At 42.3% G+C, this 1153433-nt stretch overlaps 4 protein-coding genes, 1 non-coding gene and 1 pseudogene across 12 annotated transcripts; 3 read left to right on the top strand and 3 right to left on the bottom strand.

Annotated features, from left to right (window-relative positions):
- Positions 1-3201: 3201 nt before the first annotated feature.
- Positions 3202-543048, top strand: LOC124619462 (tRNA-dihydrouridine(16/17) synthase [NAD(P)(+)]-like). Of its 2 annotated transcripts, none has more exons than XM_047145875.1 (8): positions 3202-3378; positions 485789-486082; positions 501881-502040; positions 504360-504804; positions 515067-515221; positions 531103-531257; positions 531406-531579; positions 542734-543048. In XM_047145875.1, the coding sequence occupies exons 1-8, from the start codon at positions 3352-3354 to the stop codon at positions 542986-542988; spliced, it is 1665 nt and encodes a 554-aa protein (XP_047001831.1). In that variant the 5' UTR covers positions 3202-3351; the 3' UTR covers positions 542989-543048. The 2 variants fall into 2 exon arrangements, with proteins under 2 accessions (XP_047001831.1, XP_047001821.1); XM_047145865.1 differs by lacking the exon at positions 3202-3378 and adding an exon at positions 300357-300464.
- Positions 351802-351919, bottom strand: LOC124559698 (annotated as a pseudogene).
- Positions 543049-564118: 21070 nt separating the features above from the next.
- LOC124619476 (protein transport protein Sec24C) lies at positions 564119-683615 on the bottom strand. 2 transcript variants are annotated; one of them, XM_047145895.1, is made up of 18 exons: positions 683496-683615; positions 675571-675794; positions 655799-655917; positions 630429-631436; positions 626635-626802; positions 626175-626354; positions 619861-620056; positions 607898-608013; positions 605659-605862; positions 600368-600574; positions 590659-590785; positions 584821-584981; positions 582560-582739; positions 580863-581064; positions 575531-575725; positions 574839-575030; positions 572763-572956; positions 564119-565807 (listed from the first exon to the last, which is right to left on the bottom strand). In XM_047145895.1, the coding sequence occupies exons 2-18, from the start codon at positions 675776-675778 to the stop codon at positions 565667-565669; spliced, it is 3798 nt and encodes a 1265-aa protein (XP_047001851.1). In that variant the 5' UTR covers positions 675779-675794; positions 683496-683615; the 3' UTR covers positions 564119-565666. The 2 variants fall into 2 exon arrangements, with proteins under 2 accessions (XP_047001851.1, XP_047001844.1); XM_047145888.1 differs by having other exon boundaries at positions 683091-683527.
- Positions 683616-748144: 64529 nt separating this feature from the next.
- LOC124551463 (kinetochore protein NUF2 homolog) lies at positions 748145-849534 on the top strand. 3 transcript variants are annotated; one of them, XM_047126443.1, is made up of 9 exons: positions 748461-748539; positions 749581-749849; positions 777523-777829; positions 802879-803087; positions 806230-806376; positions 819494-819729; positions 833634-833825; positions 841143-841305; positions 849168-849534. In XM_047126443.1, exons 3-9 carry the CDS (start codon positions 777523-777525, stop codon positions 849237-849239), a joined length of 1326 nt encoding a protein of 441 aa, XP_046982399.1. In that variant the 5' UTR covers positions 748461-748539; positions 749581-749849; the 3' UTR covers positions 849240-849534. The 3 variants fall into 3 exon arrangements, with proteins under 3 accessions (XP_046982400.1, XP_046982398.1, XP_046982399.1); XM_047126444.1 differs by lacking the exons at positions 748461-748539; positions 749581-749849 and adding an exon at positions 748145-748376; XM_047126442.1 differs by lacking the exon at positions 749581-749849 and having other exon boundaries at positions 748442-748539.
- Positions 849535-862728: 13194 nt separating this feature from the next.
- LOC124551499 (crossover junction endonuclease EME1) lies at positions 862729-1070869 on the bottom strand. Of its 4 annotated transcripts, none has more exons than XM_047126448.1 (11): positions 1070850-1070869; positions 926228-926388; positions 922564-922868; positions 917625-917823; positions 917205-917372; positions 903246-903419; positions 895830-896005; positions 884487-884672; positions 875071-875269; positions 865425-865481; positions 862729-862861 (listed from the first exon to the last, which is right to left on the bottom strand). In XM_047126448.1, exons 3-11 carry the CDS (start codon positions 922842-922844, stop codon positions 862754-862756), a joined length of 1548 nt encoding a protein of 515 aa, XP_046982404.1. In that variant the 5' UTR covers positions 922845-922868; positions 926228-926388; positions 1070850-1070869; the 3' UTR covers positions 862729-862753. The 4 variants fall into 4 exon arrangements, with proteins under 4 accessions (XP_046982404.1, XP_046982405.1, XP_046982401.1 ...); XM_047126449.1 differs by lacking the exon at positions 1070850-1070869 and adding an exon at positions 927383-927588 and having other exon boundaries at positions 926233-926388; XM_047126445.1 differs by lacking the exon at positions 1070850-1070869 and adding an exon at positions 927383-927588.
- On the top strand, positions 885702-885776 carry Trnal-caa. The gene has a single exon. It is a non-coding gene; the product is annotated as a tRNA-Leu (tRNA).
- Positions 1070870-1153433: the final 82564 nt, after the last annotated feature.

The raw sequence follows: 1153433 nt of genomic DNA on the forward strand, positions 1-1153433 counted from the left end.
TCTCGCGGCGCATGTGATTTAGGCGGGCTTTGGTGCGAGGCTGTCGTGTTAGTTGCCATTCTGTAAAGAGTCGGTTTTTCTCTCTGATCGTCTCCCTGATTTCTGGTGGGAGGCGATGTGAGTGTACCGGTGGATGCCGTGGGGGCGGCGGAGCAGCTGCCTCCGCGGCCATGAGGATTTCTTGGGTGAGGTGCTGCAGCGCAGCGTCTGTGCCGACTGCAGCAGGATCTGGTGCACCATCCAAGAGAGAGAGGACCTCCTCTTGGTAGCGCTGTGTGTTCGTGCACCTAAAGTTGGGGCGGCGCGGTGGAAGGGCAGCACCGACGATGTCCACGTCGTATGTCACTGGCACGTGGTCCGAAGACAGTGCGCAGCGTGTCGAGGCAAAGATGTGATGCCCAATGCCCTTGATCAGGGCAATGTCCAGTACATCTGACATCAGACCTTGACGAGCGGGGATTATCGTATGCTCGTATGGCCCCAGCGCTATGGCGTCGTTTCTCTGGGCAGCCCGGAGAAGGCGACGGCCAATGGCATTCGTCAGGCGGGAGTTCCATTCCGAGTGCTTCGCATTGAAGTCACCCGCAATGTAAACCCGCCCACCGACCGCCAGTAGTGCGTCGACATCCTGATCGGAGATAATCGCCCGTGGGGGCTTGTAGGCCGCTATGAAGGTGATATGACCTATGGTTGTGGATACACTGAACGCCGTAGCTTCCATGGATACGAGGTCAGGGAGGTGGATGGAGTGGTGCTTGAGAGTGCGCCGTACGTAGACTGCCGTCCCGCCTCCGGCGGTCGGCCTGTCAAACCCGTAGCAGGCGTAGTTTGCTGCCCGGACTTCGACGCCGGGCTTAAGGTGAGTTTCGCAGACGAGACAGATGTCAATTGCCTCTTCCTGTAGGAAGTCAGGAAACTCACCTTGCTGCCTCACCAGGCCATTTGCATTGAATCCGCATACTGAAAGACCACGAATGTGTGGATTATCATCCATGGTGGTTTGGTGTTGGGACGGTACTGGCCTGAAGGGCCGCCGTGACTGCCTGGACAAGTATGGGCAGTTGATGTAGCATAGAGTTTAAAGAATGCAGAAGTGTATTCAGTTGGGTCTTGTCCACTCCGGTGTTGCTGGGGTGTTCTGGGGCAGCCCTCGTGGTAGATGCAGCCGCCGGTGTAGGTGTGGCAGTTGCCACAGGTTTGTCCACCTGCGCGGCTACTTGCCTGGCTTGGGGGGAAGGGAGGGGGCGTTCTGGGCCGCTTCTGCTGCCTTGGGTGTCCGCTGGGGACGGTTGGGGGCCAGCTGTGGCAGCTGGCAGCTTTCGTGGGGTTGGGGGTGGTTGCTGCTGCCGCTGGTGGGCTGAATCTGAGCCCTTTGCAGCTGCAGCGTAACTTGTCCCCTGTTGAAGCGGCCGTGACGCGGGTCTCCGGCCGCGACCTCTACGGTTTGTCCTCCTGAATAGGTTGCAGCCCCTGTAGCTCGCTGCATGGGGTTCGCTGCAATTACAGCACTTTGGTGGCTCTTCTTTAGGTTTCTTACATTCTCTACTTTGATGCGATCCCGCGCATTTCACGCAGCGGGCCGGCATCGTGCAAAAGTTAGCCACGTGGTCAAGGCCCTGACATGAAAAGCACTGGGCCCTCCTTCCTTTTGCTCTGAGCGGCTCTACCTCGACGTTTACCGTCGCTACCGTCTTCAGTTGAAAGATTTTGCGTGCCTCAACGCTATCGACCAGCACGACCAGGAACAGAGGCATGTCCCTCCGCGTCCTGGGCGATTTCATGAGACCCTCAGAGCGTACCCCATATCCCAAGGAGGTAAGTTCCTCCGTGAGGTGCGATGGTTCCATACTCATGGGGAGGTGTTTGAAGACTACCTTTAGGAGGGGAAGTCGTTCTGCGCCGTGTGTGTAACAGAACAGCCCCTCGTCCTTGATCTTTTTCATGGTAGCTCGGTAGTCTTCCATGTTGGCGAGCGTGATTCACAATAGCTCACGCCCGGCTGTCTTAACTTTGGGAGGCGCGGACACACCATCATTGAATTTAGCTAGGAAGGCGTGAAAGGTGCCCTTCCATAGAATATTAATTGGAGGAGGTGCCGCCCTTTTTGGCGGAACGGTTGTTGCCTCCATGGCATCGTTCTCTGCCTCTGCCGGCTCGCACTCGAACGAGTTTGCCGTCGGAAGCGGCTGCACCTGCTCGAGCTTCCTTGCTCGGGCCGTGTGCCTCCGCTTCAGGACGACAAACCCCTCTTCATCTTCTTGGGCGGCGTCGTCGTCCGCTGTGGCGCCCTCAGGCGCGATTGGCTTCTTCTTCTGCTGGGACCTGTGGGCAGAAGAAGTGTCTGCGGACGTTTCATCATCATCCGCTGGTCTCTTTCTGGATGGTACCGCTACTTCCATGGCCTCCTCTTCTAGAATGAGTTGCTCTAGATTTGCCTCTGGAATGTTCGCATCCTCTCAGGATTCTGCTGGCAGGTCAGCAGCCTCTTGATTGGCCTGTAGCGGTGGGGAGTCCAGCGAGACAGTGGCTACTTGTGAAGCCACGCCTGGTGGCGCTACACCCTTCGGGGCCGCCTCCGGCAGGGCAGTGTCCTCTTGGTTGGACACGCCTGGCGGGGCTCCCGGCGGTACTGTGGCCTCTTCCCTGGCTGTGCCTGGCAGTGTGGCTGCTAGTTCTTAGCGCAAAAACCTCTGGTAGGCTTTTTCCGCTGCCTCGCGTTCGGAGGCTGATGCGGCTTTGGCCATGCGGTTCATAATTGCGAATAACTCGACTCCTGTGAGAGGGCGATAACCTGGGGGGCGGCTGAGGCGTCGACCGTGTTCGTGGCCTGCGTTGCCGCCGGTTGTGGGTCGGACGTTGCCGCCGTCAGAGCGGGCTCGGGCGGGGGCGCAGTCCTCCGTGGCCATCTGTTCGCCGTTTTTCGGGTCCATTTAGCGGGAGTCAGAGAGAGAGAGAAAAGATGGAAATATCTACTCTAGTGACCGCGGACTGGTCCCACGTGAAGGGGGTCCTGGGTCACGGCTTTCCCTATCGGTCCATAGGCGCGACGCAAATCGATTCCTGAATCGATTTGTGTCGCAGCCAACGACGAGGTGAGCACGACTATTTCGCCGCTAACGTACTCGCATGCAAGTCGTCAGCAGTGGAGAGTCCGCTGCAGCTTCAGCCACGCGGTCGCCGTTGAGCAGCGTGCCTTAACAAAGGCGCGCGGACAAAGGCGTGCGAGACACAAAGGCGCGAGCGGGACAAAGCGCAGCGCGGAGCATAAGCAACCGGTCGCTGCGGCGGCTCAGCGCAGAGTGCGTGCGTGCAGAGAGCTGGCAGTTTTTTTGTGATGCAGGCCCGGCGCTGATGCGTCTCGCCGTGTACAGGGTACAGGTTGGTTTTTTACATTCTTTATTTACAAACAATTAATTTACTTTTGAAGGGACAGGCTTCCCTGGGCTTCAGGAGCCCTTAGCCGACCTTATATGATGTCTACTTTGCTAGGTAAGTGGGGGTTAGAACAACTCGATGTTTTGGCAGGGTTTATATCTAAGCTGTCTACTCTATTATGCTCGTTGGTATCTTGTAGCGTTGGCCTGGTCTGGGTCTGGTTGTTCCTAGTTCTCCTATTTGGGGGAGGGTGTCTCTGTGTAGGTATATTTTTCTGTGGAGTTTCCTGGCCTTTTCTTTGATTGTGATTGCGATTGTGTCCATTCCTGTTTCGTCGTGAAGTTCTCTAATGCTAGTCCACGGGGGGGGGGGGGGGGGGGGGGGCTCGAAGGATCCACCTGAGAAAATTTTGTTTTGAACGACTTGTAGGAAGTTCAGTTGCGTTTTTTAGGCGATACCCCATGCAGAGCTCCTGTATAGGAGGGCAGGTAGCACTGTTGCCTTGTAGAGGCGAATTTTTGTGTTCTGATTGAGCATTCTGCTGAGGAAGAATGGGGCGAGGGCTTTGGCCATTTGAATGCATTTCTGCCTTTTTCCTTGTATGTGCTTGTGGAAGAAGAGGCCGTGTCTAATTCAACGCCTAGATATTTGACTGAGGGCGACCACGGAATCCTATGGTTCAGCACCTGGATGGTGTCAACCCTTGGCCTTTTCTTAGAGAAGTAGACCATTGTTGTCTTCTCTGCGTTCAGTGCTACCTTGTTGTCCTGGCACCATGCTATCACTGTGTCCATTTGCCGTTGTAGACGGTTGACGTTGGCGAAGTGCTGCCTTCCGCTTATGAACAGCGCCGTATCATCCGCAAATTGGACGAGCTGGATGTTATTTGTTCTTGACAGGTCGTTTATGAAGATGTTGAATAATATTGGTGATAGCACGGTCCCTTGTGGAATTCCTGCTGCCAGTGTTTTGGTGCTAGATGTTTTCTTTTCGATTGAGACAGCTATCTGGCGGTTCAATAGGTATTCTCCTATGAGGTGTACGTTGCAGTCTGGTATCGTTGTCTGCATTGCCAGCTTTTTGATTAGTTTGGCATGCCACACCCGGTCGTAGGCTTTGTCCCAATCTAGGAATGCGGCGGCGGTGGAGGCTGAGATGTTGTAGTTCTTGGAGATGTGCTCCACTACCCGCATGACCTGCATTTCTGCCGAGAGTTTGCGCTGGAATCCGAACTGTTCCACCCTGATTGTGCCGTCTTCTGTCAGCGGTGGTTCCAGGCGTTTGAGTACCACTCTCTCTAGCACTTTGCTGGTGGTGCTCAGTAAGCTTATTGGGCGGTAGCTGGTAGCCCGTTGGAGGTCCTTCCCAGGTTTGGGGAGTGGTATGATCTTCGCTGTCTTCCATCTTCGTGGAAAGTAGTTGTGGATCAGACAGCTGTTGAAGATTCTTGTCATTAGTACCAGCGGTTTTCGGGAGATTTCTTTGAGGTGGGCGTTCGATATGCCATCTGTGCCAGGCGCGGATTTTCCTTTTCGGTTCTTGATGATGTTTTTGACCTCCGTCGGGGTGGTGAGGAGTGGTTGGTCGGTGGCTGGTCAGCTGGTGTATTCTTCCATGAATTGTGCCGTGCTTCGCTCTTCTTGAGATTCTTCTTCTGTGAGGTCGAGGTTCGGTAGCGTGTTTTGTTGTTCGTATGCTTCTGCAAAAGACTCTGCGATCTCCAGTGGGTCGAATGTTAGCCCTTGGTTAGTGCGCAGTGCGCGCTTCGGTTCCCTGGGGCATCAGATTGCTTTAACTAGGTCCCATTCTTGCTTTTGCTGGAGACGGAACTGTTCCATCCTATTTTCCCATTTTTCTGTTCTCCATTCTTGCAGTCGGTTTCGGAGCTCTCGTTGTAGTCTGTTCATTGTTTGTTTGTCTCGTGGGTTCCGGTACTGCTGCCATCTTCTGCGGAACCTGTTTTTCTGTTGTTTAAGTTCCTCGAGCAAGGGGGGAAGTTCCGATGTGTGAGGATGTTGCCTTACTGTCGTCGTGGAGGCCTTTCGGGTTGCTGTCTGAATCTTGTGTTCCAGGTATTCCACCGCCGACTCTATCTCTTCTTTTGTTCGGAGTTTTAATGTTGGCCTCACGGTATTAGTGAGGATTCTTCGAAAGGAGCACCAGTCTGTTGTTCTGGTGGTCCATTGTTGGTCTGACAGTTGGATTTGTTGTAGTTTGATCAGTACAGGTAGATGGTCCGACGAGAGATCTTGTATTGCTGTCAGATCGATGTGTGTTGGGACGTTTTTTGATATTACAATGTCCAGCACGTCTGGGGTGCATCTTCTGAACACTGGAATGTACGTTGGGTCATCTGGTCCGTGTATGTTTAGAGCTGGCTTACCCACTCACTATTACTTGCGAGCAGTCCTTTGCTCGTGAAGGGGCAGGGTGAGCATCGGGTGCTATTCCTGCTAATATTGACTTACATGATGTGGGAGGGAACTGGCTTACTTCGGGCTGGCCTATCGGATACGTTGCATCCATTGGTTGTTGCAAGATTTTTATGCTCGCAACAGGTCGGGCCAATGTGTGGTCGGCCTGTGGTGTGTTTGGTGGCCCAGTGCCTGAATGAGCCTATTGTGAGACCTGTGGGCCTCTTGATAGAACTGTCGCGCTGATTGTCGGAAGCGATCTCTCAGCAGAGGTATACCAGTTTGTTGGTGTAGCTGGGCAGTTGGGTAACGCCAGGGTAGATGGACGGCGAGCCGAAGTGCTCGGTTCTGCACCCTCTGGAGCTCGACAATGTGGGTTTCGGCCGCATTTCCCCACACCACGGCAGCGTACTCCAGCACTGGGCGAACCAGTGCCAGGTATAGGGTGATGCCGTGGCGAGGGGGAAGCGTCGAAGTAGGGTTGAGTAGAGGGTACAGGACACGAAGACGCCCTGCAGCCCTACCCTTTACCTCCTCTATGTTGGGGCGCCATGTTAACCGCTGGTCTAGGGTTACACCACGGGATGGGGCCTCCCGTGATCGTCATCGGCTCTAAGTCAGGAGGCAGCATTCTCTTAGTGAATATTACTGCCTGACTTTTGGCAGCATTAAATTTCAGCCGCCATTTCGTCGACCAGCTTCCTAAAGCCTCACACCCTAGCTGGAGACGCCGTCTCATTTCTTGCAGGTTCATGCTCCGGACGAGCAGCGCAGTGTCGTCGGCATATAATGCGAGCGACACCCGCGCCACTCGTGGAGCATCTGCGGTGTAGAGGGAGTACAGAAGGGGGTCGAGTACGGACCCCTGCGGCACTCCAGCCTGGATCGGTCGTTGAGTAGACACACCCTCCTCAAGGCGCACATGAAAGGTTCGGTTTTCGAGGTAGGACTTCAGTAGCACCCTGTGCGACGTCGGGGCCCCATGCACGAATAGTTTGTACACGAGCCCGTCGTGCCACACGGAGTCAAATGCCCTAGAGACGTCCAGGAACACCGCCCCAAGGTATTCCCGGGTCTCCAGGGCTCTCATGGCTTCCTCCACGACATGCATGAGTTGGTGTACTGTGGAGTGGCCCCTGCGAAAACCGAACTGTTCATCGGGAAGCAGATGTTCGGCCTCCACGTGTCTGAGGAGGCGTTTGGCGTAGAGGCGCTCGAATACTTTCGAGAGTGTGGGCAGGAGGCTGATCGGGTGGTAGGAGGCCGCCAGACGGGGGTCCTTGTCTGTCTTAGGGATTGCTACCACTTCCGCGTGTTTCCACTCGGAAGGGTAGATTCCCGTGCGCAGGATGGTGTTGAAAATGTCTGCGAGCGTCTGGTATGCCTCTGCTGGGAGTTCGCGCAGGAGGATGCCGACAATGCCATCATCCCCTCCCGCCTTTTTCGCGCTGATTGTCCGTAGCTGCAAGGCCACTTCTTCCACTGTTATCTGTTCAATGTCGTCTCCGTCTTCTCTGGCCGCCAGGAAGGTGGGGAGCTGTGTTTCTACCAGGCGAACGTGATCGGCGTCCACGACGTCCTCCATGGGCGTGAAAGACGCCGCGAAGTGGTCGGCCAACACGTTCGCCTTTTCATCGGGGTGGCTGAAGACCTCCTGGCCTACCTGAATTGGTGGGACGTGCCTACGGCGTCTCAAAAATGATTTTGCGACGCGCCAGGCGTTGCCGTCAGCAGGGTCAAGAGTTTCCACTAGGGCCGCCCATTCCCTGTTTCGGTGGGCCTCGACTGCAGCCTTGATCTCCTGGCGCATGTGGTTCAGCCAGGCCTTCGTGTGATGTTGGCGTGTAATTTGCCACTCTCGGAAGAGCCAGTTTTTCTTCCGGATCGTCTCCCTGATTTCGGGCGGGAGGCGGTGGGAGTTTACCGGTGGATATTGTGGGGGAGGCGGTGAAGCTGCCTCGGCGGCCTGGAGTAGTTTTTCGGTCAGATACTGCAGGGCAGTGTCCGTGCCAACCTCAGAAGGGTCTGGGGCGTCTGTCAGGAGAGGGAGGACCTCCTCCTGATAGCGCTCTCGATTTAGGTGCCTGAAGTTCGGGCGACGTGGCGGAAGGGCCGCACCGACGATGTCCACGTCATAGATCACTGGGACGTGATCTGATGACAATGCACAGTGCGTCGATGCAGAGATGTGGTGCCCTATACCTTTGAGAAGTGCTATGTCCAGCACATCGGACAACAGACCCTGGCGAGCTGGGAAGATAGTATGTTCGAATGGCCCCAGCGCTATGGCACCATTTCTCTGAGCAGCTCTGAGGAGACGGCGGCCACTGGCATTTGTGAGGCAGGAGTTCCACTCCGCGTGCTTCGAGTTGAAGTCACCTGCAATGAAAACCCGCCCCCCAGCTGCCAGTAGCGCGTCGATATCCTGGTCGGCAAGAATAGCGTGTGGGGGCTTATAGGCAGCAACAAAGGTTATCTGTCCTATTGCGGTGGACACGCTGACTGCTGTGGCTTCCACCGATACTAGATCAGGGAGGTGGGTGGGATGGTGCATCAGTGCACGTCGAACGTACACGGCCGTCCCGCCACCGGCAGTCAGCCTATCATAGCGGTAGCAGGCATAATTGGCTGCCCTGACTTGGACTCCAGGCTTAAGGTGGGTTTCGCAAACGAGACATATATCAACTGCTTCGTCCTGCAGAAAGTTGCGAAACTCACCTTGTTGCCTTACCAGGCCGTTTGCGTTGAATCCGCAGACGGTTAGCCCATGTATGTGTGGGTTATCCATGGTGTGGGGCTGGGACGGTGCTGGCCTGGAGGGCCGCCGTGACTGCCTGCACTAGTACCGGGAGTTGCTGGAGCATTGAGGTCAGCGAGTGCAGGAGGGCATTTAGCTGTGGTGTCTCCAAACAGGGTTTATTGTGGGGCTCAGGAATGGCTGTTGCAGTATTCCGAACCGGTGGGATGTGTGCAGCAGGTGCCGTGCGACTGGCCATCTGAGCGTTTGCCTGCAATGTTTGGGGTGGGGAGCTGGGGGTGGGACGCAGTGGGCCCTGACTGCAGTCTTCGGTGCTTGTTGCGGGTGGTGTGGGGCCTGGCTGGGCTGCTGGTGACTGATTTGTGGCAGCCGGCTTGCTCGTGGCGTCTGGGGGTGCTTGCTGTCGCCCCTAGTGGGCTGGGGCCGCGCCTTTTGTGGCTGTGGCATAGCTGGTGCCTTGCTGGACTGGGCGTGACGTTCCGCGTCCGCGGCGCCTAGTCTTTTTAAACAGGTTGCAGCCCCTGTAGCTGGCCACGTGTTGTTCACTGCAGTTGCAGCATTTCGGCGGTTCATATTTGGTCTTTTTGCAATCTCTGCTTTGATGGGAGCCCGCGCATTTGACGCAATGGGCTGGCATTGTGCAGAAGTGGGCCACATGATCCAGGCCTTGGCACGAGAAGCACTGTGCTCTTCGCCCCTTGGCCCGGAGTGGCTCAACTTCTACGTCAACTGTGGCTACTGTTTTAAGCTGAAAAATCTTTCTTGCCTCGATACTGTCCACCAGGACAACGAGGAACAGCGGCATGTCCCTCCGTGTCCTGTGTGACTTCATGAGGCCTGCGGATCTAACGCTGTACCCCAGGGCGAGGAGTTCCTCCTTGAGGTGGTCAGGTTCCATGCTCATGGGCAAACGGCGGAAGACTACCTTCAGGAGAGGGAGCCGCTCTGCATCATGAGTGTAGCAGAACAGCCCCTCCTCCCGAATCTTTCTCATGGTTGCGCGGTAGTCGTCCATGTTTGCGGGTGTGATGCGCAGCAACTCACGCCCGAGGGACTTTATTTTGGGTGGTGCGGACACACCATCTGAGAATTTTTCGAGGAAGGCTCGAAAGGTGTCCTTCCATAGGACATTGATTGGTGGTGGGGGTCACCCTTTTGGGCGGCATTGGCGCTTCCTCCATAGCCTCGGTGTCGATTGGGGCGGCCTCGAACGAGTTTGCCGTCGGGAGCGGCTGCAACTGCTCGAGCTTCCTTGCCCGAGCCGTGTGCCTCCGCTTGGGGACGACAAATTCATATTCTTCCTCCTCTGCAGCTTAATTGCCTACTGTGGCGCCTTCAGACGCACTTTGCTTCTTCTTCTGCTGCGGCATTCTGTGGGCAGAAGAAGAGGTGTTTTTGGACGACTCATCGTCGTCCGCTGGCCTTTTTCGCGATGGGAGTGAGACTTCCATAGCCTCGCTATCGCGGATTAATTTTTCCAGGTTTGCTTCTGGAATATCGTCCTGGTGAGATGCTGCTGGCAGGTCAGCAGCCTCTTGACTGGCCTGTACCGTAGGGGGGGGGGGGGGGGCAGCAGGGCAGTGGGTGCTTGTGACGCCACGCCTGGTGGCTCTGCTCCCTTCGGGGCCGCCTCCGGTAGTGCAGTGTCCTCTTGCGTGGACACGCCTGGCGGGGCTCCCGGCGGTACCTTGGCCTCTTCATTGGCTGCGCCTGGCAGTGCGGCGGCGAGTTCATATTGCATGAACCTTGCGTAGGCCTTTTCCGCGGCCTCGCGTTCTGAGGCGGTGGCGGCTTTGGTCATGCGGTTTAGTACCGCGAAAAGCTCGTCTCCTGTGAGTGGGCGATACCCTGGAGGAGCGGCCGCGGGGGTCGGGGCATTGGAGGCCGCCGCCAGAGCGTGCTCTGACGCGGCGACCACCGCCGCGACGTTCGCAGCGATGTTATTGGCTTCCACGAGGAAGACAGGAACTTTTATGGGTAGGTACTAAACGAGTGAGCGCGGACTGGTCCCACGCGAAGGGGGTCCTGACTCACGGCGTGCCCTAACAGTCCCTAGGCGCAATACAAATTGATACTGATCAATTTGTATTGCTGTGAGTTGTATCCACCTCTCTTTTATTGGGGAGACCTTTGTGCTTCGGTAGACTGTGTTATTGTCAGTTCTCCTGTCGAGTCGTCCTGCAATGCGAAGAATTTTTCTTTCTAGAGCTTGTAGTTTTTGGGTGTTGTTCTTGTTCGTTATCCACACTGCGGCGGCATATTCGAGGACCTGTCTTATAAACGTCTTGTATGTGTGAATTAGTGTCTCGTTATTTGCACCATTTGCTCTGCCTCTTATAAGTTTGATGAGATTGCATCTATTGTTTGCTTTTTGTGTCATTTTTTGGGTATGTGGGATCCAGGACATTGTGTGATCTAAGGTAGTTCCTAAGTATATAGCTGTGTCTTGCGGTTGGATGGGCTCTCCCCACAAACTTATTCTGAGTTTTCCTAACTGTTGTTTTCTCTGTTGCGAGAAGTGCTTGTGGTTGAATAGTACCAGTTGTGTTTTTTGTGCGTTTGGTTTTATTCGCCACGTTTTTAGCCATGTTTCCAGTTGTTTGATATAGTTATTGTTTTTCTTGTTGATTTCAGCTATAGAATTTGCTTGGCACCAGTAGGCTGTGTCATCAGCATAGAGGGCCAGCCCTTCATTCCAGCTCCTGGGTGTGGTATATCTGATGTGAACAGGTTGTATAATAGAGGTGATAGGATTGCTCCTTGCGGCACACCCGCTTCTGGGAAAAATGCCTCTGACTGGGTTTCGTCGACATGTACTCTCGATGGCCTGTTGTCTAGGATGTTCGTCAGTAGTGTGGTTAGTTGTGTTGGCACACCCATCTGGCCCCCCCTGCGGGTTCGGGGGTAAGAATAGGCCCGCGGTATTCCTGCCTGTCGTAAGAGGCGACTAAAAGGAGTCTCAAATGTTTTGGCCTTAATGTGATGGTCCCCCTTGGGGTTTGACCTCCATTTTTCAAAATTCTACAGAAGTACGAGCCTTTTGGGGAAGGACACCTTACATGGTGTACCACTGGTCCTAAGTGCACTAAGACCTTGGCACTCAGCATTGCACCGGCGTTGTCACCATACCCATTATTCCTCAAATTGGGCCTAAACGCCTGATGGGTTGTCCAAGTTACGCCCATAGTGCATCTCCATCTGCACCAGCGATCATGATGGACTTTCCATGGCACCAGAAATCCAGCACGGTAGCCAGCCCGTTGTGGTGGGGTCGTCATGTACCCTCTAGGTTGTAGCCCCCTGACAACACAGGGATCGTACTGCCGATACCTGAGCTGCACCCTCCCCACGTTGGCCAAGGAGTAGATGCCCGTCTCCTTGGGGCATCAGGACTCCCGGCAATGGTCATCCTGCCAGGTGGCCCTTGCTGCGGCTGGGTGGCGCCCGTGGGGAGAGCCCCTGGTCGGAGTGGGTGGTATCGGGGCGGACGTTTCGCACATGAAACGTCAACACGTATCAGGTCGCTCTGCGGCCGAGTCTTCCAAAAGAAAAGGTACCGTTTCTAGTTCTGGTTCTCCTGCCCGTTCCCCCTTGGCCACTCCATGGGAGGAGGGACAGGCCCGCCGGCTTGGGGCGAAGTACTTCCCCCGCTATTTGGTCTGTTCTCGAACAGATGGGGGGACGTTCGCCACCTCCAAGCCCATGTTCTTTGTTCAGCACATTGAGGATGTCTTCGGGGAAATCGAGGCTCTCAGCAAGATGCCATCAGGGTCCGTTCTTATCAAGACCACCTCTGCCACACAATCGGCGGCACTCCAGGCGTGCGACCGCCTAGGGGACATCCCAGTCTCCATTGTCCCACATCTGGCACTAAATAGGACGCAGGGGGTTATTTTTCATCGTGACCTCCTGCTACAATCTGATGAGGAGCTCAGGGCCAACCTGGAGCGCCGCGGCGTGCATTTCGTCCGGCGAGTCCAGCGCGGCCCCAAAGACCGTCGCATCGACACCGGGGCCTTTATCCTCGCCTTCGAGGGGGACGTTCTCCCGGAGAAGGTAAAGGTGATGTGCTACCGGTGCGACGTGCGACCTTACGTCCCGCCTCCTATGCGCTGTTTTAGGTGTTTGCGCTTTGGGCACATGTCGTCCCGGTGTGAGGCTGAGCCCCTTTGTGGCGACTGTGGACGTCCTCTTCGTGAGGAACATACTTGCACCCCACCACCTCGGTGCCCTAATTGTCCTGGCGTCCACTCGCCTAGGTCCCCAGACTGCCCCGCCTATCAGAAGGAGAAAAAGATACAAGAAATCAAAACTTTGGATCGGCTCTCTTATTCTGAGGACAGGAAGAAGTATGACCGCCTTCATCCCATGTCACTGGCCACTTCGTTTGCCTCAGTTGTCTCCACTCCTTCCGCTGTATCCTCACCTCTATCCTGTCCCCCCTCCGCCTCCTCTGCCCATCAGGGGCCTCTGCCTCCGCCTCCCAAATCCCTCCCTTCCAACTCCTCCTCCCCCGCGGCCCCCACCCCCCCTGCCCCAGGGGCCACCCTTCCTCCTCCTCCTCCCCCCACGCCACCTGAGAAGCGATCCTCTTCTCAGGCGTCCATCGGGGAAACGTTCCGGACCCCAGCTTCCGAGGTCCGGCATTCCAAAACGGACCCCGCGCGTGAGGACCTTCTTCGGGTCCAGCCCACCATCCCTGTGCCTCCTCGGCCTTCCAAGAAGGCCTCCAAGAAGAAGTCTCTATCCCCCTCCCAACCCTGGCGCGTTTCATCTGACGCTTCATCCGTGAGTCGCTGCTCCCGGCCGTCCTCAGTTTCGCCGGGACGCTCTGCTGCCAGGCGTTCCGCCGGCCTTTTGTCGGCAATTGATGCGGCCCCTCCTACACAATCAGGGACAGCGGCCGCAGCTGGCGACGAGTCGATGGAACCGGATCCGCCTGCCGTCAGTTGTAGCGTTGTTGCCTCGCAACCTGGCCCTCCGCGGCCATCGAGGTGACCAGCTCTTCCCCGTCTCGTTCCCCCAACTTTTTGACTAGCAATGGCGTTGTTTCATTGGTATATAAGAGGTATTCGATCTAATCGGGAGGAATTACAACTGCTCCTCCGCCTGCACTGTCCGCTCGTCCTTGGTCTCCAGGAAACCAAGTTGCGCCCGACTGACCGTATTGCCTTTTCCCACTATACCTCGGAGCGGTATGACCTCGCCCCTGTGGACGGTATCCCAGCTCATGGTGGGGTCATGTTGCTCGTTCGGGACGATGTCTATTACCATCCCATCCCATTGACCACCCCACTCCAAGCAATAGCTATCCGCATTACTCTTTCTGCTTTTACTTTTTCAGTTTGTACCGTCTACACTCCACCGTCATCTGCTGTTAGTCGGGCTGACATGATGCACCTGATCGATCAGCTTCCCCCGCCGTTCTTATTGTTTGGCGACTTCAATGCCCATCATCCCCTTTGGGGCTCTCCTGCATCCTGTCAAAGAGGCTCACTCTTGGCGGATGTCTTCAACCATCTCAATCTTGTCTGCCTCAATACCGGCGCCCCGACTTTCCTCTCGGACTCTACTCATACCTACTCCCACTTGGACCTCTCGATCTGTTCTACCACTCTTGCCCGTCGGTTCGAGTGGTATGTCCTTTCTGACACCTATTCGAGCGACCACTTCCCCTGTGTCGTTCGTCTCCTGCACCACACCCCATCCCCACGTCCTTCGCGCTGGAACATACTGAAAGCTGACTGGGGACTTTACTCCTCCCTGGCGACCTTTCCGGACCACGATTTTTCCAGTTGTGACAGTCAGGTCGAATACCTCACGGCTGTTTTTATCCATGCTGCCGAACGTTCCATACCTCGTACTACTACTTCTTCACGTCGCGTTTCCGTCCCCTGGTGGAACGAGGCTTGTAGGGACGCTATCCGTGCTCGACGACGTGCTTTACGCACCTTTCGCCGCCATCCTACGTTGGCGAATTGTATTGAATACAAACGACTCCGAGCGCAATGCCGTAGAGTCATCAATGCCGTAGAGACAGCAAAAAAGCTTGCTGGGCCTCTTTCACGAGCTCCTTTACCAGTTTTACTCCCTCTTCCGTTGTTTGGGGTAGCCTGCGCCGGCTGTCGGGCATTAAGGCCCACTCCTCAGTACCTGGCCTGACCTCAGGTAATGAGGTCTTTGTTGATCCTGTGGCTGTCTCCAACGCCTTTGGCCGCTTTTTCGCGGAGGTTTCAAGCTCCGCCCATTACCATCCTGCCTTCCTTCCCAGGAAAGAGGCAGACGAGGCTCGGCGACCTTCCTTCCACTCGCTGAATCTGGAAACTTATAATGCCCCCTTTACTATGCGGGAACTCGAACGTGCGCTTGCACTGTCCCGGTCCTCTGCTCCGGGGCCAGATGCCATTCACGTTCAGATGCTGGCACGCCTTTCTCCGGCGGGCAAAAGCTTCCTTCTTCGTACCTACAATCGCGTCTGGACCGAAGGTCAGGTCCCCATGCGTTGGCGTGACGCCGTTGTTGTTCCTATACCCAAACCCGGGAAGGATAGACACCTTCCTTTTAGTTACCGCCCCATTTCTGTTACAAGCTGTGTCTGTAAGGTGATGGAGCGCATGGTTAATGCTCGGTTAGTTTGGATTCTTGAATCTCGACGACTACTTACTAATGTCCAATGCGGCTTTCGTCACCGCCGCTCCGCTGTTGACCACCTTGTGACCTTGTCGACATTCATCATGAACAACTTTTTGCGAAGGCGCCAAACGGTAGCCGTGTTCTTCGACTTGGAGAAGGCTTATGATACCTGTTGGAGAGGAGGTATCCTCCGCACTATGCACAAGTGGGGCCTACGCGGTCGTCTGCCCCTTTTTATTGATTCCTTTTTAACGGATCGAAAGTTTAGGGTACGTGTGGGTTCCGTATTGTCCGACGTCTTCCTCCAGGAGAACGGAGTGCCTCAGGGCTCCGTCTTGAGCGTAGCCCTTTTTGCCATCGCGATCAATCCAATTATGGATTGCATTCCACCTAATGTCTCAGGCTCTCTCTTTGTCGATGACTTCGCGATCTACTGCAGTGCCCAGAGAACATGCCTCCTGGAGCGCTGCCTCCAGCGTTGTCTAGACAGCCTCTACTCATGGAGCGTGGCAAATGGCTTCCGGTTCTCTGAAGAGAAGACGGTTTGTATCAACTTTTGGCGATATAAAGCGTTCCTTCCGCCATCCTTACATCTCGGTCCCGTTGTTCTCCCATTCGTGGACACAACTAAGTTTCTAGGGCTCACTTTGGACCGGAAACTGTGTTGGTCTCCACATGTCTCTTATTTGGCGGCCCGTTGTACACGTTCCCTTAATGTCCTCAGAGTTCTTAGCGGTTCATCTTGGGGAGCGGATCGCACTGTCCTGCTTCGCTTGTATCGGTCCATAGTCCGATCGAAGCTGGATTATGGGAGCTTCGTCTACTCGTCCGCTCGGCCATCCCTCTTACGCCGGCTCAACTCCATCCACCATCGGGGGATACGTCTTGCGACCGGAGCCTTCTACACTAGTCCTGTCGAGAGTCTTTACGCTGAAGCTGCCGAGTTACCATTGACCTACCGGCGCGACATACTGCTGGGTCGGTATGCCTGCCGGCTGTTGTCTATGCCCGAACACCCCTCTTACAAGTCCTTCTTCGCCGATTCTCTCGACCGTCAGTACGGGTTGTATGTGTCTGCCCTGCTGCCCCCCGGAGTCCGCTTCCGTCGCCTGCTTCGACAATTGGTTTGCCCTCCCTACCACCTTCAGAGAGGGTGAGAGCCCGACACCACCTTGGCTCCAGGCTCCGGTTCGTATTTATCTCGACCTCAGCTCACTCCCGAAGGAGGGTACTCCGGCTGCAGTGTATTGCTCACGGTTTGTCGAACTTCGTGCTCGACTTGCTGGTCACACCTTTATTTACACCGATGGCTCCAAAACTGACGATGGTGTCGGCTGTGCCTTTGTCGTCGGGACCGCCACCTTTAAATACCGGCTCCTTGACCAATGTTCCAGCTTTACGGCCGAGCTTTTTGCTCTCCATCAGGCCATTCAGTATGCCTGCCGCCACCGCCATTCATCGTATGTACTCTGCACTGACTCACTCAGTGCTCTTCAGAGCCTTGGGGCTCCCTATCCGGTCCATCCCTTGATTCAACGAATACAGCAGTCCCTCCATTCTTTCACTGATAATGGCGGTTCTGTCAGCTTTCTGTGGGTCCCCGGACATGTAGGAGTGCCTGGGAATGAGGCTGCGGATGCTGCAGCCAAGGCTGCAGTCCTCCAGCCTCGGCCAGCCTCCCATTGTGTCCCGTCATCTGACGTTTGTGGGGATGTATGTAAGAGGCTTGTGTCCTTGTGGTGGGATGCTTGGTCATCCCTCCAAGGAAACAAGCTCCAGGCAGTAAAACCGCTCCCAACTGCTTGGACAACTTCCTCCCGACCATCTCGGCGCGAGGAGGTCCTTCTGACCAGGTTGCGGATTGGGCATTGCCGGTTTAGCCACCGCTACCTGCTCTCTGGTGACCCAGCCCCGCAGTGCCCTTGTGGTCAGGCATTAACGGTGCGCCATGTTTTATTGTCGTGTCCCCGTTTTAGTCAATTTCGTGTTGTCCTGTCCCTGCCATCTACCTTACCGGATGTTTTAGCTGATGACGCTCGAGCAGCTGCTCGTCTTCTGCGTTTTATAACTTTAACTGGCTTGACCAAAGACATTTAACCTTTTTACTTATTTCATCTGCATCTTTGTCAGGTCCTTTTGATGTCCCCCCATCCCCTTGAGTTTTAGCAGGTTCCTTGTGCTCTAACACCAGTGACTGGGCGCTAATGACCTCAGCAGTTGAGCGCCCTTAAACCCTACCAAAAAAAAAAAAAAAAAAAAAAAAAAACACCCATCTGGTGGAGTTTATAGTTTAGCCCCTTGTGCCATACTTTGTCAAAGGCTCTTTCTATGTCAAGAAAGAGAGCCGAGGCATGGTTCGACAGATTCAGTCCTTCAGTAATACCGCTGCAGATCCGTAATATGGGGTCTATGGTTGTGTGGTGCTTCCTGAAACCTGCCTGTGTTTTTGGAATGATATTGTTTTTCTTAGCAAATTTGGAGAGCCTGTTGCTGATGATTTTTTTTCAAAGCCTTTGCCTATTACAGATAATAGCGTTATGGGCCTGTAGGATTTGGGGTTGTTTGGCGGCTTCCCTGGTTTTGGAATCATTATTATTTTGGCTTCCTTCCATTGTGTTGGTATGGTTTGTAGTTGCAGGGCGGCATTGTAGATTGTGTTGAGACAGTCTAGCATTTGTTTACGTGGCGCTAACCGAAGTTGTTGTAGTGTTATTTTGTCAAGTCCTGGTGCGCTGTTCTTCCCTCTTAGCAGGGACTCTTAGATTTCTATTTCTGTGATTGCTGCTACTAGTTTAGTTTCTTCTTCGTTGGGGACGTTTTGTGTGTGAAGTAGGGATTCAAGGATTTTGTTTATGCGTTCTTCGTGCTCATTGTCGAAGTTCGTGTCGGTGGGGTGTTGGTGAGTCTCAGCCAGCACTGTTTTAAAGATCTCTGCCTTATCGCTATTATTAGCGGTTATGCTACCTTCGTAGAGGAGTGGTGGTTCAGTTATGTGGGTTAGGCCGCCGATCTTTTTGAAGGTGCTCCAGAATTTAGTGCCTTGTCTATGGTCTAGGTGTTGGCATGCACTGGCCCATCTTTCCGATCTGAATTCTTTAAGCTGTTGTTTCACTAGTGAGTTTAGCTGATTCCATTCTTGCTTGTAGTGTTCGCAGCCTGTTGTTTTGAAAAGTCTGTATAGTCTCCTTTTGTCTTTAATTGTGTTGAGGATTCTTTGAGGAATTCTTTCGGTATGGGGTTTAATAATCTTTGTTGGTGCGTTATCTTGTGTTGCGGCGTGGATGGCGTCTGTTATGGATTTATTGTATGAGTTTAGTTCGTCTATATTTGCTATGTTTTGCGGTTGTGGTAGAGCTTCTTCCAGTTGCTTCTCATAGTTCTTGATGTTTAGTTTGCTGAAGTCTAATATTGTTTTATGTTGGCTATTTGTATTTGGTGGCGTGAGGATCGTGGTCTGGAAAATTAGTGGAAGGTGGTCGCTGCCTACACTATCTCCAACCCATGGTGGGTTGATGTCTCTGAGAATTGCACAGCTGCATAATATGTGGTGAGGTGTTGAGGATCCGGTGTGACTAATGAAGGTTGGGGCACTATTCGGGAGCCTTACTATTTTTGTTTCCTCATCTACAAGGAGTTGCAGGAGGTCGTGTCCATTTCGGTTGGTGTGGGAGTCGCCAAACGATTCCGCCCTAGCATTGATATCGCCCATGATGATGCAGTGGCCCAGGCTACTTAGGTATTGAAAAAAGTCAGTCGGTAATGGTTCGCGTGGGGGAGTGTAAATTGTAGCTATATAGAGTGGAGCTTTTGGGGTTTTGATTTTCAGAATTATGGTTTGGAGGTCCTCATAGTTTCTGGGCAGGTCTATTCTGATGGCAGGAATGTTTTTGTTGTGGAAGACCGCTACTCCTCCATGTGGTCTAGTCAAATTTGGCACATCTTTCAAGTGGCATATGTAGTCTTTAATTATTAGTGGTAATTTACTGGCCTTGGTTTCCGCTACTCCAAGTATGGCGATTTGGTCTTTTTGTACTAGTAGTTCTAGTAATGGTTGCTTAGGGCGGAAACTGTTCGCGTTTACGAAGCCAATTGTGGTAGCATTATCCAATTTGAGTGATGTACCCGCCATTTTGTGGACTGAGGTTGTGGCTGCTTGGTTTTTGTTGTCCTTCTGCTTTAGGAGTCAGGTGTTTTTGGTTGGTTGTTGGATCTTTTTTCCTTCCTGGTGGTTACTGTACGAGATGGGGCTTGTGTTTCCTGATATACAGGAGATAGTGCTGGGGGCTTAGGGGAGAGCAACGGTGGCTCGGCCTGCAGTGTGGATCGTGCTGTCTTGTTGAGATTTTGGAGATGGTAGAGACTTCTTTGATGGTCTCCGTGATTTTCACTTTCCGTTCCGGCAGGACGTTGATGAGGGTTGTTGTAATTGCTCGTAGGAAATCGTCTATCTTGACGTACTTTTCGTCTGCCGTTTGGTCGGGGTTGTTTTCCTTAGGTGGATCAATGCATTTGATAGGTGCTGTTTCCTCCAGGGACTTTGGTTCCATGGGCCTTTTTGGGCATCTGGCATCCATCGCGTGGTGGTCACCTTCGCAGTTGGCGCATTTGCGCGTGGTGCTGTCTGTGGTGCATGCATAGGTAGCATGATCGCCCGCACATCTGCCGCATTTGGGGCTTTGTGTGCAGTTTTCCCTGGTGTGTCCAAAGTTGTGGCATTTGGAGCATTTTATTGGTTGTGATGGCGGCATATGTATCGGTTCCACTTCGTAGGTGCGGAGGTAGAGTTTGAAGTGTTCGCTTAGTAATCGATCTACTGTTAGTTGATCTCTCGTGATGACTCTTATCATAGGTGCTTCACGTTGGGTTTTCCTTGAGCGTACTCTTACCGCCCTTAGAAACGTGTATTTTTGGTTGTTGAGCTCTTCTTCGACCTCTTGTGGTGAAATATCGAAGTCGATATTTTTTATGACCACGCACATTGTTGGACCTTGCCGGCTGGTATTCGCATTTGTATTTACCCGTATGTTTTTATCATCTATGCGTCCTTCTGGCCTGTGCTGGGTGAGGAACTTTTTAACCCTTTCCCTAATGTCTGCATGATTGCTTTTCAGTACAGCAGAGCCGTCCCTTCGCATTATTGCGTCTGTGAGGCATGGCTCTACATTTAGGATTTTTAGTGCAGAGTGGAGAGATTTTTGCGTCTCTTTGGGGTCCAGGTTGCGGATAACTACGGTGTATGTTGTTCTGCAGTCGTTTTTGCCGCTTGCTGTGGGGCTGTCTGTGGTCTTGTTGGTGGTCAAGATGTTTGCGCTGCTGTTTGTGGTGGTTGTTGAGCTGGTAGTAGCCATGGGTGTGCTAGTTGGTGCGCTCGCTTTATTGTTAGTCTCCACGACGTAATTGCGTCCATTTGGAGTTTTGGTTATGACAACATTTGTAACAGGTGTGTCATTTGATAATTCGCTTCTGTCTGTTTTGGTAGGCTCGGGTTTAGCCCCGGTTCTCGCTTTGCGTGTTCCTGATGTGGAGCTCATGGTGCTACGCGTGTTTCGCGTCAGGTCTTTGTGGCGGTCCGCGTGACGTCACTAGTCGGACAAAGGTGCGTGAGAACAAAGCCAGCGGCAGCGGCCGCGTGGTTTTGCCACGTGCGGCTGCTAATGTGTTGCTGGAGTGCTTCCTGGCCGCGGATGATCTATTCTTGCCCTGCTATGCTACCTTAGCCTCTGTGAGCGCGGGTTTGCCCGACGTGAACGGGGCCCTGGTTCACAAAATCCCTATCTATCAGCCCTAAATTCCAGCTGCCTGGAATATCTCACCTAATAGAATCTATGCGTCGTACGTGGACATGACAATTTGCTTTTTTGGAATGGCAAGCCGAGCTTGTCCTTCGTAGATTTAGCAACAAGTTGCTAGTTGTAGAAGCGTAACATACAGTGGCGGTCAAAATAATAGAGCCACCTGGCAAAGGTTTGGAATAAAGTGCACATTTATTACTTGACATGTTTGAACTATGATGGAAACCATTACAACCGAGTCACATTGTACTATAGTCAGTTATATCGATAACACAACACAAAATAATCAGTAATAATCGATAATATTCAAAAGAATACCAGACCACAGGGTCAAAAAAATAGAGCCAATTGAAACAAATATATTGTACTTGATCTCAGTCTTATGAAACGTACAGGAACAGTCTTTTTTGCATAGGACTGCATTAGTACTTCGTGGGGTAACCCTTATTTTTGAGGATTGCCCTGCACCTCTTACCCATAGAGTCTACTAAACGCCTGCATTCGTCACTACTGATCGCATACCAGGCTCTCTGGATTTCTTCCCACAGTTTTTCTGACGATGTAGCTTTTGAGCGGTCAATTCTCTTGTCTAAGATCTCCCATAAGTTCTCAATGGGTGATGCGTCAGGGGACTGAGGTGGCCACTCTAATACTTCGATATTGTGCTCTTGAACAAACTGCCTTATGATCCTTGCAGTATGCTTTGGATCGTTATCGTGCTGAAATTTCCATTTCAGCGGCATTTCCTCTTCAGCATAAGGCAGCATCACATTTGCCAAGATGTCTTTGTACATTTCTGCGTTCATTATGCCGTTGATACGGTGTATTGGACCAATGCCGTACCACGAAAAACATCCCCATACCATAACACTTCCGCCACCGTATTTCACAGTTTTTAAAGTGTACTTGGGATTAAATTCCTAGTTTGGTGGGCGGCGCACATAGACTTTTCCGTCTGAGGCAAACCTATTAAACTTGGATTCATCGGACCAAAGGATGTTCCTCCACCAAGTATTAGGTTTTTGTTCATTTCTCCGGGCAAAGGCTAACCTTTTCCGAACATTAGCTTGTGAAACATGTGGCTTCTTTCTTGCAATGCGCCCATTCAATTTTGCAGATCTCAGTCGTCTTTGAATCGTTGAGGTTGATGGTTGAACATCATGTTCGTCGCTAAACAAAATGGCTTTCAGTCGTGGTGTTGACAAAAATGGGTCTTTCTTCACTTCCCTAGTGATGAGTCTGTCTACGCGAGGAGTAGTTACACGAGGTCGCCCCCTGTTCTCCACCTGCGGCTTTGTTTGTTTTGACCGTCTCATGGCGTTCTGGACTCGTTTTCGCGAAACGTGCAAGACATTGGCTATTTTATTCATGGACATCCCACTTTTGAACATCCGGAACATTACTATACGCTCATCTTCACTGGTATGCTTTGCTCTGCCCATCTAGACGAATGTAAACAAAACCACACGTCAATTTACATACAAAACAACTGCATAAAAGTCAATTTAAAGGCACATGTGTAAAGCGGCTCTATTATTTTGACCCATAAGATTCTTACCTTTATGCCTCTTTTCACACGTCTAGCTCAAACGCTTCCTTTCGGACGACTAAAGATAGCAGCAACGTCTTCCCTGATGTTGTCTACAAGGGACTGACAACACGGCACTCGTGGCGATTTCGCGAACTAATAGATATCCTAGTTCTTAATCTCGTCAATAGAGGTGGCTCTATTATTTCGACCGCCACTGTACGTGCGTCTCGCTCGTCTGCCTCGCTTTTTTTTTTTCCACGTCTCTGGGATGGAGAACGTGTGGCTGTTGTTGCGCGATATAATCCGCTTTTCAGCCATGGAGGTTGGAATGTAATGCTGTTTTGTCACAGTTTATTTCATTAAATGGGGATTGTTTTTCCTTTTGTTTGGATTCACTCCATTTCATCTTGGGTGTATTCTTTCTTTTCTGAATATTCAATACAATATTATATTTTCTTTTTTGGTGGGAATACTCGCCCTGGCATTCGCCTTACAGCTTGAGGAAAACCACCAAAACCTCAGCTAGGGCGGAACGAATATTCAGCTATGTGATAAATTCTATTCTATTCTTCAAAGTTATGTTCTTAGCCTGATTTACTAGCCTAGTTTACTATCGCAATTCTAGCTATTTTGAATTTTTTTCTATAGCTTACGGACCAAGTCTCTTATCCTATCCTAGTTTACTTGACTTGTTCTACGTAATTTTGTCTATAATCTGATTTTGTCTATAATCTGATTTACTAGCCTAGTTTACTATCACAGTTCTAACTATTTTGAGTTCTCTCTTTAGCTTACGGTCCAGAGTCTCTTATCCTATCCTAGTTTGCTTGCCTTATTCTACGAAATTTTGTCTATTTGGTGCTCCTTAGGAGTAGTTTTGTCCTTTTCTTTTTCGTGTCTCTGATGTCTTAGTCTTCTATGTCTTGTATGAGGTGTAGGACAGGTGTGATGTGCTCTGGTATGTTTTCTTGTATGCATTTGGCTATTGTGTAAGCTGGGAGTGGGTATTGGAAGTGGGGGAACCTAAATTTCCAGGGTTTGCTTGTTAGTATGTCCTTTATAGGTCCATCTGTTATAAGTCTTTGCGATCCATAATTTGCTGTTTGGAAGCGGCATCTTTCTGGTATTGGGATGGTGTTTGTTATGGTGTGAATGTCTGTGGAGGCGGTGTTTGGATTTAAACGCCCGGTGATGCGGAGATTGTGTCTGTCATGTGCCTGTATCCTGTTGGTTTGCGCTGTTGAGTTCAGCCAAGTAATTGCCGCGTATTCGAGTACGGGCCTGACGAAGCAGCTATATGTATGGACTAAGACCCAGGAGGGGGCGCCGTAGAATTTTCCTTTTATAAGTTTTATTAAATTCATACGGGCGCGCGCTTTGTCAATGATGAGGGAGGTGTGCTGTTGCCAGCTTAGGGTGTAGTCCAGTGTGACATCCAGATATTGGGCTGTGTTTTTCGGGTAAATTTCTTTGTGCCACAGGGTTACCTTTAGGGAGTCTGGGGTCTGGTTACGTTTTTGGCAGAGATGCCTATGACGGAAGAGGATTAGTTGGCTTTTGACGGGGTTCGGTTTTATTCGCCACTTGCACATCCAACTTTCAAGTTTGTTGATGTAGTCTTTAGCGAGGGTTTGTACGTCGGCAGTTGAGGTACCGGAGCACCAGTAGGCGGTATCGTCTGCGTAGAGGGCGAGGCTTTCGCACCAGGTTTCGGGTTTCGGAATATCGGCGGTGTATAGTTTGTATAGGGTAGGGGATAGTACTGCTCCTTGTGCCACTCCAGCTTCGGGGGTGAAGGGGTCAGATAGAGTTCCTCCTACTATTACCTGCCCCTTCCGGTTGGAGAGGATATTGCGGATTAATTTGCAGATCATGGGTGGGAATCCCTGAGACCAGAGTTTGTATATGAGCCCTCTGTGCCACACCTTGTCAAATGCCCTCTCAATGTCTAGGAACAGTGCCAGTGTGCACTCGCTTCTATTTAAGGCTTCGGTTATGTGGTCAGTTATTCTGACTATACAGTCGGTTGTAGAATGATTCCGACGGAAGCCTGCCTGTTCCTTGGGAATTACGTTATGGCTGTCTGCGAATTTTGTTATTCTTGAGTTGATGATGTGTTCAAAGAGCTTGCCTAGAACAGGGAGAACTGATATTGGTCGGTATGAGTCCGCTCGGTTGAGGGGCTTGCCCGATTTGTGGATCATTGTAATTTTTGCGTGTTTCCACTGCTGTGGCACTGTTCCTAGGTATAGGGCAGCGTTGAAAAGTATAGACAGAGAGGAGAGGAGAGGAGAGGAAGCACAGGTGCGTTTTTGACTTGCCTCAGCGTGATGCCGTCTATTCCTGGTGCTCCGTTTTTTCCTATTTTGATGGCTGCCGTTATCTCTGTGTCGCTGATCGGCTGGGTAAGATCGGCCTGGTCTTTGGTGGGTGCAATTGGGGATAGGGATAGGTTATCTGTGCGGTTGTTTATGTTTACAGCGTGGTGGTGGTCGAATAGAGGATCTTCGGGGTATGCGTGGACTAGCGCCAGGGAGTCGCGGAATACTTGCGCTTTCCCTGGATTGTCAGCTATAATATTGTCTTCTACCACCAGTGCAGGGCTTGAGGGAGCGTGACTTATACCTGTTATGTCCCTGAAGGATCGCCAGAATTTTCGAGGTTCTTTTGGGTTCAGAGAGCTGCACTTTTCTGCCCATATCTCAGCTCGCCAGCGCTGAAGAGCGGATCTGGCTTGCCTACTTAGACGGTTCCATTCCCGTTTGAGGGCGGGGTCGAGAGTCTGCTTGAATTGTCTGTAGGTGCGCCTCTTTTCCCTGATGATGCTGAGGATATGGGGGGGGGGGATTTTAATGGATCCTTCTCTGATGTTAATGAGAGGGACGCTGTCGCAGTAAGCTTTGTTGAATGCCTCTATAATTTTAGTGTTGTGGGCGTTCAGTTCTGGTTCGTCCGAAATCGGTGATTGAGGGAGTTCGTGTTTAAGGATTTCTGCAAATTTAGTCCAGTTCCCCTTGTTTTCAGCTCTAATAGTTTTTGTCACTGTGGGAGGTTTGGAGGTGCTGAAGGCGGTTGTGTTAAATAATAACGGGAGGTGGTCGCTGCCCACACTGTCGCCTATGGTGCAGTCAGAGCAGCAGTTGGCTATTTTTTCGGAGCAGAGGATGTGGTCGGGGATTGAGTATCCGTGGGAGTTTATGAAGGTTGGGGCTGAATTGTTGAGGCGGATGATAGGGAGGCTATCCAAAAGGTTAGGAGTGAGACGCCCCTGGTGTTGGTGGCTGAGTCCCCAAAGGCTGTGTGGCGCGCATTGAAGTCCCCCATTAAAATGAATTCACCTTTGGACGTCAGGTAGGTAATCAGTTCTGTAGGGAAGGGGTCTTGGGGGGAGATGTACACGGTCGCGATTTGCAGGCGACCCAAGTAGAGGCTGTTTGCCTTCAGTATTATCAGCTCGAGGTTGGCTAAGTGGGGCGGAGGGTCGACTCTGACAGCGGGGAAGTCGGTGCTGTGAAAGACCGCCACTCCTCCTCTGCTTGCTCGCGTTTGTAGTGTTCTATGTTGAGTCATTCTGGCGAGTTGGAGGGGTTTGGGGCCGGCACGAACCTCGGCGAGGCCTATGAGGCATATGCCGTTTGTGCTAACCAGTCGCTCCACTAGTGGCTGTTTTCTGTTGAAGCCATTCACATTAAGGAAAGCGATGGTAGTTTTAATTTCATTTGGTCGCACTTCCATCTTGCGGGTGTTGTGTGGTCGGTTGGAGGGAGACTTGGGGGGTTAGGGATGGGGGATCATTGTCAGGATTGATGGTCGGTAAAAGGATTGTTGGCTGGATCGGGGGAGGGCTAGACTCTGCTTCAATTGCAAACCGCCTGTGTGGGCCGTGAGCGAGGATTGTTAGTTTGCGGTTAAAAAAGGATTTAGCTACCTCCGCCATAGCTTTTCCTATTTGGTCGCGTCTGTCGGGAATTACATTCATCAAAACCATTGCGGTTGCCCTGATGTAGTCCTCAACGAGCACGAATTGTTGAGTGGGGGCAACAGTGTCGTAGAGCTGGGCTGGGGGGTCTGTGCAGCGTACCTCTTGAATTTTTTCAGGTGCAAGAGGGGCTTTGGGGAAATGGGGGCATATTTTGGCCAGAGAAGGGTGGTCCCCTCCGCAGTTCGCGCACCTAGGTTCTTTGTTTGGACAGTCTTTTATTGGGTGGTGGCCAGCGCACTTCGAGCACTTCAGCACGTCTTTACAGTCTTCGACCGTGTGCTCGTAGCTGAAGCACTTGAGACAGGTTTTTGGGAGCGCGGTTAGGGTGCGGGAGGGTTCGACTCAGTGAAACTTGCTGAACAGGCGGAAGCTGTTTTTCAGGAGCTTGTCTTGCGAGTCCTTGTCGGTGGAGAATACCTTGACCAGGTCGGTTAGCTTGCCTGTTTTTTGTGACCTCACTCTGATCACGTTGTGGAACAAGTGGTTTTGTTCGGACAGGCCTTCTTTCACGTCCTCAATTGTGGTATCCATCTCTACTTTGGTGATTACCACCGAGTAGGATGGGAGGCGTGGGGGACGAGATGGGATCGGGTCTCTTTTGCTCAGTATGAGCTTGCAGGAGGCCCTGGGGTGGCAGTTGGGGAACAATTTGGTCTCTATGAGACGCTTCAACTCTGGCTCGCGAGATTCAATCACGGCGATTCCGTCCCGCCTGATGTACAGGTTAGAAATCGCCGTGTACGTGAACTGCTTGAGTTCAGTGTGAAGCGATTTCTGCGTGACTCCTGGAGATAGGTTGTGTAATTCTAATTTGTATGGGGCGTCATTGGGAGGTAGGTTGTGGCTGAAGGCCGTGGTCGGGGAGGTGGTAGGGCTTGCCCTGTGGGGGGAGGAAGGAGGTGTGGTTGAGGGGCAAGTTGGGGAGGATACAATTTGCGAGTAGGATGGAGTTTGCAGGGGAGGGTTGACAGAGATCTCAAGTAGGGGGCGGGGCTGGCAACTGCTAGGGCCGTTGCTTGGAGGAGGGGCGGGATGCAGTTCGTTGCTGCTGGTTGGAGGGCTTTCCTGTGTCGGGTTACTTGCAGGTGGTTGGGGGGTAGGGTTTGGGACAGGTGCCTCTGGGGGCGGCTTGGAGGTTTTACGGGGTTTCCTTTGCATGTCAATTGATTTGTCCTACACGCGGAGATTGTTCTAGCCTGTTCTGTTCCTTGGCCTCAGCAAACGCGGGCTGGTCTCTCCGCAGAGAGGGCCCTGGCTTGCAGAATCCCTAACTAACAGGCCCTAGATCCGGCTTTCCGGGATCGCTATCACCTCACTTCTATGACCGGACCTAAGTGTCACTGGGAGCGTAACACGCAGCACACGACAATAGAGCACTCGACACTTTGCTTTTTACTGCGTCAGTAGACTGACGCAGTGTGCAGTTGACAACTGCGGTGACAATGGCGAGGTCATGCTCAAGCTGTGGCGGTGGCAGGCGATCTCTGGAGGTGGCCTCGGACGTACCGCAGCGGCCGTGGCGCGGAGGTGCGTAACCTCCCGCAGACGCGCGGCGACTGGCAGCCGAGTGTAGCCGGCAGCAGTAGTGGCGCGCATTTTTTTTTTGTTTTTTTAAAAACAAAAAAAAATGCGCGCCACTACTGCTGCCGGCTACACTGCAGTAGTGGCGCGCATTTTTTTTTTTAATTTTTTTTTTATACTTTTCATTCCTACTCCTGAGGGGTAATGGGCGGGCCATTGGAGAGCTTCTCGCTCTATTTGGCCTTAGTTTAACAATTTTTCTTGATATTTCCTCTTTATTGACACTGTCCTTATAACTATTACTTACATCTACTTATGTCTATTATACATTTGAGTAATTATGATACCAGGTGTCCTCAGTCGGACTTAAATAGGTCTATTATACATTTGAGTGATTATGATTCTTGGTGTCCTCAGTCGGACTTAATTAGGCGTACAACAATAAAGTGTGGTGGTTGACTTGGTGTTTTAAGAGATAGACTTAAGTTAACAGAGAAGTTTTAATAGAACTGAATTTTGATATATTTGGGAAGATCATGATATATATGGTACACTATTGCTATGGCGATCTGTACTTCGATGGTTGACATTGTGAAGCGGAGATGTTTTAGTTATTATCATTTTGGCTAAGTGGGTGACCTGTTTCCTCTGCTACCTGGCTTGAGGCGGTGCAATGTTTGGGTTGTTCCGGTGTTTGGGAGGTTATATTGGATCGGGATCTGGGTCTAGTGCCAGTAGGTGTGGAGGTGTTGGTGGTTCGTTTGCTATTAGTGTTAATTGTGCAGAGTGTTCATGGTCGTGTATGGTGTCTGGGTGTGTTGCTAGTATGTTGTGTATAATTGTTCGTGGTGGAAATGTTCGTGGTGGAAATGTGTATTTGAATTTCGGTTTGTTTTTGTGTCTAGGTATGTTTGTGAACAGCTGTGTGAGGTCGGGGCGAGTTGTGAGTATGCGTCGGCCGTACCGTGCGCGTAGGACCGCTAGTCTCGTCTGAAGGGGGGTGACCTTCGCTTCTTCGTATGCTTCTTGTCTGGGGGTCGTGGGTGGCAGTCTCAGAATACTGCGTAGAATGCGTCTTTCGGTCTGATGTAGTCTTTCTGTTTTGGTTCGCGTCATGCAGGCTAGGGGGGCAGCAGCATACTCGAGGAGGGGCCGGACGAATGTTTGTATGTGTTGATTGCTGTTTTATCATTGCAGCCATGGAATTTTCCCTGGACTCGTCTAATTAAGGACTGGCGTTTTCTTGCTTTGTTGAGTCTCTCTTTGACATGGTGGTCCAGGTTTAGGTACTTGTCTAGACTCACTCCCAGGTACTTGGCTTTGTCGGTCATATTCAGTCTGGTTCCCACAGCGTTAGCGTGATGTTGTCAGGGTTTTGTTTCGTCTTTTTGGGAATGTCGCGGTGTCTGAACAGGATTAAGTGGGTTTTGTTAGGGTTAGGCTTTATGCGCCATTTCTGCATCCACTGTTGTAGTTTCGTCTGGAAGGTCGTCGTTTCACGGTTGATTGTGCTTGTAGATGGTCCTGAATTCCAATACGCCGTGTCATCTGCATAAAGTTGGACTTGTTCATTTGGTCTGGTCGTATTGGGTACGTCGGTGGTGTATAGTGAGTATAGCAGGGGGGAGATTATTCCTCCCTGCGCTACTCCTGCTTGTGGCGAGAAGGGTGATGAAGTTTCGTCGTTTACATGTACTTGGGATTGTCTGTCTAGTAGGAGCGATTGGATGAGTCTTACTGTCTTGGGGGGGCAGTCCTAGTTTCAGTAATTTATAGAGTAGGCCGTCGTGCCAGATCTTGTCAAATGCGCGCTCGATGTCTAGGAAGACTGCGAGCGTGCATTGTCCCAGATTCTGGTGTCTTGTTATGTCTGTGGTAAGTCTTAGTAGAGGGTCGTTGGTCGAGTGTCTTTTTCTGAAACCTGATTGGAGGTGGGGGATTATTTGCAGTTTTTCTGTGTATTTGGTCAGTCTGTCAGTTATTATTCTTTCAAATGTTTTCCTAAGCACGTCTATTAGGGATATGGGTCGATAAGATTTCGGGTCTGTTTTTGATTTGCCTTGCTTGTGAATCATTATGGTTTTAGTCTTTTTCCACGCTGTGGGGGTAGTTTCGTGCGTCATGCAGTAGTTAAACAGTAAGGTCAGTAGGGGGGTTAGCGTCGCGAGGGGGCATTTCCTGAGGTGAGTTCTTTGGATGCCATTTTCGCCTGGGGCGGAGTTTTTACCCGACATGATGGCCTCTGCTACTTCGCAGTCAGTTATTTCTTTAAGTAAGTCGTGGTCGTTTTCGGAGGGCACGGTGGGCATGTGAAGGAGGAGGGGAAGTTCGTCCGTGACTGTCTGTCTGAATTGCTCGTCGAATAGGTTGTCTTGAGGGAAACTGTGGGCATTGACCAGTACTTCCTTGAATGCCTCCGCAATTTCTTTGTCGTTTGTGGTAGGAGTGTTGTCGATTGTCAGTTTGTATTTCCTGTCCGTGTTTTGTCCTGTGAGTGTTTTAAATTTCGTCCAGAACTTGCTTCCTTGTCTGTGATCAAGTTGTTTGCATGTGTTGTCCCACTGGCTTTGTCGATGTTCCGAGACGAGTCGCTTTATTTTCGCGTTAAGTCTGTTCCATTGTTGTTTGAGCTCTGGATTGTTTGTCCTTACTATTTCAGTGTGTAATTGTCTTTTGCGTCTGATGAGAAGTAGCACGTCAGGGGGGAGATGAGGTTTCCAGCGCTCAATTGTCTTGGTGGGGATGGCTGTCTCGATGGCTGTTTTTATTGAGTCCACGATTCTGTCATTAATGAGGTCTAACTCGGTGTCGTTAGTAATTGTCAGTGGTGCCTGAAGGTCGTTATTTATCGTCTCTTGGTATTTCTTCCAGTCCGCTTTCGAGTATAGTCGTATGGTCCTGGAGGTTTGTGGCGGTGGAGGAGGATTGATTGCAGTTGTGCTAAAGAGAATGGGGAGGTGGTCGCTCGTAATGCTGTCTCCTATTGTTGCTGAGGTCATGCTGTCTGTCAAACTAGGACTGTGTAGGATGTGGTCGGGAAGGGAGTTGCCACCGTGTCCTACGAAGGTGTATGTCGTCATCGGGATTCTAGTTGCGTTTTCTGTAGTTAGGAAGTCCAGGAGCGCTTCGCCGTTTCTGTTGTTGCCTGTGTCGCCAAGGAGTTCGTGTCTGGCGTTAAGGTCGCCCATTAAGATGTATTCTCGGAAGGTGGCCACGTATCGTATTCTCGGAAGGTGGCCACGTATCTAAGGAAGGCCCTCGGAATTTCAGTGTCTGGGGTGACGTATAGACAGACTATCAGCAATCGGCGTCGTCTTGGTCGAGGAATGGTGACCATAACTGCTTCCAGGTGATCGAATTGGATAGGGAGCGGGGTTTCCAGGGCTGCGAGGGATTTTTTTGTGAGTATTGCAACTCCACCCCTGCCGTCTGGTCGATGTTTGAAGTAGTTGTCATAGTCACTGTTAACGTTGATGTTGTGTGTTTCTTTAGTCCATGTCTCGGCAATGCCCGCGATGTCGATGTCCTGTCTTGTCAGAATGTCATTTAGCAGTGGTTTCTTGTTCCTGATGCCGCTTGCATTAACGAACATCAGGTTGGCGGAGTGTCTGTTGGGGCTGTAGTCCATAGTGAGTCTGGGGGAGGGGGGGTGTGAAGTTTTTAAGTCCTGAAGGTCTGCGCGTAAGAGCGGCGGGTAATGGTGGTTGTCACTTGTTGTCCTGTTTGGTTGTAGATGACGTCCCTATCGAAGAAGCGCTGGGCCACTTGTCGAATAGTGTGTATTACTTCCTCCTTGCGGCCTTGGAAGAGGTTGGTTAAAGAGAAAGTAACGACTTTCAGGAAGTCCTCGATATTTAGAACTTCTCCCTGTGAGGAGGAGGTGTCGGCCAGCTGAAGAGGGGCTTGAAGTCTTTCATTAATGGCTGCTGGGGGCCTTTCCTTGCACTTGAAAGACCTTGCGGAGTGTGGTCCTCCGCAGTTTGCGCAGGAAGGGGTGGAGCGGTCGTCGCTGGCGCATTCTGAGAGATGGTGGTTGCCGCCGCAGCGACTGCATTTTGGGGTGGCTGAGCAGTCTTTTGTGTGGTGGTTAAATTGCTGGCACCTCTGGCACTGTATGGGCTGGGGTTTAGGGGGATTAGAGCGTTCGACCTTGTGGTGCGAGAGGAAAATGTGCACGCCATTTTCGAGCATATAGTCAATATGCTTCTGGTTGGGGGAGATGACCCTGAACATCGGGCCAAATCTTCCTGTTTTGCGCGACTGGATGCGCCAAGCTGCACTGATTTCTAGACCCTGAAGTTTCAGCTCAGAGATCACGTCATCCTTGTCAACATCGAAGTACACATCCTTTACTACTGCACTAAACGATGGGGGTCTGGGCTTCGGCAGGGGGCCTGCGATCGGCCTGCTTACTTTTTTCTCCACGATGACATTGGTTGGGAGAAACTGCCGAAGGGTTCTCTGCAAGTAGTTCACGTCATACTGTATGTCTGCCGTGAGTTTAGCGGTCCTTCCGTCCCTGAAGACGTTGAGGGTGCCGCTATAGTCCCTGATGTGTTCCCTGATTTGTAGCGACAGAGTCTTGTTTGTCGTTTTTTCCGGCAGGTTTTTGAGAAAGTAGGTGGTGGGGCTGGGAGATTTTGTTCCAGCGGGCCTTTTCTGCTCGATGCCCTCCCTGGGACTCCTTTCCGGTGTAATCCTCCCCGGATCTCTGCGATGGTGAGTGGGGAGGGAGTCGCTGTCCGATTTGCGTCGTCTTCTGGAGCGCTGCACCGTCCAGCCCTCGTTGTCCTCGCCTGCTGCTACCTCGTCGTGCGAATGATGGTCGACCACGACGAGGGGGTGATGGTTGATGGCGGGGGTGTCTGGGGCAGAGTCAGGAGAGTCGGGCGACTCTTGGGTGGCAGGGTCGAGTCTCCCAAACTTCGCCATGTTCGTCAGATGCAGTATAGTGTGCGGGCGGGTTTGCTGCCTGGTGAGGGTAGATTACACCTCTCCTCGCGGGTATCCAGCCAGTGACTGGGCCCTGAAGGAGTACTTGCCCTAACAGACTAGGGGGGGGGGGGCAGAGGGAGGCTCTGCGGCAGCGTGAGGGGTGAATGTTACCAACTGCGCCCTGTCGGTGGTCCTCTTGTACGATGATCTCTAGCTGTCAACGTGGTTTGATGATGCGGTGTGTTGTAGGATGGTGCCACCAGATCACAGCGCAGGGACTCATGCGACAGTTTTGCTTTTTAAGATTAACGACAATTTGCCATTCCCTGCGCTTTGCAATCAACAGTGGGGCACCCTTCAGCTTTTTTCTTGGTGTGCGAGACTCCGCAGTGGTCGCTGCTTAGCGACTGCCGATGTCGGGCCGCTCCGTTGTTGGTGATGGGGAGGGGGGCGCCTGCCTGCTCTTCCCCGCTGCTGCGCTGCTACACGACCCTCCGCGACGGCGTCCCAGTCTCGTCTGCGTGGCGCGCATTTTTTTTTTTTTTATTACTTTTCATTCCATTCTCAGATGGAGAAGGGCGGGCTGTTATAGAGCGTGCAGGGCTCTTTTCAGCCATGGGGTTAATGTTATGCTGGTTTGGCTCTGTTTATTTTGTTTTGTGCAATGGTGCAAGGAAGGGGGGGGGGATTTCTCCCAATTGGGAATTTATTTGCAGGAGTTTATAGGGGACAGTTCCGGTATTTACCTTAGCGGCCAAGGAAAACCTGCAAAACCCGGCCAGAACTGCTTGTGTCTTGCCTTCTCTTTATTTTCCGTGTTGCCAGCGTTGACGCTGGCGTTCACGGCGGGCAAGGGCGGCTTCGCGTCTTCTGTCACGCTCCGCCTCTTGCTCCTCTCTCTGTCTTCTGAACTGCTCGTTCAGGGCTTCCTCCTTTCTTCTTATGAGCTCCCTGCTTTGCAGGAAGCTCATCTGGTACTCGTCTCGGCCGGCCAGGTCTGGGTTGGCGTCGTCCAGGATTTCGCTGTCCACAAGTTCCGCCCGGTGGTTGACGAACTCCTTGGTTTGGACGCTTGAGTCCTGACGCGCAACCGCTTCTCCCTTGCCTTCTAACGAGGCCTGTGCGGCTCGACTAATTGTCATCTTCTTAGGCCAGGCCGTTTGTGTGGCCTGGTCGCGACTGGGCTGTGCTGCTGCTGTTGTTGCCAGCCTGTCGTCTTGGTGCTGCGCCTCCTTGTTGTTGGTGTTGCGTCTAAGGGATTCACGTAGAGTGAGGCAGGCGGCCTCCATCTCCGCATGGAGAACCATGCGGAATCGTGTTTCCGCCTCCTGGAGGGCCGACTCGATGTCGGGACCAGCTGTCGTCGCCGTCGTCCCACTCGCTGCGTCGTGCCGCCGCCTCCCTCCTCCGCCCTTGCCACAGGCGGCGGGGGAAGGCGGCCGCACGTGAGCGGTGGCCGCCGTCGAATCACCTCCGGGCGCCGCCGTTGTTCCCGCGGCGTTGCCACCTCCTCTCGCTGATTCCACTGTCCCTCCGCGGCTCGCCGCGGCTGCAGGACGTTGTCGTCGCCTTCTCCTGCGGCGCCGCTTCTTTGCCTGGGGCGCCGTCTCCTTTGTAGTGGCGGGATTTCGGCCGTTGAAGGCCTGACATCCGCGCCAGTTGGCGACGTGCTCACCGCCGCAGCGGGCGCACGTCGGTTTGACATCTTTGGTGCTGGTACAAGTGCGGGTATCATGGTGACGTCCGCACTTGACGCACCTGGCGGCGTTGCGGCAGTGCTTTGCCACATGCCCTTCCTCCTGGCACTTGAAGCACTGTGGCTTCATGTCCAGGTGGGGGGGGAGAGTCTCCGGCTGCACGTGGAAGCCAAAGAGCTTCCGGATGTCAAGAATGCCCCCGCCATTGTCCGCCGCTGTTGTGGCGACGATAAACAGAGGCGGTTTCTTCCTATTGGTTTTGTTGTGCAACCTGACGGTTGCCTCAACAAAACCTTGGCGGCGCAGTCCTCCTTTCACCGCCCGCTCCGAGAGGATCCAAGGCAGTCCCCTCAGGAGCGCCTTGGTGACGTCTTTGCGACGAGTCTTTGGACCCATCGCACCTCTTCCCGGGGCGTCCACCGTGTGAGCGGCCACAAGGGCCTTCAGGGCCCGGCAGTCGTTCCAGTTAGCGGCCTGGAGCTTGATGGTGGCGTCGGAGTCGACGGACTCAACGACGACCTCCTCCTCGCAGCTCTGCCCCATCTCATCGAAGAGTTCCACCCACTCGACCTCCCTGCACTTGATGTACAGGGCGGGAGCGGGGGAGCATGCTTCTTCTGTCGCCGAGTTGCCGCCTCTCGCGACATCACGTCCCACGCTGCTCATCTTAACCATACTGCGCGCTAGGGTTATGACAATTTGCGTTTTGCCATTAAAACAGCAACACAATTTGCCACCCGCGCGCAGTACGATCTCCTCTCTTGCTCTCCCGCAGTAGTAGAGTGCCGCGTGCTGCAGTGACCTGCGCGCTACGACTGCTACAACTCGGCTCGCATATTTTTTTTTGTTGTTTTTTTTTTTTTTTGCACTTTTCATTCCCTTCTCGGATGGAGAAGGGCGGGCTGTTATAGAGCATGCGTTGGGCTCTTTTCAGCCATGGGTTTTAGTTATTCTGTTTTGTCACCGTTTATTATTTTTGTTGCTGGGGTGCGGGGAAAGGGGTGGATATCTCCCAATTGGGAATTTATTTGCAGGAGTTTGTAGGGGACAGTTCAGGTATTTACCTTAGCGGCCAAGGAAAACCTGCAAAACCCGGCCAGAACTGCTTGTGTCTTGCCTTCTCTTTATTTTCCGTGTTGCCAGCGTTGACGCTGGCGTTCACGGCGGGCAAGGGCGGCTTCGCGTCTTCTGTCACGCTCCGCCTCTTGCTCCTCTCTCTGTCTTCTGAACTGCTCGTTCAGTGCTTCCTCCTTTCTTCTTCTGAGCTCCCTGCTCATCTGGTACTCGTCTCGTGGGCTGTCATCGTCCAGGCGTTCACTGTCCACAAGTTCCGCCCGGTGGTTGACGAACTCCTTGGTTTGGACGCTTGAGTCCTGACGTGCAACCGCTTCTCCCTTGCCTTCTAATGAGGCCTGTGCGGCTCGACTAATTGTCATCTTCTTAGGCCAGGCCGTTTGTGTGGCCTGGTCGCGACTGGGCTGTGCTGCTGTTGTTGCCATCCTGTCGTCTTGGTGCTGCGCCTCCTTCTTGTTGGTGTTGCGTCTAAGGGATTCACGTAGAGTGAGGCAGGCGGCCTCCATCTCCGCATGGAGAACCATGCGGAATCGTGTTTCCGCCTCCTGGAGGGCCGACTCGATGTCGGGACCAGCTGTCGTCGCCGTCTTCCCACTCGCTGTGTCGCGCCACCGTCTCCCCCCTCCGCCCCTGCCACAGGCGGAGGGGGAAGGCGGCCGCACGTGAGCGGTGGCCGCCGTCGAATCACCTCAGGGCGCCGCCGTTGTTCCCGCGGCGTTGCCACCTCCTCTCGCTGATTCCACTGTCCCTCCGCGGCTCGACTCGCGTATTTTTTTTTTTATTTTTTTTAGCACATTTCATTCCCTTCCCTTAGGGGGGAGGGCGGGCTATTCTAGTGCTTGCATTGCACTTTTTAGCCTTAGGCGAGGTTTACAATTTTATTTTCTTTTTTATACAATTTGAAGTGCTTGCAGAAAGGTGCTTTACAATTTTTTTTTGCACTTTGATGAGTTCATTGACAGTTGACATTTGGTATTACATAATTAACAAGTTTATATAATTAACAAGGTTATAATAAAATTAACAAGGTTATATTTTGGTTTAACAAAGAGTATAGTAGGAGAAATTAACAACGAGATATGGTTTGCAAGGTTATGTTTTAGTTCTTAGTGTATATAGTACTAGAATTAACATGCTTATAAGAATAGAATATGGAAGGGGGAAGGTTAAGAGAGAGATTTGGGGGTGTGACAGTAAGAGATAGAGATTTAAGTATTGGCATTTGTTGAGGTTTGAGGAATAAACATTGACATATGGTGATATATAATTGTGGTTGTTTACGTTGGAGTGTGTAGTGTTTCTGTGTGTAATATTTCCGAAATAACGTCTGTGTTCGGTTGTGGAGCAGAGGTGAAGAGAGCATATGATAAGAGGTTTTGGATGTTAGTCTGTGAGTAGTGTATAATGATGTTACTATTGTTACTTGCATTGTACAATTATTGCTATTTTCTATTTACATAATTTTTCTTTTCATTTTCGGTGGCAGAACAGGATTGAGTAGTTGGAGAGTGTGCCGGCTTGCTTAATTGTGCGAGTGTTGTCGTTTTGTTGCTTGTGTGTGTGTGTGTTTGTGTGTGCGTGTATGTGTGTGTGTGTGTGTGTGAGAGAGAGAGAGGGGGGGTGAGGGAGAGAGAGAGAGAGAGAGAGAGAGAGAGAGAGAGAGAGAGAGGGTGTATGTCTGTCTGTGTTTTATTGTCTGACGTGTAGGTGGGGAGGGGTAGTGGTATGGGTTGTCAGCGGTTCCATAGTTGGGGCTAGGTCTGGGAAGTGGTGTGATGTGTTTTGTGCTACTGTACGCGCTGGGCAGATATACTTGTGTTTGGGGAGTCGTTGAGTACGAGGTCTTGTTGTAATTAGGTGTTCCATGTCAGGTCTTTGCGTTAGTATTCGTTGTCCGTAGTTCGCGCGCAGTTTTGTCAGTCGTGTCTGGAGTGGTTCCACGTTGACTATTTCGTATACGTCGTTGCTGGGCGTCCTTGCCGGGAGTCTCGCAAGGTTGCGGAGCAGTCGTCGTTCTGTACTGTAAAGTCTGTCTGCTACCGTGTGCGGAATTCCTCCCAGCGGGGTGCTGGCGTATTCTAGGACAGGTCTGATAAAAGTTCTATAAGTGTGTATGGCTGTTTCCATGCTGCAGCCACGGAGGCGTCCTTGTACTTGTCGTATCAGTCTTTGGCGTTTTCTAGTCTTGTCGAGAAGGTAGCTCAGGTGAGTCATCCAGTTCATGTGTTTGTCTAGGAATACGCCAAGGTACCTGGCCGTGTTGACAAGTCTGAGTGGCGTGTTCCAGAGTGTTAATTGTATGTCGTTGTCATTTTGCTGTCTCTTTTTGGTCAGGTTTCTGTGTCGAAAGAGTACTGTTTGTGTCTTTGCAGGGTTTGATCTTATTCTCCACTTTTCCATCCAGTCTTCGAGTCGTTTTAGGTATGCGTCCGTCTTCCTCTGTATAGTTGTTGTCCTGAGTGATGTACACCAGTAAGCTGTGTCGTCTGTGTATAGGGCTATTGTTTCGTCTGGGGATTGGGTGGTCGGTATATCTGCTGTGTACAGCGCGTACAGCAGCGGAGACAGGATGCCGCCCTGCGGCACTCCTGCTTGTGGGGTGAACGGTTGGGAAGAGGTGTTGTGTACGTGTATCCTGCATACTCGGTCGGTGAGGTATGCCTTTATGAGCCGGACCATTTTGACAGGGATCCCTATCTCGCACAGCTTGTAGAGGAGTCCGTCATGCCATAGCTTGTCGAACGCCCTTTCAATATCTAGGAATACTGCGAGGGTGCAGTGTCCATTGTTGAAGCCCTGCGTGACTCCGTTCACGAGTTTGAACAGTGGATCATTCGTTGAGTGCTTACTGCGGAAGCCAGCTTGGATCAGGGGGAGGAGTTCTTTCTGTTCTACGTATGTCTTGAGTCTGTCTGTGATGATTCTTTCATAGGTTTTTCCCAGTACGTCTAAAAGAGAGATGGGTCTGTAGGATCGTGGGTCTGTTCTTAGTTTGTCTGGTTTAGGGATCATGATCGTCTTGCTAGTTTTCCAGGCAGTTGGGATGGTCTCTGTACTGATGCAATAATTGAATATGAGGGATAGGATAGGGATGAGTGTAAGGAGAGGGGCCTTTTGTAGGTGAATTCGTCGTGTGTCGTTTAGGCCTGGCGCTGAGTTCCGTCCCGTTAGTATCGCGTCCATTATTTCTTTGTCAGTTATCGGTTTAGTTAGGGAGTTTTCGTTTTCTGTCTCTACTGTGTGTGTGTTAAGTAGTCGTGGGAGTCGGAGTTCTACCGTTCGTCTGAAAACCTCGTCGAAGTTGTTGTCATGTGGGAAGGAGTATACGTCTTCTAACACGTCTTTGTAGATGTCGGCTTGTTGTTGTGGGTCTGTCGTTGGCTCGTTGTTTGTAATTAGTGTGGTGGTAGTTGTCGCTCTTTGTCCCGTCAGTGTTTTAAATCGTTTCCAAAATTGTCCTCCGTTTCTGTAGTTTAGTCTCTCGCATGTTTCTTCCCACTGTCTTTGTCGATGTGTCGAGATTATTTGTTTGACGCGATTGTTCAGTCGGTTCCAGGTTTGTCGTAAGTTCGGGTTGTTGGTTCGTCTCATCTCTCTTTGTAGTCGTCTTTTCCGTTGTATTAGGTCGAGAGCTTCTCGGGGGATAGTAGGTTTCCAGTTGTCTATGGTAATTTGCGGTATGGCTTCCTCTATTGCGTGTTTAAAAGCTGATTCTATTTTAGTCGTGGCAAGTTCGAGGTCGTGGGGGTCTGTCACGGTCATGGGGATAGATAATTCTTGTTCGAGTACGTCTTTGTATTTATTCCAGTCGGCGTTTGAGTACTGTCGTATAGTTCGTCTGATTGGTGGAGGATTCGGTGGGGCTATTGCATTTGTGGAAAAGAGGATTGGGAGGTGGTCACTTGTTATTGAGTTGCCGACTTCCGCATTGGCTATTGAGTCACTGATGGTAGGGCTGTATAGGACATGATCGGGCGCTGACGTTCCTTGGTGGCCTATAAAAGTGGGTTGGTAGATGGGGAGGCGGTCTATAGGTTCGGTCGTCAGAAGGTCAAAGAGGATTTGTCCGTTGTGGTTTGTGCTGTGGTCACCAAGTCTCTCGTGTCGCGCATTCAGGTCAGCTAGTAAGATGAATCTGTCTTTCGTCATAAGGTGTCGTATCGCGTGGATCGGGAGAGGGTTATTAGGAGGGTTATACAAACATGCTATTGTTACGGTCCTTGCGTTGTGGCCCTTTAGTTTGACCATGACGATCTCTGTGTCTCCAAGCTGTGCGGGGGGAGGGACTTCCGTAGCCGCTATCGTATTGCGCACGTATAGCGCGACGCCGCCTCTACCGTCTCTGTCCTTGCGGAAACAGTTAAACTTCGGTATATTGCACTGCTTCCCATCAGACAGCCACGTTTCGGCGATGCCGGCCACGTGTATGTTGTTGCGCAATAGTGTGTGCGTGAGTAATGTTCTCCTGTCTTTGACTCCTCTCGCGTTGGCGAAGAGGAGATTTAACTGCTGTTGGTGGTCGGCCATGTTCGTACCGCGACTAGGGTTTTAGTAGGTTTTGTTTCTGGAAGTGTGTGGGTGTGGTGTGTTTTGTGTACGTGCGGGTGCGTGTTGCGGTTGGGGCGTTTGTGTGGTGGGTGTCTGGTGATGTGTGGGTGTTTGTGGGGGTTGGGATGTTTGTGTGGTAGGTGTTTGTGATTGTGTAGGCGATTGTGGGTTGTGTGTTATGTCCAGTTGTGTTGCCGGACTGACCCTGTCTGCCACCGTTGCATGGAGGCAGACTCCTGACTGGGTCGCCTTTATGCTCTTATGTAAGATTTGCTGCGACACCTGGTTCACTGTTTTTACAATTTCTTCTCGTCGGTCCTGGAACAGACTGACGAGTGCTCCAGTGAGGGTTCGGAGGAAGTCATTCTTCAGGACCATTTCCTGCTGGAGTTCTTCTGTAGGTGGGACGGGTGTGGGTTCGTCCATGATTTTTATCGGTGCACGTAGCTCTTCTTTTTCGGCGATTTTAGGACGCTTGGGGCACTTATAAGATAAGGCCGAGTGGTCGCCTTCACAGTTTGCACACTTCTCCGGGTTTTTAGCGTCACACCGGGTAAGTTTGTGGCTGCCTCCGCACTGCGGACACTTTGCCTGGGCCTTGAAGTTCACTGTGGAGTGATCAAAGCCCAGGCACTGCCCGCACTGCGCTGGCTGCGGTGGAGGGAGTTTGGAGGGTTCCGCCTCTTTTTTTGCGTAATCAATGATAACGCCATTTGTGAGTATGGCATCAATCGTTTCTTGATTACGTGATATTATTCGAAAATTTCTGGTGGGAGCTTGCCTCTCTCTTGAGGTAATACGCCAAGCCCTCTCTACATCAAGGCCCTGTTCGCGCAGCTGTTGGATTACATCACTAGCCTCTACATCTAGTGGCACTTTTTTGATGACCGCGCTGAGGGGTGGCTTTCGAGACCTTTCCATGGGCTGTCTCGGTTCGCGTACTTTGTCTGGGCGCACTGTTACTGAGGACACTATGTGGTGTCTGAAGATCCTTTGGAGGTAGTCCTCCCGCCCTCTAGTTGTGGAGTTGATGAAGGCCCTCCCATTTCTTATAACATTCAGAGACCTGATCTCTGACCTGACCGCGTATTCTACGAATGAGTTTATCTTTGCTGCCATTGATTTCTGTGTGATATCGTGGGGAAGATTCTCCACGATGTAAGTCACCGTGCGGGAGTCGGTCATTGGTGTAGCTGCTTCTGCTCTGGCGTCAGTGTTGCGGGGGGGCGATCGGGAGTGGGTGGTCCCACCTCGATCTTCCGTGTCCATGATGTGGTCGTGTGTGGTGTGTGTGGCCGCACCAGTGATTGTCCCAGCTCAGTCCCACTTGTTGACACCGTAGGGTAGCTGTGGGCTGATTTGGCCTGATCTACACGTACGCGGGTATCGGGGCTGCGCCACCGGCCCTGGTACGGAGATTACCCTACTCTGGTGGGAGGAGGCAGCAAGAGCTACCGTGCGACGCTGGTGTGTCGACAATTTTGCTTCTCTACCCGCTTGCGCTAGGTAGATGAACACGACAGTTTTGCTTGTCTGCCTGATTGCTCAGACAGACAGACACGACAAAATTGCGGGAAACACGACAAAATTGCTCTTTTCGAAGCACCTCGGTGTAGGAGGTGTGATGGCGCTGTTCTGCCTTCTCGTTGTTGAGGAAGAAGACGGCTGGTCACCGCTTGCGCTGGCGCTTTGTTCAGCGGCGGCTGCGGTGTCCCCCTCGGTGCAGACTCGCGTATTTTGCACTTTTCATTCCCTTCTCGGATGGAGAAGGGCGGGCTGTTATAGAGCATGCTTGTTGGGCTCTTTTCAGCCATGGGATTTAGTTATGCTGTTTTGACACTGTTTATTATTTTTGTTGCTGGGGTGCGGGGAAAGGGGTGGATATCTCCCAATTGGGAATTTATTTGCAGGAGTTTGTAGGGGACAGTTCCGGTATTTACCTTAGCGGCCAAGGAAAACCTGCAAAACCCGGCCAGAACTGCTTGTCATGGTTCTTCACTTTATTTACCGAGACGGAGTCGCCATTGTAGTTGGCGCTGTCGTTCTCGGTGGGCAAGGGCGGCTTCGTGTTCCGCCTCTCGCTCTCTTCTTTTCCTTTCTTCTCTCACTCTGAGGTCCTCTACCTCTGGGGAGGGAGAACTCGGAGTGAGAGGTTTGCTGCTCGTTGTCTCGATTTTGTGCAGCTTCCATGGAGACCTGGTGGGCTCCATGGCTGCCACTTCGGTTTGCGTGCCGATGGACTCCGCATCCGTCGTCTCGGTTTGGGCGCCTCGATGGCGCTTGTTCCGTTTGGACGACGTCTGGGTGCCCTCATCGACACGCACGCTGGCTTCTGTGGGGATGGTTGAGGCGCCGTCGGTGGTCTGGCTGGCGCGATTGATTACCATCCTCTTCTTCTTTGTGGTGGTGTCTTCAGTCTGCGTGGCCGCGGACGCGCTGGTGTGTGCCGTCGGCCCATCACATTGAAGGCGGAGAGCCAATGCTTCCCTCAGCAGGTGGCAGGCAGCCTCCATCTCCGCGTGGAGGGCCATCCGGAAGCGTGACTCCGCTTCCTCCATCAGCGCGTCGATGTTGCCCACACCGCTGCTGCTTGGCGTCCCTCCTGCTCGCGCGAGGGCCCCCCCCCCCCCCCCCCCCACCACCTCTGCCACTGGCGGGTGGAGGGGCCGGCCGCGCGTTGTGGCGAGGCGCTGCTGCTTTGTTCGACGTCTCGGGGGTTTCAGCGCTGGCGCGCTTCCGCCTCCTCCTCCTTCTCCTCTTCTTCGTAGTCGTCGGCTTCTCGCGGTGGCCGTCTTCAGTGTGGGCAGAAAATGCCCGGCAGCCTCGCCAGCTGGCAACATGGTCGCCACCACAGCGAACACATGTTGGCTTGTCTTCTCGAAGCAAAGTGCACTCGCGGGTGTCGTGTCCAACACCGCATTTGGCGCACTTCGCTTCGAAACGGCAGTGCTTCGCCACGTGGCCCTCCCTCTGACACTTAAAACACTGAGGTTTCGTGTCGAGGTCAGGCGGAAGTGGCTCGATCGTCACGTCGAAACCTGCTAGGGTGGTTAACCCGCAGATTCCAACGTCTTTGCTTCCTTCCTGGCTGGAGTCTACTTGGGGCGACTCGACAGCCAGGATGAACAGTGGCGGCCTTTTCTTGTTCGTCCTGTTGTGCAGCTTAACTATGGCATCATAGTTGTGCTGCAACAGGACTTTGCGCACCGCGTCCGTCGTCATGACCCACGGTAGCCCCCTTAATAGGACCTTAAGAAGCGGCTTCCTCTTCTTTGGTCCACTGTAGGTGGTCGGTGGGTCCATGAGGTACGCTTTCAGACGGTCGCAGAGGATCTTCCGATCCTCCTGTGAACGTGGCTGGATGGACAGCGCGGCTTTGTTGTCCAGCATCTGCACTTGTGGATGGTAGCGCAGGTCCATTGCCACCTCGTCGTATGTCTCCACCCAGTCTCGACCCGTGTAGCGTATGCACACAGGGAGAACTTGGGCGGAGGGCCGACAAGGTGTTGGCGCTACCATCTCTTCTTCTGTAGGGGTAGACGGTGCGACTGAGCCGCTGCGTCGATCTGACGAGACGCTGCGCTCGTTGCCGTCCGCCCGGAGAAAGTCTTCTCGAGTTAGCCTCTTTGCGGGTGAGTTGCACTTCCCGCGTTTCCCTTTACCCATGGCGAGTGCGGCGTCTCTTCACGACAATTTGCTTTCGGAAAACACGACAATCTTGCCGAGACGCGCGCACTCACCACGAAACCGACCTCTCTTATTCTTCACGCGGCAGTTGCGGAGCGCCCGACTAAGCACACCCGCTCGCCACCGCTGCCTAACTCGGAATGCGCTCCTAGCGGTGGGTGGCGGAACTGCAGCGTCTTCTTCGGTGCGCGGGCGCGGACCTCCTGGGGAGCGTCCTGTCGCCTGATGAGTTGGAGAAGTCGGCCAATCCTAAGACTGGTCGACGTGCACGTCTTCACTGTGCCGGCTCTCAGCTCCGACTGAACTTGACTACTGACTGACCCAACCACCGGACGCTACTGTGTCACTTTGTTAAAGAAAGGCCCATCGGCTTTGCCGATTCGCCGTGTATTTTTGTGTGTGTTTGCATGGTTGTGCTGTGGTGGCACTACTTATTTGACTTTGGGGGACAGGAATGTTATTGTTTACGGACTTCGTCCGCCAATCCGCCTCCTTGGATGGTGGTCTGCTCTTCCTCTTCAGGAGTTGTGTGGTTGGACGTTCTCGTTGTCTTCTTGTTTCTTCTGAGGCGTTTGCCGATGGGTTGTCGTACTTTGCTTGGTTTTGGGTGCGAGTACTAGTTTATTAGTCCTTGATGATTCTAATACTACCTAAGACTTTTAACCATTGTGGATGTGGAACACTGCGACTGTGGTGTGAAAAGGTTTTCAGAAATTACTGCAACCAGTCGCCTTTTATGTAGATGTATTTTATTTAACCATGACCGGTTTCGAGCTGCCTAGCAACTCATCATCAGATGGTATATACATTTAGTGCTTTTTTGTACCCATTGTGTGGGTGGTTGAGTATCTGTGGCTAGACAGAAACGAGAACAAATAATCGCTACATGTGGTACAGTAACACGAAATATTTACAGCATAATTTATGTTTAACGTATAAGAACAAATAATCACTACATGTGGTACAGTTACACGAAATATTTACAGTTTAATTTACGTTTTGAGGTGTTACTTACAGATAAATCTTTCTGCAGGTATATATATATCTCTTTTAGGACGTATTTTTGAAACCATTGTGTCTTGTTTTTCACAATTTCACAAGTTAAAACTTTCACTAGATGTATATTACTTTTATGAGGCACTGTTGGAAACATATATCTTGTTTTTCGTAAACATCGCTGAACACACTTAGCCACAGATACGAATACAGGATTTACACATTATAAACAAGCCAAAGATTGCAATATAACTACAGTATCAAAGATTTCAAGTTGACCAGAGGCATTATTAGTCATCACACACACTGACAAGAGATTTGTCTTTATTACATAGAAAATAAATGTAAATTAGCTTAAACTAGTAAAATGTTTATTTATAAATTAACTGTGCAATTTTAACAGGTATATAAAAAACTAGATTTTTTACATTATATTTCAGTTACATTTAAGATAATTGGTATTGAGAGTATTATGACAGCTAATTTCTTGCTCCTTCCATTGGCTGATCTTGGCATATGATGTCTGGGATGAGAGGTTGATGGTTAACTTGAAATAATAAGTGATGCTGATACTTGAAAGGGTGTGGAAAAGGAGTTGGCGGTGGGGGGGGGGGGGGGGTTGGGGGGGGGTGTATAGGAAAAAGGAGAGGGGGGGAGTACTTGGTGTTCAACGGAAACTTTCCTTTGGAAGCCAAACTGTTCTGCCCGGATGATGTTATCTTCAGTGAAGGCTTTTTGTTTTCGATTTAGGATTAACCTTTCTAGAATTTTCCCCATGGTTTGAAGGAGACTTATGGATCTGTTGTTGGCTGGTAGGTTGCGGTTTTTGCCTGCTTTCGGGATTGTTATAAGTTTTGATTTCTTCCATGTTGTAGGGAAGTAATTTTGCTGTAGACATCGGTTTATTATTCTGGTCAGGACGACAAGGGGTTTTCTAGGGAGGTTTTTGAGATGCATGTGGCCCCGATTAGTATCGCCCCATCGTTGGTGTTTATTTTGGCGAGTGTGACTTCCATCTGCTGTAGTTCTGGGCTGCTCACTGGGTCGTGGGTTATTGTGTTTTTGATTAATTTTGCTGTGCTTCCACCTCGTTGGTTTCGTCGCTCGGATCTGTAACAGGTCATGTTGCGGAGTCGGAAGTTGACTGATGGCTGCAGGTGGGTTTCCGTTACTAGCATAATGTCAATGTCTTTTTCAATTATGAACGCTGGGGTTTCGATCTTTTTGTGTTTGATGCCATTTGCGTTCCAGACGCAAATGGTTATGTCACATTTTTGCCTTCTGTGTCCCGCCGTTTTTACTCCATGAGCATTATGGCTGCTTCCAGGAGGATTACTGCTTTTGCCGTTTTGTCTTTTGCCGTGCGGAGTTTGTTGGCTGTAGTTATGATGGTTGTCACGAGGTTTTGTTTGTTGAAGAGTTGTAATGTGGATAGTATTTCAGCCAGTGCTGATCCCAGTTCAGTGGGCCTGTGATCTGCTGGTAGTTGATGTTGTGGGGGAGCGCCCAGTTGTTGGGTTGGGGTGCCTGGGGCCACGGTTCTGTCGTGTTCTGGGTGTTGCTGTGGGGGTGACGTTACAGTTGCGTACGTGCGGTCGGTTGACCGCATGTCTCTTGTGATGGTGGCATTTGCCGTTGTCGGTCTTCTTTCGGTGTGTCTTGTTGTGTCCGTCTGTAGTTCCGTTCTTGTGTGTTCTTGTCAGGTTGCATTTTGGTTTTGAGCTGGTCTGAATGTGTGTTTTTGCATTCTCTACCCTGAGGGGACAGAGTGGGCTGTTTTAGGGCTTGCTATTTGCCCTTTTCAGCCATGGGTTTATACATTTTATTTTAAAACAATTTTTACATTTCTCTCGCTACATTCTTTGTGTCATTAACAATTACAAAGATCTTTAGATATTTTAACATTTACAATGATATTTTAACAATTACAATGATATTTTAACAATTAGAATGAAATTTTAGCAATTTCAGTGATATTTTAACGATTTTTTTTGTTAATATTACATTACAGTTTCGTTTTCCTTCAATTAATTTTACAATGCAATTTGTTCTTTGCCGTTAATAGTTTAGAATTACAGATACCTTATAATAGTGGTAACTACTTGTGCTCCTATTATTGTTATCGTTAATTCCCCATTAAGGAGAGTGTTCAAACACAATCAATATTCACAATGACAATATGGTGCATAAATTGGTACATTTTAAATTCATGGCACTTTTTTCTGTCTCTTTCTTTTCTCTTCCCAAAAACCTCTCATAAATTCACTGTGTTTCTTCTTCCTCTCTTCTGTCCACTTCTTTCTTGATTTCTTCTCTTTTGGTGTTTCTTCGAATTTCTGTTTGTTGATTTTTTTCTCTGTATTTTCCTGTTTGATATTTCTTCTGTGGAGATGTTTAGATTTTTGAGGTCTTCCATGGTTTCCTTTACCCAGTTAGTTTTCACCTTATTCGTCACCACTATGTTGAAAATCTTTTTGGTCAGCCTATTTTCATTCATCCTATGAATGTGCCCATAGAATTTTGCCCTTCTTTTTCTGATATTGTCTGTAATTGTCTCTGCCTTTTTGTACAATTCCCTTGTTGGTCTCTTTATCCAGATCCTCTTTCTCTGAACTGGCCCACAGATCTTTCTCAGAAATTTCCTCTCTTGCTTTTCCATTTCCTTGATTTTAGTTCTTCCTCTGATTACTGTTGTTTCTGAGGCATACAAGGCCTCAGGTAAGACTACTGTTTTGTAATGTCTTAATTTGGCATTGACGGAAATATTTCTTTTATTGTAATGGTTCCATGTAAGTGTGTATGCTTTTTGTAGTTTTGTAACTTTCTTCATTGGCTGCTGAATTCAGTCCTGTTTTCTGCATAATCTCTCCCAGGTATTTGAAACTTTCTTCTTGTGTTACCTGTCCGTACTTTATCAGTGGACTTCTGTCTGTAGATTTTGTGTCCACGTACTGGGTTTTTTCATATGATATTTGTAGTCCTGTTCTGGCTGCGATTTCATGCAATATCTGTAGGGCTTCTCTGGCTTCTTTTCTGTCATTTATAATGATGGCTATCTCTTCTTCTTCGGTTATCAACCCACAGGTTGGTTGGCAGCAGCACGCCATTCCGCTCTTTTGTCAACTTTCTTCTTCATATCTGCGTAGGTCTGGCACCCGATGTCATTTATTACTTGTTGAATGTAGCTTAATCTAGGTCGTCCTCGGCGAGTTCTTCCTTCAATGATTCCTTCTAATATTCTCTTAATGAAATTGTTATGCCGTAAAATGTGACCTATGAAGGTTATTCTTCTTTTCTGTATATTTCGCCAAAGAGATCTGTTTTCTTTCACTCTTCTGAGGACATCTTCGTTTGTAGCCTTGTCTCGCCAGCTGATTTTTTCCATTCTCCGGTAGCACCACATTTCGAATGCCTCTAATCTTCTCTTTTCTTCTTTTCCACTAGTCCAAGTTTCACATCCGTAAAGGGCTGTACTCCACACATAGGTTTTCATGACTCTCTTTCTTACGTCTAAACTAACATTTCTACTCGTCAGTAAGTTTCTTTTTCCATTGAATGCTATTTTGGCAAGTTGTATTCTGTTTTTAATGTCACTTTTGCTCCTTCCATCTGCTGTTATTTTGCTACCTAAGTAGTTAAATTCTGTAACCTGCCCTAGTTTCTCTCCCTTTATTGTTATTCGTATGGGTTCATTGTAGTTCAGGGCGCCACTCACCATCACTTTAGTCTTTTTCTTATTTATTTTCATTCCATACTGTTCTTTTAAGGTGTTTTCCATTTCATTGAGTGCGGCTTCTAAATCTTCTTTCCTTTCTGTAATTATGGCGATATCATCTGCATATCGCAACATATCTATTTTCATTCCGTTAAGTTTTATTCCTACTTCAATATTCTCTCTTATTTTGTCTATTGCTTCTTGGATATATGCGTTGAAAATTACTGGAGATAGTGGGCATCCCTGTCTCACTCCTTTCCTTATTCTTGCTGTTTCTTCTTTGTTTTCCTTCTTAACTAAGGCTGTTTCATTTTGGTATATTTTAAAGATTATCCTTCTATCATTATATTTCAGACCAGCCTTCTTCAGAATTCTAAACATTTCTGGCCATACAACATTGTCAAATGCCTTTTCGAGGTCTACGAAGGCTATAAATACTTGTTTGTTTTTGGAAATTTGTTTCTCAATTATTAGTCTTAAAGATAAGATTGCTTCCCTCGTCCCTACACCGCTTCTAAAACCGAATTGGTCTTCACTTAGAGTGCTATTCAATTGGTTTTCAACTCTTTTCAAAATTATTCTTATTAGAATTTTTGATGCGTGTGAAAGAAGACTGAGTGTTCGATGGTTTTCACAGTCCATAGTAGATGCTTTCTTAGGTATGGGGAATATGATGCATTTCTGATAGTCTTCAGGAACTTCACCTGTTTTGTATATTTTCTGTATGAGTTGCAGTAATGTAGCTTTCATTTTGTCTCCTGATTTCTTAATTAGTTCAGAAGGTATATCATCAACACCTGCCGCTTTCTTATCTGGTAGTTCTTTTAGTGCTTTTTCAAATTCATCTTTCAGAATTGTGTCCCCTAGTTCTTCTTTCTCTACTTCTTCGCTTAATTCTATCATATTATCTGTTAGAGGGTCTCCTTGATATAGCTCTTCAATGTATTCTTGCCATCTCTTCAGCGTGTCATATCCAAATAGTACCTTGCCCTCTTTGTTCTTTATAGTTCCTGAAGATTTTACTTTCCGTTTAGCAAAGTTTTGTTTTATTGTTCTGTAGGCCAAGTCAGTTTTTCCTTTAACCATGTTTTCCTCCACCTCTTTACAAATGCTGTTGAGGTAATGATGGCTATATCGTTGGCAAAGGCCAGACATTTTATGTTGACGGTTCTATTTTTCTCTCTCCCCATCTTTACCCCATTGACTCCTTTGTCCCACGTCCTGATTATTTTCTCTAAAACAGCGTTAAATAAAATGGGTGACAGGCCATCTCCCTGTCTCACTCCTGTCTTGATTTCGAAAGATTCTGAGATCTCGCCCATGAACTTCACTTTTGACTTTGTATTTGTTAATGTTTCCTGAATTAGTTTTCTGGTCTTATTGTCTACCTTCATTTCTTCTAGTGTATTAAAAAGTGTTTCTCTGTCTATGGAATCGTAAGCCTTCTTGAAATCAACAAATGTTACTGTGGTGTTTCTGGACTTTCTCGTTGTTAATAATGTTCTCAGACACCCGATCTGCTCACTGCATGATCTTCCCTTCCTGAACCCTCGTTGGTATTCTCCGATCTGTGGATATATCTGAGGTTCTAGGCGATTTAACAGAGCTTTTGATAGAATTTTGTATGCCACCGGCAGTAACGAAATTCCTCTATAGTTATTAGGGTCTGTTTTGTCTTCTTTCTTGTGGAGGGGGTGTATTAGGGCTGACTTCCATTCTTCTGGTATCTTTTCTTTTTCGCAGATGTTTTTGATTATACTATGAATTTTGGGTGTAATGTTTTCATGGTCTAATTTCCTGATTTCTGCAATCAGTCCATCTTCACCTGGTGCTCTGTTATTTTTCAATGTTTTTTTTTTATTTTCACGATTTCTTCATATGTTGGGGGTTCGGAGTCCCGGTTGGGTTCTGGTTTTGTAAACTGTAATCTCTTTTTTGGTTTGTCACAGTTAAGTAACGTGTCAAAATATCTGGCTAATATTTCACAGTTTTTCTTCGGATTTGTCTCCAGTGTTCCATCCTGTCTTTTGAAGCATAAGCTTGGTGTCTGATATCCTGTCATATTTTCTCGGAATACTCTGTAAAAATTTCGTGTGTTGTTTCTGGTGAAGTCTTCTTCTATCTCCTTCAACCTGCTGTTTTCGTAACCTCTTGTTTTCTCTTCGGATTATTTTTGAAGTGTTTATCTGTATCCTGTTGAAATCCTCCCATTTTTCTTGTGTTTTATGGATGTTAAATTTTTTCCGGGCTTGTATTCTGTCTTCTATGGCCCTGTCGCATGTCATGTTCCACCATCGGTGTTTTCTTTTTCTCGGTGGCTGCCCCAATTTTATCAGTTCTTTTATTTTTTCTGACAGTTCTGTCCAGTTGTTGCTATTGATTTTCGTAATTTCTTCTATTATTTCTTTCTTGTTTATTTGTAGGTACTCTGGATCTGTTCTGAAAGGTCTGTTGGTTCTCTTGATTTGTCTATTGGGTATAAATTTTAATTTAATTTCGAGAAGGTGATCATCAGATTCGAAAACTCCTTTCCTTTTTCTTACGTTCATTATTTCTCTGGTGTTTTTTGTGGATATTGCTTCGTGGTCTATCTGAAATTCTCCTAGAGCATGGTTGGGGATTTCCAAGTTACAAGTTTTCTGTGTGGTTTCTGGAATTGCGTTGACATGATTTTCAGATCAAAATTTCTGCAGAAGTTTATCAAGTTCTGTCCATTTTTGTTTGTTCTCATGTGGGCCGTGTGTTTCCCTGTCGTGTCTCGGAATTTTCATTCCTTTCCTAACTGGGCATTGAAGCCTCCTAGTAACACTTTTATGTGATTCTTGGGGATTTTGCTGGTAGTTTCTTCCAGATCTTCCCAGAATTCCTCTATCATCTCTGGGTTCTTCTTGTTATAATTGTTTGTGGGGGCATGTCCATTGATTAATGTATAGGCTTTGTTTCCAGATCTTATCGTGAGTGTCGACATTTTTTCTGATTTTGAGGTAAATCTATTACGGAGTCCAGTATCGATTTATGTACTACAAAACCAGTTCTGAAGAGTTTGAGAGTTCTTCCTGGGATGGTTATGGCTGGTTTCCTCATATATATTCTGTAATTTTCAGAATCAAAGTGGTTCTCATCTGCAAATCGTGTTTCCACTATTGCCATAACTTTTATGTTGTATTTATCCATGGCATTTGTTAATTGTTTCAGTTTACCTGGCCTCAGTAGTGTGTTGGTGTTGAGTGTTCCCATGTAAAATACTTTCTTCATCTTGAGGGTTTTTGAGAGGCTCCGATTCTTCTCTTCATGACATGCCTGATACCCTGGAATCCGATGATCAGGTCTATTACCCAGTCTTACTGACTGGGGCCCTGGGTAGTGGATTCTTTCCCGTTGTTCTGTCATGATTATTGGTTTGTGTTGAGGTATTGGTGGTGTAATCACGAAGGATCTCACATAATTTCGACTGGAGTTTTGAGTTCCAGAAGATTAACTTACAGCCGAGCTCACAGAGCCAACAGACGCTGACAAGAGTACCGGTGGCTGCCACGCAGACGTGTCTTATGCTACTATACATATGCATTTGTTTTACATTTGTTATTTAATGTACAGAGCGAGGGAGGGGGAGTAGAGGGAGTTGGGTTAGGTATATTTTGGTGGTTCTTTTGTGGGCCATGTTCTTGTGTGCTTGGTGGTGTTTGTGTTTTATTCTTGAGTCCTTTCGTCTAGGTGTGGGAGGATGGTGGTGTTTGTTGTTAGTGGTACGTCTTTGCTGTGTTGTGAGCGATTGTGTGGGAGGGTGTTGTGTATTTGAATTTAGGTTTCCATTTTGTTCTGTGGTTGACTGTGATGATGTCCTCCATGTCCGGTCTTTTGTTTAAGATGTGATTTCCGTATCTGGCTAACCTGGTTTGTAGTGGCTCCATTCTGGTTGCCTCATACACTTCATTGCTTGGTGTTATATATGGTAGCCTTGTGATACAAAGTATTAGTCTGCGTTCTGTGCTGAACAGTCTTTTTGCGATCGGTGCATGTATGCCTCCCAGGGGGGCTGCTGCATACTCTAAAACTGGTTTTGTACGTATGTATTGCGGTTTGAGTGTTGCAGCCATGGAAGCGTCCTTGCACTTGTCGTATTAGGTTTTGTCTGAGTCGGGTTTTGTTAAGGAGGTACGTCGGGTGGGTTTTCCAGTTGAGATGTTTGTCTATGTATACTCTGAGGTATCTAGCTGTGTCGTTTAGTTGTAGAGGGCTATTCCAGAGGATTAGTCGGATGTCATGTTCGTTCTGTTTCTTTTTTGTTAAGTGTCTGTGTCTGAAGAGGACTGTCTGTGTCTTGGTTGGGTTAGGTCGTATCCTCCATTTTGCCATCCAGGTTTCTAGACGGTGGAGGTATGTGGACGTTTTCCGTTGCAGTGTCGTTGTGCGTAGTTCCGTACACCAGTAAGCTGTGTCGTCTGCATATAGTCAGATTTCTTCGTGGGGAGTCGTTACGATAGGTATGTCAGCAGTGTAAAGTGTGTACAGTAGTGAGGACAAGATGCCACCTTGGGGGACGCCAGCTAGTGGGGTAAAGGCTTCTGACACCTGATTGGCGACATGCACCCTGCAGGTCCGGTTGGTGATATATGTTTGGATTAGCCTGACTACTTTGGATGGGATGCCAATACTGATTAGTTTGAACAGCAGGCCCTGGTGCCATAGTTTGTCAAAGGCCCGTTCTATGTCCAGGAACACTGCGAATGTGCAGTGTCCCTGGTTGAACCCTTTGGTGATGCTGTCTTTCAGTTTAAGGAGGGGGTCATTAGTTGGTCGGTTGTGTCTGAATCGTGCTTGTGTGAGGGGAAGTAGGTTTTTCGTCTCGACGTAAGTCCTTATGCGGTCCGTTATTATTCGTTCGTATGTTTTTCCTATCGCGTCCAGTAGGGACATGGGTCTGTCCTAGGTTTGTCGGGTTTTTTTATTTTATTTATCGTGTGAGAAGCAAACTAAAAAAAAAAAAAAAATATTAGATACATTACTACATACATACATACATACATACATTATGGTTTATAAATTAAACTAGTCAAGAATGAAATAAATGATTAGACACAGATTGTGTTGTGTAACATAAGGTAATTTTAATCTATACAGTGGATGCCCAAAAATTTGCAACGTACAGTGCACTTTGTGTAGCGTTTACGAGGTCCTCTATGGTGCACACAGTTGGAGGTAATGTGCATTGTAGTAGATGTGTTGATGTCTGCACGGCAGCTCCGCAGTCACACTGGAGAGAGTCCACCTGGAAGCCCCACCTCTCCAGATTACTCTTGGATCTTGTGACAGAAGAACGCGGGCGGTTGAGTGATTTCCATGTGGACCATTTGTGTGTGTGGCCTGGGGGAAGAACTTCTTGCGGGATCAGCCACTCCTCCAGATGCTGGCATCTGACGTGCCATCTCTTCTCCCGGTGTTGATGTGGAGTGTCAGCGAGTGGTTCTGTACTGTGAAGGAAGCTCTTTCTAGACACAAGTCTTTGCTGTGCCGGTCGGTGGCCATGTAGTGGGTGGGCTTCGGATGTTAATGCCTTCTTCATTTCACTCCGCGCTGCTGTATCTCTTCGGATGTCCGGGGGGGGGGGGGGGGGGCTATGCCGGATAAGCAGAGTACAGTTTTTCCACAGGTGTGGCTCTTAGACAACCCGTAGCGATACGACATGTCTCATTCAGAGCAACATCAACTTTCTTTGTATGTGTAGATCTGCACCATATTGGGCAAGCGTACTCAGCTGCAGAGTAGCAGAGGGCTAATGCGGATGTGCGCACTGTGTCTGGCTGTGCTCCCCATGTTGTTCCAGTCAGCTTCCTAACCACATTGTTCCTGGCAGCCACTTTTTGCTTTGTTTTTAAGCAGTGTTCCTTATATGTAAGAGCACGGTCCAGAGCGACTCCGAGGTATTTTGGAGTCTTGCAGTGTTCTAAAGAGGTTCCTTCCCAATCTATCTGCAAGGTTCTACTAGCCTGTCTGTTTCGGAGGTGGAAAGCACAGGTCTGGGTCTTAGAAGGATTTGGTTTCAATTGATTGTCCCTGTAATAGGCAGTTAATTCTTTCAGAGCATCAGTTAGCTTCCGCTCCACCCTCTCAAAGCTGTGATCTTGTGCTGTGATTGCTCGGTCATCTGCATATATGAAGCTTTGTGTTCCTTCTGGTAACGGCTGGTCATTAGTGTGTGTTGAAGAGGGTGGGTGCCAGTACAAAATATCTTCGGTTCTGCAGAAGATTTCTAATTAGACGCGTTAGTTTGTAGTCCTCGGTGAGGTTGTATAGCTTCAGCAACAAGAGTCTGTGGTTGACAGTGTGGTAGGCGGCTGAAAGATCTATAAACACCGCTCCTGTTATCTGCCGCCTTTGGAAGCCGTCCTCTATATGCTGTGTCAAATTCAACACCTGTTCTGTGCAGCTGTTCCCTTGTCTGAATCCTGCCTGTTGAGGGATCAGTAATGGTTCTATCATATCTGTAATTCTTTGGAGGATCAACCTTTCCAATACCTTATACAGGTGGCATAGGAGGAAGATTGGCCTATAGCTTTTGGGGTCATCCCGATCTTTCCCTGGTTTATGTATAGCTATGTATTGTCCGCTTCCGTTTGGCCCGCAACGTTCGCGGAAATCAGTTTCCCGCGTCGTTATTATTTTGCGCGGTATACCCTCTACCGCGACCTGGATTATTTCCTCTGCCTCTTCCTCTCTGTATTATATTGACGCGAAATCCATCGCCGTCATTTCGTTCGTCATTGTGTCGGTTATTATGGTTACCAAAGTTTTGATAATTGGCACGACTTGCGCGCCAATGGTCTTCGTCTTCGACCCTTTCTAGAAATGCTTGGAAGCTACGATGATTGCTTCCTACATACATCTTTGAATCCTCCGAAAGGTTTTTATATAGCTCCCAGATAATTTCCGAATCTGATCTTCTACCTCTTAAGTGTGTCAATTTTCGGTACCAATACTCTCAGAAATCTTTCAAAGAATTTCTGCCCCGGTTATCATGCTGTTTGGCCATGATAAACTCGCGCCATAAATGGTCTTGCTTTTGTTCAGACCAATATTCTTCCGTAAATCTCTGCCTAAATTCTTCGAACGTCATTCGTTCGGTATTTAAATTTATCCCCCAGCGCTTAGCGTCACCTGCTAAGGCGCTAATTACTACATTTATCTTTTCCTGATCAGACAAGTGCTCAGGAAATACTCTATCGCAATTTTTGATAAAATCTAACGGATGCCACCCGTTATGTTTCTTGGCTGGATCGAAGCGTTCCTCGCCTTCTAACAGCTTCGTAATTGGTGTGCCATTACAGACAACACCAGGCCTATCTTTAATTTTGCTCTCCAGATCGAAAATTCTGCCTTGAATTTTCGTAGTACTTTGTTCACAATTTTGAACACATCCGGATACTTTTTTACTTAAATCCCTTTCAGTGTCTAAAACTACCTTTTTCAATTGCGATATCCCGTGTTGACATTCGTTTACGATCTCACTTTTTCGTCTACCTTAGTTTCAACCAGAGGTTCTACTTTCTCTTGGATGTTGAGAATTTCAACATCGAATCTACTATTAATGTTTCCAATTTCCTCCTGCATAGTATCCATATTTTTGTTAATGGTATCAGTTTCAAATTTCAGAGTATTTACCACAGAACTTAAATTACCCACTTTTTGTTCTACTTGTTCTATTTGTTTACTAATTTTAATTCCCTGTCCTTCGACCTGTGCTTTAATTTGATCCACGTGTGTTTTGAGCTGACGTCCCTGTGTTTTGAGTTGCTCGTCAACGTGTGTTTTGAGCTGATTAACCTGATTGCCGACTTGTTTTTGAAGTTGCTCATTCTGTGTTTTGAGCTGCTCGTCAACGTGCGTTTTAAGCTGCTCGTTCTGTATTTTGAGCTGCTCACTCTGTCCTGCAATTTGTTTGGTTAATTGTTCAAATAAATCGTTCATGTTTAAAATTTTCACACTGTTTTGTTCTACGGAATCGGTGTGTTCCGATCCTACTTCAAAAGTTTCTTTCGGTTCTTTCTTTATCTGTGGTGAATCAAATATGTCAGTGGATTCGTTCACGTACCCACTATCATCTACAAAGTCACCTTCTTCTTTCTGTTTTGTCCCTTGCTGTGTTCGAGAGGATCTCGACATTTCAATCTGTTCGTTGACGTGTTCATGGTATTGTATGTACGCCAATTGTCTTCCGCTAACGCCATCTGTTATCTGGCCGCGTAAACTCCGGCTACTGCCAGCCGCATTCTCCATTTCGCTCGGCACATCTACCCCGTCTACTTTCCCGTCCATACTGAATGTACGCTACACCACACTACCGTACTTGACTCACACTGTAATTTATTTTACTGACTTTTATTGCTATTCGTGTCACTGAACATCCACTGTTCGATCTTTACATTAATTTGTAACTGACAACAACTGGATGTCCTGTCACCGGGAAGCCACTTGTAACGCTACCGCCCTGCTCGGACGTACGTTAGCTCTATAAAGCCTGTACTGCAATAAGTTCACGGGCTTCACCTTATAAACAAGGATTTTAATACATTAGTTGACCGCGTGTACCTAATAGAAGCAAGATCGGACTTATACTCAGTCAATAACTACAGTGATGCATCAAGCAAATGTAAAGTATATTTACTCTTTCGCATGGACAAGAAGTACACACAGTAGATGCTACCTATAATTAATAATTCGGTCGCCAGCCTATTTAGGCAATGAGTGAGTTTTTCCTTGTACAAGTGGGTGCATGTACAAGCATAACTACACGTAGTAACGTTGCGTTATATGGCAAAGTTTGGAACCAGAAAAATCCACTGAACTAAAGTTTTCTCTTTTTGTACTAATTTGGATGAGCTAAATTTACACAACACCACATAGCAATAATTACTACGAACTGCATTTTGTATATTGATCAGACTGAAATCAGGCGTGGATTACCCTAGAATTAGCAATCTTGAAAGTACACACACAATGTCACTATTAAAGATGGAAAAACATTAATTCACTTAGGATTAATATAGAATTTAGCTTTACTGGTCAAATCTGATCAACACATTTCAAGGTTTGAAAGAATGGACAAGAGAAGGGGGGGGGGGGGCCCTGAAACTGTTATGGTCGTTAAACTGAAACTATTAAGTACTGAAGGCAAATTTACACTCAAATTTAACAATCTATGGATAACTACTCTTTTGTCTTACTTCTGAATAATTTAACTGTCATTATTTCTGTCTCAAATTAATTAAATAACATCGCTAACTCAATTAAAAAAAAAAACTCTCTTCCAATTTAGTCATACTTTTGTTCTTTCTCAACATTTGCAATAACACACAGGACTTTAAACTACTTTATAGCATAGATTAATCTGCCGATAATTTTCATTAACACTAACATTAAACTTTCAGTTCAGGATACTCGGGTTGCACAATACGAGGTAAGGATCCTGTCTAGGTCAGTGATCAGGATAAGTCATGGCTGAAGCAATTCTGATAAAAGTCACGTTATTATTGAACAGTCAGAAACATTTTCGACACTGGTCCACACAGATACACTTCTAAAGATGAAATAAATGTTTGACCTGTGCAAGTCGGTGCGGCGGATGGCGGGCAGCGAGATAGCGAGAAGCACGGCACACATGCAAACACGGCTAAGGCTCTCACTGCTGCGGCACTTTACTTCTTCTTAGCGTCGTTATCTTTCCAACTTTGTGCCTCAGAATATAGCCATGCCAAGTAGTCGTCAGAATCGGTTCATCCGAGGCTCAATGGAATCCACTTTTCCTGGGTAGCCTCCTCGGTACAGTACGTGTACTTCCGAACGATGCCCAACTCCGACTGTTGCTCGCCTCCGACTGTAATACTGTGTCCGTTGTGCCGAACCGCGCCAGTGTGCGTTTTCCCGCCTCGCCTGCCTCCACCTTTTCCCGCTCCCCTACAGGTAGGGTATTCACCACAGGTTTTCTACTTCACATATCTTAATACCTTTCCTACGTATGGACCAAGTGTATAAATTGCAATTTTCACATCTTACAATAGTTTTAACATTAAATACACTTCCCTTTGATTACCACATTATTTGAAATGTAATATAAATAATAATATTCATTTCAAAAGTTACTCACAGTTTCTTTAACATCACGATACGAACCGAAAAAGAAGTTCAAAACATTGCTTACATTAATTTATCTAAATTCATAAAGAAAAAAATTATTATATCTACATTTGTCGTTACAGGGTTTCCAGTTTTCCACTACTTTATTGGGGACTGCTTCCTGTACCGCTTTGGTGATAGCTGTTTCGAGTTTGTTGGTGACCAGATGTAGGTCGTCTTCGTCAGTGATTGTTATAGGAATGGATAGCTCGTGGTTGAGAGTGTCCTGATACTTTTCCCAGTCTGCTCTGTTGTATTGGCTTATTATTCTTCTGTGGGGATGGGGTGGAGGGGGGAGGTTGGCGGATGTGTAAAAGAGGATGGGTAGGTGGTCGCTGGTAATGGAGTCTCCGATTCGGGGTAGGTGGAGTGAATTGTATAGGTCGGGGCTGTGTAGGATGTGGTCTGGGGCTGAGATACCTTGGTGTCCTATGAAAGTAGGTTCATTTAGTGGGAGTTGGAGGATCGGGTCTGTGGTCAGAAGGTCAAATAGTCTGCGTCCGTTTCCGTTGTCTACTCTGTCGCCAAGTCTATGGTGTCTGGCATTAAAGTCTCCTACTAGGATAGATCGGGGAAGTGAAGTAAAGTACTGAATGAACTGGACCTGCAGTGCAGTCCCTGGGCGTTTATACATGCACGCTAATTTGAGTGTTCGCCTGTTGTTGTCTTTTATTTCGACCGCGATGGCTTCTGTGTTGTCAAAGGCAGCGGAGAGGGTGACCTCTTTCGCCGCAATTGTGTTGCTGACGTAGATAGCCACCCCTCCTCTGCCGTCCTGCCTGTCTTTCCTGTACGTATTGTATTTTGGGAGGTCGCATTTGGCTCCGTCTTTGAGCCATGTTTCGGCGAAAGCAGCGACGTGTATGTTTTCTTGGTGGAGCATGTGCATTAGTATGGGGCGTTTGGTTTTTATTCCTTTCGTCTTTGCGAAAAGGAGGTTCAGGTGATTTACTTCTCTGGCTTCGTCCATGTTAAGGGGGAGGTGAGGTGGTTGGGTGAGTGGGGTGTACTTTCCTACTTTCGTGCGCGCGCGCGCGCGCGCGCGCGCGCGCGCGTGTGTGTGTGTGTGTGTGTGTGTGTGTGTGTGTGTGTGTGTGTGTGTGTGTGTGTGTTTCGCGCTGGTTGTGGTGTCGTGGGTCTTGCGGTGGGGTGGGAGAGGGGGAGCGGGGCCGTGGTGTGTGGTCGTGTTGTGGGTGCCACTGTGTTTGTAATTCTGGGTCCCAGCAGTCTGTTATTGTTACGTGGAGTGAGTTTCTCGCTTGTGTAGCGAACATGCCCTTTTGGAGAAGTTGTCTGGATGCTCTGTCTATGGATTTTTATACTTCTTCACGGCGGTCTTGAAATAAATCCAACAAGACCGTTGTGAGGAGTCTGATGAGGTCGTCCTTAAGTACTACCTCTTCTGGAAAGATTTCTTCTGCTGGGAGGGGCTCTGGGCCATCAATTGTTTTGATGTGGGCCGTGGTTTCACTGCTGGTGGCTTTTTTTGGGCGCTGGGGGCACTTGTAGGACAGTGCCGAGTGTTCACCGTTGCTTCTCCATTTGTTTGCACCGGGAGAACTCTGTGGGCGCCTGCACATCGCGCACATTTCACCTGTTCAGTGCATTTGGCCGTTGTGTGACTGAATGCGAGGCACTTCCCGCACTGTGACGGTTGTGGTGGGGGGTCATGAGGGGGTTCTGCGGCTCTTCTTTTGTAATCTATCACCACGCCTTCCGCCAGCATTCTGTACACTGTTTGCGGGTCATGCGTAATGACCCTGTATTTTTCTGTTGGGGCGTTATTTGCCTTCGAGGTGATTCTCCATGCAGTCTTTACTTTCATACCCTGGTCGCGGAGTTGTTGGATGACTGAGCCATCTTTGGTGTTTACCGGGATTTTTTTGATGACGACACTTAGGGATGGCTCTGGTTTGCGTCTGACTGTACCCCTTCCGTCGCGGGGTTTTTGTGGTCGCGCGTCTGCCTCTGGGTAACCTGACTCTCGTATCTTTCGGCGTATTTCAACCTCTATATTCTTCATTTTAATGTCTAGGAAGGCATTGTTGCCCTTGGTTCTGTGGTCCCTGGTTACAGTAAGGTGTTTAATATTGTCTATGATCTCCTGTCTGAAAAACCTGCGTATGAGGGAAGCTAGATCCGGTTGAGTACATTCCGCTGGAAGCCGCGTAATGACATACGTGGTGACATGGGAGTTGCTGAGGGGTTCAGAGTGATTGTTGGGGCTGCTTCGTCCCGACGAGTACGCACTGGAAGAGGAGTGTGGTCTGTAACCTCCGTCCGGCGATTCTGGTGAGTCGCCGCTGTCACGGGGCGGTGGTGGTGTGGTGTGTGTGTGTGTGTGTGTGTGTGTGTGTGGGGGGGGGGGGGGTTGGCGATGGTTCTGCCGGTTGCCATTGTTGGTTTGTCAGTAGTGTGGTCGTACAGAGGAGTGCTGTTTTCGCGCTTGGTTGGCACCTTGCTTGTTTCCGTCGTATTGGCTTCCACTTCGCCTGAAGGTATCCGCGGGCCCTGGCACGGATAAGTCCCTATTTAAGGGGGGGGGGGGGGGACAGATCTGACCTGTCGTACGACACTGGGTGTGTAAGGGCACGACACTTTGCTGACTACCAGTTGTGGTAGCTGACGACAATTTTGCTTCTTTTGAGCAGTGCCGTAGGCGACACTGTCACGACAATACTTCTGCTTTTTTCCCAGCACCGCAAGCGGTAATGCTGGTGGTGAGACTCGGCAGGCTATGATCTCGGAGCCGTGAGGTCTTCATTCACCGCTGGCTGGCCTGCGCGGCTGCCTTGGCGCGGTCTGAAGATCTCGATGGCTGCCGCTGACGCTGCTGCAGACTACCGCTCTGCTCGGCTGCTCCGCTCGTCTGAATGTGTTAGGCGGTCCAGTATTTATGTCTGTGGCCTTCCTCCCTCCATTGGCTGTTGCAGGCGTTCCCTCTGCGGTTCGCGCCCACCAGACCCGCTCTTGGGTGTTCCATCTTCGGGCTAGAGCGTTTGGAGTTCTCTCTGGGGTGCAAGGCGTTGCGTTCTCCCTGCGGTCCTCTCCCGCTCAATGCGATCTTTTCTTTATGTTGTCACTTTGTTGATGAAAGGCCCGTCGGCTTTGCCGATTCGCCGTGTATTTTTGTGTGTGTTTGCATGGTTGTGCTGTGGTGGCACTCTTTATTTAACTTCGGGGGACAGCAATGTTATTGTTTACGGACTTCGTCCGTCAGTCCGCCTCCTTGGATGGTGGTCTGCCCTTCCTCTTCAGGAGCTGTGTGGTTGGACGTTCTCGTTGTCGTCTTGGTTCTTCCGAGGCGATTCGCCATTGGGCTGTCGTACTTTGTTTTGGTTTCGGGTGCGAGTACTAGTTTATTTTAGTGAGTAGTGTTTGAGTCGTGCCTGCCTATCCTTATGAGCTATGAACTTTCTACACACTTATTTGGAGAGGTGGCTAATGATTCTAATCTATCTACAGCGTTATGTGTTTATTCTAATCTACTAGAAGTGGCTAATGATTTTAATCTATCTACAGTGTTCGTGTTTACTCTAATCTACTAGGTGTCAGTTTAGTCTGCTGGCTCTTCAATTATGCTACGTAGCACGTGTTGCTTGTGCCATTGCGTAGGTTTGCTGGTGCCTACGTTAGTCAAATGTCTGCAGTTGTCTCTTATAATATCTAGCTTGTTATGGACCCGTGTTGCTAATTTCCTGACTGTTTCGTCTAACATGTCCATCTCCATGATCTCGTGGAGGTCTCTGGTGCGTGCCGATGATGGGGCGCCTAGGATCCAGCGCAACACTTTAATTTGGACGATTTGTAGTTGGTGTCTGGTGGTTCTGCTTGCAGTGCCCCACGAGGTGCAGCCATACGTCATCGTCGGCTGGATTGTGGTTATGTACAATGTTCGTTTTGTTTCTTGTTTTAGGTATTTACTTTTGAAAATGGGGAAGAGGGCCTTTTCTAGGTTTTGGGCTTTTTGTTTCTTTTCCTTGATTTGCCGGTGGTAGAGCAGCTTCCTGTCCAATGTGACGCCTAAATACTTTACTTCATCCCTCCACGGTAGTTCCTGCGCATTTAGTCTCAGGTTTTCTTCAACGATTGGTCTTTTTCTCGTAAAGTAGACTGCGGCTGATTTCCCTGCGTTCAGTTGCAGTTTATTTTGGCGACACCATACTTCCACTAGGGACACTTGCCGCTGCAGCCTTTTGATGTTGGTGAGGTGTGGTTTACCGGTTGTGAAAAATGCCGTGTCGCCAGCGAACTGGGCAATGTTTACGCCTGTCTCCAGTGGGATATCGTTTGCGTAGATGTTAAACAGGGTTGGCGAAAGAACTGATCCTTGGGAATTCGTGCATTCAGCGGTAGTATGGATGAGTGTTTCCCGTCAATTTCGACCACGAAGTGTTTGTTGGAAATGAAGCTGTCTATAATTTTGACGTAGGTGGTCGGGATGGTTTTCTGTCTTAAGAGATTCCATATTAGGTTCTGATGTCACACTTTGTCAACCGCTTTTTCCCAGCCAAGGAAGATGGCGGCTGTTGAATTTTCGTAGTTCAAATTTTGGGAGATGTGTTCTGTTAACCGAAGTACTTCGAGCTCGGCGGAAACTTTCCTTTGGAAGCCAAACTGATCTGCCCGGATGGTGTTATCTTCAGTGAGGGCTTTTTGTATGCGCTTTAGTATTACCCTCTTTAGGATTTTCCCCATGGTCTGTAGGAGGCTTATTGATCTGTTGCTGGCTGGTAGGCTAGGGTTTTTGCCTGCTTTCGCAATTGTTAAGAGTTTCGCTTTGTTCAATGTTGTTGGAAAGTAATTTATTTGTAGACATAGGTTTATTATTCTGGTCAGGAGCACAAGGGGTTTTCTTGGGAGGTTTTTGAGATGAATATGCTTGATTCTGTCAAGGTCTGGTGCTGTTTTTCCGCTTCTTTTCCATATTTATTTTCTTATTTCACTGGGTTTGGCTAGTTCTGGTTGTATGGCTGGTACTGTATTTCTGAGTGCTTCGGTTTCACGTCTCATTATGTTGTCTTTTTCGTGGTCTTCCCGTGTGCGAACGTACTAGGGTAAGGAGTTTTGATCTTCAAAAGTGTCCGCCAGTGGTTCGGCTCTTGCCAGGGCATCAAACACGGCGCCTTGTTTGCCCACTAGGACCCTCTTCCCTGCCGGCTTTTTAAGTTTTTGACTAACTTCCATTCATCCTGTGACTGGAACCTGATTGTTTCCATCAGGTCGTCCCATGTTTCGGCGCTCCATTCTGTGAGACGTTTTTGCAGTTCTCTTGTTAGCTTGTTCATTTCTGTCCGGTCCCTAGGGTCGCGCGTTCGTTGCCATCGTTTTCGCGCCTTGTTTTTCAGGTGCTGGAGATCTTGCAGTAGTGGGGGAAGATTGTCTTGCTGTTTTTCGATAGTTGTTGTTATGGTGGCGGTTTTGGATACCTTTGGTTAGCTTCTGTATTTCTTCATCTACTTTGTTGACGGTGGTGAGGTCGGTGGTTGGTCGGGTGGTGGCTGTTAATGTTGTTCTATATTGGTCCCAGTTTATGTCAGTGGATTTGTTTGGGGGTTGAGATGGTGGTCTGCTCTTACGGATATTGACGAGTACTGGGTGATGGTCGGATGACAGGTTGTTGCAGACTGTCATTGTCACATTGGCTATTGGGCCCTTGGTTACTATAATGTCAAGGACATCTGGTCTCTGTTGGGGTAGGAGTGGTATCCGTGTGGGGTCGTCTGGCCCTTGGACGATAAACTGTAGCGTTTCTTCTAATGATTGCAGCTTATTTCCCTTCGGGTTCACTATCCGCGAGTTCCAAAAGGGATGTTTTGCGTTTAGGTCTCCCCCCCCCCCCCCCAAGAGAATTCTGGGGTGGAGATCTAGCACTGTTCGTAAGTCTTCTTCTAGAAGCTGGCGGTTGGGGGCGAAGTATGTGGCTCCGATTAGCATCGCCCCGTCATCGGTGTTTATTTTGGCGAGTGTGACTTCCATCTGCTGTAGTTCTGGGCAGCTCACTGGGTCGTGGGTTATTGTGTTTTTGATGAATTTTGCTGTGCCTCCACCTCGTTGGTTTCGTCGCTCAGATCTGTAACAGGTCGTGTTTCGGAGTTAGAAGTTGTCTGATGGCTGCAGGTGGGTTTCTGTAACCAGCATGATATCAATGTCCGTTTCAGTAATGAACGCTTGGGTTTCGGTATTTTTGCGATTGATGCCATTTGCGTTCCAGACGCAAATGGTTATGTCTCGTTTTTTGCCTTCTGTGGCCCGCCATTTTTACTCCGTGAGCATTATGGCTGCTTCCAGGAGGATTACTGCCTTTGCCGTTTTGTCTTGTGCTGCGCGTATTTTGTTGGCCGTTGTTATGATCGTTGTCGTAAGGTTTTGTTTGTTAAATTGTTGTAGTGTGGACAGTATTTCAGCCAGTGCTGTTCCCAGTTCAGTGGGCATGTGGTCTGCTGGTGGTGGTTGTTGCGGTGGAGTGTCCAGTTGTTGTTGTGTTGGGGTGCCTGGGGCCATGGTTCTGTCGTGTTCTGGGTGTCGCTGTGGGGTGACGTTACATTTGAACACGTGTGGTCGGTTGACCGCATGCCTCTTGTGATGGTGGCATTTGCCAATGTCTGTCTTCTGTCAGCGGGTCTTGTTGAGTCCGTCTGTAGTTCCGTTCTTGTGTGTTTTTGTCGGGTTATGTTTTGGTCTTGGGCTGGTCTGAATGGTTTTAGTCTCTTTAGGTAATGTTCGCACCCTTTGAAGTTTGCTGGGTGGCTCCCTTTGCAGTTTGCGCAGGTGGGTGGCTCTGTTCGTGGTTTCTGGCAGTCTTTGGAGTGGTACAGTCCAGCGCATCGTACACATCGTGCTGGCAACTGACAATAGTTTGCGGTGTGGTCTAGCCTTTGGCATCGATGGCACTGCGCAAGACCGTTTTTTGGCCTGTATGCCTCCACGCGTACCACCATCCTCAACAAGCCACATATGTCGTACAGTTTGTCGGCCTCTTTGATTTGTGGCGTTGCAACTTGGTAAGTTCCCTGGGGGATGAGTTGATGGGTCTCTCTGTCTGTCTTTTTGTGTTCGAAAACGGACACGGTTTGGTGGCCTTTTTGTTTTAGCGCTGTTTTTACTTCGTCTACCGGCGTGTTGGGTAGTAACCCTTTCATAACAAATCGCCTACAGCGTTGATCGGCAAGTTGGTGGCCATCGTAGGGTAGCTTTTCCTCTCTCAGGTATTTTTCTGCCTCCCTGTAGTCTTCCGCTGTGTCGAAATGGTATTTCACGCTGTCTCCGCGGAAGATGGCTTTTAGTGGCCCCTTGATCTTTTCCTTTAGGGACTTGTTTAGTTTTTGTAAATCGCATGGTTGATTAACCACGATTGGTGGTACTTTGTTAGTGGCCATGATGCGCGCCGCTTGGGGTTTTATTGTGTGTTGCGGTGCCTGTTGCCGTTGTTCGGCGTTCTGGATTTCGGTTGTGGATGGTTCGCCCGAAGTGTCATTTTTCTCTGGCTCTTTCGGCTCGTTTTGCATCAGCAGCGCCGTTTATAGCTCATCGATGAGGTCGAGGACTTGGTAGATATTTTCGCTCTCGAAAGAGAGCCCTGTTGGAGTGGTCTGGTTTATGTGTTGCCGACGTTTTGGAGAACGTCTGCCCCTTGGCAGTCTGAGTTCGAAGTTGGAGTCGGAGTCTGTGGGTGGGGAGGCCCGTTGTGGGTGTTCATTTTCTTGATTTGGCTCCTGGCTTGAGTCGGGCTGTGGAGTGTGTTGTGGAGTTTGATCGTTGTCATTTTTCCGGTGGACATCTATGTTGTGTGGACATGATGGTGATCTTTGTTTTGCTTCTTTCGGAGTGTGGCTTGTCCTACTCATCTTGGGATTGGGCTCGAGCTTCATTCAGCCCTTTCCGATGTCGTTTGGGTGGACAGGGAGGGATCATGGAGATGGACCCTACACGCGAGTGTCTATTTAGGCCCTAGCTTTTGATCTGGCCAGGCAGAACGCGGGCTGGTCCCGCCGCAGCAGGGGCCCTGGCTCTGCACCGTTCCCTAGCACTAACAGACCCTAAATTCCGGCTCTCCGGAATTATTCTAACCTATTCCCTGTCTCGGTACGACAACCCAACGACAATTGTGTTTTTTTTGAGTTGCCGGGTGTACGACAGTACCGGCAAAGACGACGGTAGCGGCGGCGGCAGTTTCAGAGGCTGCGGCGGCGTAAGCGGCAGCGGCCAACTCCGCGAAGGCGGTCGCACGTCGCCTCAACTCGACAATTCTGCTCGCGTCTTAAGAAAGACGGAGACTCAGGCGTCTACAGCGCTGGCGAGCGAAGCGAGCGCTACGACTGCCAGCGCGAGACTGAATGCGGATCTTCTGGAGCGTCACTCTCTCTCTCTGCTTCCGGGTCTGCCCTGACCCGTGAAGGAGCAGGCTAAGCAGTTTACTACTATTCCTGCCTAAACCATTCGTTGCGGAAGGACTTCCTCTCTTCTCGAATTGGCCTCTAGGTGTTTCTGGCTGGGGATGTCCTGGCTCTTTTGCGGAAGTTTCACTCCCGCAACAGGTCAGGCCAACGAGTAGTTGGCCTGTGGTGTGCAGGGTGTCCCAAACCCCTGATAAGCCGGTTTTCGGACCGTTCGGCCCGCTCGTAGAAGTCTCGCGCCGACTGCTTGAAGCGGTCGCGGAGGAGGGGGATTCTTGTCTGTTCGTGCAGCCGAGCGGTCGAGTATAACCTCGGCAGGCGCAGAGCGACCTTGAGCATCCTGTTCTGCACCCTCTGCAGCCTGCTGATGTGTGTTTCGGCTGTGTTGCCCCACACCACGGCCGCGTATTCCAGCACTGGACGTACCAGCGCCGGGTACAGCGTGATGCCGTGGTGAGGAGGCAGCGTAAACGAAGGTTTGAGCAGAGGGTACAGAATGCGTAGGCGCCCTATTGCTCTGGCTCTGACGTCCTCAATGTGCGGCTTCCATGTCAGTATGTGGTCCAACGTGACACTCAGGTAGCGGCCAGTCTTGCTCCATGGGACGGGGCTGTCCATGATGGTGACTGGCGGACGATCGGAAGGCAGTGGTCGTCTCGTGAACACCACTGCCTGGCTCTTCGCCGCGTTCTGTTTGAGGCGCCACTTTGTCGACCAGGCGCCAAGGGCATCGCAACCTCGTTGGAGAATACGGCGCATCTCGACCGCCTTCATGCTCCGCACGAACAGCGCATATAGCGCCAACTTCTGGCGCCACGCGCGGGGCGTCGGCGGTGTATATGGAGTACAGCAGAAGCCCAAGGACGGACCCCTGCGGCGCCCTAGCACGGATGGGTCTATGGGTGGATGTCCCATCATCCAGCCTGACATGGAAGGACCGCTCGGCTAGGTACGAACGAAGGACGACTCCATGCGACGTCGTTACCCCGTGCACAAAAAGTTTGTACACGAGGCCGTCGTGCCACACGGAGTCGAATGCCCTGGAGACGTCAAGGAACACCGCGCCAAGGTGTTCCCGAGTCTCCAGGGCGCGCATGTCCTCTTCTACCAGCCGCATCAACTGGTGGACGGTGGAATGGCCCTTCCTGAAGCCAAACTGCTCGTCAGGTATGATGCCCTCCGCTGTCACGTGGCGGAGCAGGCGTCTGGCATACAGGCGCTCAAACACCTTGGAGAGTGCCGGCAGCAAGCTGATGGGTCTGTAGTTGGCGGCATCTCGTGGGTCCTTGTTCGCCTTGGGAATTGCCACCACCTCTGCGTGTTTCCATTCAGAGGGGTAGACCCCAGAGCGAAGGACCTGATTGAAGATGCCCGCCAGGAACGGGTGAGCTCCCGCTGGCAGGTTCTTCAGGAGATGGTTGGTGACCCCGTCAGCACCGCCAGCCTTCTTGGTGTTGAGCGCCATTATCTGCGCGGCCACCTCCTCATCGGAGATGGGGTCGATCTCATCCCCGTCGTCCCTGGCTTCCAGGAACACAGGGAGCTGCTCTTCAACCCGGTGGAGGTGTTCTTCGTCTATGTTGTCATCAACCGGGGTAAATGACAGCTCGAAGTGGTGCGCCAGGGCGCCCGCCTTGCCGTCAGGGCTGCAGACGACGTCTTGTCCGATGAGCAGAGGCGGAATGCGCTACCTTCTGCGCAGAAAGGACTTCACTGTCCGCCATGTGCTGCCGTCCTCGGGGTTGAGGGAGGCGACGAAGTACGACCAGACGCTGTTCCTGTGCGCCTCAGCCGCCGCTTTGATGTCTCTCCGCATGCGGTTGAGGCGCCGTTTCGTCGCGGGTTGGCGGGTGAGCTGCCACTCCCGGAATAGGCGGTTCTTCTCCCATATTGCGTCCCGGATGGGAAGCGGCAGATTCTGGGAGAAGTCCCTGGTACCCTGTGGAGGGGGAGGAGAACTGAAGGGCGCATCCGCCCCCACTGCAGCGGGGTCGGGGGACTCCGTCACTGATTCCAGGACATTGTCCTGAAATTGTCACGTTCCAGGCGCCGATATGTCTGCCGACGTGGCGGGAGCGTGGCTCCAGCGATGTCAATTTCGAAGACCACCGGCAGGTGGTCCGACGACATCGCACACCGCGTGGCGGTGGTCGTGTGGTGCCCGATGCCTTTGATGACGGCGACGTCGAGCACGTCCGACCGTCCCCTGGCCGGAAAGATGGTGTGTTCCTGCGGGCCCTGGACCAGGGCGCCGTTCCTCCGGGCAACGCGAAGAAGTTGGCGGCCACTGACATTCGTGAGGCGGGAGTTCCATTCCGGGTGCTTCGCATTGAAGTCACCCGCAATGAAGATCCCCCCCCCCCCCCCCCCAAACGTCAGCAGCACGTAGACATCCGCCTCCTGGAGGTGCCCACGGGGCGGCCTGTATGCGGCTACGAAAAAAAATTCTTTATTATTAAACCATTATAATTATACAAATTAACCCACTTCCTTAATTCATTAGTGGGTCCTAACAGTTATACATTTATATAAATTTTGCAGCTAGTTTAGTTTTAGTAAATGAGCTACAGTTATTAGTAAACAATGGGCATCTATTATCTACATATACTGTTTATACCTAATTCCTATAACTAATTTAATTTGTGTATGTATTCTGCAGCGTCACATGTGTGCCAGTGAAGATATAAACCTACTTTCATATGCCTTGCTCTTCGAGCTAATCCCGAAGAGCATGCCCCTGGCACTGGGCAGGCCTCGATGTTAAATTCGCTGCAGTCCCTATCTTAATTTCCTATAACTAAGTCCTACAAACTAACTTATCCTACGTCATATCTGGTGTGTGTCACAATCGGTGGTTGTTCCCTACTCCCCCTAGTCCTGCACGTGGCGGATTCCAACTTAGATGTAGTCGGCCAGTCCACGCACAGGCGGCATGGGAATAGGGCTCTTGGACGCAATCGGTGGTTATTTTCCCCGCAGCCGTGGTGACATTCCAGGGTGGCCATGTCCAGGAGCAGCACCTGGTGGTGCCGGAGTGAGGCGCGGACGTAGATGGCGGTACCCCCGACTGCCGTCGGCCTGTCGTTCCGGTAGCAAACATAGTTTGCTACCTTCACGTGAACTCCTGGCTTAAGATGAGTTTCGCAGATCAAACACAGGTCGATGGCCTCGTCCTGCATGAACTGACGAAACTCACCTTGTTGCGGAAACAAGCTGTTGGCGTTGAAGCCACAGATGGTCAGGCCATGGATAAGGGCGTTATCCATGGTGCGGCTTCGTGGCGACGGTAGCGGCCTGGAGGGCCCCCGTTACGGCGGTGACGAGCACCGGCAGTTGCTGGAGCAGGACAGAGAGGGAGCTCAGCAGTGCTCCCAGGTCTGCTGCTTCCGGTCCTGGTGTTGGCGCGGGTGGCGCCACAGTTGCGGGTGCGGGGGCGGCGGGGCGCGGAGTAGCAGCCGCGTGCGTTCGCGGAGCCGCACGCCTGGCAGCCTGAGGCGTGGCTGTGGTGGGGGGACGGGTTTGCCTTCCTCCCTGGCGGTGGTCGTCCTTGGTGGCAGCTGCCTGACTGGGAGCCGCGATGGCTGGCGAGGACTCGGCCGCGTCCTCACGTCGTATCGCCGGGAAAGCCATCTGCCGCCCCCTGGGCAGAGGCGAAACTGGTGCCCGGTTGCACCTTTCGTGCAGTTGCTGCACGTCCTTGTTGTCGTGGGCGGCGTCTGAAGTCAGCGCAGCCTCTGTAGCTCGCCACATGTGGCTCGCTATAGTTGCAGCACTTTGGCACCTCCTCCCTCTTCTTGGTGCAGTCCTGAATCTGGTGGGGGTCGGCGCACTTGACGCAGCGGGCCGGCATCGGGCAGTAGCGCGCCACGTGGTTAAGGTCTTGGCAGGACAAGCACGGGGCGCGCCTCCCCTTGGCCTTGGGTGGCTCCACCTTCAATCCGATCCGGGCCACAATATGCACTTGGAAAATCTTCCTGTTCTCGAAATTGTCCGGTAGGACAACCAAGAACAGCGGCACGTCCTGCCTCGTCCTGGGGGACTTCATGATTGTGACTGAGCTAGCCATGTAGTCCAGTACTGCTAGTTCTTCCTTCAGGTCCGCGGTCTCCATCCGCAGCGGGAGGTGGCGAAAGACCACCTTCAGCTGCTTCACCGGCTCCGCTTTGTGAGTGAAGCAGTGCAGCTTCTCCTCCTCTATGAGCAGCATGGCAGCTCGATACTCGTCCATTATGCCGATCGAGACTCTGTACAAGTCCCGACGGACACACTTGACCTTGGCAGAGGTCGTCACCGCCTGGAACTTGTCGAGGAAGGTTTTGTATGTGTCCTTCCATGACAGTGATTGGTGGCGGGGCGGGTGCGCGCCTCTTGGGTGCCTCAGCAGCATCCATGACCTCTGGTTCGTCTGGAACATCGACGAACGAGTTCGTTGTCGGTAGCGGCTGCACTGTCTCAAGCCGCTTGCCGCCGCTTCGGGACAAGGAAGCCGTCGTCTGTCCCCTGGTCTGCCTCGGAGGGGGCAGGAACATCCGGCATCTTCTTCCTCTGACTCCGCCTGCAATTAGAATCAGAGATTTGGGAGGAGTCGTTGCTGCAGGCCTCTTTCTAGAGGGCTGCGATGTTTCCATGGCTTCTGCCTCGAGCAGGTCGCCAAGGTTGGCCTCTGTGATCGTACTGTCAAGTGGCAGGACTGTGACGTCTTCTTTCGTCACGCCTGGCGGTACAGTGACCGGTATATCTGTGGCCTCTTCACTGGAAGAGACCGGAGCAGCAGCCAGCAGTGCACCAGTTTCTTCTGCAACTGGGACTGGTGGCGCAACACTCATCGGGGCCGCCGCTGGCAGTCAGTGTCGTTTTCATTCGACACACTTGGCAGGGCTCCCGACGGTACTCTCTCCTCTTCATAGACCACGCGACCGAGTGACCTTAAGTGCTGCTGGAACAAGCGGAAACCCTGTTCGTCGGCAGCACGTTCCGGGTAATTGGTGTCCCGTGCCAATCGGTGCATGATGAGGTACACCTGCTCCCCCGTAAGGGGGCAGGCATCCCTTGAATATGCCGTGGCGTAGTCCGTCGTCATTTGCTGCGTCGTCGTACGTGGGGGGCTGGATGGGGCCGCCGACGGGGCTGGCTCGGTCGCCCGGGCCAGTCCCGCCGGGCGGCGATCCGCCGCACCCTGCGCCTGAGTAGCGTGGTCCTCCTCGCACGGCGTGCTAACTCGGAATCAGTTTTTTTTTTATTTGGCCTTTGAGTGTGTACTCAATTTGGCCATCGGCAACACATAGTGACAATGTACACATAATTGAATAAACAAATACAGAAATGCATATTTACAATAATAAAAAGCTTAACTGTTACAGTTTTGTACATAATGTTTTAAAAACTGAATTGAATTGGAAAATAATTAAGTGTCTTGGCTTACAATTCACACCAATTCTGAAATATCTTCATCAGCAAGACATATTTATAATTTACGTACACCATTAAAACCTACAGATTGTGACCAGTACTCTTGATGAAGTTAACTATCACTTTATATAGACGAACGTCTGTAGTACACAAAAGAGAAGAAGCTGATTGAGGGAGATGGTAGCCTATACTCAGCAATGTCTTCAGAAAGACCAACCGTTCATGGTCAAATTTGGGGCACATAAATAAGATGTGGTTGACATCAGCTTCCGACTCAGGATCATACTCACATGCTGGTGAACTGTAAACGTTGATCCGATGTAGATGTTGTGGGAAAGAGGCATGATTGAAGCGGAGTATTATGATGGTAGAAATCGTGGAACGGTCCAGATGTGTCCTCATGAACCATGGCTGTGAAGGAATCCGAGGTTGTAGCACTGCGTAATAACCACCTTTTGTCTGTTGAGAAACGTTCCACATTTCCTGCCATTGTTGTCTTGCGTGATCCTTGACTTCACGTAAATAGTCTGTACAAGGAAGGTGCAGATCCAGGACGGTGCCTAAGGTTGCCGCTTGTTTGGCTAATGCATCAACTTCATCATTATAGAGGATACCAGAGTGGGAAGGTACCCACAACAAATGGATTGTCCGGCCCGTGCGTTCTTCTATTCATGGAGTGCTGCAGCTGTCCCCATTGCTCCTTTAACAATTCCAGAGCAGGATCCCAGGCTCTGCTTAGCTGCCACCTCATGTCGCAGTTCATGAGATTGTCCGTTACTTTTATCTCTATCAATTCCCTTGTAACACTGTCCCAAAATCTGGGTGTCTGTGCAAAAATCTTGGTTTCGTCATAACTCAAGGCATGAACTAGTTCTAGACAGTGTTCAGCAATGGCTGATGTCGTCACCTGTCTTAATCGGGTGTGCCTTTGATATTCCTTGCACCTGATATCCACTGTTCTTGTCGTCTAGCAAATGTAGGACATGCCACATTGACAAGGTACGGTACGAGGCGTGTTTCTTAAGTAAGTACCGTTCTGAAATTAAAAGAAGACGTGCTAAGATATCTCAATAATTTTATTTTTTTTAATTAAAAGAAGACGTGCTGAGATATCTCACTAATTTTATTTTTACATGAAAGCATGTACCTTAATCTACTTTTCTTCATAATTTCCGTCAATATTGAGGCACTTCTCATAACGTTGTACCAGTTTTTGAATACCCTCGTCATAGAAGTCTGCCGCCTGACTTGTTAACCACTGCATCACCACTGTTTTGACTTCGTCATGAAGACGCTGACCGCCCATGTGTTTCATCAAGATGAAAGATGGGTGGCCTGCGTCACACCAGAATCAAAGCAACAGTCCATGGAATGGCGGCATTCAGATTCACCCAGAAAAGTGAAGGTTAAGCAAACAATTTCTGCCCGGAAAATCATGTGCACAGTTTTTTGGGACAGAAAAGGAGTATTGCTTGTGGAATTTCTGACTCGTAATGAGACAATCAATGCAGCAGCTTACTGTAAAACATTGCAGAATCTGCGCCATTCAACTCAGAACAAAAGACATGGCAAGTTGAGCAAGGGCATCGTTTTGCTGCAAGACAATGCCCGTCCGCATGTGGCGAATCAGACCAAAAATCTCATCACATCTTTTCGATGGGAAACTCTAGATCATCCTCCGTACAGCTCCGATCTTGTGCCCAGTGACTACCATCTGTTCCTGCACTTGAAGAAACACCTGGGTGGTCAGCATCTTCATGACGAAGTCAAGACAGTGGTGATGCAGTGGTTAACAAGTCAGGCGGCAGACTTCTATGAGGAGGGTATTCAAAAACTGGTACAACGTTATGACAAGTGCCTCAATATTGACGGAAATTATGTAGAAAAGCAGATCAATGTACAGGCTTTCATATAAAAATAAAATTGAGATATCTTAGCACGTCTTTTTTTTTAAATTCCAAAACGCTACTTACATCAAAAATACGCCTCGTATATAGTAAATGCATGGTTTCCGTAACCCGAGGCCGTCTTTAACATTTCCCACCAGTCCCCTGATCTTGCTGGATGGACAGAAAACACACTTGGTGTTGTGTTTACGGAGGGTCCTACTGATTCTGGCAAAAAATAGAACCAGCATAGGGCAGGTACGCGACCGTCTTTGCTTCATCTTGCTCTGCTTCTGGAACCTGTGTTGTAGTGACTGGTTGGCGTGCCATCTCAATTTGTTTGGTAGTATATCCATTTTTGAAGAACACTGTTCTAAGATACTTTATTTCTGTTGGTAGACACTCTTGGTCTGACTGGACATGTGCTCTATGGACCAATGTCTTAAGAACTCCATTCTTCTGTGCAGAGTGGTGACAGCTGCTGGCATGCAGATATAAATCAGTGTGTGTGGGTTTTCGATACACACCTAACTAGTAAATCCAGGAACGGCAGCTGTGTTGGCAACCAGAGGATACTGTGGAGCCCTTAGCTACATCTTCAGTTTGCTCATAATATTGGTTCCCATACAGGAAACACGTGAATATTAGTGTATGCCTGCACAGATCCAACAGAGCTTCATCAAATTTTTCCGCAATAAATTCTAGTGGGTCTTTCAGTGGGACCCTAGTGAGGAGTGATACCACATCAAAACTAACCATGATTTCGGAATCTCATGCATAGTTACTTGAGGAATTGCAGGAAGTCTTCCGAGTTTCAGATGTGGTGAACACATTTTCCCACATATGGAGACAGCAGATCTTTCAAGTACTTGGCTGTTGCAAACGTAGGTGCCCCAGTATTACTGACAATTGGGCGTAGGGGCACGCCCTCCTTGTGTATTTTAGGTAAACCACATAGTCTAGGTGGTACTGGTGCTTTTACCTGTAGTTGTCTGATCTTATCTGGCATCCCTGTCTCCTTTATAACAGCCCTGGTCGTCTTGTCCACCTTGTCAGTGGGGTCACACTGCAAGGGTCTAGATGCAGGGTCCCTCAGAAGCCAGCGTATTTTCTCATCCTAATCCACCCACTGCAGAATGACTGCAGTATTCCCTACAACCCAGTTCTAGTCTTCCTCTGTTAAGGAAGCTGTCAAGAAAGGTAAGGTAAAGGTGTAATAGCTCTCTTGTTACAAAATCTAGTCTGTGGTTCATATCTCAGATCATCTCTCTCACCAGTGCCACGCTGACTCTGTTTTTTATCTTGTTCGCCGCTCTGGAGTGGATGTGATGTTTAATTCTGGCAAATACTGGAACCACTTCTCAATCTCGACATCTCGGCAAAAAACTGAGAGAACACGGCATCCTCCCTTTCCTCTGTCGAAGCTTGCCCAGATTCTTGATAGGCTGGTACATCTCCACCCCGTAGAGTCTTCTGATGTAACTCTTCAGGCTTTCCCAGTAATCTAATGACGTCTTGGGCTCCTCAAGATTTTTAGCACATTTCATTCTCTCCCCTTAGAGGGGGAGGGATTTTAGTTGCGGCTATCTTGTTACGCACATACAGCGCGACTCCACCTCTACCATCTGTCTTTTTGAAAACAATTATATTTTGATGTGACTTCTGAAATTTTCCCGGCGTATTTCTTCTTCTAATGATTTCCGGGTATTCAGCCGGATCCCGTCGACATTCTGCCACGATATTTCGGCCCAGAGACGTCCGGCCATCATCAGGTGAGTACACAACTACTGAAGAGCCCAGGTGCAGTCGCGGTATTTATGCCGAATCTCGCGCATGTGAAATGTACTGGCATCCTACAGCGCATGCGTCAGGTGTTGACATGCGCAGCATAGCCGAGTTGTACGTGCTGCCCTCGGTGGTGGAAATAAAGGTTCATCTAGTCATTGAGTATCGAATGACACTGTCGATTCCGCTGTGATTGTATAATTTTAATAACAGGATTCCAATTTTTATCCAGCTGAAAGCCGTTGTCACGATTTATAAGATTATTGGCAAGACGTATTTCCACTGATTCCTTGATTACGGAATCCCAAAAACCGGACACCGGGGATAAAATTTTTGTTACATTGTATTCCACTGAATGTCCCAAAGAAATACAGTGCTCTGCTACTGCCGATTTTGACGGTTGCCGCAGGCGGGTGTATCTTTCATGTTCTATACATCGTTCATGGACAGTTCTTGTCGTCTGGCCAATATATGCAGCGCCACATTCACAGGGAATTTTGTAGACGCCTGCCTTCTTCAGTTGTAAATCGTCTTTAACGGATCCAACCAGGGCCCGGTTCTTTGCTGGTGGACGGAAGATAACCTTGATTTTATTTTTCTTCAGTAATCGGCCTATTTTCGACGACACATTCCCGGCGTATATTTTGGTTTATAATTTATATAAAAAACAGCTACCAGCCACATGTATGGTTTAAAAAAGATTTATCATCTTCAGACCATGACCGGTTTCGGATTTTTCTTTACAAATCCATCTTCAGATGGCAGATTACAAGCATTCTTAGTTGGACCTTGTTTTGTTTGTGTTATTCGTTTGCTGCACTGGGAAAGAAAAGAAATATTTTTGTTGTCATATCGGTAATGGTATTTTTACGAAATATTTACTTCTTTTACAAAATCTAATTGCTCATGAGATGGTTTTTATAAACATTAGTAAACTTGCAGGTTAGTGTACTTAACGAGCTGTGTAGTTCTGCCTGATGAAATATTCGTGCGTTTGTTTTCGAACGCAAGCTTAATACACTTTTCAATATGCACTATGTGAGTGCTATTCCAGTCAATGAACGTCACTTCCAACCTATCATCTTAATTACACACGCAGCACACACGAATAACGTTTACAAAACGTGGCCCAGCTTCACATTACAAACGAGAACAATATTTGCAAAGAGGTTACAGTCATAACGAAGTTAACTTACAGATGCTGTATTGTCGATATGGGTACAGTAAAATATCTCTTTGCTGTTGTATGAAATTAATCTAAAACGGAATAAATAAAATTACATACAAATAAGATTACAAACATTATATGTAGTACAGAATTACTGTGTGTTACTAATTAGTTGTTACAATAGTAGGAGATAAATTCTAATATATGACATAATATGCAATGCACATGTTTTCATTATGCTATTTTTCAATGACATATACGCAGTTTTTGGGGCCTGTATACTGAATGTTTTTGATGGAATATTAGGCTTAAGTTATTTTAAAAAAGTGAAAGCTTCTTCAAAGTTATTTAGGAAGGGGGTGTTAACTGACTCTGTCTGTTCATTCAAAATGAGATCAGGGAACCTGTTTTTATGTGTATGAATCTCAATCTCCTCGAGGAGATTCAATGTGAAACCTTTGTCTTTGAGGTGTAATATCTGCAGGTTGTTTTCTATATTCTCAACTGTATGATTGTTTTCTGCAAGATGGGTGGCAAAAGCAGATTTGCTTAGGTTTTGCAGACGTAGGGCATCAAGGTGTTCCTTGAATCTTGTTTCAAAAGCTCTACCTGTTTGGCCAATGTAGAATTTAGGACAGTTGTTACACTTGAGTTTATATATTCCAGATCTTTTATCGGGTATGCTATTGTGTGGGAGTGAGTGTATGACTCTTTGTTGGAGTTTGTTATTGGTAGAGAAACTGATTTTGACATTCTTCTTCTTGAATAAGTTGGAAATTTTATATGAAAGTGGGCCTATATATGGTAGGGCTACATATTTTACTGATCTTTTTTGTCTTTCATAGTTATTGTGGCTGTCGCTTGTTGCAAAGACTTATTGTTAGCAATTTTTACTTATGTTTTTTGAGAGAGTGTGTCTATGATTGAGGCATCATAGCCATCTGAAGATGGATTTGTAAAGAAAAATCCGAAACCGGTCATGGTCTGAAGATAATAAACCTTTTTTAAACCATACATGTGGCTGGTACCTGTTTTTTATATAAATTATAAACCTTAAGTACAACAGCCACGTTTCTCAACATGTCGACTTTCGTCAAAATAGAATTATATTTTGGTATATTGCATTGTTGTCTGTCCGTCAGCCAGGTTTCGGCGATGCTGGCTATGTGTATGTTGTAACGTAACATCATGTGTGTGAGGAGTGTGCGCCTATCTTTAACTCTTCGTGCATTGGCGAAGAGGAGGTTCAGCTGTTGGTGCTGTGTGGGGTCGGCCATGCTGGTTTCGTGGGTTTTGTGTGGGGAGAGTTCTAGTGTGTCTTGATTTTGGTTGTGTGTGAGTATGGCATGTTATGAGTGGCATTTGGTGCTTGTGTGCGCGCGAATTGCGCTTGGGGTGTTGTGTAGGTGTTTGCACTGTATATGTAATGTCTAATTGTGTTGCCGAGCTGACTCTGTCTGCCACTGTTACATGCAGGCAGAGGCCCGACTGGGTTGCCTTTACGCTTTTATTAAGTAGCTGCTGCAACACCTCGTTGACCATTTTGATAATTTCCTCTCGCCTGTCTTGGAACAGGCTGACGAGTGCACCGGTAAGTGTTCGTAAGAAGTCATTTTTTTAGGACTATCTCCTGTTCGTCCATGATCTTGATGGGTGCGTGGAGCTCCTTTTTTTCTTCTGCCTTGGGTCGTTTAGGGCATTTATATGACAGGGCCGAGTAGTCGCCGCCACAGTTGGAGTACTTCTCCGCGTTCTTTGTGTCACACCTGTTCAGTTTGTGGTTTCCACCACACTGCAAACACTTTGATTGGGCCTTGCAGCTCGCTGCGGCGTGGTCAAAGCCCAGGCAGTGCCTGCATTGCGCCGGCTGCGGCGGGGGAAGTTTGGATGGCTCCGCTTCTTTCTTTGTCAGGATGTGGTCAGTGGTGTCTTGGTCTCGTGAAATTACTCGAATGTTTCTTTTGGGAGCCTGTCTTTATCGGGAGGTGATTCGCCATGCCCTTCAACTTTCAGGCCCTGATTGCGCAGTTGGTCGATTATGTCATTTTCTTCGACATCGAGTGGAACTCTTTTCATAACTGCGCTAAGAGGTGGTTTGCGAGACCTTAGCATGGGCTGCCTTGGCTCGCGGATTTTCTGTTACTGTGGAGGTGATATGGTTTCTGAAGACTTTTTGAAAATAGTCTTCCTGTCCTCTTTTGGTGGTGTTGAGATACGCCCTCCCATTTCGGACTACGTTCAGGGATTTGATTTACGCCCTCACTGCATATTCGACGAAAGAGTTAATTTTCGCGGCCATTGTCTTTTGAGTGAAGTCGTGTGGAAGATTGTCCAAAACATACATCACGGTCCGGTTGTCATTAATTGGCGTTGCTGTTCCTGTTCTGGTATTGGTGTTGTGAGGGGGTCCCTGGTTGGGTGTGGGGTGTCCCTCCTCGATCGTCTACATCTATCTTCAATGAAAGGTCCCAACATATCAAGAAACTTCTTAATGAAAGTAGGATACATCATGACAGTACGTGCCAGATCATGCAATTATAAATTCTGTGGAATTGATAAATTTCATCATTGTATTCAGAGACTGCACCTTGAGTTTTCTTAATCTCATACGTCTTTGTTTCAAACACTGCAAGGTACACACGATATGCTTGATGGATACTCACATATTGTGGTCGTTCTGTACCACTGTAATACATATATGTCATTGACAAGGAAAAGCCAATAGATCGTGTTATAATCATTAATTGTATGGTGTTCAAAGTATCATTGGCTTCCATCTCGTCAAGCTTCTTCTGAGAAGCATCATCTATTAAATAGTAGAGAATCATCAATACTCTTAGATAGTAATTTTCCTCTCAATTCTTTATTTTCAATAGCACGTCGATGTGATTGTGCACGTTGTTGTGGTCCTCTAGACTTTGCTGTACCTCTTCTTGGACCATTAAAAGATTCTTTCTCTTGAACGTATCGCCTCTGTTCTTCGTAATCAAAAGACACCTCACGCTGGTGCGCTCGGCCTCGACCAGGGTGAATAGGTCCCCTACCACGACCTTTAGAGTACATGCTCATTTTAAGTGCTATCGGTCACTTTGTGTCTCTGGCATCCAGTAGACTAAAATTCGTCGGTGTCCATGTTGGAGTTGTGTGATGTATTTGTGTGGTCGCACCAATGGTTTGTCTCTATTCAGTCCCACTTGGTTGTCACCGTAGGGTAGCCATGGGCTGACTTGGCCTACTCTGCACGCACACGGGTATCGGGGCAGTGCCACCGGCCCTGGTATGGAAATTAGCCTACTCTGATGGCTCCTCGAGTGTTTTTTATATATTTTTTAAATCGTTTCACTCCCTTCCCTGATGGGGATGTGGATGGGGATAGGGCAGGCCGTTAGAGTGCGTCTTATTTGCTCTATTCGGCCGTAGGGGTACATATATTAATTTCATTACCTTTATTTTATTACAGTTTAAAAGGGTATGTTATTTTGTTACAGTTGTTGGGTTATGTTAATGGGGTGAATTTTTTTTGTCGTATTTAGTGGCGTCTCCTCGTTTGTTGGTTTATCTACCATTTGTGGTGGTACGGTTGTCGCTGGCGACTTTGTCTTCTCTTTTCCTCTTCTTTTTCTTCCGCCTCGAACTTCCTACTCACTTCTAGCCAATTCCTTGCGTTTCTGTCTGCACTTCTTTGCTGAGTACACGTAATCCGGCAACGTGGTAGCATCGACGCCAGAACCGGCTTTTGTTTGGCGCCCATATTGGTTCAGAAGGCGCGGCGCTTTCCTTTCCTCACTTATTTGTTAGTTACACTACCAACTCTACGCCGCTTGGAGAGTGACCTTGAAGTGACACGCTTCAGCACAGGCTTTCAGGTTGACCTAGGCTACCGAAGTGCTACTGGGCTGTGCCATCTGACTTCAAATAATCCGCTTGGGGTTCATGAAAATGAGATTTTGGGTTGTGTGTGTGTTTTTGTGTAAATGTTTGTTCAGTGTGTGTGTTTGTGTTTTCTAAAAGTCCCTAAAGTGGTGCGTAAGTGTTTATTTTGTGCGTTTATGATGGAAATTAGGGTGTTCGCGGCCTAAATTTTGAATGAGGTGGTGGGGCGATGTTTGTGTCTTCTCATAAAGTTTGATAGACTTTTCCTTTTTGAGGGAGTAGATGGTTGGTTGTCCTAAAAATTCTCTTATTTGTGTTTTTCTGGACGTATCTGCCAGCACCTGTGATGACCCGGAAAGTTTTGTTTTGGAGTCGCTGTAGCCTTGTGAGAGTGGTGTCTTGACGCCATCGACTATACTTCCGAGCCATACAAGATGGCTGGTAGCATGATTTGGCGCTAGAGAAGCATTTTACAAGTTAATGTGAGGCCTTCACCCTTCAGAAGGCGGTACAACTGTGACTGGAGTGCGCAGCCTTCATTCGCGGCTTTGTTAATGTGTTATTGCCACGTGAGGTGCCTGTCTATTTCTAGTCCAAGATATGTGATAGTTACGCAATACTAGGTTCCGACCACCAATGGTGAGTTGTTGGTCTGGGAGTTGTAGCCTGGTTGTAAAGTATATTGCTTGGCACTTTGTTGGGTTAATTTTGATCTTCCACACGTTACACCACTGGGTGATGACATCTAGGTGTTCTTGCAGTTTTCGCTGTAGATCGCCGTATCGTCAGCGTAGAGAGTGATATCTCTGCCGACCTCCTTGGGTATGTCGTTCGTGTAGATTGAGTATAGAACGGGACCCAAGACTGAACCTTGCCGAACTCCGACCGCAATCGGTCGTGTCTGGCTCGATCTTGATCCACTTCTTACGAACAATTGACACTTCGCAAGAAATGAATCAATGATCTTTATGAGATGTCCTGGGCACCCTATTTGATCTAATTTATATGTTAGGCCATCGTGCCAGACGGGGTCAAATGCCTTCTCTATATCCAGGAACACTGCTCCTGTAGATTCTCTCTTTGCCCTGGACAGACAAATGTGCTCTACCAAGCGCAGGCATTGTTGGGTTGTGGAGTGCTCAGAGCGGAATCCAAACTGCTCGGGCATCAGGATGTTGTGTGCAGTAAGGAAGTGTTGAAGGAGTGAGAGGATGAGCAGCTCGAGTATTTTACTCACACCGGTGAGTAGGGAGACGAGTCTATAACTTTGTGGAAGGAGCAGGTTTTTCTTAGGTTTGGGGAGGGTGATTACCTAAGCAGTTTTCCATGCTGAGGGAAAGTAGGTGAGTTTTAGGTAAGCGTTGAAGTTGCTTGCCAGAAATCTTACGGCGGGAGGCAGAAGGTGCTTTAGAGTGGGGTGTGGATGCGGTCACGGCCAGGAGCTTTGTGGTTTCCCTGTCGCTTGATAAGTGCACTTGAGGGGGTTAAAGCCAAAGTGGTGTAAGGTAAGTCATGTTTCATGCATTTTGAGAAACAGCAGGTTCTGTGAGAAGCATTATAATAAATTCCACAAGAAATCAATGCCACTTTTTGGTGTTTTACATCACAGGAAGGTGTCATTGTTTCAATGTGTTCATAATTGAAAATGGTTTAATGCAAAATTATATGTCTTTTGAAGGGCCCAAATGTCTTACACCATTTTGCCTTTAACCAATCATGTATTTGCTGTAAATTTAAATAAAACCAAAAGGTATTTTTAGAGACAAATGATATATTTCAGAAATAACTAAGAGCAGTACAACGATTTTATTTAGCGTATGGCAAGTACAAATCACGTTTATAGAGAAATAAGCTGCTACAATAACTTTATAACTTTGGCACTAAAAACAAGACATAAAGAATTAAATACAGGTACGTCATGAACAAGATATATATAATTACAAATTAACATTTAGGTTTTTAATATATTCAACTGCACTTCGAGTCGCATCCAGTTTGACCTGAGTAGGCTCTCAGAGGGCACTCTGCAATGAACTACCGGATCGTCTGCTTCTCAGCGCCGCAGTCGCACTTTGGGGTTGGTGCTTTTCCCCATTTGTGTAGAGTGTCCGCACATCGACCGTGGCTCGTCCTGATCCTGTTGAGGATGGTCCAGGTTTTACGTGGTAAGCCAAAGCCTGGAGGTCTGTTCGACGGTTTCAGTAAGGTGTTTACCTGTGGTGGTGCTGATTCTTCCCATTCCACTTTCCAGCATTCACCAAGACAGAAACCATTTTCCTCCAGATCTTTGGCCCTTATAAGAGGTGGATGTTTAGAGCGCAATCTATCTCTGTCAATGCCATTGCTCAAAGCGTGAATCGGAAGTTGCGGGTTGTCTTGTATTTTTTTAAATTCTCTGAAAAGCGCATGTTCTCTTCGTAAGTGAGGTGGCGGTATGTGGCTCAGTACAGGTAGCCAGTGAATGGGGGTTGATTTTATTGTACCTGAAATAATCCTCATAGTTTGGTTCAGTACTGTGTCCACCATCTTGGTGTGAGCGCTCTTTAGCCAAACAGGGGAACAGTACTCTGCCGCAGAGTAGACAAGTCCCAAAGCAGAGCATCGCAAGGTAGAGGCGGAGGAGCCCCAGCAGATGCTCTCAGGTTGTAATAGGGTACCGAAGTGCCACTGGACTGTGCCCGTCTGACTTCAAGTAATGCGCTTGGGGATTTATGAAAATGAGATATTGTGTTGTGTGCGTGTTTTTATGTAAATGTTTGTTCTGTCTGTGTGTGTGTGTGTGTGTGTGTGTGTGTGTGTGTGTGTGTGTGTGTGTGTGTGTGTGTATGTATTCTCTCAATGTCTCTAAATTGACGGGTGAGTGTTAATTTTGGGCGCTTATGTTGAAAATCGGGGTGTTCGTGACCTAAATTTTGTATGAGGTGGTGGGGCGATGCTTGTGTTTTCTCATAAAGCTTGGTGGACTTCTCTTTTATAAGGGAGTAGATGGTTGGCTGGCCTAAAAATTCTCTTAATTGTGTGTTTCGGACGTATGTCAGCGCCTGTGATCACTCGGAAGGTTTTGTTCTGCAGTCGCTGCAATCTTGCTAGCGTGGTGTCTGACGCCATCGACCATACTTCCGATCCATACAAGATGGCCGGTAGTATGAGCTGGCGCCAGAGAAGCATTTTACAGTTTAGGGTGAGGCCGTCGCCCTTTAAGAGGGGGTATAGCTGCGACAGGAGGGCGCAGCCTTTGTTCGCAGTTTTGTGAATGTGTTGTTGCCACGTGAGACGTCTGTCTATTTAGAGACCTAAGTATGTGATACGGTTACGCCAGACTAGGTCCCGACCACCAATGGTGAGTTGTTGGTCTGGGAGTTTTAGCCTGGGCCGGCCGAAGTGGCCGTGCGGTTAAAGGCGCTGCAGTCTGGAACCGCAAGACCGCTACGGTCGCAGGTTCGAATCCTGCCTCGGGCATGGATGTTTGTGATGTCCTTAGGTTAGTTAGGTTTAACTAGTTCTAAGTTCTAGGGGACTGATGACCTCAGCAGTTGAGTCCCATAGTGCTCAGAGCCATTTGAACCATTTTAGCCTGGTCGTAAAGTATATGGCTTGGGATTTTTCAGGCTTAACTTTGATCTTCCAGATGTTGCACCGCTGTGTGATGGTATCGAGGTGTTCTTGTAGCTTGCGTCGTATGAATGCAAGGTTACGACAGCTCCTGAAGATTGCTGTATCGTCGGCGTAGAGAGCAATCCCTACGCCGACCTGCTTGGGTATGTCGTTAGTGTAGACTGAGTAGAGAACGGGACCCAAGACCGAACCTTGCGGTACTCCGGCCGCAATCGGTCGTGTCTGGCTCGATCTCGATCCACTTCTTACGAAGAATTGACGCTCCGCAAGAAATGAATCAATGATCTGTATTAGATGTCCTGGGCACCCTATTTAGTCTAGTTTATATATTAGACCATCGTGCCAGACGCGGTCAAATGCCTTCTCTATATACAGGAACACTGCTCCTGTAGATTCTCTCTTTGCCCTGGCCAGACAAATGTGCTCTACCAAGCGCAGGCACTGTTGGGTTGTGGAGTGTTCAGAGCGGAATCCAAACTGCTCGGGCATCAGGATGTTGTGTGCAGTAAGGAAGTGTTGAAGGGGTGAGAGGATGAGCAGCTCGAGTATTTTACTCATGCCGTTTAGTAGGGAGATAGGTCTATAGCTTTCTGGAAGGAGCAGGTTTTTATTAGGTTTGGGGAGGGTGATTACTTTTGCAGTTTTCCACACTGAGGGGAAGTAGGTGAGTTTTAGGCAAGCGTTGAAGACGCTTGCCAGAAATGTTATGGCAGGAGGTGGAAGGTGTTTTAGGAGTGGGGTGCGGATGCGTTCAGGGCCAGGAGCTTTGTGGTTTCCCTGACGCTTGATAAGTGCGCTTATTGTCGGCTCGTTTACGGGCACGAATTCTGTATTTGGGCGCGTATTTCTGATCCGAGTCACTCGTCCGACGACTAATCTTTCCTGCCTGTCACTCTCGTCATCGTCGATGACGTGAGTTCGGAATTGTGACTCTAGTGATTGTGCCATTATTTCCGCCTTTCGTGATCTTCGTACACTAGACCGTTCTCGCCGTGGAGTGACCTGTTTTCTCTTGTGGGGGTTTTCCGCTGCCGGGCTATTTGCCAGATCTTGCGTTTGCTGCTCTCTGTTTCGGCGGTTTGTAACATCTCCTCCCAGCAGCGGCTCCTGTGCTCACTCGCTCGCCCTTTACCTAACGAACCTGCCCTGGTTCGTTGTGGATGCAGGCTAAGCACTTGGTGCTACTCCTGCTAGTACTTTGGGTTGGAGATTTTTTATTTGCCTGTCTTTATGGTCTGTCCATGCTGGACGCTCTTGGCGTCCTGAGTGTGTTTCTATGTGTTACTCCCGTAACAGATCAGGCCAACGTGTAGTTGGCCTGTGGTGTATTTGTTGGCCCAGGTCCTCTACGAGCCGGTTATGCGAGGTTTCGGCCTCCGCATAGAACAGCCTGGCTGACTGTTCGAACCTATTTTTGAGGAGCGGAATGCCTGTTTGCTCGTGTAATTGAGCTGTGGAGTACCGCCTAGGGAGGCGCAGAGCAGCGAGCTTCAGCGCTCGATTCTGCACCCTCTGTAGTGCACCGAGGTGTACATCTGCCGCATTTACCCACACCATTGCCGCGTACTCCAGCACTGGTCGTATAAGTACCAGGTAGAGTGTGATGCCATGGTGTGGGGGAAGGATTGATGTGGGGTTTAACAGAGGGTACAGGTCTCGTAGTCGTCCTATAGCTCTGTCCCGGACTTCCTGGACGTGTGGTCGCCATGTGAGCCTTTGGTCAAGAGTGACCCCGAGGTATTTTCCGGTCTTGCTCCATGGGATGGGGCCTCCGATGATGCTGACCGGTTGGAGATCGGGTGGCAGTGCTCTTCTCGTGAAGATAACTGCCTGGCTCTTTGCGGCATTGTACTTCAGCCGCCACTTTGTCGACCATGCGCCCAGGACGTCACAGCCTAGCTGAAGTTGTCTCCTGGTCTCCGCTGCATTCATGCTCCGCACGAACAGCGCGGTATCGTCGGCATATAGTGCCATCTTTACTCGCGCTGTCTGCGGGGCGTCTGCAGTGTAGGCTGTGTACAGTAGGGGGCCTAAAACAGATCCCTGCGGTACTCCTGCTCGGATTTGCCGTCGTGTTGGTTTTCCGTCGTCTAACCTGACGTGGAAGGTCCTTGCGTCCAGATATGATTTGATCAGCACTCCGTGTGACGTCGGTACCCCGTGTACAAAGAGCTTGTACACGAGGCCGTCGTGCCACACGGAGTCGAAAGCTCTGGTGACGTCTAGGAATACCGCCCCTAGGTATTCCCTCGTCTCCAGAGCCCGCATGGCTTCCTCGACCAGTTTCAGGAGCTGGTGTGTTGTGGAGTGGCCGCTGCGGAAACCAAATTGTTCATCTGGGATGACACCTTCCTCCGTGAGGTGTTGGAGGAGCCGTTTGGCGTACAGACGCTCGAACACCTTCGAAAGTGAAGGGAGTAGACTGATCGGTCTGTAGTTGGAGGCATGTCGTGGGTCCTTGTTTGCTTTGGGGAAGGCTACCACTTCTGCGTGTTTCCACTCAGAAGGGTAGTTCCCTGTACGAAGGACCCAGTTGAATAACGCTGCTAGTGGCTGGTGAGCCCCTGCAGGTAGGTTCTTAAGTAGCAGGTTGTCTACTCCGTCGCTGCCTCCTGCTTTCCTGGTGTTGAGCGTCTGTAGTTCCGCCGCGACTTCCTCTTCCGTGATTGGCTCTATTTCATCACCCTCCTCTCGCGATGTCAGGAAGATAGGCAGTTGCTCCTCTACTCTACGGATGTGTTCCAAATCGAGGTGGTCTCCGACAGGCGTGAAAGACGCCTCGAAGTGGTCAGCCAGGCTGCTTGCTTTTGCGTCGGGGCTACAGATGATGTCCTGTCCGACATGTAGTGGGCGGACCCGTTGTCGTCGGCACAGGAAGGACTTGACCGTGCGCCAGGCGCTGCCGTCCTCTAGGTTTAGTGTTTCCACTAGGTCGGCCCAGTTTTGGTTTCTGTATGCCACAACTGCAGCCTTGATCTCTCGCTGCATGCGATTGAGGCGATTTTTGGTGGCTGGTTGACGAGTGAGTTGCCATTCCCTGAACACTCGGTTTTTCTCCCTGATCGCTTCACGTATTTGAGGTGGGAGGCGGCGGGAGTGATCTGGCTGTTGTGGTGGTGGAGGTGGGGTAGCTGCTTCGGCTGCTTGTAGTAGCTGGCGGTTTAGTAACCGCAGGGCAGCTTCGGCGCCCACTTCGTCCACGTTTGGTGCGTCTACTAGAAGGTTGGTAACGCCCTCTTGGTACCTGTCTAGGTCCATGTGCCTGTAGTTTCGGCGACGCGGTGGTACTGCTGTGCCTACTATGTCTATGTCGTAGACTACAGGCACATGGTCTGACGACAGGGCACATCGAGTGCTAGCTGTTACGTGTTGCTCTATTCCCTTGATGAGGGCGATATCGAGCACGTCTGACTGTCTACGGCCCGGGAAGATGGTGTGCTCGTATGGCCCTAGGATGTAGGCGCCATTCCTAAGTGTGGCTCGGAGGAGTCGGCGGCCGCTGATGTTTGTGAGGCGCGAGTTCCATTGCGTGTGTTTCGCGTTGAGGTCACCCGCAATGAACACTCGCCTCCCCACGGTCAGCAGCTCGTCGAAGTCGGTCGGCTCCAGGTTGCCCCTGGGTGGTCTATAGACCGATACGAACGTGATCTGCCCGATGGCAGTGTTCACGTTCACCCCAGTGGCCTCTAGGGTGTTGAGGTCTGGTAGGTGCGTCTGGTGGTGTTTGATTGTCCTTTTGACGTAAACAGCCGTGCCTCCTCCGGCCGTTGGCCTGTTGTAGCGGTAGCAGGAATAATTTGCTACTCTGACGTTTACGCCTGGCTTCAGATGAGTTTCGCAGACGAGGCAGATGTCGATTGCCTCGTCTTGCAGAAACTGTCTAAACTCGCCTTGCTGGCGGTACAGTCCGCTTGCATTAAAGCCACAAACGGTGAGTCCATGTATGAGGCCATTATCCATGGCAAGGCGTGGGGGGGACGGTACCGGCCTGGAGGGCCGCCGTAACTGCCGTGACCAATACTGGCAGTTGTTGTAGCAGAGTGCTGAGTGAGTGCAGGAGTGCACTTAGCTCGTTCGGCTCTGCTGGGATAGTATGGGTGGCCGCAGTTGCGGTCGGGGGTGCCTGTGTGGCAGAGTTTGGCTCTGCAGGCGTTTCTGGTGGTGGGTTGGCGCGGAATGGGCGCTCTGTGCGCTGTTCACGCCTTCCTGTCTCCGCCTGAGTGGTGGCTCGCTGGGCTGCGGGCGGGGGTGGGGGGGTGGGGGGGGGGGGGGTGGCCTCGGCTGCTTCAGGTGTTGTGGTCGCGTTTGCTACCTGGCGGGTTTGTTGGTTTGCCTTGGTTCCCGTGGTGGCCGAGGCGAAGCTGATACCTTGCTGTACCTTACGCGATGTCACAGCTTTCCCTCCTTTCCCTGTGTTCCGTCTGAAAGCAGGACAGCCCCTGTAGCTAGCCACGTGGGGCTCGCTGCAGTTACAGCACTGCGGTTTCTCCTCCAGTGGTTTTTTGCATTCTCTGCTCTGATGTGCTCCCGCGCATTTTACGCAGCGGGGCGGCATGGAGCAGAAACGGGACACATGGTCCATGCCCTGGCATGAAAAGCATTGCGCTCTTCTGCCTTTTGCTCTGAGTGGTTCCACCTCTGCCCCCCCCCCCCCCCCCCTCGAGCAACCTCCTTAAGTTGGAAGATTTTTCTTGCTTCTATGTTGTCTGGCAATACAACCAGGAACAGGGGCATGTCTCTCCTGGTCCTGGGTGATTTCATGAGGGTGACTGACTGGGCACTGTAACCCAGCGTGTGCAGCTCCTCTTTGAGATGGTCTGGCTCCATCCTAATAGGAAGGCGCCGGAAAACCACCTTTAGGAGTTTAATGGGTTCTGCGTTATGCGTGTAACAGCATAACCCGTCTTCCTGGATTATAAGCATGGCCTTCCTGTATTCAGCCATGTTTGAGAGCGAGATCCTGTATAGATCGTTCCCTTGCCATCTCATTTTTGAAGAGGATGTCACCTCTTTGAACTTCTCTAGCAAGGACCTGAAGGTGTCCTTCCAGAGTAGGACGATTGGCGGGGGGCAGGTAACTTTTTGGCTTGTGGTGCCTGCTGCTCCGCTTCCATGGTCTCTTCTTCAGGTGGCTCTGAAAAAGAGTTGTGCGTCCCTATTGGCTGCACCGGTTCGAGCTTTTTTGCCCGCGCCGTGTGGCGCCGTTTTGGGACGACAAATCCCTCTGCGTCTTCGTGGACGGCCTCGTTGTCGTCAGTGGCGCCCTCTGGCGCGTGCGGCTTCTTCTTCTGTTGTAGCCTGTTAACAGAAGATGCGCATGCGGACGACTCATCGTCGTCAATCGCGTCTGCAGGTCTCTTTCGAGGCGGTAGCGAGTGTTCCATGGCCTCTCCCTCCCGGATCAATTGTTCCAGGTTGGCCTCTTGAATGACCTCACTCGGTTGAGGTGCAGCCGGCAGAACAGCAGCCTCTTGATTGGCCTTTACCGTTGGGGGGGCCAGCAGGACATTAGCTGTTTGAGAAGCCAAGCCTGGTGCTGCTGCTCCCTTCGGGGCCGCCTCTGGCAGTGCAGTGTCCTCTTGCGTGGACACGCCTGGCGGGGCTCCCGGCGGTACCTTGGCCTCATCATTGGCTGCGCCTGGCAGTGCGGCGGCGAGATCATACTGCATGAACCTTATGTAGGCCTTTTCCGCGGCCTCGCGTTCTGAGGCGGTGGCGGCTTTGGCCATGCGGTTCATTACCACGAAAAGCTCGACTGCTGTGAGTGGGCGATACCCTGGAGGAGCGGCCGCTGGGGTCGGGGCATTGGAGGCCGCCGCCAGAGCGTGCTCTGACGCGGCGACCACCGCCGCGACGTTCGCAGCGATGTTATTGGCTTCCATGAGGAAGACAGGAACTCTTATGGGTAGGTACTAAACGAGTGAGCGCGGACTGGTCCCACGCGAAGGGGGTCCTGACTCACGGCGTGCCCTAACAGTCCCTAGGCGCAATACAAATTGATACTGATCAATTTGTATTGCAGCCACGATAACGGTGACACACAATTTTGCCGCTAAACGTACTCGCGAGCGAGTTGTTAGCTGGAGAAGTCCGCTACCGCTTCTGCCACGTGGCCACCTTCGACCCGCGTGCCTTGACCTGTGCTCCTGCAGTCGGAGTTTCACCTGGTCCTCCAGCCGCCGCAGCCGGCGGCGGTCAGCTGGGTCGCGGTGACGCTGCCACAGCTTACGCAACCTGTGTTTGGCGACTATGAGGTCCCAGATGTCAGGGGGCAGGTCCCTGGCGCCTGGCTCTGTGGTGAGCCTGACGCTTGTAGCGCGAGCACAGGCGTGGAGGACGTCTGTAAAGTTGGTGATTGCTTCGTCTATCTCTTCTTTTGTTTCCATCTGTGGGATTTCCTCCACGTGCTCACCCACCAGGTATTTGTATCGGCCCCAGTTTGTAATTACTTCTGTTTTTGCCATCCTCCCGGCTTCGTCTTCGACACTGGCTATGTCCAGAACGACCGGGTTGTGGTCAGAGTTCAGCTCGTAGTTCACAGTGACTGTCGCGTCGAGTGCAAAGTTTTTTACGACAAAAATATCCAGGATATCCGGGTTTTTTGTCAGGTCCACAGGGATATGCGTAGGCTCGTCGGGTGCGATGACGCTGAGGGCGGCACGCCTCTCGACGAGTCTATGCAATCTCTCACCACTTCTGTTCTCGGCGCGGCAGCCAAAGGCCGTATGTTTCGAGTTTAGGTCCCCTCCCATAATCACACGAGCGCCAGTACCCAGCAGAGCCTGAAGGTCCTGTGTCAGTATGGTGGTGCTCGGGGGGTGATAGGCGGAGATGATGGTGTATGGTGTGTTTTGAATTTTGATTTCTATACCGGCTGCCTCGATGCTGGGTGTCTGCGGTAGGTCCACTGTGCGGTAACACCTTCTGCCTTTTACAAGGACCGCTACTCCGCCGCGCTCGCGGCCTACGCGGTCTACTCTATGGATGGAGTAATTTCTCACGGAAAAGCGGTCCTTGGGCTTAAGGTGGGTTTCCGTCAGGCACACAACGTCGATCGGATGCCGGTCTAGAAACTCCTCTAGGATATGTTTCTGTGTTTTTACGCCATTGGCGTTAAAAGTTAAAATGGTGAACTTTCTGGATCTAGGGGGATCCATTAAAAGCGTCGAATAATGAAATTGCTCCCTCTGCGAGGGCCATGAATTTACTGAGGCCATCAGGCGCCGCACGCACGCGCGCCATGGTGTCCCTAATTGTGAACATGATGTTTGTTAGGCTGAAGCCCGCAAACAGTTGACGCAGCTCGTCAAAGACGCCGAGCGGCGTCCCTGGCTGCTGGCCAGCAGCCGACTGAGGCGGCGCGGCAGCTGCGGCGCCCCAGTGCGCTGGTGGCGTGGAGGGGGAGGCCAGGCGGCAGCAGCCGTCGGCGCGCGTGGTGGGGGAAGCGAGGGAAAGGCTTCTCGCCCCGGTGCAGTCGCTCTGCGGCTGCTGAGCTAGCTGCCTGCGCGTTGGCTGCAGATGTGGGCTGCGGCGCCGTAGAGGCGGAAGCGCCTCGTGACAGGGCAGCACCGTCTACCGACCGAGGGGGGCGGGTGGACATCAATTGTATTCGTGTGGGGCATCGCCTGTAGTTCGCCGGGTGAACGCCCCCACATAGGGCGCATTTTGCCGGGGTTGCACGGCTCTTCTTGCATGTGTTTGTCAAGTGTGGGCCGGCACACTTGACGCACTTTGGAGGATGGTGACACTGCTCTGCAGAGTGAAACAGTTGCTGGCACTGGTGACATTGGACAGGGCCTTCAGGTTGGCGATACCTCTCTACCGTAACCTTGCAGTTCATGAACAGTTCGATTTTTAAGAGCTCTCTATTTCTTTCGTCGGGGTGTAGTATTACTTTGAATGAAGCTCTCTTCCTGCGCCCCTCTCCCGGGTTGCTCGGCTCGGATGCCTTGGTCTCCTGTTTGACCTCGATAACCCTGAAGTGACGCGCAAGGAGAAGCTCCTTTATCTCCGCGGGATCGGTGTCTCTGGGGAGACCTTTGATCACCGCCTTGTACGAGTTTTTCTCAATGACCGGGTATGTATGATACGCAATCTTCTTCTGGGTGAAGTAGTCTGTTAGAAATCTATAATCGGGCAGGGTTGATGGTTGAAATTTTACCGAGGACCCCCTGCATGAGGTATTTAGTCCTCCTTTTAGTTTTGGGGCGACCTCTTTTATGATTTTCATTGTACCATTCAAGATTGTAGCAAGGATTGGGGGCACCTTTTCCCGTTTCGGCCTCGCCCGAGGTCGAGGGACGGGTAGGCGTTGCTTCGGCCGTTTCCGTTCCGTCGGTGTCAATCGGAGCGAAGCTGTTTGATGTCGGTATGTTTGCGACAACAGTTTCCCCCCCTACTTCCATGTCATCACTGGAAGGTTGTTCTGTTTCCTGAGCGAGCCGGCTTGGGGCCGGACGCTTAGGCGCTGGCATTACGTCCGAGTCTTGTACACGTGTTTTTGCTTTGGTTATAGCTGAAGTTGGTTGGCCGCGGGTACCCAGTGACTGGGTGCCGCAGCGGACTGGGGCTTTGGGCTTACCCAAGATGACTGTGTCAGCGGAACTTGAAGTCTGACATTTACTGCCTAGGGGCACTGGTTGTTCGTTCGTTGGCATCGTTAGGTATCCCCGAACAGCGCCAGCCCTACCATTGACTGCACGCGGGTTACCGGGTAGTACCACGGACCCTGGCGCAGGAATTTCCCTACTCTTGGAGGAGCAGGGAGGATGCCCTGCGGCGGTATCTGAATGATTCACGTCTGAGGCAGATCAGACGACCGGTGAACTAGAAAGCCACGGCCCTCGCCGCCACCGCGCTGCCAGTAGACCGGCAGCCGCTGCACGACAAAGGGACCACTTAAGCGTCCTACCACGACAAATTTGCGGCGCAATCGCAAAGCGTGCGCACTCACACACGACAATTTTGCTTGCGTTGTGCACGACAAATTCTGCTACGCTACGGCTAGCGTAGCGCTCCCAAGGGATCTCCCAGCAGCGCGCGGGAGTATAGCGTCCGCTCACGGCCGATCCACCCCCTCGAATGTTCCTAGTACGGATTTTTGCAGCAGTGTTGATGAGGTGTTGTTTGTAGCTCAAGCTTCTATGTAATGTCACTCCCAGGCATTTTGGATTTTTATTATAAGGCAGAATATTGTTATGAAAACATATCTTAAGGCGTCTGTTAGCCAAATTATTATTCAGGTGGAAACACATAGCCTCAGTTTTAGTTGGACTAGGTTGTAGTCTCCATTCACGAAAGTACGTTCCCAGCAAGGACAATTCGCTTGTCAGGACAGTCTCAGTATGCTCCATATCTCGATGTTGTGTAGCTATGGCCCAGTCATCTGCATACCCCAACACTTCAGATTTAGTATTAGGCATATCGGCCATATACATGCTGAAAAGTAGTGGTGCCAGGACTGATCCTTGGGGCAAGCCATTATTGAGCTTCATTGTTTTGCCCCTATAATTTCCAAGTATCACTCGTAATGGTCTGTTGCAGAGCATCTCTTTGGTAAGGTTAGCCATTTTCAAACATGGCACGATGCGGAGTAGTTTGTAAATCAGGCCTTGCCTCCATACAGTATCATAAGCTGCTGTCAGGTCTATAAATACCACGGATGTTTTTTTTCTTGTCTTTGGAAGCCTGCCTCGATGTAGGAAGTTAGTGAGAGGACTTGATCTGTGCAGCTCCTGTTTGGCCGGAAGCCTGCTTGTTCCACAGGGATACACTTTAGGATATCTGGACTTATTCTGTTACGTATAAGTCTCTCCAGTAGTTTGTAGATCATGCTAAGAAGGGCAATTGGGCGGTAGCTGTTTGGTTGGTCATTTGGTTTACCTGGTTTCAGTATCGCTATGATTTTTGTTTTCTTAAGGGTATTTGGTATTCTTCCAGTTTCCATCATGCTGGAGAAGAACTGTGCAAGCCATAATTTTGCAAATTTCTATGAGCACCGGAACAGCGAAATATCCTTTCTTAGCTATGACAACGTTCAGTCACGTTCAGTATCAACAACATCCAGCGGGCCTGCATCATCTACTGTTGCTTCAGCTGTTGTAAGTCCCTGGAAGTAAGCATGGTTGATGGGTGGAATGTATGGTAGAAAATATAGCATGCCCCTTTCCTTTTCCTTGGTTACAGGTCTTGGTCCATGGTATAGGTTTTCCATAGCAATACGTCCAAGTGAAAATGGCCTTCCTGGTTTGGCTGTCTTTAGACATAGAGCGGAGAATGGAAAATCCTCATTAAGAGTCTCCTTGTAATAGAGCATAAAAGGTACGTTCTTCAGTAAACGAATCCACTGCATATTAAGCCACGACACTGGTTTTTTAGCGTCATTTCGTTTTATCCTTGTATTAGCTTGTTAAAGATTCTTCGTAGACTTGAAGTCTTCACGTGACATTAGCGTAACAATACAAGCTTTCTTTCTTCTTGATTTTGCGATTATGGAGCACCAATCAGCAGGAACATAAACTGTTTTATCGCTTGCATAGGATTCTATAGATCCAAAATCTGAATCATTAGGGAGATAGGAGTGGTCACTAACCATAAATTTATGGTCCATAATGTCGATGTTAACACTGGTGTGAAGCAATTTCATGAGACTCAATGCAAATTTCAAATTCCTATTTTGCCCTGTACAAGTGTCACTATACATGACAACATGTTTTGAAGCTGAAGCTCTTGTAGTAATATGTTTTGTAACACAAGAACCTATTTCTTGTGATCCACGTGAGGCCATTGTCTCATCCCATGTGTACATAAAGCCAATATCAGTTGACACATCAAGTAGAGAAAAGTAGGAATTAAGAGAGAATGACAAATGTAAATGTTTGTTAACCTGTCACAAAATTTATTCTAAACTACTTTACAGTTGACAGTTTTCCCTTTTTCATTTTGCTGCCAATATGGCTGTCATTAATTTTTTTAACATAATTATTGAGAAATATATTACATGCTACTTTTACTACAGACTGGAAGAATTTTGTCAACAGTGTGATCTACCTGACTACAACAAAACTCCCTTAGCAAAAATCTTCCCTTTTAATTACATCAACACCTAATCTTATAACTAGATTTCTCTGGGATGTACATCTCATGAAGGAGAGCTCGTGTTCTCCAGACACCAAGTTTTTAACAATCAAATAAGTGAAAATAACAGCATTAATGACCTCATTATTAGGGCAATACAATCCACCTCTATCTACCTTTCTTATAAGTTCATAGCTTTCATCACTTCCTATTTCTGATAATGTTTTATCAAGCACTAAGTATGTTTACATGTTTCACACCTCAGCTTCTTAAGAACAGCTCTGGCACAGTACCCTGACTAGTATGTGAAAACAGGCAAGTATTCCTGAACAGACTGAACTTGTTCTTCACTGAAATTCATTATGCTCTCAAAGTTCGATGGTGGTGGTAAGGTGATATCATCTACACAATCACTTTCAAAAGAATCTAAATCTATGCCAACTTCACCAAGAGCAGAGGATGAAATTTTCAAGGAAAGCAGAGTCTGAATTCTTAGCTTGAATTCAATTTCAAATACCTGTCTCACAGATACCAAATACTAAGATCCTGCCGTTGTTCGATATTTTCCAAATCTTGCTTCTAGAGCATCTGCCTGAATCTTACCTGGAAAAAGATATTTAAAATTCAGCTCCTCAGTGCAATACTTGATCAGTTCTAGAAGGGCATGAGTGGTATGTGATATGGCCAAATGTGTATCACTGGATAATGCAAATGTACTACCAGAAATATGTTTCCATTTATCCAGCCATGAATCTTTCTAAATATCTGGTATTTTCATTACTTGTGCTTGAGAGTGGTTTCAGCATTTCATCCTTGAAACGGATATCTTTACCAGGTGAGCTAACATTAACAATGTTCCACCATGTACAAATTAATTTAATGAATTTAGCAGTGCTCTCAAAACTTTCAATATGATGATGTTCCCCCAAGGCTAGCTAACCTTGAACAGTCATCTCATTGAAAACATTAAGTACAAGTTTGACATTTTATCGCTCCAGGTTACTTGGAAAAAGAGACTTTAAATTAAGCTTATTGGCAAATTTTACTATCTGTGTACACTCTGTCGTGAAGTTGTTTAACTGAAGAGGATCTGGCCATACACAGCTGTGTATTTTCTGAATATGTTTCAAACTGGGGGTACATAATTGTCTGATCAGGATCTTTTTTATTAATCCAGTTGTTTCTGACACATTTTAAAATGTGAACAGAATCTAAAACATAAAGAGGATCAGTGTCATCACAGGGGTGTTTGTACACAATTGACAGTTGAGGAGGGGAAGCAAAGAATGACATTGCCCTTCTGTTAACTGAATTGTTGTCACTAACAACACAGACTACCTTAAAACCTATTGCATGCAGTCCGGAAATTGTTTTCTTTATTACAGTGAAAAGTCCTTCATCATTTATATTTTTTACTGGAAGAATGTGGACTACATCTTTATATGAAGACAACAAACTCTGTATCATAAAAACCTGAGCACTAGTTGCCACAATTTTAGAATTGAATGCAGCACCCAAAATGTTACCACCTGTGAAGTCTAAATAAGGTTTCAAGTGTATTTCATCTAACATTAGTGAAACAACATGATCTGATTCACAAAGAAACTGGAATTTCTGTTTTATATACATCAGAAAATTGCCACCTAGCTGCTCAGCTGCTGGGTTTGTTTGAAAATGTGAACAGATTTTATGCAGGGTATTAGGATGAGGTAGCACAAGATACTGTGTACTTCTTATAAACTTATAAGCATGTGGCGATATTGAAAATAGAATACTACAAAATATAATACGGTCTGTTGAGTATCTTTAATGGCTCTTGTGGACTCCCATTAGATTCAATTGCTCACATAAAAAATTTATTTTGTTACTTTCACTCTCATCAAAATGTTTTGCCATATCTTTCAAATAATCAGTAATGAATAGCAAGTGGTCTTTTCCAGTGCTATCATTGTTTTTCCTAGTAAAGTTCTCCAAGTTATCAATAGTGTTAATTAAGTCATTTAAATGGTTTATAGTTAAAGGGAACTTTCTTGTACCAAGTTTTGAGATTACACTTTTACCCTCATATAAATACATGCTCAGGTCAGTAGTCACCACAACAGAACACAAAAGTGTGGGAATACCTTTGACGTCTATTAGAACAAAAGTTATGGAACTTTCTGACTTTATCAGATGCCAGTCATTAGGCAGCTTGATACCCTCTAAACACTTAACAAAACCATTAAAGTCCACAAAATGTCTTTCCTGTTCATACTGAGCATGAGTTGCTACACTCGCTGCAATAGCTATTTCTAAGTCTCTATTTTCTAGACGCTTTCGTCTCTCATTTCCACTTTCCCTCGAACAAGAAGCTGACGAAAGATACTTCGGACAGTTTGGCGGAATGGATAGTATGGCTCCTGTTTTAAGGTGAGGTTTTTGGAAGTGGCACAGAATATTTATTCCCTGTGGAACTGGGAAGTGCTTTTAGGAAAAGAAAACACATCTACTCGTGGCCCATTTTCGTAATTTCCTCTGCAGCGTGGAACACAACTCTTATACACCATTTCGAACGATTAAATCAAATCTCAGAGTTAAACGGAGATGTAATTTCGACGAATCAACCACTATACTTTGAAGGTAAACAGAACACAAGTTTTGTTTCCCGGGTAGGTTAGCCAACATAAACACAGAATTTCGAATTGCTTATAAAGGTAAATCCATACAAATTAAGCACAGCATCTCACGGTGCAGATTTCTTATCGCATATTGCTTTGTAAACGGCGCTACTTTTTCTTGCAGTGCTTCATATACTCATTTTCAAGTAAACGAACAATGTATTCTACCGGTGCCTTTCGTTGCATGGTTGGTATGGCTATTAAATCCAGTTTTGGCCAGCAGCAGCGCTAGTTGTAGCAAAATCTGTCTTTCCACCACTGGCCTAGTGGAAGTGACGTCACATGGTGTACTCGTCTTGGCTGGGAGGCCTGTATGTTAGAAGGTGTTGCCTCAGCGTGCTGGGGACGTAGAGGGGTGGCCCAGACGGCAGCCGTCGGGGCGCGTAGTGGGGGAATCCAAGGGAAGGCTTCTCGCCCCGGCGTAGTCGCTCTGCAGCTGTTGGCGGTGACAGAGCTAGCTGCCTGCGCGTTGGCCGTAGATGTGGACTGCGACATCGCAGAGGCGGCAGCGCCTCGCGACAGAGTAGCACCGTTTGTGGACCGGGGAGGGGGGGGGAGTAGATATCAGTTGTATGCATGTGGGGGAGTGGCTGTAGTTGGCCTGGTGATGGCCCCCACATAAGGCGCACTTTGCCGGGGTTGCACGGCTCTTTTTGTAAGTATTTGTTAAGTGTGGGCCGGCACACTTAAGGCACTTTGGGGGATGGTGGCACTGTTCCGCGGAGTGGAACAGCTGATGGCACTGCACAGGGCCTTTAGGCTGTCTGTATTTTTATATTGTAACCTTGCAATTCATGAAGAGTTCTGTTTTTAAGAGCTCCCTATTTTTCTCATCTGGGTGGAGTATGACTATGAAAGATGCTCTTTTCTTACGTCCCTCCCCTGGGTTGTATGGGTCTGATGCCTTTGTCTCCTGCTTGACCTCAATAACCCGAAAGTGACGCTCGATGAGCAGCTCCTTTATTTGTGCGGCATCTATGTCTCTGGGGAGACCTTTGATCACCGCTTTGTACATGTTTTTTCTCAGTTGCTGGGTACATGTGGAATGGTATCTTTTTCTGTGTGAAATAATCCACGAGAAATCTATAATCTGGTGGAATGGAGGGTTGAAATTTGACGGAGGACCCCCTGCATGAAGTGTTCAGTCCACCTCTTAGATGTGGGGCAACCTCCTTTATAATAACCATTGTGTTGTTGACAATTGTTGCTATGATTGGAGGCACCTTTTCCCGTTTCTGCCTCGGTTGCGCTTGCGCGCCCGAGGTCGAGGGACGGGTGGGCTTTGTTTCGACTGTTTCCTCACCGTCGGTAGCGATCGGTGCGAAGCTGTTTGACGTCGGGATATTAGCGACAACAGTTTCCCCCTCATGTCATCACTAGCTGTATGTTCTGATTCCTCAGCGAGCCGGCTTGGGGCCGGACGCTAAGGCGCTGGCATCACGTCTGCTTCCTGTACTCATGTTTTTGCTTTTGTTATGGCTGAGTTGGGTTGGCCGCGGGTGCCCAGTGACTTGGGGCTTTGGGCTTACCCAAGATGTCTGTGTTAGCGGTACTTGAAGCCTGACATGCACTGACCAGAGGCACTACTTGTTTGTTCGTTGGCACGGTTATGTCTCCCCGAACAGCGCCAGCTCTACCATTGACTACGCGCAGGTAACCGGTTAGCACCACGGGCCCTGGTGTAGGAATTTCTCTACCATCAGAGGAGCTGGGAGGATGCCCTGCGGCAGTGACAGAACGGTTCACGGCGTAGGCAGATCAGACGACTGGTGAACTAAAAAACCACGGCCATCGCTGTAACCGCGCTGCCAGTAGACCGGCAGCAGCTGCAGGACAAAGGGAGCATGACCGAGTCCTCCCACGACAAATTTGCTCACCAATCGCGAAGCATGCTCACCCACACATGACAATTTTGCCTCTGTTGTGCACGCACAACGCACACGACGAATTTTGCTATGCTACGGCTAGCGTAGCGCTCCCAAAGTATCTCCCAGCAGCGCGCGGCAATATAGGGTCCGCTCACTACCGGTCCACCCCCTCGAAATGCTTCAGCGGCCCGGGTATGGGTCTTATATACATCTATGGTTACGAAAAAGTGAACGCCTCCCCCAGTGTGCGGTAAATCTGATCCAACACAGCCAAGATGCCGGAACCGGCTTTTGTTCGGTGCTCTTATTGGTTCAGAAGACGCGGGGCCTCCCGTTCCTCACTTATTTGTTAGTTATACTAACAACTCTACCGAGCTTCGGGAGTGATCTAGAAGTGACATGTTTCAGCGGCCCGAGTATAGGTCGTATATACATCTATGGTTACGAAAAAGTGAATGACCAGCTAGGTGGCAGTCATGGCCTGTGGGTGTTCAGTATTTAGATTGTACCGGTTGTAATCCCTGACACAGTACTTGTTAAAGCCTGTGCTATGGTAAGTGAGCGGGATTCACCTTATGAGAAAGGATTTTCGCATAGATATCGACCGTGTGTACCTGAATGGTGGCAAATCAGACTTACATCCACTCTGTAATAACAATGATCCGTCAAGTAAGTTCGAAATGCAATCATACGTCAGGATGGAACAAAAACAAACCAGAAGATGCTACCAACGTCACAATAATACGGTCGCCAGCCTAATTAGGCATTAACTGAGTTTCTTCCCTGTACAAGTTGGTATATATTCATGTAAAACAAGTTGTAATACTGCATGATATAGTAGAATTTTAGAACCAGAAAATCTGTTGAACTGATAGTTTCACGTTCTGTACTGATACGGAAAATCATGAATACATTACACTACACTATAATGTTTACTACCAAACTTTATACTGTCTACTAATTTGATTAAAATCGGGCATAGGTTCCCCTAGAAATTGTACATTCATGCCACGCACAAAATGCCAGTTTTGATAAAGATAAAACACTGATAAAGTTTGACTTTTATATTAACCTTAACTTTTGCTGGTCAAACCAATTTAGCACACTTCAGAATTCATATGAATGAAGGGGCGACCCTGATACTGTAATGATCGCTGTCTTTTTTTTTTAAAAAAAAAGATTACTAAATTTATTATTCATTCAAGATTTCCAGTACATAAGTTACTACTCATTTCATCTTATTTACTGCTCATTTAAGTGCCTTTAAATCTGTCTCGAAATAGTAAACTTCATTACTATATCAATGCTAAAGTTATCTTTCGACTTCGTTAGACCTTCGCTATTCATTTACTGGTTCATTAACAAAACATTTCTTTAAACACCATTCTAATATAGCTCGTTCTGCAAATAATTATTATTAACACAATTTTTAATTTTCATTTCGGGACACTCGGATTGCACAACGTGTGGAAAGGACCCTGTCTAGGTTAGTTGTGAGGATAATTGAATGATGGAAAAGTTCTGGTAAAATTTAGGTTATTATTGCACCAAACAAACACAGTTCACTCTCTGATCCACACGAATACAGTACTAAAAGTTTCAACCTGCTAGTATCGTTGCGGTGGTTGGCGGGAGGCAAGATGGCGAGGCACAGAGCACACATACAATCGCAGCTATGACTCTTGACGTATCGGCACTTAAATTCTTCTTAGCGTCGCAATACTTTTCCATTTAGTGCCTAGGAATTTTGCCATGCTGTGTGGGCGTTGGAACGGCATACCCGAGGCTCAGTGAAGCTATGTCTTCCAGGAGAGCCCCCCTCGCTCCAGAACGAGTTGCTCAAGCCAGTGCCAAACTCCAACTACTACTGTGCCCGTTGTGCCGTGCAGTGCCCGCGCGCATTTTCCCGCGCTCGCCTGCCATCCGCCTTTTACCGCTCCCTGACAGACCGGGTATTCACCCGAGGTTTTGCATTCTACATATCCTAACTTATTGCGTATGTATGGACCAGACGCACAGTTACAATTTTAAACATCTTACAACAGTTTCAACATTTGTTACATTTCAGTTCTATTACAATATTACATGACCTTTAACATAAACATTAATATTCACATTGAAACTTATTTACAGTTTTCTTAACATAATGGCATGAAACAAAAGGAAATGAAATCAGAACATCAATTACACAAGGTTATCGTAAAATCAGATGAAAACGATTACTTATATGCACAACAGTACAGAGTCGTTGTTGTTACAAGTTGTGTGGGAGTTCACATTGGGTCGGAATCTGGATCCAGTGCCAGAAGGTGCGGTGGAGTTGCTGTTTCCTGTGCTATTAGTATCATCTGTGCCGAGTGTTCATGGCTGTGGATTGTGTCTGGGTGTGTTGTTAGTATGTTGTGTATAATTGTTCGGGGCGGAAATGTTTACTTGAACTTCGGTTTGTTTTTATGTCTAGGTCTGTTTGTGAAGAGCTGTGTGAAGTCAGGGCGCCTTGTTAGTACGCATCGGCCATGACGTGCGCGGAGAACGGCGAATCCCGTCTGCTGTGGTGTGACTTTTGCTTCGTCGTGTGCTTCTTGTCCGGGTGTGGTGGGTGGGAGTCTCAGTATGCTACGTAGTATGCGTCTTTCAGTTTTTGTTTGAGACATGTAGGCTAGGGGACCGCCGCATGCTCGAAGAGGGGACGTTCAAATGTTTTGTAGGTGTTAATAGCTGTTTTGTCGTTGCAGCCATGGTATTTTCCCCGGACTCGTCTTACTAGGGACTGACGTTGTCTTGCTTTGTTCAGTGTTTCTTTGACGTGGTCATCCAGGTTTAGATACTTGTCTAGAGTCACTCCTATGTACTTTGCTTTGTCGGTCATGTTCAGTCTGGTTCCCCACAGCGTTAGAGTGATGTTTTCTGGGTGTTGTCTCGTCTTTTTGGGTATGTCGCGGTATCTGAACAGGATTAGCTGAGTTTTATGTGGATTTGGTTTTATGCGCCGTTTCTGCATTCACTGTTGTAGTTTCGTCATGTATGTTGCCGTTTCTCGGTTGATTATGATTGTTGATGGTCCTGAGTTCCAATAAGCAGTATCGTCTGCGTTGAGTTGGACTTGTTCGTTAGGTCTACTGGTGGTTGGTACGTCTGTAGTGTATAGTGAGTATAGCAGGGGGGAGGTTATTCCAACCTGCGCTACTCCTGCTAGTGGGGAAGAGGAGGCGGATGATTGGTCATTTACGTGTACCTGGGATTGTCTGTCTTGTGGTAGTGATTGTATGAGTCTCACGATCTTAGGTGGAAGTCCTAGTTTTAGTAGTTCTTTCAGTAGTCCGTCGTGCCAGATCTTGTCGAATGCGCGCTCGATATCTAGGAAGACCGCGAGTGTGCATTGTCCCAGGTTCTGGTGTCTTGTCATGTCTGTGGTAAGTCTTAGTAGGGGGTTGTTTGTTGAGTGTCTTTTTCTGAAACCTAACTGGAGAAGGGGGGATTATTTGTAGTTTGTCTGTAAAGTTGGTCAGTCTGTCGGTGATTATCCTTTCTAAGGTTTCTCTGAGGACGTCTATTAGGGATATGGGGCGGTAGGATTTCGGGTCTGTTTTTGGTTTTCCCAGTTTATTTATCATTATAGTTTTTTATTTTTCCACGCTGTGGGGGTGGTTTCATGCATCATACAGTAGTTAAACAGTAGTGTCAGCAGCGGGGGCTTTAGTCATGATGGGGCATTTAGTGAGACGAATTCTTTGAATGCCGCTTTCGCCTGGGGCTGAGTTCTTGCCGGACATGATGGCGTCTGCTACTTCGTTTTCCGTCATGCCCTAGAGTAAGTCGTGATCGTTTTCGGAGGGCACAGTGGCCATATGGAGGAGGAGTGGGAGGAGGGGGGGGGGGGGGAGTTCGTCCGTGACTGTCTGTCTGAATTGTTCGTCGAAGAGGTTGTCTTGGGGGGGAAACTGTGGGCATTGACCAAAACTTCTTTGAATGCCTCTGCAATTTCTTTGTCGTTGGTTGTGAGTGTATTGTCGATTGTCAGTTTGTATTTCCTGTCAGTGTTCTGTCCTATGAATGTTTTGAATTTCGTCCAGAACTTGCGTCCTTGTCTTCTTAAGTTGTTTGCATGAATTGTCCCACTGGTTTTGTCGATGTTCCGGGACAAGTCGTTTTATTTTCGCGATTAGCCTGTTCCATAGTGTTTTGATTTCTGGGTTGTTTTACCTTACTATTTCTGTGTGTAGTTGTCTATTGCGTCTGATGAGTAGTAGTACGTCAGGGGGTAGAAGAGGTTTCCAGCGTTCAGTGGTCTTGGTGGGGATGGCTGTCTCCATGGCTGTTTTTATTGTGTCCACGATTGTGCCGTTAATTAAGTCTAACTCGAAGTCGTTATTAATAGTCAGTGGTGCCAGTAGATGGTTGTTTATCGTCTCTTGGTATTTTTTCGAGTCTGCTTTTGTTTATAGTCGTATAGTTCTGGAGGTTTGTTGGGGAGGGTTAACTGCAGTTGTGCTGAAGAGAATGGGGAGGTGGTCGCTCGTTATGCTGTCTCCTACTGTCGCTGTGGTAATGGTGTCTAGCTGCGACTGTGGAGGATGTGATCGGGAAGGGAGTTGCCACCGTGTCCTACGAAGGTGTATTCTCGTTATGTTTTCTTGGAAAGTGGCCACGTGTCTGAGGAAGGCCCTCGGAATTTCTCTGCCTGGGGTGACATAGGGAATGTCGGCGACGTCTGTGTCGTGGGACGGTGATCATTACCGCTTCAAGGTATTGCAACTCTGCCCCTGCCGTCTGTTCGATGTTTCATGTAGCTATCGTAGTCCCTGTTAATGTTGACGTTGTGTGACTGTTTAGTCCATGTCTCGGCTATGCCAGCGATGTCTATGTCCTGTCTAGCAAGGATATCATTTAACAGTTTTTTTTTTTTAAATTCCTGATGCCTCCTGCATTTAAGAACATCAGGTTAGTGGTGTGCCTGTTAGAGCAGGTATGCTTGGCGAGTCTTGGGGGGGGGGGGGGGGGGGGGGCGCGAGTCGGCGAGGTCTTTTAAGTCATGAGTGTGTGTGCGTAGGAGCGACGTGTTATGGTGGTCGTGACTTGTTGGCCGGTCTGGTTATAAATTAGGTCTTTGTCAATGAAGCGTTGGGCCACTTGTCTGACTGCGTATATCGCTTCATCTTTGCGCCCTTGGAAAAGGTTGGTCAAACTGAAGGTCGTGGCTTTGAGGAAGTCATCGATGTTCAGGACTTTCCCTTGTGGGGAGGTGGTATCGTCAGCCAGTTGAAGAGGGGCCTAGAGGTTTTTTTTTTTTTTTACATTAGTGGGTCTTGAGACCTACAATAGATTCAATTTGATCTAGTTTATATATTAGGCCATCGTGCGAAACGCGATCAAATGCCTTCTGTATATACAGGAACACTGCTCCTGTAGATTCTCTCTTTGACCTCGCCAGACAAATGTGCTCTACCAAGCGCATGCATTGTTGGGTTGTGGAGTACTCAGCGCGGAATCCAAACTGTTCAGGCATCAGGATGTTGTGTTCAGTAAGGAAGTGTTGAAGGAGTGAGAGGAAGAGCAGCTCAAGTATTTTACTCATGCCGTTGAGTAGGGAGATGGTCTATAACTTTCTGGAAGGAGCATGTCTTTATTAGGTTTGGGGAGGGCGATTACCTTAGCAGTTTTCCACGCTGAGGGGAAGTAGGTAGTTTAAGGCAAGCGTTGAAGACGCTTGCCAGACATGTTATGGCGGGAGGCGGAAGGTGCTTTAGAGTGGGGTGCGGATGCGGTCAGGGCCGGAGCCTTGTGGTTTCCCTGTCGCTTGATAAGTGCACTTATTGTCGGCTCGTTTACGGGCACGAATTCTGTGTTTGGGCGCGTATTTCTTATCTGAGTCACTCGTCCGATGACTATTCTTTCCTGCCTCTCACTCTCGTAATTGTCGATGACGTGAGTTCGGAATTGTGACTCTAATAATTACTACAGCCTTTTCTTGGTCTTCGTACACTAGACCGTTCTCGCCGTGGAGTGGCCTGTTCTCTCTGGTGGGGGCTTTCCGCAGCCGGGCTATTTGCCAGATCTTGCGTCTACTATTCTCTGTTTCGGCGGTTCGTAACATCTCCTCCCAGCAGCGGCTCCTGTAGTCGGAGTTTCACCTGGTTCTCCAGCCGCCGCACCAGGCGGCGGTCAGCTGGGTCGCGATGACGCTGCCACAGCTTACGCAACCTATGAGGTGCCAGATGTCAGGGGGCAGTTACCTGGCGCCAGGCTCTGTGGTGAGCCTGACGCTTGTAGCGCGAGCACAGGCGTGGAGGACGTCTGTAAAGTTCGTAATTGCTTCATCTATCTCTTCTAACTGGAGAAGGGGGGGGATTATTTGCAGTTTGTCTGTAAAGTTGGTCAGTCTGTCGGTGATTATCCTTTCTAAGGTTTCTCTGAGGACGTCTATTAGGGGTATGGGGCGGTAGGATTTCGGATCTGTTTTTGGTTTTCCCAGTTTATGTATCATTATAGTTTTTCTTTCCACGCTGTGGGGGTGGTTTCATGCATCATACAGTAGTTAAACAGTAGTGTCAGCAGGGGGGGGGGGGGGCTTTAGTCATGATGGGGAATTTAGCGAGACGAATTCTGTGAATGCCGTTTTCGCCTGGGGCTGAGTTCTTGCCGGACATGATGGCGTCTGCTACTTCGTTTTCCGTTGTGCCCTGGAGTAAGTCGTGATCGTTTTCGGAGGGCACAGTGGCCATATGGAGGAGGAGGAAGAGTAGGGGGGGGGGGGAGTTGGTCCGTGACTGTCTGTCTGAACTGTTCGTCGAAGAGGTTGTCTTGACGGGAAACTGTGGGCATTGACCAAAACTTCTTTGAATGCCTCTGCAATTTCTTTGTCGTTGATTGTGGGTGTGTTGTCGGTTGTCAGTTTGCATTTCCTGTCAGTGTTCTGTCCTGTGAGAGTTTCGAATTTCGTCCAGAACTTGCGTCTTTGTCTTGTCAAGTTGTTTGCATGTGTTGTCCCACTGGTTTTGTCGATGTTCCGGGACGAGTCGTTTTATTTTCGCGTTCAGCCTGTTCCATAGTGTTTTGATTTCTGGGTTGTTTGTCCTTACTATTTTTGTGTGTAGTTGTCTTTTGTTTCCGATGAGTTTTAGTCCGTCAGGGGGTAGAAGAGGTTTTCAGCGTTCAATGGTCTTGGTGGAGATGGCTGTTTTTATTGTGTCCACGATTGTGTCGTTAATTAAGTCTAACTCGAAGTCGTTAGTAATAGTCAGTGGTGCCAGTAGATTGTTGTTTATCGTCTCTTGGTATTTTTTCCAGTCTGCTTTTGAGTATAGTCGTGTAGTTTTGGAGGTTTGTTGGGGAGGGGGAGGGTTAATTGCAGTTGTGCTGAAGAGAATGGGGCGGTGGTCGCTCGTTATGCTGTCTCCTACTGTCGCTGTGGTAATGGTGTCTGTCAAGCTGGGACTGTGGAGGATGTGTTCGGGAAGGGAGTTGCCACCGTGTCCTACGAAGTAGAGATGGGCAAACTCGTTCATCCTTGGGAACTAGTTCACTGCTGATCGTTCTTTTTTGGGAACCGTTCATTTTTACTCGTTCACTGTTCATTTGTGCTTGGTATATGATTCGTATGAAAAACTGGAAACTAGTGGTGTAGGTGACGAAAGGAAGGAGGGCACCAAGAGGGGGCACTTGCCTCCCCCCTGGAGTATAGAGTTTTTATTCATTACAGAATTCTTACAAATTGTTAGAAGTAATTTCTGTGATTCTGCAGAACCTGTCGTTTAGCCAACTGTAGCGCTGTGTGGCTGATCGCAGGGAAATAATATATGGTGGCGCACGGAAAACCGGCCCCGAGTACAGACTGCTCGCCAATTACGGACGCTGTGTTGCCCGTTACGAGCAGATACAACAAACAGACAAACATGTAATAATTAGGCAGTGAAGAAATAACAAGCTAATGCAAGCAACAATGGCGAAACAATCGATGACGATGTGTAGAGAGCTGGAGAAGAGAACATGAAAATCTCACGCGACGCGCATGGGCTATAGCACATGTACTCTTGTAAACCTGTTGGTGGCTGTTTCCCAACTTAATAGACCACAAGTGTCTTGTATAAAATTCTTCGTTTCGACTTCCACTACATAGCTATGCTACGTTTTAAATAATAATCGTTTACACCCTATATATACTTCAGGTTGTCTCTTGAGTTCGTAGGCGAAGTAGACTTTATGGAGGCATAAAATAAAATGTGGTTTTCTCATCATACTTGCGTCACACGCTTAGTAAAAATTACCTTTTTATGTTGCATTATTGAACTTAATGCAGCAATAATAATAATAATAATACAGTTCGCAGTAATAAAGATTTTGGTTTGAAAACTCCGTTTGAAAAAATGTTTTTGAGATAATAAGTAAAAACGTTTTTATGGCAATCTATCTCTTTTCAAATGGAGAGGCACCGCTTTTCCTGCTGAGCCAAGATGACCCACAACCCACTTTTTTTCTTTTTCAAAGAAATCAAACTAGCAGGTAATGCAAATTGGAAGCTACCAAACTTAAAAATAATTAGAGCCTTGCTAAATGTAATGTTTTTATATGAAAGATACACGAAAATCGTTTTATATGAATTTTCTTACACTAAAAATAAGCAAATTATTGTAAGGTAGTTGCTAAATCAAGTCAATGAAACCAAAAAATATATGAATAACAAAAAAAACTTGCCTTGGTATAAGTATGTCTTCTGCTGTTCATCGATATAATGAAGTGAGCTGATATGCCCTTTTGTTACCTGAAAAGACGTACCTACACTCCTGGAAATTGAAATAAGAACACCGTGAATTCATTGTCCCAGGAAGGGGAAACTTTATTGACACATTCCTGGGGTCAGATACATCACATGATCACACTGACAGAACCACAGGCACATAGACACAGGCAACAGAGCATGCACAATGTCGGCACTAGTACAGTGTATATCCACCTTTCGCAGCAATGCAGGCTGCTATTCTCCCATGGAGACGATCGTAGAGATGCTGGATGTAGTCCTGTGGAACGGCTTGCCATGCCATTTCCACCTGGCGCCTCAGTTGGACCAGCGTTCGTGCTGGACGTGCAGACCGCGTGAGACGACGCTTCATCCAGTCCCAAACATGCTCAATGGGGGACGCATCCGGAGATCTTGCTGGCCAGGGTAGTTGACTTACACCTTCTAGAGCACGTTGGGTGGCACGGGATACATGCGGACGTGCATTGTCCTGTTGGAACAGCAAGTTCCCTTGCCGGTCTAGGAATGGTAGAACGATGGGTTCGATGACGGTTTGGATGTACCGTGCACTATTCAGTGTCCCCTTGACGATCACCAGTGGTGTACGGCCAGTGTAGGAGATCGCTCCCCACACCATAATGTCTGGTGTTGGCCCTGTGTGCCTCGGTCGTATTCAGTCCTGATTGTGGCGCTCACCTGCACGGCGCCAAACACGCATACGACCATCATTGGCACCAAGGCAGAAGCGACTCTCATCGCTGAAGACGACACGTCTCCATTCGTCCCTCCATTCACGCCTGTCGCGACACCACTGGAGGCGGGCTGCACGATGTTGGGGCGTGAGCGGAAGACGGCCTAACGGTGTGCGGGACCGTAGCCCAACTTCATGGAGACGGTTGCGAATGGTCCTCGCCGATACCCCAGGAGCAACAGTGTCCCTAATTTGCTGGGAAGTGGCGGTGCGGTCCCCTACGGCACTGCGTAGGATCCTACGGTCTTGGCGTGCATCCGTGCGTCGCTGCGGTCCGGTCCCAGGTCGACGGGCACGTGCACCTTCCGCCGACCACTGGCGACAACATCGATGTACTGTGGAGACCTCACGCCCCACGTGTTGAGCAATTCGGCGGTACGTCCACCCGGCCTCCCGCATGCCCACTATACGCCCTCGCTCAAAGTCCGTCAACTGCACATACGGTTCACGTCCATGCTGTCGCGGCATGCTACCAGTGTTAAAGACTGCGATGGAGCCCCGTATGTCACGGCAAACTGGCTGACACTGACGGCGGCGGTGCACAAATGCTGCGCAGCTAGCGCCATTCGACGGCCAACACCGCGGTTCCTGGTGTGTCCGCAGTGCCGTGCGTGTGATCATTGCTTGTACAGCCCTCTCGCAGTGTCCGGAGCAAGTATGGTGGGTCTGACACACCGGTGTCAATGTGTTCTTTTTTCCATTTCCAGGAGTGTATTACATACAACGTATTTTTTATGTAATTTACGTAACTATAAAATACTTTCTTTTTACCGGTCTTGGACGCTGAATAGCCAGACCTCAGTGCAAGAACAGTTTGGAACGCATGTAAAATGGGCGACTGCAGTGAACGAAACGAACAACTGGATACTGAACTATCTAGGAGCAGCCGGCAGTGGAACTGAGATAGGTGGTCATGCGAAGAACGACGAGTGCGGCCGATTGAGACCGAGACTGAGACGAGCACGCGACCGAGGCTGGAACGGGAACTGCCGAAGTGGCCGCCGCGACCGAATTGAACTAGTGAACTATGAACCGATAGTTCCTCGTTCCCAGGAACTGTAAGTAGACCGCCGCGACCGAAGTGAACTATGAACCGATCGTTCCTTGGAATTCGTTCCTCGGTCCGTTCGTTCATCTTGGTGACCGTTCCTTTGCACCCGTTCATTCGCGAACTACCCATCTCTACTACGAAGGTGTATGTCGTCATCGGTATTCTCGTCATGTTTTCTATGGTCAGGAAGTCAAGGAGTGCTTCGCCATTTCTGTTGATGCCTGTGTCCCCGAGGAGTTCGTGTCTAGCGTTAAGGGCGGCCATTAGGATATATTCTTGGAAAGTGGCCACGTATCTGAGGAAGGCCCTCGGAATTTCTGTGCCTGGGGTGACAGAGAGACTGACTATAAGCAGTCGGCGAGGTCTGGGTCGTGGGACGGTGATCATTACCGCTTCAAGGTTATTGAATTGGATAGGTTTCTTGTGACACTAGTGAGACACTAAAGTTTCAGTAGTTGACAGGAAAAATATTCAGTAGTTGACGCTAAATAAATAACTTTAGTCTGCACATCACTGTCAATACTGTTTTGGAATTCATATTTCAAATGTTCATTAGTGATATTTGAGAGTGGTAAGGAAGCTTGTCAATAACCTGTGATGGACTAATAACACTAACATCATTTTCATCAACATAAACTTTTTTCTGACAGTTGCAAGATTTTAGAGCCATTACTTCTATTTCACCATCCTCAAACACACGCTGAACAATAAAAACATATTTGAAATATCTCTTCTTTCCAGAAAAAGAAACAAGAAGAAATTCGCCATTTTTTTAAAATGTATTCGTATTTTCTTCTGTGTTTGCTGTATCATTTTATGTTATAATTGTTTGATCAGAATTGTCGTCTTCCTTGCCATCAGATGTCACTATCAGGGAGCATACTAATGTCATCCATACTGTTACCTGACTCACTCCATTCTTCAGCTTCAGAATCTGAGGACACTGAAATTGTTCTTTCCTTCTGCACATTTGGCTTTCTACAATTCTCTGCTTTAGTTTGCTTCTTGAGTTTCTTAGCAATCTCAGACTGTTCTTTCTTCAGTTTTCGTGCTTCTGCTCTCTCAGCTTTTCGTCTTTCTCTTGTAGCTTCAGTTGTTCCTTCCTATGATGATATTCCTGCCACTGGGTGGATGTCACAACACTTGGCAGTTTTTCTCTTAATATTCTTTTCCCTTGTTTTCCTGTATTCTGTGGCCAAAATAATGCACGTTTGAATGGGGAGGGGATTAGTTGGTCCCCTGATTTCCTATTAATATTTCTACTAGAAGGACGCTGAGGAAAATCAGAATTTTTCATTGAATTCATGGGTGTCACGCACACTGGACTGTTACGTAAGTCTCCTATCTTTCTTTATTTTGGTTGTTGCCTGCCATGCTTTTCATGTCTTCCTGGTTTTTTTTCAGTTACTTCATTATTTTGTTTTTCTTCTGGATGGACATTTCCTTCCTCCACTTTTTCATTTTGATTTGCCACACAGTTGTTTGTGTCATCAACAGACTGGGAAAGGATAGAATTATGACAATCATTTTTAATTTCCTTCCAAAGCAGAAACAAAGACTGCTCAGTTACATTTCCTTCCCACACATCACTTGAAGACTCAAAACATCAAAGTTTATATTTTCCAATCTATGTTTCTAGGACCTGTAATCCAAATCTTAAGTTTAATTTTTCAGAAGTGGCAGTTCTGTGAGTAGTAAGTATAACATCATCACTCACTGATGGAATTTTTGAGTAGTCTACAGCCTCTGGATTCCATTTCTCCTGAATCCATTCCGCAGGACAGACAGTTTAATGAACTCATCCAAAGTTTGTTCCAGTAAGGGTGCAAAATAAATCATCTCAAGCACTGGTTGATCCAAATGTTCCAATCTCCACTGATGTACCTTATTTTTCCAACTTTCCTTTAACAAATGAAAGACAGCAACATCTATAGGTTGAAGATGATGTGTAGAATTTGGAAGCAAAGCTACGAGTATTATCCCATGCTCATTACAAAACTTACTAGTGTGTAAGGTGAGATGTGACACATGGCCATCAATAAACACAGTGACTGGCAGTGGTATTTTCCTTTCTAGAAGGTAAGGATGGAAAACATTCGTTATAAATTCAAAGAATAATGGACCTGTCATCAAACCTGGTTCAGATTTACCTATTCCCCACTGTTTTGGTCCTCTCTGCTAGTTCCTGTGGTAGTCTAATGTATTTAAACACTGTCAATGGAGGTGCTAAATCACCATTTGAATTTCCAGTCAACAAAACCGTTAGACATTCTTTCTCGTCACTATTCACTTGCTGGCACAAATTTTTTTCTCCTTTCAGGGCCAACACTTTGTTTCCTTTGGGGTTCAGAAAGAAAGCAGTTTCATCTAAATTAAAAAAAATCTTTCGGGACTTTGAAGAATTGACTTAAAATTGTTCTCCGTTAAATATTTATCTATCTCATCAAACCAGTTTCTTATAGCTTCCAACTTTACTCCTGCCCTGCTTGATGTCAGATTTTGTGACATTCTAATGCCAATATTGGCTTCAGTAAAGCATTGTACCAAGTTTTCCCTGGGCGGTTACAAACAAAGGGATTTTTACGTTTCGGTTGTTCAATCAGGTACTGCGCACTGTCCAGAAGTTAAGAGTTTTGTTATGAGGAATCCGGCCTTAGCCATAGTAAAATCCAGTGTACTAATAAATCCTCCTCTTCTTTGGTAAGAACTGTATCAGGACCAATGCGATGAATTCTAGGCGTCTTCCCTCTGGCTTTGTACATTAAAGTAATTCGAGGAACCGAGAAGCTTTTTGCTACTGTAGAGCTACTGTAGAAACAGGCATTCCATTAAGTACTGCATCGGTGGCAAGGTGCATTTATTCCTCTGGATAACTGAGCATCTTCCCTGTTACTGGTGGCATTATAATGACCTAAATATTATAAAACATGTCAGAAATTCACATTACTTGAATGCCAGTAGTTGGCTTGGTATGAGCTACTGGTTCACATAGGGTGTCTATACATGCAACGATAAATTTAACACAAACTCCACAGAGCTAAGATTATGAGGATACAGGGAGTAAAAAAGGTATTAAAAAAGTTGCTGGACTCAGTAGCTGACAGATGTGTCAACTACTAAAAATAAGGAGCCTATTAGCACCAGTACTTACACCTGATCCCTGACCATACCTTAACCTAAATTCACAAATTTGCTTACTTTGTTTAATACTGGAACCATCTAAAAAACTATACACAAAAATAATAATATCTTATGTTTGCTTTGCCACATCCAAAAACTTACCTCCTTATCGATTTCGTGAAGAAAATCAACGAAAGCAGAGAAACGCAGTTACAAACAGAAGCATGCACTTCAAGATGGCTGCTATAAAAATGATAGTTATTACACTGGTGATGGCAGCACAACCGTTAAAACTCTATCTCTCAATAAAGCGATTTTCTCATTTTAAGAACTTTTATTTGAAAGTATCAGCAACTGGTGTTCTGTCAACTACCGGTGCCTTTACCTTACAGTTCGTTTTGATGATTTGCTGAAAAACGAATGGAATGCAGTAAGATCACTTACACACCTTCGTACTTGTCGTATGATTTTGGAGGCATGTAACAGTACCAAATTCAGTTGCGTAACAATGAATAAACAGCGCATAGGGATAGAACTGCTTCACCAATTGTTGTATTCCTCTTTCTCTGCCCGCCATTACTTAAGCGCCATCATATGTTTGACTAACCACTTTTCCTTCCACATTTCATTCTTTCAATGCTGCATGAATAATGTTTGACAAACCTTCATTACTAGACACCCTACAACAAAGTGAAGAAGTGCTAAAGGTGATAGCCTATGCAGATGACCTCCTCCTGTTGGTCGGTGGCCGTAGCCGCGAAGACATAAACCCAAAATAGAAAGTGCCCTAAACAAACTACAGGTATGGTGCAAAAACACTAAAATGACGATATCACCAAGCAAGTCTACCCACTTGCTATTAAAGGGACAATTAATCTGAAACCCGACTGTATGAATCGAGCGCTCGCCGGTTCTTCGGCAACGTGACACACGATACCTGGGAATCATCATTGATGAGAAGTGGAACTTAGGGAAACACATTGAAACGGTAACTCAGAAAGCCCTTCAAACATTGAACAATCTTATATCCATCGGACATAAAAGATTTCATTTCCCCCCTCATCTCATAAAACTATACCATAATAGCATATGAACATCAATAGTGGATTACGGCTCGGGAGTCTGGACACACAGGCTCACGAGGGTTGTGCCCGCCATGACAGTGAGACGGGTTCAAAGGAACATGATACTCATCCGTTGGGGCTTATAGAACATCACCAGGGGGAGCACTATTTGTCATAATGGGGCTCTGCTCCTTGGACATCAAAATTAGGGAGCAGGCCGCGTGGTTTTGGGCTAAGAAAGGAAATGTAACGAAGATAGAAGAGATTTTAGGCACTGGGGCTAGGAACAAGGGTGAGACGGATGAAACAGGGCGTAGGACATATGAACTTATTCCAAACATTAGGGAACGATTAAAAATGAAATACTTTGAACCCACCAGAGGACTAACCCATTTTCTCACTGGACATGGGCCTTACCAGACATATTTATGTCGGTTCGGGAAAAGGGCCACACCCGCGTGTGAATGTGGTGAACCGGAGGGCACTCCCGATCATGTGATTTACGAGTGCCTCCTCTTCAATGATGTTGCTTCCACACCACGTGACCAACTACCTGACCATGACACATACCACCTCATAAGACAACAAGACACTTTTCAAACTCTAAATAAATTAGCAGACGAGGTATCACGAAAAGTGCTAAAGGAATACCTGAGGGAAATAAATTAACATAAATTAAAATAAAACTAGAGAAATTCTTAATACCAAACACACGCCCTACTCCTATACCGCCTGCGCGTGGATAGGCCGACCTTAATAGTCTGGAATCCGCCACGTGCGGGACTAGGAGAAGTGGGGAGTAACATCACGGACTAGACGATGCACCGGAAATGACTTAGGTTAGATTTAGTTAGTAGAAATTAGATTAGGAAATTAGTCTTAGGAACCTGCAGCGAATAACATCCTGGCCTGCCCAGTGTCAGGGGCACGTCCATCGGGATTAGCTCGACGGGCAAGGCAATAAAATAGGTTTATATATACATCTATATCTGACACATTTGTGACGCTGCAGGCAGTAGAGTTAGTTAAGATCTTAAGAATTAAATACTAATACTTGTAAGAATCGCTGCCCATTGTCATTAGAGTATAGCTGTAGCTCACAATACACTACATTGTAATTAGCTGCAAATTGTATCTAACAAACTTACAAATTAAGACTCACTAATCATATAAGGAAGTGGGTTATATTGTATAATTATTATTATTATTGATGGTTAATAAAGAATTTAAAAAAAAAGCCTTTAGCAGTTTTATCTCCAGAAACATCGTAAATTCCAACGAATCTTTCCTCAATTTTGTCTGCGATACAGTACCTGAATATTATACTCATTTGACACTTGCATGACACGTCTAATGTTTCATCAGCCTGAATTGAAATGAAATTGCAGTTCTGAATTTCAGCTTTTATTTTCTCATTAACTGCCAGGGTTTTAAATACTCTTAAATCATTCTGTATATCTTTAGAAGCTCCTTAAATGTTGAAGATGACAGGTGGTCTGGGATTAACTGCTCTCCTTGAGCTAGTAAATCCAACAATTGCAGATAGTTACCTTTATTGCTGGAGGATTCGTCTTCTCGATGGCCGCGAAAGGCTAGTTCTTGTTTACAAAGAAATATAATTGCCCGAATAAGACGAGCCAATACTCTCACGTTGGATGCAGCTTGTTCGTTGTATTTTATTGCTGTCAGGCGAGCGGCTTCAGAAAGGGCGTGCTCAATTCTACTTTTGCCCAATAACTGAAATTATTCTTTGTTCTGCAGGTGACGTTTTGATATCTGATGCTTTTGTGCTTTCCTGTCAAAGTTCTTTATTATATGAATGCCCTAACTGCACCATTCCTTTTCACAACCAAACAGAAGACATGTATAACAATATAATCTGTTATTAAGTGCATTCGCAGGCAGCCAAGTAAACTTTTCGTACCAGTCAGTCTGAAAAGTGCGTTTTTGTTTGGCTTCACTTAAAACTACACTGAGTATAGGAGTAGGTAGTTTGTCCTTCAGTTCACACTTTTTTCGTATGTTAATGTAGAAAAATGCGTTTTAATAAAAATTCTATAAGGTGCTCAGTTGCAAGCTCACTCACGTTCGCGAAACAACGAAAATGTGCACTAAAATCACACACAGAATGACTATGAACACAAACCGTGCGACTGTTCACTTCCCTGTTAAAAGCCAGCATGGACGCGGCAGAGACTATGGTGTGTTTAAAATTAGTTGCAACTTTTGACAGTTCAGGGCTGAACGGGTGGAGGGAAGCGGAGTGGGCAGCATGTGCTGAACGCGTTAGTTTCTGCGCGAACAGCAAGCAGCATCGGTAATCTTTCTCAAACGATTTTGGAGGAACCGTCAGCTAAAAACATCTGATTCTCGCACGTTTTATAGGTTAATTCGTCAGCTTCATGATGAACTGCGCAGAATTTCGTTAGTGCTCGTAGTTATTGTGATATTAGGTAAACTACTGCAATAAATTCTTCAAGTTTGCAGTGAAAAATAAGGGCCGCAATGAATTTGCGTTTCGTGCATCTTACTTCATGTGTCGCTTCGTATGAAATGTAGAAAACATACTGAAATTTTCTTTAAACTTAAAGGGATCTGTCCGCAGTCTCGAGAAAATGGAATGCCTATAAACCACTCTTGTCACGAAAGCACGAGCCAGCGAAAAAGCCAGAAAGAAATAGTCATAAATCCCACGTACCTCATAAACCATTCGAGAAATCGAAACAAGATTTTGGCAAATGATAGCACACAAAGAGCAGAGTAGTTTGCCATATGATTAATATGCGAAACTCTCATATCCGCCGTGATAATCGAGCAACTACAGATTTCTTTCAATGCAATAATGTAATTATTTTAAGGACCATCGATAGCTGGTGAAACGAGAATTGCTGTGGGATTTGTGACAATATAAATGAAGAAGTTACGTGTTTTGTTTTATTCTGAGAATGGGCTGTTTCATAAACTGTTGACCTGATTTGCCCTCAGTTACTGGTTTAATAACACACTATTTCCTGATTCTGTCGCAATTTCAACTGCATTAGAATGTTAGTGGGATGGATATTTGCAAACTGAGCTGCGTTTTGACTAAAGAAACAGATTTCAATATGTCAGCAAGAGAAGTTACGTATTACTCAAAACTTGTCATAGTCCTTTGTTAATCCAGCTCTCCCGGCTGCCTTCTTGGTATGGCTGACAACTCGAGATTTGCCCTCTAGTGTAACATTTCCAGTGGCTTTTTCCAGAATTGTAGCTTCACTGAGCGTATACTTAGTCGGATTTAAATTAGCTTGATACGGACGAAGGCTGATTAAACTATGTCCTTTAGCGTCAGCTAGTTTTTCGACCTGGCACCGTGAGGGTTTTGGCTTGTACAGCATTACAAGTACCATTAACTTTGCCTTATACGTGCTACGTTCAACTTTATCCAGTGAAACATTTCTATGAACCTAGGACCAAATATCTGCTTTCATTCACTTCATCGTTGTAGCTTTATTCATCACAGCAAAGTGGTATGGCGCGATGTCCAGTATTGTCGAATTCGGAGTAATGTTTTGCAGCAGAACATTATTTTCACAACCAGTGCATGTATTCCAGAACGTCCACTTGTATTGTGGATCTTGTGTTTTCAGACGTACTGCACTGTTACTATAAATGCAGCGCCAGCATGAAATACACGTTCACAATACGTGACGACTTAGAACACTTCTCCGCCAGAAACTATCACTTTACAACGAGAGCTAATGAACATAGGTACCTCTGATGGGCGATACCACGTCGTACTGTTTACGCACGACGTGGCAACAGGGGAGCTTTACCAACCAAACTGTTGGCGGCATGGTAGGGAAAGCCGGCTCGCCATTGGTGTTACCTGGGCAACGGCGTCACGTCCCCGCCACTGAGCCAAACGTCAGAAGTCGCAACTAATTTTAAATGCACTGTGGTCTTGATACCTGCTAGCAAATGCAGCGCACCAGCCTTCGTTGAAGAGGGGAGCCAAGAATGCCACTAAAGCGCAGGCGCATACAGCCAGCTAAGGGAAGGGAGGCAGAGACAGAGCAGTCGAGTCTCAAGCAGAAATTCTTTCCTTTTTCTTTTTTTTTAATTTGTAGTAAGGTCTTATGGGACCAAACTGCTGAGGTCATGGGTCCCCAAGCCTACATACTACTTAAACTAGCTTCCGCTATGGACACACACACACTCACTCATGCCCGAGGGAGGACTCGTACATCTGACGGGGGGAACCGCACTGACCGTGCCAAGGCACCTGAGACCGCGCGGCAACCTCAAGCAGGCAAATACACCAATACTCAGGGTGCGGCGCGAGCTACAGAACTGATGTCTTATTAGGAAGTTATTCATATTTTGGTTATGAATTAATATTGCATATTTTTTAAGCACGAATACAGGGGAGACGAAGTCTCGAAGTCTCCCCTCACGCTACGCCACTGACACCTTCACACCGCGGCTGTCTTTCCTAATGCTAGATTTAGACGACAGTTCACCATTCTATCGACTCGGTGGTTCTGAATGTTCATTTCCACTTACCAGTATTTGTTCAGTCTCTTCTCTCACGGAAATAGCCCGTAATTTGTTTTTAAGCGCCAGTTGTTCGATGTTTTCACTTCGTTTATATGGTATGTTTGTCTACTCTGAATTTTTAAGCGGAGAAGAAAGGGACCTTTGTTTGTCCAACGGCTGACTCATTTCTTTTCGAAGTTCAGACATATCACTAGTGAGTAAACTAATGATTAACTGAAGGCTAGAAATACACTCATTTAACTTCACGTTTTCGGTCCTACAGGTCACACACACTTTATTTTATCGTCATTTTTTTTTCGTTTTTCGCAGGAACACTATTCATTTGCACACACAGCTTCCACATCTTGACATCTGTCAACTGCTTGCACCACTGCCCGCGTTTTGTGCTTGACACGAAATCGAAGAGGCACTCGCGGAAATATTGCCTGCTTAACCTTCTGGTGGGCGCGTCTGTGAATCTCGCACGAGCGGGCGTGTGCTGCACTGACAGCTTCTTGACTTACTTCCTGTTGGATCATAAGGCAGCACCAAGGACCTTCCATCAGGTCTATTGGCAACCAGACATTTCACTTCACTCCATGTTTTACCGGCTTTGAGAGCTGCTTCTTCCACCGTTCTTTTCCATGTCTTTTTCGGGCGGCCACGTCTTCGTGTTCCTTGTGGGTTCCAATCCAGTGCTGCCTTTTCAACAGCTCCTTGTTGTTTGCGTATTGTGTGACCAATCCACCTCCATTTTCTTTATTTGTTCATGGATTGGTCTCTGGTTTGTCATTTCCCACAATTTGTCATTTGATATAACATCTGACCACCTCACATATATAATTTTCGAAGACAGCGGTTTATGAGGACTTGCAGCTGGTTTACAGTCATGTTAGTTACCTTCCATGTTTCGCAACTGTACAGTACTGACTGACTTTAGATTCCTATTGAACAAGCGCAGCTTTGTTCGTCTCGAGATGTTCTTATTACGCCACACAGGGTACAGTTGTACAAAGGTTCCATTTGCCTTCCGTATCCGACTCTTTACATTCTGTTCGGCCCCTCCATCTGTACAGACGGTACTTCCTGGATATACAAAGTAGTCTACTTGTTCCAATTCCTTTCCATACACTGTTAACTTAGCTTGTTTCTCAGATCGCATTCTAATTTCCTTAGTTTTCCGAACATGTATTTTAAGTCCGGCAATTTCTGCTTCCTCTTTCAGTCTTTCCAGCTTTTCATCCATGTCACGCAATCTTTGCGAGAGCAGACAGATACCGTCAGCAAAGTCAAGGTCTTCAAGCCTGTCTGGCATTCCCCACTGAATACCTCTTCTCCTGCCATCAACAACTCTTTTCATTACGCAGTCCAGTACCAACAAGAACAAGGTAGGTGACACAATACATCCCTGCCTCACCCCAGCATTTGTTTGGGTAGAGTCAGTAAGTTTCCCATTGTGTAGCACCCTACATTCATATCCATCATACATGGATTTAATAATATTTATTATCTTTGATGGTATTCCATATTTTTCCAAGATATGCCACATAACTCTCCTATTAACAGAGTCAAATGCCTTTTCAAAATCAATTAATGTAAGGTCGAATTTGTTCTGCCATTTTGCACTCTGCTCAAGTGTTATACGCATCGTGTTGATGAGATTGACACAACTTCTTTGCTCTCTAAACCCAGCTTGCCCTTTTCTCAGTCGTGCCTCGACTGAGTCCTTGATACGATGTAACATCGATCCACAGAGTACTTCACTTGGTACAGATAGGAGGGTGATGCCTCGCAGTTATTACAGTTGGCAGTGTCCCCTTTCTTTGGCAACTTAATATTCAGCCCTTCTTTCCAATCCTTTGGTATTTTCTCTTCTGACGACATCTTCTCAAACAATAGATGCAGTAGATTTATAGTGGTATCAATGTCTGCTTTTTGCACCTCAGGCACAATATTATCCATTCCTGGAGCCTTCCCGTTCTTTATCTGTTTAAGAGCTATTTTAATTTCGGTCTTAGTTGATGTGTTTACATTAGTTCTCTCACTGGCATCTGGAAAATTCCTTTGCCTCTCCCTCTTTTCGGGTTGCTCTCCGTTTAAGACTTCAGAAAAATGTTCTCTCCATCTTCTAAGTTGGCCTTCTTCTGTCGTCAACACTCGACACTCATTGCTTTTCACAGGTGTGTTGTTGTTGAAACCTTTTTTGGACAACCTTCTAGTGCTGCGGTATAGTTCTTTGCATCACCCCTTGCTGCGGCTGTCTCTGCTCTCAGAGCTTGCTCATCCATCCACTTTCTCTTATTGTTCCTCACACTCCTCTTTATTTGAGCGTTAGTAGCTGCATACTCAGCTTGCATTCGAGTTTTCTGCTGTCTTGTTTTACTCATATTTAATTTTGCTTTTAATCTCCTTCCTACAGCTGATCAAATTCCATGTACGCTGACACCCAATCTTTCTTCAAGTGGTTTTTAAAGCCAAGGACCTGTTTGCCACATGGCAAGAGACGTCCTTAATCTGAGTCCATGTATCATCAACAACACTATTTTCATCATTTTCCTGTGCTTCTTGGAGTGCCGCTTAGCGGTTCCTTAGCTCAATATAGAGAGCTTCTTGTTTTGCTGTTATTCTAAGTTTTCCCACACAATATTTTTTATTCCATTGTTCGAACTTTCTATTTGTAACCATGATTTTTAGCCTAAAATTTGCAACAATAAAATGGTTGATCACTGAAAACATCAGCCCCACGTTTATTTCTCACGTTCATCAGCGACCTTCTAAATTTTTTGCTTAGCCCTATATGATAAATTTGATTTTCCATTTTGTGATGAGGGGATCCCCATGTAACCTTATGGCAAGTCTTGTGTGGGAATAATGTACTTCCAATCACCAAATCGTGAGTGGTACAGAAATTTGAAAACATGTTCCCATTTTCATTCATTTTTCTCTGATTCTGTGGATTCCCTTTACATGCTCTGGGCCTATATTCTTCTTTCCGACTTTTGCATTTAGGTCTCCCATAATAATCAAGTTGTCTGTCTTACTGGTACATTTATTACAGAGAGATAAAACTCTTTTTTTCTGTTCAGTATCTGAGATTTATGTAGGAGCATAGCATTGGATGACTGTGAAATTTCGAATGATTGTCTTAAAACGTGCTGTCAGTAGTCTTTCTGAAACCGGTTTCTATTCCATAAAGCTATTTTTTGCTCCTTTGTTTAACAAAAGTCAAACTCCATTTCTGTGCTCTGCATCCTCTCGAGCAGGTCCAGAGTATAAAAAGGTGTATCCATCTTGTTTGGATTTCTCCAAAATCTAGCCATCTTCCCTCACTAAGTCCGAGAATGTCCAACCTGTAACTTGTCATCTCCTTTGTAACGTGTTTGTCTGCTGACTTCTCTCAATGTTCTAATATTCTAGAAACCTGTTTGACTTTCAATCACAGTGTCATGATGCATACTAGATAAGAGGATAACTTTTTTTTGGCCTGATATGCACTAAGAGTTTTTGTGACATCCAACAAGAACTGGGTACAATACAAATTTTGTTTATTTGCAATTACAGGTGGTAATTCTTTTTTATTTTTGCTTACCATTCCAACTGTTGTCAACCTTTTATTCAACAATTCTTCGGCCAGTGAAAAGCTACTGAACCAACTGTCCATAGTAATACTTCCGACGGTATTGTGTATAGGCTTTGTGAGACACATCACCACTTCGTATGGAGACAAGCCAGTCGAGAAGGGTCCAGGCAGCTGTTTTCCAGGATAAATTTCCAAATTGAGGGTATAAAAGGTCCGTGCATCGGTAAGAGCAAACATCTTTACACTGTACCTGGCGGGTTTTGAAGATATATATTCCTTGAAAGGGCAGCTTCCTCTGAAAGCCTCAAGCTTTTCGTCAATTGTAGCAAATTCCCCAATAGTATAACCAGCTATTTGTTCAAAAAGTTCTCTAATTGGAGCTAGTTTATCACCTATTTATCTCTCTTTACGAGTTTATTTATCGTGGAATCGTAAATTTTGTAATAAAAATCTAAACCTCTGCATGCTCATCACTGCTCTGGCAAATTCCTCACCGGTTGTATTGTTAGTCCATATTTCCTCGAGGTTTGTACGATTCAGTTTTTTCAAACCAAGCATATGTATTACACCCACAAATGCCCTCAGTTCTACAGCTTCTGTACCCTTCACATCCCTTTCGTGAGAAAAATTATCCTTTTTTGTGCTAATTTGGAAGTTTGTGCACTTAACTGTAGTACTTATTATGTCAGCCTCAAAGAAAAGTTCGCAACAGGCTAAAGGATCGTAGCATGTTGTGCTTGTCTTTTCACACCAGGTAAATGTGTAATAATGTTCCTTTCCAGGATTCTTCTATTTCCAGGCGGAATTTTCTTGGTCCATATACTTTCACCATCACGACCAAGAAGAATGTCGCCAATGTCATCCTCGTCCGAGGAATTATCGTGTTCCGTGTCAGATGTTTCCTCCCTCGATTCTAAATAGTCGTCGCTCGCCGTACCTTCTAATCCTCATCTTCAAATTCATTCTCACCCTCGATGTTAGGGGTGTTACGTAAGCCCAGCTCAGGAAGATCACCGAGGAGCATCGCGTGAATTCGTCGTACACTATCGTTGTCCTCAGGCGGTAATATAAATCGTTCTCCCTCCATACCTAAAAAGGCAATAGAAAAATATATTGATGCCTCCATGCACAAACAAAAGTGTTGTGAGAAAAGTAACGTGACTAGTTGCGTGGGTCTGACAGTCCCCTGAGCCTCAAGGGCCTATTTAGGAATCATACAATGCAATAAATACATTACATAATGTCAATGGTCAAATGGCTCTGAGCACTATGGGACTTAACTTCTGAGGTCATCAGTCCCCTAGAACTTAGAACTACTTAAACCTAACTAACCTAAGGACATCACACACATCCATGCCCGAGGCAGGATTCGAACCTGCGACCGTTGCGGTCGCGCGGTTCCAGACTGTACCGCTCGGCCACCCCGGTAGGTATATAATGTCAATAATCGGTATGATAAAAATATTATACTCAAAAGGAAAAAAAAAAATCTTCCTGTGACACGGAAGGTCAGGGGGACCCGCAGATGAAAACTTAACAAAGTTAAGTACACTTAGACAGCACGGTGAGAACTGCAGTCGTGCAAAGGTTTTCTGTTTGCACAGGACGAGTGGAGGGAGAGGCCCACCGGACATCAGGTCACTCACTACCTTCACGCCGGCTATTTCCTGTAGATTATGTCTGGAATTGTCGGGTCTGAGAGACCCATGCGACCGCCGCGGGGTTAAACTGAGAATAGCGTTCACCAGCTCGTTACGGTACTCGTCATGTGCTCCTGCAATTCATGTAACGTGATAGTTTTTGTTTGTTCATTAAAACATCCTTGACAGTTTCTTGCATTGGTGCTCCTGATTTCACATGACTGTATGCTTTCAGATCGTAATGATTACGAAATATCCCCAAAGTCCGCGACCGTGACTGCCTGAGTAAATGCTAAGTTCAGCCAACTTTATTAAAGATTTCTTACTTTTCTTTGCAGAGATTTACTTAAAATGAGCACAGGTTTTCGCTTCGTTGGATTCACTAACACATCGGTCATTTTTTGAGATTCGGTTGAGTCACAGTTCTCTTTGTGAATATGTTCCACATGTTAATTTCTAGGTGGCAATACCTCTGATTGTCATTGTATTGCTTCACAGGAGGCGTCATTACCGTTTTTTGGAACACAACTTGTATCACTCCGCATCTGCAGATTTTCATCGTTTCTGGCGATGTAGCCCCATAGTCACAGTCTCTTTGGCGCATAAGTTCGCTGTATTCATTTTGTAACGCTTCTTTGACGGATTCCATTTTTTTTTCAGCGTTTCAGGAACACTTTCTTTTGCATTCACTTCACTTTGGAGATCCACCTTTTCGTCACATTAACAGGTACGTAAACAATACTGGCAGCACCACAAAATATCATCATTTATGAGTTTTAGGTTCACTTTTCACTTAGCCAGAAGCGACACTTTACTCACAGAATTCTTTTAATAACACCTTTTTTTACATTCCTTGGGCATTGCACTGCTAAACATTTGCTTTTTTGAGAGAGATGCGCTAATTCACTGAACTATCGGCGCCATCTTTCTCTACCTCCTACATTATTCCCTCTCGTGCAAGTCCTGTGCAGTAAGTGAATGGAAAGCAGCGTTAGCAATATTCTCCAATCTTTCCTTCGGCATGTCACCACTCACATTGTCCTTTGATTTTGATTTGATTTCGATTTGTTGATCCTGAAGCGGAGACGTATGGTATCACCGCTTACAGTCATTAACGTGCAGCGAACCGGCTTTATTGCCTTGCTCACGCACTATGTTCAAGGGGGAGGCTCGGTGACGGAAACAACTAGAGCAGTTTTGGTCGTGACACAAGTCTTACACTAAGTTACAAATACAATTCATCACTAATGCCCGTCCGTACAGGTGCGTTGCACTAGCGGTACGGTTCGATCACCGATCCAGGAGGGTAAACACTCCAGTGATAAGCCGTAGCGCGACCGCGTGAACCGAATGAGACAAAAGCCGCGTCGCCGAATGTTCAGCTCCTGGCGCGACCGGAGGCGCCGTGATGTCCGCGAAAGAGAGAAAGGCACTGCCAAACAGAAGGGTGCGCACTGCGAAACTGTGCGTGTGCGTTTAAGACTGCGCGTGTGCGTTTGCGGGGGAGTCGCGTTGACTCGACGCACGTGGTCAGCGCCGGGAAGTCGGAGACATGTGTCGTGCCGCGTTGACCAGCTCGCACTGTCTGCCTGATTTCCCGTGCGGTCCGGTGCGAGACGCACCGTTGCCAAAATTCGGCTTAAACAGTATAGCTGCACTGGTGACTACCGGTCGTCGCTTGTGTCGGCTGTACCGCAGTTCTGCCCTTCGCGCGTTTGAACGGTGCGGCCGCCACAATCCATTTTATCTACAGCTGCACAACGTCCAAAAGATACTTGGTTTTTATGTTAATATTAAAAGTTTTATATATCCGCTATATAGTGAGTAGCAACTTTCCTTCTCTCGTATTGTTTTATATATAATTATACCTTTGTACATAAAATAACACACATTAATATATCAATTAATGAAGAACACTTAAATAAGTTTTGTTATGCTTAAATGATGTGGCCTCTTCGAGTCGTGGATTCAGGTAGGCTTTCAGCAGTCTTCACCAAGTGGGACGATCTTGGGCAGTTCTCTGCCAGGTGTTACCAGCGATCTTCTTGATGTCTTTGTCCCATCTGTCTGGTGGTCTTCCTCTAGGCCTCCGGTGCTCTCTCGGACTCCACTCCAGTACTAGCTTCGTCCATCTGTTGTCTTTTCTTCTTGCGACGTGGCCAGCCCACTGCCATTTCGAGGAACCTACTGTCTCTAAGATGTCGTTACCCTTCGTCACAGACCGGATGTCATCTGCCCTTTTCCTATCCTTTCTTGTATAGCCCAGCATTGATCTTTCCATGGCTCTCTGCGCTGTCCTAAGTTTCCCTTTTTGTAAATGAGTTCAGTGTCCATATCTCGCAGCCATACGTCATCACAGGAAGAATGCATTGATCAAATACTGCTTTCTTCATATTTACTGGCATTTTTTATCTGAATACTGTTGAATTCTTCCCAGATGCGTCGATAGATTTCTGGCCTTCGTATTTATAATCTGGCCAAGGTAGACATATTCACTGACCTCTTCCAATAGACTGTCCTTGACTTTCACATCTCCAGCTGGGACCCATTTGTTGGACATTACTTTTGTTTTGGAAAGGTTCATGTTCAAGCCAACCAGCTGACATTCCGATGCAAGATCTGTAACTAAGTTTTGAAGCTGTGCGAAGTCTTTGGCCAGTAAGGCAATATCATCAGCAAATCTCAAGTTGGTAAGACTTCTTCCATTAATTCTAATTCCCTTACCTTCCCAGCTCAGCTTTGACATAGCCATTTCCAATACAGCAGAGAACAGTTTTGGGGAGATGGGATCCTCTTTCTTGACACCCCTCATGATGCGGAATTCTTGAGTTGATTCGCCGATGTTAACATAAGCTGAAGAATTCTCGTAGATTTTCCCGAGCACTTCAATGTATGCTGCTCCCACTCCTTGCTCACTGAAAGCTTGAACGACAGCTACATGGCTAACGGAGTCAAATGCCTTTTCAAAGTCAACAAAGGCAATGCAGAGAGGCAGTTGGTATTCATTCGCTCTGCTCATCACTAACGGTCAGAATGTGGCCAATAGTGCTAAAATTGCTTCGGAATCCTGCTTGTTCTATAGGTTGGGCTGAGTCTAGGGTGGAACTAATTCGGTTTAACAAGATCTTTGTGAAAATGTTGTACAAAATTGAGAGCAAGCTCATAGGACGGCAGTTTTTAATATTGTGAATACTTCCTTTCTTGTGTATCAAAATAATCTTAGCCTTGTTCCACGATAGTGGGATTGAAGCATAGTGCAGGTAGGAAGTAAATACTTTTGCCAAGTGATTTATTGTTACCTCTCCTGCCAGTTTGAGGATGTCAACACTGAGCTCATCATCACTCGGCACTGTTCCCTTCTGCATGCTATCTAGAACACACTTGACTTCCGATGGGAGTATATCTGGAACACTAGGTACATCATTTAATTCAGATACACTCAAATTTTCCCTTGGATTGCTATACAGGTTGCAGTAAAAGTCTCTGATGAACTTCAAAACCTCCTCCTTTTCAGTGACTCGACTGTCATTTCCGTCGAGTGCGATAATCTGCTTTTTACCGATTGTGAGTTTGCGTTTGGCTGACTTTAAACTTGTCTTCTTCTCCAAGCTTGCTCGTAACGTTTCTTCAGTGAATTTCTGAATGTCAGTTTTCAAATGTTCTTGCAGGTTTTTGAGGTTGATTACCCTTCTCTTCCCTTTCATAAGTTTATTCCTTTCATTTCTTACATTGAGTTCGACCCTTGCTCTCACAAGACGGTGATCACTGCCAGTATCGAACTGATTTAGCACTGATAAGTCTTTTACAATCTGCGCAATGTTTGACAGAATAAAGTCTATCTCATTATTGACACTGAAATTTCGGCTCCTCCAAGTCCATTTTCGGCCAGGATGCTTCTTAAAGAACGTATTCATGATGGACATATTAGTGTACTCAGCGAACTGGACTAATCTCTCACCTCTATCGTTTCGGTCGTCAATAACATAGTTGCCCACCACTGTGTCGCCTCGTTTCTTGGTGCCAAATCGCCAATGACCATCTGGAAGTGACAATCGCTACCTTTTTTACAGGTGCTGTCCAGACTTTCATAAAAGGATTCAATTTCTTCGTCAGGGTGTCTTGATGTGGGAGCGTACACCTAAACAATCTGTATTTTATACCTATTCGACACCTTCAGGACCATTCGAGCTGTCCTGCTGGAAGAGCCTTCTAAGACAGATACTCTATCAGCAATATTCTTGTTGATTAAGAACCCAACTCCATTGAGTTTTCCTTCTGGGTCGCCACAAAAGTAAAAGAAGTTGCCAGAGTGCAAACGGAGACAGTCTTCCCCTTTTCGGCATACTTCGCTCAGACCAACAATACTCCAGTTGATTTTTGTAAGCTCTTGCTCGATCTCTTCTAGTCTTTTGTTGCCTATTAGAGAGCGATAGTTATAAGTACAGACTTGAAGAGTCTGTATCTTCTCCTCAGCACCTCTTGGTGTTTGGGACATCAAAGTTGCTCCTACCCAGAGATCCGACTGGGGGGCTATTACTCCCGAAAATTTAACAATAATGTCACACAACATAACTCGAAGGTGAGAAACATAATCGCCACGCTTGCTTCAGAACGGATTGGCGATATAATTTCCAGGCTGCACCTGACACGGGGTACAGACGCCTTTGGTAGGCTGCTCCACTAGAGTACAGACACCACCACGTAGCTAGTTTTGGTCTGCCCCGGGTATTTCATTTCCCCGGTGCCACCCATATCTGAGAGGCTTTCCCCTACCCGCCACCTGGCGAGGCGCCCAATGGGGGACTAGCAACCGCACACGGGAGATTATATATATATAGATGGAGATGGAGATAATATACAAATGATGTTCTGTATGAGACTACATTGTGTTAACATAGGAAAATTTATTTTTGTAGATATTCATTTACTGTGTTAAAGCAATGATCAACCAAGTGTGACTTCAATTTGGATTTGAAGTGACCATTGTCCATTACTGTAGAATGGGGTGAATAGCGACACTTTTTGTGGTCTTTAAATAGTAATCACATATTTTGAATAAAATTTGAGTTAATGTTCCATCCATGTGATGTCCATCAGTATAAGGTATGTAGTTGTAAAATTTTGAATTCAAAGAACACCACATAAATGTTAAAAAATAATGGCTGTCCCTTTTCACCCCACAGACGGGGTGAGCAGGGACAGGATATATCTGTGTTATTTTATTCGCTGTCCCAATACATCACTCAGGAATGTGAATAGGGACACCAGAGAATGTTTTAAAATAAGTTGTAAATATATCAAATTGAATAAAGTTTATTTTTAAGCTTACAGTACCTTATGACGTGGCATTAAACTGCAGTTTACAATAATAACATAAAACTGAAAGAAAGCAAATGTCTCTAAAGTCCAGGAAGGATGAAATAAGTACTGCCATTCGTGGAAATTAACACTGAACATCGTTAGCCCTCTTTGAGGGAGTTGTAGGTGAAGTAGACCTCCTGCAACCCAGTGTCGCTTGATTAGGCTGTGGTCTTCTTTCTCCGACCACTTAAAAATTTATCCTGATTAGATTGTGGCTTCAGTGAATTTAACAAATGATGCTTCAATGTCTTTCATATTTTTTACATCTGTCACCACACCTATGAACCAGGGGTAAGAGACCTTTTTAGATGAAGTAGCATGGCATTCACTGAAGTTCACCACACTCCAGTAATTTTCTTTTAAGATTTTCTCTTGTGACAGCTGATATACTCCTGTAACTGGCAGGCCATTCCTCTTTACATAATTGCTTTCCTCAACAATTTCTTGCTCGGGTAGAATCTGAATCTGAAGAACTGCTCATTTCGTTTCCTGATGCCTGGCATTCATCTTCTGATTCTTCACTACTGACATTTGGACACAGATAAACACCAGAAACAGTCTTACAGGTTCCATATTTATTCTCTTCTTGGGCACTCTGGCCTTGGGGCCATCATATCTCATCTCTTTCAATAGTGAAACAATATAATCATTTACTAAATTCTTATCTGTATCATCTGCATCAGGAAGCCTCTCTAGTACAATCTGAGGATTTAATGGAATAATGCCAGACTTTCTAAATCCAGCCACAATATTTTCCCCTGTGTTTGTCATAATGTGCTGTCTTAACTCCCTAAGAAGTTGGGGGAAATGCCTCTTTTGAAAGAGAGGACAGCTTTCTTCCAGGACCTCTTTTCCATTTCTCCAAAATTTGACGCCATGTTGACTTTAGAGGAGCAAAAAAGGCCACATCAAGAGGCTGACTAAGATGTGTAGAATTGCTGGGTAAGAAGACAAACCGAATGTTATTCTGCTCACATAACTCTATGGCATCTATGAACAAATGAGATGACAAATTATCACCAAGAAGAATTTTCCGGCCCGGTAATTTTGAAGCATTGTAAAAACAACATTAGTCCAAAAAAGTAAATTTTTCAGGAGAAGCAAAAAACTGTATACAGGCTAAATAATGGACAGTAGGATAAATCCATTAATTTTAATATTGGCTGTGTATGTTAGGTAAGCTTTACAATAAAAGAAAGTACTTTAAATATAATAACTTTGCATGAACAATTTTTTTTTATTGTACGGACTTACGTTGTTATTGCAGGATGAACATTCTGGACTGACATTTTAACATCAACATTTGTTTATGTTATCAGAAATTACTTTATTGTATTCTACACCAAAAATTTATTATGAATCATCTTCAGGAGTGTCCACAGAAGGCCGCTCAGTCAATTCCAGATAAAAGGCTTTGTACTCATCAGGAATATATTGCATTAATTGTCCCACATCTTTCAATTTTTTGACATTGATTGCAACTTTGTTATTATATACAATTTCTGCAGGCAACTTTGGTTCTGTCTGTAATGAATGTCGCAATGAAAAGCGGTGTTTTACGAGACCATCAATATGACAGTAACAGTCAACTTTACGTGGAAACATTTCTCTGTGATGGAAGCTCATAAATGAGGACACTGTAAATTTCACTTTACTACTTTTGTCCACATTCGTCCCATAACTGTCGTCAGACAAACAGGATCGCTTATAAAATTGGGGCACCATTTTTTGTAACCCAAAATCTCTTCCGTGGTAACAAGCTTTACATTAATATTTTGTTTTTTGGATGATGTCACCATACATTGAACATACTCATACAAAGAATATATTCTGTCTTTTCTTCTTATCACCCGCTTTATGGAAGCAAATGTACGATCACATGGTAAAAATGAATGCCCACGCACAGGAAAATGCTGGAATACATCTTTGAATCTGCCAGAACTTACAAGGCAGTTCATTACCCTAACCACTGTGTTGTTCTTATTTTGCGCAGGGCACCCATCCGAGAACAGGTGTAATTCAGTAACACTATCAGGTATCTCTGTGTTGATGTAATCAACCAAAAACTAGCATACTTCGTTAGGTCCTTTGTGGGCAGTACCTTCGTGGTACAAATATACCGTGGAGTTGTTGCTCTTTAGGTCTGTAATACAGAATGCATTAACGATAATTTGCCGTAAATAAAAAGCTTCCTGTTCTGGGAGCTTAGGCAACTGCAGATTTTGCATATAATCGAAACACAATGCTACCACATGCTCATTTTCTGCACACATCTCCTTAACAGCATCCATCTTTAAATAGGATTTTTTGCTTCTTCTTTTATGTACCATGAGTTCCGCTACAGCCACACGCTTTGCAGTATCTTTCAATGATGGATTTTTTTTTATTTGTTTTTTTTGACGGCTCCCAAACCCAAGGTCCTCGGCGGTGGGGCAGCCACCACAAATTGTATAAAGCGTGGGTATTGACCAGGATGTAGCTATGTCTGTCGGCCGAAAAATAATTGACAAGAATTGTGCCAGCTAGAATGAAGAGATAACTTATCTTTATTTCTGACGAAACGTGCACCAGCAATACAAGTCCAACTAATATCCAAGAGTAATCCGTGTACTGGGCCTAGTCGAATACGATAGCAAATATCACACTGCAATGGCTCCGCTATAAACTCCACGAAAGGCAAGCAATAGACAATCGACACAGACTGTCCGTCTCGACAGGCTCTCAGGTTGTTCTAGGGTACCGAAGTGCCACTGGGCTGTGCCCGTCTGACTTCAAGTAATGCGCTTGGGGATTTATGAAAATGAGATATTGTGTTGTGTGCGTGTTTTTATGTAAATGTTTGTTCTCTGTGTGTGTGTGTGTGTGTGTGTGTGTGTGTGTGTGTGTGTGTGTGTGTATGTATTCTCTAAATGTCTCTAAATTGACGGGTGAGTGTTAATTTTGGGCGCTTATGTTGAAAATCGGGGTGTTCGTGACCTAAATTTTGTATGAGGTGGTGGGGCGATGCTTGTGTTTTCTCATAAAGCTTGGTGGACTTCTCTTTTATAAGGGAGTAGATGGTTGGCTGGCCTAAAAATTCTCTTATTTGTGTGTTTCGGACGTATCTGTCAGCGCCTGTGATGACTCGGAAGGTTTTGTTCTGCAGTCGCTGCAATCTTGCTAGCGTGGTGTCTGACGCCATCGACCATACTTCCGATCCATACAAGATGGCCGGTAGTATGAGCTGGCGCCAGAGAAGCATTTTACAGTTTAGGGTGAGGCCGTCGCCCTTTAGGAGGGGGTATAGCTGCGACAGGAGGGCGCAGCCTTTGTTCGCAGTTTTGTGAATGTGTTGTTGCCACGTGAGACGTCTGTCTATTTCGAGACCTAAGGCTAGGTCCCGACCACCAATGGTGAATTGTTGGTCTGGGAGTTTCAGCCTGGTCGTAAAGTATATGGCTTGGGATTTTTCAGGGTTGACTTTGATCTTCCAGATTTTGCACCACTGTGTGATGGTATCGAGGTGCTCTTGTAGCTTGCGTCGTATGAATGCAAGGTTACGACAGCTCCTGAAGATTGCTGTATCGTCGGCGTAGAGAGCAATCCCTCCGCCGACCTGCTTGGGTATGTCGTTAGTGTAGACTGAGTAGAGAACGGGACCCAAGACCGAACCTTGCGGTACTCCGGCCGCAATCGGTCGTGTCTGGCTCGATCTCGATCCACTTCTTACGAAGAATTGACGCTCCGCAAGAAATGAATCAATGATCGGTATTAGATGTCCTGGGCACCCTATTTGGTCTAGTTTATATATTAGGCCATCGTGCCAGACGCGGTCAAATGCCTTCTCTATATCCAGGAACACTGCTCCTGTAGATTCTCTCTTTGCCCTGGCCAGACAAATGTGCTCTACCAAGCGCAGGCATTGTTGGGTTGTGGAGTGTTCAGAGCGGAATCCAAACTGCTCGGGCATCAGGATGTTGTGTGCAGTAAGGAAGTGTTGAAGGGGTAAGAGGATGAGCAGCTCGAGTATTTTACTCATGCCGTTTAGTAGGGAGATGGGTCTATAGCTTTCTGGAAGGAGCAGGTTTTTATTAGGTTTGGGGAGGGTGATTACTTTTGCAGTTTTCCACACTGAGGGGAAGTAGGTGAGTTTTAGGCAAGCGTTGAAGACGCTTGCCAGAAATGTTATGGCGAGAGGCGGAAGGTGCTTTAGGAGTGGGGTGCGGATGCGGTCAGGGCCAGGAGCCTTGTGGTTTCCCTGACGCTTGATAAGTGCGCTTATTGTCGGCTCGTTTACGGGCACGAATTCTGTATTTGGGCGCGTATTCCTAATATGAGTCACTCGTCCGACGACTAATCTTTCCTGCCTGTCACTCTCGTCATCGTCGATGACGTGAGTTCGGAATTGTGACTCTAGTGATTGTGCCATTATTTCCGCCTTGTCGTGATCTTCGTACACTAGACCGTTCACGCCGTGGAGTGGCCTGTTCTCTCTGGTGTGGGCTTTCCGCTGCCGGGCTGTTTGCCAGATCTTGCGTTTGCTGCTCTCTGTTTCGGCGGTTTGTAACATCTCCTCCCAGCAGCGGCTCCTGTGCTCCTGCAGTCGGAGTTTCACCTGGTCCTCCAGCCGCCGCAGCAGGCGGCGGTCAGCTGGGTCGCGGTGACGCTGCCACAGCTTACGCAGCCTGCGTTTGGCGACTATGAGGTCCCAGATGTCAGGGGGCAGGTCCCTGGCGCCAGGCTCTGTGGTGAGTCTGACGCTCGTAGCGCGAGCACAGGCGTGGAGGACGTCTGTAAAGTTGGTGATTGCTTCGTCTATCTCTTCTTTTGTTTCCATCTGTGGGATTTCCTCCACGTGCTCACCCACCAGGTATTTGTATCGGTCCCAGTTTGTTATTACTTCTGTTTTTGCCATCCTCCCGGCTTCGTCTTCGACACTGGCTATGTCCAGAACGACCAGGTTGTGGTCAGAGTTCAGCTCGTAGTTCACAGTGACTGTCGCGTCGAGTGCAAAGTTTTTTACGACAAAAATATCCAGGATATCCGGATTTTTTGTCGGGTCCACAGGGATATGCGTAGGGTCGTCGGGTGCGATGACGCTGAGGGCGGCACGCCTATCGACGAGTCTATGCTGCTGCTTTCACTAATATTTGGCCTCATGTTTGAGAGCCGGTTTTTGTGGAGGGTATTGTCTGTGGACATTTCCTCCTGCCTTGGGTGGAATTTGTATTACTAATGTTGGCCAATTTAGGTATGTCCTGTGTGTGCAGTGAACACGATTTTTTTATATGACCTGTGGGGCAGATTGCCGGTTTTCTTGTATTTTTTGTTTTTTTAAATATATTTTTTAGATATTTTTTGTATTTTAGGGTGTTTTGTGTGTTTTTTTAACATTTATTTTTATGTGAAATTTTTTTGTGTATTTGCGTGTATATATATGTTTTTTTAAAATGGGGTTTTCGTGTTTTTAATTGTCGTTTAGTGTAAGTATTTTTGGTCTCTTACACCTAAACTGTTGTGGGTCGTATTGCCCTAGGCCGCTGATGAGCTCATTTTGTGAGCGGTGGGCCTGCCTGTAGAATGCTATGGAGAGATCTTTGAAGCGCTCTCTTAGTGGTTTTAGACCGGTTATGTCATGGAGGTCGTTTGTAGGAAACCGATTGTCCACGTGTATGGCTCTTTTAAGTGCCCTATTTTGTATGGTTTGGAGCTTCTGTAGGTGGTGTTTTGCTGCGTAGCCCCACACTGGGCACGCATATTCTAGTATGGGCCTGACCAGGCTGCAGTAGACCCTGATTCCTAGGTCGCCGGAGAGGCTGCTACTGGCGTTTAGGATTGGGTATAGGACATGTAGCCTGGTGCTTGCTTTTTTCCTCAGGTTAGCTATGTGTGTTTGCCAGGTGAGCCGTTTATCTAGCGTGACCCCGAGGTATTGCGCAGAGTTCCTCCATGGTAGATTCCTGCCTTGGAATGTCAGCACAGGGGGAGGTCTGTATCTGGGAGGTCTTTTCCCTAGCTTTTTCGTGAACATTATCGCTTGGGTCTTATCGGCATTGAGCGTGATCCGCCACTTTTTGGCCCACGCTTCCGTCTTGTTTAAGATGCACTGGATGCGCGCGGTTGCGACATTGCGATTCCCACTGAGAGAGAGAGGAAGGCGGTGTCGTCCGCGAACTGTGCATTTTTAACATGTTGGGTTGTGGGGGTGTCTGCTGTGTAGCAGTTGTACAGGGTGGGCCCAAATACCGATCCCTGGGGTACTCCCGCTCGTATGTCCCTTTTGGAGGAACATTTGTTGTCGATTTTGACAACAAAAGTTCGTCCTGTGAGGTAGCTTCTTATTAGTTTGACTAATGTCCCGGGGAAACCTTGGGTATATAGCTTATACAGTATACCTATGTGCCAGACCGTATCGAAGGCTTTTGCTACATCTGGCATAACCATTCCACAATAGCCTTTGTAGCTGTGTGCTAGGGTAGCGGCCTCTACTACCCTCATCAGTTGTTGTGTTGCAGAGTGGTTTCTTTGGAAGCCAAACTGCTCTTTCGGTATTATCTGTTCCCTAGTGAGGTGCTGCTGAATAGGGAACAACAGAAGGCGTCCATATAGCTTGCTCAGGGTAGGGAGAAGACTAATTGGCCTATAGTTTTGCGGGAAAAGGGGGTCCTTACCAGGTTTCGCGATCGCGATTACTTCCGCGTGTTTCCACGCTTTTGAAAATCTGCGCGATCGCGTGATCTCGTTAAAGATGTCCGTTAGGAGCTCGATTGCAACGGGCGGTAGGTTCTTTAATACTTCATTTGTGAGCACGTCGTGGCCAGGCGCTTTTTTTGTGAGTAGTGCTTTTATTGCGCCTACTACGTCTTCTACTGAGACGGGTGGCAGTGCGTCATCTTCATCGTCTTCTGCTGCGAGGAAGACCCCGAGTTGTCTTCTGACGACGGCTTCGTGGGCCCTATCCTGTGCCTCTGCCGGTTGGAATTGTCTTTCAAAGACGTCTGCGAGTGCGTTTGCCTTGTCAGCAGCGATAAACGCGAGGCCGCGCTCGCCGTGCAGAGGCGGCATTTTTGTGCGTCTTTTAGTAAATTGTTTAGTTGCCTGCCACAAGCTGTTGTCCTTCACCTTGAGGGCGGACAGACGAGCAGACCATTCGTTATTTCTGTGCTCATCGAGCGCTGCTCTCAGCTCTCGTTGCAATCTATTTAGTAGTCTCCTAGTACCTGGATTTCGGGTCATTTTCCATTCTCTCGCGATCCTATTTTTGTGTCGTATTTGCGCAAGCAGGTGCGGGGGGAGTTGCCTACTTTTGGGTGCACTTTCGGGAGGCCTCGGGGTGGCCGCTTCCGCTGCTTGCAGGATCGTTCGAGTCAGGTGTTTGAGGGCCTGTTCTGTGTTGTCCCTGTTCGGAGGCGGGGTGTGGGCGATGTCTTCCGTTAGTCCGTCTCGGAACTGTTCCCAGTTCGTTCGTTTGAACGATGGGTGTCCGTTCTGGATCGGAAGCCATTCGCCCACGTCTATTTCAAAGAGTACGGGATTGTGGTCGGATGACATTTTGTTCAGCGAACTCGCGGCCACAAAGCCCGTAATCCTTTTCGTTATAGCTATGTCTATAACGTCTGGGCGTGCTCCGTTTCGAGGGAAGTGTGTGGGTTCTTCGGGAGCCCACACATTGAGTTGGTGGGTGCGCGCGAGTCTCTGTAACTGGCGGCCAGCTCTGTTGGTTCGCCTGGAGTTCCAGTCAGAGTGTTTTGCGTCGAGGTCTCCCCCAATTAGGAGCTTGCCTCGTAGCTGGGTTAGTGCCGCTATGTCGGGTTCGTGGAGGATGACACTTGGTTGCTTATAGACTGCCATTAGCGTGAGGGGGCCGGTGGCAGTTTGGATTTCTATGGCTACCGCCTCTATTGACTGTGTGTCAGGGGGAATTAACTGATGGTGGGGGATGCCTCGTTTTACGTAGATTGCAACCCCGCCTCCGTGTGTTTGCCTATCCTTGCGGTAGATAGCGTAGTTTGGTGCCGAAGCTTTCACCACCGGTTTGAGGTGGGTCTCCGACATCAAACACACGTCTATGTCCTCGTCTTTCAGGAATTGCTTAAATTCCTGTACCTGTTTGTGAATACCTTCAGCGTTGAAGACGCAGATGGTTAGCCCTTGGATATGTAGGTGCCTATCCATGATGGGGGGTGTTAGGGGTTTCGGTAATTTTCGCAGCTAATTGCGAGGACATTTTTGCCATTGTGGCTGATATTTCGGCGAATTGCGCTGTTAGCTGCTGCATCATGGAGAGTGTCGTCGTGACTGCCCCCATGAGCTGGTTCATAGAACTGGCTAGCAGCGCAATGTCGCCTTCGTTTGCGGGAGTTTGGCTACTGCACGTTTGCTGGCCACTGGCGGCGGTGTAGCAAGATTGCCCTTTGTTCAGTGGTCCGCTTTTCATGCCTTCTGCAACCCGTGGCTGGCTGGCGGGCGCAGGTCCTTCCGGGTTTGTGGTTTGGTGCCTGTCGACGGTGAGAGGGCCAGTCGGATCGGTACTGGCTTGTTCTGGACTGTAGTTGGTTGGGCTCAATACGCGAGAATATTGGCGCCCGTCAACTACACTTGTGTGGCGGTGGGTTGGAGCAACAGTCTCGCGCAACTTCCGCTCTTTCCTGTTCTGTTCGGTTGGCTGGGGTTGGCCCCTCCAACCGTTTCTCCTGCCCTTCCTACCTTTCTGTGGCTGTTGCTGCGCTGTGTGAGCCTGCTGCTTTTCTATTGCTCTTAGAATGGTGGGGCAGCCGCCATAGCTGGCTGGGTGTGGGCCCTTACAGTTATAGCAGACTGGTTCTCCTCCATTCTCTTTTTTGGGGTAATCCCTGAATTGGTGGTTTCCTGCACAGCGCACGCAATGTGGGGGCATTGTACAGTCCCTAGCTACGTGATTCACTCCCTGGCAGTTGTAGCATTGCCTATACTTGTTTTTCTGTCGTAACTTCTCGACAGTTACGTCAAGTGACATGATTTTTGTTACCTGGAATACCTTCCTGTTCTGTGGAGTGTCTCTTAGTATCACTAGTTTAAGGGGCCAGTTTTTCCTAACGTGTGTGACCGTTGTCACGTCAAAACCCTGTCCTACAAGCTCTTCCTTGACCTCCTCATGGGACATCTTTTTCAGGGTACCTCTGATTACTGCCTTAATAGGCTTTTCATCCACTAACCTAAAGGTGTAGTAAGGGATGTTTTGTTCTTGCAAGACATCCCTTACCTTCCTGTAGTCCTCAGACGTTTTGACAAAAATTTTTACTTTGTCGCCGCCTCCCGATTTTGTGCTAAATTCTCCGTTTCCGAGAGAGTTCTTTGGCAAATCTTCGAGGGCCTTATAGGACTCTGGGCATTCCGCTATTATCGGCGGTATTTTGAGTTTTTTTGCTCCCGCTTTGACCGGTGGTCGTACTGGGGGGGCTGCCTGTGGGTCAATCGGTTCGAACGATTTCTGCTCTCTATCGGGGGGGGGGGGGGGGGGGGGGGGGCAGGTGCTCCTGGAGTGAGGAGCGGCGAACCGTCCTTCTGGCTTGTTCGAAGGGCGGTTCGTCGCTCGCTCGGGATGTCACCTGGAAGGACTATGTCGTTCTCTCTGACTGTTTCTTCCACCATCGGCATGTCTAAGGGGGCAGTTTCCTGCGCCCCTCTTTTTGCCGATGGGGAGACCGCCAATGAGTCTTCCGATTTGCTCTTGCGCAAATCTTTCGGACTGTCGGCGTCCCTAACGCTACGATTTCTCTTCAGGGAGGTCCTTTCCCTATCCAGGGACTGGGTGTGGGGGTCTCTTTAGGGAGGATGTTCCTCTCTCTGCGTTGTGGACGATTATTCCTGGGTTTTCTCTCAGGTGGGAGTTGAGCAGGGGGGGCAAGGCTTTGGTGGGGAGGGAAAGTCCTTGGGTTGACGTTGGTGAGATCACTAAGCGTGTGGGTGTATGTGGTGGTGGTGGTGGTGGTGGTGGTGAGGGTGGAGCAGAGTTCTGCTTGGTGTCACCGTCTACAGTATGAATAATTGTTATTAGCGAGCCTCCCGCTTGGGGAACGACTCTCGCTCCTACTATCTTGGAGGGATCCATGTCTGGACGCCGAATGGGAGACAAGCCGCCTAGAGGGTGTCGGGTGTTGCCTTTGTTGTCACCGTTATACGTATCCAGCAACAACACCGACCCTATCAGCCTACCAAGCGCGGGTGACTGGCCAGTGACCAGGCCCTGACTTGGGAAATGCCCTACGCCTCGGAGGAGCAGGAGGAGTACCTGCGGCGGCAGCAACAGACGCTCGAAATAGCCAGAAAACCGGCCCACGACAACAAGAAGGCACGCACAAGGCCGCGCCAACCAACAGCAAGCAAAACACAACGACAATTTGCCAACAAGCTGCTGCCCCGGCCGCTGGTGCCAAAGCAATTCGACGTGAGTGATCGTCTGGGCTTTAATAAAAGCGCAGCCGAATACACTCCTGTTTTGTCTCCCGTGCAAGCGGGGGCCTATGGCTGACAGTGCGCGAGTAAGAGGAGCAAGCTCAACCCTTGACTGCCACTAGACGAGTCTATGCAATCTCTCACCACTTCTGTTCTCGGCGCGGCAGCCAAAGGCCGTGTGTTTCGAGTTTAGGTCCCCTCCCACAATCACACGAGCGCCAGTACCCAGCAGAGCCTGAAGGTCCTGTGTCAGTATGGTGGTGCACGGGGGGTGATAGGCGGAGATGATGGTGTATAGTGTGTTTTGAATTTTGATTTCTATACCGGCTGCCTCGATGCTGGGTGTCTGCGGTAGGTCCACTGTGCGGAAACACCTTCTGCCTTTTACGAGGACCGCTACTCCGCCACGCTCGCGGCCTACGTGGTCAACTCTATGAATGGAGTAATTTCTCACAGAAAAGCGGTCCTCGGGCTTAAGGTGGGTTTCCGTCAGGCACACAACGTCGATCGCATACCGGTCTAGAAACTCCTCTAGGATGTTTTTCTGTGTTTTTACGCCATTGGCGTTAAAAGTTAAAATGCTGTACTTTTTGGATCTAGGGGGATCTATTAAATACATCGAATAATGAGATTGCTCCCTCTGCGAGGGCCATGAATTTACTGAGGCCATCAGGCGCCGCACGCACGCGCGCCATGGTGTGCCTAACTGTGTACATGACATTTGTCAGGCTGAAGCCCGCAAACAGTTGGCGCAGCTTGTCAAAGACGCCGAGCGGCGTCGCTGGCTGCTGGCCAGCAGCCGACTGTGGCGGCGAGGCAGCTGCGGGCGCCTCAGTGCGCTGGTGGCGTGGAGGGGGAGGCCAGGCGGCAGCAGCGGGGTGGGGGAAGCGAGGGAAAGGCTTCTCGCCCCGGTGCAGTCGCTCTGCGGCTGCTGGCGGAGGCAGAGGTAGCTGCCTGCGCGTTGGCCGCAGATGTGGGCTGCGGCGCCGTAGAGGCGGAAGCGCCTCGTGACAGGGCAGCACCGTCTACCGACCGAGGGGGGCGGGTGGACATCAGTTGTATTCGTGTGGGGCATCGGCTGTAGTTCGCCGGGTGATCTCCCCCACATAGGGCGCATTTTGCCGGGGTTGCACGGCTCTTCTTGCATGTGTTTGTCAAGTGTGGGTCGGCACACTTGACGCACTTTGGAGGATGGTGGCACTGCTCTGCAGAGTGAAACAGCTGCTGGCACTGGTGACACTGGACAGGGCCTTCAGGTTGGCGATACCTCTCTACCGTAACCTTGCAGTTCATGAACAGTTCGATTTCTAAGAGCTCTCTATTTCTTTCGTCGGGGTGTAGTATAACTTTGAATGAAGCTCTCTTCCTGCGCCCCTCTGTTTGACCTCGATAATCCTGAAGTGACGCGCAAGGAGAAGCTCCTTTATCTCCGCGGGATCGGTGTCTCTGGGGAGACCTTTGATCACCGCCTTGTACGCGTTTTTCTCAGTGACCGGGTAAGTGTGATAGGGTATCTTCTTCTGTGTGAAATAGGCTGTGAGAAATCTGTAGTCGGGCAGGGTTGACGGTTGAAATTTTACCGAGGACCCCCTGCATGAGGTATTTAGTCCTCCTTTTAGTTGAGGGGCGACCTCCTTTATGATTTTCATCGTACCATTTAAGATTGTGGCAAGAATTGGGGGCACCTTTTCCCGTTTCGGCCTCGATTGCGCTTGCGCGCCTGAGGTCGAGGGACGGGTAGGCGTTGCTTGGGCCGTTTCCGTTCCGTCGGTGTCAATCGGAGCGAAGCTGTTTGATGTCGGGATGTTTGCGACAACAGTTTCCCCTCTTACTTCCATGTCATCACTCACAGGTTGTTCTGTTTCCTGAGCGAGCCGGCTTGGGGCCGGACGCTTAGGCGCTGGCATTACGTCCGAGTCTTGTACTCGTGTTTTGGCTTTGGTAATGGCTGAAGTTGGTTGGCCGCGGGTACCCAGTGACTGGGTGCCGCAGCAGACTGGGGCTTTGGGCTTACCCAAGATGACTGTGTCAGCGGAACTTGAAGTCTGACATTTACTGCCTAGGGGCACTGGTTGTTCGTTCGTTGGCACCGTTAGGTATTCCCGAACAGCGCCAGCCCTACCATTGACTGCACGCGGGTTACCGGGTAGTACCACGGACCCTGGCGCAGGAATTTCCCTACTCTTGGAGGAGCAGGGAGGATGCCCTGCGGCAGTATCTGGATGATTCACGTCTGAGGCAGATCAGACGACCGGTGAACTAGAAAGCCACGGCCCTCGCCGCCACCGCGCTGCCAGTAGACCGGCAGCCGCTGCACGACAAAAAGCGTCCTACCACGACAAATTTGCGGCGCAATCGCAAAGCGTGCGCACCCACACACGACAATTTTGCTTGCGTTGTGCACGCACAACGCACACGACAAATTGTCGGTCAAAACGCCCGTGCGCGAGTTGGTTGGTTGGTTGGGTGGGTCCGTGGATACATTCATTTATTTATTTTATTTGTCCATCCGTTGACAATAAATATTGTATGGATGTTGTCAAGGGTACATGTAAGCCATTTCAAAGAAATGGGACACAAACAATATATACGTAAAAAAAAGTACAAAATAAAATAATACAATGAAGTTAATAATAATACAATGAAATTAATATAGCCTATATACATCCCTGCTTGTTATTTTAAATGCATAGTCTGTTTTTCATAAGGCTTTAGTTTTGTCCTCCCTAAACGGCAAGGCCTTATATACACAACAATGCTTAAATATATATTTTCATCACACAACAGCTGTCCTTTAAGTATGTAAATGTAATGAATGGTTGGGTACGTATAGAGTATTTTCCATTTTGCCTTTATAAATATCATCAGAAAAAATTTATTGACCTACATAGTCATTTACAGAATAAAAACATTGTTCTACTAGAAATTTTTTAAATTCTATTTTAAATTTATCATCTTCTAACTGCCTGATGTTGACTGGCAGGGCCTTGTTACAGTTTTGCACCGATATGGCTCACATGCCTTTGTGTATTCGTTCTTTTTGTTCGCTGAGTATGGAATGCTGCGCTATTACGGGTATTGTAGTTATGAAAGTCGGCGTTTGTCTGAAAATCTGCAATGTGGGTCCTGACATACAATACACATTTGTATATGTATAATGATGGTATAGTAAGTATTCTAAGCTTTTTGAATATGGGTTTGCAGTGTGGCTGTGGATGACTGTGATTTGTTATTCGGATGGCCCTCTTCTGCAACAAAAAAAATTGTTTTAGGCGCCCTTTTGTGGAACCCGAAAATATTATTCCGTATGTGGCAAGAGATTGAAAATAGCCGAAATATGCCATTCTGGCACCCTCTGAGGTACAAACATTTGCAGGAATTCTGAGGGCAAAACATGCTGAATTAAGTTTCTGTGCAAGTTTTATTACGTGGTCATTCAAATTTACGTTTTCATCCACATGAATCCCCAGCAATTTTGTGGATGTCACTCTGTCTAAGGCTTTGTCACCCCACACCAGATCGAAATTTACATTTTGACATCTTTTCCCAAACTGCATATAATTTGTTTTATTTACATTCAATGTCATCCTGTTTGCATTGAACCAAGAGTGGATGTAATTTAGTACTTTAATCTTCACTGAAAGTGACTCACAAGAGCAGCAAGTATCGATTTGCGGCCGCCCAAAGAGTAAGTTAAAACGCTCATTGAAAACACTTAAATAAATTCCACATGACACTCTGGTATGATGATATAACTTCATGAACAGTTCGTACATACATTTTACAAATAATTCAGGATTTAAGTAATACATGTCTTTGCTTGAATAATGTGAGGTTTTCGTAGGGAATGTTTTAATATGCTCCTCAATTATCGATAGGGCTTCCTGTGGTGTTGCAGTGTTGAAGCAGTACATCCTCTACTGTCACATGGGCGAACATTATTTTTCACACAGTTACAAATTCGTCGCACACGTTCATTTGTAATGCCAAAAAGGCTACAAAATGCCTTTTTGCACATTTCGACCCGCCCAGCATTTCCAGTTACCACGTAATATCGATAATTTAGTGCTCTTGGCTTATGCTGGCCATCACTTTTCCGGGGTCTTCTGCGTACCACGTCTTCTTTTTCGATCAGCCCTGCAGGGTAACATCTTGTGTGTTCTTACTCTCAAAATCGTGAAATTTAGTGAATATATCTATCTGTTCATGTTCAGAGATCCTCTTGAACCACAGTTTCTTACATCTGAAACATATTAATACACGAATACCAATGTCAGGAAATGTAAAAGAGTTGAAAAAAAAAAAAATACGTAAAATCAATTATTTTTTATTGATAGAGTAAATTATCCATATGATATGTACGCACCATAAAACTTAGAACAAATGGGAACCTCTAAGAAGTAAAAAATACACAGACAAGAGATTAATTCACATAGCCTTTGAACTTACCCACAGTCAGCATTAATTTCTCTTCCACTGTGATTCACGTAACCAATTCCCTTCGTTCTGGCAGCTTTTATGACATTTCTTTTATATAGTTCTGGTTGCGCACCTCTCTTCTTCGACATTGTGCATAGATAATCCAAAGAAACGTGTTCTATAAACGAAACTAAACGGCAATGTATACGCAGCTGCTACAACAATGTACACAAGTAACACGATGACAGGCGTCTGATGTGCTGCCATCTGGCATGCATTCTATTCACTACATGAAACAAGATCCGATTGTGTTCGTTTGGTGCTGCCATCTGCCACTTCTTGCAATAATAACATAAGTCCTGGACTCATGTTGTTACTGCAAAGAACACGAAAAACTGTATGCCCGTAAAAGCATTAATATTTGTAAGACAAGTGTGATTTTTTGCATCGATGCTACATCTAAGTATCCTGAAGGCTTCTCTGCATTTATCTAATTTTTGCCAAAAAGTGGACATGTGCTATTTTTACAATTACGGATTCAACTGTTTTTACCAGTCTTGAAAACAGTAGTGGTCAAACCAACCAGATGAGCTTCAGTTATATCTGGTCCTCCAATTGTCCAACTATCATAAACATGTGAAGCCTTGTATACAATGTATTCTGGTAAAAGCTCACCATCACCTGAAGCAGCATATACTATTGGTGTCAATCCTTCAGTATGGTTCATTACACATTCACCATATTTTGCCCCACGTTTCATAAGGATCTTTTGCCCACGATCATCAGATAAATTGGTTTCATCATAATGTATAATATTTGATGATGGCACATCTTTTAGAGTGTCTTAAAGCCTGGTGCAATAAGCTTTTGGTGTTTCAGGAGTAACTGGAGCTCTGGATCTCTTAATGTTTTCGCACGTTCTATCTGACAACTTCGCTTTGTAGCGTTCCAGGAAACTACATGCAAAATGTTTTCCTGGAAAATTGTTCTTAAATTTAGAAACATTTTGTTCCTTGGACTCCAAATATGCCTTCACTACACACCTTAAATCATAGGCATCTGGAGAGTAACTCCATTCAGCACGCGTCATTAAGCATTCCACGAAGTGATGCTCCACAGCTTCGGGCAGTACAGGCTGGCTACAAATTTTTAGAGGTGGTGTGTTTGATTCAGTGCCTTTCTTATGTCTATGCAGCACTGACTTGTGAATTTTATATTTCTCAGGTGCTTTCCTTAAAGACAAACCTCTTGAAACAGCTTTTAAGGCCTGCTGAATTTTCTCTGTTGACTGTAAAACATACTGATTACCTCTTAGGTAAGTTTTGTAGGTTCTAGGCATTTTGTCCTATATGGAGTCCAGATAACCTATAAATGATATATGAAATTAGATTTGGTTTTATTATAACAAAACCAAGTTTAATAATAAATCAGTGCAGACCTTTACCTTCTATCCCTCCTAACAACAACAGTTAACCTCAGATTCGATTTTTGCTGTATTAAAATAAACCACAATGATTTAATGAGTGAAACATCACAGGAATTGAGTACTCTATCATACTTTTAAAAAAAGATAACAATAATTTACCCAGTGTTACAACAGAAGTTTCTTGCTTCACAAAGAATTTAGACTACAGGTTGTATGTAAAGTCTGGGAACACTTCCAGTTATTTATTGCCAAGAACCAAACATTGTACAGATATCATATATATGTCATTTTGAAGAGAAACCCTGAAAGTTTTTTCCTCCCATCATCTATACCGCCACAGTGTAGTTTGATAATTTGCCGATAGTCAGTGCTAGTCGCAAACATGGTGAGTTCAGGTGCGGAGCGAGCTGTTTCATGAACTAGTCTGCCTCATCACCAGATCTCACTCGTGTGACTTTTTTCTGTGGGGCACATTAAAGATCTGGTGTATGTACTGCCTCTGCCATGTGATGTAGCAGAGCTCTGGGAGAGAATATGGGAAGCGAATGCCACAGTCGATGATGCCATGACAGGACGGGTGTGGCAAGAATTCGATTAGCATATTGACGTCAGCCGGGTCACTCACGGTTTACATATCGAATGTTTGTAAAAAAAAACTTCCATAGTTTCTCTTCAAAGTGCAATATGTATGATATCTGTACAATGTTTAGTTCTTGTGCAATAAATAATTGAAAGTGTTCCCGGACTTTATGTACAGCCTGCATTAGGTGGCTAACAGAATATCAAAATGGCAGAAATAACAGATACAGCATGACCACCTACTGAGTCAAAGCCACAAACTAAATCTGTCACTGTTGGAAAAAATAGTGGGTAATCTTAAACATATTAGAATCACACCCTTTACAGTTAAAAGTAAGTTTACTGAATTGTATCCCTATTCATCCCAGTGTCCCTTTTCACCCCATTCTACGGTATGTGTTTCACGGTATCTGGTAATACATTGTATAGTTCGATACTAGGATGGATAAGACTGTTTTGAAATAACTTTGTGTTGGCACTTTTAACATATACATCCAATTTTTGTCATGTATTGTAGCTGCGTATTGTGTGATTTGAGTTGTGAGTGATCTTTTTGTGTTTAAGCTTTGATTTAGAGACATTGTATTTTCAAGTATATAAAGACAAGGAAGAGGCAGGATTATCCTTATTTGAAGCAATTGTCTACATGATTTGAGATTATCTACCCCCTCCATTATTCTTATAATTTTTTTAAAATTTTTGATGTTTTGATGGCATCTCCAGAATTTCCCCAGAATATAATCCCATATTGGAAGTGAGTGTGTACAACTGCTTAATATACAAACTGAAGAGTGTTGTAGCTGGACAATTTTTAATATCCACAACACAAAACCAGAAATATTTAATTTTTTTGTTCATTTGCTCAATATGTACTTTCTGTTTCAAATTGTCTTGTAGATAAGACCTTAAAATTTGGCACAGACTGTTTTGGGAATTGTCCGTCCATAGAGCTCTAGATTGGGTGATACCGGATGTTTTGTTTGTGCTGTGTGTGTATATCCATAGCTACAGTGAGATTTTGACAGAATGCCATTATCCTCTAAGAACTCTGTTAGTCTCTTATTGAAAAGACTTTCTAATATTTTTGAGAAAACAGACAAAACTGCCAATGGTCTGTAATTGGAAATATCATCATTGTTTCCTTTCTTGAACAATCGCTTTACTTTTGCTGAAGGAAAAGTTCCCGTAGCGAAGAATAAGTTACATAGGTGAGTTAAGGGCTCAGTAAACAGGCCCCCATATTTCTTTATAATAAAATCAGGTATATCATCTACTACTGCAGATGTTTCATTTTGAAACTTTTTTTTTGTAAGCTGTACTTCTACTTTTGTTCGATATGGGAACATTGCTTTTCTTGTGACTTTTTGTCCTTGTTTCTGTATGCTGTTTTCTATTGGAGGTCTGTTGTGGTAGTTTCTCTGTTACATTTACAAAATAGTTATTAAACATGTAAGCTACTTTATCTGGGTTATTAATGTTTACCAATCTAGCTCTTATTACAATATTATTAACTCCATTTTTATTTATTTATTTATTTATTTTATTTTTTTGCATGGAGACACCAACTGGTGTCTTTTGCAAACGTCATAGCATTTTTTTACAAGTTTAGTACAGTCATATATACATATGTGATTACTTATACATGATACAAATGTACCATTGTACCTAATAAGGCACAATAGTGGGTGTTACATCATACTTATTACAAATATTCCTGTTGTACCATATTTGACCACTAATGCATGGACTATGGTCTGTTGTTTTTAATTCGCCGTGTTAACCTCCCCTAGTTCATTCTGAAGATGTGTCAGAAGAACATGCCCCTTCTTTTCCTGTGATGTCAGAAATTTTTTCTGTCTTGGTATACAGTTCCTGGTTGGCTCAGTTTCTAAATTGATCGTGTTCTGTTCGTCGAGGTGCTAATATTTTCCTGAGAATCTTTCGTTCTATCAGTTCCAGCCCCTTGATCACTCTGGTTCTTGCTAAGTTGAGAATTTCTACTGCATATAGAGCTTCAGGGCGGACCACTGTTTGGTAATGTTTCAATTTTGCACTTATCGAAATATTCTTCTTATTGTAGGTGTTGATAGGTGGTTTATTTGCTAAGTTCATTTTGTTTATTCATGCTCCCATTGCTTCTTTTTTGGTCAGTCCAATGTCTATCCATTCTCCAAGGTATTTGAATCTTCTGAATTTTCCCTCCTCCTATTGTCATCCATCTAGGAGCTGTTGTGACGTTTGTCATATATTGTATCTTCTTGATAGCGATCTGTAGGTCTGCTTTAGCTGCCTGTCTCTGTAGTTCTGTGGTTTGCTTAAGTCGCTCTTCTAGTGATTCTGACAAGATTGCAATGTCATATGTGAATGCTAGACAATCTACTTGTACTCCTTTATTCTTACACCCCAGTCGTATAACACCTAGTCCTTTCATTCCTTATAGCCATTCTCTGATCACCTTATGAAGGACACAATTAAAGAACAAACTGTAGAGTCGGTCTCTGTGCCTCACCCTGTTTTTGATCTTAAAGGCCTCCTACAGCTTTCCTCTGAATTTGACCTTGGATGTTGTGTTGCTTAGTGTCTGCTTAACCAGTTTTCTGGATTTTCTTTCCAAATTCATCTCTCCTAAAATTTGGAATTGTGTGTGTGTGTGTGTGTGTGTCTACAGAATCATAGGCTTCCTTGAAGTCTATGAATGTAAACATGAACTTTTTGCTCCTCTGTTTTTGATAAGCAATTATCAGTTTTAGATTCAGGATTTGTTCTGCACATGATCTCCCCTTCCTGAAGCCTCCTTGGTGCATTATTATTTTATTTAAGAAAGATTTATATTTTTTGAAGTATCTATCAAACTCCGGAATTGTGTTGCAACTTTTTGCAATATTATGTAAGTACTGTTTTCTAGCATAAGATTTCCTTACACCATTAGTAATCCACTTGTTGAATTTAGTAATTTGGGTTGTTTTGGCTTTCAGTGGATAAGCAAGATCAAAATGATATTTAAATATATTCAGGAATGTCTAGAATTTATGTGTGTAGTCTTCCTCATAGAATTATAAGATTAATTATTGTTTAAACAAAAGCTTATAACCTATGTGTGTTGGTTTGCCAGTCTAGCTTTAATTTCTTGTTCTTGTTCTTGTTCTTCTTCTTGTTCTTCTTCTTCTTCTTCTTAACTGTTGCTTGTGCCTTGGAGACCATACGTATTCTTTACATTTCTCTTCCAGTGCTCTCCGTTCCAGGCTTTTGTATTCTACTTTTGTATTCTACTTTACTCAGGCCCATTGCCTCCGCGTCCTCTTCAGTGTCATCCTTCTATCTGGTTCATGGCCTTCCTTGCTTCCTTCTGCCCCCTAAGGATCCAGAGAATGCTACTTTAGGTAGTCGTTCCTCCACCATCCTAACTAGATGTCCAGCCCACATCATTCTCCTCCTCTTCATCCTTTGACTAATATCAGCTTTGACTAATAATGCTTTTCTAAATGTGAAGCTTTCTGACCGATGTAGAGCTACTGGCATAACAACACTCTGATATAGCCTAAGTTTTAAGCTTCCGGAAACAGCTCTACTGGGTAATACATCTTGTAGACCAAAATAAGCTTTTTTTGCTGATGCTATCCTTGCTTTAATTTCAATTTCCATTTTATTCTCCTCATTGATGATGCGTCCCAAATATTTGAAAGTGTCTACTCTTTTAAAAGTGAAATCATCAACTGTTAGTGGACTAACATCATTGGGTGCCTTGCTCACTACCATGTACTCAGTTTTCTTCTCGTTAATTTCTAATCCTGATTTCCTTGCAAAGTTTCAGTAGGAACTTGTCATGAGTTTTAGTTCTTCTTTGTTTCCACTTACAAGGACAATATCATCCGCATAAGCAAGGTGATGTATTGTATTCCTACCCATCTTTACTCCAACTGGGTTTACTTTTTAGTGTGCTCTATCTATCTTTTCTAAAACCAGATTGAAAAGTATTGGAGGTAAAATGTTTCTTTCTCTAAGGCCTGTCCTGACATCAAACTCCTTTGGTACTCCTGTGTTGGTCTGTACTTTGCAATAGGTTTCCTCCAAGCGCATCTATGCTAGGCATATTAACTTTCCAGGAAATTGAAACTGTTTGAGAAACCTGGTTAATTGTGCTCCTGTGTATGCTGTCGTAAGCTTTTATTGAAGACGACAAATACCATGTGGATGTCAACTTTATGTTCCCATGCTTTCTCAGTTATCTGTTGGAGTGTGAAGAGGTGGTCACTAGTTGACCCGTCTCTCCTAAAACAACACTAATAGTCACCTATAATTTCTTTAGCTAGTGATATCACTCTCTTGAGTAGACATTGTGGTAGGATTTTGTAGGTTACATGAACTCCTCTATAATTAGCACAATCCAGAGGGTCACTCTTTCCTTAATATGGGGCAGATTATGGCCATTTTCCAGTCGTCATGCATTTTCTTGTATTCCCACACTTTCCTTATCAATTTCGCAATTCTTTTTACCAATTCTGGGCCTCCATTCTTTATTAGTTCACCCACATTTTTATCGTCACCTGAAGCTTCATTATTTTTTAAATTTTTAATTATTTTCTGTATTTCTTCTTCACTCAGTGGCTCTACTTTGATTTCTACTGCGTTTGGCACATCACATAAAAGAGGTTCAGTGGGGTCTTAGAAGTTTAGTAAATTAGCAAAGTAGTCTGCCCAATGCTGTTCTACTTCAGAATCACTTATGAGGATTTTTCCTTGTGTGTCTTTAATAAATGTTGCTCTCTTTGTATATTATTATTTACTTCTGATTCGTATTTTGTTTTGGATCTAATTATTATTTGGTTTATAGTACTGCTAGAATGATCCATTTCACATGTAGGGGAGTGGATTGTAATCTCTAAATTATTGCCTGTTAATATGTTCATAAACTCAGATTCTTGTCTGAGTAGGTCTCCTCATATAAGAAGTGCTTTTCGGTTTGTTGAGACTTCTTCATTTAGCAAAGTATCAAGATGAGCTGAATTTTTTAAAAGTGGTTATCTGGAGATCGATATCTATTACAATTAACTAGAATACTGGAATTTCTATGCCTTATATTTCAAAATCTTTCTCAGTATTTAAGGATTCAACATTGTCTAAGATACTGAATTAGATATCATTCTTTATGTATATGCAGTGCCCTTTGAGTGTAAACTGATTTCTACATGTTTGTGCTGCTAATACATAATCCATAGTTTTCACTGTCTTTAACTCTTTTTTTTTTTTTTTTTTTTTGAACCAGTGTTCAGTTGAGCGAAGTGTATTAACATATCTGAGTTCACTTGATTGCAAGATTTCCAGCTCTCTTACTTTTTTCATAAGTGACAGTACATTCTGATCAAGAAGTGTGACCTAGTGAGATTCTAGGTTTGTTCTGCTTGTATTTGGTTGACTACTTACCTGTATTCCTACATTTAAATTATGTGGGAAATCTTCCTTCTCATCTTGAAACATGAGTTGCTTTGCGGGTCATAAGAAAACATCCTGATAATGAAAAGAGGCAGTTCTCTGTCTCTTTGGTCATTCTTCTTGTGTGGTTGATACTGATGGGGTTTCTGTTTTTGCTGCAAGGACTGCTCTTGGAGTTAGTGTTTATAAGTGCACTATTTATCCTAATTTGGTCTTTGAGGCCTTTTGAGAATAAAAAATTTGCAGATGACATGATCGCCTCACATTTCTTCTCATTGCAATTGCTGAACTTCCTCCTGTTGCCAGATGATTGTAATTGATATTGGTTGTGGAACTGCTGTTGCAGGTGTGTAATTGATGTTGATGTGGGAGTCCTTGTTGCTAATAAACTTTCAGCTAGTGGTGAATTTTCAATTGCTACTGCTGTTGATGTTGTTGAGGTTTGATTTGACACAGGAGTTGGAGTGGTCAGTGCCATGTCTGCAACTTCCTCTTCACGTTCTGATGCTGGTATTATTTCAGAAATCTATTGGGAGATAATTCTCCTAGCAATGATTCTAGGCTATGTGTTGCTCAACTCAGGTGATTTTTGTGGACATCGTTCCCTCCTGCTATGATAATATTCTCTTCTCATGTGTTTGTTTGTTGCTATTTCCCACATTGTTGCTTTGGATTTGAAGTATCCACAGGTTTGCATTTCATGTTCATTACGTAAAATTTTTGCCATGCCTTGACCATGCTCATCAGAATGAATGAATATTTCGTTTTTATCAGTATTTGTAGTCAAGTTTTTAGCCTCTAGCATAGTCTTGTTAAATGTATATTGATTTTCACTCAAAGATGAACTTGATTTAGTCTGTATGTTGTTTTTCACGGAACTTTGATTGCTATCTCTCTTGTTTACAGTTAAGTTGCACAAATACAATTCAATTCAATTTATCATCATCCATTTTATCATATACATGATACAGGTATGGGTGTAGCGTTGTAGGGTTGCCGAATCCAATGATGCACGCTACACCACATGTAATAAACACTGTTTTTATTTCTCGTAAGCACACATATAGAGTTGTTTACATTCTGAATTCTCGGTACACGTCCGTACACTTTCACGCGCGACTACAGACTCGGGCAAAGAGCTTGCCAAAAAACAAAGATATTACACGCGACTTGGTCGATAGTCGCCACATTAGCCCCCCCCCCCCCCCCCTAGAGTGTGGAGCACAAACATAAATATTGGGGCATACATGTAAAGGGAACACCCAGGGGGGAGGGAGAGGGTGTTTAATCAGAAACCATACCTTACATTACATTACATTAGTAATTGAAGTCTTCGAGCCAGCGAGGGGGGCGGATGGTCCTGCCTGACCGGGTGAATCCTCGTACAGCAGTTGAGGGATCTGGGGAGGGGATGGTGGGTTGTGAGGGGCCAGGATAGCGGATCTGAATGCCTGTGGCGGTATGTAGGACTTTGACCGTTGATGGGTCAGTACCAACAGGCAAGGGGACAGACTGGAGGAGATGAATGTGAGTTAAGTTGTCACTGGGGAAGCTGGCTTGTTCGTAGAAGATGTACACATTACCCGGCTGCATAACAAAAATCACATTAGAGCTGCAAATAAGATCTGTGTTGACATTCACTACCACTTCCTTATACGGGTTGACAGAATCTCCACACGAGTCGTCATCGGTGACATCACACGCTCTGAGGCTGGTCCCTGATACATCACTGAATCCTAACAGGGGAGAGGCGAGGGGCTGCCTGTAGGAGGGTAAGTCATCACACGCATCACTCTGCATAGGAATGTCACACGCACCTGTAGCACTGTCACACGACTGGGAGTGGGGAACGTCACACGTGTGGGAATGGGCGTCGCTCATCCATGGACTGTAGGTAGATGCCTCATGCGAGGTGGGTGCAGCAGGGGATGGGGTCTGACTGGGTGGGGTATCGGGCAGTTCTCCCAGAGTCCATGCAGGTTTGAGGCGGCAGACGGATACCGTTTGAGGCGTGCTGTTAATGAGCACTTCGAACGTGTTGGTACGCCGTGATATGACTCTGTGCGGGCCCGTATATGGAGGTCTGAGTGCCGGTCGGATGGTGTCATCACGTACCATGACATGAGTGCACGACGCCAAGTCCTTATGCAGAAATACGGGAGGGGGCGTGTGTGGTCGAGGAGGCGGCACGCGGATGTTAGCAATTAGCTCCTTGACCTGCCCGACGAATGTCGAGTCGCAGATTTGATCTGGAGGAAGTGAAGGCTCGACTAACTCTGCTGGGAGTGTGAGGGGTTCTCCATACAGTACCTCTGCCAGGGATGCGCCAAGGTCCTCTTTGTACGCGGCCCAAACGCCTAACATTACCCATGGTAAGACATCGGCCCACTCACCTCCGTGGCACATCAGGGAAGCTTTAAGCGTTCGGTGCGAGCGTTCCACAAGCCCATTGCTCTGGGGGTGGTATGCTGTAGTCCTAAATCGTTTCACCCCACACAGTTCACAAAGCTGTCGGAAGAGGGCAGACTCGAACTGGCGGCCCTGGTCGGTGGTGACAGAGACTGGGCAGCCGAAGCGCGAGATCCACATTAACAGCAGGGCTCGGGCCACTGCATCGGCTGTGATAGTAGTGAGAGGAATTACCTCTACCCAGCGGGTAAACCTGCCAATTGCGGACAGTATGTAACGGAAGGGGCCTGAGGGGGGTAAGGGCCCGACGATATCGATGTGTATGTGCTGGAATCTTCTTTTTGCCACATCGAACGTACCCATGGGGGGCTGTGCATGACGTCCTACTTTTGCGCGCTGACAAGCCACACATGCTCGTGCCCAACTGCGACACTGTTTTATCACCCCGGGCCAAACAAAACGTTCAGATACCAGACGTGCGGAGGCGCGAATGCCAGGGTGTGCCAAGTCGTGGATACTATTAAATATGTCCCGGCGGAGAGGTGCAGGAATCACCGGGCGTATGCGTCCTTTTGAAATGTCGCACCAGATGGGTGATGAAAACCCAGGAAGTGTCCGTAACTCTAGTTTGAGTCCTGTTTTGATATCGGAACGCAATGCTGCGAGTTCAGTATCCTCTGTCTGCAATTTAGGGAGCTCACTGAGGTCCAGTTGTGAAGATAAAACCGACACCCGAGACAGAAAATCAGCGACGACATTGTCTGCGCCTCTGACGTAACGTATGTCATTCATAAACTGACATATAAGGTCCATATGCCTAAAACGTCTCGGGGGTGAGTCCTTACCTGGGTTACGGAAAGCGTAAACCAATGGCTCGTGGTCGGTAAATACCACGAGATGGCGACCTTCGATATCGTCTTGGAAATATTTGATAGCAGCGTAAATAGCAAACAGTTCCCGGTCGAAGGTCGACCATTTATGTTGGGAAGCGGTCAGTTTGTGGGAGAAAAATCTGAGTGGCTGTACAACAGAACCCACGGATTGCTGAAGTACTGCCCCCACTGCTGTATCACTTGCGTCTGTAGTAAGCGAGATGGGAGCATCAGGAATGGGGTGAGCAAGCGTAACAGCTGTCTGTAAGGCTGACTTTAGATTATCAAATGCGCGACGCATATCTGGAGTCCACGTGACTGCCCGAGACCCTGATGTGTTTTTTCCTGCGAGGGCATCCGTCAGTGGGGCTTGTATGTCGGCGGCGCGGGGAATATGTTTACGGTAGTAATTTACCGTTCCAAGGAAGCGGCGGAGGCCCTGAAAATCTTTGGGCAAAGGCACCGTACTAATGGCCTCCACCCGTTCAGTTAGGGGGCGGATGCCGTCGCCAGAAACTCTGTGGCCCAGAAAAGTGACACTGGTGCGGCGGAGTTGTGACTTAGTATTGTTCACTGCGATACCGTTTGCTTTTAATAGTTGGAACACTGTATTTAAATGTTGTTCATGTTCCTCGAGGGAGGAAGAAAAAATTAACAAGTCGTCCAGGTACGCATATGCAAAGTCCAGTTTTCCAACCAGCGAGTCGATGAACCGTTGCCACGTCTGTGCAGCATTTTTAAGGCCGAATGACATAAACAAATACTCGAACAACCCGAACGGGGTGATGATAGCGGTCTTTTCAACGTCCTCAGGTGCCATTGGCAGTTGGTGGTACGCCTTATGACAATCGACTACACTGAAAATTTGTGCCCCATGCAGCTGGGAAGCAAAGTCTTGAATATTTGGGACGGGATAATTATCTAAAATTGTTCTGGCGTTAAGCGCCCGATAGTCACCGCAGAGGCGGAAAGTGTCATCTTTCTTGGGCACCAAATGAATGGGTGACAACCAACAACTAGAAGAAGGGCGGATAGTCTTATTATCTAAAAGTTCCTGAACAATAGCTTTAGCGTGTTTAAGTTTTTCCGGATTTAAACGCCTAGCCTTTGCACGTACCGGTGGGCCTTCTGTGGTATTTATTCTGTGGACAGTACCGTTATTGATCGCGAACACCGATGGGGATGCTGGACCAGCACCCGTTGCACTGTGACTAACCTGTAATGCACACGAGTGTGTGTGTCCAAGGCCGGCAGATCAGCAGCAGTGGCGGTGATCCACTGGTAGTCCTTGTCGAAGAGCTCGGTGGGGTACCTGGTAGCGTCGCGGGTACAGCTTCCGTCCGGCAGTAGAAATGTCACGCGGCGTCGGCTGCAGGTGCGAGGAAGTGGTGCGGGGGTTGGGGGCGTGGCCGTGTGCGACAGCTGGGCGGTCTGCTTACGCGCGTCCGTGAGCTTGGCTTGCACAGTGGCGATGCGTAAGCGGAGGGCCCCATTGCTGTCCCGAAGTTCGTCGTTGTGTGATCTAAGAGAAAGCACTGCAACAGCAGTTTCCGCTAGCTCACACAGCAGAATGGCGCTTTCGGATGAGAGGGGTAAGATATCTGAACCGGTGGTACGGTCTCCCGAGTTAAAGGTTAGTGTACCTCGTTGTAGGTTGGGTGACAGTGCGTGGGCTAAGAGAAAATCTACCCCAAGCACGGGTTCATCCACATCCGCGATAACGAAAGTCCACTGTAAGGGCGTATTAATGTCCTGCAGTTTAAGGCTTAAATTCGTTATTCCATGAGAGCGGATCAGGGAATTACTGGCGGTTCGAAGCGGGGGGCAAGGCTGAAGCTCGAATTTAATACCTGCGGACAAAGGTATCACAATAACCTCGGCCCCCGTGTCGACTAGAAATGAAAGGCAAGACACTGCATCTTTCACGTACAAGCGTCCTGGCGCGTGAGGAGAAGAAGTATTTAGTGATAGGCGTCTGTGCGGTGCAACGCGGCCCGTAGCGCCTGAATTGGGTCGCGTTATTAGTTTGGGAACGCGCATGGAGAACGACATTTCTTAGCCGCGTCGCCAAAGCGGGAGTGGAAATAACACCAAGCGGGGCGGCGCGTGGCGTCGCCCGTCGCGCTGGTTGAGGTCGAAGTGGCAGTGGAGGGGGACTTGTTTGTAGTTCCCTCCGATGGTGACGCTGCAGTAGTGCTGGTAGGAGAGGAGTTATTGCGGCGGTTGCCAGGCGGCGTTGGCTCCACGTGCATGCGTGGAGCGAGTCGTGCGCACTCTGTACTGCAGGATGGGAACTGTCGCGCAGGTGTGCCAACCCCTGAGGCCTGAGGGCACCCTGGGGGGGTATGCGGGGGGGGGGGGGGGGGGGCAGAATGTTGTAAACCTGGTCTGCGATCTTCAGTTTGGCATCTAGTGGGGCCGAAGTTACATGTAGAAGGTGAAGTTGAACTTGCGGGGGAAGTTTCAGCAACCAGATGGTCCAAAGTGTAATGTCCGGCATGTGATGCGTGTCAATCATAGCGCGGAGATGACGCCAGAGTTGCGACGGGGACCTGGATCCCAGCGATTCCTGACTGATGAGGCGGATAGCTTCCTCTGTCGATGTGGATAGTCGCTCGAGGATGGTGCGTCGGGCGAACGCATATTTGTCCGTAGCGGGGGGCGAAGCCACAATGTCGCAGATCAGATCCAGTTCGTCATGGAGGTGACACAGTAAGCATAGGAACTTCGAATTGTTGTCGGCGACGCCGTGTAGCTGCAGGACGTGGTCGACCAAGGCAAACCATGTGCGTGGGTGATCCTTGCGAAGGGGTGGTAGCTTCGGCCAACGGGTGGGAAAGTCTTGACATAAATGTTTATCAGAAACTGTCTCTCCCTGTCCATAGTTCTGCAACGTAATTGTCTCGGGTGCAGTAGCGGTGCACCAGCTTCCGCCACTGTCAGTGGCACGCGGCACGGTAGGCGCGGCTGGCTCGACCTTGGTCGAGAAATCAACGAATCGAGCGGTCGACGGAGTAACGCCGACGGGCGTAGAATGGACCGGCGCGGTAGAATCGACCGTAGTCGACCGATGTGCGGCGAACGACGGAATACAGTTTCCGGGCCCCTCCCCTACAGGTGCATTAAAATAGTTAAAATCACCTAATGTTTGTGGAACACACGCGGCAGGAACGGCGTGTGCCGTCGGAAACACTCGTAAAGCGGACGCTGGTGGTGTAGGGGGGGTTGGTGCAAAATCCGGAGTTCCGGCAGAAATATGAACTCTCCTGTCTTGAGCGTCCGGCTCGATTTGTACAGTCACTGATTCGGGTGGAAAATTCACACTTGCACTTGGGAAACCTGTAAACATAGTCACTGGGGTTTGAGCACATTGTGTCGGCTGTTGAGCACTCGGAACACGTGGAAAGTTCGTATTGGACGTAATACGTTCATATTCAAAGTTTTGTGCGCGGAAAACGTTCTGATGGTACGGAACACTGTCACACGACGGCTGACTCATGTACGGTAATGGAAAGTTATTGTTCGTACCTGATGCCGGCACACGTGGCTGTGGAATTGTATAAACACTGTCCTGTTGAGTACAGCTAGTCGATGTGTTCGGAAACTGCGTAGAACTATTGCGGACGCCCGGTGGATAATTGTAAAACCATGCCGAAGCGTCCGTTGGAACACTTAGTTGGCACGTGTTCGGTGTAGCAGGCGGCAAGCGTTCCATTGTGTACTGCTCGACGGTATAAGATTTCGTTGTAGCACTCGCGAACAAAATTCGGGGTCACCAGTATGGGTGTAGCGTTGTCGAATCCAATGATGCACGCTACACCACATGTAATAAACACTATTTTTATTTCTCGTAAGCACACATATACAGTTGTTTACATTCTGAATTCTCGGTACACGTCTGTACACTTTCACGCGCGACCACAGACACGGGCAAAGAGCTTGCCAAAAAACAAAGATATTACACGCGACTTGGTCGATAGTCGCCACACAGGAATTGTCATATAGGATGAAAGAAAGAAAGAGAGAGAGAGAGAGAGAGAGAGAGAGAGAGAGAGAGAGAGAGAGAGATTTATATTTTTAACAATTAAGGGAAATAACATTTTGTTAGTTACACTTTACATATTTTGTCTTCTTTTTACATGAAAGATGAGAAAAAAATTTACAAGGTTTATACAAAGAAAAATCCATTAAGGGGAATAACATTTTCTTAATTACACTTCAAATTTTTCTTACTTAAACTTCACATATTTTGTCTTCTATTTACATGCAAGTTGGAAAAAAAACGAAGGATTATGCAGAAAAAACAAAAGATGAACACTATCTGTGTAGATAGCAAAGAAATTCATCAACTTTATAGAAACTCTGACCTAATAATAGCCTCTTTAATTCTTTTTTAAATATATGTAAGTTTAGTATGCTTTTTATTTCTTTTGGTAAGGCATTGAACTTTATTTTGGGTAGATACATCACACTATTTTGGTATAGGGATTTTGAATGTATGTTTCTATGGAAATCGTGCCTGATTCTGGTCTGATAGTTGTGTACCTCACTGTTTAGAGAAGATAATTCTTCACTTGACTTTAGGAAACATACTGATTCATAAATGACTAAACCAGGGAGGGTCAAAATTTTCAACTTCTTAAAGAGTCCTCTACAGAGAGTACGAATAGCTCTCTTTTGGAGCTTAAAACAACTTTTTGCAAAATCTGTATTCCCCCAAAATGTAATACCATATCTTAGATTACTATGAATGTAATAGTAGTAGGCACATAGCACTGTTTCAAAATTGCAGTTTTCTTTTAGTTTTCTAATATATAACAGTATTTACTAAGTTTTTTATTCAATAGTTCAACATTTTTTTCCCATCTCAAGTTGTTGTCCAGCCATACACCTAAAAATTTTGTAAAAGAAGTTTGTTCTATCAGACATTTCCCAATCCCTACTCTTATTTTATTTTTTACTTAGTCCTTATGTGCCTAGAGTTCATCCAAGTGGTTTTCTTGTCATTTATAATTAAGTAATTGTCTTTGAACCATTCAGCTGCGTCATTAATTGTTGAAGCTATTTTTTCTTGTAGGTCAGCTTCACTAACTCCCTTAATAAAAAGGCTCATATCATCTGCGAAAGTACTGATTCTGCTTTTGTTGGATGGTTAGGAAAATCATTAATAAAAACTAAGAAGAGCAGAGGGCCTAGAACAGAACCCTGGGGTTCACCACAGTTGACTTTCAGATATGTTGACTAATATTTGGTGCCATTATGTATTATTACAACACTTTGATATCTGTTGCACAGATACGATTGAAACCAGCTGTATGTTTTTCCGCGTACTCCATAGCAATGCAGTTTCTCTAGCAAAATATCGTGGCTGATGAGGTCAGATGCCTTGGATGGATCTAAAAATATTCCACAGTTTAAGTCCTCATTATCCATTGCAGTTAAAACCTGTTCCAAGAAGTGATATAGGGGAGAGTTAGATTAACAGGGCCACATTTTTTAAAATTGGTCTGAATCATTTTCTGTACAACTTACCAGTGTTTAATTGTATGGGAAGCCTAGGACACATGTTTTCTTTGCAATGTAGTGTTCAAGGACACTGTATTACTTCCAGTTTGTGTGAAATCTGAGGTAATAAACTTCTTCACAAAATGACCGCTTAACCTAACCGGTAATAGATATACAGTAAATACATTTAGTTTTTATTACATTACATGTCAAATGTACTGATTGAAATTTTAAATAAAAGCAGTCTTAGCGAAGGCTGTATTCATATAAATTGACATTGAAATAAATCATGTCTTTAAATCTTTGACGGAAGTCTCTAAGGGGCTGGGGTAGTTTCATAATAATGTCTGCAGTGGCAACAAATGCATTTTCATCTGTTATGGAAAATCTGTTAAGACGGTTTGTGCTGCTTATAGAAAATCACTTCAGCCCCAGAACTAAGAGATTTTTTCACAACAGCTACGTAATTGCTACCGGAGTCTTTTTTAATTCCAAGGACTTTAACAATTAAGAAGTCACCAGCTTTAATTTCTGAAATATCCTCATCTGCTTCAATGTCTTCTTCCTATGAACAATCAGATTCTTCTAAAACCAAGTGAGTGCTGTCTTCTGATGATGAATCTGGTTCTTGTGGAGTAGGTTTCTTTTTTTTATTCTTTTTATTCTTCTTTTTATTCTTCTTTTCATCTCTGGCTGAGGCTTCTTCTTCCAGGCGAGCCTTTACTGGTGAACTTGTAAGAATAAGAGATTCTCCTTTCTTTCAGCCACGATTTTTTGGGGACCACACTTTGGAAATGGAAGCAAGGCTTCTGGAGCCATAAACAGTTCTGCTTTGAATTTTTGTTTATTAGGACAATGAGGAATGAGATTATCAGCAGAAGTTGAAGGAACTGGATGAGAAGCAGATGCAGGAGGGGGTGGAGGAACTGAACCTGGAACTGTATTAGGAACATTACTTTCTGAAATAACTTTATTCTCAATTGGCTCAAATGGTCTGTCTGTCACAGATGAACACAAAAAATCTGTGTCACTAAATGTTTCATCATTGAAAGGCATTATTTCTGTAGATTTGAAACCTTTGCTGATATTAGACGGAGTGAAAGCAGATGGAAATGCTTCACCTACTAGTCCTGCTACATCATAGATACGCAGTGTCTGACCAGGATGATTTGGTAGCCATCTGTCACAAGCTTTGTTGTAAAAGGACTTGAAAGGTCCAAAAACGGCAACATCCAGAGGCTGCAGCTTATGGCTGCATTGTGGTGGTATTGTTAACAAAACTATGCCATTTTCTTTGGCAAATGTTATTGTCCTTATGGCCATGTGGCTTTCATGATTGTCAATGATAAGAAGTTTTGGATTTTCTTTGCTTGATCGTTCATGTTTGAAAAATATGCCAATACGTCCATAAATGTGTCCCTGATCATCCATCCTGAGGTGTGCCCCTGCACTTCCAGGTGGTGCATAATGCAGCATGTGATCATGAAAATGGACTCATGGGAACATAAAAAATGGAGGAACAGCTTTTCCAGTGCTCACAATTATGCCACACATGGTTACAAGCATGCCAATCTCTGCAGAAGTTATCTTCCCCACTTGCTTCTGGCCACATGGAGACACTACCTTTCCAGGCTTCTGTACTGTTGTGAGGCCAGTCTCATCAAGGTTGTAGACGTCCTCTCGACTAAATTTGAAGTTTCTATAAGCTTCCTTCAAATTGGTATAGAATTTACCAACATTTGACTTATTGAAACTAGTAGCTTCAGGTTGTCTAAGAGAGAGCTGATGCCTCTTCATAAAAGAAGGAAGCCATCCTTCACAGCCACATTTTGTTGTTGCCAGTTTGCCAGAAGTTCCTTCTTGTTAGCTGCAGCAAATTCATATGCTAACTTCCTCGTATCTGCGAGTGATAAACTGTAATGCATGCCAGAAATTTCTTTCGAGTAGAAACACAAAGAAAGCTCCTCTGCTGGTGTAAACACCCTTTTGTGCTCATTTGATGGCCTGAAGTTTACTTCGCGGTCATCAGCAGATTTGCAGACATAACGTTTTAGCATTGTTCGAGGAATCTGAAACTGATTAGTTGCTGCACAATACTAGTTCCTTCTTTGATAGCTGTCACTGCTAGTTTAAGATCTTCAGCTGAATATGACCAGTGGTTAGTTGTACGAGTATGAACTCGTGGCATCTGAAAGAAAAACTCTCAGCTAAAACAGGCCTTAAGTACAGCTCATCACTATTCTAATTAAATATTACGTGAAATATTTTGAAATTAAAAGTTGTGTAAGTTACAAAAGTAAATAATTATGTTGGGGTTAACTGGATCGGTCCACATAACCTAACTGCCTTGATGTCCAGATAACCTAACCACATATTTTTCTTTTAATGTCGCTAAAACAACTGCTAAACTAATGTTAGTCAAAAACAGAATCATCTGCTGTAAAGGGTAAACACTTACAATTGCTATGGTGTATTTGACTTCTCCAAAACTCTTCCTGAAGTCACAAATAAACAACAAACAATATGAGCGGGGGGGAAATGTGGGACCTCCGAAACAAAGAAAGCCACACAAAACAGTAGTTTATTGCTTTTCAACTGTTACTGGTAGCTGAAGATCTTTGACCTGAGTAGTTACTTGAGCCATCTGCTGGAAGACACAGAAAACAGATTCTGATACAAATTAAAAGCAAGGACCAGTTGACCTGACCTGTCCAGTTAAGCTAACTCTCCCCTGCAGCTGTTTCTGTAGACCTGTTTTTCCTGAATCCATTCTGTGCATTGGTTAGAATTTTGCATTTGTTTAGGAAACTCAACAGTCTCTCATGCATAATCCTCTCAATTACTTTAGCAAAACCTGAAAGCTATTTATTTATTTGCCTGTAGACAACTGTTGTGTTGTATAGGCATCGTCAGATGGTTATACAAATGATTATACATAAAGTTAGTAGTTACATAGTTATACAGATTGTGGTACAAATGATTACACAAAAGTTAACATATGGTATATGATTATACAAAAGGTCAGTATGGTTGTATGACATAAATTATGGTCTCTTTGATCACAATCACCATTTTAAATCTATTCTCATGCAATTCCCTTGTTCCATGTGATGTATAGTTGTAAAATGTTTTGCCAACATGTAAAAAATTATTTTGGATTTTACTCAAACATGTCCAAGGAATGTCTAATAAGTTCCTATTTCTGGTTTCATATGAGTGCACATCTGACCTGCTTTCACACATGTGGGCATTCTCTTTGGCATGTATAAGTGCTTTAAGTATGTATGGACTGGGAACTGTAAGAAGTTTGTGTTCAATGAAGTACTGTCTGCAAGAAGTTAAATTGCTCACACCAAAAGTACATCTAATGGCTTTCTTCTGCCAGATGAAAAGATCTTTTGCCCCAGCAGAGTTTCCCCAAAGAAGTATTCCATAATGCAGATGAGTATGAAAATAGGCATGGTATGCCATAAGTATGCACTCCTTACTGACACAATCCTTCAGTTTCCTAAGGAGATATAGAATTTTGCCAACTTACTGCACAGCTTTTCTGTGTGGGTATTCCAGCACAATTTGGTATCAAGATAAATGCCTAGCAATTTTACTTAATGTCTGAGTTCATTAGGTCCATCATTAATATCTCTAAGGGAAAAGAGGATGTGTTCAGTTTTATTTTTATTTAATGACAGCCTATTTTCATGGAACCGGTGAGCTGCCATTTCCATCATGGATCTGTTCATTTGTTGGACAACATTCACATCATTTTGTGACGTGATAAAAGTTGTGTCATCAACATACATTACAGATTTATATGGTAATGTGTTGGGCAGGTCATTCACATTCACATACACAATGAATAAGAAAGGTCCCAGTACAGATCCTTGTGGGACTCCATATTTTATCATGAGAACGTCAGATTTGTTGTTTGAATTTATATAGACCATTTGGTTTCTGTTTGTCAAATATGATTTCAGCAGTAATAGTTCTGTTTCAGTGACAATGGTCTATAATGTTGTATGGTATATGGACAGTCTTGTCTATAAAGTGGCTTTACTATTGATTTTTTAAGTGCAGAAGGGAATTCACCAGTTTTAAATGATGTATTAATAATAACAATTAGTTCAATTATGATTTTGTTTGCACTATATTTTATGACCTTAACAGGAATACCATCACATCCATAGGACATTTTATTTTTCAGCTTATTAATTGCATTTCTTACTTCTGAATGGGTAACTGGGTACAGAAACATTGTCTTTTCATGTGCAGGAAGTTTTGACTTACTACCTTTTGAGTTCACCAGGTTCTTGATAAGATTTTCAGCACTGTTAATGTAGTAGTCATTGAACATATTGGCAACACATCGATGGTCTTCAACAACTTTTCCTGCCTTTTTTATGATAAGATTATCATTTTTCACTTTCGATTTACCAATGTTATGGTTTTATGACCTTCCAAACTGATTTGGTTTTATTGCTGCCTTTTCTGATAATCAAATCAATGTTCAGTTTTTTAGCTGCATGAGTAACTTTTCTGTAGACTTTTTTGTAGCATCAAAGATATGGTTTTAATGCTGCATTAAGCTTCAAATGCCAACCCTGATTTCTAAGAGTACCTGCAGATTTCTTAACTCCTGGAGTTAACTGTGAATTAGATTTGAGAGAGATTTTTGCTTTTTTGAGGGGCAAAGCGACATCAAAACAGTATTTATAATCAGAGAAAAATGACTCATATTTAGAGTCTACAGTTTTGTTTGGGTCTCTGTCCCATTCAGCTCTATGCAACATTCTATGAAAATTCCAAAGGCTACTTTCATTAATATATCTTGTTTCTATATAGTTTACACTGCCATGTTTTTTCCTAACCATATTTTTTAATAAGAGCTTGATTGCCATGTGGTCAGAGAACCAGTATCTGTTACTTCAACCACATAACTACAGGTCTCTTTGTTAATAAACACCTGATGAATTGTTGTCTCTCACCCATCTCCATACCTGGTGATATCAGTTACTGTAGCTTCTTAAATTATAAGAGGTGAAGAGATTTAACAATTGATCCTTGGGTGCATTACTATTACTTCTAAAATTGACATTGAAATCACCCAGTACAACTGCTGATTTTTACCTAAGTCTCAATTCATTCATTAGATCCTCAAGATTTTTTTTTTTTTAAATAAAGAAATATTCCCAGAAGGTGACCTATATATACAGACAGTTACCAAACCACAGTCAGTCAGTTCACACACACAGTATTCAAATTATTTTTCTATACACTTTACTTTGTTTAACTTTACTTCTTTAGAATTAGAATTGTCTCTAACATAAATACAAACACCTCCACATCTGTACTTTTTTCTGCAAAAACTGGGAAGGGCTGCTGTACATATTTGAGAGTTGAGTAACCAGTGTTCACGGACACATACAACAGATACTTGGTTAAAACTGTCATTTAACAAAACTTCAAGTTCACCCAATTTATCACATAAACCTTGTACATTCTGATATAGGACTGAAAACTGATTATTAGACACAAAGTTAAATAAATTATTACTTATCTTAAAACTGCTTTCTTGTGGCTCTTTGACACTAAAAAATCCTTGAGGTGATTTGGCTGCCTCACACTTCTTCTAATTGGTAGCCCAGAAATTATTACTGCTGTTGGATCTGATGAAGTTATGGCGAGTGTTATACTTATAACACAGAAAACACCATTTACTTTCACTATGTAATATTTTTATTAGCACAAGATAAATCAAAACACAAACAAATAGTTTTCGACAATCACGGTAACAGTCATGACGAATCTCTCACACCAACTAGTCAACAACCAAAGTAAGTAAAACGAAGTACAAAAAAGGAAAGATATTAATATTTTCTGGCAGTTCTGCCACACTCCGTATATGTAGTTCATTGCAATCAGATTTTCTTCTTCCCAAATATCCGCCTTGTCCGCGCTTGTTTTCGCTCTTGAAGCCGCTGTGTAGCATTTCTTCATTTTCAGGTACATTTCCATTCTTCTTTTCCAGTTCCCGTAGTCTTCTCCATCAAATACCAGTATCTTAATATCAGCCATGTTCAGTTTCACAAATCACACTTTTTCGAATACCAGTCTTCCATTTAATGTACAACCGATCACTATTATTTTGAGGGACACACTTCGTTTGTGGTTTACAACCGCGAACTGCTACCATGTTGATAATATTTATTCAGAACAAAGGTTAAGTACAAATCATGGTACAACTACACACAGCCATCTTTTTACAGTGAGAGAGAAAACGCGCAAAGAACAAAAAGGTTGTGCTATAAAGATATATCACTATTCATTGGATTCCATATATCGATATAAATGTACGAACATTCCAACAGAGTGGATCCACACATGAGTTATCGAGCATAGACTGACACCTTTATGTACATTTTTCTGGTTTTTATTGATTTTAGTTAAAATAAATTGCCGTTTTTCGTGAAACGATTTACTACTGGTGTATACGTGACGCCATCTTAACTCTTGGGTCTTCGTGAAAATCAAGACTATGTACACAGTTTCTATTTATATTGTTTTGGATTAGTATAGCATTACCCCCTCCTTTACTATTTCTTCTGTATGAACTAGCTTTTATACTGTAATTTGCTGTGGTAGGATTTACAATTTCATGCTCATTTAGTCCATGTGCTAGAACGTCAGGAATTTCTTCATTTAGTTTTATTTATAATTCGCTTGCCTTATTTTTGATGTATTGTATTTTCTGGTGGATTATCGCTTTAAATCGCAATTGTAGGGTGATAAACGGACTATTTTATGGCATCTGCTCACACTTTCATGGCTGGTTTATTTTCCTTTTTAGACAACTGTCCAGACTGCTTCGTTGAGTCGTTGCAGTTCACTTGCCAGTCTCGCAACCACTCTAACATCGTAATCCTGATCTCATATTTATTAAGCATTCTTCTGAACTTCTCAGCTGTGCTATGGCGCATTATCCATACAATGACAGAAGTGGGTGGAATATTACAAACGACCATATCTGCAACCCATTCCTCCTATCTACGTCCGTTAATCCAGTCAAATTCAAGAACTTTGCAAATTAGTGAAAACAGTTCCTTGCATGAAACTTCCTTCAAAAGTAAAACTGTGGGACAGACCAGGTTCCCAGCTTTGAGTCCTGGTCTGGCACACACTTTTAATTTCTCAGGAAGTTTCAAGTCAGCACCCACTCTGCTGCAATGTGAAAATTCGTTCTAGTTTCTTGCATCTTGTTGCAAGTACTTACCCGTAAACCGGTTATTGGTATACTTTGATCGATTTTCAGATTCAATTGTGATATCATGACAATTTTTTAACTGATGTGATGTTTACGTTTCTCAATTTGGGGGCTTGTATGAAAGGATAACACAGTAATCAGTAAAACACATTTTATAAAATACAGAAGTAGTTATGGGGAAAATTGTTGGTGGTCAACGTTACCATGGCTTTGGGGTTACATTGACTGGCCTCTATCTCCGCCACAACTGTCAACTACAATTCCATCTGTGGTCAATATTTCAACAGCACAGTGAAACTTTGACCACCCAGAAATAAATACATTGGTCTAAATTTATCTTAAGGGCTTTATTAAACATTATAAAAGAGAAAACATAGTGAGGTACATGAATGAAACAAAGTGATCTATCATCAAAATTATAAAAATAATGAAAGTTACCAGGATGGAGTACTACACATATAGCCCCAAAAATAAGTTCAGCATAATACTCTCAAGTTCATCCAAATTAAACCTAAATCCCCATTTTAGAACATATGGTGCAGTGAGAATTAGGGCTACCTGTTCTTCGCGTATCAAGTATGTGTTTGGCATTTCTGGCCAAACAAACTTCTTCCCTTGCTTTCTGAGATATTTAACGTTATACATCACACTTGAACCACTGCTTAAACTACACACACTTATAATTTGAGCTATGTATGGCCGACATTTGTTTTTATTTGTTGTAGGTACATTAACAATCACAAAGGAACCTTTATCTATATACTGACAGTTAATGTTTGTGAGTTCTACACTGTCACTGTCATCAACACTGTTTAATAAATTATGTTCAGAAGGATGCTGATCTTTTGGATCATTGGTGTCCAGTGCTTGCTCATCTATGCTGAGTTCCTTTGCATAGTCACAATCTGAGTTATCCATATATGAAATATCGGAGCTGTTCACAGATTCAGCATGTGATGACATGCTGCGTTCTCGTGCGCATCTCCTTTTCTGTCCTTCGTTTATTTTCTTCTCAGTCGTTTTGGCATTAGAGCTTGAGGAAGTGTCAGTATTCTGTGGTGTTATTCCCTGTCCTGGGGGTACATTTATTTTTCTCCGCCTGTTTACCTCAGAATTACCCTCAGCTCCATGTCTCATGTTTTGCAAGATTTTCACAACACAATTTGAAACAATAGAAGAAATAGTATCCAAACACTTAGAGGGATTATCAGGCAAGCATTCATTCACTTTATCCTGGTTAAAGGGCACAGTCCCACATTTCTTGAAGCCCGCAATCAAATTTTGATACTGATTCATTGTCTCCTTGCTTCATGTCACATACTCTCTCACAAAGACTTTTCAAAAGCTTGGGAAAGCTCTCCTTAGGGATTGCTTGTGACTTCCTCCTTTGCCTTTGTTTCCATGTGTCAAGGATTTGCCTCCAATACTTCTCCATAGGACCATAAAATGCTACATCTAGTGGTTGACACACATGTCGCATTCTCAGGAAGGCATATGAAAACAATGTTGTGATCCTTTGCTAATTGTAACACCAGTGGTGAGAAATGACTGGAAAGATTTTCACCTATGAGAGCAACTTGACTGCCAAACTTTCTTACATGTTGGATAAATAAATTTTGAAATCAGTCACAAAATATGTTAGCATCAAACCAGCCGGATTGGCTTCTGTTGTACCAAGCAAATTTTGGTCCACCTTCTGTCAAAGAGTCCCACATGTGTTCAGCTTTGTACACCATGTAAGGTGGAAGAATGTACCCTGATGCTGATCCACAAAACATAACTGACACACTTGATTACTTATAGACCTTCACACGTTCCGCATACTTAAAAAGACATTTCTTCTCTCCTGGATTGTCACATAAGTTTGTCTCATCATAACTGAGGATTCTACAAGGGTGTAACATATCAGTGGAATTTGTTACTGTTAATGAGGCTTTCAGATGATCAAAATACTTTTGAAGTGAACCTACAGTAATTTCTGCCTTTGAGGTCTTCAGGTTTTGGCATTTCCGGTGGGATAAGAGATCCTTATGATGCTTCATAAAACTGCAGGCCCACCAGGTGTATTGGTTGTACCAAATTTAGATACTTTTTTCCCTCTTGTATCTAAATATAGCTTTCTCAAATATCGCAAGTCTTGCACATCAAATGGAAAACCCCATCCAGTAATCGTCAAAGCACAATGAACAAATGTTTTTTCTTCTTCATTTATAAATACACTTGGTCTTCCACATTTAGGTTCATGTTTTGAATGCACCTTACAATACTGTATTTCTTTGATGCTGCATCCATTGAAATTGTTCCACTTTTAATTTCATCTAATGCAATCTGTATGTCTTCTTCACTGTAAGTGTTATACTGTCTTGCACCAGTCACCTTTCTATGACTTCTCAGCATATTGTATCTGTGTATAGGAGAACATTAGAAGCATAAGAACACAATTACAAGAGTGTATCTGTAAGCCTGGGGTAACACTGACCGGTGGTCAGAGTAGCCCCGAAACAGAGACGTCATGCACATGACCTCAGAAAAAGTATTTATTTATTTTATTATCCATCTTTAGGCATTAAAAATGCAATTGATGTCGTCATTTGTGTACATATTCAGTTTACATAACTAACAGAAATGGTGTAATATACTGTAGATCATTATTGTTTAATAAGATACAAACATTTGTCCTTGATGCTGCACAAGGTATTTGCATTATATTTACATCTATAAGTTTAATCTAAGTGAAACTATATTAGTAACGGTACTTAAGATCATCTTTAGTGCACACTATAAACTCTTCTATTGTATAAAAAGCTTTTTCTCTAAGCCATTTCTTTGTGACACTTTTAAACTCATTCAGTGACACATGATGTGCCTCTATTGGCAACATGTTAAATAGTTTTACTCCCATGTACCTGTAACTATCTTGAGTTTTCTTTAGTCTAGCAACTGGGATGTCAGTTTGCTATTTTATACCTGTGTCATGGTGATGGATAGATTGTCATAGTTTGTGACTGTGTTGTTTTCTTTTGTGTGTATCAGACAACTTAGTATAAAGAGGGCTGCAGCTGTTAGTATTTTTAGATTTTTGAAATATGGTCTACAAGACTCATTATTTCTGACTCCATGGATGCATCTGACTGCCTTCTTTTGCCAAATGAAAACTTGTTTTGCTCCGGGTGAGTTTCCCCACAACAAAGTGACATATGTTAAATGGGTGTGGAAAAAGACATAGTATGCATTGAGTAATAACTTACCACTAACACATGACCTTAGTTTACCTAACAAATATGTCACACTTGCTAACTCAGTACAAATATAATTTGTATGACTCTTCCACGTTAATTTTGAGTCAAGGTGGATCCCAAGTAGTTAAGCTGAGACACAATCCATCTTATCACTCTTAACACACAAGCTAAAGAGAATATTTACAGTTTTATCATGATTTATATGCAAGTCATTGAGTTGGAACCACTTGATGGCTGCTCTGAGATGAGCCTCACTTTCCTCGTTTAATTTTCCTGAATCTTTCCCTGCTGTAACAAAAGTTGTATCATCTGCATAGAGTGTGGATTTACATAACATGGTGCTGGGCAAGTCATTTAGATATATTATAAAAAGTAAAGGTCCAAACACAGAGCCTTGTGGTACACCCTACATCATATCCAAGACATTTGACCTCATTGTTAAAATGCACAATTTGTTTTCTGTTACTCAGATATGATCTGATCAGAGATAGTTTTGAGCCTCTAATACCATAGCAGATGTTGACAAATTTGGAGCTGTATGCAATATTCCACTACTTTTGATATGATGGGTACAAGGGAGATTGGATGGTAATTATTAGGACAAGACTCGTCACCTTTCTTGTGCAGTGGAGTAACGACTACCATTTTTAAGGATGAAGGGAAACAGCCACTGACAAACATCCGGTTCATAAGAGAACAGGGTGCATGTGCTATTACATGTGTTATCTTTTTATTGCCAAATTGGAGAGACCATCAATGTCTTCTGATTTTGAGTAACTTAATTTTGCTCGTACAGTTTTAATATCTGTTACTTTTACTTCATTCCATTTAAACACAGGAACCATATCCTCAAAATTTTGTAGAAATGAATTTCTATTATTTGAGATATGGTTGTTGTCACATTTATGGATATGTTCATTTGCAACACTGTTATTCATACTGGCAGCATTAATGAAGAAGGTGTTGAAATCATCCAGTGTGATACAAGCATCACATGAATTATTTTTGTTAACATCTTTATTTCTACCCAGATGAGTCTTGATAACAGTCCAGGCTGCTTTGCATTTATTTTGGGACTTGTTAATATAATCATCATTTGCCTTGCACGTGCTTAACCTAATTTATGTCTTGTATTTGTTTCTCAAACTTATGTAGTTTGAGATTTTAAACATGGCTGACACAGCAACTGTTGAAATTCTTCACGATAAAGGATGAGTGCCAAAACAGTTGCAGGATAAAAATGTTTATTAAAATTCTTGACCAAGGTTTCGGTATATATAAATATACCTTCATCAGAAGTAAAAAATCCTGAACAGGAAGACACTTTCATTAACAAAACCTTAGCATCGGAAATGTGTTTCTCATTTCCGATGCTAAGGTTTTGCTAATGAAAGTGTCTTCCTGTTTAGGATTTTTTTACTTCTGATGAAGGTATATTTATATATGCCGAAACCTTGGTCAAGAATTTCAATAAAAATTTTTATCCTGCAACTGTTTTGGCTGTCATCCTTTATCGTTATGTAGTTTGCTTTTTCGGCTTCACTATTTTTTGATTTGTCATAGGAAATCATTAACAGAGTTCTGAGCATTTGTAGGTCAGGTGTGAACCAGTTATGCACTGATGTGAGACCATGTTTCCTCATAGTCCCCTTATTTTTTTTCTCATTACTTTAGGGCAGCAACTTTTAAATGTATCTGACAATGCACTAATGAATAATGTAAACGGTTTTTCAATATGATTACTTTCCAGCAGAATTTAATTTCAATTTGCATCTTTATTTGTGTTCTGTAGTTATCAATGTTCTCTTCATTCAAAAGCCTAATGTACTTAATTTTATTGGAGACAGATGCTGGCTCTTTTGTTATCAATTTTAACCAAATACCTTTATGGTCTGATAAAAAATGAGTATTGAATATACCGATTTGTCTCAACATTTGTGATTACATTATCAAGGCAGGCAGACTGCCTTGTTGGGTTTTCATTAATGCAGTGCAGGTCATGTGATCTTAACATATTCAGAAAATTAAGTTGTTTAGGTGTGTTCTGCCTTATATCAATATTTATGTCACCAAAAATTAAAATCCTATATTTAGGGCACTTATCGAGGTGTAGTATCAGTTTCTGTAAGGCCTGTGCAAATACTTCAACATCATTATCGGGTGTACAGTATACACTTTGCACTTTCAAATAGGAAACTACATGGAAGGGGAAATAATGGTCTACATGGTTTGTTCCTTTTTATTCCAGCCATGATTCTCACTATTCTTTTTTGCATCCTGAAGAGTTTTAGGCAGAATGGCGAGTTACCCCAGAAAGTGATCCCATATTTTAGGACAGAATGTATATTAGAATAGTAAACTGTCATTAGACAGTCCTTATGACAGCAGTTTTCTAGCACTCTCATTAAATAACACATGATACATAGCTTCTTTAATATCTTGTCAATGTGAGTTTCCCATCTAAGATTATCCTCTAGCCAGACCCCCAGAAATTTTGTATTAGGCTCACTTGCAATATCTGTGAATTCTTATATCCTCTTCAGTGTTTCTCTTGACATTATGAAAATTTAATGCTACTGTTTTACTTTTATTTATTATTAGTTTGTTTTGGTTGAACCGTTTACAACATTTGTTAATGCCTCAGACAGTCTTGTCTGTAGTATCTCTGCAGTCTTCCCACTGACTAATATGCTTGTGTCATCTGCAAACTGGATAGTGTTATGGTACTGGTTGTTTGATGTTAGGTCATTTATATATATCAAAAATAGGATGGGGCCCAGTACCGAGCCCTGCGGTATTCCATATTTTACTGCTTTATAATCAGAATAGTGTCTTGTTGATTTATTTTTTTTGTGAAAATGTATTTCTACTACTTGCTTGTGGTCAGTAAGATATGATCTAAGCCAGTTGTTAGGCATACATCTGATACCGATTCTTTCAAGCTTCTGCAGCAATAGGGTGTGGTCTATGATGTCGAAAGCCTTAGACATATCAAGGCGTATGCCAGTTACTTTTTGTCCACTATCAATTTTTTCGAGTACTTCACCCAGAAATTCATATATTGCTGTTTCTGTTGATCGGCCTTTCCGGAAGCCATGTTGGGTTGTGGATAATATTGTGCACTTTTCTAGAAAATCTAGCAACCTCTTATGACAAATTTTTCTAGTATTTTCTAAAATGTAGATAGCAAGGCAATAGGTCTATAATTGGCTATGTCTTCTTTCTTACCCTTTTTGAACAGTGGTTTCAGTTTCACTGTCTTTAAGCAGGAAGGAAAGACTCCATTTGTTAATGAACTGTTGAAAATATGGGCTAATGGTATTGCAATGAGGTCACCCACATTTTTAATGACATAATCTGGAATCTCATCCATACCTGTTGAAAATTTTGCTTTTAACTCTCTAATTGATACTATAATTTCCTTAGGGTTGTTTGGAGTAATAAATAGGGAGTTGCTGTTTCTATTTTGATTTGATGGTGTTGTAGCAGGATTTTTATTTGAAGATTTTATGTCAGAGAGTAATTTTTCACTAATATTTGCAAAGTATGTATTAAAAGCATTGGCTACTTCTTCTGGATTTGTAATTTTTTTGCCATCTTGGATTACCTGGAGATTTACATTTTGGGAGGTCTCATTTCCTACTTGTTCTCTGACTATCTTCCACATGGCTTTCATTTTGTTCCTGGCCATTTTTATATGGTGATCATTTGTTGTTTTTTTTAGCTTCTTTTATGACTTTGTGAAGCACTCTCTTATAATTCTTGAAATACACCAGAAATTCTTCTGTAACATTTTGTGTTTTTGAGATTTCATAAAGCCTCCTCTTTTCAGCACATTATATTTTAATGCTTTTCGTCAGCCATGAAACATTTCTTTTTCTGGTTTTTAATGTTTGGTTTTTAACTGGAAAAGAAATATTGAAATAATGGGAGAATATTTCCATGAACATGTCAAACTTTTTACATGTGTCCTCATAGTTGTCCATATCATTCCATGTTTCTTTTTTTAGTAAGTGCCTGAAGTGTTCTAGGTTGTGCTTGCTAAAATTTCTACCTTTACTTGTCATTTGTTGTTCAGTATTTCCTGCAGTCTCTACTGGGAACTCAATCAACTGTGCATAATGATCACTGAAACCTGTATCCATATTTCCAGATTTGTATAAATATCATCTTTACTTCCTTTTTTTATGAATGGGTATGATTTTTGCAGTCTTGGGTTTATTAGGAAATATGCTGTTGAGGAATGAAGAGTTTATTATGTGGGATAGTGGTTTACTTATGAGGTTTCTGCAGTTATGGAGAAGAAAGCAGGGGATCTGATCGTGTTCATTATTTCTGTCGGTGCACGCGATATTTGTTTTATATAGTAAATGTTTCACTGTTTTAGTGAACAACACAGCATAAGGAAGGCAACTTCAAACGTTTTTCTGGTCTTAAATGCGTATTCGATACAGTAATAAGACACGAAAATATGACGCTTCTGGCCTCAGTGCTGTAATTCCTTTTTGTTTATACACTTCGTTGCATTTTCAAGTCAAATGCCAATTTTAAATATTCAAGTTTGCAAGAAACTTACCGCATTTCCTTTGGTGTCCCATAGATGTATGGAGCGATGATATAAACAAGCTGTCATGTCAACAAAGAGAAAGATTCGTTAAATTACGAAGGAAAAGAGCTGAATTTAAGATTGTCAGGCCCATTGTAGTTTACACATCTGCTTTGTTTTTAAATTGTACCTACCAAGTGACATTCAGTGTGGCAAATAACAGCAATTTACTGGGTAACACGACAGCGCAGCAATTGATGTAATGATCTAAATAGCCTCAACTTAGATAGGGAACTTTGCTTTAACAAATATGTAACCCTTTCAGTACTTATAATTTAACCACTGTAACATGTGTTCCACACATTTTACTGAAGATTTAATTAACTACATGTAGTTACATTACTTTTATATTAAATTATTTCATTTTAAAATGTTAGTCCTAATTTCCAGGATATTTCTTGCCAGGACTTTTCAGTTACTTGGGAATAACCAAACAATGAAAACCAAGTGTATTGCTCACCTCCTTCCAATTAATTTTAAATTCCATTTTGAGGGTTTTAGAGTATACTGAGTTACAGCAAATAAGTCAGTAACAATACTAATATCCCATGCGACTACTTTTATTTATTCATTCTTTATCCATCCATCATCCAGATAATGTTTAGTACATTGGACATTTTCAGTACAGTATGTTAGTGAACACAAGTATGAAAAATAATTTATTTTTTCTCTATATTGAGTGGACAAATGCTGACATGGCAAAACGTACATAAGCAGTTAAGAATTTACTTTTTGCGGTCTAAACTAAAATGAGACAAATGAATGTAATATAATCTGAAGAAGAAAAGCAATTTTGTGCACAATAATATTGCTCTAAGAGAGAATTCTCCAGTTTTAAATTAACCTTTCCATTGCATGATTACACAGTTATTTGATTAACATTTTAAATTTTAAGTATAAAAAGTGTTTTGGTTAATTATATGTCTTATAAGGGCCATTCTTTTATATACATGGATTTGGTTTCTTTCAAAAATGCAACTGGTAGTCTACAAGATGTGACCCACTAACAAGTTTTGAAAGAGCTTTCCAAAAATATTAATCAAAGTCAACTCATCTGGGTGTAGACACACAAATCTTGGATAACACACAGTATTAAAAAACTCAAAACATATGTGGGAAATTGTTTAAATAGAAACGGATGAAATATTTAAGAAGCAGGGTATTGTACTTCATGAAGAACAGTATTTTACCATTATTTATGGTGTATTAACAACAAGCAGAAAAAAATGCTCCACTGAGAGCTAACTTTCAAATTCATTGGCCCTTAAAAAGTAAAAGTTTTGTGTATGCTGATCTCAACTTTTTGCATCTGTTGCAAATTTTGCAATGTGTTTTTGCCGTGTCAGCAGCTTTCTTTTGGCAATCGCCTTGATCAGCAGCAGTAAATGATTGTCTAATGGGTGCTGATCCTTCATGTGTTCTGCCAAATCAGTGAATATTGGTTTGTGCAGAAATGTTGTGAGTATTTCTGACACACACTTAGAAGATAGGTGTTTCTTTGGGACTTACGTCAACATCATCTTTTGATGGTGAAATTAAACCACCTCGGCTCTTCATATGTATAAGGGCATATAAAGTATGACTGCCAACACCTCACAACACAGATAAGCATTTTTCACACTGAAGTGTACTTTCTAAGTGGCGAATGACAAATCCTGCAATGTAAACTACAATATGAGCGGCTACTTCAGAGAGAAACACACCAGCTTCAACATAGTCATGGTCACGAGTTACTAAATAGCTGTCCATGTCTACTAGCTGTGAGCGAGTTGTGGTGAGATTTATGTGTTCTTCAATATTCTGGCCACAGTAAGTCAGAATAGAGATATATCTTAAAGTGCTACACAATTGCCTTTCTCAGACTCGCGAACCTTATTGTGCACTAATAGCCTTTTGTAGGCAGACATGAACTGACGTGCAGTTGGGTTATTGTTCCACCCACCACGAATAAGAATGGCACTGAAAAACATTTCTAAGTGGTCATGAGAGCACTTGTAAATTGGTAGGAATTTCAGCAAAGTCGCAGAAGATTGAGGATCAACTAACTTTGCATACAAGTGTAAAACGCGGTGTGTACAAATAATAAAGCCAACAAATTATTTGTGTTACAATGCACTGGAGGCACTGAAAAGTATTTTGATGTACTTCTCTGCATCCAACAAAAATCCTTCCACAACTCAAAAGTTACGAACTGTCAGAGGCTTCTTCCACTGATTCTGGATGAGGCTCCTCAGATTCAGCACATCGAAAAGGTTATTGAATGTGCAGATAAATTTTATAGTTGCAGATGCATCGTCAAAGCTGGGGATCTTCATATCACAACAATGCTGCATTGCATCTGCCACAGTTGCTGAGCAGTTGGGCTGCTAATCTAACTTTCATTTTGTTGCGTAAAAAATTTATGTGGTAGCCTGTAATGCTGTTGCCTAAATGAAGTCCTCCTTTTACCTGTATCTTATGAAGCAGTTCAGAAAGGTACCAAGAAATTACACCACCTTTCTCATCCCAGAAACATTTCTTCTCTCCTAAGGAATTTCTCACTTGTTTCAGCATATATAGAGGATCTATCATAGATGCTATTTCACAAGTGGTACCTAAAACGATATATTTTGTCTTTAAATTATCAAGGATAAGACTGCATACTAAGTATTTGGCCATAGATAACTTTGTGTCACAACCATCACAAGACAGAGAGACCATCTGAACACCACTGACAAGGCTAATGGATTGTTGAACCATCTGAGCTTTCTGCTCCCCCATTATCCCACAAGTCAAAAAGCACCCTACTTGTAGCTTCCAAGAGGCATTAAAAGCGCACAACAGCAGCACAAATGCCTCTTTAGCTACAGGTAAGCTATCCATGGCTATAGAGGACCCCATATCAACATACCCATAGTACTGACTACCATCGAACTCAATGTGTTACCTGATTGCAATCTCATCAACCAATAGGTTGCAGAGAATACTCTTACCTGATCGTATATGAAATGCTTTAGATCTAATTATGGCAAAAGCTTTGGAAGTAAATCCAGGTGCCCCACCCACACACTGGTACCTCCTAGATAATGTTCTAGGATGTGGCAGACATGTATTAAAAGTATTTCTTACATACTTATATTTTCTTGAAGAGTAAAAATGTAAGATTAACGCAAATGATCGTACTCTGGGTCTATATGTTCTAGGCCCACTCTGACAGTTAGCTTTTGAAGTTTGCTGCTGCGACAACTCCTTCTGCATTCCAGGAATACTTTCCAGGACAGTAAGGTCACTTTCACCAATAAGATTATTTTTCTTAAGTTCATTAATGACACTGTTCATGGTGTTTCTTTTTTTAGATGTTGTTTTGACTGCTGAAGAACTTTTATTTTTTTGTGTTCTTCATTTTTTGATGACAAAAAGCTCACATCCCTCTTGAGTTTTTTTACTGCAACTGAAGCTTCATCATGTCTACCACTCGAACACTGTGTGGTCTCAGCAGCAAGTAAAGACACTTCAGATTCAGTTGCTGTCTTTGTGGCTAGATCTGCAGTACTTTTTGTAGCCATCTGCCTTTCTGCTGGTTCTGGTCCCTTCCTCTATTTCTAAAAAAAATTTAAAGCAAAAAACAGCTAAAACATTTGCAACTGAAATGTGTTGCATGTAAATAAACCAAACTTGCCTCACAGCAATCTAGAAACTCCAAAGTTAAATGCAAAATGTCACATTCTCATAGGAACTTATTAAATTAACATAATTATTATCTTGTGCACAAACAGATTTGGTGCACTATCAGGAATAATAAAGGGACATGCATATATGGCAGAGAAGACACTGACGACCGATGCTTAAAGTTCATTAATCAGGTAGGGACAGAGCATGTTTTTGAAATTTCTGCTACAGAACAAAGTTAAATATAATTGCAAAAATGGAAATGGTTGTGCAGTAAGAAGTCAAGGAAGTGATTGCATTGTCAAAGTGCTAAGCTGACACAATTTGAAGTTATTTGGCAATCTTGATTTTTTTTGCTAGGAATGGCCTGCCAGTTTAAAAGCAATTACATATAAATTCTTGTTTAACATCTACAGCAGCAGAAATAAGATCTGTAATCTTGCCAGAAAACAGTCAAACAACAAAATAGTACAATAAAGGACAGTAAATGGTGATTTAATTTGCTTGAAAACTTCTAATTAAAACAAACAACTGCCATACAGTGCAGAAATAATGACACACACACACACACACACACACACACACACACACACACACACACACACACACACACTCACTGCACATGTAATTAGAGAAAATATGGAGAAAGGAGGAGTTGCCATATATGTCAAAAGTTATCATTGTGCAAAAAGTATAGAAACAAAAAAGTTTTGTGTAGAGAAATATATAGAAGCATGTGCCTGTGAGCTTAAATTAAATAAAGGCACATATATAATTGTAACTGTATATAGGTCCCCATCGGGAAATTTTCATCTATTTCTGAAAAATTTGGACTCCTTGTTGTGCTATCTGTCAGACAGGGGAAAGCAAATTATTATTTGTGGGGACTTCAATGTAGATTCTCTGAAAGAGGGTAATAGGTAAAATGACCTTGAAGTATTACTCGGTTCTTTCAATTTGACACCCGTTATTGATTTTACTACTCTGGTGGTAAAGGATAGCAGCTCACTGATAGATAACTTCTTTATAGACCAGATAAATGCTCAGCCTGTTGAGAATTGTCTTTCTGATCATGGTGCACAGCTAGTTACAATATATGACATAGCTCCATTCAGCAGTACTAAACAGTCCTCCAAAGTAGTGCGTTCAGTCAACGATTTAACAATTGCAAATTTCAGGGAAAGCCTACAGCAGTTAGACTGGGATGAGGTGTACCGTGAACCTGATGCCAATTTAAAATATAATTTATTCATGACACTTTTGTAAATGCATTTGAAAACTGCTTCCCCAAGAAAATAGTTAAATATACTCGTAAGAAACCATGTAACAAACCATGGCTTACTAAGGTTATAAAAATATCTTGTAACCGGAAAAGGGAAATGTATCTGACAGCAAGAAAGAGTAGTGACCCAGAAACTATCAAACATTATAAAAACTACTGTGCTATATTAAGAAAAGTTATTAAAAAATCCAGAAGTTTGTTTATCATGTCTCTGATAATAAAATTAAAACAATTTGGAATATTATTAAAAGAGAAACAGGTCAACCAAGGAAGACAGTATTACCACCAAATTGAATGAAAACTTTACGAACAAAAAGTCAGAAGTTGAAAATATTTTTAATAATCATTTTCTAAATGTTGTGGATATAGTAGGATCCAGGTGTTCATTAGAAGATGCTAGGCTGTTAATGGAAGAGGCCATACCTATGCAATTTGATACAATTGAAATCTCACCCACTTCTCCCTCTGAAATTAGGAAAATAATAAACTTGCTTAAAAGCAAAAACTCACATGGAATTGATGGCATTTCCAGCAAAATACTAAAAGCTTGTTCTCAACAGATAACTAAGATTCTCAGCCACCTGTGTAATAGCTCTCTGGAACAGGGCATTTTCCCTGATAGACTGAAATATGCTATTGTTATACCTTTGCATAAAAAAGGGGATAGATCTGATGTCAATAATTACCATCCAATCTCCCTTCTAACGGCTTTATCCAAAAATTTTGAGAAAGTAATGTATTCAAGAGTAGCTTCACAAAAATGAAGTACTAACAAAATGTCAGTTTGGTTTCCAGAAAGGTTTTTCAACAGAAAATGCCATATATGCTTTCACCAATCAAATTTTGAATGATCTGAATAACCAAACACCACCCATTGGGATTTTTTGTGATCTCTCAAAGGTTTTTGATTGTGTAAATCATGAATTTCTGCTAGACAAGCTCAAGTATTGTGGCATGAGTGGGACATTGCACAAATGGTTTAATTCGTACTAACTGGAAGAGTGCAGAAAGTTGAAATAAGCAATTCTCATAATATGCAAAGATCAGCAAATTCCTCAAACTGGGGAACTATCAAGAATGGGTTCCACAAGGGTCAGTCTTGGGTCCTTTGTTGTTCTTAATATATATTAATGACTTGCCATTCTATATTCATGAAGAGGCAAAGTTAGTTCTCCTTGCTGATGATACAAGTATAGTAATCACACCTGACAAACAAGAATTAACTGATGAAATTGTCAATAATGTCTTTCAGAAAATTACTAAGTGGTTCCTTGTAAACGGACTCTCACTGAATTTTGATAAGAAACAGTACATACAGTTCCACACAGCAAATGGTATGATGCCATTAATAAATATAGACCTTAATCAGAAGCAGATAGCTAAGGTAGAATATTCAAAATTTTTAGGTGTGTGTCCATTGATGAGAGATTAAATTGGAAGAAACACATTGATGATCTGCTGAAACGTTTGAGTTCAGCTACTTATGCAATAAGGATCATTGCAAATTTTGGTGATAAACATCTTAGTAAATTAGCTTACTATGCCTATTTTCACTCATTGCTTGTATATGGCATCATATTTTGGGGTAATTCATCACTAAGGAATAAAGTATTTATTGCACAAAAGTGTGTAATCAGAATAATAGCTGGAGCCCACCCAAGATCATCTTGCAGACATTTATTTAAGGATCTAGGGATATTCACTGTAGGTTCTGAGTATATATACTCTCTTATGAAATTTGTTATTAACAACCAAACCCAATTCAAAAGTAATAGCAGTGTGCATAACTACAATACTAGGAGAAATGATGATCTTCACTATTCAAGATTAAATCTAACTTTGGCACAGAAAGGGGTGAATTATACTGCCACTAAAGTCTTTGGTCACTTACCAAGTAGTATCAAAAGTCTGACAGATAACCAACAAGTATTTAAGAGGAAATTAAAATAATTTTTGAATGACAACTCCTTCTACTCCATAGAGGAATTTTTAGATATAAATTAAGAAAAAAAGAAAAAAAAACCAAACAAAAAAATTATTAAAAAAATTAAAAAAGAAACAAAAAATAAAAAAGTTGTTATATTAACTTAATTATGTTGTTAAATTAACTTAATTATGTCATGTATTGGAAAATTTGACTCGTTCCACATCATTACGAAACATTGTATTCATGATCCATGGAACTAGCATTAATCTAATCTAAACACACACACACACACACACACACACACACACACACACACACACACACAGAGAGAGAGAGAGAGAGAGAGAGAGAGAGAGAGAGAGAGAGAGAGAGAGAGAGAAAGTTTAAGGATATTAGGAAATAAAGTGGCATTAATGTAAATGAACTTCCCTTTCAAATATCTGTAATGTTTAATACAATAACAAAGTGAAAATAACATATCTATGAACAAATACGGAATTATTATTACATGCAGTCAATTCTGTTGCAATCTCCACGTTTCAGTTACTACACGTGCGTAATTATTGCAATTGAAATCTCCAGACAAGTAGTTCCGGATATTGAGGTTCGGTACTGTAATTTTATGGCAGCTGAATTCCATATTAATATCCTATATTCCACGAACCTTTTGCAAGTGAGCAGGATAAGCGGGAAAGGTTGATGGCACAGCATCTTCCCTAATGTGGACTGACGAAACTGATGTTCGATCAATATCTTCCTCCCGGAAATGCTGCGAACATATTTTACTGCACTCAGTTGGTTTCCAGTCTTTCCTTCTTAAAGTGTTCACCCAGAGAGGTCTTCCTGTTGAATTGATAGGAAATCTAAAGTCAAATCACAGAAATAAAACCATATGTAAAACTTTACAGTGCATCAGATTTTCAAGTATACCGTAAAATGGGGTTACTTTGGGACAGGTTTAGTGGTTTTTCACATGCCCTTTCAAAGTGAGCAAAGATATTGATGTCTTCCCAGTCTCAAATGATTCCTTTAACCTTCCTCTATCCAAAAAGGACTATAAGATATCTGAAAAATGACTAGATATTTTAAGAAAAACATCTAAAGTTGTCCTAATTTTACCCCGTCAAGGTATGTAACTTTGGCATGGCTACGTTTTTGCTATATTTCAAACAGGAAAGTAGGGTTTATTCTAATGTTACCCAAATAGATGTTGTTTCATAGCTTTTATTGTTCGATAAAACTAGAAATACAGGTATAAAAAAATTGCTGATACAATTAAAGATGAAAAATACAGATACAATGACACATTTGTGAAAACACATGCAAAACTTAATGAATCACTGGATAGTCTTCAACCTAAAACATTTAAAGGATCTAAACATCGCCTGAATAAATTGCTAGCTCAGGAATGGTAAAAATCTCTCGACGGCTTAACTGTTGAGGAGTATTAATGGTTTGAAGAACCTCATGTATGTTGTAGATGATATCATCAGGCTTTTTAGACTACTTCCAATGAGCACCAGATTTCATCATTCACTGACACGAATTTCACAGTCGCTTACAATTTCAGTTATTTTTCCTGGATAGAGCCCCCCCCCCCCCCTCAAAATTCACAATTACAAACTGTCCTTCATTTAAATCTTCGATTTCTAGGTGAGACACCTCAGGTACTGGTATTCTGCTTCCTTTGTGGATAGCGATGGTACCGGTGAATACACCACTGAAATCTTCTGATCGTAGGCTGTCATCTGTATCTTGGAGGGACACCACATCTTCTCCATCAGAGTCGGAGTTGTCACTTCTTCTTGCCTACCTCATCCTCTCAGTTTGGGCTGGTTTGCCTTCGATGTAGATGGTACAGATTCTTCTGCCTTTTTTGCAGAGATACTTTTGCCTGGTGGAATGGTCAGTTTCTTTCGCCCTTTTGTCTGAAGGGGTTTGGTAAGCTCTTCTCTGCATTTCTCAATTTTCTCCAAGAAAGTGTCTCCTAGAGCTGCAGTTTCTTCAACTGACATCCCTTGTGATGGCAGTCTCTTGAGGACTTGTTCCCTGTTGGCAGGATACAATCCAGACTTACGAAAACCACTCTGCAAGTTGATGTGAGAGCCAGAGCTAAGAAAGTCGTTCCATAAATTTTTTAGAAGGCGAGGAAACTGATCCTTTGGCACCGATGTGCAGCGACTTCCAGCAGAGGATGCTTTCCAGTTGGAAAGAATTTTCCTCCAGCGGACCTTCATTGGCCAAAAATAGGCCACATCGAGAGGCTGCAGGAGATGAGTTGCATTTGGGGGCAAAGCAATGAACTTTATATTATGTTGTTCACAAAGATGCAGCACTTGTATATTGATATGGGAGCTTAAGTTGTCTCCAATTAGCACCTTCACGCCATCTTGGCGCCGCAAAATGGGCTACATGAGGTACATAAACCAACCTTCAAAAGTATGGCCGTCGAACCATCCAGATTTGGACCTATTGTAACGAGCTTCTGGCGGTCCATTCTCGGTCCATGTCGTCCATAATTTTTCTTCCTTATAATTGACGTACAGGGGCGCCAAGTTTCCGGCAGCATTCCCGCAAACCATAATTAAGTTTCAAACTCTTTCAGGACACTATGTCCCCCTTTTTGTATTGATCTTGTCCTTGCCTGGGTCGTCTAACAAATTTGTTATGTCATAGTTCCAAATCCTGGCGAGCGAAACACCAGAAAGTTCTTCTTCTAAGTGATCAAAACAACTGGTTAATGATGTCTTCATCAATGGCAGCGCGAGCATAGGAGATGTTCTTTGCAGTTCTTTGAGATAATACCTGCTTGTTTCTGATTAGGAAGCCCTGTGCCCATTCTTTTCCTGGAAAATTGTCTTTGAATCTCGGTTCTTGTCTTCCGATCCGGTCAAGATATGACTTTACGATGCATCTCAAGTCGAATACACCGACTGGAAAGCCGAAATTTGACATCGTCACGATATGATGGATGAAACTTTCTTCCTCCTCTTTTGAGAAAACAGTCCTATGACCAACAAATCCTTTGTGCTTATGCTGACTTTTTTGGTTGTGGGAATTTGGGTCCTTATCGTTATAAATAACAATCCATGGATCCACTTGTTAAAACAATGAGCACATTTATTGTCACATTTCAGATATACATCATTACACATTGAAAGTATGACATAGACAGAACATAATGGCCGCCTTGGCCCAAAGAGTTTTTGCACGCCTGAGACGTTATGGTACGTCAGTGTTGCCACAGAGCGCCCCCCCCCCTCCCCCCCCCACTGCAGTGCGGAACACGAGGCTCTGGGTGTTGTGGGGGGAGGGTGCAGTTGTCGCACTGTCTTCGTCCGGAGGGGGAACTGGGAAGGGCAGGGCCGGGGTTCGAGCTCTTTTGGATTGAAAAATGTAATCACTGTGCTACACTGGTGGGAGTATGCGGCGACCGGTTCGTGAGGTGACAGAGGGGGTTGGGGGAATAGATGAAGACACGGGGTACAACAAGTACAGTGTCCCCGTGGTGTCAATGAAAGATTGAATGAGGGAAGGATCTAAGGAATCAGGGATCGGTGAGGAATGGAGAATGGAAAGTTGGAAGATGTCATCTTCGGCGGTGCGGGGGGAGCGTGGATGACTAAGAGAGAATCATTTGTGGTAGTTACACAGATGTCAGGCGGTAAAAAGTGTGAGACGTCGATGGAGACGGTAGAGGGTTGTTGAATGTTGGGTGAGAAGTGTGTGACGGGCGTAGCAGGAGAGGGTGGGGTGAAGGGCGTGGACCCCGGAGTCTGCCCAGTGAGGGTTCCCAGCATTGAGGAAGGGGGCGTGGCCGGCGTGTCGCCCCTTGAGGAGGCGGCGGTGTGGAGGTCGTCGTCCGTCGAGGTCAGTGGCGTCGGGTCACTGGAGGTGTTGTCGTCTGCAGTGACGCATGCCGGCTTGAGTCGAGACACTGACACTGTCCAGGGTTTGCCTTTGATACAATGTCGAATGTATTCGACGAGCACCTAAATACCCTGTAAGGGCCTGTGTATGGGGGTTGCAGGGTGGCGCACACTGTATCGTCCCTAAGCATCACAGCTTCACACGTGGCTAACCGCTGACGCACGAATGTTTTAGGCAGTGTGTGTGCTTTCGGAGCGGGTGCTCTGTCACGAACCGGCTCTACTGTGCAGGAAAAGTTAACTCCATAAGGACACCGTTACGGTGTGGCTAATGGCTGTAAAGTAATTTAGTAGAGCTGGCCATGATGTCTCCTTTGTTGATGCTGCTGTGTCTGCGTTGTCATTGTGGCTTCTTGTTGTCTAGGCGATGATTCCTTGGCTGCTTTGGGTCCAAGAAAAAGGTGCGGGTTTTTTAATTATTACTGGACTATCGAAAAATGACGCAGTATTCCACGGTTTCTTTGTATCAAACACATTTATTGCAAGACCTATATGCACAACTACACTCAACCGCGGCCAACACACAAGTGGCCGAAAGCCCGTAGTAGACCAAAGATCACGGTCATAAGCTACAAAGAACATACAATTCCAATATCGATTATTGATCGCAACACCTAACTTAGTATTATCTTAAGCAAAAGCTTTTATAACACGACTTTAGTGAATAATAAAATAAAGTGACGTCTATTAGTGTATCATAAAATAAAATGATGTCTATTCGTCAGTTCCATTACAATAGCCCCCCAAGAATTTTGTACGTATGAACATGCGAACAAAATTCTGACAACAGAATAATGGAACTGCCAAGAATATGTTTTTAAATAAATTAAAATTTTTAATAGGACTGTTTCCTTTGAGTTATGCTAACACTGAAATTGTTATACTTAGTAAAGGAAAACATACAATTTTTTAACCTTAGGGTAAATGAAATACGAAAGAAGATTCACAATTTTCACTTAGAAGAGTCCATAATGTTTTAGCACTTCACATGAGACCATTGAAGAACTGTAACTTTTAACTGCAGGCTTGTTTTATTTTCTTTAAGTGTCCACTTTTCACACTACTCACAGTCTGTCCCACATTGACCATCTGCACATAGGTGACGTCCGTTAAAAGGTCTGATTCTTGCTTGTCCTGCAGTGCGTCTGTTTTCAAAGCTTAGCTGTTTGTATTGCTTTGTTGTCTATAATGCCATGTTATCTAAAAATCACATATAGAGATTACCTTTTGGTTACATAATGTTTATATGTAAGTATATGGTTAGGATACATAGTTAACCTTCTGCTAATGTTTATCTAGTGGGAGAAGTTTACAGTATCTGTCTGAGTAATACTACACAGATATGAACTGGTCAAAAAAGATTCTTTAAATACTAATAAATTCTATAAACATGTAATACAAATGCATTAACATATTGGGTGTAAAATATCTAATCACAGAGACATTACTCCAAGGATAAAAAGGTTCAATTGTTTGTTCCGAGGGTTCATATTCACAATAAAAGTGCAAAGGTAGAATCATGGATGAAAGTTTTGGAATGGTATGTATATATCAAAATTAAAAAAATATTACTGCCTTTGCATTTGTAGTGGTTGAGAGAGAAATATACAGTAATTCATGTGGTTTACTGAAAATTATTATCTCCTTGTAGAGTTGGACATTTCAAGCACTTAAGTGTGTAGTAATTAGGACTCTGCCTTTAAGAGTAACAAATTTAAAAAACTTAATTGTTGCAAGACAGATTTAGTGCAGATTAGTGGCTTGCATTTTAAATGACAGCTCAACAAGTGTGGTGTGAGAATTACACAAATTAAAAGTACACAAATTATTAAACTTCAATCAAATTGCATAAACATACAGAAATATCAAAAACTAACATGGCTAGCATATTACACAGAAAATTCATTGCAAACACTTCATACAGTGAATACATATTAGACAAATAATAAACATTTTCAAGGGCACAAAACTGTGTCAAACTCAGACAATTTTTTTTTATATACAAAATTTCTAGTGAAAAACTTTTGTTTGCGGCACCTTTTAACTTTCTCAGACTAGTCTTATCCCTTCTTGACACAACTACCAGTGGGTTATTATAAGCACTGATACTCCTTTCAATAATGCCACACACTTCCATCTTATGTAATTCTTTCTCAACTGCTGTACATTTTGCTATGGGCACACCATATGATTTTATGAAAAATGGGTCATGTGGTCTTACTAGCAAAGTACATTCGTAACCCCTAACTTTCCCTGGAATATTGCTAAAGACATCACTGTATTCCCATAACAAAGACTCTAGTTCCTGTTTTTGCTCCTCATTTAGACTGCTAGCTTCTGAAATCTTAGTGTTTACCAGAGTGTTGAAATCTACTTCACTTAAATCTAGCTCCGTTATGGGTTTGTCAACATATCTTTTCTCCTTTACAAGATTTATAGTGTTAAATTTATCATTACACAAAACTGTATTTGATCTGACAAATTTGGTGGAGATACACCCCCCATTTGGTGTTGTTATGATAAGTTTTTGTCCTCCCCAGTCAAATCTTGCATCTACACTCCGAATCCATGACATCCCGAGAATACAGTCCTCACCGAGGCCTGGTATAATTAGGCATCCATGTGTAAATGTGACTCCCTCAATTGTAAAAGATAACAAAGTTTGTCTTTTCACAGTTTTACTATGTTTTCCTGTAGCCCCTCTTATTTTCACCCCAATGACTGGTATTTCAATGTAATCTTTTTCGCACTTCAGCTTTTCGCTTAGAATTTCAGATATTCCTGACACCTGAATCCCTGTGTCTATAAGGCACTTGCCTTCCCAGGTACCAACTTTTGCTCTAATGAACGGACTACCTATGTCACCACCTTTTTCAGGCTGAACTTATTCATACAATAAATCATTTTGAATTTCACTGAAACAATGACTTTCTGACTTACAAGTACCTATATTACTGTCACCTTTATTATCTACGGTCATTACATTAACACACACATCATTAGCACTGTCACTTGCATTTATAATTTCCTCAATCCAAATATTTTCACCCATATAACATTGTTCACCACTAAGGTATTTATCCTTCAGTTGCTCAACAATAATATGTTTAGTGTTTTTCCACCAATCAGGATATAAAATTTGAGACATATTAAGAATCATTTTTCTAAAATTGCTATCATTTTTAATTGCGTCACTATTTAGCCACATATTATAAAGAAATAATTCACCTTTGTTCATTGTACATGGTAGCCTACTTGCACAGTCAGTTTCACCGTTCAGGGAACCTTTATCAACTGCCCAGGTTCCTTCATAAGATGTTGGATTACTGAGCCTATTGGTTGTGACACTGGCATTAACACCACTTAAACTGTTAATAACACTTTTAGGTACGTCTAAAACATGCATATCAGTATCTCCCACAACACCTAATGCCTCCATTTCCTCTTTCAAGCAAACAAAATATTTTTCACCATCATCATGAATCATTAAATCTTCATTTCCCCACATTATTGTAGAATAATGGAACATGTTTTGTGTTCTTGTATTATGACGTTCTTAGATAATACAAATCTCCTTCATCATAACCAACATGGATTCCGCAAACAGGGATCATGTGAAACTCAGCTCGCCCTATTTGCCCAAGAAATTCACAGTGCCGTAGACACTGGCGAGCAGATTGATGCCGTATTCCTGGACTTCAGGAAGGCATTTGATACGGTTCCGCACTTACGTTTAGTGAAAAAAATACGAGCTTACGGAATATCGGACCAGGTTTGTGATTGGATTCAGGATTTCCTAGAAGAAAGAACACAACATGTCATTCTTAACGGTTCAAAATCTGCAGATGTAGAGGTAATTTCGGGAGTACCGCAGGGAAGCGTGATAGGACCTTTATTGTTTACAATATACATAAATGACTTAGTTGACAACATCGGTAGCTCCGTGAGGCTATTTGCAGATGACACGGTTGTCTACAAGAAAGTAGCAACATCAGAAGACTCGTACGTACTCCAGGAGGACCTGCAGAGGATTAATGCATGGTGCGACAGCTGGCAGCTTTCCCTAAACGTAGATAAATGTAATATAATGCGCATACATAGGGGCAGAAATCCATTCCAGTACGATTATGCCATAGGTGGTAAATCATTGGAAGCGGTAACGACCGTAAAATACTTAGGAGTTACTATCCGGAGCGATCTGAAGTGGAATGATCACATAAAACAAATAGTGGGAAAAGCAGGCGCCAGGTTGAGATTCATAGGAAGAATTCTAAGAAAATGTGACTCATCGACGAAAGAAGTAGCTTACAAAACGCTTGTTCGTCCGATTCTTGAGTATTGCTCATCAGTATGGGACCGTTACCAGGTTGGATTGATAGAGGAGATAGACATGATCCAGCAAAAAGCAGCGCGATTCGTCATGGGGACATTTAGTCAGCGCGAGAGCGTTACGGAGATGCTGAACAAGCTCCAGTGGCGGACACTTCAAGAAAGGCTTTACGCAATACGGAGAGGTTTATTGTCGAAATTACGAGAGAGCACATTCCGGGAAGAGATGGGCAACATATTACTACCGCCCACATATATCTCGCGTAATGATCACAACGAAAAGATCCGAGAAATTAGAGCAAATACGGAGACTTACAAGCAGTCGTTCTTCCCACGCACAATTCGTGAATGGAACAGGGAAGGGGGGATCAGATAGTGGTACAATAAGTACCCTCCGCCACACACCGTAAGGTGGCTCGCGGAGTATAGATGTAGATGTAGATACTACAATCATCAACCTCTCTCTCCCGAAAACTTGAAACATTGCTTTCACATCCAGGTGTTTTTAATTCTTTGCCCGTTAAATCAGTGTCGACAATTTGCTCACGTGGTTCCCTCATCAGTGCATCAATTCCTAGGTTATTTAAATCGTTAATCTGCAGGTCCTCTGACAAACTACAAGCTTCTGCCCTTTCATAAAATTCAACTAAGTTAAATATCTTCTCTGGCTCTTTATTACAATCAATGTGTTCATTCTTAACAGGTACTGTGTTTAGAGGGTAGTACACATTCATAAGATAACTACTCATTACTTGAGACGTATCTCTTGGTGCAATGTAGTCACTGTTATTGGTCCTTCTATTACCTATGCTTTTCGCCCCTACCTTGTGGACCGACAATGGAGCGTACACTAGTTTTTTGCTTCAGGACTTCCCATAGCATTTTGACCCCTGGTGTCACTATGTTCACGCCAATTCCTGTTTTCAGAATCCCTGTAATTACTTCTGTTCCAATTGTTCCCAGATTGTCCTCTCGAATGGAAATTGTAGTTTTCCCTTGCATGGAAGTTGTTATTAATATTGTGACTATTTTGTTCCCTATGATGAAAACTATGGTTGTTGGGCCTACTGTTTTCCCTCCTGTTAAAATTAGTGTTTCCCCAACTATGATCCCCACCTCTTTGTGCGTGATTGAAATAGTTTTTTGGTTTCCCCACTTTGTCTATAATCCTGTCAAGCTTGTCCACATAGTTAAGAAATTGTTCAATGTTGTCATCTGGTCCATACACTAGGTCCCATTGCACATCTGTTGGCAACCTTCTCTTCAAAGCATCTATCTGTGTGAGCTCATTGAAGGGTTTACTCAAATGTACAAGTTTCTTCAGTTGATTCTTACAAAACTGTTTCATAGTCCCCTGTGTTTCTCTATAATTTGGCCCATTTAGGAACTCGCTCTTTATCCTGGCTTGTTCAGTTTCAGACCAGAACCGTTTTAAGAACTCAATTTCAAATTCTGCATAAGACATGTCCATAGAAAAATTTTGATTGGCCCATGACAAAGATTCTCCCTCCAAAAATTTTTTAACAAACTTAATTTTGAAACTTTCACTCATATTGGGCAAAAAGTTGTCTCTACAACTCTGCAGAAAGTCAACAGGATGCAAACTACACTCATTAGAAAAGTTTTTAACTGGAATATTGGATAATAAGGTACATGTGTTCATAGAAAAATTTTTGTTAGCTACCTCATTGCTAAATATTTCAAACTTTTGGTTCAACTCTGATACTGTACTTTTTAATTCACTAACATCTGTCTTAGTTTCAATCTCGTGTAGTTTTACCGTGTTACTGACTGTTTCCACTTTATCATTCACAACATTTAGTTTAGAGTCTACTCTGCTTTCAAGATCTACTGCCATAGCTTTTACATTTACACAAACTGTATCTATTTGATTATTAACATTAACAAAACATTTTGCATTTTCCTCTCTGTCTGTGACCAGTTCATTTTTTACAGACTGAATTTTGTTACTCAGACTAGAATTTACTTCTCCCACTTTAGATTCTACCACTAAAATCTTTGTTTCTGCCTTGCTAAGTTTCTTGTCTATCTTTAAAATATCGTTGCGAAGTTTATTACCCCAAACTAAGACATTATCAAATTTTTTGTTCATAGTTCCCTCTAGACGCGACACTTTCTGATTTATAACCCGAAAATTGTCCGCGACCGACTGATTCATGCTTTGCAATTGTTCTTCATTAGCTTGTAAGCGGGCTGCAACAGTCTGATTAAAAACTAACGATTGATTCATCATTTGTAACAGTAATTTAATGTCCGATGTCTCACGTTCTGAGGGATTAAGGCTCTGATCCGTTTCATTGACTGACTCGTCTTCCGTTTTTATCGGTATGTCTACGTCCCCAAAGACTAACAAATTTTCACGCTCCTGTTCAGATTCCGCACCACTTTTCTCTTTCACAATGGTCATCTTCGTGAAATTTCACACACACAAAATAATAAATGGAAAAAGAAAAACAGCACTAAACAAATGTACTTATCTTTTCAGTCTTGGTCCTCACGCGTGTGGTCAGTCCACTTTATTGCTTCGTACCACGTGGTCATTAGACTTCTGCACGACAGATTTCGTCAGTCCAGTACATATAAATGTCTAGATCCCGGACGAGCCCCCAGTTGTCACGAACCGGCTCTACTGTGCAGTAAAAGTTAACTCCATAAGGACACCGTTACGGTGTGGCTAATGGCTGTTAAGTAATTTAGTAGAGCTGGCCATGATGTCTCCTTTGTTGATGCTGCTGTGTCTGCGTTGTCCTTGTGGCTTCTTGTTGTCTAGGCGATGATTCCTTGGCTGCTTTGGGTCCAAGAAAAAGGTGCGGGTTTTTTAATTATTACTGGACTATCGAAAAATGACGCAGTATTCCACGGTTTCTTTGTATCAAACACATTTATTGCAAGACCTATATGCACAACTACACTCAACCGCGGCCAACACACAAGTGGCCGAAAGCCCGTAGTAGACCAAAGATCACGGTCATAAGCTACAAAGAACATACAATTCCAATATTGATTATTGATCGCAACACCTAACTTAGTATTATCTTAAGCAAAAGCTTTTATAACACGACTTTAGTGAATAATAAAATGAAGTGACGTCTATTAGTGTATCATAAAATAAAATGACGTCTATTCGTCAGTTCCATTACAGCTCTCTGCACTTGTATCGTCTGTCGTATGTTCTCGATTAGCACGCGGTATTCAATGGTATCTTGGAGCGGTGAAGGCTCGACAAACTCGGCTGGTAGGGTCAACGGCTCGCGATAGAGCAGTTCGGCCACCGAGCACAGCATGTCATCTATATATACAGAACGGAGGCCTAGCAGTACCCACGGGAGGGCGTGTAACCACTGTTCCTCGTGGCACATTAGCGCTGTCTTTAATGTGCGGTGCCATTGTTGCACTAAGCCATTTGATTGGGGGTGGTAGGCTGTCGTGTGAATGTGGCCGACGCCGAAGATCTCGCACATTTATGTGAAGAGGACAGCCTCTAATTGACGGCCTTGGTCTGTAGTAATGGTTTTGGGGCAGCCGAAACGTGCGACCCATGTGGGGAGGACAGCGTTGGCGACTGTTTCGGCCGAAATATCAGCTAGAGGGGTTGCCTCGACCCATCTAGTTGTTCTGTCGATAAAAATAAGCAAGTATCGGTAACCATCCACCTGGGGAAGGGGGCTGACAATGTATATCTCGATGTGGCGGAGTCTGCCAGAAGGAGAGCGGAAGACGCCTGAGGGGGGCATTTTGTTTTAGACTGATTCCTAAACAGGTTGTTTTGTGTTAAATAGTTATTTGCATTTTCTATAGTCAGGAGCGCTTCCTTCTCAAGCTCCTCCTTTATGTCAGCTGTGCAAATGATTTTTGTGTCATCAGCATACATTATAAGTTTCTGATTTATATAGCTAGGGAAGTCATTTACGTAGAGTATAAATAGTATTGTCCCAAGCACCGACCCTTGCAGCACACCGTGTTTAACTGTTTGCAATTCTGATCTGTAGTTTGTTATATATTCCCCCACTAGTATGTCTGATTTCCGTGCATTGTTTCTGATTTGTAATGTATGATTTAAGTATGTCATAGCATTTTCCTCTAATTCCATACTGATATAATTTCATCATTAATTTTGAGTGGTTCACACAATCAAATGCCTTAGAGAGTTCCATAAAAATCCCACAAGTGTTTTGTTGCCTGTCAAGTAAATTTAGAATGTGCTCAGTTATATCTGTTGATGCTGTTTTTGTTGACTTCCCTTCTCTGAAACCCTGTTGTGATGAATGCAGTATACTGTACTTTGTTATAAAACTTACAATTCTATTCTTTATTATCATTTCATAGATTTTAGCAAATGTTGAGATCAATGATATTGGCATGTAATTTCCTAATTGATCTCTGTTCCCTTTCTTAAATATTGGCTTCACTTTACTTATTTTCAGTGAATCTGGTAATATACCTTCTTCTATCACAGCATTCAGCATGTGTGTCAATGGTATTAATATACATTCTCTGCATTCCTTTATGAGATGTGATGTGACACCATCCAAGCCAGATGAATGTTTAAGTTGTTTTATTAGGTTTGACACTAATGTATCTGTTGTAGGTATGAAAACCATAGTATGATTTGTATGTGGGGGTTTAACAATTTACTTACTGCATTTGTTTTATTTTGTCTTATTAATTCATCTGCTACAGTTATTATTATTATTATTCGTTACAGTCAACTTTGGACTACGCTAAGCATCAGTCATTTCTTGTGCTTTTTCTTGCGTTCTTCCCAGTACTTCTTCATTTTTTCTGAGTGGGCTTCTTTACGTTCTTGCGACCAGGTTGTTCCCGTCTTCTTTGATTGCGTTCGGTCTTTGAATCCCTGTATTTTGTTGATGGCATTCCTATATTCCATTCTGTTGTAAACTGTCTCTGGTATAATGTTCATTTCTGCAATGTCTTCTTTTACTTCTTTCAGCCAGTTAATTTGTGTCTTTCTGCTTTCCATGTATTCCAGGATTTTCTTTGCCGTTCTTTCTGGTGCCATTCTTTTGACATGCCCATAGAAACTCAGTCTTCTCTTTTTAAAGGATGTTGTCAGTTTTTCAATTTTCTCGTATAACTCTTTATTGGATCGCAATTTATAATCTTGTCCATCCTTTTTAGGTCCTAAGATCTTTCTCAGTATTTTCCTCTCTTTTATTTCCAATTTCTCCAACAGACGTTTTCTGTTCAGTGGGATGCATTCAATCGCATACAAACTTTCTGGTTTTATTACCGCATTGTAGTGCCTGAGCTTGGCATTGATGGAGATCGACTTTTTATTGTATACATTTCGGCATAGCTGGTATGCCGTTTCCATCTTTATTGCTCTTTCCTGTAGTGAAACATTTGGTAACCCTGTCGGTGTAATCCATTCCCCTAGATACTTAAATTTATGAACTCTCTTAATTATTCCATATTTAGTTTGCAATGTCTGTGTTGGGTCTGTTTTGTCCTGTATCATCAGTTCTGTCTTTTCATACGATATTTGTAGACCTGTCTTCTCAGCGATCTCATGCAGCATTTCTATCTGAATCTTTGCTGTTTCGATGTCATCTGCCAATATTGCCATGTCATCAGCAAATGCCAGACATTCAATTTTTGTTTTATTTCTTCCTAACGTTATCCCATTTTTCACTCCAGCTTCTGCCATCTTCTTTCTCCATTCCCTGACCACTTTTTCAAGGACAATGTTAAACAACAATGGGGAGAGCCCATCCCCTTGTCTAACACCTGTTCCAATTACAAACGGTTGTGACAATCTACCCAAAAACTTCACTTGCGATTTTGTTCCCGTAAGGGTTTCCTGGATTAGACTTCTGCTTTTATCATCAATCCCAAATTCTTCTAATGTGTTAATCAGGGTTGGTCTATCAATAGAATCATATGCTTTTTTGAAGTCTATGATTGTAATTACTAGATTTTTCGATGTGCGTGCGTGAAGTTGTATTATGGAGAGTAGACTGAATATCTGTTCACTGCATGATCTTCCTTTTCTAAACCCAGCCTGATATTCACCCAGTTCTTTCTCTACCTGATTTTCAATCCTGTTTTGTAGTGCCTTGGATAGGATCTTATAGGCCACTGATAACAATGAGATACCTCTGTAGTTATTTGCATTTGTCTTGGCACCCTTCTTATGTAACGGATGAATCAATGCTGTCTTCCATTCCTCCGGAATCTTCTCTGTATTCCAAAACTCTTCAAACAGCGCCTCGAAATTATTTATTAAGTTTTCTCCTGCGTATTTCAGTAGTTCCGCGACTAACGAATCTTTACCAGATGCTTTATTGTTTTTCAATCCTTTCAAGATCTCTTTAATTTCTTCTTTATTAGGTGGTTCAGAGTCTGGTAGCTTATTCTTAGGCTTCTCAAATGTCAAGGTTTCATCAGGTCTTTTGCAGCTTAGCAGCGTTTCAAAGTGGTTCGCTAGGTGTTGGCAATTTTGTTCCACGCTGGTGATCAGATTTCCTTTTTCATCTTTGAAGCAGAGTGTCGGTGGTTTATATCTTGTTATTGTAGTTCTGAATGTTTGAAAGAAATTGCGTGTATTGTTCTTAGAAAATTCATCTTGTATTTTCTGTATTTGTTGTGTGTCATATTTCCTTCGTTCACTTTTAATGATTTTCGTCGTTTCACGTCTTTGCGTTTTGAACTGCTCCCAGTCAGTTGGCCTTTTGGTTGAGTTGTATTTCTCCCAAGTTCTGGCTCTTTTCTGTAGTGCTTTCTCACAGACCTCATTCCACCAGGGATGCTTTTTCTTTTTGGTTAGTAAAATTGTTTGTTCTGCTGCGTCTCGTATTGAGGTTGCAATTTCTTCCCATTTGTGACTTTTGATTTTATCTGTCTTTTCCTTGTAGTCGTCTAAGACTTGCTGATTGAGCATTAAGTCCTGTACTCTATATTTGGCTATTTTTGTTTCGTCACTCTTGTGACTTCTTTCTGGTGTTAATTTCATCTTAATTTTGGTCAGATAATGGTCAGAATCAAAGTTGGCCCCTTTCACCACCTGTACATCTTGAATGTCCCTTGAATTATCATAACTTATTGTCACGTGATCAATCTGGAACTCGCCAAGTAATTTGTTCGGTGATTTCCATGTTGTTTGTTTTTTGGGATTCTTCTGGAATTTAGTTGTCATAATGTTCAATTTGAATTTCTCACAAAACTCTACTAATCTCTGGCCATTCATGTTAGTTTTAGTGTGTGCTGTAAACCTCCCTGTGCTTTTTGATAATTCGTTTCTTCCAATTTGTGCATTAAAGTCTCCTAACAGAATTGTAGTGTGTTGCTCAGGGATCTTCCCTATTGTTTCTTCCAGTTCCTCCCAAAATGTCTGCACTTTCTCTGGATTTTGTTGGTTGTCTTTATTTATTGGTGCATGGGCATTTATAAGTGTGTACTTTTTATTTTTATTTCTGAATGTTATCAATGATATTCTTGGTGATTTAGATTTAAATTCTAGTACCTTAGTAGAGAATGAGTTATGTATCACAAATGCTGTGCCGTATACCCGAAGACCTTTTGTATTCTTTACTATCTGTGCTGGTTTCCCTTTATAAATCCTGTACTGGTCTGCCTGTACTGTATCCTCATCTGGGTATCTTGTTTCTTGTATAGCCAGAACTTTTAGTTTGTGTTCATCCATTAGTTTTGTCAGTTCTTTTTGTTTACCTGTTCTCAGCATTGAGTTCACGTTCAGTGTTCCTATGAACGTTTGATGTCTGTTCCTGTGTTTAGCGTTAGGGATCCTAGGACCCTCCGACTGGTCTGTTGCGCAATGATGCTGGGCCCCCGGATCCGAATGCCCAGCTTCGGTGGTATTACCACCACGGGGAGGAAACTTTCTCATTGCACCTTCCATTTCTGATACTTGGTTAAAGCTGTTGTTTCCAGAGGTATACACCTCCTTCCACTAAGACTTAGTTCGCTACACTAAGAAGTTAATTCAGGCCGCTCCTCTGGAGTACAGACGCCTTTCGCAGCCGCTTCTCTGAAGTACAGACGCTGCTGATTGAAGATAACTCTTCCGCTCCAAAAGCCGTTGGGACATATAGTGTCTTCTTCCGCCTTCTGGACCGTTGGTTAATCTTCACCTTTTCCGCCAGTTCCGCCGTTCCGATGATCTTCATCTCCGCCTTCACTGCCGTTGAGGTCTTCACCGTTACCCTGGCAAGGGACCCTTACGAGGTACTATCACCCGGGCCAGGTGAACCAAGGTTTTTTAACGAGGTTGTTACTCCTCCCCCTCCTCCTTTTTCAACCGGGCTTGGGACCGGCTTTGGCGGAGTTCATCTGCTACAGTAATATAATATCTGTTAAAAGTGTTGGCTATTTCTAGAGGGTTTGCATTGCTTTGCCCACTCATCAGTGGGCAGATGTCCTCTGCCCGATTTGTTACTTTTCCTCTCTCTTCATTAATGAAAGACCATAAACCTTTTGAGTAGTTCTTTCCTTTGTCTATAGACATCCTGATGAATGATGCTTTAGTTTCTCTGATAAAACGACAGTACTTTCTTTTTTATTTTATACAGTGTGTTGTAGGCCACAGAATTTTTGTTTGGAGAGGTCATAATACACTCTCAGATTATTTCTGGCATGGATTACTTCTCCAGTCACCCAGCTTTTCCTTTTTTGTTGTTTTTTGACAAGCCTTTTACTAACAGGACATGTAATATCAAATAATAATTGAATAAAGAAAAAAACTGGTTCCATTTGGTGTTTGTGTCTTTAGCTGCATATGTTGTTTCCCAGTTTTCTGCCTCTAACATCTTTTTTAGCAGATTTATGTTATGTGGGTAGTTCTGTCTTCTCATTTCCCATATCTTCTGCACCAAATCGCTAGTCTTTATATTTATGTCTATCATGATTGCAAAATGGTCTGTTAATGTGGAGTTCATTACCTGTGTGTCACAATAGGATGTAGGAATATTTGTTATTACATGATCAATTATAGTTTCACTATGCTTTGTTACTCTGTTTGGTTTATCTATTTTTATTTTTAGATTGTATATGCACAATAAGTCCAGTAGGGACTTAGTAGTGTCTGCATTTTTACTTGTGTCTATGTTCAGATTGCCTATAGTGATCAAATAAGCATATGTTTTTGAGAGATGTTGGATTATATCTTCCAGCTGTTCAAAGAAGGTTTTAATTACACCATTTGGTGATCGATACAAATTTAACACACAACATAAATTCCCAGCAATTTTAGTTTCCAGTGCTGTAGCTTCAAACCACAATTCTATAGTATATTTTGTTATATTTATGGCTTTCGAAATGTGGTGCGACAGAAAAATGCTGAAGATTAGATGGGTAGATCACATAACTAATGAGGAGGTATTGAATAGAATTGGGGAGAAGAGGAGTTTGTGGCACAACTTGACAAGAAGAAGGGACCGGTTGGTAGGACATGTTCAGGCATCAGGAGATCGCAAATTTAGCATTGGAGGGCAGCGTGGATGGTAAAATTCGTAGAGGGGGACCAAGAGATGAATACACTAAGCAGATTCAGAAGGATGTACTGGGAGATGAAGAAGCTTGCACAGGACAGAGTAGCATGGAGAGCTGCATCAAACCAGTCTCAGGACTGAAGACCACAACAAACATGGATTTAGTTGTTTTGTAGTTAGAAAAAATGGCAACCCCACCACCTTTATAGGAAGTTCTGCAAAAACTGGGTACTTTCACATAATTCTTCAAGTAGTACATTCCTATGTGATTTTCTTTTAGCCCATGTTCTGTAACTACTAGAATGTTTGGCCTATATTCCTGTAATATTACCTCTAGTTCCTCTGTTTTATTGTTTATCTTTTGAACATTTTGGTGAAGTATTCTAACAGTTGGCTTTAAATTTAATAATTCCCCTTCCTGTAATACATAAGCACATCACTTACTTCCTTTGCTTCTGGTACTGTGCAGTGATTCTTTTCAGTTTATGTCATTAAACCTGGGTGATATCTTTGTCCTATGTTTATATTCCTCTCACTATTGTCACACTGGTATTTAAGATAGACAGTTTTACTTACATCTTTTTCCATGTTCTATTTCTGCTTACTCGATACCATAAAAAATCTTCCCTTAGCGTCTCCTGGGAATACTAAAAGTGCAGAAATGCACTCGAGGCATCCTTTTGATTGTTTCCTTTAGGATTCTCATTGCATGCCAAGTTTCATTACAGTAAACGTCATTTGTGCCTCCTATTATGCTGCAGCTGTTACCGGTCATCAATATGTTGTCACTGTTTTTACAAAATTTCGCGTAGTGGCGCGCCTGGTTTGATGATGATGCCTGTTACATTCAGGTCTGGCTGATTTCTTCTCATAATTTCTGTAACTCCTCTCCCATGACTATCTGCAAAAATATATGTCTGTTTCTTGTGTCCTTGCTTATGCATAACATGGTTGTCTACTTTTCTTTCTTTATGAATATTTACCTTGTGTTTTTCACCGTTTAATCCACTTGCAACTTTTTGTGTGGATAGTTTGTTCATATTTTTATCCATAGACACACTATTAACACTTTCTTTTCTTGCGTTTAATTCACTTGTGTCTTTTTGAGTGATCACTTCATTCATATTTGTAGTAACAGTCGTACTGTTTACACTTTGTATATTTGGTTGTGCAGACCTATGAATTTTATGGCTAGCATTAATGTGATCTTGTTGCCTTGACGATTCAGACAGTTCCTGTATGGTTAGTGCCACATTTTCCATTGTTTTTATATATATTTTTTATAATGTCAAGATCTTTTTGAAGCTAGTCATGCACATTGTCTTCTAAACCCGCGTAGCACTTTTCACTACGCAAATAAAAGAAAAGCTTTTAATGGTGAGCTTCAAGAGTATACTATAGAATGTATTTAATTAGTTAAAAATGTTCACCTACAATTAATTACAACCTAAATTCACGAGAGCTCTGTCTCCATACGTGCGGCCTTGTGCAGGGCTACCAACACGGAGCTAGTTTCGTATTCTGATGACTTTTTCAACACCTGCAGAAGATTATGCCATAGGAGAGAACAGAATGGAAATATGCAAAATATGACAACAACATTATTTCTCTGTCCACTAACTGATGGAGAGCTCTTAGTGTAAAGCACAGTGAGCTAAGTTTCTTGACCAGCGATCAATTTGTTCTTTCTATCTTAGGTGACTGTCTATCTGGATACCTAGAAATTTTGTATGTGTGGTTTCATTAATTTTGTGATTGTGAACATGTATTTCAGGAACTTTATTTCTTTATTTTTTGTCAGAAACTGTATCATATTGGTTTTTGAAAGATTTAAGGTTAGGCTATTCACATTGAACCATTTGTGTACATGAGTAGAGACTGTTATGGCTGTTTCCTGCATTGTGGAGTTGGGTACAAGGATACTTATATCGTTGGCAAACATTACTATTTTTACTGTGTTATTAATTGTGATTGGTAGATCATTAATGCAGATCAGGAAAATTAGTGGCCCAAGAATTGAGCCTTGCAGGACTCCATACTTTATATTTCCCCAGTCTGATTTTAATGGTGTACCTGTCCCCCTTAAGACTGCTGAGATTTTGTTAGAAAAAGGATATTTGCATACTTGGAAAAAACATGGTTTATTAGATACCGGTTCAACACAAAGCATGCACAACTACAACAACAACAACATACAGACAAACCACACACTGGTTCGTATTACCAACCACTTAACATACAGAGAAACCACACACAGGTGTGTATTACCAACCACTGAACATAAAATACTGACTTTAGTTATTAAAGAACACCAAAGATGTAAAATACATTAACAAAGACAACCCTTTACTTCCTTTTCTGTAAGTGTGATTCTATCCAAGTCAAAGATTTTTCTTTAATTCCATAATGTGGAACCTTTTTTAGGAGTGTGTTGTGATCTACACAATCAAATGCCTTGGCAAGGTCACAAAATATCTCCATTGGATACCTTTTGTAATTTAGTTCACCTAAAATTTCATCTGTTAGGTTAAATATAGCTGTCTGTGGAGGAGCCCTTACTTACAAAAGCCGAACAGTGTAGGAGCCAGTAAGCCATTTTGTGTAGTGTGACTATAAATCCTATCATACACTATTCTCCCAAATACCTTTGAGAACACGGGCAGCAGAGAAATGGGCCGATAGTTGGATATTTCATCCTTTGTTCCACTTTTGTGGATTGGCATCACTACTGTGTGTTTTAATCTATCTGGGAACAGGTCATGAAAACAACTTTGCACCATCTAATGGCATAACCTCCTCTGGTCCACACAGGTCTGCATGTACTACTCAAAAGTGGTTTAGAGGCTCTAGTGCCTCCAAGTGGAAAAGGCTGTCTTGTTTGTATGGCTTGATTGCATACTACACAATTTTGCTTGCTAATGTTGATGTCTTCATGTTCCATTCCTTCTTCAACAGCATTTTTTGTTTTAATAAATTCCTTTGCATTTAGGTGACCTAATCTTCTATGCCAATCAGACACTGTGATTATTCCTAAAAAATCACTTCTTAAGGTACGTTTACACTGGGATACATGTATCGCGACATGTATGAGCGACATGTCAATTTGACATGTCGCGATACATCACCTCATACAAAAATTCACGGAACTTGTATGCGGACCCTCGAGCTCATACATGTCGCGTATACATTTTGTATATCGCTTTTTGGCCATATACGCGACATGTATGAGCAACATTTGAAGAACTCGCGCATGCGCAGTACTATCATTTCCTGTCGCCTTGTCGACTGCCGCTTATTTCGACGATTAGCGTATGCGTAGTACCAGGCTCTTTGGCGGCTGTTTGAGTTTTGAAGGTGCCGACTGTCGTTTCGACGTTAATGTATCTGCATAGAATATCAAAAAGTGCCATATGCAATATTATTCTTCGTGTTTCCGAGGCCATTGTGCAAGTTTTATCCCAAGAAGTGAAGGTAAAAGTTTTATATATATCAGAGTATGTAATACATTATATAATTTTTTTCATGCATCTGGCAGGTATATCAATGTTTTGCTGTTATTCCGGCGGCCTCGCGTGATAATGTTGACAACGGATGCCGACAATCGTGTGTGAGACGTTGGCATTAGCTATCGCGCGACAATGCAAATGTTTTGTCATGAAATCTTCGTTTTACGAGGAATCCCCAGTGGCTAAAAAACAGATTGTTACTGCCAACTGATTCTCTGGTGGAATCGCTTCCCGAAAGTTTGTGTTGGTTTTGGACACAAGAGGAGCCAAAAGTGATAACAAACCGCGGAAATCCTCCATACTCATCCTAACATAATTTCTAAAATATGCGCCATCCTCTAGCGTTAATTCGCGAGAAACTCTCTGTGCCACCATCTACGCTTCCTCCGCCTTTTCCTCTTATCATCTTCCAAAAGAGCAAGTGTATCAGCACATAAAAATGTGAAAACTTCCAAATCGTCGCCGGAAGCTATCGCACAGTGATACGTACCAACCAGTGTAAACGCACGCTCATACATGTATGAGGTTGATACTTGTCGATACTTTGCGATACATGTCGCAAAGTCGCATATACATGTGTCTCATACATGTGCCGATACAAATCGCAGTGTAAACGCACCTTTATGTCAACATTTAGCTTGTACACACCATTAATCAGATGTGCAGTTGCAACTGGTTCCTTATGTTTGTTATAAATATTGCTCTGGTCACTATTAAATCCAACAAAATTTCCTTGTTCAATCAACCTGCTCAGAGAGTCAAATTTGTAGTTGGTTCTGGAGCACACACAATATTTCTTACAGTAATATCAAAAAAGTTCTTCCAGACCACTGTTGTTAAATCAACTTCTCTAGAGCATAACACGGGGATTTCTGTCTGATTTGCAGCTATCATCTTTTGAATGTTAACTTCATTCACTTTGTTATTTTATCCATTCTTAATTTGTGAGATGCACTCTAACACCTGAATCAACGTACCAGTTACTTCTCTCAAGAGAGCCACTTATAAATACTGCAGTGAAAATATTTGAAGTTTTGTTTTGTCATGTATCATTTTCACTGTTAGGGCACTTACTTTTAAAATGTCCTGGTTTCCTGCTTTTACAGCAAACAACGTCCTTCCTGTTTTGGTTTCCATCTGTATTTCCATTTCGGTGAGAAAACTTTGGTTTACTTTGCCGACCTTTGGCCCTAAAAGCACTACCAGTCGTGGTGACCTCTTCTTCCATGTCAAGAAGCTTACTTTTGATTGTGTCCATTGTGACTGGAATTCCTGAGTGCTCAATTGCCAATATCATGGGAGAATATTTTTCTGGCAATTCTGCTAGCAATAACAAACCAAATCCATTCATCATTAACAGCAAAACCTGTTCCACGTAATTCATAACCATTATCTACTATCTGGTTCACATAGCTCATCACAGAATCACATTTTTCATGACATGTTGGTATCAGTGCTTTCAATAAATTTATTCTTCTCGCAAAACCAGAGTAATCAAACATTTATTTCAGTTTCTTCCACAAGTCCACTGTCGTTTTTGCTTGTCTTATGTGCGCATATAAAGATGGATCAATAGTAAGAATTATCTTGGCTTTGGCCTTCGAATCTTCTGATGAAACTACAACTGAGACACGCTTCGCTGAGCCTTCGAGAATAAGCACATTTTCGATATCGAATGACCAATCTCCTTAGTTATCACAACCTCTTAGCTTCAGCACATTAATTAGATAATTCGTCGCCATATTTGTCAACTCGAACGATTCTTCTTTGTGAACAACAGCACACTGGACTTTGAATCACGACACCTGCGTTTTAAACAGCGATCCCTGATACTTTTAACGATCGGTTATCTGTGTATCAGGGCCAATAACATGTTGAAGTTCCGTGGATATTGAGAACACAATAAACTTGTGCACATTATATAATTTATTGTACTACCTTTTATTTTGAAAATTTTTTTAAATTTTTCTTTGAAGGAGAAGATTGTCTGTATGTCTTTTATGATTTGTGGTAATTTATTATATAATTTGATGGCCTTGTACAGTAGACTATGTAGCGTCTTAACTATATTTTTTTCTATCCAGATGCAAATTATTGCAGTTCGTAGTTTCGTAACTATATACAGAACCATTGTTAAAATAGTGTCCAATATTTTTTTAAATGTACATAACATTCTGAAAAATATATTCACATGGGACGGTTAAGATTTCCAGGATTTTAAAAAGTTCAAGGCCAGTGCACCATGCTGCCACTCTTGGTCATTATACGTATTGCTCTTTTCTGCAATTTGAATATAGCTTCGATATTTTTCCTGTTCACTCCCCAGAATATTATCACATAACTAATAACAGAATGGATATATGCAAAGTATACTGATCTAATACATGAAATATCGCATGCTGAAATAAGAACTCTGAGGGCATAGCATGCTGTAGAGATTCTGTTACGAAGTATTTTTACATGGTCTTCCCACTTCAACTGAATATTAACTTGCATGCCAAGAAATTTTGTGCCTTCCATCCATAGTATGGTTTCATACCTAACTTCAGGTTATTATAATATGGTTTTTTGTTTATGTAAAAGTTCATAGCACTTATATTCTTAATATTAAGCATGATTTTGTTGTTAGCTGCCCACTCATTTACACTTTTTAGTGTTTCTTCAGCATTCTCTCTTAGATCTACAAGTGACGTGTCACTGATTAGCACACTAGAGTCATCTGCAAACAATATTGTATGCCCATGCTTTATACTTTGTGGGAAATCATTAATATAAATTAGAAATAGTACTGGTCCTAGGACACTACCCTGTGGTACACCTATATTTATATCTTTGGGGTCAGAAATATGTTTTTCAATACAGTTGGAGTTACATGATAAATGTGTTATTTCAGTCATCTGTATTCTATTTTCTAGATATGACTGGGACCATTTTTTTTACAATCCCTCTTATTCCCAGTTCATCTAGCTTAACCAACAGTGTTTTGTGATCCACTGTGTCAGAAACTTTGGTTAGATCGAGAAATATACCTGTTGTATAGTTTCCTTTATCAAGTGCATCTATGATATATTTAGTGAGATATGCTGTTGCTACTTCTGTGCCTTTCCCTGTTCGGAATCACATCTGGTCCTTGGCTAGGAGGTTGTGCTTATTTAAGTACTCATAAGTCTATCTTGCTCAATAGTTTCTATTATTTTTGCAAATCACGAGAGCAGTGAGAGTGGCCTATAATTTTCTGTATTTCCTGTGTCTCCTTTTTTGAAGAGAGGCAGTACTTTAGCATATTTTAAGTAGTCAGGAAAGTAACTCTGCTTGAATGATTGGTTTATAATATTAACTAATGGTCATAACAGGCTCTCTGTACAGTCTTTAATTAGAAAAATTGGAACTTCATCTAAACCAGCTGAATTTTTATTTTTCAGTTTGCAAACTACTTTGTAGACTTCTTCCTTTGTTGTGGGCAGTATTACCATTGAATGTGGTACACTTTTGTTTAGCTTTGTGATCTGAGGGACTTTTTGCAATTTTTGCTGTAATTTTGTTCCTACACTGCTGAAATAATTATTTATATAGTTTGCTAAATGTTTTGGATCTTTTATTAGAATCCCTTCTTTTTTTTATTTTTATGTTTCACACATTCATTTTTCTGTTGCCAGTTTCCTGTTTTACAATCTTCTAGACTGGTTTGTTTTTGTTTTCAGCACTCAGCATCGATTGGGAGTTGTGAGCCCTCTTAGCAGCACTCAACACTTTCCTGTATGTTTTCCTATACTTTTTATAAAAGAGTGTGAAAGATGGATTTGTTTGACTGTGTTTGATAGAGCTGAGGTACTTCAGTGTTTGAGATGATTTTTTGATACCTTTTGTCACCCATTTGTTTTGTTCAGCTGTTGAGAATGGATGTAGCACTTTAAGAAAGATCTCTTCAAATTTTAGTTTGAATAGTGTCATGAAGTTCTTGAATTTATCATTTGCATCTACCTCTGAGTATACTGTTTCCCATGTCTCATCTGCTATTTGTTTAGCAAACAAACTCTTGCCATTTTGGTTTGGAAAAATTTCTCTAAATCTATTAAAACCTGATCAATAGCTTTCTTTGAATGGTTTGTTATTCTTGTTGCACTGTTAACCCTTGGGACTAAATTGAAACTTTGAGTGATACTTATTAATGATTCCCAGGTATTTATTTTTTATTTATTTAGTTATTTATTGAGTCCTTTGATCATATGTAGTACAGTGTACAGGATGATATTGGACTTATTACTAAGTTCAAAATGATACATATTTAAATAATCATTTTTCAACATGCTACCAATTCCAATAGTTGTAGTTCTTACAATGATACAATGTTACAAAATACAGTAGCTTTAGTTCTTAACAGTTATTCTGGTCCATGTATTCCTTTACTGAGTAGAAACAGTGGTACTGTAGATATTCTCTGACAGATCTTTCAAAAGCACTAATATTTTGTAAGCATTTTATACTATTTGATAGTCTATTATAGAGTTTAATACCCAGATAGCATGTACCTTTCTGATACAAACTGGTACTGGCTGGGGATACATGCAAGTTGTATTTTATTTGAGTATTATAATCATGTATATCTTTGTTTTTTAAAAGTATTATAATCATTTCCAATCATATACTTTTTTATGTACATTAGTGTGTCAACAATAAACATACATGGTGGAGGTAGTATATTCAGTGCTTTAAATATTGGTTTGCAGGACTGTCGAGCACCACTCCCTGTCATAATCCTAATGGCTCTTTTTGTATCCTAAAAGTCCCTTGAGCTGCTGGGGAATTTTCCCAGAATATGAGTCCGTACTTGAGATGGGCATTGAAGTATGCATAATAGGCACAAAATAGTGCCTGTTCATTTATGCATAATTTGAGAACCCTAAGAAGATAACAGCCCGTGCTCAGCTTGGCATTAATTTGTTCTATGTGTTTGTCCCATTTTGAGTCTCTTTGTATCCAGATGCCGAGAAATTTTGTAGCCTCATCATTTGCAATAGGGTGTTGATTGATTTTTATTTTTGGATATATCAATGTTGTGTTTTGGTGGTTATGGAAATTTAAGGCTACTGTTTTGTTGTAGTTTATTATCAACTGAATTTCTGCTGTCCAATTACTTAGATGTTTTGTAACTGTGTTTACTTCTTCTTGTATATCTTCATTTTTTGCTGCTTTTACCAGCATTGTTGTGTCGTCAGCAAACAGTATTACTTTGTGGGAATCAATATGTATATCCAAATCATTGATATATAACAAGAAAAGTAGGGGTTCCATTACTGACCTTTGCGGTACCCCGTAAGTGATTGGGCTTTCTGATGATACATATTCTGTGATTATTCGTGGTTTATCATCTATATGTCTGATGGATACTTTTTGTTTACGGTCGCTGAGAAATGAATGAATCCAATCATTTGCCAACCCCCTAATTCCATAGTGCTCTAGCTTCTTCAATAGGTTTTTGTGGTTTACCATATCAAAGGCTTTGGTTAGGTCCAAAAATATACCTGTTGTTTGTTGTTTTTCATCTGTTGTTTTTAATACAGTAGATATGCATTCATAGATTGCTATTTCCGTTGATTTCTTGCTTCTAAAGCCATGTTGAGTATTAGATAGCACACAATTTTTGTTTATTTATTTATTTATTCATTCATCCGTAGACAACTAGTGTTGTATGGATGTCGTCAACTGTATACATGGAATGAGTATATACATAATAGTACTTCTGGTAGTACATATTTCTATGGTGCAACTTAATCGTTTGTACACAAAACAAATGCACACCAATCTTAGTTACAAATAAATATAAATTTTCAAATGTATTCTTGCATGGATTATACAAAACAAATACACACCAATCTTAATTACATATAAATATAAATTTACAAAGGTACTCTTGCATGAATTGAGGTGAACACATGTCATTTACAGTATTCTTTGACAGTATAGTAACATTTATCTGCTAAATAACTTTTTGCAGCTTTCCTAAAGGCACGTATTCCAGTTTCAGCTTTGATCTCCTCTGGAAGTCTATTATACATTTTTATTCCATTAAATAATAAACTATTTTTGGTTTTTGTTTTGTTTTTTCGTATGAGATGCAAATGGTGGCAGGATCTTGTCAAGTGTTGGTGTATAGATCTGTTTTGTGTGTACTGGTCAATGTGTTTCTTTATATATATCGCAGTCTGAAAGATGTATTCACATGGTACTGTCAAGATTCCCATGGTTTTGAATAAATCAGTACAGTGAGCTCTCTTGCTGCTTTTTGTTATTATTCATACAGCCCTCTTTTGGAGCTTGAAAATTGTTCTGCACATTTGTGCCCCAGAAGGTTATGCCATAACTAATTATTGAATGCACATATACAAAGTATGTAGTCTTAGCACACGAACTATTACATACTGACATAATTATCCGGAGTGCATAGCAAGCAGTAGCAATTTTCTTTTCTAGTGCTGCAATATGGTCAGTCCAGTTAAGCTGTGAGTCAACATGCATTCCTAGGAATTTAGTGTTTGTGACACAATCTACAAGTTCATCTTTAACTTTTAGGCCTATGCTATTATGTTTTTTATTTAGGTGGAAATTAATACTGTTTGTTTTTTTAATATTGAGGGTTAATTTGTTGCTTACTACCCACTTGCATACATGATCGAGAGTTTCTTCAGCTTTGTCTCTCAATTTGTCTGGTGACTCATCACTGATAAGGATGCTGCTATCATCTGCAAATAGTATTGCTTCCCCGTATTTGACACTCTGGGGAAAATCATTGATATATATTAGGAAGAGTATTGGCCCTAACACACCTCCCTGAGGGACTCCTATGTTAATATTTTCTGGTTTGGAAATGGGTTTTGTCAATCTGCTGAACTTCATTTGTGAGATCTCTACACACTGTACCCTATTTTCCAAGTACGATTGAAACCAATTATTTACTGTTCCCCTTATTCCTAGTGCCTCCATTTTGTTTAGTAGTATTTTGTGGTCTACCGTGTCAAATGCTTTGCTAAGGTCAAGGAATATGCCTGTTACATGTTCACCTTCGTCAAGTGCTTCTAAGACAAAATTTGTGAAGTGGGCTACTGCTGAACCTGTGCATCTTCCTGGCCTGAAACCAAACTGTTCTTTACACAGTAGGTTGTACTTGTTTAGGAAATCCATTAGTCTCTTTTTCATTATATTTTCTATTACCTTGGAAAAGGATGAGAGTAATGAGATGGGCCTATAGTTTTGTATATTTTCTGGATCGTCTTTCTTAAATAGAGGCAGGACTTTTGCACATTTTAAGTATTCTGGGAAGCAGCCTGCAGTGAAAGATTCATTTATGATGAGTGCCAAAGGATGTTGTATGCTGTCAATGCAGTCCTTCGGTAAGCACACTGGCACTTCATCTAAACCTGCTGATGTTTTATTCTTTAGATTCTTCACAACCATCCTTACTTCTTCTGTAGAAGTCGGTAACAGTAACATTGAGTTATCCATATAGTTCAATTTTTGTTCAGGCTGTTTTTTGCCAAACTTTTGCTGTAGCTTGGTAGCAACACTGCTGAAGTACTCATTTACAGTATTTACTAGTGTATTTGGGTTATGTATAATAGCACCATTATGTTTAATTTGAATGTTTACTGTTTTTAATTTATTACTGTTTGTTTCCTGTTTGGTAACAGTCCAGGCTGCTTTAATTTTATTTTTTGCCTTTTCTATAATACTGTCATTGTGGGCTTTTTTTACATCTCGTAATACTCTTCTGTATATTATTTTGTATGTGTGGTAGTAGTTTAGGAAACCAGGATCACTATGGTAGTTTTTTAACCTGTTCAGTTGTTTGAGTGTTGCAGAGGATTTCCTTATTCCTTTGGTCACCCAGGTATTTCTTTTGTGTGAGTGTACTGCAGTTTGCACTGTTGGGAATGCTTCATCAAATCTGAGTTTAAATAGTGACATGAATTTAGAAAATTTCTTATTTACACTAGTTTCAGCATACACTTCTTCCCAAGCTATACTGTTTATTTGCTTGCCAAATTCTGATCTGTTTGGTTTGGAGAAAACCCTTCTGTATGTGTATGTTTTAGTTGTATTGTCTATATTTATGTTTAATTTTAGGATTTGACAGGAGTGATCAGGAAGGCCAAGGTTATCTACAATAATTTCACAACTTTCTTTATCTATGTCTGTGATGATGTGATCAATTGTTGATGATGAGTTTTTGGCTATCCTCGTGGCTCTGTTAACTAATGGTGATAACTTATAACAGCACAGTATATTCAAGAATGAGTTACAGAATCTCTCTGGGTTTTGTGTGTTTATATTTAAGTCTCCACAAATGAGAACCTTCCCTTTAGGATTCGAAGCCATGTCTAGAATCTGGATTAGTTTTGCAGTGAAAGTATCTATATCACCGCTGGGTGAACGGTAAATACATATTATAGTTAACCTTTGTGCCTCATCTGTCTTGCTTATCTCTATGGCTGATATTTCTATGTGTTTTTCCTCACTTACAGAATTAATATCATTTCTAATTTTATAGGCAATTCCTTGCTTAACATATATACATGATCCACCACCTCTAATGGTGGTTCTACTATAATGACATGCTAGTGTATATGAGTTTAAATTTATTAATGTTATTTCAGTTCCTCTACACCAATGTTCAGTAATGCATGTGCCTGAGCTGTTTAAAGTTTGTAGTTCCACTTCTAATTGTTGCACTTTGTTTCTGACAGATTGTATATTTTGATGAAAGACTGAGAAACGAGCACAGCTTACCTTGCCTGTATCTTTTGTTTGCATTTTGTTGACAGTGACTGATGCTTTGTGCCGGTTTGTCCCAGTTTTTTTCTCCTCTTGGTGCTGAACCATAAAAAATCCTCCTTTGGAGTGATGTACCTTCTTGTCCTCTGGCTCCTTCTGATGGGGTGTGGTTTAGCTGGTGGCTTCTCCATTGGTACTGTCGTTTCTGGTGCTACTGCTGTTGTTGGCTTTGCTGTTGTCTGTCCCACTGTTGCTGTGTCTCCTGTTCTTATTGTTGTTGGTGGTGGTGAAGGTTCTGCTGATGTCAGTTCTGCTGCTGACGAGATGACTGCCTTTGTTGATTTTTCTTGTACTGTGGAATGTTCTATTACTGATAGTGGTATAACAGTTGTTTTTGTGTTGAAGGTGTTTTGAAGTAGTTTTAATTCCTTCATTATCATGTTCGCCAGATATTCTGTCCCAATACTGTTTAAGTGTAGTCCATGTTGTGTATGGAATCTACGACCTATATTATTTACATTAACACATTTAACATTTTTAAAACGTCTACATATTTTGACAAACTGATAGTTGGCTTTTTGTATTTCTGTATTTACACATGATTGGTTATCCAGATCGTGCCGATGTTGTCTATTCAAGATTATCTTGTTTGTATGCGTGAGGTTCTTCAGACACTGTTTAAGATAACGTGTAGCATTTGCAGTTTCATTTTTATATACATCGTTTGAACCTCCGATGAGTATTACACAGTCTTTATCGTGTAGATTTTTAACCTCTCTAGATTCAGTCGTTTTTATTATTTCCGCTAGTGGGGCTCCCGGTTTTACTATGCTACACAAACTTCTATTAGTTTTCTCTTTAATTTTCTTTGCGAGTCCACGGCCATGACTATCTGAAAGCATGATTATTTTATTATGCGAGTTATCTGTTACAATGTTTTTAGTCTGAGTGTCTGTCTGTATCGGTATTTTGTGACGTACTTCAAGGCCATTTTGTACCAGCATTGTCTCATTTATTTTATTTTGATCCAACATCAACTGATTACAAAAAAAGGTTTTTTTGTTCCAGTCTTCTGGATAAGTCAGAGCCTTACTTACTAGGGTTACATATTATTGGCTGGCACTTTTATCTACACAGCTTTTTCTAAATTTAGTTGAGAGAACAGAGTTACATATATGGACTATGTAAAAAAAAAAGTTGTTATTGCCATACTTAGATTAAGGAGTCTACAGTTTGTAACAGTATTCATATCTGACATTCAAATATTTACAGTTTGTGACACAGTCTAAGACCTGAGATTACATATACACTCCTGGAAATTGAAATAAGAACACCGTGAATTCATTGTCCCAGGAAGGGGAAACTTTATTGACACATTCCTGGGGTCAGATACATCACATGATCACACTGACAGAACCACAGGCACATAGACACAGGCAACAGAGCATGCACAATGTCGGCACTAGTACAGTGTATATCCACCTTTCGCAGCAATGCAGGCTGCTATTCTCCCATGGAGACGATCGTAGAGATGCTGGATGTAGTCCTGTGGAACGGCTTGCCATGCCATTTCCACCCGGCGCCTCAGTTGGACCAGCGTTCGTGCTGGACGTGCAGACCGCGTGCGACGATGCTTCATCCAGTCCCAAACATGCTCAATGGGGGACAGACCCGGAGATCTTGCTGGCCAGGGTGGTTGACTTACACCTTCTAGAGCACGTTGCGTGGCACGGGATACATGCGGACGTGCATTGTCCTGTTGGAACAGCAAGTTCCCTTGCCGGTCTAGGAATGATAGAACGATGGGTTCGATGACGGTTTGGATGTACCGTGCACTATTCAGTGTCCCCTCGACGATCAGCAGTGGTGTACGGCCAGTGTAGGAGATCGCTCCCCACACCATGATGCCGGGTGTTGGCCCTGTGTGCCTCGGTCGTATGTAGTCCTGATTGTGGCGCTCACCTGCAAGGCGCCAAAAACGCATACGACCATCATTGGCACCAAGGCAGAAGCGACTCTCATCGCTGAAGACGACACGTCTCCATTTGTCCCTCCATTCACGCCTGTCGCGACACCACTGGAGGCGGGCTGCACGATGTTGGGGCGTGAGCGGAAGACGGCCTAACGGTGTGCGGGACCGTAGCCCATCTTCATGGAGACGGTTGCGAATGGTCCTCGCCGATACCCCAGGAGCAACAGTGTCCCTAATTTGCTGGGAAGTGGCGGTGCGGTCCCTTACGGCACTGCGTAGGATCCTACGGTCTTGGCGTGCATCCGTGCGTCGCTGCGGTCCGGTCCCAGGTCGACGGGCACGTGCACCTTCCGCCGACCACTGGCGACAACATCGATGTACTGTAGAGACCTCACGTCCCACGTGTTGAGCAATTCGGCGGTAGGTCCACCCGGCCTTCCGCATGCCCACTATACGCCCTCGCTCAAAGTCCGTCAACTGCACATACGGTTCACGTCCACGCTGTCGCGGCATGCTACTAGTGTTAAAGACTGCGATGGAGCTCCGTATGCCACGGCAAACTGGCTGACACTGACGGCGGCGGTGCACAAATGCTGCGCAGCTAGCGCCATTCGACAGCCAACACCGCGGTTCCTGGTGTGTCCGCTGTGCCGTGCGTGTGGTCATTGCTTGTACAGCCCTCTCGCAGTGTCCGGAGCAATTATGGTGGGTCTGACACACCGGTGTCAATGTGTTCTTTTTTCCATTTCCAGGAGTGTATTTTTAGATAGATGGTCTTCCATCATACGAGTGTACTAAATCTAGAAACTCATCTATTGACTATACAGGATTGTTTAGGAGCCATAATTTTAATTTCATTTTTAGTTTTGTAATGGGCAGTTTGGAGATATTAGGATGGAAGCAATTCAGTAGTTTTACGCCTGCATATTGAGGGCTTTTCTCATAAAGTGTTGTTCTATGAGAGATGATGTGGGGTCTCTCTCTACCTCTAGTGTTGTGATCGTGTATTTCTTTATTAAGTGTTTTGTTACTGTTTACTGCCATAATGATTATCTTCAGCACATACAGGTTATGAACAGTTAGTATTTTAAATTCTTTAAACAAATTTCTGCAGGACTCCCTGGCACATTTCTTTCCCATAATTCTAAGTGCCTTCTTTTGTAAGGTAAGTACACTTTTCATATTACCTTTACTGCTGGATCCCCATACTCTATCCCATAACTTAGATGGGATTCAAATAGTGCAAAATACATTTGCCTCAGAGTGGTGATGTTGCAAAAAGGTGTGTTTTCTTAGGACATACATGGTAGTACATAGCTTTTTGCAAATATCATTCACATGATCAGACCAGTTTAACTCTGCATCTAGTATCAGGCCAAGAAATTTGGTCGGGTATTGTTTTTTAATGTATTTGTCACCCATTAAGATTTGGTTTTCATGAGTTTTTTGCCTCCGAAGATCAAATTCAATATGTTGTTGTTGTAGTCTTCAGTCCTGAGACTGGTTTGATGCAGCTCTCCATGCTACTCTATCCTGTGCAAGCTTCTTCATCTCCCAGTACCTACTGCAACCTACATCCTTCTGAATCTGCTTAGTGTATACATCTCTTGGTCTCCCCCGACGATTTTTACCCTCCACGCTGCCCTCCAATACTAAATTGGTGATCCCTTGATGTCTCAGAACATGTCCTACCAACCGATCCCTTCTTCTGGTCAAGTTGTGCCACAAACTTCTCTTCTCCCCAATCCTATTCAATACTTCCTCATTAGTTATGTGATCTACCCATCTAATCTTCAGCATTCTTCTGTAGCACCACATTTCGAAAGCTTCTATTCTCTTCTTGTCCAGACTATTTACCGTCCATGTTTCACTTCCATACATGGCTACACTCCATACAAATACTTTCAGAAATGACTTCCTGACACTTAAATCTATACTCGATGTTAACAAATTTCTCTTCTTCAGAAACGCTTTCCTTGCCATTGCCAGTCTACATTTTATATCTTCTCTACTTCGACCATCATCAGTTATTTTGCTCCCCAAATAGCAAAACTCCTTTACTACTTTAAGTGTCTCATTTCCTAATCTAATACCCTCAACATCACCCGACTTAATTCGACTACATTCCATTATCCTCGTTTTGCTTTTGTTGATGTTCATCTTATATCCTCCCTTCAAGACACCATCCATTCCGTTCAACTGGTCTTCCAAGTCCTTTGCTGTCTCTGACAGAATTACAATGTCATCGGCGAACCTCAACATTTTTATTTCTTCTCCATGGATTTTAATACCTACTCCGAATTTTTCTTTTGTTTCCTTTACTGCTTGCTCAATATACAGATTGAATAACATTGGGGAGAGGCTACAACCCTGTCTTACTCCCTTCCCAACCACTGCTTCCCTTTCTTGTCCCTCGACTCTTATAACTGCCATCTGGTTTCTGTACAAATTGTAAATAGCCTTTCGCTCCCTGTATTTTACCCCTGCCACCTTTAGAATTTGAAAGAGAGTATTCCAGTCAACATTGTCAAAACCTTTCTCCAAGTCTAAAAATGCTAGAAACGTAGGTTTGCCTTTCCTTAATCTTTCTTCTAAGATAAGTCGTAAGGTCAGTATTGCCTCACGTGTTCCAGTATTTCTACGGAATCCAAACTGATCTTCCCCGAGGTCGGCTTCTACTAGTCAATATAGACAGATTTATTTGTGTTTAATTTTAGTTTGTTTTCATTAAAATACTGCAGAATTAAGCCTGCTGCAGTATTGGAGTCCACTTTGAGCTGTGAATAGCTTGGATTGCTGCATATTAACGTGGTATCATCTGCATATAAGATAGCTGTTGCATGGTTTGTTATGGACTGAATATCATTTACATAGATAATAAAAAGAAGTGGTCCTAATATTGACCCCTGTGGGATACCAAAATTTATGTCAGTGGTGTTTGATTTGTATGTTCCCTATGTAGTGCTAATAGACACAAAGTGCTTCCTATTTGTCAAGTAGGACCTCATCAGATTATGGGCTGTGCCTCGAATGCCATAGTTCCACAGTTTGTCCAGCAATATGGTCGTATCAACACAGTCAAATGCTTTTTGTAAGTCTAGAAAGATGCCACATACATGTTCTTTATTATCTATTACTTGAGTTACACTTTCGATTAAGTTTGATGCTGCTGTAATGGTGGATGACCCCTTGACAAACCCATACTGCCCCGTAGAAATCACTTTTTTCCATACCAGGAAGTTCCAGATTCTTATGTATATTACCTTCTCAAAGATTTTGGATATTATTGGAAGAACAGAAATGGGTCGAAAGTTTTCTACTAAATTCCTGTTTCCTTTTTTGAAAATAGGCACAACTTGGGCAATTTTCAACTCATCTGGAAATAGACCATCTTCCATATGAGAATTGATAACTGTTGATAAAGGTGATGCAATTTTATGTATACATTTCTTAAGAGTGTCCAGACTAAGACCATCATATCCTTCTGCATGGGAATTCTTTAAGCTACTCACTATTTTAATTATTTTTTCTTTACTTGTTGGCATCAAAAATATACTTCCTGACACTGGTGTTCCTCTGAATTTGTATTTATGATTTTTAAGCTGATTGTTTATGCTGGAGCCAACAGAAGCAAAGTAATTGTTAAATAGATCTGCTATCTTATTCTGATCAGTTTCTATTGCGCCGTTTATCAGCAAGTGATTTTCGGTTGTATGGTTCCCAGATTTACCTATTTCTCTATTTACTAGTGACCATGATGTTTTGGAGATATTATTTGAGTTCTGAATGACACTTTCAAAATGTTTCTGTTTTTCTGAAATTAGGAGGTCTACATAGTATTTCTGATACTTTTTGAATTATTCTTTTAATTTTTTATTGCTCAAGTCATTTAACATAGCATACTCATACCATCTTAGTTTTTCTCTAGCCTCAGTGACTGAACTTGATATCCAGTTTCGGGTTACAGCATGTGACTGAATTCTCTTTTTTATTAACGGGCAGGCTTGATTAAGAATGTAGAATAGTTCACTTGAGAATTTGCCATAACTATGAAGTGTCGTTAGAACACTGTTCCAATCCACATTCCTTAGCATATTATTCAGCTGAGTTATATTTTGGTCTGTATTAACCCTAATATATCTATAGCAACTGTGTGTGGGAACCTTTTTTATGTGCACACTTAGTTCTACTGCATGGTGGTCTGACAAAGATGTAAGATCGTAAAGATGAATACCAGTGATTATGTTATTTATTGCAGACTGGCATGTCTCAATCTCCCTGGTTGCAGTGTTTATCAGGTATCTTACATTATATTCAAGCAGAATATTCTTGAATAGTCTAGTGTGTAACTTATCTGCTAATACATTTATGTTGAAATCTCCTATAATTACTAACTTGTTCAGGTGTGATATAAAAACATTCTCTATCATGTCACAAAACATTGTTAAGAAAATTTCGAAGTTTCCACCTGGTGGTCTATATAAACATATAACACAAATTTCATCATTTGGTATCTTTATACATGCTGCACATAATTCAATTGTCCCTTCTAATGAATATTTACTTACATTTACAGAATTAAAATCAAATGTGCTCTTAACATACATTGATACACCCCCACCTCTGATAGTAGATCTGCAAAACTTATTAGCTAGTACCATGTTTAGAGGTTTAAGAAGTTCTAATTTGGCATCAGATAGCCAGTGTTCACTAATACCAAGCACATCAGGCATAGTTTCATTTACAAACACGTCTAATTGTTCATATTTCTTGTTCAAGCCCTGTACATTCTGGTGGATTATTTTAAAGTTGTAAATACCTTGTTGTAGATTTCTCTACTTTACTGACTTAAATAAGGTATTTTGTGGTGTCATACTCCGTTCCTTGCCCTGGCGAGGTACCAAAAGTCCTCCAGAAGGACAGGTTTTCTGCACCGTGTAGGTCGTTCACTGGGATATGGTGAGTTGCTTGCTGCTGCTGCTGCTGGTGTAGCTCCCGGTGTCATTGATGCTGTCATTTCTGTTGTTGTTGTTGTTGGTGATGATGATGGTGTATCTGTTTTTGATACTTCAGGTGTTGGTTCTGTTGTTTTTGATATGCTTCCTTATGAACTACTAGCACTTGGTGTGTTTTCTTGCAATGCCACAACATCACACTTGTCTTGTAGTGGTGATGCTTCATTTTCAGATTCACCAAGTAGTTTGTAGGTCTTGTCCTTGAGGGGAATTACGTTTGAAGTGTCACAACTTAGTTTCGTGTTGGCATTTACTATTTCTATTATTTTTGCAATTACGAAATTTTTTCCTAATCTATTTAAGTGGAAACCATGTCTAGTATGGAATCTCCTTCCTAGTTTGCTTATATCAATGAAAGTCACATTTTCGAATCGTTTGCATATCTGTTTCATCTCACTATTTGCACTTTCCACTTCTTTGTTAACGCAGGACCATTCTGCTAGGTCATGACGATGTGGTACTGAAAATCGTTTGCAGATCTGTTTATTTATTTATTTATTATCATCCCAATGATCACATTTGTGATATAGGATTTGTCAGGGTACATTTTAACAACTATCTAATATCTTTACAAAATTTGTATCTGTGCTGAAATCATATTAATTTATCTTATGTTTAATACAATATACAACTAATAAGTGTTTTTATAACATAATTTATTATGCGCTGATTTTATTTCATTTGTCACATTAACGTAAACATATATTTTATACAGTTGTGCAGAGATATTCGCTTATGCTGTAATAGCATTTGTCAAGCATGTGATTCTATAGAACAGTTTTAAATTTATCCTCATTTTACAGCTCTTTAATATGTTTTGGTAGTGCATTAAAAAGTTCGATGCCTTGATTACATACATGTTTCTGGCTTCGGGTCCTTGTTACAGCTTGTATGTGGAGATCTTTACATTGCCGTGTATCGTAATTATTGAAGTATGTATTGGCTTTCATTTTGTCCTGATTTCTTTTGATCACCAACAGACATTTCAGAATGTATAATGATGGAATTGTTAAAATTTTCAATGCTTTAAAAAGGGGCCTACAATGTGTTTGAGGTGGGCTGTGGGTCATTATCCGAACAGCACGTTTTTGTAATTTGAAAATCTCATTTAGACGACAATTTGTTTTTCCCCAGAATACTATCCCATAGGCTGCAATGGACTGAAGATAGCCAAAATATACTAACCTGTACAGTCACTACTACAAACTCTTGAAATTATTCTAAGCACAAAACATGCTGAATTTAGTTTTAGTGCTAAGTTCACCACATGGTCCTTCCAATTAATCTTCTCATCAATGTGCATACCCAGGAATTTTGCACACTGTACTCTTTCAAGTTGTTTGCCCTCCATGGTGGGATTCAGGTCATCCTGTTCACTTATTTTTCCATATTGCACATAATTAGTTTTTTTGCATTCAGTGTTAGCTTGTTAGCACTAAACCATTTTTGTATATCTTGTAGGATATGGTTCACAGTACTGTGCAATGACTGCTTCGTATCACTAACTATTAAAACTAGTATCATCAGCAAATAACATGATTCTAGCTTTTCTCTCTGACACCTGAATATCATTAATGTAAATGAGGAACAGCAAGGGGCCTAATACACTTCCTTGGGGTACTCCTACTGTGACCTCCCTTGGATCTGATCTCACTATTTGCACTTTCCACTTCTTTGTTAACGCAGGACCATTCCGCTAGGTCATTACGATGTGGTACTGAAAATACAATGACGTTAGTACATCTTAGTTCATACAGTCGCCTTTTTAGTGAAAGCAACAGATCTTGTTTTTCGTTTCTTGCGACGTCGTTTGTTCCCGCCAGGAAAACGGCAAAGTCTTTGTTGCTTAATGTGGGAATTTTTTCGTGGCTTATTGCAGTTGCTGTGCAGAATTTCGCACCTGGTTTCACCATGGAAGTTAAGTTCACATTGCTTTTATTACGAAAGTCAGTAGCTTGGCTGTCTGAATATATTTCGATTTTTGTAATTGTTTTGGAGCTACAAAATGTAGGCCTAACTGAGTTGTTTATTTCCTCTTTCTTTTTCACACAAGCCGATAATCCATCGGAACTACATAAGGTCGGCAGATGTTTGTTTACTAAATTTACGTCGGATTTCTTATTTTTCTGCGTCAACGAATTCTTTTGTTCTGGCTTATTTACAAGATCCTTTTGCTTTTCACATGGTTCATGAGCACTATCACTAAACACTGCACTTCCACAATCTGTTGTGGAAAGTACTTGAAATAAGTTGTCGTGCACGAAGCTTACATTTATTTCACAATTCTCTTGATCTTGTACTTTTTGTTTGCGGCCGCTGCACTTCACCTTTGTCCACTTTTCGGAAACTGTCGAACTATCTTTCAGAAAACGTGGCGTGTTCACTTCGGTTTTTCTTTCTTGAATTTTAGTAATATTCATTTTCAGGGCATTGATTACGAACTGTAGGCTACTAATTCGTTCATTTAGCTTCTTAATTTCGCCCTTGCAGTTTTCACACGATTTCTTTTTTGTCGCAAAATTTATGTTTTTGTGGAGAGACACATTTCGAACTTTTACCTTCGACGCCATCTTGAAGTTCATGCGACACTTAACGCTGTTTCGAGATTTTTTGATGTGCTTAGACTGTTCACTGGTGGTTTTAGGCCTACTATCTTGAATGTTTTTCTTCCCAAGCGACTCGTAACGGCTCGTTTTACCCTCGCTGTCTACAATTGCGAGTACTTCAAGCGAGTTTTCATGCACGAAATTAACGTTGCGGTCATTGTTCACACGATTTAACACTTCTTGTTTGTTGTTTTTAAACGTAGCTTGGCTGTTTTTAAACGTAGCTTTGTTCCAGTTTTTGGAAGCAGGCGAAATGTTTTGCACCGAGTCCCGCGTGTAGCACGTACCTTGTTTTGATCGGAGATCATAATTTTCTTTCTTGAGCCTTGAAATTTCTTTACGAAGCACTTCGACAATTTTCTGTAGGCTGATAATACGTTCATTTAATTTTGTTGTGACACCATTATCATCCACATAATGACTGTTTTTCACTACGGAGCTGTAATTTTCGCGCACAGGAATATTACGAACACTTGAATCTGACGCCATGTTGTCGCCAGTTTATAAAATTTACCAACTTACTACACATAATTTTTTCTATTACTTTTGAGAAACAGGATGTTAATGTAATGGGACGATAGTTTATTACTTCATCTTTGTCACCAGCTTTGAAAATAGGGATGACTTTTGATGTTTTTAGTTGATCTGGAAAGATGCCTGACTCTAGGGAACAGTTGCATAATTGAGTAACGGGGTCAGTTATATTTTGGATACAGAGTTTTAGGATTATGTTCAGTATACCATCAATTCCTGCTGAGTATGTTGTCTTTAGTTCTCTGACAGCCTTCAATGTCTCCTCGCTGCTTACTTGGCCCACAAACATTGAAAATTTATTACTGTTGCACTTGTTTACCACTTGATGCTGAGTTGAACTAAAATTAGTTTTTATTAAATTTTAAGCTATCCCAGTGAAGTATTTGTGAATATGTTTGCTGTTTCTCTACGCTGTAAAATCTTTTTATTGTTGTGTAGCAAGACAATGTTCTCCTTAGTTCTTTTATTTTTGCCAGTTTCTTTTTTAATGATGCCCCACATAGCTTTCACTTTATTTGTAGAATGATTTATGTAGTAATCATTGTACATTCTTTTCGTCTGTTTAATGACCTTTCGTAAGATTTTAGTGTATGTTTTGTAGTGAGTATGCATTTCGTCAGTGGCATTATTTTCTTTGCAGATTCTGTGGCGCTCCCTTTTTTTCTGGCAAGGAGTTCTGATTCCCTTAGTAATCCAACCCTTTCCTCTTGTCTTCTCTCTTATATTTACCATTTTTTGAGGGAAGGCTGTATCAAAATGCTTTACCATTTTTTCTAGAAAAATATTGAATTTCGAATTCAGATTTTGCTTTTCATAGACATCAGACCAGTCTTCAGTATGCAATAGTGAGTTACAGTGGTCAATGCTTTTATGCCTGTAGATCCTTCTCTTGACCTTTAGTAAGTTATTCTTAACCGGTCTTCCTTCCTTTGTGGTGGTAAGTATTTGAGCTTTGTGGTCACTGTATCCTGTGTTAAACACTTTTACTGACCACTCCGATTTCTCTTTATCTAAACCTGTCTGACTGGTTGGTGGTGTTCTCATTACAACTTTAACTGTGGCTGTAAGGTTGTGTGTTTTAATGAGATTGCCAAGGACGGTTTTCTGTTTACATTTACTAAGAAAATCTATGTTAAAGTCACCATATACAACAACATCACACCTTGTTTTATGCAGCTTATTTAAGAAAATTTCCATTTTTTCTGAAAATACCTCAAACTTTCCCATTGGAGAGCGGTACACTGTAGCCATTATCAAACCTAATTTTGGAATTTTTATCACTGTCATCTCAAAGTCTTTTTCACAACTTAGGGAGGTGACATTATCTATTTTAGTAACCTCTATATTATCTTTTACATATATGGCTACACCTCCATAATGACCACTAGGTCTCCAATAGTACTCAGCCAGAGTGAAATTGTGTAGGCAGACAGATTTAATTAAGTTCTCGTCAAGCCAGTGTTCTGAAAGACACATTACGGAAATATCCTCTAGTTCATGCATTAATAAAATATTTAGTTCTTCTACTTTATTGCTTAGGGTCTGAACATTTTGGTGAAAGATCTTTATTACAGAATTTGTGGGAAAATCTACAGTACCACCTACCTTCAGTTTAAATGTTTCTTGTTTGTGCAATTTGTAGTTACTGCTTTTGGCAGTAAAAAATCATTCAGATGAGGAGGCTGCCTGATGTTTCTTCTAGTTGGGCGAGATGAGTCTTCCCTAGTGATCCATTTATCCAAGGTACTCTGATCTGTAATCTTTTTGTGCTTCTTGTCACTCTTGTTTACAAGACGGCAGATTTCTTCAGCCAAGAACTGTTTACCATAGTAATTCAAATGTAGGCCGTGACTGGTACGCATGTCTCTGTTTAATGTACTGACATCTATTAGATTCACATAAGGATATTTTTTACACAGTTCATTTATCTCAATGTTCACTCTTTCTATCAGTTTGTTTACACATGACCAGAGCGGTAAGTCGTACCTATGGGGTTGATTTACCACAGTTACGTTTGTTTTGTTTAATTTGGGCAGCACACTGTCGAGAATTGTGATGAGTATTACCTTTATCTCTGCCAACGTCGTTTGGGTCTGCACAAATTACGACACAGTCATTAAAGTCAAGGTTTTCACATGATTTTGCAAGAGACTTCATAACTTCTTCCATTCCTGCCCCTGGCCTTATAAAGACTTGTACACTTAGGTTTGACTGTGTGTCTGTCACTTTTTCCGCCAGTTGACGACCGTGACTATTGGCAAAAATTAGTACTTTTTTGCGTTGGGTTTTTTTTTTTTTTTTTTTTAACCACTAGTAGATTTCACGGAACGTGACTCCTGCTGTTTTTTAATAGTTTCTGCACTCACTTGTTTTTCAGCTACACTGTTTCCAGACTCGTTTGGAGTTTTGTTTGAAGCAGTTACTTTGATATGTCCAAGTTTTGTGCTGATGGCTGCTGTACTTTTTCGTTTACTTCACTGGTGTCCGATATTGTTTGGAGCTTGTGTTGATAATGTTTTTCTTGATTATTACAGTCCCGATTTTCCAACTGTTTCTCTAGTTGGATTACAGTCCTTTTTAGTTCTTCTATTTCACTATTTCTTGCGGATGTCACAATACGAATGTCGTCACAATGTTTACATCTGGATTCAGTTTCTCTCTCTTTGGAGTGGATATCATATCAAGTACTTGATTTAGTTTAGACAAAAATTTACTTACGTCTCCACTAGGAGACCTGCATAAACACAAAATAGTATGTCTGTACTAGTCTCCAAATGTTATTGCTGCCAACTCAAAATGTTTGTCTTCACTGGTTGCACATAAATCACTTCTGACATTATATGGATAATTTTGTTTAACATAAATACAACAACCTCCACACTTCATAGAACTTCTACTGCATGTACATGCTAAATTGTAAGATTTAAGAGTACTTGATTGATTTCCACTTCATTGCACCAATGCTCTGTGACACAAACAACTGAGCTGTTTATAGTCTCTAGCTCGACTTCTAGCTGTTAGACTTTATTTATTAAACTTTCTATATTTTGGTGAACAGTTGTGAAATTATTATTGCTGTGTTTAGCATTGTCACTTCTCACTGTCTTTTTGTCCTTGTGAATTACTTAAAGTACCTCACTATTTCATTTACATTCACGTTATTTATTTTCAAACGGTATTCTTGGAACATCACCCTTTTCAGAACATATCAGTTTCCCTTATTTTTAATTATTTTAAGGGGACCCGGAATGTCCTATACCTCCAATGTTAAATGTAAGGAACATTTCCTTTTGAACTATTAACACCAGAATGGTGAAACTTTTACAGTATAATATTACATATATTTAATACCATGTACCATATGGATTTTAATTTATTGGTGTTTTTTGGGAAGAAATTATTTGGCATAGTATCTTTGAAATAAAATCTGTTATCAATTATGTATCACAAAAAGGCTAGGATACAAGGTGTATATTGGCACTGTTTACATTCCTTGAAAATTTTAAGTCTTTATCTCTAATAGTTTAGCAGAAAATATTCCTTATATGGCAAAAAAGTGAACTTGTGGAAAACGAGTTTCAAAGTTTCAATAACATTTTAGTGGAGTCCAACACCATAAGAGGGGTTTTCACTGTCACTAGACATCTCCCCATCTAGCCTTCTTTTCACACCTTTCATTCTTTGTCTGGCTTGCCTCTCACACTCCTTTTCTTTCCTTTCAGCATCCCGTTTCCTCTCATTGTCTATCAACATCATTGCACTCACCATGTACTTTCCAGGCATCACATCCAACTTCTGCAGCACATTGCACTTTATAATGTTACCTTTGTTGTACGTAGCAAACACATGTTTTTGGGATTCTGGTCCAAATTACATTATTCACACTCTCATTTTGATTTTGTGTACGTCCATGGAGACATTTCTTCAAAAGTTCTGTTGCAGAAAGATCTCTAAAAATTGGTTTTATAGCCTTTTGACAGTTTCTGGTATACTCTGATGATGCTTGTATACACGTTCAGATCCCTGATATTTGTTGTACTTGCACCAGGAACTGGGTCCCAGTGGGCATAGTCCATGTAGTGGTTCCTCGTTAGTCGATAAGATGTGGTAGTAAAGTACCATTACAGCCTTTTCCATTGCATCAACACTGTGAGTATTTTGTCTTATTGCCAGTCCATAGTCTCTCTGCAATCTGTTGATTACCTCATCTGTCAATCTTTTAGCTCCACCCAAAGGTTTTCCATCACTGTGTACTTGGCCTTCCATTGTGGTCTTCAGTCGACGCAGCCTTGTTCCCACATGTTTCTGAATGTGACCTATGCACTCCTGTTTGGTAATGATAACATCATTTCCATAAGGTTTCAGCTCAGATACAGCAGCAAAAGACTTCGAATCACCATCACCCAGGAACTGTAGGAATCTGACCTTGTACCACAGAAGAGAGCGACTGAAAATGTCTTTCACACTGGAAACTTCCATGGCCCCACTAGACCCACTGTAATTCCTTCAATAGTTTCCTGCATGCTCATCCTTCAATCTTTTAGGACACCTACAGTGCTTGGATTTAATTACAACATCTATAACTTTCGTAGTATCAGCACTTGCCGTTATTACCCCATTATGTGAAGTGTGCCCACACTTCTGCCACGTACCATCTAGTGTGACAGTCAGGTCCCGAGGATTCTAACATCTGGAATTTCTCCATTCACCGCCACAGCCTCCTCCACTGCTTCTTTCATGGATTTTTGGGCAATATCTTCAACACAGGATCCAACAACCGAGTTATATTTTGAGAATTTCGTTGGTGGTGGTGGTGGTGGTGGTAGATTCATTACACCACAAAACATTTGACCAGCAGAGTATCCCTTACCGATTGACCTACACATCTAATATTTACACCATAGTACTTGCTTTTCTCACAATCAGTTTCACCTTGGCCTATTCTGAGTTCCAAAATGAAACACTGGTACAATGGAGACAGATTCCTGCTGCAAGTCCTATGTGTCGCTTGACATTTACTGACATACTCAATTTGCAACATTCCTTACACCGTACGGAACTCTCAATCAGCTTTGAGAGCAATGAAATGTGAATTATTTCGTTCACATTATCCTCACTACACTTCTCCAATAAACTGCAGTATTTTTCAGTTGATCCATGCAACTTCTTGCTTGTGGTAGAGACAGGAGTAGATTTCACTTCATGAATAACCTCACTATTTTCAGAATCATTTCCCAAGGTCGGAGAAATTGTCACAGTTCCACTAGTGTACCTCGGAGGCGGCTTCTTCCTCTTGTAAACTCTGTCACTAAATCAAGGCATATTTGATAAGTTCCAGTTACGCAATAGAAATGCAACACAAATTGTGCAATAACCACCAAATGCTCAATGTAAACAATAGTATCCAAAGACTAAAATACACAGACAAAACAATTGCCTATCAAATCGTGTTGCCAACATAATATAAAGTATTTGGAAAGACCGGAAGTTTTGAAAAACGATGTCTTCAATGAACATGTATCCATGGAAATTCAGTGTCGCGACATGCCGTCTATAGCACATTAGTGAAAATAATATTTTCAATACTTGGAGTTGAGCTACAGGTAATAATAATATGTCATTTTAAAGGGGAAGATATGTAGTATTTTCTTTCACAAGAAACTGAAAACCCAAAATTTCATCATTTTTAGGTTCCGGGTTCCCTTAAATATGCCCACGAGCATTTTACTAAAGGTCACTGTGCCTAGTCCATTCAAATGCAAGCCATCCCTGCCCAGACATTTGTCACTCAGAAATTTGTTAGGGTCGGCGAAAATCGCACCAAGTTCATCGCACTTTTCAATGACGGCGCAGTATATATAAGTGTTACTCACCTACCTTCTATGTAAGATTCCACTGATTACGATTTTAGAGCTTGTAAATAATATTTTCGCCGAATGAATTACATTTCTTGTATCGTTTATGATTTCTTCTTCGCTGCTACTTCAAATAGAGTTCGTCCCGATATGGATTATCACAAGTCTGAAGTTTGTCGTCGTATCGCTGCTACTCCTAAAGTTAGTCTGTTTCGTGTACATAATATTTTTAAAATGCTTATTAATTTGTTGTGGTCGAATTCCAGGGTGTACATCGACGTCACAGTTCGGAACTACTGCATTTTTCAATATGGAGTCGCCAACTGCGAGAAATTCATTTTTGTCTTCCTGTTTAGACAAATCACTTTCACGCTTCTTGTTCTTCTTGCATGTCACCGTTTTCAGCTATATTTGTTTACAGCTTCACCACACAATTCGTTTTCTGCGTCCTTTTTTTCCCGAAGTTTACACACAAGAATCGTCACAGTTTTTACTTATGTTTGATAAAGGATTTCCACATAAACTGTATGGTGATTCACTTACTAGTTTAGCGTTTGCATCTTTTAGCGATTTAATTTCTTTTTTGAGCGCACCAATATCACTTTGTAACAATTTTATTATTTCGTCTTTTGACTTTATTGAACTTACAAGATTTGTTGTTTCACACTTAAGGCAGTCAAACCAAGTCCAGGGAGAGTCCTCACTTACGTATTTTAGATTCACTTTTGCGCTCTTTTCATGTAGCCAATATTTCCACTTAGCACATAATATGCCTTTTGTAACACGTTTTTTGCACTGCTTGCACGATAAACTGATTTTTTTTTTCCTTTTTGTAAGAGAACGATGCGTCACTGCACTGTTCCTTCAGCGCCATCTTGAGATGGGGATGTTAACCGCACATCGATATCATTTAAATAGGTTTGATCAGCTTAACAATTTCACCCAGTATCAAATATTTGCATAATTTTCTAACAATCTATCAGTGAACAAGGTGCAAACAAAATAATGTCATCACATGAAGGAAGCAAGGAAAATTAAGTGACCAACAACAGAAGTGAACGAAATACATACCAAAGAAATTAGCAGCCCAAGTGGGCCAACTTCTTGAGTTTCTTCTTTGCTTTCTTGTTGTTAGAAACTAAGTCTTGAGTCCAATATTTGAGCCGGTAAACGAGTCTCACTTTAACAAATATCTTGATCAACAGCAGCTTAGTTTCCTCACAACGTCCAGGAGTAATACTTGGGATAGCCATCAACAAGTCCACATATAATGCACCACAGTTTTTCTCGTGAGAATGTTCATCAAAAACTGAAGCCATCTGATCTTCCCAACCTCTCAAAAATAAGCTAGCATTTTTATTGCAAATAACCAAGCTTCCAAAATTGTCTTCATAACTTTTGAAATGGCAATCAAATTTGTCATTTTCATCTAAGTCCTGGCTGTTGTCTACAAGTAGAGACCTGCACTTCACACAATTATGTAAAAAAAAAAAAAATCTTAAAGATGTAGCCAAACACATATCTCATACTGTTTTGTTCTCCGAGATCTGCTGGAATTTCAACATTTGGTAGCTTTGTTGTAGAACTTGTATCACTACTGCATAACAACAGCGAGACCTTTAATGTTTGACCAGATTTCATGTGCCAGTATTACCTGACCCCAGTCCATTCCTTCACAATTACTGTTTGCCACATTAGAAGAGTTTATCAAATTACTTAGTGTGCAGTTGTTTTTCTAACGTGTCTTGGTTAATTTTACGTGAGAATAAGCACAATTTTGTTCCAATCAGTACCACAGCAGGAAGCATTTCCAAAGCACATATATTGCTTAGAAGCCCCTTTACACATTTTATCCTCAGGGAATAATTTTTCCCACCACAGTCTACAAATTTCCAAGAGTGAATCCGTGGCTACATCACATGTAGAACATCCAGTGGCTCTGAATCACTCCTAATACAGTTCTTTAGATGCACAGGCCCTTTCACACTGTGTGTATTAAAAATGTCAGTAGCTTTCTGACAATAGTCTGAAGTGCCAATTGCAGATAATGGCATACTACCACAGAATAAAAGTGTGTCAACACCAGCTGCCACTGTGTGGCTTAAGACACGAACTGTAGTATCCACTTTCGTTTTTGAAAAAGTTGGCAGTTCGACAGGTTCTTTAGTAAGCTTGGGAGATAACTTGTATTTTCGGTGCAAGTCATTTGAATTGAGCTGAGAAATGTCCTTCCAAGAAGCAGTACCAACCAAACATCATTTGATGTATGAATAATGTAATAACTAAACAGGTTCTTTCTGATACTCTTAAACAAATGTGGGGTGTCATAGAAGAAGTAGGTCTTCTGCTCCTCATATACCAAACATGGATTGTCTTGTGTAATTCCCAGTCTTTCTCCAGTCCACAAAATTTGAAGCCTGGTCGGTCACACAAGTCTTCACAACCAAGCCAATTTCCTTAAGTCTTTTGCTACTTCATAAAATATAGCAGTCAAATGCATAGCTCCCACTATTCCTTTACAAAAACAGTACAGCAATGGTTGTTTGAAACATAAAAATATGCCATTAATCATTATCACCAACCCACTTTTGGCAATTTTAGCTGTGCGTGTAAACCCCAACTCCTCAAAACCAATAACACTGTCAGAAGTGCTGCCATATGTTAAATTTGGCATTAGAGACATTTCATCCAATGACGCATTCACTAGTTTATCATTATCAGAGAAATGCTACACCGTTTGCTTTAAAATGTGGAATATATTGTGACTTATCCCACATTTTATTTGTATGCCTTCCACGTACCTTTGCAAAGTACACACTAATGACAGCATAAAACATTCTGACAAAAACCTATATGCCTGAGTGCTGTAATATAATAAATTTAGAGCAAACAGCTATTTTCGTCTTTCCATCTTGCAGCACGTTTCTCTTTCAATGGCATGCTACTCTGGCTTAATAACAAGCGAAGGGCATCTTTTTTACAAATACCGGGATCCTACAGTCTTCAACATATGTTTGTCCTTGTTTAATTGATCCTTCTGATACAGTTTCTGTTGCTGTCTGTACTTAAAATGATAGGCACTTTCCTCATCCCGTAATAATTTTGTTCGAAGTCTAGCGATCTGCACATTCTGACACTTCACACGCTTTTGTAAGACACGAATAACTGCACTTAGTCTAACCACTTCATCGTCAAAGCAGGTCTGTGTTCACAATTCACATGAATTTGGTACTGACACATTGAGAGTTGAACTGGCTGCTTCTGTGTCATTGGACTGTTTTACAGCTTTAGATGGATTGCCGATTCTTTGTGACAGTTTCCTCTTCATCGTCAGTTCATGTGGCTTATTTGGGATGTCAAACAGTGTTTGTACTGCATTCCACACGAGTTTATTATTGTCTGCGTTCATGAATTGGTTTAGTTCGAAATGTAGTGTACAAAACTTAATATTGTTATACAGGTAAAATGGGTCTTTTTTTCCTAAGATCTTCTCGTCTGCTGCTAACTAGCTATATTCTGCTCCTAAAACGAAATATTAATTATTAATATACATGTGGTTTGCAAGCGAATCGTGACGATACAGTTTAGTTTTTTTTTTTTTTTAAATTCGTGTCAGGAGCACCATGGATACAGGAATATATATAAAAAAAATAGCATACAGAAAGAAATTAATTACAGGCATATGAAAATATATATAAATATATGTACAAATATGTGTGCACAGAAACAAAATGTTATAGGCATTTGGCCCATAAGCGGGCTACGTCGACAGCATTTGGGGTTGCCAACATCAGATCCTCTAAACTGCAGTGTGAAGGACATTCAGGGCAGTTATACATGTGCTGGGTCGTCTGCACCTCTCCACAGAGATTAGATGTAGTAGAATATCCCCACTTCAGAAGGTTATCTCTTGACTGTGCAGTGTTGGTGCGTAGCCTGGTTAGTGATCTCCAGACCACCCAGTCCTCATCGTAACCTGGTACCAATTCTTCCTTTGGTTCTATCCAGTGCCCTTCTCCCGATCGCTTCCATCTCTCCACCCTAGATCCAGGTTGGTCGCTAAAATCTTCGGTTGCTCTGAGAAAACTGCGTCTAGATTTCAAGCGTTTGGTGGCTGGCTGAGTTTTATGGAGGGGGTGGCGCTCTGCCATCTCAGCCCTTGCTCTTTCACCATAGGCTGCCGCTTCTCTTCGCACTGCAGGAGGTGCAATCCCAGCAAGATGGTAGAGCTTGTCTGTTGGCGTCGGTTTCAGACATCCAGTGACAAGCCTGCAGGTCTCGTTCAGAGCAATGTCGACCTGTTTAGTGTGGGTAGAGTTGTACCAGACACTGCTTGCATATTCGCCTGCTGGGAAGCAAGCTGCTAGTGCTGTGGTCCTCACTACCTCTGGCTTTGCGCCCCAGGAGGAGTTAGTTATTTTCCGAAGAATATTATTTCTGCCGCTCACCTTCATTTTGGTGTTAATACAGTGCTGTTTATACGTCAGAGCCCTGTCTAGGGTTACTCCTATGTATTTGGGGTTAACGCAGTTTAGTAACATGACGGTATATTCCTCTCAGGATCCTTAGGAAACCTAAAAATACAGTTGTGGTGTCTTCTTCCTGTTGTTTCTTCAATTTATTGTGCTAAAAACGCTCCCGCTTGTAAAAACCATTGTAGAAATCAAAATAAACGACTACTACGGCTTTCACGATAGCGCCGAAATCAACATTTTAACTTACTGGCCGCTTGGGGCACTGCAGGTGCGGCGGACAACAAAATCGAAGCGAAATGTCACGACTGTTATGTTAAGTCTGTACCTGAAAGTAACAAAGGCGATAAATGCATCTGATGCAGTCGTTAACATTCTGTGGTCGATTTTTCAGCCACAATCAATCAAATTTTATTGTCATTCAGCTCATAAAGCAATAGACAACTTCAAGAAAACATACATTTTTAACATTAATTACTAAATACAATTTAGTTTGGATTAATAAGGCCAGCCGCTAGATACAGTGTTGAAAGACAGTATTTTCAGTTTCAAAAAATTTGTCTACTGTGTAGAAAGGATTATTTACTATTATTCTGTACAACTTAGCTTTGGAGATATTGACAGGTAACTCTTTTAAATCTACACTTAACTTATTGTACAACTTAAGTCCTAGAACTAAATATGAATTCTGTGACTTGTATAGTCTTTGATATGGTACATCTAAACATGATTTGTTCCTGGTGTTATGGCTATGTACATCCCTTCTTAATGATATATTTGAAATATTGTTCCTAACATACAATAGAACATTACAGATGTACAAGTTTATTACCGTCAGGCATTGCAATTTAACAAACAAGTGTTTACAGTGTTCTAACTTATCTGAATCTACATCTACATTTATCCTCCGCAAGCCACCCAACGGTGTGTGGCGGAGGGCACTTTACGTGCCACTGTCATTACCTTCCTTTCCTGTTCCAGTCGCGTATGGTTCACGGGAAGAACGACTGTCTGAAAGCCTCCGTGTGCGCTCTAATCTCTCTAATTTTACATTCGTGATCTCCTCGGGAGATCGGTTATTATTCTTACTAATTTTTTTTGTAAAAGTAGAATGCCCTTTACGTGACTGCTATTGGCCCACAATAAGATTCCATATGATATGATACTTTGAAAGAAAGCAAAATATGCAGATCTTATATAACTATTAGGGACATGTCTTTTTAATTTTCTAATTAAATAGATAACTCTTGAGAGTCTGGCAGATAAATGTTTGATGTGTGGTTCCCATGTCAACTTGTTGTCTACTATAACACCTAAAAATTTTATACTTTCTAAGTCATGATTCCTCTCTTAAGCTAAAGGAAAGTGCCTGGGTCTTACTTTCATTTAGTAGGAAACCGTTTGCTCTAAATCATAATGAACTCTCAGAAAGGGTATCTTTAACTATATTTTTAGTGTGTTTAAATCTGAGCTTTTATTTAAAAAAGTTGTGTCATCGGCATACATTATTGTTTGAGAGTTTACAAAAGACGGCAGGTAATTAATCATAAGTAAAAACAGTAGAGGTCCAAGTACTGAGCCCTGTGGCATGCCAGACCTAACATTAATCAGATCTGACTTCTCCCTGATAATGCATACAACTTGTTGGCGGTTTAATCATATTTATGCTGTTATTAGCAAAACTAAAATAGGATAGCTTATTCAGCAAAGTATCATGGTCCACACAGTCAAACGCTCTGCTCAGATCACAAAATGTAGCCTAAGCAAATCCCTTAGCCTCAAACACATCCAGAACAAATTTTACAAGAGAATCCATAGCATCTGTTGTGGATTTACCTTTCATGAATCCATATTGTTTGTCACTTATTAAGTTTAACGTATCTAAATACATGCTAACTTGATTATACATAATTGTTTCAAGAATTTTTGAGAAAACAGGAGTTAACGATATTGGTCTGTAACTATCAGGACAGTTCTTATCACCTTTCTTATATACTGGGACCACTCTAGATACTTTTAGTACATCAGGAAACTTGTTTTCAGCTAGACATTTATTTACACAGTAGGTTAAGGGATCAATTATGCAGTCAATAATATCTTTGAATAAGTTACATGATAAATCATAGTAATCAATGGTATCTGAGGATTTGATATTTTTAACTATTTTCGGAATTGTATTGGTACACACCTCTGTGAAGTTGAAAATGCTCTGGTGGGGCCTTTCAAAATAGTTATCAATGAAGTTAAGGGCATTTTCTGGAGGTTTGTCTATTGAGCTGCATATTTCTTCAATAGATTGGACGCAGAATTTATTGAATTCATCTGGGGATATGGCAGTAACGTCTTTTCCTTTAGTGTGTGCCACAGAGTTAATTATACTCCAGGCTTATTTCTAGACTTTTCAATGAGGGCTGTATGATATAGCTTCTTAACATCATTAATAGCCTGTCTATAATTACACTTAGCTCTGGAATATAATTCTTTATGTAGTTCAGATTTGCTGTTCTGTATACCATTCCCTGTTTTTCCTTCTCTTATAACAACTACTATCCTTAATATTTAGAGTACATTTTCTCAAAGGTATATTATTTTCAAATGTATTTCAGCTTTTGGGCTGGAACAGTCTGGAGTTACATTGCTAAGACTAATATATACTGCATTATGGTCTGAGAAATGAAAACTAACTACATCTGAAGACTTATGAGTTCTATTAATATTTGTAAATATATTATCAAGACAAGCAGGGCCCCTGGTAGGTTTGGAGTTAGTATAGTACAGGTTATATTGCCTAAGTACATTCTTGAAATCTGCCACAGTTTTTTTTCTCAACAGTAGCAGGAGGCATGCTAATCTGGGGTGTTGCACTAAGTCAACTTCTTTGTAAAAGATTCAGAGCCTCATTTGTAGAACCATTACACCCTATTTTATCCACTGCAGTCAAAAAATGCTTGTTGAACATTTTTGCAACATTTTCACCTTTATCAATGATATTCCCATTATGTCTAACTTCAATATTTTCTGCATCATTTGAGTAACTACCAGTTTCTCTTTTAATAATACCCCAGATGGTTCCCCGACATTGGGGAAGATCAGTTTGGATTCCGTAGAAATATTGGAACACTTGAGGCAATACTGACCTTACGACTTATCTTAGAAGAAAGATTAAGGAAAGGCAAACCTACGTTTCTAACATTTGTAGACTTAGAGAAAGCTTTTGACAATGTTGACTGGAATAATGTCTTCCAAATTCTAAAGGTGGCAGGGGTAAAATACAGGGAGCGAAAGGCTATTTACAATTTGTACAGAAACCAGATGGCAGTTATAAGAGTCGAGGGACATGAAAGGGAAGCAGCGGTTGGAAAGGGAGTTAGACAGGGTTGTAGCCTCTCCCCGATGTTGTTCAATCTGTATATTGAGCAAGCAGTAAAAGAAGCAAAAGAAAAATTCGGAGTAGGTATTAAAATCCATGGAGAAGAAATAAAAACTTTGAGGTTCGCCGATGACATTATAATTCTGTCAGAGGCAGCAAAGGACTTGGAAGAGCAGTTGAACGGAATGGACATTGTCTTGAAAGGAGGATATAAGATGAACATCAACAAAAGAAAAACGAGGATAATAGAATGTAGTCGAATTAAGTCGGGTGATGCTGAGGGAATTAGATTAGGAAATGACACACTTAAAGAAGTAAAGGAGTTTTGCTATTGGGGGAGCAAAATAACTGATGATGGTCGGAGTAGGTATAAAATGTAGACTGGCAATGGCAAGGAAAGCGTTTCTGAAGAAGAGAAATTTGTTACCATTGAGTATAGATTTAAGTGTCAGGAAGTCGTTTCTGAAAGTATTCGTATGGAGTGTAGCCATGTATGGAAGTGAAACATGGACGATAAATAGTTTGGACAAGAAGAGAATAGAAGCTTTTGAAATGTGGTGCTACAGGAGGATGCTGAAGATTAGATGGGTAGATCGCATAACTAATGAGGAAGTGTTGAATAGGATTGGGGAGAAGAGGAGTTTGTGGCACAACTTGACGAGAAGAAGGGACTGGTTAGTAGGTTAAATTTATCTGAGGCATCAAGGGATCACAAATTTAGCATTGGAGGGCAGTGTGGAGGGTAAAAATCGTAGACGGAGACCAAGAGATGAACACACTAAGCAGATTCAGAAGGATGTAGGTTGCAGTAGGTACTAGGAGATGAAGAAACTTGCACAGGTAGGGTAGTATGGAGAGCTGCATCAATCCAGTCTCAGAACTGAAGACCACAACAAACATGGTTTTTACTTTGTTGCCAGAATTATCTATTTCTGATTTGATGAACATACTGTTTGCCTTTATCAGAACTTCATTTAAGATCTTGCAGTACCTTTTTATAATGAGCTCTTATTTCAGGATCATTTGTATTTCTGAGAGAAACATAAAGCAGTCTTTTAGTCCTACATGATGTTTTTATTTCTTCTGTGAGCCACTGTTTGCTGGTATGGCTCTGGTACTTGTTCTTTGCTGTTCTCAGGTGGAAGACAGCTTCAAAGAGGCACATAAATTCATTTATAAATAGGTTAAATTTATCATTGAGTTTCAGTGCTCTATAAATTGGACTCCAGTGAATGAGTTGAAGATAACTGTTGAAGATCATGAGATTTTCATTATTAATTACCCTAAATGACATTTTACAGACTTTGTCCTTGTGTGGGCATATATCATTGATAGTTAGCAATTGGGCGTCATGGTCTGAAAGACCATTTAGGACTTGTTTTACTGTTGCATTGGTGTTTCTATTGTCATCAATGAAAATATTATCTATAATACTTGAGCAGTAGTTCGTAACCCTTGTGGGGAAGTCTACCATGGGTGTGAGGTTGTATGTGTTCATTATACATAGCAGGGCAGCTGTACTATCATAATCTAGAAAGTTAATGTTAAAGTCTCCTAAGACTACAGTATTATTATTTTTTGAATATATATGGGATAGAAGAGATTCGAGTTGCTTAAAGAACATACATTGCTTCCCTGATGGGGCCCTATACACTGTTACTACAAGGAGTAACAGGGTCTTGGTACTAATTTGTATACCACAAGCTTCAAAATGCTGATCAAAACGGTATTTTTTGAGCTCTAGAGATCTATACGTTATATTCTTTTTTTATCAAAAAACAAAGATGATGTGACTTACCAAACGAAAGCGTTGGCAGGTCGAAAGACACACAAACAAACACAAATATACACACAAAATTCAAGCTTTCGCAACAAACTGTTGCCTCATCAGGAAAGAGGGAAGGAGAGGGAAAGACGAAAGGATGTGTGTTTTAAGGGAGAGGGTAAGGAGTCATTCCAATCCCGGGAGCGGAAAGACTTACCTTGGGGGAAAAAAGGACGGGTATACACTCGCACACACACACACATACACAGACACCATATGTGGAGATCTGGTGTGAAAAAGGCGAAAAGGTGTTGGTTACAACTGGGCTATGTTGGACTTGGGTTGGTAGACAACGATGTGCACAAAGGTTAGGTGGTTGTGTTGCCGCCAAAACACGTTAAAGGACGGAGAAATTCGGGAAAATTACGAAAAAACTGCGTGTAATGTATTAAAAGGAGTGGTTTTGTGGTGGTAGATTATGAAAATGAGGCTAACAATTGTCTGACGAAGAAATAATGACGTTAAAACCTGTGGGAAGCGGCTAAAAATTATCAGTGATGTGGGAAAAACGGAAATGGAAATAAAGCGAAAGTTATTAGAAATAGCCGAAATGGTTGTTTAAAAGGTGAAAGGAACTGTTTATGAACTAGAAACGGTGGATTTTATAGCAACGGTAGTGTTGAAAGCGGCAAAAAAATTTTTTTGGTTATGGTTTGGAAGTGGGTTACGTATTATTGAGTATATATAGGCGGGATAAAATTGTATAGCAGATTACGGTAAAAAGGAGAAGGTGAATACAAAGTGAAACTACTGGCAAAAACACAAAGAGAAAATAAGACGACAGGAAAGATTTCGAAATGCAACAGTGACAATAACAAACGTAATTGTTGGGTTCATGTTTTGAATCACGTTCACACTTTTACTTATAAAATACTTTATTAAAATATACATATGTTCACTTTACAAAAGACACACGAAGACTATCTATTGCGTCTCATCACTCACGCATATATACACAAACATAGCTGTCACCACAATCGATACTTCTCGAACATACTCGATATAACTTATTCTAGAACGATGTTCTGGAACTTTCTCATATCAGATATAAATGTATTACATAATTCCAACACACCTCCTTACATTTATATCGCGATGTTTAACATATTCCTAATTTTAATGCATTTTTCTTTACATAACGACTTTGTGAATATATCTGCAACATTTTCATTTTAATCTACTTTAACAATATCAATGAGTCCCTGTAAATAATACTCATTCACAAAATGGTAATGCACTTCTATGTATTTTGAATTCTTTGTAAAATTACCAAACTTCGCTATATTTAACGCTCCTGAATTATCTTCATATATGACAATAGGTTTTTCAAATTTAACTTTAAAAATGTCTAAAATATCATGTACAAGTTTCACCTCGCTTACAGCTTCAGACAATGCTACATATTCTGCGAAAGTTGAAGCCTTTGTAACACTCGCTTGTTTTCTTGACTTCCAAAATACAACATTACCAAATAATCTAATTACATAACCAGAAGTTGACTTTCTATCCACACTATCACCTGCCCAATCTGAATCCACAAAACAATTTAATATCTCAGCACTTTCATTCCTACAATAGTTTAATTTCAAATCTTTAGTTAAATATAAATATTTCAAAATTCTCAAAGCATATTTAAAATGAGTACTACTGTAACAACTTTGGAATCTGCTCAAGTAATTCACACTATAGCTAATATCTGGTCTAGTACCCGAACTTACGTACAAGAGTGCACCTATCAAGTTTCTATATCTAACGTCATTACAATCTTCATACGCTGGTTCTAACTTTAAATTTACTTCCATTGGAGTTTTGTACAAGATCGAATCTTCAATTTTATATTTCGCAGCTAACGAATCAATATATTTTTCTTGACTCAAACTCATAACTCTTGTTTCACAATCATAATTAATATCGATGCCAAGATATCTTTTTACCTCACCTAAATCTTTCATATTAAATCGTTTTGACAATAAGTTCTTAATCTTAACAATTTTTTCTTTTCTCACACAGCAGATGAGCAAATCGTCGACAAAAATAATCAAATAAATCAAGACATCTCCATCTCGCAATACATAAAGACAATAATCATATTTACTCCTTTTAAAACCTAAACTTCTTAAAAACTCGTCAAGACAATTGTACCAAGCTCGTGAGCTTTCTCGCAAACCGTACAATGCTTTATACAGTTTACAGACTCTATCCGTATCATCATCATATCCTCTTGGCTGCTTTACATAAACTTCAGATAAAACTTTACAATTTAGAAACGCAGTCTCTACGTCCATTTGTTCTATAACCAAACCTTCTTGACAACAGTATGACAACAAAATCTTTAATGTTTGCATATTGGTTACTGGAGACTAAATATCCTCAACGACTTCTTTTTGTTGAAACCCCCTGACAACTAATCTTGCTTTGTAAACACTTTCTGATTTCTTTGTGAAAACCCACTTTACATCAATGGCTTCTTTATCAACTGGTTTATCTACTAATTCCCATGTTTTGTTTTTGTTCAAACAATCAATTTCCTTATTCATCGCTTTTTCCCAATAATTTGATTCGGCGCTGTTAATCGCCTCCTCAAAGGTTTCCGGACTATTTGCACTGCAAAAGTTTACATAAATAAAATTGCTGTAAACGTAATCATTTAATATTTTTGGTTTTCTTTCTCTAGATGATCTCCTCAACTCAAGTACTTTCTCTGGTTCATTATTATCAGAAAGCTTTTCATTTATCTCAATTTCCTTCTGTTTTTCTATTAGTTCAGTTTCATTTTCTATACTTTCGTGTTCAGAATCACTAGAATATTCACTTACTGAATCATAATCTTTAAACCCAATACATTTAACACCACTTTCAACAATGTTCACATGTCGAGCAACAACTATCTTATTATTTATTAGCACTCTGTAGCCTACTTCACAATAACCCATTAAAACCCCCAGATCGGCTTTCCTATCCCATTTCGACTTCCTCAGTTGCTCAGGTACTCTTACAAAAACTCTACTCCCATACAACTTCAAATGATTAACATTAGGTCTTTTCCCCAGTAATATCTCATAAGGAGTTTTCTTTTCAATGGTGTTAGCTAAAGTTCTGTTTTTGAGGTACGCTGCTGCACAAACCACTTCGGGCCAAAATCTCATGTCTACTTGCGCTTCGGCTAGCAGACACCGAGACATGTCCATGATGGATCTGTTATACCTTTCAGCAGTACCATTAAGCTCATGCACATAAGGTGGACAAGCATTCAATACAATTCCTTTTTGTCTCACAAATTCATAGACATTTTCATTTAAATATTCCTTCCCATTGTCACATCTTATCTTTTTAACAGTTTTCCCAGTGAGATTCTCAACTTCATTAATATACTCTACAAAACAATTGTATACTTGATCTTTAGATTTTATGGTGTAAACACGAGCTGCCTTACTATAATCATCAATGAAAAAAAAAAAAAAAATTCTTTCCCCATGCATTCCAGTAGTTGAATGAGGCCCATTTAGATCTGTGTGAACAATTTCTAAGATTTCTTTTGCTTTGGTTCTATTATTTTTAAAAGGAACATTATGCATTTTGTTTTCGATACAAATTTTACATTTCATAAATTCTGATTCTAGTTTTGAAGGAACCCCATCTAACAATTGATGTTTACATAAAGTATTTAGATAATTGAAATTAACATGTCCCAAAATGCGGTGCCATTTTTCCTTTGTTGTCATATTATTGTCTTTACTCATAACAAACATTAACATTAACTTCTCCTTTATTAATAGTACTACTCATTTTATACAACCGACTCTCTTTCCATGCAATCGCAATCAATCCATTAGCTTTATCAAAAATTTTAGCATTATTCCCTACCGATACAATTTTGTGATTATCTGTAATTTTGGCATACCTGTTCAAGTTTTTGTCTATGTCTTTTACAAAGAAAACATCTCGCATATTAATTGGAACCATTCGATCATAGACAGGAAAATTACTAATCACATTACCAACTTTAGTAGCTTGCAAAATTTTTCCATCAGCAATTTTTACATTTATAGGTTGTTTTAAAGTTATACTCTTAGAAAAATATTCCTCATTATTAATAACATGATCAGTACAGCCACTGTCTAATAACCAATTGATTTGAATTTGATTGTTGTTACTTGACTCTACTGTTCTATTTTGACCTATCATAGAATTAACCTCTGTTATAAAACTACTCATACCATGATCACTCTGATAGTAACCTTGCTTGCTGTGATGCCGACCGCTGCTAAAACCATGCTGCTCTCCTCAACCACGTTGCCTGCTGCCATAACCTCCACGCTGCATGTTGCCGTAATTTCCACGCTGTACATTGCTATAGCCTCCACGTTGCATATTTCCATTACCTCTGTCGCTACTTTGAAAATGTACTCCACGATGCCATGTGCCTCTGTTACTTGTTCTTCCCTGGTTACAATCACGTTTGAAGTGACCTGCTTTGCCGCATCGATAACATACTTGCTCCTGATTTCTTGAATTCAATTTTCTTTCTGTGTGAAATGCATTTGATTTTACCTCTTCATTTCCAGTTTTTGCATTCAATAATTGAATCTTACTTTTAACGTATTCAACTGTCTGGTCCTCTTCCTTCAAGACGTCCACTAAGTCCCCAATATAGCTCATTGACTCTGGTAACGTTCGCAGCATATAATTTAACTTCTCCTTTTCCGTTACTTTAGCGCCTGCAGATTTCAGCTCATTTACAGTTTTTTCAAATGCACTGAAAAATGTCCCCGTATCACTGTAATCACTTAACCTCAATTTGTCCAACTTGTTTCTGCATAATATTTGAAGGGCTGTAGACTCTTTCGAATATAATTCATCAAATTTCTTCATGATCTCGAAAGCACTTTATCTGTCACTCACGAATTCTAGTTGCTTATTTGTGATTGCACCATAAATATAGTTGATAGCCTTCAAGTCCTCTTCATCCCACGTTTCGTTGTCTGAGCTCACTTTTGCCCTCGTAGTCACTGTATGACATTTCTTCATTTTTAGGTACATGATTATCCGCTGCTTCCAGTTCCCATAGTCCTCGCCATCAAATACAGGAATAGTTATATCAGCCATGTCGAACTTTCTGAATAACACGCGACGGCCACAATATAATATTTAACTTCTACTTTTCTTTTCAATAACCACGCTCTGCTACCATGTTTTGAATCACGTTCACACTTTTACTTATAAAATACTTTATTAAAATAACATATGTTCACTTTACAAAAGACACACGAAGACTATCTATTGCGCCTCATCAATCACGCATATATACACAAACATAGCTGTCACCACAATCGATACTTCTCGAACATACTCGATATAACTTATTTTAGAATGATGTTCTGGAACTTTCTCATATCCGATATAAATGTATTACATAATTCCAACAGTTCAAATTAATGATATTAATATAATAGAGGGAAACATTCCACGTGGGAAAAATTTATCAAAAAACAAAGATGATGTGACTTACCAAACGAAAGCGCTGGCAGGTCGAAAGACACACAAACAAACACAAACATACACACAAAATTCAAGCTTTCGCAACAAACTGTTGCCTCATCAGGAAAGAGGGAAAGACGAAAGGGTGTGTGTTTTAAGGGAGAGGGTAAGGAGTCATTCCAATCCCGGGAGCAGAAAGACTTACCTTAGGGGGGAAAAAAGGACGGGTATACACTCGCGCGCACACACACACACACACATATCCATCCACACATATATGTGTCTGTATATGTGTGGATGGATATGTGTGTGTGTGCGCGAGTGTATACCCGTCCTTTTTTTCCCCAATGTAAGTCTTTCCGCTCCCGGGATTGGAATGACTCCTTGCCCTCTCCCTTAAAACACACATCCTTTCGTCTTTCCCTCTCCTTCCCTCTTTCCTGATGAGGCAGCAGTTTGTTGCGAAAGCTTGAATTTTGTGTGTATGTTTGTGTTTGTTTGTGTGTCTTTCGACCTGCCAGCACTTTCGTTTGGTAAGTCACATTTCTTCTTGCATTTTAGCAATGAAATCTGTTCTTTCATAAAGTTTATAATTTCATATTTATGTGGCAACTTTTCAGATACATTATTCAAAATTTTTTTCTTTTTTTTTTTTTTTTTTTTTTCTTTCGAATAACCAATTTGGAGGGTACGATGAATCAACTTTGGCTACTCATCGTTGTATTAGATTTCTTCAGTTTCCAAATTTCCTTCATCCTTTTAGAGTGTTGTTCCCTTTCTTCTTGAGTCCACTTTCGTCTAATTATTTTCTTTCTCTCCTGAAATTCTGCCTTTTGAACTGCCTTTCTGAAATGTGTTCTGTTTTCTATTGTGTCTATTGTAACTCCAGCATTTTCAATGTCCTTTTCAGTCTCTATGAACCATGCTGGCTTGGATTTGTAGCTATTGAGTAATGTGAATATCCGCTTGGTTAGTCTGTTGTTATCCATTCTGAATATATGTCCAAAAAACTGTAGTCTCCTCTTCCTCATTACATCAGTTAGTTTCTCCGTTTTCAGATATAGCTCTCTGTTTGGTCTTAACCTGTATTCAGCATTATCGTTTCTTTTAGCTCCCAATATTTTCCTTAAAATTCTTCTTTCGACCTTCTCTAGTTTCTCAAGATCTCCATTTCTTGTTAGTTTAAGTGTTTTTGCCGCATAGAGAGCTTCAGGTCTGGCCACTGTTTGGTAGTGTCTTAATTTCGTGTTCCAGGACAAGGGTTTTTTATTATAAACGTTTTTGGTCATATGAAACACTCTTTCCACTTTGTGCACTCTAGTTTCTATAGCTATCTTTTCTTTGGCATTGTATGTAATCCACTCTCCTAGGTATTTAAAGGAATTTGTTTTGTGTATTGTGTTGTTGTCAACTGCAATGATTTGAGGAGCATCACAGATGTTTGTCATAAACTTTGTTTTTTCATAGGATATTTGTAATCCTACTTTGGCTGCTTGTTTTTGTAGTTCTCTTATTTGTTCTTGAGCATTGTCTAGTGAATCTGTAATCAATGCCATGTCATCTGCGAAGACTAAACAGTCGACAGTTATCTTGTTTGGATTTCTCCCTAGTTGAATCCCTTTAGTATTGATGGCCTTCCTCCATTCTCGAACTACCTTCTCCAAGACACAATTGAAAAGCAGAGGTGACAGACCATCTCCCTGTCGAACACCTGACTTTATTTCAAACGATTTTGAGAGCTCTCCCCTGAATTTTACTTTCGATTTTGTATTTGTCAAAGTACCTTTAATTATTGCAGTTGTTTTAGCATCGAGTCCCAATTCTTTTAAGATATCAAGCAGTGTATTTCTGTCAATTGAATCATAGGCTTTTTTAAAATCCACAAAAGTAATTACATATTTTAAGTTCCTGATTTTCCTCATTTCTGTTATGTTCTTTTAAATTTAGTATTTGTTCTGCACATGACCTTCCCTTCCTAAATCCAGCCTGATACTCTCCTAGCTGTTTGTCAAGTATCTCTTCTGCTCTTTTTAAAAGTGCCTTAGACAAGATCTTATAGGTCACTGGTAAGAGGGAGATTCCCCTATAATTGCTAGGATCTGTTTTCTTCCCTTTTTTATGTAGTGGATGTATTAATGCAGATGTCCAGTCTGGTGGTAATCTGTGTGTTGTCCAGATTTCTTTTAGTATTTCTGATAGACACTGTATCATGTTGTCACTAGAGTACTTCCATAGTTCAGCAACTATATTATCCTCTCCAGGGGCGTTATTATTTTTAAGCTCTTTTATGATTTCTTTTATTTCTTCTGTGGTTGGCGGCTTGGAGTCTGGTGGTGTGGGGTTTACAATATTCAAATTAAATTTTTCTTTCAGTGGATAACAGTTATGTAGTTCTTCAAAATAATCAGCAAGTATTCTACAGTTCTCTATGCTATTGTATGCAGTTTTCTGCGTTTTTGGGTCCGTGAAAAATAGACTAGGAGGAGAGTATTTCTTTAAGTTACTTTTGAAGGTTTTGTAAAAGTCCCTAGCATTGTTCTGTTTGAAGTTGGAGTCTATTGATGCTAGTTGGTCTTTTATGTATTGAACTTGTATCTTTTTAAGGCCTTTTGAAGTTTGCTTCCGGGCTTCTTTTAGGGAGTTCCTATTTTTATCATTTTTGTTGGCATTCCAAATGTTCCAAGCTCGTTGTCTTGTTAGGATTAGTTTGTCACACTGATCATTCCACCAGGCATGTTTCCATTTTTTGGTAAGGAGAATGGTTTCTTCTGCTGTCTGTACTATATCTTTTTGAAGTTGTTCCCATGTTTTAGGTGTTTTCTTTTCCAAAAGTGTCCTGAAATTGTGTTCCTTGGTTAATTTCTGAGTGTCAAACTTTTTAGGTTGATATTTGCTCTTTCTTTTATATATTGGTCTACTTTTGAATTTAACGACAGATAGATAGTGATCTGAATCTAAACTTGCACTCTTAGCAACTTTTACATTGAGTATCTCTGATGCAGACAGTCTGCTTATAGCAACATGGTCAAGTTGTTTCTCCCCACAGACTGGATTTGGGGATACCCATGTAGTTTGTTTTCTAGGGAGTTTTTTGAAATATGTAGACTTTAGAACTATGTCATGTTCTCTGCATAAACTAATAAGTCTTTCTCCATTTGCATTGGTTCTTTTATGTGCAGGGAATTTGCCTACTATGGATTGGTGATGACGTTCTTTGCCGATTTGAGCATTAAAGTCTCCCAACAATATTATTGTGTTTTTGGATGAAATCTGGTCTAAGGTGTTTGACAGTTCCTGCCAAAAAATTTCTGTTTTTCTCATTTGTTGGTGCATGTGAGTTTACAATGGTATACAGTTTGTTTACTGATTTGAAGGTTAATGTTGAAAGCCTTTCATTGACAGATTTAAATTCTACTATCGAGTTTAATATATTTTGGTTTACAATGAATCCTGTTCCAAATTGGGGTACATTCTTCATAACTCTTTTTCCTGGCTTCCCTTTGAAGATTCTGAATCCCTCTGAATCAAATGAATGTTCATCAGTATACCTTGTTTCTTGGAGTGCAGTTATCATTATATTTTTCTGTTTTATAAAATTTATTAACGTGTTAAGTTTTCCTGTTTTTAGAAGTGAGTTTACGTTGAACGTTGCCAAGTAGTTTATATTTTTGTGTTTAATTTTATTTGTTGCTTGCTTAAGGCAGGTTTCAGGATGCTCAGACTCATCCTTCGCACATTGCTGAAGGCCCCCAGAATCCGAATGCCTACTTTTAATTTCCTTAGAAATTGGAGATTGGTTACTCCCTGGGGTAAAATCTCTTACAAGGTGCGTATCCATTGTTGATTGTTTCTTGGGTTAGGGGAACAAGTCCCCTAAGGATTCTACTCGAGGTTATTAGCTCCGAGGAATGGTTTCCAGCCGCACCACTGGTGGACAGATGCTGACCACTCAGCCGCTTGTTTCAAGACAGACGCCAAGTGGATTTTTTTCTTTGGTTGCCTCTTCCACTAGTTCCGCCGTACCGAGAACTATTCCCTCCGCCTTCACTACCGTTGAGGTCTTCACTGTAGTCCTAGCAAGGAGCCCTTACAAGGTGCTATCACCCGGGCCAGGTGAACCTTGGTTTTTTAACAAGGTTGTTACTCCTCCCCCTCCTCCTTCCTCACCTCTTGTATGGTGAGGCCCCAGGCTTGTGACCGGCGTAGCGGAGTTATTATTCAAAATAGTGGTTATGAAATCAATACTCTCATTAGTTCCCTGATCTCTGTTGCTAAATTTTAATTTGACAATATTAAGAATATTAGTTAACTGTGTTGTTGTACTTACAGTTACTGGAAACTTTATGTTCCCTATTTGACCAAGCTGTAAATCATTGACATGGACAGTGAGAGTGAGATTTGCATTAATTGTAACATCACACAGAACTTTCAAAATTGGCACTTCACTAATTAAAAGAAAGTACACACTAGTCAACTTTTTGACACAGGTCCACTCATTCAAATCACTACTATTAATTTTATCACTCCTTCAATGAAGAGAATGGTATTGCCTTCTTATGGTCTTCGTGAGTAATCAAACTTCCTTTCAGCGCAGAGCTAACGAAAGCATTTTCCAAACGCTGTCTTTGATCTTCAGGATGTTCTCTTGATGCTGACGGTGTAGATAAATATTCAGGACATCCTGGCAATAGTGCTGGTATTGCACCTATAACAAAATATTAATTCTCAGCACCTTACCATATAAACCAAAAGCGTAAGAGATTCATCCAATAATTATATAACCTAACCCGAAGTCCGTAAACAACCAACTTACCTTTCCTTAGACGTGGACAGTCAAGAGGTGCTGTAATTAATCTTCCAGTCTTAGCATCATATGCTGATGTAGTTCTTTTTATATCGTGTGAATGGAAATGCATGTCACAAACCTATTAAAAATAATGGATTACATTACGTTAGTATGAGAAAAGTTTGGCCTATGTATACAGGTTATGTTTATAAATTACAATTAACACTCAGACTAAACAGAACCATTTCATAGGTTTATTTACTAAAGCTGCTACTTACCACAGAGTGATCTGAAGGGGTAAAATTATCATGGTGAACTGCTCTTATCCATTCTCTCCTTGCATCTTCATCATGAGGGAATTGGAATGTACTGACTCTTTCCTGAGCAGTATAATTGCCTCTACAAGCACGCATACAGCATCTACGTGGCATATTTATATGTTGAAGTAGTATGAACACTATTACACTAACATTTCAATTCACAATCATATAACAGCCACACAGGCAAAACAACCAAGACAGCAAGTGTAGCTTTGTGTTTGTTATGACCCGTAGTGCTTACGTCACGAGCAACTCCAAAGACAGTGTAGCGGCCTTGTTCCTAGGTGGCACTGCTTCAGCTCCGTATTTTCGGACTTCAGGCTGTCGATTTCTACTCTTAGACTGCTGATTACACATTGTAAACTAGCAATACGTTCAGTATACTTTAAGAATTCACTTTTGCACTTTACACACGACTTTTTAATGGATTCGCTAAAACTTATTTTTGGAGTAAAATCGCGGATATCTACACACGCCACCAACTTTGTGGCTGTTTTGATAAGTAGTCACATTTACATCAGATTTTGTTACATTTATTAGAAACTTATTAAAATATAATAGTATTCTTGTTTTGTTTGATTTTTGAAATTTCCTGGTGGTTAACTGTTGTACCTAATTGTTGTTTAATAATAGAACATACTGCTTTAGACTTATTCTTATGTCCTAAAATTAACTTATCATTTGAAATTCTTTAAAACCACTTTTAAGTACAACTTTATAACTTCTCACATAGTTAACAAATTCAGGATTTTATTGTGTTTCATTTCTGTATGTAGCTCTCATTTTCAAGCACTAGATACTTTTAAGCCTGGAATAATCCAATTTAGTTTACTTTTAACTTTTTTGTGCCAGATCCTAGGTGGGAATGATTCATTGAACACCTCTAGAAAACTTCTTCCAAATTATCAAAGTTCTCAGTACCTGACACACTATGATTTACAGGCCATTTCACTGCATCTATCTTGTCACGGAAAAGGTTAGTTATTTTTACTAAAGTCTCTTTTTATAAAACCTTTCTTAACATTTCGTGTATTTTTTTCTGGCAGCTGAATAAATAATGGTCTTAAATTCCTAAGTCTAAACAGGACTTGTTTCCACTGTCGAACACACAATTTGTTAAGATGTTGTCTACACAAGTAGCAGAATTGGCATTTTTTTTCTACTAATACCGTCTAGATTGCTGCAAAGGCTTTGCATCAATTTTTTAAGCATTTTAGAATATTGTAACACATTTGCACATCAGACTGTAGAGAAGTCAATACACTTTCCATTTGTCCACTTTGTACTGAGATAGGTGTGTGTGATTGATCTAACATGACTCTGTTCAAGCAGTGCTCAGTGAAACATAAAACAGAAATATCACTCAGATTGTTTAACAAGATATCTATTTCATAAACACGCCACACTCACAATAGAAGTAAATTAAGTTAATATCACCACAATACACTGTATGGTACCATTTTTTTTAAAATGTGGAACAAATTTGGATTCCTTTATAAACAATTTTATGGCATAATATACACTTTACCGACACCAAGAAATTTGTTTTCACTGAATGATTTACACACACTTTAATAGTGGACACCATTTTAAACAAAACATCTTATCACATGTTCATATTATTTCCTTTTATTCTGGCACGATATTTTTATTCCTGCTGTGATCAGTTTATTTGGATTGTGCAGAAAATTTATTACTGATGTTTGTTTATGAAAAGCTGTTTCAAAACAGTGTTGGTATTTGCATATGTGTTGTTTGAGCTCTAAACATCATTCCAGTTTGCTCTTATCAAGAGAGACATCAAAAGTAATCTGCATTTTCATCATTGAACTTCCTGATATTTACTCTATTTTCTTGGAGTTTTATGTCTTCTGCAATAGCTATTGTTAGTATTTGGGCACAGTGATCACTAATACCAGTGTTTACAATTGGTGTGTTGCAGGTATATTTATCCGTATTTACAAAAACTGGTTCAATGGTTGTTGCAGAAGTTTTCATTATACAAGTTGGGTTAGTTACAATTGGTTTTAAGGTAAAGGTCTTCAGTAGATCTTTAATTTCATCTTTAAATTTATTGGGTTTGGATAAATCAACATTGAAGCCTCCACATATGAAAATATTTTTTTTGAGAGTGTTGAAAGTCTCTAACAGCTCTTCCATATTATTATAAAAAAAACTTTTTTATCACCATCATATAACCTATATACACACATGATGATAACTGAATTTGGATTTGTCAGTTTTACATCTCTTTCTATTGATAAGCTATCAAATTTGGCTATATTAGTGAACCATATATTTTCTCAGACATATATGCAGCCACCACCATGCCTGAGTATTTTTCTACAAAATGTGCCTGCTAATTTGTACTGAGATAGGTGTGTGTGGTTGATCTAACATGACTCTGTTCAAGCAGTGCTCAGTGAAACATAAAACAGAAATATCACTCAGATTGTTTAACAAGATATCTATTTCATTCACCTTGCTGGAAAGAGACTGAACATTCTGGTGGAACATTTAAAGTTTGAACTAGGGATTTTTTTGTGTCTTGTCTGGCCACTTACCTCTTTGTTTTGATCTAGTGTCATTAACTGTAATAAATCGTCCTCTTTTTGAGAGGTAGGTGATGTCTTGGTTCCCTGGTATCTAGGTCTTGCTTGTCTTGTGTTTTTGTGCTTCTAATTATAATCCACGTGTCGAGAAGCATTTTTTTCATTTTTGGCACTTGTATCTCACTGGCTTCTAAACTGTACTTATTTTATTGAAACACTGAAGTCTTCACACAGACTTGTCGCTTCAAAGATGAATGCACCTGTTTTACACAACTGATAATTTTAATTAATGAAGAAAGCCCATTGCGTACTTCCCCCTTCCCCTGTCTGTCCAAGTGAAAACTGTGACGTGGTTTTATCACATAACATTACGATTTATTACCATGTCTTCATCGTTCACCAGCCATGGCTGGACAGACTGCGTCAAAGTTACAATCAAGTGATTTACAATATAATGAATTACAGAATAACATCCAAACTTTATACAGGTAATGTATATAGACTATGTCATGTTCACTGTGTCCATTCGCTTTCTTCACAGTCAAAGAATTCTTGGACCGAGTATAGTGGGCATTGTTTCAGGCCTTCAGCAATTTGTTTCTTGAAGTTGTCCAGCGGCAGTGTCTGCAATTCAACAGGTAGTTTGTTGAACATCCTCACAGCGATCTCTTGTTTTGGACAGTTGGCAGGTGGGTAGATTTATGTCTTCTTTGCTGTGGGTATTATGTTTATGGATGTTCACAATATCCACAGATGTACTGCCGGTCTACAGTGTCCAATGGGCACAATATTTTGGGGATCATACATGTCGCCATCATCAGGTGAACTGACGGACTGAGCTCCTGTGAACGTGCCGGCACGGAGATCCGTACGCTATGGCTGCTCAGGGGGAACTGGGTTCCGTCATGGCGGTGACCGATTTAAATACCCTCCACGCGCGGCGCGCTCCCTCCGCCGTCCGCGTCCCGTGCCACGGTCGCACAGTGGAACAGATTGCGATGGTGTGTGAGATGGCATCGGTGTCATGGCTCTGTCCGCCGTGGTCATCACAACTATAAGTTTGCTCGATTTACTCTTGATTAACCCAATCGCTGGTTCCCAAGCCTCGCTAAGATTATAGCCACAGTCACGGTTTATGAGGTCGTCATTGGTGCGAATTTCAATGACCTCTCTAGCAACGCTCTCCGAGTATCTCGACGTCTGTACCAGAATCCTTGTGCGTTCGTACTCCATAGCGTGATTTTCCGACAAACAATGTTCAGCGACCGCTGACTTGCTCGGATACATCAGTCGAGTGTGCCTCTGGTGTTCAAGGCATCGATCCTCGACGGTACGCATTGTCTGACCAATATACGACTTGCCACATTGACACGGAATCTGGTACACGCTGGCCTTCCTCAAACCGAGGTCATCTTTGGCGCTCCCCACCAGTGCACGAGTATTATTCGGAGGACAAAACACAGTTCCGACCTGGTGTTTCTTCAAAATGCGGGCGATTCTCCCCCGAGAGTGCGCCTGTATATGGAATAAACGCAGTGCCAACTTCCTCCCTCGTGATTTCATCCATCTCCACAGGTTGTGCTGTAGTGGTTGGGTGGAGAGCACGTTGAATCTGCCACTCTGAGTACCCATTTTTTCGAAATACAGTTCTCAGATGTTCCAATTCCTGGGGTAGGCACTCTGCGTCAGAGATAGTGCATGCCCTATATACTAGAGTTTTAAGCCTAGGGTGCCGTCAGCCCTTCTCTTCACCAAGACGTCAAGGAAAGGTAATTTACCCTCCGTTTCAGTATCCATAGTGAGTTTGATGTTGGGGTGTATGGAGTTTAGATGTGTAAGGAAGTCAAGGAGTTTATCCATACCATGTGGCCAGATGACGAACGTGTCGTCCACGTAACAGAAAAAGCAAGTAGGTTTCCATTTGGATGACGACAGGGCTTCCCCCTCGGAAGTTCTCCATGTACAGATTCGCTACCACCGGTGAGAGTGGGCTACCCATGGCGACTCCCTCCGTTTGTTTGTAGTATTCTCCATTAAAAAGAAAATACGTGGAAGTCAAGACATGCCTAAAAAGTTCAGTGGTCTTCTCGTCAAACTTTCGACTAATTAATTCTAGTGACTCTCGCAGGGGTACCGTCGTAAACAAGGAAACGACGTCAAAACTCACCATGATATCTGCCTCATCCAACCTGAAGCTATCAAGGCGTTTAACAAAATCCACGGAATTACGGATCTGATGAGGGCATTTACCCACATAAGAACTTAATATTCCCATCAGGTATTTGGCCAACAAATATGTAGGTGCCCTGATGTTGCTGACGATGGGGTGTAATGGTACCCCCTCTTCGTGAACCTTCGGGAGTCCATATAGCCTAGGCGGTACCGGACCTTGGGGTAACAATTTCTTAGCGGCAGCCTCCGGTAAAACTGCGTCCTTGAGAAGCAACCTCGTCTTGTTCTCCACCTTCTTTGTAGGGTAAATGCTGATCTTCCGGTAGGAATCGTCATTTAGCAGGCTCTGCATCTTATCAGTGTAGTCCTTGTGGAAGACAACAACTGTAGCATTGCCTTTGTCAGCCGGTAAGACAACAATTTCAGAGCGCTCCCTCAGATCATGTATGGCCGCCCTCTCGTTACTGGTGATATTTGACTTCATCGGCTTGGATTTCATCAACGCACGACAAGTTTCACGACATATTTCCTCAGCTGATTCAGGCGGAAGTCGAGCTGCAACCTGTTCAACAGGACTAACAATTTCTGCGACCGGAGTGAACTTGGGGGTGGGAGCAAAGTTGAGACCTTTCTGCAAAACCGAGACCGCATCATCACTCAACACCATGCCACTCAGATTGATGACAGTCTTGCACGGAACCTGAAGAGAGGGTTTGTATTTGTATTTATTTATTTATCCTGTGGATCACATATTGTACAAAGTACACTTGATATAGGACAAGTCATTTTTCTTAACAAATATGTAGTTTAGAGAAAAAAAATAGGCAATGGACTGCCATTTAAAAAAATATACACGAAATTGTTCATTGATGAATGTAGTAACTTCACATACAGAGAATACAAACAATTTACATGGGGAACTAAGAAACATGTAGGCAATGTAGTGCTATTTTAAATTTACACAAATAATCACTGAGATTACAGAATAGTGAAAATGTCAACTGGAAACACAACAGAAGGACAATGTCATTTAAAAACTACATTAAACATGAAATTAACATTGAGATTTCACAGACAATTAAGTTTTAATACTAATAGAATGTGTACTTGTACATTCAAAAGGCGAGGTAAAAAATTTTGGGAAGTGAAACTGAAACATAGTTGTGTATAGTAGAAATTAGGTTATTATTTTGCCTACAGAATGTTTTACTCTAATCACAGTATTTTACAAAGGAACTTTATAATTTTTCATTTCCAGGAATTCTTGTACTGAATAGAAACAGTGCTGTGTCAGAAATGCCTTTAGTTTATTTTTAAATATTGGATCTGGAGCAGTTTTTATTTGTTCTGGAATTTTATTGTGTAATACGACACCCAGATGAGTTACATATTTTTGGTATGATGATGGCCTTGAAAAAATTTGATGCATATTAGATTGCCCTCTGGTATAATGAGCGTGTATATCATTGTTTTGGATTAATTTGCCTGTTCTTGAGAGGTATTCCCTGGTGAATAGGATTGTTTCTTGAATGAATAGGGATGGGATGCTTAGAACATTAAGTTTTATAAATTGACATTTACAGGATTCCAGCTTCTTGAGGCCACAGATTATTCTCAGTGCTCTTTTTTGTAGTTTAAATATATTTGTACTGTGAGTTGAATTTCCCCAAAAGATGATTCCATAGCAGAGCAATGATTGGAACTGCGCATGGTATGCTTGCATTAGTTTGGATTTACTTGTAGCAGATTTTAGTATTCTTAGTCCATAGCACAATGATGAGAGTTTCTTTGATAAGTTGTTTATATATGTGTCCCATTTTAAATTTTGATGGACCCATAGACCCAAAAATTTTGTTGCATTTACATTTTCAATTTTATCATTATTTAACTTTACTTGGATAGTTTTTTGATTGGATGTGGGAATTGGATGGAAGTTGATACATACAGTTTTCCCACTATTAACAATTAGGCCATTTTTGTTAAACCACTCAGAAAGTTTTTTCATAGAGTTATCAGATATTGTCTGAAGGGATTCAGGGCTAGATCCAGTCAACACTATGCTTGTATCTTCAGCAAACATGATAGTTTTTTGTGGGCTCATACATTCAACAAGATCTATGTAAATGAGGAAAAGTAATGGCCCTAGAACAGAACCCTGGGGAACACCGTATCTTATTGTTCTTTCCTCCGAGAGGAAAATTGTGTTATTTATTTTATTCTGTACATTAATATCGTATTGAAGTGATACCTTCTGTCTGCGGTTTTGTAGGTAAGAACATAGCCAGTTGTGAGCCACACCTCTTATTCCTCTTCTTTCCAATTTACCAAGCAGTATTTTATGATCTAGTACGTCAAAGGCTTTAGAGAGATCTAAGAAGATACCTGCAGCTATATTATGTTGGTCAATTGATTTCAGTATGTGGTCCAACAGTTCAAAAATTGCTGTCTGGTTGGATAAAGATTTACTAAAACCATGTTGTTGAATGCTGATTGGTGCGTGGTTTTTTATGAAATTAATAAGCCTGTCATAAAAAAGTTTTTCCAGGATTTTTGAAAAGATGCTTAATATGGATAATGGTCTATAATTGGATACTAAATCAGGGGAACCTTTCTTTAGTAATGGTGAGACTTTAGCTATTTTGAGAGCATCTGGAAAAATGCCAGTTTTTAATGATTGGTTGTAGATGGTTGATAATGGCTTTACTATATGGGGAGCACACACCTTTAATATGAGGTCAGGTACTTCATCATAGCCACTAGAGTTTTATTGGGTAACAATTTTATTATGTTCCTAATTTCATCAGTGTTTGTTTCATAAACAAACATTGTAGCATTAGTGCTGTTTGACGTATTGGTGGAATTGAAGAACGATACCTTGCAGTTTGCCTGAATGAAATCTTCTGCTAGTGAGGTGAAATATTCATTGAACTTGTTTACAACTGTGTATGGATCTGTGACCTTAGAGTCATTAAGTGTTAGAGAAATGTTTTCCTTTTTTAATAACTTTCCACATAGCTTTCATTTTGTTTGAAGAGTTTCTTACGAAATTGTCATTCCATAAAAGTTTTGCCTGTCTAATCACTCTAAGATAAGTTTTTTTGTAGGCTTTACAATAGTCAGAAAATTCTTCAGTGACTATGTATTTTTTGGAGCAATATTGGAGAAATCTGTTTCTCTCACTAGAAATTTTGATTCCTTTTGTTACCCACGACTTTCTATTTTGATAGCTTGAAGTTTTTGTTTCAAAAGGAAATGCTGTATTAAAGTAATAAAGGAAGGTGTTATGGAAGCTTAAGAACATATTATCAACAGTTGTTTGCATGTAAACACTGTCCCAATTTTCCTTAGCTAATAGGAAGTTAAAAATCCTGATATTGCCATCTGAAAAGTTTCTTCTTTGAAATACTTTTTTGGGGCTGATTTTACTATTTTCCATGTCAATGCTCAGTAGCTGAGCATCATGGTCATTGTATCCCATGCTCAGTACTTCGCCAGTGAATTTGTAACCAGTATCAGTTATGAAGATTTGATCAATTATTGAATCAGTATGCTCTGTTGATCTTGTTGGAGAGTGTATTGTGGGGATCATATTAAAGGAATTGGTCATGTTTAACAAATCAAGTTTAGCATTACTGTTTTTTGATAAATCAATGTTAAAATCGCCACAAAGTATTATTCTCATATTTAATGAGCTGACACTATTCAGCAGAACTAATTTGGTCATAAAATTTGGAATATTACTACTTGGTGCTCTGTATACATTTATAATTATATAGTTTAGTTCAGGCAGCTTAACCATAGAAAGCTCAAATTCCTTATCTTCAGATAATGCAATCTGTTCATTTAGGCCTACCTCACTGAATTTTATCTGGTCCTTTACAAATATAGCAGTACTGCCATGTGTGGAGAAATTCCTATCATAAAAGCTTGTTAATGAGTACCTTGGAATAGAGGTTGACTGAATTTCTTCTTTAGACAGCCAGTGTTCGGTAATACGTATTACATCCGGATTTATTTGAGACAGAAGTAACACTTCCAGCATTTGAATCTTATTTCTGAATGACTGGACATTATGGTGTAATACAAGAAATGATGGACTTGTGACTTTTCAGTTAAGGGTTTAATTAATTTCTTTTCTAAAGGTATTTCTGACACAGCACTTACCCTAAAAAATTGGCCGAGATTTTATTTTTGTGTGTGGCTTCTTGCACGCAATTTTCAGTAGCAGAGATGGTTTTGAGCGGTTGACACAGTTCTGCTTCCATCAAAGCTTCTGTTTTTGGCCTAAACCATTTTGTAATTTGTGGTTGTTTGGTGATCTTGATACTTGGGGCTGATTTCTTCAGGATATGATTTCGGAGTTTTTCTACTATTTGGTCTTTTCCTAACATATTTAAATGCAGTCCATGAGCTGTATGAAATCTTCTTCCTAAATTGTATGTATCAATTATCTCTACGTTATGAAATGTAGAACATATTTCTGATATCAGTTTGTTTGCAATGTAAATTTCTTGGTTGACACAGGACCAGGAAGGCAAATCATAACGATGAGGAATGTTAACAACGAGTACATTTGTATGTAATAGGTTGTTTAAGCATTCCTTCATTTCTTTTGAAAACCCTTTTGTTTCATTCGTATATATATCGTTTGAACCACCTAGAAGCACGACAAAATCACAATTACTTAAGTGAGATACATCAGTAGAGTCTGTTAGTTTATTTACCTCACAAAACTGCGCTCCTGGCTTCACAAAACCTGTTACCATTAAATTACATTTATCTTTCAATAGTGCTGAAATTCCACGTCCATGACTGTCACCAAGCACACAAATTTTTTTGTTTATCACAGTTTTGGGGCTAGAAGGTTTTGGAACGTGTTTTTGCTGTGTAGATATATTCTGTTTTTGCACATTCGGTAACCTTTTTTGATAACTATGAACCTGTGTTAACTTTGCGGTCTTGGGAGCAAATTTATTTTATGCAGCAGAAGTTTGTTTTTCACAATGACCATCGTTTTGTAGTAGGATATCGAATTTGTTTTTTTGAGCTATTACTGAAGAAGAAACACTATTTACGATATCTGCACACTTTATTTTACACGGACTCTGTTGTGTAGGTTCCACATTTTGCTTAATAACAGGCTTTTCTTTCAGATGGTGCACGATTTGATCTTTTGTAGATAGGCCTACCGTTTTTTGGAGCACGGCAGGAGAATTTATTACTAAAGATGATGAAATGATTGCGCTATGGTTTGCGTTACCGGTACACCCAGAATGTGTTGGAAAACTTGAAATGGCGACGGAATCATCGGTTACTGTGTACACTTTATTTCTGTCGAATTCACTTACGCCCTGCTCGGCAGTTTTTAGTTTTCCATGATCATTTTCAAGACATTTGAGTCTATCAGCTAACACTCTGTTTTCTGCCAAGGATCTGCGCACAATTTCTTGCAACGAATTAATAGTTTCAACTAGTTTTGCTTTGTCAGGATGGACTTCACATGTTACACACTTACATTTTGATTTGGATGATTTTTCACTGCAGGTTTTTTGCGTGGCACTAGACTTGAAACTTTGCGAAGCACTTTTGTTGATCATCATCTTGTTATTGATGCCGGATAACATTTGAAAATTCGAAATAACTGTAGGCACAAATTCACTAAACTTCTCAATCGCCGCCATCTTGCTTATTTTGTCGAGGAGACTTGAGAACTTATGGATGTTGCTATGCCTCTTGCTGTATGTGTCTATGTTTTCCCTTATGTGGATGAGGCAAAGCAATAGTGGCTATAAACAGTCGTTATTCCCAATGTTCTGAATAATGGTCTGCCATGTTCCTGGCTGCTGCTCGATGTAATAATTCTTATTGTGTCCCCCCCGCCTTTTTTTTTCTTGCAGTAGCAGCACATCCTTGCAGCCTGTAGAAAGACCCTATAGCTGTAATCCATACAAAATGTGGCTATGGAACAAAGCATAGTGGACAGTTTTCAGAAACTGGTCTGTAATCACTTTTTTAAATCTTCTTAGGAGGTATATTACGCACGAGTGTTCCTTGCATACATGCACAGTGTGTCCATTCCATCAGAGTTTGTGGTCTATTGTGAAGCCTAACAGTTTCACAGATTCTAGATGCTCAGAGTATGCGTTTTTTTTTCTAGGGCTGCATACCATAATCTGGATTTTTTCCTTCGTTTGCTTTAATCTTGTTGGCGATGAACCATTTTTAGCATTTTTGAACTGTACATCAGACTTCATGACTGCTTGGGCATAATTTTCCCCTTTGGCAATAAGAGTGGTGCCGCCGCAAATTGTAGTGTCTCACCAAATTCACTTCTTCATTTACAAAAATGAGGAAGAGGTGTGGGGCTATGACCAAACCTTGTGGCACGCTGTGTTCTACCTTCTGTTCCTGGGATGTTGCTCCTTGGATTGAAACAATTTGCCTTCTGTTTTCCAAGTGAGACTGAAGTGTAGCTAGGGCTGTACCTCCCACACCATAGCATTTTAGTTTTTTGAGCTAGATCTTGTGGGGGATGCAGTCGAAAGCTTTGCTCAGATCGCAGAGTGTGAGTGCCACAAACTCTCTCTCCTCGAATGCCTGCATTACTTTTCTTAATAAGTCTAATGCTGCAGTGGTATAGCACTTTCCCTTCTGAAACCCGTGTTGTGCATCTTTGAAGAGATTGTTTTCTTCAAAATGAGTTACAATCTGATCTTTCATGATGGATTCAATCACTTTTGCTAGTATAGGAGTGATTGATATTGGCCTAAAACTTGACACATTATCTGGGTTTCCTTTTTTGTAAACTGGTACTGTTCTTGCATGTTTAAAGAAATCTGGGAAAACTCCTGTAGATAGGCAGTTGTTTATAGCTGTTGCTAATGGTTGTGCTATTTCTCCAATAATTTTCTTTAGGACACTACAGGACATCCCGTAGATATCTTGACTCACTGAAGGTTTGTAAGGTTTTACTATTTTCACTATGTCATTTGCATGTACTTTTTTCCATGTTTCAAGTTTACTGTGAGTTTTATTTGGTAAGTAAACAGCAGTATCTATAACAGTCTCGGATTTCAGCAACGGTGTTTTCTATAACCTTGATAAAGTAGTCAGTGAAGTCGTCAGGACAGCAGGCATTAGAAGAGGAAGTAAGCTTCTTTCTATGTTCATTTATTACAGTCCAGGCTGCGTTGCACAGATTATAGGCTTCTCTTGTGAATCTATCATCCCCCCCCCCCTTTAGCTTCTTCTACTTTTTTTCTGTAAAATCTTTTGGCCTGTAAGCAATTGCTGTGTAAGAATTGTTTACTATTTGAATCTGTGGCTGCTTTGGCACAGTCATTCCACATTAGGACAATTTTTTCAGATTGGCTAGCTCAGGTGTGTACCATGTTTTTGCATTTACTATTTTCTGTTTTCCTTATGCTTTACCTGTGTGGCTTTTCTTTAGTATCAGTGGGAACATCTCATCAAATTTGGTTTTTGGTGTCTGGAAAAGAACATTTAAGGCATCATTGGATTTTGCTTCTGTAATTAATTGGTGCCAGTGTGTACTGGACAGTGAGGCATTGAAAGTGTCTTAGTTTTTCTTTTGGCACTTCTCTTCTGTGAAACACATAATTTGATTGCCATGTATTTGTCTGTTGGTTACCCAGAGTCTTCGTTTGTAGTTTCATGACTAATGCATTGTGGTCTGTTATCATAGCATCAACTACATTTATTTTGTAACTCAAGGTGTCTAAATTTGTAATAATGGTGTCTAGGCAGGCCTCACCTCTAGTTGAAAGTCTGTTTGCTCTAAAGAGACCACAACTATTTACTAAATTCAAGAATGCTCTCTCTTTTGTACTATTTTCACCTATGTGTACATTAAGATTGCCACACAGTCTTTCCATCTCAGTGTTTATGGATATTCTGCTTTTGTTGCACGGTTTTGAAAAGTTCACTGTTTGCACTAACTAATGATTAACCATACTGATTTTCTTGTTTATATATTTTTTGTTGAATTTTTTGGGAATTGGCTGTAAAATAACATTGGCCTTATTACTGATTTGGAGAACATTTGGTAAGAGGTTACCAGTGTTTTCAAGAATGTTATCATATGAGTCTTCAGTCTCGTTTGACCCTGCCATTAATACAACAGTATCACTCGCAGTGGAGTCTTCTGCTGATGTATCAGTTTGACTAAAAAGCTCACAGAGTGTGGCATTTGGCTTAAGAAAGCTTTGAATGTCATACTTTGATTAGAGTTTTCTTTTTTTTTCCCCCAGAACGTTTCTACAGTACCTGCCTTGCCTGTCACTCACTATTAAAACTTTCGGGTTCTGCACTGTACTCCTCGACACACATTTTAGTTTTGTATGTCTTAGTGCTCTATCTACCAAAATACTACTGGTGTTGTCAACCAAAGTTTCATGGTTACTGATTGGCATGTAAACGCTGTCTTTAGTTACACTTGCATGTAGCATTTGTGATTTTAAATTACCTGTGTTCAGTGCACTTTTTACTGAACAGCACATCCCTAGGGGTCTTGCCACTCTATTCTTTTTCGCCTCCCTTGGGGCACATGTCTGGGATGTTTTTGGGAACGTTTTGCATTCTGTCGCTAATGTCAAAACAGTCTTACCTTTGTTTTTCACTCCCTTTTCCTTTCTTTGATTCCCTTCTCCTCTCATTCCTCCGCTTCGGCGTTTGCGGTTCCTCTTTTCCTTCATCCTCCCTATGTGCCCCTGAAGGCTGGCCTGTGCACCTGACATCTAGCAGGTGACTGGGTAACATGTAATTCCCAGCTCTGGGTTGACAGGTAGGGCTCGCATGTACCCTGAGGTACAGGCCAGGCCCAGCAGGGAGGGGTGATTGCCTGAGCTGCAACATTCCCAAATTGCCGATTGGTCCCTCTGTCAGGTATTCAGGAGGTGTGAACAATCACCTAAAGTGGGTGCCCCGCTGAACAATCACCTAAAGTGGGTGCGCCCCCCTTGTGAAAGGAGCCCCCAGTTGGAAGGAGCATGCCATTGGAGACACTGGCAATCATGGGAGATTTTCTTGCAATGAGTCAACCATCTTCCCTATCAACGTCTATGCAACATTAATGTAATGAGGCTAATGACTGAAAGACCCTTCCCGCTGCACCATGGTTCGTCATGGTCTCATGTACTGAAGATGTTAGTCCTTCGCCACAGTAAATCAGTTTATTATTCAGAAAGGAGTTGAAGCAATTGCTCTCAATTACTGAAGAATAATTGCCAGGAATAATTTGAGTTTCATTTTAAAGATATTTACATCATAGCACATAAGTCTTTTGGCATTTTGCTAAACCAAATTTAACCACTTATGTACGGGCTGTGATCTGTTATTTTTAACTTTGTTCTTTGCCTAAAGTAACTATTTTTATTTCTAGTGTTGTGGTCATGTATGTCATTGCATCTTCTCGAATTGTTTTCATGATTTACAAAAAATAAAATTACCTTATATAAATACAGGGAATACACTGTAAGGTACTTACGTTGCACAAAAATCTCTCTAACAGAATGATTGTGACCCAGATCATGCATTATTCTAATTGCCTTCTTCAGCAATGACATTAATCTATTGAAGTGTGTATCAGCAGCACAGCCCCAAAGTTCAACACCATAATTTAGTAAAGGATATATTGTTCCATAGTAAACAGTTTGAATAGGAGGGTTTGTAACTATTTTTGCAAGATGACTGAGTAGATGTATTCCACTACTAATCTTTCCGCACACAAAGTTAATATGCTTTGACCACCACAAGTTTTTGCCTAAGTATAGGCCCAAGAATTTGCAGCTATTAGTGTCTGCTGCCTCAATTTCATATATATTATTTGTAGAGTTATGATGAGATTTAATAGCCTTCAATGATAATAATTGTGATTTATTAACATTGACCTTTAGCTCTTGTTCTTGAAAATACTTAAATATAGTTATTACTCCATCTGTTGCAGAAGATATAAGTTCACAGGTATTTTTGCCTAAAAACAACAGATGTGTCATCTGTGTAGCTCACTGTTATGAAGTTTCGTGGCTGGGTGACATCATTCATGTAGACTAAAAAGAGAAAGGCACCAAGAATAGATCCCTAGGAGACTCCTTGTTTGACAATTTCATTAGAAGAGATGGCGATTGCAACTCAGTCATTAATTTGGTATGTTAGCTTTGTGCACTGCTTCCAGTTTGTCAAGTAGTTGGTTAGCAGTAGTATTGCTGAATCTTTTAAGCCATATGCCTGAAATTTCTTTATTAATAGGTCATATTTAACTAAATCAAATCAAGAATCAAGAATTTTATTCACCGTAGATCATTTTACAATTACATTGGCTTCGTCATACAAGATGTACTAGTACATACAGAATAATAAAATAAACTTCTGTCAATACATTTGAAGCATGGCAGTGTACCAAATTACAAAGGATAGCTTTTAAAAGTTAACGCAACAAGCTATCTTATAATCTACTTTAATATGGTATTTTATTGTTTATAGTATAAACTTTGTAATTACACACGATTAACCACAGCACAAAATAATTGTTTAACTACAGACAACTTTTAAACGCTTATATTCTCCTCAGGCATCTCAAATAATTCTTTAATGTCATAGAATGGATGATCTGACAGCCAGCTGTACCACTTAATTTTAAAAGCATTTGTATCCAGAGACTGAACATGAACTGGCAGTTTATTGAACGTTTTGAGAGGGTTAACTTTGTGGGAATTTCCTGTTCTCGCTAATCTGTGGCCCGGTATGTCTAAATTACCGTTAGCCCTGGTGTTGTGTTCGTGTATTTCCCTTCTGGCAATAAATTCTGAAATATTATTTTTAATATAGCGTACAGACACATAGATGTATAAATTTATAATTGTAAGTATTCTGAGTCTGGAAAAAAGAGGACGACAGTGCTCCCTATGACCTCTTTTACATATTATACGTATGACTTTTTTTTGTAATTTCAATACGTTTTTATGTGAGGGGAGTGCCACCATATGAAATATGTGACTGGAATAGCCCAAAGTATGCCACCCTGAGGTACTCCAAGCTCACTACCTCCCTTAGTTTCAAGAGAAGGTATGCCACCCGAGATATTTTTTCACATACATGATTGACGTGTTCCTCCCAATATAGTTTTGAGTCAATGTGAATACCTAAGAGTTTTACCGACTTATTGCCTGCTTAATTTGATGTTCCCATTAAAAGTTGTTGTGTTTTGTCAGGGTTGCATAGGAGCTTATTGGCTGCAAACCAGTCCAGGGCCTTATCTAGTGTTTCTTTTCTTAGGTTATTCAGATCTGAAATGTTCTGATGTGTGGTAAGAAGTGTTGTATCGTCAGCATAACACACAACAGGGTGAGCTATATTTCTAGGTAAATCATTAATAGCGACAATGAAGAAGAAGGGTCCAAGGATAGACCCTTGTGGTACACCTGTGCTGATTTCCATGATGGAAGAATTTAAATTTCTGACTCAGAGAATTGTTTTCGGTTACTTAAATAATAATTTATCACAGATAAATTGCTCCCTCTCACCCCATAAAACTCTAGTTTCCCCAGTAGTATGTCAACAGGAATGCAATCTAAAGTTTTGCTTAGGTCACATAATACCAGTGATACCATGTTGTTATTTTCAAAAGCTGTTAAGGGTTGGTCAAAGATTTCTGAGATGGCCCCTGTTGTGTTCTTCCCCTTTCGAAAGCCAAACTGATTGTTACATAGGATATTGTGTTTTTCAAAGAAGTTGCTTATTTGTGTGTGTATCAGCGCCTCAAATGCCTTTGAGAATATTGGAACAATGGAGACTGGTCTGTAGCTTTGGGGGAGATGTTTGTCTCCTTTTTTAAAAACTGGGACAACTTTTGATACCTTGAGTGCATCCGGAAAAACTCCAAATTCTACACATTTATTAAAAATATAAGCTAATGGTTTGGCAACTGAGTGTATTGTCTTTTTAATTATGTTATTTGATAACCGATAACAGTCCATACTTTTAGAACCTGAAAATTTGGATACAGCTTTCATAACATCAGCAGGTGTGACAGCCCTCCGTTGAAATGCCAGGTACAGGCAGTTCCAACAAGGTTCATTGCAGATGAATTTGTTGCTTTGATACTATTACTTATTTCTTTAACTGAGTTTAAAAAGTACTCATTTAATTCTTCAGGATCAAGCAGAGCTGTTTCTGTGCGTTTCGGTGTATTCTCTTGTTTTATTATTTGCCAGGCTGCCTTGCATTTATTGGGAGCTCTTTCTATATAGTTCTCCACTGCTTGCTTTTTTTCCAGAAGAAGTTTAGCTTTATAGTATTTTTTGCATTTCAGATATGACCTATGAATGTTCACACTCTGTTCTGCCCCTTGGTCAGAGGCTTGTTTATGCATCTGGTACAGCATATGCAAGTTTCCTCTAATTTCTACTAGCTCTTGTGTGAACCAGTTCAGACTTTTCTTTTTAATTTCATTTGGATATCTATTTTTTTTACTGGTGAGCAAGAATACCATAAATCTGTGTACTTTTTAAAGAAGTTACCAAAGCTAATTTCAGCTTCCCTTTTTCCAGATTGACAATTTTATATAAAGTCCCAATCTGCACTTCCTAATCTATCAACAAACATATTTATGTTCTCTTCCTTCTGTCTTCGTACCACTACTACTTTAGATTCTTCAATTTTAACTGGCTGCCTCTTACAGAGTGTAAGGAGTAGTGGCTCATGATCTGCAAGTCCATTTCCTGCAAGTCTAACTGTAAAATCCTCCCTATGGAAATTCACAATAATATTGTCTATACAGGCATTCTTACGTGTGGCACAATTATTTGTACAATAGAGGTCTAATGATCTTAGCATATTCAAAAATGTCCCAGTAACTGGTCTCTGTGTGTTTACCATTTCTATGTTGAAATCACCACATATAGCAATTCTCGTTTTACTCTTCAATATTTTTTTAATTATTAATTCACATTTTTCAATAAACAAATTTACATCACCATCTGGCGACCTACATAGACTAACTACCACTATATTTTCATTCATTAGTTTTACACAACTAAACTCCCCATCTAGTTCTGAGGAGTATGTAGATACATCAATTCTGGAAAACATTATTCCCTCTTTGACAAAAATTCCCGCCCCACCATTCTTTCTCTGTTTTCTACATGTCATGTTTTCCACAACATACCCTTGGGGAATGAACATGTTTACTTGTTCTTGTGTTAACCAGTGCTCAGATACACATATAACATCTACATGCTCAGTGTTACATAAATGTTCTAATTCTAAAATTTTATTTCTAATACAACGTATGTTAACTTGTAGAAAAGTAAGTAGTTTGTCTCTGTCTGTATTCCTCTTAGAGCAATTTGACTTTATATTTGAAGTTGTAGGTTCCGTTAATGTCTTTAATCTTGATGCACTGTGATCATATGTGTTATGATAGTCACATACCTGTTCATCCACTTGATGACTCACTTTGTTAACTGCTTTCGTCTGTGAAACCACTGCTGATCCCACCAAAAAAATCCTGGTCCCTCGGTTGTGGTTTTGTTTTTTCGGGTTGACTGCTGTACTCCACGTGTTGGTATTCTCATCCCTTGAGCTTGATTTGCTGTTCTTCTTTTTGCAAGTAGGTCTCTCTTCTTATATGGTGCCTTCTTTCCTGCCACCTCATTTGCTGCTTCTTCAAACTTTTGCACTGTCCTCTTGGGTAAGTTTGTGGGTTTTTATGGCTATAGTGACGGTCCATGCACCAAAAATTCCAACTTATTACAATAAGGCACTTTTATTACGGTTCGTATATTTACAGAAACACAAGAAAAACAATGCACAATTTCACGACATGTGTATCACTAGTCAAGTCGCAGACGGGACTGCCAAAGAAGCTCCAGTCTCCAAAGACCTTTTACTCTGTTCTTTGCCGGTGAAGTTACTGGAGTCGACTGTCGCCACAGAGCCCCCCCCCCCCCCCCCCCCCCCCCCCAGGAGTGCGGAGCACTGGGGGAAGGACGTGGGTGTCTTCCTGTGTAGTGGCGTTGTGCGATGCTTGCTGGTTGATAGCAGCGTGTGCTAAGTGTCCATACTGTATGTGCAGGGTGGACTAGCGCTCGTATAGTCCGCCATCCAGTGGGGGGGGGGGGGGGGGGGGGGGGCGGACTGGTCGACCTGCGCGCGTGAACTGGACGGGCACAGGAGATGTTGTTGCAGTACCGGCGGAGAGGGGGATGCGAATCTTGAGCATCCCGTCGGTGCTGAATGTTGCGGTTATGGCAGCCAATCCACCCATTTGGGATAGGGACTGTGCGCAGGATGGTGATGTGTGACGTGGGTGTGGACCCACTTGAAGTGTACCCTATGTGGAAGACGAAGATGGATCCCTTATGGAGCTGCAAGGAAAGCTCGTCGCGTTGGCACTCCGAGGCATTGATTGTGATGCAAATTTCGTCGACAGTGGATGTAGGGTGCACTAGGGGGGGTGGGGGCGAACAGTAACGTAGTTCAGGAGAAACATTGTAACACTCTGTGGAGGTATTGGGTACCAACACTTGGGATGGTGTAATGTCACATGCAACATGAGGTTGAGCCTGAGGTTGTGGATTGTCACACGCAGTGCCTGTTTGGAACGAGGATAGAATATCATCGTACACAACCGCTGAGTTGCCCACGGGTGTAGGCTCGGTGCACATACGATCATGGTGGGACGCAGGAGGGTGGGTGGTCTGTGTGGGATCGGGGTCGTCACCATCCGATGGAAGAACACTCGACTTGGGGGGGGGTGTGTTACAGATTCTTCGATCGTCCAGGCTGGTTTCACGCATTGGAGGGAAACTATCTGCCGGCGACCACTGACGAGAATGTCCATAGTATTGTCCCTGCGAGCCACTACTCAATGTGGGCCAGAGTAGGGTGGTTGTAATGCCGGTTCGACTGTGTCATCCCGTAACATAATGAACTCACAAGAGTCCAGTGCCGCATGCCTGAACACGCGAGGGCGGGTATGTGGCCATGGAGGAGGCGTGCGGATCGCGGCTATGTGTGTCCGGACCCCTTCAACTATTCCCCTGCGGGTCCGGGGATTAGAATAGGCCCGCGGTATTCCTGCCTGTCGTAAGAGGCGACTAAAAGGAGTCCATCCCCCTCACGGGGGTAGTTAGCGCCTGCGTCCGGAGACGGACGGTTCCACGACCTATAATCGTGGTCTCTTTGGTTTTTCACTTCTCGTTTCTTCCTTCCTTTTGTTGGTTCCTTTCCTTGCTCTTCTCGACCTCACTGTCTTCCTTACTCTTTCCCTTGACTTCTCCTTGCCTTCTCATTGCCTTTTTCTCCTTGCCTTCTCATTGCCTTTTTCTCCTTGCCTTCTCATTGCCTTTTTCTCCTTGCCTTCTCATTGCCTTTTTCTCCTTGCCTTCTCATTACCTCCTTCTCCTTGCCTTCTCTGGTCTCCGCCTCGGCGTTTGAGACAGTCTGTCCTCTTTCTCCCTCTCTCTCTTCTTTTTCCTCTTCTTCCTTCCTCCCTGTGCGTGCCTGAAGGCCGATCCACGCGTTCGCACGCGTAGCCGGTGACGGGGTAACGCGTAATTCCCCGCCCTGGGTAGACATGTAAGGCACGCGCGTACCCCCTGGTAAAGGCCAGGCCCGGGGAGGGGTGATTGCCTGAGCTGATACCTTCTGACCATGCCGATTGGGCCCTCCGTCTGTTTCTCGGGAGGTGTGACCTGAGGTGTAAACATTCACCTAAGGCGGGAGTGCCCTCTGAGAGGGTCCCCACAAGGAAGGAGCGCGCCATCGGAGATGCTGGCAATCATGGGGGATTCCTCCGCAATGGATTTCACTCCATCTCTCTCGACTTCTGCCCAAAAACGGAAACATGACCAGCCACCAGTGACAAAAGTACTACCGCCTGCCCCACAGTTCCTTGTCGTATTTCGATCTGAGGACGGAAAGGATTTTTCCTCTGTCAACCCTTTCGTTATCCAGAAGGGCGTAGATGCCATAGCCGGATCTGTCAAATCTTGTACCAGGTTGCGAAACGGCACCTTATTACTAGAAACTGAGAGTGCCTTTCAGGCACAAAAACTGCTTCGGACCACCCTCCTGTACACGTTCCCTGTCCGGGTGGAGGCCCACCGAACTTTGAACTCGTCTCGTGGTGTAGTCTATACTAGCTCCCTCGACGGATTGACTGATGAGGAGCTTCAATTATTCCTCGCTGAGCAGGGCGTGACGGCTGTCCATAGGGTCATGAAAAAGGTCAACAATGACCTTGTACCGACCCGGACAATTTTCTTGACCTTCGATAGTGTTAAGCTGCCATCGCGCATCAAGGCGGGCTACGAGGTTATTTCTGTTCGCCCCTATGTCCCGACACCTACGCGCTGCTACCAGTGTCAGCGTTTCAATCACACTAGACAGTCTTGTTCCAATGCGGCTAAATGTGTCACTTGTGGCAGGGATGCCCATGAGGGTGACTGTCCACCTCCGTCTCCTCGTTGTGTGAACTGTCAGGGTGACCATGCCGCATCCTCCCGCGACTGTCCTGTCTATAAGGAAGAACGCTGTATCCAAGAAATTCGGGTCAAAGAGAAAGTGTCCACCTCGGCTGCTCGCAAGCTATTGGCTAGTAGGAAGCCCACGCTGCTCCCAGCGGGGAAATACAGTACTGTCCTCGCCTCTCCTCGGACTACCCGGGAGGTAGCAACCCAGACATGCGATCTGACCTTCAGCACCACGGTCGTCTGTTCGGCCAGTGCTAAGATCGCGCGGTCGACGTCTCCTCTTCCTCCCATCACCCCACAGACACGAGCACCTTCCTCAGCTTCTGCTAAGACGAAGACATCGAAGTCAGATGCACGGGCCTTCAAGAAGGAACCATCCCGTGCAGACTTCCTCCGTACCTCGACCTCCCAGCCTTCGACCGGTACTTCCACTACACGTCCTTCCAAAAAGGCGCATAGGAAGCACAGTTCTCCTTCTCCGCCACGGCGCATTCCTTCTCCTGCGCCACCCAGCGGTTGCCGCCCCAGGCCGTCATCTGTTTCGCCTGGCCGCACCGCTGGTAGCCGTACATCTGGCCGTTCACTGGCGGAGGAAGCTCCCCCTCCCGGCCATCCTCCCGAGATGGCCGATGACCCTATAGACCACATGGACGATGACTGTCCGCCTACTGATAGCGGCGGCAGTGCTCGCTCGAAGCCAGGCCCTAAGCGGCCTTCGAGGTGACCACTTCTCTCATCTTCCTTTTCTTACGATGGCACTTATTCACTGGAATATTCGCAGCATTCGCTCCAACCGAGAGGACTTGAAGTTGCTGCTCCGCTTGCACCGTCCGCTCGTCGTAGCCCTCCAGGAAACGAAGCTACGCCCATGCGATCAAATTGCCTTGGCACACTACACCTCTGTGCGTTTTCACCTACCCCCTGTGGTAGGTATCCCAGCTCATGGAGGGGTTATGTTGCTGGTCCGGGATGATATTTACTACGATCCCATCACGTTGCACACCGGCCTGCAGGCAGTTGCCATCCGCATTACTCTCCCCACATTTACGTTTTCCTTTTGTACCGTTTACACTCCATCGTCATCTGCCGTTACCAGGGCAGACGTGATGCAACTTATTGCTCAGCTACCTGCACCATTTTTGTTAACTGGAGACTTCAATGCCCACCATCCCCTTTGGGGCTCTCCAGCATCCTGCCCGAGGGGCTCCTTGTTAGCAGACCTTTTCAACCAGCTCGATCTTGTCTGCCTCAATACTGGCGCCCCTACTTTTCTTTCGGACACATCTCACACCTATTCCCATTTAGACCTCTCTATATGTACTCCCCAACTTGCACGCCGGTTTCAGTGGTATGCACTTTCTGATACATATTCGAGCGACCACTTCCCGTGTGTTATCCATCTCCTGCAGCATACCCCCTCTCCGTGCTTCTCTAATTGGACCATCTCCAAGGCAGACTGGGGGCTCTTCTCTTCCAGGGCGACCTTTCAGGATCAAACCTTTACAAGCTGCGATCGTCAGGTCGCACACCTCACGGAAGTCATTCTCGCTGCTGCTGAATATTCCATCCCTCACCCTCCTTCTTCTCCACGTCGCGTACCGGTCCCCTGGTGGACCGCGGCATGTAGAGACGCTTTACGTGCTCGTCGACGTGCTTTACGCACATTTAAACGCCACCCTACAGTGGCGAATTGTATCAATTATAAACGATTACGTGCTCAGTGTCGTCGTATTATCAAAGAAAGCAAGAAAGCCAGCTGGGATGCTTTCACAAGCACCTTCAACAGTTTTACTCCTTCTTCTGTTGTCTGAGGTAGCCTGCGCCGGCTATCTGGCACTAAGGTCCACTCACCAGTTTCTGGCTTGAAGGTCGCGAATGACGTCCTTGTAGCCCCTGAGGCTGTCTCCAATGCCTTCGGCCGCTTTTTCGCAGAGGTTTCGAGCTCCGCTCATTACCACCCTGCCTTCCTCCCCCGCAAACAGGCAGAGGAGGCTAGGCCACCTAACTTCCGCTCCTCGAATTGTGAAAGTTATAATGCCCCATTCACCATGCGGGAACTCGAAAACGCACTTGGCCGATCACGGTCCTCTGCTCCAGGGCCAGATTCTATTCATATTCAGATGCTGAAGAACCTTTCTCCTGCGGGTAAAGGTTTTCTTCTTCGTACATACAATCGCATCTGGATTGAGGGACATGTTCCCGCATGCTGGCGCGAGTCTATTGTTGTCCCGATTCCTAAGCCGGGGAAGGACAAGCACTTTCCTTCCAGTTATCGACCTATCTCGCTTACCAGCTGTGTCTGTAAAGTGATGGAGCGAATGGTTAACTCTCGATTGGTTTGGCTGCTCGAGTCTCGACACCTACTTACCAATGTACAATGTGGATTTCGTAGGCGCCGCTCTGCTGTTGACCATCTGGTTACCTTGTCGACCTTCATTATGAATAACTTCTTGCGGAAGCACCCGACCGCGGCTGTGTTCTTTGATTTGGAGAAGGCTTACGACACCTGTTGGAAGGCGGGCATTCTCCGCACCATGCATACATGGGGCCTTCGCGGTCGCCTCCCTCTTTTTATTCGTTCCTTTTTAATGGATCGACAGTTCAGGGTACGTGCGGGTTCTGTCCTGTCCGACACCTTTCGCCAGGAGAATGGGGTGCCACAGGGCTCAGTCTTGAGCGTCGCTCTCTTCGCCATCGCGATCAATCCAATAATGGATTGCCTCCCAGCTGATGTATCAGGCTCCCTTTTCGTGGACGATTTTACCATCTATTGCAGCGCGCAGTGTACACGTGTCCTGGAGCGCTGTCTTCAGCGTTCTCTTGACCGTCTTTACTCCTGGAGTGTCGCCAATGGCTTCCGTTTTTCTGCCGAGAAGACGGTCTGTATTAACTTCTGGCGCTACAAAGAGTTTCTCCCACCGTCCTTACGACTCGGTCCCGTTGCTCTCCCAATCGTGGCGACAACCAAATTTTTAGGCCTTACATTTGACAGGAAACTTAGCTGGTCTCCACATGTGTCATATTTGGCCGCCCGTTGTACCCGTTCTTTAAATGTCCTCCGTGTTCTCAGTGGTCTGTCATGGGGAGCGGATTGAACCGTCCTACTTCGTCTATATCGGTCGATCGTCCGCTCCAAGCTGGATTATGGGAGCTTCGTATACTCCTCTGCACGGCCATCCATCTTACGCCGCCTCAACTCCATACAACATCGGGCTGTACGACTTGCGATCGGAGCATTTTATACCAGTCCCGTAGAGAGTCTTCATGCTGACGCTGGCGAATTGCCACTCACCTACCGGCGCGATATACTGCTTTGTCGGTATGCCTGTCGGCTACTGTCAATGCCCGACTATCCGTCTTATCGTTTCTTTTTTGACGACTCTCTTGACCGTCAATACGGGTTGTATGTCTCTGCCCTGCTACCCCCTGGAGTTTGCTTTCGTCGCCTCCTTCAACACCTTAATTTTTCACTCCCTGCAACCTTTCGAGTGGGCGAGAGCCACACGCCACCTTGGCTCCAGGCTCAGGTCCGCGTTCACCTTGACCTCAGCTCGCTCCCAAAAGAGGTCACCCCCGGTTCGGTCTACCACTCCCGTTTTTTGGAACTTCGTTCGAAGTTCATCGACATGACTTTCATTTATACAGATGGCTCTAAGACCAATGACGGGGTCGGGTGTTCCTTTATTGTCGAGGCACAAAGTTTCAAATACCGGCTCCATGGCCATTGTTCTGTCTTCACAGCTGAGCTCTTTGCCCTCTACCAGGCTGTTCTTTACATCTGCCGCCACCGACATTCTGCTTATGTCATCTGCTCAGATTCCCTGAGCGCCATCCAGAGCCTCAGTGATCCGTACCCGGTTCACCCTTTCGTACACCGGATCCAACGCTCTCTTCAGCAGCTGGTGGACGTCGGTTCTCCAGTTAGCTTTATGTGGGTTCCTGGCCATGTCGGTATCCCTGGGAACGAAGCTGCAGATGCCGCGGCCAAGGCTGCGGTCCTCCAGCCTCGGACAGCTTTTTGTTGCGTCCCTTCGTCCGATTTTAGCAGGGTGATTTGTCGGCGCATCTTATCTCTGTGGCATGCCGATTGGGCTGCACTTACTGGCAACAAGCTTCGGGCCTTAAAACCTCTTCCCGTGGCTTGGACGTCCTCCTCACGCCCTTCTCGGCGGGAGGAGGTCGTTTTAGCCCGGTTAAGAATTGGACACTGCCGGTTCAGCCATCGCCATCTGCTGACGGCTGCGCCGGCGCCGTTCTGCCCATGTGGGCACTTGCTGACGGTTAGACACATTTTAATGTCCTGTCCAGATCTTAACACAATGCGCCTCGATCTTAACCTGCCAAATACTTTCGATGCCATTTTAGCAGATGACCCACGAGCAGCTGCTTGTGTTCTTCGTTTTATCAATTTGACAAACCTCGCTAAGGACATTTGATGATGCTGTTTTTTAATCCTATGCCTGTCAGTCTGTCTTTTATCGTGTTTTCCCTTTTAGTTGTTGTGGTCAACTTGTGCCTCGCGGTGTATTCTTAGAGTAGTCAGGGCGCTAATGACCATTGAAGTTGTGCGCCCTAAAACCACAAAAAAAAAAAAAAAAAAAAAAAAAAACCGTTCAACTAGCATGGGGAGGTCGGACAAGTCGGCGATTGCTTCATTATTGACGAACTCTGCGGGGAGGACTAGGGTCTCGCCATACAGGAGCTCTGCGAGTGAAGCCTGGAGGTCTGTCTTGTAAGCCGTGCGTATTCCTAGCATAACCCACGGAAGGGCATTGCACCACTCACCACCGTGGCACATGAGTGCCGCTTTCAGTGTTCCGTGCCACCGCTCGACCAGTCCATTGCTGTGGGGGTGGTAAGCCGTAGTGCGGAATCCACCCACCCCACAGAGGGCGCAGAGTTTGTTAAACAGCAGGGATTCAAACTGTCTTCCCTGGTCAGTGGTGATGGATGTAGGACAGCCAAATCGAGCTATCCAGGAGGATACAAATGCACGTGCTACGGAATCTGCTGTGATGTCCTGCAGGGGGATTGCCTCCACCCAACGTGTAACGCGATCACTGCCGGACAGGATATACCTGAAACCACCCGACACGGGTAATGGTCCTACAAGATGCACTTGTACATGACGGAAGCGGCCTTTCGGGATGTCGAATTTACCTAGACTGGGTTGTGTGTGCCTGCTGACTTTGCTGCGCTGGCACTGTAAACAAGCACGAGCCCAAGTACGACAATCCCTCTTCACACCTGGCCACCCCCCCTGCGGGTCCGGGGATTAGAATAGGCCCGCGGTATTCCTGCCTGTCGTAAGAGGCGACTAAAAGGAGTCTCTCCCCCACACGGGGGTAGTTAGCACCTGCATCCGGAGACGGACGGTTCCACGACCTCTATTTGCGGTCATTTTGCTTTTTCACTTCTCGTTTCTTCCTACCTTTGGTTGGTTCCTTTCTTTGCTCTTCTCCACCTCACTGTCTTCCTTACTCTTTCCCCTGCAAAATCTCCTTGCCTTCTTATTGCCTTCTTCTCCTTGCCTTCTCATTGCCTTCTTCTCCTTGCCTTCTCATTGCCTTCTTCTCCTTGCCTTCTCATTGCCTTCTTCTCCTTGCCTTCTCATTGCCTTCTTCTCCTTGCCTTCTCTGGTCTCCGCCTCGGCGTTTGAGACAGTCTGTCCTCTCTCTCTCTCTCTCTCTCTCTCTCTCTCTCTCTCTCTCTCTCTCTCTCTCTCTCTCTCTCTCTCTCTCCCCCTTTTCCTCTTCTTCCTTCCTCCCTGTGCGTGCCTGAAGGCCGACCCACGCGTTCGCACGCGTAGCCGGTGACGGGGTAACGCGTAATTCCCCGCCCTGGGTAGACATGTAAGGCACGCGCATACCCCCTGGTAAAGGCCAGGCCCGGGGAGCTGATACCTTCTGACCATGCCGATTGGTCCCTCCGTCTGTTTCTCAGGAGGTGTGACCTGAGGTGTAAACATTCACCTAAGGCGGGAGTGCCCTCTGAGAGGGTCCCCACAAGGAAGGAGCGCGCCATCGGAGATGCTGGCAATCATGGGGGATTCCTCCGCAATGGATTTCACTCCATCTCTCTCGACTTCTGCCCAAAAACGGAAACATGACCAGCCACCAGTGACAAAAGTACTACCGCCTGCCCCACAGTTCCTTGTCGTATTTCGATCTGAGGACGGAAAGGATTTTTCCTCTGTCAACCCTTTCGTTATCCAGAAGGGCGTAGATGCCATAGCCGGATCTGTCAAATCTTGTACCAGGTTGCGTAGCGGTACCTTATTACTAGAAACTGAGAGCGCCTTTCAGGCACAAAACCTGCTTCGGGCCACACTCCTGTACACGTTCCCTGTCCGGGTGGAGGCTCACCGAACTTTGAATTCGTCTTGTGGTGTAGTCTATACTAGCTCCCTTGACGGATTGACTGACGAGGAGATTCAATCTTTCCTCGCTGAGCAGGGCGTGACGGCTGTCCATAGGGTCATGAAAAAGGTCAACAACGACCTTGTACCGACCCGGACACTTTTCTTGACATTCGATAGTGTTAAGCTATCATCGCGCATCAAGGCGGGCTACGAGGTTATTTCTGTTCACCCCTATGTCCCGACACCTACGCGCTGCTACCAGTGTCAGCGTTTCAATCACACTCGACAGTCTTGTTCCAATGCGGCTAAATGTGTCACTTGTGGCAGGGATGCCCATGAGGGTGACTGTCCACCTCCGTCTCCTCCTTGTGTGAACTGTCAGGGTGACCATGCTGCATCCTCCATCGACTGTCCTGTCTATAAGGAAGAACGCTGTATCCAAGAAATTCGGGTCAAAGAGAAAGTGTCCACCTCGGCTGCTCGCAAGCTATTGGCTAGTAGGAAGCCCACGCTGCTCCCAGCGGGGAAATACAGTACTGTCCTCACCTCTCCTCGGACTACCAGGGAGGTGGCAACCCAGACATGCGATCTGACCTTCAGCACCACGGTCATCCGTTCGGCCAGTGCTAAGATCGCGCGGTCAACGTCTCCTCTTCCTCCCATCACCCCACAGACACCAGCCCCTTCATCAGCTTCTGCTAAGACGAAGACCCAGAAGTCAGATGCACGGGCCTTCAAGAAGGAACCGTCCCGTGCATACTTCCTACGTACCTCGACCTCCCAGCCTTCGACCGGTACTTCCACCAAACGTCCTTCCAAGAAGGCTCATAGGAAGCACAGTTCTCCTTCTCCGCCATGGCGCACTTCTTCTCCTGCGCCACCCAGCGGTTGCCGCCCCAGGCCGTCATCCGTTTCGCCTGGCCGCACCGCTGGTAGCCGAAGATCTGGCCGTTCACCGGCGGAGGAAGCTCCCCCTCCTGGCCATCCTCCCAACATGGCCGATGAACCTATAGACCCAATGGACGATGACTGTCCGCCTACTGATAGCGGCGGCAGTGCTCGCTCGAAGCCAGGCCCTCAGCGGCCTTCGAGGTGACCCCTTCTTTCATCTTCCTTTTCTTCTTACAATGGCACTGGAATATTCGCAGCATTCGCTCCAACCGAGAGGACTTGAAGTTGCTGCTCCGCTTGCACCGTCCGCTCGTCGTAGCCCTCCAGGAAACGAAGCTACGCCCATGCGATCAAATTGCCTTGGCACACTACACCTCTGTGCGTTTTGACCTACCCCCTGTGGTAGGTATCCCAGCTCATGGAGGGCACGCCGGTTTGAGTGGTATGCACTTTCTGATACATATTCGAGCGACCACTTCCCGTGTGTTATCCATCTCCTGCAGCGTACCCCCTCTCCGTGCTCCTCTAGTTGGACCGTCTCCAAGGCAGACTGGGGGCTCTTCTCTTCCAGGGCGACCTTTCTGGATCAAACCTTCACAAGCTGCGATCGTCAGGTCGCACATCTCATGGAAGTCATTCTCGCTGCTGCTGAATATTCCATCCCTCACCCTACTTCTTCTCCACGTCGTGTACCGGTCCCCTGGTGGACAGCAGCATGTAGAGACACTTTACGTGCTCGTCGACGTGCTTTACGCACCTTTAAACGCCACCCTATAGTGGCGAATTGTATCAATTATAAACGATTACGTGCTCAGTGTCGTCGTATTATTAAAGAAAGCAAGAAAGCCAGCTGGGCTGCTTTCACAAGCACCTTCAACAGTTTTACTCCTTCTTCTGTTGTCTGGGGTAGCCTGCGCCGGCTATCTGGCACTAAGGTCCACTTACCAGTTTCTGGCTTGACGGTCGCGAATGACGTCCTTGTGGCCCCTGAAGATGTCTGCAATGCCTTCGGCCGCTTTTTCGCAGAGGTTTCGAGCTCCGCTCATTACCACCCTGCCTTCCTCCCCCGCAAACAGGCAGAGGAGGCTAGGCCACCTAACTTCCGCTCCTCGAATCGTGAAAGTTATAATGCCCCATTCACCATGCGGGAACTCGAAAACGCACTTGGCCGATCACGGTCCTCCGCTCCAGGGCCTGATTCTATTCATATTCAGATGCTGAAGAACCTTTCTCCTGCGGGTAAAGGTTTTCTTCTTCATACTTACAATCGCATCTGGATTGAGGGACATGTTCCCGCATGCTGGCGCGAGTCTATTGTTGTCCCGATTCCTAAGCCGGGGAAGGACAAGCAATTGCCTTCCAGTTATCGACCTATCTCGCTTACCAGCTGTGTCTGTAAAGTGATGGAGCGAATGGTTAACTCTCGATTGGTTTGGCTGCTTGAGTCTCGACGCCTACTTACCAATGTACAATGTGGATTTCGTAGGCGCCGCTCTGCTGTTGACCATCTGGTTACCTTGTCGACCTTCATTATGAATAACTTCTTGCGGAAGCGCCCGACCGCGGCTGTGTTCTTTGATTTGGAGAAGGCTTACGACACCTGTTGGAGGGCGGGCATTCTCCGCACCATGCATACATGGGGCCTTCGCGGTCGCCTCCCTCTTTTTATTCGTTCCTTTTTAATGGATCGACAGTTCAGGGTACATGTGGGTTCTGTCCTGTCAGACACCTTTCGCCAGGAGAATGGGGTGCCACAGGGCTCAGTTTTGAGCGTCGCTCTCTTCGCCATCGCGATCAATCCAATAATGGATTGCCTCCCAGCTGATGTATCAGGCTCCCTTTTCGTGGACGATTTTACCATCTATTGCAGCGCGCATTGTACACGTGTCCTGGAGCGCTGTCTTCAGCGTTCTCTTGACCGTCTTTACTCCTGGAGTGTCACCAATGGCTTCCGTTTTTCTGCCGAGAAGACGGTCTGTATTAACTTCTGCCGCTACAAAGAGTTTCTCCCACCGTCCTTACGACTCGGTCCCGTTGCTCTCCCAATCGTGGAGACAACCAAATTTTTAGGTCTTACATTTGACAGGAAACTTAGCTGGTCTCCACATGTGTCATATTTGGCTGCCCGTTGTACCCGTTCTTTAAATGTCCTCCGTGTTCTCAGTGGTATGTCGTGGGGAGCGGATCGAACCGTCCTGCTCCGTCTATATCGGTCGATCGTCCGCTCCAAGCTGGATTATGGGAGCTTCGTATACTCCTCTGCACGGCCATCCATCTTACGCTGCCTCAATTCCATACAACATCGGGGTTTACGACTTGCGATCGGAGCGTTTTATACTAGTCCCGTAGAGAGTCTTCATGCTGACGCTGGCGAATTGCCACTCACCTACCGGCGCGATATACTGCTTTGTCGGTATGCCTGTCGGCTACTGTCAATGCCCGACTACACGTCTTATCGTTCCTTTTTTGACGACTCTCTTGACCGTCAATACGGGTTGTATGTCTCTGCCCTGCTACCCCCTGGAGTTCACTTTCGTCGCCTCCTTCAGCACCTTAATTTTTCACTCCCTGCAACCTTTCGAGTGGGCGAGAGCCACACGCCACCTTGGCTTCAGGCTCAGGTCCGCGTTCACCTTGACCTCAGCTCGCTCCCAAAAGAGGTTACCCCCGGTTCGGTCTACCACTCCCGTTTTGTGGAACTTCGTTCGAAGTTCATCAATATGACCTTCATTTATACCGATGGCTCTAAGACCAATGACGGGGTCGGGTGTTCTTTTATTGTCGGGACACAAAGTTTCAAATACCGGCTCCATGGCCATTGTTCGGTCTTCACAGCTGAGCTCTTTGCTCTCTACCAGGCTGTTCTTTACATCTGCCGCCACCGACATTCTGCTTATGTCATCTGCTCCGATTCCCTGAGCGCCATCCAGAGCCTCAGTGATCCGTATCCGGTTCACCCTTTCGTGCACCGGATCCAACGCTCTCTTCGGCAGCTGGTGGACGTCGGTTCTCCGGTTAGCTTTATGTGGGTCCCTGGCCATGTCGGTATCCCTGGGAACGAAGCTGCAGATGCCGCGGCCAAGGCTGCGGTCCTCCAGCCTCGGACAGCTTCTTGTTGTGTCCCTTCATCAGATTGTAGCAGGGTTATTTGTCGGCGCATTTTCTCGCTGTGGCATGCCGATTGGGCTGCACTTACAGACAACAAGCTTCGGGCCTTGAAACCTCTTCCCGCGGCTTGGACGTCCTCCTCCCGCCCTTCTCGGCGGGAGGAGGTCGTTTTGGCCCGGTTACGCATTGGGCACTGCCGGTTCAGCCATCGCCATCTGCTGACGGCTGCGCCGGCGCCGTTCTGCCCATGTGGGCAATTGCTGACGGTCCGCCACATTTTAATGTCCTGTCCGGCTTTTAACACACTGCGTCTAGATCTTAACCTGCCATGTACTTTAGATGCCATTTTAGCGGATGACCCACGAGCAGCTGCTCGTGTTCTTCGTTTTATCAATTTGACAAACCTCTCTAAGGACATTTGATGATGCTGTTTTTTAATCCTATGCCTGTCAGTCTGTCTTTTATCGTGTTTTCCCTTTTAGTTGTTGTGGTCAATTTGTGCCTCGCGGTGTATTCTTAGAGTAGTCAGGGCGCTAATGACCATTGAAGTTGTGCGCCCTAAAACCACAGAAGAAAAAAAAAAAAAAAAAAAACAACACCTGGCCACACAAAGCGTTCTGTAACCAGGCGCGTAGTAGCCTTAGCACCAGGATGTGCCAGGTTATGTAAAGTAGTGAACACTTGGCGACGCAGCGCAGGAGGAACAATAGGCCGAGCGGTGCCTGTGGATGTATCATACCACAGTGGCTTTGCCGAGCCTGGTAGGTTGCATGAAACGATCTGAAGGGAAGTATCTGGGTCCTGTCGGAGGTTGTGCAATTCGGTGTCACTGTCCTGTAAGCGGGCCAATTTATCGAAATTAATGGGGGATGAAATTGCAGTGATACGTGATAGGTAGTCAGCCACCACATTTTCTGACCCTCGAATGTAACGGATGTCTGTTGTGTATTGGCAAATTAAGTCCATTTGCCGGAACCTTCGTGGGGGAAGGTCAGTAGCGGGGTTACGGATAGCCTCCGCGAGGGGGCGGTGGTGCGTGAAGATTGTTATATTCCTTCCTTCAATGTCTGTGCAGAAATATTTTACAGCTTCATAAACTGCAAGCAATTCTCTGTCGAATGCTGACCATTTACGTTGAGCTGTAGATAATTTTGTGGAAAAAAACTGGAGTGGTTGAGTCGTGTCATTGACATGCTGTTGTAGGAATGCACCGATTGCGAAATCACTTGCATCCGCTGTAATCGAGATGCAGGCATCTGGCAAAGGATGGGCGAGAGTGACACCACGTGCTAACGCTGATTTAAGGTCTTTGAAAGCTCTCACCATGTTGTCAGACCACGGTACTCGGCGACTGCCTGAAGTTTGTTTACCGGCCAATGCATCAGTCAAAGGGGCTTGAATTGCTGCCGCCATCGGCAGGGTACAATGATAGAAATTGACAGTTCCTAAAAACCGGCATAATTCGCGAAACGACTCTGGGAGGGGTAGCTCACGAATGCAGTCAACCCGTTCCTGCGGGGGGCATATACCATCCGAGGAGACTGTGTACCCCAGAAAAGTGACAGCGGTGCAGTGGAGTTGTGACTTGTCATTATTGATCTCGACTCCATTACGTGTCAATAAGTCCTGTATCGTGGCCACGTGGAGTTCATGTTCTCTGTCAGAGAGGGAGAAAATTAGTATGTCATTGAGGTATGCGTAGTAATATGTGCAGTGAAAAAGAAGTGAGTCTATAAAACGCTGCCAAGTTTGGGCCGCGTTTTTGAGACCATAAGGCATGTAACAAAATTCGTACAGGCCAAAAGGTGTGATTACTGCTGTCTTTGGGATGTCACTCTGTTCCATAGGTATCTGTAAATATGCCTTGCCGCAGTCCAAGACACTGAAGATGCGTGCTCCGCTAAGTACTTGCGCAAAGTCTTGTATGTGAGGTATCAGGTAATTGTCTAATACCGTCTGCGCGTTGTGGCGACGATAGTCGCCGCACAGGCGCACAGTGCCGTCCTTTTTGGGAACTAAATGTATGGGGGAGGACCAGTTACTGTCCGATGGGCGAACAATGCCTGTCCTTATAAGTTCCTCCACTGCGGCTTTAGCAAGGCGTAGTTTATGTGGTGGCAGTCGACGCGCTTTATGGCCCACTGGAGGCCCATCTGTCGTGACAATTTTGTGTGTCGTGCCATTTGTAATAGCGTTCAGCTTGGCTGGCGAACTCATTTGGGGGCCGTTGTGAACGGGGATCGGTAGCACACAAGAGTCACTAACCTGATGTGCCAGGGAAGCGGTCTGCTTCGGTGTCGACAAAGTTCCACGAGGTGCATCTCCGGTGTCAGGTGGTAGTGACGTTGGCAGGCGTTGTACGAGGCGTCGTGCCTCGGTGAGGGCTTGCGTAGCCGATGATCTGGCACGGTTCCGTTCGACGTTGTGAGGACGGAGATCGTCGACTGCAGGGCGTTCAGGCTGGAGATGGGCGGTGGAAATTGTGAGGCTGTCTGCCGATGAAGAGCACTTGATGGGAGCTGTGTCCAGGTCGTCGGGCAGCCGAGGGGGAGGGGGGGCTGAAGAGGCGACTGAACATCCAATATGCGTGGATGAGGTGTGGTGCAATAATGTGGCTGACTGAAGATCTGGAGACAGTCCGAAGTGGAAAAGGAAGTCGATGCCTAATACTGGATCTTCGACATCAGCCACGTAGAAGGACCAAGTGAACTGTTTACCAGGTATGAGTTCAATAGGTAACTTGGCCAAACCTCGACACGAAGTGTCGACTTATTTGCTGCTCGAAGGGACAGTTTGGTTGGTGTCGTGTCCTTTACAGAAAATGTGGGAGGTATGACACTGACGTCTGCTCCGGTATCGACTAGAAAATACCGGCGCGAACCAACATCCAAGGCGTACAGACATCCTCGTGGGGTGGGGGATCTGACAGAATGCAATGTCTGTGGGCGCCCCTGCCTGTATCCGCGGGCCGCAGTAGGCGGACGGCAGTTGCGAGCGGCGTCCCTGAAAGTGGTGTGAAACCAGCATATGCGTGAGTTGGCTATACTCGTCCCGCCAGCCGAAGCGTCACGTGGGGGGAAGGCGGGGCGGGCAGGTGCTAGCCCGGTTAGGGTGGGGAGCGGCTGTTGCCGACCCGCTGGCAGTTCCCGGTCTTGGCCGCTAGGTGGCTGCTGTTCCGTGTGCTGTCCGCAATACGCACGCGCCCAGCCTCTACCGCCCGACGGTGGAAGTATACACACAGGGTTACCAACCTCAGCGGTGTTAGACACTGTGCTGTGTCGAATAATGGTGTATGCCTGATCCGCCAGCCGTAGTTTATCCTCGAGTGACGCTGCGGTATGTGGAAGCAAATGTAACTGTAGTTCTTGCGGCCGCTTCACCAACCACAATGCCCAGAGTGCTAAGTTTGGCAGGATCTCGGTACCGACCTGTGCATGCAAGCATCGCCACAGCTGTGAGGGTGTTCTGTCGCCTAAAGTCTTGTCGTAAATAGTATCGGCCCCCGGATGAGAGAGGAGTTTGATAAGTAATGCGCGAGCAGAGGCATATTTGTTGCTCTTAGGTGGGTTCAGCAATAAGTCACTGAAGAGATCAGGGTGGTCGTGCAGGTGGTTCACTAAACACACGAAACGGGTGCTGTCGTCTGCAATACCGTGTATGTCCAACATGTTGTCCACCAAGGTAAACCACATCACTGGGTTGTCCAGTTGTAACGGCGGCAGCTTCGGAACACGGCCGGGGGCCAGTGTTTGCGGGGCTGTAGGAGAGGCACGAAACGCATGGGGATTCTGCACGGTGTTCACTGGTGCGAAATGTGCCTCAGTGGCAGGCGATGTGTTGCGTTGAACGTCCGTTAGCTGTGTAGACGAGACGTGGTATCCAGTCCATGTAGGCACGGAATCTGTGCAGCCACACGACAAGCACGGTGCGGCAGGCGCGGGCGGGTCAACTGCCGGTGCAGCCGGAATCTCGAGCGGAGGCGCGAGATTGCGATCGAGTGCCGAGTGACGGGGCGGAACCATGGCAGGTGCGTCGCCCGAGGTGTGCGTGGGGCGGCAGGACAGGTAGGCGTATAAATGGTCCGGCGCCATTGGCACGAGTGTCCCTTCGACCGGCGCGAAGGGGGGCACGTTAAACGGCGGCCGTGCATGTGGACCCAGAAACTGGCCAGCCGCGTGGTCCATGCTGTGAGGTATAAACTCGGGGTTTCCGGGATCCTGTGCTGAAGGGGCATTCTGTTGAGCGTAGAATGCTGTAGAAGGTGTCCGTGACGATGTGTACAGCGCCCGGTGTGGTATGCCGGCAGAGGTTAGAGTCGTCCGGCCAGGCGAGGCAAACACGGGAGATACGAACATTCCCGGTGTATTAGTGGCACACGGGGTGAAGCATTGCGCTTCACAGTCGAATGTCCATTCTGCGGTCACGGCGTCGTGCACTGCTGTAAAAACTGGAGGCTGCGACATTGTCTATTGGTGCGAAACCGGTGATACACAGCGAGCGACTGCAACGTATTTTCGCGACTCGGGGTCACCAATGTGGGTTTTTATGGCTATAGTGACGGTCCTCGCACCAAAAATTCCAACTTATTATGATAACGCACTTTTATCATGGTTCGTATATTTACAGAAACACAAGAAAAACAATGCACAATTTCACGACACGTGTATCACTAGTCAAGTCGCAGACGGGACTGCCAAAGAAGCTCCAGTCTCCAAAGACCTTTTACTCTGCGCTTTGCCGGTGAAGTTACTGGCAGTCGACTGTCGCCACAAGTTTATTGCTTGAGTAATTGTCCTCTCCACACAAACAGAGTTCACTTTTAAGGATTCTGTTGTTATTTGTGCTGGAGTTGTGTCAGTAACAATTCTCACTGATTCTTTATCTGAGACTTCAGTATCCTTCCATTTAAGTTCTATTGCTGTTTTGTACACTTTCCTGTTTGTTTCCACTGATTCATAAATTCTTGTGGCAATTAGTTCTTTACCAGTTGCATTAAGGTGTTGTCCATGTGCTGTATAAAGCTCCTTGTTACTAGGAGTATCAATAAAACAAGTGTTATGGAAGCCTTTCACTATTTTTTTTAGTTTTCTGTTTGCAGATTGAATTTCTTGGTTTACACAAGACCATTCAGGCAGGTCATATCTATGTGGTACACCAACTACAATCACCTTTGTATTTATATTTTGTAATGTTGACAAGGCTTTATGTAGTGAACGAATTGCCAACTTGGTTTCATTCTTTGCTACATCATTAGCCCCTTGGTAAGATCAAGGAATATGGCTGTTGCCAAATTTCCTTCGTCTAGTGCACTATGTACATTATGTAAGAATTCAGAGATTACTGTGATGGTGCTGTGGCTTTTCCTGAAACCATGTTGTGTTTCAGTGAGTAGGTTATTTGTTGTGAAGTGGTCACCGAGTTGTGAAAGCAAAACATATTCAAAGATTTTGCTAAATATGGGGATTAATGATATTGTCCTAAAGTTTTCAACCTGTTTTTTAATCCTTTCTCATATACTCGTTTTACAACACTCATTTTTAAAGAGTCTGATTAGGTGTTTTCCCTAATACAGCAGTTAATGAGATGGGTAATAGTGGGAAATAGGTTTAACTAATTCTTTGTGACATTTTTTAACTTGGGCACTAGATATCTCATCCCATCCAGCTGACTGTGTGGTCTTTAATGTGCAGATTATTCGACTCATTTCATGTTCACTTACAGTTCCAAATTCAAAGTTGTACATTGGGGTGAGCAATGTTTATCTTGCTGTTTTGGTCAACAGGTTGAGTTGGAATGCTACATGGAGTGATGAAATATTTATTAAAAATGTCACAGATCTTCTATTAATTTTCCCTCAAGCAACATGCTTATTTCTTTTGTATTCACATTTGATGGTGCTTTCCAGTATTGATTGATGAGCTTCCAAGATGCTTTACTCACATTGTCAGATTTAATGACTGTATCACTGTGTACCTTTTTCCTGAAATTCAAAAGCTCTGCCTTAAACATTTTCTTGACTTTACAATACTTTTCTGTAAGGATGATATCCTCTTTTGGTTTATAAAGAAAGAAGAGGTCATGAACATTCTGCTTGAGTTTAATCAAACTACTTGGTAGTTTCAGCTTTGGTTTCTTTCTGTGTATTAGAGTCCTTTTTACATCTGTAACTGGGCAACAATGATTAAAATGTCTCAAAATTGTTTCATAGAATTTTTCCCATTTCTGGTTTGAGCCTTTTACCTTATAAACACAGTTACATTCCTCCTGGGCTAGTTTATGTTTAAGGCGATTTGTATTGTGATTGTTCAAGATTTGTTTCTGTTCAGTGACATTCGTTACTTCTGCTGTGTTTACACCAATGTTGATTTGTATTGTGATTGTTCAAGATTTGTTTCTGTTCAGTGACATTCGTTACTTCTGCTGTGTTTACACCAATGTTCTCAATGGACTGAAAATAGTGGTCAGAGTAGTGAAATTCTATATTTCTGTGACTAACCCTGTTAGTAGCAAGTTTACTGACTATCGCATAATCTGTCCTGCTGGAAGTGTAGTTTGTCACTCTTGTTATCAGTGTCTATTGTGTTTACAAGGTTATATGAATTCAGTATATCTGTCAGCCTCAAGCTAGGCATATCATTACAGTTTGCATTAACATTCAAATCCCCAAGTATAGTAAGATTACTAGGGCTGCTTAAACTAATTACTGATCTGAAACTACTAAAAAGAGTGAGACAAATCTGCATTTGGTGGGCAATAAATTCCTATTACTTTGTGATTTGTATAATTACTACGCTCTCCCTTCAATTTAAGAGTAATTCCAGTAATTTCTAGATTTCTTTCACTACTGTGTTTATACAGGAATGTCGTTTTAGTAGTAGTGTTTCTCGGACAAAAATAGCCACCCCACCACCTTTATGTAGCTGTCTACAGTAGCTGTTAGCAAGAATATAACCCCCAATTTACAAAATTTTAATTCCTCTGCTTTATGACGATGTTCAGTAATGACAACGACATGGGGGCATGTTTTGTCACAAAAACTTGTAAAACATCTAGTTTATTTCTGAGGCACTGAATATTTATGTGCATTAGTTTCAGGGCTTGTTTCCTATCTGCTAAACTACTATATTGTTCTGACCAGCTTGGCTCTCACGAAAAACCTTGTCTTCAGTAACAAGCACATTATTCCTTTCGTTCCAACTTAAATTAGTGTGTAATATTGCATAACAAAATGGGCTCTATTGGTCAGTTCCATTACAATCTGCGAACAACATAATTGTGGTAGCGATACTTGCATTCTTTATTTCATTTATACAAAGCAAGAGTAATAAAGGACCAAGAACACTGCCCTGTGAGAAACTATTTCCACTTTTCTTCTTCTTCATCTGAAACCCACTTGATTTTGTAGTTACTATGATCTGAGATGATATCTGCAACCTGAGTTCTCTCCTGAAGGTAAGATTCAAACCATTTCCACACAACTCCTCTTACCCCTACTGCCTCCATTTTGTTTAACAAAAACTTTGGTGATTTACTGTATCAAAGGCTTTCATTAGGTCTATGTTTATTCCCACTACACATTTTTTATTGTCAAGATACCTGACAATCTCTTCAGTATAAGCACAGATGACTGATTCTGTGCTGTGACCTGAATGGAAGCCATGTTGATTTCAGTTCAGAAGTTTGAATGCATCTAAGTAATTTGTGTGTCTTGTTTTGATTAATATGTTGCAAAAGTGTGCTATATTGCCATCACTGAAATCCCTGCACTAAGTTATGTTCTGAGAAAATATCTAATATTAAAATAATTCCAGTGATAGCAACACAGCCTCATGATCACTGTATCCCATATTAACTGCTTCACTGCTGTACGGAGAAAAGGTTTCTTGAATAAAAATTTGGTCTGGTGCAATTTTACTATGCCCAGTGATTCTTGTTGGTGTATTTACTGTGGGGATTAAGTTGAAACTCTTTGTCGTATATAGTAATTCATATTTGTAGTTTGAGGGTTTCAAAAAATCTATATTGAAGTCTGCACAAATTATTTCTTTTTCTTCGGTTCTGCAATATTTAACATCATTTCAAATTTATACAGGAATTCTTCTATGTCAGCATCAGGGGATCTTTATATAGTTATAATAACTAGTTGAATGTCAGTAAGTTCAATAGCTGACATTTCAAAGACTTTTTCTTTATTCCATTCAGGGTATGTTTGGATTGCTTTATACCTTAAATTCTGCTTTGCAAAGATAGCTGTCAATGTGAGTATGCCAGGTAAGCTTAGGTTGGAGCCACATACCTAAAAATATGTGTGTCTGATATATGCATTTTTAAATCCTCTTCACTATTTCTCTTGACATTATGAAAATTTAACACTAGTTTTAATTTTATTTATTACTAGTTTGTTTTGGCTGAACCAGTTCTCAACACTAGTTAAGGTCTCAGATAGTATGGTCTATAACATTCCTGCTGTCTTCCCACTGACTAAAATGCTTATCACCTGCAGACTGGATAGCACTGTGACACTGTTTGGTTAATTTTTACAAAATGGGGCCCAGTGCGGAGCCCTGTGGTATGCCATACTTCACTTCTTTGTAATCAGAATAGTGTCTGGTTGGTTTATTATCTTCCTGAAATTGTACTTCTTCTGCTTGCAAACAGCCAATAAGATGTAATCTAAGCCAGTTGTTAAGTGTACCTCTGATATCAGTACTATCAAGTTTCTGCATCAGTAGGATATGGTCTATGTTGATGATGATAAGGGCTTAGTGAAATGAAGGCATATACCAGTTACTTTTTCTGTATGTTCAAGTTTTTGTACCACTTCACTCAGAAATTCAGTATTGCTGTTTCTGTTGATTGGCCTTTCTGGAAACCATGTTAGGCTGTGGATAATATGTTACACTTTCCTAGAAAATCTAATAATGCTTATACATGATAGTTGGTAACTTTGTGTTGTTATTATTTATTAGATTGACAGAGATTAATGTGATGTTTTTAAGCACGAGTAGCAGGATAACTCTAGAATTGTACAACATTGTTTTCTAATGACTGCTGACTCATGTCGCTGTGGAAACCTTAAAACATTTGCAGTGGATGTACATCACAAATCTGACTGCAAATATAGATGTAGAACTGTTTTGGTAAGAAGTTGGACATTAAGAGGACAATTCATGCCCATAACACAAGAAGTGGACATGCAATTTATATGCATATGCTAGGCTGGCAAAGACCCATAACAACTACAAACATCTTAGTCTTGTCTGATCCAAAAAATTACCTGAATATCTTCACAGTGCCCATAGATATTTAAAACTAGTCTTGTGAAATGGGTGAGAAGCAGTGCTTGTAAAAAAAGAGCTTCCAGCACAGTGACCTTCCAGGGGTGTTTTTTTTTTTTTTTTTTTAATTTAGATGTCTTAAAACGTTATTTTAATGCTGCTTTCTCATCAGAGATACCAGTATAATGTACTGGCACATACTATCACAAATCAAGTACTGGTGGGAGGCAAATAATTTTGCTATGCTCAAGAATTTCTTGAGTATGTGTCGAAAGAGCCTCATTTCATAAGGAAATAAACAATGAATAAACAACAGACTTTGTTTTGTAACCATCAGGCTGTGTAACTATTTTACTACCATACTGTCTCATGTGCATACTTGAATTAATCTCTTTAATGATTTTTTGTCTTTTTCATTAACTATGTACTGCATTTATCTTGTAATTGCTTTATTTTGTAATTATTCATTGTTTATGTCATTTACCTAATTATATATTTATCTATTTTGTATTTCTTGTGCTTAGTGACGGGTGCCCGAGGTTTTTTTAATTATATTATTATTTATATAACTTCGATGGCACCATTTTGCATGTAAATATGCCCCAATGTGAATAAAGCATTTGTATTTAAATTTTATGTTACTTCTAAAACTGTCATCTAAAATACCACAGAATTTCAAAGTTTCACGAAACGAAGTTCTAGTAACAGTTATGTAGCCTACATACTTCCTAAGCAGCGCACCCTAAAATAATTGTGAAATGCTGAATTAAAAATGTAAAAATAAAACATTTCTAGGGTATTATATGCTGGAAAAACTCAAGTTATATAATAAAATATATTCATCTGTGAAAACTTTAACAAATCATTGTATAGTAATACATATCAAACCTAATGTAAGTGACATGGTTCACTTAAAAATATAAGTTGTTATGAAAGAATGAACTCTGATGTAGTTTGCCACAAAATTATATAAAGGACGGAATATAAATTTCTGTACTAAACTGTAATTCTGTAATAGGGACATAATTTACAGCTATCTCTGAAGATATTGTATTTGTATGACTGATGCATGATATGGTACCTCAAAGTCCCACAGAATTTGAATTATAAATAAAATTATCTATAATAGTTGTCTGTATTGTTGGAAGTTCTGTTTATGTTTATTCCCCTCCATCAAACATTTGTTTTTATTAAAACTACAAAACAAATTTTACAAAAAATGTTTTACAATCCATACCTCCCCAACCTTATCCTCAAAATTGGCAGGTTGTTAAACTCTAACCTGCATTCTTTTGTTTGCATCTTTAAATAATTCCCAGAATTAAGAACAAAGTTGAGTCCACATGAGAATGTTAGGGGAAAAAAGCAAGAAACATTAAATTTTGATTGCTTATTGTGAAGATAAGTAGTATACAGCTACTTGTCACCCTTTGTAATGTAGCTTTATGGAGATCTCCAGAGGCTTATTTTCTTCCCTGTATAAATATGTGGACTACAGAAAGTTTAAACAGGTAAGAAAGCCTGAAATTAAAGCAAATGCAGTGGGTTATTTATCACCCCACTCCAAAAAGTCCACAAAATATTATGAGAAACGTGCAGAATATCTGCCAGCCTATTTATTCATGATGGCAGTTTGGAAAAGTGATTTAATATATTCTTTGGATCAACTGGAATGCTATGATGCACAGAGAGGAGAGCAAGGCCACTCAGCCTGATTTATATTATTCCTTAGGTTTTTAAACTTTTTAATGACATAAATGATGTTTCTGGCATTACTGTTGCAACTGGGAGGATGACTAGAATTTGGAGGAGAGCTCTAATATTCCGGGAAAATTGGATTGTAGGTCTATAATACTGCCAATGCATTCTCTGATGTTTTACTGCACTAATCATTCACCTATTTTTGTTTCAAAGCAGACAAGAGTTCTGACGACATCAGTTGATAAAATTTGAAGGACTCCAGATTAGCTTTGGTACTGCAGTCTAAGTACTTTCTCAGAATTATGCTCAAAGAAATTTAATTAAATTTTGATTGCTCTGAAACATGTCATGGAATGGGTTTCTTCTGTGCTCCGAGAAAAGGAAGGCTGTTTTACATAAGAAACATTCCTTTGGGATCAGGTCTGTTATCTCGATATTTCGTTGTGGACACAAACATCATACTGTGATTATTACTTCAGCTTCCTCTGCAAGTTTTGAGGTCACACTAAACAGATTTTATATCACTATCCTGTACTATTTGTTCTAAGATATTGGGCACATTGCTAATATGTTGTAATGCTGCAACAAGGTTACAGTTAACACTTTGAAGAATTGCAAGGAGAAAGCATTAAGGAGATGATTTTATCCAGTAGTACAAGACAAACAATGAAATGACCATGAGTGATCACACACAATTTGTGTGCTGCTTCAGCAATTTCTTTGTTAACCCATGATTCCAACTGTTGCAGAAAATGCACTATGACAAAGCATTTCCTTAAACCACACAACTGTCTCATGTTTGTAAATCCACAGTGTTTCACACATTATGAAAAGTGCTGAGGGAACTCCTAAAGAAGTTTCCAGTGGATTGTAATGTCTGTAGCCTGCAGACAGCACAAATCACCTAAGGTTTAAGAGTAGCCACAGCAATGTATATAGCCATTGGATAAGAATTGTTATGAAAGCCTGTGCATTGTGTAAATGACTGCTTGTTGCTGCTGCTCTGTCTGCCCCTGAGCAACCAAAAATCCATAATTACCACCCAATAGTTTCAAATTGAGTAACATTATGTTTGCTAGACCATGCCTGTTAAGTCTGTATAGAGCACAAAAATCAGGAAGGTTTCATGAATAAATTTAATTCTAAATCTCCATAGCAAGCACACAAAGATAGTTGCTAAGTTCCTGCAGTGGCTAATTGTTTCGTCAAGGAGAGTGGTGAAACACTTAGAGCTCTGCGGATGCTTTGCTCTCTTATAATATTGCCATGTTCCCGTTACCTTGATTTGATTACTAGTGCTGATGAACTGTGCATTCTTAGGACCATTTTTAAGGTGTCTTGGCAAAACTAAACTCCCAGATTTAGTTAAAACCAGAGGAGAGAATGAAAATTCCCATCATTTAATTAGCTGTCATGACACTCCACTCACTGTTACCACAATGAACTGAAAACAAGTGTAACTTTGGCAATACTTTGTACCCAAGAACATGGGATGCTAGAAATGTAGGCCCTTAGGTAGCATTTATTGTCATCTATCAGCTAACTGGGAATGCATTAGGAGCTGTGTCAAATATGAAGGGCCTGGTAAGCGTTACAACACAAAGAACCCTGTAATTCAACTGTCAATCCTGCTTGCAGGGTGGTGGGTTCCTGATGTTATTTAAATCATTGATAAATGAACAATTTGTACAATTAATTAAAATGTAACTGGACATTAAGATTCCTTGTAACACATGAAATTTCATTTGCCTAATCTGATGTGTTGGACACACACACACTGAAAAGAAGAAGATTGTTTTGTAAATTGTGGCTAGATGACATAAGAAAATGAGTAGGAGCAATATGGATCCCAATGACTGAAGACAGCAATCCAAAGAGGTCTGGATGATAATTTCAAATAGCTGATGATAGTGAAATGCATCCTCTGTGACTATCATTCCTTATAGTCTGAGAATAGCAGGAAATTTGGCACAAATGAAAATTGTCTGCCGCAGCAAGTAATTGCAAAAATTTTCCATGACAGAGGCTATCTAAATAGTCTCATAAGAAGAATGTTAATCTTGTATATGAAGTTAGTATGTACACACACACACACACACACACACACACACACACACACACACACACACACACACACACCTAGGTTTTAGGGAAATGGTATGTTCTGAGACAGCAGGCTGAAGGTTTCACATTAGTTGTGAAATTCAGTCTTGTGGTATTAACAATGGCTTTAACAGGGCAGGTGTGGCTGAAGCAGTGAGGGGGCAAAAAATGTATCACTCATTCCTGAAGGCTGGCCACCACCAGCAGTTGTAGCTGCAGTGCCTCTTCATGTCTATTTGTACTGTGTCCTGACCTTTATGACAGCAAAGCCTCACTTATAATACTGATCTAAGACAGTGGCCACCTACTGCTAGTATGCAGGTAGTTTTTGTCTGTTGGTGCCACTGTCTAGCCACACTTTAGTTACCTACACTAATGAGGAATCCCGTAGAGCCCCCCCCCCCCCCCCCTCTTGGATGCCCAAGGGCCCCAGGAATATTAATTAATATGTCTGTAAGTAGTATACATTCAGATACCCTTCCTGATATTCACATTTGTAGGATAAATTTCATGCTGTATTGGAGGCTTAAAACAAATTTTCCATATATCCTAACAAAGAGAGAGCAGCACACATCTCTTAATAAATCTCTAATGAATTTGTATTTCATTATATGTCTCTTGGATGTGCAGTCTTCAACAAAACACGTAGTTGTCTTCTGGTTGGCTTATTGACCATGTCCAAGCCACTCGTTTAACAGGAGAATAAACATGGAAGTCAAGTCTGGCACAAGCTGTCCACATTGAAGGCTGTAGCAGTTTGTAGAGGAAGCATTGTCTTCTGCTCTAGTTGGTGTTTGCAAAATGTGGTCTAATGGTAAGTGCACTACAGTGTAAGTGCATAGTCAATTGTTTGAAACTACTTTTTGTGTAACTTGTTTACACTACAGTTTATCCACTACCTAACACACATTATAGATCCATCCACCTATTTTTTTCTGGCGGAGCTCTTGACTGTCTTTCAAGCCTGGAATACTTCATACTCAAGCCTTTGCCCTTGACAGCATTAACTGACAGCAACTTGCTGACATCCAGGTGTTTTCTTGGCACTGCAGTGAACACCTACGATCAACAGTGCCTGTTATTGCTTTCACTTTGGCAAGTGTAAAGGTGTTTATTGTTGTTATTACGAGTTTCTGTGATAAAAGACTACAATAAACCTATTGCACATTCAGTGCAACTGCAAAAAGGCCATCCGATCATTTACTTCCAGGAATGGTGTTATGAAGACCGTAAGTTGATCAAAAGTGATGCAATAGGTACTCACCAACATTTTATCCCCCCCCCCCCCCCCCCTCCATTTTATGCTTAAATAATTATAGACTGAGTTAAGTGTACTGATTTTCCAAAAGATACTTTTTATGTACACTTTGTTTTTGAGTTTCTTATTTGTATGTTAAAACTCTTAGCATCTCAACTTAAAAAAAAAAATTTAAGCATATAAACCATTTTTACTTGAGAATGGAAAGTCCAGGGTGACTAAATAACACGAGGAGTATAGGTAACAAGTAACTAAATGTACAGTTGAGGTGTGTGTGTTAAGGGCTAGCAACATTTTTAGTCTTGCTTATGTGCATACTAACCACTCCACACCTTTACTGGTGTAGAGGTTGCACTATGCAACCTTCGTGCTGATAGGGCGTGCAAATCAAGGCACCTAAACCCACCTTTTTGCTGGTGCCCAAGTAGTGTGCTAATGGACCCTCTCTTAAACACACTTGCATATCACCTTGCTGACTTCAGGACTCGAATCCTGCAACACCTACCTTATTTCTGAATGGAATTTTTACTCTGCAGCAGTGTGTGCACTGATATGAAACCTCCAGAAGGATTAAAACTGTGTGCCAGACCGAGACTCAAACTCGGGGCGTTTGCCTTTCATGGGTGAGTGCTCTGCCGACTGAGCTGCATGAGCATGACTCACGACCCATCCTCACAGTTTCAATTCTGCGAATATCTCGTCTCCTACCTTTCAAACTTCACAGAAGTTCTTCAGCAAACCTTGCAAGACTAGCAATCCTGGAAGAAAGGATATTGCAGAGACATGACTTAGCCACAGCCTGAGGGATGTTTCCAGAATGAAATTTTCACTCTGGAGTGGAGTGGAGCGGATCGTGCACCAATATGAAACTTCCTGCCCAGTTGCTGCTTACTGAGAGAGGTCTCACCATGAACCTCTTTCCATGTTGGCTCTCATTGCTTTTGCATGTACACTCTCCTCTGGTGCGTAATTCAAGCTCACATTGCCTCTTTAGATCAATTACACTTGAAATATTCAATAAAGGCTTCCTCCCACTTAAGTCTTTTAAATTAACTACTCAGTAATGGTTACAGGATGGAATGAGGCAGATTGTTCATATTTCTCTGAAAGACTCAAAAAGCAGCCACAGTGCCTCTTATAACTTAAGTGTCAGCCAGTTTACAAAATACCTTTCGAAACAAGTTTACAGAATTTCACTGTGATAGACTGTTGGGTAAGGAAAATGCTACTTTATTATGTCACTAAACATATAGATGTCTATGTTTGGTGTAATTATCTGAAAACAGCTAGCATGAAGTTTATATAAATCTCAGTCTCACAAGTAACCGCTCAGAATCTGATGTATTCTACATCATTTGAACCTGCTGTGTATATTTTGCATAGAACAGGAACTGGCAGATTTATTTTGAACCATAAAAAAAAAAAAAAACCACCACACACACTGTTTTAGCTATTACAACATTGTTAACAAAAGCAAATTATACTTTTTTTTTTTTTTTTTTGTAAGAAAAGCATTACAATAAATGCAACAAAAATCAAAATAAATATATTGTAAGACATATAACTTTGTGATTTTTACCACTGCTTACTGAGTAACAGAGGCTCTATACAAGGGCGATGTACTTAAGGGCAATATTATGGAAATGGAAGAGGACATAGGTGAAGATGAAATGGGAGATGTGATACTGCGTGAAGAGTTTGACAGAGCACTGAAAGTCTTAAGTCAAAACAAGTCCCCGGGAATAGACAACATTCCATTAGAACTACTGATGGCCTTCGGAGAGCCAGGCCTGACAAAACTCTACCATCTGGGAGTAAGATGTTCGAGACAGGCAAAATACTCTGACTTCAAGAAGAATATAATAATTCCAATCCCAAAGAAAGCAAGTGTTAACAGATGAGAAAATCACTGAACTATCAGTTTAATAAGTCACAGCTGCAAAAAACTAACGCAAATTCTTTACAGACAAATGGAAAAACTGGTAGAAGCCGACCTCGGAGATCAGTTTGGATTCCGTAGAAATGCTGGAACATGTGAGGCAATACTGACCCTATGACTTATCTTAGAAGTTAGATTAAGGAAAGGCAAACATACATTTCTAGCTTTTGTAGACTTAGAGAAAGCTTTTGACAATGTTGACTGGAATACTCTTTTTCTAATTCTGAAGGTGGCAGGTGTCAAATACAGGGAGCGAAAGGCTATCTACAATTTATACAGAAACAGGGAGTGAGACAGGGTTGTAGCCTATCCCCGATGTTATTCAATCTGTCTACTGAGCAAGCAGTAAAGAAAACAAAAGAAAAATTTGGAGTAGGAATTTCAATCTATGGAGAAGAAATAAAAATTTTGAGGTTTGCCGATGACATTGTAATTCTGTCAGAGACAGCAAAGGACCTGGAAGAGCAATTGAACTGAATGGGCATTGTCTTGAAAGGAGGATATAACATGAACATCAACAAAAGCAAAACGAGGATAATGGAATGTAGTCAAATTAAATCAAGTGAAGCTGAGGGAATTAGATTGGGAAATGATTAGTATATGAATTTTGCTATTTGGGGAACATAATAACTGATGTTGGTCGAAGTAGAGAGGATGTAAAATGTAAACTGGCAATGGCAAGGAAAGTGTTTCTGAAGAAGAGAAATTTGTTGGGTAGATCACATAACTAATAAGGAGACACTGAATAGAATTGGTGAGAAGAGAAACTTGTGGCACAACTTGACTAGAAGAAGGGATCGGTTGGTAGGACATGTTCTGAGGCACTGAGGGACCACCAATTTAGCATTGGAGGCAGTGTGGAGGATAAAAATCGTAGAGGGAGACCAAGAGATGAATAGGCCTATACTAAACAGATTCAGAAGGATGTAGGTTGCAGTAGGTACTGGGAGCCGAAGAATCTCGCACAGGATAGAGTAGCATGGAGAGCTGCATCAAACCAGTCTGTACTGAAGACCACAACTAGTACAACAACACTGAATAACACCACACAACAATTGTATGTATATCAGCAACATTTAATTGCCAAGAAATACCTTATAAGGGAGCAATACGTCACTCAGAACCCAGGATGAGAGGTACATCTGTTGTGAAGATGTGAAAAGACAAGCGGGTTAAATGCTTGTGCCCAGTCACTCACTGACCAATCTGGTGAGATAGCAGAATGAAAGCGGAAGTTTTTAATTTGAAAATCATTCATGTGGGAGAAATCACACAGACATGCATTCATTTGACAAGGATGACATACAGAAACAGGCATCTCTGGCACTGAGAAAGAACTGAAACAGTGGAAAACAAGTAAGTTGTCATATATGGATGGAATACCCTTTCAGTTTTACAGAGAATACTCTACAGCATTGGCCACTTACTAAGCTTGTGTTTATCATGAATTTCTCACCCAGCACAAAGTTCCATATGAGTGGAAAAAAGTGCAGGTGACTCCTCCTCTATATAAGAAGAGAAAAAGAACAGACTTGCAAAATTACACACCCGTATCCTCAATATTAGTCAGCTGCAGAATCCTTGACTGTATTCTAAGTTCAAACATAAAAAGTTTCTTTGAGGTAGAAAAGCTGCTGTCCATAAATCAGCATGGATTTAGAAAGCATCACTCAGGCAAAACTCAGCTTCCCCTTTTCTAGCACTATATCCTGCAAACAATGGATGTAGGACAACAGGTAGAGTCCATATTCCTAGATAGCATTTAACATGGTAACCCCACTGCACACTGTAAAAGAAAATCCAAGTGTACAGAATAGGTTCCCTGATATGTGAATGGTTTGAATACTTCTTAAGTAATAGAAACCAGTACGTTGGCATCAATCACAAATATAATAGCATTATCAGGACTACCGGTACTCCAGGAAGTGTGATAGGGCTGGTCTCGTGTTCTATCCATATAAATGATATGATGGACAGAGTCCTTAATTGTAGTTGAATGACTTCCAAGTTGTATTAGTCATCTGTAGGTTGCTGTGATGCTACAATTTATTTACAAGTTGCCTGTTGGCTTCTGCCTCTGGTTCTTCAACCGATTTTTATTTGATGATTTTTCCGACTTTAGTGGCTGGCAAAACTTCAGAAAAATCATCAAATGTTGGCCAAAGAACAGGGACAGAATCCAACAGCCAACCTGTCAATAAATGGCTACGAAAGCCTTCACTGTCGTTTGTATGTCATATTGTATTCCACTGGGCAGTCATTAACTACGTTGATATGTATTATGTACGCCAGTTACTGACAATGGTTCAGATGATCACCTAAAGGGGGTTGAGCAGACTACTTGCAACTGTGTTACACTTTGGAGTCTTCTTTTGTTAATATGTGGATTAGGCCCTTAATATTTTTTCCAAGCATTGATTACACAACATTGATGTGCTCCGCAGTTACTTATTATGAAAACTATAAGAACAAAAAAAAAAAAATTAAAACTGGTCTAATGTACCCAACTTTACCATCCAGAATTACCATACATTTGTCAAAAATTCGTTTTAAGACGATTAAAAATTTTGAGACATTATATGAAAACCTGCAGCTCCATATTACAAGTAAACACTACGTACATAACATTAAATGGGACCATATAAAAACCAAAACCAATCAGATAGATTATCAACAACTATGTCAACAACAACTACTTGAAGTGGCGGCATACATCGGCGAAACAACAATGATGCAATGCGCAGACTCATTAACAGACTGCCATCAGTGCTGCTTACATGACTATTCAGAACTCATGGCGCATGTGCTTTGACGGCTCTATTAATCTAAAATTCCAAAGTATCGCTTGCACGTGTTGGTCGCTGTAGCATCAGTTTAGAATATCTCTGACGTTGATGTGCGTGGATGGATCAGCTGTGGTGAAAAACACTGTGCCAACAACACGACTTCAGTGAGAAAATGGTAAGCGTCGATGCAATTCCTATTCCTAAGATTACGAATTTTGGGGCATTCCACTTGCTGTCATTATTTCTTCCTTGTAGACAACAAATAAGAGTAATTTCCTTACGCGAAAGTGAAACCATGCTGACGAGTTGCCAACATATGTAATGGAAATCAAAGAATTGTTTGGTACGTGGGTACCAACGTAACGTCGTTGCAGTGATTGTATTGTAGTGCCAATAATTCATATTGTGCATTATAACGTAGTAAAAAATATAAGCATTCGTGCTGTACACGCTCTTTTGCTTCCGTGAATTGTCATTGTAGCATCATCCTACTGTGCGCGCGTGTTGATTAAAAAGAAAGTGCGAATCAGTCGTAATGATTGTTCTCAATGACTCTTCGTTTTGTAACCACTTGCTCTCAGGAAGTTTGTGTACGTAGATTGTGTGATGAATGTCTAAACGAAAGCACGACATATGTTGTAAATCATGAACAGTAATAGGTAGAACTTTGCAACAGTTTGCATTGCGTAGACGACTGACACAAGCCGACTAGCAGTATATCACTCTCATATGACTGATTTTTAACGTCGAATATTAGTTAAGCGATCAGGCATGCGAGAATCACTCCTTGCGCCTACACATCAAATTCCACCATTGAGCCCTCGATTAATTGTGTTTTGACAGTCTGTTCATGTAATCAGGGTTCTAAGTGTTTCTGCTCTGTAAGCTGTAACATATTCTATACCGTCATTCTGATGGTCTTGGAAGCAGTATTATGAGCCTTTTAAGAATGGTAATTGCTTTATAAGCTGCTCTATCATATGTTAGTTTCATGTTCCCTGGATTGTTTGTGCTATAAATCTTAATGATGTGGAACGAGTCATTTTACATTCACATCAAAAATCAGTTTGTAAATGTAGCTAAAGCAAAACATTTTTAAGTTTGTTTGCTTGTTTTAAAAACGTACAGATGTGAGTGAGTAACTTTATCCACCATCTTTTACACATTGCAATAATAGACATTCTTCTGCAGAATAGGAGTAGTTTTCAAGAAAAACTAGTTCAGTTTGTTTTCAAGTTCTACTTGGCCGTACGTCAGACATGTTATTCACTGCAAATGATCAAAAATTTTAGTTACAGCAATGTGCACCCAATGTTATGCTGAAGACAGCATTAATGTGGAGTAATGATCGCCTTTTTTTCTTCTTCTGGTATTGTAATTATGTTCCTTTTGAAATGCAGTGGATTATTTACAACAGTGTTCATGAGGAAATAACTGTGAAGCAGTACTGTTAGTCAAAATGCCCAATCATATTCTTTATCAAAAATCATCTGAATTTGATGGTGTTTGCAACAGAGTATGACATTTTTGTTCCCATATAGTAAGTTCTGCCTTATCTGGAACATTTAATGCACCACTGAGTCAAGGCATTTTTCCTGAGAGATTGAAATATTCCATTGTTAAACTCCTGTATTAGAAAGGTGATGGAAGAGGTGTCAGTAACTACTGACCTCTTTCATATTAGGATGTCAATAACTGTTGACCTGTTTCACAGAAGAGGCTACCATCCTGTTTCCCTACCGACATTTTCCAAAATTTTTGAGAGGATGATGTATTCTAGAATAGTGTCTCATCTGAGCAACAGTATTTAGAAGAGTCATATGTGACTTATTGTGTAGTAAAGAAACATAGTATCAACTGCACAATAAAGCACACTATTTTGCCAGTGTTTCACAACTTCTTAATTTAAACAAGATATCCAGTTTTTAATGTTCTGATCAGAAACATAATAGAACACAGCCCAACAGAAATAAAACTTGAAAGTGTTTTCGTTCTTGAGTAATTAGTATGTCATCTGCCACTACCATAGTTAAGATAGATAAAATTAATGCTAATTGTAGGGCTGCTGTTCTGGGCTGCAGGATGGTAGGCTTATAGCCATCTTACATCCTGCAGGAAGAGTGTGATGTTGCCTCTGCCTCTCCCCACCCCTCCCCTCATACCCCCTGAAGTCGTGCGTGTGGTGGCAAACAGATATCGTGTTGTGCTACATATCAAGGCTAGCTTGCAAGGTTATAATTTGTTTGTGGTTTAAATTAATGTTAAAACAGTAATGATAATGATCGTAACAGGAACAACACTCAGTTGCTTGTTTCCCTGGGGTGCGAGCTGCAATACCTATTTTGTTGATATGTACACATATATGTACAAATATTTGTACAAATACTTGAGTGCAACAATTTGTGAGGTTATGCTGAGGAATGCTCTTACAGACTTAGTTATATGTAAAGAAGGTGGTAGGCTACATAAATTACTCCTCCTTTGAGCCATTATTATTACATTCCATTTTTGTCGTGTTGTATCTCAAAATTCAGATTTTCGCAATCATTGTACAAGACAGCCAGATAATATTCATTTTACAATTAACAAATGGATATAAAAAGGAGCCTAACATATGGATATAAAACTATACAAGCAGCTTCCCAACACCATAAAATGTATATCACAGATTGAAAAAGTGAGATACAACTAAGGACATGTCTACAGTACCACTCTTTCTTATTTCAGTAAGAGAATATTCTGATTACATGTAATAGTACAATAAGTTTCATTTTTCACTATTTGTAAATCAAATACAAAACTCAATCGTGCTACAAAATTGTTTGCATGGTCATGAAACAGAATGGGCAAATGTAAGTAAATATTGTATACTCTTAGGTTTAAGACGTCTCGTACCGTAAAATAAGCAACACAGTACTTGATCAGGATAACCAAAGATAGCGGTGCCACCTGTCAACTTTGACCCAGTACTCCATCAAGATGGGGGTGGGGCGGGGGGGACACTCCACACTCCTATTTCGAAAGTATACAATATGATGACTGTGGTGTCACTCATTACAAATGCAGACAGACACAAATAAAGCAATAATATTTAATTGCAGAAATAACTTGAAATTCCTGGGACGGTTATGATAATTATGGGGTTTTGTACAGGGACAAACTAAATACATGGCAATGCTAATAATGAAGATGTACCAAAACAAATACTAATGCAAAAATCAAACAATCAAAATCCTCAAGAAAAATTTAAAAAAAAATTCCAGAAATTTCACTTGACCCATATAGCTCAAACGATTTCACGATACCACAAACCCATACATAATCTAGAAACTGGTACCAGAAATTTCACTTGACCCATACAACTCAAATGAAGTCCACGATATCAACAAACAACAACTCACAGATGTAACTATTATCAAAAGTTTGACTTAACCAAAATAACAACACACTCCACGACACCCACCAGTAACAAGTAGTAATTTTGAACTTCAACTAACAACCCAATCCACATTCTCATAAGAAACTACTTCAACATCATTTCTGATCTCCACATCTTTAAAGAAAATTACACATAAACACACATCACACATCTAACAGTAAAACAACAGAAAACTATAGAGCTAATATGTCGACAAAAATAATAAATTTTTGAGAATATAATAAATTGGATAGATAAAAAAAATCTACTCACCAAGTGGTGGCAGGAGCAATCACATACAAAAGTTAATGAAATATGCAAGCTTTTGGAGCCAGTGGCTCCTTCTTGTGGCAGATTTGTGTAAGGTTAAGGAAGAGGGATGAAGAAAAAGGACTGGTGAGGTTTAGGAGATGTTGAGAAGCATGGAAAAGTCACCCAGAACCCCGGTCAGGGGAGACTCCCCGGGAAGGGATGACAGGGAAATACTGATTGTCAGGGACTGCACTGGATGAGATTTCAAGAAGCTGAGAGCTTAACCCCTGATCTGGGGTTTTGGTTGACTTTTCTGTAACCCTCCCCGTTTCCTAAAACTAACCAATCTTTTTTCTTCATCCCTCTTTCTTCCCGTTCAGCATTTCTGCCAGAAGCTCCGAACACTTGCACATTCCCTTAACTTTTGTTTGTGTTTGGTCATGCCACCACTTGGTTGAGTAGATTTTAATCTCTAGAATAAATTTCTTTTATTTTATGTATATCGTCACAAACTTGTAGATCCTCAGATTATTGGTTTCAGTCAGCAATGAACAACTTCAGAACTGCAGCAAAACATGCAAATAAGATAAATGTTGCCTGCAGAAATTGTATCACGGACACACTCCCTTTGACTGTTAAATCTGCCCAAAGATGTAAACAACCATGCATGAGCAGCACCTATTAGACGGATGGGGGTCTGACAGCCAATCAATTTGTCATTCCACCAGGAAGGAGGTACACAGCTTGTGTTGTCTATAGTTCAACTGCCTAGATGTTCAATACTGCGTTTTGATTGCGTCCGCATTGTTACTTTGTGCCAGGAAGGTCTCTCAACAAGGAAAGTGTCCAGTCGTCTCAGAGTGAACGAAAGCGATGTTGTTTGGACATGGAGGGGAGACAGAAACTGTCGATGACACACCTCGCTCAGACCGCCCACGGGCTACTACTGCAGTGGATGACCACTACCTATAGATTATGGCTCAAGGAACCCGGACAGCAACGCCGTCATGTTGAATAACGCTTTTTGTGCAGCCACAGGACATTGTGTTACAACTCAGCTTGTGCGCAACAGGCTGCACGATGTGCAACTTCACTCCCAATGTCCATGGCGTGGTCCATCTTAGCAACAATGACACCATGCAGTGCAGTACAGATGGGCCCAACAACATGCCGAATGGACCGCTCAGAATTGGCATCACGTTCTCTTCACCGATGAGTGTCGCATATGCCTTCAGCTAGACAATCGTCAGAGACATGTTTGGAGGCAACCCAGTCAGGCTGAACGCCTTAGGCACACTGTCCAGCGAGTGCAGCAAGGTGCAGGTTCCTTGCTGTTTTGGGGTGGCATTATGTGGGGCTGACATTTACCACTGGTGGTCATGGAAGGCGCTGTAATGGCAGTACAATACATGAATGCCATCGTCTGACTTTGATAGGGCAACTATATCAGCAGCATATTGGTGAGGCATTCTTCTTCATGGACAACAATTCACATCTCCATCATCCACATCTTGTGAATGACTTCCTTCAGCATTACGAAATTGCTTGACTAGAGTGGCCAGCATGTTCTCCAGATATTAACCCTATTGAACATACCTGGGATAGATTGAAAAGGGCTGTTTATGGACGATGTGACCCACCAACCACTCTGAGGGATCTTTGCCGAATTGCCGTTGAGGAGTGGGACAATGTGGACCAACATTGCCTTGATGAACTTATGGATAGTATGCCACAACAAATTCAGTCGTGCATCAATGAAAGAGAATGTGCTACTGGGTATTAGAGGTACTAGAGTGTACAGCAATCTGGACCACCACCTCTGAAGGTCACGCTGCAATGTGTGGTTTTCATGAGCAATAAAAAGGACGGAAATGATGTTTATGTTGATTTCTCTTCCAATTTTCTGTGCAGGTTCTGGAACTCTCAGAACCTAGGTGATGCAAAACTTCTTTTTATATGTGTACAATTAGCAAATTGTCTACAGCTCAAAACAATAAACTAGACCATGATGAATAGTATTACTGCCATACATATGAAAATTTAAATATGATGAGGCATACCTGTTTTATAAAAACGTGTCTTGGTATACTGGAACCTTAGTTCAAATGGCTCTGAGCACTATGGGACTTAACATCTATGGTCATCAGTCCCCTAGAACTGAGAACTACTTAAACCTAACTAACCTAAGGACAGCACACAACACCCAGCCATCACGAGGCAGAGAAAATCCCTGACCCCGCCGGGAATCGAACCCGGGCGTGGGAAGCGAGAACGCTACCGCACGACCACGAGATGCGGGCTGGAACCTTGGTGGCATTGTCAAAAGCTAAACACAGAATCACCGCCAGCATCATCACACATATATAAGTAGTAGTATACACAAGAGATCTTGTCAGCAGCACTACTGTTCAAAGCAATCTCTCTCTGTATCAATGACATGCATGTGTATTATAAAGTGTTTGCGTTGTTCTAATTGATCATCCCACAGTGCTCAGGTTGTTGTGTGTATTGCTGCGTCAAATCTTAAGAGGTGACTTCTTGATCACATTGCCTCCAATTTCCACTCATTGCTTACATTGCTGTTTTGTGTCTGGCATGAGGTGGTGTAACAAAAACAAATAGGTGCACAAGATCAGTTTTCGTTAATTTTAAGAGAGTCTGAACATTGCCGAGAAATTTGTACTCTTACTCCCTTTTGATTTTCAAAAAATATTATATCTATCCTGCCCGTAGCTTTTATGTAGTTAATTGCTAATTTGAGGTGTACCATTATCTTTCTTCTGAAATGCCTGTGGCTTCATTTAGGCACGTCTTTTGCGTAGATTCTCATTGAGTAAAATGTAGCCAGTTTTAACTCGGCTGAATAATTTTTAGCTTTTGAGATGGAACAGACATTGTGAAAAAACTGAAGCAACTTGCTAGTAAGTTTGTTTGATGGATAAAAACTTGCCTCTCAAATAATAGAGCACAGCAGCAATCATCTTTTTCTTTCAGATTTTATTAGACAAGTCTAGATTTCATTTAGTACGTAGCCATTATCAATGCACTATTTCGTGGTATCAATGCGAATCTTAGTACGTTAGTCACTTGTTGTTTGGGTAGTCTTGAACAAACTGTGACAGAAGCCGGAACAACAGGGGACTGACCTACTAGGACAAGAGTTGATGCCATGAAATAGTGCATTGATAATGGCTAGGCACTAGCTGAAATCCAGATTTGCTAATAAAACTTGAAAGAAAAGTATGACTGATTGCTGTGCTCTGTCATTTGAAAGTCATATCACAGTCGCTGAGTGCACTCACGTACATGATGGAAGGTAACTTGATAAACTTGCCTCATTATAGAATTTTATGATGGCAGTTTATTTCCATTTGAAAGAAACATACATATCATAACCATTTTCACATGTTGACTGTCACGAGGGGAAAGCCGGCCACAGCAGAGGCTTATGCCTGACGCCATGTATCCGCCAGTGGCTACAGCAGAGCCTCATGTCTGAGGCTGTATCCCAGCCTGACCTGGTGGTGAAACATCCATCACTATGCATGTGGCAGTCAACATGTGAAAGGTGGCACGAACAAAGGTTTTCTGCAAAGAGAGTTAACTTTTGTCTTATGGAATTGTATAGAATGTACCTACAAAAATTAGAAGACATCACTGCCATCTCTGTGTCAAACCAATTCTCAGTGCTCTACTATTAATCATCATTAGCAATTAGACTGACTCAGCTGGGTTATGGCCTCTTCCACACCCCCTCCCACTTTTTTTTATTGTATTCTCGGCGTGTCTTGTCTCATTAAATCCAACAAAGTATTTTTTTTTTTTTTATTTTTTTTTTTTTATGTTGACCATCTTTTCACCTAGGTATTTTTCCTGCCTACCTCCATTTCATTTTCAATACAGTTTTAATTGTAGCATCTATTCCCATCTGTTCTCTAACCCTTTTATTTGTGTTTCCTAGTAATTTCCAACATTTATGTGTCCTTAGCTTGCAGAGGAACCCCTCAATTTTTGATTATTTTCTTATTGAAAGTCCATATCTCACTCTTGTAAGTCAGAACTAGTGGCCCTCACTTTTCAGACACATTGCAGGCCTAGTTTTGAAAACTGTTTAATTTAGGATTACACTTCATACTAATTATATTCCTCCTCCTCCTCCTCCTCCTCCTCCTTCTTCTTTTTCCTCCTCCTCTTCTTTGTTATTGTTAGATTTGTGGATTGTATTGTTAATCAAGGACTCCCATCATTGCCTGTCTCTACACCATCTCACTTCTGCTTTAATAACATCTCCTGGTATTCTTGCCTTCTCTATGGGTACTCTTGCAATATCTGGCCATCTCCTTCTACATCTTCCTCATGGTCTCTTACTAGTTAAGCTTCTGTCACTATCTCCTCTTCCATTCTCATAATATATGCATATCATTTCAGCTTTGTTGTTTCTGTCTTGTCCTTTAGTCTTGACCTGTCTGTCCTTTTTCTGGTGTCCTCATTTCTGATTTTATCCTTTCTTGTCTTGCCTTCCATACCTCTTAAAAATCTGCTGGATTCATTCATTCTTCCCTTTTTATTGTAGCCCGTGTTGGCGTACTAGTAGTGCATGCTATAATGGGTTCATAGTAAGTTGAATATATTTTCACTCCTATGTTTGATTAACTTCTCTCATTAGTAGTTGATGTATCTGCACTAAGATGAGCAAAACAATGTCATCAGCACATGTGATTCAGATATATTCCATTGACCTATACGCCTTCTTTCTTTCTTTCTTATCTAGGTATGTGATAATTTCCGTCTAGAGCTGCAGAGAATACTGCCTCTTTTTCTTTTACTGCATTGTGTGAAATATATATGTAGTAAATGAGACTTCTTGGCAGATTAAAACTGTGTGCTGGGCCAAGATTCGAACTTGGGGCTTTTGCCTTGCGCAGGCAAGTGCTCTACCATCGGAGCTACCCAAGCATGACTCATGAACCATGACCCATCCTCATGGCCATATTTCCACCAGTACCTCGTCTCCTACATTCCAGACTTCACAGAAGCTCTCTTGCAAGACTAGCTCCCCTGGGAGAAAGAATATTGCAGAGAAATGGCTCAGCCACAGGCTGGGGGATGTTTCCAGAATGAAATTTTTCACTCCGCAGCGGAGTGAAAATTTCATTCTGGGTATATGTAGCAACTTGTACCCTGCCGCAACAGGACTTCAGGAAATGAATAAATTCTGAATAAGGAAATATGACTGGAGAGATGGGCTAACTGTTATACTGTGTACTGTTAAAATAATAAGTCTTCCCCTTTTGCTGGGGGGGGGGGGAACTGAAACCAACTTGTCACCAGAAATTCCTGTGAGTTTTGAATTCAAATTCAAACTGTTTTCAGTTAATGTTGTTCGTTGTTCTTCTTCACTGAAGCCATTCTCAGTCTTCCTGCATCACTCTTTCCTTTTGGTTTATAACTGAAATGAAATGATTGTATGGTATAGATGGCTGGGAGTGCCCCCAACCCCCTTCCGGGGAAGTTCGGCTGCCAACTTGCAAGTGTTTTAAGCTGATGCCACATTGGGTGTTTTGCATGTCAATTATGATGATGACAACACAATGCGTAGTCCTCGAGTGGAGAAAATCTCTGACCTGGCCAGGAATTGAATCGGAGCCTGCTGCATGGCAGTCAGATGCGTTGACCACTCAGCCAACTGGTGGACAGTTTATAATTTATTACTTGTTTACTAATTTCTTCCCCCCATTCTACTGATATGTTGGTTCCATTTTATCCATCCTTGATCTGTTTCCTCATTTACAGAACATGTGTTAAGTTCTTCTCTTTTAATCTTGTTTTATATTTGATCACTGAGGATACATCTTTTAACATTCCTTAAAAATTTCATTTCAGCCGACTTTATTTCCTTTTGTCTTTCTTAGTTAGAGACTAAGACTCACTTCGATGTATTGGTAAAGGGATAGCCATCACTTTGTAAAATTTTGGCTTTGTGTCCTTCCCTGTATTGCCACACGGCGTTCCGTGTAGTGCGCCACGTATCGTTTGATACGTATTTAATTTATTACTGTAGTTACATCACTTTTTGTGGAGTTGTTAAATTTTGCACCGGTCTTCTGAGATACATTTCACCATGTGAGGTAGCTTATAGGATACTGGATTCGTATTAAACATGGACTCTAATCCCTATTTAGTCATACTGATTTAGTTTCTTCTAAGTTACTACATCTGAATTCCACTGAGCAGGATGACACATTGATTAAGACAACAGACTTGTATTTGGTTTCCAAACCGTGTACACCAAACTGATAAAAGTAAATGTTGAGACAGTTCCTATGAAAATGGTACCAGAAAATTCCCTCAAGTCCTAGTAACTGTCCCTTCCTTTTTATCTGATTTTTCAGGACTGAAAAAGGCCAGCACTGATTTCCACTCGTATTCTCCAACTGACTCAGTGCTCCATCTCTAAATGTTGTTAATGTCAATGTGTTAATCTGATTTTCAGTCCATGCTACGACTCATATTACAACTTTATATATCTTCAGAGAAAGATTCATATTTCATTTTAGTATCTTTGCTACTTTTGTCATTTAGTCACCTACTTTGAGGTATTTATTTGTCTCAGATTATGCTCAAAGAACATTATTGGCATCATGACAAGTTTTTGTGCTGCAGCATAGTGATGTACTGGCACTAGCTCTAGCACAGGTTGTGATTACATCATTCTCCACGTATTTATTTGGGAGCGTTATTTATGCAGCATTTATGTGTAAGACCTCAAGAAATGAATGCGGGTATGCAAAGATTAAATAATTTTTACTTTTGTGAACCAGTAGATTCTGCCATTTTTTATATTTACTGACAGCAACTATATTGAACAGAACACCATAAAAAACAGAGTATAAAAAGGAACAACTTTTTATTGGCTCAAGGGTCACTTAGTAAAGAAAAACTAAGGCCTGTGAAAATGGCTTTGCTCTTCAAATCAACTGCACAGAGGGATGTTGTATGACCACGAAAGAGGTGGAAGGATTATCAAGGAATTCCTAATTGAATGAAACAGACTGTGTGGTCGACCATGAAGATGATCTTATATTGTTTGCTTAATATTTACTTGATTGTAATGGTATTTTTCAAAGAAAATTGTTTCCATCATCTGTAGTAACAGTGGCTTGTTTACAGTATACTACCACTTGCAGATTTATAATGAACACTGCTAGTCCACATGTTGCACAGTTGTCAGAAACAATACTCTGCAATTACAATACACTTTGTCATCAAATAGTAAATCATAGCCATGCATCTTGTTTTGTAACTACTTGGTTTATATAGTTGTGTATTGTCATAGCTACAATAGGGCCACTATGACAAGATTGCTCAGATGGGATGAAGTGACCCTCACACGTCTTAGAACTGGACACTGCCCTTTCACTCATAGCTGTTTTACTATGACAAGAGGATCCCCCATTTTGTGATGCTTTCTATCCGCCATATTTTAACAGAGTGTATTTTATGCTGTGATCCAAGGGCAGAAGCAAATATTGGCGGGAATCTGCCCCCTATTTTAGCTGATGATGAGATGGGTGTGACTAAGGTTTTAAAGCTTTTTGATGTGTCTGGACTCTGACCTAAACTTTTAGGGTGGAGGTTGTAGTGTTTTGCAGTGTGGCTGGCTTCCCCTTTTTTTTATTCTTGCGGTCAGTGAGCCACACCCATCTGCTTTATTGTTTCAGCTCCTTATACCACTTTCTTCCTGTGTCATTAAGGTTTTACTACTTATGCAATACTTTGCCGTGGTTCTGAGAGGGTACGCAAGTTTTCCAGCAGCACAATGTTTTACTTGCTGTTTTATCTTCCTGTTTTGTGTATTTTACTGACAATCGTCTCAATCTCTTTTCACTCGAGCACTAAAGACATTGTTCTCCACATTCAACAACAAGATTAATTACAACCTTAACCGAGGCATTTAAAATTTGCCAGCTCTTTGAAAAGGCATGGTCGACATCCTTCCCTAATCTGATGGGACTGATGACTTTGCTGATTGGTGTCCCCTCCCCCCCCCCCCCCCCCCTCAATAAACCAACCAACTAACTTCACCAGCTCTCAACCAAATTTTCAACTTTCAATCTAACCAAACTTCGGGCTATGCTACAGACCAGCCTATCGCCACAACCAAGTTGCGTTTTTTTTTTTTTTTTTTTCCTCCCCCTGTGCATTGATTCATCATGTTCCACAGATCCCGTCAAGAATGAGAGCCTTCTGGGATACCATATGAAACAGGCCAGGGTACACATTGAGTATGTATACACACTGAAAATAAAATATCACTGTGCTGCTTACTGCAGGGAAGAGGGTCAGAAAAGTGGAGATATAGAGAAGAGGAAAAGCTACTTTGGGTACATTGCTGGAATAGAAGGCGGTGTAGTGCTGGATTGGAGGAAGGAAGGTGATAGCTGGGTAAAGGACAGGGACTAACAAAGGTTGAGGCCATGTGAGTTTTTTCCCTGTGTTGTGGTTGCATGTAGGTGTTTAGTGTTCCTTTTTACATTCATTCCTGTAGAAGTTATCAGTAATGTGTAACAATCGAAATTGTCAAAGATAACCCTAAACACATGAACACAATTGAAGTATGATGTAGCCAGTTATGTGCACACTGACTAAGAGGTGAAATGTGGAGAAAAGTCCTACTTGAATTTCACATTACGACTGCTATGATTCCCTAGCCATCTTGGAACACTGCCCTGGATGAAAGGTAGGTGGAATGTCTCTTAGTCCTTCAGGTACTGTCATCAATGAGGCTATTTGAAATGCAGCACCCTTACTGTTTTGGAACAAGGTCATGAATCACTGGGGATAAGAGTGGTGGAAAACTAATGACAAGCTGTGCTTGACAAAGTCAGCTACACCACTTTTCGTGAAAATTGCAATAGCAAGGAGAAGACGTGATCATATTGAAATTTACTTCACAGACTAGGGTCATGGTAATACACAAATGACCAGAATTACAGAACTACACTTGCACTCTGAACACAAGAATTCAGCACAGTTTGAAGTCGTCATGTGTTGGAATCACAGAATCTAGATGTTGTGGTATGCAGTCAAAAATGGCGTGGGTATGCTGCTGGAGAAGGCAGGGCCATGTAGTTTGTAGGGATGATCACAAAGCTTCAACAGTGGTTGCTGAAGTAATGGAGTGAATAAGTTGTCGACATACCCTATCCCAGACATGTTGAGTGAGTCACACTTTAAGCAAATGTGCAAGCCAGGAAGTGGTGGCACCTGTTTTTCTTTGAAGGCAGCTTGCACATTCCTCGTCACATGTGTCCAGGTGTTGTCGTCCTGAAATGAGACATGCGGAGCAGCCTATAGAAGAAACAGTGCCAGGAGATGAGCTATCTTTGCAGTACCCCCTATTTTGGAGTTGCAGCAACTCAGAACAGGAATTAAACTGTTTTTGATTATGGATATGAAAATAGTGTCTACCAAAAAAAAGAAAAATTGACGAAGTTAATTATGAAAGAAACTCTAATTGTTGAGCAACCCTTAAAATGGAAAGATTGTAACAGGAAGGTTTCCGCCCCTCGAGTGAAGGTATGTTTTTAAAATGAGAAGCACCTGTACTCGCCAAAAGTTGTAAACGACACACATTTTGGAAGCAGTATAGCGTTAAGGTCGAGTAATAGTGTCAGGTGCATAGAGGTTGTGCACTGTATGTGAACGTTGTAGGGCACGGACCAGAGATCAGTGTTTCGGGGTGCCATACGCTACATTCCGCACGTTGGTTTTAAGAACATATAACTAGAGTTGAATAAATACTAATTTTCCGAAACTTTGCTCATCAGCAAAGTATGAAGCACATGTTAGAATACCAGAGTACGACAACAGCTTGTGGAACTTGGAAGAGTAAATGTAAACGAAGTAACCAAGAAACCCACACTGTAAAATTTATACAGCTAGATGCATCTGGCTGTTAACTGTTGACGGTCACTCGATTTGATCATTCTACCAGTGCAAAAAATGGGGGGAGAAATATGGTTTCATGTTCTTGTTAAATATTTTTACTTGGGGGGGGGGGGGGGGGGGGGGGGCGGCGGCGGATAGCTGAGGTCACGTCGAGGAGAGCATTGTAAAATTCCATAATATCATACTGCTGTACAGAGAAGTGTAAGTGCCCTACATAACTGAAGCTGTAGATGTTTCAACTGAACCGAGTGCAAAACACCCATCGAGGTAATTACAAGTGAAGAAAAGAAAAATGCGCTGTTGATGGCAGGATGGCTGACTGTCGGGAAAGAGCCGCACCCACAATAATATTGCAAAGCAGCGTTTGTGGATTGAATCTGGATCCATCACTGAAACAGCAAAACAATGCTCTGTTATGGACGGACTGAGAACGGCAAAATTCCCGATTCCAACGAGCTCTCGGTGTTCTAGAGAATAGACCTTAGTTCTCTGTTTCTCGTTCGCGCTTCATGGAAGAAAAGACCAATAAATAAATGGGATCAGCTACAAATGACAGATGAATTGCAGTACTACGGCTGTGGTTTGAGTTTCACATTACACCATCTGAACATGTACATGACTGCGTAAGTTCGCTCTTAGGTAAGGCTATCAATCACATCAGATGGGAAAAATCGGTTTTTAACTGTTCTGAGGCCAAAACGATATAAATAGCAAAATGACATCGGTTATTGTCATGAGAGTGGCGCTAGACATATTCAGTATTCTGTCCACCGGTTTCTGCCACAAGTTGAAATCGAGAAACAGTATGTTCCATAAAAATCGGAGTCTATCGGGGGGTCACGTTGAAATTGCGTCGCGCAATGCTTGCCTTCAGTTCAGCTATATTCGTAATTAGATAGCCTCACATCCAGAAGTCCCACGAATTAATATCAGGTGATCTGGACTGCCAGTCTGTCGTGCAATGACGACTGATAATCCTAGCACTGCCGAAATGCCTCTGCAGCAGAAGCTTCACTGGCTGTGCAATATGCAGAGGAGCGCCATCTTGCATGAAAATGATCCTACCCACATATCCACGCTCTTGAAGGGTCGAAATGACGTTGGTGCGCAAAAGACCCTCGTAGCGTTTACCAGTGACGGTACAGGTAACAGGACCTGCGCAGGACCCATCTCCTCGAAAAAAATATGGTCCTACGATAAACGATGCCGTCAACCTGCATCAGGCAGTCACCTTTGCAGAATGAAGTGGTACCGGTTGGTGTGCGTGCGGATTTTTCCATTGCTCATATTTTGCACCTGTGCGTTTTGGAGAAGGAGATGGGCTTCGTCTGTCCATAGAATGTTCCATGGTCATTCATTCTCCACTTCCAAGCGAGCGAGAAATTTGCCTTGCTGGCAGGTTAGCAGGAAGCATCTCATGAAAATAGCTGATTTTGTATGAATAACATTGCAGGATGTTTCGTAGGGTTTTATGCACCGTGATCGCTGGCATTTCCAACGTTCGTTCATTTCCCGTGCACTGCATGTTTGCACACTACCGCTCGACCCCCCCCCCCCCCCCCCCCCTCCTGCAATACTGTGGCCACATCTACGACAGAACGTCGGATCAGCTGCTTTTCTCCCTCTGCCTTATTGCACTTCCAAAGAACCTGTCTTTCCGAATTTCGTAATCACTCTTTTTCCAGGCCCATTGCGGACATCGGACCAATGCCTCTTTTCATACCCATGAATGTCCAGAACATCATCAGAGCTACTGAGATACAGTCGCTGTTCATGTAAAAGAGCTCTACCAGCAGCGCGCGGTCCTTCTTGTTGGGCGCCTCGGAGGCAAACTGAGGAACAGCCGTGTGCTGCGCGTCTGTTGGTGTGCATGTTCAGACGCTTCAGCACCATCTAGTGGTAAAATATTAATAATTTTTTTCTCATGATGTTCCTCCTTGCATCAATAATACGCTGTTCAAATTCGACGTCATTCTGAGCAATGGTTCTCTTCCTATAGCGTTTTGAAACTGGAACTTTAATTTTAATTATAGACATCCATCTACAGCCACGTAGGATTTTTGAAGCGAACAGAACTCTTAAGAATCTTCTATAAGGAACTGAACTGCAAGTCATCATTCTCCATCCTGTTATGTTCTGAGAAGTCATTCACATTCTCGTACACATACATAATCATCATTTACATATGGCTGTAGGGTCCACAGACTAAAAGAACCGAAGTGTAGAATAGTAACTAGTAACGTTCCAGCAGAGAGAGGTAAATCGCGAACGCCTGATAATCGGGCGTTAAATCCTTTTTTTCTTCCAGAACGAAAAGCGACAACGTTGGCAGACGAAACTGTGCTCTTTCACCAGAATAAAGCATCGTTCTACTGCACCAGCCACAACAGCAAAAGCGTGTGAATTTAACTTCGAATAGGTTCCACATTCACTCGTATCATCCAAGCGACTTCTTGGTGTTCCAAATTCGAAAATTTCTTTTGGCGCCAAGCATTGCTGTCAGTCAGTGAGTGCTTTGAATAGTTTAACGAATTTTTCCGACAGAATTAAAAAAGTGGACATTCAATCAAATAAAATGCTTTTCGTTTTAAAACTGTTTACTTTATTCCTCACCACACACATGACACAGCCCCTGTATTTCTATTTTTGATATTGTTTACGTGCGAAGGAAACTTAGTATTTGTTTCAAATGCCGGAAATAGCTCTTCTGCTGAACAGTTGACTCACATTGCCAGTTCTCCGATTGCATGCAACTGCTCTTTCCTCATTTAAATTTCCGATTTCACGTTTTGTTAAATACTGACCCTACGTAAAACAAATCGTTTAAAGCTACATCAGCAACGAGGAGACCATTATGAACGAGTAGACTGTGTTTGGTATGTAGTCGATAGGGAAATCTGTCGAGGGAGTAAAAAAAAATGGAACATGCGCATGTAGCGGAGTAGTGAAATTGTTGTTTCTCTGTATGATTACGTACATATATTAATCCTTATTCCATAGGTCATGAATACGACATTTCGTAATGATGTGGAACGTGTCACTTTAACGTAAGTTTTCGTTACACAAAATAATTAATTTTTTTAATTTTTATTTTTTTATAATTACTATCTAAGAATTCATGTATTGAGTAGAAGGGGTTGTCATTCAGAAATTCGTTTAATTACCCTTTAAATTTTGCTTAGCTGTTTGTCAGACTTTTAACACTATTTGGCAAATGTCCAAAGTTTTTGTGGCAGCATAATTCACCCCTTTCTGTGCCAAAGTGAGATTTAATCCAGAATAGTGAAGATCATCCTTTCTTCTAGTGTTGTAGGTATGCACTTCGCTGTTATTTTTGAATTGCGATGGGCTATTTAATGACAAATTTTGTAAGTGAATCAATGTATTGCGTAGTTACTGTGAATAATCCCGAGTTCCTTAAATAAATGTCTGCAAGTTCCTTTCATTCATAGACCTGTGTTTCAACCTGCTGCTGTTTCACCATATTTGCAGTGGGAATCGGAATCGTGAGATGCTCGCCAAAAATTACGAAAGATCATTATGTTGATTTTGTTTGATCATGTAGATAATTTTTTTCAGGTAAACAACTCGCGTCTTTTACATCGTATCAGGTCATCGATACGGCGAGAGTTCAAATTAGTGTATGGGGGGAGAAACTATTTCGAAATTCTGAATGTTCTTTCTCAATACATTTATCATAATAAATATGCTGAACTGACATTCTATTTCTAACGTGTCAGGTCAAGTCCTCTGTGGACTTGTACACTAAGGGAGAGGCATATGAACAAGAATCTTTTTTTGACACAAGGATTGTAATTTACGAAACAAATAAAGAATTCATGTAGAAAGTTTACTCGTCAGATTTGCGCCATGTATATGTATGTAGCGAGTTTTACATTTTAGATTTGATACCTGGTAGCGGGAAGTGGTAATAGCTATATGATAGCGGGAAGTGGTAATAGCTATATCAAGACATTCGGAAAATCACACAGTACTGATTATTCGTTATGGTACTGTACATTAAAAACAGTTACTTGATACATAAGATGCCCTTCTTTTGCCCTGTACGATTGTTGGGTGATGACAGATTCTTCTTCGTTGAAGTAACTTGCTATCGTCTAAGTTTTCCTGTACTATCGTTTTTCTTATTTATAATTCTTATTTCTCACGAAGTATGAAGATTACAGTATTGACATTAACACAATATCGTCTGCCCTTTAAGTGTGTGAATTTGCCTTAAAATAATAAAAATAACAACAGATCGACACTAGCTTCATGAGAAAGTGGTATAAAACTACGTACAGTTTATACTCCCTAACAGAAATTAGCATTGAGGCTGTGATAAATTCGTGACAAAAAATCTTGACTAGGTTTTCCCAAGCTGTCGCATGTCCTGTTGCTGCGTGTCCACGCTTGCATCGGTCGTTCCCCAAGGTTACTGCTTCCTATTTGATCGATGAAACAAATTAAAATGGCTTGTCATTAGTCCTCAGAAAGCGCTGCTGTATGTTTGCTCGTATCGTCAACATAGAGGTCAATATTTCTACTGGATACAGTTTTTCACGTTGTCGTGTCGTCTTAGACATATTTACCTAATACAGCCCGTTTTGAAAATCGTTTTATGAACAGACTTTTACGCGTAGTTGAATCCAAATCATAATTAACCAAAGATTTCGAGTAGGCTTATCTGTTTCTTCATATTTTCACATAGAGGCGTAACTAATACAGGGAACATTTTAGGCTAACAAGAGGCATACAGTCAGTCATCTTGCCCTTGCCCAATATTGAATGGAATAGGACAGAAACTTGTCAATTCGCCATGTACTGTAGATACGCTTTTTGAGGTACACATATAGATGTGGATTGTGATTCTGACGTGGGCGGAAATTGGTGTTTTCAGACTCCGAACTTCATCATCCGAAACTGCAGGGTGTACATGAAATCCGGGAACACTTTCAATTATTTATTGTACAAGAACTAAACGTTGTACAGATGTCATACATATTGCATTTTGAAGAGAAACTCTGAAAGCTTTTTTTTTTTTTTTTTTTTTTTTTTTTTTTTTTTTTTTTTTTTTTTTTCAAACATTCTATATGCGAACCATGAGTGACACGGCAGACATCAATAGGGCGATCGAATTCTTGCCATACCCGTCCCAGCATGGCATCGTCGACTGTGGCAGTCGCTTCCCGTATTCTCCCCCGGAGCTCTGCTACATCACGTGGTAGAGGCGGTACATACACCAGATCTTTGAAGTGTCCCCACAGAGAAAAGTCACACGGAATGAGATCTGGTGATCGGGCAGGCAATTTCATGAAACGGCTGTCCCCTTCTGTAGCACGGCCGATTCATCAATGCGGCAGCTCCGTGTTTATTGAGCTTCTGCACTAGGTCCATTTTGAATGGATTCATAGACAGCTTCTGTCGCAGGACTTTCCACATTGACACTGGAGCCATTTCGAGTTCACGGGATGCACGACGCACCGATTTCTTTGGACTCCTTATGAAATTCTCTCGCACGCGTTCCATATTCACTTCACTCACACTGGGACGGCCGCTTCTCTTTGTCGGGCACAAGTATTACGTCGTAACGAAATTTTCGTGCTAGTGGTAAATGGCCTTCCTTTTTGGTGGCTTCTTACCGTACTTGGCTCTAAACATACGTTGAACAGCTGTAGCTCACTTGTTTTTGTCGAACTCCAACGCACAGAAAGCTCGCTCCACACCTGAACTCGCCATGTTTGCGACTAACGCTGACTATCGGCAAATTACCAAACTACGCTGTGGCGGTGTACATGAAAAAAAAAAACTTTCAGGGTTTCCCTTGAAAATGACATATGTATGATATCTGTTCAGTGTTTGGTTCTTGTGCAATAAATAATTGAAAGTGTTCCCGAACTTTGTGTACACCCTGTATTGTTCGGTCACTGGGTGGTATGACGAGAGATTGCTGTTATTTTACTGTGTCTCGCTGTCAGCGGCAGTTGTACCCTTTTCACCTACAATTCTGCTCGTTCCCATGAACCTTAGCTGGTAGACGCCCGAATATTGCGACAAACGTAGTCACTAAACTTGTATCCTGCTGGACATATTTCTTTCACCTTTTTTCCACTTGCTGCTTGGTAGAAGGCCCGAAGCGTAATTTCGCATGCTGGGTCGTTTTTGGCCTATTAGCAGCTGCGTCTGCCGATTGTGTGTTAGTGGAAAGACAATTTGATAAAGCTAGATATAACAGTCGAGTGTAATATACTTTGAACTAAACTTTCATACTGGTTTATAGTGACTTGGGCAACAATACACTGTCAGTGTTAAAGATGGTACGTTATATACATTGTCAAAGTGACCTTTCCATAACAGTGACTGATGTGTTTTTAGCCTAAAGTATCTATATGCAATATGTCTGTTGTGAAACTGTATGGAGTTCACAGTGAATTAATGTTTAAGTGTCTTCTTCTTCTTCGTCTTCTTCCACCTACGGATTCTCTGGTTTTGCTGGATATTGACTGGCCCTCTGTATGGCCTAGACCATAGACATTCTTTATAAGTTGTTTTAGAAAATTCCATCTGCTAATTTGTTTAGATGCTTCCATTGATAAACTTTTCTAATGGCTTCGTATATTGATTATATTGTTTATCTGTGATATGTCTCTGATATTTCTGTAATTCCTGCAGAATAGGACTGTGTGTTCTGGTGTTTCTAATTCCCCCACATCCCCCTAAATTGGTGTCTGACTTTGACTCACGCGGTTTAAGTGCGTGTGATAACCTGACCAGAGTTTATGTTGGTGCTTATATTCATAGGTACACCGGTTATTAATCTAACCATTACGTTGCGGCCCGATATCTGACAGTGTATCTCCAAGCACCACGCACAGGGCTATCACTGACGCGGAGTCGACACTTTAAGCAGAACACTCCTTTGCCCTCGTCTAGCAGCTGTTCTGTTTGTGACGAGAGTTACTCTGTATGCCCATGCACTGACTCGAAGAGTGCACAGTGGTATGTTCGTGTAATTGGTAAAGGTAGTACATATTCCGCTGAGTTAAACCTTGCCAGTTTGTGTAGAATTTTTTTCTGCTTTGGATGTAGTTCTTTTGATGTTTTCATCAAATTTTGATCTTTTATCCATGTATATTGCCAGATAGCGTGTAACGATTGCTCTTTTCATGTTTGTGTCCCCAGTTTTTAACGAAGGATTCTTTTTCAGTCGACCCGTCAGTAATTATACGGGGTGGTCGGAAATTCCCGTTACAGACTTCTAGGGCTTGTAAAGGGGAGTGAGTGCATCGTATTTTGAACAGGAACCCATGTCCGGAAACGTCATCCAACGAGACTACAGAGCGTCAAAGTTATAGGCGCGGGCGTATCTAAATGTAGGTATACACGGCGAGATTCCGTGATGATGTTACAGACATTCTAAGATGATGGAGAACGATAAATGTATTAATTTGAAGTAAGGATTCCTGTACCGGAAACGAACTAGTCGAAAGTTATAAACTAAAACCGTTCTGATACCTCTGACAGTTGAATACATGTACCGGTTCTTGTGTTGCGAAGAGTGTAGGGTTGGCAACTTTCAGTGGTGGTAGTGTGGACAAAAACGAGAAAAAATGTCCAATGAACGTGGGCTCTAAAGTGCGTACCTTAACAGCTATGAACACTTGCTCAATAGAGGAGATGTGTTTCACGTTAGTCAAGATGAACGAATGGTCATGGTATGCATTTTAGAGCCCACGTTTATTGGACATTTTTTCTTGTTTTTGTCCATACTACCACCTCTGAAGGTTACTAACCGTACACTCTTCGCAGCACAAGAACCGGTACATGTATTCAACTGTCAGAGGTATCAGAACGGTTTTCGTTTATAGCTTTCGACTCGTTCGTTTCCGGTACAGGGATCCTTACTTCAAATTAATACATTTATCGTTCTCCATCACCCTAGAAAGTCTGTAACATCATCACGGAATCTTCCCGTGTATACGTACATTTACAGACTCCCGCCCCTATAACTTTGACGCTCTGTGGTCTCGTTGGGTGACGTTTCCGGACATGGGTTCCTGTTCAAAATACGATGTACTCACTCCCCTCTACGAGTCCTAGAAGTCTGTAACGGGAATTTCCGACCACCCTTTATGTTGTTTTGGTCTCTGTAGTCTTGAGTTTGTTTGCGGTGCACGTTTGTGTGACTGCGTTATGTATGCCACAGGCTTTTCCTTCTACTAGGGCACTGTTGTTTGTAGAGACCACTACTAGTAGATCATCATCATATGCGACAACTCCATCTGTCCTCTTATCCCCATCACCTGAGGGCTGGTAATTCTTTTGAGTACTTTCCGATTGCCCACCCGCCATTCTACTACTCTGTCCCTGCAATAATTTAATAGACTATTATTGACTATTGAGCCTATCTTGACTCTCTCGAAATACTCATTACAGCTAGGCCAGCACCTACCAAGACTTTTCCAGAACTGGAGGTTGTTGTTATTGGTGAACTGCTGACGTCCTGAGGATTCATCAATAATCTCAGTGGGGCAAAGTAAAGTTGGCTGTATGGTCCGTTGACCATACAGTATATCAGTGAACAGGAGTAAGAAATATTTCCACCTGTTGTGCCATTTACAGGTGAAACAACCAAGAAAGGCCAACCCAAATATATCCAGAATAATAAATTTGTCGCTGTGCGGCTGTAGATAAGTTACAACGGACCCTGTGGCGAATTTCCAGAGTTTACAGCTGCCGATTCACACATCGACATTTTTTTCCTTTTTAAATGAAACTTACAATTTTTGTGTGACATTGTAAGGGCGTTCGAAGAGGACTTCAGCGACATAACATGTATGGAACTTATCATATACGAGTAGTAGTAACAGCATAACAGCGCTGTGAACCATTGTACCGCCGTGAGCCAACACAGTGAATCGAGCAGCTAATTGCTAAACTTTATATTACCGGCGGAACAGTTAAGTGCGCTGAATACTCTGGCTTTTAGGGGTATTTCCACACTGCCGTAATCACCTGTTTCCTTGTGTTGGTCTGCAGCGGCTTGCTCTACATCTCTTAATTTATATTTGAAGTGGACCCGTTTATTGAATGATGTAGGCGATACAAGTGATTATTTATATTTCCTGTAAAAGTTTTACGTCGTAGTTGACGCTACGTCGTAGAAACTGTGATCTGGCCTGTTATAATGAATCACGTCTATTATTACCGACTGCAGATCATCTACAGCTATAGTTGGAATAGGAAAAAGAGGGAGCTACGATAAAAATTACAAAACTATGACATTATAAACACTACCAACCATTAACAACAAAATAGTGAGAGACGCACACATACCTGGCGCCGCAAAGTGTAGTTTGTCAGCTAACGTAAAATACAAAGGTTGTAGGAAGGTTAAAATATTTTGTATAGTCACATGACGTGAGCATGTTATAGGGTAGTACATTAAAATAGCTTCGGAGAGATTCCTCCATCATAAAATAAAATAAATAATGAAATCAGGAATTAAAAAACATGTTAATGTGATACATTTCAGTATGTATAATGCGTTGTACAATAAAAGGTAAAATACAAGTGCAACAAACAACATCGCAGCATATACAACGTATATTTTCGTTCTTGCTTGTATACTTAGAAGACAGTGCAAAATTAACAAACATATCTAATCTGGATAGTTTGAGTCTTCCATCTGTTAAAATACAGTTTTATAACTTTTACTGAATAACAATAATATATTGAGGGCCCTTCCCGTAATTTAAAAAACGGGGAGGTAAAAGATAGAATATAATTACAAAAATGACTATAACTTTTGGAAAACACTAAAAATTACAAAGGCGGTTAATGACAAAAGTGTGGGGAAAAATAAGAGTGGTCGCTAGAGTGCACCGCCTACGATAGCATGTTGAGTGTCTGCAGGTCAATTTGAAGTACCATATGGTCTGTCTGTAGGTCAATCGTAGCTGTACCATTTCCAGTATGTTTCTTCATAGTGTCAGTATACATTTTACAACTGTGCATGTGGTATTTACAATTTTATATGTATACGTTGAAGCTTATTTAGCTCATTATTATGACTGTACCTTCTTTACAAATGCTGACTTGATATTATTAACAATAGTGTACTCAGGTTTGTGACTGTTTCGTTTACATTTAAATTGATTTTTCATGCCTTCAGTTAGTAATTTTTATGTATTTTACGACGTATTGCCTCTGTATTTTATAGATTTGAACATTGTTATTAGGAACCGAAATTAATTACCTGATGAATATTTTTTTTGTGATGCCATCATACGCGTTTGATTTTATTGGCATAAAACAACCAGTGGTGGCATCTTACGTTCGACATTCCATTACAACAGAAAGCTGTCACAAGTAAGCGAACATCGGACACGACACTGAATTCGAAAAAATAAGGAACGGTCGGTCGCGAAATGGAAACCACAGTGAAAATCCGATGAAGCTTTGTAGAGATGTGTTGGGCAGTGTCTCTAGTATGCACGTTGATAACGTCGCGTCGTTCTTCTCAGTTCTGAGTGCACAGTGAGAGTGTAAAGATGCCTACAAAATAGTGTCTCCCGCCAAGTAAGAGTGCCTGCCGAGAGATTTCGCCTGATTTATTGCAGCCCCAACGAAACGTAACTGTCATACAGTTCCGTCTTCATGGCAGTTATTGTCCGCACGCTGCAGGCGTAATGAGGACATTCCTGCAGCTATGCCGATGGGAAGTGTTAGGTAACTCACAACAGATTTTTACTGTGGCTTCCACTTCGCGACCGTTCTTTGCCTACTTTTCGAATAGCTCTCGTACTTCTACATCTACACTCCGCAAGCCACCGTATTGTGGGTAGCGGAGGGTACTTTGTGTACCACTACCATTGCTATCCTTTCCTCTTCCAATCGCCAATTGGTGCCCGGGAAGAACGACTGCCGATAAGCCTCCTTGGGCGCGAAGCACTCTTATTTTACCTTCATGGTCTTTCAGCGAGAGAGACGTAGGAGGAAGCAATATATTTGTTGACTCCTGTAGAAACGCACGCTCTCGAAACTTTAACAAGTAGGCCACACCATAATGCAGAACGCCTCTCTTGCAGCGTGTACCGCTGGTGTGGGCTTAGCATCTCCGTAACACTTTGGCGCCTATTAAATGAACATATAGCAAAACATGCAGCTCTTAGTAGGATCTTCTCTATTTCCTCTATCAGTCATATTTGGTACATATCCCAGGCTGACGAGCCGTATTCAAGTGGAACGAGTGTTTTGTAAGCTACTGTACTTCGTTTGTGGGTGGACTACATCTCCAGAAGATACTTCCAGTGAATCTCGGTCTGGCTTCTACCTGATCTGCCGGTAGTTCTACGTGGTCGTTCCAGTTTAAATTGAGCCGTACACATACTCGCAGATATTTTATGGAAGTAACTACTTCCAATGTTTGCCCTCCAGGTGTGTAATCACACAGTAATGAGTCTTTTTGCTTTATCCGCGTTACGCTACATTTTTTTATGTTGAGGCTCACGTGGTGATCCCTGCACCAAGTATCGATCCTCTGCATGTGTTTTGGACTTCTCTGTTTACAACAGCATCATGGAACTTCCGGCGTTATCTACAAGGTCATTTATTTACATTGTGTAAAGTATGAGTCCTATGATACTCCCTCAGGATACGCCCAATGCTACTTTTGCATCTGAGACTTCTGTTCCTTAAGTAAGACATGTTTCTGTTTGCTAGATACTCCTTAGTCCAATCACACAGTTGGTCTGATATTCCGTACGCTCGTAATTTGCGGCAGGGTGGAACTGTATCGAATTATTTCCGGAAGTCGAGGAACACGTCATCTTAACTCGGCGCCGGTATCCACTGTCTTCTAGCTCTCGTGAACGAACAGAGGGAGCTAGGTTTCAAACGATCGTGTTTTTCGAAACCCATGTTGATTCCCACAGAGGGAATTTTCCGTCCCCAGAAACGTCACACAAGCGAGCATAAAACATGTTTCAAAATCCCACAACAGATCGACGTCAGCGATATAGGGGTCCACATGACATCAGAATTGGTACAGCTGTGCTGAGACAGTAATGTCTATGCTGCCGTGTGTCGTGGTTTACGCGTCTCGCTCCTACCTGATCTATACGGTAGTTTCTCGCTGTTGTCCTCGGACGTCTTTTGTATTGCCAGCCTGGATAATATTTTACGAAGTGACGAAACAATGAATTACGATGCTTCATTTACTCTGAGAGGTTAAAGACATGGTCTGCCATTTCTGTGAAATAAGTCGAAATAAGTTACGGTAACGTAATATATTAAAAACTTAACAACAATTCATTCACAGTATAATTAAAAATAGAAAGAAGCTGACCTAACGCATTGTGTCTACATATATTCCTTTATCTGCTTGTAACTCTGAAAACGGACAAATTCACACGAAAAAAAAGAGTTCTTCAACCTCTATTTCCAGTCTTTAACACCAGCTATTCATAATGTCCAAATAGTTGTATGATCCCCACTTTATTTGCCGCTTAATTTAATATTAACTGAAAGAATAAAAATTTTTCAATCTTTGTTCGAGTTCTACGTTTATTATAGCAAATAATAGAAATAAAAAACCGGAAAACGGTTAGTTCAGAAACGGGTTATTTTAGAAACCGGTTATTTTGAGCAGTTTTAACAGTCGGGTTAAAGTGACGTGGCCATTATAACTGAAAATCGGTTGCTACAGCGATAACCACCGTCCCTAATGGCCACACAAGAGAAGAACAAATTACGGTGCAGAGGTATTGGTATATTCCTCCTGTACACGATGTAGGAATGAATAACTTGCCTGTACGTAATGAGCGATGTCTTGAGGTATTCGGTAATTGATTTTTCAGACACCACATATGTGCCTGTATTTTCCGCAGTAAGTGCCCCTGAGGTCGCATGTCAGTGTGGATTCCGCGTCGATGCACTCAACTTCGCGAAGGGCCCCAGCCGCGACTGGTGTTCGCGTCGGCCCCCGCGGCAGGACCTTAGCGTAGCTGATGCCCTATGCATGAGCGCCGCTGACCCAGATAGCGTGCCCTTCCCGTCCCTCCTCTCGCTGACATTTGCAAGGCAGATGCGCCAGCGCGAGGCAGCACCCGTCCACCGATCCGTCCTCCCCCTCTTCCTCCTCTCTCTTTGTTGGCTCGCTCTGCTGGAGCCTGCCTCCCTTTTGTTCTTTTTGGTACGTTTTCTCCTACGAGATCCACCATCATGCGAGTTTACAACCCAGTTTGGTCGTGCGGCTCTACCCATGATGCAGGCTGTCACGCGCATAAATTGTTATGGTTTTTTTTTCTTTTTAATCACAGTCGGACTTACTCTTGCAGTATTTTAATTAGCGAAACGTATATTTCGACGTCAAACGAATGACTTGTAAATAGAGAAGGCACCAGCAATGCGCCGAAAACGTCTACTAATTTTCAAGCAGGATGAGAGCGGAAGGGGGGGGGGGGGGGGCATGGTAGGGGATGGTGTTAAAACTAATTTCTCCGTCCACAGGTCACAATGTCTCAGACAACTACACAAAATAACAGAACACAGGCACGTGCACCGGAATGTTTGATGACCATGTGCCTAGATCGCAGGTACCTCTTTCTCATCAGCGCCCGTGTTCTCTTTGCTACTGCCACCAGCTGCAATCCTGTCCTATAATTACAGTATTTAATTAGCTTCGGGTTGGGGGTGCATGTGTACAGGGTGTTACAAAAAGGTACGGCCAAACTTTCAGGAAACATTCCTCACACACAAATAAAGAAAAGATGTTATGTGGACATGTGTCCGGAAACGCTTAATTTCCATGTTAGAGCTCATTTTAGTTTCTTCCACCTACGCTCAATGGAGCACGTTATCATGATTTCATACGGGATACTCTACCTGTGCTGCTAGAACATGCGCCTTTACGAGTACGACACAACATGTGCTTCATGCACGATGGAGCTCCTGCACATTTCAGTCGAAGTGTTCGTACGCTTCTCAACAACAGATACGGTGACCGATGGACTGGTAGAGGCGGACCAATTCCATGGCCTCCACGCTCTCCTGACCTCAACCCTCTTGACTTTCATTTATGGGAGCGTTTGAAAGCTCTTGTCTACGCAACCCCGGTACCAAATGTAGAGACTCTTCGTGCTCGTATTGTGGACGGCTGTGATACAATACGCCATTCTCCAGGGTTGCATCAGCGCATCAGGGATTCCATGCGACGGAGGGTGGATGCATGTATCCTCGCTAACGGAGGACATTTTGAACATTTCCTGTAACAAAGTGTTTGAAGTCGCGCCGGTACGTTCTGTTGCTGTGTGTTTCCATTCCATGATTAATGTGATTTGGAGAGAAGTAATAAAATGAGCTCTAACATGGAAAGTAAGCGTTTCCGGCCACATGTCCACATAACATAGTTTCTTTCTTTGTGTGTGAGGAATGTTTCCTGAAAGCTTGGCCGTACCTTTTTGTAACACTCTGTATAATGATGACCACAAATATCTGCTAAACATCCACGTATATTCTATTAGCAAAATACATCATTGTGGGCTGCACTGTTCACAGACCGCTTTGGTCACACAACAGATTTAAGTTCCAATTAGTACTTCAGCCACGGTGAACTATTTGCGGTACATTGAAACCTATTGTTGTTTTGTTCACTCACACAATTTGTTTGCTAGAACCTCGGTCACTTAAAAACTCACTCTTCAGATACCACTAACCACCAAACTTTTACTTTTTTCCTAACTGGCGTGAAAACAGTATGCTGATAACGAAAATATTAGTGAAAATGCAAAAGTAGCTCTCGTTCTGAAGTTATAACTTTACGTTTTGCCTATGTAATAAGCTTATACCCTGTATTTACCTTGGTGTTATCCCTCGGAGGAAGGCCACAGAACGCACAACCGGTTGTAGTTTTCTGGTGGTGATTCCTTGATTAATGGCCAGCAGTAATCGGTTAACGTTGATGTACTCCTCTTTCCATCGTATCTCATTTCCATGTCCGAAATTTGCTGGTGCTCGTCGGTTACAGTGCCGCAGTTGTCGGGAAAGAAGTCCAAATGTGACTTTAAGCACATGTTGCACCCCAATCAATTATAGCAGTGCAGAAGATTTGCCGCAAGATCCTTGAAAGTTTTCTGCCCTTAAGTTTTTCGACACTTGAACAAAGATATCCCAAGCAAACTTGTCATCAGCTGTCAGGATGGTGTTGAAATGGTCGTCTCTGCCGGCCGAAGTGGCCGTGCGGTTAAAGGCGTTGCAGTCTGGAACCGCGAGACCGCTACGGTCGCAGGTTCGAATCCTGCCTCGGGCATGGATGTTTGTGATGTCCTTAGGTTAGTTAGGTTTAACTAGTTCTAAGTTCTAGGGGACTAATGACCTCAGCAGTTGAGTCCCATAGTGCTCAGAACCATTTGAAATAGTCGTCTCTGTACAGTTTGCGTATCTGTGGACCCACGAAAATCCCCTCTTTTATCTTCGCTTCACTGAGACTCAGAAATTTCTCGCGCAAATAGAGAAATCCTTCCCCAGTTTTGCCCATGGCCTTAACGAAGTTTTTCATTAGGCCCAAGTTTATATGAAGAGCAGGGAGGATGATGATGTTGGTTTCGACAAGTCGTCGTGCATAATATTGTGAGAGCCCGGTTCAAGTGAACGCAGCAACCGCGATGGCCATCTTATTTGCCTTGATCAGGTCCTGTGATGTGCAATGCAGTTCCAGTAGAGGGCATATGAGCAAGTGGCCCGAATCTTGTGTTGTTCCGTACTCGGACTACGCGTCTCCATCAGCTGGAAGGATGCCCCATTTTTGAATGTTGGTCTTGCAACTGGAGACGCCCACCTTAAAACGGGTGAGCGATCTCAAAACAGGGTAGATTGTTTATCCTGGGGCTAGCTTTTCCTTTCCAGGGATATCCGGCGACAGCTTACCCTTCCATTCCGTGACGTGGTTAGACTCGGTGCTCCCTCCAGTGTTTTTGAGTCCTAGCGATGAAGTTCTTTGTAGATTTCAAACGGTATGCTTCAGCCTGATGATCGTTCTGTGGATGGCGGGGCTCATTGATCTACTTCGTCCTCTTCGCACCGGCAGCAGTGATCCTTCTGGCAACGAGGAGAGGAGAGGGTGGGGGGGGGGGGGGCGATCTGTTCCAACAATCGGGTAGAGTTTGTCGACTGGGGTTTAAACATCGCGAGAGAGTTCAGAAAGTCTTGTTCACTGCAATGTCAACCAGCTTGGTGTGAGAAGATGCACTCCACACAGGAGAGATGTACTTTCATTCTACACACACAAAGCGAGAGCTGAATTTCTCACGACGTGAGGACCAGCTCTCCAGATGGTGGCTGTGAGCTTCCCCAAAATATTATTCCTTGCACTGACCTTCAGCCCGGTATCACGGTAATGTTTCTTGATGACTAGTGCACGATCGAGAGTAACACCCAAAAATACAGATGTTGGACAATGTTGAAGTAGTTTGCCTTGTTATGTGACATGCAGTTCTCGCGAGTTTCTTTACAGCGTCAGTGAAATACGCACACACAGGAAAGTCCACTGGACCTGACGGGATACCAATTCGATTCTACACAGAGTACGCGAAAACACTTGCCCTCCCCCCCCCCCCCCCCCTTTCTAACAGCCGTGTACCGTAAGTCTCTAGAGGAACAGAAGGTTGCAAATGATTGGAAAAGAGCACAGGTAGTCCCCGTCTTCAAGAAGGGTCGTCGAGCAGATGCGCAAAACTATAGGCCTATTTCTCTGACATAGATCTGTTGTAGAATTTTAGAACATGTTTTTTGCTCGCGTATCATGTCATTTCTGGAAACCCAGAATCTACTCTGTAGGAATCAACATGGATTCCGGAAACAGCGATTGTGTGAGACCCAACTCGCTTTATTTGCTCATGTGACCCAGAAAATATTAGATACAGGCTCCCAGGTAGATGCCATTTTCCTTAACTTCCGGAAGGCGTTCGATACAGTTCCGCACTGTCGCTTGACAAACAAAGTAAGAGCCTACGGAATATCAGACCAGCTGTGTGGCTGGATTGAAGAGTTTTTAGCAAACAGAACACAGCATGTTGTTCCCAATGGAGAGACGTCTACAGACGTTAAAGTAATCTCTGGCGTGCCACAGGGGAGTGTTATGGAGACCATTGCTTTTCACAATACAGGGTGTTACAAAAAGGTACGGCCAAACTTTCAGGAAACATTCCTCACACACAAAGAAAGAAAATATGTTATGTGGACATGTGGCCGGAAACGCTTACTTTCCATGTTAGAGCTCATTTTATTACTTCTCTCCAAATCACATTAATCATGGAATGGAAACACACAGCAACAGAACGTACCGGCGCGACTTCAAACACTTTTGTTACAGGAAATGTTCAAAATGTCCTCCGTTAGCGAGGATGCATGCATCCACCCTCCGTCGCATGGAATCCCTGATGCGCTGATGCAGCCCTGGAGAATGGCGTATTGTATCACAGCCGTCCACAATACGAGCACGAAGAGTCTCTACATTTGGTACCGGGATTGCGTAGACAAGAGCTTTCAAACGCTCCCATAAATGAAAGTAAAGAGGGTTGAGGTCAGGAGAGCGTGGAGGCCATGGAATTGGTCCGGCTTTACCAATCCATCGGTCACCGAATCTGTTGTTGAGAAGCGTACGAACACTTCGACTGAAATGTGCAGGAGCTCTATCGTGCATGAACCACATGTTGTGTCGTACTTGTAAAGGCACATGTTCTAGCAGCACAGGTAGAGTATCCCGTATGAAATCATGATAACGTGCTCCATTGAGCGTAGTTGGACGAAACTAAAATGAGCTCTAACATTGAAATTAAGCGTTTCCGGACACATGTCCACATAACATCTTTTCTTTATTTGTGTGTGAGGAATGTTTCCTGAAAGTTTGGCCGTACATTTGTGTCACACCCTGTATATATAAATGACCTAATAGATAGTGTCGGAATTTCCATGCGGCTTTTCGCGTATGATGCTGTAGTATACAGAGAAATTGCAGCATTAGAAAATTGCAGCGAAATGCAGAAGATCTGCAGCGCATAGGCACTTGGTGCAGGGAGTGGCAACTGACCCTTAAAATAGACAAATGTAATGTATTTGAATACATAGAAAGAAGGATCCTTTATTGTATGATTATATGATAGCGGAACAAACACTGGTTGCAGTTACTTCTGTAAAATATCTGTGAGTATGTGTGCGGAACGATTTGAAGTGGAATGATCATATAAAATTAATTGTTGGTAAGGCGAGTGCCAGGTTGAGATTCATTGGGGGAGTCCTTAGAAAATGTAGTCCATCAACAAAGGAGGTGGCTTACAAAACACTCGTTCGACATATACTTGAGTATTGCTTATCAGTGTGGGATCCGTACCAGGTCGGGTTGACAGAGGAGATAGAGAGGATTCAAAGAAGAGCGGCGCGTTTCGTCACGGGGTTATTTGGTAAGCGTGATAGCGTTACGGAGATGTTTGGCAAACTCAACTGGCAGACTCTGCAAGAGAGGCGCTCTGCATCGCGGTGTAGCTTGCTGTCCAGGTTTCGAGAGGGTGCGTTTCTGGATGAGGTATCGAATATATTGCTTCCCCCTACTTATACGTCCCGAGGAATTCACGAACGTAAAATTAGAGAGATTCGAGCGCGCACGGAGGCTTTCCGGCAGTCGTTCTTCCCGCGAACCATACGCGACTGGAACAGGAAAGGGAGGAAATGTCAGTGGTACGTAAAGTGCCCTCCGCCACACACCGTTGGGTGGCTTGCGGAGTATAAATGTGGATGTAGATGTAGACACCAGAGCCTTGTTGGGATCTGGCCTTAGATGGTCGACCACATAATAAAGGCTAAGTGTATTCAGTGATACAGTCACCGTTTCGTCCATGTCTTCAAACGTCTTGCCTAAGGGAGCCACTGCCGTATCATCAGCATAGATGAAATACAGCAGGTGGACGAAGATATGGAAACACCAAAAACATAACACATTATTACGCCTAATGCGAAGAAGAAAAACCGCTGACATTCATAACAGCTTCAAGTCGTCTCGGGAGGAATAAATACAGGTTCTCCATGATTTTCAAGGGAATCTTATACCTTCCTTCCTGCGAAATATTGGCAAGCTTACGTAACGATGTTGGAGGTGGATAGCCATCACGCACCCTTCTCTCCAAGGAGACCATAAAGGCTCAGAATGTTAAGACCTGGTGACTGTGGCGACCAGGGGAGATGCGATAATTCATGCTCGTGCTCACAAAACCAGTCTTGGACGATGCGAGCTGTGGGAACGGGGGCTTTGTCGTCTTGGAAAACAGCATCACGTTTCGGTAACAAACATTGTCCCATGCAATAGATCTGATCAGCCACAATGAGACTTAACCCTTTGCAGTAAAAGGACCTTACAGAGTAATCATGGGGCGCATTGAGAAACCACGATATGGTTGCCAAATCATCACCGAACCCCCGCCACGTTTTGAACTCTTGGGACGTGAACTCGTCCAGAAGTTGGAAATAGCTTGCAACAAGACTCTATGTTATGTTACGTTAACCAGGGACCTAGAAACGATGCAGAGGCTCCGTCCCCGCCGCAGCTGCAGTGGTCCACAACCTCACGACGACTACTGCAGTCCACTTCACCCCTCCGCCGCCCCACACCGAACCCAGGGTTATTGTGCGGTTCGGCCCCCGGTGGACCCACAAGGGAACGTCTCACAACAGACGAGTGTAACCCCTATGTTTGCGTGGTAGAGTAATGGTGGTGTACGCGTACGTGGAGAACTTGTTTGCGCAGCAATCGCCGACAAAGTGTAGCTGAGGCGGGGCAAGGGGAACCAGCCCGCATTCGCGGAGGCAGATGGAAAACCGCCTAAAAACCATCCATAGACTGGCCGGCTCACCGGAGCTCGGCACGAATCCGCCGGGCGGATTCGTGCCGGGGACCGGCGCTCCTTCCCGCCCGTAAAGTCATGTGTTAGACCGCACGGCCAACCGGGCGGGCAACAAGACTCATACTTTCTTCCATTGCTTCGTAGTTCAGGTTTTATGGCTAAAGCACCACGTTTCCCTGTTACGGACATTTACATCACTGATGAGAGGTTTCGGAAATGCAGCTCGCGCTGCACTTCCCTGCTTCTGGATCGCCCTTCGTGTAGCTTTGGTGCTGACAGGTTCGCGAGTGTGACAGTCATTCCTGCAACGAGTTTTGAAGCTTTTATTTTTTGTCACAATCCTCTGCAACGATCATCTGTCACAATCACTCAAGAGCCACTTCCTCCCGTGATGTGGATTAGCGGAAGATGCTTTTCCGCTTTCCCTGTATGTGATGTAAATCTGCGACACGATGTGTCTTGAAAAAGTGAACACTTTACCGGACTTGGTTGCAGAAGCACCCGCCATACGAGAATCAACGATATGTGCACGTTCGAGTTTACTTAACTCCGGCATAGGCACTCACAGTTACGCAGAGCACCGTTTCGACCACGACGGGCACTTGCAACATATTGAGGACATTTTTTTTAAAAAAAATCTTTATTACAAACCATAATAATTATACAATATTAACCCACTTCCTTATCTGATTAATGGGTCATAATAATTATACAACTGGAACTTATATTGCAGCTAGTTACAGTTTTCAGGTGAGCTACATTTAGTATCACATACAATGGGCATTTAATGTCTAGTACCTAGGGCTTATATCTATTTCTTATAACTAATTCCTATCGCCTGCAGCATCACATGTGTGCCAGTAAGAGAAATAAACCTACTTTGATAGCCTTGCTCATCGAGTTAATCCCGAAGAGCGTGCCCCTGGCACTGGGCAGGCCACGATGCTGATTCGTTGCAGTTCCCTAGAATAATTTTCCTAAACTAAGTCCTACAAACTAACTTATCCTACGTCATTTCCGGTGCATGTCCTTATCGGTAGCATTGACCCCCACTCCCCCTAATCCTGCACATGGCGGATTCCAACTATGATGGAAAGTCGGCCAGTCCACGCATAGGCGGTATGGGAATAGGGCTCTGGACGCAATCAGTGTTGGTTGTCTCAGTTATTCAGTTCATGTCCATCAAGTATTCTGTTCAAACTTGAGGACATTGCACAGGTACCTTTCTTGGTCAAATACGGCAGCGCCACCTGCAGGCTGGCTAACATCTGCATTTATGTTCAAGAATGTATGTCTCGCGGTGTTTCCATATTTGTGTCCAACCGCCGTACCTGGAGTGTTCTGCAGTGGGCTGGTCATTAGTGTGAATACTAAAGAGAGCAGGAGCGAGCGCTTTTTAGGCTATTCTTTTGTGCGCGCCATATGCTATTACCCTAGAAAAATGGATAATTAAATAAAATGCTTAGTGTCGTTCGTTAATGAGCAAGTGTAGAGTTACAGATTCTACATCCTGAATGTGCACTATGCCTCCGGCGTCTTCAGTAATCGCAGCAGTTGTCCTGGCACTTTCTAAGGCTCTGTTTTCGGGAGGAGTGAAACAAAAAAGGCGGATCAGCGATCTTTGTGTTGAAAAGGGCCTCGAGCGAGCGGGGAGATTGGGAGCAACGCTGAAGATAGTCCCGCTGCAGCTGAATGGGGAAATTGTGCAGAGAAGAAGAAAGGAAGAATAGAAAAATAAGACAAAAGATCTGTGTTTCTCATTCATCTGCAGAAGTCGGCGGCGAAAGGAGGTCGCGTCGAGGCTGATTGCAGCGCGAGCAGTATTCCGGGAATAGCAGCGGGCAGCGCAAAGTGAGCAGGGCGTGGCATTTTTAAAGGGCACCTCCCTGCCGCCGCCCTCTGGGTGCGATGACGAACGGCGCCGCGGGAGCCTTTTGTACGCGCCAACTGTGCCGTGAATGTTGCCGTTGCGGTATGGCGTTCCGTAGTACGGGACGACGGCTTGGTTTAATTGGGTCTCCCTCGTAACCGAGTAGCTTTCGAATCAAAAAGAGTCTTGTTTGACGGCACTTCATTTTCGTCGTTCGTTGTCAAGTAGTTTTGAAGGGCTGTTCCATTTCCGACTAACTTTTCTCTTATTGTGAAACATTATTTAATCCAGCTCCGCGAATAAGGCTGTTACACCGAGGTAACGCTATGGGCTCGACACACACAAAGGAAAATCCCTCGCAGCCCCCCCCCCCCCCCCCCCACCTCCTCCCCCCGCCAGATTTAGTGGTAAGAGGGCCCAGTAGACAGCCCGATAAGCCTGAAAACAGGAAGAAGGTAAGCTGAATTGTGGGGAAAAAAAAAAACAGTGAACGGTCCAAGAATAAGAAGTACAATATAGAGCACGCGGGAAGAGTAATGGTGTCGTGGTTAAGTGAACCGGCACGGTAACTCAGCGTGTTCGGTCAGAGGGTTAGCTGCCCTCTGTAATAAAAAAAAACTGAGTTAATGGATCAACGATGAACTGAAACGGGTGTCTTGCGACGTCCGCACCGAGCAAATGAAACGAACTAAAAGAAAAACGAACAAAATGAGATTACAAAAAAAAGCGGCTATAAAAAAAAGTGGTGATGGTAATGCACTCCCAAGCGGGCGAGCCGTGTTCCTAGCTCCCTTGTGCCAATTTTTTTTTCGATGTTCGCTGTATTCAAATCTGTGTACGTGTCGTTGTGTAACGTGCGTTTGCAACAGCGAGGTGTAAATTAGGGACCTATAATGACAGTTGATTCCGCACAACTACTCTGTTAGCAGCCGAAAGGAAGTGGCTTTCGAACGGCAACTGAAAACGCTTGATGACAAGGCGACAAGTCAACCGAATCCTGCACAGGGAAACATGTCTGGTGTGTCACACACGGCATCAGTGACAGTACGTGTGTCATGTGACAGGGATCTCTTATCAAAAATGGCTCTGAGCACTATGCGACTTAACTTCTGAGGTCATCAGTCGCCTAGAACTTAGAACTAATTAAACCTAACTAACCTAAGGACATCACACACATCCATGCCCGAGGCAGGATTCGAACCTGCGACCGTAGCGGTCACGCGGTTCCAGACTGAAGCGCCTTTAATCGCACGGCCACACCGGCCGGCGATCTCTTATCGACGCACCTAATTTGTACATCTAGTAAGTGAGTGAGATATGCGATTTGCCCGATATAGGTGTTCCTATGAATGTGAATGTGATCACTCCCAAAGAAATGCTGAGAACGTAATAGTTTGTCACAGAAACTGCAACAAATGAACGCAACACTTTCACAATCTCAACGTTTCTCTGTGCTCTGTCAAAACATGTTTTTAACGTTGCTTTCCGTTTTGGAAGTCTTGGCTCTTGAATTACTTCGTTGTAACATGGTTACACGCGTGTATTTGTTGTTTTCGTTTCTGTTCAAAAATGGTTCAGATGGCTCTGAGCACTATGGGACTTAACATCTGAGGTCATCAGTCCCCTAGAACTTAGAACTACCTAAACCTAACTAACCTAAGGATATCACACACATCCACGCCCGGGGCAGGATTCGAACCTGCGACCGTAGCGGTCGCGCGGTTCCAGACTGAAGCGCCTAGAACCGCTCGGCCACACCGGCCGGCTTCGTTTCTGTGAGACGTCTATGTGGTATCTCGCCTGCTCTCACATTTACCTGCGACGGTAACGTATTTGTACCACGTGACTCATACTCTACAACCAGTTTATAGTATGACAACAGCCAAAACAACAGAAATGATTGGACTGACAGTTCATAATGTTGTGGAAGTAAATAAATAAATGTCTCAAGGGAGTTTCGGACGCAGCTCGCCCGCTTGGCAGTCCAACACCACGACGACTCACCCAGGACGCCTTTGCTGTTTCAGGATGCTCTTTATGGCACTTTTTGTTCTTGGACCATTCACAGTTTCTAATTTGCTTTTTTCCGCAGTTCATTACATCTTCTTTCTGTTTTCATGCTTGATCTGTGTTCAGATTTTGACGGTCTATCTCCTGGGCCATCTTACCACCAAATCTGAGGGGGGTGCGATGGGGAGTTCCCCTTGCGAGGGCCGGCCGAAGTGGCCGTGCGGTTCTAGGCGCTGCAGTCTGGAACCGCGAGACCGCTACGGTCGCAGGTTCGAATCCTGCCTTGGGCATGGATGTGTGTGATGTCTTTAGGTTAGTTAGGTTTAACTAGTTCTAAGTTCTAGGGGACTAATGACCTCAGAAGTTGAGTCCCATAGTGCTCAGAGCCATTTGAACCATCCCCTTGCGAGGTAGCCCGTTCAAGTCTTGGCGGTGAGAATATTCCATCACCAGAGTCTGATCAGTGGCAACGGCAGCTGGAGTAATGGCAAACATCGTATGGTGATTAGATTAAGTGTACTAACAGAAAAAAATATCAGACGAATGCCACAAAGAATACAGGCGCGAGAGGCCGTACAGACGACAAAGCTATGCGCAGCACCCAGACGGACACCATAGTGTGGAGGATGAAAACTAAGTCAAAACAAAATACCAGACAGAAATATCTTGAACCTAGAAGTAGCATCCTAAATCTAACATAGTTATAGCCATAATAATAGATAACACTAGACTAGATCCAAACTTAAACCTAGATGTAAACAGTGTCGGCGCACCGTCGCAGTTACCATAGGCAAAAAAAGCCACTTTCAACCTGTAAATAGTTTAATTAGTTTAGTAATAGCTCTGGTAACTAGTTTAGTAGTAGCTCTAGTATAGCATAGATCTTCTTGGTTTAAGAGTTAAAACCAAAGATTTTGGAGCCTGAGGATCAACGGCTTGATGATCAATTCCAGGGCGTTCATCCTCGGGTCCCTGGGTGGCGGGACTACAATTTACTTCCTTTCCTATCTTGTTTCCTCTTCTTCATTCTCGCCTATTTATTTGTATTTCATTTTCAAAATTTCGAACACATGTTAATATTTTTTGTTAAATGGTTTTTGGGAAAGCTACCGAAAAGAAAACAGAAAAGAAAAAGCAAACAAAATGAAACAAAAGAAAACGAAATGAAAATAAATTAAAACGACAAGAGAAAAAACAAAATAAGAACAACTAAGATCCGCCTCCACGCGGCGGCACGCGGACACCGGTGCGGCCGGATGCGGGAGCTGCTGTCGTGGAGGTTGAGGCTACATCAGGGCCCGTACACCGGCCGCAGCGGCCAGGCGGTCAGTACAGACCCACCGTATGAAATCAGGTGGTGGGTCGTATAGTAAGGGTAGCAAGTGAAAAATAATGAGGAGATCCTCAATAGTCTATAGCAGGTTAGAATACAAGTATATACAATGAAGATCTACAAAGAAAAAGATATATGCTAATGTGCCTTCTACAGATCCCAAGTGAAATGGTCCTCATGTAGGCAGCCTAAGTCAAAAAATCTTAAACATATCGCCCCCCAGCAAGAACAGTGACACAGCTCAAAAATATAATACGTCAGAAAACCCGACATCTATACATCTTATATTGAACTAGTACAAGCTTCCTTTAAATTTAAAGTAAGTATTGCTGACAGTAAACTTCATTATAGTTTTCGTGTACGATGGGGCACTTGACATGTATTTTTTAGTGACGTAAACTAAAAATTGTTGTTTTTTGTCGCTTTTCTTGCCAGGGTTCGGTATTTTGGTTTGAAAGGTAATAACAAAATTGACGTGAAACATGTAAATGAAATGACCATAAGGCACCGATCGCCGAAAATTCCCATCTGGTGAAGTTCGGTCAGCGAGTTGCCTTTTCAGTTGACATCACATTGGGCGACCTGCGTCGATGGTGGGGAAATGGTGATGAGGACAGTACAACACCCAGTCCCCAAGCGGAGGAAATCTCCGACCCGGCCGGGAATCGAACTAGTACTCACGCTGACCATCCAGTTAAGGGGGGCGGACTATAAAACATGTAAATGTGTACTTCCCTGAAGGCGAATATATTTCTTACGATGTTGTAGCCAGACGCCGCCAAAGAGAAAAATCAATTTCATTTATTTACATTCACCGTAACACTGCAATGAAGATGTACAGAAGTCAAATTTTACGTAGTATTTACATTATTGGATATTATTAACGATACATACAAATCAGTCGCTTCTACGTCAGCTGTGTAGAATTATTTTGCTCCCAATAAATCCATTAGACTCTTCTTAAACTGAACTTTATTGGTAGTAAAACTTTTATGGCTGCTGGTAAGTTATTGAAAATGCGAGTTCTTGAATAATGGGCACCTTTTCGCACGAAGGTGACTTTAAATCTTTGTGAAGATTATTCTTATTTCTGCTATTTGTTATATGAGCTGAGGTTGTTTTAAAAAGCGATACATTATTTTGACAAATTTCTTTAAGTGATTAATATATTGAGAAGCAGTATTTAGTATCCACGTTCCTTGTGGAGGCATCTCCTGGACGTTTTTGAGTTCGCACTACAAATAATTCGCATTAGTCGTTTTTGACCTCGGAAAACTTTAAATTGGCTTTATGAGTCACCCCAAAAAATGATACAGTATGATATGGAATCAAAGTAAACGTGCTAATTTTTTTACTGGAAAACTAATGTTTCTGAATTTTTTATGTGAAGCCTCTTCAAGATTTTTTTTTTTAAACAAACGTTATTAACATTCTACGTCTTTAATCTTCCTGTCTACTTATTTATTTCTCAACACAGTGACCCAGGCGACGAGCACATTTCTCCCAACGAGAGACCAGTTTGTTAATACCGTTACTGTAGAATGTTTGACTTTGCTGACGGAGCCGCAACCTCACCTCTGCTTGCACCGTTTCATCACTATCGAAGTGAAGTCCTCGAAGGTGCTCTTAAGTTTTGGAAACAGATTAAAATCAGATGGAGTCAAGCGGGGACATTACGGAGCATGATCGATGACAGTGAACCCAAGACATCGGATTGTTGCAGATGTCGCAGCGTTGATGTGTGTGGTCGGGCATTGTCGTGCTGGACGAGAGGGTGCTCTATGTGTGGACGAACTCTCCGAATTCGAAACTCGATTACAGCACTCTGTTCCTCTCGCACCGACACAGTTACGCTACACTCCGCCATGTTATACGCTACAGTTCGGAGCCCCTCTAGCGGTAGAGGGCTGCAAATTCGTAGACATGAAGAAAAAAGATGTAGAATGTTCCACCCAGTTAATTAATTGTTGGGCAAGGTAAGCAAGAGATCGGGACTGGTAAGGTCTGGTAGCATAGAAAACAAATTTAAAATTATCATAAGATATTTATTTTAATCCATAGACGTGGTACAAGGAAATTTCACATCTTACAACTATTACATAATGCAACAGATAAATTATTTGTCTTTTTCAAAATTAAAAAAAAAGGATAATAGTAGCCGGCCGGGGTGGCCGAGCGGTTCTAGGCGCTACAGTGTGGAACCGCCCTATCGCTACGGTCGCAGGTTCGAATCCTGCCTCGGGCATGGATGTGTGTGATGTCCTTAGGTTGGTTAGGTTTAAGTAGTTCTAAGTTCTAGGAGACTGATGACCTCAGAAGTTAAGTCCCATAGTGCTCAGAGCCCCTTGAACCATTTTGAAAATAATAAGTTTACTTTTATTTACACAAAAACTGATCTGATAGCACAATAAACGTTGAAGGAAAAATGCCCATACTTCTTGTAACTTAACTTGAATCGTCATTGAATCAAAATTCATACTGAGTGAATTGAAATGCAAAAAATAATTTCACTGAATCGAAAGGATCACGTAACGTGAGATGATAAATTGTTTCCATCCTTTTTTTGACAAGAATTACAGCTAATAAGCTATACATCTGTCAAATGCAAGATACATATTTTACAACATGGACATTCTGCGAGTGATACACCTTTTGAAGTGAAAATAATTGTCGGCAAATCACTCTCGGCAGAATGGAAACAAATAGAATAACTTACGCTGCCCTGACAGGGTTAGAGTGACTTTCGGTCACCATGTCGCCTCCGCTTGGGTTCAAATGGTTAAAATGGCTCTAAGCACTATGGGATTTAACATCTGAGGTCACCAGTCCCCTAGACTTAGAACTACTTAAACCTAACTAACCTAAGGACATCACACACATCTATGCCCGAGGCAGGATTCGAACCTGCCACCGCAGCAGCCGCGTGGTTCCGGACTGAAGCGCCTAGAACCGCTCGACCACAGCAGCCGGCTCTCCGCTTGGGGGTTTCAACTATTGCACGAATGGTAGAACACTGGAATTGCATTCCGGAGGACGACGGTTCAAATCCCCGTCCGAATATGCAGATTTAGGTTTTCCATGATCCCGTAAATCGCTTTAAGCAAAAGCCACGATGGTTCCTCTGAAAAGGTGCAGCAGTTTCCTTCCTCAATCCTAGCTTGTGGACCGTCTCCAACGCTGTTCGTCGTCTACGAGATGTTAGATATTCAAAATGTTCAAATGTGTGTGAAATCTTATGGGACTTAACTGCTAAGGTCATCAGTCCCTAAGCTTACACACTACTTAACCTAAATTATACTAAGGACAAACACACACACCCATGCCCGAGGGAGGACTCGAACCTCCGCCGGGACCAGCTGCACAGTCCGTGACTGCAGCGCCTGAGACCGCTCGGCTAATCCCGGACGGCGAGACGTTAGATCCTCATCTCCATACTTACTGCGCTGTTCCGAGAGAACGTCGTAATACTTGGAAGAAAAATCTATCCATGAATTTATCCATCATTGTATGTGAGGTCGTGGCTGTATTCAAATATGAAAACTAAAATGTAGCCTCAGCAACACACAATGCAAAAGCGCAAATTTGCTTACGTGTCTGATGTACATGCCTTCGTAATCAAAAATCTATATACATAATAATCATCACTACATGAAATAGAAGGATGTAGATTGCAGTAGATGCTGGGAGATGAAAAAGCTTGCACAGGATAGAGTAGCATGGAGAGCTGCATCAAACCAGTCTCTGGACTGAAGACCACAACAACAACAACAACATGAAATACGTTGCACTGAAGAGTCATTAATGTATGAAAAGTAAAATAAAAATGCAAATAACTTAAATGACAAAATGTCGTCGTCACTTCCTTGGTGACCATTTCTTCACCTTAAAATTTGTCCCATCAACATCAATGCTTCAGCAGAAGTAAATCAGTGTATCCTGAGCGTGAACGTTTGTAGCCACACAGTGCCAGAAATTCGTTTGCACGTCCTCTCCTCCGCGCGGACGGGAACCCACATGCACATACAGGCAGTCAGGTCCAAATGTTCAGCTTATAATTATCTATTTGATGCTGGTAAAATTAGCTTCCGACAAAGCTGGCATCCCTGTATTGCAAGACCGATTAGAGGTTGACAGTAAAATAATCAAAAGACTGTCCGCCTCTGCTTGCACACTGTAGCAGGTTAACAGCACAACTCAGACTGGGCTCTTAATCTGTTATTGTACACTGAAGCGCCAAAGAAACTGGTATAGGATACGTATTCAAATACAGAGATATGTAAACAGGCAGAAGACGGCACAGCAGTCGGCAACGCCTATATAAGACAACAAGTGTATGGCGCAGTTGTTACATCGGCTACTGCTGCTGCAATGGCAGGTTATCAAGATGTGAGTGAGTTTGAACGTGGTGTTTTAATCGGTGCACGAGCGATGGAACACAGCATCTCCGAGGTAGCGATGAAATGGGGATTTTCCCGTACGGCCATTTTACGAGTGTACCGTGAATATCAGGAATCCGGTAGAACGTCAAATCTCCGACATCGCTGCGGCCGGGAAAAGATCCTGCGCGAACTGGACCAACGACGACTGAAGAGAATCGTACAACATGACCGAAAGGCAACACTTCCGCAAACTGCTGCAGCTTTCAGTGCTGGGCCATCAACAAGCGTCAGCGTGCGAACCATTCAACGAAACATCATCGATATGGGCTGTCGAAGCCGAAGGCCCACTCGTGTACCCTTGATAACTGCACGACACAAAGGTTTACGTCTCTCCTGGGCCCATCAGCACCGACATTGGACTGTTGATGACTGGAAACGTGTTGCCTGGTCGAAAGATTCTCGTTTCAAATTGTATTGAGCGAACGGACGTGTAAGTGTATGGGGACAACCTCTTGACTCCATGGACGCTGCATGTCGGCAGGGGACTGTTCAAGCTGGTGGAGGCTCTGTAATGGTGTGGGGCGTGTGAAGTTTGAGTGATAAGGGCCGTTATACGTCTAAGTGTGAACTCTGATAGGTGACACGTACGTAAGCATCGTGTCTGATCACCTGCACCCATTTATGTCCATTGTGCATTCCGACGGACTTTGATAATTCCAGCAGGACAGCGCGATATCCCATACGTCCAAAATTGCTACAAAGTGGCTCCAGGAACACTCTTCTAAGTTTAAACACTTCTGATGGCCGCCAAACTCCCCAGACATGAACATTATTGAGCATATCTGGAATGCCTTGCAACGTGCTGTTCAGAAGAGATCTCCACCCCGTCGTACTCTTACAGATTTAAGGACAGCCCTACAGGATTCATGGTGCCAACTCGCTCCAGCACTACCTCAGACATTAGTCGAATCCATGATCGTGTTGCGTCACTTCTGCGTGCTCGCAGGGGCCCCACACGATATTAGGCAGGTGTACCAGTTTCTTTGGCTTTTTACTGTAAATAGGCGTTACTAAACAGTTAGAACACTGATTCACGAATACAGACTCTGTAAAGAGTAATAGATACTAAATTGTAAAATAGTCTCAAATGTTTTGCAGTTCTGTCCAGAGAAGGATCTTTTATGGTGTAATACAACATTATCGTTGTTGCCCGCACCCTAACTTCGAAAGTCTCCTACCTCTGACATAGCTCTTCCGACTTCCTCTTCCCATTTTGTTTCTTGGCTTTCCCTTTTTCTTCTGTTAGCTGGAATTCATTCCATCATCATTTTAGGCCAGCTGTCCTCATTCAAACGGCTTACATGCCCATACAGTGTCATTCCTTTTGACTCTACTGCACCCACTACAGTTCGTTCTCTCGCATATATCTTCATTTTTAATTTTATCCCGGATTGTCGACCTAAAACAGAATCCAAAGTCGCATCTTTGTTGACAATTAGTATCATTTATTATTATCATTTATTTCCCATGTTCCTGCTCCATACGTCGCTATACTTTCTACTGTTGTTTTAAATATTCTGATCTTTTTTGTTAATCATATATATTTGCTCCATAGAATTCTGTTTAATTGATTGGTTGCTTGTTTACCATGGCGAAAGTGGTTCTTAATTTCGCCTTTAATGGATCCAGCTTTGTTAATAATTATTCTAAAATATTTAAAAGAGTGCACAGACCTTACTATTCCAGAATCTAAGGTCAGGACTTGATCCTCTCCTCCAGTAGTCATATATTCCATTTTGTGGAAAGTAATGGTTAAAACCCTTTTCTGATGTTCTAACCCTGTAGTTCGTTCATCGTCGTCCTCTTCGAAAATGATTTGGTCATCAGCAAAATGCAAAGAGAGAAGCATATGAGCTATAGAGACACACATACTACGACAGGAACATTTCCATAACCTCTAAGTAGATCTCAGGTACGTTTTACATAATGAAGGTGACATCACGCATTCCTGTCGTAACCTTTGGTCAGGACTTTTTGATGTAATACAGAAATGTAAAAATAAATCCATGCGTTGTCATGTGTACAACGAGTCTTCGCTGGAAGGCAAAAGGGTACGAAAGTGCGACGAACAGCACGTTGAAGCTGCGTCTTGAGAGTAAAAGGGACCTCGTTTGTGAGTGGACTACGCTTCTTGGGGATTCTCCCAATGAATCTGTCTATAATATGCGTTTTGTGCGATTAGTTTTATATGGTCCTTGCGCTGAAAATCGCTCCGTGCGCATACTCCCACATATTTAATGGACGCGCACGTATCCAGTGATGGTTCTGGAATCATGTAACCGTACAATAATAATGGGTCCTTCCGCATATCTGTGCGCAATACGCTACGTTTGTTTATGCAGAGGGTCAAGCGTCGAACCTCTATAGATGCCCCTGCATTTCGTTACAATTTTCTGGTTTCTGCACGTTGAGCCTGGCGATCGATGGTCCTCGCGATTTCGGCTGTTCACTTCTTTAATGAAATGAAACGCCTATAGCCGTCGTTTTGATGTTATTTTATTATACGACAACCATTAACAGCGATGTGTGGAGGTTGACGGTTCCAGGCATAACATCGCTGTTACTTAATTCTACGCAAGCCAGTTCGTATACGTCGGACGCAGATGGAATCGTGTATACGGTCGGAGTTCACAGTCTCAGCATCAACTAAGGCCTGAAGATAGTGTACTGAGTCACCGAAACTGTTTGCCATATAATAAAATAAAATCTAAACGACGGCTGCAGGTGTCTCATTTTATTACGTACAATTTTGTAGCAATTCAACTTCTCCGTACACAACAGCATCGTCTGCGGAAGTTTAATAATTATACTCGGTCTGATATTTGGTACGGTCGTTTGTTCATCAGACGGTAACTCGTGACTTTATGGGACGTGTTCTGGAAATCAAGTAACACAGCGGCGACCACGGGCCGGTATCTACTGGTTTCTGGGTATCTCGGACGAAGAAAGATGGCTGGGTTTCACACGACCGTCTTGTCGACTTCTGCAGAGGACTTTGTCGGTCTCCAGGATTCGATACCGGTACCGATTGATCAGTCACGTCGAGGACAGCTGACGGATCGCTTTGGGAGGTTTGATCCCCGGACGGCGGCTCAGTGACACGGACAGCGCAAGGAGGGGCCGTCTGGCTACGCCTCGCACGTAGACTCGGCGCGCGGCACGTGCGGAGCGGGGCAGGTGTGCGGGCGGCGTGCGCCGGCGCCGGCATCGATCGGGCGGCGGCGCGGGGGCGGCAGCGGCGGCAGTCGGCGGCCGCCCTCCGCCGCGCGCGCACGCCAGCTGACGTCACGGGCGGGCCGCCGCCGCCCACGCGCTGTGCGCCCGAGTCGGCGCCGCCCGCAACACGGTTCGCTCCTGCCCGCCGGCGCCGCGCGCCAAGCCCGGCGGAGGCGGCGGCGGCGACGACAGCGGCAGCGGCGGCAGCAACGGTGGCGGCGGCGGCGGGCGCGAGGAGCGGCCGCGGGCGGCGCGCCGGCACGGCCTGCAGGCGCCGCTGCACCCGCTGCAGCTGCTGGGCTGGCTGTGCCTGGCGCTGCTGCCCGCCGCCTTCTTCTGCGCGCTGCGGCCGCGCCCGCCGCCCGCACTCGCCGCGCCGCTGGCCGCGCTGCTCGCCGCCCACGTGGCCGCCCACCTGGCCGCCTGCCTCACGGACCCCGCGGAGCCCAGCCTCCGCCGCCCCGACACCGCCGCCTCTGCCGCCGCCGGCGCGGCGGACTCGGCGGCGGGGCGGCGCTGCCGGCTGTGCGGAGCACTGCCCTCGGGCCCGCGCACCAAGCACTGCTCCGCGTGCCGCAAGTGTGTCGCCGGCTTCGACCACCACTGCAAGTGGCTCAACCAGTGCGTGGGCCGGCGCAACTACCCGGCGTTCGTAGCGAGCGTGGCGACGGCGGCAGCGGGCGCGCTGCTGGTGGCGGCGACGGCGGCGGACCGCGCGCTGCGCTCGCCCGATCCCGCCGGCGAGGCGTCCGCGGCCCTGGCGCGCGCCGCCGCCGCCGCCGTCGCGCTGGTGGCCGGCGTGGCGGCCGCGCTGCTGCTGCACCTGGCCGCCTTCCACGCCTACATCGCGGCGCGCGGCATTACCACCTACGAGTACATCCGCCGCCAGCGCGAGCGCGGCGGCCTCGGCCGCAACTCGGTGGCGCCCGTCTCGCTGCCGGCGCCGCCCCCGCCGCCACCGGAGCCCCGCGGACGCTCCGCGGCCGCCGCCGCCTTCTGCTGCCTGTGCCGGCGCTCCGGCCGCGAACCGTCTCCGCGGCCGGCACCGGCGCCGGGTTCGCCAGTCCGCCGCCCGCCTTCCTCCGCCGCCACTCCTCCACCCCCGCCGCCCCCTGCGCCGGAGATTCCCGCCAAGTGGTATCCGCCGCCGCCGTACCTGCTGCTGCCGCCCCTGGCGCGCCGAGACAGCTCTCCCGCCGGCAGTGACGGTAGCGCCGGAGGCGGTTGCTGCTGCTGCTGTTGTTGCTGTCTGCGCCGACCGCGCCGCAGTCGCTCCGCGCCCGCCACCGCCGGCCGCGACCGGCAGCCGACAGTCGCCGTCATCGGCGGCCCGCCGCTGCCGCCTCCACCGCCCGTGGTCGCCGACCTGCTGAAGGCGCCGAGGCCGCGACGCCGCTGGCCGCCCTCGGTTTGCTCCGGCGGCTCCGAGCCGCCGCCCCCGGTGGCGCCCGACCTTCCGCGGAAGATCGCGGCGCCACCCTCCGCCCCCGCTCCTGCGCCGCCGCCGCCGACCGCTCCCGCGCCACCGCCGCCCTCGCACGCGGCGCCCGCGCTGCCTCCACCCGCCCGCCGCCTGCTGCGTCTGCGCGCCCAGCAGCAGGAGCAGCAGCGGCAACTGCACGAGCTGGGGGCGGCGCTCGCCTTCCTGCGCGACGACCACCGGCCCCCGGCGCTGCCGCCGCCCGCGCTTCCGCCCCCAGCGCTGCCGCCGCTGCAGACCCGTCACCGGCGCGCGTCCCCGCGGCTGTCCCCCATACGCGAGTCGGGCCTGTCCAACCCCGGGTCCCCCCGCGCGCCGCACGCGTCCTGAAGCCCCACGCCGCCCCCACAACAGGTGGAGCGGCAGCTGCCGCCGCCTCCGACGCTTCCTCGCCACGTCCAGTCAGCACTCATTTCCGTCTGCACAGCACGTCCACCGTTCGCTGCGTCCGAAGTTCCGTCCCGCACGCGCCAGCAACGCCGCACCACGAAATCGTCCACTCGCATCACTCCGAGTGATCCGCCGCATCAGCATACAGTGGGGACTGCGTGTGCCATTGTTGCCGTTTGTTCGTTACAACGACTCCTCCGCACTCCTGCACCCCGTCCGCCCCCGCGTGCCTTCCAGCGGCGTCCTCGGGGCGCCACCCGTATCCAGTCTTCCCTCGAGCGGCCGTCTTCCTCCCTGTCCCCCGTCTCCGGGTACCTTCCGGTTAGGAGGGCCCGTCGCGCACGTTAGACTGTACGCAGTTCGGCGCCGAAGAGGAAAGACCACCGCCGGGAACAGTGTTCCCAGTTGTTCGTTCTTGTGTGTCTGCGTGTGCTTCTCAGTGTGTCAGACAGGAATAGTGTGTCTCGTTTCGCATTGTTAACTCTGTACATCGCTAATGTCTCGCAATAAAGAGCTACCAGTCTGTGTACAGATCGTGTCTTCTACTTGACAGTGTCCTACTTTCCCGTCCTCATCTTACGCATTATAATCCGCAATACTTAGAAGTTTGACCGCTATTTCTAATGTACCAAAATTATTCGGTGTGGAAGTCGCTTCCTCCCATATATCCACTCTACGTTTATCCATCTGGAGGAGTAGCTATAACGTAATAACTATCACCATGAAAAAATAAAATTACGCGAACAATTTTTGTGTATTTACAGGCACTTATTGTAAAGTATTCGTGAGGGTACTTCAAGTGTAATTCCCAAAAGTTGCAAATTGTTACCCTCAAATACATCACAGTGGGTCCCTGTATATAACACTTCCCCCGAAAAAGGTGTGCCAGGATTAACAAACAAGGCGCATTTCGCTAAATAATGTCCGCACTCACCATCCCTACCACAACTGGAGGAAACTTGCTTACCTTTCGTCTTGTGAACAAGTAGCTGCCGTCCCAGTCGGCTTCTTGCCCACTGGCCGCAGGCCCTGACGTGCATACAGTAAACACTGCATAACGGAGTGGCAAATAGGAAAGAATTCAGTGCTAGTAAGACTGAGCATTGGAATGGCACCGCATTTTATTTGTACTTATAGGTTCAAAAAATTCAAGAAAAGGATTCTGAGAGCCAGTCTATCGTCAATATTCATAACATGCCTCCCGCTCATTAATCATTAGTTTCCGAACACCGCAAAAGTATCACAACAATACTTCAAACGATCTTAGAATCAGCATTTTACAATTAATTCCGTCTTTACGCGGAGTTGCACTTCACGCAGTAGTTCGTGTGTTGCCACCCCGAAAACTGTCTAGTGGGTTACCTTAAAGAGTTTGGCGCCTACCCTTTCAGGGCGTGTTTGTGATTTGTCCATCCTTTCCATCAATAAGCACTGATAGTCGTCTCACTAAAATTTGTAATTATTAGTTTCGTGTCAGGGACAGTGCTGTACATTTATTTACAAACTCAGAATAATGCAATACAATATACACATTAGACTTCGTGCATGTCAAATTAAGTTTGTGTCCCAAAATTCAGGAGTGTTGATTGCTGGGACATTTGCTGAAACAAGCTCCTCCAGAGTGCAGGCTTCAGGCAATTTCGGGCAAAGCAAGAGGTGTTCACTGTCTTCAAGTTCTCCACATTCGCATGTTGCCTCTCCATTAATGTAGCCCCACCGCTTCAAGTTTTGTTTGCACCGCTTTTCTCCAGTTAGCAGTATGTTCAAAGTTTTCCACATCTGGTGGGGTAGTTGGAAACCAACAGCGGGTTCTTCAAATAGTTCAAATGGCTCTGAGCACTATGGGACTTAACTTCTGAGGTCATCAGTCCCCTAGACCTTAGAACTACTTAAACCCAACTAACCTAAGGACATCACACACACCCATGCCCGAGGCTGGATTCGAACCTGCGACCGTAGCGGTCGCGCGGTTCCAGACTGTAGCGCCTAGAACCGCTCGGACACCCCGGCCGGCGCGGGTTCTTCGTTTAGGTTTTGTTTGTTACTACCAGTGCCTTGACTCGCCACAGCACTATTCGGCGAGCGGAAGGTGATGATGTAATGGCTTTAGTTGTTTGGAGAAAGCGCTTTCTCGACTTCAGCTTAGGACATGATGCTTCGCTTCCAGATATGGGATGCCTGTGATCGTTTACCTCTGTCGCTCTTCTTCATGTGATATCCAGGAGTGTTATGTCTGTAAGAGGGTAGATTTTTGCCATCTGGAGTTCCTCGTAGGCAAGCAGTTATAATGCGGCCTGTCAACGTGCCTGCTGCATGCGGAGTTCTGCCAGACTGGTGCAACGTATTCTGCCGCAGAGAAACATAGAGACAGAGCAGACGTACGTAGAGCATTTGGTTGAGCCCCCTATGTGCTGCTAGTGGGCTTCCGTATAATATTATTTCTGCTGCAAACTTTGAGCTTCGTGTTTTCGCAATGGTCTGTGAAAGTAAAGTGTGCGGTCGGCTTTACTCCGAGGTATGTAGGGGTGTCAGAGTGTTGTTGCTTTCCTCTCAAAGTTACTTCCAGTTTTCTGCTAGTTTGTCTACTTCATAAGTGAAACGCACAGACCTGTGCTTAGGACGAATTAGGCTTTAGGTTGTTATGCTCATAGTATCTACATCTACTACCTACATGGTTACTCTGCAATTCACACTTAAGTGCCTGGCAGAGGGTTCATCGAACCATTTTCATACTACTTCTCTACCATTCCACTCTCGAATGGCGCATGGTAAAAAGGAACACCTAAATCTTTCCGTTCGAGCTCTGATTTCTCTTATTTCTGCTGGAGATTTTTGCCAGATCTTCGAGGGCTGCTGTCAGTTTCATTTCCACCTCCTCGATAGATCTTCTGCAACTGCTCTGTCGTCGGCATGTATGAAAGATCTTGTGTCTGTTCCGACAGGTTGGTCATTGGTGTAGATAATGTACAGCAGTGGTACCAACACACTGCCTTGAGAAAGACCGTTCTTCTGGATTCTCCATCGGCTTTTCTTGATGAATTGGATAAAATAAAAAATAAAAGCTCTCCGTCTTCAAGCCACGAGTGGCCTACCGGGACCATCCGATCGCCGTGTCATCCTCAGGGAGGATGCGGATAGGAGGGGCGTGGGGTCAGCACACCGCTCTCCCGGTCGTTATGATGGTATTCTTGACCGAAGCCGCTACCATTCGGTCGAGTAGCTCCTCAATTGGCATCACGAGGCTGAGTGCACCCCGAAAAATGGCAACAGCGCATGGCGGCCTGGATGGTCACCCATCTAAGTGCCGACCACGCCCGACAGCGCTTAACTTCGGTGGTCTCACGGGAACCGGTGTATCCACTGCGGCAAGGCCGTTGCCCCTGATGAATTGAATGCTATTGAAATTAATAAGTTCTCAGTGCAAGTAATGTCATCAGCACGGCTGGAGCTGTATATTAATATCCAAGCAGTAAATATAAATAATAAAAGATTCACTTGTTGGCGTCCGTCGTTGTAGATGAATCCGCACTGTCTCTGGTCCAGTACGATACGGATCTTGCTCGCGCGGCCGATCTCACGCTATGTGACCATTTGGTGCATAGTTGGACGAGTGTGCCTTGTGATCCTACCTGCTCGCCAGCCTCCCATAACGAAATCTTCCTGCGCTGTGCATTGAAACATATTTATTTATATGTCTCATTAACAGTTCAGAGTAACCCACCGCCTTGAAATGTAAGGTGGGTCGGATGCTTCTGAATCTAACAGCAGAGGCTTCTCATTGTTACAATCTTATTGGTATACAGTTGTTGATGTTTTTTTAAATAATATAAAGAACATAATATGTAAAGATTTCGCTGAGGTTACAGCGAATTGAATGCTTAACAATTGTTAAAATGGTTCCATATAATTTGTTATCACCTAGTTGATGAGAATATAATTTATATAATGCAAATGTCAAAGAAAAAACAACTACCGGGCAGTACTCACACTTTGTTTAGCCTCGTCAAAGCGATGTGTTACGGTATTGTACCTCGGGAATTTCAGAGTGATCCATGTCTGCAGATATGTGCCTGCAAAAAAACAAAGTGTTAATTAACTAACTTTAGTTTTTCCGGGTGATAAAGTATGACTAGACCCTCGTATTCCGCATGCACTACAATGAAAGTCGCCCGAGAAAATCTTTGTGCTGGGCATCTAATCCAGTCACCTCCTTGGTCTTCTTCGTCATACTGCGGTACCTACTGATTAACTCGCTCATACCAAATACCTTTTGGCACATAAAAACATTTGCGGTCTATTTTCACCTTGACGAATAATCACTAGGAACTTATAAAATAGTAAATACGGACCAGCGTGTTATCGTAGCTTGACTAACCATAACTAAATATAGATCTTTTTTTGAATAGGATTTTTGCTTCAGCTCCCTGTAAAAAAAAATACATCGTTTGTGAATAGATCATGCGAAGTGGATATGCGGTCAAGACTTAAACTTTTCTCTGGTTCTCGCAGCAAGTTGTAGTACTCCCTACTCGGAAGTTATTCCAGTTTTACAAGCTGATTTCGTGTGAAATTAAAAACGTGGTGTACACATTTCGTTTGGCGATTACTTAAGTAATGAAAAGAAAAAAACGATCCCAGTAAGCGGATCAGATGTTCTCGTCTAGACAGTTCAACTTGTGCCTGTAGTACTCTGCATAAAAGTAGCTTAGAAACTGTTTGAGATTGAAACTGAAGTTAGACAGTATCACTCTTTGAAGTCTAAGGATTTCGGAATGCGTGTATTTCGTTCTGTACCGCAGTGTGCGCAGTTATGAAACTACTTGGCAGAATGAAACTATGTGGCGGACCGGTACTCGAACCGGGAACCTTGTGTTTCAAGGCCTATAAAGGAGGACCGCGAGTCGCGCATGGGTATTTCAGTCGGTAACAGCATCGCCCACGAAAAGTAAGATTTAGTGGCCTGTAGCCAGTCAGGCACAATGTTAAATTTTATAGAACTGTTCTAACGATTTGATTTGCGCTGACAGTCTGACACTCAGATATGACTTCGCAGCTTAATCACAGTTAATTTTCGGTCACTAGACGACTAATTTCAGTCCGTACGATCACAGTAAGTAGACTGAAACCGAATGGCTTCTATGTGACTTGTGCAACAGCTACTGCGAATAAGATGTGATTAGTACGCCAAAGATTGTTGAATCTCGCCGTACAATACTCGATCTCTAACCAAACTTTGTATCTTTCCTAGACCACGCTTGTGCGGAAGGATAGAAGAAATTTTTGACTAAAAATAAGTCACTGGCCGCTTCTGACTGTAAAAGCTTTGTTGTAATATGTTCTCGGCCGATTTCGACTAGCACGTGATTTCCAAGCAGGCGTCGTGTAATGCGTTAATGAACTGTGTGTGGCTCCCTCGTGGGAAGACAGGATAAGATACAATTATTTATTTACTAATGGTAGTAAGTAATACAGTGTCAACTGCAGCAGTCCATTGCTTATAACCAACAGTCTACTAATTATCACACGCAGCATAACCCAGTCCCACGATGTTGTGGTTATTGCAGTTACTGTGTTCTCCAGTCCGAAGACTCGTTTGATGCAGTTCTCCACACACTCCTGCGCGATGAACTTTATTTCCAGATAACTACTGCAACCGACATCCATTTCAACCTGCTTACTGTATTCATTTCTTTGTCTCCCTCTACAACTTTTATCCTGTAACTTCCCTACATTACCAGATTGACGATTCGTTCATGTCTCAGGATATGCCCTATCAACCGATCCCTTCTTGTTAACAAGTTATGCTATAAATTTCATTTTTTCCCGTAGTCGATTCAGTGTCTCTTCATTAGGTACTCAATCTACCCATCTAATTTTCAGCATTTCAAAAGCTTCTGTTCTTTTTTTATCTGAATTGCGTATCGTCCATATTTCACTTCTGTGCAAGGTTACACTTCAAATACCTACAGAAAAGACTTCCTAATACTTAAGTTCATAATTTTTCAGGAATGTTTTTGTTATTACAGTCAGTCTCTATTTCACATCCTTTGTACTTCGGCCGTCATCAGTTATTTTAATGCCGAAATATTTAAACTCACCTACTACTTTTAGTGTCTCATGTCCTAATCTAATTCTCTTAGCATTACCTGATTTAATTCAACTACATTCCATTACCCTTGTTTTGCTCTGTTGATGTTCATAGCCTCATTTCAAGACACTACCCATTCCGTTTAACTGCCCTTCCAAGTCCTTTACTGTCTCTGACAGAATTACAAATACAAACATATAAATATCCACGTTCAGTCTCATGTGGACTGCAGATAGACATTTTCAAATATACAGTTTTCGTTATTGTGTCGTTTGAGATATTGGATTGATACCCCTCATGCTATAGTGTGACCAAACTAAAACTACCCAGACAAGATGTGTTTGGAATTTCGTGACAGTTTAATATAAACAACAGAGAGATCATTAGAATTCGGGACAGAAGCGACTTAGTGTGATTGTTCTGTGGCTGACTGCTATCCTGCGAGGATAAGTTATTTCGTCTCACACCCACAACAATTTTCCAGGCGAGTTTCATTTTGGCCGCCCTGAGTATCCTGTCATATATCACCATCACCATAATAATCATTTATTGCGTTAACGGGCCTTTAAGACCTACAGTAGAAAAAAAACTCTAAAAATAATAAAAGAACATAGTAAAAAAAGCACATTAAACATCGCGGTCGGTCAGTCACATCTACTGCAAATGGTAGTCTGTTCTCTAGCTTCATCGCCCACCGCTGTTGGTTTCACTTGTTTAAGGATTGACAACACTCGATCCTTCCAGCGCCTCCTTGGACGTCCCGTTGGGCATTTTCCAGGAGGTTGAGAATAGAGAACCTGGCATGGGAGGCATCTGCCTGCTCGAAGGATGTGCCCAAACCAATGTAGCCTCTTGTGTTCTAACATTCGGCCAATGTGTGGCTTTCCAAATCGCTGGTACATGTCTTCTTTCGTTCTTCGTTCCCATTTACCTTCCACGGTATTGTAGACGGATCCATAGATCTTTCGCAGTACCTTCCTGTAGAAGTCACAGATTTCTTCTTCAGTTGTTTCTGACGTCGCCCAGGTTTCAGAACCTAATAAAAGTACCGGCCGTACTAGTGTCATGTATAGCTGTATCTTATTCTTCTGTGGTATCAGTTGTGATTTGAATATATTGTTCAAAATAAACAGCGTTTATTGTTTTTTGGTGCACTTCTCTCGTCACTTCACTTTCATTTGTCAGTATGGAACCCCAGGTGCTTGAATTCTTGAACTGCCATAGATAACAGATTAGTCTAAAAAGATATTAGCTTCAAAATGGCACATTAGTCGAAATCAGACAATCTCTTAAGTTAATGACGAGTGCGGATGGGAGTGTGATTTAACTCGTTTCAGGAAGTACAGAAAAATCACAGTTTTAAATAAATTTGACTCTTCACGTCAGGATTATTAAATAGTTGTATAACTGTATTTGTCTCGTTGGAGACTGCTGTTGGAACCAAGAAACAGTTTAGTTCTACAGTGGTCAAAATAAATGTTTCATAATGCTTTTTTTGTGAATACTGGACATAATGGGAAACAAAACTGGTTTTGTTCTTAAGCAAGTCATAAGAAAACAAAAATAATGTAAACTCATTTCCATTTCATAAACACAAAAAAACCTTACAATAGATTCCACTGCAAACACAACAGTTTCTTCGCACTGTGATCTTGCACATCACATTGTTTGTGAACCAGATCACATTGTTTATGAACCAGATCACATTGTTTATGAACCAATTGGGCCTCCTCGTAATTTGAGACACTTCTATGTGTGGTTAGGCATACTCCTCAGTAAATTCTCCAGATAAGACTGTGGGATACTGTCCCATACGTCCACCGTGGCCTCTGTGATGCCCTGTAAGGATTCTGTTGGGACAGGAAGATTGCAAACCGCTCGTCTTAGCATGGCCCACGCAGTCTCAATGCAGTCGAGATCGGGAGAAAATGGAGGCCATACCATCGGACTGATTCTGTGCTCCACTTAGAAGGTATTCACAAGAATGAGATGGAGGGAGTGTCCATTGTCGTCCGTCAGTTATGTACCAAATGGAGCCACATTGCGTGCAAGGATGTCATGTGTTGCCATAAGGGGTTCCTGCGGCCACATATCACTCCGAAACATGACTGAACCACCTTGAGAAGGGTGGCGGTCTACAGTACAGTTAGGGTGTAAACGTTGTCCTGGTTGCTTCCACACACTTATATCAGTAGTGTCAGGGTGCAGACTGATAAGGGGCTCATCAGAAAAGAGCGTTGTGTCCCACTGCTGCCTAATCCACAAAGAGTGGTTTCGTGCCGATGCGACACGAGCATCTCTCTGAACCAGATCTAGAGGAGGAGCCTTGAGCGGTCTTCCGGCACGTGATCCCTGCTCAGGGAGCATATTTCGTATCGTTTTTGTTGAGACCTGAACTGTAGCTGTTTGGAACTGCCGCCGTAGACGTGTAGCATTGTGTTACGGGTTTGTGATTGATGTTATGTACAAGTATCGCTCGTGCATACTTGTTGTTTTTGTTCCGTGGCCACTGCTGTGACAATCTTAAACTGATCCTGTCGCTAGAAATTTGTTTCATATTCTAGAGACATCACTTCGACTCACAGCGACATTTGCTGCAACATCCATCTATCTCATTCCCTGCTCCTTAAATGTAACAATACTGAGCGTCTGATTGTACTTAATTGTTGTTGGAACCATGATGAACCAACACAGCTGTCGTAATGACACATAGCACTAGTACTGCAATGTTTCTAGGTGACAAGATTCCTGAAGACTGTTCCATACTGCCCCCTCACGGTAGATACATGGACTGTTTCAGCTAAAATTCCACTACAAACAAACCATTGTATTGATATCATAACTTATTTCTGGATTATAACGTTCAATATTAAAGTTTCGGTCATATGCAACATTTATTTTGACAATTGCGTTTAGTGACAAAATTTATGTGATCAAAAATATCCCGACATCCCCCAAAAACATACGTTTTTCATATCAAGTGCATTGTGCTGCCACCTACTGACAGGTACTCCATATCAGCGACCTCAGTAGTCAATAGATATCGTGAGAGAGCAGAATGGGGCGCTCCGCGGAACTCACAGACTTCGATCGTGGTCATGTGATTTGGTGTCACTTGTATAATACGTCTGTACGTGAGATTTACACACTCCTAAACATCCCTAGGCCCACTGTTTCGCCGGCCGGTGTGACCAAGCGGTTCTAGGCGCTTCAGTTTGGAACCGCGCGACCGCTACGGTCGCAGGTTCGAATCCTGCCTCGGGCGTGGATGTGTGTGTTGTCCTTAGATTAGTTAGGTTTAAGTAGTTCTAAGTTCTTGGGGACTGATGACCTCAGATGTTAAGTCCCATAGTGCTCAGAGCCATTTGAACCATTTTGAACCCACTGTTTCCCGTGTGGTAGTAAAGTGGAAACGTGAAGGGAAACCTACAGCACAAAAGCGTACAGGCTGACCTCGTCTGTTGACTGACAGACCGCTGACAGTTGAAGAGGGTCGTAATGTGTAATTGGCAGTCATCTATCCAGACAATCGCACAGGAATTCCAAACTGCATCAGGATCCACTGCAAATACTATGACATTTAGGCAGGAGGTGAGAAAACTTGGATTTCATGATCGAGTGGCTGCTCATAAGCCACGTATGACGCCAGTAAATGCGAAACGACTCCTCGCTTGGTGTAAGATGCGTAAACATTGGACCATTGAACAGTGGAAAAACATTGTGTGGAGTGACGAATCACGGTACAGAATGTGGAGATCCAATGGCAGGTTGTGGGTATGGCGAATGCTCGGTGAACATCATCTGCCAGCGTGTGTAGTGCCAACAGTTAAATTCGGAGGCGGTGGTGTTATGGTGTGGTCGTGTTTTTCATGGAGGGGGCTTGTACCCCTTGTTTTGCTTGGCACTATCGCAGCACAGGTCTACACTGATGTTTTAAGCGCCTTCTTGCTTCCCACTGTTGAAAAGCAGTTGGGGGATGGCGGTTCATCTTTCAACACGATCGAACACCTGTTCATAATGCACGGCCTGTGGCGGAGTTGTTACATGACAATAACATCCCTTTAATGGACTGGTCTGCATAGAGTCCAGACCTGAATCCCATAGGACACCTTTGGGATGTTTTGGAACGCCGACTTTGTGCTAGGCCTCACTGACGGACATCGACACCTCTCCTCAGTGCAGCACCCCGAAAGAATGGGCTGCCATTCCCGTGGCACTTGATTAAACGTATGTTAGCTTCAAAATGACACATTAGTCGAAATCAGAGAATCTCTTAAGTTTATTACGAGTGCGGGTGAGAATGTGATGTAACTCGTTACAGGAAGTACAGAAAAATCACACTGTTAAATAAATGTTACTCTTCACGTCAGATTTATTAAATAGTTGTATAACTGTACTTGACTCGTTGGAGCTGTTATCAAGGCTAAGGGTGAGCCAACATCATATTGAATTCCAGTATTACCGATGGAGGGTGCCACGAACTTGTAAGTCATTTTCAGCCAGGTGTCCGGATACTTTTGATCACGTATTTTATTTCGGTGGTCACTAAGGTATGGCTGATCAGCCCGCGAGCGACGCTATCCCGACACTTCGCCTGAAGATGATGGAGACGTATTCCATCGAAACGTTGCTACGAGACGACGACGCTACTCGGCTGACAACCCGTGAAGACTTATATATGAAATTCGCCGTGAAAGCTTGCACTCACATTTCGTGTTTTGTTTCCCCACCTGACGAAAGTTCCATGGTGTGGTGATGGCAATGAAGAATCCGCGCCATTACGTTCCAGTGCAGGTTGCTTATCATCTTGCAGCATCGAAAACTGTATAGTGCAAATTATATATATATATATATATATATATACACTCCTGGAAATTGAAATAAGAACACCGTGAATTCATTGTCCCAGGAAGGGGAAACTTTATTGACACATTCCTGGGGTCAGATACATCACATGATCACACTGACAGAACCACAGGCACATAGACACAGGCAACAGAGCATGCACAATGTCGGCACTAGTACAGTGTATATCCACCTTTCGCAGTAATGCAGGCTGCTATTCTCCCATGGAGACGATCGTAGAGATGCTGGATGTAGTCCTGTGGAACGGCTTGCCATTCCATTTCCACCTGGTGCCTCAGTTGGACCAGCGTTCGTGCTGGACGTGCAGACCGCGTGAGACGACGCTTCATCCAGTCCCAAACATGCTCAATGGGGGACAGATCCGGAGATCTTGCTGGCCAGGGTAGTTGACTTACACCTTCTAGAGCACGTTGGGTGGCACGGGATACATGTGGACGTGCATTGTCCTGTTGGAACAGCAAGTTCCCTTGCCGGTCTAGGAATGGTAGAACGATGGGTTCGATGACGGTTTGGATGTACCGTGCACTATTCAGTGTCCCCTCGACGATCACCAGTGGTGTACGGCCAGTGTAGGAGATCGCTCCCCACACCATGATGCCGGGTGTTGGCCCTGTGTGCCTCGGTCGTATGCAGTCCTGATTGTGGCGCTCACCTGCACGGCGCCAAACACGCATACGACCATCATTGGCACCAAGGCAGAAGCGACTCTCATCGCTGAAGACGACACGTCTCCATTCGTCCCTCCATTCACGCCTGTCGCGACACCACTGGAGGCGGGCTGCACGATGTTGGGGCGTGAGCGGAAGACGGCCTAACGGTGTGCGGGACCGTAGCCCAGCTTCACGGAGACGGTTGCGAATGGTCCTCGCCGATACCCCAGGAGCAAAAGTGTCCCTAATTTGCTGGGAAGTGGCGGTGCGGTCCCCTACGGCACTGCATAGGATCCTACGGTCTTGGCGTGCATCCGTGCGTCTCTGCGGTCCGGTCCCAGGTCGACGGGCACGCGCACCTTCCGCCGACCACTGGCGACAACATCGATGTACTGTGGAGACCTCACGCCCCACGTGTTGAGCAATTCGGCGGTACGTCCACCCGGCCTCTCGCATGCCCACTATACGCCCTCGCTCAAAGTCCGTCAACTGCACATACGGTTCACGTCCACGCTGTCGCGGCATGCTACCAGTGTTAAAGACTGCGATGGAGCTCCGTATGCCACGGCAAACTGGCTGACACTGACGGCGGCGGTGCACAAATGCTGCGCAGCTAGCGCCATTCGACGGCCAACACCGCGGTTCCTGGTGTGTCCGCTGTGCCGTGCGTGTGATCATTGCTTGTACAGCCCTCTCGCAGTGTCCGGAGCAAGTATGGTGGGTCTGACACACCGGTGTCAATGTGTTCTTTTTTCCATTTCCAGGAGTGTATATATATATATAGCACCATTCACACACTTATAAGTTTCGTCACATGTGACTGCGTGTACATTATTGCGGATCACATGCATCCCTTCATGCTAGATGTCTTCCCCGACGGCGTTGGCATGTTCCAGAGGATAATTGCCCGCGACACAATACCAGAATTGGCTTCAGCTGTTGACGTCTTAACCACCAAAGTCACCTGATGGACCGCATCTGGGACGCTATAGCGCGCCAGCTCCGCGTCCACAAACCACCGGAATAACTTTCGGAAACTGCGTAACCTGTGCGTAGGCTTCTGATGGCACATTCTTCTGGAAACCTAACAGGGACCCGCGCCACACAGAATCTCTGCTGTCTGAGTAACAAAGTCATTATTTCCTGAAATGTTATACGTATGGATATCACTGTTTTTCTCAAATTGTGATGGGTTATTTAAGACAAATTTCATTATCTCATATATGTATTGTGATGGTGCAGTTAAAATGCCCAACTCCTTGAACAGATACCCACGTGACAATCGTGGGTGAACACCGCGTATACTTCTACTTTAAGTGATGAATTACCCCATTTATACGAAATCTAAATTGTCTGAGAAACTTAGTAATATGCTTCTTCTAGTTATTTTTCATCAATATGTACACTGTAAATTTGTAGCATTAGTCTGTACTTACTTGTATGACTCCATTTGTTGTACAGAGTCGAATACGTTGGGTTCTTTTTTTTTTTTTCAAAATTTAGGGCTAGTCCATTTTCAGAGAAACACTTAATAATTCGTTGTTAAACATCATTCACAGTCTCTCATGTTTCGTATTCGCTGGTGGCATTTATTGTAACACTGCAAAAAACCAATTCTTCTTGTTGAATGTTAGTGGAAAGTCATTCATGTATATAAAGAACAGAAGTGAACCCAAAATTGAACCCTGTGGAATTCTCTTCGTGATATCTCCACAGCCACTAAAATTTTCTACGGCTCCAAGACTTTTTAAATTATTCAGCACAACACTTTGCATTCTGTTAAGTATGATTCATACCAGTTGTGTGTAAAGCCATCAGTTCTATGAAAATGAAGTTTTGCTAAGAGTAACAAGATCTACGCCGACGAATGTCTTGGTAAGATAACAGAAAATATCAAATAGTTATATTTTATTATTTAAGGCTTTCAGTTTTTGGTGGATGAATGAATAAATAACAATGCCAGTCCAGTAACCATTCTGAAATTCAAACCGTAGTATGCCAAGTAAATTACTTAAGTGTCAGACTACTACTGATTCCGTTACTTTCTCGAATATTCTGATGTCAGTAAGGAAACGGAATGGTGATTATTTTTATTTTAGTTTTTATTGTCACCTTTCTTATGAAGAGGTGTAACAATTGCATATTTTAATCTTTCTGGAAAAATTGTCTTTGCCAGTGTTGCACTACGTATGTCAGTAAGGACATTATTAAGTAGAGCAACTTTTCAGTTTTCTATTCGAAATTCCATAAACACAACATGAGCCCTTTTTTTTTTAGAATTTTTATAATTCCATTACTTTCAGTGAAGGATGTTGGTCTTCTTCTAGGTGCTTAAAAGGGTCATAATGCTTTGGGTCATTAGCGTATTTCATTGAAAACCTAACTATGCATTTCCTGTCCTTATTTGCTCATCTGAAAGTTCTCAATTTGGAATCAACTACCATCTTTATTAATTTGACGCTAACGGTTAGAGTTACCCTAAATCCAGGCGACAGTTCTGATTGTAATACCACGTTCTGCAATGCAACCGTGCATCACTCTTCTCTCCCGATTTTTTGAAAACTTCGTGACATTTATGTCTTAAGATACATTACGCATTTGTTAAATCTGCAGGGTACCACTAAGTGATGGGACTAAACGCTATTTAAATGAAAATGGTTTAATTCTGTAGGACGTCCTTAACAATATTGTATACTTGAGATATTTGTCTCTTAAAATAATGGGATTCGTGTGGAGATACTTGAACGCTGGCAGCAAGCTCCTTGGTGCGTGTTGGACAGTCTACACTGAAGGCTTGCGTGTGTGACCTGATCATTGAGAGCAAACGTCGCGAGGGTCATTGACCGAAGTCTCTGCGGTGGGGTGGCTGCCGGACACGCGATGTGTGGCTACCCCCGAGTAAAAGACACATTTGGCGCACACTCACGGTGTAACAGTACACGTGTCTGCTACCATAGGCCTAAAGTGAAGCAGTAGAACCTTCAGCGAGTGGAACTACGAATAGTCAGTAATGTTTTCAAAAGACATCATCGTCGCCTTCGACATTTCCGCTGCTTGCCTCATTTATCGTGGTCATTCCAAATTACTGTTTGTCCAGAAGCAAAATAACAAATGTATCAAATGGTTCAAATGGCTCTGAGCACTATGGGACTTAACTGCTGTGGTAATCAGTCCCCTAGAACTTAGAACTACTTAAACCTAACTAACCTAAGGACATCACACACATCCATACCCAACAAATGTATCAAGCAAGTTGTTGTTTAGCTATTAGGAAGACATTACCCAGTATGATTACCTTTCTAGTAACTTCGTTCTTAACGAAGATATGTACAACAGTGAGTCTTTTTTTTTAAATAGCACCCTATATTTTTTTTATTTGGTAACCCACTTCTTCTGCTTAAGACCTGCTCAAAACCGATTATACTTTACCATTCATGTAACATGACTTTGTTTAAAACTAAAACCTGGGACAAGGTAACTCGTACTGTACACTTGCTGGTGTTGGCAGTAAGCAATTGGAGACACAGTGGAACTGCAAGCCGGTCGTTCGACCAACCGTCTTCAGTTGAGGGTTTGTGTGAGCACAGCGTATTACATCAACGAAAGGCGGAAGTGCTACTCATTTGTCGTGGTCAAGATAAATGGAACTGCATTACCTTTGTCTTTGAAGGTTTATTCCTAAAATAGTGGACGCATGGTGAATATTGCAGCAGACGGTACTTTTGTTGTTTCGGTTGTCAGCATCACAATTAATTTGATGCTATTCTCCAAACCTTTCGCTTTCCAGATAACCTTGTCACTTCAGCGTAACTGTTGTATGCTACATCATTAACAGTATGGCTTCTATACTCATATCTAGGCGTGCATTCGAGTCTTTCTTTTTATGATCGCTTCAAATGCAGTTTTCATCGGCGACTCTTGTAGTATGTGCTCACCTGTTGTGTCTAGTCGATTCATTATCTTCTTTATTAGCGGTTTTTTGTCGTTGACTCATTATGGGATGCCTTCATTCTTGACACTGTCAATCCTCCTGCTCTTCAACAGTTTCCTGTAACACCAAATTCCAAAAGCATCAAGTCCTTCGCTCTTTCTTCCCCATTGTTAATGTTGCGCACCATACCGAGCTGTGCAGCAAAGGAGCTTTACATCTATTTTTTCTGGTCTCAGGATTTACGGTTCATGCATGTTATTAGCTGGTTTCTTTTTTTATTATCATAGAAAGGTGTTTTGCCTTGCGCAGTTCTTGGTGCTATATCTGTCTCGCGTTTACCTGTTCTACTAAAGATTTACCAAAATTTATCCACATGCTGCGAACGCTGTTATTACTGTTGAAGTGCGTATTTTAGCCACAAGCTAGTACACGTTGCGTTCCATTACACAATTGATTTAATCATTGTTCCATGTTTTAGCGAGCGCTGCTATGTTGTCAGGAAACTATATCGTACCGATTTTCTGTCTGTGACAAACAAGCTCGCCAGATACATGCAGACAACATATAAAATGAATAGCAACCAAGGAGGCTTTTAATACAATATTTAGAAACGGATGTCTGTTCTCAGATACCATAGTATCTGATGGAAAACATTTAATTGTGATGCTCTTGAGATACTGGAATTATTATTTTCTTTTACTTGACCGGCAACTACTGTTGCCCTGCTAACTATTCGAAAACCATACATTGCTGTTTGCAAGTAATACTAGGTGCTATGCGCTGGTTGTATCGTACTTAGTAGTGAAAACTGGAACAGGTGAACATAAACGATAATGGAAGCTAAAACGTTACAGTAAATATGGTTCATTAACCAGCCATTGATGACATAGTTGGAAAGGTGTGGTTAGGAGCCGTCTCTCGCTTCATCAGAAAATTATTCTTGGTTAGTAGAAATGCATTGGCGAATCGTTGTCGCTTTTGGATGTAATAATGGACTTGTGACTGCAGTGAGCTCCGAATTCATAGAAACACTTCCGGATCTCTCGTAAATCTTGACAAGACTGTATAATTCCCTTCTCCAGTTGTTGAACCGTATCAATGGGAGCGATGTTGCCTTCACTTACGAGATGACCCCAGACAGAAAAATCCAGAGCATTGAAGTCAGGTGATCTTGGAGGCCGAGGTACATTTATTACTCTGACAGCGATTATTTCCAGATAGTAGGTACTAAGAGTGTACCTAGTTTGGCTGATATCGATCCAGTACTTTAGGAAACATGCAGTATACATACATACATACGATGATTTTTATAAATATACAGATAGATTTGCTCTTAATCGGTTCGTCATGTGTTAGCCACCTAACTCGTAGTGAAGGCACTCATTTAGCTCGCAAGTGCCGGCGAATTGTGGACTAATTAGCTAGCTCATGTCTGACAGTCTGCTAACGGTTGCAGTTCGTCGGTTTTACGCTTCCGAGACAGGAACCAGTCGCCGTGGTTGGAGCAGCCGGAGCGCTGCTTTTCATACGTTTTCCGACTGTCATTGAATAGTAACTATAAATGCAATAAATTCAGTGATGTGTCATAGAAATGAAGAAACCTGCATTAAGTATTCGTAAAGGGTGGACTATGCGATTGTAAAATTAATAGATATAGAAGCAGTATTGCTGAACCTTGTTTTTATTCCGAAAAAAAGCTTGTACACGCAGTTGTACACATAATTTGCTGAGAGTGATACGAGCGGTATTCGGAAAGTAAGGTCCGATTTCGCGCGAAATGCAACCCACAGTGAAAATACGATTGAACTTTGCGCAGATGTGTTGGACGGTGTCTTAAGTGTGCCTGTCGATCGCTTCACGTCGCTCTTTGCAGTTCGGAGCGCAAAGTGATTACGTAGAAGTGCCTAAAACAACAGTCGAGGCGATGTTAGGTTACGAATTTCGTAAGTCAGACGTGGAAATTCGTAACCTAACATCAAACCTTTTCGTGACAGGAATATACATTTCATCTCATTCAAGAGAACAAATAAAGCATGTATTAAGACGAATTACACCTGAAGGTGGAACCACAGGGTCCGAAATGCATCGTGTACTGAATAAAAGACGAAAAATTGTGACTGAAGGCGTTTTTTAATTCATACCTCTAGTGTATTGAGCACAGTCACGTTTGAAGCTGCAAAATACGGATAAAATTAAAATAAAACAACAGTGTCTCCCACTAAGTATGTGGATCTGGTGAGACATTTGGCATGAAGCTATGCAGCCCACCTAACATAAATGGCATGCATTTCCTTCTTCAAGACAATTCTCAGCCCTATTCAGCAGGTGCAATGAAGACGCTCCTACAGCATTTTCGATGGGATGTGTTGGATTACCGACAACACAGCCCTTAATTGGCTCCCTTGACTGGGATTGGCACCCCTAATTTAGTTCACGTCTACTCACATGAACCGCTGGCTACGAAAACAACATTTTGGCACAAACAACGAAAGGGAGACCAGCGTAGAGAACTGGTGGAAAGCACAGGCGGCTGTTCTCTGTGACGAGGATACTGGAAAGTTTGTACAACGCCACGACAAATGTCATAAGTCGGAGCGACGACTACTTAGAGATGTAGCTGGAAGGTGTGACTAACTGTTGCGAATGAAAAATTTTTTATTTTCACTGTGGTTTCCTTTTCGCGACCGATCGGACCTCACTTTCCGAACAGCCCTCGTATGTTTTGAAGACGCTCAGACGTACAAAGAGCTACACTGAAATCGGGACACCACCGGAACATTTCTCGTTGGCACGGTATTTCCTTTCGGTTCTTGCAGACAACAGAGCAAGCTGTGTAGACACTTGTTGGGTGAGATTTTTTCTGAGTAGGTGGTATTTTTTCGGCAAGACGTCGCCCATTAAGTCAGTTCGGTCCAGGAACTAGAGAAGCAAAAGGCGAGACGCTATTTTCGAGTACAGATAGGTCAGAATCCGAACACTACGTGGTAGTATAATTCAGAGACCCTTCCTTGTGCGGTCTACATGATTACCAATAGAGGGAAGGCAGCGTAATGGCAACGACAAATTTCTACACACTGCACGAGCAAGACCGTCCGCCTGACTTAATTGCCGTTGCCCGAGTCTTACTCGGGTTCTGTCGCGAAAGTGTTAGCTGGCTGCGAACGCATTTTCACGCCATCCACTTCCGATGTTTCCTTCTCCCTTGGGTGTCGTCGCTGCAGCGGGAGCAATTTGGCCGCCACCCTCTTAGATGCTAAAGGAAGAACAGCTAAACACCCTAAGTTGGTCTCCACTCCGCCATCACCGTCAATAATTGAACAGGGCCGCCCACTAGACGGAAATAACAGTTTGGCACCACTGTTCCCCACACCCACTTCATAGCCTGACTCAGAAAATTACCGAATCACACACTGGACTGAATTTTTTACCCTCACATAGATGTAATTTACCGCCACTGGTAACGCAGAAGTTGCACAACTTTTAGCATAAACAGAAAAATATTAAAATTTGAAGACTCTCAGTTCTTGCACTTTAATCTTGTTCTGTGCTGTATTTTCTGTTATCGGTAGCAGAATGTATGAAGATCCATATGAAACGGTTTACAAGTGATCATAACAAAGGGATGCCGGCCGCTGTCGCCGAGCGGTTCTAGGCGCTTCAGTCCGGAACCGCGCTGCTGCTATTGTCGCAGGTTCGAATCCTGCCTCATCCCACACCATTTGGCCGGAGAGTAGCACCACTCAGACTAAGAAACTACTGTCCCATTCGTAGGGTGTCATTAACACCACAACACAATTGACTGTGTTTGGAACTGTTCCGTGACTGGTAAACATGGGGTGCTCATGAATAGCGTTGTATTACTATTTAACAATGACCGTCTTGGAATGCTGTATTTGTCCTTCGTAAGTAACAAGTTTACAACTACGTGGTACAGTGTGGCGCACGAAATGTGTCACCAATTGTTTCTTTCACAATTTATGACGCACATTAGATATCGCGCTGGGATCTCTACAGCAGTACCAGCAGAACTTGGAAAAACAAATGAGTTACGAAATGACGTGTAATTCACGATACTTCCGCTAGGAGACTAGTAAGCAGCAATGGCTGGCAATGGAAGACTGACGACACAGCAACGATCGGCAGCTGTGTTACTTTTTCATGAAACTAAAAGCCTTGTTGTGACTCAGAGGCGTTTTCGACAACAGTTTAACACACGATGGGTCCTTTGCAAGAAGACCATCCACAGGTTGTACGATAAATTTGTACAGGAAGGAACAGTATTGGAAGCGAAGCGACCTCGGCCTAAGCCTGTTTGTTCGCCGGAGAATATTGAAGCGGTACGAGTTGCTGTACAGAGAAGTCCCGGTAAATCGTGTAGAAAGGCAGCAGTGCAACTGGGAATATCCAGACGCTCCGTTCAACGAATTCTTAAAAGTGACCTCCATACGTACCCATACAAGATGACCTGTGCACAGAAGCTCACTGAAGAACACAAGCAGCCGAGACTACTGTTTGCTCAGTGGGCGGAGGATAGGGAAGAAACTCTCAACAACGTTTGGTTTTCAGACGAGGTGCATTTTCATTTAGACGGTGTGATTAACAAACAAAATTTACGCTTTTGGGTCACTGAAAACCCACAAGTGCTTCATGAACGACAACACTATGCTCCGAGGATTACAGCGTGGGCAGCAATTTCCAGTCACGGACTTATTGGACCCTTTTTCTTTGTAGAAACTGTGAACAGCGAGCGTTATTTGAGCATGCTTCGCAATAGCTTCGTTCCATAGCTTCTTGCTACTGCCTTGCCCTTCAACACGCAGTGGTTCATGCAAGATGGGGCAAGGCCACATACTGCAAACACTGTGTTGGAGTTTTTACACGAGCATTTAGATATGCGGATCATTTCACTCAGGTTTCCAGGTCTCTTCAATGACGGACAAAATTGGCCCCCCAATAGTCCAATGTGAGTTTTTTCTTTGGGGTACCTAAAGGAAAAAAATCTTCCCGAAACGTCACGTGATTTAATGGAGCTCAGAAGACTTATTCTTCAAGCTTGCAGTGAAATTACGGAAGACATGTGCCGTAGAGTAATCACTAACTTCAGTATTCGTTTGAAGGAAGTTAGGAAACGAAATGGTGGACATATTGAGCATGTGCTGAGTTAGAACAAATCTCCATGGACGACTCTTCATTGTAGTATATGTTTCTTTCAGATTGTATTGACAATAAACAAAATGGTAACACATTTCGTGGCCCACCATGTATTTGCGTTTCACGCGCAGAGTTACGTTCGCGAAAGTTTAGTGGCCGCATTGAAATCCTGTTGCGTGACGCGAACATCGAAATTTCGTCTGTACTGCGGCAACAAACTGATTGGACAAATAGCTTTGATGCAGGAGTGCTGTTCGGCACACTCATTCTCTCCGTGACAAACTGAATTCCAACCGTGCAACTATAAAGTGTTAATTTTCAAGTGTGTCTACCCAGCTCCCTGTAGTACTGCGACAATATAAAGCGGCTGATGTCAGCCTCCACAACACTGTTTTGGCCTTGTACCTCTCCAGTTTATCGAACATTGCATGTCGCACGGCAGTACTGTTCCATAACCCCTTCTTTTTGATTCATAGGCGATAAGAGATGTAATCGCTACTCGGAAACTGCCAGAGATTCTACTACAGCTTCTATAGTCTTTGGATACCTGAAAATGTTCACGTACACATTTCGAAAAGACCAAACCAATTTGCTTTATTGCTTTTAAGTATTTATTTCAAGTTTTAATTTAGATAACTGACTGATGAATCGAGCTTCTAACATCGCCATTAACAACAGAAAAAGAAATTAATCTTTTGCGTGCGAAACTCTTGTAGGACGAAATGATAAGCTGAGAGCAGTAAATATCTTCCATGGTTTAACGAAAAGCATTTGAATGTGCGGATCATGTTACACTTCCGCATAAGTCGGAGCATTAAGGAAATGGAAAAAATGCTCACCAATGGTTCATTTCATATCAAGAAAATTGGCGGAAGATTGCCATAATTCGTCAAGCAACAATACATGATAAGAGCCGAAGCTGAGTAAATACTATTAAGGTCTTGTGTTAGAGTACCTTAGACACCGCAAATGGAAATTCTTGGCCTACCATTCATAATCAAATGAAGACAAAAGATAGTAAATATTAGTGTCCCACAATCCAAATTTTGTTTCAGAACGAGACGATTTCTTTTCTGTGTCGGTTAATAGAAGAATAATCTTGCGCTAAATTTAACACAAACTGAAACACGACCTGTAATTCTGAATGTAAAAAGTAAGGAAAAAAGGAACCAGGGGCGTAGCTTATTTAGTAGTAAGAAAAATAGGTTAGATTTAACGTCCCGTCGACAAAAAAACTCTTTAGAGGCGATTTAATAGGGAAAAAAGTTACACAAGAACCAGATGAAGGTGTAAGCCTGCCGCATATTTCTAATTTGTCTGTAACCATGAGAGCTGCACTAATTTGCAATTAGTGGTGGTTGGTCGGTAGGTAGAGTGGTTGGTAGGGTCATTCAGCATGATTTCTTTCTTTGTTATTAAAAATTATCGTACACTAAGGTCAAATGTACTAGAGACGGAAGAAATAGTCAACGTAGTTGTCGTCAATTTTCACACAAGACGCGATTCAGGGTCGCAAATACGTTATCATAATCACAGGGATCGGCATACATTAGGTAAACTTCGCATGACATTGCATGGAACAGAATTTTTGAGGGCTGCAATCCATCATTGCGACTGGGTCATTACAGTCAAAGATTACAACTTCGTACGGTGTTGTCGCGTAGCCAATAATGGCTAGCGTATAACTCTGACCTGAGGATGGTCATAGGTTCGAATCTCGTCAAAAGTAATGGAATTTTTATTATATATAGATCTAATCAAAAGAGTTTGATTAGTTAACCAATGATAGAGAGAAATTACAGTTTGCTTTTAGCGCTGCAACTAAGTTTTTTTTGTCTTGAGTTTGCTCGAAGAGGTTAGCATTAATCCTCATGAACAAAGTAATCGTGATTTTAGTTCTGCCACAGATTGTTGACCGCCGTTTGCTCCTTAACTTAGGACATGAGCTTAAATTCTGTGCTACAGTACCCGTTGTCTGCCTCAGTTTATTCATTGATCACTTAAAATTAGCTGTCATCAGAGCATCCCGCATTTCCGACCTACCTCGCGGTGGCCTCTTCCAACTTTGCGCCCCGTTACTCATTATCAGCAATTGTGAAGTGACCCGGCTTGTTTGTGTATATGTGACAACACTAGCGGCAAGTAACGGACGTCAGCTATCAAGTTATATTAATCGGAGTATACACTTAGTTTTCCTTATCTGCTTACTCAACAAACTCAGCTGCCGGTGAATAAACCAAAAGTAAGCAACACTTAAAAGATCAGAGAAAAATTCTACCAAGATCTTTGGCGACGATTGCAGGCGTTAAAATTTCTCTATAGCAGGTATCCAAAGTACTCTATAGCAGGTATCCATAAATTCACAAAAGTCAACAAGTTTTATGTTCTGATTGTTTAGACAGAAAATTAGTTAAAAAGTTCCACAATTAACTCGATATCATCAGATAAAATGCCTGCAGCAGTTGAAACAGTGTCACGTAAAATGTGTGCTGAACATCCCACTGCTTCCAAGTTCTTCCCCAGTTTCGTTTGTAAGCTATTGAATATATGTTGTTTTCACTTCTACGGTTCAACCCTTTGAAACTGGTATGCAGTGACAGTCCCAATGCTACACAGTTTTTAAATTGATCTTAAGATCGCTGAAATACGTAAGTTGGATATAGCCCTCGATGTTTCATTTCATCCAGCTTAATTATTTTAGTTTTTATGCCTTCATCTGCATCAAAATACTTGACCAACTATAGAAAATAATGTTAGTGGTTTGCGATTCCTTGCCATCAGTTGTCATACCGTAAAACGGAGTTTTTTCCAAATCAAAAGTTCGTATGGCTACAGAATGAGGAGCAAGCATATGTCTGATTATTCCTGTGACTTTTGTTCTTGCCACACTTTGCTGTTTAGCAATCGCAGAATCGAGATACACAAATGAACACAGTTTCGTCGTGAAATCAGGTGACTCAAATGAATGGTGGTGTTTTGTAGTTTTGTATGCTGTTGTCAATTCAGCGGTAGCAATGAGCATATTATTTCTTGTATCCGGTTTTACAAAAAAGGTGTGAATTTTTATCTGGATGCCTCTCCTTGAGCACTTCTTTTACGCTTTTGGGTCTCAATATGCTAACTTACGTCAGATTTCCCAACATGCTCTATTGCAAAATAACAGGAACAATATTTGCGGAAAGCTTCTCCGTCTATGTTGCTTTTTTTAATGAAAAGCTCTTTTTCTGTGTATCCGTCATTGAAAGTGCGCTCTTAGCATCACGAAACGGGAACTCACAAACTATAATAACACACACAGGCACTTTAATAGCAAACGAATTTATGGAGCTCTTAGTTACTAAACAATATGAAGAAGTGAGTATTGATTGTTATACAGCGGAATCAAAGAAACTCGACATAGTATGAAAGTAAGCCGCTGGCGGTTGCTTGTGTTTTATACATTAATACATATTAATATATTGTATCAGTAGAAGATAAATCTTCGATTCTTTTACTTGAAAATCAGGACATTTAGCATCCCGATTGAGCCTTTTTGGGACACTAGGACGAAGAGTGAAAAACCGAGATATTCGTGATTAATCAGGACTTCAAGCATATAAACTGAAACTCCAGTGTGATATAATTTTAAAAAATGGGAAAGTAGTTTGCTATTTTCCATAAAATAAAACAAGAAAACGCCCTTAAAACAGGACGTGTAATGAGGATGTTATCAAGTACTGTACTCGTAGTAATGTTGAAGCGTGCGATGGATGAGGGAAGACGAGAGACGCTGGTGGTAAGATGGGACTACAGCGTCGACAAAGTCGCTTAAAAGCGGGTGTGGCTGATGAAGAAGAATGATAATAACGGTAGGCATTTGTCAGAAAGAGTGGAGGAGAATTCTAGACCAGGCATATGGTCAGCCACGGAGAAACGACGAATGAAAAAGCACCCTATTAACAATGAGAAGAACGGAACGCACTAAGTGTAACGAAAGTAGCCTTTTGCGATACGCACATTAGTTCGCTAACATAGCTATGTGATGCTTTAAAGCTCATCCGAAGCTAATGTACATTCCAGCAACACAATAGTAACAACAAAAACAATATCAAGAGAAGTAACTCGAACGGCTTGTCACAGATAAAAGTACACATTCGTTTTCAAGTGTCCCGTTACGATGGAAAATTCAGTAGTATTGTCCAGTTTAATCCTCGCACTCCTGCAAAGATGACTGGTATAGTCACGAGTGTCAGTGGCGTTGAGAAACAGCTGAAAGCCTCAGCGCACGATTGTATTGCTGTCAGATTTTGCATTGGATTTGCATGCGAGTTAGCCCCACTTTTAACCATAACTTACCGTGTATTCGTAGAACAAAAAACTTTTTCCCAGTGGAAGAAAGCACATGTCACACCTGGTTATAAGAAGGATACCAGAAGTGAGCCACAGAACTACCATCCACCAAACATCGGTCATGCGAAACCAATGTCGAGCTTATCTCATGACGGCATCCCGAAAGCCGTGATAAAGGCAGCGAGGCTGGTGTAGTATTTCTTTAGTTCAAAAAATGTTTAAATGTGTGTGAATTCCTAACAGACCCAACTGCTGAGGCCATCTGTCCCTAGACTTACACACTACTTAAACTAACTTATGCTAAGAACAACACACACACACCAAGGCGCGAGGGTGGGCTCGACCCCCGGCGGGAGGGGCCGCGCAATCCGTGACATGGCGCCTCAAACCACGCGGTTTTTTTAGTTCGAAAAGCCTTTCACTCAGTGCTACACAAATTCTTATTTACGAAATTACGATCGTATGGAATAACAAACGAAATTTTTGACTTGTTAAGAATTTCTCGTTAGGGCGCACACAGCAAGTTACCTTGGACAGAGAGTCATCAACAGAAGTAGAAGGAACTTCGGTCGTGCCCCAGAGAAGTGTTTTGAGGCAGTTGTTGTCCATGTTATATACAAATGACCTGACGGACAATATCAACCGTAATCTCAGACTTTTTAGCAGTTTATGCTGTTACGTGAAGTTGCTGGCTGAAAAAAGCTGTGCAAACATTGTCAGAGTTTGATAGAATTTCAGAGTGATGCAAAAATGGCAACTTGCTTAAAATATTCAGAACTGAGGTACCGTATACTTCATAAAACGCGAAAACGTAGTATACTACGACTCCCGTATTCATAACTAGAGTGGGCCAGTTAATACAGTACCTATGTGTATGGAATTACATGGCCACATAGGCTAAGTTGTAGGTAATGCAAGCCGTAGGTTTCGGTCCAGTGATACAATACTGCGAAAGTGAAATGAATCTGCAAAGGAGATTGCTTACAAAACTATCGTGTGACCCACCCAACAACTTTGCTCAAGTTTGTGGGACCCGCACCAAACAGAACTAACGGGGGCATTGAAAGCTTACAAATTTGACCAGCGTAGGTGGTCAGAGGTATATTTGAGCCACAGGGGAACGTGATGGAGGCTCTGAAAAAACCAAACTGGCAAACGTTTGACTATAGACGCCTACTATCACTCAAAGGCCTGGTTTAAAAAGTGTCAAGAAACGGTGCTGAGGGACGTACGAATGTATTCCAAGCCCCCCTATTATATTGCTCCCACAGGGAGTGCGAGCAACACGTTGTCATACCACTTCCAACAGGACCACACCTAGTAAAGCACTGTTACAAACAACCATATTTAGGGGCCACGAAAACAACATTAAACTAATCACAGCGCGCACAGTGGCAAGATGTGAAGCAGACCATGAGGCGTGTTTAAATATCTCAGTTCGTGATACACTGCAAGAGAAGGGCAACTAGCGGTGTTCACTTCCCAATCCATCACGTTTTTATGATTGAATACGGCGATATGTTACAGGTAGACACATACCATTTGGTACAGCGGTACTTAAAATCTGTGGCTTCATTATTTTAACGGCTACACGCCAGAAATAAGTGTGCAAAGTGGTGACACACGAGTCACGTTAGAACTTAGCCACGAAGCGGGCACGGAACCGGAAGCACGTAAATTGCACAGGGGCGGTTCGCTTACGCCCCCGCTCACGGAAGTTCGTTAACATTTAACGCAGGAGGCGACGACCGCGCCAACTGTGGGGTCAGGCGTCGTGCGACGCATGCCTACACGTGCATGCCTACGACACGTGTCACTACCCTCTAGTTCGCTGTGCGCCAAGCGAATGACTCTAGTCATCACAGTCAGTTACAAAATCTGCTAATACGTTTCTCTTGACAGAAAGGATAGTTTCAACCTTTAATAGGTAATTGGTCAATATCCGAATTCCAAAGGACGAATTCACTTATAAATCGAAATCCGTTACTATAAGCGTTTGGTTCAAATGGCTCTGAGCAGTATGGGACTTAACATCTATGGTCATCAGTCGCCTAGAACTTAGAACTACTTAAATCTAACTGACATAAGGACATCACACAACACCCAGTCATTACGAGGCAGAGAAAATCTCTGACCCCGCCGGGAATCGAACCCGGGAATCCGGGCGCGGGAAGCGAAAACGCTACCGCACGACCACGAGCTGCGGACAAGCGTTTGGTGTAGCTGAATTATTTGTCGAGGCACAATGATACTGTAAAAGCAGTGCTTGAATTTTGCTGTTATATGATAAACGTCAAATGATAACACGTATTCTCACCTTTTTCAGATGGTATACGGCTCGTCAGTTAGGATTAATACTTTTTCTTAGAATAAAAATATTGAATTTCACGTACGAAATCTTTTGAAATTCAGGTAAAGCTTCTTCTTTCGTTCCTACACACACAACAATAGGACAAAGATCTAACAGCGCTTCAGTTAGAGATGTTGCAATTTAACACACAGTCAGTTTCAACATACGTAATCATTTCTTTCCCTTTTCTCTGCGCACACAACAATAGGCTAAAGATCTAATAGCGCTTCAGTCATAGATGCTACAATTTAACACACGGTTAGTTTCAACATACGTTATCATTTCTCTTCTTTTTCTCAAGGTTTCTTTTCTGTTTTTCCTTTAAGAAAGAATTCCTGTTAGTTATTAATTATCTGACTACAGTCCCTCATTTTATATTTTTCTTTTATATTAACTCGTCTTTACTTTTAAGGTTAAGGCTAAACTGTTGTCAAATAGAAGTGGATTGTATTTAAAACTTTATTTTGCTTTTCATAGCAATGAACTTAACGAAAAATTAGCCATTCAGTCATTACATTTGCTGAAATCGAGTTCCACTGCGCAACCTATCATACTATAATTTGGACTGTCCTAAAAAAAATAGCAATTTACCATCGACACTTTAACCCTATCCGTTATTAAAATTTTAGCGGCTCCCAATTTCTTCAGGTTTTTAGCTCCTTTCTGCACTACGGTCCCCAATGATTTAATACAGCAGATTGTACTAACTCGATTCAGTTTCCTCATCAAGCGACTATAAGCGCTGTTCTCCGATAGTAGACGATGCATTAAATCCTTAGATAGAATCACAAATTCCCATGTTCGATCTAGATAATAGAATCCACAGAATTTGACTCACCCCATACCTGTTGGTAGCTTCCATAATTTGTGGCGCAATATCTCCGTTCAGTTATGTACGCTTTAGGACCAGATGATCAACTTCACTGCTGACAGTCTCATACTATATCGCTAAGGAACTAATTACTATCGACAAAGGAATGTCGTTTTCAGTACTCGTAACAATAGTTAGTATGTAGCTGTCGCTGCAATTCCTAGCGGCCAACTCTGCCACTTCAGTTGATGATTTTCCGCCAGGCTGTTGCTTTTCGGTTTCTGCCTTCGAGTCCCTTTCATTGTATTAACGCACCTATGACTTTTTTTTACAAGGTTTACAAATGAAACATAGAAAATACATAAACACATAATCATATTTTTAAACAAGATTTATCGTTTCCTGTGGATCTTGTAACTGACGACGTCTGTCTCTTTCGTGACAACGCTTACGCTACTTGGCCCGTCACGAACGTGAGGTACTTCAAAATGAAAGAGCAGAAAAGTAAACACAAAACAGACTTACTTTGCGCCATCTATGAGAGGAAAAACGGAAAAAAAGGAAAAAGGACGATTCAGGTTTCAGGTCTCGCGAACTAAAAGGTCACGGGAGACGGAGGAGAAGCTAGGATTGGAGAAGGAAATTTGTCGTGGCCTTTCAAAGGAACTACCACAGCACTCACCTCATACGAGTTAGGGAAATCATGGTAAACATAAACTGCTGACGAGCCGCGTACTCCCGAATTGGATCCAGTGTCTAGCCACAGCAGAAATTAGAGGAACGAAACTGAAGCTTTGATCCTAGTCAGGATTTATGGGTTTCCCTTTAGCGTCCTGTGCAGCACTACACACTTTAATAATAGGAGGCGTGTTTTTTAAGTAAGTACCGTTTTGAAATTTAAAAAAAAGACGTGCTAAGATATCTCAATAATTTTATTTTTACATGAAAGCCTGTACCTTAATCTACGCGCTAACGCCATTACAGTCTGATTCTTCCTTGTTTACGTTGTGTACTGAGTGTTTAAGATGCCTCCGATAATCGTGAGTCCCGCCGACTGTGTAGTACGGGCTGTCGGGTGAGAGCATTTAAAGAGCCGCACAAATGTGCATGATGAACAACGGAGTGGGCGTCCTTCGGTCCATAATGAAAGTTTGGTGCCGGAAGTGGACAATGAGGTGAGAGAAAACAGACGCTTTACGATTTCCTCCTTGCGTGATGACTTTCCTAATGTTTCTCGTTGTGTTTTGTATGGCATTGTGACCGAGCACTTGAATTACCGAAAATTGTGCGCATGTTGGGTACCGAGAATGTTGACGGATGTGCACAAAACCAAACGTTTAGGCAGTACATTGACTTTCCTTGAGCAGTACCACGACGACGGTGATGATTTCTTAAGCCAAATTGTTACGGGCGATGAAACATGGGTGGCCTACGTCACACCAGAACCAAAGCAGCATGTGGCGAATCAGACCAAAGATCTCATCACATCTTTTCGATGGGAAACTCTAGATCATCCTCCGTACAGCCTCGATCTTGTGCCCAGTGAGTACCATCTGTTCCTGCACTTGAAGAAACACCTGGGCGGTCAGCGTCTTTAAGACGATGACGAAGTCAAAACAGTGGTGATGCAGTGGTTAACAAGTCAGGCGGCAGACTTCTATGACGTGGGTATTCAAAAACTGGTACAACTTTATGACAAGTGCCTCAATATTGACGGAAGTTATGTAGAAAAGTAGATTAAGGTACGGGCTTCCATGTAAAAATAAAATTATTGAGATATCTTAGCAAGTCTTTTTTTAATTTCAAAACGGTACTTACTTAAAAAACACGCCTCGTACATTCAGTTTAGTATCTATGTACATGTCACAATAAGCTCACCAGACAAAATTTTCGACTATGCAGTGCCTGTGTTATTCTGAATTACGACGCAGTGTTCCTCGGACATGAATTGTGAGTCTGGCCGTGAGTCGTGCTCAGATAGCGTAATGGCAAGGCGTTCGCCCGCGATAAGCGGAAAATCCGGGTTCGAGGCCCGGTCCGGCACAAATTTTCAATTTTAGCATTCCATTACACAGCTGATGATTGTCCATATTCGCAACTGGGTATACATTTCATGCATGGACAAAATATTAGTCAGTCCTTGAAAGCGGGCCGTTGTGGCCGAGCGGTTCTAGGCGCTTCAGTGCGGAACCGCGCGACTGCTACGGTCGCAGTTTCGAATCCTGCCTCGGACATGGATGAGTGTGATGTCCTTAGGTTAGTTAGGTTTAAGTAGTTGTAAGCTCTAGGGGACTGATGACCTCCGATATTAAGTCCCATAGTGCTCAGAGCCATTTTTGAACATTTGTGTTTATTGTTTAATATATACAAAAATTAATTGACTTTCTGCCTGTCTCCTACTTCTGTGTGGTCTTTCTCCCGTCCCTAATTCTGCAACACTTTTCGACTGAAACATCTACTGTGAGTTCCTATTCTGCCACGGCGAAGGACACAAGATCTTTCAGTTAAGCCATTGGAGATAGAGGCAGGAAGTTAAATTAAGGCAGCAGTTCCGATAATCAGCATCAATAGTGCTCCATCATTTGATTTTTCTATGTCTTTGACATGATTCTATTCAGACTAAAGTACGTACTGTTCATTTAGTACACGCCTCCTGTGCTGCCGAGTCAGTGGCGGACCACTTATAAATGGCCTGTAACGTAGCAAATTATTACGAGTTTTCTTCTTCCATTCAAGGCGTAGCTTGCCGTGGAGCAGGGAGGAGAGCAGATTTTTGGTTTTCACGCTGTCACAGCTGACACTATGTACTGCGTCTAGCGAACCGTGTACTTGATCAACACTGCGTGCAATAAGTTACACATACGCTCTACGAATCTGAAGAAATACAGTTAAATATTAATCGATATTTTTCATACTTAGTTTACCAAATTCTATGGATAACAGAAACATACTGTTAAAATTTCAAATCAAGAACTTCAATACTTTTGGAGATATAGCTCCATAAAATACATAATAACCGTGTTGGCATTGTGAACCGAGTTAAGAACTGGAATGTATTTATCTATAGTTTCAACTGAAACTAGAACCAAGAGGATAGGTTCACGTAACCTTATTTTCTGGAATTTTCGTCAGCTCCATTACCACAGATTTCTGACGTAATTAATAATACTTTGAAAAATTATTATTTCATGGTGTTTTGTTTTGGTTGTATGAATGGTTTGGAGAGACAGAGAGTGAACGGATGACATACGTAACGTGAGAATGTGATATTTTATTGCCGACTGTTGTGGCCGAGCGGTTCTAGGCGCTTCAGTTCGGAATTGCGCTGCTGCTACAGTCGCAGGTTCGAATCCTGCCTCGGGCATGGATGTGTGTGGTGTTGTGGTGTCCTTAGGTTAGTTAGGTTTAAGTAGTTATAAGTCTATGGGACTGATGACCTCATATGTTAAGTCCCATAATGCTTAGAGCCATTTGAACCATTTTTGATATTGTATTAAAACTATGTAAATGAGTGCGTGAGAAAGTTGTGTGATGTGGGAATCTGTGACGTATATCCGAGTGAGCTTGATTTTGTAAGGCGTAACCAGAAGGGGCGTGGAGTATTAAATTTATTAGTAATTAAAGGAATCGTATTTTGTTTTCATTAATTTTTATTTAGTTTAGGAATTACGAGATTTCTCATGTAAATTACTTGTGGTAATCTGATTGGCTGACATTAGAAATACCGCGACTGTAGAAGTGCTCGAGATGATCTGATTTGCTGCTTAATATACTAGCCAATAGGAATTCAGCATTTTCCCGTGCGTTTGAGGAGGGGTTTGTGCCTCAGGTCTGTGAGTAGATAGAGTCGCTTGGGAGCTGTCTTCTGGTAAACGTCTATGTTAAACCGCGCTGATCAAATTTATACCAAAATGAAGAAATTCGTGTGTTTGATGGGTTCTCGTGTCGTTGACAGAAAAGCGACTAGAGTGTTGAATATTTCGCGGAAGTTTGAGCATAGTGGGTGGTCTACTTTATGAGACATTCGCGTGTGAACCTTTCATGTCGTATATGAACTCTGCGTGGCGTGCTTCATACAGATTACGAGACATTATGGCGAGCACTTCTTTATAGGAAGGGTACTGAACGACTGAATATATTATCTCTCAGGTAGCTGTGGGTCAGTGACTGTTCAAAATATCAGGTCGGACTAAATACCTTCTTGCTGCTTTCGGGTGTGAACTTGTTACAGAGATAATTAGTAACTTTGTATAACTGGTGTCTTTAAAATGACTTTTATCTTAATAATATGAATATTTATATATGTGTTTGGAAGAGAGAGAGAGAGAGAGATTGATTTTTGATTGAGATTTTTACTTTAAATCGTAACCGGTGCACCAGTTGGTGACGTGTTACAATTTGAAGGTAGTTATTGTTCTTTAAGGTTTAAAATACGACTCTGTTAGTTACTTGGCCGTATTGCGGATAGCTTTGAGCCCAAGTTTTCGTAGCTTTTCACATATAAGGGACCACTGTTGTAAGTAAATAAGATCAAACAGCAGTCTGCTTTTCGTGAGAAAAGGAAATTGCTTGGCACACAAACTTCCTTCAAACTACACGTCCTGCTACATCAACACTGGTCAGTGGAGTTCAGCACCATACTATTGTACAAGAGCATAATCCAATTACTAGCACCATACTATTGTACAAGAACATAATCCAATTACTGTAATTAATAAATTATGAGAGGTTGTTACGTATTGAATGAAAACATAGAGAATGCATTTCTTTTCCTGTATTTTAGTGAACTTTGTACACTTCGAATTCTGTCGATTGATAGACGGCGACGACAGTGAAGTTCACCTCCTTTTCCAAAAACTATATATTTCTATTCTTCACTTCCAGAAAATTTGTATACATAAATGTTTGGCAACTCTTGCACATACTTTACTCGGTTTTATCACTAAAATATCAATTTTCATTAAATGTAACAATACGTTCTGAGCGACGGCCTAGCAACACGTCCTCTTTCCGCAAGATACAGATTAACCGTCCTCTTTTTTTTTAACAATAAATAAATTGTATTTTTAAGAGTCCATACTAAAAGACTCACATCTACTATCGTTGCGGGGATGGCGCGCTAAAGAGTTTCCTGCTGTCCAGATGCACTTCACTTCACTTCTAGTACTTTTTGAATCACATTTACATTTACGGTATTTACATACATTACTGAGCTTCTCAGAATGAAATCAGGCACAAATTAGTTAAAGAAAAGCAGTGAGGCACACATAACATTACATGTCGGGATGTTAAATATGCACGTGATAGTCATTTTCCTTGTTTAAAAGACAATAAACCAACTAAAAGGAAATATGTTGACATTTTTTGAAACGATTCATGCAAGAATCCCGAACGCGCTGTAGTTTAATTTCAGCTCCTACCCATGGACTGGAGTTACGTGGCCTTTGCGTGGCAGGTATTAAGTAGAATTCTCGTCAACGCTGCTTTTGTGGGCTAAACCAGTATCTACCATCGCAGAGTGAAAGGGCAGACAACCTGAAACCTATCCAGGTAGGTGGACACTGTGAGCCCAAACCGCCCCGTCGCAAGCCAAATGTCATATAGAAAGGCTGATAAAAGAGAGTGAAACACCCAGAAAGGGAGGAGGAAACGAAATGAAACTTCATTGGTTGAGAGGCTATGTGATGTTATTTTAGTGATTACAAAATCTAGTTAAATTTATACAAAAAATGCAATAATAGCGTGCTTATCGTTATGAAGTTGCGCTTCCTCTGATCTTGATGCATCTGGTGATTCGGTTGGGGAACTGACGACAGAGCTTGATCCTGTACATCTTCCAACGGGGACATATCCGTGGATCTTGCTGGCCACGGCAGTACCTTAATATCACGCGGACAGTTGGTATAGACACGTGCCTTGTCCGGACGGGCACCGTCTTGTCGAAAAATGTAACCACGATACTGTCGCATGAGAGGTAATACACGAGGACGGAGGATGTCGACGGCGCACGGTTGCGCCGTCACAGTTTCTTCAGTCACTACCACTAGTGACCTGGAAGTCATACCCGATAGCTGTCCACACACCATGACATCGGGAGTAACACCGCTTTGCCCCTCCAAAACATTAGAAGAATCTCCTTAGGCGGCGCCAAACCCGCCAGCGACGGTCATCCTGGATGCGACGCCATTCATCAACTGTGCATGCTTCCCGATCAGGGAAATACTCCAAACGCAGCCTTTTATGTTCTGATGTTAACGACCATCTTTGCATGGGACGGTAATTCCCTTGTGTGGCTGGTGCCAGTCTCCGACCAATGGTGCGGGGTGACACAAAATACCGCAGGTAGTCCATTTCTTTGAAAGGCAGAGACACGGATTTAGTGGGGAAATCGAGCGGACTGGTTGAACACTTGCAGTCGAACACTCGTTATTACAAAAGTTTATTAGTTTTCAGTAGTCCAACAACCTGTTTTATACATTGGCTGAACAGTCAAAACCGAGTCCTTGACACGTTTCCTAGCCTTAAAGGGGAATCAAAAATGTAAATTACCATTCCAGATTAATAAAGGAGGAGGAAAGTGCCATTAGATGGCAATCGCGCGCGTATCGTCGCCCGCAATACGGGCGGCGCAGCGCGATGAAACTGCAACGCTCCGTCCCGAGTTCGGCGTGAAGCGGCTAGTATAAATTAAAAAATAAAACATGGACCACCATCAGTAATTTGAACAAAGCGGGGCCTGTGTCAGACTGGTGTACGTCGCAAGACGACGTCACTGTTAGTGGACGGCGGGCCGAATCATTCTTTGCGTCACTCGCGTGAAAACTGCGGCAGGATGCAAATGAAATGAGCGGCGCACCGACCTCAGGAACGTGGAGCGATGTACGCGGCTTGACATTAATGACCGAACACGAGAAGTGTTCGGTCATATACGTCCACTGGGTCGAAACAAGGCCCTAGGAGTAGACAACATTCCATTACAACTACTGACGGCCTTGGGAGAGCCAGTCCTGACAAAACTCTACCATCTGGTGAGCAAGATGTATGAGACAGGCGAAATGCCCTCAGACTTCAAGAATAATATTATAATTCCAATCCCAAAGAAAGCAGGTGCTGACAGATGTGAAAATTACCGAACTATCAGTTTAATAAGTCACGGATGCAAAATACTAACGCGAATTCTTTACAGACGAATCGAAAAACTGGTAGAAGCAGACCTCGGGGAGGATCAGTTTGGATTCCGTAGAAATATGGGAACACGTGAGGCAATACTGATCCTACGACTTATCTTAGAAGCTAGATTAAAGAAAGGCAAACCTACGTTTCTAGCATTTGTAGACTTTTAGAGAAAGCTTTTGACAATGTTGCCTGGAATACTCTCTTTCAAATTCTGAAGGTGGCAGGGGTAAAATACAGGGAGCGAAGGGCTATTTACAACTTGAACAGAAACCAGATGGCACTTATAAGACTCGAGGGACATGAAAGGGAAGCAGTGGTTGGGAAGGGAGTGAGGCGGGGTTGTAGCCTCTCCACAATGTTATTCAATCTGTATATTGAGCAAGCAGTGAAGGAAACAAAAGAAAAATTCGGAGTAGGTATTAAAATCCATGGGGAAGAAATAAAAACTTTGAGGTTCGCCGATGACATTGTAATTCTGTCAGAGACAGCAAAGGACTTGGAAGAGCAGTTGAACGGAATGAATACTGTCATGAAAGGAGGATATAAGATGAACATCAACAAAAGCAAAACGAGGATAATGGAATGTAGTCGAATTAAGTCGGGTGACGCTGAGGAAATTAGATTAGGAAATGAGACACTTAAAGTAGTAAAGGAGTTTTGCTATTTGGGGAGCAAAATAACTGATGACGGTCGAAGTAGAGAGGATATAAAATGTAGACTGGCAATGGCAAGGAAAGCATTTCTGAAGAAGAGAAATTTGTTAACATCGAATATAGATTTAATTGTCCGGAAGTCATTTCTGAAAGTATTTGTATGGAATGTAGCCGTGTATGGAAGTGAAACATGGACGATAACTAGTGTGGACAAGAGGAGAATAGAAGCTTTCGAAATGTGGTGCTACAGAAGAATGCTGAAGATTAGATGGGTAGATCATATAACTAATGAGGAGGTATTGGATAGGATTGGGGAGAAGAGGAATTTGTGGCACAACTTGACTAGAAGAAGGGATCGGTTGGTAGGACATGTTCTGAAGCATCAAGGGATCACCAATTTAGTATTGGAGGGCAGCGTGGAGGGTAAAAATCGTAGAGGGAGACCAAGAGATGAATACGCTAAACAGATACAAAAGGATGTAGGTTGCAGTAGGTACTGGGAGATGACGAAGCTTGCACAGGATAGAGTAGCATGGAGAGCTGCATCAAACCAGTCTCAGGACTGAAGACCACAACAACAACAAGAACAACAATGGGTCGTCGGCGCCTCTTTTCCAACTGTGATCGTCCAAAAAACATAAATCATAAAATATTAATAACAAAGTGACATGGAGGGTTGAAATTTAGAAATGAAAAATTCCAGTGTACTATAGAACCATAGACAGTGAGATGTTATAATAACGGAAAAGGCAGCCTTTTGTCAAAGTCCCATGTACAGAATAAGCGTACACCTACCCACCCCCGGACCTGCTGCGCCTTTGTACTACTCGTACCACACTTCTCAGGCCTGTCTGCCACAACAACAGGTCCTTCTCGACCAATACAGCAGGTTGCAGTTCGTGCCTTATTTCCACCAAACCAAATCAGCTTATTCCTTACCGGCGCTGTCGATATTTCTCTCCCTCGTAGGAGAACAGTTTCACAACGCGTTCCTACGAGGTTCTAGAAGAAGATCACTTCATCCGGTGAAACTTTCAAAAGGTCCAAAAGCGACATGCTGTGGCGGTTTTTGTGTATTATCAACATCGACAAGTGCAATGAATATGGATGGTACAATATTCTATGGTATTCTGTGGTTTGAATTCACTGTTTTTTTAGCAGTTGCATTGATTTGATTTTGTAAATGACACTGACAATATTATACACATGTATAATGCATTATTCATATTACAACTTCTCCCAGATAATTATTTTGTTCAAATTGCACAAGAATTCCACCTAACGTAGTGTAATAATGTTGACTGTAAGCTGTGTTCATATCACTAAAATTGCAGATCGTACATCAGAGCTTTTATAATTTTTGTCTTCGATGGATTTAATTATTCTTAGCAAATTGATCATGAAAGGGAACCACAGAATACCACCCGCACACAACACTGACGTATGCTACCAGAAATATTTTTCTCCGTGATTCGTGCGTAGTTTAATTTTGGCCACACACATCAGCAATGAAATCTTCTTCAACAATAAATGCCATCAGCACTGTTCTTAGAAAATGCAGTCTAATTCGATTAATTATTTCTTTAATAAATAGAGTTCAGTACCACCGGTGCACATTTATTTCTTACACATCGGAATATTGAAAGTTTGCAGTTTCAAGTAATTTAAATTTGCCGCTGTGATAAAAGTTAAGATGGCGGGCAACAAAAGATAGAGGATTTCTTTTTTAATTAGGATTTTCCTTTTCCCAATAAATCATTTAAATTGATGCCACCAATAAAAAATTATTAAATTGTTTTGAAAATTAGTTTAACACAAACCCATGCTATTTTCAACTAGAAGTACAGACGAAGTTGCTATATGATCGCAACTAACAATGGCTGCGCTTCTTGCAGCTATGATAAAACAATTAATACAAAATTATAATTAAAAGAGGAAGTGATTTTTCAATAAGTAATCATAAATAGTTTTAACGCATTTGACTCTGTTTTTACCAGCAAATGAACATAAAAGTACAATAATTTTACATTAAATGTTTTTCATTTAACAGACCTCAAATCGATTCGCGTCTTGCGTCGGCGATGTACATCAGAAGATGACGACAAAAGGGTACAAAACAAAAGAAAAGAATGACATAGATTAACAAAGAATGTGAGACAAATATTGTCTCTGTTTTATAAAATTATCATCTCTTTAAGAAATAATTACATAATTGAATGAATATTATCCACACGTTCATATTCCACTCGTAATAAAAAAATATAGATATCGTGGATGTTATAATGCCATCAGTCTACCCAAGAAGACTAATGTGGCGTGCCGCCTTCTTCCTCCGAACTAGCGAAAGTCTGAGCATGTGCTTCCTTCACACTCCTCTGCTCTCAGCAGCCTTACCATAGCTGTCCACTCGCTAGCCGTAACGCTCGCAGCGCATGCAGAGCCAGTTCCACACCTTGCTCAACCGCTCACACTCTCTCACGATGGCCTCGCACTCCTCATCGCCTCATGCATATAACCAAAGACATTCTATGAAGACAAACCAGTCAAACGATCCCAGCGGTAATCTCCAGCCACATAACACGGTTCACTTGTTCTCGGATTGCAGGCTCAGATGTGAAGCGGCTACGGTGTGCTTGGTGTGTTTCTCCCCAGCGGTGGTCAGACGTGGTCGACCGGAAGCGTGACGGTGTGTACGCCTGGCCTCAGGTTCCCGTGCTGTCCAACATCGGACCACTGCCACATCCGAATTTCCCACAAATGTGGGTACTGCACGATTCGACCAGCCGTCGAAATGGAGACCAATAGTGAGACCGCTTTCAGTCTCTCTGAGGTGGTGACAACGACGTTTCACTCGACTACGTGGCATCTCCGTGTTCTCTACCGTGATGACTCAACATCTAACTCTGTTTACGGCCCTTGTACGCCTTACCAGTCCTGGTAGCAGCACTATAACACCAACACCACAATGCACCCCGGTGATAGTTCTAGCTCTCACAGAGAATTGCAGCTGTCATCGTTTACATACCGACGGATGGTGTGACCGTATATCAAGTTACATTGACGCCCGACGGTGTCTTCTGGGTGTTTACTATTTTTGTCAGGTAGTGTATGTAGATAGGAACTTAAGTTTCCCGGTCGTAACTTGATTTTTGCGAGGTGACAATTAAAACTCTGTGACTGTTCATCGTAGTTGTAGTTGAGACTCGTTTAGGACGGGAGAAGAGTGGCTGGGAGCGACAGACAATAAACTGCGCCTGGTAGAGTACACAGGGATGCCGCGGCGTGCCTCCTTTCAGCCTCACAGGTGGAATGAGATTCTTCTCGCTCGTCTTCGTGTAGGGCACAGCCCTTTGGCGCATTGGTTGTTGCTGTGGGGAGAGGACCCTTCAAAGTGTGGTGGCCGCGTTTTACTAGACTGTGTTTTTTTTTCAGACGAGAGAGTAGCGGAAGATTAACCTCTGTTTTAACTGACATTCAAACGAATGTGGTTAGAATTTTAAAGTTTTGTGATATGACGAACTTGTTTGTAAAATTACGGTATATTGATAATTTTTATTTTTGTACCGTCTAACTACAACTGAGTGAAACACAATTTTCGTGCCATACACGTTTCGCCCTTATTCTGTGTAAGACATCTTCAGTGGCCTGGAATATGTACATATTTTTACTATTTAGTTTACAGACTGACGCAATGTAGTTGTAGGTTTAAACAGTTCTGGTGGTTGATTTTTGCTATGAGATACTAACATTTTAAATAAAAATATAAATTTAAAATATTACTACATCATAGCAAAAATCAACCACCAGAAATACTAATAACCTATATGTATAGTGCCTCAAACTGTAAACTAAATATAGCCCGCATCTCGTGGTCGTGCGGTAGCGTTCTCGCTTCCCACGCACGGGTTCCCGGGTTCGATTCCCGGCGGGGTCAGGGATTTTCTCTGCCTCGTGATGGCTGGGTGTTGTGTGCTGTCCTTAGGTTAGTTAGGTTTAAGTAGTTCTAAGTTCTAGGGGACTTATGACCACAGCAGTTGAGTCCCATAGTGCTCAGAGCCATTTGAACCATTTTGTAAACTAAATAGTAAAAATATGTACATTTTCCAGGCCATTGAAGATGTCTTGCAGAGAAGAAGGGCGAAACGCGTATTGCACGAAAATTGAGCTTCATTCAGTTGTAGTTAGACGGTCCAAAATTTTAAAAATTATCGAAACACCATAATATTACACGCAACTGAGGAAGACAAGACTACAAAAACTGAAGATGTTTATAAAATTGGTGGGGAGTTGTTCTTAATGTGTGAACGGGGTGAGTGGCTCATATATGTTTTTTGTAAGTGGTCAGCTACTCAAATTTCTCTCTGCTGTTATCTTAGCTCATCTGTCGTTTTACTTATGTTTTACTCCCAGGTGTAGCATATTTCAATCTTTCTCCGTTGTCTTAAGGCATGTGACATCGTGTTATTGTGTGGGTGGGAGTGAGTGTGTCATTTTCTAGGTTAACGCCTCAGTATGTGACAACTTTTTAGCCATTCTGTCTACTTTCGTTTGTTTTAATCTAACGGCAGTGATAAGCTCAGCGTTGAGCGCCCTTAAAACTCCCCCCGCACACACACACACACACACACACACACACACACACACACACACACACACGTGCGCGTAGTTGTAGTAATGTGACACGCTGACCTCTCAACATCGGGGTCCGTAAGTAAGGTCGAAAGTAACTGTGTCAAGAGCGGAAAATAGCGGGGCGCTGCGAAAGCACCGTTGGAATAGCACAGCGTAACAAAACGTCGTTGCTTCACGGAAAGAGGAACTGGCTGGCCGGCCAGTCCTCGAATGCAGATCGGGATCGAGACGCGCTCGTAGCGGAAGATACGGCACGGTTTGTCGGCGCGCGCCGCCGCCTGCGCGTTGACTTGGCTTGTCAGATGGAGGAGCGCGTGGCTGTGCTGTGCCAGGCACCGCTCGCTGACTGCGTGCGCCACGCCCAAGCTGGCGCGGGGCGAGCCGAGACCGCTGTGTCTGTAAACCACTAACAGCCAGAGTATTTCTCCATCATTTATTTTGTAAATAAAACCGCCTTCTCATGCTGCACTGTAATTTATTTTTCGCAGATGTATTTCGTTTCATTTTCCTTTTTCTTTTTTTTTTAGATTATCAAACAGTTCACGTAGCGTCTTTTATGTAAACAAGTAATTAATTACAGTTTATTGGCGTCTTTATAACTAGTGACGAAAGAGTAATAGTACACCACAAAAATAAAGGTAAACATGGTGTGAATAAAAAGTTCGGAACATAGAAATATGCTTATGTTTAGGAAATAAAGTGGTAGTGCGACCTCCAGACCAAATGAGAGGAAACGCAGATGTCAACAAAGTGTAAGTAATTACTTAGTTACATTAAAAAAACGCGACGTGAGCTGTTTGATAACCTGAAAATAACACATATCGAAACAAAACTGTATCGTTCTAGTATCCACTGAAGATGCTTTAGACAAAAAAAAAAAAAAAAAAAAAAAAAAAAAAAAAGCCGACCGTTCTGGCCGAGCAGTTCTAGGATCTACAGTCTGGAACCGCGCTACCGCTACGGTCGCAGGTTCGAATCCTGCCTCGGGCATGGATATGAGTGATGTCCTTGGGTTAGTTAGGTTTAAGTAGTTCTAAGTTCTAGGGGACTGATGACCTCAGAAGTTAAGTCCTATAGTGCTCAGAGCCATTTGAACCATTTTTTGAACCAAAAAAAGAAGAAGGAGGAGTGACAGAGGGGGGGGGGAGAAAGGGGGGGGGGCGAAACGCATCTGGAAAAAGTAAAAATAAATTACAGAGCAGCAAGGAAATGCGATATTATTCACAAAACAAATATTTCCTTCTTTGCTACGGAGGATGGCTTCGCTAACAAACTTGTTATTTCTCGGTTGTTCCACTCTCGCATAGCACATGGAAAAAACGAACACCTAAAGCCTAAAGCTTTCCTTACCATCTCTGCTTTCTCATATTTTACTAGCTGGTCGTTTCTCACTATGTAACTGGGCGTCAATGAAAAATTTTCGCATTCGGGGGAGAAAATTGGCGATTGAAGTTTCGTGACAAGATCTCGCCGCAACGAGAAACGCCTTTGTTTTACTCATTTCCACTCCAACTAGGTATCATATCCTTGTCTCTCTTTCTGATATTTCACGCGTATTATATCCGTGTCACTCTTCCTCCTGTTTCCCGACATTACAAAACGAGCTGCCCTTATTTGAACATTTCGATGTCTTCCGTCAAACCTACGTCGTGAGGGTCCCATAAGGCGCAGCAATACTCCAGAATAGGACGGAAAAGCCTAGTATCCACAGCATTTTCTTTGTAATTGCTCCAGTTTAAATTATTCGTAATTGTAATCCATAGGTATTTAGTTGAATATACACACATTAGATCTGTGTCATTTATCGTGTAACCCAAAATTTAACTGATTCTTTTTAGTACTCTTGTGGATAACCTAACATACTTTTCATTATTTAGTGTCGATTCCCAGTTTTGGCACCGTACGGATATCTTATATAAACCATTTTCCAAATGCTTTTGATAATCTGATGGCTACTAGACGGCAAGCGACAGCGTAATCTACAGTCTGAGGGCCGCTCAGACTGTCCTCAGCATCGCCTATGTAGAGCAGAGACAGCAGAGGGCCTATAAGACTTCCTTGGAGAACCGCAGACATCCGTTCTTTTCTGACTTTATGACTTCCCGTCAGTTATCCCATAAGGACGCAATTTGATTACAATATGGTTCTGGGGAATGGTGTCAGAAGCCTTCTGTACATGTAATAATGTGGAATAAACTTAAAATCCCTAATCATCTTGAGGCTGAAGCTCTTTTGTCTGTGTTTGCTCTCTCTCTCTCTCTCTCTCTCTCTCTCTCTCTCTCTCTCTCTACCTCTCTTTTCTCTCTCTCTCTCTCTCTCTCTCTCTCTCTCTCTCTCTCTCACACACACACACACACACACACACACACACAACCTCTACCTCTGACAGATTCAAAACAACCGCCAATGACATCTTCAACTGTTCCACCGTCCGCCATATTGGTTTCACACCGCCAACTGTTCCACTGTCCGCCATCTTGTTATTACAGCTGGAAGACAGTGACCGTGACAACTCAATATACAGGACTTGACAATGAAGAAGATGACGAAAAAAGAAAACGTAAATGAAACATAATGTAAATAGATACACACACACACACACAAACAAACAAACAAAACCTTTCACATACACAATTAATCTCAGGCATAGCCATAACAGTTTATAAATCGTAATTTTAGTGTAAATATTTTGCGTACATTAAGTTGTATATAGTTGCAGGTGACAAACTGTAAATAAAAACAGACACTGAAAAAATGTAATATTGCAGAAAAACCACATTATGTGGTAAGAAGGTATGAATACACAATTTTATGCGCCCTTGAAAAATCTGTAATTACGGTTTAGAAACTAATATTTACATGTATTTAAACAGTAAAGAACATTCCTTATGTTGAACAGCCATAATAATAAAAAACCCACAGATGATGCTGCAACTGCAGTGAAACATTTCCGGGACTAAAGCAAAATTGTGTTTTGCTAAAGACGGACCCCACCCAAAAAATATGTTATTGAAGTCCCTAGTCTCTGCATTCATTACATTATGTAAAGAATGAGTCAGATGTGTATCACAAGAACAATGTGTTTTGAATCCACGATGGTTTTGCGTCAGTAGGTCGTTTTCTTATAGGTATTTCATGACATTCGAAGACAGCATTTGTTCCAGAATTCTACTGCAAATCGATATCAGTGATATTGGTGTGGAACTGATGGTATTACTCTTATTTCCTTTCTTGAGTCCTGGTGTGACCTGTGCAACATTCCAGTCTTTAGAGTATGGATCTTTGATCTAGCGAACGGTTGCATATGATTACTAAAAATAGAGCTATTTCATCTGCGTATTCCGAAAGCAACCTATGATGTACAATCTGGATCAGAACACTTGCCCTTATTGTGTAATTTAAGTTGCTTCGCTACACAAAAGGTATCTACTTCTTACTCATGTTGGCAGCTCTTCTTGATCGAATTGTGGAATATTTAATTCGTCGTTCTTTCGTGAAGGAATTTCGGAAGGCTATGTTTAGTAACTCTGTTTTGGCAGCGCTGTCTTCGGTATCCATTGTTATCGCGCAAAGAAGGCATTAATTGTGTCTTGCCGCTACCATACTTCACATACGACCAGAACCTCTTTGAATTTTCTGTCACGTTTCGAGACAAAGTTTCGTTGTGGAAACTAATGTAAGCACTCGCATTGAAGTGACTGCTAAGTTTCGAGTTTCTGTAAAACGTCGCCAGTATGGGGGGTTTTGCGTTCCTTTAAATTTGGCATCGGAATCCAGTTACCACTTTTCAGTTCTGCATCACCCACTGTACTCTCTACCACTGTTCAGATCAATCACTTCTTTTGCTGTTCTTCCTTAGTCTATTCTCTGTAACACTTCGTGCCGCACTCTACCTGTGCCGAGCGAGGTGGCGCAGTGGTTAGCACACTGGACCCGCATTCGGAACCACGACGAATCAAACCTTCAAAACCGCGTCCGGCCATCCTGATTTAGGTTTTCCGTGATTTCCCTAAATCGCTTCAGGCAGATTCCGGGATTGTTCCTTTGAAAAGGGCACGGCCGACTTCCTTTCCCATCCTTCCATAATCCGATGGGACCGATAACCTCGCTGTTTGATCCCCTCCCCCCGAATCAACCAACTAACTAGCTCTAACTGTTCCCTTAACTTTTAGCATATGTTTACAGGATGTTTCCATGATTATGTTACAAGCACTCACCAGCGATGGAGACGGGCAGATGTGTCTGTAGTAATATATTTTTTCTAGCCGCGTCCTTGGCCTTATCACTTGACTATTGTCGGCGCCAGGGCCAGTTCGCGGTAGCAGAGAAAAGCGGCCTTAATATCAACCTAGAGATGATAGGGCCAGTCTTACTGCGATCATCCTAAATGGGTTATGGTCGGGGCAGAGTGTGTCGTTCAGTGCACGTAAGGCAAGAACGTGGCACGTGGTGACTATCGGTGACCTCGAAAAACAAGATTACAAACTCTCTGTGTTGCTTTATTTATTTGAAGTTGTGCAGATTGTTATTCAGAATACGTGTGGAAGACAAGCGTAAATTTTGGAATACGATATTCTGAACACCTAAATGACTGAAAAATGGAAACACGTACTGGTGCACTACACTTGCAAACCACTTCATACTGGCACAAAAACGCCAGTAAACAGTAATGATAATTTGTAGAGAACTAATATCCACCTACTACAACTCAGAAAAGATCCTCTACAGTAACTGAAGAGTTTATTTCAATAGTGGTACAAGTCCATTACCTCCACTTTTCTGTCTGTAATGCTTCTAACATTAATGGTCCAAACAAACAAAGAGAAAGGTTCATCTCTTGCAAGAAGCCATATGCTTGAATATTTCTGGTATCTCATCTGCAGATTTTTCAGTATTCATTTAACTTTAGGACTCTGTATCTCAGAATTAACAATAGTGGACTTGTACCACTATTGAAATAAGCCCTTCAACTATAAGCTGCCCTTCTCACTCGAACAAACTATTTTTTAAGGTTATAATTTACGCCTAAAATTTCCGATAAAGATTTTGCCTACTTGTAGTTTCCAATAAACCGAGTTCAGATACATTTGGAACCATATCCCGATTATGATATTTTTTATCCTCAGGATGCCACATACTCACTCTTTCTTGGACTAAACATATCAGTTACTCACGGTCCTTATTTCGTGTGTGAGAACGTCTGTCGATTTGTACGTTCGGACGATGAGATTGGCTACATGCAGTAGCGTAGGCCCTACTGATTTGGAAACATAGGCCGTCTTCCGCTGATGTCGGTCGTCAGCGGAATCCACCAATACCGGTACCACTGTGACCACAGACTTAAGGGCTTGAGGCAGTCCCATGACGGGATGTGTTTTGCAGCAATCACTGGAAAGTCTTCCAAAAGCTTCAGTAGACATTCAGTTTTGTGAAAGGCGAAGGAAAAAACGTGAGGAAAAAAAAGAAGAGGAGAGGGAGGAGGAAGGAGAAGAACAAGAAGGGAAAATGAATGAAGGGCATGTAAGAGCACAATTTTCGGTGCCTTATTAAATTATTTATTTGAATACAGTTGGTGTTCTAGAATGTCGATCAGTTACAGATACGCGCCAAGGGAGACTGCGCAAGTTTTTACGTCGCGGGATGAATCGATCGGTGGCGAGTGGCCCTGGTAGAACCGTTGCCCCAGGGCCCAGAGACGCTAATAAGAGAATGATCCTGAAGTATGTCGAGAATAAAAGTGAAAGATGAACTATAATAACTGTGTTCGCGGTTCAGTATTTCAGTAATTGATTTGTGAAGTAAAAGTGCTACAGTGAAAGGTAAACAACATCTATGGCTAAGCGAGCTGTGTGGTTCGATGCGGAGTATCTAATGAGCTGCTACAAATCGTTTGCAAAACAATTAATAAACTGTTATAATTGCGTAGGCTTTCGCGGCCAGCGTGTGTTATAATTGCGTAGGCTTCTGTGGCCAGAATCAGTCGACATGAAGGTTTTCAGGGTATGGTACCGCGTCATGTTGTCTAAAACTACTGCTGGAGAAAACTAACGTTTCGGCCACGGTTGCAGCGGCCTTCTTCTGGGTGTACTGTAGACCCAGAAGAAAGAGCCACTGCAACAGTGGCCGAAACGTAGTTTTATACAATATGACGCGGTACCACACCCAGAAAACTGTCATATCGTCTGTCAGTTAATAAACTGTGTTTCATTGAGAAACTGTTATCGTTTCACGAAATCATTAAATATGAATCGCAGTGTGTGGTGGAAGCAATGCACATGTTGGTCTAGGCACGCGGCTCATACAATAAATAACCGCCTGCGTAACTACTGACACGAACCCCCTTCACTCTCGTCCGATAGCCAAAAATCTAGTCGTATATACAGCGTGACAATTATCGAACTATACGAAGGAAAAACGTAAATTAGTTACAAACTACGGCGTACACACACGTTATTCAACGTGGTAAACTTCACTACAGATATTCGGATTTAGGTTATGACATGTTCGATATGCCTGCCATCATTGGCTGGCACAGATGAATAGCGAAATTGTGCATGACCCGCTGAAGTGTCGTAACATAGGTGGTGTCGAGGACCTCCTGAATGGCTGTTTTAAGCTCAGCAATGGTTTTGGACTTATTGCTGCACATCTTATCTTCAACATAGCTCTACAAAAAGGAGTCCCATGTGTTCAGATCCGAAGAATATGGCAACCAATCGAGGCCCATGCCAGCTGCCTGTGGGTACCCCAGAGCGGTCCCCAAAATGCTCCTCCAGGACATCAAAGACTCTCCTGATCCGAGGGAGTCGAGCACCGTCTTGCACGAACCCCATCTTGTCTAAATGAGGATCACTTTGGATAATGGGGATGAAATCATCTTCCAAAACCTTCACGTGCCGTTCGGCAGTCACCGTGCCATCAAGGAATATCGCACCGATTATTCCGTGACTGGATATTGCACACCACAGAGTCGCCCGTTTCGGCTGAAGAGACTTCTCGATCGCGAAATGTGGATTCCCAGTCCCCCAAATACCGCAATTTTGCTTATTGACGAATGTGGGCTTCCTCCCTAAACCAAACCATGCATGCGCATACTAATTCCCATCATGCCCCTCGGCAAACCGTGCAGTTTAATCGTCCTAACGCAAACCGCTCGGAAATTGTGACGATTTTATTTGATATAGTTCAATAATTGTCGCCCTGCAGAAAGACAAAGAAGAGGGGCGGATATGTGTGAAACATAATTTTGAGTAGATTCGGACTGGCCTGTGCTGAGCAAAAGTTCCGTAAGACATGCCCTTAACGGGTATGAAGACGATCGTTTTTTCTTCTTATCTACTTGTTGTTGGTGTGGTCTTCAGTCCAGAGACTGGTTTGATGCAGCTCTCCATCCTACTCTATTCTGTGCAAGCTTCTTCGTCTCCAAGTAACTACTGCAACCTACACCATTCTGAATCTGCTTAGTGTATTCATCTCTTGGTCTCCCTTTACGGGGCTGCCCTCCAATACTAAATTGGTGATCCCTCGATGCCTCAGAGCATGTCGTATCTACCTACCATCTAGTAGATAGGGCCAATATCGTTGTCAGGTGAATCAACGCAACGAGAGTATAACGAGCATGTTATGCGTTTGATACCTTGTTTGTGTTGGCTTTGCAGCGATTAGCAATCAAACAATGAAAAAAGAATCGCATTTATGCTGTAAGTAGTTGCGACCTTGGACTGTGTCGGGCTTCGTGGTCTAGTGCTAGAAAAGAGCGAGCCTGGAGGCCGTAACGTTGCGAGGTCGAATCCTGGTCGGACCTCTCAGTGATGTGAAGATGTCCCAAGACTACACGTGGATTGGATTCCGCATCAAAGTGTAGATGCCCTTTCCCCGGCAATATTACCGGTGTAGGTTAAGGATACACAAGTCGCCGAAGTAGCATCGAATTGAAAGAGCGGCACACAGGCGATTAAGATCCCTATCTAGTGACTCCCAGCCAATCGTGCGATACGAACTTACTTCTGCTTTGGACTTTTTTACAATTAACTGTACATTACTGGTATATTACCTAGAAGCAAAAAGAAACCCTATGCTGTATCGCACAATTGTACTTCAATCGACAATTTTGTTTATTGTTTGTTACAGTAGTTTTGCTTTACGAAGGGGTATTCAGAAAGTAGGGTCCGGTCGGTGGGAATTGGAAACCACAGTGAAATCTGATGAAGCTTTGCACAGATGTGTTGGGGAGTGTTTCTAGTAGGCCTGTCGATCGCGGCACGTCGCTCTTTTCAGCCCTTAGCTCACAGTGAGAACGTAAAGATGGCTAGAACGTAGGGTCTCCCACCAAGTATGAGGCCCTGGTGAATGATTTCGCCTGAGGCTATGAAATAAAATACCTGTCATGCGTTTCGTTCTACACGACAATTCTCGGCCGCACCCTGCAGGGGCAATGAAGATGCACCTGCAGCGTTTAAGTGTTCGATCACCCACAATACAGCACTTAATTGCTCCTCCTGAGTTCATCGCTGCTCACATGAACCGCTGGCTATGAAGACAACATTTTGGCACAGACAACGAGTTGTAGACCAGCGTAGAGAATTGGCGGAAAGCACAGGTGGCTGCCTTCTATGATGAGGGTATTGGAAAGTTGGTACAACGCTACGGCAGATATCTAAGTCGGAACGACTACTATGTAGCTAAGTAGCTGGAAGTTGTAGCAAACTGTTGCAAATGAAACAGTTTTAATTTTTACAGTGGTTTCCATTTCGCGACTGATTGGCCCTTACTTTCTGAATAGCGCTCGTACATTTCAGGAAAGTCCCTTGAGGGGCCAGTGTTCACTTACCCTTCCCTAACTAGATAGAAGTAGGCGGGGTTCTACCACCTAGCAACAACGACAGCTTTCTCTTCATTAATTACAAAAATATAAACTCAATTTAACAACCTAAAACTTCAAACCTACAGGTGCTCATAATCTATGATTCCGACCACTAAGAGCACTATTAAAAATTAAGTACTACTGTTTGGCGGACGGTTAGAAAGAGGCGAATTATTTGTTAAATCACTTGCCGCTGTCCCTAATCAGCACAAGAAAGGGAAGTCAACTCCAACACTCCTTACCTGTATACCCTTGCTTCCGGTTTGGACTGCGTGTCTTCCTGTGTTTTGGATGACAACACTTGTTCGGAGAGACGTTTCTGCGGCTCGTGGATATCTTGACGGGATAGGCTGCTTTTTGCAGGTATTATGTTTGAGAGATGACGAAGCCAACGAATGTGAAAGCAGAAAACCTGGGTGTGTCGCGGACTGATCTGTAACTTACAAGGAGACGGCGCCACTTCCTCCAAATTTATGCACGGTTTGGCCGGAAATGAAAAGTGACAAAAGTGTGAGCAAAATATGACTAAGCGTTTAGAAAAGAAAAGTATCTCTTGGTGCGCGTTGCACGCAACATGAGCGATGTATGTTACGGTAGCTTCCTAGCAGCAGTTAGCACAATGAAAAGAGTAAAGAACGATAAGCTGAAGGTACTGCAGTCTACTCCATATGTGGTATGTGGATATTTTTTTTATTTTCTATTTTTACGGTGTTTGTAATGCAAACAAACCGATGTAATGCTCTGTGTATTGTATTTATTAATATTTTCGTAAAATGAAAAGGAAAACTTTGGGTGAAGGATTCAAAAACGGACACTCAGTACGCAGCAAAATACAGAATGTCGTCATTATTTCATCAGACTCTCGGAAACTTAACAGCCTCACTCAAAAACTTTTTAACTGATGTGATGAAGTCCTAAGAGCGGGATAAGAAAATTATTCTATTAACTGACTCGTGGCGAGGGCAGATAAATGCTTCGTATAGACGAGATTTTTTCAAGACGAAGAACGATTGCTTTCATACAGAATTAAAGTGATTCTCTCCCCCCCCCCCCCCACCTCTCCCCCACCACCAAAATGCACTCCACTAGTACAACTGCCGGCCTGTGTGGCCGAGCGGTTCTTGGCGCCTCAGTCTGGAACCGTGCGACCGCTACGGTCGCAGGTTCGAATCCTGCCCCGGGCATGGATGTGCGTGATGTCCTTAGGTTAGTTAGGTTTAAGTAGTTCTAAGTTCTAGGGGACTGATGACCTCAGATGGTAAGTCCCATAGTGCTCAGAGCCATTTGAACTAATACAACTCTGCGATGAATATTTTTATTGCCAGGTAAAGAATTTGATCAAAAAGCTTCCGAACTGCTCTTAAGAGTCACAGAGAGAGAGAGAAAAAAAACACCTCCCGAGAACACTGCATGAAAATAAATTCCATTGTAGATGGCCAGTTATCCTAGCCAATTTTTGGCCAAATGTTGCAGTGCGCGTGGTTTGCTGCCAAACTGTACGATGGTAAAGAACCTTTTACGAATGTTAAAACGATTTTGTTTTTCTGTAGAAACTTAAAAACAACCATGTAATTATAAAAATGTGGCGTTTATAATGTGTGGAAGATGACGAGGAAATTACTGCTTCCCCTGTTTATACAACGAATATAAACGCAGCACATGTAAGCAATGAACTGTAATGTAATACAAGTATGTAATTTTACATACGAAATTCTCGTGTGCACGTTGCAGTCTCTTTCTTAGAAATTTCTTTACAATCCCAAATTTTCCTTTGCCGGCCGCTGGTGGCCGAGCGGTTCTAGGCGCTTCAGTCTGGAACCGCGCGACCGCTACGGTCGCAGGTTCTAGTCCTGCCTCGGGCATGGATGTGTGTGATGTCCTTAGGTTAGTTAGGTTTAAGTAGTTCTAAGTTCTAGGGGACTGATGACCTGAGATGTTAAGTCCCATAGTGCTCAGAGCCATTTGAACCATTTTTGAACCAAATTTTCCTTTGTCTTTCCTTGTCTTGCATTTTATAAAAATGCTGATAAATACAATATATTGAGCATTTTTCGTGTTTATTTGCAATGTAACGTAATAACTGAAAATAAAACAAAAAGTTCCGCTTACGGACTCGACCCGACGAACCACTGATCACCGACCTGTACTCTTCCCGCTGCACCAGCCGCTGCCTGGAAACTACTCAAATGTAAATGGCTCATACGCCGACCGACGCGCGCCGAAAATACTGTTTTTTCTAAACGTTTCGCCATCTGGAGCGCTCACTTCCGTCTCTTTCATTTCTGGCCAAGCCCTGCAGGCGCCATAAATTTGGACGAAATCGGTGAAGACGAGTAGTCGCAGCCCCCAGGTTAGCCCGAGATTTAGGTTAGATTGCAATGCGACAGTTTAATTGTGTGTTGGCGAACCCAACCAAAGCGAAAGCGAAAAACTTCCTGAAGTGCCTTGAGCTCCGCAGAAATGTCAACACATTCCATCACTGCACAAGTGTTACGAACTCGAATTTTACCGTGCAAAAAGATTACTGAAATGTGTACCTATTACTTCATTGTAATGTTGATCTCGATGAACGAACAGCCTAAGCACTGATGAAGATAACAAAAAAATAGAGAGACGTCGGTACGGGATGGAAAGGGGAGGGTCGCCTAGTCGACGTTACCCTAGTTTCACCACAGTGACGAGGGAAACGATAGTCTCTTTTTCAGAGGAACTATCCCGGCACGCGCCTTTATCGATTTAGGAAAACAGCAGGAACACAATTCTGGATGGTTCGAAAGGATATGAACCGTGGTCCTGACGAGTGTCTGTCCCTTGCCGTATCCGCCAGCCGGCCAGAGTGGCCGAGCGGTTCTAGGCGCTACAGTCCCATAGTGCTCAGAGCCATTTGAACCATTTTGAACCTATACGCCACCTCGCACTGTCGTATATGCAAAGCGACGTACCAGACGGTCAAATGGCGTCACACGTGCCGACTTTAAGACTCCGTCTTAGCTGGTGAGCTCCCAGAGTGGGATGCAGCGACTTATAACTGGCCGCTCATCTTCGGGACGGGCACCCCTCGCCCCACTTCATCCACTGCAGCCTGTTGCTCCCGGCATGATGTACAGTGGCTCTGGCAACTAGCGCCTTTTGTGCTTCGCGTTGGAGCGACGCCAGTGCGTGTCACGCCTCTGACCATTCGCATTTCGCATTAGCATAATAACCTGCCTTTGTAGCCAAGGTCGCTAGCACACGCTACGGCGACCTGGTTCGCACTCACCCCACAGACCACCAAAGTAACAGACGTGCAAGGCCCATGTTATGATACGGAAACGGAGACCGACTGTAGCGCTCCGAGTGGCGAGGCAGTGAACTTCGAATTCGGGTAAATCGGGGACGATAACATGTATTCTTGCTTTGCGAAATACGGGATTCATGTATACTTAATAGGGGGATTTCGTAGTCTGGTGTTAAAGTGTATTGATTTGTAAAACCAAATATTGCAATTTCGACCGTGTGACCGTTACTATGTGGAAATTATTTTCCTGGTGACTACCTTCCTGTGTGTATTGCAATCTTTGAATTGAAATATAAATATGTCGCACGTATTCTGCTTAATTTTTTCTGTCCTCCCTGATATTGGGTGGCGTAAATGATTCCATATTTGTTTTTGTTTCATGTGGAACAGAAGTTGGTTTCGTCGCATAGTGTTCTGTGGACTAGTGTGTATTCTTTACTGTTTATGAATCTGTCTGTGAACTGTCCCAATTAAATGCGCTGTAAGTAGAATGCTAGTATTGTACGTTATTGGTGTTCCCATCCGTTTGTCGTACTCTCGCGTTTAATGGAGGTCACCGAAATTTTCATACGCTTCTGCTAAAATTTTCTGTTTGTAATACCTATTAATATCGTGTGAAAATATTTGCCAAACTACTGTCGCATTTTTAGCATTGGCAAAAAAGAATGCTCTGGTCACCAACATTGGAAAGCATACTCGTCTACATCTACAACCATTCTATTGTATTTTATGGAACTGGGGACCTAGAAACGATGGAGAGGCTTCGTCCCCGCTGTAGCCCTCAGTGGTCCACAACCCCACAACAGGCTACAGCAGTCCACCCACCCCACCGCCGCCCCGCACCGAACCCACGGCTATTGTGCGGTTCGGACCCAGTGGACCCCCCTCCGGGAACGTCTCACACCAGAAGAGTGTATCCCCAATGTTCGCGTGGTGGAGAATTATGATGTAGCGTACGTGGAGATAGTGTAACTGAGGCGGAATAAGGGGAACCAGCCCGCATTCGCCGAGGCAGATGGAAAACAGCTGGGCGGATTCGTGCCGGGGACCGGCACGCTTTTCCGCCCGGAAACCAGTGCGTTAGACCACCCGGCTAACCGGGCGGGCTTCTACATCCATACTTTGCAAGCCACTGTGAAATGCGTGGCACTCAGTAGCAAGAAGCAAAGCCTTTCAAAGCAGAATTACATACTCATTCCGTTACAAGCTGTAATGAAATTGAATACCAATACTGTCAAAACCTGCTAACATGGAGTTCTCCATTAAATGCGGGAAAGTGTGGAAAACTGAAGCAAACAAAAATAATGTAGAATACTAGCAATATACTTACAGTGCAGTTAAATCGAGTAGTTTACACACACGGAGATTCGTAAGGAATAACGGACACACGTAAATCCACAGAACACCATGCAACGAAAGCAGCTTCTGTTTTACATGCAACAAAAATAAATATGGAATTATTTACTACACGCAGTATTACGGATGCAAGAAGGATGGATTCAGAATACGAGCAACATATTTGTACTGAAGAGCCAAAGAAACTGGTACACCTGCCTAATTTCGTTTATGGCCCCCGCGAGCACGCAGGAGTGCAACAACATGACGTGGAATGGACTCTACTAATATGTAAAGTAGTGCCGGAGGGTATTGACACCATGAATTCTGCTGGGCTGTCCATAAATCCACAAGAGTACGAGGGGGTGGAGATCTCTTCTGAAAAGCACGTTGCAAGGCATCACAGATATGCTCAATAATGTTCGTGTCTGGCAAGTTTGGTGGCCAGTGGAAGTATTTATACTCGGGAGAGTGTTCCTGGGGTAATTCTGGACAAGCGGGGTGTCGCACTGTCCTGCTCGAATTACCAAAATCCGTCGGAATACACAATGGACACGAGTGGATGCAGGTGACCAGACAGGATGCGTACGTACGTACTACTTCATACCTAAGAATTCATCTATTGAGTAGAAGGAGTTGTCATTCAAAAATTCTTTTAATTTGCTTTTAAATGTTGTTTGGCTATGTGTCAGACTTTTAATACTATTTGGCAAATGGCCAAAGATTTTTGTGGCAGCATAATTCACCCTTTTCTGTGCCAAAATGAGATTTAATCCAGAATAGTGAAGATCGTCCTTTTTTCTAGTGGTGTAGCTATGCACTTCGCTGTTGTTATTTTTGAATTGGGTTGGGTTATTAATGACAAATTTCGTAAGTGAATAAATGTATTGCGAAGGTACTGTGAATATCCCGAGTTCCTTAAATAAATATCTGCAAGGTGATGTTGGATGGGCTCCAGCTGTTATTCTGATTACACGCTTTTGTGCAACGGATACTTTCCCTCTTAGTGACGAATTGCCCCAAAATATGAGGCCATATGAAAGCAGTGAATGAAAATAGGTATAGTAGGCTAATTTACTGATATGTTTATCACCAAAATTTTGTAATAACCCTAATAGCATAAGTAGCTGCAGAGTTCAGCAGGACGTTGAACGATTCACTTTAGTCGTCGTTGGTCCCGTTCTTACAGGATCTTTTTTCGATCGATGTCTGCGATTTGATGTTTTACCGGATGCCTGATATCCACAGTACACTCGTTAAGTGGTCGTACGGGAAAATCCCCACTTTATCACTACCTCGGAGATGCTGTGCCCCATCGCTCACTTAAATCTTGATAACGTGCCATTGTAGCAGCAATAACCTATAACAACTACACGAGGCATATGTTGTCTTATAAAGACGTTGCCGATCATCGCGCGGTATTCTGTCTGTTTACATATATCTGTACTTGAATACGCATGCCTATACGTTTCTTTGGCGCTCCAATGTACAATGCAATTCAAAAAGTGCAATATGCACGAGAATATCAAAAGCACATTGTTATGAAACAAACTTCTGTTAACTATGAAACGAAAACAGACATGGAAGACTATAAATCAGCCAGTAAGAAAGCTAGAGGATGGATTTATAAACTTGCAGCACTCCAAGTGGCCTGGCAGAGAACCACGTTCGCGTTACCGGAAGTCCTTATATGAGTATTACTCCCGTGACTCACCCTCTCCCTAAAGCTCCAAGCTCATTCAAACTAGGGAGCGCTGATTGGTTTCAATTAATCAATTAATCTTAACTCTACTGGCAATCGATTATGGATATATCAATATTTTTTTCGCGTCATTTACAGGAAGCTAAGTAACAATTTGTTTATTTTGTGTTCAATGAAATTTCGGGCGAATTGTTGCATCTCAGTAACTTGCTGTCACGATGTTTCGCAGCAAAGGCCTGTAGTAATTTTCAGGTATATACTGGCGAAAGTACACTGAGCTTCCCTGTTTAAAACGGCGTCGGCGCATTTGTGGTGTACCCGGGTGTCATTGCACATGCGCTGCTAGATAGCATGCGCGCTGCTGCAAGTTCGCGCTTGGCTGTGAGCGCCCTCCGAGGTGAAAGCTCGCCCCATCGATATCTGGTCGATCGTCGTCACACGGTAAAGTCGCAGAACTACGCCGGCTATGCAGAGCACGGAATATTTTCTGTAACAGGATTCCACTGATCATCTAACTGGAAACCACATTCCCGATTTCACATTTCAACTGATTCATTGATAACAGAGTTCAAAAATTTTGTAGCACGGGCCACAGTTTTTGTTTTATTGTATTTTATCGAATGCTCAGTATCCATATAGTGTTTTGTGATAGCGTATTTGGTGCCTTAACGCCAGGAATGCTTATTGGCTGTCAGGAAAATTAATGGAGATAATGACGAGGTGTAACTGTTGGAAGTTTCATTATTGCATGTCTGTTAGTCATTGTTCAGTGGTGTATTGTGTAGAACGTTGTGTTGCACAGTTTGCGAATTTCGTGATGGCAGAGGTAGAGGAGCAACGGGTCTCCATTAAACTTTGCGTGAAACTCAAGAAAAACTTTACAGAGACTCAACGAAATGATGCAGGAAGCCTACGGTTATGAGTGCTTAAGCCGCACTGAGTGCTACGAATGGTTCACACAGTTTAAAAATGGCCGAACGGAAGTTAAAGATGACCCTCGTCCCGAACGCACTTCGACGTCTACCGACGACGCTCATTTCAGGAACGTCAACGAAATTGTGCGTCCCAATCGAAGACTGACTGTTCGAGAAGTTGCAGAAGAATATAACATTTCAGTTGGATCGTGTCATGAAATGTGAGAAGAAAACGGCCTGTTATGTGAAGAGACAATTCATGGCTTATGGATCACGATAACGCGCTCGCACATTCATCCCTGTTGGTGCGTGACTGTCGCACAAACAACCAAATCAGTGTGCTGCCTCATCTTCTGTGCTCAGCAGAAATGGCCCCTGCGGACCTTTTTTTATTACCAAAGTTGAAAACCGCATTGAAAGAACGAAAATTTGAAATGATAGACGAGCTAAAAGAAAATTCATTGACGGCGCTTCGTGCAATCCAGCAAGAAGCGTACTAAGACTGCTTCCGGCAGTGGAAACGGCGTTGAGAGCGGTGTATCAATTGTGAAGTAGAATATTTTGGAGGAGACCATCCACAGGTAAGGGTAGAAAAATTTTGTGGACAAAGTTCGGGGATTTTTTGAACAGACCTCGTATTTTGACACCAGAATGTAAATGTCCGAAAGAGAATCTGCAAGAACAATACCAAAGACGCTCTCAGAACGTTGCGAAGACAAAACTTTTGGCATTGTACAGGATTTTAGATTCTGACTTAAAGCGCCTCCATTTGCCAAACCTGGGAATAGTGGCTTCCTCTGTTCCTTCTGAAAGACTGTTTCCGAAGGCAGGGGAAGAAGGTTACGTGAATTATTGTTCCAGAGTTCACTGCCTGGACAATTTTGTTGCTTGTAATCATATTCACTGCAGTATCTCTGTTAAAAAACAACGATACTAATCAGTTTTACTGATATATGTTAAATAGATGATGCTTCTGCTAGAAATAAGAAGTGTTATGATGACGACGGACGAATCGTCGCCAATGTGAATGACTGGTGGCCAATGCTAAATAGAAAGATACAAATCTCTTCCTTGCATATACAGCAGGTTTGTCAGTGAAGTCGATAAGGGGCTGGCTACATGGTCTGGGTCTGCAACGACTAAAATAATTAGAAGTCGTTGGTAGAAAATAATATATTGTACTTAACTGGTGATACAGGAGTCTTCATAGTCAGGATTAATATAATTACAAACAGAGAGCTATAGAGGCATCATATAGGCCATACTTTAACTAAGCGCCTTGTTAGAGGTTGCTTCCTATCAGCTGAAGGCTATGCTACTTTCCTACTTGACGTCCCGAGCAAGAGTGGACGAGGGCACGCTGAAGACTTGTTGCCAGCCGCGGAGCGGCGCTAGCGGCGCGTGTGTGGACTCGCGGGTCCAGCGATATTAGTATAGACCGCGGTCGATAACTGCAATCCCGTAACAAGTGTGGTATCGAACGTTGATACCACAAGACCAGAGATATATGTGTAACAGTAGCACTTTATTATTTTGTAGAAGAAACTTTTTTATCATTAAAATATAATTTTGGGAGATTGCTTAATAAACGTAAAAATAAAAATATAACAACTAATCGAATAATCTGTTATTAGAATAGAATTAATCGACATGATTAAGCGATTGAATTACATAATCGAAAAGGCCAATTAATCGGCTCTTACTCGGAATCGCTGATTTCCAATTCAAAACAATATTGAGGCGTGTAAGTGCGTAGGGTTCCAAGGACAGAGTGTCAGTTAACACGAAAGGTTTCTGGGTATAGTAGCGCGACATATTGTGAAACAGCTGTCATTGAATAACACCAACGTTTCGGCCTCAGTTGTTGTGCCTTTCTTCTTGGTTGATTAGTGTGCTTTGTGTTCAGTATCCATTATATTTCGTCACTCCCCTCGACTGCGTCTGACATTACGTCACATGTCAAGGGAGATCCTCTCACCTCAGTAACAGCTCCGTGGAACCTCCAGATGCTTTCCTCGCTCGCATGCCTACATCCAAGAAATTCTTCAGCCTTTTAAAGCATCTAATTCTTTAACCCCAACAAACATTGTCTCTATTTTCTCCCATTGTCCGACGTAAGTAACGGTAGTGCTTTCCTTGATGACTTTTCTCAGGTTTAAGATGGTGCAGAGCCGTACCGAGACGATTCTGCGTTCCCTGCAGTACTGTCAAAGCTGCAATCTCTCCCCCCCCCCTCCCCCACCAACAGAATTAGTATCGTTCTGTCATTTCTTCTGCGCTCGGGTGCGCGCTCACGAACGATACGCCCATGTGGGCACGACTAGCAGGCACAGCGAAACGACTGACCTGTGACATTTGGTAGAAGGACTACGTGGGTTAAACGAGCACAGTCATTAGCAAATAAACTTAAGACTTCCGATGGTTTAGCGTACGCCAGAGTTCAATTCGCTCTAGGAAAAAAAACCTTATCTATTTATAAGGGGCCGTCAAACGAAATCGAGGCAGGTGGAAAAAAGCAAGTGAACTGTTTATTATTTCAAAATTAATCGTCGTAATTCTGGATCATTTATTCCACTGTGAGACAAGACGATCAAAACTTTCATGGAAAAATGTTTGCTGTTGCCTACAGAGCCATGATGCGTCTGAGTAAATCAGTGACCACGATGTTGTTTCTTCATAGCTCCAAAAATATGGAAATCGCATGTAGAGAGATAGGGAGGGGGGAGGGTATGTAAAGGCTTGCCAGCGAAACATCTTCAGCCTAGTCGAGACAGCTTTGGCAACACTTGGCAGGGCATTATATTGGTACGAAATGTTGCCAATGTCGTTTCGACTAGACTGCAGAAATTTCGTTGGGAAGTCCGCAATACAGTCCCGAGTTCTCCCCATGCGATTTCCATATTTTTGGAGCCCTGAAGAACGACTTTAGTGGCCATCGACTTGCTTCGGGTGAGGAGGTGCACGTCTGGGCACGTTCATTGTTCCGTAGGCAACCGCAAGCGTTTTTCCGTGAAGGCATTGAACGTCTTGTCCGAATGCGTGTGCAAATCCGTTAAGTTGAAAAAAAAAACCAAGAACGTTTTTATCTATTGTTATGTATAATGCAGTTGTTTACTTTCTGTAGTCTTCACATTCTTTCTACTTTACTATCACCTGTTTATACTGTTTTGTGGCAAAATAAAAGCAACCCTCCAAAATTTCCATTTGTTGCTTTAGTTTTTGGACACCAGTGTATATCACTTTACCAGATACAACGCGTTAATGCTCTAAGAACTTTTAGCATAGTACTCGGTAATGGCGTAAAATCTACACTACTGGCCATTAAAATTGCTACACCACGAAGATGACGTGCTACAGACGCGAAATTTAACCGACAGGAAGAAGATGCCGTGATATGCAAATGATTAGCTTTTCAGACCATTCACACAAGGTTGGCGCCGGTGGCGACATCTACAACGTGCTGACATGAGGAAAGTTTCCAGCCGATTTCTCATACACAAACAGCAGTTGACCGGCGTTGCTTGGTGAAACGTTGTTGTGATGCCTCGTGTAAGGAGGAGAAATGCGTACCATCACGTTTCCGACTTTGATCAAAGTCGGATTGTAGCCTAACGCGATTGCGGTTTATCGTATCGCGACATTGCTGCTCGCGTTGGTCGAGATCCAATGACTGTTAGCAAAACACGGAATCGTTGGGTTCAGAAGGGTAATACGGAACGCAGTGCTGGATCCCAACGGCCTCGTATCACTAGCAGTCGAGATGACAGGCATCTTATCCGCACGGCTGTAACGGATCGTGCAGCCACGTCTCGATCCCTACGTCAACAGATGGGGACGTTTGCGAGACAACAACCATCTGCACAAACAGTTCGACGACGTTTGCAGCAGCATGGACTATCAGCTCGGAGACCATGGCTGCGGTTACACTTGACGCTGCATCACAGACAGGAGCGCCTGCGATGTTGTACTCAACGACGAACCTGGGTGTACGAATGGCAAAACATCATTTTTTCGGATGAATCCAGGTTCTATTTACAGCATCGTGATGGTCACATCCGTGTTTGGCGACATCGTGGTGAACGCACATTGGAAACGTATATTCGTCATCGCCGTACTGGCGTATCTCCCGGCGTGATGGTGTGGGGTGCCATTGGTTACACGTCTCGGTCACCTCTTGTTCGCACTGACGGCACTTTGAACAGTAGACGTTACATTTCAGATGTGTTACGACCCGTGGCTCTACCCTTCATTCGATCAGGATAATGCACGACCGCATGTTGCAGGTCCTGTACGGGCCTTTCTGGATACAGAAAATGTTCGACTGCTGCCCTGGCCGGCACATTCTCCAGATCTGTCACCAATTGAAAACGTCTGGTCAATGGTGGCCGAGCAACTGGCTCGTCACAATACGCCGGTCACCACTCTTGATGAACTGTGGTGTCGTGTTGAAGCTACATGGGCAGCTGTAGCTGTACACGTCTTCCAAGCTTTGACTCAATGCCCAGGCGTATCGAGGCCGTTATTACGGCCAGAGGTGGTTGTTCTGGGTACTGATTTCTCAGGGTCTATGCACCCAAATTGCGTGAAAATGTAATACATGTCAGTTGTAGCGTAATATATTTGTCCACCCGTTTATCATCTGCATTTCTTCTTGGTGTAGCAATTTTAATGGCCAGTTGTGTAGATTGTATAGAAGGAAAATATGATAGAAGCAGTCAAATGGCGGTGTATTCTTTCAAAAACTACTGATGACCTTAGCTGTGCGTCATCGAAAACTTCTTACGAAGCTGTTAACGTTAGTTCACGTTTTCGGATTCGGCTGTTATGGCGGTAGATGCTTATTATTATAGAATACGGGTGAGAAACGCGGGCCGGACGAATACTTGTTTCGGGGCGCATCTGGATGTCTCCCGGGCGACCCCCGCAGCCGCCAGAGGCGCTTCCGGTGCGACTTGGTCGACCAAGGCCGGCCGCCGCCGGCGCGCCGTTACACCGGCTCGGTCCTCTGGAGGCGGCGAGCTGCGCGCGGCTGCGGCTGTAGCTGCAGCTGCAGCTGCGGAGGCGGCGCCGCGGCGGGCGGGCGTGGCCCCGAGCCGCCAGCTGCCGGGCGTCGGCCCGGCTATCGACGCCGCACTCGCCGATGACGTCACCCGCGAATCCATACCCGCCGCGTCCGGGCTGCGGGCGCTCCGGCCTTTGTGTCGCCCCGAACAAGTGGCAGGTAGCAGGTAGCGCGGCGTTCCCGGCTCTGCCGCCGCCGCCCGGCCCCCACCCCTAACACGACCTGTCAGCACTCGCATCGTCAGGCACTCTCGCCGACCGGGACTAAAGAGGACCGCTGCAAATCTAATTCGAAATACCGCTGCACTAAAGGTACAATGTAACAAATCAAAATACCGAATAAGGCAGGAGCCGACACGTATCACTACAGTAATGCAAATCAGTTTAAAGGCGGGCTTCCACGGAAGTAATGTCTGAAGCATACATGCATCGAATATACACTACTGGCCATTAAAATTGCTACACCAAGGAGAAATGCAGATGATAAACGGGTATTCATTGGACAACTATGTTATAGTACAACTGACATGTGATTACATTTTCACGCAATTTGGGTGCATAGATCTTGAGAAATCAGTACCCAGAACAACCACCTCGCCAGCCGTAGTGGACGAGCGGTTCCAGGCGCTACAGTTTGGAACCGCGCGACCGCTACGGTCGCAGGTTCGAATCCTGCCTAGGGCATGGATATGTGTGATGTCCTTAGGTTAGTTACGTTTAAGTAGTTCTAAGTTCTAGGGGACTGATGACCTAAGAAGTTAAGTTCCATAGTGCCCAGAGCCATTTCAACCATTTTGAATAACCACCTCTGGCCGTAATAACGGCCTTGATACGCCTGGGCATTGAGTCAAACAGAGCTTGGATGGCGTGTACAGGTACAGCGGCCCATGCAGCTTCAACACGATACCACAGTTCATCAAGAGTAGTGACCGGCGTATTGTGACGAGCCAGTTGCTCGGCCACTACTGACCAGACGTTTTCAATTGCTGAGAGATCTGGAGAATGTGCTGGCCAGGGCAGCAGTCGAACATTTTCTGTATCCAGAAAGGCCCGTACAGGACAGGGTTTCGCACGGATCGATTCAAGGGTAGAGCCACGGGTCGCAACACATCTGAAATGTATCGTCCACTGTTCAAAGTGCCGTCAATCCGAACAAGAAGTGACCTAGATGTGTAACCAATGGTACCCCATACCATCACGCCGGGTGATACGCTAGTATGGCGATGACGAATACACGCTTCCAATGTGCGTTCACCGCGATGTCACCAAACAGGGATGCGACCATCATGATATTGTAAACAGAACCTGGATTCATCCGAAAAAGTGACGTTTTTCCATTCGTGCACCCTGGTTCTTCGTTGAGTACACCATCGCAGGCGCTCCTGTCTGTGATGTAGCGTCAAGGGTAACCGCAGCCGTGGTCTCCGAGCTGATACTCCATGCTGCTGCAAACGTCGTCGAACTGTTCGTGCAGACGGTTGTTGTCTTGCAAACGTCCCCATCTGTTGACTCAGGGATCCAGACTTGGCTGCACGATCCGTTACAGCCATGCTGATAAGATGCCTGTCATCTTGACTGGTAGTGATACGAGGCCGTTGGGATCCGGCACGGCGGTCCGTATTACCTTCCTGAACCCACCGATTCCATATTCTGCTAACAGTCATTGGATCTCGACCAACGCGAGCAGCAATTTCGCGATACTATAAACCGCAATCGCGATAGGCTACAATCCGACCTTTATCAAAGTCGGAAACGTGATGGTACGCATTTCTCCTCCTTACACGAGGCATCACAACAACATTTCACCAGGCAACGTCGGTCAACTGCTTTTTGTGTATGAAAAATCGATTGGAAACTTTCCTCATGTCAGCAGGTTGTAGGTGTCGCCACCGGCGCCAACCTTGTGTGACTGCTCCGAAAAGCTAATCATTTGCATATCACAGCATCGTCTTCCTGTGGGTTGAATTTCGCGTCTGTAGTACGTCATCTTCGTGGTGTAGCAATTTTAAAGGCCAGTGGTGTACTGTGAAAGAAGCAGATACGTATAAGACATAAACAATCATGACGGAATTACGTAGGTTCGCGGAATTACATAGTTTCTTTCACAACACAAGTAACAAAATAAGGCGTTTGTATTTCCTGGATGGAAAATGGTATAAAGGCACTCACTGTCCCGTTGAGTTATTGCATTGTTCGTACTTTCTCCAAACATCGTTCTTCCTAATTGATGACGTTGATTATTTTGTTGTGGGGCGCTCAACTGTGCGGTCCTCATCGCCCGTACAAAGTCCCAATTTTTACTCAGTCCAGTTTATTACATATTCCAATCTAGCCGCTGTCACGAATGCTGATTATGGTGAAATGATGAGGACAACACAGACACCCAGTCCCCGGGCAGAGAAAATTACCAACCCGGCCGGGAATCCAACCCGGGACCCCGTGATCCAGAAGTAGCGACGCTAGCTACTAGACCACGAACTGCGGACGTTCTTCCTAATTACCTCAAAACTTCGCTTCATCTATTTCTACACAGCCGGCCGCGGTGGTCTAGCGGTTCTAGGCGCTCAGTCCGGAACCGCGCGACTGCTACGGTCGCAGGTTCGAATCCTGCCTCGGGCATGGATGTGTGTGATGTCCTTAGGTTAGTTAGGTTTAAGTAGTTCTAAGTTCTAGGGGACTGATTACCACAGATGTTAAGTCCCATAGTGCTCAGAGCCATCTATTTCTACATCAGTACTCTGCAAATCACATTAAGTACCTGGCAGAGGGTTCATCGAACCACCATCGCGGTAATTCTCTATTATTCCAATCTCGAACAGCTCGCGGAAAAAACGAACACTTATCTTTCCGTGTGCGCTCTGATTGCCCTTATTTTATTCTGATGATCCTTCCTCCTTGTGTAGGACAGCGTCAACAAAATATTTTCGCATTTGGAGGAGAAAGTTGGTGATTGGAATTTCGTGAGAAGATTACGCCGCAACGAGAAACGCCTTTGTTTTAGTGATGTCCACCCCAGATCCTGTATCGTGTCCGTGACACTCTCTCCCCTGTTTCGCGATAATACAAAATGTGTTCCTCTTTCTTCAACTTTCTCCTTGTACTCTGTTAACCTTGTCTAGTAAGGATCTCTGACCACGAAGCAGTACTCCAAAAAATGACGGGCAAGTGTAGTGCAGGCAGTCTCTGTAGTAGATATGTTACATTTTCAAAGTGTCCTCCCAATAAAACGCAGTCTTTGATTTGCCTTCGACACAACATTTTCTATGTGGTCTTTCCGATTTGAGTTGTTCGTAATTGTAATTCCTAGGTATTTAGTTGAATTTCGGATACTAAGATCTTTCAATTTACTTCTATCTGAGCTCCGGAGTTTGTTCATTTTCAGTACAAATTCTCTTTATCTTTAAGCTTGGAAACTAATATCCTATGATCCGCGTGTTTTTTTTTTTTTTTTTTTTTTTTTTAATTACAGTCGCTATATTCTTTGCCCTTAATCTTCCAAAGACTTGACAGTGATATATACAGTCCAATGAATTCAATCATAAATTATACAGGGCTATTACAAATGATTGAAGCGATTTCATAAATTCACTGTAGCTCCATTCATTGACATATGGTCACGACACACTACAGATAGGTAGAAAAACTCATAAAGTTTTGTTCGGCTGAAGCCGCACTTCAGGTTTCTGCCGCCAGAGCGCTCGAGAGTCAGTCATAACAGTGCAGCGACACTTCAGGACGAAGTTCAACAAAGATCCACCAACTGCTAACTCCATTCGGCGATGGTATACGCAGTTTAAAGCTTCTGGATGCCTCTGTAAGGGGAAATCAACGGGTCGGCCTACAGTGAGCGAAGAAACGGTTGAACGCGTGCGGGCAAGTTTCACGCGTAGTCCGCGGAAGTTGGCGAATAAAGCAAGCAGGGAGCTAAACGTACCACAGCCGACGGTTTGGAAAATCTTACGGAAAAGGCTAAAGCAGAAGCCTTACCGTTTACAATTGCTACAAGCCCTGACACCCGATGACAAAGTCAAACGCTTTGAATTTTCGGCGCGGTTGCAACAGCTCATGAAAGAGGATGCGTTCAGTGCGAAACTTGTTTTCAGTGATGAAGCAACATTTTTTCTTAATGGTGAAGTAAACAGACACAATGTGCGAATCTGGGCGGTAGAGAATCCTCACGCATTCGTGCAGCAAATTCGCAATTCACCAAAAGTTAACGTGTTTTGTGCAATCTCGCGGTTTAAAGTTTACGGCCCCTTTTTCTTCTGCGAAAAAAACGTTACAGGACACGTGTATCTGGGCATGCTGGAAAATTGGCTCATGCCACAACTGGAGACCGACAGCGCCGACTTCATCTTTCAGCAGGATGGTGCTCCACCGCACTTCCATCATGATGTTCGGCATTTCTTAAACAGGAGATTGGAAAACCGATGGATCGGTCGTGGTGGAGATCATGATCAGGAATTCATGTCATGGCCTCCACGTTCTCCCGACTTAACCCCATGCGATTTCTTTCTGTGGGGTTATGTGATAGATTCAGTTTTTAAATCTCCTCTACCAAGAAACGTGCCAGAACTGCGAGCTCGCTTCAACGATGCTTTCGAACTCATTGACGGGGACATGCTGCGCCGAGTGTGGGAGGAACTTGATTATCGGCTTGATGTCTGCCGAATCACTAAAGGGGCACATATCGAACATTTGTGAATGCCTAAAAAAACTTTTTGAGTTTTTGTATGTGTGTGCAAAGCATTGTGAAAATATCTCAAACAATAAAGTTATTGTAGAGCTGTGAAATCGCTTCAATAATTTGTAATAACCCTGTAATGTATAACTACACGAATTCTGTGATGCTATTCGTCATTAGGAAACCGCCACAACACAACACTACTAGGCAAAAGACATGAGCCTTCTGTCTGCAGCATAGTCTGCGTAGCATTTACATGCTCAGACTTGTGCGGATTTCTTGGAACACAGTCCGCGTAATTTCAAGGGCTGCCAGACTTCGCACAAGCCAAACACAGACATATTTATCAGTCGGCATTTCGTTCACACGCAACTATTTGTCTGTGCAATCACTTTGTATATACAGACGAGTCGGTGCAAATGTCTGTGCGTATAAAACGCTCTTAAGAATCAAAGCGTTTGCATCAAAGTGGAGCCACAAATTCCATACCGGGTACCGAGTATTCAACGAAACTCGAAGTATCGATTCGGCATCTCAAACAAGTTTCGTTGCTCCATGCGCGTGTGTTTTCTTCTCCGCACGCGATTCGTGCCCGACTGGGCGGTTTTCTGATTCCAATTCGTTGCTCTCGGAAAAGTTCCGTTAATCGTCTGAATTTTTTCCAGCCGTGTGCCGAACGTAGAAGGGTTTCAACTAGTTTGATGTGTACGTTTAAAGAATGAAATGGAAAGCGTTCAAAGTGCCTCTTTTTCCTTCAAAAACACGTTTTCAGTGCTATGTTCTCGGTACCGGTACTCTGTTGCATGTCGCTACATTTGTGCCCAGTTTGAAATCATACGACAAATGTTTCAGACATTCATTACGAGAAGGTGTATGGTCCTTGCACCAAGCAGTTCTCCCCTCATAAGTTACGAATACCATTCCAGTGCATGAAACGGACTTCTTTGATATTAGAGATGCTGCTGACACATTCTTGCGAGTGCATGTAAGATCTCCAATTGCACTGTGATCAAAGCATCTCATACTCACCCATCTTTCAGCTATTAAAAATTCATACTCTGTAACAAAAAAATGGGAAAATGAGTGTATTCAGAAGAGGAAACACCATGGAGATGTATTCATCTGAAAGATCAGCTATGTTTTTTGTTATTATGGTCTTCAGTCCAAACACTGCTTTGATGCAGCTCTCCATGCTACTCCATCCTGTACAATCCTCTTCATCTCCGAGTAACTGCTGCAACATGCGTCCTTCTAAATCTGCTTACTGTATTCGTCTCTTGGTCTCCCTCTACGACTTTCACCCTCCACGCTTCACTCCAGTACTAAATTGATGATCCCTTGATGCCTCGTATCATGTCCTACCAACTGATCCCTTCTTCTGGTCAAGTTGTGCCACAAATTCATTTTCTCCCCAATTCTATTCAGTACCTCCTCATTAGTTACGTGATCTACCTATCCAATCATCAGCATTCTTCTGTTGCACCGTATTTCAGAAGCTTCTGTTCTCTTCAGTCTAAATTGTTAATCGTCCATGTTTCACTTCCATGCATGGCTACACTCCATGCAAATACTTTCAGAAACGACTTCCTATCTCTTCTTCAGAAACACTTTTCTCGCCATTGCCAGTCTACATTTGATATCCTCCCTACTTCGACCATCATCAGTTATATTACTCCCAAATAGCAAAATTCATTTACTACTTTAAGTGTCTCGTTTCCTAATTTAATTCACTCACCATCACCTGATTTAATTCGACTACATTACATTATCTACGTTTTGCTTTTGTTGATGTTCATCTCACATCATCCTTTCAAGATATGACCCATTCCGTTCAATTGCTCTTCCAAGTCCTTTGCTGTCTCTGATAGAAGTACAATGTCATCGGCAAACCTCAAAGTTCTTAGTATAAATCTCAAAAGGTTCAGAGCATTCATTTCTGAACTTTACTCTAGCTGTGGTATTTCGTAGGGTGACTGCAACGAGGCTGACAAGTTTCTGATGTAAACCAAATTCTTTAAGAATTGACAGTAGAGATTCACGATGGATACTATCGTAGGCTTTTTTAAAATCGACAAAGGTGACCACTAGCTTCTTGTTCCTGATCCTTTGAGGTTCAGCGCTGTTTCGTAACTGTTTGAAATATTTAGCCAATATCATTGAATTGTGATAATTGTTATGTGCTACCTTGCCGTTTGTATCCTTCATCATAAGTGTAGGTGGAGTGTATTTAGACTTGTACTGTTTGAATATCTGATAGTAATCTCTTGCCTTGTGGTGATTGAAAGCATCCTCGATAGATTTTAGCGAGTCCTTATGAAATTGCCTTTTGACCCTTCTAATTTCTTTGGCGCTTGATCGTCTAGCATTTATTAATTCCTCCCTGAAGCTTTCAGTTCTCTTTTGTTGTTCATTTAACCAGGCCTTTTGTCTATGCTGAATCGCTACATCGCATTCCTCTTTCCACCAAGCATGTGTCTTGTGTTTACGTACAGGAGCTAATTCAATCGATTGACAGTGGCTTCTAGATTGTCACTTAAAGGTATTCTTGATCTCTCGTAATATATCTAATTATGAATAATATAACTAGGGTCATATGTTCTCTTTGTATCTAACTTTTGAGGTTTGCTTTTTCTTTTAGGTATCAGTTTCATTTTAATTTTTGAAATGTAATGATCTGAATCAACATCGACGCCACGCAGCACTTTAATATTATCGATTTCCTTATGGAATTTCTGATCCATGGCCACATGATCTATCTGATACTCTCCTAGCTTGACGTTAGGGCATTTCCATGTCATTAACTTATGTGGTCATCTCTTAAACCTTGTTGTCTTCAAATCCAATCCAAAAATGGTTCAAATGGCTCTGAGCACTATGGGACTTAACATCTTAGGTCATCAGTCCCCTAGAACTTAGAACGACTTAAACCTAACTAACCTAAGGACATCACAAACATCCATGCCCGAGGCAGGATTCGAACCTGCGATCGTAGCAGTCCCGCGGTTCCGGACTGCAGCGCCTAGAACCGCACGCCCACCGCGGCCGGCAATCCAATCCATTTGTAGTACAAAATTCAGTTAACCGTTCCCCGTTCTTGTTTGTAAGTTTATGCGCTGACCATCGTCCCACCACACCTCGAAATTTCTTCTCTCCTCCTATCTTCGCATTGCAGTCTCCAAGCAGAATTTCAATGTTAGTATCCGGTATGGTCCTTACTAGTTGATCAAGTTCATCCCAGAATTTTTCTATTCCATCCTTGTCAGTTCTATTTTTAACATTAGTTGGAGCATGAATATTTATCTGTGTGTATCTTTTGTTTTCCACCTTAACTGTTAACAATGCCATTCTTGAGGATTGGGATAAAAAATCCTCAGTGGAATCCAATATTCTATTATGTACCAAGAAACCCACACCGAATTGGGGAACATTTTCTATTACCCTTTCTCCTGGTGGTCCCTTATAAAGTCGATGTCAAAAATGGTTCTGAGCACTATGGGACTTAACATCTCAGATCATCAGTTCCCTAGAACTTAGAACTACTTAAAACTAACTAACGTAAGGAGATCACACACATCCATGCCCGAGGCAGGATTGGAACCTGCGACCGTAGCGGTCGCGCGGTTCCAGACTGAAGCGCCTAGAACCGCTCGGCCACCAACGGCCGGAAAAGTCGATATCCTGATTCTATCGGGTCCTGGTCAGTATTGCGTATCTCTGAAGGACTGTGATAATTATGTTCTGTTGATCTAAGACATCTGTTAAATGTTTCAATTTACCAACTTTCCTTAAAGAATTAATATTTACTGTTGCAAAATACGAAAATCTTCCTGGTTTGTTGAATTTTAGCACTTTCTTATGTGGAATATGTTGCATGTTTGTTTGCCCATTCAGTGCACCACTAGGCGCTCCGACTCCCCTTTGTCCTCTATGTGACACCTCACCGTATCCGAATGGTGTCTTCGCCTGGATAATCTCGTCGTGACTGTCCATACCGGTGGATTCTTTCAACAGAAGTCTCCTCATATTTGTTTGATTGTCTGATCGATGATCAAGTGTGTGACCAAGGCCAGGGTTTACAATTCCAGATGTGATCTGGAAAGGCGATGGGTGAATTATGGATGGTAAAAAATGAGATTGATGAGATGTGTGTTTGGTCCGCGAGAGCTGTTTTATTTCGCTCAAGTCCGGCAGCAAGCTGGTGAGCCCCCCCCCCCTATCCGCCACCTGGGACGCGCCGCGTTGGAGTACACCTCTTCTCCTATTACGACACCATAACAGGTTCTGGGTGTAAAACCTTTAGTTTAAGGCGCAAACCACTAATTATATTGGTTGTATTAGTTTTGTACAACCTTTATATTTAAGGCGCAAACCACTAATTATATTGGTTTATTAGTTTCATACCAATTGGCTGGTCCCGGCAGAGGTTCGAGTCCTTCCTCAGGAATGGGTGTGTGTGTGTTTGTCCTTAGGATGATTTAGGTTAAATAGTGTGTAAGCTTAGGAACTGATGACCCTAGCAGTTAAGTCCCATAAGATTTCACACACATTTTTTTCGTACCAATTAGCTGTTCCACTTCCTGCGGAGCCCTCTAGAAAACAGTATTTTGCTTTACTTTCTCACAGGCCATATACACGTTGTTGGGGTGGGGGGGGGGGGGGGGGGGACGGTCAGTATTCAGGGATACGGCAGGAATGCTCGTTTGAGGCAGTATTGACATATGCTCTGATACAAATGATGTACGAGATAGAACGCATTAAATATACATTTGGTTTTCGGCTAGTGTGTATCTGACCCTAATCCCGGTGTTGGTCATGGTAGACAATTAACAGTTCACCATGATCGCCATACCTTAAGCCATCAGATTTTTGTGTAAGGGATTGGACGAAGTCTGAGGTGTAAAAACGAAAGCTGGATGTGCAAGATGAACTGCTTGCTCGAATCATGGACCCTGCTGCCCTCATAATGGAACACGCAGCGGCACTCAGACAAGCAATGCAACGTATCCTCCCAAGAGTGCACAAATGCATTGAGGTTGACGGTGAGATATCTGAACATTTATCGGGAACTATACAACACCTGCAAAGTGCCGTGTACAATCATGCTTCAATATGAATGTGCTAAAAATACGTATATTTAAATTGATACTTTGTAAAGCGTGCGTTGTAATGTTTACTAACTGTTGTACATGCATAGATGTCTAAACCATGCGAGGTGCCGGGGTTTAGAGACGGGCATGTCACCCAAATTCATTAAAGAAATCGTTATTAATTAGGCTAATACACCCAGTCCCCCTTTAACTACCACAATTTCTACCACACACCAGACAATTTATGGAGAACATTATGATTTGACCCTGTTTGCGGCCAGTTTAAGAGTTGCGGCTTCGACATAAATCTATTTATGTTAATTTGATAGCTGATCACTCGTATCCGGCAAAGGTCACTGATAATAAAGATAAAATTCAACTATTAAATAATACAAATATTTTGGTATCACAAAGTGTGATTTTTTGGGAGAATTCCTAAAGTATTACAAGACAAAAATATTGAACGGAATGTAAATAAGAACAATCTAACTTGGGCAATGAGATTTGGCTGAATTCGCATCTAGGAGTGGGATGAAGTTTCACATTATGGAGCCCTACAAACTTTCCGAATGAGAGTATGCCTTAACACGTTACCCCTGACTATTACGAACAATGCTGACTGGGAATGAGAGCCCTTGAAACAGATCACACATGCAAGCCTAGCTGTGTATGGTGTTGTTGAAAGGCTGGGAGGGGTCAAATTATACTCTGAGTGGCGGTCCGCGCCTGTGGATAAAGACCCGAACGAAATAGCCCAAGCGCAGAACGGCAAAAAAATACCGGCTGTTGTCACCAAGTGGTAACAGACGGGCCCTGTCAGGACTACCGTGACAGTAATACTTCTGACTATTGCGATCACCTTTATTCTGGCTGACCAGACGAGAAGAACTCTAACGTTCGCTCTGGTGGTCCACAAGAGAAACATGACCGACCTCTCCAGCCACCCAGAAGGGAATCCCCCCCCCCCACACACCTCACTTCGCCTTCACACCGAAGGATTAGCGCCTTGTCCCCACCGCGCGGGAAAATCTCCAATCGTGGGACGGCACAGAAACAGCTGCCAATCATACCCTTAGATTCTTCCGCTCCTTTCCCCTCCAAACCATTACAGCAAATTTTCCACCTATCGCGGGTCGTCCCGCCAAATTCGGAGGTCGCTCTTTTGCGTTGGCACCCGTGATACCGGTTCACCAATCATGCGGCATTTGTCGGTCTGTGTGCGGGAAAGCATAGGCCCGAAACTGCCTCTGGCAGTTGTCTACTGCCCTTGGACGCAGACGTTAAAATTCTCCGAACCGACGCAGACAATTCAGCCGTCCGGCGTCGTCTGGTAGGCGAACTTTAAGACCCAGTGCATAAAACGACTTGCGAGGCGCCGGGCCCATTCGGGAACCTAGCGAGAAAAAGTTGAATCAGAGCAAAAAATGTAAGGGGACAAGCCACGAGAGCTTGACATCTTTCAACCTGACAAGGTATTGAATAGTATATAAAATAAATAAGCATGTATATCAAATGTGTTCTGTCTCGGAAACCATTCGGAGTAGGGCATCCCTAAATATTGATACTTCCTCCTGTGACGCACTGTACAATAGAGTCACATGAGAAATGCCTTCCAACACTTTTTTTTTTTGTAATTCTATAAACATTTGTACAACCGATACTGATAATTATTTACAGTTTTAGAAATAGTTTGCAGTCAATTTTAAGGTTCAAAATGGTTCTGAGCACTATGGGACGTAACATCGGAGGTCATCAGTCCCCTAGAATTTAGAACTACTTAAACCTAACTAACCTAAGGACATCACACACATCCATGCCCGAGGCAGGATTCGAACCTGCGACCGTAGCAGTCGCGCGGTTCCGGACTGCGCGCCTAGAACCGCTAGACCACCGCGGCCGGCAGTCAGTCAATTTTAAGAAAAGAAAAGAAAGTTTTTCTCACATCTTAATATTTATGTCGTCATATCTCTTACACTATGTGCTGGACAATGATATAATTTGATAGGCACATTCAGTGGTGCTTGTGGATATTGTCTGAAAAACGTGTTGCGAATAGAGTTATTAGTAAAGGAGTAATAAATAAAAACATCATGCCTGATGCTGAATTTCTACTACATGAACTGCGGAAATATAGTAAGCAATAAACGTTTTTCCTTTCCTTATTTTATATAGGGTGTGTCAGCGAGAAAATGTTTCGAAAAGGTTTGAAGTTATGTGTAAAGTTTGTTGGAAGTCGCCAAGCGTCACATCTGAAATTCTGGATGAATGTATACGTTAGGTACATAAGTCGCATACTCTAAGCGATGAGCGTAGGGGGGCAGATGCAAGCATCGTGCATCGTCGGTCGTGGCAAGGTCCCCCGCGGAGGTGGTTTCCCGTCGCCTTCCTCCGACCTGATATGAAGTGAAGTGTTACGTGTGTATCGGCATCGTGTGGATGACTGTGACGAGCGTTTGTACAGTGCTGTGTCTGGTTTGTGTTGCTGCGTATGAATGGAAGGGAGAGGGTGAAGCCCGCTGCCAACACACTGACTGCTGCCCTCGAATAGCACTGAGGAGCTGTCGGCTTAGCGTCCCCGTCTGACAAACCGATCACCATCAACAGTGCCACATGCCCTCACTTCATGAGACACAGGGGAGAAGTTTGGAATCTAACCCAGTATATCACTGTACGAAACATACGAGTTCAGGAATTACGGCGTCATAAACACTGAGCTGCGTGAAAATGAAACTGCAGCGCGGGATTCGCTGTCGATGCAGGTGAAACGTGTGTACAAAAACGTGTGAAGTACCTTAAATGTGTGTGGAATATATTTGACATCTGCGTACGCGGGTAAAGTCACAGGTAAAAAGCTCATCCTAAACCCCTGGTATGATTACAACCAAATTTGGTACACACATTATTTAAGATCTGCAAAGAAATACTTTGGGGGGGGGGGGGGGGGGGGTAAGAACCACCAACGTATAACGTGAAGCGAGAAGGAGTGAGGAGGAGATGGACAAGGGAGAGAGGAGGAGGAGATGGACTTAAAAAGGGTGAGGAGGAAATGGCCAAAGAGCGGTGGAGAGCAGATGGAAAGAGAATGGGGAATATGGAGGAAGTGGACCAAGAGGGGATGAAGCAGGAGATGACTAATAGAAGACTGGAATAAATACATAAGCGGCAACGAAGGGTACTCAGCTAGTCTACGATAAATTATACCTGCTTTCCTACAAATGGAAATTGGTTACATCTTATTAGTGCCCTCTGAATAACCTTGGTACTAGACAAGGTACTTTATATCAGCAATTATAGATTTTGAAAAAGGTAGCTCAAAGAAAACGATCTAAGGACACCTACCACGGATTCAGAAAATAGCGGTCTTTTGTAACAGATGGTTCAAATGGCTCTAAACACTATGGGACTTAACATCGGAGGTCATCAGTCCCCTAGACTTAGAACTACTTAAACCTAACTAACCTAAGGACATCACACACAGACATGCACGAGGCAGGATTCGAACCTGCGACCGTAGCAGCAGCGCGGTTCCGGACTGAAGCGCCTAGAATCGCTCGGCCACAGCGGCCGGCCTTTTGCAACACCACACAGCTCTTTGCTCACACGAAATAATGAGTGCTATCCACATGGGATCTCAAATTGATTACATTTTTCTAGATTTCCAGAAGGCTTTTGATACCGTTCATCACAAGCAGCTACTCATCAGATTGCGTGCCTATTGGGTATCGTCACGGTTGTGGACTGGATTCGTGATTTCTTGTCAGATAGGATACAATTTACAGTAACTGACGGAAAGTCATAGATTAAAACAGAAGGGATGTCTGGCGTTCCCAAAGGAAGTGTTAGAGACCCTATCTCTGTTCCTAATCTGTATAAATTATTTAGGAGATAATCTGAGCAACTATCTAGGATTGTTTGCAGATGATGCTGTCATCCACTATCAAGTAAAGTCATCAGAAGATCTGAATCAATTGCAAGACGATTTAGACAAAATATCTGTATGGAGTGAAAAGCGTCAATTGACCCCAAATAACGAAGAGTGTGAAGCCTCCTACATGAGTACTACTTGTAAAAGGAATCCGTTTAATCTCTGTTATCCGATAAATCATACAAATCTAAAGTATTTCAATTCAACTAAATATCTATGGATAACAATTATGAACCATTTAAATTGGAACGATCACATAGATAATGTTGTGAGGAAGGCGAACCGAAGACTGCGTTTTATTGGCAGAACAGTTCGAAGATGCAACAAATCGACTAAAGAGCCGGCCGCTGTGACCGAGCGGTTCTATCGCTACGGTGTGGATGTGTGTGATGTCCTTAGGCTCGTTAGGTTTAAGTAGTTCTAAGTTCTAGGGGAATGATGACCTCAGATGTTAAGTCCCATAGTGCTCAGAGCCATTTGAACCATCCACTAAAGAGACTGCCTACACTACGCTTGCCTGTCCTCTGCTAAAGTATCGCTGTACGGTTTGAGATCCTTACCATATAGGATTGACGGAGTAAAGTCCATAGAATGGCCGCTCGTTTTGTATTACCGCGAAATAGGGGAGAGACTGTCACAGATACGATACGCGAGTTGGGGTGGCAACCATTAAAACAAGGGCGTTTTTTTCGACGTGGTGAGATCTTTTCACGAAATTTCGATCTCCTCCGAATGCGAAAATATTTTTGACGCCCTCATATGTAGGGAGAAATGATCATCGTAATAAAATAAATTTCTTTTATTTCCGTCAATGATCATAAAAGTTTATACTCATTAGTCTAAAGGTTTCAGTCAGCCAGGCCATCTTCGGATGTGGAGCAAAGCATGGGAAAATCTAATACAACTTGTGGACAGTTTTAAGGTGTAAACTGTTCACTAGTCGCAAATGATTTTCCTATGTTTTGCTGCAGATCTGAAGATGATCATCGCTGACTGAAACCCGTAGTTTAAGGACCAAAACGTTTTGTGACCTTGACGGAAAAAATTATTCTACACGTCTTGTATCACTATTTTAATCAGCAACTACGTCGCAGCTTGTGTAATAAAACAGGAGAAATCAGACCTCGCGCCGAAAGATTTAAGGTTACACCGAAAGATTTATGATTCGTTTTTCCCGCTCGCTGTTCGAGAGTAGAACGGTAGAGAAATAGTGTGAAAGTTGTTGGATGTGCACTCTGCCAAGCACTTAAGAGTGAATTGCAGAGTTGTCATGTAGATGTTTAAGTATTTTTACCACAATGTTATGTGGAGGAATATAAATAAACATGACTGACCAACAAAGATAACTCACATAATTCGTGGGCTGTATAAATAATATGAATGCCTAATCGTCCTTGATGGAAAGCTGCTAGTGTTCTTAATAAGTCCGGCTTGGATGTGTCCTCTTTCTTACCGTATTTCCGTAGTGATTCATCGTGTAATGAAATAACTATCTAAAAATACTAGCAGAGGAATAAAGTGTCCCAGGAAAGTTATTCTGAGGTTTTAGGGTTTGGTGATGACATCTACCTGTTCTCGCCTAGGATCGGAGACAAGAAGGACAAAATACTGGAATCAGAGTGAAGCGAAGGCAGCGTGGGTGCGGATCGATACTACCAAGATTACGACGGTGAGAAATAGACCGACTCGAGGGACCGCCTCAGCGGTGCTGAAAGTACTGTTTGTTTACCTTGGGAGCGCTATAACGATGCAGTAATGACGCAAAAAGACATCAAAACTTGGGAAAATGAAGCGGACGGTGTGTTCAGTCAATTATGGAAGATATGAAATGGTCGTAAATCCAGATCGGATAATCCAGATCGGAATTTTCAGTAGTAATGTGAAAGACACACTTCATCAGTGTGAAAACTGTAACAACTTTTAAAATCTCTCTCTTTCGACAGACAAGAAGTGTCGGACAGCCAGAGTAGTGAAATAAAGAAGCTAAAATGGCGGAGTTTTAGAGCTCTAGCAAGAAAGGACGCGGATTAACAGAAGTCTTAACAGGTAGAAAGAAGTGTGAACGATGGAGACATAAATACACTATAGAGAAGAATAACTGGACTGGAAGAACATTGAATAAAGAACTTGGCTAAAAATAGAACCGAATGGCTATTTTCCTAGGTGTCTTATGCAGCTCAATAGCGATAGGACTTTTATTATGTTATTAACGAAGATGGTGATGATAATGATGACGATTTATAAGTGTCGTTCCTTTTCAGGAAGAAGCCGTTGATGCACTATCAGTATGATGTGAGTCATATCATCATTTTACAAAATCTGTTTTCTTTCGATTGTGATGTATATGTAACAGTGTGCTCAACCGAGTCTCGAACTCTGGACCTTTCGTTCATTAATTCAGATAACATTCCCCAGGCTGTGCCTAGGCCATCTCTCCGGAATATCTTTTCTTTCAGGAGTGCTAGTTTTGCACGGTTCGCAGGAGAGTTTCTATGAAGTTTGGAAGATAGGAGACGAGGTACTGGCGGAAGTAAAGCTGTGAGGCCGGTACGGCACACATTTTAAATCTGCCAGGAAATTTCATATCAGTGCACATTTCACTGCAGATTTAAAAAAAAAAATTATTCTGTGTTTTATATGTTTGTGCATCTGGTCCTGTAGGAACACAAAACTACGGTTTGCTGCTTTAATGGCAGCTACAAACACACTCACGTTTACGAGTAACACTACTTATTTCCATTCAATCAGTTTATAGCAATATAATATAATATATAGCAATACAATAATTCCAATCCCAAAGAAAGCAGGCGTTGACAGATGTGAAAATTACCGAACTATCAGTTTAATAAGTCACGGCTGCAAAATACTAACGCGAATTCTTTACAGACGAATGGAAAAACTGGTAGAAGCCGACCTCGGGGAAGATCAGTTTGGATTCCGTAGAAATATGGGAACACGTGAGGCAATACTGGCCCTACGACTTATCTTAGAAGCTAGACTAAGAAGAGGCAAACCTACGTTTCTAGCATTTGTAGACTTGGAGAAAGCTTTTGACAATGTTGCCTGGAATACTCTCTTTCAAATTCTGAAGGTGGCGGGGGTAAAATACAGGGAGCGAAAGGCTATTTACAATTTGTACAAAAACCAGATGGCCGTTGTAAGAGTCGAGGGACATGAAAGGGAAGCAGTGGTTGGAAAGGGAGTGAGACAGGGTTGTAGCCTCTCCCCGATGTTATTCAATCTGTATATTGAGCAAGCAGCAAAGGAAACAAAAGAAAAATTCGGAGTAGGTATTAAAATCCATGGAGAAGAAATAAAAACTTTGAGGTTCGCCGATGACATTGTAATTCTGTCAGAGACAGCAAAGGACTTGGAAGAGCAGTTGAACGGAATGGACAGTGTCTTGAAGGGAGGATATAAGATGAACATCAACAAAAGCAAAACAAGGATAATGGTATGTAGTCGAATTAAGTCGGGTGATGCTGAGGGAATTAGATTAGGAAATGAGACACTTAAAGTAGTAAAGGAGTTTTGCTATTTGGGGAGCAAAATAACTGATGATGGTCGAAGTAGAGAGGATATAAAATGTAGACTGGCAATGGCAAGGAAAGCGTTTCTGAAGAAGAGAAATTTGTTAACATCGAGTGTAGATTTAAGTGTCAGGAAGTCGTTTCTGAAAGTATTTGTATGGAGTGTAGCCATGTATGGAAGTGAAACATGGACGATAAACAGTTTGGACAAGCTTTCGAAATGTGGTGCTACAGAAAAATGCTGAATATTAGATGGGTAGATCACATAACTAATGAGGAGGTATTGAATAGGATTGGAGAGAAGAGGAGTTTGTGGCACAACTTGACTAGAAGAAGGAATCGGTTGGTAGGACACGTTCTGAGGCATCAAGGGATCACCAATTTAGTATTGGAGGGCAGCGTGGAGGGTAAAAATCGTAGAGGGAGACCAAGAGATGAATAAACTAAGCAGATACAGAAAGATGTAGACTGCAGTACGTACTGGGAGATGAAGAAGCTTGCACAGGATAGAGTAGCATGGAGAGCTGCATGAAACCAGTCTCAGGACTGAAGACCACAACAACAACAACATAGGAATATAGAATGATTCTGTCAAGAGAACATATTTTTAAAACTATTGTAGTTTCCTTTCCCACGTCACTTGGTGAACTGCCTAAGATTTTAATCACTAACTAGTTTATTCCGTCAGAGAGATTTAATAAGATTATCTTTCTTTCTCGTACTCAGTTTATGAATGCATAAACTGTACTAACTGGGTCTTTCTTTGGTTTGACGCGCACGTGACGTAAGTTGCAAAATCTACTTACTTAGACGTGTTCCTTTTTCGAGTTCACATTCTCATCAGTATAAATAGACACTGATTTTCGTTTGGAGCTTACTTTACAGTAAACTCTATGTTTTTTGCTAACCAGTACGGTGGATACGCCGATTTGTTCATGCTCAGAGAAATCTGTTCGCAGAACGACAGTTAATAATTTCGTTCAAATTATAGTTTACCTTTAATTCGGGCGGTGATTCTTCTCGTACTTGAAGCTACTTCGTTCATTTCATAAGACTCTCAAGTTATTTAAAGCAACAATTCACGTAAGATAGGCTACAAGAGAATATGTGGTAATGTATTTCCAGAACGTTCTTTCCCGTTTGCTTTTCAGCCCCCATACTACTCGACTTTCCTCCAGAGAGAACTTTTCGCGCCCTCCTGTCTCGCCGATCAGTTCCGGCACACTTGCAGCTAGCTAGCTGTATTGATCGTACATGAGTGGAACTGTTAACTTGGTGCAGTAACTTATTTCGTATGTAGTCGAGTAGCTCCCAACGTTTTATTTGCTCCGGTATTGAAAATTAGGTCCCCAGGTACGGTAACCAATTTGTGCAGCTGCGAGCGGTGTTTATACGCAGCAGTAAGTTTATTACGTGCGTCGCTACTTGTTTTATGTCGAGAATGACTGCTCTGCCGAGCAGTAAAGCTGGAGAAACGACCAAGTTTTCTAACAGTACCGCAGGCACGCCACTCACTCGCTATAAAACGTGTCCGCTAAGTCCACAGAATTTGTGTTAAATAACGACGGTTCATTGTAACTAAAATTTTTTCAGGCCACGGAGACGACCTTGTAAAAACAGGAACTTAGCAGTTATTTAGTGCAACGAAGCTCTACCTCACTTAAGAGTAAACATGTATACTTCTGCGTCAGACTCAGTGGCGGTTGCTGTGTAAGAGCACGTCAGCGCCCTGACTTATTTATTGTTTATTTTTCTTTGAACGCTGTTAAACATAACGTGTATACTGCAGTCTCCAAGATATGGCACTTAAAACTACCACTGCTCCTCTAGACTCCGTGAAATTTGGCATCAGGTTCGCGAGCAACCCTCCAGTTTGGACGTTTTAAGGAGCTTTTTGCGCATACATGTAATCGCTTCACGGGTCAGATACATACGGATTTGATAAACAACGTCCACAGTTCATGATGTACACAGATAGCCCCTGGAAGTTCACGTCGGTGCCACCAGGTGGTAGCACAGTGCGGCAGACTTACATTCCCGTTCGCTCGGCATCAGTGATCTCTATACTACCTGGATGTTGAACTTCATCTATCTGATCGTGCCAGCCATAGATGCTCATATTTCATTTCTTGCCAAACTACAAAATGGCTGCTATGAAATATCACTGAAACACGAAAAGAAAATACTTTCCAATTCCGCTCCCTCATCAGCCTATTACATCATTTATTGACATAAAGTTCAAAACAAGAAATCTGTCTGCAATTCTTTATCACATGCAGACCGATGGAAATTTGTTTGCCAAACTACAATATGGCGGCCGATGCAAAGCACGTGTATTTGCAGACACGCTGCAGTTCTATACTCAGAGACCATACTTCTACATCCAGGTTGTATAGAGATCACTGCTCGGCATAAATCCTGCTAGATGACAGCACACTCCTCAGATATGCTAATTCACTCACTATATGCTGTAGTAAAATTAGATCGGACGTCAGTATATGTTAAAGTTGTACTGTCAGTAAACCTCATTTTGTAGGTTTGTGAATGAATTTTATCATGCAGTAATCCATTTGAAGCGCTGAGATTAATAAGGGTCTAAAGCACATCAGCGTCGATTGTGACACTGTAGCATTTATTTAAGCTTCTGAAATCCGTTGATCTTACGATGAGTCAGGTTTATCTCTGCTGTAGGCCCACATTGTGTATATGAAGATTCACGAAAGGCAGCATCACTTGCTCCCCTGATATTCACTTAAATGTGGGATCGACGGCGGTGTGCTGTAGGACCTCATGGATCTCAGCGCCTCATTTGTATTCCAGTCAAGTGATCAAGTTGGTGGACGTTACTACTGGAGTTTAATCATTTCCACAAACGGCACTTTGTGTTTGGAGTTGGTTGTCTACTGTGTGGACTCGGCTTTCTTGTGGAATGTAAACATGGACTATGTTGAATCTATTTTAAATGCCAACAGAAAAGAACAGCTCTGAGGATGCATCGTGAATCGTGCTTGGGCAGCTCAGTCGGTAGAGCACTTGCCCGCGAAAGACAAATGTCCCGAGTTCGAGTCTCGGTCCGGCACACAGCTTCAGTCTGCCAGGAAGTTTCACATCAGCGCACACTCCGCTGTAGAGTTAAAAAACTCATTCTGGAAACACAAAAGTAAATTACCAGGAAGAGTTAGCCGCAAAGGAACTAGGGCCTGCGAGAACAGATCCTTTGAGTGAGAGAGTGACTACAAGCGAACATTTATCAAGGATATGAAGATGGAATCTGTCCGAAAGAACAGATGCCATTGGTGACCGTGCAGCTATCTAGAATGAAATTATAATTAAACCAATACCATTAGCTAGCTGCTGTCGGGCGTTGATATATATCAACGGGGGCAGTTGAAAATGTGTGCCCCGACCGGGACTCGACCCCGGGATCTCCTGCTTACATGGCAGACGCTTTATCCATCTGAGCCACCGAGGGCACAGAGGATAGTGCGACTGCAGGGGTTTATCGCTGGCACGCTCCCCGTGAGACCCACATTCTCAACATTCGTAATGGCCCTGCCATTATACCCATTACTCGCGGGAGACAGTCCACGGAGTCCCGTAAGATTCAGGCAAATCTGTAGAAGGTCATCAGCCGGTGAGAACAGAAGCCATCTTCATATCGTTTAAGGCTCACCGGCTGATGACCTCCTTCATTGCGGACGCACACGATATGCCTGAACTCTTGCAGGACTCGGTAGATTGTCTGCCGCGAGTAATGGATATAATGGCAGGGCCACTACGAATGTAGTGTGTGGACTATAAGTTGAGAATGTGGGTCTCACGGGGAGCGTGCCGGCGATAAATCCCTGCAGTCGCGCTATCCTCTGTGCCCTCGGTGGCTCAGGTGGATAGAGCGTCTGCCACGTAAGCAGGAGATCCCGGCTTCGAGTCCTGGTCGGGGCACACATTTTCAACTGTCCCCGTTGATATATATCAACGCCCGTCAGCAGCTAATGGTATTGATTTAATTGTAATTTCATTTATCAAGGAAGTGTAAAGTTAACACAAGTTGTTGCTTGGGTGTAGCTTAAGAATATCCGATTTTCACCCCGAAGTTAATTCGTGAATTAATAAATCTGTTAGGGATCTCATTCATTTGTCCGAAAAACTGGAAAAGCACGAAAACTCCCTCTTACACAATAATGCGAATGGACGGTTACGAAAGCTTACACATTATTTCTTTATTGTCCTAAACTGTACTTAATTATGTACAAAACAGCAAATTTCCACAAAACAAGTCTTTCTTTTGTCGGCCAATTTATGCATATCATTATTATTATTATTACTGTTTTTATTACTACTGGCAGTGGCTTTAGTTGTACAAACTTCTTGATAAGCATAGCTGTTACACAACAGATGCTCTTTATTTAACGCTCTCAAATTTATCTGAGTATAAAAATCTGTGAACACCCAGAACGTATACTCACGAGGCGCCACTGATCAGACAATCTACTGCCGCGATGCTCAGTACGGCAAAGATGGCGCATTTGTTACGCCAACAGAAGAGAAATGGGAGACGCGATTAAAAGTGTGCAGTTACCTTTGTTAATTATACCTACTTGTGTGGTATGTAGGGCTACGTACACCTTTAAGAATTGTGCATTCTCGTTCACGCGTGTTTCCACTGTCTTCTTTGCTGGTGTGTGATGCGAAAAAGAGAGAACAGACTACAGTTTCCGCAAAGTAGCGTCAGATGTGAGAATCGAACGTGCTGGTCGTTTTCTACACCACTTGTTGTTAATATGGCGTGCTTAAGGCATCCCGTCTGACTGAACTCCGTGTGGAGGAAACTCGGGTACAAAGTACTAGTCGTTCTACGAATGTGGACAAAGGGAACAGCATTCAAAGAGGTAATTAGGCAGGCCTCCTGGAATCGAATTCAAGGCTTCGCTACGTATCGGAACTGGCTAACACGAACGCGAGGGATCCTGACCCTCCACTGTGCGTGAGAATATTTTTTTCGGCGTATCGAATTGTCACGCGAACGCATAAATAAAGAGCAAGGTCGTGCTGCATTGAAACCGCCACTGTCGGGTCAGCGTAATAACGTAATACGGGTTGTTCCAGGGCAAGTGGCACTCGCGACTGAAACGAGTAGGATGGAAGGTTAAGAGTATAGCGGCCCATCGGAGGCGAGGTCATAGAGGTGACGTTAACTCAAGTAGAAACACCATTGCGTCCTCCCAAAGCAGTTACTGAGAACTCCACGAAACGCGTGCTTGGGAAGTATGCTCATCTTCTGGTAGACAGCCAAAGGCGCTTTCTTGCTGTCTGCGAAGAGAAACAAGTTATGCTTTGCCACTGGAGGCCCGTAAACAAAGTGATGAAATTTCTGGAATCACGACCTCCACAATACAGGGTGTTACAGAAAGATCCGGCCAAACTTTCAGGAAACATTCCTCACACACAAATAAAGAAAAGATGTTATGTGGACATGTGTCCGGAAACGCTTAATTTCCATGTTAGAACTCATTTTAGTTTCGTCAGTATGTACTGTACTTCCTCGATTCACCGCGATGATTTCATACGGGATACTCTACCTGTGCTGCTAGAACATGTGCCTTTACAAGTACGACACAACATGTGGTTCATGCACGATGGAGCTCCTGCACATTTCAGTCGAAGTGTTCGTACGCTTCTCAACAACAGATTCGATGACCGATGGATTGGTAGCGGCGGACCAGTTCCATGGCCTCCACGCTCTCCTGACCTCAACCCTCTTGACTTTCATTTATGGGGGCATTTGAAAGCTCTGTCTACGCAACCCCCGGTACCAAATGTAGAGACTCTTCGTGCTCGTATTGTGGACGGCTGTGATACAATACGCCATTCTCCAGGGCTGCATCAGCGCATCAAGGATTCCATGCGACGGAGGGTGGATGCATGTATCCTCGCTAACGGAGGACATTTTGAACATTTGCTGTAACAAAGTGTTTGAAGTCACGCTGGTACGTTCTGTTGCTGTGTGTTTCCATTCCATGATTAATGTGATTTGAAGAGAAGTAATAAAATGAGCTCTAACATGGAAAGTAAGCGTTTCCGGACACATGTCCACATAACATATTTTCTTTCTTTGTGTGTGAGGAATGTTTCCTGAAAGTTTGGCCGTACCTTTTTGTAACACCCTGTATACGCAGCCGGCAAAAAAATTAGTGCACCTGGAAAGACGACTTCGAGTTTGATCCGATGGCAGCATATGCCAACTGAGGTATAGCCGATCTATTTACAATGGTTTGAGCATCGTCGGCCAACAGATACCGTAGTAGCACAGCTAACAGAGCGCCGTCTATGTCCACACTTTAACAGGAAATGCTCACAGCTGGAAGACTTAGTGTAGTGCGGACGTGTAAAGCAAGAAGGCAACCAAGCCACGGAGATGCACTCTTGCTTCCTACACCCAACAGAGCGAGTTTGAAAGGGGTAAAATTGTGGCATTCTGAGTGGGCGGGATGGCCCTTTCGAGAACTGCCACCCAAGTTGGACGTGCCGCGTCAGTTGTACAATGACGCTGGTATCAGTGGTCTCGTGAACATTCTCACTCCCGTAGAACGGGCGCCGGCCAGAATCGGCATATTGTAAGGGCAGCAGTGTCGTACAGCTACCACAGCACGGCGCTCGGTACGTGCAGAACGTTACTAGATCCGTCCTTTAGGCGTTCTTGCAGCAGGAAGCTGATATTTTGTTCCAACGGGGTAATACTCGCCCACACACTGCACGTGTAACTCAACGTGCTCTGCAAGACGTGTGGGATCTCCGAAGTTGTCTCCAACCATGTGAGATATGATGAGAAGTCACTCGTGCGACTCGTCAGCCAACCAATCCAGCCGACCGCTGGATTGGTCGTAAGGAGCCAGATGACAGAGCTTTTTTGCATAACCCCCACGTTCACACACGATCTGGCGCCATGCGATTTTTACCTCTCTGGGTTCATAAAGGATCATGTGTATGTATCTCCGCTACCAGCCGATCTACCCGACTGTAGAAACAGCATTGTTGCAACAGTTACTCCAGACACGCTGATCAAGACTTGGGAAGAACTCACGTATCGATTCGATGTGTGGCGAATGGTGCTCACATAGAACACTTGTAAGAAAAACTTTTTGAGTTGCCCTTTCATTTGATGTATTATTCATAACTAAGTTCAGTGTAATAAATGCTACAAAGCCTAAAAACCCCGACATTCAGTTTGAAACACCCGGGATCTGTCTACGTTCTCGGTGAACCGCCAGACTCTGCACCAATCGTCGATGTTATGCAGGTCTTCCTGCATTCCAGTACAGAGTCCTGGCTTTGCTGCCTCCCCGTAGACAAACCACATCGTCCGCGAATAGCCTGACTGTCCCTCCAACGTTGTCCACCAGGTCATTAACATAGACGGTAGGCAGTAGTTGCCGTGTAACACTCCCTTGGGGTATACCCAAAATTACCTGTCGATATTGTTCCTCCAAGAATGATGTGTTGTGATTTATCTGCAAGGAAGTCCTGTATTCAGTCACAAACCTAGCCCGTTGGTTGATTGGTTGGTTGGTTGATTTGGGGGGAGAGGACCATACAGCGAGGACATCCGTCCCATCCGATTAGGGAAGAATGGGGTTAGAAGACGGCCGTACCCATTCAAAGGAACAATCGAGGAAATTGCCTGAAGCTATTTAGGGAGATCACGGAAAACCTAAATCAGGATGCACCGACGCGGGTTTGAATCGTCGTCGTCCCGAATGCGAGTTGAGTGTGCTAACGACTGCGCCACCTTGCTTGGTTTCACTTTGTAGCCGGATTCTGTGGCCGAGCGGTTCTAGGCGCTTCAGTCCGGAACCGCGGTGTTGCTACGGTCGCCGGCTCGAATCCTGCCTCGGGCATGGATGTGTGTGATGTCTTTAGGTTCGTTAGGTTTAAGTAGTTCTAAGTCTAGGGAAATGATGACCGCAGATGTTAAGTCCCATAGTGCTTAGAGCCATTTGAACAACCTTTGTAAATCGAACTGAAGCTATGTATTTAAGAACCTTCAACATTGCAGCGCGCCAGCAATCGTTGGTTAATATATTAGAAAACTAAAAACCCGCCTCTGAAGAAGGTGTAGTTATCTACGCCGAAACCTAGGTTAACACTAGGTGCTTTTTTCGCAATCGAGGCGGGTTTTTAGTTTTTTAATATAGAAGCTATGTATGTTTGTCGCTCTGAACAGTATTACAGTTTTCATGTCTGTTCGATTTACAAAGTTGAAGTGTAAAAAACCAAAATGCAGCCCAAGAAATACTGCAGAATGACAAAAACTGCGAAGTGCGTATTTAAAACTAAGCCTTTCGACATCAACCGCTGCTACCAGGGAGGGAAGAAGCAGTGGTTTGGAGAATATGTAGAGGAACACCGTAAGTAACTTACACTCCAGCCTTATAAACAGAACCTGTTTGTAATCTATAATAACCAAAAATGTAGAAACATATGCATCCAATTTGCAGAATAACCACGGAAGATCCTTTATAAATAGAAGCGGAACGCATCTGGTATAAAATTCTCTTTAATTAAATTCCAAGGAAGCTCAAGACGGAAAAGCAGTAATAACTGATTTTAACAACTGCTGCGGAAGATGGTCATGCAGACAAACGTATTATTGTATATGGTCACTGTTTCTTGAAAGTCTCGTGTTGCGCTCTTGACATTTCCTGGCTTCTTAAAGCTTACCCAGTGTTCTTAAGGCTTACCCAGTGTATTCGATTCCTGTCACCGCTCTTGTATGTGTGATTGTGCCGTTTTGTAGTGTTATGTTTACAGGGGCACACGTTCCACGCATTTAGGTGTTTCACTTTGGATAAGGCCAAAGCGATGCAGGTGTGCAGGGCATTGGCCATGGCCCGTAAGGAAGTGTACCGTACCGCAGCTTGGGTCAATGTGTCTCAGCCTCAACTGTTCCCGGAAGTTGGGGACGAAGGAGAAGACCCGATGGCCCTTATCAGATGTTTCCCCTTCTTTTTGCCATGTCTCAAACTTCCAAAGATTTAATTGGCCGTTTTTCTGTTCTACGCTCCCCTGTTATCTCCTGTACCGTGCAAGGCTCAGTCACAGGCCGCTGGTGGCTGCGCCATGGTTCAAGTACACTGCGGCGGAGAAATATCCGCAAGTTCACGTCACCCCCCGTCGCAAGCTAGTTCCAGATAGCATCTCTGCCGTTGTTGCTGCGCGCACTGCCTATGAACGATGGTAGCGGTCCCAGGTGATGCCTGCTAACGTTAAGTCTGTAAACAGAGTGTTTACAATCAGCACCGAAACCAAACACGCAGTTTGCTGATGAAACGCGTTAACTGTCTTATTGTCAGACGGAGCGCCTGCGGGCAGGTGGCGGCAACCCGCAGGCCGCAGACGTCGTGTGTGCAGCGGGAGTGACCAAGGATGCAGGGGCCTAGCAGTGCGTGTACGTACTGGCATACATGCGAAAGTTTTTCAGTCTCTGACGGTTTGGTACTCTCAGATAGTACTCGCAGAATTGTTTACACTGAGGACGAATTTTCGCTGATAGTTACTGCCTGATAATTACTTGCGAGTACTTTCTGTAAGTGTTGCAGAAACAACGAAAGAAGCATGCCACATATAAACGAACACAAAATCTCCAAAATTGGCGACCTTTTACAGAAGACGCTCAGAGTCTGTTAATTTCCTGCATGGCCATCTTTTTAGCGATGGTTGCGGGACTCGGCTGTTCGATAGAGGATGTCAAATTAAACACCTTTCAGCCGTCAATTTTCAACCTTATTTTACTGGGCAACCAGTTTCAGCTTTTTACTACGCTATCTTCAGGCCCCTGATCGACGTGTAGGAATAATCTACCTCGCTTGTGATCAAAACAGAGGCCATCAATACTGGTATTAGAAGATATTTGTTGCAGCGACCAGTTCAATCGTAACAAATACCAGTATTGCTGGCCCCTGTTTTGATCACAAGCTAGGTAGATTATTCCTACACGTCGGTCAGGAGCCTGAAGATGGCGTAGTAAAAAGCTGAAACTGGTTGCCCAGTAAAATAAGGTTGAAAATTGACGGCTGAAAGGTGTTTAATTTGACATCGTCTGTTAATTCCTGTCGTGCTGCCATAATCACACCGGAAAATTTTTCACGTGAATCATCTGAGTTTAAATAACTGCTCCGCGAATTCACTGCCCTTTTTACCTCGTGAATGCGATACTACCGCCACCTGTAAATGTGCATATCGCTATCCTACGACATTTGTCATCTCGGTGTATCGTCCACTGCATGACAGTTGCTTCTTTATGACAGGGTGTATCGTCATGCTGATACTATCCATCATCATCTCCGAACAGTCCCAGTACTGTACACAGTGCTGTTAAATGTGTTCATATCCTTCCACATACACAGCATTCATAAGCGAAACAAGGGGATCACGCCCTAACCACGAAAAATACCTCCATACCGTGACACCTCCTCGTCGGTACTTCGCTGTTGGCCGTACACACGATGGCAGGTAAGGTCATCCGTGCATTGTCCATGCTTCTCCGTCAAGGCATTACTGGAAATGCAGCGATGTGTGTTGCGGTGTTAACGGCAGCCTATGCTTGGTACGATAACTCCATAGTCCGGCTACTCCTGGTCTCCGACCAATTGAATGGGGTGACACGAAGCCCATTATTTGCTCGCAGCTCGCAGGCACAGATGTGAAGGGCCACGCTGCGGTTGGTGCACTGTATGACGATCCTCCCTTTCGGTGCTCATATGTGGTCTGTTGGAACGTTTACGATGATTTTGCGTGTGTGTCATTCCCGCGCAGTGCAAAATCGGGCCAGTGTTACATGCGGATGCTCCACATATCTAAATACTGCATGATTCGACCCAGCCAGCCAAACTTGGACCCACAATGAGGGCCCTTTCAAACTCAGTTGCTGATAACGCTGCCTCACACGTGTACGCGGTGTTTCCCTTGACAGTGGCCGCTCAACATCTGACCCTGTTCATGCCCCTTAAGGCGTGTAGACACTAGACCAACGAAGGCAAACGAAGGGAGACACTGGTTTCGGCCGAACGTTTGCACCGATGCACTGGCGTTCGGCTTCTCATCCTCACCAAACGAAGAGTATGCGGCGAAGGGATTCTGCCCTGACTCTCATAACTTGTCGACGTTGCTCCAGTTTTGTTATTGTTGTAAAGTAGCGTTTTAATTATAGTTTCATCGGCCGAGATTATGACAGAAGAAGAGGATGTAGCTGTCGTCTCACGTGCAGCATTTATTTTACTGCAAGAAGCTGACCACCAAAAAAAAAAAAAAAAAAAGACAATAAACGACGCTATCAGGCGACCTCTGTTTTAAAATGTAGGGAGCAAGCAGAGCGGTGGAAGAAAATTGTCTACCTCAAAGCTGAATTGGAAAATGGGCTATTTCATAATTTTTTTTCCGAATGGAAGCTGCAGGTTTCGAATTGCTATTGAATTGTGTAGGCCCTAACATTTCCTAGGATGACACCTCCTTTGGGAGAGCTGTACCTGCAGCAGAAAGCAAATAGCCACACCCAGTTTTGTTTGTTTCTCGTTCAAGGCGTAAAGATGTAAATAAAGACTACGATAACACTGGAAGCTGAAGAAGTGAATTAAAATTTGTGCTGCCACCAGGACTCGAACCGGGGTCTTCTTTGCTTACTAGGCGGATATGCTGACGGTTACACCACCTATACTGAGCCAACGAACATTCGACCTGGCGTCCTCAGTAGGAGAGGGGTCCCAACGCAACCAAACGCAGACGCCTGGATGTTACCGCCAGCAGACGCAGTAGCAACCAAGGCGAAACGCTTTGTTGGCTCCGAATTGTCGTCCGTAAACACTGAGCAGATCTGCTACAAAGCGATTGGCCGTCGTTCGTTGGCTTAATATGTACGCAGCGTCATACAGGGTGTTACAAATAGGTACGGCCAAACTTTCAGGAAACAGTCCTCACACACAAATAAAGAAAAGATGTTATGTGGACATGTGTCCGGAAACGCTGAATTTCCATGTTAGAGCTCGTTTTAGTTTCGTCAGTATGTACTGTACTTCCTCGATTCACCGCCAGTTGGCCCAATTGAAGGAAGGTAATGTTGACTTCGGTGCTTGTGTTGACATGCGACTCATTGCTCTACAGTACTAGCATCAAGCACATTAGTACGTAGCATCAACAGGTTAGTGTTTATTAGGAACGTGGTTTTGCAGTCAGTGCAATGTTTACAAACGCGGAGTTGGCAGATGCCCATTTGATGTATGAATTAGCACGGGGCAATAGCCGTGGCGCGGTACGTTTGTATCGAGACAGATTCCCAGAACGAAGGTGTCCCGACAGGAAGACGTTCGAAGGAATTGATCGGCGTCTTAGGGAGCACGGAACATTCCAGCCTATGACTCGCGACTGGGGAAGACCTAGAACGACGAGGACACCTGCAATGGACGAGGCAATTCTTCGTGCAGTTGACGATAACCCTAATGTCAGCGTCTGAGAAGTTGTTGCTGTACAAGGTAACGTTGACCACGTCAGTATATGGAGAGTGCTAGGAGAACCAGTTGTTTCCGTACCATGTACAGCGTGTGCAGGCACTATCAGCAGCTGATTAGCCTCCACGGGTACACTTCTGCGAACGGTTCATCCAACAATGTGTCAATCCTCATTTCACTGCAAATGTTCTCTTTACGGATGAGGCTTCATTCCAACGTGATCAAATTGTAAATTTTCACAATCAACATGTGTGGGCTGACGAGAATCCGCACGCAATTGTGCAATCACGTTACCAACACAGATTTTCTGTGAACGTTTGGGCAGGCATTGTTGGTGATGTCTTGATTGGGCCCCATGTTCTTCCACCTACGCTCAATGGAGCACGTTATCATGATTTCATACGGGATACTCTACCTATGCTGCTAGAACATGTGCCTTTACAAGTACGACACAACATGTGATTCATGCACGATGGAGCTCCTGCACATTTCAGTCGAAGTGTTCGTACGCTTCTCAACAACAGATTCGGTGACCGATGGATTGGTAGAGGCGGACCAATTCCATGGCCTCCACGCTCTCCTGAACTCAACCCTCTTGACTTTCATTTATGGGGGCATCTGAAAGCTCTTGTCTACGCAACCCCCGGTACCAAATGTAGAGACTTTTCGTGCTCGTATTGTGGACGGCTGTGATACAATACGTCATTCTCCAGGGCTGCATCAGAGCATCAGGGATTCCATGCGACGGAGGGTGGATGCATGTATCCTCGCTAACGGAGGACATTTTGAACATTTGCTGTAACAAAGTGTTTGAAGTCACGCTGGTACGTTCTGTTGCTGTGTGTTTCCATTCCATGATTAATGTGATTTGAAGAGAAGTAATAAAATGAGCTCTAACATGGAAATTAAGCGTTTCCGGACACATGTCCACATAACATATTTTCTTTCTTTGAGTGTGAGGAATGTTTCCTGAAAGTTTGGCCGTACATTTTTGTAACACCCTGTATACTGATCAGCCAGAACATTATGACCACTTGCCTAATAGTCGGTATGTGCACCTTTGGCACGGCTAACCGCGTGGAAGCAATGAGGCTTAGGTAAGTCGCTGGAGGGAGTCGGCACCATACCACATCTGCAGCCGCACAAGTCACCTAATTCCCGTATATTCGGGGGAGAGGGGCAATTAGCTCTGACGCCACAGCCATATCCCAGAAATCTTCGATCTGGTTCATATCTGGCGAGTTGGGGGGGGGGGGGGCAGCACCTCAACTGGAATTCGCCACTTTGTTCCTTGAACCTCTCCCTCACACTCCGGTCTTGAGACATGGCGCATTATCTTGCTGAAATATGCCACTGCCGTCCGGGAACATGATCGTCACGAACGGTTGTATGTGGGCCGCAACCAAAGTACGGTACTCCTTGGCCGTCAAGGTGCCCTGCAGGATCTCCACTGGACCCACGGATGCCCATGTGAATGTTCCCCAGAACATGATGCAGCCGCCGCCAGCTTGTCTCCGCCCCACAGTGCAGGTGCCGAGGAGCTGTTCCCCTGTAAGATGAAGGATTCGCGCCCTCCCATTGGCATGATGAAGAAGATATCGGGATTCATCAGACCGTACAATGCTCTGCCGCTGCGCCAGCGTCTACATCGACATCTACATCTACATCCTTACTCCGCAAGCCACCTGACGGTGTGTGGCGGAGGGTACTTTGAGTACCTCTATCGGTTCTCCCTTCTGTTCCAGTCTCGTATTGTTTGTGGAAAGAAAGATTGTCTGTATGCCTCTGTGTGGCCTCTAATCTCTCTGATTTTATCCTCATGGTCTCTTCGCGAGATATATGTAGGAGAGAGCAATATACTGCTTGACTCCTCGGTGAAGGTATGTTCTCTAAACTTCAGCAAAAGCCCGTACCGAGCTACTGAGCGTCTCTCTTGCATAGTCTTCCACTGGAGTTTATCTATCATCTCCGTAACGCTTTCGCGACTACTAAATGATCCTGTAACGAAGCGCGCTGCTCTCCGTTGGATCTTCTCTATCTCTCCTATCAACCCTATCTGGTACGGATCCCACACCGGTGAGCAGTATTCAAGCAGCGGGTGAACAAGTGTGCTGTAACCTACTTCCTTTGTTTCGGGCTGCATTTCCTTTGGATTCTTCCAATGAATCTGTCTGGCATCTGCTTTACCGACGATTAATTTTATATGGTCATTCCATTTTAAATCACTACTAATACCTGCTCCCAGATAATTTATGGAATTAACCGTTTCCAGTTGCTACCTGCTGTATTGTAGCTAAATGATAAAGGATCTTTCTTTCTATGTATTCGCAGCACATGACACTTGTCTACATTGGGATTCAATTGCCATCCCCTGCACCATGCGTCAATTCGTTGCGGATGCTCCTGCATTTCAGTACAATTTCTCGTTGTTACAACCTCTCGATATACTGCAGCATCATCCGCAAAAAGCCTCAGTGAACTTACGATGTTATCCACAAAGTCATTTATGTATATTGTGAATAGCAACGGTCCTACGACACTCCTCTGCGGCACACCTGAAATCACTCTTACTTCGGAAGACTTCTCTCCATTGAGAATGACATGCTGCGTTCTGTTATCTAGGAACTCTTCAATCCAATCACACAATTGGTCTGATAGTCGTTATGCTCTTACTTTATTCATTTAACGACTGTGGGGAACTGTATCAAAAAACGCCTTGCGGAAGTCAAGAAACACGGCATCTACCTGGGAATCCGTGTCTATGGCCCTCTTGAGTCTCGTGGACGAATAGCGCGAGCTAGGTTTCACACGATCGTCTTTTTCGAAACCCATACTGAATCCTATAGAGTAGATTTGTAGTCTCCAGCAAAGTCATTATACTCGAACATAATACGCGTTCTAAACTTCTACAAGTGATCCACATCGAGTGCTGATGGTCACGTGCCCATTTCATTCGTAGTTGTCCATGTCGTGGTGTTAACATTGGCACATGCATGGGTCGTCGACTGCAGAGGCCCATCATTAGCAGTGTTCGGTGCACAGGGTGTGCAGACACAGTTGTACTCTGCCCGGCGTTAAACTTAAGTACCGCCACAGTTCGCCGCCAGTCCTGTTTTACCATTCTGCCCAGCCTACTTCGTACGACGTCAGTTATGAGGGTTGGCCGCCCAACCCCACGACGTCTGGACGTGGTTTCACCTTGGTTTCGCCACGTGCGGAAGACACTTACCACAGAAGTTCGCGAACACCTGACAAGTCGTGCGGTTTGCACTCGGCCAAACTCAGCTAGATCGTACGCCTTCCGGTTCTACACACGGACAGCACACTCACTGATACGGCATGCACTTGCGTGTGTCTGAGTAGCTGTTTCGCCAGGTGACACTACTATCGCCTGGACAGGTTTCTGTCGATAGCAGGTCGGTGGTCATAATGTTCTGGTTGATCAGTGTATACCATACAAGACCGGGTAAACAACACTAAACACGCAGCATCCCTTTAATCAGGACGTTATGTATTCTGTTTGCTAGGAACTAATCGATCTAGTCGCAGAGCCGGCTGGATACTGTGTTGTCTCCCGTTTTGTTCATTAGGCGACAGCGCGGAACAGTATCGAGCGCGCTCCGCCCGCGTGGTTTCGGAACGCCCCGTACTGTTTAGTTCTGCTGCCACACAGCAGGGGGACAGACAAGTGCCTGTCTGCGATGCTAATGACGTCGCCGCTAATGAGGCGAGTTGCGGGCCGCTTTGGGCCGCGCTCTGAGCCGGCGCGCGCCCGCGCTAATGAACGTAAGTGCCCTGGCAGCCCGCCAGCCGGCGCTGGCGGCGCCTGTTGAGCGCGGCGGCGGCGGCAGCCGTGGTGACGGATTTACGAACGTCCGCCCGCGCCTCTATCGACCCGCGAGGTCTGCAGCTTCTGTTTCCCACATCTGTAACCGCCAGGCCGCCCGCCAATGTTCGGCACACACTACGCGAGTGCGGTTCTTTCTGCAGCCGCACCTGTGCTGGGCTCGGTATATCACTGTGTAACCAGTGAGAATCCCCCCCCCCCTCTCCCCCCGGCTTCTATAAAGAGTCGGACTCCCGCGTGTAAAACAACTGATTACTTCACAAGTAAGTTAATGTGTTACGCAATTGAAATCAAGCATACAGGTTGGTCATTGATCGTAACTGGGCCAAATATCTCACGAAATAAGCGTCAAACGAAAAAACTACAAAGAACGAAACTTGTCTAGCTTGAAGGGGGAAACCAGATGGCGCTATGGTTGGCCCGCTAAATGGCGCTGCCATAGCTCAAACGGATAGCAACTGCGTTTTTTTAAAAATAGGAACCCCCATTTTTTATTACATATTCGTGTAGTACGTAAAAAAATGTGAATGTTTTAGTTGGACCACTTTTTTCGCTTTGCGATAGATGGCGCTGTAATAGTCACAAACATATGCCTCACAATTTTAGACGAACAGTTGGTAACAGATAGGTTTTTTAAATTAAAATACAGAACGTAGGTACGTTTGAACATTTTATTTCGGTTGTTCCAATGTGATACATGTATCTTTGTGAACTTATCATTTTTGAGAACGCATGCTGTTACAGCGTGATTACCTGTAAATAATACATTAATGCAATAAATGCTCAAAATGATGTCCGTCAACCTCAATGCATTTGGCAATACGTGTATCGACATTCAAAAATGGTTCAAAAGGCTCTGAGCACTATGCGGCTTAACTTCTGAGGTCATCAGTCGCCTAGAACTTAGAACTAATTAAACCTAACTAACCTAAGGACATCACACACATCCATGCCCGAGGCAGGATTCGAACCTGCCGGCTATCGACATTCCTCTCAACAGCGAGTAGTTCGCCTTCCGTAATGTTCGCACATGCATTGACAATGCGCTGACGCATGTTGTCAGGCGTTGTCGGTGGATCACGATAGCAAATATCCTTCAACTTTCCCCACAGAAAGAAATCCGGAGACGTCAGATCCGGTGAACGTGCGGGCCATGGTATGGTGCTTCGACGACCAATCCACCTGTCATGAAATATGCTATTCAATACCGCTTCAATCGCACGCGATTTATGTGCCGGACATCCATCATGTTGGAAGTACGTCGCCATTCTGTCATGCAGTGAAACATCTTGTAGTAACATCGGTAGAACATTACGTAGGAAATCAGCATACGTTGCAGCATTTAGATTGCCATCGATAAAATGGGGGCCAATTATCCTTCCTCCCATAATGCCGCACCATACATTAACCCGCCAGGGTCGCTGAAGTTCCACTTGTCGCAGCCATCGTGGATTTTCCGTTGCCCATTAGTGCATATTATTCCGGTTTAGGTTACCGCTGTTGGTGAATGACGCTTCGTCGCTAAATAGAACACGTTCAAAAAATCTGTCATCGTCCCGTAATTTCTCTTGTTCCCAGTGGCAGAACTGTACACGACGTTCAAAGACGTCGCCATGCAATTCCTGGTGCATAGAAATATGGTACGGGTGCAATCGATGTTGATGTAGCGTTCTCAACACCGACGTTTTTGAGATTCCCGATTCTCACGCAATTTGTCTGCTACTGATGTGCGGATTAGCCGCGACAGCAGCTAAAACACCCACTTGGGCATCATCATTTGTTGCAGGTCGTGGTTGACGTTTCACATGTGGCTGAACACTTCCTGTTTCCTTAAATAACGCCTATCCGGCGAACGGTCCGGATGATGTCGTCCAGGATACCGAGCAGCATACATAGCACACGCCCGTTGGGCATTTTGATCACAATAGCGATACATCAGCACGATATCCACTTTTTCCGCAATTGGTAAACGGTCCATTTTAACAAGGGTAATGTATGACGAAGCAAATACCGTCCGCACTAGCGGAATGTTACGCGATACCACGTACTTATACGCTTGTGACTATTACAGCGCTATCTATCACAGAGCGAAAAAAGTAGTCCAACTAAAACATTCATATTTCTTTACGTACTACACGAGTATGTAATAAAAAATGGGGGTTCTTGTTTAAAAAAAAACGCAGTTGATATCCGTTTGACCTATGGCAGCGCCATCCAGCGGGCCGACGATAGCGCCATCTGGTTTCCCCCTTCAAGCTAGACGAGTTTCGTTCTTTGTAGTTTTTTTTGTTTGATGCTTATTTCGTGAGATATTTGGCCCGGTCACTATCAATGGACCACCCTGTATAAGGGAGGAAAAGATTAGAAAATGTTTGAAATTACTTTTTTAGTTTGTTGGAATTGGCTAAGGTGTCGGTCCCCAAAGCGCACAGCACTCGCCTACCCTAATACAGTGACCGAAGAAAATCGCAACGCCAAGAAGGAGTCTTGCAACACCTGAAACATGGTGTCTATTCAAACTCCGCGACAGTCCCACAAGAGAGGCGCTAGTAGCGCCATTATGAGGATGCAGATCAGGTTTACTTTAAATACACGCTGTAGCGGTCCTGAGCGTCATTTGCCTTCGAGATTGGACATCGTCAGTTGATTTTAGTCAAGAATACCTGTAAAGAGACAAAGACACCATCAGCAACACCTCATTTGAGGTGTTGTGTAATAGGGCTACGAGAATTTGGGCGTTTCTTCTGCGATACTGCAGAAAGACTTGTCAGGAATGTAGCCACTCTACACGATTGCTGGCAGCGGTGGTCACGATAATGTGCAACCGCAGAGAAGACCGAGCTGCGAACTGCGACGTGGCACTACCGAGAGGGAAGACCATCGTGTTCGTTGTAAGGCTGTGGCGCGTCGTACTGCATCTGCGGCAGCAATCCGAGCAGCAGCTGGCACCACAGTGACACAACGAGCTGTTACAAATCCGTTACTCCAAGGGAGCTCAGAGCCAGACGTCATGTGCCGTGCATTGCACCGACACCAGACAGCGGCCATTCCCGACTTCAGTGGCGTCATGCGACAGCTCTTTGGAGGGCAGGGTGGAGGTCTGTTGTGTTTTCTGATGAAAGACGATTCTGTGTCGGTACCAGTGATGCCCTGTGTCGATTAGGAGAGGTCAGTCGAGGGCCTGCAGGGCTACACACACGGGACCTGCACGTGGAGGTACGGTCTGGGCTGCAATTCTATACAGGGTGTTACAAAAAGGTACGGCCAAACTTTCAGGAAACATTCCTCACACACAAAGAAAGAAAAGATGTTATCTGGACATGTGTCCGGAAACGCTTACTTTCCATGTTAGAGCTCATTTTATTACTTCTCTTCAAATCACATTAATCGTGGAATGGAAACACACAGCAACAGAACGTACCAGCGTGACTTCAAACACTTTGTTACAGGAAATGTTCAAAATGTCCTCCGTTAGCGAGGATACATGCATCCACCCTCCGTCGCATGGATTCCCTGATGCGCTGATGCAGCCCTGGAGAATGGCGTATTGTATCACAGCTGTCCACAATACGAGCACGAAGAGTCTCTACATTTGGTACCGGGGGTTGCGTAGACAAGAGTTTTCAAATGCCCCCATAAATGAAAGTCAAGAGGGTTGAGGTCAGGAGAGCGTGGAGGCCATGGAATTGGTCCGCCTCTACCAATCCATCGGTCACCGAATCTGTTGTTGAGAAGCGTACGAACACTTCGACTTAAAAGTGCAGGAGCTCCATCGTGCATGAACCACATGTTGTGTCGTACTTGTAAAGGCACATGTTCTAGCAGCACAGGTAGAGTATCCCGTATGAAATCATGACAACGTGCTCCATTGAGCGTAGGTGGAAGAACACGGGGCCCAATCGAGACATCACCAACAATGCCTGCCCAAGCGTTCACAGAAAATCTGTGTTGATGACGTGATTGCACAATTGCGGGCGGATTCTCGTCAGCCCACACACGTTGATTGTGAAAATTTACAATTTGATCACGTTGGAATGAAGCCTCATCCGTAAAGAGAACATTTGCACTGAAATGAGGATTGACACATTGTTTGGATGAACCATTCGCAGAAGTGTACCCGTGGAGGCCAATCAGCTGCTGATAGTGCCTACACACGCTGTACATGGTACGGAAACAATTGGTTCTCCCGTAGCACTCTCCATACAGTGACGTCGTCAACGTTACCTTGTACAGCAACAACTTCTCTGACGCTGACATTAGGGTTATCGTCAACTGCACGAAGAATTGCCTCGTCCATTGCAGGTGTCCTCATCTTTCTAGGTCTTCCCCAGTCGCGAGTCGTAGGCTGGAATGTTCCGTGCTCCCTAAGACGCCGATCAATTGCTTCGAACGTCTTCCTGTCGGGACACCTTCGTTCTGGAAATCTGTCTCGATACAAACGTATCGCGCCACGGCTATTGCCCCGTGCTAATCCATACATCAAATGGGCATCCGCCAACTCCGCATATATAAACATTGCACTGACTGCAAAACCACGTTCGTGATGAACACTAACCTGTTGATGCTACGTACTGATGTGCTTGATACTGTAGAGCAATGAGTCGCATGTCAACACAAGCACCGAAGTCAACATTACCTTCCTTCAATTGGGCCAACTGGCGGTGAATCGAGGAAGTACAGTATATACTGACGAAACTAGAACGAGCTCTAACATGGAAATTAAGCGTTTCCGGACACATGTCCACATAACATATTTTCTTTATTTGTGTGTGAGGAATGTTTCCTGAAAGTTTGGCCGTACCTTTTTGTAACACCCTGTATGACAGCAGGCGCACTCTAGTGATTATCACCCGCAGCCTGACTGCAAGTCTGGACGGCAGTGACGGCCACTGTGGCCGAGCGGATCTAGGCGCTTCAGCCCGGAACCGCGTTGCTGCTACGGTCGCAGGTTCGAATCCTGCCTCGGGCATGGATGTGTATGATGTCCTTAGGTTAGTTAGGTTTAAGTAGTTCTAAGTCTAGAGGACTGATAACGTCAGATGTTTGTTCCCATATTGCTTAGAGCCATTTCAACCATTTTTGTACGTCAGTCCGGTGATTCGACCTGTTTTGCTGCCATTCATGAACAGCATTTCAGGGGATGTGTTCCAACAGGATAATGCTCGACCACATGCCGCTGTTTAAATCCAAGCGTGCTCTACAGAGTGTCGACACGTTGCTTTGGCCTGCTGGATCACCAGATGTCTCTCCAGTCGAGCACAAATGGGACGTCATCGAACGATGACTCCAGTTTCATCCAACTCCAGTTTCATCCACAAACAGCATTAACCGCCGTTGTATTGACGGACAAAGTGCAACAGGCATGGAACTCCATCCCATAAACTGACGTCCAGCACTTGTACTAGGTCAACAATTTTGTTTCGGCGTTTTTTGTCGAAGTCCGTGGCTTTACTGTCAAAAACTTACAAAAAAATTATGGTTCATAGTATTGCTGATCGCTGGCCACAACATTCTCCCATCTTTCGAATAGCACATGAATCCTGTGGCGGAAGAACTGGGCGTCTTTTGTGGGTATCCATGAATCGATTAAATTTTGCACTTGTTCATACGATCGGAAGAGCTGGCAGCCAGACTGTATACCACTGATCGAAAAAGGTGGTAGTCAGAGAGAGCAACATATGTAGAACGTTTCCATGTATATTTTGACGAGTTTTGCGACATGGGGTCGAGCACTGACCTGCTGCAAAACTACCTTTATCTGTCTACCGCTGTATTGTGGCCGTTTGTGTTTCAGTGCTTGGCTCGACCGCATCACTTGCTTTCGATAATGATGTCCTGTGACTGTCTTCGTCTGTTTCAGTAGCTACGAAAACTTTCTGTCTTCCACCGCCATGCTGGTCTTCGACATCAAAATCACCGTTCTTAAGGCGTTGAAATCATTCTCTGCACGTTCTTCCACTAATAATTCCCTCACCATTGCTCATACCCAGCATTTTAAGAGCCATAGCCGCAGATCTCTTCATTTTAAAGCATAAAGTGAAAAATTCCCGCAAATGGCGAGAAATGGGTACGTAAGTTGGCGTACTTAATCGAGGAAAACCTTACGATGCAATCACAAATCGACTAATATTTTTATGGCATTATGTTTACAGATGCCTTAGCTTATTTATTGTTTTACACCTATGACCAACCACCCGAATTCCACTTGCCGATACTGCCGTATATTGCAGAACGGCGGAAGCAAAGCTGTAGACCTAATACAACACGACACATGCGCGTTGGCATGCTTACATTCAGTACTCGGGCGGTTACAGCGGTTATTAATGCATCAACATTTCACATTTGCACTGACTTTTCTCACGGTTATATTAACCTATGATCTTTCAATTTTAATCACGTAAATATGTTACCTAAACAGATGCATTCCCGAAATTTCATTATTTGGTGTTGCAATTTTTTCCGTCAGTGTAGAGAGATAGGAAACTGCATTTTCGACATCAGCATTTTTCTGTGAGGTAGACAGCGAACTGAGCGAGTAAAGGATGCTCATGAGATCACAAAACGCATCTCCTACTTTCTCATACTTCAAATAAGGCAGAGAGAAGTGGTGACGAGGTTACTACACTTTTTCACACACGTTTTCTTTTCTTTTTAATTGAATATGTTACCGGGTCCCTCCCTTGTATTGAAGACGGATCATGAATTTGATTTCTCACGCGCCTACACAAATCCTAAGCCATTCCTACTATAAAATTTTCGACGTCACAGTTCTTATCGTCTGAGCATCTGCGGCCCTGTACAGCAGTAGATTTCTCTTTCCTACAATGTCTGAATATAAAGCAGGTGCGTCGGTTCCCTTTCACTGCACGTTCCCTTTAGACTGTTTTCAATCTTCAGTATCATTATCCTTCATGTTGAACAGCCCTTCTCAGTAACGTGCTTTCTCGCCGCAGCGGGCTAAGCTCGACTGTTGGTGAACCTGACACAGCCATTATGTACCCTGACCACTCTAAATTGCATACCAGAGCGCGTTCGGTACAATATCACTCCTTCTCGCTTCCCACACTCCAAATATCTCGTCCCATTTGCGCACAGAAACGTCCTGTCCTGCAGATTTTCTCAAAGAAACTGCCACGAAAGTTTTCTTACTCGGGCTGCGAGCTCACAGCTGCATAACGTGTACGTGTATTTCGAAGCAATTTGTGCAGTGAATTACGTTGGAAATCAGCGACAAAATACAATGTGCAATAGTGTAATGTTAATCAACAGCTCTGCCATTACACCAGTGATGCAAGTGAAGCAGCAAGATTATGAAATCGTAAGTGATCAACTGTCATATAAAAGCCTTTCATACTATTTTCGTAACACATAACTGATGCAAATCTACCTCCATCCTATACAGGGAGTGATATCATACATACAAGTAGTCAGCCGCAAGGAAGAAAACCAGCAGAAGACATCACTGATTTCGATTTCTAGCCATCCAGTGCCCCTCTCCTCTCCCCCCCCCCCCCCCCCCCCACCACCACCCCCCACACCCACCTTCAAATGCCACACCAACTGCTGCAGTAAGAAACGATGGACAAAGAGTTCTAGATTAATCTGGTTTAAGACTGTTTATTTTTAAGTAACATTTCTCTGTGTGTATGTATGTATAAACGCCTGAAGAAGAATAGAACATGTTCGAAACGCGTTGTATTATGTTAGATTAAACATAAAATTAAAAAAGTGACTGGTAGCAGAAATTAGAAATAAATAATCATATTTATTCTCTCGCGCGATATGTAAGTCAGCTTTCCTCGCTGAAAATCTTTAACATATTGAAACCCACACTCTGCAATTCCCCAATGGCCGCTTGTGTGCCATCGCACGTCTCTCCAAAAAACTGTAACTACTGTTGGCAATTTTCAGGTCCACTCAAACCAGGCGCAGGTGTTCATCTCGAAATCTCTCAGTATGAGCCCTATTTTAGCCGTCGAAACCGTTTCCATGTATTAACCTAGAAGTTTTGATTATATTCCTGAGAACTTGACATCTGATGTCCTGCTGACAGAAATACGTTGTTACATTTGCAGTATCTGTGTCTAATAAGTCTATGGTACTGGATGGAAACGTAAGTCCAGGCAGGCAATTTAGATGCGAATATATATAAATATATTTCGCTTTAAGCTGGGAAGTATTTGCTGTCGTACACATTTTTGCAATTTTTATCATCAGCTGTGCCACAACTGAGCAAACTACGTCGCGGTGACAGAAGTGTTTGGATTGCGATATGCACACGTACAGATGGCGATAGTGGCGGTAGTATGACGTACATAAGGTATAAAAGGGCAGTGCATCGGCGGAGCTGTCACTGTTGACAACCTGTGTCCGTAGTCCGCCTGCTTAGCTGGATGACAACGTGCTCGCCTTCCATGCAAGCGGGCCCGGGTTCGATTCCCGGCCGGGTTGGAGATTTTCTCTGCTCGGGGACTGGGTGTTGTGTTGTCTTCACCATCGTTTCATCCTCATCACCGGCGCGCAAGTCGACCAATGCGGTGTCAAATGATACAAGATTTGCACTTGGCGACCGAACTTCCGCGAATAGGGGCCTCCCGGCCAACGATGCCAAACGCTGACTTCCATTTACCTGTGTCCGTGGCTTCGTGGGGTCTGCGCCACGCTCGACCCCTACCATCAGCTCTTACCAACTGAAATCGCGACTCGTCTGACCAGGCCACGGTTTTCCAGTCGTCCAGTGTCCAACCGATACGGTCACGAACCCTGGAGAGGTGCCGCACATGAGTGCAAATGTCACCTCCTCCAATGACTGTTACCAAAGTCACTCGCGTCATCCGTCTGCGTCTATAGCCCCATAACACCAGATTTCGCCGCACTGTCCTAACGGATAAGTTCACCGTACATCCCATATTGATTTCTGCGGTTTCACGCAGTGTCGCTTGCTTGTCAACACTGATAACTCTATGCAGACGTCGCTGCACTCGGTCGTTAAGTGAAAGCCGTCGGTGAGAGGTAATGCCGGAAATGTAGTATTCTCGGCACACTCTTGACGCTGTAGGTATCGGAATATTGAATTTCCTAACGGTTTCCGAAATGGAATGTCCAATCCGTCTAGCACCCACTACCATTCCCCGTTCAAAGTGTGTTAATTCCCGTCGTGGTTTCATAATAATGTCGGAAAGCTTTTTCACACGAACCACCTGAGCACAAATGACAGCTCCGCCTATTCACTGCCCTTACATACCTGTGTACGCGATATTACTGCCATCTGTGTACGTACATATCGCTGTTCCATGACTTTTGTGTTTTCACTTACATACTTCGATAAAAGATTTGTACAAAGTGGAAAATTAATTTACTTGTCATTCCAATTACTTATGTGTTGTCAGATTTTGGTTTCTAACGAGGTTCAGTTGAAAGAAAACTGTACGTGATAGAAAAAAATTGACATCAGATGTGGATTCAGTGCCCGAAACGTCATGATATTAAGCTAAATCCCAGAAAAGGTAATGAAAAAAATAGTTTCTTCGTTAGCCTGCGGCTGGGCCCGCGGAGGTTCGAGTCCTCCCTCGGGCATGGGTGTGTGTGTGTGTGTGTGTGTTTGTCGTTAGGATAATTTAGGTTCAGTAGTGTGTAAGCTTAGTGACTGATGACCTTAGCCATTAAATCTCATAAGATTTCACACACATTTGAACATTTTTTTCGTTAGCCTGTTACTACTACTTACAATAACATTAGGTTGCACACGACGTGTTTCAATCAAGTTTCACTCATCGTCAGGAGTAAGCATACAGTAGGTTCAAATGCAGCTTAACCTGCTCATTATCTGTGTTCAGACCAATGTGTTACTTGCGAACAGGAAGTTGCAATTTTAAAACAACTTGTTTCAAAAGACGATTTTTACATCTGCACTGTAAGAGCACGCGGGGAACCAAACACCAGATCTGATTTGATCGATTTGATTTATTTATTCATCCAGGGAACATTTCACACATACGTAAAGACTATGCTTTTATGAGGATAGGACGGGCTATCGGCCGTGACCTTGGTGAAAGAACCGTCCCGACATTTGGCTGAAATCATTTAAGAAAAACACTCAAAACCAAAATCAAGATGTCAGGACAGAGCAAATTCGATCCTCCCGAAAATGAGGTCACTGTTTAACAGCTACACTGCCTGAGTCGACTGTCCAGTTGTTATATCACTACACACACTTCCACACGAACTATATTAATTTACACTCTGACAGCGAGACTTTTCCAGCATCCAGCATCCTTGGACAGACCCCAATCTGTTCGGAAAGGACTCTAGGCTCATAAACATACAACTATGCCGCATGCACGTCTCCCCTCAGTCCACTACAAAAACTGAGTCAGAAACCTCCCTTGCGGAGTGATATGTTGAGCTCGGGAGAACGGGAAGACATTACTGTCATACACTGTAGATCTTGAAATATGATTTCCTTGTAAAAACATTACATTGCTGCATGTATTGACCTATAAGTAATCTTTAATTCTGTTGTATGCGTTTATGTTAGTGTCTTTTAGCTACCTCTTTAAACAGGAGTATTTTAGTAATCTTTTTACAACTTCTTGGGTTTTTTATTATACAATTTTATTCTCTCGGAGCAAATGTAGTTTAGAGTCTTTTTGGTTGTTTTTCCGTGGTAAAAGTCGAAACTGCCCCTTGTCCCATAGTTATGTATAGTACTGTTAGCGAATACTTAGTAATGTTTTCCCTGATTTGCACAACAGACTGGCAAATGTGCTCACTTCGTGCAATAATAGTACCTAGATTTTTAAAAAGTTATTTACAATGAGCCTGACTATTACTTCTAGATAATATCCTTACGGCCCTTTTCTGCAGTTTAAAAACTGTGTCCATGTTTTGTGCCTTCGACACCTACAAAAGAATCACATAGGTAAGAACAGAGTGTACGTAGGAATAATATAGGCCGGCCGTTGTGGCCGAGCGGTTCCAGGCGCTTCAGTCTGGAACCATGCAGCTGCTACGGTCGCAGGTTCGAATCCTGCCTCGGGCATGGATGTGTGTGATGTCCTTAGGTTAGTTAGGTTTAAGTAGTTCTAAGTTCTAGGGGACTGATGACCTCAGGTGTTAAGTCCCGTAGTGCTCAGAGCCATTTGAACCATTTATAGGAATAATATGTCACCACTAGACTTTAGCTGTTACACACTCATTATAAAACCCTACGAGCATATCATGCTTATGATATTCTTTTTTCCACTATCTGTGTGTGTTCATTGCATGTCAGCTGACAATCAGTATTCATCCTCCAAAACTCTGTGCTTGTTACACAGGCTATCGTCTGTGCTTAGAGCGTCATATTTGTTTTCCCGCGTTATGCTCAGTGATACTTTATTAACTATTGCCCAATAGTAAACATCCATGACATATAACAAAAGAGCAAATGAGATGATGTATTGAGAGCCTTAACAGTAAGAATAATGACAAACGAATCACAGGATCAACACTAAAATAAATGTGAATTGTCATTTGATGTGTTATAATGTCCAACATGAACATCCACAGAAACAGTTCCCTAACAGCAGCGACCTCCTAGCAACAAATATCTAAAACGTTGCAATGCTACCAATAGAAGCACTTTGACACATCAAATCTCATACCTCAAGAATGAATTGCTATGTATGACTGTGATGTCGGTTACGCTATAGTTTAAGATAACATAATATTTAATAATATTTACGTGCGTCACACGCCAACCGCGGTGGCCGAGCGGTTCTAGGCACTTCAATCCGGAAACGCGCGATTTCTACGGTCGCAGGTTCGAATCCTGCCTCGGGCATGGATGTGTGTGATGTCCTTAGGTTAGCCAGGTTTAAGTAGTTCTAAGTTCTAGGGGACTGATGACCTCAGATGTTAAGTCCCATAGTGCTCAGAGCCATTTTTCGTACGTTACACGCTTAATGATGAGTTGACTCTGCACTAGCCCCGTTACATTTCAATTTTAACATATCCCGGTGTTACTGTAACGTAACCAGCGGTAACTTGTGGAATAATTACCAAACAGATTTCACATCTGAAAACAGAGCGAGTTGGCACACTGGACTCGCATTCGGAAGGACGGCGGTTCAAACCCGCGTCCGGTCATCCTGATTTAGGTTTTCCTTGATTTCCCTAAATCGCTTCAGGCAAATGCCGGGATGGTTCCTTTGAATGGGCACTATCGACTTCCTTCCCTAATCCAATGACTGACAGTAGTCAGTCGGGATGATTCCTTTGAATGGGCACTATCGACTTCCTTCCCTGATCCAATGACTGACAGTAGTCAGTCGGGATGATTCCACTGAATGGGCACTATCGACTTCCTTCCCTAATCCAATGACTGATGACCTCGCTGTGTGGTCCCATCGCCCCAAATCAACCAACCAACAAACCAACCTAAATTTGAACTATCTGCTTTAAATCGAATCATTAACCTGCGTAGCATTACTAAACGGTACACAACGACAGGATTATTACTCGCAATCAGTTTGCTATTCTAAACTCCACTGTGATCGGTAAGGGGGAAGGCTGTGCGACCCTCATATATTTCTCGCTTTTGAGAATAACGTGGGGCATTTTTGTAGCTGGTTTCCGAAGCAGATGCGAGCAGCTACCGTCCGTATTCAAGAGAGCACCGAGGTACGTCACTTAGCAGTATGCGCTACAAGTGTTCTAGAACATGGTGCTCGCGTTTGATTTGTTTGAGGCGCCTGCGGTCAAAATTTGCTCGTAAAATCGATCTGTTGTAGGCGTGCGTGACGTTGTATATATGCACGCTCCCGTTATAGGCCGAGGTGTAAATTGAAGAGGTCAAGGAGACTCCTCCTCGCTAAGGGATGCTCGCACGCGATCTTTGCCGAGCGGACGCAGTAAAAGGCCAAGTCGATCCGCCCTGTTGGCCGCGGGGCAGTTACGGCGCGCTGGCTGGGAGGGTATCGTCAGCACGCGCACACCTGCTCGTTGCCTTCCGAGTCTTGAGTGCTGTCTCTTAAAAAACAATTCTGCACTAATAAGACCAAGCCAAGTGTGCGACCATCGAGCGACCCTTACTGCTAACGTCCGGGTGGTGCAGTTTCCTAGAGCACATTCTTAGCTCAACAATTGTGACGTTTTTGGACGAAAACCCGCCTCTCTCTGTTCATGTTTGTTTCATTAATTTCATGTAACTATCACGTCCATTGATTACCTTCAGTGCCAGGATTATCTGATGATGGCGTACGCAGAAACGCGTGATTTTGTATCAATAAAGCCATTTTATATTCAATTACTGACTTATTACCTTGAGACCTACTCAGCTTTCTACGTAAAACAAATATGGTTGACCATGGTCGCTTACCTCGTCCGCGACATTTTATGCCACGGCTTTGCAATTCTCTGAAAAGATCGACAGGGATTCAGAGAAAAGTTATGCGTGTGAAACAGCTTCGCTTTAGTCACCCCCATGAACCATGGACCTTGCCGTTGGTGGGGAGGCTTGCGTGCCTCAGCGATACAGATAGCCGTACCATAGGTGCAACCACAACGGAGGGGTATCTGTTGAGAGGCCAGACAAACGTGTGGTTCCTGAAGAGGGGCAGCAGCCTTTTCAGTAGTTGCAAGGGCAACAGTCTGGATGATTGACTGATCTGGCCTTGTAACAATAACCAAAACGGCCTTGCTGTGCTGGTACTGCGAACGGCTGAAAGCAAGGGGAAACTACAGCCGTAATTTTTCCCGAGGGCATGCAGCTTTACTGTATGATTACATGATGATGGCGTCCTCTTGGGTAAAATATTCCGGAGGTAAAATAGTCCCCCATTCGGATCTCCGGGCGGGGACTACTCAAGAGGATGTCGTTATCAGGAGAAAGAAAACTGGCGTTCTACGGATCGGAGCGTGGAATGTCAGATCCCTTAATCGGGCAGGTAGGTTAGAAAATTTAAAAAGGGAAATGGATAGGTTGAAGTTAGATATAGTGGGAATTAGTGAAGTTCGGTGGCAGGAGGAACAAGACTTCTGGTCAGGTGACTACAGGGTTATAAACACAAAATCAAATAGGGGTAATGCAGGAGTAGGTTTAATAATGAATAGGAAAATAGGAATGCGGGTAAGCTACTACAAACAGCATAGTGAACGCATTATTGTGGCGAAGATAGATACGAAGCCCATGCCTACTACAGTAGTACAAGTTTATATGCCAACTAGCTCTGCAGATGACGAAGAAATTGAAGAAATGTATGATGAAATAAAAGAAATTATTCAGATTGTGAAGGGAGATGAAAATTTAATAGTCATGGGTGACTGGAATTCGAGTGTAGGAAAAGGGAGAGAAGGAAACATAGTAGGTGAATATGGATTGGGGGACAGAAATGAAAGAGGAAGCCGCCTGGTCGAATTTTGCACAGAGCACAACATAATCATAACTAACACTTGGTTTAAGAATCATGAAAGAAGGTTGTATACATGGAAGAACCCTGGAGATACTAAAAGGTATCAGATAGATTATATAATGGTAAGACAGAGATTTAGGAACCAGGTTTTAAATTGTAAGACATTTCCAGGGGCAGATGTGGACTCTGACCACAATCTATTGGTTATGACCTGTAGATTAAAACTGAAGAAACTGCAAAAAGGTGGGAATTTAAGGAGATGGGACCTGGATAAACTAAAAGAACCAGAGGTTGTACAGAGATTCAGGGAGAGCATAAGGGAGCAATTGACAGGAATGGGGGAAATAAATACAGTAGAAGAAGAATGGGTAGCTTTGAGGGATGAAGTAGTGAAGGCAGCAGAGGATCAAGTAGGTAAAAAGACGAGGGCTGGTAGAAATCCTTGGGTAACAGAAGAAATATTGAATTTAATTGATGAAAGGAGAAAATATAAAAATGCAGTAAGTGAAACAGGCAAAAAGGAATACAAACGTCTCAAAAATGAGATCGACAGAAAGTGCAAAATGGCTAAGCAGGGATGGCTAGAGGACAAATGTAAGGATGTAGAGGCCTATCTCACTAGGGGTAAGATAGATACCGCCTACAGGAAAATTAGAGAGACCTTTGGAGATAAGAGAACGACTTGTATGAATATCAAGAGCTCAGATGGAAACCCAGTTCTAAGCAAAGAAGGGAAAGCAGAAAGGTGGAAGGAGTATATAGAGGGTCTATACAAGGGCGATGTACTTGAGGACAATATTATGGAAATGGAAGAGGATGTAGATGAAGATGAAATGGGAGATATGATACTGCGTGAAGAGTTTGACAGAGCACTGAAAGACCTGAGTCGAAACAAAGCCCCCGGAGTAGACAATATTCCATTGGAACTACTGACGGCCGTGGGAGAGCCAGTCCTGACAAAACTCTACCATCTGGTGAGGAAGATGTATGAGACAAGCGAAATACCCTCAGACTTCAAGAAGAATATAATAATTCCAATCCCAAAGAAAGCAGGTGTTGACAGATGTGAAAATTACCGAACTATCAGCTTAATAAGTCACAGCTGCAAAATACTAACACGAATTCTTTACAGACGAATGGAAAAACTAGTAGAAGCCAACCTTGGGGAAGATCAGTTTGGATTCCGTAGAAACACTGGAACACGTGAGGCAATACTGACCTTACGACTTATCTTAGAAGAAAGATTAAGGAAAGGCAAACCTACGTTTCTAGCATTTGTAGACTTAGAGAAAGCTTTTGACAATGTTGACTGGAATACTCTCTTTCAAATTCTAAAGGTGGCAGGGGTAAAATACAGGGAGCGAAAGGCTATTTACAATTTGTACAGAAACCAGATGGCAGTTATAAGAGTCGAGGGACATGAAAGGGAAGCAGTGGTTGGGAAGGGAGTAAGACAGGGTTGTAGCCTCTCCCCGATGTTGTTCAATCTGTATATTGAGCAAGCAGTAATGGAAACAAAAGAAAAATTCGGAGTAGGTATTAAAATCCATGGAGAAGAAATAAAAACTTTGAGGTTCGCCGATGACATTGTAATTCTGTCAGAGACAGCAAAGGACTTGGAAGAGCAGTTGAATGGACTGGACAGTGTCTTGAAAGGAGGATATAAGATGAACATCAACAAAAGCAAAACAAGGATAATGGAATGTAGTCTAATTAAGTCGGGTGATGCTGAGGGAATTAGATTAGGGAATGAGGCACTTAAAGTAGTGAAGGAGTTTTGCTATTTGGGGAGCAAAATAACTGATGATGGTCGAAGTAGAGAGGATATAAAAGGTAGGCTGGCAATGGCAAGGAAAGGGTTTCTGAAGAAGAGAAATTTGTTAACATCCAGTATTGATTTAAGTGTCAGGAAGTCATTTCTGAAAGTATTCGTATGGAGTGTAGCCATGTATGGAAGTGAAACATGGACGATAAATAGTTTGGATAAGAAGAGAATAGAGGCTTTCGAAATGTGGTGCTACAGAAGAATGCTGAAGATTAGATGGGTAGATCACATAACTAATGAGGAAGTATTGAATAGGATTGGGGAGAAGAGAAGTTTGTGGCACAACTTGACCAGAAGAAGGGATCGGTTGGTAGGACATGTTCTGAGGCATCAAGGGATCACCAATTTAGTATTGGAGGGCAGCGTGGAGGGTAAAAATCGTAGAGGGAGACCAAGAGATGAATACACTAAGCAGATTCAGAAGGATGTAGGTTGCAGTAGGTACTGGGAGATGAAAAAGCTTGCACAGGATAGAGTAGCATGGAGAGCTGCATCAAACCAGTCTCAGGACTGAAGACCACAACAACAGTAATAAATGTCTATGAAGACATAAATTCCGTCTTCCTTGACTTCCGTAAGGCGTCCGACATTGTTCCTCACCTTCTACTACTAAAGAAGACACGATGACACGGATATCTTCGCAAAGACGTGATTGGCTCGAGGAATATTCGACTGATAGACCCCAGTACGTTGTACAGCGAGTGGACAAAATATGGAAGCACCAAAAAACATTGCCACCCTAATACGGTGTAAGAAAACGGGGCCGGCCGGGGTGGGCGAGCGGTTCTAGTCGCTACAGTCTGGAACCGCGCGACAGTTACGGTCGCAGGTTCGAATCCTGCCTCGGCCGTGGATGTGTGTGATGTCCTTAGGTTAGTTAGGTTTAAGTAGTTCTAAGTTCTAGGGGACTGATGAACTCAGCAGTTAAGTCCCATAGTGCTCAGATCCATTTGAACCATTTTTGAAGAAAACGGGTAGCACTCAAAACAGCTTCCAGTCATCTCGGAATGGATAAACATTTTCAAGCGAATCTAATACCATCCCTCCTGAGACTTACGCTGACAGGAAAAAATCAGAACACCAAAAAATAATTGACGTAGAGTAATGAAATTTCGGGAATACATTTGTCTAGGTAAGATATATAAGTGATTAACATTTCAAGATCACAGGTCAGTGCAAGCACGAGATAAGGCATCGCAAATGTGAAATGCTGGTACGTTAATAATAGGTGTAATCGGCAGAATATTGAGTGCAAGCAGGAGAACGTGCCGGATGACAGTTTGTGGGATAGAGTTGTACTGCACTTGGTCGGACAGTACAGGGAGGGTTAAAGCTGTTCGTGGATGACGTTGAAGTTGTCGCCCGATGATGTCCCATATTTGCAAGATCGAGTCAGATCTGGTGATCGACCAGGCCAACGCAACATATCGATACTCTGTATGGCATGTTGGGTTACAACAGCGGTATGTGAGTGAGCGTTATCCTGTTGGAAAACGCCCCTGCAATGCTGTTCATGAATGGCAACAAAACGGGTAAAATCACCAGATATAGGTATAAATTTGCATCGGTAATCATGAGAGTGCTCCTGCTGCCATACAAAATCGCACCCCAGACCATAACTCCAGATGTGGGTCCAGTGTGCCTAGCATGCATACAGGTTGGTTGCAGTTGCTCGACTAGCCTACTTCTTTCCAACACCCAGCCATCTCGGCACCGAGGCAGTATAAGCTTTCATGAGAAAATACAATATACCTCCAGCCGGCCCTTCAGTGAGCTCTCGCTTGATAGGACTGAAGTCGCAAATGGCAGTGATCTGGGGTCAGTGGAATGCACGCTACAGATAGTCTGGCTCAGGGCTGTCCTTGAAGCAACCGACCTGCAACTGTTCGTTATGTCACTGTGGTGCCAACTGCTGCTCAAACTGCTGGTGCAGATGCAGTACGATGCGCGAGAGCTGTACGCCGATCACGATAGTTTTCCCTTTCGGTAGTGCCACGTGCCGTCTGGAGCCCGGTCTCCTCGCGACCGTACACTCTCGTGACCACCGCTGCCAGCAATAATGTACAGTGGCTATATTCCTGCCAGATCTTTCTGCAATATTGTGTTATGATTTTTTTTCAGTCCGTGTAGTTGCAAGTTCAGGTAAAGATGAAGGAGATGAGTACTGGTCAGGTACCCGAAACCCTACAGTAGGCCACAAAGGCTCAGTAATAATGAGATCTGATGGTGGGCAGGGGAGATGCGACAATTCATTCTTGTGCTCGCGAAACCAGTCCTGGGCAATGCAAGCTGTGTGAATGCGGACCCTGTCGCCTCGGAAATGCTATCTCTACTGGAGAACAAACATTGTACCTTGGAATGGACATGATGAGCCAAAATGGTCACATTATCTTGCAGAGTAACCATGGGGTCCAAGCAGTACAACGATATGGTTGCCCAGATCATCACCGAATCCCGCCATGTTTGCCTAAAAAATGGCTCTGAGCACTATGCGACTTAACTTCTGAGGCCATCAGTCGCCTAGAACTTAGAACTAAGTAAACCTAACTAAACCTAAAACGAGAAATGCAACACCTGGAAACTGTTCTGAAGAGCAATGGGTACTCCACAAATTACATTAGAATTGTAACAGAGCCAAACACTCGGCGAAGTAAGGAACCTGAAAAAGAAATGTCGGGTACGGTCTTTCTGCCATACATTCCCAGAGTGACGGACAGAATCGGCCGTATATTGCGTAAACATGGCGTAAAGACGATTTTCAAACCGACAAGGAAGATCAAAGAGTGTCTTAGATCGGCGAAGGAGAAAAGAGACCCACTTGCAATGTCGGGAATATACCGTATACCATGCACATGCGGAAAAGTTTATGTCGGAATGACTGGACGATCAGTTAACACCAGCATCAAAGAGCATAAGCGACATTGCAGGTTGGGGCAGGTGGAGAAATCGGCCGTGGCAGAGCACGCACTGAATGAGACCGACCACGTAATAAAATTCGCCGACACGGATGTTCTGGCTGTAGAGAAGCACTATCACACGCGCTTGTTCAGAGAAGCTGTAGAAATACAAAAACACGCGAACAGTTTGAACAAGAAAGAGGAAAGCCTTAAGGTAAACGGATCCTGGCTTCCCGTACTGCAGCGAACGACCGTCGCAGGTAGCAAGAGGAGAACCGCAACGGAAAGACCGCGGAGAAGCCCTCGGACGTTGGCGCGCCAGGTACATATAGTCTGCGGCCGCGAGCTCGGCTCCAGTTCACCACCGGCAATGAAGCTTTGACAATGCCAGCCCTTCGTGCTGGCGAAACGTCAGAAAAATCATTAGATGAACGTCGGCCGAAGAACCCGAGACAGAAGCCAATAGGCAGTTTGTTAACCTAAGGACATCACACACATCCATGCCCGAGGCAGGATTCGAACCTGCGACCGTAGCGGTCGCTCGGTTCCAGACTGTAGCGTCTAGAACCGCACGGCCACTCCGGCCGGCCCGCCATGTTTCACTCTGTGGACTTAAACTCGACCAGAAGTTGGAAACAGTGTGAAAGAAGGCTCATGCGAACAAATGAGATTCTTCCATTGGTCCATAGTGCAGATTTTATGGCTCCGGCACAACGGTTTCCCGTTACTGACATTTGCATCAGCTATGTCTGGGTTTTGTAATTTCAGGTCGTCCTGTAATTCCCTGCATACAGAGCTCCCTTCGTGTTGTTTTGGTGCTGACAGGTTTCGCGAGTGCAACATTCAGTTCTGCGGTGGCTTTTACAGCTGTCGTTTTCGTCCGGGCTGTGCGGATGATGTTTCTCCGCTTTCCCTGTATGCGGTAGAAATCTTCGATACGGCGCCTCTTGAAACACCAAAGATTTTGGCTAGCTTGGTTACGGAAGCATTCGCCATAAGAGCACCAACAAATAGCCCACGTTCGGATTCACTGCGCTCACAATTACACAGAACAATGCTATGACCACGACTGACGTTTGCGGCATCTTGAGGACATCGCTCGGGTGCCTTCAATCGAACCATATAGAAGTAAAAAAACAGTAGCTGGCATAACACATATCCTCTACGCATACATGCTGTTTATGACATCACAATAAGAATAAAACAATTGTCAGAAATTTTGTTTACGTAAAATTCCAGAGATAAAAGAATAAGCGTTAGGATAAAAGCACGCATAGAAGAGAAAATGATCAAAAGTTAACGCCTGCCAAATCTAGAGGTGAGCAATATTATGGGGAAGACCTTACAGGTGGCCTCAATACATCATAAAAAGACTGTTTTTACTACTAATTGATCGTTCAGTAGCTTTTTTTTTACTACCACACAAGTAGATAAGTTATACAAAACTGCAACCAGTCGCCTTTTTGAATAATTATGTTTTATTCCATGAACCGGTTATCGAACCTTTTCAGGTTTATCTTCAGATGGTTTCAGGAAGTTACATCATTATTGCTAGCATAATGCTGGGTGTAATTTGTTCTTCTTTACATGTATTAAAGTCGATATAAGGGCAAATATTTTAATCAGACTGGCGGTAACATGAGAGCACAAAATAAAATAAGTAAATTACTACAAGAACAAACTTCAGGTGATCTGATGTCTTATTTTTGTTTGTATATTACGTATAATATAGTCAGATTACAGCAATTTTTTTTTATTTTCCCTTATATCGACTTTAATACATGTAAAGAACATATTAAATCTCTGTACAAAGTAGGCCTATGCCATATCTTTCTGTCAAGATCTTGTTACAAGCAACAGTTGTAAAGCGCATGCTGGATGCTGGAAAAGTTTCGCTGTCAGAGTGTAAATTAATATAGTTTGTGTGGAAGTGTGTGTAGTGATATAACAACTGGACATCAAAATGGAGGCAGACAGATGGACACTAACCGAAAAAATCTGCCTATACTGTCGCAGTAAGTAAAAAACTACATTTACATCCATATCGACAGATAAGCTATAGTCATAGCGATACATTAAAGTGTGTTCCATCTTTTTGTCATAGAGCCAGCACCCAACATTATGCTAGTAATAATGATGTAACTTCCTGAAACTATCTGAAGATGAACCTGAAAAGGTTCGATAACCGGTTCATGGAAAAAAAACATAATTATTCAAAAAAGTGACTGGTTGCAGTTTTGTATATCTTATGTACATTCAATATACAGTCACGGTTCTAAAATATCCGTAATACCACCCAAATGTTTAGTGAATTCCATCTCTTCCAACAAATTCATTTTCTTCCTTTTGCGAGCGGTATGCAAGACACTCATGTCGCTCATTGTCGGAGGTCGATGGCCACTTGATTGCAGGTGCCCAGCAAAGGCAGAGAGATGCTTAACTTGTCCTCTCTTATTTATCAGTTGCTCATTAAATGTCGTTGTTAACATTCTGATCGTTTGCCCTATGTACGATGCATTGCACTCAATCATACACACACCAAAAAAGTTTTGCATCACCCCGCTTCCCAGAACTCCTGAAGATAGACGTTGACTGTCGATATTGTATCACAGACACAGTCCCTTAGACTGTTCAGAGATGTCCCTAAACCCACCCAAAGATGTAAACAACCATACATGAGCAGCGCCTATTAGACAGAGGGTGTCCGATAGCCGATCAGTTCCAGTCATTCCACCTGGAAGGAGGTACATGGCTCGTGTTGTCTGTAGTTCAACCATGCCTAGACGATCAATAGCGCGGTTCTATCGCGTCCGTATTGTTACTTTGTGCCAGGAAGGGCTCTCAACAAGGGAAGTGTCCAGGCGTCTCGAAGTGAACCAAAGCGATGTTGTTCGGACATTGAGGAGATACAGAGAGACAGGAACTGTCGATGACATGCCTCGCTCAGGCCGCCCAAGGGCTACTACTGCAGTGGATGACCGCTACCTATGGATTACGGCTCGGAGGCACCCTGACAGCAACGCCACCATGTTTTATAATGCTTTTCGTGCAGCCACAGGACGTCGTGTTACGTCTCAAACTGTGCGCAACACGCTGCATGATGCGCAACTTCAATCCCGACGTCCATGATGAAGTCCATCTTTGCAACCACGGCACCATGCAGTGCGGTACAGATGGGCCCAACAACATGCCGAATGGACTGCTCAGAATTGGCATCACGTTCTCTTCACCGATGAGTGTCGCATATGCCATCAACCAGACATTCGTCGGAGACGTGTTTGGAGGCAGTCCGGTCATGCTGGACGCCTTAGACACACTGTCCAGCGAGTGCAGCAAGGAGGAGGTTCCCTGAAGTATTGGGGGGCATTATGTGGGGCCGACGTACGCCGCTGGTGGTCACGGAAGGCGCCGTAACGGCTGTACGATACGTGAATCCATCCTCCGACCGATAGTGCAACCATATCGGCAGCATATTGGCGAGGCAGTCGTCTTCATGTACGACAATTTGCCCCCCTGTCATGCACATCTTGAGAATGACTTTCTTCAGGATAACGACATCGCTCGACTAGAGTGGCCAGCATGTTCTCCAGACATGAATCCTATCGAAAATGCCTGGGATAGATTGAAAAGGGCTGTTTAAAGACGACGTGACCCACCAACTACTCTGAGGGACCTACGCTGAATCGCCGTTGAGGAGTGGAACAATCTGGATCAACAGTGCCTTGATGAACTTGTGGACAGTATTCCACGACGAAAACAGGCATGCATCATTGCAAGAGGACGTGCTGCTGGGTATTAGAGGTACCCGTGTGTACAGCAATCTGGACCACGACCTCTGAAGGTCTCCCTGTATGGTGGTACAACATGCAATGTGTGGTTTTCATGAGCAATAAAAAGGCGGAAATGATGTTTATGTTGCTCTCTATTCCAATTTTCTATACAGGTTCCGGAACTCTCGGAACGGAGGTGATGCAAAACTTTTTTTGACGTGTGTATATACGCCGGTTCCTGTGTATTTGTCTTAACGTGGTTATTCGTCATGGATACAACTATTCTCAACATTGTTCACCGGTGAAAAAACGACTTTCTTGCTCAGCTTCTTCATATTTAAAAGCTTTTGCAATGGGCAGTGCTTTCAGCAATAAACCGTAGAGTTGATGGTCTGCTACTAATAACTGTTCATAATTGAACCCTTCATTATCAGTGTCCTTAAATTATCATTGGAATAGGTGTCTCTTAATGAAGATGAGAGAGGTAGAAGCATTGTCGTAAAATAGCATCCACCCAGCAGCCGTGTTGTAAGCAGAGCTACTTGTTGCTTACGTGACGGTGCAATTGTGTAGAGATAAGTATCGTTGTTTTTTGTTTGTAAGGAGTTGCAGAAAGACGTGGACTAAATTTCTATTTGGTGCCACGAATAGCAGCTCTCTCTAAATGCAGATAAATGAAAGATAATATCTGTAACAGTGAGAAAGAACCGTACAGCAAATGATTACAAGATTAGTGATGAACATTTTGAGTACATCACACTGTGTAAGCATTCAGGGGTAATGCTAAGAAGCGATACAAAACGGGGTGACCACGTAAAATCAGTGTTAGAGAAGGCGAAAGGAAGATTTGAATTAGTTGGAAGACAGGTGGGAAAATGGATATTGCGTACAAGGCGCTAGTGCGACCAGTTCTAGAGTACTGTTGCAGTGTTTGGAGTCCTTATCAGGTAGGCGTGACAACAGATATTGACAGACTTCAGAGACTCGTTGCTACAACCGTAACATATTTCGGTACAGCGCGTACCAAAGTGTGACAGAAGTGCTCGGGGAACTTGAACGGGAGTCCTTGGCAGAAAGACGACCTAGTTTTCATGAAACCCTGTAGGGCAGCTGTAGATAGCTTGTATTCAAATATGACTGTATTAATCGGGAGAAAAAAAATGAGACAGATAAGGTCGCGTACAGGAGGCACATTCGCCGAATAACAAAATGGAACTGGAAAGAAAATTTACAAAAAATGGTTCTAATTGCTCTGAGAACTATGGGACTTAACATCTGAGGTCATCAGTCCCCTAGAACTTAGAACTACTTAAACCTAACTAACCTAAGGGCACCACACACGTCCATGCATGAGGCAGGATTCGGACGTGCGACCGTAGCGGTCGCGCGGTTCCAGACTGAAGCGCCTAGAACCGCTTGGCCACTGCGGCCGGCGAAAATTTATAACATTATTACGCTGTATCCTCCGCCGTGCACTGTGCAGTGACTTGTGAAGCATTTACGACTGTGTAGATGTACCTGGGGCAGCACAACGCTGTTGTGTATGAGAGGAAACTGTCTGCATGCTCAAAGCAAACGAAAATTTTACCTATAACCGTAATAGGTTGTGTCAACCTGTGTTAAAAGGTAATGTCTTTACCAGTCTAAAGTCCATAGGTCCCTGACTCAGTTCCAGCCGTTGTTTAGATCTTGAACAAAAATCAGCGACTTTGACGGCCAAAGACTTCCGGCATAAGGAGTCACCCTCATTCTGCCAACCGCCTTGTCGAAAGAACGGATATTCGTTCAGGGCGTCCTCTGGCCTTTGAGATGGAAATTTGAGATAAGGTTCTATGGGACCAAACTGCTGAGGTCATTGGTCCCTAGACTTACACACTACTTAATCTAAAACTAACGTATGCTAAGGACAACACACACACACACACACACACACACACACACACACACACACACACACACACATGCCCGATGGAGGACTGCAACCTACGATCGGGGGGGGGGGGGGGGGGAGGGGGGGAGCCGCGTGAACCGTGGCAAGACGCCTTAGACCGCACAGCTACCCCGCGCGACTTTGAGATGGGAAACTGCCCCTAATGCCAGAAGAATCGGCAGTGACCGAGGGCATGCAGCAGGCAGTGGAAACCCCAATAGTATAAAAAATTTGTGCCAGACTGAAATCCACACCTGAGACTTATGTGCGGCTAAACCATGTCTCCGTAATAAGCTTTCTTCCTGGAATGCTAGTACCATGAGGTATACAGGACAACTTCTGTAAAGTTTGGAAGGTAGAAGACGAGGTACTGCGGCAAGTAAAGCTGTGTGGACGGGTCGTGGGTCGTGCTTGGGTAGCTAAGTCGGTAGACCGCTTGCCTGCGAAAGGCAAACGTCCCATATTCGAGTCTCGGTCCGGCACCAAGTTTTAATCTGCCAGGAAGTTTCAGATCAGGGCACACTCCGCTGCAGAACGAAAATTCATTCTGTAAAGAAGAAGGTATATGGAAAATACCAGTAGACAGTGGACATATTAGCTGGACTCCAAAGCATACTCAAGTGCAGAAACAGACCATATCCTAGTAGTGATCAAAAATGGTTCAAATGGCTCTGAGCACTATGGGACTCAACATCTTAGGTCATAAGTCCCCTAGAACTTAGAACTACTTAAACCTAACTAACCTAAGGACATCACACACACCCATGCACGAGGCAGGATTCGAACCTGCGACCGTAGCAGTCCCGCGGTTCCGGACTGCAGCGCCAAAACCGCACGGCCACCGCGGCCGGCCTAGTAGTGATGAAAGGAAGGCTGCAGTTGAAGACATTAGGGAAAAAGGAGTACACGGGAAAAAGGAATACTAAAAGTTCATGACAGAATGGGATGAAATGGAAGTTATCGAAAACAGTGACCAATGCCTTCAGTACAAGTGCTACGAGTAGTTCAGTAGAAGAGATGTGGAATATAATGACAAAAGAAATAATTAAAACAGGACAAGACACCATCAATATAGCGGAATTAAAGGCGAAGAATCCAAGGCGTATAAGTCCACAGGGCTTTAATATTAGTACTGATGATGGTCACGCAGTGGTGGCAAACGATTTGCAATAGAAATAAAGGTTTCTACTTCTACGACCAATGCTGAGCCTCCTTTTGTTATTAATACTGGTGCTGTGGTCGTGGTGCAGGCAACTCCTCATGGAGTTTCAATTCAGAAAAATTATTAGAATGGATCAGCGAAACATATAAAACTGTTGAGAAACATTTGATTGTAGGAAAAGTTCATACTGCGTACAGGAACATTAAACGTAACTTTGGCGAAGTAAAATGTAAAGGTGTTAATCCACGAGATGTAGAAGAAAATCCTCCATTAAATGCAGAAGAAGGGCAGAACAGATGACAGAAGGATGGAGGGGAACTCTTCGAAAGTTCCCCACAGTCGTTTAATGAACAAAGTAAGAGCATATGGACTATCAGACCAATTGTGTGATTGGATTGAAGAGTTCCTAGATAACAGAACGCAGCATATCATTCTCAATGGAGAAGTAAGAATGATTTCAGGTGTGCCGCAGGGGAGTGTCATAGGACCGTTGCTATTCACAATATACATAAATGACCTTGTGGATGACATCGGAAATTCACTGAGGCTTTTTGCAGATGATGCTGTGGTATATCGAGAGGTTGTAACAATGGAAAATTGCACTGAAATGCAGGAGGATCTGCAGCGAATTGACGCATGGTGCAGGGAATGGCAATTGAATCTCAATGTAGACAAGTATAATGTGCTGCGAATACATAGAAAGAAAGATTCCTTATCATTTAGCTACAAAATAGCAGGTCAGCAACTGGAAGCAGTTAATTCCATGAATTATCTGGGTGTACGCATTAGGAGTGATTTAAAATGGAGTGATCATATAAAGTTGATCGTCGGTAAAGCAGATGCCAGACTGAGATTCATTGGAAGAATCCTAAGGAAATGCAATCCGAAAACAAAGGAAGTAGGTTACAGTACGCTTGTTCGCCCACCGCTTGAATACTGCTCAGCAGTGTGGGATCCGTACCAGATAGGGTTGATAGAAGAGATAGAGAAGGTCCAACGGAGAGCAGCGCGCTTCGTTACAGGATCATTTAGTAATCGCGAAAGCGTTACGGAGATGATAGATAAACTCCAGTGGAAGACTCTGCAGGAGAGACGCTCAGTAGCTCGGTACGGGCTTTTGTTAAAGTTTCGAGAACATACCTTCACCGAGGAGTCAAGCAGTATATTGCTCCCTCCTACGTATATCTCGCGAAGAGACTATGAGGATAAAATCAGAGAGATTAGAGCCCACACAGAAGCATACCGACAATCCTTCTTTCCAAGAACAATACGAGACTGGAATAGGAGGGAGAACCGATAGAGGTACTCAGGGTACCCTCCGCCACGCACCGTCGGGTGGCCTGCGGAGTATGGATGTAGACGTAGATGTAGATGTATAAAGTGTGATAGAAGTGGAGGAGGAGCGAGTTGGCGTGGAAGAAATAGGTGTTCAGTAGCGCTGTCGGAGTTTGTCAGTGTAATGAATTACCTGAATAGCACTAGGTGATACAGGTTCGGAGTTATTGAAATCTTTAGGAACAGAATCTATAAGGTTTTTGATATGCTGTTAAAACTGTAAGAAACGGATGACTTATTAATAAATTTTCTGTAAAGCGCATTATCAAAGAGAGCAAGCGCGGATGAATATGAGTTTGACGGGTAGTGTGGCAAATCGCTCTTGTAAACTGCTGGCCAGAACAATTACAGAAAATGCGAAGAAATGCTCAAGACATATTAGAGGAAGGTCGGTGCATGGTACTCTGTATAATAAAGTTCCGTGACCTTCTTATTTGAAGAAAGTTGTATTCGTGTTTTCAAATTGAATAAGTTGGATACTTTCCATTTGCCGTTGCGACCAGTGGAAAAGAATACCTACAGAGCATTTCTATGCTCTGTGAGATACAGCGGTTGAGATTCTGCAACTCCGTGCCCCTGCCCCCAGTTGCAGAAGCGGGTTTAGCCGGCGGCGGGCTCTACAACTTTGGACAGCCTTGCTGTACAGTGCCACAGTATAACGAGGCCCCTACTTGACCTGCGGCAGACCACCCGCGCCGCACGCGTCCGACTCGGCGCGATTTCTGTTTGCAGCACCTCTGCGCTGCCAAGTGCAGAGACACTGCAGCTGCTCTGGAACCAGTAGCGTACCAACTATTTCTTTAGAGGGGGGGGGGGGGGCGGCAAGCAAACCCATTTACTGATTTCGTCTTTCAGCAAAACCGTTAAGAATACATGTATACCAATAGTGTGGGAAGGAGTGTTAGGCAATCAGCGCCATCTTGTTCTACCGAGAGAAACAGCTCATTGATACTAGCATAGACCCAGTTTTATAGGTCGTGCTCTTGAAAACAATTAAGTTGCTTTGAATTTTAAAAATACATCATTTATCTGGGAAGACATTCGTCCTACTTCGCTTTGAAACCATTTACGAAAGGGAGTTCATATTTGCTGTAGACTGCAATATCAATCGGCCAGAGAGAAACCTTTTGTTATTCTTACTATTTTACATTACATCTTAATTAAAAAAGAAAAACATAATTTGTTTGAAAAAAGATCCCATTCATTTTGTTTTTATTTAGTCAAAAAAAAATCTTCATTTGTGTGGCCATGTTGTCCGTAGTTGCTTTACAATTCTTGAAGGTATTTTTGTTCCTCCGTTGCAACTACAAAGTACATGTTTATTTTCACAAGGCGCGTTTCGCTTTATTGAGGTAAAGCATCATCAGTGGTCTGTAATTATGTTATTTACATTTTGGTTTGTTTTAAGATCGAAAAACAGTTCGTTAACTATATGTTGGTTTGCACTCCCGGCGATTTTCGCTTGATTCTCGCTTACATGGGGAAATGCCGTCTGCCAGATCATCGTTGATGTTTTTCTTCTTTAGACACTGGTAGTTGTGGTCTAATTTTTAGTTGTCCTGCAGCACTATGCATTTCTTTTGGTTTTCGCACCACACTTTTTCGCACACCACTGTTTACTGTTGGTTTATAAATACACAGAAACATAATTAAATAGACTTAACACATGCAACAATTCAAAAGCAAAAAACGATGTAGGTCAAAAACAAACTAATGGCAAGGATAGATTGGCAACACTACAAAACACAAACCACAACATATACTTAGAAGTTTAAAAACAAGCAGTAAACAGTGGTGTGCGTAAAAGTTTGGTGTGAAAAACATAAGAAATGCATAGTGCTGCAGAACAACTAAAAATCAGACTACAACTACCGGTGTCTAAAGAAGAAAAACATCAACGATGTGCTGGCAGACGGCATTTCCCGACGTAAGCGAGAAATCAAGCGAAAATCACCGCAAGTGCACACCAACTTATAGTTAACGAACTGGTTTTCGATCTTAAAACAAATCAAAATGTAAATAACTTAATTACAGACCACTGATGATGCTTTACCTCAATAAAGCGAAACGCCTATCCTGAAAAAAACACTCGTTTTGTAGTTGGCACGACAGAACAAAATTTCGTTTCGACAATTCGGGAAAGAAATTCTTTCATGACATCCATAAGATTAATTTTTCCAGCCCTGTCTTGATGAACATAGAGGAGGAGTAGGTGTGTCTCGACGGAGTCATTGTTGATGTGAGGCCTGTTTTAAGTCACTTTATTTTACAGGTCCGTCTTGATCCGTCTTGAGCACTTACTATGTACCTACATGTTTAGTTTGACGGTCATAGTGAAATGTAAAAAAAATTATGTTATCAGGACGTACCTGTAAAATAAAGTACCAAATATATGATCACGGACTCATTTTCAGACTTTGTCTTCAATTGATCTGTTTTAAGCCGTCTCAAGGCGCTGAATCACCTCTCAGATGATGCTGACGATACTGGAACAGTCAGAATCAGAATGATGAGGCGAATTACTTCCGGAAAGAGTTCTTTAACCCTATCAGAGTTGGTTTGTTCGTAGAGTGCGGCGGATATCGTATTAGCGGCGAGCCAGGTCAGGCGTACCGGCTGCTATTTGAGCGTTGTTGGCCGGTGTTTGTCATTTTCGACAGGACCGCACGCGAATTGTGCCTGCGTGACTGCCAGACTAAACTGATCAAAAAAAGTTTTTTGCACCACCTGCAGATCTGCAAATGTGTGTGTACTTAGGTTCAAGGGGAATCAAACAGTAAGTAATGAGGGTGGTGGTAATACTTGTTTTGAACAGTATATTAATACGCAGGTGCAGAGGATAACTGTTAACAATGTAAACGGACACCAAATTCGCTCTTTTACAGTCAAGATTTCTGTCTTAAGTCTGGCGCGCCTCCCCCAAATTCGGCGCTCTGGCCACTCTTAGTTCGGCCATACGACATAGGACTCGATCAGTCTCAACTGCTGTTCAAAAGTGCTGTGCAGAGTTTGCTACATATACATACAGAAGCGAGCGAGGTGCCGCAGTGGTCAGCACACTGGACTCGCATTCGGCAGGACGACGGCTCAAACCCGTCTACGGCCATCCTGATTTAGGTTTTCCGTGATTTCCCTAAATCGTTTGACTGATCACCATAGATGTTAAGTCCCATAGTGCTCAGAGCCATTTGAACCCTAAATCGTTTCAGGCAAATGTCGGGACGGTTCCTTTGAAAGGGCACGGTCGGTTTCCTTCCCCCATTCTTTCCGAATCCGAGCTTGTGTTCCGTCTCTAATGACCTCGTTGTCGACGAGACGTTAAACACAAACCTCCTCCTCCATATACATAACAGAAGCTGTCCCCCATTAGGAGGCACAGGCTGAAAAACGGGACCAAGGGAGAGGACAGAATGTAGTAGGAGTTATAAGACGCTTCAGTCAAAAGCAAAAATCATTGCCAACAATAATACTGAGCCCATATTTCTTGACGGCAGCATAGTTTATTCACTGGCACTGCTTATAGATCAAATAAAACTCCAAGTGAATTTGTGGGGGGGGGGGGGGGTGGACGGTAACCATGTCTCGCCCCCCCCCTCCCCCAGAGTTTGAAGTGAAGTGTGAGGGCGGGGGGGGGGGGGGGAGGGACTGTCACTCCTGACACCTTCCCTCCCCCCTCCTCCACGCCCAGTTAATACGCTATTGTCTGGTATGTCGTTGACATGAGCTGTTCTGCATTTAAAAGCGACGCAAGCGAAACTTCATTACCCTAAGTGCTATACATTCTGACGTGACACATCTATAGAGCTCATTTCGTTGACAGTTACTCCTCTCTTTGCGGATGGTGAACTGTTTCATCAGTATTACTGTATTAATTTGATGATTGCTTGGGTGAAGTTCGTTAAGTATAGTGGACTGACATGTCAGCATTAGGTTATTAAATCCTTTGTCAGAGGTACTACTACGTTATAGTAACAAAATAATGACCGGGATTCGATAAAAGCTACAGCTTTCATCAATGCTTCAGTCTTAGACGACTTTTCCTACTCCGGAGTTTCTGTTCACTGTACTTATAAGACGCGACTGTAAAATTCAGTGCAGTAATTTGTCTTCCTTTCGCATACTTCCTCCAGCAGAGTGTTTACAACGGATAACTTCGGAAGACTCCGCAGAAACGAATACCACGGTGGCACGCGCTCGAAAACAGGTAGTGGTGGGACAAATGACCGGTTTTGGCAACTTATTGGTCAGTCGATTGTTTTTTTTTCTTTTTTTTATCGTTTAGTCAGTTTTTTTTCAGTCGAATGAAACGACTGGATGAAACTAGTTATATGCCAGTTTATGACTTGGTTTCCGGATTTGAGTATTTTCATTTACATACTTTTTTCACCGTTCTCGGTTATACATCATCCGTGACTAGTATTGTCAGACCTTTCAGAGACAAACCAGATCCTTTAAAAAAGCGAACTCACATGTGTAAAACGACTTTAAATATATGTTTACTTGCCGCGCGGGATTAGCCGAGCGGTCTCAGGCGCTGCAGTCATGGACTGTGCGGCTGATCCCGGAGGAGGTTCGAGTCCTCCCTCGGGCATGGGTGTTTGTGTTTGTCCTTAGGATAATTTAGGTTAAGTAGTGTGTAAGCTTAGGGACTGATGATCTTAGCAGTTAAGTCCCGTAAGATTTCACACACATTTGAACATTTGTTGCATGATTATTTAATGCGTTAAATATGCTGAGGTGACGAAAGTCTTGGGTAACCTGTTAATATCACGTCAGTCCTCCTTTTGCCCGGCATAGTGCAGCATCAGTCTACTCAACGTAAAGTATGTCAGCGAGCAGAATGATTGCAAAAAGTTTGAAATTATAAAGATGGTTGGAAGTCCCTATGTGCTCTCATTATGAAACACTGGATGAATATAGTCAGGGTAATTTGCGCTCCATTCTAAGCAAAAGCAATTTTTTGACACATCTCAGTATTTAGGATGCCATATCACGTGAAATATGCGTTGTAATTAAAACTTCAAACTTGATGCTGAAGTTTCACTGCGCGCCATTTTAAGCAGAAGCTAGTTTTTCATACATCTAAATGTCTCTGACATACACTACTGGCCATTAAAATTGCTACACCAAGAAGAAATGCAGATGATAAACGGGTATTCATTGGACAAATATATTATACTAGAACTGAATGTGATTAAGTTTTGGGTGCATAGATCCTGAGAAATCAGTACCCATAACAACCACCTCTGGCCGTAATAACGACCTTGATACTCCTGGGCATTGAGTCAAACAGAGCTTGCACATGCAGCTTCAACACGATACCACAGTTCATCAAGAGTAGCGACTGGCGTATTGTGACGAGCCAGTTGCCTGGCCACCATTGACCAGATGTTTTCAATTGGTGAGAGATCTGGAGAACGTGCTGGCCAGGGCAGCAGTCGAACATTTTCTGTATCCAGAAAGGCCCGTACAGGACCTGCAACATGTGGTCGTACATCCTGCTGAAATGCAGGGTTTCGCAGGGATCGAATGAAGGGTAGAGCCACAGGTCGTACCAGATCTGAAATGTAACGTCCACTGTTCAAAGTGCCGTCAGTGCGAACAAGAGGTGTCCGACACGTGTTACCAATGGCACCCCATACCATCACGCCGGGTGATACGCCTGTATGGCGATGACGAATACACGCTTCCAATATGCGTTCACCGCGATGTCGCCAAACACGGATGCGACCATCATGATGCTGTAAACAGAACCTGGATTCATCCGAAAAAATGACATTTTGCCATTCGTGCACCCAGATTCGTCGTCGAGTACACCATCGCAGGCGCTCCTGTCTGTGATGCAGCGTCAACGGTAACCGCAGCCACGGTCTCCGATCTGATAGTCCGTGCTGCTGCGAACGTTGTCGAACTGTTCGTGCAGATGGTTGTTGTGCAAACGTCCACGTCTGTTGACTCAGGGATCGAGACGTGACTGCACTATCCGTTACAGCCGTGCGGATAAGATGTCTGTCATCTCGACTGCTAGTGATACGAGGCCGTTGGGATCCAGCACGGCGGTCCGTATTACCCTCCTGAACCCACCGATACCATATTCTGCAAACAGTCATTGGATCTCGACCAACACGAGTAGCAATGTCGCGTTGCGATAAACCGCTAGCGCGATAGGCTACAATCCGACCTTTATCAAAGTCGGAAACGTGATGGTACTCATTTTTCCTCCTTACACGAGGCATCACAACGACGTTTCAGGAGGCAACGCCGGTCAACTGATGTTTGTGTATGAGAAATCGGTTGGAAACCTTCCTCATGTCAGCACGTTGTAGGTGTCGCCACCGGCGCCAACGTTGTGTGAATGCTCTGAAAAGCTAATCATTTGCATCAAAATGGCTCTGAGCACTATTGGACTCAACTGCTGAGGTCATTAGTCCCCTAGAACTTAGAACTAGTTAAACCTAACTAACCTAAGGACATCACAAACATCCATGCCCGAGGCAGGATTCGAACCTGCGACCGTAGCGGTCTTGCGGTTCCAGACTGCAGCGCCTTTAACCGCACGGCCACTTCGGCCGGCTAATCATTTGCATATCACAGCATCTTCTTCCTGTCGGTTAAATTTCGCGTCTGTAGCACGTCATCTCCGTGGTGTAGCAATTTTAATGGCCAGTAGTGTATTTCCGAAACAGAACGTCCCATGCGTCTAGTTCCATCATCTTTCCGTATTCAGAGGCTGTCAGTTCCTGCCGTGCGGCCATGATCACGTCGGAAACCTTTCCTAGTGAATCACCGGAGTACAAATGACGGCCCCGCCACTACACCGCCCTTTTGTACCTCGTATACGCGATACTACCGCGTGTGGCGTGTGTGCATTTCGCTATCCCCTGACTTATTGATGCATCAGTCTACTCTACGTTAAGTATGTCAGCGAGCAGAATCTTTGCAAAAGGTTTGAAATTATACCTAAAATTTGTGGGAAGTCCCTTTGTGCTCTCATTATGAAACACTGGATGAATATAGTCAGGGTAATTTGCGCTCCATTCTAAGCAAAAGCAATTTTTTCATACATCTCAGTATTTAGAATGCCATATCTCGTGAAATATGCGTCGTAATTAAAACTTCATGCTTGATGGTGAAGTTTCACTGCGCGCCATTTTAAGCAGAAGCTAGTTTTTCACACATCTAAATGTCTCTGACATAATACCTCCTCAACTGTGTGTCGTGCAATGATCGAATTTTGCAGGCACGTTGAGTCGTATGTTCGACACCGTCTGGAAAACGTGTTGCGAATAGATTTACTAGTAACGAAGTATTAAATGAAAATGTAATATCTGATGCTGAAATTTTACTGCATGAATAACATAAATGTAGTAGGCGATAAGCGTTTTTCCTTCCGTCATTTTTGTGGTGGGTGTCAGCGAGAACTACTTCAGGTTTGAAATTATGTGTAAACTTTATTGGAAGTCTCCAAGTGCTCTCATTCTCAAACAATGGATGAGTCCCGGTATTTGCGTGTCGTGATTCGCATTGCCTCAAGACGCACAGTTTCTAGCTGTAATAGTTGTCTTACTGTGTGAAACTTTTAACGGAACATTATAGTTCTTGATGAGTAAATTACGACAAGATTTTAAGTTTTAAATTCGGACAATAACCGCGAAAAATACTGAATTTCAATTTTTGTTGCTCCTAGAAGACATTAGATAGGCAACCTGTAACTGGAAAGGCAAGGTATTGATTTTTATGCTGGTGGTGTTGTACAAGAGGGACGTAATATCTGAAATCAAAGAGGTACTTACGTATCACGGACAAAAAGCTAAAGTATGCATAAATAAGAACGTAAATAGAGAAATTGTTGGATGTAACCACAATGAAATTTTCACTCTGCAGCGGAGTGTGCGCTGATATGGATGTAACGTCCGCCAGTTATGCAAAACATCGTTTTTTCAAAGTTCCCAAACATGTTTCAGCACCTCTGTGCCATTATCAGTGGGTTTCTGTTTTATTTAATTTGCAATGTTAACATTTTTACTAAAAGATTACAAAGTTACGGAAATATTTAGTTCAAACAACTATTTGTTTCTGTTAGTTACTATCTTTACAGTCACGATGTTGATGAGAAATTTTATTGGGAGTTAACATATCATTTTATGTTTTAAACATGATTTGTGTATAGTGTGTATTGAACTGGGGACCTAGAAACGACGTCCCCGCCGTAGCCCTCACTGGTTCACAACGCCACAACAGGTTTCAGCAGTCCATGCACCCCACCGCCGCGCCACACCGCACCTGCCCGCCCCCCCACCCCCACTCCCCCCGGTAATGGCTCATACCAGATGAGTGTTACCCCAAATGTTTGCGTGGTAGGGTTGGGTTGGGTTGTTTGGGGAAGGAGACCAGACAGCAAGGTCATCGGTCTCATCGGAATAGGGAAGGATGGGGAAGGAAGTCGGCCGTGCCCTTTCAAAGGAACCATCCCGGCATTTGCCTGGAGCGATTTAGGGAAATCACGGAAAACCTACATCAGGATGGCCGGACGCGGGATTGAACCGTCGTCCTCCCGAATGCGAGTCCAGTGTCTAACCACTGCGCCACCTCGCTCGGTGCGTGGTAGAGTAATTATGGTGTCCGCATACGTGGAGACAGTGTCTGCGCAGCAATCGTTGACGTAGTGTATGTAACTGAGGCGGAATAAGGGGAACCAGCCCGTATTCGCCGAGGCATATGGAAAGCAAACCACAGGCTGGCTGGCACACCGGACCTCGACGCTAAGCCGCCGGGCGGATTCGTGCCGGGAACCGGAACGCCTTCCCGCTCGGGAAGCAGCGCGTTAGACTGCGCGGCTAGCCGGGCAGGCTAAAATATAATTTAGTTTGTCGTGATATTTCGCGCATATATTCGCACCTACTTACGTTTTTGTGTGGTGAGCCCTTTTTTCAGCATCCTGATGAGGTGTTGTGAAGCACACGTAAATACAGCACATTTTTCAGAAATTTGGTCATAAGAAGCACTTTACACTTCACCAAAACACACTGTAATCGTGGTGGTTGTGTATCCCCGCCCAGACAGTGTCATTTCGTTTACCAGTGAGTTTGGCGCCAGATTTGAATTTTGTTCACATTTGATCTCTCTCTCTCTCTCTCCCCCCCCCCCCCTCCCTCCCTCCCTCCCGCCCTCTGTGTGTGTTTGTGTTTGTGTTTGTGTGTGTGTGTGTGTGTGTGTGTGTGTGTGTGTGTGTGTGTGTGAGAGAGAGAGAGAGAGAGAGAGAGAGAGAGAGTGTGTGTGTGTGTGTGTGTGTGTGTGTGTGTTCTGTACGCTTCTTAGCTGTTTGTGTTGTCTTTTATTTGGTGTTCCTTTAGTGTGTAAAAAATCGCGACAAACTAAATTACGTTTAAAGCATAGATTGATAGGTTAACCCCCAATAAAATTCCTCATCAACATCGTTTGGTTGCAGATAACAAGCTACCAGTACGAAATAATACGCAAGTGGTCCTGCAAAACCATGCTAACCGAATGTAAAGATATTAACTAACAGAAACAAATAGTCGTTTGAACTAAATATTTCCGTAATTTTGTAATCATTCAGTAAAAATATTCACATTACAGATTAAATAAAACAGAAACACACTGATGATGTCGCAGAGGTGCTGAAACCTGATGAGTAAATAAATAATCTTATTTCAATGGAATTTATTTCAACAGTGAAAAAGTCAGAATTGTCTGACGAAAAAAATAATTTTCGAAGTTATTTGGCACTTACTAAGAAAGCGGGATGCAAGCGACAAATCAAAAAGGCGCTATTACTGCGTCCCAGATATTGTTTTAAATGTTTGCAAGTACATATTTTCACGAGCAAATAAATGTATATGTTCTGAAATGACACTTCTATTCATTCAGTACTCAGGCATACGATTCTGCTGTACGATGTTCGACAACAATTTCCAATACGAATTCTGCTTTAGTCATTAATAAACTCTGTAATCATTGCCTCTTCCTACATTTTTTTACTATAATTCGATTTTTTCATAAAAGGGATAGTCCCTCATAACCTCACTTTCGCCGTTCAGATGCCAAACTGCACAGCCGATAGCTCTCAAAACACCGGCAGTTTTGGGATGACCTACAGTTCCCACTACTTCGTGCAAACGTGAAGTCATTTTGACGTCACACGCTGTATCGAAGACGGAAAGCCGTGTATCGATTCTCGTGACGTCCGAAACAATTAACGCTCACCTCAAGTAGAGAGAACTGGAGGTTAAGCTTTTTCTTTGCTCAGGTACATTAACGTCAATGTTAGTCGTTTATAAATGTGTAAAGTTGTGCATTCATGGGGTCTGTACTGTGGATAAGGGATAAATTAAAGTTTTGCAAAGAATTAACTCCAAAACGTTCTGAAAAAATTGTACCATTTTTTCAAAAATGCCTTCATCAACCCCAAAAGTGAAATGGTTTACTTATTTACAAGCAAGAAAAAACTGGAGCCAGCAAGCAATGAACCCAATAACATGTATATTAAATAGTATTCATTAAGGTGTCTCAGTAAAATAAGCTTATTTTTAGAATCTCTGAAAACTAATTTAAGGAGGTAGCCTGTAATTATAAAGGATGGGTAGCTATTCTAGCGGACGAAGTTAAGCAACAACTCGTTTCTCTTACGCTCAATGAATAAATGCTGTTTCAAAGCACGAAACATTGAGAATCTCTCGAAAACGGGTGAGATTTGCTGTAACAAAATTATGAAAAACGTCGTATTGGTGGTTAAAGATTTACTTTAATTGAAGACTTTTTTGTTTGGCAAAGAAGTGTCGTAAAAGAACTAGCTCGTAAATTTTCTGTTATTCTTTATAGATGGCTCTCACTTTTAATTCTTTTTCAAATGTATCAGTCTTTACGCTTTTTATTCTGAGTGGTAGTTTGTTTTAGCAGATGATCAATGTGTTTTGGATATTTATTCTCATTTGCGTGTTTCATGCGTAATTTGTAAATTGCTGACAATAACATTTCACTACTGAATGAGAGAGAGAGAGAGAGAGAGAGAGAGAGAGAGAGTGAGTGAGTGAGTGAGCACTCATATTTACATAACATTTAATATTCAGAATGTAGGAAAAGATAGATTACTAGTTATCGTAAAGATAACACGCTGAGTTGCAGACAGGCTCAATTAAAAGACGCGTACACATTAGCTTTCGGCCACAGCCTTCAACGGAAGAAGAGAAACACACACCATTCATTTATACAGGCAAGCACACCTTACGCACACATGATCGCCAACTTCGGCAGCTCGGGCCAGAATGCAAAACGCTTGAGCTTGCTTGTGTGAATGAATGGTGTGTGTTTCTCTTTTCCCGATTGTACCAGACCCTTTTAAAAACATGAAGGCGAAAAAAGTTTCAGATACGGCAGGGCGCGAAGCATTCCGTAACTCAACGCTTGTAACCACTGCTCCGCGATGAACTAGCGAAAGTTTGCCTAATTTACTGTAACTTTGATCTCATGACGTCTTTAGGCATGATGTTTAAATTACAATAAATCGTACCAAGAATGTTTTTACAAATCTTCAGTCTGTCATTGCCCTGAAACGGGAATCCAATATGGTGTTTCCCAAAGACCCAGCGTGCAATATTAACGAAAGTCGATAGAAGTTCCCACAGTCTTCTATGCTTGCGTGTGCGTTAGAAATGACGTCATGTTTACACAATGTCTTAAGAAGTGTGGGTTACCCGCAGTTTTGAGACTGATGTGTTAACGATAACGACCACGAGAAATACACGAGACTCAGAACGCGAATTAAACGCCGGGGGCGCTGCAGTAGACTCACTTGTAGCGTGTAAAAGGGGCTAAGATGTTGTGCCCGTAATATTACAGGGAAGGCATTAATTTCCAACAATAGAAACTACTTAATATTACGGGCGTGCCACTCAAAGCGTTAAACAGACAGTCACGGAAACAGCCTGTCAAACATGTTTGTGCGTAAAACAGTTTTCGTTGTCGAGAAACTGACATTTGTTGTGTCGCACGTAGGTGGCGTAGGCACGTAACGTTAGCGACAGACCCGGACGGTGCACAAGTCCCGCCCAATCACCCCCCTTCACACCAAACCATATCCTAAGCTCCGCCCATGGTCTGCCGCATGTTCCAACATCGAAGTTGTTCGTATCACAGATATGCCAGTCATAACAAGGGAGAAAATCAATAGTTAGTACGAAATACAGTTTTTCCGGTATCATTGTGAAAAGAAGTAGAAATATGTTCATTGAATATGCGAGTTGAAAAATCATCAATAAGAATGAAAAATAAAAATGGTATCCACACTGTCTGTTTTATTTCATCAGCTTTCATCTGCACTATATCAAAACATCTGATATTTGTTAACTGCAGTGAGCGCAAATTTCCGTCACCTCGCGTAGTGTTAGAAATTGTGTTGGGAAATATTAATTGGTAGTATCGCCAAGGATGCTGTCCATTATCTCGATTGTCTAAAGTCAATGTTGTGCATAAACAAGGCAAAGTCGATGTCTTGGTTTGTTTCTGATTACCTCTTTAAGACTAAAGAATATAAGAGTGGGATAATGTAGAAATGCGTAATGCAAGGAGTCAGATATTTATACAGTGACATTCTTCATTAATATTTGCCTGTGTAATGGGTGAATTTTTACTTGTGAACTCTTCTGACTGCTTGCTTATAGCAGACACGAGATTACTTTGAGTTCTTCAGTGTTTGAGAGCTTTAGAGCTGCCTATTGTTAAATATATGTACATAATTTCGTCAGTGTCATTCCAACACATCTTATCGTACTTTAATGTCTGTTAGATATCAGTTTTGACAGTAGTTGACCACAATAGTCCAGATTAGGTACCTTGTGTATGATAACTTTATTGAGAGTGCATATCTATGTTTCATTCTGGCAGTATTACACAAACTGCTAAGAAGTACTAACAGCACAACACTGCTAGTATGAACAACCGCGGTAAAACAAAAAACGACGAACAAAAACACGACAGCGACGGGGACTACCCTTCGACCATAAATATAATAGACTGGCCCTGACGTCATTTTCGTGGCTCCAACATCTCTGGGCTAAAGTCACGTGAATGTTGGCAAAACATGGTTGTTTGTCTTGCGCTTATGGCTGTACTCAGCGTTTTGTCGGGGGAAATGGCATTACATTTCACGTGTGTTTCTGTGATAGTGCAGATGCGTTTATTGAAATCTGATGAAGTGACTTTTATATGTTTTTTTACACTTGCAATAGAGTATCACGTAAATTAAAGCGTTGAAAGTGATGCCTGTAAAGCCAGACTCATATTACATTTTGGAAAGTATCTGTGATAATTCGGTTACAGAAGTAAGTATAACTGTTTCTCGTTCCTACGCATAGGTTCACTAAGGATGAATACCGAAGGCAGCTTTGGATACAGACCCTGAAACGGGAAAACTTTAAGCCCTCTGCACATACGCCCTTTTTGTATATACAAGTGAGATTATAATAAGGTAAGAGCACCTATAGTCGACACATGAAGAGAATTTTTTTCTACCTTCTAATACTATTAAATAAATGTAGGCTCCAAAATTATTTTCTGAGACTTCAAAGTCTCACCTTTCATCTAAAATATCATTTTTTTTAAACTGTTAGTTTAAACTTTTGTAAAAATAGTAGGAACTGAACCTTTGAAGTGCACCTAAAATTGATACCCTAAAATGGACCTGCTCCTAAAGTCGACAATTTTGGCACCTATAGTTGACATAATTCCCATATCCCATTTTCTAATTAGTGACTAGAGCTCAAAACGCGGCGAATCCAATATTTAAAGTTTTGACACGAGCCCACTCTTACTGTTTAAAAGAATTTTAACGACATTTTACTTTAATTGATAGTTTATAGTAATTTCGTCCCGCTGCCCACCAGAGGGGCGTTCGATGTATTTGTTAGATTTTATAAATGGTACTGTGAACAAATCAAGGTCAAATGTAGTTCTGACGTAATTTTTCGGAAATAAAAAAGTAATTTTTGTTGGAAGCGTTTGGCAGTCAACTGAGAAATGTGGGTAAAATACGATACAAACATAGGATGGCAGACCGCTGATTTGAAATCCCGCCACGTTTTGCCAACAGTCACGTGGTTTATGTTGGAGCCACACCAGCCCTATAGCTTCTGCACAGCAAGGTCCGCCCCCGGTAGCTGAGTGGTCAGCGCGACAGACTGTCAATCCAAAGGGCCCGGGTTCGATTCCCGGCTGGGTCGGAGATTTTCTCCGCTCAGGGACTGGGTGTTGTGTTGTCCTAATCATCATCATTTCATCCCCATCGACGCGCAAGTCGCCGAAGTGGCGTCAAATCGAAAGACTTGCACCAGGCGAACGGTCTACCCGACGGGAGGCCTTCGTCACACGACATTTCCATTTTTGCACAGCAAGGCCAGTCTACTAGTATCTATGGTCGAAGGGACTACCAAAGATCATATTGATGTGCTCTTGTTTGGTGTGGCGGGGGTAGGTGTGGAGGGGGTAAATGGGCGGGGCTTGTGCAAATGTCCGGGGCTGCCGCTAACGTTTCCTGACGTAGGCGCGGTGTTGTTGTTTCAGGAGATACAGGTGACACCGGCCGAGGACGACAGCGGATGCGCGGCGTCAGAGCTGAAGGAAGGAGAAGATGGCTGCTCCGAGGCGTGGCGCTGGTGGCGCTCGCTGGGCAGCCCGCGCTTCGTGCTGGCGCCAATGGTGGACGCCAGCGAGCTGGCGTGGCGGCTGCTGAGCCGCGAACTGGGCGCGCAGCTCTGTTACTCGCCCATGCTGCACGCCGCCGTCTTCGCGCGCGACCCCAAGTACCGTCGCGACGCGCTCGCCTCCTGCCCTGAGGACCGGCCGCTCATCGTACAGGTCTGCCCGCAATCGACCAATACAGAGCGCCGTTAAAAGAAAATATCATTAACTACCGAGTGGTTATAATTAAAGTGCAGCTACTCACGGAGGTCCAGTGTGTGCTGTAATTATCGTATGGCAGCGATTTCCTGTCAGAGAGGTCACAGTTCGTAGTAATTGACGGAAAGTCATCGAGTAAAGCAGAAGAGATTTCTGGCGTTCCCCAAGGTAGTGTTATAGGCCCTTTGCTGTTCCTTATCTATATAAACGATTTGGGAGACAATCTGAGCAGCCGTCTTCGGTTGTTTGCAGATGACGCTGTCGTTTATCGACTAATAAAGTCATCAGAAGATCAAAACAAACTGCAAAACGATTCAGAAAAAATATCTGAATGGTGCGAAAAGTGGCAGTTGACCCTAAATAACGAAAAGTGTGAGGTCATCCACATGAGTACTAAAAGGAACTCGTTAAACTTCGGTTACACGATAAATCAGTCTGATCTAAAAGCCGTAAATTCAACTAAACACCTGGGTATTACAATTACGAACAACTTAAATTGGAAGGAACACAGAAAATGTTGTGGGGAAGGCTAACCAAAGGCTGCGTTTAGTGGCAGGACACTTAGAAATAACAGACCTACTAAGGAGACTGCCTACACTACGCTTGTCCGTCTTCTTTTACAATACTGCTGCGCGGTGTGGGATCCTTACCAGGTAGGACTGACGCAGTACATCGAAAAAGTTCAAAGAAAGGCAGCACGTTTTGTACTATCGCGAAATATGGGAGAGAGTGTCACAGAAATGATACAAGATTTGGGCTGGAAATCATAAAAAGAAAGGCGTTTTTTGTTGCGACGGAATCTTCTCACAAAATTCCAATCACCAACTTTCTTCTCCGAATGCGAAAATATTTTGTTGGCACCGACCTACATAGGGAGGAATGATCACCACGATAAAATGAGGGAAATCAGAGCTCGTACGGAAAGATATAGGTGTTCATTCTTTCCGCGCGCTGTACGAGATTGGAATAATAGAGAATTGTGAAGGTGGTTCGATGAACCCTCTGCCAGGCACTTAAATGTGATCTGCAGAGTATCCATGTAGATGTAGATTTGCTAATGTGTTAATGCGGAAGCGATTTACTCTGAAAAAAAAGTTCCAGTTTTGGGCACCAGGTGCAAATCTGGCGTTGTACAGCATCACGTCGATGTCTCCAGTGCTCGTATTGAACAAACTGTCTATGTAGCAGTTAATAATAAAATTAATATTATACCTTTGCCACTTGTTTGCATTTTTCTGACCACGTTCTGTCCCTAAGCCATTACATACGGAAGCGTTTCCATACGTTTATCTTGCTGTGCAGCGCCAGATTAGCGCCTGGTGGCCAAAACCAGAACTAACTTTTTTGCAGTATAAATCGGTTATGCATTAACACATTAGCATATCTACCAAGTTTCGCTGCCATACGACAATTACAGCCTACACTGGACGTCTGTGAGAAGCTGCACTTTAGTTGTAGCCACCTGGTACAACATACGTTATTGTCCATATAGATCAGTTGCTGTCATCAAACTGCGGCCAATGGGCCACATGCTGAGCGAATCAAGTATTCGTGCGGCCCGCGGTTCCAAGCTGTGTTTTATAACAATAGGCATCTAGCAAGCTAACGGCATTGCCACAATGATAACACCGGTTATTGTCAGGTCACCGAAATTAAGCGCTGTCTGACTTGTCTAGTACTTGGATTGGGTGACCGTCCGGTCTGCAGAGCGCTGTTGGCAAACGGGGTGCACTCAGCCCGTGTGAGGCCAATTGAGGAGCTACTTAACTGAGAAGTAGTGACTCCAGTCACGAAAACTGAAAATGGCCGGGACTGCGGCGTGCTGATCACATGTCCCATGCCCCTCCGTATCCGCTTCTGGTGACGCCTATCGCTGAGGATGTCACGGCGGTCGGTCGGTGCCGTTGGGCCTTCCGAGGCCTGTTCGGACGGAGTTTAGAGTATGCATCTAGCAACTAACAGCTGCATCCAAAAGCATAAAGTACCGTTAACAGACTCTTGAGACAATACATTTGCAGAATGCCGTAACCCGATTTCCCAGAAACTCCACTCACAAGAACCCCTTGAGTTCCAGGTCGCAAAAGGCCAATGATGTTTACGGCATTCGACGTCCCACATATTGTCTATCAGGCAACCACAATATTGGCTGCTAATGACAACAGGGGACGGGACCGGAGCACAGCATGAGGCTACGGAGTGTAATTGAACTGCTTAGTCGACGAGTAATTCACAACAATGCTACAGTGCTAGTGGTATTGTGATACAGAGCAGAGCAATGGCAACGGTAAACAAAGTAAACACTGCATTATATCTACAACCAACATCTGCCGAAGTTGACATTTCGTCAGAAAATAGCCCAAGGAATTTCGCAGAGTGAGAAAGAAGTGCGAGATGAAATATTACCGTTTCTCCAAGATGAAAATTAGAAATTTGTGGAAAGGTCTTATGGGACCAAACTTCTGAGGTCATCGGTCCCTAGGCCTACACACTACCTAATCTAACTTAAACTAACTTAGGTCATGAACAACATACATATCCGTGACCGAGGGAGGACTCGAACCTCCGACGGGGGCAGCCGCACGGATCTTGACAAGGCGCCTGAGACCGCGCGGCTACCCCGCGTGGCTCTCCAAGATGAGTCAGTGGAAGGTGTGTTATTGTATACGCTCGACTGTGCGGACAATCTAAATGAGGAGTACAACGATGACGATATGTGCTTAACAAGCGAAAGTGATATTGAAACAGGTGTCGATCCACGTAGTTCATCATCCTTGTCGGACTAGGAGCCACAAATGCCGTCCCCAGTGAAATGTAGTAAAGAATGGAAGATCATCTACAGCATAGTGAAAAAAAAATGAACAGTTTTCGAATAAGTCCATAGCAATAAGACCGTGTAGTGTATAAGAAAAACTACGTATATTCAAGGGAAGACAAGGCACACTGGTTACAAAAATCGTTGTTTGCGCGTTTCAAGGATACTCGACACTATTTACAAAAATGATTCAAATGGCTCTGAGCACTATGGGACTTAACATCTGAGGTCATCAGTCCCCTAGAACTTAGAACTATTTAAACCTAACTAACCTAAGGGCATCACACACATCCATGCCCCAGGCAGGATTCGAACCTGCGACCGTAGCGGTCACGCAGTTCCAGACTGAAGCGCCTAGAACCACACGGCCACACCGGCCGGCTCACTATTTACAGTATTTGCATGATAGTGACTTATTACGTTAGGCACATCAGAATACGCGCGATATACCCTGACGCGCCAAAGAAACTGGTGTAGGCATGCGTATTCAAATACAGAGGTATGTAAACAGGCAGAATACGTGCTGCGATCGGCAACGGCCATATAGTACAACAAGTGTCTGGCGCAGTTCTTAGGTCGGTTACTGCTGCTACAATGGCAGTTATCAAGATTTAAGTGAGTTTGAACGTGGTGTTATATTCGGCGCACGAGTGGTGGGAGGCTCTGTAATGGTGTGCGGAGTGTGCAGTTGGAGTGATATGGGACCCCCTGACACGTCTAGACACGACTCTGACAGGTGACACGTACGTACGCAACCTGTTTGGTCACCTGCTTCCATTTGTGTCCATTGTGTATTCCGACGGATTTTGGCAATTCCAGCGGGACATTGCGACACCCCACACGTTCAGAATTGCTACAGTGTGATCCATGAACACTCTTCTGAGTTTAAACACTTCCGCTAGCCATCGAACTCCCCAGACATGAACATTATTGAGCATATCTGTGACGCCTTGCGACGTGCTGTTCAGAAGAGATCTCCACCCCCTCTTACTCTTACGGATTTATGGACAGCCCTGCAAAATTCATGGCGTCAATTCTGCGTGCTCGTAGGGACCCTACACGATATTAGACAGGGTACCAGTTTCTTTGGCTCTTCTGTGCAGATTAACAGTGATTTCAACGGAAGCAGTGGGTGGTTGTATAACTTCAAACAGTGCTACAAAACTAGAAGACGTGTAATAACGAAATTTCAAACAAAACTTCAAGTTGTGGATGCACGGCAAACTGCGGAATCAACCCGAAAATTTGTAGCTGAGGTAAACTTATCCCATCGTTCAGTACTGGAATTTGTTTTCAACTGCCACCAATCGGGATTCGAAGAGGAAATGGATATAGAAGGAACGCTAAAAGTTAGAGGTACCAAGACAGTTGTATCTAGATCAACTAACATCAATGCCTTAAAGCATTAGTATACAAGTATCCCCACTGTTAATCTGCATGATAAATTGGCTGGAAAGTTATTTATCTGCTGCGAGTATTTTGGAACCCTCCCGGTTCTTTCTCGTGTGCGTGACCTTGCAGGGTCAGTAGGCAACATGGACGTCAGTGCAAGCAAGAAGAGTGGGAAAATGGGCGTAAGGGAACTACAGATATGGTATGAGCACTACTTTTAGCGGATAGTTGATCAAAATAACTTGCTTGTGCTTGATTCGTGGTCTGCGTTCTCATCACAATGCGTTCTTTAAGACTGGATACCTAGCTGTACGTCCTGCATGGTTTGTTAACTCCCAAGGAGTTCGCATTCGAGCTTGATTTTGCGAACTTTTGTGATCACTGTGGTGCACGGTTTTTCATTTGGTGTTCGTGGTGCAAGTTAATGGTTTGTTTTGAACATTTCTTAAATGTCGACGATGTCCATTTTGTCCCGTAGAAGGTTGATCTTTGCACCTCCCGGACACTCATTTATGTCGCTCTCCTGACGCGCATGGTGAGTCATTAGCAGCTAATATTTTTCTCGTCATGATTGTTAACACAAAAGTTTCAAATGAGACTTCCTGGCAGATTAAAACTGTATGCCGGACCGAGACTCGAACTCGGGACCTTTGCCTTTCGCGGGCAAGTACTCTACCAACTGAGCTACCCAAGCACGACTCACGCCCCGCCCTCACAGCTTTACTTCTGCCAGTATCTCGTCTCCTACCTTCCAAACTTTACAGAAGCTCTCTTGCGAACCCTGCAGAACTAGCACTCCAGAAAGAAAGGATATTGCGGAGACATGGCTTAGCCACAGCCTAGGGGATGTTTCCAGAATGAGATTTTCACTCTGCAGCGGAGTGTGCGCTGATATGAAACTTCCTGGCAGATTAAAACTGTGTGCCGGACCAGGACTTGGACTCAGGACCTTTGCCTTTCGCGGGCAAGTGCTCTCATTCTGGAAACATCCCCCAGGCTGTGGCTAAGCCGTCTCCGCAATATCCTTTCTTTCAGGAGTGCTAGTTCTGCAGGGTTCGCAGGAGAGCTTCTGTAAAGTTTGGAAGGTAGGAGACGAGATAATGGCAGAAGTAAAGCTGTGAGGACGGGGTGTGAGTCGTGCTTGGGTAGCTCAGTTGGTAGAGCACTTGCCCGCGAAAGGCAAAGGACCCGAGTTCGAGTCTCGGTCCGGCACACAGTTTTAATCTGCCAGGAAGTTTCATATCAGCGCACACTCCACTGCAGAGTAAAAATCTCATTCAGTTTCAAATGAACTTCACTAAAGATTGAACTTGCGACCTCGCACTCAAGGGGCTACGTGCCAGTGGAAGAGGAGCGAAAATAAGCGATCATGCGCCTCGGCTAATCCATAGATATTCGACTGTTTCTGAGAAGACGATCGTAAAAGTTGTCGACGTAATTTAGACGCCTTTCAGCACGCGATAGGCTGAGCCCAACGGGTGGCGTAGTGCCTTGCGTCGCGGCCTGTCATTTTTGTGTCCCATGTTCGAAACCCGATTATTGTTCTTTCTTTTTTCATTTACCTTCCCATGTCCGTAGAAGGTTACTAAACGAATGTTTCTTATCACGTTCGGGGATCCAAGGGCATCATATCAATTGTAAAATTACAACTGGGTTTCACAACAAATATCGTACTTTTATTATATAATTATGTGTTTATGGTATTTTGAGGGATTACAATCTTTTTAAATTTTAGTATTCTTATATTTCATTATTATATCAATTCTTAATTCTTATATTTTATTCTTATGTTTACTCTTCAGGAAGATCTGATGCCGATCGTAGAAAGATTCGAAACAGAAATTCCGAACACCAAGAGCATTGCACGAAGGTAGGGTTGCCACAGTGACATTTCTCACGCGGGAATGAAATGTCGTTGACATTGTTGAAGATTTCACGCGTTGGCAATAATTTCACGGCAGGCCACGCATAAGGACGAAAGTAACTTTTGCGTGTTGTGCCACAGTCGAACAGCATAGCTCAGTGAAACTTGGACCATACAAACACTGAAGCGCTAAAAAAACTCGCACGGGCATACGTGTTCTAATGCATAGATGTGTAAGCAGCCAGAATACGGCGCAGCGTTCGGCAACGCCTATATAAGACGACAGGTGTCTGGCGCAGTTGTTAGATCGGTTACTGCTGCTACAATGGGAGGTTATCAAGAGTTAAGTGAGTTTGAACGTGGTGTTATAGTCGGTGCACGAGCGATGGGACACAGCATCTTTGAAGTAGCCATGAAGTGAGGATTTTCCCGAACGACCATTTCACGAGTGTACCGTGAATATCAGGAATCCGGTAAAATATCATATGTTCCACATCGCTGCGGCCGGGAAAAAGATCCTGCAAGAACGTGACCAACAACGACTGAAGAGAATCGGTCAGCGTGACAGAAAGGCAACCCTTCCGCACATTGCTGCATATTTCAATGCTGGGCCATCAACAAGTGTCAGCGTGCGAACCATTCAACGAAACATCATCGATATGGGCTTTCGGAGCCGAAGCCCACTCGTGTACCGCTGACTACGAGGTGCGTTCAAGTTCTAAGGCCTCCGATTTTTTTTCTCCGGACTGGAAAGAGATAGAAACATGCGCATTGTTTTAAAATGAGGCCGCGTTCATTGTCAATACATCCCAGAGATGGCAGCACCGTACGGCAGATGGAATTTTACCACCAGCGGCGAGAATGAGAACTGTTTTAAATACTTAAAATGGCGACGTTTTCCTTACTTGAACAGCGTGCAATCATTCGTTTTCTGAATTTGCGTGGTGTGAAACCAATTGAAATTCATCGACAGTTGAAGGAGACATGTGGTGATGGAGTTATGGATGTGTCGAAAGTGCGTTCATGGGTGCGACAGTTTAATGAAGGCAGAACATCGTGTGACAACAAACCGAAACAACCTCGGGCTCGCACAAGCCGAACTGACGACATGATCGAGAAAGTGGAGAGAATTGTTTTGGGGGATCGCCGAATGACTGTTGAACAGATCGCCTCCAGAGTTGGCATTTCTGTGGGTTCTGTGCACACAATCCTGCATGACGACCTGAAAAAGCGAAAAGTGCCATCCAGGTGGGTGCCACGAATGCTGACGGACGACCACATAGCTGCCCGTGTGGCATGTTGCCAAGCAATGTTGACGCGCAATTACAGCATGAATGGGACTTTCTTTTCGTCGGTTGTGACAATGGATGAGATGTGGATGCCATTTTTCAATCCAGAAACAAAGCGCCAGTCAGCTAAGTGGAAGCACACAGATTCACCGCCACCAAAAAAAATTCGGGTAACCGCCAGTGCTGAAAAAATGATGGTGTCCATGTTCTGGGACAGCGAGGGCGTAATCCTTACCCATTGCGTTCCAAAGGGCACTACGGTAACAGGTGCATCCTACGAAAATGTTTTGAAGAACAAAAACGTCCGGGAAGGGCTGCGCGTGTGCTGTTCACCAAGACAATGGACCCGCACATCGAGCTATCGTTACGCAACAGTTTCTTCGTGATAACAACTTTGAAGTGATTCCTCATGCTGCCAACTCGCCTGACCTGGCTCCTAGTGACTTTTGGCTTTTTCCAACAATGAAAGACACTCTCCGTGGCCGCACATTCACCAGCCGTGCTGCTGTTGCCTCAGCGATTTTCCAGTGGTCAAAACAGACTCCTAAAGAAGCCTTCGCCGCTACCATGGAATCATGGCGTCAGCGTTGTGAAAAATGTGTACGTCTGCAGGGCGATTACGTCGAGAAGTAACGTCAGTTTCATCGATTTCGGGTGAGTAGTTAATTAGAAAAAAAATCGGAGGCCTTAGAACTTGAATGTACCCCATACTGCGTAACACAAGGCTTTACGCTTCCCCTGGGCCTGTCAACCCTGACGTTGGACTGTTGATGACTGGAAACATGTTGCCTGGTCGGACGAGTCTCATTTCAAATTGAAGCGAGCGGATGGACGTGTGCGGGCATGAAGACAACCTCATTGATCCACGGACCCAGCATGTCAGCAGGGAACTGTTCAGGCTAGTGGAGGCTTAGTGCAGTTGGTGTGATATGGGACCCCTGATACGTCTAGATACGACTCGTACTGGTGACCTGGTGACACGTACCTAAGCATCCTGTCTGATCACCTGCATCCATTTATGTCCGTTGTGCATTCTGACGGACGTGGGCAATTCCAGCAGGACAATGCGACACCCCCCCCCCCCCCCCTCTCCCATGTCCAGAATTGCTGCAGAGTGGCTCCAAGAACACTCTTCTGAGTTTAAACACTCCCGTCGGCCACCAGACTCCCCAGTCATGAACATTATTGAGCATGTCTGGAATGCTTTGCAACGTGCTGTTCAGAAGAGATCTCCACCCCCTCGTACTCTTACGGATTTGTGGACAACCCTGCGCGATTCATGGTGTCAGTAGCCTCCAGCACTACTTCAGACATTAGTCGAATCCGTGCCACGTCGTGTTGCGGCACTCCTGCGTGCTCGCGGGGCCCTACACGATATTAGGCAGGTGTACCAGTTTATTTGGTTCATCAGCGTAGAAACCACTGTTACAGTATAGTACAGAAAGTAACTGAAAGAAATACGCACTGAGACGAACGCGAAGGACAGTTTTATTCAGAGGTAATAGTTACATTGAAGTCACCGAGATTCATGATCCTCCAGTGAACGTTACTAAAAGCGGAACATGGTTCTTAATAGGATGTGTGATCACCACAGATGACAATGCATGCTCTGCAGCGTGCTGCTCTCCTGGCCACAAGATTGATAAGTAGAGTGTGGTACGGCGTTTCATATCCCAACTAGTGTAGTTAACAACTGCTGGACGGTCTCTGGTGCATATGGTAATGCTGGCCTTCATCTCCACAACGCATCCCACAAGTGCTCGGTGGGATTTAACTCGGGGGAATGGGCCGGCCAGTCGATACGCCGAATATCCTCTCGTTTCCTGAGCTCCTCGACCTCCGCAGTTCAATGCGGTCGCGCATTGTCATCCATAAAAGTGAAGGCAGCGGCGAATGAATCCCTGAAAAGACGGAGATGGGGAAGGAATACAGTGAGGCAGTAACATCATGCGGTGAGCCCAAAGATTCGGAGGTCGGTCCGCCTATGCAACATTATGCCTCCTCACATTACAACACCTCAATCACAAAAACGATCATGTTCGACATATTCCTGGGGTGCATTACGTGTTCCCTCCTCTCGCCGTTTGAGGGTGGGCCCAGCACTGTCAAACTTGATAGTTTTGGTGGGTCAACTGTTACGGTGTGGGGAGGTATACTGTTACGCAAACTGATCTCCAAATCACTGAACAAGATACACTCTCCGGTCAACGTTATTGTGACACTGAAGTCCTTCCCCTTCCGTCTTTTCAGGGGGGCTTTTGACCCTGACTTCCTTTTTATGGATGGCAGTGCGCGACTGCATGCTCCAGCTCAGGTGGGGGAGATCTTGGAACGAGAGGATACTCGGTGAATGGACTGGCCTGCCCATTCCCCGACTCAGATCACATCGAGCACGTATGGGTTGCTTGGGGGGAGACGTATTTAGCACGTCCACAGAAACCAATGATCATCCTGCAGTTGTCAACACACGCTATTAAGAATCACGTCCCGTCTTGAGTAATGTCAAGGGGACCATCTTAAATTGCGGCGACTTCAAAGCAATTATTGCCTTTCGCTCCCTGTATTTTACCCCTGCCACCTTCAGAATTTGAAAGAGAGCGTTCCAGTCAACATTGTCAAAAGCTTTCTCTAAGTCTACAAATGCTAGAAACGTAGGTTTGCCTTTCCTTAATCTATCTTATAAGATAAGTTGTAGGGTCAGTATTGCCTCACGTGTTCCAACATTTCTACGGAATCCAATCTGATCTTCCCCCAGGTCGGCTTCTGCCAGTTTTTTCCATTCGTCTGTAAAGAATTCATGTTAGTATTTTGCAGCCGTGACTCATTAAACTGACAGTTCGGTAATTTTCACATCTGTCAACACCTGCTTTCTTCGGGATTGGAAGTATTACATTCTTCTTGAAGTCTGAGGGTATTTCGCCTGTCTCATACATCTTGCTCACCAGATGGTAGAGTTTTGTCAGGGCTTGCTCTCCCAAGGCTATCAGTAGTTCTAATGGAATGTTGTCTACTCCCAGGGCCTTGTTTCGACTTCGATCTTTCAGTGCTCTTTCAAACTCTTCACGCAGTATCATATCTCCCATTTCATCTTCATCTACCTCCTCTTCCATTTCCATGATATTGTCCTCAAGTACATCGTCCTTGTATAGACTCCTTCCAACTTTCTGCTTTCCCTTCTTTGCTTAGAAGTGGTTTTCCATCTGAGCTCTTGATATTCTTACAAGTGGTTCTCTTTTCTCCAAAGGTATCTTTAATATTCATGTAGGCAGTATCTTATCTTACCCCTACTGATATATGCCTCTACATCCTTACATTTGTCCTCTAACCATCCCTGCTTAGCCATTTTGCACTTCCTGTTGATCTCATTTTTGAGATGTTTGTATTCCATTTTGCCTGCCTCATTTACTGCATTTTTATATTTTCTCCTTTCATCAGTGAAATTCAGTATATCTTCTGTTACCCAAGGATTTCTACTAGCCCTCGTCGTTTTACCTACGTGATCCTATGCTGCTTTCACTATTTCGTCTCTCAAAGCTACCTATTCTTCTTCTACTGTATTTCTTTCCCCCATTCTTGTCAATCTTTCCCTAATGCTCTCCCTGAAACTCTCTACAACCTCTTGTTCTGTCAGTTTATCCAGGTCTCATTTTCTTAAACTCCCACCTTTCTGCAGTTTATTCAGTTTTAATCTACAGTTCATAACCAATAGATTGTGGTCAGAGTCCACATCTGCCCCTGGAAATGTCTTACAATTTAAAACCTGGTTCCTAAATCTCTGTCTTACCATTATATAATCTATCTGAATCTTTCCAGTATCTCCAGGGCTCTTCCATGTATACAACCTTCTTTCATGATTCTTGAACCGAGTGTTAGCTATGATTAAGTTATGCTCTGTGCAAAATTATACCAGGCGGCTTCCTCTTTCATTCCTTACCTCCATTCCATATTCTCCTCCTACGTTTCCTTCTCTTCCTTTTCCTACTATCGAATTCCAGTCACCCAAGACTATTAAATTTTCGTCTCCCTTCACTATCTGAATAATTCCTTATATCTCGTAATACATTTCATCAATCTCTTCATCTGCGGAGCTAGTTGGCATATAAACATGTACTACTGTGGTAGGCGTGGGCTTCGTATCTATCTTGGACACAGTAATGCGGTCACTATGCTCTTTGTAGTAGCTTACCCGCATTCCTATTTTTTATTTATTATTAAACCTGCTCCTGCATTACTCCTATTTGATCTTGTGTTTATAATCCTGTATTCACCTGACCAGAAGTCTTGTTCCTCCTGTCACCGAACGTCACTAATTCCCACTATATCTAACTTTAACCTATCCATTTCCCTTTTTCAATTTTCGAACCTACCTACCCGATTAAGGGATCTGACATGCCACGCTCTGATCCGTAGAACGCCAGTTTTCTTTCTCCTGATAACGACGTCCTGCTGAGTAGTCCCCGCCCGGAGATCCGATTGGGGGGACTATTTTACCTAAGAGGACGCCATCATCATTTAACCATACAGCAAAGCTGCATGCGAACGGGAAAAATTACGGCTGTAGTTTCCCCTTGCTTTCAGCCGTTCGCCCCCCCCGGTGGTGTTCCGTTCCTTTTTCCGCCAAATTTTATGGGAGTTTCGGGATGCTGTTGTTTTTTACACTGATGGCTCTAAATCTGCTGATCATGTTGGGTATGCCTTCACGTCCTTCGTTGGAACGGAAAATCATCTACTGCCACCCTCATGTGGGGTGTTTACTGCGGAATTGATGGCAATTTCCCGGGCCCTTACCTTTATTAAACAATCCCAACACAACCGCATTTTGTTATGTACGGACTCGATGAGTGGCCTTCTTGCTATTGACCGGTGTTTTTCGCGCCATCCCTTGGTCTCTGCCATCCATGACCATCTCGCTGATCTTCACCGTGCTGCTTGTTCCATTGACTTCTTATGGGTCCCGGGCCATGTGGGTATCCCGGGTAATGAGCTCGCTGATCGTTTGGCTGGGGGAGCAGTTACTTACCCCCCGTTTTCTGTAACCCCTCCTGCAGCGGATTTACGGCTTCACATCAAATCCCACTTTGCACAGTCATGGGCCAATTCTTGGGAGGCTACTCCACTGTCTAATAAACTTCGTGCCATTAAGGTGAATACAGGGCCATGGCGTTCTTCCTTTAGCCTCTCCCGCAAGGACTCGACCACTCTGTGTCGTCTCCGCATTGGCCATACCAGGCTGACCCATGGTTTCCTTTTGCGTGATGAGCCACCCCCGCTATGTGGTTGTGGAGCCTTCCAGTCAGTGGCCCACATTTTGGTTGAATGCCCCCTTCTTTTGGCTCTGCGTGCTAAGTACAGACTCCCCCACACTTTACCTTTGATGTTGGCTGACGATTCCCGGATGGTCTCTCTGGTTCTAGGTTTCCTCCGGGAGAGTGGTTTTTATTCTCAGTTTTAAAGTTTTTAATCTCCCTCTGGTGTTGGGGCAGGGCGGTGAGTGTTTGGGTGTCTCCCACTGTAGGCAGTGTTCAGAGATTCCCAATTCACCTCCCTGACCGGAATCCTCTTTTCTTTCACTTTTACTCTGTTTTTACCCCTTCTTTTTAAGGCTTGGTTAGTTTTTCTATTCCCATACGTACTTTCTGCATTATAGCAGTTGTACCTTTCAAGTCACAGGTGGTCTTGCCTATGCTGTTTCAGCATAGTGTTGGGTTCGTTCTCTTGCCAACTTCCCTCATTTGTTTTTACTAATGACAACGTGACTGCCCTTTTACGTTTCCCCTTTATCCGTTTTATTTTTCTGACTATACTGAGATGTCCCGTTAGCAGAATGGAGTCTATTTGAAACAAGGGACTGATGACCTTGCTGTTTGGTCCCTTTAACCTCAAACAACCAACCAACCAACCAATCAGCCGTTCGCAGTACCAGCACAGCAAGGCCGTTTTGGTTAGTGCTGCAAGGCCAGATCAGTCAATCATCCAGACCGTTGCCTCTGCAACTACTGAAAAGGCTGCTACCCCTCTTCAGGAACCACACGTTTGTCTGGCTTCTCAACAGATAACCATCCGTTGTGGTTGCACCTACGGTACGGGTGTCTGTATCGCTGAGGCACACAAGCCTACCCACCAACGGCAGGGTCCATGGTTTCTAGGGGGATGAAAGTTAGCAGAACAGTAATTCCAATACTGTTTTCTTATGTACGGGTACATTTAGTACAGTAGTTTAGTTCTTTTAAATATTGTTGTGTAGAGTAGACATGCAGTAAAGGCTGTCCTTCCTACAAACTGCATTGACATGTTTTTTTATTATTATTTTTGTTGTTATTGGAGGTAGGCGAAATGCTACGCAGGCAGCGGAACTGTATAGAGAGCGATATCCTGATAAGAACCCACCTTCTCGACGGATGTTTTCTCGTCTTGTTGCGACGCTTCAGGAAATGGGAAGTTTCAACCCCCCATGACAATGCAATCGTCGTAGCACTCGCACAGACGAAGCTGCTGAAGTTATTGTTCTCGCTTCCATTGCTATGAATCCACATGTGAGCTCATGACAGCTTAACACGAGATTGGCATTCCTAAAACCAGTGTACATCGTATTCTTAGACGTCACCGGTTCAATCCTTACCATCTACACCTACATCAAGAATTGCATGGGAATGATTTCCAGAATCGTGTACAGTTCTGTCAGTGGGCACAGCAGCAAATCCTCGCCAACCTGAATTTCTTCTCCAGTGTTCTATTTACCGATGAATGTACCTTCTCAAACAAAGGACTGGTAAATACAAGGAAATACATTATTTGTCGTGCGACAACTCACGATGGCTTAGACAGGAGGAACATCAGCGTCAATGGAGAGTTAACGTCTGGTATGGGATACGTGGTACTACAATTATTGGCCCCTATTTCATCAATGGTAGTCTAAGCGGCACATCGTATGCCAACTTCCTCAGACGAATTCTTCCTCCTCTTATGGATGAAGTGCCGCTAAGAACCATAATGCTTATGTGGTATCAACACGATGGATGTCCAGCACGTAATGCCTTGCGTGCACGCCGTGTTCTCAACCGAAGGTATCCTGTCAGATGGATTGGTCGAGGAGGAACAGTTACTTGGCCTGCTAGGTCTCCTGATTTAAGTCCTCTGGACTTTTTTCTTTGGGGATGCATTAAAGACGTTGTCTACTGCAATATTGCAACAGCTCCAGAGGACATGCAGGAACGTATCGTGCTTGCTTGTAATTCTCTTCAGCAGGCAACACTGGAAGCAGTAAATAATTCTTTCATTCAACGAGTGCACCAGTGTATCGGTGTCCAGGGTCACCACTTTGAGCACCTTTGAATGTTCTACTCCTGGGCAATGGTACAGGAGAGTCAAAGTCAATTTTGTGTTATGTTTTTACCTGGTTTTCATTTGTTTTTTGACAACTCGAGCAAGTGGACGAGTTTGTGGTCCCGGGCTCAAAGTCAATGTTGTGTTATGTAATTAATAACTTTGTGTTTCAGTGAATAGTACATTGCGATACATTTTTGAATAGTTCTTAGAAGAGGATATGAATTACTGAATAAAAAAATACAGAGTGCCATTTAAAAAAGTCGTACCGCTGTTCATATCTTTGTAAAAAACAAAGCTACAACGAAGGCAATCATGCTGATTGATACCTCCCTGAGGGCTAAAGACTATTTGCTTGAAACATTTTGTAATTTGCATCTGGACAAACAGTTATTTAGAGTGGTCAAGATAAATGGGACACGCGGTATAACATCAACTGAAGTTTTTTAGTGTGAAATTAGGGTTTTTGAAATCGTAAGTTGAAAGCCGCCAGTGTGGACAATTTCATCGTCTTAGTCGGAACTCCGCACCAACATTTAAGAAGTAAATGTAATCAGAGTTATGGGTTTGACACTATTTCCAACAGGTGAACTTCGGCATGACTCGACTTCGTTCTCACGCTCTCCGGCCGTCTGTCGTTTGTGGGGTGCAGCCTTCATACTGTGTAAGATGCAATATGATAAAATGTGGGCTGAAATGAAGGCATAACTGCCTCAGCATGTTCCACACTTGACTGATCTCCAAGCCCTTGTAAAACTTTCACCTGTCTACACAGACAAGCTTACGTCCTCCATTCGTACTATCCCCCACCGTGGCAGCGAGCCAGTCCTCAAATCTTCCTGTTTGACTGCCTCCCGCGCGGTACCTGCAAATGAACAACACATTTATTACGTATTTTTTTAGTTTTAGAGATAGTAACGAAAACTTCATGACTTCCCGTACGCACACGTGCGTGTTGACGATCTTTCTTGTCCAGCCCCTACAGGTATCGCGGTTGAGTGCTTTACGGAGGGTGCCACCGTAGCGGCAGGGCAGAGTGGTGTGTATATGTGTGTGTGTGTTTGCCTGCCTTGCAGCTGTGCGGCAACTGCCCCGAGACGCTGGTGTCGGCGGCGCTGCTGGCGCAGGACCACTGCGACGCCATCGACGTGAACCTGGGCTGCCCGCAGGCCATCGCGCGCCGCGGCCGCTACGGCGCCTTCCTGCAGGACGACTGGCCGCTGCTCGCCGACATCGGTGAGTCCGGCGCTGACGCCGGTGCCACGCTACGATATTTATTTGATCAAAGTTGATACGTCAAATATGTATGTCAAAGAAATTTGGCAATGTAATAAGGAATACGAGGGTCACTGCAAAAGAAATGCACACGATGTTTTTTTTAAAAAAATCCGTCTTTTATTCTACACTACTGGCCATTAAAATTGTTGCACCAAGACGAAATGCAGATGATAAACGGGTATTCATTGGACGAATATATTATACTAGAACTGACATGTGATACTACATTTTCACCCAATTTGGTTGCATAGATCCTGAGAAATCAGTACCCAGAACAACCACCTCTGGCCATAATAACGGCCTTGATACTCCTGGGCATTGAGTCAAACAGAGCTTGGATGGCGTGTACAGGTACAGCTGCCCATGCAGCTTCAACACGATACCACAGTTCATCAAGAGTGGTGACTGGCGTATTGTGACGAGCATGTTGCTCGGCCACCATTGACCAGACGTTTTCAATTGGTGACAGATCTAGAGAATGTGCCGGCCAGGTCAGCAGTCGAACATTTTCTGTATACAGGAAGGCCCGTACAGGACCTGCAACGTACGGTCGTGCATTATCCTGCTGAAATGTAGGGTTTTGCAGGGATCGAATGAAAGGTAGAGCCACGGGTCGTAACACATCTGAAATGTAACGTCCACTGGTCAAAGTGCCGTCAATGCGAACAAGAGGTGACCGAGATGTGTAACCAGTGGCACCCCTTACCATTACGTCGGGTGATACGCCAGTATGGCTATGACGAATACACGCTTCCAGTGTGCGTTCACCGCGATGTCGCCAAACACGGATGCGACCATCATGATACTGTAAACAGAACCTGGATTCATCCGAAAAAATGACGTTTTGCAATTCGTGCACCCAGGTTCGTCGTTGAGTACACCATCGCAGGCGCTCCTGTCTGTGATGCAGCGTCAAGGGTAACCGCAGCCACGGTCTCCGAGCTGATAGTCCATGCTGCTGCAAACGTCGTCGAACTGTTCGTGCAGATGGTTGTTGTCTTGCAAACGTCCCCATCTGTTGACTCAGGGATCGAGAGGTGGCTGCACGATCCGTTACAACCATGCGGATAAGATGCCTGCCATCTCGACTGCTAGTGATGCGAGGCCGTTGGGATCCACAACGGCGTTCCGTATTACCCACCGATTCCATATTGTGCTAGTAGCCATTGGATCTCGACCAACGCGAACAGCAATGTCGCGATAAGATAAACCGCAATCGCGATAGGCTTCAATCGGACAATCAGTTCGACGACATTTGCAGCAGCATGGACTATCAGCTCGGAGACCATGGCTGCGGTTACCCTTGACGCTGCATCACAGACAGAAGCGCCTGCGATGGTGTACTCAACGAACCTGGGTGCACGAATGGCAAAACGTCATTTTTTCCGATGAATCCAGGTTCTGTTTACAGCATCAGGATGGTCGCATCCGTGTTTGGCGACATCGTGGTGAACGCACATTGGAAGCGTATATTCGTCATCGCCATACTGGCGTATCACCCCGCGTGACGGTATTGGGTGCCACAGTTACCCATCTCGGTCACCTCTTGTTCGCCTTGACGGCACTTTGAACAGTGGACGTTACGTTTCAGATGTGTTACGACCCATGCCTCTACCCTTCATTCGATCCCTGCAAAACCCTACATTTCAGCAGGATAATGCACGACTGCGTGTTGCAGGTCCTATACGGGCCTTTCTGGATATAGAAAATGTTCGACTGCTTCCCTGGCCAGCACATTCTCCAGATCTCTCACCAACTGAAAACGTCTGGTCAACGGTGGCCGCGCAAGTGGCTCGTCACAATACGCCAGTCACTACTCTCGATGAACTGTGGTATTGTGTTGAAGCTGCAAGGGCAGCTGTACCTGTACACGCTATCCAAGCTCTTTTTGACTCAATACCCAGGTGTATCAAGGCCGTTATTACGGCCAGAGGTGGTTGTTCTGGGTACTGATTTCTCAGGATCTATGCAGCCAAATTGCGTGAAAATGAAATCACATGTCAGTTCTTGTATAATGAATTTGTCCAAGACTACTGATTTATCATCTGCACTTCTTCTTGGTGTAGCAATTTTAATGGCCGGCAGTGTAATTTTCAGCCAAGTGTCCGGATACTTTCGATCACATAGTGCACATTTATTATGCACCAGTATTCCAAGAAGAATCGCAGCTGTATTATGGGCAAATGGGGGTCCAACCCCTTATTATTAAACCAGGTATTCACACTGTTTTGGCTATGTATGTAGACGGCTGTGGGAGGGATGCGTGTCGTGTTGCAGTGAGTTCGCTGCGGCGCGCGCTGCGCGTGCCGGTGACGTGCAAGATCCGCGTGTTCGCCGAGGTGGAGCGCACGGTGGCGTACGCGCGCATGCTGGAGTCTGCGGGCTGCCAGCTGCTGGCCGTACACGGGCGCACGCGCGAGCAGCGCGGCCCGCTCACCGGCCTGGCCTCGTGGCCGCACATCGCCGCCGTGGCGCGCGCCGTGCGCGTGCCCGTGGTCGCCAACGGCAACGTGCGCTGCCTGGCGGACGCGCGCCGCTGCCTGCGCGAGACGGCCGCCGCCGCAGTCATGAGCGCAGAGGGCCAGCTGCGCAACCCGGCGCTGTTCGCGGGCCGCTCGCCGCCCGCCTGGGAGCCCGCGCTGCGCTACCTGCAGCTCGCCGCGCGACACCCCTGCCCGCCCTCCGTCGTGCGCGGCCACCTCTTCAAGCTCTTCCAGCACTGGTCAGTCGCCGCCACCCGTTCTCATTACGTCGCTCTCTCGTCTGTCTCCCTGTTCGGTTCAACTTTTGCGTTTGGTTTTAAACGTAGCTCACAAGGGGAGTCCACGACGTTGGCATCACTTTTGCACACCTCTAGTAGGCCATTAAAACAACAAGGTGCAATTCGGAAGTTGCACTACTCTAGCAATTCCGAGAAATCGCAAGAGAAGTTTTATATACGTGTATCATGTAACTGATGTATCTGTGCATAGGTGCCGTACGTTAGAGTTTGTGGTGGTCGAGTGGATAGCTTTCGAACTTCGTAAGATGAACGTGTACGAGTCGACAGTTCGAGTCCCACCCAGACCTACATTTCCGTAGTTCAAAAAAAAAAAAAAATGTTCAAATGTGTGTGAAATCTTACGGGACTTAACTGCTAAGGTCATCAGTCCCTAAGCTTACACACTACTTAACCTAAATTATCCTAAGGACAAACACACACACACACACACACACACACACACACACACACACACACATATGCCCGAGGGAGGACTCGAACCTCTGCCGGGACCAGCCGCACAGTCCATTACTGCAGCACCTTAGACTGCTCGGCTAATCCCGCGCAGAATTTCCGTAGTACAAGCATAAATTCTGCGATATCCAAAATATTTGCACCTACACTATATGTTCTCGGTATATTAGCAATGTCTCACCTCTGTGCAAGTCAACTGCCAAATCTACATCTACATCGATACTCTGCAAATCGCATTTAAGTGCTTGGCTTCACAATTCTCTTAATTCCAGTCTTGTATGGCGTGTGGGAAAAGTAGCACCTATATCTTTCCCTGCGAGTTCTGATTTCCCTTATTTTATTACGGTGATGATACATGCCTCTGTGTCTCCAGCTGGAAGTGTCGAGGTGCAAAGTAGTTCTAGGTACCTTACCAGATCACACGCATAAGACATTTCGCAAATCATGACTGGGAAACATTTTCAGGAAAACTCTATCCGTTTCTTCATTTATTGGTCTGTTCTAATAATTAATTTTAATTAAAAATAGAAAGTAGTCAAATAACATGAAATTCGCTGAAACTTCATGTAAATTCACGTGGTTTTTAAATTAACTCTTAAATGCCATGTAAATTAAATAATATAACCACTGCTGATGAAGCTCGTATGAAGCTGGAATGCTAACCACTTGACCTTACTACCTCCACATTATGTTGCTTTAATGGCCTGCTCAAGGTGTCAAAGTCTGAAGTAAATGTGTGGTACCAACGTCATGGCCTCCAAATTTCTGTGAAGTTTGGAAGGTAGGAGATGAGGTACTGGAAGAATTGAAGCTGTGAGGATGGGTCGTGATTCGTGCTTGGGTAACTCAGTGGTAGAACACTTGCCCGCGAAAGGTAAAGGTCCCGAGTTCAAGTCTCGGTCTGGCACACAGTTTTAGTCTGTCAGCAAGTTTCTAGATTAAATTAATTACGGCATACGTGAAGGGATTTCAAAGGTGAAAGGGAGAGAATCCGTAATAACTGGTACATTGGAAAATACCCTTGCCCATGCCCTTTACTGTGGTTTGCAGAGTGTTGATGAGATATAGTACAATGTAACATCATCTCTAGCCCTGATAATGGCATCAATTGGGCAAGGAAAAGAGTCCAAAAGTTTCTTCAGGTATGCTATCTACAGCTGATCACACTTAATGGAAGATTTTATCCTGCAGAACTACCGATTTGCTTTGATATTGATTACTGCTCTCCACTTGCTGCTCCAAATCGTCACAGACATTTTATATGGGATTAAGATCGGGTCATTTGATGGATCAGTCAAGGTGCCATAGGTTGCATTTCCAACCATTGGTTCCCTAGATAACTGGTAGCGGACCCACTATCACCTTTTTCAGTTTGACCCAGAATGTTTGAGACACCCTATATACGAGATATGAACAGCATCATATGTGGAGGGATCACTGAGAAGGACAAGGAGATTCTGCATACACGTGTGAGATAGCGTTCTCAACAACTGACAGAGCCTCGTTGTGAGTCCTCATTTACCTAGCTGATTGAACTGTGCAATATCCAAATTTTTGGGCTTCCACATGTGGCAGTGGCTTGATGTTGCAGTGCATTGTAATGTGAGGGCAGATATACTTGTTGTCGAATTTCCTATTGCCCATGTCTGAGGAGGGAGGATCATCTTATTGTACAGCAAGCACCTTGTAACCCCACCACATCTGTGGCTCCCTTTCGAGAACAAGTAATGGACACTCTGCAACATTCTGTGTTATCTTGCACCTTTAGTCAAAGACTGGCAATAGCCGGGTTATGGAATTACCGTCCCTTGTGTAGGCTGACATTGACACCACAACACAAACAGCTGTGTTTGGAGTGGAGTAATGACTGGGAATCATGGACTGCTGATGAATGTCATCACAATGTGTTCAGCTATGGATTGTGGTTTAGCACAACCCCAGGTGGCCATCATTGACGAGATGACAGGTACCATTCCTTTAATGTTTTGGAGGGAACAGTGATGTTACTCCTGCTGTCGTCGCGGTATGGGAAGTCGTTGCATGTGTCTGGGCCAGAATGAGTATAACATCATACTAATAAATGGACTCATACTGCCATGTTCTTTGTAAACTTGACTCGAATTTGTTATCACTAAACTGACATCACAAACCCCCTTGAATAGTGAAGTTTCAGATCATTTTCTCCTGGCCTTGTAGGGGCTTCACTTCCTTTGTACGGCATTGTATGTATGCACCCTCTGTGAAGACGGGTGTTGTCATCAAGGAAGACAAAAGTGCCTGTAGTACCCTCATCATGGAGATGTAGAAGAGGCAACAAAACTTGGTTATGGTGAATGTTACAATAAATATTCTGATTGCCTGAATGGGTGGGCCCAAGGTATGGTATGAAAAACACCTGCAAAACATCACAAAACAAGTCCAACCTCAACTAAACTCTCCACACACTGTGGGCTAAACACCTCATTGTGCTGTGGTTGCACTTGACGCCTTGCATCATTGAAGAGAGGCAGTGTTGCAAATTGTCAGACCGCAGTACATGCCTCCAGTGCACTGCTGTCCAGTTTCTATGTTTCTATGTTTGCTTTATGTACGACAGTGAGCAGTGTCCTCTTGTGAGGTACTCAACTCTAAAATGACTATCACAGGATGTTTCCTTTTGTATGTTCATTTAGAAACTGGTTGAGATGGACCTGCATTCACTAACAGCAGCAATTCCCTTTGTGTTCTAAACTGATTGTCATTAACAAGGCATGACATTCATCTCGAGTTCCTGTCACTTTGGATCTTTTTACGACCTCCCTTCTTGTGCCATGTTACACAGCCGCAAGTTTTACACCATTCCTTGTAAACACACTGGACAGTCTGCATTGACACACTAACAAATTGGGCAGTTTCAGTCATGGTGTGTTGTCATGGGTGCATCCAAACATGATATTTTCTTTCAGCCATTCTGTCAGATCTCCATGTTGACCCATTTTACTGCACTTACTGGCTTATACAGTACATTCCACTTGACAACTACAACTTACGCACATTTGGCGTGTCACATGACCACCTAGTACAAGTGCTACAACAACTACAGTGCTCCAAAGTGACCAGTGTTCTCTTTTAAGGGGGCTAACTAATATTTTGTCTAGTGAACTTGTTATGAGGGTGAGTCAGTGAGTAGTGCAAGGATGTTACAATAACTACAGTAACAAGCTTTTGTGAGTATATGAATAACCCACATGAATTAATTTTCAGGTTTAAATAGAAGAGAGAGATAAAGCTTTCAACACCACTGGTACTCTATGAAATACAGTTTCAGCAATGTAAGGGAAAGGTAGATTGCTACTTACCATAAAGATGACATGTTAAGTTTCAGACAGGCACAATTAAAAGATGCCTAAACATTAGCTTACGGCCACAGCCTTCATCAGATTCTGGTCTGTGTTGCAAGAGACAGAAGTCGTGTGTTTGTGAGGTGTGCTTTCTTGTGTGAATGAATGAATGAATGAATGTGTGTGTGTGTGTGTGTGTGTGTGTGTGTGTGTGTGTGTGTGTGTGTTCCTCTTTCTGTCATCTTTACAGTAAGTGTCATCTTTACAGTAAGTGGCACTCTATCTTTTCCTTACACTGTTGATATTCCAGCCTTGCCTTTCTGTTGTTTAAATAGAGGTTCAAGATGGAGACACTGACAGATAGAAGTTTGGCAATTCAAGTATTATAAGGTTTTTGCATTCAAAGAAACTGCCTCTGCCACAACTCATCATCAGCAAGTGTAAAGTTACGGAGGGAGTATAATGTCACAAAAACAGGTGTCATTTGGGTGCCAGGACTTAGAACAATCATGTGAGATAGGCAAAGATCAGGACAGCCAAACATGTCCACTTCAGGGCTGATTTGAGCCAGTCGTAATATTCATGCGAGACACATTACACACTCGTGTGACTGGTTCTAGAATATTACTAAAGTGTGTGGGACCCTTACCAAATAGGACTAATGAGGGATATTGAATGTATATGGAGAGGGGCAGCACAAATTTTCACAGGTTTTTTGACCCATGGCACAATGTTACAGAGATGCTCAAGAAACTGAATCGGCACACTTTTGAAGAGCAAACTATGCTGAGAAAATAATCTGACAAAATTTCAAGAACTGGCTTTGAATGATGTCTTTATGAATATACTACAAACAACCTCGTATCGCACAATATGGATCATGAGGATAAGATTAGTATAATTACAGTGTGCACAGATACGTTCAATCAATCATTCTTCCCATGCTCCATAAGTGAATGGAGTGGTAAGAAACCATAATAACTGGTGCAATGAGACATACCCTATGCCATGTAGTTCATGGTGGCTTTCCTTAATTTTTTTTAAATTTAACTAATGACCATTAACATATGTGAATATAATCTGTATTTTCGTAATAGAGAAACGTTGACCCTCAGTTTTGAAGACTACAACACCAGATCTAATTTTGTGCTTAGTTTTATGTATGTAATTGATTTTCTAGTTTATTTGGACTATTACTAGTTAGTATCTTTTATTATTGGGCGAAATCAGTAATTGTTTTGTAACTTAAATTCTATTGTTGACATATAAACAAATATAAATTCTGTGATAATTGTAAACATTTGAAAGACCAAATGCTAGTATTCTTAAAGTATTCATTTGGATCTATCTGAAAACATGTTAGCAAAGCCAGTCCTTAATTAAATCTGAAGTAATTATCAGTTTTGCCAAAGTATTGTTTGCATAACAATATATGTTAATTTCGTGATTTAAACAAATAATTCGGCGTAACTCTTGTAGTAGAAGAAACTGTTAAAAGTAAAGAATCTTTGATGTATGCAGTTAATTTAATGAGTCAAGTTTTAATTGAAATTTCTGTAAATTTAAATCTGAACATTGTGCAGTTTCAGTACCTATTATTGTGATGATATATATAAGGGCCCAATTTTTGGTCCCAAGACAATCAGTCCACGGCGAGTTTCAGACAAGAAACCTGTGTGGGTTAGAACGACAACAATGCTTGAAATTAACTGTGAAATAAGTGTTAAACAGTTAGGCTGTGTGTAAAAACAATGACAGTGTCTGTTCCATACGTACCTTTCTACTCTTCAAGAACTGTGAACTTTGTGGTTAGGTTTTACTGCTTGTAGATGTTCAACAGGAAACTGTTGTAGCAGTATCTGGAGGTTTGCCGGCAAACTATTAATGAGGCTTATCGAAAGTTAAACAATAGTGCACTGGCCATACAACTCTGTATTATTAGGGGGTTGTGTACAGTGAAATTAAAGTACTGTGAAACACAACTGTGCATCTGTTGGCTACATTATTTACAATAGTCAGTGTCGGAATCCACAACCCATTTTTCAGCCAGTGTAGCAACACAGTACATCAATACCAAGGACACAAAACAAAATAAAGCAGGCAGAACTGCTACAACTGCACTCTCCCAGCACTCTGTCAGTGAACCAAAGTCTACCACCTGCTTCATCTATGGCTGAGGCTATGTGAATATCTCGACAAAGTGTTACACCCAAATATTTGTATGAGTAGACTAATTTCAACTGTGACTCACTGACATTGTAGTCATTTGATACGGCATTCATATGGGTTATGAAGTGCACAATTTCACAGTAATGAACATTTAAAGCAAGTTGTCGGTCTTTGCACCACTTTGAAATTTTTTCAGCCTCTGAGTGAACATCTCAGTATTTTTTTTTTCCATATATTACTTTGTTATAGACAACTGCAATCCCCCCAAAGGGACTGAGGTTATTAATATTGTCTGGCAGATCATTAATATACAACACTATTCAGGAACACTCCTGAAGTTAAGTTAGTTCAACATCTGTCAGTGGCTCTCCATCCAGCATGACATGTTGTACACCCCCCCCCCCCCCACCATCACCATGACCACCACCACCACCACCACCACCCCACACCACACCACACCAAGAAATCCTCAAATTAGTGATAATTTTATTTCAATATCCCATACTACTGTACTTTAATCAACAAGCAACTGTGCAGTACTGAATCAAATGCTTCTTGGAAGTGAAGAAATACTGCATTTGCATGACTGCCTTGAAATGAAAGGATCGTGCAGTGTTACTGGCCAGGAGGCCCCATCTAGCGTTGTTCAGGCACACCTTGTGCAAGTCTTTTTATTTTACAGCACTTCAACAACTTGCATGATTTTGTGGTGAAGATGAGATGAAACAATTAGGACACACAAACACCCAGTCCTCAAGTGAAGAAAATATTTGGTACCTCAATCCTGCAGCTCCAACTTATCCCCTCATTATTTTCCTCAGCTCTTTGAAGATGACAAGGCCACATGACCTATGGTCACTCATATGATGCAACAGGTACCATAAGAATTTGTTACAGAGGGTTTTGAAGATCTGGCCAAATACTGGAAAAATTGTTCGAATTAACAGGTAGGTATGTTGAAAAGTAAGATAAATTTCAGGCTAGAACTTGCAGTAGTGATGTAGCTACCCCATTTAGTGATATTTTTATTGGGTAGCTTTATTGGAGTGGAAGTGCTCCTCAAAAGTCATTAATTGTAAAACTGAGATCTTCTATTTGGCATAGACTGACTCAAATACCTGGCATCATAACAACTTGGCCTCCTGACCAGAAATGAGGCTTGGCCCATCATTCTTACCTGCTTGTGCAGGTGGCAAAATGAACAGTCCAGAGCTCAGATCAGGAAGGATTGGAACTGTGCTGCTAGTTCATGTCCCACAAAAATATTACGATGGCATTTTAAACTAAACAATTTGAAATGAAAGGAAGATACGGCTGTGCTTAAATCAAGAGAAATCTTGCATACTGAATTTGACATAACTATTGATAGAAAAGCAGAGTTAAGCATAAAATAATTGTGAAAGAAACAGGCAACAAAACAATATGTCTAAAAGAGTGGGAGGAAGCATACCTAGTTTTGATCCAAGCAGAAAATAATACATCTCTGGGAACAGGTTTTGGGTGAAAATGTATGGAATGAATAGTAGCCTGTCTGTAATCTAACCAGCTGACATGACTACGTAAACTGTGACTTCTTTAAAAGGCTCTAAAGGTGTTATTGGTGAGATGGACCACCTTTGTGAATGTCAGTCTAAGTGTTATGTGGAATCATGTTTGATGCCATGGGTGACCCCTGAGGTAGCCAGTAGAACCGACGGAAACAGAAATGTCAGTGAGAGCGAGAATGAAGACGACAGGGCTAACGCTGACTGAAGTGCAGAGGTTGGTCATGCTAAACCAACTGAAAGACCTTATTGTGCAAGAGCAGAGCAACAAGTTCTTGGAACTTTGTTAATAGATTTTCTCAGGATAGTTTGCCTATCTTAAACTCTTTCAGTTTAGTTTCTTCAGCATCTGTGTGACACTCGCCCATGGGTCGAGCAAACTTGTGACCCTTCCGTGACCCTTCCTGCTGCCCTTCTCCGTATATGTTCAATATTCCCTATTAGTCCTATTTGGTATGGATCCCACACACTTGAGCAATATTCTAGAAACGGCTGCATGAATGGTTTGTAAGCAATTTCCTTTGTAGACTGATTGCATTTCCCCAGTATTCTACCGATAAACTAAAGTCTACCACCAGCTTTACCCCCAACTGAACCTTTATGACCATTTCATTTCATATCCCTACAAAGTGTTACACCCAGGTATTTGTATGAGCTGGCTGACTCTAGCAGTGACTCACTGACATTATAGTCATAGGGTACTATATTTTTTCATTTTGTGAAGTGCAAAATTTTACATTTCTGAACATTTAAAGCAAGTTGCCAATCTTTGCACCAATTTGGAATCTTATCAAGATTTGACTGAATAATTTATGCAGAGCCTTTCAGACAGTACTTCATCATAGACAACTGCATCATCTGGAAAAGGTCTGAGGCTACTATTAATATCATCTGCAAGGTCATTAATATAAAACGTGAACACCAAGTATCCCAACACACTTCCCTGTGGCACACCTGAAATTACTTCCACATCTGACAATGACTGTCCATCCAAGACAACATGCCATGTCCTCCACACTAAAAAGTCCTCAATCCAGTCACAAATTTCTCTTGATACCCCATATGACTGAACTTTTGGCAATAAGCATTGGTGTGGTACTGAGTTCAATGCTTTTTGGAAATCAGGTAATATTGCTTCTGGCACTGCCTTGATCAATAGCTTTCAGTGTGAGAAAAGCACCAGTTGGGTTCACACGAACTATGTTTTCGGGATCCATGCTGGCTATCACTGAGGAGGCGACTCTTTTCAAAGTACCTCATGATATGTTCTAAGATTCTGCAACAAAATGATGTCAAGGACATAATAATATAATATGTAGTACAGGGGGAAGTACTTTCTGCCGTGCCCTTCACAGTGGTTTGCACAGCACGGATATAGATAGATCAGTTTAAACTGTCTGTGTGTATGAAGTGTAATTATACACTCAATTAAGAAAGCATCTTGATTAATTACTTTGAATTTATTAATTGAATAAATTATGTTGGTTGCTAAATTCTATAAAGTCAGGCAGTCAAAACTTTTCATCACATCTATTCAACTTGGGAGTGAGGCGGTAGGGGTGGGATTCATAAAAGTATTGCTAATCTAATTTCTCCTGCTATGGAGTGCTTTAAGCTTTTTTCATTCAACAAGCATTTATTATTTCCAGCATACTAAAAGTAAACATAATTTAACATGTAACTGAATGTCACTTAAACAGTGCCTTACAAAAGCAGTGACCTACACATTTTTTGATACCCACATGCATTAATGACAGCTAACTACACACAGCTCCCTGAACCCCCAAGTACTACTGTGCACTGTCAAGAGTGGTTAACCATGCCCCATTCAAAATATTTGTAGCCCGTGAAAATTTTCAGAAAATGTACACTGAAACTGAAGGTGTTTTTTCATTCTCTCAATAACTGCTGTGGTTGAGTCAATATGTATATTACTTACTACTGTCTTCCAGATGGAAAAGTCAGTGATGCTGAAATTCTGAGAATTGTTACCTCCACCAGGTTTCCATATTATTTTAGCATCTACTTACCAGTTGCAAGGCAGAAACAACTAGAAAAGGAGTCAGAGATGCAAATGAAATATATATATATATATATATATATATATATATATATATATATATATATATATATGTTGTTTCTCTAGCCTTTAGGGGCTTCTAAAGCTGAGCTGATGGAGAAGGGTGGGGCGAGGATGTAGTACAGGAGGAAAAAGCTATATCAAGCCCCCAAAATGGGAGAGAAATAAAAGGTAATGGAGGGAATAATTGAACTGTAGCAATTGATCAAATTGTAGGCTACTATAAATGAACATCAGGCAGTCAATAAATCATGGGTGCTAATTTATCCTGAGAGGGATGTTCTGAGAACTGAAGATTCAATGTCTGATTTTTCATTCATATGCCTTTTAACTATGTTTCAGTTGTCTCATATGCAGCTATCAAAAAATTATACAGACTTCTTCTAAGACAGTGTTAATTTTCATTTTTGAGTACTCCAGTGTTTCTCTACTTTTACAATGCCTGATTTCAACACTTGCAAGAAAACTGATTTTCATGTTCTTTTGGAAGTAGTATTTTTGTCAGGAGCAATTTTTGCTTGTGGTAGTCAGTGAAGTATAAGCCAAGTGAGTGCTGTACATTGTAACTAGTGTTTACCGATAATATAGTCATTGTGGGAAATACGAGTTGGTAATTTCTCTGTTGTTTGTGTACAGCCTCTGCCTTGAGGAACACAAAGACATTCGTAGTCGAATAGCAACAGCTGGTTCATTGGAGGAGATGGGTGATGCTGTGCAGGAACTGCGTGATCGTTTGCTGCCTCTGCATGAGGGACTCTCCCCAAGACCATGGGAGCCACCACCGGAAACAGGTATGCACTCATAATTTTGCTCGATTGATACTTGTACAGAGGTTTGACGAACAATAACAATAGTTTCCAGAATGAGATTTTCACTCTGCAGCGGAGCGTGCGCTGATATGAAACTTCCTGGCAGATTAAAACTGTGTGCCCGACCGAGACTCGAACTCGGGACCTTTGCCTTTCGTGGGCAAGTGCTCTACCATCTGAGCTACCGAAGCACGACTCACGTCCAGTCCTCACAGCTTTACTTCTGCCAGTATCTCGTCTCCTACCTTCCAAACTTTACAGAAGCTCTCCTGTGAACTATGCAGAACTAGCACTCCTGAAAGAAAGGATACTGCGGATACATCGCTTAGCCACAGCCTGGGGGATGTTTCCAGAATGAGATTTTCACTCTGCAGCGGAGTGTGCGCTGATATGAAACTTCCTGGCAGATTAAAACTGTGTGCCCGACTGAGACTCGAACTCGGGACCTGACAGAAGTAAAGCTGTGAGGACCGGGCATGAGTCGTGCTTCAGTAGCTCAGATGGTAGAGCACTTGCCCGCGAAAGGCAAAGATCCCGAGTTCGAGTCTCGGTTGGGCACACAGTTTTAATCTGCCAGGAAGTTTCAATAACAATAGTTATCTATACAAAAAAATGCACGTCTGATGAAGACAACTACATACCATGTGAAATGTTGAGTAATTGATAGGAACATAAACAATATATTGGATCCTGTAACACAGCTTTCAAACATGCAGTCTTCAAACCTTCACTTTATTCCTTGATGCTGCCCCTCACACCATTGTAGATAAGAAAATCTGCTGTTTCAAGTTAGTGGGGTGCTGATAACTCCTCCCTCTGGACTTGAACATTTATGAGAATGATATCAACAAGGATGAAATTGAAATTTAGCAAGAAATCCAACACTTGTGCTACAGTCTATCTGCATGTTATATACAATAAGGACTCAATCTAGTCTCTACATTTGGTACCGGGGTTGCATAGACAAGAGCTTTCAAATGCCCCCATAAATGGAAGTCAAGAGGGTTGAGGTCAGGAGAGCGTGGAGGCCATGGAATTGATCCGCCTCTACCAATCCATTGGTAACCGAATCTGTTGTTGAGAAGCGTACGAACACTTTGACTGAAATGTGCAGGAGCTCCATCGTGCATGAACGACATGTTGTGTCATACTTGTAAAGACACATGCTCTAGCAGCACAGGTAGAGTATCCCGTATGAAATCATGATAACGTGCTCCATTGAGTGTAGGTGGAAGAACATGGGGCCCAGTGAAGACATTACCAACAATGCCTGCCCAAACGTTCACAGAAAATCTGTGTTGATGACGTGATTGCACAATTGCGTGCGGATTCTGGTCAGCCCACACATGTTGGTTGTAAAAATTTACAATTTGATCACGTTGGAATGAAGCCTCATCCGTAAAGAGAACATTTGCACTAAAATGAGGATAGTATGTTTATTCCTAACATATGTGCTGAACGTCAAAAAATGTTTGCCAGCAGTCTGTGGCTGATTACTAGCTTTGCAGACTGATGGATTATCATGGGGATAGACTTAAATTTGGGGTAACTCTAGGAACTGAAGCAGAGAAACTTAAAGCTTTTCATTCTATAGTTGGGGAACTCAACTCAGCACAGTAATCAGTAAAATAACCAAGTACTGTACTGAATGACATATGATTTCAAATATGACTTGTAAATCTTTTAGTATCCTCTGTTCAATACTTTGCAGGAGTATCATGGGAAAATTTCCATGTAAAGGCCTACTTCACACCCCGGTTTAGGATTTAGAATTGGGTTATGTATTCTAGCGAAAAAGTCTTTAGCAAGTTATAGATAGGCATGAGCAAGATAACCAAATCTGTGAAAATAAGAATGTAAATGTTTATTTGTTCAGAATTGTATATCTCCAAAAGTTCTGCACCGATTGCTTTAAAGTTTTCATACAACATTGGATTTGAATACTAGCTTACTGGAGTGCCATAAGGTATCTAAATATCTATGTAATAATTAAGGAGATAAGTCGTTAGCAAGAACCTCATGTTTGTTTGTTCAAAATCTTCAATATCCAAAACTTCTTCACTGATTCCTTTGAAATTTTGACACAACCTTGAATTTTAATATACAGATGTTTATATTCAAAAGCAGCTTTGTGTCAAAATTTCAAAGGGATCAATGAAGATCTTTTGGAGATTTAAGATTGTGAACAAATGAATATGAGATTTTTGCTAACAATATGTCATATAATATAGACACACACACACACCAACACCCTTATGGTAGTCCTGTAGGTGTATAAAACACTCTTGTATTTGAATGCAATGTTGTGTCAAAATTTCAAATCAATCAGTGTAGACCTTTCAGAGATATATGATTTTGAACAAACAAACATTTAAATCTTTATAAATAAAAATGTATATATTCATTTGTTGAAAATCTTAAATATATGAAAGATCTTCACCGATTGCTTGAATAGTTTGACACAACATTGCGTTTGAAAATTCACATTTTTGTTTACCTATTTCTGTAATGTATAAATAAATATGTAATGTAGGAAGGGGAAAAGTTATTACCAAAAATATCACAAAGTTCCTGACCATCCATTTGGATGGACATAGGATGTACATTTTAATATATATAGTATATAAATATATTTGTAATACCTAAAGGGGATATCTTTAGCAGTCAGGAAAGTTGTATTTGTGGCTTACTGGCCTATGATTACAACTACTACAGAATCTGAATTTGCAATAACAATAAACGAAGCTCAAGGTCAGAGAGATGGAATAGGAGATGGACAGAGAGATGGGAGGAAATGGACACAGAAAGCAGGAGCGGGAGATGCACTGAGAGATGGGGGAGGGGGTGATAGACGAAGGAGGGGGGAAGGAGGAGGAGATGGACATAGAAATTGGAAATAAGACTGGGGGAGAAGGTGATTAGGATGTATATCCAATTCCCATTCATATTAGTAACACATGTTTTCTCTTTTCTTTCTTTTCCATTTAACCAGACTGAGCCGCAGCAGTATGTGGCCAGGAAATGTTAGTATGAAATAAAAGAAAAGCTTATCAGTCACACCTTTTAGCCTATATCAGAATATTTGGACTCATAGATTTAGATTCTGGGTAATATTTATGTTTTTTGAAGCAGGCTGTAAATTTTCCAAATAGGCAGCGGGTAGTGTTCTCTGAAATAAGTAAAGTTGTATGAATGCTTAGTATGAAGTAGTAGATTGAAACAAGCAGTAGTTTTTCTTCAGATTAGCTGCTTTTCTACTAATATAAATAATATCCTGATTTATAATGCGTATGAAAGGTAATCTAGAAGTTATTCCTGCCATTAACCTTGTGAGTGGATTGACACTAGTTGTGTCTGGTTGTTAATATATTTAATAGAAGTAGCCTGCATGGCTGTTTCTGTATAACCTGACTTGTTCCACCTCACAGAACACTCTCCTTCAGGTAGGATTTGGATGTGGAAAGAATGAATGAGTGGTATCTGCTTCGAAAATACCTAGTTGCTCATATCGACCATGTGTACCATAAAAATGAAACATTTGGTTGCAGTCAGGCACGACAAAAAGACTTACGTATAAGCTTCCACCTGAAGCCTTCTTCAGTAAAGAAAAACACACACATAATCGAACAAGCAATATTTACGTTTTTTGCTGAATTCAAGAAATGCTTCTTCCATAAGATGCTGCCTACTTCATACTCACATCCTTGGTGGCACATATGTTTATTCATGGCATATACCTATGGTCGTCATGTTGAAAATGAAGGAACTACAAGCTGTGCCCAGATGAGGACCCAGATATCTTTATAAGCGTAGTAATCTCTTTGCTCCTTTAATTTTGTGTTACCTACAGATGCTGCACATTAAAGCAGCAACAAAAGGTATTCACACAGTTTATGATGCAAACCGTATACCACATTTTGTTCTTTTCATAAACCCACCAAGCTGCTTACACATTACACTAGTCCACCAATATAGAGAGAATTCTCAACACAAAAGGGTATTGACTGTAATATTACGTATCAGATGGAGTGGATGTATCATTATTGTAAGTGTCAAGAAAGCGGGACTTTTTCAGTCACACACTCAATTACCAGTGTTCTCTACTTTTATCAGCAGTAATGTCAGTGGTTCATTTGTAACTTGGTGGTGATTAGCTCAGTTACTGAGCTAAAGGTTACATAGTGTGAAACCACAAATTAGAATTTTTGCAACAATCTTCACAATAGATGTAATTAATGTGGTTCGTCACTAAATTTCTGCATAGTTTCAAATAACTTTCATATTGTTGAATAATCACCCATGACAACTACTAAGATATTGCAGTCACTAACACAACTAGTCTGTTGATGCTTAAATGGGGAGAGAAAAGTGTACACACAAGCAAAGACATAACAGCTGCTTAGATAGCTTTAGATACAAGGGGATACCCAAAAAAATGAAAAAAACAGTCTGGAGTGGAGCTTGTGAGTACGCATTTCTGCTGCTAGGTGTGTACAGTGCAACTCATTACCAGTTCAATGCTGCCTGTGTTGTCGAGCTGGCTTTTTATTTTAATCTGCAGTGATTGTTTTTGCTAGTGCTGTTTTGTTCTTGTGTCATTTTTATGATGGCAAGTTTAACCCAGCGAGGATGTGATAGAATCAGTTTGACCCTGCTCATTTTGTTTTGTTAGCAGTTCTTTGTTGCACATTGTCGAGGTTCTCAGTAGCTGTAATTACTGATCTCCCCTCCCTAATGCGTGCACGCACTCAGTCAGCTGCCGTCCGTGAAAAGAGATAAACGAGTGCAAACAGTAAGAGTGTACTTTTGACCCTTCCACAACTGCGAAGTAGACCGAGCGAGATGGCGCAGTGGCTAGCACACTGGGCTCGCATTCGGGAGGACGACGGTTCAATCCTGCATCCAGCCATCCTGATTTAGGTTTTCCGTGATTTCCCTAAATCGCTCCAGGCAAATGCTGGGATGGTTCCTTTGAAAGGGCACGGCCGATTTCCTTCCCCGTCCTTCCACAGTCCGATGAGACTGATGACCTTGCTGTCTGGTCTTCTCCCCCAAACAACCCAACCCAACCCAACTGCGAAGTAGTATTTCTGTGCCATTTTTGAATTTATCTTATTCTATGAATGTTTCGTATGTTTTGAGGTTTTTAGTCAAAATGGACAATGAGGAAAGGGAGGCTGAGAGCGCATACATCATTTTTTTACATGATTTTCCAAATTATCAGACAGTGAAAGTGGCTTTACAACAGATAGTAGTGAAAATGAAGATTATGTAAGTGAGGGCAGTGACAGTAGTGGTACTGAGCAAGATGCAAGTGAGGGCAGTGACAAAGCAGATAATATACCACCAAATGAGCTACAGAATACTGCCCACAATGCTGCGTTACAGGAATTAGTCGAGCAATCAGAAAATCGGACACACAGTCCATTTTATTTTGGTAAAAATGGATCCAAGTTGTGAAAAAATCCACCTCAGCAACAAGTTAGGACCTGTTCTGAAAATATCATCAGGCAGGTACCTTGAGTCTGTTTTGCAATGAAAATAGGCTTTGTATTATCTTGAAATACACAAACTTGCAAACTGCAGAAAGGAAAGCAGCTTGTGAAGTAGTTGTAAACCACTATTTTATGAAGGAAATGACCATGAGTGAGCTGAAGCCTTATATAAGCTTGTTGTACATTGCTGGATTCTGCCAATTGGGGAGGCACAACACCATTGACCTTTGGGCTTCAGTCGGAACAGGTGTTGAAATATTTTGGATGACAATGACATGGCAACATTTTCATTTCATTCAAAGCTGTCTTTGTTTTGATGATAAATCCACACATGAAGAAAGAAAACAGCTGGATAACTTAGCATCAATATGTCAGATATTTGAAATATTCATTGAAAACTGCAAGAAAGTACTTGGAGAATATACAACTGTAGAGGAAATGCATCTTGCATTCAGAGGCAGATACAAATTTAGACATACATTCCATCAAAACCGGCAAAATATGGCATAAAAATATTTGCCTTGGTCAACACAAAGTATTTCTATATCTTCAACCATGAAATATATACTAGCAAGCAGCCAGAGGAACTGCTTTCACTGAGTAATAAACCTTTTGATGTGGTGAATCAGCTGATGCAACCCATTTCAAAAACAAGCAATAATGTGACTTTTGATAACTGGTTTACGAGCTGTGAACTAGTTTTACATCTGCTGAAAGAACACAAGCTAACTTCTCTCACAACAGTGCATAATAACAAGAGGCAAATCCCTCCTAAATTTTGCAAAACTCGTGCTAGAGAAATCTACTCATCTATAAGTTCAGTTTCCAAAAGGATATTACACTTGTTTCTCACATACCAAAGAAAATCGAAGTTGTTTTGCTTATGTCTAGTGTTCACCTCTATGTTGAAATTGCTGAATCGACAGGACATAAAAGAAACCAGAGATAAACATGTTTTATAATTCCATGAAAGGTGGAGGTGACATTGCAGATAAGCTGTCAGTGACTTATGGTGAAGCCGCAACTTAGAAAAAAAAAAAAAAAAAGAAGAAAAAAATGGCCTCAGACTGTCTTCTACGCAATACTGAATTTGGACAGCACAAATGCTGCTATTGTTCAGTGATCAAATAACAATGAAAACCAAAAGCGTCATAATTTCATAAAAACCCTTTGCTGTATGCTCGTCAGTGAACATTTGAGTGGCTGACAAGAAATACCTTACCTGCCAAGCACTTTGCGTAAGAGAATCAGAGAATTTAGTGGAGAATGTTCACAGGAATCGACTGCCGGATTCCAAGGTGTATGAAAAAGATGTCAAGAGTGTCCCTATGCTAGACATGATAAGACACCTATTGTTTGTGAAGGCTATCATAGGTACATTTGTCAAGAACACATTGTCCCATTCTGCGACAATGTGCTATGGCAAGAGATGATTTATATCTTATATCAAAAATTTATTTTTCATTTTGTGTTTGAAGAAGATTTATCTCGTAAATGCTTAGCAAAAAATCTGAATTACTGATGCGAATTTATGGTTTTGTAAATGGCGAATGTATGGTTTTGTAGATTTTTAAAAAAATGTAATGTTAAGAGCTGTTTAAATGATTATTTTGCAGACTTTTTGTAAAAATTAAGTAATAAAGCATTTGTACAGTTAATGGTGTTTATTTCTATGAAAATCCTTTAATTAATAAATAATTCTTAAGTTTAATTCCCATCTTTTGTTAAAATGTGCCAATAAATATTTTAAAAATGTAAATGAAAATCAGGATCAATACGACTCTCCACATCCTTGATGTACACGTTTTGCACCACATCCTCACCGGGTTAAGTGAACAATGTGCAGCTGTGAAATTTTGTTTTCTTCTTGATAAAAATGCTGCTGAATCTGTTTTAATGTTGAAAACAGCTTGTAACACTACTGCCCTGCTCGGACGTAGGTTAGCTATATAAAGCCTGTACTGTAATAAGTTCACGGGCTTCACCTTATAAACAAGGATTTTAGTACATTAGTTGACCGCGTGTACCTAATAGAAGCAAGATCGGACTTGTACTCAGTCAATAACTACAGTGATGCATCAAGTAAATGTAGAGTATAACTGCTCTTTCGCATGGACAAGAAGTACACACAGTAGGTGCTACCTATAATTAACAATTCGGTCGCCAGCCTACTTAGGCAATGAGTGAGTTTTTCCTTGTACAAGTGGGTGCATGTACAAGCATAGTAACTCGTAGTAATGATGCGTTATATGGCAAAGTTTGGAACCCGAAAAATCCACTGAACTAAAGTTTTCTCTTTTTGATACTAATTTGGACGAGCTACATTTACACAACACCACACAGTAATGATTACTACGAACTGCATTTTGTATGTTGAGCAGACTGAAATCGGGCATAGATTGCCCTAGCGTCGACAATCTTAAAAACACACACACAATATCACTATGAATAATGGAAAAACACTAATACATTTAGGATTAATATAGAATTTAGCTTTACTGGTCAAATCTGATCAGTACACATCAAGGTTTGAACGAATGGACAAGAGAAAAGGGGGGGGCCCTGAAACTGTTATAGTCGTTATACTGAAACTATCTAGTACTGAAGGCAAATTAACACACAAAATTATCAATCTCTACTCTTTTGTTCTTTACAAAATAACTACTCTTTTGTTCTTTACCAATATTTGCAACAGCACACAGAACTATAGATTCCTTTATGGCATAGATTAATCTGCTGATAATTTTCATTAACACAAACATTAAACTTTCAGTTTAGGATACTCGGATTGCACAATACGAGGTAAGGATCCTGTCTAGGTCAGTGATCAGGATAAGTCATGGCTAAAGCAATTCTGGTAAAAGTCACGTTATTATTGAACCATTAGAAACAGTTTCGACACTGGTCCACACAGATACACTTCTAAAGATGAAATAAATGTTTGACCTGTGCAAGTCGGTGCGGCGGTTGGCGGGCAGCGAGATAGCGGGCAGCACGGCACACATACAAGCACGGCTAAGGCTCACACAACATCGGCACTTTCCATCTTCTTAGCGTCGTAATCTTTCCAATTTTGTGCCTCAGAATATAGCCATGCCAAGTAGTCGTCGGAATCGGTTCATCCGAGGCTCAATGGAATCCACTTTTCCTGGGTAGCCTCCTCGGTACAGTATGTGTACTTCCGACTGTTGCTCGCCTCCGACTGTGTTACTGAGCCCGTTGTGCCGATCCGCGCCCAGTGTGCGTTTTCCCGCCTCGCCTGCCTCCACCTTTTCCCGCTCCCCTACAGGTAGGGTATTCACCACAGGTTTTCTACTACACATATCCTAATGCATTACCCACGTATGGACCAAGTGTATAAATTACAATTTTCACATCTTACAATAGTTTTAACATTAAATACACTTTCCTTTGATTACCACATTATTTGAAATCTAACATAAATAATATTCGTTTCAAAAGTTACTCACAGTTTCTTTAACATGACACGAAAAGAATCGAAAAAGAAATTCAACACATTGCTATTATTAATTTATCTAAATTCATAAAAAAAAAATTATTATACGTATAATTCTCGTTACACATGCCCCTGTTTCCAGAAAATTTTCTTAAGTCCAAATTTTATGGGAACACTAAATCTTACAATTATACAGTGGTTCCGAATCTTTACTTAATTGCCCAAAAAGATTTACACTACATATTTCCTTTTACTCACTGTATATAAGTTTACATTTTTTTAAACACTTCAAGAATAACTACTTGTCATTTACTCGAGTGCCTTTTTGCACAGTCCAACTTCCCATCATAACCTCACTAAAATAGCAATTTACTTATTTTTTCTAAATTTCTCAAAGAAATAATTTAAAATTCTGGAATACAAACATTCAACTACAAAAACAATTTCATATTTTGTATACACCATAAGATAATTTGTCACTGCTTGCTTTGAATAGCAGTCCATTTCCTTACTTACTAAACAAAACACACACACATATATTCAGAACATTAATTACATATATTTGCTGCCTATTATGCGGATTTGGGCAGTCCTTCTCACTTCATATTGTCACATCTCCTGGATCACATTTGCAATTTTCCATCGATTATTTATCTGCCCTCATTGGTATTTGGCAGTCCTTCATATTATGGTTTATACACTGCCCATTTTCATTTTTGACAGTCCCATCTTTTATCTGGCTGATAGCATTTATCCTTTCTTTCAGCCCTTTTCTCCATACATTTTTACAGTTACAGTACAATTGGTAATCTGAAACTCACATAACTACATTAGCACACCTTCAAGGGTATACAGACATTTACCAAGATTAGATACATTTAGAATAACTTGGGTTCAGCATAAGATACAGCACATTTACTCGTTCCTAGGTACATACAGTTTCAGGTCCACAATATTTCTTACACCTAAAGGTCTTTTGGATTTTGGGTAGATCAGGTAGTAAGCATTGTCGTGTGGAATATTCTGTATTATATATGGTCCATTATAAATATATTTAAATTTTGAAATTTCATGGTTTAGTTCACTAGACTTTTCGTGGGTTTTTAAAAGAACATAATCTCCAATTTTAAATTTTGAAACCTTTAAATTTTTATTGTATCTTTTAGATCTAGATTCAGCTTTTTGCTTTGCCCTTTTTATCACCAATTCTTTCTTTTGATCCAATCCCAAACTTGTACAAGGTGGAAACTCTAGTTTTTCTTCAATTAAACTTTTACTACTTCTGCCTAACAAAATTTCTTCCGGTGGAAATCCTGTAGTTTCATGATGCAGTGTGTTCATGACATTCTCAAAATCCAATATAAATCTGCCCCAGGCTCTAATTCAACAAACAATAATTCACTTTCAGATAAAACTGAGTTACAGTAATAATGAAGTCATGCATAATGTTTATAATATATAAAAATACAACATCCTGCCCCCTAATCTCTTTATTAACAAGGCAGTCTTTTCTGGTTCATAAAACAGTCACTTAAGTCTGGTGGCTTCTTAGGCTTCTGGAGTTCAAAGTCTTTGCTTACTTGAACTCTTCGCAAAATAAACACAGAGTCGTCAGGTGGCTCTTTCTTTCTTTGTTCGGTCTCAACGTCTGGATTTTGTTTTGATACGTCGTCATCGTTAGGTACAATATCGTACTTAACTGCATCCCCTTTATTTCCACTGATTTTCTCATACCCTCTTTCAGTAAAAGTATATTCATTTTCCTTTACACCTGAAAATTCATCTTCACTAGATTCATCGCTACTCTCTTCCTCAACATCAGATTCACTTAAGTACGCTACTTTTGCACAATAGGGAGCGTTAGTCCATTCATTTTCGTCTATATTTATGTATCTTTCATCATCCGAACTATCGTCGGAATCCGACCATTCCGGATCGCTTTCAGGTTCTAACATAAAAGCTTTTCTGAGACGGGCACTAAGTTCTTCCTCTGTATTGTCGTCAGGTTTAGATTTTAATTCAACCTCCTCTTTTGGCAAAACGGCCTCATCCTCAGCTTTATTCACATCCACTGTGACTTCATATTCGGTGTAATCCTCGTGGACTTTAATTACTTTCAGGTAATCATCTACCCCTTCTACACGGTGCCTCTCGGTAGCAGCTTGTACTATTGGCGGACTGTTAGCAGAAGTTATTTCTTCGTCAATGCTGAGGATTTCGTCCTCCAAATCCTTCCTATCATTAACCTTCATCCTATTGGCGGCACGCGTACTTTGCGCGGCGCTATTTATTCTCCCCTCTTCAATTTTGGGCCACGTCACTTTATGGACGTCCCTACTATCTCTCTTTCCACCAACTAATTTCTTCGCCTCATACTCCCTTTTAAAATCCTCCCACTCACATTGCTTTAGGCCCTTGTACAGATCATCGATCTGCACACGCCAATCAGTTACTTCTGCTAATTCATTATCGCCTTTTACCTCATTGCAAACACTGCTAACCGCACCTCTCTGTGTATTCACAGTTTCAATTATTGTTTCCTTTGCCACGGAATTATCACTCGTAAAATTTTCTTTAGCTCTGACTGCTACATTTGTACCTACTGCTGCCGTATTGCTAGCGGCTTCTTTCCGAACAGATGTTCGGCTAGGCTGGGCCGTTGCCCTCTGATGCTCCACTCGCCTGTTAACATGTAGCGCTCTGTGCGGCAGCGATGATTCATTCAGGCTCACACCTGACGCTTGTTTCGCCACAACACGTCGCGGCGTTCCATGCTCGTCCCTAGCCTGTCTCATTACATTACGGTCGGTCCGGTATCTTTTCTTGAATCGGGGCCGGTATGTATTGTCCGCTTCCGTTTGGCCCGCAACGTTCGCGGAAATTAGTTTCCCGCGTCGTTATTGTTTTGCGCGGTATACCCTCTACCGTGACCTGGATTATTTCCTCTGCCTCTTCCTCTTTGTATTACATTGACGCGAAATCCATCGCCGTCATTTCGTTCGTCATTGTGTCGGTTATTACGGTTACCAAAGTTTTGGTAATTGGCACGACTTGCGCGCCAATGATCTTCGTCTTCGACTCTTTCGAGAAATGCTTGGAAGCTGCGATGATTGCTTCCTACATACCTCTTTGAATCTTCTGGAAGTTTTTTATATAACTCCCAGATAATTTCTGCATCTGATCTTCGACCTCTTAAATGCGTCAATTTCCGGTACCAATGCTCGCAGAAATCTTTCAAAGAATTCCTGCCCCTGTTATCATGTTGTTTGGCCATGATGAACTCCCGCCATAAATGGTCCTGCTTTTGTTCAGACCAATATTCTTCCGTAAATCTCTGCCTAAATTCCTCGAACGTCATTTGTTCGGTATTTAAATTTATTCCCCAGCGCTTAGCATCACCCGCTAAGGCGCTAATTACAACGTTTATCTTTTCCTGATCAGATAAGTGCTCAGGAAATACTCTCTCGCAATTTTTGATAAAATCTAACGGATGCCACCCGTTATGTTTCTTGGCTGGATCGAAGCCTTCCTCGCCTTCTAGCAGCTTCGTAATTGGTGTGCCATTACAGACAACACCAGACCTATCTTTAATTTTGCTTTCCAGATCGAAAATTTTGCCCTGAATTTTCGTAGTATTTTGTTCACAATTTTGAACACATTCGGATACTTTTTTACTTAAATTACTTTCAGTGTCCAAAACTACCTTGTTCAATTGCGATATCCCGTGTTGACATTTGTTTACGACCTCAGTTTTAAGACCGAAAACTTTTTCGTCTACCTTAGTTTCAACCAGAGGTTCTACTTTCTCTTGGATGTTGAGAATTTCAACATCAAATCTACTATTAATGTTTCCAATTTCCTCCTGCATAGTATCCATATTTTTGTTAATGGTATCAATTTCAAATTTCAGAGTATTTACCACAGAACTTAAATTACCCACTTTTTGTTCTACCTGTTCTATTTGTTTACTAATTTTAATTCCCTGTCCTTCGACCTGTGCTTTAATTTGATCCACCTGTGTTTTGAGCTGCTCGTCAACATGTGTTTTAAGCTGATTAACCTGATTGCCGACTTGTTTTTGAAGTTGCTCATTTTGTGTTTTGAGTTGCTCGTTAACGTGTGTTTTGAGCTGATTAACCTGACTACCGACTTGTTTTTGAAGCTGATCATTCTGTCCCGCAATTTGTTTGGTTAATTGTTCAAATAAGTCGTTCATACTTAAAATTTTTATACTGTTTTGTTCTACAGGATCGATGTGTTCCGATTCTACTTCAGAAGTTTCTTTCGGTTCTTTCTTTATCTGTGGTGAATCAAATATGTCAGTGGATTCGTTCACATACCCACTATCATCTACAAAGTCACCCTCTGCTTCCTGTTTTGTCCCTTGCTGTGTCCGAGGCGATCTCAACCTTTCAATCTGTTCATTGACGTGTTCGTGGTATTGTATGTACGCCAACTGTCTTTCGCTAACGCCATCTGTTATCTGGCCGCGTAAACTCCGGCTACTGCCAGCCGCATTCTCCATTTCGCTTGGCGCACCTACCCCGTCTACGTTTCTGTCCATACTAAATGCCAACTACACCACACTATTATACTTGGCTCACACTGCAGTTTCTTTTACTGAACTTTATTGCTATTCGTGCCACTGAACATCCACTGTTCGATCTTTACATTAATTTGTAACCGACAACAGATGGACGTCCTGTCACCGGGAAGCCACTTGTAACACTACCGCCCTGCTCGGACGTAGGTTAGCTATATAAAGCCTGTACTGTAATAAGTTCACGGGCTTCACCTTATAAACAAGGATTTTAGTACATTAGTTGACCGCGTGTACCTAATAGAAGCAAGATCGGACTTGTACTCAGTCAATAACTACAGTGATGCATCAAGTAAATGTAGAGTATAACTGCTCTTTCGCATGGACAAGAAGTACACACAGTAGGTGCTACCTATAATTAACAATTCGGTCGCCAGCCTACTTAGGCAATGAGTGAGTTTTTCCTTGTACAAGTGGGTGCATGTACAAGCATAGTAACTCGTAGTAATGATGCGTTATATGGCAAAGTTTGGAACCCGAAAAATCCACTGAACTAAAGTTTTCTCTTTTTGATACTAATTTGGACGAGCTACATTTACACAACACCACACAGTAATGATTACTACGAACTGCATTTTGTATGTTGAGCAGACTGAAATCGGGCATAGATTGCCCTAGCGTCGACAATCTTAAAAACACACACACAATATCACTATGAATAATGGAAAAACACTAATACATTTAGGATTAATATAGAATTTAGCTTTACTGGTCAAATCTGATCAGTACACATCAAGGTTTGAACGAATGGACAAGAGCAAAGGGGGGGGGCCCTGAAACTGTTATAGTCGTTATACTGAAACTATCTAGTACTGAAGGCAAATTAACACACAAAATTATCAATCTCTACTCTTTTGTTCTTTACAAAATAACTACTCTTTTGTTCTTTACCAATATTTGCAACAGCACACAGAACTATAGATTCCTTTATGGCATAGATTAATCTGCTGATAATTTTCATTAACACAAACATTAAACTTTCAGTTTAGGATACTCGGATTGCACAATACGAGGTAAGGATCCTGTCTAGGTCAGTGATCAGGATAAGTCATGGCTAAAGCAATTCTGGTAAAAGTCACGTTATTATTGAACCATTAGAAACAGTTTCGACACTGGTCCACACAGATACACTTCTAAAGATGAAATAAATGTTTGACCTGTGCAAGTCGGTGCGGCGGTTGGCGGGCAGCGAGATAGCGGGCAGCACGGCACACATACAAGCACGGCTAAGGCTCACACAACATCGGCACTTTCCATCTTCTTAGCGTCGTAATCTTTCCAATTTTGTGCCTCAGAATATAGCCATACCAAGTAGTCGTCGGAATCGGTTCATCCGAGGCTCAATGGAATCCACTTTTCCTGGGTAGCCTCCTCGGTACAGTATGTGTACTTCCGACTGTTGCTCGCCTCCGACTGTGTTACTGAGCCCGTTGTGCCGAACCGCGCCCAGTGTGCGTTTTCCCGCCTCGCCTGCCTCCACCTTTTCCCGCTCCCCTACAGGTAGGGTATTCACCACAGGTTTTCTACTACACATATCCTAATGCATTACCCACGTATGGACCAAGTGTATAAATTACAATTTTCACATCTTACAATAGTTTTAACATTAAATACACTTTCCTTTGATTACCACATTATTTGAAATCTAACATAAATAATATTCGTTTCAAAAGTTACTCACAGTTTCTTTAACATGACACGAAAAGAATCGAAAAAGAAATTCAACACATTGCTATTATTAATTTATCTAAATTCATAAAAAAAAATTATTATACGTATAATTCTCGTTACAAGCTTACCAAGATGATGCTATGGGAAAAACTCAATTGTATGAATGGTTTACTTGGTTTAAAAATGGGAATATGTCAATTGGTGACAAACCTCATTCTGTACATCCATCAACTGCTTGATTCGATGAAAATACGAGAGTTTGTTACTCTAGGTCAGACCATCAATCAAACCTTTTATGTAGAAGTTTTAAGAAGATTGTGCAACTGTGTTTGTGGCAGACAGGAGAGGGATATATTTGTTAGTTGTAATGGAGAGTATTTTGAAGGGGATAAGGTTGTTTTGTAAACAATTTGAAAATATATAGCTTTTAAATAATAATTTTTTGCACCCCTTCATACATATATGTATAATTTCTACAGACTCATTCACTTCACTTTCATTTTACAGCAGTGTTAAATCTGTACAAGTGATAAAAAAAGGGTTTATGCACAGTTCCAAATGCAAGTTAATGGTAGGAATTGCATCAGATGTATTCCTCTAACTTGTACCGTTTTGTTGCATTTACACATTTGTATTTCAGGATATGATTTGGTGCTGCCTCCATGGATCTGTCAGCCGTATGTGCGTGATCCCCCAGAGGTGCACCTCCAGAAAGTGGCACAAAATCAGGCAGCTGGAGGCACTTCAGAGTCTGTGGAGCTGGATACCACTGTTGGCGGTGATGCAGAGAAAGAGGTATCTATCTGTCATTTTAATCTTCTTGATGATCATAATTACTGTTTCTTCTAATCCTTCTGTGACTATAGCGACATAGCTACAGAGTACCACTCCTATTAAGCCTAATTCTGGTATAGTGTCTTTTCACATTATCTCATTGTTCCAGAATCATGATGGTGTCTCTCAGAAAAGGCAAAGGGAGAGCAGTGTAGAATCCACTTGCAGCAAATCTCAATCAAAAAGGTTATTGAAGAAGATGAGGAAACTACAGAGGAACCCAAACAAAGTGTTCAATGGAAGAAAGGGAGTAGAGAAGTGTGCAGAATGTCCCAATCCAATGGTAAGATTTTAATCTCACTGTTGCTCATAAATTTTGCCTTCTCGGGGATACATTGTCTCCCCCCCCCCCCCCCCCCCTCTCCCCTCACTCTTTCTCCTCCCTTAATATCCTACCCCATCACGAATACTAGTGTGCTGTGTGGCAAGGCATAGAGTTTTCAAATGTGAGCCACTACTTCTTGTCTTAAAGTGGCAACTGTATTCACATCAGATATTACACAATAATGTATCATCTATTATCTTCTATGTACCGAAGGCAGCCTATTGGCAACTTGTTTGTCAGTGTCCTCCATAATAATTTTTTTGTGTTTTGCAGAGCTGCATGCAAATTGTATGTTGAGGAATTCACCAGAACATATCCACATTCTGCTTGATTCGATGCATCAGCAATAGGTTGCAACATGTTCTATCTTCAAACAATTCTGAACTGTCAGAGCAGAGATTGTGTATAGTTCTGTAGTGTTAATCATTTGTGTACCCAATCTGTGGTTGCCATTTTCACAGGCATTAGTGCATACATAAAGTGTGCTGTGAAAGTGTGAACAAAGAATCTTTGCAAGTCAAACAGACAAAGAAGCTCTTATTAAGAGGACAGGCCCCCATCTGCCCTACAGATTTACGCATAACTAAGAACATCACAGCAATGGAGATTCCTTTAAGATTTGAACTTACATTTTTTTTTTTTTCTCGATCAGTTTAATGCAATTTATAAGAGTGAGGTTGTGTGATGAAGCAGGCTGGGATCACTTTACTTCCTTTATTGTTTTGCCATCTTCCTCCGTAAATTCCTTTTTTTTTCATTTTTGCCTAATTACCATTAACATGCATTAGTATAATCTGCATTTCCAAAAAAGAGAAAGGTTGGCCCTCAGTCATAAGGAAAATAGCACCAGGCCTAATTTTGTGCTAGTGTATGTAATCAATTTCCTAATTTATTTTCACTGTTAGTTAATGCCTTTGTTACAGGGTGAAATCAGTAATTGTTTCATGACTTAAATTCTATTGTTGACTTATAAACAAGTATAAATTCTGTACAAATTATACACATTTGGAAGAACTACTAGGATTCTGTAATTATTTATTTGGCTCTATTTGAAAACATGTTAGTAAAGCCGGCCCTTAATTAATTCCAAAATAATTACCAGTTGTGTAAAAAGTATTGTTTGTATAACTACATCTGTTAATTTCGTTATTTAAAAATGATTTGGCCTAACCTTTGTGATAGAAGGCACTGTTAAAAAGAAGGAATTTTTCAATGTATTCAGTTAATGGAATGAGTTATGTTTTAATTGTAATTTCTGTAACTTAAACATCGAACAATGTATATTTTCAGTGCCTATTATTGTGGGGATGTATAAAGGATGGATTTTTGGTCCCTATACAGTCAGTCCACAGCCGATTCTCAGACAGGAATTATGTATCGGTTAGAGTAACAACAACCCATCAACTTAACAGTGGAATTAGTGTAACACAAATAGGCCATGTGTTATATCAAGTAATGACAATGTCTGTTCAAGTATTTTGAGAAATAGTGCACACATACCTTATAATTCTACAAGAACTGTGAACTGTGTGGTTAGGTTTTTCTGCTCATAGATGTTCAACAGCAAACTATTGTGACAGCATGCTGATGTTTGCCTGAAACCTATTAATGAGGCTTATCAACATTTACCAGTAGTGAACTGGCCATACAACTGTGTAATATTGGAGGGTTGCGAACAGTGAAAGTAAAGAACTGTGAAACGCAATTGTGCAACTGAACTTCCACCCCCCATTTTTCAGTGAGTGTAACAATGCAGTACGTTTCTACCGATGACTATCAATGAAGAAATAAAGCTGGCAAAAGTCATAGTTGCTCCTCAGAATTAGCTTGGATTTAGGAAACACCATACATGTGAACAATAACTTCCTGTGTCCGCACATGATGTACCAGAAATGTGACTGCCAGTCAACAGCAATATTTATCTTTGCAATTATGTAACTCGATCAATGAATTTGTAACTGGAAAATATCCCATCATGTTTTCTTGTATAATGAGTGCTCACCAGGCACAAAATCTGTGAGAGTACACAAAGGAAGCTTGGTAAAACTGTTATTATTCTCTTTGTATAGAGATATGGTATGCCAAGCAATCTCAGAAGGATATTCAGACAGTTTGTGGTGTTGATGTGTACAGGACATTTACATCTTTGAATAATGGCAGGATAATTCGTAAGTCTCAAACACATCAGCGACTTGATGTAATGCTCTACAGCTTGCATGAAATGTGGATAAATGTAAGATTATTTGGCTCAGTAGCCAGCGATTATCAGACTGAAAATCCAAAGTTATGCAGTTGCCAGTCAGTTCAAGTATTTTTTTTTTGTCACTTATCAGTTCTTTCATCTTTGACAATAATTTGTGTATATGAAAAATCCCAAGTTGCACTGTGGTTTGGAGTTCACATTTAAGTCCTCTATATAGTTGATTGGATACGTCAGTTCATAGATTGGGCTAAACAAGCATTGCAAATTATAAGCAACACACAGAAATAGACATGTGAAGTGCAAATGGATGGCTTCCGTTTATTGCCAAAATTATAGATGTGTCTATGTGCATCTCCAAGGCAGTCCATCTAAAAGATTTTTGTGAGACCTCTTAATGAATAGTGAGTAGTTTGTGCCCATCATCATTTGGTTGGATTAGTGAGGAAATAAGAGGAATTCAGTGGCATTCAGCCACACTTGTAACTGACTATGTCTGTCAGCATGAGAAAGTTATGGGGAAGATCAGGAACCTTACGCTGTCAGAAGAAAGTCAATTTCTTTCTGTGAAACACGGTTGGGCAAGTTTAAATAATCAAAATTATAAAAAGAGTGTTACTTAGTAGTGCTACACACATTGTATAACCCCCAGAAGAACAACAAGATAAGAGAGGTCAAGATGTGTACAAAGGCATCTAGGCTGCATTTTCCTTGTGCACTGTAGCTTCAGAAGAGTGTATTCTTGTATTCATGTATTCAGGTTTCATATTTCATAGATTTCATCCCATGAAGAAGAACCTTCTGTTTGTTCGTAAAATACGCAAGGCAGTAGATAATGATGACCAGAATGATACAGTAGTCATTTACATCTGAGAGGCATTCAGTAAAGTTCTGCAGTTTCCCCTAGTGAACAAAATATGAACTTACAGAATATCGGAATTTATGGAATATTTTAAGTAACAAGAATCCACCAGAACAGAGGTAATAATAAATGTATGCCAATGCAGATTGGTAGAACTGTTCTTATTCTCTTTGTATGTAGATTTGTCAGACAATACCAGCAGCACATGAAAACTGTTTGCTACAATATTATAAGAAGGAAAGCTGCTACTCACCATATAGCAGAGATGCTGAGTCGCAGATAGGTACAGCAGGAAAACTTGCTAGTAATACTGCTTGATGGGTCATGGTTGTAACTAAACACAAATGCAAAAATGATAACAAAAGCTGTTGTATATGTGGGTTTCTCAACACTGGATAGTTGTAGTAAAATGGAGTAAGACCTCCAGAGTATCGATGCATGGTATCGGGACTGACAGTTGATTTTCAACATAAACAGAATCAATGTGTTATACATAAATAGATGGAGTGACCCATTATTGTTTGTTTACAACCATGGGCAACAGTCAAAATGGTGAATATACATTCAGAGCAATCTAAACTGGAACAACCACATAAAACTAGTAGGTGCCTAACTGAGATTTATTGGAACAATGTTAAGGAAATGCAGTTCTCTTATGACTGAAGTCGCTTACTCTTGCTTGACCATCAATGTGGGATCCTTAACAAGTAAGATTAATAAGAGAGATAGGGGAGATCAAGAGAAGAGCGGTGCATTTCACCACAGGCTCATATATTAAGCGCAAGAGTAGAGATTTACTGTTAAAATAAAAGAAAAATATTACTTCCCCCCCCCCCCCCCCATACACACACACACACACACACACACACACACACACACACACACACACATTGTGAAATTATACCTGTCGCATCTTCAACAACATACCATAAGGTGGTTTGTGGAGTCTCTATATGTACAGGGTGTTACAAAAAGGTACGGCCAAACTTTCAGGAAACATTCCTCACACACAAAGAAGGAAAATATGTTATGTGGACATGTGTCCGGAAACACTTACTTTCCATGTTAGACCTCATTTTATTACTTCTCTTCAAATCACATTAATCATGGATGGAAACACACAGCAACAGAACGTACCAGCGTGACTTCAAACACTTTGTTACAGGAAATGTTCAAAATGTCCTCCGTTAGCGAGGACACATGCATCCACCCTCCGTCGCATGGAATCCCTGATGCGCTGATGCAGCCCTGGAGAATGGCGTATTGTATCACAGCCGTCCACAATACAAGAACGAAGAGTCTCTACATTTGGTACCGGGGTTGCATAGACAAGAGCTTTCAAATGCCCCCATAAATGGAAGTCAAGAGGGTTGAGGTCAGGAGAGCGTGGAGGCCATGCAATTGATCCGCCTCTACCAATCCATTGGTAACCGAATCTGTCGTTGAGAAGCGTACGAACACTTTGACTGAAATGTGCAGGAGCTCCATCGTGCATGAACGACATGTTGTGTCATACTTGTAAAGACACATGCTCTAGCAGCACAGGTAGAGTATCCCGTATGAAATCATGATAACGTGCTCCATTGAGTGTAGGTGGAAGAACATGGGGCCCAATGAAGACATTACCAACAATGCCTGCCCAAACGTTCACAGAAAATCTGTGTTGATGACGTGATTGAACAATTGCATGCGGATTCTGGTCAGCCCACACATGTTAGTTGTGAAAATTTACAATTTGATCACATTGGAATGAAGCCTCATCCGTAAAGAGAACATTTGCACTGAAATGAGGATTGACACTTTGTGGATGAACCATTCGCAGAAGTGTACCCGTGGAGGCCAATCAGCTGCTGATAGTGCCTGCACACGCTGTACATGGTAAGGAAACAACTGGTTCTCCCGTAGCACTCTCCATACAGTGACGTGGTCAACGTTACCTTGTACAGCAGCAACTTCTCAGACACTGACATTAGGGTTATCGTCAACTGCACGAAGGAGTGCCTCATCCATTGCAGGTGTCCTCCTCGTTGTTCTAGGTCTTCCCCAGTCATGAGTCATAGGCTGGAATGTTCTGTGCTCCCTAAGATGCTGATCAATTACTTCGAACATCTTCCTGTCGGGACACCTTCGTTCTGGAAATCTGTCTCGATACAAACGTACCGCGCCACGGCTATTGCCCCGTGCTAATCCATACATCAAAAGGGCATCTGGCAACTCCGCATTTGTAAACATTGCACTGACTGCAAAACCATGTTCGTGATGAACACTAACCTGTTGATGCTAGGTACTGATGTGCTTGATGCTAGTACTGTAGAGCAATGAGTCGCATGTCAACACAAGCACCGAAGTCAACATTACCTTCCTTCAATTGGGCCAACTGGCGGTGAATCGAGGAAGTACAGTACATACTGACGAAACTAAAATGAGCTCTAACAAGGAAATTAAGTGTTTCCGGATACATGTCCACATAACATATTTTCTTTATTTGTGTGTAAGGAATGTTTCCTGAAAGTTTGGCCGTACCTTTTTGTAACACCCTGTATATATAGAACAGTATGTTGTTCACTGGCACACCAACATCAAATAATAATAATAAATTTGAAACCTAAGGATAATTTCATTCTGTGTATGTTCCTGTGCAAAGCTATGCAAATCATTTTTATTTTCCAGCCAGGATATCCCACAATTATTACAACACATTAATAGAAACTTTGTATAAAACCCGAAAGAAATCATATAGACTAACCCCTACTACAATCATTTCAAGACAATGCTGAAAATAATCATGTTCCAAATATACACTCAGCCACTATGCTGAAAGATTGAACTACTGCTCTCTATCACACTATGGAAAATCCAGGGTGGAATGTTGACCCACCACCTCCCAAAGTCCCACTGTCCAGCCAAAACGGGACATTCTTCTTGTGACACAGTAGCACCCAGGACTGGAGCAACTGAATCACATTGTATTCCAGGGCTTCAACTACCTCTCATCGTGCCCTAAAATACAGAACGTCCTACCCACTGTCCTTTCACCCCTCCCACAGTGATATTCCACCTACACAACATTGAGGTCCATCCCTACTTCATCCCTGCTCCCAACTCCTTGCCTCATGGCTTATATCCCTGTAATAAACCTAGATGCAATACCTGTCCATACATCCTCCAACCACTGCCTTGTCCTGTCTAGTCATAAGCATTATTTATCCAGTCAAAGGCAGGGTTACCTGTCAAAGCAGTCATGTGATCTGCAAGCTAAGCTGCAACCACTGTGCTGCATTCTACATCTACATCTACACACGTCAAAAAAAGTTTTGCATCACCTCGATTCTGAGAGTTCTGGAACCTGTACAGAAAACTGGAATGGAGATCAACATAAACATCACTTCCGCCCTTTTTATTGCTCATGAAAACCACACATTGCATGTTGTACCACCATACAGTGAGACCTTCAGAGATGGTGGTCCAGATTGCTGTACACACTGGTACCTCTAATACCCAGTAGCATTTCCTCTTGCATTGATGCTTGTCTGTATTCATCGTGGCATACTATCCACAAGTTCATCAAGGCACTGTTGGTCCAGATTGTCCCACTCCTCAATGGCGATTCAGCGTAGACCCCTCAGAGTGGTTAGTGGATCACGTCATCCATAAACAGCCCTTTTCAATCTATCCCAGGCATGTTCAATAGGGTTCATGTCTGGAGAACATGCTGGCCACTCTAGTCAAGCAATGTCGTTATCCTGAAGGAAGTCATTCACATTATGTGCATGATGGGGGCGTGAATCGTCGTCCATGAAGATGAATGCCTCACCAATATACTGCTGATATGGTTTCACTATTGGTCAGAGGACGGCATTCACGTATCGTACAGCCGTTATGGCATCTTCCATGACCACCAGTGGCGTACGTCAGTTCCACATACTGCCACCGCAAAACAGCTGGGAACCTCCACCTTGCTGCACTTGCTGGACAGTGTGTCTAAGGGGTTCAGCCTGACCGGGTTACCTCCAAACATGTCTCCAACAAATGTCTGGTTGAAGGCATATGTGACACTCACTGGTGAAGAGAACGTGATGCCAATCCTGAGCGGTCCATTCAGTATGTTGTTGGGTCCATACGTACTGCGCTGCATGGTGTTGTGGTTGCAAAGATCTTGCCATGGATGTTGAGAGTGAAGTTGCACATCATGCAGCCTATTGCGCACAGTCTGAGTAGTGACGTGATGTCCAGAGGCTGCATGAAAAGCATTATTCAACATGGTGGCATTGCTGTCAGGGTTCCTCCGAGCCATAATCTATAGGTAGCAGTCATCCACTGCAGTAGCAGCCCTCAGGAGGCCTGAGTGAGGCATGTCATTGACAGTTCCTGTCTCTCTGTATCTCCGCCATGTCCGAACAACATCACTTTGGTTCACTCCAAGATGCCTGGACACTTCACTTGTGTGTACCTCTTTTGTGGTGGAATGACTGGAACTGATCAGCCGTCAGACCCCTTCCGTCTAATAGGCGCTGCTCATGCTTGGTTGTTTACATCTTTGGTCGGCTTTAGTGACGTCTCTGAACAGTCAAAGGGACTGTGTCTGTGAAACAACATCCACAGTTAATGCCTATCTTCAGGAGTTCTGGAAACCGGGGTGATGCAGAACTTTTTTTGATGTGTGTATATGGATATTCTACAAATCACACTTAAGTGCCTGGCAGAGGGTTCATCGAAACACACGCTATAATTCTCTATAATTCCAATCTCGAACAGCATGCGGAAAAAATGAACCCTTATATTGTTCCGTGAGAGCTTTGATTTCCCTTATTTTATGATGATGATCATTTCTTGCTATGTGGGTCGACATCAACAAAATATTTTCATATTTGGAGAAGAAAGTTGGTGATTGAAATTTTGTGAGAAGATTCTGCCACAGTGTAAAACACCTTTGTTTTAACGATGTTCACCCCAAATCCTGTGTCACGTCAGTAACACTCTCTCCCCTAGTTCTCGATAATACAAAACGTGCTGTTCTTCTTTGAACTTTCTTGATGTTTTCCATGAATCCTATCTGGCAAGGATCCCACACCATGCAGCAGTACTCCAGAAGAGTACGGGCAAGCTTGGTATAGGCAGTCTCTTAAGTAGATCTGTTGCATCTTCTAATTGTTCTACCAATAAAACACAGTCTTTGGTTCACCTTCCCCACAACATTTTCTGTGTGTTCTTTCCAATGTAGGTTGTACGTAATTGTTTTTAGTTGAATTTATAGCCTTTACAGTTGACTGATTTATCATGTGACTGAAGTTTAGTGGACTCCTTTCAGCACTCTTGTGGATGACTTCGCACTTTTCATTATTTAGAGTCAATTACCAATTTTTGCACCACACAGATATCTTTTCTAAATTGTTTTGCAATTTATTTTGATCTTCTGATGACTTTACTAGTTGATAAATGACAGTGTCATCTGCGAATAGCCTAAGAAGGCTGCTCAGATTGTCTCCCAAATCATTTGTATGGATAAGGAACAGCAAAGGGCCTATAAGACTACCTTAGGGAACGCCAGATATCACTTTTGTTTTATTCAAAGACTTTCTGGCAGTTACTACAAACTGTGACCTTTCTGACAGGAAATCACAAATACAGCACATAAACTGAGATAATGTTCCATAAGCACAGAATGTGACTACAAGTTGCCTGTAAGGTACAGTGTCAAAAGCCTTCTGGAAATCTAGAAATACAGAATCAGTTTGAAATCCCTTCAACACTTCATGTGAGTAAAGAGCTAGTTGTGTTTCACAAGAACTATGTTTTCTAAACCTTTCTTGCTTGTGTGTTGATAGACCATTCTCTATGAAGTAATTCATGATGTTTGAACACACTATATGTTCCAAAATTCTGCTGCATATCGACATTAATGATATGGGCATATAATTTAGTGGATTACTCCTACTGCCTTTCTTGAATATTTATGTGATATGTGCAGCTTTCCAGTCTTTGGATACAGATCTTTAGTTGAGCGAACAGTTGTATATGAATGTTAAGTGTGGAGGTACTGCATCAGCATACTCTGCAAGGAATCTAATTGGTATACAGTCTACACTGGAAGACTTGCTTTTATTAAGTGATTGAAATTCATCACTATTCCAAGGATATCTACTTCTAAGTTACTCATGTTGGCAGCTGTTCTTGTTTCGAATTCTGGAATATTTATTTCGTCTTCCTGGGTGAAGGAATTTCAGAAGGCTGTGTTTAGTATCTCTGCTTTGGCAGCACTGCCATCGATAGAATTTCCATAGCTATCATGCAGAGAAGGCATTGACTGTGTCTTGCCACTAGCATATTTTACATACGTCCAGAATCTCTCTGGATTTTCTGTTGTGGAAACTATTATAAGCATCTTGCATTGAATTCTGCGCTAAATTTTGAGCATCTGTGAAAGATCACTGATCTTGGAGATTTTGCTTTTATTTATGTTTGGCATGCTTTTTTCATTGCTTCTGCAACAGTCTTCTGACCTGTTTTGTGTACCAAGGCAGATCAGCTCCATCTTTTGTTAATTTATTTGGTATAAATATCTCACTTTGAACTGAAGCCACATCTGGTCTGCACTTACATTGGTAATTTGGAAGGAGTGGAGATTGTCTCTCAGGAAGGCATCAAGTGAATTTTTATCTGCTTTTTTGAATGGGTACATTTTTCACTTATTATTTTTATAAGATTTTGGAGCTACAACATTTGCTCTCACTACGACAACCCTGTTTTCACTAATCCTTTTATCAGTTTTGATACTCAAATTTGGCTCAGGATTATTTGTTGCTAAGAGGCCATGACACCAACAATCTGTCAGTCCACATGAATGGTGACCAACAAACTTTGGTGAAGAAACAGCTGGACCAACGAATTACTGAGCATGCTGCCCAACACAACATTCTTCACTGGAGTGACTTCTTCATGGCCTGTCCTATATGGATCCTTTCTTACAACATCAGCTTTTCTGAACTGTGTGGGTGGGAACTTTCCCTGGAGTATATCCTACATTCCCATAATCCACCTGTCTTCACCCTGCATTAGTCACTGTCCTTCATGCACATATCATGTTCCCTGCTCCCACTCCAGCCCTGCACTACACAGCCTTCTGTTCCCCCAACACACCCACAATCATTTTTCCTGTCCTCTACATCTCTCCTTTTCGGCACCCCCATCCCCTCATCTGAGTAACGTCCCCACTGTATCTAGTTGTCCTACTCTGTCCCTGTGTGCTCCCACAAGCAGCACTTTACTGTCTCCCACCCGCTTCCCTGCTATCCCTTCCATTCCCTCCTTCCCTCCCCAGCCTCCTCCATACCCCCACCACCCAGATTGCTTCTTCCATCATGTGCAGTTGCTCATAGTCCGGCCTCAGTGGCCAGAGACAGTAATCATGTGAGTATGAGTTGTGCTTGCGTGAATGTGTGTGTTCTGACTACTTTATAAGAAAGCCTTTTGGCCAAAAGCTTACATTTGGCCTGTCTGCAACTTGGCACCTGCTCTATATGGTGACTACAGTTCTATGTCTATTTCCTTGGGTGTCCCACAACAGTTGAAACATTTCTTGCTTGACCAGTGTTTCTACTCTGAACTTGTGAAACATCATAATAAGTAAAACTCATTTACCAAATATTGTTATTCATGTATTAAGTCACTTCATACTAAAAACAATGTACTAAAAATGATTCTTTGACTGAATAAAGAAATATGCTTAACATTTCTTTTCAGTTTTTCTAATTTATTAGAGCTCGGAGTGCCTGTTCATGTTGACCATGGTGCCTTCTATTCCAAAGCCTTTTGAGTGTTTTGTCTGGCTTCTTATATAGCTCCAGAATGCACAAACTTAAAATCCTTAAGCTTTCTTTGACTCCTCTACAAGAATAATTTATGGATATTTTCCACTACTGTCAAAATTTTCCCGTTATTTTGTTGTGTGCGCTTAATGTAAAGATGAGATACATATGCCAACACAGTGTTTCACCTGTGTAAATATAGTGCAAGTTCTTTCTCAAACTGTGCCTCTGCCATCCTGTTGCAGGGCACTAAATGTGAGCACCAGTTATGCAAAGCATGCTGCCGAACACTGTGTTATACGCAAGATAAGGATTGCCCTGGACACCGCATTCTTATTAAGACAAGGCGAGAAAGGGCACGGCACTTTGCTGCTTTGCAACACCAGCCCCAGGAGGACAGTTGTCAGCCGGGTGAAGATCTCGATGGGGGGGTGGATATGGACAAGGAAGACAAACAAGATATAGAAGGATGCCTTTTAACTGCAGAAAATGAGTCATAACATGGACTACTGGTGTTTCATAACACTGTATCTATTGTAAATAAAATTTGTTACATTGTTTGTTTGCTGTTATTATTTTGTTAAATGAAACTATATGTATAGCAGTGGCAGGAGAACACACTTATAAAGCTATTAATGTTTGCAAGCTTTCAGAGCTCTGGAAGCTTCCAAACTTTAATACCTTTTGTATATGTGCTCTCCTGTTGCCACTTGTTGTGTAAATTTTACAATTTTTTATCTATCCAATTACACTTTATTTTCAAAATTTGATCATTTTATTGATAAAACACACACACACACACACACACACACACACATACACACACTCTATCCTCCATAAGTTTGGAAACACCATGCTGCTTATTGCAACAGAGCAAGATGAGAGTGATCTATGTGAATTATTGGTTAGAATATAGAATAGTATGCTCAAATAACAATTAAGAATAATTTCAATTTGTACAGATACATAAATATTGGCATTGTTCAGTTTTATACAAACTGGCTTTACCTCTCCAAGCAGTTCCACTAAACAAGCCAGGTGGTGCCAGCAGACAGCATGACCATGTAGTGGTACATTGTTTACAATTCTGTTCAGCTGTAGTTCAGTTTGTATGAAGGTAGGACACACATTAGAGGTAACTGAAAATGGCTCCAAAGTGCCACAGTCCTTATGATTCATGGGTGAAGATATCACTTTGCACCAAGAGGCAATAGTATCTGACAAATATCGAATAAACTGAAGATTTCCATCAGTTGAGTTGTTGAGATCGTACACTGATATCAACATACAATGATTGTCCTCACTCAGGAGGATCCAGGAAAATGTTAGAATCCCAGGAAAAGTATTTGGCACTGATCAGTAAACTTAAGAGATTCAAATTTTTCGACAAATTGATTGCTGAACTAAATACAAATGGGGATACTCCAGGGCGTGAGTCAACAGTGAGATGGTGCCTGACTGAAAACAAAATTCAGGGTTATGTAAAAACAGGGATACCATTTTTGCGCCCTGTTAACAAGACTATAAGGCCTCAGTGGTCTACAGCACATCAACACTGGAGAGCTGACCATTGGGAAAGAGTCAATAAAGTCAGAGATCTGGTGAAAACAGATGGAGAAATGAACCAAAAGGATTATAATGTCATTTGCTAGCAACATGCCGAGACATCTGGTTGGGAAAGGTTTTGCCTTGCAACAAGACATTGACTTGAACATAACATCCCACTAACGACAATCTTAAGAGTTACCTTTGCTTATTAATGATTTAAGCTGTGGGTTAATGAACACTCCATTGATCACCAAAGTACTGAACTGGAAAAAATATACACCCATTAGCAAGTGGATCTGACAGACACACACACTGTTATGTTAATGTGTGCCATGTAGTAGCTTTTTTGACATATTGTGGGTATGGTGAATTTTCTATACAGGAATTGCTTCAATAGATTAGAAAGTATCAGTGCTGTCAAACTGACAACAGTGACAATGTGTCCTGAACTCAAAGAGACACCAAAGGCACTGGGGAGCTGTATTGATCCATGACTAATCAAATTCCAATAAAACTCGTGTTGGTTGGTTCATGCTGGGTCCAAGGTGCACAGGTATTGCTCACAAGCATCCCTCATGTGTTTAACGTATCTGATTCCAGTGAATTGTCTTCCAAAAGATGCAGGTCAGCTGTGAGGATAGTGAAGATGAACAAACAGATGCACATGATTGAAGAGTAGTGTCGCGTACTGTTTTTCAAAGACAGATAAAGGCATATATATTAATCACACATTTTAAGGTGGATGTTCCATAGAGGATGCTGGGAATGAAATCTTATGATTGGCTCATAGCACATTGGCTGCTGGGACAAGCCCTGCCTTCTCCAAGGGCAGTCAGCTTATAACTCACTAAAGAAATGAACATGTATTGGGTTAATGCATCATTGAACTGACGTGAAAGTTGATGGCCAACCACTAGGAGGTGGCTCACTTTTCTGATTAATAATAATAATAATAATAACCACAATGCACAACACTGTTTTCACAATGGCTACTTAATGCTACAGCACACACTATTGGTACATAGGTATAGTTGGCAACAAGTGTAAACATTCAGTAACATCCTGAAGTCAGCTGACTTTCTCTGATCAGAAAAGAGCCACTTTAAAATATGCATTTAGTATCGGGAATCTCACTTCATCCCATGTAAACATCCCCCACAGAAGGCAGCAGCAACTCCACCTCCTGCGTGAATGGTGCCCTCTTAGGGACAAGGTACACTGCCTCATGTGATTGTCATTGTACATACTCATATGCTGACATCATGGTGTACCAAGACTTATCAATGCAAATGACCTTTCCCCATGATTAGCATACAGTGGTGACGTTCCCACACTCGAGCTATTGTCTGTGCCTGGTGCTGCACATGAGTGACTTCTGTAGCCCATAGCAAGTTAGTGATACTGAATGGCAGTCCTCCAACAGCAATGCATTGTTGCCCACAGCAGTTGGCTCTGGTGTCAGCGGCAGTGGCTTGTCCCAAAGTGAGGTACTTTAGGTATGTGACATATGAAAAAACTAACTGCCTCTGTTCTCCCGACATAGTGTGTCCGATGTATCAGGAGATGCCCTTATCCTGGCTCAATCAAATTAGTTGATATTTCCATCGAGAGCCTGACTCTTCTGCCGACCTCTTCCATTCACCACAGAGACAATAGCTCTCTCTCTCTCTCTCTCTCTCTCTCTCTCTCTCTCTCTCTCTCTCCCTCTTTCTCTTTCTCCCTCCCCCCCCCCTCTCTCTCACCCCCCCTCCCCCTCCCTCCCCCTCCAATAGAGCAGCTATCCCAAATTCGATTGCTCATGACTGTTTAATTTTTTTTTACCATTGGATATAACTCAGCTCTCAAAAGTGATTTTCTTAAGTAAATTCCACACCTCAGTAAGGGCTTTGTATGCACTTAAAGTGGGAACTAATTGTATTAAACAATGGAAACTCCAGGTAGGAATATCAACAATGTAGGAAAAGATAGAAGACACATTAAGTTGCAGACAAGCACGATTAAAAGAAACTTATATAAAGTTTTCAGCCACAGCCATCAACAGCAAAATAGAAACGCACACCATTCAGACATACAAGCAAGCACAACTCATGCACACAACTGCCGACTCTGGCAACTCGGGGACTAATTTTAGTGATCCATTTGTAAACGAATAGCTTTCATCTGATGGAATTGCAATTACCTTGAGACGTATGTGTCTCAACTTTATATTTGATAATGGTAGAAGCTGAAGAAATGAATTAAAATTTGTGCTACAGCTGGGATTTGAACACAGGTGTCCTGGTTACGAGGCAGATGTCCAAGCCATTACACCACCAAAGCAGTATGGGGAAGGAGAAAATGGGCTGAAGGTGTGGAATGAAGTTCATGTTAGGGAGGGCCCTGGACTAAGGTAATCTGTGTGGCTGTGTTAGCCACACCACTACGGTGGTGTAATGGCTGGCTGGCCCATCTGCCTAGCAAGCACTAGACCCGGGTTCAAGTCCTCACTGTGATGCAAACATTAATTTATTTCTTCAGCTTCTATCATTATTGAAAATAGCTTTTATGTACCATATTTTTTGCCGTACATGAAATGGCACAGTCGCTTATTAAATGAGGTTCCAACAGCTTTCATTGGTGGAAAATTCAGTTTGCATCTTCTAGGGCTCGTGCTGTGTAGCAGCCTTTTTTGACATATTTTGGGTACGGTGAGTTTTGTGTACCAAAATTGCTTCACATAGATTAGAAAGTATCAGCTCTTTCTTTTACTCAAAAAAATTGACAACTCTGGTATGAAGTTATTTGTGCTAAATTTGGAACAAGAAGTTGTGCAAGTATACTAAACTTGTTTGTTGTAGTTTCTTAGCATACTTTTGTCCAAGAATATCTTGCATACCTGTCAGAGTTTACAATACTTTTGTGGACATGCAGTTCCTCTTGCTTTGTGCCCTTAAACTGTATGTGAGTGACATTCCAATTTCCATATAATAATGCACGTTTTGTAACTGCACAATGTATGTTCGATGACTTGTGTAGTCAGAGTGTTCATGGTATAGCTGCTTTGCCTACGTATCAGTATGACAAGTGAAGTAAGCCATTAGCTATGATTTCAGAAGCTGCTACCATGGACACACGTGTCACAGTTTTTCCACCAACAGTTTTAATCATATATCAAAATATATGGATGGTAAAAAAAAGTCACAGCACCAAGGTGGAGTCTAGAATGCCTTTAAGGTGACCAAGATGTTATTATCAACACCTCACTGAGTTTGAATGAGGTCGCGTAATAGAGCTACGAGATACTGGAAGCTCCTTCTTTAATATTGCAGAAAGACTTGGCAGGAGTGTAGCCACAGTACATGATGGCTGGCAGCGGTGGTCACAAGAAGACAGGGCTTGAGACAGCCAGTTGGCACTACCGAGAGGGAAGACCATTGTGTTTGGTGTATGGCGCTGGCACATTGTACTGCATTGGCAGCATCAATTTGAGCAGCAGTTGGCACTACTGTGACACAATGAATTCTTACAAATCGGCTACTTCAAGGACAGCTCTGAGCGAGACACACTGTAGCGTGCATTGCACTCACCACAAACCACTGCCATTTGCGACTTCGGTGGTGTGAAGCGAAAGCTCATTGGAAGGCAGGGAAGAGATCTATTGTGTTTTCTGATGAAATCTGGTTGCACTCCAGTGTCAGGATGGCCTTGTGATGATTAGGAGGAGGCCAGTCGAGGGTCTGCATCCAACCTACCTGCATTCTAGACACAATGGATCTACACCTAGAGTCGTGGTCTGTGATGTGATTTTGTACAACAACAGGAGCACTCTTGTGGTTATCCCACACACCCTGACTGGAAAACTGTACATCAATCTGCTAATTCGACCATTCATGAACAACATTCCAGGAGGTGTTTCCCACCAGTGTAAAGCTTGCCCACATACCACTGTTATAACCCAACATTCTCTACAGAGTGTCGACATGTCTCTCGGCCTGCTCAATCACCAGAGCTGTCTCCAATCAAGCACATATGGGACACCATCAGCCAACAACTCCAGTGTCATTCACAACCCTGCATTGCCTGACCATGTGCAACTGGCACGGAACTCCATATCACAAACTGACATCCAGCACCTGTGTACAACACAATGCATGCACGTATGCATGCTTGCATCCAACATTCTGGAAGTTACACTGGTTATTAATGTACTGGCATTTCACAATTGCAATATCTTATCTTGCACTTATGTTAAGCCGCAATCTTGCAATGTTTGTCACTTTAGTATGATACCTAGACAAATGTATTCCCAAAATTTCATTTCTCTACATTAATTTTATTTTGGTGTTGCAGTTTTTTTCTGTCAGTGCATTTATTTTGCAGCAACTGAAGATCTGAACAAAGTTAAATTTCCTTCAGTAGAATAATGAAGGATAACATGCAAAGGAAAGTGTATATGGCGTGCACAAAACCTTGAAGGTTACAATTATACTGTCAGGAGAGGATCCTACTCTGAGTATTTTGAGATACATTACCAAGGGCCGCAATATGAATATTTCAGGGTGCACGATGTCCTGAATGACCAGTGCATGTGAAACACTTGTTTGATAAGTGCTTGTGTTTCGTAACAAGTAACTAACTTAGAAATTTGTGGCAGTGCTTTGGATAACTACTCAATTATCTGGGACGTCTGTGGTGGACTTTTACATGCTGATGGCTAAGAAGCAGCCAGCGGACACAACAGAGTCTTATGCCTGGACATGTTTGTAATAGTCACAGTCACAAACAGCTTGTTGATGAAGTACATACTGTGGATGAACATGGGCTGGAAATGCAATGCTGGATTAACGAAACAGTAGCAGTTTAGCCTTGGCCGCAGTTGGAACTTCTTACAGTTCTACTTGCTCTAAATTTTTTGCAGTGTGTTGCCATCACCAATATCAGCACAGTCATTGTCATCATCATCATTGCTGTCGCTATAAGTCGTGTCCACAAATGCACATTCTTCTTCAGAAAACACCAATAATGCTGGACCACTCCACGTACAAAATCTGATTTATTCAATAGCCACAGTAGTTCTTCATCAGTGAAAAAGAGTCATTTTTAATGGTTTCGATGTCTTGCTGTCATACTGGTTGACAGTATGTGATCTGCTTGAGCTAAATCCATTTATGTTTGTATTATAGGATACAGTAAATCTCACTGTTCAATACAAGATATAAATTACTATTCAGCTTTATGCCGGATGTAGAGTGACACTGAAATTTCTTAAGAATTATAAGAGCCAGTCAGATGAAAACTAAAGACTCACCACAATGAGACTATGGAAAGTTTCAATTTAAAAGTGATCACCAAATGCTTCAAGACATTTATTCCACAGGGAGACGAGATGATCAATTCCTCTTTTGTAGAGGGCAGTCGGCCACTGACTGATTCACAGTCCCACCCATTCTGCACCTCCTCATGTGACTGAAATCGATGTCCACACATCTTTCTTCAGGTAGCCAAAAATGTGAAAATCCCATTGTGAAGGACCCAGGCTGTATGGAGGACACTTTGGTGTTTCCCGACCAAATTCCTGAAGTGTAGTCTTTGTCAGATTGGCAGTGTGGCGGGCGGGCATTACCACACAACAGAATGATTCTGCATTTGCAAGGGTTTTAACTTTCTGGTACACCACAGTTTCTGTTAAGTGTTTACATAGCTCTGCACATTGATTGTGGATCCACGCTTGAGAAACTCGTTGAGCAGAGGGGCTCTGCAGTCAGAGGAAGTGGTCAAGACCTTACTGGAACTTGAGTGAGCAGATTTGGATTTCTTTCCTGGGGGAGATGTGGGTTTTTTCCACTGTTGGCTCTGCCATTGGTCCTCAGGCTGATGAACGGGATCATCCTCTTGCACAATAACGCCTGCTCCCACACTGCCAATTGGATGAAGTCTTACACTTCACTGATTTGGTTGGGAAACACTGCAACATCCTCTGTACAGCTTGGATCTTTCATGGTGTCATTTTCACATCTTTGGCCTCCTGAAGGAAGACATGTGGATGTCGATTTCAGTCGGATTAGGGAGTGAAAGAATGACTGTGGTTCTGGAGTTGTCAGTGGCCAGCCACGATCTCCGCCACACACCACTTGGTGGCTGGCGGAGTATATATGTAGATGTAGATGAAACAGGATGTGATCATCTTGTCTCCCAGTGGGATAAATGAGTTAATGCCTGTGGTGCTTACATTAGAATGGAATCATTTCTTGGTCCTGTTGCGGCAGGTGCTCAATTTTCATTTGACTGCTCCTCATAGAAATAAAAAAGACCAAGTTCCAAAAACAAAATCCAATGCTTTGAACAAGATATTTCACTTGATTTCTTGTACACTAGTGTCAACTCAATCAAAGAATACAAATCAATGCAAAGTACTGCTCTACATCCTGTACTACACAGACTGGAGCATGTGACTGCCAGTTGGCACATGGAATCAAAGATAAGGAACTGCTGTGTCCGTTGGCAGCCTCATGGCAGTCAATACGTTAAAACTGTTTACAGAACTATTGATGACTGAGCGTCATTATTACAGAAACTAGCAAAGATGCATTTAATGTACAATGCTTCCGGATGTAATGCCTACAAAGCCAAATGAATGTGCTGTACTTGCTGAACAGTGTGTCTAAGGCGTTCAGCCTGACTGGGTTGCCTCCAAACACGTCTCCGACAATTGTCTGGTTGAAGGCATATTTGACACTCATCAGTGAAGAGAACATGATGCCAATCCTGAGCAGTCCAATCGACATGTTGTTGGGCCAACCTGTACCGCACTGCATGGTGTCATGGTTGCAAAGATGCATCTCACCATGGTTGTTGGGAGTGAAGTTGCGCATCATGCAGCCTATTGTGCACAGTTTGAGTTGTAACATGACATCTGGTGGCAGTATGAAAAGCATTATTCAACATGGTGGTGTCGCTGTCAGGGTTCCTCAGAGCCATAATCCGTAGTGAGTGGTCATCCACTGCAGTAGTAGCCCTTGGGCGGCCTGAGCAAGGCATGCCATCGGCAGTCCCTGTCTCTCTGTATGTCCGAACAACATCACTTTGGTTCACTCCAAGATGCCTGGACACTTCCCTTGTTGAGAGACTTTCCTGGCACAAAGTAACAATGCGGACATGATCAAACTGCGGTATGGACCTTCAAGGCACGGTTGAACTACAGACAACACAAGCCGTATCCTTCCTGGTGGATTGACTGGAACTGATCAGCTGTCGGACACCCTCTGTCTAATAGGTGCTGCTCATGCATAGTTGTTTACATCTTTGGGTGGGTTTAGTGACATCTCTGAACAGTCAAAGGGACTGTGTCTGAGAAACAACATCCACAGTCAACATCTATCTGCAGGGGTTCTGGGAACCGGTGTGATCCAAATTTTTTTTTATGTGTGTTTTTGACTCTTTATGTACATCACAAATAAAACAGAAGATAGTACATTCATACTAGTGAGAATTGTAAAAGAGAAATTAAGCTAGGAGCTCATCAAAAGTGCTGGAAAACCTTTGCCTGTTACTTATTACTTGATCATTGATTGCACTAACTGGGTTAGTACAATGATGAGTATATATTTCAAGATCTTCTAAAATGTCCAAATCCCTGTCTGGGTTCAAATTAGACTATTTAAACTACTCTCAATAGGATATAACTGGTGGCCATTGTCCTTTGAGAGACAGCCTAGTATAACACTAACGTATATCACTCTAACGTGAAACATGCTAATTGTTACCCTCCTACAGGCTTTTGAAGATTGACCGCACGTATGTCTAATGGACAAAGATATCGGACTATAATTTTGAATTTGGTGAAATTAACGGGAAAACCAAACGGACTTTAACCTTGGGAGTTAATGAAAGTCATAAAATCATAAATAAATGAAAAAAAATTGAATGGTCGCCAGCCCAATAAGGCACATTAATTTAGAAATATATTTTTAAGAAAATTTAATGTGGTTATTGAAGTTACTTTCATTGAGATCTCCCTTTGAATAGCAAACAGGATACAATCTGACACAGTAGGCTTTGAACTGTGTTTAGCAGCAGTTACCAATAACACACCAGTACATTATAGGAAGTAATTTTGCACCAAGCTCATACTAATGACATCTATACTCAAGAGCATTACTTAATCAAATACTGAAATGTTACTGCATGTAGCGCAGAACTATATTTGGACATGAGGGGCTTTTATCTTGACTGACAAATAAGCTCCTCTACATATATCAGTTTTCCTTAGCAACAGTAATAGTTCAGTTTTTTCCTAATAGATGGGGAATATGATGGGGACTCATAAAGTAGTACAGTTTCACAAGTCCACGCTCTTTGATTATTAGAGCAGAAAAGACTAATTCAAAACAGCTAATCATTCATTTTACTTGGAGTAGTTCACAATTTACTTTGCAAGACAATAAAATACAACACTGGGCTTAATTAACTTCAAAAAAGGAACCATTCACGATAGAAATCAACACCACACAATTTTTGAAAATGAGCATAACTTCTTTGCCTTTTAAAATCACCTGTGAAACAGGTATTTTACATAATAATATTTACACATCTTGCACTGTATTCCAACAAAACTATATTTTGTAATAAACTAAGGATACTTTAGCAAAATCCTATCCAACTTCACTTTTGTGGTTTTAACTTTTACTACTCCTTTTACATTAGACAAAAAAATCACTTTTAAACTCTTGAATGCAAGAATTGTTCATTTAAATCAGGATACTTAGTTTTAATAGCACTTAGGTGAGGACGCTGCATAGTTTCGTGATCAGGATACCAAATATTGTTCCAGACATGAATTTACATTTTTGTGATTATTATTGAATCAACACACAAATTAACTGGTCCATGCCCATATACATTACTGAATGTTTGCTTCACAAACTTCAATGGGGAAGATTGGTGGCAGATAACTTGATGGCTAACTGTACTCAAGGCTCTTGATGTTCAATCTCTTGGTGTCAGACTTCCAACAAAATTAGAGCCATTCCTTTACACCGAAAATACAAAAAAAAAAGCCAGCTCCACATCCAATGCAATTCCTTTATAAAGCAGCTTCCAATTGCCTCTCTTAGCACTGTCTAATTGTGCTACGGCTAGCCACATACTGCATTCTATTCACACAAAGGAGCCACTCAGTTCAACCACCAAAACCACCTTCTACATCGCACCATTCCACTCCCGTTGCAGGGGGGACTTCCCTACAGATTTTACGTGTTACAAATACAAGTGCCCTAAGTATGAACCAACTTTCAATAAACATTTTCCTTTTTTGAACATACACATATTATAATAATTTATCATTTTAACATATCCTTTTGCTTTTTTTTCATATATACATTACAAAACTCTAATTTTCTTGCCACAAATCAAAGAGTTTAAATAACTTGGAATACACATTTCATAATTGCAGATACAGAGTTAGATAATATAAACCTACTTCTAATCGATATAAGTGTTGCACTAAGGCACTGCTAATACTTGCACAGTTGTGTTCCATGAATCTTGTTTTAAAATCCCCTGCTGTTTGACCTACATAAATATTGTCACAGGACCTGCATCTAAACTTTAGCCCACCTAAAGGCATTGGCAGTTTTGTAACACCAGGGGCAAAATATGGCATGGAAATGCTGGCTAACCTTGTCTTTAAGTGAAACTGTCTTTCTATTTTATTAAAAATCTTTTTACCAAACTCTCACTGTTTTTTCTGTAAAACTGTTAGCTAAGCCAACCTGTACTAGCTTGATGTCATGGCTGGCATGCAAGTGGGCTGGCATGTGAGCGGACTTAGATGGATCATTCTTCAAGTGATTATCATAACTGATGTGTAGGTTGTATACGTGGTACAGTACCAGGTGCTACAGCAGATGTCGCGGGCAGCTGTAGCGTGACCTGGACGGCGAAATGGGGGTTATAGTAGATCAGCATGGGATCAGCCGTTGAGATATGACTCTGCTGATGGGGAAGGAAGCTGCAATGTGCTTTGGTTGCCAGTAATGTCGACTGAGGTGTTGCCCTCAGGATGCAATGTATTCAGAGCATCTTATGGGACCCAGGCAAGCTTGAGGTGGGGGAAGTAGACTGTTGTGAGCTTGCTGTGAAGCAAGATAATAAATATCTGAGGCCTGTTTGGGAGTATCCAGTACAGGCCAGCGCATGGTGGCTGCAGGACTTTTTGGACCACGTCATCCTTCACCATGACGAATTCACTTGTAGACAGCTCTTTGTGTATGAATACTTTTGGGGTTGTACAGAGAGCCAGCGGTGGCAAATGGATGTTCTGAATCTGCTGATGGATGCGCTATTTGACTGCCAGTAGGTCTTGTTGATGGCCATAAGTAATAGGTTGCGAGAAGTCAGCTGGTAGAACTAGTGGTTCCCCATACACCACCTCCGCTAGAGAGACACACAAGTCTTCTTTACATGAAGAGTGAATGCTGAGGAGAATCCAGTTAGTACTTTGGTTCACAAACCAGCTTGGCACATTAGAGCCGCCTTCACGTCCTGTGCCACCTCTCTACGAAGCCATTGCTCTGCAGGCAATATGCTGTTGTCTGTGCATGGGTAACCCCACAGAGCCGGCACAATTGAATAAAACCTACTCGTACTGGTGGTACTGATCAATGGTCACCAGCTGGGTTGCACCAAAATGAGCGATCCATGTTTCCATGAAGGCACGCGCAACCAATTCAACAGTGATGTCATGTAGGGGAGTTGCTTCAACCCAACGAGACATACTATCAATGATCGAAAGTAGGTATCAGAATCCCTCAGAATCTGTAAGCCATCCAGTGATGTCCAACTGGACCTGATGAAAACTTGTTTTGGGAATCTGGAACAATCCAAGCTGCAGTTGGGTATGGCGGTTCATTTTTGAACACTGGCATGGAAGGCAACTACGTGCGCAGTGATTGCAGCCACAATTAATGTCGGGCCACACAAACCTGTCTCACTAATCGTACCAATCCTTTGATGCCCTGGTGACTACAGTCATGCAGTCTGCAAAACATTCCTTGGTGCATGGTGAGCAGAACTATGGGCTGTGTTCTGTCTTTAGACACATTGCAGAGCAATGTCGTATTAGTGCAGGGCAGAGTGTAATGTTCGATCTGCAGGTTTATAGTTATATTGTTGAGAAGATCTATCATGATGGAATCATTAGCTTGCTCGGCTGCCATGGGTTCATAATTGTACTGAAGGGATATTGCATAGATTAAGGACAGATAATTGGTGATGATGTTATGTGCATCGTGAATGTGACGCATCAGTAGTATAGTACACGATGAGGTCTAAGTGTTGGTGTATATAGTCACCTGACATCCTTCAATGTCTGACAGCCATGTACACTGCAAAAAGCTTGTAGTTGATGGCCAACCTTTTAGACTGAGAATATGAAAGATTCTTCGAGAAGAATTGTAACGGTTGAGGTATTCTGTCAGCAATCCAGTGAATTACTGCACCCACTGCAGAGTCATTAGCATTAGTGGTGAATCTGAAGTAAGCTTCCAGGTTGGGGGGAGAGGGGGGGGGGGGAGAGAGAGAGAGAGAGAGAGAGAGAGAGAGAGAGAGAGAGAGAGATATGGCTTGCACCAAGCTGTTCTTTCCTTTACAGATTGCCTCAGACATCTCCGCTGTCCAGTCGATTTTCCTCTATCCTGCTTGTCCTTGCCTGATTAGGTGCCTGTAAAGGGCGACTGATGTTCAGCAACATGTCTGCAATAAAAACTGAGATGCCCAAGGAAATAGCATAAGTTGTGGTAAGCTTCAGAAGAGGCAAGTTTTTAACCATGTCCATTCATTCAGTAGTTGGCTTAGTGGCAGATGCATTAAGTGTGCGGCCAAGAAATGTTACTTCCAACTTATGTAGCTATGACTTGGCATCATTGATGATAACACCACCCTGCTGCAGCGCAGCTAGAACTTGATCTAGGCGAAGAGTGTGCTCCTCTGAGGAACACAAGAAAACCAAAAGACCATCAAGACATGTGTAAAAAGATGGGAAGCAGTGGACGATGCTGTCAATTAACCGCTGCCGTGTTTTCACAGGATTCTTTAAGCCATAAGGCACAAGCCTGAATGGTGGTATGATGGCCATCTTTTGTACTTTGTCAGGATGCATTGGAATCTGTAGGTATGTGTGCTTATAGTTGATGATGCTAAATATTTGTGGACTTCCGAGCACATGCATAAAGTCTTAGAGATTGAGTACAGGATAGCTGTCATGGACTGTTCTAGAGTTAGGAACTCTTTAGTCATCGCAGCCTATCTTGGGAACAAGTTTGATTCATGACATCCAGGGGCCGTCAGACGGGCATACAATACCTGCTTGTAAAAAGTTTGTGAATGGCATTTTTAGCTGTTTATAAATCTGTGGGAAACAGGTGATGAGGTTTGTGGATGACAGGAGGATTATTTGTTGTCACAGTCCTCTGCATTGTACCATAGTGCAACGCAAACACATAAGCCAAAGTGCACATTGTGATCGTGGCCAATGCACTATTTACTACCACTGCAGGTAGTGGTGGTGTACTGACCTTGAGATGCGTGTTGCTGCCAGGTGGCAGCTGTGGTGGGCACTTTGCAGGGACTGGTGCGGATATAGTTGGTGATGAGGAGGGGCAGTACCTCATCTGTGGCGGTTGGTTTAAAGTGACTGTTGACATCCAGCATTTGCGCATGGTGCACCGAAATGCCTATGAAGACCAGATCATGGCTGCAAGGGGGACGCGTGTCACAGGATGGTATCTTTTATTGCAGTTGTGAAGTGATCTCACATGTATGTGTGCACGCTTTTGTGAGTTGGACTTTCGACATGTCAATGCAGTGATGGAGGTTGATTGCGCTTCTGTGAACCAGTCAATGTATTACTGCTGAATGGAGACAATGCTTTGAATTGTAGACACACACTAGTGGATTTTTTCTTTCATTGACTTGTGAGCAGAAACGCAGCTGGTGGAACGAGGTGTAGTGGATGTAGCCTTAAGAATTGTCCTTGAACCAGAGTCCAAGTAGTGTGGCGAATTAACACCGGATACACTACGTCGAGCGAAAGTTTGTAGTGGTGTAGGAAGTCCATGCCAATGCCAGGCTCACACGTCTGTGACATAAAATGTCAGACTCGTGCATTATCGTCCTTAGTTGTATTTACATTGGTGGTTTAACCATCCATAGTGCCCACAGTACCATGTCTAGCACGAACGCACGGTCGACATTTGCACAGAGACGTCACCTAGAGGTGTGATTGAGTGTTGTCGTGTAGCTGTCAATTGTAAATAGCCTCCTGTACTTCTTGTTCAGGAGTACATGAGAGGCACTGTAGGAACGTAAACTTCAGTGTGTTGTACTAGTTCATTTGAGGCAGTGACATTAGGATATCACTGATGACTTCAGCTTGACCTACTAGATGGCAGTGTAAACTGACATATCTAGCATTAGTGTTGAGCACTCCTGTTGCTGTAAAAATATTGTCAATCAAAATGGAACACAAGGTGGGGTTGGTGACATCAAAAGGTGGCAATCTGAGGTAAGTACTAGTCTTTAGACATGAAGTAAAGGCTGAACTTGCAGCATTGTCTGTTCAGGCAAGGTAGCTGCCAATTGTGGATGAAGCCTTGTGTGTTGTGCAAAATGGTAAACGACTGGACGTCTGCATTTCATGATGCGGAAGACCTAGAAGGCATGCAATTTGTGTCACATGTATGTTGCACTTGGTTTCAAATGGGAGCATTGCCCACAAAATCACCATTCTCCATATCTAAAAGCAGAGCTATAGTGAGAGGCAACATGGCTGGGGAATGTTTGAGACACTTGAATAGTTGTAGCAGGATGGTACATGAATGTTCATGTTGCTCACATGACACAGAAGGTGCAGATGATGCAAAAAAGTTCCTAAAAAACCCTCGGATCATTGTACACCAGTGACACTATTAATGATGGAGTTGTACTTGTGAGATGAGAATGGATTCGTAAGTGCTAGGCATTGTTGATGTACCGAAAATTTGATGATGATGGTAGGGATGAGACTTGAGTCATCAGTGCACCCAGTTTTCAACATTGTTTGTGCATATTTAGAACACTTCACACACTGCACTGCAATCCTTTCATCACTGCAGTCTAGATGCAGTATGCTGAATGGAGTGGTGTGTGGCAGCCACGTTGTCACAACAAAAAATGGTGAAACTTTGATGAACTGCGTGAACCATGACCTATGTGGGGTCCACCAAAGTAGGTATATCATAGTATTGGTCTGTATTTATGACTAGCATGAATAACAAATGCAGCAGATATATCTACATAAACTTTATTAGCCAAAATAAATATAAGCAACTGCCTCTGACCAAGACTCAGTTCACAACTCTCTCTCTGCACAGTCCAAAAACCGTTCTCTTCTCATGGCGGATGGTCTCTGGAAACTGCTTCAAGATCGATATGCCCACACATCTAATAATTTCAACAGTTTCTTTTATTGGGACATTACTGTAGAGGTTTTTTTGTACACCCAAGGGAGCTAATGTAACATTATTTGATGTATGTATATCCTTGATTGCACCTGCAAGCTCAGAACTGTTTTTAACCCCAAAATAAGTACTGAAAATGTTAAGTATTTTAATTTTTATAAGTTTATAGCATGGCAATGATATAGTGTTCACAATCGGACAAAACTGATTTCCACCTTTATGAATCTTAAGTTCTAAACTGCGGAAGTTTAGCATTCATAATTTTAAGAGATTTCTTTTCATAATCATTAAAAAGAAATTGGGTGCTGCTTATCTTTTTATGCAGTTCAGTCCAGAGAATTCTTCTGTCTTCCTAAATAGTCATCTTCATATATAAGTACTGTCATACTCCCCCCGTCTACTCGAATGGCCATTGCCATCTCTTGCTCTTACTGTGTATTGAGATTTTTTAAAATTCAGCTCATGATGCACAACATTACAGGAGCTATTTTTAACTGATAAAGCTTTATTGACCTTTGCAGTGTGCCCGTAATTTCTAATTTCGTCATCTCAGCTCCTTTGCATGCCATGTTAGTTTCATGTATTACACATTTAATATTTTCTTCACTAACATTTGCAATTATATTATGTTGTAAACCCTTGTTTAGCAAAGTATTTTCATAATTACTCAGTACAACACTTGTTACGTTCACTACCCTGTCACTGAAGCAACGTTGCCCAATACCTACCTTACTTCTTGCAACATTTATGTTTCGTGGTTTGATCAATTTACTCAACTTTTTGTCATGCTTCTTTTCAATTTTCTCATCATTATTCCAAACCCTATTAGCAATCTATTGCCACACTGTGACACAGTGCAGTACTCAGAAAACTGATGTCTGGTTATGGATAGATAAAATTTGGTTTACATGACCTGCAGTTATTGAAGAAACCTGCCTGTTAGTGTGGGATAAGTTTCATTCTCACAGGACAGAAGATATTAAAAATAGACTGAATGAATTGAAGACTCAGGGCTAACTAGTTTACTTCAACCATCATATAGTGGAGATGCCGAGTCCCAGAGATGCCGAGTTATATTCCATCCTTGATTTTCCATTGCTTGATTTAGTTTACTTCAACCATTAGATTCATTTATCAACAGACTATCTAAGGGGATTATGAAGGAGGAGTGGAACAGATCGATGCAATTCACAGATTTTGAAACTACACTGTCAGCAAGGAAGAAGAAACCGAGCATTTCTCCAGTTTGCGAATGGGTAAAGCGTCAAGATACTGTATACAAACTGAAACTGTGATTAAATCTTTTAAGAAGTGCAGTATCAGTAATGCACTGGACAGTTAAGAGGATAATTTACTTATGAGGATTCAGATTCTGACATGACAACTTCAAGTATTTTTTCCTTCAGCTCCAAGGATGAATTTTACAAATTTGAGGGTGCAAATTAAAAGGTGAGCATTGTTTCACACTTACATTGCCTAGATATTTGATGTATATACACATTTGCATAAAAAGTCAAAGTAGGAGGGTCCTTTATGCCAGCATGTCTTATATGCCAGCAAGTAAGGTAACCTTTTTACTTTATTTTTTACCTTCCACTACTTAAATATGTTTCAGTTTACCTATATGTTGGCAGGATATATAAACTACTTTAATTTTGTATAAATATCCATTCCTATTGTTACTTAATTGTGTTCTAAAGTAATTATTTACCATCCTGTATTGGCAGGCAACAGCATCACCACTTTCACGCCATCTAGGGTAAGCAGGGTTACCTATACCGTGCTGTGCTAGGGCCACCATGCTCATTCATCTGCTAGCTGTCTACTTGTCACATCAGTTCTTCTTTCTTTATATGAATATAGTGACTTCATAGTTTAGAAGTCAAAAGACTTCTTTGTCACAGTATTGTAATTATATTGTACTGGAGTACACACTTCTGTCAAAAAGACTTCAAGAATTTTGATTTTAAGACCTTTGTGCCTGTATTAATACATCCTGTATGCATTCACATTTGTAATATAAAAATTTGTTGTTAATATGTGGGTCATCTTATGATGGGCCATGGCCAAAACACATTATCAAGCTTTTTTTGGAATCATTTTAAAAAAAATCGCCTCTCACAACTTTCAGTCGTACTTACAATACTTTGTGTAATGGATAGTTGCTTTTGTATCTCAGCTTAGTGGATGATGGTAGCACATTACCAATGTTTACCTTTTGTTCACTGGACTGTGGTGGACATGGTATTACCAGTACCAGATGTTTTCATATTGGCAGTCCAGTGCAGTCGTGTAAGCAGGACTGCTGCTGTTGGCACATTTTCTTTTCGATTGGGCATTTAGACTGCACCACCCCTACTACGGTTTCAGTTAATGACAAATGTCATAGGTGTTTCTGACCGACTGTCAGTTACAATGCTAGATTTGGCCACGGCACATAGTAGAAAAATTTCAAACAGATAAAGTTCTGTTTGAAACTACAGGTTTGTCATCAGTTACCAACTTATCACTATAAGAGCTTACATTGTACCCCATGATATCACCTCATACTTTATGTCTCTCACGATGTCAACTGAATATCCCCTACAAGTCAAGTCATTTTTGATAATGCTAAACTAGAAACAAAGTACATATTGGTGTGTGTGTGTGTGTGTGTGTGTGTGTGTGTGTGTGTGTGTGTGTGTGTGTGGGCGCGCGCGCTTCTCATCAACTAAAGATTTCTTATACTTTGTATGTGGTGCATTTACAAGATGTGATACCACTGTGTGTTGTGAAGCCATCGTATAACTGTATCATGAATTAATACAGAGATTAAGAAATGTGTGATTATTTTTTTATTTATTTTACTGTAGCAGCAGAAGCAGCAGCAGCATTGCTGACTGATTTATACGTAACAAAATAGTACAATCTTTGGTAGGTTAGGGGGTGTTGATTTCAGGTAAGTAACTGAGCTTTGCGAGAGGGTTATGCACCAGCATGAGATGAATGAATGAATAAATGAATGAATGGAAGTCTTATATGTTTGACACTGCGTGTTTGCTGCTTGCTTATTAAGTCTGACTGTGCTTAATGGTAAAATAATTTTAAGAAACTGACAACAATGTGACAATGTGTTCCCAAAACATAGTGTGGTAAAAAAATAAATCACGCATTTTCAACAGCAGAAAAAAATCATTAGCTATTGTCTCAACAGCCTTCCCACATTTGTTGATGTAGGAGATTAAATATATTGAGCCATATCATTTATGCAAATGAAACAGCAGTTTCCCACAACTCTTGAATTAAATCATGAAATAATCGGGAACACACACACACACACACACACACACACACACACACACACACACACACACACACACACACACACGGGGGGAGTGGGGTAGAATAATATCATCTAATGAATCTCAGTTGTCGTTTAATGTTGTTATCAAAAATCTTGAAAAGTAGTTGGCTGGTTTACTTCAAACTTTTACTCGATACTCTAAATGAACATTCGGATGGACGTAGGCTACGTATTTTTAATGCCTATAATATGTAGATATTTATGTGGTATAAAAAGGCGGAAAAACAATGAAAAATAATAATAATGACAATATTATGGAAAGGATAGATTGCTACTCACCATATAGAGAGGAGTCACAGACAGGTACAACAAAAAGACTGCTATATATTTAAGGGTTTTTGAAGGGAGATGCGGGAAAATGCCATGCACATTCATGCAAACACAACTAACACACGCAACTGTCTCCGGGCACTGAATCTTGCCTCAGTGGCCTGAGACAGTGGGGGTGGGGGTGGGGGGAGGGAGGGAGAGAGAGAGAGGGAGAGGGAGAGGGAGAGAGAGAGAGAGAGAGAGAGAGAGAGAGAGTGTTTGTGTGTGTGTGTGTGTGTGTGTGTGTGTGTGTGTGTGTGTGTGTGTGTGTGTGTGTGTGTGTGTGCTTTAGAAGGAGGCCTTTTGGCCGAAAGCGTAAATGTACAGCAGTCTTTTTGTCATGCTTGTTTGCGACTCAGTATCCCTTCTATATGGTAAATAGGAATCTATTTTTTTCATAGTATTGTCATATAAAGGGGAAAAGCTATTATCAAAACTCTATAAAGTTCTTGAGTAATTTACTTCAAATTTTATTTTTAAAACAACAGTGTGCAGGGTTTCTATTAAAACTGACTGCGATAAAGAAAATGCTGAGCTGTGGCGCGCTTTGAAAATGTGCAGTTTGGATTTCTTTCTCACAGTCAGTTTCAACTACACCAGGAAGGTATGTGAAACATTAGACAAATATTTCTCCCAATATATGTTTTCCAACAAAAATTTTACACACAATAATGTGGTGTTTTGTTTCCTTCCTGATCGTTTTGTCTTACTGAAAACTGGGAGGTTTTATTCATGCCTTATCGGCTTCTAATTAGAATACTACTACAGAATCTTAATTGTCCGAAACACTGTAATCCTACCTGTTCACAGTTCAGAAGTGTGTGAAATACCATCATTGGAGCTACTATCCTCACAGAGTCAGCAGCTACAGATGTGCCTCTTGTACCAATGAGTCCAGTTGATTTACCCATTCATTTTACCCAACTTCAATTCCCAATCAATTTTTTGTTTGCAATGATGATAAATAAGGCTCGAGGTCACAAAGAGGGGTAAGGGGAGGAGGAGGATGAGGACGAGGGGGGGGGGGGGGGGGAGGCTGGGTGGAGGAAATGTATACAAAGAGGAGGGAGGAAGTGATGAACAGCATATGTTGAGGGGAGGAGGTGGTGATGGACAAAGAGGCGGGGGGGGGGGGGGGGGGGGAGTGTTTAGGGTGTACATTCAATTCCCATACATATTTATTAATTGCAATGCATTCCTAGGTTCACTAGTATGCAAAAGGTAGTAGTCTTTTTTCTTTAACTGCTTGACTGCAATTTCCTTTTAATTTACTTTGCGTCATAGGTAATGTGTCTGACCGTGTATAATAGTTCATATTATGAAACACCTTAAAAATACAACTTGCGTTATTTTGTAATATGTAAATTTGTGTTGACTGTAAACATGTTAGTAGCTACCTCAGAACAAAATTTCTGAAATACCAACTGCATCTATTACAGATGGACAACTACCCTCAAACACATTTGGAAATAGCATGTTACAAAGTTCCTGAAGATGCACCACATTGTCAAAAAATTGCACTCATGAGAAAGTATGACCCTGCTGCACATCCAGATAGATCAGACAATCACAAAGTCATTCCACTGACTAAGAATTGTCATCAGCTACTAAACTCAAATAAGTTTTCTGAGTTACATTAACATTGCCACTGAATTCCTAACCAGCAGACTTTTTTGCAGTTGACTTTTTGCGAGCCAGAACCCTTGAGTTTGCATACGGTTCAGTCCTTGTTAATTCCTCAGGAGATGAGTAGTCAAGGTACTCTGCCTTGGTGTGTTGCCAATATATGGAGGCTGCATGTTACAGAAGTGACATGGGAAACTTTTTTGAAGTGTCATTGGGTATTGGTATTATTGACGTATTGTCTACAGATTGCTGCATGTTAGTTACTAATAAAATGCTAATCCCATATAATGTCCAACTCGAAGGATTCTGAAATAATAAAGCAAAAGAAAATTTGCATCTCTCAAACTTGTCTGTTTTAATTCAAATTTACAACAGATACCCAAAGACAAACAATTTTACAAATTCCATCACATAAGTAGTGACACAAGATTTTCCTCTCATACAATGTTTTACACACACACACACACACACACACACACACACACACACACACACACACAAACCTGTGGCATTTAACGGAATTTGTGTTAAAATATAATAATCTGTACAACATGTATTTACTGTTTTGATTCAATAACATAACCTGCCTTCAATGGATACTGATTGGATGGATTGTTCTGTAATATGTGGAATGAATATGCAGGGTAATATTTCCTCTTTTTAACTGCTGAATGCTAAGCGTCAGCACTGATGTACAATATAACATTTGCACAGACATTTTAACTGTAGGTACCAGGATATGCTGCAAGTATTATTCGACACAATCAACCTGGACATGCTGTAATATCCGCAACAGTCTATTAGTTTATAATACAAGGATACACACATTTAACACAAATATACAACAGGGACTGATATAACCACAATTTGACACACATTGAAACAATTTCTTATTCGCCACCTGGGACACAACATGCCTGACATTTGAAGATTTCTATATAAAGGTATTTTATGAGAGAGAAAAAGAAAATAAGCATAATTACAGCAATGGTTCAGGATTTTAAGGATGACGAAAATGAGATTAATGTTTTTTTCTGCTGAGGGCAATACACAATACTGTTTTAGTCAATCGGTATTACTCAGAGGGGACACAAAACTAAGGGGGCACTCTGGTAAATAATGTGGGTAGGAGTAGTTTTAAGTTTGTATAGAAATAAAAATGTGAAAAATTTAAATACTGCTACCAAAGTTCACTTTCATAAAAAAATATATTTGCTTAACACAACAGAAATATCTATAAATAATTTAAGAATCCTGCAAAATTATACACAAACAGCAACAAAATATAGTGATAGTGCTGCACTGCAGGAGCAGAAAAGGGAATAAAAATAACTATTTCTATTTCCCTGATGTAATTTTCCATGATGATTTGTTAAGAAACTTTGAGACTAAGAATAAATGAAAAATGGTTATATGTAATATAAGTGTCACAGGTCACACTTCCATCACTGTTCTCATATCCCTCACATGCAAAAAAAAAGGGAGGATGTTCAATCCAAACACTCAGTTCATCACACGTATGTTGCTGTTACACCACATTCACAAACAAATATACTTCTGTTCTTAAGATAGATGCTTTGTGACTTCCCCTCAATAAGAATTCTACATCTTAATTAACGTGCCAGGAAATTTTTCCCCTAGTTTCTTGCTACATATGCTGCTGATTTTTCAATACAGAAAACAACAGCAGTTAGCCACATGTTAATTTATCTTGATACATCAATATACATGGAAATTCTGTAATGTGATACACATCATGGCCCAATTTAAATGCTGCAGTGATGAGACGGGACACAAAGATAATCTCGCCAAATGGCAGTAGCACCACGGGGCATGTGTGTGTCATCCTATGAGGATAGACAAACACACTGCCTGCACCTAGCTAAGCAAGTTGCGTATCTCACGATGCATGTGACAAAGGAAGTCAACATATGATGCAGAACCGTCAAGTCCACGATCCTCCACAAGGAAGTGCTTGAATACCATCTCCAGTTTGTCACGTTGTCGCACTAATGTCAGCTGCAAAAATACAAAATAGCATACATAAGGAAGTTGGATGGCACAACTTAAAGACTGTGAAACAAAATATATAAAAGAATCAAATAGACATGGACATAAAAATTTGTATCTAGACTTTTTTAAACGTAGGTATCATAAAATACACACAACAACAAATAACTAACTGTGGAAGGGAAAACACAGTGCATGCTATTTATAAAAAGGTGTGGTTTAATTTCTAACTATAGCAAAATGAATTAGAACAAGCACTACAACATTTAAGTACAAGGGTTGAAACAAATGTAAAGAGAAAGCATTCTGAACTTCTTTACTAACTGATGTAAATAATTCAAACTGCACATGTAATTTTGAGACTAGTCCACCACAGGTATTTCAGAGTCTACAGTGTTCTTCTTGTCCATACCTAATGTATTCCAAGCACAGGCAGAAAGTTGTCATGCTCTTGAAGGAAAGGGAACAAGGGAAATGCAACCCTTAGAAGGCTAGAGAAAAGTGCACAGAGATTGGATGGCTGAAAACTGCGTTGATGAGTTCATTCATGTGGACAAATGTGTTAAAATCTGAGCTTAAGGCACAACTGAACTGGGGTCACAAAGACACGCAGAGGATGATGGAAATCTTTTGGTACTGGAGAGTAAGTGCAAAATGGTTGTCTCAGCAGCGGAAATCCATTTAGAGACAGATTGGTGTAAGTCTGTTCTCATCTCCTTTAAGCATTCAAAGCCAATAATGATACTTTTCCTGAGCTGCTGATGAGAGATGGAACAATACATTACTTATGGTTCAGAATTGGGAGATAAGTCGATGGAGTTACATTGTGATCTACCTTATATTTAAAGAATGAGTCCTTCATTCAGTAGCGAAATGCATACTACTCTTGAAACGTTCGGACAGATAAAAACTGTGAATCAGAACAGGACTTTACCCCAGAACCATGCCTTTTGTGGGTTACGCTCTTTTTGACTGACCATCCAAGCACAATTTAAGACTCATGCTAAGAACTTGATTCTTGCTGGTACCTATCTCTTAATCTTATATCTTCAAAGAAGCTAAGTCAATAAAAGTGTTCGCTACAAAAACAGGGTTCAGTTTTGTCTCCCTATACGGTGCATAGTTTTAGTCTGTCAGGAAGACGGCCCAAGATTATTTGGCAAGTATACAAGAAACAATAAATAATATACAAGTATACCTGCAAAAGTACGCTTTTTGCAGATACGCTTATCTTTTTTACCTTGTGCTTATTGTTACCTAACAAGGAGAGGTCCCCAAGGGTGGGATTGACTTTTTGAAACCATCTACATGGTGATGGAGGTTAGGGTCCTAGGTATCAAAGTATCAAGCCATTCATGTAAGTAGGCCCTTGTTTGAGTGTAGTTATTGAAAAAAATTTCAGGATTTTGGATCATGCTCGACAGCCTTAATTAAAATAGGACCATGCAGAGTGGTGGTGTAGCGCAGTTAATGGTTAAGATATGTTCCTGATGTGCAGAAGATCCTTGGTTTGAATCATACAAGGAGCTACATTTTTTATTTTTCGAAATAACTTTGATCATTCTTTTTATTCCATTTTTTAAGATTTTCTAATTTTTCATGTGCTCTCATTTCTTGATCCTATCATTCTTTTTTCATTAGGAGTCTCTATCCAAGTCATTTTAATCAATTTTATTTCTCTCCCATAACATTCAAACATTTGAAAATACTAATCTATCACTTAAAAACATAAGATAGTCTACACTGCTGGAAAAAATGCAAAACCCTCAAGGACCGCGTTCAGCGACACCAGGGCCAATATGTGCATACTGTGGAGTTGAAATGCTACTGAATCATTCGTCTTGGTCACTGTCGACCAGGAGGGCTGTCTATGCACCCTGTTTTGACTCTGTAGATAGTAGCTGTGCTGAGTGCATTGCTCACCCATGATCGTGTTGTATACATATGTTTAAGGAGTTGAGCATTCTGACTACTGCTTCACAGTATACTTATTCTCTCATGGCATTTCTTGTAAATAATCCACTACAGTTCAAGAAGAACAATGATGTATACAATTAAAATACAGAAGGAAAAATGACAGTCATTACTCCACAATAAGGTTATCTGACAGACAGCAAAGCAAAATTTGAATGTAACTGTATGCACAAATTAATTCACGATGTGAATGTAAAATGACTCATTCCAGAACATTATGATCTATCGTGCAAACTGATTCATGGAACATGTGACTACCTAACTAACTGATTAAAGTCATTTTGATAAAGAGTTAAAAATGAAAATTTTCGTAGCACATGATGAGATTCGAACAACATTCTGCATGCCAGTGAATTACCTTAACCGCTATGCTATGGCTCCACTCTTGGTAACACCTTTAATTTTAAGGCTTTAGAGCAAGTGAAATTGAGAAACATTTTTTCATCAATCATTCACAAATGATGGCACACTTTGGCGAATAGCTCAAAGATGTGATACCTGGGACCCTAAACTACATCACCGTATAGATGGCTTCAAAAATTCAGTCCCACCCCTAGGGACCTCTCCTTGTAAGTACAATATTGCAGGGCCTATGTTATTCTGATTATGATGCAAAGTTCCTTTATGCGTGCATGCTTGTCCAAACGAAAAGGCACTGCAGCGACTACAGCTGTTATGAAATATGTTAAATGTATTTGCAATTGCGAATAATGACAACCATCAGTTGTAGAATGGAATGTTGACATTGAAAATTTGTGCTGGCCCAGGACCCAAACCTGGATTTCCCGCTTATAACGAGTGGTCAGCTTACCATTTGGCTCTCCATGCATGACTCGTGGCCAAGCCCAAACTTCCACATGTCATCAACCATAGACCTGGATTCATACATCCGTTATGTATATTCTCGTACAGGTCAGACATTGCACTTAAAGTCACCTGCCCGGTATTGGCAAAGAAATATCTCTCTGTCGATACTGGGCAAGTGACTTTCAAGTGCAGTGTGTGACCTATATGGGAATATACATAATGGCTGTACGAGTCCAGGTCATAGACGCATGGTTAATACGAATGAAATCAGTGTTGCTATCATAAAATAATGTCAAACAAATACACTGACATAAAACGTGGCACACATTGTATGTCAACCTGCCCTCACCACTGACAACCTTCCACCACACACTGGCCCTTGGCACCAACTGTCATATGTAGACTGAGGTACCATCTTAACATAGTGGCTTGTGATGTCATTCTTAAGGGTATTGAATGAGACATGTAATAATGGCAGCATAAATTAAAAGTCTATTTATGTTTTTATATTGTTACTATGAGCTGCAGGTCACTTTACAGTGTAACTCAGTGCACAATAAAAGAAACAGGATACCCTCGCATAAACCTTGTACTGTATTCATGCAAATCATGTTGATAAATTGCTTGAACCGAGATGAAATAAGGGTAAAAGTGTCCCCCCCAAACTTTGTTTAATTTCTGTGTTACTGCTATGTTTATGAAATGATTAAATTTCATCTGGAGAGTATACATCCCGAATCGGATTTTGATAAAGGAAAATGTTTGAAAAGTAATCAATATTTTCTTACTGATGTTTTAATTGATTCATAGTCATTAAAGTGTGCTCATAATAAGAAACTAGGTTGCCTGTCTGAATCAAGATATTTTGACCTCTTACTTTAATTACGATTGCTAAACTGTTTCAAAAGTGATTCTAAGAAATATCAAATACGAGTGGCTCAGAGCTTCAGAAGCTATTCCCCTATGAAGCTTACCATCTCACTGTGAATAAAAGATAGTACTCACTGGATAAATGTTGCTGATGTTTGGCTCAATTTCTAAGTAAGTAAGTAAGTAAAAAAATAAATAAATAAATAAATAAAGAATAATATCATAGTAACTTGTAAGTATACGTCAAATTATTGTTATATAAGGAGACAGCCATTTCAAGCAATTTTATATTTTGGTCTGAAGGGTAACTTAAGATATGTAACAATCTATTTTCAATATCTGAATATTTAGGTTACAGCAATAGAGAAACATCCATTGGAACAAAATGATTCAATGCTTGCTATACACCTTTGAAAGAGTAATGAAATCAAAACACAATGCTCTGTTCCAGTACACAAGAAGTTTAACAACTAACTAGTCAGCACACAGTCTTAGTGACTTTTCAAAATAGTCAGGGATGCCAGTCTCCTACATTTTCTGGAACACGGTCACATCGTAAATAAGGAGGGTGAGACATTCAGACACAGCAAGAGAGAACTCACAACACTGCACACTTTCAAAACAGCTCTTATTAAGTCTGGCACTTTTTACACAGCCTGTGATACAATTCTGTTGAATTCTTCACTCTTTATCAACCTAAGATCGAATGCAAACATTATGTCAACAGTCAGTTGACTGCTTCAGATTTTTGATGTGGCATAACAGCATAAAACTATTTGAAATTACAGTAATTGGCCTTGTGAGAAATACATTCCATGAGATAATTCCACCAAGCCTGATATGAGACCACTCTACTTATATTTTGATATCTTGTAAAAAAGCCTTCTCCAGGTAGGAGATCGAAATACTTTGATGCAGGTAATTTGTTTCACCTAAAAGATTGTATTCGAACTAATATTTATTAATTAAAAGTATCTATTAAAATAGATCAATAAATTTCGAAACACACTGCTCTGATTTGTGTTCCCCCAACCTTACACAATCATTTGAGACACGGATCAGAAACAATCTGTTTTTATGTATTGGCACTTTTTTAACAATGTTTTTCACCCTTCTATCTCTTATTAAGCCAGTTTAAAGAACTTATTATAAATATGATTTGGATACAAATAGAATGGTAACCTGTGGAGGGCCCTCCCATTTTTTATAATGCACTGAGTCTTGCATAAAATCAGTCTTCAGTGTAATTTGAAATTTTATAGAAGATAATTTTATTTAAAAGACATGTAATTATGATGTAAAGCTTGGATCATGCCATAAAAATGACATTACAAGCCACCACTACATAAGAGGCAGTGTCACTGAAGGTGAAAAGTAACACGTGGCAACTGACCTGAAAGCATCAGGGGAGGCTGACACATGCTATACAGTGGGACTGTATTTTTTTTAATTATTGCAGTGCCAACACTGATGGCAGTCACATTAGTGTGAGTCAGGCAAATGTTTTTGTCTGTGCTGGACGTTAACATTATAAACCAGCATTTTGTAAAGCTTGTCTTTATTATTCAAACCACAATATCACCTCAAAAATAATGGACAAAACTATGAAAAACAAAGTTATTTATATCCATGGAAGTTTGGATTTGGGCATTTACTAATGAGGTCTCAGTTGCAGGCTACAACACATATTTCTCTCTTATTTCTAATAGAAAATCCAGGATGGAATGTAACAATATTATGAGAAGGATAGTTGCTACTCTCTGTATAGCGGAGATGCTGAGTCGCAGATAGGCATAACAAAAGGACTGTCAGAAAGTGAGCTTCCAGACAACTAGACTTTTGTCAGAAATAGAAAACACACACGCAAGCATGCACACGTATCTCACACACATATGACCACAGTCTCTGGCTTCAGCAGCCAGACTGTTGTCAGGTGTGTGCGAGGTGTGTGCGTGCCCGACAAAGGCCTTGTTGGCCAACAGCTCACTTCCTGACAGTCTTTTTTGTTATGCCTATCTGCGACTCAGCATTTCTGCTATATGGAGAGTAGCAAGTATCCTTTTCATGATATTGTTACATTCTCTCTTATTTCTGTGTGTTGTTGTTGTTGTGTTCAGTCCAGAGGCTGGTTTGATGCAGCTCTCCATGCTACTCTACCCGGTGCAAGCTTCTTCATCTCCCAGTGCCTACTGGAACCTACATCCTTCTGAATCTGCTTAGTGTATTCATCTCTTGGTCTCTCTCTACAATTTTTACCCTCCACGCTGCCCTCCAATGCTAAATTTGTGATCCCTTGATGCCTCAGAACATGTCCTACCAAACGGTCCCTTCTTCTTGTCAAGTTGTCCCACAAACTCCTCTTCTCGCCAATTCTATTCAATACCTCATCATTAGTTATGTGATCTACCCATCTAATCTTCAGCATTCTTCTGTAGCACCACATTTTGAAAGCTTCTATTCTCTTCTTGTCTAAACTATTTATCGTCCATGTTTCACTTCCATACATGGCTACACTCCATACAAATACTTTCAGAAATGACTTCCTGACACTTAAAACTATACTCGATGTTAGCAAATTTCTCTTCTCGTTTTGCTTTTGTTGATGTTCATCATATATCCTCCTTTCAAGAAACTGTCATTCCGTTCAACTGCTCTTCCAGGTCCTTTGCTGTCTCTGACAGATAAATGTCATGGGCAAACCTCAAAGCTTTTATTTCTTCTCCATGAATTTTAACTCCTACTTCGAATGTTTCTTTTGTTTCCTTTACTGCTTGATCAATATACAGATTGTATACAGATTGAATAACATCGGGATAGGCTACAACCCTGTCTCACTCCCTTCCCAACCACTGCTTCCCTTTCATGCCCCTTGACTCTTCTAACTGGCATCTGGTTTCTGTACAAACTGTAAATAGCCTTTCGCTCCCTGTATTTTATCCCTGCCACCTTCAGTGTGATACCAAGACTAAATTATGGAAAATCAGGAGAAAACTGTCTGCTGGTTATTACAAACTGTTTGAGGTTTAATTCTTGAAGTATTTCTGGAATATGATGAGAGTTTCATCTAACTATGCATGAATGAAATTGTTGGTTTTATGTATGTACTACACAGCACTACGACTACTTTCTTTGTTCCAGTTATTACCAATATACATCACAGTAAAAGATGGATCTCATTAAGCGACTTAACATATACTTTTCAACAGTTCAAAGCAGGCAAGTGTGTTAGAAGTTTTATTTCTATTCAACTGACCCACACTATTAACACCTTTGCCAGTTTACAATTACAAAATCAACAATAATAAGAACTCACCCTCATACAACGATGCCTTTGCTGACGTACAGCATTCACTAATGATCTAATACGTGTAGAGAGTGGGTTGTCAATGTCCTGCAGGGATGTGCGATCAATATCAATCTGTGCTGCTGAATGAACACCAAACACGTTTTGGACCCATTCAACATTGACATTTAAACCAATCCACAGGAACATGTAGATACCATTTTCTGCGAAAGAACATGTTACTGTTTAAACAGAAGTACAGGAAACAAATATAGCAGATATCTAAAATACATGGGAACAGAACGACTAGCGAGTATTTACTGCAACAGAAAAATTTCAAGTGTTAACCAATAAGCACTTAAAAGAACAAAAACTAAACCCAGCTTTCCAACCTTTTAGTTTCTTTCACAGTTCCAAAAGTTAGGTATGCCTCGTTAAGTACGTTATAGCAAATCTATCACCTTGTAATTTTACAATTTTTTGAATTGAATTTTCCTTTTGATATTATTTTAAAACTGTATCTGAGCCAGCTTCAATAAATTACTGCTAACAGCCAATAAATATTGTTAACAGAACCATTCTGATTCCATCAGGAAATCATTTTTATTTTTATTCTGGTATGTTGTGGGTTGATGATGAAAATGGAGAGAGAAGAGAAGAGCCAATAACAGTAGTGAGAAAGAAGGTGAAATTTGAAAATCCTAAAGAGTGCTCAATGATCAATGCTAACTGCAGACACATATAAGTTCAAGAGCTACAATTAGTATTTTCAATCTTTAAGTGTTTCTACTGACAGTACTATGAATTTCACTTACCGAAGGCAAGTATAAGCCAGCCATTTTGTCTTCTTTAATTTTAACATTCTTCTCAACGGAACTTTTGCTTTAACATTGTCTGTTCAACTCTACTACTATTACAAAAATATAGGGTCTGGAAACAATATTTCAGTGTTACCAAATCTGGTTTCTTATGGATTTAAATGGGTGATGACAACAAAGCCAATTGTTCATTGAGAACATCTAAGCTCACTCTTTGAAGACAAACATACCAAATGGGTTTCCAATGCTGTGTGTTGAAAAGCACTCTTACATAAAGTGAGGCCTTTAACACAAAGTACTGACTCCAGAGCCACCAAATAAGTCAGTGGTGCCCATAAATCACATTCAGAAATGGTGCAATATATATGAAAATCTAAAAAAATTATAGCTCAAACTAGCTTTAGTACATATGGGGCCCACAAACTTTTCTCTGGCCTACAATTCTACATTTGACCACCAAGTAAAAATATGATAATTTCAACCTCAGCCTCTTCCCGTACACATATATTAATTAATTTGTTTCTTGAAAGACTAGTGTTACGCACACAAGTAGACAGGTAAGAAATGTTGTAGCTTTTAATCAAGTTTCCTGAGCCCTTGCTTATCATAATGATAAAATTAATTTTAACAGAGATGCATTCTGGCATTAAAATATTTATAATTTTGCCCTCAGCTTTTGAATAAAATGTTTGTCTTGGTAGTTCTTACACAAAAATGTTGCCAACAGTATCCTTCAGTTTCTATCATGGTTTCACCATGTGCCTACAGAAGGCTCCGAGTGTGATTCCTCTACAATTGCCACTGTATCATCTACATCTAACCTTGACACCTTAATCAGACTATAAATTCAAGCAATAACAGGAAGAAGATGAAATAGATAGTAAACTTAAGATGCTGATGTGATGAACGAGGTCACATTTACATGCTAGAAATTATTATTAATTTTCTAATTATTACACACAAGTTCAAAACAGTCAAGAGCTGTCCTGCATCATCTCACATGATATTACTTTTTTATTAAATTTTGCCAAATCTATTCTTCTTCCTACATAGAAGTCTCAGGTACTGACAGAAACAGTGCTCAACTCTTTAAAGTCATTAACGGAGGCACATGGCGAGTGTACTATTAGCAGACAGTCAGCTAAGTGACTTAATATTTATCTGAACTGAATTTTGCATCTTTCTTGCTGCTGGAAAAAATAACTATGTAACTGTGGTAGACTTGTCTGCATTTTTACAGACATTTGGTCACACCTCTTGTCCCTTCATCAAATAAGACAATACTCACCCAATAAGTAGACACCATCATCTCGGATTTTGTCAGACGAGCAGCGGATTGGTGAGGGGAAATCGTCAGAATTAACGTCAATGTCATGTAGTGGCAGCAAACGTGGATAAAAGTATACTACAGATGATGGGATGTCCATTATTGTAACAGCTTGCATCGCAAAGGATCGATCATCCAGTGTCATGTCAGACCCTGCAAATGACAACACACATGACTATCACATAAAAGATAGTTTCTTATTTTCCATGGTGCTGCAAATAATCCTTAAAATGTATTCATGCACACTAAAATAAAAAATGTAAAATAAGGGTAAGACAACTATTTACCTATAGATGATTGGTGTGTGCCACACAAACATGTAACAGGACACAGTTAACACTAGTTTTTGAGTTATTGCTTGTTTTCTAGTAAGAATATATATACCCTCTCTCTCTCTGTGCGTGCGTGCGAGCGTGTGTGTGTGTGTGTGTGTGTGTGTGTGTGTGTGTGTGTGTGTGTGCGCGGGAGCGCGCGCGCGCGCGCGCGCACCGCACTCCTACTAGAACTGTTTTCTTTGTGTGTTTCTGCGTGCCACACTCCCAATGCCCAATATGTTTCCATCCAGGAATTTACATTATTGTTGTAAAATAAAATGAAATATATAAGCTCAAGAGACTCATCAGCATAAATTAACATAAAAAGTAAGTAATTACCTCCTGAGACAGCATCACTTTTGAGAACGCAGTTAATATACAGAGGCAGCAGTTTCATGCATTCAGGGAGTATAAGCTGCCCAGCAGATGAAGGGCTTGCACAGTTCTTTCTATAGCAGGCCAACATCTGTGCACATCGATTCACAAGCCCATCCTTCACAGATTTGGGCGTAGATTCCAACAAGCGAACCACAACTAGAAAATGCCAGTATAATAAAAGGTGAAGACATTTTAGATTTTACCACTGCATCACACAAAGAAAATTAAATATAGAGCTAATCTGTATAACTGTGCAATAGAAGGTTAACACTAGTTTGATCTAAACACACTTAGATTACTATAGCATGTTTACTTACAGATCTTGGTAAACAATAATTTTGATTAGGTTTCAGTACGTAGGTTCTGACAAAATAATTCTCTCTCTCCATTATGTCTTCTGATACAGTCTTTTGTATTCAAATCTCTGAAGTTTCTCAATTCTTGCTTCAGACCTTAATGGTTCAATCTTTCTTTTTCATATTCATGTTTATCTTCATCTTTTCTTACATACTTGATCCAAATGCTCTACAAATATTCACGTTGTTTTAAGTTTTCTTAAATTTGTTTTGCATTGTGCCAGCCTATTTACTGTTATTTTTATGAGAAACTGTGTCACTGTCTTACACTCTAATCAAACAGTATTTCTCTGTGATTCTATGCTATTACATATGTCAAATGTGTATGTATAAACTTAATAATATGGCTTATAAACCACTTTAAAGTACCTCCTATTTCTGTTAAACCTCTGAAATACTACATTCCACTTCTGTTTATTACCATTTACCTACCAGCATAATGAATTACTGTTGAAACTGATCATGGAATTGGTCTCTGTAATTACATGAAACTAAAATAATTAAGTAATATTTTAATCTCGATTACATAACTGATAAAGGTGACAGATGACCTGAAAATTGCCATGGACAGACAAGAAGCGACTATCATTTGCTTCTTAGATTTCAGCAAAGCATTTGATACTGTCGACTTCGACATCTTACTAGGCAAACTTAGCGGTCTAAATTTGTCACCAAGTGCAGTGCAATGGTTTCGCTCATACATGACATCTCGTCAGCAACGCGTCCTGTCCGGGAATATAAAATCACAATGGCGGCAGGTAGTGTCAGGCGTTCCCCAAGGCCCAGAGGTCCCATACTCTTCTCTCTGTATGTCAATGATGTGTCATCGGTTCTGACTTATTGCAAATATCGTATGTATGCTGATGACCTTCAATTGTATCTAAGTGCGAAACCAAACAATCTTAAGAAAGCTACTGAAAACTTCAATACTGATCTCGATGCACTATCAAAATGGGCACAGGACATAGGACTAAAACTAAATCCATCTAAAACCCAAGCGGTACTTGGTCACTCTAAGCTCATTAGCCCAAAACATCGGGAATCCGTACCATCTCTTATCCTAAATGGAACAAATATTAACTTCTCTCCCTCAGCAAAGAGTTTGGGAGTAATAATAGATGAAAATCTAAATTGGACAGAGCACGTAACTGCAGTGTGCAAAAAATCATCAGCATCCCTTCATGTCCTACAAAAATATAAAAAACTCTTCCCTTTCGATCTGAAAAAGAAATTAGTACAAACGCTTATACTGCCAATCATTGACTACAGTAATACTATCCTACAAGGCCTCTCTCAGGAAAATTCGCGACGTCTAGAACTGGTCATGAATGCCTGCGTCTGATATATCTGTGACGTTCGACTTTTTGATCACATTTCACCAGCATATGCAAAATTGTCCTGGCTGCATGCAGACAAACACAGAGATTTCCATACACTCTGTCTCATCTACTGCCTTATAAATGTACACTGTCCCTCATGTCTCTCCTCGTCCTTAACGCAAATGTCTGAACAACATGACAGAAACACACGTTTCTATCATAATAAAATCCTCTCTGTTCCACTGCATCGCTCAGTCACCTTCTCCAAGTCCTTTACAGTAGCAGGAAACAGACTCTGGAATAACCTCCCTCGTTATGTTAGAGAACTTAAAAACATGTCCAGCTTCAAAATACAGTTAATGATGTATCTACTTAAGCAACAGTAATGCTTTCCTTTGTACATGAATGCACTTCACCTCATTACTTCCCCCTTTCCCCCTCCTTAAGTCTCCCTCCCTCAAAACTCGCTATACGAGTAAACATCTACTTTACGCACCAAGATATTAATGTACATCTGCACAAATTTTCATTACTATTGCCAATTTTTCTCATGTTTATCATTATTATTTGATTTTTTTACTGTTACTATTATTACTTTTATCATAATTTGTATGTATAGCACCTGTTGTAAAAATACTGCCAGTACTTACTCTATCAGGTCTTAGTCATTACTCTTTATTCATATTGTGACTAGAGTAATCTAATTTTCTTATTTAAAGTATTGTCACGATGTAACTCTGATGTGTGAAATGCTGCATGTGTGAAACACTGGTCTGATGTAAGAGAGGGCCTGACGGCGCTAATCTGATCAGGTTAAATAAATAAAAAATAAATAACATTATAAATAAAGTGAACATAGTTGTGCAAGGTGTTCCAATAATATTAATAGGTCCGCAGAGCCACTTATACTATTTTACACTTCCTCCTGACAGACTGGGGAAGGTGCTTGCTATGGTCTGTTCCAGGGAACTATTGTTTACATAAGTTGTTTTTGACATAACATGAGGAATCTAAATGAAAATGCCTGAACCACAAAGAAAATACATCTCATTGTCACTGTAAGTATAAACATGTCAACAGTGTGTGAGAGATTCTGTTTAACTGAAAACATAGCTGGAGGAACTGGGGAAACCTAAATATTTTTGTACAGAAACAGAGCTTCTCATGAGAAAGGAGCTTTGAAATGGCAGGTTTACAAACCGTCTAACAGAAAACTATTGAAACAAGTACTTAAGAGCTGTATTTTGTTTTTTGAACTTTTAAGACTACTAAGCATAGCACATTACCTCTCTCTTCTTGTTATCAGCAACAAAACTCACGTAAATTACGTAAACTGATATTTCAGCATAACAATTACTAATTTCTTGCTGATTCTCCATTTTTTTTCCAATGTGTCACTATTATGCATCACTATCTCTTGTGTGTTCATCCACCATAAACCCTGGACCTCATGGTAGCAGAGTTAGTGTACCTCAGCACTATAACAGATGGCCGTTCCCCAGGTACAACCATAACAGAGGATCACCAATGGAGAGGCCAGGCTCCAGGGCACTCAGACCCAGGAGCAATGACAAACTGTGGCCAAGAGCGGAGTGCCCACCCGGTGGTGGGACACGCTGCTGAGCACAATGCGCCCAATTTCAATGCTGCTTCAGAATCTGTGGCATATGGATCTTTCCCGACACCAGCTTCTCTGAATTATGTAGATGGGAGTTGTCCTTGAAACACATCAGCTGTTCCCATAATCTTACTGGCCTAAAACTCTGCTAGCCTCTGTCCCACACCCATAGCCACACTCCCACAGGAACCTAACTTCATTTATCCGGCACCCACACCACCTTTCCCACCGTATCTCCCTCCTTCCTTCTGATATCGCCTCCCGAGCCACTCTTGCACATGGCTATCACTGTTTGCTCCCTGATATCACCCACTGTCTGTGTCACATTCCTGTCCTGTTCACCAGCTCCCTCTCCCTGCTTTATTCCTTTCCTGTGCACATGCTACCTACCTAATAGCCATCAGACACCCTTTTCTGTCTTTCTCCTCTCTTCCCTTTCTCACTATACCTGAAACAACATCTCAACCCAACCCACTCAAGCTGCAGAACTGCAGGCCCAACTCTCTCTCTCTCTCTCTCTCTCTCTCTCTCTCTCTCTGCGCGTGTGCGCGCGTGCGCGCGTGCGCTTACATTTCTGTTCTACCAATATTTATTTACTTGACATAAGGTATACCAATTACAACTCTCAACCATCAGCATTTCACTGTGTTGGGACCGTTGCCATTCACGTTGTATATTAATGAACTTGCAGACCATATTAATAATAACCTCAGACTTTTCCCAGATGATGCAGTTATCTATAATGAAGTACTGTCTGAAAATAGCGCATAAATATTCTTTCAGATCTTGAAGATAGCTGTGAACTATCCCAAGAGAGAGTACTAAAGTTTCAAGAATCAGCTTTAAATGGTGACTCTAGGAATATTTTGCAACCCCCTAGATATGTATCACAAAGGGATTACGAGGATAAGACTAGAAAAAGTACAGCACACACAGAGGCATTCAACCAATCATTCTTCCTGCACTCCATACATGAATGGGACAGGAAGAAACCCTAATAACTGGAACAATGGGACGTGCCCTCTGCCATGCATTTCATAGTGATTTTCAGAGTACAGATACAGGTGTAGATGTAGTTGTAGACTTACTAGTTTATTTGTACATAATCATCAAACACTATCACAATGAATGTGGTACTCAGTAACAGAGCAAATTTGGAATATTTTTACTTTCACCAACAGTGCTCTATTCACACTTTCTACACCACCTTTACGGTGGCAGTTAGTCTGTCCATTTCTACTGAGATTTCTATTGTTACTATCTCTTTCTCGAGTTACATTTAGCCAACCATCTGTAATTTCTTTTCCAACGTTTCCTTTTATCATTGTTTAGCAACACTGAACAAATGCAGAATATTATATCACTCAACATACAGGTGATCTGGGCTCCCAATTTACATACCAATGTCCCATGTAATATCACCTTCTCCCAATTCACATTTCCTCACCCTCATCGTAAGCCACACACTGCCAGCACACGCATCACCTTTTCACCTTTCTCCTCCTTTGCTCCTTTTCTTTTCCACTCCCCCACCCATACCCCACCTCCCTCCCAAAGACACTACACTTGGCAACCTTGTCCTGCACATTCCAGTCCCTGTGCTCTCTGCCAGGGAGTGCTCACCCCCAATCCAAACCCTGCTATCTCTCCGCCTTCCCTGCTCCACTCTGGAGTGCTGCTTTCGTTCAACACAACAGTTGAAATCTGGATAGAGTGGCCAGAGGTAGCAATCATGTATGTGTGCCTGCTTCTGTGAATATATGTCCATTTTCCTTTCTTTTCTGAAGAAGGTTTTGGCCGAAAGCTATATGCGTAACAGTCTTTTCATTGAACATATATGCAACTCAATGTTTCATCTTTATGGTGAACAGCATCTGTTCTTTTCATAATTGTTTCCATAGCAACCTGGGCTTTCTACTGTTTGAATGTACTCATGTAGGCAAACAGGTGTGTCAAACATGATAATTTGCAACGTACAATGTGTGAAAATTGTAACTGACCTTGTTTTGAAAAGAAATTAATGATCGTGTCGAGATCACAGCTGCGATATAGGTCTGCTAACTGTGAGCATGTCTTCAGAGACAAGTTGATTATGCGCAGTCGCCTTTGTCCACTGCAGGATGTGAACAGTACAGCCACCTGGATGTACACGCCATCTTCTTCTGTCAGTTTATCATCATGTTTTACCTCGACAGCCACAGCCTGTGCAATACATTTATTGGCAATACTTAAAAATATACTTTAATAAAATGCTCAAGCTTGTGACATGTTAACATATTTGAAAGTAATAAAATTTACAGAATCTGTGTACCAATTCTGAAGTACCAGCCATTAATTCTATTTGTATTTGTTATTTCCTACAGTGTAATGAAGAAAATATGCTTTTCTCTATTTACGCAACTGCTCAGTTATATCTACATTTGCTACAGATTTGAGTGACTTAAACATGCTGGTGACTTGTTTCACCAAATCCAACTAGTGTTGGGAGAAATCATTTTAATACCAATGTTCCACTTGTAAGGTTGACTGTTCACAGAATTGGCTTTACTTAAATACAGCCACTGTTTAGATTCCTGAAGAAACTCTCCAGAACTGCCATAATTAACCTGCTGTTTGACCTGCACACATTTTGCAACAGATTCTCTGTCTTTTCTGATATTTAGTCTCGTTAAGAGTATCACAGCTCCTTGGACTGGTAGAAAAATATTTACAATCTCTAAGTTCACACTGCTTTAAAGTAGAATAATATTACAAAATCTTAGTTCAAAAATGATTTCCAATGCATCCGGGCTCATGTGAACATTTTAGGTCATACATGACCAATGAAGCACTTCAAATAGTTACTTGGGGAAACAGCAGAAATCTAACACTGCATATCTGCCAAGTAACAAATTTAAATCATTCATTCACTCAACAGAGGACAATGTAAATACCTGATGTAATTGGTTAGATAAATCTTCTCACCAAGTACCAGCAGGAGAAAAAACACATAAAAGTATCTAAATTTGCAAGCTTTTGGAGACAGTGGCTCCCCCTCCTGCCTGAAGGATTCAAGGGGAAGGAAGAAGGTGATGGAAAAGTGTGAGGTTTAGGAACTGGGGAGAATTCAGAAAAGTCATCCACAATGCTGGCTCATGGGAGACTCCCATGACCTGGGGTTCCAGGCAACTTGTCCAAGCTCTCCCTATTTCCTAAATCTGACCAGTCCTTTTCCTTCACTCTTCTTCCTACCCCTTCAACTCTTTTGCCAGAAGGAACCATTGGCTCTGACAGTTTGCGAATTTTAGTACCTTTGTATGGTATTTTCTTGCTGCCACTTTGTGAATACATTTTTTTTATCTACTCAACAACATTATATTTTCAAAAACTGATAATTGTTGTTCATATATTATGCATATATTTAGTATTAAAATTCAAAAATACAGTCCACATTAGTTTTTCCATCACATAACAATATGCCCAACAAACAGTGAGTGGAATCTACAGATATGAAAAAGAAATCTCAAGCTGAAGGTCAGCTAATCTAATTTTATCACAACGATTATTACTAAAAATGCCATATGCTACATAAGGTTAGCAATGATTACATTAGAAGAAAAATATGTGCCTTGATTAAGTGCCTTATGCTGCAAGGAAAGGACAGTAAAATGGCTACAATGACTTATCTTAAACAGAGCATGGAAATAATGATCAATACCTTATCACAATCAATACTAGCAAGTTCCATATCTGTAGTGTTAGACATGAAAAAGTGACCCGCAAAGTCTGTTGCTCTAACACCTGTAGACGTTCGAACTCGCATGATAGCATCAAACACCACAGGTCGGCTGACATCGTGCTTGATGTCTGCTATCAGTCTCTCCCCATCCAAATCTGCCTGTAAATAACCAAAACATAATTGCAGTTCATTTTATGCATACAGGTAAGTTTCAAAAAGCTGGGTAAAAATCATGACTTCACAAAATTGGAACACACAAGAATCACTCTCTTTTATCGCAACTGACTTCAATATTTTGTATTAAAGGTCAAGGAAATTAATATGATGAAACACACTAAAGTGTTTCTTTTTGTGCTATTAAATGGAGTGTGTTTTCCACTGCTGTTTTGTAGAATAATCTTCACCGAGTTCTGTTAACAGAACAGTAGTTAGAGCCAGAAAATTGGTTCAGTTATGGCAAACAGATTAATGATCAGTTTACTGCTGCAACTTAGCTTATTTTTGTCATGACAAAAGGACATAACTGGGTCACTGTACCTGTAACTATCATTCCAAGTCATGAGCTATTACATGTGCAAACAATACACTCACATAATTGAACTGATTATAAACACATTTTGCCACACGTGTGTCTGTAATAAGAAAGCAGAAGCCAAATATCACTCACTTCACGGAAAATGCTTATATCAAATAGTGCATGGTTAAGATAGCAAATTAGGACAACCTGTGGCTTCCTCAGACTGGTTGGTCCCTTCTAAATACTATTTCCACCTTTACACAAAAGCAATTTCTTAAAGTTTTAAGCAGGGACAGTAAATGCCTCCTTTTTGTTGTTATAGTGTTACAATTTGATCGATCACACTTTAAGAAATTCAAGCTGCCCTGTTTATATGCCTACAATTAAATAAATTTACAATTGTCTACACATTCAAGAAAACTGCAAATGAGTGAATTGTGCGTGTGGACTGCACTTAGAATTGTGGTGCAAATTATTTTGGAGGACGCAGAGGCTACAAATTACGTCATGTAAGATGAGAAGATTTTGGAATTCTACAGTCTGCTTGGCTGTAGTCTTAGGGTTAAAGGTCACTTTCTTCATGCTCGTCAACAGTACTTTCCTGATGATCTTGGTAATTTTTAGTAAAGAATCTGACAAATGCTTCAATCAAAATATTAACATAATGGTAAAGAGATATCTAGGAAATTGTAGTGTACACATGGTTGGTGATTAGATACTTTTACCGACTGCGACATGGTCGCATATACAAATAGTGATCCCATACTGTCAAATGTTTTTTATTTCAGTCTTTGATCACAATATGAATTCTTTAGACGATGACCGGTTTCAGTCCGTAATGACCATCCTCAGATCTTTTTTACACCATGTCCTAAAGTGATAAGACCATAATGGGTCCGCAAAAACATATAAATATAATCAGCATAGCATTGTCATAAAGATCTAAAAGAAGGTGTAGAGTAGGCCGCATCGTCCACACAGTCATTATTGCAATGAGTTGAAATAATGACTGTGGATGATGCGGCCTATTCTACACCTTATTTCAGATCTTTATGACGATGCTATGCTGATTATATTTACATGTTTTGACGGTGCCATTATGGCCTAATCACTTTAGGATATGGTGTAAAAAAGATCTGAGGATGGTCATTACGGATTGAAGCCGATTATCGTCTAAAGAATTCATATTGTGATCAAAGACTGAAATAAAAAACATTTAATAGGTACTTTGTGGACAAACACTGAAGACAGTTGAAGATGAAGCCCAATGGTAGATTTATGGTGTGTGGGCTTTTAAATACATAATCACAGTTAGTGATTTGTTACACTTTTGTTCTGTCTCTCCACAAAACATTCACACACTGCTCATGTTGTCATATAGCAATATCATTATTATTATTATTATTATTATTATTATTATTATTATTATTATTATTATTATTATTCTCTTAATTTTCACATTTTCCTGATTTAGGGGGAAACTGGACATGATAAATAATCATCAGTCTTTTTGGAATGTGTGGGGGGAAAAAAATCAATTTTAATATGCATCTTAATTTGAAAACACCATTACTGTAACTGCTATTACTTTTGTCAGTCAGTTAGCTTTTGTTTTATTGTCCTTGTTAAGTAAAAATCTAAACAGTCTTGAATATTCTGTTATGGTGACAGTATTAAACTTCACAGATACTTCATTCTCACAGCATATAATACTGCTCCTTACCTGGAAATATGTATATTTGAATATCTCTCCACCACTAAGCCTGCAGACTTGTCCAATGGTGGCAAGATCAATATAAGAATTGTTGAATATGAAAAGATCCACACTGCAGCCTGCTCCCACACACTCCTGGCCCAAGTTGTTGTAGAAAGTTATTTGTGGAGCTGAAAGAAAATACCACACTTCAAATTACACTGTACCTATCCAAACTACTTTAACAGAACTGCAGCATGTAATCACAAGCCTTCATTCGAATTTAAAATAGAATTTTTTCCTTCACTTCATTGGTCATAAGTAGAATTGCAAAAGCAATATATTACCTTCCTACATAGTTTGCTTCACCAGAAATGCACTTTTCTACTAGACAGACAGCTAGATAATGTCTTCATCAGAAAAAAAGAGAGGCACATTACTTCAAATACGCACATTCTGCTAGACCACTATGTTGTTACTGAAGGTTTAATTGGTTATTGCCTCCACCAGAGAATGGAATGAGGAGTAGTCACATAAGGATGAATTAGGACTTCAGCAAGTTGTTAAAGACATGTCAAGTGAATGTCGTGGAATTTACAGCTGATTAAGGCTGCTGTATTCACTCGTGAATAGTCATGCTGAAAAACAATGTTAGAACTACAGGGTGTATCAAAAAGAATAATCGAATTTGGTATGTCTATATTTCTGAAACTAACAAACATATACAATGAATTTTGTTTTTTGACGAACGGGAAACTCAAAAAGGTTCTTTTTTTTCCATGTGTGTTCAATATGCCCTCCTTGAGATGCACATCATGTGTCAATGCGGTACTCAAATTGTTCCCACACTACAGCGAGCATGTCTTGAGTTACAGCTGCTGTTATGCGACGTCTCAGTTCATTCATTGTTGTTGGTAACAGAGGCACATAAACAGATGCACTTCCAGATGCCATTGTGGTACCTAGCAGGAACAGTGTAAAACTCTTTAGAGTTTGCTCTTTCCAACATTACGCTGTTCACGAACGTGTCTCAAATAACAAAATAGCTATGATTTTTTAAAATCTGACGATTCTTTTTGATACACTCAGTATGTTGCTTGCATAATTTCCTGCAATAGGAAGCTTTCATGAAAGCAACAATTTGCAGTGGTATGCAGCAGTCACTGTTACCTGCAGAGACAAAATCAATGATTAGTGTGCTTCTTGAACCCAAAAGTCTAATAGTTAGAATTTTCTCTAGTAAGAGAAATTCTTCGACTGCATACTCATTGTCTTGTTTGCAACATATATAGTCAGATACACAGTTCATTCCACATAACAATTCATCTTTCTCAGCTTGACTCAAATTGACAGATCTGCAAGTAAAAAAATTCTCTGTGCCACATTCATTAGTAATGGGACCGACTCCACAGTCACTGAAATACCCAAAATGTTTTTTTAAGAGTTATGATGTGAATACACCCTTCACTTAAGCCTATCTGTGATTAGACATGAACAGTGAAGCCTGCATCATCTTCCACAATGTTGCCAATGACAGCAATGCTGTCACTAGTGGCTTGATCCCAGTCACTGTTAGGGAGTTTGTTTTCACGGATAAACACACAAAAATACTTTGGCCCAGTCAAACACTTCCATCCTTGACAGTGTAGCACCTGCAAACTTTGCTCACCGTCTTGCAAAATATCTGAAGGACTAACACATTGCTTCACAAGAAAACTAATAATAATGTTATGTACAGCACAGACATGTACGTCCCACTCATTTCTGGTTATGACTTGCGAGGTAACTGCCATAGTGGGATAATGCAAAAATATATACTACCAATGCATCACCATTTAGTCATTTCTAGTGCACTACATTGCTACCATCTCATCCCACAGCACAACACAAAGGACTGTTTCAATTTGAATGGTCCTCGTACATTAACTGATAAATATAAGTAAATGGCTCCAATGACTTGGATCTGAATGAACAGCTCATTTACAAAATATGTAAACAGAAGAAAAGTAACGCTGCTTACACTAAAATCTTCATTAAATTAATTATGTCAGTAATTACGAGGGCGGTTCAGAAAGTAACCTCCGATTGGTCACAGTGCGGGTTGTGGGGGGAGTAGCGACGCCATCTGTGCGTTCACGCACTCAACAGGTCAGTCGGCATCAAGCCGTGGTCGAGTGAACGTCGTACCTGCACTAGTTTAGTTTTTGTGGCAGTTTGAAATGTGTGCTGCAATAGAAAACCCCGCCAAATGTGAAGTGCGTGCTGTCATAAGGTTTTTTACAGCCAAAGGATATTCTGCAGCAGCTATTCATCGTGAGCTTTGTGCCGTGAACGGACCAAGAGTTATGAGTGAAGGAGTTGTCCGTGAATGGGTAGGTTTATTTAAAAGTGGACGAGAAAACGTTCATGATGAAGAGAGGAGTGGTAGACCATCATTGGTGACTGACGAACTCGTTCAGACAGCTGATGCAAAAGTTCGTGAAAATCGACGTTTCTCAATGTCTGAGTTGTCTACTGGTTTTCCACAGATTTCTAAGACTCTCTTGTACGAGATAGTGACAGCAAGATTTACCGTAAGTTCTGTGCACGATGGGTGCTCACAGAACAACAGCCCTTCTTGAGTCCTTCAAGTGGGACGTTATCAACCACCCACCTTACAGCCCAGACCTGGCGCCAAGTGATTATCACCTCTTCATGCATTTGAAGAAATGGCTCGGGTCACAGCGGTTTGATGACGACGAAGAGCTCAAAGATGCAGTCACAGGCTGGCTCCAGGCACAAGCGGGTGATTTTTATGCAGAAGGAATTTCAAAGCTTGTGAAGAGATACGATAAGTGCCTCAATCGCTATGGAGACTATGTAGAAAAAGAGTGCAAAGATGTAGTTGTAAGATGTATATATTAAAATATTTTTATTTAACTTGGTGTATTTTTTTTAAATCAACCGGAGGTTACTTTCTGAACGGCCCTCGTACTATTTAGTAACAATGCTACAAATTGGTACTGAGGCTCTTGTACAAGGATGTAATTACCAATTAAGCATTTCTATTTGCTGACGTGTATTTCTAGTTTGTCAAGCATCCATCACACTTAATTCTATACCTCACACCAAATGTGCCATTTTATAGTGGCTTTGAATCTACAAATACACTACAAACAACATATTTTGGAGCTGCTTTCAAACATGGTCATTATAAAATGAAATACAATGCCTTTGCTCGGAAACATTCCGCAGCTCTAATTCTTCAGCACTCAACACCTCTTACGTTATAAATGTCTTGCAATTCATAGTGAAGATAGTAGCACTGACATCTTGTAGAAGAAGAAGTGGCCTGTTGCCAGCTTCACCTCGTCGGAAAGAACAATTCTTATTTGTTGGAAAAAAAAAAAAAAAAAAAAAAATAAGTTGCCCGAGACCCTTGTAGGATATATTTAATACACTGAAGAACTACAGTATGCAATGTCACTAAATGTATCTTAACAATACAGCTGTATGATGCACGACAGCAACTCCTTGCCACGCTGAAGGGCAAAGTACAACTGTAAATTTGATGCAGAAATCATAAGTAGAGCTTCTGTATATTCTTCACATGTTTAAATTCCAACTATCAGATTAGTTTCCGGCATCTATAGAGTAACACACATCATTCGAACAACTGACACGCCATTTACAATTGTAGGTTTGCTTTTCCAAGAAAATGGACAAATTCTATTTGAAAGGGATCTTGGTACAGGAAACCAAACTTTTTGGATTATCTTTCATCTTAGAATTACCTCCAGACACTTTTCTTGAGTTGTTAGTAAAATATTGTCCAATTTCAGGAGTTTTTCAGCACCTCAGTAGCCCAGAAAATGAATTTAAAATTTTAGCATCCCATTTTCAATTCCACCAGATACTGTACCTTCAGAAACACAATTAGAAGTGATAAAATTTACAAAATTACACACTACACAAGGATAGGAATGTTAGTGCTATTAATTTACAATGTATATGCAGAAGTGTTTCCAAGACTTTATAAAAATGTAGCCAACATCACGTCTACATTTGAGTCAACTGGTTGTTGTTAACAACTCTTCCCTGTCCTGAAGAGGATAAACATTGCAAAGAAGTCCCATCTTCATGACCCAGTAGAGTATTCTGTGTCTTGTGGCAGCAGACACCAAATATTTTGTCACTTTTAAAGAAAATGTAATGTTCCAAAAACACAATGAAATTTTAAAATTTTTTACTTGGATTGAATTTTTCTTTTAAACAAATTGTGTTGCAATGTTTCTGCTTGACAATATTGTACACACAATATTGACTTGTCATATGCGACATGTCTACCCATCACTACTTGTGGACACACTATGTCAAATTGCTGTTCAACAGGTTTTTGCGCTGCATACTGAGGCAATATTATGGCAAACAGCCAATATCAGTTTCATTTTCTTTCACAATTTTTTTTTAATTTAAAAATGACTGGATGGTTTTTGGTCTTTCTTGATAATACATGATTGCTGCCCTTCTCTGAAGTTTCTTGATGTACTCCTTTAATCCTACCTGGTAAGGGTCCCACACCATGCAGCAGTACTCCAAAAGAGGATGGACAACTGTAGTGTGGGCAGTCTCTCTACTAGACCTGATGCATCCTCCAAGTGTTCTGTCAATAGAATGCAGTCTTTGGTTCACCTTTCCCACAACATTTTTCTGTGTTCTTTCCAATTTAAGTTGTCTGTAAATGTAATTCCTAGGTATTTAGTTGAATTTATGGCCTTTAGATTTGATTGATTTATCATGTGACTGAAGTTTAATGGATGCCTTGTAGCACTTGTGTGGATGACCTCACTTTTTATTATTTACAGTCAATTGCCAATTTTTGCACCAAACAGATATCTTAATTAGAAACCTTACAAACAGCAAAGCGGCAAATTTTTTGAGAGATACAGTGTGCACTTTGACAGTTCATGGTTTTTATTGTTAATAGCATTTGGAAATTTAAAGAAAATGGAGCAGCTGAAACTGAAGTGCTTGCATCAGCCAACCACAGAGATTACACATTTCCTACACAGCTGCCAACCTGGAAAGTTGGCTTCTTTTACTGCAGTAATTACCCAACATGTAAAATATATGTAATTTCTCTCATTCATTTAGTGACCAATTATTGACACTACTTTTGTTTCTTGCTTCACAATGCAATGTTGTGAAACATACCAGATTAAGTCTAAAGAGCCAAACTACTTACAAGACCCATTTATCTGTAATCTGCTGTCTCTGCACTTCAGCTGATTTAACAGCCAAGTTTATGTATCTAACCCTTTAGTAGTGTCTTCATTTCTGGTGGCAGCCTTCCGTACTACCATTCAAGCCTTCCTTTCTCATTTGCAAATTTCTTATATGAAAACTATGATTTTTCCAAGAACATCTGCAACAGCAGTGCTAAATATATCTGAGCACTTTTACTCTAGAAACATTTGAAAAGGCAGAGCACATGCAAAAAGCAAGCAAGCACATATCATGCACACATGACCACCATCTCTGGCAGATCGGACCAAAATTCAACTGGTTGAGCTGCCAGAGATGGTGGTCATGTGTGTGTGAGGTGTGCTTTGTTGTGTGAATTGATGTGTGTATGCATATGTTTCTTTTCCTGATGAAGTCTGTGGCCGAAATCTTTAATTTTGTGCCTGTCTGCAACTTGTCAACTCTACGGTAAGTAGCAATCTATCTTTTACTTAAATTGTTGACTTTCCATCCCAGAGTTTCCATTGTTTAATAAAACACACTTTTGTAGCTTAAAAACACAGAGCATTCAGAGACTATGTGATGTGGTTAAAGCTAATCTGACAATGTTATCATTACTGCAGCAAAATGTGAAGAGAGACATACCCAAGACCGTTTTCTCTTTCTCAGTTCCAAGCAGCTTCCTATCATCCCTGTTCTTGAGTTTACCAGGGGCTTCAGCAATTGGCAGTGAGGAATTGAACACCAGAAGCTTGCCAGCACATTCTGCAGCCTGCAAAAGACATTATATTATCTACTACTCATTAGCCAACATTTTCTATTATAAGTGAAATAAGTAAAACCCCGATGCTGTTTACAGCTTGTTTATTGGTTAAAAAATAAATTTGAAATGATGAAGGACAATCCTAGGCTGGAATATGGATTGGCACACATGGAATTCCAGCCATGGCATCAGGAAAAAGTAGCACCCCCCCCCCCCCCTCTCTCTATCTCTCTCTCTCTCTGTCTCTGTGTGTGTGTGTGTGTGTGTGTGTGTGTGTGTGTAGAGGAAGTCCACATTAAGGTGCAAAATAATTCTTTCACATCCTGTAAGACTGTATCAAATAGACTGTACCAGAGAATAATTAGACTCACTCATGAAAATGCACATAAAACTGCTTTAATTGAAGGATACGGATACAAACAAAATTCCGTTTTTGAAAATTTGTTTTTCAAAATTTTACTAACCACTGTTCACAATGAAGTCAAAGGAAATGGCCATTGTTGAAAATTCATTACAAAATGCAATATGCCAAGATGGTGGAAATCTGAGCTTGGCAACAGTTGAAAGTAATGCGCCAACTCCTGAACTGGCCGACGGCTACCAAAATAAGCAGGTTGGCATCGATGTGCAAGGGCACTGAGGATCTCCCACTTTGTAAATGGGGCAGTATAGGATTCATTGTGGTGTGTAGTGAACGAGAGGACTTTCCCTTCCAGCTGCTGTTTGAGAGTGCGAAAGGCTGGGGGGTTAATTCTCTGACGCAGAGGCTCGAGCATAGTGCTCGGCAATCTTGTTTACGTCGGTAGATAACACGCCATTTATGTTAACACTGGGAACACCTGTTGGGATCTGACACCCGAAAACATGTCTGATCTTTGCCCAGACTTGGGAAGGTGACGTGTGGCACCCAATGGTCGAGACTTATCTCTCCCAACACTCCTGCTTCTGTCATTTGATAAATTGGCGAATGTGGGCACGGAGCCGTGTAAAGGCTATGAGGTGCTCCTCGAACGGGTGCCGCTTATGTCACTGTACAGCTCACCGACACTCCGTAATGCTTCAGCGACTTCCGGCGTCCACTAAGGGACTGCCTTTCACCGGGGGCACCCTAAAGAGCGAGGGGATCATGTTTTCTGCCACAGAAATGATTGTTGTTGTCACCTGCTCAACCATCACATTGATGTTCCCGTGTGGGGGAGATTCAATGATGACAGCAGAGGTGAAACTTTCCCAGCCCGCCTTGTTTAAAGCCGATCTAGGCAGGCATCCGTGGGCCTGATACCGGGGCAGTGACAGGAAGATGGGGAAGTGGTCACTACCACACAGGTCATTATGTGCTCTCCAGTGGATAGATGGGAGAAGTCCTGCACTGCAGATTGATAAATCAATGGCCAAGAAACTACCACGAGCCACACCGAAATGTGTAGCGGCCCCAGTATTTCAGAGGAAGAGGTCGAACTGAGACAAAGTTTCGAAGTCTCTGCCTCAGCCAGTATGCACAGTGCACCCCACAAGGGGTTATGGGTGTTAAAATCACCCTAAAGTAGGAAAGGTTAAGTGCAGTGGTCATCAAACTTTTTTGGGCCAAAACTAACAATATGATGTGGCACGTCAGGCTGCAGATTTCCAATCTTTTTATTACCTGGCAAACCATGTAAATGGCGTGTTATGAACCTCCAATAGACTAGCTATGGTAAAGAAGCAAGATGTTTACCACTGACTTTCTAGCACTTATCATTAAAGTCTATACCATTCGGACCACTACGTGTAGAATGTTCTCTGTTTCAGATTGTTGCCACCCTCAAATGACCCATAAATTGAAACACTGTAATTGCCTGACAAAATGTTGCTGCGTTGTCTTTGTGAACAGATGGTTAATAACAGCAATGGACTTATACTTAAATGTATTGTGTAACATAAGACACGATCACAACCGTTTTCTACATGTTTTGAAAGTCATTCTTCAACTCACTTGACTGAACTACAACAGCCTTAATTCTATTTCATACTAGATGATATACCTGGCATTGACTAGATATATATTTATTCCAATCTTATGTTATTCTGTCTCTTCTGTCCTTCACACTGTCGTCCATCTCGACTTACCCCTCACTCGCTATCTGTTCACCCTTTTATCTGTCCATCTTGCACTCCCCCTGTATGTGTCCATGTCCTCCTCCCCCTTCTCCCTCCACATTACCATCCCCCACCCCAATAAGACGTTGCCTTTGCTTACCCCATAATATTTCTTTACAGATTGAAAATAATGTGTGTATCAGTGTGGTTGAAATTGATCCGAGGGTTTAGGAGGAGAAGTGGAGGATAAAAAAAACAAACACACAGCATGAGGCACACGCACCCATTTGTTGTCAGCACTGAGAAAAACAAGAAGACATTTCCATTATTACGTCCCCTTCCACTGCAACAACAAATTTATCTGCCACTGTACCAAGTGGCACCTGTAAAGGTGATGAAACAACTTTACGCACTCCTACTTACAATTCTTCCAGTATATTTTTCATTTGATGAAGGAGACAAGCAAAGTCGACAGCTGCAAACAATTTATTCTTTACTGAATTTGGATATATATCATTTATCATTCTTCAGAAACTGTAAACATTAGCACCTGTTGAAATGAAATAGTACTTTCAGAAACAAACCACTCACAACTGTTGGATGTATGCGATTCCTTTGCCAAATAACATTGCTGTGCAGTTGCTGACAACAATAAGCCATGTTTATGGCACTGAAATTCTGCAATACAGGGAAAAAGATTTTTAAATATCCATCTGCCAGTTTGACAACTATTAGAGTACGAGGGATATATTTGTAGGAGACATACGAGTAGTTGTGTCACGGTGTCAACAATTACATTTTTAGTCAGTCTTCACAGGAGTTGAGTGTTGAGACCGACTGGAATAATCGTTGAGGTAGCATGAGTCAATGATGACATGTGCCATTCACAGACTTTCACAGAACGACTGTCACCACGTTTACGAGTGTTGAAAAGTGCATCAAATGCTGCTAATCAAATTTCAATAAACTGGAAAAAAGCATACAGTGCATCTCACTAATTCATTCCAGTTTAATTATCTCTGTGAAAATAAAATTCACATGACTTGCATAATCTTACAATATTCATGTAGCTAGGCAGGAGGATATGAAGAGTGAAGGGAAGGAAGGGAACTATTAGTAATTTTGAGCCACTACTGAAATCAAATCTGGGATCAGTGTATCTTGTTCCTGAAATTTATTTTAAAGTACTTTCATGCAAGATGAGATAGACGTATTATTAAAATATTATATTACATTATTCAAATGGCCACAAAAACTTTATAATAATTACATTAATCTCAAACTTTCAAAAAATGTACAAATAAATAAGAAATTTAAAAAATAAGAAAAGGACAGATGCACTGCCCATGCAACAGGCTATATAAGAAAGCTACAGGTCTCTAATTGAATCTGGTTTTTATTCATTTTAATTTCAAAACAAATGTAAATACAAATATATAATTTTTTCATTAATGTGACTTGTGGTGTTGAACTTTTCAGGCTATGTCATTGATATCTGCATCATTTGGGCTGCATGCAATCCTCATTGGGTTTTCTAAATTTATTTTTCAGGTACTTCATTTCTGGAAATGAAGCTTCATGAAGGTAAGTTGAAGGAAATAGTGTTAAAATGAACTGAGCACAGTCTCGCTAATTTTTATAATTGTTAAGCATTCATTTCCAAAATTCAGTGTACTGTTGTGTTTCACGATGTTCTATAAACAGAGCTTTAAGCTGTGTGTCATGCTGAAGATCGATTATTTCATTTAGCAAATTAGTTTTAGGAAATCCAAATTGGCAGAATGATTTGAGACCATCGTGTCCAACATGCCAAGGGTTCTCTATAAGAATAGAACAGCTTCGAATATTTGTAACATCTGCAAATCTACTTTTTATTTCTTCCAAATATTCTTTCATGTTTTGGTAAATAGTTTCAGCGATAGTTAAGCCTGACTGGAGCATAGCAACAGTTGAAAAATTAGACAGATCTTTTACTTTGAGTTCATTTATATGTAATTGCAGTTTGGCTTCAAATGCAAATATTTTGTTAGTCATTTGCCCAAGTATCTTGTTTGGTCCTTGCAAGTCCAAGTTAAGTGTGTTGAATTTTTGTGTAATATCAGTCAAAAAAGCTGTAAGTATCCATCATCATCATCATCATCATCATCATCATCATCATCATCAAGTTCAGGATAATTTTTGCAACTTTGTTGTAAGAATAAAATAATTTTAGACAAACCGTTCCAGCACTTTTCCTTTGCTTAGCCATCTGACAGCAGTATGTAGGAGAACATCACTGTAACAAGCTTGCAATTCCTGCAGAAGTTCTTTAAATTTTCGGTGATTAAGTTCATGGGCATGAATGAAACTTTTAACACATATAACTGTTTGCATAACATTCTTCAATTTGGTATTTGAAATTTGATATGCCAAACTTTCTTAATGCAGTAAGCAGTGAATGGAGAGTAAATCTAGCAAATTCCATTCCTTCTTAATCAGTGCTATCAAACCATTGTTGACATGTCATTGACAGACAACCATCTGTACATACTGATATTAATTTGCTCATACATAAGTCTTTTTTTCACAAATTCTTTAATTGCACCCACAAAATCACAGCCTTTTGTGAGAGCTTTCATGGTTATAATTGCTAAAAAATCTTCCTCTATTACCCCATCATTTGTGCAGTAACATACAAACAATGAAAACTGAGCCATTGAAGCTAAATCTGTACTGGAATCACAGACAAGCTGAAGTATTTGTATAGTTTGACTTTATTAATCACTGCCTCAAACATACATTTTGAAATATCTTCTATACGACGTGAACATGTAGATTCTGAAAGTGTGAGCTTATTTATTTCAGCTGGTATTTGTTTACTGTTCGAGAAATTTTGAAACAAAGTTTCAGAAACAGTCATCATACATTGCTTCACTAATTCAGCAGCAGTGAAAGCTTTCATATCTTTTGCCAGAATATTACATACTTGGTATGATGCTCTTGTGACAACCTCACTTTGCCCAACTGCTGCTAACATAACGTTTTGTTGACAATGAATGGTAGATTTTAGACGAGAAATGTTTTCCTTTCTTTCATTTGAACTCAAAGGAAAAGCTACTGTAAATGAATTGTGCTTGCTTGTGTAGTGGCAAAATAAACTGTATCTCTTGAGTCCCACAATAGTATCCCGGCATATTGAGCAAGTAGCAGTATCTTCTTTGTGCACACATATAAGGCTAAACTCTTCTTCCCATATTTCTTGGAAACTTCTTTTCTCTTCACATATTTTCCTATTGGTCACTGTTCTTGAGGGTACATCAGCCATTATTTAATCCACTAATATGAGCACAAATACACTCAATATGCGACGAACGCTCAGGGCACCGAAACTTAGTTCACGACTGACATGACAAAGCTAACAAAATGAAGCAGCTGCGAGACAATCCCGCTGCCGACAAACAAGTGGCCATGGGCATGCAGCGCGCTTGATGCACGGCTCACATTGTTGGTTAGCAGGCCGCTCATGCCTTTAGCACTGCGGAACACTGGCAAGTGGCACGTTAAATGAAAGTGGTGGATGGTGTTCAATTACCTAATTACTTCTCCGACTTTAATCACGATTCTACGCAGTTTCCGTAAACAAAATACAACTACGCCAGACGAGTAGATAACTAATGCTATCCATGCGAAGCCGAGGAGGGTCGCGGGCTGCACAAAAACATGATCTGGGCCACAAGCGGCCCACTGGCGGCAGTTGATCAATCACTTCAGTTAATACATTGAGGGATACTGCACCATCTGGAGGAAGAATACATTGCAGACAGTTATTTCCTGCTTCGTCGTTATTCTGACAGCCACAGCTTCAAGAGGGGGTTTGAAGGGGCACATGTTCACTACAGACTGAGGTTAGGACATAAACGCAAACTCCACCTGACACTTTATTATAGTCACTACGGTTCTTGTAATATCCCTTATAGCCGCGGATGGCAGGGGTCCGCATTTCCGGGAACCAGGTTTCCTTGACGGCAATGCAGAAAGTAGGTGTAAAGCTTAACAGTTGCCATAGCTCAGCCAGACAGTGGAAAAAACCGCCGCAATTCCACTGGAGAAAGACGTCATTGTGAGACTGTGAAGGTATGGAACATTCAACGAGGCAGTTTACATCTCAGGGTCATCTGCTGCCACCGAATATTGCCTGGGCAGTCTATATCCATTGTGTCCGAGGGTCCAGCGATATATAGGTCCTCAGTGGACGCCAGAATCTCCACTTCATCTACAGATTCAGAGCTTGTAGGTAGCGGTGGTATGGGTGCCACCACAATTCCCTTGGTCTTGGGGATCATCTTTTTGGATTTCTCTCGCTGCTCCTTGGATTTCCCTGGCTGGGAGAACTTCACTGATTCACTCTAGAGGACTGAGGATGAGTGTGAAGCCCTATGACCAGCTGCTTTTAGGCTCTTCAGCCACTGGTGGGTGTTATCTTTCCCACTAACGGAAACCTGGGAAGGGAGTGACCCAAGGGACCCCCTCCTAGTGACAGGAGCCGAAAACGACTTGCGCTTCTCCGGGTCAGAAGTGAGGACTGATATCCCCAATGGTTGGGGGCGGGGGGTGTTGCTCCTGAAGTAGGTGGCGCAACAGGGAATGAAGTGCCCCCCACCATCAAGGGGGCAGGTGTATTCTTCTGGCTCTGAGAGGTGACTGGGGTTGGTGGAGCTGATGGGACTAGAACTGTTGTTGCAGCGGCGTCAGACTGTCATACGTACAGGATGTAGGCGTTCAAATTTCCACTTAGCCTCAGAGTAGGTCAGTCGGTCCAGCGTTTTGTACTCCATGACTTTCTTTTCTTTCTGGAGAATCCTGCAGTCAGGCGAGCAAGGCGAATGGTACTCTCCGCAGTTGACACAGATGGGAGGTGGGGCACATGGAGTATCGGGATGTGATGGGAGTCTGCAATCTCGACATGTGACGCTGGAAGTACAGTGGGAAGACGTATGGCCGAACTTCCAGCACTTAAAGCACCACATTGGAGGAGGGATATAGGGCTTTACATCGCAGCAGTAGACCATCACCTTGACCTTCTCGGGTAATTTATCACCCTTGAAGCCCAAGATGAAGGCACCAGTGCTAGCCTGATTATTCCTTGAACCTGGTGGACACGCCATATGAAATTTACACTTCACTGCTCTAAATTGGCGTGCAGCTCATCATCAGACTGCAAAAGAAGGTCCCTGTGAAATATGATACCCTGGACCATATTTAAGCTCTTATAGGGTGTACTGGTTACAGAAACAGCCCCCAGCTTGTCACAAGCGAGTAAGGCCTGTGAGTGGGCAGAGGGTGCTGTTTTGATCAAGACTGACCCAGATCTCATTTTGGACACGCCCTCCACCTCCCCAAGCTTGTCCTCTAAATGCTCAACAAAAAACTGAGGCTTCATCATCATGAAAGATTCCTTATCAGCTCTTGAAAATAAAAGGTACCGGGGCGAATAAGCCTGATGTTCCTCCCATGGTGTGGTCAGGGAGAGGAACGATTTGGGGTCATACTTCTGTGCGTGGAATTGAGCCCGTGAACGCTTAGAGACTGCTAGTGTGACCACCAGCAAGAGATGATGTACTACGCTTCATTGCGTGTCATCCACCCTGATGCCACACACTCTGACCAGGGATTCTGATCAAGAGCCCTCCCCACAGGCGCCACCCAGTCACAGCAGAGGCCACCTGGCAGGATGTCCATTACCAGGAGTCCTGATGCCCCAGGGTGACGGGTATCTACTCCTCGGTAAACTTGGGGAGTTAACGGTGCAGGCATCAGCGGAGCGATCCCTGTCTGGTCAGGGGGCTACAAAAAACATGGTACATGGCAGCCCCACCACAAAAGACTGGCTACCATGCTGGATATCAGGTGCAAACAGGCAAAGAAGTCCATTATCATCGTCAGCGTAGAAAACGATACTGCACATTTGATGGAAAAATATGCACCCAGGAGGGTGACCTTACCCAACAGCTGGAGAATGTTGGGAAATGCAGATCCACGCCAATAAAGGATGTGATAGGTCTCAGTGCATGATGGTCATGATGCACCATGTAAAGTGCCCTTCCCAATTTGCTCACTCCTCACAAAAATTTTGAAAAATGGAGGTCAAACCCTACTGGGGACCATCACATAAAGACCGAAATGTGAGAGACTCCTTTTAGTCACCTCTTATGACAGGCACGAATACCTCAGGCCTATTCTAACCCCCGGACCTGCAGGGTGTTGGCTTTACTAGAATCACAGAGAGTGAAACCATGCAATGAACTCTGTTTAGGTGCAGGTAAGAACGGGCTAGGACCACTGTAGTTTTACCTCCCTTCACTAATAAAATCAGTTTAAATTTATGTGAATATTCAAAAGAAATATCAATTATTGAGCTAACAAACTATGTGAAAGTAATGAGAGGGACTTTAAATCTTACAAAATATTTCTGTATTTAATACAAAAACTCAAATGACAAACAATAAATCAATAAATAAAAAAGAAGGGGATCCTGAGGGAGGGAGGGGGGGGGGAGGGTGTCATGTGGTAGTACATGCATTGTGCTCAAGTGACGACGTACCCACCTGAGCCACACAATTCAAAATTTGATGGTGCAGTGTTTCCCATACCCAACGGTAGATGAAGAGGAGTGTAAAAAATGGTAGTGCCAAGAGCAGAGAGCCATGTAAAATGTTTAGTGACTTTCACACAGTTATATGAATAATTCATAGTACAGAAAAATATGAACAGAAAACAATGGAGCAACAATTAATATTAATTAACGGGTAATATAAGCATAAATGGTATAATGATGGTGTACTGACAGTAATGAAATGTTATATAGGCAATACTGACGCAGCAAGAACAGCATTAAATAAATAAATACCAAACTGAAACATGAGAGGGAAAAGACTTCCAACATTGCTGAAACATATGGGGAACTAACCTCATATATTCTGAAATCCCATGAAACTGAAATATGCATCATTTTTACAGAGTGTACAATGTTTGATTTTCAAAACCCAATTAATAATGCCAATACACAAAGAAAAATAATTCAAAAACAAACATGTAGAACAAAAAAAAAAAAATCAGACTGCACACTAGTCTACATAGTGAAGATATCACCCATTTGCAATTGCAATTGTAGAATTTTCCTGCATTCTGAAGAAATACTTTGAAATCTGTCCATCGTCCACCATTCCTGTGAAGTCACAGGTGGACAAAGTTGTTTAAAAGCTCAAATTGTCATTCAAAACTGGAGCAGCAAGTACACAAATACTTTATTTGAGAATGTCATTATAGGAAAATTCTTTTTATACTGGGGAGCCTGTTTGACTTATGCAATGGAGAATTTTGAATAGAGCTATGAAGATGAGGAGAGTTAATAGAATGTTACACCATTACCGGAAAGCCAAAATAATTTGGTCTGGAGCAAGAAGAGTTTTCTGTTTTGAATTGTATGATCAACAGCAGTCTCCAATTACTTTACTAAAAATATTATTAAACCATTACCTTTAGGGCTTCCAAGCCTGCCTGGATAGCAGGGCCAAGCACTGTTTCTGTCTCACGTGTATCTCCAAACATCTCAGGGATCTGCTCCATCAGACTGTCCAGTACAGTCTCTGATTCAGCTGGATCACACAGGAAACCATCCAGCAAAGGAACAAACATGTCCTGCACATCTCCCACAACCATCATCTGTGGCTGAGCTAGGCATCCCTATCGAAGTAAAAAAAAGTAAGGTATTAAATAAAATTGACAATGTACTACAAATCATAGAAATATAAATAAATAATAATAATAATACAGGAGAAAAACTGGTTACTGTGGGAATTAATTTAGGTGGAGCCAGGAATGACACAGTCATTTTAGTAAACAGGCTGGGTCTAATACAACGGTCAATCACAGAAGGCTTGGCTGAACCTATTTTCAGACATTTGCAGGCTTTTGAAAAGGTTCTAATGAAAAATGTGCTTCCTATGTACATTTTGCTTCAAGGGAAAGAAAGGCCACATAGAGCACAACCTAAGTGGCCTCGAGTGTGTGCAACATATTCACTGTTTATTAGTATTTGCAACCAATTCTCCAATATTGCTAGTTGCTGTTTATTTTCTAGATAAGAATAACTACCACTTGCCTTTCACAACAGAATAGTTTATTAACTGATACTTTAGGCCAAAAATTTATAAACACTGCTGGTAATGTGTTGTTGCAAATTGGTGAATGCAGTTAGGAATGTAGTCTTAAGGAATGTAAATGGGAGGATATGGCTCTCAGAACTGATAATGAAAAAGTAAATTCCAATTTGCAATTTGTGAGAACAGCAATTAAAGGCCTTTCTCTGGTGTCAGTAAACTGGGAGAATTATAAGCTGTACTGCAAGTTTTACTTTCAGAGGCACAAAGTATCTATTTCAGTTAAGGCAACTACAGTCCCAGTACTCATCACTCATACTCAGACATCTTGTGAGCAAGTGAACAGAATGTTATTCAGCAGCTTTTCTTTACAACTATGGCAGCTGTGTTGTTCATGATCTTATTTAATGCTGTGGCTGGAGTATTCTGAATCTTGGGCCTATTTGTACTGTTGAAAGAACCAAAATCTAGTTGATGTAGCTGGAGTATTCTGAATCTTGGGCCTATTTGTACTGTTGAAAGAACCAAAATCTAGTTGATAATTTAAGAATATTTTCAACCTATGTGTGTGGCATTATTCTACATATTCCCAAAATAGCTTTGACCTTTGTTGTTCATGTTGCTGCCACATTCGAGTAATTGTTGTACACAATTTACCCACATTTACCCTTAGTATTCTTTTCTTGCATTCCTCTCTTAAACAGTTCTGAAGACATCTTCAACTTTTGTGGTCCTGTCCTCCTCAGTTGCGCGTAATACTACGGTATATTGATTATTCAGTTGCTGTCAAACGGTCCATAAGTGAAAATTATCAATATACCGTAGTATTACACGCAACTGAGGAGGACAGGACCACAAAAGTTGAAGATGTCAATACAGCTATGTCAAGCATTCCCTGTCAATGTGTACAACAGGTTCAAGAAAATACATCTGAGACTCCATAAGACGATACAGCATATAAAATTCAACAGAACATGCAAAAAGAACGATTTAATTCCAAGTTACATTAATGTAAAGGTTAAAAACAGTTCTACAGTGGCACAAAAGTCGAAATCATTTGCAGAACAATATTGATTACTACATGAAATTAAGATGCTCTATTCGAAAAAACAGCACCTAAACATGATGCTCTATGAGACTCATCTAGAATTGGCAAAAAACGTAGGAAACGCCACAGTTTTCATGGCACTAGTAGAAAAAACTGAGCACAACACATACATAGCAATGAAACATTTACAAAACAAACATAAACACAAGATAATGAAACTAACAGTAAAAAAGACGCAAAAATACATTTACATTTTAAATGTGAAACCACATGAACACCAACACACATTCCATCCACGCTTAGTTAACCTAACAGAGACAGAACTACACGAAAACGAAAAAATGCTCTTGGAAAAAGGTTTGAAACACTGCACCAATAGCAAAGTGAACAACCAATACATAGAAAATCTCATAGTAGAAACCGAACACATCCTTACACGTGAAGAACAACAAAACAATTGTGAAATAAACATAGGACTGACAAGAGAACTAGTAAAAGAAGAAATAAAAGGCATAATAAAACAAACACAGCAGACACACAATAAGAACAACCAAACAGAAGCAGCTACTATGAAAAGGTTAAAACAAAAGTTAACAAACAACAACATATTAATAACAAGAGCAGACAAGGGAAATGTAACAGTACTCATGGATAAAGAGCAATACATCACAAAAACCAAAGATTACATAAACACCAACGCAATACAAAAACTGAAGTCAGATCCAACTACACGATTCCAGGCAAATGTGAAACGAACACTGAAAAACATTGAACACACACTCACAGACAAACAGGAATACTACTTAACACAGAAAAACCCACAAGCACCAACACTCCGCAGTCAACCGAAAGTACATAAAGACGGAATGCCAATGAGACCTGTTATCAACTTCAAGAAAGCCCCAACATACCGCATAGCCAAACACCTCCAAAAGTTAGTTACAAAACACTATAAAGTAGAAAACAACAGAACAGTGACAAACACAGGAAACCTAATAGAAAACATACAGAACATACAGGTACCACACACAGCATCACTGATTTCATTCGATATAGAAAATATGCATACCTCCATCCCTATCACAGAAACAATAGCAATCATAGAACAAAATCTCTCATCCCACAGCAACCTTACCACAGACGCAATAAAAGAAATAACAGATATGCTCAGACTGACAACGGAACAAAACTACTTTCAGTTTGAGGAAGAATATTATCTACAAACTGATGGACTGCCCATGGGATCCCCAATATCAGGAACACTAGCAAACATTTTCATCAGTCACCTTGAAAATCAGATATTTGATAAGATAACCACAAATGAAAGTTTCAAAATCATATATTGGTACAGATACGTGGATGACATTATTTGTCTGGTAGACGAGCCAAGTGAAAAAATAGATGACCTCCATTCAGAAATAAACAAAGCTCATAAGAACATAAAATTCACACTTGAAAAAGAAAAATAAAATCAAATAAATTTTCTTGACATTACAATTAAAAAAGAAAATGGAAAACATACATTTAACATCTTTAGAAAACCAACAGCCACGGACACAATAATACATTCCACATCCAACCACCCCCAAAGCCAGAAACTTGCAGCACTAAGACACATGTTACATAGATTAAACAGAATCCCACTCAGCAAGAGAAACTATGAACAAGAAATGAACACGATCATACAAATAGCTAGGAACAACGGGTATGACACACATGTGGTACACAGGCTCAATCAAAAAATAAAAACACAAATAAAAAACAAACACAACATTTCCACAATGCAAAAGAACTCACAAGCTTAAAACTTACAAACACACTCAACAAACACACACAGTGACAACACCACACAGAAAAGAACCAGATGGTACACCATGACCTACACACATAAACTAACACACAGAGTTGCAAACATCCTAAAGAGACAGGGCTTCAAAATAGCATATAAGCCTGGGCAAACCCTTCAATCACACCTAAGCCAGCCAGCTACCAAGAGGGACAAATTCCAACAATCAGGAATATATAAACTTGAATGTCAAAGTTGTGATGCAGTATACATAGGCATGACATGCAGGAATTTTGAAACAAGATACAAAGAACATATCAGATGTTGGAAGTATGAAACAAACCATTCCACATTTGCAGAGCATTTAAAACACTACAACCATCATCCTACAAACATGGAACAGGAAATGAAAATAATGAGAATAAGCAACCATGACAAACATCTTATACAAATGCAAGAAAACTTCCACATCCAGAAAGCCATAGCAGAAAACAAACATGTGATAAATGAACAAACACACATCAGCACAGGCTCCCTACTACACTTAATAAAGGAAATGATATATATATATATAACACCAAAATACAGACACACACACACACACACACACACACACACACACACACACACACACACAGCCCACCTCCCAAAAAAATACATAACACCAAAATACACACACACACACACACACACACACACACACACACACAAATGCATACACGAACAGACCACAGATACTTCAATAGTTACACTCACAAGTTTGGCAGTAATATTCGATCTTTGGCAAAAACATTTGACAGTCGGCAACAGAAACCAAAACATTGCATTAAAACAAGCGTTCAGTGCATAGTGCTGTGGAATGCGGAAAAAACAGCAAATTGGCACTCATAGGAAGAAGAATAACACCAAAAATGCAACAGGAGCGTAATATGTAAGAAACTGTCTACGCAACCTGTAAGTACAGTTCAAAACATTACTATTTAATAGGAAATACCAACCACCAGAACTGTTTATAACCTATATGCACAGTGACAAAAATGTAAATAAAATAGCTAACATATGTACATATTCCAGGCCACTGATGATGCCTTGCAGAAAATAAAGGCGAAACGCGTATGGCACTAAAATTGTGTTTTATTCAGTTGCTGTCAGACGGTCCATAAGTGAAAATTATCAATATACCGTAGTTCTGAAGACAGTAATTTTATGTTGTGTCTACTTAAAGCTTGGTGAAACAGAGACTTGTGGCTTTGATGCAGTTTAATAAAAGATAGTCAACCAGAGTTTGTTCATTGTGGAAGAGTCTTGACATCATTAAGATCTATGTACTTCAAACAGAACCAGCTTAAATCTCTGATCTAAAAATCTGCACTTAATACATACTATTATCTAATATAACAATGAAAACAATCAATTACTGATAAAATTATTTAAATATTTATTTAAAATTTATAAAATTATTAATTTTATCAATACTATTATCTAAACTGTCCAGTATACATGCAAATAGTCTGCAAAGGGAAATGGTACAGGCAAACATTTTCTGATACACAGTATCCAAATCAATGCAGCTTGCTTACCACTCCTAATATCCAGCAGGTGATACTTAAACTTTCCACTTTACAAACAATAACTTCCCCTGGAACACTAGAGTCTAATTACTATTATCCCTAACTCACCAGAAAAAGAAACTGAGGAACTCTGAACAAATGTGAATGAGTTTTTCCTCCTGATCCATCATATCTGAAATTTTGCTCATAGCAAAAACTAAAAGCAACTCTTAACATTAAAAAAGTCAAATCAGAGTCATAATTTACTTAAAGGATAGACTTACCTTCACATTGTAAAAATGCACAGTGCTGTTGTAAGTTATAAAGCCCACTTTCATGCTAGATCTCTCAGCACCCATTTCTTTCGGAAGCAGTTTCAGTATTTCTTTCATCTCCCTGCAGAGAAGGTGGATCAGCCCAGATTTGATGTTGTTATAAGAAACATCAATAACAAAGATGACTGCAGGTGGTTTTGGGAAGGTGTTATTCTGTAAATAACAGTCCACTGTAAGTATAATGCATTTATACAAAACCATCTTCAATAAAAATAGTCACATATGAAAGTTCAATAAGTCTGAAAGCGCACATTCTTTTGTAGCACATTCCAAAAGCAGATGTAGCTTACAATATACAGTAGTGAATCAATTAAGTAAGGTGGATAAAAATGGGTCAATCCACCTGGATTGAATATCCAATACATACCAACACTAAGTATCAACTCTACCCCTCAGCCCAGAAAGTTTTGAGACTGGATAAATAAAAAATACAGAAACATTAGAATGGTTTTAATCTTTCAGATGTTCACCCCCCTCCCCCACCTGAGCACAACAAACAACTTTTATACAACCCTGTGAAATTATCAAAACACCTTCTTTGGGAGGGTGTTCAATTTGTGCATCACTATGACTTGAAAGTCACTTGTGTAATCATAGCATTGACCCTTCATGTGAATTTCAGCACTTTGTTGTTTTGCAGTTGGTTTGCATTGGCAAAATCATGATGATTTTTCCGGAAAAGAATAGTCATCATAACTTTTGATAATGCCTTCCCCAGAGAGTACTAAACAACTTTATAACACAAAAAGTCTGGTTTAATTTAAGTACTGGCAGAATATGGGCACTTTCAATGCACCTCCACTTTGTTGTCTTGTTTAGGATCTCATATTCTCAGATTGTAAAACCAAATATAGTTTTTTAGGTGGTTTAGGACATTGTCTTTCTAATGAAAATGACTTCAGAGTTTGCAAAAGACTTTTGTGAAAGTGGGTCAAAAATTGCCATTTTTGGTGTTTTTAGTCACCAAAAACTCGCAGATGCACTGTTGATAGCCATGCTATGAGATCAGACAAATGACTATACCTCTGGGAGTACGAGATTCTTCATCCAAAATTTTAGCAAAATCCACGATTGTCATGCAGGATCCTCTAGACTACTTAGCATGGAATGACCCAAAGGATCAAGTGCTAATTACTACTGTTAATTTTATCAGTATCTTAACCTAACCTGTTTGGAAAATGAGAAAAGAGAAAAAACTTCCAGGCATATTTGAATTTTGCCAAAAAATAGGCTTGATTTTGGAAATTGTTTCACATTTCCTTTTTCACGAATATGATGTTTTCACTAATATGAGGTTTGTTAAAAATGAATTTTAGGGTTCTTATGACAGTTGCACTAGGACCAACAATTATATTAATTAAATGCTGATCTTTTTTCTGGGTCCTTTAAAACAGGATTAACCATACATATATGGGTCTGCAGTGCAAACACTTGATTACATAGAATAATGCTACTGGATGATGTGCCACATGACCTTCATCGTATTGCTCCTAATCAACATCCCATCATCTGCTTTCTTATTTGCTTATCACTAAAATAGCAACCAAGGGTTCTAGAAAAATTGAATATAAACATTTGCTGGTTGTTAATGGTTTTAGTGAAACTTTCATTAAAACAGGTGAGGAACATGCTAAATACTGAAGGCTGGTACTGTTGACACATCTTAGTGTCACCTGCAGTGTCACATGAGCAGGTAATGGGGAGGAGTGTACAAAGTACTGACAATGCTGACCACCATATATGACACATTCTGTCAACTCTTTTGGTTACTCTATACCAGTTTTCTTTTCTCTTCAAACTCTCTGTAATGAAGATGATAGTCTTAACATTTTTCTAGACCACACAAACTTGATGAATATCAGAGACAGCAAGTTATTTTCACATTATTATTTGAACACTATGTTTTATCATAGTAAATATGAAAAAAAAAACTGTTGCAAAACTGACTGGTTCCAGAACCTTCTTGGTATCCTTAAATAGAAATCTTTTTATGTCTCAAATTGACAAGCTACTCTGATACTGAAAAAGTAGTCCAGCTGGAAGAAACATTTCTGTAAATATCTGTAACAAATGTTGTTCTGCCACTTAATGATGTTTCATCTTTCTGAACTAACATTATCTAAGTAAAATTGGAAAAAGACAATTTTACTGAACACATAAGGAGCATTATAGGAGTCAGTCCACTCACCCGACAGTATTCCTTTGTAGCAACCACTTCATATGTACCCAACGTCAATTCTGGTCTTTCAAAACGGTCGACACGTTGCCCAGTATGGTCTAGATGCTGGAAATACTCAGCTGGCACTGAGCATAAAAAATATTTTACAATATACCACAATCCAATGTCATTTTTTTTTATTTAAGCAAGGAATCAATGTTACTCCTTAGGCATACATACAAATTTAAAATTTTGGTGGTAAACTAAAAAATAAGAAGTAGAAAGACAATGAAGATTTCAGAGTTAAAACAGCATTTTGTAGATGTGAAGTAAGAGTATATGATGGAGTGCACAAACCATGTCTTCCATCATAAAGGGTGAAAATAATGAGTTGTGATAGGCCACTAAAATTACATTCTTGTTCAGTAGACAAGCATGCATGCTCACACACTCCACTGTTATGGCTGGCACGGAGGTAGGGCAGAGGAGAGAGGGGGAGAGAGAGAGAGAGAGAGAGAGAGAGAGAGAGAGAGAGAGAGAGAGAGAGAGAGAGAGAGAACAACCATTTTTGGCTCATAGACCATCATCAGGTTCCTAGAGACATTTACAGCACACTAGGCAATGAAATCAATGTCCTCAAATAAAAAAACCACAAATTCAACACTGTTGTCAAAAAGTAAATGTGCCAAATACAGCATTCATTTATGTTTTGTTAACTGAGGTGTTTTTCTTGTTGTACGCTAACTAAGTGATCGATGTATAATGAGATGAAAAGTCTTTACTCATTCCCTGTAATAAGAGTTACCTTGTTTTCCAATTTCTCTTTCTCTTGATGTGGGGGGTCCTGATATACAGTGCCAAGTATTTGACCACTGACTTTTCTGATTGCAGAGGGAGTAGGGTTATAAGACAGGTTCTACATTTAAACAAGTCACTACGAAATCACAAAACGCGGTTTGGTTTCGTAATTCTTCTATATTCAAATAAGTTCTCAACTCACAACAACTGATTATTAACAAAGTTTTTCAGACAACATTATCATACATGATGCTTCAATGCTCGACAAAAACCATCTGTTCCTACTTAACTTGAGATAGCATAGCAAAGAGTTTCTACAACAACATTGATTTTTATTTAGTGCTCAACCATTTTTGTCAGGCCTCTTTCTTCTTTGGTGACCGCAGCACCCCCAAAGCACAACTAGAAAGTGCAAGTGACCCCTCACTGGCCAGTCCAAATTACACACCTGTCGCATTCTGTGCTGTGTCCGCATTTTTCTTTCTGATTTCTGCACATAAAGTCCAACAAACCCAGACACAGTAGATGCTCTTTACATTGCAGTAATTTATATCAAGTTTTTCACACGCACATCTTTCGCTGGTCTAATAAAAGAAAAGTGAGACATGTTGCCATGCTCACTACAGATTCTCCATTAAGATGAAAGACGTTGCGTGGAATATCTTGCACAACTAGAGATAGTGTGGCTTACCTCGTAAGCAATCTATAAATGAATTTCACTTTTATATTGAGGCCTCATGTGACCTCCTTTCAGCATCAAACTGATACGTTACAATCATCATTAGTTTTCTTACATCAGTCACCATGAGTTAAAACCCATTTATTCCGGCCATGTTAAGATTCCTGTCTTTGTATTTCATTGGGTCTTACTTTCACATTTACAAATATTTGCACTGTTCTCATTCACTGTATATTCAAGAAGGAAAAGTCTAGGGACTCAATCGAGTCCCAGTATGTCCAATGCTTTAACTACCTTGGAGAATACTTCCTTTTCTTCATTCAGTTTACTTTCCTATTTTTGTATTTTTATATTCACTCAATTCTCATCTAAGTCTCTGGACAGATACAATGAACATGCAGTATTGCCTTTACAAGGTAAGTGCTCCTTCATTGTTTCTATATATGTAACTCACGCTTACAATCATATGCCTCATCTCTGACCATATAGCTTTTACCATTTCTAATATTGAACACTTCTCCTCAGCACAGTTATCTTACCCAAACCCTATATAAAATATTAGTTTCTTACTTCCTTTTTTCTCTTATCACTCTTATTTCTCAGTCTTATTATTTATGTGTTATGTAGGTGTCTCTGAATAACTGAGCTCATATTAGTACATCACTTTGTAATTTTTTTAACTTGTATCTCCTCCTGTCCTATTTGCCCCCTGTTCAGATGACATCACTAATGTAAGCTACAAACATTCAACTTACTGGAGAAAACTGAACACCTTGATGATACTGGATTTTAACAGGGTAAGACGCCCTGTAAAAACTTTAATAAATGCCTTCTCTGAAAACTATGTAGAACAGATAGATAGGATCTCCACTCATCACGAAAATACAATATATTAGATCTGATGGCAACAGATAGACCCGACTCCTTTGAGGATGTCCACATTGAAACTGGTATCAGTGACCACAACACGGATGTGGCAACAATGGTTACGAAAGTACAAAGGACAACTAAAACAAGCAGAAATACATATAAGTTCAGTAAACTAGATTAAAAAAATCCTTAGTGTTATATCTCAATGAGGAACTTGAAACTTTTAGCACAGGGTATGAGCATGTACAGGAACTCTGGCTCAAGTTTAAAGAATAGCTGACCATGCATTTGTTAGATCACACCCAGTAGAACAATACGTAATGGGAGGAAGCCTCCATGGTATATAGTCACTGTAAAGAAACTTCTAAAAAAACAGAGATTACTGCGTAACAGGTGTAAAACAAAGCATAGGGCTGTAGATAAAGATACTGAATGTGTGAGGCCTTCACTGAGTATATAGCAGAATACTGATCTTTCTCAGAACACAAAAAAATTCTGATCATATGTAAAGGCTGTTAGTGGCACCAAAGTCACTAGTGAAAGACTAGAACTGAAACTGAATGTAACAATACAAAAGCTGAAATGCTCAACTCCATTTTCAAATGTTCCTTTACAAAGGAAAACAGAGGAGAATTGCCCCAATTTAAACCTCGTAACACCAAAAAGATGGATGAAATAAGTATTAGTGTCAGTAGTGTTGGGAAACAGTTGAAATCATTAAAATTGAACAAAGGTCCAGGGCCAAATGGAACCCCCCGTCAGATTCTATACTGAATTTGCAGCTAAGTTAGACACTCTTATAACTATAATCTATCGTAGATCCCTTTAACCAAAAACTGTGCCCAGTTCTTGGAGGGAATTACAGGTCATACCCATCTACAAGAAGGGAAGTAGAAGTGTTCCACAAAACTACCGTCCAATATCCTTGATATCAATTTGTTGGAGAATCTTAAAACATATTCTGAGCTCAAACGTGATGAGGTATCTTTAACATAATGACATCCTCAATGCCAACAAGTATGGATTACAAAAATATTGATCATGTGAAACCCAATTCACATTTTTCTTGTATGACACACTGAAAGCTTTGGATCAAGCCAGTCAGGCGGATGCAGTGGTGCTTGATTTCCAAAAAGCATTCAACTCGAAACCACAACTACACTTCCAGTCAAAACTACAATCATATGGAGTACCAAATGAGATTTGTGACTGGACTGAGGACTTTTTGGTAGGGAGGACACAGCATGTTATGTTGTATGGTGAGACACTGTCAGATGAAGAAGTAACTTCAGGTGTGCCTCAGTGAAATGTGTTGTGACCCTTGCTGTTCCTGTTGTATATTAATGACCATTAATAGTAACCTCAGACTTTTTGCAGATGATGCAGTTATCAATAATGCAGTTATCAATAATGCAGTTATCAATAATGCAGTTATCAATAATGCAGTTATCAATAATGCAGTTATCAATAATGCAGTTATCAATAATGCAGTTATCAATAATGCAGTTATCAATAATGCAGTTATCAATAATGCAGTAGTATGTGAAAAAAGCTGCATAAATATACAGTCAGATCTTGAAAAGATTTCAAACTGGTGCAGAGATTGGCAAGTTGCTTTAAGCATTCAGAAATTTACCCAACAGCAGTGAGTCACTGTTGGAATCTGCCAACTCATATGAATACCTGGGTATAAGACATTATGGAAATGAATGCTGCAAACCAGCTGCAATAATGCAATTTTTTTAAAAATATTTCACACGACAGGCCTGTTTTGGCTTATTGCCATTATCAAGTGACCGGCGAAATAACATTAGTAAGATTATATGTACATACATTGTGGCTGTTTTATGTTTACATTTGCACTCGTACTTACATCTAGTTGGAAGTGATGACCACATTGCATCTATAGTAAAGTCTTCCAGTTATGTCCTGGTAAGTATAACAGTTCTTACTGAAACATGACAGGAAGACTTTACTATAGATGCAATATGGTCATCACTTCCAACTAGAAGTGAGTACCAGCACACATGTAAACGTAAAACAGCCACAATTTATGTACAGATTGTTGTGGATTGGCAGGAGGGCCAACCCACGAAGTTTAGAGGAAGCCGAAAGGCATGCGTTTAAGCTCACGCAGGCTGGCGTGAGGTCTGGAACAGGACAAGGAAATTAGAACTTAGAAAAACGGACGCAGATGGTGGAATGCTTAACTTTAATCCATTAATGTTGAACCTAGCTCTTGTCTGTACATTATTTACAATATCAATAGCAACTGATAATGGCGCCTTGCTAGGTCATAGCAAATGACGTAGCTGAAGGCTATGCTAACTATCGTCTCGGCAAATGAGAGCGTATTTTGTCAGTGAACCATCGCTAGCAAAGTCGGTTGTACAACTGGGGCGAGTGCTAGGAAGTCTCTAGACCTGCCGTGTGGCGGCGCTCGGTCTGCAATCTCTGATAGTGGTGACACGCGGGTCCGACGTATACTAAGGGACCGCAGCCAATTTAAAGGTTACCACCTAGCAAGTGTGGTGTCTGGCGGTGACACCACACAGATAACCTTATTACTGTTATTCTGCGGGTCACTTGATGATGGCAACAAGGCAAAACCAGCCTGTCATGTAAAATACGAAAAAACCTATTATCTTATTGCAGCTGGTTTAAAGCATTCATTTCCATAATGTCTTACAACAACATATACTATACTGCAGGTCCTACAGAACATAAAACATCTGGGTGTAACACTTTGTGAGGATATGACATGGAACGATAACTTAAGTTCCAGTTGTGGGTAAAGCAGGTGGTAGACTTCGGTTTATTGGTAGAATACTAAGGAAGTGCAAACAGTCTACAAAGGAGATAGCTTACAAATAATTGTCACCATCCTACAATATTGCTGAAGTATGTGGGACCCATGCCAAATAGGACTAATGGGGGATATTGGATGTAAACAGAGAAGGCCAGCATGAATGGTCACATATTGGTTTGATCCATGGGAGAGTGTTACAGAGATACTGAAGAAACTGAACTGGAAGACTCACAAAGATAAACTATTCTGAGAAAGTCTATTAAAGTCAGTCTCAAGAACTAGCTTTAAATGATGACTCTAGGAATATGCTACAATCCCGTTCATGTCACTCACTTTGGTATTGTGAGAATACAATTAGAATAATTACTGCATGCACAGAGGAATTCAAACAAGACTATTCCCATGCTCCATATGTGAATGGAACAGGAAGAAACCCTAATACCTGGTACAATGGGACGTACCCCCTGCCACGAACCTCATGGTGGTTTACAGAGTATACAGGGTGATCCACGAAGATATGCAAAAAATTTTAATATGTTATTCTACAAGTAAAACTAAAGAAAAAAGTTCATATAAACATAGGTCCACAAATGTTACAGAGTTATGGCTACAGGTTTTGCCTCAAATTTAGCAACTTCGCTAATATGAAGGCATCGCAAAACTGTACAAGATTAAAGTAAAGCACGATTTACATTTACTTTATTGTTATTGATCTGGTGAATCTAATAAAACATGTCCCAGATGTGCAACTGCAGTAGTTTTACAGAATACCCAGAAAAGCAAAGACATAATTTCGTACAATTTTTAATTTATTAACAATTAGGCCCAATTTTTTTTTTAAATTCCAGACAATTGCACAAAGTTTTCAACAGAAGTTGTAGATAATTTAATTTTGGAAAAATGATGGTAATAACATTGACTGAAACTGTATGAATGAGCCAGATAATCTGCTTTTATTAATACCGCAGCACATGTGAATTTGTGTTAAGGAAGTTATACAGTGTATCTATAGTTTCACAATACGTTCATAATAAATGTTCAATGTCTCCTCTGAATTCAATGCATTTAGCTGAATGTGTATGAACAGAATTTGTTGCTCGTTTTAGTTTCACATGGTTGTTCTTAATTTCATCTATTGCATTCATAATGCAAGTAATGCCTCATGTGTATTGACTTTGTCCTCATAAACTGAACAATACTGAAAACTAATTTGTTTCAAGGTTACAAAATGACAGAAACAACTCACTAATGGTTGCCAACAATGAAAAACGTTTCTACATTCTTAATGGAAAGTAAACAAATTTACCCGTATAATAACCTTTGCTTCTCTAGGTGTTCTGGAAAACTGCCACAGACACACGTCTGGGACACGTTTTATTAGATTCACCAGACCAATAACAACAAAGTAAATGGAAATCGTGCTTTACTTTAACCTCGTACAGTTTTGTGATGGCTTCATATCAGCGAAGTTGCTAAATTTCAAGCAAAATATTTTATTAGCCATAGCTCCATAACTAATCATTTGTGGACCTATGTTTATATGAACTTTTTTCCTTAGTTTTACATCTAGAATAGCATATTAAAATATTTGCATATCTTTGTGAATCTCCCTGTAGGTGTAGATGGTATGTGAGCCAAAACTGGCTGTTCAATAACTAAATTTTATGAGCAGCTCTTGGTGGTAAATCATCATTGCCTTCACGCCTGTGATCTAGTCATTTATGCAACCAAGCTTTTATACTTTTACTTCACGTTCTACTAGGAACACACAGCCTCCTCAGAAGCCATACAACTACTTAATTTTACCTAAAGTATACCAACAACGATACTGCACTTCAAATCCAGAACACATTCAATGAAATTATAAAAATAATATGATCCCTACAAAGCACCAGCTCTTCTGGATACAATGGAATGTCAACCAGGCACTAAAATTATACAGTGACGATCAGCAATATACAAGGTGCTATCCAAAATTTTCAGGACAGGACTGTTAAAAACCTTACCTTAGGACTAATGACCATCACCCCCCTTGAAATAGTTCCCATCCACATGTTCACACTGGTCCCAGCACTTCTGCCACTGGTCAGACGTTTTCTAGAAGTCCTGTACTTTGAGGGTGTTTATCACCGCCAGCGACACTTCTTGAACCCACTCTAGAGTGTTGAACCAACAGCCTTTTAACTCAAGTTTCAGTTTTCGTAATAGCACTAAGTCACAAGGTGCCAAATCTGGCAAGTATGGTGGGTAGGGTACAACCACCATGTTGTTTTTTGCCAAAAACTTCCTGGTGAGCAAGGACGTGTGACAGGGTGCGTTGCCGTTATGCAGCAGCCAGTACCCTCGACACCAAAGTTCGAGCCGTCGTCGCCGCACATTTTCACGGAGCCATCGCAAAACGTCACAGTAGTACGCGGAATTCACTGTTTGGTTGGGTGGGGCCAATTCTTTGTGCACAATTCCCTTGGTATCAAAGAAAACTATGATCATGCTCTTCACTTGTCTCACTTTTTTGGGTCTTGGAGAGCCACTCAAACACACGCGTATGGCTCATGCTCTGTCCCCCAAACACTTGCTGAATCATTGCAAGGGTCTCCGTAGCACTTTTCCCAAGACTCGCACAGAATTTGATACACATGCACTGTTCTGTTCGCGGATCCATTGTAAAATCACCACACACCAAACACAGAGTATTACAGACATCACTGTGGACACGCAACACATCCTCCCAGCTGAATGCCACTCCGCACACTGACTCATCAGATATGCAGCTCTTGCTACCTAGCGGTGCAAAGAACTACTACTACTACTACTACTACTACTACTACTACTTTCCAGATGGCAGAGCCAGTCCCAAAAATTTTGGATTCCACCCCGTATTGTGCTATTTATGTAATCAGTCTATGAAAACTGGGCTATTTTCTAATAGATTAAAACATGCAACAATGATGCTGATACAAAAAGGTGGTGGGAGACATGTAATATCTTTCAGTTATCTCTCTGCTGTCAGTTTTTTCAGAAATTATTTGAGAGGGTAGTGTACAACACCCTATAGGGATATTCTCTCTCTCTCTCTCTCTCTCTCTCTCTCTCTCTCTCTCTCTCTCTCTCTCTCTCTCTCTGTGTGTGTGTGTGTGTGTGTGTGTGTGTGTGTGTGTGTGTGTGTGTGTGTGAGAGAGAGAGAGAGAGAGAGAGAGAGAGAGAGAGAGAGAGAGAGAGAGTGAACGAGCTATTTTCGAGAAAGGCCTTGCTGGCCATAAGTTTATTTGTGACAGTCTTTTTGCTGAGTCTACCTGCAACTCAGCATCTCTTTTATATGGTGAGTGGTAACTTTCCTTTCGTAATATTGTTAGAACCATTAGCTTGGCTAGAATCCTACTTGCATACCAACATAACAAAAACAAGACTTGCCCTGACAGGTGCAGGTGAAGAAATAAAAGCAGAGTAGGGAACTATTAAGTACAGTGTTCCCCAGGGCTTGATCCTTGGAGCACTGATCACTGTAAGTGTATGTTAATGACCTTCCACCATCATCAAATAACAATTCAAATGTAGTAATGTTTGCTGATTATATTACTGTCTTGATCAAGGGTCTGAAATCCTCAATGCAGATTACAGCTGAAACAATACAGCAAGTATACAAATGGTTCATAGCAAATAGTGTATCATTAAACCTCCCAAAAACAAATTTAATACAGTTTCAGCCAGCAAATAACATGCTTTAACTCCTTGAAATAGATATCAATGGTAAGAAAACCAAATGAAATTTCACACATAGCATTTCTAAAAATATAAATGGATGTAAAATTAAGATGAAATGAACATATCTATTACCTGCACAAGAAAATAATCTCGGCATGTTTTTTGCATTAAGAGCTATTTGCCCTACATTGACAGGAAAACAATAATTTTGTCATATTTTGCATATTTCCACACTCTGATCTCTTATGGGATAATGTTATTGGGAAATGCTGCAGAAGTGGAAAAGAGAGCTATGAGGTTGATCTGTGGTGTTTCAAATCTGACATCCTCTAGGCACCTATTCAAGACACCAGGGATGCTGACAAGTCAGTACATCTACTCAATGATGATATTCGTAAACAATAACAAAAATGTTCCAAACTAACTGTGACACAAACAATCATAACACGTGCCAGAAGCAAGACCTTCACAAAGACACAGCTACTCTCAATATAGTACAAAAAGGAGTTATCCTGACGGGAATAATAATTTACAAGAAGCTCCCTCGGAATACAAAAAATGACACTGACTACCCTCATGTACTCCAAGTTCCTGAGTTAGACTTTTGGTCCAACACACAGTTTTAATCTGCCAGTAAGTTTCTTTCATGTTATTTCACATATTTTGTCAATTTCTTCCTAAAGAAATGCCAAGATCTGCAGGGTACCATCCTTTCAGAACAGATCCACTTTCCTGACTGCAAATACCGAGAGACTGATGGCAATGTATTTCCTACATTAAATTATACATACTAAAAGAAAACCGCAACCTATTGATTTCAGCACCTGATCCAGTTTTTTCCTTCTTTAGAAATAAAACAGTAATGGGCTTGTTTCCTTACAATCATTCTCAATGATCTCTTCTATAGTCCTCCCATTTGCTTAAAAAAAATTAAAAAAATATAACAAGATCCTTCCTGTTACTACTTCACAGTGCTTTTTCTAGTTAATACTTCTAACATTAGTTTGCTAATGAGTAAATTTCTTAACAAGAATAGTAGTGTATTGTCAGTCACACAGCAATCAGTACCATCATTTCATTCTCGTTACATATGTCAACAAAAATAATCAGTGTTCAAAAATACTGTATGAATAGATAAAAAAATCTACTCACTAAGCAGTGGCAGGAGAAACCACAACAAAGACTTGGAAATGCATGAGCTTTTGAACTCACGGCCTCATTATGGCAGATGGGTTGAAGGGAAAGGAAGACAATGAAGGAAAAGGACCACCGAGATTTATGAAATGGAAGAGTTACAGAAAAGTCACTCAGATTCCTGGATCAGGGGAGACTTACTGGATGGGATGAGAAAGGAAGACTGACTGACAATGTTGGTGTGTGCACTCTTAAGAGATTTCAAAACCTGAGACCTTAAAGGTGGAAGACACGATAATAAGCAAGTCCAGATTACTAGTAAAACATTGTACAAGGGTCAATAAGATCAGAATGTGTGTGTGTGTGTGTGTGTGTGTGTGTGTGTGTGTGTGTGATAGAGAGAGAGAGAGAGAGAGAGAGAGAGAGAGAGAGAGAGAGAGAGAGAGAGAGAGTTAGTTAGGGGTGCCCAATATTGAGGTTGTCAGTGCCAGAGCAGAAAGCTTCAAGCGTCATATGTGGTGGAGAGGTGAGGGGGGCAGGAAAAAAATTGACAGGTTGCAAAATAAAAATAAAGAAAAATAAAAGTGGGTGAAGAAAAGGAACAGTTACTGAAAATAAATGCTGAGACCACAGAAATTAATTAAATTTAGGTAATGAGAACCAAGCACATGTTGTAAAGCCAGTTCCCACTTTTAGAGTTTTGAGAAACTTGTGTCAGGAGGGAAAATCCAGTTGTCACATACGGCGAAACAGGCACCAAGGTCATGACTGTCACCTTGTAGAGAAAGTGCTCTGCAAAATGATATTGTGTTTGCCACTACACACACACACACACTGTCTATGTCAATTCATCCTAACTGATAATTCAATGATATTCATACTAATGTAGAAGACCGAACAGTGTTTATGTAATAGCTGGTATATGACAAGTGTCATTTCACAGGTGGCTCTTCCTTTAATAGTGTACTTTTTATCAGTTACATGGCTGGTGCAGGAAGATGTATCAGGCAAGTCTTACACAGGGAAAGGCACAGGGGCAGGAACCACAGGTTAGAGAAATGGGTGTAGAAGATGCATAGGGTCCGAACAGAGAATACTGTTGAGGTTTTTTTTTTGGGTGGGGGTGGGGGGTGGGAGTGAATGAGAAAAGGTTATTCCATATGGGATGAGGTAAATACCACACAAAATTAACCTCATTTAAGGGCACAATTCTACAAAGTCACAGCCCTGTCTGTGTAACTGATTAATACAACACAATCAGGATGGTATTTAATGACAAGTGGTGTACTTCTAAGTTGCTTGTTGGATATGATGGCCCAAGAAATCTGTTTTTGAACTAGGCTAGTGGGATAACTATGTGAAGTTCAAATGGCTCTGAGCACCATGAGACTCAACTTCTGAGGTCATTAGTCCCCTAGAACTTAGAACTAGTTAAACTGAACTAACCTAAGGACATCACACACATCCATGCCCGAGGCAGGATTCGAACCTGCGACCGTAGCGGTCCCGCGGTTCCAGACTGCAGCGCCTAGAACCACACGGGCACTTCGGCCGGCTACTATGTGAAGTGAAGCCTGAGGTGAGCTTGGTGGTGTATTGCACATATCCAGATCTTACGTTTCTCTTTGTACTGCTTGGTGAGTAGATATTTTATCTATCCACATTTATTTTGTTTCGTAAAATGATGATTTTTTTAAAATTACAGGCACTTTGAGGTTTTTGGCTTGTATCGTATTTTGTGAAACCAACTAACTGTGGTGAGATGAGAGAGAAGAAGATATACCCATAAAGCAAGTGCAGAAAACGGTACCCTGTTTGCAGTTAATCCCAAGTGATAAGGTCATGTAAAGCAACCTCTGGAATAAGTTTTAAATAAAGAGACTAACAGTTTTTGCTCAAATCATGTTTTGCAAAACCTCTACATTAATGAGACTTTAGTGGGTTGTGGCAAATTATATGTGTATAAAGACACACACAAAACTGTGTTATTTTGCATCTCACCTTCTGTTGTGGCTTTGCAGAAAGGACAGTGGAATCTTCGTCCTCCATCCACAAACTGCATGTAAGGGCACATATAGGCTTTGCAACGCGCACAGCGGACAGGACCAATTTCTCCCATGTCTACCACTGGTGGTAGGTATTCTCCTTCTGCAGGCTGTGCCAAGGGGCTGATCACTAGCCCGAATGGTACAGCAGTCTGGAAGAATCAACAGCTAGTATGCAACCCAGACTATTGGAAATTAAAAAAAAAAAAACTAACGAGGACACATGGAATATTTGTGGCACAATCAAAAACCCTATTATTCAGCAGCGTCCATTGGGGGAAAAAGTACCTTAATAAGTACCTGTGATTGAAAAATCTAACAGGTTTCACTACACACACTAGGAAATCATCTCTTTAATTATTTTGTCATTGAGGGTCATTAGTCACGGAATACCTGACAACATCTATGAGGGAGAGACCTGAATGATTATTTTGGTCCCTTTTGAAATACCTCAAGAAGGTATCCAAATGAAGAATTTGGCAGATGGTACAATTACTAGCGACAGCTGAGTGTTAAGTATCAGAGTTAACATATTGATATTTGCTAATTTCAGTCCAGAGCATTTCAGTTAAAATATTTAAATTCATAAAATTCTGTAGCACATATTTTCAACTGAAACACATTCACTCAAGAATACTACAGAAATAATGTTGGAGTGAACTAATTTATTTGTAAAAGGGAGGAACAGCAATTGACAAAAGAGTTACCATAATTTTCTGTGGAGTATTTATTTCAAAATTTCGTTTTCCAGAACGAATCTTTGCTCTGCAGCAGAGTGTGTGCCAATTTGAAACTTTCTGGCATATTAAAATTATTTGCCTGACTGGAACTTTAAACCTTTTACCTCTGCCTTTCACAATCAAGTGCCCTACTGACTGTTCTACCCAAGCACGACTCATGATTCTTCCTCACAGCTCTATTTCTGCCAGTGCTTCATCTCCTATCTTCCAAACTTCTCAAAAGTTCTCCTGCATGCCTTGTGACACTAGTATTCCTGGAAGAAAGGAAGGAGTGTTAGTCTCATAAGGTATGCAAAAGAACTTCAGTGAAGTATTGAATGTGGAGATGACGTACTGGTGGAAGTAGAGCTGTGAGGGCAGGTTATGAGTCACACTTTGGTACCTAGGCAGTAAAGCACTTGAGTGTGAAAGGCAAAGATCCCATATTCGAGTCCTGGTCCGACAAACAGTTTTAATCTGCCAGGAAGTTTTAACATTTACATTTATAGCAGAAGTTTTATAACTAATCTGAAAGTTTTTACGTATGATTGGAGAGCACGCTGCAGGCTTTCACAATGGATGAAGTGAGGGAAAGGATATGGTAGGTACTCTCCAGTTCAGAACACTGTCACCACTAGACTCCAATTGTGTCAAAGGAGATTAAAGGGAAACAGTGGTTCAAAGCAGAGTGAGACAGGGTTTTTGTCTATCCTGGATGTTACTTAATTTGTTCACTGAGCAGACTGCGAAGGAAGCTAAGGAAAAATTTGGAAAGCAAATTCAAGTCCAGGAAGAAGGAGTAAAAGCTATGAGGTTTCACTGATGATATTTTAATTCAGTCAGAGTTGATACAGGAATGAAGAGCAGTTGAACAAAATAAACATTGTCTTGAAAAGATATTATAAGACAAACAACAGCAAAAGTAAAACAATGGCATGCCATACAGTCAGATTAGATCAGATGATTCTGAAGGAGTGAGATTATAAAATGTGACACCAAAAGAAGCAGATGAGTTGTTACTTAGACCAAAAGTAACTGATGGACAAAGTACAGAGGATAAGAAACACACAATGGCAATAGCAAGAAAATCATTACTTAACTGAGGAGTTTGTTAATAACAGATATAAAAATAAATGTTAGAAAATCTTTTCTATAGGTATTGTCTGGAGGGTAGCCTTTTTCAGAAGCATAAAGAGTTCAGGCAAGAAGAGGATAGAACCTTCTGAAATGTGGTGACACAGGTGAGTGTTGAGAGAAGGATAGATCAAATAACTAAAGAGGAAATACTGAACCAAGTTGGGGAAAAATAAATTTAAAGCACGACCTGACTACAAGAATGTATTGGTTGATAGGGCACATCCTGAGGATCAAGGAACCTTCAATTTGGTAATAGAGGGAAGTGTGTAAGGTAAAAACTGTAGATTAAGGCTCAAATGCAGTTCAACTAAATGTAGTTCACAGCAGTTACACACAGATAAAAAGGCTTGTGTAGGATAGACTGGTGTGGAGTAATGCATCAAATCAGTCTTTGGACTAAATACAACATCACCACCAGGTATAACAGCAATGTAGACAACACAGGCTTTTAAATCACTAATGCTGATTATTCTCAATAGTCCTAACTGATCACTATACAGTCATATTGAGCAGTAAATAGCAACATCAATGCACAGTCTCTTACAAAGTATACGGATTGTACCTAATAGTCTTGGCAAATGATTGCCCATCCCTCCCACTTTTTTCCATCCCCTCCCCCCTTTTTCCATCATCAGTCTTTTGACTGGTTTGATGCTGCGCACCACAACTTCCTCACCTATAGCAATCTCATCTTCAAGTAGCATTTATATTCAGCATTTTCCATTATTCACTGGATATATTCCAGTCTCTGTATTTCACTTCAGTACTTGCCCTGCATGGCTGCATCTAGCACCATAGAAATTATTCTCTCTTGTCTCAATACATATCCTGTCATCTTGTTCCTTCTTCAAATTCACGTTTTCTTACAGACTCTGTGGAGGACCTTATTTCTTATGGTATCATCCAAGTTTTATTTTCAGCATGCTTCCGTACCAACACATCTCAAATGTTCTGGCACTCCATTTCTGGTTTTCACTTCCATACAATAATGAGCTACATGTTCTCACAAATTTCTTCCTTAAATTAAGGCCTATGTTGATACCAGTAGTCTTTTGGGAAGGAATGCCCTCTTTGCCTATACTAGTGTGCTTTACATATATTTTTGTTTCATCCACAGGCACTACTTTGTTTCCAAGATGGCAGAATTTCTTCTCTTCATTTACTATGTGGTCCCCAGTTTTTATGTCATGTTCATCCCTAATCTCATATCTTCCACTCCCAATTTTTGTCTTTCTTTGGTTAACTCCAATCCATAATCTACACTTAGCAGTCTGTGCACTCTATTCAGGAAGTCCTGTAATTCTTCCTCACTTCACTGAGGATAGTTAAGTAAATCTTATAAATGATAGCCTTTCAAGTTGAATTTAAATTCCACTCCTGAACTTTTCTTTCATTTCTCCCATTGCTTCTTCAATGTGTAGGTTGAACAATAGGGGAGAAAGACTGCATCCTTGTTTAACACCCTTTTCAGTTTAAGAACTTCTCTTTTGTTCTTCCATATTTATAATGATTCTGCTGCATACTACCTTTCCCAGTAACTTCTACCTATTTCTATGAGAATTTTTAACATCTTTCACCATTTTATGTTGATCACTTTTCCTGGGTTAACAATTCTTATGAAAGTATCTTGACTTTGATTAAATCTTGTTTCCATTGTCATACAAAACATAACTGGCTTTTTCGTACCTTTATCTTCCTTGGAGCCAAATTGAGTGTCATATAGCACATCCTTATTTTTTTCTAGTCTCCTGCATATTGTTTTGGTAAGCAAGCGATGGAAAATCTAGGATAGAATGGCACAGTATAATGAAAAGGATAGTTGCTACTCACTATGTAGCAGAGATGCTGAATCAGAGAAGGGAAAACTGTTGGAAAGTCAGCTGTCAGCCAACAAGGTGTTTGTCAAAGTAGACAACATACACAAACTTACACAGCACACACAGCACACACAGCACACACAGTCTGGCAGATAGAGCCAGACAGTGAGCAACAGGGCGTTATGGGAGAGGCAACTGGGTGGGGGTAAGGAGTCTGGGGCGGGGAGGTGGAGGATAGAAGGGTAGGGGTGGGAGACAAAGTGCTGCTGGGAGCGTGCACGGACGAGGTGGATAATGGGGCGACTAGGTGCAGTTGGAAGGTTAGACGAAGGAGGGGGGGTGGGGGACGTTTAGTGGAAAAGGAGATGGCAAGGGGCTGGGAACAGGGGTTGTGTAAGGATAGATGAGGATATTGTGCAGGTCTGGCAGGTAGTGGAATATCGCTGTGGGAGGAGTGGAAGGATAGTGGATAAGACTGTTCTCATTTCAGGGCATGACGAGAAGTAGTCAAAAACCCTGGTGGACAGTGCGATTCTGTTGCTTCAGTCCTGGTGGTATTAGGTCACAAGGGGAATGCTCCTCTGTGGCTGGATGCTGGGGCTTTGGGAAGTGTTGGGTGGCTGGAAGGATAAGGCATGCGAGATCTGTATTTGTACAAGGTTGGGAGGGTAATTACGACCTCTAAAGGCCTCAGTACGACCCTCAATATATTTCAAGAGGGATCATTTGTCACTACAGATGCAATGGCCATGGCTGGCTAGATTGTATGGATGGGACTTCTTGGTATGGAATGAGTGGCAGCTGTTTAAGTGAAGTTATTACTGGTAGTTGGTATGTTTGACATGGACAGAGATACTATCTTTTTCATTATATTGTTACATTCTTGTAACCAACATTGATATATGACCTGTTATGCTGATTGGGTGATAGTTCTCACATTTTATATACTTTTGTTATCTTCAGGATTGTGTGGGTGAAATTTTTCCAAACATTTGATTGCATGTCTACTCTCAAAGACTCTACAAACTAACTTCAATAATCCTTGGGAGCCACTCCCCAATGATTTTGAAAAATTCTGAAGGAATGTTACCCATCTCTTCTGCCATGTTTGACAGCAAAATGTTCCAAAGTTCTGTCTAACCATGACTCTTATAATGGATCCTGTAAGTTACCCTATTTCTATTGCTTCTTCTATCGCATCAGCAGACAGTTCCTTGCCTTCAAAGACACTAACTCGATCCACCATACCACTCTCTCCTCTGTATTCAAAAGTATGATTCCATTTGCACTCTTTAATGTTCATGCCTTTGCTTTCAATTTCACCAAAAGTAATTTTGGCTTTCCTGTAAATTGAATCTGACCTCCTAATGCCTATTTCTTTGTGAATTCTTCACACTTTTTCTCTGGCCATTTTGCCTTGGCTTCTCTGTACTTCCTACTGATTTAATTCGTAAGTGACTTATACTGCAGTATACTTATCTTTTATTTAATATTTCCTTCTTTCATTGATTAAATGAATGACTGCTTCTGCTACCCTAGGTTTCTTCACAGCTACCTTCTTTTTACCTGTTGATTACTGTACTGCAGTTGGAAACAAATTTTCTGAGAACTCAGATAGGTGCAGAAGTAACTGGTCCAAGCTATCTTCAGTGGAATATTTTCTGTTTAAAATCAAATAATAATGTAGACGCAGATGATGGCTCTTCTTAGGGATGCCCATTCCTCAACTGAATTGCCTGCTGTAGTATTCATAACCTATGTATCTACAGCCTCTGAGAACTTCAAACCCATGTCATCATTTCTCATCATCACCTCAGTATCTTAGTTCTTCACACAATAATTATTCCTGATGATATGTTATACTTTAAGCTACTCAGCATTATTAGCAAATTGTGATTGGTTTCTGTACCTGTTCCTGGATACACCCAATTTTGGGTGTGTGTGTTTCACCAGATGTAATTCTGCTGATATTTTTCAAATTTTGCTTGTCTGTTCCAAGTGTAACTCCTCCTGCTGTGATTGTTGAACAGTGTATTTGCTATTACTAGCTGAAATTTATTCCAGAATTCAAAGAACCTTCCTAATTTTTCGTGATGTTGGCATGTATACCAGAAATACCTGAACTACAGTTGCTGGCATTGGTCTATTGTCGATTCTGATGAGAACAACCCCATCACTGACTCACTCTTTACCGTATCTTCCTATTCCTAATGAACTCAACACCAGTTTATCATTCTTACCTGCTGCTGATATTAACCTACATTTGTCAGTAAGAAATCTTTATCTTGTCTACATTTTACTTCACTAACTTCTATTATCTACAGAATGAGGCATTGCAATTTCCGTTTCAGATTTTGTAACTTCCATATTGCATTCAGAATTTTCTCCCCACAACTTCTAATCTTGTGTGGTTAGTTTCAGTTGATGCAACTAGTGAGGATTCATTAGACAAGTGAGTGAGTTTTCCCAGACAGACACTAAAAATGTAAAAAGTTACTAAATACATCAGACACAGACATTATGCTGATCTTGCCCAGTACACACAAATGTCAAATAATGCGTTTAGCTCCTATCTAAAAATAACAACAACACAATACCTGCTTCATCATTTCAGCAGTAACAGGCACATTATAAATAGAGCTACGGAGGTAACGCGGACTGGCATTTCCTTGGTCCTGCGTTATGAAGTCTGTTGTCACAAGAGGTGGAACCAAACCTTTCTGGTTTGTTATGAAGACACCTGATCGGTTGCGTTGATCATCCAACATAACTTGAATCTGTAAAAACAGAGTTTTTGTCAATATCTGGCAAGAAACAAAAGCAACAAAACAAAAAGTCCAACAAAAAAAAATCATCCTATTATATCATTTTCAGGCACATATTACAATATAGGACTTTAATTTCTAATACAATTTTAATTTAACTATGTGTAGGAACCACAATGTACAAGTTGGTACGTTGATAACTAAGGAATTTTATGTGTATGATGCAATACCTAAAAACGGTTCTTGTTCAGTACAAATATGAGGGAAAATTATAAAAAAAAAAGCTACTCACAGGACTTGGCATCTGGTCAGGGTCCAGACGTCGAGCCTGCTGTTGTTGCTGTGGTGAATACACAGGTTGCGGCTGGGGCTGGCCAGGCAGAGTGGGTGGGTAGCTGCCGCCTGGACCAACACCAGCCTGTGGTGGCTGATACCCTGCCTGCTGTGGCAAGTAGCCCTCCTGAAGTACAAAATTGACAATCAGCACTACATCAGAGTAAATACAAAAAATATATATAAAGATTTATACTAAAGATAACAGTTGTCAAACATCAAGAAGGCATAAAAGGATTTAAAATCCACACCAAGTGGCACCAAGATGATCTGGCATGGGTCCCGTGGCAACATAGTGTGGTAATCTGCCACAGATGGTGGGTGCAGAGCCTCTGACCCAGGTGTTTACTAGCTGGTGGCAACAGTCCAGGCCCGTCAGTTCTTACACTGACTTCGACTGATGAGGAACTGGCCCTCACACCACACCATGCTCTTGGTTCCACACATGCTAACTGCTCACTGCTCAGTCATTTGGACTGGTCAGGTCTTAAGCTTTTCTCTGTGCCCATCTCCACTCAATATCCAGACTCTCCACTGCCCACTGCCCCCCCCCCCCCCCCAAACACACACACACACACACACACACACACACACACACACACACACACACACACACACACACACACAGCAGTTCCCGATCCCTTGCTTCTGTAGTCGAGCCACCATTAGCTACAGGACAGTTTTACGGTGTTGTCATGCCGAGCAGACACAAAACTGATGATGGAGGACATTCTTATCCATGTAACACTTTTTTTTCCATTGTGTTAATTTGTGCCCACCATGGACCCGGAAATTTTGCAGTGCTGGCAGGGACAATTGTGCCTCCAGCAGGAGCTGCACCATAAACATCTGCAGGAGCTACTCAGCTAAACACATTTGCTCTCACACCACGCTGGTGTTGGGACAGACAGTTGCAGAGAAGCCTTCATCCATGCCATCCCTGATGCCTTTTGCCAGTTTTGGCAAGTACATGGAAATGTGGGAGAATTACCTACACCAATTGTTGCTGCACTGCCAGGTAAGATTTATTGTCAATCCAACTGATACAGCCATCTCATTATTGTCCTGTAGTGCAGAGTTGTATGAAATAGTGCAAAAATTTGAAGTCCTTTACTGAGCCCAAGAAATTTAACTTTTAAGGACCTATTTCATTTGCTCACACAGTATTTTTGGCACTAAACCTGGGTGAGGCAGCATGGTTGCAGTTCAACCAGCACCCCATGTGCCTCGAGCAGTCGCATATGACCCGGATCACCAACCTGCAGCAAGACCTCTTGTGCAAGTATCAGTTTGAGTGTTCCCAATGTGATACCTCATATGCAGATACACTTATTTGGGGTGTGATCGGGTGATTAGCATCCTACCCCAAGGTCCAAATTGGGGGATTGGTCTTCTCTGACGCTGCTTTAGCCGAAAGTGCCCTGATTTCTGGATCACATGAACTTACGGCAGCAGCAAAGGACGCATCTTCCAGCAATTGACAGGTGGGAAAGTTAGATGTACTTCATAAACACCACCCACTACTCTGTGGAATCGGTCAGGTGACCTTGCTTTCTGCTGAGCCACTGTATGTTGACAATTTGAGATTGGCGATATCACAATGCAGCTGTCTTTGCTCGTAAAAAAATTTATGATTTGTGCTAGAAAATGATCAGTATTTCAAACTGGCAGCACAATCCCACAATGAAGCAGTTGCCTCTGAGATAATTAGTAATTGAACACATGTTTCGCAGGGATCTGATGAAACACTGTTTTTTAGTGGTCCAAGGATCCCATTACTACGGGGTAACATTTGTACACAGCAACAAAGTGAGGCAATGACAGTTTATTTTATTATTGTTTAATTGAACAGTGATTTAGCTCATGTAATATAAGTTTATTTCATTACTGTTTAATTAAACTAAGACAAAACTGTGATTTTGCTCATATATGTTTACCTTGAACATAAAGAGAGCTCTATTCTTCACGTGTGTGCAAAGCACACCAGACGTCTGCTCAGGTTGTGAAAATCTGTGGGTCCATTTGAGGGTTAAACATGCTCAACATTTTATGTCAGCCATTGTCCAAGATCGTGTTTGACATTGTTGAACAATTTACATTGTTGGTATTTCTTTGTTCACTTATTAAATGTTTTTACGATCTAATGACATTTTATTGCTGTACATACTGCATAAACATAAGAAAAATTCCTCTTCAGTTCCTCTCCACAAATGTTGTAGTGCAAATACTGTAAGTGTACTATATTTCTCTACTTTTTGAAGGGTTAACTCTATGGCAGCCTAAAATTTACAGACATGAAATTTTTATCAAAAAACAAATAATAAATATGTTTTGTGTAACTATCGGCTTTAACAACCATAAACCATTCGTCCCTTCAATGTCGTTATAACCGGTTTTGACTATGTTTTAAATACTGTAGGTGCTATCATGCATCTTTGTCAGAAACCCTTGGTCACTGGAATCTCTCCAGTTATTTTGTACCTATTTTAATTCTACACACTGTGCTTATTTACACACCAAATAATTGATTACAGGCATTTCAAAATAACTTTTTATGTCTGTGATAGCTGTCTCAGCAACAGGCACTGGAGGTATCTAGAATACTCCTATTTCAGTATGTCCTTCATAGCAGAGTGCAGGGAAAGAGAGAGAACAACAAGGAGAGAGACTGCAGTGTCCAGAAAATTTCGTAATAGTGAAAGGTTTATATAAAATGATAAAATTACAAAATAGAAAACCCACATTTCAAATGCTATGTATGAGGGGCAGTCAAATGAAACCAAACACTCACCTCAGTGGGAACAGGGAATGGTTCCAATCAAATGAGATGATCAATTCCTGTTTCATAGAATGTGGTTGGTTGCTGACAGATCCACAACCACACCCACTCTTGCATTCTTCACACAACTGAAACCGATTTCCATTTATGTCTTTCTTCAGGTCATCAATGACGTAAAATTCACACAGTGGAGATGCAAGCAGTATGGAACACGTTGCAGCATTTCTCAACAAAATCGCTGAAGCATAGACTTCGTCCAACGGGCTATATGGGGGTGGGCGTTATTGCACAACAGGGCAATGCCGTCTGACACCATTTCTGGGCATTCTGACTTTATGGTGCATCACAGTTTCTACAAAGTCTATTCACAGTGCTGTGCATTGACTGTGGCTTCACACTCGAGGAACTCAATGAGCAGAAAGCCCTGCAGTCTAAACAGGTCAAGGTGACCTGACCAGAACATGTGAGAACTGCTTCGGATTTCTTTGGCAGGGGAGATGTGGGATTTTTTCCACTGGAGGCTTGGCAGTTTGTCGCTGGACTGTCAGAATGCTGCCCGACGGAAGCATCCTGTTAAACGATGACACCCATCCCCACACTGCCAATCGGACGAAGCCTACGCTTCAGCAATATGGTTAGGAAACACTGCAACATCATCTGTACAGCCGAGAAGATTTTCAAATCGTTGGAAACCTGATGAAATAGATGCGTGGACGTCTGTTTCAGTCACATAAAGGAGTGCCAGAGCGGGCGTGGTCATGGATCCATCAATGACTGACAACATTTTATGAAACAGAAATTGATCATCTCGTCTGCCAGTGGAATAAATGTCTTAATAGGTCTGGTCATTACTTTTGAATCAAACCATTCCATGGTTTCGTTGTGGCAGATGTTTGGTTCTCATTTGCCTGCCCCTCGTAGATCTTTAAATGTCAAATATTACAACTCCAAAATATATTCAGTAATCTACCAACCTGAGGTGATGAAGGGTAACTTCCTTGTGGTGGTGGCATATGTGGTCCTCCCCTGTAAGGTCCTCCAGGAAGCTGGGCTCCTTGTAGTGGCGGCTGTATTTGACCTTGCATGGGAGGTCCTGGAGGCGGAGGGTGAGGTCCCTGCTGGAAGGCCTGTGTGGGGAATTGGCTGCCTTGTGTGTACTGGGGAGGGATCTGGCCACTTGGTGGTCCCGGAGGTTTCGGCCCTGAGTGGCCTTGGCTCAGGTGAGATGGAGGACCTAAGTGTGGAGGCATTGGGCTGCCCTGTGGGGGTATTCCGCCCAAATGTGGAGGCATAGGACTGCCCTGTGGGGGCATGTTGCCTGAATGTGGAGGCATAGGACTGCCCTGCGGGGATGTCGCATTTTGCGGTGGAGGCACAGAACCTGTTTGAGATGGAATGTGACCACTCTGTGAGAACCCGTACCGTGGCTGTGGTGCCTGGGGACCACCCTGTGGTGGTAGGTGGCTGGACTGTGGAGGCACAGAACCCAACTGTTGTGACGGCAGAGCATTGCCTTGTGGTGGCATCTGGTTGAACTGTGGACCAGTGGTGTCTCGTGGTTGCACGTGGTTTGTCTGTGGAAGTATCTGTCTGCCGTGTGTTGGTGGGTGACCCGGTGGACCTGTTTGTGCAGGCAGAGGGCTACCATGTGCGTACGGCATTCCGGGGTGCGTCGGTGGATGCGCAGTGCCGCCATGGCCGGGCGGCAGGCTCGAATGCTGACCTTGGGTGGGAGGTGGTCTTGGACTACCCTGAGGAGGAAGCTGGGAGGACTGCAGAGATGGGTTTAAGGCCTGTGGGCTCGACACTGGTGTCGGTCCCCTCCCCGGACCATTGACGTACGGTGAAGGAGACGGTCCCGGAGACGGACGCTGCTGCTGTGCTGGTTGTGACCCGGGAGTAGCGTATGTTCCCAGGCCTTGTGCAGGAGAACTAGGGAAACCCGGCTTGCCTGGTGGTCCCCCTCCAGCACCAGGCAAAACCTGAGAAGAAGAAAATAATCAACTACAGTGATAGTACGTTCTTTTTGTCATCACTAAGATTCACTGTAAAATTCACCATCATCAAAACACTTCAAAATATTTTCAGCATGATTCATTTCCCTGCAAACGGTGCTGTGAGTATAGTCCTTCAATTTCACATTTACGACTTTTTTAATACTGCAGTAATAATTTACTCCTGTACAGTCATTACTATATGCTACTATTGTTTGACTTAAAATTGTGGCTGAGGTTCTGCAGATACACTGATTGGCCAGTGTGTGAGGAATGACTGCTAGCCAGACACACGTACAGTGCAAATAGAATCAGCGAGCTTGCAGTCAGTGTGTAGAATGCAGTAGATGCACAGTATATCTGAGTTTGAAAGAGGGCAGACTGTGATCACCCGGAGGCTCAGCATGAGCATTTTGGAAACTGCATGACTTGTCGGGTGTTTGAGAAGTGCTGTGGTGAATGTTGAACGTCTTCAACATGTGGCGAAACCAAGGTGAAAACACGTCTTGACGTTGTGGGGTGGGGCGGCCATCCCTCATTACAGATGTCTGACGTTATAGGCTGGGCAGACTGATAAAACTTGACAGGCGGTGAACTGTGGCAGAACTAAGGACAGAGTAAGTGTGTGTGAACACACAATACCCCAAACATTCCTAACAATGGGCCTCTGCAGCTGACGACCCATGCATATACCAATTCTAACAACACAACATTAGCAACTATGACTGAAATGGGCACACGGCCATTGGCACTGGATGTTGGCAAAGTGGCAGAGTGTTGTGTGGTTTGATGGATCCCGATTCCTTCTTCATCATACTGATGAGAGGGCGCAAATCTGTTATCTTCCATGGGACATCTGTACTACAGGATGGAGACAAGCTGGTGATGGCTCCATTATGCTCTGTGGAACATTCATGTGGGCATCCGTGGGTCCAGTTGAGCTCGTGCAAGGTAACATAATGGCCAAGGAGTATCTTACACTGGTTGCAGACCACATACACCCCTTCATAATGATTATGTTTCGATGGCAGTTGCATTTTTGAACAAGATAATGTGTCATATCACAAAGCCAGGAATATGACGGAGTAGTTCAAGGAACACAATGACCAGTTCCAATGGATGTGCTGGCCCCCCAACTGGCCTTATCTGAACCCAATTGAACACATCTGGGACGTGACTGAACGTGGTGTTAGAGCTAATTGCCTCTTCTCCATGATTTACAAGAATTAGGTGACTTGTGTGTGCAGATGGGGTGCCAGTTCTCTCCAGTGACCTATCAAGGCCTCATTGCTTCAATGCCATTACACATTGCCGCTGTTATCTGTGCTCAAACATGGGCATACCTGCTATTAGGTAGGTGGTCATAATGTTCTGGATGATCAGTGTACAGTGAAAGCCAGTATTCGAAGGGGTTCCACTCAGTTATGTCCACTAGAAAAATTAAGCAAGAACTCCAGTAAAAGAAAAATGCAACATACCAGCACTTTGTCTGCTTTACGAATTTATTTGGCATGTTATTGATTCTACATCAATTTACTAAGCACACACAGTGTAACAAGTTGTTGAATTACTTTGAAAGAAGCAACATTTTTGATAGGAGCTCTTATCTCACACTTGGCTCTTTCTACTAACAGTTTAAAGCATAACTGCTTCTTTAGAGAGCTACCACAACAGTGTCACTGATCCAAGGATTCAATTTGGTCCTTTTGATAATGAGTAACAAAGAATCTAATTTTAAAACCTAACTCTTCAGTACCTGTATGATTGAGGAGGAGTTATCTGCTCATGTCAGTCATATAAATTAACTCAAAAAGCAAATTGTTGATATTTAGTTCTAGTAAAAATACAAAATAACTGCAATAATTATACGCTCCTGGAAATGGAAAAAAGAACACATTGACACCAGTGTGTCAGACCCACCATACTTGCTCCGGACACTGCGAGAGGGCTGTACAAGCAATGATCACACGCACGGCACAGCGGACACACCAGGAACCGCGGTGTTGGCCGTCGAATGGCGCTAGCTGCGCAGCATTTGTGCACCGCCGCCGTCAGTGTCAGCCAGTTTGCCGTGGCATACGGAGCTCCATCGCAGTCTTTCTGGTAGCATGCCGCGACAGCGTGGACGTGAACCGTATGTGCAGTTGACGGACTTTGAGCGAGGGCGTATAGTGGGCATGCAGGAGGCCGGGTGAACGTACCGCCGAATTGCTCAACACGTGGGGCGTGAGGTCTCCACAGTACATCGATGTTGTCGCCAGTGGTCGGCGGAAGGTGCACGTGCCCGTCGACCTGGGACCGGACCGCAGCGACGCACGGATGCACGCCAAGACCGTAGGATCCTACGCAGTGCCGTAGGGGACCGCACCGCCACTTCCCAGCAAATTAGGGACACTGTTGCTCCTGGGGTATCGACGAGGACCATTCGCAACCGTCTCCATGAAGCTGGGCTACGGTCTCGCACACCGTTAGGCCGTCTTCCGCTCACGCCCCAACATCGTGCAGCCCGCCTCCAGTGGTGTCGCGACAGGCGTGAATGGAGGGACGAATGGAGACGTGTCGTCTTCATCGATGAGAGTCGCTTCTGCCTTGGTGCCAATGATGGTCGTATGCGTGTTTGGCGCTGTGCAGGTGAGCGCCACAATCAGGACTGCATACGACCGAGGCACACAGGGCCAACACCCGGCATCATGGTGTGGGGAGCGATCTCCTACACTGGCCGTACACCACTGGTGATCGTCGAGGGGACACTGAATAGTGCACGGTACATCCAAACCGTCATCGAACCCATCGTTGTACCATTCCTAGACCGGCAAGGGAACTTGCTGTTCCAACAGGACAATGCACGTCCGCATGTATCCCGTGCCACCCAACGTGCTCTAGAAGGTGTAAGTCAACTACCCTGGCCAGCAAGATCTCCGGATCTGTCCCCCATTGAGCATGTTCGGGACTGGATGAAGCGTCGTCTCACGCGGTCTGCACGTCCAGCACGAACGCTGGTCCAACTGAGGCGCCAGGTGGAAATGGCATGGCAAGCCGTTCCACAGGACTACATCCAGCATCTCTACGATCGTCTCCATGGGAGAATAGCAGCCTGCATTGCTGCGAAAGGTGGATATACACTGTACTAGTGCCGAGATTGTGCATGCTCTGTTGCCTGTGTCTATGTGCCTGTGGTTCTGTCAGTGTGATCATGTGATGTATCTGACCCCAGGAATGTGTCAATAAAGTTTCCCCTTCCTGGGACAATGAATTCACGGTGTTCTTATTTCAATTTCCAGGAGTGTATTTGTAATTAGCCAAAACACTGTTGTATTCAAAGGCTTCATTAAGATGCTATTTTCTGATGTTTTAAGCGTATTTTGGCTCTGCGACCACTGTCAAGCATTTTGTCTTACTAGCCATATAATGTCCTTACAAGACATCAACAACATTGCAGACACAGAAGAAGCTGAAATGCAACAACTGTAGTTTACTAGAACTCACACTTTCTTATGTCTATTTCTGCAACAAGTACATGAAGTTAAAAATACAAATAATTAATCAACATACATGAACTAAAATATATTGTTAATGTTTGTATGTTGCAGAGACCCAGAACATCCCACAACTTTAAATAGGAATATATTTCTCCAGCAGACTGAAGTGCTGCACAGGGAATGTAGTTCAACTTTATAAAATAAAGGGCCATCAACACTGTACTTTTTTGTGGTACAGAGCAGATGTTTAGCAATGTGTTTCTGCATCAAGTTGGAGGCAGCCAATGGGAGGATAGTATATGATACTCAATGAACAGCTGGCGGTCCATTAACTGCAGCTTCGCTCACTTACGTGTTAAACATACATATTGCAGACATAACCACCCCTCCCCCCCCCCCCCCTTCCAATCACAGTCCACTTCAACCTCCCAATGTCTCTCTTTGTAGGCAATCTGCAATGGTTACTTATTCCAATCTGTGTAATTGGTAACAACATTGTGTGATTTGATTTCAAAGTTCCGTATCAAGACATCAGCAGTCAGGTGGAATGTAGACACATTACAAACTAAAAAAATGAGATGAGTGGACGTAGATCATCTACAGCAAGGGAAGCAGTATGCAGTACACACATTTGGGAGTTATATTTATTTACATTAAGACCGCTTGCACACAATGTTCTTTGTTGTACCTCCAGGTGCTAATATGTATAAATTGTGGGATGAGTTTGCTCTCGAGCACGCGACTTACAACTGTCCATGAGAGAAACATGACAACAACAAATCCACTCCACTGTACTGAACAGTCTACCCCTGAGCTTTATTTATCATAATCGCAAATGCAAATCATTCAGGAAATTAAAGTCTCCAGGAGGTGAAGGAGAGGTCTATTGGAATGAGCAGTATTCAAGGAATGCACAAAGTTTCACCCTCCTCCTTCCCTGTTAAGATAGGGGCCTCCATCACACTGGCCAGCATTTTCCTAAGACACACCCATGTTCCGTTTGAAAGATCCAGTGTCCACTTTGAGCGAAAGGTGGTGCAATAGCAGACCAGCATAAGATCGAGTGAGTTCAAAGACTCCACTGTGAACTGTACAGCCTCATCAGCATGCACTGCAGTATGTAAAGACGTGTACTCAGTAATTTCACCTGGTAACATGGCTAGTACTGTACTGTTTACATTGATGACAGTGTCATTTCTAGGAGCAAGAATGACCCTATATCACAGCCACTGCATAGTGCAAAAGTTATCTGCAATATCCAAGAATACGCCATATGTGAACTAGATACCACAGTGCAAAGATCAGCTGTGTCAACAGGTACTCTTCCAATTCCTAGTAACTGTTCCAGGAACACTCCTGCAATGTCATCTCACAGACATATTCTCAAGTTTTATTTCAATGACATTTTCCACACTTAACAGAAATGAATTTCATAGACATGCATCGATTGTGTCAGCAGGTGTGAACTTTGCAGTGACTGGTAACTTAGAGAAAAGTCTCTACACACTAGTGCCACAGTGCCACTCATCATGTTGTCGTTATCTCTTATATCCCTCAAAGTTACATCCAGCACCTCAACAGCATTCCTGTGTGCCATGGTGCACTGATCCTACACAACCACTTTCCATGTCTTTAGACACCATTGCACTGCCAATGGCCTTGCTTATGCTGCACAACAGATATTCAAGTTGCAGTATGTCAAGCAGTAACTGAAGTGCAGAACAGACTGGCCGCCTTCTCTCCAGTAATGTCACCACAACACCTGGGTGGTGATGGTGAGAGCAAACTCACTCTGCCCCCCCCCCCCCACTTCAGAGAGAATGACATTTACTAAAAATGTTTTCCCTGTGCCTCCGGGCATATCAAGGGAAATGGTGCCACCCCATTATTGTGACACACAATCCAGATAATGTCATATGCCTGCTTCTGGTCCTCATTCAGTTGTGGCCTCTTGGTTGCTACATACACATGCCAACTGTCAAACTTAATTCATTTTGTGTATCTATTAAGCCTGCATTACTTCTAATTGGTTGTATTTTTGAGCTAGCATGCCAAGCTGAAGTAAAATTTTGTAGCTCATGGACACACATTTGTTCCTGATTACAATCAACATTTGGTCAAAAATATCCAGTCTCAAGATAATGGCTGCAGTCAGATTTTTATTGCTGATTGTGGCAAGTATGTCCTCACTCATTGCCTCCTTACATTTTTTTCACACTATGCTTGCATTACATGGGCTGCATGTTGTCAATATTACAGCAAAGCGGTTCCTTATGTGCTGAGGCAGGTAGACCAATTTGACACTGCCTAATGTGTTATCCCAGTGCTCGTCTCCTTCAAATAACCCTAACTTATAACATGTCTCTCTACATCTACTCGGCTACTCTGGATATCACACTTAAGTGCCTGGCAGAGGGTTCATCTAACCACCTTCACATTAATTTTCTATTATTCCACCTGCAACAGTGTGCAGAAAAAACAAATATCTTTATCTTTCCTCGAGAGCTCCAATTTCTCTTATTTTATTATGATATCAATATAATGGAAGGAAACATTCCACGTGGGAAAAATTATATATAAAAACAAAGATGAGGTGACTTACCGAACAAAAGCGCTGGCAGGTCGATAGACACACAAACAAACACAAACATACACACAAAATTCAAGCTTTCGCAACAAACTGTTGCCTCATCAGGAAAGAGGGAAGGAGAGGGGAAGACGAAAGGAAGTGGGTTTTAAGGGAGAGGGTAAGGAGTCATTCCAATCCCGGGAGTGGAAAGACTTACCTTAGGGGGAAAAAAAGGGACAGGTATACACTCGCACACACGCACATATCCATCCACACATACAGACACAAGCACATACAGACACAAGCAGACATATATTTGTCTTTAAATATGTCTGCTTGTGTCTGTATGTGTGGATGGATATGTGCGTGTGTGCGAGTGTATACCTGTCCCTTTTTTCCCCCTAAGGTAAGTCTTTCCGCTCCCGGGATTGGAATGACTCCTTACCCTCTCCCTTAAAACCCACTTCCTTTCGTCTTCCCCTCTTCTTCCCTCTTTCCTGATGAGGCAACAGTTTGTTGCGAAAGCTTGAATTTTGTGTGTATGTTTGTGTTTGTTTGTGTGTCTATCGACCTGCCAGCGCTTTTGTTCGGTAAGTCACCTCATCTTTGTTTTTATATATTATTTTATTATAATGTTGATTTCTCCCTAGTTAGGTCGACATCAACAAAATATTTTTGCATTCAGAGGAGAAAGTTGCTGATTGAAATTTTTTTGAGAAAATTCCATCACAATGAGAAACAGCTTTGTTTTATTGATTTTCACCTCAAATCCTGTGTCATGTCCATGAAACTCTCTCTGCTATTTCTCAATAATGCAAAAATGCTGCCCTTCTTTGAACTTTTTCAATGTACTCTGTCAGCCCCGTCTGGTACCAATCCCTTACCATGGAGCAGTACTCCAAAAGAGGACAAACAAGCAAAGTGTATGCAATCTTTTTAGTAATCGTCTCAATCTTCTAAACTTTCTGTCAATAAAATGCTGTCTTTGGTTCGCCATCCTCACATCATTAGCTGTGTTCTTGCCAATTTAAGTTGTTCATAATTGTAATTCCTAGGGATTGAATTGAATTTTCAGCCTTTTGATTTGATTTAATGGATTCCTTTTAGCACTTGTGTGGATGACCTACTTTTCATTATTCAAGGTCAACTGCAAATTTCCACATCATAAAGATACCTCACTGGAATCATTTTGCAATTGGTTTTGATCTTCTGATGACTTTACTAGATGATAAATGACAGCATCATCTGTAATCCGCAATCAACCTCAGACAGCTGCTAAACATTGTGCCCATGTCACTGTTTACCATTTTCAATTCCATGAAGGTGTTTACCGCTTGCGGCTCCAGGAAGGTATGTGGTCTGTGAACCAGATGCAGAAGCATCCTGAGGAAGTAACATTCTGCAGACTTCTCTCCTGCAGAAAACTTTCCTCGATGTTTAACATTTAGGCGCCTCTAGACACAGTGAATTTCTTGCAAATGGATCCTCCTGACATAGCTGAAAGACCGCTGTCAACATTGTGTGTGATGGGTTATCAGCCAAAGTGGTGGTGCTGTCTTTGTTGAAGTATACTCTTTGGCCACTTCCCAAATGAACAATGAAGTGCATGATGGTAGGATGCCATTTGTGAATTGGAAATTTGAGGATGTACCAAATGATCTCATTGCTGCCGATATACCCCCACAAATGGTAGTGTATCGTTTCACCTCCATTTAGTTCATTGAAAATACCGAATTCTCCCATTTTGCTTCCTTCGTTGATGTATCTGAATAACTATTTAATTTACTTTGAACTGTTACAATACTCCAAATTTGTGTGTGCAAGAAACATTTTCATTAATATTGGTGAATATGGCACAATCCATCTGTTGGGTTCCAGTAACTCTGAGCATCAACGTCCACAGACTGCAGATTCTTCAACTACAATAGATTATGTGAATGTCTCGTACCTCACTTTTGCCACTCAGTTACATACTCCCTACTTTACACCACTCCAAATACACACCAAGTAGATTGACAAAGAAATATGATAAAATATTTGTCAAATTTGTACTAAAAATGGGTACTTTCGTCAAAGTTCAAGATGGCAGGCAACACCACCTTCTTAATACGCACTGCAGTTGCTTGTAACACAATTGCATTGTGTGCGCATTTAGAAGAGAAGCAGTGGAAAAATGGAAACATACTCTGGTGGAGCTGTGGGTTTTAGTTGAGATAGTGAAAGCAATCAGAAATTTTTTATGAGAACTGCAAGTTAAGGATGTCAAAGGCTTATATAAATAACTTATGAGTGCCTGAGAGTGCATTTCAGTATTTCATCAGTAAAGTGGCTCCTTATATTACAAAACAGAATACTCAGTTCAGAAATGCTGTATGTGCACAAGACAGGGCTCACCATAACACTGATTTCTTGGTACAGGAAAGAGCTATTCTAGCTTACAATACAGCACTCCAATACTACAGAGCACATTAACCAAAATAATTCACAAAATGTGTGAAGTGATTTATAAAGCACTGAAGGTGGAATATGTAAAGGAAAATAAATGTTTAGTACACAAAATATGGGCAATAAGAACTATTTTTATTTTTGAATAATTTAATTTAATAGAATTAGTGTTCCAACAACAACAAAATTAATAAAAAGTACAAAACAGATGAAGCACTTTTTAACTTGTGGCATCCAGAGTTCAAAAGTAGACATAGTAGAATGGAGACCTAAGATTTTTTTTTTATTTTAGAGTGTTTCCTTCTCTATTCTGACTTGCTAGAAAGCTGCCTGAGTGTTTCCAGATGTAGAGGTGGGTGGCTATAGCTGTGATTGTGGATTTGGAGTCGTCTGCAGCATATCCCAGCTGCCGATCAGCACACGATTAATACCGTGCATTGAGTCCTTTGCCCAACCCCACCTGAGTAAAAGTGAGGTTATTAAAATGAGTCAAAGGAACACAACAACTAAACTTTGCACTCATGTTTAGAAACACACTACAGACATCAAATGTCAGTAGCAATGCCAGCATTCCAAGCAGTTACAGTTCACATGGCAGTGAACAGAACATGAATGATTTTTATAATGAAATCTACGGTAAGGCCCTAGATTTGATTTTATTTCTTTGACAAAAGGCAAGATTTGACAAAGTTCCCTATGACACTATCAAATTTCTTTGACAAAAGTATTTGATATATCAACATTCACAAAGAAATATGATAGTGTAATACTGGCCACACATATTCCTCAACACACAACTGACGTTGATGGAGACCTACAGAAGGCACCTGTTCTCAGTTTTTGCATTTATATCAACAATGTACTGATCAAACACTTGCCAACAGTTTACTATGTGGTTCTGCTCATTTCTTGGATCATTAGGAGTACATGTAAAACTCAACAGCAGACACCTTTTTATTGGTTAGTTCATCAGTTGATGGTATCATCTGTCTTACTTTCAAGTGATAACCATCCTCACCATGGGGCAACAGCAGAGCATATTGCAGGCTGCCGTACAATCCACAGGTCTCCAAAATGTGCTCCATTGCACTGCTCTGCTGGTTAAGTAGTATATCACAGTGAATCAAAACAGTTTGTCCCGATAACCAGTCACTTCATATTTGGGTGGTGTACCATGTGTTGCACCCAGTGGCCATCAACATGCTCGTATGTCAACTTCGTAATCAGCCAGTATTTGTTCCAATGCAACTGCAAACAGTTTGATGTAACTGTTGCATTGACAGAACATTACAAAGAATGTTAACACAATGTCATGTCTCATTTCTGGAACGTGTACACACACACACACACACACACACACACACACACACACACACACACACACACACACACACTGTGTCCCTTTCCAGTTCCCCATTGCCCATTAGGTACAACTGAAGGAATTTGGATGGATGATAACGTAGTGGCAGCAGGAATCACCTTGTGTTGTATCTGCCCCTGTATTGTAGAACACACAGGCTGCTTAACAAGTGACATGGCACCAAAAAATGTCATCTGAAGGCAGGTGTAGTATTCCCCAAAGCTGTGAAGGAAACAATTCCACTCATGCATATCACCTGATGTGTAGATGGAAAGTCTGCCTGGCACAGGTAGCAGTTGCACGAGTTTCACTTAATTGTTCTTGCAACAAATGCCAGGACAACCTGCTGTGAACATCTTGGCTCAACAATGAACACACAGTGCACCCAGTTTCCCGATGGTAACAGATTCATGCTATTCATAGACTTTACACGGATCATAAGGGAAGCCTTCCACTGATATGCAGGGATGTGCACTACATACTTATCTGTCTGCCTTCCATTGCTTGCAGCTGCAGCATTCACTATTTTACTGTCTCTGATGATCTGCATTCAGCCGAGTGTTGTCTCTTGCATTGTAACTGGGTGTCACCCTGTTGGACCATCTCACACTATTTATGGAAGCTGTAGCACACAGCATAGCCAGTCATGACCCTTTCCTGGGCATTTTCCTGTTTGTGTTCACTTTTTTTCTTGGCACTTGGCCACTTGCCGTATGTTTCCTTTTTGACATTCGTGTTTGAAATGTGTAGCATTCACTCGTGACATGGTGAGATGCCACATAGGAGAGACAGTTGTGCCTGCTCCACATGACATTGTCCATGTCCCAATGGCAGTGCCGTGTACAGTTGTGGGGGATAATACGACAGCAATGTAAGTACAGGATTCCAACAGCGGATGCTGAATGCATAAATAATCTGTTGGTTATTACATTGCATGTAATCACACTCCTACAGCAGCATGAAATGAGTGTGACAATGAGTGTGACAGATGCAACTTGCAGCACGGCACCATGTGTGACAGAGTTGTCTCAATGGTGTTGGCTGATAAAACAGGCCGCTACTCTTCCACACATTACATGCTTCTCGTGCAAGGCAAGCTACACAACATGGACTATACACACCACTCCTTCCCCCCCCCCCCTCCTCCTCTCCCTGCTCAGTGCGGATGGGCATGGCATGGTTGAGCAGGTTGATATGACAGACTGCTACTAGTCCCACATGCAGCGTAGGGTGTCCACCCACAAATTTAGCCCCTGCAAAGCACGCCAGTAAAACAGTTCACCTGCAGGAGCTGGAGAGCTGTTTTTCACCCATATCTCTAGCCCTAGGGAGCAAATAGCATGTACCAAACTTGGTTTAAAATGATTCAGTAGTTTAGGAAATGTTGGACACACACACACACACACACACACACACACACACACTCACTGTGACATTTCAATGAAGCACATGCACATTGTCATAAGGTGGTGATGTTGGCCGTTTTCAGCAGGATGTTCCTATATGAAGCTACAGTATGTAGCTCTGATACCTCGCTAGCAGTACCTGCGACATCACATTGAGAGTCATGCTTACGACAAAACACTTGGTAAGATGATTGCCCACGAAAGGAAATGTTCTGGATTTGAGTCAATTTCTAGCACACAGAGTTAATTTTCCAAGAAGTTTCAAAATAGTGCACATGCGTTAGCTGAAGCCTTAGATACAAACCTTCAACTACATCAAAATGGGGGACATAAACAACCTGTTGAAATCAAGTGTCTAACATACATACCATAAGAGGAATTCAGTTCTTTTGATGATCACACATTTCTTGACTTCACCAACTCAAGAACCAAACTGTTAACTTTGTCTAATGTAGACCTCGAACTATGCTGCAAATCAGCCTGTCAGCATAACCTACATTACACATAATATACGTACCAAACAGATATTTTGTTTGATTCTAAGAGTATCATTTCAAAATTCCTGCACATTGTGCATGTGTAACCATTACAGTGGCGTGATCGAGTTGAAATACATGTCAGTTGTAGGTGTGATGGTCATGTGTGTGTGTGTGTGTGTGTGTGTGTGTGTGTGTGTGTGTGTGTGTGTGTGTGTGTGTTTGTTGGTTGGTTGCGTGGTTATATTGTGAGCAACTGAGTTTGAAAATAGAACTTGAAACCGAGTCAGGTCAGATTACATGTAGTGACCAGCATTCCTACAACAAAACAATCTCTACAGGAAAAGAACCAAGTGGAAATTTACAATGCTTTCAGAAAGGTATGTAAGAGAAGTGTAGTAGAGAGCATGGTATGCAGCGATCTGCTCATTTCCATGAATGTCAGCTAAGCACTGAGGACAACCCAAGAAGTGGAAGACCATTAAATGTAATGGACTTTACCTCTCAATATATTGTTAATGATATTTTGAGGGTGGATTAAAAAAAGTGAGAAAATTGCATATTAGGTCAGAATGTCTGTCACTTCAGTTTACAGAATGATAACTATAAAGTTAAAGATGAGAAAAGTTGTTGACAGATGGGTTCTGCAAGATCTGAGTGACAAGCAAAAAACAGGTCACAAAAGAATCGCAGAAAAATTGCTTCAATGTTATCGAACAGGAGGAGGACAGCCTCTGAAACCTGAATAAGAGATTCTGAGCCAGAACTGAAGTCTCAGTCATCATAATGGATAAGTTCCAACTCTCCACACCCAAAAAAATTCTTCTACCAACAATCAAAGGTAAAACTGATATCTGCATACAACATGAAGGAAGTCATAGCTACAAATAGTGCCCCACGGGGCGTCTGTAACATGCATATACTACAAGCTGTTTCTGCTAAATATTTTGCACCCAAAATTCATGAAAGAAGGTCTGACATGCTTGCAGATGATGTCCTCATTTTGCATGCTAAAACAAGACTGGATATTGCCCACCCAGTGACAGAAACGCTTGACAAAATGAATAGGAAATACCTCCCTACCCACCTTATCAACCTGATATAGGCCCACCAGACTGATTTGTTTCTCAAATTGAAGGAATAGTGCCATAGCAAATCTTTTGATAAAAACTGATGAAGCTTCTAGTGAGGTGGCCCAAGTAATCAAAGAGCTCAACAGTGAAGGTGCCCTATCCAGAATACACAAGTCATCCGAAGCTATCACATGCAAGAATGGACATTATATTGAAGGCTTGTAAAGGTATTCTGTAAAATAAAGTATTTTCTTCAGTTCTGTCTTACAATGTTGAGAACTTTTGAAAGAACCCTCATATTTTTGTTTGTGCACATATGACATCACACACACCACACCATTATGTCACAGCTCAAAACCAAACTGTGGTATTGGTAAGTTCATTTAACTTTTACACACAACTGCAGAGCAAAATTTTCATAGGTTGGTGGTTATTTTGGTGATTTTGTAGTGCATCCCATATCCTGTTTTCATTGGCTTTGCACTTATTATTACAAGAACGTCTTGCTGTTTATTTTCGGTAGCTGTAAGAACAAGTCTCCTTGTGTTAAAGTTTTGAGGGGAACAGAAGCAGGTAGTTTTCAAAAACTAAATATCATCATTTTGAGATCATCTTGATTCACAGGAGTTAATACACTGTGGAAACAGAAACACTGATCACCTGCTTTGTCACGGTATTGAAAGTTTCACTATTTACAGTAAAACTAAATAAAGGGCCATCCCCACTCCAGTAAAACCAGATGAAGGGCCATCAACACTGATCTCAAAGTGTACGTTAGTAATGCCTATCGCAAATGGTCAGAGGAAGTTACAATGATGGTAGGAGACCTGATTTGCATAGCCAGTGATGTAACATTGTTTTAATTTCCATTACAGGAGAAAGATTAAGTATTTAATGTAATGACAATCTTGTCACAGTAGGTGCTGGGTGTGATGAACTTGAATTTTTGAAGAAAAACACTTCCTTTGCTGAGGAAAATACTATATATGTGCAGTGTGCAGAACTTTTGAACTGATCCTCTTAGAATCAAACAAAATATCTGTTTTGCATCTACGTCAATATTGACAAACTGCCTACTGGCTTCTGTCTCGGGTTCTTCGGCCGACGTTCAGCTAATGATTTTTCTGACGTTTCGCCAGCACGAGTGGCTGGCATTGTCAAACCTTCACCCTCCATTGCCGGTGGTGAACTGGAGCCGAGCTCGCGGGTGCAGACTATATGTACCTGGCGCGCCAACGTCTGAGGGCTTCTCCACGGTCATTTCCGGTGCGGTTCTCCTCTTGCTACCTGCGACGGTCGTTCGCTGCAGTACGGGAAGCCAGGATCCGTTGACCTTAAGGCTTTCCTCTTTCTTGTTCAAACTGTTCGCGTGTTTTTGTATTTCTACAGCTTCTCTGAACAAGCGCGTGTGATAGTGCTTCTCTACAGCCAGAACTTCCGTGTCGGCGAATTTTATTACGTGGTCGGTCTCATTGAGTGCGTGCTCTTCCACGGCCGATTTCTCCACCTGCCCCAACCTACAATGTCGCTTATGCTCGTTGAGCCTGGTGTTGATGGATCGTCCAGTCATTCCGACATAAACTTTTCCGCATTTGTATGGTACACGGTATATTCCCGACATTGCAAGTGGGTCTCTATTCTCCTTCGCAATTCTAAGACACTCTTTGATCTTCCTTGTCGGTTTGAAAATCGTCTTTACGCCATGTTTGCGCAATATACGGCCGATTCTGTCCGTCACTCTGGGAATGTATGGCAGAAAGGCCGTACCCGACATTTCTTTTTCTGGTTCCTTACTTCGCCGAGTGTTTGGCTCTGTTACACTTCTAATATAATTTTTGGAGTACCCATTGCTCCTAAGGACAGTTTCCAGGTGTTGCATTTCTCGTTTGAGGTGTTGCGGCCCACATATTCGTCCGTTATGAGCGTACTAATCATGCCTCTTTTCTGGCTCGGGTGGTGGTTTGACAGTTTGTGCAGGTATCGGTCCGTGTGTGTCGGTTTTCGATAAACGCTGTGTCCCAGGTTTTCGCCGTCCCTTGTGACCAGCACATCTAGAAATGGCAGTTTCTTGTCCTTTCCTACTTCCATGGTAAATGTTATGTTGGCATGGAGGCTGTTCAAGTGTCTTAGGAAGTCACCGAGCTGTTCTTCACCATGGCTCCACACGACGAAAGTATCATCGACGTACCTGTGCCACACCTTAGGTTTGCAAATCGCCGAGTCCAGTGCCTGTGCGTCGAATTGTTCCATGAAGAAGTTGGCCACCACTGGACTGAGAGGACTACCCATGGCCACGCCTTCCAGCTGTTCGTAGAAATCTCCATTCCACGTGAAATAGCTCGTGGTGAGACATGCATGGAAGAGCTTTCTGATGTCCTGCGGGAAAATGGAACCGATGTGCTCCAGAGCGTCACTGAGTGGCACTTTCGTAAATGACGAAACAACACCAAAGCTGACCAAGATGTCGTTTGGTGCAAGTTTCAGTTTCTTCAGCCTGTCAATGAAATGTCCTGAGTCCTTAATGTATGTGTCGGCCTTCCCCACGTGTGGCTGGAGCAGAGAGGCCAAGTGTTTTGCCAGTTTATATGTCGGTGATCCAGGAGCGCTAACGATCGGTCTCAGTGGAACGTTGTTCTTATGGATCTTGGGTAATCCATACAGCCGAGGTGGTAGGGCTTCTGTGTTGCGCAGGTTTCTCTGTATGTCCGTCGGCAGAGAAGACGCCTTGATTAATCGATTCGTATTCCGTGTGATACGCTGCGTCAGATCTGGGCTTAGTTTTCGATACGTCGTCGGATCTAATAGGTCTCTGATCTTTTGCTGCTCATAATCTTTGGTCTTCATTACGACGGTCGCATTCCCCTTATCGGCATTCAGTACCAATATACTCTTGTCGGCATTGAGATTCTTAATGGCTTGTACCTCTTCTTTCTTCAGGTTGCAAGCTGGTGGTTTTTCTCGGCGCAATATCCTGGCTGTTTCCATGCGTATTTCCTCTGCCCTTTCACAAGGAAGGGTCTGAATGGCTGCTTCGGTGTTGGCAATGATATCCTCCATAGGTATAGTTCTCGGGATGATAGCGAAATTCCCTCCTTTTTGAAGAACAGACACTTCCTCTTCGATCAATTGTCGTTCAGTGAGGTTGACCACTGTGTGTGACATGTCGGGAATCGCCTTGTCGGTCTGCTTCTGGCATCTTTCAAATTTTTTCTTCTGTCGCTCGGTGCAGCGCTCGAGTTTGTTCTGCATGCTCCTGTGAGTGATGCTGTCGGTCTTGTCCCAGTTGTCTCGATGCATTCTGCTATTTAGTTGATAGATGCCAGAAGCAGACCGACAAGGATATCATTGCCAACACCGAAGCAGCCATTCGGACCCTTCCTTGTGAAAGGGCAGAGGAAATACGCACGGCAACAGCCAGGATACTGCGCCGAGCAAAACCACTAGCTTGCAACCTGAAGAAAGAAGAGGTACAAGCCATTAAGAATCTCAACGCCGACAAGAGTATATTGGTACTGCCTGCCGATAAGGGGAGTGCGACCGTCGTAATGAAGACCGAAGATTATGAGCAGCAAAAGATCAGAGACCTATTAGATCCGACGACGTATCGAAAACTAAGCGCAGATCTGACGCAGCGTATCACACGGAATACGAATCGATTAATCAAGGCGTCTTCTCTGCCGACGGACATACAGAGAAACCTGCGCAACACAGAAGCCCTACCACCTCGGCTGTATGGATTACCCAAGATCCATAAGAACAACGTTCCACTGAGACCGATCGTTAGCGCTCCTGGATCACCGACATATAAACTGGCAAAACACTTGGCCTCTCTGCTCCAGCCACACGTGGGGAAGGCCGACACATACATTAAGGACTCAGGACATTTCATTGACAAGCTGAAGAAACTGAAACTTGCACCAAACGACATCTTGGTCAGCTTTGGTGTTGTTTCGTCATTTACGAAAGTGCCACTCAGTGACGCTCTGGAGCACATCGGTTCCATTTTCCCGCAGGACATCAGAAAGCTCTTCCATGCATGTCTCACCACGAGCTATTTCACGTGGAATGGAGATTTCTACGAACAGCTGGAAGGCGTGGCCATGGGTAGTCCTCTCAGTCCAGTGGTGGCCAACTTCTTCATGGAACAATTCGAAGCACAGGCACTGGACTCGGCGACTTGCAAACCTAAGGTGTGGTACAGGTACGTCGATGATACTTTCGTCGTGTGGAGCCATGGTGAAGAACAGCTCGGTGACTTCCTAAGACACTTGAACAGCCTCCATGCCAACATAACATTTACCATGGAAGTAGAAAAGGACAAGAAACTGCCATTTCTAGATGTGCTGGTCACAAGGGACGGCGAAAACCTGGGACACAGCGTTTATCGAAAACCGACACACACGGACCGATACCTGCACAAACTGTCAAACCACCACCCGAGCCAGAAAAGAGGCATGATTAGTACGCTCGTAACGGACGAATATGTGAGCCGCAACACCTCAAACGAGAAATGCAACACCTGGAAACTGTCCTGAGGAGCAATGGGTACTCCAAAAATTACACTGCTGGCCACCGTAAATGCAGTACCCTGAAGGAAGCATCCGAATCAAGTGAAATTTACACCATGGTTTTGCAGCGATGAGATATGCAACTGATTAGAATTTCAGCGCAGACGCACATCACGCGCGCCTGTGGCGCCACCTCATAGCGCCATTTAAGGCTTGGCGATTTCTACGAGTGTACGTTCGGCACGTATGTTTACCTTGTGGTTGTTTCACAAGACGATCAGTTATGCCTCGTAGACAACAGCGAACATCGTTTGATCAAGTATCAGAGTTCGACAGAGGAAGGATAGTGGCTTACCGAGATTGTGGATTATCATACAGAGAAATCGCTAGTCGTCTTGGACGAAACCAAACAACTGTAATGCGGATATGTGACCGTTGGATGCAGGAGGGTACGACGGACCGACGTGGTCGATCGCATTCACCTCGGTGCACCACTGCATGTGCTGATAGGCAAATTGTGCGCATGGCAGTGACGGATCGCTCAGTGACATCCCGAACCATAGCACAGCACATTGCGTCTGTAATGCATCATCCAGTGTCTGCGCGTACCATTCGACGCCGTTTACAGCAGAGTGGTCTGTCCGCAAGACGTCCATTGCTTCGTCTACCATTGACGCAGAACCACAGACGTCTCCGTCGCCAATGGTGTGATGACAGACGGATGTGGACGGCAGAATGGAATGACTTTGTCTTTACTGATGAGGCACGCTTCTGTCTGCAGCACCACGATGGTCGGATTCGAGTGTGGAGACACCGTGGAGAGAGGATGCTGGGCAGCTGCATTATGCACCGCCACACTGGTCTTGCATCGGGTATTATGGTATGAGGCGGTATTGGATATTACTCTTGCACGCCTCTAGTACGCATTGCCGGTACTTTAAATAGCCGGCGCTATATATCCGAGGTGCTGGAGCCAGTTGTCCTTCCTTACCTTCAGGGCTCGGCCACAGCCATATTTCAACAGGATAATGCGCGACTACACGTGGCACGCATTGTCCAAAGGTTCTTCGTCAATAACCAGATTGAATTGCTTCCCTGGCCGGCTCGCTCTCCGGATCTTTCGCCGATAGAAAACATGTGGTCCATGGTTGCTCAACGAGCGACCCAGATTACATCCCCAGCTGCCACACCAGATGATCTTTGGCAACGTGTGGAAGCTGCTTGGGCTGCTGTACCCCAGGAACACATCCAACGTCTCTTTGACTCAATGCCGAGACGTGTGGCAGCGGTGATCTCCAACAATGGCGGCTACTCTGGCTACTGATTCTGGCAGGAACCACATGTCACAGACGTCTGTAAACGTAATCATTTGATACTTGGTCAACATGTTATCTACAAAATAAATTTTGTTGTGCTACCTCTTGTCTTTCTTGGTGTTGCATTTCCGGTGGCCAGCAGTGTATATTTGAAGTGTAACAGAGCCAAACACTCAGCGAAGTAAGGAACCAGAAAAAGAAATGTCGGGTACGGCCTTTCTGCCATACATTCCCAGAGTGACGGACAGAATCGGCCGTATATTGCGCAAACATGGCGTACAGACGATTTTCAAACAGACAAGGAAGACCAAAGAGTGTCTTAGATCGGCGAAAGAGAAAAGAGACCCACTTGCAATGTCGGGAATATACCGTGCACCATACACATGCGGAAAAGTTTGTCGGAATGACTGGACGATCCATCAACACCAGGCTCAACGAGCATAAGCGACATTGTAGGTTGGGGCAGGTGGAAAAATCGGCCGTGGAAGAGCACGCACTCAATGAGACCGACCACGTAATAAAATTCGCCGACACGGAAGTTCTGGCTGTAGAGAAGCACTATCACACGCGCTTGTTCAGAGAAGCTGTAGAAATACAAAAACACGCGAACAGTTTGAACAAGAAAGAGGAAAGCCTTAAGGTCAACGGATCCTGGCTTCCCGTACTGCAGCGAACGACCGTCGCAGGTAGCAAGAGGAGAACCGCACCGGAAATGACCGTGGAGAAGCCCTCAGACGTTGGCGCGCCAGGTACATATAGTCTGCACCCGCGAGCTCGGCTCCAGTTCACCACCGGCAATGGAGGGTGAAGGTTTGACAATGCCAGCCACTCGTGCTGGCGAAACGTCAGAAAAATCATTAGATGAACGTCGGCCGAAGAACCCGAGACAGAAGCCAATAGGCAGTTTGTCAACAAGTGGCCACAAAAGCCTTAACAATTTTGTACGTCAATATTATTTGAAATGTAGGTTATGGTGACAGACTGATTTGCAGCATAGTCTGAGTTCTACATAAGGCAAAGTTTACAGTTTGGTTGCTGAGTTGGGAAAACCAAAAGAAATAAATTACAGATTTTCAATTTCCAGTTCTTGCTCTGTGCTGTGTAAGCTCAGTAAGTAGTAGCTTGCTATTCTATATTTTGCTAGTTTTAAGTTTCACTGATTTTATGGAGTTCCAGGGGGTCTAGGTGAAATTGATCATAAAACTGGCAGTGTATTGCAGTTCAAAAGTCAGAGGATGGCAAGGGCACACCACCCGCAATAGTGTCATGCCTAGTATCGCACTGTGATGTTAAAAACCAACCTTTGGGCAGTTTTGTTTATCATGTTTGTTGTTAACAGTTGTATGGTGTATTGTCAACTGACTTAATATTTAAATAACTGAACTGCTTATAGTCCTCAAATATCGCTACCAGTCACAAATGTTTTTTATCTTTATGAAATTATTTTACATTGTAAGACATTTCCAAGGGCAGATGAAGACTGACCACAATTCATTGGTTATGAACTGTATGTTAAAACTAAAAAAATTACAAAAAGGGAGGAAATCAAGGGGATGAGACCTGTATAAGCTGAAAGAACCAGAGGTGATTGTGAGTTTCAGAGGGAGCATTGGGTAACGACTGACTAGAACAGGGGAAAGGAGTACAGCGGAAGATGAACAGATAGCTTTAAGAGAGACAATAGTGAAAGCATCAGAGGATTAAATAGGCAAAAAGATAAGGCCTAGTAGATACCCTTGGATAACAAAGGAGATATCGAATTTAACTGATGAAAACAGAAAATATAAAAATGCAGCAAATGAAGCAGAAGAAAAGGAATACAAATGTCTAAAAATGAGTGACAGGAAGTGCAAAATCGCTACGCAGAAGTGGCTAGAGGACAAATTTAAGAATTTAGAAGCATATATCATTAAGTGAAAGATAGATACTGCCTACAGGAAAATTAAAGAGGCCTCGTGAGAAAAGAGAATCAGCTGTATGAGTATCAAGAGCTCAGGTGGAAAACTAGTCCTAAGCAAAGAAGGGAAAGCTCAAAGGTGGAAGGAGTATATAGAGGGCCTTTACAAGGGAGATGAACTTGCAGGCAATACTATAGAAATGGAAGAAGAAGTAGATGAAGAGATGGGAGACATGATACTAGGAGAATAAATTAACAGAGTACTGAAAGACCTAAGTCTAAACAAGGCCCCTGGAGTAGATAACTTTCTGTCAGACCTTGACATCAGCTGCAAGCATGTCAGACCTTCTTTCATGAATTTCTATCAGACCTACTGATAGCCTTGGGAGAGCCAGTCATGACAGAACTCTTCCATCTGGTTCAAATGTGTGTGAAATCTTATGGGACTTAACTGCTAAGGTCATCAGTCCCTAAGCTTACACATTACTTCACCTAAATTATCCTAAGGACAAACACACACACACACACACACACACACACACACACACACACACACACACGCCCGAGGGAGGACTCAAATCTCCGCCGGGACCAGCCGCACAGTCCATGACTGCAGTGCCTTAGACCACTCTGCTACTCCCGCGCGGCCTTTCCATCTGGTGTGTAAAATATACAAGTCAGGTGAAATACCCTCAGGCTTTACATAAGGCTGCAAAAACTGGTAAAAGCCATACTCGGGGAAGATCAGTTTGGATTTCGGAGAAATGTAGTATCATGCAAGGCATTACTGACCCTATGACTTATCTTAGAAGACAGGTTAAGGAAAGGCAAAGCTATGTTTATAACATTTATAGACTTAGAGAAAGCTTTTGAAAACGTCACCTGAACCACTCTTTGAAATTCAGATTCTGAAGGTAGCAGGGGTAAAATACATGGAGTGAAAGACGATTTACAACTTGTACGGAAACCAACTGGCACTTATAAGAGTCCAGAGGCATGAAAGGGAAGTAGTGATTGAGAAGGGAATGAAACAGAGTTGTAGCCTATCTCCCATGTTATTCAATGTACACACTGAGCAAGCAGTAAAGAAAATCAAAGAAAAATTTGGAGAAGGAATTAAAGTTTATGGAGAAGAAATAAAAATTTTGAGGTTTACCAATGACATCGCAATTCTGTCAGAGACAAAAAAGGACTTTGAAGAGCAGCAGAACAGAATTGACATTGTATTGAAAGGAGCATATAAGATGAACATCAAAAAAAGCAAAACGAGGCTAATGGAATGTAGTCAAATTAAATCGGGTGATGCTAAGGGAATTAGATTAGAAAATGACAGACTTAAAGTAGCAGATAAGTTTCACTAATTTGGCAGCAAACTAATTCATGATGGCCATAGAAGACAAGATATAAAATGTAGACTGGGCAATGGCAAGAAAAACATTTCTGAAGATGATAAATTTGATAACATCAGATGTAGATTAAAGTGTTAGGAAGTCTTTGCTTAAAGTATTTGTCTGGAGTGTAACCATGTACATAAGTGAAACATGGTCAATAAACAGTTTAGGCGAAAAGAGAATAGCTTTTGAAAAGTGGTGCTACAGAACAATGTTGAAGTTCAGAAAGGAAGAGGCTCAAAAAACCACATGAAATGAACAATTAGTATAAGTTCACCATAGTTTCAGTATGTTCCTTCCAATATTCACATCAAGCACCAGATATTTTGGTTATTCTGGGAATTTGGCCCAAGACAACTATGAAAACGTGTGAACAACACTGTAACAGCTGACAGCCAAAAGAAGTCTGGTATTATAATCACAGCAGGCTTAACATGCTGCTTTTCCACGCACTGGCTCAATGTATGAACTTCAGACAAACCCCTTGAACACATTGTGCATAAGAATTTAGTGCTTTTAACTTATACTTTGGACCAAACACACCAAATATAGGCTGCTTCTGTGCAATTCTAATATTGCACTGGCATAAGGGACCGGTAATTCAATTTATTAATTAAGTTTTCTGCCACAACTGAATAACGTAATTCCAATGAAACATTCAAAATAATTGTTCATGTATCAGTCAATATTTGTTATGTTGACTTGATGAATGTTCCATTGTGTAATCCACCGTAATTAAGCAATTGTGACAGAAACCTAAATAAATAATAAACAGACTACTTTTATTTTCAACCATTTTAACCTGATATCTATCTCCAAGATGATAAAAATTTGATCATTGCTGTCGATCTTTTTCTTAGTGTGACTAATCTATTCTGCTAAGTTTTCTCTCTCAATTAATAATGTGTTTTTGCATTCAAAAGAATCCAGCCAATAGTCTTACTTGTTTTTGAGAAAAATTTTAACACTGCTGTTTTTATTTGTACCTTAATATCTACTGGTTTTGGCTGTGGACCATCTTCGCAGGATATTACAGCACACACAGAGATATTAAATGAAGCATTTTCCCACGCTCCGCACATGAATGTAACAGGAAGAAACCCTAGTAACTGGTATAATGGAACACACCCTCTGCCATGCACTTCACAGTGGTTTGCAGAATACAGATTTAAAGCTAGATATCTACCAGAAGCACAAAATAGACAAAGTAATGTACAAAAAATATAAAATACAAACCTTGTAGAAAGTACATAAGCAAAATCTGTTCATAAACATTTACAAGGCAAAAACAGATCACATGAACACTCAGATCATTTCTTTTCTTGTTGATAGAAAATCAGAAACTTCATAATAAATATACAAAAACAACATAACATGTTCCACAGGAGTCTGATAGGAATATGCTCAACAGGACAATAGTTACAAAATGATGTACAAAAAGATAAGAAACCAAAGAGCTAAGGGCTACACAGTGCAGCCTCTGTAGCTGTGTTGTTTTCTTATACCTATGACATTTAATGTAATTGAATTGAATTGATAAAAAAAAATCTACCCACCAAGCAGCTGCAGAACACGCACATAAAAAAAGGTTATAATTATGCAAGCTTTCTGAGCCAGTGGCTCCTCCTTCCAACAGAATGGTTGAAGGGGAAGGAAGAGGGGTGATTGAAAAGGACTGGAGATGTCTAGGAAAAAAGAGGTAGATTTTGGAAAAAGTCACCCAGAACTGCGGGTCAGGAGGGACTTACCGGACAGGATGAGAAGGAAATCCAGTTACATTATATTATGACATTTAAGGTTTTCTATCAACCAGAAAAGAAAATGATAGGTATTCACTTAATATGTTTTTGCTTTGTAGGTATTCATGAAAAGATTTTGCTTATAAACTTATTAAAAATTTTGTATTTTGTGTGTACATTACTTGTTCCATTTTGTACTTTTGGTAGACACCATGTGAAGGTGGTCCACAACCAAAACTGGTAGACATTAAGATACAAATAAAAACGGTTGATGATTAAAATTTGCTTTTTCAATTACTTAATGAATGCTGAATGTCACCTAACCAAAACATTAAAAAATTCTTAGTGTTGACAAAGAACCACTTCCCAAGCAAGATAATCTGGTTTCCCAACGTAACAATTTTCAGCAATGAATTTGTTTTCTACTACACAGTGCAATGTTAACTAAAGCACTCCAAAAACATTTTTAAAAATGTCTGTTGTTTAAAGCAGACCACTGCTACATATTTTATGAGCATTATTGACATGCAAGGTCACTAGTTGTGCCTGCGTAATGGGATGGCTGTATATGTCATGGAAAACAACTGAATCTGTAATAATCGAATGATTACTTATGGTATACAATGTTTCATGGATTCTGAAATCTTGAATTTTAAGCTTTCCCATTTTATCACTGTGTCCATTAGCGTACCTGGTTTTCATTGCCATGCTTCTGCTGGCTTCCTGACAGATTCATTGCTGCCATTTGGCCAGCAAGCTGATTTGGTGAGGCCTGCATTTGTTGATGCTGAGGAGGAAACCCCATCATTCCTGTAACACAGAGGGGTTTATTGCAATCACATTTTATCAATTCGATGAATGCCTGCACATCTATTGATTGTGTAGAACTCTACTATATAGTGCCTTCATTTTGAGAGTAAGATAGTTTTATATTTTCAAATACTAAGCTTTTCCTATTTAACACAGTACATTAAACTGAATAAACCTGACGCTGACTTTATATTCACACTTCCGTAAAACAAACGAGCTATCTCTAGATGAATCCTGTTCTTAAGAGATCCACTCATGTGGCTTAATAACAGGCACATAAAAAAAAACTGTTTCCAGATATTTAGGTGTCTTCCTTGACTAGTTACTCGATTTCAGCAATTGTGTAGAAGTGGGTGAAAGAGGCAGAAAAGTAATGCAGAAAATAAGCAGCTCAGCTAGGTATGACAGTGTGTTGTCAATGCTGTCTTCAATCTGAACACTTAGTTTGAAGTGGCTCTCCACAATAGTCTGTCTTGTACAAACCTGAATAACTACCACAACTTAAATCCATCTGAATCTGCTTACTGTGCTCAAGCCTTTGTCTTCCTTGCAATCCCCCAAACTCATCCCCCCCTCCCCCAACACACGTTTCATTACCAAAATCACAATTTCTCAATGCCTTAAGGCAGTGCCTTATCAACCAATCTTATCTTTTACACACGTTGTGACAAAATTCTTTTTTTTTTTCAGTTTAATTCAGCATCACCTCATTTGCTATCTGATCTATCATCTAATTTTCAGCATTCTTCTGTAGCACCACATTTCAAAAGCTTCTATTCCCTCCTTTCTGAAATGTTTATAACATCCATATTTCACTTCCATGTAAGGCTACACTCTGCACAAACACCTTTACCAATGTCTTCCTAATGCTTAAATTTATATTCAAAATTTCTTTGTCATAAACCCTGAAGAAGAAAGAGGGACCAACAACTATTTCCCACACATCCAAAAGAGGTTTGGATTAAGACAACTTCAAGATGGCCAACCCACTTTCAACATCTATGGACAAGGATGCCATCGGGTGATGTGAGGTACCTCTGTTGCAAAAGCTGTTATGATAATTAGTGATCATTTTAGCGTGGTAGGGGTACACAAGTTTTCTGTTGTTATCCATCATAAAGGTAATGGAAATAATTACAGAGGTGGTAATCACAAGAAGATGTAAAAAGAATACAAATCTGTTATCACACCAAAGTCTGTTAGGCACTGAATTATATAATACAAACCTACATTTCTTATAATGTATTTGGCACAAGCCTTATCACTTAGTAGAATTGTCCAGCGATCTTAAGTTACAGGCTCAATGATATTACAAACATTTAATGTCTAATTACAATATACAACTATATGCAAAAGTAAAAATTCACTATAAATTAAACTATGGGTGTACAATCAGCTGTCTATGTATTTATATTAGGTGCATCTTAAATCACAGTGAAAACCTGTCACTGACTCTTTTAAATAATAAAAAAGCAACTGTACATGGATAGTCTAAATAAAGTAATAAGTAAGTAATAAGTACAGCTGTGAGTTATATGATGTAGTTCCTATCACTGTCTACACAAAATACCCAGAGACTATTTTTGAACACCACAGTGCTTTACTACACACGGTTCTAGTTGACGTGGTGTGTCATCATTCTCTGATTTTTAAACTGGACTACTCAGTTATAGGATGATTTATCGTTTAAAATGGAATCTGAACTGTAGCATTTCACACATTAACAAACATTGATAGAGTAAAAGAAATGATGAATAACTGATAAAAATACTACAACATAATTGGATAGATAAAAGATCTACTCACCATGCAGCAGTAGGAGAACACACATAAAAGTACTGAAATTTGCAAGCTTTCAGAGTCAGTGGTACCTCCTCCTGACAAAAGAGTTGATGCAGGTTTAGAAAACAAGGAGAGTCAGGGGTCAGATCAGGGCTTCTCATACAGTTCGGTAAGTCTCTTCTGACAGAGGGTTCTGGGTGACTGCTGCAAACTCTCCTCATTTCCTAAACCTCATCAGTCCTTTTCCTTCATACCTCTTCCTTTCCCTTCAATACTTCTGAATCGTCACTATACTTTTATGTGTGTTCTCCTGCCAATGCTTGTTGAGTAGATTACTTACCTATCCAATTGATTATTTTTGCCGAGATAAAAATACTAAAATTAACTGGGGATCAAAGCCTTGACCTTTGGATTTAGCAAATTAGCACTGAGAAGATATAGTAATAGCAATATTGATGATGAAAGTGGAAGTAATAGCATTAGCAATGGCAATAACAATCTTATGAGGGTAATCCCAAAAGTAAGGTCTCCTATTTTTTTTAATAAGGACATAGACCTGTTTATTTCTACAATGGTTTACATCAGTTTACAGCTTTAACATTTAGCTATTTTTCAACATAATCACCGTTTCTGTCGATGCATTTTTGTAGATGCTGTGGCAGTTTTTGCATGCCCATGTCATACCAGCTAGCCGCCACACTGTTCAGAAAGTTATGAACCTCTTCCTTCACCTCGTCGGCGGAGCTGAATCGCTTTCCGGCCAAATGTTCTTTTAACCTAGGGAACAGGTGATATTCACTGGGGCCAAGTCAGGATAGGGTGGGTGGGTGATTATGTTCCACTGAAACTGTTGCAATAGAGCAATGGGTTGCCGAGCAATGTTTGGGCGAGTGTTGAAAGGGAGAATGTGTACGCACCTGCCAACATTCCTCTTCTCCTGTTCTGAATTGCCCATTTGAGTTTGTTCAGAGTCTCACAGTACCTGTCAGCGTCAATTGTGGTCCCAGCGATTCAGCTCCGACGACGAGGTGAAAGAAGAGGTTCATGGCTGTGAGCTGGTATGATATGGGCATACAAAAACTGCCACAGCGTCTACAAAAATGCATCGACAGAAATGGTGATTATGTCGAAAAATAGCTAAATGTTCAAGCTGTAAACTGATGTAAGCCATTTTAGAAATAAACAGGTCTATGTACTTATAAAAAAAATAGGAGACCTTACTTTTGGGATTACACTCATAATAATGTTTCATTTCTAATTCACTATGTTTACATGCGACACATCTTCCGAAAGAAGAAAACTGAATTTCAGATACTGTATTTTGCTACCTTGTTTACATGTTGAGATCTGAAGCAGATTTGCTAGCCTAGTTAAATATGGTGCCTGGAAAATAGCTGATCCAGTTTCTGATTCAATCAAAACAATTGTTATTTCTCTTCCCTTAAATATTATAGGAAGACAGCTTCATGCTCAGTCTAATATTTCTGCTTCTCCTTCACCACACAATAAGTCCATATTAAACAAATATTCTGAAAACAAGAAATAACTTGACAACCCAAGCACGTTTCAAAACTGGTTGTGTTTACAAGGGAACAAAAACTGACTGCCAAATTTGAAAACTGGCAACTAGAAGCAGACTTCCATAATTGATTTTGAAGTGTTTACATGACCACCCAGAAGCGGTACTGGGATATCTGTTTACATAATCTGGTTTTGAGAGCCCCATGTAAACAGGGTGACTGTAGCATCATTACTACATAACATTTAGTGAATGAAGTAGTACAGTTTTAGACAGAAAATATGGCCTATTGTAGAAAACTGTGATGGTACAAAATCAGACTTGATAAACACATCATGACAACCAGCATCTATGACGTTATAGTTGTGTGAAATTGAGTGTGACTTTATGTAATTTCTAAATATTTTTATACTGGTGAAGAATGAAACTGTTAACGAAAATATCGTTAGCTTTGTACAAGAACGGCACTTGCGGAATTCTATATCCAGAGGCTCCTGGGCATTGAATAGGCAATGGTGAGCAACTGCTGAAATGAGTAACAAATAAAGAGAATTTGGCAATGCACCACGATTTCAGGCCACTGCTGATTTGCATACAGGAAGCCTTCACAGAGTTTTCTAAAAAACCACTTTGTAACATTGTATTCTGTGTATTGAGACTTTGAAATGTAACACAATTAATTATGATATTTTGTCAGTACGCTGTAATCAGCCTCCAAGTACATTTCAGATTGACAAAGCTGTTAATAACCTAATGTTCACCTACATGTTGTGTTATTTCTTGTAATCTACATCTATTTCTATATGCTGCAAACCACTATGTATGTCCCATTGTATCAGTTGTTAGAGCTTTCTCCATTCCATTTCCGAAATATGAGAAGCGAGTTTACACAACATGAGAGGAGTATTTCCTGAGAATTGAAAGAACTCTACAAGTACTCTAGCTACTTAAAATAAAATGTGCAATCTTCAATAGTGGTCTGATATAGAAGTAATATTTCTGTTGTAGTATTAATATTGGTGATTAAATTGACTTTTGTCACTGGGACAGGTTGTAATTGAGCCCTGTAACACAATATGGGCAATGAAGTCTCCAGGATGAACAGTTGTGGGAGCTGTGAGGTTAGGTGGAAGGGGGCTGCTGTGTTTCAATCATCACCCAGTGAAAGCACAATAGACCATTTTGGCACCCTGGTTGACACATGCACTACAGCAGCTACTTCTCTTAAGACAGTGTTTAAGAACAGAGGAGGGCAGTGATATCCATCATCGACAAATATGCACATTTCCATCTTGCTCTCACCCCACAGTGGTGGTATGGACTTGCCCTCACATAAGAGTCCCCAGGTTCAACACGACAATACCCATTCCCTTTGATCACACCCACTGCTGCCCGTTTTGTTGTAGAATCATGTAATATGTTCTTTGAGTACTTATTATGACATCTATCGGAAAACTCAAATTTTTGTGCAGGAATAACAAAAATTTTGCAAGCTGCAACCATATGAAAGTCTGCTTGCTCAAAATGTTCCTACGATTCATACAGCTGTTGACAGTGTCACTGATATGGCTAAAGTGGCATCAAGAATACCCCAAAGTAATGCGCTGGGATAAATTGTATACACCACATATGATGTGAAATGTATTTTTCATGGGGGAAAGCTAACATTTATATTATTATAATGACTTTGCTGATAATGTTGATAGCTCTAAAAGACTGTTCATGCATTATACTGTCAAATATAGAAAGCATTACAAATTATTAATGAATTTTAAAGATGGGCAATTGATCCTCAATGACAGAAGGAAGCAAGATTAGAATTTAATATCCCATGACAAGGTCATTAGAGATGGAATGCAGACTCTGATAGTGCAAGGACATGGAAAGAAAGCAGTGTCAAAGACCTATGCTGTCATATGGCTTAACTGATTAGTGAAATCACTAAAACCTTAAAATGGATGGCTGGATGGGGATTTGAACATTCCCCCTCCTCTGTGACAGTTCAGCCTGCTATCTACTGTGACACTTTGCACCCAGTGTTGTATTGTTCGATTTAAACAACAGTGAAAAATACAAAAGTAGCTGTGTTACACACAATGAAAAGCACTGGCCTAAAACATCTGAAGATTCTGTGTTCTAGAAACAAAGAAGGAAAGTTAATGTCCCATAACTGTCAATGATTTTAGAGATGGAGCACTGTAACTGAAAGGACATGAGAGAAGGTACATATTTCTACCAGTCCTCAGAGTCTTTTGAGATGACATGTCTGAATAAAGTCTTCTCAGTTTTCACACCACATCACTTCAAAAAAACACTACGGTTTTCAACAGATATTTTCTCCATCATGATGATCAGGAGTAAAAAGCCATTGGTTGCTCAAGGCTGGCTACGTGTTCCACTTTAATAGGCACAACAGCAGCATTTGGAACCTTGCAGACAAGCCGCAGTGATGCGTGTGTGGGAAAGCGAGTCGGGCAGCTCGTAGCAGCTCCAGCCCACCACAGGACCAAGTGGCACTATCAGGTGGTGCAGGAAGCTGAACTGTCCATGTGCCCTACTACATGTGTACACCTGACCTCAGTCGAATATAATAAATTTTTTTGAGAGCGAAAATCTCATGTCAACTAATCAGCATGGTTTCAGAAAGCATCGCTCATGCAAAACTCAGCTTACCCTTCTCTCACATGGTATACTGTAAATTATAGCTGAGGAGCAACAGGTAGATTCCATATTTCTAGATTTATGGAAAGGGTTCACATGGTGTCCCTTTGCAGGCTGTTAAAAAAGGTACGAGCATATGAAAGAAGATCAAGACATGAGAGTGGCTTGAAGACTTCTTAAGTTACAGAATCCAATACGTTGTCCTCGACAGCGAGTGTTCACTGGAGACAAGGATATCGTCAGGAGTGCACCAGGAAAATGCAACAGGTCCACTATTATTTTTTATACACACAAATGATTTGGCAGGTGGGGTGGGCTGCAATCTGTGACTGTTAATGATGCTGTGGTGTACGGTAAATTGTCAAAGTTGAGTGCCTGATGAGGATACAAGATGACAGACCAAATTTCTAGCTGTTGTGTTGAATGGCAGCTAGCTCTAAATGAGGAAAATATAAGTAAATGATGATGGATTTAAAGGAGAAACCCATAATGTTTCGATACAGCATTAGTTGTGTCCTGCTTAACACTGTCATGTCGTTTAACCACCTGGGCATAAAGCTGTAGAACGATATCAAATTGAACAAGCATGTGAGGATTGTGGTAGGGAAGACAAATGGTCAACTTTGGTTTATTGGGGGAATTCTAGGAAAGTGTGGTTCACCCGTAAATTCTTGAGTATTCTTGAGTACAGCTCAGGTGTTTGGGACCCGTACCTGGTCAGATTAAAGGAAGACATTGAAGCAATTCAGAGGTGGGCTGCTCGATTTTTTACTGGCAGGTTCGAACAACACAAAAGTGTTACATACATGCTTCAGGGACCCAAATGGGAATCCCTGGAGGGAAGGCGACATTCTTTTGGAACACTATTGACAAAATATAGATAATCAGCATTTGACACTGACTACAGAACAATTCTACCGCCTCCAACATACATTGCGTATAATGATCACAAAGATATGATAATGAAATTAGGCCTCATAAGGAGGCATATAGACATACATTGTTCCCTTGCTCTATTTGCAAGTGGAACAGGAAAGAAAACGACTAGTAGTGGTGCAGGGTAACTCCATCATATACTGTACGGCAGACTGCAAAGTATTTATGTAGATGCAGATGTGGAAATTGTTGTAGCTTGCTCTAATCTCAGCTGTTTCCTTCCCAAGGGAATCCCAACATACAACATTTCTATTACGACAAACATTTGAGGGAGATAGCAACTGTTAATGAAGGATTGTGGATGGCAAATGCAATCTGCTACAAATACTTTCAAAAAGCTTTATTTTATTGCCATATACAGTCTTGGGCTTTTATTTCAATCTTCAGAAGGCTACACTTGTTTTATTTCACTATCAGATTTGCCAGCAACATGTCATCCACTTCTGCAGCACTGCACATGAATATTTGAGTAGTTGACACCACTTTACGAGGTCTGTTCAAAAAATTTCGGAACTCCGGCCACTAAATTTTTCTACGCTTCCCTTTTACATATTACGCATGGTCTCCTTCAAAATACTCTCCTCCACAATTGGTACACCGCTCCGAATGGCATTTCCACTTCCAGAAGCAGTCTTGATGTGCCTCTTTCTGGGTCGCAAGAAGCACCAGCTGTGAATTTTCTTTTATCTTGTCTATCATTGTAAATCTTCATCCTTTCAAAGGGGCCTTCAACTTAAGAAACAAAAATAGTCCATAGGGGCTGGGTCTGGAGAGACCAGAGGATGAGACAGCATAGTGATTTCTTTTGTGCAATAGTCATACACCAACAGGGATGATTGAGCGAGTGCGTTATTGTGAGGCAAGAGCCATGAATTGTCTCACTACATTTCAGGCTGTTTTCTTCTCACATTTTCTCGCGGGCATCCCAACACGTCCCGATAGCACCATCAATTAACAGTTTGTCCCTGTGGCACAAATACATGATGAGCTAATCCTTCAAAGTCAGAAAACTATCAGCATGGCTTTAACATTTGACCTGACCTGATTAGCTTTTATTGGTCTTGGAGAAACTTTGATGACCCACTGTGAAGATTGAATCTTGGTCTCAATATCACAACCTTAGAACCATGTCTCATCACCAGTTATGATTCTGGTAAGGAACGTCTCATTCTAATTTGCGCGACAAAAGCTCTTCATGGATTGTGATGCAAAGGTCTTTCTGGTCTTGACTCATGAGCCGTGGGACGAACTTGGTGGCGACACGACACATTCCACGAAGATATGTCAAGATTTCATGACATGACCCAACTGAAATGTTACATTCTTCTGCAATCTCTCTGACAGCCAGCCTTCAATTGGCATGCAGTTTCATTGACATTTCTGACATGAGTGTCATTGGTAGATGTCAAAGAGTGTCCTGAACAAGGGTCACCTTTAACTTCCATCCGGCCATTTTTAAACTGTGTGATCCATTCTTAACACTGAGTACGGCTTAAGCACTCATCACCATAGGCTTCTGGCATCATTTGATGTGTGTCTGTAAAGCTTTCCCTGAGTTTCACGCAAAATTTAATGCACATGCATTGCTCCTCTATCTCTGCCATCTCAAAATTCGCAAACTGTGCGACAACGTTCAGCTCAAGACAGCATTGAACAATTACTTTTATTTATTTAGTTTTGGTCCTGTGACATCTTGTACAGATATAGGACAGGTCATTAAATACAACAATGAAACTTCCTGGCAGTTAAGTATTAAATGCAAGCATATGCAGAGATGCCAATCAGATTTTGCTCCACAATACCATTGCCGCGAAATTACGAACGTTCAAGAATTTTTTGAATAGAGCTCACATATGTTGTGTGGATGTCGTGAATATTGCAGAAAAATATGCTAATATGATCAAATTGATAACCTATACAGTGAGTTATATACACTTAATATTTGCTTAGGGAATGGTGTTAGTAATGATTTCCTCCTTAAGCATTTTTGGAAGGACTTAAGTGCAAACAGTATATGCATGTGAAACAAACAACTATGGACATTCTCACAAAAATGCATAACAATTAAAACAAGAGAAAATTCCATTACTAAAACAAATTTAAGTGCACATATTCACTTCATATGCACTCAACTGTAGTACATTACTACATTTTTCTGCTTAAAGCAGTTATTACTTACGTAAACAGGCAGCTGTGATTAAATAATCAGTTTTGAAACTTCAGGGAGATAGACTGGCTAGCTTGTACTTACATTCAGCAGGTAAAACTGAGTATTGCTGACAGCTCTACAAAAAATGAAAAATTATCCTAGATTTCAGATTTAGGGGAAGGAGAAAGGAATAAGTTGATGAATGTTAGATAGGAGACTGAAGTCAGTAAAAACCCAGAACGATAGGGGCACACCCCTTGTTAGGATAAAGGGGGAGGCATCAGGGAGAGGAGATCAAAGATAGTACTTTGGTAAGCACAGTGCCATCTTGAGTCGGATGACAGATGAATGGAGTGAAGAGGAAAGAACAGAATAATGAGTAATGCTGTGTTAAGAAAAGGGAAATGAAAAATGGAAAAGATAGTTGAATCCAGAATTTGGAGAAAACTGGATAGAGAGATATGGAATAGATAAAAGAGCATTATTAGTCTGCCAAGTAGGCCTGCAGGAAGATGACCCAGAGAAATGTGGATGTCTTTATTCTTACTATAGAGGAGGACTTTGTCACCAGGTCAGTGAAATTTGTCATCTGAATGGGATACAGCTGTTCATATTTTTCCTTCACTTCAAAATACAAAAGACACTACAGTTTTGTACTTCGTATCTCTCTGGCTTTCTTTAAAATGGGTCAATTCAGAGATCAAGGGGAATATTGCCCTTCACTGCTGTAAATGTAAATGTCGTGTGACTAGGGCCTCCTGTCAGTGTAGAACTTCCAGCGGGTGCAAGTCTTTCGATTTGCTAATACGTACTGCCAGTTAGACTCGTAGAGTGTTTTCACATGACAGCTGTCTGCAGTCTATACAAAGGGCATTTTTTGTGCAGTAAGAAAACAAAAGCCTAAAACACAAACATTAAAAACACCACCTGGAGATGGAATGTGTGGTTTTACATCACAATGGTAAACCATTACTTTTAGCTTTTCAGGTAACAAACCACTTCAAAAGCCAGTGTAAAAACACCAGTATCCACAACACTATGTTTTGGCTCCTGCTGGAAACACCAGACAAAATGCATAATCCCACGGTTCCAGGTTAACATGCAAACTCTTCAGCTATTTGCAGTGTGAGACCACAATGGAAATTTACACTCTGGACCATACAGAGGCTCTTGAGAGGGGAGATGGTGGTAGGAATGTCACATTGTGATTTTCACAGGAGAGCACTGCCTGTGACTGAGTAAGGGATGCCATTTTAATTGAGAGGAAGGTGCTTCGCATTCTGATAAATGACATTACTTCTCAAATATTTCCTCGATAGAATAAAAAACAGCAGTTCGGGTATAAGCTAGGTGCTGAGGGGAGTATTTCTCACATATTTCTTTTGATTCCACTTTGCTCCTACAGCTTGGGTTGGGATAGGCACACCTTTTTGTTGGTTGGTTGGTTTGTTTGGGAGGGAGGAGACCAGACAGCAAGGTCATCAGTCTCATCGGAGTAGCGAAGGATGGGGAAGGAAGTCGGCTGTGCCCTTTCAAAGGAACCATCCCGGCATTTGCCTGGAGCGATTTAGGGAAATCACGGAAAACCTAAATCAGGATGGCCGGACGTGGGATTGAACCGACGTCCTCCCGAATGCGACACCTTTCTGTAATGTAATGATCTATTATCTCTGGTGAGACAATTGAGGACTAGGGCTATCAGAATGGATAGTTTGATTCTCTTCACTGCACATAATGAACTGCCCATGCTAACCAAGGACTCTCCCAGGGGGTGCCACTCAGCCACAACAATGACTGACTGGCATGGTAACGGCATGTAACAACAAGTACATAGTTGTTTGTGTGCTTAGGAAGTTTTCAACTTCGGTACGAACAATACATTCCTTGTGTTGTTAGGAGGCTACGATTACGCGGGTAGTTGACGGCCCTTCCTTCACCCCCCCCCCCTCCCCCATGGACTGGAAGTTCAAAGGTACTTACGATAGGATTGCACAGTGTGTGCAACATGCACCACGTTGCACAATCTACCCTGCACGGCCCTCACTATTGAAAAATTTTGAATGAATGGATTGATTGATTGATTGATTGATTGATTGATTGTGTATGGGACCAAACAGCGAGGTCATCAGTCCCCCAATTCAAAAGGGGGTTACATAAGAAAGAGTCTGATAAAAATGAACGAATTCAGTCAGAGGAGTCAAATTATAAAAGAATGAACATTAAACACACACAGTATAAGCATAAAAGACGAGACCAAATCTACAAACTGGAAAAAGGAGGGGTGGGGGTGGGGGGTAAGTATCTGCTTCTCTAGCCAAACGGTCAGCCAATTCATTCCCATTGATTCCCACATGACTCGGGACCCAGAGAAAGATGACGGAACAGGCAGCATGCCTAAGGGCAGAGAGAAGGTCATGGATGGCAGAGACCAAGGGGTGACGCGAGCAGCATCGATCGATAGCCTGCAGGCTGCTCATGGAGTCAGAACAAATTAAAACACTACAGAGGGAGGCCTGAGAAACAAAAAGGAGGACCCTGTAAATGGCTAGAAGCTCCGCTGTAAATACACTACATGGTCCTGGCAACAAATGGTACTCAAAGCTGGTAGGAGACATGAAAGCATATCCCACCTTATCAGTAGTCTTAGAACCATCAGTGTAAAAGATGGCGGCACCCTGGAAGTCTGCAAGGATGGCACATAGAAGACGCCAGTAAACCATAGGAGCAACAGAGACCTTAGGGCCCTGGAAGAGAGCAGTCCTAATCCATGGTCTAGGCACCATCCAGAGGGGGGAAGGGACTGGAGGAAAGACACGGGGCACAGCCTACTGAGTGCAGATGGAGATCCCCGCAGACGGTAGTGATACACGTGCCAACAGGCAATCCCACCCATAGGCGGGTGTTAGGAGGAAGACATCCCTCACCGGCGAAGAGCACAGGGTATACAGGATGGTCAGGGAATTGGCGAATGCATAAGAAACAAGGAGTTGGCTCCATCGGATGTGTAGAGGGGGAATCCCTGCTTCTATGAGGAGACTATCAACAGGACCAGTGCGAAAGGCACCAATAGCCAGACACACCCCACAATGATGGACAGGGTCAAGGAGTTCCAAAGTGGAAGGGAGCTGTGGAGCCATAAACCTGACTACTATAATCGAGTCTGGACAAAACCAGAGCATGGTAAAGATGGACAAGAGTGGAACGGTCTGCACCCCAAATATATGGGCCAGGAGGCGGAGAGCATTAAGCTTCTGCAGGCATGTAGTCTTTAGGTGGCGGGGTAACCAGAGGCCCAACAGAGGTCACAAGCCCATTTATGGCAATGAGGAAGAGCGTGACACTTAGCACAGAACCTGTGGGATACCATTCTCCTGAATATGATGGGTGCTGAGTGAAGTGCCAACTTGAACCCGTAAGAGCCGGTAAGATAAAAACTCACGGACAAAAATCTGAAGGGGACCACAGAAGCCCCAGTCACAGAGGGTAACTAAAATGTGATGGCGCCAAGCCATGTCGTACGCCTTACATAGGTCAAAGAACAAAAGCCTGTCGGATGGCTGATTCCAATCGGAGTAAATGGTCAGTTGGAGATCGTCCTGCCGGGAAGCAACATTGATATGGTGACAAAAGGCCCCGAGATTCGAGTACCCAACATAATCTGGAACTGAACATCCTTTCAAGCAGTTTACAAAGCACATTTGTAAGGCCAACAGGGCAGTAGCTGTTGAGTGATGTTGGGATTTTCCCGGCCTTAAGGACGGGGATACACTGTCTTGCCATTTTGATGGAAAAGCACCTGTGAGCCAGATGTGATTGAAGACCCTGAGGAGCTGATGCCTCTGGGGAACGTCCAAGTGTTGAATCATCTGATTGTGAATGGAGTCTGGCCCTGTGGCTGTGTCTCGTGAAGAGCTAAGAGCCTGCACCAATACCCATTCAGTGAAAGGAACACTGTAGTGCTCAACGTGGTGCAGGATGAAATGGAGGGGGTCCACTCAATTCTGCATTTCTGCTGGAGAAGGGCAGGAGGGTAGGATGCTATCACAATGTGTCGCAAGATGTTCTGCGAGGACCAATGGATCAGTGCACAGAGCTCCTTGGATGTTCAGACCCTGGACAGTTGACTGTTGTTGGCGGCCCAGAACACTACGGGCCTTTGACCAAACCTGTGATAAAGAGGCATATGTCCACAGCAAGGAAACATAACACTCCCAGCATTCCTTTTTATTCCGCTTAATAATGTAATGAGCCTTAGCACAAAGACGCTTAAAAGTGAGGAGGTCAGTCTGGGAGGGTTGTTGCTTAAATCGTTGCAGCACCCGTCGGTGGTCCTGGACAGTGACTGCGACATCTTTGGTCCACCACAGTACCAGCCAATGACGAGGGGGCCCTGTGGATAGGAGTACAGCAGTACCAGCAGCACGAAGAAGAATGGCAGAGATGCCTTGCACAACTACATCAATGGAAATTGAGAGGGAGGTGTCAAAGCAGACAGCAAACGTGTATAAAGGCCAATTAGCCCTGCGGAATGCCCAACATGGGGGTCTGTCTGCCTGGTGGTAGCAGGGGAACGATAGTGTCACTGGGAAGTGGTCACTGTCACAAAGGTCATCGTGGGATGACTAATGTAGGGAAGCCACGAGGGCAGGGGAGGAGATCACGAGATCAATAGCAGAGTAGGTGCCATGAGCAGCACTGAAGTGGGTAGGGGAACCATCATTGAGGAGACACAAATCAAAGTCCATGACAAATTGGTTGATTAGGATACCCCGACCCATCAATGTGACACTCCCCCATAGTGGATGGCGGGCATTGAAATCCCCAAGGAGGAGAAACGGAGGCGGGAGTTGCTGAACTAAGGTAGATAGTGCAACATAAGCAAGTGGCCTACCTGGAGGGAGGCAGACATTGCAAATGGTGATTGCCACAGTCGTTTTCACTAATTGCTATCACTTCCAAGGTGGTACGTAAGGGGATCCAGTCACTAAGGACATCGGAGCAAACCAAAGTGCAGACCCCACCAGATGCTATCCCAGGGCCAGCATGGTTCCGACAGAATAATCGATAACCACGTAAAGCGGGAGAGTGGTCATCACGGAAATGCATTTCTTGGAGAACAAGACAGAACGCAGAATAAGAGGAGACAAGACGTTATATTTTCCGGTAGGTGACGATAGTAGCTGTTGCAGCTTTGCTGGATGATTGTGTGGCGTGAGTCCAAGGTAAGCATGAAGGAGCTGCGGAGGACATCAGGTCACATTGTCAGTAGTTGTCACTGACAAGGATGGGGTGACATCCATAAATAAGATGTCAGATTCAGGTTGCAAGAGGGGAGTTGGCACTTCCGGGGGCACCGAGGACGCCTTTTCTTGTGATTTATGTTTTTTCTTCTTCTTTTCCTCCTCCTCCTCTTTATGAGATGGAGGTGGGTAGGACATGGGGAGTACAGGCGTCTGCAAGATCAGGAACCGAAAGAGAGCGGGAGACTTCGGAGCCCACAGATGGTGCGCCTCATGGCCGAGTGGTGGTAACAGTCTTCTGGCCTAAGAGACCCGGGGAGAGGGTTACCAGGAGGGAGCCTGATCACCTGCAGATGCCGAAATGGGGGGGCACTTCTTCGGTCAGGGTGGGGAGGTGACTCCCTGACAGAAGGTTATGGGAACGGCAGGGGAGGTGGAGGGGAGAGCGGGGCGGGACTGGGGTAAGGAGGAGAAGGAGGAGGAAGAGAGTGACACCGGATGGAGTCCCTCATACTTACTTTTGGCAATCCTCAGTGTAAGACAGGTGACCCAGGGACTTATATTCTTGTTATCTTCGTTTCTCTCTTGTAGGATAGGCAATCCGGCGAGTGAGGGGAGTGGCGGTCAGCACAATTAACACACACATGCAGCGGAACACAAGGGCTTCCCTCATCGACGGGGTGGCCAGAGTCACCACACATAGGCTCCGCCGTACAGCGGAAAGACATATTCCCAAAATGCAAGCACCGAACACACCGCATGGGTGGAGGGATGTACGGCTTCACATCACATCTGTAGCACATAACCTTGACCTTCTCTGGGAGCGTATCCCCCTCGAAAGTCAGGATGAAGGTGCCAGTTTCGGTGCAGTTGTCTTTGTGACCCTCCTGCGCACATCGAACAAAATGAACGCCACGCCGCTCCAGATTAGCCCAGAGTTCATCAGTTTGCAGGGTGAGGTCCCTATGAAAAAGGACTCCCTAGACCATACTCAGAGGTTGGTGAGGAGTGACAGACCCTGGGACGTTGCCAAAATGATCACAGGCATGAAGAGCTGCGGATTGGGTGGCAGAAGCAGTTTTGATCAACATGGAGCCCAACTGCATCTTCCTAATAGACTCCACTCCACCAAACTTGTCTTCAATATTTTCCACAAAAAAACAATGGCTTTGTGGTGGTGAATGTGTCCCCACCTGTCCTAGAACAGACGAGGTAATAGGGAAAAGGTTCCAGCCCAAGACAGCGAACCTGGCCCCCCTCCTATGGTGCAGCCAGGGAAGGGAATACTGCCAGGTCATATGAGACAGCATTTAAGGATCCTTCACCATTTGAAGAGATGACCTTGTGAGAATCACCAGATTTTTGCAGCTTGATATGTTTCATGTGCCAAGCATCCGACCTGATACCACCCACTCTGACCAGGGGCTCTCCCCATGGGTGCCACCCAGCCACATCAAGGGCCGTCTGGCATGTCGGCCATTGTCGGGAGTTCCGATGTTCCAAGAAGAAAAGCAACCATTCCTTGGCATACACGGCGAGGTAACAGCTCAGGTATCAGTAGTGCGATCCCTCTGTTGTCAGGGGTCTCAGCCATATGGGTACATAACAGCCCCACCACATGGCGCTGGTGACCTAGCAGGGTGGAAGGTGGGCTACAGTGGGGAAGGGAAAGGGGAGAGGAATACACGCCGTACATGCTATGGAGGGATTCTTCCCCATATGGCTCACACTAAAAACAGGAAATTTTGAAGTGGAGGTCAAACATCAAGTGGGGACCAAAAGGGTGAAAGAACAGGCGAAAGGAACAAAACTGCAACCAATAGCCAGGTTGACATAAAGCAGAACACCAAGAGAGGGGAAGAAGGTGGCAACAGGGAAGGGGCAGGGACAGGGAGGGAGGGGGCAGGGAGAATGGAAAGCAGCTAGGGAATGAAAAATGAGCTACAATAGCTCGTGGCCCCATGTGCGCCACACACGAACTCACGAAAGAACTGTGAGCCCCCTGGGAGCTGAATGAATGGAGGTCAAACCTGAAACAGGGACCAAACATGAGTTAGCCAAAATGAGTAGGAAAATAAAGACTGGAAAAAGCAAAGCACACAATCATGATCAGTGTCCTATAGAAAAGCCAAGCTGTAAATGAGAAAGCCTTGCTGAAGACCAAGTCAGAGAAAATGTATAGTCAGAGTATAAAATTGAAAGGAAGGAGTACTGTAATGACTGAGCTCCATGCTCATCACACACATTCTCACAAAAGATTTGTGCACCCCAGGAGGGGTGGGCGAGAAGGGGGTGAGGGGTGGGAGCAGATGGAAGGGGGGGGGGGGGGAGATCGAACGATACCAGGGACAGAATGCCTAATTCCAGGAGCTTACCTTGGAAAAGGCATAGCTTTGGTGGAGTAATGTATTGAAGCATTTGAGGTCTGGGTCATACTGGGTAACAAGTGGGGCGTTTATGAGTTTTTTTGGAAAAGGGAACTGTATTTTCAGAGGGTGAAGGGAAGAAGCTGCCTGGGGGATTTGTTTGTGTCCAAGATCTGTGGCATAGTTGTGGGACAGGAGAGTCCAAGACCTCGTTAGTGTAGGTATTGGGTGATTCGGTGGTTGAGTGGATACATTTGGCATGGGTACCCAAGCTCCAGGGAAGGGAGCTTATGATGTGTAAAGGATGGTAGCTGTCAAAGCAGAGGAATCATTGATTATTGGTTGATTTTATATGGACTGAGGTTTGGTTCTGAGCCCGAGTGACATGCGAGTGAATGTCAAGGGAGGTAAATTTGAATATGGAAAAGGCCAAGATGAATGTGCGTTGAGGAAAAGAATTAAAGTATTCAGAAAGCGGAGAATTTCTCTTTCACCATGAGTCATGGGCACAAAGGTATCAATAAATAAGTATGAAACCAGAGGTTCAGTAACAATCTGGATGAATTGTGCACCTCACGAAAAGAACGGCATAGGACAGGGCCTCTCTGATACATACAGGAGTTCCCTTGATTTGTCTGTTATATCTTATCCTCAACAGTGAAGAAGTTACAGGTAAGAATGAAGCTGATTACAAAGATATTAACAAGGTTTTACACAGACTTATCAGTGGCTGTTAGGGGAAGTAGTGTTCTAGGGCTATGACCTCTAGACTGTATGACTACCCAATGTGATGTAGCATTAACAGCAATGAAAAGGGTTCCAGGTGGGAGAGGGAGAGAACAGATAAGAGACAATCCTGGACATAGCTGGCATCTTATTTAGAATGGTAGGTTCTGTATGGGTTGGAAGTGGTGGTCTACTGGTGCTGACAGACACTATCTTATCAAAGTATCCGGACAACTATTGGAGGATATTAATATGGAGTGTGTCCATCCTTCCCCTTTAGGAATTCTTGAACCCTGCTGGGGAAACTTTCAATGAGGTGTACAAATGTCTTTGTAGGAATGGCAACCCATGCATCCTCAACCAAAAACCAGAAGAAAGCAGTGATATTGGATGCAGAGGTCTGGAGTGAAGCCAATGTTTGAACTCGTCCCATTCCATCAGTACATGCGGTCTCTGTATATTCTTGGTTTACCAGTGGTTGTCATTTCCACTTCACAGTCACAACAGTTGAATTGGACAGCTTTAGAAGGGTTCAAATAAGCCTGATGGACTTTTTTATTTAAGTGACACCCAGTAACTAGACTACATTTGAAATCACTGAGCTCTCCAGATCTATGCATTCTGCTGTTACTGCTTCTCTACTAACAACATAACATTCTGGCCCTCCTTTTATACTGCCAGGTCTAGTGGTCAATTCTGCATTATGTAGGTGTGTCCGAATATTTTTAATCGGATGGTGTACGTATGGTAGAGGGCTTCGTAAAAGGTTATGAAGAGACAGCTAGAATGGTTGTTCTTGTGTATTTTTGGAAGAAGGTAGAAGATGGGAGACTCTGGATCAGGAAGGGTGAGGAATTGTGTGGAAGAAATTGTGATTAGGCTTCTTGGGGATGGGGACTAGGGGTTTAAGTATTTTCTGGCACTCATTGTGGATGGAAGGAATGGGGCAATTTGGAATAGTTTTGTAAGGTGATGTAGAATGAATGAAGCCCCTCTGTCACATACTCCTCACAGTCTAGTAGTGCAGTAGTGGAGGCTGTCTACTGAGAGGGGAGAGGGGATGATGGCGACAATAATAGTGAAGCTCTCTGCCTACACATCACAGACAGCTCAGGACTCAGCTTAAGAAATGTCTGGGGTTCATGTGATATTTTTCTGAAAGGAATGGGAGAAAATAAAGTTTTCTTAGAATTTTGGATTTAAGTTGGAACTGTTCTAGGCAAAGTTCAGCACTAACTGCGCAGGATAATGACCTGCTGTTTCTAAATGAGTCGATGGATTAATGAGAGGAGATCTTTGACAGGAGTAGTGAAATTGAATTTGGGTGCGTGACAAACTAAGAAATGTCTCAGGATGAAAGGATCTAGATAAGATGTTAACAATGGAATGAGGGCTGGGAGTGCAACATGCTGAATTATGATAATGGCTATGGTTGGGTTTGGGCGTGCTGGGATTAAATGTTTCAGTAAGGAGGGCAGGCTGGGCTTCTTGGCTACAAAGGGGGGGGGGGGGGGGGGAGGATTATTGTTAACTTTCTGGAGGGTAGTTGTGGCTAAGGAGGGAGAGGGACATCACTTTTGAGGTTTTTGATCAAAAGAGTGGACAGCTTCCTCTGGCAGTGTGAGATTTTGTACTTTCATGTACTTTCATCTGTTGGCAGGAATCTGATGATCAGCTCCAGATGGCAATTGGTGGACAGATATTCTGTCACCTAATATTACAGTTTTCCAAAGGGAATAATCAATTTTTGAACATTTCTAATTACCATCTCGATGATACTTGTGTAAGTACAGCGAGTTCCTAATTCTGTTTCATTTCTCAGAATTCACCAAAGGAAATTCAGCATACCTGTCACATCATCTGATCACCCTTACAATGAACAAAAAGCAGATTCTGTAACAGTTGTTTGGCTGAAATACTGAAGACTGCACTCTATAGGCAAGTGGTATAAATTCCTGTTTCATATTCATATTGTGTAATATGAATTGAATTCTAGAATGAATGCAGTCTGATACCACTGTCATTTTACTTATTCTTTGTGATACAGAACACATTTATATCAAAATGCTCACTAAGCTACACCAACTTGTCACTAGATGATAAATCTTTTCTACAAGACAAAATAAGAGAGATAGAGGGACTAACAGAGATTGTATGACAACTCCTGCCCGCATTGTTCCTTCGATGAGTACCTTTTCAATATTACTGTGTGTCAGAAGACATACTAAACACTAAAACTAACAATAACATGAGTTCTGAAATTGAAGTTCTTACCCTGATGCGATGGTGTAGGACCGTTAGATACAGCAGGATTAGGATACCCTGGGCCACCATTGTGTGTCGATGGCCTCACAAGTCCAACTCCTGTGGGAGGGCCATTCTGCGCCCATGAAGGTGGTGCTCCTGGAGAGAGAACACCATTACCCCCTCCACCATAACCACCATACTGTGGTTGCTGTTGGGCTGCGTACTGCGGATTCATTGTGTATCCGCTGGTTCTGTAAAACATTTCCTCAATTTAGCACAATGGCAGTACATACACTTAACACAACAAGAAATGCAATCTTTAGTTTCTACAATACTGGATTCACAATACCAGCTACAGAAGCCTGTAAAGATGGAAGTTACTCAAAATCAGTTTTGGTTGAAACCAGTTACAACCTCCGACAGTCACACATTATTTCAATTATATTATTGTTTGGAAGGGCAGATGCTAAATGCAGTTATATAACGTCAACAGCAATATATCTTTGTGATAAAAAAATCAACTCAATTACATCAAATGACCATGGCGTTAAATATATTTAGGCTGGTGCGTAAGTTCATAGCGTTTTTGTTTTGCATAACGGTTTCCAGTTGCTATGCGATTATTTATCAATTCGCATTTTTTATTTGTAGTTTACTGTTCTTATTTGAGTTAACATATTGTTATTTTGTCAAATTGAGAAAGTAAGTTGAGCTAGAAATCTGAACATTGCCAACATACTCTTCTGCCTGAGTTCATTAGAAGAGGGACAGCAGTAGAGGCAGCCAGAAACATAAGCATCATGTATGGAGATTATGTCACTGGACAGAGTACAGTTAGCAAATGGTCTTATTTTAAGTAGGAGCGTTTTGACATTAGTGACTCCATGTTCAGAAAGACCTTCAGGATTTGAGGAAGATTGTTTAAAAACATTAATCCATAATGATACACATGAGATTGCTCGAGAAGTGGCAAATTTGATTAACTGTGGTCATTCTACCATCGTGCGATGTTTGCATGCAATGAGGCAGGTTCAAAAATTTTCTAAGCTCTAAGTCAAAATCACAAAAAAAAAACCAACAAATGCATCTCTGCTTGCCCGTCCCCAATTGGCTCATGAACAACACTGACCATTCCTATCCTTTATCCTTAATAGCAAAGAAAAATGGTGTCTTTATGCTACCATACGAAAAAGAAAGGAATGGCTGAAACCAAAGAAAGCAGCAACTCCCTGTACAAAGACCTGCGTGCATCCACAAAAGATAATGTTACGCATCTAGTGGAACAGTGACTGAGTGGAGTACTATGAATTGTTTGCCAGAGGTGTAACCATCACTGCTGTTATTTACTGTCAACAACTGAGATGTCTTTCAGATGAAATCAAACAACAACGACAACCAGGAAGATGCATGGAGTGATGCTACTCCATGATGATGCCTGTCCACATTCTGCTAGACTGACAAAAACTCTCTACGGGAGTTGGGTTGGGAAGTCATTCCAGGCCTGCCTTATTCGCCTGACCTTGCACCCTCAGATTTTCACCTTGTCCGACTATCCAACAATATTCAAGGAACTTCCTTTCCAGATGAAAATGTGTTCAGAACTTGGCTCAACAAGTTCTTAACCTAGAAGCCACGTGATTTCTACAATCATGGAATTGAAAAGTTACCCCAGCTTTGGCAGACTATTGTAAATGGGGAAGAAGAACATATTACTGGTGATTAACGTGTATCTACAATGTTTATTAAACTTACTATGGAAAAACACTACGAGCTTGTGCACCAACCCAACAATATCAACCAAAATAGATTTTTAAATGAATTTTCCAAACACAATTATTTCAATTCATGCCACAGTGAGACTGTGAGGCTGCAGATGATTAAATGACTAAACCCAAAGAACAGGCAATAAAAAACCTCTATTCACTGGAACAAGTATACGCACAGATTCATTATACAGTAGAATTCGTATAGTAAATGCGTACTTAGATATGATGCATTTGGAACAATCTAGAGAGTCACACAAGCACATGACGACAGAAAACAAGTTACAAAGATACAAAAAGAGTGATTAAAAAAAATGGGAGGGTTAAGAGTAAAAAGCTGTATGCAGAGAAGCAAAGGACAGGAAAGAGACAAGCAAGGAATTTGAAGCTCAGACATCAATTTCTGTGTAAGTGTTCTAATGAGTATGCTAGAGAAGGGAAATAACATGGGGTTAAGTATACCATCAACATTATACAAGTATCAGAGAAAGGCCATGACCTTTTCAAGGAAACTTTCTTGGCATGCACCGTAACACACTCCGAGAAACTATGAAATACCAATGCTGGATGGCCAGACGTGGAATTAAACTGCATGCCTATAAAATGTTAGTCGGGGCTTTTTGAAAACAAACCTTGTAAAACTACATATTATCTTATGCCATTCCGAGTTTTGGGTCACTCTCACATAGTTAGTCTCTTAATGTAATCTTCTGCTTTCTGTTATGCAGTGAACTTCATCCATAGAAAGCAATGTGATCTTAAGTGCTAAAGCATTTCACTTGCTGAAGCAATCATAAAAGATACTGACAAGATAACAGGAAATGCAAACACTGTAATTTTGTCATGTAGCCCTACAAGAATGTAACAAGATTCTACATACAAGGTCATTTGTAAATAACCAGTAGTGGAAGTCAAAAACAGGCAGTTAACAAGTCTTTCTCTGGCTGCAGCACAGTATTCTATAATTGCTGACACACACACACACACACACACACACACACACACACACACACACACACAGGGAGGGAGGGAGGGATGTTAATTCCGACTAAGTGGCACAAATCACTACCCTAATATACCACAGGACAGAGCCAAAAGTGTGTGTACAGCATTGCCTAGGAAATGTGCCTACCATCTGCAATTATCACTAATCTCTTTTTTTTTTTTTTTTTTTTTTTTTGGGGGGGGGGGGGGGGGGAGTCTTGAACAATTTGATTATGAATCCATATGCAGAAGCCATATTCAAATGGGCATGGTGTTTGGCGTCCACAATGTGGGAGGGATTTTACATCCACAAACTGCCTTGACATGCAGCTATTGATATTTGAAAATATTTGGATGCCCTTTACCCTAAATGGCTGTTTTGTGGGATCAGCTCAACCATAAGGACGGCTGAATGAATGTTCCGTCACACACATTTCAACAGCTGCACAAAGCACCATAAACAGCAAAGTTCCAGATACTGAATCTTTTCCAGCTAATCTAGCTGTTGCAAGTGACACATAGTGGTTATTCTGGATGAAAACAAATGATCTTGACAACTGTGGGCTAAAAACTAGATTAGGGGCAGTGCCAAGCAGTGCACTTGACCTGTTGATACACAGATTGGCAAGATGATGATGGATGGATGGCATTTGACAGGCTGGTTGGCAATATGTGCCCTGTAACCTGCAGGAGGTAAGAAAAGAGGCAATATATTTTATTTGTTTTTCTCCCTCTTAATACACTGATGTACTACTAAAGTAAAAATTGTTGATGAAGCCCATGTGAATGTGAAATAAATATTGCAGTAGCAGATTGATTTTTAGTGTACCCAGTGTCTATGTTCATGTCAACTTAACACACTTCTCATTATAAAATTAGTACTGCAAGATAAATTCTGAAAAGTTTTAATAAATAATACATAAGTCTCAGACGAGTATTATGGTGCACCTTATGTACATATAACACACAGAACGAAAAGTGCAAATGGGGGAGAGCGGGCTTACTGTATATTAAAGAGGAAGTTGTTCAAAAGACATTGGCTGACAATATTACATAGGAAAACGTCAGCACTGTATAAGTGAGTAAAAGGATATAAATATTGAACTGAATAACATGTTACTGACAATATTGTTTTATACATTTTAGATAATGAAATGAACTACAGTAGTATACAGGTCAATGGAAGTGTCCCATTCTACCTGTCTGTTTTGACCAGTGACGTGACGTAAGGGTGTTGCGGTGTGTGGCATCATTACGGTGCAGAGTTTAGTTTATGAGGTGGTTGTGTTTGTAGATGTCTTGTTGTGTTTGATAATGTGTGTGTGTAATGTGCTGTATTCATTTGAGCTTTAGGTGGGGGGGTTGGGATTGTTTTACAATTATGTTGTAGAGGACCTTTTTTGTTGCAGTTGTCGTCAATTTGTAAAGGTGTACTCTAGTTTCGATTATTTTGTGGCTTTTATTTGTTGGCGGTTTATGGTTTGGGGGGGTGGGGGTGGCTGACATGGGGGGTTGGGGTTGGTAGGTTGCGTATGGTTTGGTAGGTTTCTCTTGTTTGTGTTTTTCTTGTGTGTGTGTGTGTGTGTGTGTGTGTGTGTGTGTGTGTGTGTGTGTGTGTAATTGGGGTGGTCAACCTAGTTTGAAGTGCCGGAATTTGTTGGTGGAAAGTAAGTGTTTTTGTGTCTACTGTTCTTGGGTTGTAATGTTTTGTGTATTTATGGTGTATTGATTGTGTTTTAATTTTTGCAAGGAGGTTTGATTTTTTGGTTTTTGAGGTGTTATGGGTTTGGTTTTATTTTTCATAGTTGCAGGTGTTGGTTTTTTGTTATCGTCAACTGTGGTGGACCTACACAAGTCAAGGGAAATGTACGATTCCAATTTTTGTAGTTGTAGATGTTTTTGTGGTATCAACAGCTGCAGTTGAGCTGTATAGGTCATATGAAGTGTCGGATTCCTATGGATTTTGTTGGTGTAGCGGAATGTGGTAAATTTTTTTTTCCATTTTGTGTGATTGGGATTGTGGTTTTTTATAAATTATTATACTTAGCTTGCCCCACCCTAAAATCCCCCCAATTCCCCACAGCTGTCCCATTAGTTTGATTATATTTTTGAAGGGAGACATTATTGTCTTATTTAGGCCTATATGTATTTTCATGTTTGTTGCCATGTGTATGTTGTGAAGTCATAGGTGCCATATTGGAGACGCTGAGAATGGCCGTTTCCATGCAGGTTACTAAACCTACTGCTACCAGATGTCTGCTTTTATCCGTGTCATATTGATGATGCAGTCATACATGTGCAAAGAGTAAGAGAATAGAACACACAATATTGTTCTCACATCTCTGTTACATTTCGAATGTAAGCTGTAGTAACAGACTGATCTGTAGTGTAACCCAAGATAAGATTATGCGGGAAGGTGATATGCCAATGAAAGTGAATTAAAAAGGTCTTAAGCCTTGTGAAGTATTGATCTGTAGCATAACCTAAGAACCAGGTTGTGAATTGGCCAAGCTTCTGTTAACCTGAAATGCTTAAAGTAAATGTAGGTGTACTGTAGGTCACGGGAAGCTGAATATAGAGCATATTTATCTTGGAAGGTATCAACACTGTTGTTGTTTACATACACACCTGAGGACATTCTACAGATGGCTGAAGTAATCAAAGAATAAATAAAAACTGATGGTCAGAACACACTGACAATGAGTCTGCAATTATTGTTATCAGTCATAGCATGTTGGACATTAAAAGAATTGTCACTATTTGAAGACTGCACCGAATTTCACACATATCACACTCACTTTCATAATCATTATCTTCAAAGTGAGAGTCAAACCTATGAGTGTAATATGTATAACCTAGCCCTAACAAAAGTAATCAAAGTGTCGTGCAGTTTTGCAACTTCTCACAGTGGTCCCAACCATAACGTGTCTTTTATGACAATATTCAGATATGTTTTAAAGCTGAACTGAACACTACATCAGCAGAATAATGTACAACACTATTAATCACAAGTGTTACATAACACTTTTCAGAGGAATTATATGCAAAAATTGGAACTAAACTCCAAACAGATGGTAAATATTCACAGCTAATAAGCTCCAGTAATTCATGTTGTTATAGTTAGAAATGTGTAAGACCCACTGCATTCTGATGATCTACAGCTACAATGGTTCTTGTGTATGAATTATCCCGTTACATCAGTAAACGAAACTTTTTTAAAAATTATCTGAAGACTTTACGAACAAACTATTACACTTGCTGATGTTTAGATGTAAGCTGTGCTCAAGACTGATCTCTTGATTGAAGGAGCAAATGTCTCTATAAAGTATATCACAAATATATGTAGTAGCAAGGTTTAAATTTAACAGTTCACACATTACTAATTCAAAATTCACAATGCACTTACAAGACTACTCTTATAAATATAAATATCTAGCCTCTTCAGTGCATGAGACTTGCATCTTCTAAGCCAACCATCTCTGTTGAAATTGAAAATATTATTACAGACAAAGGACCGAGATAATGATCTTTTGCATACACCTATGTGTTTTCTAGACTACTGTTCTATATCATGAAAATGTCTGCAAAAAGAAACTGGTATTACATATTTAGGAAAGTGATACTCAACACAGAAGAGTTTGTTTTGAAAGTAGGAATATACGCTCTGTGAATGAATGAGTTCCGGAATTCACACTGGACAAAACTCATGTAGCAGAAAAACCAATGACAGCTGTTTCAAATCTCTGACCGTGAAGAAATTAACCTGCACATAATAGGTTTCTCACGTTACTAAAGAAGTGAACCTAGTGAAAGTTTTTCGGAGCAATCAAGTGTATACTGAATAGACGTTCGCTACTTGAAAGGTCAAGTCTTAAAATCGACTTGACGTAAATAATTTGGTAAAAACAAAACTGATAGGAAGTCTATTATTGGCTATCCCTGTAATGTCACATTACAGTTTAAATACAATTATTATACCTTTATTAGGTCCGTGTGTAGTACATAATACGAATTCATAAAATGCAATAAATTATGTCCATAATAACGGAAAGAATCAAGTGAAAGTAGGCCTAATTTCGTTGCGGCAGTTATGAAATGTCGCACAATGCATAGAAACAAGTTTCGCAGACTGTATTGTATTCCTTACAGAAACACAAGCGTCAAACCGCGTATCTGCAGGAGCATAAAAAAGGCATTGACAGCATTTTCCTGTTCACGAACATTACATCTTGTCTTTCACATCTAACGTACATTCAACTTATGAAATGACTTGTGACGAGAAACACTGTTATCATTTTCTCCCTTATGCTCCCTTGATAGTTCTACGTTTACGTAACACCACACCATCGTAGTTACATCTGTAACAAGCTACAATTTCAGCGTTAAAATACGACAGACTGAATTGCTGCACACGTAACGTACACGGCAATTTACAGTACACAGAACAGATTATTATTGGTTGTTACTACAGGCAGTCGACAAACTTCCACTAAGGCAAAACTCTTAAAATTGGCGGACGTTCATTCCCTCAGATTTCGGAGTAAGCACTGTAGCAGTGGATCAAATTTCAAAGAAATACGTGTATGTGATATTTTATATGGTATCAAAGTTAAGTGTACCAGCAGTTTCACGAGTCACGAAGAATAGAACATTGATTTCTTGTGAGCGTCATTTAGCAGAAATATGTCAATACTGAATCAGTGTATATTGTCCGTCATACGACTAAAACTCCTTAGCACAGAAAAGCTGACATGTTGTGAATGATCAAAGAAAAGGCAGTTCATTAACAGTCGTGCTTACCTCTTCAGGAGTAACTTTAGTTGTGAATGTCTTAAAAAGAATAAATCACATGAACAGCTTGAATAACACGTTAACTTGTCCTCACAGGTGATAACAAAACTAAGTTGTCAGAAGCAGCAAAGCATATGATGCAAAAGGCTACACCTTTGAAAACATGTATATAATGTACACGTCTGACGGTAACAACATATGTATTATATTACTGACACACGACACAGTCAACGAACGTCAAAACCGATAGATGCGCTTTCGAAATCATGAAATATCACTTTTTCAATTAAGAATCCAACAAGTATCAGGCAGTCTAGTTCTGCAGGAACGACAGCACATACTAACATCCAGTTACAAAAGATAAAATTTCACGTTACAGGCAATATAACCATTATATCGAAATGCTAAACGTACTTCTCTCCAGCTGGCTTTGCCACGTAAGGCCTTACTGCGCATGCGCACAGCGAGCCACGTCAACTTGACATCTTTGCCCAAAACAATGATTCAATTTTTTTTCCAAGAGCGCAAACAGGAATCCCATCCATACAATAGGGACCGTGCAGTATCATATTACTAAACGTGCACATTGAGAACAGCATAGTATAACCAATATCTCCAAAATTTCTTCACTTAGGATCAAGGGTTTATCTGAAGGAACATTTTTGTACATAGAAAATGACCTTTCGACGTCACAAGAAGTGACAGGAGCTTAGTTAAGGTAAGAAACTTCGGGAAAAGTCAAATGAAGTTGAAAGTACTTCGCATTTCCACCAAAAACATTTTTTTACGACTTCATAAACCCGAAATCTGGATTTGATCCGATAACTTTGTTCAGCTTATTTTTGCTTCAACACCCGTTAATCTGTGGGATGACTGCAAAGATTTTTCAATCTCTTCAGCATTTGTGAAAGTTTCCAACAGTGGCAGACATGTGGCTTCCAGCTCCGTAATTGACGAAGGCAAATGAGTGAAATTTGACTTGATGTAAATCAGATGTTGCTTCTAATGTCTTCTGTTGAGCGTCACTTCCGCATCTTTAATGAAGATTACATCAGTGCCATCAAAGGTGTCTACGACCTAAAACCGAAGGAAACAAATCAAGTTGGGACAGTAACAAAGGTTTGCTGAAGCAAGTAGCTGTTAACCAAATGTTCAGGAATTTACAGCCTCTTACGGAATTTACTTCATCTAAATCATCATAGAAAAATCTGATACCAGGTATTCATGTTCCGGTGCGCCATCTGGTCAAAACAGGTTGTGGAGGCAAGGATAAATCTGGCAGTAGCGCTCTATCTCTACGTGTGGCAACACGGGCAGATGCTTTCACATGTGTTTAATATGAAAACAAGTCAGCATGTGATTTATTTACTACTGTCAGAATTATCAAATTTTTGTGCTTTGGCTTCTGTTTTTCTTCTTTGTGGAGGATACCAACGTATGCACATTTTCATGCCGAAATTTTAGACTTACTGTTTCAGTTACCTAATGTAGCACAAGGGGCTAAAGATGTAACTTGCTTTACGGTAGGATAAAACATTTTGAGTGCTTCCACATCCTTCAGCAATATGGCCATTGTTTTATTTAAATTTACTGGCCACAATATTCCTAAAAATTATAAAAATACCCGAGTGATGCTACGTTTTAAAACATGACATACAGCCAGAAATTTTTTTAGCAAGCTCAGATCTCCTGGTTTGCGAGTAGAGAGGAAGAAACACTTTAACCAACTAGCTCAAATGATTTATCCTGGTAATGTTCAGAGCAGTCTTTCTTTTAGTGAACAGTAGTTCTTTTGCTCATCGCTTTCCCTACATATTGAAAGTTGGAGTGAACTATTCTCCCACCTCCCCAGCTAGCACTCAAGCTTATTTCAAGGTGGATATTGAGTTTAGGTTCAGTTGAAAATTCAAGATTGAAAAATCAACCTGTTACACAGCTTATTTCAAGGTGGATATTGAGTTTAGGTTCAGTTGAAAATTCAAGATTGAAAAATCAACCTGTTACTCAGTTTACATCAAGCTGTAAAAATTTAGCTTGAATTAAAATAATTTTCCCAAGCTTGAAATAAACTGTAATTTCCCTGGAAGGCTGTACAGGAGATGCGCGCGCAGCATAGAATCCATAGATGTCCACGGGAAGCGCCACAAGCGTTTATAAGCCTTGCACTGACTCTAAGTTTACGGCCATTTTACTTTTGTGACGCGCGTTAATGATTGTTGACTGTTGTGAAGTTTGTATTATACTGGAAAATAGTTCGGAAAGTGTGTGGCGTCCCCTGCCTTACTGCTACACTGGGTCTGAAGAAGATATATAGTGTATTACAGGTACGTTGGTGCATTTTTCTCTAGTGGTACGTTAATATTACAAATGTTAAATATTATTACGTAACGTAAAGAAATATCATATTCTTTTATGTAGAAAAATTGAGCCTGGATGAAAGTGAAATGGATTACCAGCCAAGAATACATATTACAAGTTGTGCAGCACCAATAAATTAAAACTTAATGTTATTTTACCTTTTTAAAATCTCGCCTTTTCATATATATCGCCCTATTACATTTGTTTAGTTGTAAGTACTCGCGTGTGTCACACCATGAATGAATAATCGTGAAGTGTGAAAAGTGTCTTTGCGAATACAAATAGTAATGACATGGTGAGCGGGAAAAAGTGCTCAAGAACCAGTTACTATATTGGTGTCAGTCTTCTTTATTTACGTAGCTTTGACTGCTCTTCATCTGCTCTTAATTTTGTTGTTCCCTCAGTGAAATAATACTGCAAGGCCTACAGGTACTTTTTAATTTTATTGTTATTTGTAATGTGGTTGAAATCTAAAAAAAGGCAATATTAAAATATGACAAGGAGAACATATTTTGTTCTTTTACTTTTCAGTTCCACTGAACTGGTAATTTCTTAAATTCATTTCGATTTCATCTTTTATTTCATTTTGATTCAGTTTTACTCACCAAAAAATAATTGTGGATAGAATAAAATGTCTACATTTTTCTAAGCCGTAGTTTCCTTATAAGCTTACAGTATGAGGTGTATATGATTTCAAGTAATTGTTTCTTTATAATTCAGTTTATATGGCCCTGAAACTGTTAGAAACAGTGACGTGTGGCTTCTTCATGAAGTCATCGCAAAATTACCCAAATATCATCTTTACTTTAAAAATTTCAAACAAAAAGTTATTTCAAATTACTTTAAAAACTCTTTGGAATGAAGTCACCAGAAGCAGTTGCTTACTCAGTGACGTTTATACTAGTTAAAATGATTTTTACTGCATCAGTGAGTTTGAAGTTATTTTGCTAATCTGGGGCATAAATTATATTTAGGTTGATCAGTTTAAACTTTTTACATTTTTTATGTTTAGGTATGGCTAACATTTTCTTTTACCTTTTACAGGATCATTATACCGGCAGAAGTCAGCGATATTTGATCCTGCTCTGGTCTGTGTGCTGGGGCTGGAGGGGCTTCAGAATAATTAAATTTTAAAATAAAACAATTTTAAACACTTTGAAAATAAAAAAAATTAAACATACATGTCTTGATAATTTTTTTCACACGATTTCCATTCTGGTATTTATTTAATTAATTAGGTTCAATAAATTCAGATTAATAATTATGTAGTTTAAAACAAGCTGTAAATACCAGGCTGTATTCCACGTGTGTAGATACAGCTGGAGCCAAACTTGATAAGTCAAGCTTGAAATATAGCTTGAACTCTGCCAACTTTGATGTTTGTTTCAAGCTTGAATCCAACTAACAGGCCTGAATATTCCAGCTTTGATCAAGCTTATATACTTGAACTTTACATCTGGAAACAAGTTTGAAACTGGCTTACTGTGCTATCTGGGTCCTGATACTGAGTACACCCCACTCCCAGGACCTGTACTTCTAAACTCCCAATGATGCTCTGCACTAACAGCATCTCATCAACAGACTGAAACCTTTCAGTTAATTCAGTGTAGGCTCCAGTTCCGAAGTGTGTGAACTGCTTCGTATCAGAAGACCTAAACCTTTTGTTATTCTGCTTTTTTTTTAGGTTAGTTCAGTCTCCTGTAGGGCCTTTCTGTATCTAAATATTTCTTTCCTATCATAAGAATTAATTTTTGTGAACTATTAAATAAGCACTAAGTTTCCCTTTCTCCAGGCTTATCAGATAACAAAATGTAATAGGAAGCAGATAAACGCTATTATCGAACACGAGAATACTTTACTCTTTTGTGCTTCCCATATCCCAGGTAAAAAAATTCGTAGAAATGTGTACACTGGTTTGCTACTAAAGGTCATTCAATTTTTGTAGGCAATAAGACTGTAAAATGTTGCTTCCTAACATATATGTTTATGGATTTTTCTTAGTGCACTTAATGACTGATGTATAAACATTAAATGTGAACTGCGTCGTTCATTTGAACAAATTCATCGAACTAGTCCGATATGAAGAACTGTCTCAAAAGGAAGAGTTCTGTAAAAACAATTTCTTTGCCCATCACTAAACCACACGAACTTCCGAAAAGTGAGTGGTTGTGTCACTTCTTGCAGTGCTGACAACATACGTTTCCACCGATCATCTGCTACAGTAGAAGTGGCACACAGAACTCGAAAGTAACAAACATGAAAATGTGTAATAAAAAAGGTGAAATGAATATTAAATTAAATTAAGTCAGTGGAAACACTTACAATTACAGTTACATAACAAAAATAACTAGAACCAGAAAGTCCACCAGCCTTACCAATCGAAACAGTGGGACATGAGCTTACTAAAATGTTTACAGACTATACGAAGATCTTTTCAGACAACTTACGGGAATTCAGCCAGGTTATATTTACAGCGACCGCCGATATTTCGGCGGGAGTACATCCCGCCATTTTCAAGGCAAAAACTGCAATGGTCGCTGTAATTATTACGTGGCTGAATTCCCGTGAAAATTGTATATGCCAGGAGAAACTCAGGTCTCATATATGAAGGTGATTCTGAGGACATTTGCAAAGGCACTGCTTCATCAAAGAAATTTGCAATTGTAAAGCGGTCTACTTTTTGCAGAGGTTTGCGCTGCAATAGATACAGTTGTCCCGATCCATACTCACTCGAAACCGAGTTCACACGTGCACCTAATGTGGCGCAGCAGCTTGTGGCTTGCTGTAGTGGCATCGATAGTTACGGCTCACACTGGACGCCACAAATTCTTCGTAGTTGCACAGCTTTCAATATGGCGACAATTGAAATCATATGGGCGGGTATGAATGTTATAGTGCAGGTTATGACCTTAGAGCCGTAGTTAAGAGTTAGAGTTAAGTACAGGGAAGACGAAACAAAAATGATGGATCTGAAAACAGATTTCGCACAGGGATAAATCAGGGAAAACTTATATGACACTCAGAGACGAAAATGCTGTCTGCAAGGCAAGCTAACCAACAGCGGGCATTTAAAAATCATCAGCAGACACGCTACTCTCCCAAGAATCTTACTGTATTCTTTGATAAACGCATTTCGAATAACTAATTTTTAGTTTAACAGCTGCCACATCACACTCTGGAACTATTTTCTGCATATAATTCACAATTTATACAATGCCTGGTCTCACAATTTACGAAGTTTATACGACTCGCTTTTTTGATTACATGTATTAAGTTTCTTTATTCAAGTTCGTGTAGTTCTAGAAACTGCAATAGTGTACCTGCCTGTCATTGTTTTCACTTTTTTCGGAGAGAGAATAAAATAATAGGATGATCATGTTTCGAAATACTACCACCAGGGAGCAGTGTTGGCGCAACAAAGTACTACAAAGCTAAACTTTTGTGGTGTGACAAAAGTTGCATCTGTTAAGTTGCACCATGCACAACTAGAAGTTCACACAGGTAACTGCTACGCAACAGCAACATGCCAATAGCTCTTTTGTATATGAACCCGGCTTAATTTTCCAACCATCGAATTTGCAATATATCCACACATAGTCAGTAGATTCGGCATCAGAGACTTACATTTCGAGGTTTCCATCTCCTTTCGCGTTTCGTCTAACACCTAACTGGGAAATTAACAGATAACATGAAGACTGAAGTGAGTTTAATTTCACAAAGTTAATTTTTAGTTTCTTGCAACATCTTTCAAATCACAGCTATCAGCCTTTTGATTTTGCTATGTGTAGCTGGAGTCACTCCAAAGAAACAACGCTTATAAAGTTTTTCAAGCGACGCCCAGTGCCGACAGAAAGCGCTAGTTTGTTTCCCACTTTGAGCAAAATGATTTTTAAAGCGAAATTTTATGTGTCCATTCGACCAAGCGTTCCAAAATAGTTTAATGCAATATTTGCTTTATCAATACGTATTAATAGGGTCAACAAAAATCGAAGAATAACCAGTACTCTAGTAGCAACAGGACTTGGAGGTAAAGCGACGCTTGCTGTCGACACTGGGCAGCACGTTAAAGATCTGATGAACAGTGTTTGTTTAGGCTGGCTCTAGCTACTCACTGGAAAGATCTGTGAAAACCTATATGTACATCAAAAAAAGTTTTACATCACCTCGGTTCCAAGAGTTCAGGTACCTGTACAGAAAACTGGAATAGAGATCAACATAAACATCATTTCCACCATTTTTATTGCTCATGAAAACCACACATCACATGTTGTACGACCATACAGCGAGACCTCCAGAGGTGGTGGTTCAGATTGCTGTACACACAGGTGCCTCATACCCAGAAGCACATCCTCTTGCATTAATGCATGCCTGTATTCATCGTGGTATACTATCCACAAGTTCATCAAGGCACTGTTGGTCCAGATTGTCCCACACCTCAACGACGATTCGGCGTAGAACTCTCTGAGTGGTTGGGGTCACGTCGTCCATAAACAACCCTTTTCAATCTATCCCAGGCATGCACTGAAGGGTTCATGTCTGGAGAACATGCTCGCCACTCAAGTCGAGCAATGTCTCTTTCCTGAAGGAAGTCATTCAAAAGACGTTCACGATGGAGGCTCGTCAGTATGCTGCTGATATGGTTGCACCATCGGTTGGAGGATGGCATCCACGTATTGTACAGCCTTTACGGCGCCTCTCATGACCACCAGCGGCGAACGTAGGCCCCACATAATGCCACCCCGAGACAGCAATGAACCTCCACCTTGCTGCACTCTCTGGACAGTGTGTCTAAGGCGTTCAGCCTGACTGAGTTGCCTCCAAATACGTCTCTGACGATTCTCTGGCTGAAGGCATATGCGACATTCCTCAATGAAGAGAATGTGATGTCAGTCCTGAGGGGTCCTTTCAGCATGTTGTTGGGCCCATCTGTAGCGCGCTGCATAGTGTCGTGGTTGCAAAGATGGAACTCGACATAGACGTCGGGAGTGTAGTTGCACATCATGCAGCCTATTGCACACACTTTGAGTCGTAACACGACGTCCTGTGATTGCATGAAAAGCATTATTCAACATGGTTGCGTATCTGTCAGGGTTCCTCCAAGCCATAATCCATAGGTAGCGGTCATCCACTGCAATAGTAGCCCTTGGGTGGCCTGCGTAAGGAACGTCATCGACAGTTCCTGTCTCTCTGTATCTCCTCCATGTCCGAACAACAAGGCTTTGGTTCACTCCGAGACGCCTAGAGTCGAGAGCCCTTCCTGGCACAAAGTAACATTGCTTATGTGATCAAACCGCGGTGTTGACCGTCTAGGCATGGTTGAACTACAGACTACATGAGCAGTGTACCTCCTTCCTGGTGGAATGATTGGAACAGATCGGCTGTCTGACCCCCTCCGTCTAATAGGCGCTGCTCATGCATGCTTGTTTACATCTTTGGGCGGGTCTAGTGACATCTCTGAACAGTCAAAGGGACTGTGTCTACGATACAATATTCACAGTCTACATCTATTTTCAGGAGTTCTGGGAATTGGGGTGACGCAAAACTTTTTTTGATGTGTGTATATATGGGTGCTTGGGAAAACTGACTTTAATATTGTTTTCTTAAATACCTATGCTTAAGACATTTGAATCCAACGTACCAAACTTTTATGTACTTTTTAAAAAATTAACTTGACTACAGATTTCGCCAGTTTTTCAAATAGTATATTTGTTACTGCCAAAGCAACACACAGATCCACAAAAAATGGATTTTGCATTCGCTTAATTGTTATTGTACTGATAAATGATTGCGCACTTTATGTTTTGGTGTCTTTCTGTTGTTTCATCTTTGCAGTATGACACACAAAAGTTACATGCTGAGGTACTTGAAACTTTCTTGAGTATTTCATTAACAAATGAAATATAGCTTATATCAACATTGCTTTTTTTTACATGGAGAACTTCTAGATCTAGTAAAGCTGATAGAAAGTGGCTTGATATGTCATGTAAGTTTTTACGAAAAATATTCTTTAAAATATGATTCTTCCTGGTAGAAATGAGAGATGGTAAATGCATAACTACTTGCAGCCTTTTTGCGACAATAACAATTAATGAAAACGCCATCATTGTTAGAAATTCCTTTCTCTCGATCCATTTTCACAAAATCTTTGCTCTTCCAGCTTCCAGTCCTTGTCAGAGCCATCACTAAACTTCGTAATTCGATGCAAATGTATCTAGTGTCTGCGTTCATTAGATCTCAAGCAGTACAGTATTCTGCCACTTTCCTTTGTCAGCGACAGAGAAAAATGCTTCATTGACGCTCAACATAGTAATACAAATGTGGGAAGGAAATCGTTTAGCGTCGTGTTGTTGCCGTATTTTATACACACTTCTACAAAGCAACATAATGCTAATAACTGCTTGATTTTTTCACTTCTAAAATAATAATTGGTCTAAGGTCTGTCAATTTCATACAGAGCTCACCTAAAGACGATTGTGGTGACAGGGTATGGAATTAGAGAGAGTAGTAGTGTGGTGGGTAATATCTTGTCCAATGCTGGCGACACAGCTCAAGTACAAAAATAGTTACCTCTCACTGTAGATAGCAAGGCCTGGCACAATGAGAGAAGGTACAAATTATTTTGTCTTCTACCAAAGTACACAGTGCTACACTAGGGTGTTTGATCTCACTGTGAATTTACAGACTGTAAAAAGCATTTTTAAAAGAAATCTTTTCCGCTTTTGGCTGTTAAAACACTTTTTATTGCGACTATAATTTCGACATGTTGTCATTTTCATGCATTGTGGGATGAAGTAACCATCTCGATAGTATAAAACTGTGCATGCTGTGTAAGAACATTTGCATTAGGTGTCGTAAATTTATCAGCTGTTTTGAAACCAGAAAAAAATGTATAATATGCACATGAATGTCTAAAACCCTTCGGAATATGCATTTACTTCCAAAAAGGCCGAAACATCCAAATATACATGCAACATACATTTTCTTGGTAATACTGGCTCTACCAATGATATAAAATTTAAAGTTCTACAATAACATTTTCAAAACCTGAACTACTAAATTTATAGCATAGTTTTTCGTTCCACTACAGATAAGAAACAAAATAAGTTGGACAACACACGAATGTCTCAATGTTCTCCTTTCCAACAATCTTTTACATTTCCTGCTTCAGCAGTATTTTAGTTTATTGCATGAAATTCAGAGTGTAACCTATTTTTTCCCTGAAACTGCCACCATCTCTTTTGTTAAATTTCTCCCGTACTTCATGTATCGCCTAATTGTGAAATGTAGATGTCGCCATAGTGTAATAATGATATTGAGTGTCTTCTCAATTTCACTTCAGACATTGGATTAGCATGCTTTTTTTACATAATCTGTCTGACATGGCCAAAATACATGTAAGCATTGTACAGTAGAGCATTTCTTTGTAACAGTCTATGGCAACAGGATACTGTGATTGTGGCTCTCCTGAAATCTTGGTTGTGTTGATGAAATATCATGTGAAATTGTGCTAAACGCATTCTCTGAAAATTATTTCGAGCAGTTAGTTCATGAACTCACACGTATAGTAAACAGTTGTGAAACCACACTTGACCTCTCAGCAACAAATAATCCTGAGTCAATAACGAGCATAAAAACCGATTCAAGGATTAGTGAATACAGGGTTGAATATTGTAATCCCCAAATCCTCGAAAAATAAACGAAAAAAATACATATTCAAAAAAGCAGATAAAAATCCACTTGGCGCCTTCCTGAGAGACAATCTCCACTCATTCCAAATTAATAATACAAGTGTAGACCACATGTGGCTTAAATTTAAAGAAATAGTATTGGCAGCAATTGAGAGATCTATGCCAAATAAATTAACAAACGATGAAGCTTATCCTCCTTGGTACACCAAATAGGTTAGAACACTGTTGCAGAAACAACGAAACAAATGTGCCAAATTTAAACAGACGCAAAATCCCCAAGATTGGCGATCTTCTACAGAAGCTCGAAATTTAGTGCGGACTTCAATGCGAGATGCCTATAACAGTTTTTCACAACAAAACTTTGTCTCGAAACCTGGCAGTAAACCCAAAGAGATTCCTGGTTTTATGTGAAGTATGTTAGCGGCAAGAAACAATCAATGCCTTCTCTGCGCGATAGCAATGGAGATACTATCGAAGACAGTGCTGCCAAAGCAGAGTTACTAAACACAGCCTTCCGAAATGTTTTCACAAAAGAACACGAAGTAAATATTCCAGAATTCGAATCGACAACAGCTGCCAACGTGAGCAATGTAGAAGTAATTATCCTTGGAGTAGTGAAACAACTCAAATCACTTAATAAAAGCAAGTCTTCTGGTCCAGACCATATACCAATTAGGTTCCTTTTGGAGTATACTGATGCATTAGCTCCATACTTAACAATCATATACAACCGTTCGCTCGACGAAAGATCCGTACCCAAAGACTGGAAAGTGGCACAGGTCACACCAATATTCATGAAAGGTAGTAAGAGTAATCCACTAAATTACAGGCCCACATCGGTAACGTCATTATGCAGCAGGATTTTAGATCATACATTGTGTTTGAACATTATGAATTACCTCGAATAAAACGGTCCATTGACACACAGTCAACATGGGTTTAGAAAACATCGTTCCTGAGAAATGCTACTAGCTCTTTATTCACATCAAGTGTTGACAGCTATTGACAAGGGATTTCAGTTCGATTCCTTGTTTCTGAATTTCCAGAAGGCTTTTTACACTGTAACACACAAACGGCTCGTAGTGAAATTGCGTGCTTATGGACTATCGTCTCAGTTATGTGACAGGATTTGTGATTTCCTGTCAGAGAGGTCACAATTCGTAGTAATTGACGGAAAGTCATCGAGTAAGACAGAAGTGATTTCTGGCGTTCCCCAAGGTAGTGTTATAGGCCGTTTGCTGTTCCTTGTCTATATAAACGATTTGGGATACAATCTGAGCAGATGTCTTAGGTTGTCTGAAGACGACACTGTCGTTTATCTACTAAAAAGTCATAAGAATATCAAAAGAAATTGCAAAACTATTCAGAAAAAAAATCTGATTGGTGCAAAAAGTGACATTGACCCTAAATAACGAAAAGTGTGAGGTCATCCAAATGAGTGCTAAAAGAAACTCGTTAAACTTCGGTTACACGATATATCAGTCTAACATAAAAGCTGTAAATTCAACTAAATACCTAGGTATTACAAATACGAACAACTTAAATTGGAAGGAACATATAGAAAATGTTGTGGGGAAGGCTAAACAATGACTGCGTTTTATTGACAGGACACTAAGAAAATGTAACAAACCTACAAAGGAGACTGCCTACACTACACTTGTCCATCCTCTTTTAGAAAACTGCTGCATGGTGTGGGATACTTACCAGATATGGCTGACTGAGTACATTGAAAAAGTTCAAAGAAAGGCAGCACGTTTTGTATTATCGCGAAATATGGGAGAGAGTGTCACAGAAATGATACAGGATTTGGGCTGGAGGCGTTTTTCGTTGCGACGGAATCTTCTCACGAAATTCCAGTCTCCAACTCTCTCCTCCGAATGCGAAAATATTTTGTTGACACCGACCTACATAGGGAGGAACGATCACCACGATAAAATAGGGAAATCAGAGCTCATACAGAAAGATATAGGTGTTCATTTTTTCCGCACGCTATACGAGATTGGAATAATAGAGAATTGTGAAGTGGTTCGATGAACCCTCTGCCAGGCACTTAAATGTGATTTGCAGAGTATCCATGTAGATGTAAATATAGATACACTGGTCTACCTCGATACGCTGCAGACAACTATGAAGTACAGTGGCAAGCAGCACTTCCCATAGTACCACTTTCTACGGCTTCTTCCTGTTACATATGTGTATGGTGCCCAAGAAGAATTATTGCTGAACTCTTTTATAGTTAAAATTTATTTTACAAATATTTGAAAAATAAAATGTCAAGAACTGTTCCCTATTATGCCCAATAATACAATTTCACTGCCAGAATGAAAAAAGTTTTATGTTGGCTGATTCTGAAACTCAGTGAGATGGGACAATAGGTTCCCAGAAACCTAACTAGTTCCACGTTTCCATGTTAATTTTCAAGGTCAAATTTTTGTTTGTAGAGTGATTTTACGAGATATGAAATATGGAAAACAGTATAACAAAATCAGTACCAAAACACATTTATTTTTCTGACAATTAAAACCATGAAATGATAAAATTCTCTCAAGTTTCCAGCCACGTCAAGTGGTTTAAAACTCACAAGCTTTCAGCCGAGTATTAATGACCACTGTCAAGTGATGACTGTCTTTTGGTTGCTGCTACAGCCCTTATTCAGCCACACTTCCTTCTGTGACATCACTGGTGAATACTTCGGCTCCGTATAGGGCAATGTTTTTGTTGCGCGCCCACCTCGTCCACTTCAACCCTCCGATGGCCAGGTCCCAAGTAACGCTTAGCTGCATGCCAGCATCATTATTGAGGGTGTTATCTCGATTGCTTCTTTTATCATGCTACTCCAGAAACTATTAGTCCGTGTAATAACAGATGTGTCGTGGAATGCATTACGATGTCCATTTTCTAGAGTGTGCTCTGCTACCACTGATTTCTCAGTGTACCAAAGGTGAAAGCCTCTCTTGTGTTCTACACAGCGCTGTTCAATGGTAAGCACCGTCTGTCAGACATAAAACTGTCTGTACCCACATGGTATTTTATGTTCTCCTGGCATTCTGAAGCCTGTGTCATCTATCACTGGCCACATGAGTTGTCGAATTTTTCCTGGAACCATGAAGATGGAATAGAGTTTATGCAAGAGCTGACTAATCTCTCCTGATATTGGGCCGCAGAACAGCAAAAAAGTAAGCTTTTTCGAGTCCTCCTTGAGGTCCTGCTGCTGAAGGGTTATCGGAAAGATGGCTTGCGAAATCTGGTGATTGTTGCTGCTGTTTTCAATGTATACTTTCCATAAGTGGCTTAGTTCCTTCAACAAGTTTTCGACGTCTCAGACGGCTTCCGCTTGATGGACCAAGGTCCTCAGGACAGAACGTTTCTGCAACGGATGGTGATAGCTGTTAGTATGCAGATTTGGTCTCTGGGTTTCCAGGAAACACTGTGACTGAGACACTGATTCTCTTTATGGCAGATGAGGACGCCAAGGAACGGAGAGACACCGTATGTCCCTATCTCTAACATGAACTCGATGTCATCATGCATATTGTTGGTACTTTCCAGGAATTTTTCAAGTTCATGAGACCAGTCAACAAACTTGTCTTCGTCGATCAAAGCAACTAGGCTTTCCAGGAGCTGTGTACAGCTGGGCAATGTCCTCAAAGTACTTCATAAACAGGTTGGCCATAACTGGACCTAATGGGAATCCCCTCTTGAAGCTGTCTGTCTCGTTAAAATATTCTCCATCATAAAAAATGCGACGACGTCATAGTGTGCTTATAAATCCATAATAGTGTTGGCAAATAAATGAGAGAGCAGCACTATAGAATTATTGATGGGAACGCATGTGAATAATGACACCACATCAAAGCTGACCATAATATCTCCTTCTCAAAGATGCAGACATTTAATTCGACTGATTAAGTCGGTCGTATTCTTTTTCTCATGTACACAATGACTAGCGTTTGGAGAATTAAGGCTGGTCAGATGTTTCGTGAAACTGTAAGTTGGGGATCCAGTGATGCTCGTGATGGAATGTAGAGGTGTGTTCTTCTTGTGAAATCTTGGAAGGCTGTACCACACAGGTGGTCAAGGTGCCTGAGGGAGGAATTTTTTAATGACATTCTCTTCCAGGGAAAACCTCTTGATAAGTTACAATGTATTACTCATTATTCTGGCTGTTGGCTCCCTTGATAATTTTCGATATGTCTCCTCCTCTAGAATCAACCGCATCTTTGTGCCATAGTCGGGTCGTTCCGTAATGATGGCTGGGATGAATATGAGGAATTAATAGTTGCAGAGTTCGTTTCGTTTAGCTCTTCACCTTGGGAACCTGTATGTTGAAAGATTGCAGCCCGTTTCTCGACGAATTTCTTCTGTAGTTTTACTGGACATCTTGCGAATTACCTGTTCCACACCACTCATCATGTGAGTAAAAGAGGTGTTATGCAGTGATGGTGCAAAATTAAATTTCTTCTTAAGAGCTGACATGGCAACCGTGTCGATGTTTCTCGTTGTCATGTTGATAACGGCGGATTCTGTTGTTTTCCGTTCTGCCCTATGCTGTTGCTGTAAAAACGGACTGAATTTCCCTTTCTGCATTTCTGTGATTGCTGTGCTACTGTAGCTGCATCAATACATTCGCAGTCCAAAGTTTAAGCCACTGTAGCTCGCTGCCATTTGTATCCAAATGCTTTTTGGTTGATGTGATGTCTCTTGGAGCAGGGTAAAGCTGGCACGACGAAATATTATCTTGGCTGCAGCAGTGTTGATATGGTGGCTAACGAAGACAAAACATGGTAACGTCTTCTCTTCATGGCAGGGTAGAAGAAACGCTAGAGAGCTTAACATGCAACTTCCCTGCGACGCCTCATGAGACTTGTGGAAGACGCTGTAGGCCTCAGAACACCAAGGGTGTATAAAACAGCCTGTGGTTGTGGACAGTTTTACGTCAGACAGACTGTACATGCAACTGAACAACGGCATGTGGATCACAAAAGATGCTTTTACCTTCAGTTCACAGAGAAATCAGTGGTAGCGGAGCATATTCTAGAAAACAGAGGTCATATTGTTTTCTGTGAGACATCTATTATTACATGGACTAATAGTTTGCGCGATACCATAATAAAGGAAGCGACCGAGATAAAAATTTGTGACAGTACCCTTAATAAAGACGGTAGACTGTAGCTAAGCACAGCTTGGGACCCACGCATCTAATCAGAATGTTGAAGCAGGCACACAACGAAAATCTTACCCAATATGGCGCTGGAGTGAGTACCAGTGACGTCACAGGAGGTAGCGCAACTATGTAATGACAGTAGTAGCAACCAAATGACAATCAACACTTGTCAATGGCCAAGGAGTACTTGGCCGGAAGCTCGGGTTTTAAGTTAATTGATGTGACTGCAAGATCGAGAGAATTTTATCAGTATATATCGCTTCCGAAACCATGATTTCGAAAAAAAATTATATGAAATATCGGACACAAGTGTTCAACATAAAGTATTAGTTTAAAAAAAAATCGTGATTCACCTCCAAGAGTTGTGGATAAAAATGATTTCATTATACAACCAGCTACGGCCACAGACCATTATCAGGTATCATGAAATATTTACAACAGCTCATAAGCGATACAGATATATATAAAATCCATTATTTAGCGCTGTTGTCATATATTATTTGAACCCACTGATTTGATATCCTCTTGTATGCTGTTATAAATAATTTATGACACTTGATGATGGGCTGTGGACTGAAAATGGTTGTGTAACAAAACAGAAATTCTTATTAGCAGCTCTTGGCGATAAATCATAACACTTTCTAAATATTTAGCAGCTATAGGGCACAATATTCTTGAGACACAATGTCTCAATATGTCACTGATATATCACATACCAATGTATTCTACAGTCAGTGCAATTTGTTGGTGCAGAAACATCCCATTAAACACGTTTTATGCAAACCAGCAGATCTAATGAGAAGTGTAGTAATGATTCGAAACAATGTCTGTGATGTATAAGAAAGCGCAGTTTTTTAGGTTAGATGGCCTTGGGCAAGTACAGAAAGGGCAACAGCCTCAACGGGTGCAGGTCAAAGTCAGGACATGCGGGGACCAAGCAGCAATCGGTATTGTAATTGTAAACTGTCGAAGCTGTGTTGGTAAAGTACCGGAACTTCAAGCGCTGATAGAAAGCATCGAAGCCGAAATCGTTATAGGTACAGAAAGCTGGTTGAAGCCAGAGATAAATTCCGCCGAAATTTTTACAAAGGTACAGATGGTGTTTAGAAAGGATAGATTGCATGCAACCGGTGGTGGAGTGTTCGTCGCTGTTAGTAGTAGTTTATCCTGTAGCAAAATAGAAGTGGATAGTTCCTGTGAATTATTATGGGTGGAGGTTACACTCAACAACCGAGCTAGGTTAATAATTTACCTTTTACCGACCTCCCGACTCAGCAGCATTAGTGGCAGAACAACTGAGAGAAAATTTGGAATACATTTCACATAAATTTTCTCAGCATGTTATAGTCTTAGGTGGAGATTTCAATTTACCAGATATAGACTGGGACACTCAGATGTTTAGGATGGGTAGTAGGGACAGAGCATCGAGTGACATTATACTGAGTGCACCATCCGAAAATTACCTCGAGCAATTAAACAGAGAACCGACTCATGGAGATAACATCTTGGACCTACTGATAACAAAGAGACCCGAAATTTTCGACTCTGTATGTGCAGAACAGGGAATCAGTGATCATAAGGCCGTTGCAGCATTCCTGAATACGGAAGTTAGTAGGAATATGAAAAAAGGGAGGAAGGTTTATCTGTTTAGCAAGAGTAATAGAAGGCAGATTTCAGACTACCTAACAGATCAAAACGAAAATTTCTGTTCCGACACTGACAATGTTGAGTGTTTATGGAAAAAGTTCAAGGCAATCGTAAAATGCGTTTTAGACAGGTACGTGCCGAGTAAAACTGTGAGGGACGTGAAAAACCCACCGTGGTACAACAACAAAGTTAGGAAACTACTGCGAAAGCAAAGAGAGCTTCACTCTAAGTTTAAACGCAGCCAAAACCTCTCAGACAAATAGAAGCTAAACGACGTCAAAGTTAGCGTAAGGAGGGCTATGCGTGAAGCGTTCAGTGAATTCGAAAGTAAAATTCTATGTACCGACTTGACAGAAAATCCTAGGAAGTTCTGGTCTTACGTTAAATCAGTAAGTGGCTCGAAACAGCATATCCAGACACTCTGGGATGATGATGGCATTGAAACAGAGGACGACAGACGTAAAGCTGAAATACTAAACACCTTTTTCCAAAGCTGTTTCACAGAGGAAAACCGCACTGCAGTTCCTTCTCTAAATCCTCGCACAAACGAAAAAATGGCTGACATCGAAATAAGTGTCCAAGGAATAGAAAAGCAACTGGAATCACTCAACAGAGCAAAGTCCACTGGACCTGACGGGATACCAATTCGATTCTACACAGAGTACGCGAAAGAACTTGCCCCCCTTCTAACAGCCGTGTACCGCAAGTCTCTAGAGGAACGGAAGGTTCCAAATGATTGGAAAAGAGCACAGGTAGTCCCAGTCCTCAAGGAGGGTCGTCGAGCAGATGCGCAAAACTATAGACCTATATCTCTGACGTCGATGTGTTGTAGAATTTTAGAACATGTTTTTTGCTCGAGTATCATGTCGTTTTTGGAAACCCAGAATCTACTATGTAGGAATCAACATGGATTCCGGAAACTGCGATCGTGTGAGACCCAACTCGCTTTATTTGTTCATGAGACCCAGAAAATATTAGATACAGGCTCCCAGGTAGATGCTATTTTTCTTGACTTCCGGAAGGCGTTTGATACAGTTCCGCACTGTCGCCTGATAAACAAAGTAAGAGCCTATGGAATATCAGACCAGCTGTGTGGCTGGATTGAAGAGTTTTTAGCAAACAGAACACAGCATGTTGTTATCAATGGAGAGACGTCTACAGACGTTAAAGTAACCTCTGGCGTGCCACAGGGGAGTGTTATGGGACCATTGCTTTTCACAATATATGTAAATGACCTAGTAGATAGTGTCGGAAGTCCCATGCGGCTTTTCGCGGATGATGCTGTAGTATACAGAGAAGTTGCAGCATTAGAAAATTATAGCGAAATGCAGGAAGATCTGCAGCGTATAGGCACTTGGTGCAGGGAGTGGCAACTGACCCTTAACATAGACAAATGTAATGTATTGCGAATACATAGAAAGAAGGATCCTTTATTGTGTGATTATATGATAGCGGAACAAACATTGGTAGCAGTTACTTCTGTAAAATATCTGGGAGTATGCGTGCGGAACGATATGAAGTGGAATGGTCATATAAAATTAATTGTTGGTAAGGCGGGTACCAGGTTGAAATTCATTGGGAGAGTCCTTAGAAAATGTAGTCCATCAACAAAGGAGGTGGCTTACAAAACACTCGTTCGACCTATACTTGAGTATTGCTCATCAGTGTGGGATCCGTACCAGATTGGGTTGACGGAGGAGATAGAGAAGATCCAAAGAAGAGCGGCGCGTTTCGTCACAGGGTTATTTGGTAACCGTGATAGCGTTACGGAGATGTTTAACGAACTCAAGTGGCAGACTCTGCAGGAGAGGCGCTCTGCATCGCGGTGTAGCTTGCTCGCCAGGTTTCGAGAGGGTGCGTTTCTGGATGAGGTATTGAATATATTGCTTCCCCCTACTTATACCTCCCGAGGAGATCACGAATGTAAAATTAGAGAGATTAGAGCGCGCACGGAGGCTTTCAGACAGTCGTTCTCCCGCGAACCATACCCGATTGGAACAGGAAAGGGAGGTAATGACAGTGGCACGTAAAGTGCCCTCCGCCACACACCGTCGGGTGGCTTGCGGGGTATAAATGTAGATGTAGATGTAGATGTACTTAGTTCATACATTTTTAGATGATTAGATCTGTTTTTCGTGAAATAGACGCATCGTGCCAGCTATAAATATATGCTGCCCCATTTGATTGCTAAAACCTCTGTATACACACCCACTGCTGTTTTTCTTCAAGTTCTGATAGCTCCTCACTAGATGGTAGCACCAGAAAGATATGGGGTATAGACATTCCAACCCTCAAAACTGTGTATTACTTTATTGAGACAAATGTGTCCCATCAAACACCTAAGGATTAAACCTCTGTGGAGGCTTAGTTACTCTAATCTTATTTCCACTGTCCCTATGGGAGCGAATATACCTACATTCCTAACTTAACGCTAGTGCTTGAAACTTTGTATTTAGGGATTACTGGGATAGTTGGTTTCACTCCTTTACACTCTGCCAATGGTCAAATAAACATATGAGCACACTCCTCAAGTGGGTGTGTTGTATAGTGCTCTTCTGTTCTCAATGTTTTCAGAGCGATAAACTGACGCTACTGCCATCGCCCCTGGTCAGTAAATGTAGAAGTCGACTTAGTGAAAAACCCATGCATTTTGCATGCTAATCTGAGATCACTCATTACAAATATACAGTCAAAAATTGTCTATCACGTCATAACTTTTCACCAAACATACTAATATTAATCATTTTTACGAGTTTTATTGGCTTACAGTAAAGTAAGAACTAAGATTTATTCAGCGAAAAACATAAATTTGTGATTTATTAATAGTTTTAATACTCATATTTTCATAGAGATATGAAATTAGTGAACAAAATATAGAGAAAGTTGAAAAGACACTAATTACAGGGTGACTGCATGAAATCTTCCTGGTTTCCAAATGCAATTAAAAAAACTATTAGACATAGGTATTTGTGGTTTGTGGTATAATCTAAAGCAACTCAAAAAGTTTCATATAGATATTTTTTCCAAATGATTCCTTTTCTTTTCTTTCAGATCGTAAATAGTTACCAGAAATGACTACAGCTTAAGAGTGAGCACAATGTGTGATGTGTTATGTGGGAGGAAATCACCCATTTCCATCTAAAGAAATTTCCGATATCAATTTCAAAGACAGCAATCACATGTTAAGACAATTAAGGCCTGGTATGACAAGTTCTTTGCCACTGAGATTATGTACAGACAGTCAGGTTCTGGAAGAAAATGCACATCTGTTGAAGTGGCAGAGGAGATTTATTTTTATTTTTATTTACTCACCGAGTTCCTTAGGACCAAATTGAGGAGCAAATCTCCAAGGTCATGGAACATGTCAGTATATGAAATTACTATGTAAAAGTAATAACAGATAAAAATAAAATCTTAGTGTACCCAAAAAAAGCCAAGCCATAAATTTAAGTAAATGCGATCAACAATACAAGATAAGAATCAGCTTAATTTTCCAAGGAACTCCTCAACAGAATAGAAGGAGTGACCCATGAGGAAACTCTTCAGTTTCGATTTGAAAGTGCATGGATTTCTGCTAAGATTTTTGAATTTTTGTGGAGCTTATTGATAATGGACACAGCAGTATACTGCACACCTTCCTGCACAAGAGTTAAGGAAATCCGATCCAAATACAGATTTAATTTCTGCCTAGTATTAACTGAGTGAAAGCTGCTTATTCTTGGGAATCAGCTGATATGTTAACAAGAAATGACAGTAAAGAACATATATATACTGAGAGGCCAATGTCAAAATATCCAGACTCATGAACAGGGGTCGACAAAAAGGTTTGTGAACTTACACCACTTTTTGCCTGAACCACATGTTTCTGAACCAAAAATATGGGAATGGGAAGAAATATAATACCATGCGACATATACGAATGAAAATAAGCAAAGTAGACTAATTTTCGTGTCGAACGATCACTCACTTCTGATACCATTTGAATAGTAAAAATGCAGTATTCAGTCTTTGAACAATATCCTGAATAATGGTCCGCCATGACAGTTTACTATCTATCTGAACACCTAGAAATTTGAACTGTTCAGTTTCACTAATCAGATGCCCATTCTGTAAAATTAAAATGTCGGGTTTTGTTGAATTGTTTGTTAGAAACTGTAAAAACTGAGCTTACTGCGATTAAGCATAAGTTTATTTTGTACAAGCCATGAACTAATGTCATGAACTGCACTATTTGAAACTGAGCCAATGTTGCACACATTCTTTACTACCAAGCTAGTGTCATCAGCAAACATAAATATTTTAGAGTCACTCTTAATACTAGAGGGCATATCATTTATATAAATAAGGAAAAGGAGTGGCCCCAAGCCTAATCCCTGGGGCACCCCCCACCCCCAACACCCCCCAGCCCCCCCACCTCCATTTGACCATAGCCCACTCAGACCCCACATCACAGCCATTCTCAACACTGTGAATGATGACCTTTTGCTTTCTGTTACTAAAGTAAGAGGTGAACCAATTGTGAGCTACTCCCCATATTCCCTAATGGTCCAATTTCTGGATCAATATTTTGTAATCAACACAATCAAACACCTTAGTTAAATCAAAAAATATGCCTAGCTTTCGAAACCTTCTGTTTAACCCATCCAGTACCTCCAAGAGAGAAGAAAATATAGCATTTTCAGTTGTTAAACGACTTATAAAGTCGAACTGCACATTTGATAGCAAATTGTGTGATATAAAATGATCAGTTATCCTCACATACAAAGCCTTTTCAGTAACATCAGCAAACAATGATGGCATAGAAAAAGGTCTAAAATTGTCTACATTATCCCTTTCTCAGTTTTAAGAAATGGCTTTAATACTGAGTACTTTAATCGTTCAGGAAACTGACCATTCCTAAATGAAAAATTACAAATATGGCTAAGTACAGGGCTAACTTGTCAGCACTGTACGTTAATATTCTGCCAGGCAGTCCATCATATCCATGAGAGTCCTTAGTCTTCAGTGATTTAATTATTGACTCAATCTCTCCCTTGTCTGTATCACAGAGGAGTATTTCAGACACCAATGTGAGAATGACATTTGCCAAGAGAGTTATACGATTCCCTGTAGAAACTAAAATTTTATTTAATTCACCAGCAATGGTCAGAAAATGATTGTTAAATACTGTTCATATATCTAATTTATCAATAATCGAAATGTTTTTACTACGAACTGACTTTATATCATCGACTTTGTGCACTGACCAGGCACTTCCTTCACAACTGACCATGTGGTTTTAATTTTATCCTGTGAATTAACTATTCTATTTGCGCTCCACATACTCTTTGCCTTCCTTATAACATTTTAAGCACCTTACAATACTATTTGTAATGGGCAACTGTAGCTTGATTGTGACTACTTCTAACATTTTGATATAATTCCCACTTTGTTCTATGTGATATCCTTATCTCACTATTCAGCCACCCGGGCTGCCTTTTACTGCTAGTACCCCGTTTAGAATATTCTAATCGAAAGCAACTCACAAAGAGCAAAGAGCATCTGAGAGACCTTCCAGAGAAGTCCATCAAAGTCAGTTTGCTGTGCATCATGAGAGCTAAATATCCCTCACTCAACAGTTTACAAGATGCTGCATAAACGACTTTGCTTGCACATTTACCAAGTTCAAATTATGCAAACAGGGTAGTGAAAAGACTTGCAGCTTTGCCACACATTTGCTTTTAAGATGTTAGGTTGGAGCGAAAAAGACCCCAGCTATTTAGGAAATGTCGTATTCTCTGATGAATCAACCACTTACACATATGAGATGGTTAATCATCACAACGTTTACATCTACAGTTTGGAAACCCCCACAGTTTTAGGGAACATGTGATCTGCCCTGGTGAAAGATAGCCTAGTTAGACCATTTTTCTTCATCAAGTAAATACAAATACTTATAGGAACTATTATTTGGACATGCTTAAGCATTTTGCTGTCCATGAGCTGTTTTCCTTCAGCGAAGTGTGATCTTCCAGCAGGATGGAGCGCCACTGCAGTAGAGTGTACCTGATCACTATTTGTAACACTGAACATTTCCCCAACAATGAGCAGGACTTGGTGGGCTAATCAAGTGGCCCCTCCGGATTTCTTCCTGTTGCGTTTGTAAAATTACACATACGTAGGCGAGCGATTTGGCCACATTCGATTGGTATGAGGTAAAGTGAATTTGCTTGTGGGGGCCTGGGGCTTAGCACATGGTGTGGCTGCCCTATCTGAAGCACCATGGCTGGGCAAGGTTCAGCAACCAGTGCAGGGGGGCTAGGTGCAATGGCATCAACAAAGGGCCACATGTAGGGAAAATCCTGAAATGGGGAATTTGGACGATGTGTCGATCGCTTATGAGGGCTGGCTATGCTCCAAGCAATGGGCTCATGTCATACAAAATGAAAGATGGCGGCTTAGAGCTCTTCAAGAATCTATATTAATTCACAGTCAAGTATAAATGCAAATCTGGATTCATCTGCGAGCTCAGAAAAATGAGGCGCATCCAATAATACAACAATGTTTCCAATTTCTGTAAAACTATAGATGTTAATATTTCAAAGTGAACAAACATTTACACAATGAACCTCTCAATTAACAACTTTATATGACTCATGTGAGCTCAGTGTACAATATCTCAGACAATTGGCATGGTTAATTTTGATGGGTGGGCGGATGCCCTTCCTGCCGCCACCCCATACCCCCCCAGGATGGAATTAGTGTACCCCAGCTGTCTGCATCTAGAGTAAATCGTGAAATAGTGGGAATGTGTTACAAATGTCTGCGAGTCGTGGAACTGAGGAGGGACGTGGGAACCAGCCCGGTATTCACCTAGAAGGATGCGGAAAACCGCCTAAAAACCACATGCAGCCTGGCCGGCACATCGGCCGTCGTCGATAATCCGCCGGGCGGATTCGATCTGGGGCCGGCGCCCCTAACTGAGTCCAGGAAGCAGCGTGTTAGCACTCTTGGCTATCCTGGCAGGTCAAATGAATGCAGCATGAATATTTCGTATTTTGTCATACTTGTGTCTTGATTAACTGACAGTTTACTATTTTGCCAGTAACTTCATTAAAATATTAATCAAAACTGATAATACAAAACCATGCTGATTGAAAAAGTGGTCAATCACATGTGTTAGCTGACACCTCCTTTGTAGTGCCTAAAGATGCTTCTGACAAGCTGCTCTATATTATTGTTTAAACAATATTTAACGATAATCTGTTGCGATTTATCATGAGTGGACTTGCGTAAGAAAACTGTCTTATTTATTTGTGGACAAATGTTTGTTAACATTTATTGTGAATGGTCTGAGTGTGTCCGAATACTTATAGCAATTCTTTATTTAAAAACTGTTGTAATATATTAGTTAAGTCCAGGAAGTGGTCAAATAGATTCAAATGATATCTGTAGAACTCGGGGACGACATATTTTTGTTGGGTACGGCCTTCAGCCAATGAAAAAGCACACAGCAACTGAGTGCTCCGCCAGTCAAGTAGATAGGGACTCTTTTTCGAGTGAAGAGCTCAAAGGAGGGATTCTGGCACTTCATTGTCAGTTGTGGAAGAAGGCAAACCTGCCTGTGGTAACGAGCTGCATTCGATAGTGGTTGGTAAATGGTCACTATCATACGGATTTTATATTATACTTCTGTACGGACTTTATATTGCGAGAGATCTGAATGTGCTCCAGAATATTAGTCTAACTTCTTCCACTTGGATTATGGAACAGAGGATATAAAGTGTGTGAATTACTATTCTTTTTATGGTGTGTGTTAATTTTCGAATCATTATATTGAGCTCTGAGCTATTTTGAGCTGGTGAATATTTAGTGTTCTGTGATTACGAAATGGTCTTAGCTTTTGTGTATCATCGATGACTATTTAGTTTGAGGATTTTCCTGCGATTCTCTTGAAGCTGTCAACGTAACTTTACAGTATTTTAGAATAGTAGTTCAGTCTGTAATATACTTGATTATCGTAGGACCACTTTCCATTTAATTGAGATGTCCTTTTCGAATAAACACTCTTCAACAAATTAACTAAACAAACACTGTTTCACAAATTTTATAAGGGTTACTACACAACCTAGTTTTTCCATTATAAGCTCATTTTCAAGTACATTGCTGATTCCAAAGGTGATAATGCGAAGACAAACATGATGATAAGGCAAAGGTAGTCATCTCAACTTCTTAATGTATCGATCCTTGGCTTAATGCAAAATTACTTCAATGGCCCGTTGTTTGACAAATTAAGTATGGAATTACTGCTGTTTTTATCAAAGTATTCTTGAGACATAGGGATAGCAAGGAGACAGTGGATCATGTGGTGGAATGCTGTATGTTTATAGGGTGTAGGATGTCCCAAGAAGTCTTTGACCAGTGATGCATATGCCTCCGAGCAGCTCTATTGATATCTGTGTCCTAACAGAGCCCCCCACCCCCGCCCACCGTCATCTCCTGTAGTGCTGGTTACCAGTGAAAGAGGAGAGGGGGAGCTGTGTGTGGCTGTCATCGACCGTGTGGTGTGTACAAATGTGTATCACCAGCTGTGCCGTGGTTGGAGTGAAGGCTGGGCATGTATGGACTGTTTCTCTTAGAAACGATGTGCAGCGCCACCTAACCTGTCATGCTGTGGCAGGTGCATGTAAGAGGCAACATCAGACCGTTTCTCCGAAAGGTGTCGCTCATAGGGCTGATGCAGTACAGATAGTAAGGTAGTAGGTGGCGAGGAAACTGTCTGGAGGAGCCAAACTGGGATTTTAACTGGGTGGGCAAGGACGCAGACTGCAGCAGTGTTTCAACAGGTGCAGCTGCTTTGGTGTATGGACTGAACCCTCAGGCATATGACTGTGAGGGCAATGTCTGTTGATAAACAAGATGAAATAGAAACATAGTAGACGTTGTGTGGAAGTGCATGTAGGTATTTGAGCTGTTGTGTGTGGTCTACATTCGAAGTCGGTGGGGCGTCCCTAAGGGCGTCCACCACCAAGCTGTTGTCGATGATTGAAACACTAATGTTCTCTGCGTCAAAGTCTTTAAGGTCTACATTGATAGTGACAGGTTCTGCTGAGTCTGAAGACGTCAGGTGCATACTGTATGGCAGTTGCTCATCACTGTCACTGTCCATGTTGCGATGTCGTCGACATCCACTGGATTGTCATCCAGTTGTATCCACATGAGCTTTAAGCATCTGATCGAGACAGTCGTCGCTTTGCTGTTGAGCAGGGTGGCGAATTTGTGTGCATCACATTTGAGGACTTTCAGCTAGCGATAATTACAGATCCTCCTTGAATGCTGTTGATACTCCTAACAGTTCTCACAGTACAACCTCTGTCCACAACATCCCATTGCACATAAGAGTGACTTCAACCATTCTCTGGCACTGCATTACTTAATGCTGCATAGGTTGTGTACATCTTCGAAAACCACTGACTCAAACTATCGACCCTCATCAGTTGCCATTGTCTTGGGTGAGATGAATCAGTCTATCCAGTTACGCAGTGTGACAATGAAATTTGTCAAAAATGGTTCTGAGCACTATGGTACTTAACTTCTGAGGTCATCAGTCCCCTAGAACTTAGAACTACTTAAACCTAACTAACCTAAGGACGGCACACACATCCATGCCCGAGGCAGGATTCGAACTTGCGACCGTAGTGGTCGCCAGGTTCCAGACGGAAGCGCCTAGAACCGCTCGGCCACTCCGGCCGGCTGAAATTTGTCGCAGAACAAAAATATGTGATTGTTATGTAGTTCAGCGTTCTGATGACAATGGTGAAAACCGTTGTCTGATATCAACTAAACTTTTTTCTGGAAACGCAATTTTATCTGCATTCGGCTGCCTTCTTACAGGAATGTTATTGCCCAGTGGTGGCAGTAGGAGGGGTGGGAGAGATAGCCACTAGGAAAAGGAAGTTATAGCTGCATCAGTCAATCGACTATCAACCATCGACTATCTACCATTGTCTCACTACAAGGTCACATAGTATCGATTCTTGACATGTGTACATCCATAAATATGAATAATATTGTTTGTCACATGTTTCTTATTCTCAGTGACGTCTATGAAGTGTGTTAATTCACTAGATCTTTTCTGTTATGTGTGTGGCAACTTTACGAGCAATGCTCAAAGACATCCCATTTCACTGAACGTCAAAAAGTCCTGCGAGTCGTATTTGAACCAAAGACAGATGAGGGTTAGTGCTGGGCACCACAGAAATGTTGCTCACGTCATTCCCCCTGTTAAAGAAAGAGGCTGGTTGCATGCGAGCCACCCACCTATGCTATTTGCTGTAGCTCAGTTGTGGGGGGAACCTAGAGACCACATTACAGATTCCTACTTTTGCTTAGCGAAAATAAAAGGAATCTCAGATAAATCAAAACACACAGTTTCTTATCGAAATTTGGTATCTGGAATCCGCCCAGTTCCACAATCTGATTCTCTTCCAGTTCCAAAACCACCAATGGAATGCACACTGGAAGATGAAACAGATGCTGGAAGTGACAAACCAAAGTTTATGAAGATCACGAAGATCTTGAGTACACTTCCTCTGCAGCACAGCTTCAACCAAAGCCATTGTCGCCAGCAGAATTGAACGATCTGGTAAGGGATCTAAATCTTTCAAACCGGCAAGCAGAATTACTTGGATCTTGTCTTCAAGAAAGGAATTTGTTACAACCAAATACTAGTATTGCATTCTGTAAACGACAGCTTGGTCTTTCAACTTTTGTCTCAATGACACAGAGTCTTCCATATTGTAGTTATATAAATGGGCTGCTTACAGAACTAAGGATGATTCGCAATCCAGAAGAATGATTTATAGATTCCTCAAAGAGAAGTCTCAAAGCAATTCTCTTACATAACGCAAACGAGATATCTTCGATACCAGTGACCCATTCCGTTCAGTTAAAGGAAACCTATGAAAACACTACGCTAGTCCTAAAGTATAGTGGCTATTCGAATCACAGGTGGAAAATCTATGGTGATCCCAGAATTCTCGGATTTTTTCTAGGAATGCAGACTGCATACACAAAATATTGCTGTTCCTTGTGTCACTGGGACAGTAGAGCTAGGAAGGACCATTATGTAGTCAAAGAGTGGTCTTTGAGAGAAATTTTCAATCCTGATGAAAAAAACACGTCGCATGAACCCCATGTTGAGAAAGACAGTATGCTGTTACCACCACTCCATCTGAAATCGGGCTTTACGAATAATTTTGTTAAAGCAATGGTTGAAGGTGGACAGGTTTTTCAACTTTTACTATCCAAATTTAATGCAATTACTACTGCAAAAACTAACAAAAAACTTTCATCTGTGACTTGAACAAATATATTACCTTTGAACAGTTGCAGACAGATACTGAGAAGTCAGCTTGGCTTGCTTTTAAAGATATATTCTACAATTTCTTGCGAAACGTATGTCTGAGAATTACAGGGAACTGAGGGAATACATGCAGGACTGTTACAAGGCTATGGGGTGCAACATTTCTCTGAAATTATATTTCTTCGTTCCCATCTGGATTTCTTCCCACCTAATCTTGGAGAGACGAGTGGCGAACATGGTGAGCTAATTCACCAAGATGGGAAGACAATATAAGGGAAGACGGATTACCAGATTTTATCGCAGATTACTACTCGACACTCATATAAGAAGTTTCACCATCCACTCCCACATGAAAAATTTCCAGGAAAAGTTCCTAATCTTAAGAACATTTCAAGCTTTCGTCAGCTTTCTTGTACTATTTTCATTTTACTTTATGTTGTGTAATACAAAAAAATACTTTTGTCACATGACATGTATATTAATCAACTACAGATTCCTCTTGCATCGTTACTTAGTCATTCCCAAGTTTCTCTAAAGTGGTATAAGTGGCGTACCTTTTCCAGAAAATTTGGAACGTGATGAGACATTTCTGATTTCATTTTCGCATTTAGCATATGTGATTTGATGATGGACAAATACTTTATCTCGTTGCAAGACAAAAAATTCACGTTTATTGCATTGCTTTATCTGTGAATGCATGGGCCATTGAATCTGCTGCAATATCCTTCAGAGGGATCGCTTCGAGCCATTGGGATGCTCTGTCGACTACTGATGACAGGTATTTATATCCCTCTGACTCTGCGAGAGAACCGACGAGGTCGAGATGTACATAGCAATAGTGTGCCTGCGATATCTCGAATTGTCCTAAATGCGATTGTGTGTGCCTACTCACTTTGCTGCATTGGCATGCTACCCATTCTTGTGACCAGTTGTGGCAACCTTGTTTTATGTCTGGCCACACGAATCGCTCTGTAATGAGGCGAATTTTCAACTTGACACTGGGGGTCGGATTCTGCAGCGGAATACAACGCAAAGTATAAGCGCTTTGGACCCAGGTAACTTTCACTGCTGAATGCGCAGTCCTGTAGAGTCATTATTCAGTAAGTCTGTAATGCCTACATCATTACCCTGCTTGGGTGCTAGCTCATTGTAGTCGATGTGGAGAGAAGCGACGTTGACACATAATAGGTAATCCACAGTTATTGTGTCGACTCCATGTAGGTAACAAACGTTTGTAGTGTATTGAGCAATTAGGTTAAGGTGTCGATAGTGGCAGGGGCCGACATCACTTGACAGGTGAAAATTGTGTCAGCGAATGGTTTGTGATTCATATACATGGCTTGTGGTCTCTAAAGTACATGACCGCACATAGAATTTACTAGTTTGTGGTCGAAGGCAGACTGCTTACACTGTGAAGCCATGAGTTTGTTTGAAAAGATGCGTAGCGTTGAGTCTCGTCTCCTATCAACCCAATCACGGTGTCCCTGGAGTCTGTGGTGACAGTAAGCGGCACATGTGGGATGGGATGACCCAACATAATTTCTCGTATTAAACATTCCTTAGCAAGTTCAAATGGCTCCTTGATTTTATCACTTTAAGCTACTCGTCTTTCTGACGCAAGGGCATCAATTAGGGGTGCTTGTATCACCACTGTTTGCGGTGGGTGACTCTGGTAGAAATTCAAGATCCCCAAGAAGAGTCGAAGCTTGTGGTAATGCAGAGGGAGGGGGAGTGCTGGAGAGATCATTTCAGTCAACTGCAGGTTCAATTCCTGCAGAATTTACTCTATGCCCTAGGAATACTGGGACTTCTCTTCTTTAATGACCGTGCCCCCATGCTGTAAGGCAGTGAGAACGTGTTTGAGGTGCTTGTCGTGTTGCTGGGATGTGGCTGAAAAAAATCAGGATATCATCTGGTTAGGTGTAAAAGAAGTCGAACTTAAAAAAGTATCATGTCTATCAACCACTGTCATGTTTTGGCTGCATTCTTCAGACCGAATGGCATGATGAAATATTCTAAGTAGCCAAAATAGTGTGACTGCAGGATCTATCACCACTTATCCAATATACTTTGACTGGTATGCCAGTGGTAAGCCTGGACGTCCTGCACAGAGGAGACAGGGTGTATGGAGAACTCATGATCTTATACCCATCCCCCTAACCAACAAGTTCCACTGACACTGAAACTGAGCCAGTGAAACTCATTTTACTTCTTGGGAAATTTGCTTTTCAATGTATTAAGGGGAGGTAAGGGGAGGCAAGCTCAAAAGTGTAGAGGTTTTTTAATCATCAGCAGTTGAAATGTATGGTGGATAATGGTACCCCTTCGGGGGATGGCAGCAAGAGATGGTAAGGAACACCATGTGCACTCTGTTGTATGCCTGGAGCCCTCTTTCATCATGTTGAAGAGGGTATTCCAGTAGTTACAGGATGTAACTACCTCTTGATTGTTGCGAACGTTGTGACAAACGATGCCGTTTGTCTGTGCTCTGAGGTTACACTTGGACCATTCCAGCAACTGGCAGAGAAGGATGAGAATACCTTCTCACTCATGGAGTTTCAACCAAGCTTACAATTGTATCATTGTTTCCTGAGAAAACTATGGCCCCTAGTCCTGTGTCGAGTGAAAGGCTTGAACCAGAGACTGCGAGTTCTGTGACAAGATAGTCTTGTCACTTTGCCGTAAAATTAAGAAGTGTGAGGTTCCCCTAAATCAGTCAGGTGTGCACTACAGATCAGAGGCTGCTATTCAGCTAGCTGACAGTGTATGCAGTGCACACAAGGTTTTTTGAGTAGGTGACTCTCCATTCAGCTCAGCAAATGATAGCTGCAGGAGACCAGAGTGTATCAATTAAGATCTAAAGAAATGCCACCAAATTCGGAAGTATTAAAATCCTGGTGGTAACTGCCAAATCATTTCCAACGATGTGCCAGACTTTGGAGCACTCCTAAAAGGCACTGAAGTTCCCATAATAATACTAAACATAGATAACTGGTTAAAACCTGAAGTTGACGATAGTGAGATCAGCAGAAAATTTAAGTGTATACCAAAATAATATGGAAATAGGAAATGGAGATGATGTATTTGCCACAGTAGAAAAGAATCTCAAGTCTATCAAGACAGAAATTGAAGCTGCATGTTTGATTATTTGGGCAAGACTCAGTATCAAGGGGGTCATAAAATTTTTATTGAATCCTTCATCGACCACCAGTTTCAACTTCTGATGTAACTGAATACTTTAGGAAAAACGCTAATTCTCTTGTAGGTAAGTCTTCCAATCGTAGTGTAATCATCAGAGAAGTCTTTAAACAGCCAATAATCAGTTGGAGTAATTATATATTTATTGACTGTGGGATGGAGAAGATATTCTCTAAAACATTACAAAAGGCGTTCTCTGAAAACTACCAAGGACAGTTAGTTCAGAACCCCACGCATGACGTAAATATATTAGATCTAATGACAACAAATAGACCTGACCTCTTTAAGTCTGTCCACCCGAAACTTGCATTAGTAACTAAGAGGTAGTTGCAGCAACAATGATTAACAAAGTACAAAGGACAATTGAAGCAAGTTCAGTAAACAAGATAAAGAAGCAGTAGTGTCATATTGTAGCAAATCATTATGTCTTAGTGCCAAAGACTTAATTGTACCACAGAAAGTTTACCTCTTGAGCATATTCTACTATGGATGGGATTTCTTTTTTATAATGGTTTGAAAAATGTGAAAACGTGCAGGTTCCGGGGTGGAGAAGAGTCTGTACCTCTTTAATTCAGACGAATTTTGCATGAGAACGAGACAGGCATTCGACCCCCCCCCCCCCCGTTATCTACCAGCAAATTAATTATGTGCACAACAGTAATGGAAGGAAATGATGGTGGACCCTGCTAGTTGGCAAAATAAGGAGTGCACACTCACAATAATTTAATAAAAATCGTAATGTACTAAAAAAAAGAGAACTTTACCATAATAAACAACAGGAAATATGATAATATGATTTTTCCTTATCTACAAAATGATATGCGGATTAAATATTACTGTGAAATTTATTATATACCAGAACATAAGTGCACATGATTGTCAACACACACAGTAGGATAAAGGATAGGGTATACGGAATTAGTATGAGAATAAGAGCTGGCTCGAGATCAAGGGGCTCCTACTCTCTGTGATGCAATAGATTGACGATAATGACTGGATGTCCTAATGAATCAAATATTAATCTCCCGACTATGTAGTAGTATCGCAATTAGTAGTGAGAGCTCAAATGGGATCACATGGAGAAACAAGCAAGTTTGACTTATAGCAAAGCGAACGCACGTGGTGCTGTGGGATTCAGTGTAAAATTGACAAGGTCCTACAATTCCGGAGCCACAAAATACTGTAGCAGTATTGAAATGTGCAGCACATCGTCGGTAGGCAGCGACCTGATGATGTAGGCGCCGACTTCTGCCGTGCAGCAACTCTGTGTCAACCCCTGACCGTGAAGGCTGTCCGAGAATTCTAAGTTCTTCCGAAATGAGCGACCAAGTCGCAAGACTGTCCGACTTCGAGGAAGATCAGATCCCGAATACCCTGCCCGCACAATGCAAGAACGAAGCCAACATTGCTCTACTCCCTACTCTCCTCGAAAAACTGCGAATCAGCATTCAGTTCTGATTCCAAAATTCCCCCACACTGTCTCAGAATATCATTCGCGCCAATAGCGACTGTTCCCTCCAATTTCGAGCAGGGCTTTATAACGTCAACTAGCCTCAGTCTAAGTTGGCCAATCATGCTTCTGCTATTCAGCTGAGGGCACTGAACTTGCCATTTGACTGGCTACGAAAACAAGCTGCCTAGACCACCGGTCATCCGGCGCCAGACAGTCGCTCTCAGCAGTGCACAGTCCACAAGTATTCTCAGAATCAAGAGGACAATGCAGTCAGTGGGTGACAGGAATCTTCGTTTCGGACGCCCCGGAACGGTAAACACATAAACTGCGGCGACACTCAGACGTCTCGCAGGTCGTTTCGCCCTGCATACAATAGGCGAATCTCGACCGACGTCAGTCGTTCCGCCAGGCGCTTAAGCCTATTGTTCGAACCCCTCAGAATTCAAGGAATTGCAGCCCCCAGCAGGGAACGCAGTGTGCCGCGTCCTCCGATGCTCGCCTCGCACAGGCCATCCAGGGAAGTAAAACAACATGTTTAGGAATCAAGTGAAAAGTATTTTTTGAGCTCTCATTACAAATGCTCTCATTACAAAACCTTATTCAGTATGTTACTACCGTGCAATGACATAGAACATTAATGAAATTGATGAAAATTAGAGGCGACGTGCAGAAGAGGGTATGGAACCTCTCAAACGATGTACAACTCATTTATCCCCTTCTTTTCTCTTTCACATTCCATGGTCTTGTATATTTTGTAGCATAATTTCAGGTATATAATGATATAATTATAAGATACTTAAAATGCATTATGTCTTATTAGTAGATATATATTTAGTACCATACCCCATTAATCAGAAATGTCTTATGTATTTTTTATCCTGTTAAATTAGTTGAAAATGTTTGGTTTGATGACATAAGAATCACATGCCAAAAGCATGCCATCATTTCGAAATTACAATGTACATCATTTGAACATGCATTATTTTCCTGCAAAGCTGACATTTGCATTAACTGCAAAAAATACATGCTCTGGCATCGCCAAGCTTAGTGTTTTCCAGCTATGACCTCTGGTTATGATAACTGCCACATTCCAACAAAAAAAGTTATTTTATGGTACTAAAGATATACATATGCTGATGTCATTGAATGTAGTAGCAAAACGTTTTCCTTTTCTTGTCAGCTATGTGATGCATCTGACCTTTGTGAGAAATTTAACTTTCAAACATTTATCCTTTAAAGAATGTACTGTCACAGTACAATGGCAGCAATGACAAGCCAAGTATTTTATGTACATTTGTGTACAAAAATTGTATTGCCATTACATTGTTACAATGTCTTTGTATCCATTTCATGTATTGTGAAAACATGGGCCAGGGACAAAAATTGAGAAAAGCCAAAGATCCATATAGTTGTGAAAAAGAAATTAATGTAAAGAGAACTACAAACTATTTACGAGTATAAACAAATTTTAAATAAATTGTGAACAGCAATCCATGCTATGACATGATACAAGAAGTATGGGCAGCAGTGTTTATTCCCCTTTGCCTATGCATGTAATAGATTCCACTAAACAAATATAATGGTTCAGTGCCCAATTTTAGTTGGTATTTGATTATATTAAAATTGTTGAAGTAATTAGTTTTAACAGTAGTGGAGCTGGTTTGCACAAGATTTATGATTTTGTATTGCATTTGCACAGCATGGCGCCCTGATTCTTGATTTTTTCAGAATATTAATGTCATCTTTCTGGAAATATAATGTGTGACAATTCAGTTATCCATGTATTGTTTTCGAATTTACAGAGTGCAATACTTCTGTAAATAAGGAAGGTTGGAAACTCACTCAAAACAGAAACTAAAACACCCAATGGGATAGAATTGAATTCCAGAGATAGCGAATTCGCTGTTTCAGCCATTAAAAATGAGTGCTATGAGTGAAATAGCAACACACCAGATTCCTTTACCAAATTTTATAATAGGTTATAAATAACGATTAAAACAGATTTTGAACAACTATCGTCTAAACTAGATGAAATGTCATCCAGTTTAAATGAAATATAATCTAATCAAAGAACTCTTGCAACAGGCAAATTTCGAGTATTGCTTTTAAAGTATGTACATGTTTTTGAGAAAATACCAGTTGTTATTAGTATATGCCAATATCAAATGGAAGTTCATCCCCACGAAATGTACTGTCACAATACATACTCCATCCCATAGAGCAAGTGTGGGGTGGTCATAAAGGAAATATGGCAAATGCTTGAGTGGAAAATTATGGAATCCTCAATGTCACAATAAAGCCACCCCTTACTAGCGGTGGCAAAGCTTGGTGAAAAAGTTTGCCCCATTTGGATGCATGGGCTATCAACAAAATCGTTATTACTGATCGCACTTGGCTAGACAGTAATCTGACGTAGGGAACTTTCTGTGAATGTAAGAGGTTTACTGTACTTATGCATCGGAATTGAAAAACTAGTATCGATAAAGTTTATTAATGGTAAAGTAAACTTCGAAACGTATGCTCTTGATGAAACGTACGCTCTTGATACTGCATGATAAAGTGCTTAGAAGTGAAACAACATTTCAAACATCAACACTTACAATACGATCTGGCGGTAAACCCGAGAAGCGTATTTGCAACAGATCTGACGGGAAAGCATGAAAAGTCACATCAACACTTATTTATTAGCGAAAAAAGATGAGTACATACAAACACATAAAACAATACTGATAAGTGAATAAATAATAACCAAATTTTTTTCTTGCCTAAATAATAACATCGAAACAACTATAGTTTTTGCCTTCATTAAACCTGATTTTTCCACTTAAAATGTTATTTAATGAAAATTGCTTCATCAACTTCTGGTCTTATTTATATACTGTCAGGGCATCAGCTTTGTTGTGTTACTGTAAGACCTAAATAATTTTTACTCTCAGATATCTGATTTTGCTTGTGGAAGAACACTCAATGGGAAAAGTATCCAAATCGCAATGGAAAATTTTGCTATTAACCTCAAACACAACACACAATGATAAAATAAATATTAATAAAACACGAAAGCACAAAATATAGGTTCACACCAAGTGCTTTAAGGACTCAGTTTAACATGTGATTTTCCTTTATTTTATTTTTTGTCTTGTATTCAATTAAAACCAAATTGTAATAATAATAGAGTAACAATCTTCTTTCCTTGTTAGATCCTCAAGAAAGTGACACTATTATGCCAATATTACCACTTCAAACTTCCTACTGAAACGTAGCAATGCAGAAATCGTTTATGTATTAAGTAGCACTCTGTCACAGATAGAACACTTTTTCTGTGCTATTGTGAACTTCTTTGAAATTTTTACTCTCAGATATCTGATTTCGCTTGTGGAAGAACACTCAATGGGAAAAGTATCCAAATTGTAATGGAAAATTTTGCAATTAACCTCAAACACAACACACAATGATAAAATAAATATTAATAAAACACGAAAGCACAAAATATAGGTTCACACCAAGAGCTTTAAGGACTCAGTTTAACATGTGATTTTCCTTTATTTTATTTTTTGTCTTGTATTCAATTGAAACCAAATTGTAATAATGATAGAGTAACAATCCTCTTTCCTTCTTAGATCCACAAGAAAGTGACACTATTATGCCAATATTACCACAGCACACTTCCTACTGACACATAGCAATCCAGAAATCGTTTATGTATTAAGTAGCTCTCTGTAATAAATAGAACACTTCTTCTGAGCTATTGTGAACTTCTTTGAAAAAAATATCCGCTTGGTCTTCCATTTGAGATAACTGAAAGGGTCCAGAAAATCTTGGAGTCCTTTCAGTTACCTCATATGGACCTGGTCAGCCCTTAGAAACACATGTGTTGAGTTTCTAAGGCCTTGTGTAAAGGTTCCAGATGATTCATATACTGTTTCAGCTGTGTCATACTCTTCAAAAAATCACCTGTATCCTGATGGGCAAGCTTTAAACATTATTGAAACTATAGTGTTAATGTTTTCTCTAATGGAGCATCGAAGTCCAAGAAGGATTACAGGTATTATTTGAGTCCATTCAACAGCTGGATTGGCATGGATGGATACCTTAAGTGTCTGATGAAAGCTTTGGATTTTTCCATTTGATTGAGAATAACATGCTGTAGTTTAGTTTGGTTACAACCAGGTATTTTTGCTAGTGTTAGCCCAGAGTTAAACTGTCTTCCACGGTCATTCACTATATGGTATGGCGTTTCAAATGTAGTGATCCAACTACAGAAAACTGCACATGAAATTGCTTTGACATGTATGTCCGGAAGAGGTACTAACTCTGTCCAGTTTGTAACACTATCGATGCATGTTAAGGAATAAGTACATTCATCAGAAGGAGGCACTGGTCCTAGGAAGTCAAGGTGAATTATCCTGAGGTGTTCGTCATTACTAGGATAGTGGGGTAATGACCCTTGAACATGTTATATTTTGTTTTCTATCAAACAGTATATGTTTTCACTGAATTTTGGGCATACTTTTTTACATTTGCCAGACAACCATTGAGGAGATCGTTTTTACAAACGTATTAACGCCTGGATGAGGCAAATTACGATAGAGTTAGGAAATGGGATATCTAAATGCTTCATTAATACAATGACAAATAATTCTGTTGACACAGAATTGTTTTCCTCGATGTGTCAAATGGTATTTTAATGTAATTGAGGTATGACAGCTGAACTCTAGTTGATGATTCTCTTCATCATCTTCTTGTTCTTGGACTCTGTCTTCAAACTTAACTGGAATTAATTCTTCAAGCCTTGAAAAGCTATCAACAACAATATGTTCTTTACCCAATACATGTTGCAGATCTGTTGCAAACTGTGAAATATACTGCAGGTAATGTAACTGGACTGGCGTTGCTTTCACATTCTTTTGATTAAATGCACATGTTAGTATAAATAATTAAATCTCTTTCTTTTAAACAGATATCTGGAATATTTGACAGCCATGCATATACTGACGTGCTCTCTGTTATAGGTGGAATACTTCTTGTTTGCCATTGTGAACTATTTGAAAAAAATCGAGTCGGTTAATACTGTTTATCTTGCCACTGTACAGTACAGCAGCTGCCCCAAAATCCCATGCATTCACAAATAATTTGAGTTGTTTTACAAATCAGGCAATTTCAAAAGTGTAGCACTTGTGAGATCTTCTATGCATTTTTGGCACTGAGAAATTGCTTCTTCTGTCCATCAATACGTCTTTGGCCATTTTTCGTTGTTCCTTTTAGGTAATCATTCAGCAAAGATTGGTTTTCAGAAGCACATTCCAAGCACTGATGGTAGAAATGAACTGCTTTGGGTCGTTTCTAGTTCAAGCCTTTCTGAACCTAGCTTTACCTCTGCAGTTTTAAATAAATTTTCTAAGACTGTTAGCTGTGGTACACCAAATACTGATTGTCTATCATTTGTTACAAGAGGTTACTTATTCAACTGTTTAAAGAATAAATTTAGATGCTAGACGTATTCCTCTGGAGACAGTCCGCAGCTCGTGGTCGTGCGGTAGCCTTCTCGCTTCCCACGCCCGGGTTCCCTGGTTCGATTCCCGGTGGGGTCAGGGATTTTCTCTGCCTCGTGATGACTGGGTGTTGTGTGATGTCCTTAGGTTAGTTAGGTTTAAGTAGTTCTAAGTTCCAGGGGACTGATGACCATAGATGTTAAGTCCCATAGTGCTCAGAGCCAACTCCGGAGATTCAGATGCTAGTCCACTGCACCTTTTTGTGAAATCAAATGGATAGTCGCGAGTTTGTGGAGATTATCGCCGTCTGTATGAAAGGACTCTCCCATATCAGACTCCAGTTCCATGAATTCTAGGGTCTACAGTCTAGACGAACACTGGCTGTAATGATATTTCTGTTGTGAGCGACGTAAGATGGGTGTTTATGTTGAATGACTTTGTATATAGTTGTTTTAATCCTGACATGACGAGGTATCAGTTTTCTATTCTAGAGACTAGCAGCACCCTCACTCTAATGATGTGCTCTGTTGTGGGCAAAATGTTCATGAGAAACAGCACTTCTATTGCTATTTTAAGAAATATACAATAACCCGTCCATCGAGAGCTGACGATTGTACCATTCATTACCAAAACCCGTTATTGAGAATAAAGGTTATTATTAGCGATTTTGGCAAAGCAGTTTATCTTCTCAGATGCATTACATCATCAGCTCATGGAAGTGGATTATGGTATGGGAGAGTCCTATCATGCAGATGGTGACAATCTTCACAAATTCACCACCGACGATTTGGCTTCATTACAAGGTGTATTGGATGAGTCCATCGTGATTGTGAATGATGTATAACACCATTATTTAACAGAAATTGAAATTTTAGCAATTTGCAATTTATGTGGATCTAACCTTACTGCATACTGTTAGGTCACTAGATGTAGTAATATAATCCTGACTTTGTGCTTCAATGACTTTGGTACAATGGATGTTTTGTTAGTTCAGGAAACTTTTTCAAAATTTGGGTAACTGGTATGTTGCATAGAGTGAGCTCACTAAGTATTTAGCATTCACAGTGGTAACCTCTGCTGAAATTTTTAATTTGGTGTCTGTTTTTAACATCAACGGGTAAACCATAATGATGAAGGAAATCAGTCACCCATATGCCTCCTGATACCTCTACTACAATTAATGGGCATTCAAAATTGCGTTTGAGCCCTAAATCATTGGTTAATAGCTTTGAATCATAACTTTTTATCTCTGATCCATTTGCTGCATAAAGACTGAAGGTTAACTTTCTTGCTTTTTGAAATTGGAATACCAGACAAGCAGGCACCACTAGCTACCAAAAAATATCATCCACAATTTCAATATTTAAGAACACTCAGCTACTATTGCATCTGCCTTTTCTAGTTTTCCTTATCTTGCCACTGGCAAGGGTCGCCATATTTTTCAGGCTTACATCAGGTGCCACATTTAAAATGATAATAGTAATATTTACCGTTTTTGTCGAATTTTGCTCTGTCTGTATTCCTGCTGCACAGTTTTTGCCTGCTTGGTTTTCGAAGTGTCTTAATCTCATAAGAGAAGATCTTGGACTGGCATTGACGACGACGTTGACAGAATGGACTAAACTGGTGCAATTTGAACCTCCTCAAGAATGTGCATTCATACCATATGATCTGCCATTTGAGCTATCTTATCCACTGTTTCGTCAGATACAATTAAAATACTTTGACTGCTACTAAGAAGTTAGTCCAGACAAATTGTTTTTAAGATATTGTCCTACACAATACTACCGGCATAGCCCTACATTTTTCTTAGTAATTGGCTAGGCCTCGTATTGCCAATTTCGAAGCCATTCAACCTTTTTTTTAGTTTGACGTTTTTCAACTTCTTTAAACATGGCCAAAATTCACTCTTTCTCAAGAGATTATTCATTGTATTTATCATTTGTAAGTAGAGTCAATATATTTTCAACAAATTCTGGTTCTAGCTGAGCTAGCAAGTAGCAATTTAGTCACCTCCATTGCTGTACCAGAGAATGTAAATTTCGCTTGGGCTTGACCAAATGATATGTCTGGCTTATCCTCTGCTTGGTTTTCGAAGCGTCTTAATCTCATTTTCCAATTCTGCAGTCGTAAGAGAAAATCTTGGACTGGCATAGATGACGATGTTGACGGAATGGATTGAACTGATGTAATTTGTCCCTCCTCAAGAGACTGCATTCCAACTGGTGGTAGCTTAACACTTACATTATCAATTTCCGGCTTAAAATTAAAGATTATGCTCTTCATGACCATTTTATATTGAGATCTTGTGTATTTTTAAATACAGTATACAGCGAATTCAGGTTGAAAAAATCACTTCGAAAATTTCGTCTCTAATTAAGTCTCGCCAGTCACATTGGGGTCAGCAATAAGTTGCCCAATTTATCATGTACTTTTCCCTTTATTTTACTTTATATCTCTCACACAATGAAAACAGAATAACACTGACACTTTTTTGTGAAACCCAAATAGAATAACGGTAACATGTCAACATTATCATAGTAAACATTCTATTGACAATATTTCTTTTTTAGGGCCAGCAGCATAATATATGTAAGATAATCGATCGTTTCATTTCACATTATTTGCTGTCAAAATGTACAGTTTGCTTTTAGAAGTGGCCTCTATAATTTTTTTTTAAAAAGACATTATAGTTTGAAGACAATCAGAGATATGCTGAAGAAGCTTAATTTGGTATAGTATAGTATATAGCGTAGATAGATTCTGGACGAATTTGGGGGGAGTGGGGGGGGGGGGGGGGGCAGGCCACCATTGGCACAGATGAATTTAAGCAGCCCACTGAAAAAAAATTATAGAAAGAAACGAACTATAGAATGTGCTGTCATCATATACCCCTTGAGTTCCCCACAAAACCCTCCCATCTTTTGATATCAGAACTGGTTTTCATATCTGATTATCACTGACCAGACTGTAATTTGCTATTTGGGCTACTAATTGTAGAATTTTGAGCAGAATTTTTCAAGAAATGCAGCCACCGCCGGTTGGGTGATATTCTTGATGATTAACGCGATTTTTGTGTGACACAGGCCAATCTAGGTGTATTTTTATTGGCAGATTTTGATTTAATATTATTTGTAATTATGCTTAAGCAGCTACAGATAAGTAATAAGGCTATTCTAGTAGTGTGTACTTATTTTTTGGTTCACATGACGGCAGTAAACTAATCAGAATCGGTTTTTCTCTCCTTCCTTCTTACAAACTTATCCATAATTAGAAACAATCGCAACAGCATACAGTGCAAAAGCAATAAATGGACCACTTACATTAAATTCACCTGCAAGTAAGAACTGAACTGGACAACAAAACAACAACTGAGCTCATGTAAGGCCCACGATGTATGGTAGTTGGTCTTGGCTAAAGTGAGAACATGCCTTTATTTGTGTATAGGTCATGAGAGATGCTGTGGATATCCCTCCTTTCAGTGTTTTCTTTGGCTTTCACAGAGGAATAGATACATGTATCTGTTATCAAGATTAGATTAAATCAGATTCAGTGAAAGTAAAACTAAAAAAAAACATAAAACATTTGAATATAGTATTTACTATCCTGATCATTTGTCAGGATATTGTCAAAATAGGTGAATAAAATGTAATAGACTGGAACAGCTAATATTTACAGAATTAATATGCTGTCAGAATGAACCATTGTTATGCACTATTAATAAATTAATCATACACAAAATACCTAATCTTGTTTGTTGTAACTAAGTGCTGTCAATACTGAAATCTAACAGACTTTTTACTTAAGCTGGCCTAACAGTCTCTGTTGACATATTCATATGTAGAGTAGAAGGGGTTGCCTATCAAAAAGTTTTTCAAACTCTCTTTAAACACTGCTTTATCTGAAACCAAATTTTAATGGTTGCTGGCAATTTATTGAAAATGTGTGTTCCTGAATATTGGACCCCTTTTTGGACCAAGGTAAGTGGTTTTAGGTCTTTATATAGATTGTTCTTATTCCTAGTATTGATACTATGTACTAAGCTATTGGTTGGAAATAGAAATATATTACTTGCAACAAATTTCATTAAGGAATAAATATACTGAGAAGCACTGGTCAGAATACAAAATTCCTTGAACATGGTGTTCTTGAATTTACACCACAAATGATCCTTATTACACACTTTTGCATGCTAAAAGCTTCTGCTCAGTTTGATGAGGTATCCCAGAATATGATCCCATATGACCTAAAATGCTGAAAATAAACAAAGTATGCAAGTTTTTTTATATTTGTATCTCCTGCATCTGCCATCACTCTCACTGCAAATACAGACTTTCTTAGGCACTTCAACAATTCTGTGTGTGGGGCCATGGGTTGAATAACATATTAATAATCATTAGTCATAGGAGGAAGTTGGAATTGTTGTAAATGTTGTTCACTGTCTTTTACGAGAGCCTGGCAACTATTTCTGTGGTCAGTCAGAGAGTGATGGAGAACATACGGACAATAGTTCCCAGTCTGCAAGTCCACATTCTTGTCCAGCCCACTGAAAGAAATGTTTCTATTATCTATTTGCTCAGCGGGGTCAGGACTACGATTATAAATTTAAATTTTGAGTTCTAATTGATACATATATTTGGTAAAGTTTCACACATAACTTTGTAATATTCATTATGTTCGTACTGACAGTAAATCTCTCTATCCTAAACTGCACTATGAGTAGTTCAGAGGCGACCTCTACAGTAAGTTCCTACTAAATTGCCTTTCACCCTGACCACTGCTAATCAAAATAACTGCTCACCACAAAAGTGGAAAATAATTGTCGCCACTTGCCACGTGGATTTGTTAACATTAAGGGCGGTACACTGACAATTACTTTTGCAAAATCCAAGCGATCCAGGACGGTGTACAGTCCTCATGAGATCACTTTCTATTATTACAGAAAATGAGCGTTTTGTAACAGCCTGTCTCTGACGTTATCCGAGGCAGCGCGCATTCTGGGGTTTGACTGACACAGATCTCACGGTGACTGGGTGCGGAGTGAATCCTCGTCGCTCGTCTTTCCTCTCGGGCTGTATTTATAAATGTGGCGCAGCGGACAGCCAATGGAACACTTGCTGTCATCCGCCCTATGCCCACGGTAGCAGTCCCTAAACAGCTGCTTTCTTGGACATGCAGTATATAGTAACAATGTTATGAATACATTTTGAATCTTCGTAATTTTTTGTATGAATATATGTAAGTTGATTAAAATCACAGAAAAAGTTTTAGGTCGCCTGTATTAAAACTTTGCTTTATAGAATTTTTAGAACGGAACTGACAGTAGAACATAATTCTGAACTACAACTTTAAGAGACCTTGTATTGGTTACTATTAACATCACGGTCCTAAAATTTGTTATTGCTGTATTATTTAATAGATCTCATCACATGTTGTAACCAAAACTTCCTAGTGTTAATATAACAGATACTTAATCTACTACAAATAAGGATGTTTAAATTTAGTTTTCAGTAAATTACTCAAAAACTATTAGAGGTAGCTTAATTGGGTCAGGTAGTTATTAATTTAATGTTGAACTAAAGCGTCATGCAAATTTTCACATTTATAAGTCTAATATTTAGCGCCCTCAATTTTTCTTAAAACCGGATTCTGACCAAGATATTGCTTTAATTACGTTGAGACTTGTATCAGTTAATTTTGACATACATCTGCACGTTATGACCAATTTCTGGCTTCCTAGCTTTTTTATTTAACGCCACTTATTTTTTCCTCCCCCCCCCCCCCCCCCCCCCCCCCCCATGAACCATGGACCTTGCCGTTGGTGGGGAGGCTTGCGTGCCTCAGCGATACAGATAGCCATACTGTAGGTGCAACCACAATGGAGGGGTATCTGTTGAGAGGCCAGACAAACGAGTTCAGTAGTTGCAGGGGCAACAGTCTGGATAACTGACTGATCTGGTCTTGTAACATTAACCAAAACAGCCTTGCTGTGCTGGTACTGTGAACGGCTAAAAGCAAGGGGAAACTACGGCCGTAATTTTTCCCGAGGGCATGCAGCTTTACTGTATGGTTAAATGATGATGGCGTCCTCTTGGGTAAAACATTCCAGAGGTAAAATAGTCCCCTATTCGGATCTCCGGGCGGGGCCTACTCAAGAGGATGTAGTTGTCAGGAGAAAGAAAACTGGCGTTCTACAGATCGGAGTGTGGAATGTCAGATCCCTTAATCGAGCAGGTAGGTTAGAAAATTTAGAAAGAGAAATGGATAGGTTAAAGTTAGATATAGTGGGAATTAGTGAAGTTCGATGGCAGGAGGAACAAGACTTCTGGTCAGGTGAATACAGGGTTATAAATGCAAAATCAAATAGGGGTAATGCAGGAGTAGTTTTAATGAAGAATAGGAAAATAGGAATGTGGGTAAGCTACTACAAACAGCATAGTGAACGCATTATTGTGGCCAAGATAGATACGAAGCCCACGCCTACCACAGTAGTACAAGTTTATATGCCTACTAGCTCTGCAGATGACGAAGAAATTGAAGAAATGTATGATGAAATAAAAGAAATTATTCAGATAGTGAAGGGTGTAACCTCCCAACAATTAAATTTAATGACAATAAATGAGAACTATCAATCTGAGCCAAGTGTAAGCTGCCCACAAAAATGTAAGACAATTCAGTAAAAATGAAATCTCAGTGACAATGAAAACGCAAATAGACCGAAATGTCGATCTTAGGCCCTGTTCTTACCTCAGTAAAATTGCATCTGCTCTTATTTTTCGCCATAGCTTGGAGGAAACGCATCACAAAAATTCTTTGAACTTAAGTAAATCTTTTCTTTAAGGAAATGCATGGGAAATTTTCTTTCAATAAAGTGTTTGTTTTGTTAAAATGCTTGGTTTGAAAACAAAATTATTATTGGGGCGATTCTTGAACAAATTAATTACACTTAAGATGCATTACATTATCAGATGAGCGCAATGCTGCTTCATTACCTTATTTAAAAAATATACCTCATCCTGAATCTTGACCAGAGGCCCATGTCGACGCCCGCCGACTCCTCACACACAGCTCCGACTATCTCGCGCGCGCTACTACCACCGACTATGTCATCTCGTATGCGCTACTACTCTCGAACTGCCTCGCAACTGAACTCTCTCGCAACTCGGCCGCAACCGCAACTGCCGACTCCGTACATGCAACTGCGACTGTCTCTCGCGCTCTACTACACGCTCCCGCGATTCGTTACATACAACTGAACTCTCGCGCAGTCAAGCGCAGACTAGCAACGATAAATAACTCTCTGGTCAGAGATTCTGTGATGCCTCGCCATCGCTGCTACATAACATACGTGTTTCATAACCCTCCACTGGGGGGCAAAAATTTGGCAGCGATGGTGAGTCATTTGGACTTGCCATGAGCAACAAATTTCTTCTCAACTAATTAACTTTACAATTACAGCATATATACAGATATAGAACGTGAAGGAAATATGGTGCAGATGCATCAAGTACAAAACATATTAGACAATGACAAAATGTGAGTACAAAACATATTAGCAAATCAGAAAAATGTGTATACAAATTATTTGATAGATAACACTTTTACAATTTACAGAATATTCAGATGTAGTACATGAATTAAATGTGGTGCTCATGCACCGAGTACAAAACATTTCAGACAATGACAATGACTACAGAACATATGACATAAGTGCACAGTTACTGACGTTCAGCACAAAACATATTAACACATGACATAAGTGTACATGCACTGAAAAACTCTTTAGCATTTTCATAACAAATAAACGCAATGGTAAAAAAATCATGTTGACTAGTGACATAAGTGCACATGCACTGCAGTTGAGAATATATCAGCAAATCACAATATGTATTAATAAATGGCAAAAGTGCACATGCACTGAAGTACAGAACATATCAGAAAATCACAAAATATATACATAATGAGTACAAATGGCATAAAGTGCACACACACTGAAAAACTCTCTAATATTTTTACGACAAATAAACCTAATGAGTACAAATCATATTGACAAATGACAAAAGTGCACATGCACTGTAGTACTCTCTAGTATTTTTCAACAACAAACAAATCAAGGAGTGTAATAAAGTGCACATGCACTATAGAAGTCTTTAGTAATTTCAGGATAACTGATCTTATTAACAAATGAAAGGAAGTGCACACGCACTGTATATGACTTTTTCATTTTACAAGAATTAGGGAAGGAATAGGAAGGATTGCGTCATGGTTGTAGCACTTAGGTTGCACGCAGCTGCACTGAAAGTCCCTATCTTTCCTCAGAAATACAACACCAAGTGAGACAATTTGCAGTTCTTTTCCCAGAAGTATTTATCAGCGTATCCAAGACAGTAGTAATATTCCCTGTTATCATCTTGGCAGTACATCAGGTACACCAAACAGTGGGACCATAATAACGTCTTCATCGCTGACGGTGGTGGACAGCATGTCGTGTCAACACCACGCTCTTACAAGGCACACCAACGTAGAATTAGTGCAAAAACCAAATATAGTGCTCCATGATCATGAGGATGGACAGGACAAATGGATATTGCAGTAATTCAGGGTAGTTAGCTCAGAAGGTGAAGGACATTAAGTCACATAGTATTCGTCATTGAGTATTACAGTAGTAGTTTGTGGCATTCATAGCCCAGTTATTGAACATTTCTGTACCATGTATTTAGTATTACAGAATAATGTTCATAAAATTAACTGATTATAGCAATTATTGGCATTATGGGTAATCATATTACTATAAACTGTGGCAGTCCTTGGCCAGTTACAAAGCATATTTAGTATGACAGAATAATGTTCATCAGAAGTCATCATTGAAAAGGAGAGTCAATTATTGGCATAGCATTACCATAATTCATATAGTTATACTAATTATTGGCACTCATTGGCCAGTTACCAAAACATCAGAAGTCATCATTGAAAACAAGAGCTAATGAATGGCATAGTATTAACATAATTCATTTAGTTAAACTAATTATTGGCACTCATTGGCCAGCTACAAAACGTCAAAAGTCATCACTGAAAACAGGAGCTAATGAATGGTATAGTATTAACATAATTCATTTAGTTAAACTAATTATTGGCACTCATTGGCCAGTTACAAAACATCAAAAGTCATCATTGAAAACAGGAGCTAATGAATGGTATAGTATTAACATAATTCATTTAGTTACACTAATTATTGGCACTCAGTGGCCAGTTACAAAACGTCAAAAGTCATCATTGAAAACAGGAGCTAATGAATGGTATAGTATTAACATAATTCATTTAGTTACACTAATTATTGGCACTCATTCGCCAGCAAGTATTGAATAGTACAAAACATTGTTCATCATTCAGTATTATTCAGAACTCTCTTAAATGGGTAGCATTATTTGTAACTGGTGATATATTTTTTTTTTGTTAGCAATGCGTTGCTTTGGGTAATTATAAGGGAAAGCAAGAAGAGAAAAAGAAAAAATTTGCTTCTAGGTTGTTCCTGTAAATGAAAAATGTGTAACGTCATTCGTCATGAGTCAGCTGTAGCAAGGTTGTGACACAACTGGGTAAAAAAAATGCAAGTACTAGTACAGGTTTAATAAGTAACAAGTTTAGTAAGTATCATGAAAGGCTTCTCCTGGAAAAAATACAAAATGGATTATTGAGCTGAAAGAAGAAACGCATACTATGCTGAAAAGTAGTGAACTTCGAATTAATAGGTAGTGAAATGTGTATAAAAAATGTGTTCCATAGCTGTCCCTTCCAAAAACTTCAGTCATTATACTATGCAATACAACACCTGTTGTCAAAGCGAACTGCAACAAATACTTAAATAACTACATAGCATAAATACATAACTTCAATATTATCCTCATCTGCAAAGAAAAAAAACTTCATTATCCATCACGTCATTATCATAACTCCATCATTATCATCACCTGTAAAGAAAAAACTTCATTATCCATATTATCATATTCTTCATCATTATTCATCATTACTCATTATCATCTGCAAAAAAAAATCACTTCATTACTCATTACACAACTATTCCTTATCTCTAGCATATTTCATCACTAAAACTAAGATGTGTAGTTCCGTCTGACAGCCTGCATCAATCGCCTTGTATTCTGAAAGAAAAAATTAGTTAAGACTGCTATTCTACGATGTATAGTATATTCTTGTTAATGCTTGTTAATCCTGATCCATTTACTCTTCCTCACGAGGTTTGCATCTTCTTTCGATCATTCCGCAGTTGAAATTCCCATTTTTGTTTAATTTATGTCTTTCACGCATCATTTCTTTCTGAAATTGATGAACCAAGATTAATGTCTTGCATTTACATCATATACTCACTAAATAATGACTGGTTTATGGTGACATAATTAAGCATACAGCGTAACATGACAGAAAACGTAATATGTCAAAAGCATAGACAGTGTTCAAAGGCAAAAATGTACAGAGAATATCACAATGCAGCAGCACAAAAAAAAAATGTAAAACAGTCACGATGTTGAGATATCATAGGGCAAAAAACGTCAAAGTCAACTGGTGTGTGTTATACCTTAACTATTTCACAGTGCATACAAACAAAACATGAAAACAATCGTACATACATAAACAAATGATGACAACTTGCCAAGAAAAAATACGATAATCATCAGTAAGTAGTCATGTGAATATAATTGCATAAGTGATCATAAAATTAGCAAATGGCATTATAGCATGTTAAATCATAAAGTATCTTCATTCAATAAAAGGTCTGATGTTTGACCAGTGGTTCTCAAAGTTTCGACGTGTACAACATTGGGGTGAGGAATACTGCGAATACGATATGGTCCTGCGTATAGAAGTTCAAATTTACTGCACCTACCTTTTACTTTATTAGATAAATGGTGTGTATGTACTAATATCTTCTGTCCAATGTGAAAGTCACGGCGTATACAAACCTGTTTTTGCTGTCTTCTCCGGCGCTCTGCGGCACGTTTGATGTTCAGCGCAATGTCAATTATTTCGTGGTGTCGTAATCGACGAGATGTAGGAAAATTTACTAATTCTGTAATTTTGTTTGGTGGTTCAACGTTTTTCAGTATAACAGACGGAGAGAGCATAGTGGATTCGTTTGGAATGGAATTAATTACATCTTGGAATGAGAATATGTGTGTGTCCCAATCAATATGTCTTTTGTGGCAGTATATTCTACACAGTTTACCCATTTCTTTCATTAATCGTTCACAGGGGTTCGAAGAAGCATGGTACTTGGATATATAGATCGGAGAAATGTTTCTAGCTCGTAACATGCGTGTCCATATAGCAGAAAGAAATTGCGATCCATTGTCAGAAATTACTTTCATCACATGCCCTACATGAAATAGAAAATGTTTTACAAATGCTCTCGAAACAGTTTTAGCAGTAGCTTTGCGTAACGGAGTGAAAGTAACAAATTTTGAAGTGAATTCAACAGCGACAAAGATGTAGCAAAAACCTCTGTTAGTTCTCGGAATTGGACCAAAAATATCTACTGCGGCCATATGTCTTAATTTAACAGGTACAATGGGATATAATGGAGGAATATGTGAAGTGGTGTCTGACTTAGCTTTCTGGTAAATTTTACATGACGCTAAAACTCGTCGTATACGTTTCTCCATGTTGGCAAAATAACAGTTCTGTCTCAGTATAAGAAAACATTTTCTGGCTCTGTAATGGCATAACTTAAATGAGTGTACCAGATTAATTTGTTAACCAGTTCGTCAGGAATGCATAATAACCAATTGTTGCTGTCAGGATGAGAGTGGCGAAATAGAATGTCATTGCGTACAGTGTAATGGTTTCTAATCGTAACATTATTCTTATCTTGCCAAAGGTGTTTAATTTCTTTCCACACATTGTCTTCACTTTGCTCTTTTGCTATGTCCTGTAATGACGATGAAATAAAATTTTCAAATGCAACTTGCTGAATGTACATAACGCTGAAATTTGCTTTGCAGAAGTTGGTTGCGACGTCTTGCTGATTACTGCTGAGAGAACGAGATAGTGCGTCTGCTATAACATTTTGTGTGCCGGGAATGTGAACAACTGTAAAATTAAATTCCTGTAAATAAAGTTTCCATCTGCTTAATCTGTCGTGAGTGAATTTAGCCGAAAGTAAGAATTGCATCGCTCTGTGGTCTGTGTAAACGGTGGTATGTCTTCCATAAAGAAAGTGCCTAAATCTCGTAAAAGCCCAAACAACACATAACGTTTCCAGTTCTGTAACGGAATAATTTCGTTCAGCAGATGACGAAATGCGGCTTGCAAATGCGATGTTTTTAATTACTGTTGAGCCATCTTCTTCAATTTCCTGAAAAATGTATACGCCTAAAGCGGTGTTGGAACTGTCGGTGGCAATGGAAAAATTTCTAGTAAGATCTGGGTGCGATAAAAGTGAAGCATTCAACAAGGCTTCTTTCAGGTTCACAAATTGTGCTTGCTTATCCCATGACCAAAAAGTGTTTTTACCTGTTAATTGGCATAATCTAGGTGTGTCTAAAGCAGAGTGATGAATAAATTTACGAAAAAAATTAATTATGCCCAAAAAACTGCGTAATTGTTTCTTTGTCGTAGGAACAGTAATGTCACGTAAAGCTTGAAGTTTTTCCGGATCAGGCGCAATGCCTTCTGCTGAAATTACGTGTCCAAGAAATTTTATGGAAGTTTTGCCAACGTGCGATTTACTAAGATTAACTGTAAGTCCTTGTGCATGAAAAGTTTGTAACAGTCGTTCGAGAATCATATTGTGTTCAGACCAGTTAGCTTCTGCAATAAGAATGTCATCTACGTACGTCGTGATTCTGTCTTTAAGTTCTGTCGGAAGTATTGTGTTCAAACCGCGAATAAAAGCTGCTGAAGTAATAGTTAATCCGAATGGTAATTTGCAAAATTGATAACAGTCGCCAAAACAAAGAAAAGCTGTATACTTTCTGCAATTCGGATGAAGCTGAATTTGCCAAAATCCCGATTTCAAATCTAGTGTGGAATAAATAGCCGTACCATGAAATTTCTGTAGAAGTTCCTCTAATGTCTGTGGTCGATCTGTTTCATTAATAATAATGTCATTAATGTGACGTGAATCAAGTACGAGGCGAAGTGAGCCATCTTTTTTCTTAACAATATGTAGCGGGTTTATGTACGGACTAACTGCCGGTTCAATAATTCCTTGGTCGAGCATATCTTGCAATTCTTTTTTAACCTGTTCTCGGTGAATATACGGAATGGAATAATGCTTGGCTTTAAATGTGTCGTGCTGTTTAACTTGAAATTCATACATAAAACCGGACATAGTACCAGGAATGTTGTCGAAAACTGGAGCTTGCTGTAAAAGAATTTTGTGTAGTTGCGTGCGTTCGTCGTCTGTATTTGCACTGCTTTGTTTAACTTTATCAGAAATCATCTGCATTACGTCGTAGTCAGCTTCGTCTGGAGTGTTATAGTTATGTACGTACGTATCCGTGAACAATGTGGAATTACAGTCTATGTTACATGCTACGGAAATGACCTCTGTACGGTTAATTGTTTGTTCTTCCGCAGATAAAGAATGCTGAAATTCTAAAGCCAATTGCACATTTTCATCCTTCAACATTAAATAAGACTTCTGAAAATCAACCACAGCGTCGTGTTGTACGAGAAAATTAGTACCTAAAATAACGTCTGTTGTCAGTAAAGGAACAATTCAAAAATTTGAGTGAAATGTGTGACCTGCAATACAAAATGATAAATGCGTCTGTAATTTAACGTCTACTCCTTTACTCGATACTGCTCCTTTCACTTTCGTTTTGCCTAATGGTAATGTGGGATAGGTATTCTCTTTGTTACATTCGTTGAAAGTCTCCTCATTTATAACTGACATAGGTGATTTAGAATCGATTACTGCTGAAAATTTCGATGAACCAATTTTAATTTCGATGACAGGATGTGAAATAGTTTTCTGAACGACTGGTCTTTCCTGTAAAAGAGTGTCTCTGATATCGTCAAAAGTAATTACATTTTCGTGAACAATATTCTGCGTGTCGAAGGTAGTGCCTGTGTTACCGGAAGATGCGATCTGTACTGTATCTAGTCAAATTCTATCTGACGTGTTATTATTTTCTGGAGGATGTTGTGGCATTTCTACAATTTGAACTGTTCTATTACTTCTTCCTGAAGTATTACGCTCTGGATGATACCTACTGTCGGGTTCATTCATGAGAATATGTTCTTGCGGATGATTTTGCTGTTGGTAAGACCGACTGTTATTATATGTACGCTGATAATTGTGCTCATCGTTTTTACGTCTGTCGTAATAGTCATTCCTATACGGTGCATTGCGATAGGAATTGAAATACTGTGTTTTCTGTACGTAGTTGTTCCTTTGCTGCCATGCGTTACCATTTGTTGGATCTGGGACTATACGTGCACGCGGCGAAACATTAAAGTTAGGTTGACCTTGTGCATTACATTGTTGGTTAGGTATTCTAACCGGCTGACTTTCATGCTGTTGTGGTGGAAAACGTCTATTGTTACCAAAATGTGGTTCCTGTTGCTGAAAATTTTGACGATATTGATAATTAGAATTTTGTCCGTTATTAAAGTTTTGGTAGTTGTCGTTCCTAAAGCGTCTATTACCTTTTCTATTAAAATTACGCGTCTGATCATAATTACTGTAAGTTTGTTGGCCATGATTATTATATGAAAAATTTTTGTTTACGAAAGAATAGTCTGATTGCTGCACTTCTAAAAGCTGCAGCAGATCCCTGAATGCCGAAATACTTTCTTTTTGTTGACCTGTTAAAAGTGACACTCTTAATGATCATGGCAGTTTAGAAATGCATAATTGTATAAGTGCAGATTCAATGTAAGGTTCACTTAAATACTGGTTTTGTTGCACCATATGCTCAAAAAATTGCGTGACACTGGGAAAATTTGTGTTCTCATAATTCGGTAAACTAATTAACTGATCTTTAATTCCGCGCTGTGTCGTCTTCGACCAATACGCTGATAGAAAAGCATTCTGAAACTCTTCTACCGAATAGCATTGTCTCGCGATCGCTCTCATACGAGTTGCCGGTTCGCCTTCCAAAAAACTACAAATGAATTCAAGTTTGTGTGTTACAGGCCAAGTCGGTGGAAAAGCAGAGCTAAATCGTTGTATCCAATCTAGTGGATGAATCAGTGTTCTGTCATTTTTAAACACTTTAAATTTTCTCACTGATAGAAAATGTTTGTAATCAAAATTATCGTCTCTGTATGATGGAACAGGATCAGGATTGTAAGAGAATCTGTTGAACTGTGGTTGTTCGGAATCTAAGTCCCGTACTCTCTGTAGATTACCCAAATTATACGTGCTGCGCGAGTCCGACAAATGTTCGTAAAGCGGCGTCTGCTGTGATGTGTTATTAACTGAAATACTTTTCATCTCTGTTACTTCTTGTTGTAAACTTGACAATTTTCTATGCAATGTGTTATTAGACGAATCGATCTCATTAATTGTCTGCTGTAGATTTTGAAATTCAGGTGTTTGATTAAATGAAACCGGTGAGGTATCGTCTGATTTGCTGTCATTATTACTTTCAATAACATCAATACGACTGGCCAATTCATCATATTTTTCAGTCAGTATTTTAACCTGATCATCATTTTTAGCGTCAGTAGTATTAATCTGTTTTTGTAATTTATGTGTAGTTTTGTTCAATTTTTTAACGTCAGCATTCACAACATCGGAATCCTGTGTTAGTTCTAATTGTTCAAATCTGTCTGTCACTGTCTGAATATCTGCTGTGTGTGTATCTGTTTTTGATTTAAGATCGGAAATTTCATCACATAATTCAGCGTTCAACTGTTCGATGGTATTAATTTTGTCAGACACTGTAGCAATATTGTTGTCTACGTATGTTTTTGTTTCGCAAACATTTTACGTTTGTCTTCTTGTCTCTGTGCAGTGATTGTTTCCATTACTTGACGTTTTACTTTATTTTGATCCTGTATAAATTTACGGAAACGCGTATCACTGTTTTGCAGGTGTTGATTAAAGCGTTCATCAATTTGAGTATTCTGTTGGTCGAATTTCGCGTCAATCTTTTCATCCATTGTGCGCGAAAGTTCTACCGTCATTGCTTTAAATTCGTCGCGTAATTGTGTAGCCTTTTCAGAGCATTGTTTAGCGACTGCGCTAATTTCCGCTCTAAGTGTTTCTGTTGTGGCTGTTTGCATTTCCCTTAATTCTTGCGCAACAGATCTAATTTCTTCGCTACTTTTCTTTGAACAAGCCTCAATTTCCTCGCGTAACTGTTCCTTAGTATCATGACACTGCGCGGCAACGGCTGCGATCTGCTCGCTAAGCTGTCTGGAATTGTTGTCTAATTTATCATTTAACTGTCTGGAATTGTTCTCTAATTTTTCATTTAACTGTTTGTTCTGTTCACTAAGTTGTTTGTGATTGTTGTCTTGTTTTTCGTTCTGTTGTTTGACCTGTTCACTAAGTTGTTTGAAATCTTCTTTAATTTGTTTGGAATTTTCACTCTGTTGTTTGGAATTGTTATCAAATTTTTCATTACACTGCTTAGTCATTTGTAGCAACAATGCCATAATTGGATTCGACCCAAAGTCAGCATTTCTATTCTCTGTGCTGTTTAATGGTGGATCTGGAATTGTTTCGCTTTCTGTAACCATTTGGTTATTCTGAGATTTACAAAAACCTTTGCCAGTCGAATGTACACTGTCGGTCACTATTTCGGAATTAAATGGATCCGTCGTACTTTCAGTACACTGTCCATTTTCATTAGAAAAATTTGTCTGTACGTTATTTGAATTTTCCAAACCGGGTGTTTTAAGCAGGGCAGCGCTCATTACAATAGGGCGCCCCGCGTCATCAATTGTCGTCAAATTAACAGAAGACACAATCGAGTTCGTTTGTTCATCATTAAGGTCTACATCATTATTAATGGTTGGAACGCACTGATTGTCAGTGAATGCAGGATTGTCATCATTACACTGCGTGTCACAATTACTATCGGTCACGTTGTTTAAGTCGGTAATTTCGTTCATAATACTTCGCGATACACTATTCACAGTCTTTCGCGGCATTTTTGCTATAGTCACAATTATTCACAATAGAAATAAGCACAATGCAAAAAGCAACAAACACAAATACAATAGCGCAAAGAATTGCCGATGATCTGAGGAAAGAAAGTCACAAAATTAGGAAAAGCGTTGTGTCAAATCCTAATTATATTTAAGCAAATAAGAGCAGATATCTGACGGTTTCTTAGAAGATTCCCAAAGAAATACAATCCTGGCTGGATGTCGCCAAGTGTAACCTCCCCGCAAAATTCGAAGTGACAATATTTAAATGTTAATGGGAATAGAACCTAGTGTAACATCCCAGCAATGAAATTTAATGACAATGACAACAAATGAAAAATAGCAATCTGAGCCATGTGTAAGCTGCCCACAAAAATGTAAGACAATTCAATAAAAATGAAATCTCAGTGACAATGAAAACGCAAATAGACCGAAATGTCGATCTTAGGCCCTGTTCTTACCTCAGTAAAATTGCATCTGCTCTTATTTTTCGCCATAGCTTGGAGGAAACGCATCGCAAAAATTCTTTGAACTTAAGTAAATTTTTTCTTTAAGGAAATGCATGGGAAATTTTCTTTCAATAAAGTGTTTGTTTTGTTAAAATGCTTGGTTGAAAAACAAAATTATTATTGGGGCGATTCTTGAACAAATTAATTACACTTAAGATGCATTACATTATCAGATGAGCGCAATGCTGCTTCATTACCTTATTTAAAAAATATACCTCGTCCTGAATCTTGACCAGAGGCCCATGTCGACGCCCGCCGACTCCTCACACACAGCTCCGACTATCTCGCGCGCGCTACTACCACCAACTATGTCATCTCGTATGCGCTACTACTCTCGAACTGCCTCGCAACTGAACTCTCTCGCAACTCGACCGCAACCGCAACTGCCGACTCCCTACATGCAACTGCGACTGTCTCTCGCGCTCTACTACATGCTCCCGCGACTCGCTACATACAACTGAACTCTCGCGCGGTCAAGCGCAGACTAGCAACGATAAATAACTCAATGGTCAGAGATTCTGTCATGCCTCGCCATCGCTGCTACATAACATACGTGTTTCAAGGGAGACGAAAATTTAATAGTCATGGGTGGATGGATTTCGTCAGTAGGAAAAGGGAGAGAAGGAAATGTAGTAGGTGAATATGGATTGGGGGTAAGAGACGAAAGAGGAAGCCGCCTGGTAGAATTTTGCACAGAGCATAACTTAATCATAGCTAACACTTGGTTCAAGAATCATAAAAGAAGGCTGTATACATGGAAGAAGCCTGGAGATACTGACAGGTTTCAGATAGATTATATAATGGTAAGACAGAGATTTAGGAACCAGGTTTTAAATTGTAAGACATTTCCAGAGGTAGATGGGGACTCTGACCACAATCTATTGGTTATGAACTGTAGATTAATAGTGAAGAAACTGCAAAAAGGTGGGAATTTAAGGAGATGGGACCTGGATAAACTGACTAAACCAGAGGTTGTACAGAGTTTCAGAGTGAGCATAAGGGAACAATTGACAAGAATGGGGGAAAGAAATACAGTAGAAGAAGAATGGGTAGCTTTGAGGGATGAAGTAGTGAAGGCAGCGGAGGATCAAGTAGGTAAAAAGACAAGGGCTAGTAGAAATCCTTGTGTAACAGAAGAAATATTGAATTTAATTGATGAAAGGAGAAAATATAAAAATGCAGTAAATGAAGCAGGCAAAAAGGAATACAAACGTCTCAAAAATGAGATCGACAGGAAGCAGGAATGGCTAGAGGACAAATGTAAGGATGTAGAGGCTTATCTCACTAGGGGTAAGATAGATACTGCGTACAGGAAAATTAAAGAGACCTTTGGAGAAAAGAGATCCACTTGTATGAATATCAAGAGCTCAGATGGAAACCCAGTTCTAAGCAAAGAAGGGAAAGCAGAAAGGTGGAAGGAGTACATAGAGGGTTTATACAAGGGCGTTGTACTTGAGGACAATATTATGGAAATGGAAGAGGATGTAGATGAAGATGAAATGGGAGATACGGTACTGCGTGAAGAGTTTGACCCTCAGACTTCAAGAAGAATATAATAATTCCAATCCCAAAGGAAGCAGGTGTCGACAGATCCGCAAATTACCGAACTATCAGTTTAATAAGTCACGGCTGCAAAATACTAACGCGAATTCTTTACAGACGAATGGAAAAACTAATAGAAGCCGACCTTGGGGAAGATCAGTTTGGATTCCGTGGAAATATCAGAACACGTGAGGCAATACTACCCTATGACTTATCTTAGAAGCTAGATTAAGGAAAGGCAAACCTACTTTTCTAGCATTTGTAGACTTAGAGAAAGCTTTTGACAATGTTGACTGGAATACACTCTTTCAAATTCTGAAGGTGGCAGGGGTAAAATACAGGGAGCGAAAAGCTACTTACAATTTGCACAGAAACCAGATGGCAGTTATAAGAGTCTAGGGACATCAAAGGGAAGCAGTGGTTGTTGTTGTTATTCAATCTGTATATTGAGCAAGCAGTAAAGGAAACAAAAGAAAAATTCGGAGTAGGTATTAAAATCCATGGCGAAGAAATAAAAAATTTGAGGTTCGTCAATGACATTGCAATTCTCTCAGAGACAGCAAAAGACTTGGAAGAGCAGTTGAACGGAATGGATAGTGTCTTCAAAGGAGGATATAAGATGAACATCAACAACAGCAAAACAAGGATAATGGAATGTAGTCGATTTAAGTCGGGCGATGCTGAGGGAATTAGATTAGGAAATGAGACACATAAAGTAGTAAAGGAGTTTTGCTATTTGGGGAGCAAAATAACTGATGATCGTCAAAGTAGAGAGGATATAAAATGTAGACTGGCAATGGCAAGGAAAGCGTTTCTGAAGAAGAGAAATTTGTTAACATCGAGTATAGATTTAAGTGTCAGGAAGTCGTTTCTGAAAGTATTTGTATGGAGTGTAGCCATGTATGGAAGTGAAACAGGGATGATTAATAGTTTGGACATGAAGAGAATAGAAGCTTTCGAAATTTGGTGCTACAGAAGAATGCTGAAGATTAGATGGGTGGATCACATAACTAATGAGGAGGTATTGGATAGAATTGGGGAGAAGAGGAGTTTGTGGCACAGCTTGACCAGAAGAAGCGACCGGTTGGTAGGACATGTTCTGAGGCATCAACGGATCACCAGTTTAGTATTGGAAGGTGGTGGGTAAAAATCGTAGAGGGAGACCAAGAGATGAATACATACTGGGAAATGAAGAAGCTTGCACAGGATAGAGTAGCGTGGAGAGCTGCATCAAACCAGTCTCAGGACTGAAGACCACAACAACAACATTTTTTCCTTAAAACGATGTATTTAGGTAAAAGATTGACCTAATCAGTGTGATGCTTGACAGTTTAAACATTATTACACTAAAGCAAATGTTGGCGAATTTTGAATAGGCAGCTTTAGATTTTAATTTCATTCATAATTATGGTGATGTGGCGCTACTAGCAGTGAACTGGGCTAAGTCTCGGCACAGTCGCTCACCTCTGTATATCTCAAACGCTACAGTGCTTGTTTATCCACATGTGGTATGTCCTTCCCAACTGAATTTATTATCGAGTTGTAATCCCAGAAATTTAACACTGTCAACCTCTTCAATCTGCATGCTGGAAGGAAATCTCTTACAGGATCCGAACTGCGTATAGTGGGTCTTTTCAAATGCCAGTGGATTAGCTTTAAAGCATTTATTAACATCAGTGAACTGTGACCTCTAGAAGACGAGTTAAAGCAGAAAGTATTTATATGTTCGAATGGTTCATTCACTGCAAATTTGGAAAATATTACTGTCTTTTCTTTCTTTGAAAGTGACAACCTGCCCACTTTGTACTCATTATTTATGTAGCGGTATATAGTACGAAAATTACTCAAGAAGCTTCCCCAATGCTACGTAAATGTGCTGATTGTATGAAATATGTTTTGATTTGTGCGAAAAATTACAACTATTACTGTATTTTCTGTCTTTGAAAATGAGAGCCTATCTGCTACATATTAGTTATTTATGTAATGAAATGTTTTACAAATAATAGTTAAACAGTAGCTCCTGACAGCTAAATAAATGTGCTGGTCGTGTGAAGTATGTTCTAATTAGTGTGAAAAATTACAGTTCCTTTGTTCTTGAAAGTAAATGGAACACCATCAGAAATATGCCTTTCACCAGTACCAGAATATATTTCGTCCGAATATGTTCTTAATTTGAAGACATTCTTGTTTGGAAAAGAAGTCACCCAGAATAATTAGCTTGTAAATTTTGTATTATAATTTGTAGTGTGCTGACAGTGAATCTTAGTCATCTTTTAATTCTTTCTCAATTTTCATTATTTTTCATGTTTTTTTCTGACAGTGGGTGGTTGTTTTTTCACCAGATAATCAATGAATTTTGAATATTCGCTCCCATTTCCGTGTTTCAAGCTTAGTTTGTAAATTATTGACAATGACAACTCTATTATGCTCTCAGAACTGTGAATGTGAATAACAAATTTTTTTGCAGGTGGCAGGACTCGAACCAGAACTTCCACGATGGCAAGTCGACCTCCTCATCCACTGCTGAGAATGCTGCCCACAACACCAGACTGACCAATAGCAGTGTAGAGCTTTGTCCCATGCCACATGTTCGCTGAAATCTTTAAACACAAATAATTCATCATCTGAATTTAATAAATTGTACCTTTTCGAGAGCTTCCCAATGTACAAGTGGTTTGGAACAAAATTTATTTATAGAACACAAGCAATAATATGGTTATAATACAAAAGATGTCTGCCCCTGGTACCTGAGTGGTCAGCGCGACAGAATGTCAATTCTAAGCGCCCGGGTTCGATTTCCGGCTGGGTCAGAGATTTTCTCCATTCAGAGATTGGGTGTTGTGTTGTCCTAATCATCATCATTTCATCCCCATCGACGCGCAAGTCGCCAAAGTGGCGTCAAATCGAAAGACTTGCACCAGGCAAACAGTCTACCCGACGGGAGGCCCTCGTCACACGACATTATTATTATTATTATACAAAAGATATGAAATACGAGCTCGACGAAGTCCCATATGGCCTCACACAGGTGATTCAACCAAAGTATATATTTGAAGGAAGGGCAGTCTCAGTATTTTTCGTAACGCATATGCCTGTCAAGGCATTTAAGTAAGGATGGGAGATAGCACCTCGAGGCTTGGATCTCCTCTGTCGAAGTCAAAGGAAGGCTTTGCCTGGGCTACTCTCAGGGTGCAATCTACAGTTTGGAAGAGCCCCTTGCTGTTCCCGTCTGTCTGTCCGTCCGTCCGTCCATCTGCCTCCCTGCCTGCCTGCCTGCCAACCGGCCTCTGTCGTCCGTCCACCGTCGCCGCCACCCGGTGGGCTCTGCCATCTGCCATCCACCGTTTCTGTCAGCCACCGCCACCCAGTGCTCGCCGCCGCCTGCCGCTGTTATCGTCCGTCCGTCCGTTCGTCTGTCCTCCTGCCTACTTGCCTGCCTATCTGTTAGCTACCGCCCGGAGGTCGCCGCCGCCATCTGGAGCTCGCCGCCGCCATCCGGTACTCGCCGCTGCCGCCGCCGCCTCATAGTGCTCGCCACTACCTGCTGTCCATCCGTCACCATCCGTCTGTCCATCGCTCTCCATCCCTCATGAGCCTTCCCATCTCCACTGTCATGTACACTGCCCCTCTCCACTTCCACTATCACTTCGTGGAGTGCCACCCCTGGCCTCCCCACTTACCCCTCGCCTAACCTCCCCCTACTCACCCATACCCCCATCTCCTGCCCTGTTGTTTACCCCCACATCTACACCCTTTCCCCATCCTTCACACCTGCAACAGCTCCCACTCCTGCCCCTGCCCTCACATACGCCCCTGCTGCCGCCTCTGCTGTAGCCACTAAGGTGGTTGGCTACCCTCCTCCTAACCCCCTGTCACTTCATCATCTGCCTCCCCCACCCTCATCACGTCACATTGGGCCACCATTGCCACCACAGAACCGACCACACCTCCCAGCACCTCCACCGTGCCTCCCCATCCCTCTTCCCTCCTCCCAGCCTGCCCTCACCAAAAATCCCCAGAAGTGCGTAAATGTCGACTCTGCTCCCTCCACTTACTACTCCCGCCGCCATCGACAACCTCAGTAAGGCCAACAACTTCGCTTCCCACCTTTCTGAGGGCTTCTCTATCCCTGATGATCTCCACTTTCATTATTCCCTTTTCCCCACAGTCATGGGACGCGTTGATACCTCGGTTGCTCCATTTGCTGCCAGTCTCCAGTACTTGGGGCAGTTGCCCCTCTCCAACATAAACATTCCAGTCACAGCACACAACATTAAACTTATCCTCCAGTCAAAATGGAATACAACCCCTGGGCATGACTGTGTCATCTACCACCACCACAGAGAATGCCCCTTCTCCTTGCCAATTTATACAACATCATCCTCTCTACTGGCTTCTACCCCGAGCTGTGGAAGACTTCCCACGTCCTCTTATTCCTCAAACCCAATAAACCCCCTTCCAACGCCTCTTTGTATCATCCCATCTGCCTCTCCTCCATTTTCAGTAAGGTCTTCGAATCCATCCTCTTCCATCATATCCATCACCATGTTAATCAACACCACCTCCTCCCCCTTACCCAGTGTGGCTTCCGACCCTCCTTCTCTGCCAAAGACCAACTCCTTAACCTTGTCCACCTTCTCTCCCTCCAACTTAACTCCTGTCGCTCCACCAGTTTTTTTTCCCTCGACTCCAAAATGACTATGACTGCTTGTGGCATCCCAGTCTCTTCTTTAAAATCCAAGCCTACGCCCAGCCTATCAATTTTGTCCATCTGGTTGCTTCCTTTCTTTCAGGCCATCCTTCCTATGTCACCCTCCATGATACCAACTCCCATATCTTTTATCCCACTGCTGGCATCCCCCAGGCCTCCGTTCTCTCCCCTCTCCTGTATCTCCTGTACATTGCAGATATGCCCAAGCCACCCACACCTGTCCACACCCTCGAATATGCTGATGACACCGCCTTCCTGGCTCTCCATCCTACCCTTCAATGGTCCCAACACACACTCCAAACCCACCTTGACCAGTTCATCACTTGGTGTAAACAAAACCCAGGCAATCGTCATAGGCCACACCACCCGCTCCTTCCATCTCCATGATTTCTACCTAACCATTTATGGTCATCCAATCCAGCTCAACCCCACTCTGAGATACCTTGGCTTCACCCTCGACCATCACCTCACCTGGACCCATCATCTCCTGACCATCCAGCAGATGGATGTTTCCCGCCTCTACCTCCTGAAACTCCTGTCTGGCCGGACATGGGGATTGCATCATTCCAGCATCCTCCACACCTACAAATCCCTCATCCATCCTATCCTGTGTTATGCCAGCATTGCCTGGATCTCCGCTGCCCAACCCCCACTCTGCTTTTATAAGGCCCTCCAAATCCTAGAACGCCGTGTGCTCTGCCTTGCCTTCCATATCCGCCTTTCTTCCCCCACACGACTTCTATATGACGTCATCCCCTTCCCCCATCTCTTTCTTTTCCTCCAACATATCTACATCCTTTACACTGTCTGCAGACTTGATCCTCCACCCCCTGGTTTCCTCCTTCGTCTCCACCACCACCCATTGCCGCCCCTCTATCACTGTATACCTTCCTCTCTCCACCTCCACACCCTCCATCTCCTTCATCAGGACAATTTCCAGCACCTCCCCCTCCTGGATGTTGAACTTCGCCGTGACATCTATCCTTCCTACCAACTGTAGTCGGGCCTTCTTCCACCCATTCCCATGTCCCCCTTCTTCCTCTCCCCTCCTTCTCCTAGAGTGGATTTTCCTCCTTCTCCCCCTGAGTTTGCACCACCTCTTCAACTGTTTCCCACTCACATCCTTCCCTCCCCAGCCCCCTTTGGGGCACCACTCGCCCGTTTCCCCCTCCTCCCTGTGGCACCACCCCTCCTCCCTTTCTTCCCTTTTCCCTCGTCTTCATCCCCCTGGCAGATCCACTCAGTTTGTTCATCAACGTCGGTGCACTATGTCAGTGTTGTGTTTGGTGTTGTTCCCCCATGACATCAAGAGCTCCGATTTTAATTGTATCCTAGACTTGTACATAGTGTTACTGTCAGCGATTGTTATGTGCTACGCCATCCTTTGTCTTGTGTTTCTTTTATTCGTCACAGTGTATAGTTTTTTGTGTACAGCTTTTAGATCTTTATCACCATTTTTGCAGTCACCCCCTTTTTTACTCTATTGTCCGGTATGTTTCCCTTTTTATATGTCTGTTTCGCCGTATTTCCTCCTTTATGTTGTTTTAAATGTCTCCATGTTGTGTACTTAGTGTCTGCCTCTCAGCTGAAAAGCGGCGCCTATGCTTTTACCAGCTCGCCCTATATGGGGCATTGGAATACAAGAAAGAAAGGAAAAATGGGCGATAGCAAATAGTGCTTTTAGTAGTTTAAATCTGTCGATAGTCTTGTTGATTATCGATAGTGCATATCCAGTTTTCGTCATATGATTGAAAATCAAAATACCTTCAATTTCACAATGCAGAAACTAGATCAAGTGTAATCTCATTTAGGTGACAGTGGGAGTCTGAACCCCTTGGACCCTCCCTTGGCTGTGTCTGTTCCATTACAGACTAGAACAACTAAACCATATCCTTTGTCAGGGTCTTGATTACCTATCACCATGCCCTCAAATGAGGGACATCTTAACCAAGACCTTTCCCACCCCTTCTAAAATGGTATTCTGTCACCCACACAACCTCCACAACAGGCTAGTGCACCGCTGTGACACTCCAAATCCCAACCCCTTGCACATGGATGATACAGCTGTGGAAGACGCAGTTGTAAGACCTGTCCAATGCACCCATCAAGCACTTCTTATTCTAGTCCTGTCACAGGCTTACCCTACTCCACCAGAGTTCGGGCCACCTGTGAAAGCAGCTATGTCATGTACCAGGTTTGCTGCAATCATTGCACCACTTTCTATATTGTTATGACTAATAACCAGCTGTCCGTCAGGATGAACAGCCACAGCCAAACTGTGGTCAAGAGAAGATTAGACCATCCTGTGGCACAACATACAACTCAGCATAATTCAGTGGCTGGTTCAGAAACCGTGTCATCTGTATTCTCCCCTCCTCTGGTAACTCTCCACCCAACAGTTTCAACCTCCTCTGTCCAATCACATTCTCTCTATTCATGTCCCTTCATCCTCACTGTGTGCTCCCCTCGCCAACATAACTGCCCGTCTTTCCCCTTCCCTACTCCTCTCCTTTTCTGCTCCCCCGCCCCCCACCCCACCACCAGTCTCACTGCCTCCCGACGATGCGCCTGGCAGTGTTGTCATGCCTCTATCTAGGCCCTGCACGTTCCACCAGAAAACGTTCTTCTCTTCCCCCCCACACGTACCCTAATGTCTTTCCCCCTACCCCGTTCAACTCCAGATTGCTGTTTTCGCACGTCGTGACAGCTGCATTCCGGTTGGTGCTGCCAGAGATGGCGGTCATATGTGTGTAAGGTGTGCTCTCTTGTGAGAGTGTGAGTGTGTGTTTTCTTTTATTTTATTTTCTGAAGAGAGCTTGGGCCGAAAGCCAATTGTAACAGTCTTTTCGTTGTGCCTGCCTGCAACTCTCAAGATGTCATCTTTACAGTACCTTTCTTTTACTAATATTATTGATATTCGAATCTGCAATTCAGTAGTTTGATATTTTCTGAGTTGGATGCTGTTCCAACGGACAGTACGCCGAGAAAAAGAAACGAAAATCAATTGATCAGTCACCACATTTTCATCTGGAGACGACGTCCTTTTCCGACCTCAACTGTCGCTTGGAAAGGTGGTTATTGAAATTTGCAATTTTTCAATTTCTGTGGAAGTGTGTTTTCTCTGTATATACGTAATCTTAGTACGCTTCATAAAAGCGCGGGACTAACGAATCAGTTGTGTACGCTATTTATGCTGTGGGTGCTTTGTGCTGTCACTTTGACATTATGATTCAGGTATAATGATTTTGTGTGTGTTGAATCATTAACAAGTGTTTGTTTTTTCAACGTTTTTTTGTCTTTATGAGTTGTAGACATTAAATTACTTGATATTGCTATAAACCGAATTTGCTATGACCGCAAGTAAAACGACAGAGCTTTGAATTTCATATATGCAATCTGCCTTACCGGCTATGTGTTGTCTACCAACTTGCTTAAGACGTTCTCCTCGTTTTATCAATGGGACATCGGTTTGTGTCCATTGTCAGTGACGACGAAACGCGGACACACTGTGATGTTAGTTAGGCGTTTGCAGTTATGCCAAGGATGTAGTGTGGGTAAAGGTGTGATGCTGCTCTCTGCCACCGAATTACGATGATGAGAATAGTTTACATCTATACAGTGAGCTGTTTAATGTAGAGTTTGGGATATGTTATCACGTATTTGAACACGGTCCTGTTCAAAGTTAAAAGCATCAGCATTGGCGTCCGCAGAAATTCATCCAGACAGGGAGGATGAGATGTCAAGACACTAAAATTACCATTTTTCATATAAAATAGTTGATCTATTTCTAAAAGTGTCATGCGATAAGAATTAAGTTTTGTAGGTGTCACCAAAAATATATCCCAGAGAATTGATGCTTATCCATTCATTGCATTCGAATAAAAATTCTGTATTCCAGATTCCAAGGATGGGTGAATGGGGGGGGGGGGGGAGGTGGAGGTGGAAAGTGCACCTTTTCCCCCTTGAGGGCTCCTATGAGAATCAGGAGGTGCAAATACAGTTTTCAGATGTTACAGCATTGTTCACTAAACGAATGGACGCCTTTTTGCTCTTACTGTGCCAACTAAGTAGTGTATTAGTTTAAGAAAAGTGTGACTACATAATGATTGAATTGTATAATTTTGGGTAGTAGAGGAACTGTTCAATATAATGTTAATTTATTACTACACATTATGAATAACTTTGGGAAAGTCAAAATATTGTTGCTTCCTGAACAATTTGGAAAATGTTGAAAATGGAATACATGGAACCAGTAAACTCTGTATTGCTCCACAGTCACGTTATCTGTTGGCTGTCTGAGCTGCTCCTTCCTAAAGCATGAGTGTGCTGTTTCCCCAGAAGAAAGCACTAGAAATTATTTCAAGTAAAAAGAAACTTGAGTCCTGGAGTACACATAGCCATATGAGATGGTGCGAGCTGTGGTAGAGGTGGATGGAAAGAGGATATGGAACCAAATGCACAGGTTTTGAACCATCTAGTGACCATGATGTGCTGAGCAGCATGTTGTGTGACTGGATGTGCTAACTTGCCCATGGTCACAACAGGTATTTGATGGCTTTTCATATTGACAGAAAAATGGTAGGTGCCCCCAGCCCCAGAAAAAGCAGTGCAGTGGTGTTTCATTTTTGCTTAAATGTAGTCTTTTGGACCCATCTAACACATATTTTGATCCCATAGTCAACCTTGTGTCAAGGTATGTTAATTCTTATGCCCCACCTATAAGTGAAACCATCTTTCTACATCTGTACCCTCCAAAAAGTGCTTGGCAGAAGGCATGTCCCATTGTGCCAGTTATTAATGCTTTCTCCCATTCTGTTCACATGTAAATAATTGGAAGAATAATTGCTTTAGTACCTCTGTGTGCTGTTACTAGTCCAAGCTTGTCTTCACGATCCCTTTGGTGGTGGTACATAGGGGCTTGTAATATATTTCTAGAATCGGCACTTAAAAGTCGGTTCTAAGTAGGTTTTCACGTAGGACAATTTGCGTCTGGCAGAGCATTTTTTTCAGCATCTTCGTGCCTTTCCCATGGGTCAAACAAACCTGTGAAGAACCATGCTGACCTTTGTGTCCATTTGACGTGCCATGGCAGTCCTGTTCATGTCCCCCAGACACTTAAGCAACAGTTTATGATGAGTTGCAAAAGTGTGTTCTATGCAGTCTTCTCTGTAGACTGATTGCATTTCCCTGGTATTCTACTACCAACAAACCACAGTCTGTCACCTGCTTTTAACATAACTGAACCTATGTGATGTACAGTCTGCAAAATGTTACAACCAGGTATTTGTATGTGTTGACCTATTCCAAGTGTGACTCACTGATATTATAGTCATAGTATTCTATATTTCTTCGATTTGTGAACTGCGCAGTTCTAAATTTCTGAACATTCAAAACAAGTTGCCAATCTTTGCATTAGTTTGAAATCTTATGAAGATCTATGTATGCAGCTTCGCTGACAGTACGTCATTATAGGTAATCATCTACAAAAAGTCTGAGGTTACTATTAATACTGTCTGCAAGGTCGTTAGTATACAGTATGAACAGGAAGGGTCCCAACACTTCCCTAAGGCACTGCTGAAGTTAGTTCTGCATCTGTTGATGACTCTCCGTCCAAGATAACATGATCCATCCCCCTACCAAAAGTTCTCAGCTCAGTCACAAATATCTCTTTATGCCCCATATGATTATTCTTTTGACAATAACTGTAGGTGTGCAACCAAGTCAAATGCTTTTCAGAAATTGAGAAACACTGCATCAGAGTGCTTTGGTCCATGACTTTTGGTGTGTCATATTAGAAAAATGAGAGTTAGGTTTCACATGATTGATTTTTTTCAGAATTCATGCTAGTTGCCATGGACGGGGTCATCCCGTTCAAGATACCTCATTATGTTTGAGCTCAGGAATGGTCCAAGATTCTGCAACAGATGGATATCAAATATATTGAAAGGTAGTTCTATACATCATTTCTGCTAGTGTGACGTTTGCTTTCTTCCAGCTACTGGGTGCATTTTTTTGTTTGAGTGGTCTTCAGTAGATTACAGTTAAGAGGGGGCTAACTCAGCCATAAATTCAAAATAGAATCTTTTAGGGATTCCATTGGGCCCTGGAGCTTCATTCAGTTTCAACATTTTCTGCTGTTTCTAAATGCCGCTGACACTGATAACTGTTTCACTATCTTTTCAGTGGTACGAGAATTAAATTGGGGCAATATTCCTGGGCTTTCTTTTTTTAGAAGAATAGTTGAAAAATGAGTGAATATTTCTGCTTTTGCTTTGCTACCCTCAATTTCTATAGCAGTCTCATCTGCGAGTGACTAGACACTAACTTTGGTGCCACTAACAGCCTTTATATATGTCCAGAATTTTTTTTGAGTTTTGTGAAAGATGTTTTGACGATATTCTGCTAAGGTAGTCATTGATGACTTCATGCATTGCTCTCTTGACAATGAAATGCATTTCGTTCAGCCTCTATATATCTACAGCTCTCTGCTTTGTTTTACACCTATTACCTGGTAGTCTGCTTCTTTAGGAGTTTCTTTAGAGAGACTGTATACCATGAAAGGTCTTCCACCATCTATTGAATTGTTCTATCGGACACGTCTATTCGGTGTGTGGTGAACTGTTCTCTTGAACTTTAGCTGTAGTTCCTGTACCTGATCCTGTTCTGAGCTGCAAGTTTCAAGTCCCTCACTGATATACGACAGTAGCGTACTACTTCCTTATCTAGTTTACCAAACGTATAGATCCATCAACTTTTTTAAGTTGCCCTTTGTGCTTTGGTAAGCTTTTTTGCTACAGCTACCTCGTGATCACTGATACGAGTTTCGATGTGGCCATTCTCAAAGTGGTCAGGTCTATTTGTTGCCATTAGAATTAATGTTTTTCCTTCATGGTAGGGGTTCCAAACTATCTGTTCAATGTAGTCTTGTCTCTCCCAACACTTAAAAAACTGTAATTATTCAAATTTAGAATAAGTTAAAGAAAATATGCTCAGTAGCATGGAAATAAAGAGATCATGCAATAGTCTGATGTCACTTCAACCTATCGAGTATAGACTGGGATTTCTATGGATTCATTGCAGATGGTATGGACATTCAATCTTATGAAGTACTTTCGAACACAATTTTCTAAAAAGCCTTAAGCAATTAGTTTGACAGTCCACACATAATGGACATATTTGAAACCTTGTAGTTATAAACAGGCCTGCTCTTGCCAATGGTGCCAGTATAGATACAGGGATTAGTGATGATGATAACAGAATGATGATTGTTAAAAAATCACTCAAGAAGGCCAGGAGAGTATTTTTGCTAGAATGAGCAGAAAAGCAGTTATTAGTGTCCCACTTAGACAATGAAAGGTTGTCATTTAGTTCCATTATGATTGATGTAGAGAAGTTACGATCAAGGTTTAAAAAGATTGTAAATCACACTGTGAAGACATATTTACTGAGCAAGTGGATTAAGGTTGGAAAAGACCCACTGTGGTTTAATAACAAAATTGTGAAGTTATTGAAAAAAGTGTAGGTGACGGCAAGCAAGGGGTAGTAGAGATTCGTCTGCCTGTAAAAACATTGACGTGCTGAGTGTGCAACTGCCACTGTCATACCTTAGCAAAAGATCTTGCTGAGAATCTGAGAAAATTTTGGTCTTGCATAAAATTACTGGGAGAGTTTAAGGCTTCTATCGAGTCACTTGTTCACCAGACTGGTGTGACAATAGAGGACAGCAAAAGGAAAACTGAAGTTTTATATATTGCATTTAAGAAATCATTCACTCAGGAGGATCATACAAACATACTGTCGTTTGACTATTTTACAGGCTCCCATATGGAGGACATAGTAATTGGGGTCCCTGTGCGGGGAAGTAACTGACATAGTTGAAAACAAATGAGTTGTCTGGTCTGGATTGAATCCCATTTCAGTTATACTGATACTCTGCAGCATTCACCCCTTACGTAGCTTGCAGTTGTCATGGATATCTTGCCTAGCACAAAGTCCCAAGTAACTTATTGTGAAATATTCGCTCATACAGAGTATCAAGTGAAATTTGTGACTGGATTGAGAACTTTTTGGTAGGGAGCACAATATGTTATCCTGGATGGAAGCTCATTGTCAGATATAGAAGCAACTAAGGGTGTGCTCCAGGGAAATGTGTTGGGAACCTTGCTGTTCATGTTGTATATTAATGAACTTGTGCACAATATTAATAGTAACCTCAGACTTTTTGCAGATGATACGGTTACCTGTAATGAAATACTATCTGAAAAAAGCTGCATAAATATTCAGTCAAATCCTGTTAATATTTCAAACAGGTGCAAAGATTGGCAAGTTAATTTAAATGTTAAGAAATGTAAAATTTTGCACTTCACAAAACAAAAAATATATCCTGTGACTGTATTTCAGTGAGTCACATTGGAAACAGCCAACTCTCACAAATACCTTGATGTAACACTTTGGAGGGATATGAAATGGAATGATCACATAGCTCAGTTGTGAATAAAGCAAGTGTTAGACTTCGGTTTATTGGTAGAATACTGGGGAAGTGTGATCAGTGTACAAAGGAGATTGCTTACAAATCACTCATTCGACCCATTCTGGAATATTGCTCAAATGTGTGGGTTCCTTGCCATAGAGGACTAATAGAGGATATTGAAAGTATACAGAGAAAGGCAGCGTGAATGGGAGAGTGTGAACTGAGCACTAAGCATTCTGTCTTCAGGTCACAAGTGGCCCATCGAGACCAAGCGACCGCCGTGTCATCCTCAACTGAGGATGCGAATAGGAGGGGCGTGTGGTCGGCACACCACTTTCCTGGTCGTTATGATGGTTTTATTTGACTGGAGCTGCTACTATTCAGTCGAGTAGCTCCTCAATTGGCATCGCGAGGCTGAATGCACCCCAGAGTGTCAACTGAGATACTGAAGAAACTGTTCTGGCAGGCTGAGGGGCTCCCGCTTGCCAATGATGCTCAGCAGATCTGGACAGTAAGCCAACCAAGTGCTAGCAAAGCCTGACAAAGCTTAAATTCTGTGATCTGACAGGAACCAGTGTTACCACTGCAGCGAGGTTGTTGGTCAAGGCAAGAAATACTCCTGCCAGTACTAAGTTTATTCTGGTACCAATGGGTATTCCTTTTTGGCCCCAAAGCTATTATTATTTGTTGAACACCTGGAGAACAGGTTTGGGGAAGTAGCAGTGTTTTCAAAAATGAAAAAAGTGATTCATTTCTGATTAAAATGGCATACCCAGTTCAGTTGTGGGCACTGCTTGCCTGTGATAAGCAAGGTGACAACTTTCACCCCCCTCCCTCCCCACCCCCTCCTTCAATAACAGGGTATCATCTTCCACCGCGATCTCCTTTTACAGACCAATGACGAGTTACATGTCAGTCTGAAATGACGGGATGTGCATTTTGTCCGTCATGTCCAGTGGGGATCAAAGAGCAATGTGATTGATACTGGAGCCTTCATCTTGGCCTTCGAGGGTGACTCGTTGCCTAAAAAGTTCAAGGTAGTGGTATATGGATGCAATGTGAAATTGTATGTTTCCCCTCCCATTTGGTGCTTCAGCCCTGTCTATATGGATTGTGGAGGGCAGTTGCTCTTTAATGCCATCCCTCTTCCCCCCCCCCCCCCCCCACTCCTTCCAACCCCTCCCCTCCCCCACAGGGAGCACTGTTCCCTCTGTTTACTGGACTGCACTGCATTCCAAAGAGAAAAGAAAATTCAAGAATACAAGACTCGTGATCATCTCACATATCATGAGGCCAAGAAGAAATAAGATTGTTGCATCCTGTACGTATGACAGTGACGTTTGCTTGTGCTGCGTCGTCGTCTTCCCCTCTAGCATCCGTACCCCCACCCTTTGCGCCTTGTATGTCGGGCCCACAGGGCCGCTTGACTACACACCCTCCCTAGGGGGTTGGGGGCCCTCCTTCCCTCTCGACACTTCCCTCTCAGGATTCTGATGATCTCCAAATGGATACCAGCCAGTGGCTGAAGAAGCGACAGGTTGCTGGTTGTAGGGATTCACGTTCCTCCTCTGTCCCTGAAACTGGGACAGACAAGCCATTATAGCTATTGAAATTGTTCGAGGAGGAGGAGGAGGAGGGGTAAAAAAAAGATGACCTCAGGGACAGAGATTCAGTGGTCCCCATGCCATCATACCGTGCATGTTCCAACTTTGTGCCAAATATAGAGTTCCTGCTAGCCTCTGTGGCACTGGATCCCTCCACAGAACCTGATTCAGAACTGATGTGTATTGATGCCGTATCCTCGCCCTGATTCAGAACTGATGTGTATTGATGCCGTATCCTCGCAACCGGTGGCACAGGCGACCCTGGGGAATGACGCACCTCCTTAGTCCCTTCACGCCCCAACAGGATACTTATATGATGATTCTCCAGAGGAACTATAGCACTTTTCTGCAACTACCAGGCTAAGCTAAGATATCTCTTACGCGCTTCCCCTGTTTCCTGCAATGCCCTGTAGGAAACCTGGCTCCTAGGTCTGCAGCCCCCCTCCCCTCCGCAGCTTTTGGGGCTACTTTAATAATAAAGCCAATTATGACAACAGCATTTGGCAGAGTTTGCATGTATAGCCTGAACTCTTGTCTACAGTAAACATGTGCCATTCGATGCTACTTAGGAGGCTGTGGCTGTTCGTGTGAGAATGTGTCTGGATTATTTTACTTTCTGTTAATGTGTATCTCCCTCCTGATGGTCTAGTGTGTTGGAACACGTCGTCTGTACTGATTTTTCAACTCCCCCTATCCTTCCACATTTTGTTTGACTTCAATGCTGACAACTCTTTGTTGGGTGGGACTACAACCAATGGTCGCAGTAAAGCTATTGAGAACTTTACTTGCAGAGTTATTATTATTATTTTATTTTTTTTAATACAAGTGTGCCCACACACATCAGTGTGTCACGTGGATTTCAATCGGTCATTGATTTTTTGATTTACAGCCCTGGTCTTCATCCCTCCATCTATTGGAGAGTCTGTGATGACTTGTGTGATAGTGATCATTTTCCATTCATCCTGTTCCTCCCTCAGCATCACTCACTTGGGTGTCCATCTAGATGGGCTCTGAACAATGCTGACTGGGATGCCTTTGCCTCTGCTGTAACCCTTAGCACCCTGCCACATGAAGGTATTGATGCAGCTGTCCAGAGCACGACCACAGCCATTATATTGGCAGCAGGCTTAGGGACTCCCTATTCCTTGAGATCCTCCTGTTGGAAGACAGTGCCTTGGTGGGCTTCAAAAATTGCAGACAGGCATTCCAACACCACAAGCGACATATATCAATGGAGCACCTCATTGCATTTAAACAGCTCTGTTCCTAGGCTGTCGCCTAATAAAACGACAGAAACAAGAATGCTATGTTACTACCATTGGACAACGTACCCTCCATCGCAGGTTTGGGCAAAGGTTCGCTGTCTCTATAGCCACCAGTGCTGCAGAAGTGTACCTGGTATCTTCTTGCATGGTGTTGTCTACACTGACCCGGATGCTGTTGCTGAATATTTTGCCCTGTATTAAGCTTAAGCCTCTGCAGCTAATAATCATCAGCCTGCATTTTGTGCCCTCAAGTAGTGGGTAGAACGAATTCATGTACCTTTCACTACGCATTACCTAGAGCCATATAATGCTCCATTCAGTGAGTGAGAATTCCCCAGTGCCACACCCCTTTGCTTTGACATGGCTCCAGGGCTAGAGTGCATCCATAGCCAAATGCTCAAACACCCATTGGTGGATTGCCAACATCTTGTCATTGCCATTTTCAAATCTATCTGGAGAGAAGGTAAGTTCCCATCTCCCATGGCTTCCAGTTTTCTCCCTCCAAAACGTAGGTTATGCATTTTTGTCACTGACCCACAGCCCACCCTGTGATCCAGAACTTTATTTGGGCGACTAGCTCCTCGACATTGTAGCACAGTTCTGTTTCTTGGGCTTTATTTTTTATAAGAAGCTGACATGGCTGTCCTGTATTCACCACCTAAAGACTACATGCATGCAGAAGCTTAATGCTCTGCCCCCTGACCCACACATCTTGGGGTGCATACCGACCACTCTTCTCCTTCTTTACTGAACTTCTCCATCTTTACTGTGCTCTGGTGTTTTCCAGACTAGATTATGGTAGCCAGGTTTATGGCTCAGCGGCTTTTTCCACTCTGCAACTACTTGACCCTTTTCACCATTGTGGGGTGCATCTGGCTATTGGTGCCTTTCGCACTAGTCCCCTTGACAGTCTCCTCACAGAAGTGGGGATTCCCCCTCTACAAATATGACAGAGCCAACTTCTGCTTTCTTATGCAATCGCCATTCGCCAATTCACTGACCATCCCATGTAACCTGTCCTCTTTGCAAATCAGAGGTGTCTCCCTTGTGACAACCACTCTTGGGTGGGATTGTCAGTTGGCATGTGTCTCACTCTATTGGGATCTCCATATCCACTCACTGGAATGCACCCTGTGTATTCCCCCATCCCCCTTCTCTCTCTCCTTTGCCGTGCTACTCAGTTGTCTTTCTCTGGGTCTCAAGTCATGTGGGCATCCCAGGGAGTGAACTGGCTGACCATTTGGCTCGAGAAGCAGATACTTACCCCCATTCCCTTTCAAGATTGCAGGTGCGGATATGTGGATCTACGTTAAATCTCTCTTTGCCCAAGAGTGGAATGCTGTCTGGTGCACTACTGTTCTTAGTAATAAACCCCGCGTAATCCAGGAGTCTACTGCAGTTTGGCACTTTTCCTTCCATTCATCTCTGAAGGAGTCCACTGTTTTATGCTGTCTACACATTGGTCATACCAGGCTCACCCACAGTTTCCTCCTGCGTAACGAACCAGCTCCACAGTGTGGTTATGAAGCTAGAATGACGGTATCCCACATCTTGCTGGAATGTCCCCTTCTTTTGGCCCTTCTTGCTGAGTACAGTCTTCCAGATACCATAAATGTAATATTAGCAAACAATCCATGGATGGTTGAACTGGTCCTCAGTTTCCTCATTGAAAGTGGTTTTTATTTACAGGTATAAGGGTTTGCTTTACTCTTGGAGCAGGGGCAGGGTGATTATGGTTGGGACCTCTTTTCATGTCTTTCGGTCTGGGACCCCATGACCACTCCCCTGTGGAAAGACCACTCTTTTTTTTCAGTTTTTAGATTTGGTGTCACCTTTTGTGCCTTTTACTGTTTGTGTTTTGACTTCATTATTTTATAATTTGACTCCCGTGACTGGATCCGTCCTCTTTTAGTGCACCCTCTTTCTTCTGTGAGTAACTTTGGAATCATGAGACTGATGACCTCACTGTTTGGTCCCATATACACTCTTAATTTAATGAATTAGTCAACCTGCACCCCCCCCCCCTCCTCTCCCCCTGCTGGTTGGGTGCTCCTCTCTTACTGCTTCCCCCCTTGCCTAATATGGGACCGATGGCTTCCTAACCAACAGGCCACCAGGGACACTGATCCCCACCTCCCAGCTGGAGACAAATCACGTTCGTCTGGCTGCTCTTGCCAGGAAGGGGTCTCTCGGGACACTTCCTACAAAGGTTTCCGCCAGTCTACAGCCGGATACCAGCCTGTTGCTGAAGGATCCACAGACTGCTGGTTGCAGGACTTAGTGATCGTCATCTTTAACTGAAACTGATTCAGTGAAGCCCTCACAATTGTTGAAATCCTGTAAGGAGGAGGAGGACTTGAAAAAGTCCTCCAAATGACATTCCGGTGGCCCCCACGCCACCAGATCCCACCTGTTCCACCCCTGTGGCTGAGATGGTTATTCTGTCAGCCCCTGAGGCCTTGATTCAAACACCGCAACAGAACCCGGAACCTATGTATATTGCTACCACAACCCCTCAGTCAGTGGCAGCAAGTGATCTAGGACATAACCTGATTCCGTGATCCCTTCGTAGCCTCACAGTTCATCGACAACATTATTCTCCCGTGTAACTGCAGCGGTTTTTTCCACCACCTGGCAGAGCTATGACATCTTCTGAGCACTTCCCCTGCCTTCTGTAATGCCCTTCTGGAGACATGGTTCCTAACAACATGGATCCTGGTCCTTCATGGATACTGGGTATTGTCAGGTGGAGCTTGCACATATACACTGGACACTTTATATAGTGACCTTGTGCCTCTTCATACACCTTTGGAGGCTGTGGCTGTTCTGGGAATGGCATTTCAGGAGATTACCATCTGCAATGTTTACCTCCGCGTCGATGGTGAAGTGTCTCAGAACATATTGTTTGCACTGGTTTCTCAGCTCTCCCCTCCTTTCCTAATCTGGAATTATTTCCACACTCATAACCCTTCGTATGGTGGAACCACGATCACTGGCCAGGGGAAAGACCTCGAAAACGTATTGGTCAACTTGACCTTTGAGTCTTGAATCTTGGTACCCCCACAAACTTCACTGTGGCGCACGGTACTTTCTTAGCTATTGACCTTTCCATTTGCAGCCCCTGCCTTCCCCTGTCCATTCACTGGAGAGCTCACGATGACCTGTGTGGTAGTGACCACTCCCTGATCTTCTTGTCCCTCCCCTCAGTTCCGCTCCTGTGGTTGCTTGCCCAGATGGGCTCTCATCAGTATTAAGTGTCAACTTTGGTTGCCGACCACATGTAGATATCAATGAGGCAGTCCAGGATACAATTACACTCATTCTATCAGCAGCTGATTTGGTGATCACCTGTTCTTCAGGCCTCCTCCAATGGAAGACAATACCTTGGTGGTCATCAGAACTATCAGGGCCCATTAGAGATCATAAGCAGGCTTCCCACTGCCATCAACAGCACCTATTGATGGAGCACCTCGTTGCCTTTAAATGACTCCTTGCCCAGGCCCATCACCTAATAAAATGATGGAAACAAGACTGCTGAGAACAGTGTTTCAACCATCAGATTATGTACCTCTACTTCTCAGGTTTGGGCTAAGATCAGTCATCTCTATGGCTCCAGCTCTCAGCTGATATACAACTACAGCATGGCATGTTAAGTGTTTATTATTTTCTATGTTTTCATTGTAGTATATTTATTAAATTTCATGCCTGTTTTTCTGTTTAAGAGGTTTAATCTTGCATTATTGTAAGTTTAAATTCATCCAGTAGCTCACTGAACAGCCAGCTACATAGCTCATTAATGCATCAGCATTCATTGCTGACACATCAGGAGGGTAGCAACTTGCATATCTAGATTTTTGTCTGCTTTTATAGCTTACTTCTTCAGTTAGTCTTGCTAGGATGGCTAGTATGTGTGCAAGCCATGTGCGGATGCAGATGGAGCTGGCTGCAGTTCGTAAATGCTGAATGCGCTTTTGGCTAGGGTCAGTTACCTTCACGCTGTTGCCTTGAGATGTAGCGGTGGTGGAGAATGTGGCACATTGCATGGGACACCTCAAGTGTCACTTGTTTTGCCCATGGGCTCTGCTTCCGAGGCACCTCCTAGTGTTCCTGATGTGGTGCATCTGCCCTCAAAGTAGGATGAGTGGTGGGTGATAACGCATTCACGTCACTCAAGATGGAGTGACTGGCCGCCAGGCCTCACCCCTTCATCCAGAGGGTGGACAGGTGGAATTACTGGGAGCTCCAGTTTTAGGCATGTTATGGAGCCCCTTAGGCAGACAGCGTTCAGGGCTAGAAAGAAAATCAAAGTGCACTTGATATGTCTGCCAGGGGGGCCTCATCCAATATGTGAAGGCAGCCTAGTGTGCGGCTATTGAGCAAGCAGGGTGCAATCATCTGCAAGTTGTGGCACACATTGGCACCAATGATGCTTGCCGCATGGGTTCTGAGGCGATCCTCAGTTGTTCAGGCAGCTGGTGGAGGTGATTAAGACTGCTGGCCTCGCGTGTGGGTTGCAAGCAGAGCTCACAATTTGCAGTATCATTCCCAGAGTTGATTGGAATCCTTTGGTTTGGAGCCTAGTGGAGGGTCTCAACCAAAGGCTTTGTCAACTCTGTGATTGGTCTTGGCTGCAAGTTTCTAGAACTGTGTTATTGTGTGGGGATTTGTAGGACTCCCCTTGATATTCCAGGGGTACTCTACATCTACATACGTACATACATACATACTCCGCAATCCACCATATGGTGTGTGGCGGAGGGTACCTCGTACCACAACTAGCATCTTCTCTCCCTGTTCCACTCGCAAACAGAACGAGGGAAAAATGACTGCCTATATGCCTCTGTACGAGCCCTAATCTCTTATCTTATTTCTTTGGGTATGAAAGTACTTGTGGAGAGCACATGAAGGTTTTTTAGGCTAGGCAGTTGTTTTAGGTGCTTTGAGGAATGTTACCAGTTGATATTTAGCGAGGGAAGTCAAATGGTGTTCAGAATAAAAACACTTTCCCTGTCAATAAAAGTATCCATAATAAAGTTCCTGAATTTGCTGCCCTCCAGGAAATTTCTTGTGTTCAAATTATTCTTGGGACTGAGATCTGGCTGAAACTTGAAGTGGAAAGCTCTGAGATATTTAGTGAGTCATGGAACGTATACCAGAAACACAGATTAGAGGTCATAGGAGGGGGAGTGTTCATTGCAGTTGACAGAAATATTCTCTCTAGTGAGGTTGAAGTTGAGTGTGAGAATGAAGTTTTCTGGTCGCGCGTAACAGGTGTAGATGAAACCAATGTATTTGTTGGATGTTTTTACCAGCCACCCAATTCCACTGTGACAGTTAGATTCATTCAAAAAAGTATATGGTCAATAGCGCATAAACACCCAGATCATGCAATACTGGTTGGAGACGACTTTAACCTAGTGAGTATAGACTGGGATGTCTATGGATTCTTTGTGGAGGTGTTACAGATAGACAGCCATGTGAAATACTTTTGAACATGTTTCCTGAGAACTGTCGTGAGCAGCTAGCTCACACACAATCGAAATATCTTAGACTTTGTAGGTGCAAAGAGGCCAAACCTTATCGACAATGTTTGTATAGAAACAGGGATTAGCATTCATCATGGCAGTATAGCAACTACGATTACGACAGTTAATAAATCAGTCGAGAAGGCTAGGAGTGAGTCTCTGCTAGATAGACCAGATAAGCAGTTATTAATATCACACTTAGGCAGTGAATTGGTATCATTCTGTATCAAATACCCAACATGTGTTCAGAAAACTCAAATCAACAGAAACTGTCCTTTTTGACTCTGTTACTGAAGCCTTGACTTCAGTAGATCAGAAAGAACATGTGTCAGCAATGTTTCATAGCACAGAAGAGGATCATTAGGGCAATTGAAAATGCCACATCCCAAAATTCTTGCAAACCCATTTTTAAAGCACTGAAGATACCACCACTATCATGCCTGTACATTCTTGAGATAATTACATACATAAAAGAAAATTTCAGAATCTAAAAACCACTTAGTATGTACAAATCAAGAAGTCCACACACGATACCAGGCAAAAGTTAGAATTCCACCGTGAACATGCAAGCACAACACTCAGACAATATGGACCACTGCAAGTGGGCTAAAAAATTTACAATAAACTTCCCCATCACATAAAGGAAATAAAAGAAACACAAAAATTCAAAGTGGCTTTGAAAACATACTTACAAGACAGGTGAAGGTAAATGAATATCTAACATAAATTTAAATTATTTCCTTTGGTAAATGAATATCTGTTGACATAAATATAAATTATTTCCTTACGTATAGGAAACTGTTTTTGTTATCTATTGTACTAGATATTAGGTTATACTCTTATATTAATGTATTGTATTTCAGTGATTTATTATATTATACTGCATCATGTGCTTAAATTATTTATGTTATTGAATCAATGTTACTGTTATGTGACGTATTTAAAATTTCGTGCTAATGTGCAAAGTAAGCTATGTCCATATCAAATATTTTATGATTGGAAGCTTAACAAATAAAGAAAATTGACAATATTTTAGGTGAGGATAAGTTTAGCTTTAGGAAAGTTGGACACCAGAGAGGCAGTTCGGAAATCGCTATTGATAATGGATGCAATACTGAAGAAAAGTCAAGACATGGGCACAGGATTTGTTGAGCTAGAAAAAGAGCTCAACAATGTAAAATGGTGCAAGAAGTTAGAAATTCTGAGAAAAAGCTACAGGGAAAGATGGATAATATACAAGATGTACTACAACCAAGAGGGAACAATGACACTGGAAGACCAAGAATGAAGTGCTCAGGTTAAAGAGGGTGTAAGACAGGGATGACAGTTAGGCAGCTGTAGCTGGCTGAAACACCAGCAGCAGCAGGGAAATAACCGATATTGTGACTTTCAGGAGTTCCTAACCAGGAGTGAATTTTATAATATAATCTGTGTGCTTTAATAATTTAGTTTCTTGAGTTTCTGCGTGTTTATTTAATATCCAACAGCCACAGTTGTCTTGTTTCCATTTGCGTTGGAAAGTAAACCGATTTTGTGACACATTAAAAGTTGCTAATCAGGGGCGAATTATTTAGTTTCACCCGAGTGCTTCGGTAGTTGGGTTTTTGAGTCTCTGCATATTAATCTAATTTATTAGACAAAGTTCCTGCATTTTCGTCAGGGCCTACAGTAGAGTTCGCAGCACATGCCGATAGTCTGTTTATCTGCATAGTTTATTTTCCCAAGGTCTTTAGTACGGACAGCGACTGCGATTGTTGCATATGGATGCAAGCCGAGTCGGTGACATTTCACTCTCAGCTTTAGGTTGTGATGGCTTCGGTTACACAGCTTGAGGCTGCAGTGGATGAGCACCACTGTTGTGGGCTGGCCGTGGGAATCTAATGGACATCCAGCACGCCCGAGTCCTTCAATCGGTCTTCACCAGTGGCCAGCCCAGTTACTGCTCGCACTGAGTTCGACCCCTCACCTGTGGTTGATTAGGAGGTCGTCCTGGGTTGTAGCAGGCGGCGAAAGACTTCCCAGGCGGTCGCACGTACGGCCTCCCCGGATGGTCTGACCAGCAGGTGCCAGGTGCTGTCTGTGGCTGACACTGTCGCTGAGCCAGATGCTGTCACATGTCCTGTTTCAGTGGAAACCTCTCAGCCTGCAAGATCTGGACAATCACAGAGGGTGGGATTATTGATAGTTGGGAGCTTCCACATTAGGTGCGTTATGGGGCCCCTTAGGGACATGGCTGCCAAGAACAGAAAGAAAACCAATGTGCACTCTGTGTGCATACTGGATGGAGTCATTCCAGATGTGGAACGGATCCTTCTGGATGCCATGAAGAGCACAGGGTGCAACCAACTGCAGGTGGTTGCTCACGTTGGTACCAATGATGTGTGTCACTCTGGATCAGAAGAGATTCTCTCTGGTTTCGAGCGGCTAACAGAAGTGGTAAAGGCTGCCAGACTTGCTTGCAAGATGAAAACAGAGCTGGCCATTTGCAGTATAGTCGACAGGACCAATTCCAGACCTCTGGTAAAGAGCCAAGTGGAGGGTCTGAATCAGAGGCTCACATGGTTCTGCGACCATGTAGGCTGCAGATTCCTCGACTTGTGCCAAAGGGTGGTTGGGTTTTGGGTTCCGCTGAATAGGTCAGGTGTCCACTATATGCAGGAGGTGGCTACACAGGTAGCAGGGGCTGTGTGGTGTGGACTGGGTAGTGTTTTAGGTGAGAGGGTCTTGGGGAAAAACACAAGAAGGGCTTCAGTAAAAAAGGGTGCAGGCCAAACGCAGGAAGAAGGTAGATACAGGAAGCATTGGTATAACAGTTGTAAATTGTCATGGCTGTGTTGGGAAAGTACCAGAGTTCCAAGTGCTAATAGAAAGCACTGATGCTCAAATCGTTATAGGCACTGAAAGCTGGCTGAAGCCAGAGATAAGTTCAGCCAAAATTTTTGTGAAGAACCTAATGGTGTTCTGAAAGGATAGGCTAAGCACAGTTGGCAGTGGCATGTTTGTTGCTGTTACAGGTAGTTTATCTCGTTGTGAAATTGAAGTAGATAGTTCCTGTGAGTTAGCATGGGCAGAAGACATTGTTGGCAACTGGAATAAAATAATAATTGGATCCTTTTACTGACCTCCCAATTCAGATGATACAATTGCTGAAAAGTTAAAAAAAGATATGAATTTGATTTCAAACACGTACCCGACTAAATGAGATTATAGTTGGTAGTGACCTTAATTTACTCTCGATATGTTGGTGAAAATACGTGTTTAATTCCGGAGATAGACATAAAACATCATCCAAAATCGTGCGAAACGCATTCTCTGAAAATAATTTTGAGCAGTTATTTCATGAGCTCACACAATTAGTAAATTGTTGTGAAAACACACTTGACCTCTTAGCAACAAATAATCCTGAGTTAATAACGAGCATCAAAATGGATACAGGGGTTAGTGAACACAGTGTTGTCGTAGTGAGACTTAATATTGTAACCTCCAAATCCTCAAAAAATAAATGAAAAATGTACCTATTCAAAAAAGCAGATAAAAATTCATTTGCCGCCTTCCTGAGAGACAATCTCCACTGCTTCCAAATTAATAATACAAGTGTAGACCAGATGTGGCTTGAATTCAAAGAAATAGTATCAGCAACAATTGAGAGATTTATACCAAATAAATTAACAAATGATGGAGCTGATCCTCCTTGGTACACAAAATGGGTCAGAAAACTGTTGCAGAAACAGTGAAACAAACATGCCAAATTTAAACAGATGCGAAATCCCCAAGATTGGTGATCTTTTACAAAAACTCGAAATTTGGCGTGGACTTCAATGTCGCGATACCAATGGAGATACTATTGAAGACAGTGCTGCCAAAGTGGAGTTACTAAAGACAGTCTTCCGAAATGCCTTCACAAAAGAAGAAGTAGTAAATATTCCAGAATTTGAATCAAAAACAGCAGCCAACATGAGTAATGGAGAAGTAAATATCCTCGGAGTAGTGAAACAACTTAAATCACTTAATAAAAGCAAGTCTTCTGGTCCAGACTGTATACTAATTAGGTTCCTCTCAGAGTATGCTGATGCGTTAGCTCCATACTTAACAATAATATACAACCATTCACTCGACGAAAGATCCATACCCAAAGACTGGAAAGTTGTACAGATCACACCAATATTCAAGAAGGGTAGTAGGAATAATCCACTTAATTACAGGCCCATATCATTAACATCGATATGCAGCACGATTCTGGGACATTGTGTTTGAACATTATGGATTACCTCGAAGAAAACGGTCTGTTGATACTCAGTCAACATGGGTTTAGAAAACATTGTTCTTGTTGTGAAACACAATTAGCTCTTCATTCATATGAATGTTGAGTGCTATTGACAAGGGATTTCAGATCGATTCCATTTTTCTGGATTTCCAGAAGGCTTTTGACACTACTACACAAGCGGCTTGCAGTGAAATTGCTTGCTTATGGAATATCGTCTCAGTTATGTGACTGGATTTGTGACTTCCAGTGAGAGAGGTCGCAGTTCGTAGTAATTGACGGAAAGTCTTCGAGTAAAACAGAAGTGATTTCTAGCATTCCCCAAGGTAGTGTTACAGGCCCTTTGCTGTTCCTTATCTATATAAACAATTTGGGAGACAATCTGTCAGCCGCCTTAGGTTGTTCGCAGGTGAAGCTGTTGTTTATCGACTAGTAAAGTCATCAGAAGATCAAAACAAATTGCAAAACGATCTAGAGAAGATATCTGTATGATGCGAAAATTGACAATTGACCCTAAATAATGAAAGGTGTGAGGTCATCCACATATCTAATCTAAAGGCCGTAAATTCAACAAAATACCTAGGAATTACAATTACGAACAACTTGAATTTGAAGGAACATGTAGAAAATGTTGTGGGGAAGGCTAACCAAGGCAGGACCCTTAGAAAATGTGACAGATCTACTAAGGAGACCGTCTACACTACACATGTCCGTCCTCTTTCAGAATACTGTTGAGCGGTGTGGGATTCTTACCATATAGGACTGATGGAGTATATTGAAAAAGTTCAAAGTAGGGCACCAAATTTTGTATTATCGCGAAATATGGGAGAGTCTCACTGAAGTGATGCCAGATTTGGGCTGGACATAATTAAAAGGAAGGAGTCTTTCGTTGCGAGAATCTTCTCACGATATTTCAATCACCAACTTTTTCCTCTGAATGTAAGAATATTTTGTTGACACTGACAATCATAGGAAGAAATGATCACCACAATAAAATAAGGGAAATCAGGTCGTATGGAAAGATGTAAGTGTCCATTCTTTCTGCGCGCTATACGAGATTGGAATAATAGAGAATTGTGAAGGCGGTTCGATGAACCCTGTGATTTGCAGAGTATCCCTGTAGATATAGAATCATTTGCTCCTACTGTTCATTCTGTACACTGAAGAAGCAATGGTGGAAATGAAAGATTCAAGAGTGGGATGAAAATTCAAATTGAGAGCATATCAGTGATAAGATTCACTGATGATGTTCCTATCCTCAGTGAAAGTGAAGAAGAGTTACATGATCTATTGACTGGAATGAACAATCTAATGAATACAGAATATGGATTGCGAGTAAATTGAAGAAAGATGGAAGTAATGAAAATAGCAGAAAAGAGAACATTGAGAAACTTGACATCAGAGTAATAATCACGAAGCAGACAAAGCCAAGGAATTCTGCTATGGAGCAGGAAAATAACCCATGATAGACAGAGCAAGCAGGACATAAAAAGCAGACTAGCACTGCCAAAAAGTGCCGTTCCTGGCCAAGAGAAGCCTGCAAGTGTCATTATCATAACATATACTTTAATTTGAGGAAGAAATTTCTGAGAATATATGTCTGGAGTACAGCATTGCATGGTAGTGAAATGTGGACAGTATGAAAACTGGAACAGAAGAGAATTGAAACGTTTAAGATGTGGTGCTAGAGAAGAATGTGGAAAATTGGATGGACTGCTAAGCCAATGAATGACAAGAATCTTTGCAGAATTGGTGAGGAAGAGAATAAATGGAAAAGACAGACAAGAAGAAGGGACAGTATGGTAGGATATATGTTACAGAATCAAGAAATAACTTCCATGGTACTAGAAGGAACTGTAGAGTATAAAAACTGCAGAGAAAGACTTTGGAATACACCCAGCAAATAATTGGGGGCACAGGTTGCAGTTGTTATTCGGAGATCCAAAGATTGGCACAGGAGAGAAGGTTATAGTGGGCCTCATCAAGCTAGTCAGAAGACTGATAACATCCCCTCCCATCCTCTCCTCCCCTCCCAAAATAAGAAGAAAAAGAACTACTACTACTTCACAGCAAACAGTTTGTCTAGCCCTAGCATACTATGCAATTTCGAATAAGTAAAATGACCTGTTAGTACCAAAAAAATAGATAAAGTTGACCTTACCGTAAAGGAAACAGAGTGTGTAAAACTCCCTGTGAGCCTAGTTAGATAACATGTTAAAATGGAGTGAAGACACAGATAAGGTAATCGAAAAGCTCAATTTGGCATGTTTTCATAGTAGTATTCTTTCTCATTGTATTGAGCTAAAGAAAAAGATGTCAGCATATTTTAACTCCTGTTTGTATTATGTAGTTCTCTTGGAACAATGCACTTACAGTAAATAAAGTACTCGTCCAGCAGAAACTGTTGGTAAGAGCATTGAATACACTAGATTACTGTGCAGCATCTTTAAGAATTTTGAAAATCTTACTCTCACCCCAGTAAATTTACTCCTTACTAATATCTGTCACTGAAAATAGAAGTTAGTTCCAGCTGAACTGTGATGGCAGTACAAGTGGAAAAATAATTTTCATAGCCTTTCTTCATTTTGCCTCCATGTTCAGTGTCTGGAGTGAATATGTCTTCTAGTGCAAAGTTCGTAAACTCTCTTCCAGCATATAGCAAAACATGGAGAATCTCTGCTAAGTTAAAAGAAATTATAAACATACGTTGGTAGCCACTTCTGCAATCTGATTATCTAGTTTTCTAAGATTGAAAATTCCTGACAGCTGCATTGCAGCATTTCTTATGAAACTTCATAATTAGTTCTTCATTTGTTGTAAACAAGCCTGCACCTTGCAACCCTGAGGCAAGTTCTTACAAAGCAGTGAGGCTTATTAATATAAACAGGACAAGGTGTTTTAAGACTAAGCTAAAGTGGGTAGTATGGGATGGAGGTATATGAAGAAAGAGATGCTAATGTGAAGTTCAGTTTATTCCACAGTAAATTTTTGTCAGTGTTTTAAAGTTACTTTCTTTAAAAAAAACTGGAACATCCTTAAAACGTGAGCTGCAGCTAACTAAGGAATGTAGAATGTAGTTTATTTGTCTCATAACATAGTTACAAATCAAAGATTTTTGTACTGGAGACACGTCAGATTACTTTAAAAAAGTAAGATTATAGCAATTAACATATTTAAACAGGCATTTTGGAATTTTTAGACATGAACAATTTAACAAGAACACTTACAACAGGGTGATTTTGCAGCTTGCAATACAATTTATGCTATATATTAACAATTTATTTTGATACATAATCTTTGTTGTTTCTTTTCTTTTCAAATTGCCGAACTGTCCTGCATGAATTCTTCAATTGAGTAATAACATTTTTCCACTAGTGTATTAAGTAACAATCTTTTTAGTGGGTCAAACTCCATATTAAACAGATTTGTGTTATTTAGTTTATTGTAAATTTTTAATCCCACGTACAATGGTGTTTGAGTGTAGAATTTTAAATTATGAGAGAGAAGATTGAAACTGTGTCTGTGACAAGTACTGTAATTGAGGTTGAAATGAAAATTGTCAAGGGAGTTTTGATTTTTATATATGAAAATAAAAATTTTGTAGATGTACGGAGAGGGAAAGGTTAGTATTTTTAATTTTTTAAATAATGGGCAACAAGATATTCTTTTTTGGACCAAACAAATGTTTCTTATGATTCTCTTTTCAAGTGTAAGTAATCTCAGGCTGTTCATTGAGTTTCCCCAGAAAATTATTCTGTATTGAATTATAGTTTCAAAGTAGCTGTGGTAGACTATCTTCCTGGTGTCCAAAGGGTGGAACCAGATAAGACATACATCGGATAAGCTAGGCTGTTTAGTTTGTTTGCTAAGAAGTCTAAATGTGCCTTCCAATTTAAATTTTTGTCAAGATTTAGACCTAGAAGATCTCATGTAAGAGGAAGAGGGAAATTTAGTTAAAGGTCAGAGTTAGCCAAGATATGACATTGCTTGCATACTTCAAAAAATACTGTAGTATTTTAAGGAAAGTCATTACAATGTCCAGAAGTATGCATTTCTTGACAAATTAATAGTGCAGATAATAAGATTGAAATTATGTGGGACACTGTCAAATGGGAGATAGGACAGCCAGTCAGTATACAAGATTCCATAACAATTAAACTAAATGACAGTGTTGTGACAGATAATTCACAACTTGCAAGTACTTTTAACAATCACTTTCTGTATGTAGCAGGAAACATAGGATTAAGTGGTTCAGTTGAAGGAACAAAAGAATGTGCTAAAAGTATAATTCTACAAAACTTTAAGGAACTAGAAGTAGCATCGACACCCTTCAGTGAAAGTAACAGAATTATAAAAATGCTGAGAAACAGAAGCTCATGTGGGGTTGATGGAATTTGAAACAGAATTCTGAAAAGTTGTTCCAGCTTAATAAGTAATGTTCTTAGTAATAAATGCAATGCATCACTGGTATAGGAAATTTTTCTAGATAGTTTTATATGCAATCACTTCATGAGAAAGGTGGCAAGACATCATTTGCAGAATATTGAGAAAAGTAGTGTATTGAAGAATCATCATAAACTTAAGTGGCAACAGATTAGATTCCAGAAGGGTTGCAATTGAGAATGCTATTTATACATTTACTCACCAAATAGTACAAGCCTTAAATAATGGTATATCGCCAGTTGCTATTTTTGTGATCTTTCCAAGGCATTTGACTGTGTACATCATGGTACTCTCTTACAAGGGAAGCTCCCCATCACGCCCCCCCCCCCCCCCTCCTCAGATTTAGTGGTAAAATGGCCCAGTGGATAGCTGGATAGCCCGCCAAAACCTGAGCAGGATTGAAGCATGAAAACAGGAAGAAGGTGTACTGTTAACTGTGAGAAAAAGAAGCAAAATAGAACAGTAAGCAGTCCAAGCTCAAGATGTGCAACATCGAGATTGGAATGACTCCTTACCCTCTCCCTTAAAACCCACATCCTTTCGTCTTTCCCTCTCCTTTCCTCTTTCCTGATGAAGCAACCGTGGGTTGCGAAAGCTTGAATTTTGTGTGTGTTTGTGTTTGTGTTTATTAGTGTCTCTATCAACAAACCAATGCTTTAGTTCTCCTTTTGTAGTCTTGGCAGCTGTCTCGTTGGTTATAGAATATGGGTCATATGGTAAGGGTATATTGCTGTTGCAAGTTAATGTGGTGAATAGTGAGAGCAGGTGAGATGTCACATGGACCTCTCACAGAAATGAAAACAACAAATAATCAGATGTGAACCGTGTTACAAAAAAGCAGTTCCAGAGTCAATACTTCCAAAACTGAACATATAGTACTTGTGTAGAACAAACAGGAGATACGTATTTCTGTGGGACTCTTCTGTACACCTTGCTGTTGCAAGCATATGTCACACCATGACACAGACATGAATTTGAATATAGTGAACAGACACATCAATGACTGAATGGACAGTTCATAATTTTGTGGGAGGGAAAAAAAAGGCATGAGGAAGATTTGAACACGGCCTCTCGCTTCGCATTCCAATACAAATGTTGCACATCTTGAACTTGTACTGTTCATTGTTTTGAGTTTTCTTCTTTTTTCACGGTTTAGTATACCTTCTTCCTGTTTTTATCCTAGATCTGTGTACAGTTTGTGACGGGCTATCCATTGGGCCCTCTTACCACTAAATCTGAATGTGGTATGATGGGGAGTTTCCCTTGTTAGAGAAACTTGAGTTTTATGAAATGATGGCCTTACACACAGCTGATTTGAATCATAATTGACAACCAGAATGCAAAAGATTGTGCTGAATAATACAATGTCAGAAATGGAGAAAATTTTAGTAATTGGAGGGAGGGAAAAAAATCACAAACTGAGCCCCACAGGAATCAATTTTTGTTCTACTTCTATCCCTTATATATGTGAATGACCTTTCACTTAACACTTTACATACAAAAATCATACTTTCTGCTGACATTACTAGTGTTCTAATAACACCCATTACAGAGAGAACAACAGAAGAGTTGATAAATTATATTTTCCAAAGAATTGTTAAGTGATTCTCAGAAAATGAGCTCTCCCTAAATTTTGAAAAGATGCACTGCTTTTAATTCTCTACAACGAATAGACATAACAACCATTAATGTAGCACATGAGCAGGAATCAGTGAATGGGGTAGAATGTTCCAGATTTTTTGGTGTACACATTGATAACTTGAACTGGAAGAAGCATGTTACTGAGCTTCTCAGACAATTAAGTTCAGCTACTTTTTTTTGCATATTTCCACTCAATAATGTCATACAGAATAATTTTCTGAGGTAACTCATCACTTAGAAAGAAAGTATTGATTGCAGAAAAGCAAACAGTAAGAATAATATGTGGTATCCACCAACAGACATCATGTAGCTACCTCTTCAAGGAGATAGGTATTTTAACTGCACTGTCACAATACAGTTATTCGATGAGGAGATTAGTAATAAATAATCCATCACAATTTGGGAAGAACAGTGATGTACATGCCTACAACACTAGAGGGGAAAAATGACCTTTTTTGCCTATTGTTAAAGCTGTTAGTTATTCAGAAAGGAGTTCAATATGCACCAACAAAAATTTTTGATCATTCGCCCAATAACATAAAATTTCTGACAGCTAGTGAAGCAAGTTTTAAACAAATTTAAAACCATTTCTTCTGGACAACTCTGTGCATTCAACTGATGAATTAGTTCTTAAAAACTGGTAGTCCCCCAAAAAAAGTATTGGCTTGAGTAGGATGAAAAATAATAATGTGTTCATTAATGTTAGTAAATGTATACAAATTCACATCCACACTCTGCATACCACCACAAAGTGCATGCAGAGGATACGCCTTATTGTACCAGTTATTAGGGTTTCTTCCCGTTCCATTCACATATGGATCCCTAGAGTCATCATTTAGAGCTGGTTCTTGACACTTAGCAGACTTTGTTGGGATAGTTTACGTCTATCTTCAGCAGTCCACCAGTTCAGTTTCTTCAGCATTTCTATGACACTCTCGCCTGGGTCAGACAAACATGGGACAATTTGCACTGTCCTTCTCTGTACACTTTCAGTATCCCCCTTTAGTCGTCTTTGGCATGGGTCCCACATACTTGAGCAATATTCTGAAATCAGTCACAAAAGTGATTCGTAAGCAATCTCCTTTGTAGACTGATTGCACTTCCCCAGCTTTCTACTAATAAACCAAAGTCCCAGGTATTTGTAAGAGTTGGCCAATTACAGGTGTTTTTTTTTTTTTTTTTTTTTTTGTGAAGTGCACAGTTTTACATTTCTGAACATTTAAAGCAAGTTGTCAATCTATACACCACTTCGAAATCTTATCAGGATCTGACTGAATCATTATGCAGTTTCTTTCAGGCATTCATTATAGATAACTGCGACACCTGCAAAAAGTCTGAGGTTACTATTAATATTGTCCACAATGTTATTACTACACAGAATTAACAATAAGGGTCCCAACACACTTCCCTGGGGCACACCCAAAGGGTTTGCATCCTCCCTACCAAAAAGTCGTTAATCCAGTCACAAATTTCACTTGTTCAAATGGTCTAACTTTTTACAATTAACATAGGTACAGTACCCTGCATCAAATGCTTTTTGGAAATGGAGAAATACTACATCTACCTGACTACCTTGATCCAAAGCTTTCAGTATGACATGTGAGAAAAGTTCAGGTTGGGTTCCACATGATTAATGTTTTCAGAATGCGTGCTGTATGGCATTGAGGCTATTCTGTTAAAGATTCCTCATTATGTTAGAGCTCAGAATATGTACTAAGATTCTACAACAAATCAACATAAAAAATATGGGACAGTAGTCTTGTGGATCATTTCTAATACCCTTCTTGTAGGCAGGTGTTATCTGAGCTTTCTTCCAACTACCTGGCACGGTTTTCTGTTTGAGGGATCTACAATAGATTATACACTGAAGAGCCAAAGAACCTATTCCACCTGCCTAATATCATATAGGGCCCCTGCAAGCACACAGAAGTGCCGCAACACGGCGTGGCATGGATTCGACTAATGTCTGAAGTACTGCTGGAGGGAACTGATACCATGAATCCTGCAGGGCTGTCCATATATCTGTAAGAATACGAGGGGGTGGAGATTTCTCCTGAACAGCATGTTGCAAGGCATCCCAGATATGCTCAATAATGGTCATGTCTGGGGAGTTTGGCTGTAAATGAAAGTGTTTAAACTCAGAAGAGTGTTCCTGGAGCCACTCTGTAGCAATTCTGGATGTGTGAGGTGTTGCACTGTCCTGCTGGAATTGTCCAAGTCCGTCGGAATGCATAATGGACATGAATGGATGCAGGTGATTAGGCGCCGGCCGAAGTGGTCGTGCGGTTAAAGGCGCTGCAGTCTGGAACCGCAAGACCGCTACGGTCGCAGGTTCGAATCCTGCCTCGGGCATGGATGTTTGTGATGTCCTTAGGTTAGTTAGGTTTAACTAGTTCTAAGTTCTAGGGGACTAATGACCTCAGCAGTTGAGTCCCATAGTGCTCAGAGCCATTTGAACCAGGTGATTAGGCAGGATGCTTACATACATGTAACCTGTCAGAGTGTTATCTAGACATATCAGGGGTCCCATATCACTCCAACCGCACATGTCCAAAACCATTACGGAGCCTCCACCACCTCAAATGGTCCCCTGCTGGCATGCAGGGTCCATGGATTCATGAGGTTGCCTTCATACCTTTACAAGTGCATCTGCTTGATACAATTTGAAATGAGATTCGTCCGACCAGACAACATGTTTCCAGTCATCAACAGTCCAATGTCAGTGTTGTTGGGCCCAGGCGAGGTGTAAAGCTTTGTGTTGTGCAGTCATCAAGTATACGCGAATGGGCCTTTGGCTCCAAAAGCTCATATCGGTGATGTTTTGTTGAATGGTTAGCGCACTGACACTTGTTGATGGCTCAGCATTGAAATCTGAAACAATTTGCAGCAGGGTAGCATTTCTGTCACGTTGAGTGATTCTCTTCAGTTGTCATTGGTCCCGTTCTTGCAGGATCTTTTTCTGGCTGCAGCGATGTTGGAGTTTTGATGTTTTACTGGATTCCTGATATTTATGGCACTCTTGTGAAATGGTCGAACGGGAAAATCCCCACTTCATCGCCACCTTGGAGATGTTGTGTTCCACCGCTCGTGTGCCGACTGTAACACCATGTTCAGACTCACTTAAATCTTGATAACCTGCCATTGTAGAGCAGTAACCGATCTAACAACTGCGCCAGACACTGGTAGTGTTATGTAGGCATTGCCGACTGCAGTGCCGTATCCTACCTGTTTACATATCTTTATATTTGAATATGCATGCCTATAGCAGTTTCTTTTGTGCTTAAGTGTAGTTAGAAGAGGGACTAAGTCAGGTGCAAATTCTATATACAATCTGATAGGGATTTCATCGGGCTCTTGAGCTTTGTTCAATTTTAATGTTTTCAGCTGGTTTTCAACACCTCTGAAACTGATATGATACACTCATCTTTTCAGTGGTGCGAGGATTAAATTGGGGCAATTCTCCTGGGTCTTCCTTTGTAAAGGAATATTTGAAAACTTAGTTACATATTTCACCCTTTACTTTGCTACCCTCAATTTCAATTCTTGTCTAGGGATCGGACACTAACTCTGGTACCACTAACAGCCCTTACGTACGACCAGAATTTCTTTGGGTTTTGTGAAATATCATTTGTCAATATTCTGGTACTGTAGCCACTGAAGGCTTCATGCACACCCTCTTGACAGCCATACGTGTTTCATTCAGGGTCTCTCAGACTACAGTCCTATGCTTTGTTTTGCACTTATTATGCAGTAGTCTCTCTTTCTTTACAGTGACTGTGTGCTGTGGAGGGTCCATCCCATTATGAAAGTGTTCTACTGGGTACATATCTATTCAGTGTACGGTTAACTATTTTTTTTAACTTGGGCCATAGTTCCTCTACACACTCCTGCCATGTGCTTAAAGTTTAGAGTTCCTCATTGAGATATGACACTATTGGCATTTTATCATGTTTACTGAACTTACACACCTTTCTGCTTATTTTAGTTGCCCTTTGTACTTTGGTAATCTTTGTTGCCCCAACTGCGTCATGATCACTGATACCAGTTTTGATCTGGACATCCTTAAAGAGGTCAGTCTTATTTGTTGACGTTAGATCTAATATATTTCTATTGTGAGTGGGGTTCCAAACTGTTCTAGTTAGTTTTCAGAGAGGGCTTTTAATAATGCTTCACTAACAATTTAATTTTCCTGATTGACAATTGGATGATTAAAGCCTCCACCGATGACTACAGTATGACAGAGGAACTTGGGTCTGAGTGAACTGAGGTTTCCTCTAAAGTTTTCATTTATATTAGGAGATGAGTCTGCTGGGTGTTAGAAAGAGCCAGTTACTATATCATGCAAACTGACTTGTTGCACAGCATTTGGATAAAAGAACAATCCAGATGATCTGTGGAACATGTAGCTAACTCACTCTGTTGGTACAATTATAGGTAACTAGTTTCTTTGAAAAATACCATTGTATTCATGTGACTATTAAGCTGACAGTCAGAGATAAACAGAAGTTATACAATATAGCTGAGGACCCAGCAGCTTTTGACAAAATATTAATTTTCCTACTAATTTACTAGGTTTGATTTGACTAGCATAAGCACATATAGTATTAAGTAATGTAGTGAAAGTTATTTTTAATGAACATAGAAATTAATTTCTGAGAGTTGTTTCTGTAGTGTTAATTTAACTTTACTCTTTCCACATACCTGAAGGTTCTCCTTGTTGATGTGATCGTTGAAACATGATGGATGGGTGGACAAATCAATAAAATTACTGTACTTTGATTTTGCACTACGGATGAATTTGATTTCTTCATCTGTCTAAAAATAGCGATAAATAAATAATTGTGCAATGCTGGTGAACAGCTAGTTACATACTGATGTTTGTATCTGGATGATATATTTTGCCCATTTTAGAATTGTCTTAAAAACTCATATTTGAGTGCATTATCAATGATGCAGATTATTCATTACACGTACACGATATTTCATAGTTTCCTTTCTTGTTTTTCAGATGCCAGACAGCGAGTGTGCGGAAAAGCTACTTGAGATATTAAAAAATTATCAGATTTCGGCAATATGTGCTCGAGATCTGCACAAACTGTCAACTGACACTGTTATTTTTATTTATCAGGAATTACTTAAGCCTTTGGGAGTTGACATTCGAAATTTAAGGAAGCCATTGAAAAGTGAAACTCAGTTTCATTTGTCTCATTACGATACAGATTTTAGGTTCATTATGAAACTTTATTCAGCAATTGCCGTAATTTTGAAAGAAGCTTCTTCCTTTGAATTTGATCTGATGGATATTTTAAAGCCAGGTAATTGTGTAGAATTGTTTATGACTGTAGATTTAAATTGCAGAAAACCTTTAATATGAGGGTGTGCTGTAAAGTAATGACTCCGAATTTTTTTATGTGAAAACTCTTAAAAGCTTTTTAAATAAAGTAAACGCTGTTAACAGTCTACATCTTTAGTGGTGATAGTAGTAGTAGTAGTAGTAGTAGTAGTAGTAGTAGTAGCAGCAGCAGCGGCTACTTTGCTCACCCATAGATCTCTTTTTACAGGGATATAGAACATGCCAAAGTATTTACAAGTTTAGACCAGTTTGAAATAAGCTAATTATACAATACTTCTTTTTTTTACAAACAACTTATGAAATAATGTAATGCCACACTGTTCACTCATATCTCATTATCAGTCACTGCACACACTATACACACATTGTTCCATAACACTTCACACACACACACACACACACACACACACACACACACACACACACTGGTGATCTCTGGGTCATTTTCTCTACTGCAACTTCCCATTTGCTATTCTAAAAAACTGAGTCAGCATCCCTCTATAATGAGCGAGATGTTGAACTCAGAAAGAGGAAGAGGTGTTAGTATTGTGCTATGCATAGCTTGTGGGTAAGTTTTTCTAGGAAAGGAAAAAAGAAGGAAAAAAACATAGTGTGAAGGTGTTATGTGGAATTCTGGATGTTTTATATTAATATTAATAATAATAATAATAAATTATTATTATTATTCTTTCTTTCTTTCTTTCTTTTCTCAGACGTTATGTCTGGTCAAAAAAGGAAAGTGACGCGGACCTTGATCAAGCGTGACTTCTGTTTAACTGTACGGTATATGTTTTATTGCATTTAGGAACTTTCGGGTAATTGAACATGTATTAATAATTACAGATTTCTGTAGTTGTATATAGAAGTTTGGATGTAGCTGTATTGCATTGATGTACTGGTGGATATTGTGTGGTATGACTCCTGTAGTTGATAGTATAATTGGTATAATGTCAACTTTATCCTGATGCCACATGTCCTTGACTTCCTCAGCCAGTTGGATGTATTTTTCAATTTTTTCTCCTGTTTTCTTTTGTATATTTGTTGTATTGGGTATGGATATTTCGATTAGTTGTGTTAATTTCTTCTTTTTATTGGTGAGTATGATGTCAGGTTTGTTATGTGGTGTTGTTTTATCTGTTATAATGGTTCTGTTCCAGTATAATTTGTATTCATCATTCTCCAGTACATTTTGTGGTGCATACTTGTATGTGGGAACATGTTGTTTTATAAGTTTATGTTGTAAGGCAAGCTGTTGGTGTATTATTTTTGCTACATTGTCATGTCTTCTGGGGTATTCTGTATTTGCTAGTATTGTGCACCCACTTGTGATGTGATCTACTGTTTCTATTTGTTGTTTGCAAAGTCTGCATTTATCTGTTGTGGTATTGGGATCTCTAATAATATGCTTGCTGTAATATCTGGTGTTTATTGTTTGATCCTGTATTGCAATCATGAATCCTTCCGTCTCACTGTATATATTGCCTTTTCTTAGCCATGTGTTGGCTGCGTCTTGATCGATGTGTGGCTGTGTTAGATGATACGGGTGCTTGCCGTGTAGTGTTTTCTTTTTCCAATTTATTTTCTTCGTATCTGTTGATGTTACGTGATCTAAAGGGTTGTAGAAGTGGTTATGAAATTGCAGTGGTGTAGCCGATGTATTTATATGAGTGATTGCTTTGTGTATTTTGCTAGTTTCTGCTCGTTCTAGAAATAATAATAATAGTAATAATTCCCGTGGAGGCCTGGGAAAAGAATTGGCCTCCGGTATGTTTTGCCAGTCGTAAAAGGCGACGAAAAGAACAAACAACTAATAGGGCTAACCCCCCTTTTAGTGTGATTAGTTGGTTCAGGACAGAACTAAAGAAGCCTCGGACAAGCGCTGTCATGGTCGGGGACGACGCTTGAACCCTATGCCCGCCCACAGTGGTAACTACACTGCTAGCCAACTGGAAAATGATTCAAATCCAAATAGAGGTGTTTTGCAGGCTATGCTTCCTGCAACCACCCTAGAAGGAAAACAAAGACAGAGGATGAGATGGTCAGATGAAGTTAATCGACACCTCATGTTCTGTTATTACCAAGCAACAAACTTAGGAACCAACACAACTGGATACAGATCACAAGTATACACAACATTTATTATCAGATACCCAGAATTAAAATTTTTAACAGAACAACGACTAGCTGATCAGATCCGTGTAATAATCAAAAATAACAGGATACCCCAGTCAGAATTAGAAAACATCAAACAACAAGTACAACAAATACTGGAACAAAATAATGTGCAATCAGAAGAAGAAGAAAATACAGTAATGGACTCAAACATCCCAGAGCAAACAAACAAAGAACAACATGCATCAATTAAACAGTCAGAGGAAAACGAAATCTTAAGACAGCCACCAGAACAAGCACAAATAGAACACGAAGTGACACACATGTTAGATATAGAAGAAAAATTTCAGCTGACATATATAGAATACAAAGACACAAATACAGACATTAGACCATTCTTGCATAGACCGCCAAATAACCCACAAGTCGAAACAACAATAAAACTATCAACACAATCATACACAACAAAATAAACGAAAACACAACTATGGAAGAGTTACAACTACTGGTTTATATAGGAGCACTCACTACACTAAATATACACACTAGGCAGAGATCTGAACCAACCAACACACAGAAGAAACCCACAAAACCAGCATGGCAACACAGGCTACAGATCAGAATAGAAAAACTGAGTAAAGACATCGAACAGCTAACACAAATTATAAGAAATGAAATGTCAGGAAAAAAAAAACGAAAAAGGTTAGGTAAAATCTCACAACAAGAAGTGATAGAGCAATTAGATGAAAAGAAGCAGAAATTACAAGCATTGGCCAAACGACTTAGAAGATACAAAAAAAGTGAAAATAGAAGGAAACAAAACCAAACATTCAACACAAACCAAAAGAAATTTTACCAGACAATAGATAACACACACATTAAAATAGACAATCCACCAAACATAACAGACATGGAACACATCTGGAGCAACATATGGTCAAACCCGGTACAACATAACAGGCATGCACGGTGGATACAAGCAGAAACAGATATGTACAAGATGATACCACAAATGCCTGAAGTGATAATTTTGCAACATGAAGTCACCCAAGCAATTAATTCTACTCACAATTGGAAAGCCCCTGGAAAAGATAAAATAGCAAATTTCTGGCTAAAGAAATTCACCTCAACACATTCACATCTAACTAAATTATTTAACAGTTACATTGCAGACCCATACACATTCCCTGATACACTTACACATGGAATAACTTATCTGAAACCTAAAGATCAAGCAGACACAGCAAACCCAGCAAAATATCGCCCCATAACATGCCTACCAACAATATACAAAATATTAACTTCAGTCATTACACAGAAATTAATGACACATACAACACAGAACAAAATTATAAATGAAGAACAAAAGGGCTGTTGCAAAGGAGCATGAGGATGTAAAGAGCAACTGATAATAGATGCAGAGGTGACATATCAAGCTAAAACTAAACAAAGGTCGCTACACTATGCATACATTGATTACCAAAAAGCTTTTGATAGTGTACCTCACTCATGGTTACTACAAATATTGGAAATATACAAAGTAGATCCTAAATTGATACAGTTCCTAAACATTGTAATGAAAAAATTGGAAAACCACACTTAATATCCAAACAAATTCAAATAATATGACATCACAGCCAATACAGATTAAGCGTGGAATATACCCAGGAGACTCATTAAGTCCTTTCTGATTCTGCCTTGCCCTGAACCCACTATCCAACATGCTAAATAATACAAATTATGGATACAATATTACTGGAACATACCCACACAAAATCACACATCTGCTATACATGGATGATCTAAAACTACTGGCAGCAACAAATCAACAACTCAACCAATTGCTAAAGATAACAGAAGTATTCAGCAATGATATAAATATGGGTTTTGGAACAGACAAATGTAAGAAAAATAGCATAGTCAAGGGAATATATTGCTTCCCCCTACTTATACTTCCCGAGGAGATCACGAATGTAAAATTAGAGAGATTAGAGCGCGCACGGAGGCTTTCAAACAGTCGTTCTTCCCGCGAACCATACGCGACTGGAACAGGAAAGGGAGGTAATGACAGTGGCACGTAAAGTGCCCTCCGCCACACACCGTTGAGTGGCTTGCGGAGTATCAATGTAGATGTAGATGTAGATGTAAACAAGATGATTACGTATTGGATAACCACAGCGACTGCATAGAAGCGATGGAAAAAACAGATGCCTATAAATATCTAGGATACAGACAAAAAATAGGAATAGATAATACAAATATTAAAGAGCAACTAAAAGAAAAATATAGACAAAGACTAACAAAAATACTGAAAACAGAATTGACAGCAAGAAACAAGACAAAAGCTATAAATACTTATGCTATACCAATATTGACCTACTCATTTGGAGTAGTGAAATGGAGTAACACAGACCTAGAAGCACTCAATACACTTACACGATCACAATGACACAAATATAGAATACATCACATACATTCAGCAACTGAAAGATTCACATTAAGCAGAAAGGAAGGAGGAAGGGGATTTATCGACATAAAAAACCTACATTATGGACAGGTAGACAATTTAAGAAAATTCTTTATAGAACGAGCAGAAACTAGCAAAATACACAAAGCAATCACTCATATAAATACATCGGCTACACCACTGCAATTTCATAACCACTTCTACAACCCTTTAGATCACATAACGTCAACAGATACGAAGAAAATAAATTGGAAAAAGAAAACACTACACGGCAAGCACCCGTATCATCTAACACAGCCACACATCGATCAAGACGCATCCAACACATGGCTAAGAAAAGGCAATATATACAGTGAGACGGAAGGATTCATGATTGCAATACAGGATCAATCAATAAACACCAGATATTACAGCAAGCATATTATTAAAGATCCCAATACCACAGCAGATAAATGCAGACTTTGCAAACAACAAATAGAAACAGTAGATCACATCACAAGTGGATGTACAATACTAGCAAATACAGAATACCCCAGAAGACATGACAATGTAGCAAAAATAATACACCAACAGCTTGCCTTACAACATAAACTTATAAAACAACATGTTCCCACATACAAGTATGCACCACAAAATGTACTGGAGAATGATGAATACAAATTATACTGGAACAGAACCATTATAACAGATAAAACAACACCACATAACAAACCTGACATCATACTCACCAATAAAAAGAAGAAATTAACACAACTAATCGAAATATCCTTACCCAATACAACAAATATACAAAAGAAAACAGGAGAAAAAATTGAAACATACATCCAACTGGCTGAGGAAGTCAAGGACATGTGGCATCAGGATAAAGTTGACATTATACCAACTATACTATCAACTACAGGAGTCATACCACACAATATCCACCAGTACATCAATGCAATACAGCTACATCCAAACTTCTGTATACAACTACAGAAATCTGTAATTATTGACACATGTTCAATTACCCGAAAGTTCCTAAATACAATGTAACATATACCGTACAGTTAAAAGGAAGTCACGCTTGATCAAGGTCCTCGTCACCTTCCATTTTTAACCAGACATAACGTCTGAGACAAGAAAGAAATAGTAATAATAATAATAGTAATAATAATAGTAATGCTTGCTGTTGGATGTATTTTTCAATTTTTTTCTCCTGTTTTCTTTTGTATATTTGTTGTATTGGGTATGGATATTTCGATTAGTTGTGCTAATTTCTTGAATTATTATTATTATTATTATTATTTATTATTCTTCTTCTTCATGTCTACATATTTATTTCTCAAAATAGTCACCCTGATGACAAACATATTTCTCCCAATGAGAGACCAGCTTATTGATACTGTCACTGTAGAATGTTTGACTTTGCTGATGGAGCCACAACCTAACATGTGCTTGCACCACTTCATCACTATCAAAATGAAGTCCTTAGAGGTGTTCTTTCAGTTTTGGAAACAGATAAAAATTGGATGGGGCTAAGTCAGGACTGTACGGAGGATGAATGATAACAGTGAACCCAAGGCGTCAGATTATCACAGATACCACAGTGCTCAGGTGTGGTCTGGCATTGTAATGCTGAAGAAGAGGTTGCACCATGTGTGGACAAACTCTTTGAATTCGTGTTTTCAATTACAGCACGCTATTGCTCACTCACCAAAACAGTTACGTTAGACACCACGATGTTGTGCACTACAATTAGGGCCCCTCTGGTGGCAGAGGGTTGCAACTTGCATCAGAAAAGTGGGAAAGTTGTCCAAGTAATATGGATGACATGGAATACCTCAACCGACACTGGAAACAATAAAAAATTTGAAGGCACACTCTCATAATATCTCATTTAATATCTTACGGAGGTACCTTACAGTGGCTGCTTCTGCCTGTTAATGCATAGCTTGACTTGTTTCACATCCTTAGAGCTTCACTGTCTGTGCCCATGTTTCTCTCTCTCAGCCCCCCCCCCCCCCCCCCCCTCCGCACTCTGCTCTCACAGACATAAACGCCAGCATATCTATGTCTCTCTGTGGATGTCACCAATGACACTAGGTGCTCAACTTAGAGGCAACCTCCTCTAATACTCAATGGTGCTATGAGAGAGGCTTAGACTATATGCTGGCACTGGGTTGCATCCTCTCCCTTCGTTTGGTGCCATACTAACCCTTAACAATGGAACACTGCGATATCGTGCATTATTTATTTGAAAGATGTAAGTGAACATTTGACACTTCGCTGCATATCAGAAGAAAGCATCAGTGAAGCACTTCCCCTAGAACTTTTTCCATGCATTATGGGTCTGCTAATCTGTTTTGAGTGCTTCTTGGCTGAATTTGAACAGATTTCAACTTTTTAAAAAATGTGTACATCTTGTACTGTTGGCACATATACATCTACATACATAATCTGCATACTGTGAAGTCCGTGGCAGAGGGTACCACATGTTAGGATTTTTTTCCATTCAATTCATGTATGGAGCAAGGGAAGAATGCCTGCATAAAAATCTCTAATTGTTGTTCCTGAAACATTGCAAGTAAGCTTTCGCACAATTTTTGGCATCAGTCTTCAAAGTCAGTCAGCATTTTTGTGATGCCCTCCTGTGAGTCAAACAAACCTATAACCATTTGTGCCGTTTGGATCTGTTTAGACACTGCAGTAATGATATGTAATCTTCATCTCCCCTGACTGGCCTCGTATGCTTCCTACTCTTCTTGCCCTCCTTTGACAGCTGGCCCCCTCCTTCTTCTCTGGGATTTTAATGCCGATAATGCTCATTAGGGTAGTACTTCAAGCCCTGATTGGGGCAGAATTGGTGAAGGCCAGCTGGCAGGCCTTGATCTTTGCCTCCTCAACACTGGAGCTCCCACACGCTTTAGTGTGGCAGACAGCACTTTTTCAGCCATTGCTCTTTTCATCTACAGCCCCAGATTCCTTCTCTCCATTCAATAGGGAGTTCGTGACGATTTGTGCAATGACGATTATTTTCCGATTGTCTTATCTTATAAGCATCACTCGCCTGGACACTCTCCATGGTGGGCCTTTACTGATGTGGATTACAAACAAAAAACAAACAAACACTGTCCGAAAGGCCCAATGATACTGATCAGCCGCCATGTCATCTTCAGCCCTAAGGCATCACCGGATGCGGATACAGAGGGGTATGTGGTCAGCACACCACTCTTCCTGCTGTTGTAAGTTCTTGTGACCGGTGCCGCTACTTCTCAGTCAAGTAGCCCCTCAATTGGCCTGACAAGGGCTGAGTGCACCCTGCTTGCCAACAGCACTCTGCAGACCCAAAGGGTGACACATCCAAGTGCTAGCCAAGCCTGACAGCACTTAACTTCGACGATCTGATTGGAAACTGGTATTACCACTGCAGCACTAATGCGGATTAGGAGGCCTTTTCCTAGGCTGCCATCCCACCACTCCACCCCGTGACAGAATTGATGAGTCTGTGTGGAGTTTGATTGATTCCATCCTTTCGGCATCTGCTATGGTGATTAGTTCTTGCTCAGGTTCTTCCTGACAGAAGACGGTCCATTGGTAGACACCTGAAATTGCTGATGCTATTAAAGCACGCCATCGTGTCCTTCAATGCTACAAACGGCTTCCATCTTTTGGCCAACTCCTGGCTTTCAAACTGCTTCTTGCCATGGCCTGTACCCATATTAAATGCCAGAAACAGATGTGTTGGGAATGATATCTCACTGCCATAGGGTCACATACTCCCTCTTTGCAGGTATGGGCAAAGATCATGTTTTGGGACTGATCTTTAATGCCCAGTTGTTACAGCTTCCTCACCTTCGTCACCTAAAGAAAACATGTTGGTCGCACATCAATGCTCTTCGATGCCTCAGCAGCACCAGCTGGGGAACGGACCACTCTACGCTGGTACACCTCTACACAGCATTGGTCCAATCTCATCTACGAGGGCAGTTCAATAAGTAGTGCAACACATTTTTTTTCTGAAACAGGGGTTGTTTTATTCAGCATTGAAATACACCAGGTTATTCCCCAATCTTTTAGCTACACAACACTATTTTTCAACGTAATCTCCATTCAATGCTACGACCTTACGCCACCTTGAAATGAGGGCCTGTAGGCCTGCACGGTACCATTCCACTGGTCGCTGTCGGAGCCAACGTCGTACTGCATCAATAACTTCTTCATCATCCGCGTAGTGCCTCCCATGGATTGCGTCCTTCATTGGGCCAGACATATGGAAATCCGACGGTGCGAGATCGGGGCTGTAGGGTGCATGAGGAAGAACAGTCCATTGAAGTTTTGGGAGCTCCTCTCGGGTGTAAAGACTTGTGTGAGGTCTTGCGTTGCCATGAAGAAGGAGAAGTTCGTTCAGATTTTTGTGCCTACGAACACGCTGAAGTCGTTTCTTCAATTTCTGAAGAGTAGCACAATACACTTCAGAGTTGATCGTTTGACCATGGGGAAGGACATCGAACAGAATAACCCCTTCTGCGTCCCAGAAGACTGTAACCATGACTTTACTGGCTGAGGGTATGGCTTTAAACTTTTTCTTGGTAGGGGAGTGGGTGTGGCGCCACTCCATTGATTGCCGTTTTGTTTCAGGTTCGAAGTGACGAAACCATGTTTCATCGCCTGTAACAATCTTTGACCAGAAATTGTCACCCTCAGCCAAATGACGAGCAAGCAATTCCGCACAGATGGTTCTCCATTGCTCTTTATGGTGTGCGGTTAGACAACGAGGGACCCAGTGGGAACAAACCTTTGAATATCCCAACTGGTGAAAAATTGTGACAGCACTACCAACAGAGATGTCAAGTTGAGCACTGAGTTGTTTGATGGTGATCCGTCGATCATCTCGAACGAGTGTGTTCGCACGCTCCGCCATTGCAGGAGTCACAGCTGTGCACGGCCGGCCTGCACGCGGGAGATCAGACAGTCTTGCTTGGCCTTGTGGCGATGATGACACACGCTTTGCCCAACGATTCACCGTGCTTTTGTCCACTGCCAGATCACCGTAAACATTCTGCAAGCGCCTATGAATATCTGAGATGCCCTGGTTTTCCGCCAAAAGAAACTCGATCATTGCCCGTTGTTTGCAACGCACATCCGTTACAGACGCCATTTTAACAGCTCCGTACAGCGCTGCCACCTGTCGGAAGTCAATGAAACTATACGAGACGAAGCGGGAATGTTTGAAAATATTCCACAAGAAATTTCCGGTTTTTTCAACCAAAATTGGCAGAGAAAAAAAATGTGTTGCATTACTTATTGAACTGCCCTCATAGAATATGGGAGTCACACATACGGCTCAGCATCACCTTCAGTGTTACAGATACTGGACCTGATATACCATTGTGGTGTGCAACTGGCAACTGGTGCCTTTTGGGCTAGCCCCGAGATAAGCCTCCTAACAGAGTCTGGATTCCACAGTGCGGGTTCTGCGCCTACAACAGTGATTGCTTGTGCATTACGCATCCACTGCTCTCTGGAGCAGCCATCTCTTTTTTCCGGATTTGGAGATTCACCTCACCCCAATGGCGGCCCAGGTTTGGGGTTACCATCACCATCACCATCTGCATCAGATACCATTTTCATAAACTCCACCTTTCCCCTTTACAACCTCTTTGCCATGCCTGCTCATGAATACCGCAATTTTGTATCTCCCACCCACTGCTCTGTCTGGACCTATCACATGGTCCAAAAGACGTAACTCGCCCTGAGTCTCGTTGCTGCCAATTCTTCTCCATTCTTGGCATGTTAAGGGGTTAAGAATTAGTCTATACTGATGGCTTGATGAGTGCTGGTTATGATGACTTTGCTTATGTTCACACAGAATGTAATGAACTCTACTGCTTTCCATATGGCTGGAGTGTTGTCCCTGTGGAGTTGGTAGCAATCTCTTGTGCTCTTGCTTCCTGCTTCCTTTAGCTGTAGTGGCTCTTTGCACAGTTACAAGCTCTTGACCAGTGTTACCCTTGCCTTCCCTTGGCCATAGTATCCAGGATTCCAGTGGTCCAGATCACATTGGGATCCTAGGGAAAGAATTCACTGACAGGCTGGCCAAATTGGCTACCACCAAGCCACATCTTGAGATCAATATTCTGGAATCGGACCTTGATCAGTATTACGCCATCAAGTTCCAAGGATGTGGAATACGGAATGACATACTCTGACTTTGCTGAACAAAGTACAGGCAATAAGGGAAGACCACGAATTGGTGGGGGTCTCGCAAGGACTCCATCATCTGTATTGACCATACTTGGCTGATTCGTGACTATCTCCTTCATCGTGAGGATCCATCCCATTGTTGCTGTGGTGCCCATTTGATGGTGGTCCTCATTTTACTGGACTGTCCTAACCTAGCCGCCCTGTGGCAGACACTTAATCTTCATGACTCGCTATGCCTGGTGTTGGCAGATGATGCCTCAGTTGCTGACTTGGTTTTACGGTTTATTCATGATGAGGATTTTTGCCATTCTCTCTGAGAGAGGGTATCTCAGCCTTGTTGGCCCATTGAGGGTTTGGGAGGATGCCCTATTGCCTCCTCTATCCCAACTGGGTAGCAGTTGTCTGGGTTTGGTTGTGTATTCTGTTTGACTTGGTGATCTTTCTTTGTTTTCCTGTGTTTCTGGTGCCCTGTCCATGTCACAAGTCTTTCATGTGTATTGTTGGCTGTGGTGCCTCTGGTAAGTGGGAACGTCACCCACCTTTCTTCCTTCTCCCCCATTTTCTTCTTTCTTTCTCTAGACTTTGTTGACCTACGATAGACCTTGGGCTTTTTCTCTGTGGGTTTCATGCAACTAGACTGGTCTTCAGCATGTAGTTTTGTTGACTTGTCTGTTCCATGTGGTATGGACTGATGACTTCTTACTTTGACTCCTTTAATCATTAAACCAACCAATCATCGCTGTGTCATTGAGACAAACCCCTGCGTTCCATGTGATCCCTAGGACTGTGGAGATGAGGCGGCTCTCCTCTTCTTCTCTTGTAATGAGATGATCTAAAACCTCCCAGTCTCCATGTGAGAAATGGAATTGGCTCTGCCCGTGGCCAGATACTTTTTCAAAGCCTGATCAAATTCATTATGCAATTCTCTGTCATCTGTGCCCTGAAAACAAAGGCCACCTTCTATCTTGTTTCAATCAGATCTGGTTTGGTGGACAGTACCCCATGACTTGGAAGGAGGCAATATTAATTCCATTATGAAAACGAGGCAAGGATCTTATGACCCTGACAGCAACCAGAGTGTAGCCCTTCTCTTGGAAAGCATGGTCAACTGCCACCTCATCTGGCTCCTCGAATCCAGAGGTCAGCTGTGCTGCTCCCAGTCAGGTTTGAGGCACTACTGTTCTGCCCTTGATAGCTTAATTCTACTGGAGAGGGTGGTAAAGGATGCTTTCTTACACTGAAGCCACTTAATTTGTTTGTTATTTGACCTCAAAAAAAGCATACAACATCATTTGTAGGTACAGGATTGTTCACTAACTTCATGAATGGGGACTATGTGGAGTTCTCCCACTTCTTATCCAATCCTTCCTTGAGGACTGGTGCCTTTGATATCATCATGGTGAGGCCTTGTCTAACTGCTGCATTCAGGAGAATGGAGTCCCTTGAGGCAGTGTACTCAGTGTCACATTGTTTGCAGTCACTATCAATGGCAACACATACACAGTCAGGAGCCCTGTTAAATTATCTTTGTTTGTGGATGACTTTGCAGCTTTCTACTTTTCCTCTGATCTTACAGTGCCAATGAGGTGACTGCAGTTATCCGTCAGGAGGCTGGAAGTTTGGACGAATAAAATTGGATTTATGTTCTCATCAAAGAAGAATATGTGTGTTAATTTTAGTCATGCTTGTCGAAGTTTGACCAACCAGAGCTCACAATGGGGGACAATATTTTACATTTTAATAATGCTGTGCACTTTTTGGACCTACTATTTGACTCTATACCAACCTGGCTTCTGCACCTGAAAAACCTGCGGACAAAGGACTTCAAATCATTGAATGTTTTGAAATGGCTCAGTGAAAAGGTGTGGGGAGGTCCAACATCCTGCAGTTTTACAGGGCATTTGTCAGATCATGGCTAGATTATGGTAGTGTGGTTTATGGATCAGCCCGTATTTCCTACCATGAGATGTTGGATGCTGTTGATCATGGAGTCTGACAGCCCAGTTCAGAGTCTGTGTTCAGAGGCTGGTGAACCGACTCTCTGGATTCAGTGACACCTCCTTCTGACTCGACAGGACTTGAAAAGAACAGTTGTTAAGGAATTGGCTCCATGCGACAAATCCATTCGGGAATGTGCTACTGACTGCCTCAAAGCATCTGGATCTATCACACAGCCAGGGACGGAACAAATTACTGCCTTGGCATCTTCAGAATCCCAAAATAAATGTAAGCTTGATGCAGCAAAAAGAAAACTTGTACTACAGACTACAATTTTACAACTCTGTTTTCTTCAATTTTAAGTTCATACCACAGCTTTATCGTTGTTTATACAGATGGATTCCAACAAGTGATTGCCCTCTGTTGTTCAGCTGTTTTCCCTGATAGGGTTTTCAGAGTTTGCCTCCCAAAACAATTCACAAATTAAGATGTGGAGTTGTGCGGCGTTGTGATGACTCTGGAGTGGATTCATAGGCATCACAATAAAAGCTTTCTTGTTTGTTCGGACTCAGTGCATCACACGTTGTCCATCAAATGTGTAGCAGAGAGCGGTTGATTCAGCTCATCCACGACTCTTTACAGAGATGCCAACACTGTGGCAAAGAGGTGATCTTTTACTGGGTATCTGGACATGTTGGGATAGAGGGAAATGACATACCAACAAAGCTGCCAAAGAAGCATGGCGGAATGGTGTTGTACATCAATGTGTCATTCCCTTGCACACTGTGATCTCATTATGTGACGTGTGAATCTTGCATCAGTGGGCAGCTGAACAATTGGAGGTGACTGAAAACAAACTGTGGTCACTCACATTGACCACACAGGCACGCCAGACTTCATGCCCATTGCTCTGATGGAAGTAAGTGCTGCTCACCGTACTGCATGTAAGACACAGCCCTTAAACACATGGTTTCCTCATCCACCAGGAAGATCCACTGCTCTGTGAAGTTTGTAATGTGCCATTTTCGGTTCAGTGTGTTTTGGGTAAGTATGTCTTATATACGGACATCAGGGCATACCTCAGTGTGGCTGAAGAACAGTCTACCATCCTCGCCATTACTGGTACTGTTGGGCCTCATTCCTAAAGTGTTGGGGAGGGGAAGTAGACTTTAATGACATGCTGACCTCTTTAAAGGTTGCTTATGACCATGCTGTTGAGTGCCCCACATCCAAAACCATAATCATAATCATCATCATCATCTCCGGATATAGGTGCAGATTTTTTCAGACAGTACTTAACCCTTTAGGTGCATGATTTTTCACAGCACTGGACAGTTTTTAATGGTCACTTCACTGGCATTTTCAGTTCGTCATGAGGCTGCAAATGTATGCAGAACACACCACCACAATTTGGGGAGTGCCCACTGCAGTGGACTGTGTGCATTTGCGGCCTCAGGATTGATTGAAAATACCAAGAAAGCGAATGTTAACAGCTGTCCACTGGTGTGGATGTTATCAAACAATGGAAAATCCAGGATGGAATGTAAAATTTTTGAAAAGGAAAGTTGCTAGCCACCATATACCAGAGATGCTGAGTTGCAGATAGCCACAACAAAAAGACTCTCACAATTAAAGCTTTTGTCCATTAAGGCCTTCGTCAACAATAGACGATATGCACACACAAACGCAACTCGCAAACACAACTGCAGTCTGAGGCAACTGAAACCCCACTGTGAGCAGCAGCACCAGTCCATGGTGGAAGTGGTGACTGTGGGGGTAAGGAGAAGGCTGGGGCAGGGAGGGGGAGGGATAGTATGGTGGGGGTGGTGGACAGTGAAATGCTGCAGGTTAGACAATGGGCAGGGGAGATATGGGGAGGGGGAGGGGGGGGGGGAAGTAGCAGAAAAGGAGAGAAATAAAAAGACTGGGTGTGATGGTGGAATGACGGCTGTTTAGTGCTGAAATGGGAACAGGGAGAGGGCTGGATGGGTGATGACAGTGGCCAACGAAGGTCGAGGTCAGGAGGATTACAGGAATGTAGGATGTATTGCAGGGAAATTTCCCACCTGTGCAGTTCAGAAAAGCTGGTGTTGATGGGAAGGATCTGAGTGGCACAGGCTGTGAAGCAGTCATTGAAATGAAGACTATCATGTTTGGTAGTGTGTTCACCAACAGGGTGGTCCACTTCTTTCTTGGCCACACTTTGTCAGTGGCCATTCATGCAGACAAAAAACTTGTTGGTTGTCATGCCTACATATAATGCAGCACAGTGGTTGCAGCTTAGCTTGTAGTTTACATGACAGGTTTCACAAGTAGCCCTGCCTTTGATGGGACAGGTGATGTTAGTTACTGGACTGGAGTAGGTGGTGATGGGAGGTGGAGGTCTTGCATCTAGGTCTATTACAGGGGTTTGAGCCATGAGGGGATGGATTGGGAGCAGGGGTTTTGTAAGGATGGACGAGTATAATGTGTAGGTTCGGTGGATGGTGAAATACCACTGTGGGAGGGGTGTGAAGGGTAGTGGGCAGGACATTTCTCATTTCAGGGCACAACAAGAGGTAATCGTAACCCTGGCAGAGAATGTAATTCAGTTGCTCCAGTCCTGGGTGGTATTGAGTTACGAGGGAAATTCTCCTCTGTGGCCAGACAGTGGGACTTTGGGAGGTAGTTGGAGATTGGAAGAATAAGGCACAGGAGATCTGTTTTTGTACAAGGTTGGGTGATTAATTACAGTCAGTGAAGGCTTCAGTGAGACCCTCAGCATATTTTGAGAGGGGCTGCTCGTCACTGCAGATGCAATGACCACGGATGGCTAGTGACCGGACTGTATGGAAGGGACTTCTTGGTAAGGAACGGGTGGCAGCTGTCAAAGTGTTCAACAGCTGTTGTGTGTGTGTGTGTGTGTGTGTGTGTGTGTGTGTGTGTGTGTGTGTGTGTGTGTGTGTCAGAATCTTTACATCATCATAGTTTATTAAATGATTTAGCTCCAAACAATGTTCCACTATATCTGATTTGGAAGTCGGTTTGAGTCTGGTGTGCCGTTTGTACTCCTTTCACTTGATGACAACGGTCCTGGTGGTCTGGCTGATGTGAGACACCACATTGACATGGTATGTGGTAAACGCTTGTTTTCTGTAGGCCCAGATCATCCTTTATACTCCAAAATGGAAATTTAACCTTGCTTGTTCGGCAGAAAGCACTGTTTACATTACATTTGAGAAGAATTCTGTTGGTTTTTGGCAGATATTAGTCTGGCATCTGACATCACACATGCTTACAACAGCTTAGCAAATCGACCAGTGCAGAACATTGTCTTGGCACTGGTCATCCTATGGAATTTAACAACACAGAAATTCTTGCGTGCACTTCCATCTCTTGGGATAGTGTTGTCGAGAAAGCTGTTGAAATTAAGTTAGCAAGTAAACTTATAAATAGAGATGGTGCTTCTTGTTTATATTCTTTATGGAATCCTGCTCTCTGACTTGCAAAAAAATAGAGATACACAGTTTATGCTGCCTCACCCGTTGATTATTAATTTCACTATCGATTACTTGTGATGTCTGTCATCTTTTGTTTGAGGTGGTGGTAGTGTGTGTGTGTGTGTGTGTGTGTGTGTGTGTGTGTGTGTATGTGTCCTGGAGTTTTTCTGAAAATCAAAGGTTTTGAATTCGCTTGCACAGTGCCTTACTTGCTGCAGTTATGCCTTGAAAATGACAGGGAGTGCTTCTGTCTAAATATCGGTGGTTGTTGATGTCACCTGGCCCCATTCCTGTGAGTTATTTGAACATTAAAGAAGATAATTTCAAAGTCCACTTGTACTAATTTTATTTGACTTGGAGGTCATTTACATTTAATTTTGAAACCTATCAAGAGGCTAGAAGGTCCCGGTTGTATTTTAAGAGAAAATTAGTTGAAGTATGATTTTCATGCATTATAATAACAGTCATAGAAAGAAACATAGCAAAATATTTTGTGCAATTAGTGTCCAACAGCTAGCAGATATTTGGAAAAAGAATCATATTTCAGAACCACCTGCTTATGAAGAATTATTTATTAGCTACAGTTTTCGATCATATCATTAAGTATAATGAAATTATTTACAGCAGCCTGTATGGCAATGCTCTTAATGTGGCATCAGATGAAGTAAAAGCCCACCTGCATCACTGCTTTCAATAGTAAAAAACAGTATACAGTCAACAGTAAAATGCCTTTTATTAAAGTTAACAACCATAGACTGTCATCAGATTCCCAGTCTTCTATGAGGAGTGTACTCTGCATGCTGAGCTGTGACAGTGATACAAATGGTACCACAGGGAGATTAATGAACTACAGCAATGTTTCAAATTCAAGATGGTGCTGGGTAAAAGTGTACAAATAGCAGTTCCAACAAATTTCGACCGTAATAAGTGCAAAATATGTTCATAAAGAATTATACGAGGTATTCTGCGTGTTAACTGTACCACAAAAAATGTCAGAGTTAACCTGAAATACTTTAACAGTGAAGATCAGTGGAAATGTCGCCAATGCATCATACTAGCTATGGAATCCAAAGTAAACAATACTCTAAAAATGCAGGATCACTTAATTATGTCACTGAAACAAGAAATAATGGTCCTCAGCCTCAAGCATGAAAGCCTATCGGTGAAGTATCAAGAACTATTAGTGAAGTGTAATGAATTTGAACTGGCAGTAGCCAATAAATCCACTAAGAATGAACTCGTTATCCGCAACCCGAACATAAATATCGGTAACAAAAACTGGCGCTTGACGGGACAGCATACTACGAGAAATAGTCAAGCCGTAAATCATGCTCGGAATGCAATGATGCTGCCTAACAGAAATCGTGTGTTGTCTAGCGCCACGTGTGATCGTTGTTGTTGTTGTTGTTGTTGTTGTTGTGGTCTTCAGTCCTGAGACTGGTTTGATGCAGCTCTCCATGCTACTCTATCCTGGGCAAGCTTCTTCATCTCCCAGTACCTAATGCAACCTACATCCTTCTGAATCTGCTTAGTGTTTTCATCTCTTGGTCTCCCTCTACGATTTTTACCCTCCACGCTTCCCTCCAATACTAAATTGGAGATCCCTTGATGCCTCAGAACATGTCCTACCAACCGATCCCTTCTTCTGGTCAAGTTGTGCCACAAACTTCTCTTCTCCCCAATCCTATTCAATACTTCCTCATTAGTTACGTGATCTATCCATCTAAACTTCAGCATTCTTCTAAAGCACCACATTTCGAAAGCTTCTATTCTCTTCTTGTCTAAACTATTTATCGTCCATGTTTCACTTCCATACATGGCTACACTCCATTCAAATACTTTCAGAAAAGACTTCCTGACACTTAAATCTATACTCGATGTTAACAAATTTCTCTTCTTCAGAAACGCTTTCCTTGCCATTGCCAGTCTACATTTTATATCCTCTCTACTTCAACCATCATCAGTTATTTTGCTCCCCAAATAGCAAAACTCCTTTAATACTTTAAGTGTCTCATTTCCTAATCTAATTCCCTCAGCATCACCCGACTTAATTTGGCTACATTCCATTATCCTCGTTTTGCTTTTGTTGATGTTCATCTTATATACTTCTCTCAAGACACTGTCCATTCCATTCAACTGCTCTTCCAAGTCCTTTGCTGTCTCTGACAGAATTACAATGTCATCGGCGAACCTCAAAGTTTTTATTTCTTCTCCATGGATTTTAGTACCTACTCCGAATTTTTCTTTTGTTTTCTTTACTGCTTGCTCAATATACAGATTGAATAACATCGGGGAGAGGCTACAACCCTGTCTTACTCCCTTCCCAACCACTGCTTCCCTTTCATGTCCCTCGACTCTTGTAACTGCCATCTGGTTTCTGTACAAATTATAAATAGCCTTTCGCTCCCTGTATTTTACCCCTGCCACCTTTAGAATTTGAAAGAGAGTATTCCAGTCAACATTGTCAAAAGCTTTCTCTAAGTCTACAAATGCTAGAAGCGTAGGTTTGCCTTTCCTTCATCTTTCTTCTAAGATAAGTCATAGGGTCAGTATTGCCTCACGTGTTCCAGTATTTCTACGGAATCCAAACTGATCTTCCCTGAGGTCGGCTTCTACTAGTTTTTCCATTCGTCTATAAAGAATTCGTGTTAGTATTTTGCAGCTGTGGCTTATTAAACTGATAGTTCGGTAATTTTCACATCTGTCAACACCTGCTTTCTTTGGGATTGGAATTAATATAATCTTCTTGAAGTCTGAGGGTATTTCGCCTGTTTCATACATCTTGCCCACCAGATGGTAGAGTTTTGTCAGGACTGGCTCTCCCAAGGCTGTCAGTAGTTCCAAGGGAATGTTGTCTACTCCGGGGGCCTTGTTTCAACTCAGGTCTTTCAGTGCTCTGTCAAACTCTTCACGCAGTATCGTATCTCCCATTTCATCTTCATCTACATCCTCTCACATTTCCATAATATTGTCCTCAAGTACATCGCCCTTGTATAGACCCTCTATATACTCCTTCCATCTTTCTGCTTTCCCTTCTTTTCTTAGAACTGGGTTTCCATCTGAGCTCTTGATGTTCATACAAGTGGTTCTCCTATCTCCAAAGGTCTCTTTAATTTTCCTGTAGGCAGTATCTATCTGACCCCTAGTGAGATAAGCCTCTACATTCTTACATTTGTCCTCTAGCCATCCCTGCTTAGCCATTTTGCACTTCCTGTTGATCTCATTTTTGAGACATTTGTATTCTTTTTTGCCTGCTTCATTTATTGCATTTTTATATTTTCTCCTTTCATCAATTAAATTCAATATTTCTTCTGTTACCTAAGGATCGTAGCCCTGCACAATCTGCATGTAAACAAACTGCCACGGGAAACAAAGCTAATATGATGGTAGGCCTACATGAAATGGACCCAGAAAGTGATTATAGAATTGTAACTTCTGATAACCACCTGGTGCAAGATGCTAGCAAGGTCAATTTACACATTGCACAAGATCTTACGCAAAAATTAACCCAAAGTGAACAATCCGCCACACAGTGTATGAGTAATCCGCCAGTGAATATAACTGCTCAATCACCAATATATGTGAAGGACAAAAACGAAAGAAATTCCAGAACGTTACATAGCAAGAAAATCTTGGAAAAAATGAAAGTACTAATATTAAGTGACAGTTGTGGAAGAGACAGTGCTCAAATACTGCAAGACAAACTAGGGCCCTCATACGAGGTAAAAAGCAAAGTAAAACCTGGTGCTCCACTAAAAGAGGTGGTAAAAAACGCAGAAAATTTGACAAGAAGCTTGAGTACACATGATACTTTGATTGTAATGGGCGGTTCTAACGACACAGACAAACCTCTTGATCTAATGATGAAACATGTGGTAGGACCATTGGAACCAATATTCGCTCCAAGTCACAAAATGAATATCATTATCCATTCTATACCCGGGAGATATGATGTTCATAATCTAAATAGTAAAATTAATACTGCAAACCTTCACCTGATACAAGCACTGAATTTAGCAAAACATGCATACAAAAAAAGAATTGCTGGGAATTTGAAATAGAGAGACTAGCCGGAAACCACTTCACAACACATGCTTTCTACCTAAACAAATGCGGCAAGGAGATTATCTGCAATAAACTGGCCTTCCTGACAACTATGGGAGGCAATAAGAAACCAAAAGTCATAAACCATAAACAGATACTTATAAGCAAATGGATCAAGACAAACAAGATGGGAAATAAAAATAGTAATAGTGGCCATATTGTGCAAACACACTAGACAAATGGGTCACGAAGTCACAGAGACGAAACACAAACCCCCTGACCCCTCAAAAAGGTCAAGAACCTGAAAGGATCAATAATGTGATGGTGAACATTATCGAGACAGCCCTCCAAAATGACAATGTGATGCCGCAGCAGTGTGATGTGTATGTGGATAGCACAACTGCTCAGAAGTCAACATATCTGGAATACAGCACAATTTAAACTAAAGGTCAGTGACACAGTAAATATGACTTCGAGCCCCCTGAGTAAACCCCACTCAGACCTGAAAATCTATTATCACAATGTCCATCCTTAAGCAACAAAACCGATGACAAGCATTTTGCTGACCTGTGAACTCAGTGATATCTCAGTAGTATGTCGAGCAGATCACTGGCTCTGCACTGATGTGGTTTAGTTGATCTCACTACCAAATTTCAAACTGTGTGAACACTACTCCAGATCAAATGATGGATATGGTAGGGTTGCCATCCTCATTAAACAACAGATTGAATATAGCCCACTTCCTACCCTAAAGGAAATAGGAGCAGACAAGGTCTTTGAATGTGCAGCCAGGAAGCTTACAGGTCTAAATCTAATTGTAGCTGCAATTTACCGCCCGCCCCTCTAGTAGTATTAATGATTTTCTGTTACAAATGGACTTGTTTCTATCCAAAATAAGTCAGTGGAAACAGGATGTAATCATATGTGATGACTTTAATATAGACTTTCTGTTGTGTACATAGTTCCGCGTAGTCAGCGCGTACACAACTTTTCCACTAGAGCGCGCCCCGCTAAGCACAACAGCGTAGGTGCAGCGCTCGTCCGTCTCCGCACTACGAGATGGCGCTGCCTTAGAGACGGACCAAATTCTGCTTCCGCCGATCCGCGTATTAATATGTAACGCAGCCAATGAGATTGCTGCTAACGTAGAACCTTTTCTCCTCGCGGATCACACTCGCGCAGTGATACCTGAACGCGCGAGGTATTATAACGAGTGTACAGACCTCCGATTACTCAGTCTGCATTTGTCTGCACCAGTCTTCATTAGTCTGCATTTGTCTGTACCAGTTTATGCTCAAGTTTCAGTCTGCACCTAATAAGATTATAATATTCCTGCACATAGCCATGAAGAGAAATGTATAGACACTTTGTCAAGTATCAGAGATATGTGAGAATAAGATTAACGTACCAGGACCAAAGGAACTTCAAATTGTCAATTGTAAACAGCATCCAGAATCAAGTTACGTAATGTCTATGCTTGTTATTATTTTAATAAATGTGTGTGAAAATTAATCAAGTTCTGTTTAAAGTTGGTCACCGTCAATCTGCTACTCTAAGTGTGCAAGTGGCATTTCTATCGTCTGACCTAACGGCAGAAGATAAACACGCCACGATAAGACCACGAGACATATAGCTGATGCTCGCCTACTTCGTTAGAACGACAAGTCATATAATCTGATGGTGTGTGTACCGAAGGTCTTACAGTACGCACACCACACTTTCTCACCCACAACAGAAACAGGGAGACATTTATTAACATTTCAAAAACTTATAATCTGCATGGACTTATAAACGAGCCCACTAGAATAACACTCACATCGAAAACAGCTCTAGATCAAATTTTTGCAAGTAGAAATAAACTTAACCCAACAATAGAAGTATACAGTGCAGGATTCAGCGACCACCAAGCTGTCATTCTAAAGGTTGATGTTAGCAAAGATACCTCAAACCCAGTCCCACCTAAAACTTTACGAAGGTTTTTCGCTCAAGATAACTTGAACAAGCTAAATGCCCTCCTTAGTAAAGAAAGGTGGACAGAGATGTACGCAACCAATGATGTCAACATGAAATTCAACATATTTATTGAAACAATTACCCACCACTTTGAAAAGGCTTTTCCACAAAAACCAGTAAGAATAAATAATAATAAGAGAAGCAAGACTTGGATTACACCAGCTATAAAAATCTCTTGCAAACATAAAAGAATACTCCACATGTTATGTAAACAAAGTAGTGACTTCCCCCCAACTAACAGAATACTATAAAAACTACACATGTATCCTAAGAAGAGTGGTAAGACAGGCAAAAAGGATGCAAAATGATGAGTACATTGACAAATCCAGCAATAAAGTAAAAGCAATGTGGTATATTATAGAAAGGAAAAGAGGGGAAATCAAAACTACACACACAAGCATAGAAATCAAACTCAACAATGAATCTATATCTAATCCCGAAGTTGTGGTGAACTCTTTCAACAAATTCTTTACGAGCATAGCTGGAAAATTGATCAAAAATAATCCTAACACAAACTATCAACCAGTAAACCAAAAATATCACACATGTGCAGAGTCAATTTTCATTACAAAAGTCACTGAAAATGATGTTGCAAAAGCCCTCGGAGAGTTAAAAATTCATATTCAGCTGGAATTGATGGTATCAAGCAGCTGTCATCAAAAATTGTGTGCACACAATTGCTGAAACATTAACTCACCTCTGTGACTGTTCTTTCCAGGCAGGTACTTTCCCTGAAGCTCTGAAACTTTCTAAAGTAATTCCTGTCTTCAAGAAAGGTGATAATAAAGATATGAATAACTACAGGTCTATCTCAATCTCATCCTGCTTTTCCAAAGTTTTTGAAAAAATAATGTACAAAAAACTGATGGACTTCATTGAAAAAAAAAAATATTTACCAAGTTTAGCTCAACATGGGTTCAGAAGCAACAAATCTACTGAAACTGCAGTATATGATTGCATAAATATGCTATTAGATCTGTTAGATAAAAAACAACCCATAACAGGCATATTTCTGGATCTGTCAAAGGCTTTTGACGCAGTTGACCACAAAATATTGCTGGAAAAAATAGAACACTATGGTATCAGAGGATTGCAAACAATTGGATTGCTTAATTCCTAACCAGTCAGATGCAGAGAGTCAGCATGAAATACCCTAACACACAAACCAACTCAATAACCGAAATCCTACCGCATAATAAAACTGTACAGCAAGGTGTACCACAGGGCTCAGTATTGGGACCTCTATTTTTCCTCCTGTATATTAACGATTTGAGCCTGAATGTAGACGCATACAAAACAATAATATTAGCTGATGACACAAGTGTACTTCTCAGAGGGAAGAATACAGAGGCTGTGCAAAAAGCTGTAAACTTGGCCACAGAACAAGTCAGCAACTGGGCTAAAATCAACAGATTAACTATCAGCACCAAAAGGACAGCTTCTATGAACTTTCACACAACACAAAATGTAAATTACTCTCAGCCACTTGTCACTGTAAATAACCAGCCAGTAGATACTGACACTGTTTTCACATTCCTGGGTCTGTGGGTTCAAGAAAACCTGAAATGGAATACACATATAGGAAAGGTAAATGCCAGAATGAATACTGGCTATTATACATTGAGTGTACTGAAATAATGTGCTAGCCTGAAAACATTAACCGGCGCGTACTACACTTACATACAAGCCCACCTAAAATATGGTGTGATATTCAGGGGAAATTCTCCAAATGCCCTGAGCACATTCAAAATTGAGAAGACCCAGAGACTCCTGCAAACCCATCTTCAAAAAGTTGGAAATCCTTACACTGCCTTGCCTATACATTCTCGAGACTCTAAAATTTTTCAGAAACCATATAGCGCCAACTGACTCCAGAGTCATAAAAAATGACATACATAAACTCAACACCAGGAAAAACTCAAATCTGCATGTTTTATGTACAAACGTCTACTGTGTAAAAAGGGAGCTTTCCACATGGGCCTCCAACTGTTCAACAATCTTCCCACTAGTATTAAGTCCATCGAAGACAACATAAAATTTACAAAGATGTGAAGTCATATTTGTTGTCACTGTTTTTGCTCTATAAACGAATACCTAGAACAGTAATCTTGCTATTTATGTTAAATTGAAAACATTGAGCAATGGAGTGAAGTAAACTTAACCAATCTTTGCAATATAATACATTAGGATACTATATGTTAATAAATGTTAACAATGTTAACTGATATTTTCTGACATCTGTAACACACTGTGTACCATCAGGTCACACGGAATAAATAAATAAACCTTACATCATCTGTCGATTGCATTTTACTATTGACACAGGGTAGTTCTTGTATTATGTAATGCAACAGTAAGAGCTTTGCGATTCAGAATACTTGACGACCACGATGATGATGACAACAACAACAATGATGATAACCAGTAGTGGATGGAGATAGTCTGCAAACCATGCAAAGTGTATGGCAGAGGGTACTTCCTGTTGTACCAGTTGTTGGGGCTACTTCCTATTCAATTCGTCTATGGAGTAGGGGATGAAGGACAAAACACACACACACACACACACACACACACACACACACACACACACACACACACACAAATCTGCGTACACATTTCTCATTTCTGCTTCTTTGTGATGAGTGGTTGTAGATACACCTGTCATTCCCAATATAGTGTACATTAATTTTTGTGTGCTCAGAAATTACATTTTTTTAAATTAGTTTTTTTATTCTTACTATAGTGTCACCAGATTAATTTCTTAGCCTTCCACAGGTCTCGCTCGGACTTTTACTGTAGTTGTTATCCTTCATAATGTCATCCTGTTCAGAAATTCAAGAAAGGAAGTACTTGATGAGATAGTTGAACAGGCAAGTGAAAAAATTGAAAAATTCAGAAAATTGGCAGTTCTTAAAGAAAAACTTAGGGATGACATCAATTGTCAGTCAAAATATGCAGCAAAATTAGCAGTGCAACAGGAACAGGTTTGTTTCTTATATTTGTAATTAGTCTTAATAAACTGATGTTATGTGTGGTGTGCATACTTCAGTAAATAAGTACCTTAAAGTAGATTCATTCACTGTGGGACACAGTTAGAGGATCACTTTTTTGAAACTCTGTAATTGTCTCCCATTATGATAAGTTTGAAATTGTGCTCAAAGCTGTCTACTGCCTTACTCTGTAATGATGCAAAAGTGTGACACCTTGCGGCTTCACCATCGGCTCAACAATGCTTCAAACAGCAAGGTTTTGACACGTGGGGAAAAAAAGGCCAGAGCTCAGTAGTTCATGAGATGTTTCAGGCGGATTAATGATTTCACATTGGCAGTAAATTTCACCACTATTCTGCACAGGGCCACTGTGGGCGTGTCACATGATGGGAAGGTCTCCACATTCCCTCTCACTCGCATCTCACCCCCACGATGCCCAGCATTGACATTGCACAGTTTTATTATGGGTGGCTAAGGAAAACATTTCAGAAATACCACCGTTCAGTATTGAGATGAAAAAGCCTCGACAGGTGGCATAAAGGATGTCTATGACACCACCTGTTTTCGTGTATCATTGATTCCCACACATCTCGTGGTGAAAAATGGGTATTCGCATTATGATGAGCAGTAGGTTGATGTTCTTGACATCCTTTGACACTGCTGACACTCCCAGACTTTTCAACCCTTCTCTAATGACTTTATGACGGTACATCCCCATTAAATGTGACTGCTCCACTTTAGAGAGCAGAGTGACCGCAATTTTTGCTCTATTTTACTGGGTGGAACTACAAGGGATCACTCAGAACCGTTCAAATATATATGAACATGATTCAAAGCAGCAAAGGGTGCATATGCATTTTCAGCCCTCCTGTTTGTTGCACCCTCCTGTGGCATGGTCATGGGCCAGTGCGTGGGTGGGGGGTGGCATTGACACAATTCAGAGTAGAAATTTCAAAGAGTTACTGTAAGACCCACCAGTTCGGTTACACCCTTGGTGGCACTCACCCACGTTTCCTAAAAATTTTAAAAATGTGCTTTTACAGAGAAAATCTCTGAAATGGTCTAGGCACTTGTAGGCAGGCAGCTGGCATTGTAGAGGTGTCAGGTGGTTACCTACCTACTTGCATGCAAGCACCTAGAGCTACTTCACAGGTTTTCTCTGTAAGTGCGCATTTTAAAAATTCTCAGTAAACATGGGTGGGTGCCACCAAGGGTGTTGCCGAACTGGGGGGGGGGGGTTGTTCTAAGAGGGGCCCTTTACCATTTTATTCATGCATGTGTTAATGTCATAACACCCCCCCCCCCCCCTTCCCCTCCCCGACCAAGCCACAGCAGGGTGAAAAACAGGAGGGCTGAAAAAGCATAACCACCTTTTGCTGCTTTGGATCATGTTGAAATTTCAATGAATGGGTTTGAGTGGTCCCTAGTGGTTCCACTCTGTACACAGGAGCAACAATTGCAGTCATGTTGCACTCCAAAGGGGAGAAATCACGTTTAATGGGGATGTAGCCTCACAATGTCCTTAGGGAAGGGTTGAAACATCCAGGGATGTCAGCAGTGTCAATGGTTGTCAAGAACTTCATCCTGTTGCTCAGCACACAGTGGACTCTTGTTTTCAAGCATGAAATGTGAGAGAATCAACGCCCTAAGGAAATGAATGATGTCATTGACGCCTTTTACGCCTGCCCCTAAGGCCTTTCAATGCTATTTCTGAAGGGGAAGTGTGTCTAAAATGTTTATCTCGATTACCCCCAAGAAAAAGATTTCAGTGCTGCGTGTTGCAGTTCTAACCTCTGTCACAGATACATCAAAAGGAAAAGTGAAATTTTTGTAACAAGGGGTGTGATGACCTTCCCATCACGTGACAGGTCCATGGTGGCACTGGGCAGAATTGTGGTGCAATTTAGTGCTGATGTGACATCGTTAATCTACCCTACATGTCACATGAAATTCTGAGCTCTGACCCCTTTTTTTTCCCCGTGTGTCGAAACATTGCTGTTTGAAGTTTGACGTATCATTGAGCCTGAGCCTGATGTCTCAGAGTGCCATGCTTTTGCAGCATTACAGTGGAAGGTTGTAGACAGCTCTGAGTGCAATTCCAAACTTACGTGTCACAATGGGAGACAGTTAAAGGTTTTCAAAAACATGATCCTTTAATTGTGTTGCAATTTTTAGGAGGAAATATTTGCAGTTAGTTGAGCAACTAACGTAACTATAAGAGATGGGACAGAGTAGACATTTTAGAACAGGATGAAAAGTAGGTCTTGAATGTGGAAGGAGGAGGTTGTGAATTACGAGGAGGATATTATGTAAAACCAGGAAAAATTGTTGATTGAAATTGTAGTGACAATGTACTTGTGAATTATGATTCATAGAGAAATATTTTTGTTGCATACAATTTCTTGGCCATTCAGTTTTCTGAGAAATATTTAATGTTTATTTCACTTTATCAAGATGTTGTGGACATTTGAAAAATAATCAAAATTTCATCATTGGACATAGTTGCTATGGACTAAATGGATATTTAATGCTTGAAACTATTAGATGACACAGTTTATTGGAAGTAGAAGAAACATCTTTCTGATGAGGTGCACATAGTAGTCATGTGGTGTAGTCAACAACTTATCCCCAGTTAGGTTCAGTTTCTTCATTGAAGAACAGTTTGTAGAACTAATAATTCTTACAGAGTAAAAATGACAGATTTCTAAAAGTATCGTATTTAATTACTGTAGTGTGGCACAGATACACACTTTTTGTGTTAAATTTCCAATGAGTAATAGTCAACATTCTTAATCTGACATTGTTGGAATTGATGCATTTAATGAAATTAGCAGTTTGCTACTATAAGGATCCTTTAAATTTCCTGTTTCACAGAATTGTGTAACAAGGAATATGTTTAAAGACGGTGTTTGATCTTTGTAATCAATTATGTACCTGGGAAGGTTTTCCTTCTGTCTGTGTGTGTGTGTGTGTGTGTGTGTGTGTGTGTGTGTGTCTTTGTTTGTTAGCTTAGGAGAAGAAATAGGCTGAAAGTTAAACAACTCTTTCTTTCTGCACACCTGTTTATTGCTTAACGTCTCTTCTTTTGTTAAATAATTTCAGTGGCATAAGTATTAATAATTTGATTCATTTTCAGTTGAAGAACCAAATAAATGATGCAGAAGGGAGAATTTTCACTTTAATTGAAGAAAGAGAAAACATTACAGAATCCATAGAGCCCTTGAGTAAAACTCTGGCTGAGTACGATAATGAAATCCGCAAGCTTGAGACTGAAGGTATTAAGGTAAATAGTGATCACTGCTTTTGTAAGTTATTGTTTTGGATAATTTTTCATTTAATAGTAGAGGTCTTATATTTGCAACTGAAATTCAATAATAATCACATGTTATACTTAAAAAAAACCTCACTATACATGGTTTAGAATTTGGAGGATACTCATAAATTATGAGGATATGGTGATATGAGGGTGCGAGTGTTACAGTAAAAGAGTTTGCGAGAAGCACGCAACAGAACTGATGAACTGTCTAAGCAAATCTTTATTTGAAAAGTAAATATTATCAGTTTAGGCGATGGGAAAGTAAAAAAGTTGTGTACATTGTATGGTGAAAAGATAGGTTTGCAGTGGTGTACTTAGCTGCTGTCTGCGCTGGGTATGTTTTTGCCACTTCGGATCTGTCAGTTACCTGTTATAAATCTTGCTGATGGACAATCGCCTTTAGAAATTGTTTAGGTGGTCCAGCTACTCCGTCCCACCTCCTTTTCTTTTGGACTTGAGATGCTAAATAAATTCGAATTCTCATTTGCACTTCTCTGTATTTAAAGTCTGCAAGTCTGACAATGACAGATCACAATGATTATAACTCAAAATAGTTTAACCAAACAATAACACATTCTGATACATAATGTCTCACTTTCAGGCTGTACCTCAAAGTTCTTTTTAAAATAAAAATGATACATTTGTTTTTGGTCCCTGTTGACATTGTCGATGGCCCTCCTAATCAGTCATCCAAGACCGCCAACTCAAGAGTGTCAGAGCATGCATATAGCCTCATACAGCAAGTGAATGCCATGAATCACACGACTGGTCACCGTTGCCCTTGTTGTTATGGTGCACGTACCATTTGTACAAGCACAGACTCGGGCACACAGTATCTGCTCCATTCTTATACACTGCTTAACAAAAATCTGCTATCATGATCATCTTTAGTGGACCAGGGTATTTCATGAAATGCCCTGTTACACTACATACCCCACACTCAAGCTAAAGACGTCATGCATAATTGCTTATTCATATGCATCAATATTTTCATTTCCTCGACAGGTACATCATTTATACAGATCATTAGTGACTATAACTCCAGCTCATGTTTAATAATATTTTATAAAATGTGCTTCATTCATTGTAAGTGTTGTCATATTTGAACGTTACACTACGTCACGGCTCTTTTTATAATGTGTGTACCCTCTTATTTTTAAATACTGAAGAGTTCTCCTTGTGGGTGTGTATCATTTGTTTTGTGAGACTATTATTTCTATAAAGAGACAGATTTGCTTAAACTTATGTAACATTTAACTCCTTTACATGTTGGTTCCCGTTGTTGTTGTTGTGGTCTTCAGTCCTGAGACTGGTTTGATGCAGCTCTCCATGCTACTCTATCCTGTGCAAACTTCTTCAGCTCCCAGTACTTATTGCAACCTACATCCTTCTGAATCTGCTTACTGTATTCATTTCTTGATCTCTCTCTACGATTTTTACCTTCCACGCTGCCCTCCAATGCTAAATTTGTGATCCCCTGATGCCTCAGAACATGTCCTACCAACCAGTCCCTTCTACTGCTCAAGTAGTGCCACAAACTCTTCTTCTCCCCAATTCTATTCAATACCTCCTCATTAGTTATGTGATCTACCCATCTAATCTTCAGGATTCTTCTAAAGCACCACATTTCGAAAGCTTCTATTCTCTTTTTGTCCAAACTATTTATCGTCCATGTTTCACTTCCATACATGGCTACACTCCATACAAATACTTTCAGAAATGTCTTCCTAACACCTAAATCTATACTCGATGTTAACAAATTTCTCTTCTTCAGAAACGCTTTCCTTGCTATTGCCAGTCTACATTTTATATCCTCTCTACTTCGACCATCATCAGTTAATTTATTATGTTTACCTTTTTCAAGGGAGTCGTAGATCCTTTCTTATTAGTACACATTAAAATTTGAAAAACTTCCATATTTATATGCATGAAGATGTAAAAGGTCCCACCACACTGTAAGTAAGGAAAACCTCTGTCTAAACTGGTTAGGAAACCTCTTCCCTGATGTGATCAGCTGTCACTGCAACCATGTAAATAATTTCATGAAAGAATAACTTGTCCACTTTTGTGAGTAGATACTGTAAACTGTGTTTTAATCATGTGTAAATGCCCTATATAAATTCTCTACAAATATATGGTACAGGTCATTCCATTCATAAATGTACACAACCCATGGCATGTATTAGTCTCTCTCATGGATCTCTCTATACATGTCCCATTTCTACATTCTCCTAATATGAGGACACTTCACCTTATGTTATAAACCAATTGCACAGCATCTGTCATCTTTTTCTACTTCTCTCCTCACATCAGTTCGAAGAGGTTTCTCCATTTAATACTTGACCGTACCCAGATATCAACTGTGTAACTCCTCAGCTTATATTTTACATTTCTTTATATTCTAATTACTTCCATGTATTAAAGCAAATCCACACATGTAATTCCCAGGCCTACCCATTTGCTTAAAGCTTGAAGCTTCGTATCTGCTTTTGTTTCACCTACCATGGCTCATGCACTGAAGTTAAGCCAAACTTTGTTTCTTATTTCTTATACTCAGAGCATCACAGCCAGCTCCGTTAATTTAAAAACAAATGGGAAAACGTCTCTACTGGGTGTTAATAAGAAAGGAATAACATTTTCCTCATTTTGCAGTGTTTCATACATCTGATTAATTCTTTATTAATGATGTTAGTCATTAGTACCTGTGAGACAATATTAGCTTGTGCTCTTAACTAGACTGTTTTCTTGGAAAAATTTATATTATAACTTATGTTATACCAATTTGGTGATATGAATATCCTTACATACTTATAATACATGTTCATGCTTCAATAATATCCAGTTTCCTGGTTATGAATTTGATTTTGCCTTGGCGCACTCTTTCTTAAAGAATCACGCTTGTTTTATTATGTCCGCACATCTGGTGTTCAGACAAATGGTGCTTCATTTGTCCTTCAGTCTGAAAGGTAATACCTTAAATTCATAAGAATTTCCATTGTATAAAGTGGTGCATATTGTTTAGAATCCTCATTTAATTGTACGTGCCATTAGCCTTCTGTCAAATCCTTCAACCCAAAATATCTTACTTGTTGGAACTGTGGCAGTCATTCATTAGATACTCAGGGGTCTGTCACGTTTTGTTTCTATGTGTCTATTTAGTGTGTGCATCCACTAGGAGGTGAAGCCCACCTGTATCAATCCAGTAATGGATTGTTATTGGCACCTAAACTATGATCTTTTGTTTGACTGTCTATCATTTTGTTTATTTCTTCCTGTAGCACTGATTTCAAACTTATAGGTACTGGATAGGGTTTACAAAAGAGTGATTCTTTGTTTTTGATCTTAAAACTGCATATCTATTCATCTATGGCACCTGATTTGTCAGAAAAAACTCCTTCATAAGTAAATAAAATTCGATATAAGTCGTCCTTTAGTGGATCTGTTAACAGATTATATTTGTATGCCTTCTGGTATATATTATCAAGGGACAATTGCTGTAAAGATTTTATACTGTCATAGTTAATGTTTTAGTACTAGCCTGTAAATGTAACTTACAAGGAAACATTCCCAAGTGTCAATAAAAAATCTTGAAACTTAGTGGGTGTGTAGAGGGGGCAAAATAATGCATTTATGTATATTTTTGTGTTTGCCCAGTTTCACTTTTAAGGGATAAAACACATACCAAAAGGTAATTTGGCACATTGTGTTCAAAGGGAATATCTTCAAAATGATGATATATAAAAAATGTTTCTCATATAAAAATTGATATCTAATTAACATTCTTGAAAGCTGTATAGTAGAATTCTGTAATAATCGGAGATTTTGCAAAGTAGCTCACCAACATTAATTTATTTTGAAAACTGAAAACTTTTATTACAACATAAATTACAGAAGCTTTCAAGCTACTTACATCCATGTGTAATAAAGCTGGTTTCTGAAGTACCATTTTTGGAAAATTAGCTGTACTCAATGTGCTGTCAGAGTATTTTCAACGTACCCAATTAAAATATCTAAACATTCATTATTAGTCTATTTATTTATTTTACTTATATGTGTTTCATGTTTTAAATTGAAGATGTGCGAAAAAATGGGCTAACCCTCAAAGGTAACAGCTTAGAGATAAGTTTTGTCATCTGTTGTTGGGTGCAGGAACTATCAAAATTGACATTGGTGTCAATATTAGTGATATTTAAGGGTGAGACCAGTGTCTATTTTGATAGTTCCTGTACCCAGCAATAGATGGCAACACTTATTTCTAAGTTTCTACATTTGAGGGTTAGCCTGTTTTTCCACGCATGTCTTCAATTGTTATTTTACGTTTTATGTTATTCTTCGTCCTCTTTTTTACCATTTCACATATGTGTATTTCGTTAATTGAAAATAATAAGTAACACATTATTTTGATACAAAATGGTTACAATACTGATCTGTAAATAAATGTTTAAAATAATATTTTCTTACACTTTGCACATAAAATGTATGAAATTTTTTCACATAAAATACCTGATGGAGAACACAATATGAAACAAAATTCAACAGCATTTCAATTCGTCGTGGGAGAGTGGAGAGCCATCTGTGGGCTGTTTAGGGGTGCGGTAGAGTGGCAGGTGGCAGACGGGTGGGAACGTGTTATTTACGAATAAAGGAGACGACTCACCGAAAGGCAGAAGTGTTGCATCAACAATAGGTATACAAGCAAAATGTACAGAGTTTTGCCATCTTTCAGAATGAACTTCCTTTTTCAAGATGGACTACCGAGTGACACATGTACCAGATGACAACACACTAGATTTCAATTGCTGCTTCACAACCTGTGTCATCTAGATCCTCTCCTCCTCCACCACCACCACCACTAACACCACCACCACCAGCAGCTTTTCTGAGCTGGGCAGATGGGAGCCATCCTTACAGACATCCTTTGTTCGCATAACCTCCCTGATCTAAACCTAAGGTAATTTGCTGTCACCCCATGTGTGTGTGCACGTGTCTGTTCGCACACCATCCCCTGTCCTAGTACCCCCATCCAATTTCAGTCAGCTAGTTGTGTGCTGCTATCTCACGCTGTAGCCAGGAAAATAGCATGCCCAGCCATCTGCCACCTGCTGCCTCTATCTGCACCCCTAGCTAGTCCACAGGCAGCTCCCCACTTTCCCACGAGCCACTAGGCACTTCCTCCAACTGCCTCCCTCTATTCCTCACCCGGCCCCACCCCACCCCACCCCACCCCACCCCACCCCACCCCACCCCACGTGACCTGACCCCAGTACATTCACCATGGGCTAGGAAAGAGCTGGCACCCACAGTGTAGGAAGAAAAGTGTGTGTGTGTGTGTGTGTGTGTGTGTGTGTGTGGTGTGTGTGTGTGTGTGTGTGTGTGTGTGTGTGTGTGTTTTCTGCCTTTTGGTCAGTTGTCTCTTTTATTCCTAAATAATTTGTTACACTTTGACAATAGTGTACAAAAATCCAAAATCACTTTGTATACAAGCAACCAGTTTACACGTAACAGTATTTGGATATGTCCATTATAATTATCTGGGCTGTTACGCCGTGGTCGGTTGATGAACTCTATGTCAATTCCCAACGTTTCGTCCCCGTCTGCGGAGGACGATGGAAGGTCCAACGCGCCCACTGGCTCACTACTGACTGTACTGACTGTCAGTCAGTAGCGAGCCAGTGGGTGTGTTGGACCCCCTTGAAGATGTCCTCCGCAGACGGGGACGAAATATTGGGAATTGACACAGAATTCATCAACCGACCACGGCATAACAGCCCGGATAATTATAATGGACATGACATTTCCGGCCGTGAAAGTCTACATTTTAGTATCAGTATTTGGATATTTGTATTAGGCACTACAAGTAATGTCTATATGAAGGAGAATTGTCCTGTGTTTAAAGTTGTCCTGCTTTCCTGTTTACGTAATTTATATTTGGTACCAGTAAGCCCTACTATATAAACGTCTAAAACTGGTAAAGTAGGAAAAAGTTCCTTTGAATTCCTTCAGTTTGCATGTAGTTACTGACTCTTCTGACAGCGAGGAAATTTTGCTACCTGAATCAATATAATGTCCTACTTTCTTAGTCTCTCTTTTTCCACTTACTGTAGGTTGTTTAATCTCCTCTATTTGCTTGCCCTCTCCTGACAACCCTTCTCTCATGGGTATTTTATGAATGTATGCAACCAATGTATCTATATATTGGCAGAATACTGAGTGGTTACTTACTGGATTTTGGCCCTCAATCTAGGACGATCTACTTTTTCCATAACTATAATGGTGTAATTATTTTGAACTATGTCTGTACAAGAATAAGTTATGTTCACATTTTTATACTTTATGTTTGTGTTAGGCTAATTATGAGGTACGGAAGCTCGTGAATATGTATTGTTTCTCTCCTTGCTTCTTGTCTTGTTTCTGTTCGTACACTGTCAACAATAATCAGTTTTTCTTATCTTTACAAATGGACTAGAAAAGGATTTATTATTTTTATTTCTGTTAACCTACTCACCATCCTGGAAACTCTCATTCTTTTCTGTATTCAGTGTATTTAATCCTTCAATGAAAGTGAGCAAATCATTAATATTTGCCCATGCTCTGTATGATATCTCTTTTCTCACATAATGTGGTAGCTGTCTTATGAATATCTTGACTAAATGTGCTTTGTCTAATGGATCATCCAAATATTTAGCTTTCTTGAGATGCCATTCACTGTACTTCTTCTAAGTACCCCAAGAACTATTGTAAAGTTCCATGGTCTAATAGTTGAAGTGTTGATTTTTCCTTCATGCTAGGAGACCAGTACTGTTGTTCAAAACTTTCCTGGAAATCTTGGCAAGATTTAAAATCTTCTGTGTGGGCATTACGCCATTCAACTGCATCTCCTCTTAAGTAATGTAAAGCAGAATCCATTTTTGAGAGATCACCCCATCTGCTTGGTAATGAACATGAAAATTCTCCTATAAAGTATGTTGACTGCACTTTCCTATCCGGCCTAAATTTGGGAAACAGCTTTGGCAAATTTAAACCACCCCCAGTCTGCAAATCCTCCAAAGATTGCCTAGATACTCCAATATTGCCGCTAGTTAGTCTACTTGCTAGTGCTTTTTTAGTTTCTCCTCCTGCATCCTATATCTTTTGAAATTCCTGTCGATTGTTTACAGTATTATCCACAGAAGTGATCTTACTACTTGTTAATTCAACGGTGTGCTGTACTTTCTGTTCAACGAACACATGTTTGTTTGAAATTTTGATGTGTACCTACTTAAAATTTTGATTCACATCTTTGAAGTATATCTTAAACTCTTGATAAACTACTGTATGTATGAAACTTCCTGGCAGATTAAAACTGTGTGCCCGACCGAGACTCGAACTCGGGACCCTTGCCTTTCGCAGGCAAGTGCTCCACCAACTGAGCTACCGAAGCACGACTCAGGCCCGGTACTCACAGCTTTACTTCTGCCAGTACCTCGTCTCCTACCTTCCAAACTTTACAGAAGCTCTCCTGCGAACCTTGCAGAACTAGCACTCCTGAAAGAAAGGATATTGCGGAGACATGGCTTAGCCACAGCCTGGGGGATGTTTCCAGAATGAGATTTTCACTCTGCAGCGGAGTGTGCGCTGATATGAAACTTCCTGGCAGATTAAAACTGTGTGCCCTACCGAGACTCGAACTCGGGACTCTTGCCTTTCGCGGGCAAGTGCTCCACCAACTGAGCTACTGAAGCATGACTTAGGCCCGGTACTCACAGCTTTACCTCTGCCAGTACCTCGTCTCCTACCTTCCAAACTTTACAGAAGCTCTCCTGCGAACCTTGCAGAACTAGCAAGGTGCTTGGCTGTAGGTCTCTGCCGACGCAACTGCTGTGTAACCAAGAACAGTGCTGCATGCTGCCTTGAAGTCAACGGCTGCGTGATGACCACTGATGCATTGTCTACTGGCTGCAATCACGTTGGTTATTTTCCTTGCCAAACCCACCGTGATCTCTTGTGTGTCACAGACATCTCTGGTCTTGCTTTGTGCTTTCAATGCAAGTACTTTGTCTTATGTTGTTGGGTGTTTGATATTCCATTAATAAAATATTCCTTCTGCGTGAAAATTGTTTATTCACAATTTTAAATAATGATTGAGTCAATCTCGATAATATTGTTGTCGAAAACTTGAGACTAATTTAAGTGTTCAGTTCCTGAAGCTCTGTTGTTGTTTATTGGTTACCAGGAGCAACGTAATAATTCTTTTAATGTCTCCTCAGAATTCTTGACATCTTTTGGTTGTATTTTATTCAGTAAATGGTGATTTTCTCAGTATCACTGCTTTGTTTCACTGTTCAGTCACCACATATGGCAAAAAAGATGGTTTTTTATGGTTTACTTCAGCTGCTGTTTGCACTTGGTAAGTTTTCACTGTGTTGGGTGTTTCAGTTAACTGTTATAAGTCTTGCTGATGAATGGTCACCTTTAGAAATTGTTTTGGTGATCCAGCTACTCCAACCCACTTCTATGTACGAACTTCTTTTTCTTCTGGACTTCAATACTTTCTGAATTACGCAGAAATGTTAGGTTACAATGACTCCTTTGAGCTACTAAATAAACTCCATACTCTCATTTTGCACCTCTTTGTATTTAAAATCTTCGTGTCTCACAAAGACAGATCACAATGGTTCTATCTGAAAATAGTTAAGCCAAACATTAAAACATTCTGATACGTAATGTCTGACCCTTAGGCCACACATCGAAGTTCCCTTTAACATAAGTGATTCATCTGTTTTGGGTCCCCGTTGACATTGCCGGCAACCCTCTTAAGCAGAGCTGTTCATGACAGTGCCAACTGGGCATGCCAAAGCATACGTATAAAATCTCATACAGCAAGTGAATGCTGCACATCACATGACTGCTTGCCACTGCCCTTGTTATGGCACATGCACCATCTGTAAAAACACAGACCTGGACACACAGTATCTGCTTCTTTCGTATTCACTGCTTAACAAATATCTACTATCACCATCATCTTTAGCTGCTATGAATACGCGTAGTGGATCAGAGTATTTAATAAAACGTGCTGTTATACTACAAAGTGCACCAAACATTACGAAATGCTTATGGTGATTCTTAACGCATGCGCGCGCGCCCGCCCACACACACACACACACACACACACACACACACACACAGTAAATATTTTAACAAGGAAGTTCAGTGTAGAACAATGTAAAATAAAAGGTGGCCAGTACTTACCTTTTTTAGACAAAATTCCACTTACTAACACACAAAAGTAGAAAAGACTTTCCACACTTTCGGAACTGGTTCCTCCTTCCTGGGAGGACAGGGGTAGGGGGTAGGGATTTGATTGGAAAAGTAAGGAGGGTCCCTAGATTGCAAGTGACCTACCTGTTGTCAGGACTGTTATGTTTGTTCACTGCTTTCACATCCAACGATGTCTCTTTATTAAGAACAACATATTGCATTTTGTTAACTAAAATGTCTTCAGACCTATCACACGAGGATTCTTTGTCAACCTTGTAAACTAGAAATACCTCCCTACCTTCCATAACTCTCCTGTAACTTGTAATAGCCTTGTGATTACCAACTCCTTCTCTATTCACTGAATCAAAACATTTGGTCATGCTTGTTGCTGAGCTTCAGTGGTTCTGCTGGGGTCACAGGATCACCTTGGTTTGGCCCTGTCTATAGGCCCAAACCGGTGGGCCCCAAATATTGTGTAGACATCCAGAAAGATAGGCAAGGAGGGAGAGAGATAGCATCATTTGCTAGTTTACAGGGAAATGGAGGGCATATTTGAGCTGGTCAGTCTAGTGAGCGTGCCAGATCTGGGCCTAAGGGACACATGGGCAAGGGCGAAGTGGAGACAGGGAAACAACTCAGCCACATCACTGTGACTGCAGTTTTAGGGGCCAGGGTTGTGGAGGGAGTACAGGCCACCTGAAGCTGGCCCCTCGGTGTCAGGTTGGGAAAGGAAAATAGGTTCGTCACTGTAGAAGCATAGAATGAGGGGAGTGCAGTCTGCTTGTGTCTGTATATGTCCGGATGGATGTGTGTGTGTGTGTGTGTGTGTGTGTGTGTGTGTGTGTGTGTGTGTGTGTGTGTGTGTGTGTGTGTGCGCGCGCGCACACCTAAGGTAAGTCTTTCCGCTCCCGGGATTGGAATGACTCCTTACCCTCTCCTTTAAAACCCACATCCTTTCGTCTTTCCCTCTCCTTCCCTCTTTCCTGATGAAGCAACCATTTGTTGCGAAAGCTTGAATTTTGTGTGTATGTTTGTGTTTGTGTGTCTATCGACCTGCCAGCGCTTTCGTTCGGTAAATCACCTTATATTTGTTTTTATATATAATTTTTCCCACGTGGAATGTTTCCAAAGATGATGTGACTTACCAAATGAAAGTGCTGGCAGGTCGACAGACACGCAAACATACACACAAAATTCAAGCTTTCGCAACAAACTGTTGCCTCTTCAGGAAAGAGGGAAGGAGAGGGAAAAGACAAAAGGATGTGGGTTTTAAGGGAGAGGGTAAGGAGTCATTCCAATCCCGGGAGCAGAAAGACTTACCTTGGGGGAAAAAAGGACAGGTATACACTAGCGCGCGCGCACACACACACGTCCATCTGCACATACACAGACACAAGCAGGCATTTGTAAAGGCAAAGAGTTTGGGCAGAGATGTCAGTCGAGGCGGAAGTACAGAGACAAAGATGTTGTTGAATGGCAGGTGAGGTATGAGCAGCGGCAACTTGAAATTAGCGGGGGTTGAGGCCTGGTGGGTAACGAGAAGAGAGGATATACTGAAGGGCAAGTTCCCGTCTCCGGAGTTCTGACAGGTTGGTGTTAGTGGGAAGTATGCAAATAACCTGGACGGTGTAACACTGCCAAGATGCGCTGGCCATGCACCAAGGCATGTTTAGCCACAGGGTGATTCTCATTACCAACAAACACTGTCTACCTGTGTCCATTCATGCAAATGGACAGTTTGTTGTTGCCATTCGCATGAATGGACACAGGCAGACAATGTTTGTTGGTAATGAGGATCACCCTGTGGCTAAACATGCCTTGGTGCACGGCCAGCACATCTTGGCACAGTGTTACATCGTCCGGGTTATCAGGATACTTCCCACTAACACCAACCTGTCAGAACTCCGGAGATGGGAACTTGCCCTTCAGTATATCCTCTCTTCTCGTTACCCACCAGGCCTCAACCTCCACTAATTTCAAGTTGCCGCCGCTCATACCTCACCTGTCATTCAACAACATCTTTGCCTCTGTACTTCCTCCTCGACTGACATCTCTGCCCAAACTCTTTGCCTTTACAAATGTCTGTTTGTGTCTGTGTACATGCGGATGGATATACCTGTATATGTGTGTGTGTGTGTGTGTGTGTGTGTGTGTGTGTGTGTGTGCGCGCGCGCGACTGTATACCTGTCCTTTTTCCCCCTAAGGTAAGTTTGTACGCTCCCGGGATTGGAATGACTCCTTATCCTCTCCCTTAAAACCTACATCCTTTCGTCTTTCCCTCTCCTTCCCTCATTCCTGATGAAGCAACCGTGGGTTGCGAAAGCTTGAATTTTGTGTGTATGTTTGTGTGTCTATCAACATGCCAGCGCTTTCCTTTGGTAAGTTACATCATCTTTGTTTTTAGATATATATAAAATATGGGAGTACCAATTTGATGTGGTTAGTGGGAGTAAAAAGGTGTGGCATGGCGGGGTGGGCTATAGCAGGTTGGGATGGGAGAAGGTGAAGTGCTGCTTGTGGGTGCAGGGGCGTGGTGGACACAGGGTAGGGCTGCTAGCTGCAATTGGCTGGATTTGAGTGTGTGTTGGGAGGGGGGGGGGGGGCGGGGGTCGTGCAGAGAAGGAGAAAAGTAGAGGAGCAGAAAAGACTAGTGCTTGAGCTGGTGGGATAGATGGCTTTATTGTGCTGCAGTGGGAGCAGTGAAGGGGATGGTAAATGGAGGATAGGACTTGCAAAGTGTGAAGCCAGGCGGGGTACAGGAACAAAGTATATATTACAGGGATTGTTCCCGCGTGCACAATTCAGAAAAGTGTGTGTTGGTTGGAAGGATCCACACAGCCTGTGAAGCAGTAATTGAAGTGAAGCACATTGTGTCAAGCAGTATGTTCAGCAACTGGAGGGTCCAGGAATGCATAGATGATGAACAATCACCCATTCACTTGTATGCATTAGATCACTGACTTCCTGTTGGATGGGTCTGTTTCTTTCTAGCTTGGCTTCTGTATTCAGTTTTTAAGTTATGATTACTTGTATATATTAAGTGGCTTTAAACCACCACATTCTGTAATATTTCCTTATTGCTTCATAAATATACTAAATTTAAATTATGTACTTTTGTCCTTGCCAACTCTCTCTTCTTATTTTTTTCCTTCTGGAAGAGTGTGTTTGAGAGAAACATGTTCTCTACAAATTGTACCAATGTATGTTCTCTACTTAACTTCAGGAGGTGAAATTTCATTGTTGCCGGTACACACATAATCTGACTTGCCTTATATGTATCGCTTACTAATGCGTGCCACAGACAATGTTTTCACATATATTACATGATTATATGATTTATAGATGCAATCAGTGTAAGAAATTTTTATGAAGATACCCAGTTGTCACTGGCAATTGCAGTACATTTAAAGATCATCTGTTAGATTAAAGGCAATGTCATCATCACCAGCTGTGGAACAGGCTGTATTTTGGATTTTACAGTGTGTGGCAGGGTAAAACTTTCGTAGAGCTTCATAGGACTACAAAATATAATCAGCAGTTCCCTATAGCTCTTGCCTGTAATCGACAGGATCATAGCCTTCAGTATCCATTACTTTACTTTTCTGTTTACTTTAAGTAACAATTGATAGCTCATAGTAATTAACATATTTGTTTCCTAATTCTGTTAAAATGTTTCTCTGTATCTTTATTCAACATTCTGTGATCAGTTTTGATAGGTCACTGCTAATGATTCGTAATTGGATGTGTTTTGCCAGATGCTATCCTGTTTGAATGTTGACAACTGCTATCAATGCTATAGTGGCATGTCACATATATCAACAGGTTCATTCACCTATCTTCATTTCAGCTGGCGCAGACAATTGAGAATCTGAAGAATCAAATCGTATCCTCCCCAGCACAATTAGTACAGAATCTAGAAAACCTGAAGGCAACAGAACAGCAGAAGAAAGAAGAAGAGCATGCTATTAGTGAAGGACTGCAACGGAAGAAATCCCATTTTGAAAACCTGGCTAACTGTGTGCAAGTGGCAAATGCGGTTATGGAAGAAATAAAAGACATAAATAAATTAATTGATGAAATTAGGTGAGAACCAATGCAAATATTACACTCCTTCTTCTAATATCTTTTTACAGGTAAGAAAGCCTAACTTGTAAGTCATGATCAAATGTTTTTCCTCTTTACTTTCGATTAATGTGCTATTGTGGGGTCTGCACCTCATTAACCTTCTGCTCATTGTGGACCTGCTACTTGTTTCTGCAGTCAGGTGCAGATTTTTTTGAGTATCATTCATGATGCCTTCAGGAGGAGCAACTCTTGAATGTGGATAACAATGAGGACTGTCTTATAACCTGTTTATCACATATAGTTGTTTCAGGTCTTTTCAGTGACCTACAAAAAAAAATATTGATTCAAATTTTTTGCACTTTTTTGTTTTGAGTCATCTGGACAAGTAGAATTTCAAAATAGAACTGACCACATTGTTTATTTCCCCATTCCTTTCTTTTCACATTTGTGCTATGCTGTTGGAAATAAATGATGGAATGTGATGCCTGTCCAACATAAGCTTACTGAAGCGGTAGTGAGAGTGGTAAGTTGTTGGACCAGTAAAATCTTGATTAGGTTTAACAAAATTTATTTATAAACCCAAAAGATGGCTTTACACAATACATAAATATAAAACATTTGTGGAAGTTTTTATGAAACTGACAGTACAGTTTAATCAACCAAAACACACTCAGTGTAAACATTACAAGAGATACACAACAGTTTGAATCAATTAAGAATTTATTAAAACTGTCAACTACTCAACATACAGGTAATTTCAAGCAATTTCCAGAATGCATTAATAAGTTTAGAAAAGTGATTACCACAATGTCCTGGAGCCCTTTAGGGGAAAAAACGAAAGGAAGAAAAAGAAAAAAATCAGCCACTTTTAACTATTCACTTAAAACACAGAAGTGAATGAAATTAACTTTTCAAAATAACCCACAAAATTAAATTTTAAAGTAGACCAGAAACAATTAATGATGGAATAACTCTGTAAATAATATGGACAGATAAAAAAATCTACTCACCAAATGGGGGCAGGGGAAGACAAAAGAGGATTTAACATTCACAAGCTTTTTGAACCAGTGGCCCCTAAACCTCTCCAATCCTTTCCCTTCACCCCTCTTCCTTCCGCTTCAACTCTTCTATCAGAAGAAGGAGCCACTGGCTCCAAAAGCTTGTGAAAGTTAAATCCATTTGGGTCCCCTGCCGCCACTTGGTGAGTAGAATTTTTATCTGTCCATTTACATTATATTAGCAATAAGTGATTATTTTCTTTAAATAATACACCCCATAAAACTTTAAAAATGGGCAAAAACAACAAATGATAAAATTAATCTTTTAAAATAAACAGTGATACAATTTTCTTTTATGCGGAGGTATTGTTACGGTGGACGCTGCCTCCTTCTCTGTAAGCTGGCAGCCGACCTGTTGGAGAGGACAGTAGTTAAGTCCCATAGTGCTCAGAGCCATTGTTGGAGAGGTTCCTGCCAAGTGACCATATCAGTAGCAAAGTAAGTCTCTGATATATCCTGCGTGTGGCACAATTCTCCACCCACTTATGGTGGAACAGGTGGGGGATGGTTAGCTGAAGTACCTGAAGAGTTAGCAACATCCTGGTAACCAGTCCCCAACTTTAGCTGACTAATGTGTGCACTAATGCACTTCCATATGGACTGATCTTGGATCAGGAAGCTGACTGACTGGAGACATCACTCTGATAATCTTGAGGGGCGTGTGACACCTTTTGCACCCCTTTAGACTGCGCGCTGAAGTTTTTTTGGAGAGAAACCACATCCTCTAACTGCAGTGTGGTAGGATGCCTACCTTTTTTATAGCAAGAAGCCTTCCTATGGTACACGAGCTGGATATTACTATGTGTTGCTTCATAGTTTATTCTAATGATGTTGGAATCATCATCCTCCAGCCAGATATAATTGATTGACCACAGGTTGGACAGTGCTGAATGGGGAGGTAAACATCAATTTAGCTGGAGAGGTTTTGTGTACTTCATTTATAGCAGTGTTGAAAGCAAAGTTCAGCCATCCAATTGTCTGATCCCACTTAGTTTGAGTATGCAACCTGGAAGATGACCAGGCCATATTTAAGGTTAGGTTGACCTGCTCAAGAAAAAAAGGTTTTGGATAATATGGAATGGTCGTAATGTATGATGTGGCACTAGTGAAGCAGAATTTTTTGAATTCACAGAATAAGAAGGTTGGTGCATTATTACTAACCAGAGCCTTTGGAGTCCCAAACGTAGAAAATATACACGTCAAGTGGCCAGGAGTCACACCGTAGCACCCGACCTACTTGATATCAACCACACTAACTGTGAAGTGGCATCCACTGCTACCAAGATGTACAGGTTCCCTGCCTTGGTATGGGGTAGAGTTCACAGCTGCTTCAGTATGAATCAAAGTGGTTCTTCACGGAGCCATGAGAGCTCCAACACCTTTCACAGACAATACTTTATAATGCCCATTACTCTTTCCCACCATTTTCCCCACCAGCCACTCTTGAGATAATGACTATCCATGTAATAACATGGTGAGCTAGAAACTGGTAACTCTTTGAGGTGTTTAATGCCTCTCGGAGTTATGCTAGTTCCATGTTTGTGAGTGCCCCCCCCCCCCCCCCCTCTCCCCCGAGGGAATCATCACTCTTTGATGAGTTCGTGCTTGGCTGCTGTGGGGCCCCAGCCTGTGCAGCACCTTTCCCCTTTCCATGCTGTTATGTTTGTCCCCCTGCTGTTCTTTTTCCCCTCCCACGGGGAACATGTCTGGGATATTTTTGGGAATGTGTTGTGAAGTTATAATAGCCTGACATTGGAACAGTCCTTCCACTGTTTTTTCTTTCATTCTTTCTTTCTTTCTTCGTTCTCCATCTCCTATCCTTCCTCCATTTCTGTGTTTTAGGTTCCTTTTTGTGTTTTTCTTCCTCCCTGTGCGCTCTTGAAGGCCAGCCCAAGCATGTGACACATAGTAGGTGACTTGGTAGTGTGTAATTCCCAGCTGCGGGTTGACAGGTTGGGTTTGCATGTACCCTCTGGTACAGGCCCGGCCCAGGGAAAGGTGATTGCCTGAGCTGTGACCTTCCCAAATTGCCAGTTGGTCCTTCTGTCAGAAGTTCAGGAGGCAGGTGAGCCCTCCTCTGAGGGGAGGGGGTAGGGGGTGGGGGGTGGGGGCAGGTTGGAGCAGCATGTCATAAGAGATGCTGGCAGTCATCGGGATTTTCTTGTAATGAGCCAATCAGCATCTCAGACAATATCTACTGAACATAAATGGAATGAGGCTAAAGATTTCAAGAATCTCGCAGCTGCACCTTGGTTCCTCATGGTATCAAATACGGGGCACGGTCAGACCTTTGCTATGGTTAAACCGTTTGTTATTTAAAAAAGTGTTGATGCAGTTGCAGGCCCTGTAAAAACCTCCTCTCATTTAAGTAACATTGGCACTTTGCTTTTGGAGATGAATTGTGATTTTCAAGCCCAACAACTGCATGCAACTTCACTTCTCCTGGCTATCCTGTTCGTGTCGAGGTCCATCACGTGCTGAATTCTTAGCATGGTATTATTTACACTAGGCTGCTCAATGGGTTACCAATTGAGAAATCCAAACTTACCTCCCTGATTAGGGCATCACTGTAGTCCATCAAGTAATGAAAAATGTTAATGCAACCCTAGTGCCTACATGCACTCTTTTCCTCACATTTGATAGAGATCAAAGCAAACTATGAAGTCATCACAGTCCGACTATACGTTCCAAACTGATGCGCTGTTACCATTGTCAATGTTATAACCGCACTCTAATGTCCTGTTCAAACTTGTGGTAGGGTGCTCACAAGGGGATTGCCTGCGTCTTTCACCCCACTGTACCAATTGCAATGGCGACCATGCAGCCTCATCCCAAAAACGGCCCATGTACCTGAATGAGCGGGCCATCCAAGAGATCCAGGTGACGGAAAATTGCCGTACCTTGTCGCTCACAAGTTGTTCACTAGTCGAAAGCCCTGCATTTTATCATCTGGCACATACAGTATTGTTCTTGCTATGCCTCACTCCATGAAGGACTGGCCAGGCAGACTTGTAAATTCAGCACTGCAGCTCCTTCTCCTCCTCTGGCTGTGCAACAAGTCACCAAATCTATGACTCTGGCAGCAAAATCACCTGCTACAAAACCGGCACACCGTAAATGAAAGAAGGAATACTCCCATGAAAACTTCACATGTCCTTCCAGCCAACACACATCTGAGCCTTCATCTCCCAACTGCAAAGGCTCAAAGAAAGACAAATGGTCTTCTCCTTTATCTACTCGGAGATTCTCTTGAATGGTGTCACCATGTGATACTCTCACCCTGCGACCTGTGTTTTGCCAGTGTGCACTGCCAACTGTTTTTCTGCCCTGGAATTCGCAGGCCGGCCCAGGGACTGCTTTCACCTCTGTAGATCTCACGGAACAGGATCCTCCAGCTTCTGCACCCTGCAGCAGTGAGTCTTCAAAGGCCGACACTCGGCAGCTGCCGAGGTAACAACCTTTCATTTTTTCCCCTCCTTCCCTTTCCCTATCATGACTCTCCTCCAAAGGAATGTTTGTAGCATTCAATCTAATAAGGAGGAATTACGGCTGCTCTTTGAATCACAGTGTCCTCTTGTTTTCTGCCTCCAGGAAACAAAATTTCATCCATGCAACATACAGTTGCTTTGATCTCTCGCATTTCTTTCTGAGTATGGCATTCAATCTGATGGGGAAGTCATGCTGCTCATCCAGATGACATTCATTGTCAAACCATCTCAAAGCAAGCTGTTGCAGTCCACATTTTCCTTCCTTGCTTCACCTTTTCTGTCTGCAATGTTTACATCCTTCTGTCATTCGCTGTGACGAGTGCAGACTTCCTCCAGCTTACTGGTCAGCTCCCTCACCCCCTTTCTGCTGCTCAGTGACTATAATGCACACCATGCTCTTTGGAGCTCTTCCAGAACCTGTCCAAGATGTGCCATCTTGACTGACCTCAATCAACTCAACCTTATCTGCCTTAACACTGGAGCACCCACGTTGCTTTCAATATCCAAGCACAGCTATTTCCATTTGGACCTCTCATTCTGCAGTGCCCAGCTTGCCTGTCATCTCGAGTGGTCCATTCCCTCTGACTTGTATTCGAGCGACCATTTCCCTTGTGCTATCAGATTGCTGACCCTACCCCACCTACGTGTAAACCCAATTGGCAGCTTTCTACGGCAGACTGGAGGCTTTAATTCTCCCTGGTGACCTTCGATGAACATTTCCCCAATTATGATGACCAAAAAGAGTACCTTATAAATGTTATCCTTACTGCCACAGAACATTCCATACCTTGTACTTCATCTTTACCTTACCATGTCCCGGCCCATTGGCAGTGCAATTCTTGTGTGGACACATTCTCTTCACCTTTTTAGCAGTCATTCTATTATGATGAACTGTATTTGTTATAAAGAGTTGTGTGCGCAATGTTGTTGCATTCTTCGGGACATGAAAAGAAGTTAGCTGGAGTTCATTTATTAGTTATTTTAACAGTTTCACTCCCTCCTCTGTCGTGTAGGCCAACCTCCGATGGCTCTCTGGGATCAAGTCCATTCCCCAATTTCCAACCTGACCATAGCAGATATCGTTGTGGACCCCATTGCTATCTCCAACACTTGAGGCTGCTATTTTTCAGAGTTTTCGAGCTCTACCCATTACCACCCTGCCTCCCTCCATCAGAAGTGAGTGGTGATACCCTTCTCCTCTCAGAATCGTGAATGCTACAATGCCGCCTTTACTATGAGGGAGCTAGATAATGCTCTCACTTCATCTCGATCTTCCGCTACAGGGCTGGATGATGTTCATATTCAGATGTTGTAGAACCTTTCTCTTGCGGGCAAGCACTTCCTCCTTCGTACTTTCTCCTTCTCCTCTCTCTTCCAGTTCGCACATACTAACTTCACTTAATCAAGTAACATCTGCCGCCCCCTTCTTCACACTTATTCACCCACAACTCTCATTACAATCTTTTTATTTATTGTTTAATCAAACAATGGAAAATCCAGGATGGAATGTAACAATATTATGAGAAGGAAAGTTCCTACTCACCATATAGCAGAGATGCTGACTTACAGATAGGGACAACAAAAAGACTCACAATTATAGTTTGAGTGTGGTTTCAATTGCCTGAGACTGCAGTCGTGTGTGTGTGTGTGTGTGTGTGTGTGTGTGTGTGTGTGTGTGTGTGTGTGTGTGTGTCTATTATTGACGAAGGCCTTAATGGGAGAAAGCTATAATTGTGATTCTTTTTACTTATTGTTTCTTTTATCTAATCATGTATTTTGACATGTCTTTATCCTCCACCATGGATCCTTGCTTCTTCAATACAGAACCCAGTGCCACATATTATTCCTGCATTGTTGCTTGGCTCACTGAAACCCCCCAAGAGGCCTTACCATCGAATTATCCAGCTCCGGCTACCACCCTTTCTTCCACAATGACCACCATCTGTTTACATTCCACTAGTCCTTAACTCTCACTTAGGTAGTCCTGCAAAACCATATCAATCAGGCTCCAACCTCCTAGCAAAACCACCTCTCCATCCGTAAAATTCTCATGCTATGCAATCCCAAATTCGTGGATCCTATATCACAGGTTGTAACACTTTCCCACTAGAACAACATGCACAATGCCACATCAGAAAACTCTCCACACTGCTCACTTCCTCCTCCCACATTGGACTACAACTATCCACCACCTCTACAATCACCTCCAAACCTCCCACATATCTCCTCATAGCTGATGAGCCCTGCCTCCCAGAGATACTACATTTACCTCACCCTCAAAAACCTCCCACCACCACCATACAGAATCCAGAACCTGAACAGACCTGAAACACAATCAGAATCAACCAAAGACCAGTGTTGAACTCTGCCTGACTCAGTTACACCACCATCCAATTGTTATCCACCCCCACTGCCCCCAAATCACCACCTGCTAATTTTCCAGAATTTCGTAACCTCTAACCTTGCCTTACCATCATTCCCAAAATCCCTCAACATGCAAGCTAATATTACTTAAGCAGAGAGAACTGCAATCCACCACCTAAAAGCCGATCCCTACCTTCTAATTCTTCCTGTTGACAAAGGCTCCACCACTGATGTTCCGAACTGCAAGGATTACCTGGTGGAAGGACTCCGCCATCTGCCAGAATCATACACGTACAAACCCTGTCACATTGACCCCATTCCAGAAACCCAGCAGCATATCCTGTTTCTCTTCAAATCCTTAGGCCCATTCCAGAGCATATCTCCTGCGTCCATCTCGCTTCTCATCCTTACCATTCACCACACTCCAGATGATTTCTAAAGTCCATAAACCCAACCACCCAGGACACCCCATTGTGGGTGGTTACTGTGCCACTCCTGAGAGAATCTCTGCTCTCGTAGACCAATACCTTCAGCCTACTATCCGCAACCTACCCTTCTATATGAAGATGCCAACCATATCCTCCATCAGCTCTCCAGTTTCTCTTCCTTTACCACATGGTGCCCTGCTCATGCTATGATACCTCCCTTTACACTAATTTCCCAACCCTTTCACTGCTCCAGACGTAAATATATGCTAATCGTTTCAGTTCTCCAGACGTATCTATACTATTTGCTATAAAAAATACTTACAGAGTAAATGCGCAGTGAAAGGGGTAATGTCCATGGCATGATCACTATTGAACACTACCTTTCCCAATGCCTAACAGATTCCAAACCTACAAACTCCTTCTAAGTCACCATGATCAACTATATCCTCACCCACAATTAGTTCACCTTTGAAGGCATTTCAAACAAACAAATCCAGGGTACAAATATGGGCACTCACACGGCACCATCCTATGCTAACCTATTCAAGTGCCATCTAGAGGAATCCTTCCTAAACACCCACAACTCCAAACCCATCACGTGTTTCACATTCATCGATGACATCTTCATGATCTGGATCAAGGGTGAGGATACCCTATCCACGTTCTTCCTCCCCTACTCACTTCACCTGGGCCTACTCAACCCAACAAGCCACATTCCTTGATGTTAACCTCCATATCAAAGATGGCTATATCAGTACCTCCATCCATATCAAACCTACCAGCCACCAGCAATACGCCTACTTCGACAACTGTCATCCATTCCACACCAAAAAGTTACTTGCATACAGCCTAGCCACCCAAGGCCATTGCATCTGTAATGACGAGCAGCCCCTCTTGAAATATAGCGAGGATGTAACTGAGGCCTTCACAGAACATAATTACCCTCCCAACCTTGTACAAAAACAGATGTCCTGTGCCTTATGTTTCCCTCCACCCCCCACCTCCTAAAGTCCCACTGTGCCTCAGTATCACCCAGAACAGGAGCAACTGAATCACATTCTCTGCCATTTCCCACCACTCCCACTGTGGTATTCTGCTGCCCACCGAACCTACACAATATACTCGTCCATCCTTATACAACCCCTGCTCCCAACCCCTTACCTCGTGGCTCATACCCCTGGAATAGACCTAGATGCAATACCTGTCCCATACACCCTCCCACCACCAGCTAGTCCAGTTAAGTCATAAGCATCACCTAACCCGTCAAAGACAAAACTACCTAGGAAATCAGTCATTTGATCTATAAGCTAAGCCCCAACCACTGTGCTGCATTCTGTGTGGGTATGACAACCAACAAGCTAATTGCCCACATGAATGGCCACCAACGAACTGTGGGAAAGAAACAGCTGCCCATCTCATTGCCGAGTCCACTGCCCAACACGATGCTCTTCATTTGAATGACTGCTTCACAGCCTTTGCCTTCCGTATCCTCCCCACCAACACCAGCTTTTCTGAACTGCTCAGGTTGGAACTCTCCCTGCAGTGTATCCTACATTCTCATAACCCTCCTGGCCTCAAGCTTGGTTAGTCATTGTCCTTTACTCATCTACCCCCTTTCCTCTTCCCATTACAGCATTACACTGACTGCCCTCTGTTCCACCGACACACACACACACACACACACACACACACACACACACAGTCTTTGTTATTTATCTCCTTTTCTGCTAACCGTCCCCCTTGCCCCCACCACTCGCACCCCTGCCCTCCATCTAACCTCCCGACTGGACCAAACTGCCCTATCCTCTCTCCATCTTGTCCCTGTATTCTCCTACAAGCAGTTCCGCCACGCCTACCCAGCTATCCCCCTCCGCGCCCCAGGCTGCTCCTTACTGCCACCACCTGGTTCGTTCTCCCACAATGTGCTGCTGCTTACAGGGTGGTGTCAGCAGCCAGAGACTGTGGTGACAGACTTTTTGTTGTGCCTGTCTTTGACTCAGCATCTCCGCTGCATGGTGAGTAGCAACTATCATTTTCATAATATTGTTACAATGATGATGTAGGTTCAGTCATAGGTAAAGTGGGTGGCAGACTTCAGCCTGTTGGTAGGATACTGCAAAAAATGCACCCAGTCTGCAAAGGAGATTGCTCATAAAAAAAAGACTAACAATGGATATTGAAGATATATTACTTTATTAATGTTTTGAGATACATTATTTATTCTGTAGTTGACTGAAATTTTCAGAATTATATGCGATATTATTCTAGTTTATGTTCAACTCCTTGTTCTGATATTTTAAGGCAAATGGTGACAAGGTTTTGTACATTCCTGGGAGTAATGAGATGCCATGGTAATTATCTATCTCTATAGCATTTTCTCTCTTATGCAGAAGATGAATTGAGGCTTATTTACAGTCATATGTTTGTTACAGTTTTATGTAAAACATGTATTCTTCTCCAGGAGCCTTGTTGTTTTTTTAGCCTGTGAATATTGTGTATGGCCTATCTCCTCCGAATTGCAATGAGATGAGGAGGATATTAGTGTTTAACGTCCCGTCGACAACGAGGTCATTAGAGACGGAGCGCAAGCTCGGGTTAGGGAAGGATGGGGAAGGAAATCGGCCGTGCCCTTTCAAAGGAACCATCCCGGCATTTGCCTGAAGCGATTTAGGGAAATCACGGAAAACCTAAATCAGGATGGCCGGAGACGGGATTGAACCGTCGTCCTCCCGAATGCGAGTCCAGTGTGCTAACAACTGCGCCACCTCGCTCGGTACAACGAGATGATTTTGCTCTCTCCATTTACTGTTATCAGTTGCTATCTGGCCACATTTGTGTATCCACTTAAAGCAGTGACACAGAAATGGAGATGGTTAATTCCTGCCAAACTGTGTTACTTGTAAGGATTCCATAGATCAGAATTAGAGGTTTGAGGTGCTTTGTTGTTATCTTACTCTGGCAGGGGCTATCATATTTACTACAAAATCAGCTTCACGACAAGCGACATATAGTTCATCTGTTTGCATGAAGCCTCTAGCAATGCAATAGCAATAATGCTTTGTACCTGGACTCTGTAACACAACCAGCTGGTGTGCTATATTAAATGATAATGCTGCTTCGCTCTATTTCAAGGAGCTAATGATATATTTATTCCTTGCTGGTACTTTATTAGGAAGTGGACAATGACTGGTTTTGATTGAGAACAATTGTTAGTGGATCGCATTTTGTAAGGTTTATTACTGAATTTATTACACATTTCAAATAATTTACTTATACCCTCAGTTTTAGCAAAGTACCGCATGCCACAATACAATCACTTCACACTGAAACTTTATCACCATCAGAATATGGCACAGATTATTAGCACAAAAATGCATTAGCAAGTGCAGCCAGATAATGACAATCTATTAATATCTATCCTGCAACTACTGTGTGAACTGAGTAACATGACACTGCAACATGAAGAATACAGTGTGAATACGAAATCCATTACTTCCAAAACTGCATGTCTCATGTAATCACATTCAGCAAGCACATCAAGCCGGTGCTATCTCACACACAGTCTGTACTGTACTCTCTCTGCAACACCAAGCACATGCCCCAGCAACAAAAATCACTAGATGCCTCAATATTGCAGTGTCCACATTTATGAGAAATACGATGGAAAGTTCTTTTGGACATGCATGATGTCTGAAGAAACGAGCACTGGCGGTTCAGCCATTATGAAATATATGAAATATATTTGCAGTTGCAAATATGGACAACAATCAGTTGTGTAACGGAACAACGACAATGAAAATTTGTGCTAGACCAGAATTCGAACCTGGATTGTGCTTCCAGTAATTGGGAAATCTGTGTTCGGGTACTGGTTTGGCATAAATTTTCATAGTCTTCATTCCATTATACATCTGATGGTTGTCCATATTCGCAACTGTGAATACATTTCATGAATTGCTAGATCCAAATGCACTGTCAACATGCAGCAGTTACTCAAAAATGGTGGACTCTGCTAACCAGGTGGTAGCTTCAGTAGCACAATAAATAATCTGCGATGAACTTACGGCAGTGGTCACAAAATACAGATTTCATCATGGGCGTATGTAGAATCCTCACAACTCTTCTAGTTACTATCACACTGTTATTCAATGGTTAATTTGGCTTTGGCTTTCCAGTCTTTTTTTGTATGAGTATGCAAGTTTTTATTTTGTTTTCTTACAAGGACTTGGTACTGGTCACAGCCTAACTGCAACCAATTCATTCTTATTCAGTATTTGTTAAAAACTCAGTGATTGTTACTTTGGACAACAGTTTTTTCTTTGACACAAAGCACCACAACTGTCAGTACTACTTTTATTGAATGTCAGCTCTAGTTGCAACAAAACTTTTTACACTACTGGTTTCAGCACTAAGGCCTTTCTCAAATGATTACAGCTGAACGACAGGATCACTCGAGCTGATAAAACAGCTTCTGTTGTTCAGTTGGTGAATGCTTGAAGGATGGTCTTTAGACTGAAACCTGCTGTGTAACAAGCTTTTGTGTAGCTTGTGCTGCCGTACAGTAAAACTCAGTGGTGGCAACTGCAGCCTGCTGCCCTCAACACGCTTACATGCAACTACTGCTGCTCGTGTTGTGAGATCAGTGATTGAGTCTGCACGACATGGTACCAGTTACTGAATGCAGTATTAGTCATATTTTGCACACTGCTTTACATTTTTGGTATATCAGTGATCAAATATGTGCAAAACTGAATCAAGAAGGTGTTATTTTGTTGCTATAGTGTAAGCAATTTTTAATGCAAATTGCCATTAAAAAATTGTGTGTAGAACTAAAAGATAATGCTGCTCTTTTCACATCTCGTTGCATTTAATATTTCACTCATGTATAATCCCCACACAACTTATTTACGGATTATGAAAACTGTGATACAGTTGAATTATTACACATTTGTATTGCAACCAGTTTCATTCTTAGAGCTGCTCCAGGTTGCCAAGTTGTGCTAAAGCCATAATATAAATGGTCTGGTTATTGTATGTAATGTTAAAGACCAAGTACAGTAACAATAATCACAAACGTTCTACCGACCACTTGGCAGAAGTATGGGGCACAGACATAGCATGCTGTGTATTGTAGTCTATTATATGACTGCCCATTTACATGGTTCAATCATATTAATGTGACCAGTGCCTATGTTTGACGTCAGTGTGCAATAACCACTCACAAATGGCAGCAGCCGGCACTAGTGAGTGTATGAAACATGTCCAGGGGGCAGGAAAACAGTGCAGTTGTTGTAATGTGAAAACAGAGCAATTTATCTGTCATCCAAAAGCACACGATCGTAGGCTTCCAGGCCGAGGTTGGAAGCAATTCTGAAATGGCTAAGTTTTAAACTGTTCGCATGGTGCCATGGTTAAAGCCCAATGTGCATGGCAAAATGGTGCTATTAAAACCGGCCTCGAGGCATCTGTGTTACACCACAGGCCATAGATGATAGGGGTGAAAGATGGCTGTGGAGATGTGCATGGGTGAATGGACATGCAACTGTCTACCAACAGTGTCTCCTCAATAGCTGTTCAGTGAATGTTGCTACATATGGGCCTACACAGCAGGCACCTGGTTCATGCACACTTGTTTACTGGATCATCAGTGATGCAGGCTGGAATTTGTGTGCCAGGCCTGTATCTGGACATCAACTGAGTGGTGAGAGATTACCTGACCAGGTGCACCATGTTTTATGTTCCATTGGCGTGAAATTTCTGAAAGCAAACAACCTGCTGGGGGAATGTTTCCGTGGCTTTCACCATGTGAGATCATCATTCTGGGAGGCATAGTGGCTCGACACAAGTATGCACCTATCCTTGCGGACCACGTCCACCCCATATGCAGTTTGTTTTCCCTCGGCATAATGGCATTTACCAGCAAGATAGTGCAACATGTTACACAGCTCACAGTTTACATTTGTGGTTTGACATGCACCAGGATGAGTTTATTGTACTCCGCTGGCCACCCAACTCCTTGGATTGAAACCCAATCTAGAATCTGTAGGACAAACTCAATCAGGCTGTTTGTGCCACGGATCATCGACTGAAAAACCTAGTGCAGCTGGCCGTGGCACTGGATTCGGCATAGTTCCGCATCCCTTTTGGTACCTTCCAGAAATGCAGTGATTTTTTTCCTGCACATCTCACAGCGGTCCATGCTGCGAAGGTGGTGACTCCAGTTTTTGACTGGTGGTGCCATTAATGTGACTGGACAGTGTGTATGATGATTTTAGCATAACTTGCCAACCTAAGATGTTCTAAGAATGTTTGTTCCTAACACAATAAATGTGTAATAATGTAGCCAAGGTGGTTTTCATTAATCCTTAAAATTAGAGTGAATTCAGCTATGGTGCTCAACATGGTCAAGATTTTTACTATTTTGAGATAAAATAACTGCTGCAGTTCAGTAGAGGAAATTCACTTCCATCAATGAACTGAGCAGGGAGACAATGAAGAATCTAATGTTGTTCACTGTACGAAACTGTTCCTTATTCTTGTGATATTAAATTAGTCTTTAATCACCCATCCTTTTCTTGTATTAACAGAAATGAGGAGATGGAATTGGAACGGTTAGAAATGGAGAAAACAAAGTTGACTGAAGAAGTAAGTATTAAAAAAGAAGTAATAGGGTGGATAAAGCATACTGCAGTGGAACTTCAACAACAAATTAAAGCTTCGAAGGAACATTTAGCTGAAAAAATGGAGAGAGCTCAAGAGAAAGTGATGGAACTTGACAAGTAAGTTTTCCAAAAGTTGCAAGTGAATTTAATTGAACATCTCTGCTTTTTGTATTTAATGATAAAATGTAAAATATAACAAATGGAAATTGAAAACTATCATATCTTACACTATAGTACAAAAATTGCAGTTATCAGTGAAAATGCTTAAATTATGTGCCTTGAATAATGATGAGACAAATGCAATATGAATTATGGGACTAGATCATTGCGAACATACATACATAAAAAAAAGCTTAGGATCACCTTGGTTATGAGAGTTCCAGAACCTGTACAGAAAATTGGAATAGAGATCAACATAAACATCATTTCCAATCTTTTTATTGCTCATGAAAACAAGAAGTTGCATGTTGTACCACCATACAGTGAGACCTTCAGAGATGGTGGTCCAGATTGCTGTACACACGAGGGCTTCTAATACCCAGTAGCACATCCACTTGCATTGATGCATGCCTGTATTCGTCACGGCATACTATCCATAAGTTCATCAAGGTGCTGTTGGTCCAGATTGTCCCATTCCTCAATGGTGATTCGGCATAGATCCCTCGGAGTAGTTGGTGGGTCACGTCATCCATAAACAGCTCTTTTCAATCCATCCCAAGCGTGTTCGATAGGGTTCATGCCTGGAGAACACGCTGGCCACTCTAGTCGAGTGATGTCATTATCCTGAAGGAGGTCATTCACAAGATGTGCACAATGGGGTTGCAAATTGTAGTCCATGAAGACAAATACTTCACCAATATGCTGCCGATATGGTTGCACTATCGGTCAGGGGATGGCATTCATGTATCATACAGCCGTTATGTCTCCTTCCATGACCACCAGCGGCGTAGGTCGGCTTCACATAATGCCACACCAAAACAGCAGGGAACCTCCACCTTACTGCACTCGCTGGAAGTGTGTCTAAGGCGTTCAGCCTGATCGGGTTGCCTCCAAACACGTCTTTGACAGTTGTCTGGTTGAAGGCATATGTGCACTCATCGGTGAAGAGAACGTGATGCCAAACCTGAGCGGTCCATTCGGCATGTTGTTGGTCCTATCTGTACTGCACTGCATGGTGTCGTGGTTGCATAGATGGACCTCGCCATGGACGTCGGGAGTGAAGTTGCGCATCATGCAGCCTATTGCGCACAGTTTGAATTGTAACACTACGTCCTGTGGCTGCAGGAAAAACATTATTCAACATGGTGGCGTTGCTGTGAGGGTTCCTCCGAGCCGTAATCCTTGGGTAGCGGTCATCCACTACAGTAGTAGCCCTTGGGCGGCCTGAGCGAGGCATGTCATCGACAGTTCCTGTCTCTCTATATCTCCTGCATGTCCGAACAACATCGCTTTGGTTCACTCAGAGACGCCTGGACACTTCCCCTGTTGAGAGCGCTTCCTGGCACAAAGCAACAATGGAGATGCAATAGAACCCTGGTATTGACTGTCTAAGCGTGGTTGAACTACAGACAACACGAGCCATGTACCTTCTTCCTGATGGAATGACTGGAAATGATCAACTGTCGGACCCCCTATGTGTAATAGGCGATGCTCATGCATGGTTGTTTACATCTTTGGGCAGGTTTATTTATTTATTTATTTTTTTATCTTACAGCTCGAAACATGTATTTAACGTGCATGGGCAATGTTATAATAATTACATTTAGATTATTGATACACAATATAAATAGATTGCATGCTGCTAAGTAAAATATCATTTAAATATATTTAACATAGCATTCCTGAGGTCAAATCATGTCAGCACCATACTGTATGGGCACTTCAATATAAGCCATTTTTTTTAACTCGTTTTTAAAAATTCTACCCAAAAGCTGTTTCAGGTTGTTTGGCAGAGAATTATAAAATATTACTCCCTTAATGAGTGGGGTATTTGTTGTTAGATTCAATCGTCTGCTCACCATATGAAAGTCTGATTTTTGTCTTGTATTGTAATCATGGATTTCCATATTCCTGTTTGTCACTTTTTTGTCTTTTTTCACTAATAATATTGATTGAAACATATATACTGCATATATAGTCATAATATTAAACTTAATAAACAGGTTTTTACATGAAGTTCTGGGTCTTACTTTTGCCATAGTTCTTATTACTCTTTTCTGCAATACAAATACCCTTTTTATATTGTATTGGCTACACCCACCCCACAATACAATTCCATAAGATAGATGGGGATACACCACCCCAAAATACGCTATTTTTATTGCTTCGATATCTAAGTATTGAACCAATCTCCTTAGTAAATACAGACTAGATGTTATTTTACCACAGACATGATCTATTTGCTGATTCCACGAAAGTCTGTCATCTATATATATCCTCAGAAATTTACATTCTGAACAGGTATTTTCCTGAATGTCCTCATTTACAACAGTATTTTTATTTGAACTACTTGTCTTAAATTAAATTAGTTTTGTTAATATTGACCCTCAGGTTTTCTTTTTCAAAATGTGTTTGGGCTTTTTCAACAAAATTCTTTACCACTGAATTTAGGTCATCATTACTACGTGCCCAGCAAACCCCAGAGGTGTCATCAGCATACATAGTAATATGATGACTGGTGTCTAATACTTTTGGGAAATCATTCACATAGCAAATAAACAAGAAGGGGCACAAGATAGAGCCTTGTGGCGCACCAAAATTTATATTCCTTATCTTTGATCTTCTTTTTTCGATTACCTCTCCATTATCATACACAACTTCTGTGCATTGTTGTCTATCTTTAAGGTAAGATTCTATTAAAAGCAACAGGTTTAGTGACATCTTTGAACAGTCAAAGGGATACAATATCCACCGTAAATATCTATCTTCCAGAGTTCTGGGAACTGGGGTGAAGCAACCTTTTTTTTTAATTTTTTAATTTTTATTCTTTTTATGTGTGTACAAAGGTAGAAAAGGGAGAGAGATACAGTGTCAAGAGATGTTCTTTGAATGATCCATAAGGACAATAGTGTCTTATGTCAGTCTGAGGTACTGCTTGCTTGTCTCTCACTAGTATATCCTGTGCAAGAAGTGGAGAGATATCATATTGAAATGAAGTCCTTCATTGTGAAAAATGTTATGGGTTCCCAGATTGTAGCAACTGCAGTCAGTAATTGTAGATATTACTGATGACGTGATGTTTACTATAGCATCTTGACTGCCATTTGTCAAGTATGATGATGCACCCGAGTATGTTGGCAGAAACATGGCAGTCAGATGATGCATTTGTGGCAGTTGCAGTCACCAAAGAAATGCAGTGCTCCTGGTGTTATTGTCTTACCACTCCTTAAACAAGGTGTGACACAAAAAACCGATCCAAGTACAGACTGCTTGCCAATTATGCATGAATTGTTGCCCACCCCTAGCAGATACAACAACAAATAGATACACATTTAATCATTAGCCAACAGAGAAATAACAATAAGCTAATCCAAAGGTCTACGTTCACTGAATTGATCTTGTCTTTTACATAACAGTAGGTGCTGAAAATGACCTCTTTGTGCTTCAATGCAATTTTGCGTGCACCCTAACATGTTGATATACACTTTGTACAACTCTGCCACAATAGTTCTCAAAATATGGTTATGAATATTGTCCACAGTCGCCTCTTGTTATTGGGTTATTTGTACACACTATTTCCGTTAGACTGCCTCACAGGTAAGTCGTGATTGGTTAGATCCAGCAAACTTGATGACCACAGCCCTTTGCTGACAGTCCATTTTTCTATGAATCTTTCATAAATTTGAGAGATTGATTCATGTGAAATGTGACAAGTCACCCCATCCTGTTGAAAGACAGCATACATATGTTTATGGGGGTCAACTACGCATAAAATTCCTGTTTGAAACTAGTGGGACCCACAATCTGACATGCTGATATGACACATAACATGCAGATTCTTTCACCATGAACAGATTCCTCATTAATTGTATAGGGATTGTTTGTTGACCTGTGGCTGGTGTTCAGGTAGTTCAAATGTCCTGTTAGATGGAACCAGGCTTCATCGCTCATTAAATACAGCAGCGGATCCATCATTCCATTCTCATTGACATAGCCATATAAAGTAACTCTCACATTTTGAGTTATCTTCCTCCTTCAGTTCTTGGACATGTCATATTGTAGGGCTTCATCCCTATGTGGTGTGAAACAAGATGACAAGAACTAAGCAAAATGTCCACTTCTTCCGACAATGTGTGTGTTGACTTCTTTGTGTTCTGGACCATTCATGCTTGAATATCTGTGATCACAGTATATATACGAATGGATAGGATTCGATTCTTCTGTGAGTTTGCAACTGACCCTATAGTACACCACTTTGTCACCAAATCATGTATACTGCTGGAATGGAAAGGCCAGGAAGTGTTTTTGCAAAAATGTCACATGTTTCCTTACGTGAACTGGTAGACAGTTCTTGGAGGGGATACATCTCGCTGAGATGTTTGCTTCACACATCTTAACCAAATCACAATGGCTTTCGTACTTACAATACAAAACGTTGCAGCAGCTTCAAAACAATAGATGATAATTGGCGGACGACAATGAGGAGTCTAGTATTCAAGGCTGGTTTTTCATGTACCATTCTATATGATAAGGGCTTTTCATAAATTGACCTCCAGTTAGCCATTAAAAAAAGAAAAAAATACATAATTTTTAATGTAGGATCTTCTTAGATGTTCATGACTCCATAAAGCAGCCACCCAAATTCAAACATTTATCATATTATGACAACAGGTTCTTTGTTCCTTTCCCAAAGAATATTGGTGCCTGATGCTTCAACGAGTTGTTGAAACCGTCCTTAGCTCATTGTCATTCATGAAGTGCTGAGTAACCAGCAGAGCTTCATCTTGGGGAAGAGATGAAAGTCATTTGATGACAAGTTCCGACTACAGGGAGGATGTTGAAAAATCTCCCAGCTAGAGTTTTTTCTTTGTTTGATTCACTGTATGGATTGGGTCATGCATTGTCATGAATAAGAATGATTCCTTTGGTAATCATCCCACATTGTTTGTTTTTAGTTGACTTTTGCAGTTTTGTGTGTCACAATAGACCTGTGATTTCACAATATTCTTAGATGTTACTCTTATCAAATCAGTTGCAAAATTCCTTTCTGATCTCAAAAAACTGTAATTATTTTGCTGTTTGATAGCATCTGAAGCAATGTTTTGGTTTATTAGGAGAATGAGTGTGCTTCCACTGTTTGGACTGCTCCTTTGTTTCAGAGTTCACGTTCTCCACCTGCGTCTCCAGTCACGATCCTATTCAGAAGTTCCTCTTTACGGTAGCATTGAATGTCAAAACTGAGCCCATTCTTTCAGTTTTGTGAACACTGATTAGACTTTCCTTTTAATTACAGTTACAAAACTTACAGTAACCTAAACTCTAAATGACAATTAAGAAGGCTGTCCTTGAAATATAAGGCAAATCTTGAGACTGTTCGGAAATTGTGGACAGATGACTTGCATGCACAATTTCGCCAGCATGTTTCACAGATTCATCAGTCATTTCTCAATATCTGGTCTACTGCATCAAGTGGTTTAGTCAAGGAAGATATGTTATATTTTCTCCTTTGTCTAGCACTTATGGAACATATACAAATTAATCTATTGCTAATTCCACGCTTTTATGAGACCTGAAGCTACACTGTTCCTTACACAGATTTTTCATTGCAAAATACCCCAAAAGTGTATTTTTCATCAGTTTTCATTACTTTTGAAATTGAGAGTAAAGGGATTACCCTGTAATTTTCTCTGTCACCTTTCATATGTAAAGGCAGGGCCTTTGCATGCTATTGTGACACGGGAAGCAAACTGTGGTGTAGGATTCATTTATGATCTGTGCTAAAGGGTCTTTGATATTGTCTGTACAGTCCTTGAGCGATTATAGAGACACTTTATCTACACCTGCTGAAGTTTGATGTTTTAGGTGCACAACATTGCTTAGTTCTTCCGCAGTGATGGGTCTTGGCATGGTTCTGGTGTGTGTAAGCTGTATTTTGTCAAATTGCTTTTGTAGCTTGGTAGCTATGTTGTTGAAGTATTAATTTGCAAAGTTTATTCTTTTCTGATTATGTATTGTGGTATGATTGTGCCAGAATTGTATATTTATTATTATTTTTATTTTGTCACCTTTAGGTGACATTTCAGACTGCTGTGATTGTTTTTTCTACCTTTTCAGTAAATGGGACTTTTTTGGCACTAGTTAACTTTTTCATATAACTTGTTGTATTTGTGATCGTAATTTTGAAATGCAGGATTGTTTTAGTTGTAATGAGCAAGGAGGGTAGTGAATGGTGTCTGTCCAATGATCGGCCGTGAATGCAATACTGCCTTCCCTGTAGTGCTAACAGTACTTGAGGCAATTCATCTCATTGTGTTCCTTGCATAATATGCAGCACTGTCTTAGACACTAAGGCTAGTCATGACTTATTATAGAAGTTGAGTACATGATCTTGCTGTTGTAAAGTAGCATTGACATGGAAAAATGGCAGACTGTCAGGATCAGATGGCATTTAACAAGGCTGTGTTTTGTGAGACTGTGGAGGATGTAAGATGAAAACTGATACATGTAAAAAGTTGCAAATGCATCCCATTATAAGAGAAGTGATGTCTGGAATACGTTCCATTCTATGCTCCACAGTTTAGAAAAAAAGCATACAAATTTCATTCAATGTAACAAAGTTGTTGTATTCTTGTTTATTCCACCTCCACCATGAAGAAACATATGTGCTGTTTTAAGCAAAAACTGGACACAGACCAGTGTCACCATTAAGTCCCTGCAACCAAAATGCGTGCTATTTCTGTATTCTTTTGGTCACGGCATCTTAGGTATATGGGCTAACAGCAAGCTGTGTAGCTTGTTAATTTCTCTAATTTTTTTGAAGACAGGTTTGAATTTTTTAAAATACCTGATCACCATTTAGAGAATGCACTTCATCCTCGTGTCATGTTTTCTTGTACTGTTGTCACAGACTCAGTACTTTGACAAAAGTGTGTGTGTGTGTGTGTGTGTGTGTGTGTGTGTCAACAGGCAGTGGCGGAAACGGTGAATTAGGTGTTGACGTTACAGGGTCGCTGGCGAGAGTTTAAAGTGCGTGTATGGAGCTTATTTCTGATCTCTAACAGGCTTCCACACCCTGTTACGCAGTGTTGAAACAGCCTGCTTTAAAGGCTACAAATTTGGGAAATGTTTCAAAAATGAATCCTGTTATTAACATTGTCTTTCAGATTTTAATTGGAATTAATGTATAACCACATTTTTATTATAATTGTTAATATTCACCATTAGTTAAGGTGCTTTTATTAAAAACTTTAACATTACATATTTTTCTTGTATTAGGAAGATTGCACAAAAATTTAAAAACATAGAAGACAGTATGCATACAAAGCAAAATAGTGTGAAAGAACTTGAGGAATATAAAGTCAAAATTACTAAGGAGGAGGAAAAACAAAGTTATGCTCTGCTGAAAATTGAAAAGGAATCTGAAGAAATCATTCAGGAGGTAAGCTATATATGTATCTAAAAGGCCCTCTTCTGTAGTTTGTTTCAAAGTCAAGTGGGGGATGGGGATGGCAGGGTGTGATTCTGAAGTGGGAGCTGTATTTGTCTGAGTGTGATAGGAGGAAACTAGGCAGAAAACTTGTTTGAGGTCAAGATCAGCACGCATTGTGCGTGTTCAAGAGACTTCATTCAGTGTGTGTGGTAGGAAATCTGCAGGTTCGTTTAAAGTTATTTATTTTGAAGAAATAAAAGTCACAGAACTAGTGCACTTCGAAATTTGTAACACTATACTCTAACATTTGGCACTCAGTTATGATCATAAATTAAAATGTATAATACTTTCTTTGTTCATAGTATCTCTAGAATTCTTCTCTTCATTCAATTAATATTTAATGCAAAAAAATATTACTTAAAGGCTTATTTTTTTAATGCTATCACAATTAAATTCTTTTGTTTAAAAAGAAGTCCTCTTTTTCCAGCCGTGTCCAAAAACAGATACACTGTGTCTTGTCATCAAAGACAACTAACATTCATGTCCTACACCTGATGTCCAATCATAAAGGAGTGCACCCTTTGTCACTCAGTACCACCCAAGACTGGAACCATTAAATCATGTTCTCCTCTTGGGCTTGGCCTCTCTCTCATCATGCCCTGTCATGCTTTAAATACTCTCCACCTTGCCCTCCACCCCGAAAAGTGGTATTCCCTCCTCATCCAAACTACACACTACACAGTATCCTTATACATTGCTATCTCCCTTCCTGCCCCATAGATCAATATTCCTTCAGTTATGTCCAATGACTGCCACCTCCTGTTCCAGAACTGTCACTTGCATTTTTTGCCCCATTGAAGGCATAGCCAACTGTCAAATTGGCAACATCATATATTAACTTATCTACAAGCACAGCACACCAGTGTGAATGAGTATGGCCATGAACAAACTATCTAGTCTAATGTCCACTACTAAACTGTGGGCAAAGGCCAACTAGACCAACAAAGTGCAGAACCAGAGTCCACCTCTCTCCTCACCCTTACCACTCCCCACACTCCTAGCTTTTGCATGCCACCTAATGTCCGTAAACCCAATCACCCAGGACACCCCATTGTGGCCGGTTACTGTGCCCTCACTGAGAGAACCTCTTCTCTTGTAGATCAACACCTTCAGCCTATTATCTGGAACCTTCCCTCCTATATAAAAGATACCAAACATTTCCTCCACTGACTCTCCACTGTTCCTGTTCCTTTACCAGATGGTGCCCTGCTCGTCACTGTTGATGCTACCTCCCTTTACACTTACATTCCTAGTGCCCATGACCTTACCGCTTTTGAACTCTGCCTTTCCCAACACCCGACGGGTTCCAAACCAACAACTTTCTTCCTAGTTTCCATGAACAACTATATCCTCACCCGTAATTACTTCTCCTCTCAAGGCATTACTTACATGCAAACCCAAGCACAGCTATGGACCCCTGCATAATACCATCTTATGCTAACCTATTCATGAACCATCAAGAGGAATCTTTCCGAACCACCCAAAATTCCAACCCCTCACCTAATTCAAAGTCATTGATTGCATCTTTATGATCTGGACCAATGGTGAAAATGTGCTATCCACATTTCTCCTGAACCTTAATGTCTTGTCCCCCATTCGCTTCACGTGGACCCCCTCAACCCAACAAGCCACTTTCATCAATGTCAACCTCCACTTCAGAAATGGCTACATCAGTACCTCACCTCCACATCAAACCTACCAACCACTACCACCACTTTGACAGGTGCCACCCATTCCACACCAAGAAGATCCTTCCATATACCCTAGCCACATGTGGTCATTGTATCTGTAATGACAAACAGTCTTTCTCCAAATATACTGAGGGTCTCACTGAGGCCTTCAGAGACTGAAATTACCCTCCCAACCTTGTCCAGAAACAGTTCTGCATACCTTGCACCACCAGTCACCTGCCATCCCCTCATACCCACAGTCTGGCCACAAAGGACCATTCTTCTTGTGTCTCAGTACCACCAAAGACTGGAGCAACTGAGTCACATTCTCCACCAGGGTTTCAACTATCTTCCATCCTGCCCTGAAATGAGAAATATCCCCCTCCCCCTCCTCCCCTGTCCTGCCCACAGTGGTATTCCACTGTTCCTCCAATATATGCAATATCCCTGTCCATCCCTACTTCAGCCCTGCTCCCAAACACTTTCTGCTCAGCTCATATCCCTACAATAGACCCAGATGTGAGACCTGTTCCATACATCCTCCCACTACCACATACTCCAGTCCTATTCCTGGCATCTCCTACCACATCAAAGGCAAGGCCACCTGTGCAAGCAGCCATGAGATCTTCAAACTTAGCTGCAACTACTGTGCTATATGTTCTACGTGGGCATGACTACTAACAAGCTGTGTTCCACATGAATGGTCATCACCAAATTGTAGCTAAGAGACAGCTGGACCAACCAGTTGCTGAATGTGCTGCCCAACACAGTGTGCTTCACTTCATTGACTGTTTCCCAGCCTGTGCCATCTGGATTCTTCCCACTAACAGCTTTTCTGAATTGCATAGGTGGGAACTCTTCATACAACAAATCTTTTGTTCCTGTAAACCCCCCTCCCCACACTTCAGCTTTAACTTTTGATAGTCCCTGTACTACTACACCTATGCCCTTTCTTGCTCCCACTGCAAACAGCACACAGCTCCTATCCTGCCAATGCTCCTAAAAGTCGTTTCCTCTTCTCTATTTCTACCTCTCTCCCCTCCCTTTCCCCATCCACCTTCCCCCCTCCCAGCACAGTTCTGGTGCAGCACCTGGCAGCTACATTCTGTTCCCACCATGCTACACACTCCAACAGGCAGCACTAGCATCTTTCCCCACCCCTGCCATGCTATACCTCCCCTTTCCAGTTTTGTGCTTTCTCCTTACACCCATCACCCACCCAAGAACATTGCTGCTCATGTTGAACATGAATTTGAATTTGGGTCTTGGTGGCCGGAGGCCGTAGGTTGTGTGTGTGTGTGTGTGTGTGTGTGTGTGTGTGTGTGTGTGTGTGTGTGTGTGTGTTTTCTGTTTCTGCAGAAGGGCTTTGTCCATACAGAAACTTATACAAGGGGTGTTCAGTAAGTAAGTTTCCTTATTTTATATTTAAAAAAATCACAAAATTTATCAAGTATAAACAATTTTAATGACATTGTACAATGGTTCTGTTACTTTTGTACATAGTCACCAAGCTTTTCCAAGCATTTTTTATAATGTGGCACAAGTTTCTCCAACCATTGTAGCAGATTGGATCCTGTGCTCATAACCAGCTGTTCACTGTTGATGTGACTTCATCCTTAGGTTGGAGTGCTCATCTTGAAGATAACTTGAGTTAAAGGAACACATGAAAATGACTTTGGGCAATATGTGGTGAATATGAAGGATCCAGGAACATGTCCCAGTTGAATCTTATGAGCTCTGCCTGGATCATTCGAGCCGTATGACACCAAGAATTGTTATGAAGGAAGAGAACTTTGTGAGACAAGAGTCAAGGGTGTTTTCTTTTGATGGCAGTTCAAGACATTAAAATAACTCTCTGCATTCATTGTGGTCTTGCAAGGCAGGTAATGAATGAGCAAAACCCTTTGACTGTTCCAAAGGGTAGCTGCCGTAACTTTCCCCGCCAAATGTCTGTTCTTTGCCTTTTTTGGGACACTTCCAACAGGTTTCTTCCACACATCTTGAAGTTTTGTTTCAGGAGTTGAATGATGGACCCAGGTCTCATCCCCAGTGACAAGCTGTTTGAAGAGCAGAACTGCCTCTCTCTGATCCTCTTACAGAAACATTATGCCTGAATCCACCTGCTGCTGCTTGTGGACGTCACTCGGCAAATGTGGCAGCCATCTTGCACAGACTTTGCAGTAGTGAAGGTGCTCTGTCAGGATATTTGTGATGGATGAGCATCCAGTTCCACCCCCAGGAGGTAGCATTAGCATGTTGTCAATGGTATCACAACAATCTCCTTCCACAATACTGTGAACTGCAATAAAGGCATCATCACATGTCATTGTAGTGGGACTCCCTGTGTGCTGTTTGTCATGCACATCTCTGCTCCCTTCTAAAAGCTGTACACACCAATATTGAACAAATTGGATGCTCATACAGCCTTCACAATAGACAGAGGTTAAGTCCTGATTGATATCCACAATGGATAGCTGTTTTGCTGTGTGTGTGTGTGGGGGGGGGGGGGGGGGGGGATGACAGAGTGTAGCTCACAAGTGAACACACTTTGTAATGGTAACTCCATGCTAGCTGGCACTGTGTTAGCGAGATACTGCAGTATGCAGCATAAGCAAGTGTAAGCATTGTCCACAGTATCAGTTGAACTTGCCAGCCCTTCGCATGTCACGTGCACATTTTAATTTGTGGAGACATAAATGTGGGAAACTTTTCTATTGGACAACTCTCATATAGTTACAGTATTCTTTTCACTGTGCCTGCCTGTGGTTAGATGCCTGCTCTATGTGGTGAGTAGCAATATAGTCTTTCTGTAGTGTTGTTATATGTATTATTTTATGTCCTTGTGGTACCAAATGTGTGTGCAGTTAAAACCACCAATTTGCGTGACCTAGATTCCTGAACAAAAAGGGATTACGTCAAGATGAGCATTTAAAATACACAACTGAAGAGAGAGGAAGATTTTTTAAGTAGGTGACAGCAAGTCTAGCGATCTTCAGGTATTTGAGGTACTTTTTGTTACTGCAAAATGCCTCACACAGGAAATGGAAATGTGGAATGCCTTTCACTCCAGTTAATGAAACATTCACATACATGGTCAAAAATATGCAGATGCACCACAATAGACCAAGAACATACATGTAAAGTGGCTACGAGAAGTCAAATTTATTTACAGGTGGTGTTCAGATGCTTACTGAAAATGAACTATAAACCAAGAGATCAGTTGTATTTGTACTTCTTAGTTAACATAAGAGACAATTCAGTATGGTGTGAATCATACCTGAATATGTGCTCACACATGATGCTATTACTACACACTTCTGGGAAAGACTTTAGGACTGTAGAGATAGCAAATTTCCATGAAGACAGTGACCTGATTTTACAGAATGATGCGCATTCACATGTAATGCACAGTCAACCAAAAGCTACAGAAACACAAAAAGTCAGGAATAGAATGGGCAGCAATGTTTCTAAATATTAACCCTAATGCACAACTATGGGGTGTTATGTTGATATCTGATCGGCCCTTCCCAGTGCTTGCTGTAACCATTCTGTTCTGTGTCCCTTACACTCTCTCTATAATTTGATATCTTTGGGGAAAAAAAGAGGAAGGATTGTGAGGCACTATACACCCCATCAAGAAAGAAGTGGTTAGAGACAGTACATGAGCTCAGGGTCGCCATCGATTGGGTGTGGAATTATCTATGACCTGTTGTCAGGTATTGAAGTAACAAAATAGTTTCTCCGAAAAGTGATGAGTACATATTTCTCATCAATATAGATGTGGGTTTTAAGGGAGAGGGTAAGGAGTCATTCCAATCCCGGGAGTGGAAAGACTTACCTTAGGGGGAAAAAAGGACAGGTATACACTCGCACACACACACATATCCATCTGCACATACACAGACACAAGCAGACATTTGTAAAGGCAAAGAGTTTGGGCAGAGATGTCAGTCGACACGGAAGTAAAGAGGCAAAGATGTTGTTGAAAGACAGGTGATGTATGAGCAGCGGCAACTTGAAATTAGCGGAGGTTGAGGCCTGGCGGATAACGAGAAGAGAGGATATACTGAAGGGCAAGTTCCCATCTCCGGAGTTCTGACAGGTTGGTGTGAGTGGGAAGGATCCAGATAACCCGGACGGTGTAACACTGTGCCAAGATGTGCTGGCCGTGCACCAAGGCATGTTTAGCCACAGGGTGATCCTCGTTACCAACAAACACTGTCTGCCTGTGTCCATTCATGCGAATGGACAGTTTGTTGCTGGTCATTCCCACATAGAAAGCTTCACAGTGTAGGCAGGTCAGTTGGTAAATCATGTGGGTGCTTTCACACGTGGCTCTGCCTTTGATCGTGTAACCTTCCGGGTTACAGGACTGGAGTAGGTGGTGGTGGGAGGGTGCATTGGACAGGTTTTACACCGGGGGCGGTTACAAGGGTAGGAGCCAGAGGGTAAGGAAGGTGGTTTGGGGATTTCATAGGGATGAACTAAGAGGTTACGAAGGTTAGGTGGACGGCGGAAAGACACTCTCGTTGGAGTGGGGAGGATTTCATGAAGGATGGATCTCATTTCAGGGCAGGATTTGAGGGAGTCGTATCCCTGCTGGAGAGCCACATTCAGAGTCTGATCCAGTCCCGGAAAGTATCCTGTCACAAGTGGGGCACTTTTGTGGTTCTTCTGTGGGAGGTCTGGGTTTGAGGGGATGAGGAAGTGGCTCTGGTTATTTGCTTCTGTACCAGGTCGGGAGGGTAGTTGCGGGATGTGAAAGCTGTTTTCAGGTTGTTGGTGTAATGGTTCAGGGATTCCGGACTGTATCCGTGATCTGAAGGCTGACCGATCCATCGTCATTCTTCCGGCGGACAAGGGTTCCACGACCGTGGTACTTGATCGTCGGGAGTATGTGGCTAAGGGACTGCGTCAGCTTTCAGACAACACCACATACCAAAGTTTGCCAAAGTAATCCCATTCCTGATGTCCAGGCGGAGCTTCAAGGAATCCTCAGAACCTTAGGCCCCTTACAAAACCTTTCACCTGACTCCATCAACCTCCTGACCCCACCGACACCCCGCACCCCTACCTTCTACCTTCTTCCTAAAATTCACAAACCCAATCATCCCGGCCGCCCCATTGTAGCTGGTTACCAAGCCCCCACAGAACGTATCTCTGCCTACGTAGATCAACATCTTCAACCCATTACATGCAGTCTTCCATCCTTCATCAAAGATACCAACCACTTTCTCGAATGCCTGGAATCCTTACCCAATCTATTACCCCCAGAAACCATCCTTGTAACCATTGATGCCACTTCCTAATACACAAATATTCCGCACGTCCAGGGCCTCGCTGCGATGGAGCACTTCCTTTCACGCCGATCACCTGCCACATATGTCTGCTTGTGTCTGTATATGTGTGGATGGATATGTGTGTGTGTGTGCGAGTGTATACCCGTCCTTTTTTCCCCCTAAGGTAAGTCTTTCTGCTCCCGGGATTGGAATGACTCCTTACCCTCTCCCTTAAAACCCACATCCTTTCGTCTTTCCCTCTCCTTCCCTCTTTCCTGATGAGGCAACAGTTTGTTGCGAAAGCTTGAATTTTGTGTGTGTGTGTGTGTGTGTGTGTGTGTGTGTGTGTGTGTGTCTATATATATATATATATATATATATATATATATATAAACATGCCTAATATGAAAAGAAAAGGAATTGCGTGAATGTTTGCAAGACTGTGAATTCTATAGTAAAAAAGTTAACAGGAAATGGGTTGGCTACATTATATGTGAGAATGAGAACAAAGCACCATGCCCTTGCAAAATCAATGTTGCATTTTACACCTCATTGAATGTTGTACAATGTATGAATTATATGTACATGCACTATCATTTCTGGCAACAAACATTACACCAATATGATATGTTATTTATCGAGTGAGTACAGTGTGTATGCCTTCATTCCATGCTAAGAATTGTAATTGTATCTCTGCTTTTCGTGAGTGATATTCTACAAACTGAATTCTTCCTAACACTAAAGTAAAGCGTAGAAGCAAAAGTAAATAGCTCACTTAATGTGCATTACAGTAACATAGTAATTAGCGATATTTGCAATGAATTTCTTTTTATCATCACCTTTTTCTTTTCATTATTTGAAGGCGCGGGAGCTGATACATGCATTCAATCACTTACGACAAACTGTTGCAGAACTACAAAGGTCGAAAAAGTGATGGAACACGTCAACACACTTCAGCTTGTGGACGAGTAATAGTGATCTTTCTGCCTTCCCCTCCAGCCAGCTACCACTTGAGATATTTTTTATATGTATATTATCCAGCTAGTTTTAAAACTGTACAGTAGTTAACTACTGGTGAATGAGCGATAAATTTTTGTGTTTCCTTGACTCCATAAAGTATTGTTTTAACTCTTCGGAAATCGCAATCTAAAAGCTGTTCATATTTTAGTCTATAAAATAAGTGATTTACTGTATTGTAGACTTAATTCCAATAAATTTTAAAAAACCACTGCACCTTTGTTCCATTTTCTTAAAGGCTTCAGAATGTTTTTCTGTACAGGAATTTTTGTCAAGAGTCATAGAAACCAGCAATGTCAAAGAGCTGTAGATGGATATTATGTGGCATTGCAATTTCAGATTGCTACAAGGCCATGGTTTATGAAGATTCATTTGAACCAATAAATGATTTCTGCCACAATTCAACTCTGCTTTAACCATGCCACTTTTCCTCTAAATCTATATAGAATCAACATTTAAGATTCCTTTACATGTGATTGTGATTCTGTAATACTGATCTTCTGATCTTTCTGCCTTCCCCTCCAGAGACATTTTGATGAACATATGACCTCCCGCAATCCTCCGTTCCCTTAGCCCCCTGGCGTCATCTTTTGCTAGGTCCTGTCTCCACCTGCCTATTCCCTAGCCAGCTCCCACTTCAGTATTACAGTGCTACACATGCCTCCTATCCTGTGAATGCACCTGCGTGGTCCTATCTTCTTACTTCTCCCCCCCCCCCCCTCCCCTCATGCATGCTCGCACAGGCAGCACTAGCAACTTGCCTACCCAACCCTGTTATCCCTCCCCCTGCCCACCCTACATCTCTTTCTTGCTCGACTACCCATCCTAGCTACACTGTCATGTCAGATACAGTCATAGTCAGGCCTTAGTGCCCGGGGAGTGGCCATGTGTGTGTGAGTGTTTTCCACTTCCAGAGAAGTACTTTGTTGAAAAGTGGAAATATTTCTAGTGTTCCTTTTCTGCTTTGCCTGTCTGCAACTCACCACCTCCTGTGCATGGTGAATAGCCATCTCTCCTCTCCATATTATTGCTGTTATTCCATCCTGGACTTCCATTGTTGTGTGTGTGACTGAGAGTGCAAGAGTGTGCAAAGATGTGGCATGGGAAATCTGTCTGCAGATTGGGTTGTTGGGGTAGTACCTGTGTGAGAATGTCCTTGTGGTACCTTCAGCATACTGGGCCAGAGAGCTGTCATCACTGGAAATACACCGGCAGTGGTTGGTCAGACTGTATGGTAGCAATTGTTTGGTGTGGAAGGTATGACAGCTGCTGAGATAAAGGTACTGTTGATGGTTAGTGGATGTGGCATCCTCCTATGACAATCTGTTTTGGGTCATCTAGAGGAAACTTTCCTAGAATCTCAAAGCTCCCATGTTTATGTTCATTCCTCCACAACCTCAGCACTTTCTTTCCCATCCATTTTACCTGGTCCTGCTCAACCCAATGTTCCACCTTCCTGGACATTGACCTCCACCTCTCTGATGTTTCACCCATATCTCTGTTGTGTTGTCCACATTAAATCCACCAACCATCCCTTGAACACCAAAAGAAATCACTCCCAACATCCTGACCACTTATGAAAGGGATGGCTGCATTGATGAGAACTCCCTGAACCAGTATGCTGAAGGTCTCACAAGGATCTTCACACACACACACACACACACACACACACACACACACACACACACACACACAGGCACTAACCACCAAACCTAGGCTGCAGACATTTTTCCCACGCCACGTCCTCAGACACCTCTAATCTCACTACTCCAAGAATCAGCTACAAGGGAGCTCCCCCTCATCAACCAATTTCACCCTGGAACAACTGAACCATATCTTTACCAGGGCTTTAATTATCTGTCATGATACCCTAAAATAAGGGACATCTTACCCAAGATCCTTTCCACCCTCCCAAACTGGTAACCCATTGCCCATCCAACCTACACAACATCCTGGTCCATCCCCGTGCCACTCACACTCCCAACCCCTTGCCCCAGAATCGTATCCCTGTAGAAAACACAGGTGCAAGACCTGCCCAATTCACCCAACCAGCACTTCCTTCCCCCGTCCTGTCAAAGATTTATCATACCCAGTCAGAGGCAGGGCCACCAGTAAAACAGCCATGTTGTATACCAGCTCCATTGTAATCACTGCACAGCTTTTTATGCAGGTATGACAACCAACCAGCTGTCCACCAGAATAGCCACCACCTTACTGTGACCAAGAACAATATGCAGCTGAGCATAACATGCTCAATTTCAAGGGCTGCTTTCATTTGGATCCTTCTCTGCACCACCAGCTCTTCTGAACTATGCAGGTGGGAGTTATGCTTGCAACACATTCTCCGCTCCCACAACTCTTCTGGCCTCAATATCCATTAACTCAGTGTCACCACTCCCTTCACCTAACAGTTTCCCCTTCCCATATCCTTTCACCCTCTCCCAAACCACGTCTCAACACGATCTTCATCGTGTGCCACTGCCCACCGACTCCAGTACCCATGCATTACATTCTCGCCCGTGCACCTGCCACCACCTCCTCCCACATTGCTACCCATCAAGCCAACTGCCTCCCTCTGAGACGATTAGTTACCCACACCCAACCCTGCTTCTCCCCCCTCCCTCACCCACTTGACACAACTCCCACCCAATCCTAGTCCACCTAGCGAGCTGTGATCCTGGTATTGTGCGTCCACCTGGCACTAGGTTAGTGTGTGTGTGTGTGTGTGTGTGTGTGTGTGTGTGTGTGTGTGTGTGTGTGTAGAGGGGTCGACAAAGGATTTATTCCGAAAGCTAGCAAGTTTTCTTCCTTTTTTTGTGTTTACCCATCACCAACTCAACATGTCTGCTATTTGGTGAATTATTATTTACATTCTACCAGACGTTTCCTTCAGTTTAATTTCTTTCAGTTATCGTAATGTTTGGTCAAAAATATAAAGTCATACAATGTAGACATTCACAGTCTGTATTTAATTCCTTGCAGGCATATTGTTTCTGGTCATATGTTTGAGTGGTGCAAAGCAATATTCCCTAGAAATTATGCAACAGATTAAAGTCCAAATTTTCATAGCCTAACAAAGAGCGTAAAATGGGAAATGGAGCATCGAATTCATGAACATAATGTCTGGTTTTGCACAACATTTTTCTTAATTACTTGAAAGTAATCAGGGTAATTAAGAAAAACTTAATGATTTGAAGGAAAACAAATAATTCACGAACAGGTGCTGCTAGCTATGTAAATGAAGTGTCAAAAAGTTGTTCTCTGCAAATAAGATTCTTCCCTGTTGAAAAATAAAATAAATTTCGAAGAACAGCACAAATTGAAACTTTTCTGGTTTCTCTCAAATTACATACTCTTAATAATAATGGAATCCTGACCAATACTTAAATATATTTCATCTATTCTGAACAAAACTTGTAAATCAAATTTAAAAAATTGAAAGAAATTGTCAAAATGTTTTGTCAAATTATTTGTATAAAGTAAGAGATAAAATAGACTAGACAAACATTTGATGCAACTTGTTCATTGGACACAATGTAGAAAGCATGTATTTCTGTAATCTATTTTATATTTTACTTTTAGACAAATCATTTCACAAAACATTTGACCCTTATTCCAAAATTTTCTTATTGCCATTGATATCGGAACAAGTCTGAAGTTTTCAATTATGAAAGCAGTTAATGTTCTTATGACTGTAGCAGGAGGCAAAATAAGATTTGCTGCCCCCCCCCCCCCCTCCAGAGTTTGTATTCTATTTAGCATTCTAAAATATATGTTTAGTAATTGTACATAAAAGGTACAAGAATTCATATTTACACAACTGAAATCTCAAGCAGTTACAATTTTTACCACAAGCAGCGTGGTAAGTATACTACTAGACATTTTTGGGATACACGATCACACTATTTCTTAAGTGATATGAAGCAATGAAAACATGAATACTATTAAATTCTACAGTTTTTTCCTGTACTCTTAAGGAAATTATCAATTACTTTGGAACACTGAATGACTTAAGTAAACAAAATAGAAGGAGCTGATTGCGGGATGGACAATTCCTAATCTACACGAAGTGGAAATCTGTCATTATGCAGAATGCTATGTACGAATGATATTTCATCAATAATCCCTTAGGTCTTTTTTTTTTTTTTTTTTTTGTTCATGGTTGAGTGAATAACAAATACTGCACTTTATAATGTAACTAACCTAGTAGTGGCAGGAGAATACACAAAAAAAGCCTTTGCTTGGCATTTGAGGCAAACATATTTGTTTGGATACAGATTCTTTCAGCAATACACCACCATTTTCACCTCGGACTTCACTACACATACACTATGTGATCAAAAGTATCCGGACATCCCCATGTTTTTCATATTAGGTGCATTGTGCTGCCACCTACTCCATATCAGTGACCTCGTCATTAGACATCGCAAGAGAGCAGAGTGGGCCGGTCCGCGGAATTCATGAACTTTGAACGTGGTCAGGTGATTGGGTGCCACTAGTGTCATATGGCTGTAAGCAAGATTCCGACACTCCTATACATCCCTATGTCCACAGTTTCTGATGTGATAGTGAAGTGGAAACGTGTAAGGACACGTACAGCACAAAAGCGTAAAGGCCAACCTCGTCTGTTGCCTCACAGAGACCGCCGACAGTTGAAGAGGGTCGTAATATGTAATAGGCAGACATCTATCCAGACCATCAAACAGGAATTCCAAACTGCATCAGAATCCACTGCAAGTACTAAGACAGTTAGGCGGGAAGTGAGAAAACTTGGATTTCATGGTTGAGCGGCTGCTCATAAGTTACACATCACGCCACTACATGTCAAACGATGCTCTGGTGTAAGTAACGTAAACATTGGACGATTGAACAGTGGAAAAATGTTGTGTGGAGTGACCAATCATGGTACACAGTGTGACAATCCTATGGCTCGGTGTGGATATGGCGAATGTCCGGTGAACGTCATCTGCCAGCGTGTGTAGTGCTAATAGTAAAATCCGGAAGTGGTGATGTTATGGTGTGGTCGTATTTTTCATGGAGGGGGCTTGCACCTCTTGTTGTTTTGCGTTGCACTGTCACAGCAAAGGCCTACATTGATGTTTTAAGCACCTTCTTGCTTCCCACTGCTGAAAAGCAATTCGGGTATGGCAATTGCATCTTTCAACACGATCCAGCACCTGTTCGTAATGCATGGCCTGTGGTGGAGTGGTTGCATGTCAGTAACATCCCTGTAATGGACTGGCCTGCACAGCGTCTTGACGTGACACTTTTGGGATGTTTTGGAATGCCGACTTCGTGCCAGGCCTCACCGACCGACATCGATACCTCTCCTCAGTGCAGCACTCCATGAAGAATGAGCTGCCATTCCCCAAGAAACTTTCCAGCACCTGAACATATGCCTGCAAGAGTGGAAGCTGTCATCAAGGCAAAGTGTGGGACAACACCATACTGAATTCCAGCATTACTGATGGAGGGCGCCACAAACATCTAAGTCATTTTCAGCCAGGTGTCTGGATACTTTTGATCAAATTAGTGTAATTACCCCACCAGCCTAATTTCGAAGCAGATCTTCTGGGCCACCACATCCAATCCTGGTACTGCTGATCCCTCCAAAAACCGACTCTGGAGCACACCACTTGTCATTCAGTATTATCCTCATCTTGAATGTATTAAACAGGTACTTCGACAGGGCCATGACTTCCTAAAATCATGTTCTGAAATGAGATCCATTCTGTCGGAGATTTTACCCACCACACCTAGAACAGCTTTTCGTCACCCTCCCAATCTCTGCAATATCCTCGTCAGGCCCTATGCTCCTTCTGCACCCATCTCTCCACCTTATGGCTCCTACCAATGTGACTATCTCCACTGTAAGACTTGCCCTATGCACCCTACCACCACCTACTGCAGCCCTGTAAACATTCTATCAAAGGGAGAGCCACCTGTGAAATGAACATCATATACTCACTTTTAGGTAAACACTGTTCAGCCTTTTACATCGGTATTACTACCACCTGGTTATCAGTCAGGATGAATGGGCATTGGCAGAGGGTGTCTACTGACAATACACAATATCGTATAGCACAGCATGCTCTACAACATGACAGTTGTGACCTTGGTGCCTGTTTCACACATGCGCCATCTGGATTCTTCCCCAAAACACCAGTTTCTCAGAACTCTGCAGGTGGGAACTAGTGCTATAGGTCCTTGGTTCTCACCACCAATGTGGCCTTAATTTTCGTTAATTCCCTCTCTCAGCGTTTCTTCACAGTAACTGCTCCTTTCTTCACTCAATTTTAGTTTCCCACATCTTTCATTTTCTGACCTATCTATTTTTCACTGTTCCCACCTCCTACCTCTTTTGCATACAATGCACTTAGTTTTTCACTCTTATTAACTCCTGCACAATGTTTTAGTATAAGGGGCATTCAAATGAAACATGGTCACTAGTGGAAAATAATGGTAATGATTTTATTAACTCAAAACTGTAGTTATACACAATACACACATTCAAAAATAGTCGCCAAAACTGTTGGCACATTTATCCCATTGTGACAATAGCTGGTTGAATCCATCCTTGAAGAAGCTATGAGGCCACTGTCGGATCAAGTCACACACTTCATTGTCCATTGCGAATCGATGTCCACGAATAGCTTGTTTTAGAGGTCCACACACATGAAAATCACTTGGGGAAAGGTCAGGACTGTATGGTGGATGTTCCAACTGTTTCCCTCAACTGCTCCAATGTCGTCTTCACCACATTGGCTGTGTGTGGGCGGGCATTACCATGCAGGAGGATAAAGCCATTGGACAACATACCTCAGCGTTTCAACTTGATATTTTGTGTATGGCTCTGTAAAGTGGCTTGACAACAGTGGGCATTGATGGTGGTTTCCTGTTCCAGGAAGCAATGGGCCCTTGTGGTCAAAAAAGGACATCATGACGTCACCAGAGATGGTGTGCACAGCCTTTGATTTCTTTGGAGGTAGTGAAGTCGCATGTTTCCACTGCTTGCTCTGACATTTGCTTTCCAGTTCGAAATGGTGACATGTTTTGTCACCTGTGACAATATGCGACAGAAAGCCGTACTCCTCCCCATGATAACATTGCAGATGACTCAATGACAGTGCCATTCGAGTATTGCACTATTCAGTGATCTGTTGGTGGGGAACCCACTGTGCACAGATTTTTCGAAAGTTCAAGTGTTGATGCATTATGGTGTGGGTGGTGCCCATGCTAATACCCAGTAACCGATGGATCTCGTCCTTAGTGATACTGTGGTTGTCCAAGACTAAAGCAAGCATTCACTTCCACAACCATTTCCTGTGTGGTGACACGTTGAGCCTGTCCAGGACGAGCATTGTCTTCCAGTGACTTGGGCTCCTCAAGGAATCGTTTGCGCCATTCCACAACACTTTTGACTCGGACTGTACTCACCATACACAGCCTTCATCTGTTGATACATTTCACAGCTTACAACTCCCTCCGCCGCCAAAAATCGAATCACTCCTTTTTGTTCCTGCTTACTCGCTGCATGTTCGATGGTGGACGATAACTTGTGTGATCTTGATGAAGTGCAAACTGCTTTTATGACCTTATTTGTGAAAATACGTTGTTATATTTACGAGTGCATCACAATACCTCACCATGATGCTGAGAATAGAAGGGCTTGCCACACGAAAACGTAAGTAAAAACGAATAAAGGCAGGAAATATCGGGACAAACTAAATTACGTTTAGATGATAGGTTAACTCCCAACAAAATTTCTCATCAACATTGTTTGGTTACTGATGACAAGCTACCTGTAATAAATGATACACAAGTGGTCCTGAAAAATCATGCACACCAAGTGTAAAGGTATTAACCAAAAAAAAAAAAAAGTAAGTACTATTGTTTGAACTAAATATCCACAAATTTTGTAATCATTCAGTAAAAAGTTCACATTACAGATTAAATAAAACGGAAACCCACTGATGATGGCACAGTGGTGCTGAAACATGTTTGAGTACTTGGAAAACATAGTGTTTTGCATAACTGGCAGACCTAACATCCCGATGGGAGATATAATACTGCCAGAATAATTTGACAGAGGACTAAAAGATCTTAGTCAAAACAAGACCCTGTGTGAAGACGACATTCTGTCAAACTACTGATAGCCTTTGGAGAACCATCCAGTACAAAACTATTCCATCTGCTGTGCAAAATGTATGAGACAGGTGGGGAAGATTAAATTTTGCAGAAATGCTGGAACACACGAGACAATACTAAAACTACAACTTTTATAAAGAGACGTTAAGGAAAGATAAGCCTATGTTTATAGCATTTGAAGACTTTGAGAAAGTTTTTTTACATTGTTGACTGGAATACACTGATATCCTGAAGCCAGCAGAAGTAAAATAGAGAGTGAAAGTTTATTTAAAAACAGAAACCAGATGGCAGTTATAGGAGCCGAGGGACATGAAAGGGAAGCAGTGGTTCAGAAGGGAGTGAGTCAGAGTTGTAACCTCTCACTGCTGTTATTCAATCTGTACCTTGAGTAAGCAATAAAGGAAGCCACAGAAAAATATGAAGTACAAATTAAAGTTTGGGGGAGAAAAAGTTAAAACTTTGTGGTTTGCTGATGAGATTTTAATTTTATCAGAGACAGCAAAGGATTTGAACGAGCAGTAGATTGGAATGGGCAGTGTCTTGAAAGAAGAATGAGATGATGAAAAAAAAAAAAGGCAAAACAAGGACAATAGAATGTAGTTGAATTAAATCTGAGGGAATTAGATTTAGAAACAAGACACTAAAAGAAGTAAATTAGTTTTGCTATTTGGGCAGCAAAATAACTGATGATGACCAAAGTGGAGAGGAAACAAAATGTAGACTAGCAATGGCAAGAAAAGGTTTCTGAAGGAGAGAAATGTGTTACGTCATACATAGATTTCAGTTTGGAGAATGACTTTTTCCACCAGAATGTGTGTTTTTTTTTTTTTTTTTTTTTTTTTTTTTTTTTTCCCACGCACAATTGCACAAAATGCAGTTATCAAAGATAATTTTTCTAACTATAAGAAAATTAGCAGAGAAGCAGCAGATAATTTTGATTTTAGTACCACTATTATTTATCATTCAATTGTTTTATCTTCACAGGAGAGATTTATTCATAGCCTAAAGGCCTTGCAATGGGTAGTTGCTTCTCTGGTAAACAAGGGAATATTTTTGTAAATTACATTCAGAATCAGTATTTTTTGAGAAATATCAAAAAACACCAAATAAGGTTGTATATTACAAAAGCTACGTCGATGACACCTTGGTTCTGTTTGATGGCTCTCTTGAAGAAGTGAATATGATGTTAACACTGCTCAATAATATGCATCCCAAAAAAAAAAAAAAAAAAAGATTTGTAATAGAAATAGACAAGGAGAAGAGTGTAAATTTTTTAGACAAATGAATAACATACAGGGACCACAGACACCAGTTTATCGCCTACTGTAATCTGACAACAACAGACACTTATCCACAAAACTTCGTGCCATCCGGAACACACAAAAAGGCCTTCTTTCATTCCATGATTGACTATTCGAGATCATGTGATTGAAAAAGATAAACTAGCAGTAATGTAAGAATTAGCAAAGAACAACGGAAATTATACTGAAAAACAAAGATGCTGGGACTTACCAAACGAGAAAGCGTTGGTAGATAGACACAAACACAAACACACACACAAATTTCAAGCTTTCGCAACCCAAGGTTGCTTCATCAGGAAAGAGGGAAGGAGGCGGAAAGACGAAAGGATGTGGGTTTTAAGGGAGAGGGTAAGGAGTCATTCCAATCCCGGGAGAGGAAAGACTTACTTTAGGGGACGGACACGGACACACACACACACACACACACACACACACACACACACACACACACACACACACATATATATATATATAGACACAGGCAGACATATGGTTAGCAATTTACACTCAACTAAACGCAAAGAAAATTGCATAATTGCATCTGAAATCATACTGAAGAAAGAACATGCAAAAGAGAAGTCTAGATGTGCAGTGATACCACGTATAGGGACAACATCAGAGTAGCGAAAATATTCGGGAACACAAGCATTCAGATAAGCTTTAGGACTGATAATCATCTGCAGAAAACCAGTGTACTGCTAATACTTCCTCACATTGATGCGATCAGTGACAAAATGTGTTGCAGTAACTGTTATAAAGCCGCACGTAGGACAAATGGGACAGAACCACACAGTATCATATAAGGAACACACTTTGCCAGTGAGAACTATGCATCTGCCTTTTTACACATCGAATAATCATATTCCTTGGGACATGGATAGCAGAGGGTAGAGTAGCATGGAGAGCTGCATCAAACCAGTCTTTGGAATGAAGGCTGCCGCATCATCATCAGCAAAGCACAGTCATTTCCCCATTCTTTGATAATATTGTATTCAAATTTGATGTCATTCTGAACAGCAGTTTTTTTTACAGCATTTTGTAACTGACTCCGCAGATCAGTCTGACCATCCATTTCTGGGCTAAGAACATCCTTGGAGAGCACACACAGTTGCCCCGTAAGAATACACTGTACGAGATAAGACTGAAAGTAAGCAAAGTAAACAAACCCTTGTGCTTGTGTCGGAGGCAGTGCATTCAATATCTGCACGAGGCCTTGAATACAATACTTCCAGGAGAGCCTTACATCTACTCTCAGTCCGAAGAACTTAAAATGGTAGACTTCACTACTTTGACACTTAAATTTCAGTTTTGCAAGATTTCTATGTCACAAACTGTATGCATTACATTTTGATATAGTTAAGTGTTAACCTGTTCTTCGAAGCATTCCATATATAGATTTACCATGACCAGTGATAAAGACTACTCATACCCACACCACTGGTTTGTTCATAATGTTTTCTGTCAAATAGGAAATAAGTAGATGTCAGAATGTGCCTAAAAAGTTCTGCGAAACAACTGTCAATCTTTTCTGCATTTATTTCCAAGGAATCAGAAAGTGGAACTCACATAAAGAGGCAAACATCAAAACTGACCATAATATCCATATCTTGGAGCTACAGTTGACTGAGATGGTGTATAAAAATCAGAGTTGCAGATACTGTATTCCCACTTCCCCACATTTACTGAGAATGCAGTTTAGGTATTTTGACAGCTGGTATGTAGGTGCACCAATATTACTATGAGTCTTAGAGAATTCTTCCCTTGTGCACCTTAGCAAGGTCATATAGCTGTGGTGGCACTGCTGCTTGTATTTAAAAACCATCAATGATGCTACACGGCAAGCATAACTCATTGATACGAGTTATTTTCCTCTTGATTTTATTCATAGGATCAACATCTATGTCTGTATGCAATGTCTTCAAAAGATCGAAAATCATCTTATTGTTGTCCACTCGTGACATTAGGACCATAGCATTGCCCTTGTCAGCTGGCAGAACTGTAGTTTCTTTGTCCTCTCTGAGATTTCTCAGTGCTACTCATTCTCACTTGTACCATTTTGATCTTAGCACTGGCACCTTAGTAGGTGCTCTATGATTTTTGTGGTGAACATCTACTGCTTTCAGTGGGAGAGAAGCTACAATGTGCTCCATGAAGCTGACAGAATGTGCTATTGCTAGCATTTCTAGAGTGGGTGTGAACTTAAGTCATTTAACAAAGGATCTTCACTGTCTCCTTGTCCAGATGTTTGCCAGTGAGTTTAATTACAGTACGGCTCCCTGCACAGGGCTTTTTATGAGTGATCGAATTTTGCTTCCTGGCTTGCAGACGTTTTCAGCTGTACTCATCCTGCTTGTGATCATGTCCTATTGTCAACCAATTCCCAAGAATCTGCATAGAGCTTTAGCTGACATGCAAATATGGAAGTGAAGAAGCTGTTTTGAAGTGACCTCTAGCATTCGCCAGGTGTCAAAAATTCTCTCTCGCATTAGAGCCAGGCTCACATGGCCCATAATCTTATTTATCACTTGTGTGTGAATATGATGTTTGATTTTAGCCAACTTAGTACACCTTGTTAGAAAGGTCAGCACACTGAGAAGGTGATAGTTTTTTGGTGGCACTTGTGTACATTGTGCTACATTTGCGCCCTGAAGAGCAAAATTATATTATTCTCAGGTTTTCTCAGTGTGACTGATTAATAGTTTGATGTCATGAAATCTAATAAACAAGGATGTCGGTTTCAGTTTAAATAATGCTCAGGGCCTGGCATCCAATTAATTAAAAACTAGTCAGCCATCACAATCACACTGACAGAATTTGCATTTCACAGACCATCAGCACAAGCTCTGGGGAGAGGGGAAAAAAATTTGAAGGGTGTAGTGGGCGTTGGGAATTAAACTTGGCTGTAAATAGCAGTGTATGACTAACAGTAGTTCTCAGTCTGGCTGGAAACCAGGCACCAAGTCCACGCAGCATGTGAAGAATAAATAGCTGGATTGGTTATCAAAATTTGTGCATAAAATGGGAAAAAAAGCCTGGCAGAGCATCCAGGTGCACGCTATTAATCAGTCAGGCTGAGAGAACTGGAGAGATCGCATTTAATGGATTGACTGACAGTGCACTCCCACATTACTGCATCTATCTAGAATTTGTTTTGCAAGTATATGGCTGTACAGCCATATAAGTTAGCTGTACAATATTATTTATTTATTTATTACACTCTGTCTCAATAATTTCCAAACAAAGAGCATCTTACTAGCATGATAATTATAATTAGACCTTTGTGATACATACATACGAAAAACAACTTTTCTTCGTTTTATACATTTTGATTTGTTTCTATAGAAGCAACAATTATTCACCATTGTTATTACTAATAAATAAATGTTTAAAAACAGGAGAAATGTGTGTAAAATTAATGTTTCTGTCTTAGTGCAAAATGTAAACAAACAGTATCAAAACAAAGTCGCGTGACATAACAATTTGATATTTGTGACACGCACAGAACACTATGCTCATTTGACGTGTGTTCTTACTCAACAAGTTTTAGTGACACGGTCTGATACATGCTAGAAAGCTCCACCAACAATTTTGAAGTTTGCAAACAAATTTACAATACATATTGAGTCTGCTTGAATTCAAAGTTGCAATATTTCATTGCTGCAACTGTTACTTACACAAATTCAGTTCAGCAGGTTGTATTCTATGAATATTTTCTGGAATACTTTTGTATTCAATAATGAAGTAATATTCTGCCGGGGAGGTTACATATTTTTATTTACAATATGATAGTCACTAAAATAAATTTTTTGAAATATAACTTATCAACTACATTTTTAACAATTCTATAAAATACACATGCAATTGCATTATTTTAATTAATACACGATTTTCTGCTTTGAATAAAATATTTCTCAATACTGGTACACAGTTTTAAAACTTTTTATAAAAACAGTTTTAAAAAAAATTTGTCATGCATACAGAATTACAACAATTCATCTCCATCACTGGAATTAAAAAATTTAAAAATCTTCTTGCTGAGCTCAGGTCCTATTCTTTGTACAGTTGCCAGTGGCCCTGCTGCACGTCGCACCTAGTCGACAGAAAACAAGAATAAAGAAACAAAGGTCCAAATATAGATCAGGAAGATGGCTGCTAGACTACAGATTTCAAGAAAATGTGTTCTTTTCCTCTATTTTCAGCAATGCTGAAATGTTTATCTGATGACCTTGCAGAACCTTTGAATTACTGATTAGTAAGCTTATTTATTTGCACAAATGATACTGGCAGAGTGCAACCATCACTTCCTAAATATGGCTGAAAGCAGCATATTTTAGTGTAATTTTTAATGCCATGCGTTACTGTTTCTACACTTCTCAACCAATTTACAAATAGTGTCAGTGATGTGATATTACCGGTTGTGAAATAAAACACCAAAGCAGGTTTTTAATATCTTCTTGCAAAAATGGTTATATCTGCAAGTGGCTTAAGGTACTATTTCATTAACCAGTTTTAGCACAAATGCACTGTTCCTGTGTGATATTAAGATACCAATAAAAATTTGCACAGACACCATCTGAAACCTTTGTACTGAATTTATTTATTTTCTCTCAACACTTGTAATTAATGGAATAGCAAATACACTATTTTGAAATTAAAGATCAGTAATCACAGCTGTGACACATAAACTGTGTGTGTGGAAAAAGTAATGGATAATGCTGCAGAACATCAAGAAATGGGACAAAATATCAGAGTAATGAATATAAATGGACTACAAAAAGGGAGCGAAGATGGTCTAATGGGAGAGAATATTAGTGGATAGAACAAGTCTTCACAATACACCTCAATTCATCAAATGTCTCTGGACCATCATCCCATCAATTTGGACAGCAATTTAATGATAGCAATAGACAGCTAGTATTAACTATGGGCCACATCTACAGCAGCTGTTCATGACGTGTAGGAAGTCACAGACGAGCTTACAAAAAATACATTACTCCAAAGGACAGGTAATGCAATTGTCAAAAATGAGGTGAGTGTCATTTCACTGGTAGGTGGTTAACTGTCGTCTCAAGGAGAGCTTCACTGAGGCTTGATGCTAATTGATACCTACATCTACATATATACTGTACAAAGCATTATGAAATATATGGAAGATGGTAATTCCCATAATATCACCCACGGGGGTTTCTTCTCATTCCAGTCACCTACGGAGCATACGAAGAGTGACTGCCTGAACATATGTGTGTACACTGTAATTAATATCATTTTGTTTTCATGGTTCCTATTCCTAGCAAAATGATACATAGGGGGCTGTATTATGTTCCTAGGTTCCTCACTTGATTATGGTTCTAAGAAGTTTGAAAGTAAAATTTATGAAGGATAGCTGGTGTCTTCTTAAAGCTTCTGCCAGAACAGTTTTTCACTACATCTATTATGCACTCCTATGAGTCAAACAAAAGTGTCACCACTCTTACTGCCCTTCTTTGCATACGTTCAATACTGCCTGTTAGCCCGTACGTGATCATTGCAATTCTTATTCGCATAAACTGTTACTCCCAGTCATTTGTAAGAGTTGACTGATTTCTGCAGTTTGTGAAGTGCACAACTTCATATTTCTGAATATTTAAAGTAAATATCTAATCTTCGTTCAATTTTTCCTACAAGCTACCTGAATATTTGCGAAGGCTTTTTTTTCCCCTGACTATACTTTACAGACAACTGAATCTTCAGCAAAAAGTCTGACGTTACTGTCAGTCATATCATTAATATATCACATAAACAGCAAAGGCCACAACCAACTTCCCTGGGGCACTGCTGAAATAACTTCCACATCTGTTGATGAGGCCCGTTCAGGTTGTTATTCTGTATCCTCCCTACCAAGTAACTGTCAATCCAGTCACAAAGTGTGTATGATACCTCATGTGATCAAACTTTTCTGAATAAGTGTTAGTATGGTAATGAGACAAATGCTTTTTGAAAGGCAGGAAATACTGAATCTACCTGGTTGCCTTGACTGATGGCTTTCAGCAAATCAGATGAGAAAAGTTCGAGTTGGGTTTTGCATCATGTGTTTGCAGAATCCCTGCAAACCAGGCTGACTGTTTGGGATTTTTCCTTACATCTGAGCTCAGAATATGTTGTAAGATTCTAGAACATAAGGAAGTCAGAGATACTGGACAGTAGTTTTGTGGGTCACTTCTGTTACCCTTCTTACAGACCAATGTGACCTGTGTTTCTTCCAAGTACAAGCTTTTGTTCAAGGGAACTACAGTATGTAATAGATAAAAGCCGACCTAACTTCAACACAAATTCTTATAGAATCTGTTAGGGATTCCATGGACTCTAGGGCCTTGTTTAATTTCAGCAATTTTAGCTGTTTCTCAATGCTGTTGACACTAATATTTATATCATTCACCTTCATGGAGGTGAGAGAATTAAGCTGGATTAGTATATCTGCCCTATCAACCAAATAAGCTTTCTTACCTTGTAATGAATATATACATTTTCCTTATCTGCAGCTTTCATGTCAATTGGCATGTAATTATAGATTCATGTTGTAAAATGAGACAAAGCTCAAAGCAAAAATCCCTTTGTTTTTATTTATTGTTAAGAATTACAAAAATTGTAAGATCACGTGGATAATGATTACAAACCTTTATATCTTGCAGTAGCAGCAGCCCCTCTTTTTCACTTTTGCAGCACTTGTAGGCCTGCATGCAAAAATGAAAATAAATTAGTTTCCAAAAACACAAGAGATATGTAGTCTAGTTGAGGTCAATTTATGCAAGTAACCATAGTGAACTGTGCTTGCACCGAGGTTCCGGAACTTTACTTAATAGTGCAGTGAATGCACCCTCTATACCTAGTGGATGTGACATCAGGCAAGGGGTATGGGAAGGGTGCTCTGTTGTTTGTGACCATGGGGTAATTTCTGTATAAAGTGGTATTAGACAATGTGTCACTACATCACTTTTTATTAGCATGAAGAAAGAATTGCTCCAGTGTGCGTGTATGTGTGCACTGCATGGCGAGTGACATTTCATAAAATATTACAACAAAACTAATGCATGGTTAAAAGTCTACAGAGATGCACATATACACAGGTACGTCTGTAATAACTATTACTTTCCGGTTAAAAGTTAAAGTACTGTGTCAATATTATTATAAAATTTTTAGTTAACTACATTACACATGATTGCTGTACGTAACTGCATGAAGTGCCACCAAATGTTGGTTATAAGGGTAGCTGAAAACTTACTACACCCTGTATATATTCTTGCAATGTTTGTTTTTTCCTTTTTCTTCTGTAATTTATTTTCCTGCAACTGTTCCATGTTAAATTTTTGATCGCAAGGGGACACTAAAAATATTGCAACTTGGGACATTCCACACAAAATCATCCAGCCAAAAGCAGATATAAAACCCAAAGTTTTTGGTTGTTGTTGTTTTCAGTCCAGAGACTGGTTTGATGCAGCTCTCCATGTTACTCTGCCCTGTGCAAGCTTTTTCATCTCCAAGTACCTGCTGCAACCCACATCCCTCTGAATCTGCTTAGCGTATTCATCTCTTGGTCTCCCTCTATGATTTTTACCCTCCATGCTGCCCTCCAATACTAAATTGGTGATCCCTTGATGCCTCAGAACATGTCCTACCAATCGATCCCTTTTTCTGGTCAAGTTGTGCCACAAATTCCTCTTCTCCCCAATTCTATTCAGTGCCTCCTCATTAGTTATGTGATCTACCCATCTAATCTTCAGCATTCTTCTGTAGCACCACATTTTGAAATCTTCTTCTATTCTCTTCTTGTCTAAACTATTTACCATCCATGTTTCACTTCCATCCAGGGCTACACACCATACAAATACTTTCAGAAGAGACTTCCTGACACTTAAATATGCACTCGATGTTAACAAATTTCTCTTCTTCAGAAACTCTTTCCTTGCCATTTCCGGTCTACATTTTATATCCTCTCTGCTTCGACCCTCATCAGTTATTTTGCTCCCCAAATAGCAAAACTCATCTACTACTTTAAGTGTCTCATTTCCTAGTTTAATTTTCACACTATCACCTGATTTAATTCGACTACATTCAGTTATCCTCATTTTGCTTTTGTTGATGTTCATTTTATATCCTCCTTTCAAGACACTGTCCATTCTGTTCAACTGCTCCTCCAGGTCCTTTGCTGTCTCTGACAGAATTACAATAGCATCGGCAAACCTAAGAGTTTTCATTATTTCTCCATGGATTTTAATTCCTACTCCAAATTTTTCTTTTGTTTCCTTTACTGTTTGCTCAAAATGTAAATTGATTAACATCGTGTGGTGTCACCACCAGACACCACAATTGCTAGGTGGTAGCTTTGAAATCGGCCGCGGTCCATTAGTACATGTCGGACCCGCGTGTCGCCATTGTCAGTGATAGCAGACCGAGCGCCACCACACGGCAGGTCTCGAGATACGTACTGGCACTCGACCCAGTTGTACAGCCGACTTTGCTAGGACAGGTTCACTGAGAATTACACTCTCATTTGTCGAGACGATAGTAGCATAGCCTTCAGCTAAGTCAATTGCTACGACCTAGCAAGGCGCCATTTATCCTTTGCTATGTATCTAATGAAGCATGTACAGTAACACGACCAATGTTCACCAATTGTGGATTAAAGTTAAGTATTCCAGCAGCTATGTACTTTTCTTTATAGCATTCATTACATATCCCGTTTCAGACCTCACGCCAGCCTGCGTGAGTTTAAACGCATGCCTTTCGGTTACCCGTCACTGTGGATTGGCTGTCTTGCCAGTCCACAACACATCGGAGACAGGCTACAACCCTGTCTCACTCCCTTCCCAACCACTGCTTCCCTTTCATGCCGCTCGACTGTTATGACTACCATCTGGTTTCTGTACAAATTGTAAATAGCCATTCGCTCCCTGTATTTGACTCCTGCCGCCTTCAGAATTTGAAAGAGAGTATTCCAGACAACACTGTCAAAAGCTTTCTCTAAGTCTACAAATGCTAGAAATGTAGGTTTACCTTTCCTTAATCTACCTTCTAAGATAAGTCGTAGGGTCAGTATTGCTTCACGTGTTCCAACATTTCTATGGAATCCAAACTGATCTTCCCCTAGGTCAGCTTCTACCAGTTTTTCCATTCGTCTGTAAACAATTTGTGTTAGTATTTTGCAGCCGTGACTTTTTAAACTGATAGCTTGGTAATTTTCACACCTGTCAGCTCCTGATTTCTTTGAGATTGGAATTATTATATTTTTCTTGAAGTCTGAAGGTATTTCGCTTCTCTCATACATCTTGCTCACCAGATGGAAGAGTTATGTTATGGCTGGCTCTCCCAAGGCTATCATTAGCTCTAATGTCTACTCCTGGGGCCTTGTTTTGACTTAAGTCTTTCAGTGCTCTGTCAAACTCTTCACGTGATATTGTATCTCCCATTTCATTTTCATCTATGACCTCTTCCATTTCCATAATATTCCCCTCAAGTACATAGCCCTTGTATAAACCCCCTATACGTTCTTTGCTTACAACTGGTTTTCCATCTGAGGTCTTGATATTCATACAAGTGGTTCTCTTTTCTCCAAAGGTCTCTTTGATTTTCCTGTAGGCATCCTTACGTTTGTCCTCAAGCCATCCCTGCTTAGCCATTTTGCACTTGCTATCAATCTCATTTTTGAGACGTTTGTACTGCTTTTTGCCTGTTTCATTTACTGCATTTTTATATTCTCTCTTTTCATCAATTAAATTCAATATCTCTATCACTAGGATTTCTACTAGTCCTTGTCTTTTTACCAACTTCATCCTCTGCTGCCTTCACTATTTCATCTCTCAAAGCTACCCATTCTTCTCCTACTGTATTCCTTTTCCCTGTTTTTGTCAATTGTTCCCTAATGCTCTCTCTGAAACTCTCTATAACCTCTGGTTCTTTCAGTTTATCCAGATCTCGTCTCCTTAAATTTCCACCTTTTTGCCATTTCTTCAGTTCATAACCAACAGATCGTTGTTAGAGTCCACATATGGCCCTGGAAATGTCTTACAATTTAAAACCTGGTTCCTAAATCTCTGTCTTACCATTATGAAATCTATCTGAAACCTTTCAGTGCCTCCAGGCCTCCTCCACGTAGATAACCTCCTTTCATGATTCTTAAACCAAGTGTCAGCTATGACTAAGTTATGCTCCATGTAAAATTCTACCAGGCGGCTTCCTCTTTCATTCCTTACTCCCATTCCATATTCACCTACTACTTTTCTTTGTTTTCCTTTTCCTGCTATCGAATTCCAGTCTCCCATGACTATTAAATTTTTGTCTCCCTTCACTATCTGAATAATTTCTTTTATCTCATCATACATTTCTTCAGTCTCTTCATCATCTGCAGAGCTAGTTGGCATATAAACTTATACTACTGTGGTAGGCATGGGCTTCATGTCTATCATGGCTAGAATAATGCATTCACTATGCTGTTCGTAGTAAAATCTGTAAAGAAGTGGAATCTGGCAAAACTGAAGAATGAAGATGTTGTGCCCTTTACAAACAGTGTGGAAGAAAACTTGGAATGGTGAGATCGAGTTTGAAGGCATCAGAAAAATGGGTTGCCATCAGAGATGCAGTTCTCAAAACTTTTGAGAAAGAAGTTTGAAAAGTGGAAAAAAGGAGGACTAAAAAGGCATAGGTTATACAGAATGTATTGGATAAAATGTCTGAGCAGAGAAAATCGAAAAATGACTCTTCATAAGAAGGAAAACGACAATATAGGAAACCGGTCAATGAACTGAGGAGGTCTACTGAGAAAGCAAGACAAGAGTGGATGAAAAAGCACAATCAGGAAATACAAAATTAGAAAGGTAAGGAAAAACAGATGCAATGTACAATGTTGCAGAGGGTACAACAATCAAAGAACTACAAAAAATTAGCAAGCAAGAAAGCTAAACAAGCAGGGAAAAATAGCAATGAATACTGAAGAAAACAATTGTATGGAAGGCATACATATAAGATCTATATGATTCAACAGCTGATCATGAAAGTTTAATCTTAGAGGATGAACAAGAATGTGGCAAAAATCACTGGGGCCCAATAATACAAAAATGGGAGGTGAAGAAAGCAATCAAGAATCTTGAAGAAAGGAAAGTGATGGCTATGATCAAATACAATCTGAGGTACTGAAGGCCTTAGAGAATGATGCTATAACTAGAATTACGAATCTGATCAATATAATATATGACACAGGTATCTGGCCTGAATATCTTAAGACCAAAGTGGTTCCCTTATCAAAGAAATGCAACGCCAATCAATGGAAAGATTAAAGGACAATTACTTTAATATTCCTGTCACGAAGGCTGTGCCCAGGATAGTGCTGAGAAGAACAGAAAGGAAAATAGAGGAGAAGACAGGAGTAGGTCAGTTTGGATTTAGAAAAGGAAGAGGAACCTGAGATGCACTTAGATGTTTGGGGATGATGGCAGAAAAATTTTTGGAAGTGAACAGAGAAACATTTGTCATTTTGTCAACTGGGAAAAAGCATCTGACACAACTGATTGGTATATGGCGCTGAAGATTCTGGAAGATACTGTGTAGATTGAAAGGACAGAAGGTTGCTGTATGTGACAGAAAGTGGTAGTTTGAGTAGAGGAAGATGAAACTGAAGAGGTGGGTACTGAAGGGGGTGTGAGGCAGGGTTGCTGTATGTCACCAGCAATTTTCAATACATTTGATGAAAAGCTAATCATTAAGGCTTTGGAAAAATAACAAGGACTTTAATGGGAGGAGAAGGAACAAAAACCAACAAGTACACTGATGATATAACTGTGCTAGCAGAAATGGAGAAAGAGCTCCAGGTAATGATCGAAAGTGTTGTAAGTGCAGTTAAAGAGTTTGGAAGGAAACTGAATATTGGCAAGACCAAAGTGATATGGTACTAGATGGAATGGGTCAATCCATACAAAGTGGTCCAAGAAAAAAAATAATAGGTTGTTTGACCATTTCAGAAAAAAAAATTATATTTGCTGGGTGAATTCCCCAATGTTCAGTAGCCACAAAAATATTTTTTAAAAAATTTATTATTTTGAAATGTCGGCCATATTTGTTCCAGGCCGCATGTGTTTTTTCGTATTTGCAAGTATCTACATTTTTTACAATTATTCAGTAGTGGATTGTTCTAAGCCTTTCAGATAAAATGCATTTAGTTCAACACACACTAGGCTATAAATTAACATCATTATCACTTAGCTGAATGTATTCTTTAACATATTTTTAATAGGTTCAAAGTTATCAGACACAAATTAAAAAAACTCAATTTTTGAACAGTAATTTTCCAAACAAAGATTAATTTCTCTGATTTAATATTTTTTCCTTCTATTACTATATAGTACAGTAACTTTTTATAGAGTATCAATAGTCAGTATCTTACACTAAAAAAAAATACACTATTTTAAAAAAACTGATTTTTTAAAAATTTTCCTTTTTGTGGCCTGCTATATCTTTGTTGAGGGACCAGATAAAAATCTGAAAATTTCACAATTAATAGGCCTTTATGATATCAAACTTCAGTACAAATTTCAACTTTGAGATTCAATAGAGTCATGGTATGAAATACTTATTTTTGTGATAATGGATAGACAGGAGGATATTTTATGTTTTTGATCCTTGATGTGTAGTGAACAGGCATAAAGCATGTTCATTCTCTACCACGAAAAAGGTATACAGATAGATACACAGTGCGTATTCATTGATAAGTTGTGTTGCAAGCAAGGCAGGACTTACGAGGAGTCTGCTAAAATATTCCATATGATCAGGCATTGAGAAGTACATTGATGGTGTGGTGTGTTTTTAAGACATGGGTTTTACAAGGAAGCTGAAAAGCTTCTGTCCTCCTTGAAATCTGCTGTTAATAACAACATTGCACTTACTCTATTGCTGTGTAGGTCCACACAGTTTAAGGTGCAATAGCTCTCAGTAGTTGGTGTTTTAACAACCACGATGCAGTATGCAGTATCTTCAAATATTCTGGTTAGTTACTCATCACAAGGAAATGAGCAGACAATTATTTGAGATAGAAAAGCATCATAATGTTGCTATTTCAGCAAGACATTGCAATCTGTCACACTGCCATCAACAAATTTGTGTTTTATGTGTGATGAGTTTCGCTGCCATCTCAGTTACAAAAGTTGTGCATTTCCATCCTGTGATTTAATGCCTTGTGGTACATTAAAACCTAGTTTTACAAGAATAAAACTCTCACAGACTTGATCCTAATTAGGTGATTGAACGCAGCTGGCAGAATAGATAGCCAAGTTTGTGAGAGAGTGCTGGATAGAAAGACTTACAAAGAGCTATAATAAATGGAGTTACATCCAAGATATTGTTTTCCATTCTTAAATCTTATGTACTGAAGAGAAATGTGTTATGTCTTGTGTTCCTGTTCAAATTACATTAATCTCAAACACTATTAGAAGTGGCGTACTTTCTGAAACACACATTTCAATTGAAGAAAAACCTAATAATTGAAATAAAGAGAAAAGATAAAAGTGAAAAGAAAGAGGGTGGGGGGGGGGGGGGGGGGGGGGGGAAATCACACATAATGGAGGGGCAGTAACAAAGGAAAGAAATACCATGGGACAGAACATTACATAAATAATGTACAAACAAGGGGAAATAAATTATGGCAGATATGTGGAGGACAAAAGGAGGCAATAAGATAGCATCAGGAATATTTAGCAAGCTTAAGGTGATGGGACCAATCATCTGCAGTAGTTTATGTTTCTATGTGTTAGACTCTGAAGTGGTGTTGCCACACGGGAAAATCCAAGCTACACAATTGGTGACGTCTATTGTGCTATAAAGCACATTGGGTGACAGGGAATTGGGCGATGCCAGTGTGTTAACATAATGGTAATGCTGTCCACTTAACAGATTAAAGTGGCAGCAGGAGAAAATACAAATAAAAGCTGCGGAAATGTTTAAGCTTTCAGAGCCAGTGGCTCCTTTTTCTGGAAACTTTAGAAGCCTCTGACACATTTTGCTGTTGACAGATGCTTGCATGAGCACTGTGTGTTGTTGTATATGGCACATTTCCTTTGCAATTTAAATTATTTTTGTTTTTTTCTCTCGTTTATGTTTTATTGTTTAAGTATTATTCTGCTGTAGCTGGATATAGTAATATTCTTTGTTAGAGTATTGGTTCTTACCAGTCAAAATTACAAAAATTTAACATAGAACTAAAACAATGAAAAATTCCCAGAATTCTAAAAAAACTCCCAGGTTTTTCCCAGTTTTCTCCCAGATGAAAAATTCCTGGGCTTTTCCCATATCTCCAGATTGTCCCGGGTCATATACACCCTGTGATAGAACATAATCTGAGACATCAAGGGATCACCAATTTAGTACTGGAGGGAAGTAGGTAGGTTGCAGTAGTTATTCAGAGATGAAGAGGCTTGCACAGGATAGAGTAGCATGGAGAGCTGCATCAAACCAGCCTTTGGACTGAAGACCACAACAGTAACAACATGGATCCTTCGCTACACCTTCATTCACTATCTTTTGAATACACTAATAAATGAACAAAAAACTTTAAATGACACACTTGAGTGTTGTTTTGCTGCTACTGGTATTGCTCTCACTTGCAAGCAGAAATTTACTAATGGCCTGTAGAAACACTGAGCGTTTTATGTGACAGCAGGTGAATTTAATTTCACGCTGTGCAGAAACGTGTTGTTAAACATAGTCTTTTAACAGCATTTTCTGTAGGTACTGTAAGAGGTGTCAAAGAAGAGACTTCTTGCATCAATTTGTCTCAGCCTGTATGCCATGAAACACTAAAAAATTGCTGAAACCTGGAACTATTAATAGAGATACGTCAAAATTTTGAGTTCCATATATGCAACCAGTAGCTCTTTTAACCACAAACATAAAATACTTTATCATTTTATTATAATGAACTGTATCAAAGTTACATGTTTTCAGCAATATTATGAAAAGGATTGATTGCTACTCACCATATAGTGGAGATGTTGAGTCGCACATGGCACAACAAAAATGCTGCTAAACAAGTAAGCTTTCAGCTATCAGTTGTCCTTTTTAAATTTTATTGGCTAGTCTAGATTTCAGCTAGAAACTAGCCATTCTCAATGCACTATTATTTTTGATCAATTCATGTAATGCCTGTTGGTTGGGCTTCATCCACAGTTCATTGAATACTTGAATTGAGTATTCAATGAAGTGTGGATGAAGTCCGCCCAACATGCATTACATGCATTGATAAAAAAAAGATAGTGCACTGAGAATGGCTAGTTTGTAGCTGAAATCTAGCTATGCCAATAAAATTTAAAAAGGATGACTGACAGCTGGAATCTATTATTTACAAGTCAATATAACAGTCGCTGCATGTAACAGCTTTCTGAATGCAAGGTAACCTGAAGTAAGCTTTCGGCCAAAACGTCTTCTTCTGAATTAGAAGACACACACACATACACACACACACACACGACCACTGTCTCTGGCTGCTGAGGCCAGTGATGCCTGTCTGGGACTCAACATCTTCGCTATATAGTGGGTAACAATGTATCCTTTTCATAATACTGTAATTTTTCTATCCTGGATTATCCATTACATGTTTCTGAGGAACATTTAATGCACCAGTGCCTTGAAGCACCATATTTTTGTATCATGCAAGCTATAATACCAAAACCAGCAAAAATATGGTATAGCTAGTGTTATATGTGAGCAAACTATGAAGGAAATGTGTCATGTGTTGTAGCAGTTTGAAGATCATAACTAGTTTCAAACACTGATTAGTGTGCGTCAACAATGGGGCAAGTTTGCAAACTGAGATTGTTATTTGAACAAATCCACAGTTTAAAATAAGGATATATTTATTGCACTCTCTTGTTTTATAAGCACAGGATGTGTCTTTAGAGTATATACTCTAACATGACTATATAGGTAGAGGGATAGCCATGACACAATTAGGCACAAGAGTCAATGAAATACGAACAACATTAACATGATGAGATAGATTGTACAAACTATAATAGAACACCAAGAGCTCTCTCAATAAATATTCGCTGATTCCACCTGTGACAATTATTATAGACAACTTCAATCCAAACAAACTACAGGTTTACTGCGCAAACTGTCACCTCAGACAGTGAAGAAAGAATTGCCCTAGGAATTCACAATAGCCTATCACAATTTAATCATTTGATGTAGTTTTTCTGTTCTTGGTTAAGTTTTAAGAAAAATGATACAGCAGTAGAGCATGCTATTAACTGGAACACTGCAAGATACACATTTTCTGTTTACCTCTAGAAGGGCACGTGGTGAAGGGTAAACAGCGGAAATAGCTTCGGCTGTGGCTAAGCTCGCCAGTGGGAACTGGCATAGCTGCTGCCGCCACAGCTGCAGCATCCCGTTGCCGTGTTTGTCCACCTTCACACAGTCGTTAGAGTCACCTGCTGCAAACCAGTCTGTCTCTTTCATCTGTTCCTCCTGCTTTTCCAATCTACATAAACACATTAAGAGTATATATGCAAACAGACAGGTGAAAATGTAAAAGAATTTAAGCATAGAAAAACACTTATTTACCACTTGTTTCACCAATTATTTATTTTTTCAACCTAGGTTTTAGGTTATTAGTCTGATGTCTGGCAGGGCTAGTAAAGAACACCAATAAGGAAAGGACAGAGTGCTATCCACCACATACAGAAGGCACTGAGTCATACAATGAAAAAGAATGCTTGAAAGATTTCACCTTCCATATAAGTTGTTTTTATTATATTATTTTTACGAGAATGCGCGTGAGTTTTCTACTTCTGAAAAAGGCCCCTATCTGAAAACTGAAATTCATTGTGCCTACATGCGACTAAACGCCTCTTGTATGACGTGAAAAGCAGTCTACAATTGGTACAAACATAAGCATGTTTTATCCATTATGAGCTGTCAGAACACTGTGATTGTATAATTAAAATGAACAAAATAAACCATAACCACGATAATTCCATTGCTTTTTATCATAGCTGAAATAATACTTGGCCACACCAACACACAAATGTGAAACAGACGTATAAATATTACATTATTTCTGCAGGGAAATATTGCCATTAAGAATGAATGTAGAGCACCAATATCATGTTACTGGTCTCCTAAATAATTTATCAAATAATGAATGCTTACTATTTATTTTCTTCATTGTAATCAACCACAATACTGTACAAAAACCTGTAGAATATGATAACTATTAACACAGAGGCAAGGAATATTCAACAGAGATGAAAACTGGATGACAAAAAGCTGTGGTCAGAGTAATATTATACAGCAGCAAGTACAGTCATTACTCCATACAGGTCAACAATTCGTAAGCAGCATGTCCACAGAATCAGTGAATCAGTTGGGACATTCTCCATAAGTTCTGTAATAAAGCTGCTCATTCCTCTCTCAATGTAATTCAGAGTTCTTGAATAGTTGAAGACGAGAGTGTCACCTGTGGACCACCTAACATAAGAGTGTCCCCACATATGATATTCAGTATCTGGGTCTACTATATACCAATGTCACACTCCTTAAGTGATTTCTTCATTCTCCAGTGTCTCCATAAAACAGGCATCTCTCTGAGCTCAGAAATAAATATTCCACAACATTTTGGCAAAATATCGTTATATTTAGATTAGATTAGATTCAGTTTTTGTTCCATAGACCCAAAAAATGAGTTGATTCTCGTGGGTGTGGAACATGTGGGTAAGTATGACATACAAACATAAAACAGTTGAATATAATACTTACTACCCCTGATCATTTGTCAGGAGATAGTTGAAAATAAGTTAATACAATGCAGTAAACTGGGACAGCTAACACACTACTGGCCATTACAATTGCTACACCACGAAGATATTGTGATACAGACGCGAAATTTAACTGACAGGAAGGAGGTGCTGTGATATGCAAATGATTAGCTTTTCAGAGCATTCACACAAGGTTGGTGCCGGTGGCGACACCTACAACGTGCTGACATGAGGAATGTTTCCAACCGATTTCTCATGCACCAACAGCAGTTGACCAGCATTGCCTGGCGAAACGTTGTTGTGATGCCTCGTGTAAGGAGGAGAAATGTGTACCATCATGTTTCCGACTTTGATAAAGGTCGGATTGTAGGCTATCGCGATTGCACTATACAGTATCGCGACGTTGCTGCTCGCGTTGGTCAAGATGCAATGGCTGTTAGAATATGGAATCAGTGGGTTCAGGAGGGTAACACGGAATGCCGTGCTGGATCCCAATGGCCTCGTATCACTAGCAGTCGAGCTGACAGGCGTCTTATCCGCATGGCTGTAACGGATCGTGCACCCACGTCTCGATCCCCGAGTCAACAGATGGGGACGTTTGCAGGACAACAACCATTTGCACGAACAGTTTGATGACGTTTGCAGAAGCGTGGACTATCAGCTCTGAGACCATGGCTGTGCTTCCCCTTGACACTGCATCACAGACAGGAGCGTCTGCGATGGTGTACTCAACGACGAACCTGGGTGCACGAAAGACAAAACATCATTTTTTCGGATGAATCCAGGTTCTGTTTACAGCATCATGATGGTCGCATCCGTGTTTGGCAACATCACGGTGAACACACATTGGAAGTGTGTATTCGTCATCGCCATACTGGCGTATCACCCGGCGTGATGGTATAGGGTGCCATTGGTTACACGTCTCGGTCACCTCTTGTTCGCATTGACGGCACTTTGAACAGTGGACGTTACATTTCAGATGTGTTACGATCTGTGGCTCTACCCTTCATTCGATCCCTGCGAAACCCTACATTTCAGCAGGCTAATGCACAACCGCATGTTGCAGGTCCTGTACGGGCCTTTCTGGATACAGAAAATGTTCAACTGCTGCCCTGGCCAGCACATTCTCCAGATCTCTCTCACCAATTGAAAACGTCTGGTCAATGGTGGCCAAGCAACTGGCTCGTCACAATATGCCAGTCACTACTCTTGATGAACTGTGGTATCGTGTTGAAGCTGCATGGGCAGCTGTACCTGTACACACCATCCAAGCTCTGTTTGACTCAATGCCCAGGCATTTCAAGGCCATTATTACGGCCAGAGGTGGTTGTTCTGGGTACTGATTTCTCAAGATCTATGCACCCGAATTGCATGAAAATGTAATCACATGTCAGTTCTAGTATAATATATTTGTCCAATGATAACCCACTTATCATCTGCATTTCCTCTTGGTGTAGCAATTTTAATGGCCAGCAGTGTATTTACAGAATTAACACACTGTCAGAATGAAACACTGTTATGCACTATTAATAAATTTATCATATGCAAAATACCTAAACTTGACTGTTGTGACCAAGTGTTGTCAAAACTAAAATCTAACACATATTTTTACTTAAGCTGACTTAACAGTCTCTGTTAAGATATTCATCTATGGAGTAGAAGGAGTTGCCTATCAAAAAGTCTTTCAAACTCTGTTTAAACTGTGCTTTATCTGAAATCAAGTTTTTAATGGTTGCTGGCCATTTATTAAAAATGTGTGTTCCTGAATATTGGACCCCTTTTTGGACCAAGGTAAGTGACTTTAGGCCTTTATGTAAATTCTTCTTATTCCCAGTATTGATACTGTGTACTGAGCTATTGGTTGGAAATAGAGATGTATTAACAAGTTTCATTAAGGAATAAATATACTGAGAAGCAGTGGTTAGAATACAAAGTTCCTTGAACAGGTTTCTACAAGATGTTCTCAAATTTACACCACAGATGATTTTTATCATATGCTTTTGCACCCTAAAAACTTTTGGTCGGTTTGATGAGTCACCCCAGAATATGATCCCATAATGCATACTAGAATGAAAGTAAACAAAGTATGCAAGTTTTTTTTAATATAAATATATCTCCTACATCCGACATCATTCTCATGGCAAATACAGACTTGTTTAGGCACTTAGGCAATTCTGTGGTATGCCCTTCCCAACTGAATTTATTATTAAGTTGTAATCCCAGAAATTTAACACTGTCAACCTCTTTGATCTGCATGTCTTCATACGTTATACTCATGCTGGAAGGTAATCTCTTACAGGTTCTGAACTGCATATACTGAGTCTTCTCAAAGTTTAATGACAAAGAATTAACTTTAAATCACTTATTGATGTCAGTGAAAATTTGATTAGCAGCTATTTATAAATCTGCACTTGACTTGCTACTTACTGCAATGTTTGTGTCATCTGCAAACAAAACAAACTTAGCATCTGGCAATGTAACAGATGAGAGGTCATTAATGTACACAAGAATGTTCCTCTTCCTTTTTGGCCCCACATGTCACTGTCTTCACAATATCCCATACAGTTTTTATTTTGTTACCTGATGTAATTATCTTTTTCTCATAATAAAGCTGCTTTGATTGCTGGGTTACTTGCTTCAATATTTCGCAGTATTCTTTGTAATGCATTACAATTCTAACCTCAGAGCTGTTTCTAGATAGTAGATAGAGTCTCCTTTTTGTCCCACGATATCTTTATGCCTTGTGTAATCCACGGTTTATTTTTTGACTTATGTATGAGTTGAGTTACCTCGCTGTTTGTGTGGCGGGTGCCAACAACATAGCTCATAACGAATCTGGAAAGTGCATAACAGGTTTGAGGGATTTTTTAAACGTAAATATGATGAAAAACACTGTTGTTGTGACGATACCTCATAGACATGACTTCACGAATAATGTGTGTGTGAATAAAGAAACCCACAAAACCAACACTAGAATAAAACAATTATGCTCTACTTACGCAAAATGCAATGTAGTAGATATCAACAGACTGGCGAAAAATCTGCACACTGAACACGGTGAGCATCTGAATTACCAGGGTAAAAAATTTCTCTGTCACGAGATAAGCAAAATTATAAATTAAATTCAAGAATGCAACTGTCTAGTTTTAAAAGACACTATTTCTGGGGACACTTATGGACCTCCTTTTTTATGCAATACAACGTTACAGGGGAAGGAAGGGTAGAAACCACGTTAAGGGAAAACTGCAGCAAAGTAATTAATTCAGATAACTGTGTTGTTTTAGATCAATCAGTGAAAATACATGAACATGCAAGATCTTGTGATATCAAAATACCTTTCTGTGCAGATACCAATGTTCTCCTTCTACATATAAATGTACAATCACTTTGTGGTAAAATCAATGAACTGCAGTATTGGCTTGATAAAATTAACTGCAGTATGTTGTGTATCAATGAACACTGGATGAAAGAGTCTGAAACAGACTTGTGTGTTCCTCCAGGATATTTGCTAGTTACTAGCTATTGCAGAAGAAGCATTTCACATGGTGAAGTCTCAATCTACATTAAAAACTAATTAGATTTAGATTATTCAGTAGTAGACCTTAGCAAAATGTGCCTTGAAGGCATATTTGAAGTAGCCGGAATGGTAATACATGCACAAAAAATTGTAATTGTGTCAGTGTATCAAACTCCAAGATCTGATGAAATAATATTTGTAGAAAAAATTAAAACACTAATTTTGCAGTTGTCAAATATAAACAACATAAAATTATAATTGTAGGTGATATTAACATAGATATAAGGGCAAAGAAGAGACATGTTATCTATATGGTTAATTCTTTGAAGCCATTGAACTATTATTGTCTTAATGAAAAGCCCACCAGACAGAATGCATGTCTTGATAACATAATTAGTAATGTATATAAAGATACTCTTGAATGTGACATAACAGAATTAGGAATATCAGATCATGCAGGACTATGGCTTCAAATAGAAAATTCTGAACTCAACACTAAAGAAAGACAAGTGACATATAGACTTCTAGGAGAATCCAATGTAAACAACATGATTAATGAGTTACAGGAAATTGATTGGTCTCATAAAATTAATAATAATAAGGCAACTGATGAATGCTTTACTATTTTCCTCACAGAAATTAAGCACATTGTAGAAAAGACGTGCCCCACTGTAAACAAAAGACAACATCCTGATAACACACATAAGCAATGTCCTACTAACAAGTGGTACACTCCAAAACTTAACAAACCTAGGATACTACTTCTAATTCTGAAGGATAAGTCTAATAAAAGTGATCAAGACAAGGCAAATTACATAAATATGAGAAAACTTTACAAATCAGAAATAAAAGGGGCTAAGTGCAATGCAAATGATGAATACATTTTGAATTCCAAAAATAAATGTAAAGCAGCGTGGAATGTCATAAAACAGGAAATTAATAACATCAATAAAGAAAACAACATCCCTATAGACTGTGATACATTCAATGATTATTTTGTAAATACTGCCACCACCACTCCACTCAATAATTCTACCATAGATGCAGAAGCACTACTCATCCATACAAACCAGACTAGTGAGAAATTTACTTGGAATCCTATCACCCTAAATTAAATTTGCAAATCGATAAACAAACTAAGCAATTCCAAAACAGAAAACTATTATGGACTCCGTAATTTCATCATAAAGTGTGTAGCAAAGGAAATCAAAATGCCACTTCTCTCACTGTCAAACAGAGTACTAGATGAAGGAATTTTTCCACAATGTCTTAAGCTCACAGTTACACTACCTATGTATAAAAAAGGTGATAAAAACCTCCCAAACAACTACAGACCCATATCAATAGTACCAATCATATCCAAAATAATATAAAATTGCATGCATATGCAGCTATACAGCTATTTTGAAAGCAACAAACTATTAAATGAACAGCAATTCAGATTCAGGACTCACCTATCAACTATAAAAGCAATTGAAGCTTTGGTGAACAATGTATATGAAGCAGATGAAAAGAGGCTGCATATATCTTGAACACTTTTTGATTTAAGCAAAGCATTTGATTCAGTGTCTCATGACATAATCATTAAAAAGTTAGAATACTACGGCACTGAAGATATACCACTCACCTTATTCAAATCTTATTTAAGCAGTAGGTTACAGCTTGTATATGCAAATAAGCAGAGATCAGCAATACTCCCTATAAAAAGAGGAATACCCCAAGGCTTGGTTCTTGGGCCTTTCCTGTTTATTGTCTATATTAACAATTTCTCGAATTATATACCATGTAAGAATATACTGTATGCTATAACTATATGATATAACACTAATAACCTCAGGTGACAATTTACAAACTGTGCTGGATAACAACAGAGAAATAATGCAAATTACTAGTCACTGGTGTCAGGCCAATCAACTGTGCATAAACAATACAAAAACAGAAGAAATAATTTTTAATCTAAAAGCTACAAAAAGTAAAAATAAAGCAGTGAAACTACTTGGATTGCACATAGACCAAAAACTATCCAGGGAAGAACACACCAATCACCTGCGCCGCAAACTAGCCTGTGTACTTCTTTTTTTTTACTGTACAAACTGAGAAACAGTGTGATCAAACAGCTGTTACTCCACTCATATTTTGCTTTCTTCCATTCCCATCTGGAGTATGGATTTTTGCTCTGGGGTAATTCCTCAGGGGCTAAATGTATTTTCAGATGGCAAAAGAAGGCCATCAGATGTATACTAGGATTAGCACCCAGAGATTCCTGCAGAAACCACTTTAAATATCTCAGTGTATTGACAGTACCTAGCATGTACATTGTATAACTGTTTAATGTATGCTAAAGAAAATCTGGACAAATGCACCACGAGATGTGATGTACACACACACACAATACCAGAAATAGTTGCTTGTTGGATTTTCCTTTCTCGAGGCTAGCTGTTGTCCATAATAACTATAAACATTTGGGCACAAAAGTTTTTAATAAGTTACCATACTCAGCTCATACAGCCCCATTTAATAAATTCAAGAGTGTATTGCAAAACTGGTTAAAATGCAGTGAACTCTATACAATTGAAGAATTCCTAGGGAGTACTCACTATATTATAAGCTTTTAATAAGTAATAAAGAAATGTTTTCAATTCTTAAATAAGCTAAATAATTCTGTGTATGTAAGTGTTTATTGTGCTTAACTGTACTCCATTGTAAACTTTGACGAAGCAAATTGTATGAAAAATACTGAAAGGTGAATAAAAATATTCTATTCTATTCTTTAGGGGAAAACAATTCTCAAAAGTGGAGGCAACTTTATTAATGAATGCTTTGTATTTTCCATTTGAGTCAGATGTATTGTGAACAACTATCTAGTCCATGCTTTCAGCAATTTCCTGAATTTCTCAATTTTTGACTTATTTATTACCCTCCTGTACTCAGATTTAATAGAGTTTTTATCCTGACAAGTTTCAACATTTAACACAGCATGCTGCATGTCATGATCAGATAGCCCATTTATTATTGGTTTTGTGATTGACTTTCTTCCCTAGATTTGTCTACAAAGATATTATCAATATTTATTAGGGATTTTGCCCAGGATGAGTGATGGTGGGATGTGGGGTCGTGAAGGACAAGCAGATGCTTGTGTGTGTGTTTTATCCTACTGCAATCAAACAATCAATGTCTGATCCAACAATAAACTGTCAACAAGTAGTAATTTTATATCACAAGCTCAACTGGAGTATGGCCTGGTAGGTGTGAATCAGCTCATGCTTCTAATTAACTTCAAGACTGTCCCAACAAATTTGCTAGGTGGGAGGAGGAAGATGGTCAAATGGCTCTGAGCACTATGGGACTTAACATCTATGGTCATCAGTCCCCTAGAACTTAGAACTACTTAAACCTAACTAACCTAAGGACAGCACACAACACCCAGCCATCACGAGGCAGAGAAAATCCCTGACCCCGCCGGGAATCGAACCCGGGAACCCGGGCGTGGGAAGCGAGAACGCTACCGCACGACCACGAGATGCGGGCGGAGGAGGAAGAGGCAAATGGTGTAAGTGGTATGTGGAGAACAAAAATGTCAGTGATATTAGTAGAAGAAAGTGACAATACAATAACACAATGATGAACAGAATTGTAAATTTATGTTATAAAATGTGTTCATTTTGAGTTGGCGTGAGGTCCAACTCAAAATTAATGCACTTTATAACACAAATTTTTGAACACCTGTACACAACAGCAAAGTCTGTCGAAACTGGTTGTCTGGAAATAAAGAAATATTTATTTGGTCTTGGCTTTAGAAAGTTTTTACCAAGTGAAAATGTATCTTAATTCAGTTCCATTTTCTCTCACATCCTCATCTCTCATTAAGTCTTATGTGCGAGATAATTCTAAAATGACACCCAATTTGAAAATTATACAACAATCCGTGCTTATTTATCTATGTAGGTGTACACTTGAGGCTATTTGTGAAAGTTTCTCTAGGTCTTGCATCCATCTACAGTTGAACAGCAAAAATAATGTAGTCTGTACAAAGTACTCACATCAAAGGCAATCTCTCTCTCTCTCTCTCTCTCTCTCTCTCTCTCTCTCTCTCAACCCCCCCCCCCCCCTCACACACACACACACACACACACACACACACACACACAAAGCATTGCAGGTACTACTCTTTATTATTGTAGTTTTAACTGTAGGTTAGCTGTCAGGAACCCTCCCTCCTTTTCACATTCTGATAATTGCTTCTCATCTTATTAATGCAGGTGGACTTACAAAACAGTTGTACTGTAATTCCATCAGAAGATTATATGTCCAGCAGTTAAAGGCAAATGTTGGAATGCTCTGTTGTCTTCTGAATAACATAATTTTCTAGTTACAGTTAGCAAACCATTGCGGATAACATCCAATTGCATCATATGTATACTAACTTGAATGGTTTCACAGAAATAGCCTTTGTAAGCTGCCCAATTGCTGCACCAAGCTCCTCTGGGGTGTGCACAAGATGATACTGACAGCCGTGTCGCAACTGCAATTCTACGAGGGCCTCCAGCAGCTCATCTTCGGATGGTGATGATTCTGTGTAATAACTTCCCTTCTTCTGTGGTTTCTTGTTCCTAAATAAATGAAGTTATGTTTATCTTAATGTAACTGTGGTCATGTGACAGCTGAAAACAGGCAGATCTTTTTTTTTTGGGGGGGGGGGATTGAGGGATGAGGAGGAGGGGGGGCGGGGGGTGAGGTCAGAGAATCGGTAGACACTAACCATAACGATGCAATGTTTAGTAACCCTGTCAGACATGCGTATGCAAGATATGGATGTACTGATATGCAAATTATCACCCATGTTTGTTGTGGCCATCTGCCGTGGGAAAGCAGACATAGCAGGGTGGTCACATGAATTTCTGTAGTGGGCAAATATTAAGGCTGTCTGACAATGAACTCATTCTCAATTGCAATTCTCCAATGTGCCTCTACAAGTTAATTAAGATCACCACTGTTTACGTGGATGAACATAACCTTGTGCTAGATAGTACTTTGGCAGACAGGCACGTGGTTTCCATCACCATACGAAAAGTGGGATTGTCCTTAAAATTATAATATCCATACACGTGCATAATGAAGTAGTAGTGCTTGGACTTTCAATGTTTCTGCCAGGAGCTACTGCTTATATTATTTCTATCAAGAACTATTACTGTTTGGATTCTTGATTAATAGACAATTTCAATCTGAAACTTCCTGGCAGATTAAAACTGTGTGCCGGACCAAGACTCGAACTCGGGACCTTTGCCTTTCGCGGGCAAGTTCTCTACCAACTGAGCTACCCAAGCACGACTCACACCCCGTCCTCACAGCTTTACTTCCGCCAGTACCTCGCCTCCTACCTTCCAAACTTTACAGAAGCTCTCCTGCGAACCTTACAGAACTAGCACTCCTGAAAGAAAGGATATTGCGGAGACATGGCTTAGCCATAGCCTGGGGGATGTTTCCAGAATGAGATTTTTGCTCTGCAGTGGAGTGTGCGCTGATATGAAACTTCCTGGCAGATTAAAACTGTGTGCCGGACAGAGACTCAAACTCGGGACCTTTGCCTTTCGCGGGCAAGTGCTGGCGGAAGTAAAGCTGTGAGGACGGGGCGTGAGTCGTGCTTGGGTAGCTCAGTTGGTAGAGCACTTGCCCGCAAAAGGCAAAGGTCCCGAGTTCGAGTCTCGGTCCGGCACACAGTTTTAATCTGCCAGGAAGTTTCAGATCAGGGCACACTCCGCTGCAGAGTGAAAATCTCATTCTGGAATTTCAATCTGTTGTGGCAGAGAGTTTACCTGTGCTCCATAAATGTTGTTGGGCTGAAAGTCAGGGTACAATATTGGCAGCGAGCAGGTTCCAGTTATGGTTAGCCTAGCATTCCAAATGATGCAAAATTTCTTGAGCTTTGATAGCAACAGCTAAATCAGCAACCAGAAGTGGGTCAAGCACTTCACTAATTCTACATTGCAGCAGTCACGGGCACTGCTAGCTGCCTTGGTATTTCAGTCATTGAACAAGGTTCAAAAAGACTGGGAAGTATATGTCTTCTTGCCCTGCGCATCTGGGCAGATGAAATTAAGTATCTGGAGTAACAGTGGGTTTTTTGTTGTTGTAGGTGAACACAGTTATATAACTTTGAACAAAAGTTGGCATCATTGTCTGATCCATCTGTGTTCCCACTGTCTGACATTCTCATTATTATCTGACATTTTCCAACAAAATGCATAGAGTAGCTGCCAGGCAAGAATTCTTATTGCACCACAAGTCACAAGCTGTAAATTATGTGTCTTGGATTCAGATTTGAAGGGATAGACTAGAAAATGAAAATTCACATGTGTGTCATCTCTCATACATGAAAAATTGGATATGAGCTGTAGTGACTTGTTAAGAACCGGATAACAAGGTATGTACACAAGCCTTAAGACAGTCTGACGCCTTAACCTGGCTGAGGTGCTACAAACATTGTGTGCATTTGAAATATCACCAATTGTGCGGTAAACTTTTTGGTACGATACTGATCTTTAACATGTGGCCCATACCCATAGTGATAAAATGCAGCAGGTTTCCATAACAGACTCTAAAGTTGTAAACAAGTTTCATTTGACAGAAGACAACTGGCCTCTCCACAAAACTTGTCGTGTATCAGGTGTTGTTTGTGGCAATACACCTTGTCTCCTACTTGCCTGGGCTGCTTTTCTTTGCATCCCAGATGAGAATGCCTAATAATCAGGGCAAATATTATAAGTGTTTACATAAACATTGCACTGCAGGTATATGTCATAGCATGGTGGGCACTAGGCTCTGGCCCCAGTGATCATGTGCAGGCAATGCATAAAATTTAGCTACTTGCAACAGTATAAGACTTTCCTTTTGATACCATTGCATTGGTCTAGTTGTTAACCAGTCTATGTATTTAGTATGTGTACTCCCTCAATCAGTGAAGTGCTATCAAAGTTGGAGATATAGCCACTGCTTAGGTTGTGTACAACTGATGGTTGTTTACAATCAATTCATTTTTTATGGAAACGACATTATGTAATGCCTTAAAAAAGTGTTGTTCAGCTTATATGCGAGTGCAGGCTTTCTAAGTGAATTTCATATACGAAGTCTTCACAGGTTGTCAGCTGAGTAGCGTTGTCGTCTCATCTTCAGGTGAAGATGATGGAGACGCATTTCATTGAAACATTGCTACAAGATGACAACGCTATATGGCTGACAACCCGTGAAGACTTCGTATATGTTGTTCAACTTATTCTTTACTGTGCAACTGTTCAACCAAAGACCATTTTCAAGCACAGATTTTTGTTAACAGCAAAAGTTACATCCATCCATTTAGAAATATTATATTTTTGACGTGTGTGTGTGTGTGTGTGTGTGTGTGTGTGTAGTTCCTACTGTTAACAAAAACATGTGCATCTTTGACCAAAACCAGTTGCATAATAAAGGATAAACTGAACAGCAGCTTAATGTGTTACATACCGTCATTTCTACAATTTATAAAAGCTGTGAACACAATCAACAAAAACTATGGCTGTCATTTTCGATTATGGTGGATACATCGGTTCATAAAATTTTCTCTCTGCAGGTGTATTCTATTTTCAGATTTTCATTACATCATGAAATGCACTCTGTCAAATCATTGATAATTTGTGCTGCCACTGATACACTTTGTACACAATTTGTGCCATTGTTTGAACCTCTTTTGGGGAAAGCAGTTGATTTTCAGCCTTGCACTGTCTTGAAACCAACAGCAAATCTGAAACTTTCCCAAGCTCACCTGATTGCATTAGGAATAAGGTTAAGATTGAACTAGACAGGTTAGAGCACAAAACAGTTTTTTCTCCTGATTTGTACAGTCAGTGGGCTTTACTGTTAGCGGCAGTTAGGAAGCATGGAGGGTCTGTTCTGTGCTGTGGAGACTTTAAGCAAACAATTAATACTCAAGCAGACATTGATTCTTATCCCTTACCTCATCCAGATGAACTTTTTTCTAAACTTTCAGCACGAAATTTATTTTCTAAAAGTGATCTACTGGAGACATATTTTCAGCTGTCTCTTAATGACTTAAAGAAGATTCAACACACTGTTCAGACTGCATCAATAAAATAGGTTACCTTTTGGCGTGGCTAGTGCCTCACCCATATTCCACAGGTCATTTGAACAGACTGCTGCAGGTATTTGAATTGTGTGAATTGTCTCAACAATATTCTGGTCAATGGCCACACGACAAAAAAACATTTTTGCAATCTATGGCTGTTTTTTTGCAGCCCTTGCATAGAAGTTATTAGGTGTAATATTTCCAAATGCATCTTCTTTCAAAAAGCAGTTATTTATTTTGGCTGTTTACTGAGTGAGGAGGGCCTTCAGCTCACCAAGCAGTATGTAGATATTATTCAGGGCATGCTGGTGCCTAAATCCATCAAGGATCTTCAAGTGTTTCTAGGAAAAGTAAATTACTATGTACACTATTTTCCCAGCAGCCTTCATAGCCCACCTGCTAAATCACTTCTGTAAGAAGTAAGAGCTTTACCAATGGTCTGACTAGTGCTATTGGGATTTTCAGCAGTTACGATCTTCCAACTCCCGCATCACTCTCACTGGGGGATTTCCAGTGTGAAGCAACTGGTGAATTGTTACATTTACTGTTTTGGTATGGCCGATGATGTTGCAGGGATGGTTAGGCAGTGTGCTGTTTGTCAGCACACCAGCCAGCCCCATTCCAGTCATTCTCTCTGTGGCCAGCACCAGTGCAACTGATAAGGAACCTCTTGAGTGCAAGGTTGCTCATCTGAAACTGTTTTGTTAACAATTGTGACAGGAAAGAATTTAGCTGCTAATGACTTACCATGTGCATCAGGAGGGGACATAAGACAAGTGTCCGGGAGCAGGACAGATCAGCCTTCTGTGGGATACATGTATTACACTTCACAAAATGGACATTGTCGACATCCAAGAAATGTTCAAAACGAACCATTAATTTGCATTGCAAACTCTGAATGAAAAATGGTGCACCACGGTAATCACAAAGGTTTGCACCACCAAGATCAAAGGTGAACTCCTTGGGATTTACAAACCGTGCAGGATATTCAGCTAGTAACAACACATACAGAATCACACAGGTGTAACAGGGTGATGAAAAGTGGTGGAATGTGATGGCATACAATCAAATGCAAAATATTCTGTCGTAAAGCTTATTGTGAAACTGGCTATTCTTTAAAGAGTAACTGCAGATAGTGCAGTAATATGTTTTATAAATGGAAAAACAAACACCCAGAGGCTTAATTTGTCCAGTGGTTCCAGGTGGTATGAACTGCAATGTCACATGCTTTTCAGGAGGGACGGTTTGCTTTAAAGCAGTAGGATTTTTATACATAGACCAGAAATCAAGCAAAAGCAAGTTATTTTGACCAGTGTTTGCCAAACGCACTGCTCATACCACAGTTCTCTTATGCCCGCTTTCCCACTCTTGCTTGCTGTGACCTGTGTGTTCCCTACTGCCCTTGCAAGATCACGCACACGAGAAAGAATCTTAGGGGACAGGGTACCTCCAACATCTGGCAGCACATCTAGATTAACAGTCGGCATAATTGTATATGAGCGCATTAAGGCAATGATGTTAGTTGATCTGGATACAACTCTCTTGGTACTTCTAATTTCAAGGATTCCTTTAATATGAATTTCCTCTTCGAATACCAATTGGTTGGAGTTGAAAACAAATTCCTTACTGAATGATGGGATAAGTTTATTCACATCATCTACAAATTTTTGGGCTGGTTATATTACATCTTCCAATTCTGTAGCACTGTCTGAAGGAATGCAGCCATCCAGTGCTTCCCTTGAAATCACTGTAATTGATGCCATGCCCAATCTGATGTGCATAATGTACTAGGTCACTATCACTTAGATTCTGTAAATTGTATCAAGCAGCCTTGAAATACGCAAACACCAGTTTTTATAACAAGTGCACCTTGTCCTCCCTTGAATAGTCATAGTTTTTCTTATGCACTACACAGTCATATTGCTGCGGACTTATTCGAAAAGTGCTCATAATTGTTCTTTTTTTACTATGCTGCAGATGATCTTCCATGTACATAATTATGTTTAGCACCCAAACCTTCAACAACAATTGTCCCTCACTATGCTTCACTGGAGATGGGATTTGTGGCTCCATGTCTGACAAGGACAATGAGACTACATGCCTTGACGCCTGTTTCAGTATCTCTTTCACTTGCTAAGCACATATTGCCATCATTGTACTCCCCATGTGAAATAAAGCACGTGAATGTCACATGTCGACTAAGCAGTTTAACTTTGCCCCATGGTCTTGGCAGTACTCTCCATTGGATACTTCCCAGTCCCACCCCCTGTTACCATTGGCAGCCAATTTTGGATATAGCGGTTACGTGGTAGGCAATATGTGGGGCATCGAATGCTGTAAAGATCATTGGCCTTTCGGGACCTCGCACTCGAGGAGTTCTTGTGAATTCACGCTGGCTTCGCAGACCCTTTCTTAAAATCCATGTGATAAACTGTCGTGGACTACTTCTCCCACTTTCCATAAAGCATATGCCTGCAGCAGACAACAATGGCAGCACAGTGGGAGCCACAGAGTGTATGTTCACAGTAGAGGGTTACCCTGAATGCTGTTGGACAACAACTTCGAAAGGTGTTTCACCAACAATGGAATTAAACATCTTACCACACCACTTTAACATAAAGTGTCAAACTGACTGGCAGAACGCTTTGTTTGTACATTCAAAATTCAAATGTTAAAAGCCTTAGTTTGCTAAATTGGTTTCAGTGCTAAACATTTTCCTAGCTTCTTACAGGTCCACTTCCATCAATGGTTGAAGCCCAGCAGAGCTCCTTCAGGAGCAACCTCACAGAACACTTATGGCCCTCTTGTTTCCACTCCAGGAACACAAAGCAGACACAGCCACACCGCTGCACATGAGTGCCTGCCAGTTTGTGCATGCACATTCGGACAGGTCTTGAATAGATCCGGCAGACAATGGTGGAACTGCATAGATGCTAGTTGCTGTTGGTGGCTACAACACACTGGATGTGACACCAGCAACTCAACCAAGTCAGAGACCTCACTCATCAGCCAATCCACCGATGCAACCACATCGTAACTCTCTCTATGCCCCACCTGGTTCTCCCTTCCTGCAAGGAGGGGCATGACCATGAATGTTGATTCAGCTTTACTGATGGTCAAATTGACCACACCTGCTGCATCCCAAAGGGATGCCTCTACTCCAAAATGGCTCTGGGCCTACAAAAAGTGCTCTGTATCTATACCAGCATCACCAGCAGCCTTGAATATTTCTCAGGAGCCTCTATAATGATGTCACACAGTTTCCAGCCACTTCCACTGTGTCACTCCCCCCACACCAGCTACGCAGTTACTGGCTTAATATTATAATTTCAGTATGCATGTATAATGAAGCAGTAATGCTTGGGCTTATATCAATTCCTGTCAGGAACTATTATTGTTTTGTTAATGGAATAACAGACAATTTTAATGTTCGTACAGAAAGTTCATTAACATTTGTACAGAAAGTTCATATGTATTCAATAAATGCTTTTCAATCCGAAGTGAGGGCTATAATACAACATGTGATTCTTTCCCAGAACTGCATTTACAACTGCCACCATTTGAAAATAAAAAAGGGCTTGCTTTCCTGTGCCTTATTTAAGTTTAACCATTACTTCCTTGTATAAAACTTGATTCTACAAGAATGAATTATAAAAAGTTCCAAAGCATGGTAGCTTCCAAACCAACCCTCTGGTTAGTGTTAATGATAAAATTAAAAGGAAAATTTTGTAAAAACTTGGTTTTCATAGAACACATCAAAAAATATTAATTTCATATTAACACAGATGCAAGGAAGTATTACTCACTCTTTAGACATGTTGAAGAGCAAACACGCATGCAAACAAAATTTTGGTGATTAAAGCTCAGCTACAAAATTTGGATCCTTGTTGCATGCTCAGTATTTCTATTTCTCCAAAGCTGTTGCCCCACTGATCCTAAATGGTGAGTGGTTGCATCCCCCACCCCTCCACCCCCACTCCACTCCCGCCATATCATAGTTTATATTAATTGTTTACATCACTGTACAGTTTTATATTGCAAGAAGTAATAATAACTAACTAATAACATCATTATGTCAAAATCAACTTTAGAGTTGTGATGGTGTATATTCTGTCTGCTGACAAACTCACTCAAGGCAAAATAGTCTTTGATCTACTAGACCGACAAAGTCAAGAAACTAGAACAAAGTAACATATTTAAATTTTTTTAATACCCTTTCAAACTCTGCTCAGTCCTTGCCATAATAACTATATAGTTTAAAATTCAAGTTTAGTTAGTGACACACCCATACTACAAGATAACAGCACTATTTGAAATAAACATTGGAGAACTGGGATAGAATAACAACAACATGAAAAGAATCAATTATTAATAATACGATGTAAATGGTTAGATAAAAAAATCTACTCACCAAGTGACGGCAGGGGAATACACACACAAAAGGATTTAACTTTTACATGTTTTTGGAGCCAGTGGCTCCTTCTTCTGGTAGAGGAGTTGAAGGGGAAGGAAGAGGAGTGAAGGAAAAGGACTGGATCGGGTTAGGGAAGGGGGTACAGTTCAGGAAAGTCACCCAGAACAGTGGATCAGGCGAGTCATACCGGACAGGATTAAAAGGGAAGACTGATTGTTGGGGACTGCACTGGACAAGATCTGAAAACCTTAGAGCTTAAAGGTAGAAGACAGGGTAATATGCAAGACAGAGACTACTACTAAGACATTGTGCACGAGTTAATGAAAGTGAAGAGCTAAGTGCATTGTTTGTAACACAGGAGGGAAGGGGGTTGATGAAAAATACACAAGTCAGAAAATAAAAGATGTAGGAAACGAAAATGGAGTGAAGAAAGGAGTAATTACAGTGAAGAAGCCCACCCGGTTAGCCGTGCAGTCTAACACACTGCTTTCCGGGCGGGAAGGCGTGCCGGTCCCCAGAATGAATTCGGCCAGCGGATTAGTGTCGAGGTCCGGTGTGCCGGCCAGTCTGTGGTTGGTTTTTAAGGCGGTTTTCCATCTGCCTCGGCGAATGCAGGCTGGTTCCCCTTATTCCACCTCAGTTGCACTATGTCGGCAATTGCTGCACAAACACTTTCTACATGTACGCATACACCGTAATTACTCTACCACGCAAACATTGGGGTTACACTCGTTTGTCTTGTGCAAGACGTTCCCGGGGAGGGGGGGAGGGTCCACTGGAGGCTGAACCGCACAATAACTCTGGGTTTGGTGTGGGGTGGTGGTAGGGTGAGAGGACTGCTGTAACCTGTTGGGTTGTGTACCACTGTGGGTTACGGTGGGGATGAAGCCTCTCCATCATTTCTAGGTCACCAGCTCCATAAAATACAATACAATACTGTGAAGAAATGCTGAGACACAAGGAATTAATGTAAATTAAGGCCATGTGGGTAGCGAGAACCAAGGATATGTTGTAGTGCTAGTTCCCACCTGCGGAGTTCTGAGAAACTGGTGTCTGGGAAGAAATCAGATGACACATGTGATGAAAAAGGCACTAAGATCCCGACTGTCATGCTGTACAACATGCTCTGCAACGGTACGTTGTGTGTTGCCTGTATACACCTCTCTGCCTATGCCCATTCATCCTGACTTATAACTGGGTGGTAGTCACGCATGTGTGGATCAGCAGTACCAGGATTGGATGTGATTGCCCAGGAAATCTGCTTCTGAACTAGGCTGTTGGGATAATTACGTTCAGTTAAGGCTGAAGTGAGAGTGATGGTTTACTGCTGTAAAGAGTCTGCCTCCGAACAAATACGTTTGCCTCAAATGCCAATGGTGTATGGGAGGGAACATTTGACATGGAAAGAATGGCAACTGTTAAAATGTAAGTACTGTTGTTTGTAAGCAGGTTAGATGTGGATGGAAGTGTGTAGCTGGCCTTCAGTGAGAATGAGACCAACATCAAGGGAAGTGTCATGGGATTTGGAGTAGGACCATGTGAAATTTAATTGGGAGAAGGTATTTAGAGATTCCAGACCCTATGCTCCTTCTGCACCCATCTCCCCACCCTATGATTCCTACCCCTGTGACAGACCCCACTGCGGAGACTTGGCCTATGCACCCTCCTGCCGCCACCTATTCCAGCCCTGTAACTCGCAAAACATATACTATCAAAGGAAGAGTCATCTATGAAACGACACGCCATATACCGGCTATCATGTAAACAATATCTGGCCTTCTACATCAGCATGACTACCACCAAATTATCAATTAGGAAGAATGGGCACAGGCAGAGGGTGTATACTGACCATACACAAAATCCTGTTGCAGAGCATGATGTACAACATGACAGTCATGATCTCGGTGCCTTTTTCACTGTATGTGCCATCTGGGTTCTTCCCCCAGAAACGAGTTTCTCAGAACTCCGCAGGTGGGAACTAGCACTACAACATGTCCTCTGTTCTCACCTCCCACTTGGGCTTAATTTACATTACTTCCTTCTGTCTCAGCATTTCTCCACAGTAACTACTCCTTTCTTCACTCCATTTTCGTTTTCCACATCCTTTATTTTCTGACTTGTCTAGTTTTCACCGTTCCCCCTCCCTTCTGAGTTACATACAATGCACTTAGCTCTTTACTCCTATCAACTCATGCACAATGTCTTAGTAGTAATCTCTGTCTAGCATATTATCCTGTCTTCCACCTTTAAGCTCTCAGGTTTTCAAATCTAGTCCAGTGCAGTCCCCAACAAACAGTCTTTCTTTCTAATCCTGTCCGGTAAGTCTTCCCTCACCTGGGGTTCTGGGTGTCTTTTTTGGACGTCATTTGTGTGTGTGTGTGTGTGTGTGTGTGTGTGTGTGTGTGTGTGTGTGTGTGTGTGTATTCCTAAGGCAGCAAACTGCTGAGGTCATTGGTCCCTAGACTTACACACTACTTAAACTATCTTAAGTTAAGGACAACATCGACACCCATGCCCGAGTGAGGACTCGAACCTCCAGCGGGAGGGGCCGCACAATTCGTGACTTGCTGCCTCCAACCGTGCGGCCACTCTGTGCGGCTGTCACCTGGTGAGCAGACTTTTCATCTATCCATTTACATTATATTAACAACATGAAAAGGATGAATTGCTATTCACGACACTGAGGAAATGTTGGATGGCAGACGGGCTCAGTGAAAAAAAGACCGCTAGATACTATTAGGTATTGGACTTAAGTCGTTCATCAGATGTCGAAAAACACACACACACTTACACACACACACACACACACACACACATTCACACACACCTAACTCGCACACAAATGGCCACTGTCATCTCTGGGTACCAAGGCCCTGAGCTGGGCTGTGGCACCTGGAGACCACAGTGACCATGTGTGTTCTGTACATCTGATGAAGGACTTAGAGAGACAGCTAATGGTATCTAGCAGTCTTTTTTTCCTTGCGCCTGCCTGTCATTCAACATCTCCTCAGTGTTGTGAATAGCAATGTATCTTTTTCATATTGTTGAAATATAACATTTTCAGTATTAATTTTTAAGAGTATTGATAAAGAAGTGAAATTAAATTGTATTACCACTTCTGCAAAAGTACTCCTGTTGTCTATTATATATTTTAGAACTAAATCAAGTGCTCAATCATTAATTAAGGGTGGAATGTAACAAGACTGATCTTATTTCCATTTACTATATGTGACATACCTTGAATATTTCTCAGAGTCATAAATTAAAAGTGTCATCTTCTTGCCAGGAAGTGATGATGCAACAGATAATACAGATGCAATAAATATGCCTGACTGCATCTGACTCTTTACCATATCCCACGTCCATATCAACAAAGCATAGTCCTCTTCTTTGTACTTTGTAATCACTTCCAGCTACATTAATAACATATAAGATTTTATTATAACAGTTCCTGTGGTTTTTCTACAGTGCATAACAAAAATTATTGTAACAATATTATTCAATGACAAACACGCTACCATTTAAATATTAAACATTTTAGGACTTATGGATTATGTATCTGAAACTGAGCAATCCATGCTTCAAACCCAGCAGGTTCTCTGTACCCACCACAATAGCTAAATGTGTTAAAGCACCCATTTCGGGGATTGGACAGGTGCACCAGCTCCGGATGAAACCTGCCTCACGGATTAATGCTGAGGCCAGTGTGCCATCTGATTTGGAAGCAATTTCTCAGCTGTATTCTACATCCACTTAAGCAAATAGAGGCCTGGTACCCAGATTCCAAGTCAGTTACACAATGCACAACCACACAGCAAAGCGATATCACTTTAACAATGTGATACACACTGGACACTGACAGAGGGGTACATGTATTCCTCTCCATAAGGTGGGGGAGGGCAGGGGGGAGGGGGAGGCTGGTAGTAGCTTTAAAATGCCTTTGGGAATGGTGACTCCATAGCCTATATATAGGTATGGTGGTTCTCTACAAAGTTGGAGAAGTATTATACCAATTGCAACATGGCATTAGTTACTTTACATGGATACTTTTACATGGATGTACGTACAAGCTTGGGGAACTTTTTATAATAATGTATAGGGTCAAAGCTTTCCATTTTCTTTTCACAAGTGTTCAATATGCCCTCCACTGAACACACAACAAACATCCCAATGCTAGTCAAACCCATTACACACTTCTGTGAGCAGGTCTAGAGTTACTGGCTACAACTAGGGAGCATGAAAGTGTACAACTTTATTGTCATGGGAACACAGCGCAACATAAAAATGTCACTGAAGTTGGGCACTTGCACATTTATTTTTCATTTTTGTGGTATGTGGGGCTGACTGAAGTGGCAAATTTCCTGACCCCCCCCTCTCTCATGACAATGGTGGCGGGAAGAGAGGAAGCTGTTCGCGGTGGAGTTCTGTGGAGGGGGACCAGATCAGTGAATGATGCCTCAGCAGCAGCAGCAGCAGTGACCAATCAATGTAACACTGCCTCCACCACTCCCCCTCCACCCCATAGCTGCAGCTGCTATTTGACACTGCCACCTCGTCATGTAGCTGCTGACACAACTCGACTGAGGGACTGTAAAGAGGAGGCATAATATCACTAACCCCCACTGTCACAATAATACAAACATATAGGCATTATATTGGTGGGACTGAAGGCTACCGTTAACTACATCCTATTATGAAAATGGATGCACATATGTATGTATACTGAGATGACGAAAGTCACGGGATACCTCCTAATATCATATCGGACCTCGAATTGCCCGGCATACTGCAGCAATTTGATGTGGCATGAACTCAACAAGTCGTTGGAAGTCTCCTGCAGAAATATTGAGCTATGGTGCCTGTATAGCCATCTATAATTGCGAAAGTGTGCCAGTGCAGGGTTTTGTGCACAAACTGACCTCTCAATTATGCCCCATAAATTTCTGATGGATTTCATGTTGGGCAATCTGGGTGGCTAAAATGCTTGCTCTCAGTATCCAGAATATTCTACAAACCAATCATTAACAATTATGGCCTCGTGACACAGTGCATTGCATCCAAAAAAATTCCATCATTGTTTGGGAATGTGAGGACCATGAGTCGCTCCAAATGGTCAGTGAATGGTGCAGTTGGACCAGAGGACCCAGTCCATTCCATGTAAACACAGCCCAAGCTATTATGGAGCCACTACCAGTTTGCACAGTGCCTTGTTGACAACTTGGGTCCATGGGTTCATGGGGTCTGCACCACACTCAGACCTCACCATCAGCTGTTACCAACTAAAATTAGGATTCATCTTACCAGTCCTGGGTTTTCCAGTTGCCTAGGGTCCAACAGATAGGGTCACAAGCCCAGGAGAGGCACTGCAGGCGATATGTTGTTAGCAAAGACACTCGTGTTGGTTGTCTTGCTTCCATATCCCATTAATGCTGAATTTCACTGCACTTTCCTAATGGATACATTCATCATAAGCTCCACATTGACTTCTGTGGTTGTTCCACACAGTGTTGCTAGTCTGTTAGCACTAACAACTCCATGCAAATGCCGCTGCTCTTGGCCATTAAGTGAAGGCTGTCAGCCACTGCATTGTCTGTGATGAGAGGTAATGCCCGAAATTTGGTATTCTCAGCACATTCTTGACGCTGTGGATATCTGAACATTGAATTCCTTAATGATTTCCAAATGGAATGTCCCAGGCTTCTAGTTCCAACTACCATTCTATATTGAAAGACTTAATTCCTGTTGTGTGGCGATAGTCATGCTGGATGCCTTTCCACATGAATCACCTGCATACATATGACAGCTCCACCAATGCCCTGTCCCTTTATACCTTGTGTAAATAATACTACTAACACCAGTATATGTGTGTATCACTATCCCATGACTTTTGTCTCCTCTATGTATGTATTTTCCACATCTCCTCCTAAGCCACTGGTCCCATTTCAACCAAACTTTGTACAAATATCACTTCCTGCCTGGAAATCATTGCTGTGGGGGTAGAACCATCTACCTATCAAAGGAGTGGGGGGGGGGGGGGGGGGGGTGAACATCCAGTGTTTGAGAATGAGAACACTTACAGACTTGCAACAAATTTTACACTTAATTTCAAATCTTTAAAAAACTTTTTCTCATTGACAACCCACACAAAACAATGAAATGAAAAAAAGTTTATCACTTACTACATTTCCACTGTTCATCCAGTAAAACTACTGATTGAAGCATGGCATTTTAATTTATTACTTCTTTACTACAAACTATGTTTGTAACACATTTTGCAGACGGTATTCATGGATATCAATGAACATATAATAAAAATTATATTACTGTACAACACACAGTTCAGGAGGTATGTCATGAAATACAGAAATGTGCGAAACACTGCCACATCACATATGATTTTTAATTTATTATTTATTTACAATTACTTCTATTCACAACACATTCCACAGACAGTGTCCACATCTGTCACTGAATTTACCAACAAAAATGTATCATTACGTAACTCACAGTGTAGGAGACATGACATCACAAACATTAAGCCGCACGAAAATGAAACTCCAGGGTGAAATTCGCTGAACATTCAGGTGAAATATGAGAACAAATAAGTGGGAAATTTACGTGACTAGTGCATACGCAGGGAATTGAATGGGTAAAAGGATAATCCTATATCTCTGAAACATTTCAACCAAATTTGGTACACACATTAGTTACAACCTGTAAAGAAATACTGTGGGGGTAAGAACCACCACCCACTGACTAAAGTAAGTGTGATAGCATGGAGAGAGAAGGGGGAGAGGAGGAGATGGACAGACAGTGAGGGGGAAGGAGAGAAGAAGATGGACAGACAGTGAGGGGGAAGGAGAGAAGAAGATGGACAGACAGTGAGGGGGAAGGAGAGAAGAAGATGGGCACAGAGGAGGGGGGTGGGAAAGAAGAAGATGGGCACAGAGGAGGGGGGTGGGAAAGAAGAAGATGGGCACAGAGGAGGGGGGTGGGAAAGAAGAAGATGGGCACAGAGGAGGGGGTGGGAAAGAAGAAGATAGACACGGGGAGGGGGAGAGGGAATTTGACTAATAGAAGAGGGGAATAAATACATACCCGGGCAATGTCTGGTATTAGGCTAGTAATAGCATGAGCTTACAATTTTTAAATTGTGAATCAAACATTAAAAATATTTGGAATATTAAAATGATAGTAAAAACTTAGCCTGTGGTAATGCTGGGTCGATACAGTAATCTGGTAGTGCTGTTGCCAATGCAAAATCCAGATAAAGGAGGGAGGTTGGTGTTAAGAAATTGTAAAATTGATGCCAAACTCAAGATCCTCCAAAGGCAACAACCCTATTTACATCAGAAGGGAGCAATCACTCCAAAGCAAACTCAAGTTATATAGGATTATGGCATGAGCTCTCATAATGTTTGTAAGTTATGTGGTCCTTAGAGGAATGACTAATGAAATAAATAACTTTAAAAAATGATTTTAAGACATACCTTTACAATGAATTTAAGACCAGATATTTTTAAACTTATGTTTGTGATTTAAGAGTAGAAAGCATTATGTTATAACTGTAGCCTTCAGGTCTTCCAATGAGTTTCATCAAGTGCCTAGTGCGGCTTGTTCAGTTGTACTTTTACCAAGGTATTAATAAAGGAAATATATTCCCTCAAGGAGTCTGCTTGGGTATAGTTTTTACTGAAACTGATTCTGAATTTTGTTTTGAGAGTTCTAATTTTGCACCTGACGGCAATAGCCGAAATGTAGTGATAAATCAACATATTTTAAGTGATCCAGATAGTTCTATTTTCAAAATTTTAACTGAAGTGTTGTCCATATCCATTTGGTGAGTCACTATGTAACATATTCGAGTACCTGCAGCTTTATGTAGAAGTTGGTTCGAGTTCGTAATATAATTTTTTAGTTTCCAGAATGAAGTTTTTCAAGCTGCAGTGGGTTGTGTGCTGATGTGAAACTTCCTGACACATTACAACTGTGTGCCAGAGTGGGACTCGAACCCAAGATCTCTGTCTTTCGTGAGCAAATGATCTATTGACTGAGCTACACAAGGCATGACTCACGACATGTCCTCAAAGTTTTTATGTATTTTATAATTGCCTATTTCCCTTCTTTTCAAATGGATCAACTGATGACAGCCTTATAAGAAGTTAGATGAAATGATCATATGGTGTTAATGGCTGGCAGAGCCCATCTGGGGTTGTTCGGCCGCATGGTGCAAGTCTTTCTATTTGATGCCACTTTGGCGATCAATGCAGGTGAGATGAAGCAATTAGGACACCACAAACACCCAGTCTCTGAGTGAAGAAAATCTCCGACTCAGCCAAGAATTGAAATGCGGTCATATGATCTATAGGCAACCATGCTAACCAGTAGACCATGGGCTGCGGACTTTCTAAGAAGTCAAAACCAGGCATTATGCCAATTGTGTCACTTTACACTTGAAAACACACTCTGCATTCACCAAAAATGAACTTTAATGTAGACTTAGTTGTTACTTCAGGTTTGACTGTACCCCTTCCTCCTGTGCCTCCCAGTCAGTTGTGAACAGGGAGAATACCAACATGAAAGAACCATTCTAGAATTTTCAATTTCAAAGGTGAGTAAAATATCAAAATTTTCGCACAACCACATAAAACTGATGATATCACATGTCATTTGATCCATTTTGAGAACTGGCTTTCATCTTCAGGTAAAATATGCAAGAATCTTTAAAAATAGGTAATACTTTAACTACATTAAAAACAGCAAATCTGTTGGACTGAACAGTCTCTGATTAATGTAAAGTAAACAGTGGACAAAATGGATTGGAATAATGATAACAACACAAATTAGGAAAGATTGCTACCCATCACAAGTAGCAGGCAGATGCATTTAAAGGTAGACTGTAGGATACTCTTCAGCTATCTGCAAAAGTACATCAGATGAAGAGACATCCAAACACATTTTCATACAGAATGAGATTTTCACTCTGCATCGGAGTGTGCGCTGATATGAAACTTCCTGGCAGATTAAAACTGTGTGCCGGACCGAGACTCGAACTCTGGACCTTTGCCTTTCGCGGGCAAGTGCTTTACCAACTGAACCACCCAAGTACGACTCACGTCCCGTCCTCACACCTTTAGTTCTGCCAGTGCCTCGCCTCCTACCTTCCAAACTTTACAGGAGTGCTAGTTCTGCAAGTTTGGAAGGTAGGAGGCGAGGTACTGGCAGAACTAAAGCTGTGAGGATGGGGCGTGAGTCGTGCTTGGTTAGCTCAGTTGGTAGAGCACTTGCCCGCGAAAGGCAAAGGTCCCGAGCTCGAGTCTCGGTCCGGCACACAGTTTTAATCTGCCAGGAAGTTACATTTTCATACAAGTGTAACTCATACAAATGTGGCTACTGTCGTCTCCAGGTACTGTGACCCCATTGTGGTGACTAGCTCTCTCGCCTAGGGTAGGTAGTGTGGGTAGAGAATAAGTGTGGAGTGAGAAAGGGAAGGGCTATTGGGGTGGGGGTGGGGGAAGATGCCGTTCATGTTGGGCAGCATACTCAACAAATGCATGGTCCAACTGTCTCTAAGCCATAGTTTGGTGGTGGCCTTTCATGTGCACAGACAGCTTGTTAGTTGTCATGTCCACACAGGATGTGGCATAGTGATTCAGTTAAGTTGGTAGACCCCATGGCTGCTTTCACACATGGCCCCAACCTTTGATGAGGTAAGGAATGCGTGTGACTGGGACAGGTAGGTGGTAGAGGGAAGATGCATGGGTTGGGTCTCTCATCTTGGTCTTTCACTGGGATATGAGCCATGGGGCAACAGCTGGAGGCAGGAAAGGAATAAGGATGAACAAGGATACTGTGTAGCTTCGGTGGGTGGCAAAATATTATTGTGGGAGGGGTGGGGAGGTTAGTGGAGAGCATATTTCGGTTTCAGGACATGATGAGTAGTAGCTGAAATCCTGGCAGTGAATACAATTCAGTTGCTCTTCTCCTGGGTGGTACTGAGTCACAATGGCATGCTCCTTTGTGGCTGGACTGTGGGCATGGTAGGTCACTGGTGAGATGGTGAGAGAAGGTGGAGACGGCCTGATTTGGGACAAGATGTGGGAGGCTAACTACAGTCTATGGATGCCTCAGGAAGGCCCTCGCCATATCTGAAGAGGTATTGTTCGTCAATGCATATCCAACAATGAGTGACTAGACTGCATGGAAGGGGCTTTCTGGTGTCAAATGGACAGAGGCTGTCAAAATGGAGGTACTGTTGGTGTTCGGTAGGTCCGAATCATCTTCTGTACACTCACTACCCAGCTCACCTGATATCACTACTCATTGTAGTGGGGCAATGGCACAACAGTGGCTGTTTGTGTGTGTGTGTGTGTGTGTGTGTGTGTGTGTGTGTGTAAAAATGGGTTTGTGTGTTTCTTCACATTCAGACGAAGTCTGATACGACTGATGGTTTTGCAGTATTTTTTTTCTTTTTCATTATTAAAGCATTAATCTTTCTTTTAAAGATTCCTGTATATATTAACTGAAGACAAGCACTTGCTCTCAAAATGTCTGGCAAAATCCTGAATTTTATATGGTTGAGCCAAAGTTTTCACATTTGACTAACAGAACCTTTCTAATAATGACAATAGACTTTTCAGTCATCTGACTCACCTTCTGGCTGTCTTCGTCAATGCTGTGTTCGATGATCTGGCGCAGCCATGTAACAGTGCTTGGGATGGGCTGTGACTGCATACAACGTTCTACCTCTATTTCTTCCAAGGCAGACAACAGAGCTCCTCCAAACTTTTCTCGTATCAGTGCATTATCCACAACAACCTTAATAGTCTGAAATCAGAAAAATAAATTTTCACTGTTTCTGAATTGCACATTCTACATCATTACTTCATCTATAATTAGGCGAGTTCTGCTCTCAACAACTCTACAGTAACTGAAAGCTTCGATAATTAAAACGTTGATTGCCACATGCTTATTGATGGAGGTTTCATCACCATAGTGTTAGGCTCTGCTGTGGACTCGTGCAACTGACTTGCAGGGCTCTTTGTACACTTGAGTTATTCTCTGATGAATTTCTGTCCCCTGAACTCCTTCCACTGTCAGGACATGCACTACATGTCTGTTTTTCTTTTGAAGCCTGCAAAAACAGATGTGAGCAGCAGAAAAATCATTCTGCAGTTGATTGCAAATGCCTGTTCTCTGAATTTTCTCATTGGTGTTTTTTGAAAAGAATGTAGTCTTCCCCATGGGATTCTCATTTGAGCTCATGAATCATCTCCATAACACTTCCTGTTAATCTAACCTATCAGTAACAAACATAGCTGCATGCTTCTGAATTGCTTCAATGTTTTCCTTTAATTTGATCTAGTGAGGGTTCCAAACACCTGAGCAGTACTCAAGAGTGGGTCGCGCAAGGGTTTTATAAGTGGTCTACTTTGTAAATGAGGTACATTTTCCTAAAACTTCCCCAATAAACCAACCACCTTCCCTATTACCATCCTTAAATGTGTTCATTCCATTTCATTACAGGATTTTTTTCCTACTCCTCTGCATCATCTTACATTTTTTCTACGATTAGAGCAAGCTGCTATTTATCAGACCCAATTGACCTCGTGTTTAAGTCATCCTGTATCCTTCTACAGCCCCTCAAAGATGATACTTTCCCATATACAACAGTGCCATTAGCAAACAGTCGCAGATTGCTGCTCATCCTATTCGCCAGATCATTTATGTACACAGATAATGAGAATGGTCCTATCACACTACACTGGAGCAGTCTTAACCATATGCTTGTCTTTGATGAACACTCACCATCCAGGACACCGTATTAGGTAGTGTTACTTAAGAAGTCTTTTTGTGCCATTCACATATCTGGGTACATACTCCATGTGCTCAGAACTCTGTTAACAGTCTGCAGTGGGGCACTGCGGCAAATGCTTTCTGGAAGAATATGTTCCAGAATTCTGCAGTATACTGATGTTAAGGATACGGGTCTGTAATTTTTGCAGGTCCATTCTCTCCCTTCTTATATACAGGAGTCGCCTGTGCTTTTTAATAGTTGCTTTGGGCTCTGAGCTGGAAAACATATTTGTGACACGTACAGGCTAAATAAGAGGTCAGTCCTGTACAGTTCTCTCTGTAAAACCGGACTGGGATTCTGCCCAGATCTGGCGACTTACTTGTCTTCGACTCTTTCAGTTACTTCTCAATGCCAGAGTTGCCTATTTCTAAGTGCTTCATATATCAGTCTGTGTGGTAGTCGAAGAATGTTATGGCTGTATGATCCTCCTGTGTGAACAATTTTAAATGCAACATTTAAAACTTCTGCTTTTGTTTTGCTGCCTTCTATTGCCAAACCAGACTGGTCAACAAGTGATTGGATAGAAACATTCAACCTGATTAGTGATTTTTTTTTTTTTTTTTTTTTACACACACACACATATGACATAGCTCCATTCAGCAATACTAAACAGTCCTCCAAAGTAGTACGTTCAGTCAACGATTTAACAATTGCAAATTTCAGGGAAAGCCTACAGCAGTTAGACTGGGACGAGGTGTACCGTGAACCTGATGCCAATTTAAAATATAATTTATTTCATGACATTTTTGTAAATGCATTTGAAAACTGCTTCCCCAAGAAAATAGTTAAATATACTCGTAAGAAACCTTGCAACAAACCATGGCTTACTAAGGGTATAAAAATATCTTGTAACCGGAAAAGGGAAATGTATCTGACAGCAAGAAAGAGTAGTGACCCAGAAACTATCAAAAATTATAAAAACTACTGTGTTATATTAAGAAAAGTTATTAAAAAATCCAGGAGTATGTGTATCATGTCTGAAATCAGCAACTCTGATAATAAAATTAAAACAATTTGGAATATTATTAAAAGAGAAACAGGTCAACCAAGAGCAGAGGAAGACAGTATTACCATCAAATTGAATGAAAACTTTACGAACAAAAAGTCAGAAGTTGAAAATATTTTTAATAATCATTTTCTAAATGTTGTGGATATAGTAGGATCCAGGTGTTCATTAGAAGATGCTAGGCTGTTAATGGAAGAGGCCATACCTATGCAATTTGATACAATTGAAATCTCACCCACTTCTCCCTCTGAAATTAGGAAAATAATAAACTTGCTTAAAAGCAAAAACTCACATGGAATTGATGGCATTTCCAGCAAAATACTAAAAGCTTGTTCTCAACAGATAAGTAAGATTCTCAGCCACCTGTGTAATAGCTCTCTGGAACAGGGCATTTTCCCTGATAGACTGAAATATGCTATTGTTATACCTTTGCATAAAAAGGGGGATAGATCTGATGTCAACAATTACCGTCCAATCTCCCTTCTAACAGCTTTATCCAAAATTTTTGAGAAAGTAATGTATTCAAGAGTAGCTTCACATATCTGTAAAAATGAAGTACTAACAAAATGTCAGTTTGGTTTCCAGAAAGGTTTTTCAACAGAAAATGCCATATATGCTTTCACCAGTCAAATTTTGAATGATCTGAGTAACCGAACACCACCCATTGGGATTTTTTGTGATCTCTCAAAGGCTTTTGATTGTGTAAATCATGAAATTCTGCTAGACAAGCTCAAGTATTGTGGCATGAGTGGGACAGTGCACAAATGGTTTAATTCGTACCTAACTGGAAGAGTGCAGAAAGTTGAAATAAGTAGTTCTCGTAACATGCAAAGACCAGCACATTCCTCAAACTGGGGAACTATCAAGAATGGGGTTCCACAAGGGTCAGTCTTGGGTCCTTTGTTGTTCTTATTATATATTAATGACTTGCCATTCTATATTCATGAAGAGGCGAAGTTAGTTCTCTTTGCTGATGATACAAGTATAGCAATCACACCAGACAAACAAGAATTAACTGATGAAATTGTCAATACTGTCTTTCAGAAAATTACTAAGTGGTTCCTTGTAAACGGACTCTCACTGAATTTTGATAAGACACAGTACATACAGTTCCGTACAGGGAATGGTATGACGCCATTCATAAATATAGACCTTAATCAGAAGCATATAGCTAAGGTAGAATATTCCAAATTTTTAGGTGTGTCCATTGATGAGAGATTAAATTGGAAGAAACACATTGATGATCTGCTGAAACGTTTGAGTTCAGCTACTTATGCAATAAGGGTCATTGCAAATTTTGGTGATAAACATCTTAGTAAATTAGCCTACTACGCCTATTTTCACTCATTGCTTTCATATGGCATCATATTTTGGGGGAATTCATCACTGAGGAATAAAGTATTTACTGCACAAAAGCGTGTAATCAGAATAATAGCTGGAGTCCACCCAAGATCATCCTGCAGACATTTATTTAAGGATCTAGGGATATTCACAGTAGCTTCTCAGTATATATACTCTCTTATGAAATTTGTTATTAACAACCAAACCCAATTCAAAAGTAATAGCAGTGTGCATAACTACAATACTAGGAGAAAGGATGATCTTCACTATTCAAGATTAAATCTAACTTTGGCACAGAAAGGGGTGAATTATACTGGCACTAAAGTCTTTGGTCACTTACCAAATAGTATCAAAAGTCCGACAGATAACCAACAAGTATTTAAGAAGAAATTAAAAGAATTTTTGAATGACAACTCCTTCTACTTCATAGAGGAATTTTTAGATATAAATTAAGAAAAAAAAAGACAAAAAAATATTTAAAAAATAAAAAAAATAAAAAATAAAGAAAAACAAAAAACACAAAAAATAAAGTTGTTATATTAACTTAAGTATGTTGTTAAATTAACCTAATTATGTCATGTATTAGAAAATTCGACTCATTCCACATCATTACGAAATATCGTATTCATGATCCATGGAACTAGTATTAATCTAATCTAATCTAATCTAAACACTTGTTTCTAGTAGCTTTGGTTGTCAACATTTCCATGATCTTTTTTAGCCCTGAGAATGCAATGACCTCTGCTTTCTCAGCATTTTCAGATTTTGTTATTAAACCATGTTGAGTCTTTTTTGTCCTTAAACCACATACTTCAGTTTCAACTGTTCCCATAATTTCTCTAGGTCAATCATACTGGAATTTAAAAAAAATGCCCATTCACTGTCTTAAATAGAAGGGTAAAAACTTCTTATCTGCGAATTTTCAGCACAAATACTCTCCTAGCCTTTTGGACAGATATATTAACTTTAGTAACCATTGTTACTGTGGTGACGCCATCACTAATCCTCGTCTCTATGTTTTCAGAATGAAAACATGGCCCAAGTAGGCTGCAGTCTTTTTATTATCTGTGGACCACCACAAAAACAAAATTTTAAACTTTTTCTAATTCACTGGTGATAAAGGTCAGATTTGTTTGTAGCTACAAGGTCTAAAATATTTCCATTGTGTGTGGATTGTCAAACTAACTGCTCAAGGCAGTTTTAAGAAATGAACTTATGAAGGCAGCAAAGTATCAAATAGGCAGAAAAATCAAGGCCCTGCAGAAATCCTATGGTAACAGGTATTTACAATTTGTACAGAAACCAGAGTGCAGATATAAGAGTTGAAGGATGTGAAAGGGAAGCAGTGGTTGAGAAGGGAGTGAGATAGGGTTGTAGCCCATCCCCAATGTTATTCATTCTGTACACTGAGCAACCTGTGAAGGAAACAAAGGAGAAATTTGAAAATAGAATTAAAATTCAAGGAGAATAAATAAAAACTTTGAAGTTTGATAATGACATTGTAATTCTGTCAGAGCTAGAAAAGGACTTGAAAGAGCAGTTGAATAATATGGATGGTAAAGACATTATAAAATGAACATCAACAAAAGTAAAAACAGGTGATGGAATGTAGTATGATGAAATCGTACAATGCTGAAGGAATAAGATTAGAAAATGAGACACAACAAGTAGTAGATGAGTTTTGTTATTTTGAGAGCTAAATAAGTGATGATGGCAAAAGTAAAAAGGCTATAAAATGTAGACTAGTAACAGCAAGAAAAGTGTTTCTTAAAATGAGGAATTTGTTCAAAATGAATACAACTAAAGTGTTAGTAAGTCTTTTCTGGAGGTATTTGTGTGGAATTTGGAAATGAAATGTGGATGACAAATAGTACAGACAAGAAGAGATTAGAAGCTTTTGAAATGTGGTACTATAGAAGAATGCTCAAAATTAGATTAGTAAATCGAATAACTAATACTTAAGCAATATTCTAGGGAGTGTCATACGAGTATTATGTATGTGGTCTCCTTTGTAGACTGATTGCATTTCCCCGCTACTATACAGTCTGCCAACTGCTTTACCTGCGTTTGAGATTATGTGATCATAGTGAGTTGATAGATTCCAACTGTGACTCACTGATATAGTCATAGAACATACTTTTTTTTATTTTGGAAGTGCACAATTTTACTTTTCTGAAAATTCAGAGCAAGTTCCCAATCCTTGCAATACTTTGAAACCTTGTCAATATCTGCAGCTTCTTTCAGACAGTACTTCGTAACAGATGACTGAATTATCATCAAAAGGTCTGAGGTTACTACTAGTAACGTCTGCAAGGTCATTAATATACAACTTGAATAACAAGGGTCTCAATGCACTTTCCTGGGGAACATCTGAAGTTACTTCTACAACTATCAATGACTCCCTAGCCAACGTAAGTTGCGTTGTCCTCTCTAAAAAAGAAAATCTTCAACCGAGTCACAAATTTTGCTAGGTAACACATACAGTCTTTCTTTTGATAACTGTGGTATCATAGCCAATCAATACCACACAAGGGCAATCATTTGAGGCTCCGATGTTCCCACTAGAGCTTCGCCCCTTGTCTGACAGCTGCAGTGACAGCGACTGGTGCCACCCAACTGCTAGTGGCATGAGTGCCGTGCTCCCTGAGCTAAGGTGCCATGGATCACAAGGATAAAGTGACTGTTCAACTGCAACTCAGGCAGTTCGTCCCCAGTAGAGTTCGTCTAAATTCTTATGGAGTTATAGTTGAGTTGCGTGGCTCCAGTATTGAGTAGTCTAGTATCATCTTAGTGCAGACGTAACTTTCTCCACAGAAGTGGTATCTTTGAAATGGTCCACGTAAGTCTGCCTCAGAATCCACACTGTCCTGATGGGACACTGCACTTTTGGAAATGGGACTTTCTTGGTCACTTCAATAACCATAGATGTGGTACTGAGTCAAATGCTTTTCAGAAATCTATAAGTATTTCATCTGCATTAATGCCTTGATCCATGGCTTTCAGTATGTCATGTGAGAGAAGTGCGAGCTGGGCTACAGATGATTTATGTCTTTGGAATCCACGCTTCTTGGCATAGAGAAGGTTCTTCCGTTCAAGATACCTCAATATGTTTGAGTTCAGAATAGATTCTAAAACAAATAGATGTTGAAGATATTGGGCAGTAGTTTTGTGGGTTGTCTATTACCCTTCTTGCAAACTGGTGTGATCTGTGGCTTTATCCAATCACTAGGGTTGGTTTTCTGTTTGAGGTCTCTGCGGTAGACTACAGTTAAAAGAGCTCCACCAGACCCTGGCACTTCGTTAAATTTTAACATTTCAGCTGTTTTTCAATGCCACTGACACTAATATCTATTACACTCATGTTTTCGGTGCTATGAGAATCAAATTGTAGCAATATTCCTGGGTTCTCATTTGCAAAGGAACAAAACAGAGTTAAGCATTTCTGCTTTAGCTTTGCTACCATACGTTTCAGTTCCTGTCTCATTCTGAGTGACTGGACAGTACCTTTAGCGCCATTAAAAGCCTTTACATACGACAGGAATTTCTTTGAGGTTTGTGAGAGACCTTTTGCCAATATTCTGCTAAGGCTGAATGAAGGCTTCACACATTGCTCTCACTATGGCCAAACACATTTCATTCACAATATCTCGTATCTACACTGCTATGCCTTGTTTTACATCTGTTATGCAGTAGTCTGTTTCTTTACAGAGACTGTACACCTGGGCCAGCCACAGCTTGCCAAACTTCACCCATGCAGCATGTGCAGGCCATCAGAAGGCCAAGCCTGACCTGTCACTTGGCTTTGCTCGGTGCTTCTCGGAAGCACTCAGAACAGCCTAACATTTCATTTAGCATTGCAGTGCAGTGCCTTTTGTTTGGCACAAGTCTCTTCAGTTCGGCAGAATAGTGCTGTCAGAGCTGTTTAATCTACACTATTTGTTTGTGATATGAAGAACGTTCACTGATCTAGTGGCTGTTTGCACAAAGGAGGCACTCCAGAGATCTATCATAGAATCCTTGAAAATTAATGGTAATGACAGAAAAGAGGGATTAGAATTCTCAATTCGCATATATGGCAGGTAGTGATATTTGCTATGAAACAATATTAAAATACCACGCAGAAAGAATTTATGGGTCTAGTTGACAATGAAAGAGCAAAAAATTAGGAAAATTGACATATGGGATTCGTTGTTTTTTTTTAGATCAAAAAGCACTTTGCAGGCCTGTTGTATGCAAATAATGGATGGTACGAATAGTAAAATTTTTGAAATCACAAACATTATTCCATTGTCAGTTGCAACAGTTCTCAGTGGAACCGAACAATGAGTATGGAGAACTTCATACATCATTGCAGAGTACATAGGTTAAGTCAAGGGACATTCCTGGGACATTCTTTTGATTTAAAACCTGCTTCTGTTTAAGTTTCTGAAGGAAAGAAGAGTACAGGAATGAAAATTAAAACATTTGGAATGAAGGTGTAGGAAAGAAAAATACAACATCCATAATGGAACTTAACTGCACACTGCCCAGAGTAAGACACTGCAAGGAAACTTCTTTCTGATTTGATGGGGACTGATTTAAAAAGAAAATCATATTGTAGAAGGGATACATTATGACAAGGACAATCCATTTCCCTAAGATCATTGGCAGTAAAGAAAATGAAAGGTTTGAAGAATTCTTGTGGCCTAGAAAGAATTGAAAGGATAGTTTTATAAAGATTTTGAGGGCATTATCAATCTTACAACTGTTTCTGAGGTGTTTTTGAGGCTGTTTGCCACTGCAGTTGAAAGCACTCCTGTGCATGTGTAGATGTAACTGACTGACCTGCAAGATAATCCCAGTTATGTTAAAATTGTCAAGAATGCCTTCACTGCTCTCCTGAGGTAGAGTTTCCACATCTCCATAATAAGGTTACAGAAGTGCTACGACATTTTTATTGACATATTGCTGTGAGAGATATTTTTGAGTTATGAAACTAAGTCAGTCATGATTACTGTCAGAACCTGGTGTGGCAAATCACAACTGAGACAATAGTGGTAAAAGTAAAAATCAGTAATGGATCAAAGTTCATCATTTCACACAACATTTTAAACATGACAAAGGTCACCACTCACACGGTTCAACGATTGCTAACACCCAACGAAAAGCCCACGTAACTGGGGGACAAGGGAAATGTTGCAGCTGTGTCACGTCGTCCTAGATGACTTCTTTAGCTACCTACGGTAATTACAATGAGTGAGTGTATCAGTATTACCCCAAGACAAAGGAGCAAAGCAAGCAGAGAAAACATGATTTCACCACAGTCAGGAAAAGTGAGGACCCAACCAACATTGTGCAGATTGAATTTATGAAAATGCCGAGGAAGCAAAGAAGGCTGTTGCACTCCCAGTTAAAAATAGAGTATGCAAGTGATGACAGACAAAGATTAGTAGAGATGCATGCATCTGTGAAAAGACCTATGTGCAAAGTATACAACAGCTATCAAATTTTTTGTCACCCCCGTCGCCTCACAACTTGACACCCAGTGACTTCTTTCTCTTTCCTCACAAGAAAAAACTGTTGAGTGGTAAGCTTTTCCAGAATGATGACAGGAATATTTTTGAGGTGGACTGTTTCCTGAACAATCTAAATACAAACTTCTGCATCTGAGGTCTCTGCCAAGGCATCCAATGTTGGGAAAAATTTATGGTGAATTCTTACAGAACTACTATCATCATCAGCTTGTTTTATCATCACAGCTTAATTTTTCATGGTCATAACTAAAACTTTATGATTACTCTTTGTACAGTGCTAATTACACTGCTCGAGAAAAAGTGACCCACCAGAAGTGGAGGACAAAACAAAATTAAACTTCACAGGTTTAGAGGGTATGTGAAGTTATTTCACTGGTTACAATACTGAGTCAAATTTACAAAGAATGGGGCTCTTTGAGCCCAGTTAACAGTATGACACTGCACCTCCTCTGGCTTGGATCCATGCCCTGATTCAGGTGAGAAGGTTGTTATAAAGCCATTGTATCCTGTCCTGAAGGATTCAACTTCCTCTTGAAATATGATACTTCTGGTCCTTGGTATCTAGGGTACTGGAAATGATACAGTGTTAACATCTGAGCTGGTCTCACACATGTTCTATCAGGGGCAGATCTGGGGATCTTGCTGGGCATGGGAGTACCTCAATATCACTTACCAGTGTCCACAGAGACACATACCAGGTGTCGATGAGCACAGTCCTGTTGAAAAATGGCACCACGATACTGTTGTATGAGGGGTAATACACGAGGACGCAGGATATCTGTGACCTCCCACTGTGCCATCAGAGTTCACTCATTCACTACCAGCTACAATTTGGAGTAATACCAGATATTTTCTCACATCATGATGTTAGGAATCATTGCTGTACCACTCTGAAACACTGGGAGAATGGGACCTCTACCCAGGTTGCCACCATATTCAGCAAATACAGTCATCCACGATAATGTGAATCGCGATTTAAAGCTGAACACAATGTTATGCCAATCATCAGCAGTCTGAGCTTCCTGGTCACAGAAGCACTCCAAATGTACTCATTTGTATTCTGCTGTTAACAGCAATAAACACATTGGGTTGTAGTTCCCTAATCCGGCTGCTGCTGCTGCTGCACTGCCAAATGATGTGGTGTGGTACAGAATATAGCGGCAAGTCTATAGTTGCTCTCAGATGGCAGGCACAGATGTGAAGCGGATATGGTGTGCTTAGTTCATAATAGAGCAATTCTCTTATTTTGTGCCAATAGTGGACCACTGTCACATCAGAATACACCATGTAACATTGAGGGACTTTGGCTGTTCACTTATGTAATAAAATGGGACACCTACAGTAATCCTTACTATGTTATTTATTATATGACTACCAGTTTCAGTGCTTCACTGCACCAATTTCCAGCTTTAACTGTTGCTGAGGGGTTAACTCCAATCGTATACGAGACTCATCAGCAGCCAAAATCTGTGAACTGGTTTTTGCAGACTACCTGTAACAATGATGTTGAGTTGGCATTTGATGGTTGGAGACAGAACACTATTGTTACAGCAAGTCTGAAAAAACCATTTCACATATGTTGGCCACTGACTAATCATGTATATGATTGGAGTCAACACCCTTAGTGTCAGTTAAGGCCACAAGATGATGCACTGAAACACCGAAACTGGTAGCCATATAACAAATAACATTGTAAGGATGGCTATAAGGGTTCCATTTTACTATCATGTAACACTGGCTCACATGAATATGTGCCGATTCCATGTCCTTCACATTGATTACTACACATCTGACACTGTTTATTCCCCTTATGTATGCAACCAGGATTGGCAACAAAAGTCAATGCACTCTGCTGGCTATTATACCTATCACAGCTAACTGCAGCTCTAATCGTTTACTACTGGTGGTGTGTACTTGAACAAAGTTACACTGACTTCCAATCTTATCTTCTGGATGCTTCACACCCCCTGCCCCCCTTTTTGTTTTGGTCAGGTAGTGTACATTTGTAATTTTTACCTTCTGGTTTTGAGGAACTGCTGACGTTCAAGGTTCCAAGTACTGTCGAGAAAGTCCACAGAATTCTTTTTCCAGTGAGGTATCCCTAGCACTACATGTCAGTACTTATAAAAACTATACCTTGGATGTCTAGCAATAATTTTCTCTGGAAGTTTGGGGAATACTGTGGAGACCAAAAGTTGTTTCTTGTTGGTTCTGCATGTCAAGTCTTCTACTGTTAGAGAATTGAGCAGTGTGCACACTGGATGTATATAAATGGCAGAGAAGTCATTTGATGATTATTGTTGTCAAAGATGACTGTGTACATGTGGTATAAGGGCTTTTTGAGGGGTAGCAGTCATTGGGTGGTGACTGACTGAGGCACAAGAAGAACAGACTGTCACATACAATGTGTCTGGAATCTTCTGGCATAGGATTGGTGTTTGACAGCAAATTCTTTAAGGGTGAGATGTATTGCCTTCTCAAAAAGATTCCAGTTAGCATGATCCTTTCTTCAATTCATTTTAATTTTCTCTTTTAGAGTTTTGCTGTACACATTGCTTCAGCATATACTGTGATGACCATTGGCCAATTACAGATCAAAAACCGAGTGGAAATTTTACAAACACACTACCCTGACATGGGAGTGCCACTAGTCGGTTTCTGAGAAAACGGTAAGTGTATAAAAGGACCAAGTCGTCAATGGCAAAAATCATGCATAAATATGAAAAGAGAAATTGCAAGTAATCCAAACACTAAAGCCAAGCATCATCAACAGTGTACAAACAAATAAACCCACAACGGCAAACCAAGAGAAAAACTAAGAGCAAGCGAGTAACTGTATTTGAAAGCAATGTCAGCGAATGGAAAGATCAATATAACTGGAAATGTCAATAAAACTAGATGAGGACAGCACACACACTTTCATCTATACCTACATCACCACCCTGCAATTCACAACTAAATGCTCGGCAGAAGGTTCATCAAACCATTTTCACCCTTTCTTGATTGCTCTACTCATTAGCAACACACAACAAAACCGATCACCTAAAACTTTCCGAGCAAGCTCTGATTTCTCTTATTTCTGAATGCGTCCTGACTATGTGTCAATAGATCGTTTTCTTAGAGTTATTTCACAATGTTCAAACACAGTATGTGTTCCCAATATTACTGTCAATTTATGTTAGTGATGTTTGTATATAATTAAGCAGATTACTTCTGTTACCTTTCTTGTGGATTGGTGCACCCTGTGAAACTTTTCTGTCCTCATGTACAGATCTTCTGTCTAGCAAGCTGTTACATTCAGTGGTTAAACATGCAACTATTACATCAGCATACTCCAAAAGGAAGTTAACTGGTGCACAATCTGAACCAGAATACTTGCCTTTATAAAGTAACTTAAGTAGTTTGTCTACACCGAGGGTATCTACTTCTAAGTTACTCATGTTGACAGTGCTGCTCGAATTGAATTCTTTAATATTTACTATATCTTCTTTGATGAAGGACTTTCGGAAAACTGTGTTTCTTAACTCCATTTGAGTGGTGCTGTCGTTGGTAACATTAATATTATTATTGCACAGTAAAGGTACTGATTGTGTGATATCACTGGTGTACTTTTCATACGAGAAGAATCTCTTTAGGCGTTCAACAGATTTTAGGACAGAGTTTCATTGTGGAGACTATTAAAGGCATCTTGCATTGGAGACTTTCTAGCTTACTCCACTACAGGACTTAACCAAGTGACGAAAATTCACAGCACCTGTGGTGCAGATGCAAGACCAAAGTACTCTGAATGGCTAACCCTTGTGCATCCATCTCAAAGTCTGAGTCTGGTGATGGTAATATGAGCCTCCCATCATCCCCAGTATTCAACTGTTTCATCACAAGTAGATTTCATTCTTTCCCAAAAACTGAAGAGTCCACAGGAAGGAGCTAAAATACATCCCTTACTAACATTCAGAAACATCACTACTCTTCACACAGCCCCAGTCACAATTTTTTTGTTATTATTATATTTTATTTTCTAGCAACCAGTTTCAGGTATGCCATCTTCAGATGATAATGGTACTATAGCGTAAATGCAGCCAACAATGAAGTGGTAGTGCCCTATATTGTGGGTTTCGGAACAGTTACAGGTCTACCATCTGATGTAAAAAATAAAGTCACTTAATCATCTGAGGTCATACTGAACGTTGTCACAGAACCAAAGGCTGCCCCCCCCCCCCCTGTTTGTTTAAATCCTCTTCTCTCTCAATGTTGTGATGGTTCTGTCTCTATTCTGCTGTTAATTCCCACTTTATTACTTTAAACAGTTCACCAGTGTCATGTCTGTTTCATACCACACCTGCACTTGGGTCTTGTGCGGCTTCAGTATTCACAGCTAGTATGTATTGTTACATAGCATGGAGGAATGGCTTATGGAATTTTTGAGCTTTTTATCCTCTTGATACGGAACCTCTGGTTCATGGTAACACTGGGATGAGTATGACCTTAGATGATTAAATGATTTTATTTTTCACACCAGATGGTGTAACTAACTGTTCCAAAACTGGTCACGCACACAATAAAAAATTGTGGATTAAGCAACTGTCCTGCAGTTTTCTTCATTTTTCAGAAGTGAAGTTTTAGTGAAACCATGTGTGCATTTAATTCACATATTCTGAGAATGCTCTGAGTACAATCACAGCTCTCTGTTACCACTATTGCTTCACAAAAATCATTCCGAAAGGGAAACGTACACCTTTATGTTCCAAACTTAAGTAGTCTTTGTTACTCCTATTGCTACTATACAACAAGGCAATAACAGAATTACTCTCTCTCAGAATGTGGCAGTGGTTCTGAATCATTTAATGTGAGTTGTCATAATACACAACACACCCCACCCCCATCATCCCTCATACCTTGAGACACTCGCCTGGCTTTTTGAGGCGACTTGATGCTGCTGCTGCTTGTTTCATAGCTTTATCCAGGGCTGCCTCTGCTTTCTTCTTCTCCTTTTCGGCTTTTTTCTGCATTTTCTCTTCCAGAATTGCTTCTTTATTAATTCTACCTTTCTTCTTCTTCTTTTGCTGTAAGACAGTTATAGTTTTTATTTGAGTCAAAAGACATGCGAAGAACTTGCAATGTATCCCCCACAAGAAAATAAATACTCAAATCAATGAGTCACCTGAAATGCGGCTGTTGCTTTGTTACATGTTAATAATATTACAGATATCAACAAACAATTTCTTATGTTACAATCAAAAACTAATGTCTCAGGTTAGCTTCCACAAACATTTATACACCTACAGAATGCAGTTAGATTTGCGCTTTAGACTTACATCGTCCTCCTTGTCATGCGATGACGGTAAAAGTGTTCGTAACTGATTTAATGCTTCGGAAAACAAATCTGGAGGGTTTTCTTTCATATTGTAATCGCTTCCACTGTTTCCTGAATTGGTACCCAGATTATCAGCTGTGTCTTTCAAGGCTACTATATCAGCAGAAGGATGTATATTAGATCCAACATCTTCATATGGTCTAAAATAAACAAGAATATAGGTTTCAAATCTGCTTTGAAAAATTAGCACTTTATTGTTTTTAAAAATTACTTGAATCTCACTCTTTATTTTTTTCTGAAGCAACTAACGATTATTATTCACTGTATCTACCTCACCCTGCAAATGTTTTGTACCATTTTGATTTCTAGCAGAATAGGCAAATATTCACTTTCCTACTGGTATTTTAGTGTTCTCACAAAGTCAGAAATTAAGAGAGATGCAACTGTTCTTTCAGACTTGTTGAATATCTACTCGAAACAAAAAGAATAACAACACATGAAGAAATTATATGATTTAAATTCAAAGAATGAAATGATCAGTGATAGTACACACTATCAGTTCTGACACAAATATTTTTTAAATGTCCATAAAATTACACAAATAGGTCGTTCATGTGAAAGAAGAAAGAATCAGACACTGTACGCAGGGAGGGAGGGGTTGAGTACTTTTAGGGCTTCATGACACACTGACATGATTGTTAAGTACAGCATAAACTACACTTTGATCAGGGTGAGGCAGAAAAATCAGCTACGTCTTTTGTGCAGAAGCCATTCTGACACTGCAAAAAAAGTTGTAACCCTGAAACTTGCTGACTGTGTTAGTCTTCCTTTACATAGAAAACCTTTAAAGCATTATGTTTTATAGTGACAGATGACTTAGTGGAGACCTCGGTTGTGGAAGGCTGCATTTTGAGAGTAAAGCAAATGATCCAGCTCAAAAATCAGCCCATCTTCATTATGGAAACGCCTACCATGCAACGACTTCTTCACCCAAGCCTAGAGGAGGAAGTCACTGGATGCCACGTCAAGGGAACATGGGAGTGTGGTCAAATTTGACAGACCACTGAAGCAGTGTGTGTGACTGTGTCCCATGCAAAATGAGAAAAAACAACCCCCTCGGAAAGCTTCCACATCGCTTAGTCTTAACAGCCTCCCGTAGCATTGTCAAGGAGATGTTGGTAGTATGCTCCTGTGATGGCATAACCTATTAGCAGCACACTATGGCACTCCCAAAAAAACACTCAGCATTTCCTTCTCTAATGATGTTTGTGTGGTGAATACATGTTTCTAATGCATGCTTAGCTCCTTCTTCTGAGGGACATAATGACACACCCAATACCTGTCCATGGTGATTAGGCAACTAAAGGCGTCATCCTTATTGGCCTGACTCTGCTGCAACATTTTCGCTGGTACCTTGATTCAACACGTGGTGACCTCTGTCAAAACTTTATGGCTGCCCATCACAAATGTTTACAATGAATGTAAAAATACAAATGACAATGACTAGACAGATTTGAATCCCACTTTTTATGAATACAAGCCCAGTGACTTAACTATAGGGTCACCTCAGTTGATTGAAGTGTTGAGTTAGCCTACAAAGAATACAGAAGTATCAACAGTAAACTGTTTTAATGATTCAAGAAAAATTTCAATTGAAGCACGAATTGGAATGTTGCTTACATTAGTGCCAAATGATATGATATCCTAAGACAATAATTCTTTCCTTTTCTTCTTGAGCTTGTACAAGCAATTAAGTTACAGTAACATTTGTCAGACAATACATATCTAAATTTGTCATCCAAACTCTTAAGGGAAACCAGAGAACGCTGGATAATGATTTTAAGAGGAACCCACAGCCAGTGATGTAAAGAACTCTTTCTGTGCAGTAGGAAGAAAAGGTAAAACAGTGTGTTGTGCTCTTCTATGTTTGTTGTCTGATAACAATAGCAATTTACTGTGACTCTGGAAAACACTTAATTTGCAACTAACTAATTAATGTTGTAATGATTCCACGTACATGTTGTTGTTGTTGCAGTGGAACAGGATTCAGACTATCTGTGTAGGGAGAGATACCAAGTGTGTAATGTAACAATGAAAACAATCAATTATTGATAAAATTATTTAATTGGATAGATAAAGAATCTACTCACAATGTGGTGACAGAACACCCACACTTACAAGACTGTTGTGACTGGCAAGCTTTTGGAGCCAGTGGATCCTTCTTCAGGCAGATGGGTTGACGGGGAAGGAAGAAGGGTGAAGGAAAAGAACTGGAGAGGTCTAGGAAAGGGGTAGATTTTGGGAAAGTCACACAGAACTGTGGGTCAGGGGAGACTTACCATATGGGATGAGAAGGAAAGACTGATTATTGTGTAATGTGACATATCAATATCTGTACCTGTTATATGTAGTCTAGCTATGGGAATTGTTTTACAATAGTTAGTTGATTAAAAATGTAGCAATTATTATTCACAAAAATTACTGCCCATCTTTCACCCAACAGCAGCAGAAGAATGAAATACATTGTTTTACCTGATAGTTCCTGTATCACAGAAATGATATGCTTCAAGATGTGGTTCCAATTCAAACCCTTGTCTATCTGGCATCCCCTAGACCCCTCTCTTTGAGTATATGTAGAATTTCACAAAAACAGTGTGGAATCACCAAATGGATGAGTGCAGAGAGAGAGAGAGAGAGAGAGAGAGAGAGAGAGAGAGAGAGGGGGGGGGGGGGGGGGTAAGCCAAATATTCAAGGAGGGTGGTGGTATAAGTACAATGGGTAAAATGAGAATTAGAAACTAACTTTGAACATTGCTGAAAGCTTTCAACACATCACCTTTTTACTCACTGGTTATTTGGATGAGACGCAATGTGCAGGAGATAAATAGTGCTCTGGTCAGCATCGCATCTAATCTTAACTATTGCTATTCTGGAGTACTTATAAATGGTGTACATTCAGATTTATTGGCATACAGTATTGCTTTATTCTCCCTTCCTTCCTGCCCAGTGCCCTGTATCCAACCAATGCCAATGCCAGATTTGACTTGATATGGTACTTCTCCTGTTTCATGGAGAACCCACCGCACCTGTATAAAGACTGCTATTATCATGGGGTTTCCATTCGCAAAGTAATTCTAAAGATACTGCCAGCTGCTCTCCCCCTCCCCAAGGAAGGACTCCTAATATTCCTCCTCTCTCTGTCTAATGTAAGCGCATGTTCAAATGTGACACTGTGTTACAAACTGCATACTGTGTGTCTCAGCCGAGAAATGGCAACAAACTCAAGTCTTCATGTTTCACACCAAAAAACCCTCCCATACAGGCTGGCCTCCCGTGGATGGCGTACCTGCAGTGTCAAGAACTCCCTTGCTCAGCATGCTGAGGGTCTCACCAAGGCCTTCACAGACAGGCACTACCCCCAGACCCTCTTCGCAAACATGTCTCCTGTGCCGTTTCCCCTCACACCCCCAATCCTCCCACCATCCCCGAGAACAGTCGCATACCAGTGTCCCTTTCATCACACAGTACAACCCCAGACTGGAACAACTGAAACACATCCACCACCAAAACTCTGATTACCTTTCATCACACCCTGAAATGAGGAACATGCTCCCAAAGATACTTCCTAACTCTCCTAAAGTGGTGTTCCATCACCCACTCGATCTCCACAACAGTGTAGTCCATCCCTATGCCACTCCCAATCCCTTGTCACAAGGATCATATCCCTGTGGAAGACCCAGGTGCAAGACCTGTCCAAATCCACCCACCCAGCACTTCTTATTCCAGTCCTGTCACAGGTTTATTGTACCCATCAATGGAGCGCCACCTGTGAAAGTAGCCACATAATTTACCAGCTCTGCTGCAATCATTACACAGCTTTTCATATTGGTATGACTACCAACCACCGGTCCCCCAGGATCAATGGCCACACCCAAACTGTGACCAAGAGAACAAGGTAAGCCATCCTGTGGCACAAACATGCAACTGAATGTAACATGCTTGATTTCATTGGGTGCTTCACTACCAGAGCCATCTGGATCCTGTCCTCCACCACCAGCTTTTCTGAATGGCGCAGATGGGAGTTATCCTTGCAACACATTCTCTGCTCCCATAACTATGTTGGCCTCAACCTATGGTAACATACTGTCCCCACACCCTCCCCCTAACAGTTCCAGCCCCTCTATTCTATCGTCTCCTCCTCATTCTTGTCTCCCACCCACTGCCAATGCATCCGTCCACTTTTACCCGCTCCTCTCCCCGTTTTCCCCACCTCCCTGTCCCACAACCTCCTGACACAGTACCTGTTGGCGTTCTAGCTCCTGCACACTCCACCAGACAGCATCAAGTGTGTGTGAGGTGTGCTTGCTTGTGTGTATGAATGGCGTGCGTTTCTCTTTTGGTGAAAAGCTGAGGCCAAAAGCTTTATGCAAGCATCTTTTAATTGTGCCTGTCTGCAACTTATTTATCTTCTTTACAGTAAGTAGCAATCTATCTTTTCCTGCATTACTATTCAGTCTTTACCTAGATGGATGTGGAAAACTAACCATAACCACATCCAGGCTGGCCAACACACTAGCCCCCTGTATTGCTGTATATACATCTAAAATCACTGGTAAAGAAAAGAAATTTCATTTCTTAGTGAGAGGAGATTATGATCATTTCATCTGGGAACACAGTACATATAATAAAAATTCTTATTCTTTTTTTTTTTTACAACCACAAAAACAGACATTTAAGCCCTGTGACATAAGACACAATTACTAGAGAGCCAAGCAATGGTGACCACTAACTATAAAATTAAATGCAAACAAAGTTCACAGAAATCTGAGAATCACCTGAGAAATGTTTGCTGTACATCACGGTGAATAGCAATTGTATGTCTCTGAGCAGTCAACAACAAAATTTCTAAAACAAATCCTTTTGATTTCGTAAAAACTTACATCTCACCGTATCCCAAGTCCACTATGTCAGAATCATATCCACGCAGGCATGCTTCTGATAAAACATCTCTGTCCTTTTGCTGGGGACTGACACCAAGACTAAGCCCACTATCCTGGCTCATTTTTACAAGACTCTCCACTGTTTTGTGCACAACAAGTGATTTTTCTGGTGAGACATCAGAAGACTTGAAATCATTTTTATAATAATTATCTTGATAATTTTCTGGAGAAGCTGGTGCGCTTGAGTCACTTGAGATTAGAATGACTTGATCCATGTTCATTATCTGGGTATATCATGCAACTCTCTGGAAGAAAAGATGCAGTAATGAAGTTTTAGACTTTTATACGAGTCACATTTCAGTTTCCAAGATAAATAAAATGTTAACAAAAAACTTGGATACAGGATACTCAGTGGAGTAATGGGACAAGATAAGGTTTCGAATTCAATTCAAAAACTACTTTTTACAGTACAAACTCTTTCAACTAATGGGAATTAAAAGCTATGTATTTCTTTTTATTTTTTGTTTCAGTATCACACTAACTGATAACAACACAAGTCTAATGGACATTAAGAATAAAATCAGACCAACCACACAAGTGTCCAGAAGTAATAGTTCAAATAGTAACAACCAATGAACAAACGAACATATTTATCAAGACATTTATTTGGTGTTATTAAAGCTATGTTTGAGAATGAAGAACTTAGGTGAGAGGGAGTGGGGATGGGGGAGTCGAGTCCTTGAATTGGGGGGGGGGGGGTGACTTGGTACAAGAGAGATGTGAAAATTATGTAAAACAATAAAAAAACATTATGGGTTGAACGAATTTTAAAAAATTACATTGAGTTGCAGACAGGCACAACAAAAATGCGAAATGAGCTTCAGCCAACAAGGTCTTTGTTGGAAATATACAACACACACACACTCACACAACTCATACACCCATGACCACAGTCTCTGGCTGCTGAGACCAGACAGCTAGCAGCAGTGCATGACGGGAGAGGCAAGTGAGTGGTGAGGGTAAGAGGGAGGCTGGGATGGGGAGGAACAGCAGGGTAGGGGTGGGGAACGGTAAAGTGCGACTTGTGGGAGCATACAGGAGAGAGATGGAGAGAGGGTGGGGCAGCTAGGTGCAGTTGGGAGGTTACCTGAAAGGGGGGGGGGGGGGGTTGTGAAAAGGGAGTGAAGTAAAGATACTGTGGGCGCATTGGTCTATTAGAGGGCTGTGAAGTGCTGGAACTGAAGCAAGGAAGGGGCTAGATGGGTAGGACAATGACTAACAAAGGTTGAGGCCAGGGGTGTTATGGCAACAAAGGACACATTGTAGGAAGAGCTTCCACCTGTGCAATTCAGAAAAGCTGGTGTTTGTGGGAAGGATCCAAATTGCACAGGCTGTGAAGTAGTCATTGAAATGAAGAATGTCATGTTTGGCAGCAAGCTTTGTTGGTGGCCATTCATGCAAACAGAAAGCTTGTTGGTTGTCATGCCCACATAGAATGCAGCACAGCAATTGCAGCTTAGCTTGTTGATCCCATGACTGGTTTCACAGGTAGCTCAGCCTTTGATGGGATAGGTGATGCTTGTGACCAGACTGTAGTAGGTGGTGAGGGAGCACATATGGAACAGCTCTTGCATCTAGGTCTATTATAGGGATATGTGCCATGAGGCAAAGAATTGATGGGGTGGGGGTGGGGGGTTGTGTAGAGATGGACAAAGATATTATGTACAGTTGGTGGGCAGCAGAATACCACTATGTGAGGAGTGTGGAGGCCATTCCTCATTTCAGGGCATGACAAGAAGTAGTCAGAACCCTGGAGGAGAATGAGATTCAGTTGCTCCAGTCTTGGGTGGAACTGCGTCACCAGGGGAATTGTCCTCTGGCAGCTGTCAGAGTGAAGGTTTGCTGGTGGTTGGTAAGTTTGATATGGGCGAAGGTACTGAAGTAGCCATTTTTGAGGTAAGGGTCAATGTCGAGGAAGGTGGCTTGTTGGGTTGACTAGGATTATGTGAAGTGAATGGGAGAGAAGGTGCCGAGGTTCTGGAGAAATGTGGATAGTGTGTCCTCACCTTCCAGCCAGATCATGAAGATGTCATCAATGAATCTGAACCAGGTGAGGGGTTTGGGAATCTGGATATTCAGGTACGATTCCTCTACATGTCCTACGGATACATAGCCGTAGGATAGACATATGCAGGTGCCCATAGCCGTACCTCAGATTCGTTTGGAGGTAATCCCTTTGGAGAAGAAGTAACAGCATGGGTAAGGATACAACTGGGCATGGCGATTAGGAAGGACAAGGACATTTTAGGTTTGGAATCTATCGGGGTATGGGAAAGGTAGTGTTCAATAATGGTATGACCATGGGCATCTGGAACGTTAGTGTAAAGGGAGGTGGCACCAATAGTGGCAAGCAGGGCACCAAGTGGTAAAGGAACAGGAACTATGGAGAGTCGATCAAAAAATGGTTTGTACTGTTTATATAGGAGAGTAGGTTGTGGGTAATAGGCTGAAGGTGTTGGTCTACAAGAGCAGATATTCTCTCAGTGGGAGAACAGTAATCGGCAACAATGGGGCATCATGGGTGGTTGCGTTTATGGATTTTAGGAAGTATGTAAAAGGCAGGGGTGGGGAGAGTTTCTGGAATGGGCCTACGGATTTGAGAGACTAAAGATCCTGCTGGATTTCTGGAATGAGGTTACTGTGGCAGGATTCCTTCTGCCAGGTAATCCTTACGTCAGATTCATCCACCTACAAACCTTGCCACAGTGAACCCATTCCAGAAATCCAGCAGGATCATCAGTCTCTCCACCGATCCTTAGGTCCATTCCAGAACCTCTTCCCGGAGTCCATCTCTCTCATCGCCCTTACCATTCACCCACATTCTACATGCTTCCTCAAGTCCATAAACCCAACCACCCAGGATGCCCCCATTGTGGCCAGTTACTGTGTCCCCACTGAGAGAATCTCTGATCTCGTAGACCAACACCTTCAGCCTATCCTCCCACATAAAAGGTATCACTTATTTCCTCCACTGACTCTCCACAGTTCCTGTTCCTTTACAACGTGGTGCCATGCTCATCACTATTGATGCCACCTCCATTTGAACTAACAGCCATAATACCCATGACTTTACCACTATTGTACACTACCTTTCCCAAAACCTGATGGATTCCAAATCAACCACCTCCTTCCTAGCTGCCGGGACCAACTATATCCTCACCCACAATTACTTCTCCTTTGAAGGAGGTGCAGCTAAGGGCAACCGCTTAGCACCATCGTATGCCAACCCATTCATGGGCCATCTAGAGGAATCCTTCCTAGACACCCTCTTCATCCGATTCAGACTGATGACATCTTCATGATCTGGATCGAGGGTAACGATACCCTATCCAGAATCTCAACACCTTCTCCCCCATTCACTTCACATGGTCCTGCTCGATCCAATACACCACCTTCTTTAATGTTGACCACCACCTTTATGCTTTGATAGTTTCTATTTATATGTTTCTATCTGTCTTTACTCATGTTCAGTATCTTGCCTGCAATGGTGGTTTTGCTGTAATTGTTATACTTATTTAATAATTGGTACTACTTATGTGACTTCACATTTTTAGCTAGAAAATATTTGCAGAAATTTCTAGTTATAAACTCCAATTAAAATTACTTTACAAGTGATGTTTCAGCGAGTCGAGTGGTAAGGACAAGCCAATGTCCACTCTTCGTTCCTTCTCGAGTGTCACGTGCTCCCTGTGTTGTAGGTATGTTCAGTGCCTTATGATGCAAGGTTGGCTGTATGCCAGCAACTCTGTCTCCCACCACTGCAATCTGTCAACCACAAAGTAATTTTCATCAGAATACAACAATACTTGTTAAAATGTCTTACTAAATATTATGAACCATACAAGAAACTCATCAAATCTGGCATGTAATTTTAGTACAATTGCCATTTAAGTACAGCTCTTACTCCATGTGCTTACAAATATAATCTGCTTTATGGACACAAAGTTTTTCATTGTAAAACTGTTGTAGGTAGGTATGTGCTATTGACCTATCTTCTATGTTCAGTTTTCAGTAATGTCATTCACATCCATGCTCCTTAAAACACACACACACAGACACACACACACACACACACACACACACCACAGCACTCAATCCACAAGTGCAACCTGATTTATCTTTTGGGTCCTAAACAACAATCCAAGAAAATAAGATTTACCAGCGAAAGAAATGCAATGCAACGAGACTACCAACACAACTTGTTACAACACTGACACAGTTGATATAATTTGCCCTGTAGGGTATGAGGATTATGCTACATCATGTTGACTGTAAATGCCGCATCCTGTCAGTAAACATTCAGTTTAAGGCAACTACATTTTATAAACATTTGCAAATACTCTTCGCTTATGTAAAACTAATCGGAGCAGTGTGTAGTTTAATGTTCTACTTGCAGTCTTCGAATCTGCCTTCATGTTCAGCAACCATCTAAACAGAATGCTGATACTAACGAAACCACTACACTTTGTAACATGTCACACGAAGAATTAATGCAAGGTGAAGCAAAATACTGAAGCGATTACAATACTTTTCTGCGCACGATTTAAAACACTTGCTCTTCATGTCTACTTCTAACAATCCCAGTACAGTTGACTTATGAAACTTACCAAAATAACATGTAGAAATAAATGCCAAGGTTACTATTACTCAAACGTTATTTACACACGTGCCGCATCATCTTAAATTCATATAAAAAAAATAATTTCGTCACTTAGGTATTCAAAAATATATGTTTATATTACATCTACAAAATACGTACAATGCCTGGTTTCGGACTGCCAAACATATTTTCCATTATATTTGCACGGAATAAAAATTACCGTGCATGAAGCGAAATAACTGAGCCTATGCCATATAATTATAGAGCCATCAATGACAACAGAAAACACATAATGACGAAAAGAAAGAATCACCTCTCGTTACACATCTGCACTTTATTTACTTGAGCCCGCCACGGAACTACGGTGCCACCTGTCGGAGCAAATTATCATCACTTTTTGTATTTGTTTACATAACCTCCTACGAGCAGATGAGGTGGTCACTGGCATGCAGACTTCGGCTTGCTGGGCTTATAAAGCGAAGCATTTTGTCTAAGTTGGTGGTTATATGTGTTGTTTATTAAAATGGAAATAATTACTAAAAAGTAAGGCATTTTACTTTTTCTTCTACTAAAACAAAATAGTGCACTGAGAATGCTGTAGAGCAATAAATAATGCAACCTTCCGTACTAACTTTTAAGAAACATCGTTGCGATATTTTAATGTCGTACAATCATTTTTATGCTGCACGCTCGTCCGAATGCACCGATCCGTCTGCGCAAATACCTGCACAAACGTCTGCGCAGATTCGTTTGCGCAGGCATCGTAACGTGCGGACGGGATATCTATGCAGCATCAGATGTGCGCAAATGTGGAAGTTAGAGATTTTAGCAAACTTGCTCAAATATGTGAGAGCAAGTCACACTTCCGCAGACAAATCGTAGCAGGTGGACAGGAGATCGACGAAATCTGGTGCGCGAAAGGTGTTTGAGCTATGTGTTCAGTTTCATCTCTGCGTACACAGTGAATTCCTAAATGGTTGATCAGCGTCAGTGCTTTAGGGAGTTCATTGCTGAATTTATTGAAATATATAAGAATAACACCTTGTTTGCTGAAATTTAAGATACAGCGATCGAGATAAGAAGGCAGCAGCTTATAATTCTTTAATAGGAAGAACAGAGCAGGTGACCATGAGGCGAATAGAGAACTTTTTTTAAGAAAAAAAAACAGTGGTCGTTGCGAAATTATACAAAATTATTAGTACTATATGCTTTGTGCTTAGAAATTTCTCATTGTGTTGACCTGAATAAGGGATTGTTAGCAGACTTACTCGCAGTACTGTTCTGTGCCATAATCTTTAGTAGCAGTGTAGATAATATGAAAATAAATTGTACGCAGAGTCGAATCCAGGAGTTTGGTCGGGGGAAGGGGGTCATGAAAATTTTGTGTCACTTTGCCGTCTCCAAATTCTCAAGAGTAAAAGAAGGTGTTTCCTTAAACTGTTGTAATACCAATCACAATAACGAGAAAATTTTCGAGACTGTTAAGCCTGAAAACTATGTTGCAAAGAAACGTTTTTTATTCTTTACTTATTTATTTACCGGTACTTTTTTTGTTAAGAAGAAACAGATGCATTTCGGGGGTAGTTAGAAGGGGGAGGGCACTGCACCCATATAGCTGCACCCCCCCCCCCCCCCCCCCCATGGTCCTGGATTCGCTTCTGATTTCTACAGTAGAAACCAATCAGAATACTGTACTAAGCAGTGTCTTCAGGTGCAAATGGATTCTCCTACGTGTGTGTCAGCACGTTTACTCCCTAATGGAATATGTGGTTCATAACAAGAGTGAATCACAAATAAACTGTAAAATTCTCTGCCACAATATTAAAGGTAAAACTTCTCATTTGGGCTAAGAACCTCTACCCACAGTCCGAAATGGAGTTACGCAGTCTGATGCAAAAATTTACTGCAGGTCGGTGGTAGACTTCAGGCAAGGAACTGAAAATTCCTATTTACTAAGAAATACTGTAAAAGATACCTCATTGGTCACTCAAATAATTTGTTAGAGTATATTGAGTGCAGAACACATCTAAAATGTAAAGAAAATAAGGGACAGTCAAATGAAAAAGAGACAGATGGAAAAAAATAAGTAAACTGTTTACTATTTCAAAAGTAATGGTCATAGCTGTTAATACATTCATCCCACTGCGAGACAAGAGAGTCAGTGCCTCCATAGAAAATTGTTCGCAGTTGCCTGTGGAACCTTTCTTCAGGGCTCCAAAAATTTGGAAATAGCATGTGGAACGATTGGAAATGTATGGAGGATGTGTGTGGGCTTCCCAGCGAAACTTATGCAGCATAGCAGAAAAAACCTTGGTAACATGTCGGCAGGCATTATGCTGCAATAGAACGATGCCGTCCATCACCATTCCTGGACGTACAGACTTAATGGCATGCTTCAGGTTTTGCAAAGTGTCCACATACCACTGTGCATTAATTTCAGTCCAAACGTCCAGAAAGGTTGACAGACAGCATCACTCTGTTACAGGACAATGCTCGCCTGTATTTTGGCAGTGTTGTTTCAAGTCCCTGGCAGAAGTTTCGCTTGGGAGTCGTTACACATCCACATTAAAGTCCCTATCTCTCTTCATGCTTTGCCATATTTTTGGAGCACTGAAGAATGACATTTGTGCCTATTTATTTGCTTCGAACGAATAAGTGTACACATGGATACAATCATGGTTCTGCAGACAACTGCAAACATTTTCGTATGAAGGTACTGACTGTCACGTCTCACAGGAAATAAAGGCATTAATAGTTATAGCGATCACTTAGCTCTTACTTTTTCCATCTGTCTCGTTTTCACTTGACTGCCCTTTATACTATATGTTACAAGTGATACCGTATGTAATTGAGATACTTTACTTGTTTTCATTAAATCCTTCTTCAGAACACATCGCTTATGCTAGGTCTCGTTTCACTAAATGCTTGTTTCGACATTCCTGTCAAAAAACGTAAATCTTTGTTAACTTCTTTGTACTGCCAGGAATCACAGTGCACTTCTTTGTACTGCCAGGAATCACGTTGTTGCTATCAGCCGTTGATGTGGTGAAATTATTTTGCTCATAGAAACATTTGGTGTTTTATACAAAGCTGCTGGAGCGCCCACAAAGGCATGTAGACTTTACACCAGGATGGGATAAATGTAATGTGTACACAGTTACATATAACATGCAGTTTATTTGTAATCGACACAGAATGAATACACGTCTCAGTTCACAGCAGACATAAAGCATTCTGAATCATAGTTCCTTAGATATTCTACAATTCCACACCAGGCTGGTGTTGTTAGTCAGAGAGTTTCGTCTGTGCAACAGACGCTGTCACTGGCAGAGTCCCAACAGAAACGTCCCACTCCCCCATTGGGGTAGAGCACTCTGGCAAAGAGATAACTGGAAAGCTATCACGAACATCTTCACGCCTGTGTACATGACCAATCACGCAGTGGCCAGCTGCAAAGCAGGGCACAGTTGGACTGTTCCTCATTGAACATGGGGAAGTCGCGATGACGTCGATCCCTATCGAAGGCATACAGATGGTATTTGTGGAGGTCAGGTGCTGGATGGTGAGGTCGACCATAACGAGACTGAACGTCGATGATGGTCAACTGAGCTTGGCTAGAGTGTGGGCATGGCGAAGTGGATGGGCAATGACACCAGGATCTGCAGGATCAGTTGTACACCTCTGTGTTGTCAAGGGGGCCGTGATGGTGAGAAAACTCTCAGGCATGAGTTGTGATATGATTGTATCTGTGTCCACATTGCTCGGGATTTTGTAAATATGGGAGAAATGTCAGGTGATAAATTCGCTTGTAGCTTGATGTCCCTCATGCCATCCCTCAATCAGAAGGAAATTATCAGCTAGTTTGATATTAGTATCGTCCACCAGAAAGTGCAGCATGTCTAGTTGGAACACAAAGGTATTGTCAGTGTTTGGGCCAGGCAACATGTTGTTGGTCTGAGAACAGACTGGAGGAATCATGTCAGTTGGAGTGGTTTGTATGTCATTGGTATGGATCACATCGCATAGGGTCTAAGGTGTTTTGAGTGGTTGACTGGCAGAGTGGTAGGCTTACCATGAAGGAATATGTCAAAAAGCTTAGTATCTCATCTGATGACTTTGTGAGGGCTGGTGTAAGGCAGTTGTAATACAGGGTCGTTATTATCATCCTGGATCATGATGTAGTTGCAGTCTGTTAGTGCCTTATGGACGAAGATTTGCAGAGAACCATACAGCCATGGAGATAGTGTTCTGAGCCATGTGACGTGTTGTTTGGCTCATGTGACGAAGGTGGGGAGTTCTGAGGTCTCCATCGGTGGTATATCTAGCATAAAATCTGCAGACAGAGTGAGTGACTTGTAGAGGATTTCTGCGAGGGAGGCATGGAGATGGTCTTTGCAAATGGTGTGTACATCTGATAACACCGAAGGTAATGCTTCCAGTGACTGCCATGAGACATAATGACAATTTCATGTGCCATCATTCCACGAGGCCGTTGCCTTGTGGATGGTAGGCCATTGAGCAATAATGTCACACATTGCAAATGTTGCATAGTCTGTTAAATAAGACCAATTCGAACTGTCGTCCTTGGTCAGTGGTTATACAGATTGTGAGGCTGCAGCGTGGTATCACTATGAAGACGACAGCTCTTGCCATCATCGCTACCATAATGTCCTTGAGGAGAATGGCACCTCACGTTTACGATGATGGAGAGTGTATAGCGATGGCCTTCAGACTTGGGAAGATGCCCTTCTAGGTCGAGGTAGACATGTTGAAATGGACCCTTCGGAATCTCAAAACGGCTGAGCAGCAGCTGTGCATGGTAACTCACTTTGATATATTGGCAAACTATGTATGTAGGTGTCCAGTCTCGGCGATCCTGTTGACGAACATATGCCAGTATGTGACAGACTGTGAAGATGGTCAAACATGATCTTCCTCACTGATGTGGCCATGAGATGTCGAATTTGATTTTGCAAACATCACACAATACTTGATTGGTGGATCCAGGGATGACACAATGTTCTCTACTTAAGTTGATTGTAGAATTTTGAAGGAGGTCCATGATTTGTCTGTCTTGCAACTGCACCTCTGTATGGAAATGGTGTTTATTCTTGACAGATAGTCTGCAATGATGTTGTCTGCTCTCTGGAGGTGTGTTACATCAGTTGTGAACTGCATTATATAGCCTAGGTGACAGAACCATCAAAGGCAGGATGATTTCGAAGGATTGCGTATCGAGTCTGCCAAAGGTTGGCACTGGGTGTAAATGATGAAGGGTCTGACCTCAATGTTATCTTGAAATTGGTGGACCACCTCATACGCTGCAAATATTTCACAATCATAGGTAGACCACCAGCAATGAGAATCTGTCGGTTTATGAAAAATAAAACCGACATAGCTGTTGTATACCAGCTGCTTCTCGCTTCAGACGTGCCTCAAGGGCAAAGTCACTCCTGTCTGACGTAATCGTCAATGAGGCATTAGGTCCTGGGTGCGCTAAAGTCATACATGTGTGAGACAGCCTTTTATTTTGTCAAAGACATGTTACATACATGGAGTCCCCTCCGCCTTGCGCTTATCGTCATGTTCTTGTCAGCTATAACATTTGTGAGCAGTGCCTGACCTTTAAGGTACCTCACTCAGCTGCCTGAGATGTGTGGGCAGAGGGTGAGGGGAGGCTTCCCAGATGTGTGGGCATGACCTTGAGATAAGATCGTTATCTGTGCTTGAATTCCTGTTGATACTCTGCTCTCTTTTTCTTTTTGGTTCCTTTTGCGTATGGCGCATGTGAAGAACGACCATTGAAATCCTTTTTTTCTTTATTGTGATTTAATTAATTCTCCCAAGCATGAACAGACTAGCAGCAGCGATGTAGCTACTCTTCAGCCTACTTTTTTCTTTTTATTATGCCTTTGTTCCGCATTGACACAGTGTTGGCACAGTTATTAATGGATTTGGCGTGGTTAATTTAAGGGATGGTGGATGTCCTTCATGTTGCCTCACCGTTACTTCAGTCATGCAACCTACAGGTGTCCCACTCAGACCTCCCTGATTTCAAAGACGCAGGGAAAAAACCATGGTAGATACGACAATGAAAAATGCACCACATTGTAGAGCATCTCAATTTATTTGTTTATCATCAATGCACCTCTACACGTGAACCGTTTTTAGCATGAAGAATATCAAGTCTATATTCAGTTTCTTGCCAAGTTCTTTGTAACATTTCCTCTGTTATTGTTGCAATCGCATTAGTGATACGATGTCGCAACATGGGAATATCATTCACTTTGGTCGCATACACCCAGTCCTTCTCAAATACCCACATGAAGAAATCAAGCGGCATAATGTCGGACGAACATGGAGGCCAGGCAATGGGTCCTCCGTGTCCAATCCAACGATTGGGAAATTTCCTATCCAGGAACTTGTGAACAGCTGTTGACCAATGCGGCGGAGTTCCAGCTTGTTGAAAAATGATTTTGGGTTGCAAGTCTTGTATCTGTGGGTACACAAACTGCTCCAACATGTCCAGATACACTGACCAATTCACTGTTTGTTCCGCAAAGAAGAACGGTCCAACAGTCCTGTCATGCATTAGCCCGCACCAGACGTTTAGCTTAGGGCTATCACGAAATGTTCAATGACAATGTGCAGATTTTGCGAACCCCAAATCCGATCATTATGACTATTAATCCTTCCTGATAGACGAAAGGTTGCCTCATCTGAGAATAAACATCTTTCCAGGCAGCTGGCATCCATATCAATATGCTGCAGCATATCCACAGGAAATTGTTGTCAGCGTGGTTTGTCGTTCGGTGCCAGATGCTGCAGAATTTGCACTTTGTAAGCACACATACGAAGACGCTCGTGAACTACACGATGAAATGTTGATCGAGGTACATTAAGTTGTCTAGATTCTTGACAAATTGACTTCCGTGGTCTTCTGAGAAACGTTTGTCTGATGTCCTCCATTGTCTCTTCTGAAACTCCATAGTGTGCACCACCAGAATGTTTCAGAACACTTCCCGTTGCCAGAAACTTCCTATACCATTCCTTAATTGTTTTCACATCAGGTGGATCACATTCATACACACGACGATACTTTCTTTGCACAGTAATCGACGATTTTGTTTCTGCAAACCACACTACTGCTTGCACACACTGCTGTGGATTCGCCATTTTCACTTCATGCGACCACGCTGCACTCTGGCGACGATGCTTGGCACTTCTGACAAGGGAATATAAATTCATTGAGATTCTCTACAATGTGGTACATTTTTAATTGTCATATCTACTGTGATTTTTCTCTCCTGGGTCCTTGAAATCAGGGAGGTTTGAGTGGGACACCCTGTACTTATTACATGAAGAAGTCTCACAGATAAAAGTAAAATAAAATAAAATTAATAATACAAAAAATTAAAAAGTTGGCTTATGTGTTCTTCTATATTTTTCAGTATGACTGTTAACAGTGGGTAAATTACTTAAAATTACAGGGTTATTACAAATGATTGAAGCGATTTCACAGCTCTACAATAACTTTATTATTTGAGATATTTTCACAATGCTTTGCACACACATACAAAAACTCAAAAAGTTTTTTTAGGCATTCACAAATGTTCGATATGTGCCCCTTTAGTGATTCGGCAGACATCAAGCCGATAATCAAGTTCCTCACACACTCGGCGCAGCATGTCCCCATCAATGAGTTCGAAAGCATCGTTGATTTGAGCTCGCAGTTCTGGCACGTTCCTTGGTAGAGGAGGTTTAAACACTGAATGTTTCACATAACCCCACAGAAAGAAATCCCATGGGGTTAAGTCGGGAGAGCGTGGAGGCCATGACATGAATTGTTGATCATGATCTCCACCACGACCGATCCATCGGTTTTCCAATCTCCTGTTTAAGAAATGCTTCTGTTTTAGCCTTTTCCGTAAGATTTTCCAAACCGTCGGCTGTGGCACGTTTAGCTCCCTGCTTGCTTTATTCGTCGACTTCCACGGGCTACACATGAAACTTGCCCGCACGCGTTCAACCATTTCTTCGCTCACTGCAGGCTGACCCGTTGATTTCCCCTTACAGAGGCATCCAGAATCTTTAAACTGCGCATACCATCGCCGAATGGAGTTAGCAGTTGGTGGATCTTTGTTGAACTTCGTCCTGAAGTGTCGTTGCACTGTTATGATTGACTGATGTTAGTGCATTTCAAGCACGACATACGCTTTCTCGGCTCCTGTCGCCATTTTGTCTCACTGCGCTCTCGAGCGCTCTGGCGGCAGAAACCTGAAGTGCGGCTTCAGCCGAACAAAACTTTATGAGTTTTTCTACGTATCTGTAGTGTGTCGTGACCATATGTCAATGAATGGAGCTACAGTGAATTTATGAAATCGCTTCAATCATTTGTAATAGCCCTGTACTTCTTGCATTGTTCCTGTCTAAATGTTGTTCCAATATTACAATCAGAAACTCATGTAAAATATGTCATATTATTTCCAGTATGCTCAAGTCAGTAGGTTAGTGCCCTATTTATGCTGGCCAAAGTGTGATACTCCATTAGTCCAGGCTATCATCAAAATTCTGCCTTTGAGATCAGCTAGACCTTTATGTTAAATATTTAATTTACATTTTGTATTATCCATGGCATTTTCGTTATTATTCTATTAAAGCCAATTCAGTTCTATGTCTTAAAGTAGCTAGCTGTATATGTAAAATATGACTGCTTTGTTTCTATAGTCTTTATCGAAACAAAAAAATAACAAACAAGAACTGTACAATGGACATTAACAGGCAGACATTCTACAAAATTAAGTAGAGACTGTTCTCGAGTAAAATGGTGCATACCTCAACAAATATTTTTTTCTGGACAGAGGCTGGTAGGACTTCTGTTTCTAGATTTTACCAGTACTGTCTCCTGTAGGAATATGGGATAATCTTTAAGCGCCCTATATGTTGTCTTTGTTATGGAGGTATAATATGGGAAGATGGCGCTACAGACTTACGCTGTACACCGCTTTGAAGCCGATGTTCCGTGTTAGATGCTCCAAAACATTAGTAGACTACTGTTTACGATTGCTTTTTGTTCTTAGTTGCTATCTTGTGAATATAACAGTTGTCTTAAATAGAAAATGTTAGAGTTCTTTCGCGAATAACGCAGCGCCAGGTTGGTATTTCTAGACATTTTTCCGGTCTTAAATGCATATTTGATCCAATAATAAGACGCATTTTGCCTCGTTAATGTAAGGCTGTCCGAATAACCGTGAAGATAAGTATACGATGTAGAAAGGGTGCTTTCATAAACCAGCATTTTCCTTAGTACGGTCTAACGAAACTGATGTTCGTCTATGTCCTTTTGCCGAAAATGCTGAGAACGTATTTTTCTATGTCTTGTCGGTTTCCAGTCTTATATTCTCACAGCGTTCAGCCAGAGAGGTTTTCCAGCTGGACTGATGGAAAATTTAAAGTCAAACGACTACAGAAATAAAACCACCACAGTAGAAGTAAAGAGTGCAACCGAAATTGATGAAAAAAAATCGCTTGAACGTGTCTATTGACGAATGAAATGTGATTCCTTTACCATTGAGACTATCACCACAATGATTAGTAAACATGTAAACGATACAACCTGGCATTTTTGATCAAAACACTTCCCCCAGAAGCTCAAGTTTGGGGCAACTAACATGGCGGATATCGGCTTCAAGTTTGTGATGTCATACCTTCCCTTTCTATGCCACCATGTGTCTGTATGAGCAGATAACGTAATCAGATAGCAGCGCCAATGGTTTCCAAGTGGTAGTTTGGTGTAGCATTCCTGTGGTATTCCTTTGTTATTGTTTGATTGACTGCGATACGTTTTTCTAAATGCTAGAAGCAGGTTGCCTATCTAATGGCTTCTAGGGACGACAAAAATTTGATTTTCAATAGTTCGTATAATATTTGATTGACTTTAAAACTTTAAAATGCTGACCTGAGATACTCATTAAGAGATCTATTCTTATGTCAAAGGTTTAACACAGCAAGACAAATATTAAGAGTTAGACACTGCGTATACTCGTATGTCTTGGGGTAACGTAACTAACCGCACGCAAATACTCCTATATTCAGTATTTGAAAATGAGAACACTTAACGACTTTTAATGAGTTTAACACATAATTTCAAATCTTTTCAAAACTTTTTCTCGCTGACGGCACCCACATAATAATGAAAGGGTAAACGTTTGCTACATTAGCGCTGTCCGTGCAGTAAAACTTCACTGTCAGGAACGAGGTCTGTTGAAAAAAATTCCGGAACTTTCTCCACAAAATTTTTCTACTCTTACCTTTTACTTATTGTACAAGGTCTCCTTCGAAATACTCCCCTCCACAATTGATACATCGCCGTTTGCACATACGGAAGCAGTCTTGGTACGCCTCTTGCTGGATCGCGAGAAGCGCCGTCTGCGACTTTTCTTTCATCACGTCTATCGTTGCAAATCTTCGTCTTTTCAACGGGGTTTTCGACTTTGGAAATAAAAAGAAGTCCGCAGGGGCCAGGTCTGGAGAGTACAGAGGATGAGGCAGCACAGTGATTTCGTTTTTCGCACAACAGCACGCACCAACAGGGATGAATGTGTGGGTGCGTTATCGTCATGCAAGAGCCATGAATTGTCTCGCTGCATTTCAGGCCGTTCCCTTCTCACAGTCAACTTTGTCAAAAGCTTTCAGTGAGACAGGGTTGTTGCCTCTCCCCGATGTTATTCAATCTGTATATTGAGCAAGCAGTAAAGGAAACAAAAGAATCCACGGAGAAGAAATAAAAACTTCGAGGTTCGCCGATGACATTGTAATTCTGTCAGAGACAGCAAAGTACTTGGAAGAGCAGTTGAACGGAATGGACAGTGTCTTGAAAGGAGGATATAAGATGAACATCAACAAAAGCAAAACAAGGATAATGGAATGTAGTCGAGTTAAGTCGGGTGATGCTGAGGGAATTAGATTAGGAAATGAGACACTTAAAGTAGTAAAGGAGTTTTGCTATTTGGGGAGCAAAATAACTGATGATGGTCGAAGTAGAGAGGATATAAAATGTAGACTGTCAATGGCAAGGAAAGCGTTTCTGAAGAAGAGAAATTTGTTAACATCGAGTATAGATTTAAGTGTCAGGAAGTCGTTTCTTAAAGTATTTATATGGAGAGTAGCCATGTACGGAAGTGAAATATGGACGATAAGTAGTTTGGACAAGAAGAGAATAGAAGCTTTCGAAATGTGGTGCTACAGAAGAATGCTGAAGATTAGATGGATAGATCACATGAGTAATGGGGAGGTATTGAATAGAATTGGGGAGAAGAGGGGTTTGTGGCACAACTTGACAAGAAGAAGGGACCGGTTGGTAGGACATGTTCTGAGACATCAAGGGATCACCAATTTAGCATTGGAGGGCAGCGTGGAGGGCAAAAATCGTACAGGGAGATCAAGAGATGAATACACTAAGCAGATTCATAGGGATGTAGGTTGCAGTAAGTACTGGGAGATGAAGAAGCTTGCACAGGCTAGAGTAGGACTGAAGACCACAACAACAACAACCCTTCTCACATTTTCTCGCAGGTGTCGCAACACGCCCCGACAGTACCATCGATTAACATTTTGTCCATTTGGAAAGAATTCAAGGTGAACTAATCCTTCAAAGTCAAAGAAAACTATCGGCATGACTTTGACATTTAACCTGACCTGACGAGCTTTTTTTGGTCTTGCCGAACCTTTCCCGACCCATCATAACCGTAGACCCACATCTCATCACCAGCTGTGATTCTCTTAAGGAACATCTCGTTCGCATTTGCGCAATCCGAAAGCTCTTTACAGTCTGCGAGCAGAGGTCTTTCTGATCTCGACTCACGGGCCGTGGGACGAACTTGGCGGCAACATGATGCATTCCAAGATGCTGTGTCAGGATGTCATGACTAATCCAACTGAAATGATGTTCATTCTTTTGCAGTGTCTCGGACAGTCAGCCTTCGATTGGCATGCACAGTTTCGTTGGCGTTCCTGACTTGACTGCCGTCGGTAGACGTCAAAGGATGTCCTGAATGTAGGACATCTTTAACTTCCGTCTGGCCATTTTTAAACCAGGTGATACAACTTTTAACATCAAGTACGGCTTAAGCACTCACCTTCCTGCATCATTTGGTGTGTCTATGCAAATGTTTTCTTTAGTTTCACGCAAAATTTAATGCAGATTCGTTGCTCCTCTAAATCTGCCATCTCGAAATTCGCAAACTGTGCGACACAACGTTCTACTCAATACAGCACTGAACAATATATATATATATTTTTTTGTAACAGACATACTACAGTGAAACTTTCGGTAGTTACGCATTAATCACAGGCTTGCATTGGGATGCCAACCGCATTTCGCTCCAACACACCATTGGCACGAAATTGTGAATATTCTGGAATTTTTGAACAGTCCTCGTACGTTATTTTAGTTCGGTACTTCTTTACTACACACTCTTTTCGCAACACATTTTGCAGACAGTGTCCATATACACCAATGAATGTGCCTGCCAAATTGTATCACTGCACGATACATATCTCAGGAGATATAACGCGTGAAAAACTTGCTTTTGATTAAAACAAAGCGCAAATTATGCAGAATATACGCATCCAGTGTTTGATGCTGATAGCATTCGGTGATTTCCAACAAACTTTAAACATAATTCCAAACGTTCTCTGAAGTTTATCTCGCCTACATGCTAAACGTCAAATATTTACCACATCATTTGTAAGGTAATCAGAAGTCTAGAGCTGTTGAATACATAGGAGACCGGTTCTTTAAAGAATCAGGTGTTTACTGGTCATAATCAAGTTCACGGATTACTGCGGTTGTTAACTTTCTTAATTCGCCGATTGCATTACCTATAATCTTGGGGATACATTTGAGGGATTTAAAAACAGGGGCGATCAAGAAAGTCAGTTGAGGCGTTTTCGAAGCTGTCATTGCTCGTTTTGATGGATAAACTGGCTCCTAACATCCGCAAAAAGTATACGCCGCAGTGAAGGCCAAGAAAAGATATGCGAAATTCTTAATTACCAAAAGCAACTTGTACTTTGTTCAGTTCTTCTAACTGTGGAATTCAAACCTACATTGGGATTTTATAGTCGTGGATTGACGCAATCAAGGTTCGAGTGGATGGTCTGTGTTGTAATACCAAAACATCACGCGATATTCGCGTGACCAGTGCAGTCTCTCTGGCAATGGGCTGCAGGTCATCATGTCCTCATCTAGCTCACCTGTAGTTTGAATTTGGAAGCCACAACAGAATACACAAGTTCAACATCAAAAACTATTATGCAAAAATAATTGAGAAAAACTGTTTTGCAAAAATAACTGAGAAAAGTCAGACCCTCCTTCTTTCATTTAACTTTCAACGTAATTGAGAATCAAATCGTAGCGTAAATGTCTGACCTTCCTAGTTACTTGAAGAAGTTTGACTGACTTTCAATGTTGTTGTATTTCGACATTGAGCATATTTCACGTCAAATTTTTATAATCAGCAAATCGGCTTTCTTCACATTCTCACCTGACACTAAAACTGTTTGACTATTTGTTTTTTATTACTTCTATAACTTAACATGTGGAGTATCTACTATTCTGTTACATGGAATGTGAAAAAAATACTCTCTCTTGCTTAGCTAGCCGTATTTCTGAAATTAAGCTGGTATATGACGTTATTTAAAACACCTGCCAGGGTAGCCAAGAGCGCTAATGCGCTGCTTCCTGGACTCGGGTAGGCGCGTCGGCCCCGGGTCGAATCAGCACAGCGGATTAATGACGAGGGCTGGTGTGCCAGCCAGTTTCGATGTGATTTTTAGGCTGTTTTCCACGTCCTGCTAGGTGAATACCGAGCTGGTCCGCACGTTCCGCCTCAGTTATACGACTCACATCCCTTTGAAACACTTTCGCACTATTCCATGGCTTACACTAGACGCAGACAACTGGGGTACACTAATTTTATCCCAGGGGGTTCAGGGTGGCGGTAGGAAGGGCATCCGGCCACCCTCTGCAACTAACACTGCCAAATCAATAGTAACAAAGTCGACCCCGCATTGTAGCGGGAATAAGGCATCAAGAAAGAAAGAAATGATGTTATTTAAAATGTGAAAATTAACAAAAAGAGATTTCGTAATAAGTTTCAGTTAGTCATGGCTTTTTCATTCTTATTTTGGTTGTATTAAGAGACCATTTTAAGACCTTTTTTTGGTCGTATTAAAAGCCCGTTTTAGGATTCTTTGAAATGACTCCAAAACTATTTGTCTTCATTAAGTTCTGGTATTTAGAAATTTTCATTAATTTTTCTCTTAGTCACTAGCATTCTTCTGAATTAATGTACTGAAGTTTCGCAATTTTGTAGAGTTTTTCCTCTTTTCTACCACACTTAGCCATTCAAATGTGAAAGATTAATTTACTGTGTGTAGTATCAGAAGCTAATGTCTTAAGGAATAGGATACAGCAGCAATTCTTATCTAAGGCGATAAATATTAATTACCACCATCCTATGTGTGACACTCTTCCACAGTTACCTAATAAGTAAATGTCTGATATCCATAGGATACCTGTACTTGAACAGCCGTTATTTTGCATGTCAGATTGTACAATGAGGAATACTGATTAAAAAAAAAAAGCCTGTGTGACATGAAATTGTACGTATACACCATACTAAATGCACGAGGGTGATGAATAAATAACGCAACACATTTTTTCCTGAAAGCAGGTTGGTTTTATTCAGGATTCCAATACATCATATTATTCCATAGTCTGTTGGCTACAAAATCCTATTTTTCACGTAATATCCGTTCAATGTGATGGCCTTACATGGCGTTACTGGGAGGGCCCATATGCCCGCAAGGTACAACTCTAAGGTCAATGTCGAAGCTAACGTCTTGCTGCATCAATAACATCCCCATCATCCACGTACTACTTCCCGCAGAGTGCATACTTCATTGAGCCAAACAGTTGGAAGTCGGAAGGGGCGAGATCTGGGCTGCATGGTAGATGAGGAAGAATAGTCCAATGAAATTTTGTGAGCTCCTATCAGGCACACAGACCTGTATAAGGCCTTGGGTTGTCATGAAGAAGGAGAAGTTCGTTCACATTTATTTGGTGACGAACGCGCTCAAGTCGTTTCTTCGGTTTCCTGAGGGTAGCACAATACACTTCAGAGTTGATCGTTGTACCATGAGGGAGAACATCAAACAGAATAACCGCTTCACAGTCCCTGAAGACCTTCGCCATGACCATACCGGTTGGGGGTGCAGCTTTGAACTTTTTCTTTGGGTAAGAGGTGGTGTGGTGCCACACCGTGGACTCCGTGTTGTTTCCGGTTCGAAGTGATGAACCCATGTATCATCGCCGTTACGCACAGGTGGTCCTTCGTTGCTACCGACTGATGTGGCTCAGTGATTAGCACACTGGACCCGCATTCGGGAGGACGAGGGTTCAAGCCCGTATCCAGCCATCCAATGACCTCGCTGTTTGGTCCGCTGGCCCAAATCAACCAACCTTCGTTGCTCTTGATGGTCTCCTGTTAAGTGGCGTGGAACCTAGTGTGCACACACCTATGAATACCCCAGATGGTGGCCGAGTGAGTCAGTACTACCAACAGAGACGTCCAGTTGAGCAGCGAGGTGTGTGATTGTGAGCCGTGGATCACCTAGAATGAGAGTGTCCGCACGTTCCAACACTGCAGGAGTCCCATCTGTGTGCGGTTGGTGGGCATGCGGGAGATCGGACAGGTTTGCGCGACTTTGTTGCGATGATGACAGATGCCTCGCCCAACGACTCACCGTGCTTTTGTGCACCGCCAGGTCTCCATAGACATTCTGAAAGCGCCCATGACTATTAGTTCTTGAAACTATAGGGACTGAAGCGGGAATATTCCTCGAAGTCCCACTACAAATTCCGCATTTTTTCAATCGAAACTCTGATATGTTGCATTACTTATTGTATGACCCTTGTACATGATTTAGGATAGTAGAATAATCAGTCCATGAATAGGCAGCAGCAGACAGGACTTCTATTTAATAAAAGCACAGCCATTCTATCACTGAGAAGTTTGCAGACTTAAAGGACCGAGAAATAGATAAGTTCAGTTATTAAGATAAGTTTGTGTAAATGTAGGTATTTTTTTGTTTTTGTGCTAGCACTTCACCTGAATTTCCAGCTACGAGCCACCGCAACTCAGTAACAACATTCTTCATTGAGGGCTGCTTCTGTACAGGAGGTCGATGACCGTTCTCAGGAGTCAGGCGATCATCGAGGCAACAGCGTGTCACCACAGCATAACAATGGCTGGCAGCATGCGAGGCCTTGCTGACGCAAGGCTGAGGTAACGGCCGGACTCACACATTCAGTAAACAGCCCTAGGTGGCCCCAAGAACGTAAAAGGACTCCCACATCGAACCCAGGATCCTTGAAGTCGGGAGGAGTGAGAGGCGATACAGCCTCCTGCTGATCTTAGAGCAGCCAGCTAGGCCTGATGGTTCCGGGTCTCTAACTGGTTCAGCTCTTAGATCTGCAGATTCGCCTAGCTAATGACACTGCTCTGTGAGCTTACAGTTGTTCGCCACACATTCGACCGAGATCGGCACTGGTGGAAATCGGAAGTCGAAGAACCTACATTTAAAGGCTGTCACTATGCACTAATTCATCCCATGATTTCAAGAATATCATCGTATAATAAGATACAAACGTCAGGGAGCTTCATGACATAGCTCGGCTGAAATTTAATCACTGTGAGTTCAACAAACACTCAGTCAGCGCCATCCCTCTACGTGTTTGCAGAGAGGAAGAAAATCCAAACCATATATTCCTACAATGTCCTCGGAACACGAACCAAGTAAACCATCCTTGCAAGTAATCTTCGGGCTCTTGGCCAACAATCCCCAAGTAGCCTCCAAACGCTGTTAGCATCCAACGATATAGCAACTTACGAGTATATACTATTGTACGAGTTCGTCAACAATGCTAACATCAAGATGCTCTTGGTAATTAGAATGCCAGGAAACGACACGTGCTCATATTCCCGCGTGATACTCAGCAGGATAATCAACGCTCAGCCTCTAAATGTACATCATTATATACCTCCTATATGTATGTGACTGAATACTGGTGTGTCTATGTGTGGCTGTAATAACCAATTCTGGATCTTGCAAATTGCTGTTATGTTCTGTATAGATGGTGCTAGTAGACCTGCGCAAATATTCAGTTCTCTGTCTGCAGCTTTTGAAACAATTCTTACTGGACGTACAAAAGAATTTTTATCGTTAATTTGGATGCATAGTCATTCATTTGGATCGTACTGGGAATATTCCAGACGTGTGCCAACGGCGATTTATCATTTCTTGTTCTGTTACGAATAGGATTTTTGTGGCATACTCAAAATTCCTTTAAATAAATTATTATTATTGATAAGTTTCTATTTACTGATTTTACATTGGCAGCTGCTTTGCTTGGATTTTCTGGAAGGTTGTTTGAGAAGTTGAATCTATTGAAAACATTGAATCGGAACAGAAGTTAATGTGACTGCGTGATTTCCAAGAAAGTGTACTGAATCGCCTAATAAAGAAAACCAGATCCTACCTAAGTTCCCTTCAAAAATCATAACTCTCTGTTTCATAGTTCTTTACTCCTCTGACACGAAATTTGACAAAACCTTACCCGATTTCTGGTCGAATGAAAGGAAGTCCCTTGAAACATGTAATGTTATTTGTGTTTTCTTTTTCTCTTTTTGGAAATAATAACGCTCGGGCCACTGCTCTCTGCAAACTGCTGCTGCTCTTATTGCAAGGTACTAAAAGGCTCATCTCATTTACTGAGCAGCAAACTAACTACAGGTGTACTCCGTGCGCAATGAGTCCACGAAATGTGTCGGCATTTTAAATTGCAATTGTGAAACTTTATCTAGTGAATGACAAAGATCGGTAAATGGATGATGACGTGGTAAATTACGTTAATATTAACTCCTTTAAAAGGTGTATTGGAAAAGTGAGAAAAGTCACTTTACAAAAATATTCTTCACTATAATCAAGAATTGCAAAGAAATGAACCTGTAAAACACGTATGTTCATCGTAGATAACTAGTCTGCGTTAACTGAGATAATCTTTGCTGAATTGTCGCTAATGTCATGTAATTAAGAGCAGGGGGGGAATTCTGCGTTCGTTACCAAACTGTTATAATAGTGTGCAGGCAGCAGCTCGATAACAATTAAAGAAAACAAATTAATTACTATTTTATTACGAAGTCTTGATCAAATCAATCAAAAAATCTTTCTTTCTCACCTTAAAAATATCAAAAACCATGTTATAAAATCAATTTGTTAAATAATAATAAATTGCTATCATTGTTGTCATGCCGATTTCTCGCCCGTGGCTCACTTCACGGTTACCCAATGCGGCCTGACTGTCTCTGCGATCAGTATCCGTGCTGAGCGGCCGACTCAGAGACGTTACTGCTGATGCGCAGTGTCGCAGACATGGAGGTAAGAATAAGGGGAGATGGCGCTACGTGTCCCAGCCGTACTACGTTTTGAAGCCATGGGGGCGTGGCTCGCTGCCATGACACTCTGACCAAAACATTGCCAGTGTGCTATAGCGCTGCGTGTATTACGGTCGCTAATTGCACCATATACGCATGTAACGTCATCAGACTGGTTGTTTCAAAGTTTTTGTTTAAAACAAAATCTCGTAAAGGCGAAATTCCGTGTTTCTTCTGATTAAAAATAGTTTTTAATGTAATATTACGAATAGCTAACCTTCAATGTAAACGATACAATTTTGTTAATTCAGTAATAAACGTGTATCACAAACTAAATAATAGAAACTGAAAACTAAGTTAGCTATACCCTCCCTCCAAAGCCCCATAAATACACCTTGTTTGTAATACGTACTGGGACATTTCAGTTACGTTACACTACTGGGAAACACTGTTCATTACCACCAATATTTACTTAAATACCGTACATAGAATGGCAAATCTACACAGTGTGCTGTTTAGGCCTATACTTTACGCCAGTTAATGTAGTGTTAGCTTTTAACTTGGTACATGATGAAGACAAAGTGAGTTACTCAACACTTCGATTATCGACGATACGTACATATTATACTGAAACGTGAACTTGAAAACTAAGAATTTAATTCTTTGAATTAACATAAATTTTGCAAATGTTTTGGGTGTGTAGGGAAAACTGATGGTACAGCATTTTCTCGGAGCCTTACTGTTCGGTCTATGCCCTCTTCTCGGAAATGCTGAGAACATATAGTGCTCCATTTAGACGCACGCCAATTCTTCCTCCTCACGGCATTCTCCCACAGAGCTTTCCGACTTTCATTTTTAGGAAATCTAAAATCAAACAGGAGAAAAACACGCTGTAGTACAAGTACCGATGTAGCACACGTTCATTCACAATGAAGTTGTAAAATCACACTTAACGAGACAACTTACACACGAAATGTTATTCCCTTCGTTTTCGCATCACAATCAGAACGATTCGTACATCCGAACACCACACAAGTCACCATAATAGCGCAAAATCCTTCCAAAAGCGAGCGACAAGCCTATGCACACAAGCTTACAGCAGCAATGTTTTGGTCGGACTGAGATGGCTACCCTCGGCTTCACATAGCTTCACAGCTGTGACGTCACGGCGTCTCCCTCTATTCTTACCTCCATGGTCGCAGATGACATTGCCCGCCGTCTAAGAAACAAAGTAAGTGCGACTGCCGTCTGTGTAACCAAGGGTATAAGGGAAGCTGACAGTGAACAAATACAGACACTCCTTTCAATACCGTGTATACTGTGTGTCTTGTTTACTCGTTTCATTATACTGCGGCTGTAAGACTTCTTTCATGTCGGAGTGAATCCTTCGTTCAGTCCATGTAACTTCGTACCAGGGTACGAGTTAAAGTAACGTCTACTCCGAACTGTTAGAACAAACTGCAATTGGCCGGCCGCTGTGGACGAGCGGTTTCCAGGCGCTTCATTCCGGAACCGTGCTGCTGCTACGGTCGCAGGTTCGAATCTTGCCTCGGCCATGGATGTGTGTGATGTCCTTAGGTTAGTTAGGTTTAAGTAGTTCTAAGTGTAGGAGACTCATGACCTCAGATGTTAAGTCCCTTAGTGCTTAGAACCATTTGAAACTTCAATATAACATTTCCAGTTCTGAGATGCCTGTATGAGCACGTTACGAAATCCAATAAGCTGATAAAGTTCAAGCGCAAGTACTTCTTACACCTGAGCAGGGAGCACTTATAGGAGTACTCGCTCTGCCTGAGTATCTTGTGACAGGTGCCCGCTTTCTGTCACGTAGGCGGCTGCGGAAGCGCAGCATTGTGATGGCCTATCCTACTGCTACGGTAAACTGCTGCATTGCAGAATGATGAGCCAGCATTATTTTAATATTTGGTTGCACGATTACGCAGGTGACAGGTCTGCTCGCCCCACACTTCGTTGCAAGGTCTTGACTGCAGCTGCTGGAGAAACTCAGTAGCGCTATTACCACACACATCACAGGAGAACCTCTGCTAATAGTGTCTGAAAGTCACAGGTGAAAAAGTCATGGATTGTGCGGGTGGTCCCGGCGGAGGTTCGAGTCCTCCCTCGGGCATGGGTGTGTATCTTTGTCCTTAGGATAATTTAGGCTAAGTAGTGTGTAAGCTTAGGGACTGATGACCTTAGCAGTTAAGTCCCATAAGATTTCACACACATTTGAACACAGGTGAAAATGTCATTGACAGTGAAAGTTTGAGTCGTGCCTGCAGACACGTTCACATAATTTGCACTGGAGATACGGATCCTCAACTATAAGCAAAAGGAAGCAATGAAACGGAGATACCCAGGCGCAGTAACTAAAACGCAGGAGTCACAGATTCACATTTTTACGGGAGAATACCTTTCGCATGCTACAACCTGCATGTGATTTTCTTTATAGCTACATTTTGCACCCATGTGAGCGACAGTGTTGACTGGAATACTCTTTTCGAAATTCTGAAGGTAGCAGGGATAAAATACAGCAAGCGAAGGCTGTTTACAACCTGTACAGACACTACACAGTAGTTATAAGAATCGATGAGCGTGAAAGGGAAACAGTGGTTGAGAAGGGAGTGAGACAGGGTTGTGGCCGATCCCTAATGATGTTTGGTCTGTGGGGCGCTCAACTGCCTGCACAGAGTCCCAGTTTTTACACGGTCCAATTTTTTCTCAATCCAATCTAGCTACTGCCACAAATGATGATGATAATGATGAAATGATGAGGCCAACACAAACACCCAGTCCCCAGGCAGAGAAAATCCCGCCTATCCCCGATGTTGTTCAATCTGAACACTGAGCAAGCAGTAAAGGAAATCAAAGAAAAATTTGGAATAGGAATTAAAGTCCAGGGAGAAGAAATAAAAACTTCGAAGTTTGCCGAAACACTGCTATTCTGTCAGAGACAGCAAAGAACTTGCAAGAGCAGATCAATGGAATGGTCACTCTCTTCAAAGGAGGATATAAGATTAACATCAACAAAAGCAAAACGAGGTTAATAGAAAGTAGTCGGATTACATCAGGTGCTGCTGAGGGCATTAGATTAGGAAATAAGACACCTAAACTAGTAGCTGAGTTTTTCTATTTGGGAAGCAAAATAATTGACAATGGTTGAAGAAGAGAGGACATAAAATGTAGACTGGCAATAGCAAGAAAATCGTTTCTGAAGCAGAGAAATTTGTTAACATCGAGTATAGATTTAAGTGTCAGGAAGCCTTTTCTGATAGTATTTGTATGGACTGAACCCTTGTGTGGAAGTTGAACATGTACGATAAACAATTTAAACAAGAAGGATGCTGAAGATGACTAATGAGGAGGTACTGAATAGAATTTGGGAGAAATAAATTTGTGATACAACGTGGCTAGAAGATGGCATCGGTTGATAGGACACATTCTGAGACATCACGGGATCACTAATTGAAGCGTGGTGGTGGTGGTGGTGGGGGGGGGGGGGGGGATAAATCGTAGAGGGAGACCAAGGGATGAATGAATGCACTAAGCACATTCAGAAGGATACAGTTTGCAGTAGTTATTCGGAGACGGAGAGGCTTGCAGAGGACAGAGTAGTATGGGAAGCTGCATCAAACCAGCCTTCGAACTGATGACCACAGCAACAATAGATAGTTTTTCGATTGGCCCAAAGAAAGGAATACGTCAGGCGCAAGCAGAAAAGAAGCGTCATAATGTTAGAAATGCGTATTCAATCAGATTCGAACGGATACCAGACCCAAAGAGAAGTTATTTATTTTAAAGAAGAAGATACTACATTTTGCAAGAATTACCGAGTTCAAGTTTTTCTTTTTTTCCAAATAATAAGGAATAATTTTGAGATTTTTGTTGAAGAAGCCGTAAAAGGCAGAGGCTGTTGCACAAGTGGAGAATAAGGCATAATGGCGAAAAGGCGATTCGCTTGTATGGGAGAAAGGCGACACAATTAGAAAGTAAAAGGAAAAAAACCTAACGGATAAGGATTTTTGGGTTGGTGTCTCCTTCTGGCGCAAATTTTCAGTCGTCGTGACATAATATTCTACGTTCTAGATCCAAACTGCGGCTAGATTCAGAAAGGTAAAACAAATAAAACTCTTACCTATCTTCCGCTGAACTCAAGTATAGCTTCGTACTTTCTACTGGATTCACATCCACATTTCTATCACTGTATGATGAGAACAAACGAGTTAATACTTCTGGATCCATATTGTTAGTTTAATTACAAAGGTTTTAGTGGATCTTAAGTAAGAGACTCACACAACAAAATTTGTTTGCCGAAATATTTGGAGGTTCGACATTCACACCGACACAAAGAAAAAGATGTAATCGAGCGTTTGATCGACATTTTTCGCAGTTCTTCGATTATCTGAGGGACATCGGTCATAATATCACGTTGCTAATTTCATCACCCGCAGTTTTTGACGCGATGAGCAATAAATCGCACCGGGAGATTTGACTGTCGGCTGTTGATATGACAAACGACTTAAGACCTTTAATTTGAATTAACAACTTCCAGCTGGCTTACACGTGCCCAGGGAGTCGATAATCTGTTAACGTATGATGGAGTGCTGAATTTACAGGGGATGAGACAGATTGTTTCTACAATATCATCTCATCGATCTATGCAAAGTGAAGCACTAGAGAAGATCGAAATTTAACAGCCATACTAATCGATTCTCGTTGTTTGGGTGAGGCTGATGAGCAAGCCTGTCCGTTATACATCAGTACTGGATATTCTTTAACCGATATTTTTTGACATGCTCTTAGTTGGTGACGTAGATGCAAATATTGGATTCGTGTTATGAAACAGCCACACAACCACTACAATTTTCGACGACTGCAAGTACAAAATCCATCTTCGTAAGTGAGGTTGATAACCACAGCGGTCTACCCAACGTAACCGATTCGAATTTTTATTGAAAAAAAAAGCAGGTATCACTGGAATTTTGGTTGCAAGGGAAGAAAAGTTTGTGTTTGTGGCTTCAATCACCAGAATTGCAGTTTCATGTATTAAATGCTTAATCTCTTTGAAAGTTCTCACGGAATGGAGACATTTGAAACAGTGTCAAGTAGTACACAACTTGTAGTTAGTTAGTTAGTTACGTGTTCCATTGATCAATAGCAAGGAAAAACCGTTATGATGGGGTTGCAGTAGGTACTGGGAGATGAAAAAGCTTGCACAGGATAGAGTAGCATGGAGAGCTGCATCAAACCAGTCTCAGGACTGAAGACCACAACAACAACAACATGTTTATTGAAGGAATTATACTTTTTGCAGCAGAAAATTGGATGTACTTTTTATTTTTCAAAGTTCAGAGGAAGCCCATTCGCAGAAAGCCAATTAATAACTTTTCCAAAGACCTTATTTGTATCATTTTCTATCGGAATTTCTTTTACTGGATTAATAATTATGCTTGTATCATCAGCAAACAGTGTCAGTTCAGCATCTTGTTTCACATAAGAAGGGAGGTCATTCACATATATCAAGAACAGGGGGGGACCCATGATCGAACCTTGTGGAACACCTAATGTAATTTCACCCCAGTTAGATGAAATGGCAAACTCCTTTGAATCACTTGAAGCATATAAATAGACTTTTTGCTTCCTGTTTTGTAGATACGACTTAAACCACTCATATGCTGTTCCATTTATACCATAGAATTGTAATTTCTCTAGCATTATGTCATGGTTAACACAATAAAATTCTTGCGTCATCGCACGAATACGCCAAGGGGGAAAAAAATCTGAAACAGTCTAGTCGGCTGTTACTTCAGTCTATATGTACACAGCATCAGCGATAAAGCATGAACCGACTGGTAACTGCTTTGACATTCCCAAGTTAGCTGACCGCACCGAAGCTTCCCTAAGCAACGCTCGGCGTGGTCAGAATTGGTATGGGTAACCGACTGGGTACGCCATGTGCTGTTGTCTGCATTTCCTGTGCCCTTACATCAAAGGGGAGGAGGTCTGGAAGCGTAAAGTTCCTGATCACTAGACTTTCCGCGCCAATATCTTCGATTAAGTTACAAACCTCTCCGTGGCTATTGATGGTAGTCCGTCTGTTCGATGGGGACGTTAAGCTCGGCGCATCCTTTAGTGCTGTTAGAGAGATGGTGACCCCAGCATATAAGGAGGGTAAGGGAACGGACCCCTCAAAATTACAGACCAATTTCCCTGACTTCAGTTTGCTGCAGAATTCTTGAACGTACTCACAGTTCGAATGTAATAAACTTTCTTGAGGCTGAAAGCTTATATCCACGTATCAGCACGGTTTTAGAAAGCACTGCTCTTGCGAAACTCAGCTTACTCTTTTCTCACATGAAATACTGTGAACTATAGATGAAGGGCAACAGGCAAGTTACACATTTCTAGATTTCCTGAAAACATTTGACACAGTGCCCCATCGCAGGGTGTTAACGAAGGTACGAGCATATGGCATTAGTTCACAGATATGTGATCGGCTTGAAGACTTCGTAAGTAGTAGAACCCAGTATGCTGTCCTCGACGGCAAATGTTTATCTGAGACAAGGGTGTCGTCAGGAGTGCCCCAGAGAAGTGTGATAGAACCGCTGTTGTTCTCTGTAGACATACGTGATTTGGCAGACAAGGTGGGCAGCAATCTGCGGTTGTTTGCTGATGATACTCAGGTGTGCAGTAAGGTGTCGAAGTTGAGTGACTGTAGAGAGATACAAGACGATTTAGACAAAATTTCTAGTTAGAGTGATGAATGGCAGCTAGCTCTAAATGTGGAAAGATTTAAGTTAATGCGGATGAGTAGGTAGGGTTACAGTATTACTAGTGTCCTGCTTGAGACAGTCAAGCCGTTTAAATATCTGGGCGTAACGTTGCTGAGTGATATGAATTGGAACGAGCATGTGGGAAATGTGGTGAATGGTCGACTTCGGTGTATTGGGAGAATTTTAGGAACGAGTGGTTCACCTGTAAAGGAGACCGCATGTAGGACGCTGGTGCGACCTGTTCTTGAATACTGCTCGAGTGTTTGGATTCATACCAGGTAAGCCTGAAGGAAGACATCGAAGCAATTCAGAGATGGGCTGCTAGATTTGTTGCCGGTAGGTTCGAACAACATGTAAGTGTTATGGGGAGGTTTCGAGAACTCAAATGGAAATCCCTGGAGTGAAGGCAATATTGTTTTCGAGAAACGATAAAATTTAGAGAAATGGCATTTGAAGCTAACTGCCAAACGATTCTACTGCCGTCTTCATACATAGCACGTTAGTACCACGAAGATAAGATTATAGAAATTAGAGCTCTTGCGGAGGCCTACGGACAACCGTTTTTCCCTCGCTCTGTTTGCTAGTGGAACAGGAAAGGAAATGACTGGTAGTGGTACAAGGTACCCTCCGCTACACACTGTACGTTGGCTTGCGTATTATTTGACTAGATACCGATGTAGATGTAGAATAGGTTGTGTGCAGGCACCGTGTTTCATCCAGCGTTAGCATGGCACCACACTACCAACACCAATTACTGTCGCCTACGCTTAACAGTTCCACTTAAACAACCATCTAACACTTTGCGACGGAAAGGTGCCGTTGCGTGCGTTAAGGACAGAGAAACCTTTACAAACATGCGGCAGGGCCTGCCCTTCGGACTGCGCAGACCATGACGCCGTACGGCTTCACTTTTTTAAGCGAGCACTCGATATGCGCCGCAGCACCGTGCTGAAGATGAGGTGACTGTTATTCCACTCACCCAACTATACACAATCAATGAAGCCATAACCTAGATATCTGCTTGCTCAGACACCATCTGCTTGAAGACGTAGGTGAAGATGAAATGGGAGATATGATACTGCGTAAAGAATTTGACAGACCACTGAAGGACCTAAGTCGAAACAAGGCCCCGGGAACGGACAACATTCCATTAGAATTACTGATAGCCTTGGGAGAGCCAGCCCTGACGAAACTCTACCACCTGGTGAGTAAGATGTATGAGACGGGCGAAAAACCCTCAGACTTCAAGAAGAATATAATAATTCCAATCCCAAAGAAAGCAAGTGTTGACAGGTGTGAAAATTACCGAACTATTAGTTTAAGAAGTCACGGCTGCAAAATACTAACACGTATTCTTTACAGACGAATGGAAAAACTGGTAGATGATAGATAGATACATTGATAGATAGATAGATAGAATACCTCGGGAGAGATCAGTTTGGATTCTCTATAAATGTCGGAACACGTGAGGCAATACTGACCCTACGACTTATCTTGGAAGATAGATTAAGGAAAGGCAAACCTACGTTTCTAGCATTTGTAGACTTAGAGAAAGCTTTTGACAATATTTACTGAAATACTCTGTTTCAAGTTCTGAAGGTGACAGGGGTCAAATACAGGGTACGAAAGACTATTTACAATTAATGTAGGTTGATTCTTACAAAGAAGAAGACAGCAACCAGCCACTGTTAATACTGCCATTTATTTAAGTAAATAGCGCCGTAACCGGTTTCGAACTGACAAATTCACCATCAGACGGCTGTTCACAAGATTTGCGAGATACGCTTTACATAATCGTCAGTTTTCGATTTCTATTCTTCCACTGTGGAGAAATACTCTTGCTGTGTTTGTGCCCTACGGTAGAAAACAGTGTTAGAAGCGCCCTATGTGAACATAAATAACCTCCAAACGATGAAATACAGAGTAAACAAACACGTGAGGTTAATTGGTTATGGTACTTACATCGAATATTCCGCGCGATTTTGTTGCGAAGTTGCAGGATTGTATTTCTCAAATATTCCAAAATATGATGATGAACTTGTAAGTTCGAAACCGGTTACGGCGCTATTGACTTAAATAGATAGCTGTATTAATAGTGGCTGGTTGCTGTCTTCTTCTTTGTAAGAATCAACCTACATTAATTGTGCACAGCCACGGTCTCATCATGTCAGTTTTAGACAAAATAGCATACTATTTACAATTTGTACAGAAACCAGATGGCAGTTATAAGAGTCGAGGGGCATGAAAGGGAAGCAGTGGTTGGGAATGGAGTGAGACAGGGTTGTAGCCTATCCCCGATGTTATTCAATCTGTATATTGAGCCAGCAGTAAAGGAAACAAAAGAAAAATATGGAGTAGGACTTAAAATCCATGGAGAAAAAATAAAAACTTTGAGGTTTGCCGATAACATTGTAATTCTATCAGTGACAGCAAAGGACCTGGAGGAGCACCTGAACGTAACGGAAAGTGTCTTGAAGGGGGGCTATAAGATGAACATCACAAAAGCAAAATGATGATAATGGAATGTAGTCGAATTAAATCAGGTGATGCTGTGGGAATTAGAGTCGGAAATGAGACACTTAAAGTAGTAGATGAGTTTTGCTATATGAGGAGCAAAATAACTGATGATGGTCGAAGTAGCGAGGATATAAAATGTTGACTGGCAATGGCAAGGAAAGCGTTTCTAAAGAAGAGAAATTTGTTAACATCGAGTATATATTTAAGTGTTAGGAAGTCTTTTCTGAAAGTATTTGTACGGAGTGTAGCCATGTATGGAAGTGAAACATGGACGATAAATAGCTTTCGAAATGTGGTGCTACAGAAGAATGCTGAAGATTAGATGGGTAGATCACATAACTAATGACGAGGTACTGAATAGAACTGGTGAGAAGAGGAATTTGTGGCACAACTTGGCAAGAGGGAGGGGTCAGTTGGTAGGACATGTTCTGAGGCATCAAGGGATTACCAATTTAGTATTGGAGGGCAGCGTGGAGGGTAAAAATCGTAGATGGAGACCAAGAGATGTACGTTGCAGTAGTTACTTGGAGATGAAGAAGCTTGCACAGGATAGAGTAGTATTGAGAGGTGCATCAAACCAGTCTCTGGACTGAAGACCACCACAACAACAATCTGCTAGAACTCATTTATTGTAAGCCTTTGCAATTCCTCCTGTAAGTAATACCTGACACATAAGCAAGGAAGCCTCTGAAATCGACAAGACATCAGATAGGTATTCCATTTCAGATCCAAAAGTTTTGTTTACTTTTGATATAACTACCACTGTCGTATCTTTACCTTAGCAAAAGATATGGAGAGAACCCGAGAAAATTCTGGTCCTACGTAAAACCGCTAAGTGGATCTAAGGCTTCCATCCAGTCTAATGGGGCAGCTGAAGATAGCAAAACGAAAGCTGAAGTTTTGGAAGTGAAAGGGTTAAAAATAAATAAACTGTCAGGTCCAGATGGAATCGCAATTCGATTTTCTAAGAGATTGGAACTTTATTTATTTTTTATAGCACGCATTTATCGCAACTATCTTACCCAACGCAAAGTCACAAGCGACTGGGAAAAGGCGCTGGTGACACCAGTATATAAGAAGGGTAAAAGAACGGACCCGCAAAATTGCAGACTTATATCCTCAACATCGGCTTTCTGCACAAACCTTGAACATATTCTGAGTCCGAATTTAATAAATTTCTTGAGACTGAGAAGCTTATGTCCATGAAATGGTTCAAATGGCTCGGAGCACTATGGGACTTTTCTCGGGTTCTCTCCATATCTTTTGCTAAGGGAAAGATACGACAGTGGTAGTTATATCAAAAGTAAACAAAACTTTTGGATCTGAAATGGAATACCTATCTGATGTCTTGTCGATTTCAGAGGCTTCCTTGCTTATGTGTCAGGTATTACTTACAGGAGGAATTGCAAAGGCTTACAATAAATGAGTTCTAGCAGATTGTTGTTGTGGTGGTCTTCAGTCCAGAGACTGGTTTGATGCACCTCTCAATACTACTCTATCCTGTGCAAGCTTCTTCATCTCCAAGTAACTACTGCAACGTACATCTCTTGCTGAGGTCATCAGTCCCCTAGAACTTAGAACTACTTAAACCTAACTAACCTAAGGACATTACACACATCCAGGATTCGAACCTGCGACCGTAGCGGTCGCGCGGTTCCAGACTAAAGCGCCTAGAACTGCTCGACCACTCCGGCCGGCTTATGTCCATGAATCAGCATGGTTTTAGAGAGCATCACTTAACGTGAAACTCAGCTTTGCCTTTTCTCACGTGGAGTACTGTGAGCTATGGATGAAGAGCAACAGGCAATTTCCATATGCCTAGATTTCTGAAAAACGTTTGACGTGGTGCCCTTTGTTGACTGTTAAAGAAGACAGGAGTGTATCGAATAGGTCCACAGTTATATGAGAGGGTCGAAGACTTCTTAAGTAATAGAACCCAGCATGTTGTCCTCGATGGCGAATGTTTATCAGAGACAAGGTTATCATCAGGAGTGCTCCAAGGAAAACGAGACCGTATATAGGAGGCTAGTGGGACCTGTTCTTGTGTAGTGTTCGAGTATTTCGAGTGTTTGGGATCTGTACCAGGTCGGATTAAAGGAAGACATCGAAGCACTTCAGAGGCGGGCTGCTAGATTTGTTACCAGTAGGTTCGAACGACACGCAAGTGTTGCGAAGATGCTTCGGGAAGTCAAATGGGAATCCCTGTAGCGAAGGCGACGTTCTTTTTTAAGAACACTACTGAGAAAATTTAGAGGACCAGTGTTTGAAGCTGACTGCAGAACGATTCTACTGCCGCCAACATATATTGTGCGTAAGGACCACGAAGATAAGATACAAGAAATTAGGGCTCATACGGAAGCTTATAGACTCTTTTTCCTTCGCTCTATTGGCGAGTGGAGGAGGATTGAAAATTACTAGTATTGATGCAGGGTATCCTCCGCCACGCACCGTATGGTGACGTGCGGTGTATGGAGGTAGGTGGAGGTGCTGATGAATCACTTTTTATAATACATTCGTAAGTGGTTTCGGCCTACAACCCCATCTTCAAAGGCTACAATGTAAAAATGGAAAGCATATATTAAGACATGCGCTTCCTCCCATGTGACCATCTAACGTAAACACCTCACTGCCAGAAGAGTGCCAACGAGCTGTAGCAGAGAACCGTGCATTCAGCATCCTCGCTTCTAAGATGATGGGGGCAGTGGCGTGAACAGCTAACAGCCTGAAGTGCAGCGCCATCAGGCGGCTGAAATATGTACCATAAGATTTGTTCCGCTGTCTCTTTTATTGCAAAGACCTTACTCTGTTTCAAAATTTCTTTTGCTGTTTTAATGACCTTTAATCTATTTAAGATATTTTATGAATTATATATTTTATATAGTTTATGAATAACTTATTGAAATATTATTGTCATATCTACCACATACGCTGAAGAGCCAAAGAGACTGTTGCACCTGCCTGATATCGTGTAGGGCCCCCGCGAGTATGTAGAAATGCTACAACACGATGTGGCATTGACTCGACTAATGTCTGAAGTAGTGCTGGAGGGAAGTGGCACCATGAATCCTGCTGGGCTGTCCATAAATCCGTAAAGGTGTGACGGGGTGGAAGTGTCTTCTGAACAGTACGTTGCAAGGCATCCCAGCTTTGCTCAATAACGATAATGCTTGGGGAGTTTGGTGGCCATCGGAAGTGTTTAAACTCAGAAGAGTGTTGCTGGAGCCACTCTGTAACAATTTTGGACGTGTGGGGTGTCGCATTGTCCTGCTGAGATTGTCCAAGTCCGTCTGAATGCACAATGGACATGAATAGATGCAGGTTATCAAACAAGATGCTTACATACGTGTAACCTGTCAGTCGTACATTCCTGGAAATTGAAATAAGAACACCGTGAATTCATTGTCCCAGGAAGGGGAAACTTTATTGACACATTCCTGGGGTCAGATACATCACATGATCACACTGACAGAACCACAGGCACATAGACGCAGGCAACAGAGCATGCACTATGTCGGCACTAGTACAGTGTATATCCACCTTTCGCAGCAATGCAGGCTGCTATTCTCCCATGGAGACGATCGTAGAGATGCTGGATGTAGTCCTGTGGAACGGCTTGCCGTGCCATTTCCACCTGGCGCCTCAGTTGGACCAGCGTTCGTGCTGGACGTGCAGACCGCGTGAGACGACGCTTCATCCAGTCCCAAACATGCTCAATGGGGGACAGATCCGGAGATCTTGCTGGCCAGGGTAGTTGACTTACACCTTCTAGAGCACGTTGGGTGGCGCGGGATACGTGCGGACGTGCATTGTCCTGTTGGAACAGCAAGTTCCCTTACCGGTCTAGAAATGGTAGAACGATGGGTTCGATGACGGTTTGGATGTGCCGTGCACTATTCAGTGTCCCCTCGACGATCACCAGTGGTGTACAGCCAGTGTAGGAGATCGCTCCCCACACCATGATGCCGGGTGTTGGCCCTGTGTGCCTCGGTCGTATGCAGTCCTGATTGTGGCGCTCACCTGCACGGCGCCAAACACGCATACGACCATCATTGGCACCAAGGCAGAAGCGACTCTCATCGCTGAAGACGACACGTCTCCATTCGTCCCTCCATTCACGCCTGTCGCGACACCACTGGAGGCGGGCTGCACGATGTTGGGGCGTGAGCGGAAGACGGCCTAACGGTGTGCGGGACTGTAGCCCAGCTTCATGGAGACGGTTGCGAATGGTCCTCGCCGATACCCCAGGAGCAACAGTGTCCCTAATTTGCTGGGAAGTGGCGGTGCGGTCCCCTACGGCACTGCGTAGGATCCTACGGTCTTGGCGTGCATCCGTGCGTCGCTGCGGTCCGGTCCCAGGTCGACGGGCACGTGCACCTTCCGCCGACCACTGGCGACAACATCGATGTACTGTGGAGACCTCACGCCCCACGTGTTGAGCAATTCGGCGGTACGTCCACCCGGCCTCCCGCATGCCCACTATACGCCCTCGCCCAAAGTCCGTCAACTGCACATACGGTTCACGTCCACGCTGTCGCGGCATGCTACCAGTGTTAAAGACTGCGATGGAGTTCCGTATGCCACGGCAAACTGGCTGACACTGACGGCGGCGGTGCACAAATGCTGCGCAGCTAGCGCCATTCGACGGCCAACACCGCGGTTCCTGGTGTGTCCGCTGTGCAGTGCGTGTGATCATTGCTTGTACAGCCCTCTCGCAGTGTCCGGAGCAAGTATGGTGGGTCTGACACACCGGTGTCAATGTGTTCTTTTTTCCATTTCCAGGAGTGTATATCGACGTATCAGGGATCCAACGTCACTCCAATTGCACACGTCGCACACCATCATACAGCCTCCACCAGCTTGAACAGTCCCCTGCTAATATGCAGGGTCCATGGATTCATGAGGTTGTCATCATACTCGTACAAGTCCATTCGCTCGATACAATTTGAAATGAAACTCATACGACCAGGCAACATGTTTCCAGTCGTCAACAGTCCAATGTCGGTGTCCACGGGCCCAGTCGAAGCTTAAAGTTTTGTGTCGTGCAGTCATCAAGGGTACACGACTGGGCCTCCGGCTCCAAAAGTTCGATAATGTTTTGTTGAATGGTTCGCACGCTGACACTTGTTGATGGCCTAGCATTGAAATCTGCAGCAATTTGCGGAAGTATCGCACTTCTGTCACACTGAACGATTCTCTGCAGTCGTCGTCGGTCCCGTTCTTGCACGATCTTTTTCCGGTCGCAGCGATGTCGGAGATTTGACGTTTTACCGGGTTCCTGATACTCACGGTACACTCGTGAAATGGTCGTACGGGCAAATCCCTTTTTCATCGTTACCTCGGAGATGCTGTGTATCATCGCTCGTGCGCCGACTATAACACCATGTTCAAACTCACTTAAATCTTTATGGCCTGCCACTGTAGGAGCAATAACCGATCTAACAACTGCACCAGGCGCTTGTCTTACATAGGCGTTGCCGAACGCAGCGCCGTGTTCTGCCTGTTTACATCTCTCTGTATTTGAATACACATGCCTATAGCAGTTTCTTTGGCGCTTCAGTATATCTATGGATTTCACAAGTGAAGATCGTGTTATAGAGGACGCGTGCATCTAGCGCAAAGAGTTGGGATAGAAAAGTATGCCTAGTTGTACTGTATTAATATTATTTCCTGATTTCCGATATTATGTTAATTGTACTTCATCAATATAATTCCGTGACTTCGAACGTTATGTTTGTCCACAATAGATGAACATTTCTTCACCAAATGCCGCCCTTAGGCATGATCCAAATGTATTTTAATAGCACTTTACTTAGCTTACAAGTATATACGCTACTGGCCATTAAAATTGCTGCACCACGAAGATGACGTGTTACAGACGCGAAATTTTACCGACAGGAAGAAGACGCTGTGATATGCAAATGATTAGCTTTTCAGAGCATTCACACAAGGTTGGGGCTGGTGGTGACACCTACAACGCGCTGACATGAGGAAAGTTTCCAACCGATTTCTCATACACAAACAGCAGTTGACCGGCGTTGCCTCGTGAAACTTTGTTGCGATTCCTCGTGTAAGGAGGAGAAATGCGTACCATCACGTTTCCGACTTTGATAAAGGTCGGATTGTAGCCTACCGAGATTGTGGTTTATTGTATCGCGACATTGCTGCTCGCGTTGATCGAGATCCAATGACTGTTAGCAGAATATGGAATCGGTAGGTTCAGGAGGGTAATACGGAACGCCGTGCTGGATCCCAGCGGCCTCGTATCACTAGCAGTCGAGATGACAGGCATCTTATCCGCATGGCTGTAACGGATCATGCAGTCACGTCTCGATCCCTGAGTCAACAGATGGGGACGTTTGCAAGACAACAACCATCTGCACGAACAGCTCGACGACGTTTGCAGCAGTATGGACTATCAGCTTGGAGACCATGGCTGCGGTTACCCTTGACGCTGCCTCACAGACAGGAGCGCCTGCGATGATTTACTCAACGACGAACCTGGGTGCACGAATGGCAAAACGGCATTTTTTCGAATGAATCCAGGTTCTGTTTACAGCATCATGATGGTCGCATCCGTGTTTGGCGACATCGCGGTGAACGCACATTGGAAGCGTGTATTCGTCATCGCCATACTGGCGTATCACCCGGCGTGATGATATCGGGTGCCATTGGTTACACGTCTCGGTCACCTCTTGTTCGCATCGACGGCACTTTGAACAGTGGACGTTACATTTCAGACGTGTTACGACCCGTGGCTCTACCCTTCATTCGATCCCTGCGTAACCCTACATTTCAGCAGGATAATGCACGACCGCATGTTGCAGGTCCTGTACGGGCCTTTCTGGATACAGAAAATGTTCGACTGCTGCCCTGGCCAGCACATTCTCCAGATCTCTCACCAACCGAAAACGTCTGGTCAATGGTAGCCGAGCAACTGGCTCTTCACAATACGCCAGTCACTACTCTGGATGAACTGTGGTATCGTGTTGAAGCTGCATGGGCAGCTGTACCTGTACACGCCATCCAAGCTCTGTTTGACTCAATGCCCATGCGTATAAAGGCCGTTATTACGGCCAGAGGTGATTGTTCTGGGTACTGATTTCTCAGGATCTATGCACCCAAATTGCGTGAAAATGTGATCACATGTCATTTCTAGTAAAATATATTTGTCCAATGAATACCCGTTTAACATGTGCATTTGTTCTTGGCGCAGCAATTTCAATGGCCAGTAGAGTAATTTTAAAAGAAAATATTTTTAAAAGAAATACATTCGCAGCTGCGAATAAGAACGACTGTCAGCTATGTACGGTAATGAAGACAATGAAAATTTGTGCCGGATCGGTAGTCGAACCCGGATTTCCCGCTCTACACGAGTGCTTTGGTTGTCTATGCACGACGCACGGCCGCAGCCAAACTTTCATATGTCGTCGTTTCTGTGTCGCAACATGTACTCGTATGAGCATATGTAATACCTGTACAGGGGAAGGACACTTTTATTGAAAGGCTCTGCCCAGTATCTGCAAATAAATACATCAATGTCTGTGTTGTTAAGAGGAACGATGCAATGTTCCTTCGGGCGTGGATGTGTCATAAAAAAGTGATTGTGTCAAAAAGAAACAAAAGTTTGTAATAAGTCAGTCTCCTCCCCTTCAACAGAATGAAGTTTTTTCTATAAAATATTTTTGCTCTTACCACCACGCAGGACTTAGATGCAACACTAAACTACGACACAGCTCGAATAGTTTTTTCATTTCCAAATTACAAGCAACTGTTTTCATTGATGATCATAGCCAACTTAGAGTCTGTACACTTTATAGAGAGAGCTCTGGCTGATGGACTACTGTTTCTTGTGTATATTAATGACCTGTCATCCGTTACATTACCAGATGCCAAGTTTGTCTTATTTGCAGATGATACAAACATTGCAATAAATAGTAAATCAAATATAAATTTAGAAAGGGCACCTAATCAAATTTTTACTGACATTAATAAGTGGTACATAGCCAATTCACTGTCATTAAACTTTGAAAAAACCCACTATATGCAGTTCATAACTTCCAAGAGATTTCCTTCTGGTGTGTGTATAAAATATGATGACATGGAAATAGGAGAAGTTGAGAATGTAAAATTCTTTGGATTACAACTTGATAATAAATTCAGTTGGGAGCAACATACTAACGAACTGCTAAAGCTCCTAAACAAGTCTGTGTTTGCAACGCGAATTATGTCAGACATAGGAGATATAAATATTAAAAACTGGCATATTTTGGTTATTTTCACTCCACTATGTCATATGGTATCATATTTTGGGGTAACTCCACAAACAGAGAAAAATTTTTTAGGGTACAGAAGCGTATAATAAGAGTAATGACTAGTGTAAATCCAAGAACATCATGTCGAAACCTATTCAAAGAATTGGGCATATTAACCACAGCTTCTCTCAGTATATTTATTCCTTAATGAAGTTTGTTGTAAATAATACATCTCTTTTTACAACTAACTGCTTAGTACACAGTATCAATACTAGGAATAAGAACAATAGACATAAAGATTTAAAATCACTAACTCTTGCCCAGAAAGGAGTCCAGTATTCAGCAACGCATATTTTCTAAGTTACCAGCAACCATTAAGAGTTTAGTTTCAGACAAGGCACAAGATAAATATAATTTAAAAGAGTTTTGGTGGCCAACTCCTCCTATTCCATCCATGAGTTTCTCAACAAGTGCAGTAGACCATTGAAATGAAAATTTATTATACTTTAATTTTTGACAATACTTGGTTGTAACAGCCAAGTAACTACCTATTGTGTGAATGATTGATGTATGGAAAGCAGATGTAAGTCTTAAGTTTGTAAATAGTGGAAGTTTAATTTTAAATCTTGTACATAATCTGACTGTTCTTAACTGTGGATCACTGAATTGAATAATTTACTTTAATTTTTGACAATACTTGGTTGTAATAACCAAGAAACTAGCAAATGTCTGAATGATGGATTTAATGAAAGCAGATGTAAGTATTAAACCTGTAAATATTAGAAGTTTAAGTTTAATTAATGTAAATAATTTTACTGTTTATTGACTGAGGATCATTAAAATTAATGAAACTCAAGTTTTTCTAATTACCTTTTTGTAATGTGTTTATCTGACATGTTCCACACCCAGGAGGATTCCCTCTTTTATGTGTCTATGGAATGAATAATTAACCTAATCTAATCTAATCTAAGACGGACCTCGTGGTTTCCGTACTGGGGAAGGTTGCGACATCTAAAGATCGGAACCAGAGTTGTTTATAAAATTTACACACTGTGTCTCCTTTTCTTTTCGTAAAGCTCTATTAAATAACACCAAAAGTTAATTACAAGAAAGATCTATAGGCATCAGGTTTATCTCTCGACGTCACATTGCCTTACACTAAACAATGTGTTTTGGAGAGATCTTTAGAGCAGTGTATCATTTAAGCTACATACTTTCGTAATACGCTAGTATAATTACAAAGACCATCGAATACGGCATATTACCTTCACTGATGTTTAATTTTTATCATGTTTTCAATTCTCAACTTGCGATGTATAATATTTATCGGGTGTTTTCAACCTGCGGCGTTTATTACTCCGCGCGACGAAGGAGTGATGTATCCGTAACGTCACGGGTACTATGCTTGACTAACTGACAATATCAAACCGAGTGGGCAGCCGCCACGTCGATCTCGGAGTTTGCGAAGCTAACATGCCGTATTTGGCGCGTTTCGTGTTTGTACTTGCATGTTACGTGAAAATGCACATTGCGTGACTGTAAACTTCGGCATTAGCCCCTTACTTAGCTTGCATTTATCGAGAATCTCTGACCCAGTGCAAAGTTTCTAACAACCTGAAAAAAAGCGCAGGTACTTTCTGAATATCAGACGAGTAAAAGAACGGATCCGTAAAATTACAGACCAGTATTCTTAACACGGACTTGCTGCAGAATTTTAGAAAGCATCTCCCGTGCAAAGCTCAACTTGCCCTTCTCTCGCATGATATTCTGCGGCCTGTGTGTGAAGGGGAACGGGCTGGTTCCATGTTTCTAGATTCCCCGAAGGCATCTGACACGGTGCCCCAATGCAGACTGCTAACAAAGTTCCGTGCGTAAGGAACAGGTTTCCACATATAAGAGTCTCCCGAAGACTTCGCGAGTAACAGATCCCAGTTCGTTGTTCTAAACAGGAAGTGTTCATCATGTAACGGAACATCCTCCTCTGGCATTACTTTTCCTCAACAGTAGTTACCGATACCAGTAATATTTTTCGAATTTTGGACAGGTCAGTACTATCTCAGCTGCTTTTCTGAAAACTTTCATGTTATTTTATACACAATATGTTAGATTTCAAGCTAAAATTTATGAAAAGGAATTACCTTATTTTCGATGTTACAATCGATATACAGTTAGAATTATTTTTTCTTAGAAACATTTGAAATTATGAATTTGGCACACTTAAAGGTTCTGTTATTAATTACGCAATGTAGTACTGTTCACTATTTTATTTGTGGATTCATTTATGAAATAATAATCGAAATTAATAGAAATTCATTTGTCAAGAAAAATTGTAAACCCTTTGGAATATGGTTATTACCGCAGAGTGAAGTAGTAGTAGGCATGCATCTGATGTAATCGGACGTACTTTCGTATTTTGGACGAACAATGTAATTTCGGCTTTGTTAATGTGAAAATTCTAAAGAATGTATGATATACTAAAATGTGACAAAATACGAGGGTCGTTGAATAAGTAATGCCCCGTATTTTTTTCTCAAAACGTATTTATTATTAAGAGTCAGAATTTGGTGAAAATATACATTAAGATCTCTTGTCCGTGTCTTATTTTTCTACGTAGTCCCAACCACGTCCTATGGCCGTACTTCAATGTTGTGGAAGAACACGTATTCCCTGCTGGTAAAAGGTCTTGTCCTGTAGGCGTAGCCATGTTTTCACTGCGTGACGGACACTATCGTCATCTTCAAAGTGTGTTCCCAGTAGAGAATCTTTAAGCTCCAACAATTCGGATGAAATGGCCTTTCTTTGAATCTTGTAATCCACTGTGAGCATTCTTGGAACCCATCGTGAGCACCTCTTTGAATATCCGAGAGTCTCGATCATTGCAGACGCACTTCAAAAGCTGACCGACAACTGTAGAATCAATCATCGAGTTGTGATGCGCCGGTCGGCACGAATAATGGCATCCGCACGATTCTGCATGTCTGGATCAGTGACTGTGACAGGACGTCCCGAGCGTGGCTGATCATGGGGCTCTGTTTCTGCAGTTCCTGAGGATGTAACTTTCTTTACCCATCGCTCAACTGTACTATCAAATGCAGCATCACCATACACTACACACAAACGTTTGTGGATATTCACCACAGTTTCTTTTTCTGCACACAAGAATTCAGTAACAGCACACTGCTTGTAACGTGAGTCGTATATAAACGCCATTTTGACGCTGTACTACAGCTCTGTCATCTGTCAGAGCGGAAACTTCCCCGGCGCACAGAACAAACATAAAATGTGAAGCACCTACAAGGGAGTTTGTCTAGGTATATTAATGGCTTTTTAGAAAAATGTGGGGCATTACTTATTGAACGTCCCCCGTATGTTAATGTAACAACAAAAATTCTCCAACAACAATCTTCAAATTTATTTAGATCAATTCAGCCATGAGGGCCTAAACTGTGAGAATTTCAGCTTCAAGAATTAGACCCCTAGACAAGAAGAACTGGAGCCAACTCTACACGAAAAGCTAAGTAAACTAGAGAGTGTATTTTAATCTTCGCTCCTCTGAAATTTTTCATAAAAGACTTTGCTTATCGTGGACAATAGTTTGAATTAGGAAGGAGGGGGGAGATTACAATCAGAAACAAGTGTATCGTCAGGAATGGCCTAGTTAGGTTCGTTCAGAATGCGAGTATTAGGGTGGTCGTTCGTGTACTCAAGCGGGCAGCTCTTTTGTGAAAACATGCACTGGACATGTGAACGTCGTTCATAGCAGGAACAAATATCGAAGGATAAACAAGCGCTGACTCGAGGATTTTGCAGCATCACCATACATGTTTTCACTGCATGACGGACACTATTGTCATCTTGAAAGTGTGTTCCCCGTAGAGAATCTTTAAGCCCCAGCAATTCAGATGAAATGGACTTTCTTTAAATCTTGTGATCCGCTGTGAGCATTCTTGGAGCCCATAGGCAGTACACCGCGGCTGGTACACGCGGCGCTCGGGGACCACAGCACAGCTACGACACCTGAGGATGGGCTTATAACAGTCCGAAACCGGCCGTCTGAAAATAAAGTAATTTACAACTGAAGCGGTATTTTCAACCTCTGCTGTAATGCTCAGTTGCGGATGTTCTGCCAACAGGATTGTTTGAAATGAAGACAGTTACGCCGGTCGAAAAACCCACATCGTGATACCGAATGAAATATCGTGCTGAAACTGAGCACTTCTTGGAAGGAACGTCCGGTCTGCGTGAAGTCTGGTAGTCCGTCGCTGGCCTTGCTAAAGGTGAGTGCAGCGTAGGTGCGCATCACCTATATACATGGCAGTAATGAGGAATAGGAGAAATGAGAACAGCGAGAAACTGAGCATCAGGACTGATAGTCACGAAAAAGACGAAGTTAAGGGATTCTACTACCTAGGCAGCAAAATAACCAATGACGGGCGGAGCAAAGAGGACAACAAAAACAGCCTAGCACTGAAAAAAAAAGCATTCCTGGAGAAGAGAGGTCTACTAGTATCAAACATGGACCTCAGTCTGAGGAAGAAATTTCTGAGAATGTGCTTTCGGAGCACAGCATTGTACGGTAGTGAGGGAAAACTGGAACAGAAGAGAATTAAATCATTCGTGATGTGATGCCACAGAAGAAAGTTGAAAATCAGGTGCATTGGTAGGGCAAGGAATGAGAAGGTTCTGCGCAGAATCGGAGAGGAGCGAAATATGTGGTGCCGCGAGGGATTAGCCGAGCAGTCTAAAGGCGCTGTAGTCATGGACTCTGCGGCTGGTCCCGGAAAGGGTTCGAGTCCTCCCTCGGGCATGGGTGTGTGTGTTTGTCCTTAGGATAATTTAGGTTAAGTAGCGTGTAAGTTTGAGGACAGATGACCTTAGCAGTTAAGTCCCATAAGATTTCACACACATTTGAACATTTTTTTTTTAATGTGTGGAAGACACTGACAAGGAGAAGGGACAGGATGATACGACATCTGTCAAGACATCAGGGAATGATTTCCATTGTACTGGAGGGAGCTGTAGAGGGCAAAAACCGTAGAGGAAGACAATAGAATTGAGGACATAGGTAGCAAGTGCTGCTTTGAGATGAAGAGGTTGACACAGAAGAGGAAGTTGGGGCGGGCCGCACAAATATATGAGAAAACGTAGTGGCGGCATGGAAACCAAGAACGACTACACAGCGATCCCGACAGGCACACAATCATACATTGCTTCTAGTCTTTACTTAATTCCCAACCAGGACACTGAAATGTCGTCAGAAATCTCACCAAAGAAAAACTCTCAGGGCCAATGTTCAGTATAAGACAGATCCTACAGTCACAGAAAATTAAACACGTCTGTTCTAATGGAAATGATACAGTTTATTTTATTTTTTAGAAGAATCCGACCTCTAGTTATATAGATGATAAGATTTCCTTTCATTAATAATGGTTCAAATGGCTCTAAGCACTATGGGACTTAACATCTGAGGTCATCAGTCCCCTAGACTTAGCCGGCCGGTGTGGCCGAGCGGTTCTAGGTGCTTCAGTCCTGAACCGCGCGACCGATACGGTCGCAGATTCGAATCCTGCCTCGGGCAGGGATGTATGTGATGTCCTTAGGTTAGTTAGGTTTAAGTAGGTCTAAGTTCTAGGGGACTTATGACCTCAGATGTCGAGTCTCATAGTGCTCAGAGCCATTTGAACCATTTTTTCCCCCTAGACTCAGAACTACTTAAACCTAACTAACCTAAGGACATCACACACATCCATGCCCGAGGCAGGATTTGAACCTGCTACCGTAGCAGCCGCGTGGTTCCGGACTGAAGCGCCTAGAACCGCTCGACCACAGTGGCCGGCTTCCATCAATAGCTTCAGTTTCTTCTAAATGCCCATCCACTATACTTTGAGAGCAAAATTACCAGTCAGCCATTACTATCGGAAGCAGCCGCCATAAAATTTCGCGAATCTACAATAAATAACAACACTCGCCTACAAAAGTCGGAAGCTTCTGATGAATTTCCGTGTCCGTCCACAGAAATAAAAGTTAAAGAGTTCTTTCAGTCTGACTGTACGTGAAATGTAACTTGTCCAGTCCTGAAGGATCGCCAAAGTGCCTTCAGAAAGTGATATGCTATAATTAATCACTGCGTCCTGTGTCTCTCTGGACGCTAATGTATCTCTTATATTCTCTACTCTTCTGTGCGTGGGTGCGCACATACGCGTCTGTGTGTATGTGTGTGTATGTGTGTGTGTGTGTGTGTGTGTGTGTGGGGAGAGAGAGAGAGAAAGAGAGAAAGATAGATAGATAGAGAGAGAGAGAGGGAGGTAGGGAGGGGGGAGAGAGAGAGAGAGAGAGAGAGAGAGAGAGAGAGAGAGAGAGAGAGATCGTGTGTTCGCGTCTGCTTGTGTCTGAGAGAGAGAAGAAAAATTGTAATTTAAGCGGAGACTGTTTGACTTGTGTATTACATTTGGGAGGATTTAGTAAGAGGGGGATGGAAGGGAGAGAGTAGGAGGGAAAGAGAGAGAGAGAGAAAGAGAGGAAGAGAGGAGGGAGGCGTCGGAGAAATTGCAGTTCGATTCTTTTTTCTAAAAATTGCTCTCCGAAATTTTCTTTTAGCGCTTGGATACTTTCTCTGCGTTCTGGAGAAGAAAAATATTGGGAATACAATGCAGCCATCATGTAGTAAGACCGTCTATTTCATTACTCTCTCACTCGATTGCACAGTTTGAGCAAACATTCTCCTAAATTTCGCCGTCGCTTTCTTTCTAGTGAACTTGTACGCTGAAACGATTAAAAAGAACTACACATTTTCAGAACAGCATATCACGCCACGAGACTATTGACATGAGAGTGTGTTCCCCTCGATCACAGGAGTCCATACAATCGTGTCAGGTTATGTTTGGCATTAATCTGCATTCGAAAACGTTAAAAGTTATAATTCCAGTATGCAAAACAGGAAGATAAGCGAAGAAAGCAAGAAATACGCTACTGCCCATTAAAATTGCTACGCCACGAAGATGACGTGCTGCTGACGCGAAATTTAACCGACAGGAAGAAGATGCTGTGATATGCAAATGATTAGCTTTTCAGAGCATTCACACAAGGCTGGCGCCGGTGGCGACACCTACAACGTGCTGACATGAGGAAAGTTTCCAACCGATTTCTCATACACATTTCCTGGTGAAACGTTGTTGTGATGCCTCGTGTAAAGAGGAGAAATGCGTACCATCACGTTTCCAACTTTGATAAAGGTCGGATTGTAGCCTAACGCGATTGCGGTTTATCGTATTGCGACATTGCTACTCGCGTTGGTCGAGATCCCATGACTGTTAGCAGAATATGGAATCGGTGGGTTCAGAAGGGTCATACGAAACACCGTGCTGGATCCCAACGCCCTCGTATCACTAGCAGTCGAGATGACAGGCATCTTATCCTCATGGCTGTAACGAATCGTGCAGCCACGTCTCGATCCCTGAGTCAACAGATGGAGACGTTTGCAAGACAACAACCATCTGCACGAACAGCTCGAAGACGTTTGCAGCAGTATGGACTATCAGCTCGGAGACCATGGCTGCGGTTACCCTTGATGCTGCCTCACAGACAGGAGCGCCTGCGATTGTGTACTCAACGACGAACCTGGGTGCACGAATGGTAAAACATCATTTTTTCGAATGAATCCAGGTTCTGTTTACAGCATCATGATGGTCGCATCCGTGTTTGGCGACATCGCGGTGAACGCACATTGGAAGCGTGTATTCGTCATCGCCATACTTGCGTATCACCAGACGTGATGGTATGGGGTGCCATTGGTTACACGTCTCGGTCACGTATTGTTCCCATTGACGGCACTTTGGACAGTGGACGTTACATTTCAGATGTGTTACGACCCGTGGCTCTACCTTTCATTCGATCCCTGCGAAACCCTACATTTCTACAGGATAATACACGACCGTATGTTGCAGGTCCTGTACGGGCCTTTCTGGATACTGAAAATGTCCGACTGCTGCCCTGGCCAGCACATTCTCCAGATCTCTCACCAATTGAAAACGTCTGGTCAATGGTGGCCGAGCAACTGGCTCTTCACAATACGCCAGTCACTACTCTGGATGAACTGTGGTATCGTGTTGAAGCAGCATGGGCAGCTGTACCTGTACACGCCATCCAAGCTGAATGCTGAATGCCCAGGCGTATCAAGGCCATTATTACGGCCAGAGGTGGTTGTTCTGGGTAATGATTTCTCAGGACCTATGCACCCAAATTGCATGAAAATGTGATCACATGTCAGTTCTAGCATAATATATTTGTCCAATGCATACCCGTTTGTCATCTGCATTTCTTCTTGTTGTAGCAATTTTAATGGCCAGTAGTGCATGTTGGTTTAATAGCACTTCCAATTTTAGTTATATCCAGTTAAATAATTAGTGGTACAATGTGGTCTCTTACAAAGGCATTCTATAGCAGTTATGTGTTTCAGTTTATAAGTCGCATTTTTTGTATTTTGTCCACTGGCCACAGGTTTTGGTGCACAGCACCATCCTCAGGCCATCCCCTGGCATGCAGCTGTCACACTCACTTACATAAGTGTGTCAAATATTTTTAAAAGTTATATAGCGTCCGTTCTTCATCTGTATCGATGTCCCGTTGTTGTCTCCGCTATTAGATTATTCAAACATAACTTTTATCTGTATCGTAGCCAGCAGGCGTTCTGGAGCGCCCTCTTTGAGCCTGTCAGGTAATCAGTCCTTATACATGAGGCATAGGCAGTTAAGCAGAGAGCGTTGGATGTCTCTCATCTCCTGTATCAATGACGCCCCTCCTTCTGTTTGACTTTATTTTACGCCCTGGTGCACAGCACCATCCTCAGGCCATCCCCTGGCATGCAGCTGTCACACTCACTTACATAAGTGTGTCAAATATTTTTAAAAGTTATATAGCGTCCGTTCTTCATCTGTATCGATGTCCCGTTGTTGTCTCCGCTATTAGATTATTCAAACATAACTTTTATCTGTATCGTAGCCAGCAGGCGTTCTGGAGCGCCCTCTTTGAGCCTGTCAGGTAATCAGTCCTTATACATGAGGCATAGGCAGTTAAGCAGAGAGCGTTGGATGTCTCTCATCTCCTGTATCAATGACGCCCCTCCTTCTGTTTGACTTTATTTTACGCCCTGGTCCGGTCTTTCTGCAAAATGGTCAGGATTTTCTGTTGTTTCGTCCACATGGAGTCAATTTTTTTTCCTGTCGAGTGTACACAGAGAGCTGCAGCTGCAGAGATTAAACAGCAAATAAGATACCGAGTACCTTGTGAGATAAGTCGAGCATTTTGGCGTCAGAGTACAAAGTGTGATAACATCAGACCTCCACGCCTCAGCTGTTTGTGAACGAAAAGGAGGCTGCCGTCTTTCTCAGATTTCACATTCAACAGACGCCTCCTGTCTGTACACAGTTTAAGGACGACAGGAATGAAAATGCACTCACTGCCTCAGCGTCAGGGATTGATTCGGTCGTGATGGCTGGGTGTTGTATGGTGTCCTTAGGTTAGTTAGGTTTAAGTAGTTCTAAGTTCTAGGGGACTGATGACCTCAGAAATTGAGTCCCATAGTGCTCAGAGCCATCTGAACCATTTTTTTTTGATTCGGTTTTGAACCCGTGGCGAGGCTGTGTCCAGCACAAAGGCACAGAGTTGTGTGCTCGGATGATCTAGTCAAGTGCTTAAAATGACGAAAAGTAAATGAAAGCAACTTTCTACTGGCGTCGCGGCTGTCTGGTTCACTGAGAATTACAAGCACAAGTCATACAATTTTATTGCCACAGCGAAACAGTCAAGCTGCTGGTATGAGACGTGGTGACGACACCTCCCAGTGCGACAAACATTTTCAAGTAAGGATGATCTGTTGGAGACCTTGAATGTTTAAGTCTTTGATTTTGCCTATTCAGAAAATGTTCCCGATCGAAAATTGTTTCGTCGTTATTCATGAAATGCTTGTCACCTATTGTTTACTGCATCTGAGGAAAGAAGAACTCACTGCGTGGCTGTCAGGAGAATATGAAGTGCAGGACGGGAAAGGGGGAAGGGGGTGGGGGGACTGGGAGTAGAGGCAAAAGGCAAAATCTGATATCCTAAAGAAGCAGCATGTGTATGTCCTGTGCAGAATGAGATGGGGCGTTGTTGCGGAGCCAAAACACGCCCTCAGAAAGCTCCTGTGATGTTTCATTTTGACAGACTGCCGTAACCTCATCAACAGTTCTCGGTAGTAAGCTCGCGTGATGGTTTGCCACTTACAACCATAATCTATTACTGCCACACCATGGCAGTCCCGAAAAACGCTCAGCGTCACCTTGCTCTGTAATGAATGGGTTTTAGTCTTTTACGACATTGGTGTGAATAAAATTTAATTTTGCTACAATTCTACACTGAAGCCCAAAGAAATTGGTATACGTATGCGTATTCATATACAGAGAGACGGAAACCGGCAGATTACGGCGTTGCTGTTGGCAACACCTATAGAAGACAACAAGTGTCTGGTGCAGTTGTTAGATCGGTTACTGCTGCTATAATGGCAGGTTATCAAGATTTAAATGAATTTGAACCTGGTGTTATAATCGGCGCACCAGCGATGGGACACAGCATCTCCGAGGTAGCGATGAAGAAGGGATTTTCCCGTACGACCATTTCACGAGTGTACTGTGAATCCGGTAAAACATCAAATGTCGGACATCGCTGCGGCCGGAAAACGATCCTACAAGAACGGACCAACGATGACTGAAGAGAATCGTTCAACGTGACAGAAGTGCAACCCTTCCGCAAACTGCTGCAGATTTCAATGCTGGGCCATAAACAAGTGTCAGCGTGCGATCCATTCAACGAAACGTCATCGATATGGGCTTTCGCAGCCGAAGGCCCACTCGTATACACTTGACGACTGCGCGACAGAGGGCTTTACGCCTCGCTTGGGCCCATCAACACCGACATTGGACTGATGATGACTGGAAACATGTTGCCTGGTCGGACGAGTCTCCTTTCAAATTGTATCGATCGGATGGAAGTGTTCGGGTATGGAGAAAACCTCATGAACCATGAACCATACATGTCAGCAGGGGACTGTTCAAGCTGGTGAAGGCTCTGTAATGGTGTGGGGCGTGTGCAGTTGGAGTGATATGGGACCCCCAATACGTCTAGATACGACTGTGACAGGTGACACTTGCGTAAACATCCTGTTTGATCACCTGCATCCATTCATGTCCATTGTGCATTCTGACGGACATGGGCAATTCCAGCAGGACACTGCGTCACCCCACACGCTCAGAATTGTTACAGAGTGGCTACAGGAACACTCTTTTAAGTTTAAACACTTCTGCTGGTCACCAAACTCCCCGGCCATGAACATTGTTGAGCATATCTGGGGTGCGTTGCAACGTGCTGTTCAGAAGAGATCTGCACCCCGTCGTAATTTTACGGATTTATGGACAGCCCTGCAGGATTCATGGCGTCAGTTCCCTCCAGCACTACCTCAGACATTAGCCGAGTCCACGCCACATCATGTTGCGGCACTTCTGGGTGCTCGCGGGGCCTCTACACGATATTAAGCAGGTGTAAAAAGAAATTCAAATGGCTCTGAGCACTATGAGATTTAACATCTGAGGTCATCAGTCCCCTAGAACTTAGAGCTACTTAAACCTAACTAACCTAAGGACATCACGCACATCCATGCCCGAGGCAGGATTCGAACCTGCGACAGTAGTGGTCGCGCGGTTCCAGACTGTAGCGCCTAGAACCGCTCGGCCACACCGGCCGGCTAGGCAGGTGTACCAATTTCTCTGGCTCTTCAGTGTATTTCGAACACTCAAAATTAGTATTCGGAGCTCTCCTACGTACTTTTATGCTTTCCCATTGTAGCAACGCAGACAGCGGCCTTGCCGCAGTGGTAACACCGGTTCCCGTCAAATCACCGAAGTTAAGCGCTGTCGGGCTCGGCTAGCAATTGGATGGATGGCCATCCGGTCTGCCGAGCTCTGTTGACATGAGGAGTTCACTCAGCCCTTGTGTGGCCGACTGAGGAGCTACGTGACTGAGAAGTAGCGGTTCTGATCTCGGAAACAGACATACGGGCGAGAGAGCAGTGTGCTCACCACGTGCACATCCATATCCGCATCCAGTGACGCCTGGGCGAGGATGACACGGCGGCCGGTCAGTACCTTTGAACCTTCATGGTCTAATTGGTCGGAGTTTAGTTTTTATTACATCAATGTATTTTTTATTTGCTTTAGTTTTTAATTTTTATTCACCCTGATTATTCCGGTTATTAAGGTAAGCATTTTATCAGCAATTTTTAGAACACCAGTCATCTACAATAGTCGTCGCTGTTTGTTGTTATGACACGATTTAGCAACTAAACGCTATAGTGGCTCACAGTCTGCACTAGTCTTAGGGACATTCTATCTTTCCATATCCATGTTATGTGTGCAACCAGAATGTGCACCACGCCTCCTTCATGTTTATGATGTAAAGCTTTAATATAGGTCTGATCCCCTTTGGTTTACATCGGACTGCGCCATTTGCCGTAATAAGCTGTTTTCTTCTTATTTGCGGTGTGGGTTGTCGATTTAGGGACAAAGCAGGTTACATATTTTTTTTTTAAAAAATACCTTTCGGTCATCCTGTATTTTATTCCGTTTCTGTATTTCCTCCATAGGTCAATCCGAAGATGCCCAAATAAAGGTGAAATACGTCATTGAGAAATAATAAAAAAAAAATTTAATACTGCGTGTTTATTCATCTGATAAGTTGGTGTTCAAAAGTAGGACAACAAAGGCGATTCTGTAATAGACCAGACACGGTAATCTGAATTTAAAAGTACACGTTTTCTCTTTGCAACCGAGAGGTTTAGTTACACGCAGGTAGTTCCCAATAAACAAGTGAAAGCCTGTTTAAAACTTCCAAGCGTGCACTTCGACCAGCTGAGCGAGGACTGTCGTAGCGGTGTTTCCCCATCAAATGCAGGAAACGAATTGCCACACGATACTTCACTTTATCAGTGGGGTGTCTCATATTGTATAAAATTAGCCACTTAAAGTAGTGCAAAGCAACTTTGTGTATTTTTTATCTAGATGTAACTTGCCGGTTCAGTGTTGCATCAGCAAAATTTGCAAATCTTTTATCAGTGTCTTTCAGCAGATATCACACACTTCAGTGGAACAGCGACTTACTTCAGCAACTTCATTCCTCACCTTTTCCCTAGCGTTTATCCCGCCCTCTACGGGGTCCGTTTTTTTTCATGATTTGGCAAATTGTAGTTTATTCTTGATCCCGCACTCGTTAAGAATAATCTAACAAGGGAACCTCCCCATCGCACCCCCCTCAGATGTAGTTATAAGTTGGCACAGTGGATAGGCCTTGAAAAACTGAACACAGATCAACTGAGAAAACAGGAAGAAGTTGTGTGGAACTGTGAAAAAATAAGCAAAATATAGAAACTGAGTAGTTCAAGGGAAGATAGGCAACATTAAGGAGGATATGAACGCAGAACCGCCGTGGTCTCGTGGTAACGTGAGCAGCTGCGGAATGGAAGGTCCTAGGTTCAAATCTTCCATCGAGTGAAAAGTTTAATTTTTTATTTTTAGTTTATGTGACAAACTCTTATGTTTTCATCACTTTTTTGGGAGTGATTATCACATCCACAAGAAAACCTAAATCGGGCAAGGTAGAAGAATCTTTTTACCCATTCGCCAAGTGTACAAGTTAGGTGGGTCGACAATATATACCTGTCATGTGACGCATATGCCGTCACCAGTGTCGTATAGAATATATCAGATGTGTTTTCCTGTGCAGGAATCGGTTGACCTATGACCTTGCGACAAATGTTTTCTCTTCCCATTGGAGAGGCACGTCCTTTCGTCTACTAATCGCACGGTTTTGCGATGCGGTCGCAAAACACAGACACTAAACTTATTACAGTGAACAGAGATGTCAATGAACGAACGGACAGATAATAACTATGCAAAAAAAATAAAGTAAAATTTTCAGTCGAGGGAAGACTAGAACCAAGGACCTCTCGTTCTCCAGCTGCTCACGCTACCACGGGACCACGGCGCTCCTGATCTCACATAGTCCATTATAGTGCTTATGTGGCCCATTGACTACTCAGTTTGTATATTTTGCTTATTTTTTCACAGTTCCACACAACTTCTTCCTGTTTTCTCAATTGATCTGTGTTCAGTTTATCAAGGCCTATCCACTGTGCCAACTTATAAATAAATCTGAAGGGGGTGCGATGGGGAGGTTCCCTTGTAAGAGAGGAAATTTGTGTGCGCCCTCTCCCTGTGAAGCGTGTAAACACTTTTCTGTGTTGTGTGTTAACTGTTTGTGTGTAGCATTCTCTGAGGTGGAATTTGAGGATTAGCAAAGCATTTACCTAAACGGACGCATGAAGCCGCCTGAGAGTCAGACTGGAACGTGTACCACCTCACGATCGTTAATACGCCATGTGTGTTCGAACCGGGTCTGAAACGTCTTCATATTTTACAAGCTAGCTCACTGCGCTTTATGCTATAGGAGCATCACCAACAAAAGTGATAAAATTTTTGTTGTATACCGATTCTGGGGTGTTTCATAAATATTAGGAAACAGCTGTGGAGACACTGTGCTGGTTCGTAACATCACTGCCACCTACTTATTCAAAACCAATCAACCACTCAGTATGACAATCAGATAATATTGTATTTGTTGAAAGACATATATCATAATGATCTGTGAAGAAATTAGTAAGTACCAATACATTTGGTCTTGTTGAAGCCTTCTTATGTCAACATCATAGCAATAGTTACGAATAAAATTTTGGTATGACTAACTTCAAGTAATTTGCAACATTAAACACACAGCAGCTAGTATAATTGTAAATAATTATTATCAGTAAAAGTTCAGAAGATAGAATGACTATATTTATCATCAAAGGAATGTTGATACTCGATTCGAAGACAACCGACATAACGAATAAGCCATTACCGACACCAAGAGATCTCTGAAGAAGTCATTGTTAGAAGCTGGGGACGGGGAAAGGTGGGTGGGTGGCAGTGTACTGATTCCTATTCTCTTTGGCTGTGTTCTGGATACACTCTGTCACGGATTGGGAAGTGAAACATATTATGAGGTCCTACTGGGCCTCTAGAAAAAGCCACAGAGAAAGCTGCGCTTCAAATATCTTCAGAGAAATTACTGCTTGTAACTAAAATTTATGACCAAGAAGAGATCCGAATATACAATGAAGTGACAAAAGTCGTGGGATACTTCATAATATCGTGTCGGACCTCCTTTTGCGCGGCGTAGTGCAGCAACCTGACGTGACGTGTACTCAATGCTGCCTCTGCAGTCTGGTCCATTGATAGTGACCGGGCCAAATATCTCACGAAATAAGCATCAAACGATAAAACTACAAAGAACGAAACTCGTCTAGCATGAAGGGGGAAACCAGATGGCGCTATGGTTGGCCCGGTAGATGTCGCTAACATAGGTCAAACGGATATCAACTGTGTTTTTTTAAACAGGAACCCCCATTTTTTATTACATATCCGTGTAGTACGTAAAGAAATATGAATGTTTTAGTTGGACCACTTTTTTCGCTTTGTCATAGATGGCGCTGTAATAGTCACAAACGTATAAGTACGTGGTATCACGTAACATTCCGCCAGTGCGGACGGTATTTGCTTCGTGATACATTACCCGTATTAAAATGCACCGTTTACCAATTGCGGAAAAGGTCGATATCGTGTTGATGTGCGGCTTTTGTGATCAAAATGCCCAACAGGCAACGGGCGTGTGCTATGTATGCTGTTCGGTATCCTGGACGACATCATCCAAGTGTCCGGACCGTTCGCCGGATAGTTACGTTATTTAAGGAAACAGGAAGTGTTCAGCCACATGTGAAACGTCAACCACGACCTGCAAAAAATGATGATGCCCAAGTAGTTGTTTCAGTTGCTGTCGCGGCTAATCCGCGCATCAGTAGCAGACAAATTGCGGGAGAATCGGGAATCTCAAAAACGTCGGTGTTGAGAATGCTACATCAACATCGATTGCACCCGTACCATATTTCTATGCACCAGGAATTGCATGGCGACGACTTTGAACGTCGTGTACAGTTCTGCCACTACGGGACGATGACAGATTTTTTGCACGCGCTCTATTTAGCACTATTGGGCAACGGAAAATCCGCGATGGCTGCGACAAGTGGAACATCAGCGACCCTGGCGCGTTAATGTATGGTGCGGCATTATGGGAGGAAGGATAATTGGCCCCCATTTTATCGATGGCAATCTAAATGGTGCAATGTATGCTGATTTCCTACAAAATGTTTCACTGCATGACAGAATGGCGATGTACTTCCAACATGATGGATGTCCGGCACATAGCACGCGTGCGGTTGAAGCGGTATTGATTAGTGTATTTCATGACAGGTGGATCGGTTGTCGAAGCACCATACCATGGCCCGCACGTTCACCGGATCTGACGTCCCCGGATTTCTTTCTGTGAGGAAAGTTGAAGGATATTTGCTATCGGGATCCACCGACAACGCCTGACTACATGCGTCAGCGCATTGTCAATGCATGTGCGAACAATTACGGAAGGCGAACTACTCGCTGTTGAGAGGAATGTCGTTACACGTATTGCCAAATGCATTGAGGTTGACGGACATCATTTTGAGCATTTATTGCAGTAATGTGGTATTTACAGGTAATCACGCTGTAACAGCATGCGTTCTCAGAAATGGTAAGTTCACAAAGGAACGTGTATCACATTGGAATACCCGAAATAAAATGTTCAAACGTTCCTACATTCTGTATTTTAATTTAAAAAACCTACCTGTTACCAACTGCTCGTCTAAAATTGTGAGCCATATGTTTATGACTATTACAGCGCTTGCCGCGCGGGGTTAGCAGAGCGGTCTTAGGCGCTGCAGTCATGGACTGTGCGGCTGGTCCCGGCGGAGGTTCGAGTCCTCCCTCGGGCATGGGTGCGTATGTTTGTCCTTAGGATAATTTAGATTAAGTAGTGTGTAAGCTTAGGGACTGATGACGTTAGCAGTTAAGTCCCATAAGATTTTCACACACATTTGAACATTTTTTTTTATTACAGCGCCATCTATCACAAAGCGAAAAAACTGGTCCAACTAAAACATTCATATTTCTTTACGTACTACACGAATATGTAATAAAATGGGGGTTCCTATTTTAAAAAACGCAGTTGAGCTATGGCAGCACCATCTAGCGGGCCACCATAGCACCATCTGGTTTCCCCCTTCAAGCTAGACAAGTTTCGTTCGTTGTAGTTTTTTCGTTTGACGCTTATTTCGTGAGATATTTTGCCCGGTCACGATCAATGGACCACCCTGTATAAGCCGCTCATTGCCCGCCTCCGCAGCGTAGCGGTACAGGACTCTCTACCACGCAGGGGGCCAGGTTCCATTCCCACGAGGGGACTGGATGTTGTGTGTCCTTCATCATCATATTCATCATCATTCACTCACAAGACGCCGATGTGGCGTCAACTAAAGAGGACTTGCACTACGGCGGCCGAACTTCCACGGATAGGGCCTCCCGGCCAACAAAGCATCTACATCTACACCTACATCTACATCTACATCCATACTCCGCAAGCCACCTGACGGTGTGTGGCGGAGGGTACCTTGAGTACCTCTATCGGTTCTCCCTTCTATTCCAGTCTCGTGTTGTTCGTGGAAAGAAGGATTGTCGGTATGCTTCTGTGTGGGCTCTAATCTCTCTGATTTTATCCTCATGGTCTCTTCGCGAGTTATAAGTAGGAGGGAGCAATATACTGCTTGACTCCTCGGTGAAGGTATGTTCTCGAAACTTCAACAAAAGCCTGTACCGAGCTACTGAGCGTCTCTCCTGCAGAGTCTTCCACTGGAGTTTATCTATCATCTCCGTAACGCTTTCGCGATTACTAAATGATCCTGTAACGAAGCGCGCTGCTCTCCGTTGGATCTTCTGTATCTCTCCTATCAACCCTATCTGGTACGGATACCACACTGCTGAGCAGTATTCAAGCAGTGGGCGAACAAGCGTACTGTAACCTACTTCCTTTGTTTTCCGATTGCATTTCCTTAGGATTCTTCCAATGAATCTCAGTCTGGCATCTGCTTTGCCGACGATCAACTTTATATGATCATTCCATTTTAAATCACTCCTAATGTGTACTCCCGGATAATTTATGGAATTAACTGCTTCCAGTTGCTGACCTGCTATTTTGTATTCGCAGCACATTAAACTTGTCTACATTGAGGTTCAATTGCCATTCCCTGCACCATGCGTCAGTTCGCTGCAGATCCTCCTGCCATACGATTATTCCATTTTAGCCGTCCATAACTGCGGAAGTGTTGCCGGTGCAGGATTTTGTGAACGAACTGAGTTCTCGGTTTTGTCCCATATATGTTCGATGGGATTCATGTCATTCGCTCGAATTGTTCAGAAATGTTCTTCACATCAATAGTGAAAAATTATGGCCCAGTGACATGGAGTAGTGTCGTCCACAATAATGCCACCCTTGTTTGAGAACATGAAGTCCATGAATGGTTGCAGATGTTCTCCAAGTAGCCGAACTTAATCATGTCCAGTCAGTGATGGGTTCAGTTGGACCAGAAGACAGAGTTTATCCTATCTCAACACAGCCCACAGCATTACAGAACCACCACCACCTTGCCCAGTGCCTTATACACAACCTGTATGCATAGCTTCATGGGGTCTGTGCCATACTCGAACCCTCCCATCAGCTCTTACCATCTGAAGTCGGGAGTCATCTGACCAGACCACGGTTTTCCAGTCGTCTAGAGTCCAAGCGATATCGTCACGAGCCCAGGAGACGCGTTCAGGCGATGTTGTGCTGTTAGCAGAGGCATTCGCAGCCCATTAACGCCAGATTTCGCCGCACTGTCCTAACGGATACGTTCATCGAACGTCCCACTTGATTTCTGTGGTTACTTCACCCAGTGTTCCTTGTCTGTTAGCACTGACAACATTACGCAAACACTGCTGCTCTCGGTCGTTAAGTGAAGGCCGTCGGCCACTGCGTTGTCCGTGGTGAGAGGCAATGCCTGAAATTCGGTATTCTCGGACCACTCTTGACACTGTGGATCTGAGAATATTGAATTCCCTAACGATTTTCGAAGTGCAATGTCCCGTGCTTCTAGCTCCAACTACCATTCCGCGATCAGAGTCTATTATTTCCCGTCGTGCGGCCATAATCACGTCGGAAACCTTCTCACTTGAATCACATGAGTACAAATGACAGCTCCGCCAATGCACTACCCTTTTATCCTTTATGTCGCGATACTACCGCCATCTGTATATGTGCATATCGCTATACCATGACGTTTGTCACCTCAGCATAAACTGTTCTTAAGAGAATATAAAAGAAGCCATAAATTTAAAATTTTTGTGAGATTATGTAAGTCAATCGGTTAGACAAAGAAGCGAATCAAGAACTGGAATATGAATTTTCTAAAAGCAGTTACTGTACAATAAAATATTTTATCGTTTAACACAAAAATCGAGTCATCCGCTCCTTATGCTGCAGAATGTGTATGTTCTCAATGACAAATGTGATACAAGAAAGATAAGGGCAAAAGAAGTACATGAAGTATTTTAAAGTAAACTTGGGGCCAATAGGAACGGAGAAAAATGGTATTAGATACAGAAGAACTGAGTACCTAATTGGAATATAGAATTACACGTGTATTGTCAAGTGGCGTGCGCTGTCATCTGAGTTGTGCTGTAGAGGCAATGCTGAAGTGTCCTCGGCAGGGACTCATTAAACACGGTGAAGGAGAACTCATCCACATGATTGTAACAGAGCTGTAGGAAAATACTGGAATAGGAGTAGTTGTTCAAGGGGTCGACATCTGATTGTAGCTTTCTTGAAGTCACTGTGTATACCTGAAATTTATGGACTATCCCATCCCTCGTATGAGATAATAATAATAATGTCGTGTGACTAGGGCCTCCCGTCGGGTAGACCGTTCGCCGGGTGGAAGTCTTTCGATTTGATGCCACTTTGGCGACTTGCGCGTCGATGGGGATGAAATGATGATGATTAGGACAACACAACACCCAGTCCCTGAGCGGAGAAAATCCCCGACCCAGCCGGGAGTCGAACCCGGGCCCTTAGGATTGACATCCTGTCGCGCTGACCACTCAGCTACCGGGGGCGGACCCTGGTATGAGAATAATGGTCGTGCAGAAGCATCATAAGTATGAGTTGGAGGTAACGCGTAAGCAGCCTCATAGGCGGATCATCGGGTACAGGGACAGTACCCTTCCGACGCCAGTACTCCAATACGAGCACCACAGGTTCCGTGGTAACTGGCTGAGAACTCAGTGAACCCTCGACTCGACAGAGAGTAGCTCTGAGCAGCCCAGCTCTTGAGAAGCGAGAGAGTCGGCGCAAAAGTTAAGGCACTCGACCCTTATTTGAGAGGACAGGTGTTGGAATTCCTGTCTGGTCATCCATATTCAGGTTTTCCCACTTAAGGGAACTGCTTGATTTCTTTTTTAAGAACACAGAGAATTACCTCCCCCCCCCCCCCCCCACCACACACACACACACACACACACCTCTATGTTCCCTGATCTTTAGCTTTATCTCTAATGACCTCCTCGACGATGGGACTTGTACCCTAATTCTCTTTCCACTCAATGGATGTTTCGACGGCACAGCAAAAGCGTCCTTATCCATGGTCACTAGCTGGAGGTTCTCGCTTCTAGCTAGTGTTTAAAGGTGTTACTTTTCAGATGGTTAGGTCCATTAATTGGAGGAGTTTTATTTTACAGTCAGGGGTCGGATCATCTGAAAACGAACACTTTTAAATACTGAACAGAAGTGAGAACGCCCGACTAATGACCATTGGAAACGACAACGCGGCAGTGTCACCAGAACATCTTGGCAGTGAGCGTTGGCCCGAAAGTCCAGATCCAAGCTGATGTGCTGCTGTTGTTCGGCAGCTCCATATTTATTCCACCTCCATCTGGACCTTCAGATCGACACTCATTGCCCAGATGTTTCGGCTGCACCAGCACAGCACAGTTCTTCCATGTCACTGATTCTTGCATCAGGCCAGAGTTAAAAGGTGTTACTTTTCGGATGGTCAGACCGATTAACTGGGTGATTTTTCTGGACTGCCTGTGTGGGGTTCTGTGCCACCGTTGTTGGGTAGCCCCAGACATAACTACCAATTGGTTCACCGACCACTGACTGGCTGAAAACTTACTGCCGGCAGTTTAGCTCCAACGTGCAGGCCTTCTGAAAGGGAAATGACAATTTTCTTAGGTAAAAACCATATTTCTGGTGCTCTTCCAACAACTGCAATAAAGACACTACTAGCGGTTTAACGGCATAGTTGTGGTCTTTGGAGTAGTCTGTATGCTGAACAACATTTATGAGTGACTGATTGAGTTCTCATCCAAAGAGGATGATTTCTGGCTACGATCAAGTATGGTCCCCGTCGGCATAACACTAAGAGCCACGACCAGTAAGGTATTTAACGACGAGACTGTGCAATCCCACATCGACCGTGGCATGTTCAGAGCTTATGTGACACTCACTATCACTGAGCAAAGGTGTGGACGCGTTTGACGACATATAACCATCTAGAATGCTCTAAGGCCTATCACTACAAATTTCTTTGCGCTCTATCAGGGTACTCACTTGTATTTACTGTATTGGGAAGATGGCCCTCTAAAGGTTCTCTTGTATTGTCGCATGGCGTTTCCGAGAATGAGTACCTATCTACAATTTGTTCGACAAGAAACCCTCTGCAAAGTCTTGAAGTTTGTAGATATTGTTTTCTTACACTCTGGATATCGTCACGAACAAAGAACGGCCCTGTTGCGACAAATTCTTTCCTCGCCTATCTTCCGCCTCACAATTTCTAATATACACATCTGTTTAGAAACATAAAGCAGTTTTCCAAAATATTGCTTCTTAAAAGACGGAACGGTGAATTATAAATAAGAACTGTACTCTGGCACCACAAACAGACTTCTAGTGATTGGATCTTCTCATTTGTTTGAAGCAATTGGAAGATTGGGTATGTCTTGATTCGATTTGTTCAGGACATTATAAGTAAGTGTGTCACGCGCGCTTTTTCACAAAAACAGTAAGCGACTCTTCGAATATTTCATGAACAATACTGTGCTGTTAATCGCTATTGCTCAAATTTCAAATGAATTTTTGAAGTACCACATGTTTGTACGACACTGAATTGGACGATATTCCATTATTCTTAAGGGTTTCAAAATATCAGATGACACGGAACTGAGTATTTTAGTGAGTTTTGAAAAAGTATTGAGGAATCGTAGCGGATGGGAAAAAGAACATTAAAAAAAGAATGTTACCGCTTGATACATTCAATTACCGCCACATGTCAAAATGAATACCTTTTTATCTTCGAACGCGCGAGTGCTGCGGCTTTCGACAGGACAGATTACCTGTATCAGTGTAGGTTGTGAAAAACAAAATTGTCTCTTTGCCGCCACTTATTGACTGAGAGATATCAATCAACTTTCAGAGTGCTGTTATTCCGACACTTCGCTTTGTGATAAGAAGAACTGGCTTTCTAACTTGTCTGACGTAGATGATGTAAGAGTTTATTGGATTTCCTGCTTCAGTTGTCTGTTTCATGCAGTGTTATGTCTCGCCTTCAACACTTTAGAGAACATTTTTTTCAATGAAAACTAAACGAATTTGGTCGCCTATTTGTGATGAAACAGATCATTGAAAACCATGAATAATTTAATCGAGGTACCCACTTAGCACACCACTTAGCCATCCTGAGCTTACATTTCAGCAAGATAAATACCCACCCACACACGGCGAGAGTTGTTACTACCTGTCTCGTGCTTGCTAAACCCTACCTTTTCCAGCAACTTCGCCGGATATCTCTGCAATTGAAAACGTTTGGACCCATTTAAGATTCATGAAAACATGTCGTTCTTATTATGATTTAATAACATTTTTAAGTATAAAATACAAAAAACGGAGCTATGGAAGCCGCATTTCTGCTTAGCGTAGTTGGTTGAGACCTTGTATTGCAGAACCGGTAATTGATCGTGCACGCCGCCGGGGCGGCCGAGCGGATCTAGGCGCTACAGTCTGGAACCACACGACTGCTACGGTCGCAGGTTCGAATCCTGCCTCGGGTATGGATGTGTGTGATGTCCTTAGATTAGTTAGGTTTAAGTAGTTCTAAAAGTTCTCGGGGACTGATGACTTTAGAAGTTTAGTCCCATACTGCTCAGAGCCATTTTTTGATCGTGCACGGGTGCGCGTCCGTCTGTAGTCAAATTTTTTTTGCCACCTTCGCCTTTTCCAAAAAGTTGTGGAACCTCATATGAAACTAGTACAAATAATTTCTGTAATATTTGATGTGTAAAAATGAGTGCGCTCTCTGTCAGAAGTGAGTGTAATTGATTGGATGAACTTTTTACAAGTGACGTCTTTCCTGAGTGGACTTGCATCTTCCATTTTTGTCTTATTACACTTTCACGGATATTAAAATTTTTATTTATATATGCCGCAGAGAGAACAACATGATTAGCCTATGGTCAGGAAAGTAAATGTTCGTCTTAAGAGCGCCAAGGTAGGAGATCTACGTGCATCCATTTTCGTGAACAAACTGTATGGTTTGCGAGCCAAATAAACCCGACAACCGCCGATGGAGAACGCTGAGAGCGCAAAAACGCGTTTGTAAGTAGGTTGTTTAGGTTTTTATGTTGGTAACGCCACGCAGCGCTCTATATGAAACACTGACTGTGCTGTGTGAAGTCTGTGGCTGGTTTGCATTGTTGGAATATTTGCTATTGTCAGGGTTGTGATATGTACGGTCAGGGTTGTGATATGTACGAGAATTCTCGTACGCATACGAGAATTTCGTCATTTGTACGATGTACGAGGCAAAAGTGAATATCGTACACGAACATACGAGAATTTTCCCTAAAACTTTTTTTTCAACGTTTAATTCGATCGATAACTGAAGTCGTTACAGACGACTTACTCTACCCTATCCTATCCTAACTTAGTCTCCAGACATCACAGAAATATACATGCCCACCGGGGAACTCGAACCTTAGTAGTTGCGGGCTCGCGGCTCGTGACACCACACCAAGTCATGTGGCTATGGAGGCGGGTCCAAATTTTTTACCAAATATACATTATACTCATTTGTTTGGAAAATAATCAATTCATCTGTTATACTCTAAAAATGATTAGAAACTGTTACGAATCCATGCAGTCTCTGTCAATCAACAAATTTCAGACAGGAAAGAGAGTGCCACACTACCGACATGACAAAACGATTAAAGTCGAGAATGAGGCTTAGTTCAAAGCCTGGCCCTGGAAAATAAATTAAATAAGCTAACAATAACGAATCACTTTGCTATGCATGACATATTTCACTCAGTTCGAATTGTTAAGTTTCAGAAATAGAGCGGCCAACGAATCTCAAAGCACTAAATGGAACTTTAATCGAATATTATTGGAAAGCAATTAACAGTAGACCTAATTACCCTACAATACTGTGGAATTGTTAAGTACAAACGAAAGACATTTCATCAGACGGTATTGTTTCGTCTTCAACAAACGATACTCTTAACAATGCGTATTTCGCGTATAGTCATTACGAGTACGTTTAGCTGAATTCATTTACTGTGTAGTTTCTTTTTGTAAGTGTTTCGGGTTACTGTTCGTTACTGTGAGTGGAGAAATGGGAAGTGACAGTGAATATGAAAACACAAGCATGAAAATTTCGTGCATGCCGGAGAAAAAACGTCTAAAAAGAGGTGAAATCTCGAAGACAGAACGGCCTGTTCATTGACAACAAAAATTTCGTGATGAGTGGCTACATATGCCAGGTTTACGTAATTGGCTGGTGCGCGATAGTGATCTGCTCAGAGCGCGATGCAGATATTGCAATACCAGCATGGTTTCCGAAATCCAGAATATTAAAAACCATTCCAGAAGTAAGAAGCACCTAAACATGGGGCAGTCTGCTACCGTGCGACAGCCTTCAGTTGCTCAATTTGTCACAAACGCACAACCAGTTAAGAGGAAGGTTGCTAAAGCTGAAATCAAATTATCAGCATTCTTAGCAGAACATAATGTGGCATTTTTAGCTGCTGACCATTTATCCGGTTTGTTTAAAGATATTTTTCTAGACTCGGATATTGCAAGGGCAATGACTCTTGAACGGCACGAAGCACGTGCCATTGTTTCTAATGTTATTGGGACGTCACACAAAGAAGTGTTGGCGAAAAAACAACACGCCAAATTTTGCATAATGACGGACGAGTCCACCGATATCGGAACTGCGAAAAATTCCTGCGTGACGATCCGCTTTTATGACAAAGATTCAGGTGAGTAATAATAAGAGTTTTGAAATAATAACCAAATTAATTCTAAAATAAATTTTGCTGTTAAGTTACCATTTTGTATCACTTCTCCTTTTACAGATTGTATTGAAAGTAAGTATTGGGAGCTATATAAAGTTTATGAAGATGGAGACTTAAATGTTGAGAAAGCTTCTACTGCAGAAAATCTCTACAATGGTGTAGTAAAAACGTTTCAACAGCATAACATTCCATTTGCCAATATTATTGGCTTTGGAGCAGATGGTTGCAATACTATGATGGGAGTTCGCAATTCTGTAGCAAGCAGAATCCGAGATAGCTGCCCGGGAATTTTTGTAATGAAGTGTGTTTGTCATTCCGTGCATATATGCGCAAGCGAGGCGTGCAAGAACCTTCCAAGAGCTTGTGAGGACCTCGCGAGGAATATTTATGGTTTTTTCAAACTCAGTGCCAAGAAGCAGGCAGAGTTCAAGGAATTTCAGGTATTGTAGCATTTTATATCTCATAGACTTTATTTTACGTCCGATCGTGTGGAAATAGGCTAAACATTATGTTTTATTCCAGGTATTTTTAAACTTGGAACCACACAAATTACTACATCCTTCACAGACACGTTGGCTGTCAACGATCGCGGTTGTTAGGACAGTGCTGGAAAACTGAAATGCTCTAATGCTGTTTTTTAACCAAAAATGGCTTTCTGAGCGAGTTCTAAGTGCTGAACAAGTTTTTAACTGTTTACATGACTCGTTTGCAAAAATGTATTATATGTTCGTAGAGTGGATTCTACCAAAATTTACTACTTTCAACGAGTATTTCCAGTCTAGAGCAGTAGTAATTGTTGACCTTCACGACAAGATTAGAGCTCTCTATACAGAAATACTTCTGTATTTCATGAAACGCACTTATGTCATGGGGAAAAATCTCAGTGATGTTGACCCAAAAAATGCAGCTCATCATCTGGAAGATTCACAACTGTATCTGTGTGTGAAAACTCTGAAGAACGTTGGCACATCAGAGATAAAGAATCACCCACATCTTATCAAGGATTTTTATCATCAATGCAGGAACTTTCTTGTGGTGAGTACACACTCGTTTGCCTGAAATCATATATAATTTGTGTTTTATTGTTTTCTATACATTTGTGTGTTTAGGTGTGGCATACCTAATGAGAGCTATTAATTCTCAAATATTTCAGACAGCTTCGTGCCAGATCAAATTACGGTATGATATGGAAGATAAAGTGCTGTCCAAACTAGCGGCACTCAAACCTACAAATGCCCTGTCACAAAGTTTCCGAGACACAACACCTTCACTCATGCCTTTAATGGAACTGTTGCCAGGTATAATTCCTCCCTCAGATTTCGATTTAGCACAAACTACAGATGACCAGTGGAGGCGTCTCCCTCTGGTTTTGGCTTGTCTCCCAGACTCACTACAAAAGGAACAATTACCGGATAAAATGTGGAATATATTAATAACGAATCTGAAGAATTTAAGGAATTGAGCGTTTTCGCTCTCTCAATTTTGAATTTACCTCATTCAAATACGGACTGCGAAAGAGTTTTTTCTAAGGTATGTAGAGCAATGAAGCTAATAACTAGTTATTAATATGATTTCATACTTGTCAGGTTATTGAAGTTTCATGTTCAACTTCAGGTAAACATGAAAACCAAAATTAGGAACAGACTCCAAACCAGTACACTGATTGGAGCGCTTCTTGCCTCTGAAAGCATTAAAGAACGACCAGGAAACAACGGAACATGTGTAACTTTTGAGCCAACACACGAAATGTACGAGAAAATGACGTCGGACACTCTTTATAAAAACGAAACAGAAAGAAGAAGATGTAGACATCGAATTTGTTTCATAATTACAAATTCTTGTTCATAGTTTTATTCTTTTGTAAATAAGGATTTGTAAAGCTATATATATATATATATATATATATATATATATATATATATATATATATATATATATATATATAGTGTCACCTAACATTACCGCTGGATATATTTCGTAAACCACATCAAATACTGACGAATCGATTCCACAGACCGAACGTGAGGAGAGGGGCTAGTGTAATTGGTTAATACAAACCATACAAAAATGCACGGAAGTATGTTTTTTAACACAAACCTACGTTTTTTAAAAATGGAACCCCGTTAGTTTTGTTAGCACATCTGAACATATAAACAAATACGTAATCAGTGCCGTTTGTTGCATTGTAAAATGTTGATTACATCCGGAGATATTGTAACCTAAAGTTGACGCTTGAGTACCACTCCTCCGCTGTTCGATCGTGTGTATCGGAGAGCACCTAATTACGTAGGGATCCAAAGGTAACGGTGATGGACCTTAGGTACAGAAGAGACTGGAACAGGACATTACGTCCACATGCTAACACCTTTTTATTGGTCTTTTTCACTGACGCACATGTACATTACCATGAGGGGTGTGGTACACGTACACACGTGGTTTCCGTTTTCAATTACGGATTGGAATAGAGTGTTTCCCGACATGTCAGGCCAATAGATGTTCAATGTGGTGGCCATCATTTGCTGCACACAATTGCAATCTCTTGCGTAATGAATGTGGTACACGCCGCAGTACATCTGGTTTAATGTCGCCGCAGGCTGCCACAATACGTTGTTTCATATCCTCTGGGGTTGTAGGCACATCACGGTACACATTCTCCTTTAACGTACCCCACAGAAAGAAGTCCAGAGGTGTAAGATCAGGAGAACGGGCTGGCCAATTTATGCGTCCTCCACGTCCTATGAAACGCCGTCGAACATCTTGTCAAGGGTCAGCCTAGTGTTAATTGCGGAATGTGCAGGTGCACCATCATGCTGATACCACATACGTCGACGCGTTTCCAGTGGGACATTTTCGAGCACCGTTGGCAGATCATTCTGTAGAAACGCGATGTATGTTGCAGCTGTTTGGGCCCCTGCAATGAAGTGAGGACCAATGAGGTGGTCGCCAATGATTCCGCACCATACATTTACAGTCCACGGTCGCTGTCGCTCTACCTGTCTGAGCCAGCGAGGATTGTCCACGGACCAGTAATGCATGTTCCTTAGATTCACTGCCCCGTGGTTTGTGAAACCCGCTTCATCGGTAAACAGGTAGAACTGCAACGCATTCTCTGTTAATGCCCATTGACAGAATTGCACTCGATGATTAAAGTCATCACCACGTAATTGCTGATGTAGCGACACATGAAACGGGTGAAAGCGGTGACGATGCAGTATGCGCATGACACTACTTTGACTCAGTCCACCGGCTCTCGCAATGTCCCGTGTACTCACGTGTGGGTTCATGGCAACAGCAGCTAACACACCAACTGCACCCGCTTCTCCTGTGACGGGCCTGTTACAGACCCGTTTGCGTGCTACGACCATACCTGTTGCATACAGTTGGCGGTAGATGATTTGCGATGTGCGGCACGTTGGATGCTCTCTATCCGGGTACCGTTCTGCATACACCCTGCAGGCTTCAGCTGCATTTCGTCGACACTCGCCATAGATGAGTATCATCTCCGCCTTTTCAGAGCTCGAATACACCATGGTCACAGTTCCTACAACACTACACTATCACAGACGTCTGGTAACACGGTGTACTACAGTTGGTCTGCGTGCGGAGACGAATGCAGAATAACAATAGCAGCAAGCGCTACATGCGGACACTGCGAGAGCTAGACCAAACCACAGCAGTGCACTACAGCCACACTCGTAAACACGGTCGTCATCGTAAACATGTCCCTGCAGATGCTGCTCGCCGACCGAGGCCCGTGTTTGTTACAACGCACAATTGAACGTCGGAGGTTTCAAGCGTCAACTTTAGGTTACAATATCTCCGGATGTAATTAACATTTTACAATGCAACAAACGGCACTGATTACATATTTGTTTATATGTTCAGATGTGCTAACAAAACTAACGTGGTTCCATTTAAAAAAACGTAGGTTTGTGTTGAAAAACATACTTCCGTGCATTGTAATTCTGTCAGAGACAGCAAAGGACTTGGAAGAGCAGTTGAATGGAATGGACAGTGTCTTGAAAGGAGGATATAAGATGAACATCAACAAAAGCAAAACAAGGATAATGGAATGTAGTCTAATTAAGTCGGGTGATGCTGAGGGAATTAGATTAGGAAATGAGACACTTAAAGTAGTAAAGGAGTTTTGCTATTTGGGGAGCAAAATAACTGATGATGGTCGAAGTAGAGAGGATATAAAATGTAGACTGGCAATGGCAAGGAAAGCGTTTCTGAAGAAGAGAAATTTGTTACCATCGAGTACAGATTTAAGTGTCAGGAAGTCATTTCTGAAAGTATTTGTATGGAGTGTAGCCATGTATGGAAGTGAAACATGGACGATAAATAGTTTGGACAAGAAGAGAATAGAAGCTTTTGAAATGTGGTGCTACAGAAGAATGCTGAAGATTAGATGGGTAGATCACATAACTAATGAGGAAGTATTGAATAGGATTGGGGAGAAGAGAAGTTTGTGGCACAACTTGACCAGAAGAAGGGATCGGTTGGTAGGACATGTTCTGAGGCATCAAGGGATCATCAATTTAGTATTGGAGGGCAGCGTGGAGGGTAAAAATCGTAGAGGGAGACCAAAAGATGAATACACTAAGCAGATTCAGAAGGATGTAGGTTGCAGTAGGTACTGGGAGATGAAGAAGCTTGCACAGGATAGAGTAGCATGGAGAGCTGCATCAAACCAGTCTCAGGACTGAAGACCACAACAACAAACATACATATAAATATATTACGAATAAAAAATTTTCAAAACGTACGAGAATTTTTACTAAAATACGAGAATTTCATGAGGTTGGTACAAGAATCGCGCTGTCTGGATATCACAACCCTGGCTATTGTAGCGTTGCGCAGTTGGAGGTGAGCTGCCAGCAATGGCGGATGTGGGGAGAGAGATGACAGAATTTTGAGAGCGGACAATCTGGACGTGTGTCCATCAGAAAGAGTAAATTTGTAATATTGGATATCGTGAACTGATATATATATATATATATATGATGACTTTTGAACATTATTAAGGTAAATATATTGTTTGTTCTCTATCAATATCTTTCATTTGCTAACTGTGCCTATCAGTAGTTACTGCCTTCAGTAGTTAGAATCTTTTATTTAGCTGGCAGTATTGGCGCTCGCTGTATTGCAGTACTTCGAGTAACGAAGATTTTTGCGAGATAAGTGATTCATGAAAATTATAGGTTATTGTTAGTGAGGGCCATTCTTTTGTAGGGATTATTGAAAGTCAGATTGCATTGCGCTAAAAATATTGTGTGTCAGTTTAGTGTTGATCAGAATAAGTAAAGAGAGAAATGTCTGAGTACGTTCAGTTCTGCTGAGCTGTTTGAAAATCAAATAATGTAAGAGGTTTATCAGCACAGTAATTCATTAATTTTTCTAAGGGGACGTTTCACATTAAGCAGCTCGTACCATGTGCCGAAAATACTGTGTCTCGTGACGTGGGATATCCACTCTGCGTGCACGTTAACGTTAGCTGTCTCGACCCGTGTGCCAACGGCTTTACCGGATCTTCTTCTATCAAGTCCTCTGTACAAACACTAGAAGCCTTAATACGAATTCTGAAACACCTTGTGTATATGGACGAGCTACTGCGTGAATTCAAGTTTCGTGCAGGTGTAACTGACAAAGTGACTACGCTGAGTTATATTTTATATGTACTTTTTACAATTTTATCAGGAAAGAAAATGATCTGTGGAAAGGGATTTACCTTTCAAGTAAAGTAGCCGAAGACACTAACACGACTATATCCTCAAAGAAAACTTAAACAGCGGGTTTCATAGGATGGGAACTCATTCTGGAGTACTGCTCGAGTGTTTGGGATCCCCACCAGGTCGGATCAAAAGAAGGCATCTCCATGTACATGGTTACCCTGCAACTCACAATTCATTCCTGGCACAAGGTTTATCGAAATACCTTCAAGCTATTTCTCTACTGTCCCACTGTCCCAGGCTCACCGGCCACTTGACCATCTTCTTCTTCTGTGCGAATGCACAAACAGTGATAAGCGAGTGACTGCGTGTGAGATCGCTCTCCAAGTTTTTATATATTTTTAGGTTTCAGATACATATTTTAACGGTTTTTGTGATAATATTTACTATATAAGTGACTTATTAGTGGTTTCTTCATTCACCTCTGCCTTTCTTGTGTTGTGACCTGATATTTATGAGTGTTTCGTATCGAGCAACGTAACCTCTTACCCGTGTTTACATTCCGCGCTGACCAGTTGCAACTGTAGCGGCGCATCGAAAGCTAACTACTAATTAATTGTTTGTGTATAGTGGTTTATTTAGGAACTTTAGTAGTCTTCAACCGGAGTTTTTTGTGATTTCTGGTGAAGTAATTTCAGAAGAACCTTTTGGGATCTGTTTTCAGCTTCGTTACTGTGTCATTAGACGTTTGATCTTCTTTCTGTATTAGTCTTTTGTTATATTCACATTTGTTGTTTATTAATACTGTTAATAATAGTAGTTACTTCCCTTGTAGAGTAAGTTTGTGATTATTGTAGTCAGGTTTTTAACATCTCCTTATTGTAGTGGCGGAACTTAGAAAAAGTAAAATTTTACCATGAGTGAGAAGTGTGGGCTTTGCCGTAGGTTCGTGAGTAGTGGATTGCGGTGTGAGACTTGTTCGAAGTATTTTCACTGGGGGGGGGGGGGGGGGGGGGGGAATGCAGTGGGGAAGCCAGTGGGAATTCTGGTGAGATCCTCTCCTGGAGCTGCAGGTTATGTAGCAAGAGTAAGTTGATAGAGGAGCAGGAGCGTAAGATCTGTGCCCTTCAGGTGCAGTTGAAAAACGCACAGAAGGAGCTAGATAGGATGAGGAGGGAGAAAGGGGTTGGGGAATGGGAGCTGGCTGTTGGCAAGAGATCTGCTAGGAGAAGAAGATTTTCAGATAGTTTTACTATTGGTGTTTACAATAGATATCACCAACTGTCAGAGTCTAGTGGAGAGGAATCTCTAGTAGCTGTAGATGTAGGAAGTATGCAGCAGACCTCAGTAGTTACGGTGGCTAGAACAGTAGCAGAGTCGAAGAGGAAGAAGAAGGTTCTGCTGTTAGGTAGTTCTCATGGCGGAGGTGTAGGCCAGCAGTTGCAGGAAGTGCTGGGGAGTGAGTACCAGGTCACCAGCATTGTGAAGCCTAATGCAGGATTGGCTCAGGTGACTGTTAACATAGGGGGGTTATGTAGGGATTTTACTAAAGAGGATCAGGTAGTGGTTGTGGGTGGGGCTGGTAATAGTATTGATAGGGATGGGGAGTATAACATAAATGGTGACCTGGAAAAGATAGCCACTCAGACTGGCAACACGAACGTGCATTTCGTGGAACTGTTTCAGCGTCACGATCGGCCTCATCTTAATACAGCCGTCAGGCGTAATAACGTGAGACTTGGGGGTGCGCTGATGACAGAAAGCATGGGTCACATTTCAGTGGTGTCGGTGGAGTCTATCAGCAGGACGGGTTTCACTAGACATGGCCTGCACCTCAACAGGTATGGGAAGGGGAGGTTGGCAAAGCTTATAGGTGACAGCATAGGTGGGGTTGGTGGGATCACTCATGGGAAAATTCCTACAGTAGTGGGTGTTAGAGCTGCACCCTTTTTTAGATTGAAGTCAGCTGATAGGTATTCCTGCTTAAGGGAAGTCTCTCTAATAAAGAAACCACTTTTGACAAAGCTTAGGTATCCGAGTAATGAGGGAATTAGTATATTTCATCAAAATATACAAGGTATTAGAGATAAAGTTAGTGAACTGCTTAAAGATGTTGACTCTGAAATTATTGGTATATCTGAACACTTCTTAAATAAGGAGATAATTCAGAGGCTTCCTTTACCAGGATACAGGTTGGCTGGCAGCTTTTCGAGGAGCTCTTTGCGGTGTGGGGGAGTAGCCATGTATGTGAAAAACGGCATCCCATTTGAGTCAATTGATGTTTCAAAGTACTGCACTGAAAAGGTGTTTGAATGTTGTGCAGGTGTGGTTAAGTTTAATGGAGCTAAACTTCTAACTGTTGTTATTTATAGATCCCCAGACTCCGATTTCACAACATTTTTGCTAAAGCTAGAGGAGGTTCTTGGTTCACTTTATAGGAAATACAAAAAGTTAGTTATATGTGGTGACTTCAATATTAATTGTATAAGTGATTGTGCAAGGAAGAGGATGCTGGTAGACCTCCTTAATTCATATAATCTTATGCAAACAGTATTCTTTCCAACGAGAGTGCAAGGGAACAGTAGAACAACCATAGACAACATTTTTGTTCATTCCTCATTACTAGAAGGGCATTCTGTTAGCAAAAAGGTGAATGGCCTTTCAGATCATGATGCACAAATTTTAACTCTAAAAGATTTTTGTGCTGCATCACGTGTTAAATATAGTCATCAGCTGTTTAGGAAAGCTGATCCAGTTGCTGTAGAGACATTTGTAAACCTCATCAAGGAACAAGAGTGGCAAGATGTTTATAGCACTGATACAGTAGACGATAAATATATTGCTTTTCTCAAGACTTTTCTCACGCTCTTTGAAAGTTGCTTTCCGTTAGAACGTTCGAAACAGGGTACTAGCACAAACAGGCAGCCTGGGTGGCTGACTAGAGGGATAAGAATATCTTGTAGAACAAAGTGGCAATTATATCAAAACGTTAGAAACAGTCAAAATCTAAATGCAGCAGCCCATTACAAACAGTATTGTAAGGTGCTTAAAAATGTTATTAGGAAGGCAAAAAGTATGTGGTATGCAGATAGAATAGCTAAGTCTCAGGATAAAATTAAAACCATATGGTCAGTCGTAAAGGAAGTGGCTGGTCTGCAGAGACAGGTAGAGGATATAGAATCAGTGCATAGTGGGAATGTCCGTGATACTGATAAGTCGCATATACTGTATGTACAGTATTTAATAATCACTTCCTGAATATAGAAGGTGAACTAAATAGAAACCTAGTCCCAACAGGGAATCATATAGCGCTCCTAGAAAAAAGTGTTCCGAGACTGTTACCTGAAATGCTCCTCCATGATACTGACAAGAGGGAGATTGAGTTAATAATTAAATCACTAAAGACCAAGAACTCTCATGGATATGACGGGGTATCTAGCAGAATACTGAAGTATTGTTCTATGTATGTTAGCCCAGTATTTAGCCATATCTGTAACTTTTCCTTTAGGTGTGGTCTGTTTCCTGACCGATTAAAGTACTCGGTAGTGAATCCACTTTATAAAAAGGGAGACATTGATAATGTTGACAATTTTAGACCTATTTCTATGCCATCGGTGTTTGCTAAAGTTATCGAGAAGGTTGTATTTACAAGGTTACTGGAGCATTTAAATTCACATAATTTGCTGTCAAATGTTCAGTTTGGTTTTAGAAATGGTTTAACAACTGAAAATGCTATATTCTCTTTTCTCTGTGAGGTTTTGGACGGATTAAATAAAAGTTTGCGAACGCTAGGACTTTTCTTTGATTTAACGAAGGCTTTTGACTGTGTTGACCACAAAATATTACTGCAGAAATTGGACCATTATGGAGTAAGGGGAGTAGCTTACAATTGGTTCGCCTCTTACTTTAAGAACAGAAAGCAGAAGGTAATTCTCCGCAACATTGAGAGTGGTAGTGATGTTCAGTCCCAATGGTGCACTGTTAAGTTGGGCGCTCCCCAAGGGTCGGTGCTGGGGCCACTGCTGTTTCTTATTTATATAAATGATATGCCTTCTAGTATTACAGGTGATTCAAAAATATTTCTGTTTGCTAATGACACCAGCTTGATAGTGAAGGATCTTGTGTGTAATATTGAAACAGTATCAAATAATGTAGTTCATGAAATACGTTCATGGCCTGTGGAAAATAATTTGATGCTAAATCACAGTAAGACTCAGTTTTTACAGTTTCTAACTCACAATTCAACAAGAACCGATATTTTGATCAGACAGAATGGTCATATTATAAGCGAGATGGAACAGTTCAAGTTCCTAGGCGTTCAGATAGATAGTAAGCTGTTGTGGAAAGCCCATGTCCAGGATCTTGTTCAGAAACTAAATGCTGCTTTATTTACCATTAGAACAGTATCTGAAATAAGTGACACTTCAACACGAAAAGTAGTCTACTTCGCATATTTTCATACGCTTATGTCGTATGGTATCATTTTTTGGGGTAATTCTTCTGATTCAAAAAGGGCATTTTGTCTTTTGTCTCAAAAACGGGCTGTTCGAGCTATATGTGGTGTAAGTTCGAGAACCTCTTGTCGACCCCTATTCAAAAATCTGGGAATTCTGACATTGCCCTCACAGTATATATTTTCTTTAATGTCGTTTGTTGTTAGCAATATTAGCCTATTCCCAAGAGTTAGCAGCTTTCACTCAGTTAATACAAGGCAGAAATTCAATCTGCATGTGGAATGCACTTCCTTGACTCTTGTGCAGAAAGGAGTGCAGTATTCTGCTGCATCCATTTTCAATAAGCTACCACAAGAACTCAAAAATCTTAGCAGTAGCCCAAAATCTTTTAAGTCTGAACTGAAGAGTTTCCTCATGGCTCACTCCTTCTATTCTGTCGAGGAGCTCCTGGAAGAGCTACAAAATTAAGCAAATTCCAGTGTTACATTGTTGATTTTCTTTATTGAAACTTACGACTTGTCGCTGAATATGTTTTTGTATTTCATTTTATCTGTTTCTAATATCGTGTTATAATTTCATGTATTGACTCGTTCCATGACCATGGAGACTTCTCCTTAATTTGGTCCCACGGAACAATAAATAAATGAATAAATAAAACTCTTACGGGAATCGGCAACGCGCCGCGTGTAATGAGTATAATGGGCGGGGGCACTACGAATGTAGTGCGGGACAATACGTTGAGAATGTGGGTTTCGCGGGAGGCGTGCCAGAGATAAATCCCTGCAGTCGCGCTATCTTCTGTGTCCTCCCTGGCTCAGATGGATAGAGCGTCTGCTATGTAAGCAGGAGCTCCCGGGTTCGAGTCACGGTCGGGGCACACATATTCATCTGTCCCCATTGACGTATGTCAACGCCTGTAAGCAGATAAGGATGTTCATTTCATTGTAATTACCGAAAAACTCAAATGGGAATCGCCGGAAGTAAGACGACGTTCTTTTTGCGAAACACTGTTGAGACTATTCAGAAAAGCAGCATTTGCGGCTACCGGCAGAACGATTCTTCTGCCGTCAACATACGTTTTGAGTAAGAACCGTGAAGACAAGATAAAAGAAATTAGGGCTCGTACGGAAGCCTATAGATAGCCTTTTTTGCCTCGCAACATTTGCGAGTGTAACAGGGAAGAGAATGGCTAACAATGGTGGTTGCCTGCGGAGTATGTACGTAATGTAGAATAAATACAGAGGAGAACAATACAGTTAGTAGAACAGGTGAACCATTTTAATTATTTCGATTGTGATATTAAATATGAGTACGGCCAATTCACTGACGGAAAAAAGTCACAGTAACAAAAAATAATTAATGCAGAGTAATGAAATTGCGGGAGTACATTATCTAGCTAAATGTTTGTGGACTGACAGCGCAAGATCGTAGGTTAAAGTAATCGCGAGATAAGCCATTGCAAATGCCAAATGCTGTTACATTAAAAACCGGTGTAACCGCCAGCGTGTTGAACGCAAGCACGCAATCGTACATGCATTGTGTTGTAGAGGTGCCGGATGTCAGTTTGTGCAAAGAAGCTCCATTCCTGCTGGACGTGGTCGGTCAGTACAGGGATGGTTAATGCTGTTTGTGAATGACGCTGGAGTTGCCGTCCGGTGATGTTCCACATGTGCTCGATTGGAGGCAGATTTCGTGATCGAGCAGGCGAAGGCAACATGTCGACACTCTGTAGTGCACGTCTTGGTTAGAGCGGCGGTGTGAGGGCGAGCTTTATCCTGTTGGAAAACACTCCCTGAAATGCTGTTCATGAATGGCAGCACAAAAGATCAGCTCTATTAACGACATTGACGTACAAATTAGCAGCCAGGATGCGTCGGATAACCACGATAGTGCTCCTGCTGTCAAACGAAATCGCACCCTAGACCATAAGCCCAGGTGAGTTGTAGGTCCAGTGAGCTTAGCACACAGACAGGTTGGTTGGGGGTCCTCAACTGATCTGCTTCTGACCAACACACGGCCGTCACTAGCACCGAGGCAGAACTAGCTTTGTTCATAAAACACAAAAGACGTCCACCCTGCCATCCAAGAGGTCTTGCTTGACACCACTGAAGTGACCAGTCACCGATGGCCTTTGTAGTCTGGTCCCTTCAGTCCCCCACAAACCACTAAAGTCGCAGATGGTTGCGGTTTGGGGTCAGTGTAATGCATGTTACAGGGCGTCTGGATCGGTGCTGTCCTTGAAGTAACAGTTCTTTAAATGTTCGTTATGTCACTGTGATGACAACTACTGCCCAAATTGCTGCTGCAGATGCAGTACGATGCGCCAGAGCCATACGCCGAACACGATGATTAAAGAAATCGCAAAAATACACTCAATTAAAATGGCAGCTAAAAAGCAGTATACATTTTATACATTGAAGGATTACTTACAAGGGGAGGCCGCCAATTGTGAAATTCAGATTCGATTCATACTGCGCATAATAAAAGCTCATGGACAGAGGTGTAATGTGGCAATGCACCAAGATGCACTTCTCAGCCGTTGTCGAGAAAATCGACAGTTAAAAGAAACCGTTGCGGTGAAATACTCTACGATTAATAATTCTCTACAGCGTCGTGGCGCAGCTGTAAGCGCTCGGGTTCGTAATCCGAAGGTCGCCGGATCGAATCTCGCGCTATGCAACCTTTTTTTTTTTTAGTATTTGTTTTCTATAATTCAAATATATATATATATATATATATATATATATATATATATATATATATATAATTCCCGGCAATCAGTTGCAACAATTACGCATATAATAAGTTGTTGAAAGTCGTTTGTCGTGGAAAAACTGGCGACTTCGAACATCAATATGTTTTCCGCAAACAAAGTTGTATTTCACAAATGTTATTAATTGTCTTCATAATGTTAACCACGTATAGTTAACGGAAGACGTAGAAACGATATTCCGAAACGAATACCTATAGCGTAAGTCAAACGTTCGAATTAGAATAGAGACCCCACGGACACAAATTTGCTGTGGCAGGTATGAAATATAAACTCCGTTACTCGCTCGTTACACTTGAATGACAGATATTGAATGGGCCGAAACGAGCCGCCGCATAACAGCGTAGTTGCCAGCTAACTTCGAAAGAAGGTAGATGCGGTCCCTAGCGCAACTTATATCATTGTCGAAAATCAGTGCGGACGGGAGAGATTTGGTACACCCTGTTAAAAAAAACGGAAAAATGGAGGCGGTACAATTGGAGACCGATCCGCCTTCACCAACATGCATAAGCAATTCATTAATACTATGTATATATATATATATATATATATATATATATATATATATATATATATATATGAATTACAAAAAACTAATAATAAAAAAATTGCTTGGCGCGAGATTCGATCCAGCGACCTTCCGATTACGAACCCGAGCGCTTACCACTGCGCCACGACGCTGTAGAAAATTATTAATCGTCGAGAGTATTTCACCGCAACGGTTTCTTTTAACTGTCGATTTTCTCGACAACGGCTGAGAAGTGCATCTTGGTGCTTTGCCACATTACACCTCTGGCCATGAGCTTTTATTATGCGCAGTATGAATCGAATCTGAATTTCACAATTGGCGGCCTCCCCTTGTTAGATAAAACAGAGTAAGGGTTTGGCAAAAAAACGTTGTACAAAAAAATGATAATAATAATGATTATAAAACATCCAACATTCCACATAACACCTTCACACTGTGTTTTCTCCTTTTTTCCTTTTCTAGAAAAACTTACCCTCAAGCTACGCATTTGACAAGACTAACACCTCTTCCTCTTTCTGAGCTCAACATCTCATTCATTATAGAGAGATGCTGACTCAGTTTTTCAGGATAGCAAATTGGAAGTAGTGGTATGGAAAATGGCTCAGGGATCACCAGTGTGTGTACGTGTGTGTGTGTGTGTGTGTGTGTGTGTGTGTGTGTGTGTGTGTGTGTAGTGAGTGAAGTGTTATGAAACAATGTGTGTACAGTGTGTGCAGTGACTGATAGTGAATTACAAGGGAACAGTGTGGCATTACATTATTTAATAAGTTATTTGTAAAAAAAGGTATTGTATACCAGGAGTAACTCTAATGATTGTCTCTTAACTAGAAGTTTGTAAATGAATTATCTTATTTTAAATTGGTCTAAATTTGTAAATACTTTGACATGTACTATATACTTGTAAAAAAAGATCTACATGTGAATACTACTACTACTTCTACTACTACTACTGCTACGATGATCTCTCGGTAGTGCCACGAGGTCGTCCGGGGTCCGGTCTTCTTGCGACCGTACGTTCTCGTGGCCATAGCTGCCAACAATCATATACAGTGGCTACATTCTGACCTAAATCTTTTTGCAGAATCGCGGAAGGAACATCCAGCTTCTCGTAGCCCTGTTACACGACCTCGTCCAAATTTAGTGAGGTGCTGATAATAGCGTCTTCATAGTCTTAAAGACTTTCTTGACTGACAACTCACCACGTCCGGTCTCAAAGGTAACTAATGCTCATTAAGGTTAAAGCAAAACTGATTTGGAACCTCATAGTGGCGCTACTGGCGTCAGTCTTATGAAAATGACGCGAAATTTGAACAGACATGATCTTTCGGATGTAGAAACACGTCTACCAACTTTCGTTTATCTCGCACAACTCCTTCATGATGTTGAGATTTTTTTCCGCCAATGTGCATGCACAAAGAAACAGCAAACATATAAACGTAAGTGGAACAAGTACCAAATAGAAAGTTACAACAGAAACATGACGGAAAAAATTAAGCGAATGAAGTTTTACGAAATGACGGCCGCTATCTCACTACTCTACGGAAGTGACTCATAGGTCGTTTAGGAACGTCAAGAAAGTAAGATCCAGGCAGCTGAATGAGGTTTCTGAGAGTTGTGGAACGATATGTCAGAGGAGACAGAAACGGCGACATTAAGAGGAAACTAAATAAAGTTAACGTAAGAAGCAAAATGGAAGGCAACAGAAGAAAATGGAATTTGCATCTCGACTGACTGAAAAGTGACAGACCGCCTTGAAGTGTCAGAAATTGTAATACGATAGGTAGAAGAAGTCTGCTACGGCTAAGAAAGTGATGAGCAAAGGCCTAGTGCCGGAAGCGCAATTGTAATAACACGCTATATTGTAGGCTTTAGTCAGTGACGGTCTTTATAATCTCAAATGGAATGATCAGATTAATCAAGCAACGGGCAAGGCGTACACTAGATTGCGGCTTATTAGTAGAATCCTGGAGCGATTCAGTCCTTCAGCAAAGGAAATAGCTTACAATATGTTAGTTCGTCCAGTCTTAGAGTATTGTTCGTTTGTATGGGACCCTTAGCAGTTGGATCTGATTAAAGAGATTGAGAAGGTCCAATGAAGAGCGGCAACATTCGTGACTGGTACATTTAGCCATCGCGAGAGCGTTACAAATCTCATAGAAAGTTTGAAGTGGGACACACTTGCAGATAGACGACGCGCTAAACGGAAGGGGCTGCTCACTACATTCCGAAATCCGATCTTCTCCGAGGATGTAGAGCACATATTATTACCACCAACTTTCAAATCGCACAATGATCACTTTTCAAAGATAAAGGAAATTAGAGCTCGTACTGAGGCGTTCAGACAGTTGTTTTCCCCTCGCGCGATCCGCGAGTGGAACAAAGGGGAGGGGGAGGGGAGAGGGGGGGGGGGGGAAGGTTGATAGCGGAGTATATATGGAGATGTTAGATGTAGATGGTAGATGTAGTACCACCAACATCAGCCACTGCAGGATCTCTACTGTACTTACAGTCTACAACAACACACCTCTACCTTCCTATTATGCGTTTCCTACTGTCATGTATCCAACTTTCATTAGGTTATCATCTAAGTCTTTTATAGTCTATTGCAATCCAGCGAGGAACTACTTTGTTTCAGCAACCACCCATTCGTCTGAATTCACGTCCATTTCATTTTACCGTGAGAACGTAATCATTTTACATTACGAATAAAATAGCACTCTATTAAACCTTTTACGCAAATATGAAGAACAAATCAGAGACAGCATTCAACGAACACAATAAATTTAATAATAATTCATTTCCAGCAATTACATAGACGTTATTGCCTGGCATTCAAAAACGGTTCAAATGGCTGTGAGCACTGTGGGACTTAACATCTCAGGTCATCAGTCCCCTAGACTTAGAACTACTTAAACCTAACTAACCTAAGGACATCAAACACATCCATGCCCGAGGCAGGATTAGAACCTGCGACCGTAGCAGCAGCGCGATTCCGGACTGAAGCGTCTAGAACCGCTCTCCACAGCGGCCGGCGCCTGACATTCAGAAGCGTCCGCAGAGCACTGTCTTAGAGCAAATTCCACGCGCCAACGGCTGAGAAATTCAACCAGTATTCAACCGCACAAGTTAGATGTGACCACATGCTGTGTGAGTTTTTGTAAATTGAAAGATAAAATAGATAAATTTACGGAACGACTCCCGCTTTTGGTAGTATGCAGCCAGTCAATATAGCAAAACAGTATTCACTGCCAGTATCGTAGATACCAGCGGAAAATTGCTCCTATCGGAACACGAAAAATGCGAATACCATGTTCTTGTTTATTTAAAGGGCTGCGAAAAGTGGGCTACAACCTGCCTTATTCAACCTTCCTTAGCACCCTTAAAATTTTTCCAAATAATCTTGGCATGCGAACATATTCGCGCTTTTTTAAACATGCAACTCACCTCAAACCCCACAAGCCCCACTAAATGTAGCTCTCTCACAGCCACTAGTCCATTGCTGTAAGTCGCTTATACCCACTCACCCCCGGCTGCTCTTTCTCACTGACTCATTTAGCCTAACTCAATTGTCATGGTCTCCTGTGTCATAGCCACAGTACCCTTTGCTCTTTCCCACTCTTACTGTCTTCTCTCACTGACACTGTCTCCCACTTGCTCTCTCTTACTGCTAATATCTCATTACTTCCTTTCTACTGCTGTCTCTTATTACTTTCACACCTCTCTCTTCCTCACTGTCATTGTCATATACTCTGTGTATCACTGTTACTGGCTCTCACCCACTTCCTATTTCTCTTTATTCCTCTCCCCTTGGCACTGCCTCCTTCACTCTCTTCCTAGCAATGTTCTGTCACTGTCTACTATGTCTCACTGCCATTGTGTCATTCTCCTTCTCTCGTAATGCCATTGTCTCCTTCGCTCTTCCTATAACGAGAACACTGGCTACTAACTTAAAGTATTTATTACTTTTGCGTGTCTTTACCACTGATACTAACGTCTTCTCTCTCAGCATAAAAAAGTCCGAATACGTCCGCATGTCAGATTTTTGGTAAAATTTTTAAAGGTTCTGGGGTAGGTAGAACGAGGCAGCTGGTACCCCATTTTTCAGTCAGAGTCTTTTAAAAAAACAGGAACATATTCGCATTTTTTTTGTCCTCCGATAGGAGCATTTTTCCGCTGTTTCCTCCTTTTTTCTGCTGCAGCAGGGCATGTGACTCATATCAAAGTAAATGTGTTAGTCAATGAAATTTAGATAATTTACTTATGTGAAACAAATAATGAAAAACTAATTTTACACCTCAGACCAGACCTTACGTGCAAGATTTTTTTTGATGTGCTTCAGTACTACATGTGGTTCCCAGATGATAACGGAGAGACATTACACCATATTTCTCCGTGCTAACTCGCTTTATAAACTATGTCTTCACCTCACAACGGATTTTACGTGCGTGTTTTACGTGTAGAAGTAGAGTAACTTTGAACTTCTCTAACTCTAAAGCGGATAAAAATATGAAGAAAGTTTTCAAGGTTGTTCGAGACCGGGATCTTAGAAACACATCGTAAAAATTACAGCCATTTCCTGTGCATGCCCGTCTCGGAATACGTGACTGGGTTTTGGCACCCAAAAAACAAGTTTTTGGGAGTTTCTCGATAACGGATAAAGATTTTTGAATATGGGGAGGTGGTTCTTCTAAAATGCCAAGAGAATATATCGTTAAAATTTGAGCAACTTGCTGCGATTTTTTATTATTTAGATTTAGCACCATAAAGGAATTTACATGTAGTAGTAGTGTTACTCCGAACCTCTATATCTTGGAAACGGATACCAAAACAGAGAAAATTTTCAAGGCTGTATGAGATAGGGATCTTAGCAATATAAATCTCAGCCATTTGCTGTGTATCGCCGTGTTGGAACCCTCTGTGTTTCGGTTAGTTGGAGACGGTGAAAACATAGTAAAAAAAACATTTTTGTGGTGGTTTCCTGAGGAACCGCCCGTTCTAATGGTGGCTCCATAATTCTCATCAAGGCCATCATGGACCACAACAAATGCATAAAGAACCAACCAATTTGCTCCATTTACCTAAACAAGAGGAAGTATGTAATAGTCATACTTTGAACCTGTACTGTACGACAGTGACACTAAGACGATCCTTCTGTTGGGTATACAAATGCTCCATAGCCCAACGGCTATTCAAAACATTTGACCATGTCTTTTTATCACCAATAGAACCCGAGGTACGAGCACCGGCGTTTTGAAACATATAAGGTAGGCATGCTGTCACATGCACACCGAAGATAGATGCTAGAGATTACAGAGAAACAGGTGTAAGCTATAGGGAAGGTCGAGTAATATACAGTACGCAAAAGAAAAAAACCGGGCTGGTCTCGGCTTGTTTCTGGCGCCAGCGATTAGCACTGCCGCCATCGTGCAGACGTTCTAATCACCGCGCCGCCGGTACTGTCTGGTGGCTCTAGAGTTATCACCTGGCGCCTTTCCGCCAAGGTAACAGCGACGAAAATACAGCAGTGAATTTTCGAGATTGATCTACAGGAAGGGGAACTACAAAAAAGCGACCATTTTTTGAACTGTGACGTGGATTAGCGGTTCAGAAACTGTGTACCGTAGAACTCAAGACCTCCAAAATGGTACCGTAATATTGCTCTGGAGAAAACGAAAGATGAGATTACAAAAAGAAATGTCGAAATAATTTGCTCTGAGATTCGGTTTTTATTTTTTTTTATTTTTTTTTTTTTTTACACAGGGGGGATGGAGAAGCAAAATTTTCTGTGGATTCGGAATAATCGCCCAGACTCCAATGTGTGGATAAGCTTGATTACACTGGATTAGATACACTTTTTGTTACATTAATCCATAGTGAGGAGATCCCTCTGGATGTAGAATATGTCAAAGATCAAGAATAATTCATCTTCTTCTTCTTGCTTTGTATAGGCCAACTAGGACTGCGACATTTATTGAGTAACACATCCACTGGCCATGTTCTTCCCTTCTCTCTTTTGTCGAGGAGGCATCTGTCCCCTTTCTTGGTGATTTGTCCTGGAAGCTCACTAACTTAAGCTTTCTCTTGAGAGATGTCTGTCAGTTACTGCTGATCTTTTATAATTTCCATCAACCTTGATGACTGTTGGTCTTCCACTTTTGCCAATGTGCGAGTAGCGGACTGGTTAACATGCAGGCATGTATTCAGTAAACATGTCTGTACAAGGCTATACATCTCTTCCTAGTCACAAAGCAAGAATACTTCATACATATTATTCTAATGCTCCGTACGTATTATTCTAATGCTCCGTACACAGATCCCAAGTATATGGTTCTCATGGATATCGAACAGGTCAAAAAATCTGGAACGTATTTTCATTTATGAGGTAACACCAAACTGGTCACAAATAAAGTATATGCACTGAGGTGCATGGTATAATTCTTAGGCTATCGTAGTCACGCGTCATTAACCAGAAAGCAATTTACAACTCTTAGTTAAAGTCGTCATGTTAGTACAGTGAAGAAGTGCAGAAATCAGATTTTAAAATAGAATCACGTTATGGATCATGTTGCATGTATCATCTAATTCACACAACAAAAGTTTCGATTACTTTGTTTAAGTAAAAATTGAAAGGAATGAAACTTGTTTTGTAGGTGCTTGCAGTGGAAAATCTACCGTTTATCAAATTCATGCCATTAGTGTTCTTGGACTTCGAAATACACAACAGTGGATTCATTCAGGTTAAAGCAGAAAGGAATGTAACTTGCTTTGTAGATGCGTGCAGTGGAAAATGTACCGCATGTCAAATTCTTTCCATTATTGTTGTTGGCCTTGGAAAGACACAACTGTGGAAAAGGTACTTTCAGTTGTTGAGTCTGTCTCAGATGGCACGACCTGATCATTTCAACCTTTGTAATGTGCAGTCATCTGATGATAAGGCACAGTACACGGTGATTAAGAGTGGAAAAAACCACATAACAGCCTCGTTGTAGCTTTGTGGGATAGTTTCCGAACTGTTGTGTTAAGAGTGTTTCAAGGAAGGTGGAGAAAACTATACTTACCAGCTAACGTAATGCAGTGTGTTTATAAATTAGTCATGCAAAAGGAAGCTTTAATTGCGAAAAGGGTAAATAATTTACAGAAATGTTTGATATAGCACTGAATGCAGTAAGTCTTCAAGTTTTATTCTCGCCTAACATTGTTAGTTCCCAACATTCCCTCTAGGCGGCATCCGCGAATGAGTTATTCCAACAGTCACCATGGAGTCGTACAACGGTGCAGAGCATGGGCAGTGTTGTTTATGGTTTCATGAATCCGAATCCGTTGCTACTGTTCAGAGACCATTCAGGGCTAAATATCCCAAGCCACCATCTCAGAGACAAACTGTTATTAACTGGTACAATCATTTCGCCGCAGCTGGCTGTGTATCACATAGGAAATCGGTCTCTTACGCTGCAGTTGAAGAACTTCGGCAGTACCTGGACGTGCTTGAACATTATCTAATGTCTCAGTTAGAACAGAGTGAGGGCACAGGATTTATTTTATAGCAAGATGGCGCACCATCACATTATCATCACGAAGTTGTCCTGCATCTCTGTAGGAATGTGCCGATTTGAACTGAATTTGCGGAACAATATCCTGACCACCATGATCACCTGATATAACCGCTATGGACTCCTGTGTATGGGATCACGTTAAAGGCAGGGGATTTGACCCTCTGCTTCTGGGAAACGTCGACGAGCTGCGACAACAGATAACACAAGCAGTTGCTGAAATCAAGCTTTAAACAAGCTTACCCAGACGTTGCAGTCTGGGCGATAGTTTCGCATCTTCAGAAAAAAAATTGCTGTTCTATCCTACTAGCCCAAAAATCACAGAATAAAGTAATTCTATTACTATCATTTCTTTTTGTAATCTCATCTTTCATTTGCTCCTGAGCATTAAAATGGTAGCTTTCTGGAAGCCTGAATTTCTACGGTACACAGTTTTGGAACAGCTGATCCACGTCACAGCTCAGAAAAAGGGACGCTTTTTTTGTATTTGTAGCGCTCCTTCCTGTGGATCGGTCTTGTAAATTTACTGCTGCAGTTTCGTCGCGGTTACGTTGGCGGACGGGCCCGAGGTGTTAACTCTAGAGGCACCAGACGGTACCGGCGGCGTTCTGATTAGAACGTCTTTATGACGACGGCGATGCTACTCGATGGCGCCGGAAACAAGCTGAGATCAGACCAGTAGAATACAGTTCAAAGTAGCTGCCGATGTCAGAGGGGTCTAACATTCAAATTTACAATTTTTAGCCTCACAGCTGTGTTACATTGTCTTATGTAGTAGATACACTCCTGGAAATGGAAAAAAGAACACATTGACACCGGTGTGTCAGACCCACCATACTTGCTCCGGACACTGCGAGAGGGCTGTACAAGCAATGATCACACGCACGGCACAGCGGACACACCAGGAACCGCGGTGTTGGCCGTCGAATGGCGCTAGCTGCGCAGCATTTGTGCACCGCCGCCGTCAGTGTCAGCCAGTTTGCCGTGGCATACGGAGCTCCATCGCAGTCTTTAACACTGGTAGCATGCCGCGACAGCGTGGACGTGAACCGTATGTGCAGTTGACGGACTTTGAGCGAGGGCGTATAGTAGGCATGCGGGAGCCCGGGTGGACGTACCGCCGAATTGCTCAACACGTGGGGCGTGAGGTCTCCACAGTACATCGATGTTGTCGCCAGTGGTCGGCGGAAGGTGCACGTGCCCGTCGACCTGGGACCGGACCGCAGCGACGCACAGATGCACGCCAAGACCGTAGGATCCTACGCAGTGCCGTAGGGGACCGCACCGCCACTTCCCAGCAAATTAAGGACGCTATTGCTCCTGGGGTATCGGCGAGGACCATTCGCAACCGTCTCCATGAAGCTGGGCTACGGTCCGGCACACCGTTAGGCCGTCTTCCGCTCACGCCCCAACATCGTGCAGCCCGCCTCCAGTGGTGTCGCGACAGGCGTGAATGGAGGGACGAATGGAGACGTGTCGTCTTCAGCGATGAGAGTCGCTTCCGCCTTGGTGCCAATGATGGTCGTATGCGTGTTTGGCGCCGTGCAGGTGAGCGCCACAATCAGGACTGCATACGACCGAGGCACACAGGGCCAACACCCGGCATCATGGTGTGGGGAGCGATCTCCTACACTGGCCGTACACCACTGGTGATCGTCGAGGGGACACTGAATAGTGCACGGTACATCCAAACCGTCATCGAACCCATCGTTCTACCATTCCTAGACCGGCAAGGGAACTTGCTGTTCCAACAGGACAATGCACGTCCGCATGTATCCCGTGCCACCCAACGTGCTCTAGAAGGTGTAAGTCAACTACCCTGGCCAGCAAGATCTCCGGATCTGTCCCCCATTGAGCATGTTTGGGACTGGATGAAGCGTCGTCTCACGCGGTCTGCACGAACGCTGGTTCAACTGAGGCGCCAGGTGGAAATGGCATGGCAAGCCGTTCCACAGGACTACATCCAGCATCTCTACGATCGTCTCCATGGTAGAATAGCAGCCTGCATTGCTGCGAAAGGTGGATATACACTGTACTAGTGCCGACATTGTGCATGTTCTGTTGCCTGTGTCTATGTGCCTGTGGTTCTGTCAGTGTGATCATGTGATGTATCTGACCCCAGGAATGTGTCAATAAAGTTTCCCCTTCCTGGGACAATGAATTCACGGTGTTCTTATTTCATTTTCCAGGAGTGTAGTAAGCTGGAAGGAGCTTACGTGATTGAAATCTAACTACTGATGGTTTTTGAGCTTTTCGTAATGCATGACTCGGATCTGTTCTCAATCTATGTTAGCCTGGACATTGGGATTTCGTCAAATGTTATATGTTTTTTCTAGTTCTCGTTGATTTGATACTGTTTGCTGTAAAATAAGATTAAATGTTGCTTGTGAAGAGTTTCCACTAGGTCCCGTCCAATGTTTGCTTGTTGCCATTTAAGGAATCAGCGATAAGTTGTAGCAGAGAGGACGTTCTGGTATCTCGAAAACAACCCTCAACTTCTGTCACAGCTCTGTCACATTGAACATGTAGAAAATTATACCACGTGCACTTAGTCTACATATACATCTATACAGCACAATCCATGGCGTGTGACATCTATACACCACAATCCATGGCGTGTGGTGGAGGGTTCTTTGGGTACCACCAGCACTTCACTCTTTTTCCTATTCCATGTGAGAATGGTCGTGTGGGAAGTCTCTGTGTGCGTACGAATGTCTCCAATTTTACCTTCTTTTGTTGACATTGGTTGATCCTTCTAGGAACTTATGCACTATGAATTTTAATAGTAAAGCACACAGTGATGCATGTCACCTCTTTTGTGGCGTCTGCCCCTGGAGATATTCAAAATTGTGTGAATTCCTAAGGGACCAAACTGCTTAGGTCATCGGTCCCTAGACTACTTAAATTAACTTATGCGAAGAACAACACACACGCACCCATGCCCGAGGGAGGACTCGACCCTCCGGCGGGAGGGGCCGCGCAGTCCGTAAGAGAGCGCCTTTGACCGCACGGTCACTCCCCGCGGCCCCTGGAGATTTATGAGTATCTCCGTGATGGTTTTGTGCTTACGAAACGAACCTGTAACGAACGTGCTGCCTTTCTTTGGATCTTCTCTGTTTCATCAACCCTATGTGCTACAGATCCCAGACAGATGAGTATAACTAAAGTACTGGTCGAACGAGTGTTTTGTAAGCTACCTCCCTTGTCAGTCGACTATATTTACCAAGGATTCTTCCAGTGACTATCAGCTTGGCATCTACCTTACATGCGAGTAGTAATATGTGGTCGTTCCACTTAATATCTCTCTATATGCAGACTCGTAGATGTTCAATGCAAGCGTCTTCCTCCAGTAATGTTATGCAATCGTATCATCATACTTTTTGAGGTGGGGTGGTTGTTGTTCATAGCCTTGAGATACAAAATTAATGTCCCATTGATCGGAAAACGGAGTGAAGTGCCCAATGCAATCATACAAATACACTTTTTAAAGGGCAATGAAACAAGCCACGCAACGGATAACGTCTTATTAAATATGAATTTAACAGAGGTATGCCCACCTTCAAAAGATAATAGTCATGCGTGAAATACACAGGTCAACCACCACACGACACTACATACTAGTTAAGGGAGGCATCTAACTATTAAATAACACATCGACGATCTGCTGAAACGTTTAGGTTTAGCTACTTAGGCTATTAGGGTTATCGCTAATTTTACATATCAGTAAATTAGCTTAGTGTGCCTATTTTCATTCAATGGTTTCATATGGCATCATATTTTGGAGCAATTCGTCATTAAGAGAGAAAATATTCATTGTACAGAAGCGTGTAATCAGAATAATAGCTGGAACCCATCAAATGGTTCAAATGGCTCTGAGCACTATGGGACTTAACATCTTAGGTCATCAGTCCCCTAGAACTTAGAACTACTTAAACCTAACTAACCTAATGACATCACACACATCCATACCCGAGGCAGGATTCGAACCTGCGACCGTAGCAGTCCCGCGGTTCCGGAGTGCAGCGCCTAGAACCGCACGGCCATCTGGTACCCATCCAAGATCACCTTGCACACATGAGTAGAGGCAGCTGAATCACCTCGCATGTTGTGGAACGTAATGATCTTACAGCACCATCTTGGGGTACGCTCGAAGTTACTTCAGGCGTGTGAACATTTATCTCCATTAAGAATGACACTTTGTGTGCTGTTTGCTACAAACTCTTCAGTCCAATAACACCGCTGTTCTGACATTCCTCGTATGTCGTTCATTAGGTGGCATTGTAGAACGGTATCAAAGACCTTCCATATGTCAAGAAACGCCGAATCATCCTTAGCACCAGTGGCTACAGCTTTTTCTGTCTCTTATACGAACATACCGAGTTACTTTTCACACGATCGTTGTTTGTGAAATCCACGTTGATTCCTGAAGGAGAGTTTTTGGCTGTGTAGAAATGTTACAATACGGGTGCATAAAACAGCTACATATGACAGTCCAGTAATTCTGAAAGTGCACATTTTTTTCTAGCACAGCCCAAAGCATATAAAAATTATTATGTATAGTGGTGAATCATTTAAATATTGAGCCTAAAAATGGTCCAGTCCATCTACACTGAAAATTTAATACCTACGAAGTCAAGGTATCAGCTCTGTGCCCCATCAGACCAAAAAGTTTCGAGAATGGATCAATAAAAAATAGTGAAACATTAATATGGTGGTTTTAATGCTGAAGGTATTCCCACATGGTCTCACCCCTCCACTTCACTGAATAGAATGCACAGAGCGTTTATAAAACCAAGTGAAATTGTCTGAAGAGTCTTTCTTTGGGATGTCGTTCAATTGCGCTTCGTATTGGCTTGAGTATTTGTCACGGCGTCAATGCTTTGACCATTCATGTGAATTTCTGCACTTTCTCGTTTTATGGTAGGTTCATCATGATAACACCTGTTATAGACACCCTAGATGATTTTTTCCCATGAAAGAACTATCCAAATTTTGCATTTCCGTCACATCCCGGGAGGAATCCATTTTTATTCGGGAGTCAGGATGTGTGGGACAAAGTTTGTCCACACGTTTCTGTTCTTTAGAACATTCTGCAGAATGTCTTGAACACTTGATTTGGATATGTTTCTCGGCTGTCATTTGTAACATAATAACGTTGCTGTGTTACGGCCACACGTCCACTACTTAACACTGCTCACAACTGACTGGTTGAATGCACGTCTGTTGTTTACAGTTGTTAGTTCAAGCTGCCACCGTAGTTATGCGCTGATGTCGCTTACACGCCAGGAACAGAATCAATCTCGGAAATTCTAGGACGGATGGTTTAGCTTTACTGTTTTGTGCGTCTGTTCGATGACAGTTGTACACAATGCGAATGATTGCTCTTTTTTGCAATCAGTTACAAATCTTAGCTCCTTGAGCGATCTATGGTAGACCGCGACTAGAGGAGGAGCAAGTTCTTTCGCATACTCCAATTAGAATCGTATAGGTATCGTATTATGTTCTATGGCCGTACAAAACAAGCCACCTTGCAGTGCATGGCGGAGGGAGCTTTTAGCAGCGCTATTTCGTCCCTTCCCTGTTCCACTCACGAATGGCGCATAGGAAGAACGACTGTTGGTAAGGCTCCGTATGAGGTGTAATTTATCTAATTATCGCGTTGTGGTCACGTCGCGAGACGTGTATCACAGGAAGTAATACGTTGCCCGACCGTTCTTACAATGTGCGCTCTTGGAATTTCAATAGCAAATCTCTCCGTGTTGCACAACGCCTCTCGTGTAGCGTCTGCTCCTGGAGATTTTTGAGCCGCATCTATGTAACGCTCTCACGCTGACTAACCGATTTTTTGAGGAAATTCTTTGTTGAATCTTCGCTATCCATTCTGGTTAATCCACCTGATAAGGCACCCCGAAGTGATGACAACATTACTATCGGTCGAACGAATGTCTTGAAAACCACTCCAGTTCTGGTTAATGCACCTGATAAGGGATCCGAAGTGATGACCAATATTACTATCCGCCGAACGAATGTCTTGAAAACCACAACTTTCGTGGAATAAATGCGTTACCTTAAGAAATTTCCAAGAATGACAGTCTGGCTTTTGCTTTTCCTACAACTTGCTTATACGTTTATTCCATTTTACATCGCTTCGGTCGCTTAGTTCTAAGTATTTTGCGGTTGTTACTGTTGCCAGTGGTTTACCTCCAATATCGCAGTCGAACAGTAATAGACTTCTTCGCCTGATCTTGTTCATTAGATTTCTTCACGCCCAGAGACAACTGCCACTGCTCGAACCAGTAGTCGATTCTCTACAGGTCATTCTACATTTCGTTGCAGTTTGCCGTTGCAGCATACCTGCAGACACCGCCGTCGTCCACGAAAAACCTCTGGGAACTTCCGGTGTGACCCACTGGATCATTTATATAGACGATGAAAACTATTTAAACCGACAAACTCTGGAAGATTGCACGGGGCACCAAAACGAATATTTCCTCTGATTTTCAACATAGGAATCACACAGCCAACCGGTTGTAAATATCTGTTTGATACATTGATCTAGGTTTCGACACCTCTATGTTTCCATCAGAATGAAATTTGGAGAAGCCGTAAAATTACATTGCGTTGAGTCTAGTGTAGTTCCTAGCTAGGCATACGTGCCAAAGACTGGAACGTGTTTTATTTTATTTTTATTACATTGCGCAGAGTCTGATGTAGTTCCTAGCTAGGCATACGTGCCAAAGACTGGAACGTGTTTTATTTTATTTTTTTACTTGAGCACATCTGCTCTTAACTCTGACCTTTGCTATCTCGCAATGTAATTTTACAGTTTCTCAAAATTTCATTCTGATGAAGACATCCTTAGAGGTGTCGAAACCTAGGCAATGTAGCAAACACTTACTTGCAACCGTTGGGCTGTGTGATTCCTGTGTCGAAATTTATGTGTGGTTGCTGAGAAACAGCCGTGTTTAAAACTGTAAAATTTCCTCTAATGTATTGTTTTCCTGTGACCATTTTTTAAACTGGCAGAGTCAATTTTTTATGGATCAAAATTAATTAAAGCAGCAAAATCTGGAAGGTTGCATGGGTCACTGAAAACATTTTTTCCAATATGCTTGCCTGTGATGTACCATTTTACGAGGACATAAAATGATAATTACATTAGATAAAAACTATCACAAACAATTTTTAATTCTCTATTACCAGGAGACAATAACATTTACAAGACACAATAACAGTAGAGGTTCAAAATTGCCTCCTCTGACTTGTAAACAGAAGTTGCACTTGGGGGGGGGGGGGGGGGGGATGTTCTGTGTAACACGATGAAAGATTTAAACAAAACTGCGCATCTCTCCCCACGCAAAAATTTCCAGAGAGGTCAAATCAGGGAATCGAGACACTGTGGTAAAGGACCACCTCTGCCAGTATACTTCTCTGGAATCTGTCGGATCGAAAATCGAGGCCCAAGACGACTGAAGTGTGCCGGCGCCCAGTCAAGGTGGAACCAACGCGCTGTTTCGTAGCGAAAGCCACGTCAAGCAGCAGTTCTGGTAGTTAATGATTAGTTTGTTGTGGGACCACAGTTACACAAAACTTTTTGAAAAAGGTAACTGACATTTGACTGTACAACAAGTTTTATTCCACAGTCTAGATTTCGGCTTTAGGCCATTATAAGTATAAAAAGTCATTAGACTTGAGTAGAGAACAAGTAACCATCAAAAGTATATATCTTCGGTTTTATAAACCAATTTTGTTAAAAGTAAATTCGGTAACATTTGTGTAACAGGCTAATTTACTGGAAATTAACATGACTTCTTCCTTTAATACGGTAGTGGAATAAAATAGATGACAAAATCACAGGTTTTAAACTTCGCAACACAGTACCCGGCAGGGCTCTGGTGAGGAAAATGTAATAATGGTTGCTATTTGATCGCCTAGGTAGGAGATGTGGTCCAGTTAAACAGCCACAAGCAACATGCGCCCACACATTCACGTAGCACCGCATTTGATGAGCGCGAGTAAAAGTGGCGTATGGACTAACCTCACTCCAAACATGCGGGCTATGGGCGATGAAGACTCCCTCACGCCCGGCCGAAGTGGCCGAGCGGTTCTAGGCGCTACAGTCTGGAACCGCGCGATCGCTACGGTCGCAGGTTCGAATCTTGCCTCGGGCATAGATGTGTGTGATGTCCTTAGGTTAGTTAGCTTTAAGTAGTTCTAAGTTCTAGGCGACTTATGACCTCTGAAGTTGAGTCCCATAGTGCTCAGAGCCATTTGAACCATTTGAACGCCCGAACGTTGCTTCGCCTGTAAACAGCACAGAGGATAGAAACGTAGGATGCATTTGATACTGTTCCAACTACCATTGCGAAGACTGTGCTCTGAGAGGATGATAGTCTGGTTCCAGGTTGTGCTCACGCTGCAAGTGAAGTGGATGTAACAAGTGCTCATGAAGGACGTCTCCCGCATTCGTGTGATTCGACTCCATGTTATGCGCAGCTGCAGGAGTGCCGATGGAAGGATCTTGTTACACATAGCCCCAGGACAGCTTGCTCAAATTGCGGAGTTCGTACTGTGCGCCTGACTGCAGGTAGTCTACTTAATGAACCAGTCTCCGACAGACGTTGATACACAGCAGTTGATGTCGGATGTTACAGATTACGACGATTGGATTGTCGTTGTTGATAAACCGGCTGTGCTGCTTGTCCGTTGTGGTTCGCTATGCAGTAAACACCAACCACATCAATGTACTCACTCCAGGTGTATCAAATGGTTCAAATGGCTCTGAGCACTATGGGACTTAACATCTATGGTCATCAGTCCCCTAGAACTTGAACTACTTAAACCTAACTAACCTAAGGACATCACACAACAGCCAGTCATCACGAGGCAGAGAAAATCCCTGACCCCGCCGGGAATAGAACCCGGGAACCCGGGCGCGGGAAGCGAGAACGCTACCGCACGACCACTAGCTGCGGACTCCAGGTGTATCGCCCCATTAGTTAACAAGTACTGTGCTGAGTCAAGACGTATAACTAAATGTGACTGTGAAACAGTTATTACTACTGGAGAGCACAGTATGCTCTCTATCGCTACAACAGGAACCGTTGCAACAGCAAATCAGTCATTACAATTGAAGAGCGAATACTCCCTCTACCGTATTAAAAGATGCTTGCAAGAAATTACGACATTAGAGAAAAATACGTGTTTTGGCTTCTCAGAGTTTGTTGGCTTAAATAATTTTCATCCTGTGTGATGCAAGTTGTAACTGCCCTGTAACACCCCTTGCGGACTCTCAAATACACCTCTACATCTGTCGATAAAAACTGGTGCATTTGGTGGACTGAGAATCCGCATTTCGCGATCGAGAAGTCTCTTCGCCCTCAACAGGTGACTGGTGTGCAATGTCCAGTCACGGAATAATCGGTGCGATATTCCTTGATGGCACGGCGACTACCGAACGGTACGTGAAAGGAAAGATGATTTCATCCTCATTATCCAAAGTGACCGTGATTTCAACAATATGTGATTCATGCAAGACGTAGATCGACCTCATCGAAGCCGGAGAGTGTTTGATGTCCTGGAGGAGCACTTTGGGGCCGCATTCTGGCTCTGAGGTACCCAGATGCCACTTGCATGGGTCTTGATTGGCCGCCATATTTTCCTGATCTGGACACTTGTGACTCCTTTTTTGTGAGGCTATATTAGAGACACGGTGTACAGAAATAACGCCAGTATCATTGCTGAGCTGAAAACAGCCATTCAAGAGGTCATCGACAGCATCCATGTTACGACACGTCAGCGGGTCATGCAGAATTTCGCTGCTCGTCTGCGCCACATCATCGCCAATGATGGTACGGATATCGAACATGTCCTAACCTAAATCCGAACGTAGTGACGAAGTGACGTTTACATGTCGAATAAAGTGCGTGCACACCGTAGTTTATAACTAATGTACGTTTTCTTAAATATAGTTCAATAATTGTGACTCTGTACGAACAACGTTTTGAGATTTATCTGCCTAAACGTCCTACAAGCAGTCTGAAATCTGGCCCAATACTCGATGAGGTTATATGTTGGTCTCTAAACAACAGTGTGAAACTGTATCGAAAGCCTTACTGAAGTCAATGTGTGGAGCATCAAGTTGGACGCCGTTGTCTACGATGCTATGGATCCCATGCACGAACAGACAGAGCTAAGTAATGCAAGATCTCTCTCTTCACAAAATCTATATCAATTTTTATAAAGGAGAATTTCGTTCTCCAAAAAAGGTCATAATTCTTGGGCATAAAGCATGTTCGATAATTATTTTTACGGCACGCCAATGTGAGCATTACATGGACCTTCTTCAGACGTAAAGGTAATGTCTGATTTAGCACAAGAGAGCATATAGGTCCATTTCTTTTCAAAATATACAGGGTGGTCCATTGATAGTGACCGCGCCAAATATCTCACGAAATACACATCAAACGAAAAAGCTACAAACAACGAAACTCGTCTAGCTTGAAGGGGGAAACCAGATGGCGCTATGGTTGGCCCGCTAGATAGCGCTGCCATAGGTCAAACGGATATCAACTGCGTTTTTTTAAATAGGAACCCCCACTTTTTATTACATATTCGTGTAGTACGTAAAGAAATATGAATGTTTTAGTTGGACCACTTTTTTGCTTTATGATAGATGGCGCTGTAATAGTCACAAACGTATAAGTACGTGGTATCACGTAGCATTCCGCCAGTGCAGACGGTATTTGCGTCGTGATACATTACCGTGTTAAATGGACCGTTTACCAATTGCGGGAAAGGTCGATATCGTGTTGATGTATGGCTATTGTGATCAAAATGCCCAACGGGCGTGTGCTATGTATGCTGCTCGGTATCCTGGACGACATCATCCAAGTGTCCAGACCGTTCGCCGGATAGTTACGTTATTTAAGGAAACAGGAAGTGTTCAGCCACATGTGAAACGTCAACCGCGACCTGCAACAAATGATGATTCTCAAGTAGGTGTTTTAGCTGCTGTCGCTGCTAATCCACACATCAGTAGCAGACAAATTGCGCGAGAATCTGGAATCTCAAAAACGTCGGTGTTGAGAATGCTACATCAACATCGATTGCACCCGTACCATATTTCTACGCACCAGGAATTGCATGGCGACGACTTTGAACGTCGTGTACAGTTCTGCCACTACGCACAAGAGAAATTACGGGACGATGGCAGATTTTTTGCGCGCGTTCTATTTAGCGACGAAGCGTCATTGACCAACAGCGTTAACGTAAACCGACATTATATGCACTACTGGGCAACGGCAATGGCTGCGACAAGTGGAACATCAGCGACCTTGGCGGGTTACTGTAGGGTGCGGCATTATGGGAAGAAGGATAATTGGCCTTCATTTTATCTATGACAATCTAAATGGTGCAACGTATGCTGATTTCCTACGTAATGTTCTACCGATGTTACTACAAGATGTTTCACTGCATGACAGAATGGCGATGTACTTCCAACATGATGGATGTCCAGCACATAGCTCGCGTTCGGTTGAAGCGCTATTGAATAGCACATTTCATGACAGGTGGCTTGGTTGTCGAAGCACCATACCATGACTCGCACGTCAACGGATCTGACGTCCACGGATTTCTGTTAGTGGGGAAAGTTGAAGGATATTTGCTATCGTGATCCACCGACAACGCCTGACAAGACGCTTCAGCGCATTGTCAATGCATGTGCGAACATTACGGAAGGTGAACTACTCGCTGTTGAGAGGAATGTCTTTACACGTATTGCCAAATGCATTGAGGTTGACGGACATCATTTTGAGCATTCATTGCATTAATGTGGTATTTACAGATAATCACGCTGTAACAGCATGCGTTCTCAGAAATGATAAGTTCACAAAGGTACATTTATCACATTGGAACAACCGAAATAAAATGTTCAAACGTACCTACGTTCTGTATTTTAATTTAAAAAAACCTACCTGTTACCAACTGTTCGTCTAACATCGTGAGCCGTATGGTTGTGACTATTACAGCGCCATCTAGCACACACCGAAAAAAGTGGTCCAACTAAAACATTCATATTTCTTTACGTAGTACAAGAATATGTAATAAAAATGGGGGTTCCTATTTAAAAACGCAGTTGATATCCGTTTGACCTATGGCAGCGCCATCTAGCGGGAACCATAGCGCCATCTGGTTTCCCCCTTCAAGCTAGACGAGTTTCGTTGTTCGTAGTTTTTTCGTTTGATGCTTAATTCGTGAGATATTTGTCCCGGTCACTATCAATGGACCACCATGTATAAACAATTTAGTGGATAATGTCGGAAATTACATGAGGCTTTTCGCGGATGTTGCTGTAGAATACAGAGAAGTCCCAACGCTAGAAAACTGTAGCGAAATGGAAGGGGGGCTGCAAGGAGTAGCAGTTGACCCTCAACATAAACAAATGTACATATTGGCCATAAATAGGTAGAAAGATCCATTGTGACATGATTGTAGAACAATATCTAGGAGTATGGCGTGCGGAGCGATTTAAAGTTGAACGACCGCATAGACCTAAACACAGGAAAGCTAGAGGGCAGACTGAGATTCTCTGGAACAATCGTCGAGAAGTGTAGTAGACTCACATAGGAGGTAGCTTATAAAACCCTCTTTCGAGCAATACCTGAATATTGCGGATGTCAAATTAAACACCTATCAGCCGTCAATTTTCGACCCTATTTTGTTTGGCAACCAGTTTCAGAGTTTTGCTACGTCATCTTCAGGCCCCTGACCGACGTGCAGGAGGAATATACCTCGGTTGTGATCAAAATAGGATCCAGTAGATATTTGCTACAGTGAACACTTCAACCATCAACTGCCGACTCGCAAATGTACCTCTACATCTATCGATTTCGTTTAGTTATGAACTACTTTTTGAGTAACATCTGCCTGGACGTCATAGGAACAGTAACAAATCTGTCCGGTAGTCGATGAGATTGTATGTTGGTCACTAAATGATAGTGTGAAACTGTACCGAAAGCCTTCTGGAAGTCAATGTAAAGGGCATCACAATTGGGCGTAGTAAAACGCAGAAACTGGCTGCCAAATAAAATAAGGTTGAAAATTGACTGCTGAAAGGTGTTTAATTTGACATCTCCTATCGACCAGACGAGTTCCGGAACCATTTCTAAAAAGAATACTTGAATATTGTTCGTCAGGTTGGAATCCGTACCGTATAGGATTGACAGAGGAAATAGAAAGTCCAAAGAAGAGCAGCACGTTTCGTTAGTGGTACATTTAGTGAGCGCAAATGCGTCACGGACAAGCTTACCCAACTCCAGCGGCAGACGCTGCAAGAGAGGCGTTCTGCATCACAGCGTGGTTTACGGTTAAAATTCCAGGAAGAATCAAATGGTTCAAATGGCTCTGAGCACTATGGGACTTAACATCTATGGTCATCAGTCCCCTAGAACTTAGAACTACTTAAACCTAACTAACCTAAGGACATCACACAACACCCAGCCATCACGAGGCAGAGAAAATCCCTGACCTCGCCGGGAATCGAACCCGGGAACCCGGGCGTGGGAAGCGAGAACGCTACCGCACGACCACGAGATGCGGGCTCCAGGAAGAATCAACCACTATATTGCTTCCTGCTATGTGTATCTCACAAAGAGTCCATGAAGGTAAAATTAAAGAGATTCGAGGTCCCACGGAAGCTTATGGAAAATCATTCACCGCGAACCATTCGTGACTGGCACAGGAACATGGAGCAGCGACACTGCTACACATAGTACCCTCTGCCATGTCCGCCCGGTTAGCCGGCGGTCTAACGCACGGCTTTCTGGATTGGGAAGGAGAGCCTGGTCCATAGCACGAAGCCGCCCGGCGGACTTGTGTCGAGGTTCTGTGAGCCGGCAAGTCTGTGGATGGTTTTTAGGCGGTTTTCCATCTGCCTCGGCAAATGCAGGCTGGTTCCCCTTATTCTGCCTCAGCTACACTATGTCGACGATTGCTGCGCAAACAAGTTCTCCGCGTACGCGTACACCACCATTACTCTACCACGCAAACGTAGGGGTTATACTCGTCTGGTGTGAGACGTTTTCCTTAGGGGGGGTCCACCGGGGGCCGAACCGCACAATAATGCTGAAAGTGAGGTTCGGTGTGGGGTGGCAGAGGGGTGGACTGCGGTAGTCGTCGTTGTGGACCACTGCGGTTGCGGCGGTGACGGAGCCTCTCCGTCGTTTCTAGGCCCCTAGTTGAGATACAAGACAATACAATACCCTCCGCCATACACCGTAGGTTTGCCTGCGGAGTGTAGATGTAGATGTGCGTCAGTTCAGCGACCCTACCAATGTCCTGCCGTATTTCCAGTCTTTGGTATCCTTCGTTACTCCAGCGCTCTATGATGAACTGCACAATCTGTGTAGAATGTGACAGGTACGTCGTCCAGCCCTCATGCCTTTTCATAATTGACAATTGCCATTTGGGAAGCATTAGCTGCCTTCGAATAGCGTCTGTGTTGGGAAACAATTGTTTGAACCTTGTATTTGATTTATCGAATGGAAAGTAATCGTCGATTTTGTCCTTACTGAAAGAACGTTTATTACTGAAACATTTCTGTGTCCTGGGCTCCCAAGACAGTATGCCGCCTAATGTGCTGTACGACCACGGTAACTGGATTCGGGAGAACGACGGTTTGGCCGCGGTGGTCTCGCGGTTCTAGGCGCTCATTCCGGAGCCGCGCGACTGCTACGGTCGCAGTTTCGAATCCTGCCTCGGGCATGGACGTGTGTGACGTCCTTAGGTTAGTTAGGTTTAAGTAGTTCTAAGTTCTAGGGGACTGATGACCACAGATGTTAAGTCCCATAGTGCTCAGAGCCATTTGAACCAGAACGACGGTTTGACCACACGTCCAGCCATCCCGATTTAGGTTTTCCGTGTTTTCCCTAAATCGCTTTAGGCAAACGCCGGATGGTTCCTTTGTAAACGCACTGCCGATTTCCATCCCCATCCTTCTATAAGCTGGTGGTCTCCTCCGCCAAATCAGCCCACTAACCAGTTACACAAGTTTCCGCATTTGTTATAGTACTCTGTGGGACCAGGAGCAGTTTGATTTCATAACATTGTTCAGTTTATTATGATCACCTTTTCGGAGGCGCGTGACACCAAGAAGCGACGAAATTCGCTGGAAATTCACCCACCTCGATGTGGATCTGTTTTTTGAGCTATCTAATTTGTAGGTGGACTACACTTCTTTAGGGGTCTTCCAATAAACCCCTCTGGTATCCAAGTTGTCGTTCCAGTTTAAATCGGTCCACAAGCCCAGAAACATGGACTGTGGGAAAACGGCAGCAGAAGAGAATCGACGCGCTTGAGATGTGGTGCTACAGACGAATGTTGAAAATTAGGTGGACTGATAAGGTGAGGAATGAGGAGGTTCTGTGCAGAATCGGGAAGGAATATGTGTCGAAAATTGATAAGGAGAAGGGACAGGATGATAGCACATCCGTTAAGACATCAGGTAATGACTTCCACATTACGAGAGGGAGCTGTAGAGGACAGAAACTGCAGAGGAAGACAGAGATCGCAATGCATCTAGCAAATAATTAAGGACGTATTTTCCAAGTGCCTGAGATGAAGAGGTTGGCACAGGTGAGGAATTCGTGGCGGGCTGCATCAAATCAGTCAGAAGACTGATGACTAATAAAAAAAAAAGGCATACTCTTAGACATTTTGTGGATGTGACTGTATCTGGAGATTGTTCTCCAATCGTGTAATCATACAATGAAGGGAAGACTGCAATTTGACTTGCGAGTTAGTATCAGTGTTCCGATTTAAGTTCTGCTTCGACTGGCATTTTTGTTCCATTTGTCAGTTTGTTCAAGTATCTATGTGTGTATGTGTGTGTGTGTGTGTGTGTGTGTGTGTGTGTGTGTGTGTGTGTGTGTGTATTCATTTCTACGTGAGCTGGGAAGTCCATAGTATCTGTGCCATCCATAATTTCGCAACGCCCAGCGCCCGGCAAATGAACGGCTAGCTCATAACAGAATGGTTGACCGTTGGCTAGTCTCCTTGTCCAAGGGTCGAGTGCTGTTATGATGAGAACCCGGATTCGCGCTCGTCAGGTGGTATCAACGTGGCCAGTACGGTGCCCTTGGCAACAGCTAGGATTGGCACACGTGTTTAGCGATTCGTGAAACCACTTGGTCACACAAGGCCACTGTCTTCACGCTGACGCCATTTCTCGTAACCAACCATAGCAACAATGAGGCGTTCGTACAGTTAATAGTTATGAACTTGTTGTAAAAGTAATCTTAGGATACACAAGAATCGTCCCTCACAGAAATATTTCAAGCCACCAAAAACTCAAAACCTGATAGCCCATGGAAAATGTTACTTATTCGTACTTTACTCAAAGAGGTGGATAAAACAAAATGGAAACAATTACCATATCTCTCCTGCCAGTGACGTACAAAATCCTGTTTAAAGATTTACAAAACAGATTGGGAAATGAAATGGAAGGAACAATTAAAAGAATGTCAGAGAGTGTTAAGCAGTAATGTGTACAGGTACATCCACATAGATACTACGAAAGCCAGCGTACGGTGTGTGGCGGAAGGTACTCTGGAACCAGTGTCCAATCTCCATTTTCTTGTGCCGCTCGCAAATAGATCGAGGGAAAAACGTCTATCTGCATGCCTCCGCATGAGACCTATTTTCTCGTATCTTTTCTTCGTGGTCCTTACGCGCGATGTTTGTTGATGTCTGAAGAATGTATCGGCAGTCAGCTTCAAATACCGGTTCTCTAAATTTTCTCAGTAGCGTTTCTCGAAAAGAAGTCGCCTTCCCTCTAGGGATTCTCATTTTGACTTCCCGAACCGTCTCCGTAATACTTACGTATTGTTCGGACCTACCGGTAACAAATCTAGCAGCCCGCCTCTGAATTGCTTTGATCTCTTGCTTCAGTCCGACCTGCTACGGATCCCAAACACTCGAGCACTTTACCGGTGAACCACTCTTTCGTAAAATTCTCCCAATAAATTGAAGTCGGCCATTCGCCTTCCCTACAACAGTTCAAACATGCTCCTTCCATTTCATTTCGCTTTGCAACGTTACGCCCAGATAGTTGAACGACTTGACTGAGACACTAGCAGAACACTAGTAATTCTATAACTGAATATTACAGGTTCGTTCCTCCTATTCATCCATATAAACTCACATTTTTCCACGAGATAGCTGCCATTCATCACACCAACCAGAAGATGATGATGTTTGGTTTATGGGACGTTCATCCGCGTGGTCATCAGCGCCCGTACACAGTTCCAGTTTTTACACAGTTCATTTTCTTTGCACAGTCCAATCTAATCACTCTCACAAATGATGACGATGAAATGATGAGGACGACTCAAACACCCAGTCCCCGGGCAGAGAAAATCCCCAATCTGGCCGGGATTCGAACCCGGGACCCCGTGATCCAGAGGCAGCAACGCTAGCCCCCCCCCCCCCCCCCCCCCCCATTTTTTTAAATTTCTCATTTTGTTCTATACTGGTCGTTGAATTTGTTCGTGGCAGACGTCCGAAGACACTTGTTCAGGTTGTTCGGTGACCCGTTTACTCAGTTTTTTTTATTACAGAGGGGAGCTAAACCCTCTGACCGAACACGCTGAGCTACCGTGCCGGTAGCCCCTAGACCACGAGCTGCTGACATCACACTTACCAGTATTTTTATCTAAGTCGTCTTGTATCTTCCTGCAGTCGCTCAACTGCGACATCTTACCGTGCACGACAGCATGATCAGCTAACAGCTGCAGATTGCTGCCCACCCTGACCGTCAAATCATTTATGTCTATGAAGAACAACAGCGCTCCTATCACACTTCCCTGCGGCACCGCTGACGATACCCTTGTCTCTGATGAACACTCGCCGTTGAGGACAACATACTGGGCTCTATTACTTAAGAAGTCTTCGAGCTATTCACATATTTGTGGCTTTATTCGATATGCTCGTGCCTTCGTTAAGGGGCTCCGGAAAGGCTCAAAATCATGAATAGTTCAATTTTTACTTTTTCGCATTTTCTGAATCTGCAGACTATTACCTTTTAATAGATATATAATTTATTCAATTCCGAAGACTACAACTATTTTTAAATTTTTTTTGAAATGTGTTCTACATGGGCGTGACCCACTGTGGCGCTGTTAAACTGCTGTCAAATGGAGTTATTATTAACGTCCGTGTTCATCAGGTACATTTTAGTGATGTGAGATAAAGTATGTGTTGTGGCTAACCTGTGATGGTTCAATATATATCGCTGGTGTGATTGTCGATTGTTTCATGTTTATTTACTCTGTCGTTATCTCGAAAATATTCGTAATTAATTCTGTTTCTTGAGTCTCTGTTTTGTTGAAGTACAATAATGAGTAAAAGTAAAGTTATTAGAAATCCTCTGAAGGCTTTTAAGAAAAGGAGAAATGTTGGAAAGCCAAAGGTATGTGTTATTACTGTAAACAATAAAGACGATAACCAAGTGAGTGAACCTAACCTCTCAAGTACACCTGCCCATAGCAGTCAAAGTGGGAAAGAAAATACTTCACAGAAGAAGCTTGGTTCAATGAGTGAAAACTATGAATGTTTTATGGGCGAATCGGATGTGAATGAAATATTTGATATGTCGGTTATCAAAGGAATTTTTTCAAACTGTGTAAGATGTATTCATTGTAGTGAAGTTTGTCTGGAACTCTCCATAATAAAGCACGTAGGACTTGCTAGTGAAATACAACTGAAATGTGATAAGTGTTCATACATGACCACCTTTTGGAACAGTGTTGCAGTAACTACAACTGAAGAAAATGGTAGCAATATCTACGAACACAACAACGAGCGATGCTTGCTTTAGACAAGGAACGCCTTCGGGCTGCAGACAGGGCTGTAAAGAGTCTAGAAATACAAGTAAGAGTAAACAGGAGGAGGAACAAGAGGAAGCTGGAGGAGGAGTTTGCAGAGGATGAAGATAATCCATCCTATGGACCTGGAATGCACTAAAAAGTTAATCCAATCTTTGTCGCTCGATTCCCAAAATCTTTTATTTTCTGATACTAATTACATGTTTTCTAAGGATCTTCCAAACATATTTGTTTCAAATTTTCAGTAAATGTTACACAGTACCTTCTGCATAATTTAACACAGCCTTTTTCCAAAAAACTGTATATTTTTGAATATATAAATAAAACATTGCAAAAAAATGTTGTGAATTTTCATTACAATTGAAAAAAAATCATCTTTAATAACTGAACTAAAATTTTGTAAAATCCCTGTGTTAAGTTGTAGCCCATATTCCAATAAATAATCTGTAAAAAGTTCAACTTCCTCCCTCAAATACTTTGTGAGGAAAGATGTAATTTATAAGCGTTATTTTAACATTGCAAGTATAGGGCGTTCCGGAGCCCCTTAACAGCCTGCAGTGGGAAACCGTGTCAAATGCTTTCCGGAAATCTAGAAATATGGAATCTGCCTGTTGCCTTTCATCCATGTGAGAAAAGGGCAACCTGAGTTTCGAACGAGCGATGCTTTCTAAAACCATGCTGATTCTTGGACTTAAGCTTCTCAGTCTCAAGGGGCGGGTCCCTTCTTTTACCCTTCTTATATACTGGAGTCACCCAATTTTTTTTCCAGTCGCTTGGACTTTGTACTGGGCGACAGATTCACGATAAATGTAAACTATATAAGGGGCCAATGCCGCTTTTAAAACCGAATTGGGGTTCTATACGGACCTGGTGATTTATTTGCTTTCAGATCTGTCAGTTGTTTCTCTACGCCTTTGATTGCTGCCTCTGGATCATGGGGTCCCGAGTTCGATCCCCGGCCAGTTTGGGGATTTTATCTACCCGGGGATTGCGTGTCTGTATTGTCCTAATCATTTCATCATTATCATCATCACCATCATCATTCGTGACACTGGCGAGATTGGACTGTGTAAAAAATTGGACTGTGGAAGAATTGGAATTTTTTACGGGAGCTGATGATCGCGTAGTTGAGCGCGCCACAAACCAAACATCATCATCATCTACGCCTTTGATGCTTATTACTATGTCGCCCATGCGTGAGTCTATCCGATGGTCAAATGGCGGTATGTTTGTACGTTCTTCCTGCGTGAACGATTTCTTGATCGTGAAATTCAGAACTTCGGCTTTCGTTTTGCTGTCTTCAACAGCCACACCAGACTGGTCAACAAGGTACTGAATGGAAACCTTAGACCCGCTTAGCGATTTTACGAAAGACCAGAATTTCCTGGGTTCTCTGCCAGATCTTTTGCTCAGGTGTGACGGTGGTAGTTGTTGTAAGCTTCGTGCGTAGATATTTTCACAGACGCATGAAGCTCCACTAACCTTTGCTTGTCGTTATTTGTGCGTTCTCTTTTGAACCTTGAGTGGAACAGCCTCTGCTTTCTCAGCAATGTCCGAATTTCATTATTAAACCACTTACTATGCACATAACTCTCCAGATCACGATTTACTATCTGTTTAACTTTATCTATAATTCCTGTACGCTCATCTCATTGAAACTAAGCCGGCGGCGGTGGTCTAGCGGTTCTAGGCGCTCAGTCAGGAACCGCGCGACTTCTACGGTCGCAGGTTCGAATCCTGCCTCGGGCATGGATGTGTGTGATGTCCTTAGGTTAGTTAGGTTTCAGCAGTTCGAAGTTGTAGGGGACTGATGACCACAGATGTTAAGTCCCATGGTGCTCAGAGACATTTGAACCATTTTGAAACTAAGTGATGCCAATTCACTGTCTAAGTAAGATACTAAGAACGGCTTATCTGCTCTATTTATCAGAAGCGCTCTCCTAGTCTTCTTGACTTTCGTAACAATAGTTGCTATGATGACATCACGATCGCTAATCCCCGTTTCTATACTGACACTGTCGCTAAGGTCCGGCTTGTTTGTAGCTACAAGTTCTTAGATATATCCATTGTGTGTGGGCTGCCGAGCTAGCTGCTTAAGAGAGTTTCAGAAAACTTGTTCAAAAGTATTTCCGCATCCGGCAGTGGATCCATATACATCCCGGTCTATACTCGGTAAGTTAAAGTCGCTTCCAACTAGTATTGCATGACCTGGGTATTTCCGCGGCTTTCTTTGAATGACTCCTGAACTATCACAGCGGAATCGGGTGGCCGGTAAAAACATCCAACAATTAACTTGGTTTCACTTACACCTGTTACACGCGACCAGACGACATCACTGTCACACTTAATTTCTGTCTCAATAGAGGCAATATTTTTTTTGAACTGCAATGAACACTCCCAGTAGTTCAGATTATATATATACACTCCTGGAAATGGAAAAAAGAACACATTGACACCGGTGTGTCAGACCCACCATACTTGCTCCGGACACTGCGAGAGGGGTGTACAAGCAATGATCACACGCACGGCACAGCGGACACACCAGGAACCGCGGTGTTGGCCGTCGAATGGCGCTAGCTGCGCAGCATTTGTGCACCGCCGCCGTCAGTGTCAGCCAGTTTGCCGTGGCATACGGAGCTCCATCGCAGTCTTTAACACTGGTAGCATGCCGCGACAGCGTGGACGTGAACCGTATGTGCAGTTGACGGACTTTGAGCGAGGGCGTATAGTGGGCATGCGGGAGGCCGGGTGGACGTACCGCCGAATTGCTCAACACGTGGGGCGTGAGGTCTCCACAGTACATCCATGTTGTCGCCAGTGGTCGGCGGAAGGTGCACGTGCCCGTCGACCTGGGACCGGACCGCAGCGACGCACGGATGCACGCCAAGACCGTAGGATCCTACGCAGTGCCGTAGGGGACCGCACCGCCACTTCCCAGCAAATTAGGGACACTGTTGCTCCTGGGGTATCGGCGAGGACCATTCGCAACCGTCTCCATGAAGCTGGGCTACGGTCCCGCACACCGTTAGGCCGTCTTCCGCTCACACCCCAACATCGTGCAGCCCGCCTCCAGTGGTGCCGCGACAGGCGTGAATGGAGGGACGAATGGAGACGTGTCGTCTTCAGCGATGAGAGTCGCTTCTGCCTTGGTGCCAATGATGGTCGTATGCGTGTTTGGCGCCGTGCAGGTGAGCGCCACAATCAGGACTGCATACGACCGAGGCACACAGGGCCAACACCCGGCATCATGGTGTGGGGAGCGATCTCCTACACTGGCCGTACACCACTGGTGATCGTCGAGGGGACACTGAATAGTGCACGGTACATCCAAACCGTCATCGAACCCATCGTTCTACCATTCCTAGACCGGCAAGGGAACTTGCTGTTCCAACAGGACAATGCACGTCCGCATGCATCCCGTGCCACCCAACGTGCTCTAGAAGGTGTAAGTCAACTACTCTGGCCAGCAAGATCTCCGGATCTGTCCCCCATTGAGCATGTTTGGGACTGGATGAAGCGTCGTCTCACGCGGTCTGCACGTCCAGCACAAACGCTGGTCCAACTGAGGCGCCAGGTGGAAATGGCATGGCAAGCCGTTCCACAGGACTACATCCAGCATCTCTACGATCGTCTCCATGGGAGAATAGCAGCCTGCATTGCTGCGAAAGGTGGATATACACTGTACTAGTGCCGGCCGAAGTGGTCGTGCGGTTAAAGGCGCTGCAGTCTGGAACCGCACGACCGCTACGGTCGCAGGTTCGCATCCTGCCTCGGGCATGGATGTTTGTGATGTCCGTAGGTTAGTTAGGTTTAACTAGTTCTAAGTTCTAGGGGACTAATGACCTCAGCAGTTGAGTCCCATAGTGCTCAGAGCCATTTTTGAACTGTACTAGTGCCGACATTGTGCATGCTCTGTTGCCTGTGTCTATGTGCCTGTGGGTCTGTCAGTGTGATCATGTGATGTATCTGACCCCAGGAATGTGTCAATAAAGTTTCCCCTTCCTGGGACAATGAATTCACGGTGTTCTTATTTCAATTTCCAGGAGTATATATATATATATATATATATATATATATATATATATATATATATATATATATAATAAAGGGTACATAAAGAAAGAGATTAATAGAAATCAATTATCTTCAATTAAAGCCCAAATTTTGGATTTTTGTAGTTTCTTTTGTTTGAGTCCGTTTTAACGTAACTTACTTCTATGTAGTCGAGATCTACACTCTCCTGTTAGGTGCTTCTTCTTCTTCCGACGCCGCAAAATTTATTCTTACCCATTTAGGTAACAGTTCTTAATCGGACTTCTTCTTCCGATGCAAGCCGCTGACATTTAGATGATGCGCGGAAGAAAGAAAAACTTTCGTGGTTTTTGCACAAATACTAATTATTATTCAGACAACACAAATGGCTACCATACACACCTTACAGCGGCCAAGCTAATTATTATTATCATTGGTTTTAAATTTTTGTCGTAGCTTGTTGGGGCCTTTCCTTATGTACCCATACACCCTCCTATGGCTTTTAATCTGTCTTTCTGATATACGTTCCACGACTCGATAAATATCTCAGTACTTCCACTTCGGGTTTCAACCAGCTCTCAGTTTCATGAATAATTTGAACGCGAGAATTTTCATGGAGGGCAGTAAATACGGGAACTTTATTACGAATACGTCGAAGGCTTACTGATAAAATTTTGACAGTCGATGTGTCTTTACTCTGAAACTAAAGCTTACGAATAAGAAACTTGTCGTCTATGGAGATGCACTGTTTAGTATCCTAGAAGAATTTGGAGCTGACAATAAAACAATGGCAGTCTTCAAGCGAGCTTTAACTAACACAGTTTCCAGACTTAAATTTGTAGGTGAAATATCAAAACCTTTCCAAATTTAAGCTGAAGTAACTTCTATTGAATGTTCCACTATTCTTCCAAGTGACGCAGATACACGACATCATTTTTCAATATAGTCATCGAGCCTCTATAACCAACGGTACGTAATACCAACCGTTCAGCATCTCTACTACAAAAATCCGCTCTTTGGTCACGGAGCTTTTCGAGAGCTCCTGCGTCAGCACTCTAATCGTTGGAAAATCTACGATTTCTGCGAATCAGCTGCTCGAGTGCGTGGATATTGACGTCTGTGGTCGATGTCGGTGGCCTTTCTTCCCGACCAGCATCACCAACCACATATGTGCGGCTTTTCTCACATTGTTGGCGCCATTTTGTTGTGGCTGGTGGCAACACTGCATTTGGTTCACATACCGCCAAATTTTCACGGTGAATCTGTGCGAAATTTAGTCGTGTTCTCTCAAGAAACGCTGTGTACCACGTACTTTTAACTCTGGAGCACGTTCAACAGAACTGTGTCTGCAGAAAACCTAGAGCATGAACCCTCTTCTCACACTGCACCACTCTTCTTGCGCAATGGTTTAGCTTTTCGAAGTATGTATGATGGAATGAGGAGAAAATAATTGCAGCCCAGCTTTTCAGGACAGCGCTCCATTTTAAATGCTGGATTTTACCAGCTAGACTACGGAGTTCTTGATGGTCTCTCTCTCATTCATGTGGTCTAGCTTTCTAAGACTTTTTCTTGTTAACGACACTGAGTAGTAAGCTGAAACGAAGTAATTTTACAGGCTGTACTGTTCCGCTCCGGCACAATTTTAATCTGCCATGAAGCTTAAAACCTTTTCGAGCACTGCTGTGTAGCGATTCATTCTGGAAACAAGCCTTGGGCTGCAGCTAAGCCATATCTCGGCGATATCCTGCCTTCCAGAAATACCAGTGCAGCAAAGTAAGCGGCGGATATGTGCTGGCTCGGTTGAGGCTGTGAGAACGGGAATAGTAAAGAATTTATGTATTTGGTAATAGAATAAAATGAAGATTTTACAAAGGTTAAACATAGGTTGACAATGATATAATAACGGAGTACATCGAGAAAGTTCAAAGAAGAGCAGCGATTTTTCTATTATCGAGAAACAGGCGAGAGAGTGTCACGGACGTGATACAGGATCTGGGGTGGACATCACTGAAACAAAGGCGTTTCTCGTTGCGTCTGAATCTTCTCACGAAATTTCAGTTACCAACTTCCTCCTCTGAATGCGAAAATGTTTTGTTGACGCCGAACTACATACAGAGAAACGACCATCGTAATAAAATAAGGGAAATCAGGGCTCGCACGGAAAGACCTAAGTGTTGCTTTTTTCCGTGAGCTGTTCGAGAGTGGAGTAATTGAGAACTATTGTGAAGGTAGTTCTATGAACCCTCTGCCAAGCACTTACGTATGAACTTTTTATACGTGGGATTCACAGTCATGTAGAACTTTATAAAAGACACCATATTTACGCCAGTGACTGTAACACTTTCTTTATTTAACGATTGCAATTTCGGCCTTAGGCCATTATCAAGTGCAGATTTTTGTGGCTTTCAGCCATGCAACCTTAAAATGAGCTGACGCATTTATATGTCGTTGTCACTACTATTAAATACATATAAATGTGTCAGCTCATTTTAAGGTGACATGGCTGAAAGCCACAAAAATCTGCACTTGATAATGGCCTAAGGCCGAAAATGCAATCTTGAAATAAAGAAAGTGTTACAGTCACTGGCGTAAATATGATGTCTTTTGTAAACTTACGTATGATTTGTAGAGTATCCATGCAGATGTAAATGCAGAACAGCGATGCGTGATTGGCTAGTGAAAACCGAATATGTGTCGCAAACATAACATCCGTTAAAGAGTAATTTATTACTCCGCATCAACTGTAAAACACTGACACAAATACACGTGGTTATAATTTGCGAAAGGTACTGTTTGTTTGTTAAGCACATGCGAGGTCACCATATCCGCCTAAACTGCGTTTATGAGAAGGGAAGATGTAACAAGGATGCGCAGACGCTATGATACAATGCAAAGCTCTTGAGCCTCCTCAAACAATAGGAAACAGAGTAAACAGAAGAAAGTTCTACTTATGCCACAAGACTGAAATTGTGCGAATTGTCGAAACAAGCGAAATAGCATCAAAGAGAAACAAAAATACAGCTGCCTTGGATTCTGTTGCTGACGTTGGAAACATTTCACACATATTGATTTACTCCCTGTTTGAGTAAGATTTCTTGAACGTAATCGAGCGAGATGACGTATTGGTTAGCATACTGGATTCTCGTTCGGAAGGACTACGGTTCAAACACGCGTCCGGCCATCCTGATTTAGATTTTCCGTGATTTCCCTAAGTCGCTTCAGGCAAATGCCGGGATGATTCCTTTGAAAGGCCGACCTCCTTCCCCATCCTTCCCTAATCCGATGGGACCGATGACCTCGCTGTTTGGTCCCCTCCCCCAATTCAACCATCCTAATCCGATCACAGATGACCTCGGTGTTTGCTCCTCTTCCCCAAATCAACTAACCAACCAACGTGGAACGTATGTTACTGAGTTTGGTTTCAGCGAAGCTCTACCACCACTAATACTACTACTCGTAGTGGAAGTAGTTTTATTCATCTCTGGATCAGATTTATCACGATATTGGAAATGTTATCGTATTTAGTGTTTCCAAACAGAATAAGATAATTCATGCATACAGGCTTTTGTACACTTACAGGCTTAGTTTGACAAGGTTGGAAGAAGTAGCTGGCAGTGAATTTATTGCAGGAACCATCTCGTCATAAGCCTGAAGTAATTTAGGACGGAAAACGTGAATCAGGATAGCCAGATAAGCTAACAAGGGGAGGCCGCCAATTGTGAAATTCAGATTCGATTCATACTGCGCATAATAAAAGCTCATGGCCAGAGGTGTAATGTGGCAAAGCACCAAGATGCACTTCTCAGCCGTTGTCGAGAAAATCGACAGTTAAAAGAAACCGTTGCGGTGAAATAATATCTATGGTTAATAATTTTCTATAGCGTCGTGGCGCAGCGGTAAGCGCTCGGGTTCGTAATCCGAAGGTCGCCGAATCGAGTCCCGCGGCATGCAACTTTTTTTTATTATTAGTTTTTTGTAATAGTAAAAAAAAGTTGCATGCCGCGAATTAATGAATTGCTTATGCATGTTGGTGAAGGCGGATCGCTCTCCAATTGTACCGCCTCCATTTTTCCGTTTGTTTAACGGGGTGTACCAAAGCTCTCACGCCCGCACTGATTTTCGACGATGTTATAAGTTGCACTAGGGACCGCATCTACCTTCTTTCGAAGTTAGCAGGCAACTACGCTGTTATGCGGTGGCTCGTTTCGGCCCATTGAACATCTGTCCATCAAGTGTAACGAGCGAGTAACGGAGTTTATATTTCATACCTGCCACAGCAAATTTGTGTTCGTGGGGTCTCTATTCTAATTCGAACGTTTGACTTACGCTATACGTATTCGTTTCGGAATGTCGTTTCTACGTCTTCCGTTAACTATACGTGGTAAACATTATGAAGACAATTAATAACATTTGTGAAATACAACTTTGTTTGCGGAAAACATAATGATGTTCGAAGTCGCCAGTTTTTCCACGACAAACGACTTTCAACAACTTATTATATGCATAATTGTTGCAACTGATTGCCAGGAATTATATATATATATATATATATATATATATATATATATATATATATACTTGAATTACAAAAAACAAATACTAAAAAAAAAAGTTGCATGGCGCGAGATTCGATCCGGCGACTTTCGGATTACAAACCCGAGCGTTTACCGCTGCGCCACAACGCTGTAGAAAATTGTAAATCGTAGAGAGTATTTCACCGCAACGGTTTCTTTTTAACTGTCGGTTTTCTCGACAACGGCTGAGAAGTGCATCTTAGTGCTTTGCCACATTACACCTCTGGCCATGAGCTTTTATTATGCGCAGTATGAATCGAATCTGAATTTCACAATTGGCGGCCTCCCCTTGTAAGAGCATCTATCATCCTGAATACAAGGCCAGTGTGTTTAAAACAGTGTAGCATGATTCTGTTTATACCTAGAGGTGTTTTGTTAATATTAGTTACTTTGCTACATTTTTAGTACACACCTTCTCTGCTACATTTTTTAGCACACAGCTACTTGATTAAGAAAAAAGCTGTTGTTAATGCTGCTTTGTTTACTTTCTTACAAAAAGCGTATTTCATAAAGTGAAATCTAGTGCTACTCGGTTCATTCTTTTCTCAACACCAGTCACTGCACACACACACACACACACACACACACACACACACACACACACTATCCGCTGGCAACAGTAGCATATAGATGAAGTATGTTTTTTATTTTGTGTGCCCCTGCTTCCCATTTGCATGTCTGAAACACTGAGGCAGCATCCCTCCGCAATCAGTAAGAGAAAGAAGAAAACGTGATAGTATTATCCATTTTAGAGTGTTGGTATGAGGTTATGGAGATAAAAAAGTTGTACTGCGAAACAGTGTTGTGAAATGACGGAGGAGTTTTGTTATCATTTACAGGTGTTACATTTCTTTTTACCACACACCTAAACTGTTCTTCTGTTGCCTAAGAACCAAATTGTTATTAAAAGCAGAAATCTCCGGAGTAAAACAAATGGTTTTTGTCATTTAGTCCATTTAGGCTTCAGGTGGCAAACATCCACGGATTCTATTAGCCGTGATGTTCTTCTGTCGCGTGTACAGTGCACCTGGTTAGCGACAAGGGATTTACGTTTGAGCGCTTCGTGCAGTCCCGTCGAGGAGAGTGTTCCAAAGTCATCGTGAAGTGGAATAGCAGACACTCTAGATACGGCAGTTGACACTATCTAAAGCTCGAGAACAAGAAGGGCGTTGTTGAAACGTCCTTATCTATTTATGACAGATGACGTGTTACTTGTTGGTAGGTTTCTCTGGAATCTGTGGTGAGAGTAAGGACGGCATTAAGCGTATCTAATGTGAAAGCAAATATGAGAAATTGACATTCTGTTGAACGTGAGAACGTCATCAACTTGAACCCGTATCTTAAAGCGAAAGGAGCGCACATGCATGAAGTCAGGCCCAGCAGTAGACCCTGCTCGAAAATTTGAATAATAATTTTGTTAAGCTACCTCAATTCTCATTCTGTCTTCCTCGCCAAACATTTTGGCATGAGAATATATTCGCGGTTTTTGAACACACAACATTCTCAATTCTTTTATCTAGTCTCTTCATATTCAGCACCTCTCTCTTACTGCCACGGTCTACATATAGACGCCTCTCTTCCACAGTCTCTTTTTTCTTCCATTGATTCACAGAATTATCTCACTGCCACTGCCTCCTCTCTCACTCTCCTACCATACCTCAGCAACTCACAAGTCCTAGGGGTCGCATTCCGCGTCAAAAGTCTGTTAATTCCCGTTGTGAGACCATAAGGTAATGAATGAATATCGGTTTCATTTGCTCAGTCGCTGAGTTTGCGATACTAAACACTGAGAAATTAAGGTCAAATAGCATTACTCATTATCATTCCCTCTAACCACTGTCTAACAATGTTGTATGATTTTATTACTTAGGCTGTAGATATTGAGCGAGTTGCATGTATCTTATCATTATTGTGCCTTTCTTAACCAGGATCCCGTGTCATCAGCGGCAGCTCATACGGTCATAGACCTATAAAGTTCACCACACTTTTTTCTTCACTTTAGTTAGCGTCTTCCTTTACTTTTGTCTGACTGGTTTGATGCGGCCCGCCACGAATTCCTCGCTATTGGCAACTTCTTCATCTCAGAGTAGCACTTGGCAACCTGCGTCCTCAATGAATTCTTGATTACGTAAGTAGGCTGTTTAGGTTCTTATATTGGTAACGCCACGTAGCGCTCTGTATGAAAATCACTGGCTGTGCTGTGTGCAGTCTGTGACTGGTTGGCATTGTTGGAAAATTCGCTAATGTAGTGTCGGGCAGTTGGATGTGAACAGCGCGTAGCGTTGCGCAGTTGAAGGTGAGCCGCCAGCAGTTGTGGATGTGGGGAGAGAGATGGCGGAGTTTTGAGAGCGGATGATCTGGACGTGTGTCCATCAGAAGGAGTAAATTTGTAAGACTAGATGTCATGAACTGATATATATATATATATATATATATATATATATATATATATATATATATATATGACTTTTGAACACTATTAAGGTAAATACATTGTTTGTTCTCTATCAAAATCTTTCATTTGCTAACTATGCCTATCAGTAGTTAGTGCCTTCAGTAGTTAGAATCCTTTATTTAGCTGGCAGTATTGGCGCTCGCTGTATTGCAGTAGTCAGATTGCGTTGCGCTAAAAATATTGTGTGTCAGTGATGATCAGAATAAGTAAAGACAGAAATGTCTGAGTACGTTCAGTTTTGTTCAGCTGTTTGAAAATCAAATAACGTAAGGGGTTTACCGGCACAGTAACTCATTAATTTTTCTAAGGGGACGTTTCAATTATATCTCAAACTCTTTCTTTCGCTACAGTTTTTACTCTTGGCAGCTGCCTCTAATGCCACGGAAGTTATTCATTGATGTATTAACAAATGTTCTGTCAGCCTGTCCCTTCTTCTCGTACTTTTCGGCGATTCTGCGGCGAACTTCCTCATTTCTTATTAACCCACCTACTTTTAAATTTTCTTCTACAGCACCACATCTCACATGTTTCGATTTTCCTCTGTTCCGGTTTTCGAACAGTCCATGCTTCACTAACAATCTATGCTGTGCTCCAAACGTACATTCTCAGAAATTTCTTCCTCAGATTAAGACCTATGTTTGATAGAAGTTGACTTCTCTTAGCCAGAAATGCCCTCTTTGAAAGTTTATCTGTAAACTCATTTCTGCTTCTATTAATTACTATTGTCTTTCTTCCATTTACTCTCAATCCATATTCTATATTCATTAGACTGTTCATTCCTTTCAATACGTACTGTAACAAGTCACTTTCACTGAGAGTAGCAATGTCATCAGCGAATCTTACTTACCATTGATACGGGGGTTGTCCAGAAAGTAAGTTCCAATCGGTCGCGAAATGGAAACCACTGGGAAAATCCGGTAAAGCTTTGCACACATGTGTTGGGCAGTGTCTCTAGTATGCCCGTCCATCGTGTCGCGTCGCACTTTTCAGTTTTGAGTGAACAATGAGCACTTAAAGATGCGCAGGGAATAGGGTCTCCGGCCAAGTATGAGGGCCTGGTTAGAGATTTCGCCTGTGTCATGCAGCCCACATAACACAACTGTCGAGCGGTTCCTTCATCATGCCAATTCTCAGCCGCACCCTGCAGGGGCAATGAAGACGCTCCTGCAGCGTTTCCGGTGAGAAGTGTTTGATCACCCACAATACAGCCCGTAATTGGCTCCCCCTGAGTCTCATCTCTACTCACACGAACCGCTGGCTATGAAGACAAAATTTTTCCATAGACAACGAGCTGCAGACCAGTGCAGATAACTGGCCGAAAGCACAGGCTGCTGCTTTCTGTGACGAGGATATTGGAAAGTTGTACGACAAAACTCTAAGTTGGAGTGGCGACTATGTAGAGACGTAGGTGGAAGATGTACCTAACTGCTGCAAATAAAACGTTTCTGGTTTTCACTGTGGTTTCCATTTCGCGACAGATCGGAACTTACTTTCTGGACAACCTTCGTATTTTTTCACCCTGAATTTTAGTGTCATACTTCCATCTCTCTTTTATTTCCGCCACTGTTTCTTCGGTGTATAGGTTTAACCTAGAGGTGAAAGGCTACATCTCTCTCTTACAAATTGTTAATCCGAGCACTTCGTTCTTGGTCTTATTTTTTCTCTTGGTTGTTGTAGAAATTACTTTGTACACTCTATGACAACAAAAAAGGAACTACCCGAATTGGACGAAAATCGATAGAGGTGATGTGCAGACAAACCAATGATTAAAATTTCAGAGAAATTGGACGATATATTCAAAAGAAAGAGTTTCACAAACTGAGACAGTTGGTCCACCTCTTGCCCTTAAGGAAGCAGTTATTCGGCTTGCTACTGATCGATAGGGTTGTTGGATGCCGTCCTGAGGGATATCGTGCCGAATTATGTCCAATTGGCGCATTAGATCGTCGAAATTCAGAGATGGTTCGAGGACCCTGCCCATTTGCTGCAAGCGTTCTCAGTTGGGGAGAGATCCGGCGACACTGTTGGCCAATATAGTGTTTTGGAACCCACCCCTGGCCTGGTTGTCGGCCGTTAGGCGGGTTACAGCCAGGTTGGTATCCCACCCCTGTCTGAGGCGTGCGCAAACACTTCTTTGCTGGTCAGCAGGCCTCAGTTCGAGGCACTGTTCTTCACTGAAGACAGTTCTACTCCAGTCAATGAGATTCCAGTCCAAAGACATGTCTGGAGATGCCCCAAACAGCTGTGTGATAACAAGCTGAGTGTTGCCCGCCGTAGGGCCCGACAGGCAGGAGTGACGGTCTCGGTTGCCTCTTCATTTCATAGCAGGACACCCTTCAGTTGTCATCCGGAGCACCCTTATAGAGCAATGGTACGCAGACGATATTCTACGCCCCGTTTTGTTTCCTGAGCCGTGCTGGCCCCGACTTATGCGTTGGTTTAAACCTTGACTGTTACTCTGTGTTTGGTCTCCCGCGGTTATTGCGGTTATGCCGTGATTCTTCCTCTTACTATGTGTGGCAGCAGCGGTGTGTATCGATATTCGCACCTTGTACTATCTTTGGTCTGGTGCTTATAGTTTCCGGCTAGCCGGTGTGCGGCAGTCGTTCGGTTGGTGTGGATCAGCCAGGAAATCTCTGTGCGGCGCAGTGGGCCGGACCCGCTGGCGGTCTCTACGCAGTGTCGGAGTGTGGGGGAGCTGTTCCGATTGCTACGAGGTTCCTGGCTCACCGACTCAGGACATCAAAGTTGAGTGGTGATTTAATTACCGAAGCCAGTCTGTTCACATTGTGCCGTTGATTTTCATGGTTGGCTGTTGGGGGTATTCCCGTGAGCAACAGCGAGTCTCCGAATTGGCGAAAGTTTGGCCACCATCCGGTGGAGTTTAGCTGTATTTCGGTTATTTGAAGTCCAAGTGCACCAGCGGAATTTTCTACCTTGTGGCCGTTAGCGTTCCGATTACCTGCCCTGGCCGCTGATGTAAAACTCATGCAGTGTCCTTTCCTCACCATGTTGTCACTGTCCAACACGTGTGTGTAGATTTGACAGCTTATGCATACTTGGTTGTGGGGGGCTATGCCTTTTACGTTTTGGCATTGGAGTTCCTTGTGTACTTGTCGGGTGGAAAGCAAGTCGTCTTGTCGGTGGGTCCGTTGACTGTCTCTTGATTGGGTTGCCGGTGATCCGAATACTTGGGCCGACTCCCTGTCTCCCCTAAGCGAACGTTAATATTTCAAGTGCAGACCGACCCCCGGAAACTTCTGAACGCCGCTGGCTGTATTGCCTTTTCTTATTGGTGTTTGGTTGTGTATTTTAATGGCTCATAGCCGATGGTTTGAATATGTATGCTTTTAGTTGGGTTTTAAATAATGGGTCTTCAGCCGTTTTAAAATTGAAAGTTCCTTACTTATCAAGTCTTGCAGCGTTTGGGCCTTCAGCCTCATTAAAAATATTTTTTTCTCGATAAAGCTTTGCGCCTTCTGCCTTTTGAAAATTTATTGTAGTTGTGTTTTTCAATCATGGACCTTCAGCCGTCATAAAATTAAAATTCCTTACATGTTAAATCTTAGATTGTTTGGGCCTTCAGCCTCATTAAAAAAAAAAATTGTTTGAGGATGAAACCTCGGCCTTTCTGCCTTGTAAAAAGTTATTGTAGTTATGTTTTGAATCATGGGCCTTCAGCCGTTTTAAAAGTAAAATTCCTGATTATTGTCTTAGATTGTTTGGGCCTTCAGCCTCCATTTTTAAAAATTATTTATGGATAAAGCTTTGGGCCTTCTGCCTTTTGAAAATTTATTGTAGTTGTGTTTTTAAATCATGGGTCTTCAGCCGTTTTAAAATTAAGGTTCCTTACTTGTCAAGTCTTAGATTGTTTCGGCCTTCAGCCTCATTCAAATATTATTTAAGGATAAAACCTTGCGCTTTCTGCATTTTGAAATTTTATCGTAGTTGTGCTTTAAATCATGGGCCTTCAGCCGTTTTAAAAATTAAAGAGGTTGTGCCCTTAAGCCATAAGATTGTGTGATATATTAAGTCGACAATTAAGCTCGCAAATTTGCACTGTAATTTTTGGGCAACTAAATAAAGTTATATGTGTTCGAGTGTAACTGAGAGCCGCTCATTTTTGGCCCCTTTCCACAATTCCAACTACCTGTTCTGTCCTGCGGATTTAACCAGGCGTTTCATTTCCCTTTATGGTAAACCATTTTGGGCTTACATTTAAGCAAGGTAGCTACTGCCCGCACACAGCTAGAGTTGATACTGCTCGTCTTTGTGCTTTGCAAACCCTACACTGGCCATCAAGGTCGCTGGGTCTCTTCTCAATTGAAATCGTTTGGAGCATTACAGGCAGGGCTCTGCACACAGCTCGGGATTTTGACCAACTAACGCACCAATTGGACAGAATTTGGCACGGTGTCTCCCAGAGGGACAGCCAGAAAATCTGTCAACAAGTGCCAATCCGAATAACTGCTTGCATAAGGGCCAGAGGTAGATCAACACCTTAGTGACTTCGCCAATGTGAAATTCTTTGGCCGGCCGAAGTGGCCGTGCGGTTAAAGGCGCTGCAGTCTGGAACCGCAAGACCGCTACGGTCGCAGGTTCGAATCCTGCCTCGGGCATGGATGCTTGTGATGTCCTTAGGTTAGTTAGGTTTAACTAGTTCTAAGTTCTAGGGGACTAATGACCTCAGCAGTTGAGTCCCATAGTGCTCAGAGCCATTTGAACCATTTTGAACCAAATTCTTTCTTTTGAATAAATCATCCAATTTTTTTTGGTATTGTAATCAGTTGTTTGTTTGTACATGCACATACATCAACCGAGTTCCGCCCCATTCGGATAATTCATTCGTGATGCGTCATTTGTTCTTTGTCTTACAGTGTATAACTGAAATAGAGCTCGATGTAATCAGTCGTAAAACTTATTATAACTTGATATCTGCAAATATGAACGACAGATTGAAATTATCTCTACCCATATCGTTTCCGAAAATTAACCATACAAATTTCGATCCTTACGATAAAATACGGAAGTCACACATGAATATCAACCAGAAGCGACGTATGGATATCTACTGGACAGGAGGAATTTATTTTATTGTACTTTATACTCTAAGCTGCATTGATCTGATGTAAAACTGAAAACTGAAAATTGGGAAACTGCATTGTGTTATTAGAAGAAGATAGTGTGTTGAATATATTTTCAACTATTTTGTAGAGAAAAGCATACTTTTATTCTCCGCTCATTGCTCAAGTTATTACGAACGAGTGCTATCATCAAAGAAACAATGGTGGTTGATCTTAGCTAAGGTGGACAAAGGAAAAAAGCTATTGATCTCTGGACTGTACATATATCGCATTATCTGACGGAATCTGCAGCATGATGTCGGCGTCATTTGATCTGCCAGACCTTTTCCCGCAGAGCAGTCTGCGTCTGTTGCAGACACCAGATAAATAACAAGAGTATCGATTATCTCCTGAGAAAATTTTGGCACTCTGAGTGACGGAAACTCTCACACAGTTTCATGTCCATTTGCAACAGGTGTACGGATTCCTACAACTCTGACAATGCCTGATGACTTGTGCACTCAGTTTTAGGATTGGAAGCCCCAAGCAAGCATGGCACCTGAGTGTGACCCGAAGGTATAGTACCGAAACTTTACGAGTGGTGCAATTCTGACAGCCCACAATCATGACTCCTCACTATTGTGGTATGACTTGTACGGTCAGTAGACTGCAGAGAGCAGGGACGTCAAACACGATGCCTCAGTCACCAACATTTATTTTATACAGTACCTACTACATACGCCGTGCACAATCACAGCAACTGGTTGCTGCGATGCAGCAGAGAAATTATGGTTGATAAATATCAGATTTGGTCCTGTAATACCATACCAACATGGATTTCTTTTATCATCTACATTTTAAATATTTCGTAAGGATGCTAAATGATATTTTTCAACAGGAAAGATCTGTTATCGAGTTCCTCATTAAATTCAGGAATAAGTCAATTCCACACTAGAAAGGAAACAGTTGTCATTCTCCAGGGCGAATGCAATAGGCCATAATAATGGACGTTCATTTTTTTGGTCAAAGTATCGAAGACATCTGTCATTTTCAGTGATGCATGAGTCATGGGGACCACACGGAGGAAAAAATGCGCACACGCATAAACTGATAAAATATACAGATATGTCGAAAGATTCAAATCAGCACTATATCAGACATTAGAATGTTCAATATCTGTTTTACTGATATCATTCCTCACCAGCAGTAAGTCCGAAACCGTACTGGAAATTCAATAATTAAACCTGTGGAAATTTTACGACGAAAATATTTCATGACTGCCCTATCACTGAAGTCGGGGCTTCAGTTTTCTGCTTGCAATGACAAAGCTGTCTCTTGGTGAGTTAATTTATAGCTTGGTACCGTCATAAAAAGCTCTTATTGTGCGAACTTATTTACATATAATACTTGGAGAAAGTTGTTGCAGGCATACCTGTTTCGGGTGTAATATTTCCAACCTCAGATGTAGTGTTTCAGTGACTGACATTTGCAAATTTGGCTACAAAACGTTTCGTTCCCCGCCGTATCCATCGGAAGAGCTTCCAATGGCTGTATCCTTTCCTCAAAACCGAAAGAACACCTACAGATGAAAAGTTTCCTCGAAAAACCAGAGAAGCCGTCTGATACAAGATTTATGGGGAATGGAGTAACCTCATCCCAAGAACTCCATTCGCTGCTAGGACACTACGTGGTTTATCATGAACAAGGTGAAAATTAAGACAAAACGCAGAGGATGATTTGCAGCTTCAGTGATAATGGAGCGCTAAGTGACTCACCAGCCGTTAAACGTCTGGGGCTTTTCATAGGTACTAAAGACGTACGCTCCAAAATTTTACCGGTCCTGTGGTGTCTGCTCAGGAAATTAAGAGGTACTGAATCAGAAGAGAACATATTAACAGCGTACTATGCAATGCTCCACAGTAGCATCAGCTATTGCGTAGTGCTGTGAGACCACATCGAAGACTGCATAACGCGCTTTTATTGAGAAAGAAGCGATGAGGATGATTATTTCAGTTACAAAATTAACCGTTGTAAACCAGCTTTTTCCAGATCAGAAATTTAGTCAGTATACAGGGTGTTTATAAATGAATATCGGGGTTTTAACGCTTTATAATATTTATTATATTAAACTTACAGTTATAAATGATATGTCAAATAAAAGAGCAACTCAAACAGTTGTTTCCAGAATGAGATTTTCACTCTGCAGCGGAGTGTGCGCTGATATGAAACTTCCTGGCAGATTAAAACTGTGTGCCCGACCGAGACTCGAACTCGAGACCTTTGCCTTTGGCGGGCAAGTGCTCTACCATCTGAGCTACCGAAGCACGACTCACGCCCGGTCCTCACAGCTTTACTTCTGCCAGTATCTCGTCTCCTACCTTCCAAACTTTACAGAAGCTCTCCTGCGAACCATGCAGAACTAGCACTCCTGAAAGAAAGGATACTGGGGAGACATGGTTTAGCCACAGCCTGGGGGATGTGTCCAGAATGAGATTTTCACTCTGCAGCGGAGTGTGCGCTGATATGAAACTTCCTGGCAGATTAAAACTGTGTGCCCGACCGAGACTCGAACTCGAGACCTTTGCCTTTGGCGGGCAAGTGCTCTACCATCTGAGCTACCGAAGCACGACTCACGCCCGGTCCTCACAGCTTTACTTCTGCCAGTATCTCGTCTCCTACCTTCCAAACTTTACAGAAGCTCTCCTGCGAACCATGCAGAACTAGCATTCCTGAAAGAAAGGATACTGGGGAGACATGGTTTAGCCACAGCCTGGGGAATGTGTCCAGAATGAGATTTTCACTCTGCAGTGGAGTGTGCGCTGATACGAAACTTCCTGGCAGATTAAAACTGTGTGCTCGACCGAGACTCGAACTCGGGACCTTCGCCTTTCGCGGGCTGTGGCTAAGCCATGTCTCCGCAGTATCCTTTCTTTCAGAAGTGCTGATTCTGCATGGTTCGCAGGAGAGCTTCTGTAAAGTTTGGAAGGTAGGAGACGAGATACTGACAGAAGTAAAGCTGTGAGGACCGGGCGTGAGTCGTGCTTCGGTAGCTCAGATGGTAGAGCACTTGCCCGCGAAAGGCAAAGGTCCCGAATTCGAGTCTTGGTCGGGCATACAGTTTTAGTCTGCCAGGAAGTTTCATATCAGCGCACACTCCGCTGCAGAGTGAAAATCTCATTCTGGAAACATCCCCCAGGTTGTGGCTAAGCAATCTCTCCGCAGTATCCTTTCTTTCAGGAGTGCTAGTTCTGCATAGTTCGCAGGAGAGCTTCTGTAAAGTTTGGAAGGTAGGAGACGAGATACTGGCAGAAGTAAAGCTGTGAGGACCGGGCGTGAGTCGTGCTTCGGTAGCTCAGATGGTAGAGCACTTGCCCGCCAAAGGTAAAGGTCCCGAGTTCGAGTCTGCTTCACTTTCAGTTTGACATCCAGTGTCTTCTTCCCAAGTCGTCCGGAACGTCAGACAAGACGTCCTCGCATTCATCGTAAATAATCGTATCGTCTCTTCCGTCTGCCATGATGAAAGTGCACAAGTACCTATAAAAACAAAGAACATGTTGGCGTGTGTAACTTATTGTTACCTAAACAAAACACCAACAGAAAGGAGAAGATACTAAAGTGCTGTCACCGGCCACTGCGCGATACTATGCTCACGACACCACTATGGTGTCGCCGGCCATTGATCGCTATTTCGCGCACGACACCACTGTGGTATCGCCGGAAGGCAAAGTGTTAAAAGAATTGGCTAGGTCCAGAATTTTACCACTGATTTTGCAATCGGGTTCTTTCTTTTTGGTATGGACATTATCTTTCATTTAACCACATTGAAAGAGAACTGCCAGTCACGGCACCAAACGAAAATAGTGTCCAAGTTTTTCTGCATTTCCCGGCAAAGACTGTTTTCTGCAGACTATGGCATAATCAGGAAATACTCTGATAGTACCGCTAACACCACACTGAGGTGACATAAGTCAAGGTATGCCTCCTAATATCGTGTCGGTCCGTTCGGAATGCTCTCTTTCAAATTCTGAAGGTGGCAGGGGTAAAATACAGGGAGCAAAAGGCTATTTACAATGTGTACAGAAACCAGATGGCAGTTATAAGAGTCGAGGGACATGAAAGGGAAGCAGTGGTTGGGAAGGGAGTAAGACAGGGTTGTAGCCTCTCCCCGATGTTATTCAATCTGCTTTTTGAGCAAGCAGTGAAGGAAACAAAAGAAAAATTCGGAGTAGGTATTAAAAACCATGCAGAAGAAATAAAAACTTTGAGGTTCGTCGATGACATTGTAATTCTGTCAGAGGCAGCAAAGGACTTAGAAGAGCAGTTGAACGGAATGGATAGTGTCTTGAAAGGAGGATATAAGATGAACATCAACAAAAGCAAAACGAGGATAATGGAATGTAATCGAATTAAGTCGGGTGCTGCTGAGGGAATCAGATTAGGAAATGAGACACTTAAAGTAGTAAAGGAGTTTTGCTATTTGGGGAGCAGAATAAATGATGATGGTCGAAGTGGAGAGGATATAAAATTTAGACTGGCAATGGAAAGGAAAGCATTTCTGAATAAGAGAAGTTTGTTAATATCGAGTATAGATTTAAGTGTCAGGAAGTCATTTCTGAAAGTATTTGCATGGAGTGTAGCCATGTATGGAAGTGAAACATGGACGATAAATAGTTTGGACAAGAAGAGAATAGAAGCTTTCGAAATGTGGTGCTACAGAAGACTGCTGAAGAGTAGATGGGTAGATCACATAACTAATGAGGAAGTATTGAATAGAACTGGGGAGAAGAGGAGTTTGTGGCACAACTTGACTAGAAGAAGGGATCGGTTGGTAGGACATGTTCTGAGGCATCAAGGGAACACCAATTTAGTATTGGAGGGCAGCGTGGAGGGTAGAAATCGTAGAGGGAGACCAAGAGATGAATACACTAAGCAGATTCAGAAGGATGTAGGTTGCAGTAGGTACTGGGAGATGAAGAAGACTGCACAGGATAGAGTAGCATGGAGAGCTGCATCAAACCAGTCTCAGGACAGAAGACCACAACAACAACAACTATGCTGCCTGCACACCCGTCCACAAAGCGAAAGAGTTGCCGGTGCAGGATTTGGTGCACGAACTGACCTCTCGATTAAGTCATATAAATCTTCAATGAAATTCATGTCGGGCGATCTGGGTAGCGAAATAACTAATTGGTCGAGAATGTTCCTCAATCGAGTAGTGAACAATTGTGGCCCAGTAACATGGTGCATTGTCATCCGTAAAAATTCCATTTTTGTTTGAGACCATGATGCCCAGAATGGCTGAAAATGGTCTCCAAACAGCCGAACATAACCATTTCCAGTCAATGACCGGTTCAGTTGGACCAGAGGACTCAGTGCATTCTATGAAAACACGGCCCACACCATTACGCAGCCACGACCAGCTTGCACAGTGCCTTCTTGACAACTTTGGTCCATGGCTTCGTGGGGTCTTCGCTACACTCGAACCCTGCCATCAGCTCTTAACAATAGAAATCTGGGCTCATCTGACCACGGTTTTCCAGCTGTCTGTGGCCCAATCGATATGGTTACGAGAGCAGTGGAGGTACTGCAAGCGATGTCGTGCTGTTAGCAAAGGCACTCGCGTCGGCCGTCTGCTGCCACAGCTCATTAACGCCACATTTCTCCGCACTTTGCTAACGGATACGTTCGTCGTGCGTCCCACATAGATTGCTGCAGTTATCTCAAGTAGTGCTGCTTGTCTGTTAGCACTGACAATTCTACGCATACGCCGCTGCTGTCTGTCGTCAAGTGGAATCACTCGGCCATAGTGTTGTCCGTGGTGAAATTCGATACTCTCCCCACACTCTTGATACTGTGGATCAGGAAATACTGAAATCCCTAACGATTTCCGAAATGGAATGTCCAATTCGTCTAGCTCCAACTACCATTCCATGTTCAATGGTGTTAATTTCCGTCGTATGGCCATAATCCAACCGGAAACCTTTGTTCATGTACCTCATGAGTACAAATGACAGCTCTATCAATGTACTGCTCTTTTATCCCTTGTGTACGCGATACTACAGCCATCTGTATAGGTGGATATCGCTACCCTATAACTTCTTTCAGCCGGCCGGAGTGGCCGTGTGGTTCTAGGCACTACAGTCTGGAACCGAGCGACCGCTACGGTCGCAGGTTCGAATCCTGCCTCGGGCATGGATGTGTGTGATGTCCTTAGATTAGTTAGGTTTAATTAGTTCTAAATTCTAGGCAACTGCTGACCTCAGAAGTTAAGTCGCAGAGCCATTTTGAACTTTTTTCAGCCCAATGTATGTGATTAATCATTTACGTGTATAAAGAACATTAGTGGTCCTTTCTCGGGTAACATCCGAATTTAATTTGGTGCTACGTGAAAATTCGCCTTCCGGTATGGAGTAGGTCTAATGGGTTCTGTTAGTCGAAAGCTCTGATTATCCCGCTCATTCTTTGAATCGCGGTGTTTCGTCATTTCGTCATTTTAATGTTTCTGTGATTCCTTCTTTACACCTAATCGCAATTTTACAATGGAATTTTTTTAATAAATAATAAGTAAAACAGAAAAAAATGAAGAAAGAAAGAAAGACTATTAAACTGTAACACGTCACTAGCCGGAAATATAAAGTCAGGTGTAAACTTTGTAGTAAATTTCAATAAACGCTTGAAGTGTCCCGTCATGTAATTCGAAACGGACGTAGTTATTTGCTAAGTTTATCTTCACTCAAAGGACTGCCGATTACTCGTTGCAGCCACTTACAAGAAAATATTTGGAACATTCCTCAAAATCAGTAATATTACAGTTTAAATTTTAGCAGTGTTTACTCTTTATAAACTGAGGCAGTTTTCCACCAGTTCGTAGATTTACCAGCAAATTATAACTGAATACTCTACCCACGTAAGAATTTTATCGTACTATTTGTCAATGGAATCCACCAGTATTCGAAACTAGATGAGGTCCTGTGGAGACATAAAATAATGTAAAAGAGCATATAAAAAAGAACTGCCATTCCTCTTTTCTTCTTTGTCGGTCGACACCTTAGACAGACCAACCACAAGTTTCTAGGTCAGCCGGAAGAGCTGTAAATCCCCAGTCAGACGTCCTGAGTCCAGAAATTGCAACAAGTACCAAGTTCCTGGAACACTGGGATTAGCTCTTCGTATAGTCTCCGATTTGCACTCGCCAGATAAGTGTTTTCAAAGGTGATTGATGACTTTGGGTCGAAAGGTGCAAACGGAGCATTGTTTGGACTGAACATTTTGATAGCAAACTTTAGTACTTTAACCAAGTTGTTTCCGGTTCCCACCAGATCACCGAAGTTAAGCGCTGGCAGACTGGGCTAGCACTTGGATGGGTGACCATCCGGTCTCCCAAGCGCTGTTGGCAAGCGGGGTGGACTCAGTCCTTGTGAGGCAAACTGAGGAGCTACTTGATTGAGAAGTAGCGGCTCCGCTCTCGGAAACTGACATGTGGCAAGGAGAACGGTGTGCTGACCACATGCCCCTCCATATCCGCATACACTGAAGCCTGTGAGGTGAGGATGACACAGTGGTCGGTCGGAACCCTTGGGCCTTCCAAGGCGTGTTCGGACGGAGAAAACCAAGTTGTTTAGATATCTATAGCACGATATTTTGTGCTGCTATGAATAAAATTTTTGTTTAATGTCCCGCAACCTTATTATGGAAAAGATCCTTAAGTAAGCAATTGGTATTGTGTAGCACATGACAAGGAGAGAAGCGCCGTTGACCGTGTAGATTGTTAATCAAGAACAGTCTCGAAGTACTGTTTTCTCAAGCTAAAGAATTTACACAGTAATACTTGAATTCATATCTTTCCCCGGATCAGTACTGACAAAGATAATGATATCGAAGAACTATCACAATACTGTCATCACGAAACCTCGGTAAGATAACGTATATCAGACGATTGTAAGAGGAAAATTTCGGTTGTATGGATTGTTCTCGTCGATTTTGCCAAAACGGCCATGTAATGGCGATGAACTGTGAAGCATTTGTTTTTACTGTGGTTCTACTAGACGCTGGTCGAAATTCGCACCGTCCAACGAAATAACACCGCTACTACACTGTTTTTAAATACTATCTAATGTGCTGCCAGTTGACTGAAATATTGTTAGCGGCGCCGAACCAACGTCATAGGACAATTAACAGGTCACTGCGCTTCAGACAACAAGAAGTGTTTCACAAGCTGAGTCAACGGCCCAGTAACGTCTTCACTGCATAACTGCACAGTTTCGTCAATAGTAACACTGCTCAATTATTTGTCGAAGTGAATAAAACCTACCTCCATTACAAATTAGTTGTTCCCAATTAGAATTCCTTCTTACGAGTTTTAGTTCATTACTACATTGTGACTAAAATGATTCATTGTTTTTTGACGTCTTACAGCTTTAAATGTATTATCTCCTCCCACTTGTACTAACAAGCAATGAAAAGAGCATATTTTAAAATTTTGTTTATGTCATTGCAGGGAAACAGCAGCTCACAAAGCGGCGGTTTATCATTTGCCTGTTACAAATATAAGAAGACTGATCCAGCTGCTACCGTGCTGGTTGCATTCCGAAGACAGTACACTGGTATCGACTGTTCAAGGAAACAGGTTGCCTCTGTAAAGGAAAAGTCTCAGGACAACCAGACGTTGCAGTTGAAACAGTGGAAAGAGTCCGAGAGATGTTCCCTGCAGTTTGAAGAAATCTAACAAGTCCTGCAAATCACGAACTGGGAATTCCTCCGCCAAATGAATGGAATATTCTGCGCAAGCGACAATTTCGCAAACAATACCGCATACAACTGCTGCAACTTTGACGGCCAAGTGGCCACACCATCAGACGCGAATCTCGTGAACTTTTCCAGAAAGCAATGGAAGATAATAGATTTATCCCCTCCGCTGATACTCGTGTTCAGACACGGCAACGTTCCTCGTAAACGCTCTAGACATACTGTAAGGTCTCAGGAAGATTACATCATGATAACACACATGTTTCGAAACTGGACTGTAAATTGCAACACATATACAGGATCAAGTGTGGGCCGTGATAAGAATTTGTTTCTAGTAAACCAGTATAAACCTAGGTAACGTAGTTGCGTGGAGAAAACAGCGATTGGTTTACTTATAATCAATTATTCAAAATGACAGTCACAATCGCATTATTTATTTTGTCGCCAACCGGTTTCAACCCGCGATGGGGTCATCTTTAGGGCAATTTACAGCATTTGGTCGCTCGCTGGAGTCGTCACCCCGTGCAGGCAGGGTGACTGTAAGTAGGCTGTTTAGGTTCTTATATTGGTAACACCACGTAGCGCTCTGTATGAAAATCACTGGCTGTGCTGTGTGCAGTCTGTGGCTAGTTTGCATTGTTGTCTGCCATTGTAGTGTTGGGCAGCGGCAGCTGGATGTTAACAGCGCATAGCGTTGCGCAGTTGGAGGTGAGCCGCCAGCAGTGGTGGATGTGGGGAGAGAGATGGCGGAGTTTTGAAATTTGTAGTACTGGATATCATGAACTGCTATGTATATTATGATTTTTCAACACTATTAAGGTAAATACATTGTTTGTTCTCTATCAAAATCTTTCATTTGCTAACTATGCCTATCAGTAGTTAGTGCCTTCAGTAGTTTGAATCTTTTATTTAGCTGGCAGTAGTGGAGCTCGCTGTATTGCAGTAGTTCGAGTAACCAAGATTTTTGTGAGGTAAGTGATTTGTGAAAGGTATAGTTTAATGTTAGTCAGGGCCACTCTTTTGTAGGGATTTTAGAAAGTCAGGTTGCGTTGCGCTAAAAATGTTGTGTGTCAGTTTAAGGACAGTCACGTATAATTGTTCAAAAGGGGACGTTTCATGACGACTCCAGCGAGCGACCAAATGGTGTAAATTGCCCTAAAGATGACCCCATCGCGGGTTGAAACCGGTTGGCGACAAAATAAATAATGCGATTGTGACTGTCATTTTGAATAATTCAGTATAAACCTGTATAAAGGTAGAAAATTAAATCAATGGGAGCTAGATACACCTAAAGAACGACTAGTTGTGGAGAGTTTCAAATGGAGGCCTAGGCAACGATTGCCTGAAACAGGGGGAAGAAATACAATCGAAGACGATGGGCCGCTTTGAGGAATATTGAAGGCAGAGGGAAATCAAATAGGCAAAGAGACAAAGCCCTGTAGAAATACTAGATGCTGAATTTAAGTGAAGAAACGGGAAAATGTAAACAAGCATTAAGTGACCAGTCAAAAGGGAAAGCATACAACTAAAAATGAAACTGACAGAAAGAGAAAAGAGAAGCAAATAAATTAACAAACGACCGAGTTGTTCCACCATGGTACACAAAACAGATCAGAACACTGTTGCAGAAATAACGAAAACAGCATGCCAAATTTAAACGAACGCAAAATCCCAAAGACTGGGAATCTTTTACAGAAGCTCGAAATTTAGCACGGACTTCAAAGCGAGAAGCTTATAACAGTTTCCACAACGAAACCTCGTGTCGAAACCTGGCAGAAAATCATAAAAGCTTCCGGTGGTATGTAAAGTATGCTAGCGGCAAGACACAATCAATTTCTTCTATCTGCGATAACAGTGGAAACACGATCAACGACATTGCTGCCAAAGCAGAGCTACGAAACACAACCTTCCGAAATTACTTCACCAAAGAAGAGGAAGTAAATATTCCAGAATTCGAGTCAACAACAATTGCCAACATGAAGGACTTAGAAGTAGATACAATCATAGCTAACACTTGGTTCAAGAAACATAAAAGGTTGTATACATGGAAGAATCCTGGAGAAACTAGAAGGTTCAAATGGTTCAAATGGCTCTGAGCACTTTGTGACTTAACATCTGAGGTCACCAGTCCCCTAGAACTGAGAACTACTTAAACCTAACTAACATAAGGACATCAAACACATCCATGCCCGAGGCAGGATTCGAACCTGCGACCGTGCCGGTCGCGCGGTTCCAGACTGTAGCGCCTAGAACCGCTCGGCCACACCAGCCGGCGATACTAGAAGGTATCAGATAGATTATATAATGGTAAGACAGAGATTTAGGAACCAGGTTTTAAACTGTAAGACATTTCCAGGGGCAGATGTGAACTCTGACCACAATCTATAGGTAATGAACTGTAGATTAAAACTGAAGAAACTGCGAAAAGGTGGGAAACTGAAAGAAAAAAAATGGCTCTGAGCACTATGGGACTTAACATCTGTGGTCATCAGTCCCCTAGAACTGAGAACTACTTAAACCTAACTAACATAAGGACATCAAACACATCCATGCCCGAGGCAGGATTCGAACCTGCGACCGTGCCGGTCGCGCGGTTCCAGACTGTAGCGCCTAGAACCGCTCGGCCACACCAGCCGGCGATACTAGAAGGTATCAGATAGATTATATAATGGTAAGACAGAGATTTAGGAACCAGGTTTTAAACTGTAAGACATTTCCAGGGGCAGATGTGAACTCTGACCACAATCTATAGGTAATGAACTGTAGATTAAAACTGAAGAAACTGCAAAAAGGTGGGAAACTGAAAGAAAAGAAATGGCTCTGAGCACTATGGGACTTAACATCTGTGGTCATCAGTCCCCTAGAACTTAGAACTACTTAAACCTAACTAACCCAAGGACATCACACACATTCATGCCCAAGGCAGGATTCGAACCTGCGACCGTAGCAGTCGCGCGGTTCCGGACTGAGCGCCTTAACCGCGAGACCACCGCGGCCGGCTAAACTGAAAGAACCAGAGGTTGTACAGAGTTTCAGGGAGAGCATAAGGGAACAATTGATAGGAATGGGGGGAAAGAAATACAGTAGAAGAAGAATGGGTAGCTTTGAGGGATGAAGTAGTGAAGGCAGCAGAAGATCAAGTAGGCAAAAAGACGAGGGCTAGTAGAAATCCTTGGGTAACAGAAGAGACATTGAATGTAATTGATGAAAGGAGAAAATATAAAAATGCAGTAAATGAAACAGGCAAAAAGGAATACAAACGTCTCAAAAATGAGATCGTCAGGAAGGGCAAAATGGCTAAGCAGGGATGGCTAGAGGACAAATGTAAGGCTGTAGAGGCTTATCTCACTAGGGGTAAGATAGATACTGCCTACAGGAAAATTAAAGAGACCTTTTCCAGAGAAGAGAACCACTTGTATGAATATCAAGAGCTCAGATGGAAACCCAGTTCTAAGCAAATAAGGGAAAGCAGAAAGATGGAAGGAGTATTAGAGGGTCTATACAATGGCGATGTACTTGAGGACAATATTATGGAAATGGAAAAGGATGTTGATGAAGATGAAATGGGAGATATGATACTGCGTGAAGAGTTTGACACAGCACTGAAAGACCTGAGTCGAAACAAGGCCCCAGGAGTAGACAACATTCCATTAGACTACTGACGGCCTTGGGAGAGCCAGTCCTGACAAAACTCTACCATCTAGTGAGCAAGATGTATGAGACAGGCGAAATACCTTCAGACTTCAAGAAGAATATAATAATTCCAATCTCAAAGAAAGCAGGTGTTGACAGATGTAAAAATTACCGAACTATCAGTTTAATAAGTCACAGCTGCAAAATACTAACGCGAATTCTTTACAGACGAATGGAAAAATTGGTAGAAGCGGACCTCGGGGAAGATCACTTTGGATTCCGTAGAAATATTGGAACACGTGAGGCAGTAAAGACCTTCCGACTCATCTTAGAAGAAAGATTAAGGAAAGGCAAACCTACATTTCTAGCATTTGTAGACTTAGAGAAAGCTTTTGACAATGTTGACTAGAATAATTTCTTTCAAATTCTAAAGGAGGCAGGGGTAAAATACAGGAAGCGAAAGGCTATTTACAATTGGTACAGAAAGCAGATGTCAGTTATAAGAGTCGAGGGGTAGGAAAGGGAAGCAGTGGTTGGGAAGGGAGTGAGACAGGGTTGTAGCCTCTCCCCGATGTTGTTCAATCTGTATACTGAGCAAGCAGTAAAGGAAACAAAAGAAAAATTCGGAGTAGGTATTAAAATCCATGGAGAAGAAATAAAAACTTTGACGTTCGCCGGTGACATTGTAATTCTGTCAGAGACAGCAAAAGACTTGGAAGAGCAGTTGAACGGATTGGACAGTGTCTTGAAAGGAGGATATAAGATGAACATCAACAAAAGCAAAACGAGGATAATGGAATGTAGTCGAATTAAGTCGGGTGATGCTGAGGGAATTAGATTAGGAAATGAGACACTTAAAGTAGTAAAGTAGTTTTGCTATTTGGGGAGTAAAATAACTGATGATGGTAGAAGTAGAGAAGATATAAAATGTAGACTGGCAATGGCAAGGAAAGCGGTTCTGAAGGAGAGAAGTTTGTTAACATCGAGGTTAGATTTATGTGTCAGGAAGTCGTTTCTGAAAGTATTTGTATGGAGTGTAGCCATGTATGGAAGTGAAACATGGACGATAAATAGTTTGAACAAGAAGAGAATAGAAGCTTTCGAAATGTGATGCTATAGAAGAATGCTGAAGATTAGATGGGTAGATCACATAAGTAATGAGAAGGTATTGAATAGAATTGGGGAGAAGAGGTGTTTGTGGCGCAACTTGACAAGAAGAAGGGACCGGTTGGTAGGACACGTTCTGAAGCATCAAGGGATCACAAATTTAGCATTTTAGGGCAGCCTGCAGGGTAGAAATCGTAGAGGGAGACCAAGAGATGAATACACTAAACGTATACAGAAGGATGTAGGTTACAGTAGGTACTGGGAGATGAAGAAGCTTGCACAGGATAGAGTAGCATGGAGAGCTGCATCAAACCAGTCTCAGGATTGAAGACCACAACAACAACAACATACTCAAAGTGGTGAAGCAACATAAAGCACGTAATAAAAGCAAGTCTTCCGGTCCAGAATGTATACCAATTAGGTTCCTTTAGAGTATGCTCCACACTTGACAATCATATACAACCGCTCGCTCGAGGAAAGATCTGGACCCAAAGACTGAAAACCTGCACTGGCCTTACCAATATTCAAGGAAGGTAGTAGGAGTAATCCACTAAATTACAGGCCCACATCATTAACGTCGATATGCAACAGGATTTTGGAACATATATTGTGTTCGAACATTATGAATTACTTCGAAGAGAACGGTTTAGTGACACACAGTCAAGACGGATTTAGAAAACGTTGTTCTTGTAAAACACAATCAGTTCTTTACACACAGGAAATGTTGATTGCTATTGACAACGGATTTCAAATCGATTCCATAATTCTAGATTTCCAGAAATCATTTGACACTGTCCCTCACAAGCAGCTTGTAATCAAATTACGTGCTTATGTAATATCGTCTCACTTATGCGACTGGATTCGTGATTTCCCGTCACAGTTCGTAGCAATTGACGGGAAGTCATCGAGTAAAACAGAAGTGATTTCTGGTGTTCCCAAAGGTAGTGTTATAAGCCCTCTGCTGTTTCCTCTGTATATAAACGATTTAAACGAGTCAGGTGACAACCTGAGCAGCCGTCTTAGGTAGTTTGCAGATGATGCTGTCGTTTATCGACTAGTTACGTCATCAGAAGATCAAAACAAATTGTAAAACGATTTACAAAAGATGTCTATATGGTGCGGAAATTGGCAAATGACCTTAAATAATGAAAAGCGTAAAGTCATCCACATGAGTACTAAAAGGAATTCATTAAACTACGGTTACACGATAAATCAATCAAATCTTAAGTTCGTAAATGCAACTAAATACCTAGGAATTACAATTGCGAACAACTTATATAAGAAACAACGCATAGAAAATGTTTTGGGGAAGGTCAACCATAGACTGCGTCTTATTGACAGAACACTTAGAAGATACAATGATCTCCTAAAGAGACTGCCTACACTACGCTTGTGCGACCACTTTTGGAGTACTGCTGCGTGGTTTGGGATCTTTAGCAGATAGGATTAAGGGAGTACTCGTACATCGAGAAAGTTCAAAGAAGGGCAACATGTTTTGTGCTATCGCGAAATAGGGGGGAGAGTGTCACGGACTTGATACGGGATTTGGAGAGGACGTAACTAAAACAAATGCGTTTCTCCTGGCGGCGGGATCTTCTCACGAAATTCCAATCACCAATTTTTTCCCCAGAATACAAAAATATTTTGTTGGCACCGACCTACATAGAGAGAAACGATCATCACAATAAAATAAGGGAAATCGGAGGTCGTATGGAAAGGAATATGCGTTCGTTTCTTCCGCGCGCTGTTCGAGATTGTGGTAATAGAGAATTTTAGTGAAGGTGGTTCGATGAACCCTTTGCCAGCCACTTACGTGTGACTTGCAGACTATCCATTTAGCACAGATATAGATGAAAGTTAAATGTGGTCACTGTAATTGCACTAGCTGAAGCTAGTGTATTTTTGCAGTCTGATATTAAATTATTGGTCTTAATAGTCATTACTTGTACCTTCCGTTTAATATAACCTGTACAGATCTTATTTGTTTATCAAGTCCAATACTACATACGTTATTATGTTACGCGGTGTAGATCATTTACGCAGTAAAGATGTTTTAAATGTAACTATACAAGCCAAAGCTAGTGAATAACTTTCACTTGAGCAGAATTTAGTGTGTTCTTCTTGAGAGAGAAATTAACTAACCCAATTTTACGGTACGTTGATAATTTTTACTGTGGACCGTCTAACTACAACAGTATGATACACAATTAGGCGGTCCAAATGTAAAAGTTAACATACCGTAATATTACAGGCGACTGATGACGGCAGGACTACAGAAGTTGAAGATAATTAATCCAAATGCTAATCAGAAGCTAATTATTACGTGCTGCCTTTGCCCATAATTCAAGAAAGGTCAGAGACATTGTATAAAGCTGGATCACATTTCTCTCTCACGCTAATGAAATATTTAATACAATCCACAAAAGAAAGATCTCTTAATCTTCTAGTTCTGAAATAAATTAAAATAATACTAGAGGTCGGTTAAGCAAACCAGTTCTAAGCAAAGGAGAAAAGTAGGACAATTAAATTGAAGAGTTGTACAAAGGAAACCCAGAAATTATTTTGAAAAGGAAGTAAATGAAGATAAGTTGGGGATGTGAAGAATTTGACACAGCACTGAAAGACCTAAGTCGAAACAAGGCAGCTGGGGAACCACATTCCCCTAGAATCCTTGACATCTTTAGCAGAACATACAATAAAAAACTACTGCACTTGGTATGTAGTGTATATGAGACAGGCGAAATAGCATCAGACTTCGAGAATGTTAACTATCAGTTTGATAAATAAAGGATGCAAAGTACTAACATACGTTACTTACAAAGGAATGGTAAGATTGATAGAAGTTGATCTCGAGGTTCGGAGAAATGTAAGAACACGTTACACAGTACTGAACCCTATGACCTATCTTATAAAACAGTATGAAGAAAGGCACATCTGCATTTATAGAATTTGTAGATTTAGAAAAACGTTTTCATCAAGTGGACTGGGATACTCTTTGAAATCCTTAAGATAGCAGGGACAAAATATAAGGAGAAAAACGTTAGCTACAACTAGTTCAGAAACTAGACTGTAATCGTAAGAGTCGATGAACATGTAGGGGAAGCATTTGTTGAGGAGGGAGTAGAAAGGAATGTAGCCGATGTAATTAAATCTGTACAAGGAGAAGTTAGCAAAGGAAATAAAGGAAAAATTTCTATAGGGAATTAATGATCAGGAGGAACAAATAAAAATGTGGAAGTTAGCTGGCGACACTTTAATTCTGTAAGAGACGGAAAAGAACACGAAAGTTCAGATAAAGGGAATGAACATTATGTTTCTAAGAGATTGTAAGATGAATATAAACAACAGCAAAACAAGGGTAGTGGACTGTAATCGAATTAAATGAGGCGATGATGAGGGAACGAGACCAGGAACGGGGCACTACAAGTAGTAGATGAGTTTTGCTATTTGGGCAGCAAAATAACAGACGATGGTCGAAGTAGAGACTTCATAAAATTCAGATTGGCAATAGCAAGAACAACTCTACTGAAAACAGACATATGGTCACACCGAATGTAAATTTCAATGTTAAGAAATCTTTGACGGAGATATTTGTCTGAAATGTAGCATTGCACGGAAGTGAAGTGTGGATGAATGGAAAAGAGTTTGGTCAGCAAGAGAAGTGGCTTTTGAAATGTGGTGCTACGCAGAAGTGCTGAAGATTAGATGGGTGGATCGTATAAGTGCTGAATCGAAATGGGAAGAAAATAAATTTGTGGAACAAGGTGGGTAAAAGAAGACATCTATTGATGGAACAATTCCTGAGGCATAACGGAATAGTTAACCTGGTAATGAAGAGAATAGGGGGAAGAGGGCAGGGTAAAATTGAGAGAGTGAAACCAAGGCTTGACTTTATAATCTACATGTACATCTACATCTACACTCGGCAAACCACTGTAAAGTGTACTGCAGGCGGTAGCAGCAATTACTTCGTCTCTTCCCCTTCCATTCATGTGTGAAGTTCGGCTCCAGCCTCTGTGTGTGCTGTAATTACACTAATCTTGTCCTCACGATCGATTCTTAGGTGGTTGTGGTGTATTCCTAGATTAATCATTTAAGGCTGGTTCTTGAAACTTTGCAAATATCGGTTTCTCGAGATAGTCTGCGTCTGTCTTCACGAGTCTGCCAGATCAGTTTCTGTGGCACTCTCCTTTGGGTCAAACAAACCTGTGACCATTCGTGCTGTCTTTCTCTGTATACGTTCAGTATGCCCTGTTAGTCCTATTTGGTACGGGTCCCACACACTTGAGCGATACTCCAGAATGAATCGCGTGTGTGATATGTAAGCAATCTCCTTTTTAGACTGATTGTATTTCTCCAGTATTTTACCAATAAACAGAAGTCTGCCCTCTGCTTTACCCATGACTGAACCTATATGATCATTCCATTTCATACCCATACAAAGTGCTATACCCAGGTGTTGGACGATTCCAACTGTGACTCACTGATATTATAGTCAGAAGCTATTACATTATTTTGTAGTTTTGTGAAGTTCATAGTTTTAAATTTCTACAAATTTAAAGCAAATTGCCAATCTTTGAACCAATTTCACACCTTATCAAGTTCTGCCTGAATATTTATGCAGCTTCTTTCAGGTAGCACTTCATTACAGATAACTGCATCTGACGATGAAATTCTGCGTCCTCTCTACCAAAAAAAAATCCTCAAATCAGTTACAAATTTCACTTGATACTTCATATGATTGTACTTTCGAGTATTAGCATAGGTATGGTACTGAATCAAATGCTTTTCCGAAATCTAAGAAGTACTCAATCTACCCGACTGCCTTGGTCCAAAGCCTTCAGTACGCCATGTGAGAAAAGTATGAGTTGGATTCCGCAAGGTTGATGTTTTCGGAATCCATGCTGGTTGGCATGGATTAGGTCATTCTGCTCGAGATACCTCAATATGTTTGAGCTCAGGATGCTCAGATGTGTATGCTGAAGCGAATGTACGGTTTAATAGTTACGCAGAGATGAATAGGGTTGCACAAAATAGACTAACGTACAGACCTGCATTAAACCAGTATTAGGCCGACGACTGCAATCAAAATTTAAAAAAAAAAAAAAGAGGTTGAACAAAAACATAATGTGAATAGGAAGGTCACAATATCAACTTGTATGGATTATTGTTCAACACTTTTTTGTATATTCTTGTAGAATACTGGGAAATCCACTGATGGTGGAGTAACATTACCAGAACGTGTTAAAGAGAGAAAAATAATAAATTGTCCTTTGGTCGAGGCAGAATCCTTGAAACATATTTATATTTCAAGCAAACACAAATGCATATAGCGAGTTTTCCTTCAAGGAAATCACCTCAAGGTGAATACTTCTGCTCCAAGACACTCCGTTCACGGAAGGTATCCCTCTTCTTCCAGTTATGCAAATGAGGCGCACGGTCGTCAAAATGACTGAAAATGCAGTATTTTCATACAGTTTAAAATAGAGGTAGCCAAAGGCGATCGTTGAATAGCCATGACAATAAGGCAGCTGCATTAACGTTAAATGACATTAAAATTTGATAAATAACGTTCTTAAGAGATTATTTCGTATAATATTATTCATGAGAGGTTATAAACATTTCAGAATGTCATCTGATGGGAATTTATTATGATGGATGACTTAATCGACAGCGATGATGAAGGCAAAAATTTACACTAAGCTCTCGGTGAAGTGTTCGAAGAAGCTCCTGACTCAAGCGGTTCTGGAAACCTTTATAGTCACCTGACAACCAATAGCTCTTACAGCTACACAAGCACGTGCTTGGCTAGCTCAGATGGTAGAGCACCAGCCCGTGAAAGTTAAAGGTCCCGAGTTCGAGTCTCGGTCCGGCACACAGTTATAATCTGGCGGTAGTTTCATATCAGCCTTACACTCCGATGTAGAGTGAAAATTTCATTCTGGAAACTTAATAGGTGTTGGGAAAATCTGAGAGATTAGAAAAGAAGGAGGTAGTATATGCGGTCTCTGTTTCTAGTAAAATGCTATTCTGCACTATTTTTCACTCTTATTAACACCACATTTCACTTCCCATTATTTTGAAATGTTCTTTTTAGTCATGAGAACATAACTACTTGTTGAACCCCTTATAAATATTTGTTGTTCGTTAGGTGTTGCAGCAGTCAGACCTGATATAATCGTGCAAAGATGTTTCTTTTTTGTATTGGTTTCGGTGTAAGCAAAATAGAAAGTTCAAAGAAGGGTAGCACGTTTTGTATTATCGCAAAATAAGGAACAGAGTGTCACTGATATGGCACAGGATTTAGGGTGGACATCATGAAAACAAAGGCGTTTTTCGTTGCAGCGGAATCTTCTCATGAAATTTCAGTCACCAACTTTCTCCTCCGAATGCGAAAATATTTTGTTGACACCGACTTACAAAGGGAGATACGATCATCATAATAAAATAAAGGAAATTGGAGGTCGCAGGAAAAGGTATAGATGTTCTTCTTTTCAGCGCTAAGTACGAGACTGGAATAACAGAGAATTGTTGTGAAGGTGGTTCGATGAACCCTCTGCCAGGCACTTAAATGTGATTTGCAGAGTATCCGTGTAGATGTTGATGTAGATATTCTATAGGATACACACATCACCAAGAGATTTGAATCACCCCCTTATTTCGAAATTCGTGGCACAGAAAACAAAAACTGGCTGAGAGGTATGTATATATGAGTACATTCGTTTGGAATGTGTCCAGATGACCAAGAAAAGAAAAACAATCGTGTAACGACAAAATCGTCTCTTCCCCATGGGGTTTCTTGCAGTACTCCCGATCAATGCCAGTACTTGGTGGAGCGTCGACTTGCTCAAATACGGGCTTGACTCCTTCGTGGCACACCATCGATGAGATCAAGCCAGCCCTGATCCAAATTGAAATGATAATTAAATCAAGACCCTAAGCTGTCGACAGGCGTAGATATACATCAACGGGGACAGTGTAACGGGCTGGGGCACTACGAATTTAGCGTGTGGACATTAAGTTGGGAATGCGGGTCTCACGGGGAGCGTGCAAGGGATAAATCCCTGCAGTCGCACTATCCTCTGTGCCCTCGGTGGCTCAGATGGATAGAGCGTCTACCATGTAAGCAGGAGATCACGGGTTCGAGTCCCGGTCGGGGAACACATTTTCAACAGTCCCCGTTGATATATATCAACGCCTTTCGACAGCTTAGGGTCTTGAGTTAATTATCATTTCATTCTAAGAGAGCTGCATGATTACCGGTGGTATCTGTTCTTTCGGACATATTCATGCTAGTCCAAATTGTCTCAAACTTCAGTGGCGATTCTGCCTAAGTCGTGTGGAATACGTGGTCTTTATCGACGTCAAAAACAATTCTTTTTGGTCGAGTCCACAAATATTTGATTCGCTTCATGTCTGAGGAATAGGGAGGTTGGCTCTTTCCGGAGAAGGGACAATGATCACGAGGACAGCACGATGGGAACAAGAGTTATCATCCATCAAGATGAAATATCAAGAAAATTTTAGCGAGATCTTCCCACTATCGGTTTTAGAATCTCGTTCTTTTACCGTAGACTAGCAAGATTGCTCTCAACGACCGCGAGAGGTGTACGGTGGCCTCAAGTCATGCAAAGCCACCCTAGAGCGTCACTCCACCACCTCCTTATTGCACATGTAAGACACAGTGTTGGAGGCGTTCGATATTTTCTCCAGACACGTTGTCTGCTATTATCACGGTGCAAACAAATCAGAGTTTCGTCCGTAAATAACATCCGACGTCAACCTTGCGACATCTATTCTGCGTAATTTCTTGCCCGTCTGTAACGAAGTAGATGGTGAATTGATGTACGACGTGATGCTCGTCATGGTCATCGGGAATGGCGATTCGCATCACGCTGTAGTCTCCTAACAGTTTGATGTGATACTGACGCCCTGTAGCCTCTTCGAAAGGCGAGTTCAGTTCTGGAGCACTCAGCCCACAGTTCCTTTCATCAAAACTCGTAGATATCGATTGTCCTGTACATCTATCGAACGTGAACGACCTATGTAGTGTAAGTGCTCAACAATACCTTCCAATTGGAAGCGATGTCATGTCCGCACCACATCATGTTGACTCCGGGGCACACGTCGGACAACTTCCCTGGTTGAAAAGATTCTGCGCGTAACGTGATGATGCGGGCCCGATCATTTGTCGCGATTGTCCTTCCTGGCACGATGGATGCTCGGTCCACCGTTCCACAGAAGTCTCTAACGCGTTTCTTCTCGTGCTTTACTTTCAACTAAAATGCTGCAGTCAATTCGAGTGCAGCGTTCTAGCCGTAGGTATCACTCATGGTAATTCTGTGTATGTTTACAAACAACGTCAGGGGCGATCTTCCGATCGGTACAGGAATATTCATAACACTACGTTTACAAGCGACCATCTTCCGAAACATGAAAACCGAATTTTGGGAAACGTTTTTCGCTGTCGTGTTTACATGTCAAGGTCTGAAGCGGATTTCCTAGCCCAGTTAAATACGGCACCTGAAAAACAGCTGTTACAGTTTCTGATTTAGTCAGCACAGTCGCTATTTCTCTCCCGTGAGAAGAGGTGTAAACAGCTTCAATCTACTATTTCTACTTATCATTCACTGTACAAAAAGCTACTCCGTCCTTATTAGCCAAAAAATTAAAAAAAAAAAAAACAAGAGGAAACCTAACAACCCAAGCACATTTCAAAGCCGGCAACCAGAAGCGGATTTCCGGAATCGATTTTGAAGTGTTTATATGACCATCTAGAAGCGGTATCGGGAAATCGGTTTACGAAATCCGGTTTTGGGAGCCGCTTATGATCAGCGTGAATAGAAACACGGATGTGCGACATATCAGGGTTAGGCAAAACTTCTGTTGATTATGTACATTTTGTTGTTTAAGTTTAGTATCTGCACAGAAACTAAACAATGGCAGCAGCTTTGAAAGATTATATCTTTGACTGCTGAAACATCTACGGAACAGCCAATGTTTACATGACGTCCATCTTGTGGTTATGGTGTTCTGTGATTATAATTCTCTCACTGTCTATGAAATCTGGTTTACATCGGTGCGACTGGAAGAAAACGCACTTCGTTCACTACCATTTACTTGTATCTTTGTACAAATGTTCACATTAGAGGGAATGGAAGACAACTATAGAAAAAGAACATAATCCATGAACCCCGTATTGTTGGATTGTGGCCGAGCGGTTCTAGGGGCTCTGGAACCGCGGGACTGCTACGGTCGCAGGTTCGAATTCTGCCTCGGGCATTGATGTGTGTGATGTCCTTAGGTTAGTTAGGTTTAAGTAGTTCTAAGTTCTAGGGCACTGATGACCTCAGAAGTTAAGTCCCATAGTGTTCAGAGCCATTTGAACTATTTTGTTGTTGTATTGGCGCTAATAATCAGCACACAGAATACAACACTATAATAGTAGGTGCAACGACGTAAGGCTTTGATACTCAAAGAGGATTATTTTGGGAGGAGGATACACTGTTTCTGCCGAAATAAGCAAAATGGTGAAGGGAAAGAAGAATTTAGGTATCTGAAATAACACGCGCCCGTGAAATGCATGGAGGCAGCGCACTTAACACGGAATTGCGGCTCCAGCTTTCCTTAGCACTATTCCAAAACCTCGGACATGCGTCGGTTGAAGTTTGCGGCTGGCTTCTCATTACTATCGAGGAGGAAATTGTAAAGCGGAGTACTACCGACGACCACACAAGCTGAAGATGGCTAGTAGTTACACTCTGGCTATTCACATCTGGAGACATTTACGCTGGTGATAGTTTCGAATTTGAATAGATGCTGGATGTCAGGTAGTTTCTGGTGCTTGTAGTGATAAATGTGAAGCACTTACAGTTATTACAATATGTGTCAGAAAGATGCGTCAGTAAAATTTGAATGTGAAATATACGTATGACTTGTCACATAGGCTACTTGATAAAACGTGCTATACAGGGTTGGCAGAAACAGTCTGAAAATCTTGTAGGGATGTTAACGGTAGGTTGTGGTGAGAAATGACTCTTAGGAAAAAAATTCGATACGTTGCGCTGTTCCCGAGCTAGCTAACGTTGACGTTATCCAACCTGGCCGTTGCGAGCACTTCAGGTGGCCCGCCAATGTCGAGGTCGCCGAACAATGGGCAGTCTCGTGCGCTCTCATCTACGCCAGTGGTTCCAAACAGGTGGTGCGCGGACCCCCAGAGGTCCGCGAGCTATGCCAGAGGGGTCCGCAAGATGCTATTAGAATAAACAAGTATATTAAATATATTTCGTATTATAACAGATTTTTAGTTTCGGCCGCTTCCTGCACGAGCAGAGCTTTAGCGAACGCTAACTTCTGCGTCTGGCGTCTTCCTAGAGACAACTAGCGCAAAACTAGAATTAGATAGATGCAAATAGTTTTGCTGTATGCCGTTAGACTACTCGAGCTGCCTGTTTGCAGCTGACAACTAACAGTCACTTTGCACAGAAACTCGCAATTCAGACGACAATCGACCATTGTTAATTTATTTCCAGTGCTTTCACAGAGTGTATTGTTTTCATATACAATATTCGGTATTAAAACAGTAGTGATTATAAAGCGTTGTTTTTTGCGGAAGCTACAGTTCGCGTAGTTAAAAATGAACCGTTGGTTAAAAACTGGTTCGTTAAAACGGCCTTCTCAGTCTCTTGAACCAGACTCAACTGGAAGGAGTCCCATACAGACGAACAGTACTCTAAAGACTGGACGAAGCAATTTCCTTTGCTGAAGAACTGCATTGCTTCAGGAGCCTACCAATAAACCACAGTCTTGAGTTCGCCTTACTCGTTACTTGTGTAATCTGATCGTTCCATTTGAGATCATTTCGAATAGTCACACCCAGATACTTGACGGATGTTACCGCTTCCAAAGACTGGGCATTTATTTTGTACTCGTACATTAATGGGGATTTTCGCTTTGTTATACGCAGTAGGTTACACTTACTAATATTGGGAGATAACTGCCAGTCATTACACTACGCATTTATTTTCTGCAAATCCTCATTGATTTGTTTACAGCCGTGCGGGGTAGCCGCGCATTCTGAGGCGCCTTCTCACCCCCGTCGGAGGTTCGAGTCCTCCCTCGGGCATGGGTGTGTGTGTTGTCCTTAGCATAAGTTGGATTAAGCAGGGTGTATGCTTAGGGACCGATGACCTCAGCAGTTTGGTCCCATAAGACTTTACCACAAATTTCCAAATTTTCCAATTTGTTCACAACTTTCGTGTGATACTACTTTCCTGTAGACTACAGCATCATCGGCAAACAGCCTAATGCCGCTGTCAATACCATCAACCAGATCGTTTACGTAAATCGTAAAAAGCAGCGGACCTATTACGCTGCCCTGAGGCACACCTGATGTTATGCTTGTTTCTGTTGAAGTCTCCCCGTTCAGGACGACATACTGCTCCCTGTCTGTTAAAAAACTTTCTATCCAACTGCTTCCGTCATCGGATAGACCGTGAGTGCGCGCTTTTTGGAGCAAGCGACAGTGCGAAACTGAGTCGAACGCCTTTCGAAAGTCGAGGAATATGGCATCAACCTGTGAGCCGGTATCTAGAGCCTGTTGTATATCATGCACAAAGTGGGCCAGAAGTGTCTCGCATGACTGCTGTTTCCTAAAACCATGCTGGTTTCTGCAGATGAGCTTCTCAGAGTCTAGAAAGGTCATTATGTGTGAACACAAAATATGTTCCATGAGTCTACAACATGCCACAATATGGTTAGGTCCTGGAGGACTGGAAGAATGTACGTTCCTTTTTTTCTCAGCTGGTTCCTTTCTCCAAGCACTGTATACCTGTGATCACACAATTTACCTGGATGACTCCAGCGTGTTGGGTATAATGGGACAGCAGGGATACAAAAAGTCAGCCAGAGTTGAAACTGAAATGGACCAGTTTTAAATATGACTGTTACTCAGTAGCCGTATACTAATTTCCATTGCAGCCAACCGGTTGCAAATAACTGTTTGGTACACTGATCTAGGTTTCGATACCTACTAAGGAAGTCTTCATCAGAATGAAATTTTGATAAACCGTAAAATTACGTTGCGAAGAAGCAATGTCCAGAACTTAGAGCAGCTATCCTCAAGTCAAAAATAAAATAAAAAGGTTCAGTCTTTGCCACGTGTGCCTAGCTAGGAACAACAGCATTAGGTCTGATGTTGTTCCTAGCTAGGAACAACAGCATTAAGTCTGATGTTGTTCCTAGCTACGCATAGTGGCAAAGGCTGAAACGTTTTAATTTGCTTTTGACTTGGACATAGCTGCCCTAAATTCTGACCATTGCTTCTTCGCAATGTAATTTTATGGTTTATCAAAATTTCATTCCTATGAAGACACCCTTAGTAAGTATCGAAACCTAGGTCAATGTACCAAACAGTTGTTTGCAACCGGCTGGCGGTATAATACTATGCTGAAACTAGAATGGACGTTTATTTAGTCGGCCTATGGTTTGAGAAGGGGCATAGCCCGAAACCGATCACCGACTAAATACACATCCATTTTAGTTGCAACCCCTTCTTTTTTTGCATCATAGTATAATTTACCGTCAGTTATTTTTTATTTTCTATAAATACTGTGTACAGATTCCAAAAGTAGTATACTTATGAAAGAAAGAACAAGCGACTGTGTAAATTCCTTTGTGAGCAGTATTACCTTTATGAGGGGGATGCAGCACTCAAGAAAATCCTCTGCGTTGAATGTGTCAGCGCGCCAGAAAGCCTTCTCTAGTCGGGACCCTTTAACTGATACCATTCACTGTTGGGTGCTACGAAGCAGCCTGAAAATATTTTCTTCTTAACACTTACACACACACACAATAACTAAATCAACACAACGGGGGTCTTTCGCAATCGCATATCCTGGGGCCGAAGTTTCGGCCCCACTAGTTTCACATTTTGCGTGTACGGCGTTATGATCCATTGGTTCGCATCCGTTGCAGTGAATTCTTGATCTCGAAGAAAGTACCATCAGAGGTATGGGTGACGCTGCTTCGGGAGGACGCAGCTGGGGCGCGTTGCGGTGATTTCGTTCCTCCCTCAAGACGCGCATCTATCGCGAACGACGATAACGTAGACGGTACGCGGCGGAGACGCGGCAGCCGTTGACAGCCGGCGAGTCACTGAGTGGGCCGGGCCGCCTTCGCGAACCTCTTAATAGGTTGCACACGGCACCAACACACGCTCCAGTCCGTCTCCTTATCGACGCTGTGGCCAAGTTTTCTTGTATGTCAACACAATATTGCGAAGAGGAGGAAACAGGCAGGCAGGAAGGAAGGAACCCCAGCAGCCAGTTTCGGAACATTATTGCAGGATTATTGACAGCGAAAAGCCAACGAGAAGGACTATGAAGTCTTCAAACGAAGTGTACTGCGAATGCACAGATTCCATAAGGAGATTCATTTACCATCAAATTGTTTACAGATATCAGCCCAACGAATGGCCTTCTCTCCGGCGGATAATGTTTAAGTCATACAAATGTACTGGAGAAGAAAAGTAAACAAAAGAGAAACATGCCACTGTATTTATCATTAGAAATCCATGTAAGCAACGTGACAGATGAGACGTTGCTAGTATTAAGTTTTCTCTGTTTAGCACAGTACAGACAGAGATTAAATATATTAACTGTGAGCCAAGCTGGAGCATAACGAGAACCAGACTTCGTATTCTTCGAGCAACGATCTTATTACCTCAGTCAGACAAGGACACTTCAAAGTGCAACTAAAAGTTTCAGTTTAAGTATATAAGACTACTACACAATTGGAGAATGATAAATGAATACCTTCAAAGACACGAAACAGAAGCACGAACTTTGCATGGAGAAAGATGGCAGTTAAGGAAACGTTTTAAATCGTTATGCAGTAGACGTAGAAGGATCTAACTATTCAGGTTGGGACTCTTTCACTGTGGCAGTTGTATCTCATTTGCAGGAAAATTACCTGTTGAATCGAGCAGCGGACATTTCATATTTTCAGACTTTCCATCGTGCGTTTGTGGAACACACTTTCGATAATTTATCGAAAAGCAGTGATAACCTATGATGGGCAAGAGGTCTGAAGGCACTTGAGAAGAATGGTCGGAAGTGTTGGACTTCCTCAACATGTGTGTCAGTGTTCATGCAAGTAAGTAGTGCAATGAAGAGGAAATAATTATCGTCATCGATTTGGTCACCTGGACCGCATCTAACCGCTGATCTCACACTGGAAAAAATTATGATCGATGCTGTACCAGAAGTGTTAGCTAGAACGACGAGGAACCGTTCGCTGAAAGCCGGGATACGAACAAGGGTGCCGCTGACCAGATGTCTACGTAAATCTAGTCACCATGGTGACCATTTCTGATACTGTAGTACCAAGCGATGTGACGCAGTTAAGGCACTATAGCCGATATAAAAAAAAAGATTCGTCGATGACATTGTTGCCCTCAGTTAAAGAAAGAAATAATTGCAGGAGTTGTAGAATGGAATGAACAGTCTGATGAGTTCATATAACCGATTTGGAGTAACCTGAAGAAATTCGAAATTAATCGTGAGTAGCAGAACAAGATTATCAATAAACTTAACATCAGAATTTGGGATCAAGATGCAGATGAAGTAAAGAACGGAGCAATGATGACACAAAAAGCGGACTAGCGCAGACAAAGAGGGCTTTCCCAGCTAAGAAAAGTCTACTAGTAGCAAACATCGGTCCTAATTTCTGAGAATGCATATTCAGAGCACAGCATTGTATGCAAGTCAATCATCTGGGAAGACCAGAAAAGAAGATAATCGAAATGTTTGGAATGTGCTGCTGTGGAAATTGCTGAATATCAGGTGAGTTGACAAAAATCGGGTGAGTTAATAAGACAGGAAATGAGGAATTTCTCCGCAGAATCGGGAAGAAGGGGAACAAGTTGGAAACGTTGACAGAATAGTAGGACATATGTTAAGTAATCAAGGAATAGCTTCTATGGTTCTAGAGGAAGCTGTGGAGGGGAAAAACATTAGGAGGATGCAGAGATCGGAATATACGGAGCAAACAGATGAAGGCGCTGGATGCAGATGTATTTTGAGATGAAGACGTTGGCTCAGGGGAGGCATTCGTGGTGGGTCGCATCAAACCAATCAGGAGACTGCAGCTGTTTTACTACTCGCAGAACACTTCTGTGGCTTATCCCACAGCTTGAACAACTGCCTTGTTGTGACATACGGATTATGTACACTGCCCTAGCACGACGATACCCCTTACTAACTTCCTCTCAAGACGACGACACAGCTTGCACCCTCTGCCACACACACTGTACAATGACATGCAGGGGCACAGACGTAGATAAAGATGCGGCGGTGAACATTTTTTCTGTCACTGCGATTCGAATCATCGTGTGTCAGCAGGTACTTCCTTCCTATGTTATGTTAATCTTAAACTTGACCGAATTGTATTGTCAGCCTTTGTTGTTTGTATTACCATAACGGAGAGGCTGCTGTAGAGCCTAGTGCGTTAAGCACTAAGGATCTGTATTTTATTGTTAACAGACTTTCTGTAATGGTGTTGAAGGCTATAAGCGCCATTTAACTGCTTAACAACTTTTACTGCACATCTGTGTATCTGTGTTCGGCCGTTATTCACTGATACAACCATCACTAACTATTGGAATTGGAGAAAAAACAAATCATCGTTGAAATATATATTTTTCGGTTATATAATCCAATTTTGTCAAAAGTAAATGCGAGAACATTTGTGTAATAGGCTAATTTACTGGCAGTTAGCATTAGTCCTTCACTTGATATTGGAAACGTAGTAATAGACGGCAAATCATCGAGTAAAACTGAAGTGATATCAGGTGTTCCCCAGGGAAGCGTCCTGGGACCTCTGCTGTTCCTGGTCTATATAAATGACGTGGGTGACAATCTGAGCAGTTCTCTTAGGTTGTTCGCAGATGATGCTGTAATTTACCGTCTAGTAAGGTCATCCGAAGACCAGTATCAGTTGCAAAGCGATTTAGAAAAGATTGCTGTATGGTGTGGCAGGTGACAGTTGACGCTAAATAACGAAAAGTGTGAGGTGATCCACATGAGTTCCAAAAGAAATCCGTTGGAATTCGATCACTCGATAAATAGTACAATTCTCAAGGCTGTCAATTCAACTAAGTACCTGGGTGTTAAAATTACAAACAACTTCAGTTGGAAAGACCACATAGACAATATTGTGGGGAAGGCGAGCCAAAGGTTGCGTTTCATTGGCAGGACACTTAGAAGATGCAACAAGTCCACTAAAGAGACAGCTTACACTACACTTGTTCGTCCTCTGTTAGAATATTGCTGCGCGGTGTGGGATCCTCACCAGGTGGGATTGACAGAGGACTTCGAAATTATCACGTAATAGGGGAGAGTGTGTGGCAGATATGATACGCGAATTGGGACGGAAGTCATTAAAGCAAAGACGTTTTTCGTCGCGGCGAGATCTATTTACAAAATTTCAGTCACCAACTTTCTCTTCCGAATGCGAAAATATTTTATTGAGCCCAACCTACATAGGTAGGAATGATCATCAAAATAAAATAAGAGAAATCAGAGCTCGAACAGAAAGGTTTAGGTGTTCGTTTTTCCCGCGCGCTGTTCGGGAGTGGAATGGTAGAGAGATAGTATGATTGTGGTTCGATGAACCCTCTGCCAAACACTTAAATGTGAATTGCAGAGTAGTCATGTAGATGTAGATGTAGATGATATGGTTGTCGGATAAAATAGACCAACAAATCACAGATTTTAAACGTCTCTATACTGTGTCCAAGAGGCCACTGGCTGCTTAATCACAATGTAGCGCAGTTTCAAATTACAGTCTAATGGCGGTTAAAAAAGTTTTATATGACAGTGGCTCCACACCAAAGTAAAATCATTCATTTGTGTGATGTCTTTTACTGCTGGCGTAGGTTGAGTCATTGATCTGATTTATTGTGGCCACTAGTCAGCAGCGTATAGCTTGGGTGAGTGTGTGTTTATTATCTATTTACTCTTAGTCTCGTTAACTGATTGGATTACGGGTAGTATTAGTTTCGGTTATGGTGTATCGACTCTCTGAAAGGGTATTTATTTTTGATTTTGTATACTGTCTGATTATTTAATTTATTTCTTGTCATTCTTTTACAACTCACACAATTATATATGGTACGTTGATACATTGTTTTGTGCCGTTTAATTATTGCAAAACAAACGGTAATCTGAGGAACAGAGGATTTTACTGTTTGTTACGTTGTACTAGTTATTAAGTTCTGAATTGACCGCTGGTTATTTTACTTGTTTGACCTAATTCATGCACTCTGACTTTCTGAGTTTTATTGTTAACAAATATATGAGGTTTATTCAAATGAAACCTGGTCAGTGCGTCTACATTTGCCTTACACGTAAGGTGGCACCACCAACTGCGGATATGGTAGCTCCATCTATTGGTAGAGAGACTGACGCATGTGCACCGTTTGATGTTGTAGAACGCCAGTGTGGTTTCTCGCCGAAGAGAAGGTGGTCACCCAAGTTATCGCCCACTACCGAACATGCAGGCGAGTAAGCAGGAACAACGAAGAGTGATTCGATTTTAGGCGGAGGAGGGAGTTGGAGGCCGTGAAATGTGTCGACGGGTGAAGGCAGTATACGGTGAGTACAGTCTGAGTCGTCCAAGTGTTATGGAATGGCGCAAACGATTCCTTGAGCGGTGCGAGTCACTGGAAGACGATGCTCGTCCTGGACAGTTTTATCCTGTCATCACACCGGAAATGGTTGCGGAAGTGAATACTTTAGTCTTGGCTCAGCGTTACCAAGCCACTTTACAGAACTTTAGAGAGCCATCAAGTCGAAACGCCGGGGCATGTTGTCCAATGGCGTTATCCTCCTGCATGATAATGCCCGCCCAGACACGTTCAATGCGGTGAAGACGACACTGCAACAGTTTTGGTGGGAAACGCTGGTAGATCCACCGTATAGTCCCGAACTTTCACCGTGTGACTTTCATGTGTTTGGATCTCTAAAGCAAGCTATTCGCGGACATCGATTCGCAACGGACGACTAAGTGCGTGAGTGGGTCCAGGCCTGGATCCGACAGCAGCCTACTAGCTTCTTCAAAAGCACCAATGGGATACATGTGCCAACAGTTTTGTATAAGTACATTTTTGGGTTAAGAAAATTTTTACCGTTACTTTACACTAGGACCGGTTTTCATTTGAATGCCCCTTATATTTAAAGCTTGTTAAGGATTTATGACCATGCATCACCCAGCCACTTTGCGCTCGCTCTTTTCCTATGCCATACTTAATGTCAGTGATGAGTTATCAAGTACTGTTACCATCTTCAGTTTATTTATAAGTTTCCACAAGTGACGCCTAGTTTTGATTTACTACGAGGGGAGTTAGAAAATAAGTTTCCCCTGTCGATTGTGGGCAGAGATGTGTGATATGGGCGGAAGGCAGAATCCATGGAGTGGAAACATCCTTCATCACCTGTCCGAAAGAAGTTCAAAAGCACTCCGTCTGCAGTTAGAGAGCTACTCACTGTTTTCTGGGACGCCAAAGGAGTTTTGCTGCTGGACTTTCTGGAGGATGCAACCATCAATACTGCGCAGTACTGTGCCACTCTGTCGAAATTGAAAGAGGTGATTCTGAAAAAGCGGCCTGGCCTTCTCAGATCTGGCGTTCTGCTGTGGATGACAATGCGAGACCACACACGGCGACGGCAAAGAAAACCATATTGCAACTCTTGGTTGGGAGGGCCTACACCATCCGCCTTACAGTCCGGATCTCGCACCAAGTGACTCCCATCTGTTTCCTGCTTTGAAGAAGACTCTCGGCGGAAAGCGCTTTGGCAGCAATGCTGACGTCAAATAAGCTGTTCAACGCTTCTTTCGTATGCAAAGCCCTGATTTTTTCCTGGAAGGCTTTTTGAAGCTTGTACAGCAGTATGACAAATGTCTCAATGTACTTGGAAATTATGTAGAAAAATAAAGATATGTCTCATCTTTAACGTCTCATTCTCTTTTTTTTTTTCTTTTCACACACACTACTCAGACCACAGTCGACAGGGGAAATATATTTTCCAACTCCCCCACGTATATGATACTATTCAGAATTTTAGGAGAGATAGACTATCAGATTTCTGACAAGGATGTCACAACTGGATTTTGTCGCATTATAAGCGTAATGTTTATAGCAATAGTATCATAAGTGTCGATATGGGTTAATTTGTGACCCAAAAGATACTCTTAATTAATGCTAAATTAAAGCAGATACATTCATAAATGCTGCAACAGTTTACTCCATCAAATATTCAAGCGTGGTGTTTATAAATAACTTTGGCTTGGAACAGCAGCCTATTAAATATTTCAAAAACGTCTCCTTAAATGAAACAGATATGAGTTACGACGTCCTTGTATTTAATGAGCAATATGTAGAAGGAGTTACTGGTCCTAACGAAAAGTAACCTTATGCTTTTGTCTTACGACAAGTAGTATAAAATCTCTTAGCGGACATTACTGCTCCTCTGGAGAGAAAGGTTTCCAAGTAGAAAGCTATCCCATTCACCGGCGGATTGTCCATGGAGCCTTTCCCCGCAAATAGCGAAAGAGTTTCCACCGTGCATGCGCTGGGGTCGTCTTCGGCAAGACGGTCCATCACTACGGGCTGCATACATTTCCGACGCTTAACAACAGCAGCTGTACGTGGTTCATAACAAGGAAGACACTTTCCGCGGGAAATGTGTAATAAATTTAAGGTATGACAATGGTTAGTCAAACTTCGCTGTGACATGCCGCCCATTCGTTGGTCAACCTTTTCACTTGTCGTGGCGAGACTCCACTCGCCTCGGTATGCTCGACCCGGGTGTACCGGGCCCGAATCCATCTGGTGGAAAAATACTTTCATCATCAGTGTTTGGTCGGTAAAAGGAGAGATAGTAGTGAAGATTTCCAGAACGTGCTTTCTTTTGTTCAACAGCCTACCAGTATTTCTGTCACATTGTCAGCTGTCTCCTAATCTTCCTCAGCACTCCCTACATCTAAATCTACATCCGCATATAAAGTCTGTAAGAGGTATGCGCTGCCTGCAATAGGCAAGGTATAAGAGAATCGCTGACCAGAGAGCAGTGTTGACTGAGTAGGAACTGTGTAGCAGTAAGTTGTTGCTAGCGAGCTGTCTGGTGTATTGTGTTGGCTGGGCCGGTCGTGGTGCAGCGATGGCGGAGCCTGAGCGTTATAGTCTAAGGTAAAAGCAGCCTCGCGCATATCTAGTAATGTTAAGTGAACTCCCATGTAAATCTTTTAAAAATGTCCTAATAATAATCTTTGTCATATAAAGTAATTTCTAACAAGCATTCATTTCAATTTAAAGAATTTACTAATTTCTCCAATCCATGATCATTCCGATTGTTGCAAAAGAAAAATCAGTTGCTTCCTTTGATAAATCACAAATCTGTAGGCCAGCATTGCACAGAGCTGTGCCGGAAAAGCTATTGTAAGAGCAGATAGTTGGTGACTTTACTGAGGTAAGAATTTTTGCTTTTTATTCAGAATGATCTTACAGGGCCATGACGCAGCACTGTTGTCGTCCAAAGTTTACCAGGTTACTAAATTTTTTTATTTTATTTAGAGGTTTAGGAATTTTTCTGTTTCGAGCTTACATTAAATGAGAAAATAATTTCGTGGATACATTAAATGGGAAACAAATTTTGTGTGGAGGTTAAATGTGAATGAATTTCTGTAGGGAGGTTATAAATGGGAACCAATCTTGTTCGGAGGTTACACAAAAATTAGAATCATAATATTATTATTATTTATTAAATTTTGTGGGGAGGTTACACTGAAAAAATTAGAATCATATTCATATTATTATTATTTAAATAAATTTTGTGGGGAGGTTACACTTGGCGACAACCGGACAGTATCGTATTTCTTTGTGAATCTCTGAGAAGTAGTCATATATCTGCTCTTATTTACTTAAATGTAGTTTGCATCTGGCGCAACGCATTTACTAATTTGTCACTCTTTCTTTCACAGATCATCGGCAATTTATTGCTCTTTGTTGTAATTGTGTTTGTTTCATTTTTGCTTTGCCTATGTTTCATTTTTGTGCTTAATTTTGATTTGTGAAAAATGCCGCGAAAAACTGTTAACAGTACATCGCGATGTGCAATGAGAGAAATAGCCGACTCGAATAATTTGAGCGATAATACGTACAACACTCAGTGTAATAGTGATAATCCCCTAATTACAGATAATCAGTGGGTACCGACCACTAATATTGATTTTGACCCTAATGATGAGCAAACAAATCCAATTATGTCCAGAGTAAATGTAACAATTGATGACGCGGCACGTTTCGTTACTATGAACGCTGCTCAGTTTGACACACCCGGTTAACAAAATTTACGTAACGAACAAATAAATGTTTCTAACGAAAATGAACAGTGTAGTCAGAATACGTCAGATTTATTTGATTCCAATGTAGTGACCAACAGTGCTCATCCGAGTAGCAAACCTTTTCGTGAATCAAATAATGACCAAATGGTTACCGGTACACAAAACGTGACAAATGCACATACACCATCACACAGCACGGAGAATACAGCATCTAATTTTGGCTGGGATCAAGTTATCGCATTATTACTACAAATGAATGAAAAACTAGATAACCATTGCAAACAACTTAATGAAAGTTTCAAACAGCGGAATGAAAATTTCGACAACCATTTCAAACAATTTAATGAAAAACTAGACAATAATTATAAACAACTTAATGAATCGTGCAAACAATGTAATGAAAGTTTCAAACAGTCGAACGAAAAACACGACAACCTTAATGAACGTAACAAACAACTGAGTGAACAGATTACAGCCGTTTCCGTGCAACGTTATGATACTAAAGAACAATTATGCGAAGAAATTAAGGCTTGTGCTAGGAACAGTAGTGAAGAAATTAGATCTGTTGCACAGGAATTAAGTAGTATACGTGTAGCCACAACGAAATTACTTAGAGATGAAAGTAGTGCAGTCACTGAACAATGTTCTGAAAATGCGACACAGTTACGCGACGAGTTTAAATTAATGTCAGCAGAAGTTTCACGCACTCTGGATACGGAAGTCGATAAGAAATTTGAACAACAGATCAGCCAAATTGACGAACGTTTTAAAGTGACAGAAATGAAAAATGTTTCAGTCACTAACACGTCACAGCATACGCCACGTTCCGAACATTTGTCACACTCACACAGCCAGTATAACTTAAGTAATTTACAGAGACCACGCGACTTAGAATCTGAAGAGACACAGACAAACAGATTCTCATGCAATCCTGAACCTGCTAAGACGTACAGAGACGATAATTTTTATTACAAACACTTTCTATCTGTTAGGAAATTTAAGGTACTTAATAATGACAGAACACAGAGTCACGCTTTGAACTGGATACAACAATTTGGTTTTGTATTTTCATCAGCATTGCCTGTAACGCAGAAACTAAAATTTATTTGCAGCGCGTAATAGGCCTCAGGGGATTCATTACGCTTCGATGAATATGTGCCGTAGCGTGCACAGGGCCCCGAGCCATAGTAGTGCTATTTCATCTTTAGTTTTCTGCACTGCTGCCTTCTCTTTTACTATCCTTTATATCTATCAAAACAGCTCTTCAACTATCGATCTATCTAGGATTAAGGATGAGTAAAGAAAACCTGATACGATAAGTTTTACCGAAAGTGACAATTTTCATTAGACACTCCCGAAATGACAAGAACTACCAGCGTAATTTTAATAACAGACAAAATTTTAATCATCAGTATGTACAAATTTTTCAGCAGTCGCAAACACATTTTGTTAACAATACAGGTTTTTCTCCGCAACAACAGCATCAAAGCCAGCCAGTTAGCATACCTAACCGACAATGTAATGTGCAAGGTCAACCAAGCTTTAATGTTTCGCCGCCTACACGTATAGCGTCAGCTCCACCAAATAGTAACGCACAGCAACAAGGAAAGAACTATGTACAGAAAACACACCATATCAACTCGTATCGCAATGCACCGTATAGAAATGACTATCATGACAGACGTAAAAGTAATGAGCACAGTTTTCAGCGTACGTTTAATAACAGTCGGTCTTACCAGTAGCAAAATCATCCGCAACAACAGATTATCGTGAATGAACCAGACAGTAGATATAATCCCGAACGTAATACGTCAGGACGAAATAACAGAACAGTACAAATAGTCGAAATGCCACAGCATCCTCCCGCAAATAATAGCACTTCAGATAGAATTTGACTAGATACAGTACAGGTTGCATCTTCCAGCAACGCAAGCAATACTTTTGACACGCAGAATCTTGTTCACGAAAATGTTATTGCCTTTGACGACATCCGAGACACTCTTTTGCAGGAAAGACCAGTTATTCAAAAAACCATTGCACACCCTGTCATTGAAGTAAAGATTGGATCATCCAAATTTTCAGCAGTAATCGATTCTGGATTACCCATGTCAATCATAAATGAAGAAATCTTCAATGAATGTAACACAGAGAATATTTATCCTCCCCCCATGAACCATGGACCTTGCCGTTGGTGGGGAGGCTTGCGTGCCTCAGCGATACAGATGGCCGTACCGTAGGTGCAACCACAACGGAGGGGTACCTGTTGAGAGGCCAGACAAACATGTGGTTCCCGAAGAGGGGCAGCAGCCTTTTCAGAAGTTGCAAGGGCAACAGTCTGGATGATTGACTGATCTGGCCTTGTAACAATAACCAAAACGGCCTTGCTGTGCTGGTACTGCGAACGGCTGAAAGCAAGTGGAAACTACGGCCGTAATTTTTCCCGAGGGCATGCAGCTTTACTGTATGATTAAATGATGATGGCGTCTTCTTGGGTAAAATATTCCGGAGGTAAAATAGTCCCCCATTCGGATCTCCGGGTGTGGAGTACTCAGGAGGACGTCGTTATCAGGAGAAAGAAAACTGACGTTCTACGGATCAGAGCGTGGAATGTCAGCTCCCTTAATCGGGCAGGTAGGTTAGAAAATTTAAAAAGGGAAATGGATAGGTTAAAGTTAGATATAGTGGGAATTAGTGAAGTTCGGTGGCAGGAGGAAAAAGACTTTTGGTCAGGTGATTACAGGGTTATAAATACAAAATCAAATAGGGGTAATGCAGGAGTAGGTTTAATAATGAATAAAAAAATAGGAGTGCGGGTAAGCTACTACAAACAGCATAGTGAACGCATTATTGTGGCCACGATAGACACAAAGCCCATGCCTACTACAGTAGTACAAGTTTATATGCCAACTAGCTCTGCAGATGATGAAGAAATTGATGAAATGTATGACGAGATAAAAGAAATTATTCAGGTAGTGAAGGGAGACGAAAATTTAATAGTCATGGGTGACTGGAATTCGTCAGTATGAAAAGGGAGAGAAGGAAACATAGTAGGTGAATATGGATTGGGGGGAAGAAATGAAAGCGGAAGCCGCCTTGTAGAATTTTGCACAGAGCATAACTTAATCATAGCTAATACTTGGTTCACGAATCATAAAAGAAGAATCCTGGAGATACTAAAAGGTATCAGATAGATTATATAATGGTAAGACAGAGATTTAGGAACCAGGTTTTAAATTGTAAGACATTTCCAGGGGCAGATGTGGATTCTGACCACAATCTATTGGTTATGAACTGCAGATTGAAACTGAAGAAACTGCAAAAAGGTGGAAATTTAAGGAGATGGGACCTGGATAAACTGAAAGAACGAGAGGTTGTAGAGTGTTTCAGGGAGAGCATAAGGGAACAATTGACAGGAATGGGGGAAAGAAATACAGTAGAAGAAGAATGGGTAGCTCTGAGGGATGAAGTAGTGAAGGGAGCAGAGGATCAAGTAGGTAAAAAGACGAGGGCTAATAGAAATCCTTGGGTAACAGAAGAAATATCGAATTTAATTGATGAAAGGAGAAAATATAAAAATGCAGTAAATGAAACACGCAAAAAGGAATACAAACGTCTCAAAAATGAGATCGACAGGAAGTGCAAAATGGCTAAGCAGGGGTGGCTAGAGGACAAATGTAAGGATGTAGAGGCTTGTCTCACTAGGGGTAAGATAGATACTGCCTACAGGAAAATTAAAGAGACCTTTGGAGAGAAGAGAACCACTTGTATGAATATCAAGAGCTCAGATGGCAACCCAGTTCTAAGCAAAGAAGGGAAGGCAGAAAGGTGGAAGGAGTATATAGAGGGTCTATACAAGGGCGATGTACTTGAGGACAATATTATGGAAATGGAAGAGGACGTAGATGAAGACGAAATGGGAGATAAGATACTGCGTGAAGAGTTTGACAGAGCACTGAAAGACCTGAGTCGAAACAAGGCCCCGGGAGTAGACAACATTCCATTAGAACTACTGACAGCCTTGGGAGAGCCAGTCATGACAAAACTCTACCATCTGGTGAGCAAGATGTATGAGACAGGCGAAATACCCTCAGACTTCAAGAAGAATATAATAATTCCAATCCCAAAGAAAGCAGGTGTTGACAGATGTGAAAATTACCGAACTATCAGTTTAATAAGTCACGGCTGCAAAATACTAACGCGAATTCTTTACAGACGAATGGAAAAACTGATAGAAGCGGACCTCGGGGAAGATCAGTTTGGATTCCGTAGAAATGTTGGTACACGTGAGGCAATACTAACCTTACGACTTATCTTAGAAGAAAGATTAAGAAAAGGCTAACCTACGTTTCTACCATTTGTAGACTTAGAGAAAGCTTTTGACAATGTTAACTGGAATACTCTCTTTCAAATTCTGAAGGTGGCAGGGGTAAAATATAGGGAGCGAAAGGCTATTTACAATTTGTACAGAAACCAGATGGCAGTTATAAGAGTCGAGGGGCATGAAAGGGAAGCAGTGGTTGGGAAAGGAGTGAGACAGGGTTGTAGCCTCTCCCCGATGTTATTCAATCTGTATATTGAGCAAGCAGTAAAGGAAACAAAAGAAAATTTCGGAGTAGGTATTAAAATTCATGGAGAAGAAGTAAAAACTTTGAGGTTCGCCGATGACATTGTAATTCTGTCAGAGACAGCAAAGGACTTGGAAGAGCAGTTGAACGGAATGGACAGTGTCTTGAAAGGAGGATATAAGATGAACATCAACAAAAGCAAAACGAGGATAATGGAATGTAGTCAAATTAAATCGGGTGATGCTGAGGGATTTAGATTAGGAAATGAGACACTTAAAGTAGTAAAGGAGTTTTGCTATTTAGGGAGTAAAATAACTGATGATGGTCGAAGTAGAGAGGATATAAAATGTAGACTGGCAATGGCAAGGAAATCGTTTCTGAAGAAGATAAATTTGTTAACATCGAGTATAGATTTAAGTGTCAGGAAGTCGTTTCTGAAAGTATTTGTATGGAGTGTAGCCATGTATGGAAGTGAAACATGGACGATAACTAGTGTGGACAAGAAGAGAATTGAAGCTTTCGAAATGTGGTGCTACAGAAGAATGCTGAAGATAAGGTGGGTAGATCACGCAACTAATGAGGAGGTATTGAATAGGATTGGGGAGAAGAGAAGTTTGTGGCACAACTTGACTAGAAGAAGGGATCGGTTAGTAGGACATGTTTTGAGGCATCAAGGGATCTCAAATTTACCATTGGAGGGCAGCGTGGAGGGCAAAAATCGTAGAGGGAGACCAAGAGATGAATACAATAAACAGATTCAGAAGGATGTAGGTTGCAGTAGGTACTGGGAGATGAAGAAGCTTACACAGGATAGAGTAGCATGGAGAGCTGCATCAAACCAGTCTCAGGACTGAAGACCACAACAACAACAAAGTTACCATTAGGCAAAACTACAGTATCTGGTAAAGGAGTAGATGAAAATTAGACACATTTATCATTTTGTATTGCAGGTCATACATTTCACTCAAATTTTTGGATTGTTCCCTTATTGACAACAGACGTTATTTTAGGTACGAAGTTTCTGGTACAACACGACGCAATTATTGACTTTCAAAATTCCTATTTAATGTTAAAGGATGAATATGTACAACCGGCTTTAGAATTTCAGCACTCTTTATCTACAGAAGAACAAACAATTAATCGTACAGAGGTCATTTCCGCATCACGTAACATAGACTGTCATTCCACATTGTTCACTGATACGTACGTACACAACTATAATACTCCAGACGAAGCCGACTATGACGTTATACAGATGATTTCTGATAAAGTTAAACAGAGCAGTGCAAATACAGACGACGAACGCACGCAACTACGCAAAATTCTTTTACAGCAAGCTCCAGTTTTTGACAACGTCCCTGGTACTATGTCCGGTTTTATGTATGAATTTCAAGTTAAACAGCACGACACGTTTAAAGCCAAACATTATCCCATTCCTTATATCCACAGAGAACAAGTGAAGAAAGAATTGCAAGCTATGCTTGACCAAGGAATTATTGAACCGGCAGTTAGTCCGTACATAAACCCATTCCATATTGTTAAGAAAAAGGATGGTTCACTTCGTCTCGTACTTGATTCGCGTCACATCAACGACATTATTATTAATGAAACAGATCGCCCACAGACACTAGAAGAACTTCTACAGAAATTTCATGGTATTGCTATTTATTCCAAATTAGATTTGAAATCGGGATTTTGGCAAATTCAGCTCCATCCGGACTGCAGAAAGTACACGGCTTTTCTCTGTTTTGGTGACTGTTACCAATTTTGTAAATTACCGTTCGGTTTAACTATTTCTTCAGCAGCATTTATTCGCGGTTTGAATAGTATACTTCCGACAGAACTTAAAGACAGAATCACAACGTATGTAGACGACATTCTTATTGCAGAAGCTAACTGGTCTGAACACAATCTGATTCTTGAACAACTGTTACGAACTTCTCGTGCACAGGGACTCACAGTTAATCTCAGTAAATCGCACTTTGGCAAAACTTCTATAAAGTTTCTTGGACATGTAATTTCAGCAGAAGGCATTGCGCCTGACCCAGAAAAACTTCAAGCTTTACGTGACATTACTGTTCCTACGACGAAGAAACAACTACGCAGCTTTTTGGGTTTAATTAACTTTTTTCGTGAATTTATTAATTACTCTGCTTTAGACGCCCCTAGATTATGTCAATTGACGGGTAAAAACACTATTTGGTCCTGAGATAGCCAAGCACATTCTGAATTTGTGAATCTAAAACAAGCTTTGTTGAATGCACCACTTTTATCACATCCAGATCTTACTAGAAATTTTGCCATTGCCACCGACAGTTCTAACACCGCTTTAGGCGTGCACATTTTTCAGGAAATTGAAGAAGATGGTACTACAGTAATTAAAAACATCGCCTTTGCGAGTCGCATCCTGTCACCTGCTGAACTCAATTATTCTGTCACAGAACTTGAAACATTATGTGTTGTATGGGCATTTACGAGATTTCGGCATTTTCTTTATGGAAGACACACTACCGTTTACACAGATCATAGAGCTATACAGTTTCTACTTTCAGCAAAATTACACACGACAAATTAAGCAGATGGAAACTTTATTTACAGGAATTTAATTTTACAATTGCTCACATTCGCGGTACACAAAATATTGTAGCAGACGCACGATCCCGTTCTCTCAGTAACAATCAGCAAGACATCGCAACCAACTTCTGCAAAGCAAATTTCAGCGTCATGTATATTCAACAAGTTGCATTTGAAAATTTCATTTCGTCGTCATTACGAGACATAGTGCAAGAGCAGAGTAAAGACAACGTGTTGAAAGAAATTAAACACCTTTGGCAAGATAGGAATAATGTTACCATTAGAAACCATTACACTGTACGCAATAATATTCTGTTTCGCCGCTCTCACCCTGACAGCAACAACTGGTTACTAAGCATTCCTGACGAGCTTGTTAACGAATTAATTTGGTATACTCATTTACGTTACGCACATTACGGAGCCAGAAAATGTTTTCTTATACTGAGACAGAACTGTTATTTTGCCAACATGGAGAAACGTATTCGACGAGTTTTAGCGTCATGTAAAATCTGCCAGAAAGCTAAGTCAGATACGACTTCACATATTTCTCCATTACATCCCATTGTACCTGTTAAATTGAGACACATGGCCGCTGTAGACATTTTTGGTCCGATTCCCAGAACTAACAGAGGTTTTTGCTACATCTTTGTCGCTGTTGAACTCACTTCAAAATTTGTTACCTTCACTCCGTTACGGAAAGCTACTGCTAAAACTGTTTCGAAAGCATTTGTAAAACATTTTCTATCCCATGTAGGACATGTATTGAAAGTAATTTCCGACAATGGACCACAGTTTCGATCTGCTATATGGACACGTATGTTACGTATGTTACGAGCTAGAAACATTTCTCCGATTTATATATCCAAGTATCATGCTTCTTCGAACCCTTGTGAACGACTAATGAAAGAAATTGGTAAACTATGTAGAATATACTGCCATATTGATTGGGACACACACATACTCTCATTCCAGGACGTAATTAATTCCATACCAAATAAATCTACTATGCTATCTCCGACTGTTATAATGAAAAATGTTGAACCACCTAACAAAATTAAAGAATTAGTATCCTTTCCTACATCTCGTCGACTACGACACCATGAAATAACTGACATTGCGCTGAACAACATCAAACGTGCCGCAGAGCGCCGGAGAAGACAGCAAAAACAGGTTTGTACACGCAGTGACTTTCACATTGGACAGAAGATATTAGTACGTACACATTATTTATCCAACAGAGGAAAGAATAGATGCAGTAAATTTGAGCTTCTATACGCAGGTCCATATCGAATTCGCAGCATTCCTCACCCCAATGTAGTACACGTCGAAACTCTGAGAACCAGAAAAAGTAAAGGCAATCACCATGTCTCCAATATTAAACCCTTTATTAAATGAACATACTTTATGTTTTATCACACTGTAATGGCATTTCCTGATTTTTATATGACCAATGATGCAATTATATTTATGTGACTACTTATTGATGATTATCATATTTTTTCTTGGCAAGTGCCCGACAAGGTAAGGTTAGCAGGTCGCTTTTCTTGTCGGTATATATCAGACCGTGCACATTTTCCATTTTCATGTATGTATGATTAATTTCCTGTTTTATTTGTATGCAACACCAGTTGACTTTGACACTTTGCCTTATGATATCTCAACATCGTGACTATTTTACATTTTTTTTGCTACTACATTATGATACTCTGTGTACATTTTTGCACCTGAACACTGTCTATGTTTTTGACAAAATACGTTTTTTCTCATGCTATGCTGTATACTTAATTATATCACTAGAAACCAGTTTTTATTTAATGGGTATATGATTTAAATGCAAGATTTTAATCCTTATTCATGATTTTCAGAAAGCAATAACGTGTAAAAGAAATAAATTAAACAAACCACAGTGGATTACTATGAAATGGGAATTTCACCTTCGGAATGAACGAAAGAAAATGGAATACGTTGTGATGAAGAGTAAATGGATCAGAATTAACAAGCATTAACAAGAATATACTATACACATCGTATGATAGCAGTCTTAACTAATTATTTTTCTTTCAGAATACGAGGCGATTGAAGCAAGCTGTCAGACAGAACTACACATCTTAGTTTTAGTGATGAAATATGCTAGAAATAAGAAACTCTATACTATGAATAGTTGTATGAGCTAAATGGTAATATGAATAATGAATAATGAAGTGTCTTTTTGCAGATGATAATGAATGACGATGAATATTTATAAGAAGAATATGGTAGTATGAATAATGAAGTTTTTCTTTGCAGGTGATGATAGTAATGAAGTTATGGTGATAGGAATAATGAAGTTTTTCTTTGCAGGTAATGATAGTGATAAATTTTATATGGCCACTTTTAAGTTTTTCATTGCAGATGAGAATAATGATGAAGTTTACTATTAGTTAAGAAATGCTAAGTAGTTATTTAAGTATTTGTTGCAGTTCGTTTTGACACTATGTCTTATGTTGCATGGTATAATGACTGAATGTTTTGGAAAGGACAGCTAGAGTACATATATATTGAGTACACGTTTCATTACCTATTAATTCGAAGTTCACTACTTTTCAGCATAATATGCTTTTCTTCTTTCAGCTTAATAATCCATTTTGTATTTTTTCTAGGAGAAGCTATTCATGAAATTAATGTGCTATAAGCAGTTAGTCATTAAACCTGTTCTAGTACCTGCACTTTTTTTTACCCATTTGCGTGTGTCATTCATGAATGTGATCATATATACTCTACTTGTTTCATAACCTTGCTACAGCTGACTCATGACGAATGACGTTACCTATCCTCATTTGCAGCAATACGTCGAAAGCAAATATTGTTATGCCCCAGCAATTAATTATCGATCCCAACGCAATGCATTGCTAGCAAAAAAAAAAAAAAAAAAAAAAAAAAGTATTACCAGTCCCAAATAATGCTACCAGTTTAAGAGAGTTCTGAGTAATACGGAATGATGTTTTCTAATCACAAACCTTGAGTAATAGTTACAGTGTGTTACATTTTAAATATGTCATATGTCACTTGAATGATGAGTTCTGAGTAATAGTGAATGATATTTTGTAATAATGTATACATACTGTGCCAATAATTTCTGTAAATAATATTTTTGTTATACTCTCTGAATGTTATGCTAATAATTAACTCTCATTTTGAATGATGACTTCTGATGGTTTGTAACTGGCCAATGAGTGACAATAATTATTTTAAATATGTCGTATGTCACTTGAATGATGAAAAATGTTTTGTAATATTCAATACTTGCTATATGTTTAGTAACTGGCCATTGATTGCCACTGTTTCTTATATTTTAAATTTGTATTATGTCACTTGCATGCTATATATATGAATACCAGTAGCTTGATGCTACACTCATTAGCTCCTGTTTTGAATGATGACTTCTGATGGCTTGTAACTGGCCAATGAGTGCCTATATTCACTGTAATCAGATGATTTATGAACATTATTCTGTAATACTTCATACATAGTACAGAAATTTTTAGTAACTAGGCGATGAGTGCCACCAATTACTCAAATCGGTTGATAGACTAGTGTAAATCTCAATGATGACTAGCATAAGACTTTTTGTCCTCCACCTTCTGACCTAATTACCAGAAATTACTGCAATATCCGTTTGTCCTGTCCATCCTTATGATCATGGAGCACCATATTTGGTTTTTGCACTAATTCTACGTTGATGAAAGAGTGTGGTGTTGACACATCATGCTGTCCACCACCTTGAACAATGGAGATGTTATTATGGTTATACTATTTGGTATAACTAATGTACTACCAAAATGATAACGTACAATATTAATACAACATTTCAGTGTCTTGGCTACATTGATTAATACTTCAGGGAAGAGAACTTCAGATGGTCTCAGTTGGTGTTGTGCTTTTGTAGAAAGATATGGACTTTCAGTGCAGCTACGTGCAACCTACTGAGCTACAACCATTATGCAATCCTTCCCATTCCTTTCCTAGTTCTTGTAAAATGGTAAAGACTTATACAGTGCGTATACTAGTTCTTGTAAAATGATAGAAATATATACAGTGCGTGTGCACTTTATGTCATTTGTTAATATGTTTTGTACTCATTGCGTATACTAGTTCTTGTAAAATGGTAAAAATATATACAGTATGCATGCACTTTATGTCATTTGTTAATATGTTTTGTACTCGTTCTGTACTCAGTGCATGTGCACTATATTTCATTTCATGTTCTGCACTTATATATATGTATATATTCTGTGACTGTAAACTTAGTTAATTTAGAAAAATTTGTTGCTCATGGCAAGTCCAATTGACTCGCCATCGCTGCCAAATTGTTGCCCCCCTAGTGGAGGGTTATGTAAGAGGTATGCGCTGCCTGCAATAGGCAAGGTATAAGAGAATCGCTGACCAGAGAGCAGTGTTGACTGAGTAGGAACTGTGTAGCAGTAAGTTGTTGCTAGCGAGCTGTCTGGTGTATTGTGTTGGCTGGGCCGGTCGTGGTGCAGCGATGGCGGAGCCTGAGCGTTATAGTCTAAGGTAAAAGCAGCCTCGCTCATATCTAGTAATGTTAAGTGAACTCCCATGTAAATCTTTTAAAAATGTCCTAATAATAATCTTTGTCATATAAAGTAATTTCTAACAAGCATTCATTTCAATTTAAAGAATTTACTAATTTCTCCAACCCATGATCATTCCGATTGTTGCAAAAGAAAAATCAGTTGCTTCCTTTGATAAATCACAAATCTATGGGCCAGCATTGCACAGAGCTGTGCCGGAAAAAGCTATTGTAAGAGCAGATAGTTGGCGACTTTATTGAGGTAAGAATTTTGCTTTCTATTCAGAATGATCTTACAGGGCCATGACGCAGCACTGTTGTCGTCCAAAATTTACCAGGTTACTAAATTTTTTTTTATTTCGAGGTTTAGGAATTTTTCTGTTTCGAGCTTACATTAAATGAGGAAAGAATTTCGTGAATGCATTAAATGGGAAACAAATTTTGTGTGGTGGTTAAATGTGAATGAATTTCTGTAGGAAGGTTATAAATGGGAACCAATTTTGTTCGGAGGTTACACAAAAATTAGAATCAAAATATTATTATTATTTATTAAATTTTGTGGGGAGGTTGCACTGAAAAAATTAGAATCATATTCATATTATTATTATTTAAATAAATTTTGTGGGGAGGTTACAAGTCCTCAAGCCACCTCATGGTGTGTGGTGGAGCGTACTTGTACCGCTGCTTGTTCCTCCTACGCTACCGCATTCGCGAATAGCGCGTGCGCAGAACAACTGCCGATAAACCCCGTATGATCTCTGAGTTCTCGGACTTTCTCGTCGTGGCAAATTCATGATACGATGTAACATGTTGCCCGACTCTCTATTGAGATTTCAACAAAAAATCTGTCCGCGATACACGACGCCTCTCTTGTTGAGCAAATGTTCAAATGTGTGTCAAATCTTATGGGACTTAACTGCAAAGTTCATCAGTCCCTAAGCTTACACACTACTTAACCTAAATTATCCTAAGAACAAACCCACACCCCCATGCCCGAGGGAGGACTCGAACCTCCGCCGGGACCAGCCGCACAGTCCATGACTGCAGCTCCTCAGACCGCTCGGCTAATCCCGCGCGGCTCTTGTTGAGCATCTTGACTGGGGTGGAGGTGTTTGAATTAGTTGTACTTATCTAAGTAATTCTGGTGGGTGGTGCCAGGTCAGAGGGCTGATCAAAGCCTTCCTAGTATGACGCCTGATAGATAGGTCCAAGAGTATGGTCAGTAATCATTAATCTCACTGATGAGTCATTCTCATTTCATACCTGCACTTCTTCAACTGAGGTGTACTTCCGCTTGCAAGTTTCCCTCTCACTGTGCGCTTAATTTGAGGGAAATAAGGCCTAAAAATGAAGCTGACTTGGTAGCAAAATGAATTACTGACGAAAAAGGACATGCGAGGTTCTAGAGGAAAGTACATAGTGAAAGTATCTCTTAGGTATACAAACATTTCATTGGGACTGATCGTCAATGGCTTAATAAGGAAGAATATCGTTATTCGGCGGAGGAATGGTGTGGCGAGAGCTATTGTTGGTTCCTGGAGTATTAGCAGTTACTTGGCCGTACACCTGAGATACTTTTTTAAACACATATCTCGTTTATTTGGTTTATAGTCAAACATTGGCAGTAAACATACAGGGGATACAGAATGTAATACTTATATTAAACATGGATCGAATGATCTCAGTAGCTTTATCGAACACGCTAGAGATATTATTCAATACTTGAAGTCTTCGTGCCCCTAGTCTAGGGATACGTGACCATGAGAAAAAGATTGGATAACCAACGAAAGAATAACGTTCTATGTGTCTGGGTGTGGAATGTCAGAAGTCTGAACGTGGTAGGGAAGCTAAAAAGTTTGAAAACAATGATAAGGCTCAGTCTGGATATAGTTAAGGTCAGTGAAGTAAAATGCAAGAAGACAAGGATTTCTGGTCGGATGAGTACAGGGCAATACCAACAGCATCAGAAAATGGTACAATAGGAGTAGGATTCATTATGAATAGGAAGGTAGGGGAGAGAGTCTGCTACTGTGAACAGTTCAGTTATAGGATTGTTCTTATTAGGATCGACGGCAAACCAACACCAACAACAATAGTTCAGATGTACATGCCGACATCATAAGCCGAAGATGAAGAGATAGAGCAAGTATATGAGGATATTGAACGGGTAATACAGTACGTAAAGGGGGATGAAAATCTAATGGTCATGGGTGACTGGAATGCGGTTTTAGGGCAAGGAATAGAAGAAAGAGTTACAGGAGAATATGGGCTTGGTACTAGGAATGAGAGAGGAGAAACATTGAGTTCTGCAATGGATCTCAACTAGTAGTAGCGAATACTCTGTTCAAAAATAAATGGGCAGATTTCAATTAGATTACATCATGGTCAGGCACAGATTCCGAAATCAGATACTGGATTGTAAGGCGTACCCAGGAACATATATAGACGCAGATCACAATTTATTAATGACAACGGGCAGACTGACGTTAAAGAGACCAGTCAGAAAGACTCAATGCACAAAGAAGTGGTTTATGTAAGTACTAAGGAATGAAGACGCACGATTGAACTTCTCTGTGACAATAGGTGCTGCTATAATGAATAGTTCAGTAGGCGGTTCAGTTGAAGAGGAATGGACATCTCTAAATGTGGGTCAGCACAGAAGTTGGAAAGAAAAACATAGGTACAAGGAAGGTAACTCCGAAGAAACTATGAGTAACACAAGAAATACTTCAGTCGATCGATGAAAGAGGGAAGTATAAAAATGTTTACGGAAATTAAGGAATACAGAAATGCAAGTCACTTAGAAATGAAATAAATAGGAAGTACAGGGCAGCTAAGGCGAAATGGGTGCATGAAAAATGTGAAGAAATCGCAGAAGAAATGATTGTCGGAAGGCTGGCTCAGCATGTAGAAAGGTCAAAGCAACCTTCGGTGAGAATGAAAGCAAAGGTGGTAACATTAAGAATGCAATGGGAATTTCGCTCTTATATATAGAGGAGAGACCGGATATCTGTAAAGAGTACAGTGATGGCTTGTATGAGGAGGAAGACTTGTCTATTGACGTGATAGAAGAACAAACAGGATGGAAGAAGAAATAGGAGTCGATACAGACGAGATGGATACATAGTTAGAACCAGAATTTGAAGAAGCTTTAGAAGACTTAAGGCAGAATATTCACGTTGGTGAGTAGAATGTATGAGTCTGGCGGTTACACGATCCGACTTTCGCAAAAACATCCTCCACACAATTCCGAAGATTGCAAGAGCCGACAAGTGCGAGTATTATCGGACAATCAGCTTAACAACGAATGCATTCAAGACGCTAACAAGAATAATATATAGAAGAATGGAAAAGAAAATTGAGGATGCATTAGATGACTATGAGTTTGGCTTTAGGAAAGGTAGAGGCACCAGGGAGGCAACTCTGACATTGTGGTTGATAATTTGAAGTAAGAGAAGAAAAATCAAGAGCGGTAATAGGATTTGTCGACCGGGAAAAAGCTTTCGAGGATGTAAAATGGTGCAAGATGTTCGAAATTCTGAGAAAAACAGGGGTAAGCTATAGGAAAAGACTGGTAATATGCAATACGTACAAGAGGCAAGAGGGAAGAATAAGAGTGGAAGACCAAGAAGGAAGTGCTCGGATTAAAAAGGGTGTAAGGCACGGATGCGGTCTTTCGCTCCCATTGTTCAATCCATACATCGAAGAAGCAATGACGTAAATAAAGGAAGGTTCAAGAGTGGTATTAAAATTCAACGTGAAAGGATATCAGTGACAAGATTTACTGAAGACATTGCTATCCTCAGTGAAAGTGAAGAAGAATTACAGGACCTGTTGAACGGAATGAACAGTCTAAAGAGTGCAGAATATGGAGTCAGAAATCCATAGAAAAAAGTAATGAGAAGTAGCAGAAATGAGAACAGCGAGAAAATTAATATCATGATTGGTGAACACGAAGTCGATGAAGTTAAAGAATTCTGCTACCTAGGCAGCAAAGTAACCTATGACGTTAAAAATAGACTAGCACTGGTATAAAGGGCATTCCTGACCAAGGGAAGTATAGGACTTAAAAAAGAAAAAGGTTCAAATGGCTCTGAGCACTATGGGACTTAACATCTATGGTCATCAGTCCCCTAGAACTTAGAACTACTTAACTAACCTAAGGACATCACACACATCCATGTCCGAGGCAGGATTCGAACCTGCGACCGTAGCAGTCACGCGGTTCCCGACTGAAGCGCCTAGAACGGCTCAGCCACCGCAGCCGGCCCACAGCCATGCAATGACAAACTGCACACTCACAACACATACACACGCACAGACCTACTGAACTACAGCCGTGCGGCAACGACCACTACCCCTCTTGGACAGACTAAGCAATGGCCAGATGCACTAAGAATTTTAATAGTTTAGATCGTACTAAGCGGGTTCTTCTTTCATGAATCGGTCACTGAGAGTAAGCACACGAGGGGGGCAGCTATACAATGAGCCAGAGATGATCCACAAGGAAAACAACACAGAAATCAACTAAACAACCTTGAGACCGAGAAGCGAAATACATTGAAAATTACTCCCGGAATTTGATATTGAACTTAACCTTCAGCAGTAACATCTGCCAATGGTTAACTGGAACCAAGTGAAAGGTTGTTCGATTTGGGGGAGGCAACCAAACAGCTCGGTCGTCGGTATCATCAGAGTAGGGAAGGATGGAGAAGTATGACGGCCTTTCCCTTTCAAAGGAACCATCTGCCCTTTCAAAGGACTCATGCCCGCATTTTCCTTGCGCTATTTAGGGCAGTCACAGCAAACATAAATCAGGATGGCCAAACGCGGGTGTCAAAGATACTCTGACTTACAACAAAGAAATCATCGCTGAATTTAATGAAATTGTCTCGAAAAAATTACTTTCAGATTAGACATGATTAACGCACAGCCTGAGCATCTACACCAGAGACTTGAGGTTTGTGACGCTTGGGCACGTAGCACTTCAAATGGCTCTGAGCACTATGGGACTCAACTGCTGAGGTCATTAGTCCCCTAGAACTTAGAACTAGTTAAACCTAACTAACCTAAGGACATCACACACATCCATGCCCGAGGCAGGATTCGAACCTGCGACCGTAGCGGTCTCGCGGCTCCAGTCTGCAGCGCCAGAACCGCGCGGCCACTTCGGCCGGCCACGTTGCTACTTGTTTCGAGGCTAGCACAGGGGGCGATCACCTAACTTCAGTTCCCCAACTAAATTAAAGAAAAATAGTCAAAATTACCAGGCCTTGAAATGCTTCATAGCATATACAAGCCTGAAAGAAACGGAGTGATGGATTCAGTCACTAAGCTATACATTCCGGTACCTGATTCCAAAACCAGCAAGACGCTGTAACAGAGTGACTCCACTTACCACCGCGGACCAGCAACCAATGCCGCTGCGGAGCGACCGGAAAGCGCTTGCCGTTCTAAAAAGTGGAAGGGGGGATTCCCTCTGTCCAATTACCACACTCCAAAGTTCGAACCCAGCGTTCATCTTTATCTTTACCTCTAGTCTCTGTTGAACCTGCCCAAGAAGTTAGGTTGGCAGTGATATGCACCTGTGGCTACACCTGCAAACATTCAGACATGTGAAGCACACACAATCATTCATAGAGCATCAAAAGAAGGGACAGAGGAGTGTGTACCAGTAAATAAATGAAACCTCATTGTCCGTTCTTCCTCCACAGACCTTTGGTTTGCAGACCAGGCAAATGCTCACCAAAAAACGGCAACAATCAGAACGTGAACCAAGCATCAAAAACGCAATCAACCGTAGAGCAGCAGGTATGGTACCGTTTCAGTCTCCGTGACACTCTCGCGGTTAGTAAACGAAACAGTGATGCAGCACGCCGCACGTCGGTGGATCTTCTCTCTCGCTCTCTTCTACTAATTCGACCTGGTAAGCAACACTCAAGAACCTGTCTTATAGGAATTTTGCTAGCCTCATCTTTCGTGGACGAGTTACATTTCCTCAAGATTCTTCCAACGAATCTAAATATAGCATATCTAGTTCCTACAGTATGATTTGTATGTTATCCACTTTTGAGTCGCTCCGGACGGCTACGGCTATGTATCTTACAGTTATTGCTGTTTCCACTGCTTTATAACAAATAGCGTACTAGAATGTAATGAATCTCTTTGCTTATTTGTGCACAATGTATTACATTTACTTACGTTCAGGGTGAACTACCAAACCGTAGAACATTTTGTATTTTTTTCTGTTCTATTAATTATCACTCTCCACCAGAAGAGATAGCTTCTTCTCCATGTTTGCTTCCTTCCTAGCTGATGCCGCGCGTTTCCATTACAATACCGTCAGACCTATTCGACAAGAATTTTCGTTAAATTTACTTAACGAACTATTAATAAGATAGACATTACCATAATACGTACATTAATTATTGTAATTGATATCTACGTTTACATCTATGCTATATTCTGCGAACTGCAGTGAAGTACATGGCATAGGGAACTTTCCCATTATATCAATTTTAGGGCTTCTTCCCGTTCCATTCACGTAAGAAGAATGCCTGTACGGCAGCTTGAACACGTCTGTGAGCACCACAACTTGTTTCATATTGTTTTTGTGGTGCATACTGGTCCAGTATGTAGCGATTTGTAGTATATTCGTACACTCCTCAGATAAAGCGGTTCTTGAATCTTTGTAAACGGGATTTCCACGTTTATCTTCAAGCGCTTGCCACTTTAGTTTCTCCAGCATCTTCTTGACGCTCTCCAATGAGTCAAACAAATCTGTGACAATTCGTGCTTCCCTACTCTGTGTACGTTCAACTTAGCTTGTTATCCTTATGTGGTACGAGGAACACACACCTGACCAAGTATTTTAAGATGGGTCACATGAGTGCTTATTAAGTAGTGTCCGTTGCAGCCTGATTGTATTTCCCCAGTATCCTATCAATGAACTGAGGTCTGCCATCTGTCTTACCCACAACTGAGCCATTGCGATCACTCCATTTCAAATCCCAACATATCATTGTACCCAGCTATTTGTATTAGCTGATTGATTCCAGTTGTGACTCACTGATGCTGTAGCCGTACGATACTACGTTTTCTTCGTTTTGTGAAGTGCACAGTTTTACATTTCTCCACATTTAGAGGAATTTGGCAGTCTTTACACAAAATTCAAGTCTTAACAAGATTTGACTAAATAATTATGCAGCTTTTCTCAGATAGTACATCGTTATATAATGAACTAATAAGCAACGAGTTGCCAAAAGAAATTTAATTTCTTTACCGGTTTCGGGCGTTTAGTGTCCTTCTTCAGAAGGCTATGTCCGAAACCGGCAAAGAAATAAAATTTCTTTTATGCTACTGGTTGCTTATTATTTCATTATATACGACTACAGTTGCTGAAGATGGACAAAATACTATACTTCGTTGCGGATGACTGCATCTTTTGCAAAGCGTTCTAGAGGTTATGACTGACACTGCTACCCGGCCGAAGTGGCCGAGCGGTTCTAGGCGCTTCAGTTTGGAACCGCGCGACTGCTACGGTCGCAGGTTCGAATCCTGCTTCGAGCATGGATGTGTGTGATGTCCTTAGGTTAGTTAGGTTTAAGTAGTTCTAAGTTCTAGGGGACTGATGACCTCAGATGTTAAGTTCCATAGTGCTCAGAGCCATTTGAACCATTTTTTTTGAACTGACATTGTCGTTAATATACGATACGAACAGCAAGGTTCCCTATACCCTTCCCCGGAACACACCTGAAGTAACTCCTGCATCCGTTGATGACTCTCCGTTCCATTCAAGATATGCTGTTGCGTCCTTCTTATAAAGTAATTCTCAAACCAGTCACCAATTTTGCTTGATATCCTATACGATCAAACTTTTGATTATTATTATTCGGCCTGCCAGAAACATACAAAAACGCAGTTTGTACAGTTGTTGACAGATCAACCCAGTTTATATAACCTTTGACTAACATTTGGCCACTTCCAGTGCATTTTCCATTGCCTGGTAAAGGTCATCTTCTGTGTAGCTGGCTGGACACAATCGACACAGAAGTATGTGCTGAACAGTCTGTTCTTCCCCGCAGTCACATTGGGTTTTGTTTTCTTCAATGTATTCCCATTTTGTCCGGTTAACCCGTGATCTGCCCACTCCTGACCTCACCTTCTTTAAGGACTTCCAGACTGGCCAATTCTCATCATGACAAGGGGTAATCTTTTCCAACCAGGGGGTTGGATACCTCAGCCCTCCACAGTTGCAGCCTGGGTTCTTCGCAAGTGACGGTTTAGTTTCTCCGATGTTCTCAGGAATCTTTTCCTTCACCTTGGTCGTTGTGGGTAGGGTTGTTGCCCAAGCTTGGGATGCGTTGTTTCCTGTTCCAGTTTCGTTCTTTCCTTGTTTGCTGCTATTTCTCTTCGAACAGGTGGTGGTGGTACATGAAATAATCGTAGTCATGGTACCGAGCCTTAACGCTTTCCAGAAATCGAGAAATGCTGGAACTACGTGACTGCCTTGATCCACGGCTTTCAGGATTGCACGTGAGAAAAGTGTGAGTTGGCTTTCATATGTTCGATGGTCTCGAAAGACGTGTTGACGGGCACGGAGGTACCTCATTACGTATGGGCTCGAAATATGTTCTCGTGTTTACATAAGATGGTAACTGTTCTGGAAAGAACAGATACCATTGATGAGCGTGCAGCTTCTCTAGAATAAATGATAATTAATTGAAACCCTCAGTTGCCTACAGGTTTTGTTGATATACCTCGATGGGAACAGCTGAAAATGTGTGCCCTGACCGGGACCCGAACCTGGGATCTCGTGCTTACATGGCAGGGTCTCACGGTAAGCGTGAAAGGGGATAAGTCCCTGCAGTCGTGCTAGTCAGCTGTGTCCTCAGTGGCTCAGATGGATAGAGCGTCTGCCATGTAAACAGGAGATCCCGGGTTTGGGTCCCGGTCGGGGCACACATTTTCAGTTGTCCCCATCGAGGTATATCAACAACACCCGTCGGCAGCTGAGGGTTTCAATTAATTATCATTTGTTCTCATATTCTACAGCAAACGGATTTTAAGAAATTTGGACTGCAGTTTTATGGATAATTTCTGTTACCTTTCTTGTAGACAGGAGTGGCCACTGCTCCTTTTGAACTACTGAGCACGCTTTTTTGTTAGAGAGATCTACGATACATTGTGGTTAAGAGGGCCTAACTGACCCTCATATTCTGTATAGAATTTGCAGTGACTCCATTTTGTCGAGCAGATTTGTTTAGTTTTAGAGATGTCAGCTGTTTCTCAGCACCACTGACACAAATACCTATTTCACTCACACAATGAGAATTATATTGGGGCAATACACATGGATTTTCCTTTGTAAAGGAAAATTTGAAAACGGAGTTCAGCATTTCTGCTTTTGCCTTCTATCTTCCTGTCATCCACGAGTATATGGATATTAACTTTGGTGCCTTCATAGATGCTGAAGTGACAAAAGTCAAGAGATGTGTCGGACCTCCTTTTGCTTCTCGTAGTGCGACAGCTCGAGGTGGCATGGACTCAACAAGTCGTTGGAAGTTCTCTGCAGAAACACCAAGTGTTGTTGTCTCTATACAAGTCCATAATTGCGAAAGTGTTGCCGGTGCAGGATTTTGCTCACGAACTGAACTCTCGATTGCGTCCCATAAATATTCGGTGGGGATTCATGTCGGGCATGTGGTTGACCAATCATTCGCTCGGATTTTTGAGAATGTATTTCAAACCAGTCGCGAACCGTTGTTTCCCGTTGACATGACGTCCATGAATGGCTGCACATAGTCTCCACTTAGCCGCACGTAACCATTTCCAGTCAATGATCGGTTCAATTGGGCCAGACGACCCAGTCCATTCAATGTAAACACAGTCTACATTATTATGGAGCCACCAGGAGCTTACGAAGCGCATTGTCGACAACTTTGGGTCTGCGGCACACTCGAACCCCACCATCAGCTCTTAGCAACTGAAATAGAGATGCATCTGACCAGGCCACGGTTTTCCAGTCAGCTAGGGTCCTACCGATATGGTCACGAGCGCAGGAGAGGCGCTGCAGGCGATGTCGTGCTGTTAGCAAAGACACTCGCGTCGGTCTCTGCTGCCATGGACCATTAACGCCAAATTTCGCCTCACTGTCCTAACGGATACGTTCTTCGCACGTCCCACAATGATTCTTCCAATTACTTCACGCAGTGTCGCTTGTCTGTTAGAACCGAAAATTCTACGCAAACACCGCTGCTCTCGGTCGTTAAGTGAAGGCCGTCGGCCATTATGTTAGTGGTGAGAGGTAATGCCTGAAATATGGTATTGTTGGATCAAGGAATACTGGATTTCCTGTCTATTTCTGGAATTTAATGTCCCGTGCGTCTAGCTCCAACTACCGTTCCACGTTCAGAGTTTGTTCATTCTCATCGCGCGGCCATGAACACATTGGCAACGATTTCACATGGGCCGGCCGGTTTGGCCGAGCGGTTCTAGGCGCTGCAGTCTGGGACCGCGTGACCGCTACGGTCGCAGGTTCGAATCCTGCCTCGGGCATGGATGTGTGTGATGTCCTTAGGTTAGTTAGGTTTAAGTAGTTCTAAGTTCTAGGGGACTGATGACCTTAGAAGTTAAGTCCTGTAGTGCTCAGAGCCATTTGAACCATTTCACATGAATCACCTGAGTACAAATGACAGATCCGCCAGTGCATTGCCCTTTATTACCTTGTGTACGAGATACTGCCACCTTGTGTATATGTGCATATCGCTATCCTATGACTTTTGTCTCCTTAGTGTATATTGTGCCTTGAATAAGCTATTTCGTGGCGTAGCCCCCATCCCCTCCTCGTCCAGCAGTTCGCGTCAGGGCGAGTCATGTGTAGTCGAAACACCTTTGGCTACATGTGGGCCCACCCACATGTTACCAGGGCTGTTTCGACTAGGCTGGGAAGCCCTTACACAAGCGAAGGTTGTTTCGTCTACATTGCAGAAGTTTCGGTGGGACGCCGTTACACATCCTTCATACACGTCCTTCATACAGTTCCAGTCTCTCTCCACGTGATTTCCATATTTTTGGAGCCCCTAAGAAAGACATTCGTGGCCGCCGTTTTGCTTCGAATGAGAGGTGTATGCCTGGATGCAATCGTCCTCCTGTAGGCAGCTGCAAACATTTTTCCATGAAGGCATTTACCATCTTGTCTTACAGTGGGATAAATATATTGCATGAACCGGAAATGCTTTTTTTTTCTTTTTTTCTTTATTGTATTTCAATTCCCCATCGGGGTAGGCTGGCAGCAGCATATGCTCTGCTCTTCAGCCGAAACACATTGAACATGCAATAGAAGACACTTAAAAATAACATAAAGGGGAAAATATGTTGTACATAGATATAAAAAAGGGGGGAACATTATGGAAGACAATAGCCAAAAGGGCCGACTGTAAAATGGAGATAAAAACCGTAAAAAAGTAGAACACACAAAAAACCACACTTTGGGACAGTTAAAAGAACACAAGGTGAAGTATGACTGGAGCATAAAAGTATCGATGGGCGGCATAGCACATAACAATCACTGACAGTAACAGTATGTGCAAGTCCAGCACACAATTATAATCACACTTCTCGACACACAGGAGAACAGCACCAAACACAACAGTGATGTAGCACACTGATGACGATGAGCAAAACGGTGGATCTGCCAGGCGCAAGGCGATGAGGGAGAAGGGAAGGATGGAGAGAGGGGAAGAGAGGGGGGAGAAAGGTGGGGGGCGTGTCGAAGAGGGCAGGGCAGGGAAGGACGTGGGAGGAAAAGAGGCGAGGATGGGGTGCAGTGACTCTGGGAGGAAGAAATACCGCAGTGGGAGAAGGAGGGGAGAGGAAAAGGGGTACCCTGGGGAAGGGGAAACAAGGCCAGGTTACAGTTGGAAGGAAGGGTAGATGTCACGGCGAAGTTCAACATCCAGGAGGTGGAGGTGCTGGAAAGTGCCCTGGTGAAGGAGATGTAGGGTGTGGAGGTGGAGAGAGGGAGGGATACAGCGATAGAGGCGGGGCAACGATCAGGGGGGGGGGGGGGAGGGGTTGGAGAGGAAGGAGGAAACCAGGGGGTGGGAAGGATGAAGCCTGCAGGCAGTGTAAAGGATGCGGAGATGTTGGAAGAAAAGGAGGAGGTGGGGGATGAAATGCGTTTTGAACAAAGAAAGAGATTAAGACTAAAAAAGTATTTTTTTTAAATTCGAGATGGGCCTACAGGAATTCAATCAAAATGTCTCCCCTGTACTGGAATATACAGGGTGAATATAATTAAAGTTAAACTTTCAAAACGCTGTAGAAATAACACCACTGGTCAGAATGACGTCAAATTGCAGCGGAATATTATCGGAGAAGGGGGAAAACGTATGGCAGAACAAAAAAAAAAAAAAAATAGTTTGAAAATTGATCAATAGATAACGCTGTATGTGTCACAATACGTAAATGAAAACACCTGTCATGTGCACGACCCATTGAAGTGGTATAAACACGTCGAGTACATGGCTTTTCCTCGTTTCGCGTCTCCGACATTCACCATGACTGTCTCAATGCAGGATCGCGTTCTGCTTGTAAAGCTGCGTTACAAGAATGATGACTGTGCACACGTCGCTCTGTAGAAGTTCCAGTCACTGAAGGGTTTGAAAAAAGGCGTTGGTCCAATGAGTACCTTGGGTCTGGAGAAAATGATTTGGAAATTCGAAAAGATGGGTTCTTTTGGTGTGCAACTAGTAGAGAGAGGAAACGAATTGATTCGACGTCAGTGGAAACACTGACTAAAGGAATGCAGGGGGGGACGAGTGGTGGTGTGTAAACGTGTAGGGTTAGCAGAATTGCTGGAACATTGGACATACTCGTGAGCACCGTTCGTAAAATCCTACGAAACATAATTCTTTGCTATACATTCAGAATTACCCATGTGCACGAATTGCTTCCTGTTGACCGGCCAGCAAGAGTAATCTTTGCTTCAGAATCTCTTGCTCGCATGAAAGTCTTCAATGATTGGCCGTGGAAGATTTTGTGGACAGACGAAGCCCACTTCCATCTGACAGGATATGTCAATACAAAGAATTGTCGAATATGGGCAACGGAAAATCGACATGCAAATCAACCAGTACCACCTCATCCTGAAAAGGTCACTGTGTGCCGCGGGTTTATGGTATCGTTTATCATAGGGTCATATTTTTTCGAAGAGACAGGTACTTCCGGTTCTGTTACCCGTACCGTCACTGGTAAGCGCTATGAGTGTCTTTCGCTCAACCAAGTCATTCCAGCTCTCCAACAGCGTGGATGGGATCACTTTTATGCAAGATGGCGCACCTCCGCACGTTGCAAATACAGTTAAGCAGCTGCTGAAGCGCCATTTCGGAAATTCTAATATTATCAGCCGCCATTTCCCTACAGACTGGCCGTCCCGATCACCTGATCTTAATCCGTGTGTCTTCTGGTTGTGCGGCTATATGAAAGATTTTGTGCTGTTTCTCGCCTCAGGACAATTAAAAACTGATGTGTTTGATGCTTTTTATGCTGTTTTTGGACTCGGGACAATTAAAAACCTATGTGATTGATGCTTTTTATGCGGTTAAAAACCTTGGTGGAAGGGCTTATGTAACTAACAGTATCACAGAATCACACTTGTACACCCATGCACACTGAGAAGCACAGTTTGTTTAACGTGAAACGTACACCTTAGGCACTGTTGTATGATTCATTTGTCATTTTTAGTCGACCACTATTAAATTACGATGCTTACAGGGCCATCTATTGCTACATTTTGTAACTATTTAATTTTTTTTCTGCCATACATTTTCCCCCTTCTCCGATAATACTCCGTTTCAATCTCACGTCATTCTGACCAGTGGTGTTATTTCTACAGCGGTTTCAAAGTTTAACTTTAATTACAGTCACCCTGTACAGAACGAATGTACAGGGACAGGTTGTGGACACACGGTTGACGAGAGTTGGAAGCTTAAGTCTAGTTGTGGAGTGAACTCAGTCTAAAGGAGCCTGCACGGTAGTTCAGTGTGCTCAGTTAGATGGCTTGCTGCCCTTGCGCTTTGTAAAAAAAAAAAAAAAAAAAAAAAAAAAAAAAAAAAAAAAAAAAAAAAAAAAAAAAAAAAAAACTGAGTGAAGTATTCGATGATCTAATGATCAACTTGAAAAAGTGTCATGTGAAGTCCGCCCAGACCAAATGCCGCGAACGAAAAGGGTAAAAATGGTGAAAAAGTGGTAAGGCGACCGCTCACTATATGCGGGAAATTTGGGTTCCAATCCCAGTCTGGCACAAATTTCCATTGTCATCTTTCCTTAATACAGTTGATGGTTGTCCTCATTCGCAACTGCGAATACATTTCATTTAAATGTATTAACAGTTATGGCGATTACTTTTGAGGCGCCTTGTCACGGTCCGTGCGGCTTCCCCCGTCAGAGGTTCGAGTCCTCCCTCGGGCATGGATGTGTGTATAGTCCATAGCCTAAGTTAGTTTAACTTAGAGTAAATAGTGTGTAGGCTTAGGGACCGATGACCTCAGCAGTTTGGTCCCATAAGATCTTACCACAAATTTCCAAATTTCCATTTTCTGAAATAATAAACAGTTTACTAACTTTTTTCCCATCTGTCTACTTTTCATTTGACTGTCCCTTACACATTCTGAACGTTCAGTCTCTTCGTGGCGTCAGTTATTTTTTATCATAATCTTCATGCTCGAGTGAATTGAGTTTTTTCAGTGTTAGATAATAGACCATTAATTTTTCTGAATATTTCTTTCATTGTTTATGTTGTTTTTGCATCTCTGTTGAGAAGGATTATTTCTACTTCATCCTTTTAAGATGGAATATCATTTATATACAGCAAGAACATGACTGGTCCGAGTACTAATTTGCCCCTCGTCCGTTGAAGATTCAGCATGACAGCTAGAGTGATACGTTGCTTCCTGTCAGTGAGCTATTTACTCATTGAAAATCATAATTTTTATTTTTATTTATTCACTTATTTATTTTTAAGTCATCATCTCCTGTGGTGGTGGTGGTGGTTAGTGTTTAACGTCCCGTCGACAACGAGGTCATTAGAGACGGAGCGCAAGCTCGGGTTAGGGAAGGATTGGGAAGGAAATCGGCCGTGCCCTTTCAAAGGAACCATCTCGGCATTCGCCTGAAACGATTTAGGGAAATCACGGAAAACCTAAATCAGGATGGCCGGAGACGGGATTGAACCGTCGTCCTCCCGAATGCGAGTCCAGTGTGCTAACCACTGCGCCACCTCGCTCGGTCATATCCTGTGCCAAAGTCTTTATCGGAGAATAGCAGTTGCTACATACGTCCACAATTATTTTGCTGGGTGTATTCCAATCCCTGTCTTCCCCTACAGTCGCTGCTCGACTCGCTGCGGCTCACATCGTTCCCGTCGCTCGTGCACGCCAACGCCACCAGCCCATCGGCGTGTCCGGACGTGGAAAGGGAGGCAAAGTCAAGGGCAAGTCAAAGTCCCGCTCAAGCAGGGCTGGGCTCCAGTTGCCGGTCGGCAGAATCCACCGCCTCCTGCGCGAGGGCAACTACGCCGAGCGCGTCGGCGCCGGGACGCCCGGCTACCTCGCCGCCGTCATGGAGTACCTCGCGGCTGAGGTGCTCGAGCTGGCCGGAAACGCGGCCCGCGACAACAACAAGGCGCGCATCATGCCGCGCCACCCGCAGCTCGCCATCCGCAACGACGAGGAGCTCAACAAGCTCCTGTCGGGCGTCACCGTCGCACAAGGTGGTGTCCTGCCCAACATCCAGGCCGTCCTGCTGCCAAAGAAGACCGAGAAGAAGGCCTAAAAGAGCGCCCAGCAGCGCTGCGTGCTCCCTGCCCTCTACAGCTCCTCTAGTACCATGGAAGATATCCCCTGATGTCTTAACAGATGTCCTATCATCCTGTCCCTTTTGATTGTCAGTAACTTCCATGCATTCCTTTCCTTATGTATTCTGTGGAGAACCTCCTCATTCCTTAAATGGCTCTGAGCACTATGGGACTTAACATCTATGGTCATCAGTCCCCTAGAACTTAGAACTACTTAAACCTAACTAACCTAAGGACATCACACAACACCCAGCCATCACGAGGCAGAGAAAATCCCTGACCCCGCCGGGAATCGAACCCGGGAACCCGGGCGTGGGAAGCGAGAACGCTACCGCACGACCACGAGATGCGGGCCCTCATTCCTTACCTTATCAGTTCACCTAATTTTAAACATTCTTCTGTAGCACCAAATCTCAAATGCTTCCATTCTCTTCTCTCTGGTTTTCCCAAATGTCTATGTTCCACTACCATACAATTCTGTGCTCAGAACGTACATTCTTCGGAATTCCTTTCTGAATTCGAGGCCTGTGTATGATGTAAGTAGACTTCTCTTAGCCAGGAATGCTCTTTTTGCTAGTGCTAGTCTGCTTTTGAAGTCCTCCTAGTTCCGTCCATTATGGGTTATTTTCCTGTCTAGATAGCAGAACTATTTAACTTCCTCTACTTCACCGTTCTCATTTCAGCTACTTCTCATTACTTTATTCTTTCTTTGATTTGGTCTCAATCCACATTCTGTACTTATTAGACTGTTCATTCCATTCAACGGATCCTGTATTTCTTCTTCACTTTCACCGAGGATAGCAATGCCATCAACGAATCTTATCATTGATATTCTTTCACCTTGAATTTTAAACCAGCTCTTGAATCTGTACTTTCGTCATTTCTTCTTCAATGTATAGATTGAACAATAGGAGCGAAATAGCACCGCCCTGTCTTACGCCATTTTTATTCCGAGCACTTCATTTCTTGGCCTCCCAAACGTGTTTATCCTTCTTGGTTCTTGTACATATTGCATGTTACCCGTCTGTCCCTATAGCTTACCCCTATTTTTCTCATAATTTCGAGCATCTTGCCCCATTTTACATTGTGGAGCGCTTTTTCCAGGTCGACAAATCCTATGAATGTGTCTTGATTTTTCTTGTCTTGCTTCCATTATAAATCACAAAGTCAGAACTGCCTCTCTGGTGCCTTTACCTTTCCTACAGTAAAATTGATCCTCATCTAACAGATCCTTAGTTTTCTTAAGCTTCTCCAAAAATTATGTTACTTGTTGTTGAATGACGTATTTCACAAAAAATCACGGTAGGCGGAATTTTGACATTCAGATGCCCCGCGGCAAATTAGTTCTGGGAGCTGAAATTTATACTTGATCTTTCTAGAATACGTAGTGCAACCGGTAGCACTGCTCATATAAAGACGTTAGAGGTGTCGTAACGTTTTACTCCTCATGATGGAGTGGCAATCGTTTCGAGAAGCTACATATTTCGTGATTACTTCACAATATTTGAAAACTGAGAAAAAGCTGGTCATGATGTGTTTCATTACCGTAAGGAGAGCTAGGTTTTTGTGAAATTATTTGTCTTCTACAATAGCTGAGCGCTGTTTCAAAATAGACCATATCATCTGAGAAATTCTAATCTGATTGTGGGATTCTTTCTCGTTTTACAGTGACCAGTCATTTATACATCGGGAGGATTCGCTCATTCTGAAGAATGTTGCTAAGAATTTCATCCTATTTCGTCCGCATTTTATCCGCTCTGGATTGACCTAAAAAAGCAAAGCTTTTCGGTCCACGAAACCAATGAAACCAATGATCCCTTACATGTTTTGCTACCTCAGTGTCCTCGTTTTTGTACGATACATCTACAGTAAACAGTAAGGAACTTGATTTGTTTGGAATGTGAGACAAGTAGGCTATTGATCTACAAAATATCTCTGGCACAGCCACTGCTTTTCACAGCGACACGATTCATGCCACCTTTCTATCAAAGTCCTCCTACCTTCGGCTTGGCCCGTCGATTCATACTATGCACGGTACGTAATGGTGTTGTTTACTCTGCGTCGAGGCCTTGATAAGGCGGCTGGCTGCGCATATTCGCCAGATTTTAAGCCACACCTTGTGACTTCACTGTTGCTTGTTTACTTGGAGTGTGTGTCGAGTTCCTGGTTAAACCCCTCTGCTTTACTCACGTAACGCAAATGCCGACCACCTGACGCTTCACTGGTACATAAAACTCATTGTTCCTAGTATTGCACAGAGATGAAATCCATCTAAACTCTGACAAACACAATAAATTTCGTGTTTGCGCACCCCGCATTCTTTTATTTCTCTCTACTCGTTTGAAGAGTCCGCCTTTTGATTACAATGTAAACTACAGAATTCGAAACACTGTTGCATAACGTCAGAAATGTTTTGAACACAATGTACAAAATAGCTTCCTCAAAGTATTATGAACTACATTAGTACTTTGTTTTCAACTAATTATTGCCTAGGCGCATGTTTTGTTTCAACTCTTCCGTTAAATCACTTTCTACCTTTTTGCTAGACACTTTATTTCTGGAATTAGTAGTTCGACTACAAAATTGGCAGCCGAACGAAGTTCGGAGTGAACCTAGTAAATCTTACGCGCATACCGGTCAAAATATCAAACGTCCTCTTAGATGAGCAGGTCGAACGATTTGGATCCCTGCAGGTGGCGAAGAATTTGTCATGTGACCACTGATCTAAGTCTTAGCAGTCATGTGGTGCGTATGTTTCATTTGGTTGCATGGAATCAGCGAAGAAAGATGAATCGACGTAGAAACGTTACAGGACGGCAGAAGGGAAGTATTCTGCTTGGACGTGCTCATAACTACACAGTTGTCCGATTTATCTGTGTACCAATACGACTGTAGAACGTGTCTACAAGTAACAGTGTATCACGTACCATGAAAAACAGCATAAGCACAATGGTTGTGACTAGTGTTCAAAAGTTAAGCATAATCACGAAAAGAGGACGTAGGATGTCTGAAGGATTGCTGAACAATCTTAATCATAATGTTTCGTTACAACTTTTCCCGAAAAAGCGTTAGAAAAGTTCCGATAGCTAACGTGGAGGGTGTCTGGGTGTGGGTCACCGATTATGATCAGTTTTTGGAAGGGCGATCAACACTGATCAGCCCGAACGTTATGACCAGCGACCTACTATCGATATAAATACGTTCAGGCGATAGCAGCGTCACCTGGTGAAGGATGATTGTTACTCAGACAGACACACTTGCGGTGCATGTAGTATCACTGATCGTGCTATCCCTGTGTAGATTGGGGAAGGCGCGCAATCTCTCTGAGTTTGAGCGAGGGCAGGTAGTCATGGCCCGGAAGCTCGGCAGGAGTCTTTCGGAAAGTGCACGACTTGTCGAATGTTTGAGGAATGCTGTGGAGAGTGTCTTCTACACGTGGTGAAACAAAGGTGAAACAACGTCCAGACGTTGTGGGGTTGGGCGGCCACACCTCATTACAGATGTCGTACGTCATAGGCTGGGCAAACTGGTAAAACAAGACAGGTGGGGAACTGTGACAGAACTAACATCAGACTTTAATGCTCGGCAGAGTGATAGTGTGTCTGAATAGAAAGTGCACTGAAAACTCCTGAAGATGGGCCTCCACAACTGATAACCCATGCATGTACCATATTTAACACCACGTCATCGGCAACTACGGCTGAAATTGACACGTGAACATCGGCTCTGGACGTTGGCGCAGTGGTAAAGCGTTCCATGGTCTGATAAATCCCGATACCTTCTTCACCATGCCGACGGGAGGGCGCGAATCCGTCAACTTCCAGGGTGACAGGTCCTTGACACCTGTACTGTGGGACAGAGACAATCTGGCGGCGGCTCCATTGTGCTCCGGGGAACATTCACGCAGGCGCCCACGGGTCCAGCGGAGCTGGTGCAAAGCGCCATGAAAGCCAAGAAGTTTCGTACACTGGTTGCAGACCACACACCCACTTTCATGACGAACATGCTTCCCTACAGCAGTGGCATTTTTCAACAAGATAATGTGCCATGTCAAAAGGTCAGGAGTATGGTGTAGTGGTTCGGACACAGTGGCGAGTTCCAAATTATGTCCTGGCCCTCCAACTCGCCAGATCTGAACCCAATCGAATACATCTGGGATGTGATTGAACGTGGGGCCATAATGTTCTGACTGATCAGTGTATATTGAAAATAAAGAGATACGTGTTTTGGCTTTTTGCTAGACGTGCCCAATGAATCGCCCGCTAAATCACGCAGGGCTAACAGGTAATTAGGGTTGTGGAAAGGGGCAAGGGAGTTGCGGTCGGATTCATTTCACATTTGTAATCTGTTATCATTTACACTACTGGCCATTAAAATTGCTACACCACGAAGATGACGTGCTACACACGCGAAATTTAACCGACAGGAAGAAGATACTGTGATGTGCAAATGATTAGCTTCTCAGAGCATTCACACAAGGTTGGCGCCGGTGGCGACACCTACAACGAGCTCACATGAGGAAAGTTTGCAACCGATTTCTCATACACAAACAACAGTTGACCGGTGTTGCCTGGTGAAACGTTGTTGTGATGCCTCGTGTAAGGAGGAGAAATGCGTACCATCACGTTTCCGACTTTGATAAATGTCGGATTGTAGCCTATCGCGATTGCGGTTTATCGTATCGCGACATTGCTGCTCGAGTTGGTCGAGATCCAACGACTGTTAGGAGAATATGGAATCGGTAGGTTCAGGTGGGTAATACGGAACGCCGTGCCGGATCCCAACGGCCTCGTATCACTAGCAGTCGAGATGACAGGCATCTTATGCGCATGGCTGTAACGGATCGTGCAGCCACGTTTCTATCCCTGAGTCAACAGATGGGGACGCTTGCAAGACAACAACCATCTGCACGAACAGTTCGACGACGGTTGCAGCAGCATGGACTATCAGCTCGGAAACCATGGCTGCGGTTACCCTTGACGCTGCATCTCAGACAGGAGCGCCTGCGATGGTGTACTCAACGACCAACCTGGGTGCACGAATGGCAAAACGTCATCTTTTGGGATGAATCCAGGTTCTGTTTACAGCATCAAAATGGTCGCATCCGTGTTTGGCGACATCGCGGTGAACGCACATTGGAAGCGTGTATTCGTCATCGCCATACTGGCGTATCACCCGGCGCGATGGTATGGGGTGCCATTGGTTACACGTCTCGGTCACCTCTAGTTCGCATTGACGGCACTTTGAACAGTGGACGTTACATTTCAGATGTGTTACGACCCGTGGCTCTACCCTTCATTCGATCCCTGCGAAACCCTATATTTCAGCAGGATAATGCACGACCGCATGTTGCAGGTCCTGTACGAGCCTTTCTGGATACATAAAATGTTCGACTGCTGCCATGGCCAGCACATTCTCCAGATCTCTCACCAACTGAAAACGTCTGGTCAATGGTGGGCGTGCAACTGGTTCTTCACAATACACCAGTCACTACTCTTGATGAACTGTGGTATCGTGTTGAAGCTGCATGGGCAGCTGTACCTGTACACGCCATCCAAGCTCTGTTTGACTCAATGCCCAGGCGTATCAAGGCCGTTATTATGGCCAGAGGTGGTTGTTCTGGGAACTGATTTCTTAAGATCTATGCACCCAAATTGCTTGAAAATGTAATCACATGTCAGTTCTAGTATAATATATTTGTCCAATGAATACCGGTTTATCATCTGCATTTCTTCTTGGTGTAACAATTATAATGGCCAGTAGTGTAGTTCACAAATACACTTTTGAAAGAATTAAATTTGCTTCGCAGCTGAAGGCCTCCAAACAGATGCTTTAGAATAAGTTCAATTTTGAAAAGACATGACACACAGTTAAATTTACGAATAAGATAAATCGTATACATATATGAGATCAGTATGCGGAGCGGCTGAAGGCCGCCAGATTAAATCTTTAAAATTCCAAATATACTATGATGATTATTGAAGGCAGAAGGCCACAATGTTTTAAGATGCTAACAGGGCTGATGGTCCACAAGATGCGCAGAAAGAGATAAACAAACGCATTAAGATGGCTGAAGGCAATTCTGGAAATTAAGAAAATAAATATAATGCAACAATTGGTAAAGCAATACATTAAGTTTGCAAATTTCCTTTCGCAACACCAACGGCGGAATGCCCACAATAACTTGTAAAATCTTTCAGAGGAAATTACAAGACCTTTCAAGAGCAGAAGGAAACAATGTTTGGACTTGAAGGAAACTCTGAGAACATGTTTCCAGGGCTGAAGGCCCTCAATTAACTTTGCCCAATTGAAAACATAAAATACACAGGGAATCGGTCTGCCCTGCTTCACTTAGGCGAGACAGGCGGTGAGTCCAACTACACTCGATTCGTTCGAACCCAACCAAGGGACAGTCACGGACCGACCGACCAACCGCTTGCTTGTCACGACGGAGTACACGAGAATTCAAGGCCCCAAAAAAGTTACAAGTATCACTATCCCCAAACAAACGCGTATGTGAACTGATCTGCCAAAACTACACGCCATGTTGGGCAGCAACAACCGGTTAGGCAAGGACACTGCCTAAAAATTACGTTAGCGGTTAGGGCAGGTAACCAGAACACTAACGGCCACAAGGCATAAAATTCCGTTGGTGCACAACTATGGGTAAATTAATTTAATCAATTCCACCTGACGGTCACTCGTTGCTCACAGGAAAACCTCCACAACAGCAACGCCGGAACCAACAACGTAATGCTCAAAATCACTCAACCTTCACGTCCGGGGTTTGGCGAGCGAAGATGCTCGTACCGATGGGACAGCTCCAGACAAACTCCGACACTGCGCAGAGACCGCCAGCGGTCCAGTCGACTACGCCGCACCGATATGTCCTCGGATCAACCGACCGACCAACAGTTCACCAAAGGTCAGGCCCGGCTTAAGTGATGCGTGGCGGCAACGGTCGGGCGGGCGATGTCCACGCAGGGCTCACTGCTGCTGCAAGCCGGCGACTGGCTGGCCCGGGCTGCGCTCCACACGCGTTACAAGTCCCTGGCAGGGCCAACTCACGACCCGAACTGCCGCCTTGAACTCTCCTCCTCGCACGTTCCGACGCACTCCACGACAGATGACAACTCGGAAGTCATAGCAGCCGAGCAAAGATCCTATCAGAGGGGATATATCGATACGCGCTACTAGCGCCGGTGGCGGTCAGGCAAAACAGCAACTCAGTGACGCCAGTAATTTAAATCAATGTGGTGAGATGGAAATACGTTAAAACAGGGTGTAAAATACAAAATGGTGGGACGGCGAGCCATGCACGGCTCACCCTAGTTCTTCAAAAAAATCGAGGACAAAGTTGATGAAGGAAAATCGTATTTTCAATGCCACACATCGAAAGATCGTCTAAAAACAAGCTTTTTTTTATTAGTATAATAAGGTGTCCAGAGTTCATAACGTTCGAGCTATAAACATTTCTGTGTTTTCATGCTATCCCTCATAAGCGTGCAGTAGAGTGTCTGTGGTCGAGCTGTCGCCGGCAGGGTAGCAGAGTGTGTTCTCTCAGAGGGCTGGCTGCCCCCTGTAATGCGAAAAACAGAGCAGTGAAGTATTCAGCGAGGAGGGGGAAGTCAGGACATCAGACTAACAACCTGCTGCTTCGTATTCGGTTCGTGGTGGTGGCTTTCTTCCGTTCGATATTTCTTTTTCGGTATATCTGGTAATATTCCGATAATCTGAATATTTTTCTTTGCTTTTCTTTGACGTAAAGCACAGGAGGTGTGATTAATAATCAAGTAAGTATGTGTAATGAATTGACATTTATTTTTATCGTGATAAATAGTGCAAAGATACAAAAAAAAAAATGGCTCTGAGCACTATGGGACTCAACTGCTGAGGTCATTAGTCCCCTAGAACTTAGAACTAGTTAAATCTAACTAACCTAAGGACATCACAAACATCCATGCCCGAGGCAGGATTCGAACCTGCGACCGTAGCGGTCTTGCGGTTCCAGACTGCAGCGCCTTTAACCGCACGGGCACTTCGGCCGGCGCAAAAATACACTTATATTATTGCGTAATCCTACCTGATCTTCTACACGTGAGCGTTCTCGTAATCGATGGGGTGAAACTTATCACAGAAACAGGCAAAATATAAAGATTTCTTGCAACAGCAACACATGAACGAAATATCGCCGCATTGACATATTTTACGATACATTGTTCGTGGTAATCGTATCTGATTCATGTTGCTAGAAACAGATCTGTCAGATATCAATTTGGATGTGTTTCAAGTGTGTAAGAACATATCTTGGAAGACAAGCGCGGATAACTGGCCATGGACCACCTCATGAATTCTCGTATATACGTATTTGTTTATTAATCACACCTCCGATTGTCTTATTTCATAAAAACGAAAGAAAGGTATTCCCAGTCTCAGAAGAATTAAGTGTTCATTTTCCCCACATTCTGTTTGGGAGTGGAACGGTAGAGAAACAGTACAGTTTTGAACGTGGCTGTTTCTCAACAACTGTATAATAGTTTCAGCATAGGATTATACAGCCCACTGGTTGAACGTAACTGGTAGGTACATTAATCTAGATTTCGGCACTCACTAGGTGTACCTTCATGAGAATGAAATTTTGCTAAATCGTAAAATTACAGTGCTAAAAAGCACTGGTCAGAATTTAGGGCGGCTGTGTTTTTTTTTCCTTTATTGAGTTCCGATTCCCCCGAAAGGGGCGGGCTGGCAGCAGCTTAGTACGCCACTCTTCAGCCTACAGAATTTGTTTTAAAAAGATGAAGGTAATAAATAACAAAAACAGGCGATAAAATCGGTGACTTAAATGGTAATAAGGCGGAAAATCGTGGAACTTTTTTTTTTTTTTTTTATGCTCAAGTGAACAGTGAAATAGAACGTTCTGGCCTTTGCCCAGCTGGGAACAACAGCAGAGTCTGATGTTTCTGTGAGATTTTGGTGCTGTTTTTCATACCACGACTTGTGCCTACTCTTTCAGTGTACAGTTAAACTTTCAGACCACTGTAGAAATTACATCGTTGGTTAGAATGACGTCAAATTGCATCGGAATATTATCGCAGAAGAGGGAAAACGTATGGCAGAAGAAAAACAATTAGTTATAAAATATAGATGGCGCTGTAAGCATCATAATTTGATAGTGGTCGACTACAAATGACAAATGAATCATACAACAATACCTAAGGCGTACGTTTGATGTTAAACGAACTATATTACTCAGTGTCCACGGGTATACAGGTGTGATACTGCTAGTTACGTAAGCCCATCCACCACAGCAAGGTCATATCACATCGGATAGGAAAAATCGGTTTTTAATTTCCTCACATCGGTTTTTAATTTTCCTGAGGCAAAATACCGCTTAAAAAGCATCAATCACATCGGTTTTTAATCGCCCTGAGGCCAAAAACCGCTTAAGAAGCATAAATCAAAATCAAATCGGATTATTAATTTCCGTATGACTGGCGCAAAACATGTTGAGTATGCTATCCACCGTTTCCTGCAAGTTGAAATCGAGAAACAGCGTGATCCACAACTGATCGAAGTGTTTCTGAGGTCACGTACAGAATGTGTTGTGCAATGCACGCCTTCGGTGCAGCTAAGTTTGCAATTGGAACACTGAACACAACATCTTTCACATAGCCCACAGCCAGAAGTCACACATATTAAGATCAGGTGACTGGGACGTCCAGTCTGTAGGAAAATGGCGGCTGATAATTCTAGCATTTCCGAAATGGCGCTTCAGAAGCTGCTTGACTGAATTTGCAACGTGCAGGGGTGCGCCATCTTGCATAAAAATGATCCCATCCACACATCCACGCTGTTGGAGAGCTGGAATGACTTGGTTGAGCGAAAGACACTCATAGCGCTTACCAGTGACGGTACAGGTAACAGGACCGGAAGTACATGTCTCTTCGAAAAAATATGGCCCCTTGATAAATGATGCCGTAAACCCGCACCACACAATGACCTTTTCAGGATGAAGTGGTACTGGTTGATTTGCGTGTGGACTTTCCGTTGTCCATATTCGACAATACTGTGTATTGACGTATCCTGTCAGATGGAAGTGGGCTTCGTCTGTCAACAATACCTTACACGGCCAATCATTGCCCACTTCCATGCGAGCAAGAAATTCTAAAGTAAAGGTCTCCCTTACTGGCAGGTCAACAGGAAGCAACTCGTGCACATGGGTAATTTTGAATGGATAGCCAAGAAGTATGTTTCGTAGGATTTTACACACCGTCCAATGTCTGGGCAATTCTCCGTGCACTACACGTTTGCTCACCACGACTTGTCCCCTGCTGTATTGCTGTGGCCGCTGCTTCCACTGAAGTCGAATCAATTCGTTTCTCTCTCTACCAGGTTGCACATCTTTTCGAATTTCTGTTTCATTTTCTCCAGACCCACAGCAGTCATCAGAGCAACACCGTTCTCCAAACCCTTTAGTGTCCAAAACTTCTGCAGAGCGACGTGTGCACAGTCATCATTATTGTAATACAGCTATACAAGCAGAGCGCGATCCCGCATTGACTCTGATGGCGAACGTCGCAGAAGCGAAAGGAGAAAAAGCTGTGTACGCGGCGTGTTTATACCAACTGCAATGGATCGTGCGCATGGCAGGTGTTTTCGTTTACATATTGTGGCACATAAAGCGTCATCTATTGATCAATTTTCACACTATTTTTTCTTCTTCTGCCATACGTGTTTCCACTTCTCCGATAATATTTCGCTGCAATTTGACTTCATTCTGACCAGTGGTGTTATTTCTACAGCGTTTTGAAAGTTTGACTTTACTTAGAATCACCCTGTATTTCTTCAGAACGAGTGTGCTGAGACACTCCCGCCTTCCAAGTCAGCAGCCACCGCTCTCTCAGGGCTGCACTCATACATTCCTGCTCTGACGAACACTCAGCTCCACATCACACAGCGACTGGCCTGCTAAATCACCCTATCTTAGTCCTATAGAATGTGTCTGGATTTTCTGGAACAGAAGATGGAAGAAAGGCATCTGCATACTACAATCTGGTAACTTTGCAGGATCTTACCATTAAAGCACCTATGTATGGGTTTCGGGCAGATCCGCCATTTCGTTCCATGCTGAGATGCTATTCCAATATATTTGGAGAACCTTTGCAATGCTATTGAGTTTTAGTGAATAAAAGTGGACGGAGGCACGAATGGGACTTAGGATTTAGCAGAGAGGCGTGGTAGGGTAGTCTGTGCATTTATGCAAAGCCACAGTGCCAGGGTGGCGTAGTGGTTAGCGCATCTGCCAGGTGAGCAGGTGACTCGGGTTCGAATCTCAGCCGTGGTACAAATTCTCATTCGTCACTTCAGCTTGAATATGCGCATCATAGATATCAGAGACAATTATTGATCGTGAACTTCTTGCGTTCTATGTGTATTTATGTATGTCTTTATTTCTGCAGAAGGGGTTTGTGATTTTTAGCTGATTAAATGTAGCAAAATCTCTTAATGCCTTGGCATTTTCTTTTAAAGTTATTTCACCAAATCTTCCTACTTTATCTATTTTTCATATCTTTCCAATTCTTGCATTTATGTCTCCTAATATTAACATATGATCAGTTTTATTATAATTACTTATTTTTTCTGGAGTTTTTCATAAAATATTACCGAATGTCAGTGTTTTCCTTCTTCAGGTGCATATACTTCTAAGACACATAAATGTCCTCTGTCAATTTTGAATGTAATTGTGGAATGATAATATATTTATAATACAACGAATTATTGAAACGTCGGGAATTTGTCTCGGAAATGCATTTAGCATTTATTGCTTTTGATAAGGTAAAGAGACCTCTCTTATGGAAAATAATGGAAATAAAAGGTTTTCTTGAAGATATTATTAATACAATAAAGAGTCTGTATGTAAACACAAAAATAGTTATAAGTTCAGGTTCAAAAAGTCAGAAAGATTTTAATAAATCAAGGTACTCGACAAGGTCTGTCTACTACCCATTTTGTTTAATTTCATATTGACGATCTAGTTATGAAGTGGTAAGATGAAATACGCTTAGGAATTAAATTAGGATCTAGCGCACCGTGAAATATTCTGTTACTCGCTGATGACCAGATAATTATACATGAAACATAAGATAATTTACGAAGAGCAGCATACAGATTGAGCCAAAGCGCAATATATTACAAATTAATTACATCTGCAAATAAGACTAAGATAATAGGCTTCAAAGGAAAGAATTCATTCAGATCGAAAATAATAATAAATGAGAGAATTTTTGAACAATTATCCTACTTCAGTTATCTAAGATGTGATACTAGTTTTAATTACAAAAAAGACGCCGAGAAGAAAGTTAATAAATATCAAGCTATCTGTGGAACAGTTGGAAGAACTTTGGGAAGAAAAACAAGAAAAGAAAAACAAATAAAATTCTGGAAAGTTATGGTTGTACTTTCTCTTGTATATGGCTCCGAATCATGGACAACAGCAAAACAAAAGAAAAAAAATCACGAATACAAGCAGCAGAGATGAAGTTCATGAGATGTGTAAGAGGCTGTAGTAAAATGGGTAAAATAAGGGATGAAACAAGAAGATCAAAATAAATTTGTTTTCAGTTAATGACAAGATAGAGAGCAGAATGAAATGGAAGGATCATGTTGACAGAATGACAGAAACAGATTGTCAGAAAAGATAATGAATTATCGGCCGACTGGAAAGAGGGAACTAGGCAGACCTTGTACGAGATGGATGGATGGATGATCGAGACCGAAATAGGTGGTTGCAACATCTACTCATTGGAAGGAAATGATGATGATGATGAGATGTTTGAGGCCTGGATAGGTCTCTGGAACCATACAGTTTAATATCATTAATGTGTAGTTTAGGCTTGGATGACATAAATCCTCTTCGCCGATGTTACACGATATCAGCTTGCGGTCTCCTGGTGATTGGTACTTTTTTGCTCAGTGTGTTTATTAATGGTTTTGTACATTATCGCAGCAGTAATCAGCAACGCAGCCGTTTCGAGTATTGTGACGTATTTTGGCCGATGCCGTCCTATTTATCTAGACACGCTTAATACACCCTAAGACAAAGTAAAAAAAAAAAATCTCTCCTCGAAGGAATTATCCGAATGGAAATGAAATCGGGAGATGTAATGTTCATGTACCGACAGACAGATTATCACCATTTCAGAAAAAATAGGTGATTTGTTCAAGCGAAAGAATATCGCTAAGTGAGCAAGTCAATAACACATTGGTGGGCCTTGTACAAGCAGCAATTCGGCTTGGCACTGTTGACAGAGTTATTGGATGTCCTCCTGAGGGATATCGTGCTATTTTCAGTCTAATTGGCGCTTTAGATGGTCAAAATCCCGAGATGTATGAGGAGTCCAGCCCATAACGCTCCAAAGAGTCTGAATTGGGGAGAAATCCGGCGACCTTGCTGGCCAAGAGAGGGTTTGAAAAGCACAAAGACAAGCGGTAGAAACTCTTGCTGTGGCGGACTGGTACTATTATCATGTAAACCCGGAATGGTTAGCTATGAAGGGCAGCGGTACCGCTGTGCTGCAAGAGTATCGCGAATGACAACAAACGAGGTCCTGCAGTCAATGCAAATGGCTTCCCGGACCATTGGTCCTGGCTGTGGTGGGTGACAATCCGGTTGGTGGCCCATCGCAGTGGCTAGGTTGTCTCCAGATACATCTTCGGCCTCGAATTTCATTGAATGGAGTATATTTGTCTTCAGTGGCGACTCCTGCTTCAAGCTGAGCTCCAGTGACCAGCGAAAACGTGTCTGGATACGCCCAGACAACGATGGGATACCAACCGGAGGCCCGACAACGAAGATTACCGGTCTGGGCGCCATTTCATAGCAGGACCCCTTTGGCTGTTGTCCGCCGTATCCTTACAGCACAGCGGTAAGTCGACGATATTCTACGCCCTGTTTTTTTGCCCTTCACGGCAAGCCATCCTGGGCTTACATTCCAGCAAGATAACGCCAGTTTGCACACAAAGGGAGTTTCTACTGCTTATCCTTGTGTTTGCCAAAGTCTTATTGGCCGGCAAAATCGCCAGAACTCTCTCCTGCTGAGAGTATTTAGAGAATTATGGGCAGGGCTCTTCAACCAAATCGGGATTTTGATGATCTACCGCGCCAATTGGACATAATTTGGCACGATACCCCTCAGCGGGACACCCTACATCTCTATGAATCAGTGCCAAGCCGAATAACTGCTTGCGCTGGGGTCAGAGGTGGAGCAGCGCTTTACTGACTACGTCTATTTGTGAAACTTTTCCTCTTGAACAAATGGTCCAATTTTTCTGAAATTTGTTTGTTTGCACATGTAAATCACACCTACCGATTTCCGTCCTATTAGGATAATGTCATCGTGGTGCGTGTTTTTGTGTGTGTCTTAGAGGGAATTTGACAAACATCTGAAGATATCACAATAGTGCATGCGCCAAATGAATATACGAAAATAGTATCAAACTTTGTTATTAATAAGCATAACAGTTTTATCGGCTGAGAAACTGAAAAACGTTAAAGGGTGATTACGTGTCAGTCGAGGAGAAACTTCCCTCGGTTAGTAGTTCAAATGGCTCTAAGCACTATGGGACTTAACATCTGAGGTCATCAGTCCCCTAGACTTTGAATTACTTAAACCTAACTAACCTAAGGAATGACACACATCCATGCCCGAGGCAGGATTCGAACCTTCGACCGTAGCAGCACCGCGGTTCCGGACTGAAGCGCCTACAACCGCTCGGCCACAGCGGGGGGCTCGGTTAGCAGTCTAGCGTTTATGTTTATTAGGAATTTCGCACCTTTTCTCGTAAACTTTCATTAAAATTTGTAGCAGAGATCATACACTGCACTTCTTTTGTTAAGAGCTCCCGAATGTATCTAAAAGAACATAAAAAAGAACAAAAAATCTGCAGATGCTTCAGTATTACAGTGTCTCAAAAAGTTGCGAATATCAGGCAAGTAATCTTCTTTCGATATCTCTAGTCTTGATGTCGGTTTCACAGGGTAGTAGGCGTAAGAGGTGTAGTTCAGCAAAAGGCATCCTGATCTTAACTTTCTCTCATTTATGTATATCCAGCGTCAAATCTCAAGTCAGGCTGTGGAGTTCATGAAATTTATGTCTCACCATTACGCGATAAGTCACACAAATCTGAAGGCTGTAAATTCAACTAAATACTTAGGGATTACAATCACAAATAATCTGAATTGGAACGATCACATAGATAATATTGTGGGTAGAGCAAACCAAAGACTGCGATTCATTGGCAGAACACTTAGAAGGTGCAACATGTCTACTAAAGATACTGCTTACACTACGCTTGTACGCCCTATTCTGGAGTATTGCTGTGCGGTGTGGGATCCGCATCAGATGGGACTGACGGATGACATCGAAAAAGTACAAAGAAGGGCAGCTCGTTTTGTATTATCGCGAAAAAGGGAGATAGTGTCACAGACATGATACGTGAATTGGAGTGGCAATCATTAAAACAATGGCGTTTTTCGTTGCGAAAGGATCTTCTCATGAAATTTCAATCACCAGTTTTCTTCTCCGATTGTGAAAACATTCTGTTGGCAACCACCTACATAGGGAGAAATGATTATCACGATAAAATAAGAGAATTCAGGGCTTGCACAGAAAAATTTAAGTGCTCGTTTTTCCCGCGTGCCGTTCGAGATTGGAACGGTAGAGAGACAGCTTGAAGATGGGTCATTGAACCCTCTGCCAGGCACTTTATTGTGAATAGCAAAGTAATCACGTAGATGTAGATGTAGATTTATTCATAACGAAGAAGGAGATCACTAAAGAAGCCTCAAAAAAATGAATTTAAATCAACCTCACATATTTACCTTCTAATTTTTGTGATTTGGTCACGCACGACGTCTGCTAAACATGTCAGTAATTCACGGGCATATCTTATACCTGCTTTCAGCCCCTTTACTCTCGCAGACCTCGGTTTCATTAAGTTCGCCATCCCACGTGGTTGAATCTGATTTGCCGTATGAGGTTTAGCCATGCGGGATTCCCGGCGCACCTAAACTACACTGGAGTCATGCCAAGTCCGTAGCGCAACAGCGCCAAAACAACAGAACGTGACATCAATCATGTATTGTTTGTCCGTACAAAATGATGAAGCAAAAGAGGAGTGTTTGTGCAATATTTATGACCTCTGAAAACTCTGTTTTCTCTGAAGACCCACATTCACTTCTCTTTCAGAACACCGCTACTAATAAAGCTTTACCGAGCGAGGTGGCGCGGTGGTTAGCACACTGGACTCGCATTCGGGAGGACGACGGTTCAATCCCGCGTCCGCCTTTCCTGATTTAGGTTTTCTGTGATTTCCCTAACTCGTTCCAGGCAAATACTGGGATGGTTCCTTTGAAAGGACACGGCCGACTTCATTCCCTAATCTGATGAGACCGATGACCTCGCTGTTTGGTCTCCTCCCCCAAACAACCCAACTAGTAAAGCTTCCTTTTTAATTTTTACCTACTGCCAAGACGTCTCTCTTGTTTTGAAGCAGCTTTTGCTGCTACATCATCAGCATCACACGTAAATACATATTTTGATTATTAAATTAACACCAGTTCTCTCTGTGTTTCGTTTGAACTAGTTCATCTAGTTACACATCATACTCCGCAAGCCACCTGACGGCGTGTAGTGGGGGCTACTTCTGGATCTATTAACTGATCGTCGTCACCTGTGCCATTCGCAAATAGCGCGTGGGAAGAATGATTGTGATAAGCCTCTCTATTGGCTCCAAGTTCTCGAATTTTCTCGTCTTGATCATAACGCAAGATGTATATGGGAGAAAGTAATACGTTGCCCGACTCTTCCCAGAAACCGTTCTCTCGAATTTGCAATAGTAAACCTCTCCGTGATGCACAATGCCTCTCTTGTAACGTCTGCCAATAGAGTTTGTCGATCATCTCGGTAACGCTCTCCCACCGACTAAACGATCCCGTGGCGAAACACGCCGCTCTTCGTTGGATCTCCTGTATATCTTCTATCAGTCCTACCTGGTAACGATCCCATATTGATGAACAATGCTCAAGAATCGGCCGAACAGGCGCGTTATCAGCCACTTCCTTCGTGGATGTTACATTGCCTTAAGATTCTTCCTATGAATCTCCATCTGCCATCTGCTTCTCCTACTATGTCTTCTGTATTTTACGTATCAAGTCAGTTAACTTACATTTTCACAACACATCAATCAGTATTCGTGCATGTCAATGTTCGCTCGCCGAAATCCCCTGCGTCAAGCTCGTGTTTTTATAGTGTTAATAAGCTGTCTGTCAATTTGTGATTTTCCTTAGCATCTCAATCAATTTATGTACTTGTAACTTGCTAAATACTCCGTTAAAAGTGTTATGACAGTGTCAAGTGCATTTGCTACATGTTTGTGACATGACAGTTTGCATGAAAGAAGACGTATATCAAATTCAGTATGTCAGACATCGGTATCGTGTTTTAATATAACCTTTTCTGAGAACAGCAGCAGAAAACGAAATAATTACATCGAGGAAAGTGGCGCCCGTTTGTTGTGTAACCACCGCGTACATGTGTAGACATAAGGAAAAATGTTTCAAGGCGGAAATGACAGGTCACCTTGGGGGACTTCAGTACGAGAAGAGAGATACTCACACTACATACACTCCTGGAAATGGAAAAAAGAACACATTGACACCGGTGTGTCAGACCCACCATACTTGCTCCGGACACTGCGAGAGGGCTGTACAAGCAATGATCACAAGCACGGCACAGCGGACACACCAGGAACCGCGGTGTTGGCCGTCGAATGGCGCTAGCTGCGCAGCATTTGTGCACCGCCGCCGTCAGTGTCAGCCAGTTTGCCGTGGCATACGGAGCTCCATCGCAGTCTTTAACACTGGTAGCATGCCGAGACAGCATGGACGTGAACCGTATGTGCAGTTGACGGACTTTGAGCGAGGGCGTATAGTGGGCATGCGGGAGGCCGGGTGGACGTACCGCCGAATTGCTCAACACGTGGGGCGTGAGGTCTCCACAGTACATCGATGTTGTCGCCAGTGGTCGGCGGAAGGTGCACGTGCCCGTCGACCTGGGACCGGACCGCAGCGACGCACGGATGCACGCCAAGACCGTAAGATCCTACGCAGTGCCGTAGGGGACCGCACCGCCACTTCCCAGCAAATTAGGGACACTGTTGCTCCTGGGGTATCGGCGAGGACCATTCGCAACCGTCTGCATGAAGCTGGGCTACGGTCCCGCACACCGTTAGGCCGTCCTCCGCTCACGCCCCAACATCGTGCAGCCCGCCTCCAGTGGTGTCGCGACAGGCGTGAATGGAGGGACGAATGGAGACGTGTCGTCTTCAGCGATGAGAGTCGCTTCTGCCTTGGTGCCAATGATGGTCGTATGCGTGTTTGGCGCCGTGCAGGTGAGCGCCACAATCAGGACTGCATACGACCGAGGCACACAGGGCCAACACCCGGCATCATGGTGTGGGGAGCGATCTCCTACACTGGCCGTACACCACTTGTGATCGTCGAGGGGACACTGAATAGTGCACGGTACATCCAAACCGTCATCGAACCCATCGTTCTACCATTCCTAGACCGGCAAGGGAACTTGCTGTTCCAACAGGACAATGCACGTCCGCATGTATCCCGTGCCACCCAACGTGCTCTAGAAGGTGTAAGTCAACTACCCTGGCCAGCAAGATCTCCGGATCTGTCCCCCATTGAGCATGTTTGGGACTGGATGAAGCGTCGTCTCACGCGGTCTGCACGTCCAGCACGAACGCTGGTCCAACTGAGGCGCCACGTGGAAATGGCATGGCAAGCCGTTCCACAGGACTACATCCAGCATCTCTACGATCGTCTCCATGGGAGAATAGCAGCCTGCATTGCTGCGAAAGGTGGATATACACTGTACTAGTGCCGACATTGTGCATGCTCTGTTGCCTGTGTCTATGTGCCTGTGGTTCTGTCAGTGTGATCATGTGATGTATCTGACCCCAGGAATGTGTCAATAAAGTTTCCCCTTCCTGGGACAATGAATTCAAGGTGTTCTTATTTCAATTTCCAGGAGTGTATATTTGTATATAGATGACCGTTGCAGCCATTATATAAAGGTGGGTGGGTAATATTAAAGACAGTACCGAAGTTTCCTTGCATGGAAACATCTAGATATTTTGACAAACGGCAAAAAGCAATAAACTGCACCACTCATTCAGCTGACAAAAGGCAGCGGTAGTGAACTGTATGTCGCACTCACAGCTTTAGCCACTATTAACGAAACTGTGCTGCTCTCAGGAACGTATGCTTTGACCGGGCTTCCACGAGAGTTGCTGGTTTCAAGTGGCAAAACACTGGTTTTCCAACCATTGTTCAGCGTGTAAACACTTTTCACCAGGCAGATGCACTAGTGCACGGACTGCCCTAGCATGCTTCCCTCCTCAAACCAAATTCCCATTCACGCCTCGGTCCACTTGGTATTTCCTCTACAGACATTGGAGTACAGTAGTGCAAAGCGACTGTGCCAGGGTATCATAGTGGTTAGTGCGTCTGCTTAGTGAGCAGGAGATCTGGGTTCGAATCCTTGTCTTGGTACGACCTTTCATTCATCGCTTCAGTTTGCATATATACGTCACAGATTTTTGAGAACTGAGGAGGAGGACGTGGGAGGAGATTAGTGTTTAACGTCTCGTCGACAATGAGGTCATTAGAGACGGAGCAGAAGCTCAAATTAGGGAAGGATGGGGAAGGAAATCGGCAGTACCCTTTCAGAGGAACCCTCCTAGCATTTACCAGAAGCTATCTAGGGAAATCACGGATGGCTGAACGTGCGTTTGAACAGTCGTCCTCCCAACTGCAAGTCCACTGTGCTAACAACTGCTCCAACTCGCTCGGTTCTGAGACTTGAAAAAGTCTCTGGAGCCATAAAGTTTCATTTGATTAAACACTTTTCATTTGATGCAGGTCTCTTTTAAGTCCACTTAATTATATTAATTTGTATAATTCGCCGAAATGAATAAAATGGTGGATAACACTGCTACTATACACTTTCTGTCAAAACGTATTTGTAAATATTAATATGGGCTGTGTCTACACTTCACCCCTTACGACAGCTTGAGTTCTGCTGGGGACACTAGAATGTTGTGTCGGAGCGTCTGTGACGAGCCGACATCAAGGAAGGGAGCGATGTCAGGCACTGGGGTCTGGAACAAAGTGGACAAACTCATCCTAAAGGCTTTTCATTCGGTTCAGGTCGGGATTCTGGGCAGGTTCGTTCGTTTCAAAAACGTTATTGTCCACAAACTACTGTCTCACAGACATTTTCTTATGGGAAAGTGCGTTGTCACGCTGATACAGTCATTCCCCGCGAAATGCTTCTCTACTGTACTTGGTACGTAATTGTTTAAAATTTGTTCGTTATCCGTCCGCGTTTAGCGTTTTCTTATGAGAAAAACATTCTCTCACCGTAACATCAATTCCTCCGAACTTCACCACTGGCACTGCACATTGTAGCCACGCTTTGACGGCCTTAAGCTTTAATTTTAATAAAAAATAAACTTTAATTTGATTAACTGAAAACTGTAGTGTTACTGATCTATGGCGGATTCTATGAGGGCGCGCGCCATCATACTGGCGCCACTTGTGCGCGTATCATCTTTGGTTGGTTATATGTTCCCTCTGCGGCGAGTGGTGTGTGGGACACGGAGCTGGACAGGTGTGCCTGAGTACTCGGCCTCCTGGCGATTGCACCGAGTTGAAACCGTTGAGCGTTTGGCTATGGGGGGTGCGCGTTTCCCTGCAACATTCACTGTTGCTACCGGTGAGTTTAGTGGGCAAGGAGCGGCTCTCGTCGCGTGAAATCTGGTTATGAAGTGCAGCAGTCAGTTGTAGTGTGCTAAATATACCGAGATGTATTGAACAACTTGTTAGCAGTTGCGAGCAGGAGGCCAGTATTATCCGGTGCATACCTGGAGCCCTGATGCTATTGCCCTCCTTGGCATTTATTTGAAATTATGCAGCTTTACTGTATGGTTAAATGATGATGTTGTCCTCTTGTGTAAAGTATTCTATAGGTAAAATACTCCCCCATTCGGATCTCCGGGTGGGGACTACTCAAGAGGACGTCGGTATCAGGAGAAAGAAAACTGGCGTTCTACGGATCGGTGCCTGGAATGTCAGATCCCTTAATCAGGCAAGTAGGTCAGAAAATTTAAAAAGGGAAATGGATAGGTTAAAGTTAGATATAGTGGGAATTAGTGACGTTAGGTGGCAGGAGGAACAACACTTTTGGTCAGCCGATTACAGGCTTATAAAAACTAAATCATATAGGGGTAATGCAGGAGTAGGTTTAATAATGAATAAAAAAATAGGAGTGCGGGTAAGCTACAACAAACAGCATAGTGAACGCATTATTGTGGCCAAGATAGACACTAAGCCCTCGCCTACTAGCTCCGCAGATGATGAAGAAATTAAGGAAATGTATGATAAGATAAAATAAATTATTCAGGTAGTGAAGGATGACGAAAATTTAATAGTCATGGGTAACTGGAATTCGAGAGTAGGAAAAGGGAGAGAAGGAAACATAGGTGCACACGGATTGGGGGTAAGAAATGAAAGAGGAATCCGTCTGGTAGAAGTTTGCGCAGAGCATAACTTAATCATAGCTAACACTTGGTTCAAGAATCATTAAAGAAGGTTATATACATGGGAGAATCCTGGAGATACTAGAAGGTATCAGATAGATTATATAATGGTAAGACAAAGATTTAGGAAGCAGGTATTAAATTGTAAGGCATTTCCAGGGGCAGATGTGGACTCTGACCACAATCTGTTGGTTATGAACTGTAGATTAAAACTGAAGAAACTGCAAAAGGTGGGAATTTAAGGAGATGGGACCTGGATAAACTGACTAAACCAGAGGTTGTACAGAGTTTCAGGGAGAGCATGAGGGAACAATTGCCACGAATGGGGCAAAGAAATACAGTAGAAGAAGAATGGGTAGCTCTGAGCGATAATGTAGTGAAGGCAGCAGAGGATCAAGTAGGTAAAAAGACGAGGGCTAGTAGAAATCCTTGGGTAACAGAAGAAATATTGAATTTAATTGATGAAAGGAGAAAATATAAAAATGCAGTAAATGAAGCAGTCAAAAAGGAATACAAACGTCTCAAAAATGAGATCGACAGGAAGTGCAAAATGTATAAGCAGGTATGGCTAGAGGACAAATGTAAGGATGTAGAGGCTTATCTACTAGGGGTAAGATAGATATTGCCTACAGGAAAATTAAAGAGATCTTTGGAGAAAAGAGAACCACTTGTATGAATATCAAGAGCTCAGATGGAAACCCAGTTCTAAGCAAAGAAGGGAAAGCAGAAAGGTGGAAGGAGTATATAGAGGGTTTATACAAGGGCGATGTACTTGAGGACAATATTATGGAAATGGAAGAGGATGTAGATGAAGATGAAATGGGAAATACGATACTGCATGAAGAGTTTGACAGAGCAATGAAAGACCTGAGTCGAAACAAGGCCCCGGGAGTGGACAACATTTCATTAGAACTACTGACGGCCTTAGGAGAGCCAGTCCTGACAAAACTCTACCATCTGGTGAGCAAGATGTGTGAGACAGGCGAAGTACCCTCAGACTTCAGTAAGAATATAATAATTCAAATCCCAAAGAAAGCAGGTGTTGATAGATGTGAAATTACCGAATTATCAGTTTAATAAGTCACAGCTGCCAAATACTAACGCGAATCCTTTACAGACGAATGGAAAAACTGGTAGAAGCCGACCTCGGAGAAGATCAGTTTGGATTCCGTAGAAATATTGGAACACGTGAGGTAATACTGACTCTACGACTTATCGTAGAAGAAAGATTAAGGAAAGGCAAACCTATATTTCTAGCATATGTAGACTTAGAGAAAGCTTTTGACAATGTTGACTGGAATACTCTCTTTCAAATTCTAACGGTGGCGGGGGTAAAATACAGGGAGCGAAAGGCTATTTACAATTTGTACCGAAACCAGATGGCAGATGGCAGTTATAAGAGTCGAGGGACATGAAAGGGAAGCAGTGGTTGGGAAGGGAGTGAGACAGTGTTGTAGCCTCTCCCCGATGTTATTCAATCTGTATACTGAGCAAGCAGTAAAGGAAGCAAAAGAAAAATTCAGGAGTAGGTATTAAAATCCATGGAGAGGAAATAAAAACTTTGAGGTTCGCCGATGACATTGTAATTCTGTCAGAGACAGCAAAGGACATAGAAAGCAGTTGAATGGAATGGACAGTGTCTTGAAAGGGGGATATAAGATGAACATCAACAAAAGCAAAACGAGGATGTAGTCGAATTAAGTCGGGTGGTGCTGAGGGAATTAGATTCGGAAATGAGACACTTAAAGTAGTAAAGGGGTTTTGTTATTTGGGGAGCAAAATAACTGATGATGGTCGAAGTAGAGAAGATATAAAACGTAGACTGGCAATGGCAAGGAAAGCGTTTCTGAAGAAGAGAAATTAGTTTACATCGAGTATAGATTTAAGTGTCAGGAAGTCGTTTCTGAAAGTATTTGTATGGAGTGTACCCATGTATGGAAGTGAAACATCGACGATAAATAGTTTGGACAAGAAGAGAATAGAAGCTTTCGAAATGTGGTGCTACAGAAGAATGCTGAAAATTAGAGGGGTAGATCACATAACTAATGAGAAGGTATTGAATAGAATTGGGGAGAAGAGGAGTTTGTGGAACAACTTGACTAGATGGAGGGATCGGTTGGTAGGACATGTTCTGAGGCATCAAGGGATCACCAATTTAGTATTGGAGGGCAGCGTGGAGGGTAAAAATCGTAGAGGGAGACGAAGAGATGAATACACCAAGCAGATTCAGAAGGATGTAGGTTGCAGTAGGTACTGGGAAGTGAAGAAGCTTGCACATGATAGAGTAGCATGGAGGGCTGCATAAAACCAGTCTCAGGACAGAAGACCACAACAACAACAACAATCAGCCTTTTTATACTGGTGGGTCTATCTCCCGTCACATTTAGTGGTCAATTCCGTATTATAAAGGGGTATCCGCATGTTATTGATCACACAGTGTATGTGTACTTTGGGGTTTGTATAAAATCTTCTCGGACTTCTTGCCACGTCAGTTCAGGCTAAAACCTCGAGCTTTCAATGGTTTCCACCGTCGTGTTCGTCAGGAGCAACTGGCTGCCAAAACTGCTGCTGTGTCGGCCTATGTAGCCCAAAGGCGGCTTCTGATTGGTCAGTAGTTACGTCATGCCGTCGCAGACGATGGTAACGTCTACGCTGGTGGCGCCACAGCTCCTGCCATAGTGTAAACATTGCGATGAATATCTCTGGCTCTTCTCTGCATCGAGAGCTCGCTTCCACGAATCGCTAAGATTATATCTGCCGTCACGACTGACAGTTTTCTCACACATTCATATTTCAACAGTCTCTTTAATTATATAGTCCAAGTATGTGGAAGCCTGGGCAAAATTTGTTTCTTCAGGCTTCCACATATTTGGACTCGATAATTAAAGATGCTGTAGAAATAAGAGTGTGTGAAAAAACTTTAAACGGTGCATGGAAGCGAGATCTTCACTGAATGAAGTTGACTTACTAATTTCCACCCGCCTGAGTGGGCGAGCGGTTCTAGGCGCTACAGTCTGGAACCGCGCGACCGCTACGGTCGCAGGTTCGAATCTTGCCTCAGGCAAGGATGTGTGTGATGTCTTTAGGTTAGGTAGGTTTAAGTAGATCTATGTTCTAGTGCGCTGATGGCCTCAGATGTTGAGTCTCATAGTGCTCTGAGCTATTTGAACCATTTGACACTTGTGTTTGTTATCTTGTCAGATTCTGATGTGTTTCCTGTTATAGTGTACTAGCGAAAGAAGTTGTTCAAATTGTCAGTTTCTTTAAAAGTAAATTTTTTATTGAAGGTTTTTAAATTTTTACCGTATTGCTAAATTTGTACCAATTAATTATTCTTAGGGCCTTGTTTTTGGGAGGGACACTTATTTCCTGAAGTAATATCGAATGATTAAGAAATTTTGGAAGTAAATGCTTTTCGTGAGCTGATAATTTCAATACTATTACATTATTTTTAACCTCTTTGGAGACACTGAAAGTACGAATTAAAACACGTCTTCAGTCACAAGTTTTCGTGTTTTGTTAATACATGATGCGCTGTGGGTCCATCATCAGATTTAACTTGTCATAATAAATGATTTGGTTTTGCTCCTGAATGAGGTGAAATGCTTATTCCACATAATCCAAGAAAAGCGTTTTCAATTTTTCAACACCATCAGACATTCGTTTCTCCATCCTGTTCATGCATATCACTCCACTCAAGGGGCACATTTGCATACACGTTTTTGTAAACACTTCACAGATCTTTGGAGACACCTTTTACCATAATTAAAAGATTATTTGTGTTGTTTCTCGTTAGTTTTATTAAACAATATTATGAGGCTTTAAATTGTCCTTGTCACGACTCAGTGAGTTAACAATTTTAGTGGGTGCTATCAATTTTCCTATTGATCAGTTGTTGTTGTTGTCAACTACTGACGCATGTCATTTATGTAATGAAGACATGTTTGTTTTTATCGAACGGTGAATGTTGTTGAAGAGAGAACCCCTGGGGTCCAGGTCTTCCATTTGGGTCCTTTCCCGAAAATCATGAGAGCTCCAAGACCCGTATCAGTCTGCTAAGTTCTCTAAACACTACCGAGTTCTGCGTTTGGCAGGCTCCACTTGTCGTAGCAATGCTAATGATACAGCAACAATTTGCTAGCTGTTACCAGCGCTTAGCACATTGCTCTGCTTTGAGAAACAGGTCTCTGTGGCGCTAGGGTACACAACAGATGTGGAAGTAGAATGACAGAGACTAACTCGGTCCGTAGCTGTAGGAGACTACCACGCTAGTGGTGACCTACACGTAGTGGGGAAGGCGCAGTTCGACAGCTGAAGCCTTGGCACGGATGGACGAGGCTCACTCGAGGCTCACTCCAAAAGAAATGCACACTTTTTTTTTAATCCATCTTTTATTCTACATGTTTGAAAGTTTTACAGTGTGTAGATACATCCTTTAGGAACAATATTTTCATTTCTCCACATAATTTCCATCCCTTTCAATTGCCTTACGCCATCTTGGAACCAGAACCTGTATACCCACACAGTAAAATTCTGGACCAACCTGTTGGAGCCACTGTTTGGCAGTGTGCACAAGGGAGTCATCATCCTCAAACCTTGTTCCACGAAGAGAGTCTTTCAGTTTCCAAAAGAGATGATAGTCACATGGAGCCAAGTCAGGACTGTAAGGCAGGTGTTTCAGTGTTGTCCATCCGAGTTTTGTGATCGCTTCCATGGTTTTTTGACTGACATGTGGCCGTGCATTGTCGTGCAACAGCAAAACATCCTGCTTTTGCCGATGTGGTCGAACACGACTCAGTCAAGCTTGAAGTGTTTTCAGTGTCGTCACATATGCATCAGAATTTATGTTGGTTCCACTTGGCATGATGTCCACAAGCAAGAGTCCTTCGGAATCGAAAAACACCGTAGCCATAACTTTTCCAGCAGAAGGTGCGGTTTTCAATTTCTTTTCTTGGGTGAATTTGCATGATGCCACTCCATTGATTGCCTCTTCGTCTCTGGTGAAAAATGAAGGAGCCATGTTTCATCACCTGTCACAATTCTTCCAAGAAATTAATCTCAACCATTCTCGTAGTATTCTAAAAGTTCGTTGCATACCGTTTTTCTTGTTTCTTTGTGAGCCACTGTCAACATCCTGGGAACCCACCTGGCACAAACCTTTTTTAATGCCAACACTTTCAGTATTCTGCAAACACTTCGTTGCCCTACCCCAACGTAGCGTGACAATTCGTTCACTGTGATGCGTCTGTCAGCAGTCACCATTTCGTTAACTCTCTGCACATTGTCTGGAGTGTGTGCAGTACGAGGCCTGCCGCTGTGAGGACAATCCTCAATATTGCCGTGCCCGCTTTCATCACGTAACCTGTTTGCCCACCGACTAACTGTACTGCGATCGACAGCAGCATCTCCATACACCTTTTTCGACCTCTTGTGGATGTTTCCCACTGTCTCGTTTTCACAGCACAGGAATTCTATGACAGCACGTTGCTTCTGACGAACGTCAAGTGTAGCAGCCATCTTGAAGACATACTGTGACGTCGCCACTCACGGGAACAGGTTGAACTAAGTTTGAAAACAAGCCGGAAGGATGTATCTACACACTGCAAAACTTTCACACATGCAGAATGAAAACTGTATTTTTACAAAAATACTGTGCATTTCTTTTGAAGTGACCCTCATATATCACGCACAACCTGTATGCGACAGCTAGCTTGTCTGCATGTTAACAGGTTATGTAAGTACAACCAATAATTGAATAAACATAGATGTTCAAAGTCTCTAGTTTCTCACTAGAGTACTGAAAAAGAAATAGTCACACAAACAATGAATCAATCAAAGTAAAACAAGATCGACCATGCGCTGGCAGAAGGAAATCACATCAAAAAAGCGATAAAATCTGTAAATAAGCGATAAAACATATATCATTGCGGACAACGTCCCTTATTATGATAGCGGTAGGGTGAAATAAAGAACATATGGAAACGATGTATCAGTGCACTCATTACCTGTTCGGAAATGTTAACCAAAATATAATTTTCTTCTCCTTCTTCCACGTCTCTCCGAAGTAGTGAAGTCTTGGGAAGTACTTATATCTACACTGATGTGCAAAAATTAAGACGAAAGTAACTTTCGCATAATGTGTCAGTGTCAAGTAACATAGCTCGATGAAAAAAAAAAAAAGGTTCAAATGTGTGTGGAATCTTATGGGACTTAACTGCTAAGGTCATCAGTCCCTAAGCTTACACACTACTTAACTTAAATTATCCTAAGGTTCAAATGGTTCAAATGGCTCTGAGCACGATGGGACTTAACATCTGTGGTCATAAGTCCCCTAGAACTTAGAACTACTTAAACCTAACTAACCTAAGGACATCACATACATCCATGCCCGAGGCAGGATTCGAACCTGCGACCGTAGCGGTCGCGCGGTTCCAGACTGAAGCGCCTAGAACCGCTCGGCCACACCGGCCGGCCATTATCCTAAGGACAAACACACACACCCATGCCCGAGGGAGGACTCGAACCTCCGCCGTGACCAGCCGCACAGTCCATGACTGCAGCGCTTTAGACCGCCCGGCTAATCCCGCGCGGCAGCTCGATGAAGCTTGGATCACACATAGAAACAACTTCTACTGTATACTACAGAAATATGCTATGAGACGAAAGGAAAGGACACCTTTTACAGACACAATAATTACATTGAAGTCATCGCGATTTACGATGGTCCCCTGGACATTACGAAAGTCGGTACATGGTTCTTAGTAGAGTGTGTGATCATAATGGACCGCAACGCATGCTGTCCAACGTGCTCCCATTTAGGCTACAAGGTTGGTAAGGAGTTCTTGTGGTAGGGTGTTGCATTCCTCTACCAGGGCGGTTGACAACTGCGGGGATGGTCGTTGATGCTCGTGGGCGTAGGCCTACTACAATACGTCCAACACATGCTAGATGGGATTTAAGTTGGGAGAACGGGCAGGTTAGTGCATTCTCCGAATATCCTCTAGTGCCAATAACTCCCCCAGCTGCGCAGTTAGATGCGGATGCGCTTTGTCATCCATAAAAGAGAAGTCAGGGCCGAATGCACTCCTGAAATGACGCACATGGAGAAGTATAGTGCCACAGTAACGTTGACCGGTGAGTGTAACATGTTCATAGATTTGGAGGTGAGCCTGCCCATGCAACACTGTGCTTCCCCACACTACAAAACATGGACCACCAAATGGATCATTTTCGACAGTTTTCCCGGGAGCGTTACATACCTTCTTACGGCGAAAAGTCCGAACACGTAATAAGCATCAGTGTAGCAGGTCTGATAATTCACAATTAGGACTTATGGCCTGTTCTAGCTTCACCGTTTCTTCCTCGACCATCCCACACTCCTTCTTCCAATGACATTGTATTTCATCGCTTGTCGAGGGCTTCTCTGAGGTGACATACGCAATACATGCTCTTTACAACCCTGCTTTTGTTGTATCACTTTCTCTTATATCGACTGTATCCCCATTTCTTTCCTTATTTCTACTTTTCTTATTTTGTCTTCTCTTCTGCAGCTTTTTACTGATCTAGGTAACTTCATTTCTGATGTTTCAAGTTGTCTTAAGGGCTTTCGATCTTAGTGTCCAACTTTCTGCTTTACATAGAACTGTGTGTAGTGCCACAACTTCGTAAAATTTCATTTGGATCTCTCTTGTCTTTCCCTTCGATGTTTTTATTGTGCCACATATAAGTTGAGGGGTGTTAATGTTCTTATTTGTGTATTTCTCTTCTAGAAAATTTTTCATGTGGTAGGTATTAGAAACGGGGCACATGTTCTGTTTTATGTTACTAATGCTTATCTTAGTCCTGATGGAGTGTTTTCCTAAAAAGGTCGCTGCTATTGTTCTTATTGTTCATATCTTCAGGGCTTAAATAGTTTAATCTATATACCACTATTTGCAATTTGTCTTCACCACCCTGTATGATTACATGGTCGTCGGCAAAACACATGCTATTTAGAAACTTTTCCTGTCCCAGTTCTTATGCCTAGAGGTATTTGGTCCTTCATCCATTATTTGACCAGGGCAGATGTTGAAAAGTTTTGGTCACACACTACAGCCTTGCCTTACTCCATGGTTTGCCTCTATTTATTATCTCAGCTCTTCATCAGTATCTATGCCTACGTTGGTGTTTTTGTACAAACCTTGGGATACTTTTGCGCTATATCTGTAGAAACCACAGCTTTTTTCTTTGGGTGTGGTCATATGCTTTTTTCAACTGTTATATTTATAAAGCAGAATCTATGTGTGTATGTCCAGGATCACTTTCTAAACCCTTAGCTCGATTTCAGTAAGTGTCAGCACTGTGCGACTTATAACCTTCTAGCTCCAATAGGAGCAGAGACATCGGCAAAAACGAATGTTTTTCCAGCGACTGGGATATAGGTCGCTCTGCACAGCAGACATGTTGTATGGTAATGTGTAGTACTGGCCTGCCAAATCAACCTGGTTTGCAGGGCAGCCTCCATGTCAGGAGCAAGAAACAGTTTTCTGGGCCCGACATGCAGGCTGCCCTAAATGACAGGTGTATTGTGTTGGGGTAGTATTGACTTGCTTTGAATGGCGGCCTGTATGTAAGGGACAAATAAATCATTTTCAAGCCCATGATATGTAGCCTGCCCTGTTGAAAGGCATGTTGTGGGAGTAATATCGGTCTTCTTTATCGAACTTTATTTCAGGGGCTACACATGCCAGTGAGCATGGCTGAGGACAGGTTAATGTAGATAGAGGAGAGGATGGACAGAGTGAAGGGGATGAGGTAATGGACAGTGAGAGGGGAGGAGGGGGAGATGCATGAGGCAAGTGGAGGTAGAGGTGCAGTGGGCAGGTGGATAAGGAATCGTGGAGGTGGATATGACCAGAAGGAGAGGTGAGCAGGGTGTTGTCAAAGAAGGTACTGGAATAAATTGGCAGAGTGAGGTGGAGAAGGAGACAGAGATAGAGTGAAGAGGAGGAGATAGACAGATAGAGGTGGGAAGTTGAGGTGGACAGACAAGGGAGAGGAAGAGGTGGACAGAGGGACAAGGGGGTGTGTTTAATCTACAGAGTGTGTCTGGGAAGTAAGATGAATGATTTTTTTGCTGCCAACACAGACGGCTGTAGTGCTTTGGTTGGTGGGGGAAAATGTTGGTAAGAGGCCTTAGGAAGATAGCAAATTCCTCTCCAGTTTCCTGTTTGCTATTGCCTATGTGGATTACTTGTAGCATGTACTAGTGTTCAAGTGACACATGGGGAAATCAAAGTGCCAAGTTTTACTGAACAGAAAAAAATGGCTCTGAGCACTATGGGACAACTTCCGAGGTCATTAGTCCCCTAGAACTTAGAACTAGTTAAACCTAACTAACTTAAGGACATCACACACATTCATGCCCGAGGCAGGATTCGAACCTGCGACCGTAGCGGTCTCGCGGTTCCAGACTGCAGCGCCTAGAACCGCAAGGCCACTTAGGCCTCACTGAACGGAGAAATGCTATTAAATTTTTTGTTACATTAGGGGAATCAGGCACATGAAGGCTTCCGTGAAGCCAAAAAAGGCAATTTTGACGAAATCCAAGGTGAAGGAGACGCTGATCGTCTTTTTTTATTCCAAAGGCATCGACCATTCGGAGTTTGTGCCACAGGGACGAACTGTCAACAGCCAATGTTACCTGAAAGTCCTTGAAAGGCTCCGAAACCAGGCGCTTCGCTTCAGGAAGGAGATCAGTGGAAACTGGCGACTCCATCACGGTAAAGCGCCGTCTCATCCTGCCTTCATTGTTAGCAAGTTCCTGGCCAGGCTCACCGTAGCAACGCTACCCTTGTCAGCATACAGTGCCGATAAGGCACCTTCGGACTTATCTCTGTATCATTGAATAAAGAGAAGCTTAAAGGACCATCATTTTGGGACGGTAGATACATTTATGTAATCAATAAGTGATCCGTGGCGTCGTGTTCAAATGGTTCAAAGGGCTCTAAGCACTATGGGACTTAACATCTGAGGTCATCAGTCCCCTAGACTTAGAACTACTTAAATCTAACTGACCTAAGGAAAGCACACACATCCATGCCTGGGGCAGGATTCGAACCTGCGACCGTAGCAGGAGCGCGGTTCCGGGCTGAAGTGCCTAGAACCACTCGGCCACAGAGGCCGGCAGCATCGTGTAGACGTGTGTATTTACATATATCTTTCTTTTCAGAAAAGCATTTTCGTTACTTTCAGTTCATTAAATGCGACAAATTCTCCTGGTTTTATTCAACTGTTATTAATGGTATCTTCATCCTGGTGTATTTACCTATTCTTGCATTTAGGTCTCTTGCCCATACGACTTGGTCAGTGTTGCTTATTTCATTCAGGTGTTTCTGTAATTTCTTCTTTCTTTCCGCTGGTGTGTAGGTTCCTAAATCGGTTACATTTCTATCAAGTTTCAGTCTTCCTGTGATGATCTTTTCGGTTAGTAGCGCATACTGTTGCACACCGAGGTGACAGAAGTCGTGGGACAGCTCCTACTGTCGTGTTACACTGGACTCGCATTCGGGAGGACGACGGTTCAATCCCGCGTCCTGCCATCCTGATTTAGATTTTCCGTGATTTCCCTAAATCACTCCAGGCAAATGCCGGGATGGTTCCTCTGAAAGGGCACGGCCGACTTCCTTCCCAATCCTTCCCTAATCCCATGAGACCGATGACCACGCTGTCTGGTCTCCTTCCCCAAACCAACCAACCAACCAACTGTCGTGTTGGACCTCCATTTTCCCAGTATAGTGTAGCAATGCGACGTTACATGGACTCAACAAGTTGTCGAAACTCCCCTGCAGAGATATTGAGCAGTGCTGTCTCTTTAGCCGTCCATTATTGAGAAAGTGTTGCCTGTGCAGGATTTTATGCACGAACTGACCTTTCGACTGTGTCCCATAAATGTTCGATGGGATTTATGTCGTGCGATCTGGGAGGCCATATCATCGCTCGACTTCTCCAGAATGTTCTTCAACCAGTCGTTAATAAATTATGGCCTGATGACATGGCGCATTGTCATACGAGTATGAAGTCCATGAATGGCTGCAAATCGTCTACAAATAGCCGAACATAACCATTTCCAGTCAGTCAACGAAATCACAGCCCACGCCATTGTGGAGCCATCACTAGCTAGAACACTGCCTTGTTGACAACTTGGGTCCATGTGTAGCGTCGCAAGTTGTTCTGAGCGAATGTTTGTTTTAGGATAGCTTGCTGTACGTAACTTTGGGGGCTGACATCTAACGGCCTACCCGGGAGACACGTGCATCTGTCACTGCCTGCCATAGGAAAGTTATTCAATATCTCTCGCTGAACGCGTACGTTCACCACCTGTAAGAATGTAAATAAAGGATAGTAGTTTTTGTTTAATCGTTTTCAAAATTTGTATACTGCACTTTGTTATTAATAGAAAGGTGGTGTAAAAATCGCAGCTTTCCAGCGGGCGTATTTTCGGAGGTAGAAAAATGTAAAGTTAGAAAAACTACACTTAAGAAAGGAAATTCACCTGGGAACATTTAGAAGTTGTCTTTGGTTGTCAATTGAAATACTCACCTGAAGTATCAGGGTATGGAATTATTTAACTGAAATTTAATTTTAAAATTTGAAATACCTTACAATTTTCGTAGTATGAAATCTACAATAATATCAGAAGGAACTATTAAAATCAATATTTATTTTATTATGTATTATGTGAGCCTGTGAGTAAATGAGTGTGTATGTGGGACAATGTGCAAGAGTTCTGCAAGCCTGTCGTGGGAAAATGATCCTAGGGGATTTACCCACTTTGCTGATGAATGTCTAGGTGTGATTGCTATTGTAACAGAGCAGCTAGAAAGTCTGCTGGAGTAAAATCTGTGTCTAAAGAATATTTCCGGAATTATTGTCTTTTTGTTTTCGTTTATTAAACATGATTATTATATTTGTATTTGAGATTGACACAAATGCGTCTGTGTATGAGAATTGGTGCAGACCGTTTTGGCGCGAGTATGATCACGAACGAGTATTCTGATTGGCAGTCAGTATGATCAGCCAATCAGAATTGAGACGGTTCCCGCTCGTCACCTGATAGCTATACTGGGAGTGAGGCTGGAAGAAGGAAGTCGCTCGCTAGCTGTGAACGCGGACGGTCATGTTAGTAGTGCCAGTAAAAAATTAACGTGTAAGATGAAGAAATGCTTACTTTTTGAGTTATTGGTGAGCTACGTCGATAGCACTTGTTGTTGAGGACTACTTAGCGAAATTTCAGAGGTTTTGACTAAATCTGTTGGACAGATATTCCCGTGTGAAATATTGGATTTCATAGAATCCGCATGGCATGTTTCAATATTCAACTACTGAGCCTTTTTAGCGAGCAGTTTTTTTTAGAAATCCACTAGAAGGACCGAATGTAATAACTCATATTAGTGATGCAATTAATGACTGAAAACTGTTTGATTTAGGTCGGTATGGACAGATTTCTGGCTGTTGCGCGTGAGAAATGTGTGTATGAATCGTGAACTGGAAGGAAATAGCCAATAGTTTAAATGTGGACTGAATAGTACCTTTTCTTTGGTTATCAGGGACAAAATAAACATTATTGTATGGAAATTTCGGACATTGTTTTTCAGAAGCCAATTCATTTTCTTACTGCCCGATAAAATTGGACGACAGTATTTCTACAGAACTTTATTTCATAACTAGAGTTGTGCGGCCTCAGTAATTGCAGATATTAGGTGGGGTTTTTATCGACGCTGGTTTTACATGAAGTATCGACATTGCTGAGTGAAGGGACGTTGAGCAGACGCCGTTCTGAGGTCGGTGAATTTTACTTTGCAGCCTGCACAGTGACAACGACGAATAGACACGGGAAATTAAACCCCCACCCGCCGCACATGGCTTTGTGGGGTCTGCGCCACACTCGAAACCTACCATCAGCTCTTAGCAACTGAAATCGGGACTCACTTGACGATGACCCGGTTTTCCAGTCGTTGAGGGTCCAAGCGATACAGTCACGAACGTGCGCTGCAGGCGATGTCGTGCTGTTAGCGGAGGCACTCGCGTAAGTCGCCTGCTGCCATAACCCATTAACGCCAAATTTCTATGCGCTGTCCAGCGGATACAATCGTCGTCCCACATTGATTTCTGCGGTTATTGCACTCAGTGTTGCTTGTCTGTCAGCACTGACAACTCTGAACAAACGTCGCTGCTCCCGGTCGTTAAGTGAAGGCCGTCGGCCACTGTGCAGTCTGAGGGAGACATAACGGCTGAAATTTAGTATGCTCAGCACACTCTTGACGCTGGGACTCGGAATATTGAATTCCCTAACGATTTCCGAAATGGAATGTCCCATGCATCTAGCTCCAGATACTAGTCCGCATTCAACGTCTGACAATTCCTGTCGTGCAGCCATTGTCACGTCCGAAACCTTTTCACATGTATCACCTGAGTCCAAATGACAGCTCCACCAATACACTGCATTCTATAGCTTGTGTACGTGATACTACTGTCATCTGTATATGTGCATATCGCTATCCTATGACTACTGTCACCTCAGTATACGTTTTCTTTCCGTTTTATGTATATCTATACTGCTACTCCATTAGATGCTCTTTGCTCAGTTACTACTCCACTAAAGTATAAGGTAACCTTCTATACATTTAATATATTTCATTTGTCTTTTTTTTGGTTTCGATAATCTCTGCAATATTTACGTGATAATCTTTGAAAGTTTTGTTATTGTCAGTCTCACGTGCCCTGACATTCCATGTGCCAACATTTCATGTGTCTCCTGTTCCTTAATTCTTAACGTTAACCCTTGCCCGGTCGTCGTTCATGATTCCGTTTTTATCCGATGCTTATTTTGAAGCTTTCGAGTACGAAGATTTTTACATGGATAGATTTCCGATTTTATCGCATAATGACCAACTTGCAGGACCAGGCTATGTCTTTCGTGTTTGCTCCCATGGGAAAGCTGGCTTCATTACGCCTGAGGGGGCCTTCCTCCACCATGGAAGGTAAGACTAATGAATGAAATTGAAAGACACCCTTGGGCTTCGCAGCCTAATCCGCCGGGGTCGGAAAAGCAAGAGTTGGCGAAGAGTGGCCGACAGGAAAGAAAACAGAAGCAAATGATAATTAGTTGAAACCCTTAGCTGCCGACAGGTGTTGTTGATATACCTCGATGGGGACAGCTCAAAATTTGTGCCCCGACCGTGACTCGAACCCGGGATCTCCTGCTTACATGGCAAATGCTCTCTCCAACCGAGCCACCGAGGACACAGATGAATAGCGTGACTGCAAGGACTTATCCCTTGCACGCTTTCCGTGAGATCCTCATTCCCAACTGCCCACAATCTACATATGTAATGTACCTAATACATATTTGCCCATCCACTCATTACCTGCGCACACTAAGGTGACTATTCCAGTTAGAGTTCGGGCAACCTGTGCGCATTCACACAGACGAAGGTCAATGGCTGGGTAGTCTTTAACTATATATATGAAGATAGTAACTGTTCTTGAAAGAACAGATACCATTGATGACCGTGCAGATTCTCTACAATAAATGATAATTAACTGAAACCCTCAGCTGCCGACAGGAATCGTCACCTTAGTGTGTGCAAGTAATGAGTGGATGGGCAAATGTCTATTAGGTACGTTGCGTATGTAGATTGTGGACAGTTGGGAATGTGGGTCTCACGGGAAGCGTGCAAGGGATAAGCCCCTACAGTCGCGCTATTCATCTGTGTCCTCGGTGGCTCACAATCAGATGGATAGTGTCTGCTATGTAAGCAGGAGATTCCGGGTTCGGGTCCCGGTCGGGGCACACATTTTCAGCTGTCCCCATCGATGTATATCAACAACACCTGTCGGCAGCTGAGGGTTTCAGTTATCATCATTTATTCTAGAGAAGCTGCACGGTAATCAATGGTATCTGTTCTTTCGAGAACAGTTACTATCTTCATATAAAAACAGAAGTAGTCTGACACAGATTAGTGGAAGCAATGTCAGACTTAGCCGATGGCCCATGTGATTGATGCTCATACCCCCAAGAAGGGAGCCCCGCGAAGTCAACTGCTCTTTGCCAGGTCTCTCACCAGCTGACCAGTAGGGCATGAGTGACGTAACAGGAGTATGATTCCCACCAGCACAGCTCAGCGGGTCGCTGAGACACACAGACCTCCCCACCCACGTTAAGGTGGAAGTGCTGAGGAGCATCAATGTAGCAGATACTGGCAGTTATTTAGAGGTACCTGTCTTCCAAATTCTTTAATTCACTTCACGATTATGATAATTTCTGAATTAATTTGTAAATGAAAATATGTCGAAATATTTTACTGGTCCCATACACTTGAAGTCTTCTTCAGTTAAGACCTGTACAACAAACTCTACATCTAAGTGTACTAATGCAGATGTATTCTCCTCACTGTGTTTTTCTGGAATGAACAGTACATCTGCTATAATGTAATACAATTTTCCAGTTCTCCTTAAAATGTTCTTCGTTGACTTACGTTAAATACAACAGAAGCCTATGAATTTGCATAGTTTTCTGCTGATCGAAGAGTGTGGTAATCGATATCTTAAGAAAAGAATTATCTAAAAGCCACAACTGTACAGAAAAATGCTTTCAGTTAACCAATCCTGGTGTGATGTAAACACAGTTCGTTATACGTGTAGACTGCAGACTAATATACGACACGAGCACCGGTATAGAAAAAATTCATGAAATATTTTACTATCGATCAAGAACTGACTCGGATATCAGGCTCTGCTTAGCTGAAATACGCCGTAACTAAGCAGTAAGACAATCGACAAAGTATTTCAGGGTCTACACCAGCGTACTGGTGTCATTTGTATATCCTAAATGACATTTCATTGTTTTATTTGCCTTACATATCATTACATTCTCACTCAACAGGAAGACATTTGTAACAGTGAAAGTGACTCAAACAAAATTGGAGACTAGCGCAACCGGCCACAAATGCTTTTAAATCGCTTTATTTCAATGCCACAAACTATTTCTGTCTATCTTGTTTATCTTTAGATGGCTAACATTTCCAGCTACATTTACACAACTGGCCATTAAAACTGCTACACCAAAATGAAACGCAGATGATAAACGGGTATTCATTCGACAGATATATTATACTAGAACTGACATGTGATTACATTTTCACGCAATTTGGTTGCATAGATCCTGAGAAATCAGTACCCAGAACAACCACCTCTGGCCGTTATAACGGCATTGATATGCATAGGCAATGAGTCAGTGCTTGCATGGCGTGTACAGGTACAGCTGCCCATGCAGCTTCAACACGATACCACAGTTCATCAACGGTGGCGTATTGTGACGAGCCGATTGCTCGGCCACCATTGACCAGACGTTTTCAATTGTTTAGAGATCTGGAGAATGTGCTGGCCAGGGCAGCAGTCGAACATTTTCTGTATCCAGAAAGGCCCGTACAGGACCTGCAACATGCTGTCGTGCATTATCCTGCTGAAATGTAGGGTTTCGCAGGGATCGAATGAAGGGTAGAGCCACGGGTCGCAACAAATCTGAAATGTAACGTCCACTGTTCAAAGTGTCGTCAATGCGAACGAGAGGTGACTGAGACGTGTAACCAATAGCACACCATACCATCACGCCGAGTGATACGCCAGTATGGCGATTACGAATACACGCTCAAATGTGCATTCACCGCGATGTCGCCAAACACTGATGCGACTATCATGATGCAGTAAACAGAACCTGGATTCATCCGAAAATATGACGTTTTGCCATTCGTGCACCCAGATTCGTCGTTGAGTACACCATCGCAGGCGCTCCTGTCTGTGATGCAGCGTCAAGGGTAAACGCAGCCATGGTCTCCGAGCTGATAGTCCATGCTGCTGAAACGTCGTCGAACTGTTCGTGCAGATGGTTGTTGTCTTGCAAACGTCCCCATCTGTTGACTCAGGGATCGAGACCAGGCTGCACGATCCATTACAGCCATGCGGATAAGATGCCTGTCATCTCGACTGCTAGTGATATGAAGCCGTTGGGATCCAGCACGACGTTCCGTATTACCCTCCGGAACCCACCGATTCCATATTCTGCTAACCGTAATTGAATTTCGACCAACGGGAGCGGCAATGTCGCGATAAGATAAACCGTAATCGCGATATTCTACAATCCGACCTTTATCAAAATCGGAAACGTGATGGTACGCATTTCTCCTCCCTACACGAGGCATCACAACAACGTTTCACCAGGCAACGCCGGTCAACTGCTGTTTGTGTATGAGAAATCGGTTGGCAACTATCCTCATGTCAGCGCGTTGTAGGTGTCGCCACCGGCGCCAACCTTGTGTGAATGCTCTAAAAAGCTAATCATTTGCGTATCACAGCATCTTCCTCCTGTCGGTTAAATTTCGCGTCTGTAGCACGTTATCTTCGTGGTGTAGCAATTTTTATAGCCAGTATTGTATGTTTTGATAGGCAGCAGGTCGTCTGCTCCTACACTGAACAAGAGTATTTGAATATTTAGAACCACTTTATATAAAAAGATGCTAACGTGCCTGCATTTAAGTGTAGCGTAAAATAGGTTTATACAAAAGATCCAAAATGAATAAAATAACGTTGACACAATATTCGGCCGGCCGCGGTGGTCTAGCGGTTCTAGGCGCTCAGTCCGGAGCCGCGTGACTGCTACGGTTGCAGGTTCGAATCCTGCCTCGGGCATGGATGTGTGTGATGTCCTTAGGTTAGTTAGGTTTAAGTAGTTCTAAGTTCTAGGGGACTGATGACCATAGATGTTAAGTCCCATAGTGCTCAGAGCCATTTGAACCATTTTTTAAACACAATATTCGCTGTCCAGTGGATTTTCAAACAGGCAGATGCAGAAGAAAAATGAAGTGCAACTATCAAGTTTTGTAATTTGTCATCAACTTTTATAGCTCCATATCCACTATTTTCTCATGAAAAAGGACTTTGCAACTGATATTTATACGTTTCAGGAAGGAACCTGTCATCAGTGTCTTTTGTAGTTACTTTTCGCTGATTAATATCTTGTTGCCTGCGACTTTCGAGTACGTAACTGAGATACTTAAACCACCGCAGTTCATAATTGTAGTGTTTATTTGACAATTCTGATCGAGTTACTAGACAGGTCTTACAGTAATTTCCATTACTTCAGTTTTTGCTATCCTGTTTCTAGTCGCTCAAGCGCCAATACAACAGAATTATTAACTGACAGACGGAAATGAAAGTTCCGTTATGAGACAAAACATCAGTTGACTGACGGTGAAGAGAACGGATTCGAATATCTGCATGTCTTGCTGCTACTCTGACCTTAACTTCACGTGAGTCACTTACGAGAAAACATGTATGCGTTGTCCAGTGCCTTGTCTTCTGTCCGTGAAAGTATGTCTTATATTAAGTGCACCCGGAAAGCTCTTGGGTGACTCAGAGAAACGAGTTAAGTCACATCGAATGCGTCAGCGTGGCCTCTTTTGGATTCTAAAATTGCTTTCCGTCTCGCCTACTGTTACAGCCAACTGGAACTATGACTACGTCAACTGCCGTTCTGACACTACAGTTAACAGACTAATAAATCTACCTTCTGAGCATACAGCCATACAAAAAGAATTGGCAGTCCTTATTTACGTAGCTCACCAACTTTGATCCAAGCACAGTGAGAAAACTATATGGCAAACGCCTTAAACCTAAATCCATAAAAAAAACACTCCGTCTTCAGGCCACAAGTGTCCCATCGGGACCATCCGACCGCCGTGTCATCCGCAGTTGAGGATGCGGATAGGAGGGGCGTGTGGTCAGCACACCGCTCTCCCGGTCGTTACGATGGTTTTCTGTGACCGGAGCCGCTACTATTCGGTCGAGTAGCTCCTCAATGGGCATCACGAAGCTGAGTGCACCCCAAAAAATGCAACAGCACATGGCGGCTGGATGGTGACCCACCCAAGCGCCGGCCACGCCCGACAGCGCTTAACTTCGGAGATCTGACGGGAACCTGTGCATCCACCGCGGCAAGGCCGTTGCCTACTCAATCCATAGCGACATAAAATTAACGACAGAAATGCTCACAAAACAAACATTCAAATACATACTGCAAATTGACATAGGTCAAATATCCAACGAACTGAAGACGTTCCTGAAGAAGACAGCAGTAAAATTCACGTACAGAACCAGACATAACCTCAAAACAATATCGCTCGCTTTCCACAACCAGTCATATATAAAATAAATTTTAAAAACTGTGATGAATTCTAAATAGGACAGACGGGCAGAAATTTTAAAGTTAGGTACAGCGAACCCACAAGAAACAGCGACACAAACCAATCCACGTTCTTCAGCCATTTAAAAACAGAACATGATACTCATCACATAGACTCAAATGAAAATCTTACATATAAAACGAAAGAGATTTAAAATGAACGTTTTGGAAGTAATCGAAATCTATATACGCTCACGGACAGACACCGATAAAATATTCAATGAAAAAACGGACCTAAAACAAAATTATAGATCACTTTGCAGCTCGATTCGTGTTGGTCGTAATAAAATAAAAACACAAGTATATACACAGCACAAAAACATAACAATGGTTGCAATACCACGCCATAGATAATTACGATTCATAGACAAACGAATATACAAATTGTAACCACACTGCATCTCTGGATTAGCTGTCCACGTTGGCTGTCGAAACGCAACAGTATATACAAGCGATAAAACACCCAGCCTATATCTGCGAACAACATCAGTTAATAGAGATTATGACAAATATTTAAACTACAGTCTGGAACCGTGCGACTGCTACAGTCGCAGGTTCGAATCCTGCCTCGGGCATGGATGTGTGTGATGTCCTTAGGTTAGTTAGGTTTAAGTAGTTCTAAGTTCTAGGGGACTGATGACCTTAGAAGTTAGGTCGCATAGTGCTCAGAGCCATTTGACCAAATATTTAAAAACTTGGCTGCAGTTGGAAACGACCTATGCAACAGTAAGAATATAAGGCAGCGACAGCGCTACGATGCAATATGGAAGTGAGTGCTAACACACAGTAAAATAAAAATGTTATTAGTTCTGATGTTACAACTTTTAACAAACCGTATTTGGTTGCAGATAGCCTGAAGATGCCGATAATGCCAAAGTAGGACTATCGCTAATGTAAAGCGTCTCGCAATTAGCAATTATAGCAGCATTCTGGTACATTACCGCATTTTATGTTATGTCATTACAAGACGTCTCCCATGCTGCGGGCCCAAGAGAAAATAAATTTTTTAAAACCATTGTAGCCAGATATCTGCAGACACCAAGAGGTACCGCAAGTAGTGCGCAACTTATCACATCATAGGACAGACTGTTACGGAATTTCTGTCGACACAAATTGATGGCGAAGAGTCTAGAGGAGGTATAGAAAATACAGGGGTTCGACAAAATATGGAACACCCTGAGAAATGTATGCTTGAACATAAATACAGATGACAATTGCGAGCTTTCAAACAATAAAATGAAATGTTGGATGGCCCTCAACTACGTTCCCTCTGACTCAGTGTTGAAATAGTAAAAGTTTTGGCTGGTTTCGTTGTCTAGGGGCTGGGATACGTAGTTGCCGCATTACAAGCCAATTACTGCTGAGTCCACGGTATACAATATGAATATACACATGAATCGAATGGTCGAAGGTTCCTATCACTCGGCAATTGCGAATGTAACGTAGAAGTTTATAAATGAAAGATTGCAGTTAAATAAAATCTGCAGGTACTATCATAACGACTTTAAATGATGAGTATGATAGTAGATGTACTTTTGAGAATGTGGTATATTTGTGCATAACACTTACTGGTGTCGATGGTCCAGCAGTTAAATAAAATATAAGTTGAATTACAGGGAAACAATAGATTCCTACTGCACGTAGTTAGTTATTCACTTCTAAATGCACACTACATTTTCACTGTAGAAGCCACGAAAATCTCACAAGTGCACAAGTTGGCACTCCAAAGAATTTCTATCTGCCGCGACCACTCGCGAACCGCTCTACACTCTCCAAGTCTCTGCCACGACCGTGTGTCCGTCACTTCTTGTGCGACTGTCCCTCGCGCCGCACTGTCCCGAACTCCCTGCTGTGTTCACTTTGGTAGTCGCCTACCGTAGTAACGAGCGCTGTGATTGGCCAGTGCGCTCTCCCCATGTCTCCAGGCCAACGCACACTCACTAAAATATTGAAACACATTCGAAATACTGGATTTAGATTTAAATAACTTGAAATTAAATAAATATTCGTACGGCTGGGTCATAAACACGCTCTAACACACATTATTAAATACATAAACATATCAAAGAAACATATATCAAAGGAATAGCAAGCAAAAGTAGGCCAGTAGCCTAATCTCTCTGTGCTTCCTAAAACACAGTAAATATTTGACCAATTTCTTCATGAATAGTATATATCGGATATAAACAGAGACATAGACTAATAAATATATTTATAAGCATGCTGCTACCGCTTTTTTCGTATAACTGTGGAGTACTTATGGCCTGACGCGATCGATAGTAATCGGCCACTTTGACCTCCAATAACTCACGTATCATTCAAGTTACATTCCTGTAATTTATACCAATTTAGGTTTACGCTACTAGCTTTCTAAAGACACGTCGATCGACAAAATCGGATGAACTGTTTAGATTTTGGAAATTCGTTTCTGGGTATTACTTGTCTAATTTATCATCAGATACTAAACTTTAAACTAATAAAGATATTGAAAATCTGATTACACTATCAGAATGGTCGTGCAAATAATGGTAATGAACATGTTTCTTTTTGAGGTATCATGATTCATCTGGCTACCATTAATTTCTATATGAACTGTGAAATGTCTGCCATTAAGGTTTCACGAAGTCCGCCATCTTTGGCACTCCCGGCATGTCTCCTTCATCGACACAGCGTCAACATGGAATTCCCAGCCACGTGGTCCCTGGACCCCGGTTAACGTTCGGCCCGCCGAGAGGCCTCAGCGCGGCCACGCCAACTCCGAACTTAGAATATTTCCAGAGCGCCACAGCTCGCCCGTTGCCTCACCCATTCAAACCTGCAGGTGGAATTGTTGTACTTGTGCCACGAACGGCACTTGTGCAGTGCAGTCAGTACGTTGCAAGTGTAAGTCGTCAGAATAGCGTTCTGTGTCGGCGCTAAGTGAATTAGAACTTGGGCAAATTTTTGGTGCTGGAATGGTGGGAGCTTCCGTAATCAAGGTAGCCAAAGTGTTTGGTGTTTAAAGAGGCACTGTGTTGACATATACTGTACAGAGGAAAAGTATCACAAGGCGGACGAGAATGTGTTTTGTGCAATCGTAACAAACGGTCACTAAGGACGACTGTGAAGTCGCCAGCTCCAAATTTCATTGCAGATCTGAATGTCCCACTCGCGAACCCTGTCAGCATCAAAACAATAGGAAGAGAGCTCTTTAAGCATGGACCTGTAGGACGAGTTGGAATTCAGAAACCACTCGCCAGTGATGCAAATTCCCATAACAATAAGATGTGGTGCCAGACCCTTAGAACCTGGACTACAGAGCAGTGAGTGTTCTTTCACACTGTTCCAACTTCTGGTCAAGTATGTCACAACAGTGAAACATGGCCGCTGTTCGATGATGTTTTGGGCAGCCAAATCGTGGTATTTCATTACTGCCAAGGATTGTGTGACCGTTTTGACTGATTAATTCCATACCATGGTACAATCTTTGTTCCCCAGTCATGATGCTGTGATCCAAGATGACAGAACCCCTATTCACACGGCTTGCACCGTCGAGGACTGGTTTGGTGAGCTCGTGGATGAATCATTGCATCTCCCTTAGCCACCACATCACCAGACCTCATAATTTTTTAACCTCTTTGGTCTACTTTGGAGAGAATTGTGCGTGATCGCTACCCAGCTCCATCTTCGTTACCTGAACTTGTCACTATATTGCAGGAAGAATGGAGGAAGATTCGTTTGTAAACCACACAGGACCTGTAGTTACCCATTCTGCGACGACTGAAATCTGTTTCAAATGCCAATAGCTTTCCTATACCGTATGAAGCATGTTAATGTGTTGTATATTTGTCCAACCTCTGTACGTTGACAGAAATGAAAATCGTTACATCATGAAAACCTCGAGCTGATGCTGTCAAACCTCATACTGCAGTATTTCCACGTCAACCGGTTAAGTTTAAAATTTCATCCATATGCGAACAGTTTGCCGGTATTTTCAGTGCAAAAAAAGAAAATTCCTACGCATGAACAATAGCATGAGTACAAGATGGTTATTAGGTGTTTCTAACATTATTGAAACTTTTCACTTGAAGATAACGGCAAGGGATGCCCATGGGACGTAAACGGGCAGCTCATCGCCACCTGTAGCACTCTGAGAAACATCAAATCATTGCCACGAGGGAGACAGGAGCATCATTCAGACAGACTACACGGACAGTTGGCCTTAATGCAGTGAGTGATGACGCGATGAACTCAGGACAATTGTGTCGCAAGACGAGTGGGCGCGGGTCCTCACAGAAGCACTACACACTACTAGAAGGTCGTAGGAGCGTCCGACTGGATCTGAAGAACAGACAGCGGCTGAGATCAGGGCAGCGTCTACAGGTAGTTTACCACCATAAAGCGTCAGCAGCAGGTTACTGAGAGCTTGAAGACTATTATAAATCTCACAGAATTTTCTTTTTAATCTTCATCCTGTGATTACTGAATGTAGTGGACAATTATTTGGGATTAGTTGTTAGATGGCTCGACAGCACACATCGTGTAAATAGTAGCCTAATCCATGAGACCTGTGAATATGCACGGTGACAATTATTGAACTATATGAAAAAAACGTAAATTAGTTACAAACTACGACGTGCACACACTTTATTAAACATGTAAACGTCTCTACAGATCCTCCGATTTGGGTTATGAAATGATCGATGTGCCTGCCATCATTGGCGATGACATGGTGCAGACAAACAGCGAAATTCTGCATGACCCGCTGAAGTGTCTGTCGATGACCTCCTGAATGGCTGTTTTCAGTTCAGTAACGGTTTTGTAGTTGTCGCTGTGCACCTTGTCTTTAATATAGGTCCACAAAAAGGAGTCGCATATGTTCAGATCCGGAGAATATGGCGGACAATTGTGGACCACGCCTGGGTATTCAAGAGCCAGAATGCGGTCCCCAAAGTGCTTCTCCAGTACATGAAACACTCTACTGTTTGGATGGGATCGAGCTCCGTCTTGCATGAAGCACATCTTGTCCAAATCAGGGTCACTTTGAATAATGGGGATGAAATCATCTTCCAAATCCTTCAGGTACCGTTCGGTACTCACCGTGCCATCAACGAATATCGCGCTGATTATTCCGTGATTGAACATTGCACACCGCACGGTCACCTGCTGAGGGTGAAGAGACTTCTCGATCGCGAAATGCTGATTCTCAGCCTCCCAAATGCACCAATTTTGCTTATTGATGAACCCATCATAATGAAAGTGGACTTCGCCGCTAAACCAAACCATGCATGTGCATACTAATTCCCATCATGCCCCGCGGCCAAGTGTGCAGTTGGAACGTCGTAACGCAAACCGTTCAGCAGTTATGACGATTTT

Source organism: Schistocerca americana, chromosome 1 (assembly GCF_021461395.2).
Source record: "Schistocerca americana isolate TAMUIC-IGC-003095 chromosome 1, iqSchAmer2.1, whole genome shotgun sequence".
Taxonomy (NCBI): Eukaryota; Metazoa; Arthropoda; class Insecta; order Orthoptera; family Acrididae; genus Schistocerca; species Schistocerca americana.

Excerpts from the sequence above, each read along its gene's own strand:
- LOC124619462 (XM_047145875.1), top strand. The coding sequence starts at position 3,352 with ATGCGTCTCGCCGTGTACAGGGTACAG. Across the intron at positions 531,258-531,405 it reads GCGGTGATGCAGAGAAAGAG|AATCATGATGGTGTCTCTCA; the intron begins GTATCTATCTGT and ends TCATTGTTCCAG. Across the intron at positions 531,580-542,733 it reads CAGAATGTCCCAATCCAATG|GGCACTAAATGTGAGCACCA; the intron begins GTAAGATTTTAA and ends ATCCTGTTGCAG.
- LOC124619476 (XM_047145895.1), bottom strand. The coding sequence starts at position 675,778 with ATGAATCCGCAGTACGCAGCCCAACAGCAACCACAGTATGGTGGTTAT. Across the intron at positions 626,803-630,428 it reads GTTACCCTTCATCACCTCAG|GAGGGCTACTTGCCACAGCA; the intron begins GTTGGTAGATTA and ends TTTGTACTTCAG. Across the intron at positions 605,863-607,897 it reads CTACAAAGGAATACTGTCGG|AATAACACCTTCCCAAAACC; the intron begins GTGAGTGGACTG and ends TGTTATTTACAG.
- LOC124551463 (XM_047126442.1), top strand. Across the intron at positions 777,830-802,878 it reads GATGGATATTTTAAAGCCAG|GTCTCGCTCGGACTTTTACT; the intron begins GTAATTGTGTAG and ends AGCCTTCCACAG. Across the intron at positions 833,826-841,142 it reads AAAGTGATGGAACTTGACAA|GAAGATTGCACAAAAATTTA; the intron begins GTAAGTTTTCCA and ends TTCTTGTATTAG.
- LOC124551499 (XM_047126448.1), bottom strand. The coding sequence starts at position 922,844 with ATGAACATGGATCAAGTCATTCTAATCTCAAGTGACTCAAGCGCACCA. Across the intron at positions 917,373-917,624 it reads CGCATGACAAGGAGGACGAT|CAAAAGAAGAAGAAGAAAGG; the intron begins GTAAGTCTAAAG and ends ACTGTCTTACAG. Across the intron at positions 896,006-903,245 it reads TTGACGAAGACAGCCAGAAG|CTGGAAGTGATTACAAAGTA; the intron begins GTGAGTCAGATG and ends TTATTAATGTAG.